Source organism: Heterocephalus glaber, unplaced genomic scaffold, assembly GCF_053883595.1.
Source record: "Heterocephalus glaber isolate CG9 unplaced genomic scaffold, H.glaber_assembly_v1.0 deba00001429, whole genome shotgun sequence".
NCBI lineage: Eukaryota > Metazoa > Chordata > Mammalia > Rodentia > Bathyergidae > Heterocephalus > Heterocephalus glaber.
Window position 1 is genome coordinate 27,908,728 of NW_028258294.1, and position 1,031,107 is coordinate 28,939,834.

Sequence of the window (1,031,107 nt, forward strand, 5' to 3'; positions counted from 1 at the left end):
AGTGTTGCATTCACATCTCTAAAACAGAACTGAGCATTTAAATTTCCTTCTGGGGCTTTGCATTTAAGTAAATCAGATACAGAGTATTGTCATATAAAATAAAGAACTCGATTTTTTATTTTTTTGGTACCAGGGATTGAACTCAGGACTTTGTGGTTGCGAGGCAGGAGGTGGCACCACTGAGCGAAATCCCTGGCCCTTTGTCATATAAAATAGACTTGCATGTGATAGAGGTATATAAGTAATATAGGGAAATGAGTACTATATGAAGATTCAGTAATAAAAAGAATGAAAATTGTGTTCAGATCATGGTGTTCTGTGAGTGGCAGCCCTTAAAACTCAAATCATGTTCTATATACATTTAGTATGGAATAAGAATTGAGTGTAAGGCCTGAATGTTCTAGAAATATAATAGAGTATTGAGACTTAGCATGTTTCAGTCATTGAGGACCTTTCTAGACAGCAGAGGCAAACAATAGAAAGGAGCTAGCTAGAAAGGAGAGTCTGTTCATGAGTGTCTGCACTCAGGGTTAGAGGTAACCTCTCCTTAACATGCCTGTGATCTTGGAGGAGATTAAGACATGGATTAAGGGCTTAGGAAGAAATAACTAATTCTGTTTGTGGATGGACAGTGGGTTTTAAGAGGATGTGATGCCTGAGCAGCAGTGGCTTGCCACTAGATGGTGATGGAAGGAAACATTTCTGGCATTGTTCAGAATTGTCATGATGGTGATAAGAAAGCAGGTTGACTTTTAGTCAATTGCTATTTTAAAATTATAGGGAGTTAGGAACCCCCTCTCCAGCCCATGGGGTCATTTCTGTCCCACTGTCATACGATGCCACCATGAAATGGAGCTCCATAAAATCAAAATGGGAGGGCAGTGACTTGATAATATGGGAATCGTACCATCAACACCATCAGATCCTAGTTTGGTTCTGGAAGGTTGTCTGGTGCTAGTAAGCATTAGATGTGAGGGAGAAGTTTTGAGTGGAGACTGGTTGTTCACTGCCTGCTCCAGGTCTCAGTTGATTGGGAAGAAGGATGGAGCTGAGCTGTCTTTTGGAAATCAGTGGGTTGCTGTGAGCTACTGGAGCAGCAGGGAAAATGAGACAAGGGCTAATGGCAGTAAGAGGTTTCAGGATAAGCACAGTATGATCAAAATTCTGCTTTGGAGTTTACGTCCTTTAAAAAGGACATTTACAGTTAGAATTTCTGATTTAGAAGCTCTTGGGAGGGGCTTTTTCACCAGTAACAAGTTCCAAAGTGATGCTCCTGCTGTTCTGGAGACTTCAGTTAAGACCCACAGTGTCCTGTGGCATTTGGCAGAGAAAAAGTGGCATGGAGTGAGCAGAGGGTGCACTAACAAGTCTCCAGTGTACCACCACCCACCAGAAAAAGAGCACACAGAGACTGATGAGGGTTTCTGTGGATATGAAATGGACAAGTAGATTGTCAGTTCTTCACCTAACCGGAGGAAGAAATATCTTCTCAAAGACTTTTGCCCATCTGGGCTAAGCTCTGACCACTAGTTTGTGCTTATATGACCTTAACAGAGAGCAAGGCAGACACAGCTCTGTTGTCCTGTTCTCTCCAGTGTTCAGTGTCCAGCCTCTTGCAATGAATGGAACTGCTACTGGTATGCTGAGGCTGCAAAATTCAGGCAGCTCTCTTTTAAGTTCTGATTGAGGTCAAGGAAGGAGGCCATTGGTTAATTGACTTTGTCAGCTGAGGTTGGGCCACTATAAGAGACTCACAGGGAGAACATGGACCTCTTCAACATTGTGAATGACTATGACTGTGGCTAAGCATTAATGTACAAGTAGCCTGTTTTCTTTTCTGTTGGTCTCTTGTTTTTCTTATTAAAAGTGTATTCATTTAGATCTTGGTTTCACGGGTACTATGAATATTTGCCTCTAAATCTAAGTTAAGGAATGAAGAAGGCTATTAGAATCTAGTGTTTGTACTTTGTTATCCTAGTTAACAGATTGGCCTAGAATTTTTGGCATAAAGATTCATGCGTTATCTACCACCTGCCTCACAAGTGAAAGGTCCCAAGTTCGATCCCCACGACCGAAAAAAAAAAAGATTCATGTATTGAACTATCTTACTATTTCAATGTAGCTATGATGAGAAGACCCTATGCTGATTTCTTTCCTCTGTGATAATCTTTCTTATAGTGTTATGGGAAGGGCTCAGTTTTTAACATACCTGGCCTCAAAAGTAGGACTAATTTTGAGTAGTGTTGTGACTTTCCATATTGCTACCCTGTAGCTAGAGAAATGAAGTTTAAATAGAAGGAAATGCTCTAAGACCATTCCTGAATCAAAACCAAACCAAAACCCTTCTTGTGTTTTTCTTATTATGTGCCATACTGGAGATAAATCAGTTTAGTTATATCTAAGCAAAGGACCCAATGCTGATCTTATGCAAAGTAAAAATGATGTCTTGATTATCATACCTGTTTCTGTGCCATTAGTCCATGAAACAATTGAGTGTTTACAACATCTGCATTAAAATGATAGTTGGGATTTCTTTTGGTATTGCTAGCATTCCATGTGTGAAATGTGTTTCTGGGAGCAGATATTTGGGCAGCTTTCAAGTTTTTCCACTTTCAGGAATACACAAAGATCCTGGGAAAGGTAGTGTAAGGGGAGATAGCACTGAGGGCTGATCATATTTTAATTCCTTTTTTAAAGTCCATGTCTCATTGCAGAGTTAAGATTGCAACTCATTATTCTGATACTAAAGTCCATGGTGAACTGATATAACACAGAAGCAAAGTGATGTTATCTTTTCCAAAGCTAGCAGTTTGATTTTTTATTCTATTTTTTAAAGAAGGGTCTTTCTTTTAGAGAAAATAATAAAAACAGTGTAAGCAGAAGTGAATATTTAAAATTACTGGACAGGGCCAGGGATTTAGCTCAGTGGCACTGTGCCTGCCTCGAAAGCACAAGGTCCTGAGTTCGATCTCCAGTACCAAGAAATAAAAAATAAAATTACTGAACAGAGTTCCAGGCTTAGAAATGGACCATTTAGTTGAGTCTTATGAATTTATTTTTTTAAAAAAAGACATTTACAGGCCTGGGGATTTAGCTCTTTGTTTCCACCACCTGCCTTGAAAGTGCAGGGTCCCAAGTTCGATCCCCGGTACCAAAAAAAAAAAAAAAAAATAGACATTTACAAAGATTGATAAGCTGGAGGCAGAAAGACATGCAAGAAGACAGGAGTAGAAGAAAAGGCCTGAACTTTGGCAGTGGAAAGTATGAGTCAATTAAGATATAGAAGTCAAGAGCATTCATTCATTTCATAGATACAAAGTACCTCAAGTAATTGGCAGTGCTGGGTACATAAAGAGGAAATTTCGCTGCCCTTTAAAGGAATCCATAGTCAACTTGAGGCAACAGATGATTGAAATACAGTGTGATAAATGAAATAGGGTTTTTTTGTTTTGTTTTGTTTTTTCAGACAGGATCTCACTATGTAGTTCAGGCTGGCTTTGAAATCACTGTGTAGCCCAGTCTGGCCTCAAACTCATAGCCATCGTTCTGCCTCAGTCTCCCAAGTGCTGGGATTATGAAATAACAGCTAAGCATGTACTTCAGCGATAAAACAAAAGATACAGTAAGAATTTGTGTTGTTTCCTGGAAGAAAAGATTTTTGACCTGAGTTCTGAAAGATAAGAATCTGACAGTGGCCAAGGAAGGTGGAGTGAGGTGCGAAGATGGCTGAGAGGTGGTTGATCAAGCAGAAGCTTGCATGCAATTTGGCATGATTAGCAGAGTGAGGGACTGGTTGTGGAGGACCTTATATGCCATGGCAGGCAACTGAGACTATCTTGATGCCAATAAAGGAGTTGCTCAAGAATTAATTATGGAAATAACATGGCTCGAGTTGTCTTTTCAGTAGGTTATGCTGGCAGCCATGTGAAGCACGGATTTGAGAAAGGTAAGAATGAAAATGGAGATTGTTTCAGTAGTTCAGAAAATAAATGATAAATTCAGAAAGCTGTAATAGCCAGAATGAAGGAAAGCAAATTCAAGAGATATTTTGAATTTAGAATTAATAAGTTATACGGGGATGTGAAACATTGAGGAAGAAAGGAATCTGTGCACACCTTTTGGTCTTAAATAGGTGGATGGGAGTTGGTGACATTGGAGAAAATTTCTGAAGAGAAATTAGATGCTAGCTGAGTAAGGTGAGGGTAACTCTAAAGTCTTAGATTAGGAACAGAGAATTTTTAGACTTCTATTTCTGCCAATATGACAGACTGAACTTTAGAAAATACACTGATAGGAAGCTTCTAGGAATGTTAACAGGAGCACCTTGAAGAACATTTCTGAGCTTGCATAAGGAAATCCTCTGAAGCCAGAACAAAATAAACATGCAAGGGAGGGAGGTGTTAAGCAAATGCTGAAGGTATTGCACTGGGAGCATCAACTAATCCCAGGTGGCCTAGAATGCTGGTCTTGAGACGATGACACAAGGACCAGAAGCAAAACTTTGGACTGAAAAAGAAGTTAGAGTGGATTCCTTCACCTGAATCTCCTCAAAAGCTCTTGAAATAAATCACTTGGTGATAAAAGGCAATACCTGCATACCCACCCCAACATAATCAACTCATATCATGTTCATACAAAAGGAAAATAACAAAACAGAACATTGTTTTGTGCTTCAATGGTTTTTTTGTGTGTGTTTTTTTGGGTACCAGGGATCGAACTCTGGTTCCTCGTGCATCACAGCGGGCAGCGAAACCACTGAGATAAATCCCCGGCCCTCAATGGGTTTTTTAAAGGAGATTATTCTCGTATTTCTTTCCCTTTTGCTTAAATCAGATAAAGAAGCTCTCCAGGACTCAGGACCTCGGTGGGGCGTGCACAGACCTGCCTGTCTGCAGCAGGCTGGTTCGGCGTCTTCCGCGTGACTCAGGACCAGCACTGTGATTCTTAAGCCCATGAAATAACTTGGGTATTTTTCCATTGCTTGCTCTGGAATACTTTGAAAAGGATGTGAGTTATTTGTTCTTTGAACATTTGGCAACACTTGTACATAAATTATTTAGGTGCTATGTGTAAGCTTATTTCTTGAACTTAAAGGGGAAATTTTTATTTATAATTCATCCTTCTAAAGTCTTGTCTAGTAATGTTTACAACATCAGTAAATTACTGGTTTCACAATTTATCCTTTGTGCTGTAATTTTCAGATAAGTAAAGGAAAAAAATAGGACATAAATTGCATGGATTAACAATATTTTTGAAAGAAAGTGACTATCATTTGAGATTTTCTGTTTGTAACAAAATATCATATTACTCTATGATGAATATTACTTTAAGAAAGTAATATTTGAATTGGTGATCTAAACTAATAACATATCATTTAAAGTATACTTCTAAATCTTTTATTTATAATATTAATTTATTTCTATTTATTTCTAAAGAAAAGACTGATTCAAAGGCAATGTCATTGAGGAAAACAAGGAAGTACATTCAGAAAGAAAACATATATAATTCTACAATGTGTCATATTAAAAAAAAAAAAAAAAGAAGCTCTCCAGGTGTGAGAACTTACACAACAATGTTTGGTACTTTATTCACAGTACTGGCTTGAAACCAGTTCATTTCCAAAATGAGCCTCTGGGATTGGTGAAGGAGCATGTATTTTAGAACTTTTGAGTTTCAAGCAAAAGCAGATATGCTAAAACGAAGACAGGTGCACTTTTCTTTGTCCTTTAAGGAACTTCATTTGTAGCAAAACATGCACAATCAAGGCTTATTTTACACACACAGATTTGCCCAAGCCTTTCACTTGTTAGCCCTGTCCTTACTGTAACAGAATCAGAGGGGACACAAGTCATCGTTGTCTTGATCTAACTAGAGAGAACGAGTACAATATTGCGGTATATGATCTGGATGTTTTAAGGGACAGCTCTTCTACATATTTAGTGCCACTGGGGTCTAAACAGTGAAATTTATTGTCTTGGTGGAAAAACACTAAGTTGAAAATTACATGCTTCCATTTACTTAAAAAGCTAAAGTACAGGGCCGGGGATTTAGCTCAGTGGTTCCGCCGCCTGCCTCATAAGCGCAAGGTCCCAAGTTTGATCCCCGGTACCAAAAAAAAAAAAAAAAGCTAAAGTACAAAATTGACACTTTGAAAGAAAAAAATTCACAATGACACCTGCGAACATCACTCACTCTTTAGGAAGTGGTGTCTAAGCTTCGTTTAAAAATAAAATGAGAGCTGGGGATTTAGTTCAGTGGTTTTGCTGCCTGCTATGCAAGCGCAAGGACCCAAGTTCAATCCCCAGTACCAAAAATAAATAAATAAAATAAAATGAGTTAGGATACTGTCTCTTCCTGTGGTTTCTGTTTGTTTCAGAGGTGGTGGGTGGGGCCTTGCTTAAGTGACCCCTAGCTCATATTATGACATACAGCCTCATCACCCACCTGAGTGAGGCATAAAGATATTCTACAATGTTGACATAAATTATGGCACAAAAGTCTTTTATGTCCCTGTTTAAAAAATAATATCTCACTGTGCAATAAAAACCTACCATAAGGTAGTGTTTTTATTTCCTATAACATATAAACCTAATCTTTAAAAAAAAAGTAGAGATAGCTTCAAAGTAGGAAGCACAATTAATAAATATTAAGAAAATAGTTAAAATGCCAACAAAATACACCAAAAGCATTCCAAACTGGCATTTTAAATTCACCTCATTATTTGTTAAATTCAGTGCACACTGATTTTTGGTTTTGGCTTGTGTGTGGTGGATGTGGTTTTTGTTTTGCTTTGTTTATTTTTGGCAAACTGAGAGTTTTTCCACAGAGTACAGACAGGGAAAGACTTTAAGCAGCATGACTAGCCTCTGATACTGAAATGTGGTACCTTATTTTACATCTAATGAAAATTAGCATCTATTTGATTCTCATTTATCTGTTTGAAAATAATCCCCTAAAAAGGCCAGGTAAAAAATTAGAGTGGAGCCTTCCTAAAACCAAGAACTTCAAAGAATCTTACCCTCAGAGGAAGGATGAGTTAGAAAAAGTAATTTTTATGTGATAAATCAGATTTAACCTCTCACCTTGGTTTGGGTTGGAGGAAGGAAAGTTTCCTTCAAGAATACGCAGCTAAGAGCCAATCCTCATGCCAGTTTGGAGCCTAAATTCATGCTACCTTTGTGTCAGAAAAGACTACATGCTGTGAATCCTAGCTTGGTAGGATCCCTGGAGACTTATAGAAGTAAATACAAATCCTCATTGGAGGAAGGTTTTCCCAACACCAGCTTCAAAAATTCCAACGAGTCCAGGCGTGGTGTCACATGCCTGTAAACCCAGCACTTGGGAGCCTGAGGCAAGAGGATCCCCAAGAGTACAAGGCCAACCTGATCTTCATAGTAGGCTAGCCTGGACTATATAGCCAGACCCTGTCTCCAAAAAAAAAAAAAAAAAAAAAAAATCTAATGAAAGTGAGCTTCCAGAAAAAAAAAAAATTCATAATACATATGGGAACACCCTGAATAAATCAGCACAAGTAACAAGCGGAACCACGCTTTCCAAGAATCCAGACCCTGGAATTTTCAGACATAGAATATAAACATAAAATGGGATATAAGTTTAACTAAAAGTTGTCTGACCAGGGGTTAGAATCCCCCCCCCCCCAATCTCTCCTTTCTTTTTCGGTTTGGGGGACTGAACTCAGGACCTTGCACTTGCCAGGCTGGCATGTTACAGCTGAGCCACATCCCTGGGCCTTGAAAAGTAAATTTTTTTTTTTGGTATGGGGATTCGAACTCAGGACCTTGAGCTTGTAAGGCAGGCTCTGGAATCACTGAACTAAATCCCTGGCCCGAAAGGTAAATGTTTACAGGGGAAAGTGGTCTATTTTCCTGGAAACCTGATGGGTTGTCAGGGCCAATTCTCAGTGGGGCTGGATATCTAGGTTCTAAGGATCCTAAAGACTTTTATAGTATACTTCTCCAAGGCTGTGAGCCTGGAGCTTGATCATTTCTACTGTGAGTCTAAGGCTGATTTTATTGGTGTCTCTTCTAATAAAGCTTGTCTCCCAGTTTTATATCATGCAGGTATTAATTGGAGGCACAATATATCTGATGCTATTCCTTCCAAAAATAGGTAGTTTGTATATTGGGCATGATACAGTATATATGAGATTTTTTTTTAACAGAACAAGGTCACAATGTACCAAAGATGAAACCTGTTACAGGATAAGTCTAGCCCAAGAAGTCTTCCTATAATAGACCCATGGGGCCTTCCTATAATGGTTTAGTATGAGGGATAAAATTTCCAGAAGTAAATTACAGTAGCATTAGGTGTAGGCATAAAACCTAGAATTAAGGCAAAACTTCAGTCTACCAGAGAAGTTGCAGTCTTTTATTTTTGAGGTTTTGTGAGGCTGGGGATCAAACTCAGGGCTTATACCGGCTAGGAAAGTGCTCTACCTCTGATCTGCATCTCCAGCTCCAAATTTACTAACAAATGTTTGCAGGGTTATGATTTTGGTTGACTGAGTTAAATCCATTTGTAAGTGTTCAAATGATCTTTAGTGTTCTAGATTATGATAATTAAAAACTGAATAACATTTTGTCCCTTGTTTAGCCACTTGGGTAAAAATTTTTGACCATTTTTATAGTTTGAGCCAGTTTGTCCCTGAAATTTGGGTTGTTATTATTATTTTATTTTACTAACAGTCTGTAGGTAGTTTGCATCAAGCAGTACGAAACAGTTTTGGCAAAACCAGTATATTTCCTGTTATCTGACCTCTTACCCCTAATAAGGGCAGTGTCATTTTTCAGTAGTCCTTATGCAGATGTCAGAATGAACAACTGTCTATAATACCAATGCTGATAAAACTAGAGTGGACTCTTTCTTTGTATATGGTGGTAGGCTTTAAAGTATTGACTGTAGTATGGGCTTTACTGACTTATTTTTCTTGTACCAAGGATCGAACTTAGGACCTTGTACTTGCCAGGCAGGCATGGCACTACTGAGCTAAATCCCTTGCCCAGGCTTTATTCTTTTTTTTTTTTTAATTGTATTGGTACATTTTATCAGTACATTTTAGGTATACAATTCGTTTACATTTATCATTGGGTGTTTGTACCTGTACATGATATATCTTGGTTCTTATTTTTTCCCCCATTACCTGTGCGCCCTTCACCTCCTCCACCTTTCCCTATTTACATAGATTTCATTTCCATTTTTTTTTCTTTTCTCATAGTTTTTCCTTTCCCTCTTTTCCTTTCCCCTTCCCCTCCCTTCACTCCTTCATCTTTGGACCTTTTTTCCTATTTCAAATTATTAATTATTCATTTTAATCATTTTAACCCTTGTTTACACTATCAGTTTCTCACACTAGAGAAACTATTTGGTATTTACACACGTGTGTCCTATTTATTTCACTTAAGAGTATGGCCTCGATATGCATCCATTTAGCTATAAATGATGCTAGTTTTTCGTTCTTTATGGCTGAGTAGTACTCCATTTTATTAAAAAACCACATTTTCTTTATCCAGATTCCAGTTGATGGGCACTTGGGCTGCTTCCAAGCTTTAGCTATTACAAACTGTGCCACTATGAACATGGGTGCACATATATCACTGTGGTATGATTCTTTTAATTCTTTTGGGAAGATACCCAGCAGGGGAATAGCTGGGTCAAATGGGACCTCTAGTCTTAGTTCTTTGAGGTATCTCCATACTGACTTCCACAGTGGTTGCACCAGTCTGCACTCCCACCAACAATGGAGAAGGGTTCCTTTCTCCCCACAACCTCGCCAGCATTTGTTATTTGTTGATTTCTTGATAGCAGCCATTCTTTCTGGGGTGAGGTGAAATCTCAGGGTTGTTTTCATTTGCATCTCTCGAATGACAAGTGATGTTGAACACTTTTTCATGTATTTGTTTGCTGCTTTTACTTCTTTTTTTTTTTTTTTTTGTACCAGGGATCAAACTCGGGTCCTTGCGCTTGCATAGCAGGTGGCAAAACCACTGAGCTAAATTCCCGGCCCTGCTGCTTTTGCTTCTTTGAGAAATGTCTGTTCATTTCAGATGCCCGTTTTTGAATTGGGTCTTTGAATTTGGGGGGTCTGATTTTTTTCAATTCTTTATATATTCTAGATAGTAGTCCTTTGTCTGAGGTACAGCTGCTAAAAATTTTTTCCCATATTGTAGGTTGTCTGTTAGTGGTTTCTTTTGCAGTGCAGATGCTTTTTAATAAGATGAGATCCCAGTTGCTGATGCTTTCTGCTAGTTCCTGTGCTGCTGAGGTTTTGTTCATGAAGTCTTTTCCCATACCAATATCTTCAAGAGTTCTACCTAACTTATCTTCCAGAAAATTTATAGTGTTTCTGTCTTAATATTTAGATCTTTAATCCACTTCGATCTTAGTTTAGTGCATGGTGATAGGTATGGGTCTAGTTTTAATCTTTGGCAGGTTGAAATCCAGTTTTTCCAACACCATTTATTAAATAGGCTATCTTTCTTCCAATGATGATGGTTGGCTCCTTTGTCAAAGATGAGGTGGCTGAGCATGTCTGGAGTTGTTTCTGGATCTTCTAATCTATTCCACTGATCCTCAGCTCTGTTTCTTTGCCAGTACCATGCTGATTTTATCACAGTAGCTTTGTAGTATAGTTTCAAGTTGGGGATTGTGATACCCCCAGCCATGTCTCTGTTGCTTAGAATTGCTTTAGCTATTCTAGGTCTCTTATGGTTCCAAATGAATTTTTGGATTGTTTTCTCTAGTTCTGTGAAGTATATTGGTGGAATTTCAATTGGCATTGCATTGAATCTATATAGTAGTTTTGGAAGTATGGCCATTTTCACTATATTGGTTCTTCCTACCCAGGAGCAAGGGATGTCTTTCCATTTTCTTGTATCCTCTTCGATCTCTTTTATCAGAGTGCTGTAGTTTTCAGTGTAGAGGTCTTTTGCTTCCTTTGTTACACTGATTCCTAGATATTTCATTTTTTTGGATGCTATTGTAAAAGGAATTGTTTCCCTAATTTCTCTCTCAGTGAGTCTGTTTTTTGTGTACAAGAAGGCTATTGTTTTTTGAGTGTTGACCTTGTATCCAGCTACTCTACTGAATCTGTCAATTAAGTCTAGAAGTCTTTAGGTGGAGTTTTTTGGGTCTTCTATGTAAAGTAGCATATCGTCAGCAAATAATGACAGTTTAACTTCTTCTTTTCCTATCTTTATTCCTTTTATTTCTTTCTCTTTTCTAATTGCTGTGGCTAATGTTTCCAGAACTATTTTGAACAGGAGTGGTGATAGTGGGCATCCTTGTCTTGTTCCTGATTTTAGTGTGAAAGTCTTCAGTTTTTGACCATTTAGTATGATGTTGGCTGCTGGTTTTTCATAGATAGCCTTAATCAGGTTAAGATACAGACCTTCTATTCCAATTTTCTGTAGGGTTTTTATCGTGAATGGGTGCTGGATTTTGTCAGATGCTTTTTCTGCATCTATTGAGATGATCATATGGTTTTTGTCCTTGACTCTGTTAATATGGTGTATTACATTTATTGATTTACGAATGTTGAACCATCCTTGCATCCCTGGGATAAATTCAACTTAGTCAGGGTGTATGATCTTCTTGATGACCCTCTGTATTCTGTTTGCCAGTATCTTGGTGAGGATTTTTGCATCTATGTACATTAGGGAGATTGGCCTGTAGTTCTCTTTTTGGGTTGCATCTTTCCCTGGTTTTGGAATCAAAGTGACACTTGCTTCCAGGAAGTATTTTGGAAGTATTGCTTCCCTTTCAATTTCCTGGATGAGTTTAAAGAGTAATGGCATTAGTTCTTCTTTAAATGTCTTGTAAACTTCAGCAGTGAATCCATCCGGACCTGGGCTTTTCTTTGTTGGTAAATATTTTATTACATTTTCAATTTCACTCATTGTAATTGGGGTGTTTAGAATTTCTGTATCTTCTTCATTTAACTTTGGCAATTCGTATGTATCTAGGAATCTGCCCATTTCTTCTGTGTTTTCCATTTTATTGGAGTAGAGGTTCTTGAAGTAGGTATTGATGATCCTCTGGATTTCTGTTGGATCTGTTGTGACTTCACCTTTTTCATTCTTAATTGCATGTATTTGTGCCTTTTCTTTCCTTTTTTTGGTAAGGTTGGCTAAAGGTTTATCAATTTTATTTATTCTTTTAAAAAACCAACTCTTTGATTCATTGATTTTTTTGTATTGTTCTCTTAGTCTCCATTGCATTGATTTCTCCTCTGGTCTTTATAATTTCCTTTCTTATACGAGCTTTGGGTTTGTTATGCTCTTCTTTTTCTAGGAGCTTGAGGTTCTGCATTAGGTTATTTATCTGAGTTTTCCCTGTTTTCCTAATATGGGCATTCACTGCTATGAATTTCCTGCATAGAACTGCTTTCATTGTGTCCCATAGATTCCTGTATGTTGTACTGGCATTTTCATTTACTTGTAGAAACTGTTTAATTTCTTCTTTAATTACTTCTGTGACCCATTGGTTGTTCAAGAGGGTGTTATTCAGTTTCCATGTTTTTTGGGGGTTTTGTGGTTTCTTATTGATCTCCAATTTTATTGCACTATGGTCTGATAATATACAGGGGGTAACTTCTATTCTTTTACATTTACTTAGACATGTCCTATGAGCTAGCATGTGGTCTATTCTGGAGAATGACCAGTGTGCAGCCGAAAAGAATGTGTATTCTGATTTTGTGGGGTGGAACACTCTGTAAACATCTATTAAGTCCATTTGTTCAATAGCTTGGTTCAGTTCTAGAATTTCCTTGTTAACTTTTTGTCTAGATGATCTGTCTATTTGTGATAGTGGGGTATTGAGGTCCCCCACTATAATTGTGTTAGTGTTTATTTGGTTTTTCATGTCTATTAATATTTGTTTTGTATAGTTAGGGGCATTCATATTTGTGCATATATATTTAGGATTGTCATCTCTTCCTCTTGGATTGTTCCCTTCACAAGGATGTAGTGACCATCTTTGTCTCTCTTAATTAGTTTTGGTTTGAAATCTACTTTGTCTGCAAATAAGATTGCTACCCTTGCTTTCTTCTGGGTTCCTGTGGCATGGAGAACTGTTTTCTATCCTTTTACTTTCAGTCTATGAGTTTCTTTTTGAGTTAGGTGTGTTTCTTGTATACAGCATATTGTTGCATTTTCCTTTTTAATCCATTCTGCCAGTCTATTTCTTTTGATTGGTGAATTGAGGCCATTAACATTGATGGTTATAATTGATAGATATTGATTTATCCCTGTCATGATGTTTTACTTTTGTTGGCTCTTTTATTTCTTATTTTTCTCCCTTTCCCTTTAGTGTCTTACCTTGCTTGGTGGCTTCCCTCTGTTGGGCCTCATGGAGTTGTGGCCTTCATTGCTTTTTTCTAGGATATTGTTTAGAATTGCTTGTAGTGCTGGTTTGGTGTTCATGAAATTTCTCAGGTGTTCTTTGTCATGGAAGTATCTAATTTCCCCATCGATTTTGAAAGATAATTTTGCAGGATACAACAGTCTAGGTTGGAAGTTATTTTCTTTTAGTGCTTGAAATACTTCACTCCAGGCTCTCCTTGATTTGAGGGTTTGTGTTGAGAAGTCTGCTGTGATTCTGATGAGCTTTCCTTTGTAGGTGATTTGTTTCTTTTCTCTAACTGCTTGTAGGATTTTGTTTTTCTGTTGGGTTTCGTTTTTCTGTTGGGTTTCTGGGATCTTGACTATTATATGTCTAGATGTAGATTTTTTTTGATCATGGCTAGTTGGAGTTCTATATGCCTCACTTATCTGTATGTCCAATTCTCTACCTCTGTCTGGGAAGTTTTCCACTGTTACTTCTGTGAACTGTTTTTTTATGTCAATTGTGCTTTCTCTTGTTTTTTTATGGACTCCTATCAATCTTATGTTATTCTTCTTTGCATCGTCTAGCAGTTGTTGGATTGATTTCTCATGGTCCCTTACTGTTTTTAAGATATCTCTATTTTCATGGTCTCTAACCACGATTCTGTCTTCTATATCTGATATTCTATCTTCAGATTCCCTTAATCTGCTGTGGATACTTTCAATGGAGTTTTTGATCTCCTGAATATCTGTTTGAATCTGTTTCATGGATTCCATTTCTTTCTTATGTTGGGCGATCATAGTTTTCATTTCTTTCTTATGCTGGGTATTCATGGCTTCCAGCATGTTTCTGAGCTCATCTATTTTTTTTATCTGTTTCTGTTCTAGATCCTCTAATCAATCTAATCACTCTGCTCACCATCTCTGTAGATATCTGGGAGATTATTTCTGCTTTGAATTTTTCTAGAGCCTCATTCATCTGTTTTGTTACTTCCTGTGCTATCAGTTCAGGGTATCCAGATGGTTGGTTATGGGACTTTTCCATCTCATTTCCCCCAGGATTTACCATTGGTGGGGTAGAAGTCTGAGTTTGTGCCTTGCTTAAATGTCTTCTCATTTTTGTTTTTTCGTACTGTCCTTGGTTTAACTCCTGTATTGATAGTTTGAAATTGCTTATTGTAGGTATCTTTGTTGCTTGTAATTAGAACCCTTATGGAATGATTGCTACTCAGAGGTGTCTTCCAGATATAGCTGGTCTTTAAGTTTTGAGTCTCTAATGACTCTAAGGCTATCTCATTTTCCTTATACTAGGAAGGCTCATTGACTAGATCAATAAGAACACCTTAGCACAAGTGATACAATCAGCAACACTATTGCATCAAGTACATCTTTGAAAATGACATTTTGTGGTAGTTATTAATCTATCACCTTTAGCTGTATGAATTAAATCAAGATTGAGGACCAACCCAACATATAGTCAATAAACTCTTCAATATAACACCTTTACCCTTTGGGATGAGGACTTAGAAGGGGTTGGGGAGGGAGAGACAGATGGGAAGAAGGATAGCGGAAGGTTAGCAGTGTGGCCAGAGGACACAGGTGAGAAGAAAAAAGAGAATAATAGTAAAATAAAGAAGAACTCCGAATGAGGACCAAAACAGGAACAAAAAGGGAAGATGAACAATATGGGAGAGCAAGAGAGTGAGTGTAAGAGAGAGAGAAAAGAAAGAAGAAAAGAAAAGAGAAAAAAGGAGAGAAAAATATTTTCAAAGAGTAGGAAAAAAAATTAAAGAGGAGCAAAAGAAAAGAAAATAGAAAAAAACAAACTAATAATACTGATTTTAGGAATTAAAAAAACAATGAAGATGTAGGGCCTCTTTCAGGGTATGTCTCTGCTGACACAATAGACAACGTGGGTAGCAGTGTGCAGATATAAGTCAGTGAGTCTGAGCAAGCTAGTCGCAGACCCGTGAGATTCAGGCAGATTTCTGGCTGCAAGTCCCAAGTTGAGCTCCCTGTCCTCCCGTAGGGTTGAACTCTGCAGAGCTGTATTGCAGGTTCCAGCTGCCCTTCCCCTGAAGATAGTCCTGGTCCTGATGGGAGGTGAAGATAACTCCAACTTACCCAGTACAGTGGTCTGGTGGTCCGGGGTCCTCTGCGTCTTGTAGTGTGGAACCAGGTGGCTGTACAGAGAAGAGGTCAGAGGAGCAGGGGTGTGGTGGGGGTGGGGGTGTCCAGTGGATTGCTGCCGGGGTGCGGGTTGATTCGGACTCAGGGCCTCGATAGGGCGTCCGCAGACCTGCCTGTCTGTAGCAGGCTGGTGCAACTCGCGATCTCGGTAGGGCGTCCCCAGGTTTTATTCTTAATAACAGATTTTCTTTAAATTATCTTTAATAAGATCATTTCAATTTTAAATTTTTAATTTTTTCAGTGCTGGGGATTGAATCCAGGGTCTTGTGCATCCTAGGCAGGCACTGTACCTCTGAGCTATGCCCCTATCCTTTCTTTTTAAACTTGCTGTGTCTGAGGAAGTTCGGAAACCTCTTTTTACAATACAATGGTGAAATCACAAGCAATCCTGGAAACTTATTCATAGGCAATATGGGTGTCAATGCTTAATCCATCAGCAAAGATGAGAGCTTGACAATACAATTGGTGAAGTTATGGTCAAGCAGCAGGAAACCAATAAAAGATAAGGAAATAAACGAGGTTGAGGATGATCCTATGAGAAAGAGAATTTAAAGCCATTCGCCATCCTACCTAGTCCCAGCCAGTATATATATTCACGTGCCCTAGGCTCTCAGTCTGATGGGGAAACAGGCAGTGAAAGGTGAAGTGGAAGATGATACAGACTGTAAAAGGCTATTGCATCAATAAGTTCACAAAGTGGGCCCACGGAAGGAAAATAGTAGGATTTATACAACATTTATTTTTCCAAAAGAGCATTTTAAAGTTACAGAGTAGGAATGGCTTGATTAGAAGCAAGGCTTCCAGGCCAATCCATTGAAAGAAGCCGTAATAATTGTATGAATGAGAAGAGGCTTCTGTTGTTTTGCCATAAAAAGTTTGCTCTAATGATCTGAAGTTAAGATACTGTGGAGGAGGGAAAGCAACTGCTTGTCACAGGTATAAAAGGAATCAGAAGTGGAAGTAGACTTTTCTGTAGTTTTGCATCTCCTCTTCCATTTCTCTGGAATGGCCCTCCTTTCTTTTCTGTCAACTCTCCTTTGTCCATTCATGCCTGCCATTCTCTAGGACTGTACGTGTGTGTTCATACTTGGTGTCACTGGCACAGTGTCCCTGCCTCCCTTCCTCTGTTCCTTTCTTTCCTATCTTCTTTTTTTCTTTTCTTTTTTTTCTGTAATGGGGATCGAATTCAGGACCTTGCACTTGCCAGGCAGGTGCGGTGCCACTGAGCTACATCCCTGGCCCTTCTTCCTTTTGTTGTCTTTTCTGTTTTTTTTTTTTTTTTTACCTTATTTAATTGACTAGAGAATTTTATATTCCATTTTGATTTAATTTTATTCACAAATTATCAGATTTAAAATAAAGGTGTTGCTGCATGAATATTTTTATTTCCTTGACAGGTAAAAGTTTTGTTACTGTCATATTCTGAAATTTTCTTGATAGAAATAATGTGTACATGTACTTTGCACTTGTCCTTTGATTTTTCAGCCATGTTTCTCCATTTAAAAAATATAAAACTCAACTATACTTAGAGGCCAAGGGAAACCATAGCAGAAGCATAATTTCCCTTCAACAGTAACAGAAAAGTTTCTCCAAGCCTTGAAATTTGACTCTGAATTTTATATAATTTTATTTACTCAGAAAGTGCATACTAAACACTTCAGTAGGTTTTATTTTTTCTGTTTCTGGAAAACAAACTCTTTTACAAATTGATAGTTCACTATCCGCATTATGTTTGTGAAACAGCTCTCAGATTATTAAAAAGAATGTATATGGGGCCAGGGATGTAGCTCAGTGGCACAGTGCCTGGCAAGCACGAGGCCTTGAGTTCGATTCCCGGTACCAAAAAGAGAATGTACACGAAGGCAAGAGGACAATTTCCAACTCAAACTCATGTCTTATTATAATTTAAAACTATCCTGTTCATATTTTAAATTTTTTTCTCTTTTATGGTGCTGGGGATCAAACCTAGAAACTTGGGCATGCTAGGCAAGTACTCTAGTACTGAGCTATTCCCAATGGAGGTTTTATTTTTAATTCCACTAGATTATGGCATTCTTAAAGGTGAGGATCATTTTTAGATACGTTTGTATTTCCACACTTGGGCTCAGCATATTATACAGCAATGATAATTATTAGAAAAAAGGTGTTGAATGAATGAATGAATTATGGCTTTCTGTAGTCTCCATGTTCTTTTCGTTTTTAGTTGACATAGTAATTATAAATGTGGGGTACAATATGGATTTTGAATAGGTGATACCATGTGCAGTGATCAGATTAGGGTAACTGGCATATCCATTAATTCAAATACTTACCATTTCTTTGTATTGGTAACATGAAAAATCCTCTCCTCGCTATTTTGAAATATACAATTGCCATCAATTATAGTTATACTACTGTGCTATAAAACATAAGAAATTATCGAGCCAAAAAAAAGTTATGGATGCTATCCAAGGGCTCAGCTATATCCATTATATCCTCTCTCCATCCCCCTTCCTAGCCTCTATTAACCACTATTCTACTTTCTATTTTTTTTTTTTTGGTACTGGGGCTCGAACTCGGCAGCAGGCAGCAAAACCACTGGGCTAAATCCCTGGCCCTCTACTCTATTTCTAACTTCTGTTCTTTGTAAATGTGTGCATGCCTAGGTAGAAGAAGGGATTCTAAACAGAACTGCTGCCACGGGAAGCTAGTGAAGGATCAACAAATGTTCAATAACAGTGTAACACTGTAAATAAATGGCAGGGGGCAGTAGCTGGTTCTTACAAAAAACTAGACATAGTAATCCCAGTACTCTGTGAGGCTGAGGCAGGAAGATCACAGGTTCAAGTTCAATGTGGGTAATTAATTTACTTTCTTTCTCTTTTTTTTGGTACCAGGGATTGAACTTGGGACCTTGTGCTTGTGAGGCAGGCACCGGAACTACTGAGCTAAATCCCTGGCAAATGTGGGTAATTTAGTGAGACCCTGTCTCAAAAAAAAAAAAAAAAAAAAGTGAGGTAAGGAGAGCAGCAGTGGGGATGTAGCTCAATGTGAAGGTTCTGAGTTCACTCTCCAGCACTGCAAACAAACAAAACAAAACAAAAACCAAAAAAACTAGATATAAAAGAAAGTTAAATATTATGGTCAAAGAATACAGAAAGATAGGATGATTTGTGCCTATATCTTAATTTTTAAGTGACTAAGTGACAACATGGACAGATAGTGTCATTGAAAACAAAGTTGTCCAGGGCCAGGGATCTAGCTCAGTGGTTCCACCGCCTGCCTTGCAAGCACAAGGACCCCAGTTCGATCCCCGGTACCAAAACAAAAATAAAGTTGTCCTGGAAACAGGAGGCACAGCACACCATGCAGAGCTTAGGGCAGGGTTGGGGAAGAACCTGAGTGTTGGTCAAAAGGCAAGAGTGAGAGGAGGCACATGTCATGATATTTCTTGGGGTTTCTTCAGGAAAGTGACACAGAGCAGGGTTAACAGATTGGGTAGTGTGAATAGTGCCAGCAGGCTTTGGGACATAGGGGCTGTTTGCAGGTCTGGCATCTGTCCTTGGGTTGACAAGCGTCATTGGGTTGTCCAAGGGAAATACTAGATTGGTGTGTGAGTTAGATGAAGGAGGTGGTTGGGTTATGGGCTCAGTATTGATTGGTCTGTAGGTGATAGGTGAGCTTGTTATGTACTCTCTATAGGAATTAGCTAGCCCTGACAGAATAGCATTCCCAGCCAGTAAGAACCTTCAAAGATGTTTAGACATCATAAAATATAGAAAGCAAAGACACTAAGCTGGGGGCGGGGGTGGCTCATGTCTGCCATCCCAGCACTCTGTGGGCCTGAGAAGAATTGCAATTTCAAATTGAGTCTGTGCAATTTAGCAACTTAATGAGCGACCGTGTCTCAAAATAAAAATGTAAGCTACACGGGGCACCTGTAATCCCAGCACTTGAGAGGCTGAGGCAGAAGGATTGCCACAAGTTCTAGGCCAGTTTGGGCTATATAGTGAGTTCAAGGGCAGTCCAAACTACACAGTGAGACCCTGTCTCAAAAAAACAAAAAAATAAAAAAATATATATGACGGTATAAAATAGCCGTTTCCATGGGAGGCCAGGGGTTAACTTCAGCAGGCACCTGGCTTCCAGCTGCAACATTACCTTCTGTCAGGGGCTAGGGATTTAGCTCAGTAGTTCTACCCCCTGCCTCAAAAGCACAAGGTCCCGAGTTTTATCCCCAGTACCAAAAAAAAAATTACCTTCTGTCAGAAAGAAGTCCATTTTTCCTTTGATGAAACCAATTCACTAACATAGATGGTCACTCAATAACCTGGTAAAGTTAGGATAAGCTGTGTAATAAATAGTGCTGTTGAGTCCTCTTGAGGACTCGTAATGGTTCAACTTGAGAACATGTGTCATTATAATGGGAGTATGAGAGTCCTTTCTGTCTTTGCAATCTCTTAGTGAATTGCATGGGATGGGGACCGTTCTCTAGTTTAATGTTTTTTCAATAATGAAAGTATTTTCTTTTTTTCCCCTTGTTGAGACCTTTTCTGGGTTGGGAGATTTTTAAAAAAATTGTATTTCCCCAAAACATACTCAAGCCATAACTCAAAAGAACAACAAATGTGAACAGAGAAAAAGTTACATTGAGCTGATTCCCTCAGAAAACCTAATTTCTGATTCCTTCAGTTTACCAGAGAACTGCCTTATCTTTTTTCCCCTGTCTCTTCTTCATCCGCTGTAGCCGAGCGTGGGTCACTGGAGTGCTACCCATGGCTGACCCACCCAGCCGGATTGCTCTGGGACCTAGATCCACTACTTCGTTCTTCCTGACGCGTGTATCAATTGCTAAACACATGGAATCAGATTAACATGCAGGCAGCTGGGGTCCTCTTGCCTCTTAGTAGGCAGAGAAGCCCCCAGCATCTGGCTCATCTTGCCTTTATTCACCCAAACACAAGCAATCAAAGTAACACAAGATTCATCTGTTTTCTAGTATCCATTAATACATACTCTAGTAAACAATTTAACCTCAGGTGTCTTTTCTCTAGAACCTGCAACATGCAATCACCCCTGAGTACAGCCTTTCTCCTTTGCACTTCTTTCTGCAGAAGAGGGTCAAAGTTGTGATCAACAGTCAAAGACATCCCTCAAAGGGCCCACCCAAAGTCCTTTGCCAGGCAGGCCTCCACTGTAGGTAAGTTTTTCTGCCTCTTGATCAGTTATCTTCAGTTGTCATCTGGGAGAAAGCGGTCACTGCTCATTTCCTGTAATGATGCAAATAAAACCCCTGCCCCCTCACAGGCAGGGTTGTTAATCACAAAAACTAGTTTGCTACAAAAAGAAAGATAAATTGTTTCCACGTTGTCTGTTCATTTCCTGCAATGACACAGACAAAATCTCTGCCCCACACTGGCAGGGTTCCCAAATGATGCAAGAACTAGTTTAAATTTTTTCCCCCCTCTGGGGCTATGCCTAACTCTTGCTGCATTAAAGCCCTTTCATTTTCTACAAAAAGATAAATTGTTGCCCAGAATCTACAGCAAGCAATACATCCTCCATACAATGCCTTGTATAGGCTTGAGAGAATTATTTCCAACAAAACACATCCTATCTTTACAAACGTTTTTTCTTAATTGACACAACACCAACACTTTCCTTTAATTGACATAGGAATTCCCTAAAAATATTTAAAATCCTTAATTTCAGCAACACTGACACTCTGCCACAATACTGATACAATACTTGTGGGCAGCACCTCTTCATGGGAGGTATTGCCATATCCCTTAGTTCCCTGGATCTGTTCTGGAACAGTGGCTCTAGTTTTGACAACAGAATCAATTGGGTGATATAATCTCCTTGTTCAAAGACCCAGACATCATGCGAATGAACCATAACCTGAATTTCCCCCAAATAGTCTGAATCAGTAGTCCCAGGGAGTACTTCAACACCTTATAGGTTCAACCTGATGGTTCCTACAATTATACCCACAGTACCTGAGGGAAGAGGTCCTCAGCTTCCTGTGGGGATTTTAACAGGTTTATCTCTGCCAATCAAGGCCACTTGTTCAGGAGCACCTGTTTAAAGGTCTAATCCTATGCTTCCTGGAATTACAGTGACAAGAGACAAAGCAGTCCTGCAGAGACCCACTGAGGACTGGGATTGTAAGTCTGCACTAGAATATGCCCACATTGTCTGTTGGGCTTGAGGTCTGGCCTGCTTCCTGTTTCTCACCAGTTGGATACTATCTCCATGATATTTGGAATCATTTGCTTGCCTTTGGTTGAGGGCACTATTTAGGAACATGTTTCATTTCACTACACCCATAGCACGGAGCTTTTGAAGCAACCTGACTTCGTTAATCTAAACTATTAATCAGTGAATTCTGCCCCATTACTCTGCCTGCTGACACACTTTCATTTTAATTCTGAATTCTCACTTTCATTTTAATTCTAGAGAAGTAGTGGCATTAGGTCTTCTCTAAATTTCTTGTAGAATTCAGCAGTGATCCATCAAGACTTTTTCTTTTTGTTGTTGGTAGGTTTTTAATTACATCTAGAATTTCATTTACTGATATTAGTTTATTTGGAATTTTTATATCTTCTTGATTCAGTTTTGGTAATTCATATGTATCTAGGAATCTATCCATTTCTACGTTTTCCATCTTATTAGAATACAGGTTCTCAAAGTAGATGTTGATCTTCTGGATTTCTGCAGGATCTATTATGATTTGGCCCTTTTCATTCCTAATTGCATGGATTTGAGTCTTTCCTTTTTTTGAAAAGGTTGGCTAATAGTTTGTCAATTTTACTTAATCTTTCAAAGAACCAACTCTTAAATTCATTGATTCTTTGTATTATTTTCTTAGTCTCCATTGCATTAAGTTATTCTTTGATCTTTATAATTTTGTCCCTTGTACGAACTTTAGGCTTGCTTTTCTTTTTCTGGAAGCTTGAGGTTCAACATTAGGTTGTTTATTTGAGCCTGCTCTGTTTTCTTGATACGGTCATTCACTGCTATAAATTTCCCTCATAGGACTTCTTTCACTGTGTCCCATAAGTTCTGGTATGTTGTATTGGCATTATCATTTAATTGTAGAAATTGTCTAATTTCTACTTTAATTTCACCTGTGACCCATTGGTTGGTAGTTCAGGAGGGTATTTAATTTCCATGTGTTTATGAAGTTCTTTTGGTTTCTTTTGCCAATGATTTCCAATTTCATTGCACTATGGTCTGATAATATGCATAGGATAATTTCAATTCTTTTACATTTACTTAATCGTGTTCTATGAGCTGGGGCCGGGGATGTAGCTCAGTGGTGCTGCGCCTGCGTGGCAAGTGCAAGGTCCTGAGTTCTATCCCTGGTTCTGAAAAAAATAATGTTCTGTGAGCTAACATGTGGTCTATTTTGGAGAACGTCCCATGTGCAGCTGAGAAGAAAGTGTATTCTGATGTTGTGGGGTAGAAAGACATCTACTAAGTCCATTTGTTCAAAAATTTTGTTCAGTTCTAATATTTCATTATTGATTTTTTGTATAGTTGATCTGTCTATTTGTGACAGTAGGATACTGAGATCCCCATTATAATTGTATTAGTGCTTATTTGATATTTCATATCTGTTAATATTTGTTTTATTTTAAAATTTTTATTATTATTATTTTTGGTACCAGGGATCAAACTTGGGAACTTCTGCTTGCAAGGCAGGCAGTGGAACTGCCTAATAATCGTTTTATATAGTTGGGTGCAGTTCTACTTAGTACATATATATATATTTATGATTGTTATTTCTTCTTGGATTGTTCCCTTTACAAGGATGTAGTAACCCTCTGTCTCTTTTAATCAGTCTTGGCTTGAAATCCACTTTGTCTGCAAATAGAATGGCTACCCCTGCTTTTTTTCTGGGTTCCTATCACATGGAGTATTGTTTTCTATCCTTTGACTTTCAGCCTATAAATTTCTTTTTTTTTTGTTATCAGGGATCAAACTCAGGTCCTTGCACTTGCTCAGCAGGTGGTGAAACCACTGAGCTAAATCCCCAGCCTATAAATTTCTTTTTGAATTAAATGTGTTTCTTGAATACAGCATATTGTTGGATCTTGCTTCTTGATCCATTCTACCAGTCTGTTTCTTTTGATTGGTGAACTGAGACCATTAGCCTCGATGGTTATAACTGATATGTACTGACTTGTCGCTGTCATGTTATTTTCCTGTTGGCACCCTTCTTTCCTTCCCTGTTTAATTTCTTCCTTTCCCATGGGGTTCATAGAATTATAATCCTTGTTATCTCTTTGTAAAATATCCTTCAGATCACTTTGAAGTGCTGCTTTGGTGTTCATGAATGTCCTCAAGTGTTTTTTTTTTTTTTGGTACCGGGGATTGAACTTGGGACCTTGCGCTTGCAAGTCAGGTGGCAGAACCACTGAGCTAAATCTCTGGCTCTCCTCGAGTGTTCTTTGTCATGGAAGCATCTTATTTCTCCATCAGCTTTGAAAGGTAGTTTTTTTGTTTTTGTTTTTGGTACTGGGGATCAAACTCCGGTCCTTGAGCTTGTGAGGCAGGCGGCAGAACCACTGAGCTAAATCCCCGGCCCTTTGAAAGGTAGTTTTGCAGAGTATGTCAATCTGGGTTGGAGGTTGTTTTCCCTTAGCGCTTGAAATACTTTGCTCCAAGGTCTCCTTGACTTGAGAGTTTGTGTTGAGAAGTCTGTTGTGATTCTGATGGGCTTTCCTTTGTAGGTGATTTGTCTCTTTTCTTTAACAGCTTTTAATATTCTGTTCTTGTGTTGAATTTCTGGCATCTTGTCTATTATATGACTTGGCTTTTTATTTATTATGGCTAATTGGAGTTCTATATGCCTCACTTATCTGTATGTCAAATTCTTTTCCCCTAGTTGGGAAGTTTTCTGCCATTATGTCTGTAAACAAGTTTTTTATGCTGTTTGTGCTATCTCCTGCTTTTTCAATGACTCTGATCAATCTTATGTTATTCTTCATTGCATCATCTAGCAGCTGCTGGATTGATTTCTCATGGTCCCTTGCTATTTTTAAGAAATCTTGCTTTTCATGATCGCTAACTGCAATCCTGTCTTCTTTATCTGATATTCTGTCCTCACATTGGGTCATTCTGCTACATATACTTTCAATGGAATTTTTAATCTCCTGGATATCTGAATCTGTTTTATGGATTCCATTTCTTTCCATGCTAGGTGTTCATGCTTACCATCATTTTCCTGAGCTTCTCTATTTTTAAAAAATCTGTTTCTGTTCTAGAGTCACTAAGCATGTCTTTTTCTCTGGCCACTATCTCTGTCATTATCTGAGAAATTATTCCTGCTTTGAATTTTTCTAGAGCCTTGTTCATCTAGAGCTTTGTTACTTCCACTGTTACCATTTCAGAGAGTCCAGGTTGGTGGCTTTTGAATTATTTCATCTCATTGCCCCTGGGTTTGCCTTTGGTGAGCTGAAAGTTTAAGGGTGGTTGCATTTTGTTTAAGTGTCTTCTCACTTTCTTTCTTTCTTTTTTTTGTTAGTTTAATTCCTGGGTTGATAATTATAGATTGCTTATGGTGAGTAGCTTTATTGCCAGTATTCAGAACCTTGAGGAAATGATTACTTTTCGGAGATGTCTTCCACAGTAGGGAGAAGTTCCCTACTTATTTATTCCCCAAATTATATATTCCCCAAATTATATATTCAATAGTTTCAAAAATATTTCAATGTATATGATAATTTGTTTCATTTATACCACTTGGTCCTCTTAGTTCATTGAAAAGAAAGTTTTATGCTATTTGTTTCTATTTTGTAAGAGTCTTTTTTTTGGTCTCTGACTTGTACATTTTAGCCATTCTTTTTTAAGATTATGATACACAGTGTATTAACTAATGCTATTCTTTAATTTGTTATGAAATTTTCCTTTATTTTTTCATAAAAATAAGACTGTTTTTTAAAAATAAATTTTATTTTATTCTATCCCCCCTCAAGCCCCCTCCTCTCCCTATGTACCAAAGCTTTGTTTCCATTTTCCCTTTTATTTTCACTTTTTTATTGTCCCTTCTTTCCTTTCTCCCTCCCTCTTCCCTTATTCCCTTTCCCATGTGAATACATTCTTCCCATTTCCCAATATCCATTATACATCTCAGTCCTTATTTCCACATTCAGTTTCTTACACCAGAGAAACAATACAGTATTTGAACATGTGTATCCAATTTATTTCACTTAAGAGTATGGTCTCAGGGTCCATCCATTTAGCTATAGTTGTCTGAAGCTCATCCTTCTTTATGGCAGAGTAGTACTCCACTGTATAAAAAAACCCATATCTTCTTTATCCACTTGTCAGTTGATGGGTATTTGGGCTGTTTCCAAGATTTAGCTATTATAAACTGTGCTGCTGTAAACATGGGTGTGTATATATTGCTGTGGTATGATGCTTTTAATTCTTTCAGGAAGATGCCAAGAAGAGGTATAGCTGGGTCAAGTGGAACCTCTAGTTTTAGTTTTTTGAGAAGTTTCCACACTGATTTCTACAGTGGTTGCACTGTCTACACTCCCACCAGCAGTACAGAAGGGTTCCTTTTCCCCTATAGCCCTCCAGCGTTTATTATTGGTTGATAAGACTTTAAAAAATATTTTCTTTATTAATATCTATTTGTATGACATTGAAATAAAGTTTTTCCAAATAAAAAAATGTCTTCCAGTTGTAGCTGGCTTTTGGGTTTTGAGTCTCTTGCAAGATCCTACCTCTTCAATTTATTGGGGATGATAAGTTTCTGCCTACTTGGCTCAGCCCCCTGTTTTTTGGCACTGGCCTATAGTAGTGTTTATGACCCTTAGGCAATCTCAGTCTTGGTATACCAGGAAGAACAACTGATTAACACAATTATGTCACTTTAGCTAAAGTAGTACAATCAGCAATAACAATAGCATGAAATATAGCCTAGAAAATGACAAACTATGATAACTATTAATTTGCCATCTTTAACCGTATGAATTAGATTTGTGATTATAAAACAATCTAGAATGAACCAGAAAGTTGTGTGCAGTAAATATGCCATCAGAATGGCAATTTTGCTCTAAGGGGAGAAGATTTCAATGGAGTTGTGTGGGGGGGATAGAGAAATAGAAGAACAGATTAGAAGCAACACTGGAGGACGAAGGAAGATCATACAAACTTTGGGAAACTGGTGAAGAAGCCAGGAGGGAAAGAGAGAAAGAAGAAATAAAACCAAGAACAAAACAGAACAACCACAGCAACAACACAAAACTAGAAACCATGTTCACACTCATATAAAAACAAGAACAATCAAAAAACAAAACAGAACAAGAACAAAAACCAGAAAAGAGGGGAAAAAAAAGAAAATAAGGAAAAAGAAAAAAGAAATCCAATTCAAGGCATGTCTTTGCTGTCACTGGTAGACCACGGGGGCTGAGAGAGTCCAAATCCAAGTTGTTAAATCCCAGCAAGTAATGCGTAGATTTATGGTGGGGTGGTACATAATCTCACCAAGCCTAGAACTTTAGTTCCACTGAAGTTCAGACTGGTTTCTGGCTATGAAGTTCGAACTGGATTTGTTGAGCCTGCAACAGTCTGTATGCCTCCTGACAGCTTGAATTCTGCTCACTGACCTCCTTCCAACTTGAACTCGGCACCCTCACCACGACACCAGGAGCCACTAGATGGAGCCAGCCTGTAGCTGTTCTGAGTTCTGAGCTCAGTTGACCCTTCTCCAAGATGGCTACCAGCCAATTGCCCTCTCCTAGGTGATGTCTGAACCTGAATAACTCACCAGCCACTGCAGTCTGCTGTATGCACTGCTCTGTTCCACTGGTGCATTTCTCCTTGGAGGCCTCTGGGGTTGCCAGTAGTCACCATACATCTGCAGGTTCAACCTGGCCTTCCCATGCAGTGAGTCTGGACTCTGGGACAAAGTGGCACTTGCCACCTTCCTTTTTTTCATTGAAGTCTCTCTCTTGTTCTCCCCATGGACTTCAATTCTCACTTTAGATTCTTCCTGGGTCCCAGGGACCCATTTACCTCCTTCTTCTCCTCCTCACACCTCTGTATTCCAATGTCAGGATACCAAATCTCAGAGAGGCTCTTTCTGTGCTGCTCACCACTCTGCCATCTTCCTGGAAATAATCACTTTCATTTTAATTCTAAATATTTCCCTATTACTCTGGTTAAGACCATTTTTCTGCTCACACTCACTTCTTTCTTTTGCCTTTTCCTTTGCCTTTTTCTTTTACCCTGGCTGTTTTTTCTTTTCTTTTGCTCACTTCTCACTTTCTTCTTTTCTGAAAGTTTTCTTAGCACACTCTTATTCCTTTTCTTTTTCTTTTGCCCTTTTGCTGTGGGCCCTTTTCCTCACTTTTTCCCCCCTTTCTTTTCTTTTGCTGCGGAGCTCTCCATCACTTACTGCACCTTCCATACAGGCAAAACTTTCTTGGTCCAGTGCTTTCTTCAAGTCCCTGTTCTTGGCTCCTTTCCCTGGCCTGGACTTTTCAAGTCCCTGTTCCAAGGTCTCTGTTTAGATACCAACTATTATGAACTGTTATAACTGCAATCACTATTAGAATTACTAGTAAAGGTAAAAATAAGCAATTGCTTTTCTTCAATTGCAATATGCCAAATAATCAGTGTGATTAATTAAAAAGACAATTTAAAAAAATGAATTTATGAAAGTGTTGGATGATTTTGAAGTATAGACTCAGTCTACAGAGTCTTTTGGATTATTTTTAACATTTTTCAGATTTTTTTTTCTCTATGAAATCAAATTCCTTAAAAAAGGTACTGTGTCTGGTTTATCTTTGTATGCTTAGCATTGGGTAAAATGCTTGGCATATAGTAGGTGCTTAATAATATCTGGCAAATGACCAACTCTCTGACTCAGTCTCTTGAGGTTGGGGTCTTCTCTGTTGCCTCCCCAGCATGCTCTCTGGATGTTGATTTTTGTGCCAACTTAGGTTTCAGTTAGTCTTTCTATTTTGAACTTCACTTATCTTTTTTCCTTGTGGTATAGGGTTCCCCAATAGTTCATGGAAAACCACATGGTGTGATGGGAGGAGTACAGGGTTGACTAAAGGGCCATGGGAGTACTGGCTGTGTGACCTTGGGGTAAAACATTTCATTTCCTTGGCTTCCCTTTATTATTTCCCTCTTACTTCAGTTTACCCTTTTGTATAATGAGGATTATAGTTGCTCTATATATTTTTAGATTGTGACACCATGATTATGAACCAGACCTAGTCTGTATGTTGAATTCTGTGAAAGCAATTAAAAGATTTGGAAAAATATTGGCTGTGATTTAACTTTTGGTCTCAATTTTTAAAGTAACAAATGTACATTGGTTGTGTATGTTATTATGACTATGCACACAGTAGGCTTATATCTTAGTTACTTTAGCCACTGAAGATGTATTTTCTTCATAGTCATTATTTTAGACAGGAAAATTCCACAATCAGTATCAGGGTTGTCTGTTGTTTTGTTGAAAATGTCTGTCTCTAGGGCCGGGGATTTAGCTCAGTGGTTCCAGCGCCTGCCTCGCAAGTGCAAGGTCCTGAGTTTGATCCCTGGTACCAAAAAAAAAAAAAGTCTGTCTCTAAGTGATTCTGCATATTTTGAGGCGTGCTTTTATAGGGAAAGTAGCCAGTAAATAAACTATGCCCTGCAGCTATTTGGCTTCCCTGAGGGGTAAACTGGGATAGGTCAGGTATTTGTGAGCATAGTGTGGTCAGACGTAAATCCGTAAATTCTTTTGGATTTCTCCCTACCCTTACCAGCATGTCGAATCCGTTGGCAATTCCTCCTAACCTCCTCCAAAATATATGATTCCTGTGAGTTCTCTCTGCCTCCACTACTGCATCCTAGCCTGTGGTCATCATCCCCCACCTGGGGTAGCACACTGCCTCCTACCTGCTTTCTATGATTGTATCTTTTCCCAGTTAAATCCATTCTCCTTTCAATGGCCAGAATAGTCTTAGAAATGTATTGCTTCTCGGCCTTTTGGCTAAGATCAAGTGTAGTCTTAGAAATGTAAATCAAGGTACAGCATCCTTCTGCATAAAACTCTCTATTAGCATTTGGATCAAATCGACATTATTTTCCTTTATTAGTCAGTTTTTTGTCATAACACAAAATACCTGAGCAATTAGATTACACAGACAAAAGAGGGGTTTTTTTTGGCTTATGTTTCCAGCCCAAGATTGAGGCAGCATAGCATAGTGGGAATGTATGGTGAAGCAAACTGTTCACCTCATGAGGAACCAGAGCAAGGGAGCAAGAGGAAGATACCGGAGTCCTACAATTTATTTTTCCGGTCCCAGGAATCAAACTCAGGTCCTCATGCTTGCCAGGTGGGCACTGTGCCACTAAGCTACATCCCTGGACCTATCCACAGTTTTTTGTTTTTCTTCAGGACTGAGGATTGAACCCAGGGCCTTCACACTGAGCTGCATCCCACCCCCACCCCCCGCTTTTTTTCCCTGCATCCCTTTTTTTTGAAATTTATTTTGAGATGAGATCTTGCTAAATTGCCAAGTTTCCCAGGTTGACTTGGAATCCTCTTGTCTCAGCCTTTTAGAGTGCTGGGAATACAGGCAGGTGCCCTATGCCCTCCTTTGAGGGTACACTCCCAGTAACCAAAGACTTCCTACCTCCTAAAGGTCCCACTACCTTCCAAAGTGGGCTCCTGGGGACCCACTCTTTATCACATCCAAATCACAGTATTTCCTGAGTCACAGAGCCGCTGACCTAGCCCTTACTGCCTCTTCCTCCTCATCCAGAGCCACTTTCTATTTTGCTGATTCTTTAGTGGCTACGGTAGTGTCTTTCCCTACCTTACACAGCCCAAACTGTTCTGCCCTCAGGACCCTTTGCTCTGGCTATTCTCCTTGCCTAGAATACTCTTCTTCATCTTCTTAGCATTGAGAACTTTTGTGTTGGCCTTCAGATCTTAGTTTTACCATCACTTCTTTTTTTCTTTTTTAACCATCACTTCTTCATAGAGGTTATTAATTCTCCACATAGCATTTTTACTATCTGATATTTTGATCTTTAAAAAGTGTTTCTCTAGGTCTTATTTACTACCCTCTACTAGAATGTAATCTCTTTGGAACAAAGAGGCTGTGCGATCTTGGGGTAAAAACAAAGATCTGTCTCTGTTATTTGCTGTATCCCTAATGCCTATAAAATAGCTTGGTTTATAGTGGGTGCTCAATAAATATTTGTTGGGTGCCTGAAACGTGCTCAAGTAATTCTTAGTTAGTTTGTCTTTTTCTACCTGTAAGTGAAAATAATGTTTGAGCTTCAGGGAATGGCTTGAGCTTCAGAATCATGGCTTCTAACTCTTCTGGGCTAGCTGGAGAGCAGTGGAGTGAGGCAGTAGGTGGCAGATAAGGATTGATCATCAGACTGCAAGGAAGGAAAGGAACCAGAAAACTAGGCTCTTATCTTCACAGCACTGCCAACTTACGAAGCATGGCTTTGGCTGGGAGCCAAGCTTTATCCCACTTAGAGGGAAGAAGCTGCCCTCCCCCTACCCCTGTAGGTTGTCACTGCTTCCATATACTCTCCTGGCCTTTGGAGTCTGTGTGTTAGTAACTTGATTTATGAGTATCTATGAAGTTCAAGGAAACCATGTCTGGTACATAATAAGCACTTAATAAGGAACAATTTCACGATCCTTGGCAGGATACAACAATCCCTGTCAGGTGCTGGAAGGGAGGGTAGAGCCTTTCAAAAGGTGAGGGTGTGAGCTGTTAAGGTGGGAAAGGAAACCTGAGCCGGCAGGACTACTGTGTTCATCAAATACATCATGAACCACCTGCATATCTGACCTTAGCAGCCCTGGGTCCACAGTGTTGATATTATCTCTTCTATAGTAAATATTTAACCAATGCAAATCCTAAGCCACAGACGTTGCCCAGCTGAGGGTCTTGTCTAGGTCCCTCAAGACTTCAGAGAGGGATACAGGAAGGAGGGGAGGGGAAGGAGAATTAAAAATGATCAAGACGTGATATGTATATGTACCAATTTTCCCATGATGAGTAAGTTTATTATGTATTGCAAACATATACTAATAAAAAAGGCAAGAAAAATATTTCAGAGAGCTTGGAAGTTTGTGTGTTTAGTGACTTATTTTTTCTGTAAGAAAGTATTAAGTCCCAGAATTTATAATTTTCCTTGTATCTAAATTTCCATATATATATATATATATTTATATATATATATTTATATCTTGAGCACCTGAATGTAGCAGGTTTTGCACCAGGTACTTGGGTGAATAAAACAGACAAATGTTCTTCCTTCATGGGCCCAACATTCCTTTGGGGAACAGAGATAATAAATAATAAGCATAGTATGTTAGTTAATTAATATATAGGCCCCAAGGTGGAAGTATTCTTGGGGTGATGGAGGAATACAAAAACCAGTTTGGCTGGAGCAAAGTGAAATAGGAAAGATGGAGACAAAGTTGAAAAGGTCACTGGGAAGCAGATGGTATTGGGCCTGGTAAGCCATTATAAGGGCTTTGGCATTTACTCTGATGGAATGTGAAGCCTATGCAGGAGTTTTGAGCAAATATGTATCATAATTTGATTTGTGTTTTTCTAAAGACTACTGCAGATTCTAGCTTGAGAGTAGACTATAGGGAAGCCAAGGGCAGAGGGCAAGGATCAGCAGTGAGGTTTAGTTACAGTGACCTCAGTGACAGATGATGTTCAGTCTGGGGTGGTGGAGAGGGAGACTCCGAGAAGCCATTGGATTCTCAACATGTTTCAAAAGCACAGCTAAACTGAGTACCTGATGGATTGGAAGTGAAGTTTAGAGAAAAAGAAGAGTGGAAGGATACTTAAATTTTTGTGCTGCAACAACCAGAACAATAGAGTTGTCATCAAGTGAGATGGGAATATCTGTGAGAGAAGCAGGTGTTTTTTTTTTTAACTCAACAATAAAAAGGACTCAATTTTAGATACATGCAATTTAAATAACAAAGGCATTGAGTTGAATGGAAAATGTCAGTCCAAAAATTTACTTTACATAGAGCTTGATTCCATCTGTATGACATTCTGGAAAAGATAAAACTATATGGCAAGTGGACTGGGGATTTAGCTCAGTGGTTCTACCGCCTGCCTCAAAAGCGCAAGATCCCGAGTTTGATCCCTGGTACAAAACAACAACAACAACAAGAACAACAACAACAACAGCAAAACCCACAACTATATGGAAAGCAAAGAAATCAGTGTTTTCAAGGCTTAGGGCTGAGGAGTGGGTATGACTACACAGGGGCAGTATGATGGAAGTAGAATGTACAGTAATTAACTTTTATGTATCTTAATTGTGTTAGCATCTACATGAATCTCTTGCTGCTAAAACTCATGAACCATACACCAGTGCAAAGTTAATTTTATAGTATGTCGATTTAAAACTTCACAAGTATTGAAACATTTAAAAATATTATGTTGGAGAAGAAAAAAATATGTTGAGTTTCAGGAAATTTAGTATTATTTATCTGTATATAGTAGTATCTGTGGCATTTGTCAGCTTTTAAAATAATAACTTAATGTCCTTTTTCCAAATAAACATTCTTTTTTTGTACCTGATTATATGTTCATAATATTACATTTTCTTAAAATATAACAGCTGACAATAGCCATTCCATTGGATAGGCCTCGGGTCCTCACCAAACCCAGATCTGCCTCTGCAGGGCTGGAATGAACATGAGATCGCAGTTCTCATATGGGGAGAGATGCACTATTGGTGCACACTTATCTACAGAGACTGCAGCCTGACCAACCAGTGGTTACAAGTTCACTATCAACTACCACGGTCCAGAAGGTAGATTTAGGAGACATTTGTAGACATGGGGGCTGATCAGCAAAAACCTGTAGGGACAAGTGCAATGAATGCCTGGGCAGGGTGGCAGATTTAGGGTGACAGAACAGCAGAGGAGTCTTAAAGCCATCCTCAGCACCTCTTTGTGAGAGGGTCTTTTATTGACTATGTCTTAAGGTGACTTAGAAAGACTCAGAGGGCATTCAGGGCTACAGTGGATCATGGTATGGATCTAAAGTGTCCCCTAAAAGGCTTATGAGTTCAGATGTGGGGCATTTTTTTGGGTTTTTTTTGTACCAGGGATCGAACTCAGGACCTTGTACTTTTGAGGCAGGTGGCGGCACCACTGAGCTAAATCCTCAGCCCTGGATGTGGGGCTTTTAGGAGGTGATTCGATCATGAGGGCTCTAACTTCATCAGTGGATTAATCCATTAACAAGTTTATAAATGGGCTATTAGGAAATGGGACCTAGTTGAAGTAAGGGGCCATGGGGGTGTGGCCTTGGGGATAATATCTTGTCCTAGGTCCCTTCTTCCTGGGGTCTTTCTGCTTCCTTGTTGCCATAATGTGATCAGCTTTCCTCTGTTGCACCCTTCCACCATAGTGTTTCTGCCTTGCCAGGGACCTAAAAGCAATGGAGCTGCTGATTATGGGCTGAAACTTCTGAAACGAGGAACCCAAACAAACCTTTCCTCCTTTAACTTGTTATCTTCAGGTATTTTGTCATGGTAATGAAAAGATGATGGATGCAGGTAGGCAAAATGAATGGGAGAAACTGCTAGGAAATGTTCTATTTTAGAAAAGTTAAATGTGAGATTCTGTTAGGCATCAAAGCGGAATGGCAGGTCAGGAAGGAGTTGAGTATATAAGCCTGTAGTTCAGGTGTGAGGTCTGGGCTTTAAATATCAACATGGAGTCAACGCTGTAAAGTCAGTGCAGACTTGAGGAACACTTTTTTTCTTGGATTTTCCTGTCATCCTGTGGCCTTTACTCCCCCTCTTCACCAACAATTCAGCTAAGTGAAGTTAAAGGGCCCATAAGACAGACCATTGATGTGGAGGTACAGGATGAGCAGGCTACCCTCCTCCACTGGTATTTATGCTCTCTGCCCAGGCAGGAAATTAAGCTACAAGGCAAGGGAGGATGAAGTGGTGGAGGGCAACCAATAAAAACTTTCTTTCTGAGTTCAGAGGATGGGGTGTGGGTTGATAAGCTCACTCTTCTCACAGTTATGAGATATTGAGTACAGGGGATCTATGCCCTCTCTTCTAGATAGAACCCAAGGACGCAACAAGGCAATAACAAAGAAATGGTGTGTGGTGTGTGTCTTCCAGATAAAACCTAAATGATCTCACTCACTTACCCGAGCCTTAGCTGAATCCAGAAAAATAGGAATGTTTTCAGTGCACCCAGGAGTCTCATTGGAGTGGACTGGGTTATGATGAATATTCTTGCATAGAAGTAATGGGAAATATAATTAAAATTTATTTAAATAATAAATGGATTTTATTATCTCAGTACAAAAAGATCAGAGGCAGGAATGATTTGATCAGGCATTGGCTCTTTTACTATTCTTTTGTGAGTGTAGGCTTTGTCGTCAGGCTGAGCTTTCTCCTAATAGCAAAATGGTGATATCAGTTCTAGGCTTCACATCTAGAAAAATAATTTCTCTCCTCCCAAGCATGGAATAATATTACTGGGCTTTAGTCTGGACCAATTTCAATCACACACTCACCCTAAAAGAACCACTGTAGGGCCGGGGATTTAGCTCAGTGGTTCCGGCGCCTGCCTTGCAAGCTCAAGGTCCTGAGTTTGATCCCTGGTACCAAAAAAAAAAAAAAAAAAAAAGAACCACTGTGACTAATGAAACGCCATCATGACAAGAACGACAGGATTATGCATGAGCCAGCTGAGGTCTACCCTGGGAGCTGGTAGGGCAGCGTGGTGGTTTCTGTCAATTGCACTCCAGTGATGCTGTCTACTACATAATGGGGAGAGATGGGGTGGATCCCAGAGCAGCAGCCAAGGTCAACCATGTAGACAGACAGACTTATTCCTCAAAGAGTTTTGTGGGTAGGATGAGGGGTCTGCTTAGAAGCAGTTTGTGAACAGTAAGCCAGGAACCACAAGGGAGTAATGGACGTAGATGTCAGAGTTCACTGATAATGGCAACTATGTTCCCTACTCATCCCATCCTGACACCTTGGCATTTCTTACACTAAGGAACTTAAATACAATTCTGGAGAAAGAGGGTCATCCAGCAATTACTAAAATTAGGTTTCCACTACCCTCAGAATAGTGAGAACATGGAGAATAAATTAAAATATGAGAAAACAGTGTTGGGATTTGTTATCCCTCAGTGTGTGGGCTAAGACTCATACCTACTATATCCATTAGCCCTCCAACCTGTGGAGAGAACTTCCACCAAGTCCATGTTCACATGATAAGCGGAAAGAGTCCTTCCTTGCATTTGTCTCTTGAAATTTTTGTTTTTAGCCAGGCATAGTGATGCATGCCTATAATCCAAGTACTCTGTGTGGCACAGGTAGGAGGATTGCAAGTTTGAGCCCAGCCTGGGAAATTTAGCAACTCAGTGAGATCCTATCAAAAAAATTTTTTTTTCTCTTTAAGGCTTAGTTTAAATGATACTTTTTTTTTTTTTTTTAAAGACACAGTCTTGCTATTTGTTCAGGCTGGGCTTGAACTGACAACTCTCCGGCCTCAGCTTCCCGGAGTGGCCAGAGTGCTGTGATTACAAATGTGCACCATCATGCTTAGATTAACCAACTGACATTTTTTAAGTGAAAAGTTCCTCTATTAGCCAACCAAAAGTCCTCCTCTTCCTCTGTACTTTGCTTTTCTTCTTGGAAGATCCCCCAGATCTAGCCTGATGTGTGTGCCTCTGATCTTGAAAGGCATTATGTTGAGAATATGGTATCTCTGAGAGCTTTCTGAAAATACCTTCTTTTATGTTTATTTTTTGTCCTGAGGATTTAACACAGAACCTTTGCACTCATGTATATTCCCAGCCCTTTTTCAATTTTATTCTTTTTTTTTTTGGTACCAGGAATTAAACTCTAGACCTTGCGCTTTCGAGGCAGGTGGTGGAACCACTGAGCTAAACCCCTGGCCCTCAATTTTATTCTTAAATTTGGAGGGAGGGTCTTGCTAAGTCACTAAGTTGCCCAGGCTGGCCTTGAACTTGTGACCCTCCTGCTAGAGGGCCCCCCCCCCCGCCGCCGCCGCCGCGCCGCAAAGTGCTGGGATTATAGGCATGTACCACCAAACCTGGCTCTTTTTGTAAATTAAAGGCTACCAAAAATGAGTTGATGATTTTGAAAATACTGTGCAGACCATGTGTCACTGTAGACTCATTGCTTCCATTGCAGATCTGTTGAGGGTCTATATGGGGCAGGTGGAGTCTCATGTTTTGTCCCAAATTTTATGTTTCTAATGCTTATGTGATTTAACTTTTTTTACTTTCTAGTTTCCAGAACTGAGCCCTGTGAACTACAGTGAATTAATTTTTTTCAGATTTTTTTTGGTTTTATTTTGTTGAGAGAGTCTTATTATGTAATCCAGGGTGTCCTTGAACTCACTGTGTAACTCCGGCAAGCCTCGAATTCACAGCAATTCTCCTTCTTCAGCCTCCTGAGTGGTGGGATTATAGATGTGCAACAGCACAGCTGGCCTCAGATCTTTTACATTTTGAAGCTTTTTATTGGCATGTTTGCAATACATAATGGTTATATTCACCATGGGGAGTTGGTACATGTATATAACAAATCCTAATTCTTTTTATCCCCCTCTCTTCAAGATACACTGAATTTAGATCCAAGACAAAAGGTAAGGTCCACCATGAGGGTAAGGGCCATCCATAAGCAAACCCATCACTACTGGAGGAAAAATAAAAGACTAAAGTTTGAGCATGCTGGTGGCTGTGAGTAAAATTTTTTTTCAGTAATATGGATTCCATGAGGCTAAAGACAGCTTTAAGTAGTTTTGGCAAAAATTTCAAACTGTGAATTGGTATTTTCTGGACTAGCCTAATTTGGAATTCTTTTGTGCAACAAAGTCAAGGGCTTAAAGTTTGGAAAACCAAAAAGCAAAACAAAACATGTTTTTATGTCCTGACATTACTTTTCAATTATAAAGCCCATGTGCTGAGAGAAGATAGGAAAGAAGCAACAAATGTCTAAGAGCCAGAAAGAATCATAGAAAAGCAGCAATGTTTTCATTCCTTCAAAATGAGAAATGAGTTTACACATTGTAGGAAAAGAAATGACATAAAGCAGGGTGTGGTTAGTTCTTGTAGGAAAGAAAGCTCTGTTTCTCTATGAGAGATAAATGCATTTGTGTAAGAGCTGAGGTGGAAGTGGGTCGTGCGTACATGGAGAAGTGAAAAAAAATACTATCTGCCATGTTCCAGTGCCAGAGGCTACTGAGAACCTTATCCCATTTATCTACACAACTGTCCCATAAGGTAAGTTTTTTAAAAATTAAATTAAAAATTTTAACTTCCATTTATATTCAAGGAAACCAAGTTTCTGAGAGATTGTGTCCAAGTATGTACACATTTCTTGTGTACTTTGCTTCAGAGACAGGTGTTGGGTTATGGCACAAGATTCAAAATAAGATTGTATGACCCCCAAACCTATTCTCTTTATCACTTCACGTACCTCTTTAATTAATTAATTAATTAAGACAAGGTCTCACTATGTAGCCCAGGCTGGCATCAAACTTCCAGTGATCTTCCTGCCTCAGCCTCCTGAGTGCTGGGATTAAAGATGTGTGCCACCACACCTGGCACACTGCCTCTTTAAATATCCACACTATATTATGCAGAGTCAAATATAAGGAAGAATAAAAGAGCTTACAAAACAAAAGGGCACAGGGGCCAGGAATTTAGCTCAGTGGTTCCACTGCCTACCTTGAAAGCACAAGGATCTGAGTTCAATCCCTGGTAGCAAAAACAAAAGGGCACAACTCAGTGCTTCAGTTTCCTAACTCTGGCTAGGTCCGGGACTCTTGTACAGGAATGATAAAGCTAAAGCGAAAACTGTTGTCAGATAATGTGCTGTCTTAATCACCTTTTACTTTATTATAAAAAGTTTAGGGCCAGGCATTTAAGGCCAGCCTGAACTATATCTATAGCAAGACCCTGTCTCAAAAGCAAAAAACCAAAACCAAAAAGCAAAGAAAAACAACGAAAAAAGTTTAGGAATGTCAATTTTATCAGGACAAAGCTTATAGATCTATTTTTCTAAGACACAACCTTGTTATAAACACTGATTTCAGATTCTAGCCAATTTAAAAGAGGGAAAGGACATAAAATAGTTGGCTTAATTTGATTCTACTTTTGTGTGATTATCTTTTAAAGAATTCTATTAAGATCTTGTTATGATTAGCTCAAACTCCCATCCAACTTTCTCAAGTTGAGTCTATAAATCAATTTTGGGAGAACTCCCATTTTACCAGTATTGAACATGGACTGTCTCTCCAATTATTTAGATCATTTTCCAAACATGGTTTGAAATCTTCAGTGCACAAGTCTTGGACTTTTGCTAAGTTTATATGAAAGAACAGTAGTTCCCCCTTATGCATGGGAGATAGGTTCCCAGACCCCAAGTGGATACCTGAAACCTTACATAATACTGAATCCCACATATACTATGCTTTTTTCTATACACACATAACATATAAAAAGCTTTTATGTGCCAGGGATTTGGCTCAGTGGTTCCAGCGCCTGCCTCAAAAGTGCAAGGTCCTGAGTTCAATCCCGGGTACCAAAAAAAAAAAAATTAAAAAGCATTTACTCTTTCACCTTAAGAAAGCATTTATGGTTTCCTTTTGGCTTATCTGAATTCCCAGTATCTCCACAGTTGCACTTTAGGACCATTATTAAGTAAAATAAGGTTTCTTGAACAAATGCACCAAACCTTGATGGTCAATCTGATAACCAAAAGGGCTGCTAGGTGATTAAGGGAGAGGAAGCATGTAGGTCGCACAGACATGGTGCACGAAGAAATGAGCCAAGTCTGAGGCAGGATCAGAGTGTTAAAGATATCCTGACTTGAAGGGCTGGGGATTTAGCTCAGTGGTTCTGCCACCTGCCTCTCAAGCACAAGGACCTGAGTTCGATCCCCGGTAGCCCCCCCCCCAAAGTTTTGGGCCTGGGGGGGGGCGTGGATTTAGCTCAGTGGTTTCACAGCCTGCTGTGCATGCGCAAGGACCTGAGTTCGATCCCCAGTACCAAAAAAAAAAAAGATATCCTGACTTTGGAACAAATCAAACTAGTCAAGTGAAGTGGGTTCCTTATAAAACTTTCAATGGTTTTAATGATATTCTTTGTGTTTTAGTTTTTTTCTTTTTTAAGACAAGGTCTCACTATGCATTTCAGGCTGGGCTCAAACTCACAGTGATTCTCCTGCCTCAGCTTCCTGTGCACTACCACTTCATGATATTCTTAAAAACTATAGAATTCAAATATCAACATCTTTCATCATTAGGATCAATAACCCCAAAGCACAAAATCATTCTATTGAGTATATCCTATGTGCAAATTACAATGTAAAATGTGTTTTCCAACTATGTGCTTTTTACAAATTATATAAATGTTTTTCACACTTGGATAATTCAATTTTGTGAAAGATATTCTTTTTAGTTTTTTGAGTGCTAGGGATCAAACCTATGGCCTCACCCATGCTACCCATTGTGGCACCTCCAGCCTGTTTATTCCAACCCTTCCTTTTTTTTTTTCTCTAATAATGGGAACTGAACCTAGGGCTTTACACATGCTAGGCAAGTACTCTATCACTGAGCTACCTCCCCAGGCCCCACTTACTTTTTTTTTTTTGGTACCAGGGATCGAACTCAGGACCTTGTGCTTGTGAGGCAGCCGCCAGAAACACTGAACTAAATCTCTGGCCCCATTACTCTTTTTTTTTTTTTCGTACCAGGGATCGAACTCAGGTCCTTGTGCTTGCGCAGCAGGAGGCGAAACCACTGAGTTAAATCCCCGGCCCCCATTACTCATTTTTTAATGAAGTGTTTTGAGACAATTTTAAATTTTGTTTCCCTACGACTATAGGCTTGCTTTGGTTTGGATAGGGATTTTTTTTTCAAAGGTTCAGGTGTTGGTCCCCAGTATAACAATACTAAAGGAGTGAAACCTTTAAGAGTTGAGGTCCTATGGGAAATGTTTAGATCATGAGGGCCCTGACCTTGGAAAGTTTGGATCAACTTGACTCTCAAGAGTGGGTTGTTACAAAATGAGGCCAGTCCATATGCTTAGCCTTCAGCACAGGTCTAGTTCCCTTCTACTTCTCTGCCATGTTGTGACAGCCAGGGTTCCCTACCAGGGTACTGGCTCCATGCTGTTTGGACTCTCCAGTCATTAGAATCATGAGAAAATAAAACTATAAGTTTCCAGCCTCATGTATATTGTTATAACAACAAAAAATGGACTGCAATAAGGCTTATAAACTCTTTAAGTCTTTCAGAAACACAAAACTCAAAAAGTTTCAATTGTAGAATTTTAATAATCTAGTCTTTGTTTTGGACAGTGAACATTATAGATTTATCCCCAGATTCATCCTTTTTTTTCAAAATAAGTTTGTAAAAGTCTTTCTCTTTTTGACAAGCTAGAAAGTATCCTTCATACAATGAAGACTCAAATTGCATCTTATCATCATGTCCTGGAACACGTCTCTGAAAGAATATGATGTCACTTTTTGTGTCAACGATATTATCAGGAGGATTGATTTCCTAGAAAGAAAAAACAACATTACCTAATTTTAAAAGGACATGAACAATTTGTATATATGCAGTTCATTTAGAGGTATACTGCTGTACAGAACTAGTTTTTTAAGAGTTAAGAAAAATAATCTCTAACTATACGAGTACTAATCTCTCCTTAATTCCTAATCTTCTGTTCTCCCTGTCTACCCTGATACTTTCCATCAGGGAATGCACATCCCGATCCAGGCCTTTCATTCCCCCTATCATCAGATTGCTTCCTTCTATCCTCTCCATTTGATGAGAGTCCACTCTGCTCAAGAGGAAGTGGAGTTCAACTAAAGACCACAGCCTCTTTGGGCTAATGTCAGTTTCTGCCTTATCCAACCACTCACAGCTAGACGCTGATGATCCTCTCGCACAAATCTAGGTAGCTCTAGTTTCTGAGTCAACTGTGAGAGAGGACAGAAATGCTATGAATCTCAGCTCCTTTCAGTGGAGTTTGGTACTAAAACTTAGATTCATTAAATCCAATAGTTCTTCTAGGGCTGAGCCCTGGGTTCCTATACAGCCCTGCTATACTGGCTCAGTCAGTAGCCCTTGACTCTGTCTCCCTGCCAAGCATGCCAGCTCAGAGTAGTCTTGAGTTTTTGTCCTGACTGTAGTCTACTTTGCTAGGCTGTATCCTGAAAGGCCACAAACTGATTCCTGTATTATTCAACCAGAGAACAGTGTTGTGATGAACGGTTAGATTACTTGAGACTATAATCCTGCTGGTCATCTAATCAGTAGTGCTACACATTTTCTATTATCCCATCATGTCTACTTTTCAGAATGGACTAGAAAATGTGGGAACTTCCCAGGGTTCTTCCATATTAATCCTGGAATCAGTAGACATTTTGAACTTAATTTTTTTTTTTTGGTACCAGGGATTGAACTCAGGTCCTTGTGCTTGTGAGGCAGGTGGCAGAACCACTGAGCTAAATCCCCTGCCCCTTGAGCTTAATCTTGATCCCATGATAGGAAAAATTCCTATTATTCTAAGGACTGATAAACTTCTAGAATTAAAATAGCATTCCATCCTCTCCTAAGATGCCTGAAAGACCCTGGAAGGTACCTCCAACTTAATTATAGAATTGACGGTCATAACTCCTGACCTCAGTCCTTTGCTTACAAGTGTAGGTCCTTGAGTTGATGACAGCATAAACTAGTTTCCCCAGTGGCATCTACTTCTGAAGCTGTCTACAATAAACCACAATTTAGGAAAATACTAAGCTGAAGGAGTCTGTCTGGGACTCAGTTGAGGTCTAATGTGTAAATGAGAAATAATCCTTAGCCAAAATGTCAAAAGCTCTCATAATTTTGTAGAGGGAACTGAATCTGTTAGATCTAACCTAACATGGAAAGTTATAGTTGAAGGTCAGAATATGGGTAGGAAGAATAGGAGATCTCTTCAGTCTTAGTTTGGTGTTACATTTCAGAATTAAAGCCTGAAAACCCTAGGGATTTTCCTTAGTCTTGGTATTGGCTACTTAAAGCCATACATAAAAAATAGATGTGTGGTAACAATCCTGGTGGCCTTGAAGAACACTCAATTTGGAAAGCCCTACCTTTTGAAACTTGAGTACTCTAAAGACCAAGGATTCTTTACATGAGGAAGGGTTGAATCTGGACTCAGGGAGAATTAAGCTTGACTTAATATGCTCTTTTGGCCCTCTCCCAATTGGATTACAAAGCTTGGGAGAACCTTGGCCAAGCCTGATGCACATGTGAGCAACAGCCACTGACAGTAACCTCTGGAAGCAAAGCCTTCTTCATGTTGTAGTGGCTCTTGCCCAAACAATTTATCACTAGTAATTAACACAGAAAGGTGAGCACAGGGTCGGGAATTTAGCTCAGTGGTGCTGCCGCCTGTCTTGCAAGCGCAGGGTTCTGAGTTCAATCCCCGGTATAAAAAAAAAAAAAGGTGAGCACAAAGTGGCAGTGAGTTGTGTCTTACCATCTAGAACCTAGTCTAAGGTAACCATTGCTAAGATTTCTTATTTGTAGAGGAAAAGGGTTGAAGAGCAGGAGCTAATACCAGTCTTAAGCTATGCCTCCTTTCCTTCTCCCTCCCTCCCCCTTCCTTCCTTATTCTTTTCTTTCCATTTATCCAAATAATATTTACTGAGTTCTTTCTAGAAGTAGATTTGCTATAAAGCTGATTAATCTCCAGTGTCAGGACCACTCACTTTCATAGGTCTCTTCTAAGGCCCTCTTTTAAAAAATTCCAAGTAAGTTGTAGAGTTTATGCCTCTGGTAATTTTATGTTGTCTTTCTTTAAAAGAGTCACCTAGGCTGGGGATTTAGCTCAGTGGTTCCACTGCCTGCCTCACAAGCGCAAGGTCCTGAGTTCGATCCCCAGTACCAAATAAAATAAAAAAAAAAAAAAATGAAAGGGTCACCAAAATTATATAAGCTTCAGGCTGCCCTAAATCTGGATTTGTTCCAATTCCTAGAATTGTCCATGCATGATCTCAACCTGCTTGACACTCACTATCTCTCCCAACTAAACTTCCAGCCTATCAGGTCTAGAACAGGGACTCCAAATTACACCCTGAAGGGTTGGTACCCAAGTTAGAAGGAAAGAGCAAAGAGATTTGCCTGGAGGCTGTATCTGTTGTATTTGTACTGTTATTACTTGGATTATATTTTAGAGTGGTTTTAAGACTGATAAAGACAAAGAAGGTCACTACATCCTTGTAAAGGGAACAATCCAAGAGGAAGAGATGACAATCATAAATAGATATGCACTAAATACTAGCACACCCAACTATGTAAAACAAATATTAACTGACATGAAAAATCAAATAAGCAGTAATACAGTTGTAATGGGGAACCTCAATATCCTACTGTCACAGATAGATCAACTAGACAAAAAAATCAACAAAGAAATATCAGAACTGAACCAAACTTTTGAACAAATGTATTTAGTAGTAGATGTCTACAGTGTTCTACCCCACAACATCAGAATACACATTCTTCTCAGCTGCACATGGGATGTTCTCTAAAATAGACCACATACTAGCTCATAGAACATACTTAAATAAATGCAAAGGAGTTGAAATTATCCCATGCATATTATCAGGCCACAGTGTAATGAAATTGGAAATCAATGGCAAAAGAAAACACAAGAAATTCATACACATGGAAATTAAATGACACCCTCTTGAACAATCAATGGTCACTGATGAAATTAAAGAAGAAATTAGACAGTTTCTACAATTAAATAATAATGCCAGTACAACATACTGGAACTTATGGGACACAATGAAAGCAGTCCTATGAGGGAAATTTATAGTGGTGAATTCTCATATGAGAAAAGCAGAGTGAGCTCAAATAACCTAATGTTGAACCTCAAGCTTCTAGAAAAAGAAAAGTCAAACCCAAAACTCGTGCAAGAGAGGAAATTATAAAGATCAGAGCAGAAATTAATGCAATGGAGACTAATATTTTAGAGTGGCTTTTGTTGTTGCTTGGTCTCTCCACTGAAGTCATACCCCAGTTTCCTTTCAGTGAGGGATGGTGATTCAGACATTAGTTCCTAATTGGCAAATCCCTGCTCAGAAATAATCTCCATCACATGAGATTCTCCTTGTAAACTTTGTCAATTTGTGGGCATTCCCCTGGCTGCTCTCACTGGGAGGAAGTATTCTGGTTCAGTCTGTAGATATAGTTAATGGTTTTATCTAATGATAATGCAGAAAATAGAAAATAAAAGAGAAAAAAGTAGTGGCCAAAGTAATTTATAATTATCTCTGAAAAGGCATTATTTTTATAGCTGTTCTTAATTTTATTTCATTAGATTAATGTTATTAATAATACACATCAACTGAAGTCTGAAGGATGTGGCTAAGACAGGTTAAGAAGCAAGAACAAAACAATTAGGGATTAAAATATTACAATTTACAAAGTAACAGATTTATAGGACAATTAACTTTATTCTACATAGAGGACTTGTTCTGGAAAGTCACATGCTATTAAATACAGAATTTACATATATATCCTATACTATTATTTATATATAGATTTATTATTCAGCAGACTTAGGTTATGTGACAAGTGTTGTGCTCTTTCTGGCCTGCAACAGGCTGAGAAAAATCATGTTACTACAGTAGGTTAAAGAGTTTGAAGATTTTTCATAACTATCCATTTCTATGGTCTTTTGTTTCTTGCTCTGCTCTAGTTAAAAGACTGAACTACTGAAGATACTGGGTTTTCTAATTTTTTCCATTAATTTGAATGAAGGCAAAGTAAGGCTCAGTCTTACCTTAAAGGAAATGGTTTTGTCCTCACAGGAGAGAGTATGGTTTCCGTTACACATCACAGAGATGACTATAGCCATACCTCTACCACGGCTATCGGTATATGTATATTTGTTAAATGTAGTCTGAGGTGCATTATCTAAAATAAACATTAACAAGTGAGACCACTAGTTAGGAGAATTTTTGCAAGTCAACATGTGTGGAAATTTAACCAAAGTATAGTCCTTAATATACTTCCTGCCAATCTCACACTCTGAGATTTATTTGGCTGGACAGAAGAAGGAGATTATGTGTAGCTTGCTGGACATTCTTTAAAACATATTTGTGTGTTACAACATACATGCAGCAAATTTTTGAGAGTGTGAAAAATATTTTTTGGTTTTTTTTGGTACCGGGGATTGAATTCGGGACTTTGTGCTTCTGAGGCAGGCGGCAGAATCACTGAGCTAAATCCCTGGCTACTTACTCATTTTCTAAGACATCCTAATTTCTGGAGGAAGGCAGAGTCATTTGAAATATTGTGTATTTATTATTATTATTTTTTGGTACCAGGGATCGAACTTGGGACCTTGGTGTGTATTTATTATTAATTGTGGGTTTTAAAATTTTTATCAGTATTTTCAGCTATAACCAGCAGAGATTAAGAATCCAACTCTAGAGATCATATACAGTTAATGCAGTGAAAATAAAGGGATTGGTGATCCAAATGTAGGTTCATAGTGACATGACCTCTAGAAATATCTTTATTAGATCTAATTTTTTTACTCCAACTAAAGACTATGGACACTTATAAAGTTTTTAAAATGAAATTATTCTGCCTGTGATTTTTCATCCAGGTATTGGGTCTGATATAGAAAAGTGTAGGCAGTAAAATGGAACAGAAAGAAGTAACTAGTTATCTATGAATGTACATGTATAAATATGAAAAAAACCACACCTGCAATGTCAGCATCAGGCATATCCTCAAACACAGGTTTCTTCTCACGGTCGACAATGAGGACTTGGTTTTTCAAATTTCGTATGACTGACAATTTAGGTACAAGTTTGCCAAAGTAATCTGATTCCAGGTTTTCTATAATAAACATTAAGTTTCATTAAAAATAAGTTTCTCGCAAGCTCAAGGTCCCGAGTTCGATCTCTGATACCAAAAAAATAAAATAAATGTTTCTTTCAAAATACACAAATAGACAACTATAGAGTTCAGTTTTAAATAGCTATCAACTGGGCCGGGGATTTAGCTCAGTGGTTCCACCACCTGCCTCACAAGCACCAAGGTCCCAAGTTCGATCCCTGGTACCAAAAATAAGAAAAAAAATAGCTATTAATTACAATCTTCTTTTCCTGAAGCAACTATGATCAAGTTGCCTACTGTTTTTTTAACCAGCTTCCAAGGGCATGCTCTATTTCTTGTTACCGCTCAGAACTACTCTACCTCGGAAATGTTTACTTCAAATATCCTTTCTGACCAGTCTCCTAGTTTTAGTTTTCTTAGCTTTTACTCCAGCTATACAGGTTCTTAGACTTCACTGTCTTTTAATCTCCAGACTTTTGCATTTCCTCCCTAGATAATCTATCTTCCCTTCCTTCCCTATGCAACTGAACCTCATGGTTCATTTTATCTGTCAGTATCTTAAATCCCTAACTCATTTATCTGTCCATGATAAAATTCCAAACCTGGCTGCTGAGTGTTGCTGGATCAGCAATCATATGAATGCTAAAACTGGTGCCATTATAGGCACATCAACTGTCAATACCATTTTCCATTCATGACTCTCTTCCAGTTTGTAGCTGTTATTTCAAGTCTCCTTTTCTTCAGGACCCCTACACCATTATCTCTACTTTCTTTTTTTTTTTTGGTACCGGGGATCAAACTCAGGTCCCTGGCCCTCTACTTTCATTTTCAACAAATTATTATTATTTTTTTTTGAGACAGGGTCTCACTATGCAGTTCAGGCTGGCCTCGAACTCATGGTAGTGCCCCCTCCTTGTCCTTCTGAGAGCAGGGATTATAGGCATGTGCCACCACCCCTGGCAGCAAATTATTTTTTGCTATTCCACTTGCAAACCTAACTGTGGCATCATAAATTATTTCCTTTAAGTTTCTCTTCCTAAAGGGAAATGTAGAAAAGGTATCCCTTTTGGTTATCTAAGGGTCATCCCATTTGTCCTCTGAATGTATCCTCTATTAAGACCTTGTTTTGCCATCCATCCCTTTTCTCCTATCAACCCAGCAATTCTCCTCCCTGGATTTTACCCTAAAGAAACAATCAGATACATGTGCAAATGTTTTTTATCAAGAATGCCTAAGGATAAAAAAAAAATGCTTAAGGATGCACTATTAATAATAGAAGCAGGGGCTGGGGATTTAGCTCAGTGGTTCCTCCACCTGCCTCACAAGAGCAAGGACCCAAGTTTGATCCCCTGTACCAAAAAAAAAAAAAAAAAAAAAAAAAGAAAGGAGCAAAGTAGAAACAACTGTCTGTAAGTTGAGGATTGATTAAATGAATTTTGATATGCCATTACTATGGAATATTAAGAATTTAATATAACTGCAATTATTAACTGCCACAGAAAGATGTCCAATACATAGCTAACTAGAAAAAAGTTTAGGTATAGCATGATCCTTTTTAACAAAAATATAAGTATTTGCATGGCTATAGATATACATATATAAATATTACATCAAAATGATAGCTGTCATTATGCTTTTATTTTTCATGTTATTATAATCTATGTCTGAATTAATTTCAGTGAGGAAGTTTTTATAACCAGAAAAGCATGAAGCTCTTTGAAATTCTTCCATGAACCCTATCGTAGTGCATAGTCTTGTTTCCCTCTTTTATTTGCAAAGTTTCTGGGCAAAAATCACCTGTACAGCTTCTCCCTTTACTAGTACTGCAGTCTGCCTCTGCCTCCATTTCTCCATCAAAATCCTTTCACTGAGACTGCCCAACTCCTTGCTGCTAATAGATGCTTTCTGGCTCTTGAATTTCAAGGTGGCAAGATTCAACACAGAACCTTTTACTTCTTGAAATGCTGTCCTGGGAATCTGTAGTAATATTCTCGCTTTTTCTTCTTCCCTCTGGTGAGTCTACTCTGTTTTTTTTTTTCTTTTTTTAAACTTTCCTTTCTACTGCATTAACTGTAGGTATTTTTGAGTTTAGTCCTGGGCTTTTTATTTCTCACTTTATATATTTCCTGTCTTTTCATTCCCACAGCTTCAGATACCATTTTTATGCACGAGCCTTTACATATATCTTCAGTCAAAATCTGTCCTGAGCTCAGAACCGTGTGTCCAAGAATTTACTGGGTATCTCCACTTCAATGTCTCAAGATTCTAAACTAAATTTATCACCTGTTGTTCTCTTTACATATGAAAACTTGCTTTTCCTCCTGTCTCTTATTCCACTGAGTGGTACAAACTGTGATAAGTGAAAAATGTAGACATCTTCTTTTATGCTTTCTTCTACACTGTCTTCCAAATCATATCCTATTGATTCTTTTGAGTATTTCTATAATCAATCCACAGCTCCTCATGATCCCCCCACATCATTTCTTATAGGGACTAAAATAAGTCACTCTTTGTTGTTGTTATTGTTTTTTGAGACAGGGTCTCACTATGTAGTTCAGACTGGCCTTGAACTCAGTGATCCTCCTGCCTCAGCCTCTCTCTCCTCAGCCTCCCAAGTGCTGGGATTACAGGCACGAACCACCATGCCCAGCTAAAATAAGTCTCTTAATGGGTATCCCCTTTTTTTTTTTGGTCGCCTCATTCCTTACCTTGTGCTGTCAATTCTTTTTTCTTTTTTTTTTCAATACTGGGGATCAAACTCAGGACCTTGTGCTTGTGAGGCAGGTGCAGAACCACTGAGCTAAATCCCCGGCCCAACCATCAGTTCTTTATACTGATGCCACAGGAATCTTTTAAAAAATATTATCATGTTATCCCTGAATTCTAATGAGACACATAGCCACCCAGAATAAAAATTATATTTTCCAAATTTCCTTGCAGTTGGCCACGTGACTAGTCAACAGGATATGAACAGACTAGATATGTACAACTTCCAAGTAGAGACTTTAAATGGAATGAGTCTGTTTTCCTCTTCTCTGGACCCTTTCTTGAAAACTGAGACAAAGATCCAGGAAGTATGATGATTTTCAACTATGTGAATGAGTTTAACAACTAGGGAATGATGGAGTAACAAGAAAGCAGAAGAATCGTGAGATTCTAATGTCACCAGCCATATTCATCCTGACTGCTTACTTGGACTACTGGAGAGAGAAATTTTCTATCTTACTCAGTTATTAGATATCTTTGTTATAGCAACCTAATCTGTATCCTAGCTCAGACATACTACGCTTAGCAAATTCCTATTACTCCCAAGATAAGGCCCAAATACCTTATCTTGGAATAAGAGTAGTGATCTGTACCCTATTTATCACTCTAGCTTCTCTTATCATTCTCCTCCTCCCCTCCCTCTACTCCCATCCCATATTACTCTTAGTTCCTCATACATTCCATGCTTCCTTTTGTATCTTGGCTTTCAATCCCATCCCTATGTCCTTGACTTTCAGAATACTCTGCCTATAGGAGCCTCTCAGGCTTTGTTCCAAAGCATTTCTGAGACAGGAGTGAAGAGAAGGGAGATATTAATTTTGGACAATTCTCATACATCAGTGTCTTCCTAGATCTCCAGAGAACCCATGGCTTCCTGCTCATCTTAGACCTACATAATAGGCAAGGTCTAATTTGTAGCATCTGCAAGCTAGACAGCTTCCTAAAGTACGGGGAAAGCAAATTTATAGAGTTTCTTCTTCATAACCCATATGGTCATCTTCATTCCAATGCTGTGTTATTGAGTCCATGTTCTTTTGATGGAAAACTGGTTTCCCAAATAGGTTGGTGTCATGTGGACAGTTTCTCCCAGTTGATAGTGGCAATATGGATGTGTCTCATGTAGCTACTTTATAAAGAAAGAAAAATGCTTTTATACTTTACCATCATTTTCAGCTATGGGAGAAAAAAAGAGAAAAAAATATATTAATATATATTTCAAGCCAGAATTTCCTCTTTTTTCTATGTTTTCACTACTTTGTTCTGCCACTTCCCATTCTTTAACCCCTGTTTCAGTGGTTAGGTCCTTTATTAGCCTTTATCAGAAAATGTTACATAATCATCCAAAGGTCTGTAAAATGAAACTCTTTAGATTTAGTATGTTCTCAGATAAGTTAGTATAAAACTTAAATCCAGGGTTTATAAATTTTAATACAGAAAGAAATTTTGTCAAGTGATAGATTTTACTCTTACATTTATTGCCTACATAGGAAGTCACTTAAGGACTTTTTATGATGCTTTCAAATGAAGCCAAGTTGTCCGTCAAAGATTAATCATAAGAATCAATTTTTATTTGTCAGATGCATTTACATAAATGATATAACTCACTCACAGAACCCTAGCTTTAGCGTATCTCATACAATTTGCCAATTTGCTTTGAAGACTACTATTTTCTCAATGTATCTAGTTTTGTAGGATTTTCGTGGTGTATACCTGCTGCTACATTGAGATGAGCAACTGCTAATTTAAGTACCAAGACAATGTGCAGGGACAAAGTCTGGGATCTTGGAAATGTTATGGTTAATTTGAGGTTCAATTTTTTTCTCCCAAGGACAGTCATTAATATTATAATAGAATTTGGTGACAAAAAGGAGTCACTTAATAGTTCACCACACAACCCTTTTCTAATTGAATATATTTATCTAAGCCCTGTATTCGTCCTACTATTGCTTCAGACTTACGTATAAAGTAAAGTATATTGTCAATAAATTTCATTTCCACAAAGTTGATGCAATCATTTTCTGAGACAGAAACAGCCATCATCATTCCTAATGAAAGCAAAGAAGACAATGTTTGTTCTTTTTAACAAGGTGTGATTGAAAAATATGGTGAATGCTTACCTTTTAAAAAATTTGTAATAATAAACGACATATTAACATTAATCCCCCTCAAAATATTCCCCCTCAGTTTGAACACACTTGTCCTATTGTTACTACAACTGTCTAAAGCAGTTCTGGAAATCCTTTCTCACGTCATTGGTTGTGTAGTCATGGAGGCCTTGATGTCCTGAATCAATTCAAAACATTTATGATCATGATCATTTGACTTTAAGGAAGAGCCAGAAGCCACACAGTGCTAAATCCAGTGAATAAAGTGGGTGAGGACATACTGTAATGTTTTTACAAACCTGTCTTTGCATGGGATGGCACTTGGCAGCAGCATTCACCATATTATTTATCACAGCTCATAAAGACCTTCATGAAAGAGAACTTTCAGAACTGCTTCAGAAGGTGGCAAAAGTGATGGGATAAGAGTGTTCAAATCGAGGGGGAGTATTTTGAGAGAGATTAATAGCAATCCATATTTTATTGTAATACATTAAAAAAAATTTAAACACTCACCATATATTTTGATCACACCTCATAGATAAAAACAATCTTTTATTGCTACCTTTTTCATTTTTACTTTAAAATTTTTATTTGTATATGTTGGCAGTTCATAATGATTATATACATTGTGGAGAACTGATACACCCAAAAGTATGGTGTTTTGACACAATGAACTAAAGCAGGCTGAGGGTGTCTCTAATACACCCCCCACCCCGCCCCACCCCGCCCCAGCACTGCTGCTTTTTTTTTTTTTTTCTTTCTGGTACCAGGGATGGAACTCAGGACCTTGTACTCATGAGGCAGGCACTGTGCCACTGAGCTATATCCCTGACCCTGCTGCTGCTTTCTTTTGATCATATTTCGCTTCTGAAGTGAAGGAAGGAACATTCCTTGAAGTTCCCTTATCTGCAAAGTCTGGATTCACCAAAGAGGAACATAATTGTCTTCAATATTATTACTGAAATTTCATTAGCCAAGAAGGATTGAACTCACATAAGACGCAGAGAATGAAAACTAAACACCATGCCTAGAAACAAGAGGAACTTTATCCTAGGACCTTGTCTAATTTCTGGGTCCATAATTTATTGCCCCTCTAAAATTGCCTCTACCCTCCACTTCCCTCTCCTCTATGTTCAAGCTTCAACTGTCTGGCCCTTTGAGATTTCACGTTCTGTTGGGCTTTTTCTCCTGTGAATATGTCTACTGACACTTTAATTCAGCTTACTTAAATATTGAAACATCAGAGAGAAAGTCTGAACTCCACACTACAAAAATGACCAGGAAGCCCTCCTCTAGAGTGCATCAGTATCTTGGGTCCCTGAAGGCAGTTATGGTTGGGGTTCCAAGGAAAATGGTTGAGTCACAGTTGCTACTGGTTATTATGGTTTGTCCTCACAATTCATGTTCAGGCTTGGTCCCCAGTGTGGTGGGGCCTACTGGGAGCTGGCAAAGTACGTGAGAGTGAAACTTAGTTCTTATCTTGCAGTGACCCAGCCACTAGTGAGAGGGACAAAAATAATATAAGGAATGGTATGAAGCTGGATATGTAAGAGATCCTCTCTACTATGAGAGAAGCCTCAGATGAAGTGGTGAATGTATGGTGATGAAAGAGGGGCAACATTTTCAAAGCCAGGGGAGAGTCATCACAGAGAAGGAACAACTTGGCCAAAGGCCAGGAAGCAGGAGGCTGAAAGGTATATCGGTTGCCTGAGGCCTTCTCATTTTTACCTGAAGTAAGACAATTATATTTTTCAGAAAGGATATGAGAAAGGAAACCAACCCTCCATATTGAATTGGGAAACTATGGGTTAACTGTGTTATTGGGCAACCATGGATTAACTGGGTAACTATGCTCTTTGTAGAATGCACCAGAGTAACCATGACAATGTCTGTAATCTGTCACCAGAGGAGTGGAATGGACTCAGAAAGTCCTGCCAGAATTCTTTGCTCCTCCTCACCCCGCGGCTCTGCTTTGTGTAAATCCTGCTTCTTATATTCCCAGGGAAACGCCAATGGAATTAAGCCCCATAGATGTAAAAAGAGGTATATAGAGAAGAGCAAACTTCTATCCGGGGCTCACGAGGTGACACGAGTTCCTTTTAAGCCGCCAGCATTAATGCCTATTTTGTGTGTCAGAGTGTTCTATCCAGGTATTCATTTTCTCCTGCTTCAGATGCATTTCTGAGGATTTCACATAGGTCAAGATTATTTGTTCCCTGGGAATAAATGCAAAGGCACGGTAGGAGATATTCTTGGAAAACATCAATTTACAACCACCAAAATATATACTTATTTTTTTGTTTCTTTTGGTTTTTTGAGACAAGATCTCACTGTGCAATTCAGGCTGGCCTTGAACTCACTATGTATCCCAGGCTGGCCTCAAACTTGCTGCAATCCTCCTGCCTCAGCCTCTTGAGTGATGGGATTACAGGTGTGCGCCACCATATCTGGCCTTATACTTGCTTTCTTCTTTTCCATTTTCTCAGTAGTATTATGTAGAGTATTCTCCCCACACAACATATAATGGTGCTACTTGGCCTCTTTGTTTTTTGTGGTACTGGGCCTTCTCACTGAGCTACGTCACTAGTCCTTTTTTTATTTTTTGAGACAAAGTCTTGCTAGGTTTTCCAGGGTGGGCACAAACTTGCAATCCTTCTGCCTCAGTCTTCCAGAATTATGGTATCACAAGCATGTGCCACTATGCTTGGCTGGTACTTGGGCTTTTTAATATTGTTTTTCCACATCTAACTTTTGTTACACCCTTTTTTTTTTTTTCGGTATCGGGGATCAAACTCAGGACCTTGCATTTGCGAGGCTGGTGCGGTGCCACTGAGCTAAATCCCTGGCCCTGTTACAACTTTTATATTGGAAATGCTTTCTAGCATAAATGGTAATAAAACCCCTTAACACTTGATGACATTGTTATCAGGTAGAAAAATATTTAAAATTATGTTGAAAAATAGCACAAGCTGGGCTTAGTGGTGCATGCCTGTAATCCCAGGATTTGGGAGGCTGAGACAAGAGGATCACTGTGAGTTCAAGGCCAGGCTGGGCTACATGGTGAGTTCAAGGCCAACCTGAAGTATATAGGAAGACCCTGTCTAAGAAAAAAAAAAGCACAGTAATAACCTGTATGACTCAAGAACACTTACACAATACTGACATGAGAAAGATAATTCTACCAGGTAGGAGACATTTCCATGTGCCAAGAGTGTTAACAGTTTACAACTCATTTGTCTTACCAACTTTGAAATTTTATTCTAGATAAACTATTTAATTAGAAAGAATTCACATTTTTCCACTTTTTGTATAAGGTAAGACTATTTTATTTACTAGGTTTATTATTATTATTATTATTATTGCCTAATTCAACTCACAGAAATGCAACTTGTAATGTAATTCCTTTGATGAAAGCCTGGGAAGGAGAGTGAGATTATAAAAGCCCTAAGGCAGGCTAAAATAGTTTAACTTCTTTTTTGCTAATAAAAATGACAATTTAAATAGAATAAAGACATTTAAGTTTATTTTTATGTATTTATTTATTTTTGAGACAAGGTCTCTCCATGTAGTTTATGCTGGCCTAGAACTCACTCTGTAGCCAAGGCTAGCCTTGAACTTGTGTCGATCCCTCTGCCTCAGCCTCCCAAGTGTTGGGATTACAGGCATGTGCCACTATGCCTGGTTTAAATTTATTTTTAAAGAGCTCAGTATGATAGCGCTATAGAGAACAGATTCTACTGGAGAACTGGACAGCAGACAGGTGCAATTTTAATCATTAGGAGTTGATAGGGCTATAAAAGTAAGGTAGTGGATACAAGAGATACTAAACAGCAAGATGCTTTTTGGCTGATTGATTGTGGGTCCAATGGAAGAAGAGGAACTAAGAAAGATCACTTCTAAATTTCTGGCTTGAGAACTTGTTCAGTGGTTACTCCTTGAACTAAGAATAGAGAGAAAGAAAAACAGCTTGAGATGAAAATATTGAGTTCAGCTTTGCTACTTGAAGAGAGATGTGACATGGAAGCCAAGGGAGAAAGTTTTAGGAGGAGGCTGCTTGAAATCAGAAGCTGCAGACCCCATAATCCATGCTTGATGGTGGCCATTAGGAAGGTTTGGTCATTGGTTACCTGTTTGTGTAAAGTGGAGGTCAACAAAGATCAAGAACAGAATGGGAGGGGGGAAAGTAAAGACAGTGATTACAAACTATTCTTTCAGGAAGACTAGCTATAAAGTGAGGGTAGTAGTTACTGGAGGATATATAACTTGCAAATGTCAACTTCTGGCTCCAGATTACCTTTCATTTTTTGGTGCCGGGAATCAAACTCAGGACCTTGGGCCTGCAAGGCTGACGAGATGCCACTGAGCTAAATCCCTAGCCCTCCAGATTACCTTTTGAGGCATGTCCAAATAACTTCTTCCAAAACCTGATAGTCATTCTTGACTCCTTTGTCTAACCTTTTCCTCACCAGATACATACTAGCGCTGTTTTAAATCCAGCCTCATTGCTCCTGACATCTTCCATTTAACACGTACTTAGTTTTCCTGTTTCTACTCTCCCCTTCTCCATACTGCTGCCAGGCCAGAACTTTCTCTGCTTTTTTTCCCCTACCAAACCCTTTGTCATCCTTTATCTTTTAAATCTCAGCTTAAATATGTTCTCTAGGAAGACTTCCTTGACTCCTCCTTCCCAAACTAGCCATTCTGGGACTCTCCCTTCCCCTCCCCTCACCTCCTGTTCATGCTTCTGAAATAGTTCTTACTACCCTGAATTTATATTACCTCAATTACAACTAGGTCTGCCTAGCTTTAATCTGAGCCTCTTTAGATAATGACTTATCCTTCCTTCCCCAACATCTGGGAAGAGCTTACTACATAGTAGGAGCTCAATAAATGTTAAATGAATACATCTTTGGTATGATAAACCTTCTTGCCATGATGACAGTGTAGAAAGGACTATTAGAATTTTTTTTCCTGTTTTAAAATTTTTCTATTTAAAAGACAATGAGAGCTGGGTGTGGTGTGGTACATGCCTGTAATCCCAGTATTCAGAAGGCTGATGCTAGAGGATCACAGTAAATTCAAGGCCAGCCTACATCATGAGTTCAAGGCCAGCCTGAACTATATAGCGAGACCTTGTCTCAAAAAAAACCCCCCAAAACCCCAAAACAAAACAGCCCCCCTGCAAAAACCACCCACACATACACATACAAAACAGAAAATAATGGAAACTTGAAAACAGATTTTAAAAAACTAGAATAATTTCTCTAATATTCTTTTTCCTAATAGCTTATTTCATGTGTTTATTTTGAATTCTTCATTTGTTTTTTCCTTACGATGTTTTGTTAGTTCTCAATACACTATGATAGTGGTGGCAAACCTATGGCACACATGCTGCAGTGGGCTGTTCATATCACTGAAAGCTCTAAAAGGTTCGCCATTACTGCACTCTGATCACAAGTGCTGTGTTCGTCCCTTTCACCGCCCTCAGCTTTTTTTGTATCCTTTCTTATCCATGTTCTTCTGTTCTCTCAACTCTTCTCAATGAAAATTATAATTCTCAATGGGTAAAAATGCTTTGAACATTTCATCTAATATTCTCAGGACTGATTTTTTAAAAAAAAGAATTATAACAACCTCAGAAAGATCCTCCCAGGAGTATGCAGTAGCGATTTATTCTTTGAAACAAAACATTTTAGTAATACAAGTCTTCAAAAACTAGCCAGAGGAAAGTGGTAGAATATTATGACAGAAATTAATCATATGAGTTCCAATTTTGTTTGGGGAAAGTCACTTACTTAATTCAGAGTGTCTCAGTTTCCTCCTTTGGATAACAAGGAAGTTGGATGGTCAAGCTTTAAGGTCTTTTCCAGCCTTAGCACTCTGCAATTTTAGACGCTAGTTAAGGCCAGGAAAGAACCATCGCCAATGCCCAACTAACCACTTCCTCATAATTCTAAGACAACACATACACAGTTAGCATTGTTAAATCACTAAGAGTACAAAAAGAGACAGTAATATATTAAATGTAAAAATGCCTTGCACTTAAAAAGCAGCTATGATTATGTTTATCCGTTCTGTGCAATCCCAAATCTGTGGAATAGATATGGGATGAAACGATGGAGAATGCTGTATAATTACTTCCCTAAATGCAGATAGGTAGTCACTGACTGTAACAAGATCAAAACCCAACTTTTCATTTCTAAAAGTCATTTTGTCCTTGAAAATGCTGCCACTTTATGAATGTAAGTACTCTGTGTGGTTGTTGAAGAGGTGGAAATAGAATACTTAGGAAATTATATAACTAGGTATAAAAGGTATATTTAATCAATTGCTAAATAAAGACTTAAAGCAAAAAGTCAAATGGAATAGATTCAGTGTGAATGGGGAATTAAATTTAATCTCAAAGAATACTCAATATTTAAGTAGATGGAAAAAGGCACGACACAGCATTTATGTGATGACCAAAACAATACTATGGTGGGAGACAGACTGAATGGGCTTAGCTTTTGTCTGTAGTGGAACAGTTTTGCTGTCCAGCAGTGAACACAAGATTATGGAGGGCTAGGCGGGTGTGTAGCCAGTGTGCACCACCTTTTGACTGGGAAGAGGACAGCATTTTGTATTTGCTCCACTAAGGCTGTTTAGAATCACACCCCAGACAGTCCTGGCACACTCTCACAACATGGAAAATGTGGAAAGCAAGCATTCCTATTTTTGTTTGCTTTTTATTAAATCTTGCACCCCCCAAAAAATAGATTATAGAAGGTTTTGGAAGTCAAATAGAAGAGTCTGGATTTAATCTTATAAGCAATAGGAAAACACTGAAGGTAAAAAACATATTTTGAAGGAAAATTTAATAGAATTTGAAATAGCTGAATATAGGCAAACAGTAAAAAGACATTTAAGGATGTCCTGGTGTTTTGTTATTCAATTTCAAAATAGAGATATTTACTCAACCCTACCCTGATTGTAAAATAAAGTTCTTTAGGGAGTGCTATTTCACTTACTATTAAAGTGCCAGCCAGGGCCAGGGATTTAGCTCAGTGGTTCTGCTGCCTGCCTTGCAAGTGCAAGGTCCTGAGTTTGATCCCTGATGGGGGGGGGGCGGGGGCGGAAGTGCCAGTCATCCCAAGGGTGATGTGGATTCCATCAAGATTAACAACCTTGTACAAAGTTTTTGTTCGGTTTTAATGTAACTGATTCAGAGTCGAGGCTTACTTAAAAGAAGAGCTTATCTATTACATCATTCAAAGTAAGGATTCTCAGCGGTTCACAAAATCAAAGCTATTTTCTAGTGATTCGAGGATGTAATCTGTCTTTTTCACTCTCATTCTTTCACAAGTGTACAGGAGTTTACCAGAGGATACAGCCTGTGTGACACTGCAATAGCTTGAAGGGAGTCTTCTACTTAGCCAGACATCAGATTTGCAAAAGTGAAAAAATTCATTATTAACACTAGATTTTTTCAGAATACATAGTTATTTTATTTATTTTTAATTTTTGGTACCGGGATCGAACTCAGGACCTTGAGCTTGCGAGACAGGCGGCGGAACCACTGAGCTAAATCCCGGCTACACAGTTATTTTTAAACTGTCATTTATGATAATGTGATGTGCTTATCATTTTAAGATAATTATTTTAAAATCTTTTAGTTTTACTTTCTAATAAAGTAAATTATAACAATGCAGTAAATAACCTAGGGTACTCAATAATTCCTGAGAGAGTAAAGAGAATGAAGACAAAAAGTTTGAAAAAAGTTTCTGCTCTGACTTCGCTTTTGTTCCTTAGGCTGTTACTGACTGCCCGTATTCGAGATGTGAGGGCTTAAATTCCTCTCAATAGTTTAAAAAAAATTTTTTTTTTTACTTCTCATTGTCATATCCCGGTTTCCAAATAAAAATGATGGTATTTCTTACCCGTACAAATAGTGTTCCTGAAAGACGAAGCAATCTGGAAGGTGTGAGGTCCGTTTCCTGTTCCTGAGACTATGGAGATCACAGAAGGTGGCAGTCGCTCCAGCAGCCGACGACTTGGATAGACACGAAATGAAGACAGCCTGGGAAAAAAAATCCCCGGGCAGCTCTGCAGTCATCTCTGGGAGTGCGCGAAGAGCCCGGAAGGGGAGGAGACTGCCGCTGGCGCGCCTTGGGCCCGCCTCCAAGTGTTGGCTCTGTCGCTGGGCAACGGAACTTGATGCAAAGTGTTATAAATTACAGCATTTCTTTTACTTTAAAAAAATCACTATTTGGGGCCGGGGATTTAGCTCAGTGGTTCTGGGGCCTTCTTCGCAAGCGCAAGGTCGTGAGTTCGATCCCTGGAACCAAAAAATAAAAAAAAATTTTTAAAAATCACTATTTAATGAAACGATTTCTTCTGTCAAAGTTGGGGTCTACCCTTTCCAAAATCTGTACCTCTTTCCGAAGTACGTGAAGCGCGCACTTGAAAGTGTAACCGCTTGGTCCCGTAGAAGCATCTTTTCTCAAGTCAGTTTCTGTTGGAAGCTTTCTGATCACACTTCAGCACAAAATTTCTTATCTAACAGTACTGGGTAATCATGCACACTAGAGTATTTCTTACAATATAATCATAGCACGTAACATGCGTCTGAAATATAACTCTTGGCGGGCGTGGCGGAGCACATCTGTCACCCCAGCACTCGGAAGGTTGAGGCAGGAGCATCGCTGCGATTTTGAGGCCAGTCTGGGCTAGACAGTGAATTCAAGGCCAGTTTGAACTACATAGTGAGACCTTGTCTCAAAAAAAAAAAAAAAGAAAGAAAAAAAAGAAAAAATCGTCTTTTTGGAGAAAAGACTATTTTGCATAATGTTTTATTTCTTTCAACTTACGATCTCATTCAGAACTTCTCTCTTCCAAACTCCAATAGGTATCAAAGGATAGTTGATAGAGGCCACTAAAATTTACTTCTCAGTGGAACAAAAGCAGTATATTTTCAAGAAACTTTTCTTTTATCTATTTTTAGATGCAAACTACAATGCATCCCATTACTAGAATTTTATTGAATAATTTTCTCCTTTTCCGAAACAGAAAGGAAAATTTTCTCTTACATAAGAGCAAATATTTATTTGCAGTTCCCAGTGCTAAAACTTTTTGCTCTTGGAATAGTGGCAAGATTCTGGCTTTAAATATATGAGATCTGATTTAAGGAGATGTATTTTTAAGGCTTATATTCAATTCATTAAATTATAGCCTTCTAAAAATGCAACTTTCAAAGAGGAGAGTGCAAATATTACAGCCTTGAAAATAATAAACAGAAATAAAATTTCTTAGATAATTTTTTTCTTGAACATGTGCTGAATTGTATTACCTCACCAAGAAGGAAAATAAGCAGGGTGGCATTTTTGTTTTTGCCTTCTGGCAGTACCGAAATTATATGAAAACAGAGAGGTTCTAGAGTTAGGAAACAAAATGCTTACATGAGCAGCTAATTTTTTGTTTTTGTTTGTTCTTTTTTTTTGCATAATGTTTTATTTCTTTCAACTTATGATCTTTCCTTTCCCAAAGCCATAAAAACATCATATCTGTAATAGTGTGGCAGGGTCACTGGAGGTGCTGATATGGTGGTGACTTAGGAGAAGGAAAAAATAATGGCGCTTTTAAGAACTGGTTAGAATCCATATGGGACTGAAGTGGAAACAGCAAGTTTTCATCCTCCCACTGTAATGTTCAGTTAGGCCAGTTAAGGTGAGAACATGAAGTATGGTCAGAGTGATCAGAAACAGCAGCAAACAAGTTCTGATTTTAAATGACCCATTGCCAGTGAGTGTTCTCCAGCTCCAAGAAGGCAGAATGCACACTATGTGCATTCTAAGTTTGGGGACTTCATTTCTTCCTTTGACATTGAGCAATGTAAATGTCTCAGTGTCCCGCATACTTCATAGGGTTGTTGTGAAGATTAAATGAGAGCATAATGATAGGCCTGTGAAGACTTTAAGGCACTGGATAACTATAACCTTCCACATCCTTTCACTCATTCTTAACCACTTAGTTTATACAATGAATATAAGCTTTAAAAAATAAAATAAAATGCCATGGTAGTCTCTAAACCTGATGAAAGCATTTGTACGTTACACACAATCATTTTTTTTCCTAGAAATACTGTAAGGACCAGGTGATAATTACCAGTTTAGATATCATAAAATAGGAAATTTGGGAGATAAAATAGATCAGTAGTCACCAAATTTTTGGATTTAATCGGCAGCAGTAGCCAGGCGAGGTGGTACATACCTGTAATCCTAGCACTTGGGAGGCTGCGGCAGGAGGATCACTGCATTCAAGGCCAGCCTGGGCTAAGTAGTAAATTTAAGCCCCACCTGCACTACAAAGCAAGACCCTGTCTCAAAAAAACCAACCAAACAAACAAAAACCAGCAGTAATGACAATAATGAAGAAGAGAGAAACATCAAGTGGACAACTTTATATTTTACCAAATAAAGATATTGACAAATTTGAAGATCTTTACATTTTTACTGCATAAAAGGATATTTTGTACAAAAAATAGGAAGTATTCTAATGATGGATAGTCCTTTGAAGTTAATACATTTGCTTTTAGGAAACGTATTACTTTTTTCTTTATTTTACTATACATGATAAAAATTTTAACACAGATTGCTACCATTCCTCAGTGACTGGGATTCTTTGAAGACGGTCAATAATTTCCACCAAATTATATAGTCTGGGGCTGGGGATTTAGTTCAGTGGCACTGTGCCTGCCTCACAAGCACAAGGTCCTGAGTTCGCTCCCTGGTACCAAAAAACCCCACAAAAACCCCAAAAAACAAAAAAACCCTCTAGTCTGGTATTTAGTAAGTGGCTTAAAATATATGAGATCTGATTTAAGGAGATGTATTTTTAAGGCTTATATTCAATCATGAAATATAACCTATATTAATTCACAATATTAATAAATCAAACTGAATGCCTGATCTTTAGGTACTTAAAATAACTGGCTTTTTCACAAACAGCAAGTAAATCTATATACACAGTACTTGTGGTACCAGGGATTGAACTCAGGACCTTGCGCTTTTGAGGCAGGCAAAGTGCCCACTGAGCTAAATCCCCCATGCCCACATAATAGTACTTTTTTTTTTTGGTACCAGGGATTGAACTCTGGTCCTTGAGTTTGCGCACCAGGCGGCGAAACCACTGAGCTAAATCCCCGGCCCAATATAATAATACTTCTAAGTCTTGATGACAACTAGCATTTCAATAAAAAGCAAAAGGAAAAAAATGTATATGTGTTAAACGTAGATCTCTAAAGTGTAATATTGTGCACCTGGAATTCATTAGGTTATGTTATTGACTTCTGTTTTATGTTATTCTTGCACACCAGCAACCGAGGCTTAAATTTAGAAATCTACCTGTGAAATTGCATGTCAAAGTTGTAATGTTAAAGCACCCAAACATGTCACAAGTATGTGAGCCATGTGGTATTCCAAAATACCCGTATTAAAGCTGCTGTCAATCAGATAGATTAAACTTACTAACATATCCAGAAAGAAATTTTCTTAAAAGGTGTGATTCTGACAGACAGAGGCCTGTAATCCCAGCCCTGAAAAGGCTGAGGTGGGAGGATTGCTGAAAATTTGAGGCTAGCCTTGGCTACAGGGTAAGTTTGAAGCCAGTCTGAATTGCATAGTGAGATGCTGTCTCAAAAAAAGAGAGGAAAAAAAGGTGTGAGACTTTTGAACCTCTCCTTGTTGCACCAAGAAAAAGCTGTAGTGATGGAGGGTATGGCTCTAGAAGCCTTGCTTGCTGGCCAGAGGAACTTAGATTTAGGCTCTTCCTGCTAGCACACGATCTGGAATAATAATTTCTAGGTAGGTGTAGCAATGCGTGCTTTTTTAGTTTGTTTGTGTTTTTTGAGAAAGGGTCTCAGTGTGTAGTTCAGCCTGTTCTTGAACTCACTATGTTGGGATTACAGGCGTGCTCCACACTCCTGGCTGTGATGGCCACTCTTGCTGACATTCCAAACCTCTGGCACATGCCCTGGGTTTAATTTGGGCACACTTCTTTGTTCTTTTTTTGAGCTCTATTTCAGATTTTCCTTTTTTCTTCTTTTATTGGTACATTTTAGGTATACAATTCATTTACATTTATCATTGGGTATTTGTCCTTTACATGATATATCTTGGTTCTTATTTCTTTCCCCCCCATTACCTGTGCACCCTTCACCCCCTCTGCCCTTCCCTATTTACATAGATTTCATTTCCATTTTTTTTTTCTTTTCTCATAGTTTTTCCTTTCCCCTTCCCCTCCCTTCACTCCTTTGTCTTTGGACCTTTTTTCCTATTTCAAATTATCAATTATTCATTTTAATCATTTTAACTCTTGTTTACACTATCAGTTTCTCACACTAGTGAAACTATTTGGTATTTACAGACGTGTGTCCTATTTATTTCACTTAAGAGTATGGCCTCGATATGCATCCATTTAGCTATAAATGACTCTAGTTTCTCGTTCTTTATGGCTGAGTAGTACTCCATTTTATAAAAAAATCCCACATTTTCTTTATCCAGTTTCCAGTTGATGGGCACTTGGGCTGCTTTCAAGCTTTAGCTATTACAAACTGTGCCGCTATGAACGTGGGTGCACATATATCGCTGTGGTATGATTCTTTTAATTCTTTTGGGAAGATACCCAGCAGGGGAATAGCTGGGTCAAATGGGACCTCTAGTCCAAGTTCTTTGAGGTATCTCCATACTGATTTCCACAGTGGTTGCACCAGTCTGCACTCCCACCAGCAATGGAGAAGGGTTCCTTTCTCCCCACAACCCCGCCAGCATTTATTATTTGTTGATTTCACCCCAGAAAGAATGGCTGCTATCAAGAAATCAGATTTTCCTCTTGTCTGCACACTCACAAGGAGGAACCAAGAGAGCTCTGTTTCAAGAAGATTCCAAGTCGGGGTGACATAAGCAGAGAGAAGACACCATCGGTCTCCTGCACCGGAAGCCACCCAACCTCAATGGGGCAGCGTGGCCCCATCATGTGACTTGCGCACTGACTGCTGGGAGCCTCACGTCCTGCCACTGCCTCACAAGCAGAGTCTGCGCACTTGGGCGCCCCAATCGACTGCCGAGCTTTTGTTGGAGAAGAAGGTCAGCAAGCCTCTGAGTAGAGTGATTTTGAGTGGGGCTGAAGGGGTTAGTGCGCGTGAGAGTGTAACCGAGTGTGAAATAAGGCAGTGAGAGAGAATGGGAGCGTCCTTTTAGAGTCTGTGTAAGGCTGAGGTGAAGGAGGGAAGAAGAGGTGAGTGGATGTGAGGGGAGAAAAAGGCAGCAAAATGGCGTGAGGAGCCAGACTAGTGTTGAGTTGAATAGAAGAAAACAGTTGTACAAGGCAAAGAGGGTAGTTGTTGGTAATAATCTAGTCACCAACACCTAAGATTGCATAACCTGGGTCAGTGGATGTACTTAGTATTTGTCACAGGTTGAGGACCAGCCTGTCTCCACACCTGGTTTAGGATTAAGGCTTTAAGTTATGACAGAAAGCGAATTTATTTTTACAGAGGGAGAATTACTGAACTATCAAAGTTTTTATTTGACATATGTACATATTCTGTTACTTTGATAAAATAGGTGTAAAAGGGAAAATTAAAAGGGAAAAAAAGGGGAAAGGAAGCGACATACTGTATTTGCATGTTGTGTTCTCTGAAACGTTTTCTAACGCCCAAGACAAAGTTAGCACAGCTGTGCACGTGTCATAGTTTCTACATATAACTACTATAGCGCTTAAATGTATATACAAAGTACTGGCAAGGATGTAGAAATATGAAGTGTGATTGAAAAATATGATGTGTAGGGCCGGGGATTTAGCTCAGTGGTTCCAGCGCCTGCCTCAGAAGCGCAAGGTCCTGAGTTCAATCCCTGGTACAAAAAAAAAAAAAAAGAAAAGAAAAAGGAATATGATGTGTTTTATTAATAAAATGCATCACAGTAAAAGACATATTGCTTTTAATCTGGTCAAAATAGTTCCCCTTTGTGGGAGCAGACTTATCCCACTGTACTTGTCCCTTTTAGAAGCAGTTCTAGAAGATTTCTTTCCTATCTTCAGTTGTGTTGTCCTGGCTACCTTCATGTCCTGAAGCCATTCAAAACATTTACTTTTTGTGGTCATATTGAGGAACAGCCAGGTAGATGAGGACACACCATAATGTTTCTATAAACCTGCCTTTCAGTGGAACCGCACTCAGCAGCATTCACTGTAGTTTTTAATCACATGTTAGAAAGATACACATCAGAGGACTTCCAGAATGGTTTCAGAAAGTGGCAAGAATGATGTGTGCTCAGGATGAAAGTGTGTTCAAAGTGAGGGAGAGTATTTTTAGGGGGTCTAATGGCAACGTCTTTTACTGTAATAAATGTAAAAAAATTTTTTTACAAAATATTCACTGTATTTTTCGATCACCTATTGTACTATACTGAATTTATTAAACAGACTTCCCTGTAATTTGTTTTCACTATCATACGTGTTTATATATGGCTAATCAGAATACTTATCTGATTCAATTCAGCATAGTATTTTTTTTTTTTAAAGTAAACCTATAACTTCAATGTAGGTTTCATGTCTAAGATGTATAGAACCTTTCAGGTTACAACACTTTTTCTTAAACTTAATGTTATAGACTCCTAGGATAAATACCTTCAGAGTCTATGGAAAAAATTTGATAGTATATTTAGGTAAGGTATGACAATAAAAATAATCTTAGCCTAGAAAAATGAAGAGATCTTGTTTCTGGTCTGACTATATCTTCTTTGAACTTGGTTAACTACCTCTGTCATTGCTTTTTCATTTGTTTAAAAGAAAAGAGAGAGAAAGGAGAGATTGAATGAGATGAACTATGGATCTGTTTCAACATTTAGGTTTTCAGAAGCTGGAAGAAGCTTAATGAGCTAGTCCTGAAACAAGGCAGAAATGTCAGAGATTAATTTAACAGAGTACATATAGAGGAGTAGTTGAAAATGTTGGGAATGGTAGGTTGGCCCTGGATGATGGAGGACTTTGGATGCCATACCAGGGAATGAATAGTCAATGGAAGGTTTTTAAGTGAAGGGGATTCAGTGATCAAAGGTTTGAATTACTGAAATAGCGGTTGATAGGATGAATTAGAGAGGGAGAAATCAAATATAGGTAACTGACATCATGAGAGCCTAAATTAATAGCAGCAGTAGCAGTGGAAAAAGGAAAGGTTTCAAGAGAGCTGTAGCATGGAGTTTGTACCTCAATTTGACATTGCGCTAAACTTTATAGTTTGTGCTCCCAGGATATGATGGCAAATCACGTTGTAAAACCTGATTCTAGAAATTGCAAGAGGCCAAGAGAAGTGGAGGTAAGCTACATATTTGTGGAGATTTAATCTTTTATTCTGTTGTATATAGTTTTCAGATTTCTTCCATTTAATGAAGTTCTATTGATAAATAGAATTTAGTGTTTTCATATTCCAAGAGCTAGGATTGCTGTAGCAGGAACCAAGTTGACTCCAGCTGGTTTTTCACTAAGTGTAGACCTGCAAGAAATTATTTGGAGATTTTTTTTGATAGCTTATGATCTACAGACAGAATGGAGTCTATGCCTTTACATAGGATTTTATGTAATTATTTTGCTATAGCAAGAAAGATATCTAGATACTGTACTGATTGACCTTTTAAAGAATAGCCCTTTACCTCTTCTTTATATAGTTCTTTACCTCTTCCCCTACCAGTTGATCTGTTGCATTTGAGATAATTTGTTTGCTCCTTGAACACATTTTGTATCACATAATTTTGCAAGCACTTGGCTGTTGTCCAAATTACAGTTGCTATTATGCTATGAAAACATCTAGCCTAAGATACAAGATACTTTTTCATGGAGGGATTTATTATTTTTTTTTCTTTTGGTACCGGGGGTCGAACTTGGGACCTGGCGCTTGTGAGGCAGGCATCAGAACCACTGAGCTAAATCCCCAGCCCTTCATGGAGGAATTTAAAACATATTCAGATTCTCATTTCTTTTTTTTTTTTTTTTGGAGGCAGGTCTCACTATGCATTGAAGGCTGGCCTAGAACTCACTGTGTAGCCCAGGCTGACCTCAAACTCATGGCAATCCTCCTGTTTTAGCCTCCGGTGTGCTAGGATTACAGTCATATGCCATCATGCCCCGCTCAAAATCTAATTTTTTTTTTTTTTTTTCTGGGTACCAGGGATCCAACTGAGGTCCTTGTGGTTGCGCAGCAGGCGACGAAACCACTGAGCTAAATCCCCGGCTCTCAAAATCTAATTTAAAACTTAAAATTTAGTATGTTGAGGAAGGTGCTTTTTGGGTCTAAAAGTTTCCTTGATAATATAACTTCAAATGTATAAAATACACTTTTTAGGCTGGGGATTTTCGCCTTGCAAGCGAAAGGTCCTGAGTTCAATCCCTGGTACAAACAAACAAAAACAACAACAACAACAAAAACCTTTTTAGCATGTTTGATTTTTTTTTCTAAAAAATATTTATTTGCTTTTTTTAAAATATCAAAGATTGAATCTAGGTTAAGTGTGATAGGCAAGTGCTCTACCACTGAGCTGCATCACCACCCTGTATTTGTTTTTTTTAATAAACAGTGTATATGTCCTAAAGTTCTTATCATTGGCCATGAACCTTTTTTTTTTTTTTTTTAACTTCTCTTAGCCTCAAATGCCAGATAATCCATTGCTGTCCTCTGTTGGAAAATCAGATTCACCATTCTCTGACTGTTCTGGACTATTTTATAAAGATGAGGCCCTGGAGAAAGAGTTGAATGGTGATGTATAAAATGCTTATATTTACAAACATTGATTATTTTATACAGAAGATTTGTTGTATTTCATAACTTAATGATTTTTTTTAAACAGATACAAGCAAGGAAATTAATGTAATGTTTTTTGCATATGCGAAGATCTTAAGGCAAGTACTTAAAGTATATTGTCTTGGATCTTTATGTTAGAAATAATAGTTTTCTTCTGGAAACTGTAATGGGAAGTTTAGTTCTATGGATGAAAAAATCTATCAAGTAATTAGAACTTTGAAATTTTTATTTTATTTCAAATTCCTTATAATAAATTATAATAGAACTACAACTTTTCCTTTAAACAGCTCTTGTTTTGCTATAGCCAGAGCTAATACTAGATTGGATATATTTTGGTCTCTAGTTAGAGACCGTGATACTAATGTTAAATTATATGTAAATATCACTTCATGAAATTAATGATATTAATTACATATTAAAGATAAATATTTTATGTATTTGTTTTCTTTATATATGTTTGAAGCCTGTATTTAAATATTTATTGGCCTGAGATTATATTATGAGACAAATGTATTATGAGGTGGTGTTTTAAACCACTGGGCAGTCATTGTACTTGTGTAATGGTTTGTGTGGCTGTAAAAATAATTTATATAGTTTAATATTGTAATTATAATGCATAAGATGTATTTTCTGCTGTGTCAAAAGACTTTTTGAGCAAAATTATGTATATTTGTGGGACTAATTTAACCTTTCCCTTTTCCTGAAGAGTATGAGTACATTAGTTAAGCTCTCTCACATCCAAAGCCATTTAAATGAAATAACTAACAAATATAGTATAATAAAGAACATCACCATGATTTATATTTAGAATTTCTAACTTTAACATGAAACTTTTTTTTCTGTTAGTGAGAGAGCAGCAGTAGATGGATCCTACCTTAATGAGATTGATGAACTCTTCAAAGAAGCTGATATTATTGAGAACTTTCTGATACAAAAAAGAGAGCACCTGAGACAGAGGCTTACAGTGATTACAAATACACTGAAAAGATAAAATGTGTACTTAAAATAAGTTGAGAATTTAAACCTGTTATTGTTGTAATAAAAGAATGACCTTTATACTCTGAAAGCTCCCTAGTTGGTAAAGAAAATGTCTATCTGAAACAGAGGATTGTTTTCTAGACTTAAGGACTTTAAGTAAGCTGGACATTAATATGAAGTATGAAACTTTTCTTTTTTTTGGTACTGAGGATCGAACTCAGAATCTTGCCCTTGTGAGGCAGGCGGCAGCACCACTGAGTTAAATCCCCAGCCCAGAACTTTTCTTTTGAGGGTTAAATATTTGTCACATTTTCTAAAAATACAAATTATTTAAATCTTTCATATATAAAATCTTTTTTTTTCATTTCCCTTAGACTTCTACCCTTTCTTAAACTTCTAGAAGAGGACTCAGTTAATTTTATTATGTTTAACAATAGTGTACTTTTTTCTTTTAGACTACTTTGATTAAGTGGCAGATAGTTTTAGGGAGAATTTTGAAATGTTTTTAATGGTCAGTACTATAAAAGAACTTTAAACATGAAAGGTAATTCATCTAGTTTCACAATATGTAATAAAATATAACTGTGCTATTGCTATATGATAGTACCATTTGATTATTTTCACTATTAGTTTTTATATATGACTAATAAAAGTTTGGCTTAAAATTATTTTCTTCTGATAAAGTAGTAAAATAAAAACCAGAAAATACTAACTAGCACCTTGTATGAATGGGTTTTTACACATTAATTACATCAGTGTGAGTAGCTAGTGAGTTGTATTCAGAAGCCTTAGCAGCACTATGGTATGGGATAGAAATTAGTGATCCAGAAGTAAGGAGACTGGCTTAAACAAGATAACTTTGGCAAGTCACTTCAATCTTATTATAAGGTTTTTGTTTTTGTTTTTGTATTTTGATACAGAGTCTTCCTTGGTAGTGCAGGCTGGCCTTAAACTCACTATGTTGCCCAGGGTGGCCTAAAACTCTTGGTGATCCTCTTGCTTTGGCTTTCCAAGGGCTGGGATTACAGGCAAGCACCACCATACCCAATGAATCCTATTATACTTTGAAAGTTAATTTGGGCTAAAGGATCTCTACTACTCAGATTAACAATTTCTTCCTTTGATATAAAGTACTGCTATGATTTTATTAAGAAGGTTGGTATGCTATATAAGTACATGAGATAAGTATATTAACCAGATTTTAAAAAATCACAGTACCTATTTTTCAATCATGTTGATAGTTCATTTCTTTTATGTATTTTTTTCAATATAAGCAATCACAAATTAGGATACATTTGCAAAAGGTACACAGGGAATTGGTATGCCTAAAGACAGCGTGTTTGTCTTCCTGCCTTCTAGCTGTAAAGTAAAATTTCATTTCATTAGATTACTATTTTAGGGCATAAACATCACATTACATAAATACCTATACAAGAAAGAATGATGAAAGTAAAATAATATTTACTTTAAAAACTGGTTAAATTGACAGGATAGGTTAGAGGTCAACAAAGTACTGGAAATGAAATTTTTTTTTTTTTTTTTTTGGTAACAAAGTACTGGAAATGAAATTTTTTTTTTTTTTGACCCAAACTCGGGTCCTTGCACTTGCGCAGCAGGTGGCGAAACCACTGAGCTAAATCCCCGGCCCTGGAAATGAAATTTTAAAAAATTAAATGCAATAGAAGACTATATTTAATATGACATTCTACCTGGATTTGAATCATTTTGTTACATAGTTCTTTAATGTTTGGAATACAAAGATAATTCCACTGACTTACCATCATTAAAAATGTTTTGAATTATTTTTAAGCATTTATTCTTTTTTCCAGTACTGGGGATCAAACTCAGGACCTTGCGCTTGCGAGGCAGGTGGCAGCACCACTGAGCTAAATCCCAGCCCTTGCCATATGCTTTTTGAGCACATACCTTTTTTAGTCTTATTTGTAAAATTAATGAATAAAAATGAAAAGGAATGAATGAATGAACAAAATGAATCAAAATGAATAAAAAGAATGAATGAATGGAAAAGAAAAGGTAGCCTGAAATGATAGACAAAGGACAAAAGCTAAGCTGTTGTCTGACTATAGAGTCCTTTATCAACAGTCAGTAAATTTGGACTTTATTCTATATCTGAATCTTTCAGGGGAGAGGAGTGGCAGGATGAAAGAGATCCCATGGATCCCAATCAGCTGATTAATTCTAGTGTGAGGACAGATTCAAGGGAGGAAAGTTTAGGGAGGGAGGCTGCTAGTGGTTGTCCAGTTTTACTTTTTCAAAACTAGAGAAAATTTATTTATAGAGAGCTTGTTGGGATAGTTGCCCTGAAGGTGAGACTAAGAGATTACTAGTAGGTTGAAACCTTTTCTCTTCCCTCCCCATCCCATTCTGTCCCTGAGCCAGGGACAGCCCAGGAAGTTCTGTGAATGTTCACTAACAAGTACCAATGGGCGTAAGGATTTGGAAATAACGTGATCTGCTGCTACTGAACTGAATTCAAAAATGTTTTCTTGAAACTTTCACCGTTTTGTCAGCAATCTTTCTACCACTTCAGTGGGCTTTCTGTGATAGCCCATCGGCTCCCAGGTAGGGGATTTGTCCCTGTCCTTTCTTGTTCTTCCTCCTCCTCCTACCAGCCTGCACTTCAACTTCTGTGCTTCTTTCCCAGGAGGTTATTTGAGGCTTCTGAAGCTTCCCCCTCTGTGTGGAGCAGATGGGCAGCAACTCCACAGAGGCAGAAGTGAAAGAAGACTGAGTCAGCTATTTGTTTGCTCATTGTTAGAGAAACAGCCTTTGTGTTCATATGTTTTATTCAACATATGTGGGCAGGATTGAGGGTTAAGGATTTTATTGAATGTATAAGAGGAAGAATATTCATTATTTAAACTTGTCTAAATTGAAAATTACTGCCACATGTTCTAAGATAAATGTTTGATTCATCATGGGAAACTCTTAAAACCTGTGTTTTTTGTTTTGTAGCTTTCTATTATAGCTTCTATTGTTTCATGATTTTATTTCTTGAAATTTACTGATACAGAACTGTCAGCAGTTGCACTGATATGCACTATAAATTGTAAATTTATTTAATTTAGTGTTTGCACTATATAAGGAAATGTGTTAGATATTAGAAGGAGAGGGTAGGCAAAATGTACACTCTGTACTCAAGAATTACTGGTAATAGAGGTTTTACAATATATTAATCTTCATCATATAAGACAGAATAAGATAGGGGCCATAAGACAGATAGCTATAAATAGTTGCTGTGTAGTTGAGACTAAGGAGAATCAGTTCTTGCTGTAGGAAATGGGGATGTCATGCTAATGAAGCAGATGACATGGAAACTGGTTCTTGAAGGATGGGTTGGTATGTGAATTTCATCTGTAGGGGATTGGAAATATTCTAGATGAAGAGAATGGTGTAATTATGATGAGAACAAGAGACTGGGGAGTGGTCCAATTAGGCTGGAGTGAAGAACATGTAGGTTTCAGGGAGATGAACAAGCCCTTCATCAGTGCATCAGTGCCTGGCAAACAGTTTAGCCTTCATTTGATAGACTATGTCAAGCCATTTGTGGTGGTTTTGTAGAGGACTATATCTTACAAGTAGATCTATACTTAGTTTGTTTATTATTTATTTTCCGTTTTTTTTTGAGACAGGGTCTTGTTATGTAGTTCACGCTGGCCTTGAACTCAGTCTGTAGCCCTGGCTGGCTTCGAACTCTTGGATCCGACTGCCTCAGCCTCAGAAGTGCTGGGATAACAGGCAACCACCACCACGCCCAGCTAGATCTATACTTAGTAAAGTTCATTTGGTGGAATTGTTTTCCAGCCTTTCTCATATCACACACAAGTAGAAAATAATATTTTTACTGCACGGTGTTGTAAATAGAATGCGATCAGAAGTCCTGATGAGCCGGATGTGGTGGCACACACCTGTTATCCCAGCTCTTGTAATCCCTCCTGCGGAGGCAGGAGGATCACTGCAAGTTCCAGGCAAGCCTAGGCTACATCTGGGCTACATATGGAGACCCTGTCTCAATAAACCAAAAAACAAAAAGAAGTCCTGATGAGTTACTTAGACTTGGAGGCAGTTGGCCTGGGCCTTCTGGTTATACCAAGGGCTAAGAGGATTAAGAGGTCCACTAATTAGAAAGCTCTGGTCTAAAAGAGAGCTGAATCCCTACCTAATTTCTTCCAATTAGGGGCCGTTATAATGATATCCTGTTTTAACAGATGAAGGTCTAAATTAGGATAGGAGGAAGAAAATGACTGATAAGAAAAGCTGAGGCATCAGTGCTGATGAGGACATGTTAAGGCCAGGAAAAAAAAAATTGGAGGAGCTGCCCAGAGGGAGGGACTAGAAAAAATAAAGGATTTTCCCCAGGGCACCCTTGTAGACTTTTGAGCCTTCTTAATTTTTATTAGCCACCCTGTGTCATCTCTTTAGCAGCCCCCAACTGGCCTTGTGCATATGTAGTCTGCAGAACTTACGAATGTAAGGAGCATTGGAAAAGGTGAATTCAGAGTCTGCAGAGATACTGTAGCTGGATTATTTAGCTGGTGGAGAAACTGATTTGGAAGGAGGAAAATGAAATCTGTATTAATATATTGAGAGTCACTTGTAAGAAGGAATTGGTGAATTTAAGAGACCACATTGAAATTACCAGGGAAGAATGCTGAGATTAAAGAGTAAAGGTCCAAGGTCATACATTAGGAACATTTATGTAGTGATAAGGGAAAAAGGAGCCAATAAAAGGCATTAGCATATTTAATGATAATGATAGACATGAACAGGAAGTATTAACGTTTTATCCCTGTTTTATTGAGAAACTTGAGACTCAGAGAAATTAGGTAATTCTCCAAAGTTGTCAGCAAATAAACAATGAAGCTGGCACAAAGCAGAGAGTAGCCAGAGAGTGAGCAAGAAAGTTGGAATAGTCCAATGTCTCAGAATCCGGGAATAGAAATGGTTTTAAGGAGATGTTGGCAACCATAGCAAGTACTGCAGAAAAGCCTGAAGAGCGTGATAATAGACTGCACACAATATTGAGTGTAGAACATATGGATAATGTAAATATTTTCTAGAATGTAAAAATATTTAAAATTCATTCATGGCTCATACCTATAACCCCAATACTCTGGGAGGCTGAGGCAGGAGGATCACAAATAAGTTAAATCCTCGCCTGGGCAATTTAATGAGATCCTGTCTCAAAATAAAAAATAAAAAATGGGCTGGGGATACAGCTCAGTGCAAAGGCCTTGGGTTTAATCTCCAGTATTTTAAAAGAAAATAAAAGGGGCAGGGATTTAGCTCAGTGGTTCCCGTGCCTGCCGAGCAAGTGCAAGGTCCTGAGTTCCCGGATACCAAAAAAACTCCAACAACACAAAGAACCAAAAACAAACAAAATCCCCAAAAAGAAAACAAACAACAAACAACAAAACAATTCATGTATTTCTATTCACAAAAATCCCAGATCAGGGTATTCAATTTAAGATTACCTAAATAAGTAGGATTTACTTAAATAGGATGAATAAAATATCCAACTTTAGGGAATTTATTTCAGTCTAAGAGGAAAAGCAAGATAGATATACATAATGTTAAGAAAAGTAAAGTGAGATAAGTACCTGAGGGTTTCCTTCTCTCCCTTTCAAAGCATCCTCTATGATTCCCAAATTTTATTATGTCTAAGAACAACGCTGGCTCTACCCCAGATTCTGACTTACTAGGTGTGGAGCAGAATTGAGGAATTTACATTTTAGTAATGACACTAGGTAGTATTTCTGTTGCAAACAGTTCTCAGATCAGAGTTTGAGAAACAGTGCTGAAACAGAACACTTATCAATGATCTGTTTGTTTGTTTACTAGGGAGTGAGTTCATGTCAGTTTTCTAATGCCTTTTATCCATCAGCAGTGCTTACTTAGCATTTTGTTGAATGAATAATTTGAATAAAGAAGCAGAATCATATGTTTTATTGGATTGATCATTAAAAACTATGTAAATAATTTTTTTAGTATTGTGTTATAAAAGCTTTTTTTTTTTTTGGTACTGGGGATTGAACTTGGGTCCTTGCGCTTGCGCAGCAGGCGGCGAAACCACTGAGCTAAATCCCCGGCCCTGTGTTATAAAAGCTTTACATAAATTAACTCATTTATTATAGCCTTAGGCATGATAAGAATTATAAGTATTATTTCCTCACCTTGGAAAGGAGGAAACAGTACAGAGAGGTTCAGAGTCTTACTTGAGAACTGACCAATACTGAACTGAAGTAGTCTGAGGCCAGGCAGAGCCCAAGCCTGCACTCTTAAATATTACTGTATGCTGCCTGTAAAAGAAAGTAACATTTGAGATAGACTTTGAATAATAGAAATTTCTTGGGGAGAGGTTTTGGGAAAGGCTTTCAAGGTAAAAGTAAATTTCATTTGGGAAAACAGGAAATAGTTGGACTTGAAGGAATTGTTACTTGTAGGAAAGTAACTCCAGATTGAATACCTCAAAGATTTGAAAGAGATTGATCATAGATAAAATATAATTTGCTGAAAGATTACTAATTTCAATTGTTTAGGGGAATAGTATCCCTATGTATTAATTTATATTTCTAACCTAGACTTCTGTGTCACTGTTAAATTTTTATGAAATAGATTGTATTTATATTATGTATTTGCCCACTCCTCTGCATTAAACAATTTTGCCTTGTGAACATTCAATAAGTATGAAACAGTGGGAACAATTTTAAAAAATTTTATTTTATCCCATTCCCCCCTAAACTCCCCCATGTACAAAAGCTTTGTTTCCATTTTTTCCATTTTCACATTTTTTCTTCTCCCTTCCTTCCTTTTTCCATCCCTCTTCCCCTTCCCACTTGAACACTTTCTTCCCATTTCCCAGCATTCATTATACATCTCAGTCCTTATTTCCACATCCAGTTTCTTACACCAGAGAAACAATGCAGTATTTAAACGTGTGTCCGATTTATTTCACTTAAGAGAATGGTCTCAAGGTCCATCCATTTAGGTAGAAATGTCTGAAGTGCATCCTTTTTTTTCCCCAATTAAGTTTATTGGTACATTTTAGGTATAAAATACAGTTACATGCATCATTGGGATCTTGTACCATTACATGAGTATCTTGGTTCTTATTTGTTTCCCCTTCCCCTGCCCTCCCTTCACCCTCTCCACCCTTCCCTATTTGCAAAGACTTTGTTTCCATTTTTTTCCTTTTCTCATATTTTTTTCTTTTCCCTTCTTTCCTTTCCCCTACCCCTCCCACATCCCCTGCTCCTTTAGACCTTTACTTCCTATTACACAATATCAATTATACATTTTTAAAATTACAATATCAAGATCTAGGAGACATTACCACAGATTTTACAGAATTTAAAAGGATATAGGAAGCATATTACAAAAATCTGTTTTGAAATAAATTTGACAACTTCTAAGAAGTACCTTGGAAGACTAATGAAACTGACTCTAGAGGAAATGTAAAATTTGAATAGCACCTATTAAAGTATATTCCTAGCTTGAAAACCTACCTATATGACAACAACAGGCTCATATACATTTTAACTGATAAATTATATCAAACATTTAAAGCAGAAAAAAAAGGAACACTTCTCCCCTCATTTTAGGAAATCAACATTGTGCTAATCCTAAAACTGGATAAAGATGATGGAAGAAAAAAAATATGAACATAGCTAGAAATTTGTTTAACCAAACAAACTATTAGAAGTCAGATCTGGCAGTATGTGGAAAGCGGTTTTATTATAGGGATGGCAGTGTTGGTTCAGCATTGGAAGATCCCTGCCCAAAAGTCATCATTTTAACAGAGGAAAGGAAAAAGCCATATGATCCTGTCACTAGTTGGAGAAAAAATGTCAGACTAAATTCTGCAGCTGTTCATGGTAAAAGCTATCAGGAGACTAGAAGTAGAACAGAACCTTCTCAACAGATTAAAGACATGCACTCCATACTTCCAGTGAGAATGGGTTATATGAATGGAGAAGATAGAATGCTTTCTCCCTAAGGTGGGGAATAAGGGCAGATATGCCTACTCTTCATCTGTCCATTAAACTTTGAAACATAGGCTTAAACCAAAATAGTCTGGCAATAAAATGACACAGGATAGGATTGACCAGGTAGAAGCAAAATCTTTATGTGTAGATGAAGTGATCACCTACAGAGAAAATACTAAGAAATCTCTAGGAGCCCCTAGAACTTGTATTTGAATTTATCAGGATTAGAAAACACAAGGTATATATAAAAATTCAGGTCTATGTATACTTGCTATAAAGGAAGAATTGGATATTGAAATTTAAAAGTTATGTAGGAGTACAAAGGACCTAGAAAAGTAAAAAGGAAAAAAAAAAGAACAGTGTTGGAAGACGTTTAGTACCTAATTTTAAGAGTTCTTCTAAAGCTACAGTAATCAAGGCAGTGCTGGTGTAAGGAAAGACATATAGATCATTTGAATCAAACAGAGAATCTAGAAATAGAACCACACATATATGGTCCACTGAGTTTTGAAAGATTATTTAACATTAACATTTTATAGAATATAAACTCAATTCAAGAGCCGAGGAAGAGATAGTGTTTTCAGCAAATGGTACTAGAACACCTGGTATCTGTATATACAAAATTAACCTCAACCCTGTATTTCCATACAAAAATAACTTGAAAGTATCTATGAACCTAAAGATGAAAGCCTAAAAGTATAAAACTTTAAGAAGAAATTATAAGGGAAAATGTTTATGAATTTAGGGTAGGCAGGAACTTCTTAGGATACAAAAAACATGATATATAAAAGAAAAAAATTGATAAATGAGATTCCATCAAAATTTAGAACTTTAAATGACATTGTTAAAATGAAAAGCAGTCCTTAAACAGACCATATTTACAATGCATATAACCTATGACCAGAATATATAAAGAACTCTTACAGCTCATTAATAGACAACCCAATTAAAAAGACACAAGAAGATGATAAATAGCCAGTATAGCACAAGGAAAGGTGTGCAACTCTAGAATGAGAAAAATACTAATCAGTACAATAACAAGATTGAATTATACACTCATTAGGGAGATGAAGTTAAAAGTTTTAAAAGCCTTGTCATGGCTTTTTCTTTTTGTTGGATTCTCCCCCTTTGCATTTAATTTGTCACACCCAATGGATTCATTCTGCTGGGCTTCCTGGGGTTGTGATCCTCATTGTCTTTTCCTAGGATATTGTCTAAAATTTTTTGGAGTGCTGGTTTGGTATTCATGAAGTTCCTGAGGTGCTCTTTCTCATGAAAGTATTTTATTTCTCCATCAGTTTTGAAAGATAGTTTTGCAGGGTACGTCAATCTGGGTTGGAGGCTGTTTTCCTTTAGGGCTTGAAATACATCATTCCAAGCTCTTCTTGCCTTGAGGGTTTGCACTGAGAAGTCTGCTGTGATTCTGATGGGCTTTCCTTTGTATGTGATTTGTTTCTTTTCTCTCACTGCTTGTAGAATGTTTTTCGTCTGTTGGATTTCTGGTATCCTAACTACTATATTCCTATATGTAGATTTTTTTTGATTAAGGCTAGCTGGAGTCCTATATGCCTCACTTATCTGTATGTCAAGTTCTTTTCCCCTCCTTGGGAAGTTTTCTGCTATTACTTCTGTGAACAGTTTTTTTTAAATGTCATCTGCACTCTCTCCTCTTTCTTCATTGACTCCAATCAGTCTTATGTTATTCTTCTTTGCATCATCTAGCAGCTGCTGGATTGATTTCTCGTGGTCCCTTACAATTTTAAAGCAATTTTTCTTTTCCTGGTCACTAATTGCAATCTTATATTCTATATCTGAAATTCTATCCTCACACTGGTTCATTCTACTGCGTAGACTTTCTCTCTCCTGTTTTTGTTTTGGTACCAGGGTTCGAACTCAGGTCCTTGCGCTTGTGAGGCAGGTGGTGGAACCACTGAGCTATATCCCTGACCCTACTGCGTAGACTTTCGATGGAGTTTTTAATCTCCTGGAAATCTGTTTGCATCTGTTTTATGGATTCCATTTGTTTCCTATGTTGGGATTCCATCCTGTTCCTCAGCTCCTCTATTTTTTTAATCTCTGTCCGCTCTAGATTTATTAATCATGCCTTGCACTATAGGCACAATCTTTGCTGTTATCTGAGAAATCATTTCTGATTTCATTTTTTCCAGATCCTCTTTTGTTGCCAGTTCAGGGAGTCCAGGTGATTGTGATTGAGTATTAGATTGTTCCATCTGGTTTCCCTTTGGGATTGCTGTAGGTCATCTAGAAGTCTGGTTTTGAGACTTGTTTATGTGTCTTCTCATTTCCACGGGGGAGGTGTGCTGCTGGCACCTGCATGGCTCACCTCCCCTGCCCTAGAGTGGTCAAATGGCAGTGGGTGAGCCTCCTCCTGGGCACTGGGATTGGCTCACCTCCTCTGCCCTAGGAGTGCTGGAATGGCAGTGGGGGAGCCTCCTCAAGCGCATCCTTCTTCATGGCTGAGTAGTACTCCATTGTATAAAAAACGCACATCTTCTTTATCCACTTGTCAGTTGCTGGGCATTTGGGTTGTTTCCAAGATTTAGCCATTACAAACTGCTGCTATAAACATGAGTGTGCATATATTGCTGTGGTATGATATTTTTCATTCTTTCAGGAATATGACAAGTACAGGTATAGCTGGGTCAAATGGAACCTCTAGTTTTCGTTTTTTGAGAAATCTCCACACTGGTTTCTACAGTGGTTGCACCAGTCTACACTCCCACCAGCAGTGGAGAAGTGTTCGTTTTTCCGCACAGCCCCTCCAGTGTTTGTTTTTGGTTGATATCTTGATAGCAGCCATTCTTTTGGGAGTGAGATGGAATTTCAGCACTGATTTTTTTTGTTTTGTTTTGTTTTTGGTACTGGGGATCGAACTCAGGATCTTGCACTTACCAGACAGGTGGCCATGCCACTGAACTAAATCCCCGGCCCTTCAGTGTTGTTTTAATTTGCATCTCTTGGATGACCAGTGATGTTGAACATTTTTTAATATATTTATTTGCTGTTTCTAATTCTTCATCTGAGAAATGTCTTTTTATTTCAAATGCCCATTTTTTATTGGCTCTTTAAATTTGGGGGGGTCTGATTTTTATGAGTTCTTTATATATTCTAGATAATAGTCCTTTATCTGAATAGCTGGTAAAAATTTTTTGTTGTCTCTTCACTGTGTTGGTGGTTTCTCCTGCTTTGCAAAAGCTTTTTAATAAGATGAGGTCAATGGAAACAGTTTTCAACCCCTGTTTTGTAATAAAGAGTTTTACTTCTTGTGGCTTGGTGACTTCAGGTAATTTCATAATGAGTATCACTGCATAATTTAATTTATGATACCCTTATCCTAGAAAATGCCATGTGTTTTCATGAATATGCCATTAAAATAGAAGAAAGTAATTTTCACCTCCTATTAAATTTCCCAGAAATCACAATGAGATCTTTGGTGTCCCATTCTTGTGTATCTAAACCACTGAAGCCAAGGTAATTATGAAAATACTGAATGGTGGTAATTTTTAAAAACACTACTGGGGATTGAACCCAGGGCCTTCACAACCCATTTTTTAATTTTTTATTTTGAGACAAGGTCTTGGTAGGTCACTAAGTTGTCCAGGCTGGGTTTGGTAATTATTTTTTATTGTAACAGTGAAGTTACTATTAGCACATCTAGAGTTAATATGTAGACAAGCATTGTTCAACCATGCAAACAATAACAGTAAAGTCCTAAGTAAATTCTTAGGGAGATTAGTAGTACAAGAAATCCAAGAAGGATTGTTGTGATTTAAAAATGAGAATCAGGGACAGGGGATTTAGCTCAGTGGTTTCAGCACCTGCCTTGCAAGTGCAAGGTCCTGAATTTGATCCCCGGTACCAAAAAAAAAAATGACAACAAAAATGAGAATCAAAGCATTGGTAGTTTGAGAATGAGGAAGGAGAGAGGAGGATTTGGAGACTATTTGGTGTTAGGTCATGGTTCCCACAGGCTGCCAGTTCCTAAGATTATTGTCTGTGGGGGGACATATGTATGTTTATACAAGATCTGGTAATTTTTTGTATACTTTTGATTTCCTCTTCACAGTTTTGAAGAAGTACATGACATATACTGAGAAAAGAGCCATGTTGGGCCAGCAGCAGAGTCTGCCATGTATTGCACCCCTGTTGACCACGATGGAGGAGACACCACATATTATCTCTGCTCGAGTCCAGGGAAATATTCCTAAGTGGCTCAGTGGCTATCTACTTCGAGTTGGACCTGGGAAATTTGAGTTTGGGAAGGATAAGTAAGCCTAGATTTTGGAGAAAAATTTGGATTTCTTGGCATGGGCCGATTCTATGAAATATGACTTAATTTCCTCTCTCAGGTGTACATTTCCATTAGCTCTCTTTTGATTACAGATTCCAAACTGTAGCCCCAGGAAGAAAAAAAAGAATTATTTTTTGAAAGTTTTGCTTTTGCTGATCTGCTTAATATTGTAAATTTGAAGCACTCTGTGAATTTATGCCAAAAAAGAGAGAGGTATCAGGAGCTCTCTGTATGACTACCAAATTGTTTTGCCACAAGTTCCTGAGGGAAAGGCAATGTCTTCACCTTCTGCCACTTTCTCCCTCACCCTATACTCCCCGGACACAGTGGCTTCTTTCAGTTCCTTATACTGATCACATTTATTTTTGCTGAGCATTTGGCATCAGCTTTTTTTTTTTTTTTGCTTAAATTCTTTTATTGGTACATTTTAGGTATACAACACGTTTACATTTATCATTGGGTGCTTGTACCTGTACCTCATGTATCTTGGTTCTTATTTTTTCCCCATTACCTGTGCGTCCTTCACCCCTCCACCCTTCCCTATTCACATACTTCATTTCCATTTTTTTTCTTTTCTCATAATTTTTCCTTTCCATTCTTCCCTTTCCCCATCTCCTCCCACCACCCCTACTCCTTTGGACCTTTTCCTATTTCAAAGTATCAATTATTAGTTATTAATCCTTTTAATCCTTATTTACACTCTCAGTGTCTCACACTAGAGAAACTATTTGGTATTTACACGTGTGTCTTATTTCACTTAAGAGTATGACCTCAATATGCATCCATTTAGCTATAAATGACTCTAGTTTCTTGTTCTTTATGGCTGAGTAGTACTCCATTTTATAAAAAATCCACATCTTCTTTATCCAGTTTCCAGTTAATGGGCACTTGGGCTGTTTCCAAGCTTTAGCTATTACAAACTGTGGCATCAGCTTTTTTAATCCTAGCTTTCTTGATCTTCTCAGGTTTGATTCCTGTCATTCAGATATCAGTTTAAATATTGTGTCCTTTTAGCCTTCCCTGACTTCCCAATCTGAAAATACTGGGATATGTTACAAGTTTGTGCAGCACTATCCTTGGGTAATACTTTTTATTTATATATTGGCTGTGTTTTCCCACTGGAATGTAATTTCCATGAGGGTGGGGACTTTTTCTACTTTATCTGTTATCCCCAATATCTAGAACAGTGGCCTATACCTAGATAGCACTCAATAAATACAATGTAAATAATGAAAAGCCAATAACTTGTTAGGATGTAAGTTTTCTGTGTATCTGGTAGGGGTATGAAGTTATGTGAAGAAACTCCTATAGCTAGGAAATAATCTGCTTTATTTTTAGCATTTTTAATATTAGAAAAATTTTTATTTTACAAATTTTTACTTGTATAAAACTATGGAAAAGGAGTGGGGCACATCCTCTCTTAACGCGTTGGTGCATTGCCTGCCACTCTTCCCCACTAGTTCTATACATTTGTTCTAAATAACAGCAGTCATAGGTAGAATTTTTTCTGCTTAAAAAACCTTTCACATTATCAAAAACCTTTTTATTTATGCTGCTACAAAATCTGAATGACCATTTTATTTATTTATTTATTTATTTATTTATTTATTTATTTTTATTTGAGAGAGGGTCTTGCTATATAGTGCAGTGCTTTGAGTGAGAAGTGCAAATATCTTCAGGCCACGTGGAGACTGGACACTCATTTTGGAGATTAGCTCCTCAGATTAGATTTAAAGGGAAGGGGGCCGGGAATTTAGCTCAGTGGTTTCGCTGCCTGCTGTGCAAGCACAAGGACCCAAGTTCGATCCCTGGTACCAAAAATAAATAAATGAATAAATAAATAAATAAATAAAAATAAAGGGAGGGGTAGAGATCTAGAGAAGTGCTGAGTAGCCCTTCACCTGTGGGTAAGAATTGCCTCACACAACTGTGAAGCTCTGATCACACTGTTAAATGACATTTAACAGATACATCTACATCTACATGCAGACATAGTGGTGACATGCTGAGGGTGTTTCTTCAATTTTTTTTGGTTCTGGGGATTGAACTCGGGTCCTTGCGCTTGCGCAGCAGGCGGCAAAACTACTGAGCTACATCCCCGGCCCTTCAATTAATTTTTTTAAGTCAATGATTTAATTGAAAACATGCTTCTGGACCAGGGATGTAGCTCGGCAATGTTGTGGGTGCCTGGTAAGTGCAAGGTCCTGAGTTCGATTCCTGGTACTGAAAAAAAATCAAAAGGAAAAGAGGAAAAAATAAAGAAAAGAAGTGCTGGACATGGTGGTGCACACTTGCAATCCCAGCACATGGCAAGCTGAGGCAGGAGGACCACCATGAGTTTGAGACCAGCCTGGGCTACATAGTTCAAGGCAAGCCTGAACTACATAATGAGACCTTGTCTCAAAAAACAAAACACAGTAACAACAAACACAAAACTAAAAAAAAGTAAGAAAAAGAGATAAGAATCAAGGAAAAAGGACAAAGGAAAATTCTCCAAGCCCCAATAAACTGGTGAAGTAGAGAAAAGAAAAGGAAAGAATAAAAAAAAAAAAATCCCCCCAAACAATTGACACACTCACTAAAAAACAAAAACAACAACAAAAACTGTGATTTTGATTGTGTGGTTTTCTTCCAGGATCTACAGTTCTGGGGCAGTGTCCAAGTCAAGGAATGTCCCTGGTCATGCTGGTTGATAAAGAAGATAGTCAGACCCCAGACCTGTGCTGGATGCAGGCAACAACAGGCAGAAGAATAAGGGCAAAGGCACCAATGCCATGACTTTCAAACCCAGAGCAACTCAGGCTGGGCCTGGCCTCTAGCTGTGGGGGCAGGGCCTGTGTTCTTTAGCTCAAACCTGTTGGAGTTCTCTTTCCAGCCTGCTCCCTGGCCACAGCTGTCTCCTATGGCTGTCTCTCACCCAGTCACTGTGGGAATATAACAATGGGAGCCCATCCTGCAGCTGCTCTGAGTCTCAGGTTCAGTAAACTCCTCCCCAAAATGGTGTCCAACCAAGCACTCTCTAGGAATATGACAGGTGCTTGGACTGGAGTCACTCACCAGCTGTTAGCTGTCAAGGACTCATGTGGGAGCAGAATCCCGTGGTCTTCCTGCAGATCACAGCACCCACTGGTCCATTCCACCACTACATTTCTCCCTGAAGCCCTCTGAGTCCCCAGCTTTCACTTTGTCTCTGTAGTCTCTGTAGTTTTTGTTTCCCTTTCCTGACAGCTATGATCTGGGCCCTGGGGAGAAAGTGCAGACTGTCCCTTCCCTTCTCTACATTGTGTGTGTGTGTGTGTGTGTGTGTGTGTGTGTGTGTGTGTTTATTTTTAGGAACTGGGGATTGACCTCACGACCTTGTGCTTGCGAGGCAGGTGCGGCGCCACTGAACTAAATCCCCAGCCTCTCTGCATTGTGTTTTATCTCTTTAATTTCTCTATACGTTTTAATTTCCTGTCATATCTTTCTTGTTCTTGGGGATCTACTTCTCTCTTTTTTTCTTCTCTACATTGTTATTTTTCAGTGTCTGGATTCTGAATCTCAGAAAGGGTGAGTTGTCACTTACCACTCTGCTATTTTTGAAATACACATAGGTCACTTTATTTCTTATTCTGACTTATGCTTTTCTTACTGATATGAGTTTTTCCCCCTTTTTTCCTGGTTTGCAGGTATAGTCACTGGTTTGATGGAATGGCTTTGCTTCACCAGTTCAGGATAGAGAAGGGTACAGTTACATATAGGAGCAAATTTCTACAGAGTGATACGTATAAGACCAATAGTGCTCACAATAGAATTGTAATCTCAGAATTTGGCACACTGGCTCTTCCTGACCCATGCAAGAATATTTTTGAACGTTTCATGTCAAAGTTTGAGATGCCTGGTAAGCAGCCTTTAACGTACCCAGAAAAACATTTATTTTTTTTAATGTCAGAGGATATTGAAACTCTCTGAATATGTGCTTCGGGTGTGCTACCATAAGCTCTGGTACTAAAATAACTCTGATGGTTGGTTTTAGCTATGACTGACAATACCAATGTCAACTTTGTGCAGTACAAGGATGATTACTACATGAGCACTGAGACCAATTTTATGAACAAAGTGGACATTGAAACTTTGGAAAGAACAGAAAAGGTAATATATAGTTAAAAATGAATAAAATAGATCCTAAAATTTCTTCCCATTCAGAGTACTTTTTTAAAATAGCAAATATCTGAAGAACCTTAACCACATAAAGATAAAATTATCCATTAATTCAGTTAACCTTCATCTTCTGTTCTGATTAGAATGGACTATGTGGGGTTGGTCTCTTTAAAGATAACTTTAAACTCCTTCCTTAATCCTAACATCTGAAGCCTAGAGTAAAGGAGAAAAAAAATAGAGTAAAGGAAAAATGAAATAGTACTGATTTACTTGATGAATCATGTTCTTCTCAGTTACAATTAGTGCTAGACTAGAGATTCACTAGACCTATACTGCTTTAATAAATTAATTAAAAATAAAATTTCAGATCAAAATTTTAATTTAATTTTAAATCATGTGCTTCTTTTGGACCAGCTTGTGGTTTTACACAAATCTATTCAGGTGTGTGTGTGTGTGTGTGCGTGTGTGTGTGTGGTGGTAGGTTTTTGTTTTTGTGTTGATTTTAAATTCAGTTTTTAAAAAATTTGGTGGGAAAGTAATTTTGATTTCTCAGAGGCAAGAAATTAGAGAATATACTGTAGTTTGCATATTTTATTTAAAAAATATTTCACATGTCCTCACTATTATATGCATGTCAATAGAGACCAGCACATGTAACTTTTAAAAAATCACTCAACCTTAAATTTACAGGTAGATTGGAGAAAATTTATTGCTGTGAATGGAGCAACTGCACATCCTCATTATGACCCAGATGGAACAGTATACAATATGGGAAACTCCTATGGCCCACAAGGTAAAGTTGGAATAGAGGTTTTTAAAAGAAATAAGTAGGAGCCCTTTATGGTTAAGATATAAACATATGAAACTTCATTTGAATGTTTCAGAAGGAAAATCTAATGTGGCATTATTGAGCTTAAAATATGTGATTCTGTGGTCTTTTTTTTTTTTTTAGTGCCAAGGAGTGAACTCAGGAGCTTGTGCTTGGGAGGCAGGCACAGCACCACTGAGCTAAATCCCCAGCCCTGTGGTCCTTTTGTAACTATGCTTAACAGCTGATTTTCTGTTTGTTTTTTTTAGCACAACTCACATTTTTTTAATGTTCCATTGTGATCTGAGGTTATAAACATTGTAGGGGTTTTCAGTACGTATTTCTTAAACATGAATTTTTAAAAGAAGTATTTGCAGAATAGATGAATAGAGAGCTATATTGTCATCTTATTCCAAAAGAAAATTGGAAATTTCAAATTTCTATTACCCAAGTTTATCACTACCTGTACCAGAAATTCGAGTACCAGGAAGACAACTTAATATCACCTAAATGTATATTCATTTGTTGAATGGCTTAACAAATCTATGTTTTTAGTTAATTCGTTGATAGCCATTTATAGTGTGCCTACTAAATGCGAAGTCTTTTTTTGGTACTGAGAATGTAAAGATGAATCAGACACAATTCCTATCCTGGAAGAGCTCAATAGTCTACTGGGAAACAGATAAGCAGAAAATTAGAGTATAATGAAAAATGTTAAGACTGTGTAGGATATAATGAATATATAATGAGGGATATGACTATCCCTCATCAAATGCTTTTGGGGTGAGGAAGAGTCAAGAAAGGCTATTTGAGGAATGGAAACTTGACTTGACTCTTGAAGAACTAGTAAGCAATAGCCACATGAGTGACTGGATGAATGTTGATGAGATAGATTGCAATCAGACCTAGAGTAACGTCAGGATCCAGAGAACTTGAGGAAAGAATTGGACATGGGTGCAAATGGAACTGTAGTTGTTGAAGTATGGAGAGGAAAGAGAGACACAAACAGAAGTTGAGAGTATTCCTGGCTCCTGTCTTGTCTTTTCCTATGAAGTAGGCATGGGGTTCATCTGCAGGGAGTGAAGAAGTAACCATTTGAGAGCATTAAAATACAGCGAACCCTTGACTGATTACTTGTGTATCTAGTTTTGAATCTTTAGCTAATGACTTTTGTAAAGTTAATGTATTTTTATATCTAAATCTTTGTTTGAAATAGCCCTTCGTGAAATACCTCATGCATATTGTGTGGATCTGCTTTTGCCTAATGCACAAGGGCAAGGGTGGTCATCTATTCTAGATTATAGGTAAAACAGTAAAGATAGGACTTTTCGTTTTCCAGGTTCCTGTTATAACGTTATTCGGGTTCCTCCAGAGAAGGTGGACCCTGGGGAGACAATCCATGGAGCCCAGGTGATATGTTCTATTGCTTCTACAGAGAAGATGAAGCCTTCCTACTACCATAGCTTTGGTGAGTAAAGACCAATTTACAAAGGGCCTTACCTAAATGTTACTGTATCAGGGGGACTAGTTTTGGCAAGTGCTATTAACAGTTTACATCAGAGTTCATGATATTGAAACCAGTGTTGCGTTTCTTGCCAATTAAGGTTATTCTGTTTAGTCATATACTCCTTACACTAGCCAGTTACCTGCTTGAAAAGAACAGTAGCTTTAGTACAAACAGTTAATTAAAAAATTAAGTAACAGAACTCAAGATTTTAGGCAACTTTAAACTGGGTGTAATGATGTACACCTGTTATCCTAGTGTTTGGGAAGCTATGGCAGGAAGATTGAAATTTTGAGACTAGCTTGGGCTACATGAGGAGGCTCTGTCTGAAAACACCAAAATTTTTTTTTAAAAGACAATTTAAAGCTTTAACTCATACACAAAAAAGTCTTGACTGTGTTATGTGTGCGTGCGTGTGAGTGTGTGTGTGTGTGTGTGTGTGGAGGGGGGACTTCATATTTTATATAGATTGCTTTAGCTTTTACTCAGAATATTTATTTTCGGTATTTTACTTTCTTTCTTTCTTTTTTTTTTTTTTTTGGTACTGGGGATTGAATTTGGGACCTTGAGTTTACAAGTCAGGCGCCAGAACCACTGAGCTAAATCCCCAGCCCTATTTTCTGTATTTTAAATTGTTATAGCCAAATTGCTTCTAGGTCCTTAACATGAGGATAAATAAGAAAAGATGAGGGAATAAATGTACAAATCATAAATGACATTTTAATGTACTTCATTTCTTTGTTCCAAAATCAAAGTAATTTAAAAAGAAAAAAAAAGATAAAAAGTAAGCCAAGGACATTCAACCCAAGCTATTCTTAGCAGTTTCTTTTTAATGTAGGAATAGGAAATATGTATAGCAAAGCTGGGAAATGGTGAGGTATCTCTGGCTGGCCTTTTTTGAAGTCAGTAGTAATTTGTCCAGGCATTCAGTCAGGCTCTGTGATGGTGGCATTTCAAACCAAATAACCTTTTATTGTTTGCTGGAACCTTTCAGGAATGACAAGAAACTACATAATCTTCATTGAACAGCCTCTCAAAATGAAGCTGTGGAAAATTATCACTTCTAAAATTCGGGGAAAGGCTTTTTCAGATGGAATAAGCTGGAAACCCCAGTATAATACACGGTTTCATGTGGTGAATAAATGCACTGGACAGGTGGAGTGTTTTGAACATATTTATCTTGAAAATGGTTAAATTCAGAGATGAATTTCCATATGACTATTTTTAAAAAAAATCTTCACTGGATATTATTTAAAAGACATTCTTAATTAAGTATATTGACTTCTTTGTTGGGTTGGGCTACCTGTAGACAGTATATTAGCATGGTAGATGATGCATATTAGATAATTTTAGGAATTATTTTATTCATTTAATTACCTGATTGAATTAAAATGGCATCTAGGAATCTCTCTTATTATAGGTTCTTCCATCTTGTGATAGTTACAAAAGAGGATGTTGTCATGCACAGATCTGTAACATTTGCATTGATAAGTTAATTGCTCCTGTGACTTGCTGGTATGTCAGTATGATAATCCCACCAAAGTCTAAGCATGTTGGTTGATTGTCTTTTTATACTTCTGATTAATAATAGTACTATTTTGTCTGTGTTCGTTTTATCTAAGAGGATAGTATTCTAAATTTACCTGAATTTAATTACAAAAAATTTTAGTAATGAGTGTACTTTTCAAAGAATTAACCACTTATATCATGTACTAAATGACAGCACTTTCTCTTTAACCATGTAGTTACTGTCTAGGGTTTATTTTTCCTTTTGAACCGTGTTTCATAAAGACTTCTAAATTAGTTGTAACAGTTGATTGACCTATATAAAATAGCCTCAGTTTGTTAATTAATATGAAATGAGATGACTTAAGCAAGCAGTACTTAAATCAGAGGGTATTTGCCTCTATGTTTTGGATTCTACTTCTCTTACACCTACTGGGTATACCAAGTAAGGGTGGGGATACCCTCTTAATTTGAGCTTTGTAGGTCTGTTCCCTGAAGGGGAAAAAAAAAAAGGCAAATGTCTTCTTTTCATTGTTTTTATTTTCCCCTGCAGATTCTTCCAGGGATGTATTACAGCAAACCTTTTGTTACTTTTCATCAAATCAATGCTTTTGAGGACCAGGGCTGTATTGTAATTGATTTGTGTTGTCAAGAAGATGGAAGAAGCCTAGATGTTTACCAACTACAGAATCTCAGAAAATCTGGGGAAGGGCTTGATCAGGTAAATATCTCTGATTTGTAGAGAGTTGTTAAAGTAACTTTGAACCAGTCAAGATCTGACTTTAGCTTTGGAATTATCTGTTGCTTTTGCCCCCTTTTGGCAAATAAGGAGGGAGAAAAGTTTTAAAGCATGAAAGAAAAAGTTCATCATCATATTACAGTGATAATATGCATACTCATAGTTGTAGGAGAACAACTCACAATAGCTAAATCTTAGAAGTGGCCTACATCTCCCTCAACAGATCAATGGATAAAGAATATATATATATAATATATATTATATATATATAATGTACTATTCAGTCATAAAAGGGATAAATTTGAGTTATTGAGGAAAATGGATGCACCTTGAGACCATAATGCTAAGTGAAATAAATCAGATATAGAAAGTTAAATATTGCATGATTTGTCTTATATGAGAAGCCCAAAGTATAAATAATTTAGATAGCAAAATAAAGATGATGGGAAACAGGAAGATAGACTTTGTGGAGATGGGAAATGGGTTTGGGGTGGGGGGAGATGTGAGGGAAGGGAAGAGGAAGTAAAAAGGATTGAGATTCATATGTATGTGTACCAAAAATATTTAGAAATAATTTGAATGTCTAATAAATAAAAAACATAGTGAAGACAATGAAGATACATTTCTGAAGCAGTTGTGATTAGTTCTGATTACACTTAAGCACTAAACATACTGTACTTGTTTCCTGGAAGGAATAGCAAAATGGATTACCGGTGGGTATATTTGTTCATTTAGCTAAAGGGATTTACTTTTTCCTGATATTGAATGTGAAATAAAATTTTTTCTTGTATTATGTAATATAAGTTGGACTCATCTGTAGTTTTATTTTTCAGCTATACTCTTTTTTGAGACAGGGTGTTGCTATGTAGTCTAGGCTGGCCTCCAACTCATGCTGATCTTCTTGCCTCAGCCTCCCAAGTGCTGGGATTATAGGCATGTGCCACCACATCTGGCTATTTTTCAACTGTCATCTTATTTTTTCCCTTTTTGTTTTTTTGAGAGGGTCTTACTATGTAGTTCAGACTGACCTTGAACTCATTATGTATCCCAGGGCTGGGCTTAAACTTGTGGCAGTCCTCCTGCCTCAGCCTTCCACATGCTGGGATTACAGGCATGTGCCACCATGACCAGATACTATAATCTTATTTAAAAAATTTTTTTAGAGTACTGTTCTTTTTCAGTTTACCTATACTTACTAAGTTCACTTATAGCTTCTTGGTGTGTCTTAATATCTATAGTTTTAGTTTTTTAGCTGTTTTGTATTTTAAGATTGCCTGGGTTTTCCTTGGTCTTCTGCTTTCCCATAAATTTTTGAATCAACTTGTCAGTCTTTACAAAGAAAATAAAATTCTGTTGGGGTCATGTTGCAAGTATAGACCAATATGAAGATAATTGGTATCTTTGCAATATTAGTTTTTCAATCTGTAAATGTGGAATATTCCTCCATTTGAGTCTTCTTTAGTTTTTTTCAGTAATGTTATACTTTTCAATGTAAAGATATGACATATCTTTCACTCAGTTTATTTCTAGGCATTTTGTGTATTTTAAAATAGTTGTAAATGGTATCTTTTCAGCTTTCATTTTATGTTTTTCTTAATATATAGAAATGTAATTCATCTTATGTACTGATTTCATATCCAGGAATCTTGCTAAGTTAACTTATTAATTTAAATAATTAAGTTATAGATTACTTTGGAATTTCTTTGTGCAGTCATATTATCTGAAAATAATACTTTTCTTTCTTTCTAATAATTGTGCCTATTCTTTATTTTTCTTACTTTTTTTTTTTTTTGGTACTGGGGATCAAACTCAGAACCTTGTGCTTGTGAGGCAGGTGGCAACACCACTGAGCTAAATCTCCAGGCCTTTTCTTACCTTATTGTACTAGCTAAGACTTAAATACTTACAAATAAATCTATTAAAATGTATGTAAACATATACTCAGAAGGCTATAAACATTAAACAATGCAATAAATGGAAGAATATATATATTTTTAGAGTACTTATCAATTATCAGTTATCAAATGTCAATTATCTCCATATTGGTCTGTTCTTGCAACATGACAACAGAATTTTATTTTCTTTGTAAAAACTGACAAGTTGATTCAAAAATTTATGGGAATACAGAAGACTGAGAATATATATTTTTCTACTTATTAAAGACTTCATTTTTTCAATATTTATAGCCTTCTAAGTATATGTTTACATACATTTTATTAGATTTATTTATAAATATTTGATATTTTGAAATTATTTTAAATGTTTGCCCCTTTTTTTTTTTTTGGTACTGGGGATCGAACTTGGGACCTTGTGCTTGCAAGGCAGGAGGCGGAACCACTGAGCTAAATCCCCGGCTATTTTAAATGTTATTTATCTTTTATTTTCGTCTTATATCAGTGTATATATTGGTATGATGTTTAACAGTTGACTTTTGTTGATCTTGTATTCACTAATATAGTTGCCCTTACAAATTCTAATAATTTAGAGATTCAGATTTTCCAGAGCGATATTCAACTGCAAATAATGGGACAGTTTCTTTTCATCCTTTCTAAGTGCTTAGGAGTTTTCTTTTCCTTGTCTTGTGTTGTTGGCTCTCCAGTACAGTGTTGAATATAAGTGGGGATAGTGACATCTTTATCTGGTTCCCAATTTAAGAGGAAAAGCTTTTGATGTTTTACCATTAAGCATGTCATTTGCTTTATGGTAATAAATTAATAGACTGTGTTATACAGAAGTTTTAAGTTTAAAGAAAAAAGCAAGCAGAAAGTATGGAGAGTTTCCACATCCCTCCCAAGTTTTATCTGTTAATAACATACTTTTATGGATCATTTGTCATAATTGATGAACCAATATTGATCTACTTTTATTAACTAAAGTTCATAGTTTATGTTAGGGCTTACTCTTTGTGTTAAATAATCTTTTTACTATTTCTATAGCTTTGCCTATTTCAGAATGTCATATAAATGGAATCTTATGGTTATGTATGTTCTTCAGACTGACTTTTTAAAGCAATATACATTTGAAACTCCTCCATGTCTTTTTGTGTCTGGATGGCTCATTTATTTTATCGCTGAGTAATTTTCTTGTGTGTGGATGTACTACAGTTGAATATCCATTCACTTACTATACATCTTTGTTGCTTACAAATTATGGTGATTATCAATGAAACTGTTATAAACATTTGTGTGCAGCTTGTGAGGGGACATAAATTATTTTTTAAAGATACATTTTATTAGATTAGGGAAGTTCACTTTTACTCCTAGATTACTACATTTTTTTTTTTTTTTTTAAGTACAGGGTCTTGCTATTATGCAGTTCAGGTTGGTCTTAGATTCACCGTAGCCCAGGTTGCTCGCCAGCTCACAGCGCTCTTCCTACCTCAGCCTCCAGAGTGCTGGATTACAGGAATGTGCACCAAGCACTCCTGTTCTCTTCTTGTTTTTCAGATATCTCTCATTAATTGGTCGCTGACAATAGCCTTATTTTCTAGTTCTGACACTGTTCTCACGTTGGTCACTTCTGTCTCCCACACTTTTGAAAGAATTTTTTATCTCCTGAATTTGTGTTTGGTACCTTTTTATGTACTCTATTTTCTCTGCTGGTCATTCACGTTTTGTATAATTTTGTTTAGCCTAGGTAGCTTTTTTTCAGTGTCTTTTGTATATTTGCTGGTCATTTTTTTTATTAGGCCCATTATCTTTTTACACATTATTACCAAGCACCATATTGATATGTTTCGTTATCTCTTCTGTTATCCTTTTGAATAATTTAGCTGTGTGGTTTTTGATTTCCTCCCTTTCAATGCCCCACAGATCGGCTTTTGGAAGTTGAGATCTTTCGGAGGCATTTTGTTTGCCATGCCTTCTGTGTTTCTTTTTCTTTCTTTCTTCTTTGTTTTGGTACTGGGGATCGAACTCAGGTCCTTGTGCTTGTGGGGCACCCAGCGGAACCACTGAACCAAATCCCTGGCCCCTCTTTCTTCTTTTTTTGTGCTGAGGCTTGTGGGCTGATTACCCTGGAAAGGTTTGTTGCTTGTATAGAGATCTCTTTAGCTAATGTCTGCTTTTCAGCAATGCTCTCTGGACCTGGCTGACTATTGGCCTTTGCCTCTGTCACAGGAGCCAATCTTTTCTGTTTATTTGGTAGGGAAGAGTGCAGTATATTTGACCCTGTACCTAGTTCTGGGAATGTACTGCAGTATTGTTAATGACACAAAGGCAATCCAGATATTGGCATCCAGAGAAAACCAATTAATAGCAACAACTATTCCACCTTGGCTATGGTAAGAAAATCACCCACAATAATAGTGTCAAAGACAACCTGGGTATTGACATCCCCTACGAACCAATAATGTATCACCCTTAACCATAGAAAAGAGATTTATAAAATTATACTATAAACACTAAGACAAACCAAATATTGACCTACAGTAAATATCTACTAAAATGGAACAACTTTACCTCCACAATAGAATAGTATTTAACAGTAAAAGCATAGAGTTAACTAGTTTTTTAAAAAATCATAAAGCTTAATAGTTTTATTAGTTAAGTGTAGAGGGGTTGAAGAGCCAGAGAATGGAAAAGTAAAATTTGAAAAATTCATCAATGGAAGATGAGAAGGAGGAAAGAAAAGTGAAATAAGGGATCATCTTGAGGAATAAAAGGAAATTAATAGTATTAGAAAAGAGTCATAGAAAATAATGAACAAGAAAAAATAAAAATAAAAACAGAAAGCAAAATGCAGAAAGTAACAGAAAGATAAGGAAGAAAAAGTTGAAAATGGAAAAGAAAAAGAAAAAAAGGGAGAAAAATATCCCCAGCAAACAAACCAACAAAAGAAAAAGAAAAATGATAAAAAGTAAAAAAAATTCTTTGTGTTTTTGAATGAGTGGTTTCTTTCCAGGACCTGCAGTATTTGAATCCAGGAAGTCACAACTTTCTTTGTCTAGCTTTAGAGCCTGTGGGCTTGTGACATGACCTCCCTGGACCAGAGGTCCCTCTTTCTGTATACCCTAGACTGTGGCAACTGTCCAACTCAACGCATGTCCTTCCTCACGTTGGGAGATGGGAAAACGATCAGCCTTCTGGTCTCTGATGGACGTAGGCTGCTAGGTGGAAGTTCAAGCAGATTATTGGACTTAATGTCAACACTCAACCAGGTCTGGTTTCTCACTGCGGAGGGCAGGGCTCATATTTGTCCCAACCTGAGCTTAAGCATCTTAGGGAGTCAATATCTAACCTGTGCCCTTTCTACGGTGGTCTCCCTTAGTTGTCTCTTGCCCAATCACTTTGGAAGGATAACACCTGAATCTCTGAGGCTGCTGGCCATGTCTATACTTTCTCTCTGGGTCTGCTGGGCTTCCAGGCTTACTTTCTCTCCCCAGACATGGTCCTTGTCTAGAATCTGGGTGGTTGGTTAGTTGATGCCTCTGCTATGCTGTGCTAAGGGGAAGAAAAATGTAGATTCTGCTTGGATTTGGCACCTTGATGCATCATGTGTGAGGCTGTAAATTTGTTTGCTCAAAGATGTGTTGCTCTGGAATCCAGCAGCATAGTGAGGCTGAGTCTTACAAGATACAGGATATATATCTATTTAGAGACCAGAAAGACCAAATATTGAGTTCTCAGTCTTGCTGCTGTCCATGGGGTCGTTAGGTGCACCTGTTTTGTTTGAGTCTGCTGTTTAAACATTATCTCTACAGACAGGCTGTATTGGGGGTTCATCTCCCTTCCCAGCTGCTTGAAGAAGCCCTTAAAGAATTACTTTAGATGCCAAATTGTGGGTGGATTTGGGAGGAGGTTTAGAGGTGTAGAAAAACAGGACAAGTGAGTTACCAGAGTAGTTCTATGTTGAGGACTCCCAGGGTCATCCTTAGCTACAGTGATCCCTTAGGGAACTCAGAGGGTTCAGCACATGTTCATAGTTCTGATCACAGCAAAAGGATACAAAGAAAAATTAGCAAAAGGAAAAGATATATGAGATGAAGTCTGAAGGCAACATGATTTGTTTCTCAGTAGAATTGCACAGGACGTAATTCCTCCTGGAACTACTCATAACAACCTGGGTAAAACTCACACAAGCCTGGTTATCCAGCATTTTTGAGGGGATGTTATGTAGGCATATATCCCCTGCATGATTAACCATAGTGATTGAAGTTCTAGATACACAGCAGAATTCAAGTGTTCATTATAAATTACCTTGTTAGCATAAACTATCTAGAAAAACTAGTACAGTGTGATTCAAGGACTCACACATACAAAAGCACTCTTATCAAACAAAACATCCCAAGAACTCAATTCCTAGCCAAGGATCAGTCTGAAAACAGGTCTTTCTCAACACTGTGCAGGATGTGAGCAATACAAACCTGGTAGATTGACTCTTTTATGCATAGAGGTCTACCCTGACTAAACCCAAAGAAAGGAGCATCCCTTGTTACTTTCTAGTCACTCAGGCCTTTGGCTATATAAACATTTATTTTATGCAAATTAAATAACGTATTATCTGATTTTTTACTCCACTGCTACAATATAGAATTCCACAAGGCCCATGACTGTTTTATCACCACTATTTCTCCAGTGTCTAAAACAGCATTTAAGGATGGAATGTGGGCCATTGGGATAACACTTGCATTGACAAAAAATATCCAGCTCAATAAATAAATAAAACAGTGCTTAGCCTATGTGAGATACTCAACAATGACTTACTGAATGAATGGAAATTATCATTTATGTAATTACTTAGAACTGCCTATAATGTTGATTGAGTAGGTTGTTGAGATGTACTCTTACCCTATGAGTGAAATTTTTTTCATCTGTTTGTTTCTTCTGAACAGGTCTATAATTCAGTAGCCAGATCTTTTCCTCGAAGGTTTGTTTTGCCCTTAGATGTCAGTGTGAATGCTGTTGAGGGAGAGAACCTCAGTCCATTGTCCTATTCTTCAGCCAGTGCTGTGAAGCAGGCTGATGGAAAGGTAAGCCAGGCAAGCACAAGGACCTGAGTTTCATTTCTGGTTCCACAAAACAAAACAAAACGAAACAAAGCAAAAAGAAAACTTTAAGCTTTGGTGATGTTACTTTATTCTTTGGGTATTCTCCACAATGTTGGTGCCCAGTTGGTTTTATAACATTCAGCTGAGCAGGGTAAGGTCATGGAACCTTGCTTGCATACAAATCACAGAAACTTGGTGGGATTGAACACTGTGTGACTATCCTTTTTGTGTTTTGAAACAGACATTTGCAACTTTCTAATGGTTATGAAATGTCTAAGCATTTGAGATTGGCATTGACTATTCCTGCCTTCAAGATCAGTTGTGCTTACTGCAGGCATATCCTTGTGCAGCTATCAATGCCTTAACTTTAGTAGAATAAAATGCCACTTCCATCTCCTATGCCATTTGACATCTTATTCACAAAACCCAGTGATATTATATGCATTTATTCTCATAATGGAAATCAGAACAATATAAAAATGATAACATAACTTTAGATTCCAAGCCATTCACAAACTTATACTGTATTTGATCCCTCACTAACCTACACTGAAGAATTAAGAGAATTAAGCAATCTCTTCAGATACTTTTGGGATCTCTTTTAGATCTGGTGTGTCCATGAAAATTTACATCATGAAGACCTAGAGGAGGAAGGAGGCATTGAATTTCCCCAGATCAACTATGGGCAATTCAGTAGCAAAAAGTATCGTTTCTTTTATGGTTGTGGCTTTCGGCATTTAGTGGGGGATTCTCTGATCAAGGTTGATATGGTGAACAAGACACTGAAGGTAATGAAAACCTTCTTCCTTTTCTGAACTTTTTCAAAAACCTATTCTACCCTTTAAATTAGTTTTCGTTTTAAGGTGTAGCTCAATCATTTAAGTTTGAGAACCATAGAATCACCTAAGTTAGGAGTATGTTCCTCTAGGGAATCTAAAAGAAACCTAAGACTGGAAAAATAATTCTAAGCTTGATATTATCCTAGGAGAAATTGTGAGGCTGAGGTTATTGGGACACCTCTATTTCAGGTTAATGGGAAATGGATTCCATTGATGGAATTTGGGGGCTGCCAAATCTCTTTGGCTTTCTCTCTCTCTCAATTCAACTCAGCAAGCCTAATTTTTTAATTGTTGCAATATTCTATTGATATACAAATTCATTTTTGAGTGGCAAAAACTATAGAAAGCTTTCCCATCACAACTAGCCTTTTATCAAATACTTTGTGTGGGGGTGTTTTTGCAGGTTTGGAGAGAAGATGGCTTTTATCCTTCAGAACCTATTTTTGTTCCAGTACCAGGAACAAATAAAGAAGATGGTGGGGTTATTCTTTCTGTTGTGATCACTTCCAACCAGGTAAAAGTATTTCTCTGTCACTAGTCAGAAAAAAGTAGCATTAAGTCATTTGAAGGTGATATTTAGTGATGCAGTCCATAGTTTGTTCTTATATGGCAGTTTCTCCCTTCTCTTCCTCTTCTTGCTGTTTATGTATCCTTTTATCACAATCCATACCTCATTATTGTTTTAAAGTTCTATTTGCAGAATTATAATAATAATTTACATTTGCATAGAAATCTGTCATTTACAAAACACTTCCATACTTATTACCTTAGTCCTTAAAACAACTTTGTGGGATACAATTTTACAAATATGGAATTTATAAATTAAAGAGGTTGAAGCACACTTGTATCAGATCTCATAGGGATAAAGCCAGTGTTTAAATCTCTGGCTTCTTGTGTAATGTTTATACCACTATCTGTGCCGCCCATTTCAATTAACTGATCTCAAAGTCCAATATCATAAGCTCTGGCCGCATGTCTCAATAGTGTTGCTCACTAACTGACTTCTTGTCTGGGGCAATCTTGTGACAGATAGGTTCACTTCAAATACCAGCTTTAATTAATTATTAGTGGCTACTTAGGGTTCAGGATCCTGAGCTCTTTAAATGATTTGGTGGGTAAAGTGCTGTGATCAATTAATGATGTCTGTCATGGGCTTAGTCTTCATGCCATGCACTTGGCACTCTTGTAATTAAATCAGGGCAAATGTCAGTCTGCTTTGCAATGCTTCACTTTCAGCAGCTCCATAGTAACACAAAATGGAGGCATTTCTAATTTGGAAGAAAGAATTTCCATGTCTCCTAGGAGATTGTGAAGGGGCAAGTAAAGAGATCATTAGACTCAAAGAGAACCCATAAAGGTGATTGGTATAATTCACTTAATTTCTTCACTTTAGGTGTGAAGTTCAGTCATTATTTCCTTTGGAAACCATTCAGCAATTCAGCAAACATTTACTGAGTGCATAGAGAAGGCACTGCACCTAGGGATAGATATAAAAATGAATAAAATACAGTCTCTTCTTTAGCATGGTGGAAGAGGCAGACTGATTTTTTAAAAAAATTTTTAATTTTTAATTTTTAATTTTTTCCCCCATTAAGTTTTATTGGTACATTTTAGGTATAAAATACATTTACATACATCATTGGGATCTTTGTACCATTACATGGGTATCTTGGTTCTTATTTTTTTTTCCCCTTGCCCTGCCCTCCCTTCACCCCCTCTACCCTTCCCTATTTGCAAAGATTTGAGACAGACTGACTTTTGATGAAAAAAGGAAGGCATTTTCAGTCTTGTTTTTTCTTTTCTAGAATGAAAGCAATTTTCTCCTTGTGTTGGATGCCAGGACCTTTGAAGAACTAGGCAGAGCAGCGGTACCTGTGCGAATGCCTTATGGGTTCCATGGCACATTTTTACCCATGTGACGAGATAACCACAGGTCCAGGAACTAGGTTTAAAACAAGTGTACTCTGTGAAAAAAGATCACAAAAAGGAACCCTGCTTCTCAAATCATAGATACTTAGTTTAAAAATTTCTATTAAAAATAAAATTTGTGAGATAATTATGGTTTTGTATTTTCCTTCTTTCTTTTTTATTTATTGAACCCAGGGCCTCTCATGTGCTAGGCAGTTCATCACTTAGCAACACCCCTGACCCAAGTGATTTTTAGGGCTTTTCTTTGATTTAATTAAGCAAGTGTTGATACAATATTTTGAAGACAGTTTAAAATGTATATTTATTAGATATATTTTCCTCTAGGTAATAATAAGAATATATGAAAGAAAAGCTAGAATTTGGTAATTATTATCATCAGATAGGTGGGTGACAGAGGTACTGGGAGAAGATGTACAAATGGCCAGAGATAGGCTTAGAATCTAGATCAGAAAAATAATTTATTTCCATCACATCCTTTGGTCCTAAAGTACTCAACAGGCAGGAAGCCAGCTCTGTCATGCTTGGAGGCCTTCTCTAACCTAGGTATTTCTCTACTGTATACAGCAGATGCTACTGTAATTGCCTGACACTCCCACAGACCATCTTCTACTATTCCCACCTCTCCCTTAGCCTTTGGAGGTGGTTGTTTTGAGGGATATCACCGAAATCAGGCATTTCTTCAAACCTTTAGGTGTGTAGTTCTTTAGGGATTGATGTAAAGCCAGTAGTTCTTCATTTAGTTGAGCAACAGGTGGCACTAGAGACCATATGATCACATTTCAAAACAACAGTTTTTACCAGGAGCCTTAAATGGCCCACTAAGTCACACCCTAGCCAATTCCCTTAAATTTCCTTGTTCCCCTTTCCTTCAGTAACCCACAAAACCTACTCCCCAAACGGTCCACGTTCCCTCTGCATGTTGACTGTTGCTAAAGAAGGAACCCAGATATGTAATTTGGAGTATCTGTGAACTCATGGTTCGGTTTGCCTGCACATCCCAAATCAACGTAATCAGTTTCTTCTCATTTTTTCCTTAAAGAGTTATTTCAGACTTTATAAACTCTGTTATCTTCAGTGAAGTGTTCCATACATACAAATGCCTTGTGTTGGGGTTTGTACTCTGGCAATAAAGTAAAAGAGGTCACTTGCTGCTGCTGCTGTTTGCTGCTGCCTGTCTACCCTGCGTTGGAGTATTTCTCCTTTGTGACACCCCTCAGCCATGCCACCTTTCTGTAGAGCTAGCTGACTATGGATTAAAACCTCTATAAACTAACAAGAAGAATGAGAAGACCTTCAATTTCCTCCAATCCCTGAGAAATGGAGAAGAAAAATATACTGTTGAAAAATTTAAAAGAGCCGCAGAAAGGAAAAAGATACTGCTAAAATGGGTGGCCCTAATTTCCAATCCAACTTGACCAAGCAAGAATTTGTTTGTATTCTCATGTTTTCTTCACTTCAAGCTCTCCCTGTCCCTTCCTTTCATCATTTGAGATGTCAGTGCTGAGGTTGTTACCAGGTACAGGCTAGCATGGTAGAACAATTTCATCTTTCAGCTCTCCTGCTTCTCCTTTGAAATCCCTCTATCCTCTTTCTCCCCAACTGATATACACATGTGCCTAGATGAGCAAACTAAAGAGCCAACAGTCTGGTAGCTATGCTTTGAAGGAAGAGTGAAAATTTGAAAGATGATATATTGTCCTTTGGAAGAGTTATTCAGTGACAATGTCCCAGTTTTATATGAATGTGGATCGGTTTCAAACTTGCTGAAAGATTGGTAACTTGAGCTAGTCAAGGTGTCACTTCCTATGCCCTTGATTACAACAGTGAGAGTCAGTAGAGAAAGCAGAACAGTGGTTGGCAGCTGAAGTGGCTTATGTTAAACAGTGTCTCTCATGATGAGGACAGGGATACCAGTGGTAGCTGTCAGCCGGGGTATCACTATCCTCAGCAGAGGTATAGATGGAGGAATCTGACACAGGTGAATGGGGAGCAATGGGAAAACATGAGAAAGATGGATAAGAGAAGTTCAGAAGATGCAATCTGAATTATTTGTATAAACACCTTAGATTAACTAATTCTACATTTTCCTCTAGCTATATGAATCGCTATTAAAAGAGGTATAGGTTGGGTCACTTTTAAAACATTTGAGATGAGTAGTTTTAAATAAAAAGTCTAACTGAATCCTAATTAAAATGTGTAAGGATATATAATTAAGGAAAAAGCTGCTTCTTGCTAATGAACAATTAGTTCTCATGTACTTGAAACTTGAAGATATTTTATTTAAATGCATAAACAAATTTTATGATTTTTTTCCTAGCAGGAACACATAAATACGATTGACTTTAAGAGATAGTATAGTGAAAACATTAAAAAGTTGTGCAGATTTTTAGAAAATAGTGGACTACTCACATGCATTTAACTCCCCTCTCTATAGTCCCATTACAATGATATTAAAGGTGTGTATTTAAATATTATGAATCCTTATTTTAGAAAATTAGCCATTATGTCGCATTCTGTTTATTGGAAGCAAATGGAAAATAGATCCCTGGATACTACCATCTAGATCATGAAGAAGGCCAGAAGATAAAATCAGTCCAACAGAATTCCTGAAGTGTTCCAGCCCTAGGAGGGCAAAGAAAACAGGCAATAAAGCACTGTGAAATAGAGCTGAAAGAAAATGATTCATTGCCATCTACATTATTTTCTCTCTACAAGAATGAAAGGAATGCAATCAGCAAACCCAGGACAAAATCTGTCAAGGGAATCATGGTCCAAATAGGAGTCATATTAAATAAGATGTGATTTAAAAGAATTATAAACAGAGCTCCTTTCCCTCTACAAGAAAGACAATGTAAACAAGAATTCCAGGTATTTGAAAAATATCAAAAGAAATAAAACTATAAAGATAATAAAGGAAAAATATGTGAGAATATATGTAGCACTTTGAGGTAAGAAAGGAAATCCTAAAAGTGAAACATAAAAGAGAAGGCAAAAATGGCTAAATTACATTAGATCAGAATTAAGAGAAAAAAATTGCAGTGGAGAAAGAACATGGAAAAGTTAGACAATCAGCTGCTCAGATGAAAATATTTGTGATATTTATGAGGCAGAACATTAATATCTAAAATTGACTTAGAGTTTCTAAAAATAAAATAAGGCAAATAACCAAATAAAATTACAGCAAAAATATGAAAAGCAACTTGTAAGGGATGAGAACTGAAGTTGTTTCGGGTTTTCCCTAGTACAAAAATTGTGACAGTAAACATCCTGGTATACAGCTTCATTTTCTCATGTAATAGAACTTTTGTAAATCAACCAGGAGGGGGAAGAGTGGTTGGAGGGAGGGGAGGGAAGGGGACAAAAAAAATTTGGGTGTACTGTGTACATTTACAAATCATGATGAACGTTATTATGTACTACAAACATGTACTAATAAAAAATAAATAAAAAGAAAAAATAAAGTAGGGCTGGGGATTTAACTCAGTGGTTCTGCTGCCTGCCTTGCAAGTGCAAGGACCCGAGTTTGATCACCGGTATCAAAAAAAAAAAGGAAAAAAAAAGTAAAAGGACTAAGTCCCATGTCTAGTTTTGTGAGATACCAAATACAACAGAAGGTTTAGAATGGTAAGATGTCTAAACAGAGCTAGTATAGAGATGTGAGAGCATGGAGCCTAAGGTAACCATGAGAGTGTAAGTTTCTTGATAGTTCACAGAAGTTACTGAAAGTTGTTCTAGTGCTTCCTTGAATAAAACATGGAGGCTTATTCTATCTTATGTGGACATGAATGGCGAAGGATACTCTGGTTGACCTCTGGAAATCACAAAGAACTGATGGCACCTTTCCTGTTTATACTTGTAAACGTTTATCTTAATGCACAGGGAGTGAAATTCAGACATACACAAGTGAGCATAATTTTTGTAAGATTTCTGACCCAAGGATGCCTGAATTCTGCCTTGACCCTGCTATCTGTAAAGTTCTTGAAGAAGATCCCCAGTTCCCTACCCTGCCCAGGGGGAAAAAGAAAAGATTGATGGCATTTTATAACCTAGGCACAGTGCCTAGCAGTCTATGTTTTGGTAAAACTTAGTGAACATATGACACAGGCTTAAAAGACAGGCCTCTTCTCTCCCTAAACTCAACTCTTATGAGCCAGTATCCAGTGACTCAAAGAAACAGTGTGTAGTGCACAAGGGAGGGGAAAGGGAGAGAGGATGGGTAGAACTTGGGTCAATTTACCATAGGAAGGCAGGAAACAGAATAGAATGTTAACAAGGTGGCCACAACTGCTTGAGGCAGGGAGTTTGGACTCAGTTTTTTTTTTTTTTTTCCTGTGAGCATAGCTCCAGAGAATAAGCCACAATCATTTTCAATATATTCACACATTGTAACCTCACCTGGGAGTACACAAGGCTGTCTTGGTGCACAGAAATAAGGTTCAAGCAGATAAAAATTCCCTTCTCTTGGAAAGGAACTAGCAGATGAGAAGTGGGTAGGGCCTTCTTTCTTTTACACTTACAGTGACATTCATAGCCCTTTATAATTTGGTTGTTAATCAGTGTTTCCTGTATAATCTCTCACCCACTGCTCCCCATTGTAGCCAAGAATTTGTCAATATGCACTAAACAAGCTGCACTTTTCCACATTTCCTTTATACTAGCTTTTCTTTCTAGAATTTCCTACTTATCCATCTCCTTTAAACTCCTTTAAAATTCAGCTCAAAACTCATCCCCTCTCTTCTTTTCCTTTCCCTTCTGAGGCAGAATTAGTCTTTAAGTTGTCATGGTATTATTTCTGTTTGACTTCCCACTAAATTGATCTTTATGAGGACAGGACTGCATGTTTGCTATTTATGATTATACCTTCAACAATTAAGAGTGTCTGGCACTTAGATGTTGTGTAAATATTTTTTTTAACTTAATGAGTGAATAAGAACTGGAAGGTGATGGCTATCAGGGCTACTTTACCAATATGTGTTTATTCAAATATTTTATGGGACTTCTTAATTAGAAGGTAATCTTCTGAGAAAAGGAGACAAGCACAAAGCCAGTAAATGTTGTATGTGTAAACATTATACCTAAATGGCTTTTGGCCTTAACGCTAGAAGTTTGAAATTAAAGTTGTTCTTCTGAGGGTTCTGAAGGATGTTTTCAGGCCTCTCTCCTTGATTTGTAGACGGTATTGTCTCTATCTTCACATGACATTCCCTCTATATTTGTCTCTGTGTCAAAGTTTTAAAAAATGTATTATTTTTTTCATTCATTTTATTGGGATTGGGTCTTGTTATGTTTCAGTGCTGGCTCTGAAATTTTAGACTCAAGCTATCTGCCTATCTCAGCCTTCTGAATAGCTGGAACTACAGTTATGTACTACCATACTTACCTATGTTTTCCTTTTTTATAAGGACAGTCCACTTGTCATATTGTTATTAGGGCCTACCCTAATAACTGCATCTCAGCTAATTACATTTGCAACAACCTCTCAAAAATTACATTCGGAGGTACTAGGGACTAGAACTTTAACCTATGAATTTGGAGGAGGGTTCCCTTCAACTTATGATATGACCATTGAGGTCAATTTGGTGAGTGCCTGTGATAGTTGTGTTGTCAATTTGAGTGGATTAATAAATGCCTAGTAGATTAGTGGAGCACTGTTCTAGGTGTGTCTGTGGACGGTTGGCACGTAGGCCACAAACCGAGGAGGGAAGACCCACCCCAGATGTGAGTGGCACCAACCAATAGGCTTGTAGCCTGGATGGAATAAAAAGGGAAAGAAGAAGGAAGTCTTCCTTTTTGCTTCTTCAGAGGAGCTCCAGTCTTTGACATTGCCTTTGGTTGTTCATCTCCAGTTCTTTCAGGTTTTCAGAACAGACTCTTCTGCCTTCCAATGCAGACCCTTCAGTTTCTGACATGGACTCACACCAGACTCTGCAGTGAGTCCCAGGCCTGCGACTTTTGACTGGATCCTCCAAATCTCCAGCATGCAGATGGCCATTTTGCATCCCTCCACCAGATTTTACAGGTGGCCATGGTAACCTACTTGGGGGGGAATATATATGTATATTTAAATCTGCTCCTCTAGTGAACCCTGATACCCTTGTGTAGAATTAGATTTAATAAAATAATTTAGAGCAAGAATTACAATCCAACATTTTACTAATTACAGCAATTTCTCAGAAATTCTTTCTACCTTTCTGTATTTGATTCAACTGTTTTTGAAAAACGTGTAACCACTATTACAGAGTGTCTCAGATTTAGTCAATATCTGGGAAATATTGTTTCTATTAGGAGTGATCTTAGAAAAGTAATTTACTTATTTGGGACTATGGTTTTTAATATGCAAAGTGAAAGGATTGAACTATAAGTCTTTATCCCAAAAATCTCTGATAATTTTCACTTTCTTCTTCTTCTTCTTTTTTTTTTTTTTTTTTGAAACAGGGTCTCATTACATAGTTCAGGCTCACCTTGAGCTCACTATGTAGCCCAGGTTGGCCTCAAACTCGCAGCGATCTTCCTGCCTCAGCCTCCCGAGTGCTGAGATTGCAGGAATGTGCCACCACACCCGGGTCAAGTCTTTTAAATCCTTTCTCTACAGCCTAATGGGGAAGATGGGATAGACATTTGAAAATGTGTGACGAATGTTTGCTACACAACAATAATTTAATGCAGAATGTACACAATATATAGCCAGAGACAGAAGACATTTGAGAGAAATCTCCACTGGGGCTATGTTTCTATCACTCCCATGATTTTATCTTCTTTTTCTAAATGTACAAGAATTTTTCCTAATCCGTTGATTACTGACTTGTGTTATCTTCATTTTTCTCACATACAGTACTGTACAACGTAAGCTATATTCCTCAGTACCTGGAATCGTGCCAACTACATAATAGACCCAATACATATTTAATAAGGAATGGAGGCAAGAGTGACAGGGTACTGGAAGCTTAAAGTAGCTTTGACATCTTTGTGAGACGTGAGGAAACAAGGTCCTCTTACTCCCAAGGTGTCTAGATTGGCCCAAGATATGCTAATGCGTGTGTCCATGGGCCCATGTGTTCACTGTATGCCAACCCAGTGATAGATGGACCCATGCATACTTGTGCATGCTAAGGATGGCTTTTGAATTTTCCTTAGTGAGAATCATTACACAATAGTCCGAAAGTAGTAGTATCTCTGGAAGCCCTGTGGTTCTACAGGTGCCCTCAGATTCAGGCTCCTTTTATGTTGTAAGTACACGGTGGCCCTGGTGCTCATCTGATAGGAGCCCTCAGATCTCGGAGCTTTCAGTTCTATTCTAACCCAGGGTTTTCTATAGGGAGTGGGAGAGAAGGCGCAAAGAGGCCACTGAAGGACACAAAACGTGCCCAAATCCAATCTAAACTCATGGAATGATTTCACGCTGAGCCTCTAACTCCCCACACATTGTTTCAAGTTATCCTATGACACTCAGACAATGAGGGATCACAGTCACTGCCCTGGCCGGCCAAGCGGAGGACCGAACTCCAGGACTAAGGAGAGCTTCCGGGGGCGCGCGAGCCCGCTCTGCGCAGGCGCAGAAGGCAGCACAGTTCCCGGCCTCTCAGAGGGAGGAAGGAGGAGTCAGGAGTCACCGGGTTCCTGGCGCCGCCTGGAGACAATGAACGCGGCGATCCCGGGCGGTCGCCGCCGGGCACGAGTGTCACGCCTCATCTCGTTCAGCGCGAGCCATCGGCTGCAGAGGTGAGGTGTGCCCACAGGTGTCGCGGCAGGAAACGTCGCGGGGACGGGACCGGAGCGTGGCTAGGCGCGGAAGTTCCTGCCGAGGGTGGGGCCGTGCTGGAGGGGTGACGTCAGCGGACCCCGGGGTGAGGGTGGCACCTGGTGATGCCGGGCTTCTGGAAAGCGGTGGCTGATAGATGCAGTCGAACTCCGGGGAAGCAGTGGGGTGTGTTGGTTAGCGCGGCTGGTTGCGTAGGGGCTGACCTGGGTTCGAACTCACACCTGCGCTTCCTAGCTGTTGTCTTGGAGTCGCTTAGTTTACTTCTGTGAAGTTCAGCAGAATTAATCTTGCCAACTGGAGCCTCGTAAACGTTAGCTGAGACTTTTACGCCAGGAACTTGAGCTACTGTATGTAATATAATTACAGCAGGGAAGGGCGACATTTATCCCCCTTTTGACCAGTGACGAAATGAGCCTCGATGGTCAGTTTCCGAAGCAAGTAGCAAGTAGCACAGTTGGCATTTGACCCTGTAGCCTGAGATGGGTGACTGAAATGAGTTGATTTTGAGAAGTTTCACTACTCATTGGCAAGCGCCACTCTCGAAACTGTTTCCTTTCTGTAAAATGAGGAAAATAATTTCTATCAGTATTCATCCATTCATTACTGAAAAAGGGTTTATTTTGTGCTTTAAAGCCTTATGCTAGGCGACAGGGTTTCGGCAGGGACCAACACACACGAGTCACTGCCCCTATCTGGAATTTAGAATGTGTTCAATTTTGTGGAGGGTCTGGTGAGACTTTTGTTCAAAAGCTTTGTGAATGATTGCTAAGTTTGAGAAGTAGAGGGAGGTAAGGATTCAGACGATGGAAAGTTGGTTGGGTAGGTAGAGATAAACTCATTGGTTTTTGTGTGAAATAACAGCTAACAATTGTAATTTTAAAATTCTGCCTAATTTGAATATCCCTCAGATTGGTAAGGTTTTCAGTAGGCAGTAGTTGATTAAGGCAGAGTGGAACGAGACTGTTAAAAGAAGACATTGAGGTAATGTAATTATTTTTCAGAGGAAATGAGATTTTAAGTTGCTTGAGGACAGATATCCTCATGTTTGTCATTATATGCGCTTGGGTTTATTGTGCACTTTCATTTTACATAGTAGGTACTCAGTAAATGTTTGCTGAATTGAAAAATGAAGGGACCATTGGATGAGTTGGAATCTTGCGGTGGAGCAAAGGGGTTGAATTTAAGGTTTATTCATGCTAATTTGTATGGTATAGTAGTGAAATTGGGAAGCATACATTGATTACTTATGTGTAGATGAATAATGAAATCAAAGTGATTTCTCCATTTGGTATGTTAACGTAATAGTAGATTTTGAAACCATTCAAAGACCAGAGGAAATAATAAATGTAAGAAAGAAAAAGTGTCTAAAGATGACATTGTGTCATGCCGACTTTTTTTTCCCTTTTTTGGCCAGCAAATCTCTGAGTAATGAGGAAAACTTGAAACTCTTTGGGAAATGCAACAATCCAAATGGCCATGGGCACAATTATAAAGGTGAGAGAAAAACTGATGAAATTTTAAGAGTCTTTAGCAAATATAGTTTTAATGAGTAAGAAGCTTATGGACAGCATGAATACTTTAAACTGGAACGAGAAGTTAAATAGAAGTTCAAAGTGAAAAACTCTGTTGCATGTGTCTTAAATTTTACCTTATAATTGTCTGCTCTCTTATAGATAGTCTAAGCCAAAGAATAGTGTCAAAAACTTTTCCCCTGGCCTTAGAGTATATAATAAAAAAAATTTTGGCACTGTGTTTCCTTCTGATTGGGTATCACTGAAACTAATATTAAAATTGCAATATAGTGTTTGAGGAGAGAGATATGTTTAATATGATTTAAACATTTTATTATATACACATGTACTGATGTATCACATGGTACACCTTTAATATATATAATTTTTATATATCGGTTAATACAGTTTAGAAACGTTATAGCAAAATCAAAATTTAAAAACTAGACTTATTCTTTGACTAAATAATGACTGACAAAAGGCGACTACTGCCTGGCATGTACTGTATGGCAGAAAATTAGTTTGGATTGCTAAGAAAGTAAGTACTGTAATTTACGTAAAAATAAGAGATTTGATTCTTTGGGACACAGCTGATGCCTCACAAAACAGGTATGTGGTGTGGTGGCATTAAAAAAGATCAGGCAATGGGCCGGGGATTTAGCTCAGTGATTCTGCTGCCTGCCTTGAAAGCAGATTGATCTCTGGTACCAAAAAAAAAAAAAAAAAAAAAAAAGACCAGGCAAGTTATCAAAAGGTCAGGATTTCTTATTTAGTTACTCCCTCTTAATTTGTCTATGATAATACTGCTTAATCTCAAGATACTCACTTATCATGTAATACCTAGTGGTATTTGTGTAGACTTGAAAAAAATACAAATATGTAGAAGTTATTAATTTGTAGTTACTAATGAAGTTTTTTCAAATGCTTCATATAAGCATTATTTTATACAGTATTACTGTAAACTGTGTATTCTTATAAGTAAAAGAAGAAGAGTTTTAAGGCCCAGCAGTAGTTTGCTTGTTCTATAAGGTACTGTCCAGAATCGGGCCAATTTATGTGTTCCTGGACACCTTCCTGTCCATTTTCTACATCTACAAGTAGACATTGAACAGCTGCTCGATCCTCCCTGTGTATCAACATTGTAAGCAGAATTTATAACCTTTTGGCCGTGGCTAATTTCCTCTAGTTAGCCAAAGCACCCACTAACTAAGGTCCTCTGTCTTGGTTGTCTTGCTTTGATAGATAAAAGGATCTTAACTAAAAGGACAAACTTTGGGGGGAAAATGTAAGTATAACTTTGGGAGCTAGAGACCTAATGATTCATATTGCTGACTTGTGCTTGGATGTTTATCTGTTGAAAGTCATGTTTTTTGACTTTTTTTTTTATGAAAAGTAATTTATTTGTGGATCATGAACTCAATTTTGTGGCTCACAAATGACATTATGAATAATATATATATAATATGTACTGACAAGTTATCATTATGACATATATACATACATAAATAAGCATAACATCATAATGTAAAAACACATTTTACTATAAAGATAAACAAAAGCCACCAGAGGTAGGAATGGTGGCACACATCTGTAGTCCCAGCTACTTGAGAGGCTAAGGCAGGAGGATCAAAAGTTCAAGCCCAACCAAGGCTGAGTGAGACCCTCTCAAAAAATAAGACTAGGGATGTAGCTCAGTGTGAAGGCCCTGGGTTCCATCCCCAGGACCACAAAAACAAAACATCAGTTTTTTTTTTGGTACTGGGGATTGAACTCAGGTCCTTGTGCTTGTGCATCAGGCGGCGAAACCACTGAGCTAAATGCTCGGCCCTCAAAACACTACTTTTGAAAATGCTACTTTTAGGTTTAGTATTTATAAGTGGTGATCAAAATATGTACATAGCTTGATTCATAAAGTGATCAGATTATTCTGCCACTCATTGTTTTACTCCAGTGGTTCTTAACTTGGGCAATTATGCTCACCCACCAGGGCAGGTTTCACAATGTGTGGAGACATTTTGAGGGTCACTGCTGGGGAGGGAGGTGCTACTAGCATCGAGGAGACAGAAGGCCGGGATGTTGGATGCTGCTAATCATCCTACAGTGCACAGAACAGCCTTCCACAACAAATAATTACTCAGCCCCAAATCTCAATAGTCTCACAGCTGAGAAACCCTACTTTTACAGTGCGATAAACTACTAGTATGATTATGATTTGATATGCAAGTATGTGACATAAAACTTAAAATAAATCCAGTATGTCATGGAAAGATAACCTCCTTGCTACTCCCATTTCCATAGGGTAAGCAAATGAAATTCTCTTCTTTACAAATATTTTCATATTTTAAAAAATTAGCTAAATTTTAAATGAGCTAATTTTCCTCTTACATTAAAGTTTATACCACACTATTTTAAGAAAATGGTTTTTATTTTTTAAATATGATAAAATGTTTAAGTTCATATTTTAAAGTTGGTGAAATCTCAGATTTATATAACATTTTGTATTCAGTGCTTTTAGGCAACAAAAACATCAGTATGGTCAAATGTTAACTCATTTCACTTTTGTATTAATAACAAATTTATTTATATAGTAGTCCTGAATAGGCATAAGAACTTCTTGGCATTGTTTTGTTTTTAAAAGAAAACACTACTTAATAAACTAAATCATAACCCCAAAAGTATGCTGGAAAAGTGTAAAAGGTTAGAGGGAAAAAGAACTTCAGCTTAGTCCCACTTTTTGATATGTCCTGAGTCACCATTCTTTTCTGTTTCTAGGATTATGATTTTTATTGTAATTGGTTTAGTTTTAAGATGGCAACATATTAAATTATTATTGATACAGGCTTTTCAATTTGTCCAAAATTATGGCATGTTTTTTTCTTTCCCATAGTTGTGGTGACAGTACATGGAGAGGTATGTGCTGAAAATATTTGTGTGCTTTGTTTAGATTGCTGTGCCCTCGTTCAGCCAACTCTTTCATTTGCTTCATTGTCCTTTGTGTGTGATGAGCTGCTGCTATTCTAGGCCTCTCCTTTCTCTCTAATGGACTGTGTATACACAGGTGGACAAGCTGTACAGTGAAAGGGATACCTGAAGCACATGGCATTTCTGTGCTGAGATCGATGATTGTCTCTGGGATGAAGACTTATGTGGGCACGATGTGTACATTGTATAGCCTCTAATAATTTGCCAGAAGTTTAAATATGGGGAGTCTATTAGGGTTACTCATCCTTGTTTCTTCTTTAGATTGATCCTGTTACAGGAATGGTTATGAATTTGACCGACCTAAAAAAATATATGGAGGTAATGCCATATTGGGTGCTTGTCATGTGCTGTCCTCTCAGTAAACTTTTAGTGTTGTTTTATCTGTTGACATTCCATGACTTTATCAGTGGAGTTGGGTGTGGGAGTGGAAGACTGGTTGGAGGAACTACTCTTGTGGCCTTCTAAAGGGCTTCATAATGGAAAGTAGTCACAGATATGTTATAGCAATGGGGAGAAATACACCCTGCTCACCTTGTATTCCTTATTGGAATATCCTGATTTCTTCCATTTAACAAGTTCTACTCTTTCTTCAAGACATAGCTTTTTCCTTGAAGCTTTCTGTTACTTCTCTGAATATTTCTTGTGCCTTTAATAATAGATTTTTAATACCATCTTTTTTTTTTTTTTTTTGTACTGGTGATCAAACTCAGGGCTTTGCGCTTGTGAGGCAGGCAGCGGAACCACTGAGCTAAATCCCTGGGTCTTAGGGATAGTTCATTGTAGAAGTAACACACAGGTATTCAATAAAGATCTAACTGATTGTATTATCACAAACTTCTTGCATTGTAAGAAATTTTATTTATTTATTTTTGGTTTTTTGAGACAAGGTCTCACTATGTAGTTCAGGCTGACCTTGAACTCAGTGTGTATCCATGGCTGGACTTGAACTTATGGTGATCCTGCCTCAGCCTCTTTGAGTGATCGGATTATAGGCGTGCATCACCATGCCTGGCTTGTAAGAGATGTTAGAAGAGATTACCTAAATCAGTTATTTCATTTTATAGATTACAATTGAGAGATGCCAGACAGTTAACTAATTTGCCCCAGGTCATGTGGTTAGTCTTTTGTAAAGCTGGGAGTAGATCTTTTCCCATCCAGCTCTTTTTTTTTTTTTTGATACTGGGGATCAAACTCAGGACTTTGCGTGTAGGCGCGCCATCCAGCTCTTTCTGTTATGACATCATTTCAGCCTTTTACTTAGTTCTTCACTTCAGCTATGCAACTCTTACTATAAAATTTGATGTTTCATAAAATTATGTTAATAATTGTTACTTCTTTCCTATTACTTATCCATATAGTCAACAAATTTGCCTGCTTTGCACCAGTTTGTTTAATCCAAGTATTAGGAATACAGAAATGGAGAACCATAGCCCACAGATTATGTGTGTTACTTTTTCAAGGATGTAAAAAAATAACGAGCGCTCAAAAATTGTTGGTTGAATAAATGAGGGAATGAGTGAATAAGCAAACAGCACTGTGCTCAAAGAACTTTAGGAAGGTAGATAGACAGTTCTTGAGTTTACTGGGGGCATAAAGTATAAATACAAAATATAAGGCAGTACTAGAGAGCTTTCAAGCCACTATATAGCATACTAGGGGAGGGGTTTGCTATGGCTTTTTTGTCTTTCATGTACTTGAAGTACACCGCACTCCAGTTACTAAAAGTGGCTCGTGGCATTTTGAATGAAATCACAGGCTTGCAGAAGAGGCTTCAGTGGAGATGTTGGGACCAGGACTAAGTGTGAAGATAAAGCAAAGATTTATTTTCTTGATATTCACATGAGACATCTCTTCATTTGACCTATTTAAAAAACTAATTGATTTAAGATTTACTCTGTATATGATTGTGGTTTTGCTCAAGAAATGATCTCTATTATTATTACTTAAAAGCATAAATATGGACTATTTGATTGTTTTATAAATGTTTAGATTTTTGTACAAGAGCTAAAAGTAAAAACCTAGAAAGAAAGCAGTTACAATCCTTGCTAACAACAAAGAAAGAAACATTATATTAATATATATATAAGCATTAAGAAGTAATAGTCTTTACATATTTACATTTTTTCTGCTCAGAGCCCAAGGTTGTTCTTAAATTATTCTTCATAGCAGAAATTTAGAATTACATATGTAATTTTACTCAAGTTCTCTTTTATAAAATATAGTGCTCAGTTTGGATCTTTGTCCTAATGATATTGTGGCATTATTCTGTAGGTAAGAATGTTGTGGAAATGTTTCTCGTAACCTTTGGGACAGAATTCAAAAAGTGTGAAACTGAATTCTGAGTCACAGTGGCTTGTATTTCAAGAAAGCTGTAGGAATTCTCCTCCATAGTTTTTTCAGTAACAAGAATAACTAATCATTACAGGGAGCTAGGCCTGATTTTAAACCTTGTGAGATTGTTTTATACAGATACAAAGATATAATACTTACTTAACTAGTATTGAGTTCATAGCTAAATGATACTAAGGTTGAGAGGCTTAGGTGGAGCCTTTTGGAATTTGAGTTATAAATGGAATCAATGGTTTTTTCCCTTTGTATTATCTGTAGGAGGCAATTATAAAGCCCCTAGATCACAAGAACCTGGATCTGGATGTGCCATACTTTGCAGATGTCGTAAGGTGGGTGTCACTATCTTGCCTTACATAGAGAATAAGAAAGAATTGGATCTAACATTTTATCAGATTACTGTGTGATTTCTAAAGTTATAGTTTACTATATCCTTTAATACTAAAATTTCTGTTTTCCATAAATATTAAACATGAAATTGTGTTTTTTGTTATGTGTATTTTGAACTTCTTTACTCTTTTTCTACAGCACAACAGAAAATGTAGCTGTATATATTTGGGAGAACCTCCAGAAATTTCTTCCTGTGGGAGTTCTTTATAAAGTAAAAGTATATGAAACCGACAATAATATTGTAATCTATAAAGGAGAATAGTTCTTAGGGATTAACACTGTAAAAAGACTAGTTTCTTTCCATATTTGAAAAAGATCTTGGTCTTCTTACAATATGAAGCAGTCACCACATAATTTGTGTACCTGTATTTTGTGTTGTAGAGTGCCTGATTTATTGAAATCATTTTAAGGCCTGTTATAAATTTGTCTGTTTTAAAATCAGATATATCATGAATATCTTTTTTTTTCTTTTTATGGTACTTCAGATCAAATCCAGGGCCTCACATACATACTCTGCCACTGAGTGGGTATATGGATATATGCATATGTCAAACCCTCTGAATATCATTTGGAGTATCTTTTATCTACAGATTAAAAATCATTTTCAGCAAAACGTTTTGGTATGGAATTATTTGAAAACAAAATAAATCTATTTTTTGTATTCTTTGTTATCTCATTTTCAGTATTCATATTTTTTGGTATAATATAAATGGTAAAAATGTTTATGCAATATACAGTAGGTGAATCCTATAAAAATAAAATTTAGGTGACTATAAAATCTGGAGACAATGTATTTCTTTTTTCTTTTTGGTACTGGGGATTAAACTCTGGACCTTCCGACTTCGAGGCAGGTGGCAGCACCACTGAGCTAAATCCCCAGCCCTTCAGTATATTTCTAAATAGATTGAAATCCCTTGATTACTTCTTCTAGAGTATGTTAAAGGTACAGTTTTAGTCAGTGAAAATTAGACAAAGATCATCTGAGGCAATGTATTACTGATACACATACAAAGATTGATGTAAATGCTGTTTTAGTGCACATTCTTCTTGGCAGTTTTCCAGTTTATTGAACTATGAATTGCTAGTGAGGCACAACACATTGAACATTTCATAGAATATCAGTAAACTACTTTTTGTATATATTTGTCTAGAATCCTGGATGTTATGGCCACTTAAATAATTTTAGCTAAGAAGATTGCCGAGTAACCATTTAAAACATTTTAAACTCTGTTAAACTAGTTAGCATAAAAGGTATCTGCTATTCTATAAAGCATTTCCTGTATAAAATTTTCCTAACTTTTACCCCACTTTGTTCTGATTTTTTTTTTTTTTTTTTTTGTGCTGAACTGGGGATCGAACTTAGGACCTTGTGCTTGCGAGGCAGGCATGGTGCCACTGAGCTAAATCCCTGGGCCTCACTTTGTTCTGATTATTAAACTTACCTGTGCAAGTTGAACTGTAATCTTGGCATTCATTTCTGGTATCTTTGTGACTAAATCCACAAGAATGTATTTGCTTGCTTTGCACAAAGAGCTATTCTATATTCTCAGTTATATTCTAAACTTAAATACAGGGTTTTATATTTCTCTCCACATGGCAACTACTATATAATGGATTCTCAGAATATTGATGCCTGAATATAGTAAAAGGACTAATGCAGTGATTACAATTCTAGAAAAGTTTACAATGGAACAGATTTATTTTGGACAGTTAGTAACTTAAGGAATTATATTTTTAATTTTGACAATGCAAAAGTTAAATTGAATGTTTTAGTTATTAAATACAACTTTTTTATTATTTTGTTTTGATTACATGAAAACCAGGATAGCTACTATTTCTTAAGGTTTTAATTTTCATAAATACCATACAAGGTATGTATTATTCCTATTTTAAAGATAAGAAAATTAAAATAGAGAAAGCTACTTGTTTAAGGTCACTCAGCAAATAAATTGTAAACTGTAATACTTAGGGACTTTCTGACTCCAGGACAATATATGTATTTTCAGATTATAAACACCAAATCTTGCAGATTTGATGTATTAGAAAAACATTTTAAATGGTAATACTTACATGTCCCCCCCCCCCCCCCCGATTTGCTTCAGGGTAACATTTTTTCTATTTTCTGTCCCTAAGAGAGTAAGAAGTTTATTTATTTTATCTATCCATCTAATCTTTTCAGGTAAATGAGTCAGTAGGTGAGTGAATAGTTAGAAGGACTAAAGATAGCGTATAGGTAATTTTCTTCTTTTTTCCTTTACAGTTTCATCTCAAACATATTGTACTTGTTACTCTACCCATTTTCCCCCCTTGCTATTGTGAATTCCTTGTGGGAAACCTCTTTGTTCTGAGTATCTGGTAAATAGTACTTAATTAATTAACTTATTTTTTGGTACTGGGGCTCAAACTCGGGACCTTGTGCTTGGGAGGCAGGTGCCGGAACCACTGAGCTAAATCCCTGGCCCTTCCTAATTTTTTTTTTAATTAAGTAAATGAATGTCATATTGGTAAAAAACTATTGAAATTTTATAGTGCCTTACATGCATAGTAGGCAGCTGGCAAATATTTTTAATTTTTTCAATTTTTAGTTTTCATTAGCACATTTGTAGTACATAAAGATTACATTCCTTGTGGGGAGTTGGTATGTGTGCATAACACATCCCAAGTTTTTTTTCATTCCCTTCCCTTCCCTCTTCTCTCCCTCCTGCACAAATATTTTTAGACTTGAATAACCTGAATGTTGTGAGGCTTGAATTTTAGTCCCAGAGCTGTTAACTATTTAGTTATGTTCATTTCTAACCTTGTTTCTTTACACGTAAAGTGAATCCTTCAACCCAACGCTTTCTGAAGTTTATTCTGCCTTTTATATTTAAATGATTTTGAATATCAAATAAATAAATATTATTAATTTAGGGGAAGAAAAAGACCACTGTGGGTTAGTGAGGTTTGGAGAAGCTTAGTGATATTACCTATAGTGATTGGGTAAGGAGAGTGGTGGTTTGTAATTCAGGAGAAAAGGGAATGAATGTGAAAAGGGTAAAAATTAGCAAGGTTACTAGAATGCGGATATGTGAACTATATTTGCAATAGAGTGAATAGATGAATTTTAGAGCAGTGGAGAGATGTGAAAGCATCATGGGAATTAAGCTTGGAAATACAAGATAGGGACAGATCAGTGGTCTTTATGGGACAGGAAGCTGTTGCAGTTTTGTTTGTTTTTAAAGAAGTTAAACAGCTGAACAAAGAAAAGCAAGGAAACCAGTTAGCAAAGCTATTGCAGGAACTGGCCATGAGTGCCTAGCCCATGGTGGTGATAGTAGAAACAGAGACATGGCGGAAGAACACAGCTAACGCTATACTCTGACTTCTGTGGTGTTGGGTGTTTTACTAGATACTTTTCATGTTACCTCTTTTTACTCCTATAACCACCCTTCCAGGCAAGTGAATTATTTACTGCTGAGTAACAAATTAGCCCAAAATAATTTAAACATGACTCAAAATAGCACATACTTATTGCTGCAGTTTCTGTGGGCCAGCAAGCCAGGGGTGGCTGAACTGACCTCTGGCTCTGAGTCACAGTCATCTCAAGGCTTGACCAGGAAGGATCCACTTCCCAGCTCACTCACATGATTGTTGACAGGATCCAGTTCCTCATGGGTGGCTGGATTGAGACCCCAGTTCTTCCCTCTGTTTTCCCCCATGGAGTCCTCTTCATAAAGCAGCCCCCAACAGGATGACTTGCTTAATCAGAGTGAGCAGATAAGGAAGAGTGTCAGTAAGACCCAAGTCCCGGGTGTTGGTAACCTATCCACTTTTTATTTGTACGCTGCTAGTGTGTGAAGTATGATGTGGAGATAACAGATGTAGCATGCGAGATATGCAGGGAGTAGGGACTGTGCCCTTTTTTGATGCCAAGGCATGTTACATTTTGGGGCCATGAAATATTAGAACGGAAGTAGTTTTTTTACCGTGGGAAAAGTGGGTTTCATGGGTAGAGAAATGTAAAAATCTTGGAAGTATGATTCTTGAAATTAAAAGCAATTCTGAGGTGAGAAAATAAAAAAAAATCATTGTATCTCATGAGCATAATGACCAGAGTTCAGCTATCGTTTGTATTGCATTGATTGATAGAGTAACCACTAATGGGTTGTACAAATGGCCAGAATGCTATGATCAATTGTGTACCTGTGACCACTAATACACTAGACCTGTAATAAGTGATTCATTTGGCTTTTTTTTTTTTTTGGTACCAGGGATTGAACTCGGGAGCTTGGGCTTGCAAGGCAGGTGGCAGAACCACTGAGCTAAATCCCCACCTGTCTCATGGTTTTTGACTTAAGAAATGACTTGTCAAGCTTATATTCTTAAAGATGCTGAAAAAATAAATCCTCATTATTTAAGCCCAAGTTCAACCTCCTACAGTTTACTATTCAGTGAAAATTCCTGACACAGTATGATGTGTGAACCAAGTTTTCAAACCCTTTTTATTTCTCACAGCTATAAATATGAGCACTGAGGTTAGGAAAAGCCAGAAGAAATAGAAGGGTTCATGTTGCCCTTTATCTACTAAACTTTTAATTTGACCCCAGATAGAGCCATAGATGGGTGTCTCATGGGCATCTCCACCTTAATTAAACTTTCAAACATAAGTTCTGATTTTTCCTTCAAAACCTGTCCCTTTATCAATTTTCCTTTAAAATTCTACTACCTTCCACTCATTTCTTCAAGTCAAAAATCTGGGAGTTGTCCCTAGTCCCTCCCACCATCACCTCTTATATCTAATTTATTGGGGAGTTCTTATTGCTTCTACGTCTAAGTTACACAATGATGTCTATCCATTTCTGAGGCCACTGCCCTAGTCCAAACCGTTGCCAATTCTTGCCTTGCCTGGATTTCTTATACACCTCTTAACTGGTCTCCTGCTTCTGTATGGTTCTCTTCCATACTCCTGTGGCTCTTTTTAAAAAAATTTTTAGTATTTTTTTTTTAAATTGTAATTGCAGAATAAGTAACTAAATACATATATCCACCCTGATGACTGGAGAATGCTTACTGTATTATTGATCATAATTTTACATGACTTGGTATGATTTTCATTTTCAGAAGGCTGGTGTCATAAATTATGGCAAATTATTAATAATCAACTCTAAGAAGTTTTGTGAAACTTTAAAGAAGGTGTAAAGTATGTGGCACAGCTCCTGGCTTCTATGGCTCTTTATAAAACAGCAAGGCGGATCTTGGCTCCCACCCCATGTTGTCCCTGAAAGCTCTCTTGATTTTAGAATATCATCCAAACTCACACTAGTGAACCAGGCTCTGTAGCTCCATCTGCTACTTACTCTGCAGCTTCAGCCCCTTCACTACATTTTGGTCACCCTGGCCTCTCCTCAGGTTTTAAGGCAGATCAATTTCACTCCTCAGAATCTTTGCATTTACTGTCCTTCTTCCTAAAACGCTGCCCTTACCACTCAGTCTCCCTTTAATAATTGTGCCATTGACCAGATTTGAGACTCTCTGGTGGGTGAAGATCTTTGAGGTGATAGGATTTGGAAGACATCAATCTTATTTTCTGCTTTCTCAGAATGAATGATAACTTCCTTTGGGTGGATAGGCAGTTGTCTCTAACAATAAGAATATAATGAATTTATAAAGCATGAAACTGTAAACAACAAAAGACTAAAGTGGAAAAAGCTGAGGAAGTGAGTGGGCATGATAAATAGCCTATTTATCTTTTCTTCTTGTGTAGGCGGTATAGCCCATGGGCTTCCTCGCCTTTGTGTATATGCATTTGCAGTGTGTGTATATCTCTTTCCAATTAATGAGGATCTGAAGACTGCAAATATGAGGACTAGGAACTGTGACTGTTCATATTATTTTAGCTCTTTACTCTGATTCTGGTTCCTACTATGCTTACTATTTATTGGATTGACTTAAAGAACCACCAAGGATGGTAAATATCTGAAACCTGTGCAGCTTCAATTCTTGCCTCCTGAGTCCAAGGAAAATGTCACTAGTGGAATGTGGTACTCTTAATTCTGAGCCTAGGTTTTGCTTCAGAATCCTCAAATATTGCTCCCAGCAGCTTTCATTTATTGGTCCGATGTGGCATAAGGTAACACCTACTTAGCACCCCTGACTAGACTCTTGAACTAGGGCTGGGTATGACAGAGAAACCAATATTGAGAGCTGGAAAATAGTTGAGACACCTGGGCCAGCCCTTATCTAACCAATGAGTAAACTGAGGTGGAATATGGCACAGAAATTTTTCTAAGGTCTTGAGTTTGTTGGACTCAAGTGGTCATATATGTAAGAATACATGAATATGGAGATATTTTAGCATATTTTCCCACTTACGTCATACATACACACATACACATATATATTTCAACTGTTCTACTTGGTAGTAGTAGAATTTAATAAATTTTCTGTCTCCTAATCCAGTGTTCTCTTTTTTTTGGGTACTGGGGATCGAACATGGGACCTTGCTCTTGTGAGACAGGCAGTGGAGCTACTGAGCTAAATCCTGGGCCCCTAATCCAGTGTTCTTATCCAGCTGCCTCTATGCTGCTTGTCTGAATTCTGCTCAGATTTTTTGACTCTTAAGAATTTCCCATCTTCAAAAACTATCTTTGCTGGGGCACCAGCTTGTAGCAAAGTCAATATTTGTCATACCTTCCACGTTGAAACTGAGAATAGGGCGAGGTTGAGCCATGAAAGATAAATACGAAACTCTTTCCTAGCATGTTGGGTCAGGACTCAATGCAGTTTATCTTGGAGATGGCAGCAGGCAGTGGGGCCTGGAGAAGCACAGCTGGAGCATGCAGCCTGTTTATTGTGTCAGCAGGGGAACCCACACCTGCTCCTTGTCATGTGACCTGGGGATCCAATTGTTCTGAGGTAATCCCCAGTGATGCAGAAGTTACTCGGGAACCTTCAGAGTGTCCTGGATCAGGACTAGGCTCTGAAGTTGTATAGGCCAGTTTTCAAAACCCAGGTTCACTCCTTATTCACTGAGTGACTCCAGGAAATTATTTCTCTTTCTTAGCTGAGTGTCCTCATCAGTGAAATGGCCATATTTCATAAAGTTGGTATGAGGATTGAAGGAGATAATTCATGTACAGTGCTTAGCAGAGGTCTGGCAGGTAACAGTAGTAGCTACCCAGTGATGTTACAGAAATTTGTGGAATGAGCTCTAAGTACTGAGCCCTTAAGCCAACTATTAAGCTGGCAAAAACTGTCAGAATCAACTTTCTCAGAACTCTGGAATATAACAAGAACTTACAGTTACCAGGGCAATGCTTAATGAAAAAACAAGCTGCTAATTTTTGCCATTTAAAAAAATCCATAAGATTATTGTCTGAATGCTGATACTAACAGAAAAGAGACTTAAGTGACCACACACAACAAGGAATGCAGACTGCAAAAATAGTTTAGAAAAGTCACTAAACAAATGGACAGCTGCAACCTTCAACATCAGTAGTAAACCTTGGTTATGTGTGTGAGAATCAGATTTCTAGAGTTACCACACTATAAGCATCCACTTTTAAACAAAAAATATAAGGCATACAAAATAACAGAAGAGTATGGTTCATTCAAATAAAAAAATTGATAGAAACTGCCCCCAAGCCCATTAATTTTGTTTACTAGGCAAAGACATTAAGTCAGCTGTCTTAAGTATGTATATCCAAGAGCAAAAGGAAATCTTGGCTAAAGAACTAAAAGAAGCCAGGAGAATGATGTATGAACAACAGAGCATATTAATAAAGAGAAGTTATAACCAGAAACCAAATAGAAATTTTGGAGCTGAAAAGCATAATAGCTAAAATTAAAAATTTGTTAGCAGGTTCAATAGCATGTTTGAACAGACAAAAATATCAGTGAACCCATAGGACACACGTGTAAATACCAAATAGTTTCTCTGTGAAACTATTTGGTGTGAGAAACAAAGTATAAATAAGGATCAAAAGGCATAATAGATATTGTGAAATAGGAATAAAAGGTCCGAAGGGGAAGTGGGAGGGATTGGGGAAAGGAAAGAAGGGAATGGAATTAATATGAGAAAATGAAAAAATGGAAACAAAGTCTTTGTAAATAGGGAGGGATGGAGGGGTTGAAGAGAGGGCAGGGGAAGGGGAAAAAATAAGAACAAAGATAGATTATGTAAAGGTACAAATTTCCAATGATGAATGTCATTATATTATATACCTAAAATGTACCAATAAAATTAATAAAAAAATCAGTGAACTTGAAGACAGGTCAATTGAAATTATCCAGTCTGAGGGGCAGGAAGAAAAAAGAATGAAGAAAAATGGAGTCTCAAAGACCTGTGGGGGGCCAGGGACTTAGCTCAGTGGTTCTGCCACTTGTCTCGCAGGTGCAAGGTCCTGAATTTGATCCCCAGTACCAAAAAAATAAAACAAAACAAAGACCTGTGGATTACCATCAAGTGTACCAAAATGTATATAAACGGTGCTCCAGAAGGAGAGGAGAGAAAGGAGCTAAGAGACTATTTAAAGAAATAATGGCTGAAATCTTATCAAAGTAAATGAAATACATCAATATCTAGATTCAAGAAACTTAAACTCTAAGAAGAATAAGCTCAAAGAGACACATTATAATAATGACTACCATTTGTTGAGTAGTTACTACTATGATTAATGACATTGCTATTATATACTCACTTATTGAAGCAGGGCATGTGTTATCTCACATCACTCAGCTGGTTAAGGTCAAGGCCAACTCAGAACATTGTGGTTAAAATGAGAAAACAATCTTCAGAGCAGGTCTGTATTCCTGACCTGCCTCTTACTAGCTCTGTGATTGAGCCAGTTATGTAATTTCTCTGAATTTCAGTTTTCTTATCTTTAAATGTGAGAACAATCATGCAGTTTTCAGGATAGTGCATTTTTGTGAGAATTTCACACATGGCACATGTGAAAGCACTTAAGAGCACTGGCATGTAGACAGTGTTTGAGGATCAGTAACATTTTGGGAGAATCTTGAGATGGGGATCCGCTAGGGAAGGGATCTGTGCTTTGCTCAAAATCTCAGAACAATACCTGGCATGGAATAGTTGCTCAACAAATATTGTTGCTGGGTAAATCTGAAGCAGTAGAGGATAGCTATTCTCTAAAGCACACAAGTGTTGTTTGAATGATTACATTGTGGTAAAATACCTTTTATACTTTTTCTAAGAGGAAGGTGGAAATGTTAACAAAAGCAGGAACGTTAGCTACTCAGGAAGCTGAGGCAGGAAATTGAAAGTTCAAGGACAGCTTGGGCAATTTAGTAAGACCCTGCCTCAAAATAAAAAGGGTTGGAAATGTAACTTAGGTAGAATGCCCCTGAGTTCAATCCCTACTACTGCAAAACCACAACATAAGAAACCAGCCAAAAGCAACGACTTCTGTAGTATAAAAATTAGGATACTCCTTATGGTATTTAATATTAATGGTAATGAAATGTAAGATAAGTGTTGATCAGATGGGTATTTATGGGCTTTTCCTCATCCCATAAAATTTCTCAGCCTTTTGAGGGGACTGTTGTTGCTACTGCCTCAGGGATAGTGTGGAGTCAACTTCATGAGCAGTATCTTGAAGAAGCTGGGAGTGTGCCATTTTTCTCAGCCCTCCTGTTAGAAGATGGTTGACACTGGAGGAGAAAATTGGCTGTGTACTTCACATTAATGACTTTTTTGGATCTTAGCAAAGAATCACAGATAACCTGTCTCTATGACAGTAACTCAGTTAAGCCAAGCATATGTGAATAAACTGGCTAACAGCTGATGGGAGGCTTTCTTCACTTACAAACAAAAAGGTGCCATGTGGAATATCATGATGGTGTTCTAAGGGTGAGAGGAAGGATCAGGTCAGAACTTTAAAAAAGTGCACAATTTTAGGGATCAGAAAATATTGGCACCCTGGAATTTAGTTTTATTGTTAAAGAAAACTTTGTCACTTATTACAAGCTTATTACTGGAAACACCATGCTTTTAGTTTTACACTGTATTATAAATATAAGTATTTTGCCCATTCCTTAGTGGAAATTACTATAGAGGGGAAAGTGACCAGTTTTGCACTTGAGGAAAATGAAAATTGAGATAAATTTACCCTTGGGCCTTGAAAACATACACACATACATTATTCCATTAATTTTTAATACATGAATGAACTATGATTTGAGCCAGGTGTGGTAATCCCACACTTGTCTGTAATCCCAGCACTTGGGAGGCTGAGGCAGGAAGATCATTGCAAGCTTGTAGTCCAGCCTGAACTACATAGCAAAACGCTGTCGCAAAAAAAAATTGATAACATTCTCTGAATTGTAAGTTAATCACTCATTAAGGACTCAACTTTGAATTTAGCACAATCATTCTTGTTTCAAGTATCATTTATTTGGTGTGACTTAGAACAAAGAACATATTTTTTCCTGACATTGGTGACGTGGGATCATCCTATCCTCTTGCCCTTTGGAATCTACTCTTAAGGATAAGATGGGAAGTTGCCGTAGTCTCAAAGCTATTTCTCCCTTCTCCTTCAGTCCCCTAGAAGGGTTTTGGTCAGAAATCTTAGATCATCTTGAATGTTAAGGAAAGATTCTTCCTCCAGAAAATTAGGAGGCACGGAGGAATTCTTTGACTATGAACAAAGTTCAGATTGGCTGTTAAACCCAGAGACAGAATTCTGGGCTATAGTTGGGCTAGGTCTGAGTATTTAAAAAGCATAATTTATGTCCAGTGGAACATTGGTGTGACCCATGCCCATCAGCAAGTGCCCCAGTCCTTGTTCTGAAATAGTAGCAGTGGAATTGCACAACTGAAGCCTTCATTCGCCTACATTTAAAGCCCTAGCCTAGAGCCTGAGCATGAGAGGCTGCACTGGAAGCTGAGCAATTGATTTCCTGTTTTCCTTTAGAAGAGGAGCTTGCTGGCAAGAAAAACGAGCAGGATGTGAATGGCACCTGCAATGGGGCTACTGAAAGGTCTCACAGCCAAATTTTGGGTTGTGTTCTTGGTTTGGGCCATGGACTTGGTTTGGGCTGTAGTCTTGGTTTGGGCTGTGGTCATGGTTTGGGCCATGGTCATGGTTTGGGCCATGGTCTTGGTTTGGGCCGTGCTTGTGGTCTGGGCTGTGCTCATGGTTTGGGCTGTCACAGCTGTGGCGATAGTCATGGTTGTGTTCAGATTGTTGGTAGAAGTCCGGGAGGTTGAGGTTGTAGTTATCACTGGAACAAATAAACAAGCAGTAATGTCAGAATCTCTTTTGGTGGGCCAGGGATTTAGCTCAGGGGCACCGTGCCTGCCTTTCAAGCATAAGGTCCTGAGTTCGGTCCCCGGTACAAACAAACAAAAAGAATCTCTTTTGGTTGGTGGGTGAGTACTAGCAAAAGAAACTAATCTGATAGATTGCTGGAGCCAGTTCAAGAGTGAAATTCAGCTAATACCTCTCCAGTGCCATGTGTATGCAGAGGAGGGGGACTGTTATGGCTTGTGTCTAGATGTCCCCCCAAAGCCTCACATGGTCATAGGTGGGCCTTTTCAGGGGTGGCTGAATCAGGAGTTTATGATGCTGGAATTGATTCATGGTGCAATGCTCAGCTCAAGGGCACTAGGATTAAGGGTATGAGTGCAACCTGCCCTGAGTACCCCAGATAAGATGAAAGGGGCAGAAAGATGCTCTTAAGGTCCCTTGCTTGCTTACTTTTGCTGTCTTCTGCTTGCCATGAACTGGTTCTATTCTGTGATGCCCCTCTGCCAAGCCACTCTGCCTTGGAGCCAGCCAGTTATGGACTGAAACCTCTACAAACTGTGAGCTAAATAAACCTTTCCCCCTTTAACTTTGGGTGCCAGATATTTTGTCTCAGCAACAAGAGAAAAGTAACTAAGACAGGGACAGTATGGGGTACAGAGTGTTAAGTCACACAAAGACACCCTGAAGATCTGTGCAATCATGTGAGGTGAGGAGACCTGCTGAGTTTTTACAAGTGCTGAATTTATTTTTGGCTTGGGTATAGTCTGCCCTCAAATGTCTTCAGGTCCTTAATATTAGATTAATTAGTGTAAGTCTGATTCAGAATAGCACAATTTTATGTTCTTGCTAATTTCAAGGACTTGTAAGAACTCAACATTATCCAGTCCTGAAGACTGTCATTTCTGCTTTAAAGTTAGTGGAAGGACGCCCTGTCCAAATCTCAACATCTTTCTCTGGTTTGTGAGGAACTGGTCACTTTCATGTGCAGGGACCTAACTAGATGTTGGTTCTCTGAGGTTATCTTGCAAAGAAACAGAGAAAGCCAGGCCTATAGTCCTGGGGGCGTGTCTGATCCTGAGAACGTTAAAGCTTGGCAATGACACCTTCAAGGGTCTGAGTGGACCTTAGAAGGGACCACATGGACAAGGAGGAAGGCGAGCACCCAGTGATTTACCCGGGCTTAGGCAGTCTTCTGTACAACTGGAGGGTGCCATCTAGTTTGGTAACACTGTCTTATTTCATTTAGCATTTCCCTATGGCAAGGACCTTGCAGTTTCGAGGCAGGCACTGAGCTAAATCCCGGACCCCAGCCATTTTCTTGTAACTGGATTTTATTACCATAGAGCTATGGTGTCCTGATTAGAACCCCCTCCCTCAGCTTTTATGGAAGTATTCATCTCAAAAGAAAATGTCCTTGAGGAAGAAAATAACATCCCAGTCTTCTCAGACTGAAAGCTACCAAAGAAACAGCTAATGCTTTCACATAATAGTTTCTTTAGGTGTAATCACTTCAAAATTTATTGTTGGAAATAATTATCCCCTTTGGGCACATTTTGCAACACATGACTGGCAGTAAAATAGGCAGTGTGCTAGTTGTCTCTTAGTGTTTAGGGCTCATGAGGAAGTCTTGTTATCTGGACTCTGAGAAAAGACTAATAGTTCTTGTTCTTGGTTAAATCTTGTATGTAAAAACTTGATTAAAAATTATTTCTTTAGTTTTAGTATAAGTCTAAGAAAAGTGGGAAAAAGTATAGATGTGGAATTGGAGCCCTCATTTTGCTGAGTGTTCTTAGGTAAGAGCCTACCTTACTGAACCTCATTTTTGAAGTTTGTTTTAGCTCCTTACAGGGAAGTAAGAGAAAAAGAAGGGGATAGATAAGGGGAAAGTAGGGTGAGAAGCCTCAGGAGAGTATGAAGTTGGGGGCCACAGCCTGTGAAAAGCCAGAGAAAATTCCTGGTGATAATCATGGTGGCCAAAGGCCACTTTAAGAACTAATGAAATTATTGGTATTTCTATGATGTCAACCTGTTTTTTGTTGCAACTTCTCACCCTTCACCCTCATCTCCCTTAAAACCTTTTGGATAAGGTCTATTATATCCAATAAAGGATTTGTATGAGTGTGGAACCTCAGGAGGACTGTAATATTGACTAGAAATAGCTCATACGGAGTGACAGGTGACCATGAAAATGTCTTGGAATTTGCAGAACTCTTGGGGATGGCTTTTGTTTCCTACAGGGCATTGGGATAAGAGGTTGGGAAAATTTTATGCGGGTTCCAAGGTACTGGGAGATTCAACTGATATCTGAGCGTTGCAGGATAAGAAAATGCTTTTTTCTCGAGCGCTCACAAAGTCATTGTTTAGGCTGAGTTTACTGACAAATATTCAAATGGGCTACAAAAGAACTCACCTTTTCTTCCTAGATTCCTTGAAATAAAAATAGCTGAGTTGTTGACATTGACAAGGAGGACTCTGTGGAGGGGAAACCAATGAGAGATACAATGAAGACCTCATCTGTGAAATTCAAAAGTTGTGCTCACATTTCTGCTTTTCTGGAGCATCCCACCCTCTTAATCCCCTTTGTGCTTACTTTCTCTGGAGCACAATTGGCCCATCATTAAATATAGGTGTGTTCTATATTGATTAACTAAGATCCTCCATGATCTTACCTCCAAACCACCCTACCCACCCTCCTATCCCCACCAGTTTCACCACCCTGAAATCCCCTCAGGCTGGCACACCTCTTCTTGAGCCAGTCCCTCTGTCTGTAACACTTGTCCTGGTCACATCTGCTCAGAGACTCACAGGTAACCATCTCTATGAAGTTGTTTTTCCCTAATGTTATTAACACAGACAGGTCTCTGTACAGCATTGAATTGCTGTTGTGCCCTACTGGAGGGCCAGCTTCTTGAGTGCAATCTCTGTTGTCAACGATGTCTGATATATCATAGGTGCTTAATGTTCATTAAATGACCCATACAGCTTGGTCTGTTGTTATTATGTCAGAGGGTCCATTATAATATCAGTCCCTTGTTTATACATTTAACATATGATTAAGGAAAGATCACTATATGCCAATCATTATGCTTGGTGCTGAAGGGATAATGGCAAACAAGAACCAGGCTTGGTTCTTACCCATTCACACTGTCCTCAGAGAGGCAGGTTTTAAGTCAGTGATCAACTAGCTTGTTAAGTTATTGATCACAGTTATGATAGGTGCTCTGATGAAGTAGGGGAAGTTATGAGAGTGTTTAACAGAGCATCTGTCCCTGATCTGGAGTTCAGAGAATGCTGAGGAAGTGATGTTTCACCTCAGTAATTATTTCTGTGTGGGCCTTACCAACCTCATTCCAAGTCGGGACCTTTTCATATCCCGTTTGTACCTTACTCAGCATGGTGCCCACTGCAGTGGAGTCCCCTGCTTCCTGTGTCTCCCTCCCCTTGCTGATCAAGACCATGAGTGTTCATGTTGTTAACAAGCAGAGACACTAGGTGTGTGAGTTAGGAGGGGTCAGGAAACCACATCAACAATGGGACTGCACTGTTTCTCTTGCACGCTGTCAGTGTTTGGTATTTTATCTGTCCTGCATGAAGAGTACAGGTTTTAATGAGGTGAGATGAAAGGAAAGTCCTCATTGTGATTAGCCATGGCTTGTTTGTAAGCAGCCACTGTCATTGTCAGCTCCTTTTGGATTCTGCTCTTGTATTTCACTCCATGGGCACACTAGTACCTCCTCCAAAGCCAATTAAGTCTGACCAGGCCCAGAGCATGGCAGAAGAGGGCAGGATGGCTTGACAGTGTCACCATTGCATAACGCCCTGAGACTAGGCTGTTGACAGTGGCCACAACCTGATGGTCAGACCTGCCCTTTCAGTACAAAATGACACCACATCCAGAATGTGGTTTTAGTCTTTTTCAGTCAATGCAAAACTGTAAAACCCAAAATAAAAATGTTAAAGTCCAAAGCAAAATCAGATAAGTTCTTACTGCAGCTTGTCAGCTGTGTCCTCGGAGTTAAGAACACAATTTGCCTTGAAGAACGTGTTGTTAGAGTAAGTCAGGTAATACAGGGCACTGCCATTGCAGTCCTCGTTGGCTCCTTGACAGAGGCCCACTGAGTTGTTGTGCTTGTCCACGACTTGTAGGATCACCGTACTAATATTGTCACTCACAGGAACCCAAACTAGGAGGAAAGGGTGAGAAACCAGTCAGCCACCTGTGCTTTGTGAGGTGAGAGGTATGGGCATAAAATAAAAATAAAAAAATTAAGTGTGAGAAAAGAAAGTTACAAGGAGTGAATACATATTGCATGGTCCCATCTTTATAAAAGAAGCTGAAGAGTGACTAGAAGGAAATACAGTATATCAGGTCATTAACTGTAGTGATTTCTTGGTAGTGAGAATACAGATGATTTTTGTTTTCTTCCTAGTAGTTTTCTTGTATCTTCCAAATTCTCTGCTGTGAAAGATGGACAAAAGACCTATCCTTGGCCCTGGTTTGGGCCTCCTGTCAGGGCAAGTGTGGGAACATGTGGAAGGGTCAGATGGGCTCCTGGGAAGTGTTCTGTGACTATAAGAGAACACTATTGCCAAGTAAAAGCAAAGCCCTGCTCCTGGCCCCAGAAATGCGAATTCTTAGTCTCTGTTGTTGAAAGTGTGGGAAGGTGCAGGAGGGGGGTGGGTTTAGAGCCACAGGGGCCTAATCCAAGTACCTGTCAAATAACCCTTTAAGATGATTTTCCACTCAGATGAGTCTCCCCCTTGACCCAGCCTGGCAAGCATTTACAGGGGACCTTGTAATTCTTGTTAATTTCAGCATTCTGATGGGTCATAGGGAAGGAATTTCAAGACAATACTGTATTTTAGTCTATTTCCTCCCTTAGGATGTCCCTTGTGAGTACATTCTAAAATGTTAGGCCGTTGTTCTTTCCAGGAAGCTTCTCAACCACCTTAAATTCCTTCAAAGATTTCTCCTTCACTAAGCAAAGAAAGTGGATCATGTAGCACAATCGGCTCATGAGGCAGTCCTGGATTTGAATTCTACCTCTAACACTTAGGAGCAAGTTGTGTCACCTCTAATCCTTGTTTCTTACTGTTCATCATTCATGCCACACTTTTTTTTTCCTTCCTTTCCCTTCCCTTCCTTTCCCTTTTCTTTCTTTTTATTGTGGTACTGGGGATTGAACCCAGGGCCTTTGCACTGAACTACATTTCCAACCCTTTTTATTTTTCATTTTGAGAGTCTTGCTAAGTTGCTAAGTGCCCCATACTGGGCTCAAACTTTCAATCAATCCTCCTGCCTCAGCCTTGAAGAATGTTGGGGTTACAAGCATGTGCTGTTGATGTAGGAAAAAGATAACTCTACTTGTTAGATGCCAAACATGCTGAGTTCATGGTCTCACAACATGGAGGAATGAAGTCGAGAACTAAAGGAAGAAATCAGAAGAGTTTTATTGAAAATAAAGGGAAGAAGAATAGTCCCTGGATTTCCAAGTGGGGTCCCAAATGAGTGACCACCAAGGTCCTTTGCCAGGGGGTAATTTATACAGCAAAATCACAACATGAATACACTGTGGGTCAGACTACAATCAACCTATAGGGGTACAAGAATGGCTGCTTAGCTAATATTGATCCAATAGAGAAAGGAGGCACATAGCAAGGATATGTGAAAAGATCAAAGGCATTTTTGGGAAGGGAGAGGAGTATGGGTCCACATGTTCTGGTCACTCACCCATGTACCTGATGCCTATCTGGACTCAAGGACCAGGAGTGATAATTACAGTCCAATCTCAAATTGCTATTTATAACAAAGCACTCAATTCTTTTTCTTTTTCTTTTTTTTTTTTTTGGTACTGGGGATCAAACTCAGGACCTTGCGCTTGTGAGGTAGGCAGTGAAACCACTGAGCTAAATCCCCGGCCCTCAAATTGTTATTTATTGCAGGCCTGGCTCTTGCATCTCTATCCTGAAGCCTGGCCTGGCTCTTCAGATTTCTCTCTAGTCACAATTCTGATGTCTTTGTTTTTCGTGCTGACTTCTTTGAGGGTCCGCTCTTTCTCTGACTGTATATTAATTTCTCTCTAACTTAGCTGCCTATAATACCGTCATGCGGAGTCATACACATGTCCTGAATACCCACTTTACACCTGTCTTGGTTCTGGGTCTAAGGGTAACGACATTATCCCTCATCTGGGTCACGTTACCTATCTGGAAAGTTTTCTGGGAAGATTAAGAGAAGAATATAAAAATTTTAATACACTATAGATATTAGATAAATTGTAATTGTTATTAAATGATTTTTAGCCCACAATACTTCTCTGGCCTGTTGTTTGCTTTGCCAATCAAGGTCAGATGACCCAAAGCTCAGTGTTGGACTTGGTCAGGGAACAGCTGATATTTGTCATACATCTGTGCAACGTAGTGTGGTGGCGGTGACACATGACAATGTCACACAGACAGCCGTCAAGTCTGTCAGCTCTTCAAGGAAGTGTCTTTACCAGTTCCTTCTGCTTTCTCCCTTTCGCTCTTAGGTAAGCCCTCCTTGCTCCTCTCCTAGGCACCTGTATTCCCTGGATTTCTGGAAGTTCTTTTCCCTCAGGCTGCCTTGTGACTTGCTGTGGTCCTGGCCAGACTTCCTCATACAACTTATCCATCAGGACACACTCCTGTTCAAAGACTTCCAAGTATCCTTACTTCTATAGCATCTAAACATTTACTCTCTTATACAGTATTTCTGTCTCTGTCCTATCAATAATAATGTCCAGCACCTGATGTTTAGGACTCTAAGAGCCTTGGTTTACTCTGCTTGCACTCTGCTCTATGGGCAGTTGGTTTGCCCCTGTTCTCAATGTCCTGAGGCCACACCTGGCCCATGCTTGGTTCATACCTGCCCCTGGTCTTTGTTCATAACTTGCTGCCTATCTGAAATCCTTCCTTCTCATTATACATCCCATCTCTAGTTTCACTCCAAGATCCTGCTCATGGCTCTCCTCTGGACCAGTTGAGGCCACTTTTCCTCTCACACTTAGTTGAGCACTTGATTATATCCTGTGGTTTTGCCTGTGTTAGTCTATGGCACTGGATGGGCACAAAATAAGTATTGATCCATTTAAAAAAGTTGTAGATCCAATATGGTGTGATACTTTAAACCTTAGTTCAGAAAGAAAGGCAGGCAAATTACATTCCCCTTGCTCACAAAAATAAAAAATGGAAGCAGTTGACCCAGCACAGTCTTAATGTAAATATCACTGCATTAAAGATTTCTTTCCTTGATATCAAAACAGGCTCAGGGAACCTGTTGTCAGACACTGTCTGAGCTACTGTTATCTGTTGGGATCTCCCAAGCCATTCAATGTTGACACAATGTGAGATGTAAAAGATTTTCAAAACCAAAATAAGGAAAGGTATTAGCCTGGGGAGCATTGGCTTGGTGTCCCCAGAGGTTTTGAGCCCTGGCAATGACACTCTGTAAGGCAATCATGGAGTCTGCTATGTATTATAGGTGAGGAATCTGGCTCTTCTCATCCCTGAGGGCTGAGGATTTTGACCCTCACCTTAAAGCATTCCTATTGTGAGAGAACACAGAGCTCTTGCACATTTCTGTCCTGAGAGGGAGCCTGACAAAGTGCATAGTATGTGTAGGCATTCAAGGAACCTGAATTCTTTTCCTTTTTCCCCCTTTTCTGGCTCCATCTGGCACCTCTGTAACTGCTGTGATCATTCTTTTACCCTATTGGATCGTCTTGTGTCTTCCTTCTCTTGACTCCCTCCTTTCAGAAGGCTCCCATATCTCCATGGTATCTTCACACAACAGACTTTTCTTTCTCCCATTTCAATAGCAAAATTCTTCATCTAATGACATGTTATCTTACATCAGAGACCTATAATGTTTTGTGCAGTAATGCTTGTGATTCCCCAGGTCTGTGTGTGTGTGTGTGTGTGTGTGTGTGTGTGTGTGTGTGTGTATATATAGATATGATACTTTTCTTGAATTACAAGATTATCCTCCCTGCTCTGGTAGAACAAGATCCACTGCCTGAGGGAGTGGGACATAGCGCTGTCACAACAGAAGCACTTAGTAACAGTCCCCCCGCAAAATAGAAAGAAAAGCCAGGATGTGTGGAGGCATGCCAGGTTGTTCACTTGCTAAATTTGGGAATCTGTAGACCCTGAGTGTGACTGTCACCCTGGTAGTCTCTGCAAAATTTGGTTAGTCTTTTAAGAAGACAGGATCTGAAGCTGGACAAATCTTGGCTGTTATTTTGCTTCAGATATTAGCTCTGTTAGAGTCTGATGACCTTGAGTAAATTTTTAACTTTCCTGTGCCTCAGTTCTTTCCTGTAAAAAGGAAAGATAATAGCATTCACCCCAGAACAGTACCTAGGATATAATAGGAACTGTTGGCTCTCATTATTACTTATTAATGAGAGTTGTGCTGTGAGGGAAAGGTCACTGAAACTGGAATGCTGGTTCATGTCTCAGTTCAGCAATGCAGTGGCTTTGTGACCTGTATAATTCACCTAGCACTTGTGCCTCTACTTGCACATCTACAAAGTGAGAATGATAATGAGATCTACTGGAAGGTCATTATGAAGACTAAATGCATTCATACATATAAAGCAAATGTTGCTGTCATGAAACTAAATAGAAAGCATATTCCTTGGCTTGTAGGTTTGGCTGATCCAAAAGCCATATTTATAAAATGCTTTCTAGATATTCCTAAGAAAAGCTTTGGATTAAGAATGAAAAGAGCTGGTTCTGCCACTTACTAGCAGTAAGACCCTAAGTAAGTTGTTTAACTTTTCTTGGCTTCAGGTTCCTCACACCTAAGGTTTTCCCTACTCTCTATGTCAGGGGATTTTTCATTCATAGAAAAAAATGCAAATAGTACCTCCTGGAGTTGTGCAGTACACAGCCATTTACATGGCACAGTTTTGTCAGTAGATTGAAGGACTATATAATGTAGTGCAATTATCATCTCACTTTACTGAAGTCAGAGAATATGGTCCAGGTGTGCTCTTGCTGGGGTTCACTTCATCTGGGTATTACCACTTTATGCCTGCTGTGGCTCAGATTTGGACAGGGAATATAAAAAAAATACTCCCTTCAATCCAATCTCATACATGTTTTCCTTTCTCTTTCTTTCCCCACCTCCCATCTGGTTCAAAAACACATTCTGTGGAACTGAGAGAGGGAACTGAGGAGGGGTATATTCTGAAAGTCTGGTTAACATCTTCCAGAGATCAAAAGACAGCAGAAAGAATGGCTTTTACTCACTTGTGTATATTGTGTTGCCCTGAAAAACTTCTGTCTTGATCTCGATTCCTGGGTTTTGGGCGGTGAAGACCTCTACAAAGACCATACAGTTGTCGCTGAAATTTGAAAAGTTGGCAGAAGAAAAGGGTAGTCCAAGGTACAGAAATAGCCCCAGTGGTAGAAACGTGGAGTGGAGGCCTGCCATTGTCTTGAGGTGTCTGGAAAGTGCTGAGTCTAACACTGGTAAGACTGATGACTCACGACTCTCCTTCACTTTATATGCTCTGCAGCTGGAGCTTCTGCGTGAGGTCAGACATGCAAATCTTCTTCCCGCCCCTCCTGAAAACACAGTGCCTTCTGAAACTGGCCAAGACACCCACCAAGAATGAGTCATCAGTCACTAGTCACCTGTCACTGACGATCCTCTACCAATTTCAGTTTGGGGAATATACAGATGATGATTTTATTTTGCATATCATTCATCTCAACATTTGCTGTTTGAAGAAAGCTGTTGAGACATGGTAAGTACCAGCCAAAGTGAAATTAAGGTTGAATAATTATCACCTGCTCTGTTTTGAAGCTCTGTTCTTTTCTTTGTAGGAAACTCAGGCATAGAAGCCTTCTTTTCTTGGAATATTATATATGTTCTTCCTATTCTCCTTAATCAAATGTCGCCAGCCTTATTGTTTCATGACTAGCATAGACCTAGAAAGACTGCATTTGGATTTATAGTGATTTCTTTGGACAGAAACAGTGTAGGTCCACCTTGTACATAGCACTGCAGTACAAGGAAACTTGTAAAAATTAGAAAATAGTTTTTTTCATATCTTCCCTTTGAATTTTGTAATTTACTTACGGAGAAAAAAAAAAGAAGTATGCTGCTTTGTGAGTAGAAAGAAAACAAACAAAAAATGTAGGATTTAATCAAAGTAATATGTAGGAGTGCTCCTCCAAGAGAAGCACTTACAGGGAGTGAAAACTCCACTCCTACATAAAAAGCAACAAGAACACTGGCAAAAATGGTCAAAATAAATCTTTTCAGAACACTGGAAATTAACCAGAGGGTTACAACAATCTGGAAACATTTACTTCAGAAAAATTGTTGAATAGCACTGAAAAGATTGAACATTGTGACCTTTCCACTTGCCTCGTACTACCCCTCCCCCATCTCCATGGTAGCCTCAGAAACGGAACAACTTGCAGCTGTGCTAGCTGTGAAGCCCAGGAAACTGTCAGCCAGTATAAGGAGACAACATTGGTTTGGCATTTTCCAAAAAAACCTCACCCTCAGGCATCTGTCACAGTGTGACCTGTTTGGAAGTTGTCCTTAAAGCTTCATTTTCAGAGCTTGGTTTTATTTGACCAGACTCAGAGTTTTCTCTGTGCAAATAGCCTTATTGCTGGGGCATTTGGCCCCCCCTCCCCCAATTGGGGAAATTTTAAACATTGCAGATTCCTAAAGCAGTAATTCCAGCTGGGACTAACAAAGGCTGAGTTAAAAATCAAAAGAAAATCCAGGTACAGTGGCCTATACCAGTAATTCCAGCACTCAGGAGGCTGAGGGAGGATGAACTGTGAGTTCAAGGCCAGTCTGAACTACATAGTGAGACCCCCATCTCAAAAAAACCAAAAGGAAAAAAAAATCAAAAGAAAAAACTGGCATATGAAATGTCTGTAGAAGATTGAAAAACTTACACAAATTCCTGGGAATCTAGAAAGCCGTATGTATGTATGAGCAGAGCTACACACATGCTCAGGAAAGACCCAAGAAAACCATAATTTCTCACCTTTGATTTTGGAGGCTCTGCACAACCAGGAAGTGGAGGTTAAGTCATAGTTGTAAACTGCCTACCTGACTGATGAAACCACAACCTAAAATGCACACAAAGAAGCACTTAGCAAAGGCTGGGAGATTTACTGGTTTAGGACATGTAAGGAAATTTCTGCCTATTCATTAGTTGATCACTAAATTAACTGAACAGAAGCCACATATGATAAAGAATACAGACTTTACAAAATTAATTCAGGAAAGCCATACAACAGACAAGTAGCAGCAGCAGTAATAACAATGACAAAACAATGATAACAAACAGCAACAATAACAAGCCCAGGGAGAGGAGGGGAACCTGCTGTCTGGAGTTGTCATTACATTTTTTAAATGTTCAATTTTCAACATAAAAATATAAAATGGGCCTAGGGGGCAGTGTAGGTCAGAAGTAGAGTACGTGCCTAGCATGCAGGAAGCCCTGGATTCAATACTCAACACTACAAAAAACCCCAAAGAAACAAATTCCAAAAAGCCATAAAACAACCAAAAACCACATACCCATATGCATGTCATATATTATGCCATAATCTATATATATGACATACGAAACACATATAAAAGTACATATTTGACATGCAAAAATACATTTGACAGTCATTTGAGAAATTAAAACAACGTTGAGATTCCATCTCACTCCAGAAAGGACGGCTATCATCAAGAAATTAACCAATAACAAATCTTCTCCACTGTTGGTGGGAGAGTAGACTGGTACAACCACTATGAAGGCAGGTCTGGTAATAAGCATCTGTAATTCCAGGACTCTGGGAAACTGAGGCAGCAAGATGGCAAGTTTGAGCCCAGTCTGGGCAAGTTATCAACTTAGTGAGACAGTGTCTGAAAATAAAAAATGAAAAGGGCTGGGGGATGTAGTTCAATACAAAGGCCTTGGATTCAGTCCCTAGTAACACACACAGACACACACACAGACACACACACACACACACACTCTTGCACAAGGATGAGAGAGAGAGAGAGGAGAGAGGGGAGGGGAGAAGAAATTCTGCAGTTAAAAATACCAATAACTGAAATTAAAAAGAAAAATCAGAAATATTCAATAGCAGATTTGAACTGATAGGAGAAACTGTCAAACTTTAAGTTGGCTCATTTAAATTAAGAATTGTATACAGCCAGGCATGGTGGTGCACACCTGTAATTTCAGCATTTGGGAGGCTAAGGCAGGAGGATCACCATCAGTTCGAGGCCAGCCTGGGCTACATAGTGAGTTTAAGCCCAGCCTGAACTTCATAATGAGACACTGTCTCAAAAAAAAAAGAAAAAAAAGAAAAGACTTGTATACCAAAACTACAGCAAGGGACTCAAAATAGCCAAAATGATCTTAGAAAAATGCAACTAAGTTGGAATACTCACTTCTCAATTTTAAAACAATACTACAAAGCTACAGTAATCAAGACAGTGTGGTAGTAGCATAAGTATAGATGTATATATCAGTAGAATAGAATAAAGAGTTCAGAAGTAAATCCATATACATATGACCAACTGATTTTTGAAAAGGGACCAAGACAACTCAATGAGGGAGAGAATAATGTTTTAAACAACTAGTTTTGGGACAACTAGATATCTATATGTAAAAGGATGAAGTTGTACACCTACCTCAAACCATATACAAAAGTTAACTCCAAGCTAGGTGCGGTGGTGTACAGCTGTAATCCCAGCATGCTGGGAGCCTCAGGCAGGAGGATTGCAAGTTTGAGATCAGCTCGTGGGGCAGGGAGGGGGGATCTTAGTGACTTAGACTTTGTCTCAAAATAAGAGATAAAAAAGGGCTGGGAATATAGCTTAGTAGCAAGGTCCTGGGTTCCATCCCCAGTACTGAAAACAAAAACAAAAACAAAAAAATATTCCAGATGGATCAGGGGCCTAAATATAAAACTATAAAACTCTTTAAAAAATAGGTATAAATCATTATGACCTTTGTTTAGGCAATGGTTTATTAGATATGATGCCTATAGAAAAAAAAAGGTAAACTAAATCTTCATAAAAACTAAAAGCTTTTGTTCTTCAAAGAGTACTATGAAGAAAGTGAAAAGACTACCTACATAATGGGAGAAAACATTTGCAAGTGATGTATGATAAGGACCTCCTATTCAAAATACAGAAGGACATTTGCAGCTCAACAATAAAACATAAATATCCTAATTAAATGGGCAAAGAGTTTTCAATACTTTCTCCAAGTGGATATATCAATGACCAATAAGTGCACAAACAGATGTTTAACATCATTAGTCATTAGGAAAATGCAAATGAACATTACATTGAGAAACCACTTTAGAGACACAATCATGACTATCATCAAATGACACATAATAGCAAGTGTTGGCAAGGTTATGGAGACACTGGAACACTCATACATTACTGGTGGAAATGTAGAATGATGTAGACTCTTTGGAAAACAGTTTAGCATTTCTTCAAAAACTGGCCACTTGAGGGTTACATTATTTCCTTTAAATCTTGACATGATCCTGTAGGGTTAGTATTATTACCTCCATAACATGAGTAAGACAACTGAGGCCCAGGAAGGTTAAATAGAGTCGGAGGTTGTTAAAGGCTGTTAAAAGCCTTTGCCCCATTTGTGTCATGTTGGGTCCCTAACTCAGATGACTCAGCACTCTGTTAATCATGCCTGTCTATCTCACCTAGAAACCCAATAAGAGGCACCCAGGCTGGAGTGCACCTCCCCAGAAATCCAAAAGCCTGATTTTAGCTGTGTGCTTTTTTTGCTTTCCCTGTTGTCCTGGCATTACTTTTGTGTTTATGCCACATTTTTGTTTCTGCTGGCATGGATCTGCCCTGAGCATGTTTTCCTGTTATCATCAAGAAATGTAGCTGCTTTTCTTTCACCATTGGATGTATGCTTGTGATTCTTTGCTCACCTTGCACATGATTCTGTATATCTGGATCTATCCCATGGTATCAGAAGTACTTACTGCAGTTGCAAAGACAGGACTAGACCTTGGCCTCATTCTTCGAAGCTGGGTTTTTCTCTGTACAGCTCTGCTCTCTAGTCAATACGTTTGGTCTACTTCTCATTTTACATCCAGATGTAACCAAGACACTGTACATTTTTATTTTAATTAGCATGTGTATACTTTGTGTAAGGTCAGACTGAGGCACTATTGAGACCACTGAGGCAGGCAAAATGTAAGCAGCATTCGAGGAGTTTATTGCCACTTATGGGCCAAGGGTGAAAAGGCCGTTGGCACTGAGGGGAGGGTGCATTTGGTTGATATGGGGGAGTTTAGGTAGGGGAGAGGGCACTGGTTGAGAGGGTGGAAAATCTTAGAGTCCCATGGATGATGGGCCTGGGGCTGGTTGATAAACAGGGTGGTGGTAGGAGCAGCAGGGTGGCTGCTGGCTTCCTGTTATCTCTGTGCTCCTGTGGATTCGGGTAGTGGGTCTGCTTGAGTGGGAGTCTGACTCAGGGAACCTGTCACTTTGTAGTTCATCTGCGACTCTTGCCCAGTCTATTTGTTTACTATTGCAGTAATTAATTAATTGTTATATCTTTGCTCAAGTCTTTTTGTCAGTCACATCTGTGCCTTCATTGAATCTTGAGTTGTGTGTCAAGGGCACAGTGGGCTCTGCACGATGCTCCACTCACATTATCACGTTTGCATCATTAGCCAGGGCACTAGGGTGGGGGTTGAGTGAGCTGCTAAAGGACACACTGCCTTAGGGGACGCTTTAGAATCAGTTGCCTCCAAACTCCAGAATGGTAACAAGCTTGAAAAATTGTTCACTTGTCTTCATGGAATGAGAAGAACAAGGGTAAAATGTGAGAATTTTAAAACGAAAGCAAAATTTATTCAGTTTAGAAGCCTACCTTTTATTCTGACATTACAGCTTTTTGACATTTTTTTGGGGGGGGACCGGAGATCGAACTCGTGTCCTTGCGCTTACGCAGCAGGCAGCAAAACCACTGAGCTAAATCCCCAACCCCGAAGTGCTAACTGGTATTTCCTAGGGAGAATTCTTTTTTTTCTTTTTTTTTGGTAGAGGGGATCGAACTCGAGTCCTTCGCTTGGGAGGCAGGTGGCGTTTTTGACATTTTTTAAGAATGGCCTTTTAAGTGAAATGATGGTCTTTGTAGATTTCCCCCTTTCAACTGTTTATTTTTTAATGTCTTTATTTGTTAAAAGGAAAAGGTACTACCCTATCTAGGTCTGTGATAGCCAAAGTCTGAAAACCAGAGATTTAAAAGATTTACTGTGCATCTTAACTTCCAGAAATGCCCATGTCATGGTGGCAAAAAAGCAGGGATGGATGGAAGTTAAGTAGGAGCTGAAAGGTTGTGTCTCAGGAAATGGTGTTCAAGATCCTTCTCCCAATGCTAGAATCCCAAGTCCCCCTGGAATCAGAAATTGATTTCATTCATTTTTGGACAGAAATTGAAGTGTTGCACTTAGTGGTTGGTGAGTGAGGAAGTGAAATGAGACAAAAAGAGAACTCAGGGGTCAGTGCTTCCTATCCCCAAACAGGAGAGGACGGAGGACAGGCCTCCCCAGCACGGAGGAGGCAGACTTTCTCCCTGAGAGGCCAGAACTCTGCCTGAGGGAAAGCCGCTGCGGGGGGGCCCCAGAGACAGCTAAGCAAGCCCCGGCCAGCTTCTGTAAATGTGGGGCTCTTCTTAGTTTCTATTTAGCTGTGCTTTGAAATTTCTTTGAAAGGTGTAGTATTTAACCAAAGAATTCCTTAGTGAAAAAATACGAGACAGTTTCATAGATGTGGCCTGAATTGGAACTCCCAGGATGAGCTGTGGGTTAGCCTAGTGGTCTGATAAGGATGTGCTAGAGATACCCTCTTGGGGGCAAAGGCAAGGAAATATATATCTCCCAGACTTCCTCTGTGTTCCATTCTTGAAAAGTCTATTGATTTTCTAATACCCTACCTTATTTAAGTAAGGTTTAAAGTGTCTTACAGAAATACAAGATTTAAAAAGTAAAAATTAAGGACATAGGGAAAAGAAAGGCAGAAAGAATAAATCATAAGAGAAAGATGGGCTTCATCATCTCTGAAATGTTCGGAGAGTGTCTCTCTGTGTCTGGCACTGCTGTGGGCCCTGGGAGGAGAAGACAGTCACTGCTTCCATATGGTTGATGAGGAGGTGCTGCTGTCATGTACACTTCCGAGGTGACCTAATTCTCACAACAAGGCTACTGGAAACCACCCCCGAATCTAGTCGCATTCTTCATTTTTATTTTTCATTTATTTATTATTTTTGGATTCTTCTTTTTTAAAGATGGTTTCAATTTAATTGAATCACAGGAAGATACTTTAATACATTTAAATGCCTTAAATCTAATGGTGAACTGTGATTTTTCTCTTGTACTGATTTGATACTACATAATAGCATTTAAATATCATTATTGTACACTATAACCACTTATCTTTCCTATAAATAAAAACAAATGATATAATCTACTTTCCTGATAACAAATAGGCTCTATTTCTAGCCTCTTATGGAATGCAATTTTGTTACATAATTTGTTATTGTTAATTCATTTCAGAATTATTTGTAGCACTCTTTCCTTAGATGTTGAGAAACACAGACTTAATAAATGAAAAGTCATATTCTACAGGGCTGGGGATTTAGCTCAGTGGTTCTGCTGCCTGCCTCACAAGCGCAAGGTCCTGAGTTCAATCCCTGGTACCAAAAAAAAAAAGTCATGTTCTATGAACATGACCCTCAGTTGAGGATTGGCACTTCAAAGATTAGTTTTTTTGTAACATGTAAAATGTATTTTTGAATGATCATTGAAATTAAAATTTTAAACTTCTAATTAGATATACTTGTCTTAACATAATAGATGCCCTTTGGAGATACATTGTTTTGCTTCAGTTATTTATGGTGTATTGATAATATAACATATGTATATATACATATATATATATTTGGTACTGGGGATCAAACTTGGGACCTTGCGCTTGTGAGGCAGGCGGTGGAACCACTGAGCTAAATCCCTGGCCTGATAATTAATATAATATTACTTAAGAATTAATACAAATAGGGCCAGGGATTTAGCTTAGTGGTGCCGCCACCTGCCTTGCAAGCGCAAGGTCCTGAGTTCAATCCCCAATGCCAAAAAAAAAAAAAAAAAAAAAGAATACAAATATGTTATCAAATTTTTGGCTTCAATAAAATTATACAAAAGATAATATTTCACCTTATTATAAATAAATATTTAAACAGTTACAACACATCCTCTCAAGCCAGAGATTATGACTTAGTGTGCAGACCTTGGGAGGCAGGTGTCGGAACCACTGAGCTAAATCCCTGGCCCTACGTGCAGCCCTTGATGTCAATATTTCTTTTTAAAAAAATTTTTATTTTTTATTAGTACATATTTGCACTACATAATAATTACATTTCTTGTGGGGAGTTGGCACATGTTCGTAACATATCTTAATTTAAAAAATCATTTTTCCTTCCTTTCCCTTTCCCTTCCCTCCATCTCTTGATCTTTTTCCCTTTTGAATAAAAGTTGTCTCCCTACTTCCTATTATCTATCTTTTATTTTGCTCTTTATTTATACTTTGGGTTTCTCATATAAGAGAGACCATGTAGTATTTAAGCTTGTGAGTCTGATTTATTTCACATAACATTATGGTCTCAAGGTGCATCCATTTTCCTACAAATGACTCAAGTTTATCCTTCTTTATGGCAGAATAGTACTCCATTGTATATAAATACCACATTTTCTTTATTCATCTGTTGTTGGACATCTAGGCTATTTCCATGATTTAGCTATGTATTATGAATTGTGCTGCTATAAACATCGACATACATATATCACTGTTATATGATGTCTTTAACTCTTTTGGGAAGATACCTAGAAGGGGAACAGCTGGGACAAATAGCATTTCTAATTTTAGTTTTTTGAGGAATCTCCATACTGATTTCCACAGTGGTTCTACTAGTTTACAGTCCCACCAACATCCTCCCCACTCTGCAGCTTCACCTGTATTTGTTATCGATTGATTTTTTGATGACAGTCATTCTTTCTGGAGTAAGATAGAATATTGTTGTTTCAATATCTCAAGTTTCAATAACTTTGCATATCTCTGATGGTCAGTGATGTTGAAGATTGTTTTTTACATGTATTTATTGGCCATTGCACTTCTCCTGAGAAGAGTCTATTCATTTCAGTTCTTCACCTTTTGATGAAGCTCAACAATCTTCTCAGGTGCTTCCAGAGTTGAAAACTGCTCTACTAAGTGGTTTAGGGAAAAGAAGAATGAATCTGATCAGCATGCTGCTCTCAAGGGCCTGGTAACAAGTTGGGAAAGGTAAAGAAATGACTATTTTTGAGATGTCTTGAGCAAAAATTTGCTAGATTTTTGCTTTCATCTTTGTGTGTTTTTTTAATCTTGTTTTGTTTTTATGAGATAGGGTTAGCCCTGCAGTCTAGGCTAGCCTTGAACTCACTATGCAGCCAACTCCAACTCATGATTTTCTTGCCTCAACCTGCCCAGTGCTGGGATTACAAGCATATGCCAACATGCCTGGCTCTGACCCAGAGTATTTAGACCTCAGAGCTACGCTATGAGCTAGGAACTTTCCATCCCCATTTTGCTGAAACTGAGACTTGGTGATATTGAGTGTATTGACCAAAAACTAGTACATAAAGGTGTTGCAATGTAAACATAAGTGTTTATTTCTACTTTACCTTTTAACAAAGAATAGTTTTGAGCTTTGAGCTGGAATTTGAACCCAAACCTTATGGGCTATGGGATCCCACTAGCTCATCACATCTCATTACAAAAGCAGAAAGTGATTTGGTTCAGGCATAACGGGAACTCTTTGTCAGCATTTATGTTCTTAACATCACTCTCAAAGCATCATTAAAAGTGATTTCTTACCTTACCTTTCTTACACCCCCCTGAAAAACTTACAGTGTTTAGACAATTTGAGCAGCCATTGGAAGGGAAACGTCATAGTCCATACAATGGGAAGGAGGGTGTGTGTAGGGGCAAGAAAGATGGTTCATTTGAATGGTGGGTGACAGCTGGATCTGTGAAGTTGAGAAGAAAGACCTGTGTTGTTTTCCTGCCTCTCCATTTGCCACCTACATGACCTCCAACCAATGTTGTGAACTACCCTTTTTTCCTCATCCATAAAATAATGATGGCACACACCCCAAAAGGTTGTTGGGAGCTTTTATGGAGAGAATACAAGCAAAACAGAATGTCTTTCCCAGAGAAAGCAATCAATACCTGCTTATTTTCCTTATTATTATTACTGGAGACATGCCACTGAGGCTGTGTCTGAGAGCTACCCACACCTCCTCCAGAGGGGAACTCTGTTTCCCAGGCTTTGTCCCTCCTTGAGCAATGCAAGGTGAGTCAGGGCTCCATGTGCTTGACCTGGGCACCAGGATGAGGCCTGCCCAGCTGGTAATGAATCTTCCATCCAGCTGTGCTGGCTAAGGGGAAGTGGAAAAGGAGGACAACAAATTCCATTTTCTTGTGAAACTTTGTAACTGAAAGGCCCTTATCTCAGTCTGCAGAGCAGAAACAAGGTGGGGAGCTGGTGCCTGAAATTTTCACTATAGAGTGAAGAATATAAGTAGGGCTAAGCCTCCTTGCAGGCTCCAACAGTCTTCTGCTCCAGCCCCCTTCCCTAGGCAGGATATGAGCTCTTCTATTCCTAGAACCTTTTGGCAAGGTGATAGGTTGGTTTGGCCCCTGGAGATTCAAGTACAGGTAGAGGGAAGGGTGCTCTTACTCTGAATTCCTGCCAGTTTCCCTGCAAATGAGGTCATTCTGGCTCTCACCTCTGTTTGACGTGGGGTTTACCAGCCAAGGGCATCCTATCTTTATCTTTTGTGGTTTACACCTTTGCGGCCTCTCCTGTGTTTTGTAAACACAAGATGGTATTTTTAGTTTTAACTGAAACCATTCCAACTCTTTGTTCTTTGGTCTTCCCGGTCCAGATGCAATCATCTTCCAGTTTAGGAGCTCTGGAGAGCAGTGTGCAGGGGAGGGCTGTGCTCTGATACACATAGGTGTGGGTGGCCTTAGCTTGTCTATCAGTCCCCCTCTCTTGCTGCGATCTCAGAACATTCCCTTCATTCCGTGGATTCCTGGCCCTGCCTCAGCCTGGACTTGTCTTATACCTCTGCCTTTTGACCCCTCTGTTGGCTCTCTTCTGGGTTTTGGTTATAGGGAAAGGGTGCTGGAAGGTGAGTGGAAGAGGGACAGGCTCCTCCCAGGAGAGACTAAAAGACATTGTGGCTCTTGTCCATATTCATTTATCTTCTAATATCATCTGTATATTCCCTGTCTTGATCTGTATACCAGGAATCTCCTGGAAGTTTGTGCCCAAGAGAAGTGATACCAGCTTGCTCAGAAGGACCCCCTGAGGTGGCTGTAAAGCAGAGGTGCAAGTATTTGTGGGGATATTGGCCATCTCAGACCCAGCATCTAGATTTAGCTAGTGGATAGGCACTGTTTAGAACTAACAATGCCAAGGCCACAAGTCCACAGTCTTTGTCCTCTCACCCCTTTAAAATTCTGCTGACCTTCATTTCTCTAGATTCTTTGCACAGATCATCTTCCTGGGATGAGGCCCTGACATCTCTTTCTCACCTCCATCTCTGTGCTTGGCTCATGTTCTCCAACCGGTACTTGAAAGAGCTTGGGAGTAAGAATTAGTTTCAAGTCACTGCTGTCCCACCTTCCAGCATGTGACCTGCTGAGACTCAGTTGTTTTAATCTGCAGTAGCTGCCTTATACCCCTGTTGTGAGAATTAATCAATTCCAGGATTTTTTTGAGGGCATAATATGTGTCTGAGGGGAGGAAGGGCACAAAGACCATAGCTGATCCTTCCTTTGGAATAGCTTTTGGTTTGGTGTTAGAAGGTAGTTCATCAACAGATAATTGCAGAACAATGGGTAAATGCTAAGGTAGAGGGAAGCAGAGGATGCTTCAGGAGTACAAAGGCAACAGTGCTCTTTGGGGTAAATGGTAGATGAGCTGTTTTGAAGGATGGAGGAGGGTGGGTGTGGATGTTTCTGGAGGAGAGAAGTATGCAGGTGAGAAACAGCATGGTGTGAACAGCAACTGACTAACAGGAAATAAATATACAAGACAGAGTGACAGGTTCTGATGCTGGCAAATGAATAGGGGCCAAGTCATGGGAGGCCTAGTAGGTCATGCCAAGAATTTTGAACTGTATACATAGGCAAACAGGAGAGTTAAATGGCAAGATCTGAGTGTAGACATTGTTTCAGCGGCTACATTGGGGAATGGATGTGAGCATGGAAAATTCTGGAACCAGGGGTCCAATTAGGAGGCTGTGATAATAGTTCAGATAAGTGATAAGTTAACACAAAATAGTTGTCAGGTATAGGAGAGATTTAAAAAGAAAAGACAATGAAAAGAGTAGGCCTTAGAGGTAGATTGCTGAAGAGAGGGTGGAGCCAGTGATGACTCCAGGTGTCCTGCTTACTTAGACAGGTGGATGGTGGTGCTTTTGACTAAGGCGGAGATCACAGGAGGAGCAGAGTTAGGTCCAGGGTGGAGGTGATGAGTTAAGTTTCTAACAGGTCTAGTTTGAGGCACCTATGGCAAATCCCAATGAAGATGTCTAGCATGCAGTTGCCTATGCAAATCTCATGTTCAGGAAGAAATTCCAGACTAGAGGTATAGATTTGGGAGTTATCAGCATGTAGGAGTCAGTAAAAATTTCCTTAGTGGATGCTATTGTGCAAAGACATTGGGTGGAGTGCAAAAAGCAATAGCATAAGAACTGAGACACAGGGAACCCAATGATTAATTCGTGGGTGGAAGAAGTGTCCAAGGTGGGATCTCACAATGACGTAGGAAGAGTAGCATTTCAGTCACCAGAGAGTGAATGGTTTAAAAAAAATTAAATTAATTTTATTGGAGCATTTTAGGTATACAATATAATGACATTCATCATTGGAAATTTGCACCTTTACATACTCTCTTGGTGCTTATCTTTTTCCCATTCCCCTGCCCTCCTTTCAACCCCTCCATCCCTCCCTATTTACAAAGACTTTGTTTCCATTTTTCATTTTCTCATATTAATTCCATTCTCTTCTTTTCTTTCCCCTCCCCCTCCCCCTTCCCCTTTGCTCCTTTTCTTCCTATTTCACATTATCTATTATACCTTTTAGTCCTTATTTACACTTTCATTTTCTCACACTAGAGAAACCAGTATTTACACATGTGTGTCCTATTTATTTCACTTAAGAAATAAATGTGCATCCATTTAGCAATAAATGTCCCTAATTGATCATATTTGGTGGCTAAGTAGTGCTCCATTTTAGAAAAAAACCACATTTTCTTGATCCAGTCTCCAATTGATGGGCATTTGGGCTGTTTCCAAGTTTTAGCTATTACAAACTGTGCTGCTATGAACATGGGTGCACCTATATCACAGTGGAATGATTCTTTGAATTCTTTGGGGAAGATACACAGCAGGGGAATAGCTGGGTCAAATGGGACTTCCAGTTCTAGTTCTTTGAGGTATCTCCATACTGATTTCCACATTGGTTGTACCAGTCTACACTCCCACCAGCAGTGAAGCAGTGTTCCTCTTTCCCCACAGCCCCACCAGCATTTGTTATTGGTTGATTTCATGATAGCAGCCATTCTTTCTGGGGTGAAGTGGAATCTCAGCATCATTTTCATTTGTATCTCTCAAATGACCAGTGATGTAGAACATTTTTTCATATGTTTATTTGCTATTTCTACTTCTTTGAGAAATGTCTGTTCATTTCACATGCCCATTTTTGGACTGGGTCTTTTTTTTTGGTAACAGGGATTGAACTCGGGACCTTGTGCTTGCGAGGCAGGCGCTGGAACCACTGAGCTAAATCCCTGGCCCTGGATTGGGTGTTTAAATTTAAATAAGTTCTTTATAGATTCTAGATAGTAGGCCTTTGTCTGAGGAACAGCAGGTGAAAATTTTTTCCCACATTGTGGGTTGTCTCTTCACACTGTTGGTGGTTTCTCTAGCTGTGCAGAAGCTTTTTAGTAAGAAGAGATCCCACTTGTTGATTGTTTGTGCTAGTTCACGGGCAACTGAGGTTTTGTTCATAAAATCTTTTCCCACGCCAATGTCTTCAAGAGTTCTACCTAACCTCTGTTCCAGCCAGTTCAGCGTTTCTGTTTTTATACTTAGATCTTTAATCCATTTCGATTTTAGTTGAGTGCATGGTGAGAGATATAGGTCTAGTTTTACTCTTTGGCAAGTTGAAACCCAATTTTTCCAGCACTATTTATTTATTTATTTCCCATTAAATTTTTTGGTACATTTTTGGTATAAAATACAGTTACATTCATCATTGGGATCTTGTACCATTACATGAGTATCTTGGTTCTTATGTTTTTCCCCTTCCCTTGCCTTCCCTTCACCCCCTCCACCCTTCCCTATTTGCAGACTTTGTTTCCATTTTTTTCCTTTTCTTATATTTTTTCTTTTCCCTTTTTTCCTTTCCCCTACCCCTCCCACTTCCCCTGCTCCTTTAGACCTTTTCTTCCTATTACACAATATCAATTATACATTTTTTAAATTACAATATCAAGATCTAGGAGACATTACCACAGATGTTACAGAATTTAAAAGGATATAGAAAACATTTACGAAAATCTGTTTTGAAATAAATTTGACAACTTCTAAGAAGTACCTTGGAAGGCAAATTAATGAAACTAACTCTGGAGGAAATATAAAATTTGAATAGCACCTATTAAAGAAAGTATATTCCTAGCTTGAAAACCAACCTATATGACAACAGCAGGCTCATATACATTTTAACTGATAAATTATATCAAACAATTAAAGCAGAAAAAAGAAGAAACATTTCTCCCCTCATTTTAGGAACTCAACATTGTGCTAATCCTAAAACCGGATAAAGATCATAGAAGAAAAAGTATGAACATAGATAGAAATTTGTTTAACAAAAGAAACTCTTAGAAGTCAGATGTGGCAGTATGTAGAAAGTGGTTTTGTTATAGGGATGGCAGTGTTGGTTCAGCATTGGAAGATCCACCCCCAAAAGTCATCATTTTAACAGAGGAAAGGAAAAAGCCATATGATCCTGTCACTAGTTGGAGAAAAAGTATTGGACTAAATTCTACAGCTGTTCATGGTAAAAGCTATCAGGAGACTAGAAGTAGAACAGAACCTTCTCAACAGATTAAAGACATGTACTCCACTTCCAGCAAAAAAGCCTTATATGAATGGAGAAGATACAATGCTTTCTCCTTAAGGTGGGGAACAAGGGCAGATATGCTTACTCTTTATCTGCCCATTAAACTTTGAAACATAGGCTTAAACCAAAATAGTCTGGCAATAAAATGACACATTTAGGATAGGATTGGCAAGGTAGAAGCAAAATCTTTATATGTAGATGAAGTGATCATCTACAGAGAAAATACTAAGAAATCTCTAGGAGCCCCTAGAACTTGTATTTGAATTTATCAGGATTAGAAAACACAAGGTATATATAAAAATTCAGGTCTATGTATACTTGCTATAAAGGAAGAATTGGATATTGAAATTTAAAAGTTATGTAGGAGTGCAAAGGACCTAGAAGAGTTAAAAAAGAGCAGTGTTGGAAGACATTTAGTACCTAATTTTAAGACTTCTTCTAAAGCTACAGTAATCAAGGCAGTGTTGGTGTAAGGAAAGACCTATAGATCATTTGAATAAAACAGAGAATCTAGAAATAGAACCACACATATATGGTCCACTGAGTTTTGAAAGATTGTTTAACATTAGCTTTTTTTAGAATATAAACTCAATTCAAGAGTCGAGGAAGAGACAGTATTTTCAGCAAATGGCACTAGAACACCTGATATCCATATATAAAAAATTAACTTCAACACTTTATTTCCATACATGAAAATAACTTGAAGGGATCTATGAACCTAAGTATGAAAGCCTAAAAGTATAAAACTTTAAGAAGAAATTATAAGGGAAAATGTTTATGAATTCAGGGTAGGCAAGAACTACCTAAGATACAAAAAACATGATGTATAAAAGAAAAAAATTGATAAATGAGATTCCATCAAAATTTAGAATTTAAATGACATCATTAAAATGAAAAGTAGTCCTTAAATAGACCATATTTACATTGCATATAACCTATGACCAGAATATATAAAGATCTCTTACAGCTCATTAATGACAACCCAATTAAAAAGTAGACATAAGAAGATGATAAATAGCCAGTATAGCACAAGGAAAGGTGTGCAAATGTAGAATCAGAAAAATACTAATCAGTACAATCACAAGATTGAATTATACACTCATTAGGGAGATGAAGTTAAAAGTTTTAAAAGCCTTGTCATGACTTTTTCTTTTTGTTGGATTCTCCCCCTTTGCGTTTAATTTGTCATGCCCAATGGATTCATTCTGCTGAGTTTCCTGGGCTTGTGATCCTCATTGTCTTTTCCTAGGGTATTGACTAAAATTTTTTGGAGTGCCGGTTTGGTATTCATGAAGTTCCTGAGGTGCTCTTTATCATGAAAGTATCTTATTTCTCTATCAGTTTTGAAAGATAGTTTTGCAGGGTACATCAATCTGGGTTGGAGGCTGTTTTCCTTCAGGGCTTGAAATACATCACTCCAAGCTCTTCTTGCCTTGAGGGTTTGCATTAAGAAGTCTGCTATGATTCTGATGGGCTTTCCTTTGTATGTGACTTGTTTCTTTTCTCTCACTGCTTGTAGAATTTTGTTCTTCTGTTGGATTTCTGGAATCCTAACTATTATATGCCTATGAGTAGATTTTTTTGATCAAGGCTATTTGGAGTCCTATATGCCTTACTTATGTGTATGTCAAGTTCTTTTCCCCTCCTTGGGAAGTTTTCTGCTATTACTTCCGTGAACAGTTTTTTTTTAATGTTGTCTGCACTCTCTCCTCTTTCTTCATTGACTCCACTCAGTCTTATGTTATTCTTCTTTGCATCGTCTAGCAGCTGCTGGATTGATTTCTCATGTTTCCTTACAAGTTTAAAGCAATTTTTCTTTTCCTTGTCACTAATTGAAATCTTATCTTCTATATGTGAAATTCTTTCCTCACATTGGTTCATTCTGCTGTGCAGACTTTTGATGGAGTTTTCAATCTCCTGGAAATCTGTTTGCCTCTGTTTTATGGATTCCATTTGTTTCCTATGTTGAGATTCCATCATGTTCCTCAGATCCTCTATTTTTTTATCTGTGTCCTCTCTAGATTTATTAATCGTGTCTTGCACTATGAGCACAATCTTTGCTGTTATCTGAGTAATTATTTCTGATTTCATTTTCCCCAGATCCTCTTTTGTTGCCAGTCCAGAGAGTCCAGGCAGTTGAGTATCAGATTGTTCCATCTCATTTGCCTTTGGGGTTGCTGTAGGTGATCCAGAAGTCTGTTTTTGAGGCTTGTTTACGTGTCTTCTCATTTTACCCCGGGGGGAGGGCGGCGCTTCTGGCACCCATGCGGCTCACTTTCTCTGCCCTAGGAGTGTGGGATGGCAGTGCGGTAGCTTCCTTCTGTGTGCCCAGCACCATTTATTAAAGAGGCTATCTTTTCTCCATTGAGGATGTTTCGGTCCTTTGTCAAAGATGAGGTGGCTGAGTATGTCTGGGGTTGTTTCTGCATCTTCTAATCTGTTCCACTGGTCCTCAGTTTCTTTGCCAGTGCCATGCTCTTTTTATCACAGTAGCTTTGTAGTATAGTTGTGTCCCGGCCCGCGGGTAAGTCAACGGAGACCCTAGAGGGGGAGCGAGGATGAGAGGGGACAGGGGACACGAGAGATGGAGACAAGACAGGTTTCTGACCAAGTCTCGTTTATTGTGGAAGCTGCTACAACATATATACCGTAGGGCGGGAGGGGAGGAGCAAGAGGAGTGTACTGGGGCTACTTCCTTGTTGCCGGGTAGATCTGCAACAAGCCCGGGCATGTCCGTAATAGGCACTCAAGAGTGCCAGTGGGGGGGGGGCAAGGCCCCCTACAGGTCCTCCCTTTAAAATTGTAATTATAGGAAAGGCGTCAGGAGAGCCAAGCCTGCGGGGGCTGAGCCTGTCTTGGGTCAGAGCAACAAACGTGTCTGCACCGTGCACCTTACCCGTCCTCGGTTAACCAGGGAATTAAAGCTCTGGCACCTGTCTTAGGCGGCGCCTGAGGGCCTTTTTACAGCATGGCACGCTTGCTCAGTTGCCCGTCATTGACTTGCCAGCCCTCTCACCAGGTACTCATCCTGATCAGCCATGGCTAACCGATTATAATGGACCTGTATGGGCGCTGTTTTTATTGCCTCGATTTGGGCTTTTAGGAAGGCCACGATTTTGTTATAAAGTATGGGCCCTAAGGAAATGAGCAAGAGTAGACCCAATAGAGGCCCCAACAAAGGGAGGAGATAGGGGAGAAAACCATAGAGGCCAGTCCAGAGGGGATTTTGAATGAGTTCTTGTCGTCTTCTGTTCAAATCTTCTTGAAGTTCACGAATTTTTCCCCTGACGATCCCAGATTTGTTGGCATAGAAACAGCAATGTTCATTTAAGGCTATGCAAATCCCTCCTTGTTCCGCCGTGAGGAGGTCCAGGCCCCTTCTATTTTGAAGGACCACCTCAGCCAGAGAATCAATCTGATCTTGTATATCTGTAAGAGTGTTGGAGAGAGCTTGAACATCATTAATCAATTGGTTGGATAATTTGGCATAGGAATGTAACGCCGCTCCGATGCCAGCAGAGCCAGTGGCAAGGGCGCCGGACACCCCTAGCCCCACAAGCAAGGGGACCAGTGATACGGCCCTTTTATGTCTCCCATAAGATTATATGATATAAAATTTACTAAGGGGTCTCTTTAATGAATTAAGACCAGAATAATCATTTTCTGGGTGGCCACTTCTATATTCATCAAAGGGAGTCCCCATCTTAATTCATTTTGACAAACAAGAGTCTATATCTTCCTATTTTGTAACTGTCAATTGCAAATTGATTATTGTTTGTAATGCACATTACTTTCACAACATAAATTCCAATGGTACTTTGATCCATTAACAACCTGGGAAGGAAGGCATGTCTTTAATTCAGTCATATTTATCTGTAAGTCATTTTAACAATAGGCGAATATCCTATGAAAGAGAAGGAACATATTGAGCTCAACTGCACGAACACAAACAACAGACAATAGACAAACATATAAGACAGCGTATAAAACTAGGGTGCACCCAAACACAACTAGCCAAATTGAATTATACTATACTCTTGATGATTATTAGATTGTAATTGTAGGCGCCATTGTTAACTGGTTAAGATTGGACAACGTCAGGTCATCGGCATCATCAGCACGCCTATCAACTTGTTTTACTAGGCGTTCTGGGAGCCACCTGGCTGACTTCATTTCCTTGGAGTAAATACACACCGATCCTCGGCCCCAGATAAGTACAGGATCGGGCCCGTGCCATGAGTGGTCCAGGGGGTCTTTCCACATCACCAAGGCAAATTGTCGTTGCGTCTCTGGTTGCCAGAAACGATTGGCTGCGGATAAACCTTTGGCATCCAAATTTAAGAAGTTAAGAATAAATAGTGCATGTGATATCAGGTTTCTAGGAGACCCCTTGGTAGGTACCATTCCCCCTTTTTTATTTTGTCTAAAGTAATTTTGAGTGTGAGATTAGCCCTTTCTATAATGCCTTGTCCCTGAGGATTATATGGGATTCCCGTTATGTGTGTTATTTCAAATTGTTTGCAAAACTTTGAGAAGCCAGAGCTGGTATAGCCTGGACCATTGTCTGTTTTAATTTGTTGTGGACATCCAAGTACTGAGAAGGCAATGAGGAGATGAGCAATGACATGTTTAGTAGCTTCCCCAGACTGCAGGGTGGCAAATATGAATCCACTACAGGTATCAATGTTGACATGTATATACTTAAGAATGCCAAATTCAGGGTAGTGTGTGACGTCCATTTGCCATAGGGCATTTGGAATTAAGCCACGAGGATTAACTCCCAGATGAGGTGTAGGAAGATGAAGAGTGCACGTAGGGCAGGCCTTAACAATTTGTCTAGCTTGTTCTCTAGTAAGCTTATACATAAGGCGAAGCGTGTGAGCATTAAGATGATGTAATTGGTGTGCCTTCCGTGCCTGGTCAATTGGAATGGGGGCATCAGCATTTATTGAACAGGCAAAAGCCTGCGGTCTTGTGGCTAGGTCTGCTAAGCGGTTGCCCTCTGCGAGTGGGCCAGGTAGGTTAGAGTGGGCATGAAGGTGCCCAATGAAAAAGGATTTGGATCTTTTTCTGATTAGATCTTGTAATTGGAGGAAAAGACCACCAGTCTGAGAAGCAAGTTTGATCAGTCCGCATGTCTCTAATAAGGGGACAGATTGAGCAATGTAAGCACTGTCAGTAAAGAGATTAAAAGCCCGGGCAGGGAATGCAGAAAAGACCGCTATGACTGCCTGTAGCTCAGTTAATTGGGCCGAAGAGTGGGCGGTTTGGAACTGGACAATGTTATCGTCCCACACATAGGCAGCCATCCCGGTGGAAGAACCATCTGTAAAAACGGATAGGGCTTCTGGCAGAGGAGAACAAGAAGTGACTTTCGGGAAAATGAAGTCATGTCTGTTGGCAAAGTCAATGAGTTTGTTGGGAGGATAGTGATTGTCCAGTAACCCTGAATAAGAAGCGAGAGCAATTGGCCAGGAATCGGTAGTCTGCATAAGCCAATCGATCTGATCTTTAGGGTAGGGTTGGATAATGACATCAGGTTCTTTTCCAAAGTACATCTTTCCATGGTCTCTGCCTAAAATAACCAGGTCTGCAACTGCAACATAATAGGGATAAAAGACCCGCTTAGGGGAAACTGGGAGATGAACCCACAAAAGGGGAGCGGTTTGCCAAAAGACAGCAGTGGGAGAAAGAGAGGTTTTGCAGATGATATACTGTAAAGGAGAGTTATAATCTATAAAGGTAATTGTTTGATTTTGGATGGCTTCTTCTACCGTGCTAATGGCTTTGCGCCCCTCGGCAGTGAGCTCCCGAGGCGAAGTGGGGTGGCTATCACCTTGTAGGGTATCATAGAGAGGCTTCAGGTCATGTTTGGTGAGTTTTAAATAGGGCATAAGCCAATTAATGTCTCCGAGCAATTTTTGGAAGTCATTCAGAGTTTTAAGATTGTCCAGTCGTAAGGTAAGCTTTTGGGAGGAAATGCGACGTCCCTTCATCTGAAATCCGAGGTAATTGTAAGGGTCTTTTAGTTGAACCTTATCAGGGGCAATCTGGAGGCCACGAGATTCAAGGGCCCGTCGAAGGTCAGCATAACAAGCTAAAACCTCACTTCCTAATTGTCCCGCCACGAGGATATCATCCATGTAATGGATAATATACATTTGAGGCCAATTGTCTCGGGTGGATTGGAGAGCTGCGGCTACAAATGACTGACACAGGGTGGGACTATTGGCCATGCCTTGGGCCAGCACTAGCCATTGAAAGCGCTGCATTGGGGCACAGAAATTGGTCGCCGGAAGGCTAAATGCGAAGCGTTTTTGATCAGCGGGATGTAAGGGAATGGTGAAAAAACAGTCTTTTAGATCAATGACAACCTTATAGTATTCAAGGGGGATGGCTACCGGTGAGGGAAGACCGGGTTATAAGGCTCCCATAAGTACCATGGTTTTGTTGACTGCTCTGAGATCTTGCAAGAGCCTCCATTTTCCCGACCGTTTTTTAATGACAAAAATGGGAGTATTCCAAGGGGAATGGCTAGGAATGATATGGCCAGCATGAAGCTGTTCCTGCACCAGCTGTTGCGCTGCTAATAACTTTTCCTTGGAAAGGGGCCACTGATCGACCCATACTGGATCATCTGAGAGCCAGGTGATCTTTTCAGCATGGACCGCAGGAGTGTCAATGACCCCTATGGAAAATGGCCTAACCCTGCTCGAGGGGGCCGAGGGACGGGCTCAATGGGGCGAGTAAGGCTTGTAGGGTGTTTTCCCAACCCTGTTCCTGGAATGTACCCATTTTTAAACATCTGCATAGTGACAATTTCATTGGGGCTGGAAATAATTAGCCCCATTTGTGATAATAGGTCTCTCCCCCATAGATTGACAGGCAACCCGGAGATGATATAAGGTTGAATGGTGCCCTGATTACCATCGTGGTCCCTCCAGGTCAGATCTTTGGCACTTTGTTTAGGATTTTGACTTTGACCTATACCCCTGAGATGGGTGAGGGTGTCCTTTAATGGCCACGCCCGAGGCCAGTCTTCTCCCTTTATGATAGTTACGTCAGCCCCAGTGTCTACCAATCCAGAAAACTGTCTCCCATCTAACCACAAGGTCATGAGAGGCTTTTGTGCTGAAAGTATCTCCGACCAGTAGACATCGGATGAGCTGAATCCCTGGCTGCCTCGGGCATTGTTAAGAGCCTTATTAGAGGTAGAGAGAAGGGGAAGGAGTAACAATTGAGCAAATCTTTGGCCTGATTGAATGGTGTTAATAACTTTGGGGGAAGAAACCATAACTTTAATTTCCCCGGAGTAGTCGTTATCAATCACTCCTGGGTATACCAACAGTCCACTCATGGTGGTGCTGCTTCTGCCTACTACGAGGCCAAAAGTCTCTTTAGGGAGGGGTCCAAAAATTCCTGTGGCGAGGGCCTGGACTCCCATTTCTGGGGTCAATACTGTGTGGGTGGTGGCACTGAGGTCCAATCCGGCACTTTCTTTTGTGGCTCTGACGAGGTCTGAAATGGATTGCTGTTTACTGGAGCAAAATTGAGCGCCCCGTAAATTTGTTTGGAATTGGGGGCCCGGGGCTGGCGCCCCCTCCCGTTTCCTGAGTTCGAACCCTGGGGAGGGGGGAGGGGCCGGCCCTGGGCATCAGTCTTGGATCGGCACTCACTCGCCCAATGCCTCCCTCGATTGCGTCGGGGGCAGGGCCCTGGGGGCGGAGCGTTGGGGCCCTGCATTTTAGAGGTCGGGCATTCTCTAGCAAAATGGCCGGTGGCCCCACACCGGAAGCACTTATTGCCGACGTGGCGTTGCAGGAATTGTTTGACTGTGAAGCCTTGCATGGCAGCTGCCATGGCAAGGCCCTGTTGGTAGGCGGCCCCAATCTCAGAGCAAAGGCGAATGTAGCCGGAAAGGTCAGTTTTCTTTTTATAGGGGCGGATAGCGGCCTGACAGGCGGCGTTGGCGTTTTCAAAAGCAAGCTGTTTAACGAAATCCGTCCCCGTCTCCGCGCTCCCAAAAATTCGGCCTGCCGCCATGAGAAGGCGGTGGACAAAGTCCGCAAACGGCTCGTCTGGCCCCTGCCGGATATTAGTGAGGGAGGCACTTACGTCTCCTTTGGAGGGGAGTTTTCTCCAGGCCCTAGTGGCTGCGGTCTGAATCTGGGCATACAACCCCGCATCAAATTGCATCTGTTGGTCGTTAGCAGCGTAGGCCCCCTCCCCAAGGAGCATGTCAAGCACCCATCCATTCCCCGCCTGAGCATTTCGCCTAGCAGTTTCTCGGCAATTTTCAACATATTCAGATTTCCATAACAAATAATCACCTCCTGCAAGGGTGGCGTGGGCCAGGGTCTGCCAATCAATTGGGGTGAGCCAATTTTCTGCCACCGACTCTAAAATAGCCATGGTGTAAGGTGCAGTGGCCCCGTATTGAGCTGCAGCCGTTTTAAGCTCTTTAATAACCTTGAAATCAAAGCCGCTATGGTGTCTCCATGCCTGACCCTGTGCGTCAGCAGTCTCAGTTACAGGGAAGGCTTCCACAGGTTCAAGTTCTAGGGGTACCCTTGATCCAGATGGCACCCTGGGGGTTGCCCCTCTAATGGGGGGTCGTGGCTTAAGGGTGTCTTCTCTAGGGACATTTTCATGGGCCTTGCCTGTTCTTAAGCCTTCAAGCTGGGTAATAAGTTCTTGATGTTCCTTTTCTAACCTTATCTGTTCTTTGAGGAAGTCTATTTTGTCCCGGAGTTCCTTTTGGGGATCAACAACAGGATATGCCAGAGCGGGAGTGTTGGGGCCCGGAGGAATGTAAGGAGGGGGGCACCCAGAGCCGCCCCGCAGTGCCCCCCCCCCCCCGCAGACTCGTCAGTCCCGGAGCCATTTTGGGGCGGCTCTGGGGGTGGAGGCGGGCAGCGATAGGCTTGAAGGGAGGGATATAGGGGCGGAACCTCCCGCAGGGGCAGGGCTGCTTCGGAAGCAGGGGTCCGGCGAAGCTTTGCCTTATAGGGCTTGGCAGGGATCGTGGCCGTCTGGGATTGGTCCGAGGGAGCGTTATGTCTGTCAGGGGCGGGATCATCGTCACTGTCAAAGGACATCAAGTCCTCTTCCTCGTCTGGCGAGGAAGTGGTGGCCTTGACAGGCCTGGGTCCCGGCGCCATATTGGCGTCCCGGGAGACTGTGTCGGAGTCGCCTGGAGGCGTTGGATTTTCACCAGTGCGGAGGGCTATCTCTCCAACCTGGATAGCTTGAGCTACCAGTGGGTCCCTCATCTTTTGGGAAATAATATCATTGATCAAATTCCAATAAGAGAACGCTGCAATCGGGACCTTTCTGGGTCCGCAAGCGGCATAATAATCCTGAAGAGCTTCCCCTACCCTTTTCCATCTCTTTTCGTCAATGGTTCCCTTGGCAGGGAACCAGGGACAGAGATCCTTAATATAATCAAAAAATTTCAGCAATTGTTTGACTGTAACCTTTACCCCTCGTGCCTGTAATGTCTCCTTGAGACCTTGCACGAACAATTCGTGCTGACTAATGCCCTGTCCCATAATCGCTGCTCAACTTACCGAGGTGCGAAAAAGACGGCAGGTCGACGTCAATTGCAAGCCTCTCCTGTGTCGAGTGTGCTCTTTGTTCCTCAATCTTAATCTTAGGGCCCCTGAGCAGCGTCCTTCACTGGATCACCCGTTCTCGGGCCCCACGTTGGGCGCCACTTATCCCGGCCCGCGGGTAAGTCAACGGAGACCCTAGAGGGGGAGCGAGGATGAGAGGGGACAGGGGACACGAGAGATGGAAACAAGACAGGTTTCTGACCAAGTCTCGTTTATTGCGGAAGCTGCTACAACATATATACCGTAGGGCGAGAGGGGAGGAGCAAGAGGAGTGTACTGGGGCTACTTCCTTGTTGCCGGGTAGATCTGCAACAAGCCCGGGCATGTCCGTAATAGGCACTCAAGAGTGCCAGCGGGGGGGGGGCAAGGCCCCCCACATAGTTGTAAGTTGGGGGTTGTAATACCCCCTGCCTTGTCTCTGTTACCAAGAATTCCTTTTGCTATTCTGGGTCTCTTCTTGTTCCAAATGAATTTTTGGATTGTTTTCTCAAGGTCTGTGAAGTATGCTGCTGGGATTTCAATTGGGATTGCATTGATTCTATATAGCAGTTTTGAAAGTATGGCAATTTTCACTATTTTGATCCTTCCTACCCAGGAGCAGGGGATGTCTGTCTATTTTCTGATATCATCTTCAATCTCTCTTTTCAGAGTGCTATAGTTTTCAGAGACAAGGTCTATGATTTCTTTCATTAGGTTGATTCCTAGGTATTTCAGTTTTTAGGATGCTATTGTGAAAGGAATTATTTGCCCTGTTTCTTTCTCAGGAGTCTGTTGTTCGTGTAGAGGAAAGCTATTGATTTCTGTATGTTGACCTTGTATCCAGCTTCTTAATTGAAGTTTGTTATTAAGTCTAGAAGACTTTTGGTGGAGTTCTTGGGGTCATCTACATAGAGTATCATGTCATTTGCAAATAATGACAATTTAACTTCTTTGTTTCCTATCTTTATTCCTTTTATCTCTTTCTCCTCTCTAATTGCTGAGGATAATGTTTCCAAGACTATATTGAACAGAAGTGGTGATAGTGGACATACTTATCTTGTTCCTGATTTTAGTGTGAAGGATTTCAGTTTTTGACCATATAGTATGAAATTGGCTGTTGGTTTTTCATAGATGGCTTTTATCAGATTGAGGTAGAGACCATCTTTTCCAATTTTTTGTAGGGTTTTTATCATGAATGTGTGTTGGAGTTTGTCAAATGCTTTTTCTGTATCTATTGTGATGATCATATGGTATTTGTCCTTGGCTCTATTGATATAGTGTATTATACTTATTGATTTGTGTATGTTGAACCATCTGTGCATCCCCGGGATGACTTCCACTTGGTCAAGGTGTATGGTCTTCTTGATGATATTTTGCATTCTATTTGCTAGTATCTTATTAAGGATTTTTGCATCTATGTTCATTAGTGAGATTGGCCTATAGTTCTCTTTCATGATTGGGTCTTTCTCTGTTTTAGGGATCAAGGTGATGCTTATTTCAAGGAATGAAGTTGGAAGTATTGCTTTCCTTTCAATTTCTTTGAAGAGTTTAAACAGTAGTGGCAGTAGTTCCTCTCTAAATGTGTTTTATAATTCAGCAGGGAAGCCATCAGGAGCTGAGCTTTTCTTAGTTGGTAAGTTTTTTTTTTTTTGGTACCAGGGATCAAATTTGGATCCTTGCACTTGTGAGGCAGGCGCCAGAACCACTGAACTAAATCCTCAGCCCCTGGAAAGTTTTTCATTATGTTTTCAATTTCATTGATTGATATTGGGTCATTTAAAATTTTTAGGTCTTCTTCATTCAACTTTGGTAATTCATACGTATCTAGGAATCTGTCCATTTTTTCTGTGTTTTCCATCTTATTGGCATATAGGTTCTTGAAGCAAGTATTGATGATCCTCTGGATTTCTGCTGGGCCTGTTGTAATTTCACCCTTTTCATTCCTAATTGCATGGATCTGGGTATTTTTTTCCTTTTTCTGATAAGGTTGGCTAAGGGTTTGTCAATTTTGTTGATTCTTTTGAAGAACCAACTCTTGGCTTCATTGATTTTTTTGTATCATTCTCTTAGTGTCCATTGCATTGATTTCTCCTCTGATATTTCTAATTTCCTCCCTTGTATGAGCTTTGGGTTTGTCCTGCTCTTCTTTTTCTAGAAGCTTGAGGGTAAGCTTCAGGTTGTTTAATTGGGCTTGCTCTGTTTTCCTAATATGCATATTTACTGCTATGAATTTCCCTCATAAGACTGCTTTCATTGTGTCCCATAGATTCTGATATATTGTATTGTCATTGTCATTTAATTGAAGGAACTGTCTGATTTCTTCTTTAATTTCCTCTGTGACCCATTGTTTATTCAGAAGTGTGTTGTTCAATTTCCATGTGTTTATGAAATTCTTGTGGTTTCTTTTGCTATTGATCCCCAACTTCATCGCACTATGGTCTGATTATATATAGGGGATAACTTCAATTCCTTTGCACTTACCTAAATGTGTTCCTTGAGTGTGTATGTGGTCTATTTTGGAGAATGACCTGTGTGCAGCTGAAAGGAATGTGTATTCTGATTTTATGGGTTGGAACACTCTGTTAAGTTCATTTGTTCAAGAATTTGATTGAGTTCCAGTATTTTGTTGCTTATTTTTTGTCCAGTTGATCTATCTGTTTGTGACAGTGTGATATTGAGGTCCCCCATTAGTATTGTATCAGTGCTTATTTGATATTTCATGTCTGTTAGTATTTGTTTTATATAGTTGGGCATACTAGCATTTGGTGCATATATGTGTATGATTGTCATCTCTTCCTCTTGGATTGTTCCCTTTGAAGGATGTAGTGTCCTTCTTTTTCTCTCTTAATCAGTGTTGGTTTGAAATCTACTTGATTTTCAAAGAGGATAGCTACACCTGCTTTTTTGTGGGTTCCTGTTGCATGCAGTATTGTTTTCCATCCTTTAACTTTCAGTCTATGAGTTTCTTTTTGACTTAAGTGTGTTTCTTGTATGCAGCATATTGTTGCATCTTGCTTCTTTACCCATTCTGCCAGTCTATTTCTTTTGATTGGTGAATTGAAACCAATAACATCGATGGTTATAACTGATACATATTAACTTATCATTGTCATGACTTTTTCTTTTTGTTGGATTCTCCCCCTTTGCATTTTATTTCTTGTTGTGTCTCATCAATTCATTCTGCTGGGCTTCCTGGGGTTGTGATCCTCATTGTCTTTTCCTAGGATATTGTCTAAAATTTTTTGGAGTGCTGGTTTGGTATTCATGAAGTTCCTAAGGTGCTCTTTGTCATGAAAGTATCTTATTTCTCTATCAATTTCGAAAGATAGTTTTGCAGGGTACATCAATCTAGGTTGGAGGCTGTTTCCCTTTAGGGCTTTAAATACTTTACTCCAGGGTTTTCTTGCCTTGAGGGTTTGCATTGAGAAGTCTGCTGTGATTCTGATGGGCCTTTCCTTTGTATGTGATTTGTTTCTTTTCTCTCACTGCATGTAGAATTTTGTTCTTCTGTTGGGTTTCTAGAATCCTAACTATTATATGCCTATGTGTATATTTTTTTTTTTGCTCAAGGCTATTTGGAGTCCTGTATGCCTCACTTATCTGTATGTCAAGTTCTTTTCCCCTGCTTGGGAAGTTTTCTGCCTTCACTTTTGTGAACAGTTTTTTTTTTCTGTCATCTGCACTTTCTCCTGTTTCTTCATTACTCTGGTCAGTCTTATGTTATTCTTCTTTGCATCATCCAGCAGCTGCTGGATTGATTTCTCATGTTCCCTTTCTATTTTTAAGCAAATTTTCTTTTCCTGGTCACTAATTGCAATCTTATCTTCTATATCTGAAATTCTGTCCTCACATTGGCTCATTCTGCTGTGTAAACTATCAATGGAGTTTTTAATCTCCTGGAAATCTGTTTGCATCTGTTTTATTGATTCCATTTGTTTCCTGTTTTGGGATTCAATCATGTTCCTCAGCTCCTGTATTTTTTTAAATCTCTGTCCTCTCTGGATTTATTAATCATGTCTTGGAATATGGGCTCAATCTCTGCTGTTATCTGAGAACTTATTTCTGATTTCATTTTTTCCATATCCTCTTTTGTTGCCAGTTTCAGAGTCCTAGTGGTTGAGTATCAGATTGCTCCATCTCGTTTCCCTTTGGGGTTGCTTTAAGTGATCTGGAAGTCTGGTTTTGAGACTTATTTACATGTCTTCTCATTTCAACAGGGTGTGGGGGAGGATGTGTGCTGCTGTTGCCTTCAAGGCTCACCTCCTTGGTGCTGGGGGTGGTGGTATGGTGGCCTGGAAGGTTCACCTCCTCAGCACTGCAGGTGGCTCTGCTCCTTGTCACTTGGGGTAGTCCAGAGTGAATGGTTTTAAGATAGAGTGAGCAACAGGCTCAAACACAATAGGCACAGATGTGTATAAAATTAGCCACTGGATTTGGTCTTGGGAAGATAATGATTTTTGACAGAGGAGTAGTGAATGTGAGCTCAGAAATTGCAGTAGATTGAAATGGGAAGGCCAGTTGAGGAAGTAGGGAGAGAAATACAGGTTTTAGTATAGAAGGAAGGTGATGGGTAATGTGGGGCTGGGGAGACCCTGATGAAGGGACGTTCTTATTCTTTTTTTTTTTTTTAAACAGAGTCTATAAAGTTTAGGCTGGCCTTGAACTCACTATGTAGCCCAGGCCTCAAACTCAACAGTTCTCCTGCCTCAGCCTCCCGAGGGCTGAGGCCCTAGCCCACAGTCCTGACTGCTTCTGCTAATAGCCTTCTACACACTGCCTTGCTAACACTGATCTATCTCTTTTCTCATACTTAAGACTCTTCAGAAGTGAGGGTGGGGGTGGAGAGAAAGATGTGAGGGATCAAAATCCCTCCTGCCCTTATTATCAATTAGCTCTAGATTTTTAGTGGTATTTTGGTTGAAAAACTTAATTCTTTAGATGAGAACCAAATCAAATTCAATGGTTAAGTTCATTGTTGACCTTATAGGGAAATTTGATTTGGTTCTTGTCTAATTTGGTTTGCGACCAGAATCATGGAAAGAGTTAAGTTGGTGAACCGAGGTACCAGTGTGTTTAGGTCAGGTTCAAATCCTACCTTTTGTGGTCAGTCCTTGCCAGGCCCTCTCACTTGCACTAATCTGCAGCTCTCTTGGAATCCCAGACAGAGTGGTCCACTCAGCAGAGTTTAACTGAGCAAATTTTTATTTGACTGTGGTGGTCTTAGAGGCTTTGGGTGATACAGATGACATCTGTGAATAGTTTGTGGGAAAGGCAGGGAAGGTCTGTGATGTTAGGAGATATGTTTGATAGAAGGATAAAGGAACTGGGTATACAGCTGCTCTGAGCTGGGCAAAGGGATTGAGCTGGCTGTTTTCCCTTTTCATCACGGACAACAGGCGAAAAGGAAAAACAAGACAGCAACTCCTGCCACTGAACTGAACCTGGTCAGCTTGTGTGTGAGTGGCTGGCTGTCTAAACTAGACACTCAGATGAGAAGTGCATGATGAGCCTATACCCTGTGGGTCCTGGAAAGGCAGGAAAGTGATGTGAACACCAGTGAGTGAAGAGAAAGGATAAAAAACAAACAAAATCAAAATCTGTGAATCCCTAACTTGATTATTCATGTCAGCTAAAACTCCTCTGACCCTGAAGGTTTAAGGCAGTGTGGCTGGTTATTTAATCAAACCGAAAATTAATGTTAATGTTTTTAATGTGAATGTAACATCTGTATTTATCACCTTGTATTCAAGTGTCTGGCTTGTGTATCTGGTGGGCTAAAAAAGGGTGGATAGGGGAGTAGGGTAGGTAGAAGATGAGACACCCTGTCCTTAATTTACATTGCTGAATAATTAGGAATTGTGAAATCATTCACTGATAGGTTGTGACAAAAGCATGAGTAAGATCCCATCCCTGCCCCACAGCACTCAGGTGACCTGGGAACAGAGGCATATGGATGAGCATGAACAACAGATAAGAACAGAATAGAGTTCAAAATAGATTCTCCTATTATTATTTTTCCATCTCCCCAACTAGATTTGAAATTCTTAGGGGGGAAATACTGTGCCCTCTTTTGTAGCTGCTGTGGTACTGTTACAGGAAATAATACCGGAGATGAAATATGAAACATTGTATCTCCCAGCCTGTTAAGTGTATGATACACTGAGTTCTTGTTCTCTAGAAATCAAAGAATGAGTCCTAGGAACAGTGGGAGTAGGAAGGTATTTATTGATAGGAAAACTCCTGAGGGGCAGAAGGGAGACCTGAGTGGGTAGCCTGGGTACCCCACTTTACAGAGGCGTTTTATAGGGTGAAACCCATGTGGGTACAATATGGGTCACAGCCATGAACATTCAATAAGGTTACAAGCATAGTCACTTAGGTAATGGTGGTCCAATTGGGAAACAAGTCGCTTAACAAGTGTGGATGGAAAGAACAAAGATTCTCCTATGAAGTGGTGGGTCCAGAGGTCTCTGGTCACCCATCAGGGTGGCTGATGTGTATCTAGATTTCATTAGGCTCAGTGTTTGTTCTTTGAGGAAGTATGTAGGTCTGGTCATCTTGTCTTTATCTTGAGGCCTGTTTTTTAGCTGATGTATCTCTGGTGTAGCTGTGGTGTGTTTCACCTTTGTCCTGACCCTCTCAAGGACCTAGCCCTATCTGACTGCCTTTATTTCTACCTAGCTCATCTATCTATAATATTAATTAAGTAAGAGTCCTTAGGTGGCTATCTCCTACCTCCATTGCATTCTGTCAGGTAGGTCAGGGGAGCTGGCTTTTCAGGTCTTTCATTTCTAGATTCCTCAGTGTTAACTCCTCTCGATAAATTCTTACAGTGATTGTGTTGCCTGGTGCCTCTCTCATGTCTAGCTTCTCTCTCTCTTCTTTATCTTTTTAATTGCTCTAAACACAGAGGCTACCTGTGAAGGCAGAAACTGCTTTCAGTAAGTTTCCTTATTGATCTTATTGAAGCTCAGTGAAGCCTTTATCCTATCTTTTCCCTACCTATGGGGCCCTCTGTCACTACAATATTATTACCTGCTTCCTTTAAAAAAAATCACTGTACTGATTCATGTGTGTTAGAATTATAAGAGGATTATAATTAGGGATCATCTGTTTAGCATCATTTTACAGCTGGGAACTTGTCTAAAGTAATAAATCAGTAGCACATCTCGTATTTTTTGAGCCAGTACTTTTTCAGCTACACTAGTCTAGCTTTGAGGACAAAGCACTCAAGAGCACGTCTGCTTTGAGCAGACATGTCCCCATAACCACTTGAGTCACCGGTAGACTCTTCCTGTCTCCCAGGAAGTGACTTCTGTCTACTTTCCCCTCCCCAGGCAATAGAGTGTGTCAGACAGAATCCAGTGCTGGAATCTATTACTTGCTACTATTCAAGTTTGAACAAGTTCAAAGTCTATGTTTTTATTTATTAAATGGAGAAAGCAGTATCAGGGAAATCCCTTGCATTGTTTTCAATTTAGCCCTCTCTGTGTGCCAGACCCAGCTATTCACCTGCGTATGGATATTCCATGGGCACAGCCAACTCCATGTGTGTCTAAAAGGCAGCTATTATCTTCTTCCTCAAACCTGTTTCTCTTCCTGTACTTATGGTAGTGATACAGGAAATAATACAATACCAAAGATGAAATATGAAATATTATATCTCTCAACCTGTAAGATGTCTGATACTTGGAGATCTTGTTCTCTAAAAATGAAGAATGAATTCTAGGGACAATGGAGCTTAAGAGTAGGAAGGTATTTATAGATAGAATTGCTTCTGAGAGGTAGAAGGGGTCCTGAATGGGTAGTTAGGGACCCCACTCTACAGGGGAGTTATGGAGTAAAACCCACGCAGATACAACGTGGGCCACAGCCATGATCAACCAATAAGGTTACAAGTATAGTCACTTAGGTAATAGTGGTCCAATTGGGAAACAAGTCATGTAACAAGTGTGGATGGAAAGAATAAAGACTTCTCCTAGGAAATAGTGGGTCCAGGGGTCTCTGGTCACCTACCGAGGTGGCTGATATCTATCTAGTCTTCATTAGGCCTAGTGCTTATCCTTTGAGGAATTATACAGTTCTGGTCATCTTGAGAACTGGTCTCCAACAGATGTATCTCCGGCCATAGTTGTGATGTGTTTCACCTTTGTCCTGATTCTCTCAAGGACCTAGCCCTGTCTGATTGCCTATAATATTTCTACCTAACTCAACTGTCTATAAGAGTTGTACTGGGCTGGGGATTTAGCTCAGTGGTTCCACTGCCTGCCTCGAAAGTTCAAGGTCCCGAGTTTGATCCCTGGTATGAAAGAAAGAAAGAAAGAAAGATAAAAGAGTTGCACCAGAATCCAGGATGATGCCATCTCCACCTTTCTCCTTCTAACCTCTTATGGACTAGTCATGAAATTTTGTAGATGTACCTTTCATGAACTACTCTACTTTTCTAGACCAGCACTTCCCCTGTTGTCTGGTTGTAGCACTTGGCACTTCTTGCTCAGTCTCCAGTGAGAGTCTCTCTTATCTGGTCTCTTTGCCTCTAGTGTCTTCTGTCTTCATCCAGACTTCTAGTGTTCTAAAGTGCAAAACTGAAATCACAGACCCAAACCTAGGAAATCCTTCTGGGGCTTCTCATTGCCTATAAGATAAAATCCAGACTCAGGAATAGGCCCTTCAGATCCCTCCATTAATTAGTTCTTGCTAACCTCTCCCATCTGCCAGAGATTATGTCCCATGCCCATCCTTCAGGTTTAAGCTGAGACATCTCCTTCCCTCCCCTCTTGACAAATGAGGCAGCTGAGTAACAACTCGTGGAATGTTCAATCAAGCATTACAGAGCACAGCTCATGGAATACACCTTATCTAGGCTGAAGGGCGACTGCCTTGGCTTCTTGCTCTTAACAGTCCCTCTAGAAACAGAGAAAACATGCCAGGCGTGGTGGTACACTACTATAATCAAAGCACTCAGGAGGCTGAGACAGGAGAATTTCCATGAGTTTGAGGTCAGCCCAGGATACATTGTGAGTTCAAGGCCAGCCTGGAGTACTGAGGGAGACCCTGTCTCAAAAAAACCCAACCCAAACCAAACCAAACCAAAAATAGAGAATATAGAGTCACATTCTGGGGGAAGAAATTAAAAAATGAAAATGGTGTATTTCTGATATAGGAGAAATGGCCAAGTTGGCTGGGAAAATGAGTGGGACCTGAAGATACAAGGGCAATGCCAGGACCCTGTATATAGAACTTCTTGAGAGCTCCCATGAGATGTGGATGGCATAAAAGAAGACCGGACACCTTGGGGAGCCACTACCCTGACTTCCCAGAGTCTGTGGTGCATTTCCCTGATGTGTATTTTTATTTTTGCTTTTACCTTTTTTCCCTCTTGTTCTGCCCAAGCTCACTCTACAGAGCTAGTTTCTCCCATACCCATTCACCTCGCACTTTTCAAATAAACTTTTTGGCATTGTTTTTGGCTTGTCTCATCCAATTCTTTGTTCGAGGCAAGACGAACCTGGAATACTTTTGACTGGCAAGCCATTTCTCAGTGAAGTACCTGATAACATTTCCGTAATCACTGAGTTGTCCTTCTGAGGAAGAGATGGCTCTCATTTCAGGAGCCAGACTCCGCTTGGATTGGTAAGTGGCTTCAAGTTTGACACGATCCTCATGTGTTTATTTGCTCCATAGCCAATGTTGGCTTTCAGTGTTCTGCTTAGGAGATGTGTGCTGGGTCTCCTGGTGAGAGGCAGGAGGTGGAGAGAGGCTCTTCAGATGTTATCAAGCTGGAAAGATGTGGAACACTGTCCTGCTTCCTTTCAAGAGATATTCTTAAGGGGCAAATTTGGCCTTAGCACCGACAGAAAGTGGCAGCCAAATGACTTTGTAAAAATTGATAGAAGAGTGCCCTTGGTGCCCAGGGGTTTGATGAGACGGTGGAACTGTCAGCAGCAGTGGCTTAGCTGCAGGTTACATGGAACAACCAAGCTGTGAAATGTACCTGGTGTGACCATCAGAGACACTTACGGATGAGGATGAAGCAAAGGAAGCCACAGAGGAGGTGAGTAAAGCTGTAGAGGCCTCAGGATACTCTTTGTAAGCTGGATCAGTGTGCACTTCTGGTGAAACCGATTAATGGGAACGTGATACAAGGCTTGGAATTTAGCAGGCAGCTTATCCAGAGATTGGATTCCTAGTCAGCTAGAGCCTTGGGGTGGTTGTCAGGGTGGGGGTGTGGGAGGTGGAATGAAGGGAGCAAATGGTAAATGAGGGAACGTTCAGTTTTGCTTGCCTCTCCTCCAGCCTAGCTCTTGGTTCCAAAGGACAGTGGCTTATGCTCCTCAGGCTCCTCTGCATGAGATTTCTCCAGCTTCATTTTGGTCCGCCAGCTCAGCCCACTGGCATGTCCCCGGGAGTCTTTCCCCAGGCCCCAGAGCCACACTGAAGCTTTTTTCAGTACTTCCCCCAATTTCCTGGGGGCAAACATGGTGTCTTGTTTGTTGTGTTTTCTAACCCCTACTTTTAACTATAATAGGTGCTTAGTAAATATTTGCAGAGCAAATGAACATCCAGGCCCTCAGGGAGGACTTTTAGTCATGTATTTATTCAATTGTTCATGAAACCAGTATTAATTAGCAGAAGGGACTGTCTGTCTGGATAGTGAGTGGGTGGGAGGAAACATGAAGACAAGCCAGACCTTTCCTCAAGTTGCTTATCCTTAGGATAAATATGCCCTGAGACAGGGCCACTCAACACTGCTGTGGGAGCCTTGGGGATACTATACAGAGGGCTCAAGGTTTCCAGGTGAATCTCCATCACCCTCAGGAGGATGTTATCGGTAGCAGTGCACTGGTTCATGCTGCTGTCACGAATCCTCAGCAGTGCCCAGGCACTTGAGCCTGGGATAGCTGTGGTTGTAGAGGGTCTGGTATCCTCAAGGAGAAACAGAAGAGAGCTGGTCAGTTTCAAACAGCACCACTGGGTCTGGACAGCCTTGTCACTTTTGTCTGCTTTGGTCTTCTACAATGGGCTTATCTCTTGGTGCTCTTTGGCCATCATGTCACCCACTGTGGATCTTCCCAGAGTGCCTGGGCTTTCACAATCCTCTCCATGCTGGATTTTGTCCAGCCTTGCTGTAGGTACGTGTAACAAGATGAAGACACAAGCCCATTGGGGTTTGTCACCTGGGAGGGAGTTTGAGGAACATAAAGAGCAATAAAATAGAAAGTGGTGGTGGTCATAGAAGGAATTGAGGTGAAGGGGGATTTATGTCTAGTGCCAGCTTGGTAGAGAAGAAGGAGGCCTCGGAGGAAAGTTGGGACCTGGACATGATGGGAAGGAAAAGAGCACTTCAGGCACAAATGCATGGTGGTGAAAGGCACTGTTGAGAGAATGTGCTGGGAGTTGAGCTTCACAGGAGAGGGAAGGGAGTGTGAAGAGTGATGAGAGACAGAAGAGGAAAGAGAGCTGGTGTGGAGCTGGGAAGGCTTTGGCCTCTACACCCCTGATTCCTAACTGTGGAACCCAGAGCCTGAGTAACAGGTCAGAAAAAGATTCAAGGCTCTCATTTTTACTTTCCAGGGCTGGTGGGCTCTCTACATTTAATTTATGCCCTGAGTGCTCCCTGAGCACCTACTCTATGCTGAGCACTGTGCTAGGTGGTGAGACTGCCCCACCCCGCAAGTCATCCAGTTTAGTGACACAGACTGGAAACCAAAAAGGAATTTATTGCACACTATGATATCATATAGGCAGAGGCAGATTTATGATGAAGCTAATGGTGCTTCAACTTCAAGTTTCCTTCTTTGCACTGGGCTTAGATGCTTTGAATTTGTGGTTTTGGAATTTTTAAAAGTATATTTTATTTTTTGCTTAACGTGTTAATAGTACATATCAATGGGGTTCAGTGTACTATTTCAACTCAAGTACAGAAGGAACTGATGAAAACCAGCATCCCTTTATCCACCACCACCCCCTTTTCCAACATTCAGGGGGACGTTTTTAGCTTTCATGTATGAGAGAGAACACATGTTACTTGTTTTTTTGCCCCTGGAATATTTCACTAAACATGACATCCTCCATTTCCATCTATTTTCCCGCAAATGATAGGATTTCATTCTTCTTTATGGCTAAATAATATGCAATCTTTTTCTGAAAGAGAGCCCTTCATATTGTAGAAGCTTCAGGTTCCATAACACTTGGCTGTTCTTGGTGTGATGAGAAGGAGAAGGAGGGGAGATGGGAGGTTACTTGGATAGGTCTGTAGCTCAGCTCATGCACACACCCTTTTTCTCAAACTCTGATCTGGTCCCCATCTTACTCTGCATTCTGTATGACCTTGTGATCTGGCTCTGACTCTTGCAGTAAACTTCATTCGCACTCTCCTTCTCTTAGTGTCCCCAGATTCTTATCCAGCTCAGCTTTCTTGTAGAGAAATTCTTCCCTCAGCTTCTCTCATGGCAGGCTTCTTGCTTTTTCATGTCTCTAGTTAAATGTCACATCCTCTCCATAGTGACTATAACAACTCCACAGCTTTGATAATCCTTGGAATTTTCAGGTTTTGTTGTGGAAATCTGGTGTAAATTTGTATCTCATAGTTTAAGGTATATTTCTAGCTGGGCATTATGGCATACACTTGTAATCCTGGCTATAGAGGAGGCCAAGGCAGGAGAATCACAAATTTGAGGGCCCATCTCAAAATAAAATAAAAATTGCTGAGTTTGTAGCTCAGTGGTAGAGCATCCCTGGGTGCAAACCCTAGCACTTCAAAAGCAAGCAAACAAAAACAAATAAAGACACATTTCCTTTAGGTTGGTGAATATAAGCTTTTAATCTTTTATGTCTCATATTTATAGTGTGGCTCTTTTGTCTTCCTGCTCTACAAAGTGTGTCTTCATAGTTTTGCTCATTACTTTCTTTGGTTTCTGAATATTAAACTTTGGTTGGTTGTATCTTTCCTCAAAATATGACTTGTCTTTTACTTTTTTTAGTTGTGTGTTTTGTTGAATAAACATTTTTGAATTCTAACACAATCATATTTGTCGTATTGTTTTATGATCAGCATTTCTTTGTATCTTAGTTAAAAAATTCTTTTTTTAACCAATGAAGTCTCAAATATTCCCCTCTATTTTTTTTTCAAAGTTTAGAAGCTTTGCTTTCCATTTAGGTCTTGAATAGATCAGAGATTAATTTTTGTGATTGTGAAAGATAAGATTTCAATTATTTTCCTCATGGAAAACCAATTATATCCACACCTCTACCGAAGAGGCCATTGTGTCTTCTGGATCTGTTGTGTCAGTGATGGGCATTGGGGTGGGTGAGGGATTTAGACAGAGGGATGGGAGCCTACTTGGATGAGGGGATATAAAACAGAGACCCGAATGAAGCCAGGGAATGAGGGAACTATGCAGTTATCCCCCAGGATAACTAGGTATTTCCTCTAAACAGAAGAAAAATTGAGGACAAATGCTCTGAGATGGGAGTGTCATTAGTACTGGAGGGACAGCAAGTCTGTGCAATGGAGTTGAGCTGGCAGGAGGCTGGGGGCTAGTGGGAGCATGGGAGTGCTCACTTTAGGACAAATCATGATGGAACTTGTAGAGGGTAGCAAGGGACTTTGCTTTAAGTGTGGTTGGCAGTCCTTGGAGGGCTTAGAGAAGGGAATGCCCTGACCAGATTTATATTTAAAGTGATCATGTTGGCTTCTGCATAGAACCTGGACTGGAAGGGAGTTTCTTTTCTTTTTTCTTTATTTTATTAGTGCATGTTTATGGTATATAATGATTACATTCCTTGTGGGGAGTTCATGTATGTACATAACACAGCATAATTATTTTTGGCATCCCCTTCCCATTCCCTCCCTTCCCCCTCCCTTCCCCCTCCTTCCATCTGTTGGTCCCCTTCCCTTTTGCAAAAGTTCCATCTCCCTGATTCCTATTATCTATCTTTTATTTTGCTCTGTAATTTATTTATACTTTGGGTTTCTCATATAAGAGAAGCCATGAGATATTTAAGCTTGTATTTCTGATTTATTTCACTTAACATTATATTCTCAAGTTGCATCCATTTTCCTACAGTTTATCTTTTTTATGGCAGAGTAGGGTTCTGTTTTATATAAATACAGTAATATTGCAATTTATGAATGCTTCTGTTCATGGATAGTTTAGCTCACAAACAGAAGCATTCAGCAAAAATTTGCTTCTGTTTGCAAACTCCACACAGGGTGACAAACACGAACATGGCCATCTTCTCCAGAATCATGGAAAGAATCAAGTTTGCATGCCTCAGTTCATGAACTTGGTTATTCCACGATTCTGGTTGCAAACTGAGTTGGACAAGAACCTAATCAAATTAAATGGTTAGGTTCAGTGTTTACCTTCTGGAGAAATTTGATTTAATTCTTGTCCAATTTGTTTTGCAACCAGATCTCCAGTCGTGGAGAGAATTGAGTTCATAAACCAAGGTACCACTGTACCACATTTTCTTTTGTAATTCATCTGTTGATAAACAAACAGGCCACTTCTAAGATTTACCAATTATGAGTTGTCCTGCCATAAACACAGGAATGCATATATCACTCCAATATGATGTCTTTAACACTTTTGGTAAGATATAGTACTTGACATTGCTGAATTTGGTTATTAATTTTAGGAGTCTTTTAATGGAATTTTTGGGATCTCCTTAGTGAAGGATCATGTCATCTGCACATAGTGACAATTTGACCTTTTCTTTTCCTATATGTATTCCTTTTATTTCTTTCTCTTGTCTGATTGTTCTGACTAATGATTTGAGTACTATATTGAACAGGAATGGTAATAATTGTCTTGTTCTTGATTTTAAAGGAAAGCTCTCAGCTTTCCCTCTATTTAATGTGATTTTGGCTGTTGGACGGTCATAAATGACTTTTATTAGACTGAGATAAGGTCCTTCTATATCTATGTTCTTTCTTTTTTTTAATCAACATTTCAACTTTAATTAAAAACAGGATTCCCTGCTCCCTGCTTTACACCGTTAGGGTGGGCAGGCCACCCGCCTTTGTAAAAGGGGACGTGGCAAGCTTCTTCCTCTCACTTTCTCAGCTGCTGTTACTGACCCTCTTGGTTGGAACAGTAGGGGCAGAAGAGCAAAGGGAAGCAGAAAGCTCTTCCTTGACTGGTACTATTTTAAGACAGCTTTGCACTCTGGTTCTATTTTCTTATTTTAAAATCCTGAATAGATGTTATATTTTGTCAAAGGCTTTTTTCCCATTTATTGAGATGATCATTTGATTTTTGTCCTTGCTTCTGTTTGTGTGGTGGATTACAATTATTGATTTATATATATTGAACCATCCTTGCATCCCTAGGATGAAGCCCAGTTGGTCATAAAGTATGATCTTTTGGATGATTTGTTGCATTCTGTTTGCCAGTATCTTATTGAGGATTTTGGAAGCAGGGTAATGCTAGCTTCCAGGAACGATTTGGGGAGCACTCTTTCTCTTTCTATTTCATTAAACAGTTTGAAGAATAGTGTCATTAGATCTTCCCTGAAGTTCTTGTAGAATTCAGTGTGAATCCATCCGGGCTTTTTTTTTTTTAGTTGGTAGTTTTTTTGTTTTTTTGTTTTTGGTACCGGGGATCGAACGCGGGTCCTTGGGCTTGCTCAGCTGAGCTAAATGCCCGGCCCAGCTGGTAGTTTTAAAAAAATTACTGCTTCAACGTCATTGCTTGTTATTGCATTATTCAGGGTTTTTATATCTTCTTGCTTCAGTTTTTGTAATTCATATGTATCTAGGAATATATCCATGTCTTCTGAATTCTCCAATTTTTTGGAGCAAATTTTTCATAGTAGTTACTAATAGTGTTTTGAATTTCAGTGGAGTCCATTTTGATTTTGTAATTTTTATTTCTAATTGATTTGGTTTTTTAATTTCCCTTTTTGGGTATGATTGGCTAAGGGTTTGTCCATTTTGTTTATTCTTTCAAAGAACCAGCTCTTTGACTCACTGGTTCTTTGTATTTTTTGGGTCTAATATAATTAATTCTTGCTGAGATCTTTATAATTTCCTTCCTTGTACTAGCTTTGGATTTGGGTTGTTCTTGCTTTCTAGGACCTAGAGGTGCATCATTAAGTTATTTATTTGGGCGTGCTGTATGTTTCTGATGTGAGCATTCCCTCTTAGGACTGCTTTCATAGTACCCCATAGGTTCTGATATGTGGTACTGGCACTGTCATTTGATTATAGGAACTAATTTATTCCTTGATTTCTTATGTGACTCATGGATTACTTAAAGGTGTATTGTTATTCTACACGTTTGCATAATTTCTGTGGTTTCTTTTGCCATTGATTTCTAGTTTCATTGCTCTATGATCTGATAATATGCATGGGGTAATTTCAGTTCTTTTGTATTTACCTAAATATATTTTATGGGATAGTATTTGGTCTACTTTGGACAAAGTTCCACATGCTGAGAACAATGTGTATTCTGTTGTTACTGGATGGAACACTCTGTGGTTATCTATTAAGTCCATTTGTTTGAAGGTATTGTTCAGCTCTGATATTTTTTATTTAGATATAGGATCTACCTAAGTTGCTAAGTTGACCAGGCTGGGCTTAACCTTTTGATTTTCTTGCCTCAGCCTTCCACCATGTGGAGATTGCAGGGTTTTGCCTCTGCATCCAGTTTTACCTAATCTGTCATATATTTGTGCCTCTGGCTGCATTCTGTGTGATTTCTTCAATGACTTTTGTTTTCAGTTTACTACTTCACTGTCAGTGATCAATGTAGAGATTTTTGTGATGGTTGAATTTTTAAACGCCATTTTTTTAATTTCCAAAACTAAAAAAAATCATTTAGGCATCTACCTATTTTGATTTCACTTTTTGTTGATAATTTTGAAATGGATACTGAGACACAAAGGTCAACTTGTCTAGGACTGATCCCTTATTGATAGGCCTCCCAGAAATGAAGTTAGCCTCCTGCAGGGATCTGTAGCAACTGGCTCAGTGCTTATGGAAATCAATTCCGCTCAGTAGCAAGGATTGCAAACCAGTCCTGCACCCTTGCTCCTCCATCCTACCTGGAAAGTCAGCCTGGTACTTCTCTAGCTACCTGTTCCTACCATGAGGTTGTAGGTTACAGAGCTGCAACCACAAGTTGTGGCTTTTAGTATTGATTCATGGGGGAATGTTTGTACTACCACCCACCAAGAACACAGCCTAGTTCTGACATCTCATGCTGCTATTGCAATCCAGCCTCTGATTACTCCAGGAAGAAGCTGATATTTCCCTAGTCAACAGCTTCAGAGGCCTTCAGTTTGAAAGTCAGCATTCCTCTCTTACAGTCTCCTTGGGGGGCTGTGCTCCAACTCTCTGTGCTGCCCTAGGAGAAAAGGGTCACAGGGACATGTACATGTGTTTAGGATCCTCTCTGTAAGTTTAGGCAGTGGGTACTCTCCAGCAGGCCAGCTGCATGTGCCCATTTGCCCTTGTTTGAGTGACAAACTTTATGCCTCCATTTATCTCTTAAATATCCTCAACATACTTATGTATGTTTGTCATGCTGCTTTTTAAAACCAATTTAACCTAGTTGATTTATATTCATATTGATGATTTTGTTGGCTGTTATGCTTAGCATTAGGAGTCTTGTATTTTTGAATCTTTAATTTGCAGGCTCATTTGCAATGGGAGATGTTTGGATTTTTTCTTTGCCTTCATATATGTTCAATTCTATCTGTCTAGCAATTGCTTCCTGAACTCTTGGGCTCTTGAACCCTTGGTCTAGAACTTGGCTTTGTGATGGTGAATAGTGATTGGAGATACAGGACACAGCACAGTTGAGTGGGTTGGCTTGCTTCCTGGAAGAGAGGCTTTGTCCTTCATCTCCTCAGGCCCATACCTTCTTACAAAGTTTTAAGCCCAGGCAGCATTTGTCAGCAGTTTTTTTTAGCTTCCTATCTGCACTAGGGGTAAGTCTGTTGCATCTAGGGAATGAGCACTGCTGCTCTGTTGTCTGAGCAGCCCACTGGGATTGTAACTCAGCCTCAGTAATAAATTAGAGGGACAAAGTTTACTGAAAGGAAGACACTTTATTTGTAAAGAGGAAAAGAAAGGGAGAAAGGAGAGGATAGATAACTACCCCAATAAGAATCAGGGTAGGGGGCTCTGGAAAGATGGAGGACCCATGGGGCCTTTGTTCTCAGCTATTTTTTTGGTAAGTCTCTCTCTCTCCACCCCCCCCCCCCCGGAAGTTGCCATAACTGGATTGCCTTCCAGGGGCCTCTGCCTAATGTCTTTTTTCTGGTGTTCTATGTGCAGCTTCTTTCTATCTGTTTGTTTGTCTTTGACTTACCTTTTAAGGCTTATTCTGGGGTGGGTGGCTAGTTCGAAAGGGTGTGCCTTATTCTTGGAATCTATTATAGTACATATTGCCTTAAAGTTAGCCAGCCCATCTTGCTTCCCCTATATTTTATTGGAGGGGGGTGGCTTATTGTGGACTTGGCTTTCTCTCTGTGTCTTGTCTGTCAGCTCTTTTTTCTGTTCTCTTGTTTTTTCTGGTCTCTTGGTTCAAGTCCCAAGACCATTTGGTGCCTTTTTAAATTTGTTTTTTTGTTCTTCTCTTTTTCTGCCCCTGTCTTTGACTTGCTTCCCAGGGGAATTTCTCCAGTAAAATTTGTTTTTAACTCCTTCTAGTGAGGTTTAGCTAGAAGACCTAAGGAAGTCTCTATTTTATTTTCTTGTCTACAGACCTCTGTTCCTACAACTCTACCCAAGGCTGACTTTAAGTAGTGGAGTGATTTGGATCCTTCTCTTTTTATTATGATTGTTAGCAGAACTGAGCTCCATATATATATATTTGTACTTGTCCAGGTTGCTAGAGAACAGTGAGGGCAGTAGGGTAGGACTGATACATTTTGACAAATGTTATAATAGTAATTATGTATAAAGTATGATAATTGATAGGAGATATGTAACTCAGTGCTATAGAGTTAAAGTTTACTGTAGTGGGAAAAAGATTGAATTATTTTGTATGTCATTTCTTTTGTATGGATCTGTTAAGAAAAAGTGTATTTTCTCTGGGCCTGCTACCTCTCTTCCAGGTGGTTGCAGCTAAAAGTCTGGCTTGGAGAACTAGATTTCAGCCCCTATACTTAAACCTTGCCAAAGGCCTCTGTGCAGTGCACACACTATTCTGCAATTTCTAGTAGTCATGAGTGGAGCCTACTGTACTCCTTTAATGATAACTTCACCCGATGGAAAAGATTGGCAAGGATCTTCTAAGTGGAAGTGATACAGGGATGATATAGGGATGAAATAGAACCTCCAAATGATATAAGGGAAATATTATAATTCCCAACCTGTTAGATGTCTGATACACCAAGTTCATGTTCTCTAAAATCAAAGAATGAATTCTAGGAACAACAAAAGTTAAGAGAAGGAAATATTTATTGAAAGGATAGCTCCTGTCAGGCAGGAGGGGTCCCAAATGGGTATCTGAGGATTCTGCTGTTCAGGGAAATTTTATAGAGCAAAATCCATGTGGGTACAACATGAGTTAAAGTTATGATCAACCAATAAGTTTACAAGTATAGTTGCTTAGGTAATAGTGATCCAGTGGGGAAACAAGTCAAATAATAATTGTTCATGGAAAGAACAAAGACTTTTTCTAGGAAATGATGGGTCCAGAGGTCTTGGTCACCCACCAGAGTGACTGATGTCTATCTAGACTTCATTAGATCAGATGTTACCACTTTCTTGTTTATTGGGGAAGTATGCAAGCCTGGTCATTTTGTCTTTATCTTGAGGCCTGGTCTCCAATGGATGTATCTCTAGCCATGGTTGTAATGTGTCTTACCTTTGTCCTGACTCTCTTTAGGGTCAGGCCAATGTGACTGCTTATAATATTTTTACCTAACTTAGCTATCTATAATATTCCCTCCTCTGAAGAGGTATCTAAACTGCCATGAGGGGGCAAGGGATGGTGACTGTTCTGGCTACTTTAGGATGAAGGGGGTCAAAGTTGTAGTCAGCAATCAAAGATACTCTCCAGAGGGTCTATCTAAAGGTTCTCAATAGATGTCAGGCATTCTCAACTCGGGTAGGCATATTATAGCTTTGAGTATGGAGGAGACAAGGTCAAAGAAACAGTTCAGTATGCATGGGCCAAATAGTAGGATCAACAAGACTATCATGAATATAGCCAACAAATGTTTTCACCAGGAAGAGACAGTAAGAGCCTTCCACAAAAAGGGTAAGGAACAGGTCTAGGGAATTTCAGAATTTGATATGGCCTTAACCTGTTGTCTAATATCTTGAACAGCCATTGAGATATTAGCAGAAGTATCAGGAATGTACACACAACATTCAGCTTTTATAATTGCACAAGTACCCCCTTGTGCTATTGTTAGGATGTCTGGAGCCATCTGATTTTGGAGGTAGGGTTGTCTCATTAATTTTACTTCTTCATTTAGGAGAGAGAGACCAGTCAAGATGTTGTTTAAGGCCCATTGAGTATAGTTAGTCAAGTTCTCTATGTGTTGCATGACATCCTCTAATCCTAGGGGAGGGAGGAAGACAGAAGCCAAATGATCATACCGTGAAACATACTTCTAGACCATCGATGTTGTAGATGAGGTAAGTTTGCAGGTTTGTTGATATTTTTGACACTCTTGCTTTGTAACCATGCAAATCCCAATGTGCATCTCGCTATCCATTTAGAGGGTACCCAGGGCCACAGATTGGTTCCACAGGATCAATGAGTGCCACTGGGGGCTTCATTTAATTCCAGGGTGATTAGATCAGTCTGCCACAGTCTTCAACCTGTAGAGTTATAGTGTGTATACAGTATTTGGAAGATGTCCATCCCAAGTATTTAGTAGAGTTAGGCCAATGAGAATAGGAGTGATTTCTTTGTTCCCAACATAAGGGGATTTTTCTACTAAATTGTCCTATGGTTGGAGTTAACCACATATAATCATCCCATATGTGAGAGTAGCCATCTTGATATATGTGTTAGTTACTTTTCTCTTGTTGCTGAGACAAAATACCTGACACCCAAAGTTAAAAGGAAGGGGTTTGTTTGGCTTACAGTTCAAAGAGGTTTTAGTCTATAATTGGCTGGCTCTGAGGCTGGGATGGCAAACAAGCATCAAAGAGGAGAAACAACATGGTGGACACAAAGTATCAAAGGTAACAAGAGAGAGACTTCACTGTGTCTTTCTGCCTCTTTTAACCCATCCAGACTGCCAGGATTATGGCAGTGCTAAACCACTCACTTATGTGTAGTGGTTTAGTAATCACACACCCTTAATCCCAGCATCATACATTCCAGATTCAGCTACCTCTGACTGACCGAGGCTTTGGGGGGACATCCAGACCCAAATCATAACAATGTCTATGATCATTGGCTCTCATGATAGGACTTTAATTCTTACTTAATAGGGTTTTGCCTATAGAGAGGCTTCAGTGGAATTTTTAGAAAACATTCGATTGTGCTCAGGATCATTAAGGGTGGAGTTTATAGGCCACTCAGTTACCTTGTAATGAGCTAAGCTATGAACTACTGAACATTTTTTCATCAATGTAGTTTTGTAGTTTATTCCAATCATGTCCTTGAAGTGGGGATACCCACCAAGGAAGCCCTGATATACTTGACAAGGAGAGCAAGCCACATATCCAGCAGGATGTTTGCTGTAACAACTCTGCATATTCCTGTGCCCACACTAGAAAGGACCTGCACACTCCTTTAAGTGGTAAAGTAATTAGTAAAAGGGCTAAGAGTAACATCTTTGGTTACTTATCTGAATAACTGGCTTTCTTTTTTTTCCCCATTAACTTTATTGGTACATTTTAGGTATACAATACAGTTACATTCATCATTGGGATCTTGTACCGGTACATGAGTCTCTTGGTTCTTATTTTTTTTCCCCCTTCCCTTGCCCTCCCTTCACTCCCTCCACCCTTCCCTATTTGCAAAGACCTTGTATCCATCTTTTTCCTCTTCTCATATTTTTTCCTTTTCCTTTTTTCCCTTCCCCTACCCCTCCCAATTGCCCTGCTCTTTTAGACCTTTTCTTCCTGTTACACAATATCAGTTATATATTTTTAAAATTACAATATCAAGATCTAGGAGACATTACCACAGATTTTACAGAATTTAAAAGGATATAGAAAGCATATTACAAAATCTTTTTTGAAATGAATTTGACAACTTCTAAGAAGTATCTTAGAAGACAAATTAATGAAACTAATTCTGGAGGAAATATAAAATTTGAATAGCACCTATTAAAGAAAGTATATTTCTAGCTTGAAAACCTACCTATATGAAAACAGCAGGCTCATAAACATTTTAACTGATAAATTATATCAAACAATTAAAGCAGAAAAAAGGAACACTTCTCCCCCTATTTTAGGAACTCAGCATTGTGCTAATCCTAAAACTGGATAAAGATAATAGAAGAAAAATGTATGAACATAGATAGAAATTTGTTTAACAAAACAAACTCTTAGAAGTCAGACCTGGCAGTATGTTGAAAGTGGTTTTGTTATAGGGATGGCAGTGTTGGTTCAGCATTGGAAGATCCACCCCCAAAAGTCATCATTTTAACAGAGGAAAGGAGAAAGCCATATGATCCTGTCAGTAGTTGGAGAAAGCGTATTGGACTAAATTCTACAGCTATTCATGATAAAAGCTATCAGGAGACTAGAAGTAGAACAGAAACTTCTCAACAGATCAAAGACATATACTCCATTCTTCCAACAAAAACTCCTTCTATGAATGGAGATGATACAATGCTTTCTCCCTAAAGTGGGGAACAAGGGCATATATGCCTACTCTTCATCTGTCCAGTAGACTTTGAAACATAGGTCTAAACCAAAATAGTCTGGCAATAAAATGACATAACTAGGATAGGATTGGCATGGCAGAAGCAAAAGCTTTATATGTAGATGAAATGATCATCTACTGAGAAAATACTAAGAAATCTCTAGGAGCCCCTAGAACTTGTACTTGAATTTAGCAGGATTAGAAGACGCAAGGTATATATAAAAATTCAGGTCTGTGTATACTTGCTATAAATGAAGAACTGGATATTGAAATTTTAAAGTTATGTAGGAGTACAAAGGACCCAGAAAAGCCAAAAACAAAAACAATGTTGGAAGACGATTAGCACCCAATTTTAAGACTTCTAAAGCTACAGTAATCAAGGCAGTGTTGGTGTAAGGAAGGACATATAGATCATTTGAATAAAACAGAGAATATAGAAATAGAACCACACATATATGGTCCACTGAGTTTTGAAAGATGATTTAACGTTAACATTTTATAGAATATAAACTCAATTTAAGAGTCAAGGAAAAGACAGTGTTTTCAGCAAATGGTGCTAGAACACCTGGTATCCATATATAAAAAATTAACCTCAACCCTTTATTTCCATAAATGAAAATAACTTGGAGGGATCTATGAACCTAAATATGAAAGCCTAAAAGTATAAAACTTTAAGAAGAAATTATAAGGGAAAATGTTTATGAATTTAGGGTAGGCAAGAACTACCTAGGATACAAAAAACATGATGTATAAAAGAAAAAAGTTGATAAATGAGATTCCATCAAAATTTAGAACTTTAAATGACATCATTAAAATGAAAAGTAGTCCTTAAGCAGACCATATTTACAATGCATATAACCTATGACCAGAATACATAAAGAACTCTTACAGCTCATTAATAGACAACCCAATTAAAAAGTAGACATAAGAAGATGATAAATAGTCAGTACAGCACAAGGAAAGGTATGCAACTGTAGAATCAGAAAAATACTAATCAGTACAATAACAAGATTGAATTATACACTCATTTGGGAGATGAAGTTAAAAGTTTTAAAAGCCTTTTCATGACTTTCTTTTTGTTGGATTCTCCCCCTTTGTGTTTAACTTGTCACACCCAATGGATTCATTCTGCTGGGTTTCCTGGGGTTGTGATCCTCATTGTCTTTTCCTGGGGTATTGTCTGAAATTTTTTGGAGTGCCGGTTTGGTATTCATGAAGTTCCTGAGGTGCTCTTTCTCATGAAAGTATCTTATTTCTCCATCAATTTTGAAAGATAGTTTTCCAGGGTACATCAATCTGGGTTGCAGGCTATTTTCCTTTAGGGCTTGAAATCCATCACTCCAAGCTCTTCTTGCCTTGAGGGTTTGCATTGAGAAGTCTGCTGTGATTCTGATGGGCTTTCCTTTGTATGTGATTTGTTTCTTTTCTCTCACTGCTTGTAGAATTTTTTTCTTCTGTTGGATTTCTGAAATCCTAACTATTATATGCCTATGTGTAGATTTTTTTTGATCAAGGCTATTTGGAGTCCTATATGCCTCACTTATCTGTATGTCAAGTTCTTTTCCCCTCCTTGGGAAGTTTTCTGCCATCACTTCTGTGAAGAATTTTTTTATGTCATCTGCACTCTCTCTTCTTTCTTCATTGACTCCACTCAGTCTTATGTTATTCTCCTTTGCATCGTCTAGCAGCTGATGGATTGATTTCTCATGTTCCCTTACAATATTAAAGCAATTTTTCTTTTCCTTGTCACTAATTGCAATCTTATCTTCTATATGTGAAATTCTATCCTCACATTGGTTCATTCTGCTGCGCAGACTTTTGATGGAGTTTTTAATCTCTTGGAAATCTGTTTGTATCTGTTTTATGGATTCCATTTGTTTCCTATGTTGGGATTCCATCATGTTCCTCAGATCCTCTATTTTTTTATTTGTGTCCTCTCTAGATTTATTAATCATGTCTTCCACCATGAGCAATATCTTTGCTGTTATCTGAGTAATTATTTCTGATTTAATTTTTCCCAGATCCTCTTTTGTTGCCAGTTCAGAGAGACCAGGTGGTTGAGTATCAGAGTGTTCCATCTCGTTTCCCTTTGGGGTTGCTTTAGGTGATCTGCAAGTCTGTTTTTGAGGCTTGTTTATGTGTCTTCTCATTTCCACGGGGGGGGGCGTGGTGCTTCTGGCCCCCATGCGGCTCACCTTCTGTGCCCTAGGAGCTTGAGATGGCAGCAGAGGTATTTCCTTCTGGGTGCTGGGACCGGCTGAGCTTCACTCATAATTGGCTTTCTTTTTGAACAAGAATTTTGAGTCTTCTATGGGTTCACAGGAGTATTTGGATGGTTGTTCACATTCAGTGACAGTCTCTGGTTCCCAAGGCTTCAGTCAGGTGTGGTGTATCCAGGAGTCCATGCCTGCTACCTTGACAGCTGGTGGAGTTGACAGGATCAGGGTGTATGGACCTTGCCAAGTTGCTCCTAGGGAAGGAGATGATGAGGGAGGAGACTTTACCAGTACTACATTTCCAGGGTAAAATATAGGAATTCCCTTTTCTTTAGGTTGAGCTTCCATTAGCTGTTGAAGAGTCTGTTGGAATTTAGCCAGTGATGTCTTTTAGTAAGGCATTTGTTTCTCATTGAAGAGAAAATCATTAGTGAGAAAAAAGTGTCCATAAATCATTTCAAATGGACTGAGGCCAAGAATTTTAGGTGTATTTCTTACTTTGATAAGAGCTAATGTTAGTAAATGAGGCCATTGTAGATGAGTTTCCTGAGCCATTTTGCAAAGATGTCTCTCATTCATTTTTTTTCTACCTTTCCTCATGATTGTGGTCTCCATGCACAGTGAAGGTGATAGAGAATGCCAAGTGCCTGAGAGACACGTTGTGCAACTCTTATCTTAAAAGAAGGCCCATTATCACTCTGTAAACTCTTAGGAAGTCCAGATCTGGGTATGATTTCTGAGACCAAAACCTTTACCACCTCTTGTGCCTTCTCTGATCTACAAGGAAAGGCCTCAACCCAGTTTGTGAAAGTATCTACCCAGACCAGTAACTACTGGAGTCTCTTACTCCTTGGCATGTGAGTAAAATCAAGTTGCCAATCTTCTCCAGGGTATTCACTATGTCTCTGTATACCTGTAGGGGCTATGGTCTGGCTAACAGGATTGCTTTTTGGCAGAGCTCACATGTCTTAACCGTCTGTTGTATTGCCTGAGAAAGTCTCCTTCCTATGAATAACTTTGAGGCTATCTTTTGGGTTTTGTCTCTAAGTGAAAGATTAGATGTAACAATTTAATAATTTCCATTGAAAAGAACCAGGAAGGAATACTTTACCATTATATGATTGTAACCATTCTGATGGAAGGAATCGACATCCGTGGGAGAAAGCCCATTTGATTTCTGACTGAGAATATTTGGGTTGAATACAATCAAGGGACCCTTCCCAGATCAGGGGAGCCTGAAAAGGGGGCACTTGAGCAGCTTCTTTTGCAGCTGTGTCAGCCAGTTGATTACCTTGTGATACTATGTCAACTCCTTTTTGGTGTCCTCTACAGTAAATAACTGCACTTTGGAGGGCATATAGACAGATGATAAAAGTTTATCTATCTCCTTATGATATTTTATGGGAGGTTTATTGGTTCTCAGGTAATTTCTTTCTTTCCATTTGGTGGCATGGGCATGTAATATTAGGAAACTATAACTTGAATTAGTATAAATATTAACTTCATCCTTTACTGAATTGTAAAGCCCTGGTCAAAGCTATGAGTTCTGGTAGCTGGGGAGTAGTCCCAGGGGTAAGCAAGCACTGTCTCTAAACCCTTGGAGAAACACAGTCCAAGTCAGTTGAGAGGGCGAGTTACGAGGATTTTCAAAGGCAAAAAGAAACTGGGATGTATGCAAAGAAATACAAAAGAAGGCATCTTTTAAATTTAACACTGAAAACAAACCAACATCTTCTAGGATCTGAGAAAGGAGTGTGTATGGGTTAGGTATCATGGAGTGGATTGGCACTGCTGCCTCATTTACCAATCTGAGGTCCTGTATTAACCTCCATTCCCTGTATGGCTTCTGAACTCCCAAGATTGGAGTATTGCATGGGCTATTGCAGACTTTAAGTAAATCTTGTGTCCTTAAGGCAATTAAACAAAAGAAAAAAAAAGAAATCAGCACTGGAAAAATAATGCAATGATAGAATTCAGTAAGTATCTTACAATAACTCTTGTCAATGCTCAACTTTCTTTTTTCTTTTTCTTTTTTTTGTTCAACTTTCAACTACACAAAGACTCATACTGGAAAATTGGATAGAAAGCAAAATGCAACCATATATTGCCTACCTGAGTCATACTTCATCCAGAGGGAAGTACATACACTGAAATAAAAGCATGGAAAATGTGACTTCACTCAACCAGAGCCCCCCCAAAATAGGAATAGCTATTTTATTTTCAGACACAGTAGACATCAACCCAAAAGTGCTAAGAGACAAGGATGGCCACTACGTACTGGTAAAGGGAACAAGTCAACAGGAAAAGAGAACAATTGTAGATATCTATGCATCTAATATTGGTGCACACAATTTTATAAAACGAAAACTACTCATCTTAAAAAGACAGATATTCTCAGACAAAGAAGTAAAAGCAGCAAATAAATATATGAAAAAATGTTCAACATCACTGGTTATTCGAGAGATGCACATAAAAACAACACTGAGATTCCACCTCACCCCAGAAAGAATGGCTGCTACCAAGAAATCAACCAATAACAAATGCTGGCTGGGGTTTGAAGAGAAAGGAACCCTTCTCCATTGTTGGTGGGAGTGCAGAATGGTACAACCACTGTGGCAATCAGTATGGAGATACCTCAAAGAACTAGGAGTAGAGGTCTCATTTGACCCAGATATTCCCCTGCTGGGTATCTTCCCAAAAGAATTAAAAGAATCATACCACAGTGATATATGTGTACCCATGTTCATAGTGGCACAGTTTGTAATAGCTAAAGCTTGGAAACAGCCCAAGTGCCCATCAATTGGAAACTGGATAAAGAAGATGTGTTTTTTTTTTTTATAAAATGGAGTACTACTCAGCCACGAAGAATGAGAAACCTAGAGACATTTATAGCTAAGTGGATGCATATCGAGGCCATACTCTTAAGTGAAATAAAGAGGACACACATGTGTAAATAGCAAATAGTTTCTCTAGTGTGAGAAATTGAAAGTGTAAATAAGGATTAAAATGATTAAAATGAATAATTGATAATTTGAAATAGGAAAAGGTCCAAAGGTGTAGGGGTGGTGGGAGGGGAAGGGGAAAGGGAAGAAGGGAAAGGAAAAATTATGAGAAAAGAAAAAAAAATGGAAATGAAATCTATGTAAATAGGGAAGGGTGGAGGGGGTGAAGGGTGCACAGTAATGGGGGAAAAGTAAGAACCAAGATACATCATGTACCGGTACAAGCACCCAATGATAAATGTAAACACACTGTATATCTAAAATGTACCAATGAAAGAATTAAAAAGAAAGACAGATAGACATCAATACAATTATAGTGGGGGCCTCAATACCCTACTCTCATAATTAGGCAGGTCAACCAAACAAAAAAATTAACAAAAAACATCAGAGTTAAAGCATATCACTTTTCCCCCACCATTAAGTTTATTGGTACATTTTAGGTATAAAATACAGTTACATTCATCATTGGGATCTTGTACCATTACATGAGTATCTTGGTTTTTATTTTTTTCCCCTTCCCCTGCCCTCCCCTCACCTCCTCTACCCCTCCCCACTTGCAAAGATCCTGTTTCCACTTTTTCCCTTTCTCATATTTTTCCCCCTTTCCCCTCCCCCCTTTCCCCTCTCTTGCCCCCCTAGACTTTTACTTCCTATTACACTATATCAACTACACATTTTTAAAATTAAAATATCAAGACCTAGGAGACATTACCAGAGATTTTACAGAATTTAAAAATCTGTTTTGAAATAAATTTCACAACTTCTAAGAAGTACCTTGGAAGACAAATTAATGAAACTAACTCTGGAGGAAATATAAAATTTGAATACCACCTAGTAAAGAAAGTATATTCCTAGCTTGAAAACCTACCTATATGACAACAACAGGCTCATGTACATTTTTAAAAAAAATTCTTTTTTGGGGGGGGCAGGTACCAGGGATCGAATTCTGGTCCTTGCGCTTGAGCAACAGGTGGCGAAACCCCTGAGCTAAATCCCCAGACCTAAAAAATTCTTTTATTGGTACATTTTAGGTATACAACACAATTACATTTCTCATTGGGAACTTCTACCTGTATATGATGCATCTTGGTTCTTATTTTTTCCCCATTCCTAGCCCTCCCTTCACACCCTCCACCCTTCCCTATTTACAAAGACTTTATTTCCATTTTTTCCATTTCTCATCATTTTTCCTTTTCCTTCTTTCCTTTCCCCTGCCCCTCCCATTAACCCTACCCTTTTGGAACTTTTCTTCCTATTTTGCATTATCGATTATACATTCTAATCATTGGTATATTTTAGGTATACAATATAATGACATTCATCATTGGAAATTTGCACCTTTACATAATCTCTCTTGATTCCCATCTTTCACCCTTGTCCAGTCCTCCCTTCAACCCCTCCATTCCTCCCTATTTACAAAGATTTTGTTCCTATTTTTCCATTTTCTCATATTAATCCCATTCCCTTCTTTCCTTTCCCCTACCCCGCCCACCTCCTTCCCCTTTGCCCCTTTAAATCTTATTTCACATTACCTATCATACATTTTAGTCCCCATTCACACTTTCAGTTTCTCACACCACAGAAACTATTCAATATTTATACATGTGTGTCCTATTTACTTCACTTTGGAGTATCGCCTCAATGTGCATCCACTTAGCTATAAATGTCTCTAATTTCTCATTTTTTATGGCTGAGTAGTACTCCATTTTGTAAAAAAAAAACCACATTTTCTTTATCCAGTCTCCAGTTGATGGGCATTTGGGCTGTTTCCAAGTTTTAGCTATCACAAACTGTGCTGCTATGAACATGGGTGCACCTATATCACTGTGGTATGATTCTTTTCATTCTCTGAGGAAGATCCCCAGCACTGGAATAGTGGGGTCAAATGGGACTTCCAGTCCTAGTTCTTTGAGGTATCTCCATACTGATTTCCACAGTGCTTGTACCAGTCTACACTGCCACCAGCAGTGGAGCAGGGTTCCTCTTTCACCACAGCCCCACCAGCATTTGTTATTGGTTGATTTCATGATAGCAGCCATTCTTTCTGGAGCGAGGTGGAATCTCAGCATTGTTTTCATTTGCATCTCTTGAATGACCACTGATGTTGAACATTTTTTCATGTATTTATTTGGTATTTCTACTTCTTTGAGAAATTTCTGTTCATTTCAGATGCCTATTTTTGGATTGGGTCTTTACATATGGGAGGTGTGATCTTTTTAAGTTGTATATAGATTTGAGATAGTAGCCCTTTGTCTGAGGAAAAGCAGGTGAAGATTTTTTCCCACATTGTGGATTGTCTCTTCACACTGCTGGTGGTTTCTCTTGCTGTGCAGAAGCTTTTTAATAAGAAGAGATCCCACTTGTTGCTTGTTTGTGCTAGTTCATGGGCAACTGAGGTTTTGTTCATAAAATCTTTTCCTACACCGATGTCTTCAAGAGTTCTACCTAACCTCTGTTCTAACTGGTTCAGCGTTTTTATTTTAATATTTAGATCTTTAATCCATTTTGATTTTAGTTTACTGCATGGTGAGAGATATAGGTCTAGTTTTAATCTTTGGCAAGTTGAAACCCAATTTTTCCAGCACCATTTCTTAAAGAGGCCATCTTTGCTCCAGTGAGGGTGTTTGGCTCCTTTGTCGAAGATGAGATGGCTGAGTGTGTCTGGCTTTGTTTTTGCATCTTCTAATCTGTTCCACTGGTCCTCAGGTCTGTTTCTTTGCAAGTACCATGCTGTTTATATCACAGTAGCTTTGTAGTATAGTTGCAGGTTGGGGATTGTGATACCCGCTGCCATGTCTCTGTTACCTAGAATTGCTTTTGCTATTCTGGGTCTCTTCTTGTTCCAAATGAATTTTTGGATTGTTTTCTCAAGGTCTGTGAAGTATGCTGCTGGGACCTCAATTGGGATTGCATTGAATCTATATAGCAGTTTTGAAAGTATGGCCATTTTCACTATATTAATCTTTCCTACCCAGGAGCAAGGGATGTCTGTCCATTTTCTGATATCATCTTCAATCTCTCTTTTCAGAGTGCCATAGTTTTCAGAGAAGAGGTCTTTGATCTCTTTTGTTAGGTTTATTCCTGAGTATTTCACTTTTTTGGATGCTATTGTGAAAGGAATTATTTGCCCTATTTCTCTCTCAGTGAGTCTGTCATTCATGTAGAGGAAAGCTATTGATTTTTGTGTGTTGACCTTGTAACCAGCTACTTGACTGAATTTGGTTATTAAGTCTAGAAGACTTTTGGTGGAGTTCTTGGGCCCTTCTATATAGAGTATCATGTCATCTGCAAATAATGACAATTTGACTTCTTCATTACCTATCTTTATTACTTTTATTTCTTTCTCTTGTCTAATTGCCATGGCTGATGTTTCCAGAACTATATTGAACAAGAGTGGTGATAGTGGGCATCCTTGTCTTGTTCCTGATTTTAGTGTGAAGGATTTCAGTTTTTGACCATTTAGTATGATATTGGCTGTTGGTTTTTCATAGATGGCTTCTATCAGTTTGAGGTAGAGACCATCTATTCCAATTTTTTGTACGGTTTTTATGATAAATGCATGTTGGCTTTTGTCAAATGCTTTTTCTGTGTCTATGGAGATAATCGTAGGGTTTTTGTCCTTGGTTCTACTGATATAGTGTATTACATTGATTGATTTGCATATATTGAACCATCCGTGCATCCCTGGGATGAATCCCACTTGATCAGGGTGTATGATCTTCTTGATGATCTTCTGCATTCTGTTTGCCATTATCTTATTAAGGATTTTTGCATCTATGTTCATTAGTGAGATTGGCCTATAGTTCTCTTTTTCAGTTGGGTCTTTCTCTGCTTTGGGGATCAAGGTGATGCTTGCTTCCAGGAATGAGTTTGGGAGTACTGCTTCTCATTCAATTTCATTGAAGAGTTTATACAGTAGTGGCAGCAGTTCCTCTCTAAATGTCTTGTAGAATTCAGCAGTGAAGCCGTCAGGGCCCAGGCTTTTCTTAGTTGATAAGTTTTTAATTGCATTTTTAATTTTATTGGTTGATATTGGGTTGTTCAGAATTTTTAGGTCTTCTTCGTTCAACTTTGGTAATTCATATGTATCTAGGAATCTGTCCATTTCTTCTGTGTTGTCCATCTTATTCGCATATAGGTTCTGAATGTAGGTATTGATGATCCTTTGGATTTCTGCTGGGTATGTTGTCATTTCACCCTTTTCATTCCTAATTGCAAGGATTTGGGCCTTTTCTTTCCTTTTTCTGACAAGGTTGGTCAAAGATTTGTCAATTTGGTTGATTCTTTTGAAGAACCAACTCTTGGCTTCATTGATTTTTTTGTATCATTCTCTTAGTCTCCATTGCATTGATTGCTCCTCTGATCTTTCTAATTTCCTCCCTTGTATGAGCTTTGGGGTTGTCCTGGTCTTCTTTTTCTAGAAGCTTGAGGTTCAGCATCAGGTTGTTTAATTGGGCTCGTTCTGTTTTCCTAATATGTGTACTCACTGCTATGAATTTCCCTCGTAAGACTGCTTTCATTGTGTCTCATAGATTCCGATATGTTGTATTGTCATTGTCATTTAATTGAAGGAACTGTCTGATTTCTTCTTTAATTTCCTCTGTGACCCATTGGTTATTCAGAAGTGTGTTGTTCAATTTCCACATGTTTATGAAATTTTTTGAGTTTCTTTTGCTATGGATCTCAAATTTCATCACACTATGGTCTGATAATGTACAGGGGATAACTTCAATTCCTTTGCACTTACTTAAACATGTTCTATGTGTGAGCATGTGGTCTATTTTTGAGAATGACCTAAGTGCAGCTGAGAAGAATGTGTATTCTGATTTTGTGGGGTGGAAGACTCTGTAAACATCTGTTAAGTTCATTTGTTCAAGAGTTCGATTGAGGTCTAGTATTTCATTACTTATTTTTAGTCTAGTTGATCTATCTATTTGTGCCAGTGGGGTGTTGAGGTCCCCCACTACAATTATACTAGTGCATATATGACTTTTGATGTCCGGTAGTATTTGTTTTATATAGTTGGGTGCACTAGTGTTTGGTGCATAGATATTTATGATTGTCATCTCTTCCTCTTGGATTGTTCCCTTTACAAGGATGTAATGTCCTCCTTCATCTCTCTTAATCAGTGGTGGTTTGAAATCTACTTGGTCTGTCAAGAGGATAGCTACTCCTGCTTTTTTCTGGGTTCCTGTCGCATGGAGTATTGTTTTCCACCCTTTAACTTTCAGTCTATGAGTTTCCTTTTGAATCAAGTGTGTTTCTTGTATGCACATATTGCTGGATTTTTCTTCCTGACCCATTCTGCCAGTCTATTTCTTTTGATTGGTGAATTGAGACCATTAACGTTGATGGTTATAATTGAAACGTACTGACTTGTCATTGCCATGAGTTTTTCTTTTTGTTGGGTTCTCCCCCTTTACATTTAATTTCTTGTCATGCCAGAAGGGTTTATTCTGCTTTGCTTCCTGGGGTTGTGATCCTCAATGTCTGTTCCTAGGATATTGTGTAAAATTCTTTGGAGTGCTGGTTTGGCATTCACGAAGTTCCTAAGGTGCTCTTTGTCATTAAAGTATCTTATTTTTCCATCCATTTTGAAAGATAGTTTTGTAGGGTACATCAATCTGGGTTGGAGGCTGTTTTCTTTTAGGGCTTGTAATATGTCACTCTAAGCTCTTCTTGCCTTAATGGTTTGTGTTGAGAAGTCTGTTGTGATTCTGATGGGCTTTCCTTTGTATGTGATTTGTTTCTTTTCTCTCACTGCTTGGAGAACTTTGTTCTTCTGTTATATTTCTGGAATCTTAACAATTATATGCCTATGTGTAGATTTTGTTTGATCAAAGTAGCTGGAGTCCTATATGGCTCACTTATCTGTATGTCAGGCTCTTTTCCCCTGCTTGGGAATTTTTCTGCCATTATATCTGTGAAGAGATTTTTTATGTCATCTCCACTCTCTCCTGTTTCTTCATTGAGCCCAATCAGTGTTATGTTATTCTTCTTTGCATTATCTAGCAGCTCCTGGATTGATTTCTCATGTTCCCTTATAATTCTGAAGCAATTTTTCTTTTCTTGGTCACTAATTGCAATCTTATCTTCTATATCTGAAATTCTGTCCTCACATTGGCTCATTCTGCTGTGTAGACTTTCAATGGAGTTTTTAATGTCCTGGAAATCTATTTGCATCTGTTTTATGAATTCCATTTGTTTCTTATGTTGGGATTCCATCATGTTCCTCAGCTTCTCTCTAGATTTATTAATCATGTCTTGCAGTGGGAGCACAATTTCTCCTGTTATCTGAGAAATTATTTCTGATTTCATTTTTTCCAGATCCCCTTTTGTTGCCAGTTCAGTGGGTCCAGGTGGTTGAGTATCAGAGTGTTCCATCTCATTTCCCTTTGGGGTTGCTGTAGGTGATCTGGAAGTCTGGTTTTGAGACTTATTTACGTGTTTTCTCATGTCGACTGGTGTGGTGGTGGGGTGCTGTTGGCGTCCACTCGGCTCACCTCCTCTGAGCTGGGAGAGGTGGGCCAGGGCCCGAAAACGCTGGTAGGGATGGTGGTCCAAAAGCCCCTTCCTCTGGGCCGCGAGTGGCGGGATGGTTGGTGGCCGCGAAGCCCCTTACTCTGTACCAGGAGCAGTGGGACGGCGGCTCAGAAGCCCCTACCTCTGGGCAGGAATCCTTTAAATACTGAGAACTTTATTAGCTCCAGTACAGTGGTCTGGTGGTAAGGTGTCCTCTGCGTCTCTGTAGTGTGGAACCAGGTGGCTGTACAGAGAAGAGGCCAAAGGAGTGGGGCAGGGCTCCAGTGGATTGCTGCTGGGGCTTGGGCTGATTTGGTGTTTTCAGTGTGAGTGGCAACCTCGGGGCCCCGTCTGCATACCTGCCTGTCTGTAGCGAGCTGATTCCGTGTTTTCAGCGTGACTAGGGACCTCGGGACTGCGTACACAGACCTACCTGTCTGCAGCGGGCTGGTTCTGTGTTTTCAGTGTGACTGGCGACCTTGGGACCGTGTCTGCAGACCTGCCTGTCTGCAGCAGGCTGATTCAGTTTTTTCAGCGTGACTCTTGTATACATTTTAACTGATAAATTATATCAAACATTTAAAGCAGAAAAAAGAAGGAACACTTCTCCCCTCATTTTAGGAAATCAACATTGTGCTAATCTTAAAACTTGATAAAGATAATAGAAGAAAAAAGTATGAACATAGATAGAAATTTGTTTAACAAAACAAACTATTAGAAGTCAGATCTGGCAGTATGTAGAAAGTGGTTTTGTTATAGGGATGGCAGTGTTGGTTCAGCTTTGGAAGATCCACCCCCAAAAGTCATCATTTTAACAGCGGATAAGAATAAGCCATATGATCCTGTCACTAGTTGGAGAAAAAGTATTGTACTAAATTCCACAGCTGTTCATGGTAAAAGCTATCAGGAGACTAGAAGTAGAATAGAAACTTCTCAACAGATTAAAGACATGTACTCCATACTTCCAGCAAAAAATCCATATATGAATGGAGAAGATACAATGATTTCTTCTTAAGGTGGGGAACAAGGGCAGATATGCTTACTCTTTATCTGCCCATTAAACTTTGAAACATAGGCTTAAACCAAAATAGTCTGGCAATAAAATGACACATTTAGGATAGGATTGGCAAGATAGAAGCAAAATCTTTATATGTAGATGAAATGATAATCTACAGAGAAAATACTAGAAAATCTCTAGGAGCCCCTAGAACTTGTATTTGAATTTATCAGGATTAGAAAACACAAGGTATATATAAAAATTCAGGTCTGTGTATACTTGCTATAAAGGAAGAATTGGATATTGAAATTTAAAAGTTATGTAGGAGTACAAAGAGGTAGAAAAGTTAAAAAAACACAGTGTTGGAAGACATTTAGTATCTAATTTTAAGACTTCTTCTAAAGCTACAGTAATCAAGGCAGTGTTGGTGTAAGGGAAGACTTATAGATCATTGGACTAAAACAGAGAATCTAGAAATAGAACCACACATATATGGTCCACTGAGTTTTGAAAGATTATTTAACATTAGCCTTTTATAGAATATAAACTCAATTCAAGAGTCGAGGAAAAGATAGTGCTTTCAGCAAACAGCACTAGAACACCTGGTATCCGTATATAAAAAATTAACCTCAACCCTTTATTTCCACACATAAAAATAACTTGGAGGGATCTATGAACCTAAATATGAAAGGCTAAAAGTATAAATCTTTAAGAAGAAATTATAAGGGAAAATGTTTATGAATTTAGGGCAGGCAAGAACTACCTAGGATAAAAAAAAACATGATGGATAAAAGAAAAAAATTGATAAATGAGATTCCATCAAAATTTAGAACTTTATCTATTTTTTTGTGTTAGTTTTTTGTTTTTGGTACCAGGCCTTGAACTCAGGACCTTGTGCTTGTGAGGCAGGCACGGTACCAGTGAGCTAAATCCCCAGCCCAGAATTTAGAACTTTAAATGACATCATTAAAATGAAAAGTAGTCCTTAAACAGACCATAGATACAGTGGATATAACCTATGACCAGAATATATAAAGAACTCTTACAGCTCATTAATAGATAACCCAATTAAAAAGTAGACACAAGAAGATGAAAAATAGCTAGTACAGCACAAGGAAAGGTGTGCAACTATAGAATCAGAAAAATACTAATCAGTACAATAACAAGATTGAATTATATACTCATTAGGGAGATGAAATTAAAAGTTTTAAAAGCCTTGTCATGACTTTTTCTTTTTGTTGGATTCTCCCCCTTTGCGTTTAATTTGTCATGCCCATTGGATTCATTCCACTGGGCTTCCTGGGGTTGTGATCCTCATTGTCTTTTCCTAGGGTATTGTCTAAAATTTTTTGGAGTGCTGGTTTGGTATTCATGAAGTTCCTGAGGTGCTCTTTCTCATGAAAGTATCTTATTTCTCCATCAATTTTGAAAGATAGTTTTTCAGGGTACATCAATCTGGGTTGGAGGCTGTTTTCCTTTAGGGCTTGAAATACATCACTCCAAGCTCTTCTTGCCTTGAGAGTTTGCATTGAGAAGTCTGTTGTGATTCTGATGGGCTTTCCTTTGTATGTGATTTGTTTCTTTTCTCTCACTGCTTGTAGAATTTTTTTCTTCTGTTGGATTTCTGGAATCCTAACTATTATATGCCTATGAGTAGATTTTTTTGATCAAGGCTATTTGGAGTCCTATATGCCTCACTTATCTGTATGTCAAGTTCTTTTCCCCTCCTTGGGAGGTTTTCTGCCATCACTTCTGTGAAGAGTTTTTTTATGTCATCTGCACTCCTCTTTCTTCATTGACTCCAATCAGTCTTATGTTATTCTTGTTTGCATTGTCTAGCAGCTGCTGGATTGATTTCTCATGTTCCCTTACAATTTTAAAGCAATTTTTCTTTTCCTTGCCACTAATTGCAATCTTATCTTGTATATCTGAAATTCTATCCTCACATTGGTTCATTCTGCTGCACAGAGTTTCAATGGAGTTTTTAATGTCCTGGAAATCTATTTGCATCTGTTTTATGGATTCCATTTGTTTCCTATGTTGGAATTCCATCATGTTCCTCAGATACTCTATTTTTTTTTATCTGTGTCCTCTCTAGATTTATTAATCATGTCTGACACTATGAGCACAATCTTTGCTGTTATCTGAGTAATTATTTCTGATTTCATTTTTCCCAGATCCTCTTTTGTTGCCAGTTCAGAGAGTCCAGGTGGTTGAGTATCAGATTGTTCCATCTCATTTCCCTTTGGGGTTCCTGTGGTGATCCGGAAGTCTGTTTTTAAGGCTTGTTTATGTGTCTTCTCATTTCTACAGGCGTTGGGGTTGCTTCTGGTGCCCGGGCAGCTCACCTTCTCTGCCCTAGCAGTGTGAAATGGCAGCAGGGGAGCTTCCTTCTGGTTGCTGGGACTGGTTCACCTTCTCTGCTCTAGGAGCATGGAATGGCAGTGGGGGAGCTTCCTTCTGGGTGCTAGGACTGGCTTACCTTCTCTGCCCTAGAAGCATGGGATGGCGGTGGGGGTAAAGCATATCATTAAACAAATGGACTTAACAGACATCTACAGAGGACGTCATCCAACAATGTAGCAGACATCTCTGCTCAGTACCAGCAGGCTATATATATAAGTGGCACATGCTTATTGTTTTTCTATAATTCGGCTCTATTGTTTTCTCTTAGGAGTATGACCAAGGCTTTATGTGACTCAAATGGGCGTGTCAGATAGCAGAGTTTGGTTACTATTACTCCTTTGCTAATGGCTGCTACCGAAACTTTAGTCCTAGTCCATGAAGTAGCAGGGTTCAGCTGAGTTCACTTCCAGCTGAGGTCAGCCTGGCTCCAACCAAATCCCTTCCCCTGAATTATGGCTTCTCACTGATCTGATAGTTTCCTGGTTAACTGCAACCCAGTATCAGTACCCTTTGATCTTTCCAAGCAAGACAAGAAGTGCCTTTCCCCTTTACATTACTGTTTGCATATCAGTTATCCCTGCCTGCATATCAGCCATCCTCACATGCTTCCAACCAGATGCTTCCAGACCCTTTGCACTGTGTCCCTACATGTCTGCAAAGCATACCCTGCCCACTTTTCCATGCTGGTAGTCAATAAAATACTGGGTGCCCTTGGCACCCCTTGTCTTTGCTGCCCAGAGCAGCACTGATTAGCCCAAGACCCAGTTCTCTCTAAGTCTTATTTCTTGTTTTTATTATTAGCTTGTGTTATGTGTCTCTCAGGAGATTGTAGATTTACCACAAAAGTCTACGGTGATGTCCTCTTTCTCATTCCCTATACAACAGTAGAATAGTACATGTAACTTTTTTTCAAAGGAGACTATATCTCAGGCCATAAATCATGCTTAAATAAATACAGAAGAATTTCAGTATTCTTCTACATACTATCAGGTTGTAGGGTCACAGTGCAGCACAATTCTTTGCCACACATTTCCCCCCATGGTGCAGTCTTCCTGTTCTTCTGCCTTTTGTTTCTGCAGTGAACTGTCCTGTGTATGAGACATAGCTTCACTCTTCTTGCCTCCTTTGTTCTCCACTTTTCTTTACTTTTTTCTTTTTATTCCTCTATTTTAAATAAAAGTTGCATTTACCTGTTCATTGATTGTCCTGGCCAATTCTTTGGGTGGGACAGAAGAATCTGGACCCACTGGACATCACGCCATCCAGCAACACCCTCACCCATGGAGCTTTGAGACAGTAGCCCCTCTATCTCCCCTCTATCTTCTTGAGATCTCTGGTCTTTGAATAAACCTGGTTCTTTCCAATATTCCTTTCTGGAATATTGGTCTTTGCGTGGCAGGCTGTATGGACCCTCAGTTCTAGAATGGCATGTTTGGAGGCAGATTTTTTTTCCTCTTGACTGCAGTAGGTGGATCATTTTAGGGTGTTTTAATCTTTTTTACTCCAGGTATTATTCACTTTTGTGAGAAATGGGTGTTATCAGAGAGTTGTAAGATGTGTAAGGGGGTGGCTAAATGATACCCACTCTATTGTCCTCTCTGTTCCCTTCAACTTTTCCACCAGTTTGGAAGTCCAATAAAGATCATCCCTAAACTATTTGTTCTCTGAATTTGCAGAAATGATACAGGTTTAAGGGTGTGAATTGTGCAGATAGGATTGATTTTGCTGTTGTTTGTTTCTAAGAAATAAAGGGGGAAAAGTATTACAGTACTTTGTAGGCACTGTGGCCATCTTCTGCTGTGGCTTTGGGATATAACCAGGAGTCTTCTAAAGAGAGGTTGGCAAACTTTCTGTGAAGGGCCAGGTAGTTGATATTAGGCTTTGTGGGCCATACATTATGGCACATCTATATAAATAATCTATAAAGTCTGGCTGTAGCTGTGCTTCATTAAAATCATACTCACAAAACCAGGCAGCAAACTGAATTTGACCCACAGGTCAGTTTGCTGATCCTTGTCTGTAGGGCAGCAGCAAAACCAAAACTTCTTTTTCTTTCTCTGGTGACCTCTGAAGATTATGATGCACAGCCGAGCATTGCAGTGGTTTATAGTGGAGTGCTAAACACATTCTTCTCCACCTTCCTTCTGGGAGGTCAATAAACCTTTGAAAGATGTGCCATAGTTTGAGTAGCACACTTTGCCTATGCTGTGTCTGGGATCAGAGACTGCAGAGTGTGTTGCCTTCTGTCTCCCTCCTTTTTCAGGCATCCATTGCTTGTGAAAACAGTTTGTCAGCTGATGATCTCATAGTGAAAGGGAGGAACATGCATCCTCACAATGTCCTGTTTAGGAGAGCATCTTTCAAATGAGGTTTGTTGCCTGAGACAGCATGCTATTTGAATAAATGATTCTTTAATGTTGGTTCTGAAAGAGCTAAGTCCATATTGTTTCTTTGACTCCATCTTGTCTTTGAATTTGTTTTTTTTTTCCTTCCAAAGTCTCCAGAATTAATATCTCCTACAATTACCATGCATTCCAGGAATAACAGGGCTGATTGATGAACATTTTATAATCAGGAACCAAAACTGTCCCCCAAGAAATGGTGACATTCTTGGTGCTCCAAAAGCTGTGCATGGCCAGTCCTGAGACAATGGCCTAAGGTAATGATTAACCAGGACACAGCCAGAACAAGATGACCTGGACTGCTAACCATGCAAACTACCAACCCTTGTCTTTGTTCACTTTTCCTTGGTAATCCTGAGAATGCTGCAAGCACTTTTGAAGATGAGTATCGGGTTACTTAGACCTCTGTGCTTTCCTCTGTGGCCACACTGAAAACAAAGCTGCTTTCCTGCCTTCACCACTGCTCATCTCTGCTTGGCTTTCTGGGATGAGTCCCTGAGCCTATTCCACTGGGACTCCCTGGCACTGGGGACTTTAACCCTAGGTAACAATTCTACCTTCTCTCCAGTGAGATATGGAGTGACTTGTAGGGATTAAGAAAATGTTTTAATATTAATATCTTCACTATTTGAGGGTAGAAAGTAATACTGCCTGGGATACATTAAGAATTGTGGCAAAGATGATGTCTAGATTATAAAATGAAATACAGCTGTCATCCATTTATTGCCTACAGTGTAATTTAAATAAATGAACCCTACAAATATATCTTTCCCCATTTGTGAATCATGAATAATTTGGCAGCATATTCCCAGATCAGAGCAGTAGTTCCTGCATTTACCATATGTAGTGAAATAATTCTCCTGAGTACCGAAACTGAAATTCAGGACATTCAGTTTATGCAAATGAATGGCAGTAATAACTATTTGAGTAATGTATAGTTAAAAGGCAAAATGTTACTTATTGTGACATCAAACCATGACCCAGACATTTCTGGTATTTTGAAATAATGTTCTTCCTTCAGTATACTCCAAAATGAGTAGTAATCAGGTTGGACTTCATACACCACTGATTTATGTTATTAAAAGTTTGAGAGGTTGTGCTATCAGGATATATTTCTCTTATCTAATTTCAATCTTTAAGGTGTGTAATTAGAACTATTAGCAGCTTGGGCTATGGTTTGTTGGCATTTTGGCTCTTATTTCCTACACTGATAGCCCTTGAAGGATGACTAAAAGTAAACTCTCCTCTCCCAATTGATGTGACAATGATGGCTTTGTTAATGTTTTGGATATGAAAGTTGTCAAGGTAGCATGTTGTATTTGTGTGTATGTGCTGTATGCTTTGAGTGAAAATTTTTTTTTACTAGTTGGGATGGTTACAAATTTGTATTTTTGACTTATGAAAGCTTTCTCAAAATGTATTTCATTTTGGAAAGAATCAGGGCTTCTATTGAGAAGTAATGGTTGAACTCAGTTCTGCAAAACCATGATGAGCTAGGCAGCCTAATGTAGAGAAAAATTTTCTTACTGTGAAACAAAAATGAATGATCCAGTAGATTGTGTTTTATCTGACACTGACTCCTTTTAAATCTTTTTTTCCATATAAGCGTAAATGAAATTATACAAGAGTCTCAGATTTCTCCTTGTCCAAAAAAATATTGAAAGGTAAGTGTATGGTGATCTTGGGATATGTTATTGGATCTATTTGGTGTGTGGGTTTTTTTTTTTAAAGGAAGCTAATTTAGAGAGAAGTTAGCCTGTAAGGTCTTATTTTGGCAAATAATTCTGATATACTGGAAACCTATAAAAATACTGTTTTAACACCTTGTCACTCTTTCTGGATTGGTAAGAGAACATTAGTTAAAAAGTCAGAAGCCTCTGAATAACTGAAATGCAACCTGATTTTGTGCCTTAAAATAAGCAAGAGAACAAATGAAAATGTGTTCCCTTTGTATTAGTTTGCTAGGGCTGCCTTAAAAGTAGAGTTTTAGATTCCACAAATGAGATCATGTCTTTCTGTGCTTGGCTTATTTCACTTCATACAATACCTACCAAGTTTCCCCATGTAGTCACCTAGGATGGGACTTCCTTTTAAGGCTGTGTAATATTTCATTGTGTATATATACTGTTTCTTCATCTATTCATCCAGTGATGGACACAGGTTGATTCCATATCTTGGCGAATGTGAATAGTGCCACAATGAACATGGCATGTAGATACCTCAGCATGCTGACTTCATGTCCTTGTGATGTCTCTCCAGTGGTAGGATGACTGGGGCTTATGGTAACTCACTGTCTCCTCACCTGGTTGTCTCTGTGTGCACACTACCCCTTGGTGTCTCTTTGTTCAAATTTCTTCTTCTAAAAGCACCAGTCTTGTTGGATTAAAGCTTCCCATTGTATCTCATTGTAATTTAATCACCTCTTTCAAAACTCTGACTCTAATACTGGAATATTCTGAGGTATGGGGGGCCAGGGCTTCAACATGGGAATTTTGAGATGGGGAGGACATACCATTTAGCCTATAACACCCTATAAGATTTTTTCAAGAACCCTGCTCCCTTCCACACTGCCAGGTTTACAAGAAGCCCAGTACCAGTTGGTAACTGAGATACAGAAGTAGGTCACTGGGTTGCCTTTGCAAGGTTAAAATGTACTTGGAGCTACCAAAACTGAGTTTGGTAATACTTTGGCTTTACTTGTTCTAGAAATATGTTTATTTTGGGCCAGGTCATCTACTGTGTAGTTTTATAGCATTCTGTGCCTATAAGGAAATTATTACATACAGGATTTTTTTTTTCCCATTAAGTTTCTTGGTACATTTTATGTATAAAATACAGTTACATTCATCATTAGGATCTTGTACCATTACATAAGTATCTTGGTTCTTATTTTTTCCCCCTTCCCTTGCCCTCCGTTCACCCCCTCAACCCTTCCCTATTTGCAAAGACTTTGTTTCCATTTTTTTCCTTTTCTCATATTTTTTCTTTTCCCTTTTTTCCTTTCCCCTACCCCTCCCACTTCCCCTGCTCCTTTAGACCTTTTTTTCCTATTACACAATATCAATTATACATTTTTAAAATTACAATATCAAGATCTAGGAAACATTACCACAGATTTTATAGAATTTAAAAGGATATAGAAAGCATATTACAAAAATCTGTTTTGAAATAAATTTGACAACTTCTAAGTAGTACCTCGGAAGACAAATTAATGAAACTAACTCTGGAGGAAATATAAAATTTGAATAGCACCTATTAAAGAAAGTATATTCCTAGTTTGAAAACCTACCTATATGACAACAGCAGGCTCATATACATTTTAACTGATAAATTATATCAAACAATTAAAGCAGAAAAAAGAAGGAACACTTCTCCCCTCATTTTAGGAAATCAACATTGTGCTAATCCTAAAACTGGATAAAGATAATAGCAGAAAAATGTATGCACATAGATAGAAATTTGTTTAACAAAAGAAACTGTTAGAAGTCAGATCTGGCAGTATGTAGAAAGTGGTTTTGTTATAGGGACGGCAGTGTTGGTTCAGCATGGGAAGATCCACCCCCAAAAGTCATCATTTTAACAGAGGAAAGGAAAAAGCCATATGATCCTGTCACTAGTTGGAGAAAAAGTATTGGACTAAATTCTACAGCTGTTCATGGTAAAAGCTATCAGGTAGTAGAACAGAACCTTCTCAACAGATTAAAGACATGTACTCCATACTTCCAGCAAAAAAGCCTTATATGAATGGAGAAGATACAATGCTTTCTCCTTAAGGTGAGGAACAAGGGCAGATATGCTTACTCTTTATCTGTCCATGAAACTTTGAAACCTAGGCCCCACCGAAATAGTCTGGCAATAAAATGACACAACTAGGATAGGATTGGCAAGGTAGAAGCAAAATCTTTATATGTAGATGAAATGATCCTCTACAAAGAAAATACTAAGAAATCTCTAGGAGCCCCTAGAACTTGTATTTGAATTTATCAGGATTAGAAAACACAAGGTATATATAAAAATTCAGGTCTATGTATACTTGCTATAAAGGAAGAATTGGATATTGAAATTTAAAAGTTATGTAGGAGTACAAAGGAGCTAGAAAAGTTAAAAAACAAAAAACAACAAACATAAAACAGTGTTGGAAGATGTTTAGTACCTAATTTTAAGACTTCTTCTAAAGCTACAGTAATCAAGGCAGTGTTGGTGTAAGGGAAGACCTATAGATCATTGGACTAAAACAGAGAATCTAGAAATAGAACCACACATATATGGTCCACTGAGCTTTGAAAGATTATTTAACATTAGCCTTTTATAGATATAAACTCAATTCAAGAGTCAAGGAAGAGATAGTGTTTTCAGCAAACAGCACTAGAACACCTGGTATCGGTATATAAACAATTAACCTCAACACTTTATTTCCATTCATGAAAATAACTTGAGGGGATCTATGAACCTAAATATGAAAGCCTAAAAGTATAAAACTTTAAGAAGAAATTATAAGGGAAAATGTTTATGAATTCAGGGTAGGCAAGGACTACCTAGTATACAAAAAGCATGATGTATAAAAGCAAAAAATTGAATAAATGAGATTCCATCAAAATTTGGAACTTTAAATGACATCATTAAATGGAAAGGAGTCCTTAAACAGACCATATTTATAATGCATATAACCTATGACCAGAATATATAAAGGACTCTTACAGCTCATTAATAGACAACCCAATTAAAAAGTAGACACAAGAAGATGATAAATAGCCAGTATAGCACAAGGAAAGGTGTGCAACTGTAGAATCAGAAAAATACTAATCAGTACAATAACAAGATTGAATTATATACTCATTAGGGAGATGAAGTTAAAAGTTTAAAAAGCCTTGTCATGACTTTTTCTTTTTGTTGGATTCTCCCCCTTTGCGTTTAATTTGTCATGCCCAATGGATTCATTCTGCTGGGTTTCCTGGGCTTGTGATCCTCTTTGTCTTTTCCTAGGGTATTGTCTAAAATTTTTTGGAGTGCTGGTTTGATATTCATGAAGTTCCTGAGGTGCTCTTTCTCATGAAAGTATCTTATTTCTCCATCAATTTTGAAAGATAGTTTTGCAGGGTACATCAATCTGGGTTGGAGGCTGTTTTCCTTCAGGGCTTGAAATACATCACTCCAAGCTCTTCTTGCCTTGAGAGTTTGCATTGAGAAGTCTGCTGTGATTCTGATGGGCTTTCCTTTGTATGTGATTTGTTTCTTTTCTCTCACTGCTTGTAGAATTTTTTTCTTCTGTTGGATTTCTGAAATCCTAACTATTATATGCCTATGTGTAGATTTTTTTTGATCAAGGCTATTTGGAGTCCTATATGCCTCACTTATCTGTATGTCAAGTTCTTTTCCCCTCCTTGGGAAGTTTTCTGCCATCACTTCTGTGAACATATTTTTATGTCATCTGCACTCTCTCCTCTTTCTTCATTGACTCCACTCAGTCTTATGTTATTCTTCTTTGCATCGTCTAGCAGCTGCTGGATTGATTTCTTGTGTTCCTTTACAAGTTTAAAGGAATTTTTCTTTACTTCCTCACTAATTGCAATCTTATCTTCTATATGTGAAATTCTATCCTCACATTCATTCATTCTGCTGTGCAGACTTTCGATGGAGTTTTTAATGTTCTGGAAATCTGTTTGCATCTGTTTTATGGATTCCATTTGTTTCCTATGTTGGGATTCCATCATGTTCCTCAGATCCTCTTTTTTTTTATCTGTGTCCTCTCTAGATTTATTAATCATGTCTTGCTGTACGGAACAGGGGAAGGGGACATTACCAGAACCTCTGCAGTTAGTCCTGGTCTCCTGCGAGCCACAGCAGCACATGGCAAATTACAGGAAATGTAGAAAAATGAGACTGAGAAGAAGCTGAGCTTTGAGTGTGATCAGGGCTGCTCTGGGCGGCAAAGACAAAAACCCCCAGCTTACTGCACCTTTTATTCAGTACATCGGGAAAAACAAATGTAACAAATGACTTGCAGAAGAGTTCAGTAGTTCACATTGGGATAAACAAGGTGTAACAAAAGGCTTGCAGAGAGTTCAGTACATCTTGGGTAAATAAGATGTTAACAGTCCAAGAACAATGAGGAACTGAGCAGATGTTTGCTCTCCCTGGATGTTTTCAGCTCCCAGGATGTTTCTTGTCCTGGAGAATTACAGCATCACTGGATCACTGAAGTCTCAGTTGTGACGGGAGGCCAAACTGGAGTTATTCTGTAGCTGGGCTGTAGGCAAGAGAACTAGGTTAACCAAATGATTTTTCCCTAGAATTATGTAGCATTGCTCCCAACATCTTGCACCATGAGCAAAAGCTTTGCTGTTATCTGAGTAATTATTTCTGATTTCATTTTTCCCAGATCCTCTTTTGTTGCCAGTTCAGAGAGTCCAGGTGGTTGAGTATCAGATTGTTCCATCTCGTTTCCCTTTGGGGTTGCTGTAGGTGATCAGGAAGTCTGTTTTTGAGGCTTGTTTACATGTCTTCTCATTTCCTGGGGGGTGGCTGCTTCTGGTGCCCACGTGCCTCACTCTCTCTGCCCTAGGAACTTGGGATGGCAGTGGGGGATCTTCCTTCCAGGTCCTGGGACTGACTCACCTTCTCTGCCCTAGGAGCTTGGGACGGTGGTGGGGAGCTTCCTTCTGGGTGCTGGGACTGGCTCAGAGGATTATTTTAATGTTGCATTTCCTGACTACTATGCAAGTTTCATCAGACAGGAGCCATATTGGTCTTGTTCCTCACCATATTTCCTAGCTCCAAGTACAGTACCTGTAGAGGTACTCACTAACTTATTCAATGACTTACTGTGCCTTGATAAGCCATCACGTTCTTAAAAGATGTGGAGTGTTCAGGGTGGCAGTTCACACTGTTGCCAATCAGCCTAGGGTTCTTTTGTTTGATTCAGATGAAAACTGTGAATGGCAAAGTGCAACTTTGCTAGTGGCACGAATGGCACTGGATAATGCAAACACTGACAGTTGGCATAGCATGCTGCTGGTCTTTGCTACTGCTGGCCACCACCTTCCAATGTCAGTTTGTGCTGGGCATTGTAAGTTGACTCTACCAGGTGCTGGTCTTTGCTGGCTACATCTCTGAGTGTTTATTGCTCTTTCTTTTTTAAGACTGCTCTGTCCATACTACTCAGGATAAAAATCCCAAAGTTGATTTACAGGACTTTAGGAGCCCACACTATCTGAGAAATAAATCAGGAGTAGGTTTACAGGAACACCGAAGCGAGTCCATTTTTTTTTTTTTTTGTATCGGGGATTGAACTCAGGACCTTGTGCTTGTGAGGCAGGTAGCAGCACCACTGAGCTAAATCCCCAGCCCAAAGTGAATCTATTTTACAGAGCCTATGCTACAGCAAAAGGGTTCAGCACACAGGAAATTGCCCTCCTATACTAACCCTAAGAAATGGCTAGGAGTGCTGCTTTGCTGCTTATATAGCAGCCTGTTTCAGTAAGGGGCGGGGCTGAAACTAGGGAATCTTCAGGAAGGCTTGCTGTGAGGGTTAGGTGTGCAAATAAGGGAGCCAGATTCCTCCTTCCCTAATTTTGACATGCCTTAGTGCCCCCTCCTTTCTTCAAAAGGCTACAGTAGCATTTTGAAGTGGCTAGGAGCTGGTGAGGGTCGCTGCATTGACAGTTGTGCTACAATGATGTTGGGATGAAGAGTGGCAGCTTGTCCTTGGAGAGGACACTGAAGCAAGTTGTTTCAGTCCATGAGGGGGATTAGGGGGAACAAAGGGAGGTGTGGGAGAGGGATGTGGGAGCCTCCAGCCAAGCCATATCTCCCTTTCAGCCTGAACAGGAGAGAATCAGGTCTGTCTCAAGAGCAGTTCTGGTCTGCAGTAGGACACATGGGGAAGTCTGTTGCTGCTCTTGCTAAGTCTGCCAGCAGCATTTATCCTGGGTAAAACCTGTGAGAGGTATACCTTTGCTTGGAAAGTGCTTTTGATTTGGAGAGGGAAGTTGGAGACTTGGATCTAAAAGCTGATCTAAAGGAATTACTGAACATGAATTTATTGTTGAATTCAAGGTGTTGGAAGCTTTGGATCATCTGCAATGAACCTCAACAGATGGGCTGGGGGTTCTGATCATATTTAAACTGGTCAATCAGACTTTTGAGTTTCTCTGGAAAGAATCATGACTTTTTGGCTGGTCCCATCATCAGTGAAAAGGTTTGTCTTTATCTGTCCATTTTTCCTTCAATAACCTATATTAGATCATTATTGCAGTTGACAAGAAGCAGGTAGAGACTTCATCTAAATACGCTGTTCTTCTAGACAAGCCCTCCTGGGGCGGGAGTGTTGTGGGATGTTGTGGTGTTCATTGATTCCAGGCTCTTGTCCCAGTCAAAAAATTGGACAGAGGCAACCTATGAATAAAAGAGTTTCACTTATTGAAGATAAAAGAAGAAAAAATAGAAGTGGAAAGAGGAAAGAAGAGAAGAAGTGGAAGTGAAAAGAAGACAAGAAAATACACCCTGCATGAAGAGCAGGTCACTGGAAGAATAAGAAGACAGTTGCAATTAGGCCAAAGGCCACAATCTTATATACCCAACTAACATCAGATCCAGGCCATCTGAAGCTGTTCTGCTCCTGTGATTTGACAGCTTTCTGTGATTGACAGGTCATGCCCTATTGTCCAGCCTCCTTGCCATGCCCTAATCTTCTACATCAATAGGTAAAACCTTGGTGTCATTTAGAATCTGATTGTCAAGTTTGCAGATTGAAAGAGTTTGTCACTTTATCTGACTGAATGAGACTGTGAGACAGGTGTACAGGTAATCAAAGTAAATCTGTTTGTTAAATTACTTTGGGAAGAACATATTATAGTATGTGGACCTAGCATCTTTTAATAAATCCTCTACCTAAGAAGTAGAATAATTCAGAATACTATTATATCAATAGCAAAAGAAAGGAAGCTAGATGGTTTAGAGGGATGTTTATTTTAGGTCATGGTGAAACCTGTTCAACTTTTGTTCTACCCTGCTTGTGTCTGCCAGGATCTCCTCTACTCGGTGAGGATAAAACTTCTTGATTTTCTATGCATCTATATACAAAAGAAGAAAAAATAGTGTCACGAAACATGTACCTGACACGCAACTTTAACAATTAACAACATCCTGGGGTTCTTGTTGAAAGGAGAGAACCTCCAAAACAGAGCTCAATTCTTTTTTTTTCCAGTCCACAAATTGCAGAAAGAGAAGTGAGGGAGCCTGTTCAGTGCCCATGGGTCCTGACTTAAACAATAGGAGACATTCTGATTTGTAAATCAGTTCTAGCTGGCTTAATAGGAAATCAAATCTTGGAGCGTTTGTTTGACAGTTTTTCTTACTTTGGAAGTCCTGTATATGATTGATTGAGCTCTGGGCTCCTTAGGTCTTTACCAAGGACTTATTTGCTCTGAAAATGTAGATATGCTACAGAAATGGAAGAGAGAGAGATCATTTGTATCTAAGAGTATCTAAAGTGTTAAGATGAAATGCCACATGCATCTGGCTGTTGTAGTTTGGTAAACAGGTCACTTAGAGAGATGTATAATCAAAAGAAGTAACTTTTCAGGATCTGAAACATGAAGTGAGAGGATAAAACTCTTTGCACATCAGTTTAGCTTCTTCAGCACATGGATTAATATGCTTTCATGCTACCAATCTCCAAATGTTAGGTGAGTCTTAGGAATTTAGCTCAGTTGGGGGAGAGTCTCCATAAGTTTTTGTTTTGTTTTTGGTACCGGGCATTGAACTCATGACCTCATGCTTGCAAGGCAGGTGCTGTGCTGCTGAGCTACATCCCTGGCCCAGTCTCCATAAATTTTAATGATAGAAGTGTTTTATTTGATAAATATTAAGATTCAAACAATCTGAGAAATAATTTGTACTTTTTTTCTGACATTTGGGCTCTAAAACTAGAGAGTACAAGATAGGCCTTTTTTTCTTTTTCTTTTTTAAATTGAAAGAGAATATATATACTTTTATATATGAATTTAAGTGCTTTAATATTAGGCATATCCAAAAGCTTTGGATTATTTTTTAAACTAACACCCACTTTTAGTAACTCAAGAGGTCAAACTGTCTTTTATTTTTGGCTGTATTAAAGATTGAACCCAGAGAGACAGGAGATTAGGGCATGGCAAAGTGGCTGGCCAAATAGGCATAACCTGTCAATCACAGAGATTCAGGACATGTGCAGAACAGCTTGCAAGCCCTGCACCTGGTACCGATCAGAGGATGCTGTCTTCAATTCTTCTGACACAAGATCAAGTAGGTTTTTGATAGGATGGCCTAGATCTGACATCAGAATGAGGGTTTAAAAGATGGCAGCCACTGGCTGCCATCTCTGTTTGTGGCCACCACCTTCTCTGTTTCTCAGTGGACTGCCCTGCACTCTGCAGAACATACTTCTTTTCCTACTTTAATTGGCCCACACTCACTCTGCAGAGTACTTCTTCTCCCTTCTTTTTCTTACCTGTAATATCTTTAATAAATGTAAAGCCTTGCTACCTCATTTCCTGTCAGATTGTTTGTTCAGAACAAGAACCTAGAAAGAATCCTGGGGAAAAGCACAGCACCCCATTACCCTGCTAATGCCAGAGCCTTTACACTGAGTTACATCCCTGGCCTTTTAATTTTGAGACAGTATCTCACTAAGTCATTAAACTGCTTAGGTTGGGCTTGAATTTGCAATTCTGCCTCAGCCTCTCAGAGTGCTGGGATTACAGGTGAGTGCCACCCTGCTCAGCATACAAATTGTCATTTTAAAGTTTTTTCTGGGGGAGGGTAGTACTGCGAATCAAACCTAGGGATACTCTACCACTGAGCTACAGCCCTAGTCCTTTAATTTTAATTTTAATTTTGAGATACAGTCTTTCTAAATTGCCTAGGTGGGATTCAAATTTGTAATCCTTCTGGGTCTCCCTAAATGCTGGGATTACGGGTATGTGCCACCATGGCCAGCTGAATTTTTTCTTTCATGCATGATGATATCACCTAATGTTTACTTTAATCAACTTTTTATTTTTGAATGTTTCTGAACTTTTAGAAAAGTTCTGATAGTGAAGGTTCTGCATCCAGTTTCCTCTAGTGTTAACCTCTTACATAACTATGGTACCTTTGTTAAAAATAATATTAACATTACTATGGAACATAAATTAAGCTCCAGACTTTATTCAGATTTCATTAGTTTTTTCACTAATGTCCTTCTGTTATAGGGTCTTGTGCAGGATACTACATTGCTTTTAGCTTAATGTATATATATATATATATATATTTTTTTTAAATTTAAATTTAATTTAATTTTTTTATTTTAAATATTATAATCCAACATTTTTCTTTTTTTTTGTTCTTGATGAAGCAGACAAAATCTTGGATTTGGGCTTTGCTGATACTGTGAATGATATTACTGAAAATTTTCCTAAGGAATGTCAGATTTACTCTTCTCAGTCACACAAGCCAAACCTGTAAAGGACCTATCATACTGGAGTTTGAAAAACTTTCAGTTTTCTAGGCTCATGAAAAAGCAAAATGCAGATATAGACTCTTTGATTCAGCCAAGAAAATCAGTGTTTTTTTTTTTAGTTTAACAATTTGATATTTTAAATTCATGTTTTATAGGGAATAAAATACTTCATGTTACTTGAGGTGTAAAGCATAGTAAACATATTTGAATTAAAATTGTCCAAATTCTGGACATGAGACAGATGGGATGTGCCTGATTCATTAAGTTGCTAAATTAGCCAGTTTCGATTTAAACTTTCGATTCTCCTGCTTCATACTCCAAGAGTTCTGGAATTATAGGTGTGCACCATCCTGCCTAGCTTCTAATAATTATTTAAAAGGGAAAATAGTGGTCTTTACATAGCAGTTTGTTATGTATTCCAGGGACTGTAAGTTCAATGCTGGGGTGAATTAGAAAAAATTTCAAATTTGAAATATATTTGCTTTCTTTTCTTTTTGGTTATTTTGAAATATGTTTTCTGAACTTGCTGTTAGGTGTGTGCAAATTTAATATTATGTTTTTCCTCTTAGTTGGAAACATAAATCACTACAAAATTTTCCTTTTCTCCTCCTCCTCCTCCTTTTTGTTTTTTTGAGACAGGTTCTTTAGCCTGTAGTTCAGGCTGTCCTAGAACTCATTATGTAGTCCAGGCTGACCTCAAATTCATGGTGATCCTCCTGCCTCAGCCTCCTGAGTGCTGGGATTACAGGCCTGTGCCACCACGCCGGGCCTGATTTCTTCTTTTTTATTTTGGAATTATTTTAACTCAGAAAATTTTATAAAACGTATGGCAAATATTATAAATATGACAAAATGTTATGGTCTTAATTTTTTAATGGGAAATTAATTTTTGAGATTGTATCAAAATACAAAATTAAGTGACTGTCTGCTTCTATGGAATTAGACTAAAAGAAATGACATTAAAGAGCTTAAAGCCAAAGAGATATGTTGTAGAAAGCTTTACCCAATTAAAGAAAAGGTGAAAATATGGCTATCTGGAAGAAACAATAAGAGACATGCAGTCAATGGTGAATAAAAAATAAGTGAATTTTTATGTATCAGATTAGTATATATGAAAATTTAAAGACAAACCAATAGAGTTTTAATTGTATCTGTACATTTAAACTCATTAACATTGGTTCACTCTATATAAAAATACATATATTTAAAAATAGAATTTGGTCAATCTGATAAACATGAAATGAATCCTTATCAAATCCTCATCCTTTACTCATATTTTTATACCTCCATTTATATTTTCAATGATGTATTTATATAATTTTGGTTGTATATTTAGCCAAAGTGATATTCAATAAAATTTGAAAATATAGAAATTATTTAAGTAAATAATGGAAAGCAGTTTTAAAATAAATTTTCCAGTCAGGATAGAAAACTATATGCTTTACTTAAGGCAGAATATTTCTTAATAATACAATAAAACAACAAATAATGACTTTTTCCCCCTTTGGTACCAGGGATCAAACTCAGGACCTTGCGCTTATGAGGCAGATGGCAGCACCACTGAGCTAAGTCCCCTGCCCCAAATAATGACATTTTAAGGGGAAAATTGAATAATGTAAAATTAAAAATATGGACAGTATCTAAGTAATTCTAAAATTTTCACTATGAGCCTTGACAGGAAGGGTTAAACTAGACATTTAAGAGAAGGCTTATGCAGAACTATACATAATAAACAGTTTTAAATGATAGAAAAGAATGGCATTAATATTAGATTTCTAGAAAACAAAATTAAGAATGAAAGAGCAAAATGTTCTTAATTCACATCCATTAACAGCATTCTAGCAAAGCTTCAGGTATAAAGAGGAAATTACTGAGGGAAAAACTACCATTTTAGTTGTTATTTAATAAAATATTAGATACTTAATATGAACATAGATAATTCATAGGTGGAAGGAAAATAGGGTTGTCTTGAATTCTGACAAACAGGAATGTTGCTAAAAAATACATGTAGAAAATATTGTGTTCTTTTTGGTAGATGTGAATGAAGTTTATGGCTATATTCAATATTTGGAGACCTATTTGTATACATTCCAAATGATAGAAATTTAAAAATACGTTGCAAACTTAGTTTGCCTAATTCTAGATCGTCACTTTTTAAACTTATATAATGAAATTTTTATTTTATTTTATTATTTTTAGTTCTTTTATTGGTACATTTTAGGTATACAATTCGTTTACATTTATCATTGGGTGTTTGTACCTGTACATGATATATCTTGGTTCTTATATGTTTCCCCATTACCTGTGTGCCCTTCACTCCCTCGGCCCTTCCCTATTTACATAGATTTCATTTCCATTTTTTTTTCTTTTCTCATAGTTTTTCCTTTCCCTCTTTTCCCTTCCCCTTCCTCTCCCTTCACTCCTTCATCTTTGGACCTGTTTTCCTATTTCAAACTATCAATTATTCATTTTAACCCTTGTTTACACTATCAGTTTCTCACACTAGAGAAACTATTCATTATTTACATGTGTGTCCTATTTATTTCACTTAAGAGTATGGCCTCGATATGCATCCATTTAGCTATAAATGACTCTAGTTTTTCGTTCTTTATGGCTGAGTAGTACTCCATTTTATAAAAAACCCCACATTCTCTTTATCCAGTTTCCAGCTGATGGGCACTTGGGCTGCTTCCAAGCTTTAGCTATTACAAACTGTGCCGCTATAAACATGGGTGCACATATATCACTGTGGTATGATTCTCTTAATTCTTTTGGGAAGATACCCAGCGGGGGAATAGCTGGGTCAAATGGGACCTCTAGTCCTAGTTCTTTGAGGTATCTCCATACTGATTTCCACAGTGGTTGCACCAATCTGCACTCCTCCCACCAACAATGGAGAAGGGTTCTTTTCTCCCCACAACCCCACCAGCATTTGTTATTTGTTGATTTCTTGATAGCAGGCATTCTTTCTCGAGTGAGGTGGAATCTCAGTGTTGTTTTCATCTGCATCTCTTGAATGACGAGTGACGGTGAACATTTTTTCATATATTTGTTTGCTGCTTTTACTTCTTTGAGAAATGTCTGTTCATTTCAGATGCCCATTTTTGAATTGGGTCTTTGAATTTGGGGGGTCTGATCTTTTTCAGTTCTTTATATATTCTAGACAGTAGTCCTTTGAGGTATAGCTGCTAAAATTTTTTTCTCATATTGTAGGTTGTCTGTTAGCTCTGTTGGTGGTTTCTTTTGCAGTGAAGAAGCTTTTTAATAAGATGAGATCCCAGTTGTTGATTCTTTCTGCTAGTTCCTGTACTGCTGAGGTTTTGTTCATGAAGTCTTTTCCTATGCCAGTGTGTTCAAGAGTTCTACCTAACTTATCTTCCGGCAAGTTTAGTGTTTCTGTCTTAATATTTATATCTTTAATCCACTTGGATCTTAGTTTAGTGCATGGTGATAGGTATGGGTCTAGTTTTAATCTTTGGCAGGTTGAAATCCAGTTTTTCCAACACCACTTATTAAATAGGCTATCTTTTGTCCAATGAGGGTGGTTGGCTCTTTTGTCAAAGATGAGGTGGCTGAGCATGTCTGGAGTTGTTTCTGCGTCTTCTAATCTATTCCACTGATCCTCAGGTCTGTTCCTTTGCCAGTACCATGCTGATTTTATCACAGTAGCTTTGTAGTATAGTTTCAAGTTGGGGATTGTGGTACCCCCAGCCATGTCTCTGTTGCTTAGAATTGCTTTAGCTATTCTAGGTCTCTTATGGTTCCAAATGAATTTTTGGATTGTTTTCTCTAGTTCTGTGAAGTATATTGTTGGAATTTCAACTGGCATTGCATTGAATCTATATAGTAGTTTTGGAAGTATGGCCATTTTCACTATATTGGTTCTTCCTACCCAGGAGCAAGGGATGTCTTTCCATTTTCTTGTATCCTCTTCGATCTCTTTTATCAGAGTGCTGTGGTTTTCAGTGTAGAGGTCTTTTGCTTCCTTTGTTAGATTGATTCCTAGATATTTCATTTTTTTGGATGCTATTGTAAAAGGAATTGTTTCCCTAATTTCTCTCTCAGTGAGTTTGTTTTTTGTGTACAAGAAGGCTATTGTTTTTTGAGTGTTGACCTTGTATCCAGCTACTCTACTGAATCTGTCAATTAAGTCTAGAAGTCTTTAGGTGGAGTTTTTTGGGTCTTCTATGTAAAGTAGCATATCGTCAGCAAATAATGACAGTTTAATTTCTTCTTTTCCTATCTTTATTCCTTTTATTTCTTTCTCTTTTCTAATTGCTGTGGCTAATGTTTCCAGAACTATATTGAACAGGAGTGGTGATAGTGGGCATCCTTGTCTTGTTCCTGATTTTAGTGTGAAAGTCTTCAGTTTTTGACCATTTAGTATGATGTTGGCTGCTGGTTTTTCATAGATAGCCTTAATCAGGTTAAGATACAGACCTTCTATTCCAATTTTCTGTAGGGTTTTTATCGTGAATGGGTGCTGGATTTTGTCAGATGCTTTTTCTGCATCTATTGAGATGATCATATGGTTTTTGTCCTTGACTCTGTTAATATGGTGTATTACATTTATTGATTTACGAATGTTGAACCATCCTTGCATCCCTGGGATAAATTCAACTTAGTCAGGGTGTATGATCTTCTTGATGACCCTCTGTATTCTGTTTGCCAGTATCTTGGTGAGGATTTTTGCATCTATGTACATTAGGGAGATTGGCCTGTAGTTCTCTTTTTGGGTTGCATCTTTCCCTGGTTTTGGAATCAAAGTGACACTTGCTTCCAGGAAGTATTTTGGAAGTATTGCTTCCCTTTCAATTTCCTGGATGAGTTTAAAGAGTAATGGCATTAGTTCTTCTTTAAATGTCTTGTAAACTTCAGCAGTGAATCCATCCGGACCTGGGCTTTTCTTTGTTGGTAAATATTTTATTACATTTTCAATTTCACTCATTGTAATTGGGGTGTTTAGAATTTCTGTATCTTCTTCATTTAACTTTGGCAATTCGTATGTATCTAGGAATCTGCCCATTTCTTCTGTGTTTTCCATTTTATTGGAGTAGAGGTTCTTGAAGTAGGTATTGATGATCCTCTGGATTTCTGTTGGATCTGTTGTGACTTCACCTTTTTCATTCTTAATTGCATGTATTTGTGCCTTTTCTTTCCTTTTTTTGGTAAGGTTGGCTAAAGGTTTATCAATTTTATTTATTCTTTCAAAAAACCAACTCTTTGATTCATTGATTTTTTTGTATTGTTCTCTTAGTCTCCATTGCATTGATTTCTCCTCTGGTCTTTATAATTTCCTTTCTTATACGAGCTTTGGGTTTGTTATGCTCTTCTTTTTCTAGGAGCTTGAGGTTCTGCATTAGGTTATTTATCTGAGTTTTCCCTGTTTTCCTAATATGGGCATTCACTGCTATGAATTTCCTGCATAGAACTGCTTTCATTGTGTCCCATAGATTCCTGTATGTTGTACTGGCATTTTCATTTACTTGTAGAAACTGTTTAATTTCTTCTTTAATTACTTCTGTGACCCATTGGTTGTTCAAGAGGGTGTTATTCAGATTCCATGTGTTTTTGGGGGTTTTGCGGTTTCTTATGTTACTGATCTCCAATTTTATTGCACTATGGTCTGATAATATACAGGGGGTAACCTCTATTCTTTTACATTTACTTAGACATGTCCTATGAGCTAGCATGTGGTCTATTCTGGAGAATGACCCGTGTGCAGCTGAAAAGAATGTGTATTCTGATTTTGTGGGGTGGAACACTCTGTAAACATCTATTAAGTCCATTTGTTCAATAGCTTGGTTCAGTTCTAGAATTTCCTTGTTAACTTTTTGTCTAGATGATCTGTCTATTTCTGATAGTGGGGTATTGAGGTCCCCCACTACAATTGTGTTAGTGTTTATTTGGTTTTTCATGTCTATTTATATTTGTTTTGTATAGTTGGGGGCATTTGTATTTGGTGCATATATATTTAGGATTGTCATCTCTTCCTCTTGGATTGTTCCCTTCACAAGGATGTAGTGACCATCTTTGTCTCTCTTAATTAGTTTTGGTTTGAAATCTACTTTGTCTGCAAATAAGATTGCTACCCTTGCTTTCTTCTGGGTTCCTGTGGCGTGGAGAACTGTTTTCTATCCTTTTACTTTCAGTCTATGAGTTTCTTTTTGAGTTAGGTGTGTTTCTTGTATATAGCATATTGTTGCATTTTCCTTTTTAATCCATTCTGCCAGTCTATTTCTTTTGATTGTGAATTGAGGCCATTAACATTGATGGTTATAATTGATAGATATTGATTTATCCCTGTCATGATGTTTTACTTTTGTTGGCTCTTTTATTTCTTATTTTTTCCCCTTTCCCTTTAGTGTCTTACCTTGCCTGGTGGCTTCCCTCTGTTGGGCCTCATGGAGTTGTGGCCTTTATTGCTTTTTTCTAGGATATTGTTTAGAATTGCTTGTAGTGCTGGTTTGGTGTTCATGAAATTTCTCAGGTGTTTTTTGTCCTGGAAGCATCTAATTTCCCCATCAATTTTGAAAGATAATTTTGCAGGATACAACAGTGTAGGTTGGAAGTTATTTTCTTTTAGTGCTTAAAATACTTCTCTCCAGGCTCTCCTTGATTTGAGGGTTTGTGTTGAGAAGTCTGCTGTGATTCTGATGAGCTTTCTTTTGTAAGTGATTTGTTTCTTTTCTCTAACTGCTTGTAGGATTTTGTTTTTCTGTTGGGTTTCTGGGATCTTGACTATTATATGTCTAGATATAGATGTTTTTGATCATGGCTAGTTGGAGTTCTATATGCCTCACTTATCTGTATGTCCAATTCTCTACCTCTGTCTGGGAAGTTTTGCACTATTACTTCTGTGAACTGTTTTTTTATGTCAATTGTGCTTTCTCCTGTGTTTTCATGGACTCCTATCAGTCTTATGTTATTCTTCTTTGCATTGTTTAGCAGTTGTTGGATTGATTTCTCATGGTCCCTTACTATTTTTAAGAAATCTCTATTTTCATGGTCTCTAACCACGATTCTGTCTTCTGTATCTGATATTCTATCTTCAGATTCCCTTAATCTTCTGTGGATACTTTCAATGGAGTTTTTGATCTCCTGAATATCTATTTGAATCTGTTTCATAGAATCCATTTCTTTCTTATGCTGGGCGATCATGGTTTCAATTTCTGACCTATGCTGGGTATTTATGGCTTCCAGCATGTTTCTGAGCTCATCTATTTTTTTTACCTGTTTCTGTTCTAGATCCTCTAATCATGTCTTTCACTCTGCTCACCATCTCTGTAGATATCTGGGAGATTATTTCTGCTTTGAATTTTTCTAGAGCCTCATTCATCTGTTTTGTTACTTCCTGTGCTGTCAGTTCAGGGTATCCAGGTGGTTGATTATTTCCCTCAGGATTTACCCTTGGTGGGGTGGAGGTCTGAGTTTGTGCCTTGGTTAAATGTCTTCTCATTTTTGTTGTTGGTACTGTCCTTGGTTTATCTCCTGGGTTGATAGTTTGAAATTGCTTATTGTAGGTATCTTTGTTGCTTGTAATTAGAACCCTTATGGAATGATTGCTTCTCAGAGGTATCTTCCAGATGTAGCTGGTCTTTAAGTTTTGAGTCTCTAATGACTCTAAGACTATCTCATTTTCCTTATACTAGGAAGTGTCATTGACTAGATCAATAACAACACCTTAGCACAAGTGATACAATCAGCAACACCATTGTATCAAGTACATCTTCGAAAAAGACATTTTGTGGTAGTTATTAATCTATCACCTTTAGCTGTGTGAATTAAATCAAGATCGAGGACCAACCCAATATATAGTGAATAAACTCTTCAATATAACAGCTTTACCCTTTGGGATGGGGAGTTAGAAGGGGTTGGGGAGGGAGAGACAGATGGGAAGAAGGATAGCGGAAGGTTAGCAGTGTGGCCAGAGGACACAGGTGAGAAGGAAAAAGAGAATAATAGTAAAATAAAGAAGAACTCCAAATGAGGACCAAAACAGGGACAAAAAGGGAAGATGAAAAATGTGGGAGAGCAAGAGAGTGAGTGTAAGAGAGAGAGAAAGGAAAGAGAAAAGAAAGAAGAAAAGAAAAGAAAAAAAAGTAGAGAAAAACAAATATTTGCAAAGAGTAGGAAAAAATATTAAAGATAAGAGGAGCAAAAGAAAAGAAAAGAGAAAAAACCAAACTAATAATACTAATTTTGGGAATAAAAAATAACAATGAAGATGTAGGGCCTCTTTCAGGGCATGTCTCTGCTGTCACAATAGACAACGTGGGTAGCAGTGTGCAGCTATAAGTCAGTGAGTCTCAGCAAGCTAGTCGCAGATCCGTGAGATTCAGGCAGATTTCTGGCTGCAAGTCCCAAGTTGAGCTCCCTGTCCTCCTGTAGTGTTGAACTCTGCAGAATTGTATTGCAGGTTCCAGCTGCCCTTCCCCTGAAGATAGACCCGGTCCTGATGGGAGGTGAAGATGACTCCAACTTACCCAGTACAGTGGTCTGGTGGTCCGGTGCTCCAGTGTCCTCTGCGTCTTTGTAGTGTGGAACCAGGTGGCTGTACAGAGAAGAGGCCAGAGGAGCGGGGGTGGGGGTTCCAGTGGATTGCTGCCGAGGAGCGGGCTGATTTGGTGTCTTCCGCACCACTCGCGACCTACCTGGTACGGTGTCCGCAGACCTGCCTGTCTTACAATGAAATTTTTAAAAAAATTAAAAAAAAGTAAAACTGTGTTGGCTTCCTTGGAATCTGCCTTTCCTGATACTAAAATTATCACCCTTACCGATAATTTCTAATTCTCTATTATAGTCTTCAAATTCTATTTTTTTTTTAATGTAGAAAGTGGTTTTATTATAGGGATGGCAGTGTTGGTTCAGCATTGGAAGATCCACCCCCAAAAGTCATCATTTTAACAGAGGAAAGGAAAAAGCCATATGATCCTGTCAGTAGTTGGAGAAAAAGTATTGGACTAAATTCTACAGCTGTTCATGGTAAAAGCTATCGGGAGACTAGAAGTAGAACAGAAACTTCCCAACAGATTAAAGACATGTACTCCATACTTCCAGTGAGAACACCTTATATGAATGGAGAAGATACAATGCTTTCTCCTTAAGGTGGGGAACAAGGGCAGATATGCTTACTCTTTATCTGTCCATGAAACTTTGAAACCTAGGCCCCACCAAAATAGTCTGGCAATAAAATGACACAATTAGGATAGGATTGGCAAGGTAGAAGCAAAATCTTTATATGTAGATGAAGTGGTCATCTACAGAGAAAATACTAAGAAATCTCTAGGAGCCCCTAGAACTTGTATTTGAATTTATCAGGATTAGAAAACACAAGGTATATATAAAAATTCAGGTCTATGTATACTTGCTATAAAGGAAGAATTGGATATTGAAATTTAAAAGTTATGTAGGAGTACAAAGGACCTAGAAGAGTTAAAAAAACAAAAACAATGTTGGAAGACGTTTAGTACCTAATTTTAAGACTTCTTCTAAAGCTACAGTAATCAAGGCAGTGTTGGTGTAAGGAAAGACATATAGATCATTGGAATGAAACAGAGAATCTAGAAATAGAACCACACATATATGGTCCACTGAGTTTTGAAAGATTATTTAACATGAACATTTTATAGAATATAAACTCAATTCAAGAGTCAAGGAAAAGAGTGTTTTCAGCAAATGGTGCTAGAACACCTGGTATCCATATATAAAAAATTAACCTCAACTCTTTATTTCCATAAATGAAAATAACTTGGAGGGATCTATGAACCTAAATATGAAAGCCTAAAAGTATAAAACTTTAAGAAGAAATTATAAGGGAAAATGTTTATGAATTTAGGGTAGGCAAGAACTACCTAGGATACAAAAAACATGATGTATAAAAGAAAAAAGTTGATAAATGAGATTCCATCAAAATTTAGAACTTTAAATGACATAATTAAAATGAAAAGTAGTCCTTAAACAGACCATATTTACAATGCATATAACCTATGACCAGAATACATAAAGAACTCTTACAGCTCATTAATAGACAACCCAATTAAAAAGTAGACATAAGAAGATGATAAATAGTCAGTACAGCACAAGGAAAGGTATGCAACTGTAGAATCAGAAAAATACTAATAAGTACAATAACAAGATTGAATTATATACTCATTAGGGAGATGAAGTTAAAAGTTTTAAAAGCCTTGTCATGACTTTTTCTTTTTGTTGGATTCTCCCCCTTTGCATTTAATTTGTCCCGCCCAATGGATTCATTCTGCTGGGTTTCCTGGGCTTGTGATACTCATTGTCTTTTCCTAGGGTATTGTCTAAAATTTTTTGGAGTGCTGGTTTGGTATTCATGAAGTTCCTGAGGTGCTCTTTCTCATGAAAGTATCTTATTTCTCCATCAATTTTGAAAGATAGTTTTTCAGGGTACATCAATCTGGGTTGGAGGCTGTTTTCCTTTAGGGCTTGATATATGTCACTCCAAGCTCTTCTTGCCTTGAGGGTTTGCATTGAGAAGTCTGCTGTGATTCTGATGGGCTTTCCTTTGTATGTGATTTGTTTCTTTTCTCTCACTGCTTGTAGACATTTGTTCTTCTGTTGGATTTCTGGAATCCTAACTATTATATGCCTATGAGTAGATTTTTTTGATCAAGGCTATTTGGAGTCCTATATGCCTCACTTATCTGTATGTCAAGTTCTTTTCCCCTCCTTGGGAAGTTTTCTGCCATCACTTCTGTGAACAGTTTTTTTTTTTTTTTTTTTTTTTTATGTCATCTGCACTCTCCTCTTTCTTCATTGACTCCACTCAGTCTTATGTTATTCTTGTTTGCATTGTCTAGCAGCTGCTGGATTGATTTCTCATGTTCCCTTACAATTTTAAAGCAATTTTTCTTTTCCTGGTCACTAATTGCAACCTTATCTTCTATATCTGAAATTCTATCCTCACATTGGTTCCTTCTGCTGCACAGACTTTCAGTGGAGTTTTTAATGTCCTGGAAATTTGTTTGCATCTGTTTTATGGATTCCATTTGTTTCCTATGTTGAGATTCCATCATGTTCCTCAGATCCTCTATTTTTTTATCTGTGTCCTCTCTAGATTTATTAATCGTGTCTTTCACTATGAGCACAATCTTTGCTGTTATCTGAAAAATTATTTCTGATTTCATTTTTTCCAGATCCTCTTTTGTTGCCAGTTCAGAGAGTCCAGGTGGTTGAGTATCAGATTGTTCCATCTCGTTTCCCTTTGGGATTGCTGTAGGTGATCTGGAAGTCTGTTTTTCAGGTTTGTTTCCGTGTCTTCTCATTTCCATGGTGGTGGTGGTGTGTGTGTGTGTGTGTGTGTGTGTGCGCGCTTTTGTTGCCTGTGCGGCTCACCTTCTCTGCCCTAGGAGTGTGGAATGGCGGTGGGGGGCGGGGAGAGTCTCCTTCCAGGTGCTCTCAAATTCTATTTCTAACCTTCTTGTTTGTACATGGCTTTCCTGAACCATTGTACCCATTTCCATTTTTTAAATTTAATAATTCTAGAATCACCACGGCCAGTTTAGGCCTATAAAAATTGAGGGATTCAACATTTTCATTTAAAAGTCTTCAAATTATCTTTTTCTTAGCTCAAACAGAACCCAATGCTAACCCACTTTCAAAATCTGTTTTTATTCCAGTATTTGCTAAGCTAGTTAAGACTAACCACCACTGGTCATAGATAGAAACTTGACATTCATTCTGTGTGCTATTCATTCTTTTACCAAGGTAGCAAATCTAAGTAAGTTTATGACTATGCTCTCAGAACATTTCCTTGTGAGGCAGACTCCCTTCCCTGTCCCTATTACAATTGCCAAGAATCTCCTAAGTGGTAATTTTCGGTCCAGATTGCAAATTCTTACTTCTAATTTGTCCCCCAAGTTGTTTTCCACTGTTATTTCTTTTCTTTAAAGTTTACATCCAAGCTCTATAGCATTTCACACAGAGTCTCTTAATACTTAACTAGTTTGCCTTTACAAAGCTTTCTCATCAGCTGCTTTCTGATCTGCATTATCCAAACTGCTTTTTGTTCTGATACTACTAACCAAACTGCTTTTTGTTCTCTGTCTTACCTACATTACACTATACTTGCTATTCTTTCTTGAATTCTTCTCCTCCTTGTTTCTACCTGTTTTCCTATCTGTGTTCTTCAAGGTTGTGTAAGCATTGTCTATAAAGTTCTCTTTAATTTATTGGAAACAAAATAAGTTCATTTATACATTATTATTATTTTTTGTGGTACCTCAGGACCTTGTGCTTGCAAGGCAGGTACGGTGCCACTGAGCTAAATCCCCAGCCTTATACATTATATTTTATAAACCATTATACTTCCTTGATTGCAGGCTCCCTTTGGTATGTTGATTATGACATTACTTCTGTATAATGTTGCACATCAGAAGAACTGAGGTTTCCATATACATATAGGAATAATTTTAAATAGAATACTGGGTATTAGAATGAGAAAAAATTAAAGCAGGAAAAGAGAGCTTTCCAGTAAAAGCCTTATGAGAAATAAAGGCACCTGCAATGAAAGTAACTTTATTCTCAGATATGCATTGTGAGGAGGGCATTTGGAAACAAGAACTAAGGATAAGTGCTTTAACATGAACTCATCACATGCAAAGCAAATATTCTATTCAAATCTGTTATGTCTTTCTCCAGATCTCTGCCTTTGGCAGAATATTTCCTACCATGCAACAATTATAAGGAACATACTGCTCTTATTCTTTTTCCATACACATTTTTCTCTTTGTTGAGATGTCACAGAAAGGTTAAATTTCCCAATGAAGTTGGATTCATAGTGTTTTAAGATTTTATTGCAAGTAAATTCCAGAATAATTAGGATTGATTTTATTGTACTAAATTGAAAATCTTTGGATATATTTACACTATTTCCTATTGAAATGTGTTTAAAGACAAACATGTCCTCCCATTCTTGTGGTTTTAAAATTTTGGCTATCTGAAAACATTGTGTTACATTTTGGGTTAAATTTGTTTGCTCACTTGTTTTAGTAATTTAAAAATATTATTGACATCTCAGTATAAAATATTCACCGTAACATAAATATAATTGCACTTCACAGTCTGTAAGTATTCAAATAGAAAAAGTTATCATGGATAAAGAAGAGGAAATGCATCAGGCCTGAGAAATTTCAAAAGTCAAATCTGGGAAACTGGAGGCCATTCCTCTCTTGTCACCTGAATCACATTGATTCAGTGAGATGCAGTCTGTTAGAGGTTATTAAACCTTTGCATGCCTGAGAGTCACAGGGAGAACTTGTGAAAACATAGGGTACTGGGGTACCTCATGCAAGAGTTCTGGATTCAGTAGGTTCTGAATGCTGCCTGAGAACTTGTGAATTGGCATTTCTAGTAAGTTTCTGGTTGGTGCTTACATGTTTAGTCCACTTGGAAATTCCCTGCTTGTGAGAATCATGAAATTGAGGCTTGACCTGTGGTCCTCTCTGAAATTTTGTGTTTTTTTGGTACCAGGGATCGAACTTGGGTCCTTGAGTTTGCGAGGCAGGCGGCAGAACCACTGAGCTAAATCCCCAGCCCCTCTCTGAATTTTCATACACATTGCCTGCTGGCTGTAAAGCCCTGCTTCCCATCCTTCATCTAACTCTTATAGTTATTTAGTTATTTATTTATTTTTAATACATGTTTGCAGTACATAGTGGTCATATTTCTCATGGTACACATCTTAATTCTTTTAATTCCTTTCCTTTCTTCTCCCTCCCACCTCTCACCATCTCTTGGTTCCCTTCTCATTTGCAAGAGATCTATACACTATTTCTTAGTATCTGTCTTTTATTTTTCTCTTTATTTATATTTTGAGTTTCTCACATAAGAGAAACCATGTGATATTTAAGCTTGTGTGTCTGATTTATTTCACTTAACATTGTGATCTCAGGTGTATCAATTTTCCTACAGATGACTCAGGTTTACCCTTCTTTATGGCAGAGTAATACTCCATGGTGTATAAATGCTAATCCATCCATTTGTTATGGACATATAAGCTTCTTCCATGATTTAAGTAGTATAAATTGTGCTGCTGTTAACATGGATATGTATGTTCACTGTAATATGATATCTTTAACTTTTTTGATAAGATATCTCAGAGGGGAATAACTGGGTCAAATGGAATTTCTATTCTAAGTTTTTTGAGGCATGTATATACTGATTTCCATAGTGATTGCACTAGTTTACATTCCCACCAACCATGTAGAAGAGTTCTTACTTGGGCATAATGTATGATCTTTGGGTGATTTGTTGCATTTTGTTTGCTAGTATCTTGTTAATAAGTTTTACATCTATGTTCATTAAAGAGATTGGCCTAATGCTAGCTTCCAGGAATGAATTTCAATTGAGGAGTATTGGTGCTATGTCCTCCCTGAAGGTCTTGGTAGAATTAAGCAGTGAATCAGATCCTGGGATTTTCTTAGTTGGTAGGATTTTATTACTATTTCAACTTCATTTCCTGTTATTGGATTGTTAAGCATTTTTATGTCTTTGTGGGTCAGTTTTGGAATTTCATGTGAGTCTAGGAGTTTGTCTACTTCTACAAGACACTCCAATTTCTTGGAATACAGTTTTTCATATTAGTTGCTAAAGATCCTCTGGATATTTAAATTCTTGAAGTAAATTTCAATCCAAAACAGATCAGAAATGGCAAAAGGGAAGAATTCAACAGGAAGAGATAACAATTGTGAATATACCAGGTCATCTAACTTCATAAAACGAACACTGTTGGACATAAAAGATCAAATCAACACCAACACAATCATAGTGGGGGATCTCAATACCCCACCTTCAGGGACAGACAGATCAAATAAGCCAAAAATTAGCAAAGAAATATCAGAGCCGAACCATACCTTCAAACAGGCAGACTTAATAGATATCTTAGAGTGTTCTATCCTACTACAACACAATGACATTCTTCTCAGTAGCACGTGGAACTTTCTCCAAAATAGACTGTATTCTAGTCCATAAAACCTGCTTAAATAAATACAAAAAATAGAAATCATTTCATGTATCATGTCAGATCACAGTGCACTGAAACTAGAAATCAATTGCAAAACAAACCACAGAAACTTCACTAACAACTGGACCTCAAATAACTCACTCTTGAACACTCAGTGAATCACAGAAGAAAACAAGAAAGAATTTAAACGATTTCTGGAATCAAACGATGATACCAATACAACATACCAGAACCTATGGAACACAATGAAAGCATTTCTAAGAAGGAAATTTATTGCTGTGAATGCTTACATTAGAAAAACAGACAGCACTCAAATAAACAAGTTAATGATGCACCTGAAGAAACTAGAAGAACAAGAACAGTCCAAACCCAAAACTAGTACAAGCAGGGAAACCATAAAGATCAGGGCAGAAAGGAATAAAATTGAAACTAAAAAAGAAAGAAAAAGCCACAAAGAATCAATGAATGGAAGAGCTGGTTCTTTGAAAGAATAAACAAAATAGACAAACTCTTAGTCAAACTTACCAAAAGAAGAAAAGACCCACACCAATGCAATTTAGAAATGAAAAAGCCAAAAATTCTAGATCAACTCTAGACCACAACTCTAGACCACATCTCCCTTTCTCTGCTTCATATTTAAAAGGCTTTAAAAATTGGTGAAATTTATGTTCCTTAAGATATGTTTGCTGTTTGTCTTGTGAACTTCAGTCCTTCTGGATGGCAGCAGTCAAGCCTAGGCTGAAAGGAACACAATCCTTCACAAACTTGGGGTCCTCCTGCCTCCACCTCCCACAGTGTTGGGTTTGCAGGTATGTGCCACAACGCACAGCCATGTTTTCTTTATACTTTAGTTTTTATATACATCTTCAATGCTGTGTCCTGTCAGTACTATTGATATTATGGAAGTATCAGACTTACCATTAGGTTGTATTAGTTAATGTTGTACTAAACAAGCATATACATTAAAATATTAAAAGAATTATACTTTTATTGATGTATAGACATCAAAATATTGATGTATTTTGTTATAAATATTTTCTCTTGTAGTATATTTTATTTTGTTTGTTTAAAGTACTATCCCGAGGAGGAGGTTACAGGCTTAGACTTTGGCATGAAAGATGTCTAGAGCCTCTGTTCTACTTTATTGAAAGTACTTAGTGGATGTAGTCATAAGCAATACATAATATTAGGTGTCCTAATCCCTCATATAAATGATATCATCATACATACTAGTGTATATCTTGCTCTTGCAATCTTTCCATATTGATGTATAAAGATCCAGTGTGCTTATGTAGAGTGTCACAAAGTATGAATTTATCAATCTATATATCAATATAATGTAATAATGGATGCTACAGTTTCCAGATTTTCCAATAATAAAAATATGCAGTGAATATTCTGAAGCTGTTGTCTTGTCACTGTCCAAGAACTTCAGAATACATCGATATCTTTCAGTTTTATTTTAAATAAATAAATAAATAAATAAACAAACAAACAAATAAATATGTGGTACTGGGGATTGAATTTAGGACCTTTACATTGAGCTACATCCTAGTCCTTAATTTTAAAATTTTGAGACAGGGTCTCACTAAATTGTTAAGTTGCCTGGGCTGTACTCCAATTTACACTCCTGCTGCCTCAACCTTCCAGAGTACTGGATTTATAAGCTGTGGACCCACACCTGGCTTCACTTTTAGTTTTTAAATAAAACATGCACATGGGATAAAAATGAAGATTTTTTGACTATATATCTCAACTTTCTTTATTAAAACTTTCAGTATTAAGATTTAAAAAAATTTCTTGTTTGAAATATTAAAACAGAAACACTAAACTTGCTGGAAGATAAGTTAGGTAGAACTCTTGAAGACATTGGCATAGGAAAAGACTTCATGAACAAAACCTCAGTAGCATGGGAACTAGCAGAAAGAATCAACAACTAGGATCTCATCTTATTAAAAGGCTTCTGCACTGCAAGAGAAACAACCAACAGAGTTAAGAGACAACCTACAATGTGGGAAAAATTTTTTAGCAGCTGTACCTCAGACAAAGGACTACTATCTAGAATATACAAAGAATTGAAAAAAATCAGACCCTCAAATTCAAAGACTCAATTCAAAAATAGGCATCTGAAATGGACAGACATTTCGCAGACAAAGAAGTAGAAATAGCAAATAAATACAAGAAAAAATGTTCAACATCACTGGTCATTCGAGAGATGCAGATGAAAACAGCACTGAGATTCTACCTCACCCCGCAAAGAATGGCTGCTATCAAGAAATCAACAAATAACAAATGCTGGTGGGGGTGTGGGGAGAAAGGAACCCTTCTCCATTGCTGGTGGCATTGTAGACTGGTGCGACCACTGTGGAAATCAGTATGGAGATACCTCAAAGAAATAGGACTAGAGGTCCCATTTGACCAGAGCTATTCCCCTGCTGGGTATCTTCCCAAAAGAATTAAAAGAATCATACCACCGTGATATATGTGCACCCATGTTTATAGTGGCACAGTTTATAATAGCTAAAGCTTGGAAGCAGCCCAAGTGCCCATCAATTGGAAACTGGATAAAGAATAATGGAATACTACTCAGCCATAAAGAATGACAAAATAGAGTCATTTATAGCTAAATGGATGCATATTGAGGCCATACTCTTAAGTGAAATAAATAGGACACACGTGTAAATACTGAATAGTTTCACTAGTGTGAGAAACTGATAGTGTAAACAAGGGTTAAAATGATTAAAATGAACAAATGATAATTTGAAATAGGAAAAAAGGTCCAAAGACGAAGGGGTGAAGGAAGGGGAAGGGGAAAGGAAAGGAGGGAAAGGAAAAACTATGAGAAAAGAAAAAAAATGGAAATGATGTCTGTGTAAATAGGGAAGGGTGGAAGGGGTGAAGGGCACACAGATAATGGGGAAAAAATAAGAACCAAGATACATCATGTACAGGTACAAGCACCCAATGATAAATGTAAACATGTTATATACTTAAACTGTACCAATAAAAGAACTTAGAAAAAAAATTTCTTGTTTGATAGATGTAATATCTTCTCTCTTTCTCAAGACATTTTTCTCCTCAGTGTCTTGCTAAATTGCCAGAACTGACCTTGAACCTTTGATCCTCTGGCCTCAACTTCTTCTTTTTTTTTTTTTTTTTTGTATTAAATTCTTTTATTGGTACATTTTAGGTATACAACACAATTACATTTCTCATTGGGAATTGCACCTTTACATAATGCATCTTGGTTCTTATTTTTTCGCCATTCCTAGCCCTCCCTTCACACCCTCCACCCTTCCCTATTTACAAAGACTTTATTTTCATTTTTTCCATTTCTCATCATTTTTCCTTTCCCTTCTTTCCTTTCCCCTACCCCTCCCACTACCTCTACCCCTTTGGACCTTTTCTTCCTATTTTACATTATCGATTATTCATTCTAATCATTGGTACATTTTAGGTATACAATATAATGACATTCATCATTGGAAATTTGCACCTTTACATAGTCTCTCTTGGTTCTTATTTTTCACCCTTGCCCAGCCCTCCCTTCAACCCCTCCATTCCTCCCTATTTACAAAGATTTTGTTCTTATTTTTCCATTTTCTCATATTAATCCCATTCCCTTCTATCCTTTCCCCCAGCCCTCCCACTTCCTTCCCCGTTGCCCCTTTTCTTCCTATTTCACATGACCTATTATACATTTAGTCTTTATTTACACTTTCAGTTTCTCACACCAGAGAAACTATTTGGAATTTATTCATGTGTGTCCTATTTATTTCACTTAAGAGTATCGCCTCAATGTGCATCCACTTAGCCATAAATGTCTCTAATTTCTCATTTTTTATGGCTGAGTAGTACTCCATTTTATAAAAAAACCACATTTTCTTTATCCAGTCTCCAGTTGATGGGCATTTGGGCTGTTTCCAAGTTTTAGCTATTACAAACTGTGCTGCTATGAACATGGGCACACATATATCACTGTGGTATGATTCTTTTAATTCTTTGGGGAAGATCCCCAGCAGTGGAATAGTGGGGTCAAATGGGACTTCCAGTCCTAGTTCTTTGAGGTATCTCCATACTGATTTCCACCGTGCTTGCACCAGTCTACACTCCCACCAGTAGTGGAGCAGGGTTCCTCTTTCCCCACAGCCCCGCCAGCATTTGTTATTGGTTGATTTCATGATAGTAGCCATTCTTCCTGGAGTGAAGTGGAATCTCAGCATTGTTTTCATTTGCATCTCTCGAATGACCAGTGATGTTGAACATTTTTTCATGTATTTATTTGCTATTTCTACTTCTTTATCTGAGAAATGTCTGTTCATTTCAGATGCCCACTTTTGGATTGGGTCTTTAAATTTGGGAGGTCTGATCTTTTTAAGTTCTTTATAGATTTGAGATAATAGACCTTTGTCTGAGGAAAAGCAGGTTTTCCCACATTTTTTCCCACATTGTGGGTTGTCTCTTCACACTGCTGGTGGTTTCTCTTGCTGTGCAGAAGCCTTTTAATAAGAAGAGATCCCATTTGTTGGTTGTTTGTGCTAGTTCATGGACAACTGGGGTTTTGTTCATAAAATCTTTTCCTACACTGATGTCTTCAAGGGTTCTACCTAACCTCTCCAACTGGTTCAGAGTTTCTATTTTAATATTTAGATCTTTAATCCATTTTGATTTTAGTTTAGGGCATGGTGAGAGTTACAGGTCTAGTTTTAATCTTTGGCAAGTTGAAGCCCAATTTTTCCAGCACCATTTCTTAAAGAGGCTATCTTTGCTCCAGTGAGGGTGTTTGGATCCTTTGTTGAAGATGAGATGGCTGAGTGTGTCTGGTGTTGTTTCTGCATCTTCTAATCTGTTCCACTGGTCCTCAAGTCTGTTTCTTTGCCAGTACTGTGCTGTTTATATCACAGTAGCTTTGTAGTATAGTTGCAGGTTGGGGATTGTGATACCCCCTGCCACGTCTCTGTTACCTAGAATTGCTTTTGCTATTCTGGGTCTCTTGTTGTTCCAAATGAATTTTTGGATTGTTTTCTCGAGGTCTATGAAGTATGCTGCTGGGATCTCATTTGGCACTGCATTAAATCTATATAGCAGTTTTGGAAGTATGGCCATTTTCACTCTATTAATCCTTCCTACCCAGGAGTAGGGGATGTCTGTCCATTTTCTGATATCATCTTCAATCTCTCTTTTCAGAGTGCCATAGTTTTCAGAGAAGAGGTCTTTGATTTCTTTCATTAGGATGATTCCTAGGTATTTCAGTTTTTTGGATTCTATTGTGAAAGGAATTATTTGCCCTATTTCTCTCTCAGTGAGTCTGTCATTGGTGTAGAGGAAAGCTCTTGATTTTGTGTGTTGACCTTGTAACCAGCTACTTGACTGAATTTGGTTATTAAGTCTAGAAGACTTTTGGTGGAGTTCTTGAGATCTTCTATATAGAGTATCATGTCATCTGCAAATAATGACAATTTGACTTCTTCATTACCTATCTTTATTCCTTTTATTTCTTTCTCTTGTCTAACTGCCATGGCTAATGTTTCCAGAACTATATTGAACAAGAGTGGTGATAGTGGGCATCCTTGTCTTGTTCCTGATTTTAGTGTGAAGGATTTCAGTTTTTGACCATTTAGTATGATATTGGCTGTTGGTTTTTCATAGATGGCTTCTATCAGTTTGAGGTAGAGACCATCTATTCCAATTTTTTGTAGGGTTTTTATGATAAATGCATGTTGGATTTTGTCAAATGCTTTTTCTGCATCTATGGAGATGATCATATGGTTTTTGTCCTTGGCTCTATTGACATAGTGCATTACATTGATTGATTTGCATATGTTGAACCATCCCTACATCCCTGGGATGAATCCCACTTTGTCAGGGTGTATGATCTTGATGATATTCTGCATTCTATTTGCCAGTATCTTATTAAGGATTTTTGCATCTATGTTCATTAGTGAGATTGGCCTATAGTTCTCTTTTTTGGTTGGGTCTTTCTCTGCTTTGGGGATCAAGGTGATGCTTGCTTCCAGGAATGAATTTGGGAGTGTTGCTTCCCTTTCCATTTCACTGAAGAGTGTAAACAGTAGTGGCAGTAGTCCCTCTCTAAATGTCTTGTAGAATTCAGCAGTGAAGTCATCAGGACCTGGGCTTTTCTTAGTTGGTAAGTTTTTAATTATGTTTTCAATTTCATTGATTGATAATCTTTTTTTAGAATTTTTAGGTCTTCATTCAACTTTGGTAATTCATATGTATCTAGGAATCTGTCCATTTCTTCTGTGTTGTCCATCTTATTGGCGTATAGGTTCTGGAAGTAGGTATTGATGATCCTGTGGATTTCTGCTGGGTCTGTTGTCATTTCACCCTTTTCATTCCTAATTGCATGGATTTGGGCCTTTTCTTTCCTTTTTCTGATAAGGTTGGGTAAAGGTTTGTCAATTTTGTTGATTCTTTTGAAGAACCAACTCTTGGCTTCATTGATTTTTTGTATCATTCTCTTAGTCTCCATTGCATTAATTTCTCCTCTGATCTTTCTAATTTCCTCCCTTGTATGGGCTTTGGGGTTGTCCTGGTCTTCTTTTTCTAGAAGCTTGAGGTTCAGCATCAGGTTGTTTAATTGGGCTTGTTCTGTTTTCCTAATATGCGTATTCACTGCTATGAATTTCCCTCGTAAGACTGCTTTCATTGTGTCCCATAGATTCTGATATGTTGTATTGTCATTGTCATTTAATTGAAGGAACTGTCTGATTTCTTCTTTAATTTCCTCTGTGACCCATTGGTTATTCAGAAGTGTGTTGTTCAATTTCCACGTGTTTATGAAATTTTTTGAGTTTCTTTTGCTATGGATCTCCACTTTCATCGCACTATGGTCTGATAATGTACAGGGGGTAACTTCAATTCCTTTGCACTTACTTAAGCATGTTCTATGTGTGAGCATGTGGTCTATTTTTGAGAATGATCCATGTGCAGCTGAGAATGTGTATTCTGATTTTGTGGGGTGGAAGACTCTGTAAACATCTGTTAAGTTCATTTGTTCAAGAGTTCGATTGAGTTCTAGTATTTCATTACTTATTTTTAGTCTAGTTGTTCTATCTATTTGTGCCAGTGGGGTGTTGAGGTCCCCCACTACAATTGTATTAGTGCATATATGACTTTTCATGTCCGTTAGTATTTGTTTTATATAGTTGGGTGCACTAGTGTTTGGTGCATAGATATTTATGATTGTCATCTCTTCCTCTTGGATTGTTCCCTTTACAAGGATGTAGTGTCCTTCTTCATCTCTCTTAATCAGTGTTGGTTTGAAATCTACTTGATCTGCAAAGAGGATAGCTACTCCTGCTTTTTTTCAGGTTCCTGTCATATGGAGTATTGTTTTCCACCCTTTAACTTTCAGTCTATGAGTTTCCTTTTGAATCAAGTGTGTTTCTTGTATGCACATATTGCTGGATTTTTCTTCCTGACCCATTCTGCCAGTCTATTTCTTTTGATTGGTGAATTGAGACCATTAACGTTGATGGTTATAACTGAAACGTATTGACTTGTCATTGCCATGAGTTTTTCTTTTTGTTGGGTTCTCCCCCTTTACATTTAATTTCTTGTCATGCCAGAAGGGTTCATTCTGCTTTGCTTCCTGGGGTTGTGATCCTCAATGTCTGTTCCTAGGATATTGTGTAAAATTCTTTGGAGTGCTGGTTTGGTATTCACGAAGTTCCTAAGGTGCTCTTTGTCATGAAAGTATCTTATTTCTCCATCCATTTTGAGAGATAGTTTTGTAGGGTACATCAATCTGGGTTGGAGGCTGTTTTCTTTTAGGGCTTGTAATATGTCACTCCAAGGTCTTCTTGCCTTGATGGTTTGTGTTGAGAAGTCTGCTGTGATTCTGATGGGCTTTCCTTTGTATGTGATTTGTTTCTTTTCTCTGACTGCTTGTAGAACTTTGTTCTTCTGTTATGTTTCTGGAATCTTAACAATTATATGCCTATGTGTAGATTTTTTTTGATCAGGGCTATTTGGAGTCCTAGATGCCTCACTTATCTGTATGTCAAGCTCTTTTCCCATGCTTGGGAAGTTTTCTGCCATTATTTCTGTGAAGAGATTTTTTATTTCATCTCCACTCCCTCCTCTTTCTTCATTGAGCCCAATCAGTCTTATGTTATTCTTCTTTGCATCATCTAGCAGCTGCTGGATTGATTTCTCATGTTCCCTTATAATTCTGAAGCAATTTTTCTTTTCCTGGTCACTAATTGCAATCTTATCTTCTATATCTGAAATTCTGTCCTCACATTGGCTCATTCTGCTGTGTAGACTTTCAATTGAGTTTTTCATGTCCTGGAAATCTATTTGCATCTGTTTTATGGATTCCATTTGTTTCTTATGTTGGGATTCCATCATGTTTCTGAGCTCCTCTCTAGATTTATTAATCATGTCTTGCACTAGGGGCACAATTTCTCCTGTTATCTGAGAAATTATTTCTGATTTCATTTTTTCCAGATCCCCTTTTGTTGCCAGTTCATTGGGTCCAGGTTGTTGAGTATCAGAGTGTTCCATCTCATTTCCCTTTGGGGTTGCTGTAGGTGATCTGGAAGTCTGGTTTTGAGACTTATTTATGTGTTTTTTCATTTAGACTGGGCCAGGGGGCTGTTACTGCCTGCATGGATTACCTCCTCTGAGCTGGGTGAGGTGAAGCCTCAACTTCTTTTAATGCTGGGATTACGGGCATGCGAGCAACTCACTCATTCTCTCTGTCTGTCTGTCTGTCTGTCTGTCTGTCTGTCTGTCTGTCTCGGACTCTGTCTTTTTCTGTTTCATGCTATTTCATGCGGCTTGAAACCTGAAAAACAGTCTGGGAGTCCTGAAGGTGGCTAGGGAGTTGTAAGAATTTTATACAGTGTTGGATTGAATTTAGTATTTTTTGCACCTGTAGTTATGAGAGATATGAAGCTGTAGTTTCCCCCATAATGTCTGCATGGTTTTGGCATATTAGGGTGATGCTGGCTTTGTAGAGTGAGTTAGAGAGTGTTCCTACTGCATTTATATTCCAAGAGACTGTAGAGAATTGAAATAACTCCTTAACTGTTTGGTAGAATATAGTTGAACTTATCTGGGCTTGGTGCTTTGTGTTTTAAAAGATTGTTAATTGATTAAATTTCTTTAATATATTTAAGCTTACTCAGAATATTCTTTCTTCCTGTGTGAGTTCTGGGAGATTTTGTCTTCATTTCATTCTGGTTATCAAATTTATTGGCATAGAGTTGTTCATAATATTCTTTTTATGCTCATGAGATATATAGGGATGGCCTCTCTTCTGGTAATAATTTGTGTCCACTTTTTTTCTTCTTTTTTTAAAAAAAATTACAGTATATTACAAAACCAGTTTCAGCCAGGTGTGGTGGTGCATGAGTGTAAACCCAGCACTCCTGGAGGCTGAAGCAGGAGGATTGCAAGTTCAAGCCAAACCTGAGCAATTTTTTCCTGTATTGATTTTTTTTTCCTCTAGTGCCACTCATTTCTGCCTTAACTTTTACTCATTTTCTTTAGATATTTCAGATTTAATTTGCTCTTTTTCTAGCTTCATAAGCTAGAAATAGATTGAGTTTTAGCTATTTCTTTCTTTCTTTCTTTTTGTGGGGGGTGGGGGGTGGGTACTGGGGATGGAACTTGGGACCTTGTGCTTGTGAGGCAGGCGGCAGAACCACTGAGCTAAATCCCTGGCCCTGGACGTTTTCTTCCTATTTCACATTATCTATTATGCCTTTTGATCCTTATTTACACTTTCAGTATCTCACACCAGAGAAACTATTTGGTATTTGCACATGTCTGTCCTATTTACTTCACTTAAGAGTATCACCTCAATGTGAATCCATTTAGCTCATTTCTCATTCTTTATGGGTGAGTAGTACTCCATTTTATTAAAAAAACACATTTTATTTATCCAGTCTCCAGTTGATGGGCAATTGGGCTGTTTCCAAGTTTTATCTATTACAAACTGTGCTGCTGTGAACATAGGTGCACATATATTGCTGCAGTATGATTCTTGTAATTCTTTTGGGAAGATACCTAACAAGAATAGCTTGGTCAAATGGGACCTCTAATCTTTGAGGTATCTCCATACTGGTTTCCACAGTGGTTGCACCAGTCTACACTTCCACCAACAGTGAAGTGGGGTTCCTTTTTCCCCACAACCCTGCCAGCATTGGTTATTGGTTGATTTCAGGATAGCAGCCATTTTTTCTTGGGTGAGGTAGAATCTCAGTGTTGTTTTCATTTGCATCCCTTGAATGACCAGTGATGTTGAACATTTTTTCATATATTTATTTGCTATTTCTACTTTTCTGAGAAATGTCTGTTCATTTCAGATGCCCATTTTGAATTGGGTCTTTAAATTTAGGAGGTCTGATTTTTTAAAACTTCTTTATATATTCTGGATAGTAGACCTTTGAGGAACAGCTGCTAAAATTTTTTTCCCACATTTTGGGTTGTCTTTTCACATTGTTGGTGGGTTCTCTTGCGTGCAGAAGCTTTTTAATAAGAAAATTTCCCACTTGTTTTTTTGTGCTAGTCCACGGGCAACTGAAGTTTTGTTCATGAAATTTTTTCCTACACCAAAGTCTTCAAGAGTTCTACCTAAGCCCTGTTCCAGCCGGTTCATCATTTCTGTTTTAATATTTAAGTCTTTAATCCATTTTGATTGTAGTTTATCTCATGGTGAAAGATATAGGTCTAGTTTTAATCTTTGGCAATTTGAAACCCAATTTTTCCAGCACCATTTCTTAAAGAGGCTATCTTTCCTCCAGTGAGGGTGTTTGGCTCCTTTGTCAAAGATGAGGTGGTTGAGTGTGTCTGGAGTTGTTTCTGCATCTTCTCATTTGTTCCACTGGTCCTCAGGTGTTTCTTTGCCAGTACCATGCTATTTTAATAACAGTAGCTTTGTAGTTTAGTTTTGAGTTGAGGATTGTGATACCCCCTACCTTGTCTTTGTTGCCTAGAATTGCTTTTGCTACTCTAGGTCTGTTCTTTTCCAAATGAATTTTTGGGGTGTTTTCTCAAAGTCTGTGATGTATGCTGTCAGAATTTCAATTGGGATTGCATTGAATCTATATAGCAGTTTTGGAAGTATGGCCATTTTCACTATTTTGGTTCTTCCTACTGAGGAGCAAGGGCTGTCTTTCTATTTTTTGTGTGTCTGTGTCCCAGGGATCTCACTCAGGATCTTGTGCTTGCAAGGCAGGTGGCTGCACAACTCAGCTAAATCCCAGGCCCTCAATTTTCTGATATCTTCTTTTATCTCTTTTTTCAGAGTGCTATAGTTTTTAGAGTAGAGGTCTTTGATTTCTTTTGTTAGGTTGATTTCTAGGTATTTCAGTTTTTTGGATGCTATTGTGAAAGGAATTATTTGCCCTATTTCTCTCTCAATGAGTCTGTTGTTCATGTAAAGGAAAGCTATTGATTTTTGTGTGTTGACCTTGTATCCAGCTACTTTACTGAATTTGGTTATTAAGTCTAGAAGACTTTTGGTGGAGTTCTTGGGGTCTTCTATATAGAGTATCATGTCATTTGCAAATAATGACAATTTGACTTCTTCATTACCTGTCTTTATTCCTTTTATCTCTTTCTCCTGTCTAATTGCTGAGGCTAATGTCTCCAAAAGTATATTGAACAGGAGTGGTGATAGTGGACATCCTTATCTTGTTCCTGATTTTAGTGTGAAGGATTTCAGTTTTTGACCATTTAGTATGATATTGCTTGCTGGTTTTTCATAGATGGCTTTTATTAGGTTGAGATAGAGACCGTCTATTCCAATTTTCTATAGGATTTATATCATGAATGTGTGTTGGATTTTGTTGAACACTTTTTCTGCATCTATTGAGATGATCATATGGTTTTTTGTCCTTGGCTCTGTTAATACAGTGTATTACATTTATTGATTTGCATATGTTGAACCGTCCCTGGGATGACTCCCACTTGGTCAGGGTGTATGATCTTCTTGATGATCTTCTGCATTCTATTTGCCAGTACCTTATTGAGGAGTTTTGCATCTATGTTCATTAGTGAGATTGGCCTATAGTTCTCTTTTTCAGTTGGGTCTTTATCTGCTTTGGGGATCAAGGTGATGTTTGCTTCCAGGAATGAATTAGGGAGTACTGCTTCCTTTTCAATTTCATTGAAGATTTTAAACAGTGGTGGCAATAGTTCTTCTCTAAATGTCTTGTAGAATTCAGCAGTGAAGCCATAAGGACCTGGGCTTTTCTTCATTGTTAAGTTTCTAATTACATTTTCAATTTCATTGATTGATCTTGGATTGTTTAGAATATTCAGGTCTTCTTCATTCAACTTTGGTAATTCATATGTATCTAGGAATCTGTCAATTTCTTCTGTGTTGTCCATCTTATTGGCGTATAGGTTCCGGAAGTAGGTATTGATGATCATCTGGATTTCTGCTGGGTCTGTTGTAATTGCACCCTTTTCATTCCTAATTGCATGGATTTGGGCCTTTTCTTTCCTTTTCTTGATAAGGTTGGTTAAGGATTTGTCAATTTTGTTGATTCTTTCAAAGAACCAACTCTTTGATTCATTGATTTTTGTATTATTTTCTTAGTCTCCATTGCATTGATTTCTGCTCTTATCTGTATTATTTCCTCCCTCATATGAGCTTGGGTTTGTCATGCTCTTCTTTTTCTAGAAGCTTGAGGGTAAGCATCACGTTGTTTATTTGAGCTTGCTCTGTTTTCCTAACATGAGTGTTCACTGCTATGAATTTCCCTCGTAGGACTGCTTTCATTGTGTCCCATAGATTCCAACATGTTGTATTGGCATTGTCATTTAATTGAAGGAACTGTCTGATTCTTTAATTTCCTCTGTGACCCATTGGTTATTCAGAAGTGTGTTGTTCAATTTTCATGTGTTTATGAAATTCTTGTGGTTTCTTTTGCTATTGATCTCCAATTTCATCGCACTGTGGTCTGATAATATACAGGGGATAACTTCAATTCCTTTGCACTTACTTAAACATATTCTATGAGCCAGTATGTGGTCTGTTTTGGAGAACAACCCATGTGCAGCTGAAAAGAATTTTTATTCTTTATCTGTGGGGTGAACACTCTGTAAACATCTGTTAAATTTATTTGTTCAAGAGTTTTATTGAGTTCTAGTATTTCATTACTTATTTTTAGTCTAGTTGATCTATTTGTGACAGTGGGGTAGTGAGGTCCCCCACTACTATTGTATTAGTGCTTATTTGATTTTCCATGTCCATTAGTATTTATTTTATATAGTTGGGTACACTAGTATTTTGTGCATATATGTTTATGATTGTCATCTCTTCCTGTTGGATTGTTCCCTTTACAAGGATGTAGTGTCCTTCTTTGTCTCTCTTAATTAGTGTTGGTTTGAAATCCATTTTATCTGCAAAGTGTATAGCTACTCCTGCTTTTTTTTGGGTTCCTGTTGTATGGAGTATTGTTTTCTATCCTTTAACTTTCAGTCTATGAGTTTCTTTTTGACTTAAGTGTGTTTCTTGTATGCAGCATATTGTTGGATTGTGCTTCTTGACCCATGCTGCCAGTCTATTTCTTTTGATTTATGAATTGAGACTATTATCATTGATGGTTATAACTGATACGTATTGACTTATCCTTGTCATGACTTTTTCTTTTCTTGGATTCTCCCCCTTTGAATTTAATTTCTTGTTGTGCCTGATTGATTCATTCTGCTGGGAGGGTTGTAATCCTCATTGTCTTTTCCTAGGATATTGTTGAAAATTTTTTGGAGTGCTAGTTTGGTATTCATGAAGTTCCTAAGGTGCTCTTTGTCATGCAAGTATCTTATTTTTCCATCAATTTTGAAAGATAGTTTTGCAGGGTACATCAGTCTGGGTTGGAGGTTGTTTTCCTTTAGGGCTTGAAATACTTTACTCCAGGGTCTTTGTGCCTTGAGGATTTGTGTTGAATAGTCTATTCCGATTCTGATGGGCTTTCCTTTGTATGTGATTTGTTTCTTTGTTTAACTGCTTGTAGAATTTTGTTCTTCAGTTAGGTTTCTGGAATCTTAACTATTGTATGTCTAGGTGTAGAGTTTTTTTTTTTCTTCTCAAGGCTAGTTGGAGTCCTGTATGCCTCACTTATCTGTATGTCAAGTTCTTTCCCCTTGCTTGGGAAGTTTTTTGTCATTACCTCTGTGAACAGTTTTTTAAAATGTCATTTGCACTCTCTCTTGTTTCTTCATGGACTCTGATCAGTCTTATGTTACTCTTCTTTGCATTGTGTAGCAGCTATTGGATTGATGTCTCGGGGTCCCTTACTATTTTAAAGAAATTTTTCCTTTCCTGGTCACTAATTGCAATCCTGTCTTCTATATCTGAAATTCTATCCTCACATTGGCTCATTCTGCTGCATAAACTTTCAATGGAGTTTTTAATTTCCTGGATATCTGTTTGTGTCTGTTTTATGGATTCTATTTGCTTCCTATACTGGTATTCCATCATGTTCCTCAGCTCCTCTATTTTTTTTTATCTGTGTCAGCTCTAGATTTATTAATTATGTCTTACACTATTTGCACAGTTTTTGTTGTTATCTGAGAAAGTATTTCTGATTTCATTTTTTCCAGATCCTCTTTTGTTGTCAGTTCAGGGAGTCCAGGTGGTTGAGTATCAGATTGTTCCATCTTGTTGCCCTTTTGGGTTGCCTTAGGTGATCTGGGAGTCTGGTTTTGAGACTTGTTTACACGTCTTCTCATTTCAGCAGATGCAGCCTGCTGTCTTTGTTGAGACAAATTTTTACTCACCCAGTGATCTTCAATTCTCAGCAAGTCACCAAGAGGGCTTTTCTCTGCTCTATGCAATTCCTAGGTTCAGAATGGTTGCTGTCTGGATCCCTGCACTGCCCTGTTGTCTGGGCATGCTTCTGGCTGGGGACTACCCCTCTGTGTAGCTGTTGTCTGTGAAGGCCTTTGGCTGGGGGCTGTGCAGCCAAGTCACTGGTGTCTGAGCAGGGTTCTGGCTGGGATCTGCGTGCACTTACCAATGGTATCTGGGTGGGCCTCTGGCTGTTGCTTGCCCATCTGCATAGCTCTTTTCCAGGTGGGCCTTTGGTTGAGGCCTGTGGGCCCAAGTTGCTGGTGTCTGAGCAGGGCCCTGGATGGGACCTGTGCATCCGTGTGCAGCTCTGGTCTATGTGGGCTTCTTGCTAGGATCTGTGCCTTCTTACTGATGTTATCTAGGTGGGCCTCTGGCTGTTGCTTGTGGGCCTGTGCAGCTCTTTTCTAGGAGGGGCTTTGGCTGGGGCCTGTGGACCCAAGGTGCTGGGGTCTGGGTGGGGCCCTGACTGGGATCTGCAGGCACCTGTGCTCTGGTCCACATGGGCTTCTCCTGGGTCTATGCACACTTATGGATGGAATCTGGGTGGACATTCTCTGTATTCCTGTTTTTGTCTTCCACTTTTGTCTCTTTTTTGGTTTTGAATATTTGATTCTATTTTCTTTCCTTTCTATGCATATTAATTACATTAAAAAAACTTTTTTAGTGGTTTCCCTAAAGTTTGGAAATACAAATTTGTAAATATAAATGTGTAGCATGCAAACCTTCTTTCAAATAGCCTTATACCATTTTGTAGGTTGTATGCTTGCCTTATAAGCTAATGCCTCCCTTCTTGTCATTTATTTACTTATTTTTTTCCCATTAAGTTTATTGGTACATTTTACATATAAAATACAGTTACATTCATCATTGGGATCTTGTACCATTACATGAGTATCTTGGTTCTTATTTTTTTCCCCATTCGCCTGCCCTCCCTTCACCCCCTCCACCTTTCCCTATTTGCAAAGACCTTGTTTCCATTTTTTTCCTTTTCTTATATTTTTTCTTTTCCCTTTTTTCCTTTCCCCTACCCCTCCCACTTCCCCTGCTCCTTTAGACCTTTCTTCCTATTACACAATATCAATCATACATTTTAAAATTACTATATCAATATCTAGGAAACATTACCACAGATTTTACAGAATTTAAAAGGATATAGAATGCATATTACAAAAATCTGTTTTGAAATAAATTTGACAACTTCTAAGAAGTACCTTGGAAGACAAATTAATGAAACTAACTCTGGAGGAAATATAAAATTTGAATAGCACCTATTAAAGAAAGTATATTCCTAGCTTGAAAAACTATCTATATGACAACAGCAGGCTCATATACATTTTAATTGATAAATTATATCAAACAATTAAAGCAGAAAAAAGAAGGAACACTTCTCCCCTCATTTTAAGGAACTCAACATTGTGCTAATCCTAAAACTGGATAAAGATAATAGAAGAAAAAAGTATGAACATAGAAATTTGTTTAACAAAAGAAACTGTTAGAAGTCAGATCTGGCCGTATGTAGAAAGTGGTTTTATTATAGGGATGGCAGTGTTGGTTCAGCATTGGAAGATCCACCCCCATAAGTCATCATTTTAACAGAGGAAAGGAAAAAGCCATATGATGCTGCCACTAGTTGGAGAAAAAGTATTGGACTAAATTCTACAGCTGTTCATGGTAACAGCTATCAGGAGACTAGAAGTAGAACAGAACCTTCTCAACAGATTAAAGACATGTATTCCATACTTCCAGCGAGAATGCCTTATATGAATGGAGAAGATACAATGCTTTCTCCTTAAGGTGGGGAACAAGGGCAGGTATGCTTACTCTTTATTGGTCTGTGAAACTTTGAAATCTAGGCCCCACCAAAAGAGTCTGGCAATAAAATGACACAATTAGGATAGGATTGGCAAGGTAGAAGCAAAATCTTTATATGTAGATGAAGTGGTCATCTACAGAGAAAATACTAAGAAATCTCTAGGAGCCCCTAGAACTTGTATTTGAATTTATCAGGATTAGAAAACACAAGGTATATATAAAAATTCAGGTCTATGTATACTTGCTATAAAGGAAGAATTGGATATTGAAATTTAAAAGTTATGTAGGAGTACAAAGGAGCTAGAAAAGTTAAAAAACAAAAAACAACAAACATAAAACAGTGTTGGAAGACGTTTAGTACCTAATTTTAAGACTTCTTCTAAAGCTACAGTAATCAAGGCAGTGTTGGTGTAAGGGAAGACCTATAGATCATTGGACTAAAACAGAGAATCTAGAAATAGAACCACGCATATATGGTCCACTGAGTTTTGAAAGATTATTTAACATGAACATTTTATAGAATATAAACTCAATTCAAGAGCCAAGGAAGAGATAGTGTTTTCAGCAAATGGCACTAGAACACCTGGTATCTGCATATAAAAATTAACCTCAACTCTTTATTTCCATAAGTGAAAATAGCTTGGAGGGATCTATGAACCTAAACATGAAAGCCTAAAAGTATAAAACTTTAAGAAGAAATTATAAGGGAAAATATTTAGGAATTTAGGGTAGGCAAGAACTACCTAGGATACAAAAAACATGATGTATAAAATAAAAAAATTGATAAATGAGATTCCATCAAAATTTAGAATTTTAAATGACATCATTAAAATGAAAAGTAGTCCTTAAACAGACCATATTTACAATGCATATAACCTATGACCAGAATATATGAAGAATTCTTAGAGCTCATTAATAGACAACCCAATTAAAAAGTAGACATAAGAAGATGATAAATAGCCAGTATAGCACAAGGAAAGGTGTACAACTCTAGAATCAGAAAAATACTAATCAGTACAATAATAAGATTGAATTATACACTCATTAGGGAGATGAAGTTAAAAGTTTAAAAAGCCTTGTCATGACTTTTTCTTTTTGTTGGATTCTCCCCCTTTGCGTTTAACTTGTCACTCCCGATGGATTCATTCTGCTGGGTTTCCTGGGCTTGTGATACTCATTGTCTTTTCCTAGGGTATTGTCTAAAATTTTTTGGAGTGCTGGTTTGGTATTCATGAAGTTCCTGAGGTGCTCTTTCTCATGAAAGTATCTTATTTCTCCATCAATTTTGAAAGATAGTTTTGCAGGGTACGTCAATCTGGGTTGGAGGCTGTTTTCCTTTAGGGCTTGATATATGTCACTCCAAGCTCTTCTTGCCTTGAGGGTTTGCATTGAGAAGTCTGCTGTGATTCTGATGGGCTTTCCTTTGTATGTGATTTGTTTCTTTTCTCTCACTGCTTGTAGACATTTGTTCTTCTGTTGGATTTCTGAAATCCTAACTATTATATGCCTATGTGTAGATTTTTTTGATCAAGGCTATTTGGAGTCCTATATGCCTCACTTATCTGTATGTCAAGTTCTTTTCCCATGCTTGGGAAGTTTTCTGCCATCACTTCTGTGAACAGTTTTTTTTATATCATCTGCACTCTCTCCTCTTTCTTCATTGACTCCAATCAATCTTATGTTATTCTTGTTTGCATTGTCTAGCAGCTGCTGGATTGATTTCTCATGTTCCCTTACAATTTTAAAGCAATTTTTCTTTTCTTGGTCACTAATTGCAATCTTATCTTGTATATCTGAAATTCTATCCTTACATTGTTTCATTCTGCTGTGCAGACTTTCGATGGAGTTTTTAATCTCCTGGAAATCTGTTTGCTTCTGTTTTATGGATTCCATTTGTTTCCTATGTTGGGATTCCATCATGTTCCTTAGGTTCTCTATTTTTTTAAATCTGTGTCCTCTCTACATTTATTAATCATGTCTTGCACCATGAGCACAATCTTTGCTGTTATCTGAGAAATTATTTCTGATTTCATTTTTCTCAGATCCTCTTTTGTTGCCAGTTCAGAGAGTCCAGGTGGTTGAGTATGAGATTGTTCCATCTCGTTTCCCTTTGGGGTTGCTGTAGGTGATCCAGAAGTCTGTTTTAGGCTTGTTTATGTGTCTTCTTATTTCCACGGTGTGTGTGTGTGTGTGTGTGTGTGGTGTGTGTGCTTCTGGCGTCTGCGCGGTCCGCTTCTCTGCCCTAGGAGCGTGGGATGGTGGTGGGGCAGCTTCCTTCTGGATGCTGGAACTGGCTCAGCTTCATTTATTTACTTATGTGTAAGAATATTTAATCATATATAGTGCTATGATTATAAGACTCACCCATGAGATTAATGATAAGAAAAATACTTTTATTTTACCATTACTTATTAATTTTTGATATTCTTTCTTTATGGAGATCTGAGTTTCAAACCTAAGTTATTTTTCTTCTGTCTAAAGACCTTTTTAACATTCCTTGCAAGAAGCTGTACTGGTAACAAAGTTTTTCTATTTATGTTCTCCAAGAATATGTTTTTCTTCTTTTCATTTAAAGAATAATTTTACAGGGCCCAAAATTCAAAGTTACTTTTTTGGGGGGGGTATGGACAATCAAACTTGGGTCCTTCTGCTTGTGAGGCAGGCGGCGGAACCACTGAGCTAAATCCCCAGCCCCAAAGTTCTTTTTTTTTTCTTTACCTGAATGGAATCTTAGCCACACTGGGCATCTTAAAGTTACTTCCGTTTCCAAACTTCTCCTGAGAGGTCTCCTATAATTGTGATGTGTTGGTCAGCTTGCTATCATTGTGAAAAAATACCTGAGACAATCAATATATAAGGAAGAAAGATTAATTTTGGTTCACAGATTCACTTCTTTGAGTTCGGGATCACTTGGCCTTGTTGTGTCACAAGGAGTCTGGGAGAAGGTGCCTTCTAGATTTTTATCTACAATATAAAGGATAAATAAATGTTGAAGTGCAAGTGCAAAATTAAAAAAAAAATTACAGTGAAATTTTGAGACCTCTTGAGATTACATGTGTCAGTACTTTGAAGATTCCAAACATTCTGAATGTTAAGGGAGGCAACTTTTTTTTTTAGTTTTAAAATTAGCTTTTAAAATAGTTTTTATTTTTTTTAAAGTTAGTATGTGCATTACAGGAAACAAAAACACAAGAAGCAAAGAACAAAGTCATTTGCAATCATAAGCAGCTTAGTTGGATGTGTTCTTCTAGGTCCTATGTGTACATATTCAACATGCCATTTTGTGTGACTGAGTTTGCACAGTGTGTGCCATGCTTTTCTACACATCATGAATATTCATCAATTCAAAATCCCGAAGCTACAAGAGTATTTTTGATAACTAAGAACACACTACACCAGCTCAATCTGTTAGAATAAATAATCCAAGGCAGGCAACTTTTGATTTGGAGGTCTCATCACTCTGCTCCCATTTTCTTCATGGGTATTTTATGGCCTAGAAATTGTTTATAAATTCCTTTTATTTAATAGCTCAGATTAGGATGAGGCAGTAAATCATGTTTTAAAATGCTGCTTCCCCTTCGTGTCATATTTGATCAGGAATATTTATTATTACAAAATGACCTGGTAAGGAATTATACTGGTATCCATGCCGAAGGAGACATTTATTTTTGTGAGGGGAATGGCCCCGCCCTTTCCAGTTTCATTGTTGTTGAATTGGCTGTGAAATGTTTCACGAGGAAGTATCTCCCTCTAGTGGCTACTAGAGTGTATTTCAAGATGCCTTTCTCCCCACTAACCTTTACCTCCACCAAGATTTCTTCCCAGCTCAAGGAGGTCTATTGTGATTTGGCTGAAAGAATTGTGTAATTGCAAAACTTCAGCCTGGCCCTCTAACTAAAATGAACAGTTCTTCAGTGTAACTGATGTGAGAGAGAGAGAGAGCGCGCGCGCGCGCGCGCGCGAGAGAGAGCTAGAGAGTGCTGTTTTTATTTACATGTTTCTCATAGTTTTCCTAAGCCAAAACTCACAAATGCTGTAGTTTTATGTATGTTAATTGGTATACAGTATTTCCCAGAAACTCTAGAAGGGTCATTTTCCTTTCAGATGGCTTCCTTATCTGTTTCCTCCTTTTGTGATTTTATCTGCCCATCTCTCCTTGCTTGGATTGAGTCCATTTGGTTGCAGTAAACAGTCTCCCTCACAACCACTCAAGTGAAGTTGGGGAGGGAGTTGAAAGGTCAGTGGAGCAATGAGGGAGGGAGACTGTCCCCAGAGCCTGCATTTTGGATCTAAGGTCACCACAGCAGGAGCCCTGGATCACAGCTCTATTTCTCCCTCAGTATGGTGACCTGGCTTTGCTTGGCAGGTTTCCTAGTCCGCTGTGGCTGACAGCTCCTTTGCTTTGTATCCTGCTTTTGCTTTTGTTCTCTGCCTCATTGAGTCTGCTTATTTTATAATGTTGGTTTACTCCCAGCCCGCGGTGATCCTTCCAACCTTTCTTCATGCTCTGCACCTCAAAAGCATTTCAGTTTTGGCTCTCACTACCAACTGACTTATTTTCTTGGCATTTCATAGAAATCTCATTGATAGTTTGCCCCTTCCTCTTTGGTGCTGATCCACAACAAGCCTGTGGCCAGCCATAAGTTGGCTGTTAAGGCGTCTGCTTCCTGTTGTAGTAGCTTGGGAGGGTATGATAAAGAGTTGCCTGGTGATGCCTCTGGCAGAGGCTGAGGGCAGGCATTTTTCTTTAGGAGGGGGTATGGGTGTGGCATGCCATAAGGCTACTCTGTCAGGAAGTTCATGTAGAGCAGCTGTGACTTGGAGCCTTGTCTGGGAGCTGGATGACAATTTTGCAGTGGAGGGGGCTGGGAGCACCCACAGAGTAGAAGCTTCAGGACCTCTCATGGTGGGGTCCATCTTCTCAGTTTGTCCTGCTGTGTTTTCCATTTTCTTTTTTTTTTTTTAATTAAATTCTTTTATTGGTACATTTTAGGTATACAACACAATTACATTTCTCATTGGGAATTGTACCTTTATATAATGCATCTTGGTTCTTATTTTTTCCCCATTCCTAGCCCTCCCTTCACACCCTCCACCCTTCCCTATTTACAAAGGCTTTATTTCCATTTTTTCCATTTCTCATCATTTTTCCTTTCCCTTCTTTCCTTTCCCCTGCCCCTCCCACTACCCCTACCCCTTTGGACCTTTTCTTCCTATTTTACATTATCGATTATTCATTCTAATCATTGGTACATTTTAGGTATACAATATAATGACATTCATCATTGGAAATTTGCACCTTTACATAGTCTCTCTTGGTTCTTATTTTTCACCCTTGCCCAACCCTCCCTTCAACCCCTCCAGTCCTCCCTATTTACAAAGATTTTGTTCCTATTTTTCCATTTTCTCATATTAATCCCATTCCCTTCTATCCTTTCCCCTAGCCCTCCCACTTCCTTCCCCTTTGCCCCTTTTCTTCCTATTTCACATTACCTATTATACATTTAGTCTTTATTTACACTTTCAGTTTCTCACACCAGAGAAACTATTTGGAATTTATTCATGTGTGTCCTATTTATTTCATTTAAGAGTATCGCCTCAATGTGCATCCACTTAGCTATAAATGTCTCTAATTTCTCATTTTTTATGGCTGAGTAGTACTCCATTTTATAAAAAAACCACATTTTCTTTATCCAGTCTCCAGTTGATGGGCATTTGGGCTGTTTCCAAGTTTTAGCTATTACAAACTGTGCTGCTATGAATATGGGCACACATATATCACTGTGGTATGATTCTTTTAATTCTTTGGGGAAGATCCCCAGCAGTGGAATAGTGGGGTCAAATGGGACTTCCAGTCCTAGTTCTTTGAGGTATCTCCATACTGATTTCCACAGTGGTTGCATCAGTCTACACTCCCACCAGCAGTGGAGCAGGGTTCCTCTTTCCCCACAGCCCCACCAGCATTTGTTATTGGTTGATTTCATGATAGCAGCCATACTTTCTGGAGTGAAATGGAATCTCAGCGTTGTTTTCATTTGCATCTCTCGAATGACCAGTGAAGTTGAACATTTTTTCATGTATTTATTTGCTATTTCTACTTCTTTATCTGAGAAATGTCTGTTCATTTCAGATGCCCACTTTTGGATTGGGTCTTTAAATTTGGGAGGTCTGATCTTTTTAAGTTCTTTATAGATTTGAGATAGTAGACCTTTGTCTGAGGAACAGCAGGTGAAGATTTTTTCCCACATTGTGGGTTGTCTCTTTACACTGCTGGTGGTTTCTCTTGCTGTGCAGAAGCCTTTTAATAAGAAGAGATCCTACTTGTTGATTGTTTGTGCTAGTTCAAAAGCAACTGAGGTTTTGTTCATAAAAATCTTTTCCTATACCAATGTCTTCAAGGGTTCTACCTAACCTCTGTTCCAACTGGTTCAGAGTTTCTATTTTAATATTTAGATCTTTAATCCATTTTGATTTTAGTTTAGTGCATGGTGAGAGATACAGGTCTAGTTTTAATCTTTGACAAGTTGAAGCCCAATTTTTCCAGCACCATTTCTTAAAGAGGCTATCTTTCCTCCAGTGAGGGTGTTTGGCTCCTTTGTCGAAGATGAGATGGCTGAGTGTGTCTGGTGTTGTTTCTGCATCTTCTAATCTGTTCCACTGGTCCTCAGGTCTGCTTCTTTGCTAGTACCATGCTGTTTATATCACAGTAGCTTTGTAGTATAGTTGCAGGTTGGGGATTGTGATACCCCCTGCCATGTCTCTGTTACCTAGAATTGCTTTTGCTATTCTGGGTCTCTTCTTGTTCCAAATGAATTTTTGGATTGTTTTCTCGAGGTCTATGAAGTATGCTGCTGGGATCTCAATTGGAATTGCATTAAATCTATATAGCAGTTTTGGAAGTATGGCCATTTTCATTCTATTAATCCTTCCTACCCAGGAGCAGGGGATGTCTGTCCATTTTCTAATATCATCTTCAATCTCTCTTTTCAGAGTGCCATAGTTTCCAGAGAAGAGGTCTTTGATTTCTTTCATTAGGATGATTCCTAGGTATTTCAGTTTTTTGGATTCTATTGTGAAAGGAATTATTTGCCCTATTTCTCTCTCAGTGAGTCTGTCATTGGTGTAGAGGAAAGCTCTTGATTTTGTGTGTTGACCTTGTAACCAGCTACTTGACTGAATTTGGTTATTAAGTCTAGAAGACTTGTGGTGGAGTTCTTGAGATCTTCTATATAGAGTACCATGTCATCTGCAAATAATGACAATTTGACTTCTTCATTACCTATCTTTATTCCTTTTAATTCTTTCTCTTGTCTAATTGCTGTGGCTAATGTTTCCAGAACTATATTGAACAAGAGTGGTGATAGTGGGCATCCTTGTCTTGTTCCTGATTTTAGTGTGAAGGATTTCAGTTTGTGACCATTTAGTATGATATTGGCTGTTGGTTTTTCATAGATGGCTTCTATCAGTTTGAGGTAGAGACCATCTATTCCAATTTTTTGTAGGGTTTTTATCATAAATGCATGTTGGATTTTGTCAAATGCTTTTTCTGCATCTATGCAGATAATCATATGGTTTTTGTCCTTGGCTCTATTGATATAGTGTATTATATCGATTGATATTCATGTATTGAACCATCCCTGCATCCCTGGGATGAATCCTACTTGATCAGGGTGTATGATCTTCTTGATGATCTTCTGCATTCTATTTGCCAGTATCTTATTAAGGATTTTTGCATCTATGTTCATTAGTGACATTGGCCTATAGTTTTCTTTTTCAGTTTGGTCTTTCTCTGCTTTGGGGATCAAGGTGATGCTTGCTTCCAGGAATGAATTTGGGAGTATTGCTTCCCTTTCAATTTCATTGAAGAGTTTATACAGTAGTGGCAGCAGTTCCTCTCTAAATGTCTTGTAGATTTCAGCAGTGAATCCATCAGGGCCTGGGCTTTTCTTAGTTGATAAGTTTTTAATTACATTTTTAATTTTATTGGTTGATATTGGGTTGTTCAGAATTTTTAGGTCTTCTTCCTTCAACTTTGGTAATTCATATGTATCTAGGAATCTGTCCATTTCTTCTGTGTTTTCCATCTTTGTGGCATATAGGTTCTGAAAGTAGGTATTGATGATCCTGTGGATTTCTGCTGGGTCTGTTGTCATTTCACCCTTTTCATTCCTAATTGCATGGATTTGGGCCTTTTCTTTCCTTTTTCTGACAAGGTTGGCTAAAGGTTTGTCAATTTTGTTGATTCTTTTGAAGAACCAACTCTTGGCTTCATTGATTTTTTGTATCATTCTCTTAGTCTCCATTGCATTGATTTCTGCTCTGATCTTTCTAATTTCCTCCCTTGTATGAGCTTTGGGATTGTTCTGCTCTTCTTTTTCTAGAAGCTTGAGGTTCAGCATAAGGTTGTTTACTTGGGTTCGTTCTGTTTTCCTAATATGCATATTCACTGCTATGAATTTCCCTCGTAAGACTGCTTTCATTGTGTCCCATAGATTCCAGTATGTTGTACTGACATTGTCATTTAATTGAAGGAACTGTCTGATTTCTTCTTTAATTTCCTCTGTGACCCATTGGTTATTCAGAAGTGTGTTGTTCAATTTCCACGTGTTTATGAAATTTTTTGAGTTTCTTTTGCTATGGATCTCCACTTTCATCGCACTATGGTCTGATAATGTACAGGGGGTAACTTCAATTCCTTTGCACTTACTTAAGCATGTTCTATGTGTGAGCATGTGGTCTATTTTTGAGAATGATCCATGTGCAGCTGAGAATGTGTATTCTGATTTTGTGGGGTGGAAGACTCTGTAAACATCTGTTAAGTTCATTTGTTCAAGAGTTCGATTGAGTTCTAGTATTTCATTACTTATTTTTAGTCTAGTTGATCTATCAATTTGTGCCAGTGGGGTGTTGAGGTCCCCCACTACAATTGTATTAGTGCATATATGACTTTTCATGTCCGTTAGTATTTGTTTTATATAGTTGGGTGCACTAGTGTTTGGTGCATAGATATTTATGATTGTCATCTCTTCCTCTTGGATTCTTCCCTTTACAAGGATGTAGTGTCCTTCTTCATCTCTCTTAATCAGTGTTGGTTTGAAATCTACTTGATCTGCAAAGAGGATAGCTACTCCTGCTTTTTTTCAGGTTCCTGTCATATGGAGTATTGTTTTCCACCCTTTAACTTTCAGTCTATGAGTTTCCTTTTGAATCAAGTGTGTTTCTTGTATGCACATATTGCTGGATTTTTCTTCCTGACCCATTCTGCCAGTCTATTTCTTTTGATTGGTGAATTGAGACCATTAACGTTGATGGTTATAACTGAAACGTATTGACTTGTCATTGCCATGAGTTTTTCTTTTTGTTGGGTTCTCCCCCTTTACATTTAATTTCTTGTCATGCCAGAAGGGTTCATTCTGCTTTGCTTCCTGGGGTTGTGATCCTCAATGTCTGTTCCTAGGATATTGTGTAAAATTCTTTGGAGTGCTGGTTTGGTATTCACGAAGTTCCTAAGGTGCTCTTTGTCATGAAGGTATCTTATTTCTCCATCCATTTTGAGAGATAGTTTTGCAGGGTACATCAATCTGGGTTGGAGGCTGTTTTCTTTTAGGGCTTGTAATATGTCACTCCAAGGTCTTCTTGCCTTGATGGTTTGTGTTGAGAAGTCTGCTGTGATTCTGATGGGCTTTCCTTTGTATGTGATTTGTTTCTTTTCTCTCAATGCGTGTAGAATTTTGTTCTTCTGTTGGATTTCTGGAATCCAAACAATTATATGCCTATGTGTAGATTTTTTTTGATCAAGGCTAGCTGGAGTCCTATATGGCTCACTTATCTGTATGTCAGGCTCTTTTCCCCTGCTTGGGAAGTTTTCTGCCATTATTTCTGTGAAGAGATTTTTTATTTCATCTCCACTCCCTCCTCTTTCTTCATTGAGCCCAATCAGTCTTATGTTATTCTTCTTTGCATCATCTAGCAGCTGCTGGATTGATTTCTCATGTTCTCTTAGCATTTTGAAGCAATTTTTCTTTTCCTGGTCACTAATTGCAATCTTATCTTGTATATCTGAAATTCTGTCCTCACATTGGCTCATTCTGCTGTGTAGACTTTCAATTGAGTTTTTCATGTCCTGGAAATCTATTTGCATCTGTTTTATGGATTCCATTTGTTTCTTATGTTGGGATTCCATCATGTTCCTGAGCTCCTCTCTAGATTTATTAATCATGTCTTGCACTAGGGGCACAATTTCTCCTGTTATCTGAGAAATTATTTCTGATTTCATTTTTTCCAGATCCCCTTTTGTTGCCAGTTCAGTGGGTTCAGGTGGTTGAGTATCAGAGTGTTCCATCTCATTTCCCTTTGGGGTTGCTGTAGGTGATCTGGAAGTCTGGTTTTGAGACTTATTTACATGTTTTCTCATGTCAACTGGTGTGGTGGTGGGGTGCTGTTGGCACCCACTCGGCTCACCTCCTCTGAGCTGGGAGAGGTGGGACAGGGTCTGGGAGCAGTGGTAGGGATGGTGACCCAAAAGCCCTTTCCTGTGGGCTGGGAGCAGCGGGAGGGATGGTGGCTGGGAAGCCCCTTCCTCTGGACCAGGAGCAGTGGGATGATGGCTCAGAAGCCCCTACCTCTGGGCTGGGAGCAGTGGGAGGGATGGTGGCCTGGAAGCCCCTTCCTCTGGGCCAGGAGCAGCGGGACAGAAGGTGGCCCAAAAGCCCTTTCCTCTGGGCTGGGAGCAGCGGGAGGGATGGTGACCAGGAAGCCCCTTCCTCTGGACCAGCAGCAGTGGGAGGGCGGCTTGGAAGCCCCTGCCTCTGGGCCGGGAGCAGTGGGACTCAGTACCTTGGTCTGGTGGTTTGGTGTCCTCTGCATCTTTGTAGGGTGGAACCAGGTGGCTGCCTGTCTGCAGTGGGGTGATTTGGTGTGTTCCGTGCCCCTTGGGACCTCGCTAGGACGTGGGCAGACCTGCCTGTCTGCATTGGGGTGATTCGGCATCTTCCATGTGACTTGGCTGTGTTTTCCATTTTCATTGTGTGGTCAGTGTTGAGGAGGAGCACAAAGAATGGCTTGGATATTGCTGAGAGGGGACATCCTTAGGGCTTAGTCTGTGGGGAGCTTTATGTGGGACAGTGCCCCATTGGGGCACAGGTGATAGGGAATGAGGAAGGCATCCTGGTGCTGGTTGATAGACCAGATTTGTTTGAAAAAAAAAACCCACCACTTCCTCTAGATACTCCATTGACATCTTCTAGGAGATTGTTGTAGGAAGCAGACAAGCCTATGATGACCATGAAGGGAAAGGAACCCTCATGAGTTGTGTAGTGTAACACTTTTGCAGCTGTGGGTGGCTGCCTTGCTGGGCCATGTTGAGGAATGTGTCCATCTCAGTCTGCCTTGCATCTCTTGGTGTCCTGGGAGGATCTCACATGGCTACTGGGTATGTGTCCCTCCCATACAAGGGACACAAATGCATATGGTTGAGGATATAGAAAACTTTAGGGGAGAATGGGAGAAAGTGAACGCTTACTAAACACTTTCTAGGTGCTATTCTGTTTTACATACATTGTTCATAGTTTTGCATCAAATCTGTGTTGTAATTATTGTTACTCAAAATTTATATCTAAGAAAATTGGGCTCAGAGGTCTGGCCAGGGATGCTTTTTCTGGCTGCATAGTAGTCAGGGGATGTCATTTCCTATACAAAAAGTGGCCACATTGGTCAGAGGGGAACTGACATGCCACTTTCCCTAGCAATTCAGTGAAGAATTGACAGGGCTGAGCTTCAAACCTACGCTGAATGATTCCAGAGCCTGTGTTCTTTTTGCCATATGAATCTCTTGGAGATGCAGTAAGAGTGAAAAGCAATTTAGTTTGTTTTTACCACCTGTGGAGATTCATGCATTCCGAAATCAAGTGCAAGAAACTTGGAATTGTGTTCAGTAAGACAACAACCTCTTTGAGGGAAAAGCATGTATCTATTAGGGATGATACTTGTTATTGTCCTGGGTGTTAGGTTTAAATAAGACACAAAATCCAGCAAAGGCTACATTTGACTGGATTATGGTCACCACACTATGGCATGATGAAGTCAATCTGAAACTAGATTTAGTTACCAAGTTAGAGCTTCTCTACCCACAGAAATTTGATTTGCATTGGTCTGGCCTAGGACTCAGCCTCTCAAATTTTAGAAGGTTCCTGGGCAATTCTGATGTACAGCTAGGGTTAAGAACCGGTGACCTAGCCCACCTCCTCATGATGAAAAAGGAGGGGAAAGGTGCTTTGAGAGGTTAAGTGTCTTGTTCAAGATTCCCCAGCTGATTAGTGTTGCTGCTGGTGGCAGGCTGCTCCTATTGAATCCTCCTTTTATGTCTTGAAGGGGCAGGGAGAAAGATAGGCAAAAGAAGGGGAAACAAGGTAAGCTGTTGGAAGAGGCCATACTTGTCTCTTAGCATAGGCAATTTGGGGAGGCCCTTGGGGTACTTTATTATTCCCTGGGAGTGCTCAGAACCATCACATTATATTAAGTTGATCCTTAGAGGGTATTATTACTGCTGTGAGTTGAAACAAGATGTGACTTCTGCCAAGAAATTGCCTGCTCTCATTGCTCCTTAGGGTACAAGGCAAGTGCATTGTAAGAAAAGCACCCATGAATATGATGGCTTAAAGAACATTGAAAGGATTCCTCTTCCTGTTAACATCTCTTGTGAGAGGTGAGTACATTGAAACCACAAAGCCTCTCAGGAACCCAGCATCAACTCCTAGGGCATTAGAAGTGCTGCCTACAGCTGGGGTGCAGGCACTTCTAGGTTCCTGGAAGAATACACAGGGGCATATGGAAGAATTTTAAGGAACATATCTCACTTTTGCTCATTTTTTTTCTTTGGTACTGGGGATCGAACTCAAGACTTTGTGCTTTCGAGGTAGGCGGTGAAAACTTTTGCTCATTTTTTGAATGGCAAGAACTTAGTTCCATGAAAGCAAGAGATGTTGGGAAATTCAGTCTCTCTCTGGACAGATACTGCCCAGCTACAGTTCTGTTCCTACACAAGAGAGAGAAGGTAGACTTTGGTGACTCATTGTCTCCACTGTAGCCCTTTACTGTGACCCTCAAAAGCCCTCCCTGGAGCATTTTTTCTAAGGGTCCCATCTTCTTCATGGGCTCTTTCAATCACTCTTCCAATGAAGAGGCATTTTGAGCACCTCTTATGTGTCAGATGAACGTGACTTGGCCAGAGATTTCAGGCCAGGGAACATTCTCCAGAGACAGCAATGTCTGCATTGAGTTGTGGGGTGTTGGTGTTACAGAGAAGGTATTCTAGATAGAAGGAATAGCTTGTGCAAGGATTGGAGGTGCTGGGATGAGGGAAGGGTGATTGTGGCAAGGTAGCAGCAGGTGGCTAGAGAGGATGGTGGGCAGAGCCATACCATGCAGTGTCTTATGATGCTGGAACTTTCACTAGGTAATTCTGAGATGAGAATACATTGCTATCTCCATGTGGAGGGGAATCTTGGGATTGGGCCTCAAAATCTTAACCTGATAAATGGAACTAAAAAGATCCTGGACTGAGCTGAGCTTTTTAGCTGGTCTGAGCTGAGGTTTGATTTTTTTCACCCACAAGGTTAAGGGTAGAATTAGCAGACTTTGGAAAGTGTACAGTTTCATGATATTGGGGATGGTCTTGCTCAATCCCACATGGACTATACGGTGGGTGGGAGTAGTGTCCTGAGGAAGGAAATGGGGCTGGATGGGATATTCTGGAAATATATTGGTTTCAGAGACAGGCCTTACATGGGCCCTAGACTCCAGAGGATGGAGGTACCTGGTTGTTTCTAAGAGGGTGGGGGGTGAGGTCAGAGGAAGACTGAGGCCTTAGGTTGCATTGGGACCTACACAGGTCCCTTTTGTCACCTGTGATCCTCCAGGAATTTCATGGTTAAAGCAGCAGTCTGGTTTCAGGTGTGCTGTGTGGACCCAATAGTAAGGACTAAAAAGTAGGGATGGTAGTAGGGCCTTCCTTAGGGGCCAGTGGTTGTGGGTGGCTTGCCTTACAGAGCAGTGGGTTCCTGGGTGCCATTGTAGTGGCCTGTGATGGAGAGATCAGAGTGGAAGGACTTCTCCTTCAGGGGCTATTCTGAATCCCTTGAGGCAGCCATGACACCTCTTAGAGATGACTGCAGGACAAGGTAGCAGCTGAGTTATTGGGGGTTAGGACCTAAGACTTAGGTGACCATTAGATTAGGAGTTGAAAGTAAATGTGGTCTGGCTTTGTAGTCACTGGTGATGAGATCTAGAACATTCTGTTTATCTTTCAGAATCCCCTCTCTCAAGGGACCCCTTATACTGGCCCCTATGACGTTTGTTGATTATGAAAACTCATTCTTTCAGAAAATTCATTAAGGCCTCAACTTCTGCCTCTCTGTGCTGGTCTCTGTCTCTTCCTCCTGTGCCCACCCCACCCCCTTCAGCATTCTCTGCTCTCACCTGTCAGTAGACGCTTAGGTACCTTGTGTTCCTTCGATGTCTGTTCTCTCTCGCCTCTCCATCTCTCTGCAGGTGGCAGTGAGGTCTGTCTGCCATTCTGAGCTGTGTCCTTTCTCTCATCCCTGGCTCTAGGTGGTCTCTTCAGACTCCCACACTGGCTCTGCTCGCTGCCTGTGCTTAAAGGGGCTGCTGTGTGTTTCTGAAATAAAACAGCAGGGCAGAGCCTGATGACTAAAGCCTGATGCCCAGGTCCCCCATTGTGAGGGTTTCTGGAAGGCGAAATAAGGCCATATTCTTTGTTCTCACATGTTGCGTCTTTCTTGCTACCTAGTCTCATGTTAATTGCTTTTCTGGCTGTTTTTCTGGCAAGCTATTTTTGCTGTGTAGAAGGCTGAGGTTACTGCTGTACATGGAGGTGATTTCACCAGCCCAAGAAGAAGCCATCACAGTGACTAGGGGAAGACAGTGCTCCATCCTGGGGTAGATGATAATGAAGTTGAGTCAGGAGCAGTTTGTTCTAAATAGTCAGTGATACAGGCCCAGAGGCTTCAGAAATCACAGTGGCCTCTGGCCCAGTCTTTCCTAGAATGCCATTCTCTTGACCTTTGCGGTTCTTCCAGGCTACCCTTAGTACAGGGACTGTGGGAGGCAGGCTCCAGTGTGCTGGGCTAGATGACCTCTAAGGCCCAGGATCTTGCGTGCGAACAGCACAGAGACTGCAACTATAGAGATCATATCTTCTAAATACCTGTCAGATCATCTGGTCTGATAATTCAGTAATTCATTCAATCCCAATATTTATTCAACTCTGTAGTTAATGTGTCATGCTTGGAGCTAAGGGCTGGAGATACAGCAATAAATAACTCTTAGCTCACAGCCTGGGCAGGAAGACAGACTCACAGAGTTATAATGCAGCATGGAGAGTACCAGGGTTTGATTCTACCTGGGAAATTTTGATAACAGGAGAGGAACCAGGCTCAGCCCCAGGCCATGGCAGGCTTCCTGGTGGAGGAGCCAACACAGTCAAAGAACAAGTAGAGTTAGCTAGGTCAGACAAAGTTCAGTGTAGTGGTGAGGAGGGGAAAGGTGAATTGTTTTCTTGCCTGAACCACCCATTTGAACAGGAATCTGGTAAAACCAAACCAGTTGAAGAGGGAGAAATAATGACAAAGTACATGTCCCTGCCCCTTGATGTTACAGACTAAAATGTAATCTCTTCTCTTTTGTATGATCTCAAGCTCTGTGTCCAGCCACCCAACCTCTGGCTCATGTATCCCCTTTGCAGTTTCTCCCAGGAGACCATGGCAGCCCCAAACTCTCTGGGGATGGCTGGTAATTCCTGTTCCACTGTCTAGAATATGTACAGTGCACATAGTGGGTGCCCACCACATCCTCGATCCAAGTTGTGTGTGTACTAACCCATATCTGTCAGGATGAGCAACAGGAGTGTGGCAGTTAGAGGCAGCCACAACAGTTACACGTGTCATTAATTTTACAGGGGAATAAGGCCAGGTCAGAAGATATGGCTGTGACAGTCTTCCTAGAACCAGCAAGGAACAGAGGACTCAGCAAGGCCAGGCCTCCCCAGGGGATCCTTTGCTGGTGTTTGCTGGAGGTGGGGCCTGGTACCTTAGTGGGTGAATGCCAACCTGGGCCAGTTTCTTTAAGGGCTCTATTTTCTGATTTTGCCTCTGGACTCAGCTTTTCTAGGAAGATAAAAGGAAATATGGAAAAGTGAACATGGTTTAAAAAATTCTTAAAAGATATTATTTTTTTTTTAGGGCATACAACAGGATGTTAATTTGCTTTATGAAAAGTAGCCTTTGGAGTCAGGTAGACCTGAATCTGAATCTTAATTCTCCCAACTCTGCTATGCAGCCTTGAAGGCTTGGCTTCTCTGAATATTGATTTCCTTGTCTGTTAGACAGGATCAGTAACACCTATTTTTAATAGGCTGTGGTGAAGATTACTGGATGACATATGTAAAGCACATTCTTCATGAGGAAGTGGGAGGGCTAGGGGAAAGGATAGAAGGGAATGGGATTAATATGAGAAAATGGAAAAATAGGAACAAAATCTTTGTAAATAGGGAGGAATGGAGGGGTTGAAGGGAGGGTTGGGCAAGGGTGAAAAATAAGAACCAAGAGAGACTATGTAAAGGTGCAAATTTCCAATGATGAATGTCATTATATTGTATAGCTAAAATGTACCAATGATTAGAATGAATAATCGATAATGCAAAATAAGAAGAAAAGGTCCAAAGGGGTAGGGTTAGTGAGAGGGGAAGGGGAAAGAAAAGAAGGGAAAGGAAAAATGATGAGAAATGGAAAAAATGGAAATAAAGTCTTTGTAAATAGGGAAGGGTGGAGGGTGTGAAGGGAGGGCTAGGAATGGCAAAAAAATAAGAACCAAGATGCATTATGTAAAGGTACAATTCCCAATGAGAAATGTAATTGTGTTGTATACCTACAATGTACCAATAAAAGAATTTAATAATAATAAAAAAGCACATTCTTCATGGTTTTTATATCTGAGCTGGTGTAGTGGCTGCATTCATTTATTGAACAACTTATCAATTGCTTTTTCTCTTTTTGAGACAGGATCTCACTTTATAGTTTAGGTTGGCCTCAAACTTGAGGCGATTCTCCTGCCTCAGCCTCCCCAGTGCTGGGACTACAGGTGTGTGCCACCACGCCTGGCTATAGCTATTGATTGCTTATTGCTGAGCATTTTTGTGGATTTTGGGGAGTCGTCTCAGCTCTCATGAAGCCCACATTCTGGTGAGGAGCTAGAAAATAAATTAATACATGAACAGGCTCATTTCTGATCGTGATAACAGATTGGTTTAGGGGCATGCCTGAGAAGGCTTCAGGGAGTGTGGTCGTAGATGAACCCAGATCTGAGGGTTGTTAAGTTAGGCCGAAAAACCTCGGGAAGTGTCTTTCAGGCAGAGAAAGCACAAGGGCAGAGTGTGCTGAGGTGGGAGAGGGCTTGCTGGACTTAAGGGAAGAAAGCATGTCCTTGCAGCAGGAGCAAGGAACACTGGGGAGAGTGGGATGAGCGAGATGGTGAGCAGGGGTGGGGCCATGCTCTCCGCACACCCTGAGGAGGTATTTGGGTCCTGCAGGGATCTGCCCGGATCCATGGGAATGTTAAAGCGTTAAGGCCTGCACTTGACAGCTGTCAGACTCCATACAAACTGCTAATTAGTTCAGGAGGGTTTGCTATAACGACATTACACTGCCCTACATGCTTGTTGGTGACCCATCTTTGTGAAGCTGGGCTTTTAGGGATTGCATTGACAAGAAAGCAAGAATCATGGGAAAATCAATACGGAAAAGGAAACAAGGGTAGCAGTATTTAATATAATTCCAAGGTTTGAGAAATTGTGCTGTGTCCAATAGGCACACACATCCCACTAATAATTGGTTGTGGTTAAGAAGGATATAAAAACATCATTTCCGCACATTTACATGTATCATTTTCTATAGTGACTACTCAGTAGTTAGGGCATAAATATATCTTACAGTGGGCCTAAGCAGGCAATAACAGAACACGCAGGCATTTCTTGTGGCATACAGCAATGACTGGGACACTAGGGACAGTAAAGGAAGTCGAAGCCCTGGGTTGAGTGCTAATGAGTTTGGCGTGAAATCTTCCTCTTTCTGAGCACGGAGCCTATTATTATTTGTCTTTTTGACACTCAGGGCTGCGTTCCTAATCTGCCTGATCATTAAAGATCACCTGGGGGAATTTAGCGCCTTTTCCTGGTCTCTGCTCCCTGCGGATTCCAGTTCAGGGGGTCTGACATTTGAATCACGGTTTGAGAGCTCTGTTCTGCGCCGTATTCCTTCGGGTCACCAGGATGGCAAGGTTTGGACAGAGCCGTCCAGACTTGGGGATCCTGGTTGGTATGCGGTGTTTATCCTGGGCCCAGGCACCCAGGATCCCCAGGCGAGGAAGGGGCGCAGGCACGAGCCCCCAGAACCCCAAGGGAGGTGGGTGCGGAACACACTCATCACCATATCCAACCTGAGTGTGCGGCGTGAGTGCCTTAGAAGGATGACTCTTCTTTCTGTAGGAAGCCTCTGCTCCGAGAGTCCCAGCGGACAGGGGCCTCCCCCGCCCGCGCCGCGCGGAGAACCGCTCTCTCCGACTAGGGCTTTTGGGGCGGGGCGACTGAATGCGGCGCGGAGAAGAGTGGCCTGCAGGTGGCAGCAGCGCCCCGCTAGCAGCTCGGCGCCCCGGGAGGGTGGGCGCGGCCTCCCCGGCGGGCGCTGGGAAGGCAACGCGGATCAGAGGGAAGGAGGCGCGGGGAAGAGCTTGGGGTGCTGGAGGTAGCCAGCTGTTATGCTACTCCGGGGTTGGCTGGCCTGGGAGCAGGGGCCATTGCACGCCTTGGTTTGGTCTGGACAGTACTCGTGATTTGTGGGGTAATGTGACTGAGTGGGGTAATGCCAAGATGAGCCAGGGTCTTTGGTACACAGATGAGGAACAAGTGTCCCAGAAAGATGTGATGCGAAAAATTTTGGGGAGGGAGGATTGGGATTAAAACTCCTTTGTTGATGCCTAAAATCCCACCACTAGAGATGCGTTCTTTTGTCCGAAGTATTGACCTCTACTCAAGGGCCTCGGAAGGAGCGGTACGTTGGAACCTGTATTCCTTAGGGTGGCTCCGTGACTTAACGTGGTCTTCTTGGCAAGGGAGGGGTTAGCCCCAAGTGCTCAGGACACAGAGGAACACCCCCCCCCCCCCCCCCCGTTCTGGGGATTCAACCCAGGGCCTTCACTCTGAGCTATATCCTCAGCCCTTTTTGGAGACACTATCTCACTAAGTCGCCTAGGCAGGAGTTGAATTTGTGCTCTTCCTGCTTCAGCCTTCCAGGGTGCTGGGAGTGTGCAGCATAGCCATAGCTGGCTTGAAGGCCCTTGGTACTTACCAATCAAGCAGCCTGGGAATGTTTTAAAATCTTTGTTTTTGTTGGAGAGAAAGCTCATTGGCCCTGTAGAAGCCTCACATCAAATTTGTATTTCAGGAGCTCTTACAACAACAGTATGTTTAGTTCTGTGCATTGCTTTATTGTCATTATTTTTTAAAAGAGGCAGCCTCTTGCTAATACTTTATTAAATCATAAAATTATTCTCTTAGCTTCTTTTTCTTGTTTTAGGAAAATGATGTCTTAGAGTGCAATGAAATTTTGAGCAAGAAATTCCTGGCCTGGGGATTCCTCTCTTCCATCTGTTTATTGGCTGTGTAATTCTGAAGAACAGTTGTTCTGAACCTTAGTGTCCTCATATGTTAAACTGGAAAAATAGTGCCCACATAGGTGTTGTACTAAATTAAATGGTAGATGAAAAACACTTGCTAAATGTACTGATTTCAGGCCAAAGTGCTTGGTGTGCATTATCATGGACAACTTTCCTATGGTCTGAATTTTTGTGTCTTGTCTTTCTCAGTGACATCAGTGATGCTATTGAGCAAGACCATCATTGGCATTTGTGGATTGTCATAAATGACACTGACATCAGATGTACCTGCCCTTAGGAATAGAGGGCACCCCAGGAATTCCGCTGTCCTATTATATCAGGTTTTAGGAATTGTGTGTTTGTGTGTGTGTGTGTGTGTCTGTGTGTGTGTTTGAGACAGGGTCTTCTTATGTAGTCTAGATTGGCTGTGAACTCACTATGTAGCACATGCTGGACTTAAACTTCTAGTCTTTCTGCCTCAGTCTCCCAAGTCCTGGGATTACAGGTGTGTGTCACCATGCCTGGGTAGGTTTTAGAAATCTTTACCAGAAGGATTGGAAAATACTGGTGAGCCATGAGGCCTAAACATCATTTGAAGATTGCTTCCCTTTAGGGTTATTCTTTTTTTTTCTTTTCTTTTTTTTTTTTCAAACTTTAATGGATTTAAGTATCACCTGAGGATCTGGTAGACATGCAGATTTTGGTTCAGTAGGTTTACAATGCATTCTACAATTCTGCATTTCTTTTTTTTCTTCTTTAAATTCTTTTATTGGTACATTTTAGGTATACAATACATTTACATTGCTCATTGGGAACTTGTTACTTTACATGATGTATCTTGGTTCTTATTTTTTCCCCATTCCCTGCCCTCCCTTCAACCCCTCCATCCCTCCCTATTTACAAAGACTTTGTTTCCATTTTCTCATATTAATTCCATTCCCTTCTTTCTTTTCCCCTACCCCTCCAACTTCCTCTTCCCCTTTGCCCCTTTTTTTCCTATATCACATTATCTATTATACCTTTTAGTTCTTATTTACACTTTCAGTTTCTCACACTAGAGAAATGATTCAGTATTTACACATGTGTGTTCTGTTTATTTCACTTAAGAGTATCGCCTCAAGGTGCATCCATTTACCTATAAATGTCTCTAATTTCTCATTTTTTATGGCTGAGTAGTACTCCATTTTAGAAAAAAAAACATTTTCTTTATCCAGGCCCCAGTTGATGGGCATCTGGGCTGTTTCCAAGTTTTAGCTATCACAAACTGTGCTGCTATGAACATGGGTGCACATATATCACTGTGGTATGATACTTTGAATTCTTTTGGGAAGATACCCAGCAGGGGAATAGCTGGGTCAAATGAGACCTCTAGTCCTAGTTCTTTGCGGTATCTCCATACTGATTTCAATATGGGTTGCACCAGTCTGTACTCCCACCAGCAGTGGAGTAGGGTTCCTCTTTCCCCACAGCCCTGCCAGCATTTCTTATTGGTTTATGTCATAATAGCAGCCATTCTTTTTGGAGTGAGGTGGAATCTCAGTGTTGTTTTCATTTGCATCTCTCCAATGACCAGTGATGTTGAGCATTTTATCATATATTTATTTGCTATTTCTACTTCTTTGCCTGAGAAATGTCTGTTTATTTCAGATGCCCATTTTTGGATTGGGTCTTTAAATTTGGGAGGTCTGATTTTTTAAAGTTCTTTATAGATTCTAGAGAGTAGACCTTTGTCTGAGGAACAGCAGGTGAAGATGTTTTCCCACATTGTGGGTTGTCTCTTCACTCTGTTTGTGGTTTCTCTTGCTGTGCAGAAGCTTTTTAATAAGAAGAGATCCCACTTGTTGATTGTTTGTACTAGTTCATGGACAACTGAAGTTTTGTTTATAAAATCTTTTCCTACACCAATGTCTTCAAGAGTTCTACCTAACCTCTGTTCCAGCCGATTCAGTGTTTCTGTTTTAATATTTAGATCTTTAATCCATTTTGATTATAGTTTAGTGCATGGTGAGAGATATAGGTCTAGTTTTAACCTTTGGCAAGTTGAAACCCAATATTTCCAGCACCATTTCCTAAGGAGGCTATCTTTCCTCCAGTGAGGGTGTTTGGCTCCTTTATTGAAGATGAGATGTCTGTGTCTGGAGTTGTTTCAGCATCTTCTAATCTGTTCCACTGGTCCTCAGGTCTGTTTCATTGCCAGTACCATGCTGTTTTTATCACAGTAGCTTTGTAGTATAGTTTCAAATTGGGGGTTGTGATACTCTCTGCCATGTCTCTGTTACATAGAATTGCTTTTGCTATTCTGGGTCTCTTCTTGTTCCAAATGAAGTTTTGGATTGTTTTCTCAAGGTTCGTGAAGTACACTGCTGGGATTTCAATTGGGATTGCACTGAATCCATATAGCAGTTTTGGGAGTATGGCCATTTTCACTATATTGATCCTTCCTACCCAGGAGCAGGGGATGTCTGTCCATTTTCTGATATCATCTTCAATCTCTCTTTTCAGAGTGCCATAGTTTTCAGAGAAGAGGTCTTTGATTTCTTTTGTTAGGATGATTCCTAGGTATTTCAGTTTTTAGGATGCTATTGTGAAAGGAATTGTTTGCTCTATATCTGTCTCAGTGAGTCTGTTGTTCTTGTAAAGGAAAGCTATTGATTTTTGTGTGTTGACCTTGTATCCAGCTGCTCTACTGAATTTGGTTATTAAGTCTAGAAGAATTTTGGTGGCATTCTTGGGGTCTTCTATATAGAGTATCATGTCATCTGCAAATAATGACAGTTTGACTTCTTCATTTCCTATCTTTATTCCTTTAATTCTATCTCTTGTCTAATTGCCGTGGCTAATGTTTCCAAAACTATATTGAACAAGAGTGGTGATTGTGTACATCCTTGTCTTGTTCCTGATTTTAGTCTGAAGGATTTCAGTTTTAGAAGATTTAGTATGATATTGGCTGTTGGTTTTTCATAGATGGCTTTTATCACATTGAGGTAGAGACCATCTATTCCAATTTTTTGTAGGGTTTTTATCACAAATGTGTGTTGGATTTTGTCAAATGCTTTTTTTGCATCTATGGAGATAATCATAAGGTTTTTATTCTTGACTCTATTGAGTCTATAGTGTATCACATTGATTGATTTGTGTATGTTGAACCATCCCTGCATCCCTGGGATGAATCCCTCTTGATCAGAGTGTAATATCTTCTTGATGATCTTCTGCATTCCATATGCCAGAATCTTACTAAGGATTTTTGCATCTATGATCATTAGTGAGATTGGCCTATAGTTCTCTTTTTTGGTTGGGTCTTTCTCTGCTTTGGGAATCAAGGTGATGCTTGCTTCAAGGAATGAATTCTGGAGTATTGCTTCCCTTTCAATTTCATTGAAGAGTTTAAACAATAGTGGCAGTAGTTCCTCAGTAAATGTCTTGTAGAATTCAGCTGTGAAGCCATAAGGACTGGGGCTTTTCTTAGTTGGTAAGTTTTTAATTACGTTTTCAATTTCATTGATTGATATTAGGTTGTTTAGAATTTTTAGGTCTTCTTCATTCAACTTTGGTAATTCATACATGTCTAGGAATCTGTCCGTTTCTTCTGTGTTGTCCATCTTATTGGTGTATAGGTTCTGGAAGTAGGTATTGATGATCCTCTGTATTTCTGCTGGGTCCATTGTAATTTCACCCTTTTCATTCCTAATTGCATGGATTTGGGCCTTTTCTTTCCTTTTTCTGTTAAGGTTGACTAAGGGTATGTCAATTTTGTTTATTCTTTCAAAGAACAAACTCTTGGCTTCATTGAATTTTTAATCATTCTCTTAGTCTCCATTGCATTGATTTCTGCCCTGATGTTTATAATTTCCTCCCCTGTATGAGCTTTGGATTTGTCCTGCTCTTCTCTTTCCAGAAGCTTGAGATTCAGCATCAGGTTGTTTAACTGAGCTTACTCTGTTTTCCTAATATGCATATTCACTGCTATGAATTTCCCTCATAAGACTGCTTTCCTTGTGTCCCATAGATTCCGATATGTTGTGTTGTCATTGTCCTTTATTTGAAGGAACTGTCTGATTTGTTCTTTAATTTCCTCTGTGACCCATTGGTTATTCAGAAGTGTGTTGTTCAATTTCCATGTATTTATGAAATTTTTGCAGTTTCTTTTGCTATTGATCTCCAGTTTCATTGCACTATGATCTGATAATGTATAGGGGATAACTTCAATTCCTTTGCACTTATCTAAATATGTTCTATGAGCAAGTATGCAGTCTATTTTGGAGAACGACCCATGTGCAGCTGAAAAGAATGTGTATTCTGATTTTGTGGGGTGAAACACTCTGTAAACATCTGTTAAGTTCATTTCTTCAAGAGTTTGATTGAGTTCTAGTATTTCATTACTTGTTTTTTGTCTAGTTGATCTATCTATTTGTGAAAATGGGGTATTCAGGTCCCGCACTAGTATTGTATTAGTGCTTATATAGTTTTTCTTGTCCGTTAGTATTTGTTTTATATAGTTGGGTGCAGCAGTGTTTGGTGCATATATATTTATGATTGTTGTCTCTTCCTCTTGGATTGTTCCCTTTACAAGGATATAGTGTCCTTCTTTGTCTCTCTTACTCGGTGTGGGCTTGAAATCTACTTGATCTGCAAAGAGGATAGCTACTCCTGCTTCTTTTCAGGTTCCTGTCATATGGAGTATTGTTTTCCACCCTTTAACTTTCAGTCTATGAGTTTCTTTTTGAGTTAAGTGTGTTTCTTGTATGCAGCATATTGTTGGATCTTGCTGCTTTATCAATTCTGGCAGTCTATTTCTTTTGATTAGTGAGTTGAGACCATTAACATTGATGGTTATAACTGAAATGTATTGACTTGTCATTGCCATGACTTTTTCTTTTTGTTGGGTTCTCCCCCTTTACATTTAATTTCTTGTCATGCCAGATGGGTTCATTCTGCTTTGCTTCCTGGGGTTGTGATCCTCAATGTGTGTTCCTAGGATATTGTATAAAATTCTTTGGAGTGCTGGTTTGGTATTCATGAAGTTCCTAAGGTGCTCTTTGTCATGAAAGTATCTTATTTCTCCATCAATTTTGAAAGATAGTTTTGCAGGGTACATCAGTCTGGGTTTTAGCCTGTTTTTCTTTAGGGCTTGGAATATGTCACTCCAAGCTCTTCTTGCCTTGATGGTTTGTGTTGAGAAGTCTGCTGTGATTCTGATGGGCTTTACTTTGTATGTGATTTTTTTCTTTTCTCTAACTCCTTGTAGAACTTTGTGCTTTGGTTGGGTTTCTGGAATCTTAACAATTATATGTCTATATGTAGATTTTTTTTTGGTCAAGGATATTTGAAGCCCTGTATGCCTCACTTACCTGTATGTCAAGTTCTTTTCCCCTTCTTGGGAAGTTTTCTGCCATTGCTTCTGTGAAAATTTTTTTAATGTCATCTGCACTCTCTCCTGTCTCTTCATTGACTCCAGTCTTAATCAATCTTATGTTATTCTTCTTTGCATCATCTAGCAGCTGTTGGATTGATTTCTCATGGTTCGTCCCTTACAATTCTTTTTTTCAGTGCCTGGGATCGAACTCAGGTCCTTGTGCTTGCGAAGGAGGCAGTGGAACCACTGAGCTAAATCCCTAGCCCCAAGTGTCTTACAGTTTTGTAGCAATTTTTCTTTTCGTGGTCACTAATTGCGATCTTATCTTCTATATCTGGTTTCTGTCCTCACATTGGCTCATTCTGCTGTGTAGACTTTCAGTGGAGTTTTTAATCTCCAGAAAATCTCTTTGCATCTGTTTTATGGATTCCATTTGTTTCCTATGTTGGGATTCCAACATGTTTTCCTCAGCTCCTCTATTTTTTTTCAGTGTCCTCTCTAGATTTATTAATCATGTCTTGCACTATGAGCAAAATCTCTGCTGTTATCTGAGAAATTATTTCTGATTTTATTTTTTCCAGATCTTCTTTTGTTGCCCATTCAGGGACTCCAGGTGGTTGAGTATCAGAGTTTTCCATCTCATTTCCCTTTGGGGTTGCTCTAGGTGATCAGGAAGTCTGCTTTTGAGACTTGTTTATGTATCTTCTCATTTCGGCTGGTGGGGGTGCTATTGGCACCTGCGTGGCTCACCTCCTCTGGTCTGAGAGTAGTGGAACAGTGGCCCAGAAGCCCCTTCCTCTGGGCTGGGAGCAGTTGAACAGTGGCCTGGAAGCCACTACCTCTGGGCTGGGAGCCATGGAATGGTGGCCTGAAGCCCCTTCCTCCTGGCTCAGAGTGGTGGAAAGGCAGCCTGGAAGCCCCTTCCTCCTGGCTGGGAGTGGTGGAAGGGCGGCCCAGACGCCCCTTCCTCTGGGCTAGGAGCAGTGGAACAGCAGCCCAGAAGGACCTACCACTGGGCTGGGAGTGGTGGTTAGGTGGCCCAGAAGCCCCTTCCTCTTGGCTGGGAGCAGTACAAATGCACACTGGAAGCCCCTTCCTCTGGGCTGGGAGCAGTGGAACAGAGGCCTGGAAGCCCTTACCTCTGGACTGGGAGTGGTGGAAAGGTGGCTCGGAAGCCCCTTCCTCCTGGCTGGGAGCAGTCAAAAACCACATTTTCTTTTTCTAGTCTCCAGTTGATGGGGATTTGGGCTGTTTCCAAGTTTTAGCTATTACAAACTGTGCTGCTATGAACATGGGTACACATATATTCCTGTGGTATGATTCTTTTAATTCTTTGAGGAAGATATCCAGCAGGGAAATAGCTGGGTCAAATGGGACTTCCAGTCCTAGTTCTTTGAGGTATCTCCATACTGATTTCAATATGGGTTGCACCAGTCTACATTCCCACCAGCAGAGGAACAGGGTACCTCTTTCTCCATAGCCCCACCAGCATTTATTAATGGTTGATTTCATGATAGCAGCCATTCTTTCTGGGGTGAGGTGTACTCTCAGTGTTGTTTTCATTTGCATCTCTTGAATGACCAGTGATGTTGAACATTTTTTCATGTATTTATTTGCTATTTCTACTTCTTTGCCTAAGAAATACCTGTTTATTTCAGATGCCCATTTTTGGGTTGGGTCTTTAAATTTGGGAAGTCTGATTTTTAAAGTTGTTTATAGATTCTAGATAGTAGACCTTTGTCTGAGGAACAGCAGGTGAAGATGTTTTCCCACATTGTGGGTTGTCTCTTCACTCTGTTTGTGGTTTGTCTCTTCACTCTGTTTGTGGTTTCTCTTGCTGTGCAGAAGCTTTTTAATAAGAAGAGATCCCACTTGTTGATTGTTTGTGCTAGTTCATGGGCAACTGAGGTTTTGTTCATAAAATCTTTTCCTGTACCGATGTCTTCAAGGGTTCTACCTAACCTCTGTTCCAACTGGTTCAGTGTTTCTGTTTTAATATTTATATCTTTAATCCATTTTGATTGTAGTTTAGTGCATGGTGAGAGATATAGGTCTAGTTTTAACCTTTGGCAAGTTGAAACCCAATATTTCCAGCACCATTTCTTAAGGAGGCTATCTTTCCTCCAGTGAGGGTGTTTGGCTCCTTTGTTGAAGCAGAGGTGGCTAAATGTGTGTTAGGTTGTTTCTGCATCTTCTAATCTGTTCCACTGGTCCTCAGGTCTGTTTCTTTGCCAGTACCGTGCTGTTTTTATCACAGTAGCTTTGTAGTATAGTTGCAGGTTGGGGATTGTGATACTCCCTGCCATGTCTCTATTACCTAGAATTGCCTTTGCTATTCTGGGTCTCTTCTTGTTCCAAATGAATTTTTGGATTGTTTTCTCAAGGTCCATGAAATATGCTGCTGGGATTTCAATTGGGTTTGCATTGAATCTATATAGCAGTTTTGGAAATATGGCCATTTTCATTATGTTGATTCTTCCTACCCAGGAACAAGGGATGTCTTCCCATATTCTGATATCCTCATTAATCTCTCTTTTCAGAGTGCTATAATTTCCAGAGAAGAGGTCTTTGATTTCTTTTGATAGGTTGATTCCTAGGTATTTCAGTTTTTTGGATGCTATTGTGAAAGGAATTGTTTGCCCTATTTCTCTCTCAGTGACTTTGTTGTTCGTGTAAAAGAAAGCTATTGACTTTTGTGTGTTGACCTTGCAACCAGCTACTTGACTGAATTTGGTTATTAAGTCTAGAAGACTTGTGGTGGAGTTCTTGGGGTCTTCTATATAGAGTATCATGTCATCTGCAAGTAACGACAATGTGACTTCTTCATTTCCTATCTTTATTCCTTTTATTTCTTTCTCTTGTCTAATCGCTGTGGCTAATGTTTCCAAAACTATGTTAAACAGGAGTGGTGATAGTGGACATCCTTGTCGTGTTCCTGATTTTATTATGAAGGATATCAGATTTTGACCATTTAGTATGATACTGGCTGTTGGTTTTTCATAGATGGCTTTTATCAGATTGAAGTTCCTAAGGTGCTCTTTGTCATGAAAGTATCCTATTTCTCCATTAATTTGTTTTTAAATTGTGTTTTATTTTTTTATTAAAAAATTTTTTTTTCCCCAAGAAGTTTTTTGGTACAATTTCTGAATAAAATACAGTAACATTCATCATTGGGATCTTGTACCATTACATGAGTATCTTGGTTCTTTTTTTTCCCCCTTCCCTATTTGCAAAGACTTTGTTTCCATTTTTTTCCTTTTCTCATATTTTTTCTTTTCCCTTTTTTCCATTCCCCTACCCTTCCCACTTCTCCTGCATCTTTAGACCTTTTCTTCCTGTTACACAATATCGATTATACATTTTTCAAATTACAGTATAAAGATTTAGGAGACATTACTGCAGATTTTACAGGATTTAAAAGGATATAGAAAGCATATTTCAAGAATCTGTTTTGAAATAAATTTGACAACTTCTAAGAAGTACCTTGGAAGACAAATTAATGACACTAACTCTGGAGGAAATATAAAATTTGAATAGCACCTATTAAAGAAAGTATATTCCTATCTTGAAAACCTACCTATATGACAACAGCAGGCTCATATACATTTTAACTGATAAATTATATCAAACAATTAAAGCAGAAAACAGAACGAACATTTCTCCCCTCATTTTAGGAACTCAACATTGTGCTAATCCTAAAAGTGGATAAAGATCATAGAAGAACAAGTATGAACATAGATAGAAATTTGTTTAACAAAACAAACTATTAGATGTCAGATCTGGCAGTATGTAAAAAGTGGTTTTGTTATAGGGATGGCAGTGTTGGTTCAGCATTGGAAGATCCACCCCCAAAAGTCATCATTTTAACAGAGGAAAGGAAAAAGCCATATGATCCAGTCACTGGTTGGAGAAAAAGTATTGGACTAAATTCTACAGCTGTTCATGGTAAAAGCTATCGAAAACTGGAAGTAGAACAGAACCTTCTCAACAGATTAAAGACATGTACTCCATACTTCCAGCGAGAAAGCCTTATATGAATGGAGAAGAAACAATGCTTTCTCCTTAAGGTGGGGAACAAGGGCAGATATGCTTACTCTTTATCTGTCCATTAAACTTTGAAACATAGGCCCCACCAAAAGAGTCTGGCAATAAAATGACACAATTAGGATAGGATTGGCAAGGTAGAAGCAAAATCTTTGTATGTAGATGAAGTGGTCATCTACAGAGAAAATACTAAGAAATCTCTAGGAGCCCCTAGAACTTGTATTTGAATTTATCAGGATTAGAAAACACAAGGTATATATAAAAATTCAGGTCTATGTATACTTGCTATAAAGGAAGAATTGGATATTGAAATTTAAAAGTTATGTAGGAGTACAAAGGACCTAGAAAAGTTAAAAAAACCCCAACAAAATACCCCCCAAAAATGAAAACAGTGTTGGAAAACGTTTAGTACCTAATTTTAAGACTTCTTCTAAAGGTACAGTAATCAAGGCAGTGTTGGTGTAAGGAAAGACATATAGATCATTTGAATCAAACAGAGAATCTAGAAATAGAACCACACATATATGGTCCACTGAGTTTTGAAAGATTATTTAACATTAGCATTTCATAGAATATAAAATCAATTTATGAGCCCAGGAAGAGATAGTGTTTTCAGCAAGTGGCACTAGAACACCTGGTATCCATATATAAAAAATTAACCTGAACCCTTTATTTTCATACATGAAAATAACTTGAAGGGATCTATGAACCTAAATATGAAAGCCTAAAAGTATAAAACGTTAAGAAGAAATTATAAGGGAAAATGTTTATGAATTCAGGGTAGGCAAGAACTACCTAGTATACAAAAGACGATGTATAAAGGAAAAAAATTGATAAATGAGATTCCATCAAAATTTAGAACTTTAAATGACATCATTAAAATGAAAAGTAGTCCTTAAACAGACCATATTTACAATGCATATAACCTATGACCAGAATATATAAAGAACTCTTACAGCTCATTAATAGACAACCCAATTAAAAAGTAGATATAAGAAGATGATAAATAGCCAGTATAGCACAAGGGAAGGTGCGCAACTGTAGAATCAGAAAAATACTAATCAGTACAATAACAAGATTGAATTATACACTCATTTGGGAGATGAAGTTAAAAGTTTTAAAAGCCTTGTCATGACTTTCTTTTTGTTGGATTCTCCCCCTTTGTGTTTAACTTGTCACTCCCAATGGATTCATTCTGCTGGGTTTCCTGGGGTTTTGATCCTCATTGTCTTTTCCTAGGGTACTGACTAAAATTTTTTGGAGGGCCGGTTTGATATTCATGAAGTTCCTGTGGTGCTCTTTGTCATGAAAGTATCTTATTTCTCCATCAATTTTGAAAGATAGTTTTGCAGGGTACATCAATCTGGGTTGAAGGCTGTTTTCCTTTAGGGCTTGAAATACATCATTCCAAGCTCTTCTTGCCTTGAGGGTTTGCATTGAGAAGTCTGGTGTGATTCTGATGGGCTTTCCTTTGTATGTGATTTGTTTCTTTTCTCTCACTGCTTGTAGAATTTTGTTCTTCTGTTGGATTTCTGGAATCTAAACTATTATATGCCTATGTGTAGATTTTTTGTTTTTAATCAAGGCCAGCTGGAGTCCTATATGCCTCACTTATCTGTATGTCAAGTTCTTTTCCCCTCCTTGGGAAGTTTTCTGCCATCACTTCTGTGAAGAGTTTTTTTATGTCATCTGCACTCTCTCCTCTTTCTTCATTGACTCCAATCAGTCTTATGTTATTCTTGTTTGCATTGTCTAGCAGCTGCTGGATTGATTTCTCATGTTCCTTTACAACTTTGAAGTAATTTTTCTTTTCCTGATCACTAATTGCAATCTTATCTTGTATACCTGAAATTCTATCCTCACATTGGCTCATTCGGCTGTGCAGACTTTCTGTGGAGTTTTTAATGTCCTGGAAATCTGTTTGCATCTGTTTTATGGATTCCATTTGTTTCCTATGTTGGGATTCCATCATGTTCCTCAGATCCTCTACTTTTTAATCTGTGTCTTCTCTAGATTTCTTAATCATGTCTTGCACCATGCGCAAAATCTTTGCTGTTATCTGAGTCATTATTTCTGATTTCATTTTTCCCACATACTCTTTTGTTGCCAGTTCAGAGAGTCCAGGTGGTTGAGTATCAGATTGTTCCATCTCTTTTCCCTTTGGGGTTGCTGTAGGTGATCAGGAAGTCTGTTTTTGAGACTTGTTTATGTGTCTTCTCATTTCCATGGGGTGGGGTGTGCTTCTGGCGACTGTGCGGCTCACCTTCTCTGCCCTAGGAGCTTGGGATGGCAGCAGGGGAGCTTCCTTCCAGGTGCTGGGACTGGCTCAGATTCTCTCTCTCCATTAATTTTGAAAGATAGTTTTGCAGGTTACATCAATCTGGGTTGGAGACTGCTTTCCTTTAGGGCTTGAAATACATCAGTCCAAGCTCGTCTTGCCTTGAGGGTTTGCTTTGAGAAGTCTGCTGTGATTCTGATGGGTTTTTGTGTGTGATTTGTTTCTTTTCTCTAACTGCTTGTAGAATTTTGTTCTTCTGTTGGTTTTCTGGAATCTTAAATATTATATGCCTTTGTGTAAATTTTTTTGATCAAGACTAGTTGGAGTCCTATATCCCTCACTTATTTGTATGTCAAGTTCTTTTCCCCTGCTTGGGAAGTTTTCAGCCATCACTTATGTGAGCAGTTTTTTTTTTTTTTTTAATGTCATTTGCACTCTCTCTTGTTTCTTCATGGACTCTAATCAGTCTTATGTTATTCTTCTTTGCATTGTTAGCAGCTGCTGGATTGATTTCTCAACATCCATTACAATTTTAAAGAAATTTTTCTTTTTCTGGTTACTAATTGCAATCCTATCTTCTTTATCTGAAATTCTGTGTCCACATTGGCTCATTCTGCTGTGTAAACTTTCAATGGAGCTTTTAATCTCCTGGAAATCCGTTTGTGTCTGTTTTATGGATTAAATTTGTTTCCTGTATTAGGATTCCATCATATTCCTCAGATCCTCTATTTTTTTTATCTGTTTCCCCTCATATCTTTCACTATGTGAACAATCTCTGCTGTTATCTGAGAAATTATTTATGATTTCATTTTTTCCAGATCCTCTTTCATTGCCAGCTCAGGGAGTCCAGTTGGTTGAGTATCAGGTTGTTCCATCTGGTTTCCCTTTGGGGTTGTGATCTGGAAGTCTGGTTTTGAGACTTGTTTGCATGTCTTCTCATTTCAACAGGGTGGGGGTTGGTGGTGTTCTGCTGGTGGGTCTCTGCTCCTCTGCGCTGGTGGCGGTGGTTCAGCCTGCCAAAAGGCTTACCTCCTTGGTGCTGGGCCAGGGTTTGCAGCTCTGTGCTGGGGGCAGTAGTACAGGCACCCAAATGGCTCAGCTGCTCAGTGCTGGGGGCCGGCCTCTGCTCTTGTGTGCTGGGAGTGATGGTAAGGCAACCCGAAAGGCTTAGCTGCTTGGCGCTGGGGGCCTCTGCTCCTCTGTGCTTGGGGCGGTGGTAAGGCAGCCCAAAAGTTGGAATATGTTTTATTAAAGTGATTTAAAGAAGAACATGATAGTGACAGATATCATAAAATTTTTGTTGTCTCTTTTCAAAAGCTAAAACTCATTTGAGAATAAAATTGAACCTATCTTTTCCATATCAGAAGTCTGTAGCCAGTGCTTTATTATGGAAAAGAAGACTAAGACTAGCATGATTTTTTTCCTTTGTAGATTTTCTCCCCCCATCCCCCTTTTATGGTCTGATTATGCATGGAACTCAGTTTTTGTTGTTGTTTATAATTTGGAAACTTGTCAGGATATTTCTGGGTATTAGTCTTCCTTGGTTTCTTTTCTTTCCTCTTCTCTTCTAATTTTTAGAAGAAAATGTTGCCCAGGCTGGTCTGTAACTGTTTGGCTCAACTGAGTCTCCTGCCTCAGTTTCCTGAGTAGCTGGATCATAGTATGCCACCATATTGGTTACTTTTACTGGTAACTGGTGAAACTGCTTTATTCTTCTCAGAGTCCCTCTCTCACTTCTGTTTGGAAAGTTTTCATTTATTATATCTTCAGTTATTGCTTTTCTTTTGGTTGTTCTGAATTATTCTTCAGAAACATAATTATTAGGCTGAATCTCTACTCTTGATCTTCCATAGCTATCATCATGTTTTATACTTACTGAATTTTATTGAATCTAAGCCAGTATTCATTGTAAACAGCACTATTTTATGTACAAGTAAGGAAGAAAAAAATGCCACCAATTAAACGGTGGCAGAATTATAGTCCCTTGAAATTAGTAAGTCTATCTCACCAGTGTATCTCTTATTTTTATTTATTTATTTATTTATTTATTTATATATTAATTCATACATTTTAGGTATACAATACATTTACATTTATCATTGGGTGTTTGTACCTGAACATAATGTATCTTAGTTCTTATTTTTTTCCCCATTACCTATGCGCCCTTCACCCCCATCACCCTTCCCTATTTACATAGACTTTGTTTCCATTTTTTTGTATCTCTTATTTTGATAGGTTTCATTTATTTTGAGGGACTTGGCAATTCTGTCTTCAGTTACTTTGTCATATAGTAGATGATTTTTTTTTTTTTGGTACTGGGGATCGAACTCAGGTTCTTGTGCTTGCAAGGCAGGCGGTGGAACCACTGAGCTAAATCTCCAGCCTCGATGATTTTTTTGATATACATCTCCATTATAAAACATAGCACAGCTTCTACTTGTGGATAAAGGGTATGGTCCTCTTCTGGGTCCTGTAAAGCACTTGGTTTTGTCTTTAGGAAAAGGAATTGAAGATTTTTGCTTCAGTAATAAGAAATTACATCCTGCTGCTCTAATTCTATGCCTTTCTGCATACACAATAACTTCTTGTTTCAAAGCCAAACCAGAGTGTAATCTTTTAAAAGACATTTAAAATGGCAAATTCACATGTAATCACAACAATGTACATAACTCAATTAAAGTGTTTACAACATGAACAGCCGAAACCAAGTTCACCTGTGCTCAGGCTTTGACAACCTTACCATGACAGCTGCTTAGTTCTCAGTGATTATAAGATATCACTGACTGTACAACTGTACTTATTTTCAGAAGTGTTAACATGAAAAAAATAAGATGCTGTAGAACCCAAAATGAGATAGTTTTAATTATTTTCTTTTTCTGCATTCTGAAAGTGTTTCCCAAGTTTTCCGTCCATAATATTTCTTTGATTTTCTGCCATGTCCATTCCACCTTTTTACTCCTGTCCATATATGCCTTTTAATTATTGTTTAATAAATTTTCTTATATACAAATGTCCAATAGATACATGAAAAAAACTCAGGATTGCTAATCGTCAGATAAATGCAAATTAAAACTACAGTGAGATACACCTTACACTGTTAGAATGACTGTTACCAAAAATGCAAGGGCGGGCATGTAGCTCAGTGGTGCTGCACCTACCTGGCAAACACAAGGTCCTGAGTTTGATCCCTGGTTCTGGAAAAAAAAAAACAAAAAACAGTGAAAAATAAGTGCTGGCAGAGATGTGGAGAAAAAGGGACTTATGTAAAATACTGAAATATTAATTAGTGCAGCCATTGTGGAAAACCATATGGAGGTGCCTAGATAGAGAGCAAGCTGTGCTTGATATCTGTTCTTGGAGACCATTGGTCAAATTGTTCTTTAAAGGTCTAGAGCCCCTTAATATTCATCATGTGACTGAATTCTAATCATTAGAATGTGAATAGAGTTGATAGCTTATAGTTCTTCTCCACAAGAGCTTTCAGTGAGGTTCCCATCCATGCTATTCTCCCCCCATTTCAGCTGAATGCTAGGGAAAGACAACAACAGCCTTGGAGGCCTCATGATGAAGATGGCAGAACCTTTTTTAGCCTGGGTGCTGAAAGATGGAAGGCTGCTTTTGCCAAATTCGAACATTTTTGTTGGGCATTATTCTAAGTGACAGATGTTTTGTAAGTGATAAACTTTTATTGTATTTCAGCCAATATACAAATGTGGATGTAATGTAAAGAAGCTAAAGTTACTCTAGTAATACATATTTTGAAATCCCCATAACCTTTTATGAAAGATTTTCACAAAATTCTTGTAAGTTTTTTTTATGAGAACTGCTCTGGAGTTTGCTTTCTTACATATTTCCTGTTGCTACTTAAAAAAGAGAGTAATGTGGACAATTCAATTAAGTCAAATCAGTTAAACAAATATATTATTGGATTTTAACACTTCTAACATTTCTACCAAAAAATAAATAAAAATAAGTTAAAGAGCAGGATTTATCCTCAGTGGGTGATGTAATTTGCTTGGGCATTTACAAAAAAGAACTCTCACAAGTAAAGAGCTGAAACCTAAGTGTATAATATCTGAATATTGTTTAATATTATTTTAGAGGAAAAAGTTTTAAAGACTATACTTGCTTATGTGACTGATGTATCTTGGTGTTTAAAAGTGCAGTCTTGTTTTTTTTTTAAGAATCACAATTAGGCCTAGCATAAACAAGGGAGTTCTTCCCCGGCCATGTTTTCATGAGAACCTGAAACGTCATCTCAGGTGTCAGTCTTTGGAGGTTGTCCTGACTGATAATCAGTATATCTCAGTTTATTTTTTGTATGATTTTGAATTTCAGTGTCATGGGGACATATTAGGCTTTTCATATTAAAGATGCTGATTTTTAAAAAATTTCTTCTGATTTCTATAGTAAATCATCTTTTGAGCTGTGCTTTTTTTGAGTCTTCAGGGTGATACCATCCATCTGCAGGCCCCACAGTGTCACTCTCATACTTTACTTATAAGTAAGTAGAACTCTGTAGAGACTTGGTGTTTGCTAGCAGAGAATTTGGCTTGTATGGGTTTCTTGGCTTTGCTTATTACCCCATATGTAGGTCTGTGACTGGAGGACCAGTTGAGGTGCACAGCTCCTAAGCACCCTCAGAACTGATGGGCATTCACTTCTATACCCCTGCTGAATCTCCCCCTGCTTCTTCTGCTTATTTGTGAACATTCAGAACATAAGGAGTATGTGAAAAGATTTAAAAATTTCTTTGTCTCGCCTATAAAGCATAATGTGTGAAAAAATACCTTCCAAAATATGTGTCATTGTTAGTCTTCTTCCCCTTCCTGCTCTATGGTTTCCCAGTAATTGCATTCTATGAATAGATGTAGAAAAATTGGAGGAGAGAGAACAACTCTCTGGCCTGTCCAAAGAATAGCACCCATAGTAGAGAGCCAAGTAGATCTAATTTTATTTTTCTTTTAAATACTAGGTATAGGAATTAGTTCAGTAATTGTATTTGTCATATTCTGTTAGCCTTAAGCCACTTCATGAAGTGTCCACTGGCTCCCAAATGGTCTTCAGATACTTTTCTAAATCTCATTGCATGGGCTTTTGGGGCAGGTGGGGCATGTCTCTATTGGTGGCATGTAGCCATGTCAAACAGCCATCAAAAGGTAGGTAATTTCTCTTACCTAGAGTCTTATTCAAGGTTTGTTTGGACTGGGTTGCTAATGACAGAAACCAGCTGAAACTAGCACAAGAAGAAGGAGAAGGAGAAGGAGGAGGAGGAGGAGGAAGAGGAGGAGGAGGAGAAGGAGAAGAAGAAAGAAGAAGAAGAAGAAGAGGAAGAAGGAGAAGAAGAAGAAGAGGAAGAAGAAGAAGGAGAAGAAGGAGAAGATGATATGCATTTGGCTGTCCATATCTGTGGGTTCTGCATCTGGGAATTCAACCAACTGTGAACTGAAAAAAAATATTTCACCGATATGGAACTTTAACATTTTTCTTATCATTATTCCCTAAGCAATAATAACTATTTACCTAGCATTTACATTGTAAATGGTATTATAAGTAATCTAGGGATGATTTAAAGTATAAAGGAGGATATGTGTAGGTTATACACAAATGCTCTGAATCATTTTATATAAGGGGCTTGAATATGTGTGGATTTTGGTATCCTGGGGGATTTTGGTATCCTGGGGGATCCTGGAAACAGCCCCCATGGAAACTGAGGGATGACTGCTGGGAGATGGGAGTATCTTACAGACCCAAGGACAGCTGGGCCTTTTAAGAATTGTAACTGGGAACTCTGAAGCTGTTAGGAACACAGACCCCTAGTTCATTCTTTTCCTCTGCTTCGCTCTAAAAAGAGGATTAATTGTAAACCGAAAGGCCCAATCAGGATGTGCACGTGATTGTCTCCTTTTCTATGTGCATGAAAAAAATGGAAGCCTCATAGCTTCTGAGGTTTCCTCTTCTGTGTTCAAGGAACCCAGTTCAGATTGACTGGATGCCTTGAAGTCCTGATTGCAAACTCCAGGGGGAGAATTTGATGAGCCTGGCTTGGGTCAGGTGACCAACCCTAGTATAGCCAACAGTGACGTGTGTGCGTGCGTGCGTGCGTGCGTGCGTGTGTGTGTGTGTGTGTGTGTTTGGGGTGCAGGATGATTGCTGGCTGCATGTAAGGAGTGGGGCCAATTCTTGGGGAAAGGCTCATTGTGAGTTGGCAGGTCCCTGAGGGTGCCTATCTCTTGTGGCTTTTGGAATAAAGCCTGTTATGTCTAGTCCTGAGGGAGAGTCAGTGTTCCTGGCTGCAATCCTTCCTCTGGCCTGTGGAGTTACTTAGTGGAATGAAGCACCAGCCTTCCCACTGTATTGTGGGGTCTTGGAGGTTCTCATGAACTGCTGAGGAATCTGCAAGCAACACACCTGCATCTCCAGCTGACTTCCATTACATTTCTGAGGGTGTTCCCGCTCCCTCTAATCAGAGGACTCTTTAGTAGGAATGCCACATTTGGCAAGTGTTCTCAATAGCAGTGGCTTTGTTTGGAAACTAATCTCGCTTCAATTCTTTTTTTTTTTTTTTTTTTTTTGTGCTTGAAAACAAGGAGATATTATTAGTGAAGAAACACAGGGTGGTGCCCAAAAGCAAAAGTACAAGAACAGTGAAAAGCAGGTCAGGTCAGTTTAACCTCAGTTAGAATCAGCATCATATAACACCATTTTGATCACAGAAGTGCAACAGGCAGCAAAGAAAACTGAGGAAGAAGTATGTGTCAGACTCCTCCAGGGATGCTCTCATGGGGGAAAGAGAGAATGTAAAAGTAAGGAAATTGCAAACTTATGTAGTGGGAAACATGTGGCCTCTCCAGATGTGACTTTTTCACACTAATTGTGGCACAATAGATGATTGTGGGGGGCATCCTCAGAGTGCCCCCTTCTTCCGACTTCTGCCAGCATTGTCACAGCCCGGAAAGCCCCAGGCTCTGGCTGCCAGTGCCCTGGTGGTTAGACCAGGTGGAGTGATTGCAGCCTGTTGCTTACATCATTCTTTCTGCCTTTGTTGCAGGAGAGTGATCAATGAGGCAGCAGTTTCTTTTTAAAAGCGCATATATTTAAGTTTAAAAATAAAGTTAAAGAAGAGAAAAATCCAGGGGAGAAAGTAGTGAAGGCATATGTCAAACCTCTGTTACCTCCAAACATTCTCTGCTCGCACCACCCATTCTCCAGCCTTCTCTGTCCTGCTGAATGCCCTGGGTCTGTTGGGGTCACACTGAGGGGCTTCCTGTTCTCCGGCTTCTGGTTGGGATCACCCAACCAGGGAGCACAAGCAGGAGAATGAAGGAGGGAGAAGAGTGGGGTCTGAGCATCTGCACCCCTGGCTCCCTCCCTGCAGGACCACAGGGTTGGCTGTGAACCCAGCTAGAGGTCCACAGTCCCCTCTGTCCCCAGCCTGGGTTGCTCCCTCCCCTCTTGTGTCAGGCCCAGGGAACAGCAGCCCCCTACTGCCACTTGTCCCAGGAAATGGCACTATTCCTTGCATTTCCCCATGGAAGATTGTCATAAAAGGAATTTTTTTGTCCAATTCTCAAATTCTCCATTTGAGCTCACCATGTAGATTTTCATTTTGTTATGCTTCCCCCAGGCTGTGGCCAATGCAAGGTTATTTATGCAGATCAAAGTTTGGGGAATACTGACCCAAAGATAATCCCAAAACATCTCTGAGATCCTCCAAAACTTCCAGCTATCCAGAGGAGGGATGTAAGGGATGATGAATGGTGCCGTCTTCCTCCCCTCCCTCTGTCTCCTCTCTTGTTCCAAGCATTTTTTTCAGGTGCTATTTTGACACAGAAAATTCAATATCTGCTGTTTTCTCCAATCCCATAGACTATTAATCATTTTTCAATGTAACAGAATTCCATCCCAATAAAATAATTAAATGATTCAGATAGTCCATGATTTTTTTAAAGCCATTTTTCTCTCTATATATTTCCACTGAATCCTAAGTACAGATGTCCAAGGAATGAGACAATTGCAGTTACATCGGAATAGGGAAGTGAAAATAGTATCTATGTAAAGCTTTTCAGATTGGCAATGGAGATCAAGTTCTATCAAATTAATCATATTTCCCTTCCATGGAGCTAATTATGAGAAAAACAACCAAGAATTTGAACTTCTTCCTTAGTAATAATGGTCTAACACAGGTTGTATACACACACACACACACACACACACACACACACACCCCTCAAAAAAGTTCCAGGGAGATGTGTCCTGCCCAGGCTTATGTTTTACACAGGATATTTTCCAGTCGTGAAAAACAGACCCACTCTTGTAAGTTCACTGGCTCAGGTAAGCAGACTGTCTTTTTCCTGTTGTTGACAGGCAGAAAAGCTGTACAGAACTTCCTGACAATGGTAGTCCTGTATTTTTTCCAAACTCGACTGGAAGCCTGAAGCTTGAATACCGCTTGGTTTATCTGGCATGGAGGGTTGGGGTGGGCTAAGATTCTGATTCCTTTCCTCTGGAGTTGTCTAGCTATGGTGATCTTGACCAAGGAGGTGACATTGGTGCTAACAAAGCTGATCTCAATGCTGGTGTCCTTTTTTCTTGCCTCCTACAGGTAAAACTCCACGAGGCTGTGATGCACACGGTATAGGGCCTTGGGTGTAGTCTGTAGGTAGACTCTTACTTCCTTGGGAAGCAGCTCTATCTTGACACCACCTTGTGCCACCAGCCCTATCCTTGCACAGGAAAGCAAAAAAGGGTTAAAGCAATCCAGGCAGTGCCCAGCCAGGAAGGCCTTGTAGTTGGCACAGGGAAAGGCCATCAAGGGACAGGAGTTCTCCAGCGTGCTGATGTAGAGGTGGACAGCCCTCATGTGATCACAGATCAGATACCTATAACCTGCATGAATGAACAGGAGACAGCCCGGCTGGTCTTGGCCTCCATTGACCAAGTAGTCCATGTGTCCCACCAGAATCTGAATACCCAAATTGTCAGTGTCTGTGTGGATGGCTTCCATGAAGAGGGCATCTCCAGCATCCAGGTGCTCCTCCAGGCTGACCCTGGTGTACTCTGGTCCTGTGGGGTCCAGGCCTGTGATCTGTCCCAGCTGGCCTTTGAAGAAGTGTACCACCATGCCCTCAATGTGGGCTCCTAGGCTAGCACCAATGATGTGGATTGAAGACTCCAACCCACCCAGATCCAGGAGTTTCCTGAGGAAATGGGAGATCTCTAGGCTCAGTTTAACCACGTTCTTCATGGCTGAATAGTAGACAGCCGTAGATCCATAAACCTAATCCACAGCAATGATGTTAGCATCGCAGAAGGGCTCTAATGAATGCATTGATCCAGGAAGGCTTTGTTCCTAAAGCCCTGAATCCATGAATAATTAGCTTGATTCCTAGAGTGGCACTGAATCCAGTCTTGTTTTTTTTTTTTTTGGTACCGTGGATCAAACTCGGGTCCTTGAGCTTGTGAGCCAGGTGGTGGAACCACTGGGCTAAATCCCCGGCCCTAAGTCCAGTCTTTTGGATGTCACTGCTTTCTTCCAGTAGCTGCCCACATCCAGGATCTGAAGGGACAAAGAGAAGAAACTGGACTTTCAGGTTGGTGCCTCGGAGGAGGCTGGCATTCTGGAAGTCAGTGCATTTTGGCTGTGGGGTAGCAGGTGCATCCCCTGAACTTCAAGTGCTGAGCCACAGAAGGACCCCCCACAGCCAGAAGCTTCTCTCCCAGCAGCTCCAGGGCATCACTGAGCTGGAGCCCCCCTTCAATTCTAAAGCAGGACCAATTCCAGGGGATCCTGCCACCATTACTTTTTCCTCTCAAGGTAGAAGTGAAAATATGTTTCTCATAGATAAATTTGGTGGAATTCAGAAGAAATTAGCAACGTAGGGAGACACTAGTCTAAGAGAAATCCTGTATTTTATTCTTTTTCATCCCCAGCTCTTTTCCTATTTTTTAAAAATTTTGAGACAGTATCTCCCTAGGTTGCTCAGTTGCCCAGGGTGGGCTTGAATTTGTAACCCTTCTGCCTCAGCCATCCAGAGTTCTAAGATCATAGGCATGTGCATCCTTGTCTGGCTTGGATTTTATTCTTGACATACCTTTCACATAAAACTTCAAGACTTCAGGAAATTTAAATATGAACCCAAGTCTCAGTTAAAAAATTTATAAAAGGGTGATATTTTCTTTGCTTTCCAGCTATCAAGTGTTTTAAATGTGACCAAATATGGCCGGGGATTTAACTCAGTGGTTCTGCCACCTGCCTTGCAAGCGAAAGGTCCTGAGTTTAATCCCCAGTACCCCCCCCAAAGTGACCAAATATCTATACATTGAAGGCATTCTCTATTAGTTGACTTTGCATGGACTATTTATAACTTTCCAATAAAATCCCAGTGGTCGATAGAGATTTGTAGCACGGCACCAGGAGGAGAGATGGGGATTTAAAAAGAGTGGTTGGTTGAGCAATTCATCTAATAGCATAAGGTAAGTTAGAGGGATAGCTAGGGTTAAAGCATGCATGTAGGTGGTTTCTGTGTCTGTTCTTTCCAGCAGACATTCTTGTCTCAGTTTGCAATTGTCTGTTCTCGTTTGGCCAAAAGGAAGAGTGTCCAGGCCAAACATCTGCGTATCCTGGACAAGACTTTGTGGCTGAAAGTGACTGGCTCATAAGCCTGTAAAGCCTGTGAGATCCATCCTCTAGCTTTCCCTCCTCCTCCTTCAGTGTGTCACATTCCATGGGGTGTCATGGGGAGAAATGAGAAGAGGCGCTGTAGGTAGGAGCCTCACTAGGCACTAAGTAGGGTTAAAGTAAATGACAAAGCTAAAAGAAATGAGGCCTTAGGGGCCAGGGATTTAATTCAGTGGTTCCGCCACCTGCCTCACAGGTGCAAGGTTCCGAGTTCGATCTCCGGTACAAAAAAAAAAAAAAAGAAATGAGGCCCTCTTCCTTTGGTTTTAAACCCACCAAGGAAATGTGACATGAAAAGCAAAAAGAGTAGGTAGCACTACTCCCACAGATTTTGATTGGAGTGATCCAGGCTCAGGCCTGAGCCCTGGGACTTTCAAAGCTTCCCAGGTGATTCAGGATCCTGCCAAGGTTGAGAACCACTGCTTGATGCCCTCCCAAACACCTAGCTGGGGACTAGCTCCCTCTGACCTATTGCTTCTCTAACTCTAATGGGTCCAAGAACCCCCTGATGTTAACAGTGCACACCCAATTCTGGCACAGAAGGGCCCGAGACTCTGCATTTGTAACTAGCTTCCAGATGATGCTGTGGCTTTGGAAATCACACCTTGGAAAGGAAGGAGGTCTGACCAACATGGACCACCTGCAGGGCTGAGTGTCACCTGCCCCAGGCTCCCCAGTTGTGCTCAGCTAGCCAGTGGATTCTAGCCTTCCCCTCCTCTCCAAACACTGGTTGTTCTACCAGTCTGTGGGTGATTGGAGCAGTGGTGCTCTTTTCTTCTTTCCACTGTGTTTGCTTCTATGGGACCTGGCCTGGGCTTCTGTCACCTGCTTCTGTCCAGTATCTGGTGACTCTCAGTTGTCTCATTTGTCAATATCAGCCGAGTCCTGAGGTGTGACAAAGCAGGAAGGAGGCCATGCCACGGATACTAGAAAGTCTAGTGTTCGGGATCCAAAGGTTTGAGACCTGGCTTTTCTACTTTCTGGCTCTATGACCTTGAGCAAATTCCTTGAGCCCTCTGAGTCTTGGATTCCTCACATACAAGGCAATGAGGATGGCTACCTCACAGGTTGACAGATTAAGTGAGACGATGTTGATATCAAGTGCCTACATGAGACAATGCCATGCTCAGCAAACAAATAATTATTCTATTAAAGAAGTTGGAACTAAGCATTTATTGAATATCTACCATGTGTTGTACCCTGGATATACGATTTTTCTCTACAGATGAGACAGTTGGAATCAGAGCGGGTAAAGCCTAATCTAAGGATTTACAGCCAGCAAGGTCTAGGGCCAGTACTTGTGCTTTGATTTGTCTGACTTGGAAGCCTTTTTCAGAAACCTTTTGACAGAACTATGACTATGTGACAGACAGAAGAGGCTCAAGAAACACTGCTGGACTTAGCTGCACTTAGGGAGGGAGAACAGCACCCTTGGGGGATGGACAGCAGCCTTGTAGTTCTCCATTTGCCCTCAGAAGCCAGGCTCAGGGCAGAAGCAAGGAGGTAGGAGATGAAGGGCCAGGTCAAAAAGTTACTTGATTGGCAGGCATTAACAAATGCCTGGCCTCTGCACTGTGAGCCAGGAGAGTGGGGCCCATAGGAACTGAGGGCTTCTGTTCCTCCTCAAGGGCAGAAGGTGAATTTTTTTTTTTTTTTTTTTTTTTTTTTGTGAGAACGAAAAATACCTAGGGGGCAGCTGGTATGAGTACAGTGGGTGGGGAGCAAATGAAATCTCTCTTTGGCTGAGGTTGGGATGGAATGGGGCACCAGAAGGGGCCCCAGCCACCTCTTGTGGCAGACTCAGACACCCACCCATCTTGAGCCTTTGACTTTGCTACATGTGACACCAGGTTGTTGATGTAAAATGTAAATCATGCCTTCTGATAAAGCAGCTGGACAGCAGGGAGCATGCTGATGAGTAAGTGAAAGTGGGTTTGGGAGACTGCAGGGAGCTGGTGGCTCAAAGTTCTGAATAGAGTGCCTATGGGGGTGACTATGGGGGTGACTGTGGGATTGTCTGGTCCCTTGCAGAGGACTCTTACTCATCCCAAGCCCTGCCTGGCAGGATGAGCAAAGTCTAGAGAGAGGGATGGTGACTGAGGCCAGAGACTTCAAATGGAGCTTCCCAGAGTGTGGCTGGTTGCTTAGTGTGATGTTCCCTCTGACCAGGCAATTGCAGCACAGTAACTGTGGTGAACCCCAGGGCAGCACAGCCATGTTTACTTTACACTGTTCTTTCACACTTCTTAACACAGGCATCAGTCTGAATCCCTTCATAAAGGACGAGATGGAGCTAACAGAAATTCAACCTGTCTCCTTACTTCCCTGGGGTGGTGTTGGCTTTATTTTGCTCAGTGGGAAAAAAACAGAGCATTTGGCTTTACCCCAGACCAACTCTTGCAGCTCCAGACCTTGGGCTGTCTACCTTGAAAAATTTGCAGATTTTGCATAATTTATAGGGAAGGAAAAATCTGTGACATATACTTCATTATTTATGTGACCAGAACCATATATTTTGGATAGTTATTTATTTCTCAACAGTCACCAGAATTCTTTTTCTCTGAGACTGGAGAGGAGGAGCTATGCAGAATAAGAGGCTCTACTCCCTATCTTTATAATTACTAAATTGATGTCCTTTAATTTACTTAAAACTTTCTTTTTAGCTTTTCTTTTTGAATTAAGTTCAATTGTAAAAATAGTACAAAGAATTTCTACTTATTCCTTATCCAGAATCCCCTGAATGTTAACATCTGATTGCATTAGTCATGTTGCTATTGCTAGGACAAAATGCCCAACACCTGCAACTTGAAGGAGAAGTTTATTTTGGCTCACAGTTTCAGAGGGTTCAATCCATGGTTAGCTGGCTACAAGGCAGAAGTGGCATGGCAATATTATGGGTTGGTCAGAGGAAAGCTGCTTAATCCATGATGTTCAGGAAGTGGGGACTGGGGTGGAGGGTGGAGAGAAAGACAGGGACAAGAACTCACCCTTCCAGGTCATGCCTCTAGTGACCCGTCTCTTCTGACCAGGCCTCACCTCTGAACAGCACAGTCAGCTGTGAAGTCATCAATGGATTAATCCATTAGTGAGTATAGAATCCTCATGATCCAGTCACTTTTCAAAGGTCCTACCTCTGAACACATGAGGGGGACATTTTAGATCTGAACCTATAACACTGATTTAATTTAGGTGTACAATGATCAAAATCAGGAAATTTAACATTGATCCAATATTATTATTTAATCTGTAGACTTGACTCAGATTTGCCAGTTTTTTTACTTGCCCCTCTCAGCCCCAGGACCCAAATCCAGGACCACAAAAGGGCAGCTGTTCAGTTTTTCTTTGTCTGTGAGTATAACCGGCTTGCTCTAGTTCTCCTTGTTGGGGCAATGAAGATTGAAACCAACAAAACAGTAAGTGGCAAGTGATGGGGAATGGCCAAATGCATGTTTATTAGAAAGAAAAAAAGAAGAAGCTCCCTGCTAGTTAGGGAGGGGTTCCACAAAGCAGACACCATGGAAATTCAGGCTCAGGGCTGGGGTCTTTATAAAATTTTTGGTACTCTCGATGTCTGGAATGCAAGCTCCTTCATTTGCATTTCACTTCATCCAAGTTCTCTTCCATCACTTTAGGGACCTATTCTTTGTCCCTTGCATTCCCTTAAGCTCTGATGGTTTACTTAAGTTAATTATTCAGGCTCTTGGGTAACTAAATTTACTTTAGGTTAGCTATTCAGGACTTGTGCCCTATTTGCCTAACTTCTCTCTCCTTGCTGAATTTGAAGCTTGACACTGTTGAGCACTGGTTAGTTACCTTGTAGAATGTTTTTTTTTTTCTTAAATTCTTTTATTGGTACATTTTAGGTATACAATATGTTTACATTTATCATTGGGTGCTTGTACCTGTGCATGATGTATCTTGGTTCTTATTTTTTTCCCCATTACCTGTGTGCCCTTCACCCCCTCCACTCTTCCCTATTTACATAGATTTCATTTCCATTTTTTTTCTTTTCTCATAATTTTTCCTTTCCCTTCTTCCCTTTCCCCTTCCCCTCCCACCACCCTTACACCTTTGGACCTTTTCCTATTTCAAATTATCAATTATTCATTTTAATCATTTTAATCCTTATTTATTTATCTAGTGTGAGAAACTGAAAGTGTAGAATGTTTTCAAATTTGAGTTTACATGCTGTTCCCTTGAGATTTAAATCCAGGTTATGCATTTTTTGGCAAAAGTGATCTGTGTCCTCAAAACATTGTATTATGGGCCCATGATCTGTTTGCTCTGTTACTGGTGATGTTAATTTTGATCTCTTGTTTAAAGTGGGAGATGCTGGATTTCTCCACTGTTATTTTTATTTCTGGAATTAGTATTTAGTGGGTAGTTTCATTATAAACATCCTATTTGTCATTATATTTTGCCCACTGATTTAAGATTCAGTGATTCTGCCTGAAACAATTATTACTGTGGGGTCTAATTCACTTATAAAGACAATGCAATCATCTAGCAAAAATAAAAGAATTTTGTAGACATATTGGCAGGATTGTATCATGTCTTACAAGTCGAACACTATTTGCTTAGTTCTCGTCATAGTTTTGGTTTTATTTAGTACAGTTTAGTCAGTTGTTAAGTACATAAAATGTTGAATGTCACATCTACACCACTGTGTTTATTTTCAGGAGTGACAATATTTCAACTGGTGCCTGATCATTCTATCTGATTCATTCTTGTCTTTCAGAGCAAACAGTCTCGTTGTAGCTCAGCACTACCTTCTAAATTTGATCTGAACTTCAGCTCTATCTCCTTCTATTTAGACTGAGGATATGTGACATTCCTCTTTGCACCCCAGTGGTTCTAATTTCTACTCCAGACCAAGCTTTTCTTCGTGAAGGACTCAGCATTTTGCAATCTGACATTTTAAGAGAACCACTTTGCTATTAAACCAAAGCCCATATATTAAAGTTAAACCCTGAAGCAAGCATGGGTCCAACAAAGGTTAGACAAAGATAAGACAATTTGTCACACCTACCAGCCTGTGGTGCATGGCAGAAATAAAATGAGATTCCAAAACCAGAGCAGGCTGAAGCCTTTGACTTCAAATTCTAACATGGAGAGACTGTGCAGAGGTGAGCGTTGCTCTGGATTCTGACTGACTTTCTCTTGGCTGTGTTTATGGACTAGAGGAGTCTGTGCTCCAGGTTTAGGGTCGCAGGACAGAATATTTAAAGCAGGTTTAAAGATGAACTTCCAAATTGGAAATCTGGAGTGAGCTGTTACTGATTTTTGTTTTGTACTGAAGAATTGATGAGATGTACAGAAAAGAAAAGCGTCCTGTCTGGGCACCTAGCAGGCGGGCTGTCAGTCCAGTGACTGTCCTTCCTCTGCCATTTATTTCACACACACAGAAGTGTGGATGCCTTCTGTGCCCCAGAACACTGGGCAGGAATGCAGCAGCAGGGCGATTTTAGCACATACCTTTTCTGTCTGTGTTCTACCTTCACAAAAGGAGTGACCCAGGGCACTTTCCTTTGTTAGCCTTGCAGTGTCTTGCTCTTTCTGAGTATGGAAGGGAAGGAAGAGGAAGCTGGGGGAGGAGAGAGCCATGGACATAGAACAGGATGGAAGAGAAAGGCAAATGCAGCTATTTCTGCTTCTGTCCCTTTCCAGTATCCTATCTTCTTAATTCTGACATTGTGTGACCTCTAATTCCTCCAGGGAGGTTCCAGTTCCACCAGCCCTCTGCAAACTTTTTTTGCCCCTTCCCAAATTGGCTTAATTAAAGCCAACACCATCCACATCCTTAGGCCCTGGCTCTTTCCAGGCTTAGCACTGAGGAAGCACTGACTGTACTCTGACCTAAAACCAGTATCATTCATTCATTCTTTCATTCTTTTTTTTGAAGCTAGCAAATAACAAAATATTTATTTTATTATTGTAAAATTAAAAATATTAGACAAGCATATATTGTTACAGTTCCAAAGCAAGATACAAATATATAAATTATTGCAGTTTCCAAAGAAAATATAACCAAATGTCTAGTTTTGAAACAAACTTAGTTTTTATCACAGCAGTTTCATTTTTTCTCCAAAAGTCTCAGCACAGTTTTATAAAATAAATTTCTAACACTGAAAAGAGACTAAATTCAATGACCAAAGCACATGGTACTTACATTGAAAGCAAAGTACGAATACATGTATGTGTGTACATGTACACACACACACACACACACACTTCTTTTTGGGGGAACTCATTTCCATGGATTTTGTTTCACCTTAGAGAACTTAAAATTGTGGGATAATTTACTGTCACTAAAATGTATTACTAATGTGGATTCTTTAAACCAAATATAATAGTGAAATTATACGTTCCCAACCAGGACCTCATGGATGGTATGCAAGCACTCTTACCACAGAACACCCCCACCCCAATTTCTAGTGCTCAAGATTGCTACAATATGTTTTGCATCAAGGTACTAATAGCCTGATATCATAACAAGGGCAAATGTGAAAGGATGGAGTAAAATGAAAATACTGATGCAAGACAGAACTTTGATATTCTAGTCACAGGACTGTATTCTTCTTCCTTTTTCCCAGACCCTTATTAACTTCTTCTGGTACATAAACCCCTTTACCCCATCACTACAAACATTAACTTGGCAAGAACAACCTGCTGAGGGTTTTATCTCTTACTAATTTTCACCACAAATTTTCTCATACAATCAATTCCACCAAGCTAAAGTTCAAAATCCAACTATATACTGAAATGAAATCAATTATCTTTGCTCCACGTCAATCTGAGAAGATATTTAAAAAAATTTGTAGAGTATTAACTCTTAATAAGTATTCAAAAATACTCAACTATCTTAGTATCTCAGTATAAGCAATAGTATCTGTCAGTAAGTGAACTGGCAAAAGTCAGAAAAAATAACACTATAAGACTTTAACACTGTACCATTTTAAATTTATAAGTTGGATAAAGACATGTCCTGATTATGCCAGTAAGTATTTTAGTGCTTGTTATGGTACATTTTCAGATTGATTTTACTCTTCCTTGGCATAATGCATTCAGAATGTTACCAGCCAGGGTTGTTGAACACATTTGGGCTTGTTTAGATGACTTGGAGACAGTCATAAAAGTTTGGGATGCATTGCATTTGTTATCAGTAATAGCATGTTTTTAAAATATGAGTCATAGGGTTCAGTCTTAAATACAATAGTGTTTTTCAAAGAAAGTGTCTGCTTATCTCTTAAAGATTTTTCTTGCAGACATGTAGCTTTACTAATGAGTTTGGAATACCTAAGTAGGATTGTGCATGTCCTAAGTTCTTGTTTGGGCCTCTGATTTATTCCATTTAGGTATTGTTACTTAAGCTTATTTTCGAAAGGAAGGTCTTCCTAAAAACAATCTGTGGTGCTGGTACTCACATTAGTATTTATTCAGATGAATTTCTAGAAGAAAAAACATTTATTAAAGTATTTTGCCCAGCAGTTTATCCAAATATTTGGTAAACTTAGATATTTCTATGCTTTCTTGATTGAATATGCAATTATTATATATGCAAAAAATTAGGATCAGGGACAGAGATGAATTCTAACGTGACAGAACATGAAATATCTCAAATATTGGTTTCCATAGTTGGCTATTCTGTATAGTTGTCAGTATATTTTGAGGAGATAGAAAAAAAATTTGCATGGCAAAAATGGTGAAAGATAGATTGCTACTCAGGCATTACTAACATTTTCAGTTTATACGATTTAAGGGGAGGTGAAATAAGAGTAAATTTTTTTACATCAGACTTCATAATTTGGTAAGTTAAATTTAGAAAGTCAGAATGGAAAGTGACTTTTAATCATTCTTTCATTCTTCAATCAATTGTTTCTTGATGCCTTCACTAAGCCAGACTAAGGGCGGTGGTTAGTACTAAAAAATAAATGGGACACTTTCTTAATCCTCATGGGGGAGATAGGTTTTAAAGTAATCATAATGCAATAATTACTGCATGCTATGCATCTTTCTAATATTTTACGTGCTCTACGCCTTTAATCCTTACGGTCACCCAAGGAAATAGGTGATATTTCCCCCTCTTTGTCACAGATAAAGCACAATAGGCCAAATAACTTACTTAAGGTCATAAAGCCAGTAAGTGGCAGAACCAGAATTTGAACCCAGACAAGCTGGCTCCAGAGGTCAGTCTTATACCAGTGTTTTACTGCCTTTCAGTGAGTCAAGTACCTGAGCATTCTAAGTGAGTCAGTTGTCCACTGCGTTCCCAATAGGGGTGGATATCTGCCTGTTATAGGCACACAGAACTGGTTCTGGTGGAGGTCATGGAGTGGTTAGGGGAGAGTGGAGTCTAGTGATGTGCAGGAGGACCTTGGTGATGGTTTAGTCTGCTTGAGTTTCCTTCCCTTCCTTTCATAATTTCTGAGGATGTGTTACATGTGGGTTTGCTGCTAGGCACTGGAGACACAAGGATGGCTGTAGCTTAGTTGGGGGCTGCTTGTCCATACCCAGCTGCCACATGGTGTGGTCAGTGCTCTACTAGCAGTGTGGACAGGGCAGCTGGTGGGAGCAATGTGGAAGGCTTCATAGAGAAGGCAAGGGGCCCATCCTGTGAACCAGAAGTGGGAGGTTATAGTGTATGGCTGCTCCATGAGACTTAACTATGAGTAGCTAATCAAACTAAATGGAGCTCTAAGTCCCTGTGAGCCAAGATTTATGAAAATCTAAAAGCTACTCATTATTTAGGGCAGCCCTCTGCTCCCTGGAACTGATGTGGGTCTCGGTCTATGGTTTCCATCTGTAGGGACCTGAGGCTGCTCTTGCAAGCTGGTCTTCCACCATCTGTCTAACGCAGCGGTGCCTCCACAGCTTCGTGCCCAGGCCAATCTGGCTCTAAGATAGTGGACAGCTTGGGATGTGGCTCCAGTCTTACTGTGTCACACTGTAGCAGCCAAGGCCTGTGGTGTGGTGTGTTTGGCTCACAGGGCACTACAGTCCCACAGACCTGCACATCTCAGCCCTCCCTAGCAGGCTGCACTAGAGCCTAGCAGTCTGCAAAGTGAGGTCAGGTAGACCTGCCCCTTGGTGATAGGGGAGTCTGGCCCTTAGGAAGGGAGGCTTAACTCTTAGGAGGGGCAATATTCCTTTCCTGTTGCTTTGGAGAAGCATGATGTCCTGTAGTTTTCCAATAACTGAAGCAACAGTATTCCAGGGAGAACAGCATGAGCTAAAAGCAGAGGTGTTCCTGGGTCAGGGTTTATTGAGAGTCTGTGCACTGTGATGCGGGGTATCTTTGGGAGACTGGGTGAGAGAGGGAGAAGTTAGGCTGGGCAAGCTATGTATGGAAGGGAGCTGGAGGCCCAGCTGGTGGGAAAATTCCAGCATTTACCTGAAGCAGAGTAGTGGTGTTACAGATTTGGAGTTCAGGAAGATCACCATGACTTGGTAACTTGGTGTATATGTATGCTGTTAACAAAGGACCACTGAGAACAGCTTAGCTTACTGTGTGATTTCCTCCAGGGTGGGCCTGCCCTGTGCTGTCCCGGTCCCTTCCAGGATGATGTGTTATGGGGGATGATATAGCCGATAGGCACACATGACAAGATGTTTGTCCCACCTCACCTTGGCTCTTAATCCAATGGGGAGATGACATCCCATGTCCCATGGGAAAAGAGAGTAGCAAAAATCAGTCTGAATGGTGACAATTTTGTCTACTTGACTTTGGAAAACAATAACAAAAAAAGGGGTGGAGGAGAGGGCTTAGAAGGCTCTGCTTAGCAAAAATGAGGAAGAGACTAGACCAAGGGCTTTTTACTTCCCCAGGATCCCAGCCAGATACAGTTTCAAGGACTCAGAGCTTCATGTCTGAGCCTAGAAGATGCCCAACTTCCCCAGTCCTCAAAGACTGCAAAGGCAGAGGGACACAAGCCACTCTGGCATCAGAAAATCCAGAGCTGGGTAATGAGATGAAAGAAAAAAGTGCCCAGCCGTGACATTAAGTGGAATTTATTTTCATCATCCCAGGTTCCCTATTGTATGGCATACTCCTTCACCATCTGCAAATACAGTCATATTTTAGGATACAACTCTGAGAGTTTCAGGGCTCTCTGAGAAATAATGGCTCTGTGCTGTCACTGCATAGATATGCCCTTTTCAAATATACAAAACAGGAAGGTGACCTGCCGATTCAGTGGAAGGTAATAAACACACATTCAATTAGAATGACATACATTTAATCACAATTGTTTAATGGTATTTGAGATTTCTTATTTAATCAGTAATGAGACTACCCAGCAATTAATATTCCTGGAATCACGGCTGCCCTTACCAGTGCAGTGTTGATTTTTAAACGAATCTATTTTATATCCTCTTTCTATTTCTGGAGTTAATAAAGGTGCTCTAATGAGTTGTATTAAAATGTCAGTTTCTTCTTTTGTTGCACCCACAAGTTTATCATGGTTTTTAATCAAAATACTGAGTTAATTTGAAGGAAGAGGGTTTTGGACCTCAGGTTTTCCTTGAATGGAGAAGCCAATGTGAGAGATGGCTTGGCTCATTTCCCTCTGACTCTTCCAGCCATTTTAGCCGTGGCTGCAGAGGTTTGAGGAAAAGGACAGCTTCCTGGGTTACCTGTGTGGCCACATAGGGCCCTGAACTTAGAGGAGCCTGAGCTTGGTTTCATGCTCTACTCTTGAAAGTTTTAGTTCCTTTGGAATGAGAGACCCCACCTTTTTGTTTTGCATGGGGTTCTGTAAATGATGGAGCCAGTCCTGTGTGAGAATCCATCAGATGGGCATGGCTGATGGGCAGAGGGCAGTGCCCCACAGGGCTCCTTAGCTAGTGCCAAGGCCCTCTAGGCTGAGGAGGGAGAAGTGTGCAGGCTGGTGGGGGCAGGTGAGGTGAGATTTGCCCCTGTGTTTCCCACAGGACCTTTTCTCTCCCAGAAACTCCTTTCTCTGTACAGTCCTAAGGCTCAGGCCTCAGGAATATCACATGAAAGAGGATTCCAGTGTAAGACACACTCATAGACATTCTCTTTGGGGAGGGAGAAAAGGTCTTTTTCTCCCTGAAATCCATTTTTGAAAAGTTGTAACAATGGCTAACATTTATATAGTCTTTATTATAGCTGAGGTGCAATTCAAAGCACTTTACATATGTTACCTCATTTAATATTCACAACAACTCTGTGACATAGGTGCTATGATTAACCCCAACTTGGAAAGGGAAGAAAGAAGGTTAAGTATATTGCCCAAAGTCATAAAGCTAATAATGACAGAGTCTGGGCAAGCCAGCTTCCATCCAGATTTATGTTCTGGCATAGTAGAAAGAAATGGGCTTTGAAGAGAGGCAGATCTGTGTTTGATGTTGCTTCTGCCATTTGTTAGCAGTGTGACCTTGGACAAATGATTTAACTTCTCTGTGTCCCAGGTCCCTCATTTGTAAAATGAGGATAATAGAATGTAGATAGGGCTGATGTGAAAGGTAAGCAAAATAATACATGCATAGCATCCAATCTGGTGCTTGACACCATAACCAGCTTAATGCAAGCCAGCTCTCTACTCTCTTGCAAATGTGTACCTAACCTCTCCTCCAACAGGAAGCCTTTCTTGTCTACTCTCAATGCACATTCCTCACGCGTATGTTCTACTGTTTCCTCTTTCTTTACATTAATTTAGTTATCAGTAGTTTGAGCACATGGTAGATTATTAATTCATCAGTTACTGTGTTCTGGATGTGAGCAAACCACTGTGAGGAGTACCGACACTATCCTGCACCAGCAGACTCAGAATCTACTTGGGAGATGTAATCTTCACACATTGGAGACAAAAAGGACTAAGCATTCTATGAGTGTGTCAAAATGAGTATACAAGGCCGGGGATTTAGCTCAGTGGTTTTGTTGCCTGCTGGGCAAGCACAAGGACCCGAGTTCGATCCCCAGTACCAAAAAAAACACAACAACAACAACAAAAAACATTTTCACATCATATGATGCCTCCTGTTGCACTTTTGGGCTAGGGATTTAGCTCAGTGGTTCCGGCGTCTGCCGTGCAAGCACAAGGTCCCAAGTTTGATCCCCAGTACCAAAAAAAAAAAAATGAGTATACAGAGGATGGTGAGATTGTATGATTTTCATTCATTTATTCATTTACATATTTAAATGTTTGTATTAGGTATTGTGCCAGATGCTGGAAATATAACAATGAAAAAAACCAGTGGGATCCTTGTGCTCATGGAGTTTATATTTTAAAAGAAGTGATAGGCATTGAATAAATAGATATATATATAATTAGTTACAGTTGTAAGAAGCGAGAGGAAAGGAAGCAGACATGTGATTGGTGCTCAAAAGAGGGAGGCAGACTGCTATAGACCAGAGTAATTGTAGTTTGTGAGAGAGGCTAAATTGAAAATTGGTAGCTGTATATCACTGAAGATGAGAAATGGGGGCCCAAAGGTCAGAGCATAGGAAGAAATAATGCTCAGGATATAATATACAATAATTGTACCTTAAAATGCTTTCACATATGTCTTGAGGATAGATTAAGTCATGCTGTAGTAACAACAACCACAACAAAGATTTATATCTTGTTCATCCTACGTGCTCAGTGGGGGTCAGTGGGGGACTCTGGTCCTCATAGTCATCCAAGGATGAGGAACGGCTTCACCTCTGTTCTCCGGATCACCACAGCAGGGACACGGCAGTTGTGGTGGGGATAGCACAGTGGCTCTTAGTTATCTATTGATGTATATAACACAGTTTCCTTAACTTACTGACGTAAAACAGCATGAACTTATTATGTCACCATTTCTGAGGGTCAGAAACCCATGTAGTTTAGCTGAGTGCTCTGGCTCAGGGACTCTGAGACCACAGTCAAGGTGTCTGCCAGGCTACAGCCATCTCAAGGGTCAAATGGGCTAGGATAAGCTCCCAAGCTCACACACAAATGGTTTTTGGCAGGATTTGATGGACTGAGTGCTGAAGGCCAGCCTGACTTTATTGCTAGATGACCTTCTCCATAAGGGAAAGCATGTGAAAAGAGAGAGGGAGAAAGACTATGCCAGAAGGTCTGAATCCACAGTCTTTTATTATCTAATTTTGGAAGTAACATCCCCATCACTTTTGCTATATTTTATTTCTTAGAAGCTAGTCACTAGGCCCAGCCCACACTTAAAGGAAGGAGATCAGACAAGTTGACAGATGCAGGAGGCAAATGTTGCTGGGAGTCATCTTAGAAGGTGCCCACCACAGGCTCTGTTTGCTTCCACCTTCCCTCCATGCCCATTCGAGTGTGATACATGGCTGTCATGCTTTAGAAGGAGCAGGGAAATATAATCCTACCGTGTGCCTGGAAGGAGGACTGGAATATTGACCCCATAGCATCAAGACTCACTTGCTAATGAGTAGATCTGTGGAGGGGTTTAGCAAAGAAAAGGTTAGAAAGTCAAGTTGGGGTTTAAGGGACTGACTTGAAGGAAGTAGGCAATCAATGACTCTTTTTGAGAAGGAGAGTAATTAACCAGTGATTCTTAAAATAATTACCATCGACTAGCTTTTATATTGAAAAGCAGCAATTCATGTGAAAGGTAAAAATTCAGATCTAGAAGGACAGGTAATAAAAAGCAAGGTTCTTTACCACCTTTAGCTCTTAACTTCTTTTTCTAACAGCATCAAAGAGTTTTTTTTTTTGGTACTGGGGATCAAACTCGGGACCTTGTGCTTGCAAGGCAGGCGGTAGAACCACTGAGCTAAATCCCTGGCCCTCAAACAGTTTTTAATTCCCTTGGATATTGTGGGACCATTTAGGATATATGCACTACATATGTACATATATTTTCCCTCTTAAATCAATTATGTGTCTTCTCACTTTGTTCTGTGTCTATTTTCCACCTCATCATGTATCTTGTAGGTGTGTGTATTGTATAATTTCATATCACCTGTAGATAATGCCCACTCAAGGTTTTAGAAAGGCTTAAATGGTTGGCTATGTGGAATTGAGCAAAGATAATGGAGGAAGCAGTCCAACTGAGAGGCTCTTTGAATACTTCTGATTATTTTCATTCATTTATTCACCACTTTGGCATTTGCTGTGCCCTGTGATATCAAGTCATATAAGAAATGATCCTGGCTTTCAAAGAGCTCAAGGTAGTGAAGACAAGTAAACAAATAAATCATCATATGATATGTTTGAGTGTTGTAACTGGAGTGAAGTGACAAGTGTCTAGACTGGGATGTCTCCATGAGATAAAAAGCATGAGGTTGCACGAATACTCTTTCTTTGGAAAAAAAGTCAACAGGTACTGTCTGACAAAGGGTCGCTCTGGGCCCTCTTGAAATATCTTCCATTTATTCCACACCCCTTGTTTGCTCTTCAACATACGCATCGACGCAGTGTCTGATGCGGATAGGGTTGCCCCACAGACTAAGAAAAAAGCTCAGGAGAGGCTCATGATGGAATCCATGGTTTCCCTGCCATTTGTCAACCTTTGCTAACAGCATCTCTAGCTCCTGCCTGGCTGTTGAACAAACAGTGAGTGAATTCTTGATTATGCAGGAAGATGAGCCTCTGATTCATTTTTGATGTTCAGTGTTATGAGGCAAACTCCTTGGCCATCTGTTCAAAGGAGGAACATGGTACATATTTTGATTATTTTATTTTTATCTTAATCAAGTGGCAACTTTCCATCTTGATGCATCTTAACCTGAGCAGTTGTGGCTGGGAGGCAGCGGGCTTGAACAGACTGATGAGGGAGGGAGGGAAGGAGGATTTGCCACCTGGTGCAGTGCTGGAGTTGAGAGCGGGAGCAAAGGCTCCTCAGCACAGCCTTTCCCCTCCCTCATTAATGAAGAAATTGCCAGCCCTCCAGTGGCCACCGAAATGCTTAGAGCGCCAGACTCCTGGGGTTCATTGCATAAGTGAGAACAGAAGTCAGAAAAGGTCAGGACCTGCTAGTTACAGCCAGGGGACCCAGGGGAGCCTGGGGTGGGGACAGAAGGCACTTGGAAACTGGAAAGCAGCAGGTCCCTAAAAAGGGAAAGGGAAGTGTCTTAGCTGTAGCTTCCTAATTGGAAACAGCCAGAATGTCTCAGCTTAGGTACTGACAAGAGATTTAAGTTTTTCTAGCCATTGGCATTTGATGGAAATGTGCAATTGTGTTGTGGGAGTTGGCTCTGGGATCGCGTGGAATGAGCGAGATGGAGTAGAGTATTAATCCAGCTATTTGTCATAGTTTGGGTTTCCCTGAAAGCCAAGCCTAAAACAAGGATTTGGGAGCAGTGGGTTTGGTTGTGAGGTGATCAAGGGAAAGAGTAAGAGTGCCAGGAGGGTGGACAAGGAGGGAGGCAGGAAAAAGGACGAGGCCTGATGAGGACCTGCCAGCACTGCCTCTGGAGTGGAGCTCGTGCACTCATTCACTGATTTCTGACCCTGTGCTTGAGGGCTGTCCTTGAGGATATTAATCCTTTACCTTCAGATGGCCTGTGCACTGAGCTTAGCCTAAAAAGCCTGGGGCAGGCCTGTAGGGAGACAAGGAGGGTACTTCTAGTAGTTGGCTGGACCCTGCCAGGGAGCCTTCTCTCAGCTGTAGCAGGAGTCCCCGGTGGGACTGATGGGAAGTGGTTTTGGGTGCAGCAAGCACCCCCGTCACTCCTGGAGCAAGGCAGTGGGGAGGGGCTGGAGGGATATACCCAGTCATCAAGGGTGATCAGAGTGTGAGTTTTGTTGGGATAGTGGGTACTGATCGAAGGCCCCAAACACTGATAGGTGAGAAATCTCCAGTTCTGTGCTTGTACATTACTAAGCCTAATTTTGACTCCATGTCCCCAGTGTATTGTGATAGTGGCAAATTTCATCTCATTAGTGTCTCTCCTCCTCGTGTGTCAATCTCCTTCCCACTTTGTGGTTGCCTCTAGGTTACCGGATGCCTCTGAGCAGGTATCTATACAGAGCAGACCAGAATGCTTAAACTGTGTATTTTTTGGGTTCTGTTTTGTTTTTGTGGTGGTAATGCTTCTGATTAACTAGTCAGGTTGAATATGCTGAATATTTTCTTTTTCTTTCTTGTAAGTTGCTTTATTTTGTGCACTTTGGAAGTCTCCCATGAATCACTGGGTGCAGACCATGCCCGCTTATAAGAAGATGCAGCAGCTCTTGTGACTAGTTACTGTACCACTGTACTTCTAACAGTGGCTTGGTCCCCTGTGATGTAAGAGCTCATTCTGGTGGCCATCTCCAAGTGACACAGTGGCCTCTGTGTGTGCAGGTATTGGCACTCTTGACACCTGGAAGGAGTGGCTACATGTCCTTTGTTAGTTTGGTTATAAACTACTCTATGGCTCTGTTTATTTTTTGACTTCTTAGAAAAGCCCTTAAAGTTTTAACAATTAAAATGATTATTCTATAAACCTAAATATTTTGATGTATAGTTTTGAGTTTTAACACATGTATAACTCCATGGAACCACTCCAATACAGTCAAGTATCAGAGCTGTTTCATTGCTCTTAAAAGCTCCCTCTTGCTGCCCCTTTGTACTCACACTTTTCCTCACTTAAAACCCTTGGCCACCACTAATCTGTTCTCTATCACCACAGTTTCTCATCTTTTCAAGAATAAAGTTTTTCTATTTAAGATATTGGAGTACAATGGAGTACAATTCAATACTTACAGTAGTTCTGGTCTTGAGTTAACACACATACACACACACACACACACACACACACACACACACACACACGTACCTGTTTTCTGGTTTGCTGGAGGAAGGATTATACAGCCTTTGCAGAGTGGCATGTCCAGGTGGCTGGCCATGAAGATGCTATTAGAAGGACACTTCTTTTTTTTTTTAAATTAATTTTATTGGTACATTTAAGGTGTACAATATGACATTCATCATGGGAAATTTATGCCTTTACATAATCCATCTTGGTTCTTATTTTTCCCCATTCCCTTGCCCTCCCTTCAACCCCTCCACTCCTCCCTATCTACAAAGACTTTGTTTCCACTTTTTATTTTTCTCATATTAATTCCATTCCCTTCTTTCCTTTCCCCCATCCTTCCCACTTCCCCTTCCCTTTTACATCTTTTCTTCCTATTTCAGATTACCTTTTAGTCCTTATTTACACTTTCTAGAAGGACACTTCTGAAGGTGACTAATTTTGTCAATCATATCAACCTTATGGTATTTCAGAGCAAATGGCTCCCCTTTCTTTCTCTTGAACTTATTCTTTTTGGGACTACTGTAAGATGAGTTCTTTCTAGCACTGCCATGAAGTTTCAACAGCAAAAGTGGTCTGCTTTTGAATGTTTTCATCAGACAATGGTGCATCCACCTTCCAATTACTTGCCAGCAAAATCAGCCCCTGATATTGGGAAGAATCTGGGCTTCTGCATTTTTAATTTTTATCTATGGTTCATTATGGAGAATGGTGGTCTTTTTTGTTTTTTGTTTTTTTTAAAAATCTGCTTCTTGGCAGTGAGTTCTCCAGAGATAGTAGATCTAAAAGGAAGATTCAGTGTTGTTGAAATTTACTCACATTTAGTGTAGGCTGGGTTATTAAGGAATCTAGTATTACAACTGGGGTTGGTATTAGAACACTCAGGGAAACACTGTTCATATTAATTGGACTAACCTGCCTTAGTCCATAGGACCATTGAAGGAATAAATTTGAGTCTGCTCTGAATAGGGTAGGAGACTCTGAGAGCCTCCTTGTCATTGCCCATCTATTCTGAAGTCTGGCTTGTGATCTTAGGGATGGGTAAGAGAAAAAGGGAAATGAATTTCTGGGATATCTGCAGGAATGAGATTTGTCTGCAGAAGTAGAGCTGTTTTATTTTGCACACTTGGCATGTGGATGCCCATGATCCATCTCTGAGGCCTCCATGGAAACCTTATTCTTAAGCACACACATACTCACACACACTACAAAGGAACTGGACTCATTTAAGGCAAAGAACTTTAGGAGATTTTATGTATCTATCATCCAGGTTTAAGCTTGACTGTGAGTGACAGAAAATCTAACACAATAATGGCTTAGGATAAATAGAAGTTTATTGAGTAACATTCTCACATAAATATAGGGTGTCTTGAAGTGGAACAGCAGTTGCACAATTACTAAGAACCTAGGCTCTTTGCCTTCCATTTTTAATATAAAGTTTCTACCCTGTGGTTCAAAGGAGCGGCTTAAGCTCCAGTTATTATGTTTCCATTCCAGCCAGTGAGAAAAAGGGAGAAATTGTACTCTCTTTAAGAGCTCTACTCAGAAATCACACTTACCATAACCTCTTACTTTTGTTTTGACTTAGCTTATAGCCTATCTGGCAATATCCTATGAATCTATTGACTTAGCTTAGAAGCAAGGGAGTTTGGGAGATGTGGCCTGCCACAGCCATTTGCCTCACCAAAAATCAGAGAATACCCATAGGACAAGATAAGGATATAGCAGTCTCTCCCACACCCTGCTGAGATAACTACAAAACTTCCAGAACAGCAGAGTTATAAATGAGAACTGAAAGAGCTTGGACCCTCAAGGCTCACTTTCTGTTCTGTATCTTACTTGGATCTCATTCCACCGAGGGTGCACAACTTCCCTTTTGAAATTTAGGCCCAGGAAGCACAACATCTCCTTCCCTTCTTTATCCCTAGCATGAATGGAATTTCCTAGCATTTTCAAAGATTTTTATTAAATATTCAGGTGTAAAAAAAAAGAAAATAAAGAAAATGTCAGATGTTTAGAAACTTAAAACTTATAGGTTTGGATCTTAAGGTAACTGCTTTCCATCCCCAAGAGGCAAGCATAAATATGCAAAAATTGTGTCTGTCTTTTCTCCTTTCAGCTACTGTCATATCTCTGCATAGAAGGGATAGTTTCACTTTTTCCAAGAACAAGACAGAAGACCATTTTCAAACTCTGCTATTCCATTGTGCTCAACCATTTGGATCTGGCTTCCTGCAAGCTCTGTTAGCGATCAGTTCTGGTGATTAATAGGTAAGCTCTCCCTCATTAGGCAGGGAATGATCTTGTCTCCAGAAGACAACTGGACTTTTGCCACAAACTAAATAGAATGTCTTGGAGATCTTTTTGTATCAGCTCTATGGATCTAATTCATCCTTCTTGACAGTCACTCAGATATTCCATTGTGTGTATAACTCCACTTCATTTAACCCAACTTCAATTCCTACAGACTTTAAGAATTGATATCACTAAAGTATAAATGTATTTTTATTGATTCTTTTTTGAACATAGGAGCAGTCTGAGATTACAGGGTTACACAGTAGAAAGAAGGAATATTGGGCTCATGGGCTGGGAATACTAGCTTTGCATTATTTTGAAAGGTGGCCTCATTTCAGAGGCTTGAATGAAACTTTCTATAAATTATGGGTGAGAAATGATCTTTTCTAGGTCTGCTGGAGGGGGGGATCCATGTGTGGCCTTAGGCTCAGAGAAATCAATAATCATTAACTTGAAAGCTGGGTACATTGAAGCAACAGGTGAGCTGGTTGACCAACTTTCACAGTTTATAATTCAAATCAAAATCTTGGCTTCTAACATTTAAGCTGGTTGATGCAAAAAGCAGAGATAGTTAGTGGCAAAAACAAATGCACCAGACACCAACAATGTTAAGAGCTTATGAGCATTCAATTCCTCCACCAAATGTCTCAATCCCAGTGTGATTGTACTAAATAGCATCAGTCTTAACAGTTTGTAAAGCAATTTGCTGCCCTTCCTTGTTTTTGGGAACTCCAGACTCCCAGATAGGTTTGATTCTCTTTTCCTCCAAACTGGTGGTTTTCTGTCCACATAAAAATTCAGCTTACCTTCTATTCTTTTATTATACAAATTTGTTCTAAAAAAGATGCAAAAAGGGCTGGGGATTTAGCTCAGTGGTGACCCTGCCTGCTTTGCAAGTGCAAGGTCCTGAGTTCAAACACCGGTACCAAAAAAAAAAAAAAGATGCAAAAACTCCTTCACGTTATAATTTAAATTGCTGATAACTGCTTAAAGTGATATTAAGTAGGAAGAAGAACATATGTGCATATACATACATATATGTGTATATATGTTAATTTAAAATTTTATTATGGGAATTTTAAACATAAAATGATATACATATACATTTCTCCCTTCAAAAGCAGAGGGAAAAGCATAACAAAGCTACACACATACCTCATCAGCTTGCCATGTTTCTTCTATCACCCATGTTTTCCCTTTCTGGGTTAAGTGATTTCCCACAACCTGTGGGAAATTTCCTGTGAAAAAATTTCACAGGAAATCTAATAGGGCAATGGCTGGGAAGAGGTGCAAAGTGAGGATGCAGCAAGAAAGTTGCTGGATTGTGTAGAGGAGGAAGCAATGGCATGCACTACACACCTTTTATTTGCTGGCTCTGCTTCCAGCAGAAGGAATGAAACTATTACTCTAATGTTTTAGGCATTTACAGCCAGTGGGAAAGACTGTTTTGGAAGGAAGAGGAATTTTCATCCTCCGATCACCCCTGCTAGGTGGTTGTCTATTCCTCTACCATCCACCTTGCATCACTTGCCTAGCTCCCTGATGTGGCACATGAGTGGCAGCAGAGTGCAAGCCTTGCTGGCAGTGAGTCTCTATGGAAAGGAACAAGGCTGGGGAAGGCTTCAGGTGACAGCCTGCTGCTGCTAAGTGGGAGGAGGGAGCAGCAGAACTTGCCATTTGGAGGGACTGTGGGCTCTGAGCCTCCTGCAGGAGGATCCACAGCTGCCATTGTCATCCAAACTACACTTTCTGCTCAAAATGAAGATATCATGGAGACAGAAGGAAATGCCAGTCATGTTCTTCAATTTTCTAGATTTTCCCAGCAGCAGCAGTTTTGTTCCCAAAATTCCTGTGTGGCCCAAGGGCACCCTTTTTCTTTTTTTTTTTTCTTTTCTTTTTTTGTGTGTGGCAGTACTAGAAAACAAGAGGTAGTTGTCTGTGTGCTGTGTGTAGGATATAGGTGAAGGGGTGAAGGCATGTGGGGCTGGTGTATCCAGTGATGTTATTGGAAACTGCTGCCAAACACTTTCCTCTGTGATAGCTTCTGTGTCCTAGAAGTGTTTGCAAGATTAGTTGTTATTTAAGGAATAGGTTTTTTGGGGTGGGTTTCCTAGCATTTGTTATAAGGCTGGAAATGATGGTTTCCATTCACTGTTGAATCTGATGGGATGGCTGGAACCCAGACGGCTCCAGTAGGGCTCACAGGCTGCACAGACAGGTTCATTGTATTCTGGGCTTACATGGCTTTCACCACTCATGTGCCACTCACAGAACATTAAAGGCATTTCAGAGAGAATCATGTTCACAGTGAGATCTGCTCTTGGCCACATGGTCCTTGCTCATATCTGGTGAACTGTTTTTAGAGCTAATGAACTCATGAAGACTATTAACTCTGATTTAAGCTAAACAGAATCCACAGGTCCTCTACTTCAGCATTTTCTATAGCACTTTCTTCTGAGCACCAATTCAATGGGCAGGGGATATTTAGGGAGGCTTTACTCCATCCCTTCTATGGTTGGGAGAGGCTGTCATAAAGTAAATTGGAAAACTGAGTTGAGCAGGTCTCTTTGCTGTAGAACTTCTCAGGATTTTTATTATACTGACGTGCATTATGACTTTCTAAAAGAAGGCTACAGTGTGCTATGTTCCTATAGTCTGTTTAGCAATAGAGCCCTTGTTACAGATGTTTCCCCAAACATACTATGTTAGTCAGCTTTTCATTACTATAAACAATACCTGAGATAATCAACTTATAAAAACAACAGGTTTATTTTGGTTATTTATTAGAGATTCCAATCTGTGATCACTTGGCTTGGGGGAGATAGTACATCATGGTGGGAACTCCTGGTGAAGCAAAACTGCTTGCTTTATGGCCAGGAACAAAACAAAAGAAGAACAGAGCAGAGGAGGAGGCTTCTGGGCTGTGATAGCACCACTTCCAGCACAGAGGAGGTGACCTGTGTGGGTGCCAGCAGCAGCCACCCTCCCAACCCCACTGTGAAATGAGAAGACATGTAAACAAGCCACCAAACCAGACTTCCAGATCACCTAGAGCAACACCAAAGGGTAACGAGATGGAAAACTCTGATAATCAACCATCTGGATTCCCTGAACTGGCAACAAAAGAGGAACTGGAAAAAATGAAATCAGAAATAATTTCTCAGATAACAGCAGAGATTGTGCACATAGTGCAAGACATGATTAATAAATCTAGAGTGGACACAAATAAAAAATAGAGGAGCTGAGGAACATGATGGAATCCTAACATAGGAAACAAATGGAATCCATAAAACAGATGCAAACAGATTTCCAGGAGATTAAAAACTCCATTGAAAGTTTACACAGTGGAATGAGACAATGTGAGGACAGAATTTCAGATGTAGAAGATAAGATTGCAATTAGTAATCAGGAAAAGAAAAATTTCTTTAAAATAGTAAGGGACCCCAAGACATAAATGAATAGCTTCTAGACAATGCAAAGAAGAAAAACATAAGACTGATCAGAGTCAATGAAGAAACAGGAGAAAGTGCAGATGACATAAAAAAAATGTTCACAGAAGTGATGGCAGACAACTTCGAAGCAGGGGAAAAGAACTTGACATACAGATAAGTGAGGCATATGGGACTCCAACTAGCCTTGATAAAAAAAAATCTACACATAGGCATATAATAGCTAGGATTCCAGAAATTCAACAGAAGAAAAAAATTCTACAAGCAGTGAGAGAAAAGAAACAAATCACATACAAAGGAAAGCCCATCAGAATCACAGCAGACTTCTCAATGCAAACCCTCAAGGCAAGAAGAGCTTGGAGTGACATATTTCAAGCCCTAAAGGAAAACAGCTTCCAACCCAGATTGATGTACCCTGCAAAACTATCTTTCAAAATTGATGGAGAAATAAGATACTTTCATGACAAACAGCTACTTAGCAACTTCATGAATACCAAAGTAGCACTCCAAAATTTTTAAACAATATGCTAGGAAAAGAAATTGAGGATCACAACCCTAGGAAGCCCAGCAGAATGAATCCATTGGGCATGACAAGAGATTAAAGAGAAAGGGGGGAGAATCCAAAAGAAAAAGTCATGACAGTGATGAGTCAATACATATCAGTTATAACCATCAATGTTAATGTTCTCAATTCACCAATCAAAACAATAGACTGGCAGAATGGGTCAAGAAGCAGGATCCAACAATGGGCTGCATACAAGAAACACACTTAATTCAAAAAGAAACTCATAGACTGAAAGTTAAAGGGTGCAAAATATTACTCCATGTGACAGGAACCTGAAAAAAAGCAGGAGTAGCTATCCTCTTTGCAGATCAAGTGGATTTCAAACCAACACTGATTAAGGGAGACAAAGAAGGACATTACATCCTTGTAAAGGGAACAATATATATGCAATAAACACTAGTCTGCCCAACTATATAAAACAAATATTAATAGACATGAAAAATCAAATAAGCACTAATACTATAGTAGTGGGGAACCTTAATACCCCACTGTCACAAATAGTTAGATAAACTAGACATAAAATAAGTAATGAAATAGTAGAACTCAATCAAAGTCTTGAACAAATGAACTTAACAGATGTTTACAGAGTGTTCCACCCCACCAAATCAGAATACACTTTCGTTTCAGCTGCACACAGGTCATTCTCCAAAATAGACCACATACTCGCTAATAGAACATGTTTGGGTAAGTGCAAAGGAATTGAAGTTATCCCCTGTATATTATCAGACCATAGTGTAATGAAATTGGAGATCAATAGCAAAAGAAACCACAAAAATTTCACAATCACATGGAAATTGAACAATATACTTCTGAATAACCAATGGGTCACAGAGGAAATTAAAGAAGAAATCAGACAGTTCCTTCAATTAAATGACAATGACAATACAACATATTGGAATCTATGGGACACAGTGAAAGCAGTCTTACGAGGGAAATTCATAGCAGTGAATATACATATTAGGAAAACAGAGGAAGCTCAATTAAACAACCTGATGCTGAACCTCAAGCTGCTAGAAAAAAGAAGAGCAGGACAAACCCAAAGCTCATACAAGGGAGGAAATTATGAAGATCAGAGCAGAAATCAATACAATGGAGACTAAGAGAATGATGTGAAAAAAAATCAATGAAGTCAAGTGTTGGTTCTTCGAAAGAATAAACAAAATTGACAAACCCTTAGCCAAACTTATCATAAAAAGGAAAGAAAAGTCCAAAATCCATGCAATTAGGAATGAAAAGGGTGAAATTACAACAGACTGAGGAGAAATCCAGAGGATCATCAATACCTACTTCAAGAACCAATAAGATGGAAAACACAGAAGAAATGGACAGATTCCTAGATACATAAGAATTACCAAACTTGAACGAAGAAAACCTAAAAATTCTAAACAACCCAGTATCAATCAATGAAATTGAAAACATAATTAAAAACTTACCAACTAAGAAAAGCCCAGGTCCTGATGGTTTCACTGCTGAATTCTACAAGACTTTTAGAGAGGAACTACAGCCACTACTGTTTAAACTGTTCAATGAAATTGAAAGGGAAGCAATACTCTCAAATTCATTCCTGGAAGCATTGCTTTGATCCTCAAAGCACAGAAAGACCCAACTGAAAAAGAAAATGGTAGGCCAATCTCACTCATGAACATAGATGCAAAAATCCTTAATAAGATACTGGAAAAAAATGCAGAAGATCATCAAGAAGATCATACACCCTGGCCAAGTGGGATTCATCCCAGGGATGCAGGGATGGTTCAACATATGCAAATCAATCAATGTAATACACTATATCAGTAGAACCAAGGACAAAAACCCTACGAATATCTCCATAGACGCAGAAAAAGCATTTGACAAAATCCAACATGCATTTATCATAAAAACCCTACAAAAAATTGGAATAGATGGTCTCTACCTCAAACTGATAGAAGCCATCTATGAAAAACCAACAGCCATTATCATACTAAATGATAAAAAACTGAAATCCTTCACACTCAAATCAGGAACAAGACAAGGATGTCCACTATCACCACTCTTGTTCAATATAGTTCTGGAAACATTAGCCATGGCAATTAGACAAGAGAAAGAAATAAAAGGAATAAAGATAGGTAATGAAGAAGTCAAATTGTCATTATTTGCAGATGACATGATACTCTATATAGAAGACCCCAAGAACTCCACCAAAAGTCTTCTAGACTTAATAACCAGATTCAGTCAAGTAGCTGGTTACAAGGTCAACACACAAAAATCAATAGCTTTCCTCTACACGAATGACAGACTCACTGAGAGAGAAATAGGGCAAATAATTCCTTTCACAATAGCATCCAAAAAAACTGAAATACCTAGGAATCATCCTAACAAAAGAAATCAAAGACCTCTTCTCTGAAAACTATGGCACTCTGAAAAGAGAAATTGAAGATGATATCAGAAAATGGAAAAACATCCCTTGCTCCTGGGTAGGAAGGTTCAACGTAGTGAAAATGGCCATATTTTCAAAATTGCAATATAGATTCAATGTAATCCCAATTGAAATCCCAGCAGCATACTTCATGTACTTGAGAAAACAATCCAAAAATTCATTTGGAACAAGAAGTGACCTAGAATAGCAAAAGCAAATCTAGGTAACAGAGACATGGCAGGGGGTATCACAGCCCCCAACTTGAAACGGTACTACAAAGCTACTGTGATAAAAACAGCATGGTACTGGCAAAGAAGCAGACCTGAGGACCAGTGGAACAGATTAGAAGATGCAGAAACAAGTCCAGACACACTCAGCCACCTCATCTTTGACAAATTAGCCAAACACCCTCACTGAAGGAAAGATAGCATCTTTTTAAAAAAATTCTTTTATTGGTACATTTTAGGTATACAACACATTTACTTTTATCATTGTGAAGTTGTACCTTTACATATGCATCTTGGGTCTTATTTTTCCCCATTCCTACCCCTCCCTTCACCACCTCCACTCTTCCCTATTTACAAATACTTTGTTTCCATTTCTCATAATTTTTCCTTTCCCTTCTTTCCTTTCCCTTGTCCCTCCCACTTCCCCTACCCCTTTGGACCTTTTCTTCCTATTTTGCATTATCAATTATTCATTCTAATCATTGGTACATTTTAGGTATACAATATAATGACATTCATCATTGGAAATTTGCACCTTTACATAATCTCTCTTGGTGATAGCCTGTTTAATAAATGGTGCTGGAAAAATTGGGTATTAACGTGTCAAAGATTAAAGCTAGACCTATATCTCTCACCATGCACTAAACTAAAATCCAAATGGATTAAAGATCTAAATATTAAAACAGAAATGCTGAATCGCCTGGAACAGAGGTTAGGTAGAACTCTTGAAGACATTGGTGTAGGAAAAGATTTTATGATCAAAACCTCAGTAGCCCGTGAACTAGCACAAACAATCAACAAATGGGATATCTTCTTACTAAAATTTTCTGCACAGCAAGAGAAACCACCAGCCAGGTGAAGAGACATGGAAAAAATTTTCACCTGCCATTACTCAGACAAAGGTCTACTATCTAGAATCTATAAAGAACTTAAAAATATCAGACTTCACAAAATTAAAGACCCAATCAAAAAATGGGCATCTGAAATGAAGAGACATTTCTCAGAACAAGAAGTAGAAATAGCAAATAAATATATAAAAATTGTTCCAAATCACTGGTCATTTGAGAGATGCAAATGAAAACAATGCTGAGATTCCACCTCACCTCAGAAAGAATGGCTGCTATCATGAAATCAACCAATAACAAAGGCTTGCTGGGCTATGGGGAAAGACGAACACTGCTTCACTGCTGGTGGGAGTGCGGACTGGTGCAACCAGTGTGGAAATCAGTATGGAGATACCTCAAAGAACTAGGACTGGAAGTCCCATTTGACCCAGCTATTCCCCTGCTTGATATCTTCCCCAAAGAATTGAAAGAATCATACCGCAGTGATATATGCGCACCCATGTTCATAGCAGCATAGTTTGTAATAGCTAAAACTTGGACAGTCCAAATGCCCATCAAGTGGAGACTAGATAAAGAAAATGTGCATTTAAAAAATAAAATGGAGTACTACTCAGCCATAAAAAATGAGAAATTAGAGATATTTATAGCTAAATGGATGCACATTGAGTTGATACTCTTATTTTATTAAATTCTTTTATTGGTACATTGTAGGTATACAACACAATTACATTTCTCATTGGGAATTGTACCTTTACATAATGCATCTTGGTTCTTATTTTTTCCCCATTCCTAGCCCTCCCTTCACGCCCTCCACCCTTCCCTATTTACAAAGACTTTATTTCCATTTTTTCCATTTCTCATCATTTTTCCTTTCCCTTCTTTCCTTTCCTCTACCCCTCCCACTACCCCTACCCCTTTGGACCTTTTCTTCCTATTTTACATTATCGATTATTCATTCTAATCATTGGTACATTTTAGGTATACAATATAATGACATTCATCATTGGAAATTTGCACCTTTACATAGTCTCTCTTGGTTCTTATTTTTCAACCTTGCCCTGCCCTCCCTTCAACCCCTCCAGTCCTCCCTATTTACAAAGATTTTGTTCCTATTTTTCCATTTTCTCATATTAATCCCATTCCCTTCTATCCTTTTCCCTAGCCCTCCCACTTCCTTCCCCTTTGCCCCTTTTCTTCCTATTTCACATTACCTATTATACATTTAGTCCTTATTTACACTTTCAGTTTCTCACACCAGAGAAACTATTTGGTATTTATACATGTGTGTCCTATTTATTTCACTTAAGAGTATCGCCTCAATGTGCATCCACTTAGCTAATTTCTCATTTTTTATGGCTGAGTAGTACTCCATTTTATAAAAAAACCACATTTTCTTTATCCAGTCTCCAGTTGATGGGCATTTGGGCTGTTTCCAAGTTTTAGCTATTATAAACTGTGCTGCTATGAACATGGGTGCACATATATCACTGTGGTATGATTCTTTTAATTCTTTGGGGAAGATCCCCAGCAGTGGAATAGCAGAGTCAAATGGGACTTCCAGTCCTAGTTCTTTGAGGTATCTCCATACTGATTTCCACAGTGGTTGCACCAGTCTACACTCCCACCAGCAGTGGAGCAGGGTTCCTCTTTCCCCACAGCCCCACCAGCATTTGTTATTGGTTGATTTCATGATAGCAGCCATTCTTTCTGGAGTGAAGTGGAATCTCAGCATTGTTTTCATTTGCATCTCTCGAATGAAGAGTTGATACTCTTAAGTGCAATAAATAGCACACACATATGTAAATACCAAATAGTTTCTGTAGTGTGAGAAACTGAAAGTGTAAATAAGGACTAGAAGGTGTAATATACAATGTGAATTAGGAAGAAAAGGCACAAAGCATAAGGGGAAATGGGAGGTTTAGGGGAAAGTAAAGAAGGGAATGGAATTAATATGAGAAAATGAAAAAATGGAAACAAAGTCTTTGTACATAGGGATGGATGGAGGGGTTAAAGGGAGGGCAGGGGAAGTGGGAAAAATAAGAACCAGGAGAGATTATGTAAAGGTGCAAATTTCAAGTGATGAATGTCATTATGTTGTATACCTAAAATGTACCAATAAAATTAAATTACATAAAATAGAAGAAAAAATCCCATTATTCCTTTTGAAGCATGCTCCTAGTGATTTCCCACTAGACTGTGCTTCTTCAGTGTTCCAAACTTCCCTGTAGTGCCTTTCTGAGAGACCAATCCTCCAACAAATGGGCCTTTGGGGAACATTTAAGATCCAAAGCACAGCATATAGTTTGGGAAGCAGAATCTTACTTGAATGATGATTTTCAATTCTGCTGATTTTCAAAGTTGTCAACACCAAAGTGTCAAAGCCTGGCATCTTTCAGGTTGTCTGTAAATGTGATTTTCCTCATTTATTTGGCTCATATTATATCAGAACTAGTATGATATTTATATTGTCATAAGATCCCTCCTCCAAAACAAGAAAGAAAAATCAATTTGTATCTGTGTAATTTAACTTAGGGACCTAGGCACATTCTTACTGTGAAAGATAGGCTCCCCAGTTTATAGTTGGAGACACTAAAGCTCAGAGAGGTTTGGCCATTGATTCAGGGTGTCATAGCTTGGACAGAAATGCACACTTGGGGTTGTCTAGTCTGAGAGGCTATTTTCCTTTCTCTCAGCAGGTGAAGAAAGGGTGGATTAAAAAATATTTTTATTTCTTGTCTGTCTTGCCCACAAATTTATTATTTTATTTTTTTAGTACATGTGCATTGTACATAGTGTTTACATTGCTTGTGGGGAATTGGTACACACACATAACACATCTTAATTCTCTTTTCGTCTCCTTTCCTTTCCTTCTCTCCCCCCTCCACCCATCCTTGATTCCTTTCCTTTTTTTGGTACCTGTTTGTGGTACAGACTGTTTATATTCCTTTGGGTATATGTACAGGACACACCCCAGTCCCTTCTCTTCATTAACTATCCCTCCTCTCCTTCCCTCCTCTTTCTCTTGATCCCCTTCCCCTTAATTCTCTGAAGGCAGGGACTTTCTTTGGTTTCCTTCTATATTCCTAGTGCCTAGCACCTAGTAGGTGCTCTGTGAATACTCACTGAATAAAGGGACCAGTATCTTCTCATCCACACAGTGAATAGATATCAAATGTTTTCCCCGTGTCCCTGAGGAGGTGAGACTGAGATAGTGCAGCTGAAATTACAAACTTGGTAAGGTGAGTCAAATAATAAAGCTGGGGTTTTTTTGAGGGACAGAGAAAAAGCACTTAGCTCTGTGGGAGTTCTTGAGTGTTGCCTTAGAATTATGACTTCTTTTAAATTTGAAAGAAGGAGAAGAATATTGACTACACATGTCTAGGGAAATCATAATTAAAGTAGTATGGAAAGCTATGTCGAGAGGAGCAGTCCCCCCTCCATCTCGATCGCTGTTCCTGTTCTCCATGGTCTTTGTGGAGGGGGCTGAGGAAAGGTGGTTCTTTTGCTCATTACTCAAATAATATGCTTGCATTTCTATTTTTGATTTATCAATGTGAAGAAGTAGCTATTGACGCTTCACTCTGATAGATGAAGCATGTATCTTCTCCAACTTCTTCCGGCCAATTTTTGTTATATTTTTCTTTTTCTATTTATTTCTTCTATGATTGGAAATAATGTGCCTAAACCTTCATTTCTTGATTTATGAAGTTATTCTCTCATATTTCTCCACCATGTCACAGAGGAAATTAACACCCAATTGCCTCCTTTTTCGTCCTTCCAATATTGGTCAATGCTAACTATATTTTGACATCGTAATGTTTAAAACAGTTGCTTATTATACTGTAAACATAATTAGTCCTTTCATTCCTTGTTTACATATAAGTTGATTCTGAAAATTGAAGAGCAATACATAGCTTTAACAATATTTGATTTTGTAAATATTATCCACCTCAAAATCAGAGGGTATTTGGCCTTATGGAGCACAAAATGCAAACCTGTGTCACTAAATCTTTGCTGCTCAAAGGAGGTCATTCCAAGCATCAAGGTCAAAGGGACTCCTGATTTATGCTATCAGTTCTTCAAAATAATAACTCATTTTCATTTGTTTTCTATCGGGAATGTGACTTTTACCCCAGAGTTTTTAATTGCATGTATCTGTTTTCTTGTTGACATACCCTGTTCACCATATTACCAAGCATATCCAACTTCCTAATCATTCTATTTGGAAAATGTCCAGTTTGGAACAGACTTCTTTCTATCTGTGTTATCCTGAACTATTTTACCATACTCCTTAGCTTACTGTTTATTGGGTCCCACATTTTTTTTCTTGGATTTGAGACTGAATATATAAACAGGCAATGGGCCAACAATATAAAATGACAGAACTTTGGTTCCCACCCAACTTGCAGCAACCAGCCCCGGAAACCAACTTGCTACTTACAGCAACCAGCCCAGAGAGCTGAGTTACTATCTATACATCAGACTGAAGCAAAGTCAGGCCACTGTCTCTAGCAATCAGGAAGCTAGACAGTAACTTCTGTAGCAATAGGCCCTGAGCATTCAGGACTTGATTAAAATCTAACAGTATCCCTAGCTTTTGTCCACAGTTCCAACTTGGGACCAACGAGCGAAAGCCAAATATGCACACCTTACCATTACCACAGGATGCCTTCTTCCAGTTAGTTGCTCTGTGGCTTACCCATGCCAACAGCCCCCAGTCAGGGCACATATCAGGTGTTTCCCTTTTCTCATTCTAAAGCTTCCCTGTTTTCAATTCTCCAACAAAATGAAACTGATGGTAGTTGACTCTCTTGCTACAGAAATCTTGGCATAAATAGCTTTTTCTTGTTCTCATTAGTTGGTGTTATATTTTCCCTATAGATTTTTGTTTGTTTACTTTTATGGAGCAGAGCCTTGTGTAACTCTTTTCAAGTAAAAAATTTGGATCCTGGCAAGTCTGAAAATATCCTTATCTTGTCCTTTTACTTGGCTGACTTCTGGATTTAAAATGTTACTTAAAATCTGTAGGTATTACTTCACTGTCATCTAGAATCCATAGTTGTTGTTGAGTGAATTAGCAATCCTTTGTAGGTAAACTGTTGCCTGTGGTAGTTTTAGAAATTTCTCTTTATCCATGTCCTGAAATTCCATGAAGATATATATGTCTAGATATTGGTCTTTTTAGGATCATCTTGCCCAGGCTCTTTCAGCATAAAGACATCAAAAATATTTATTTGAGTTTTTCCTCTCTCTCTTTTATGTCTCTCTGGAGTTATGAGATGGATATGAGATGGATAATGGCTCTGGTTAATCTCCTGTGCCTCTCAATTTTTCTCTCACTATGTCTTTGCCATCTTACTTCTTTGTAAGTATTTCCCAGTGTTTTCTTGTATTTCATCATACAGATATATTTTCATAACACCGTATTCCTTTTTTTCTTTTTTGGTGGTACTGAGGATTGAACCCAGGGCCTTGCACATGAACTTTACCCTCAGCCCAAGCACTGTCTTCTATGAATGCAGTTTCTTCTCAAAGCTCCTTGAGGTTACTAAATTGCATTCTTGAAAGGTATTTCCTCTATTACTTCGGTTTCTTCAGGGGCCTGTTTATTCCTTTGTATTCTTCTGGAGGATCTTCTGATCCTTTATTGTCCATGCATATTTATGAGTGTAGGGCCAGGTTGATTAATACAGGTAGCTTGCTTGTAGGTTTCCTTTGCTTTTACCTTTTCCCTGCAGGTGGGTGGGCATTTGTACTGGTGGCTTCATTTTAGGATCAGTGAATGAAGAGCAGCATGCAAAATTGGATGGCCCTACTTTGGGATGCCATTTCACTGTAAAAGTCCTTCCCACTTCAGGAAAGACTTCTGATTTTCTCAGATTTTTCAGCTTCAGCCTGGTTGGCTAAATGCTGGAGAGATGGACTTTTGGAGTCTTCTGAGAACCTGGCTTCACCAGTGACCTGCATAGCAGCTCATGTGCCATTCTAGGTCTCTAGACACTGATTCTGGGTGGGGAGTCTTTGCCTTCAAATGGCTCTGTCACTGTTGTTTGCTGGTGGTATAACTTGTCTTTTTTTTTTTTTTTTAACCATCTCCTGTTCTCAATACCTTTATAAATTTATTTCCTGTTGTACTTTTTAATTGTCATTTTGGTGGATGTTGGGAGGGGTCTGTTTTAATGGATTCAAGTGCTTTGTTTTGTTAGACTCAGAATGAAGTAGTTAGAACAAATATTCTATGACCAAAGGCAAATCAATTCATCTTATGTTTTATTACTATCACTGGAAGCACCCTCCAAACCACAAAAAGACAGAGAACACAGGATAAAGGGGTAAAGACAAACAGAAGTGGGAGTCCTTTTGCTCTTTCCTGTGTCCAGGTGACATAGTAAATGGTAAGACCCTACGTGAATTCACCTGTGGCCCTGGGAGATTTGCTGGGTTCTACCACATTCCCACAACCCTGAGGGTGGTCAAATGATATTGTATAGAAGCTGGAGGAATTTGCTAGAGTGGGCAACCAGAATTTATTTCCATATCTCCTAGATGCTTCCCTCTAGCAAAAGTCGAAGTTATAATAACCTAGATTTGTAATAACAACATATATATATATATATATATATATAAACATATATATATATATGTATTTCCCAGGAAATTTAAAATACATTCATAAACAACTTGGCAGAAAAGGGGGAAAAAGAACTCTGCAACAAAGATGGTTTGGTCATTTTTTGAACTGCTTGGAAAAAGAAGACCTTGATGTTAATTTTTTTGTATATTGTGCATAGATTGTGAGGGGAGAATAGAAAACATTGTCTAGTGTCCAGTATAGAGAATGGCTAGGATATTCTTCATATTCTACCATGAAAGAAACTAAAGGGCAGTGATGCTAAAACATCAGTCTGTGGAGTCTGCAGAATCAGTGGTCCTCACACCATGGCAGCATTGGTCTGTGTGAATACTGTGTCATCTGTTGTAGCAAACTTAAGTACATGCCAGAGTCACACAGCCACCCAGGGGCTGAGCTGTGATTCAGACACAGGACTCCCTGACCTCAAATCCTGTGTTCTTTCTTCATACACATAATGATAATTGTCTCACATCATTTCTCTAAAGAATTTAACACCAGGGGGCAAGGATGACATGCCACTCAGCCATGAACACTGGTGTTACTAAACTGCACTGTGCCATTGTGGTTCCTGGGAGGGACTGATTGGAGGGATCAAATTGAAACACGGGGAAGGCAGAGATGGGCAGTGTCCTGTCTGCATTTCCTCCCAGCTTCAAGGAGACACTGACTGACTTAGCCTAGGTTCAATGCAGTATTTACTGTTGAATGAATGAGTTGATGCAGTTGGAAGAGGTTTTGTGTAGAAAGCAGGATTTGGGCTGGGCTTTGAAGGACTGTACATCCTGGAGGGTGGAGAAGGTAGGAAGGGCCTTTGGGAGCATTAAAGACAGGACAAAGCATATCAGGCCGGTAGGGACAGACAATGGGGTTGCAAACCCAGGGCAAGTCAACCTGAAAAAGTAGCAAAGACCAGAGTATGGCAAATCCTAAACATCAGTAATAGGGCCTGCCTTAGTCACTTGCTTGTTGCTGGGATAAAATACCAACACCCATAACTTAAATAAGGAGGGGAGGATTATTTTGGCTCACATTTGGAGTCCATGGCTCCAAACCAGAAATGGTATGGCAGAAGGGCCTAGTGCTCCTCATGCCATGGCAGCGGGGCAGCAGAGTAAGAATGGAGGAGCTGGGGACAAGCACACACTTTTCCAGATCATGCTCCCGGTTACCTACCTCTAACCAGGCCCCACCTTCTGTTAGCACTTCAGCTAAGAACTCATTGTGGTAGATCAATCCTTTTACACACATTAGAATTTTGGGGGAAGAAAGAGTGGCTGCTATCAAGAAATCAACCAATAACAAATGCTGGTGGGGTTGTGGGGAGAAAGGAACCCTTCTCCATTGTTGGTGGGAGTGCAGACTGGTGCATCCACTGTGGAAGTCAGTGTGGAGATACCTCAAAGAACTAGGACTAGAGGTCCCATTTGACCTAGCTATTCCCCTGCTGGGTACTTTCCCAAAAGAATTAAAAGAATCATACCACAGAGATATATGTGTACCAATGTTTATAGCGGCACAGTTTGTAATAGCTAAAGCTTGGAAACAGCCCAAGTGCCCATCAACTGGAAACTGGATAAAGAATATGTTGTTTTTTTATAAAATGGAGTACTACTCAGCCATAAGGAATGAGAAACTGGAGTCATTTATAGCTAAATGGATGCATATTGAGGCCATACTCTTAAGTGAAATAAATAGGACACACATGTTTAAATACTGAATAGTTTCTCTAGTGTGAGAAACTGAGAGTGTAAATAAGGATTAAAGGGATTAATAACTAACAATTGATATTTTGAAATAGGAAAAGGTCCAAAGTTGTAGAAGTGGTGGGAGGAGATGGGGAAAAGGAAGAATGGAAAGGAAAAGTTATGAGAAAAGAAAAAAAAAACTGGAAACCAAGTCTGTGTAAATAGGGAAGGGTGGAGGGGTGAAGGGCGCACAGGTAATGGGGAAAAAAATAAGAACCAAGACACATCATGTACAGGTACGAGCACCCAGTGATAAATGTAAACATATTGTATACCTAAAATGTACCAATAAAAGAATTTAAGCAAAAAGAAAAGAATTTGGGGGGACATTTTTGATGTAAACCATAACAGGGCCTGTTAGAGAGTAATAGGGAGTGGAAGAGAAAGTGATGAAGGCATCAATTAGGGAGAAAATTGTACTGTCTTTAGATGGGCAGCCAGATGAAGATATTTTGATTTCTGAGATCCCTAAAGATGAATAAAGTTAGCTAATCTAATGAATTAGTAATAATAGCTATTTTTCTGTGTCCTTACTATGATCCATAGTTTTTGCTAAGTGCTTTATAAACAAGACTGAATTCGCTTTACTTCAGTTTGTGAGGTAGATGTCATTTTCCCTATTTCTAGAGAGGAGAAAATAGGGGCTACAAGAAACTCAGAGAGGTTAAGAAACTTCCTTTATCAGTCAGCTTTCCATCACTATAAAGAAATATCTGAGAAAACTGACTCACGAGAAAAGACTTATTTTACCTCCAAGTTCTGGAGTTTCCAGTCCCTTATTGATTGATCTCATGGCTTTGGGCCTGTGGTGAGGCAGGACATCATGGTGAAGATGTGTGGCAGAACGAAACAGCTCACTTTGTAGCGAGGAAGTGAAAGAGAGAGAAAAGAAGAGGACAAGGTCCTGATGACATTTTGGAAGGTTTCTCTTCCTAAAAGCTGGCACCTCTCAATAGTACCTCCCTGGGACCAAGCCTTCAACTCATGGATCTTTGGAGGTGTTGAACATTCAAACTATAGTACTTTCCCTGGGTCACACAGCTAGCAAAGGACACAGCAGGGAGCCAAAGCAAGGTGTGTCCGACTACTCTTCAGTTAATGCCCAGGGTTGACCGTGCTCCAGAACAGGTGCCTCTTACTCATAACGCAATAATGGGAGTCTCTGGTGAACTGGAGGCATGTCTGGTTGCTGTGTCCTTCAAGAGGCAGAGTCCTGTGGGTTTCTAGGAAGAGCATGCTCATCCTGCTGAGGGCCAGTTTGGCATAGCTTGACTGATGCTGTGTTACAACAGAACATAGAGCTGCAGTCCTCAAGGTCAATCCTCACCACATTTCTCTATGATTCTATTGCTCAAAGGGTTGGAAACAATCTCAAAGAAATAAATGAAGAAACAAAATATTTGCTCTTTCCTATTAAGTCTTGGCTGGGAGTCTTTCTTCCATATTCCTCACAGGCAAAATGGAATTTGCAGGAGCAGATTAGCATTTCAAACTGGTTCTTGCAATTAGACCCGAGCACCTGGTTTTGCAATAACTCTCATTTTCTGTGTGTGCTGAGGGGTTCTTGAAATTCCCATGCTTGATGGCTTTCCCTAATGGCTGGTCACCAGCTGTTATGTTGGCATGTTACACGACAATTTATTGCTGATCCCCACTGGCACTTGGCAAAGGCCCCACGAGAAGCAAGTACCAGGTAAATGCTGACACCTTCTCTTCTTGCTGTCACATGGGGGCAGGATCCTCTTCAGTGATAAGAGGCTCAGCTTAGGGAAGAATGTCAGGAGCTACAGACCCTGGAAGTTAGCAAAAGAATCCTTTCTGCCTCAGCATCTGGGCCAATCCATCAAAGCCAAAGTTGTAAGGCACAATTCGTGGAAGAGAGATTGTCAGATGTATTATTGGTGAATCTGCACATTGCTTTGTAAAGCCCTTAGGTACACACCATCATTTGTGAGTTTTACACCAATGTTATTGACGACTGAGAGAGCAAATCATTTAACAACCACAGCCCCAAACAAAAATCTAGGATTTAGACAGAAAGATATAGCAGACATTTATCACTCCCCTCCCCAGCTCCCTAACTAACAAGCCATCTCCTACTATGAGTAATAATGGTGGGATGTAGGGTTCTGCCTCTCTCCCAGGATGCCAATTCCTGGGGCCAAGTATGTGACCCGGGCTTGGGCAGTTAGGCATTCTCGCCCTGGGCTTTATGTCTGGAACCAAGGTTTCAAAGGTGAAAATAAAAGGTGAAAGAAGGGATGATAAAAATTCATTTTTACCTCCGCAACAGCATCCCCAGTGGTGTTGCCCTGGAGCAGCAACTGTGTCCTGACAAGTGACTTTGTCACAGTGCAGTTGTTTTACTTTCTTTCAGATCCTTGCTTCCTGGGCCCTTTCTAAGAATAGAGGTCAGTTTTAGAAGACAGTTGCTGACTTTGAGAACTCAGTCATCTAAAGGCCAGTGTCAATCACTGTTGCTTGCAACTGTCAGGAGAAACAACTCTGGAGTTAGTAAAGAGGGAGTTTATTTAAAGGATTATTTCAGGGGGTGGAGGTGGAGATAGAGAGGGACTATCACAATGGGGAGAATTTTCTGATCATAATACACTCCAGTGTCTCAAAAGGTAAAAAGGAATTTTTTTCATGGATAGGAGTAAGCAAAGCAAGGGAGAACAGGTGTGAGGAAGTGAGATGGGAAGACTAGGACAGCAGCTCAACGTGTCACGCTGAGGCCAGGCTGTGATCAGCAGAGGCTATCTTCTGGCTCAGGCTGAGGGTGGTCAAAGTTCAGAGACCCAGTAGAAAGAGAAAAACTTAACTAAAGGTCAGCCGGCAAGCATTTTGTTCTGATTGTTCCTGTGGAACTGTTGGGGACAAAAAAGTTTAGCTGATCATATATATGGCAAAAACTGGGAGTATGTTTTTGTGTGTGTGTGTGTGTGTCCATGACAGGTAAATAAGAAGGCATCTATGAGTCTTCTGTGCATTGTATAATGAAGAGTGGTTCTTTGCTGTTTACCATTCCCTATAGCACAAAAGAATGGGGACACTTTTTAACCTTTTATGTTTTCCAGGAGCACAGGGCTCAGATAAAATTCAACAGTGTCACAACTATCCTGCCAATAAGGAAGAAACATATTTGGGAGGCTTCCATTACTGCCAAGTAGTCTCTGTACTTGATCTCATGGAAGTGGGTTATTATTGTCACTGGCATTTTATGTATGAGTGCAGTGTGGAGGCTGAGAAACTTCCATGGCACTGCACAAGAAATGGCTGAGCTGAGACCTGAGCCCTGGCTTCTGAGATCCCTGGTTTATGTCCCTTGGTACCATGTTGCCTCTGGATGGGCTCAGTCAGTGTCTTCTCATCTGTGGTTTTAGTTACCCATGGTCAACCCCAGTCTAAAAATCTTAAATAAAAAATGTCAGAAAGAAACAGTTCATAAGTTTTAAATCATGAGCTATTCTGAGTAGTATAATGAAATCTCACACTGTCCCATGTCATCTTGCCTGGGATGTGATTCATTTCTTTGTACCATGTATCCATGCTGTATGTACTACCCACCTGTTAGTCATTTAGCAGCCTAATTGTCATGATATTGCAATACTCATGTCCAAGTAACTCTTATTTTACTTAATGATGTATTTTGTTGTTCTACTTTACTATTATTGTTATTAATCTCTCACTGTGCCTAATGCATGTGTAGGGAAAAGCATAATATAGATAGCGTTTAGTACTATCTGAGATCTCAGCCATCCACGGGGTCTTAGAATGTATCCTCTGTGAAAAAGGGAGACTATTAGACAATCCTGGTTTATTTTCAAGATCCTAGCACAATTATTTGATATTGAAAATGATCCACATGTATTTGTAGAATTTTTCATGATAATTATGTTATAGCAATCTCCAACAGAATATGAAAATGGAGATCAATTTGCAACTCCAATTTTCTAGAATGAAATTTCACTCTATAATTTCGGTGCAGTCATCAGCATTTACCCTAGTCAACAGGCTTGTTTCCTAATGCAAACAGACTGTGTTGGCACAGCCTTCAAACCCTGCTCACACCCGGCATTGCAATCAGTGCTGTCACAAGCCTTTTCTATGGAAATTATCATTCTTCCTAAGGGATGGAAAAGAGATTTAAATCCTATGCTTTCCTCATTGTAGGTTTGCAGGCCCCCCCTCACGGCGACGAAGTGTTTTTCATGGCATTTTGGTGGACTACAAAACCAAGGCTTTATTTTGGCCCCAAGAAAGCCATAACTCTCACAAGGCTCTGGTCACACATGATGGTGACTGCTCAAGAGGAGTCTTCTTGTTGGAATGTGACGTGAAGCCAGGATGTTGCAGATAAGAGATGAGAGGACTCAGAGTTCTGTCTCTGGGCAGAGTTGGTGTTGTAGTCAGGGTTTTGGCAAAGGAATATATTAAATACAGGATACATAATTTACAAGATTATTTTATGATAATTACCCCAAGAGTCAAATGCAAAGGAGTGCAAGAGATTAACTGCAAAAATAGCCAACACTTGGAAACAGCCCAAATGCCCATCAACTGGAGACTGGATCAATAAAATGTGGTTTATTTAAAAAATGTAGTATTACCCATCAAAAATGAGAAATTAGAGACATTTATTGCTAAATGGATGCACATTGAGGAGATACTCTTAAGTGAAATAAATAGGACACATGTGTAAATACCGAATAGTTTCTCTAGTGTGAGAAACTGAAAGTGTAAATAAGGACTAGAAGGTTTAATAGACAATGTGAAATAGGAAGAAAAGGGGCAAAGGGGAGGGGGAAGTGGGAGGGGTAGGGGAAAGGAAAGAAGGGAATGGAATTAATATGAGAAAATGAAAAAATGGAAACAAAGTCTTTGTAAATAGGGAGGGATGGAGGGGTTGAAGGGAGGGCAGGGGAAGGAGGGGAGGGTGAAAGAGATTAACTGCACACTAAAGGCCCAATGAATCCAACCGAGGGCCTGGATCCCAGCAGTTTCCCACTCAAGTCCAGCTGAAGCTTAGAGTCCAAGGCAATGTCCTCCATGAGTCCAGCCAGTGGCCTAGAGCCCACAGCAATGTCTCAGACTTGTCCATATTGAGGATCTGCACCCAGAAGGCCCAAAGGCCAGTGGTGGAAGCCAGAAAACGTACCCTGGTGAGATGAAGGATTTGTGCCACCAAGCTGAGGGATCCACATTGGAACCAGGAAGTGATGCTCACAGTGAAGATCAGAGCTCCCCTGATAAAAACAGCAGCCATTCCCAGCAACAGCAAGGTCCCTAGCTCCTCCTCTGACAAGAACAGCCTAGTTTGCATCAAGAAAACCATTGGCACCAAGCTTCTCCTAGAAAATCAACAGTCCATGATCTTCCCCTCCAGTTCTCTTTTTATGACTATTGGTAACAACCCTCAGATGGATCCTCCACACCCGGACCACACTGATTCAGTTCAGCTGGGCGTTACAAGTTGACCATTAGTTAATCCATCACAGTTGGTTCTTTAGATGCCTCAAGGCTAAGGGTTCAAACCTGGGCTGTCTTCTTCCTCTTGGTCTGCCCCATCTGGGTAGCCCAGGGTTGACACCCACCTCCATTCACGGGGAGTTTTCAACCAGTTCCTCATGACACAGCCACAGCCCAATGTCTTGAGTCTGTATTGGGTAAATCTAGAATCTAGAGTCCTTTGGGTGCTGACCAGCAAAGCCCTTTCTTTGGCTGTGGCTATGGACTCAGGTTCTACAAGTAGACAGTGGGTTCTCTTCTGGCACTTCTACTGGCCTGCTGTGCAGCTTGGATAAAGTAGTTAGTTAACTCATCTGTTGAGTTAACTGTTCAACTAAAGCTGTTAACTGCTTTAGTTAACTCATTTGTTGAAGGTGGGTTGGTAACATCTGTCACTTTTTTTTTTTGGTGAGGATTAAATAAGATAGGTACTCAATAACTTATTTAATAATGATGGTAAACCAAATTCATTAATCTTTGGTGATGGTAAGGAAATCTATTGGATCCTTGTCTCCTATCTTGCAGTTAACAGATGGTCACCTTCAAAGCTAATTTCTAGAGCTTTGTCATCTGACCCACTGCTCTCCATTAATGGTGTTTTGCTTGGGTGGGACAGAGAACTTTGGGTGGGGCACAGGTCATCTAAGATCTTATTTTCCCTTCAATGTTCCTTTTCTCCTTCAGTCTGACACACTTGTTTTTGCTGGTCTCCTTGACCTACTGTTGGTCAGGAAGGACCCACTTTGAAGTTCTGCTAAGCTTTCCTTATCTTACTAGGAAAATATCTGACTTCAGCACAAAAAATAGGTTCAAATCCCAGATCTGCCACTTTTGTCTACATGGCTTTAGGTACACTTAATACTTTTAGGTAAGATACTTAATCTCTCAAAGCCACAGTTTCTCTTTTTGTTAAAGAGGAAAAATAATGGTAATTTATTTAGTAGAGTTATCGTTAGGATTAAATGATATAAGAGGTATATAGTGCCTGGCATAAAATAAAAGCTCTAGCCAATGTTAGTTTTCTTTCTTGGATAGAAAGAAGATATTTTTGAAGGGATTGTATACTAAAAATATCATTTAGATTTTTCTTGTTTCCTCATTTGCAAAATGTAATTAAGAGTGATAGACCGTATGTAAGTTATAAAATAGGGGAAAATCACTGATGTTATCAGCAAGCTATGGAAGAAGAAAGCTGTGGGGAGGGTTTGGAGCTTAACTGGAGGTTCCAGTCCTGCGTGTGCTCCTAGCTATCCCCACCCTTCTTCAGGGATTGGTTGAGCACACCCACACCCATGCCCACGAATTCCCTTACAGGTCTGACTTTCTGAGATCCTGCCCTGCAGCTCTGGGCTCTGCCTTCCACCTGATCCTTGCTCAGACTGTGCCAAAGGGCTAAGTCATTCTTGCTGTACCGCATTTTAATTTGGGGTTGGAAGCAGGCAGAGGACCCTGAGCTCCTGACACTTGCTGTTTTTAGGGAGACAGAGGCTTGCAGGGAGCAAGTTTGGATGCTGGTTTATTACTCTTTCTGTTTTAGTCTGTCAGGCAGTTAAATTTCATGTCTGTTGAGTGGAGACTATTGCAGTGGATACTGTAGAAAGGGGTCCTCATGCCTCTCTTGCATCAGGAAGTCAGGACACACCCGAAAAGCTGTAACAGAATTTGTGTTACTGAGTGTGTTTTTATGGACTAATTCTCTGCAGGAAATGGAAGCTGAGCTAAGGCTAGAAGTAAAGATGCTGCTCAGAGTTGGATGAGGCTAATCAGGAAAGCTTTTCAAGGGAAAATTAATTTGGCCAGGGTTTGGAGCCATCTAGGACACAGAATGCTGGAGGGGATGGGTCCAGGCATTGCTCAAGGGACAAAGGTATTTGCAAATGTAAAAGCAGGATCTGTACAACATATGATAAGCAATTGACTTGGCTGGAACAGGTCAGTCAAGGCATGATGTCTGTGAGTTTGTTCTGGACAAGAGTGCTGGGAGGAGAGTCTAGGGAGCTATGAGAACATGCTTCATGGTAGGCAATCAGAATATTCAGGTACATCTGGCAGAGGCAGATCTTTTCATGGGCTTCAGATAAATTACCTCCTATCTTCTGTAGGTTTTTTTTGGGGTGCATATGTGTCTACATACATCTGGGCATTGGTTTGGGTGGAGAGGGAGGTGAACTACTTAGGACTTTGAAAGGAACAGAAACCCAGTTGAAGGAGTTTAGAGCAAAATCTTATGGGGTGAGGAGACTGGTGAAGCTGTTTGCATGGAAAGCCCAATTTTCAACTCAGATTATGTTTATGGGGGGATGGTTTAGGAACATTGATGGGAACAATTGGGCATATCAAGTCCCCAGTCCTTCTACTCCAAGTCACTCTTTGGTCCTCAGTGAAGGCTGGAGCCTCATTGAGCAGTTAGAACCAGTAAAAAACACCATCAGACTTCTCCCCCCACCACCCCGCTCATCTCTGCTCCTTTCTATGTGTCTGTGTGTCTGTCACTCTGTATCCTACCTTTTGCACTCAGAACACAGAGTGGCAAGCAGATGCCTTCAAGACACTAATCCAAGACACTAATTTTCTCATCTGTAATTCCAAATGTTGGGAGAAAAAAATCCAATTGGCCCGATAAGTCAGATGAGTGTCCCTAATCTAGTAAACTCTACCAGAGGAGGATGGATACTGTACAGTGTAATTGCTAGGATGAGATGAGAAGGCATGCCCAAAATGTTCTTAGTAAGTGGTTACAAGGAGGATTGTAGTACACCTTTCTGTTGCTGGGACAAAATACCTGACAGAATTTAAAGGAGGGGACATGTATTTTGGCTCACCATTTCAGAGGTGAGGATCATGGTCCGCTGGATGCAAGGCAGAAATATCATGGCAGAAGAGTGCAGAGGAAAACTGTTCATATGATGGCAGCCAGGACACAAAGTGCAGGGGAAGAGCCAGACAATCTACCTTTCAAAGACACTCCCCCAGTGACCTGCTTCTGCCAACCAAGCCCACCTCCTAACAGCATGCACAGCAGTGAACTTATCAGTGGATTAACCCACTGCTGAGGTTAGAGTCCTCATGATCCAGTCACCTCTCTAGGCTCCACCTCTGAACATTGCTGCACTGGGGATCAAGCCCACAATACATGAGTCTTTGGGAAACACTTCATGTTTAACCATAACAAGGAGTAAAAGGAGTTAGGCTGCTATGGTGATTTTTACCCATGGAATGGGAGAAAGGCAAAGAGGAGAGAGGCAAGTTCAAGTCTTGACTCTAAACAGCTGTGTGACCTTGGGCACATTTTCTGCCCCCTAAAGCTTTCTTTTCTCATCTTTCACATGAAGGGTTGCATTAACTGATTCCTCCCAGCTTTCGAAATGTATTTCTCTTGCCATGTTTGAGATGATAAGGGCTGATTTGGGGTGAGGGCAGTGGGAATAAAGTGGATGTGAGAAAAATGTAATTGGAGTAATTGGCAGAAGATGGAGGACTCATTGTGAGATGTAAAGTAACTAGAGGATCCAAAAGGACTCAGAAGCTTGAGGATGATGTTAGTCCTCATGGTGATAGGGACTCTAGGAAAGAAGGTCTTTCTGCAGAGAAAGATGGAAAGGCCAATTTTAGGTAGAGGGGCATCTAATTAGAGAGACCTGATGACAACCACTGCTGGGCACTTATCATAAAGACATGGAGGTAGAAAGTGGAGTTGAAGGTCATTCTCATAGGTGTGGTGTTTGCAGTCAAAGGAAGTGGTAATATTGAGGGGGGAAAAAGGGAGAAACAAGCCACAAATAACTGGGAGGTTAAGAGAAAACAAGAGCCCTGGGAGAGCCATACAGTTAGAGGGAGGAGGAGGCTTCGGCTGGGTGAGGACTCAGTAGTGTCAATGTGGTGGGGGTGCCAAAATGAGCACCCAGAGCACCAGAGGGAAGGCCCTGGTGACTTCTTAGATCAAGGGCATAGATACAAGGACTTTAGGAACAAGTAGAAGTGGAGCAGAAAAGGCAACAAGTGGAGCAATTTAAAAACTATAAATTGGGCAAGGATGGCAAGGAAGAAAACAGGGTAGTCGCTTGAGGGACCAATGCAGTTGATAGATTCATAGGATTTTTCCTTCCCTTCCCTCTTTCTCCCTCTATCCTTTTAACCATTTAGAATGTAAACAATCATAGTTGTGACCTAGAGAGAACTTGGAGAACTTGATACTGTTCTGCTACTACCTGGTGATCTTAATAATTGCTATGGTGTGAATGTTTGTGTCCTCTCCAAATTTATATGTTGACTCTTGATGTGGTGGTGTCATAAGGCAGAGCCTTTTGGAGGTGATTAGGTCACAGGGATAGAGCCGTCTGATAAAACAGGCTCCGGAGAGCTGCTTTCACTGTGTGAAGACATAAGAGGAAGACACCATCTATGAGGTAGGCTCTCACCTAACCCAAATCCACCATACTCTTGATCTTGGGGTTCCCAGCCTCCATAACTGTGAGCAATAAATATGTGTTATTTATAAGCCACATACTTTATGGTATTTTTGTAATAATGGCTTAGATAGACAAAGACAGTGGTCCAATGGGAAACTCTGGTGAATGGTGGGCTGTTCAGTTGAAGGAGTTCACCCCCTACAATTGTTTGCCTTAGATCCCTAAAACTGGGCATTTGAACAGCATTTGAGAGATTCAAAGGATATCCCAGATCTCAGTGGTTCATTCTCTTATTTCTTAGCCAACAAAGGGTCTCAATGAAGACTATGGATGGTGCCACTTGTGAGTGTTTGGGCAAGAGTGACCCATAGGAGCAGAGAGCAAGAAGGGTATGGGCTATGTCCCCAAGCTGTGGGAAGGCAGGCTTGTGGTTCTCACAGGCCCTTTGGGTCCTATCCCAGCTGCCACCCCTATGAGGCTCAGAGAGCCATTTTGACTTCTGGATCAGAAATACTTCAGGGTGTGCAAGCCAAAAAATTAGGACATTCAAGTGCTAGTGGGAGCAGTCTTTAAGCTCACATTCTTCGAGTGCTGAAAAAGCATTGGGTATTCCTATGGCCTGTCACATCATGACTCTTTCAATTTTCTCTGTTGTCAAACTCCCTGAAAGGATGGGGTTGGGGGAGGCTCACACAGCTTGTGATATCTCCTAGAGAACTTGTTACAACACTGTATTCACATTGTGTCTTGTTTAACTTCATCTCACTGATTTTAAGCAATGGTTTAAAAAATACTGGATCTCCTCTGCTTGAAATTTCCTTCTCCTAACACATCTCTGCCTCTGTTAGTCAATCTCCAGGCCCCCACCCTTGATCGGCAGGCTGATGTTAATTTTGTATGCCTGTTTTCTGGGATGGAGGTCCTGGGCCTGGAGAGGAATTTAAAGGGTTTAAACTATCTTAATTAGATTTGCTCCTTGGGCCAATGTGCCCATGATGTCTCCTCAAGATTGGGTCCCTGATGAAGCCTGGAATGGGTTTGGTATGGGAGGCTGGAGGCAGTATTAGCTGGCAGGCAGCATCATCATCAGGCAGAAGTCTGCCCACAGCAGGGTGGATGCTTCTGCCAGCCAAAGATGCATGGGCTTGTTTTTGGCCTGTGTTTGAGCCCCAGGGTGGGATTGCTCTTGGCAAGAGCATCACATGGGTTCCCTCTCTGAGAATACACCATGTCTTCTTTGTGATCCTGAGCTATGGAGATGGTTAGAGGTTGGCTGGCGGGTGGCTTTGAGGTGACCCAAATCCTTGGGATTGTGATGACTCCTGCAGGAAGAGCCCAGGAGTTCAGACGTGGAGGCCGATCTTCTTGGAGACTGCAAGCTAAGCCCACAGTTGAGAAGGCAGGCAGGAGTGAGCATCCTCCAGTGCAATGCACCTTCACCTGTGCTCACAGACACAAGGACTTTTCCAAAAGAGCCATGTTCTTGACAATTCTCATGTTTATCCACTCACAGGATTGATTTTTCTAATGAAATCCTCCTACGACATGATTTAGGTTCATTTATATAAATTATACAGTGATTTGTTTAATGACCTACTTGGAGCACTATAAATTTACAGTATCCATGCAATTTATTATTTAAACCCCACATAAATCATGCATGATGAGAAGACAGAATGGTGTATAAGGATCATGGGCTTTTCACACTGCCTTATGGAAGCCTGAAGTGGGCTTTGCTTTAAGTTTGCAAAGATAAACAGACACATGAATAGATTGGCTGATTTTGGGGAGTAGTGGGTGTACCAGCAAGTTTTGTTTCTTTGCCCAAACAAGAGGGTCCCCTATGGAATTCAGTGCTCCCTGGACTTCAGACTATAGGGTGACCTTATACAGAACCTAGGGGCTCTTGCTATGGGAAGGAGCCCATGGGCTCTGCATAACCAAGGAAGTATGTTTAGTTTTCTGACATTTCTGACCTCTGGGAAGTGAGCCATGCTTCGTGCAGAAGTGACAAGTTAGGCCCTTGGGATTGTGTCTAAGCCCTAGCACCTTTGCTTAAAAAATATCCTCTCTCATGTGAAACCACCAGCCCCTTCATCTTCCTTAGATTGGTCAGTTCCTTTCTCATATTTCCCTCCAGACAGTAGTGGGGACTGGAAAGTTATGGCTATTTATAAGAAGCAGGGTGGATATAGGGAAACCCATCTTCTCTTCCTTCCCCAAATCTGCATATCATATGCACTTGACCTAGATGTGCACTGTGTAGGATAACTGTTAATGTGGTGGGTACATCATTTATGTATCCATGCATTCTCAAAGTGTTGGTGAATTCTTCCTAAATTCCAGGTCCTGTGTGTCAGTGAGGTCAGGAGATAGAAAGAATGAGCTACCACGTATAGAGGCTGAGGCAGTCTTGAAATCAGCCAGAACTGCAGTCAAAGTTTGGAAGCAGACAACTTCCCTAGCACACAGCTAGAGGGCCTTAGGAAAGTTTTTAATGACCTGTGTGAAACTTTTAGGTTCTTAACTACAAAATGGGGATATTAAGAGTCTCTACCATCAGAAGTCATTATAGAGAAATAAGTGAGGTATATAATTCATGTAAAGAATTAAGAATAGGGTTTAGCATAAAATAAATACTCAAAATATTAGTTCTTATTTGATATGGATTTTTTCACCATCTGTAAAATATACAATATGATGTAAAAATTGTGTATAAAGAATAATGTCATAAGGTAGAAAACATATGTACTGCCGTGAAAGGGAAAGATACAGTGTTAAGCTAAGCTCTTAATATTTTTATTTTTATTTTTATTTTTGTGGCACTAGGGACTGAACCCAGGGCCTTCACACTGTGCTAAACCCCCAGCCCTTTTTATTTTTATTTTGAGACAGGGTCTCACTAAATTGCTAAGTTGCCCAGCATGGGCTCAAACCTTGCTCTTCCTGCTTCAGCCTTCCAGAGTGCTGGGATTATGGGTGTGTGCCACCATGCTTGGTTCTAAGCTCTTTATTTTTTTATTACTTTACTATCTTGTAATATGTAAAATATGTACTTGATATGAAATTCAAAAGGTACAAAAAGGGGATACAGTGAAAAGTAAATCTTTACCCACATCTGCCTCTGCCAAAGCCCACAATATTGATTATGCCCAAAACATGCTGTAAGCAGGGCAGGCTGTAAAGAGTTAAATTCCTCAATTGGCTTACTTTAAGAAGCGAGTCTGACTGAAGCTATGTGATTCACAGGAGTATCTCATGAGCACTGCAGTAGTGCGTAGGTCAATATGACCTCCTTACTAATGGCCACAGCTGAGACCAGAGTAATGGCCTATGAAGCTGTGGGGCTAATACGAGGAAACACGTGTAGCTGAGATCAGAGTAAATCAAACCCAAATTCCATTTCCACAATTAGTGCCTTCATAGTTTGAAGGGCAATGTTTTAATTATAACCATATATTTTGTCTATCTTGCTTCTAATTTGAAAATGCTTTGACACTTGTCTGTAAAGCCTAGCCTGCATTAGTTTCCATGGTAATTTCCTGTACTGTACATCTATACATGTATTGCACCTTTTATCCTGATTGATGAATAATAAAATTTGGTGGGTGAGATGGGCCAGTGCCTTTTGCCAAAGGAGCATTGGCCATCCCAGTTCATACTCTTTCTTTAACTCTGTCTTAAGTTTTCATTCAACTTTGTGACATACACTGGGCAGGGTACTGGAACCTAACTGCAGAGGTCTCTGGTAGCCTCAGCTGGACAGATCCTTCTTCCTGAATGTGGCCACTGTTAATAGTCTCTTGTGTGTTCTTCCAGAGTCTTTTCTGCACATTGAACATATGTGTGTATGTGTTCTTTCTTTTCACACAAATCTCAGGACACCACCACTATCCCAGGTACTTTTCTTAGTGATGTATCACTTAGAAATGTGTAGAGGAGAACATTCTAAGTACAGGCACATGTATAATCTCTGTAGCACTCTACTTTGTGGAGAGGACATTGATGGAGTAACCAGTTTTTGCTTTGGTGGACTTTTTGGATCCTTCTAATAGTTTTCCATTATAAAAAATATTGCAATGACTTGGAATTGCTGGGTCAAAGATGACATGCATTTATTTATAATTTGTATACCAATTCCCAAATTGTGCTTCTGAGAGCTTGTGCTACCTTTACATCCACCAGTAGTGGGCTCAGAGTATCTTCTCATACCTTTGTCAACAAAACATGCTACTAAACCCCTGGCCTTTTCATTTTTTGAAGCTATTCATATATTTTAAAATGGAATCTCTTTATTGTCTGTGGAGAATTGGCTTTTACTCATGGGTTGGAATGAGTTCTTTCTATATTAAGTAAACTAGCCTATTGGCAGTGATGTTTGCCCTGTCTTTAAAGCTGCCCTTAGGTCCAGGCAAGAGGGCTCCTGGCTCTGTGCCACTGTGGCCTCCTGTGGATTTGTGCTTCCTCATGTGGTGAGGAACCTGTGCAACCAACCAAAGTGCTTGCACTTCTAGATGGCTCTGAAAGTGTACAGGGCCCTGAGATTTCCAGCTCCCACAGTCCCATGTTCATTACCAGGCCTCTTTCTCAGGTGGACTAAGCTGTTAGCATCATGCCCCTGGGGTCATTGACAACTGTGTTGTGGGGTGTGTGGGATGTGTGTGTGTGTGTGTGTGTGTGTATGAACAATGTAGACAAACAGGTTGCAGTGTTGCAAGCATGCAAGCAAGGCTGCTCGCAGTGTAAGAAGGTAGGAGTTGAAAGTAAGAGGGAAGTCTGGAGCTGGTTCTTCCTACTGCCCTGCTGTAGGTGGAATTTTCAGAATTTTCAGAATTCTAAGTCCAAGTTGACCTTCCAGGTCATTTGTCAACGTAAGAAGAAAAGACATATTTGATTTAAATAGTTTATTAGCTTGATGTACAACTTTTAACTTGTATGACGTATGATTCGAGGGGCTCTGTAATCCTGCCCTGGGCCCTGCAAATGTCAGGGAGGCCTCACCACCTCCCCTGGAGCCAGCAGGCACCATGAGACATCCTGACATATATTACTTTGGCATGAAACCACAGGCTCCAAAGTGCCATGTATTTCTGAGCTTGAAGGAAGTAAGAGAAAGTCAACCTAAATTTAGTCACTTGGTCAAATCAATGTCCCTATTTTATAGATTGGGCAACCTAGGCCTGGAGAAGTTCAGTGACTTGCCTGACGTTTGTCTGCTTTCCCTTTTCTAGTCCCTATGACACCTTTGCTAAGGATTTCTGTGAAAACTGCTTAACCAGCTTTTCATTTCATAATCCTGTTAGATAGTGATCAGTCTCAAGCAAGAGAGAATAAATATGGCTTCAAATGCAGAGATCAGACTAGATTTCTCATCAGACTGGAACTGTCTTTCTCATCAGGGTGCATTTTGGATCAGGATCCTGCTCTTTCTCTCCTGTGTCATCATCTGTATGCACATTTTCCAGAGAGCTGGAACTATGCCATTAAAAATATTTATTTTGGTGTGGAGGTGTTTGCATCTTAGCCCATGTGCCACACTAATAGCACAGTGGCAAACATGACATTTTCCCCAAGTGATTACAGAATGCAGAAGATATTTATGGAGTGTTGGCTGTTCATTAACATGGGAAGCACAAACTCAGGGATTGGGTAATCATGAAGTGTGGCTTTTAAACCCAATTTTAAACCCAATTTGATCATCCTAGTGATGAGCAGAGGCCCAGCAAAGAGCCAGGCACTAACCTTGGGCCTGGGATGCAACCTCAGGTGAGAAGTGTTCACAGCCTCTCCCGGTGAATCAAAGGGACTGTGTTGCCCCTACCACCCATACTACCCTTCCTTTCTCCTCCCCTGTGCTGAATCGAGTCTCAGAGACCTGGGGTGGGGGAGTGGGGAGACCTCAGTGGAGCTTCCCTCCTCAGCAGGAAGCTCATCACCTTCATAGCCCTATGGCTACATCAGGGGTGCAGCCTCTAAGTGACCCCACTTCTGAGAGAGGCTACTTCTTCTTAAGTTTGGCTAAGCTGTGCTATGAGAGCTGAGGCTGTCCTAGATGCTGTACAACCAAGATGAAAGACATTTGCCTTGGCCACAGCAGATTTGAAACACAGACCTATCCCAGATGACTCCACCCTGCAGCCATTTGGATGACTGTACCCTGTAGCCACAAGATGACCATACCCCCTTTATCATTACTCCCAAAGTCTCCAAATAGGTCAGTAAAATGCAGGAGACTACTCATGGCTGGCCTGTTCCTCTATTATATAAGCAGTGCTCCCTAATACTCCTTGAGTGAGTACAAAAGAGCTCCTTCCTATGTACCACTCCCTTGTGCTGCAGCATAGATTCTAATAAAGGCCTCACTTGGTGGTCCTATTGCATACTTGTGATTCTTATCTTAGGTAGAAAGGCTGCACTAAATGGAGCTGGTAATACTAAAGGATACTAACCTTGAAGAGTTGTAGACACCTGTTGCAACTTGCAGAGACTTGTGGTAACTAGCAGAGACCTGCCATAGCTAGGAGAGAGCCCCAAAGAGGTGACAGAAGTTACTGGAATTGCTCCAGAAAGCGACCAAGGAGGCTATGAGCTTGGCCGATGAGGAGCTTATGGGGTGGCTAGGAGCCACCAAGAGTTGTAACATCACGAGCTAAGAGGTGCTAGACTCAAAGCTCAGGGCTGAAAACACTAAGGGTTGAAAGTCACTGGCATTCAAAGCCTGGAGCTGCTAACATCAAGGGAGCAGCACTTTGCCAGTTCATGATTTCCATCTGAATTGAGCAAAAGAACCCTCAGCAGATTGGTGACACAACCATCTGGATATCCCTTGGCAGAGGCAGTACTGACACCTCAGCACCTCTGTTACCTTGAGGACTAGAGATAAGGTAGGGATATGTCCAGGGTTCTCTGGACTCTCATTACCTAAATGGCAGCTCTCTTGCCAGCTCCTTAGCCTGGGTTTCTCGCTAATGTGGATCAAAGTGATGCGATGCCAGACTTCTAGGATTGTTTCCCAGGATGCTTTTCTTGACCCTACCTGTGTACTCTCCTAGGTCCTTTCACAGTGCCTTGCTCTTAAGACTATTAGTTCAACAGATATTTGTTGAACATCAACTCTGTGCCTAGCCCTGTGCTAGTGCTGTGTTTTAAAATTAGATGCTGTATGGCTGGGGATTTAGCTCAGTGGTTCCACCACCTGCCTCACAAGCACAAAGTCCCAAGTTTGATCCCTGATACAAAAAAAAAAAATTAGATGCTATCATAGTGATTGTATCACTGTTTTGTAATTTTCTGTTGACCTTAAAAGACAGGTAAATCACTAAGTTTAAAAAATGATATGTTCATATTTTTAGCTTGGCTAGAAGTCTGCATCAATTCTAGGAGGCTATGTCTCATTATTATTCTAAAATTATTCTATAAAAAATGGCCTAATATATTGTGCATTGCCTACAAATAGATATGCAATATATATTTACTAAATGAATGAATGGATACAGCATTTAGTTTTAACTATTTGATAAACTGGGGGTTGGTGCTTCCTTAGCTTTATTATTTTTTTAATCAGGAAAGGAAAACAGGTCTGTCAGGTGCTGATCAATGACATATCCACAGCCATGGGCAGGGTCCAGGCTGTTCCTGAGAGCTCTTGCTGTGTCCACGCCTTTCTTCTTCATGTTCCTTACAGCTCCTGTCCCATCTTGCCCTGGGGATCCAGTCCCAATGCACAAAGCAGATACGATGGGAGGGCTTTTGCTTCTAAATTTTAGGGAGTTGCTCTGATAGCCAAGAGAACTGTGGGGATGCTGCCATTCTCTCTGACTGTTTCAGGTGAGGACACCAGAGTCCAGAGCTGTGGCTCCTCAGGGCCACCCTGGCACAGAGGTCAGTGAAGATCACATTTAATACCTTTCAGCCCCACAACACCATTATGCCAATGAGTTTACAGTTTCAGTGCCCTTTATTGGTCTAAGAAACACTGACATTTACATGGTCTCAGTCGTACGTGGTGAGCACATGGGTGTATGCTTGAGGAAGTGCCATGTGTATTCCTTCTCCCCCAGCCCTTCCAGCTCCTGCCCTGGGTGTGCATGTAACAGGGGTTCAGTCACTAAGTATGGGTACAAACTGAGTAACTGACCTTGGGAATTGTAGAACAATGCAAAACAAAACTAACAACAATCTTTTAACCCTTCATGGTTCTCTAAGTGCTTTCACATACATTATCTCATTTCCTGTACCTGTTCTCATTTGAAATCATAGCAGGGTGTAAGCATATAATTATATTATCAATTAAGCCAGATTCTGAAATAAATAAGGCTGTGCTGGAGCATGAATTGAAAAAAAAAGCCCAGAAAGAGTAAACCCCTCAAAATAAAATGACAATTCAACACCCTAGGACCAGTTTCCCAGGTATGACCCGCAACCCACCTTTCCTCCACCCCAGTTTTTCTCCACCTATATCACAGTCCTCATTGTGCTGAGCAGTCTCACCTCTCCCTTGGATTTCTGTCAGGAATTCTTCCCTTCTTATTTATATGGAAGATAAAATCTTCCTTAACTTCAAAGAACTTCTCTGGTATCTCCAATTTTGTTCTAGTTTCCCTTTCCTCTTCTCTTTTTCCTTCCTTCCTTCCTTCTTTCCTTCCTTCCTTCTTTCCTTCCTTCCATACTGGGCATTGAACCCAGGGAGCTTTGGGCTCTATCTCAGCTTTTTAAATTTTACTTAGACACAAGTTCTCACTAAGTTGATTAAGCAGGTCTTGAATTTGTGATACTCTTGTCTTAGCCTCCCTAGTAGCTGAAATTACAGCTGTGCAACACCACACCTGGAATAGTTTCCTTAACACTTTCTTTGCTCCCTTTGTTCTTGCAGGTTTAGCTGCTTCCTCTTGGATGATTCGATAGAACTGCGTTATGTCACTTCTTATATTGTATTGCAATAATTACCTTGTTCTGTCTTATCAGACCAAGTCTTTTGAGGGCAGGGATATTTTATTATCTCTAGTGCTTGCTACCCTATGAGCTTTGGATACATATCTGTTAGATGAATGAAGAGATGTGCTCAGAGAATTTTCTGGCTGGTGGAGTCCTTGGTGGACTGGCACTTATTAATTGTGTTGTTCCCCACTTGCCCCAGACCAATGCCAAGCACAGCAGGTTTCCTGGTGAAGAGGCAAGCACAGAGAGCCAAATTGCTCTCAGTGAAGCCTGGTTCTGTGTGATGATGTTTGCCAGGTGAAGAATAAATCTCAAATTTTACAACTTGTGTGCTTTACTTTCTGATCAGACTGCTCATTAAAAACACACACAAAGCAAAAACAAAAACCCACAAAAATTCATTCTCTTGGTAAACAATAAAATACTCAGGAAGGATTATGGAAAATTTGGCTACTCTGAATGCACTTGGCAGTGTGTTCTACGTTGTTTTCTTCAAAAAATAATTGCCTCTGTAGACAGTAGATAAGACACACAAGTGCATGTGTGAGCATGCACACAACTCTGTAATGACATGGTGTGGTTGGAGAGATGTGAACTTAAAACAGCAGGCTGACTGAGGTTCAAATCCAGCTTGACTGTTCAGCATCTGTATTAGCTAGGGAATGGATAAAATGGGGCTAACAAGATCTACACTGAAGGCTGTTTGAGGATGTAGTGAACCAAAACACCAGTGGAATTCTTGACGCTGAGAAATGTTCTCCCTAAAGGGCAGGTTGGCATAAGAGGATCCTCTGCAGTTCCTGGAAAATTCTCTCCAGTGAAGCCTTATGTATGTGCACTGTCCCTTTTTTTGTGACAGTAGGTAGTACTGCCTATTACAACATAATGTTGCAACATATTGTTCCTAACTAGACCACCAACACCTTGAAGGTGGGACTGCATCTGATACTTGTTTCTATCTTGCAGAGAACTTACTAGGTGAGTTAGCCAGATAGGTCTTGGCCCCTTCTGGAAGACCCTGGGGAGAGTCTGAATCTCCATGGCCTCTCTGCTCTGTTTCTGATTCTCCCATCAGGCTTGTGACACCAGAAGATCATCTCTTTGTCTTAGTTACTGTTCTCATTAATGAGAAAAAGTACTAAACACCCCAAATGAAAGGTGGAAAGGTTTACTTTGGCTCACAGTTGGTGGAGTTTTCAGTCCATAGTCAATTGGCTCCAAGGCAGGGTGGAATGGCAGAGGGCTATTGAAGAGGAAAAACAGTCCATGGAAAAGCAGGGCAGTCAGAAGGTAGCAAAGCAGCAAAGCAGCTTCTTTCTGTCCCTTTATAGTCCATCCAGGCTACCTGCCTTTTGGGTGGTGCCACCCATACCCAGGGTGGGGGTCCCTTAATCCTGGCATCACACCCTTAACTCCAGTGTTACATCCTTAATCCCAGCATCATGCACCCTGGTCCATCTGCCTTTGAATCTCCCCACCTATGAGCACATGGAAGCTTTGGGACATCTAGATACAAGCCATAACATCTCTCTTCAGCCCTTCCTCCTCGTCAAAGGTACAAGTTTGGATGGCATGAAGAAAGAATGAGAAGAATATGGGCTTCACAACCCCACCTCCATTACTGGCAAGCTGCGGAAGTTACTATCCTCTCTGACTTCAGTTTCCTATTTATAAAGATGTGAAGTGTTACACTACCTTATAGGACTGCTTCTAGGATGAAATAACAAGGCCATAGAACTGTCCAACACAGGGCCTGGACACAAGTTCAAGTATTCAATTTTTCTTGTAAATGCCATAACTCTTCTGAACTGCAGTGACCTCTGAATAAATAAAAATTTCCAGAAGAGGTTGGCTCCTAGGAATGGAAGTGGGAGTTTCTAAGCCACTCCTAGTGAGATCCAGAGAAGCATCCAGATGTGGGAACGGCTGCTTTCCAATTCTTCAGCTCTAACATGCATTGTTAATGAGGTTCACTACTAACAACAGCTTCTTAGGAAAAAAATAAGTGTCAATTACCAATTAAGTTCATGCATCTCAACTTCACACTTATTAAAAGTGCACTGATAGACTGTGAAATGTGTTGGTTTGGGTTGCTGGCTGCTCTGCTGAGGGAGAAGCGCACAAGGTAGGAACAGATAAGAGCCCATGCGATCAGATGGCAACCTTGGTGACCAACCCGACATATGGTGACAGGCCCAAAACACTGCCATATGGGCTCTTCTAGACCCAGATGGGGAGAGTTGGGGACTCAGCCCCTGCTTCTGTCTTCTCCAAAATCTCTCGGCTGGGGCACCTGGGCTCTGTGGTTTGTTTTCCTGGAGCCAACCCTGATGGAGGCAGGGCACACTCCTCAGTGTCTCTGCACCATCGAGTGAGGCCAGTCTGCAGCTGGTATCTAGTAGGAGAGTCTCTACTGCTGGGCTTCCTCACTCTGCCAGCTTCTTTGTCCCCTTAGATAAGGTTGGAAAGGGTGGGGCGGCCTGTGTAGGAGCTCTGCCCATTCCCTATATTGGCTTTGTTCCTGGCCCACGCTTGTGCCTTGAGTCCCCTCCTGTGTTCATTGCCTCAGGAAAACAGAACCTATATGAGGTATGACAAACAGGTGCATAGGTCTATCAGAGACAAAGGTGCTGGAAGCTGGATGGCATTAGGGAGGCTATGAAGTTATCCAGAGTTCATTACCCGAAGGAAGTAACTGCCATCCCAGAGGTGGGGAAACAAAAGGAGGAGGGGTGCCATCAGAATCTGGGGTAAGAAGGAGGGGCCACAGGCTCAGGGGGCTGGGAAGAAGCACTATTGTAGCTGGGGTTGGGGTGGTGGAAACAATACATCACCAGAAGAATAAAAGAGAATGGGTGCTGGGGATTTAGTTCAGTGGTTCCACTGCCTGCCTCACAAGTGCAAGGTCCCGAGTTCAATCCTTGGTACAAAAAAGAAAAAGAAAAAGAAAAGAGAATGGGTGAGAAACAAAGGAAGAACAGTGGCTTCTGCTTTTCTCTGGCCATCTACTGTCTCCCAGCATCTATTATGGAGAGCTTGTGCAGAAGTCAGAAGAGCCTGAGTGTTACAGAGCAGTGTTCAGAGGGTGGGGTGAACTTGTGGCTGGGAGACAATAGGTAAGTCCACTCAGGCAGTCAATAAATATTTATTCAATGTCTTTTAGATGTCAGCCACTGTATGATGCTGGGGAGTGAACAAAATAGAAAAGTCTCTGCCCTCTAGGAGCCAGCATTTTAGTTGGGGAGATAGTCAATAAACATATAAGAAAGTAAAATATACATTGTCTCAGATGATGATAAGAGTTGTAGAGAAAAAGTAAACAGGGAAAGCAGCTGGGAGTGGTGGGGTTTGGGGGTAGTAAAGAAGTAGTGTTTATTTTATTTTATTTTTAATTTTTGTTACTTTTGTGACAAAGTCTCACTATGTAGTCCAGGCTGGCCTTGAACTCATGGCGATCCTCCTGCCTCAGCCTCCTGAGTGCTGGGATTACAAGTGTGTGCCACCATGCCCAGCAAGAAGTAGTTAAAGAAAGACCTGAAAGAAGCATGGCAGAGAGCTCTAAGGCTATCAGGGGAGAAACACGATAGGTAGAGATACATCAAGTGCAAAGGCCCTGAAGCCTGCCATGGTCAAGGAGCAATAAAAAGTCCTGAGCAGAACATACAAGAGAGAAAGTAGCAGGAGATATGAACAGAGGCACATGGCTGACAAGTTTGAGCTCCAGAACAAAAAAAACTGGGGATGCCCCAGAACTCTCTACACAGGGTTTTTTTGGGTCCTGGGCCCCTCTTGACTGCTGACCTGGCTTGTGTGCATTGGCATCCCTTTCTACTTTTTCGGTTCTGTCAAGCACTACAGAGGGTGGGGCTGACGGACAGACACTATAGTGCAGCCGTTGTGATGAATTTGGCTTTCATACTAAGTGAAGTGGGAAGCCATTTTCACCTTCAGGCCTGCTTGATACTCACTTTCTCCTTCCCCCACTCTAGTCAAGACTGCATGTCTACCTTGTGTCCTAGCTCAGTAATTGGGATTATCCTCCACTCCGTCCCAGCACACACACATTCTTTACTCAACTGTTGCCTTCTTGAAAACAGAACCCTTGTCTATTTCATGTACCTGACCAGTGTAGTCCATACCCGGTGAATACATGAGCAGTTAAGCAGATCCTCTTAGCACACATTAGTCACTGGCTTGGTGACAAGTTGACTCAGTTGACTCAATCAAAGTCAGTGCCGATTAGGTGTGCACAGTCAGTCCAACTAGCTAGTTGGAGTCAGCTAAATAACAGAGCAGTTTCTTGGTTGAGTTTTTCAACTGGTAGCAGTCTCCATGAAAACTTTGGGGCCAAGGTGTTACTACACAGATGTGTCCACCCCATTGCTTTCTGATAACGATGGAGGATTTCCTACCCCCCTTTTTTATAGCGATGAAAGGTTTGTTGGAGATAATTGTATTTTTAGCAGCACAGTTAATGAACTAGCTAAGCATCAATAAATGGAATCATAAAACCATTAAACACCAAGAGCAATAATGGGAAACTGTGTCTGGTGATAATGAAATTAAGTGTCTTTATGAGGTCACTTTATTCCTTTTCTCCTCAGCTCTCTTGCCCTCCTGAGTACATGGTGGCTGCTACTCCTAATTGCTGTTTCACTAAAATGCACAATGCTATCCATTTTGTGTTTTAATTCAGTGTATTTGTAGGGCCTTCAGGATCATTAAGCCCTCCACCAAGAGAGTGCAGTAGAAGTGGCAGTTATGAAAGTGGCACAGGAGAATGAGGATGGCAGAGAAGGTTGAGAAGGAATAGAAACAGTACTGAGCTCCAGTGATGTGTACCTGTGCTTAGGGTTGGCACAGCCTTGGAAACCAGGCAGGGTCACTCCCAGAGGGACTGGGTGGCCAAGGTTATATCTGTACTTAAGGTGTACCTGATAGTTTTGGGACGCATTCATATGCATAATCTCCTTCAAGCCTGTGACAATCTTGGAAGATGCATCTTTTACTCTCATGTTTCAGATGAGGAAACTGAGTCTTATGGAATGACTCAGGTGCCCACTGCTGATTAGAGGCCAGAGCTGGTCTATATACCTCTGTGCCTGATGCTTCATGGATGCTGAGCCAACTACTTACCAGTGAATTAAACCTTGCCCAATGAAGTTTGTGGTACCTTTACTAAACTCAGTGATTCAAGTAGTATTTATTGAGTATCTACTATATGCTGTGGTTATGATGAGTGAGACAGGCTCCTTCCCTATCCTCAAGGACTTAGAGGTAGCTGGGCAGAGTTAAATGAGCAACATCATGCAGTGAGTTATGCGAGATTATAGAGTGAGTGCCATGCTGGGTAAGCTGATGGCAGGAGCCTCTGTTCTGATGTACAAGTCAGAGAAGCCATCCTACAGGAAATGAGGTTTAAGCTGAGGCCTGAAGTATGGGAGTTAAATAGATTGAGAAGGGGAAGAATGAAGAGGCTCAGGGCATCATGTGCAAAGATGTGGCTGAAACATGAGCTGGAGCAGTACCTGAAGCACGGTTTATTTAGGAGGTAGCATCAATGTATAGGACTAAGAGGCTGATTCAGTTATGGGGCTGAGGGAAAAAGGAATCATGAATGTCTCTCTGTTCCTAACTTCGCCACCTGGGGCGTGATGGTGCCATTTACCAAGACAGGGAGCACTATGGAAAGAGCTGCAGGATGGAGGAGTGCAGGATGGAGGAGGGATGGGATAAGATAATGAATGACTATTTAGCATGGTCCACACTTATTACAGTGAGCCCTAAAAGGCAGTTCAGCTGGCCAGGCCTCATGGTATCTTAGGGCCAAGAAGTGTTAAAGCCCTGATACAGACATGGTTTGATTCCTTCATAGAAACCACCCATACAACCTGTGAACACTAAGTTTATTTCTACCCCACTGAGTAATGGAAAGGAGAGAATGAAGCCTCAGAATAATAGTGCCCAGCTGGAATGATAAGGCTAAACACATTGGAATTTAATAGGGGCAAATGTAAATCATAACCCTTAGGTTTACAAAATTGGTTGTTCAGGTAAAGGATATAAGACTTGACTTAATAGCAGCTCATGTCGACAGAACCTAATCGTTAGTTGATTGACTTTTGTACTGACCAATTGCAGGCCAGGGCTACCCCTTCTTCTACCTCTGAGGAGTCTTAATGCATTAATTTTTGTACAGGATCCTACAGAGGTTGTTATCAAACCAGAAGAGAGAAGAACCTGTAAGGCAGGTGTAGCAGCCAAGTAGGACAGAGGCCAGCTCCGAGATGTCCAGGCAGGGCAATCAGAAGTGACTTCTGGGCCTGTGTTTTAGAAGACTGCTTCGAGTATGGTCTGAGAGTATCCCCAACAAAATACACAGGAAACCCCTTAAGCCAGCAGTGTGATTATCAACCAACCAGAGGATTCAGAGAGAGCAGTTTGTGTGGGCTGAGAGTAGAAGGAAGTGTTAAGGAAATGATAAAGAGCAGAATAGTCCAGAAAAGCCAATGGTTGTATTAATTTGTTTCAATAACATGTATAAGCTCTGATGGTGTGTGTAGCCCTGCTATAAGAAATGTTAAGAAACACTAGCCTCGGTATAAGTAGCTCAGGTGACAGGTATAACTCAGAGGACAGTGAGGAGTGACCGAGAAGACCTCACAGGTGAGATAGATTTTACTCAGGTCCTTGACAGAAGGGACAGGGAAGATGTCAATGTCCAGGCAGGAGCTGAGGAAATGAGGTCAGCTGAGACTTCAGGAATATGGTGGCAGAGGTAGGGGTAAGGCCAGATTGGAGCCAGAAAAGGAGATGAGATGGTAGAGGTGCTTAGGTAAGCTCTTATCTGGGGAATAGAGTTTATCGACGAGTCTCCTGAGGCAGAATGAGCAAGGACCTTGAGTCTATGACTTTGCTCCTGATGGGATTCTCTCATGGTAGTGTGAGTCCTGTGTGGCTGATAATCATTGCTGAGGTGAGTGCCACAGGGTAGGAAGGAGGACAACTCAAAGAAAAGTCATTGGGAGAGAAATCCCAGTGCTTTCTGATGGGAAGTCAAGCTAAATGGGTTAGGGATATGAAGGAATTTTCTTATTATAGAGCCTCTCCCACTTTTTTCTTTCTCCCTTTCTGTGGTCTGAATATGTCCATCCCCCCACACAAATTTATGCATTGGAAAAATCCTGAGTGCAATAGTGTTGTGAGCTAATAGGAGATGTTTGGGTCATGAAGGCTTTGCCCTCAGGAATGGATTAATGTGACTATTAAAAGGGCCCTGGGGAGAGGGTTCTCTTTTTCTTGTCTTTCTGCCTTTTGCCATGCAAGAACACAGTATGCAAGGTGTATCAAGGAAGATGAACTGGCCTCAGTAGTGAAATTTCTGTTCAGCTGGGTGTGGTGGTGCATGCCTGTAATCCCAGCACTCAGGAGGCTGAGGCAGGGGAATAGCAAAGTTGAAGGCATCTTGGGCTACATAATAAGATCAAGGCCAGTCTGGACTATAGCCTTGTCTCAAAATTTTTTTCTGCTTATATGCCCAGTTTGTGGCATTCTGTTTTAGCAGCACAAAACAGGCTAAAATATCCCCCACACCTAACTCTCACCACTCCACATGTTATGAAGCAATTGCTGCATAGCAGGCACTCTGCTAGGGGGTGGAGATGCACAGAAGATTAAAATACAGTTTCTGCTCCTTCCCTAGGAGTTTGTAGTAAAGACACATGAATAAGTAAGACAGCCCTTGGATTTTAAGATGCACTTTAAATATAATAACAGCTCTTCAGAAAGAAAACAAAATAAAAAACACTACCACACTAAATGCACACATTATTTTCAAAGCATCCTAATTTTAGAAATGTTCAAATGTGAAAAAATGTATGTTTTAAAATTGAGCAACATGAGCAGAGTAATCATTATCACAATAGGGTGGGTACAATGACCTATCAGAATACAAAAATGTGTGAAAAAATGTGTCTTGGAAATGGTAGTTACAGCAGCACAATCACTATCACAACAGGAGTGGGGACAAAGTGCCAGGGAACCCACTGGAAGTAGCTCTTAGTACTGCTTGGGGACATCACAAAAGGCTTTTTGCAGGACATGGGGCTAGAAGGCTGCCTTTAAGGCTGACAGTGGTGGACAAGGGTGGGCAAAGAGGACAGAGAAAGGGATTCCAGGCAGAGGGATGGTTTCTGCAAAGGAAGGAGACAAAGAAAGGTATGATGCATTCTGGGAGCAGCTGTTCGCCATTATTGTGATTGTTACTATCAGCAGTGGAGCAGAGGGGAACCTTCATCTGAAGGGGCTTGGACAAGCCTCATCACAAAGACAACAGGGAATGAGATGTGAGCACTGCAGTGCGATAGATTGAGGCTCTTAAACCTGCCCATCTTCTGAAAAGTTTTTATCTTTTCTATTTACATAAGTCATAAACCAATTGCCTAATGCAAAAACGATGTCTTCTCATATAGTAAGAAAATGCAACAGATTTCAATCAATAGACTCCAAAATTTTTCATTAAGTCTGTGTGCTTATTTCCTTAAACCTTTTCTCCAGGGGAAGCTTGCCCTTTAGAAGCGATTGATTGTATTGCCCCCATTGGCACACACAATCCGTGAATTTTCTCTTTCTTTCTCCTTCCTGGTTGTTGTCAAGCAGCTGCTCTCAGCTGAAATATCAGGCAGGCATCAAGAAATACCTTTTTAAATTCAGATCTGTGCACAGGTGAAGCTGTTTCTGAATTGCATCCTTTCAAAATAACCTTTGAGTATCAGCATGATAAAGATGCCATTGGCAAGAAATTCATCACCTGGGGTCCCAGGATGGGGAGAAAGCTATCATAGTGAAAGAAAGCCCAATAAACAATCTGTGCTAAGACAATGCATAAAAACTTTGGGCTGCAGAATCAGAGACATGGGCTCATTCCACTTTCACCACTCACCAGTTGTGTGTCCCAAGGCTAGGTATGTAGCCACTCTAAGCTCCAGTTTCTCATCTATTAAGAGGGCTAATAAGGAAGGTCTGTTGGAAGAGATAAGTGGTACTGGATCAATTAGGACACCCCTCTGGGCTGTGCTTCTGTGTTCTTGGGGGGAATGGATCCTGTCTTGGGTCTGAGAAACCTTCCTCTGATGCTTTCTGTGTTCACCATAAGCTTACCTCACCTCACTGTGGACTGGGAGAGGAGAATCACCTCACTGTTTCTTCTTACTTCTTCTGTGCTCTGGGAAGGCCCAGGGCTGCCAGATCACAGAAAACCCGGGTGAGTGTAAGATGTGATGGAAATAGCACCCAGTGGGAGTCACCAGTCAGCTCTTTTTGCTGGTTCTGCCACTGGAGCCTCCTTGGAGAATGTTTCCTCATCTGTGAAATTAGATTGTTTACTCATTGATATTTAGGGCTCTGTTTTACCTCTACTGTAGTAATTAAAATAAGAATTAAGAGTAAACATACTCATTACTCAATGTTTCCATTGTGTAAGAGGTGCTCTGTTAAGGGTTTTACATACATTATCTCATTTAATCCTCATGGTAACATGGTGTCACTCTTGCTGTTACTATGCCACTTAACAGATGAGGAACTGGGGCTTAGAATTGCTGTGAACCTAACCCTGGGACACCCAACTGGTAAGTGATAGAACTGGAATGAGCCCATATCGCTTATTCTGTAGACCCCAACTTTTTATACATTGTTTTAGTTCAGGCTGCTATAACAAAACAACATAGACTAGTGGTGGTTTAATCAACAAACATTTATTTCTGGAGGCTGGGAGGTCCAAGTTTAAGGTGCAAACAGAATCTGATGTGGGCTTTCTTACCATGGCTGGGGTGTAGTGGAGGATGAGAGGCAGGTGGAGAGTGTCTTATTCACTTTCTTATCAGAATGGAATAGTGGTTACCAGAGGCTGGAGAGGGTAGAAGCAGGGTAAGGTAGGAGAAATATGTACTGGTGTTCTGTCTCACAGTTGAACAATATATTTAATAATAAGGCACTATATTTCAAAATAGAAGAGAAGATTTTGAACTATTTCATTATGAGGAAATGATAAATGTTTAAGGTGATGGTTATGCTAATTACCCCAATCTGATCATTACACAAGGTGTACATGAATTAATACATCACCCTGTATCCCTTAAATATGCACAATTATTATGCATTAATTGAGATAAAGAGAAAAATGAATGATCATAAACAATTAGGCATCATCTCACATAGGAAGAAGTCAAGTGGTGGCCCAGTTCCATGATGCCCCCAAGGCCCAGGGTCCCTTCCTCTCTTCACCCAGTTGGCTTCATCCTGGAATCCACTTCCCTTATGGTAGCAAGTTCTTTGACATTTCCAGACATCAGACACCCAGTAACATCCACATCCTTTTTAGGTTCAACTGGCTAGACTGAGTCAGGTTCCCACCCTGCATATTAGTCTCTGCCAGGACAAGTGGATGATCATGACTCCTTAGAGTGCTAAGGACTTCACTCTGGACTAGGGATGGGGCCACCTCTGCCATGGGGTGAATATGTAAATTAACCCAGGGTCCAGTCAGGTTCATTGGATTTGTCATAGTATTGGGCTTCACTGTTTGGATTTCCTAGACCAATATATGGAATAAGGAAAGGATGAAGGAACCAGCATAGGATTGCTGACTTCTCATTTTTACCTGCTGTAATCACTTCCCTTCTTGCTGGGACAAAATGCCCAACATCCACAGCTTAAGGACGGAGAGTGTACTTTGGCTTATGTTTCAGCCTCCAAGGCAGGGCAGCATGGCAGAAGGGTGTGGTGGAGAGCTGCTCCCCTCATGGCATCCAGGAAGCAGAGAGAGAAGGAAGGAGCTGGGGAGGGAGATAAACCCTTCTGGGCCATGCACACAGTGACCTACCTCTTTTGACCAGGCCTAATTTTCCAACACCAAGCCAGTGGTAGTGGTCCATAATCCAATCACCTTCTACAAGACCTACCTCTGAGCACAGGAGGCTTTGGGGAAAGATCCAAATATAAACCATAATGACCCCCAAATCCTCATGTATTCAGAAGGTGATTGGATTATGAGGGAAGTATAGCTGACTTGCTATGGTGAGTCTGGGTCAGGTCAGAGGAGACAGGTTCCTGGGTCATAGCCTGAGAGGGTTATCTCTTTCCCTAGTTCTTGCCTTCTCACTGTTTCCTGGCTGTCATGAGATGAGCAGTTTTTCTTCCACTATTATTCTCTGCCATACCCTCTTACCTTGGAGCCAGCCAACTACAGAATAAAAATGTGAGCCAAAATAAACCTCTCCTCCTTTAAGTTGTGGGTATTGGGTATTTTGTCTTAGAAAGTGACTAAGACACTAGTAAAGACATTAAAAAATTTACCATGCACTGCCTATCATTTTATCAAAAGTACATTTTAAAAGCAAAGAAAGAAACACCTTCAATGAGCTTAGCATTATAAAAATGTACTCTTTTTTTTTTCTTCCATATCTGTAATCTGAAATTTGGGAAGTGCTTCCTTGGACCACTATGAACCATATAAAACAGAGGCTCATAACTGGGACCCATCCCCAACCCTGCCACAAGGGTTTATAAATTAGGAATCAGGGTCCATAAACTTGGATAGGGGAAAATTACAGCATTATTTTTACTGTCTTCTATGTGAAATGTAAAATTTTCTTCAATTACAAATGTGACAACAAACTGGTAGTATTAGCACGACCTGTGATTTTTGTCATCAATAGAAATCACAAATATTTTCATATCACATTACAGTTGTTGTAGGTATCTGGAATTTCATTTACGCCCACCACTGTTCTGAAGTCACAGCAGCTATGAGACTAGCTCCCAAACAGTGCGATTGCAGGCTTCCTTACAGATGCTCCTGGAACATAGCTGGCCACTTACTTAACTGGCAGCTCTGTGCATCAGTAGGGCAGTTGCTGAATAGTGCATTTGGGGGTTCACATGTGTGGGACCCAGACCTTCCAGTATTCCTTCACTGAAATTGTTTGTGGATTGATATGCAGAAGGAATTGAATCATTTTCATAGTTTGCTAAAGTTGTGCAAATCTGAATCATTCGAAAATGAATTTTTAACTCCCTGTACACAGGCATGCTTGGGTGGCACAGACCTCTGCAAACATGTCTGATTGCTGAAGCTCACTGACAGAGTATGATATTTAAAGCAACTTCCTGCGATTGCTGACAGATGGCACAGTGATATGGGTCATGCACAGTGTGGTAAGCTCTGTGTGAAGCAGGAGTTCTTTCTCTGATTTATTTTTCCTTCTTCACTCTTTATTTGTAAAATGTCTATGTTATAAAGTATAGTTTCACATGCACAGTATGCTATTCAGGTGATGTCCTTGTACTTTCATTCTGTGAAAATACCACACATTAAAAAAATACCTTGGTGAGAGGAATGACAATATCAGAAATAAGAACCAAGGTTTCTAGGAAGACACATGCAGCAGCAGCTAATTCCAGAGAGGACAGGAACCCTAAGCAACTGCTGTAATCCTCCATCTATGCCAATGTTAAAAGATATTAATAGTGCTAAAACTTTGATTCATGTTTAAACCCACCATATTTTACATATTTGTTGTAGAATTTAATGAACATTTATACCTTATTTAAAATAAAAATGATTCCTTCCTATGTAGATTTATCAAATAAATTACCTAAGAGCTACAAATGAAATATTGAGTTTCTTTTTTGTTACTGGTATGTCTTTGTGATAATTACATTCATCTCACTTTAGGAATTGGTACACATTCATACTGCATCTCGATGATGTTCACTTCCTCTTCCCCCTCCTGTCCTTCCCTCTCCCCTCTTCTATAGATCCTTTTCTCATCTCTACAAAGTTTACCTCCTTGTTTCCTACATCTCTCTTTTATTTTGCTCTTTAAATTATTTCTCATATAAAAGAAACCTCAGGATACTTCTCTTTCTGTGTCTGATTTATTTCACTTAGCAAGATCCATCCGTTTTCCTACAAATGACTCAAGTTTACAATTCTGCATGGACAAATCACATTCCATTGTGCATATATACCACATTTTCTTTATTCATTCATTTTCTGATGAGCATATAGGCCCTTCCATAATTTACATATTGTGAGTTGGGCTGGTATAAACATGGATATATATGTTATCTTTAACTCTTTGGGGAAGATACCAGAAGAAGAATAGCAAGGTTCAAGTGGAATTTCTATATTTAGTTTTTTGAAGAATCTCCATATTGATTTCCATAGTGGTTGTTCTAGCTTATTTTCCCACCAGCAATGTAGAAGTATTCCGTTTCCCCCACAACTTCACTAGGATTTGTTGTTTTTTGAGTTCTTGATGATAGCTATTCTTATTTGGGTAAAATGGAATCTCACTGTTACTAACGACTAAAAATGCTAAATATTTTCTCATGTATTTATTGGACATTTTTATTTCTTTTGAGAAATATCTATTCATTTCAACTGCCCTTTATTGACTGGGTATTTTATTTTTTGGGGTCTCATTTTTTGGAATTCTTTATATATCTTAGATATTAGTCCTCTGTCCCAAGAGTAGCTGGCAGTGTTTTTTGATCCCATTCTGGAGGCTATCTCTTCACTCTGTTGGTTGTTTCCATTGCTGTGCAGAAAGTTTTTAGTTTGATATAATTTTACTTGTTGATTTTTGGTGTGATTTCTTGTGCAACTGGGGTTCTGTTCAAAAATTCCTGCATGTGCTTATAAATTCAAAAATTTTATCTATTTTATCTTACAGCAGATTCAGTGTTTCAGTTTTTATATCTAGACTTTTGATACATTTTGGTTTTATTTTAGTACATGGTTAGAGATATGGGTCTTGCTTCATTCTTATGTATGTGATTAACCAGTTTTCCCAGCACCATTTGTTAAAGAGGCTATCTTCTCCAGAGTATCTTTTTGGCCCCCCTGTCAAAAATCGGACAGCTGAATATACCTGGGGTTGCTTCTGCATCCTCAATTCTATTCTATTGGTCAAAGTGACTATTTTTGATTTACTCCAGTACTATGGTGTTTTTATTACTGTAGCCTTGTAGCATAACTTTAAATCAGGATTGTAATGCCTCTTGCTTTGTTGTTTTGCTCAGGATTGCTTTGGCTATTCTGGGCCACTTCTGGTTCCATGTAAATTTTAGGATTTTTTTTTTCTGTTTCTGTGATAAATGCTGTTTGTATTTTTATTGGAATTGGATTAAATCTATGTATAAGTTTTGGTGATATGGCTGTTTTGACAATATTGGTTCTGCCTATGCAGGAATAGCAAATGTCTTTCTATTTTCTAATGTCTGTTTAAATCTCTTTAAAAAAGAGTATTATAGTTTTAATTATAGTGGTCTTTTACTTTTTTAAATTAATTCCTAGGCATTTAATTTTTTGAAGCTACTGTGAATGAGATGGTTTTCCTGATTTCTTTCTCAGGGAGTTCATTGATGGCACACAGGAATGTTATTGATTTTTGTGTGTTGATTTTTAATCCTGTAAATTTGCTAAATTTGTTTATTAGTTTTAAAAGTCTTAAGAGTATTCTTTTGCAGTTTTCTGGGTCTTCTAGGTAAAAGATCATAACATTTGTTAACAGAGATAGTTTGACTTCTTCCTTTCCTATTATCTTTTTTATTTCCTCCTCTTTCCTAATTGCTCTGGCTAAAGTTTTGGAATGGTGAAAGTAGACACCATGGTCTTGTACCTGAGTTTAGAGGGAATGCCTTCAGTTTTTCCCATTTAGTATAATGCTGGCAATGAGTTTGTCATAAATGGCTTTTATTGGTTTGCTATGAGGTCCTTCTATACCTATTTTCATCAGGGCTTTTATCATGAATGGATGTTGTATTTTTTCAAGGCTTTTCTGCAACTATTAAGATGATCATGTTATTTTTATCCTGCACTCTGCTTATGTGGTATATTATATTTACTGATTTACCATATTGAATCATTCTTGTATTCCCGGAATAAAGCCAACTTGGTCATGGTATATGATTTTTTAATGACTTGTTGCAAGTATCTTCCATCTAGGAAAATGGCTTGTAGTTTTTTTTTTTTTAAGATCTTGCCAGGTTTTGGTTATCATGGTAATGCTAACTTCAGTGACTTTCCAATTTCATGGATGGCTCTGAGGAGTATTGGTGTTAATTGTTCTCTGAAGTTCAGGTAAAATTTAGAGATAAATGTATTAGGTTCTAGCCTTTACTTACTTGATAGGGTTTTTATTTCTGCCTCTATTTCATTGTCTGTTATTGACCTGTTCTGATTTTTTTTAAAAAAAATCTTTTTGGTTCAATTTTGGCGATTTATATGTGCCTAGGAACTCTTTCATTTCTTCTAGACTTTTCAATTTATTGGAATATGTATTTTCAAAATAGTTTTCTATAATCCTCTTGATCTAGATGGTGTCTATTGTGATTTTACCTTTTTCATTTCTTTTTTAAAAAATAAATATTCCTTGTTTAATAACCTGATTAATAAATGTTCAGACATACAGTGGAGGTATGTTATCTGGACTTACAACTCATCCTTTTTTTGGGGTACAGTTCTGTATAAATTATTTATAGAGCCTCAATGTCTTTGCTTTTTGTACAGTTTACCTTGTTTATACAGTATTCTTTTTTTTTACTTAAGTTTTTTTATTGGTACATTGTAGGTATACAACACAATTACATTTCTCATTGGGAATTGTACCTTTACATGATGCATCTTGGTTCTTATTTTTTCTCCATTCCTTGCCCTTCCTTCACCCCCTCCACCCTTCCCTATTTACAAAGACTTTATTTCCATTTTTTCCATTTCTCATCATTTTTCCTTTCCCTTCTTTCCTTTCCCCTGCCCCTCCCACTACCCCTACCTCTTTGGACCTTTTCTTCCTATTTTGCATTATCGATTATTCATTCTAATCATTGGTACATTTTAGGTATACAATATAATGACATTCATCATTGGAAATTTGCACCTTTACATAGTCTCTCTTGGTTCTTATTTTTCACCCTTGTCCAGCCCTCCCTTCAACCCCTCCATTCCTCCCCTCCCTATTTACAAAGATTTTGTTCCTATTTTTCCATTTTCTCATATTAATCCCATTCCCTTCTATCCTTTCCCCTAGCCCTCCCACTTCCTTCCCCTTTGCCCCTTTTCTTCCTATTTCACATTACCTATTATACATTTAGTCCTTCTTTACACTTTCAGTCTCTCACACCAGAGAAACTATTCGGTATTTACACATGTGTGACCTATTTATTTCACTTGAGTATCGCCTCAATGTGCATCCACTTAGCTATAAATGTCTCTAATTTCTCATTTTTTATGGCTGAATAGTACTCCATTTTATAAAAAAAAACACATTTTCTTGATCAAGTCTCCAGTTGATGGGCATTTGGGCTGTTTCCAAGTCTTAGCTGTCACAAACTGTGCTGCTATGAACATGGGTGCACATATATCAGTGTGGTATGATTCTTTTAATTCTTTGGGGAAGATCCCCAACAGTGGAATAGCGGGGTCAAATGGGACTTCCAGTCCTAGTTCTTTGAGGCATCTCCATACTGATTTCCACAGTGGTTGCACCACTCTACACTCCCACCAGCAGTGGAGCAGGGTTCCTCTTTCCCCACAGCCCCACCAGCACTTGTTATTGGTTGATTTCATGATAGCAGCCTTTCTTTCTGGAGTGAGGTGGAATCTCAGCATTGTCATCATTTGCATCTTTCGAATGACCAGTGATGTTGAACATTTTTTCATGTATTTATTTGCTATTTCTACTTTTTGTCTGAGAAATATCTGTTCAGTTCAGATGCCCATTTTTGGATTGGGTCTTGAAGTTTGGGAGGTCTGATCTTTTTAAGTTGTATATAGATTTGAGATAGTAGACCTTTGTCAGAGGAAAATCAGGTGAAGATTTTTTCCCGCATTGTGGGTTGTCTCTTCACTCTGTTGGTGGTTTCTCTTGCTGTGCAGAAGCTTTTTAATAAGAAGAGATCTCACTTGTTGATTGTTTGTGCTAGTTCATGGGCAACTGAGATTTTGTTCATAAAATCTTTTCCCACTCCAATATCTTCAAGAGTTCTACATAACCTCTGTTCCAATTGGTTCAGTGTTTCTATTTTAATATTTAGATCTTTAATCCATTTTGATTTTAGTTTAGCGCATGGTGAAAGATATAGGTCTAGTTTTAATCTTTGACAAGTTTTAACCCAATTTTTCCAGCATTATTTCCTAAGGAGGCTATCTTTCCTCCAGTGAGGGTGTTTGGCTCCTTTATCGAAGATGGCTGAGTGTGTCTGGAGTTGTTTTGGCATCTTCTAATCTGTTCCACTGGTCCTCAGGTTTGTTTCTTTGCCGGTACCATGCTGTTTTTATCACAGTAGCTTTGCAGTATAGTTGCAGGTTGGGGATTGTGATACCCCCTGTCATGTCTCTATTACCTAGAATTTCTTTTGCTATTCTGGGTCTCTTCTTGTTCCAAATGAATTTTTGGATTGTTTTCTCAAGTCCGTGAAGTTTGCTGCTGGGATCTGAATTGGAATTGCACTGAATCTATATAGCAGCTTTGGGAGTATGGCCATTTTCCCTATATTAATCCTTCCTATCCAGGAGCAGGGGATGTCTGTCCATTTTCTGATATCATCTTCAATCTCTTTTTTCACAGTGCTATAGTTTTTGGAGAAGAGGTCTTTGATTTCTTTTGTTAGGTTGATTCCTAGGTATTTCAGTTTTTTGTATCCTATTGTGAAAGGAATTGTTTGCCCTATTTCTCTCTCAGTGAGTCTGTCATTCGTGTAGAGGAAAGCTATTGATTTTTGTGTTTTGACCTTGTAACCAGCTACTTGACTGAATTTAGTTATTAAGTCTAAAAGACTTTTGGTGGAGTTCTTGGGGTTTTCTATATAGAGTATCATGTCATCTGCAAATAATGACAATTTGACTTCTTCATTTCCTATCTTTATTCCTTTTATTTCTTTCTCTTGCCTAATTGCTGTGGCTAATGTTTCCAGAACTATATTGAACAAGAGTAGTGTTAGTGGACATCCTTGTCTTGTTCCTGATTTGAGTGTGAAGGATTTCAGTTTGTGACCATTTAGTATGATATTGGCTGTTGGTTTTTCATAGATGGCTTTTATCAGTTTGAGGTAGAGACCATCTCTTCCAATATTTTGTAGGGTTTTTATCATAAATGCATGTTGGATTTTGGTAAATGCTTTTTGTGCATTTATGGAGATAATCATATGGATTTTGTCCTTGGTTCTATTGATATAGTGTATTACACTGATTGACTTGCATATATTGAACCATCCCTGCATCCCTGGGATGAATCCCACTTAATCAGGGTGTATGATCTTCTTGATGATCTTCTGCATTCTATTTTCCAGTATCTTATTAAGGATTTTTGCATCTATGCTCATTAGTGAGATTGCCCTATGGTTCTACTTTTCGGTTGGGTCTTTCTCTGCTTTGGGGATCAAGGTGATGCTTGCTTCCAGGAAGGAATTTGGGAGTATTGCTTCCCTTTCAATTTCATTGAAGAGTTTAAACAGTAGTGGCAGCAGTTCCTCTCTAAATGTCTTGTAGAATTCATCAGTGAAGCCATCAGGGCCTGGGCTTTTCTTAGTTGATAAGTTTTTAATTACATTTTTAATTTTATTGGTTGATATTGGGTTGTTCAGAATTTTTAGGTCTTCTTTGTTCAACTTTGGTAATTCATATGTATCTAGGAATCTGTCCATTTCTTCTGTGTTTTCCATCTTATTGGCGTATAGGTTCTGGAAGTAGGTATTGATGATCCTGTGGATTTCTGCTGGGTCTGTTGTCATTTCACCCTTTTCATTCCTAATTGCATGGATTTGGGCCTTTTCTTTCCTTTTTCTGACAAGGTTGGCTAAAGGTTTGTCAATTTTGTTGATTCTTTTGAAGAACCAACTCTTGGCTTCATTGATTTTTTGTATCATTCTCTTAGTCTCCATTGCATTGATTTCTGCTCTGATCTTTATAATTTCCTCCCTTGTATGAGCTTTGGGGTTGTCCTGTTCTTCTTTTTCTAGAAGCTTGAGGTTCAGCATCAGGTTGTTTAATTGGGCTCATTCTGTATTCCTAATATGCGTATTCACTGCTATGAATTTCCCTCGTAAGACTGCTTTCATTGTGTCCCATAGATTCCGATATGTTGTATTGTCATTGTCATTTAATTGAAGGAACTGTCTGATTTCTTCTTTAACTTCCTCTGTGACCCATTGGTTATTCAGAAGTGTGTTGTTCAATTTCCACGTGTTTATGAAATTTTTTGAGTTTCTTTTGCTATGGATCTCCAATTTCATCGCACTATGGTCTGATAATGTACAGGGGATAACTTCAATTCCTTTGCACTTACTTAAACATGTTCTATGTGTGAGTATGTGGTCTATTTTTGAGAATGACCTAAGTGCAGCTGAGAAGAATTTGTATTCTGATTTATTGGGGTGGAACACTCTGTAAACATCTGTTAAGTTCATTTGTTCAAGAGTTCGATTGAGTTCTAGTATTTCATTACTTATTTTTAGGCTAGTTGATCTATTTGTGCCAGTGGGGTGTTGAGGTCCCCCACCACAATTGTATTAGTGCATATATGACTTTTCATGTCTGTTAGTATTTGTTTTATATAGTTGGGTGCACTAGTGTTTGGTGCATAGATATTTATGATTGTCATCTCTTCCTCTTGGATTGTCCCCTTTACAAGGATGTAGTGTCTTTCTTCGCCTGTCTTATTCAGTGCTGGTTTGAAATCTACTTGATCTGCAAAGAGAATAGCTACTCCTGCTTTTTTTCAGGTTCCTGTCGCATGGAGTATTGTTTTCCACCCTTTAACTTTCAGTCTATAAGTTTCATTTTGACTTCAGTGTGTTTCTTCTATGCAGCATATTGTTGGATTTTGCTTCTTGACCCATTCTGGCAGTCTATTTCTTTTGATTGGTGAATTGAGACCATTAACGTTGATGGTTATAACTGAAAAATATTGACTTATCATTTCCATGACTTTTTCTTTTTGTTGGGTTCTCTCCCTTTACATTTAGTTTCTTGTCATGCCAGATGGGTTCATTCTGCTTTGCTTCCTGGGGTTGTGATCCTCAATGTCTGTTCCTAGGATATTGTGTAAAAATTTTGGAGTGCTGATTTGGTATTCACGAAGTTCCTAAGGTGCTCTTTGTCACGAAAGTATCTTATTTCTCCATCAATTTTGAAAGATAGTTTTACAGGGTACGTCAATCTGGGTTGGACGCTGTTTTCTTTTAGGGCTTGGAATATGTCACTCCAAGCTCTTCTTGCCTTGATGGTTTGTGTTGAGAAGTCTGCTGTGATTCTGATGGGCTTTCTTTTGTATGTGATTTGTTTCTTTTTTCTAACTGCTTGTAGAACTTTGCTCTTCTGTTGAGCTTCTGGAACCTTAACAATTTTATGCCTATGTGTAGATGTTTTTTGATCAAGGCTATTTGGAGTCCTATATGCCTCATTTATCTGTATGTCAAGTTCTTTTCCCCTGCTTGGGAAGTTTTCTGCCATTACTTCTGTGAAGTTTTTTTTTTATGTTGTCTGCACTCTCTCTTGTTTCTTCACTGACTCCAATCAGTCTTATGTTATTCTTCTTTGCATTGTCTAGCAGCTGCTGTATTGATTTTTTTGTGTTCCCTTATAATTTTGAAGCAATTTTCCTTTTTCTGGTCATTAATTGCAATCTTTTCTTCTATATCTGAAATTCTCTCCTCACATTGGCTCATTCTGCTATGTAGACTTTCATTGTAGTTTTACATCTCCTGGAAATCTGTTTGCATCTGTTTTATGGATTCCATTTGTTTCCTATGCTGGGATTCCATCATGTTCCTGAGCTCCTCTCTAGATTTATTAATCATGTCTTGCACTAGGAGCACAGTCTTTCCTGTTATGTGAGAAATTATTTCTGATTTCAATTTTTTCAGATCCCCTTTTGTTGCCAGTTCAGTGGGTCCAGGTTGTTGAGTCCCATTGTGTTCCATACCATTCCCTTTGGGGTTGCTGTAGGTCATCTGGAAGTCTGGTTTTGAGACTTATTTACATGTGTTGTAATTTCAACCCGGGGGAGGGGGTGCTGTTGGCGCTTGCGTGGCTCACCTCCTCTGAGCTGGGAGAGGTGAGACATGGGCCAGGAGTGGCAGGTGGGATGGTCGCCTGGAAGCTCCTTCCTCTGGGCTGGGAGTGGCAGCATGGATGGCAGCCCTAAAGCCCTTTCCTCTGGGCTGGTAGTGGTGGGATGGATGGTGGCTGAGAAGCCCCTTCCTCTGGGCAGGTAGCAGGGGGCTGGGTGGTGGCCCAGAAGCCCCTTCCTCTGTACCAGGAGCAGTGGGACTGTGGCTTAGAAGCCCCTACCTCTGGGCTGGGAGTGGCGGGATGGATTGATGTCTTCTTGATTTTAGGGTTTCACTGAGTACGTGATTTATTATACTAAATTTGTCTTCAAGTTCCAGCAGTCTTGCCTCAGATTGGTCACTTGTGTTACCCATAATTCCAATTGAATTTTTTCATATTCAATATTTCTGCTTAATTTATTTTCATATTCTTTAATTCTTTACAATAGTGGTCCTTCATATATTTCATTATTTTCCTTCATTCAGTCAACTTTTTGTGTATTCTTTAAGCTTGTTAAACATTTTATTAATTAAATCCTTTATCTGTTTATTTACATTTTCCTTAAGCTCACTGAACATCTTGTGTATTTGGTTTCATTTCTTTTTTGATCTCTTCAAACATTTTAGCCATTTTGTTTTTGAGTTCTTTGCCTAAATTTACTCCACTTCAGTGCCTGTGGGATCAGTTTTCGGGTAGTTAAGTTTTTGCAAACATTGTGTTGGCTTGTTTTCTCATGTTTCTCTGTTTTTGTGCTGAGGTTTAAGATCAATTCAGGTAGAAAAACTTGCTATTGTGAAGATTTCTTTATTTAATATATGTGTCTCTTTGAAGTGATTTTGGCTTTGGATATATTTTAGTGATCATGGAACTAATCAACCAGTTCAACATAATATGACCAGAGGTTTTTGTCTCTGTCTTATGATTATACACTTTCAGTTGTATTGGAGAGCGGAGTGTACAGCAGTTCTGGTCAAGTTCTTATCTTCTGCTGCTCTCTGGAGAGACTTTCTTGACCTCCAAGTCTTTCCCTCCATGGTAATCACTGCAGCTACTTACATTTCTCTTTCTGTGCCTCTCCAGGTAAGTGTGCCATGCAATATCTTTTGGCCTTGCCATTCTTTGGCTTTCTGCCCATGCCAAACTCTGTCCTGGCCTCTCAAATAGTCTCTCTCTAGCCCCTGGATTCATTTATATTTAGGGCTTCATGGAGGAGGGTCTTTCTGTTTGGAATTCAATAGTGTTTGAGAGCCAGTAGATGGTAGCTCACATGGGTGCTGAGCTTAGCTACTTTTGGTGGTGGTGGGATGAATCCCATGTGGGTGCTGAGTTCTCTGTGGCATTTGGAAGGTGGGCAGTGAGTGGTGGACTGGATACTACATGGGAACAGAACTTGGTGGGGTTTGGGAAGGTGGCGGGAGAGTGACCACAGTGACATTGCTCCAGGGTCTTTTCTCCATGCCCCATCACACTGGTCACAGGCACTGTACTGTTGCTGTACTAGGCTTCTTCCTTCAGGGGGTTAGATCTTTTTCCAAGATGGGGTATTTGCTGGACCAAGGCCCTTAACAGTGCTGTGGTTGGAGCACAGCCTTGTTTCTTTTTTCTAAATACCTCTGATACTGGAGTTCATCTTGTAGACTTCTCTTTCAAGTTGCATTCTCTTGTTTGGGGTTTTTGTTTGCCACCCATTTCCAAGTACCTGTGGATCCTGGTGATTATCTTCCAAGAAACTTGTAAGTGCTGCTGCTGCTAGCCCACCTGGATGAACCCCAAAATATTTAAGTGTCAAAGAATGTCAGCACAATAAAATATTTTGTCTTAGTTTTATTTTTTTATAGACCCAATTTATCTTGCACTGGGAAAACCAAAGAAACAAACAAATGAAAAAAAAGAACAAAAGGAAGATCCAATGAAAACTGTGTATCTGGCTTTATTTACATTAAAAAAGTAATGGGACAAAAAGTCACAAAGACACTTTCTTTTTTTGTGGAAAAGTTTTTGAGAATGGAGTTTTGAGGCATGGAGACTGAAAGAGTGCTTCTTTTATGACCATTTAAAAATGTACCCAAAGAAAATGAATAGTTCTGTGTGCTTGTGTAGGAAGAAAATTCAATTTAGAAAAGCTGGGATACTTCCAATACATGGACATGTAATTTCTCGAACATCTTTTCTGGAAGCATTCTTGAAGCTTCTTAACAGATGCATCTTACCAGATGCTAGACAAAAGAAGCCTCACACTACTAGAGAAACTTTACCTAAAAGCACCATATACCAGGAATGTGGAGTAATTTGTGAGCTGAAACAGGGGTAGAAAATGGAAGTGGTTCCCTAGTCAAATGAGGCACTTCCATGAAAAATAGCTCCATGTCTCGACATGTTCTACTATTATTTGGATGAATGTCCCCCAAAGGCCCACATGTTGTAGGCTTGGTTACCTGAGGTACTGTTGGGAGGTGGTGGAACTTTCAGCAGGTGGGATGTAGTAGCAGGAAGTTAGGCCCCTGGGGATATTAGGACCTGCTTCTCTCTTTTTGCTTTCTGGATGCCATGAGGTGAGCAGCTTCCTCTGCCTCATGATCTCACCATGGTGTGCTGCCTTGCCACAGTCTCAAAAGCAATGAGTTTAATCAGACATGGACTGAAACCTCCAAACCTGTGAGCTAAAATAAACCTTTACTTCTTATATCTTGCTTATTTTAAGTATCTGTTACAGTGGTGGAAAGCTGACTCACACACATTATGAAGGAATTGGCAGCTTTGTCATTCCCTTCATCAAGTCACTGGATGAAACTACAGCTATATTTCCACTATCCACCTGTTTGTTTTATTCATGATGTGCTGCTGACAGCAACAAAGAAGAATTCTTGTTTTGTGAGTGTCTGGAAAGCAAAAGATGCCTGATGTTTTGGAAATGTGTATGTGAGTGTGTGTGTGTGTGTGTGTGTGTGTGTGTGTGTGTGTGTGTATCAAACAAACCTGACAGGACAGATAAGGTTCATATCCAGCACAGATGGAGCTCCTGTGACGCTTGGTTGTGCGTCTGACTTTGCTACTGACTATTTTAGGTAATAAGCAAACACCTTGTGTTGTTTTCACTTATTCCATTCAACACAGACAAAGTCTGGTTCTCACAAAAATCCTGAGAGGTTTTGTCAAAAAAATCATCAACTTTATCAAAAGTTGGTCTCTGAATCATAGTGGTTTTGAAGGTTTTGTTAAGAAATAATATCATAAAAGAAAGTGCTTCTTTTCCTCAGAGAAGCTCAGTGAATTTTAAGCGAAAGAATTTTTTTTCTAAATGAAACAGAAAACCCCCTCTTAGAACATTTTGCAAGACAGAAATTTGTTTATGGGTTGGCTTACCCATAGCTACTCTTTTTTTTAAAAAAAAAATTCATTAAGTTTATTGGTACATTTTAGGTATATAATATGATGACATTCATCATTGGGAATTTGTACCTTTACATAATGTATCTTCGTTCTTATTTTTTCCCCATTCCCCTGCCCTCCCTTCAGCCCCTCCAGCCCTCTCTATTTACAAAGACTTTGTTTCCATTTTTTTTCCTTTTCTCATATTTTTCCTTTCCCTTCTTTCCTTTCCCCTACCCTTCCCACTTCCCCTTCCTCTTCCCCTTTGGACCTTTTCTTTGTATTTCACGTGATCTATTATACATTCTGATCCTCATTTACACTTTCAGTTTCTCACACCAGAGAAACTATTCAGTATTTACACCTGTGTGTCCTATTTATTTCATTTAAGAGTATGGCTTCAATGTGCATCCATTTAGCTATAAATGTTTCTAGTTTCTCATTCTTCATGGCTGAGTAGTACTCCATTTCAATAAAAAACCACATTTTTCTTTATCCAGTCACCAGTTGATGAGCATTTGGGCTATTTCCGAGATTTAGCTATTAAAAACTGTGCCACTATAAACATTGGTGCACATATATTGCTATGGTATGATGCTTTTAATTCTTTTAGGAAGATATCTGGGTCAAATGGGACCTCTAATCCTAGCTTTTCGAGGTATCTCCATACCGATTTCCACAGTGGTTGCACCAGTTTACACTCCCACTAACAGTGGAGAAGGGTTCCTTTCTCCCCACACCCCCACCAGCATTTGATCATCTGAATGAGGTGAGTATTTCAATTCAAGGCTGTGATACCATGGTTATGGATGTTCCTGAGAACACTGCCAGACTTCTTGGCTGAGCTGCTGTTATGAAAGGAGAGCAGAGGTTGACATCTCTGCAAATATGCAAATCCAGGAATTGTTTTATTTCAATGGGGTTGAGATACAAAATTCTGTCAGCTGATTTAGAAAGAAAAGTCTACAAACACATAGAAATACTTTTAAATTCTTAAAAAATTGTTTATACTGTATCTTGCTGGTATCAAATCTGAACCAGAGTGTCATGTTCTTTTTCTTGCTAATATAAACTATCTCAAAGGTATTGACTTAGTCAAAGATGAACTAATTGACCTTTGGACCAAAAAATTACTACAACTGGAGTTTTAAAAAGCCTTGGAGAGTTCTGTTGCTCCTGGAGGGAACTCACTCTCTCTATTTTGTAAATAGTATGGAAAATGTAATTCTATTTCACAATGTATCTTTGAGAATTGGATTTTTAGCATTGTACACACACACATACACACACACATCAAAATCAATTGGCTTTACAAATTGACAAATGTACTATCTCATCAAAGACATCCCATCATTTTGTGTTCTTATTCAAACTGAGTGAAACCAGCCTTTTTGTCTTTCAAAAAATAAGATTTAACTTACTTTAACTGCATTTCAGATGGAATGTCTTATTTTAAAAAATGTGATTAAAAGAAGCAAATTGATTCTTACATTATGCACATATTTTTTTTTGTAATGTTGGGAATCAAACCCAGTGCCTTGGGCATGCTAGGCAAGGGCTCTGCCACTGAGCTACATTCCCAACCCTGTAATACCTACACTTAAAACATAACATTTTGATAAATTGAACTTCAGTATACTTAGTTTTGTCTGTAATTGTGTATATTTATTTTATGTGCTAAAATACATTATTGTAAGCAAAGTCTGTGGGCTTTATCTTTTGCCCAAGGGACCCAGGGTATAAAAATAGTGGAGAATTCCTTCCATGGTCTGAAGTTGCTGAATGTGGGAAAAGACAGTTCAGTGTATCTTCCATGGAGCCTGAAGGAGAGGTTTCTCTTACAGAGGACCACCTCAGACACATAACTCCTGTGCTTTCAGAAAGACCCTTAGAGGTGGTACACTTTACCCCCAGGACAATGGAGGAAGGGGACAGATACTAGCCCCAAATAGGAAGAGATCTTATCTGTTCCTCCTATAATCACTGGTTTTCGGAAATTGGCTACTTCAATCAATCCTCAGTTGTTAAAGTGAAACATTACCAGTTTCTTCCCATGTTCACGGAGTATGATGCTGTAGGGCTACAGACAGGTGACCCAAAAACTTCCTTCCCCAGAGACTAAATGATTTACAGGTGGACAAAAAAACTAGTGCATAAAACAATTATGGAAAATTAAATGCAAGTCTACTGGGTGTCTTGAGAAAATCCTTCCTGTTAACTTTTTCAACACAATTTCCCCACATTGCTTGATGCACAATATGTGCTAGAGCAAGCCTCTTTGTTGGATAGATAAATTGATGACTCAGTTTTAAAAATAAAATCTATTGTTATGAGAACAGTACATGTTCATTAGAGAAACTTGAAAATGTAGAATATAAACAATTTAAAAAGAAGGAATAACCAGCTAACATTTTGCTACATTTCTTCTTAGTTTTTTTCCTAAATACATGTACATCTCACACACACACACACACACACACACACACACACACACACACACTTTCTTTTAAGAATAGGGTCTTGAATTTTATAGCATATTTTTCTCTTAAAATTATATTGTGATCATTTTTCTGTGCCATTAAATATTCTTCAGAACATTATTTTTAATGGCTGTATTATACAGTATTCTATAAATAAATCATGGTGTATGTAGCCTGACTTGTTAACCATGTCCCTATTATTGAGCATTACTGTCAGAAACATTTTATGCTACCAAGAGCTGCACATATTTGTTGCTGTGATCTACTACAAGTATTGTTCTGAGATTTTCACCTCAATACACAATCCAATTTCATTGTCATGGTAATACAATGAAGTAGAATCAAGTATACCCATTTTACAAACAGAAAACCTGAAGGTCAGAGGAGTAATGTGGCAAAAATTGTTGCTAGACAATGAAAAAACTAGGATTCACATCCTGGTTTCATTTGGTGCTAAATCCAGGCACTCACAAGGTACCCCAGATAGCTTCATCAGCATGTGTTAGGAAGGTATGTACTTCTTCAGTCCAAGAAGGAGACTGAGAAACAGAGAAAGGCAGGAGAGGACCCAGAAGAGAAGATTATGATGGAAACCATGGGAGAGATTTTACAAAGGAGAAAGTGCCTTTCTGTATTGAAAGCTGTGAAGACACTTAAATACAAGACCAAAACAAAAACCACTGAATCTGTTTTAAGACAGTCCTTTCAGAGATGTGATGAGAGTGATATGTGTGTTCTCCACTTAGAGGCAGTGGAATGACAATACCACCCTTTTATTTCTTCCTGATATCAAGAATCATATTATAGCTTTAAGATGACATAAAAAGCATCAGGGTGCCCTTCTGTTGTAAGCATTCCTATGTCCCTGCATCTGTGAACTGTTTCTGAAAGGAACTCACTGTGTGAGTTGCCTCTCACTCCTTGCCCTTACAGCCTGACTCTCCCTTTGCCCCTTCACTGAAACTGCCTCCAGAGGGCTGTTCACTGATGACTTATGTGCTGGTAGGTTCGAAGGTCACTTTCTGTCCAAGCTACTGCGGTAGTCTCCTTGCTTCCACTCTTATTAAAAATTCCTGCAGAGATTTTGACTAAAATTGAATTTAATCCATAGTATCCTTTAGGGTTACTTGACATCTTAATTAACATAGAGTCTTCAATTTCATGATCAATATAACTCTGTATTTATTTAGGTCCTTTTTGCTTTCTAATATCAATTTTTTAGTTTTCAATACATTGACACTGCACATATTTTATTAGTCATATATGTAACATGTATGGTTTTTGTGCTATTATAAATCTTTTATAAATTTCAGTTTCTAAGTGTTCACTGTTACGAGTACAGATACCATGACTTTTTGTATATTGACATTGTTAGGAAAAAAGAAGGAAAAACAAAGGTATGAGCTCACCAGTCAGGACAGGTTTATTTAGAACAAACCTGAGAGAAACTGCTCTGGCACTTAGGCCAGACTGGCAACTCTCAAATAGGCTATATGTTCTTACACAGGGTCATGAGCATAAAGGAGAATGTGAAGGTAAAGTGTCAAAATGAGGCTTCTGAGGGGGGACATAAGTGAAAAGGAGTTGCGGTTACCTGCCAGGGATGAGGCTTGAGAAAATGCGCAGTGGTGGTTGCCTGTCAAGAGCAGTGCTGAGGAATGATGGGAATTATGGGGTGTAGCTGTGGTTTGAAAAATTCAACATCCATTTGTAATAAAACTTTTTAGCCTACTAGAAATAGAAGCAATTCTTTCAATATGAAAAATAGCATCTACAGAATACATCCAGCTAGTAATATAGTATTTAATGGCAAAAAAATCTCTGAATGCTTTCCCCCTAAGATAGAAAACAAGGCAAGGTTATCTGCTCCCATTGCTTCAAAATCACATTAGAAGTCCTAGCCATTGCAATAATGTAAGAAAAACTAATGAGGCAGGTGCAGTGCTACTGAGTTAAATCCCCTGGCCTCCACATATTGATATTTTTAATGTTGAACATCTCTTTCATTCCTGAGATAAGTCACCTTGATCTTGTATTATCCATTTTTCTTTATTGCTGGATTTGATTTGTTAGTTTTTCAAAAGGGTTTTTACTTTTATATTCATGAAGGATATTGGTTTCTAGTTTTCTTTTATATTATATTTTTGTCTGAATGTGCTATCAGTAGAAAACTAGTCCCATTAAGTAAGTTGAGAAGTATTCTTTTTTCTTCTACATTCTGGAAGATTTTATGGAGAATTGTTAAACTTTCTTCAACATTTTGATGAATTTTCCAGGGAAGTCTTCTGTTCCTGAAAGAAAAATTTCCCTTTTTATGGCTGAGTAGTACTCCATTTTATAAAAAAACCACATTTTCTTTATCCAATCTCCATTTGATGGACAATTGGGCTGCTTCAAGGTTTTAGCTATTACAAATTGTGCTGCTATGAACATGGGTGCACATGTATCACTGTGGTATGATTCTTTTAATTCTTTGAGGAAGACACCCAGCAGGGAATAGCTGGGTCAAATGGGACTTCCAGTCCTAGTTCTTTGAGGTATCTCCATACTGATTTCCACAGTGGTTGTGCCAGTCTACACTCCCAACAGCAGTAGAGCAGTGTTCCTCTTTCCCCACAGCCCCGCCAGCATTTGTTATTGGTTGATTTCACGATAGCAGCCATTCTTTCTGGAGTGAGGTGGAATCTCAGCGTTGTTTTCATCTGCATCTCTCTGATGACTAGTGATGGTGAACATTTTTTCATATGTTTATTTGCTATTTCTAATTATTTGTATGAGAAATGTATGTTCATTTCAGATGCCCATTTTTGGATTGGGTCTTTCAAATTGGGAGGTCTGATGTTTTAAAGGTATTTATAGATTCTAGATAGCAGATCTTTGTCTGAGGAGCAGCAGGTAAAAATTTTTTCTCACATTGTGGGTTGTCTCTTCACACTGTTGGTGGTTTCTCTTGCTGTGTAGAAGCTTTTTCCTAAGAAGAGATCCCACTTATTGACTGTTTGTGATAGTTCATGGGCAACTGAGGTTTTCTTCATAAAATCTTTTCCTACCCCAATGTCTTCAAGAGTTCTACCTAACCTCTGTTCCAGTCAGGTCAGTGTTGCTGATTTAATATTTAGATCTTTAATCCATTTCGATTTTAGTTTAGTGCATGGTGAGAGATATAGGTCTAGTTTTAATCTTTGACAAGTTGAAACCCAATTTTTCCAGCACCATTTCTGAAAGAGGCTATTTTTCCTCCAGTGAGGGTGTTTGGCTCCTTTGTTGAAGATGAGGTGGCTGAGTGTGTCTGGAGTTGTTTCTGCATCTTCTAATTTGTTCCACTTGTCCTCGGGTCTGTTTCTTTGCCAGTACCATGGTGTTTTTATCACAGTAGCTTTGTAGTATAGTTTCAAGTTGGGGGTTGTGATACCCCCTGTCATGTCTCTGTTACCGAGAATTGCTTTTGCTATTCTGGGTCTCTTCTTGTTCCAAATGAAGTTTTGGATTGTTTTTCTCAAGGTCCATGAAGTATGCTGCTGGGATTTCAATTGGGATTGCATTGAATCTATATAGCAGTTTTGGAAGTATGGCCATTTTCACTATATTAATCCTTCCTATCCAGGAGCAGGGGATTTCTTTCCATTTTCTGATATTGCCTTCAATCTCTCTTTTCAGACTGCTATAGTTTTTGGAGAAGAGGTCTTTGATTTCTTTTGTTAGGTTGATTCCTAGATATTTCAGTTTCTTGGATGCTATGTGAAACAAACTGTTTGCCCTATTTCTCTCTCAGTGAGTCTGTTGTTCATGTAGAGGGACGCTATTGATTTTTTTTTGTGTTGATGTTGGATCTAGCTACTCTTCTGAATTTGGTTATTCAGTTTAGAAGACTTTTGGTGGAGTTCTTGGGGTCTTCTATATAGAGTATCATGTCATCTGCAAATAATGACAATTTGACTTCTTCATTTCCTATCTTTATTCTTTTTATTTCTTTCTCTTGTCTAATTGCTGTGGCTAATGATTCCAAAAGTATATTGAACAGGAGTGGTGATAGTGGACATCCTTATCTTGTTCCTGATTTGAGTGTGAAGGATTTCAGTTTTTGACCATTTAGTATGATATTGGCTGTTGGTTTTTCATAGATGGATTTTATCAGACTGATATAGAGACTGTGTATTCTAATTTTTTATAGGGTTTTCATAGTAAATTCATGTTGGATTTTGTCAAATGCTTTTTCTGCATCTATTGAGATGATCGTATCATTTTTGTTCTTGACTCTATTGATATAGTGTATTACATTGATTGATTTGCATATGTTGAACCATCTCTACATCCCTGTGATGAATCCCACTTGATCAGGATGTATGATCTTCTTGATGATCTTCTGCATTCTATTTTCCAGTATCTTATTAAGGATTTTTGCATCTATGTTCATTAGTGAGATTGGCCTATAGTTCTCTTTTTTGATTGGGTCTTTCTCTGTTTTGGTGATCAAGGTGATGTTTACTTCTAGAAATGAATTTGGGAGTATTGCTTCCCTTTCAATTTCATTGAAGAGTTTAAACAATATTGGCAGTAGTTCCTCTCTAAATGTCTTGTAGAATTCAGCAGCTATGACCTCAGGACCTGGGCTTTTCTTAGTTGGTAAGTTTTTAAATACGTTTCCAATTTCATTGATTGATATTGTTTAGAATTTTTAGGTCCTCTTCCTTCAACTTTGTTAATTCATACATATCTAGGAATCTGTCCATTTCTTCTGTGTTGTCCATCTTATTGGTGTATAGGTTCTGGAAGTAGGTATTGATGATCCCCTGGATTTCTGCTGGTTCCATTGTAATTTCATCCTTTTCCTTCCTAATTGCACGGATTTGGGCCTTTTCTTTCCTTTTTCTGATAAGGTCTGCTAAGGGTTTGGCAATTTAGTTTATTCTTTTGAAGAATCAACTCTTGGCTTCATTGATTTTTTTGTATCATTTTCTTAGTCTCCATTGCATTGATTTCTGCTCTAATCTTTATGATTTCCTCCCTTATATGAGCTTTGCATTTGTCCTCCTCTTCTTTTTCTAGGAATTTGAGTTTCAGAATCGCATTGTTTAATTGGATTCACTCTGTTTTCCTAATATGATTATTCACTGCTATGAATTTCCTCCCTAAGAGTGTTTTCACTGTGTCCCGTAGATTCCTATATTTTGTATTGTCATTGCCATTTAATTGTAGGAACTCTCTGATTTCTTCTTTAATTTCCTCTGTGACCCATTGGTTATTCAAAAGTGTGTTGTTCAATTTCCATGTGTTTATGTAATTTTTCCTGTTTCTTTTGCCATTGATCTCCAACTTCATCACACTATGGTCTGTTAATATACAGGGGATAACTTCAATTCCTTTGTGCTTACTTAAAAGTGTTCTGCTAGCATTTGTTCTGGCTGATTTCTTGATAATAGCTATTCTTTCTAGAGCAAGATAGAATCTCAACATTGTTTTAACTTGCATCTCTTGAATGACCAGTGATGTTGAACATTTTCTTTTCTTGTATTTATTTGCCATTTGTATTTCTTCATCTGAGAAGTGTGTATCCATTTCAGATGCTCATTTTTGGATTGGGTCCTTAAATTTGGCAGAGTGTGATTTTTTTTTTTTTTGGTACTGGCGATCGAACTCAGGACCTTGAGCTTTTGAGGCAGGCGGCAGAACCACTGAGCTAAATCCCTGGCCCTGTCTGATTTTTTGAGTTGTTTATGTATTCTAGATATTAGTTCTTTTTCTGAGGAACAGCGGAAAATTTTTTTCTCACACTATAGGTTGTCTCTTCACTCTGTTAGTGTGTGTGTGTGTGTGTGTGTGTGTGCAAAAGCTTTTTAATAAGATGGGATCCCAATTGTTGATTCTCTGTGGTATTTCCTGTATGATTGGGGTTTTATTCATAAAGTCTTTGCCTACACATATGTCTTCAAGAGTTCTACCTATTCTATTCTATCTTCCAGGAGATTTAGTGTTTCTGTTTTAATATTTAGATCTTTGATCCATTTTAGTTTTAGTTTAGTGCATGGTGAGAGATAACAGTCTAGTTTTAAGTCTTTGCCATGTGGAAAGCCAGTTTTTCCAACACCATTTATTAAAGAGGCTATCTTCTATTGAAGATGTTTGGTTCCTTTGTCAAAGATAAGGTGGCTGAGTGTTTGGAGTTGTTTCTGCATCTTTGAATCTGTTCCATTGATCCTTGGATCTGTTTTTTGCCAGTATCATGCTGTTTTTAATCACAGTAGCTTTGTAGTATAATTTCAAATCAGGGCCTATAATGTCCCTTGCCTTGCCTTTGTTGCCCAGAATTGCTTTTGGTATTCTAGGTCTCTTCTGGTTCCAAATGAATTTTTGGTTTGTTTTCTCTAATTCTGTGAGTTATGCTATTGGTGTTTTGATCGGGATTGCATTAAATCTGTATAACAATTTTGGGAGTATGGCCATTTTCACTATATTGGTTCTTCCTACCCAAGTACAACTTCCAAGTCAGATTGATTAATTAAAAAGTTTGAGAAGTAGTAGTCTTAGGTTTTCTCTACCTTTCTTGTAGAATTAAGCAGTGATTCTATTAGGGCCTGCCCTTTTTGTTGTTGATAGGTTTTTAATTATATCTTCAATTTCATTGATTGATATTGGTGTATTTAGAGTTCTTATATCTTCTTGGTTCAACTTTGGTAATTCATATGTATCTAGGAATCTGTCCATTTCTTCTGTGTTTTCCATCTTATTAGAATACTGGTTCTTTTTTTTTTTTGTATGAGGGATTGAATTTGGGACCTTGAGCTTGTGAGGCAGGTGGTGGAACCACTGAGCTAAATCCCCAGCCCTAGAATACTGGTTCTTGAAGTAGGTATTGATGGTTTTCTGGATTTCTGCAGAATCTGTTGTGATTTCACCTTTTTCATTCCTAATTGCATAGATTTGAGTCTTTTCTTTCCTTTTTTTTGATAAGGTTGGCTAAGGGTTTGCCAATTTTATTTAATTTTTCAAGGAACCAACTCTTTGATTTATCAAATATTTGTATTGTTTTCTTAGTCTCCATTGTATTAATTTCTCCTCTGATCTTTATAATTTCCTCTCTCATATGAGCTTTGGACTTGAGTTGCTCTTCGTTTTCTAGAAGCTTGAGGTTCAACATTAGGTTGTTTATTTGAGCTTGCTCTGTTTTTTCTGATATGGGAATTCACTGTTATAAATTTCCACTGTAGGATTGCTTTCAGTGCATCCTATAAGTTCTGGTATGTTGTATTTGCATTATCATTTAATTGTAGAAAGTGTCTAATTTTTTAAATTTCATCTGTGACCTATTGGTTGTTGAAGAAGGTGTTATTTAATTTTTATATGTTTATGCAGTTCTTGTGGTTTCTTTTGCCATTGACTTCCAATTTCATTGCACTATGGTCTGTTATTATGCATACGGTGTTTAGTCTTTCCACATTGCCAATAGAGTAGATGTGGGCCTCATAGGGTTAACTTTAACTTTTATGTTCTTCATTCATTGTGTAGGGCCTTGCACATGGGAAAATTTCATTTATTTTATTGAACATTAGTAACAGTTACCCTTAAAAAGTACTCATTATATATGAAAAGCACTTAAGTGCTTGCCATGGAATAACTTATTTAATTCTTACATGATGATATAAGTACCTTATAGGGTAATTTCAACTCCTTTGCATTTACTTAAACATATTCTATTAGCTAGTATGTGGTCTATTTTGGAGAGCATACCATGTGCAGCTGATAAGAGTGTGTATTCTGATGTTGTGGGGTGGAACACTCTGTAGACATCTTCCAAGTTCATTTGCTCAAAAGTTTTGTTCAGTTCCGATATTTCTTTATTGATTTTTTTGTCTACTTAATCTGTCTCTGTGACAGTGGGGTACTGAGGACCATTATAATTGTGTCAGTGTTTATTTGATTTTTCATGTCCATTAACATTTGTTTTTTATAGTTGGGTGTTCTGGTATTTGGTGCATATATATTTATTATTGTTATCTCTTCCTCTTAGATTGTTCTGTTTGCAAGGATATAGTGACCTTCTTTGTCTCTCTTAATCAGTCTTGGTTTGAAATCCACTTTGTCTGCAAATAGAATAGCTATCACAGATTTTTTCCAGGTTCCTGTTGCATGGAGTATTGTTTTCCATTCCTTAAGTTTCAGTGTATGAATTTCTTTTTGAATTACATGTACTTCTTGTATGTAGCATATTGTTGGATCTTGCTTCTTGATCCATTCTGCCAGTCTGTTTTTTTTTCTTGGTGAATTCAGACCATTTACATTGATGGTTATAACTGATATGTATTGATATATCTTCATCACGTTATTTTTGTTAGATCCCTTTTTATCCTCCTATGTTTAATTGCTTGCCTTGCCTGGTGGGTTCATTCTGTTGGGGTTCATGGAGCTTTAGCCTTTTTTATCTTTTTCTAGAATGTCCTTCAGAACATTTTGGAACATTTTAACTATTATATGCCTTGGTGTAGATTTTTTTTTTTTATCATGTACCAGTTGGAGTTCTGTATATCTCACTTATCTGTATGTCAAATTCTTTTTCCATGCTGGGAAGTTTTCTGCCATTACTTCTATGAAAAGGTTTTTTATGTCCTTTGCACTATATCCTGCTTTTTCATCAACTCTGATCAATCCTATGTTATTCTTCTTTGCATTGTCTAGCACTGTTGGTTTGATTTTTCATGATTCTTTGCTAATTTTAAGAAATCTTTTCATGATCACTAACTGCAATCCTGTATTACATATCTGATATTTTGTCTTCTGCTGTTTATAATTTCTGTGTCATTTTTAATCTCCTGGATATCTGTTTGAATCCATTTCATGGATTCCATTTCTTTCCCATTTTTGGGCAGTCATAGTTTCCATTATTTTCCAAAACTCCTCTATTAATTTTTATCTGTATCTGCTTCTAGAGTCACTAATCATGTCTTTCATTATGGACACCATCTCTGTAGTTATCTGAGAAATCATTTGTGATTTGATTTTTTTCTAGAGCCTCATTCATCTGCTTTGTTACTTCTACTGTTTCCACTTGAAAGAGCCTAGGCAAGTGGCTTTCAAACTTTTCCACTTCGTTGCCCACTGAATTTGCCTTTGAACAACTGGAAATTTGGGGTTGCATCTTGCTTAAGTGTCTTCTCATTTTCTATTTTTTTAGTTTAATTCCTGGGTTGATGCTTGTAAATTGCTATGGCAAGTAGCTCTATTGCTAGCATGCAGAACCCTTAGGAAATGACCACTTCTCAGGGATGTTTTCCAGGTGTGACTGGACTTTGGGTTTTCAGTCTGTTGCAAGATCTTACCTCTTCAGTTTTGGGGATGAGAAGTTGCTGCCTATTTAGCCTGGCCCCTCATTCTTTGGGATTGGCCTATAGTATTGTTTAGACCCTCAGTCAGTGTACCAGGAAGAACAACTGATTAGAACAATTATGTCATTTTGGCTAAAGTAGTACAATCAACAATAACAGTAGCATCAAACACAGCTTAGAAAATGACAAACTGTGGTAACCTTTAACTGTATGAACTATATTTGTAGTTATATAACAAAATCTAAAACAAATCAGAAAATTGTGTACAGGGTTTGTAGATCTCTTCAAAGATCTGGTTTATTTTATTTCATTAACTTTCTGTATTATTTAAAATATATAATATATTAATGATTTATATATTAATATATATTATATTTATAAATATATATTAAATAATTTTATTAATTGTACTTTTTATTATTTCCTCCTTTCAGTTTGCTTTGGGTTTAATTTTCTCCTCTTCTAGCTTCTTAATGTAAAAGTCTAGATAATTGATTTGAGACTTTTCTTCTTTTTAATATTAACATCAGATGCCATAAATTTCCCTTTAAGCATTGCTTTTAGCTGCATTCTACATACTTTGGTGGGTTGTGTTTCCATTTCATTCAGTTCAAAATATTTTAAAATTTCTCCTGTGACTTCTAGTTATTTAGAAATGTGTCATTTAATTTCTGAATATTTGGGGATTTTCTCTATTTTTTTCTTTTATTAATATAGAGTTAATTTGTATTATGGTTTGAGAATCTACTTTGCATAACTTGAATTCTTTCAAAATATTTAGGTTTGTTTTATGGCCCAGAATAAGGTACAATATGTCTTTTTAAATGTTCCATGTACCTTTGAAAAGAATGTGTGTTCTAATGATGTTGGATGTAGTGTTCTGTAAATGCCAATTAGGTCAAATTAATTGACAGTGTTTTTCAATCTTTTCTATCCTTATTGTTTTTCTGCTTACTTGTTCTATTGGTTATTGAAAGAGTGGGTTCTTATAATTGTGAATTTGTCTACTCCCCTTTTCAGTTCTGTTTTTGCTTAGTGCATTTCAAAGTACTGTTATTAGGCATATGTACATTTGAGATTATTATACCTTCTATTGCTTGTAATATCCATTTTCCCAACTTCTACTTTGATATTAATAAAGATATTTGAGTTATATTAGTGTTTCCATCGTATTCATTCCCTATTTCATGGAATAGTTTGAAGAGCATTTGTGTTAGTTCTTCAAAGGTCTTATAAAATTCAGCAGCAAACTGTCTGATCCTGGTCTTTTTTTTTGTTGTTGGTAGACTTTTTATCACTGCTTTAATCTCATTGCTTGTTATTGATCTGTTTAGGTGTTTTATAACCTCTTGATTCAGTTTGGTAGGTTGTATGTATCTAGAAATCTATTTAATTCTAGATTCTCTGGATACGTTTTCAAAATAATTCCTAATAATTCTCTGTATTTTAGTGGTATCTGTTGTAAAACCTGCTTTTCATCTCTGATTGTATTGGAGTCTTCTCTCTTTCTTTTGGCTAGTTTAGTTAAGGGTTTATCAATTTTGTTTATTGTTTCAAAGAAAGAACTCTTTGTTTCATTGATTCTGTGTATAAGTCTTTAGTCTCTATTTCATTCATTTCAGTTCTAATCTTTATTATTTCTTTCCTTTTGTTGATTTGGTTTTGGTTTATTCTTGTATTTTAAGATGTTGGAATGCATGATTAGGTTATTTATTTTTGACCTCTCTGATTTTTTTTGATGTAAGGACTCATAGCTATAAACTTCCCTCTTAGAACAGGTTTTGTTGCATCCCAGAGACTGAATATTGTATTTCCATTTTCATTTTCTTCTGAGAAGTTTTAAAATTTGTTTCCTGATTTTTTCAATAACACATTGATTGTTCAAAAGTCAATTATTCAGTTTCTATGTGTTTGTGAAGTTTCTCTTGCTGTTGATTTCTAGTTTCAACTCATTATGATCTGATAAGATACAAAAATTATTTTAGTTTTTTCTACTTGTTAAGGTTCTCTTTATGGCCTAAAATATGATATATTTAGGAGAAAGGTCCATGAGATGCGAGAAGGATGTGTATTCTATGCTAGTTGGAAGAAATGTTCTGTAGACATCTGTTAAGTTCATTTGATCTATGGTGCAGGTTTTTTTCCTCATGTTTGTTGAATTTTTATCTGGATAAACCATGTGTTGGTGGGAGTGGAGTACCGAAGTCACCCACTATTATTGTTTTGGGACCTACATGTTACCTTATGTTGGATAGTAGTTGCTTTAGAAATTGGGTGTACCAATGTTTGGTGCATATATATTTATATTTGTTATATTTTCTTGGTGGATTTTTTTCCCCTATGTACCAATATGTAGTGGCCTTCATTGTCTCATGTGACTAATTTTGTCTCAAGATTGAAAGGTATTTTGTTTGTTGTCTCTTCCTCTTATGGGCTGAACTTTGCCCCCTCACCTCAAGTTCCTATGTTGTAAGGCAGGTGGATGGAAAGTTCAAGGCCAGCTAGGGCCACTTAATAATTTAGCAAGACCTTGTCTCAAAATTAATTAAAAAAGGGTTGGGGATGTAGCATAGTGCAAAGGCTCTGGGTTTAATCCCACTCCAACACAGAGAGTTGTGAATTTGCAGATTAAGTGGTTTCTCTATTATAATGGTGGAAATGATGTTATTTCTAGCTTTTAAGAGGCTGAATGGAATCCAGAAGCTAAAGTCATCTTTTAAAAGCATAAATCAGGCCATGTCACTGCTTTTCTCAAAAACTTATATCTCTTCCTAATTCTTTTAGAGGAAAAGAAGGAGTCCTTCCAAAATTTACAAGCCTCTAAACCAGTGATTCTCTCTCCTGACCGAACATTAGAATCACCCAGGGAGTTATAAAATTATCTATGCCTGGGTCTCACCTCCTAGAGATTCTGATTTAATTGGTTTGGGTCACATCTTGTACTTTTTTCCTCAAAGGCTTCAGAGATGATTCTTGGGGTTGAAAAACATTAAACACTGTCCTTTACCCTGGGTCTCAAAGCATGATCATCAGCAGCCTTGGGACTGTGTAGCAGCTTATTCTAAATGGAAAATCTCAGGTCTGCATTTGTACTTGTTCCTCAGGCTATTCATGTGCAAATTATGGTTCAAGAAGCGTAGCATGTAACATCTTACCCATGCTCCATGTTATCTCTATGCACTAATCTACTATTGTGCCTCTTCCAACCCTGCCCCATTGCACTGGTTTTCTTAGCTTTTCTTGAACATTCTAGGTAGTTCCATGCCTAGGGGCTACTGCACTGTTTATTCACTTTGCACTTTATGTCAGATAGCTTCAAAGATAGTTCCCTCATCTCAGTGAAGTCTTCTCTGACCAAGTCCTCCTTCTCACCCCCTCTCACTCCTTTTCACCCCACTGTAGCATTTGTCACTTTCTAACATATAGTATTAGTTTCCTAGGGCTGTTATAACAAATTCAGATGCTGTGGCCTGAAACAACAGAAATGCATCATTTCAGTTTTGGAGGGTAGAGATCTGAAATCAAGGTCAGGGTTGGTTCTTTCTGAGGCTTACAGGGAGAATTTATTCCACACCTATTTCCTAGCTTACGATGGCTGCCAGCAATTCTTGGTTTGTAGAAATGTCACTCCAATCTCTGTCTCCATCTTCCTGTGGTCTTCTTCTCTGTGTGTTTATGTCTCAAATTCTCCTCTCTCTCTCTTTTTTTTTTTTTAACTAAAATGCCTATGAGAGTTTATTGAGTCCCCAAACACCAATTCCTTTAACTTCTCCAGCAATTCCTGTGAAGGTCATTGTGAGGAGACTGTGGGTTGGGGAGGTTGAACCAGGTGTAATATCACAGGTGGTCTCCTTCTATCTCCTTTTGTTTTAGATTCCTGGCAGAAGCCCTGGAGCCTGGCTCTTGCCTCTTCCTGTAGGACAAGATGTCCCTGGTAGCCTTGGTGAAGAGATAGCCCATGGTGTGGCTTTTTTCCTTCTGCTTGGCTCCACTTGTCCACAGATGCTCTCCCAAGATTCCAAATAGCAGAATTCCTGGGTTTCCCCTTCCAAGCCTAGGGTCACTTAAGGCTGGAATGTTGGACCAATTCTTCTACCAGAAGGTCCAGGATGGTTGTAGCAGCTCAAAGGTGGGGATGCTGGTGACATTGACTGGGATGGAAATGATGGCCTATGGCAGTCCATGGTGTTCCAAGGAGCGACAGATCATGTAGCCATCTCTGCCAAGCAGGAAGAGGTCAGGAATGTCAGCTGTGCGCTGGGTACTGTCTTGAACCATTTCCATATAGAAGCTGTCATTGTCAACTGCATTGTCAGAGATGATCATGGCCCACCCACTACGCTCCTTTACCACTCGGGTCTTGGAGAGGAAGGAGCAGCACCCCGCCCTCCACTAGAGCGATTTGGTCCTGAATGAAAAAACCATTGCTGAGTTCTCCACAGGCCTCTGGAGGTTTAGCAAGGACAAGATGAATCTGTTCATACCTTGTGTGAAAGATACCACTGAAGTCCTTGGCAGGTGTGGCTGTGAAGATGTATTGAATGTCCCCAGGACTCAGCACTTGGAAGTACAAATAATCATGGATGCATAAGTTGTGGGCCTCGATGCATATGGGCAGCTAGAGTACCAGACACCACTAGCCCATGGGGCCAGGGACCATCTCCAGGACCTGGCCCTGTGCTGCGCTTCCTCCTGCTGTTCCTCTCCTTTCTTTTAGAAGGACACCAGTCATTGGATTTAAGGCTCACCCTAATTCCAGGGTGATCTCATTTTGGGATTTTTAAATTTATAAACATCTTCAAAGACCTTATTTCAAAATAAGGTCACATTCACAGGCACCAGAAGTTAGTCTTGGGCATATCTTTTTGGAGGTCACTATTCAGCCCACTATATATACCAAATAAGTTTACTTATGCAATACTCTGCACTAGAATGAAATTTCCTTAAGGGTAGGGAGATTTGTCTGTAATGTTTACCTCACTGCTGTGTATTCATTCGGTGCCTAGAACATCTCAAGCACATAGTAGGTTTTCAATACACCTCTGACTGAAGAAAGAGTGCAGCTCACTTCTTTGTGCAACATTAGCCACTGCTGTGCACTTCTTTTTTTTTTTTTTTTTTTTTTTTCAAAATTCCTCTTCCTTGGTTTCTGATATCCTAAGATGTTCTCTTTCTTTTTCTACTTTTTCTTCTGATTGTACCTTCCCATTATTCATGTTTGGCTGGCACCTCTTCCTTTCTCAGCCCTTAACTCATGTGCCCCTGATCCTCTGTCCCACTTCTCTCCCTAGGCAGCTCCCCACCTCCATAGTTCAGCGCTTTCTAGACATAGAAGACCCATAAACCCAGGATTCACCCCAGCCTTTCTTCTGAGTCACAGTTTCTTTTTCTATTTGAATATTTCACAGGTGTTTCATAATGAATGCATCCAACACTCTAATGCATCACACCATCTATTCCTTCCAAACCTGTCTTCCTTCCAGGGTTCAGTAACATTAGCCTTTTCATAACCAAAGCCAGAAACATGGGAATCATATTTGACACTCTTCCAACCTATCACTCACCAGGTTCTGTTGATTTTGCCTCTTAAATACCCCCTGGATCAGTCCAGTTCTCAGATCCTCACTTCCACAGTCCAGCTATTGTCATTATCTTTCTCTGTTTTTCTGCTTCTTTCCAAAATGCAAATTGCCTTTGCTCTCTCTTGTCATGAACCCCTCTAGCAATTCTGCATTCCCTACAAGGCTGGTTCTTATCTTTCCAAACTTATCCTGTCCATCCTGGTTTCTTGAGGCCTGCTCCTTGCCTCCTGTGATCCAGCCACACTGAGTGTGCTGTTCCCTACATTCTGCAACTCCATGAGCTAGAAAAGAGGGACCTGAGGAGCAGCTAACCTATCAGAGAACTTCCAGGTGTTTCTGTCTCAACCTGACAGTCTGTTTCTTGGTCCCTTAGATCCTGGGAAGACTACAGTGAAAACTTTCTTACTGACAGCATAAAAAAAAAAGCAAAGCAATGTTTGAGTATTTGGAGGGGAGGGGGAGGCTGTCTCCAAGAAAAATTTTTGGGCCCATTTTACCCTCAGGTTGTGGCAGTTTCTTGGAGGACTTCCATTCTGTCCCTGCTTTTTGGTGTTAATTGTTGGAATCGATGTTGCAGCAATTATGTAATGTTTACTGCAGCCATGACATATCTGAGGAGGCTTAAGTGTTGCTAAATGTCACTTTCATGCTCCCCAGTGTATGGGGTATAATTATAACTGGTTCACTACCTTTTTTTGTGAAGGAGGTGGATGCTTTTAGGCTGAAAGGAAGAGTGGAAATACATTTTCTCTAAACTTGCAAGAGCATTCATTTCCAGAGTGACCCTGCCTTGGAGGGAGAGGGCATGACTTGGCTCTTCATCATGAACAGCTTTGTCTGCTGGGAGTGCTGCCAGGGCTGACTCCTCAGATGTGCAAGGCCCTTGACTCATCCTTCCTGCCATGCTGCTGGAGGCTTCTGGGAGCCTGAGATCAAACCCAGAGGCAAAGTTAGAAACACTTGGGCTCACGGTGATGGCCATGGCAACTATGGAACAGGTGTGAACAGGTATTAAAAGCAGCATGACATAGGAAAGAGCAGTGACTACAAGCCACCCTGCTTGGAGTTTGTACCTACCTGTGTGTTTCAGATAAGCCATTTTGGCTCCCTGAGTTTGTTCCTGTCACCTTTCAAGTGGAAATAATAAATCCTGCTTGATCTATTTCAGTTAAATTTAATTCCATAACTGTTTATTGAGTACACACTACATTTTAGGCATGGGAGAATGTAACAGTATATGAATTAGATGTGGTTCCTGCCTTCTGTGAGTTTATACTCTACAGTAAAAGTCGGCAGGTGATTGTTTTGTACAGCCTAGTGGCTAAGTTTAATTTTTAAAGGTTGAAAAAAAAAGAAAAAAAAGAAAAGGCAAAATATTTGGTGACCCCTTGTATAGAACTATCTAATACAGTAGCCACTGTGGTTACTGAGCACTTGAATTGTGGCTAATAAGTCAAGATATGCAAATAAAAGTTGCATTAGAAGGATAAGGAAAAGTTACAGATTGAGTTTCAAAAGCTGCATGAGATGAGAATGGAAAAATATCTCACTTTTATTTTTTATATTGATTGGATGCTAAAATGATAATATTTTAGATATATGAAGTTAAATAAAATATTTAATTAATTATATCTGCTTCTTATTAAAAATTACATTTGTGACTCACATACTATTTCTATTGGGTAGCACTGGTCTAGATGGAAGTTAGATCGAGAGTTTAAATTCAGATCTGCACTGTAGTAGAAGCCAGGTAATCTGGATTATTGGTGATAAAAGCCCAAACAGTAACTAAGGTCTTGCTATGTGTTTTACATGTATCATTTCATTTATTCAAATAGCAAAAGTATGAGGACCCCAACTCTTTTTTTACATTTTACAAGTGAGGATATTGAAGCTCAGAGAAATAGAGTGACTTTCCCTAGGATCTCTCAGCAGGTAAGTGGCTGAGCCTTGGCGTAAATCTATCTTCTGACCTCAAGCACAGTGCTCTTCCCATGGCCCTCTGGTCATTCAGGATCCTTTGCCTGTCCTTGGGTGGGGAGTGAGTCAGGTAAGCATGTGGTGCTATTGGAAAGTGTCAACAAGAAGTAGAGGACACAGTGTTGGCCCAGAATCAAGAGAATTAGATTCTGTTCCCAGAGCCACCCCTTACTAATGGGCCAGATCATGTTCATCACAGGCCCTTGCCACTCTCATCTGCAGGTCAGGAGGCACTGTCACCTCTCAGGTTCTCTCATTTCAGGAGTTATGAGAGGCCAGCTGCAAGAACTCACTATGCCAGCCCTAGGACCCACTGCCTCAAGGTCACCTGGGAAGTTATTAAAAATTCAGGTTCCTGGGCCCCACTGTGGAATATCTCCTTTGGTAGGTGTAGAAGAAGGGTCTAAAACCTGTTTGTGAAAACATCTATTGAGTTTCCAGATTTATGACCTGGCTCCTAGCACAGTTAGAGGTGGTAGCCAGTTCTTATTAGGACTTTGAAATCAGCATGTTTGAAGCAATAGTCTCCAACTTTCTTTCTCTCCTCTCTTTAATTTAGGGGCTATTTTCGGCAGCACTAATTTTGAAATATAACTGGGTTCCATACTTTCCACTCCCTACTGGCTGCCATCACTTCCCAAGCCTCCGTCTGGACCATGTAAGCCCAGACCAGCTGGTTAGAGGCTAATGGCCTGGGCTTACATCCTGACTCTGCACATGTAGCCTACCCATTCCTCAGTTCATCCCCTGTGAAGTGATAATAATAAAAAGTTATCTTTTGTTGTTAAAGGATTGTGTAAATTAATACATGATAGTATGTGACACAGTAAAACCTTAGTAAATAATTAGATAATAATAGAGTGGCCTTCTGACTGGTGTCTGTTTCTAGCATTTTATGATCCATTTTCCAAATAAATCCTACTTCAAAACCTCCATGTGCCTTGCAACCCCCATTACCACAAATTCTTCTATGGTCTAGGAGGCCTTATAAGGTCAACGCTTTTCTACTATATTACCCACTCCTTCTTTTACAGATCTCTCTTTACAGACTGGCCTTCTTGTTGTTTCTCAGACAAAGCAACCTGGCTTCAGAATGTTCATATTCACTCTACCTATTTATGGCCTGGCATCAAATTACTTATTTATTTAAATTGTCTGTCTCCCTCACCAGACTGCAAACTTCATTAGGCTAGGGAATATGCATCTCTTATTCACTTTCCTGCCCTAGTGCCTAGGACAGAACCTGGTACATACCAGGTTGAGTTGATGAATGAATGAATGACTGAATGGAAGAACAAATCACACCCTTTTCCTCCTGCTTGGTCCAGCCTAGAACAACTCACTTCCTGAGCTCTAACTTCCTTCCTTCTTGTTTCACTATCTCCCAGCTCAGACTGCTCTGTGGTGGGTAGTCTGCCTTTAGCAATTTAGTTTATCAAAACATAGGACATTATTCTCCTGGAAATCATAACTGGAAATGCACATTGCTTTTGCACCAGATTTGTGTGCACTAATGAATTACACAGAGGACTAAATATTTCTGGAGATGTAAGTTGCCCTTTTATCTTCCCTGTCTATTGTGGTGGAGGCCATTCATTACCCCCTCACTTCCCTTATGGCATCACAGGCAGGAGGCTACTGTAGGTGCTACTGAAGTTTCTATCACACACCTGAGTTTTCATTTGATCAATAAATCTCTCTCTGAAACCTGGCCATCTGTATTTAATGTGTCCAGGGAGTGGGCTAATTAAGCACAGAGTTAGATGGCCTTTTACAGCAGCTGATGGTTTAGCATTTTCCCCATGACCCATGGAATCTCTTCTCATAGGAAATAAATCTGAATTCAGTTCCTTGAGTTGTGAGAGAGCAGATACCATCATTTATTTTTCTGGTTCCCTCCCTTGCTCGTGCCAACATTTTATCCCTTCTCTCCTGTGGTTACTTCCATTAGGCTGTTGGTGAAGCTCACAGAGGCTTCATTAGTATATTGAGATCATACTTTCTATCTGTTTCATGATTATGGCCAAGATTTGATGTATCATTTTGGTATGTTTTTTTCATACATAGTGCATGGGGTGATAGGCACAAATATTTACCCACTAATGTGTCTATACTGGCCAATCAGACCAATGCTGGCACAATGCTTGAGCAAGTTTCAGCCCTGCAGTTGCTGGAGTGTGAGGAGGTCTGAGGACTCTTGGAAGAGGAATGAGCAGCCACTAGTGATGGAAGCTTTTATGGGGCTCAGGGAACTGTCTGTGAACAACCAGTATGACATATGTCAGTATGGTAACAATGGGTATGGTTCTACTGCAGAGTACTGGCTAATGGTAAGCAGTCCTTTCTGCCTAATTCCTTGGACATGCATGTCAGACAGCAAAGAATAAAGAGGCTTCAGCACCCACACACCTACTGCAACTTTGGCTCTCTTTACTTCTGTTCTTTGTCCCTGATTCTGGCCTGAATTTGACTTCCCTGCTATGGACCTTCTGACTACTCTTTCACTTGGGTCCTTCCCTCTCCATTATATTTGACAGTTGCCACCATCCCCCATGCCACAGACCTATCTTCTTGGGACAAGTGGGTCTGTTTCTCTACCCAACCTCTGGGACTTCAGGGCCCCTCATGCACACCTATCTTGTGCTTACCTTGGCCCTGGGGTCCTCTGATTTCTGCTGTAAAGTTTTAGGCTTGTCTGACCTCCTGAAGGTTTCACCTCACTAGACAAGGTCCACCTTGAAACTTACGTCTTCTGAAGTTTCTCTACATCCATTATTGTCTAACTGGAGAAATGAAATGCCCAGATATCCCACCCCTCCCTACTCAATCCAGGACAGCACGTGTCAGTAGTTGACATAAATGCTCTAGGAGTTCAGAAGACAGAAGCCCACACAGAGGCTGCATTATTAAAGAGTCAGTCAGGTTTGGGAATGACTCTTGCTTCTGCTCTTTATTGGCTGTGTCCCTTTATTTTGGGCAGGCTCTACTTTGTGAGTGCTATAGCTTCCTTCTCTGTGAAAAAGACGCTTCATGTCAGGATCAAATCAAATGATGTTTATAAAATGTGTGCCACAGGACTTGCCATGTTGTAGATGCTCAGAAATGGTACCGAGTTGTATCATTTTGGTCTCTTTCATGAGAAGAAGGGTTACATGTTGGCAAGAGCATAAGTTTAAGAATCCCAACAGATCTGAGTTCAAGTGCTTATTCTATTAGTAAAGAGCTGTGAGTTCTGTGTTGGTAGGGACTTTCCTCATGTCCCATGCTTTCCTCAAGGAGCCTGTAGGAGCATTAAATAAAGTGAAAGGTGCCAATGCCCAGAGCAGTGGTTGGTATACAGTAGGCATTTTCTTTTTTTGATGAGTAATTTGTGGCCACAATGACTTACAGTGAAATACGGACCCACTTATTTGATAAGGAGTAATGTTCTATCTTCATTTTGTTTTGTAACCTGGCATAATGTATAGCAGGAAACAGAATTATTGGAGAACTCTCTTGTTTTTAGAAACACTAGATAAATTAGGTTACATATTTTATTGTTCCTGAGTACTGTGCAATAATTTATTTCCCTTCTTTGAAGACAGCCAGGGTGTCTGTTCCAACACCCAAAGCAATGCTTTATTTTGTTCATGCTTGATGTTACCTGCTCACTCAATTTATGCCTTGTTCAAGTGAACTTGCTTTAATACAATTTTAATTGTTTTTAATGCTTTAAATTAATTACAGCCATTTCAGTAGTTTCTCTGTCTATGCTGTATCTCTGTTTCATCTCCATGGCAACATTTCTTACAAAGATGAAGGTATGTGTGTGTGTGTGTGTGTGTGTGTGTGTGCGCACGTGTACATGCACATATTCCTTTTTTGTTCTGAAGGTTAACTTCAATTTGCTTTTAAGCTCTGTAATATCAACTTCAGAGAGAAGGGTTCTGGAGATGATAACAAGGGGAAGTTGTTTATTATTTTACACCCTAGAACAAGGTTTGGCTTAGAATTTTGGCTATGACCTCTTCTCCTCTCTCCCTTTCTTCGTCTTTCAGCCAAGGAGCAGCTCAGAAGGACAACATGGGGTTAATGCTGAGACTATTTAGTGCAATGTCTGGAATTAATAAATTAATATTTATAGGACACTGTGTGTACGACACATGGCTTTTTTTTTTTTTACCAGTGTTACTTGATTTGGTTCTTGTAGCCATCCCCTGAGCCTATAGATACTATTCACACTTTACAAATGAAGAAAAGATATATAGAGGTTAAATAACTTGACAAAATTGCTCAACTAGTGAGAGATATGACCAGAATTCAATCTCAGGTTTTCTAATGTGAAATAGCAGATTCTTTTCACTCTATCATAATCTTGCTCTTAACTTTGCTCTGTCCTTTGGCCTATCCAAAATGTCTCATCCTTTTGAAAGAGTTCTGATGAACTAACATACCAGATCTGTTCGCAATCCAGCCCCCGATAGTTCTTCATTTTCAGTTCTCTTCTCTGCATGTTGTCCTTTGTATCCACCACTAGTCTTTTCCAAGAAACAACTCTAGGGTAGGCTGGTGAGTCTTGTCATCCATTTATGCTTTTTGCATCAAGCACAATGCAGTATTCCCACAATGTTGGGTACTTAGTATAATATTCAACCAATTTGGGGAAAATCACAGAAGAAAAACAGAGGTGTTTTGGGTGTTTACTCTAAATTGTAAAATGATAATAGGAGGATATTCTTTCAGCCCCTGTATTTTGCTAACCAATGTAGTTGCTGGGTTCAATGCTCAGATGTACATGGGAGAGTGGGTTAAAATTCAGTCTGGCACTTTGTAAAATTAGCTAATTTCCTGCATGTGGGAAAGTTGGGGGTTTTGCCTTGAAGAATCTGAGATTATTACGTGCCATTTCATTAGAGTTGATAACAGAATATGGCAACCTGGTAATAGAATGAGGTCTGACATAGGAAATGGAAGGAGGTCTGAGTCTCTCAGGTTGGGCTGTTTCAGCAGGGAAGGGAGAGATTAGTGGAAAAAGCCATCGGAAGGCAGGAGTGGGAGGACTGGGTCCGGGGTATCTTTCCTTCTTTTCCTCTGTATCTCCATGGACTCCATGTGCAAGTACCATGAGATTCAAAAAGGGAAATTGTATTTTAAAGAGAAGCAGAAGTGTGGAATGAGGAGATGAGGCTGCAATGTGGTATTTTGAACAATTGTTCTAGCACGTATATCCTAGGAAGCGTGTCCCCAATCCCTTTTCTTCCTAGCCTGAGGCATGTGTTCAATCCTTGTTGGCTGCCTTCTTCTTTTTTTTTTTTGGTACTGGGGATCGAACTTGGGACCTTGTGCTTGTGAGGCAGGCGCCGGAACCACTGAGCTAAATCCCCAGCCCGATGGCTGCCTTCTTTAGAACATTACTTAGAGTTTCTTTGTAGGAATAAGCATCAGAATCCTGGTGGTTTATGAGCTGTGGAGGGCAATCTCACTGCCATGGTCCTATGCCTCATAAAGGGTCTCTGCCACACTGGTCACCAGCTACTCTTTGCATACCTGCAAACTTCCCACTTGCTCAACCACACCTGGCCTGAACACGTGCACACCATTAGCCTCCCATGGCCTTTGCTAATGCTGGCCTTAGTATGTTCTTCAGGTACTCATCAATGAGATAAGATGTGGCAGCAATTTTCTTAACTAGTGTCACCAGTCTGGCTTCTGTACTTCGTTTCATGGTGGTTTCTGCCCCTGGAGGTCAGTTTCATAATTACTTGTTCTTTGTTGTTGGGCACTGCACTTCCTGATGCAGAGGGTCTACTCTTTGGGCTTGATCTTGGGAGAAATAAGCTGCTGTGGCTTCATGGGGTGCTACCTGCTGACTGTGTTTCAGTTCTGTTATTACTCTGGCTTGGTTTTTCTTGTCAAGAGTGAATTATATGACATATTAGTTAAACTTCATTGAAGGGAAGGCTGGCCAGTGCCCCTACTTCTTCACCTCACATTTTCTACTTGAAAGGCCAGTACATCTTCCATTCCTGGATCACAGGGATAATGCTTAAGGTGATCTACCTCAGAGACTTTGACTAGAAGGTGTGGGAGAAAACAAATGCCTGTAGATTGGAGCATGGTGTTGACATTCCCAATTCTGTGATCTATTGACCGCTTTTTGAATATTTACTCTGTCTACTACTGTTGAGACAACTTCCTAATGAGCCAGCTCTGCCCAGATGTTGCCTGTGGAACTATCTGGGTTGTCTTCTCAGCCTTTGGCCACTATTGATCTATTCAGCAGGTGGCAGGAGGTAAGGGCAAGAAGTGTTCCTTTGAGGCTGTGCTGAGGAGGACAGGGTGTTGTCTTTTTGGTGATTTCATTTTTTTTGCCTGTTTCTACAAGTACTGAAGGAGAAGGAAAATTCTGCTCCCAAAGGGCAGTAGGAAAGCACATTATGCCATTTCTGCACAAATACAAGCAAGTTCAGAACCACAAGCACACACACAGCATATGTATACAGCTGCACAAATGCAAGCACAAACACAAGCACATACATAAGTATATATACAAACATACACTAGTGCACAAACATGATCACACATACATACACTGGAACACTCACACAAACACACATGTAAGAGTACATTTGGTGCTTTAGCACCCACTCTTCCCTAGGATGAACTCTGGTTGCTCAGGAGCCCAGTGATGAACCTGTGGCCTATAGTCTCTATTCCTGTGAAGATCTAAATCTTGTTTGGCTCAGGGTAATTAGTGAGCAGAAACTCAGAGGATGGAATGTTGCCCCTTCCCCAGCTATAGAGGACAGGGCCCAGTGAGGTAAGACTGGGGTTAAGGAATATGGGTTTTGGGCTCCATTTGCCTTTCCTTCCAGAAATTTCCTTCCCACAAAACACTGCTCATTTAGTACTTGACCCTATGGTGATCACAAAAGGGAACATATGGAGCAGAAACGTGTGCCTAAGTCATTTGTCACACCAGATGTCAAATGAAAATGGCCTTGGGGCAGGGGATTTAGCTCAGTGGTTCCACTGCCTGCCTCGAAAGAACAAGGTCCTGAGTTCGATCCCTGGTACCAAAAAAAAAAAAAAAAAAAAAAAAAGAAGAAAAGAAAATGGCTTTTACAATTACCAGGAAACATGAGCACCTATGTATGACCCTCATACCTTCTGAGTTATGTCCCTTTTCTAGATTGCACTTCACCATAGATATCCACTTCATTCTTGCCCCTTGCCTTGAGGGGAGGCTCAGGAAAGGTGATGGGTGTAGAGAGAGTAGATTGAATGCTCAGGAGCAGTGATGGCAGCAGGAGAGAAGGATTTCTAAAGCTAGGTGGCCATGCTTCCAGTCCTGTTTGGTTGGGATATTCACATTCACTCATGTTATCTTGGCTTAAGGCCAATGGCACTCTCAAGGTATCCTAATCTGGATGATAAATTACAGGATCCTCCAACCAGGATCTGAGTTTACTTGCCATTGATTTGCACTATTTGCTTCTGTTCTATCTTAAGATGTTCCTGTGTCTAACAGGCTTCTTTGGAATACTTCATGGGCCAGGGATTTAGTACAGTGGTGCTGCTGCCTGCCTTGCAAGGTCCTGAGTTTGATCCCCAGTACCAAAAAACTAAACCAAACCAAACAACATCTTCATATCTTGGACCAGGGCCTAGCTCAGGTGGGAAAGATGGAGCATGGGTCCAAATGATCTCAGGACAGCACTGGAGACCATCCTCAACCCTTCTTCAGGAGGCATTTCCTGGGGCATTTCCACTTTCAGAGGAAGAACATTTCCCAAATACGAAGATTTTCAGGCACATTGTTGACTCCAGAGTTGGCAGTTAGATATTCTAAGCTGGCAGTCAGATATTCTGGGTACAGTCTCCTGATCTAGTTGGCTTTCCTAGTAGTTGGCAACTATCTGAGGGCTCTTGGCCCTGCCCTGGCAGTAGCACTAGGGTAAGTACATTTGTAGGCAACTGGGGCTTCAGGGAACTGGGCCTTGACCTCTGTGTGGGGCCGCTGTGGGCAGAGTGCAGGCTTTACAGAGAAAAACCAGATAGTTATTTTCCCCCCATAATTCACAGCTTTGCTACAGCAGGGCTGTCTGCTCTACCACATTAATAGAAAACAAACACATTGTTTTGTTGTGTTTGATTTCTGTGTTAGGCTGCAGTCTTTGAGGGCTGTTTAAAACTTAATAACTGAGAATAAAATTAGGAGGAAGCTGCACCAGACTTGTTACTTCTGGCTTTGCATTTCCAGCAGCAGAAAATTCACCTAGGGGGCAAGGCATGCGCTCACCTTGACTTGGGAACAGAGTCCCCATCTTGGGAAGGCCATTCAGTCACAATTCAGATCAGAGCAGATGAAGCTCAGGGGAAGAGTGTTTCCAAGATCCCCCGAACATTTTTCTTCTCTAGAAGGCCTTGATGATCACGTGTGGTCCTTTAAATTTATTCAGCTAACTTACTGAGCACCCACTGCAAGCTGCACTCTAGTACTAGATCTGTGCAATTACAATGCAAAGTAAGTAAGCACCCAATGTGTAGAAGTGAAGAACAGAGGTTCTTATGGAGCGTGAGCACTGCAGAGGGGCCTGTGGGAATGGAGAACTGCTGCTGGCAGAGGCAGATGGAGGATCTTCAGCTTCCAGCACCCTGTGAAGATTTCCTCTCTCAAGATTGTGCCATCAGCCTGGATCCAGTGATGGGTGGATGTAAGAATAAAGCCAAACCTACTTGCGCCTGTTTGGGATGACTCTGAAAGATCATTTGAGCCTCAGAGCTCTCAGGAGGTCAGCTGAAGCCTTTTTGGGGATGCATCACAGATTCTCTGCTCCTTCTCAAGCCTGCTTCCTTACATTTTGCAGGTGATGATTGCACAAGCCCCGCCTGGTGAACCTCCTGCACACTAACCTCTGTGTCTGGCTGGGCTTTGAAGGAACCCAGCACCTCACTTGGTCAAAGTTGGTCAGGTATTGCTTCCTAGAGGAAGTACCTTTTAAGCTGATGCCTGAAGGATGAGTAAGAGTCAGTCTAGTTTCAGCCTGCTGTGAATCTGGGGGAAGAGATATTGGTTTCAGAGAGGGGAAGAGAATGTGTACAGCTCAATAGCAAAATGAAGCCAGCATGCCAGGTGGGGAGTGGCAAGGCAGGAGGCTGGGCATTCTTGTGAGCTGTGATGCGGACTTGAATTTTATTCTAAAGGTCTTGTGTTATCATTGAAGGGCTTTAAGCAGGAAGAGAGGTCACATGGTTGATTTATTTTCTTAGTAAAAGAAAATCCTGATGAGAGAGAGAAAAATAAACAAGGTTATGGTAGGAACGAGAGAGAGAGAGAGAGAGAGAGAGAGAGAGAGAGAGAGAGAGAGAGAGGATAATGCCTGAGTTGAAGTAAATGGAGGAGGTCTCTACATTTGACAGACATTTACTTAGGAGAAGAAAAACATTTGTCAGTAACTGATACACAGAGAGAGGGGAATGAAATTTGGGTTTCTGGCTTTAGTAACTGGTAAGATGCTGCTGCCATTTAGCAAGATAGGGAGTAAGTGGAGGAATAGATTTGGGAAGAGGCTAATGGAGGCAAAAGTGTATTTAGCTCAAAAGTGCTAAATTTGACTTATCTTTGAAATATTTAAGTACAGAGCTGAGACTTTTAGGTATCAGAATGTAAAGCTTAAGCAAAAGAATAGGGTTGTTTAGTAATCTACTACCAAAGCTTAGTGACTTACAACAGCAATAAATATTTATTATTTTACAGTTTCTATGAATGAGAAGTTGAAGAGTATCTTAGTTTGGGGATCTCTCATGACATTGCAGCCGTCTTAAAGTCTGACTAGGGCCAGAGGACCTACTTACAAGATGGTGGATACACGGCTATCAAGTTGCTGCTGTTGACAAGAGGTCTTATAGTTTCACCTATGAACCTTTTCATAAGGTTGTTTGTAGGTCTTCAAGACATAATAGCTGGCTTCCCCCAGAGAGAATGATCCAAGAAAGTAAGATAGTAGGGGCAATGTCTTTTATTGGCCTACTCTTAGAAGTCACACACTCTCACTTTGACCATATTCTGTTGGTCAGACATACTGCTCTTGATATAATGATGGGGCCACTGTGCAAGGGTGTGAATACCAGGCTTTGAGGACCCCTGCAGCTATTTTCAAGACTTGCGACTGCAGTGGAGGATACATGCTGGGTGATCGTCAGCATTTAGATGATATTTGATATCGTTTTTTCCCCAGTTAGTTTATTGGTACATTTTAGGTATATAATACAGTTACATTCATCACTGGGATCTTTACATGATGTATCTTTACATGATGTATCTTAGTTCTTATTTTTTCCCCATTCCCCTGCCCTCCCTTCAACCTCTCCACCCCTCCCTATTTACAAAGACTGTTTCCATTTTTTCCTTTTCTCATATTTTTCCTTTCCCTTACCCTCCCACTTCCCCTACTCCTTTAGACATTTTCTTCCTATTTCACAATATCAATTATACATTTTTATTCTTATTTACACTTTTAGCTTTTCACACCAGAGAAACTATTTGGTATCTTGGTAATGGGAAGTTCAATTAAGAGAAGTGGAAGTGTGCAGAATGAAAAAAGGAGGATTTGAGGAGAGAGCCCCAAGAGACATTGGCCTTTAAGATAGAAGAGAAACAAGGATTGTATGTTTTTAGTTTGTCTGCAATTTTCTCTGGCTTATGGCTGTTGTGCCTATGTGATAATTTATTCTGCTTTCTACTCTCAAAAATACCTTGGGTAAGATGAAAATTATATGGCCACTCTATGATAAAAAGCAACTAGAGCAGCAGAGGAAAACCAGGAGGATCCAATACCACATTGGATATTAAATATCATTATGAGGTGGTCATTGGGGACTTTAGCAGCAGATGTCTAAATTGTGAGCATGGAAACCTGGTTTCAGTGGGTTGAGTGGAGTGAGAAGTGAGAAAATTGTCGAGTGCTATTTCTGGAAGTTTAACCAACTCTAACAGGGAGAAAATAGGGCTTTAAGAGTGTGTAGAAAAGTGAGAAACTTTTTCTTCTAAGATTCTAGACACTAGAAAATGTGTAATGGATGAAGAAAAAGATCTAGTAAAGAGAGAAGGATTCTTACCATCCAGGTTCCCCAGAGCTGGGAAATAATCCAAAGGATAACTTTGGATTATTTTGGAGGGAAGTTGCAGGACCTGGTTAGATACAACTGACATCCACCTGAGACCCTAAAGTTAGCAGGCTTATGTGGAGGCCTGTCAGGTGATCAGTGGGGGCTTTTTGTCTGGAAACCAATGAGACTTGGTATCAGAGGTACTTCTGAGGTCCTGAGAGGTGCTCAGGAAGTTATTATTCATAATTTTATGATAAACTCATTTATCTAACATCATGCTGAAGAATTAACAAGATTTCCCTATGTGTTTTAAAGTTTTAATTTATTGTATAAGTTAAGTCACAGTCTTGCTCCGTATTAAAGCAGTTATCACCAATGTAACATGTAATAACCATGGAAACCTAACACCCTGCCCTTTTTTTTCTTTGTTTGGTTTTTTTGGGCAGAATCCCACCATGTAGCTCAGGTTGACCCCCAGCTCACTATGTGGCCCAGGCTGGCTTTGGATTTGGTGATCACCCTGCCCCAGCCTCCCAAGTGCTAGGACCACAAGCATGCCCCACTACCTGAGGCCACTCTGCTTTTATTAAACACCCTGTTAATATTCAGTTGAATCTAATGTACCTATGTTTGATATATATATATATATATGTATATATATATATGTATATATGAATGAGTATGAAATCCTTTATTCAGGACTATAAAATCAGTGGTATCTGGCATCAAGGTACAAGAAAAACTCTCCCAGATTGATAGGTAGCTGAGTACATGTGAAAGGATCTTTTCTTATATAAAGTTAAAATATATCACTCTGTTTGTGATGTTGCTTTTCTGGACCCCTCTTTGGAAATGGTCTTGCTTCCTTGGCTAGCAGAGGAACAGCACCACTCATGAAAGGTGGATTGGATCCTTGGCTTATGCCAAATTCAAAGGGTAGGGACTTGGGGGTACTTTGGTTTTTTTTTTCTTAAATTCTTTTATTGGTACATTTTAGGTATACAATACGTTTACATTTATCACTGGGTGCTTGTACCTGTACATGATGTATCTTGGTTCTTATTTTTTCCCCATTACTTGTGGGATACCTTGGTTCTGATGTGCAACAGCATGAACCAAAATGATTCTACCCTATTTCCAGTCCTGGTGAGAGCAGAAAATTGGAAATGTGGTTCCATTGCTGTAGGGGGTTCAGACCCAGGCATCTGGCCCTTTTTGTAATGAATTGGCCCCCCAAACAGAGAAGAATTTTTGTCATGATGTGGTTGAGATGGGCCGGGATTGCAGCTCAGTGGTGCATGCATGAGGCCCTGAGTTTGATCCCCAGCACCAAAAGAAAATAAAAGGAAAATTAATTCTTGTGGTAGTGAGGTATATTTGCCCCAACCTCAGAAAATGAGGAGGTGGCTGGTGTAGCAGCTCTTGGGGAGAGAAACTTAAGGGCATTTGAAGGACCTACATCTCTCTTTTTTTTTTGTATTAAATTCTTTTATTGGTACATTGTAGGTATACAACACAATTACATTTCTCATTGGGAATTGTACCTTTACATAATGCATCTTGGTTCTTATTTTTTCCCCATTCCTAGCCCTCCCTTCACGCCCTCCACCCTTCCCTATTTACAAAGACTTTATTTCCATTTTTTCCATTTCTCATCATTTTTCCTTTCCCTTCTTTCCTTTCCCCTGCCCCTCCCACTACCCCTACCCCTTTGGACCTTTTCTTCCTATTTTACATTATCGATTATTCATTCTAATCATTGGTACATTTTAGGTATACAATATAATGACATTCATCATTGGAAATTTGCACCTTTACATAGTCTCTCTTGGTTCTTATTTTTCACCCTTGCCCAGCCCTCCCTTCAACCCCTCCAGTCCTCCCTATTTACAAAGATTTTGTTCCTATTTTTCCGTTTTCTCATATTAATCCCATTCCCTTCTATCCTTTCCCCTAGCCCTCCCACTTCCTTCTCCTTTGCCCCTTTTCTTCCTATTTCACATGACCTATTATACATTTAGTCCTTATTTCCACTTTCAGTTTCTCACACCAGAGAAACTATTCGGTATTTACACATGTGTGTCCTATTTATTTCACTTAAGAGTATTGCTTCAATGTGCATCCACTTAGCTATAAATAGGACCTACATCTCTTTACACCCAGGAAACAAAGTGGCTGTTCTACTCCCTGAGAGTGAGTGGAAACCCAGTGGGGATGGCTTCACTAGCTTCTAGCTGAGACTCCATAGGAAAAGTTCCACAAGGAAAGGATCCAGAGGTGGGAAGCTATAGGAGGTCTTGAGAGAGAGGAGGAGGGACAATGTTAGGTGTGAAGATTTGCAAAGAGGGCTCTGAAGAACCAGGGGGACTTGTAAGCCTCAAAGGGAAGACCTTGTTTTCTTTGCCACCATGTGGCACAAAGGGCAAGTAAAACAGTTATAGTCTCCTCGTCTGCCTCTAACTCCCAGGATGCTTCCTGGAGCCCTTCATTAAAGAGAGCTAAACTCTGTTGAAATATAGGCATGTGCACTTCTGTTAAGAAGGCTGCTGGCTTTCCAGGTTTTAAGACAATGCTTGTCTATTTTTCCTCCAAGACAATGAACTAGCTGCATGAATGAGGAGGAAGAGTGGGTTCCTAGTAGGAAATGATGCTCCTATCCTAAGAGTCTGGGAGGCTGACTCCTTGGATACCCTCTTTTCATAGATCCTTCATGTGCCTCAGACACACATAACATTTGCTCCCTCATGACCTTGAAAGAACACGTAGCTAGGTATCAAGATCCTTTGGAAGGACACCTTGAGCAACTTGTGTATGTGCCAGGAAGAGGCCATGTAAGACATTGGGCTTTTTGGTGTGGGAGAGAGGCCAGCCCTGAGCTTGGCCACTCCTGTGCTGCTTGGCTTTGGCTGCACACACAGGCTCATAAATCCTTAGCCCTCTGAGTCTGGGCAGATTGGTGGCCTCACCACATCTCACAGAGGCTGCCACAGAGCACTATGTAGCAAATTTCTGGCAAGGAGTCAACTCTTCCTGGCATCCTTATAATTTAAAAACAAATTGATATGTTATAATTGCTAATGTCTGGATTGTTTGGCCCTGACAGGAATTATCTGAAGGCAAACAGCTTGGTCCAACTGGGGGAGGTTGTTTCTTGACAAATATGCTTTGCTAATACAAGGATGCCTTTGCATTTTAAGTCCTTCCTCATTTTATGGCAGGATGTAAATTCTGCATAGGGTATCTTTTTATGATTCCTTTTCTTGGTGCTTGAATTTGAATTTCATTTCTCCCTAGAGAGGTACTGGAATCATCCAGCCATCCTCCTCGTCAAAGTTATGGGCAATTTGACCTGCCATTCAGCCATTTCCTGGAGCCATTTGAGTGATTCTTGGGACTCTTTCTACCTTGAAGACAACACAGTGTGTTATTGCCCATTGCAAATGAGGATGGCATGAAGACCAGTGGCTTGAGACTCGTTGCCCTTGTAAATGTTACTTCTTCCTCCACTGGACTGCTGAAGGTTTTGCCAAGTCCACAGACCCTCAGTGGAACAATGGGCTCCTCCCCTAAGCAACTGATTTAGTTTTAAAGAGCAAAGGGCTTGAACAGACAAATCAAGGAGAGAACAAATCAAAAGAAATATGATAGAAATTTCCCAAAGACTAGATATGTTACACAGATCTCTTCAGAGCCCATATTGATAGAGAAAAACATGAGCTGACCCTACTTGCAGTGTGTTCCCAGTTGTGTTCATTTGCAAACTCTTTATTGAGCACCCATGGTGTGATGGGTGCAGAGATGGACCAGGCTTTTCTGTTTGGTGGTGAAATAAGCCTTTGTCAGATTATTTCAACAGAGCATTGTAAATGCTTGGACCATAGGCATATCTCAGGATAAGAAGGGTGGTGTAGTCATACCAGTTGATGTTTGCTGAATTCCTCTCATCTGACAGATATGCTAACACATAAAATTTGAATAGTCACATTCAATACAACAACTCAATATGGCAAGTGTCATTCTTCCCATTTTACAGATAACAAAGCTATACTTTAGAGAAGCTTAGTAAGCAGCAAAGAAGTGAGAGGCAGAGCAGATATTTAAAGCCAGGTCTGTCTGATGATTCTGCTTCCTTTCTCATACCACTAACCTGTGGATACTTAGAGGAGGCTCAGGTTCCCGAGGAATTCCTAGTTTTGGCCAGAGTGGGGTTGCCTAAGATTTTTCCATTCGTGGGGTGAGCTACTTTTCTTGTGGCTGAGACAAAATACCTGACACCCACAAGTTAAAGGAGGAAAGGTTTATTTCATCTCACAGTTTTTAGAAGTTTCAATCCATAATTGGCTGGCTCCAAGGCAGGGCGGTGTGGCAGAGGGATATAGTAGAGAGAAACAGCCCACTGCAAGGGTGGCAGAAGCAGCAGCAAGCAGCCTGCCTTCCATCTGTCCCTTCATATTCCATCCAGGCTACAAGCTTATTAGTTTGTGCTACCCATATCCAGGGTGGGCCTTCCATTACCCATACCCAGAACTATGCTAAAAAAATTTAGTTATCACACATCCTTAATCTCAGTCTCATACACCCTAGATCCAGCCAACACCAAAATGCCTCACCTGTAAGTGCATGAGGCTTTGGGAGGACATCTAGATACAAGTTATAACATGAGGGGTTGAGGTTGGACTTGACTTTGGCTTCCAGACCTGCTGCTCCACTCTTACCAGCCAGAAGCCTGACTGGGAGACTGCAAATTGGTGCTACTTAACTGAGGAATTTTGCTGAGAGTGGAACTAGTTGGAAAGAAGGAGCAAAGTAAGAGACCATCTTTGGGCTGGATCTAAATAAAGCACTGCTGAAGTGCTGAATTTTTTTCCTTCACCATTTTTTGTTGACTTTGAAGGAGCTTGGCTCCCCGAAGGAAGTGTTTTTGGCTGGAGAAAGAGAATTTTTTCTTCAGTTTGTCTTCTGTGTAAACAGGAGGAACATGAAGCACGAATGTTACACTGGTTCTTATTGATTAAAATCCTAACAAGTTAAACAGTTTTACAGTTGGCCAGTTTTGATCTCATGGTTGCCATGCAGCTAATCATGGGGAGGCTGTGCCTGAGGTAACAAATCTGTCATGGTTCTTCATCTCTCTCTCGGTTCTTCATCTCTTCTCTCTCTCTCTCTCTCTCTCTCTCTCTCTCTCTCTCTCTCTCTCTCTCTCTATATATATATATATATATATATATGGCATATGGTGTTAGTCTTGTTACCTTTTTTTTTGGTACCGGGGATCAAAAGTCTTGTTACTTTTTATTGCTCTCTTTGTAATCCTATCTCTTTCTCTTTATTTGTATCTCTCCTTTTTAAATTAAAATGTCCATAACCCTTGCCCTCTTGCTGTCTTTCACCTGGGATCCTGCAGTAAATAGAATAGACACAGACCCTGAGCTCAAGGAATTTACATGTGGGTGACCTCTCTGGGTCTTTCCATGTCATCCAGTCTCTGTTAGTGGCTGGGTATAGCTGATGACTGTCAGGTTTGCTTTTGTCACACCATCCCAAAGACCTGAGAAGGAAAGAACAATGCATTTTGTGACCCAAGTCCTCAGGAACACATCTTCCACTTGGCTGTTTGGGAATTGTGGTTACTTCTTTATGCCAGGCCAGAGTTTCTCACCTTGAGACCTGTGTGTGAGCTCCAGGGAGACAGGGGAGTTGCTAAAGCCTATGTGCATTTGGAGAGGGGCAGTTTGCAGCTTTTTTTTGTAGTCTTAATGTTGACTGTGAGCCAAATAATGTCAAAAACACCTGCCCTATCACTGAGGCAGTGGGTAGATAGCCTGGTCACTTAGAAAAGAGTTAGAATTCAGCTATTGATGTGGGTTCTTAGTGATTCTGTCTCTCAGGAGCTTTCTTTACTTTTAAAAAATGACAGCAACCACAAAACAAAAACAGTCATTTGTAACCTTTCAATTTTTTTGTCTTAGAAAGATTTAAAAAATATATGGTCTTGTTAGGGTTAATTCACATTCAAAAATCAAAGTTATTGGACTTTATTTTGCACTTGAAGTTGTAGAATGCTTTCATTCTATTGAAAGGATGGAGTTACTATAGCTTTATTTATTTATTTATTTTTGCTATATCTTGAAAGTGTAGAGTTGGAAAAGAGCTAAACATTCATGAAGTTCCCTCTATGTCCCTGAGCCCTGTTACTTCATCTAGAATCTTCTCTATAATTTCCATCAAGAACTCATATACAATGGTACTTCAGTCCAGAAACATGATTCATGAAACAAATTCTGTGACCAGAATCATGGAGAGAATTAAGTTTGTTCATTCATTCATCCAGTCATTCACTTGTATCCCCACCCCACCAAATGTCACAGAAGGCCACTAGGTTCTAGAAGCTTGAAGGCTAACAAAACATAGTTTTCTTGGCCTTAGGGTAGTTTAAAAACCAGAAATCTTGAAAGACACACACTGAACAGGCACACAGAGTGTTAAGTTGTCAGAGATATGAGGCTAATGGACCTGCTCTGGTGTGGGGGTGGTAGTGGTCATGGAAGTTTCAGAAGAAACTACAGAAGAAATAACATTCAAATTGAGCTGAAGGAGGAATGCAAATCAGCAATATGAAGGAATATTGGGTAGAAGAAATGTCATAGGTAGAAGAAACAGCACATTCAGGGACCCAAGCATGAAAGAGAAGGATAAAGCCTTAGTGAGTGAGAGCAAACCAGTGTAGCTGGAATAAAGAGGGTAGTTTCTATGGCACCCCACCTCAGCTTTCCCAGAAATTTCATCCTGGTGCATATATATATATATATATATATATATATATATATATATATATATTCTTCCACCTATGGCCTCTAACCTTTTCACATGTGGCCTATACTCTCAGGTAGACAAAACTCTTATGAAATTTATTAAAACACACACATGCACACATATAAATCACTTATAACTTTCTTCTTCTACTTCCATGTCTGTGGGTAGAATTTTAAAACAAGGAACAAAATAGACAGATTTGGGTAGTTGTAGTTCCTGTTGTATCTTTTCTCTGTCCACTATCTGTCCCCAGGGTTGTTCACTCAAGGGTTTTTCAAGTTTGCTTTCACTTACATCAAACTGTGTGCTCCAAGAGGGCAGGTACTGTGACTAATTTTCTCGGGGACTGAGTGCAGGGCTTAACACACAGCAGGCAGTCAATTCACATTTTGTGATTGAGGAATGAATGGACAAATGGATAGAGGCTAATTAGTGTTGAATTTTCAAAACAGATATCAATATGAAGCAGAGAGAGACCAGCAGGAAAGTGGGAAGAGCCACAGCAGGAAATGTCACCACTGTTCAGGAAACAGGTTCCTTCTAATGCCACAGATTTCATGGATGTTGTTATTACAAATGGAATATATATTCAGTATACATTTCTTTCCTTCAAATTTCAGCAGTTCCCCTAGTTATACAATACTTGACTCACAGACAGTTAATATCATGAAAATTATTGCACAAGAATCATAATTACATTTTCAAGATCTAGGAAAGTTTGCACTACAACAAAGCAGTCCAATGTGATTATGACTACTGAAAAGGCAGAAGTTAACATATCTAAAGAGAAGGCCTTTGTTCCTTACAGTTTCTATACTTTGACTTCTTAGGGTTTTGGTTCATGTTGTCTTACTTGTGTTTGATTTTATATTATGTTTTGTTATATTGTGGTATGTTATGTTATATTATGGTAGATTGTCTCCAGAAATATTCCCAATAATCCTTGCCTCCTGACATTCATGCTCTTATGTATTCCTTTCCTTGAGAGAGGACTGGACTTTATGTCCCATTACTAACCAATAGAATATGCCAAAAGTAATGACATAACACTTACGAGGTTAGGTCATTAAAAAAAACACACTGTGGTTCTGTCTTAGGCCTCACTCTTTTACTCGCTAATGAATTGCTCTGGGAGAACTATTATGTTGTGAGCTACCCATTGGAGAAGTCTACTTGGCAGGGAACCAAAGGACACACTCAGACAGCAGTAAGCAATGAATAGACGTCTTCAATCCAACATCCCACGAAATGCCAACCATTATGTTAGAGAGTTCAGGAGTGGATCCTTCCCTGTCAAGCTTTCTGATGAGACTGTAGTCTCACCTGGACCCTTGATTACAGCCTGGTGAGAGAGCTTGAGGCAGAGATGTTGCATCTAGACTCTGGACCCAGAGTGAAAAGTGTTTAATGTTCTAAAATGCTAAGTTTGGGATAATGTTTTTATACAGAAATAGATAACTAATATAAGTTTTAGTATCATCAGTGGTTGATACTGTAAAAATGGCTAAAATAGAGAAATTTCTAACTGGCCAGTAGATGAAGCCTGGAAACACTTAGTGAAAACCCAAATTGAACAGACTGTTAATAAAAATCTGAACCTCAATGATACTAAAGGCTATAAAGGAAGTGAAAACATACTGAAAATTAGAGGAAGGGAAATATTTGTTCGGCAATAGCAGAAACAATATTTTTGCCTTTAGTAATGTGGAGTAGGAAATATGCCTAATGAACTGGATAAGCTAGCTAAGGAGATTTCCAAGCAAAATGTTGTAGGTACTGCCTGATTTTCATCTTGTTGATAATAGTAAAATGCAAGAGCACAGAGATAAAGTGAAGGAAATACTTATGAATGAAGAGGAGCCAAGACTTGATGAATTTGAAAATTCTCAATGTCTCCAGGTGGCAAGCAATGTGCAATAGTTTCAGAAATTCTTTCTGAGTGAAGGTCAAATTTAGGGCATTTCTAGGATCTTCCCTCAGATGAGCTTTTAGATGAGACTAAAACCCCAGTGGACATCTTATTATATCCTTATGAAAAATTCTGAGGCAGAGGCATGCATCTAAGCAGTGGCCAGAATCCTGACTCCTCAACCTATGGAATAGTGTTCTTTGTCATAAGTTGCTAAATTTTTGGAGTAATTTTTTTCTGCGGCAATAGATAACTAATACTATTGTTATCATCAGTATGATTATTATATTGTCTGTGCAGACAGAAGAATGCACATCTCCCACAATGGTGAAGTAAAAGACAGAGTCACCATATCAAAGACACAAGGGAGTTGAAAGAAGTATTACTAAACTGAAATAAGAAGATTAAATAACAGTTAATATAGTGTAGCTCAAAGAATGTTGCAGCCCTAAGGATTCTGGTCAACTCAGGAAGGAAAACCTAAACAGACTAATATCAGGGATTCTTCAAGAAGAATATAGACCAAATTGACTGTAGATATGTTGTGAAGACCAAGGTTAACTGGCCCCAGCCACAAACACAGAATTTTCAATCAGCGTTTTAGCATGTCATGTTTCAGTATGAACAATGTTATTAGTCTATTTTGGTTGCTCTAACAAAACACCTGAGGATGGATACTTTCTAAAGGAAAGAGGTTTATTTCCCCAGTGGTTTTGGAGGTGGAAAGTTCAAGATCAGATGGCTCCACCTAGATGTTTGATTTTTTGTTGTTGTTGTTACCGGAGATCGAACTCAGGACCTCCCGCTTATGTGGCAGGCAGTGGAACCACTGAGCTAAATCCCTGGCCCTAGATGATGGACTTTTGATGAGGGTGTCATGGCAGAGAGCATCACAAAGGCAGGCATGTGTGTGGAAGCGATCACATGGTGAGACAGGAAGCCAGAAAGATTCAGGGGTAGATTTGCTTTTCTTATAATGACTTGCTCTTGTGGAGTTCACTCATTCTGCAAGACCAACATGGCCTTCTAGGAACAATGCCCCATGACCTAATTACCTTGCACGAGGCCCCATATTTTAAAGGTTCCACCATGTTGCAACATCACCATACTTGGGATGAAGCTTCTAGCACATGAACCTGTGGGGGACAAACCATAGATAAACCATAGCAAGAAGATATCCAAATATTTGAGGAAAGTAAAATAAAACATATGAACCAAAACAAGCAAAAGTAACTTGAAGGAAATGGAAATTGTGTAGGAAGAAGACAATTTCAGCAAAATCTGACAGAATTCTCAGAGAACTAAGAGTATTTAGAGCAGCCAAAACCAGTACAAGGTGCTATAAAGGAATACTTAGGGATCACAAACAGCTCCTGGAAATTAAAAATTTGGTAGCAGAAATAAAATATTCAATAGTAGAATTCAAAGACTGTAATATCAGTGAGGACATGGAGTATATTTTCTATTTACAGTGACATTTCTAGCATCTTTAACAGAAATAAATGAATGAATGAATGATGATAAAGTTGGGTAAATCTTTCTGGAACAGAGCAAAAAGATAGAGATGGAAAATAGGGGGAAAACAGCAAAGCAGAGCAAAGCAAAGCAAAGCAAAGCAAAGCAAAGCAAAGCAAAGCAAAGGAAAAGACCTCCAGGACATTCAACATTCAAATAATGGGAACTCTAAAAGGAAGAAATAGATAATTAGGTGGGAAAAATGATCATCAAAAATTAAAACATAATTAAAAATAAAATTTTAAATATTAAAATAAATTTAATCATCAAAAATTAGGTGCCTATATTTAGGCAGTAAAAACTCAATGAAAAACATGGATTTCTAGCATGATCACAGTGGAGGGAAATAGTGCTACCCCAAGGAATATCATGAATATTTCAGAACATTAGAGACAGCCATGCTAGATGCTTAAACACAATGAAACAATGCTTTCAACATCTTCAGGGAAAGTAACTTTCAATCAAGAACTATATACTCAAAATAAAAAAAAGAACTATATACTCAAATGAACAATTAAATATAAAGGTGTAGTAGAGACATTTTAATACATTTGACCTTCAAGACATTTGTTTCCTATGCATATCTTTTCCTATGAAGCTACTAAACTGTGTACTATACCAAGACGAGAAGAAAGAAACGAAGACAAAAAAGACATGGGATCCAAGAAAGGGTTTCTAATACAAGGCTGAGGTACAGGAAGTATCTAGCATATTGGGAAAACGAGGTCCCAGAAATGACAGCTGTGTAGTAGGACTGGAAAATAACCTGTCCAGACAAGAGTAGGCCAGAAGACTCCAGAGAAATTTCTCAAGAAAATGACACTGACAGACTCCCTTCCATGAATGCATTGAGAAGAGGCTTACACAATGGGGCAAATGCTTAGAGTTGCATTGGTGATAAATACATATAAAACTATCAAGACCATTATTTAGTACAGGAGAAACCAAATATGCAGAGATGGAAAGCAATAATGTTATACAAGTGCCTGCTGGGAAGAATATTTACAACAGTAGCAATGTAGACACTATGTAGAGTCTGTATATGCAGACCTAAGCAATTTTACCTTCTAGTTCTGTGAGGAGAATGAGCACAGGAGCATAGGAAACTGGGAGTGTAGTGGTGGGACCAGGAAGAGGAGAAAGAGGGGTTAAATCTTTATCTTCCAGATGACCCAGTAGATTGCAGAAGAGTTTTTTTGCTTTTTTGTTTGGTAACAATACAGGCATGTTATTGACTGACATAGAAAGAGAAAATCAGGTAAGAGTTGAAAATGTTTGCCTCTAGGGAGTGAGAAATGAAATGGAGATTGCAGTGGTGGTAAAGGGACATGATGTTTTTAATAATCAGCCTTATAGAACTATTTACTCTTTAAACTATGTGCATATAAATCTTTGACAAATAGACAAACTAAATTAATGAAAAATAAAAGAAAGCAGGAAAGTAAACCAGTTGGGAGCAAAAGAACAGAATCAATTTATAAATAGCAGGACACTGATTTAGCATAGAAAATTAAATTACTAAAAAGCTATGAAGGTAACCAAAAAGCCTCTCTTCCATTCCATATAATCAAATTTTTCCTGTGTGAACCAAGAAAATTATTTTAGTTGATAGTGAGTTTAGAAAAGAGCTTATGAAAGTGAAATATTGTTGTGTTAAAGGAGGAGCATTTAGGCTTAGGCAAAAATACGGAAGACCTTTGGAACAGAAGACTATGTAAGTCAGGGAGTATATATATATATATATATATATCTTGGCAGAGTGCTTTTAAGGAGGACTTTAAAATTCCTTTGCAAGAGAACAATCCTTCAAAATGCCTATTCTCATGGCTCAAAACAAATTTGGGATGTGTATTTATTAAGCATCTAATACATGCCAAGCCTTTCTAAGACCCTCAATATAGACCATATTTTCTGTTTTCACACCAACATTGACAGAAGATATCAAATCCATAATATATATAGGTGAGGAATTTGAGGTTCAGGGAGATTAACTCACCTATATCTTTTCACTGGAAAGTGGGTGGTACCAACTGGGTGTGAGCCTGGGCCTGTCTTAGTCCAAGGCCAGGGCTTGGAAAAGGAGGCAAAATTTCCTTCCCGTGATATCTGGGTATACACACACCTGTTCCAGGTCTGTGGGTTTAATGAGGTCCAGGGTAATGACTCTCTGCTTCCAATACTGTGTAATGAGAACTATGAGTACAGAAGGAGCAATGGATGATGTGGTAGATAACTTGGTTTTGGAGTCTGGGCTCTGTCTTAAGTTGCTGGATGGCTTGGTACAAGTTCCTTTATTTCTCTGCGCTTCTAGTTCTTCATCTTCAAAATGATCTCTCTCCCTCCCCCCTCTCTCCTCCCCTTTCTGTCTTTTCTCTCCTTTCCCCTCTTCTCCCCTTCTGTCTTCTTCCTTTCCATTCTCTAATACTAAGTGATTGTGTAATTCATTCCTATTGCACAAGAAATGTGAGAGTGACATAAAAGGTTAAAACAGTGGATACTGGTATTAGCCCCTTTAGTGCTCCTTGGGCTTAATGCCTTTGCCACTGTTCACAGGGGCAGAACAGCAGCAGAGAATTCCTGCTTACCTTCTCTCCTCCCAGTCTCTGGCATCCTCAGGCACTGCCAGGGTACATAGAGATGATCTTTGCCCTCTGGAACTCCTACTGTAATAGGGGCAAAAGATATGTAAACAAGTGACTGCAATGAAATCGTTAGTCTATGAAATAAATCCATGTAAGACACAGTTATGACAAAATAAGGTGGTCAGAAAAGGCTGCCCAGAGAAGAGACATGAGTTACTTTTGTGGATGAGTTAGTGCTTGCCAGTAAGATAGGACTTGGTGGCATAGGGTGGCAGGAAGAGCATTACAGGAAGAGGCAAGGCGGTAAGTAACAACAGATCATGTTCAGAAAACTGTAGGAACTGAAAAATGTGAACAGTTTTGAGGAGGGACCTTTTTTGGGGGGACACATTTAGGTACAGTTAAGCTAGGAGGTAGAGGAGTGTTTCAGAAAAGCTGGAGGATGTTGTGGCAGATTTTTCATAGTGGGAAGAAGGTTCTTGCAGGAGGGCTGTGGGGAAGGCAGGGTAAATGTGGGGAGGTGCAGAGCAGTGTGGGAATGGGGATGGGTGCCTGGGGCTGCAATTTTCTTAGAGCTGAATTTGGAAGGGGTAGAACTGGGCAGGTGGGATTCAGTGGCACTGACTTTCCAGGCTGGCACAGGCTGTCACTTAGGGAAGAGTTAAAGGCTACTGGAGTTGTGGCCTGGCTGCTGGCAGCACCTTTTATTTGAGGTCCTAGCTGGCATATGTGAGACAGGCTTCTGCACTGGGGGGACTGGGAAATTCCCTGCCCACATGGCTTGGAAGGCACTGGGTGACACAAGGGTTGCCCTTTTCTGAGTCTTTAATCTTTTTTTTTTTGGAACCGGGGATCGAACTCAGGTCCTTTTGCTTGCAAGGCAGGCAGCAGAACCACTGAGCTAAATCCCCAGCCCTCTTTAATCTTTTTGAACCTGTTTTCTCTACCATAAAGTGTAGATGATGATGAGGAGGAGGATGATGAGGATGATGATGATGATGATGATGACAGTATGTAACACATGGGGCTGTTCCAAGGAGAACCAAAATGAACTGATAAGGGTAAGAGAGTAGAATAAGCTGTAAAGAATTGTGCAGATTTCAGTAATTTTAAACTTCCCTAAACTCTGATTCTCTTCACTCCATACTCCCATCACCATTCTGAAGGAGGTGGTGTATTTACTCTAATTTTGAAATTAAGTTTGAGTTAACCTTGCACCTTCTATTTGCCAAATCTACTTTTGGGGATCTGTGTGGGTTCTTTATGTTGAATTGCACAACAGCATTGAGATATTATTCATTCTCTTGAGCATTTAAAACAAGTTGCTTCATTATTTTTAAAAACAAGACATTACTTAAAATAACCAGAACATATGATATTTGATAATTCAGCCTTTTAAACTTATATGTTCTCATATAATGTTTCATTGCACATCTGTATAAGTTTTGACCTTTTATTTCCAGAAAGTTCGAAGAACAAAGATGAGCCTAGAATTTTATTTTGAGCTAGTTCTTGATCATAATAGCTTCAGCTTCCTCCATTCCACATCACCCTTTCCCTGCAATATTCCTGGCAATATGTTGATTTCTGCCCTCAAAAGCAGTGCAGCCAAAGGCTCTCAAGGGTGATATTTTAATATCAGAGAAAGAGGTGGTGTGCTTAATGACTTAAGGCCTTGACTCACTGCTGAACTCTGGTTTTTCTGCAACAAATATCTGTTCTCTCCATTACAATGATCAGCTTCTACTGGGGACATGCAGGTGGCAATGTTTTGTGTTTTAGCCTTTTCTTCCACAGCTGAAGTAATTGGAGAAGTTGGCAACTGGTGCCAGTCTATGAGAGCCCCACAGTAATGGGACATGTGCTCAGGGATGATGTGCAAGAATTATGCTCTGGCATGCTACACTGGGTGGCATTTGGTCTGCTGAACAGTTTGAGTATCATTCACTCTCATATAGACCCCTTTTATACCCATTCTCTTCTTTATTGTCCTGATAGTTCTGCCAAGCTTGTTTTAGTATTTGCTAAAAGGACATGCATCCCCACTTTATCAAGTGAAGAGGATTTTACTCTAAGGTGACCAATCAGAACTCTTCCTGCTGCCCACTGACTTTTTTATTTTATTTGATTTGATTTTTGCCCACTGACCTTTTCCAGCCCTACTCTCTTTTTTGGGGGGGGGTACCTTACACTTTCGAGGCAGGCAGCTGAACCACTGAGCTAAATCCCCGGCCCTTCCAGCCCTACTCTTAATCTTTTTCTACCTCAAAGCTTTTGCTTTCTTATAATTTTGGCTTGTCAAGACCCTAATGGCTCTGAGTTATCTTATGATACTCTTCCATTTTCAGCTCTCTAGGATTGATTTCCCATTCTATTAGGATTTCCTAGTTAAAATATTGAGATGGAATGTAATTGGCTTAGCTCATGATTTGTACTAGGATAAGTGGTCATGTTCACCTCTGCCCAATCAACTCTGGTTGTGAAGGATGGGAATCTGAATAGCCAAACATCACACTGCGTGTAACAATAAACCATGGTGGACAAGGCCTGTCATTGTCACCTCTGACATGGTGAAGTCTTTCCTTGAGACAGAGAAATATACAAGAAGAACCGCAAAGTGCCCTTCCAGGAAGAGGACTATGATTAAACATCTTAATAAATCAAAAAATAAATCCAGATCATGGTAGGACTGTAGGTAATTGCCTCTGTATTTACCCTGCATTAAATTTTTATGGCTACTAGATTATATTGCAGGTACTAATAGTCTCCCTGTCAGTCAAAAATGAAGTATCTCTAAAATTCAAGTCAGAGACTGCCCTCTCCAAATATGTCTCTGATTTTTAAATTACTCCTCAGATACAGGCAAAATGACCCAACTCAGACCCCAAGTCAGGCATGGAAGAGTTGCTCATGAGATGAAAGTTCCTGCTAATAGAAGGACTCCATCCTTCAAATACTCTCAGATATGGAGGTAATTTCTAGCAAAGGTTTTGGCGGCATTAATTTGTTTTACTCTGACAACTTGATTAATCAGTTTTATTGTGACAACTTGTTTTGCTGCAATGCTGCCTAATCAGGGAGCTGTCACCAAAATACTTTATGGCTTCCCTATTTTCCATCACAAATCAAAAACTCCAGCAACAGCTCACCAACATGAGAAGAAGCGATAATTAAAATGCATTGCGACAGAATTAGGAGGCATTCAGTTGGATGATGTTATTAGGAGAGATTGCACTTGCAGAGAAAGGAACAATCAGATGGCACTCATTCTAGGTAATTATGCAGCTTTCCTGGTGAATCCCAAATGCCACACCTGTGTAAAAGTTCAGGGTGTGAGCTGAGAGTCTTGCACACATCTCTGTGGGATGCCCATGGCTTTCCCTGCTGGATCTGAGAAAATAGCACCTCTGCCTTTAGATGATCATCAGGAGCAGACCCATTGGGATTCCTCCAGCAGACAGCAGGAAGTAGAGGAAACTTGTCAGGAATAGAGGGTATGAGAGCAGGAACTCAGGGAGTTCATTTCCACTTGTTTCTAGGAGCTACTCAGGGAGTGGGGAATGGTAGAAGAGAATGGTAGGGAGTTTTAGGGGACAGAGTGGATGTAAGGATATATGTCTTCCAGAGGGGACTTAGGAAATGATCATTTTGAAGAGTTTGTGAAATTTACTTTTCTGCCTTTTGGCTTTCATTATACCCACAGCAGAGCTGTTGAAGTGATGCACTGAAAGCACAGGGCTATAGTAATATAACATCTACTAGGTGGTTAACATTTATAAAAAACAAAACATAATAGCTATTATTTCTCAAGTGCTTACAATGTGCTGGATACAGTATAAGCAGCTCTATATACATTGCATTATTTAATCATCACAGCAAACCTGTAAAGTAGGCCTTATCAACTCTATTTTTTTTCCCATGGAAGGAAACAGGCTCAGAGTGGTTAAATAACTTGTCCAATGGGTTGTACTGAATGAGTAAATTAGATAGCCAAGATTCAAACTCAGGTCAATCTAACTCCAAATCTCAAGTTTTTCCAAATCTTAAGGGCTTTATCAGGGCTTCTCTGGCCATCTCCGTGCCTGGGCAATTCCATGGCAGGCTGATTTCCTCTTTACAGAGAACGGCACTGGCTTCATGGGATAGCTGCCATCTCTTCAAATGCAGAGATGCAGGTGGAGAGGCTTCTTCACTGTCATGCAGCTGGTCCAGCCAGAAGTGTGAGGGCTGGACAGACCAGTGCCCCTTACATTAGGCAGCCTGTCTCCTTGCTATCCTGACTTATGAATGGGCATGAGTGCTCTCCTGGGGAGGGTCCTGATTTGCAAGAGCTATGGTGATGAGTATTATGATAAGCAGGACATTTATGGCTCCAGATGCCAGAGGGCACAAAAGTCAATATGTTACATGCTCATTTAACATGTTTGACTCTAATGGAACAGGTTGGAAATAATTGGCTTTTTAAGAAATGCTGCATTTCATTTCATTTCAGTCAGAAGGCACATACCCGCTGGGTGGTTATAACTCTAATCTTTACAAATTTTTTTCATTCTGAAATCAGCAAATGGGGGCTGGTGGAGAAAATAGATGCATGTGCATAGAGGGCAAGATGGCAAAAAAAGTGTTCTCGTAAGGGATGTGGAAAGCTGGATATTTTCCACGATTGTGAAGGATTTCTAATATATCAGGAGTTCTTTGGCAGCTAGGAATTTTCTAGTGGTATTTCCTTATATATGTGCTCAATTACCATATTTCCCTACCAACTGATCAAGGTCTAGCATCCTTGGTCTGGGATGTCTGGAAATAATTTTTCTTTTCCTCCATCACCGATTCCCAGATACACTTTGGGAAATGGTGAATGGTACAATGCTTGACATTGGCTTCAGGAGCAATAAAAGAATGTACTTTTATGTCAGTTAGTGGTCAGCTGGTAAGCCAGAAGTCAAGCTAGTTATTTCTACAGGGAAAATTGGATATAGGGAATTGATTAAATAGGTATTTCAGGGCTGAAAAAGCAACAAGATTGTGCTAAGGTAACACAGGAAGTAACTATGTGAATTAGACCCTACTCTGGGGATGGGAGCAGTTGGGGTTATCAGACCCCAGAATCTCTGAGGAGGATCCTATGTTGTTTGGGCTCAGACCTTTGGAGGAGAGGCTCTGTGTGGCTGGTTCCAATACCTCAGGAACTCAAAGGAGAGACCTCAGCCTTGTAAATCTAGTGTGCAGGTTTCTGAGGAAGGGACTTTACCTGAATGGTGCTGGTACCTTCGAGAGGTTCAGTGAGGCTTATTCTGGGAGCATGAAAAGCTGGAGGATGGAGCCAGCTTCTACCATAATTACCCACAGGTTTTCAAGTGAGGTACCGCCATGGGCATGGCACTGAAAGGAAATGGAAGTGGACAGGAAGAAGTAATCTTTCTCCTTCTAACCTTCCCGAATCCTTCCAGATCCCAATATTGGCAGAGATTAACAGATGCTGGCTGGTAAAGCAGAGATGTACTTTGCAGAGTCCTGGTACCTTTGCAAAGTGGAGTGTAGAAGGCAGTTGTAGCACTGTGAAACAATGGCTTAATAATAGACACATACTCTCTCTACCATATAGCACAGTACATGAGAGCATGCAAGAAATAAGCTTCTCAGATCTGTCAAGACCCTGACTTGCCTGTGTAATGTCCCTGCTCATTAAAGGCTCCGGAGGGTACAGAAAACCATGCTGAGATCTGCCTCATTTGCTCTGGCTGTGTGGCCACTTCTGATAAGATTCTGTATTGTTGGTTAAATATATTGATAACTTAATCTAACCTCACCATGTGTGTGATTTCTTCCTGCTAATCTGGAGTCCTCAAACAATCTGTAGTTGGTGCCAGAAGTATGATTGGCACCAAATTCCCACCACCAGGTTTATACTCTCAAAGGAGTGTCTGGGAAGCAAAGGAAAAAATGGGGTCTCTGAGAACATTTTGTCAAGGTTGTTGCATGAGAGATGTAGAAAACTTAAGACAGAGAAGAAGACTTCAAAGAGCAAAGTGAAGATTTAGTGCTATGCTATGACTTTAACATGTGTGGGTTAATCTTTGTTTTTATAGAAAACTTTTTTTTGATAGTTACGACCTTGGTTTTCACTGTTTAGTGCAAGCCAAATGAGTTTTTAAAATGACTTTCAGAGAGTAGAGTCCCAGAAATAAATTAATACTTCAGAAAGGTGACTTTTAAATTGAATGTTAAAAACACCTAATTGAAATAGTTCCAAGACAGTTCAACTAAAAGTGCTAAGTAACTAACTTTGGCCATCCCTTGGCTTAGAAAAAGATGACTGTTCTGAAATGTAACAGGAAATTGTCCACAGCCTGGACAATTACGGTTAAGAGTTCATCTTTAGGATTGGTGGTTTTAGGACAGTTATACCCTCTTTTTCTTAACTGGGTCACATTAGAATCTTGGCTCAAGGCCACAGGTCTCTGAAGCCCGTCACAGATTTATACCATGACATAGTTGAGCCTAGCTGAGGTGAAGTAGACAGATGATGGAAGACTTGGCTGGGACATAGTGAAGAAACTAAGTTCTTCAGCTTCTTAAAGAGAAGTGGGAAAAGGGACATTATTGGATTAGGGGAGGGACTTCTCATGAAGTTGAGCCCCATGAGGGGAAGCTGGCTGAACCTGCCCAAAGGGAGCCTGAAGTAAATTCACATCGCTGGGTTCCCTCCACTCTGAGAGGCTGTTGACTCCTATGGAAGAAGCACACACTTGTGTCTTCTTTTCTTAAGTGCACAAAACAGATAACCAAATCTTTACCTTCAGTGATTTAACTATGTGAAATGGGATGTTGTACTACTTTAGCTTTTCAGTAGTTTATCCTAAATAATAAAAGTGTCTAGGGAAAGTAAATGTGAATATTCTCTTAAAAAATAAACACAAAGCTAACCCATGCAGTGATTCTTGCCTGTAATCTCAGCTATTTGGAAGGCTTAAGCAGGATTGAAAGTCTGAGGCAGCCTGGGCAATTTAGTGAGATCCTGTCTGAAAATAAAATTTCAAAGCTTTTGAGGTGTAGCTCAGTGGTAGATGTTTGCCTAGCATTTGTAAAGCCTTGAGTTTGATTCCCAATACCACCTCCAAAAAAGAAAAACAAAAATTTACATTTGGAATAAACAAATAAATATGGAGTGGACTCAGTCTCACCCAGTCCAAATAGGCACTTTTGTAACTGGTCAACTTGTCTGGATTTGAGAAAGTAATGCTTCACACCACGTGCACCTCATTAGTCCTACCCATGAATTACCCTGAAGAAAGTGATTACATTCCTTCTCTCTTGAGGTCGGTCAGTTATGACAAATGCAAACTACAGTCACAGCAATTGCTGGACAATGTAAGGAATCGGGTTTTTTCCTGGAAAGACAAAATGGCTAAAACTTATTTTGACAGTTACTGAAACTGACACTGGGTGAATATGATGCTAAAACCAAAACTCATTCTACTTCAAGTATCTTTTATTTGAGTTTGTCTTTTAGAGCTTAGTAAATAGTGCATACTTGTTAAGGGCCTAATAGAATTGATCCACTTGAACTTTTGTGAAAAGTTTACAAAGCCAGTTATAATCCTTGATTTTTAAAGTTGCATTTGCTAATATTTTTGATGAGGTTTTGACAAGTTCAGTTGACATAGAACAAAAATAAAGAATACCTATTTACCCACAAGAAATTGTAGTTTAAAACTAAAACTACCTTGATAAAAATTAAAAGATAACTTGGATGATCACAAGAACAAAAAGTTGAGGGGGGGGTTTGCAATAAACCCTGTGAAGTGTAGCTGGTATTTACCTGTATTTCATATTTTGTTGTCATTATTACTTATTGCCTGAGACCCTTTTTGAAAATCCAGGTACCTTAAGCCCATGTGTTTTTTGGTGGATCTCTGAAGGGAAGTTGGAATGGCATTTTCCTTTTAGACAGTTGGTGCTTGAGTGGTTTTAATGAAAGGCAGGTGATAAACCTGTACATGTTGGAGCCAATTCCAATATTGGAGTCTGAGGTCAAAAGAGGAGAGGAAAATAGGAAACTTGAATGTGAGGGCAACAGTATAGTTTGGACAAATTATTTTGTATAAGACTATGTAGCATGATATGTCAAATTTAGAGCAAAATAAAAAATTAGTAAAAATAGAGGTAAATTGAAAATATGAGCAAAAACCTCCTCTCTTTTTTTCTCCTTAAATTCTTTTATTGATACATTTTAGGTACACAATACATTTACATTTATCATTGGGTGCTTATACCTGTACATGATGTATCTTGGTTCTTATTTTTTCCCCATTACCTGTGCGCCCTTCACCCCCTCCACCCTTCCCTATTTACATAGACTTCGTTTCCATTTTTTTTCTTTTCTCATGATTTTTTCTTTTCCTTCTTTCCTTTCCCTTTCCCTTCCCACCACCCCTTTGCCTTTGAACCTTTTCTTCCTATTTCCAATTATCAATTATTCGTTTTAATCATTTTAATCCTTATTTACACTTTCAGTTTCTCACACTAGAGAAACTATTCGGTATTTACACGTGTGTCCTATTTATTGCACTTGAGAGTATCGCCTCAATGTGCATCCACTTAGCTATAAATGTCTCTATTTTCTCATTTTTTATGGCTGATTAGTACTCCATTTTATAAAACAACCGCATTTTCTTTATCCAGTTTCCAGTTGATGGGCAATTGGGCAGTTTCCAAGCTTTAGCTATTATGAACTGTGCCGCTATAAACATGGGTGCACATATATCACTGTGGTATGATTCTTTTAATTCTTTGGGGAAGATCCCCAGCAATGGAATAGTGGGGTCAAATGGGACTTCCAGTCCTAGCTCTTTGAGGTATCTCTATACTGATTTCCACAGTGCTTGCACCAGTCTACACTCCCACCAGCAGTGGAGCAGGGTTCCTCTTTCCCCACAGCCCCGCCAGCATTTGTTATTGGTTGATTTCATGATAGTAGCCATTCTTTCTGGAGTGAAGTGGAATCTCAGTGTTGTTTTCATTTGCATCTCTTGAATGACCAGTGATGTTGAACATTTTTTCATGTATTTATTTGCTATTTCTACTTCTTTGAGAAATGTCTGTTCATTTCAGATGCCCATTTTTGTATTGGGTCTTTAAATATGGGAGATCTGATCTTTTTAAGTTCTTTATAGATTCGAAATAGTAAACCTTTGTCTGAGGAAGAGCAGGTGAAGATTTTTTCCCCACATTGTGGATTGTCTTTTCAACAACCATTGTGGGTGGTTTCTCTTGCCGTGCAGAAACCTTTTAATAAGAGATCCCACTTGTTGATTGTTTGTGCTAGGTCACGGGCAACTGAGATTTTGTTCATAAAATCTTTTCCTGTACCGATGTCTTCAAGGGTTCTACCTAACCTCTGTTCCAACTGGTTCAGAGTTTCTATTTTAATATTTAGATCTTTAATCCATTTTGATTTGAGTTTAGTGCATGGTGAGAGATACAGGTCTAGTTTTAATCTTTGGCAAGTTGAAACCCAATTTTTCCAGCACCATTTCTTAAAGAGGCTATCTTTCCTCCAGTGAGGGTGTTTGGCTCCTTTATTGAAGATGAGATGGCTGAGTGTGTCTGGCGTTGTTTCTGCATCTTCTAATCTGTTGCACTGGTCCTCAGATCTGTTTCTTTGCTAGTACCATGCTGTTTTTATCACAGTAGCTTTGTAGTATAGTTGCAGGTTGGGGATTGTGATACCCCCTGCCATGTCTCTGTTACCGAGAATTGCTTTTGCTATTCTGGGTCTCTTCTTGTTCCAAATGAATTTTTGGATTGTTTTCTCAAGGTCCATGAAGTATACTGCTGGGATCTGAATTGGAATTGCATTAAATCTATATAGCAGTTTTGGGAGTATGGCCATTTTCACTATATTAATCCTTCCTAGCCAGGAGCAGGGGATGTCTGTCCATTTTCTGATATCATCTTCAATCTCTTTTTTCAGAGTGCCATAGTTTTCAGAGAAGAGTGTGACAGTTAATCTTGATTGTCAACTTAATTAACTTGAGAACCACCTAGGGGATTAGTAAAGCACACTTTCTGGGTGGCTGTACATAGGTCATGGAAGTGCGACTTTGGGGACTATATGTCATCTCTGGCCCCTTCTACTCTGGTACTCTTCGTCTGTGCTCTGCTTCCTAACCATCATGAAGTGAGTAGCTTTTTTCCCCTGTACTCTTCCACCATGAGGTTTCTGCTTTGTAGCCAGCCTACCATGGACCAAAATCTCTCAGACGATGAGCCATAAAACAATACAAAACAAAACAAACAAAACAAAATCAAAAGTGTATTTCCTTTAAGCTGTGAGTGTTGAATATTTTATCCCAGCAATGGGAAAGCTAACATAGTATGTATCAGGCATTATCCTAAATGTTATAGAGTATATTGACCCATTTAATTGTCACAATAATTCTATGATTTCAGTCTAATGAGTGACATTGTTGAATAAATGAGATAAGTAATACAGTAGTTAGGTAGTATTCTCAAGGTCATACAAATAGTAAGGCAGCTGCAGAACATGAGCTAATAATCAGCACTCTATACTGCCTCTCCTAATTACTGAAGTGCAGAACATAGTCAGCTCAAGTATAGATTCTCTGTCTTTGATCCTCGCTCCCCTTTTCCTTATTTCTTACTCATAAGCAAATAAAATGCAAGTTTATATCCTTCCAATCTATTTTAAACACTTTTAATTTACATATATTAACAAATGCTATATAGTATTTCTGTGTTTTGAAACTTATATAAAAGTTATTATATCCTATCTGTAATCTATTGCTCTATAGTATGGCTGGCTTTTTAGCTAATTTGAGTTTTGAAAATAATTCATGTTGAGATACATATAATTAATTACATTTCATGTTGAGATATGTATAATTATATTTTTATTTATTTAGTTCTCTATCGCATAGATCTGATTCTATGTAAACACTAAAAACCTGCACCCCCCGCCCCCCCGGGATGGAACATCTATCTGCCCTGTCTCCCCTTTGCCCCAACCCTTCTTTTCCCCCAGTGGGTCTGTCCCTCTGCCTCCCTCCTCTGAAGGTCACTCTGTGGACTGAATCTTATGGATTCCTCTCTTGTTTTGCTTCTGTTTGACAGATTGCTTCTCAAGTCACTTCCTGAGAAAGGGGACATGTGAAGTAAGATTTTGGAAACCATGTTTTCTGCAATTATCTTTATTCCATGCTTGATTAATAGTTTGAGTATAGGTTCTAGGCTGAAATAATTCTCCTTCTGACTTGGGAAGATAGTGTTCTGTTGCATTCTAGCTGCCAGTGGAGCTAATTCTAGATAGGTTATATGTGACCTATTTTATCACTCCTCTATGTAGGATTTTGACAGTTTTCCTTTCCATTGGTGTTCTAAAAGTTCAAAAAACTGATGTGCATTGGTATAGTATATAAAAAATACTTTGCTAGATACAGGCTGCACCTTTTTTTTTTTTGGTACCGGAGATCGAACTTGGGTCCTTGCACTTGTGCAGCAGGTGGCGAAACTACTGAGCTAAATCCCTGGCCGCTGGCTGCAACTTTTTATTCTGGAAAAGTTTAGCTTTTATTTGAGGGAATTTAAAAATAATAATAAAAGTATTTTTTTCCTTGTTTTCTTTTTCTTTGATATTTCCAGAGCCTCCTGGGCTAATCTTATCTCATGTCTCCTGGTTTTTATTTCTTAGTTTTTTTGCTCTGTTTTCTGTGACATTTCCTCAACTTTGCCTTTCAACTGCTCTTTTGATTTTCTTCTATTCAGTTACAATATATGTGTATTTTAAAATTTTCAAGACCTTTTTATTATTCTCTGAATGTACCTTTTTATAGCAACCTATCATTGCCTGTTCTCGTATCTTGAATATAATCTTCCTATATTTCTCTGGGAATATTAGTTTTTTAAAAAAATTCTCCTCTTGTCTCCATTTTTCCTTCTGATTAGGTCTCCTTTTTTCATTCCAATAGATTTCTTGAAAGGTCTGGAGATGCTTGGTTGTCTCTTCCTATTTGTAAGCCAGACACCCTAGAGATCTCCACTATGGGTGATGTTTAATGCTTCAGTGGGTGGTCAAGCAAGAGTCCTCATACTTTATTTTGAAATGTCAGTATCTGTTCTCTTGGGACGTTCTGTTTTCCCAGAGAACACTCTACCAATTTCCTGTCTGGAATCTGTTCACCTAGCATTATAACTTGGTGTTTATCAATAAAAGGAAGCTGGGAGTCTCACCTTCATCAAATCCTGATTTAATTATGAATCTGTCCTCCACTCTTCTGTTGGTCTAGTTTCCCTGAATATGGAGTCTCTGTGGTTTTGTTTCACCACAGAATGAACCGTCTGTCTCATACTGGATTGGGAAAGGGCTGTTGCTTGGCTCTATAAGAGGTAGGAGAGTACCAGGGGATCTAGTTTGTTCACTTTCATTCAAGCCATTTTTTTCACCCTTAAGCCCCATCCTACCTTCTGTAGCTCCTGGCACTACAGAACATGGAGATTTCCAATGTTCTGCATCCAAGTTTGACATTGACATCTTCCTCTGCATGTACTTAGTATTCAGCTTTCTCGGGTCTGTTAATGTTTTCTCTTCTCATCATTCATCATTTGATGCTATTTCTCATCTTCTGTTCTCTTTGTCCTTGAAAGTTTATAGCATTTTTAATTCTCTGTTCTTACTTTAGTGGAATTTTGGGAAGGTGAAGAGATAAATTTACACATTCTAATGGCCATGTTTAACTGAGAGTTGTCATATCTGTTTCTATATTTTTAATTTTCAAGCTTTCTCCCCTTCTTACCCACTCCACATGAAAAAAGTACCATTCTGATCACAATTCAAGTTTCCATTTTTAGATGCAGAACTCAGACTAGGTTCTTAGTTTTTGTAGAAGACAGGCTCCACTCCTTTGCCATGTTTGGCTCCTTTTAGTCATGTTTGCTTCCTGATTTTCTGCAGGATTAAAATCCCAGAAGCCACTTCTCATTTCCGGTCCTATTGCCCAGTTGGCTTTTTGACTCTAGTTTCTTTTTTGTTTTCATAGATATTTTTAATATTGTATTTGAAATACAAACACACACACACACACACACACAACACACATACACTTCCCTCCTAAGTTTAGAGTTTATAGAGGAGGAAGTCTCTCAAGATAGTGGTACCGCTATTTTGGTCATAAGCCCTTTCTGGGACATTTTGAGAGGAAGTCTTAAATTTGTTGCATCTTGGTGCAATTTTTAGTTCTTTTTTTTCTCTTAAATTCTTTTATTGGTACATTTTAGGTATACAATACATTTACGTTCATCATTAGAATCTTGTACCTTTACATGGTATATCTTGGTTCTTATTTTTTCCGCATTCCCCTGCCCTCCCTTCAACTCCTCCACTCCTCCCTATTTGCAAAGGCTTTGTTTCTATTTATTTCTTATCTCATAATTTTTCCTTTCCCTTCTTTCCTTTCCAGTACCCTGCCAACTTCCCCTACCTCTTTGCCCCTTTTCTTCCTATTTCACATTATCAATTATTCATTTTAATCCTTATTTACACTTTCAGTTTCTCACACCAGAGAAGCTATTTGGCATTTACACATGTGTGTCCTATTTATTTCACTTAAGAGTCAGGCCTCAATGTGCATCCACTTAGCTATAAATATCTTTAATTTCTCATTCTTTATGGCTGAGTAGTACTCCATTTTATAAAAAGACCACATCTTCTTTATCCAGTCTCCAGTTGATGGGCACTTGGGCTGTTTCCAAATTTAACTATTACAAATTGTTCCTCTATAAACATGGGTGTGCATATTAGTTCCTTTTCATTAAAGGTTGTTTTGCTGTATTTTTCTAATTTATAGATCCTTCAATTTTTGTCTTTTTTACTACTCTGTTGCATTTGACACTTCCAATTGCGCCCCTATGAAGCTCTTCTTTTGTTCTCTGTGTGCTATGCTTTCCCAGGATACCCTTGGCCAATCCTGCTGTGGCTCACTTGGGACTCTGCTTTTCTCCATCTAACGTTGGAATATTAGTACTTTCCAGGTTTCAACCTCAGCGTCTGCCTTTCTCACTGTGTGCACTTGCTGTGGTTGATCTCATCCTCAATCACTATATTAGTTACTAATTCCCTATGCTGATTGGAATAAAATCTCTGTCTATAGCCTAGAACTTTCCCCCACATTTCGCCTCTGAAACAAACTCTGCTGGATGCCTCTACCTGAAAGGCCTGTCATTATCCCAGATTAAAGATGTCCAAGAATCCTCAATTCTGTCTCACTTCACTGCTGTTCTAAGATTTACGGGTTCAGTTAATGACGCTAGCATTTACCTGCTCAACCGAGCTAAAACCTGGGACATGCTTGAATGCTCTTCTCACCTCTTACTAGTTACATTTTTAAGTTGCTGAGGAACAGAGACATGTTCCACTTACTTATGTAATTGATACTTAGGCAGAAGGAAAGGCCAGTATCTAATGGCAATGAGTTAGGCCTCATAAGAAGCAAAACTGGACCCAGAGCAGCTCTAGAAACCTCAAGACTTCAGTTTGTGGAAATTCCTGGCCACTAATGTGACTCCATTGTTTCTACTCTATTCATCTATGATATTTAACTTTCTTGTTCTTTTCCTCTACCCCATATCTTGTCTCTAAACCATAGATTATCCTCATACCTCTGGCTTGCTGTCACTTCTCATGGTTCTAGCCCTACTTCTTCTTTCTTGTGGCCTCACCTTGATGTCATGTGGACCTCTGCTTTTCCTTTTTATAACCTTTGTTCCCCTGCAATCATTGTTTTAGGTTCCTAGGAAGTAGGCCATATTGGAAGGCACCCATCAACCTATTTCAAAGCCTCCCTCATATAGGTGCCCACCCCACCAGCAGCAGCTGGAATAGCAGCATCAGGCCAATGTAATGTGAAATGTGTTCTCTTTTGCTCCATGAATGGCATGGACTGGACCTTTATCTTTTATAGAGGATGCCAGAACAACAGAAACTGTGACTGACATGATAAGCATATTTTTAATTCAATTATCTCATAAAGTTCTATCAAGACATCTTCTAAACAGTTTTTCAAACTATATCCTTCTTTTCATTCCTAATCTCAGTGTTTTGGCTCAAGTCCTCATCTCTCATCTGCCCTATAGTGAGAGCCTGGTGCTGTACCTCCATGTAGACTTGTTCTTTTGAATTTATCTTCTGCATAAGCAACAAAATGATGTAAACAACATTCAACTCAGGTAATTTCTCTACTTAAAGCCTTCAATCTCTTCTTCCTTTGTTATTCCGAGGAATAATTCCAAATTTCTTTAACCCGACTTTCCCTCTTTGTGATCTTATAGTGACTTAATTCTGTTTTATCTGTCTATCCCTTATCCTCTTTCTCTTCTTCCTTGTTCCCTGAGGATATTTTAAGTATTTTTAAATATCTCTGTAGTTAATGAATAAAGTTTGATACTGTTTTTAACTAAAATGTCAGATGAATTCTACTTTCATTTGTCCCTTAAAGGGAATGTAGAAAAATCTAATCACATTTTGTTGGTTTTTATTTCTACATGATTATTTTTCCTCTCTGAGGGTCACTGCTTTATCAGCCATATCTTAAGTGATTGCAAAAGCCTCTTAATCATCAGCTGGAACTCAGTCTCATCCAGATTCAATCCATCTTCTACATTTATTTTTCTAAAACAGTATCTGATCATGCCCCTCTCCTTTCAGGCTTATTTCCTGCTTCATTTTCCCACCTATATCAGACCTACTGAGTCCTTCACCGTGTCTCCCTGTGGAGTTCCTTATCCACCCCCTGAACCCAACTGGTGATAGGCTCCTTTGTATGGGATGTTACTATGGCTCTGCTTGTTCTCCTGGAGAACACTACACTAATTTAGGATTTGGTTTTAACATCTGTGTGTCCATTGGATGCAGACTAATTATTTGGACAGTGAAAAATTCAGTTAACATGCTGTCTTTCTTGTTGCGACCAAGCTATTTATTTAGCTTTCACAATGCCGAGCCTAAGTTCCCAGCCATTATGGCGTGTGACCTTTGTGACAGGAATGTGCTATATTTATTTTCACTTGGTCTTCCTCACGTGTGCATCTCTACTCCCAGGAATCAGCCCTGCCTTTTACCTGTTGTGGTCAATAAGTGCAGGCAGATAACACAGAGACAGATTCTTTTATGCAAAGTCTTTGGGTTAGGTGTTAACAGAAACTACAAAAATCAAAATAATTTGTGTAAATTTATTCTTGTAAATCTGTATTTATTTTATAGATGGGTGACCTAAGGGCAGTCAGCATGGAACTTAAAGTGCGTAATTGGGATTGGTGTCACCTGGTGGTTGGTGGTAATGGTGCATGAGGTGGTATGTGTGAGATGACTTCAGTTCAAGGACTTCCTGGTTAAGATCAGGCCAATTCCTCCCTGGTGGGCCATTTAGGTTTTTTTAAAAATTGAGGTACAATAAGCTGAATTTATTTATGTTGTACAATTTGATAAATTATGACATATGTATTGTGATCATTAATTGTGATATGTCAATGTGACTTGAGTAAGAGCCATGCAGCATGTTCTGCATGTGTTTGTATATGATTGACATGTAGGGTAAAAACTAAGGAGGGAAGACATCCTGGATGTGGGTGGCACCAAACAATTGGCTTGTGGCTTGGATGGAATAAAAAGGGAAAGAAAAAGAAAGTGTTCCCTGTTTTTCTTTGGAGGAGCCCCAGGCTTTGCCATTGCCTTTGGACATTTATTTCCAATTCCCTCAGGCTTCCAGTGAATAAAAGAATAAACTCTTCAGCCTTCCAACCCAGATCCTTTGGCTTTCTGACATAGACTCACACCAGACTCTAAACATATTTTATATTAAATCTGGTTCTCTGCTGGATCCTAATTAATACATCTATACATCTGTAAAACTATCATCACAATCAAGATTATTATATCCATGATTATCCCCACTCCCCAAATTTCATCATGTTCCTTCATAATACCACCCACTTGTCCCTCCTTACTGCCATATTGTCTCCCAGGCAATAAACTTTCAGCTTTTTGTCACTATAGATAGGTTGGCCTTCTCCTGAGTTTCATAAAAATGGGAAATATACAATATAATCCTTTGGAGGGGAGGGTCTAGCTTCTTTCACTCTGTATATCTATTTTGAAATTCATCCATGTTGTTGATGTATCAATAGTGTATTTTTTATTGCTGAGTAGTAGTCCATTGTATAATCATATCACAATTCATCTGGACATTCACTTGCTGATGGGCACTTAGGATCTTTGCACTTTTTAACCATTCAAGTTCAGCTATTGTCAATATTTGCATACAGCTGTCCTGCTTATTTTCATTTCTCTTGTGTAAATATCTGGGAGTGAAATGGCTGGGTCATATGGTAGGTGTAAATTTAAGATTTCACATTCCCATCAGAGCTGTGTACAAGTTGCATTTGCTTTACATCCTAACAACACTTGGCATGGTCTTTTTTATTTTAGCCATTCTAATAGCTGAGTAGTGAGCCATTTATATTTGGAATTTAAGGAAAAATTTGGGTTCCTACTAAATGATAGTGACTTTTGAGGAGGACTGGAGGGTGTTATTTTTAGAAAGAGAGCTAGCCAATTGTCAGCTAGGCTTGGGTGAGCCATAGTGACTTTAGCTTCCTTGAAGTGGCTTGGATAGGACTCTGACAGAAGTGGTGCAGGAAGGCAGAGAAGGCAGGGAATGGAGTCAGAAACAACCTTTTCTTCAGGGTGAAATGTGAATCATTAGCTGAGCTTGTGTTGGATCAGTTATCATCTACCAGATCCAAACCTGTCAATTTTAAAAAAGCCCCTTAATCAGAGAGAAAAACCTTGATTCACCTCCTCTGGGTGATCTGCTCTCAAGTCATTGCAGGGAGTGATGTGATGCTGGGTGGTACATACAGCTTAGTGGGACTAGCAGCAGAGCTTGATAAAGAGTCAGGGTGGTATGCAAATCTATGGCCCATTGTGAAACACAGCCCCATCCCTCCACCTTCTCCAAGGACAGATAAAAATAGAAAAGAGTCAATGGAAAATGCATGGCCAACCTCAAACATAAAACACAACCTCTGTGGCTAGAAATAGTGTAGAAGCATACACAAAACAACCCCAGGGCCCTTGCTGCTGGCCCACTGGCTTCCAGGACAGGAGCAGGTTCCTGGCAGCCAGGAGTTCACATCTTGTGGAGTAAAGGGCTATAAAGTGCTTCCTCCCAAGACAGGGGCGAGAGTTTCCTGCTTGGGAAAAGGGATGGATTATTGGAAGTAGAGCTAAAACACATTGAGCATTTGGCATGTGTCATGTGCTATTCTAAGCTTCTTGCCTGGGATTAACCTAGCTAAGTCTCATAACCCTATGAGACTCATTCAATTATTATCCTCACTTTAGAGGCAAGACAAAGAAAGATTGTTCCACCAGCTCCTCAGGGTAAGTCACAGGCCTAGGGAAGTTGATGGAAGCAAATATATTCTTGAAGCCAAACTCTCGACATGACCATATACTGGGACAGTGACCAGACTTATGATTCAGTGTCACTGTATGCCATGGGCCAAGCCTAAAGATGGCACTTCACCTGACTCCCTTTCTCCTCCATAGACTAGATAAGTCAAACAGACACAGTCTAAGATTTGACTAAGATTGTAGATCCTGGATGGCACAGCCCCAGGAGATAGTTACATTATGTGTCCTTCTTCCTTGTTCCCTTTCTGTGCATGCCCCAATCATGAGACAATCACGCTACGTTCAGCCTAGACCAGGTAGCCCACATAGCATGAGTTACCCGACTTTCTCTTCCTGTTTGTCTTACACTATGAAAAAAGAGCATGCTGGACTCCAGGCGGCCATTAGCTCATCATGCTATGGTTCCACCTGGTCCCAGCTTTCAAGTATAATCTTGGTATGTATCTTTCTTTCTTGCTATTTTTTCAGTTTTCTTCATCTCCCACCACTCTCCCCAGCTTTGGACCCTACACTGTGCAGGGTGTGACAACTGCAGATCAGGGATTATTGCTGGGTGGACTCTGTCCTAGGGACCAGAGAGACTCGGGGAGGGCAACAAAAACATGGCAAAAGTGGGAAGGAGAGAGTGAGAAAGCATGAGAGAGAGAGTAACAGAGAGAGAGCTTTTTCTGAAAATGAGCCTGCTATGTAAAAGATCGTGTCATCTACAAATAATGATAATTTGATTTCTTCCTTTCCTATTTATAACCCTTTTATCTCTTTTTCTTGCCCGATTGCTTGGCTAATGTTTTGAGTATTACATCAAAGAGGAGTAATAATAGAGGATATCTTTGTCTTGTTCCTGATTTTAGAGGGAAAGCTTTCAGCGTCTTCCCATTTAATATGATGTTGGCCATTGGTTTGTCATAAATGGCTTTTATCAGATTGAGATAAGGTCCTTCTATACCTATCATCTTTGAAGTTTTTATCCTGAAGGGATGTTGGATTTTGTCAAAGCTTTCTCTGCATCTATTAATATGAATGTGTGATATTGTCCTTTCTTCTGTTTATGTGGTGCATTACATCTATTATTTGCATATGTTGACCACCCTTGCATCCCTGGGATGAAATTTGCTGGAGTATTATTTTTCATAATAGTTACTAATGATCTGAATTTTGGTAGTGTCCATTTTGATTTTGCCTTTTTCATTTCTAATTGCATTGATGTGAGTCTTTTCTACTTTGGGCAAGCTTGGCTAAAGGTTTATCTATTTTTGTTTATTCATTCAAAGAATAAACTCTTCAATTTATTGATTCTTTGTATTGTTTTTTAAAATCTCAATTTTGTTACTTTCTTTTCTGATCTTTATGATTTTCCTCTGTAACTAGGTTTAAGTTTTCAGATGACATGACCCTTTTTACAGAAGACCCATAAATTCCATCACAGGACTTCTAGAATTAATAACCAAATTCAGCATTGCAGTAGGATACAAAATCAACACAAAAAATCAATAGTGTTCCTGTACACCAATAATGAACTCACTGAGAAATAAATTAGAACAACAATGACATTCACAATAGCATCAAGAAAAATTAAATACTTAGGAATTAACCTAATCAAGAAACCCAAAGACCTCTACAGTGAAAATTATTGTACTCTGAAAAAAGGAGATCAAAGAGGATATCAGAAAATGGAAAGATATTCCTTGGTCCTGGATAGGCAGAAACAATATTGTCAAAATGGCCATATTCCTCAAACTGATATGCAGATTTAATGCAATCGTTGTCAAAATACCAACCATATTTCTCACAAAGTAGAAGAAAACAATCCTAAAGTTTACATGGAACCAGAAGAGACCCAGAATAGCAAAAGCAAGGCAGGAGGCATCAGAATCCCAGAATTGAAGTTATATTATAAAGTGAGAAAAACAGCATGGTACTGGCACAAAAACAGGCATGTAAATCAATGGAACAGAATAGAGGAAGCAGAATCAACCCTAGGCACATTTAACTATTTGATCTTTGACAAAGGAGCAAAAAAAGTATACTCGAGGAAAGATATCCTCTTTAGTAAATGGTTGTATCAGTCAGTGTTTACTAGAGAAACAGATACAAGATAAGATATACAAATATATTAGAATTTACAAGATTGGCTTATAACAGCCACTCACAGAGTCATATGTAGAAGTGTGCAGAGGGTCTGTCTGCACACTGGAGACCGAAGGATTCAGTTGAAAGTCTGGAGCTCACTACAGTGTCCTGTGTGTGTCTGTATCAGGAGCAGATCCATCAGCCTCATTGGAAGGCTGAAGAGGAGTCTGGGCTGGAAGCCAGAATGACCAAGTTGAAGGTGAAGACTGGAGCTCTTCTGAAGAAACAGAGGCAGATCTGTCCCTCTTCATTTCCCCTTTATACCATCCAGGTGGTAAGCTGTCCTAGGGTGGGTGTGGAATTGTTGAGGCAATGTAGTTGCAAATCTGTTACTCAAGTTGACATAATCAGTCAACCATCACAATGGTGCTGGGAAAACTGGTTATCCACATGCAGAAGATTGAAGCTAGACCCGTATCTGTCATCATGTACTAAACTAAAATAAAAATGGGTCAAAAATCTAAATATTGAAATATAAACATTTAACCTGCAGGGAGGTAAAATAGATAAAACTCTTCAAGTCATGAAAGTCTTGAATTGCACAAGAAATAACATCAAAAGTCAACAAAATGGAATTGTTTTAAATTAAAAACCTTCTGTGTAGCAAAGGAAACAACCAACAGAGTGAAGAGATAACCTACAAAATGGGAAAAAATTTTGCCAGGTATACCTCGGATGGATAATTCATATCTAGAATATATAAAGAACTAAAAAAAATTAGATCCCCCTCCAAAAAAACCCAGTTAAAATAGGTAAGTGAAGTGCATAGACACTTCTAGAAAGAAGAAATACAAAAGGCCCATAAATACATGAAAAACTGTTCAACATTACGGGCCATTAGAGAACTGCAAATTGAAATAACACTGAATTTCATCTTACTCCAGAAAGAAAGGGTCATCACCAAGAAATCAAATAATACCAAAAGCTGGCAAGTGAAAAACATTTGTAAAAAAGGAAGCCTCCTGGATTGTTGGTGGGAATATAAACGAGTATAACCACTACATAAATCAGTGTGGAAATTTCTTAGAAAACCAAAAATAGAAATTCCACTTGACTCATCTATTCCCCTACTAGGCATCTTTCTGAAAGAGTTAATGACATCATATTAAAGTGATGCATGCATACTCATGTTTATAATAGCATAATTCATAATAGCTAAATCATGGAAGCAGACTAAAAGTCCTTCAAAAAACAATATGGTATTTTTTAAAAAATTAATTTTATTGGTACATTTTAGGTATATAATATAATGACATTCATCATTGGAAATTTGCACCTTTACATAATCTCTCTTGTTTCTTATTTTTTCCCGTTCCCCTGCCCTCCCTTCATCCTCTCCATCCCTCCCTATTAACAAAGACTTTGTTTCCATTTTTTTATTTTCTCATATTAATTCCATTCCCTCCTTTCCTCTCCCCTGACCCTCCCGCTACCCCTTCCCCTTTGTCCCTTTCTTCCCATTTCACATTATCTATTATACCTTTTAGTCCTTGTTTACACTTTCAGTTTCTAGAGAACTAGAGAAACTATTCGGTATTTACACATGTGTATCCTATTTATTTCATTTAAGAGTAAGGCCTCAATGTGCATCCATTTAGCAATAAGTGTCTCTAATTTCTCATTTTTGATGGCTGAGTGGTACTCCATTTTATAAAAAAACCACATTTTCTTTATCCAGTCTCCAGGTGATGGGCATTTGGGCTGTTTCCAAGTTTTAGCTATTACAAACTGTGCTGCCATGAACATGGGTGGACATATATCACTGTGGTATGATTCTTTTAATTCTTTGGGGAAGATCCCCAGCAGTGGAATAGTGGGGTCAAATGGGACTTCCAGTCCTAGTACTTTGAGGTATCTCCATACTGATTTCCACAGTGGTTGCACCAGTCTACACTCCCACCAGCAGTGGAGCAGGGTTCCTCTTTCCCCACAGCCCCGCTAGCATTTGTTATTGGTTGATTTCATGATAGCAGCCATTCCTTCTGGAGTGAGGTGGAATCTCAGCATTGTTTTCATTTGATTCTCTCAAATGACCAGTGATGTTGAACAATTTTTCATATGTTTATTTGCTATTTCTACTTCTTTGTCTGAGAAATGTCTGTTCATTTCAGATGTCCAGTTTCAGATTGGGTTTTTAAATTTGGGAGGTCTGATTTTTTAAAGTTCTTTATAGATTCTAGATAGTAGACCTTTGTCTGAGGAACAGCCGGTGAAAATTTTTTCCCACATTGTGGGTTGTCTCTTCACACTGCTGGTGGTATCTCTTACTGTGCAGAAGCTTTTTAAAAAGAAGAGATCTCACTTGTTGCTTGTTTGTGTTAGTTCACGGGCAGCTGAGGTTTTGTTCATAAAATCTTTTCCTACACCAATGTCTTCAAGAGTTTTACCTAACCTCTGTTCCAGGTGATTCAGCTTTTCTATTTTAATATTTAGATCCTTAATCCATTTCGATTTTAGTTTAGTGCATGGTGAGAGATATATGTCTAGTTTTAATCTTTGGCAAGTTGAAACCCAATTTTTCCAGCAGCATTTATTAATGACACTATCTTTCCTCCAATGAGGGTGTTTGGTCCTGTGTCAAAGATGAGGTGGCTGAGTGTGTCTGGAGTTGTTTCTTTATCTTTAATCTGTTCCACTGATTCTCAGGTCTGTTTCTTTGCCTGTACCATGCTGTTTTTATTACAGTAGCTTTGTAGTATAGTTTCAGGTTGGGGGTTGTAACCCCCTGCCATGTTTCTGTTACGTAAAATTACTTTTGCTATTCTGGGTCTCTTGTTCCAAATGAATGTTTGGATTGTTTTCTCAAGGTCCTTGAAGTGTGCTGCTGGGATTTCAATTGGGATTGCATTGAATCTATATAGCAATTTTGGAAGTATAGCCATTTTCACTATGTTGATCCTTCCTTCCCAGGAGCAGGGGATGTCTTTCCATTTTATGATATCCTCTTATATCTCTCTTTTCAGAGTGCTACAGTTTTCAGAGAAGAGGACTTTGATTTCTTTTGATAGGTTGATTCCTAGGTATTTCAGTTTTTTGGATGCTATTGTGAAAGGAATTGTTTGCCCTATTTCTCTCTCAGTGAGTCTGTTGTTCTTGGAGAGGAAAGCTATTGATTTTTGTGTGTTGATCTTGTTTCCAGCTACTTGACTGAATTTGGTTATTAAATCTAGAAGACTTTTGCTGGAATTCTTGGGGTATTCTATATAGAGTATCATGTCATCTGCAAATAATGACAATTTGACTTCTTCATTTCCTATCTTTATTCCTTTTATTTCTTTCTCTTGTCTAATTGCTGTAGCTAATGTTTCCAAAACTATATTAAACAAGAGTGGTGTTAGTGGACATCCTTGTCTTGTTTCTGATTTGAGTGTGAAGGATTCGGTTTTTGACCATTTAGTATGATATTGGCTGTTGGTTTTTCATAGATGGCTTCTATCAAAAGTAGAGACCATGTATTCCAATTTTTTTGTAGAGTTTTTATGGTAAATGCATTTTGGGTATGGTCAAATGTTTTTTCTGCATCTATGGAGATAATCATATAGTTTTTATCCTTGGCTCTATTGATACGGTGTATTACATTGATTGAGTTGCATGTGTTGAACCATCCCTGCATCCCTGGGATGAATCCCACTTGGTCAGGGTGTATGATCTTCTGCATTCTATATGCCAGTATCTTATTAAGGATTTTTGCATCTATGTTCATTAGTGAGATTGGCCTATAGTTCTCTTTTTCGGTTGGGTCTTTCTCTGCTTTGGGGATCAAGGTGATGCTTGCTTCCAGGAATGAATTTGGGAGTATTGCTTCCCTTTCAATTTCACTGAAGAGTTTAAACAGTAGTGGCAGCAGTTCCTCTCTAAATGTCTCCTAGAATTCAGCAGTGAAGCCATCAGACCCAGGGCTTTTCTTAGTTGGTTAGTTTTTAATTATGTTTTCAATTTCATTGATTGATATTGGGTTGTTTAGAATTTTTAGATCTTCTTCATTCAACTTTAGTAATTCATAGGTATCTGGGAATCAGTCCATTTCTTCTGTGTTTTCCATTTTGTTAGCATATCGGTTCTCAAAGTAGGTATTTATGATCCTCTGGATTTCTGCTGGGTCAATTGTAATTTCACCCTTTTCATTCCTAATTGCATGGAGTTGGGCCTTTTCTTTCCTTTTTCTGATAAGGTTGGCTATGAGTTTGTCCATTTTGTTTATTCTTGAAATCTCGGAAAGCAATACACAGAGACACAGAATTTGGATGAAATAATAAAATTTCTTCTCACGAGTGGGCAGGAACACCAGAAACATGTCTGGTTACTATCTGTGTCCCCTTTGTTCAGCGTTTCCCTTTTTATATCCTTTTTAGCCATTATCTCATCCCTTGTTGTCTTTGATGTGTACATACAATTCCAGTTCCTATTTACAAATCACAGACACAAGATAGGCACATATACATTGTAAATTCACCCTGGCATGGTAACTTTGTTAGGTTAATGAAGTTATGGGTTAGAGTCAGATAACCATCACCTTAAAGAAGGAGTTATGGGAAAAGCAAATCTTAAAAGAACACATTACTTATTTTGCTTCTACAACTACCTTAATATTCAATCTATTAAGTTATCTAAAACTTTTCCATATCACTTTCAAAGAACCAACTCTTGGGTTCATTGATTTTTTTGTATCAGTCTCTTAGTCTCGATTGAATTCATTTCTGCTCTGATTTTTATAATTTCCTCCCTTGTATGATCTTTGGGGTTGTCTTGCTCTTCTTTTTCTAGAAGCTTGAGGTTCAGCATCATGTTTAATTGGACTCACTCTGTTTTCCTAATATGAGCATTCACTGCTGTGAATTTCCCTCGTAAGACTGCTTTCATTGTTTCCCATAGATTCCAACATGTTGATTGTCACTGTCATTTAATTGAAGGAACTGTCTGATGTCTTCTTTAATTTCCTCTGTGACCCATTGGTTATTCAGAAGCGTGTTGTTCAATTTCCATGTGTTTATGAAATTCTTGTGGTTTCTTTTGCAATTGATCTCCAATTTCATTGCACTATGGTCTGATAATATACAGGGGATAACATCAGTTCCTTTGCACTTAGTTAAACATGTTTTATGAGCAAGTACGTGGCCTATTTTGGAGAACGACCCATGTGCAGCTAAAAAGAATGTGTGGGATGGGAATACTCTGTAAACATCTGTCAAGTTCATTTGTTCCAGAGTTTGATTGAGTTGTAGTATTTCATTGCTTATTTTGTGTCCAGTTTATCTATCTCTTTGTGACAGTGGGGTATTGAGGTCCCCCACTACTATTGTATTAGTGCATATATGACTTTTCATGTCCATTATTATTTGTTTTATATAGATGGGCACATTAGCATTTTGTGCATATGTATTTATGATTGTGATCTCTTCCTTTGGATTGTTCCCTTTAAGGATGTAATGTCCTTCTTTGTCTCTCTTAATTAGTGTTGGTTTGAAATCCACTTGATCTGCAAAGAGGATAGCTACTCCTGCTTTTTTTGGGGGGGGGCATTCCTGGCACATGGAGTATTGTTTTCCACCCTTTAAGTTTCAGTTTATGAATTTATTTTTGACTTAAGTGTGTTTCCTGTATGCAGCATATTGTTGGATCTTGCTTCTTGACCCATTCTGCCAGTTTATTTCTTTTGATTGGTGAATTGAGACCATTAACATTGATGGTTATAACTGGTATGTATTGAATTACCATTGTCATGACTTTTTCTCTTTGTTGGATTCTTCCCCTTTGCTTTAAATTTCTTGTTGTGCCTGATGGATTCATTCTGTTGGGCTTCCTGGTGATGATCTTCCTTGTCTTTTCCTAGGATACTGTCTAAAATTTTTTGGAGTGCTGGTTTGGTATTCATGAAGTTCCCAAGATGTTCTTTGTCATGAAAGTATCTTATTTCTCCATGAATTTTGAACGATAGTTTTTCAGGGTACATCAATCTGGGTTGGAGGCTGTTTTCCTTTAGGGCTTGGAGTACGTCACTCTTAGCTCTTCTTGCCTTGAGGGTTTGCCTTGAGAAGTCTGCTGTGATTCTTATGGGCCTTCCTTTGTATGTGATTTGTTTCTTTTCTCTAACTGCTTGTAGAACTTTGTATTTTTTTGGGTTTTTTTTGGTACTGGGAATCGAACTCAGGTCCTTGCACTTGTGCAGCAGGAGGCAAAACCACTGAGCTAAATCCCCAGCCCTAGAAGTTTGTTCTTCTGTTGGGTTTCTGGAATCTTTACAATTATATGCATATGTGTAGATGTTTTTGATCAAGGCTAGTTGGAGTCCTATATGCTTTACTTATCTGTATGTCAAGTTCTTTTCCCCTGCTTGGGAAGTTTTCTGCCATTACTGTGAACAGTTTTTTTTTTATGTCATCTGCACTCTGTCCTGTTTCTTCATTGACTACTATCAGTCTTATGTTATTCTTCTTTGCATGGTCTAGCAGCTGCTGGACTGATTTCTCTTGGTCCCTTAACATTTTAAAGAAATTTTTGTTTTCCCGGTCACTAATTACAATCTTATCTTCTGTATTTTAAATTCTGTCCTCACATTGGCTCTTTCTGCTGTGAAACATTAATGGAGTTTTTAATCTCCTGGAAATCTATTTGCATCTGTCTTATGGATTCCATTTGTTTCCTCTTTTGGGATTCCATCATGTTCCTCAGCTCCTCTATTTTTTTTTTAAACTGTGTCCTCTCTAGATTTATTAATCATGTCTTGCACTATGGGCACAATCTCTGGTGTTATCTGAGAAATTATTTCTCAGTTCATTTTTTCTAGATCCTCTTCTGTTGCCAGTTAAGAGAGTCCAGGTGGTTGAATATCAGAGTGTTCTTTCTCGTTTCCCTTTGGGGTTGCTTTAGGTGATCTTGAAGTCTGATGTTGAGGCTTGTTTATGTTTCTTCTCATTTGGCCAGGGGTGGGGGGCGCTGTTGCTGTAGCCCACTTGGCTCACCTCCTCTGTGCTGGGAGGGGTGTTATACTGGACTGGAAGCCTCCTGCTCTGTGCTGGGAGCAATGGTATGGTGGCCCAGAAGCCTCCTGGTCTGCACTGGGAGTAGTTCTATGGTGGTCCAGAAGCCTCCTTCTCTGTGCTGGGAGGTGTGGTATGGCAGCCCGAAAGCCTCCTCTGCATTAGGAGCAGGGGTACAGAAGCCCAGAAGCCTCCTCCTCTGCGCTGGGAGCAGTGGTATGATGGCCTGGAAGCCTCCTCCTTTGCACCAATAATGTGGGTTTTATACATAATCGAATGCTACTCTGCAATAGAGAAGGATAAATTTGAGTCATTTGTAGGAAAGTCAATACACCTTGATAACACAATGTTAAGTGAAATAAGTCAGACACATAAGATTAAATACCTTTTTGTTTATCTCATATGAACAAAATAACAGATAGATAAAAGGAAATAGGGAGATAAATCTTTTGCAAATGAGAAGGGGACCAGGAACTGGAGGGAAGGGGTGGGATGGAAATGGGGTCAAATATCTAAAAAAGAATTAAGATACTTTATGTGCATGTAATAAATGCCCACAAAAAAGTAGTCATGATGTATTGCAAACATGTAATAATAAATAAATAATAAAAAAAGAAAATGAACCTGCAAACAAAAATTCTAAAACACAAGAAGAAGACTAATATGGAGATACAGCCAGCAACACATGTCATGTGGTCAATGAGTTTACTTTAAGTGAAATGATAATAGTAGAGAAATGTGAAAATGGTTTAAAATGTCTCTTATTTTTATGAAATAAAGAATGATGTACTATCCATTAAAAAGTTTAAGAATATTTGAAACAGAGGGAGAGATGAAATAAAAACATCTATATAAAAGGATCGAGGAAAAGCCCAATGAATGCAAAATATTTTAATTAAAATGAAAACATAGAAGAATAACTCTGGCCTGAATAAATTGAAGAGAGAATTAATGAATTGAAAGATTATGCTGAAGGATTCATATAGGGGGCAGAGTCACCCTTTTTGCAGTAGATGACAGTCTTTTTTCTTTCTATTGTTCTACCACTCAAATACCTCCTACTCTGATTATAAAAGATGCATACATAAATAATAGAATGTGAGGAAAAGTACACAAGCAGAAATCATCTATAATTCTGTAACCCAGCAATATTCAATGTGTTGAAATCTTATCATTTATTTCTAGGCTCTGTTTATGTTATACACACTTATGTATGCATATGTACTACATATTTGACATTATTTGTAGTACTTATTATAGCATTATGATAATAATGTATATATATACATATATATGTATATATATATAATTCAGTACCATTCTTTAATGATTTAATATTATGTCATGAGTTTTTTTCTTATGACATACATTCTTGGAAAAATTTCATATCAAATACTTAACAGAAATATCATAGTATTTTTTCTACCATAACTTTGAAGTCAAATTTCAAGTTAATTCAGATTTCCATAATGTAAATAATACTATATATATATGTATATAATTTTCTAAGTTTTCATTGTTTTTGTTGAATGATGAGTTTTATCTTGTCAGAGGATGTTGCTTACATAATATATGCATTTAGGAACTTATTGAAGTTTCTTTTGTAGTTAAACATCAACATTTGTAAATGTTTCATAGGCATGTGAACAGAAGGTATATTTAGTGAATGTAGGGCACATTGTTTGATGTATTTCTATTAATTTAATCCCATTTACTTTATTATTCAAATCCTCTATATCTCTGCTTATTTTTCTTTTCTTAATCTATGAAGAAAGAGTGGGAGTTTTAGTATTCCACGATTATGTGTATAAAGTTCCCTGTGTGGTTCCACCAACTTTTGCTTTGTATTTGCTAAATTATTTGACTCATAAAAATTTATGAGAATTATATTTTCATCATGGGTTGTAACTTTTATAAATATGTGACATTTTATGTTTTGTTGAATGCTTTTTGCTTAGAATAAAATCTTTTCAGAATTTAATGTTGTCATTGCTGTGCTGTATGACTTTGCACTTGCCTAAAAAAAAACTTTATTCATTCTTTACTTCATACTATTTTTTCTATTGTTCTTTATGTCTATTTCTTGGAGGCAACATATAGTAGGATTTAAATTTATAACACAGTTAGAGGATATTTTGATTTTTATAGCATAGTTAAACTCCTTATATTTATTTCAAGATTGATTTATTTGGTTTCTTTTAATTTGCCACTATTTTATGCTCTTCACTTTTATGCCTCTTTGCTTCTTTGCCTGTTCTTTGTTTTCTATCTTAAGCTATATGGAATATGTTTTATATCTTTTTACATTCTTCAGTGATTTGAAAAAATATGTCCTTTTAAAATGATGTTATTGATTATCTAAAAGTATTTGGAAGACTGCACTTTACGAAGATTTTATTGTGGTATACAGCATGTAAAGAAAATGTATTGTATACCTGAAAATTGCTAAGAGAAAAGATTTTAAGTGCTCTCACCACACAAAAAGAATCAAAATGTGATGTAATGCATATGTTAATTAGGTTTGTTTAGGCATTCAAAAATGTATATCTGTATCAAAACATTTTGTGCACCTTAAGTATACACAATTTTAATTGTCCATTAAAATAATTCAAAAAGTCATAAAATACTATATTCAATTTACTGAATAATTGTTAAGCAAATATTTATATGCATGCTACCATTTACTTCCAACCATTATGTATTTTTTTTTTTTTGGTACTGGGGATCGAACTTGGGTGCTTGCGTGCTTGTGCAGCAGGTAACGAAACCACTGAGCTAAATCCCCGGCCCCCATTTTGTATCTTTATGGTTTTTATATGCTTCTTGCAAGAATCATATAGCAAAGTTTTTGTTTTTAATTCAGTATGACTATTTTTATTTGATCATTCACTCCATTTAGATTTATTGTAATTAACAATGTGTTTTCATCAAAAATCTACTACCTTATTTTGTGATTTCCATTTGTTTGACCAGTTTTAAGTTTATTTTATGTTTGCTTTTTCACATTTGTTTGGACTTACAGAGTACATTTAATAATCACTTCACTTTTCTTTTCGTTGAGTTCATAAATATTTACTATTTCTATTCACTTAGGGTTTACATGCTAAATTGTTATATATGAGTACTTATCAAAGTCTGAAGTTAGTTGATATCTTTAGTATCTTTCTGATAATACAAGAAGGTGACTCTTTTTCCCCTTTCCTTTTGAGTTACAAATTATGTGTTGCCTAGTGACAAGGTCACACTCTGAGAAGTGCATGGTGTGGGAATTTTGTCAGAGTATAAGCATTGAGGAGTGTACCTAGAGAAAGAAGGATTATGACCAGTCACTAAGTAATGTTGTAATTTTATGGGACCATCACTGCCTTTGTGCTCCATTATTGACTAAAATGTTGTTACGTGACACATGGCTATATTATTATTATTATTATTATATATTTTAATTCTTTGCTTTTAATCTCTGGAGATATTTAATACTATTGTCTTAGATAGTCAATATTTAGATTTGCCCAAATGTTCACTTTGTCCTTAGCTCTCTTTTCTTTAATTTCAGTCCTACTATATGGGATTACTTTCTATCTGACATAAGTCTTTGGGAATTCTCATTGGATAAGAGTTCCTGATGGTGAATTCTCAGATGTTGTTGTTCTGAAAATGTCTTTGCTCTCATTTTTAAAAGAAAAATACTTTTTGTTGGCCCAAAATGGAATTATTGATTGGCAATTGTTTCCTTTCATTACATCGAAGACACCATTTTGGCTTCTCACTGTTACTGTTGCTACTGACAAGTTGGCTATTAGTGTAACTATTGCTCTGTTGAAATAGTCTACGTTTTTAAAAAAATTAATTTTATTGGTACATTTTAGGTACACAATATAATGACATTCATCATTGGAAATTTGCACCTTTACATAATCTCCTTTGGTTCTTATTTTTTCCCCCTTCCCCGGCCCTCCCTTCAAGCCCTCCATCCCTCCCTATTTACAAAGATTTTGTTTCCATTTTTTCATTTTCTCATATTAATTCCATTCCCTTCATTCCTTTCCCCTACCCCTCTCACTTCCTCTTCCCCTTTGCCCCTTTTCTTCACATTATCTATTATACCCTTTAGTCCTTATTTACACTTTCAGTTTTTCACACCAGGGAGATGATTCGGTATTTTCACATATGTGTCCTATTTATTACACTTAAGAGTATCACCTCAATGTGCATCCATGTAGCTATAAATGTCTTTAATTTCTCATTTTTTATGGCTGAGTAGTACTCCATTTTATAAAAAAACACATTTTCTTTATCCAATCTGCAGTTGATGGGCATTTGGGCTGTTTCCAAGTTTTAGCTATTACAAACTTTGCTGCTATGAACATGGGTGCACATGTATCACTATGGTGTGAGTCTTTTAATTCTTTGGGGAAGATACCCAGCAGGGGAACAGCTGGGTCAAATGGGACTTCCCAGTCCTAGTTCTTTGAGGTATCTCCATATTGATTTCAACAGTGGTTGTACCAGTCGCCACTCCCACCAGCAGTGGAGCAGTGTTCCTCTTTCCCCACAGCCCAGCCAGCATTTGTTATTGGTTGCTTTCATGATAGCAGCCCTTCTTTCTGGAGTGAGGTGGAATCTCAGTGTTGTTTTCATTTGCATATCTCAAATGACCAGTGATGTTGAACATTTTTTCATATGTTTATTTGCTATTTCTACTTCTTTGTCTGAGAAATGTCTGTTCATTTCACATGCCCATTTTTGGATTGAGTCTTTAAATTTGGGAGGTCTGATTTTTTAAAGTTATTTATAGATTCTAGATAGACCTTTGTCTGAGGAAAAGCAGGTGAAAAATTTTTCCCACATTGTGGGTTATGTCTTCATACTGTTGGTGGTTTCTCTTGCTGTGCAGAAGCTTTTTAATAAGAAGAGATCCCACTTGTTGATTGTGCTAGTTCATGGGCAACTGAGGTTTTGTTCATAAAATCTTTTCCTACCCCAATGTCTTCAAGAGTTCTACCTAACCTCTGTTCCAGGTGATTCAGCATTTCTATTTTAATATTTAGATACTTAATCCATTTTGATTTTAGTTTAGTGCATGGTGAGAGATATATGTCTAGTTTTAATCTTTGGCAAGTTGAAACCCAATTTTTCCAGCACGATTTATTAAAGAGGCTATCTTTCCTCCAGTGAAGGTGTTTGGCTCCTTTGTCAAAGATGAGGTGGCTGAGTGTGTCTGGACTTGTTTCTGCATGTTCTAATCTTTTCCACTGGTCCTCAGGTCTATTTCTTTGCTAGTACATGCTGTTTTTATCACAGTGACTTTGTAGTATAGTTTCAAGTTGGGGGTTGTGATACCCCCTGCCATGTCTCTGTTGCCTATTATTGCTTTTGGTATTCTAGGTCTCTTCTTGTTCAAAATGGATTTTTGGATTGTTTTCTCAAGGTCCATGAAGTATGCTGCTGGGATTTCAATTGGGATTGCATTGAATCTATATAGCAGTTTTGGAAGTATGGCCATTTTCACTATGTTGATCCTTCCTACACAGGAACAGGGGATGTCTTTCCATTTTCTAATATCATCTTCAATCTCTCTTTTTAGAGTGCTATAGTTTTCAGAAACTAGGTCTTTGATTTCTTTTGATAGGTTGATTCCTAGGTATTTCAGTTTTTTGGATGCTATTGTGAAACTAATTGTTTGCCCTATTTTTCTCTCAGTGAGCCTGTTGTTCGTGTAGAGGGAAGCTATTGATTTTTGTGTGTTGACCTTGTATCCAGCTACTTGACTGAATTTGGTTATTAAATCTAGAAGACTTTTAGTGGAGTTCTTGAAATCTTCTCTATAGAGCATCATGTCATCTGCAAATAATGACAATTTGACTTCTTCATTTCCTATCTTTATTCCTTTTATTTCTTTCTCTTGTCTAATTGCTGTGGCTAATGATTCCAAGACTATATTGAACAGGAGTGGTGATAGTGGACATCCTTGTCTTGTTCCTGATTTGAGTGTGAAGGATTTCAGTTTTTGACCACTTAGTATGATATTGGTGTTGGTTTTTCATAGATGGCTTTTATCAGATTGAGGTAGACACTGTCTATTCCAATTTTTGTAGGGTTTTTATCATAAATGCACGTTGGATTTTGTCAAATGCTTTTTCTGCATCTATGGAGATAATCATATGGTTTTTGTCCTTGGCTCTATTGATACGGTGTATTACATTGATTTATTTGCATATGGTGAACCATCCCTGCATCCCTGGGGTAAATCCCACTTAGTCAGGGTGTATGATCTTCTTGATTATCTTCTGCATTCTATTTTCCAGTGTCTTATTAAGGATTTTTGCATCTATGTTCATTACTGAGATTGGCCTATAGTTCTCTTTTTCGGTTGGGTCTTTCTCTGCTTTGGGGATCAAGGTGAAGCTTGCTTCCAGGAATGAATTTGGGAGTATTGCTTGCCTTTCAATTTCATTGAAGAGTTTAAAAAGTAGTGGCAGTAGTTCTTCTCTATATGTCTTGTAGAATTCAACGGTGAAGCCATCAGGCCAAGGGCTTTTCCTAGTTGGTAAGTTTTTAATGATGTTTTCAATTTCGTTGATTGATATTGGGTTGTTAAGAATTTTTAGGTCTTCTTCATTCAACTTCGACAATTCATATTTACCCAGGAATCTGTCCATTTCTTCAGTTTTTTCCATCTTATTGGCATATAGGTTCTTAAAGTAGGTATTGATGGTCCCCTGGATTTCTGCTTCGTCCGTTGTAATGAAATAGTCCATCTTTAAAGACAGAAAATGTAAGTTTCCTCTGTTGTTCTGTATATATGTTGTGTGTTGGTGTGTATTCTTTATATTCATCCTTGTTGGGATTTGTTTGGCTTCTTAAATGTGTATATTGGTGTCTTTCATTAATTCTTGAAAATTCTCCAACTTTATCATTTCAAATATTGCCACACCCTTATTTTCTCTTCTCATTGTGGAACTCTCTGTTTTATATTCAGAATAATTTCTTCTGACCCATCCAATTCCCAGCTAATTCTTCACTTAAGTATATTTGTTAGTTGTTATATATTCATCCATTATTATTTATTGCAAGTGGTAGACATTCTGTTTATTTAATTTTTTTAGTGCTGTGTTGAGCTTGGTGGTACATGTCTGCAATCCCTGCACTCTGGGCAACTGAGACAGGAGGATCCCAAGTAGAACACAGCTGGGATAGTGTAGGAACTTAGAGAGATCATGTCTCAAAATTTTAAAAAATAAAATAAAATTTAAAAAGCTGGGGATATAGCTTAGTGTGAAGGCTCTGGGTTCAGTCTCCAGTACAGAAAAAAAAAGCTGTAACTTTTTACAGCTTCTTACTAGAAATTTATTGTAGATATTTATGAAGTAGTATTTTCTTCAAAGCACAATGAAGACAACTGGATTTTAATCTAACCTCATAGTTCAAATATCAATAGTCTTTGTGGCTGTATTTCTTCTTGTTGTTATTTCTTTTTGTTTTTATTATTTCTACTTTATTTGTTTAATTACTGTGGACTGTGTAAATGTCATTACCTTCATAAATAAATATGGTTTATTGAGATTTTTTGAGGCATAGAATAAAAATAATAAAAGTATACTCTTCAGAGAGGGTCTGTGTTTAGTTCTTGCATGCCTAGGGGAACAACCAGTCTAGAAGCACAAATTGATGCTCTGAGGGCTATTTGTTTGGTTTTTGTTTCCTGCAACCAAGCAAGGTGAGCTTCAGTTACAAATCTACTCAAGGATTGCCGTATTTGCAATTTCTCAGATTAGTTTTTATTTGCACCATTCCTATACTTTTCTCCCTAGTATCAAAGCAAATTTCCTGTTAGTACCCCGGTGTGGTCATGATGAAAGATGGGGTTATGGATGAAGTTTTACTTCTAGTTTACTCTTATTTGGAAGATGTAATCTTTTGGGGCTCCAAATTTATATGTGGAGCATTTTCAGATAAGTGTTAACATGATACATACTCCCTCTGCCCAGTACAGGCAATAGCATTTGAAGTCAAAATTAAGCTCAGGTTTGCAGAGACAGACAGCAGACAGACACTTCAGGACAAAGACTGTTTTGTTTCTCTGTTTCCCTGACTGGGTTTCACTTCTCTCACTTTGGCTTAGTAACTGCCTGGTATGCTGTCTGACCTTCTCTGATTTAAAAAAGAGATTCATAGATGTCTTGCTGGAAGTTTTAATGATTTTCTGCAGCAGTGTTGGCTTGAATTACTAGATACCATAATCCCACAAATGAATCTCTCTCCCTCTCTCTATTATGCCTACATGAAAAAATAGCACATATATGTGAAATGTTTTGACATAATAAAAGTAACACATAAAATAATACTTTCGATTACAGATGTATGAGAAATTTGCCATGCAGTTTACTTTATTCAATCATCACAATTTTATTCACTCCTCTCCATATTTTCTATCTGTTTAATACAAATTTGTTTAATACAAATTTATTACTCTAGAATTTTAATTTAAAACTTATTTTTACAATATGTGGTTTCCTTTTCAAATATTTTTTCTAGAATTTGCACTTGTTGGGAATTCTGTATACAATATAGCAATTATTTTGATCTATATTTAGTAGACCTCTGTAGTCAACATATAACTTTCCCCTATTTAACAGTTGTGTGTATATATATATATATATATATTTATTTATGTAATTAAAATTTTTTGGAAAGAGACATTAGGAGATATAGTTTCTGAATTTCTGCATATTCAGACTATCTTTTTGTTTCCTTTACACACTAAAATACATTTGGCTGGGTAAAAATTATATAGTGTCTTTTCAAAATTTTCTTTTCTTATGCCTGTAGAGTTGGAATGAAGATTGACCTTAGCTTGGTTATTTCTATTGCTTTGTTAGGAACCTTTTTTATAGACTAGAAAGCCATCTAATTAAAAAATCTATACTTAAGTAGTCAATATGTTCCAGGCTTTACTTAATAGCGAGTTTTTCCTTCTTATATTCACAAGAGTATCCCATATTTTCCATGTACCACCCCTCAATATACTTTCCAACAGGTGTCTCTGACTTTAATCAGAGACGTCCAGTGACAACTGTTTCTTAGAATTCCCAGTGACTCTTTATGTTCAGCCTCAGTGTCCCTCAGATTTTACCAATTTCTAGGTCCAAAGTCAGAAGCTCTATGGCTCAGCATGCTGGTTTCACATTAACCAGAGCCAGTCCCTGGCATTCTGGCTATGCCATTCTGGGTTCCACTGCCTGCTGGTGTGCCTCCCTGTGCTACAGATGGCCTCAAGCTCTCATGGCTGGTGCTGCCATGGGCATTGCCTGGTGCATCACCGACCTCCTCTGTACGGTCAGCATTCCTGGCTTCTTGTCTCTGGCTGCTGTGAAGCCATTTTCCTGTGTGTTTTCCATCTGTCAGAGAAGTTTCTGAAGTAGAAATGTCTGACCTTTAATGCTTTTGTCTCTCCCACAGGATTCCTGAGCTCCACAAAAATCAAGGAATACACCTGGGTACCTGTTTCAAGTGTCCTTGAGCATCCAGCAATGACTTAGAAGCTCTCAGAGCATTCTTTGATCAGTAGTTTATTGGCTGATCTACTTGAAAGCAAGAGGCACTCATGTTTCAGCTTCCATTTCCAGGAAAAAGCAGGAGTGAAAGGTATGAATTCCATTTCTTCCAGATGACATCAAGGCCTGGGAATATTGTCTCACCTACAGTCTCTGGAATCCAAAACTTCAGCCAAAAAGTTATAACAAGAAGAGTCAATGTCTGGCGTTTTCACAAGGTGGGGAATGTGTGTTTGTCCATATTTCAGGGAATGGGTGGGCTGAAGATCAGTTTGATGTACTGGAGAACAGCAGAAAGCAAGAAAAGGATTCAAAGAAAGTGCTAGCATCTGGAAATTGGGAGATGGAAATAGAAACTAGAGAGAATCCTTGAAGTAAGAGTGATTAAGAAGAGAAGTCTTCGCTGGGGGTCTTCAGAGGGCCCATGCTCTAGAGGAAACCTGGGTGAGCTGACCAGATTTGGATCAGAGGAATGCAACACATTTAAATCACCCCTTGAAAAAAGCAGAGGTGGGAAGACTACCCTAACAGGAGGGACCACAGAAAGAAAATATATATGAGGATTTAAACTGGATTTTCACAGTGGCAATATCTGCCTGAAGGGGGATGTAGTTGAAGTTTCAGAAGCATAGAGACATTTAGTGGAAGATTAACTCTGGGGAGCACTGTGTTTGTAGAAGGAACCAGGCAACTGGCCTGGTGTGGTGAACAGGTGAACAGATGTTTCAGACTTCCCACCACTGGGTGGGAACTCGGTTGTGGCTCTTTGCTTTGTCCCCCTAGGGAGATACTAAGCCCTGTGTTAATCCCCCAAAGAAACACTCCTCATAGTAATACCAATGCCCTGGCTCCTGTGAGTAGGGAATGAATCCGCCTGGAGGATAGATGTGTTCTCTCTTGGAAGTCCTCATTTGTGTCCTGGAGCAGGGCTGGCTGCTGGTTCTTCTAGATAAAAAAAAGTAAAACAAATGGCTGTATGAATGGATGAATGAATGGGTGAGTGTTTATGGAAGTCACATGGCTCATGCAGGATCTTGTTGGATAATGTCATTGTATGAGCAACTCTCTTCTTGCTGCTCAGAGGGTGTTTGGGTCTCCATTTGGGTCACTAGGCTGTTTGAGGGCTCCTTGGGCAGTAACTATGCTGCTATCCTTGTTTCTGCCTCCTTTGGAGCAGTGGGTCAGCCCCTCTCCATCCTGGAACTGGAGGGCAGGAATGAGTGCCTAGAAAAACAGAAGGCTGGATTTTGTTTCATTCACAGACCAAGAAAAGCTGAGAGAAGTCACGGGGAGCTGTTATTTTTGCTCTACCATCTTTGCATTAGGCTTTGGGTTTCTTGTGCCTAATCTGGATGTCAACAGGGTTGGTTCCTCAATGCAGAGACTCATATACCCCCACAGAGGTTCCTAGTGAGGTGGGATTGCATTGCACATGGATTTACTGATTTTGATAGTTGGCTTCTTTGGAAAATTGCTCCTTTCAGCCTCTTCTCCCAGGAGCATAGAAGCAGCTGGAGCAGACCTTGCCTGATATCCTCTAGGATCGCACCTAGGCAGCCACCAGAGGCCCTGAAGAAACCTGAACAGGCCTACTAGCCTTGGGCTGATATTTTCTGGGCTGGTGATGGACAGGTGCCTCCTCTTCTCTCTTCTTCTGTCCTCAGGGAACTCACATTCCCTGGAACAGAACAGGAAATTAAGTGAACCACTATCATAGGATTTGATTGCACGGAAGAATCTCATCTGCATATATTAGAGTAATTCAGGCAATAGTCAAGTGTATTACACCATGTTTTCTCAAGATGGAAATCTGCTGATTTTAGATAAAGATTTGACATTGCTACTTTTGGCCCATGATATACTTGATGATCAGAAGGAGCAGTTGGGACTTTCCATGTCTGACCTCAGTGGGCCCCAGACAGGTGCTACTATTTGTCAAAGTCTCCCCCAGTTGCCTGTTACAAGACTTGATGTTCTCACAATACTCACTCATTTTAGATTTAAGGAACTGAAGCTACTTTAAAAAATGTAAATGTTTTCTGGAAGGGTAATATATTAAGCTCTAATTTGCATTAGCTTGAATTAATTTATCAGGTTAGCGCTAGTCTCCTGTGAGTGCTCAGAAGAAGTGGAAGTTGGTTTTGATTAGGGCTGGGAGTTGAGGGGGCCAGCTGGTAAAGGAGGGCAGTAAGGGCCCTCATAGGGGAGGCAGCCTGGGCACTGGCTGCCTGGGACTGAGGTGGACACAGAGCTAAGAGCAGGGACACTGGAGCCAAATTCATATACAGTTATGTTTCTAGGTACCAGCTTATCAATCATTCACATGTCACCATTGGTTTACTTGGTTGTTCCCTAATTGCCACATCTGTTTCCTCTCCTCTGCCAAAGCCAAGCCTCAGTGTCTTTGCATCCATCCTTCTGACTGTGCTTTGCACATATGTAGCAATGTTATCAAGCCAAGGCCAAAGTCATTTTGTTAAATTGCTGAAGAGCTAGTTTGTTTTGTTGAATTATACCAAATCTGAGAGTGCAATTGAAGTTTCTTTGATCTCTACTAGATGGGGGAAACAAGTAGAACAATTTTTTCTCTAGCTTATACTTTTACTTGGTAATGTAGAGCTTCAAGTTCACCTCAAAGTCACAACCAGTGTGAGAGAGACACAGAAAGTCTCCATGGAGTGTTCTTGTTTGCTTTCAGGGAAATTCCTTAGGAAGCAATTCTTTTTGCTTGGGGACTTTGGGATAACCCAACTTTTGTGACTGGCAGTTTACTTTTTCCTGTTCTCCTTGGTGGGAAGAGCTGGCTCCTGAGGAAGAGATGGGTGCATAATGGTCTGAGGGGCTTCTTGAGAAAAGAGACCTTGACTCCCTTTTTGAAATTCAACAGTATTAGAACTTCCCTGACAGATTCATATGTTCCTAGATTGAGATTCCTAGACAGGAAAGATAAAAGGGCCCAAAGGTCTCACCATGAGGCAAGGATTGAAGATCTATGCTCAACTCAAGGACTCTGCACATTTTAACTCCCTTCTTTCCCACCCTCCTTTACATGTGTCGTAAAACATTAGTGCTGGTTAATTCTCAGTCTGCCCCTTCCTTCTGTTTGGGAATAGTGCAGAGTGGCTACAAATATTCAGCTCACATTATATCTACATCACAGAGCTCCAGGGGACCTTCAGCTCTGCCTGGCATTCCCAATACTTGTTCTTATTTAATTTACTCTTCAAGTATCTAAGATTTCCTAACTTTTACTTGCTTTCTCCTTCACCTCCAAAAATTCTCCCATTTGGCCAACTGACAATAATATCCTTAGTTTTTCCAACAAAGTGGAAGCAGTGGGATTAGAACAGCATCTTCTCATCACTACATCTACTGATCAGCTTGGTTCATGATCCATGCTATGTTGTCCAGTGATGGGCACACCCTCCTCCCACTGAAGGCCAGCACTTCACCCATAGCCTAGATCTCCTCTTCTCTATCCCAGGATGCTGTTTTCATTTATCTCTTTTCTTCTGGATAATTGATTCTGTCCTACTGGTCTACAGATATGCTAAGATATCTCACTCAGCCCAATGACTCAAAATAAACAGACATCAAACACTTCTTTGGCTCCAGGTCTCCTAGTTTCTGCTCCAGCCCTCTGCTTCCCTTTGTAATAGAATTCCTCAAAAGGGCAGTCTCAATTCAATGTCTCCACTTCCTCACCTGCATTCTTCCTACAACCTTCCCTAAATAGGGTTCTTTTCCTCTTCTTTGGGAAACATTCTCATAACCCACTTTGACAAACCTATGATGTTTCTGCCTTGGGGCAGGTGGATGATGGACTGAATCCACTTAAAACATGAACCAAATTAAACCTCTCCTCCTTTAAGTTGTGGGTGTTGGGGCTTGTGTCCAACAATTGAAAAGCTGGCTAATACACTGTGTAACTAGAAGCATATTTTTTTGAGTATATTGATTTATTTTATTTTTCTCTTCTTTCCCTTTCTCTACATTGTGTTGTTTCAACATTGGACTCTCATTGCGTTATCTCTACCTGCTGGATGCCCATAGCACTCCATCCCCATTTCCTGCCCAGTCAAGACAATCAAAATCATCTTCAGATACAGGGGGCAAATTTGCTCCAGGGAGCCACTGCTCTACTATTTTATATGAAGATTGCTGATGCTCACATAATTTTCCCATTAGAGGCCGGGGATTTAGCTCAGTGGTTTCGCTGCCTGCTGCACAAGCTCAAGGACCTGAGTTCGCTCCCCAGTACCAAACAAACAAACAAACAAAATAATTTACCCATTAGAAGAGGGGGAGTAAATATTCTGGAAATGCTAGACCTGAAGGGTGACAGTGATGAGAAATATTTGCGGCAGCAGATTCTTCTCTGATTCTCTAACTGGGCATCTCCATTGTGATTTCAGCTGTTTATGTGCACTTCTTCCTTTTGAGGACCAATTACTGTAGCACATGTTCAACTTTGTTGATTCAGAGGATTGGATAGTACCCTTTCATGATGCACAACTTAGGTGCCATTGTCACTTTATATCTCTTGGTTAGTCTCTGCCAAGGCCAAGTAGCAAGCCAGAAAGAAGACATATTAGCAAGAAGGGCTGCTCCAACACTCTAGAGGTCTGTGCTGTGATTCTACTGAGGATCCAGAGGTCTATACAGCCTTCTGATGGGCAACAAACACAAGAGCAAGGCTGGGTCTGCTGGGTCATAGGCCCCAGTGGCAAGGCTTCTTGCCCCTTGCCACTTCTTCTATGGGCCTCATCACAACCTGCAGCCTTATGGTCCCTTAGTAAATGAGTCAGAGCAGCATGCCTGTTGTGATATGTGCTGCCTTGGAAACCCAGAAAACTCAGGGCTAGCACATGTGGTTAAATAGAGCAAACAAGAAATATATTCTTGGGCCGGGGATTTAGCTCTGTGGTTTCACTGCCTGCTGTACAAGAGAAAGGACCCAAGTTCGATCCCCGGTACCAATAAAAATAAATAAATAAATAAAAAATAAAGAAATATATTCTCAGCTTCTTCCCTTCTCATAGGTCCAGGGCACACACTTACTCAGAGCCAGTGCTAACTCTGCAGAAGTTTCTTCTGAGAGCTATGTACAGTGCTGGGAGCAGTGTACAATGCTAATCACTGTCTCAAAGGGAGAACTGGCAGGCACTGCTCTGCTGGGTATTTTCCCAATGCCTTGTTCACACATATCAATCAATTATTGGCATTTGTTTTCTCCAGCTTATTGTTTAAACACAGATACAAAATTTGTATGTTTCAGTTCCTGAATTGTCGCAGCACCTAATTTGCAAGAAAATATAGGCTGGATTTCCTTCTCTGGATTTTTGAATTGTGGTGGGTGGCTCCTTGGCTGCTCATGAGTGTGTGTCTCTCCAAGTATTAACAGTAACCAAATAAGTAGTTAAGGTCTGTATAGTTAACCTTCCTCGGGACCCAGAATTCTCCTCTATGATATCCTGGAAGACACCCAGAGGAGGCACAGAAAGTCCACTCTGTAGGGAAAAGCACATTCCATTGTTAGGGAATGTCAGTTGCTAGAAATCTCTTTCTCAGAGGGGATTTTGCAGTTAGGCTTCTCACTCAGCACTCAAGTGCCAGCTTAGTTCCTCTTAGATATTTTAGTTTCAATTAAGAGGCCTCATTTATTCTCTTATCCTAAGAGTTTAGCTGCCCACAGGCATGTTTAGCAGAAACAAAAGGATCTTTAAGAAACATCAGGCCATCTATTAAAAAAAATAAAAAACACACTGCCCCCAAAAATATTGGAAACACAACTCAGTCATTGGAGTCGCAAGTAAAATGCATCTGTCAATTCACCCTAAACCTTCAATATAATAGTTTAAATCTTTTTGGATTGTGGGGATAGCTTTGAGGTCATTTGTTATTTCCATTTGTAAATGAAAACCTTAGGGCCAGAAAGGCTAAACAACTTGTTTAAATGTACACAGTTTAAGTATTTGGGCTAGGATTTGAAATCTGCTCTGCAGGAAGAGAGAACCCATGAGTTTTCTACAATTCCACCTATGCCATGGAGTCTCTTAGAGGCAGAAATTAAATATATGGCTGGTTTATGAAAATCAGAGATGTCTTTGTTAAGCTCCTTAAAAAGAACTACACAAATCAATGTTTGCCAGACACTTTATATCCAACTAGTGGAGAAGGTTTCCTCTCCACCTTACTTTCTTGTTATTATGACTACTTTTGTTGGTTTTTGACAAAAACTTAATCTACACTTAAATCTTTTCTAGGTTATTTCTTTGAATTTATCTGCTAGAGTCCTCATAGGACCCAGCCCTACAGGTTAGTTACAAAGCCTTGGGCTATAATGAGCACCACCATGTTATAAAGGGCCACAACTGCTTTCAGAATGACATGTGAATTACACATCTAGACCAGTCCTATCGAGGGCTCCAGGGCCCTCCAAATAGTGAGCACCCAATAGTGAGCACAAGTTGGTTATGGATATACTGGTAGCATCCATAACTAAGTTGCAACAAACAGTTTTTTAAAAGTATTTGCAGGCATCTATCATATTTCAGAAGTAAATAAAATGCAGAGAGATTTTTAAGTGGTTTTATCTGTGGGTCAAGTATTTATGGCTTTAGAAGGGTCCATTAGTCCCAAAGCTTTCATCAGTCTCTGGGAAATAATGCAGCAACTGTCTGGGAACATCAGTAGCCTTGTATCCCGGGCCCATTCTGCCTTTTCGAGTATTAGGAATGTCTATCTTCTTATGTGATGCCTTGGAGACCTCGGCCAGGGATTTGCGATCTTTTATCAATGTGCGTGAACTTAGTATTCCTTGAAAATCCATATGTATCCATGACATTGTCTATAAAGCACCTGTTGTTCACGGCCATCCTCACAGCATCACTGAATTATATTATCCCTGTTTTTCAGGTAAAGAAACTGAAGCACAAAGCTTAGGTAATGTGTTAAGGTCATATTGTAAGTGGCAGAGGTGGATTCTCTTTCTTCTTTTCCTTCCTTCTTTCATGCAACCAAATGATCAACTTAGAGTCCCAGGTTGCCTGCTCTAGAAGTCTACTCTGTAATCATCAACAGCTGCATTTCCTCTGCTGTGTTTTGGTAGAAGTGTCTACACGACACCATCTTCCTTGGTTTGCTAATTTGATGGGAAATGTGGGGTTCAAGGATTTGCCTGGACAGACACCCCCAGGGCTGAGATTGGATAGGTCCATCATGACTGCATTGATAGCTGCAAGAGACCTAGAGCCATGTCCAAGGCAGTGACCCCACTGATTTAAGTGCATAGGCCTCTTCCCTAGAGGGTCAGTATTTGGGAAAGGAAGGAGCAGCTGGTGGGAGCATGAGTGGATCATGCTATTTTCTGCAGAGCCCACTGCTCTCTCTTGCTTCCTCCTGTCTCAGCTAAATGACATTTGTACCAGCTGCTCTCAAAGGGAGTCACTTTGGCGAAATGTCACAGGCTTCGGCATAAATGGCCCTTCTCCATCCTTCATTTCTCTTCCTGCCTCCTTCCTCCTACCCCTCAAGTGCCATTTTATTTTGAAAGGACACTGCCTTGATATTCAAGTGCAGGAAAAAGTAATTACATTTTTCTCTTCAGGTCTGCCTCTCAAAAAGCCTTCAAATCATCTTCAGCCTAAACACTGGGATTATTCCAGAGGGTAAGAGGTATTAATGGCCGCTTTCGCTGTTTCCCTCTCTGGGTCTCACTTGCTGCTTTGCTTTCTTCTCATGCTTAGGCAATGATGACAGCATGGTAGATTGCTGCCACCTCCCTTCCTTCTTTGCCAGCTTCAGAGGGAGGCTCAACCCCTCTCAGCCCCTCTCTCAGCAGAGGTCAAGCATCTCATTCAGTGTCACACAAGCAATAAGTAGTGAGGCTTTCCTGGGTTTGCAGCGGGGTCTCTCGGGCTCCAGAGCCATGCTTTTACTAACTGCCATGTAATTGCAGTGACTATTTGCAGAACCCAAAACAGGGAGACATGAGATGATAAATGATTTTCTTTTCCTGATATATTGCTATTTTCAAAGTTTTAATAGGAAAAGCCACATAAAGTTACTAAAATGAAATCATGTTTTGTTTTTCATCTAAATAAAATCTTTATTATTGGAAAGAAGAAATTATAGATGATTGGAATTGTTCCAATACACAGAGTTACTATTTAGTAGGAATTGTACTTGCTCCGGAATTAAGAGGCCTAGGTTTTGGTTTAGAGCTAGCCCTTAACTGACTATGTGATTTTGACTAATTCACAGCATTGTTCTGGACCCTATTTTCTTGGTGAAGTGTGACAGTTGGATCAGATGTTGACTCACGACATTTCTGGTGCTGATATTCCATGGCTTTGCACTTCTAGGTACAAACTTCATTATTTGGACTGTCAGCAATAGATAAATGAGATCCTAACTTTGCAAATCGGTTTTACTCCTCTTCTACTTTGGATAATTCTTGGCAACAACCTAATCCAGTACTTTGCCGTCTGAGACCTTTTCCTGTTCCTTGGGCAGCCTAATTTGTTTTGCTAGCCTAATCCCTGGGAACTTATTTTTCTGAATTTTCCAGTAAAACGACCTTTGTCTAGTTTTTCCTCATTTTCTCTTCCTTCAAACTAGGCACCTACACCCCAGCCCTTCTCTCAGCTCTCCCCTGGCTTCCAAGCCCCTTGCTTCTTACTGCTTCCGAGGACCCCTCCCCACTATCTCTTGCTCTCTTTTTCATTTCAATGAGAGGCGTGGTTTTATTTGTGGTTCTAATCTTTAGGGAGCTAGAAGGGTCTGTTAGTCCCAAAGTTTTCATCAGTCTTTTTTTTTTAAACAATAAAATATGGACTCAGCCTTTCCTCTACCGAAAAGAAGTATAGTAAGTCCAGCCATGCCTCAGGACTACTCCCCTTGATCATTACTGCTCTTCCCTTCTCATCTCTTTGCTTGCTGCCCCTGTTCTTGTTAGTTTTTCTGTACTTTCTAAGCTTCTGAAACTGTGTTCTTGATGATAACCAGAGATAGCCTATTCTTCAAATCTGATAGCTGTGTCTCCTCATTTTTCTTGACCTTTCTGTAACATCTGACACAGCACTTCTACCTTCTTGAAACACTCTTATTTGGCTTCATTTGTCAGTACATGACCCAGCTTTGTTGCCTTTATTTTGTGCTCATTTTTTAAATGTGGACATGTTTTCTGATTCTGACTTGGATTCATTCTCTGTTCTTTCTTGGAAATCTCACTTATTCTCCTGGCTTCAAATCTCTGGGATTTTGATACAAATTTTCTAGCACCTGGGTATGCCATTGTCACCTTATTCAACATATTTACAGTGAGACTTAGACAGCTTCTCATTCAGATTTCTTGGTATTGTCAATTTTCTGTCTTTCAGTTAAATGGATGTGGAATGTAGTTGTGATGGTTAAGATTCATTGTGTCAATTTAATTAGCTTGGGACTTGCCTTGGGAATGAGTAAAGCATACTTCTGGGTGTGTCTGGGTGGGTCATAGAGGCATGATGTTGGGATTTATATTTAGTCCCTTGCCTCTTCCTCCTTGATGCTGTTCTTCTGCTCTACTTCCTGGCTACAATGAACTAAACATTGCTCCATCATGCCCTTCCACCATGATGGTTCCACCTTGGAGCCAGTAGACCATAGACTGAATCTCCTAAAACTATAAACCAAATCAAACCTCTCTTCCTTTAAATTGTGGGTGTTGGATATTGCATAACAATGATGGGAAAGCTGACTAATAAGGTAGTCAATCTTCCTCTTTCTTTTTCTCTCACCCAGTCATCACTCAGTTACAGACACTAACCTATTGGTTATCCAGAAAGTTCCTTACATGCATGCCTCTCTCTCTCCACTACTACTACCCTGGTTCTGACTGATACAAGTAATCCCTTAACTAGCCTTTAATTTCTTGATTCTCCAACCCTGTCTCAAACCCCATTCATCTTGTTCTCTGTGCCAACAATCTTCCTAAAATATCACTGCACATTTTTCTGCTTCTTACACTTCTAAGCACTAGACAAACTTTCAGGAGTTCTTAGAATAACACTCAAAACTCTCAGGCTAACATTCAAAGGCATCCAAAATTTGGCCCTAATCTTATGTACTCTTATCTCCTATTAGTTCCTTCACGTGTACTATTCTCTTTAGACAAAGTGAGTCTAGATTTCCCTTTTCTTTATAATAAAGAGGTTCCTCTTGGTCCCATGTTCTGGGCAAGTAAATGAGTCACTATGAGTCAGTTTCTGCATCTATAAAATTGTAGTGTCTCCTATGATTTCTTCAGGGGTTGTGAGGATAAAATTCACTTATTCAACAAACACTTATTAGAGAGGTATTGGAGATTTTCTAAATGTTTATGTGCTGGGTTCTGGAAATTTGCAAAAATAGTAAGTTATTGTAATAGGGACTTAGAGGCTAGGCCTGCAGATGTCCAAAAGCAGGATAAAGCTTGGCATTTCTGCCTTCATTTTGTATGTTTCCTTTATTACTTTTAAACTTTGGGTCATATCTCTGCTCAGCTCTGCATATAAGAATGTGAATCACTCAGAGAGTGTCTATATTACAAGGTTTATTAGCCCTAAATTTATCCACCCTATCTCATTCCCCTTCAAAACTAAGGACAACTAAGATAAGAGTAATTAAAGTATTTTTAGGATTTTCAGGGACATCCAATTGCCAGCTTTTACTGGTAGATGTCCATTCCAGACCCTTTGAAGCAATGCCTAGAAGTCTTGAATCATTGTCTTAAACCTCAAATTCCAAGAAAAGCAGAGCTTTGCAAACCACCCCATGATGACATCATCCTCTAAGCAGAAATAATAGCTTAGAGGCTACTCTCTTAAGTGATGATGGCTCTCCCAAGATCTCAAAGAACCAGTATTGAGTTACTGATCAACCAGATCATGACTTAACTAGGATTATCTACAGTATGCAAATCCCTCTGTTATGCAAACCTCCACCCCTTGTGTTATGGCTTTTATCTAGATGTCCCTGCAAAGCTTCATGTATTCATAGATGGAGATTTTGGGAGGTGGCTGAATCCTGGGGTGTGTGATACTGAGATTAAGGGTGTGTGGTACTAGATTAGTCCACTAATTGGTTTAGCATAGTTCTGGGTATGGATAATGAGAAGGCTCACCTTGGGTATGGGTTGCACCATCCAACAGGCTTATAGCCTGAATGGGATGAAAGTCCAGAAAGCTTCCTGCTTGCTGCCTCCTGCCTCCCCTGCCATGGACTGTTTCTCCTCTCTGATGCCCCTTTGCCATGTCACCCTGTCTTGGAGCCAGCTATGGACTGAAACCTCTGTAAACTGTGAGATAAAATAAACCTTTCCTCTTTTAACTTTGGGTGTTGGGTATTATGTCCCAGCAATGAGAAAAGTAACTAAGATACCTTGCCTTTGTTTCCCTTTTCTATAAAACCCCAAAACTTCTGTCAGCCCTTGCAGACAGAGCTTGAACTTCTGTATGCTTCCCAACATGTTCATGCTGATTAAGTCTCCTTTCTTGCCCTTTACCATTGCTCATCTTCTTTGGAATAAATGGCCAAGCCTGATGTGTTGGAACTCCTGGAGAGAGGGCTTTTGTCCCCAGACTTTGGTAACATTATGAATCCTGCCTTGAGTTGCCCACGTTGTTGGGAAAATGTACTCTAAAAGAACCCCACAATATCTGTAGGCTGTGGTGAGCAAGAGATTGCTCACAGGTACATTTGTGGCTTGCTTGCCCTCCCCCTTCCCCACCTGAGACTAGCCCAGTTCTTTATGAAGTCACCCTTCATCAATGACTACCTGTCCAGTCTCATTCTCTTAGGGCCCATCTTCCTATAGTGTGGTAAAGGATGCTAATTTAATATGTTACTTCTTCTAGGTGACATATTTACATTTTAATAGGAGATTATTCAGAGGAGAATATTTTAAGCTCTGTGGCAGGTGAGTAGGGATGTGTTTTGAGTTAGGGAGGATTTGGGAGCTCGAATCACACTGTATAGGCACCAACTCATTCTACTCCGTGGGGTGGGCTCCCTTCAGGGGTCCTGAGATAAGGATTGTCTCCTGGGCTGTGCTATGGGAGCACACTGGAGTGTTGGACTCCCAGTGCAGTGATGGAGGAGACATCTGTTCCATGATGGGCTATTACCAACAATTCATTACTGCAAAATGGACTTACCCTCATTAGCCCAGGAGCTCTGAGTTTAATGTGGCATTCTGCAATCTCTCTGATTCTGCAGCACACATTGAAGGCATGCATCACATTTTATAGAGGCAGGAAACCTGAACTTCAGAAAACAATGGAGATTTAGCATGCTTCTTGAATTAGTTGACATATTTACTCTTTGTGAATAAGTCTGTTTTGTAGACAAACCCTGTAGCTCACAGCCTCATTATTAGAAATTAGTTCGCTTCACTGCTCTGCTCAAGGGCACAGTTTTCCTTGGGGAACAGTTTTGCCCTTATCATCCTTGAGCTTGCTGTAGTCAAATTAGTTTCTGAAGTTCTGGCCTGGGAATGTTTCTCTTGAGGTGGTTCTGGGCCGGGTCTGAGATCTCCACTGGCCCTTCATCATGGGTCACCCATGTGAAATTTGCACATTCTGTATCAGGCCATTTTGGGAAGGTTTGTTTTTTTTCTTTTATAGTGTACTTGAGCAAAATGATGGTCATATATCCACATTTTTAGAGGAGTGAATTATCTAGAAAGAGTAATCAGTTCAAATAACATGCGACAGACATGGTGTCAATTTGCTAAACTTTGATATTATAGCTAGTGCTGCTGATGAATGAACTCCTGTCTGGGCTCAGCTTATTCTCAGAAAATTACCCAGACACTTGTCACACACCCACAAAATGACAGTTCTGCCAGGGTTCTTTTTCTTCAATAGCTCAGGCATCTCTGACGACTCTTCTAGCTAGAAAATTCTAGGTTACCATTTATCAAACTACCAATCAACAATTGGGGGATTGTTTAAAACCCAGGCCCCAAATTACAGGTGTCCTGTTCCTTTGGTGGCAGTGATGGTAAATAAGGAATATAATATTTTAGATGCCAAAGCATGGTCAGTTACTTAATTTTTTTCCCTTAGGAACTGGACTTGATAATTCATTTCCTCACTCGGATATGTCTCAAAAATATGCAATAATCTGTCTCCTGGCAAAAAAGTGCTTATTCATTCAGCCATCCATCCCTTTCACAGATATTGATTCAATGTTCATTCCATACAGAGTACTGTGTTGGGTGTTGGGGCTGTGCTAGACACAGGGTTCCCGACAGACTGTTTGGGTCCGGCACCAGCACTGTCTAATGAGATTCATCAAGCACTGCTTGAGTATTTGTAGTGGATCAGGACTGGAAGGGGTCAGGAAACCCACACATTCCTTGAAAGGTACACACCAGATATATACACTATTCCTTGAGGTTAGATTAAGGTGTGTGCTTTTAAACATCGTCTCCCTTTTCTCACACAACTTGCTCCTCCCCTGCTTAGTAAGAGGTACTCCCAGTCAACATTTCCAGACATTTCCATTAGGATGCTCCTCTTAGATCCTCAATGATTTCCAGTCTAGATAGCATGCAAATATAGGACATTCTTATCTTTCAGCAGAGACTTCTTATCCACACCTCACCAGCTTAAGCTTCTTTTCTCATTACCATCTCTCTATTATCATTTCTCTATTATCATCTTTGTCTTGGTAGGAAGTCAGGATCCTGTGTAATTTCCAGTATACCCAGAAAGACAGACAGTGAGACTTGGAGCAAATTTGTATCCATCCAACATTTGGGTTGTTTCTATTTTATTTTTTGGCTGTTATGAATAAGATTGCGATGAACAGTCATGTAGAAGTTTGTGTTTTCAGTTCTCTTGGGTATATGTGCAGGAGGGGGATTTCTGGCTCATATGATGATCCCCTGTCTACCTTTTGGTGGAATTGCCGGTCTGTTTTCCAAAGCAGCTGCACCATTTCATGTACTCACTAGCAGTCAGTCACCAATTCTCCATCAAGGCAGTAACCAGCCACTCTGAAAAGAGGATAAATGAATGAAGCTACCCTCTCCCCTCCTCCTTATTACTTATTTGAAGCCATTATTACTTATTTGAGTAATTTTCCCAATTACTCATTCTAGAGTTCTCTCATTTCCAGCTAAAAGTTCTAGATTGCTGGCTTAGGGAGGTTCCTTGAATGCTTTTCAACTTTAATATGCAAATACATCACCAAGGGATCAGTTAAAATACACAATCTTATTCTGTGGACTGGAGAGGGGGCTGAAATGTTGCATTTCAGGTAAGTTTTCAGGTGATGATCTAGCTGGCCAATGGATGTATTGGGTAGCAACGATGTGTACCAGGCCACATTTATTCCTATTCACCACATCCTTGCTGGACTGTGGTTGCTTAAATTGCCCCTTTACAATTTTTGCTGTTTCAGGCCCTTAGAAAAGCCCTACTGCTTTGGGGTTGTGGAAGTCCTCTTTGTTCTTATTGTGCAGCAACAACTCTGGCTCTTTCTAGCAATCAGGGTTATGAATTCTATCAGTGTAGAAACTCCTCTACTGTTTGTAGATGAGGAATGCCAAGTGACTAAGTGATAGTGTGAGTGTCAAGTTCAGTGAAACTCTTATTGCCAGAGGTATTTCTTCCATGTTAACCAGGCCACTTATTTGGCAGGGGCTAGGCTGTAGGCAGAGAATATAAATTCTGTGAATGTGCGAGGATGATAAGAGAAAGAGGCTGTACATCCACTCCTTAGTTTCTATGTGGTGCATCCTTGGTGATCAAGTATTATACATGATGTTGGCTCAGGGCATACACTATATTCCAGATAACCATGTCCTAGACCTTTGGGATGTTGTCACTAAGCTTATCCTTTGGTTATTATGCCATTTGTTCACATTGCTGAATCTGGATGATGGGGATTATGATAAGGCCAGTTTACCACCTAACCACACACCTATTGTGGTCTCTTTCATTGGAGTAAAAAGGTCCTGGGATCCAGCTTAGTACCTGATGGCAATTGGGTAAAGTGCATGCAGAATTGGTTACTTGGTGACAACAGAGGTGTAACATTGGGTGATAAAGAGTCCAGACAGATGAGCCTGAGAGGACCTGAGAGGATGCTTAAGAAGTATGTGAAAGTGAAGACTCATGATCAGGTTCAGAAAGCAGGACAGAAACACCTGAAAAACACAAGGCAGAAGAGGCAGTGAGCATCATGGGCTTGGAAGGCTTTGAGGTGGAGGACATTAGTATGGACTGCAGTACTCAGGGATTTCCAGGAACAGGTAAGTCATGCAGACGTGAGTCTGGTGGAAAGGTAGGGGGATGCATTCCAGGTGGTCAAGACCAGTGTGAACAAGGACTCAGATGTGGGAGTGAATGAAATTTATTCAGGGGCCAGAACACAGAGCAGTTTGGAGCTGGTTTGTGGGAGGAGTAGCAAAAATAATAGTTTTAGTTGTAATAAGTAACTCTTACTGAGCATTTACTGTATGTCAGGCGCCATTCTGAACTCTGATTTGCATTATTTTATCTAATCCTCACAATTACCCCTTAAGTAGGCAAGGCCAAGCTGGAGCCAGATTTGGGGATACTTTGAATGACCATCCAAGGAACTAGGTGTTTACTCTTTACATACTGTCAATAAGGTAGATATGGTAGATACGTATAGGTAGATACTCACAGAGTAAACTTACTAACTTTTATATTCTTCATTCCTTGTGCAGGGCTGGGCACATGGGAAAGTTTCATTGATTTTACTAAATATTAGTAAGTTATCTTTAATAAAGTACTCATTATATATGCAACGCACTTAAGTGCTTGCCATGGAACAACTTATTTAATTCTCACATGGTCCTTTAAGTTAAGCACTGTTATCATTCCCATTTTACAGATGAGAAGATTGAGGCACAGAGAAATGAAGTGACGTATCCAATGTAATACAGCGAGAAAGAGCCAGACTCAGCCTTTGAACCCAGGCAGTCTGACTTTAGAGTACATACATTTGACTACCATACCACTTGAGCTCCCAAAAACTATTTAGGAGAGAGATTTGGAAACTATATTGGAAATTAAGTTGTGGCAAAAGTTTTAGGACTGGGTGACTAGAAAACCAGCTGTTTTACACTTGACCTTGGCCAAAAGGCTGAGAAGAGATTAGGAAGTCAGCTGTTTTAGGGTGTAAGAGAGGATGTGCTTCATTGGGTCATCTATGGCCTCCCTGTCTGCTTTCTCCAGAGAGAAGACATCTTCTTTAGGCTTTAGTATCAGCAGATATGCAGCTCTACACAGCCCTTGGAGGCCTATGTGTACATGTTTTCTCTTCTCCCCCGACTGATGTATTTACACTCAAGGCTGAGATAAACATCCATTTGCTTTAACACATGTGAAAATACCTTAGCAACTTCCTGCAGCTCTAGCCTGTTGCTAAGCAGTGACCCTATTGCTACCATGGCAACATCATTGAAACTCCAGGGCGCTGTTGATAACAGTCTCCTGACTAAATGTGGGCCCTCAGGAGCATGTTTGCTCTTTGGGGGCAGCCTTGCTGTCTTGCTGCTTGGCCCTATCAGAAAGCCCTATCAGGAAGCTGCCTGGGTAGAGGAGGCCTTCATTGTTTGGCTGACAAGATCCTAGTCATATCTGCTATGGCTTCACCTTTGCTGCAATTCCTACATCATGACGGGGAGCCCTATGGAGAGGGGTGGAGTTCCGAATGGTTGCCTGAGAAAGTGCAGGGAGCAATTTCTCAACTTTTTTTCCCCTGAGAAACCCCATTTCAAGAGCTTCTGACCAGCAGAGAGAGCTGTGGTGCACCTTGGGGTGTGGCTAGGCAAGACGTGTGTATGTGTGTATGTGTGTGTGTGTGTATGTGTGTGTGTGTAGAATCTCAGCAAGTGATTCTAGGGACTTCAAGAAAGGAGCCTCTCATAGAAGAGTGGATGAGACTGAGGGAACAAGTGAGCCACCAAGAAATAACAGCTGCAGGAAACCACTGCCGCCTCAAGGAGGCATTTTGCAGAAATAATTTTCCAATTCTAAAGCTGGAAATTTGGAGCAAAGGCTGTTCAGTAACATTGTATATAGGCAGTCATGCACTACATAACAGATGTTTTGCCTACCAACAAAGAAAAGCCCAGGTCCTGAAGGATTCACTATTGAATTCTACAAGAAATTTAGAGAAGATCTAATGCCACTACTCCTCAAACTCTTTAATGAAATTGAAAGGGAAGCAATACTTCAGAACTCATTCCTGGAAGCAAGCATTACCATGATACCAAAACCAGGGAGGGATCCAAACAAAAAAGAGAGCTATGGGCCAATCTTCCTAATGAACAAAAGTGCAAAAATCCTCAATAAGATACTGGCAAACAGAATGCAGAAAATCATCAAGAAGATTGTACACCATGACCAAGTAGAATTCATCCAAGGGATGCAGGGATGGTTCAACATATGCAAATGAATAAATGTAATAAAGCATATTAACAGAGTCAAGTATGAAAACCACAAGGTTATTGCAATAGATGGAGAAAAAGCATTTGACAAAGTCCAACACTCATTCATGATAAAAACCCTACAGAAAATTGGAATAGATGGTCTTTGTCTCAATCTGATAAAAGTCATCTATGACAAACCAACTACTAACATCGTACTAAATGGTCAAAAACTGAAAGCTTTCACTCTAAAATCAGGAACAAGACAAAGATGTCCACTGACACCACTCCTGTTCAATATAGTTCTGGAAATATAAGCCAGAGCAATTAGACAAGAGAAATAAATTAAAAGGAATAAGGATAGGAAAGGAAGAAGTTAAATTATCATTATTTGTGGATGCCTTGATACGCTACATAAAAGACTCCAAAAACTTTACCAAAAGACTTCTAGATTCAGTAGCATAGCTGGACACAAAATCAACACTCAAATATCTATAGTTTTCCTGTACACAAATAAGAAACTCACTGAGAGAGAAACTAGAGAAACAACACCTTTCACAATAGCATCCAAAAAAAAAAAAAAAAAAAGAAAGAAATACTTAGCAGTCAATCTAACAAAGGAAGTAAAAGATCTTTACACTGAAAACTACAGTACTCTGAAAAAAGAGATCGAGGGGAATATCAGAAAATGGAAAGCTATCCCTTGTTCTAGGGTTGGAAGAGCTAATATAGTGAAAATAGCCATACCTCCAAAACTCTGATACAGATTTAATGCAATCTCAATCAAAATACCAATAGCATATCTCACAGAGTTAGAGAAAATAATCCTAAAATTCATTTGGAACCAGAAGAGACCTAGAATAGCAAAAGTAATTCTGGGCAACAAGGGCAAGGCAGGGGATATCACAAGCCCTGACTTGAACTTATACTACAAACCTACTGTGATAAAAACAGCATGGTACTGGCAAAAAACAGACCCAAGGATCAATGAAACCGAATTGAAGATGCAACAACAACTCCAAACACACTCAGACACCTTATCTTTATGAAGGAATCAAATATCTTCACTGGAAGAAAGTCTCTTTAATAAATGGTGCTGGAAAAACTGGCTTTCCACATACCAAAGACTTAAAACTATACCCATATCTCTAACCATGCACTAAACTAAAATCAAAATAGATCAAAGATCTAAATATTAAAACAGAAACACTTAATCTGCTGGAAGATAGAAGAGGTAGAACTGTTGAAGATGTAGGTGTAGGAAAAGACTTTATGAATAAAAACCCAATCACACAGGAAATATCAGAAAAAATCAACAACATGGATCTCATATTTTTTTTTCTTAAATTCTTTTATTGGTACATTTTAGGTATACAATACGTTTACATTTATCATTGGGTGCTTGTACCTGTACATGATGTATCTTGGTTCTTATTTTTTCCCCATTTGACCCAGCTATTCCCCTGCTGGGTATCTTCCCAAAAGAATTAAAAGAATCATACCACAGCAATATATGTGCACCCATGTTTATAGCGTCACAGTTTGTAATAGCTAAAGTTTGGAAACAGCCCAAGTGCCCATCAACTGGTAACTGGATAAAGAAGATGTGGGTTTTTTTAATAAAATGGAATACTGCTCAGCCATAAAGAACAAGGATCTCATCTTATTAAAAAGCTTTTGTACAGCAAAAGAAACTACTAACAGAGTGAAGAGACTACTCATACAGTGGGAAAAAATTTTGCCAGCTGTTTTAGACAAAGGACTAATATCTAGAATATATACTCAAAAAAATCTGACCCCCCCAAATTTAAAGACCCAATCCAAAAATGGGCATCTGAAATGAATAGACACTTCTCAGATGAAGAAATACAAATGGCAAATAAATACATGAAATAAATGTTTAACATTACTGGTCATTCAAGAGATGCAAATTAAAACAACACTGAGATTCCATCTTGCTCCAGAAAGAGTAGCTGTCATCAAGCAATGAACCAATAACAAATGCTAGCAGTGCTGTGGGGGAAAAGGAAGCCTTCTCCACTGTTAGAAATGTAGACTGCTGCAACCACATTGGAAATCATTGTGGAGATTCCTCAAAAAACTAAAACTAGAGCTTCCCTTTGATTCACCTATTTCCCTTCTTGGTATCTTCCTGAAAGAATGAGAAGCATCATACCACTGTGATATATGCACACCCACGTTTATAGCAGCACAGATTGTAATGGCTAAATCTTGGAAACAGCCCAAGTGCCCATCAACTGGTGAATGGCTAAAGATGTGGGGTTCTTTTTGTACAATGAAGTACTGCTCTGCCATAAGGAAGATAAACTTGAGATGTTTCTTGGTAAATAAATGCACCTTGAAACCATACTCTTAAGTAAATTGGACAAACATTTTCAAATATTGCATCGTTCTTCTGATGTGAGAAACCCGAAAATGTAAATAAGGACAAAATGTATCAAAGATATTGTGAACTAGGAAGAAAATGTTCAAATGGGAAGGGGAATTAGAAGGGAGGAGGGGAAAGGAAGGAAGGGAAAAGGAAAAAATAATAGAAGGAAAAAATGGAAGCAAAGCTTTTGTAAATAAGGAGAAGAGGGTTTGAAAGAAGGAGAGGGAAAGGGGAAAAGAAGAATCAAGATATATCACATACAGGTACAAATTCCATAGAATGAATGTTATTATATATATCTAAAATGTACCAATAAAATTTACAAAATCGCTGATGTTTTGGGCAACAAATGACCACATACACAATGGTGGCTATGTCACGTAGCCTGGGTGTGTGGTGGGCTTTACCATCTAGGTTTGTGTAAGTATACTCTACAATTTTTGCTTATCAAAATGATGCATTTATGAGAACATATCCCCATTGTTAAGTGGCATATAGTTGTATTGCACCATATTCCAAGAGATCCAGCTCTGAGGAGGAGAAAGGAGAATGAAAGAAACACTCAGAACTCATTCTTTGAACTCCGGCTAGCACCTCCCATTAGCGAGACTGATCTGACAATAGGGAACAAGGGAGTCCAGGTGCTGTAGTCTGTTAGGGCATTAGACTCTGGTACAGAGCAGAGAAGGAAGAATGGACTGGGAGGGTGGGTATAAGTATAAAAGTGGGTGGAGGACAACCCAGAGAAAACTGGTATGACTGGGTAAACTGGATTGGAATGAGGCAGGCTGGGAGAACCAAAAATTCTAACCAGATCTAGTTATGGGGTAGGGAAAGACCCAGAGAGCAAAGCTGGCTATAGACACTGGGAGGTTTAACAAGTTGCCTGGTATTTGGGATAATAAGCTGTCAATATCAGGGAGTTCTAATATTTCATTGTCTTACATGATTCTTAAGTAGTACCCTCTCTGACCCATAGGCAAGGCTGAAGGAGTTTCCAAAGTTTCCTGCCTCTGGATTAAAGGGATGGAGAGCATCCTTTCAGTTTCTTCTAAGCCCTCCTTCCTATTGTGGCCTCCATTCCATGGCTCCCAAACTTGTCATTCTCAGCCCAGGTGCTTTGGATTTAGCAAGTCTATACTAGAGCAGCATTAGCACACTGGGAAACAGGTTGAAATGCATATCCATAAACTCCACCTTCAGGTTTACTTAATTAAGGAGGCTTGGGATAGTATTCAGCAATCTGTGGCTTAACCAGCACTTGGTGTCTCTACTAAAGTTTGAGAAGTACTTGTTTTGCTGGTGTGATGAGTTTGCAAGTTTCTTTTTTGCCAGGATATTTCTCCTCCTACCTCCTCTGGCCCTTTGTATTGTGGTGTCAGGTCAGCTCTGCCCCAGTCGTATGTCTGTCCTAGACCTGAAAGCTTTCATCGTGGCTGTGGATACCTATTGGCCTGAGAAAAAATTTGGAGAATCTGGGGAGTAAGAGTAATGGGCAGTGCAGGTGGGTGACAATAGATAGTCAGCCATTAGGGAGTAGGTCCCAGCTACAGAATTGGAGTTGAGAAGTAGGACACTGTCTCTGGGGGAATTAGCAAGGACAGCCCAGAGACTGATCCTAAGCATAGGGTGATAGAACCTAGGTGCGGATGGGAGGCAGTTCTTCCTTTCAGATTTCTGCATGTCTTTAAAGGCAAGACCCTGACTTTCTTTTGTTCTTGACTATCTTCTCAAGGATGTTTGTGTGGTGAACAGCTAGGAAAATTGATGGAGCAAAGTGCAGTTATACTTATGACCATTATAAAAGATTAGGATTTCCTGAGTCTGGTTTCCTAACCTATAATACAACCTGCTGTGTGTTAAAGTGCCATCTTGTCCTCTTCATGTTGCTCTGTAAATATTGAGACTTGGGGGACTGATGCAAAAGTATTGTGTCTTTATAGGCACAAAGTAGGACTGAGCCTCAAGAAATAAGGGGCTGGACCAGCAGCAAAGATGACTGAAACTGAATTGAGGGATCTGGGCTCTGCTGGGACAGTCCTAGGGGTGGGTAGAGTTGACCCTAAAGTGTTGGAGTTAAGGGGACCCATTTAGAGGAAAAGGAGGGAAGAAGAGATTAGGGTTCAAGACACCCTTATAGGCACCAGTGCCAATACAGACAATTAGCTATAAAAGACACTTAGAACCTTATCCATAGTCTTAGTAGTTTTGTGTTCCTATAACAGAATATCAATGATATGGTAACTTACAAAGAATAGAAATTTATTTTCTTATAATTCTGCAGGTTGGGAGTCCAAGATCAAGGCTCTGGCCAGTTTAGTTGTCTGATGAGGGCTGCATTCTCTGAAGGAGTGGAATGCTGTGTCCTAACATGGGAGAAGGCAGAAAAGCAGGGAGAGCTGAGCTTCTTGTTAAGCCCTTTTATCAGGGAAGTGAATCCCATTCATGAGCCAGGAGCTTTAGACTAGTCATCTTTTGATGGCCCCATCACTGAGTATACCTGAATTTAGGAAAGGATACATTCAAACCACAGTATAGATTGTATTAGGTCCTTGATGATCAACTTTGCATAGTTGAATCATCTGAAGAGCTTTATAAAAATATGTGTACATGGGCCTCATCCACAGGGATTTTGAACTCATCGCTGACAGAATGGCACTGGTTCCCAGCTCATTAGACCATCTGAAAATTCAGGTGGATTTGAGAACAGCACATGTATCCCAATTGTGAAGAAACTGAGGCTCAGAACATTAAAGTGACTTGATTAAGGGTTTGTTCACATTACATTTTCCTAGGCTGAATTCCTTTGTGCTCAAGGCCCCAGGACCATGGATGCTTTCTGTGGCTCAGGACCTAGACTCAGCTCTAGCCAGAGGCCCACTGGGAACTTCACCAATAGAGGCTTTCTCTCCAGAGTGTATCAGCACTGGAATCCACAGGGAAGGCTTCTGCTTCATCTTGTCAAGTAGGATACTGGGTTGCTAGGCAACCAGGCAGTCTAAGGAGCTGTGCTGGTGCTTTGCATGTTAAGGTTCTTAGGGTGCTTTCTGAAGACCCTCAAGAGTTCAAGGAGCAGCAGATTGAAGCTATGTGTGTGGGAGCTCAGGTTCTTCACCATATTGTTTGCCATATCTGCAGGCATATTACACATCAGAGGGAGGTTCTTGTGCCTCACAAGATTAGATGAAAAGAATCAGGGCTTTGTATCTTATTGGTTGGCTAGAAGGAACTTTTCTTAAGGAAGGAGAAGGCTTGTTATAGTCTGGAGGGCCCTTTGGAATTTTTTTTTATTTGGATGTAATTTCTAATTTACAGAAAAGTTATGTTCAGATGCCTATATTTTTAACAGTTAATTCATTTCCTTTACTATTTTGTTCTTTATCTCTCTCTGTAATAGTTTTTTTGTAACCACAGGAAAATGAATTAAATACATCATAATCCTTTACCCTGAAATATTTCAGTGAATATTTCCCAATTATAGAAGTATTTTTCTCTTATTAAATCACAGGATTGTTATCAACTTGAAAATGTAATATGAATACAACATTTTCATGTAATCCATTCTCTATATTTCATTTTTGTCAATAAACTCTATGATAAACTTTGGAACTAGTACAGAATCAAATCTAAGATATTGCATTACACTTTGTTGTCCTGTCATGTCCTTTAATATAGAACAGTCTTGCGTGTTGGGTTTATCTTATACATCTTCATCATGGATTTGAAATATGCATTCCAGGCCAGAATGCTGTGTAAATGATGCTGTATCTTCTTAGGATATTATATCAGGAGTCACACAATGTCATTTGGACACTTCTTAACTTTGATCAACTGGTCAAGGTGTTGTTCAATTTCTCCACTGTATAGTTACTATTTCATACTTTGCATCTAATGAGCAAATCAAGTCAACAGAAGCATCAAAATTTCCCCCTAGAGTTAGCATCAATCCTATAACTCTTGCCTGAATTAGTCTTTACTTAAAAATTTCATGATTTCCCAACTCCAGCAATCTGAGGGCTCTTTGTTCATGGGTTATGGAAGGGGCTTCCTGGGAAGATTAATTTTTGACTGTGGGTTGCTGAAGAGGTGCTCTTGTTTTCATCTCCAGGCAAGGGCAGTGCATACTGCTAGCCCCTGAAGTTTCACCTTCTTCCGATGTGCTTCCTGACTCGGGTTTTAAACCTCTGTGAGGATCTGTGTTTTAATTTCTGTTTTAAGTAGGGTTACAAATGATCATTTTAACTTGTAATCAGAGTTTCTGAGTTTTAGGGAAAGTTCTCTTGTTTGTGTATTTGTTTATACAGTTGACAAGGATCTGAAAGCCTATCATTACCCTGCAGTGTACTAGGTGCTGGGGAAAATAGTGCATAAGAGAGACAGAGCTCATCATCAAGCTGGGCAGAAGAATTTGAGCCCTCTGACTTTCTGTTTCTCAACAGGCATCATGGATGCTGTATGAAACTCAAATTCTTGATAAATCACAGCCTCTCTGTTCAGACATAAGACAGTGCCCCATTGGAGGAAACAAGCTCCCAACCTAGCTGGGAGATGCATATACATTTCTTAATTTACTCATATCCACAAAAAGTAGCCAACCATAGACCAGGATCTTGCTTATTGCTAACAATTAGATTTGCTGGGTAATATCTTACTTGCTACTTTCTATTTTTACAAAAGGAGATGATCCCATTATTAAGTATTCTACAGTTTAATTTGCATAAACATTTGCACTTCTGAAGCATTATGGACATGGCCAATTGTGGCTTCCAGACAATACAGAATTATAGTGGAATCTTCTCCCCCACCCCAGCATTCTTTGCTTTGACTGCAGTTTTTATGCCACATGATACATCCCCATTAACTTTTATTAGATCCATAATTTTTTTATTAACATTGAGTAATAACTGTTTTCAGTGGCATCACTCTTCCGAGGAGTCCTCGATTAGTAGTCTATGATAACAGCTGCTAAATTGAAGTTTCCTCTGCCAGCATTTCACCCGCAGTAAATCCAACCATTCTACCTCATCTTGCTTAAAAAGTCATGAAATTTCCAGACAGTATCGAAAAAATGACCACAGTCAAAGAGCTCGAAATGGAGATGGAAATTGAGCTCTGGCGTATTTGAATCAAGATGTTTCATAGTTATAGGTTGGGAGGGGAACTCGCAACCCCAATGAAAAGTCTCTTCTCTGTGGAATTTCTTCTGCTAGGAAAGTTACTGGTTGATCCGCAGTTCTAGAATGGCACTATGTCTGATAGAAGAAAAAGGACTCTTGTTTAGTTTTTCTACATTTTTTATTAGCTCATATTAGTTATACAGATTAAGAATTTCATTTTGGTAGATTCATATGTGCACAGAACCTACTTTGATCACTTTAACACCCCCATCACCCGCCTTGCCCCAGCCTCCCACCCTCCCCTCACTTTCACATCTCTTTTGTCTGAAAGCATATATTTTTACCATATCCGTTCTCTGATTACCCCTGCCCCATTACATTAAAAATGGACTCTTCTAACAATAGTAGCAGTATCATTCTTCCAGTAATAGTAGTCAATTTTCTTCCTTTAGGTTAAAAATGAAATGAGACTTAGGTCAGCATGACCCTTGGCACAGAGCCAAGTGGAAAGGGGTATGGGGCTAGTTGTAACCAGAATTGTGTTGTCTGGCTCAAGCTCTCTTACCTTGAGTGTCTAACAAAGTTTCTCTTATTTGAAAGGACATGGCTTTAATCTACCTAATATCAGCTCCGTGCAATTCAAGTATATAGCAAATTTTTAATGTTTTTCATGTTCTGGCCAGTCAAAATACTTTTTTTCATTAGGATTAGTCAGGCTGCAAGTGGCAGAAAACTCAAACTTAGAAATAGGGAATTCAATGTTTATTGGGAAAGTCAGAAAGTGGATAAGAGTGTACATTATATCTGGCTGTTCTGACATTCTCCACATGTGGCTTTCAATTCATGATTAAATATTCCTTCCTGAGGTTCAGCCATGTGCATATTCTAGCAGAACAAAGGAAGAAGGATAGAAGATGATAGTACCATCTTCCTAAGGACACTTTGAAGTTGCACACAGGCTCTTCCACTTAAATCCATGTGTCCAAAGTTTAGTTGTATGGTCACACATATATGCAAGAGAGGCTGGAAAATATGATTATTTTAGGCAGCTTGTACTGAGCTAAAATTTCGGGGTTCTGTTACTAAGAATGAGAAAATGCATAGTAGAGGATATCTAATAGGTTCAAACAACAGACATGCAAACTACCATTTCTTTTAAAGGCTCCCTTGTTATCAAAATATTCAGGAAACAAAATTTCAAAACACGTGTTTCCTATCCTTAGGAAAATGAAGCTCAGTGCTTAAAGCTTTTCAAAAGACCAGTGGCTGAAAGAAGGGAATTATTTTTCTACATAGGTGGCTGGTGACTTTGAGAAATATGGGGTACCAGTAGCTTTGAACAGTCATCCTTTTATCCACCCATCCATCTGTCCATCCATCCATCCATCCATTTGTCCATCCATTGACTAGTCTATTCATTCACCCTGTCAACACATTTTTCAAGTATCTACTATATGCCAGAAACTGTACCTTAGCTGAGGAAATGGATAAAAATATATTAGTTCTCATACTCAGGGAACTCATGATCTGGTGGAGAATAATGATAGATAATTAATGACTTAAAGTGATAAATGCTATAATAGAAATAATCATTCCTTTATTTTTTCCTTCAACAAAGACCTACCAAGTAATAGGTGCTGTTTTGGACACTGAGTATACAGAAATGAAAAGCCAAGTTTTTCTAGCTAGAAAAATAAAAATAAAAATAAAAATTCAGAATGATGTCAGTGTCTAACTGAGATGTGGGCAGGTACAATGGGAGATAAAGAGGAAAGCACAAGTCTGCCTGGAGGAGTCAGGAATTTCTTCCTACAGGAGCTAACTCATGGGCTAAAATAATCATGGAATAGTAGAACTTTTCCAGTGCAATCTTAGATCTACTTTTCTAGTATAATTTCAGGCCCATTAAACATTGAGGGAACTAGCTTCTTTTCTTTTATGCTCTTATGTGATTTAATATGTAATGGGTGGCTGAAAGTTGCCAACAATATATGTTGGAGACTTTTGAATAATTTTTCCTGTTACCCAATCGGGTACACAAAGTATTTATTTGGTAACAATTCTTGTGTGAGTGGGTAATAGGAGATATTTATGATTTTCCTTAGTTTTAAGCAGAGTTTTGATGGCAGTATTTTAAGCCAATATTGGGTTTGGAGGGCCTGACAAATGCATTTCCACCTTGACAAGGTACTGGAAACCAAAAATGATTGTGTCGCAAATGAAATGAAGAGTCTGACAAAATGCATCCTATCAGTGGAATGAAATTAGCTATCTGTCAAAATGCATTTGTCTTCTAAATAACCATCCATATGTTTTATGTTTTGGTATAAATAGACATTCATCAGTTTATCACAACGGCACTGTCAGAGACCCAGCAATTCGAACAGAACTTTAAAGATCCTTCCAGAGAAATAACCTAAGAAGACGTTTTGAGATTGATTTTCTTCTTCTTTCTTCTCTTCTTTTGATTTCTTCTTGCCCGCTTTGAGAGCCCACAATTTATTACTAAAGAGAAGTAAAACATCTATTTAAAATCAATCCAATAATGCCATATTCCAAAGCATTAATTCTTGCCTGCTATCAGCTCCTTGCCGAGAGTGTTGTTTGCTTTCTCAGCCTTCCTTCTTCAGGTGTGATTTGGGAGGGGGAATGTACTGGCTTTGTGACCACTGAGTGCCTGAGGTGTGAGCTCTCTGGCTCCATAGCTCCCTTATTGCTGAAGAATATGGCCTTGGGCCAAAGAAGAAGAACCGGCAGAGAGGTTTGCTGTGAGCTTTGCCTCCTGATCTGGGCCCCTCACCTTCCTAGTCTGCCCAGGCAATGGGCTACCAGCACCAAAGTTAGTTCCGAGGAGGCAAACCAAGGGGCTGGGGAGCCCATTTGCCTCAGCAGAGGGTATTTCACTCTGTTTCTGGGTAGGGATCTGACCATTAAAACAATTACTATCTTGTCAAACATTCTGTTCAATGAAGAAAATTAACATGATAACTTTACAGACGAAAAGCACATTTTGACCAAAGCCCAGCACTATGAATTTAAATAAACCTTGGAATTAATGCTTTGATTAGCATTAGTATCTGCTAAGGGCATAAATTCATTATAGGAGAAATAGTTTAAGAGTCATCCCAACCAAAGATCCCCTGGAGGAAGAAATAATGTGGAATTTCAGTCAGGTTTTCAGAATGACCACACTGCAGTCCTGAGGCACCATGGATCACCAGCTTCCTCTCATGGTCCCTTGACCCCTAGGACTTCAACTCCATAGGGCATTGTTACTTGGTGTTCTAAAGTGCTTTTCTCAGACATGACAGAGGTAGGGAGGAAGGATGGATGCAGACCAGATAGAGAACACCAAGGAAAATCAGGTATAGAATCACTGAGCTCAGTTTCTAGACAGGTTCCAACAGCAGAAGAGGAGAGACAAATGGACTAGAGAAAAAAATTAGATGAATGGACACATAACTTTGCCTACATAGCACTCTTTTGGACACAGGCACCAAATTCTTCATTCTGGTGCCATCATGTTTACTTGCCCTCATTCTGGTACACCTGGTCAGATTAGTGAAAGCAAAGATCCCAGTAGGACAGACTCTTCAAACTCCATTAACTGACTTTGAAAATATCATTCTTATTTTTAGGATCCTAAACGTACAAAATTCCTTTATGGTATTTGTGGCACGCCATCATTAGGACCTATGTATTTTAGTGTCATAATATTTTTTAGGTATTCGGATTTTCCCTAAGACAATAAATGTTTTGAAGGAAAGAAGTTGGTCTTTTCGTTTGTGTAACCTAAGCCCTCAGCACAATACCTACTCCAAAGTTTTGAACTTACCATTCTGACTCCAAAGGAATGAACGTACTTTGTTAGATGTCAAACACTGCCTTTCAGTAATATCAATCAAATTGAGAACCATTGATATTACTGTGTGATTAGTAATTTGCTTTTGTTTTCAGTGGCTTGGAGAAGTAATTTACATCTTTCAAAGTGTTCAGAAAGACACCAAACAAAATTGGCTTCAAAATCCAATAGACCACTCTTGGACCAGAGTGAGCCTGGAATATCTCAGGAAGAGTATTTATAGTTTTCTCATGGATTAGATATGAGACACATTAGCCAAGTCATAATGAATATCTGTGGTTGAGATAATGAACACAAAATAAAACTGACAGCAACTAAAACCACTCATGGTTTATTGGTAGGGATCCACATGGTACAAATTAGATATGCAAAACTAGATTCAAGAAAACTAGTCTTGTTCAAAATGATGGAAAAGGAAACTTCCTAATGGCAGAAATAATAACTAGTCCTTGTCTGATATAGCTAAAACTTGATTAATGAAACCAATATTTGTTTAAAAAGTTATGTGGAAAATAATTTCATTAAAAGGAAATAGATGTGGAAAAATAAAAGTGGTTAAATAGTGGTGGTGTATAAAACTGATAGAGGGTTTACATCAACAAAAAACATAATTTTAACATTTTTGGCTTTTATCTCATTCTTTTTCTTTTTTATTTTATTTGATGATTTCCTCCACATTCTATATTAGCACATATTGGTTATACAAATTAATTGGTTTAATTTTGGCAGATTTGTACATAACATACTTTAATCATCCCTCCAATTAATCCCCTCCCTCATTCTCTTCTGAATTCTTAAAAAATTATTTTTTGAATAGGTAATGCAAATAGTACAAGGATACAAGGTCACTTTCTGTTTTCCCCTTATGGCTCTATTTCAACTCCTAAAGGCTTGATATTTATTTCTCCAAAGATAGTTATTACCAAGGTTTTATGAACATTTTTGTCTATATCCCAGAGCAATAAATATATTTCTCATCACAATTCACTGTGGAATTCCATAACTGTCAAAATTTGCACAAAACAATACTTGTATCTAATGAAAAATACAATGAAATGGATATCAAATAATTTAATCAATTTTAAAATAAAACATAGGAAAATTCTAAAATAAAATGCAAACATTAATGAACACTTGTTGCGATCCATTAAATAGACATTGCAACTACTATTAGGCTGCCACCTAACTTGGAAAGTGCCAATGTACTGCAAATACAAATATGTGTTTATATTTTACATTTTTAAAAAAATTATAACATATTATATTTCCTTTTGCATTTAACATTTTGGGAATTATTCTATATTAGTACAAATAGATCTATTTTATTTTTCTCAATAGCTAATTTATATTCCATTTTAGGAATGAGTCAGAATTTATATAGATTCCCATTTATGTGAATGTAGATTTTTTCTTTTGCTACATAATTAATATAAGTAGTGGATATCTCTGTGTATACTATTTAGAAGTGGAGTTTAAAATTTTGGTAGATATTGCCAAGTTGCCATCCAAAAAGTTTGAACTGTTTGAGACTCCTAGTAGTAGAGTAGTAAAGTGCCTATTTCCCTGGTCAATGCATTAGCAAACTTACTGCTCTATGCTAACCTAGTAGGAAAAATATTTCTTTGTGACTGTAATTTACATTTCTTTAAATATGAGTGAAACAAAATATCTTTTCATATGGTTAAAATTGAGTTGCATTTTTTCTTATAATAATGTTTTTCACTAATTTTTTTCTATTGGTTTCTTTAGCTTTTCCCAGATCATTTGTTTAGAACTCTTTATAATAGAAATTAGTTTCTTGTCATGTTTCTATAAATATTTTTCCTTCTTTATTGATTGCTTTTAACTTTGTCATAAGGACATTTTAAATTTTACATTGTTAGATTTTATTTATTTTTTGCACCTTCTGGATTTAGTGTTATGCTTAAAGAAGCCCTTGCTATTCGTATCAATCAAGTTAAATTTGTAGATTAATACAGGAAATAGACATTTGAATAAGGAGTCTCTGCCGAAGAAGAAGGATTATTTTTCTATTTATTTAAATATCTTATTTTCCTTTAGAAGATTATTTAGTTTACTTCATTTGATCTTGAACATTGGTTGTCAAGTTTTTTTCAGATTTTTTTCTTTTGAATTACAATTCTAAATGAGATTTTTTTCATTATATTTTTTGCTAGGTGGTTGTTTCATTAATTTTTGTGTATATATATATATATATATATTTTTGTAATTTTATTGTTCAGTTTTTGATTCTTACAATTATAATATTGGGAAAAAGTAATAGTTCATCACCTGTCCATTTTTTATCTTACTTTTTTTGTGGTTTCTGAGAGGCACAAAAATTATAGGGTTTTATTATGAGGTATTTTTCCAGCCATATTTGGAGAATAGTCAGGCACCATCACTGAATCCAAATCCACTTATTCGCCGTCACTTGAAAAGTACCCAATGAAGGGAGAATTTGTTTGGGGAAGGAAAAGTGTTTATGTGGTAAACTAGTAAGGTGAAGAAGATCATGGACTAGTGTCCTGAAAGACCATCTTATCTATAAAAAATTTGACATAGTAAGTTTCAAGCGCCTTCATTTTTAGTCAAGGGAGGAGGGAATGGGCAGTTAGGTAAGGAAATGATTGATGCCTCTAGACTTCTAGATGCCTCTTTGATGGTCTAGAATGGGGTATTGCAAAGCCTGGTATTTGGTGATATACTGATTTGGCACATACTCATATGATGCATCCACAAATCCCGAAAATGTCTTGGTTACTCTTATCCTGGTGTCTGTCATCAACCTTGAGAGATTAGGGAAGTTTCTGATAAATCAGCCTGGTGCTTCAGGTTTCAGGTAAACATTTCTTAAGTGGTTAACAAGAGCTACATGCTCAGAGAGGCAGAGAATTTTCTAAGAAAGGATCATAGGACTATTGTCTATAGCAAAGCTAGTAGGAGACTAATAACATACTGCTCAGCAGTATGACGTCCAAAATTAGTGATTTTTAAAGTTAACTAAAAGCATGTAACCAAAAGCAAATGAAGCTAGAAGGCTTAGTTTTGTGCTCGGTTTGAAATCTCTAGTAAGAGGTGGTAGAGAGAAGAAGTTGTAGGCAAGGCCTCTGCTTCCAAGCTCTTGGTTTCAGTTTCCAGCCCATGATTTATGAGCTCTGTGACCTTGGACAAGTTACTTAACCTTTCTGTGGTTCAGCTTACTCATCTACAAAATAATAGGATCCAACTCATAAAGTGCTTATAAGGTCTAAAGAAGCACAATACATAAGAACACTTAGCACTTTTGTAGGCATATAGAATACTGGGAACCATTAAAAATGTTGGTTAATATTTTCATTACAGCAAATAGTCATAGATACTTCTAGCAGAACTTAACTACAAAATTCTACACTATATGTACTAGATCTTTGAACCAAACAATCCCCAAACTCTTTAGCCTTTCTTTATTTTAAATTAATTTTATTGGTGCATTTTAGGTATACAATATAATGACATTCATCTTTGGAAATTTGCATCTTTACATAGTCTCTCTTGGTTCTTATTTTTTACCCCCTTCACTTGTTCTCCCTTCAACCCCTCCATCCCTCCCTATTTACAAAGACTTTGTTTCCACTTTTTCATTTTCTCATATTAACTCCATTCCCTTCTTTCCTTGCCCCTACACCTTTCCCCTTTGCCCCTTTTCTTCCTATTTCACAGTATCTATTATACCTTTTAGTCCTTCTTTATATTTTCAGTTTCTCACACTAGAGAAACTATTCGGTATTTAAATATGTGTGTCCTATTTATTGCACTTAAGAGTATCACCTCAATGTGCATCCATTTAGCTATAAATGTCTCTAATTTCTCATTTTTTATGGCTGAGTAGTACTCCATTTTATTAAAAGACACATTTTCTTTATCCAGTCTGCAGTTGATAGGCATTTGGGCTGCTTCCAAGTTTTAGCTATTACAAATTGTGCTGCTATAAACATGGGTGCACATATATCACTGTGATATGATTCTTTTAATTCTTTGGGGAAGATCCCCAGCAGTGGAATAGCTGGGTCAAATGGGACTTCCAGTCCTAGTTCTTTGAGGTATCTCCATACTGATTTCCACAGGGGTTGTACCAGTCCCCAGTCCCACCAGCAGCGGAGCAGTGTTTCACTTTCCCACAGCCCCACCAGCAATTGTTATTGGTTGATTTCATGATGGCAACCATTCTTTCTGGGATGAGGTGCAATCTCAGCGTTGTTTTCATTTGCATCTCTCGAATGACCAGTGATGTTGAACATTTTTTCATATGTTTATTTGCCATTTCTACTTCTTTGTCTGAGAAATGTCTGTTCATTTCAGATGCCCATTTTTGGATTGGGTCTTTAAATTTGGGAGGTCTGATCTTTTTAAGTTCTTTATAGATTCTAGGTAGTAAACCTTTGTCTGAGGAACAGCAGGTGAAAATTTTTTCCCACATTGTGGGTTGTCTCTCCACACTGCTGGTGGTTCCTTTTGCTGTGCAGAAGCTTTTCAGTAAGAAGAGAACCCCACTTGTTGATTGTGCTAGTTGACAGGCAATGGAGGTTTTGTTCATAAAATCTTTTCCTACACCACTTTCTTCAAGGGTTCTACCTAACCTCTGTTGCAGCTGGTTCAGCATTTCTGTTTTAATATTTAGATCTTTAATCCACTTGGATCTTAGTTTAGTGCATGGTGATAGGTATGGGTCTAGTTTTAATCTTTGGCAGGTTGAAATCCAGTTTTTCCAGCACCTTTTATTAAAGAGGCTATCTTTCCTCCAGTGAGGGTGTTTGGCTCCTTTGTCAAAGATGAGATGGCTGAGTGTGTCTGGAGTTGTTTCTGCATGTTTTAATCTGTTTCACTGGTCCTCAGGTCTGTTTCATTGCCAGTACCATGCTGTTTCTATCACAGTAGCTTTATAGTATAGTTTCAAGTTGGGAGTTATGATACCCCCTGCCATGTCTCTGTTGCTTAGAATTGCTTTTGCTATTCTAGGTCTCTTCTTGTTCCAAAAGAATTTTTGGATTTTTCTCAAGGTCCGTGAAGTATGCTGCTGGGATTTCAATTGGGATTGCATTGAATCTATATAGCAGTTTTGGAAGTATGCCATTTTCACTATATTAATCCTTCCTATTTAGGAGCAGGGGATGTCTTTTCATTTTCTGATATCATCTTCAATCTCTCTTTTCAGAGTGCTATAGTTTTCAGAGAAGAGATCTTTGATGACTTTCGTTAGGTTGATTCCTAGGTATTTCAGTTTTTTGGATGCTATTGTGAAAGGAATTATTTGCCCTACTTCTCTCTCAGTGAGTCTGTTGTTCATATAGAGGAAAGCTATTGAGTTTTGTGTGTTGACCTTGTATCCAACTACTTTAGTGAATTTGGTTATTAAGTCTAGAAGACTTTTGGTGGAGTTCTTGGGGTCTTCTATATAGAGTATCATGTCATCTGCAAATAATGACAATTTGACTTCTTCATTTGCTATCATTATTCCCTTTATTTCTTTCTCTTGTCTAATTCCTGTGGCTAATGTTTCCAAACCTATATTGAACAAGAGTGGTGATAGTGGACATACTTGCCTTGTTCCTGATTTGAGTGTGAAGGATTTCAGTTTTTGGCCATTTAGTATGATATTGGCTGTTGGTTTTTCATAGATGGCTTTTATCAGTTTGAGGTAGAGACCATCTATTCCAATTTTTTGTAGGGTTTTATCATAAATGCATGTTGGCTTTTGTCAAATGCTTTTTCTGCATCTATGGAGATAATCATATGGTTTTTGTCCGTGGCTCTACTGATACAGTTTATTACATTGATCAATTTGCGTATGTTGATCCATCCCTGCATCCCTGGGATAAATCCCACTTGATCAGGGTGTATGACCTTCTTCATGATCTTCTGCATTCTATTTGCCAGTATCTTAGTAAGGATTTTTGCATCTGTGTTCATTAGTGAGATTGGCCTATAGTTCTCTTTTTCAGTTGGGTCTTTCTCTGCTTTGGGGAACAAGGTGATGCTTGCTTCCAGGAATGATTTCAGGAGTATTGCTTCCCTTTCAATTTCATTGAAGAGTTTAAACAGTAGTGGCAGTAGTTCCTCTCTGAATGTCTTGTAGAATTTAGCAGTGAAGTAATCAGGACCCAGACTTTTCTTAATTGGTAATTTTTAAATTACATTTTCAATTTCGTTGATTGATATTGGGTTGTTTAGAATTTTTAGGTCTTCTTCATTCAACTTTGGTAATTCATACTTATCTAGAAATCTGTCCATTTCTTCTGTGTTTTCCATCTTATGGCCTATAGGTTCTGGAAGTAGGTATTGATGATTCCCATGATTTCTGTTGGTTCCATGTAATTTCACCCTTTTCATTCCTAGTTGCATGGAATTGGGCCACTTTTCCCCATTTTCTGGTAAGTTTGGCTAAGTGTTTGTCTTTTTTTTTATTCTTTTGAAGAACCAGCTCCTGGCTTCATTTATTTTTTGGATTGTTCTCTTAGTCTCCATTGCATTGATTTCTTCTCTGATCTTCATAATTTCCTCTCTTGTATGAGCTTTGGGTTTGTCCTACTCTTTTTCTAGAAGCTGTAGGTTCAACATCAGGTTGTTTAATTGAGCTCACTGTTTCCCTAATATGAGTATCAGTGCTATGAATTTCCCTCGTAAGACTGCTTTCACTGTGTCACTATGTTATATTGTCATTGTCATTTAATTGAAGGAACTGTCTGATTTCTTCTTTAATTTCCTCTGTGACCCATTGGTTATTTAGAAGTGTGTTGTTCAATTTCCATGTGTTTATGAAGTTTTGTGGGGTTTTTTGGTATTGATCTCCAATTTCATCTCACTATGGTCTGATAAGATATAGGGAATAACTTCAGTTTCTTTGCACTCACTTAAATATGTTCTGTGAGCAAGCATGTCATCTATTTTTGAGAATGACCCATGTGCAGTTGAATAGAATGTGTATTCTGATTTTGTGGAATGGAACACTCTGTAAACATATGTTAAATTCATGTGTTCAAGAGTTTGATTGAGTTGTAGTATTTCATTGCTTATTTTTTGTCTAGTTGCCCTATCTATTTGTGACAGTGGGATATTGAGGTCCCCCACTACTACTGTATTAGTGCTTATTTGATTTTTCATGTCCGGTAGTATTTGTTTTATATAGTTGGGTGCTGTATTGTTTGGTGCATATATATTTATGATTGTGATCTCCTCCTCTTGAATTGTTCCCTTTGCAAGGATGTAGTATCCTTCTTTGTCTCTCTTTATTAATATTGATTTGAAATACACTTGATCTGCAAAGAGGATAGCTACTACTGCTTATTTTTTGATTCCTCTTACATAGAGTATTGTTTTCCACCCTTTTACTTTCAGTCTATGAGTTTCTTTTTGAATTAAGTGTGTTTCTTGCATTCAGCATACTGTTGGTTCTTGCTTCTTGACCCATTCTGCCAGTCTATTCCTTTTGATTGGTGAATTGAGAGTATTAACATTGATGATTATAACTAATATGTATTGACTTATCATTGTCATGAGTTTTTCTTTTTGTTGGATTCTCCCCTTTTTGCCTTTAATTTCTTGTCATGCCCAGTGGATTCTTTCTGCTGGGCTTCCTAGGGTTGTGATTCTCATTGTCCTTTCCTAGGATATTGTTTACAATTTTTTGGAGTGCTGTTTTGGTATTCATGAAGTTCCTAAGGTGCACTTTTTCATGAAAGTGTCTTATTTCTCCATCAATTTTTTTAAAATTAATTTTATTGGTACATTTTAGATATACAATATAATGACATTCATCTTTGGAAATTTGCACCTTTGCATAATCTCTCTTGGTTATTATTTTTTCCCCATTCTCCTGGCCTCCCTTCAACCCCTGCACCTCTCCCCATTTACAAAGACTCTTTCTGTTTTTTCATTTTCTCATATTAATTCCATTCCTTTCTTTCTTTTCCCCCACCATTCCCACTTCTCCTAAAAGATAGTTTTTCATGGTACATCAATCTGGCTTGGAGGCTGTTTTCCTTTAGGGCTTGAAATACATCACTCCAAGCTGTTCTTGCTTTGAGGATTTGCCTTGAGAAGTCTGCTGTGATTCTGATGGGCTTTCCTTTGTATGTGATTTTTTTTTCTCTAACTGCTTGTACAGTTTTGTCCTGTTGGGTTTCTGGAATCTTAAGTATTATATGCCTATGTGTAGATTTTTTTTTTTGATCAAGGTAGTTGGAGTCCTATATGGCTCATTTATCTGTATGTCAGGTTCTTTTCCCCTGCTTGCGAAGTTTTCTGCCTTCACTTCTGTGAACAATTTTTTTTTATGTCATCTGCACTCTCTCCTGTTTCTTCATTGATTCTGATCAGTCTTATGTTATTCTTCTTTGCATCATCCAGCACCTGCTGGATTGATTACTCATGGTCCCTTATGATTTCCAAGAAATTTTTTTTTCCTGGTCACTAATTGCAATCTTATTTTCTATATCTGAAATTCTGTACACACATTGGCTCATTATGCTGTGTAAACTTTCAATGGAGTTATTAATCTCCTGGAAATCTATTTTATGATTTCCATTTGTTTTCTATGTTGGGATTCCATCATGTTGCTCAGGTCCTCTATTTTTTTTATCTGTATCTTCTCTAGAATTATTAATTATGTCTTACACTATGGGCACACTCTCTCCTGTTATCTGAGAAATTATTTCTGATTTCAGTTTTTCCAGATCCTCTTTTGTTGCCAGTTCAGGAAGACCAGGTGGTTCAGTATCAGATTGTTCCACCTCATTTCCCTTTGGGGTTGCTCTAGGTGATTTGGCAGTCTGGTTTTGAGTCTTGTTTATGTGTCTTCTCATTTCAATGAGGGGGAAGGGTGGGGTGGGTGGGAAGGGGTGTGTGCTGCTGGTGGCCCAGAAGGCTCAGCTCTTGAGCACTGGGGGTGGGCTCTGCTCCTTGGCAATAGGGGTGGTGTTATGATCTCCTGGAAGGCTCCTCCTCAGTGCCGGGGGTTGCTCTGCTCCTTGGTGCTGGGGACAGTGGTACAATGGACTGGAAGGCTCTTTCTTGGTATTCAGGGAAGCCCTGCTCCTCCTAGCCTTTCCTTTAATCAAAACTAGTTCTCCGTAAAGAATCTGATAAGTTTGATAAACTTATTTACATTAATGCAGATTTGTCTTTTGACTGGTTACATAGCCTAAAGAAATAAATATTGCCAGAAGGACATCTCCCCTGAGAAGTCAGTTAACATCAGGAGGTTTGATGATCACTCTTTAATTCACATCTATGAATGGTCATGTGCAATGACACAGTGATAAATAAGACCTTGTCCTCTTACTGAGGAAATATAGTCCAACTGATGAGATAGATGAGTGTATAAATAACCAATATTTGTTTTGCAGGCACCTCAGTGTGTCTGGGCAGTGTTGGAGAGCTACCTCAACAAACCACCAGCATGTCTTTGTATGTGTGAGGCACTGAGTTTATGGGGACACTCACTCTAATTAGGGCAAGTGTGGAGGCCTGAAAATGGGATCCCAGAGAGAACATGAGAAACAATTTTAAAGATCTGTCACTCAATAATTATAGCTATCATTTGTTTTCTTGTTATGGGCCTGACACTTTAGATGTTAGTATTACCTCTTTCAATTCAGTCACAACCCTCAGAAGAATGCCTTATGGGATTCATAATGCATAACATGTAAAAGACAGAAGTCCAGTGAGCTGGACTCCTTGCCTATGCCTACCTAGGTAGTAAAATGGCAGAAATCTGAACTGCTGATTTTCTATCTGCTCTCATAACCACTATGCTTTATCCTGATTATCCTATGATTTAGCCACATGGGCTTATTCCAGAGCTATAGGTGGTGGGGGTTCCAGCAGTAAGCACTGGCAGAACTCCTATACTCAAATCTCTGGGACATCAATGATTTGCCTTATTCTACTTTGTAGCTCATGTTGAGTTAGTTTGCTTAGTAAGGTTGTGTAGGTTGTTCACTGCACAAGGATACCCAGATGAGGAGGCTGAAATCCAGCCTGTGCTGCACTTTCCAAAAGCACTTTGGTGAGGGGCTTTGTGGACCAAAGGGAGAGGGATTATTTTCCAATTCCTATCATGGTGATATGTGGGCTAATTGCAGCCCTGTCTCTGATGGCAGCACAAAGTGGGTACTTTCCTCACATAGGGTGCCTGTGAAGCCCAGAAATGAGTGTCTTGGGAGTGAAATCAGAGGGAATATGAACATGTGGCTTTGAAAGGTAGAAAGGGATCTTTCAGGTAGAACACAGGGGAATGGGGAATGGCCGGCACCCAGCAGCCTGCAAGAAGAGGTGGCCACCTATCCCTTTAGGAGGGGAACTGGAAGGAGGCAGCAAACCTATCTCAACTTTTCAAAGAAAGCTCAGTGGTAGCCTAGATTGGGGGGGGGGGAGGTTGGCATGGTGGGCGAGCAGCCCATTTGACCCTGTGCACAGCCAGCCCACAGACAGGGTCCTGGAGACTAGCTTTTAGGTCCAGTGGCCTAAGTCCTGAGGAGCTACATGAGGAAGTTGGTACATCAGCATGAGATCATAAAACTCTTTCACAGATACCCTGGCTAAACCCAAGAGACAGAGAGAGAGAGAGAGAGAGAGAGAGAGAGAGAGAGAGAGAGAGAGAGAGAGAGAGAGAGAGAGAGAGAGCATGCTAAGGACAGGACATTTTTAAATTTGAAGGGGGAAAAATAAGCTCTACAAGTCAGAAGGCTGAACAAATTACCCAGGGAAGAGGTGAATACAGAGCAATCAGTACAGAGATTTTAACAAAGCCTTTTGTGAGCACTGCTGCTCTGGGAGGAGAAAGGGAATGCTTGACTGAGGATAAAGGCAGGCATGCCTGCACCTGTGGGAGGCTGGAGGCGGCAGGCACTGAGGGCAGGAAGGGAAGGGCCTCTGAGATGGCCAGGCTGCCAGCAGCCAGGAGTGGTGTGTGTGGCATGGAACCCTAGGTAAGGTGCCCAAGGCCTTGCCTAATCTGCCTTGCTGTGGAGGGGAGAGGAGAGTCACACATATGTGGAAAGCAGAGGCCACTTAAGTGACTCATCAGGTGTGTGATTGCAGGGGTGGTCACCTCAGTGCTGCCAGGTGAGGCTGCAAGATAGATCCACTGCCTATCTCAGGAAAGGCCCACAGCTCAGTAGGGCAGTGCCTAAATACCTGCTACATCCTCAACGTTTTAAATTTTATTTTGAGAAAAGGTCTCCCCAAGTTGCCCAGGGTGGGCTGAAACTTCAACTCTTCCTGCCTTAGCCTGGGGAGTAGCTGGGATTATAGGTATAAGTAGTAGTACAAGTGCACCACTTTTTGATGTAACTTACTAAATTGCTCTTTCCTCAACTCCACTCTCATCTTTTATTTTTGTCATGGTCATCTAAAAGAAAAACAAAACTGAAAAGAAAACTGTAGCATCTAAAATCAAGCAGACCTAGCCCAGCCGCCTACCCATGTGACCATGATCCTTCACTCAGCTTCTCAAGACTGTTTCCTGATCTTAAGAGATGGAGAAAACAGTGAAAATCACGATGTTATATGTGTATTTAAAATTTCACTGTGGCTTTCATATATATCCATATTTTCTATTATAAAATAGATTTGGATCTTTACAGAAAAGTTGCTAAGATATCACAGAATCCCCAATATAGCCACTCCCAGTTTCTCCTATTATTAAAACCTTACCTTATATGCTACATTTGTCACAACTCATGGAAAAATATTGACGTAGATATAAACCAAAATCTATACTTTACTTAGATTTCCATAGTTTTTAACTGAAGTCCTTTTTCTGTTCTCATATTTCCGATCCCATATTTAATGTAGTCACCATGTTTCCTTAGGTTATTCTTGGCTGTGACACTTTCAGAATTTCCTTGTTTTTGATGGCTTTTGACAGTTTGGAGGAGTTCTGGTCAAACATTTCATAGAATATGCCTCAGTTGAGATTTTTTTTCCTGGTGTTCTACTTGTAGCTTTACTGGGGTTATAGGTATTTGGAGGAAAACCATGGAGGTAAAGTGTCACTTTTGTCTTGTCACATCAAGAGGGGGTAGTGTCAATGTGACATCACTGTGGATGTCAACCATGACTTCTTGTCTGAGGCACTGTTTGTCAGGCTTCTTTTATAGAAAGAGTTACTTCCCATGCCTGTGTTTTTTGAAAGAAGTCACTATGTGGAGCCTGCACTTAAGGAGTGGGGAATTACATGTCACCTCCTTGAAGTGTAATATCTATGTAAATTATTTGGAATTCTTCTGTACTGAGATTTGTTTCTTATCCTGGCTTTATTTATGTCACTATGGATTCATGGATATTTATCTTGTGCTTTAGTTTAAAATCCAATACCATATTATTTGTTTTCTTGCTCAAATTGTTCCAGCTTTGGTTGTTGGAGTTTATTTTTAATTGAGCTGTTTGTTTTACTATTTTTGAGTTTGAAGAGCTCTTTTATATTTTTGATGCATGTCTTTTATCAGATATGCTTTGCAAATATTTTTTCCAAATTTGTGGCCTAGTTTTTCATTCTTTTCACAATGTCTTTCATAGACAGAAGATTTTGGTTTAAATTTTTTTTTAATTTATCAATTTTTTTCTTTCATTGATTGTGCTTTTGGTATTGTATCTAACAACTCATCGTCAAATCCATTATCATATAGATTTTCCCATTTTCTTTTTTTTAGATGTTTTATAGTTTTGAGTTTTATATTTAAGTCTGTCACACCCTGTTCTGTGTTGTTACACAGTATGCTATAGGAAGGACAAGGAAAGAAATGTGCAAAGTCATCCTGTCAAGCCCTATACTGTATTAATCCACTCATGAGAATGGAGCTCTCCTGACTCAACACTTCCCACTGGGCCCTTCCTACCCATACTGTTGCATTAGAAATTATATTTCAACAAGAGTTTCAGAGAGGACAAAAACATTCAAATCAGAGCATACATTTGTGATTCATTTTGAGTTTTGAGTAAGATGTAAGGTCTATGTCTGGGTTTGTATTTTGCAAATGTTGAAAGGCTATAATTTATCCACTGAAAATTATTTGACTATATGGATCTGAGTCATTCTATGGACTTTATTCTGTTCCATTGATCTTTTGTCTATTCTTTCACTAGTATTATTCTACATTGATCATTGCATCTTTATAGTAAATCTTAAATCAGGTAATTTGTTAGTTTGCTTTGCACTACTAAAAATACCTGACACCTACACTTAAAGGAGAGATTTCAGTCCATAGTCAGCTGTCTCCAAAGCAGTAACATGGCAGAAAGACATGGCAGAAGAAAGACATTCAACTTATATTGGCTGGGCAGTGGAGAGAAAGGGAAGAGCCAAAGAGGGAGAAGCTGGGGATAGGTATGTTTCTCAAGGTCATGCCCCCATGACTCATGAAGACACGCTCGAAAGTGTGCTTTCTTAATCTCCTGGGTGTCACTCAAGCCAAGCAAATTGACAGTCAAAATGAATCATTTCAGTCATGTGAGTCTTCTAACTTTGTTCTTTTACTCCTTCAGGATTTTGTTGCTTATTCTAGGTTGTTTTTTTTTTTTTTTTTTTTTTTGCTTTCCCACCTATATTAGTCTGCTGAGGCTGCCATGACAAAATATTAAAAACTGGTAGTTTAGATACCAAAAATTTATTTTCTCATAGTTCTGGAGGCCAGGTTGAAGTGCCAGCATAATTATTCTTGTGAGGACTTTTTTCCTAGGTTGCAGATGGCCTCCACCTTGTTTTATCCTCTCACAGTATAGAGAGAAAGGTAGGTCTCTTGTCTCTTGTTATAGAACAGTAATCTTAAAAGATCAGGGCCACCCATCAACTGGTGATTGGATAAAGATGTGTGTTTTTTTTAAAAATAAAATGGAGTACTACTCAACCATAAAGAATGAGAAACTAGAGACATTTATAGCTAAATGGATACACATTGAGGCCATACACTTAAGTGAAATAAATAGGACACACATGTGTAAATACCTAATAGTTTCTCTAGTGTGAGAAACTGAAAGTGTAAATGAGGACCAAAATGTATAATGGATAATGTGAAATAGGAAGAAAAGGTCCAAAGGGAAGGAGGAAGGGGAAAGGGAAGGGGAAGGGAAAGTGGGAGGGGTAGGGGAAAGGAAAGAAGGGAAAGGAAAAAATGGAAACAAAGTCTTTGTAAATAGGGAGGGGTGAGCAGGGGAATGGGGAAAAAAATAACCAAGATATGTTATGCAAAGGTACAAATTCCCAATGATGAATGCCATAATATTGTATACCTAAAACGTACCAATAATCAATGAATTAAAAAAATATCTGGGCCACTACCTCTATGATCTCATTTAAGCTTGTTGTTTCCACAAACAACTTGTCTCTAAATACAGTCATAATAGGTCTTAGGGCTTCAGCACATACATTTTGCAGGGACACAGTTCAGTTCATAGCATCACATATACTTGTGACTGACAAGTTTATCCATATCTGTGATATAGCTTGATTGGATTTTGATTGGGATTGTAATCTGTTTATAAATCAATTGGGAATAACTAAAATCTTAACAATAATGTATCTTTCAGTTCAGGAATGTAGACTTTCTATTTATTTAGATCTTTCATATATTTAATTAGTGTTTTATAGTTTACTGCATATTGATCCTATATCTATTTTGTTAGATTTATATCAAAGTACTTAATTTTTTGCTATTTTACATGATATTTTTTAAAATTTCAAAATTAAGTTATTCATTGCTAGTATATTGTTACACCCAGCGAGAGAGAACGAACCAGAGACCGATATTAAATCTACACAGGAGTTTATTACCAGCCGGGACCGAGCCAAGCATCGGACTCGAGCCTCGACTGGGGGTTGACAAACATGTTTTATACACCTTTGAGGCCAACAGTTTCTAGGCCCCCTATGGGATAGAATTAGTAAAGCAAGCAAAAGGTACAGAAGCGGAACGTCCTGCTGTTAGAACATTTGTAAAACAATAGTTGATTAATTGTTGTTTCTAAGAGACTCTCTAAGGGGAGGAGGTTTCTAAGCTTCCTCCTTCTGAGTTCATCTAAAGGGCAGGCAGGTGAGTCAAGCAGCAATATGGAGTCTGTCTTGCTAACAAGGGTCCTTCATATATAGGGAAGCAATGGACTTTTGTATACTGAATTTGTGTCTTGAGAACTTGTTGTACTTGCTTATTAGTTACAGGAGTCTTGTTTTTTGTTTTTCTAATAGATTCCTTAGGATTTTCTACATTGAAAAAGTCATATGTCATCTGTGAAAAAAGACAGTATTATTTCTTTCTTTCATATCTATATAATTTTTCTTTTTCTTTTCTTATCCTAGGGCTTTCAGCATAATCTTGAGTAGAAGTGGTAAGTGATGATACCCTTGCCTGGTTTCTGATCTAAGAGGGAAAAAGCCCAGTCTTTTACCATTAAGGATGGTAGTAGCTGTCAGTTGTTATAGATACTCTCTTAAGTTGAGAAAGTTCTGCTTAATTCCTACTTTACTGAAGATTTTTGTCATGACTGGTTGGTGAATTCTTGTCAAAAACTTTTCCTACAGAAATTGATGTGATTATGTTATGCTTACCCAATATATTGTTACTATTATTGCTTTAAATATGCAATAAAAGTTATCTTTTAGATCAATTAAGAGTAGAAAAATACAAGATGTTACTCTGTCTTCATTTGTTCCTTCGCTGATGTTTTTCGTTTATGTAGATCCAAGTTTCTGACCTATTGATGTTTTCTTCTGCCTGAAGAATTGTTGAGATTTTTTTGAAAGGGGGGTCTACTCACAATGGATTCTCTCGCTGTGTTTGTTTGAGAAAATCTTTATTTATTCCTTGCTTTTGGATGATATAGAATTCTAGGTTGGTAGTATTTTTATTTTTAATACTTTTTCTCTGGCTTCTTAGGATTTTCTTTTGTCTTTGACTTTCTGTAGCTTTAATGTGGTATGTGTAGACTTTTTCTCTTTAAAATGCTTTTGTTTGTTATATATGATTATCACTTTAACCATCAGCTTGAATTCTTTTTCTTGTCTTTTGGCATGACTTATAATTTGTTGTTCTTGCTGTTGAAAGATGACCATGTTGTATTAAGTGTTTGGAGGTGAGGTAAAAATGTCATTTGTATATGGATTTGTATTAATCTGACTAGGAGTTGAACTATATGTTTTCTGCAGTTTATAGATACAAGAGGCTTCAGATTCCTTTAGTGGTCTTCTTTTTGTCTCCTCTTGACTTTGATCTTTTCTATCTGCTCCTGCTCAGAGAGTCTGTGTCTTGCATTTCTTATAGAAATAATCCACTGTCACTGTGCTGGAGTCCTGCTTGTGTGGTGGTGAGGAAGGGAGTAATCTCTAATTTCATGATTAAGCTTCAGTCTTACAGTGGATCTGTGTTTCAGAGCAGTGACCCTCACATGCATTTCTCTCGTGGTAATGCTTTTCCCCACCAGCTCCCTCCTCCCTCCTCTGGCTGAGGTGTTCCCAGTCTATGTCCTTGAAGCCCTTAATTTTGTTGACTATATTTTCCCCCTTAAATGAGACAAAAATACTGGAGAGGGCTGAAGTAAGAAGAATTTCTTCTTTCTTGCTGGAAATAGGCTGAAACTAAGTCTTTTTCCTCAGAAGGTAGCCTTTGTTATGAAAAAGTACTGGCTTTATTTCACAGTAATTATTCTTCTCCTCTGAAAAGAGCTACCAGAGAGCTCCTGGAGGTGAAATCGGGGACGCCACTATGACTGTGGCCCCAGCAGTCATGCTCCAGAAGTTTTGCAAAATTTCCATTTAATTGTTTCTACCAGTTTATGACTCTAGTGGCTTCTATTCTCCCTAAGCAGATCTCAGCTGTGCCTCCTTGGACTGTCTGACATGTCTGCCAGATCTTGAGGTTTTCTCTGTGATCTCCATTCTCACATGGGTGCAAGAAGTCACTGGTTTTCCATTTATTCAGATTTTTCTTGTTATGGGCGTGGAAGTGACAACTTCTAAGCTCATGCTGAAACCATGTTAGAGCTGAAGCTAGAGGTCCCCATCACAATTGTTATGAGAACCCTTTATAAACTATAAAGTATTATACAAGCCTCAGTTGATTTACTAAGTGGGATTAAGTTCAGGACAGGTGGAAGTGAGAGGGAAAGTTTGCTGTGCACCCCTCACTATCTCTGACTTAAAGAACATGAGCTCATCTAAATGAGAGATGACAAAAACAGACATGAAAGGAGAAAACAAGAATGATAAAACAGATGAAGAGAGATGTTCCCTCTCTTGTTCACCTGCTCTGCTTTCTCATTCCATTATTGTTTTCTTAGTTCCTTTAATGAGTTCCAGTAATTCAGAGTCTCAAGAGGTTGGACTGAAGGGCCACAGAGGAGGTCCAGGGCTGGCTGTGACTCTGGAGCTACTATTGTGGAAGGCACTATTACAGAGCAAGAGGTCACACTCTGGCTGCCTATAGGCAAAAGGCCTTTCCTGTGCTCTGTTAGCTTGGGACCACCAAGACAACTTCCAGTTTTAAAGCCAAAGTAGCCATCATAAATAAAGTTATATCAGATCATGTAGAAAACAGATCCCTCCTCTCAGACCCAGTCCCTAACCCAGAGGGAGTGTCATGGAATTATTGTGGGAAAGAATTACTGATGAAGAGAAAAAGCATCATCTCTAAGACTGGAAGGCTCATGTTCTGGCTGCTCTCTTACTTGCTGTATGGGTTTGTGCAAGCTATTTGATTTTACTGTCCCCTAATAAAATCACAGCTCTGTCCTATATATCAGACTGTTTTAAGTGCTTTGTCTATAACTCATTTAATTGCTATAACAACTTCATGAGTAGGTTCATAATCTTTCCCACTTTACTGTAAGGAAATTAAAACTCAGTCAGTGTGGGAGGGGCAGAGCTAAAATGTTCACAGGCTCATTATGATGATTATATGATTTAATATATGTGAAGTGTTCAGCAAAGGGCTTAATATCTAGTGGGTATGCAATACATAATTGTATATGGATGCTTGGCTCCATTTCTTCCTTGAAAACCTTTAGTTTTGTTCTAAAATTTAGCATAGAAGAATGCACAAAAATATACGAATAATGATCTATCACAAAGTAAACACCACTCAAGTTAAAAAAATAGCACATGCCCAGCACCGCCCAAATTGCCCCTCCCCAATTTCTATTTTTCTTTGCTCCCAAAGATACCAGTATCTTGACTTTTGTGGAAATCACTTCTTTGATTCTCTTTATAATTTTACCACTCATTTGTTCTAGGATATCTTATTTAAATTTATGTAGTCACTTTATATTTTCCTTAATGAATGAACAAGTCATACTTACATTTAAAATAAATAAAAAGTATGTAGTCGAGACCTTCTGAGATAATGATTTAAAACCATTTTGTAAATTGTAATTGAAAAATGTTTCCCTTTTTATGTGAATATTATTACATACTGTATATATATTTTAATCAACTTCTGCAATATATTTTTAAATAAAGGTAATAATAATTTTACTATTCATACATATTTCTAAACACTAGTTTTATATACTTTTTGAACTTTATATAACATATTATGGATTCTTTTGTGTCTGATGATTTGCTCAACACTAACACTCATCCATTTTACTGGGTGCAGTTTTAAAGTGTTAATTTTTCAGTGAATCATATGGCTTTATTGTGTGTATATACAACACAACAGTATCCATCTTCCTATTTATAGGCATTTTGGCAGTATTTAGTTTATGGCTATTACAAACAATTCTGGTATAAATTTCCTAATGAATAGTTCTCAGTAATCATATGGAAAATTACTGAACCATGGAGTTGATGTATGACTTTAGTGGGTACTAAAAAGTAGTTTTTAAAGTTGATAGATCATAAGGGTATGAGAATTGCCTTTCTGCCACATTTTCACTCAACACTTCTTATTGTTATTTTTTACTTTAAGCAATTATTAATTTATTTCTGTTCCCTTTTAAAATAATTTTTTATTTTATAGTTTATTTATTTTTAGATCAGTTTAGATTTACAGAAAAATGAAGCAGATAATACCGAGTTCTCTAATAATCATTCACCCCTTCACATTTTCTCTATTATTAATGCCTTGTATTAGTTTTGTACATATATTATTTAAAAAATGCTCAACAAGAAAACAAATAACTCCATTATAAAATGAGCAAAACATCTAAGTTGATACCTCACTAAAGAAGAACATATGTAGATGGAAAGTAAGCAGATGAAAAGATGTTTAACATCCTATTGTCATTTTATGGCCATTTTCATGAGTGTGTTGTGATATCCCATTATGATTTTAATTTGTCTTTTTAAAATTTTAATTTTAATTGATTTGTAGAAATTCTTTATGTTGATTTTTGGAGACCTGTTATAGATGGCTCAATAGTTTCTTCTTCTGGTTTTAAGGTTCTTTGTGTGTGTGTGTGTGTGTATTTGTATTTTTCAGCAGTTTAGTATGGTATGAATGTCTCTGTGAATGACTTTTCATTTGTCCTTAATGTAAATTCTTGGATCAGACTTGATGTCTTTGATCAGTTTTCAAAACTTTTCAACTATTTTCTTTTCAACTATTGCTTCTGTTCTATTTTCTATCTTCTTTTCTTTTGAAACTTCAATTAAATCTGTAGTTTCATATCTTCCTACTGCTTTATGGTAATTTCCTTCACAAGTACATTTTCTTCTTTTCTAATCTGCTATTTAATGTCTCTGCTAGTTTGTAACTTTCAATTATTATAGTATTTAGTACTACAATTTCTATATTTATTTATTTATTTTGGTACCGGGGATTGAACTCAGGACCTTGCACTTTCCAGGAAGGTGCGAAGCCACTGAGCTAAATCCCCGGCCCTGCAATTTCTATTTTAAAGCTTGTAGTTCTTTGTCAAAAATTTCAGTCTTATGTTATTAAATGTAGGAAACATACTTGTTTTAAAGTCTCAGTGTGATGAAACTACTATCTAGAGACCCTGTGGGTCAGTTTTTATTGTTTGGTATTCTTGCAAGTTTGGTCAATGCAGTTTTATTCCTCCTGTGCCTGTTTTTTTTTTTTATTGTATGCTGAATGTTATATTGCAAATCGCTTGTAGGAATACTTTGAAGTTCCAGATATTGTCTCCAACCAGAGAAAATTTGTACTTGTTTTTGCTAGGTGATTGAGGGTTCTAACAATTTAAGAATACCTCAGTTCAATTATAGAGTTTAAAATGATTTGAAATTGAGCCACAGTCCTTAAGGCATCTCATATACTTCAGAGTTTCAGCCCAAGGAGATGCATGAGGCTTCCCCATGGTACTCTCTGGACTCTTTATTTTTTCTTTTTCTCACAAAGCTGAGAGATATATTTATAAGCTTATCATTCACCTACTCTGGAACTAACAAACATTCCCACAACAAAGTGCCCTGGAATGCCAGGCTTAACTCTCAGAGTTCCATCACCTCTCAGTCTTGGATCAGTAATCTTACCCCATTTTCTTAGTTTTCTGATGCTTTCAAGAAAGACATTTTTATTGCTACCCAGGCTTTCAGTACTATATTTGGTTCTAATGATTTAGTTTGCCATGATCAGAATCTTACCATGAATGTCCCTCTCTACAACCTAAGTTTAAATGTACATATCTTTCCCTTTCCCTCTGACAAACCTACAGATTATATTAGTAGGGTTTTTCTAGGTTTTATTTCTTTAGATCCTATCTCTTATCCTATGCATTATTCATTTTTGGATTCAGATGTCACCACCTCCGCCCCACTCTTACCATCAAGCTGGGATGCTATCTTACTCTTTTCTTCTTTTCTCTCAGGATAATTAAATTTCCTCTTTCTGGATAGACTTCTCTTATCATTATCACCTGACCAGTGTGATCTTTCCTTCTTTTGAATTTCTCCACCAGTCTGTGGATAATATGTGTTGAACAGTTAACCAGGTGTTTTTTAAAATTAATTCTCTGTGTGTGTGTATTTGTGTATTGTAAAGCCTTTGAAGACAGACATGTATTATCTTTTTTATAATCTCTTCAATCCTTGGATTTGTAAATTATAGGTGCTCAAAACATAAGTAATTGAGCATCTTAGGTCTGTCTTCAAAAAATTATGATATGTACAGGCCTTCTTATAGCATGATGTTATGTCACATCACCTTATATCATATTACGTCCCTTAAAGAGTCCAGTTTGTCATCTTACATCATCCTACTCTGGCAGCTTTTGGTGAAGGCACAGATCCAGTCATAAGTCCCCATCTGCTTGTTACAGCTGATTTGTCTAGAATATACCCCTGATTGACTCATTAATCAGTTTCTTATCTAAATTTTAAATAAAAAGATATGAAGCTTGAAATTGAAGTGCTTCCCTAATAGCATATCTGCAGGAAAGTCATGTAGACGTCATTCAGGAGGCCACAAAGGGGCTTAGGGGTGTAGCTCAGTTGTAAAGTTCCTGCCTAGCATGTATGAGGCCCTGGGTTTGATTCCTAGCACTGAAAAAAAAAACCATAAAGAAGAAGCAAAAATTATGGAAGGGAAGAAATTATTAGTAATAAAAGAAAGCCAGACAATAAAACAGAGGAGAAAGTATTTATATGAAGTGTCTAAAGAGTACACATGGGCTCTGAGGGTCAGCTTTTATTCTCAACAATTTCCCAATACAGTAATACCTCAATTCAATTCATGAACAGAAGCATTCAGCAAAATTTTGCTCCTGTTCATGAACTCCACATTGGGTGATGAACACAACCATGACCATCTTCCCTGCATGAACAAGAGCTTGACCATCTTCCCCACTCTGACACATGGTTGTGGCTTTCTCTAGATGAGATTGTGGTCACAGACCTGTGCACACTTGCTGTGAAGCTTTTTTTGCATGCTTTTTAGCAAATTCAGGCTGTACAGTATTATTCAATGTAGGATGGCTCCAAAGAAAGTACAGAGCAAGCATGGTGGTAAAAGAAAAGTGCAGAGCAGTAATGAAGGTGATAAGAATGTCTAGAGTGGTAATGAAAGTAACCAAAGTGTGCAGAGTGGTAATGGAGGTGATAAGAATGGCAGAGCAATAATGAAGGTAACAAGAAAGTGTAGAGCAAGAACGCTAAGAAGGTTTTGAAGAAAATAATCCTTGAATTGAAGAAGGAAATTGTAGAAAAGCATGAGTGTGGTTTTTATGTGACTGATCTGGCCTAGGAGTACAAGATGGTGAGCTCAACAATCTTGACTGTTTTGAAGAATGAAGATGTCATCAAAGAAGCTGTTGTGGCAAAAGGAGTAATGATGTTAACTAAGCAGTGGACACAAGTGCTAGAAGAGGTAGAAAAACTTTTGTTAATGTGGTTGAATGAGAAACAGCTACAGGTGATAGTGTTAGTGAAGCTATGATCTGTGGAAAAGCTGGGAAATAGCACAGTGATTTACTGCAAGAAAATGCCACTGCAAGTGCAACAAGTGAAGAATTTAAAGACAGTAGAGGGTGGTTTGATAAATTCTGCAAGAGAAGTGGCATCCATAGTCATAAGAGATAGTGGGGCTTCCAGTTCTGACAAGGCTGCTGCAGAAGCCTACAAGAAGGAATTTGCAGAATTCACAAAGGCAGAAGGATATGTCGCTCAACAACTGTTCATCTGTGATGAAACAGGGCTCTTCTTAAAGAAGATGCTGAACAGAAACTATATCATGCAGGAGGAAAAGGCACTGCTGGGCACAAACCCACAAAGGCCAGATTGACCTTTTGCTCTGTGCAAATGCAAGTGCCAATCTGAAGATTAAGCTACTAGTGGTGGACCATTCCCAGACCCCTCGTGCATTCAAGAAACAGAATGTGAACAAGGCCAGACTGCTTGTCACATGGAGGGCCAATATGAAAGCTTGGACCACAAGGTGATTGTTCACAGAATGGCTGCATGAGGTGTTCACACTCACTGTTAAGAAATATCTTTCTGACAACCAACTGCCTGAAAGTACTCTTCTTCTGATGACCAATGGCCTGACACTCTCTCCAGCCTTGGTAGATGATATGGACTCTGAGAATAACTTTGTAAAGGTCAAATTGCTCTCCTCCAACATGACATTTCTTCTGCTGCCCAAGGACCATCAAGTGATCTGCAGCTTCAAGAAGCTCTACACAAAGTTGCTCTTCACCAGGTGTTTTAGTTGCTAAAGAGACATCCTTGACTCTGAAAGAGTTCTAGTAGAAACATTTCAATGTCCTCCACTGCATCAACTCATTGGCAAAGCTTGGGAAGATGTCACGTACTGGATTTAAACTCCAGGAAGGAAACTGTGGTCAGAATGTGTCACTGAACATGACTTTGAAGGGTCTGATGCATAGGTAGTGGAGGAGATTGTGTCCATGGGCAGGAGTATGGGTTTGGATGTTGAAGGTGCAGACATAAAGGAGCTTGTTGAGGATCACAAGGAAGAGCTGACAACAGAAGAGCTTGATGAACTCCAGAGTGAGCGGTGGAAGGCACTTGTTGAGGAGCATTCCACTGAAGAAGAGAAGGACATGGACGAGGTTAGCAGTGATATGATAAAATCCATTATGGAAAAAGGAGTGAATGCCAGGATTTCTTTGAGAAGCACCACAGCAACATAACTGTAATGAATAGAGTGTTGAATCTGATAAATAATAATGTGGTCTCTCATTTCTGGGGGTTATACAGTACAGGACAAAAAAAATGACATTAAATAGATTTTTTGTGAAAACTGACTCTGCAGCTAAGACAAAGGAGAGAGGGAACTCCTGAGGGAGATCTCCCCGATGTCTTTATGGAGGGGGACTCTCCCTCCAAACAATAACCTCCTTCCTACCCATCTTCTTCTCTTCTACAACAGAAGTGGCCTCAAGCAAAGTTAGTGTTCTCTGTCTTCATACTGTACTATACTTTGTTTCATATATTTGTCATTAAAAATACATATGGTTCCGAATGGATTGACCTTATTTACATTGAACCTTATGGGGAAATTTGATTCAGTTCCAACCAATTCAGTTCACCATCAGAATTGTGGAATGAATTAAGTTTGTAAACTGAAGTATCACTGCATCTTCTCCAACAAGGCCTCAGGCCTTGTGCCAGTGAGGTAGAATATTGCATTTAAGCTTGCAGTCAGTTATATAGGCTTCTATTTCTTTTTTCATCTTTCTTTCTTTCTTTCTTTCTTTCTTTCTTTCTTTCTTTCTTTCTTTCTTTCTTTCTTCTTTCTTTCTGTTTTTTTTTTTTTTAAAGAAAAGACAGTTTATTTAGATCAGAGTACACTGCCAATGGTGGCAGTGGGTGAGTTTCCAAGGGAGAAATTTCCTGGGCTTCTATTTCTGGTAACCAAAGAACATAGATCTTCTTAACTGTATCATCAGGGTGCTTTTGGTTGCATGTAACCAAAACCAATCAGGCTACCTCAAGCAAAAATGGGACATATAAAAAGGACAAAGAGAGGCCAGATCTAACAAATAGGATCAGGCATGGAGAACAGACAGAAACTGGGAAGGACTGGAAGACCAATAAGTAGGGAGACCAACAGTCTGCTTCTATTGCCTTTGTGATTTTCCTTGTTTTCTCTTTCCAAAAATTTTCAGGGTTATTTCTCTAAGATGGGAACTACTACTAGTAGTATTTGAACAGCTCAGCCTGGGTTACATGTTCTCACATGTTCCTCTCCCAGAAAGCAGGGAGTAAAAGGATCCTGTCCTTTTGGGTTTTGCTATGAGAAGTACAGCCATGATTCTGATAAAATAACATAAAATAAGCTCTGTGTGTGTGTGTGTGTGTGTGTGTGTGTTGCATGTGAGTTTAAGAGGATGGGAAGGGGTTCTCAAAGGATGGATATCGAACTGCTAATGACACTAAAGACATTAATCTTTTTTTCATTAAGTTTATTGGAACATTTTAGGTATACAATATCATGACATTCATCATTGGGAATCTGTACCTTTACATGATATATCTTGGTTCTTATGTTTTTCCCCATTCCCCTGCCCTCCCTTCAACCCTTCACCTCTTCCTATTTACAAATACTTTGTTTCTGTTTTCTCCTTTTCTCATATTTATTCCTTACACTTCTTTCTTTTCCCCAACCCCTCCCACTAATTTTCGACGTCCCCTTTGGTCCTATTTTCCCTATTACACATTATCTATTATACATTTTGATCCTCATTTACACTTTCAGTTTCTCACACTAGAGAAACTATACGGTATTTACACGTGTGTCCTGTTTATTTCACTTAAGAGTATGGCCTCAATATGCATCCATTTAGCTATAAATATCTCTAATTTCTCATTTTTTATGGCTGAGTAGTACTCCATTTTATTTTAAAAAATGCACATTCTCTTTTTCCAGTCTCCACTTGATGGGCATTTGGACTGTATCCAAGTTTTAGCTATCACAAACTGTGCTGCTATGAACATGGGTGCACATATATCACTGTGGTATGATTCTTTTAATTCTTTGGGGAAGTTACCCAGCAGGGGAATAGCAGGGTCAAATGGGACCTCTAGTCCTAGTTCTTTGAGGTATCTCCATACTGATTTCCACAGTGGTTGCACCAGTCTGCACTCCCACCAGCAGTGGAGCAGTGTTCCTCTTTCCCCACAGCCCCGCCAGCATTTGTTATTGGTTGATTTCTTGATAGCAGCCGTTCTTTCTGGGCTGAGGTGAAATCTCAGCATTGTTTTCATTTGCATCTCTCGAATGACCAGTGATGTTGACCATTTTATCATATGTTTATTTGCCATTTCTACTTCTTTGTGTGAGAAATGTCTGTTCATTTCAGATGCCCATTTTTGAACTGGGTCTTTAAATTTGGGGGGTCCGAGGTGGCGTCCAGGAGCCCACAGTCCGAGCTGAGCCGGTCGCTGTACTTCCCGCCGACGGGACGGTCATTATGCCGAAGAGAGTCTTCAGAGAATACAGAGGGCAAAGATGGATCCAAAGTAACTAAACAGGAGCCCACAAGACGGTCTGCCACATTGTCCATGAAAACTGCTCCACTAAAACCTGAAGCTAAACCAAGAAAAACATCTGCTAAGAAAGAACCTGGAACAAAGGTTAACAGAGGTGGTAAAGGGAAGAAGGAAGAAAAGCAAGAAGCTAGAAAGGAAGGCACAGAAAACTGAATCTGTAGATAACCAGGGAGAATGAATTGTCACAAAATGTTGGGGGTGATTTTATGTACCTCTTGGGACACCTTTTAAAAGCTATTTTTACCAAGTATTTTGTAAATGCAAATTTTTTAGGACTATACTAGTAGGCAAACAAAGTATATAAGGATGGACATTTTACCCTCTCATAGTCATGCTTTTTGGAAGTTTTCATTATTATCAAGTAAAATAAATACCATCTTAATATTGGAAGCTGTGTATAAAACTGATTGAGCAGTCCATGCACCTGCTTTAAGAATTTAGTCCTGTGCATACTGTGATGTTTTTAGTGTGCATATTTGGATTTTTCATGCAATTTTTTCTAGAGCAATAATCAGTGGTGCTTTTGTACCTAGGTTTTATGTGATTTTAATGAAACATGGATAGTTGTGGCCACCTGCTGACTATTTTTGGTTTAAAATAAAAGGTTTTCTTGTCTACAAAAAAAAATAATAAATTTGGAGGGTCTGATTTTTTTAATGTTCTTTGTATATTCTTGATAGTAGTCCTTCGTCTGAGGAGCAGCTGGTAAAATTTTTTTCCTACATTGTAGGTTGTCTCTTTGTTCTGTTGGTAGTTTCTCTTGCAGTCCAGAAGCTTTTTAATAAGATGAGATCCCAGTTGTTGATTCTTTGTTCTAGTTCCCATGCTACTAAGGTTTTGTTCATAAAGTCTTTTCCTTTGCCAATGCCTTCAAGAGTTCTACCTAACCTATCTTTCAGCAAGTTTATTGTTTCTGTTCTAATACTTAGATCTTTGATACACTTCAATTTTAGTTTACTGCATCATGAAAGATATGAGTCTAGTTTTAATCTTTGGCAGGTTGAAATTTAGTTTTTCCAGCACCATTTATTAAGGAGGTTAGCAAAGACATTAATTTTAACAGGGATCTTTTTGGATAAGATGAATATGTTAGAAATTTCACCTTCTATATAAACTTGATGAAATGCAAAGTGATTTGTTGTCAGAAAAAATAAAAAAATAAATCTGAAACAGTTTCTTCAGGGTGATATATACAGCAGGCTTGTGCCTTTATTGCTCTTACCCCTTTCCTTGTGTTTCCTGTCTAGAATATGGACATGAAAGTTGGAACTCCCATAAACATCTTGTGATGTTGAAAATGGAAATTATGTAGCAGAGAAGTCTGAGTAGGAAGACAAAAGATTCTATATCTTTGATGATAAGGGAGGCACTACTGTAGCTTCCACATTTCTTTTACATGAGCAGACTCTTAGGCATTCAAGCCACCATAATCTTGTCTCCGTTTCTAGCAGTTGAACACAATTCCTAATAAATAAGCTGTTATTTTTATTACATGATTGTTGTCTTGGCCAAAAATTAAGTCATTAGCAGCATGGCTATTGTTCATTGATTTAGAATTCCTGTCACACTATATTGTACAAAAAGATTTGAGAGGTAGATAATAATGTTTTTACAAAAAAGCCACTAAAATGATTTAGGTATAGATTTTTAAAAAAAGACTCATAATGTGCTTCACAAAACTGGAGATTTTCTGACATGCTACATTCTCCCTGGTAAAGGCCCTTTGCTATAGCAAAAAACAACTGTTTTTTGGAGCATATAATATCCACTTAGTAGCGATAGTTGTATGGGGTGGAGGTAGATACTAAGTGTGAAAATCCAAAACATAAATAATCATAAAATATTTTTGATTTTTCTTAAAATTTTGTATTAATATTTGAAAAATATTTTTAAAACCAAAGGAAACCCTGTAAGCACACAACTTGAAGTTGCTGAACATCTGCTTTCCTCTTCCTATCATATGGCTCCCATCACTGCTTAGCTCTTCCTGCTTCCCTTTGGCTGTTGGCTTGGGACTAGGTGGCATCTCTCTCATGTGACCCACATTGTAAGCCAAAGAAGGGCTCTCTTTTTCTCTTGTTGAGATTTTTCTTTCTTTTCTTTTTTGCACCTTTTTTGTTCAAAGTAATTGCTAGGCTGGAAGTAATAAAAATGGAAGCAGAAGAAGATTGCAAGTTTTAAAGAGGTAACTCAATAACTAATGAAAAGTATTTGACTATTTTGTTTTTTTCCAACTCTTACTGGATTTCAGGCTTCATTTGGGAATAAAGCTAAATATGTTGCTAATATTGTATGGACATTAAACAAAGGAAATAATTAAGTAGATGAAGCAATAATAACAGAGTGTACTTTAAAGGGTGGCTCAGAGCAGATTATCCACATGGGAGGTGTTGGAAAAATAGAATGTACTTCAATTGGCAGCAATTATGGTATTAACAAGAAAATTAATGCTGACCACAGAGGCTCTCTACCTCTAAAGACTAAACTGTAAGGAGTGACATTATTTCACCTTTCCCAGGTAATATTTTCTTATTTCCTCTTCAAAGTAAGACTTCAAACTCTCAGAGGGAAAATCACCACAAACTGAATGTTGCTAATTAATTGACTGTAAAGGGCACTTCTTGGCCTGTGCCAGGTGAGGAAGGCAGTGTGCAGCCATTTCACCAGGCCAGAAGCAGAGATGGGCTTTCTGCTGCCTGTTCCTATCCCTACACTCACCAACATGGGTTGAGTGCTCCCAGCCTGAAAATATGTGTCCATCCCCACTATCCAGTCATGTTTAGATGTTGTTAAGGATGGGCCCCTGGATGGCTGTTTTCCTGAACAGCTGAGGAGCTCTGAGATAGAACAAGTTCAAGGATAAGGATGACAGACACAACGTGTTTGTCCAACCAGTATGCCCTTAGGCATTTGTAGGGAGGAAGAGGAGCAAGCCTTTGTGGGTGCCCCAGGTAGTGGTAATGTGTTGAATACATAGGTGAGTGAAGGAGCTGAGAAAACGTCACAGTTCTCCTGCAGACCAGGAATGTCTTCTGGAAGTAGCAGCTGCTCAAGCATCCTCATTCTTATTGTTGCACTGGCTTCTGCTTGCTTCTGAATAGTTACTTAGTTCTTCACTGCTCATCTTTGGCCCCTATCTACTCAGCTTCTCTTTCCCTGTAGCTGCGGTTCACTCATAACTGCATACCTTGTGGATTCTGCTATTTACTCCCTGAGGTCTTTCTGTTTCCATAGTTTATATTAGAAGACCTCTTGCTCAAAGTGAGTCCTCATGACTGGATGGAATTTTTAGGACATTATCTTCTTGATAGGACATATTGGTTCTTGACTCAGATGTTTGTTTGAACTTGCAAGTGGTATTTTGGTGCCTGAATTCTACCATCCATTCCTTTTTTCTTAAGATGTTTCCTACTAAAGGAATATGCCAGAAAGAAGAGTCAGGTAGAAAACAAAACACTTTGTCAAGTGTCACTGCTGTGGTTTGAATGTAGTTTGCCCCTCAAAGGTTCATGTGCTGGAGGTTTGGTCTTCAGCATCATGGTGTTGAAGTGGTGGAAACTTTGGGAAGTAGGACCTAGTAAATTTGACTGTTTCTGTATCCACTCCTCTGTCATGTTGTGAGCAAGCAAGGGCTTCAAGCCTCCAAGACTGTGAGCTAAACTTATTTTTCTTTATAAAGTACCAAGCCTGTGGTGCTTTGTTTTAGCAACAAAAAATGGACTAATAAAGTTAGTTTGTTTACGCAAAACTTTGCTGGGGAAATGTGGTTTAAGCCTGAAGACTTAAATGAGACATCTAACTCCCTTCTTCCTGAAGTGACTTACCCTGTCTCATGTGGAGGAGCCAGAATAGAGGGAGAAGAGAGAGGACGTTTGACACAAGGACACAGGCTGAAGTGTTATGGGAGAGAAGTCAGCAGTCCAGGGTAACTCTGATGGTTTTGGCCTGAACAATTGCAAAAATATAGTTCCCATCTTCTGAGATGGGTAAGCTGGGGGGAGCAGGCTTAGTCAGAAGAGACCACAATTCCGTTTTTTTTGGTACTGGGGATTGAACTTGGGCCCTTGCACTTGAGCAGCAGGCGGTGAAACCACTGAGCTAAATCCCCGGCCCCACAATTCAGTTTTGAAGCCATTAAGTGTGAGATCCCAAGTAGATATCTGTGTAGTTTGTTTTCTGTTGCTGTAACAAAATACCTGAGTAATTTACAAAGAACAGATTTATTTTGGTGCATGATTCTAGAGGCTGGTAAGTCCACGAGAATAGTGTCAGCATCTGGCAAGGGTCTCGTGCTGCTTTATTTCATAGTGGAAAAACACAAAAGCAGGCAATGCATGAAAATGAAGACAAAGCATGAAGGCTGGACTTGTTTTATAACAATCCTTTCACGTGGTAACTGACTGAAAGTTGTAAGGACAAACTCACTCCTATGAGAAAGGCATTAATCCCTTTTGATGACCTAATCACTTCTTAAAGGTCTCCCTTCCCAACACTGTTATACTGGGGACCAAATTTTAACATACATTTTGGAGTTAAACCACATTCAAATCATAGCAACATCTAAAAGAAGATGGCAAGTGGGAGGTTGGATAGGTGAGTCTGGTGTTTGGGGGAGAGGTCAGAGGTTGAGAAATTTCTCAAGGCTGAAGGAGCAAATGAGAATCACCACATGGAGATTATATCTAAAACCATGAAGCCCTCAGGGAGTAAATATAGCTGGAAAAGGGAAGGCTGCATCCTAGGTTCCTCCTCTGCTTAAGAGAGGGGAAAATGAGGAGGAACGAAAAAAGCGTCTAAGAAAGGGAATGGCCAGGGAGGAAAATGGAAACCTGGAGAGACTGGTACTTTGTTGTCCTAACCTTCACACCCATATCTCTGCGACCCCTAAGGCCATATTCTTCTCACTCCACTTCCTGGCATCTGTCTTAGTTACTTTTCTTGTTGCTGAGACAAAAACCCTGACACCCAAAGTTAAAGGAGGAAAGGTTTATTTGGTTCAGTTTGCAGAGGTTTCAGTTCATAGTTGGCTGAATCCAAGGCAGGGTGGCATGGGAGAGGGACATCACAGAGAAGAAACAGTTCATGGTGAGCAGAAAGCATTAAAGCAGCAAAGTAGTGAAGCAGCAGCAGCAGTAGCCTGCCTCTCCCTTTCATCCCTTCCAGGCTACCTGCCCTTTGGGTGGTGCCACCCACACCCAGGGAGGGCCTTCCTATTATCCACACCCAGAACTATGCCAAACCAGTAAGTGGATTAATTTAGTAATCACATACCCTTAATCCCAGCATCACACATCCTAGGTCCAGCAACCTCTGAAAAGCCCCGTCTATGACCGCCTGGAGCTTTGACAGGACATTACACACAAGCCATAACAGCATCTATTTCAACAATTTTGCAAAGATGTGTTTTCATCTTTGAAAATAGAAGGAGCTCTATTAGACCATTGGCTCCATTGTATCCCCAGGTCTAATACAGATTTTGGCATTGATAAATTTAATAAATGTTTATTAAAAAATTCATAGAAATTCTAAAAAGGAGAAGAGGTAGGCTGAAATTTTCATTATCTAGTTTTTGTATGCATTGAAAGTAAAATTGTTAATTTTTAATGACTCTAATATTATCATGGGTTCATGGCAGGAAGTGGGAGAAGGTGAAGGTGGGAGATGGTGAGGAACAAGGCCACTGAACACAGCCTTGGTCTGTATTGCTTAAGATTCTGCTTTGGCTCCAAGCGTCGGCAGAAAGTAAGAAGATAAGTCATCAAATTGTGTGCAAGAATTTCCAGGTAATCATGATGTCTCCATTGTTCCAGAGACTCATGCCCCCATCAGGGGCTTGGTTGAGGTGTCTTTAGGCCAACAGCTTAGTCCCAAATCTGCCCAAAGTAGAGTGCCTTTGGGAATTATCCTTCACGTTGGCATCTCTCTGAAAATCAAACTCCATGTTGTGCTCAGCTAGAGTAGCTAGATATCTATTTTATTATTGATCAGACAAGGCTCTACAGCCACTCTCAGATGAGAAAAATCTTAAAAGGCACACTCAGATAACTCAGGCAGCTATGATTCAACTCAGAGAAACAAGCTCTATGTTCTTTAGGCCTGAGTGGGTGAAGACAGAAGCTGAAAGGCTTTCTATCTGACTGTACTGGATCAGGGTCTAGCATTGCTACAACAACAAACCAGAACACTCTCATTGCTGTGATCAGAGCAAGCCACATGCCCACCTTCTCCGAGGCCATGCTTCCTCTATTAGTAGACCTTCATTGGCTGTATCTGGATTAGTGTAGAACACTTCCCTTGTTTGAAGAATTGCAAATACCAGGTGTCAGGTACCCCCCAGTGAGCACCATGAGGCTACTGCTTCTCACATCTATTTGTGGCAGTTCCCAAATTCTCAGTGTCTGTTCATAGAAAAGTTGCAGTCTTACTTTTAAAGGCTCCTTAGAAAAGGAGAGAAATAGGATATTGCTCTAGGCATGTCATATACCTTATTCTATTTAATCTATACAGATAGGTATGATTTATACTCATGTAAAACCTCACAGAACTTATGCAAGGTCACAAACTTTTGAGAAATATAAGTTAGACATGCCCAGGAAAATAGCAAAGGTGAAATTCACACCCAGTACTTTATACCACCAAGGGGAAAGAACTAGCAGAAAGAAAGGCTAGAAATATAGCTGAAGGGATTATTGATGCAATTACAGTAACTGGAAGAACAATCTCCCCTCCTCCAATTTCTTCTCCCCTCATACTGGGAAAAAGAATGGTAGCTTGTCTAAGAACTTACTTAATCAAACCCTCATAAATGGTGGTTTCAAAGCATCAGCAGGGTCTTTATGTAGCTAAAGGAACAAGCATTAAGGGGTGGGAATTTCAGTAATGGGCCCATTTTTTATTTTCAGTTGCCCAAAGGGGTACACTTTGAACAGGAGCTGGGGACTGGGAGGAGAGGAATTAAACTACTACTGATCTGCACAGTGATGTAGAATATGAACTCCATTGTGGGCTGAAATGGCCTTGCAAATTAAGGAACAGTTAGACAATGTTTCTTTTCCTCCTTATGCTCTGAGAATTAATGTTCATCCTTGTGTGTGCGTGCGTGTGTGTGTGTGTGTGTGTGTGTATGTGATGTCTGTGAGGCTTTTTTGTGTCTGATTAAAAAATTGCTCCTAGACCTATACTATGTACCCAAGCCACAAGCACATATAACCAGTAAAACTTAAGATAATTAAAATTAAATACAATTGAAGAACTCAGTTTCTCAATCATACCAGCAGCTAGTGGTTATTGGACAGCACTGATATGGAATATTTCCATCATTACAGAAAGTTATGTGGGATAGCATAGGTTACGAGCCCAGAAGAGCAGACAGAAATTCAAGGGGAGACTTTACAGGGAACAAAATTGAACACCTGAATTGTCCTGGGCACGATTCTCTATTAGTTGATTGAAAAAATAGCTGCATTCCTGTGATCAGTGGAGAGAGATGGCTGTAAAGATAGGAAGCTGAGGACAGAGGAGGGATATCGTGATTTAAGACTTACATGGGAAGCATGGAGCTAGGGAGTAGAAGTTTAAAATCAAGGCACTGGCAGAACCATGGCAGAACCATAGAAGAATTTTTGCTTTCCTTTCTAGCTGTTGCTGGTTACTTGGAGATTCTTGATACTATTTGGCTTTTAGATGTATCATTCTAGTGTTTGCTTCTGTTTTAATATGGCCTTTTTCCCTGTGTTTGTCTTGGTGTCTGAATTTCACTCTTTTTATTAGACCATCAGTCATATGAAATTTAAGGCCCACTCTGCTCCAGTATGGCCTCATCTTAACTTGATTATATTAGCAAAGAGCCTATTCCAAATAGGATCTCAATCACAGATTCCAACTGGATATGAATTTTGGGAGAGGCACTGTTAACTCAGAACTATGTGTGACTTAGCTCCTTACCTACTGGCTTAATGACAGAGAAATGGAGCTGTTATTTTTCCATTTCCTCACTAACTCATTGTAGAAAATGTGTTGTCACTTACTATGCCCAAGGAAGTTTACCAAGCCCTGGGATTAAAAGCACAGACACATCTCTTGACCTTAAGCTTCTTTCAATTGTATGTGTGACTGATTTTAATTTCAGTTTTTCTTAGAGAAGATTAGAGTGCATCAATAACAATGCCTTTCTGATGAAGTTCGGGTAGGCATATGCTATAGTTATAATCTAGGATGTTCCTCAAAGGGCTGTTGTGTTAAATAAAGGCTTGCTCTTTAACTACGGCACTGCTGGAAGGTAGTGAAGCCTTTAAGTATGGCCTAGTGGGAGGTCTTGGGTCATTGGGCATGTGGACTTGAAGGGAACTGTGGGGACAGGGTCCCTGTCTCTGTCTGTCTCTCTCCTGTCCTAGCCATGAGGTAAATGGACTTCCTTTGCTATAAGCTGCTATCACGATATGCTCCTCCACCGTAAGCCCAGAAGCTACAAGGTCAAACAGCCATCTACTGAATCCTTTAAAACTGTGAGCTCAAATAAATATATCCTCTTTTAAATGGATCACATCAAGAATTTTGTTGTAGTAATGGAAAGCTGACTATCATAGCATGTAAGAGAAGAAATCAGCAGTAGCCAGCAGGGTAGTCCAGGAAGCATAGGAAGCAAGTCCATAGTGTGAAGAGTCATACTTAACAGCCATGCCATGAACTTAAATGATATCTTCTTATCCTGGATGCTAAAAGTAGCCTCAAAACTGGACCCAGAGGAGGTATTAATAATGGAATTTCCATATTATCTCTGTGCAAATATTTTGGGATTGGTTATATAACTCATGTTAATGTAACTCCCTTTGCAAAGAAATCTGTTTTTACATCATTGTAATTTCTGGCAGTGAACAATTTTAGTATACCCAAGAGTCATCTGGATGTCATAATGAGCCATCCACAAGATGAGTATCAAAAATAATCTATTTATTAGAATTTTATATTGATTCACTAAACCATAATGAATTTCCTTCAATCCTGTTGAGAAAAAAAGAAGAAAGCTGTAGATTTGTTTTCCAGGTGCTATCGATGAAACTCAGATGTGAGATTAAGTACACTCCCTGCATTCTGCTGCCAGCCTTTCACCTTCCCCAAGGTCTGTCATTTTTGTATTTGGCAAGTATATAATACTCCACATTCTTAAGAGATAATACTCCACATTCTTAAGAGCTAATACTTGCACTTAGATTGTGTAGGACACAATATCTGTCCAACAGGAGAAAAAGCCTACAAAATGGCTCTAGAGTACATGGGGTCTATTTTGGTATGCAATTGAACTTTTCATTAATTACCCCCTGGCTCCAATCAAAATGATTTTGTCTTGCAGTGAAGTGTTTTAGGCTGGTCCAATTCCCTCTAGGGTGGAAGAATGCTCTCACTGGTACTGGGTAAATCTGATAAACAACCTTGCCATTGCTCACATTAGTCCTTTAGAAAGATCTATAATGGTTTTTGTGCAAAGATAATGTGTATGTCGAGTGTACCAGAGCCCTCTTTGGGTGACCTCCAATTACTGTGTCTTTATTAATAGAAGCTCTTCTTCTATTTCCTCTTATTTTGCAGCTCAATTACAGAGACATTCTTTCAGCTTTTATGTCCTTCCCATTTGTTTATGACTGGTTGGGGAGTATTTTCAGGTGGGGCACTGAAAATCCAGTTGGTGATAAGGAGTGTGGTCAGTCTGTGTCTTCTAATTGAAGTGTGTGTCACACTATTATTTCTCAAAACAAGAAAATTGCAGTGGGGACAGAGAACATTGATTGTAAGTGAAGTGCTACTAGAAGCAATTAAAGGGCGCAGAAGGTGAATTTCATTAATGCTGTGTTACTGTGAGCACTCAGCCCCTTACTAAAAACCATCCGGTAAATCTCATTTTCCTTCTTGGGTGGTAAAGGTCTCTGGAGGTCTCTGTGGGTCTAATGAAACAGTGGAGAAGCTGGGTGCTGAGGGAAGACCAGGGATTGCACATAGTTCCTCTTGTGACTGCTGATGGATGTTTGAAAGAAACCTTCTAAAATAATAAGATGACCTCTTCTCTACTGAGATCCTGCACTTCAGGTGCAAATCTCTAAATGTGATAAATGGGAAAAAGAAGCAATTAATTGAACTAGGTGATAACCTGCTTATCAGAGAAAAGGTTGTTTTTAGTCCCCAGATTTTCAGGTTTATCTTTTAAAATATATATTTAAATTCCACCCCTTCCCAAATACACTTCAACTGAAATCTTCTATTTGGCATAGTCTTGACTGTCAAAATGTTTCATCACGCAAACACACACACACACACCATGTAAACAGCTAATATTTTAAAAACAGACACACTCTCTGCAGTAATCGTGCGTCAGACAGCATATGGCTCAGAGCCACTAAAAAGTCAAGTATTTGTAAAATGTTCTCACCCATGTTGTCTGTTGAGGGTAGATCCCCCTTAATGGGGATGCACCGAATTGCTTCCAAAACACTTTGCATGCTAAGATGATCCAGTCAATGGGACAAGAGATGAGACTCTAGGGAGAAGGCTTTGAGAAGTGCTTCTATCTCTGGGAAGCACTTTATCTGGTGTTGCAGATGTGTCTTGCCAGCACTAGCATCCTGTCCGAGCACTCTAGGATCTGCACTCTGTATGCAGCTGCATGATGTTTAGTCAGTAAACATACCAGGCCTGTCACTGCAGCTTCACAACAACTTTCCTGATGAAATTCATTTTTCCAGCCATTAATATAATAACCATAATCAATCTTCTCATCGCCAAGCACCAGAATCCCTGTTACAGCCAATACTCAGTGATGTGAAGTAACTGACATGACAATCAGATAAATACTGTGTTAAGTGGTACTAAACAACAGTGACAAATGGCATGTTATACACACATTTGTGTGTCTCCTTAAATCCAACTTTGAATTCAAGGGCATCAGATTAAAGTCCATTGTCAAAGCAGTTGAGTAATATGGGTGGAGGTTGTCGTGTCTTTTAGAGTGTTTCAGTATTTATGCCTAAACAAACCACAGCAAAACTTAATGGCTTAAATAATAATGATGTTTTGTTTTTCATGATTCTGCAGTTGGTGCTGGGTGATCCTTTGGTTCCTTGAGTAGCTGTCAGGGCTAGAAAGTCTAAGATGAGCCATTCGCTCTACAGCTTCTGCCTTAGCTAGATGGCTGGAATGGCTGCGGGCTGGCTGGGGCCCTCTCTCCTTCTCTCTTCCTCTCTTCATGTGTCCTCTTTGGTAGGTTGCTGACCTTTTTTCATAGTGGCTCAGGGATGCAACTGAGAACATTTCAAGAGGATGAGCCCAGTGTGAAGTGCTAATCCAGCCCCTGCTTGGATCATGCTTGCCATGTTACACTGGGTGAACCAAGTTATCTGGTCATACCCAGGGTCAGTGTGGAAGGGGATGACAAGATGTGTGTGCTGTGGGTGTGTGCATGTGTGCATGCACTTGCACACACACACACACACACTCATATGTTTGCATGCACCACCTGGGGACCAGAGTATGTCCTCCTTTCTCTGTTACTTCCCTTCCCCCTTTTTTCACTTCTTTTTCTCCTCTTCTCCTTCTGTTTATATAATTTATATATCATAAAGTCTACCTGTTTAAAGAGCATAATTTAATAGTTTTTAGTTTAGAAAGTTGTACAACCATTACAAGTCCATTTTAGAATATTTTTATTATCCTCAAAAGAAAATCTGTACCCATTAGCACTTGTATTGCCCCCGCCCCCACATGCCCTTCTCCCAAGCATAGGCAATCACTAATCTACTATTCTGGACATTTCACATAAATCAGTTTACACTATATGTGGCATTTTGTAACTCATTGCTTTTGCTTAGCATAATGTTTTCAAGGTTTAGCCACGTTATGTTATATATAATTACTTCATTTCGCTGATGAATAATATTGCATTGCTTAGATAGAGATACCACATTTTGCTTATCTATTCATCATGATAGATACATAGATTGTTTCCATTGTGTCTATTATACGATAATGCTGTGAAAAACATTCATATATAGGTTTTTGTGTGGCCATACATTTTTATTTCTCTTGGGTAGATATCTAGAAGTGAAATTGATAGGTTGAAATTATATGTTTAATATTTTCAGGAACTACCAAACTGTTTTTCAAGTGGCTGCATCATTTTACATTCCTGTTTGTTTTTGTTGTAACAGAGGAAAGATAATTCCCTGTTTAAGATGGCTTGGTAAGGAGATGGGGTAAAAGACAGATGCTATTGCAAAACCACTTTTGGTCCTAGAACATTATAACTCAGTGGTTGATCTCTGATACTGAAACAAATAATGGAATTAGCAGAAAGATCTGAGCATTCTGGTGTCCTAGATTCTAGACCAGAAGATACCAGGAGGGGGCCATGGCTGTGGCCAGCAAGCTCTGGTGTTTTCTGTACTGTGGCTAGGTTGGTCTGTGCTTGGCATCTCTGCTGTTAGCATCACCCAGGTACTCCCACCACAGGATGGAGACACCAGGCCTCCAAACACTGCCATGGGACAAACAGAGGGAGCTGTGAACACTCTGTGAGAGTTTAGTAAATCTGTGGTGTCTAATCAAGTTTATTTTCCAGGCTTTTCTGTTTTGCTGACTCCCATCCTGGCCAGTCAAGAATCTGTGGCCCAAATTCCTGAGGTAGACCTGAGAGCAATCCAACTCAAAGCGCAAATTGTTCCCAGCACAGATCCCCAATTTGCCACATTTTATTGCATAGAACCAGTTTCTGCTATCAGAATCAGGGGCTCTGTGGAGCCCAGGAACTGAGGGGAGACATGCTTGGACATGGAACTGCCTCCTGTTAGCCATGTATGGGGCTGGATCAAGAAGGCAGAATTTGTCCATCCACTTGGTATGCTTTGTTTCAGCCCACCAGACCCCCTCGCTCACCTGCACCAAGTCCCTCTGGATTACCATCCGGGACAGACAGACTCCATCTATAGCCTTGGATATTACAAATATCTTCATAAAAACTGAATAAAATAAAAAATAGAAAAATATAGTTAACTTTATCTTATTGTATCATAAAGCACTTCATATGGATAAAGAATGGGCATTTCTCTGGGCTCCTAACCTCTCTGTATTGAGTTTGTCCAACTGCTGTCTACTGCAAGAAGGTCCAGGTTGTTGAGGGAAAGCTGTATTTTTTCACAGTTGCCTTGTAGATGCCCAATCACTGTACATCAGAGAGCAGGCTCACAGTGGCATTTGAAGATGGAATGAATAGGTAAATGAATTAGGACAGTGACATAAAAGAGAAAATTGGGTTTAATGGACTCCTCTTTGATGAGGATCCAATCTGGTTTATGTAACTCCCATATGAGAACCATGGCCCAAGAAGTGGATTTTATGGGCAGATTGGCTTTTATAAGGAACAACTTCCTTTGCATTAGGATTACTGCCTGAGAAAGAGGTGAGCTCAGTCATGTTCACTGTAGTTCCTGTTCAAGTGGAAGCCAGGTATTTATCTGCAGAAACAAAGGAAAGAATTGCTGCTGAAGAGCTGGATGGCCTCTTTGGATCTCTTCCAACTCTGAGGTCCTCCAACAATGGTCATGAACATGACTTTTTATATGGGTAGACAGGGAAGTCTTTGGAAAGAAATGAATCCTCGTGGTTGCATTTGATTTGCAGGGAAACCAGACGAAGCCCAGAGGAGAGCACCCACTGCCTTCAGCCTCACAACCCTTTCACTTTCAGGGATAAGAACCCACCCTTCCATCTCCCAGCCACATCTGCAGATGCCTTAGAGCCCAACACTTCCTTCAGGGTGTCTGCAAATAGAATAGAGAGGTCTTTGATATGACGGTGGGACTCAAGGACAGGGGCTTCTTTATTTTGTAGGCAGGGTGCTTAGTCAAGTGGAAAGGAAGAATGATCAGGAAAGTCAGTGTAAAGTAAGAACTTAGAAGGAGAAACTAGAGGAAGTGAAGTAAGAGGCTGAATAAGGAGAAGATCTCCAGGAGGTTGTCTTCCTGAACCCTGGAAAACGAAGTTAATTGTGCAATGCAAAGGGGCAAGCAATGTTGATGATGAGACAACTGAATGGACAGAAGAAAAAGGCAAAGGAAGTGGAAAGAAGAGCCAAAGTCAGGTGCAAAAGAGAAATTGCGGGTAGACCAGGTTTGCTTTTCCACCTACAGTGAACCCTTGGATTATGACCAGCCTGACATACAACATGGGTTATGACTGGAATTTTAGTTTTAACTTATGACCAAAGTCTTGAGTTACGACCCAAATGTTGGCTGCTTGTGCTTCCAGTTGGTCTCAGATACAGATTTTACCCTTAAAGAGTTCTGAAAGGAACATTACAACATCCTTCCCTGTATGGGGTTAATTGAGAAATCCTGGGCCAATTTCTCTTTAAGGACACTGAGATTTTCCTGTATACAGGAGAGAGACTTTGAAGGCTGTGTAGAGGAGCCTGAGCTTTTAATTGACCAACCTGAGTGACAACCAGCTCTCTTGAATGAATCGAGTTTGGAAGTCAAAGGTCCACTGTATTTGTATCCGATATGAGCACTGGGATGATAGGTAATGATGTCTATGATTTCAGAGAATTACATACAACTATTATACTCCCTTCTCCTTCTTCTCAGGTGCTGTCTCCAGGACCAACCTCATGGTTTCACTATAGACTTTAAGGGATCACGAGGAAGGAATAATGGTGCCAGCAGGCACCTGGGAAAGGGGCTGCAGAAGAAAGAATGGTTTCAAGAGACCCTTGGGGAAGGACTCCAATAACTGACAGTCTTTACTTGCTTGCTTGCATAAGTGCCAAACTGTCTGTTGTTGTTTATTTGTTTCTTGTTTATTTCACAGGACCACGTACACATAGTTGCTTTCTGATTTGTGGTTTAACCTTGCCCTGTACTTAAAAGGACTGGGTCCCAGGGCATCGTGGCTGTCTCACATGGTTCCCTAGCAACCAAATGAGACAGGGAAATGTGCACAGTTGCATCACCACAAGATGTTAGGTCAATTAATATTCATTAGAAGTGCCTGTGTTTGACTGCTGGGAGACATTATGGAGAAAAATATCTTTGTTGCTGGAGTGGGGGATGGAAGAAGAGAAGGGACAGTGAATATGTATATTATATACTGCAGACATGTTTCTTATATTAGTACATTGGCCCATTTGTACATGTATGTAAAGATTTTCAAAAAATTATTGTTTTTACAATTATCCTTCTAGGTTTATTATATGGGAATAGATTTCAGAAACAAAGGAAGATTCTACCTCAAGGTATTTATCTTGGTCCATTCATGATGCCTAAAATCATATTACTAGTAATTACTTTATGATTTTTTTCAGACTCTTCTGTGTGCTTAATGTAGGAAACTCATTGAAAATATAAAAATATATAAAATTAGTATAAAACAAAAAACCCAGAAATTTCCTGTATATTCATCATATAATGATAATCACTATTAACCTTTTGGTGTATGTCCTTTAAATGTTTTAGAGATAATACACAGCTACATACAATTTTAGAAAAATAATATTATTCTGTATGTACTGTTTTATTAACTGAATCTTATAATTTAGCATTGTTACTAGGGATATTTTTTTTTTCCTTATTTGGTACCGGGGATCAAACTCAGGTCCTTGCGCTTGTGCAGCAGGTGGTGAAACCACTGAGCTAAATCCCTGGCCCTACTAGGGATATTTTTATGTGTGTATAACATCATTTTTATTAGTTGCATGATATTTCAGTGAGCATATTTTTTATGGTTCATTTAACCAAATTCCTGTTTTTGGTCATGCATTTAAGTTGTTTATATATTTTGCAATTATCAACAATACTGCAGTGAATGTCCTTGCACATTCATCTTTGTCCAGTATTTTTTAGAACTAATTCCAGAAGCAGAATGACACATTTAAGCATCTTTTGTATACTGTCATGTTTTCTTTCATAGAGAAGGGAACAATTTAAACTTCTACCGATAGCATATAAATGTGCCATGTGATCTTCTTTTTAAATGACCTTGGGGAGATCATGATGTTCCCCATATTTTACCAGAGACTTCCCTTTATGATACCAAGACCAGGGCCACAAGTCTTTTGAGAGAGAGGACACCAATTCTAGAAGGGGGGGATACGAGGCTGCGGAAGATTCAGGATTTTACTTTGGATGGGCCAACTGTTTCAGGGAAATTTATTCTTCCTTCATAGCTCAAAAATGCAACCTGAAACCAAGTTGCATAAAGGTGCCCCTTGTGATGATGATATACTCCGAATATCTCCAGCCTCCAGTCCCATTCTGTATTCTGGACAGATCATCTCCCCGGCACACACAACTGGGAGGTGTGACACCCAAACCTTCCCCTACAGCTCTGAGTTTTGTCTCAGCCCCAGCATGATGATGGGAGGGGGTTAAGGAGAGCCCACGAAGGTCAGCAGTGGGCATGAAGGGCTTTCCTCCGGAAAAGAGAAAAGGCAAATGTCAGCTCCCTTGGGAATCTTGGTGAGGGGACAAGGGTAATATTAACAAAGGCCAGGGAGCACCTGTAGCCTGAGAAGTCATTCCAATTCTGTTCTAATCTGGGAGAGTTGCCTTTTTACTCCTGGTTAACAGAGGGCACCTCCCACCCAGGTAGGATAGGAGGAAGAAGAGAGGAGTGGGAAAAAAGCTATTGGCCCTTACCTTGGTTCTCTTTAAAAACAGGTCCTGTTTAAGTGTAATCAAGCACCATAAATTGAACTACCAAATAAATGAAATCAATGCAAACACTGGTGCCCACTGGCTAGACTGGGCAAAGGAGCTCACTCTGGGGAAAACTATCTGGCCTTGACGATCTGAAGGCTGGGGATGAGAATGAATGGCCAGGCATGGGACAGTTTGGAGCAGCAGCTCTCACAGTGTGGTGTGTGTCCCAGCAGTGCCAGCATCACTTAGGGCAGGAATAGTGAACCTTTTAGAACTTTCAATGGTACAAACAGCCTGCTGCAGCACACGTACCATAGGTTCCCCACCACTGACATAGGGGCTTAGAAATGCAGCTACCTGGCCCCTCCTAGGACTCCCAAATTGAAATCTCTGGGAGTGAGTAGTTCTGGGAAATTTGAGATGCACTGATGCAGAGCAGAGGGGATCTTAGTTTTCAGTCTTGGCTTTACTTGCCATCCTATGGGACGTCAGGCGAATCCTTTCTTTCTTGGCATTATGTGAAAAGGGGAAACCTTATACTTTTATGCTGTAATTCCTTTCCTTGTTTGTGGTAATCTGAATAAGGATGTGTGTGTGTGTTTGTGTGTGTGTGTGTGTGTTGCTAGTATGGCCCAATTCTTCTTTTCCTGTCCCCTTCTCTCCCATGAGATAATAACGCTTGTTGAAACAAAAGCCCTGAGTAAAAATCAACCAATGGTATTTGCTGTGAAATCCACTGGAGAAATGGATCTTGAGGTTAGCAAAGAGCTGCTTGGCAGCTCCCAGAAGGCTGACAGATTTCCCTAGAGAAGCAGAAGATAGATCTTCACAATCAGGATTGCAAATGAAATACAGGTTTGGATTGGGGGTGATTTGAATTCGTGGATCTCTGTCAGCTTTATCACTTCAGAAAATGCTCATTCCAGTTTGAAATACTTTTTCTTTTCTTCTGGAATTGATTCGTTAGGCTTCTAGTTCAATAAAACATCACTTTTCTTGGTTTTAAGGGGTATTATGGGTAGAGCAAATTAATGAGGTCCATTTTGTTTTGGGCTGCTAATGCACCTGGATTCAAATCCAGCTTTAACAAACAGTAGTGAATATATAACCTTGGGAAAGTCACTTAGCCTCTCTTTGCCCCAGTTTTCTTATCCATAAAACAGGAATGACAGTAACAGTCTCTACCATAAAGTACTGTTGTAGGGATTACATGTGATATGCAAAGTACTGAGGATGCAGCTTGGCCTATGTTTGCTCTGATCACTATTCTCATCTTTCCTGCTCAAATTCGACTCATGTCATTTCCATGCAGTACAGCTTTGTGGGAAAAGGACTCAAATCAACTTTTGCATCATTTCTACAGCCAGAACCAGCTGCATTTGGAACTAACTGCCTCTCATTTGTTTACAAGGTAACTGCCTTCTCTCTTTTCATCTCCCTCCCACTTCCCTCCAATTTCCATTTCTTTTGTGAAATGGTTAAAGTGCTTGACATAATTAGCTGTTAATTGTTAGCAGCTGTACCCATTATCAGTTTAATGCCTAATTAATTGCAACAATTAATGCTGCCTGTCCTGTCTTAGGAACTGTTGATGAGGGAAGGCTGGTGTTGTTGAAGTTATATCTTAATTAATTTACCTCCAATTTTTAGCATTTAACTAAAATCCCAAATCAGGGGCTATTTTCTCATGAGTAAGTGAGGAGCAAAAGGTAACAATGCAATTGTAGCGGCCTGGATCCGTTCTGTGTGGGTTGAGCATTAGAACATGTATGTGTTACTTTATATGATAAAAAGAACTTTGAATATTTGATTATGTATCTTTAGATGTTGAGATTATCCTGGATTATTTGAGTGGGCCCTAAGTGCAACCTATGTATCCTCATAAGAAGGAGATCTGACACAGAAGAAGAGGAGAAGGCAACAGGACCAAAGAGGCAGAGGCAGAGATTTGAAGGATGTGACCATAAGGCTAAGAGTGTTGGCTGCTACCAAAGCTGCGCGAGGTAAGAAGAAATACTCCCTTAGAGCCCCTGGAGGGCACATGGTTCTGTCAACAAGTGATTTCAGGCCAGAGATACTGATTTTGGACTTCTGGCCTCTGGAATGCTAAAGGAATAAAATTCTCTGGTTTGAAGTCATTGAATTTGTAGAAATCTGCTAGAGCAGCCATAGAAAACTAATACATAAAATTTAGGTTTTCCATAATCTCTTTACATCATCCCTGAGCTTTGGTAAAGTTCCTTCAATCATTACAAGAGGTAACAGAAAAAATTAAAAGAACTAATGATGAGCACTGGAGTGTTCCTTTTTTTTTTTTTTTTTTTTGAAAGAATTATCTGGTTAAGGGATTTCTTGGGGGTATATATACAACTGATCATAATGACTTCAGTGTGGTAAATTCGGGATTAAGTCGGAATGCATATTTCAGAAATCCATCAAACTATAGCTTAAACAAAAGTGATGTTTATTTTTTGAAAAACCCCAAGCTGGTATGCCAGACTCACAGACGGGTTAGGAAGCAGGCTCCTTCTGTTTAATTGTTCCAGTGTGTCCTTATGCTCATGGTCCAATATGAGTTCTACCCTCTGAGTTTCAAGAAGCAAGATGGAGAAAAAGTTGGAAAGAACAATCTTCTATTTGACTTTGAGGGAGGCTTCCAGAAAATGTCTCACACATTTCTGCTTATGTCTCTTTGGTTAGAAATTGCTTTCATGATGGTATAGCCACAATGGAGGATTTGGGTTGAACTATTTTATTTGGGTGACAGTGTGCCCAGCTAAAATATTGGTTTCTCTTAATAAAAAGAAAGAGGCCAGGATTTAGCACAGTGGTTCTGCCGCCTGCCTCACAAGCGCAAGGTCTGAGTTTGATTCCTGGTACCAAAAAAAAAAGAGATGGGGATATTTGGAGGCAACTCACCATCTCTGCCTTACCAATTATTTAAATTCTATAGTTGTATCAGTGAGACTGTGGGAGAAGGATCACATTATAATTAACTGATGTGTGGGTTTAAAAAAAAAATGCCTCACTTAGAATACATTTTGATTCTTATGCTACAATGTAAATCAGATGTTTGGTTGCAAACTGGAAAGGAACCATGAATGAGTAGATAGAATGACAATGGGTCTGAAAACCATAAGGAAGACAAGAGGAAACAAGTTGTTTAGGTGAAGAAGAGATTTTTTTTTTTGGTAAGGACAAAATAATCTGTTTTCAAATAAACTCAGGGCTTATCCTGTGGATATGAGAGTGAACTACATCTGTGGTAAGATGGGAAGAAAATGGGATAGAAGGGAGGGAGGCAGATTTTAGCTCAGTATTAGAAAGAACTTTCTAATAGTTAAGCCAGCGATGGGACAGCTAACTCCCAGGGATGTGCCTGCCTTTCTGGGCTGGCCTTGAGGGATTGGAGGGTGGGCCCTGATCAGAGGCAGGGCTGGAAGACTTGCCTTCTGATCACATAGCTCAGTGGGGAGTCTCAGGGAGGCCCCTAGGAGCTTGTCAGATATCACAGTAGGGGAAGACACAGCCCTGTGGGGGGACTATGTCTAATTAACAGTTAAATGAATGAGGCTGAGAGGAGAGAATGTTCCATGCTCAGGGAAACAAGGCAATGACTGTTGCTGGGATAAGTCCTGGGGGTTATGCCAGCATCCCCAGGACATGATGAGGAAGTGTGGCTCAGTTTGGAGCTGAGCCCCAAATATGAATGACTCCAGGTGTGTGTGTGTGTGTGTGTGTGTGTGTGTGTGTGTGTGTGAGCTCATTTTATATGACTCTTGCAGTGCTGCACTTCATAGGGACAATCAGCCAGTTTCCAGCCTGGCAATCTGATGTCCAAGGGTCAAAGGTGAGGGTCAGAGGGGAGGAAGAGGCCTGCATATTTTCTCTGTTGAAGTCTATATGGAATTAACTAAAGACTCCTGGGGACTTAATGCTGAAGTTTCTCTGAGAGGTTGTGACTTAGTGAATGCCTTCAGGCTGGTATTTTTGTGGGTATTTGGATTATGCTGGCTCTGTTGAGAGAAACTCATAAGTAAATGAAAAAGAAATGCCTCTCTAACCAGAAAAAGCACATGGTTCACTTTCCATCAAATGATGGCTCAGGTCCCACTAACATCAACAGGACTAGAGAGAAGATGAAGCATGTGTGTGTGTAAGCCTCGGTCCTAGGAACTTCTGATGGCTTGGCCTCTTTTAGATGCAAGGGGTAGAAGTCACTTCAAACTAGCTTGAGTAGAAAGGAAAACTTCCTGACACTATGCCATGAGATCTCTCTCTGTGTCTCTGTCTCTGTCTCTGTCTCTGTCTCTGTCTCTGTCTCTGTCTGTCTGTCTCTCTCTGTGTCCACTCTCTAATCCCCCAGCTTGGCTTTGATTCTTATTGGCCTGGATTTTCTAGTCATCGGGAAGAAATGGCTTAGGGAAGTATAGACCCATAGCTCACATTCCAGCCACCCTCTGACTTCATCCCTCCTCTCTTCTTTAGCCAGATGCCAGCTGTATCCTAGAAAGTTGCCCTGATCAGAGAGTTTTTGGAAACAGGAAGCCCTTAGTAAGAGCTTGTAGACAACCCAGCATGGTCCTCAAGACCTCCCATGCTTTCCTTCTTCAGTTACCCAAGAGTCTGGGGAGGTTAATTTGTGTATTCTCAACCAGTTATCTTGTCATTATTTCTGATAGCAGTGCCAGAGCCCTTTAACAACTTAATGTGGTGACTTCTCCTAAGCCCTGGACAGGAGTTGCAGCCAAGGAACAGCTAGTATGTCTCAGCACATGGACCTGAACTCCCTTCCCATCATGCTTCCCGCCTGGTCTTGACCTCATACCTTCGACCCCTCAAGCCCTGGACCCAGGTCCCTTTGCTTTGTGCTTATCAGACGCCTGCTTTGGCCTCAGCCTGGAGCTCCACCTTAGAATCTCCCCAACAAAGACAGCCTGGACTTCTGGCAGAAGCTGTTTTGACAAATGCTCAGGTGCTCCTCCTCACCTCTCAGATGCTATGGGATTCCTGTTTGCTCTGCTTGCCCAGAAATCACATGAAGCTGAGGTTTTCCTTTGGGACAGTACCAGGGCACAGTGAATTAAAAGATTCCGGACAGATTTAGTGAGTAAGAGAGATTTTAGGAAGATTGAACTTTTAAATTGTTACCATGTGTCCCTATGATTCTTTCCTGTAAGAATCAGGGATCTCTGCTGTAAGCAAACAGAAGCCAATTCGGGCTGGTTAAGCAGGAAAGGTTTAGTTAAAGAATGTCTGGGAAGCAGGCTCGAGTCTACACATCCAGAATAATGTTCCATTGCACATGGCAGAACTGGCCTAATGAGAAAACTGCTGAGGCTGCTGCTGCCGCCAGCTGGATGCTATGATTTGTATTGCTGCCAGGAACCTGACCATCACTGCTACTGCTCCCTTCAAAGTCCATGCCACATCTGCCCCTGGAATGTCACCTTGTCATCCCTGCAGCCCCCCTACCACCTGCTTGTGCCTTGGCTGCAAAGGAGGGCAAAGAAGTGACTACTCTTGTCCACATTTGGAAAGCATTTCCTAAGGGTAGGGAATACCTTCAATGTAAAAAAGGGTTCAGAAGGTGTTAGAATACTTGACAACTGCTTACCACACTGCATTTTTGTGAGAAAGCAGTTTCCACTTCACCCAGAGGTACTGCTTGATAGGATCAATTCAGTGACTACATCCTCAGAGGGGAGCTGTGGATGAGGGAGGCCTGCAGGGACAAAGTCTGCAGCAGAAAACACAAGTTCAAGTTTCTGGTGCCCATGAGGGGATGGGGGCCTGTATGGGTACAGTGATAATGTCTAGGCATTTTCCTATGTGCATCTGCAGGATAGATGGTGGGATTCATCTTCAGTCTCACTAGTTGGTCCTGGGCCTTCCAGCTCTGGGTTGCAGAATGCTAGAGTAGCAGACTTCCCAGTGTGTATCTTTCCTAGAGTTGTTTGAAGAAAAACAGTAGGTAACCATCTCAGATTCATCTGGAAGGAGGGTGAGAGGGAAAGTGATTAATGGAGCTCCAAAATGAGACTTAATCCATCAATGACAGGTCTTTGTCATGATATTCCCAGCAACATGTGTCTCCTATCAACTTTTGCTTAGACACTGGGCTACCCAATAGCTGAATAAAGCTGGCATTATTGAATACCAGGTGTCAGATTCTGTACAGAAATTTTATATAATATCTGTTAATCCTCATGGAAATGCTATGAAGGGAAAGGTAATTTTATCTCCATTTTACAGTTGAGGAACCTCAGATTTAGAGAGGATAAGCACTACTGATTAGCCAATGCATTACTGATTAGCCAGTCCTGGCAAAACTGGAGTTTGAACCTCAGCAGCCAAACCGCAAAGGTCCTGTTGCTAAGCAACCTCTCTAGAATCTGCCATAGAAAGGAGTTTGGGTCCCCTTAAAGAGGCATGGATTATCCTTTCCTCGTCTAGGGTTTTGTCTAATTCAAGGCTGGAAAAATTTAAGCTGTGTAGAGATACTTATGCAAGGTCTTGCACACAAATATAAATTGTAAACCTAGCAGTACCTTGCCAGGTCACACAGCCCATCATCCACAGATGCTTCCATCAGGAGCTTAACTAAGTCACTAGCTTCAGACCAAAGGATGACGAGGTGTTGAAAAGCTGAGACTAAAGGCAACACCTTCTAGCAAGTGTTTGAGACTCTGTGCAGTATTTGGAGGATTTCCAGGAAGCTGCTCAAGTGAGAAAGAGGATTCAGGTGTCTGGGGCAGAAGAAGGAATCACTGAGAATACATGGAGAGAAGGCCCTTATAGGGAAAGTATCAAATGAAGACCACTCAGATATGTCTCAGGGAGCACCATGATGTTTCATTTCTATGTAGATCTGCGTCCAGAGAAAAGCAATCTACCACCAAACAGCAATTCAAATCTTTACCTAGATCTCTTTATGAATGCTAAGAATGATCCATTTCACAATCCACAGTAATAGTTCTTGGAAGTCTCCTTTCCTCCTCCCTAATTGTCTCACTTTCCACAGTGCCCAAAGCCTATTCTTTCTCTAGCCTGACTCATGTGGTTCCTTCTTTCCCTCTCTTCTGCTCCCTGTGGTGTGAATATAAACATCAGTGCCTTGAGTCAGTAACTTGGAGGTTAAGACATGAAACTGATTAGCTTCCTTTGCATAGCTCCAAGGAATCCAGCCAGTCTTATGAGGTGGAAATATGAAGGATGTCTTGGGACTGGAATTTCCTGGGGGCTATAACATCTTCTTGATGCCTGTACTTGATCCAGGCAAGGAAATGATGAAGAAAGGTGATTCAGGAAGATACAACTGGAAACAAAAACAGAAATCAGATTCCAGATCACCCAGTGGAGCCATCAAACCAAAGAAGCCGGGAAGGAAGATGGCAAGTCCAAGTATGAGGCAGTTGGGCGAGAAATGGAAACATATGAAAAGAAAATAGCTTGAGGTAAAAAGTAACAGGTAGAAGATGGAGCCAGGGAAATTTCCTTGAATGGGAGTGGGTAGCACTGGGGTTTTATAAGGCAACTGCAGCCTCATGGCCTTCAATTGAGAGAAAGAAGGTAGGTCCTGGTAGCCAGCCAGGTAGCTGAGAGTCCCATGGTTATACACTTCATTTCTTTCAGACGTGCATGCATGAGTGTGTGTGTGTGCGCACACACACACACAGAGTCAGAGACAGAGACAGAGAGACAGAGTTGGAGTCAGATTGGGGAGGAGGAAGTAGAGAAGAGGGAATGGTGAAGCGGAAAAAGGCATAAAGCCTAGAGAAGAGAGGCAGCATGCCATTCCTGACTCTACCACAAGTATGTTATAAACCAAGTTTGCTTGATTGTCTCTAAGAGGGTCCTAACTCCTGATTCTTTTCTTTATCTCTAACAAGTTTTGACAGGAATGATTGCAGGATATTTTTTTTCTTTTAAAAACTTGAAGCAGATTTATGCTTTTAGTTAGCTTTCTTATTCTTAGAATGCTGTTTGGAAAAATTCTGATTCCAGGAACCAGTTCTAATCCTCAGGAACAGGCAGGAAGTCTTCCTTCATTGGTACAGGTTTTCCAATGGCATCTCAGTCTGGAGTTTCCCTGCAGAGAGCTTGGTCTAGATCAGTCTCTGGGATATATGGGACAGACAAGACCCAGCCAACCAGGAGAGTGAACAACACACACTAGTCATCCAGATGCTTCCAGGAGCCAAGTCCTAGGTTCTGGTTCCTGTGGCTCTGACTAGCTGGGAAGCTGCTGAGGGATCATGGGGTGGCATTGTCCTGCATGACAAAGGATGCACTTACTAGCATGCAACTTCTCAGGCCTTAAACTAGCCTGAGCTGATGTGTGTGTGTGTGTGTGTGTGTGTGTGTGTGTGTGTGTGTGTACACAGACATACTCTCTCCTAAATACCCTTACTTGGAGTTAGCAGCTGGCACCCAGTCTGACAGCACATTATATATGAGGAAATCTAGACCCAGATATGGCCTGGAATGTTTGACTAACCAATCTAGGCTCTTTTCCTCTCTCTGGGTTCTGCTGCCAGACCCCAAAAGAGCGAGGCCAGCTGGGCAGTTTCTAGGGACCTAATCTCTAACAAATGCTGTGAGATGGAAAAAATATCTCTCAGATGAGTATTCCACGGACTCAGCAGAAATGCTTTGATAAACACTTAGGGTAAAGCGAAAGACCCTCAGGGCACAAACTGGATCAATAATGAATGATTATAAAATTGCCTTTGAAGAAGGTATGTCCAATTAACCATGAAGCTCTTGTTTTAATGAGGGGACACTTGTGTTCAGAGCTGGTCCATATTGCTCAGGGAGGGTGAGAGCTGGTGATAGTTTTCTTCTTCCCTGCCTCAAACTTCTCCATGGCCTTGGGCTGCCTTGTCCACAGAAAGCCTTCTCTAGTGGCCTTTTTATGAGCACATTGCTGCTACTGGAAAGGCTGACCTCTGTTCCATCCCCTTCAGGGGCCTCCCCTTTCCCATACCTCAGCACAGGGCTCATAGAGGCAAGGCTCACCCACCAGCCCGTTCTTGGCCTTACCCTAGGCCCTGCCATTGGCCCTCCACTCACCTGTGCTTGACCTCTTTCTTCCAGGCTCATTATGACCTGGATTTGCCATCCCTGGTCCTTCTGTTTTTGGTGGCTCTACCTTTCCTGGCTTTTGAACTTTGGATGCTTACATAGTCCTATGTTATGACGACTCTTTGAGTTTGGTAGCTATGGATCTTGGAACCTTCTAGACACATCCCCTGTGGATCCAACTGGGCCATGTACTTTATACTGTGTTATGCAGGTTTGAGCACAGAAAACTTGGGCAGGGGATTGTTTGGATAGGAAAATCTTTTAAACCTGCCTATAAAGGGTCCACCTTTTGCTGAAGATAGAACTTCTTCTTCTTCTTTTTTTTTTGTATTAAATTCTTTTATTGGTACATTGTAGGTATACAACACAAATACATTTCTCATTGGGAATTGTACCTTTATATAATGCATCTTGGTTCTTATTTTTTCCCCATTCCTAGCCCTCCCTTCATGCCCTCCACCTTTCCCTATTTACAAAGACTTTATTTCCATTTTTTCCATTTCTCATCATTTTTCCTTTCCCTTCTTTCCTTTCCCCTGCCCCTCCCACTACCCCTACCCCTTTGGACCTTTTCTTCCTATTTTACATTATCGATTATTCATTCTAATCATTGGTACATTTTAGGTATACAATATAATGACATTCATCATTGGAAATTTGCACCTTTGCATAGTCTCTCTTGGTTCTTATTTTTCACCCTTGCCCAGCCCTCCCTTCAACACCTCCAGTCCTCCCTATTTACAAAGATTTTGTTCCTATTTTTCCATTTTCTCATATTAATCCCATTCCCTTCTATCCTTTCCCCTAGCCCTCCCACTTCCTTCCCCTTTGCCCCTTTTCTTCCTATTTCACATTATCTATTATACATTTAGTCCTTATTTACACTTTCTGTTTCTCACACCAGAGAAGCTATTCGGTATTTACACATGTGTATCCTATTTATTTCACTTAAGAGTATCGCCTCAATGTGCATCCACTTAGCTATAAATGTCTCTAATTTCTCATTTTTTGTGGCTGAGTAGTACTCCATTTTATAAAACAACCACATTTTCTTTATCCAGTCTCCAGTTGATGGGCATTTGGGCTGTTTCCAAGTTTTAGCTATTACAAACTGTGCTGCTATGAACATGGGCACACATATATCACTGTGGTATGATTCTTTTAATTCTTTGGGGAAGATCCCTAGCAGTGGAATAGTGGGGTCAAATGGGACTTCCAGTCCTAGTTCTTTGAGGTAACTCCATACTGATTTCCACAGTGGTTGCACCAGTGTACACTCCCACCAGCAGTGGAGCAGGGTTCCTCTTTCCCCACAGCCATGCCAGCATTTGTTATTGGTGGATTTCATGATAGCAGCCATTCTTTCTGGAGTGAAGTGGAATCTCAGCATTGTTTTCATTTGCATCTCTTGAATGACCGGTGATGTTGAACATTTTTTCATGTGTTTATTTGCTATTTCTACTTCTTTGTGTGAGAAATGTCTGTTCATTTCAGATGCCCATTTTTGGACTGGGTCTTTAAATTTGGGAGGTCTGATCTTTTTAAGTTCTTTATAGATTCGAGATAGTAGACCTTTGTCTGAGGAAGAGCAGGTGAAGATTTTTTTCCACATTGTGGGTTGTCTCTTCACACTGCTGGTGGTTTCTCTTGCTGTGCAGAAGCCTTTTAATAAGAAGAGATCTCATTTGTTGATTGTTTGTGCTAGTTGAGAGGCAACTGCGGTTTTGTTCATAAAAATCTTTTCCTATACCGATGTCTTCAAGGGTTCTACCTAACCTCTGTTCCAACTGGTTCAGAGTTTCTATTTTAATATTTAGATCTTTAATCCATTTTGATTTTAGTTTAGTGCATGGTGAGAGATACAGATCTAGTTTTAATCTTTGGCAAGTTGAAGCCCAATTTTTCCAGCACCATTTATTAAAGAGGCTATCTTTCTTCCAGTGAGGGTGTTTGGCTCCTTTATCAAAGATGAGATGGCTGAGTGTGTCTGGCGTTGTTTCTGCATCTTCTAATCTGTTCCACTGGTCCTCAGGTCTGTTTCTTTGCCAGTACCATGCTGTTTTCATCACAGTAGCTTTGTAGTATAGTTGCAGGTTGGGGATTGTGATACCCCCTGCCATGTCTCTGTTACCTAGAATTGCTTTTGCTATTCTGGGTCTCTTCTTGTCCCAAATGAATTTTTGGATTGTTTTCTCTAGGTCTATGAAGTATGCTGCTGGGATCTCAATTGGAATTGCATTAAATCTCTATAGCAGTTTTGGAAATATGGTCATTTTCACTATATTAATCCTTCCTAGCCAGGAGCAGGGGATGTCTGTCCATTTTCTGATGTCATCTTCAATCTCTCTTTTCAGAGTGCCATAGTTTTCAGAGAAGAGGTCTTTGATTTCTTTTGTTAGGATGATTCCTAGGTATTTCATTTTTTTGGATGCTATTGTGAAAGGAATTATTTGCCCTATTTCTCTCTCAGTGGGTCTGTCATCGGTGTAGAGGAAAGCTATTGATTTTTGTGTGTTGATCTTGTAACCAGCTACTTGACTGAATTTGGTTATTAAGTCTAGAAGACTTGTGGTGGAGTTCTTGGAGTCTTCTATATAGAGTATCATGTCATCTGCAAATAATGACAATTTGACTTCTTCATTACCTATCTTTATTCCTTTTATTTCTTTCTCTTGTCTAATTGCTGTGGCTAATGTTTCCAGAACTATATTGAGCAAGAGTGGTGATAGTGGACATCCTTGTCTTGTTCCTGATTTTAGTGGGAAGGATTTCAGTTTGTGACCATTTAGTATGATATTGGCTGTTGGTTTTTCATAGATGGCTTCTATCAGTTTGAGGTAGAGACCATCTATTACAATTTTTTGTAGGGTTTTTATCATAAATGCATGTTGGCTTTTGTCAAATGCTTTTTCTGCATCTATGGAGATAATCATATGGTTTTTGTCCTTGGCTCTATTGGTATAGTGTATTACATTCATTGATTTTTGTATATTGAACCATCCCTGCATCCCTGGGATGAATCCTACTTGATCAGGGTGTATGATCTTCTTGATGAACTTCTGCATTCTGTTTGCCAGTATCTTATTAAGGATTTTTGCATCTATGTTCATTAGTGAGATTGGCCTATAGTTCTCTTTTTCAGTTGGGTCTTTCTCTGCTTTGGGGATCAAGGTGATGCTTGCTTCCAGGAATGAATTTGGGAGTATTGCTTCCCTTTCAATTTCATTGAAGAGTTTAAACAATAGTGGCAGCAGTTCCTCTCTAAATGTCTTGTAGAATTCAGCAGTGAAGCCATCAGGGCCTGGGCTTTCCTTAGTTGATAAGTTTTTAATTACATTTTCAATTTCATTGGTTGATATTGGGTTGTTCAGAATTTTTAGGTCTTCTTCGTTCAACTTTGGTAATTCATATGTATCTAGGAATCTGTCCATTTCTTCTGTGTTTTCCATCTTATTGGCGTATAGGTTCTGGAAGTAGGTATTGATGATCCTGTGGATTTCTGCTGGGTCTGTTGTAATTTCACCCTTTTCATTCCTAATTGCATGGATTTGGGCCTTTTCTTTCCTTTTTCTGACAAGGTTGGCTAAAGGTTTGTCAATTTTGTTGATTCTTTTGAAGAACCAACTCTTGGCTTCATTGATTTTTTGTATCATTCTCTTAGTCTCCATTGCATTGATTTCTCCTCTGATCTTTATAATTTCCTCCCTTGTATGAGCTTTGGGGTTGTCCTGCTCTTCTTTTTCTAGAAGCTTGATGTTCAGCATCAGGTTGTTTAATTGGGCTCATTCTGTTTTCCTAATATGCGTATTCAGTGCTATGAATTTCCCTCGTAAGACTGCTTTCATTGTGTCCCATAGATTCCGATATGTTGTATTGTCATTGTCATTTAATTGAAGGAACTGTCTGATTTCTTCTTTAATTTCCTCTGTGACTCATTGGTTATTCAGAAGTGTGTTGTTCAATTTCCATGTGTTTATGAAATTTTTTGGGTTTCTTTTGCTGTGGATCTCCAATTTCATCGCACTGTGGTCTGATAATATACAGGGGATAACTTCAATTCCTTTGCACTTACTTAGACATGTTCTATGTGTGAGTATGTGGTCTACTTTTGAGAATGCCCCATGTGCAGCTGAGAAGAAAGTGTATTCTGATTTTGTTGGGTGGAAGACTCTGTAAACATCTGTTAAGTTCATTTGTTCAAGAGTTCGATTGAGTTCTAGTATTTCATTACTTATTTTTAGTCTAGTTGATCTATCTATTTGTGACAGTGGGGTGTTGAGGTCCCCCACTACAATTGTATTAGTGCATATATGACTTTTCATGTCCATTAGTATTTGTTTTATATAGTTGGGTGCACTAGTGTTTGGTGCATAGATATTTATGATTGTCATCTCTTCCTCTTGGATTCTTCCCTTTACAAGGATGTAGTGTCCTTCTTTGTCTCTCTTAATCAGTGTTGGTTTGAAATCTACTTGATCTGCAAAGAGGATAGCTACTCCTGCCTGTTTTCGGGTTCCTGTCGCATGGAGTATCGTTTTCCACCCTTTAACTTTCAGTCTATGAGTTTCCTTTTGAATGAAGTGTGTTTCTTGTATGCAGCATATTGTTGGATTTTGCTTCTTGACCCATTCTGCCAGTGTATTTCTTTTGATTGGTGAATTGAGATCATTAATGTTGATGGTTATAACTGAAATGTATTGACTTGTCATTGCCATGACTTTTTCTTTTTGTTGGGTTCTCCCCCTTTACATTTAATTTCTTGTCATGCCAGATAGGTTCATTCTGCTTTGCTTCCTGGGGTTGTGATCCTCAATGTCTGTTCCTAGGATACTGTGTAAAATTCTTTGGAGTGCTGGTTTGGTATTCACGAAGTTTCTAAGGTGCTCTTTGTCATGAAAGTATCTTATTTCTCCATCCATTTTGAAAGATAGTTTTGCAGGGTACATCAATCTGGGTTGGAGGCTGTTTTCTTTTAGGGCTTGGAATATGTCACTCCAAGCTCTTCTTTCCTTGATGGTTTGTGTTGAGAAGTCTTCTGTGATTCTGATGGGCTTTCCTTTGTATGTGATTTGTTTCTTTTCTCTGACTGGTTGGAGAACTTTGTTCTTCTGTTATGTTTCTGGAATCTTAACAATTATATGCCTATGTGTAGATTTTTTTTTGATCAAGGCTATTTGGAGTCCTATATGCCTCACTTATCTGTATGTCAAGCTCTTTTCCCCTGCTTGGGAAGTTTTCTGCCATTATTCCTGTGAAGAGATTTTTTTATGTCATCTCCACTCTCTCCTCTTTCTTCATTGAGCCCAATCAGTCTTATGTTATTCTTCTTTGCAGAGGATAGCACTTCTGCATTTGAGCCTGGAGTCAGTATTGTGAGGTCAGAGTTACTATTGATTGAATACCTACTACCTTCTGTTCCTGGTATTTGTCGAGCTGGTGTTCTATAATGTTTCCACAAATGCTGAATTAAATAGTGAATCATTGCTCCTAAGGGGAATGCAGAGTACATTCCTGCAAGTCTGGTCATATTGTTTTTTTTTCTTATTTTCTTTTTCCTGGCATATGTACATATATGTACATGTTTGCAGTACATAATGATTATATTCATCATGGGGAGTTGGTTTGTGTATGTAACACATCTTAATTCTTTTTATATGCTCTTGTATTTTATGTATTTCTGTGTAAAGCCACTTGTATTAGTCAGATTTCTGTTGCTGTGATGTCTTAGTTGCTTTTCTCTCATTGCTGAGACAATATACCCAACACTCAAAATTAAAGGGTTTATTTATCTCACAGTTTGTAGAGGTTTCAATCCATAATTGGCTAATTCCAAGGCAGAGTGGCACATGGCAGAGGGGTGTCATAGAGGAGAAACAGTTCATGGTTCCCACAGGGTAGCAAAAACAAGGGACTTTAACAGGGTCTTTCTGCCCCTATTTATTTTATGCAGACTACCAGGATTAGGATGGTACCAAACCGATCAGTGGACTGATTGAGTAATCACACACACATAATCCCAGCATCACACCCTCTAGATTCAGCTACCTCTGAAAAAGCCCTATGACCACATGAAGCTTTGTGGGGACATCTAGACATAAACTATAGCATGTAACAAAAATACCTGAGAAAAGCAATTTTTAAGGAAGAGAGATGTATTTTTGGCTCATGTTTTCAGAAGTTTCAGTCCATGGTCACTTAGGCTTATTGCTTTGGGGCAAAGAACATCACAGTGGCAGCATGTGGCAGAGGAAACCTGTTCACTTCATGCTGGGAAGTGACAAAAAGAGAGAAAGGGATTTTGACCCAAATTATCCATTTAAGGACACTACTTGAATGACCTGACTTCATTACACTAAGCTCCATCTCCTAAAGGTACTACCACCCTTCAACAGCACCACAGGCTGGTGAGAAAACCTTTTAACACTGGGCCTTTAAGGGACATTTAAGAGTAAGCCATAACACTGCCTTCTTTAGTATATATTGTTTATTTATTAACATTAAGCTTATGATCAATGGCACTATAACTCATGCCTGAATAAAGCCTATTAATGCACACATGTTCTCTGTGAGACAAATTACAGTCTTCTTTTATATAGAAATATAAGGAATTCCTTCAGCATTACACTTCAGGGCCACTTAAAAAGTAAAATCACCAAAAGAGCACAAAAATACAGAGAGTGTGGCCCTAAAAATACATGAGGATAGTTGTTTGCAGTGAGAGAACTGAAACAGAGATGCAGAGCATCACCTTGCCTGATGTCATTTGGAAATGTGCACAGTGAATTACTTGAAATTTTCATTGCTCCCATCACTCTGGGAGGCTAAGGCAAGAAGATTACAAGTTGGAGCCCACCCTTGGAAACTTAGTGACTTAACAAGACCCTGTATCAAAATAAAAAAGTAAAATAAAATAAAAAGGGCTGGGGATATAGTTCAGTGTGAAGATTGTGTTCAATCCCCAGTACCAGGAAAAATCCCACTGCTTTGTGCATGCCTATAGATGAATGCCCACAAGAGTGCCTTGAGCATTGGTTTGGGGTTCCAGGCAAATTTTAGCCAGTAGGTGAATTTGCAAATATGGAATTGGCAAGTAATGAGGATTGATTTGATGTGCCAGGAGATGCTTGAGGAGGTGAGGGCTGGTGTGACTCATATTTTGCGGATGTTCTTAGAGAGTCTGCATCTGATCCTCCTTGGGGCCTATCAGGATATGAGGCCTGAGGAGAGTTTTCTGGTTCCATCATTTGTGTTCCAAATGAAACATTTCCAAGGGTTCAGCTTCCTGTGTGGGTAGAAGAATGACCTTCAGTGGGCCTCACCTTAATATTTAAGGTGAGGAACATTGGCGACAGCTCTGTTTGTACTGTGCAAAGAACAGCCCCTTGTAATTTGGTTCTTTTTGAACAGTTGCTAATAGTTTTGCACTCAATTTCCATTTAAATGGAAACATTAACCTCTGGGGCCTTCAGAGGAGCCTAGAAGGGGCTTATAAGTACAGCTCTTATCTCCATGGCTCAGAGTGTCCCAGGAGTAAATCCAAACACACTTCTAAATCACTCTCTTCACCAGATGAGGGTCTCACTCCTGTTTCCCAAGACCCATGTCTTCTCCTCAAGAATAAAGTTCACTTTATCATTTATTTACTGGTTTCAATGTCAGGAAGTTCTGCCTTATGTCTAACCTCAACTTTTCTGCTGAAACTCAAGCGTTCCCTTTCCTGGATCATCTGCCAAGGAGAAAATGGACACTAACTCCTGAGCTGACAGCAAAGCTCCCAACAAATTGCACACAAGACCCAAGGTAGGGGGCTGGAATAAAGCCCAGGGGTTATCAGAAAGAACATTTTTGTCAACCAATGACAAGAAGAAGTAATATGACACCATATGAATCAAATTCTTTCACTTTATTTTTAGGATTTACCCTGAATCAATTAGGTTGTGGGGTAGGGTGGGACCATAGCCCTTGGCTTTCACTCTGCAATGATTAGGAAGTGCTGGAAGCTTCTGTATCAAGAAGAAAATAATCATGATGTGACCTAAAATTCAGCCATTGGGTATTTCTAAGTCCTCCAACTTCTCACTTAAAGATGCCAATAAAAGTTGGCTATCACCTCCTTCTCATAGATGGCAGGTAACCCAGGCTGAATCAATTCATTGCTTAAATCCTTGGCTCTCACCTTGCTTTTTGTATCCTGCACTAGGTACCCTACCTTTTGCCGATCCTATCCCCACTCATAGAGAGAACAAGCTGAAGTGTGCAGATGTGAAATGATATCTGCCTGCTGCCGACAGTTGTGCAGCTGGGATGCTGCAAACCTCTCCCCACCCCCACCACTGAGGGGCTGCAAATGCAGCTGTGCACCATCTGCCAAGTCAGGACCCTTAGAGGGCTGCAGCCAACTAGAGGGTGTTCTCTTATTTATCTGCCCAAAATGGTCATCTCTCTTTGCACACAGACACCTTATAGTCTAGAGCTGGCCCTCAGGAACACATTCAAAGTCACATATTCAGAAAGTCAGGTCAGCTTCCCCATTCTGGTTTGAAGTACCTTCCTTTCTTCCAGGGCTCAATTTCTGGTGCAGGAGAGGGACACAGGAGTGTGAAGGGTAAGGGAGAGTGAGAGAGGGGAGAGTGGAGAGGGGAAGGCTTGCTTCCTTCTCTTCTACTTTCAATAATAAAGAAAACAATGGGCTCTTTGGTCAGCTTCCTGCTTACAGGAGGCCCGATCTTCTCTTTTTTGCCACTTGCTGTCTGGGTTCTAAAAATAGAAACAATTAGAGAAGTCTGCCCATCATTCCTGGTCTTTTTCTCATTTTCATTTAAATTCCATTCGTTTTGTCTCCTATAATTTCTGACTGAGCTGAAAGAGCCTCTGCAGACTCTGATTAAGTGTGGTATGTATGCATGAGTGTGTGTATGTGTGTGTACATATTAATACATATGTGTGAATGCATGTGAATGCACCAACAAGTGTGTATAGGTGTTTATATGGATATGTATGTATGTGTATATCCCTGTGTGTATACATGGATGCATGTGCATTTGTACATGTGAATCTGTGCACTTATGAGTTAGATCAAGAATATCCCCTCAAAGCCTCATGTGCTCAGAGGCAGGGTTTTTGGAAGGTGACTGGATCATGGGAATGCTACTGCTCACTTCCTTTTAGGAGGTGGGGCCTGGTTGGGAGTGAGTCACTGGGGGTATGACCTGGAAGGCTATGTGTCCTTCCTTGCTCCTCCTTTCTCTCTCTGCTCCTGGCCACTATGATGTGAGCAGCTTTCCTTTACTTAGACCCTTCCACCATGCTGTTGGAGCCAGAAGACCACAGACTGAAAACATGAGCCAAAATAAGCCTTTCCCCGCTTAAATTGCTGGTGTCAAGTATTGTGTCCCAGCAAGCAGAAAGTAACTAAGAACTGTGTGGATTTGTGTGTGTGTGTGCAGTGCACTTACCTGCATGTGTAGGGAATTTTATTTTAGGATATGCACTGTTTGCTCCTCTCAGAATCAGTGGCAGATTTGCTCTCCAGCCTTCTCCACTCTGTATCCACTGCTGGGGGCTGACTTGCTGGACCAACCCACTGGCCCCTTGGTTTTCAACTTTCTGTTGAGTTGGGCCAGTGAGGTGTGCTGGTGGCCAATGGATGGGAAGGTTGGGGTGATTATCTCCTTGCCTTTTGTGCAGGGAATCTCCAGTGGCCCATACTCCTTGAACACTGTCTCTCTCAAGAAAGCTCTCTCTGTCAGCTTGCCTTTTCTGGTTCTGGTCACTGCCCTTTCTTTTATTTGAGTCATTGTATTTTCCCTTTCCTCTTATTCCCTGCCTATAATTTTGTAAAGAATCTTCATTAAATTTTTTCAAATAATCCTAATGTGTTCTATGTGCCTTCTGTTGGCACCCTAATTCATAGAGACTCACATTAGCTAATTTCATCCCTGTTTCTTGTGAACATGTTCCTCCTCTGGCTCTAGGCTGTGTGGCTCACTTCTTCATATTTAATGATATGTGAAGAGAGTTGTTCCCAAATATCTCCTTCCAGCTCTTAGGTGGAGAAGTCTGTTTTACTACACTGTAAGGGCCAAAGGGCAGAGGGGCTCTGAGGTAGGAGTCTCTGTGACAGTTAGTTTTAGTGTCAGGTTGAGTAGGACATGGTGCTCAGATGTTCAGTCAAGCATCAGCCTACATGCCCTTGAAAAGGCAACGTTCAGATGTGAGCAACATTCTTATCAGTAGACTTTGTGGGTGGGCGTCTTCTTACCAGCTGAAAGCTTTACACAGAAAGACTGAGGTTTCCAGAAGAAACAATTAGATTTCAAGATGGAGCACAGGAACACTTCCCCAATTTGCAGCCTCCTGTGGCCCTGAGCAAGGTGAGCAGCCCTACAAATTTTGTCTTTCCCAGCCCTAGAAATGTGTGAGACAATTTCTCAAAATAGACCTCTCTTTCTCTCCTTCACCTATTGGGTCCATTTTTCTGGAAAACGCTAGCTAACATCTTCCCTCTTCATTGTCTTCTTCAAAGGCACTCACAGGAATGTCTTCCTGCTAGGCTATCTGCCCTAGGAGTAGAGAGCTTTAACTCTTGGGAGCCTGGGAGAAGAGAAGGTATCAGATGGATAGGATGTGTGCTAGTGAATTCATAACAGAGCTGCAATCTCCTGAAAATGTAAAAATAGAGTTACCCTGGGGAACTTGGAGTGCCCGGAGGACAGAGCCATACTCTTTATAGACTGTCAGAAGCCCTGACATCAGGATGGGTCTAGAGACTAAGATGACAAAAGCAACAGAGACTCAGTGAGTTTCTGGAGCTGGCTGGAGTCAGGGGGGCTGCTGAGCAGAGAGAACAGAATGTTTGGGCTAGGAGCCCCTGGACTTGCTAGACTCTCTGGACCTGCTACGGACCTCATACCCTGGCCCCTCCTCTGAGAAGGCACAGGAGAAAGAACACTGGAGAGGGAGAGTGGAGTTTGTGTTTCTGATGCAGCCTCACAGTATTAGGGGTGTCTTTTCTGTCTCCTTCCCTACAGGGACTGGCACAGGGCTGTGCATGTAACAGACACACTGGCAGCTGCTATCCACCCAGCTGCTATGTAGGACATGGAAGTAGAAACTCCCTTGAGTTTTGCTTTCCTGCTTCATTGTAGACCAAAGGAACTCAATTCAATTTAAAAAAGAATCTTCATCTGGTTTTAGCAATTTCAAGTGATGGAAATCAGCCATCCCCCCTCAAATGGTATCAGCCATCCCTGTCCTGGTCAGAGAACACATAAGAGCCACTGGAGGAAGAAGGCTTAAATTGTAGTAGTTTGCACATCACTGCAGCTTGAAGGAGTGAGGAAATTTCAGGGTACAGAGAAGATTTTGAGGGTCCTAAGTTTTATAAAAAGGGAGCAAAATGAAGAGGAATATTTTGTTCATTCTTAATGAGTTCCCCCCATCCCCTGAGGTTAATGAGTTCCCCCCATCCCCCTAGCATGGCCTCAAGCATGCTATGCAAGCACACTAAGCTACACCCCTAGCAAGGGAGTACTTTATACTCTATATGACTCACTTTCTATAAGCTCATACTTTTCTCCAGTTTCATCTGCTACCCAGCTATGTCCTGCCCGTAGTGTGAAAGTCAATGTTGTGTGCTTCTCTAGGAACCAAGGAGAGGATCAAATTAGTGGAGATACAACTCTTAGGTCAGCTAAGGCTGAGAAAGATGCTTCTCTTGGACAAATCCTAATCAGCTTAAACTTGATTAATTCCTCTTTAGGAGTTCATTGGTATACAACAAGCATTAGAATGGGGCAGGCACATGGTAAGTGTTCAGTATATGTTGCTGAATAAATGTTCAAGCTATGGTGAGGTGAGCAGGGAGAGTGGTAGGAAGGTCTTCACTTGCTCCCCATGGGTGCCTTGGAGGGTTTGCACTTTCATTTCCCTCTTCTGTAGGTGTGATGGGCGTGACCTGAGGATATCTGTCTATAGGCACCTGACCCATGGTATTCTACTTTCTTTCCTGTCCTCTGGGAAGAGGGTGGAACACAAACTATCATAATTGACTTCAAAGAGGCTGCTGCTCTGTCTGCACTGTACAACATAAGCATCAGTAAATGTTCTGTGAAATCCATGAAGGAAAGAATGATGGCCAAGAAGGGACCTTGTAAATCTTACAGTACAGGAATTTGAAAGATTTATTTTCAAGCAGTAGAATATCCTTATCAAACACAAGCTTACATGAATGCCAGTATATAAATCTGACAGAACCACATCTACTCAGATCCATGCGGATGGGAGGGAGCACGGCTCTGGGGCATTTCCAGCTCTGAGTCTCTTTTCTTTTCACAATCCTTCCCTCTCCCTGCAAGCAATCCCACCCTCTAAATATTTAACAACTCTCTCTGGGGTGAGGGAGCCTTTATTTCAGATTTTCATGGCATGAATACTTTCACTGATTTCAAGCGGCAGATGTGATATCATTGAAGGTAGAGTTGGAATATCACTCATATGCACCATTACATGCTATTTTCACTCTAAACCTACAATTGATGCAAACAAGCTCAAGAATATAGATAAGAAGACAATCTGGTAAAATAATCAAGTGATAAATCTCTATATTTATTACCTTTATTTTATTTTATTATTATTATTTTTTGTTACCAGGGATGGAACTTGGGTCCTTGTGCTTGCGAGGCAGGCAGTGGAGCCACGGAGCTAAATCCCTGGCCCTATTATCTTTATTTTAATATAATTTACCTGATGATAATTTACGTATTGTCATTTAATATTTGCTAATGGTTTCAATAAACAACAGGAGAATAAATTTTCTGAAAATTTAATAATTGGCTTTCGGGAACCAGTAGTGGCAGCTTCTCCAACATGCCACTACTGCTAGAGCACATCTCATGAAACCATAGGGCACAGTTTGAATAGTGAATTTTACAGAGGTTATAGCTTTCCAAGAGTTATAAAACTGGATGAGATGTACTTTAAAGGTAGACCTTATTCCTTCTATTGTACAGAACCTGACCTCCTCTTCTTCAAGACACACAATAAACACAATAAACAACATTCCATAGTTCCTTTTGCATATAGGCAAATGGAATGTGAGTTTGAATGACCTGTGCCACTTCTAGACATGCCTAGCCACAAAACATTCAGTGTGATCATCTGTGTTCTGTACTCCCATTCCCAACTATAAAGGTTTAGATCTAAATTGGGTCCTCATCCCCTCCCATGCCAAAGTTTTATAGGTTCAGAAGTGGGGCTCTTGTTTAGATCATGGAACCATTATACTAGTCAGTGGGTTAATCCTCTGATGAGTTTACCTCTGGAAGGTGCTGTTAGAAGGTGGGGCCTAGCTGGAAAAGGCCAGGTATGTGGGTAACCTGAGGGCTTGTGTTCTTCTTCTTGGCTCCTCTCTTTCCTTTTTACTTTCCAACTGCCACTGGTGGATAAGTTTTCCTCCATCGTGCTTTCTACTGTGCCATTTCTGCTTTGGAGCTAACCAATCGTGGACTGAATCCTTTGAAAACTGTGAGCCAAAATTAACCTCATCTCCTTTAAGTTTTAGATGTCAGGTATTTTGTCCTAGCAACTCTAAAGTGACTAATGCACCAACCATGTGGCAAGAAATGAAGGGCTATGGGGCCCTAGAAGATGGAAGAGTTACACACTAGAAGGCACTTGGATCTCTGAGTCACTGGACCAGAGCCAGCTAAAATAGATGCCTGACTAGGATCATCCATACGGATTTTGTGTGAGAAATAAAATTTTATTGTGTTAAGTCACTGAGATTTTGGGTTGGTTGTTACTGTAGCTAGTATTACTTACACTGACCAAAACATCTTGGAAGTGTTCAATGCAAAATAGTATTTATTTACGGGGAGTGATATTTTTAAGCAAAAAGAAGTAAAAGTACCAGACAGGGAGAGGTATGCAGAGAATAAGTCATTGGGAGGATGGAAAGCTACATGGAAGAATCATGGCAGATTCAGGAAAGTGATCTGGGAGCCCAAGTCCAAATTATGACTGTGGATGTGAATAATGATGCTGATAGTAACACTGGCAATTGTGTTGGGTCTCTTCAGATGCAAGTAACAGGCAACAACATGAGCCAATTTAAGCTTGGAAAAAGAACCTTGTTTAAGTACTCAGGAGGTCAACAGCAGGAACACATCTTCTGAAGCCTCTAGAATTAGGACCTGGGAATCACAAAGACTCTGTCATTATCTTTTGTCTCTGTACCTCTCTTCATGTTGGATTTATCACAGACCACATTTATCTGAAATAGTGAGCCTTCTCCCAACTCCTGGATTCACTGTTACAAGCCCAATCACAGAGATTTAAACTGGCTTCTTTTTGTCCTATTTCCACACAGACCAAATTTGCTCTCTTTGGATTATAATTTCAAGATCCTGCTTGATCAGATGTCTGTCAGGTCTAATCTGCTATGGACGGAAGGAAAAGTGTACAGTGCAAACATGGCTCCCAGGGACCTTTCTTCCAAACTGAGGGAGGGAGTTTTCTGAGAACATATGGTAAATGCTGACTTGCTGCTGGCTTTTGAATACTTCCAGGGGAGAGGAATAACCTAGGAAGAGAGAGGAAGGGATAACATAATTTTTCTCCTAAACCTACCAGTTAGGTAACTCCCTCCATCTCCCTGAAGGAGTAAGGAATGGGGGAGGAGAGGAGGTCACTGTTACTCTGAGGAGCTTCCTCCTTCAAGAAGGAACCATTATGAGTGAGGTAGATGGTTTCACTTCCTCACAATAATGTGTGGCAAGAGCCAGCTGCAGTGCCTGACACCGAGTGAATAGTCAGTATAGTTCAGGTCACTCCCTCTTTCTCCTTTCTCTAATGTTCTCTCCTCCTAGCTCCTTGTCTTCTTGTCACTGAGAGTAACAGTGCCATATGGAGCCATATTAGAGCCTGAAGCAAAAGGGAAAAAAATGTAATACTGGTTCTGTCTTTATTTTGTACTTCATGAATTACTCGCACTAATTTTGACTTTTAAAATACTGCATATTTTAACATATTCTTTATCTTGATTACTGAGTATTTGGCACCCTCTTAAATTTTGCGCCTGAGGCAAGTGCCTTACTCACTTTATCCTGATACCAGCCCTGCTTGTCAGAGGCAGTTGAAAAGTAAGCTGAGAAGATTTCCTTTCTCAGCAGCCAGCTTCTCTTGATTTCTTGGGTTAAGATTTAATTTAAATCAGGTTTGAAAAATAAAAAGAAATTTTGTTCACATAGGCTTCTAGATGCACAGAGTACCATTGAAAAGTCACTCAAGAAACTAATAATTAAAGTTGCTTCTAAGGAGGAGAAATGGGAAGGACAAGTAGGGAGGAGAACTTGTTTTAGATATATATTTTGAAGGAAAACATTTTTCCCTGTTACAAAAACAATGCTTGACTATGGAGTAATTTGAAAATACAGATAAAGCAGGATACAGAAACTACTATAAACTTTCATAATCTCATAATTCTGTTAGTATCTTAGTGTTTATCTTCTACTTATATATGTAGATTTTACAAATACAGAATATTCTTCGAATAGTATTTTATGGTCTTCTTTTTCCATTTAATACACATTGGGAATCAATTTCTAAGTTAATAAATATTTTTCTACAACATTATTTTTAGTGATTGCCTAACAGTCCATCTTATGAATATATCACTATTTATCTGACCCAATTCCTGATTACTGGATATTAAGTCTATTTCAAAGTTTCCATGACTTTAAGAAGAGCTGAGGTGAACATTCTTGCTGTGCAATCTTTTGGCACACACCTAATCACTTCGCCAGAATGAATTCCTACAACATCCCAAGCAAATGTACTCACTTGGAGATTGTTTTTATTCGTACTTCCAAGATACTCCAACAATGTGTTTGAGTCCTAATACCAATTTAAAATCTAAAAGTGGTGGCCTGAGGAAAAAATGATGTAGATATAATTAAACCCATGTAACCTGAAAATGACTGTAGTGCCCTCATCTTACAGTAAAATCAGTTATGTTGTTAATGGTGTCTATCTTGGAGCACACTGGAAGCAGTATGGAAGAGCTCTAAGAGAAAATCTGGGCTAAGAAGTCAGGAAAACAGAAGTAAAATTATGAAGACAAGGACTCCTGAGGCAGTTAAGGTAGAGTTTCAACTTGATTGGCTTTGGGATCCACCCCAGTGATAGGTGGAGCACACTTCTGGGTGTGTCTGGCTGGGTCCTGGAGGTGTGGCTTTCGGGGTCTATGTCCTTGGCCCTTTTCTCTCTGGTGCTGTTCTACTGCTTCTGCTTTTTGACTGCCATGAAGTATTCAGCTTTGCTCAGCCACACCCTTATACAGTGATGCTTCTTGCTTGGAGCCAGCCAACCATGGATTGAATACCCTGAAACTGAGAGCCAAATTAAGCCTCTCTTCTGTTAAGTTATTGGTGTCAAGTATTGTGTCCCACCAATGGGAAAGCAGACACAACCCTTTTATCTCCTTTAGTGGTGGCAAAGAACCTTTTCTTCCAAATCTTCTTTCAGCCGTTTCTTCCAAATCTCATCACCTTCTAAGCTCTTTCTAGATTTCTACGCTTTCTGTCAAATTTTAGCTACTTGATTCCCTTGGCTTCCCTAAAGAGCATTTAGACAATATGAATCATCCAGTGGTAATATTTTCTTTTTATAGGGATTGAGAAAGGCATTTCTTTTCAGAGCTGCTACATGCTACTTCCCCAAGTCTCAGATGTAGACATTCCACAGCAATCATGGTCATCATGATTAGAAGAACTCCAAGAAGCCTCATGCCTGGGAAGCTCCATATCAGACTAGGTCTCCTTTTTCTCCCAAGTTCTAGGGATTCAGCTTGCTTTTTGTCTTTCTTCATAGCTGTCACAGTGGGTTTTACCTTTTGGGGGTTTCTTTCTCTGAGTAGAGAACATTTTTTAGAATTTTAATTATTGTGATTGTTTTACCTCAGGGGTTAAGAAGAACAAAGAGAAATTTCACTTTGTGCATTCTGTTCCTGGAGATCTTTTCTTTAAATATTTCTTGTCTTGGGAAAAGACAAAAATAAAGGCTTTTCTATTGTCCTGGGTTCAAATAATGTCTCCAAAGGCACCATGAGCTCAAAACTATTTCCTGCGGTCCATATAAACCAGCAAAACAATGTTTTGATTTATTGAACATCCCCAGAAGTAAAATAATAGATGCAGTTTGAGGAAGGGATTTGGAAAAAGGCCACTGGCACGGGTTATATTCTGGGTTGCTTGATTCATCCTGCTCTTAGACTCAGCCTGGCATAACGAGGAGCCTGGGTCCAGTCCTTCTCCTTGGGCTCTCTTAGCTTCTTGCTTCAGGCTTCTTGTAAGCCTAGATCTGGGAGCACCTTTTACCCAGGGCCCAGAATAGACAATAGAAGCTGGGAGACTGATGATGCCTTTTCCATCTTTTCCTTTTGTTCACACACAATTGTAATAAATAGGCTTCTTTTCTTTTTTAATTGCTGCATGTTACAGAGTGTTCAACTGAGATAAGCCATTTGAGTGGACCAAGGAGAATAGAAATTGGCTGGAAATGACATCCTTCTTTAGCACTCTCTAAGATTGTCTCTGGAGGAGGACCTGTCTTTCTGGCTCCCTATTTCCTACTGTTTCTGAAACACATTATATTCTTTAAGGGATTTAAAAACCACTAGTTAGATAGAAAGAAAGAAGCTGCATTATAAAATTAACAATCAAGTCTCAGGTATAAAGATTCTGGCAATTTTCCAAAGTTCTCATGTGATTATGTAGAAATGTGAATGGGGCCACTCTGTTGTTTCTCAGAAACCTTTCTCAGACTCCCTTGTTAGGAGAAGAGGAATAAGCTATTTTCCTTTATTACTAGGGCCCTGGGATGGAGTTCCTAAGCTTTTCCCTCTCGTAGGCCAGGAGTTCCTCCTCTAGCTCTGAGTCCTGGAGATTCACGTGGGCAGAGCATCAGGTATACACCATTCCCAAGCAAAAAGTAACCAATAGGAAATGGAAAATAGGAAATTTTTTCTCTATATTTGGAAAGCATTAAGTTAAAGGACATAATTTTTTCCACTTTAAATGTCATTCTCTTAAGCCTTTGACACGTTACACCACTTATCCAAACTAGAATCCAGTTTTAGATGGTGTCTGATATTGCAAAAAATTTTATGTTGAGCTATATTATATTTAATGTGCCCATATTTCATGATGCTCCATAAAGAGCACCACAACTGGTAGTTTCACAGGCATAAGGGATAAGTTTGAGTAACTCTGGAATAGACCATCTTAAGTCCAGCAAGGCATTTGCACCTAAGGATGGTGGGTCTGTGTCAAGGTATATGTTTGTATACATCTTCTCTTTGTTTCTAAACAAAGCATATGCAAACTTCTCCAGAGAGGTGAGTCACTGAGCACCCTGATCTCTCTGCTCCTTGACCTTTCCATATTTAGCATATTTTCTTCTATTCTTTTATAGCCCTTCTCATTCCTATGACTATACCATTTCCCAAATCTGGATTTCAAACATATGCTTTTCCAACTCATATATTTCTGTGCCTTTCTTGCACAGATACCTCCTCTATCACAGCACTTTGGCTTCATGGACACCCTTTGCTATGGTTTGGGCATGTTTGTGCCCTTGACCCTTTGCAGGAGTTTAATCCCTGGAGTCTTATGTTAATGATATTAAGTGGGTTGGAAACCTAGTCTCACTACAGTGTTTAGAGCTGGGGCCTTTGATTAGAGTGGAATCCTCATGATTCAGTCCTAGTGGCTTTATGAGGGGAGGGAGAGAGGTTTAAATAAACTTAGAGATACATGTATACTCTTGCCATGATGTGCAAGAGCCTATGTCATGCTGGTTGGACTTCCAGCCTCCAAAACTGTGAGTGTAATAAATCTATCTTCTTTATAAAGTAGACTCCCTTGAGCATTTTGTTATAGTGATGAAAAGTTGACCTCTACATCCTTCATCTTTTGACCTCATTCATTTCCCATTTTCAATCAGCATATGTTAGATTTACTTCTTGCCTAGCCCAGCCTAAATTCTGAGGTCTATCATTATAATACCTTCACATGTAGCTTCAGCTTCTTTGTTCCACTCTCTCTCCATTGAACTGGTCTTGTAAAACTCCTCTGTTGGACTTCTCAGTGCTGCTTTCCTTTTCTGTGCTGGCTCCTGAGCAGCTGAATATTAATGGGAGAAAGTCACTAAAGTATTGATTCATGATGATACATTTCAATTGGTCACTCATCAGTGCCTGGCAACTCTATGCTGTCTTTCTAGTGTACTTACTTTTCATTCCCAAGATAATCATTTCACACCTTCTCCTTGCTCTCTAAACACTCCATCCTCTTACTCCACACTTATTCCCAGTTGATGACCACAGTCTTTTTTGGAGGAATAGAAACTATTGGGTGTCAAGTCCCTATTGAACATTAAAATTCACTGGCATCAGCACAGTTTCCTTCCTTCTACTACAATGGATAAAGAATCTCTTTCCTCTTTGAGGTAAATTTTTACTCAGATGCTTTGGTTCTGTCTCTCTTTATTCTCAAAGATTATATTTCTTTGGTTGTATCATGTGTCTTTGCATCATTAATTTCTCCCACTCTATTAAATCATTCACATCATGAAAATGTGCTCTAGCATCTTCCAGTTTTAAAAAAAATCAAGAACAATAACCCTTCTTTAACCCCAATGCAATCCATCTACTATATATGTTGCTGAGTGAGGGGCCAGTTGTTTGGGCCCACACATGTTTTCTACTCAACTCATTCTCATCTGGGTGCTGCTTCCACATGCTGCTGAAACTCTCAAGGTCCCTAATAGCTTTCTGGTGGCCAAAACAGTTCTCATCTTGATTTCTCAGCAGAATTTGACACTGTTGATTTTACTTCTTTCTTTAAACATGAAACTCTGTGGATTCTGTCACTTCTTGACCCCTCATTTTCTTTCTAACCCCCATCCACTCCTTTTTGTTTCCTTTGTTGTGTTTTCCTCCTCTAAGTGCTGTGCTTCTTTGAGTCTGGATCAAAAGTTTCTTCTTTCTTCTGTCTGCATTCGTTTTCTAGATAGTCTCATTCTTGTGACTTTAAAATGCCACATATGTTCTGACAGTTATCAGATTTATAAATTCAGCCTATCCCTATCATCTGAATGCCAGATTTAACTTACATATGCTGGTATCTACTTTACATTTCCTCCTGAATACCCCACTGACATGCTATAATGTGTCCAAAAGAGAACTCTTTACTTCCACCTCTTCACTCAAAACTGTCCTCACCTAATCCGCTATATTTCAATAAATATCACTGCCAACCACCTAACTGCCTACATCAGAATTCCAGAAACAGTTCCTTATGCATTCTTTTCTCTAACCCCAACCTATCTAATCAAATAACAGCAATACATTTGATGTTTTAAGAAGATATATTAAATCACATTGACTGCCTGCATAAAACCCATCAATGAAATGGAATCCAACTCTTTCCCTGGCTAGCACAATGCTCCAGGTTGTGATCTTCCCTTTCTTTAGGTACCACACTCCCATTCTGCATGTTCCAGAGGTTCAAGCATCATTTAAATACTTCATAGATTCTCCCTCCTCTGGATGTGGCCATATGATCAGCCCAGAGCTATTTTCCATGGTTTCATTATACAGCTGTTTTTTTCTCAGCTTTCCAAAGGGACCTCTTCCCAGGGGTCTTCTTTAACCACAGTATCTTAAAAACATACCCTCTCTCCCCTGAGGACCTACTTTAGTCCTTAATTTCTTTGCTTCATTATACTTAGCAAAAGCAGAGAGATTTTTATTTTTTGGTTGTTTAGTTATTTTTTACGATCTTTACTAGGATTAAAATTCTGTGAGGGCAGTGGCCATGTCATCTGTGTTTCTCATTGTGTTCCTATGCCTGGCATAATGCCTGACTTTGAGAAACATTTGTAAAATGAATGGATGAATAATGAATGTTAATGAAGATGCACACCATACACAGCCCATGAAATATATTTAGTGTATCTCAGTTCATCTTCAGATCTGAGCCTCTTCCTTTCTGGCATCTAAGAGAGTAACCCACTCTGAAGCTGTTTACATTGTTTCTTTTTTTGTTGTTGTTGGATTTAGTGCTTTTTAAATTTTCCCATTACACATTCACTACCACTGGATTGGCTCCCCCCCAGAAAAAAGTCATTGCACACACCAGTGAAATGTGAAGTACTAGATACATTTATTATCAAGCTAGTTCATGTGCTTACTTATGTAATAGTGCCAGAAATTTGAGGTTCATGCTTCCCTCACCTTATTAAATAATGTTGCAAAATTCCACTTTTGTATGAAACAAACTTTTAATATTAGCTAGTTAAGAAAACCATGCATGAGTCACTGCATGCATAACATGGGCACAAAGTGAGGCACTCATCAACCCAAAAGCACCAGGAAAAAAATTAACCCTTAGATTAAGCCCATTTTATTGTTAACACAAATGAAGTCACCATTTCATAAAAGTGATTAGCTGAACGATACCAAGAGTACCTGATGAAAAGCCATGCAGGGCCAGGGATTTAGCTCAGTGGTTCTGCCGCCTGTCTCACAGCACAAGGACCTGAGTTTGATCCCAGGTACCAACAACAGCAACAACAAAAAAAAAGAAAAAAAAAAAGAAAAGAAAACCATGCAAAGCCAAGGAAAAAAAGATGCCAAGAGTGTATGACAAGGGGTGTACCTCTACACATGCTGTAATGGCTGCTTTAACAGAATGTGATTAAACAAAAAGTGGTCTCTTTTAGAGGGTGTTTCATTGTACAGATTTTACTTATTGAAAGAGGAAAAGAAAAAAAAAAGATGCAGCCTCCTGAAGTTCATGTAAAAATGCAGTGGTATAGCCCTTGTTATGAGATTTACTTAGGTATAATGATTACCTTGCCAATTTAGGCCCATTTGATTAAACATAATAATCTGAGCACCATCAAGTTCCTACATACTAACATGGCTGTTTTCTCACATTATCTGGAGGTGGGTAGGGGGAATAGCTCAGAACCCATTCCAGACAAATGTATAATCAGCTGATAAATTGTAACTTAGGAACAAACAGTAACTTAAGTTCCATAGGCAGCATGTGGTATGATTCAGTTCGGTGTGTGATGTGTGATAAATGTTTTCAATAGGCTAAACAAGGTCACTTTTTGGTGTACCTACTGTTATCTTCACCCAAGTTATGTGACCATTGAATTGCAAAATTTTATTAATATTTTACCTGTGAGTGGGCGTCACTTTGGGAATTAAACAAAAAAGTGTTTCACAGTAGGACTTGTAATCTCAGTTTGATTTTGGTTTTCTAGGAAAACAGAACACAGTTGTATATGTGCACTTCTATAGGTTTTTCTTTCAAATTTTCATTCATTCTGTAAGAAAAAGGAAACCGAAGAGTTGAATATGAAGCTTTTCTTCTCAATTTTCTTCAGTAATGGAGAAAAAAAGGTAATTAACAAAAAAGCTTTGTATTTCCAAAGTTCTTGGAGTTGAAAGGATAACATTCTTGTCTTTCAGTAATAGGATGTGTGGGTAGTACAAAACAATGAAGGAGACTGCATGTTTGCTAAAAGTGAAGAGGACAGTCTGTGGTCAACATGGAACATCACTTACGCTCCCTGAGAGGGCCAACTTACCCTCCTCTCACTTGCTTAGTGGCACCACAATCAAGTACAAAATGAGACTCTCTGAATGTCGGACAAAATGAACTCAAGGACCAGTCAAGCATACATGATGATAACGTCACGGAATACAACTGATTTTGATGTGAATTTTCAGGGAGCATATTTTATATGGATTTTGAAGAATCTTGTTTGCTGATAAGAACTTCAAGAAGCCTAAGCTTAGCTTTAATTTTCTTGTACTCTCTGTATTCCTCAAGCACTGGAACATGATCCTCTTTCTGGGCATTCCTTCCATGTTGTTGATAAAATGTGTCTTCAAATTCCTGTAATTTTTATGTAGTTCTTTTTTTTCACCTCTACCTTTCCAAAGTTGTTCCAGTAATTCAGGCACAGAAGTTGCTCGAGTACTTGACAATCAGAGATCCAGACCCAGTTTTTGATTTTCTTCAATATCACATTCTGAGTTTTCCAATGAAGATGGTGCCTGTATAGCTGTTTTCAAGATATCATTTAATTGGAGAGGTAGGGGCTTCCAGGCTGCCATCCATCCCACTGCTCCAGGCCCAGAGGAAGGGGCTTCTGAGCCACCATCCCAACACTCCCGGCTCAGAGGAGGTAAGTCACACAGGCACCAACAGCACCCCCCACCCCTTGAAATGAGAAGACACATAAACAAGTCTCAAAACCAGACTTCCAGATCACCTAGAGCAACCCCAAAGGGGAATGAGATGGAACACTGATACTCAACCACCTGGAGCCCCTGAACTGGAAACAAATGAGGATCTGGAAAAAATGAAATCAGAAATAATTTCTGAGAGAACAGCACAGATTCTGCTTGTAGTGCAAGACATGATTAATAAATCTAGAGAGAAGCTGAGGAACATGATGGAATCCCAACATGGGAAACAAATGGAATCCATAAAAGAGATTTGCAGGAGATCAAAAATGTCATTGAAAGTCTACACAGCAGAATGAGGCAATGTGAGGACAGAATTTTAGATATAGAAGATAAGATTGCAATTAGTGACCAGGAAAAGAAAAATTGCTTCAAAATTTTAAGGAACCTTGAGAAATCAATCCAGCAGCTGCTAGATGATGCAAAGAAGAATAACATAAGACTGATTGGAGTCAAGGAAGGAACAGGAGAGAGTGCAAATGACATAAAAAAAACTGTTCACAGAAGTGATGGCAGAAAACTTCCCAAGCAGGGGAAAAGAACTTGACATACAGATAAGTGAGGCATATAGGACTCCAAATAGCCTTGATCAAAAAAAAGTCTACAAATAGGCATAAAATTGTTCAGATTCCAGAAACCCAACAGAAGAACAAAATTCTACAAGCAGTTAGAGAAAAGAAACAAATCACATACAAAGGAAAGCCCATCAGAATCACAGCAGACTTCTCAACACAAACCCTCAAGGCAAGAAGAGCTTGGAGTGAGATATTTCAAGCTCTAAAGGAAAACAGCTTCCAACCCATATTGATGTACCCTGCAAAACTATCTTTTAAAATTGATGCAGAAATAAGATACTTTCATGACAAAGAGCACCTTAGGAACTTCATGAATACCAAACCAGAACTCCAAAAATGTTTAGGCAATATTCTAGGAAGAGATAAAGAGGATCACAACCCCAGGAAGGAAAGCAGAATGAATCCATCAGGTGTGACAACAAATTAAATGTAAAGGGGGAGTATACAACAAAAAGAAAAAGTCATGACAATGATAAGTCAATACGTATCAGTTATAACCATCAATGTTAATGGTCTCAATTAACCAATCAAAAGAAATACACTGGCAGAATGAGTTAAGAAGAAAAATCCAACAATATGTTGCATACAAGAAACACAGTTAATTAAAAATGAAACTCATAGACTGAAAGTTAAAGGGTGGAAAACAATACTCTATGCAACAGGAACCCCGAAAAAAAGCAGGAGTAGCTATCCTCTTTGCAGATCAAGTAGATTTCAAACCAACACTGATTAAGAGAGACAAAGAAGGACACTACATTCCTGTAAATGGAACAATCCAACAGGAAGAGATGACAATCATAAATATCTATGCACCAAACACTAGTGTGCACAATTATATAAAACAAATGCTAACAGACATGAAAAGTCATAAACCCACTAATACAATTGTCGTGGGGCACCTCAATACCCCACTGTCACAAATAGGTTGATCAACTAGAGAAAAAAATAAATAATGAAATACTAGAACTCAATCAAACTCTTGAACAAATGAACTTAACAGATGTTTACAGAGTATACCACCCCACCAAATCAGAATAGACATTCTTCTCAGCTGCTCACAGGTCATTCTCCAAAACAGACCCTATACTCACTCATAGAACATGTTTAAGTAAGTACAAAGGAATTGAAGTTATCCCCTGTCTATTATCTGACCACAGTGAGATTAAATTGGAGGTCCATAGCAAAAGAAACCACAAAAACTTCATAAACACATGGAAATTGATCAACACACTTCTGAATAACCAATGGGTCACAGGGGAAATTAAAGAAGAAATCAGATAGTTCTTTCAATTAAATGACAATGACAATACAACATATCAGAATCTATGGGACACAATGAAAGCAGTCTTATGAGGGAAATTCATAGCAGTGAATATACCTACTCAGAAAGCAGAATGAGCCCAATTAAACAACCTGATGCTGAACCTCAAGCTTCTAGAAAAAGAAGAGCAGGACAAACCCAAGACCATACAAGGGAGGAAATTATAAAGATCAGAGCAGAAATCAATGCAATGGAGACTAAGAGAATGATACAAAAATCAATGAAGCCAAGAGTTGGTTCTTCAAAAGAATCAACAAAATTGACAAAGCCTTAGCCAATCTTATCAGAAAAAGGAAAGAAAAGGCCCAAATCCATGCAATTAGGAATGAAAAGGGTGAAATTACAACAAACCCAGCAGAAATCCAGAGGATCATCAATACATTCTTTGAGAACCAATATACCAATTAGATGGAAAACACAGAAGAAATGGACAGATTCCTAGATACATATGAATTACCAAAATTGAATGAAGAAGACCAAAAAATTTTAAACAACCCAATATCATTCAATGAAATTGAAAATGTAATTAAAAACTTACCAACTAAGAAAAGCCCAGGTCGAGATGGCTTCACTGCTGAATTCTACAAGACATTTACAGAGGAACTACTGCCACTATTGTTTAAACTCTTCAATGAAATTGAAAGAGAAGCAATACTCCCAAATTCATTCCTGGAAGCGAGCATCTCCTTGATCCCCAAAGCAGAGAAAGACCCAACCAAAAAAGAGAACTATAGGCCAATCTCACTAATGAGCATATATGCACAAATCCTTGATAAGATACTGGCAAATGGAATGCAGAAGATCATCAAGAAGAACATACATCCTTACCAAGTGGGATTCATCCCAGGGATGCAAGGATAGCTCGACACATGCAAATCAATCAATGTAATACATCATATCAATAGAGCCAAGGACAAAAATCATATGATTATCTCCATAGATGCAAAAAAAGCATTTGACAAAATCCAACACGCATTTATGATAAAAACTTCAAAAAATTGGAATAGATGGTCTCTACCTCAATCTGATAAAATCTGTCTATGAAAAACCAACAGCCAGTATCATACTAAATGGCCAAAAACTGAAATCCTTCACACTAAAATCAGGAACAAAAAAGGATGTTCACTATCACCACTCTTGTTCAATGTACTTTTGGAAACATTAGCCCTGGCAATTAGACAAGAGAAAGAAATAAAAGGAATAAAGATAGAAAATGAAGAAGTCAAATTGTCATTATTTGCAAATGACATGATACTCTATATAGAAGACCCCAAGAACTCCAAGAAAAGTCTTCTAGACTTAATAACCAAATTCAGTAGAGTAGCTGGATACAAGGTCAACACACAAAAATCAATAGCCTTCCTCTACATGAACAACAGACTTACTGAGAGGGAAATAGGGCAAACAATTCCTTTGATAATAGCATCCAAAAAACTGAAATACCTAGGAATAAACCTAATGAAAGAAATCAAAGACCTCTTCTATGAAAACTATAGCACTGTGAAAAGAGAGATTGAAGATGCTATCAGAAAATGGAAAGACATCCCCTGCTCCTGGGTAGGAAGGATCAATATAGTGAAAATGGCCATACTTCCAAAACTACTATATAGATTCAATGCAATTCCAGTTGAAATCCTAACAGCATACTTCATGGGCCTTGAGAAAACAATCCAAAAATTCATTTGGAACAAGAAGAGACCCAGAATAGCAAAAGCAATTCTAGGTAACAGAGACATGGCAGGGGTTATCACAATCCCCAACTTGAAATTATAATACAAAGCTACTGTGATAAAAACAGCATGGTACTGGTAAAGAAACAGACCAGAGGACCAGTGGAACAAATTAAAAGATGCCGAAACAACTCCAGACACACTAAGCCATCTCATCTTTGATAAAGGAGGCAAACACCCTTACTGGAGGAAAGATAGCCTCTTTAATAAATGGTGCTGGAAAAATTGGGTTTCACCTTGTCAATAATTAAAACTAGACCTATATCTTTCACCATACACTGAACTAAAATCGAAATGGATTAAAGATCTAAATATTAAAATAGAAACACTGAATCAGCTGGAATAGATGTTAGATAGAACTTTTTTTTCTCATTAAGTTTATTGGTATATTTTAGGTATAAAATACAGTTACATTCATCATTGGGATCTTGTACCATTACATGAAGATCTTGGTTCTAATTTTTTCCCCTTCCCTTGCCCTCCCTTCATCCCCTCCAATCTTCTCTATTTACAAAGACTTTGTTTCCATTTTTTTCCTTTTTTCACATTTTTTACCTTCTTTCCTTTTCCCTACCACTCCCACTTCTCCCACTCCTTTAGACCTTTTCTTCCTATTACACAATATCAATCATACAGTTTTAAAATTACAATATCAAGATCTAGGAGACATTACCCCAGATTTTACAGAATTTAATAGGATATAGAAAGCATATTACAAAAATATTTTTTGAAATAAATACGACAACTTCTAAGAAGTACCTTGGAAGACAAATTAATGAAACTAACTCTGGAAGAATATAAAATTTGAATAGCAGCTATTAAAGAAAGTATATTCCTAGCTTGAAAACCTACCTATATAATAACAGCAGGCTCATATACATTTTAACTGATAAATTATATCAAACATTTAAAGCAGAAAAAAGAAGGAACAATTTCCCCCTCATTTTAGGAAATCAACATTGTGCTAATCCTAAAACTGGATAAAGATAATAGAAGAAAAAATTATGAGCTTAGATAGAAAGTTGTTTAACAAAACAAAGCATTAGAAGTCATATCTGGAAGTATGTAGAAAGTGGTTTTATTATATGTATGGCAGTGTTGGTTCAGCATTGGAAGATCCACCCCCAAAAGTCATCATTTTAACAGAGGAAAGGAAAAAGCCATATGATCCTGTCACTAGTTGGAGAAAAAGTATTGGATTAAATTCTACAGCTGTTCATATTAAAAGCTATCAGAAGACTAGAAGTAGAATAGAACCTTTTCAACAGATGAAAGATATGTACTCCATACTTCCAGCAAAAATGCCTTATATGACTGGAGATGATACAATGCTTTCTCCCTAAGGTGTGGAACAAGGGCCTACTCTTCACCTGTCCATTAAAGTTTGAAACATAGGCCTAAACCAAATTATTCTGGCAATAAAATGACACAATTAGGATAGGATTGGCAAGGTAGAAGCAAAATCTTTATATGTACATGAAATGATCATCTACAGAGAAAATACTAAGAAATCTCTAGAAGCCCCTAGAACTTGTATTTGAATTTAGCAGGATTAGAAAACACAAGTTACACATAAAAACTCTATGTATACTTGCTATAAATGAAGAACTGGATATTGAAATTTAAAAGTTATGTAGGATTACAAAGGACCTAGAAAAGTAAAAAGAAAAAAAATAGTGTTGGAAGACATTTAGTATCTAAATTTAAGACTTAATCTAAAGCTACAGTAATCAAGGCAGTGTTGGTGTGAGGAAAGACACATAGATCATTGGAATAAAACAGAGAATCTAGAAATAGAACCACACATATATGGTCCACTGAGTTTTGAAAGATTATTTAACATTAACATTTTATAAAATATAAACTCAATTCAAGAGCCAGGGAAAAAGATAGTGTTTTCAGCAAATGGCACTAGAACACCTGGAATCTGTATATAAAAAATTAACCTCAACCCTTTATTTCCATACATAAAAATAACTTGAAAAGATCTATGAACCTAAATATGAAAGCCTAAAAGTATAAAACTTTAAGAAGAAATTATAAAGGAAAATGTTTATGAATTTATGGTAGGCAAGAGCTTCCTAGGATACAAAAAACATGATGTATAAAAGAAAAAAATTGATAAATGAGATTCCATCAAAATTTGGAACTTTAAATGACATTGTTAAGAAAATGAAAAGTAGTCCTTAAACAGACCATATTTACAATGGATATAACCTATAACCAGAATATATAAGGAACTCTTAAAGCTCATTAACAGGCAACTCAATTAAAAAGTAGACACAAGAAGATGATAAATAGCCAGTACAGCACAAGGAAAGGTGTGCAACACTAGAATCAGAAAAATACTAATCAGTACAATAACAAGATTGAATTATACAATCTTTAGGGAGATGAAGTTAAAAGTTTTAAAAGCCTTGTCATGACTTTTTCTTTTTGTTGGATTCTCCCCCTTTGCATTTAATTTGTCACGCCCAGTGGATTCATTCTGCTGAGCTTTCTGGAGGTGTGATGCTCATTGAGTTTTCCTAGGATATTATCTAAAATTTTTTGGAGTGCTGGTTTGGTATTCATGAAGTTCCTAAGGTGCTCTTTATCATGAAAATATCTTATTTTTCCATCAATTTTGAAAGATAGTTTTGCAGTGTATATCAACCTGGGTTGGAGGATGTTTTCCTCTAGGGCTTGAAATATATCACTCCAAGCTGTTCTTGCCTTGAGTGTTTGTGTTGAGAAGTCTGCTGTGATTCTGATGGGCTTTCCTTTGTATGTGATTTGTTTCCTTTCTCTCACTGCTTTTAGAATTTTGTTCTTCTGTTGGGTTTCTGGAATCCTATCTATTATATACCTGTATGTAGATTTTTTTTTGATCAAGGCTATTTGGAGTCCCATATGCCTCACTTATCTGTATGTCAAGTTCTTTTCCCCTGCTTGGGAAGTTTTCTGCCATCACTTTTGTGAACAGATTTTTTAATGTCTTCTGCACTCTCTCCTCTTTCTTCATTGACTCCAATCAGTCTTATGTTATTCTTCTTTGCATCGTCTAGCAGCTGCTGGATTGATTTCACATGGTCCCTTACAATTTTAAAGCAATTTTTCTTTTCCTGGCCACTAACTGCAATCTTTTCTTCTATATCTGAAATTCTGTCCTCAAATTGGTTCATTCTGCTGTGTAGACTCAGTGGAGTTTTTAATCTCCTGGAAATCTGTTTGTATCTGTTTTATGGATTCCATTTGTTTCCTATGTTGGGATTCCATCATGTCCCTCAGCTCCTCTATGTGTTTATCTGTGTTCTCTCTAGATTTATTAATCATGTCTTGCACTATGGGCACAATCTCTGCTGTTATCTGAGAAATTATTTCTGATTTATTTTTTCCAGATCCTCTTTTGTTGCATGTTCAGGGAGTCCAGGTGGTTGAGTATCAGATTGTTCCATCTTTTTTCCCTTTGAGGTTGCCTTAGGTGATCTGGAAGTCTGTTTTTGAGGCTTGTTTACATGTCTTCTCATTTCCACTGTGGGGCGGGGGGGAGGGGTGCTGTTGGCACCCAGTGGCTCACCTCCTCTGCCCTGGGAGCAGTGGAATGGCAGCCAGGGAGCTTCCTACTGGGCACTGTGATTGGCTCACTTCCTCTGCCCTGGGAGTGGTGGAATGGCAGTCAGGGAGCTTCCTCCTCGGCACTGGGATTCACTCACCTTCTCTGCCCTGAGAACAGTGGAATGGCAGCTGGTGAGCCTCCTCCTCGGTGCTAGGATTGGTTCACCTCCTCTGCCCTCAGAGTGGTCGAATGAGGTTAGGTAGAACTCTTGAAGAAATTGGTGTAGGAAAAGATATTATGAACAAAACCTCAGTTGCCTGTGAACTAGCACAAACAATCAACAAGTGGATCTCTTCTCATTTAAAAGCTTCTGCAGAGCAAAAGAAACCACCAGGAATGTGAAGACACAACCCACAATGTGGGAAAAAATTTTCATCTGCTGTTCCTAAGACAAAGGCCTACTATCTCAAATCCATAAAGAACTTAAAAAGTTCAGACCTTCCCAAATTTTAAAACCCAATCCAAAAATGGGCATCTGAAATGAACCGACATTTCTGAGACAAAGAATTGGAAATTTCCAATAAATATATGAAAAAACGTTCAACATCACTGGTCATTCGAGATGCAAATGAAAACAATGCTGAGATTCCACCTCACTCCAGAGAGGATGGCTGCTATCATCAAATCAACCAATAAGAAATGATGGTAGGGCTGTGGGGAAAGAGGAACCCTGCTCCACTGCTGGTGGCAATGTAGACTTGTGCAACCACTATGAAAATTAGTATGGTGTTACCTCAAAGAACTAGGACTGGAAGTCCCATTTGACCCAGTATTCCCCTGCTGGGTATCTTCTCCAAAGAATTAAGAGAATCATACCACAATGATATATGTGCACCCATGTTTATAGGGGCACAGTTAGCTAAAGCTTGGGCACAGTTAGCTAAAGCTTGGAAACAGTCCAAATGTCCATCATTTGGAGACTGGATAAAGAAAATGTGGTTTTGTTTTTATAAAATGGAGTACTACTCATCCATAAAAAATGTGAAATTAGAGACATTTATCAGTAAATGAATGCACATTGGGACAATACTCTTAAGTGAAATAAATAGGACACACATAGGTAAATACTGAATAGTTTCTCTAGTGTGAGAAACTGAAAGTGTAAAGAAGGACTAAAAGGTATAATAGATAATGTGAAATAGGAAGAAAAGGGGCAAATTGGAAGGGGAAGTGGGTGGGGTAGAGGAAAGGAAAGAAAGGAATAGAATTACTATGAGAAAATGAAAATATGGAAACAAAGTCTTTGTAAATAGGGAGGGATGGAGGGGTTGAAGGGAGGACTGGGGAATGGGGAAAAATAAGAACCAAGAGAAATTATGTAAAGGTGCAAATTTCCAATGATGAATGTCATTTTATTGTGTACCTAAAATGTTCCAATGAGTAAAATGAATAATTGATAATGCAAAAGAGGAAGAAAAGGTCCAAAGGGGTAGGGGAAGTGGGAAGGCTAGGGGAAAGGAAAGAAGGGAAAGGAAAAATTATGAGAAATGGAAAAAAAGGGAAGCAAAGTCTTTATATATAGCCAAGGGTGGAGGGGGTGAAGGGAGGGCAGGGAATGGGGAAAAAATAAGAACCAAGATACATCATGTAAAGGTACCTGTTCCCAATGATAAATAGAAATGTGTTTTATACCCAAAATGTATCAATAAAAGAATTTAAGGAAAAAAAGATATCATTTAATTCGGAGGATAGAGTAATACCATCTTCTTCTTCTTCTTCCTTGATTTCTTCAAAAAAATGTGCAGTTTCTCCTTCTACGATTGTCTGTAACATCTGACCTCTTCTTTTGATGGAGGGAGATCCAAGGAGAGGAGTGATGCTAGCTCTTTTCAGCATCTGTTTTATAAGCCTGTATCTATCATAAAGTGGTTTAACAATGTGCCTTTCTTCCCTTGTCACCAGCCTTCCATGTTGACTTTCATAGTAAAGAAGACTTTTCTGGAGAGAAGTTTACTCTTCTATCAAATGATATTTTGTCATTTTCTTGATACTTTCTGGAAGACATCGCTCAACACATTTTCCCTTCAGTTTTTTTCAAAATAAATTCAAGGGTTGCTTCTTTAGATGTTTTTTTTCTCCTTCTGAATGGTTCTGGATTCATTCTCACTTGGTTCACCTTCACGGTCTAGAGAAGAGCCAAAACTTTTTGGAAGAGTGTTACTCTGTGCCTGATTCTGAGGCACAAACTCTCCATCAGAGCTTTTGGGTTTTGCATCTTTAATTTGCTTCTGCAGTTTGGTAAGCTCTGTCATCCATTTTAATACCCTTGGGTTGGTTGCAATATCACTGTAGGAGGGCTTGCTATTCTTTTCCCTTTCAAACTGTTCCTAAAATTGTCTGATCTTTTTCTGAAGTTTTTTGACCAACTGATAAGGTGTTCTGTCTTCTCTTTTTTCATCTTTTGAACTAAAGGATGATTTTTGAGTCCTTGCATATGAAAGTATTTTAGATGAGGAATTCAGCATTTCTGAATCATGTAGGAAATGCTGGCTTTTCCCAAAATCTAAACTGCAATGTGATAATACTGGAGGACAGTCTTCTTCCAGGGGATGATGATTCATTCTTCCAGCTTGTGGAGACAGATGAGATTCTCTAGACTCAGAGTCTTCCTGCCAAGACTTAAATGCAGGAATGGCTCTTCCCATCTATCACCATCAGAAGCATTCTTCAGATATAAATGTGGAATTTGGATACAGGCTGCTTCCCCTTGAACACCAACACTTTGACCTCTTGGCACTTCGGATTCAGTGTTGGAAATCAAGTCACATATCTTGCTACTAGATTCCAGAAACAAATGCAACAATTTATCACTGTCAAATACCAAATATTCTTTCCTCTCAGGACAGCCATCTTTAGCATCCCCATGGTCACTGCATGGCTCTAACAGTACACCTGCAGACTGATTTTCTTCATCCTCAAATACAATATCTTGCTGCATTACTTCATCATCTAAATTAGTGCCAGCCACAGGCTCTGAATATTCCTTGTTGCTATCACTGGCATTAATAATAACATCAGCAGTATCAACTTCTTCAGAGGCTGGTAAGATGCTGTTGGGAGATATATGGGCACTCGTTGATGCTATAACACTATTTGATTCCAGGATGTTTTCAGTCATCCTTAATTGTACCACCTCTGGCATGTCATTTGATTTTTCTGCACCCTCTTCTGGAAGTTCTTCTATATGTTCCAGCTTTTCATCTTCTTCTTCCTGAGAAAGGCCATTAACATCTCTTCTTTCTTTGACTGCTGTAAATCCCTTCTCTAGGGCCTCATGAAATCCCTATTCTTGAGACTCCAGTTTGTAGAGAATGTTGCTACCTGCCTGTTCAGTAATTGAGCCCAAATCATTTGATGAAAAATCTTCTTCATTCTCAAAGAATTCATAGTAATTTTCCAAAAGTCCTGCCATTATTCTGCTATTTCTTGTTCTTTCATATCTTCCACATCTGTGTAAATGTGGAAGACATCTGGACCAAAGATAGCAGCCAAAGAATTTGCAGACCAAATTTCTTCATGATGTGGTGCTACATTGGCTAAAAATCTACTCAGAAACTTTAACAAGCTGTAATTAACAGGTGAAAGCTGTTGCAAGAGGAACCTAAACTTTCTTCCAAATTCATCTTCATTATTATAATCTTGAGAAAGGTGGTGCATCAAGCGAATATGCAAACTGCCAGAAATAACAGGTTCAGGAAGTTCTTGAAGAAAAAACCTAAGGAGACTAATAGCTGAAGGAACATCTGCTTCCTTAACCAAATCCACCTCTTCTCCACTGCTGTATCTCTGCCAAAGCCACTCCACTGTCTCAGGATTTCCATTTACTTGAAAAAGTCCTTGTTGCTCCAGACCACCATGTTCCTCAATATAGTCCACAACATGGCAGACTATGAATGGAACCTCATTGTCTGGATGTCCTCCCTGCTGCAGCTCATCAAGTGGAATTCCAACTATTTTGTTAGCAAGAACGGAGCTGCAGTTACTCAAGGAAGGGGAGGAGCTCTTCCTCATATCTTTTTTGCAGCCAGAAATCAAAGTTTTCTTTTCTTTGAATACTTAAACATGTAAGTTTAAAAAATGGCTTCTGCACCAGCTACCCTCACTGAGCAAGCATTCTTTTGTCATTTATGGTTGTTTGAGATTATGGCAGAAGATCAGTCTGTAGTTCCTCATTGAAGAAACACAGAACTTGATCAATACTTCAGCAGTTAATCTCAACACTCGGGCCTGTGAGTGCCCATTTCAACTCACACCAGTGGGCTTTTTACCGCTCTGTTCTTCCCAGACAACAAGGCTGAAAGCTGCCCAAAAGCTGAATTTTTTCTAATGCAAGATCAGTGTACTCCCATATAGTGACCAGTTGGGTTTCTTACTTTTAAGATTTTTCTTTCCTCTTGCAAATCTAATAGTCACTGTAGAGTAGGTAACATGGTTTAGTATAGAATAAAGGGCTGTGAAGAGAGAAGCACTGCTGCTCATGAGGTGTGTAAGTTGGGCAAGATACAGCCTTCCCTGATCCACTTTTCTCATCTATAAAATGTAGAGTAACATCTGTTTAATCTAGTTCAGTGGGCTGTGGTGGTGACCAAGTGGGGAAATGTTAAGTCAAAGACCTTTGTAAATTGTAAAGTGTTGAACAAATGATTTCTGGAGCTTTCACCCAACTCTTCAGGTTGGAAAATAAACAGTAACTTTCTGATCCTTCCAAGGAATGAGTGGAAGGTGCCTTTCTATAGTGCTTAACTGCTGCTGGAGCTTCTTTGAGTCCTACGACCTCTTCCCACTCCACCTCCCAGAACCTGGTTGTTTCTTCCCATAGTGAAAATGTCAGCTGCTTTTGTATCATGAGGCACAGTGCTGTATGGCAGGACAGCCAAAATGTGGAGCTCCCTGGCCTTTAGATCAGAACCATCTCTGGAGCCAATGGGTAACATTTCCTGTTTGGGTCAGCGGAGGCTGCTTGCCTGGAGCAGCTGCCACACCTGCTGTTCAGCTTTCTGCCACCCTCAGGTCCTGCCAGAAGAGAACCCAAGCTGTGGAAACATAGCTCCCACTTCTGCCAGCCTTGGCCTTTCAGTAGCTGAACACAACCTGCAGTTGGCTTGGCTGTACCCATCTCAGGTTTCATGAGAAGAGATTTTCTAAGTTTGTATGGAGCACCTGCCCAAGCCTCAATGCTCAGGAGTAAGCTGGTCATGATGTCTTACACAGCAGTTTTCCTAGCTCTGCAGCTTGAGGGCATTTGCCCTCCAGGGTGTATTCTGGTGAGTTCAGCTGTGTGCATCCAGAAGTCTTCAAAGGACTGAGGGCTTGGCTTGCGGCACACCCTCTGCCTTCTGTTGCACCCAACCCTGACTTTGTTCTTTCTCTCTTCCAGCTTCCTGTTGCCCAGGAGATGGGGAGTGTTATTGAGCCTCTTTATCCACTAAGGCTCTACATTCTGGTTCTTATACTCAACTGTAGTAGCTGCTCAGGGCTTGTTGAGTGTCAAGGAGCTCATGTCTTCCAGGTGGGCCGGAGCTCTTCTGTCCCACACACCATAATGCAGTCTTGCTTTTGTGCTTTTTTCATCTGGAAAGCCCTTCTTCCAAACGAAGCATAAGATAAGCTTGACATCCTTACCACAACATTCAAGGTCCTTCATAATGTGTCTAAGCATCCTCTCTGGACTTTTTTATCCCCACACTCTAAGTCCCTGTTCTGACCTCTCTGTGCTGGTCACTTCACTAAACACATCTACTTTCCTGCCTCAGTCTCCTTGTCCTCCAAGTCTTCCTCTAAGACACCTCCTTTCCTTCATTTGGCCCATGCTGCTCTCTCATTTCCTGTCAGGTATTGGCCATCTGCACAGCACAGAGTAGCATCTTCTGTGCAGTTTTGCTTCACTATCCTAGTGCTTTTGTTTTTTTTCCTCCCTACTAGATTTTAGGTTCTTTGAGGCTGTAATGGGATCTCTGCATAAAACTTAAGAGCATATTGTAAGACCAAGACAAACTTGAGTTCAAATTGCATTGCTACCAATTATCAGTTACACAATCTTTTGCAAGTTACTTAACTTCTCTCATTCTCCATTTCTTCATCTATAAAATGAAATCATAATTGACCTACTCCTTAAGATAGAAAGGCAGGAAAGAATGCGATAACTCATATAATGTGTTTAGTACAATGCTGAACTTATAAGTATTCAATAAATGATAATACTAATAGTTATTATTTTTTAAGTGCTCTTTATTGTACATCACACATTCCAGAGCCAAAGGCATAATAGATGTTTATCCAGAAATTATGGATTATCCAGCCAGCAATTTATCTAGATTGAGTCATACCAGGTGTTAAGAGGCCATGAACAGATCTGCCCAAGGTGCCACATAGAGTGGCTGGAGCCAGTGCTCAAGTTTTCTGAATGCAAATTGAGTGTTCCCAATTCTGTACAGTAGCTCGAGGATGATCTTCCATCAGAAGACAAGATGGAAGCTGCAATAAGAGCAAACAAAGCCAAGCAAAGCACACCATACTGAAATTAATAATAAATACTTCCTTAGCTTTTATTTGATATAGATAATAGAAAGGATGGAAGCTATAGGGAGATACATTTTTTTTCCTTAATGGAAAGAAAAATATTTGAGCAAGAATTTTTTCCCTAATGGAAGGAGAAACATTTGAACAATAAGAGCAGCCTGAAGCTGGCATGGATTACCCTATAAAATCACTGATTTCCTAGTCCTGAAGTCACTGAAACCAAGTTGAATGGTCACTTGTTAGAGAAATTGTGAAGCAAAGGTACAAATTAGGCTGAGGTTGGGTCAGTTGCCCTCAAAGTTCCTTTCCAATGCTTTGGACAGGATAGTGCAAGGCAAGCATATTGAAAGTGGTAACTACCAGAACCCACCACTTTCCTCCCAACATTGCCACCCTCCTAGTTTGTCTCATGGGCAGAGGCTCCAGCTGCAAGGATCCAAGGAATTAGAAGGTACTGTAATTTCTTTCAAATTTTCAAGAATGTTTGTGAGCTATGGAATATATCCTACAAAAGGGGAAGTGGAAAAGGAACTGTGATGAGCCCTTCTGGCTATTTTTTATGCATTCATAAACTTTGCTTATTCTCTCAAACAAATAAAGAAGCCTCTGGAATTGTGTGAAGGTGGATCTTGAATTTCAACTTGACTGGCTTGAGAGATGCCTAGAAGATTAGTACAGCACAGTTCTGGATGTGTCTGGGTGGGTTAGGGGGCTGTGACCTTAGGGACTATATCTGGTCTCTGGCCCCCTCTATTTCTCTTTCTCTCTGCTTCCCAGCCAGCAGGGGTTGAGCAGTTTTGCTCTATGATGCCCTTCCCCAGGATGTTTCTGCCTTGGAACCAGTTGACCATGGACTGAAAACCTCTGAAACTGTGACCCAAGATAAACTTTTCCTCTTGGTTTTTCTATGTCAGGTACAGTGGTACTTCAATTCATGAGTGCTTTTGTTTGCAAATAATTTGATTTGCAAACAGAAACATTTGACAAAATTTTGTTTTTGTTTGTGACTCCGCATCAGGTGACAGACATGACCACAGCCATCTTTCCCACATGAATATGAATGTGGCCATTTTTTCCAGAACTGTGGAAAAAATTAAGTTCATGAATCAAGGTTTCACTGTATTTTGTTCTATCAATGACAGGTAAATATCATTATCCTTACTTTAAAAGGAATAAAAAGAAGCATACAGAAATTAAATAATTTGTTCATGGTCACTCAGCCAATGAGGTGAGAGCTTGGATTTGATTCACTCTGTCTGCCCTAAAGCCTACTCTTCCAACCCCACCTGCTGTCTTTGAATCGGAAAAACCAACCTGTATTCCAAAATCCACTAACTATAGCCATAAGACATCTGTATATGGTGAACCTGTTATAGGATGTAGAATGTGTCAAAGCTGGCTGGGGAAAATAAGCTGGGTCTGTCAATTACAAGGTCCCAGGATAGCACCGAATAATTCCCAGGACCCTGTATGTGAAACTTCTCACAGGCTCCCACGAGATGTGGATGGCATAAAAGAGATGAGATGCCCCGAGTAGCCTGCTATTGTAACTCCTCATGGTAGCCCACTGCATCTTTTAGATGCAGAGTGCACTTTTATTCTTGCTTTTATCTTTTCCTCTCTTTGGCCCAAGTTCACTCTGCAGAGTTCATTTTTCCCTTATTCCTTCACCATACACTTTTCAAATGAACTTTTGGCACCATTTTTGGCTTGTCTCATCCAATTCTTTGTGTGAAAGAAGAAGGCCTTGGAATACTTTTGATTGATGAGACATTTCTAAAGGAACTACCTGACAACAAACTTATCAGTTATTGTATCAGTCAGTGCTTACTAGAGAAACAGATTTAATGCAAGATACATAAATATATAAGAATTCACAAGATTGGCTTACAATGGCTGCAGAGTAGGTCTGGTAGAGTGCAAAAAGTCTATCTGTGCACTGGAGAGCCAAAAGATCCAGCCGAAGGCCTAGAGCTCAGTGTAGTGTCCTATGTGAGTCAGTATCAGGAGGCCAAAGGATCTGTGATGGAAGGCCGAAGGCTCTGCACAGGAAGGCTGAAGGGTTTGTGCTGCAGGCCAAAGAGTCTGCACTGGAAGCCAGGAAATGATGCCCAAGGTGAAGGTGAAGACTGGAACTCCTCCAAATAAATAGAAGTGAGTCTTCCTTCTTCATTTCCCCTTTATACAATTCAGGCAATAAGCCACCCTAGTTTGGGTCTTCTGTCTTCCATAAATCCCCTCAACCACACTCAGAACTATGCTGATTCAATTTAGTTGGGTGCTTGTTACTTAAGTTGACCCAATCAGTTAACTATCACAGATACATAATCATGTCTCAGAAACAATTACAGGGTGAGGCCCTTGGACAGTGGAGAGTTATCTTTTTCTTCAGCTCAGGGTATATGATCTGATTCTGGATAGCCTGAAAGCTCCTAAGACCCTGTGCAGTAGCAGCCTGAGTTCCCATGGGCTCAGCTGCAGAGGCCCCTGAGACACATTGCTGTGGAGGGAACAGCAGAAAATATTGCTAATGTAGGGAGGAGGAGGTGGCCAGCAGCTACTCAGAGGGAGTCAGAGCCTGACAAATGGAGAGACTTTGTATGAGATCAGCAAAAGAGGAGACACAGACACTTGACCTGATTTGGAAATTTTGCAAATCCATCAGACTTTGTGCAAATTGAGATCATAATTCAGATTGTTCATATAGTCACCAGCATCCCCATTTCCATTAAGCCCTGCTGTCCATCTCTCTCAGGTCTGGCTCAGTCCAGCAGCTAATTGAAAGGGTCAAGATAGCACTAAATTAATAAGCCACTCCAGAGAGGTCAGCTCCCAACCAAGAGGCTGTGGTTAATCTTGGATGAGTTCTTATCTCCTCATCTTCAGCCTCAGGTGCTGCCTTGGCACAAAGATGCTCATTAGTAGGGCATCATAGCATGACCACTAGACTGAGGGCCAGGGAAATGGGCTTGGATCCCAGCTCTGTATCTTCCTAGCTCTGTAACCTCAGGCAAGTTATACAGACCACTGAAATCTGGAATTTCTCATTAGTAAATGAAAAAGATGAAAGACACAACTGGTTTACCTACTTCAAAGGATAGAATTAAGCTAATGCTGGAGATGGAGGTGAAGGTGCTTAGAAGTTTCTAAAAGCCTCATAATTGTGGCTGCCTATGGGTGTTTCTGTGGGTGACTCTCAGGGGCTCCATGCCCATCAGAACCCAACTGATGTCCAGCATTGGTCTAGGTTGTCCTTGTCTCAGGATGGAGGCTCTGCCCTGCCTCCCTATGAGCCATGCCCCCTCAAGTGGCTCAGGTGCCATTAGAGCTGGAAGCTCCTGCTCTGAGGCTAGCCTCCAGGCCCCTTCCTGACCCTACAGCCACAAAAGGCTAAGTGGAACAGAAGCTTTATTGATTAGCTATATGACAGGATCTTCTCTGTCCATTTTACATGTACTCATAAACTTTACTTATCCTACACAGACAAGCCTTTGGGATGTATATCATCCTCCTCCTTTTTCAGGGGAAGAAAGGGAGGCATAAAGAAATTGAGCAATTTGCTCCTGGTCACAGCGAATCAGTGGAGACCTGGGTTTGACTCACCCTGTCTGAAAGCCTACCTCTTCCAACCCCACCTGCTGTCTTTGAACTGATCTTTCCACACTCCAGAGACCCACTCATCTCCTCAGGGAGTGGGATTCCCCATTGTGGGGAAGTGGGGCCCCTGAGCAGTAGCCTGAGGATTTCTACCTTTTCCAGAGAAACAGAGCAGGAAGAAATCTTTGGGATTTTCCTCGCCTTAAAACTTAGGACTTAGGCCTGGCTTTATTCCCTGTGTCTCCCCTCTCCCATCTCAGACCCCATCTGGTTGCACTTGCTTCTCCCCCACCACTCACACATACAGTGCGATGTTCCAGTCCTTGCTATCTGTGGCTCAAGCATCTGGGGTCAAGATATCACAGGCCACTGCTTATGACTTGGATTTCTTTCCTAGGCCATGAAAATTATTCTGATTCAATATTTTAGAAAGTTCTTTTTAAAATTAAACTTAATGGGAGAGCAACCAAGAGGGAGCTGTTTCTTTACACTGAAATAGAAATTAGCCAAAAAGAGAAAAATTATTCTAGGAGGTCATCACAAAGCCATTACACTCCTATTCTCATGCAGACCTATTTGAAGGATGGCTGGGCATGTCCACCTAATACAAGTGTGTCCAGATGGCAAGAGAGAATGAATTTAGCTGTTTCAGTGGACCCAGCTCCCAACTATCAGAAACCCTTTGGAAGGCTGACTTAATTTTCCATATTTTTTTTGTATTAAATTCTTTTATTAGTACATTGTAGGTATACAACACATTTACATTTCTCACTGGGAATTGTACCTTTACATAATGCATCTTGGTTCTTATTTTTTCCCCATTCCTAGCCCTCCCTTCACGCCCTCCACCCTTCCCTATTTACAAAGACTTTATTTCCATTTTTTCCATTTCTCATCATTTTTCCTTTCCCTTCTTTCCTTTCCCCTGCCCCTCCCACTACCCCTACCCCTTTGGACCTTTTCTTCCTACTTTACATTTTTGATTATTCATTCTAATCATTGGTACATTTTAGGTACACAATATAATGACATTCATCATTGGAAATTTGCACCTTTGCATAGTCTCTCTTGGCTCTTATTTTTCACCCTTGCCCAGCCCTCCCTTCAACACCTCCAGTCCTCCCTATTTACAAAGATTTTGTTCCTATTTTTCCATTTTCTCATATTAATTCCATTCCCTTCTATCCTTTCCCATAGCCCTCCCACTTCCTTCCCCTTTGCCCCTTTTCTTCCTATTTCACATTACCTATTATACATTTAGTTCTTATTTACACTTTCAGTTTCTCACACCAGAGAAGCTATTCGGTATTTACACATGTGTGTCCTATTTATTTCACTTAAGAGTATTGCCTCAATGTGCATCCACTTAGCTATAAATGTCTCTAATTTCTCATTTTTTATGGCTGAGTAGTACTCCATTTTATTAAAAAAACTCCACATTTTCTTTATCCAGTCTCCAGTTGATGGCAATTGGGCTGTTTCCAAGTTTTACCTATTACAAACTGTGCTGCTATGAGCATGGGCACACATATATCACTGTGGTATGATTCTTTTAATTCTTTGGGGAAGATCCCCAGCAGTGGGACAGTGGGGTCAAATGGGACTTCCAGTCCTAGTTCTTTGAGGTATCTCCATACTGATTTCCACAGTGCTTGCACCAGTCTACACTCCCACCAGCAGTGGAGCAGGGTTCCTCTTTCCCCAGAGCCCTGCCAGCATTTGTTATTTGTGGATTTCATGATAGCAGCCATTCTTTCTGGAGTGAAGTGGAATCTCAGCATTGTTTTCATTGGCATCGCTCGAATGACCAGTGATGTTGAACATTTTTTCATGTATTTATTTGCTATTTCTACTTCTTTGTGTGAGAAATGTCTGTTCATTTCAGTTGCCCATTTTTGGATTGGGTCTTTAAATTTGGGAGGTCTGATCTTTTTAAGTTCTTTATAGATTTGAGATAGTAGACCTTTGTCTGAGGAAGAGCAGGTGAAGATTTTTTTCCACATTGTGGGTTGTCTCTTCACACTGCTGGTGGTTTCTCTTGCTGTGCAGAAGCCTTTTAATAAGAAAAGATCCCATTTATTGATTGTTTGTGCTAGTTCATGGGCAACTGAGGTTTTGTTCATAAAATCTTTTCCTACACTGATGTCTTCAAGAGTTCTACCTAACCTCTGTTCCAACTGGTTCAGAGTTTCTATTTTAATATTTAGATCTTTAATCCATTTTGATTTTAGTTTAGTGCATGGTGAGAGATACAGGTCTAGTTTTAATCCTTGGCAAGTTGAAGCCCAATTTTTCCAGCACCATTTATTAAAGAGGCTATCTTTCCTCCAGTGAGGGTGTTTGGCTCCTTTATCAAAGATGAGATGGCTGAGTGTGTCTGGAGTTGTTTCTGCATCTTCTAATCTGTTCCACTGGTCCTCAAGTCTGTTTCTTTGCCAGTACCATGCTGTTTTTATCACAGTAGCTTTGTAGTATAGTTTCAGGTTGGAGATTGTGATACTCCTTGCCATGTCTCTGTTACCTTGAATTGTGTTTGCTATTCTGGGTCTCTTCTTGTTCCAAATGAATTTTTGGATTGTTTTCTTGAGGTCTATGAAGTATGCTGCTGGGATCTCAATTGGAATTGCATTAAATCTATATAGCAGGTTTGGAAGTATGGCCATTTTCACTCTATTAATCCTTCCTACCCAGGAGCAGGGGATGTCTGTCCATTTTCTAATATCATCTTCAATCTCTCTTTTCAGAGTGCCATAGTTTTCAGAGAAGAGGTCTTTAATTTCTTTCGTTAGGATGATTCCTAGGTATTTCATTTTTTTGGATGCTATTGTGAAAGGAATTATTTGCCCTATTTCTCTCTTAGTGAGTCTGTCATTCGTGTAGAGGAAAGCTATTGATTTTTGTGTGTTGACCTTGTAACCAGCTACTTGACTGAATTTAGTTATTAAGTGTAGAAGACTTTCGGTGGAGTTCTTGGGATCTTCTATATAGAGTATCATGTCATCTGCAAATAATGACAATTTGACTTCTTCATTACCTATCTTTATTCCTTTTATTTCTTTCTCTTGTCTAATTGCTGTGGCTAATGTTTCCAGAACTATATTGAACAAGAGTGGTGATAGTGGATATCCTTGTCTTGTTTCTGATTTTAGTGGGAAGGATTTCAGTTTGTGACCATTTAGTATGATTTTCATAGATGGCTTCTATCAGTTTGAGATAGAGACCATCTCTTCCAATTTTTTGTAGGGTTTTTATCATAAATGCATGTTGGATTTTGTCAAATGTTTTTTCTGCATCTATGGAGATAGTCATAGGTTTTTTGTCCTTTGCTCTATTGATATAGTGTATTACATTGATTGATTTTTGTATATTGAACCATCCCTGCATCCCTGGGATGAATCCTACTTGATCAGGGTGTATGATCTCCTTGATAATCTTCTGCATTCTGTTTGCCATTATCTTATTAAGGATTTTTGCATCTATGTTCATTAGTGAGATTGGCCTATAGTTCTCTTTTTCAGTTGGGTTTTTCTTTGCTTTGGGGATCAAGGTGATGCTGCTTCCAAGAATGAATTTGGGAGTATTGCTTCCCTTTCAATTTCATTGAAGAGTTTAAACAATAGTGGCAGCAGTTCCTCTCTAAATGTCTTGTAGAATTCAGCAGTGAAGCCATCAAGGTCCGGGCTTTTCTTAGTTGATAAGTTTTTAATTACATTTTGAATTTCATTGGTTGATATTGGGTTGTTCAGAATTTTTAGGTCTTCTTCGTTCAACTTTGGTAATTCATATGTATCTAGGAATCTGTCCATTTCTTCTGTGTTGTCCATCTTATTGGCCTATAGGTTCTGGAAGCAGGTATTGATGATCCTGTGGATTTCTGATGGGTCTGTTGTGATTTCACCCTTTTCATTCCTAATTGCATGGATTTGGGCCTTTTCTTTCCTTTTTCTGACAAGGTTGGCTAAAGGTTTGTCAATTTTGTTGATTCTTTCGAAGAACTAACTCTTGGCTTCATTATTTTTTTGTATCATTCTCTTAGTCTCCATTGCATTGATTTCTCCTCTGATCTTTATAATTTCCTCCCTTGTATGAGCTTTGGGGTTGTCCTGCTCTTCTTTTTCTAGAAGCTTGAGGTTCAGCATCAGGTTGTTTCATTGGGCTCATTCTGTTTTCCTAATATGCATATTCACTGCTATGAATTTCCCTCGTAAGACTACTTTCATTGTGTACCATGGATTCCAATATGTTGTATTGTCATTGTCATTTAATTGAAGGAACTGTCTGATTTCTTCTTTAATTTCCTCTGTGACCCATTGGTTATTCAGAAGTGTGTTGTTCAATTTCCACGTGTTTATGAAAATTTTTAAGTTTCTTTTACTATGGATCTCCAATTTCATCGCACTATGGTCTGATAATATACAGGGGATAACTTCAATTCCTTTGCATTTACTTAAACATGTTCTATGTGTGAGTATGTGGTCTACTTTTGAGAATGCCCCATGTGCAGCTGAGAAGAATGTGTATTCTGATTTTGTGGGGTGGAAGACTCTGTAAACATCTGTTAAGTTCATTTGTTCAAGAGTTCGATTGAGTTCTAGTATTTCATTACTTATTTTTAGTCTAGTTGATCTATCTATTTGTGCCAGTGGGGTGTTGAGGTCCCCCACTACAATTGTATTAGTGCATATATGACTTTTCGTGTCCGTTAGTATTTGTTTTATATAGTTGGGTGCACTAGTGTTTGGTGCATAGATATTTATGATTGTCATCTCTTCCTCTTGGATTCTTCCCTTTACAAGGATGTAATGTCCTTCTGTATCTCTCTTAATCAGTGTTGGTTTGAAATCTACTTGATCTGCAAAGAGGATAGCTACTCCTGCCTTTTTTCGGGTTCCTGTCACATGGAGTATCATTTTCCACCCTTTAACTTTCAGTCTATGAGTTTCCTTTTGAATGAAGTGTGTTTCTTGTATGCAGCATATTGTTGGATTTTGCTTCTTGACCCATTCTGCCAGTGTATTTCTTTTGATTGGTGAATTGAGACCATTAACGTTGATGGTTATAACTGAAATGTATTGACTTGTCATTGCCATGACTTTTTCTTTTTGTTGGGTTCTCCCCCTTTACATTTCATTTCTTGTCATGTCAGATGGGTTCATGCTGCCCTGCTTCCTGGGGTTGTGATCCTCAATGTCTGTTCCTAGGATATTGTGTAAAATTCTTTGGCGTACTGTTTTGGTATTTACGAAGTTCCTAAGGTGCTGTTTGTCATGAAAATATCTTATTTCTCCATCCATTTTGAAAGATAGTTTTGCAGGGTACATCAATCTGGGTTGGAGGCTGTTTTCTTTTAGGGCTTGGAATATGTCACTCCAAGCTCTTCTTTCCTTGATGGTTTGTGTTGAGAAGTCTTCTGTGATTCTGATGGGCTTTCCTTTGTATGTGATTTGTTTCTTTTCTCTAACTGCTTGTAGAATTTTGTTCTTCTGTTGGGTTTCTGGAATCTTAACAATTATATGCCTATGTGTAGATTTTTTTTGATCAAGGCTATTTGGAGTCCTATATGCCTCACTTGTCTGTATGTCAAGCTCTTTCCCCCTGCTTGGGAAGTTTTCTGCCATTATTTCTGTGAAGAGATTTTTTTATGTCATCTCCACTCTCTCCTGTTTCTTCATTGAGCCCAATCAGTCTTATGTTATTCTTCTTTGCATCATTTAGCAGGTGCTGGATTGATTTCTCATGTTCCCTAAAATTTTGAAGCAATTTTTCTTTTCTTGGTCACTAATTGCAATCTTATCTTCTATATCTGAAATTCTGTCCTCACATTGCCTCATTCTGCTGTGTAGACTTTCAATCGAGTTTTTCATGTCCTGGAAATCTATCTGCATCTGTTTTATGGATTCCATTTGTTTCTTATGTTGGGATTTCATCATGTTCCTGAGCTCCTCTCTAGATTTATTAATCATGTCTTGCACTAGGGGCCCAATTTCTCCTGTTATCTGAGAAATTATTTCTGATTTCATTTTTTCCAGATCCCCTTTTGTTGCCAGTTCAGTGGGTCCAGGTGGTTGAGTATCAGAGTGTTCCATCTCATTTCCCTTTCGGATGCTGTAGGTGATCTGGAAGTCTGGCTTTGAGACTTATTTTCATGTTTTCTCATTTCGACTGGGGCGGAAGGCTGTTAGCGCCTGCATGGATTACCTCCTCTGAGCTGGGAGAGGTGGGACAGGGGCCGGGAGCAGTGGTAGGGATGGTGACCCAAAAGCCCTTTCCTGTGGGCTGGGAGCAGCGGGAGGGATGGTGGCCGGGAAACCCCTTCCTCTGGACCAGGAGCAGTGGGATGGTGGCTCAGAAGCCCCTCCCTCTGGGCTAGGAGCGGTGGGAGGATGGTGGCCTGGAAGTCCCTTCCTCTGGGCCAGGAGCAGTGGGACAGAAGGTGGCCCAAAAGCCCTTTCCTCTGGGCTGGGAGCAGCAGGAGGGATGGTGACCAGGAAGCCCCTTCCTCTGGACCAGGAGCAGTGGGACGACAGCTCAGAAGCCCCTACCTCTGGGCTGGGAACAGTGGGACTCAGTACCTTGGTCTGGTGGTCTGGTGTCCTCTGTGTCTTTGTAGTGTGGAACCAGGTGGCTGCCTGTCTGCAGCGGGGTGATTCGGTGTCTTCCGCATGACTCAGGACCTTGGTAGGGCGTGCACAGTCCTGCCTGTCTCCAGCAGACTCAATTTTCCATATTTTATCCAAGAATATTTTTTTCAAATGTTCATTTTGATCAGCTACTAAGACACTATTAAAGCTTGCAAGGCCCGTTAGTGACATTCAACCCTTATCCTCTAATTTTGAATAGGGTTCTTTGCCTCCTTCCCCAGAGAGAACAAATGAAATATCAGGACAAATATGGCTATATAAAGGGCTCTCTCCATTCTTTCAGCTGGATGGGCCAGGGTGCACTTCAGTGCCCACAGGCAGGGAACTTGGTTCCAAGGCTGACTCGGCTTTCATCTGATCAGCTGGCCAGGATGGAATTTTGAGAAGTGACACTGTCTCTTTCCACCAGCCAGGAAAGACATGGATTGAATGGCTGCTTTTACTCATCTGAGATACATCATTGAAGGTGGCATTGCCCCCAAGGCTCTAGAGGAAAAATTTGGAGTGTAGATCACTCTGATTTTGTCTCCTTTCTCCTCTTCTCCCTCCTCCTCTGCAATTTAGGTGTTCTTTGGGTTCTGGCTCCAACTTGCCTGTACTTCCTCTTAGCATTCTCCTCATTTCTTCTCCCTCAGGCTTCCTTCACATGCTGACCATGGTGGGCTTGCCCTTCAACATCCAAAGTTTTGTCATCTGGCTGCCCAGGCCCTTGGATGGCATCAAACTTCTATCCACTGCAGTGTGATGGCTACTGATCAGAGCTGAGCTGGCCCAGCTGGGGCGACCTCTTCCTTCTAGGCCTGATCTTTATAGCTTGTGAGTCTGTTTCTTTGCAGAAAGTAGGCTCTGGTGTGTTTACGTATATTTGTTCTATGAGTGGACATCCAGGATTCCTGAGGAGGCTCCAAATGCAGCTGTAGCCATGATACAGAAAAAGCCATCATGTCCTCTATGGGGTTGGCCTCAGGGGAGTAATAGTTATATGAGGTTCTCCAGTCCCCTCTAATCAGGGCTTCTTTGATAAAAGCAGACCCTACACACCATACCATGCTGGCATCTTAAGCTCATCAAATTCTCTAGTCTTTGGAGGGGAATGGCCCCCTAGCCTTCCTGTGGGATGTTCCTTTTGACAAGTGGTTAACAATATGGTCTGATGACTGGTAGAGACTGAGTCCATTCACTTTTATGGGGACTGTGTTAGTTACTTTTTTCCTTGTTTAGACAAAGTACCCAACAATTGGTTAAAGGAAGAAAGGTTTATTTTGGCTCACAGTTTGTAGAGGTTTCAGTCAATAATCAGCTGGCTCCAAGGCAGGTTGGCATGGCAGAGGGGCATCACAAATGAGAAACAGTTCATGGCAGGCAGAAGGCAGCAAAAGAAACAAGTAGCAAGCAGCAAGCAGTGACCACAGCAGCCCTCTTTCTGTCCATTATATTCTGTCCATTCTCAGAATTATGCCAAACCAATCAGTGGACTAATTTGATAATCATACACCCTTGATTCCAACATCACACACTTAATTTCAGCGTCACACACTCTAGATCTAGCAATATCTGAAAGGCCCCACCTATGACTGCATAGGGCTTTGGGGGGACATCTAGACACAAGCCATAATAGGTACTTTATTTATTTATTTATTTATTTTGGTACCGGGGATTGAACTCGGGTCCTTGTGCTTGTGCAGCAGGTGGCAAAACCACTGAGCTAAATCCTCGGCCCCATAATAGGTACTTTTTAATAAAGAAAGGCTTGCAGCCAGCGATGGCTTCACCTACCTCTAAAGCAAAGAGTTGGCACAAGCAGCAAGACAGTGGAGGTGACACTTGGATAAGAAATGCACAAAAACCTTTCTAAGAACATTGATGGTAGCCAACTATACTGATTTCAAAGTGTTTTCTCTGTACCAGGCATTCTCATTTAAAATCCTCTGCTAGAAAGTACCTTGCTTTCTGTGTTTGAATTCTGATTTGTCATTTGGTATCTGTGGGCCTTGGGCAAACCACTTAACCTCTCTGAGCTTTAGGTCCTCTATCTGGAGGTGAGAAGACCTATCTCTCAGAGAAATTTGGATGCTCACAATTACATAATGGTTGAAGTTCCCTCAGTAGTTCATACCAAACATTCAATAATGGTAGCTCTTTCATGGCATCTGTTTCTTTTACTATAAAATAAGCATAATATTGTGAAGCCAAGAGAGAAAATGTAGATTAAATAATGTAGATTAATAAACATAGATTTGCAGACTCTAAAGTCTAAGTGTGATTTTTTAAATTGATTTTCTTTTACCCTTGGTGAATAGACAGACATATCCCCTCCCTGTCAGTCTAGTGTGAACCTTGCACCCCATAAGAGCAGCTCTCCCACCTTCTGAGTCCGGCTTCATTCTGGCAGATGACCAAGAAGGAAACTCCAGGCTGTGGCACAGTGTGATAGTGTGATCCCATGCAATTTCCTCCCAGTATCATCCAGATTGGCTTTTGACTCCTGCAATGGGGCCTCGTTAGGTGAGCCAAATTGATTAGCCACATCTGAAAGTTGTGAGGTATCAAAGGTCAAAGATAACTCTCAATACTACTTCTCTGAACCTTTGTGAGAGGAAGAGAATTAGAATGGATCATAACACGGTGAATGGAAGGCATGTCTGCTCTCTTCCTATCTCCTGACAGCCTACCTGGATCTACTTGGGGCAGCACTATCTCCTAAAATTGCTTTTCCTTTCCATCTCATCTAAGGTCTTATGCACCAGCCCTGCATTCATTCATAACAACATACTGTTTTGCTGTTCTTTCCTCATTTCATTTAGTTTATTTGGTAGCTCTTCTGACTTTGGCCTACCTAAATGCATACGATATAAAATGAAAATGTTTAGGATTTAGCATCAGAAAAGCTCAGTTCTGACACTTACTAGCAGGGTGATTTTGGGGAATAACAATTTAACATTTTTGTGCCTCTGTTTTCCTCATTTAGTAAAAAAGGGGTAGTAGTTATATTAGATAATAGACATAAAACTGCCTTGTAAATGATGAATGCCATATAAAACTAGTTACAAACCTTTCTTTCTAGCTCAGGTCTGTTCGGTTTCTGCCCTGCTACTCAGTACAAGAAAGGAAGAAAAGACATGGCATTTATTTAGAAACCATTAAGTGCTGGGTGGTTTTATATATATGTAGTATTCACTTAATAAATTTCATTGTTTTTGTTATGGAGATAACCTTGGCTTAGTTCAATGTTATTTGTTCAGCACTACACAGCTGTTAATCAGATTTTTTGAATTCAAATCTGTCAGATCCTAGAACTGAGGTTTTTCTGCTGGGAGTAGGCTGAGTAAAGGTCACTCACATATGCCTACATCCTAATTGCCAGGATTTAAGAATGTTACCTTATATAGCAAAAGGGATTTTACAGACATGATAAGTTTTAGAGTTTTAGATGAGGACGTTATCCTGGATTATTTGGATGAGATACATGTAATTACAAACATCCTTACAAGAGAAATGGTGATGTGAGGACAGTAGCAGAGAGTTGAAGATGTCCAAGAGAAATCAATCCAGCAGCTGCTGGACGATGCAAAGAAGAATAACATTAAACTGACCAGAGTGAATGAAGAAACAGGAGAGTGTGCAGATGACATAAAAATTCTGTTCACAGAAGCGATAGCAAAAAACTTCTCAAGCAGAGGAAAAGAACTTGACGTACAGATAAGTGAGGCATATAGAACTCCAAATAGCCTTGATCAAAAAAAAAAAAACTACACATAGACATATAATTGTTAAAATTCCAGAAACCCAACAGAAGAACAAAATTCTACAAGCAGTTAGAGAAAAGAAACAAATCACATACAAAGGAAAGCCAATCAGAATCACAGCAGACTTCTCAAGGCAAACCCTCAAGGCATGAAGAGCTTGGAGTGACGTATTCCAAGTCCTAAAGGAAAATAGCTGCCAACCCAGATTGATGTACCCTGCAAAACTATTTTTCAAAATTGATGGAGAAATAAGATACTTTCATGACAAAGAGTGCCTTAGGAACTTCATGAATACTAAACCAACACTCCAAAAAAATTTAGACAATATCCTAGGTACAGACAATGAGAGCATCACAACCCCAGGAAGCACAGCAGAATGAATCCACTGGGCGTGACAAGAAATTAAATGTAAAGGGGGAGAATCCAACAAAAAGAAAAAGTCATGACAATGATAAGTCATACGTATTGGTTATAACCATCAATGTTAATGGTCTCAACTCACCAATCAAAAGAAATACACTGACAGAATGGGTCAAGAAGCAAAATCCAACAATATGCTGCATACAAGAAAAACACTTAATTCAAAAAGAAACTCCTAGATTGAAAGTTAAAGGGTGGAAAACAATACCGCATGCGATGGAAACCCCCCAAAAAGCAGGTGTAGCTGTTCTCTTTGGAGATCAAGTGGATTTCAAATCAAAACTGATTAAGAGAGACAAAGAAGGACATTACATCCTTGTTAAGGGAAGAGATCTAACAGGAAGTGACGGCAATTATAAATATATATGCACCAAACACTAGTGTGCCCAACTATATAAAACAAATACTAACGGACATGTAAAGTCATATGTGCACTTATACAATAGTAGTGGGAGACATCAAATCCCCACTGTCACAAATAGATCAACTAGACAAAAAATAAGCAATGAAATACTAGAACTCAATCGAACTCTTGAACAAATGAACTTAACAGATGTTTACAGAGTGTTCCAACCCACCAAATCAGAGTACACATTCTTTTCAGCTGCACATAGTTTATTTTCCAAAATAGACCACATTCTTGCTCATAGAACATGTTTAAGTAAGTACAAAGGAATTGAAGTTATCTCCTGTATATTATCAGACTATAGTGAGATGAAATTGGAGATCCATAGTAAAAGAAACCATAAAAATTTCATAAACACGTGGAAATTGAACAACACACTTCTGAATTACAAATGGGTCACAGAATAAATTAAAGAAGAAATCAGACACTTCCTTCAATTAAGCGGCAATGACAATACAACATATCAGAATCTATGGGACACAATGAAAGCAGTCTTACGAGGGACATTCATAGCAGTGAATACACCTATTAGGAAAACAGAACGAGCCCAATTAAACAACCTGATGCTGAACCTCAAGCCCAAGAAAAAGAAGAGCAGGACAAACCAAAAGCTCATACAAGGGAGGAAATTATAAAGATCAGAGCAGAAATCAATTCAATGGAGATCAAGAGAATGATACAAAAAAATCAATGAAGCCAAGAGTTGGTTCTTCGAAAGTATAAACAAAATTGACAAACCCTTAGACAACCTTATCAGAAAAAGGAAAGAAAAGGCCCAAATCCATGCAATTAGGATTGAAATGGGTGAAATTATAACAGACCCAGCAGAAATCCAGAGGATCATAAATACCTACTTTGAGAACCTATATGCCAATAAGATGGAAAATACAGAAGAAATGGACAGATTCCTAGATATGTATGAATTACCAAAACTGAACGAAGAAGACCTAAAAATTTTAAACAACCCAATATCAATCAATGAAATTGAAAATGTAATTAAAAACTTATCAACTAAGAAAAGCCCAGGTCCTGATGGCTTCACTGTTGAATTCTACAAGACATTTAGAGAGGAACTACTGCCATAATTGTTTAAACTCTTCAATGAAGTTGAAAGGGAAGCAATACTCCTAAATTGATTACTTGAAGCAAGCATCACCTTGATCCCCAAAGCAGAGAAAGACCCAACCAAAAAAGAGAACTGTAGGCCAATCTCACTAATGAACATAGATGCAAAAATCCTTAATAATTTACTGACATATAGAATGCAGAAGATCATCAAGAACCACATACATCCTTACCAAGTGGGATTCATCCCAGGGATGCAAGGATTGTTCAACATATGCAAATCAATCAATGTAATACACTATATCAATAGAGCCAAGGACAGAAACCATATGATTATTTCCATAGATGCAGAAAAAGCATTTGACAAAATCCAACATGCATTTATGATAAAAACTCTACAAAAAATTGGAATAGATGGTCTCTACCTCAATCTGAGAAAAGCCATGTATGGAAAAACAATAGCCCATATCATACTAAATGGTCAAAAACTGAAATCCTTGGGCCAGGGATTTAGCTCAGTGGTTTTGCCACCTGCTGCGCAAGCACAAGGACTTGAGTTCAAGCCCCGGTACCAAAAAACCAACCAAACAAACAAAAAACTGAAATCCTTCACACTAAAATCAGGAGCAAGACAAGGATGTCCACTGTCACCACTCTTGTTCAGTATAGTTTTGGAAACATTAGCCACAACAATTAGACAAGAGAAAGAAATAAAAGGAATAAAGATAGGAAATGAAGAAGTCAAATTGTCATTATTTGCAGATGACACGATACTCTATATAGAAGACCCCAAGAATGCCACCAAAAGGCCTCTAGACTTAATAACCAAATTCAGCAGAGTAGCTGGATACAAGGTCAACACATAAAAATCAATAGCATTCCTCTACATGAACAACAGACTCACTGAGAGAGAAATAGGGCAAACAATTCCTTTCACAATAACATCCAACAAACTGAAATACCTAGGAATCAAACTAATGAAAGAAATCAAAGACCTCTTCTCTGAAAACTATGGCACTCTGAGAAGAGAGGTTGAAGATGATATCAGAAAATGGACAGACATCCCCTGCTCCTGGGTAGGAAGGATCAATATAGTGAAAGTGGCCATACTTTCAAAACTGGTACATTGATTCAATGCAATCCCAATTGACATCCCAGCAGCATACTTCGTAGACCTTGAGGAAACAATCCAAAAATTCATTTGGAACAAGAAGAGACCCAGAATAGCAAAAGCAATTCTAGGTAACAGAGACATGGCAGGGGGTATCACAATCTCCCATCTGCAGCTATACTACAAAGCTACTGTAATAAAAACAACATGGTACTGGCAAAGAAACAGACCTGAGGACCAGTGGAACAGATTAGAAGATGCCCAAACAACTCCAGACACACTCAGCCATCTCATCTTTGATAAAGGAGTCAGACATCCTCACTGGAGGAAAGATAGCCTCTTTAATCAGTGGTGCTTGAAAAATTGGGTTTCAACTTGCCAAAGACTAAACTAGACCTATATCTCTTACCATGCACTGAACTAAAATTGAAATAGATTGAAGATCTAAATATTAAAATAGAAGCGCTGAATCTGCTGGAACAGCGGTTAGTTAGAACTCTTGAAGACATTGGTATAGGAAAAGATTTTATGAACAAAACCTTAGTTGCCCACGAACTAGCACAAACAATCAACAAGTAGTATCTCCCCTTATTAAAAAGCTTCTGCACAACAAGAGAAACCACCAACAGAGTGAAGAGACAACCCACAATGTGGGAAAAAAATCTTCACCTGCTGTTCCTGAGACAAAGGTCTACTATTTCGAATCTATAAAGAACTTCAAAAAATCAGACCTCCCAAATTTAAAGACCCAATCCAAAAATGGGCATCTGAAATGAACAGACATTTCTCACACAAAGAAGTAGAAATAGCAAATAAATACATGAAAAAATGGTCAACATCACTGGTCATTCGAGAGATGCAAATGAAAACAACGCTGAGATTCCACCTCACTCCAGAAAGAACAGCTGCTATCATAAAATCAACAAATAACAAATGCTGGTGGTGCTGTGGGGAAAGAGGAACCCTGCTCCACTGCTGGTGGGAGTGTAGACTGGTGCAAGCACTGTGGAAATCAGTATGGAGATACCTCAAAGAACTAGGACTGGAAGTCCTATTTGACCCTGCTATTCCCCTGATGGGTATCTATCTTCCCCAAAGAATTAAAAGAATCATACCACAGTGATATATGTGTACCCATGTTCATAGCAGCACAATTTGTAATAGCTAAAACTTGGAAGCAGCCCAAATGCCCATCAACTGGAGACTGGATAAAGAAAATGTGGGGTTTTTTTGGTGTTTTTTTTTTTTAAATAAAATGGAATACTCCTCATCCATTAAAAATGAGAAATTAGAGACATTTATTGCTAAATGAATGCACATTGAGGTGATACTCTTAAGTGAAATAAATAGGACACACGTGTAAATACCAAATAGTTTCTCTAGTGTGAGAAACTGAAAGTGTAAATAAGGACTAAAACCTATAGTAGATACTGTGAAATAAGAAAAGGGGCAAAGGGGAAGGGGAAGTGGGAGGGGTCGGGAAAGGAAAGAAGGGAATGGAATTAATAGGAGAAAATGAAAAAAAATGGAAGCAAAGTGTTTGTTAATAGAGAATGCTGGAGGGGTTGAAGGGAGAGGAGGGGAAGGGGGAAAAATAAGAACCAAGGGAGATTATATAAAGGCACAAATTTCCAATGATGAATGTCATTATATTGCATACCTACAATGTACCAATAAAATAATATTAAAAAATAGGAAGAAAAGGTCTAAAGGAGTAGGGGAAGTGGGAGGGGTAGGGGAAGTGGGAAGGGTAGTGGAAAGGAAAGAAGGGAAAAGAACAAATTTGAGAAAAGGAAAAAACAATGGAAATAAAGTCTTTGCAAATAGGGAAGTGTGGAGGGGTTGAAGGCAGTACTGTGGAAGGGGAAAAAAATAAGAATCAAGATACATCAGGTAAAGGTACAAGATCCCAATGATGAATGTAACTGTATTTTATACCTAAAATGTACCAATAAACTTAACAGGGGAAAAAAACCCTCATGTCAGAAATTACTATTGGTTGGGAGACAGGTGCACCCTAGCCTCCTGAGCTACACTGTAGCTAAGAAGTTGTGCAGGAATTTGAGAAGTTAGGCTTGAAGATGAAGTTCTGTAAATGGCAATGCTCCTTGCAGATTGAAGACGTGTGTGGTGATCCTGAGAGATCTGAGGAGGAGATGTTGGTAGGAATCAGGTAGGGAGGGCACCAATGTCAGGGAAAATAGTGATATACACAAGCTCAGGGCAGAATGAGCAGTGAGAAAGAACCAAGAAAGTTTGGGCATTAGCAGACTGAGTAAGCCCCTGGGGCTGGGGAATGTTGCCAGGGCAGAATTCTGGAGACACTAAGACACTGGAGCCAAAGTGATTAAGTGGCAAACTCCTGATAAAGGACACATCTGACAAACAATCAATCCCTGTTTTTCTTCTTCAGTGAATCAAAGAAACATTAATGGTGACTATTAATCACCATAGCTACCTTTAGTTGAGTTGTGTGAATCAGAATGTGGTAAGTTTTGTACATACATTATCTGATTTCATCCTGAAAAAAATTCCACCAGACATCTTCTGCATCTGATAGGTAAAATTTGGATTGTTTACAATATAAAGCCCCAAATAACAGTGGTAAAACGCAGAAAGGTTAATTTTTTTCCTGAAAATGAAGCTCAGAGCAAGACAGCCTGGGGCTGGTATGGAGTCTCCTCAGAGTAATCAGGAACTCAGAAGAACTCCCTCATTCTTCTCTGTCATTCTCAACACTTTTTTTATCCTTTTAGTCATCTCATTGTCCAAAATGGCTGCTTGAGTTCCAATAGTGACACCAAAATTATTGGATCTCAATAATGACATCCAAATGACATCCAATAATGACACCCAATGAGCAGTAGGAAAGAAGAAAGGGAGAAAAGCCAAGGGCTCATTTCACAATGAAATTAGGTCTTTTCAAACGGCCACTCTGGAGGTTGCATACAATACTTTTTCTTCCATCTCATTGGCCAGAAATTCTTCACATGGTCACATCTACCTTAAAGGGGATGAGATATTAACTCTGCACATTTCTGTTCCAAGGAAAGTAGAACTTGCCTCTAAAGATGAAAGGAGACTGGATACAAGATAGCATGTAGCCATCTTTCCCATAGGGACAACAGGTTAAAAATCATATGTTGACTATTAAGAGAGCTAGTTGGACATTTTTTGTTAATCAAAATGCACTAAAGATTTTATATAACTTACCTGATTTCATTATCACAAAAAATTCCATGAGATATTATTATCTTCTTCATCTGATAAATAAAATTGTCTGACTCTGAAGTTCCAGGGAAAGGGTATGAGTGAGAAAGAGAACAGAGAAAAATGGTGTGAATAAAAGTTTATAATCACATTTGACCTGGACCAAAAGGTAAGATAGGGAGGCATGGTGACAGAGGGTTCAGTAGCCCAATACTATTCCTGACACCTAATAGGTGCTCAGTATAAATGCAGTAAATGAAAAATACAGTCTTGGAAGTGAATAAGCAGTGCTTTAAAATTCAGCAGAATCCCCTGAGCTAGGAGAGCTGAGCTGAGAGCTGTATTTCCCATTCATAGTTTATAGCCACATATTCTCTCCTATTTGAATTGAACAATTCATGATAGGCTGATGGAATCCCAGACTCTGATGTGACTTAGACAGGGTCTACTACAGGTCTTCAGTTTGGAGGTGAAGAAATAGGATGCAGCTGATTTTATGTACTGTATTGCTGTGGTCACTGGGGGAGGTAGTGGGGAAGAGAAGGGCCAGTGTGTTAGTCTGCATCGGCTGACATAACAAAGCCCAGAGATTGAGTGGTTTAAACTGGAAGACCAAACTGAGAGTGTCAGAGGATTGACTGCTGGTGAGACCTCTCTCCTTGGATTGCAGACAGTTTCCCTCTTGCTACATCCCTGCATGGCCGCTCTCAGTGTACACCCATTCCTGGTGCATCTCATCATATAAGAATATCAATCATACGGGATTAGGGCTCTACCCTTACAGCTTCACTTAATGCTAATTACCTCTTTAGGCCCTATATCCAAAGAGTCACACTGAGGTTTAAAGTTTCAACACATGAATTTTTAGGAGGATGCAATTCAGTCCATAACGGAAGATAATTCAAGACAAGTCAGAGTATTATATTCCTTATAATCCCAAAGGAATTTGAAAGTAAGCTGTTCCTAGTCTCTAATCTCCCCATCATTTGCATCCCCCTCCCCTGAATTCCACCTGCATCTCTGATGCTTCTTCACAGAGGCTCTGGAAGTCCTCTACTTGGTGGTAGCAGTGGAACATTAAAGAGGAAAAGTAAAATGAGATGTTTGGAAAGACTGTTCCAACACGGAGCTGCCAGGTAGTGGGGTAGAAAGGCCAACAGAGGGGCCCAAGAGTGGCTTTTTTTTCTCCAGACTCCCCAGGTACGTTCTCACCCACAGCATTAGGGCTCAGTTCTCTGATTCCGTCTCCCTCCTCAGACAGCAGGTGCCCTTTCATTTTATTCTTTTGGGAGATGCAGAGAATATAGGTGAAACAATTAATTTTGTTGTCAGATAGACCTTGCTTGAACTTCATCTTCACTGCTTACTTGAAATCATCCAAACATTCATACTTAAAAGTAACCATTTAAAAACTTGAACATAGCACATTTCATTGTATTGACCAGGTCATTCCCATTTAACCCTTCTTTGTCTTTACAAGATAATCTACTGGGTATTTTAGATGGAAAATCAAATCATGGAGTTTGAAGGGAGTAGTCTTGGAAACAGCTCATGTGACAGCATGGGGGTTATGGTAAGAGCCTTGATAAAGCTTAATTTTTACCTCTATGTCTACAAGTAACCCTTCCATATTTAATCAGCCCATCTGAAATAACTTTATATTTCTTCAAAGGATAATTTTGTATGGTTTTGACCACAGAGTTGAAACTGTTCATTTTGGATCTGTACCTTTTATTTCAGTGGGCAGATCTTGTTATAAAGTACTTTTTATAATTCCTCTAAGCCTTAATTACCTTTAAGACTGCAATTAACATTCTATTCTATTGGAGTTTCTCCATTGTTTCTGCACCAAACTCCAGGAATGAGGGTGTGTGGTCATTTTCTTGACCTTGAACCACTATGTGGTCTATATTTCTTCTTTAGAGAAGTTAATGGAGATTCAGACTTGGAGCTGGGAAACTGAGTGATGTCTATATAGTTGTGCTCAGTTGTGGGGAGGACTTACTGATAGGAAAATGGGTGGTAGATTTACAGAGCAGGCATCCACTCTCCCACACATACCCAGACCAGACCTGTATACACAGGTCACAAGCCACTGGCAATGCTTCTACTTAGAGGACATTCCAGGGATTTGGGTTGGATGACATTTTCTCTACACATGGTTCTGGAAAAAAGAAAAGGAAAAACATATGTTGAGCGTCTCTCTTCTTCCTCTCTTTCTCTTTTAAAATCTCCTGTAGTCAACAGTACAGCAAGAACTTATTTAGAGTCCCACAGCTCCAGAAGTTCCATGTTGTTACTTTCAAGAGATTCTGGATATTTCTTGGTTAAATGCTTATGATATCTTATTTGTGTGGTTGCTCATGGTTTCTCAGCTTTCTGTTGATTAAATGTATGGAAGTAGCCATGTATTCTGCAAATCAGAGGGCTATGTGTTCCTAAGATACTTGACTGGGCTTTTAAAAAAACTATGCTTTTATTTATTTTTTATTAAGTTTATTGGTGCAATTTAGATATACATAATGATCACATTCATCATAGGGGATTTGCACCTATACATGATATATCTTGATTTCTCTTTTTTCTCATTCCCCTCCCTTCCTTTCAACCCCTCCTCCCCTCCCCCTTTACAAAGCTTTGTTTCCATTTTATCCTTCTTTTCTCACTTTTTCCTTTCTCTTCTTTCCTTTCTCCCTTTCCCCCTTTTCCCTTCCTAGTCCCACTTTCATTTTGAACAATTTCTTCCTATTTCATAATATGTATTATACATTTTGGTCTTTATTTACACTTTCAATTTATCACACCAGAGAGACAATGCAATATTTACATATGTGTGTGCAATTTATTTCACTTAAGAGTATGGTCTCAAGGTGCATCCATTTACCTAGAAATACCACAAGTTCATCCTTCTTTATGGCTAAGTAGTACTCTTGCATTAAAAAACCACATCTTTTTTTACCCATTCATCAGTTGATGCGAATTTGTTTTTTTCTCAAGATTTAGCTATTACAAACTGTGCTGCTATAAATATGGGTTTGTATATATCACTGTGGTATGATAATTCTTTGAGGAAGATATTGAGAAGAGCAATAGCTGGGTCCATAGAATCCAATCTAATCTAAATGAGATCTCCGACTCTAGTCTTTTGAGGAAACTCTATACTGATTTCTACAGTGGTTGCACCAGTCCACACTTCCACCAACAGTGGAGAAGGGTTTCTTTTCCCCCATAGCACTGCCAGCATTTGTTATTGGTTGATTTCTTGATGATAGCCATTCTTTCTGGAGTGAGATGGAATCTCAGTATTGTTTTAATTTGTATCTCGCAAATGATCAGTTATGTTGAACATTTTTTCATATATTTATTTGCTGTTTGTACTTCTTCATCTGAGAAGTATGTATTTATCTCAGATGCCTATTTTTGGGTTGAGTCTTTAAATTTGGGGGATCTGATTTTGTTCAGTTCTTTATATGTTCTAGATATTAGTCCTTTGTCTGAGAAACAACTGGCTAAAATTTGTTCCCACTCTGTGAGTTGTCTTTGCACTCTGCTGGTGATTTCTTTTCTTTCTTTTATTCTTATGTTCATTGGTACATTTTAGGTATACAATATGATGACATTCATCATTGGGAATTTGTACCTTTACATGATATATCTTGGTTCTTATTTTTTCCCCATTCTTCTGCCCTTCCTTTCGCCCCTCCACCCCTCCCTATTTACAAAAACTTTGTTTTCACTTTTTTCTTTTCTCATATTTATTTCTTTCCCTTCCCCTACCCCTTCCACTTTCCCTTTCCCTTTGGGCCTTATTTTCCTATTTCATATTATCTATTGTACATTTTGATCCTCATTTACACTTTCAGTTTCTCAAACCAGGGAGACTATTTGGAATTTACACGTGTATCCTATTTATTTCACTTAAGTGTATGGCTCAATGTGCATCCATTTAGCTATAAATGTCTCTAGTTTCTCATTCTTTGTGGCTGAGTAGTACTCCATTTTATTAAAAAAACTCATCTCCTTTATCCAGTCACCAGTTGATGGGCACTTGGGTTGTTTCCAAGCTTTAGCTATTACAAACTGCCACTATAAACATGGGTGTGTGTATATCACTGTTGTATGATTCTTTTAACTCTTTTGGGAAGATACTCATCAGGGGAATAGTTGGGTCAAATGGGACCTCCAATCCTAGTTTTTTGAGGTATCTCCATACTGATTTCCACAGTGGTTGCATCAGTCTGCACTCTCACCAGCAGTGGAGAAGGGTTTCTTTCTCCACACAACCCACCAGCATTTGTTATTGGTTGATTTCTTGAGAGCAGCCATTCTTTCTGGAGTAAGGTGGAATCTAGCATTGTTTTCATTTTCATCTCTGGAATGAGCAGTGAAGTTGAACATTTTTTTATATGTTTATTTGCTGTTTTGCTGTGAAAAAGCTTTTTAATAAGATGAGATCCCAGTTGTTGATTCTTTGTAGTACTTTCTGTGCAATTAGGATTTTGTTCATGAAGTCTTTACCTATGCCTATGTCTTTAAGAGTTCTACCTATTCTATCTTGCAGCAGATTTAGTGTTTCTGTCTTAATATTTAGATCTTCGATCCATTTTGATTTTAGGTTAGTGCGTGGTGAGAGATATGGGACTAGTTTAAATCTTCAGCATGTGAAAAGCCAGTTTTTTCATGACCATTTATTAAGGAGGCTTTCTTCCAGTGAAGATGTTTGGTTCCTTTGACAAAGATAAGGTGGCTGAGTCTGTTTGGAGTTGTTTTTGCATCTTCAAATCTGTTCCATTGATCCTTGAGTCTGTTTTATTGCCAATATCATGCTGTTTTTCTACTGATTTTTTTTTTTTTTTTTTTTTGGTACCGGGGATTGAACTTGGGTCCTTGCACTTGCACAGCAGGCAGCAAAACCACTGAGCTAAATCCCTGGCCCTACCATGCTGTTTTAATCACAGTAGCTTTGTAGCATAATTTCAAGCCAGGGACTGTGACGCCCTCTCCCTTGCCTTTGTTGCTCAGAATTGTTTTTGCTATTCTAGGTCTTCTCTGGTTCCAAATGAATTTTAGGAATATTTTCTCTAGTTATGTGAGGTATGCTAATGGTATTTTGATTGAGATTGCATTAAATCTCTATCAGAGCTTTGAAGGTATGGCCACTTTCACTACATTAGTTCTTCCTACCCAAGAGCAAAGGATATCTCTCCATTTTCTGATATACTCTTTGTTCTCCTTTTTCAGAGTACTGTAATTTTCAATGTAAAGATATTGTACTTCCTTTGTTAGATTGATTCTTAAGTATTTCAATTTTTTTCGATGTTATTGTGAAAGGTGTTGTTTCCCTACTTTCTCTCTCAGTGAGCTTGTTATTTGTGTACAGGAATGCTATTGATTTTTGAGTATTGACTTTGTATCCTGCTATGCTATTGAATTTGGTTATGGAATCTAGAAGTCTTTTGGTGGAGTTTTTGGGGTCTTCTATGTAGGGTATCATGTCATCAGCAAATAATGATAATTTAACTTCTTCCTTTCCTATCTTTATTCCTTTTATTTCTTTCTCTTGTTTAATTGCTCTGGCTAGTATTTCCAGAATTATACTGAATAAGAGTGGGGATAGTAGACATCCTTGTCTTATTCCTGATTTTAGTGTGAAAGCTTTCAGTTTTTGACCATTTATTTTGATATTGGCTGTTGGTTTGTCATAGATGGTTTTTCTCAGATTAAGATAAAGACCATGTATTCCGATTTTCTTTAAGGTTTTTTAAAAAATCACCAATGGATGTTGTACTTTGTCAAATGCTTTTTCTTCATCTATTGAGATGATTATGTGATTTTTGTCTTTGACTCTGTTGATATAGTGTATTATATCTATTGATTTGTGTATAATCTTCTTGATGATTTTCTGTATTCTGTTTGCCAGTATCTTACTGAGGACTGTTGTGCTTGACTGGGCTTTGTAGTAGATACTGTCAGCATTCTACCCATATCCCTCTGGATGCCGCCTCTGTGAATCTACCACCCATTTTCCCTCCCCTTTGAGCCCCATAGCCAGGTCTGGTCAATACCTCTCCATACCCTCTGTTGCTTCTTGGGCTATTTGCTGGATTGCCATGGTGACCTTCTTCCTGGTCCCTTCACTCTAGTTATGTCCTCTAATCACTTCTTCACATCATAGTCCAGTGATCTTTCTGCAAAGTCTGTCATTCCATACCATATCTCCATATCTCTTTCCTAACCAAACTTGTTCAAAGAATTCTAATTTTCTACAGAGAAATTTCAAGCTTCTCCCCTCAGCCTAAAGGGCCCTTTAAGAGCTTCTCTGATTTGACCTACATCAGTCCTTCCAGCCTCACTTTTTCTTTGTCTACTTTGCACAAAACATGTTTAATGTGACTAGCAGTAAACTTCTGGCTTCTCACACACAGAAGTTCTTACACAATCATGCTTTTGCTTCTGCTGGTTGTGCTGCCTCCAATACATTGCCCATCTCTCTTAGTCTGGATAGACTCTATTTATTTCTGAACTCAGTTCAGATGTCTCCTTTTCCAGTAAGTCTTCCCTGGATGAGCAGGATGGGTCTAGTGTTACTTCCCAGCATGCCCTTAACATTTGTGTACTCTGAAATCACTGCTCACTAACTCCATAAAAATATTTTCTATTTTTCCTCTAAGCTCGATGGTAAACTCTCATAAGACAGAATGTGAAACTAACTCATCTTGGCATCTCCAGAATCCAGCACAGTTTCTGGCACATAATCTGTGTTTATGTATCTTTATTGAAGTGTGCCAACATGTAAGGAGATAGCAAAGCTTGCAGAGAAGGCAGCATACAGACAAGGCTTCAAAGTGGCTGCTAATGTGGGGCTGGACCAAGACTCTCTGTCCAGTGCTGTGAGCTCAAACATACACATTCTCTCTTCTAGTGCCCTGCCACCCTCCCCACATCCTTGGATTCAATCCAATTGGTTCAAAGCAGTTTCTGGCTCACAGTGAGTTTCACTGTTCTCTGTGCCACAGAAATATTTACTGTCACCTTGTTTTCAGGCCCAGGAATCTCTGCATGGCTCTGAGAGGTCAGAGACAGCTCCAGGGCTCACAGTGGACAGACAGACTCTGAGCTGGGGCTTGCAGGACAGTATTTGGATGGAAACATGAGAAACCAAAATCAGGCCATCTCTCTGCCTGCTGAGCACACTGTTTATTGTTCCAGCCTCAGTGTGTGGAAATGTCAGGCCCTGGCAAACTTTCTTCTCTTCTGGCTTTATCACAGGGTTCAGAAATTCACTGTGGCCACAGAAGATTTTTTGGAATAGCCTCCCCTCTTTGGCTGTCTCTGCAGTTTTGGGACACCGTAAGCTATTGGTTGATATCAAAACATTTTTTTCACAGGAGTCACAGGGAGGGCAAGTTCAGGGTCAGCTTGGAGAGACCTCTGGGGCAGAACAGTGCCAAGTGTGCCTTGCAGGCTTGCAGTGTCTATGCTGTTCAGTCCACTAGGGAAACAGGTGTCACCACTGCCAGGTGTAGCTCGGCCTTCAGTCTTGGCCTTTCCCATAATTGGCCTTACCTGATTGTTGGCTCCACTTCAGACCCTGGAGGCCTGGAATTGTAGTTTCTCATCTTTTCCCCAGAAATGTCCATTGAGGGTACCTGTGTGTTAGGCAATGGAGAAGTAAGCAAACTATGGTCCTTTCCCTCAGGAATTCATAGTCTGTTTGGAAAGAGAAAAAAGTAATCACAAGTTGTTAGTGTCCTAAAAGAGCTAGTACAAGAGGGGAGATTTGTTCACTGGGGAACAAATCCTAAAGCAGAAGCAGTAATTCACCAGGTGACCAGGTGGATCCTCTGTGGTGTTGAGCATCCAGCTCATTATTAACATTCATTAGCCAGCAACTATTCATTCTCAGTAATGGTCTGCAACACTCGAGTATACATATTATGCTTTCGTCTGCAACTCACAGCACAGTCTACTAAAGTTACTTTTCCTCTTGAATATTTCAGCAGAGATGATTCCAGCCTAGATCAGAGTTCATGTTGGTCCTCAGCTTTATACACTCTAGACCTATCCCCAGTAAAGATTGGGATTCTAGCCAGGAGCTGCCAGGCCCAATATTTTGAGATATAAAAGCTGCATGTGCTCCTCTTGACTTCTGAAGTTTAGATTGTCTTCAGGGCTGGAGATAAAGGGAGCTGGACATCTTTACATCTTCTGCAGCCTGGTGGAGCTATTCTGTAGAGGTCGAAATGCATACACTGAAGAACTGGAAGCTGTGGCTGCATACAGGCTCTGTCAGAAGGAGCTGGAAAAACCAGCCAGGGCTATAATTAACAGGACCTGTAATTGTGGCATAAATAAGAGCCCAGGCACTGACAACTATTGTTATTGAAATGTCATGTTTTGAATGCAAAAATACAGTTAGAATGCGGGGAAGCTGGGTGATATTAATGTATGCAAATATGCTTTAATACCTATGCTTTAATTAAAGCTCAGCAACCACTAGCTTTAAGTAAAGGGCTTGATTTAAATACTTAAGCAAATATTATAATAATTCTTATGACAGGTGGCATAAATGGTAAGCGACACTGTAAACAACACTAGGAAAAATTAACTCCCAGACCTACCTGTGTGTAAGACGTTGACTGAAGAAAACAAGAACAAATTCTCAGAGTGCAAATTCTCCAAACTAATTTCTGGGACAACTGAGGTTTATAGGAACATAGTCCCTGAGTATCAAGGCCTCCAGAGGGCATGAACAGAGCAATGATCACAGAAATAATCTGACCAGCTGCCTCCTCCATTAGACTTTCAGCTATTTGAAGGGGGCATTTCTGTTGATTTGTCTCACTATTCCTGGCCACTGGCTCTGTGCCCTGCACATGCTGCATTCTCAGTATGTATTTGCTGAGATGAACTTCTCTGTATTTTTATGCCAGAACAATATTCACTGAAGAAATTTGACAACCACTGATGGATCTCAGGTCCATGCCCTCTTCGGCATCTTGGCACTGTGTCTTAAATGCATTGCCATTTTCTGTGTCTCTGTCTCTGCTGTGGCCAGAATCCAGCAGCCTACCTTCTCCACAAAGAGACTGAATCAATGTTGCACCTTCTGGTGGGGAATGTGTGCTCATTAGTGGATGGCTTAATTATATAAATCAACAAGGGCAGAGCTTGAGGGGCCTGAGTCCTTGCTTTGACATTTAATATTGTGAAATTCAAATATGCTTAGGGGAAGTAAAATAGATTACTATATTATAGTAAGCAGGAATCATTTCAATGAGGGTAGAAAGAGTTTAAATAAATAATTGTTTAGAGTTGATGGAAAATGTGTAAGAAGGGCCTTAACCTATATAATTTACCACTTCATGATGCTAAAACACTATAAGGATTTAGAGATACTACATGTTAAATATAAAGAGTAATTTTATGTAACATTCAAAGTAGTATAAGAGAAACCATATGTAAAGACATATCTTTACATTTTGCAATCATACCTTCTCATTAACATTTTTCTCAAAAGCAAAAGAATATAGAGCTAAATTAATTAAAGGACTTGAACTATTGTAAACAAACTTAGTAACCTAATAAGGATTAGTAGACAGTTAAAATCATTTATTGAGTGTTTAAAATGCACTAGGCATATAACTGGCAATGTCTCATTTTATCTGCATAATAGCCATTCATAGTAGATGTTATTATTTCTCTATACTGTGAAGAAACTATGGATCAGAAAGATTAAGTAACTTCCAGGTCTTACAACTAGTACATAGGAAAGGCAGATTTTAAAAGAAAATTCATTTGATAATCTCTGTCTTTCAATTGTTACATTCAGATTACTTATAGTTAATGTAATTATTAATATGGCTGGACTTAGATCTACCATTTTATTATGTATTTTATGTTTGTTTCTTCTATTTTTGTTACCTCTTTAGGTCTTTGGGAAGATTATTTGAATATTTTTAACATTCCATTTATCTACTGTTTTTTATTTCTCTTTGCATTATATTTAGTGGTTGCTCTAAAAATTACAACATACATACTTACTCTTTTACATTCTAGTTAGAGTATTTATCACTTTTCGTCAAATGCAGAAAACTCAGAAACATAAAGATCTCTGTAGGTTTATCTCAGATATTTGGTCAGTTGGCTTTATATTATAGTTGTTGAATATGTCAACTACATACACATTGAAAACTCCACTAAACAGTGTTGTAATTTTTGTTTTCAATAGGCACACATATTTCAAAGCCTTTCTGAAGAGAAACATGCTTATATTTATCCAGATGTTTACCATTTCTGTTGCTCTTCCTTCTTTCACTAAAATACAAGTTTTTCTGGCATTGTATCCCACCAGGACTTCCTTTAATGTTTCTTTTAGAGCAAATCTGGTTATAAAATCTGTTTTCCTTGTATCTGATAATGTCTTCATTTTGCCTTCACTTATAAAGAATGCATTTTGCTGGATATGGAATTCTGTGTTGACAGTTCTTTTCTTTTGATGCTTTAAAAACACTGTCCTCTGGTCTACATGGTTTCTGATGAGAAATCCAGTATTCAAATCACTGTTCACCCTATATACAATGTGCTATTTCTCTAGCTATCTTCAGTATTTTTTCTCTATCTTTGGTTTTCCATAATTTAATTATTGTGTGTCTAGGCATGGTTTTCTTTCATTTTATCCTATTTTGGACTTGCCTAGCTTTATGAATCTAAATCTATGTTTTTCCACCAGATTTAGAATTTTCAGTCATAATTTCTTCAAACATTCTTTCTCCTTTCCTTCTGGGACACTAATGACTGTTGCACAAAATATCACAAGTCCCTGAGATCTGTTCTTTTTTGTTTGCTTAAATTTTTCTGCTGTTCATCAGATTAGAAAATTTCTATTGATCTATCTTCAAGTTCTATTGAGGCTATTCAGTAATTTTAAAAATTTTAGATGTTTCAAAATTTCCATTTGGGTTCTTTATGGTTTCTAGTTCTGCTGAGAACTTTTTCTTTCCACTATTTTCAAGTGTGTATACTTTTAGCTTATGCAAGATAGTTATAGCGACCTTGAAGATTTGACAATTCCAACTTCTAGATCATTTCTGAATTAGTATCTGATAATTGTCATTTCCTTTAAATTTGGTCAGATTTTTCTTCTTTTTTTATGTCAAGTACTTTTGGACAGTGTAAATGGCATGTTGTGCATTTGACAGCATTCTGTTAAAATCCTCCAAAGAATCTTGATTTTTGCTTTGATTTTACTCTGAATCTGAGTAAAATTCAGAGTGCTCATTGCGTTCTTCCTCTTCCAAGTAGGGATTCTAGTCTTGGTGATTCTCAGAGCCTTTGCTTGCTACTTTGGGTCTACACCATGCACGCACAGCACAGGGCTGTCTTTCAGACTCACTTGGGTTATTCATAGAATTAGGAGAATTAGGAGATTTTCTTCTCCAACTCAGTCTTCTCCAATATTCCTTTCATACTCTATAGCTTGGAAGACTTCATTTTTCCAGTTCCTCTGGCCAGAAAAATGGTGCTTCAATCTTAGTTTTAACTCCAAGTGCTACCAACTAGCATGACTCTATGTGTGGGGCCTGCTGAGGACAATATTCTAAAGGAAAGTCCAAGGAGCTCATCTCTGTGTAGCTTGCTACTCCAGGTGTAGCCTGCTTTTGTTTTTTTCAGGGCTCCTAGATGTTGCTTTTTCTATCTTGTCCCGACTTTTCGGTATGATCAGTGGGAGAAAGATTTCCTGGGCTTCCTCTACCTTGGAATATCTTCCTTGTAAAGGTAGGATTTGAATCCAAGATTATTTGACCATAATGCCTCTGTTTTTTCACACATCAAACTACCTCTGATTTTTAAATACATGCATACCAGATTGGCCAAAAAGTTTTCCACAAAGCTTCATCTGCCTTCTTTGCACATGGTGTTTCTCATTCAGTAAAGGAGGCACAACCAGCAAAACCTAGCAGTTAGTTACATTTACAAGAGAAAAAAATGAATTACATTATGATTTGCTCACTTACTCACCAGTTGGATTCTCTTATGGATGGCAACCCCCCTTCCCTACCAATTCACTCCATGTTGAACAAAAATGTTCTGAGAATACTTGATTTGTTTATGTATGGCTGGAAGATGAGAGAATCTGAAAGGGGGGCAGTATAGAGAAAGTAGAGAAATTACAGAATGAATGCAAACAAAACCTTCCTTTAACATCTCCGTGAAAGGAGAATAAGAAATGCAAACAAGTGAAATAAATTCCCCTCAAGGGGAATGGATTTCATTATAGAACAATCCCACCAAAAAAATCTGAAAAATAATTAGTAACAGTACACTGAGCTTCAAACACACACAAAATCAGAAACTGTGGGAGACAGATGAGTGAGCAAGAAATGGGAGAGTCCTACATATTCATAATTCATAATTTCATTTTGTGTGTGACTGTGTACTTTGTGTGCATTTGGTATAGGATGTTTCCCTCATCTACACAGAATAATTCTGAACTGCACATATTTTACTGTTTCAATTAGCAAAGATTACTATTTGTTTTTCTTTCTTTCTAAGCGCTTTGGCAATAATTATGCCCATGATGAGTGAGTTTTGTGGGCCACTTCCTCATTTTCAGGCACTCCCTGAACAAAATACAATAATAAGCCATAATAAAATAAAGTTGGTTCATTGGAGAAGACTCGCCTTTCCTAACAGATAGGCCATTAAAGGTAGATTGTGGTAGAGGATCAGCAAGCAACCATCATAAATGGATCATCAGGCAAATTAGCAAAGCATTTACTATTCAATGGTCAGAGAAAGTCCTTTCCAATAACTTTTCCTAATGCTGCCATAATTGGGGAAATATCTGCCGCTGAACAGATGTGCAGGTCATTATCCAAACGTGCACTCAGCTCTGCTAGCCGGGACTGACTGGGTGCCTTCTGCTAAGAGACTCTCCATGAAGTTTGGAGGTTCTGATTATGTGTGAGCGTTTCAGGTGGCTGAGTACTCTTTCCTCCTACGGCTGAGAGAGTTTGTAGAATAAACTGGAAAGGGTGGTGGTTAAGAGTATCTCCTCCAGGCTTATGTTTATAGAGCTCTCAGAAGCCTGCTTGTTATGGTTCTGACCTGACTTGTCCCTCCAAGGCTTATATGTAGAAGGCTTAATCCCCAGCTCATGGTACTATTGGAAGGCAGTGGAAACTCCAGGAAGTGGGGCCTAGTTGAAGGAAATAGGTCACTTGGGGCATTCTCTAGAAGGGGGTTATTTTATCCTGGGCCCCTCTCTGCCTCCTGTCTGCTATGAGGTGAACAGCTTTCCTCCACCATGCCATTCCACCATGATGTTCTGCCTCACCACAGGCCTGAAACTATGGAGCTAGTATAGTAGGGACTAAAACCTCTAAAACCATGAGCCAAAGTAAACTTTTCTCCCTTCAGGTTGTTTTCCTCACATATTTTGTTAAAGAGATGGAAAGTTGAAAAAAAATCATTTATTTGGTTTTTGAGATCTGGATAACATGAGGAAATATTTCCACCACTATAACTATGCCTTCAGGAGGGAGGTTTAGATGCACACTTTGTTTTTAACCTGTGGATAATTAGATAATTAGTATTACCTGAATATAATAATAATCATCACCCCCTTTACATTTTATCAAGCACCTCCACATATATAATTCATTTGATCTTCACATCAACTTTGGGGATAGATTATTCTCATTTTATAGCCTGATAAACTGGAGCTCCCAGAAGAATAAGCAACTCACCCAAAGTCAGACAGTGAGCTAACTGACAGTCTGAGATTTTAATGCTGCTTTTCCTATGACTGAAAGCACACCTCCTATCATGATCCCATCCAGTGCCCAGTTTGTCTTGCAGGCTGAAGACCTGTGCAGGTTGTCTCCTCCACAGCCTGCAAGCTCCAGCCAGTCAGGGACTGAACTAAATGTTTCTCCCATTCTGAATCACACCCAGCATCTGCCATGCTCTGCATGTTTGCATTAGAGGATTCTTCATGAATCTGGGTTAATTAAATACTTGTATTTAGGATGGAAATTGGGGGCTGTCAGCATCAAGAACAGTGCCTGCGACATGATATGTGGTCTGAATTGGAGAGTTGAAGGAGTAAACATACTAAAGAGCATCTGTGTGGGGGAAGCATGAAGTGAAAAGCGCAGAATGAGGTAGGAAGGGAAATTTGAATCAAGGTCAGCAGTGGCAAGGGAGTCAGTCCCGCCACATGAACAGAATGGACTTTTGGGGATTCAGACCATGGGAAGAGTCTAAGCTTCAGGCTTTCTACATGGCAAAGTTGGGAAAACTAGCAATGCTTGATTCTTTCAATTAACAGGAGAATGTTGGGGGCAGCCCCTCCATGTCCTGAAGTGGCCACTTAGAATTCTTTGGGTTTTGGACCTAGATGTCTTGGAAGTGATCTCATCAATCACCTCTATATCCACTTCCTCAACTTCTTATATTTTGTTATTTGAGTGCTCACCTTGTCTGTTGAAGAAGTGACAGATTGAAAAACAAAGCACCTGAGAAATATGAGCCATGGAGATTCCAGTAGGAGGCACCAGGAATTCGACTCATCATTTCCCTATTTCTATGGGGAGAAGCTAAAGGAAATTCCCTCAAATATTCCAGGCTTCTTAGTTTGCACAGGTGAAGCCTTTAGTCTTTGAGACAACCTGAAATTTGGTAATTCTATTGAGAATAGGTCATTCAGAGGCCAATAAATTATTTCTACAGCTACCCAGAGTTCTCATTAAGAAGTCCAAGAACTCCATGGCACATGGCATCAAAATCATGTGCACTGACTACAAATGTTAGCTGAAAGATGCTTCATGAACTACCTTGGACCATGTGTCCATGTTCTAGGACAGTATATACAGTCTCAATGCTTATCCTTTGTTTCCTCAATCATTGCAGCTCTCTTCTTAACTGGCTTAATGCTTTTTCTTCAGCCTCTGCCTGTTGCCTTTAATTCCTGATCCCTTTCCCACAGAATGTTCACTCTGGAGCAATCACTCAGTTCAATTTCCTGCATTTCTAGGCTCCTCGCTCTGACTTCATATTAGTTAGGGTTCACTATAGGAACAGATTTAATATAAAATATGCATGATATATAAAGGATTTACAAATAGACTTACAATGGCTGCCTACAAAGTCAGATGTAGAGGAATGTGAAAGGGCCATCTGTATGCTGGAGAGCCAAAGGATCCAGTCAAAAGTCAAAGGCCTGGAGCTCACCACAGTGTCTCATGTGAGTCTCTGTCAGGAAGCAGAAGGGTCAGTGCTGGAAGGCTGAAGAGTCTGCACTAGAAGCCTGGAGACAGATGTCCAAAGGTGATGGTGAAGACTGGAGCTTCTAAGAAGCAGAAATGAAACTTCCTTCTTTCCATTTTTATTCCATCCAGGCTACAAGTTTATAGGTTGGTGCCACCCACAGCCAGGGTAGGTCTTTCCTGCTCAGTAAATCAGTCATCCAGACATGCCAAGAACTGTGCTAGCCCAATCAGCCAGGCATTTTTAAAAAATTCAAGTTGGACACCACAGTTAACTGTCACAGTTAACCAAAACATGGTTCTTCCCTAAGGATGCTACTTCCTTTCCACTGGATGAACCCTGGAGGAGGTGTTGTCTCTTTCTTAAGTCCATCATTGCCATTTTCAGATTTTCATCTCAACAAAGCCTCTGTCTCTTATGAGTTGAGTCATAGGACTAAATAACTTTTATTTTTCCCAATTGTTTTCACTTACAGATTTCACTGTCACACACTGTATTTATTCTTATTTTCTGTGTTCTTGCTGCTCTGGTATTTGGGGCCTTGATCCTGGGGACACTGCCTTTCAGGACTAGGTAATGCTAGAGATAGACTTCTGTTTGAGTATAACTTTCATATGCAAACTAACCAACCCAGAGACTACATCCCCAACTACCTCCTTTATCAAACTCACACACCAAGCTAATATTTTTGCTGTTCTAAATGGTCCCACAGCTGGCCACCAGACAATTAGGGACTGGCACTATAATCCAAAATTATTCAAATTATCTAATAGTCTTAGTTTATCAACCCTGCCTCATCGATTCCTTTTTATGAAATCCTCAATAAAGATTTTGGGCTATGCCTCACGTTCTCCCTCCTCTCCCCCTTAATTATTCTGGGACCTTCTCATGTGGCCCTGAGTGACATGCTATGCCTCTTGTTCCCATGGATGTTAATCAAAATATGAAAAAAATGCTTAAGGATATGAAAATGTTAACTACTCAATTTTATCAGTATACCTTGTACATATTGAATTGTGACACAGTACTCTATAAAAATACATGATTAAAATAATAATTAAAAAACTTCTTCCTTCATGAGCATCCTTTCCATGTCTGCTTTCTTAATGCTGCTCTTATTAAAATGTTTCCTGGGTACATTTTGAACATGTACACACTCACGTGGGCTTCAGTCTGTCCTATTCCTTCCTTCTACTTTAACTCCACCATCATCGGGAGTATGTCCTACAAGAGGAGGAGTAAATGGATAAATGTGTGTCTTGGTTACAGCTGTGGCTGTGAACTGATTTAGATAAGTCATATCACATGTCTGAGACTGTTTCTTCATATGTGGAATGGGACAACAACACCCACCCTATAGTACCGACAAACATATAAGGTTGAACAAATATATAAAGCTCACAGAACCTGGAGCAGGGCTATAGTAAGTGGCATTAGTTTCCTTTCTCTTTCTCCCTGTTGTTACCTGAGGACATTGGATGGAGTGTGAGTTCCTGGCAGGAATCCTATGAATCCAAGAATTTTTTCTTTTGCCTCAGTTTCCAACCATCAGTCACTGTCATCCCTCACATGGTAGAAACTGCTGAAAAGAAAGAAGATACTGACTTAGTAGGCCCAGAGGCCCAACCTGATTCCTCAGAAAATTATGTTTCCACTACTTTTCCTTCTCCCATCTGAAGGGGCCATAGGATGATGCAAGGAGACCCCTGAGACTGTGATTTCTAGGATGGACACTAGGCCACCTGGGCCACAGCCAGGAGGGCCTAGTAGAGTAGGAAGTGTTTCTCAGTAGTCTCAAAAGATGGAGAAGGAGGAGAAATTAAATCCTCTCCAGGCTTTTATTTCTTTAGAGCGATACAATTCATTAGTCAGAGTATACAAGTTAACATTCAGTTCTCTCCTCTCCCCAAGTAGGGTCTCCACTTTCAAGGGGGCTTGAGGAGAGGACGGTGGCCCTTTCATCCCCTTTGTGTGGTCTGGGTCTGTAAGTATTTAAACTCTGCCCAGGATCTGGATGGGGAGCCAGCCTTGAGGATATGACTGGGTGTTAAAACTGCTGATCAACTGGTCGCTGTACCAGAATACTGAGAATGTCTGAATTCAGTGGACACTGATCAATTAGCAAATGGTGCTGTGTGCACAGCTCTGCTCAGAGTGCTATTAGAAATAGAGAATAAAAGGAAGCACGGGACCTCCCCACTTCCTTCAGTAGTTTCTTGCCTCATTGAGGAGACAGACTTAGTAAGTTAAACAACTGTATGTTACATATTCACAGGGCAAATCACAACACGTTTCATGTGTGGTCATATCTGAAGTAGAGGAGCATGTGAAGGAATTCCTGAGAAAACCTCCAGGCAGGAGTTGAGAAGGAGAATGCTTGAGAAGGAAGCGGTCATCCCAGGGTGCGTTGAAGTCTGACGGAAGGTACAATACCACTCATTGAGAATTTATAATGGGCTAGGCCCAACAATAGTTCTTTAGACAGTCTTTCACTTACAAAAACTTTGTGAGATAGTTGCTTCATTATTTTCATCCCACTTTGAAATGAGGAAGTGGAGATACAGAAAACTGCTCATGGTTATGAGGCTCAGAAGGGAAAGGAGGCAACTGGCTCTAGAATCCACATTAATTACCTTGCACTGTACTTCTAGATCAAGACTTTCAATATTGCCTGTATATTTAAGTCACCAGAGGTTTGTCCACAGTTCTAGAGATTGATTTAATTAGTCTAAGGTGAAGGTGAGGTATGGGTGTAGAAATACAGCACTTTGTTTCTTTTGTTTTTTCAATAAGTTTATTGGTACATTTTAGGTATACAATACAGTTACATTCATCTTTGGGATCCTGTATCTTGGTTCTTGTTTTTTCCCCATTCTTCTGCCCTCCCTTCACCCCCACCTCCCTTCCCTATTTACAAAGACTTCCTTTCCATTTTTTTCCTTTGCTCATATTTTTCGTTTCCTTTTTCTTTCCCCTACCTCTCCCACTTCCCCTACTCGTTCAAAACTTTCCTTCTTATTTCACAATATCAATTATATATTTTGATCCTTATTTACACTTTTAGTTTTTCACACCAGAGAAACTATTTGGTATTTACACATGTGTGTCTTATTTATTTCACTTAAGAGTATGGCCTCAATGTGCATCCACTTAGCTATAAATGTCTCTAGTTTCTCCTTCTTTATGGGTGAGTAGTACTCCATTTTGTAGAAAAACCACATCTTCTTTATCCAATCTCCAGTTGATGGGCATTGGGCTGTTTCCAAGTTTTAGCTATATAGCAAACTGTGCCACTATAAACATGAGTGAGGATATATCACTGTGGTATGATTCTTTTAATTCTTTTGGGAAGATACCCAGCAGGGGAATAGGTGAGTCAAATGGGACTTCCAGTCCTAGTTCTTTGAGGTATCTCCATACTGATTTCCACAGTGGTTGCACCAGTCTACACTCCTACCAGCAGTGGAGCAGGGTTCCTCTTTCCTCACAGTCTTGCCAGCTTTGTTATTGGTTGATTTCCTGATAGCAGCCATTCTCACTGTGGTGAGATGGAATCTCAGCATTGTTTGCATCTGCATCTCTCAAAGGACCAGTGATGTTGAACATTTTTTAATATGTGTATTTGCTACTTTTATTTCTTTTCCTGAGAAATGTCTGTTCATTTCAAATGCCAATTTTTGAATTGGGTCTTTATATTTGGGGGGCCTGATTTTTTTTTGAGTTCTTTATATATTCTAGATAGTAGACCTTTGTCTGAGGAACAGCTGGTAAAATTGTTTCCCACATTGTAGGTTGTCTCTTAGCTCTGTCGGTGGTTTCTCTTGCAGTGCAGAAGCTTTTTAATAAGATGAGATCCCAATTGTTGATTCTTTGTGCTAGTTCCTGTGCTGCTGAGGATTTGTTCATAAAGTCGTTTCCTATGCCTATGTCTTCAAGAGTTCTACCTAACTTATCTTCCAGCAAGTTTAGTGTTTCTGTTTTAATATTTAGATATTTAATCCACTTTGATTTTAGTTTTGTGCATGGTGAAAGATAGGGGTCTAGTTTTAATCTTTGGCAGGTTGAAATCCAGTTTTTCCAATACCATTTATTAAAGAGGCTATCTTTCCTCCAGTGAGGATGTTTGATTCCTTTGTCAAAGATAAGGTAGCTGAGTATGTCTGGAGTTGTTTCTGTATCTTTGAGTCTATTTCACTGATCCTTGGGTCTGTTTCTTTGCCAGTACCATGCTATTTTTATAACAGTGGCTTTGTAGTATAATTTTAAGTTGGGGATTGTGTTACCCCCTGCCATGTCTCTGTTGCCTAGAATTGCTTTTGCTATTCTATGTCTCTTCTGGTTCCAAATGAATTTTTGGATTGTTTTCTCTAGATCTGCGAAATATACTGTTGGAATTTCAATTGGGTTTGCATTGAGTCTGTATAACAGCTTTGGAAGTATGGCCATTTTCACTATATTGGTTCTTCCTACACAGGAACAAGGGATGTCTTTCCATTTTCTTATCCTCCTCAGTTTCTTTTCTCAGAGTGCTGTAGTTCTCAATGTAGAGGTATTTTGTTTCCTTCATTAGATTGATTCCTAGAAATTTCATTTTTTGGATGCTATTGTGAAAGGGATTGTTTCCCTAATTTCTCTCTCAGTGAGACTGTTATTTGTGTACCAGAAGGCTATTGATTTTTGAGTGTTTACGTTGTATCCAGCTACTCCACTGTATCTGTCAATTAAAGCTTTTGGTGGAGTTTTTTGGGTCTTCAGTGTAGAGTATCATATCATCAGCAGATAATGACAGTTTAACTTCTTCCTTTCCTATCTTTATTCCTTTTATTTCTTTCTCTGGTCTAATTGCTGTGGCTAAGGTTTCCAAAAATACATATTTTTTTGTATTAAATTCTTTTATTGGTACATTGTAGGTATACAACACAATTACATTTCTCATTGGGAATTGTACCTTTACATAATGCATCTTGGTTCTTATTTTTTCCCCATTCCTAGCCCTCCCTTCACGCCCTCCACCCTTCCCTATTTACAAAGACTTTATTTCCATTTTTTCCATTTCTCATCATTTTTTCTGTTCCCTTTTTTCCTTTCCCCTGCCCCTCCCACTACCGCTACCACTTTGGACCTTTTCTTCCTATTTTACATTTTCGATTATTCATTCTAATCATTGGTACATTTTAGATACACAATATAATGACATTCATCATTGGAAATTTGCACCTTTACATAGTCTCTCTTGGTTCTTATTTTTCACCCTTGCCCAGCCCTCCCTTCAACCCCTCCATTCCTCCCTATTCACAAAGATTTTGTTCCTATTTTCCCATTTTCTCATGTTAATCCCATTCCCTTCTATCCCTTCCCCTAGCCCTCCCACTTCCTTCCCCTTTGCCCCTTTTCTTCCTATTTCACATTATCTATTATACATTTAGTCCTTATTTACGCTTTCAGTTTCTCACACCAGAGAAACTATTTGGTATTTACACGTGTGTCCTATTTATTTCACTTAAGAGTATTGCCTCAATGTGCATCCACTTAGCTACAAATGTTTCTAATTTCTCATTTTTGATGGCTGAGTAGTACTCCATTTTATAAAAAACCACATTTTCTTTATCCAGTCTCCAGTTGATGGGTAATTGGGCTGTTTCCAAGTTTTAGCTACTATAAACTGTGCTGCTATGAACATGGGTGCACATATATCACTGTGGTATGATTCTTTTAATTCTTTGGGGAAGATCCCCAGCAGTGGAATAGTGGGGTCAAATGGGACTTCCAGTCCTAGTTCTTTGAGGTATCTCCATACTGATTTCCACAGTGGTTGCATCAGTCTACACTCCCACCAGCAGTGGAGCAGGGTTCCTCTTTCCCCACAGCCCCACCAGCATTTGTTATTGGTTGATTTCATGATAGCAGCCATTCTTTCTGGAGTGAAGTGGAATCTCAGTGTTGTTTTCATTTGCATCTCTCAAATGACCAGTGATGTTGAACATTTTTTCATGTATTTATTTGCTATTTCTACTTCTTTGTGTGAGAAATGTCTGTTCATTTCAGATGCCCATTTTTGGATTGGGTCTTTAAATTTGGGAGGTCTGATCTTTTTAAGTTCTTTATAGATTCGAGATAGTAGACCTTTGTCTGAGGAATAGCAGGTGAAGATTTTTTCCCACATTGTGGGTTGTCTCTTCACACTGCTGGTGGTTTCTCTTGCTGTGCAGAAGCTTTTTAATAAGAAAAGATCCCATTTATTGATTGTTTGTGCTAGTTCACGGGCAACTGAGGTTTTGTTCATAAATTCTTTTCCAACACCGATGTCTTCAAGGGTTCTACCTAACCTCTGTTCCAACTGATTCAGAGTTACTATTTTAATATTCAGGTTTTAATCCATTTTGATTTTAGTTTAGTGCATGGTGAGATATTTAGGTCTAGTTTTAATCTTTGGCAAGTTGAAGCCCAATTTTTCCAGCACCATTTGTTAAAGAGGCTATCTTTCCTCCAGTGAGGGTGTTTGGCACCTTTGTCGAAGATGAGATGGCTGAGTGTGTCTGGCGTTGTTTGTGCATCTTCTAATCTGTTCCACTGGTCCTCAGGTCTGTTTCTTTGCCAGTACCATGCTGTTTTTATCACAGTAGCTTTGTAGTATAGTTTCAGGTTGGAGATTGTGATACTCCTTGCCATGTCTCTGTTACCTTGAATTGTGTTTGCTATTCTGGGTCTCTTCTTGTTCCAAATGAATTTTTGGATTGTTTTCTTGAGGTCTATGAAGTATGCTGCTGGGATCTCAATTGGAATTGCATTAAATCTATATAGCAGTTTTGGAAGTATGGCCATTTTCACTATATTAATCCTTCCTACCCAGGAGCAGGGGATGTCCATCCATTTTCTGATGTCATCTTCAATCTCTCTTTTCAGAGTGCCATAGTTTTCAGAGAAGAGGTCTTTGATTTCTTTCATTAGGATGATTCCTAGGTATTTCATTTTTTTGGATGCTATTGTGAAAGGAATTATTTGCCCTATTTCTCTCTCAGTGAGTCTGTCATCGGTGTAGAGGAAAGCTGTTGATTTTTGTGTGTTGACCTTGTAACCAGCTACTTGATTGAATTTGGTTATTAAGTCCAGAAGACTTTTGGAGGAGTTCTTGGGATCTTCTATATAGAGTATCACGTCATCTGCAAATAATGTCAATTTGACTTCTTCATTACCTATCTTTATTCCTTTTATTTCTTTCTCTTGTCTAATTGCTGTGGCTAATGTTTCCAGAACTATATTGAGCAAGAGTGGTGATAGTGGACATCCTTGTCTTGTTTCTGATTTTAGTGGGAAGGATTTCAGTTTGTGACCATTTAGTACGATATTGGCTGTTGGTTTTTCATAGATGGCTTCTATCAGTTTGAGGTAGAGACCATCTATTCCAATTTTTTGTAGGGTTTTTATCATAAATGCAGGTTGGATTTTGTCAAATGCTTTTTCTGCATCTATGGAGATAATCATATGGTTTTTGTCCTTGGCTCTATTGATATAGTGTATTACATTAATTGATTTTTGTATATTGAACCATCCGTGCATCCCTTGGATGAATCCCACTTGATCAGGGTGTATGATCTTCTTGATGATCTTCTGCATTCTGTTTGCCAGTATCTTATTAAGGATTTTTACATCTATGTTCATTAGTGAGATTGGCCTATAGTTCTCCTTTTCAGTTGGGTCCTTCTCTGTTTTGGGGATCAAGGTGATGCTTGCCTCCAGGAATGAATTTGGGAGTATTGCTTCCCTTTCAAATTCATTGAAGAGTTTAAACAATAGTGGCAGCAGTTCCTCTCTAAATGTCTTGTAGAATTCAGCAGTGAAGCCACCAGGGCCTGGGCTTTTCTTAGTTGATAAATTTTTAATTGCATTTTCAATTTCATTGGTTGATATTGGGTTGTTCAGAATTTTTAGGTCTTCTTTGTTCAACTTTGGTAATTCATATGTATCTAGGAATCTGTCCATTTCTTCTGTGTTTTCCATCTTATTGGCGTATAGGTTTTGGAAGTAGGTATTGATGATCCTGTGGATTTCTGCTGGGTCTGTTGTAGTTTCACCCTTTTCATTCCTAATTGCATGGATTTGGGCCTTTTCTTTCCTTTTTCTGACAAGATTGGCTAAAGGTTTGTCAATTTTGTTGATTCTTTTGAAGAACCAACTCTTGGCTTCATTAATTTTTTGTATCATTCTCTTAGTCTCCATTGCATTGATTTCTGCTCTGATCTTTCTAATTTCCTCCCTTGTATGAGCTTTGGGGTTGTCCTGGTCTTCTTTTTCTAGAAGCTTGAGGTTCAGCATCAGGTTGTTTAATTGGGCTCATTCTGTATGCCTAATATGCATATTCAGTGCTATGAATTTCCCTCGTAAGACTGTTTTCATTGTGTCCCATAGATTCCGATATGTTGTATTGTCATTGTCATTTAATTGAAGGAACTGTCTGATTTCTTCTTTAACTTCCTCTGTGACCCATTGGTTATTCAGAAGTGTGCTGTTCAATTTCCACGTGTTTATGAAATTTTTTGAGTTTCTTTTGCTATGGATCTCCAATTTCATCGCACTGTGGTCTGATAATGTACAGGGGATAACTTGAATTCCTTTGCACTTACTTAAACATGTTCTATGTGTGAGTATGTGGTCTATTTTTGAGAATGACCTAAGTGCAGCTGAGAAGAATTTGTATTCTGATTTATTGGGGTGGAACACTCTGTAAACATCTGTTAAGTTCATTTGTTCAAGAGTTCGATTGAGTTCTAGTATTTCATTACTTATTTTTTGTCTAGTTGATCTATTTGTGCCAGTGGGGTGTTGAGGTCCCCCACTACAATTGTATTAGTGCATATATGACTTTTCATGTCCGTTAGTATTTGTTTTATATAGTTGGGTGCACTAGTGTTTGGTGCATAGATATTTATGATTGTCATCTCTTCCTCTTGGATTCTTCCCTTTACAAGGATGTAGTGTCCTTCTTCGTCTCTCTTAATCAGTGTTGGTTTGAAATCTACTTGATCTGCCTAGAGGATAGCTACTCCTGCTTTTTTTTTTGGGTTCTTGTCGCATGCAGTATCGTTTTCCACCCTTTAACTTTCAGTCTGTGAGTTTCCTTTTGAATTAAGTGTGTTTCTTGTATGCAGCATATTGTTGGATTTTGCTTCTTGACCCATTCTGGCAGTCTATTTCTTTTGATTGGTGAATTGAGACCATTACCGTTGATTGTTATAACTGAAACGTGTTGACTTGTCCTTGCCATGACTTTTTCTTTTTGTTGGGTTCTCCCCCTTTACATTTAATTTCTTGTCATGCCAGATGGGTTCATTCTGCTTTGCTTCCTGGGGTTGTGATCCTCAATGTCTGTTCCTAGGATATTGTGTAAAATTCTTTGGCGTACTGTTTTGGTATCCACGAAGTTCCTAAGGTGCTCTTTGTCATGAAAGTATCTTATTTCTCCATCCATTTTGAAAGATAGTTTTGCAGGGTACATCAACCTGGATTGGAGGCTGTTTTCTTTTAGGGTTGGGAATATGTCACTCCAAGCTCTTCTTGCCTTGATGGTTTGTGTTGAGAAGTCTACTGTGATTCTGATGGGCTTTCCTTTGTATGTGATTTGTTTCTTTTCTCTGACTGGTTGGAGAACTTTGTTCTTCTGTTGTGTTTCTGGAATCTTAACAATTATATGCCTATGTGTAGAATTTTTTTGTTGATCAGGGCTATTTGGAGTCCTATATGCCTCACTTATCTGTATGTCAAGTTCTTTTCCTCTGCTTGGGAAGTTTTCTGCCATTATTTCTGTGAAGAGATTTTTTATGTCATCTCCACTCTCTCCTGTTTCTTCATTGAGCCCAATCAGTCTTATGTTATTTTTCTTTGCATCATCTAGCAGCTGCTGGATTGATTTCTCATGTTCCCTTAGAATTTTGAAGCAATTTTTCTTTTCCTGGTCATTAATTGCAATCTTATCTTCTGTATCTGAAATTCTGTCCTCATATTTGCTTATTCTGCTGTGTAGACTTTCAGTGGAGTTTTTCATGTCCTGGAAATCTATCTGCATCTGTTTCATGGATTCCATTTGTTTCTTATGTTGGGATTTCATCATGTTCCTGAGCTCCTCTCTAGATTTATTAATGATGTTTTGCACTAGGGGCCCAATTTCTCCTGTTATCTGAGAAATTATTTCTGATTTCATTTTTTCCAGATCCCCTTTTGTTGCCAGTTCATTGGGTCTAGGTGGTTGAGTATCAGAGTGTTCCATCTCATTTCCCTTTGAGGTTGCTGTAGGTGACCTGGAAGCCTGGTTTTCAGACTTATTTACATGTTTTCTCATTTTGACTGGGGCAGGGGGGCTGTTAGCAACTGCAGGGATTACCTCCTCTGAGCTGGGAGAGGTGGGACAGGGGCCGGGAGCAATGGTAGGGATGGTGACCCAAAAGCCCTTTCCTGTGAGCTGGGAGCAGCGGGAGGGATGGTGGCTGGGAAACCCCTTCCTCTGGACCAGGAGCAGTGGGATGGTGGCTCAGAAGCCCCTCCCTCTGGGCTGGGAGCGGTGGGAGGGATGGTGGCCCAGAAGCCCCTTCCTCTGGGTTAGGAGCAGTGGGACAGAAGGTGGCCCAAAAGCCCTTTCCTCTGGGCTGGGAGCAGCGGAAGGGATGGTGACCAGGAAGCCCCTTCCTCTGGACCAGGAGCAGTGGTACGATGGCTCAGAAGTCCCTACCTCTGGGCCGGGAACTGTGGGACTCAGTACCTTGGTCTGGTGGTCTGGTTTCCTCTGCATCTTTGTAGTCTGGAATCAAGTGGCTGCCTGTCTGCAGTGGGGTGATTCGGTGTCTTCTGCACAACTCTGGACCTTGGTAGGGCATCCACAGACCTGCCTGTCTGCAGCAGGCTGATTCAGCTTGTGTTCCATGCGACTGGGGACCTCGGTAGGGTGTGAGCAGACCTGTCTGTCTGCAGCAAGGTGATTCAGTGTCTTCCGCATGACTCAGGACCTCGTTAGCGCATGCACAGACCTCCAAAACTATATTAAAGAGGAGTAGTGATAGTGGACATCCTTGTCTTGTTCCTGATTTTATAGTGAAGGTTTTCACTTTTTGATCATTTAGTATGATGTTGGCTGTCGGTTTTTCATAGATAGCATTTATCAAGTTGAGATAAGACCCTCTATTTCAATTTTCGGCAAGGTTTCTATCATGAATGGGTGTTGAATTTTATTGAATGCTTTTTCTGTATCTATTGAGATGATCATATGGTTTTCGTCCTTGACTCTGTTAATATAGAGTCAATATAGAGTTAATAGTACATTTATTGATTTACTTATATTGAACTATCCTTGCATCCCTGTGATAAATCTGACTTGGTCAGGGTGTATGATCTTCTTAATGACCCACTGTATTCTGTTTGAAGTATCTTATTGAGGATTTTTGCATCTATGTTCATTAGGGAGATTTTGTAGTTCTCTATTTTGGTTGGGTCTTTCCCTGGTTTTGGAATCAAAGTAACACATTCTTATAGGAATGAATTTGGAAGTATTGCTTCCCTTTCAATTTCATGGAAAAGTTTAAAGAGTAGTGGCAATAGTTCTTCTCTAAATGTCTTGTAGAATTCAGCAGTGAAGCCATCAGGACCTGGGCTTTTCTTTGTTGGTAAATTGTTAATTATGTTTTCAATTTCACTGATTGTAATTGAGGTGTTTAGAATTTTTATATCATCTTCATTCAACTTTGGTAATTTATATGTATATAGAAATCTGTCCATTTCTTCTGCATTTTCCATTTTATTAGAGTACAGGTTCTCAAAGTAGATATTGATCCTCTGGATTTCTGCTGGATCTCTTGTGACTTCATGTTTTTCATTCCTAATTGCATGGATATGAGACTTTTGTTTGCTTGTTTTTGATCAGGTTGGTGAAGGGTTTATAGATTTTATTTATTCTTTTGAAAAACCATCTCTTTGATTTGTTAATTTTTTGTATCATTCTCTTAGTCTCTGTTACATTGATTTCTGCTCTGATCTTTATAATTTCCTCCTTTGTGCGAGCTTTGGGTTTGTCTTGCTCTTCTTTTTCTAGGAGCTTAAGATTCAGCATTAGGTTGTTTATTTGAGCTTGCTCCGTTTTTTTCCTAGTGTGGGCATTCACTGTTATGAATTTCCCACATAGAACTGCTTTCATTGTGTCCCATAGATTCTTGTACTGGCATTATCATTTATTGAAAAATCTGTCTAATTTCTTCTTTAATTTCCTCTGTGACCCATTTGTTGTTCAGGAGAGTGGTATTAAATTTCCATGTGTTTGTGAAGTTCTTGTGGTTTCTTATGCTATTGATCTCCAGTTTAATTGCACTGTGGTCTGATAATATACATGGAATAACTTCAATTCCTTTGCATTTACTTAAAAATGTTCTATGAACTAGTATGTGATTTATTTTGGAGAACAATCCACGTGCAGCTGAAAAGAATATATATTCTGATTTTGTGGGGTGAAACACTCTGTAGATGTCTATTAAGTCCATTTGTTCAAAAGCTTGGTTCAGTTCTACTATTTTGTTGTTGATTTTTTTGTCTAGATGATCTGTCTATTTGTGACAGGGGGGTCTTGAGGTCACCCACTACGATTGTATTAGTGCTTATTTGGTTTTTCATGTCCCTTAATATTTGTTTTGTATAGTTGGGGGTATTAGTATTTGGTGCACATATATCTATGATTGTCATCTCTTCCTCTTGGATTGTTCCCTTTACAAGGATGTAGTAACCCTCTTTGTCTCTTTTAATTAGTTTTGGTTTGAAATTTACTTTGTCTGTAAATAAGAGAGCTACCCCTGCTTTTTTCTAGGTTCCTGTGGCATGGAAAACTGTTTTCCATCCTTCTACTTTCAATCTAGAGTTTCTTTTTGAACTAGGTGGGTTTCTTGTATACAGCATATTGTTGGATTTTGCTTCTTAATCCATTCTGCCAGTCTATTTCTTTTGATTGGTGAGTTGAGGCCATTAACATTGATGGTTATAAATTGATATGTATTGACTTATCATTGTCATGTTATTTTCCTGTTGTTGGCTCTTTTTTATTTTTTCTCCCTCTCCTTTTAATTTCTTGCATTTCCTGATGTATTTGCTCTGTTGGGTCTCATGGAGTTGTGACCTTCATTGTCTTTTTCTAGGATTTATTTTCGAATTGTTTGGAGTGCTGGTTTGGTATTCATGAAGTTTCTCAAGTATTCTTTGTCATGGAAGTGTCTTATTTCTCCATCAATTTTGAAAGATAGTTTTGCAGGATACATCAGTCTAGGTTGTAGGTTGTTTTCTTTTAGGGCTTGAAATACCTCACCCCAGGCTCTCCTTGATTTGAGCGTTTGTGTTGAAACATCTGCTGTGATTCTGATGGGCTTTCCTTTGCATGTGATTTGTTTCTTTTCTCTAACTTCTTGTAGAATTTAGTTCTTCTGTTGGGTTTCTGGGATCTTGATTATTATATGTCTAGGCATAGATTTTTTTTTGATCATGGCTAGTCGGAGTACTATATCCCTCACTTATCTGTATGTCAAATTCTTTTGCTCTGTTTGGAAAGTTTTCTGTCATTAATTCTGTGAACAGTTTTTTTATGTTATTTGTACTTTCTCCTGCTTTTTCATGGGATCCTATCAGTCTTATATTATTCTTCTTTGCATCATCTAGGAGCTGTTGGATTGATTTCTCATGGTCCCTTACTAGTTTTAAGAGATGTCTCTTTTCTTTTTCTTTTTTTAAATTAAATTCTTTTATTGGTACATTGTAGGTATACAACACAATTACATTTCTCATTAGGAATTGTACCTTTACATAATGCATCTTGGTTCTTATTTTTTTCCCCATTCCTAGCCCTCCCTTCATGCTCTCCATCCTTCCCTATTTACAAAGACTTTATTTCCATTTTTTCCATTTTTCATCATTTTTCCTTTCCCTTCTTTCCTTTCCCCTGCCCCTCCCACTACTGCTACCCCTTTTGACCTTTTCTTCCTATTTTACATTATTGATTATTCATTCTAATCATTGGTACATTTTAGGTATACAATATAATGACATTCATCATTGGAAATTTGCACCTTTACATAGTCTCTCTTGGTTCTTATTTTTCACCCTTGCCCAGCCCTCCTTTCAACCCCTCCATTCCTCCCTATTTACAAAGATTTTGTTCCTATTTTTCCATTTTAAGAGATGTCTCTTTTCATGGTCACTGACTGCCATCCTGTCTTCTATATCTGATATTCTGTCTTCATATTGGCTCAGTCTGTTGTGTATACTTTCAATAGAGTTTTTAATTTCCTGGATGTCTGTTTCATGGATTCCATTATTTTCCTATGTTGGGTGTTCATGATTTCCATTTCTTTCCTATGCTGGGCATTCATGGCTTCCATCATGGTCCTGAATGCCTCTATTTTTTTTTTATCTGTTTCTATTCTAGAGTCTAGAATCATGTCTTTCATTCTGCTCACCATCTGTGTAGTTATCTGGGAAATTATTTCTGTTTTGAATATTTCTAGAGCCTCATTCATCTGTTTTGTTACTTCCTGTACTATCAGTTTAGGGTGTCCAGGTGGTTCATTATCAGAATTTTCCACCTCGTTTCCCCCAGAATTTGCCCTTGGTGAGCTGGAAGTCTGAGATTGTGCCTTGCTTAAATGTCTTCTCATTTCTATTTTTGTTGTTGGTACTGTCCTTGGTTTAGTTCCTGGGTTGATACTTCAATATTGCTTATTGTAGGTATCTTTGTTGCTTGTATTTAGAGCTCTATGGAATGATTACTTCTCAGAGGTGTCTTCCAGATATAGCTGATCTTAAGGTTTTGAGTCTCTAATGACTCTGGGGCAATCTCATTTTCATTATACCAGAAGGATAACTGATTAGATCGATCACAACACCTTAGCCCAAGTGATACAATCAGCAATAACAACAGTATAAAGTATAGCTTAGAAAATGACAATTTGTGGTAGTTATCACCATTAACAGTGTGAATTAAATAAAAATTGAGGACCAGCCCAAAATATATTTATAGTGAATAAACTCTTCAATATAGCAACTTTACCCTTTGGGATGGGGACTTAGAAGAAGTTGGGGAGGGAGGGATAGATAGGTAGAAGATAGGAAGACGTTAGGAGGGGGGCCAGATGACACAGGAAGATCACTTAAACTCCGGGGAACTGTTGATGACAAGAGGAAAAGACAGAATGAAAGAACAAAGACAAGAACAGAACAACCTATCAGCAATAGGGAAGCTAAAAACTGTATTCACTTTCCTTTGAAACTAATGACATCTGGGAGAAGGAAAAAGAGAGAAGAAAAGAAAAAGAAAGAAATCTGAATTAGGGTAGGAATGGGAACAAAAAGGGAGATGAAGAACAATGTGAGAGAGTGAAAGAGAGAAAGAAAAGGAAAGAAAAAGAAAAAGAAGAAAGAAAAATCTTTGAAAAGAATAAAAAAACCCTAAAAATTAAAAATAAAAGAAAAAAACAATTTTGAAATAAAAAATAAAAATGCAGGGCCTCATTTAGGGTATGTCTCTGTTGTCACAATAGAAAACATAGGCAGCAGTGTGCAGATGTAAGTCAATGAGTCTCAGCAAGCCAGCAGCAGACCTCTGAGATTCAGGCTGATTTCTGGCTGCAAGGCCCAAGTTGATCTCCTTGGCCTCTTGCAGGGTTGAACTCTGCAAGGTTCTACTGCGGGTTCCAGCTGCCCTTCCCCTAAAGATAATCCAGGTTCTGATGGGAGGTGGTGATCCCTCCAACTTACCAAATACAGTGGCCTAGTGTGCCTTTATTGCAGAGATTCTCTTCACTTTTCCAGTGGGTTTCAGTTTTCATCAAGGTACCTGAGAGAGGCCCTCTTTCTGTTGTTCACTTCTGCTCTATCTTCTGAAGCTCAGGATAATGGCCTTTATAACCTCCTGTGGCTCTGGGGTGTGGTCAGAGGCTGGGGGAGGCCTGGGTGATGCTGCAGATGCCAGTTTGGCTCCTTTTCTCACCCGTGTGCCCCTGCCTGGGAGGTCCGGAAGAGGGTGGTACAGCCTGATGGCTCCAGGCAGCTCCCTTCCTCAAGCTGCACCCCTGGCTAGCACTTTGTTTTTGCAAAGCCAGCATGGAGAATCTCTGGTTGTGATACAATGAATACCAGTTGGGTGGGAGAGTAACAGGAGGCAGGTTAGGTGAGTCAGGTGAGGGCAGGTGAATGTCTGAATGGCAAGGAGGAAGAGGTAATATCTGCTATAGGCCAGGTGCTATATCCAGGCTATTTCATTTCATTAACCCCAAGTATTATTCCAATTTTACAAATGAGAAGATTTAAGAGATCATATAGTTTATCTTGTCTGATGGTAAGTAGCAAAACTAGGAATTAGACCCAGGTGTATTAAACAACAGTACATTTAGTACAGCACACATGATAATGGGTCATGAGAAACACTGCAGGCTATGATAAATAAGTTATGTATTAGTGAGAATAATCTGTGTTATGCTGAAGTAATAAGCAACCCCAAATTATCAGGGCCTTAAACAACATAGGTTAATTTTTCATTGCGTCCATTGTGGCTGTCTGCTACCCTGGTCACTCTGAGACCCAGGCACATCTCCAATGCTGATAATTGTTGAATTCTGGGATCTCACATCTGGAATGAATGTTACTTCTACTCACAATCCACTGAACAGAACCAGTCATATATATGTGCATTATATGTCATAAAGAGGGAAAATATTAATAAGCAGCCCAGACATCTATCATAGGGTAGTAAGAAGAAGGCACTATTTTAGAAGATTGGCCTGAGAGACTGGTTATGTGATCACTGGAGTCATGGGAAAGAGTAGGTGGTAAGGTCTTGCACTATGGTGTTAGTAGTGAAAGTAGGGAGGAAAGGAACCCTCCATCAAAGATGACCTAGGATTTGATGATGTTGGACCTAGGAAGGCCAGGGTGTCAGTCATGACTCCTAGGTGGGACCAACTGGAGTAAAATAATCAAGACATCCATTTCAAGAGTTACCCTCTGTCTCTTTCCGGCTTCTAACGTTGGTGCTTTAGCTTTTCTGGCCCTGTAATGCTTTTCTTTTAAACATAGTTCTAGAATGTATCTGTGCTTTGTAATGTCATAGCAGAGCCTCCCATTCTTAAAATTTATTAGCTAAAACCTATTATTAAAGTTTAAAGTGCTATTCTAGGGATGTTTGCATTTAATAACTTTCATGTCTGTGGAAACTAAGTTAATAAATCTCCAATAATAAACTTCAGGCTACAAGCGAAGAAATGGTTTCTTAATGAGAACTAACTGTGTGCCCATCACTGTTTTATGGACTGGGCTGCAGCAATGAATAATAGACAAAGTCCTTGCCCTAAAGGGGCTAATACTCTCCTGTAGAGGGAAATGGATAATATGCAAATATAAGAGACTCCAAAAATGTTAAGGACTATGGAGAAAAAAAAGTAAGTTAAGGGAATTAGGAGGTGCTAATGCACATGAGTGTGTGTGAGTGTATATATGTAGGTGTGTGTGTGTGTGTGTGTGTGTGTCTGGTGTAGCTGTGGGTAATCTTCCAAAGATACCTCCATGTTCAAAAATATGAAATTTTTTTAGGAATTCTCTTCAAAGCTCAATCTTTCCTGGATGAAAGATTAGAGAAAGATGAAAGCCTGGAGATTTTCTTATGTTTGTCTGTTGTTTCTGGAAGCAAATCACATAAATCAACTGAATGATCAATAACTGAAATTTCCAAATCAGCCTAGGGAGTAGTCTATGTATACATACCTTAGGTGGTGCCTACAGGTTGCCTGGTTATGGGCCATCCTCAGGCTATGGCGGGTCTACTTGGTCCCACATCTTTGCTCTGTCCTCTACCTGCCCTGCTTTCTGCTCCTGAAGAGATATCAGGCTACTCAGCCTGATGGGACAACTGTTGAAACAGGAGCCATGTGCTCTTTCAGTAGCCTTGTTGGGTTGTCAGTGTGATTCACTCAGAGGGATAAAAAATGACACCAGGACTGCCGCCATTTGAAATGTCCCAACATTTGCAGGATGCCTGGCCTCAGGACCTGCCTACTGGTTGCCACTTCAACCTCAAATGGAGCTAAATAAATAAGCCAAAGCACACATGCATTGACCTGTTGGAGAAAGCTGTTTCCCCACAGAGCTAATGGTCTCAGCACAGGCCTCTGAATCGCTATGTTTACTTCTGAAAAACAGTGTCTGCTCCCCACCCCCCAAGTCATGCCTTCTCCCCTGGAGCTGAGCAAAGGCACACAGTGGCTTTCCTTTGCTGCCTGTGCTTATCATTCTCCTGGGCTGGTGGCAAGGTCCACTGCTCAAACAGTTAATATTTTTCTGACACAGCAGTGGCTGTGTTTGGAATTCTAAATGTAAAGGGTGTCTGATTCTATATTTTAGAGGGAAGCTTGGGAGATCAGCCAGGGCATTCATTTGTCAGATTTGGGGCTTGCAATAAGGTAGTAGGTCTGGGGAGGAGGCAGAGAGAAAGAGAAACTGTCCAGGACAAAACCCACCAAAGGAGGAATCTAAATGCATTCTGTTCTCTTAGCAAGAACAGCAAATGAGACTTAGGAGACTTGAGTTCTACCCAGCTCAGCTGTGAACAACTGGGTGACTTAGGTGAGTTCCATCTATTGTTTCTGTGTCTCCATGTCCTTATCTACTAAATGTGGTCTTGTGTATGGGTTAGAGGTGAATTTTAAATGTTGTAGTAGACAGAATATTTCTTCCAGAAGATTAGAGGAAAAGCACTTTGCTGACATAAGGCACATTAATATTGCTCTTGTGGAGTCTTTCTTACATTTCAGCATTAGGGACCTGGATCTTCAAAGTTTAATTCCAAGAAAAACCTTTGGATTAGATGAGCAAATTCTTTGTAGAAAGAGATTAAAATTTACATGGAATCTTAAAATAATAGGAGCCGAGAGACCTTAAAGTTCGTTAGTCCCACCTCCCACCCACACGCACAATCCCTCCTGCAAAATCCTGAGATAGCACAGCAGTTTGTAGCATAATACACAAAATTATTTGGATTTGTTAGTGCTTTATTTTAGATTCAGGAGCTATGTCTTTTTTTCCCCCTTTTTAATCCAAAGTTCCCTGGAACAAGATGAGCATGTAGTAGGTACACAATAAATATTCTGTTGGTAAATGACTGTATCAACATTCCTGGCAAATGTTCCACCACACTTTGGTTTAAAAGCCCCAGTGTTGAGGGGCTCTCTGCTTGACAAGGCAGCTCATTTTATTTTTGGTGGCTGTAATTTTCAGAATGTTTGTCCATACTAGAGCTAGAATTGAAGTTTTCAAATACATCTCACTTTTGGGAATTCCACAGAGACTTCTGGGGCTTTAAGGAAGGCTAGAAACAAAACAAAACAAAAAAACTCCCCCAAAGCTAAAAAAAATACCCATGAGTTGTTTTAATCTCCTTTGCCCCTCAACTTTTCCTGCTTCCTAATCCTCTCTTCACTTGGATATTTTTCTCTGAACAGACTATAATTTGTAAATACCATGCTCAGTTATCCAAATAAGATCTTGCTCAGAGGAAAATAGATACTAAAGTTTATTCTTAGTAGGTCCAGGTATTTTGATAGATACTTTGGGCCTGTTAACCCATTCCATTTAATTAGAGTTGCAAAAAAACCTATGGGATGAAGATCACCATCTCTATGTTTTAAAAAACTAAGTCTCAGTGAGTTCATTCAACTTAGCTGGCATGGCAATGCTGGGGTTTAAACTCAGACTATAGGGTCCATCTGTGTCAGTCTATTTTTTTTTCCCCTCACTGGGGCACAATATCTGACACCCATAACTTAAAAGAGAAGAGGTTTAATTCAGCTTATGGTTTCAGAGGATTCAGTCCATGGTTGGCTGGCTCCAAGGCAGCCAAGGCAGAATGGCATGTGAATCAAAGAGGCCTAGTTTATGGTGGCTGGGAAACAGAGCTGGGGGGAAAGTGCCCAGGAGGAAGGAGCAAGGGACCAGACATAGTACCCAAGGTCACACCACCTTGACCTGCCCAGACACACTCAGAAGTGTGCTTTACCACTTCCCTTGGTGGCTCCAAAGCCAATCAAGTTGACACAATTCGGCTTAACCATCATATAGTCTTCCTTCCAGAAGTTATGGTTTGTATGCCTAATGGTAGAATTTCAAGAAGGAAAATCAGGAAAAAAAAGTCAGAGTGAATAAGAAGATGCCTCTTTAGATGGGAGGAAAATCAAGTTATCCCAAGCCATTGCTGGTCTGAGAGAATTTCCTGAAACAGTGCTGTGTCCAAGGGACCTATAACTTTCTCTGGCCTGGAACCTGCTGCCTGTGAATGTAGCCTCAGGTTTTGTCAGATCCCTGGGAAGCTGTGCCATCGTTTTATTCTTAATGAGCTGCATTTCCATGTGTTTCCATTTTTTCATATTAATTCCATTCCCTCCTTTCCTTTCCCCTGCCCCTCCCACTTCAGCTTCCCCTTTGTTCCTTTCTTCCCATTTCACATTATCTATTATACCTTTTAGTCCTTGTTTATACTTTCAGTTTCTCACACTAGAGAAACTATTCGGTATTTACACATGTGTGTCCTATTTATTTCATTTAAGAGTAAGGCCTCAGTGTGCATCCATTTAGCAATAAATGTCTCTAATTTCTCATTTTTGATGGCTGAGTAGTACTCCATTATATAAAAAAACCACATTTTTTTTATCCAGTCTCCAGGTGATGGGCATTTGGGCTGTTTCCAAGTTTTAGCTATTACAAACTGTGCTGCTGTGAACATGGGTGCACATATATCACTGTGGTATGATCCTTTTAATTCTTTGGGGAAGATCCCCAGCAGGGGGATAGTGGGGTCAAATGGGACTTCCAGTCCTAGTTCTTTGAGGTATCTCCATACTGATTTCCACAGTGGTTGCATCAGTCTACACTCCCACCAGCAGTGGATCAGGGTTCCGCTTTCCTCACAGCCCCGCTAGCATTTGTTATTGGTTAATTTCATGATAGAAGCCATTCCTTCTGGAGTGAGGTGGAATCTCAGTGTTGTTTTCATTTGCATCTCTCAAAAGACCAGTGATGTTGAACAATTTTTCATATGTTTATTTGCTATTTCTAATTCTTTGTGTGAGAAATGTCTGTTCATTTCAGATGCCGATTTTTGGATTGGGTTTTTAAATTTGGGAGGTCTGATTTTTTAAAGTTCTTTATAGATTCTAGATAGTAGACCTTTGTCTGAGGAACAGCCGGTGAAAATTTTTTCCCACATTGTGGGTTGTCTCTTCACTCTGTTGGTGGTTTCTCTTGCTGTGCAGAAGCTTTTTTGTTTTAAATTTTATTTTATTGGTATATTTTAGGTATACAATATAAAGACATTCACCATTGGAAATTTGCACCTTTACATAATCTCCCTTGGTTCTTACTTTTCTGCCATTCCCCTGCCCTCCCTTCAACCTCTCCATCCCTCTCTGTTTACAAAGACTTTGTTTCCATATTTTCATTTTCTCATAGTAATTCCATTCCCTTCTTTCCTTTCCCCTACTCCACCCACTTCCACTTCCAATTTGCCCCTTTTCTATTTCATATTATCTATTATACCTTTTAGTCCTCCTTTACACTTTCAGTTTCTTACACTAGAGAAACTATTTGGTATTTACACATGTGTCCTATTTATTTCACTTAAGAGTATGGCCTCAATATGCATCCATTTAGCTATAAATGACTCTAGTTTCTCATTCTTTATGGCTGAGTAGTACTCCATTTTATTAAAAAACCCCACATATTCTTTATCCAGTTTCCAGTTGATGGGCACTTAGGCTGTTTCCAAGCTTTAGCTACTAGAAACTGTGCCACTATAAACATAGGTGCACATATATCTCTGTGGTATGATTCTTTTAATTTTGGGGGGAAGATTCGCAGTAGGGAAATAGCTGGGTCAAATGGACCTGTAGTCCTAGTTCTTTGAGGTATCTCCATACTGATTTCCACAGTGGTTGCACCAGTCTACATTCCTACCAACAATGGAGAAGGGTTCTTTTCTTCCCACACCCCCATCAGCATTTGTTATTGGTTGATGTCTTGATAGCAGCCATTCTTTCTGGGGTGAGGTGGAATCTCAGTGTTGTTTTCATCTGCATCTCTCGAATGACCAGTGATGTTGAACAGTTTTTCATATATTTATTTGCTGTTCTTACTTCTTTGTCTGAGAGAAATGTCTGTTCATTTCAGATGCCCAATTTTGAATTGGGTCTTTGAATTTGGGGGGTCTGATTTTTTCAATTCTTTATATATTCTCGATAGTCGACCTTTGTCTGAGGTACAGCTGCTAAAAATTTCTTCCCACATTGTAGGTTGTCTCTTAGCTCTGTTGGTAGTTTCTCTTGCAGTGCAGAAGCTTTTTAATATGATGAGATCCCAGTTGTTGATTTTTTTTGCTAGCTCCCATACTACTGAAAATTTGTTCATAAAGGCTTTTCCTATGGCAATGTCATTAAGAGTTCTACCTAACTTATCTTCCAGCAAGTTTAGTATTTCTGTCTTAATATTTAGATCTTTAATCCACTTGGATCTTAGTTTAGTGCGTGGTGATAGGTATGGGTCTAGTTTTAATCTTTGGCAGGTTGAAATCCAGTTTTTCCAACACCACTTATTAAATAGGCTATCTTTCCTCCAAAGAGGATGGTTGGCTCCTCTGTCAAAGATGAGGTGGCTGAGTATGTCTGTAGTTGTTTCTGAATCTTCTAATCTGTTCCACTGATCTTCGGGTCTGTTTCTTTGCCAGTACCATGCTGTTTTTATCACAGTAGCTTTGTAGTGTAGTTTCAAGTTGGGGATTGTGATACCCCCAGCCATGTCTCTGTTGCTTAGAATTGCTTTAGCTATTCTAGGTCTCTTATGGTTCCAAATAAATTTTTGGATTGTTTTCTCTAGGTCTGTGAAGTATATTTTTGGAATTTCAATTGGCATTGCATTAAATCTATATAGTAGTTTTGGAGGTATGGCCATTTTCACTATATTGGTTCTTCCTACCCAGTAACAAGGGATATCTTTCCATTTTCTTATATCCTCTTAGATCTCCTTCTTCAGAATGCTGTAGTTTTCAGAGTAGAGGTCTTTTGCCTCCTTTGTTAGGCAGATTCCTAGATATTTCATTTTTTTAGATGCTATTATAAAAGGAATTATTTCCCAAATTTCTCTCTCAATGGGTCTGCTCTTTGCGTATAAGAAGGCTATTGTTTTTAGAGTGTTGACCTTGTATTCAGCTACTCCTCTGAATCTGTCCATTAGGTCTAGAAGTCTTTTGGTGGAGTTTTTTGGATCTTCTATGTAAAGTATCATATCATCAGCAAATAATGACAGTTTAACTTCTTCCTTTCCTATCTTTATTCCTTTTATTTCTTTCTCTTTTCTAATTGCTATGGCTAATGTTTCCAGAACAATATTGAACAGGAGTGGTGATAGTGGTGATTCTTGTCTTGTTCCTGATTTTAGTGTGAAAGTTTTCAGTTTTTGACCATTTAGTATGATGTTGGCTGTTGGTTTTTCATAGATAGCCTTAATTAGGTTGAGATAGAGACCTTCTATTCCAATTTTCTGTAGCGTTTTATCATGAATGGGTGTTGGATTTTGTCAAATGCTTTTTCTGCATCTATTGAGATGATCATGTGGTTTTTGTACTTAACTCTGTTAATATAGTGTATTACATTTATTGATTTATGGATGTTGAACCATCCTTGCATCCCTGGGATAAATCTGACTTGGTCAGGGTGTGTGATATTCTTGATGACACTCTGTATTCTGTTTGCCAGTATCTTGTTGAAGATTTTTGCATCTGTGTTCATTAGGGAGATTGGTCTGTAGTTCTCTTTTTGGGTTTTGTCTTTCCCTGGTTTTGGGATCAAAGAAACACTTGCTTCCAGGAATGAATTTGGAAGCCGTCCTTCCCTTTCAATTTCCTTGATTTAAAGAGTAATGGTGATAGTTCTTCTTTAAATGTCTTGTAGAATTCTGCAGTGAAGCCATCAGGACCTTTCTTTGTTGGTAAATTTTTATTACATTTTTAATTTCACTCATTGTAATTGAGGTGTTTAGAATTTCTATATCTTTTTTTAAATTTTTTATTAAATTCTTTTATTGGTACATTGTAGGTATACAACACAATTACATTTCTCATTGGGAATTGTACTTTTATATAATGCATCTTGGTTCTTATTTTTTCCCCATTCCTAGTCCTCCCTTCATGCCCTCCACCCTTCCATATTTACAAAGACTTTATTTCCATTTTTTCCATTTCTCAGCATTTTTCCTTTCCCTTCTTTCCTTTCCCCTGCCCCTCCCACTACCCCTAGCCCTTTGGACCTTTTCTTTCTATTTTACATAATCAATTATTCATTCTAATCATTGGTACATTTTAGGTATACAATATAATGACATTCATCATTGGAAATTTGCACCTTTACATAGTCTCTCTTGGTTCTTATTTTTCACCCTTGCCCAGCCCTTCCTTCAACCACTCCAGTCCTTCCTATTTACAAAGATTTTGTTCCTATTTTTCCATTTTCTCATATTAATCCCATTCCCTTCTATCCTTTCCCCTAGCCCTCCCACTTCCTTCCCCTTTGCCCCTTTTCTTCCTCTTTCACATTACCTATTATACATTTAGTCCTTATTTACACTTTCAGTTTCTCACACCAGAGAAACTATTCAGAATTTATTCATGTGTGTCCTATATATTTCACTTAAGAGTATTGCCTCAATGTGCATCCACTTAGCTATAAATGTCTCTAATTTCTCATTTTTTATGGCTGAGTAGTACTCCATTTTATAAAAGAACCACATTTTCTTTATCCAGTCTCCAGTTGATGGGCATTTTGGTTGTGTCCAAGTTTTAGCTATTACAAACTGCGCTGCTATGAACATGGGCACACATATATCACTGTGGTATGATTCTTTTAATTCTTTGGGGAAGATCCCCAGCAGTGGAATAGCTGGGTCAAATGGGACTTCCAGTCCTAGTTCTTTGAGGTATCTCCATACTGATTTCCACAGTGGTTGCACTAGTCTGCATTCCCACCAGCAGTGGAGCAGGGTTCCTCTTTCCCCACAGCCCTGCCAGCATTTGTTATTGGTTGATTTCATGATAGCAGCCATTCTTTCTGGAGTGAAGTGGAATCTCAGCATTGTTTTCATTTGCATCTCTCGAATGACCAGTGATGTTGAACATGATACTGTATATAGAAGACCCCAAGAACTCCACCAAAAGTCTTCTAGACTTAACAACCAAATTCAGTCAAGTAGCTAGTGAGAAGGTTAACACACAAAAATCAATAGCTTTCCTCTACACGAATGACAGACTCACTGAGAGAGAAATAGGGCAAATAATTCCTTTCACAATAGCATCCAAAAAACTGAAATACCTAGGAATCATCCTAACGAAAGAAATCAAAGACCTCTTCTTGGAAAACTATGGCACTCTGAAAAGAGAGATTGAAGATGATATCAGAAAATGGACAGACACCCCTTGCTCCTGGGTAGGAAGGATTAATAGAGTGAAAATGGCCATACTTCCAAAACTGCTATATAGATTTAATGCAATTCCAATTGAGATCCCAGCAACATACTTCATAGACCTAGAGAAAACAATCCAAAAATTCATTTGGAACAAGAAGAGACCCAGAATAGCAAAAGCAATTCTAGGTAACAGAGACATGGCAGGGGATATCACAATCCCCAACTTGCAACTATACTACAAAGCTACTGTGATAAAAACAGCATGGTACTGGCAAAGAAACAGACCTGAGGACCAGTGGAACAGATTACAAGATGCAGAAACAACACCAGACACCCTCAGCCATCTCATCTTTGATAAAGGTGCCAAACACCCTCACTGGAGGAAAGATAGCCTCTTTAATAAATAGTGCTGGAAAAATTGGGCTTCAACTTGCCAAAGATTAAAACTAGACCTGTATCTCTCAGCATGCACTAAACTAAAATCAAAATGGATTAAAGATCTAAATATTAAAATAGAAACTCTGAACCAGTTGGAACAGAGGTTAGGTAGAACCCTTGAAGACATCAGTGTAGGAAAAGATTTTATGAACAAAACCTCAGTTGCCCATGAACTAGCACAAACAATCAACAAGTGGGATCTCTTCTTATTAAAAGGCTTCTGCACAGCAAGAGAAACCACCAGCAGTGTGAAGAGACAACCCACAATGTGGGAAAAAATCTTCACCTGCTATTCCTCAGATAAAGGTCTACTATCTTGAATCTATAAAGAACTTAAAAAGATCAGACCTCCCAAATTTAAAGACCCAATCCAAAAATGGACATCTGAAGTGAACAGACATTTCTCAGACAAAGAAGTAGAAATAGCAAATAAATGCATGAAAAAATGTTCTATATCTTTTTCATTTAACTTTGGCAATTCGTATGTATCTAGGAATCTGTCCATTTCTTCTGTGTTTTCCCTTTTATTAGAGTACAGTTTCTCAAAGTAGGTATTGATGTTCCTCTGGATTTCTGCTGGATCTGTTGTGGCTTCACCTTTTCACTCTTAATTGCATGGATTTGAACCTTTTCTTTCCTTTTTTTGATAAGGTTGGCTAAAGGTTTATCAATTTTATTTGTTCTTTCGAAAAACCAACTCTTTGATTCATTCATTTTTTGGTATCATTCTCTTAGTATCCATTGCATTGATTTCTGCTCGGATCTTTACAATTTCCTTTCTTGTATGAGCTTTGGGTTTGTTATGCTCTTCTTTTTCTAGGAGCTTGAGGTTCTGCATTAGGTTATTTAACTGAGTTATCTCTGTTGTCCTAGTATGGGCATTCACTGCTATGAATTTCCCACACAGAAGTGCTTTCATTGTGTCCCACACATTCCTGTATGTTGTACTGGCATTATCATTTACTTGTAGAAACTGTCTAATTTCTTCTTTAATTTTCTCTGTGACCCATTGTTTGTTCAGGAGGGTGTTGTTCAATTTCCATGTGTTTGTGGGAGTTTTGTGGTTTCTTATTTTATTGATCTCCAATTTTATTGCACTATGGTCTGATAATATGCAGGGGAAAACTTCAATTCTTTTACATTTACTTAGATATGTCCTATGAGCTAGCATGTGATCTATTTGGGAGAATGACCCGTGTGCAGCTGAAAAGAATGTGTATTCTGATTTTGTGGGGTGAAACACTCTGTAAACATCTATTAAGTCCATTTGTTCAATAGCTTGGTTCAGTTCTAGAATGTCATTTTTAATTTTTTTTCTAGTTGATCTGTCTATTTGTGATAGAGGGGTGTTGAGTTCCCCCACAATTGTATTAGTGCTTATTTGGTTTTCATGTCCATTAATATTTGTTTTGTATAGTTGGGGGCGTTCATATTTGGTGCACATATATTTAGGATTATCATCTCTTCCTCTTGGAGTGTTCCCTCCACAAGGATGTAGTGACCATCTTTGTCTCTCTTAATTAGTTTTGGTTTGAAATCTACTTTGTCTGCAAATAAGATTGCTACGCCTGCTTTTTTCTTGGTTCCTGTCATGTGGAGAACTGTTTTCCATCCTTTTACTTTCAGTCTATGGATTTCCTTTTGAGTTCAGTGTGTTTCTTGTATACAGCATATTGGTGGGTTTTGCTTCTTAATCCATTCTGTCAGTCTATTTCTTTTGATTGGTGAATTGAGGCCATTAACACTGATAGTTATAATTGAGAGATATTGACTCATCCTTGTCATGATGTTTTACTGTTGTTGGCTCTTTTATTTCCCTTTCACTTTTGTGTCTTACCTTGCATGGTGCCTTCTCTCTGTTGGGCCTCATGGAGTTGTGACCTTCATTGTCTTTTTGTAAGATATTGCTTAAAATTGTTTGGAGTGCTGGTTTGGTGTTCATGAAATTTCTCAGGTGTTCTTTGTCGCAAAAGTATCTAATTTCCCCCATCGATTTTGAAAGATAATTTTGCCCAATACAACAGTCTAGGTTGGAAGTTATTTACTTTTAGGGCTTGAAATACTTCACTCCAGGCTCTCCTTGATTTGAGGGTTTGTGTTGAGAAATCTGCCGTGACTCTGATGGGCTTTCCTTTGTAGGTGATTTGTTTCTTTTCTCTAACTGCCTGTAGAATTTTGTTCTTCTGTTGAGTTTCTGGGATCTTGACTATTATATGTCTAGGTGTAGATTTTTTTTTTGGTCATGGCTAGTTGGAGTTCTATATGCCTCACTTATATGTATGTCCAATTCTCTACCTCTGTCTGGGAAGTTTTCTACTATTTCTTCTGTGAACAGTTTTTTTATGTCAATTGTACTTTCTCCTGTTTTTTTCATGGACTCCTAACAGTCTTATGTTATTCTTCTTTGCATCATCTAGCAGCTGTTGGATTGATTTCTCATTCACATACTATTTTTAACCTGTTACTCTAAGTGTAGATTTGGGGCATGTTGTTTTTGATGACCAACCTAGTATGGAGTCACCCACTAACTTGTTAGTGTGTTTCTAATTTCTTTTACATTCAAGCAATTGATAAAATTATTGAATATAGAGGGCCAACAGCTCAGTCCTGGGGCACATTGCCAGAGGCAGACCTTCAAAGGGATCTTAATCAACAACATTTTCTGAATAGCACTCTAAATAACTAAGATTTGGCCTGACCCCATTATTGTATTGCCCATATTTTTAGTTTGACTGTGAGAGTATTGTAGCAGTGATTGCCAAATTTCTTATTGAAATCCACAAACTTTCCAAAATGAAATAAGAAAATTTGGCTTAGATATTTTGAATGGAAAATAGCTATAGACATTGCCACTTTGTTAGGATTCAGAAACTGTTTCCTTAATTATCTAGTCTGGACTTTTACTGAGATTCAACATGGAGCTTTTGTTTCTGGAGGCCAGAATAACATTCTCCAATTTCATTTACTAGCCCTTTGACAATCTAATAAAGCTATAGTCCCTATATCCAGGATATTATTTATACTTTTGGGAGCCTTTGTCCAAAAATTTTTGATTAAGGCCATCAGAGAGAATTATCTCACAATTGGACAGGATAACACAAACACTTCCAATGAGAAATTAAAGCTTCAAACAGGGCCTCAATGCCTGAGAACTTACAAGTATTGTTATTGAGACACTCCTAGCAATCCCAAGAAGGAATCACACCAGCTCTGAGTGCTAGTTCTGCTTATTCCTTGTCCTCCTAGCTCCAGAGATAACACAAGCAACAGCAATCACACTGGTATCTCTCAATAGCCACTTCTTTTTGGCAAAGGCTGAGCTCACTTCTGGAGTTTAAATGGAGCTCTATTTTATACTGAATCACAATGGAATTAATAGATATGACAAGGCAGAGTCTTACATGCCTAGACTTGGACATTTTCCCCCTGCCCTGACCAGAACAGAACATTACTAAAGTATCTGATGGGACTACAAAGGATGAGAAACACACAAGGCATAGTGTCCAGCTGACCCACAGATCTGTAGCTCAGCCCTGTCTAAACTGCTTGACCCTAGCTGACTTCAGGTGGGTGAGAAAAAAATCTCAGGTGCTAAAGTTTTTTGTTATGCAGCATTATTCTAGAAAGATGGGGAACACCTTTTATGTACACTGAAGTGGTGGCTACAATGTTGGACACTTAGTAGATGCTGAATAAAAATCTGTTGAACTGAATCAAATGTGCCTGCTATCTCTAGGCAGCTTCAGAGAGAGGCTTTTGGTGAAGGTTCCCTACTTGTAATATGAGTTTTTGTGCTCATGTCCAATACCTCCAATATCTCTGAGTCACAGTTTTGAAGCTCTCCTGAGGCTGTTAAATATTTACATATACTTATGCCCACACACATCGATTAACTGTCGGTCAGGACCTAGCCTCCAGCTTCCTCTGCCTGGAAGGACTGAGCTATTTTGAAACCAAACCAATTAAGAACAGCAAGGTCTTGAGGCTAAAAGAAGGCCCTGCAGTCATAGATCCTTAAAATGTACACTCCTGGGGATAAGGTATGCTAAGATACAGGCACTTTATTTGGACAAAAAACTTCCTGTGTTCGTGTCTAAGTACATATATGGCCAGATTTTCTGTGAAAAGGCATTGAGTACTATTGAGGGTGACTGTGGTTGTAAGATAGGGATGAACTTAATGCCAGCTGGGTGGGGGAATATCGCCCCATTTAGTGCACATGCCACTAATATGTAGTAATAGTGACAATACCTACTGATGAACTTAACATCTATCACACACTTACCTGCATTATTTCATCAAAGTTATTTCATTTGTTATTTCATAACTAACTCAGTATGATTACTGACCCCATTTTATGGATGAGAAAACAGGTTCACAAAAGCTAAGCAACGTGCCCAAGGTCATACAACTAGTATGTGAATGAGACAGAGTTTGAATCTAACACTGACCAGGCAGACAAAGGCAAACAATGCACCGTTCATGCCCTCATGGAAGTCACATTTTATTTGGAATATTAACTAAGCACAAGGGTATTTTTTAACTTGTTGTTGCTATTCTGGAGGTAGGACATGGAAAAGAAGTGTAAAGAAGAGAAACAGGTATCCTGGTAGCTGAGGTTTGGTTGCTGAGCTGTGACAGAAGAGAGACAGCCAGTTTGAAGCAGGAGGTGAGGTGGGTTTGAATCATAAGATGGGTTAGGGATGAAGAGAACCCAGAAGGAAAAAGAAGTAGCTTAGGAGCTGGGGGGTGCTGCTGCCAGGGGCTGGGCCAGGAGAAGAAGAAATGACTGTGCTCCTCTTGGGAGCAGAGTTGAGGGAGGACAAAAATGGGCCAGGTGCATTATTGAGGTTATGTCCTATCATGCGTGAGATGAAAAACTCTTGTTTTATTGTCCATGAGAATTTCAATAAAGTCTACAAAAAGTTGTGGAATGCTGAATGTGACTGATTACTTGTAAAAAAAAGTGAAGGAGCTGGGACAGTGCCAAAGGGTTGTGCCACAGGATCATGCCCTTATCAGAGCTCGCTGCTCTGAGCACACATCAGTATCTTTGGTCTCTGTCTAAAGCAGGGTGCCTCTGGTCTGATGCATCTAGTGCAGGGCTTGATGAGGGCCTTTATGGGTTGAAAAGGCTCCCTTCCTGCAGGTGGATCTAGTCCCAGGCCAAGGAGCAGGCCTAGGCACACAGAGTGGGGCCCTGACCTCAGCCCCCACTATCTCTCTCTGCTGGCTGTCTTTGGTCAGTTACAAACTGCACTGAGCCCTGTGGGGCCCAGACATTTGACTGGCACTGAAAAGGGACAGCAGACTTCTGGGCTACAAGGTTGTGATAGGGCTGACTGATGGCATGTAGAAGTATGGCCGAGTTGCCTCCCAGGCCCAGGGTTGAGAAGTATATTCTGCCTGGACAGAGGGCATCCAGGTTGGAAATATCTTACATTTAGTGGAATCTTGGTGGATGAATAGACTTTCACCAGACAGAGCAGAAACAGAGGCCCTTCCTGCCCCTGGAAAACAAACCTAAGTATAAATTTGTGACACAATCAAAGGTTGTTAGTTCCATAAGCTGTAAACATTAGCTCTCCGCATAAGTTCTCTATTGGAGGCCCTCAGCCACCCTAAATAAACAGATACCATAAGGACAAACTCTGTGCTTGTTAAACTTTGCAACTCCAAGGCAAGTCTTCTAGTTCTCTTTTCCAATAGCCTGAAGCTCCTCCTACACAGAAGATGCCACTGGACCCATAGGTGGTTGAATGACAGAATATTTGTGACTGGTGTATGAAGAAGGACAGGAGTAGGCAGGAGGAGATGCTGCTTGGAGATGAGGCTGGCAAAGATGAGTGAACAAAGTGAAAAGGAGTCATAAAGAGGAGCATGCAAAGGTCCTGTCACAAGATTACTGGGAAGAGCTCATTCCTCAGCATCAGCTCTCCCATCAGTTGGTACACCTGCCAAGTTATGCTGTCCTCCTAGCAAAACACTAATATAATGGACACAGGACATGTGATATTGGATATAAGGAGAGGGATTTAGAGAGGGGAATTTTCTTCACAGCAAGTGGGGGGTGGCAGGAGGGGAGTCCAGAAACACAATGGGATAGTAAAGCTCATCACAAGCTCTGAAGATACATTTTATTCACCCATTCTCCCTTCAAAATACCAAGTGATAAATAGATAATGTGTGTTAGGTAGGATGTGAGACACAAGAGTTTATAAATGGATAATTGTGGTGTCTTTTCTGGATCTGTCCCTAAGGGTGCACATACCCATCACTTTGCTCATTTTAACCTGTACCAGGATTAATGATTCAGAATTCAGAACGAAGAGAGATGACAGGCTAGCAACTTAGTTTTCTCTCCAGAACATCGGAAGTCTAGAACAGGAGAGTTCCCTAAGCAAGCCTGCGTGTCTTTGGCATCGGAAATGGGCCAGGCCAACTGGGAGTTGTGTCCAGCCATCTGGGATAAACAACAATGGAATCTGATGACAGATAGCTTTGCATTAGCTCAGAATTCTTGGGAAAAATGCAGCCAACAACATATATCATCTCTTCCCATGTAAGGAGAAGGAGTTGTGCCTTCTACCTATTAATCACATCTTCCATTAATCAGGATAACTCACCGTAATTGTGATTACAGTTGGGAATCAATTAATGTTCACCTTAAAATAAAGTGTAGAGAGTAAAGCAATTAACGTAATAGAGTTAGAGCTTCAAAATGACACAAATGTTATTGACAATTATGAATCATAACTTGCAATTTTCTGTCCTCTGCTTTTTGGGAAGAAGTTAAAGTGGATGAGGGGAAGAGGTATCAGATTTTCCAGGTAAAAATGTGAGGTCTGGCTCTGTTTATCATCATTCCCTGAAATCAGCATGCTGTGGCTTCCTGGCCAATTTCTATTTCCACTTTGCAGCTACCAACCCCCATAGACTAGAAGGAACAGGCCAAGGTTTCCTTGCTGTTAAGAGGGATTGTTCTATCACAGGTGTGGCTTACTCGTTGTTCATTTGAAGGGTGTTATCTGTAAGAGATTTAGAATATTAAATAGATTTAAGCTAAGCTAAACAGAAAAACAATATTTAAAATTCATAGTGAACCTTTTCAAAAAGCACTTCTTGTATCTGTTTATGCTTTTCCCCTTCCTAAAAACCTTGAGAGGAAGATATGATGAGGGTTATTGTTGTCATTTTTTAAGATATAGAAAGCCAGTTTGAATGCAAGAATAACTTCCTAAGGTCACATGATGAGTTAGTCAGGCCGGAGCCCAAGTAGGCTGGTATGGCATTATGTCTGTGCTACAAAAGTTGTTACAACACACCTTACCCGATGGTTGCTCAAGTTCTTGTTCCAGGGAAACAGTCCCCCTTTTTGGACAGAATGCTCCTCAAGACACTCCAGGTGATGGTAAAAGATCCTAGATTCAGTCCTCCCCAGAAATGGAGCACACTTCAGACAAAACAAAAGAAAATTTCAATTTGAAGAATTCAAATTCAGGCAGAAGAGTTCTGAGGTCTAATGGAACCCAACCCTTTATTTCCCAGATGAGAAAACTTAAGCCTGGGGTATGGGTGGGTAGAGATGAGGGATTTGGGTCCACTCTCAGGTTTGACAGAAGCCTCAGTGCCTCACTGGTCAGGGGAAAATGTCTGGGTTGTAATAGGAGAAAACAAAGTTACAACAGAAAAGGAAATATTTTTAGCCTTAATAGGAGTTCTTTGGGAGGATTTTGTTTGTTTTCTCATGTGGTTGTTGATTCAAATATTTAGGGTCACTCCAAAGTTTCCCATCCATTTTAAAGACTAACTCATGTACATTTGCTGATTCCATATGTATTTTATCTGATTTGTTTCCTAAGCCCCCTGAAATCTTCAGATCTACAATACTTTGATATGCTCCATTCCTGAACATCTAGTAGATGTCTTCAGAAACCACCGGAGGCATCCACATCTCTAGCAGAGCTGGTAGGAGCCTGAGCCCCTAGACCTCCTTTCTTCCCTCTCCAGGCAGGAAAAGACACTGTACCCATTGCTTGGGTGAGCTCTGGGGCTGCCTGGGTGGGACAGCACCACTTAAGAATGCCTGCAGAGACCCATACAATATTTCTATTTCCTGGTTGAGGGCTTATTCCAGTCACCCCAGCCATGCCCAAGTGCCAGATGGCATCAGCTCTGCACAGATAACTGAATACAACAGTTACTCTGATATCCACCACCTTCCCATTCAGTGTTAGTAAGGCTCTCTGAATGGCAGCTTTGATTCAATTGCCAAATAAACTCCAGAACACTGATTATCTACAGGCATTGAATTTTACATTTTTTCCTTTGAAATCTATATCTAAGTAGAAAATTTGCATAAGGGGCTATCCCAGGATGATTGACCCATAATCCTACCTACAGGCCAGACTGAGACGCTGTGTCCTAATTGAATATAGTTTCTCTTAGGATCAAGGCCCAGCATTTTGTCCATTAGCATTCAGAGCACAAAGGCCTCCAAATCCACTAGATGGCAGTAGTCAGTTAATCATGTAGAGAATGCGGGTGCCTAGAGAAGCAAGTCTCCATGGAACAGCCAAACGCTAGGATTTATAATCAAGTCCAGAATATCTAAATATAAAGATACTGCTTCCCCTCCTCCATTCCCCGAAGATCACTCTCATTCTTTTAAATTATTATTCAAAATAACAGCAACTTTGGACTAGGCTGTGCAAGACTACAGCTGAAAAGACATAGAGGCTCATGGCTAAGAGCAAGTGCTAGGGGGAAGGATCTGCACTGCCCACCTCTGAGCTGAGATGAACTGGCTTCAGCTGTCAGCTCCTCCTTCGAGGAAGCCCTTTCAAGCTACAGCCCTGCAAGGTTTGAGGCCTTCAAATCAGGGACCTCAGCCAGACCATGGATCCTAAACCACAATTTACCACACAACTGTGCTGCTGTGAACCAAAACCTAATATTAATTTACGGAACCACAAAGCTATTTCAAAGTTTGTGTTCTATTCTTTTTTTGAAAAGGCCTTATTGAAGGATGAGTTCGAGTTGGGACTAAGTCTATACATTTCCTAGAACTACTGAACTGGGACTTCAGAGTGTTCTCTGAACTGGACTTGAATTGGATCTGTATTTCATAGCCCTAGTCCCCTGGCTGAGACATGGTTCTTTAAAATAATCTTTATCTTAGGTGAAGCATCTTCTAACCCTGTTCTGGCCTCCAATTTTGGACAGCTTCGCAATAGGGTTGTCTGGGGCTGTTCCCCTAAGTCAGCCTTTCATATTGAGATACCCTCAACTTCTGCTGTAAACTCCTTATTAGGCTATTTTCTAGTTGGTCTTGGTCATTTCTGCAGCAGCCAGAGAGTCTTGTGGTTGGATCTGAGATTTATGTAGGATACTTGGCTAAAATATAAACAGTGGTTTAGAGAAAGGGAATCTGCTTTGTGTCAACAGTAATACGAGGCTGGGGGCCTCCAGCAAGCTGAATTGGATGTTTATCCACTGAATAAAGTCACTACATCATGTGGCCCTCTCTGACCAGAGAGGCCCCTGCTGGTGCGCACAGATGGCTTGCCAGCTTTACAGTCCGTTCCTGAGCTCAGGGGAAGTCTCTTGGGCTGCCTTTCTTCTCCCACTATATCTCACCTGGGTAGGCATACCAGGGATACCTCCCTGAGCAAGGATCATAGCATAAGATTAAGGAGCATTTGTTTCTAGCTTTCTGTGAGCCAATCTTGTGTGTGTGTGTGTGTGTGTGGCTGCTTCATTTAATCCACATAACAACCCTCTGAGATCCTTTGGAGTAGATCTAGGAACTAGGCTTTGGGGAGTCTGAAACTTGTACAACTTGGGAGAGACCTGTAAGGAAAGGAAAACAAAATTACAAGTATGATATGCTGTATATAGGAAAGCAAATAATGATTTAGAACGATGCAAAAGGAATCACACACTTTGAAAGTGACTGCAGCCTTGGAGAGTCAGGTCTCTTTCTTATGAAAATTCCTTAGGCAGTATGCCAGAAATACCTACACAGGACCATCTCCTGCTGGCAACTTGGCTTCTCTTTTCCTCCTCATACACTGCTCAACATAGAAACTCCCAGCACACACAGGACCATGAAGTGGAAAAGGCATAGAGGTCTTAGCCTTGGCAGCTTCCTGATAAATTGGTCTGTAGTTGGTGTGGTGATTCTTGGTTAATCCTAGTGACTCTGGTGGAGACATTATGTGACTTGTGCGGGGACAGGTCTAAGAAGGTGTGAAGGTGAAGTGTAGAATCAAAACTTTGGACTCACTCTGATGTGCTTTCCTGTGGTGTGGGCCATCTCCCTCCAGGGCACCAGACTGTTCTGGAGCTCTGGTGGTCTACTTTCAAACACACTATGGTCCGAGTTGCAGATCCCACAAGGCCCTTTCCTAGTTCTGCAGCCTAATTAAGACTTGAGGTTTTTTTTTTTTTTTTTGGTACCAGGGATTGAACTCGGGTCCTTGCACTTGCGCAGCAGGTGGTGAAAGCATTGAGCTAAATCCCCGGCCCAAGACTTGAGTTTTAAGGAGATGTGGTGATGTGGTCCTTTCCCCATGAGTGATCATTCCAACTTATGGCAACTCCCTTCCATAGGATGTGTGTAGCCCACTTTTGCCTGTTGAGCCCTGTACCTTGGAGGGCTTCACATCTTCTGCAAGGAGCTGACTCTCTGCAGGAGGGGCTCTTGGGGCCTGGCCTGTTTGGGACAGATATCCGGGCTCAGTGTATCTTTGTTAAAGCCTTGCATCCAGGCCATTCTCCTGGAGGCCCTTCTCCCCTCTCACTTCTGAGTGTCTTTCATCTCAACTCTCTTCTCACATCTGCCTCCTTCTCCCTATAAAATCTTTCTTTGTGAGCAAGGATCTATCCTTAGTGATTTGTGTCGTAGAGTAAATTTAAATCATTTTGTTTTTCCCTTGAGGATGAGTTTTAATTCTCTATTAGGGAACAAAGCACTAACCCTTTAAATAATGGGAGGCTGGGGAGAGAAGTGACCTGAGTTGTGGTTAGAAGTAGATGGATTTGCCACATTTTTGAAATTATACTACAGAGGCAGCTATTACACTTTTTTTTAATTTGTAGGGGAAGGAAGATAGAAATTTAAGATGGATTGATTTTTGCTTGACAAAGACAGTCTTTACAGGTTCTTTCAGAAATGCCACTTTATTCAGTCTTCACTGGAACTCTAAGGTGAATATCATGATACTCTGCTAGTAAATGAAATAGCTGATGTCAGAGACAGGTGCATGGTCACATAAAAGCACTGCCCTGCCTTCTTAGAAGTATCTGGTTTATTCTACAGTACTGCCTAGTGTGTAGCATCACTATTTCAAGTGAGAAAGCTGAGACCTAGAGTAGCTAAGCGACTTTCCCAAAGGTCCCTGACACGTGCAGTGGCAGCCTGTAAATACTCTACCAGGTAAATTATTTCTGAGATTTCAGGATAGAATGATTCAGAGACCAAATTAAAGTGCTTACAATCCAGTTTTCTAAACCTCTTTAAAACACAAAGCAAGGGCAAGAGGAGGTCAGGTTGGGTTAACTCAGGAAGGGTGCATGCAGGTGGAAAAACCATATTCCCCAAATCCCTGGTTGCACGAGGCTCGTATGTCCTCTGCTGCATCAGCCCTCCATGCTGACGGTGTGGTTGTGAGGATCAGAACTAAGATTTGAGCCAGCTATGGTGGCCATGGTGGTGCACACTTGCAATGTCAGCGCTCTGAAAGGCTGGAGCAGGAGGATCGCAAATTTGAGTCTAATCAATTTAGCGACTTAGAGAAACCATGTCTCAAAATTTAAAATTTAAAAAAAGGGCTGGGGATGAATGCCCTGGATTCAATCCCTACTACTAACAAAACAAACAAAACAAAACAAAGCACAAGCTGAGATGTGAACAAGAAGTCCTGATATGTTGGAGGTATCTCAGGACAAAGCATCCATTTGCTGTTTGATAGGGGGATCACTGGGGCAACAAGAAATATGGTTGGTCAGAGCTCCCATTTGCCAATTTTCCTTCCTAAGAGCCACATGTGTCATTTCTATTTCTTGCACAGAGCATATAAGGCCAAGATTAGACTAGATGGGTGTCAACCTAACTGATTTAGGGGTGACAAAGTTGCCAGCTCAGAGGTGGCATAATCATGATTGCTTTCTCCTTGACTTTCTATTTATCTATAAGTAACACACCTATTTGTTTCACCTCACATTCTATTTATTCTCTATATCTTTACCATATCTTATGGATTATCAACTTATCTATAATTAGCATATCTTATGAGTTCTTTCTATTTCACAAGATACTTGCTTATTTATCATCTATATTTCACATATCTTATGTTTTGCTCATAAGCAATTTGCTTTCTGTCTCTACTAGCTTTAGTTATCTATTGTTGTATAACAAAATATCCTAAAACAGAGCAGGTTAAAATAAGAATTCACATTTTTTATCTTTCCTAGTTTTTGTGGGTCAGGGATTTGGAGCAGCTTGGCTGGGTGGCTCTGGCTCCAAGTCCCTTGTGAGTTTGTAGTCATGATGTAACCTGTGGCTGCAGTCATCTAAAACCTTAAATGGAATGAGGGATTCACTTCCATGATGTCATTGACATGGCTGGCAAGGTGGTGCTGGCTGATGGTAGGATCCCTCAGGTTCTCACCACATACTTCTCTGCAGGACTGCTTGAATGTCCTCATGATATGACAGCTATCTTCCCTTATAGCAAGTAATCCAAGAAAGAGCAACATCTTTTATTGCCTATCTTTAAAAGTCACACACCATCAACTCTGTAATATCTTACTGATTATACTGGACAGCCCTTCCCAGCATTGGAGGGGACTATATTAAATAATCTTAGGATCATTAGTGCCATCTTGGTGGGTGGCTTCTATAATGAATCCTAGTTTACATGATGCTCTTACATCCTTCTTATGCATTCCATCTATCCAGTTTGTTTCCATAGTTCTTTAACAAAATTGGGTATTCTAAAATAATAGAGCAAACTTATGTTACAGTCCTACAGCTAGTAGGTGATATCCACTCTGAAACTTTTCACTTCCCCAAAGTGCATTGTTGGGAAGCTGACCCTATCTCACGTTATAAGTCCTGAATTTCAATAAATAAATTACAGCTATTAGTAACAACAAAAGCCATTGTAACAGTGATAACCATCATCACCATTATCATCACTGAAGCAGTGCTGCTTAATCAAAGTGATCTGTACAAGGCCCGCAGAGAGCCAGTGTGGGTAACCAGGCCAGTAGTTCTAACCTACCAGTTTGGTTGGAGGAGGCAGTGTTTTTTCTGCTCTCAGTGGCTGTTTGCTTTAGAGGCTACATCATCCCCCGGGCAAAAGAAGTAGCATGACTGAACACCACTTAGAATTCTTTAACTCAAGACACGGTAGTTTATCCAGGTAGGCAATGGCAGCTTGTATTTAAATCTACCATTCTCATAAATCCTGACCACTCATGTGGTATTTTTCACCACTTTTTGTTATGATGTCCCATGTATTTGTTTCTGTTTTGCTTCCATTTATGGTATTATGTTTTCTTCTAATCAGTGATATCTGCTTTTGGGGGGCATGCAGCAAGGTCACTATTAATTCATGCCTGATTTGTCCCAGAGCTTCTGCTGGTGGGCTTTGTCAAGAAAAGCAGTTGTTTTAACCTTACTGATGCAGGTGTTTTATGACAAGTCATAGAGAAAGACTCCATCAAGATGTGCCTGGCTTTGCTAAATCCTTCTGGGATTGTTTATATGAAGCAAACCATCCTATGGCTGATAGAATCTGTATCATGTTAGAACATGTCATTTATGTCTTAGCTTTCAGGTCTCCTCCTTTGCCCTCAGAAGTCCTCAGGATCTCTAGGTGGGCTAATACATAAAATTAGATTTTCACTTATTCATGACTTCTTTTTAGGGATGTGGTATAAATCTTTTCAGAGGAGATTCATTTGCATCTTTCAATTCCTGGTATTGTTAATTAAAAAGAATGGTGGCTTTTGGGACTTGTTTCCTGGAGATGGCTAATTGATTTTGTTGTTGTTGTTACTTACTGTGATAGTTAATGTTATGTGCCAATTTGACTGGCCCTGGAGTGCCCAGACATTTGGTCAAACAAACTTTATTCTGGGGGTTTCTGTGAGGGTGTTTTTGGGTGAGATTAATATGTTGGCTGTCAGTAAATCAGATTGCCCTATTTAAAGTGAGTGGACCTGGTCCATTCAGCTGCAGGCCTATCTAGAACAAAAGCTGATTCTCCTCAAGTGACAGAGAATTCTTCCTGCCTGACGGTCCTTGAACCGGTATATATATATATTTTTCCCTGAGTTCAGACTTGAACCGAAATGTCATTTTCCCTGGTCTTAAATCTACAGACTTTTGGACAGGAATAACACCATCAGCTCTCTTGGGTCTCCAGCCTCCTCACTCAGTGTGCAGATCTTGAGACTTGCCAGCCACCATGACTCTATGAGTCAATTCTTTATAACAAACACATCCTAGGGGTTTTAGTTTTCTAGAGAACCCTGCCTTACACAGCTTCCTCTCATTTGATTCCTGATAGCTCCATGATTGAACAAATCATAGCATGTCTACTCCAGTAACATGGTGCCATTTATCTAAGCAAGATAATCTTTTCTATTTCTTTCACTCCAACTGTTGCTAATTAGTTGAGGGTTCTTTTGCTGGTGACTCTCAGCTTTAAGTGTCAATGGCCGTCAGCCCTTAGTGTTACTGTTGTGGGGCCTGATGCCACTGGTCAGTGTTCATTGATGCTAGATGCCAGCTAATGCTGGATGCTGATGCTGATCTTCTCAGCTGCTCATCTCTGTAGTTCTTCAAGACTAACAGCCCCTTGTGTTCATAGCACTTTTTTGAAGTGAGCACTCTGTCCACACTACTCAGGATAGCCCGAGGAGATTTACAGGACCTTCCAAAGCCACACTACCAGAGAGAGCTCTCGTAGGGCAACCCACAAGTGGGAGGGGAGTGACACTTATATAGCAGCTACAGACCTCTGATTGGTGTAAATTTGAGTCTACTGATTGGTCCAAATTTGAGCCTGCTGACTGGTCTAAACTCAAGCCCACTGGTTGGTTCAAATTTAATTCTACTTAGTTCAAATTCGAGCCTGCTAAGTAAGGTTAGAGCAGACATTTCCCAGAGTGGGTGCAGGGCATCACAGTAATAGCCTAGATCCCTCCTGATTTTTGCCACATTGGGGGCAGTTTGCTGGCTGTTTCTGTAGAGAAGTAACAGCAATGTCTGGAGCAGTAAAGGTGGGGGAAGTGGCACTGGAGCTGACAGTGGAACTGCACTTCTGTCAAGGTAGCCCTGAGAGTAGCTGTGAGATAATGCTAGCAGTGACAGGAGGATACTCAGACAAATTATCCCAGCCCATCCTCAGAGTACCATGGAGGAGTTAAGGGCAGCAAGAAATAGGGATGTGATAGCACGTAAAGGAGGAGAGTCAGGCACTACTTGTCAATCTCACAACCATTAGCAGCAGTGCACCTTGGGAAGCTCAGAAGAACAGTTCATTGTCCTGTCCTTGGTCACCATGTAGTGCAATTAAACCCCTTCATCTACCTCCCAGTCTATCAATCACAGGCATTTTAAGATGCCATATTGATGTGCTTTTGAATAAGAACCATTTGATGATCCTCATAAGTCTCCCTCCCACGTAAAAGGTACATGGCTTCTTAAAGGATGGCTTCTCAGGCAAACTCCAGGGTCCCAGTACCACAGTCTGGGCCCTTGTCAGGAGCTAGGCATGGCACTTTCAGGATTGTAAACACAAGAGCCATCGAAGTGGCCCTTTTCCAAGTAGTAGGTTCAGCATCTACTGATTTTATTCCTTAATGATGCATTTTCATCCTAATTTTAGCCTCTATAGAGACTCTTTTACTAGATTTCACATACATCATCTACCTTTGAGTGGTGGCTTGAACAAGAAGTCTTGGGCTGGTGCAGAGGGTGCTGAAGTGAGCCTTACTTTAATATCCTATTACTCTAACTGCATCTTACTGTGCAGTACCTTTCATTGTACTCATATTAGATACTTGGACCATCTGGAGTTTCTGGTAGTTTGTTTCCTCCAGAACCCTGAGACTGATCCCTGGATCTCTCAACATGCAAACTGTTGCTGTCAGTCTTTCTTTAGATATTTGCCTATGGAAAATCAACTTTTATCTGCTTGTTGAGATCTCATTACAATTGAGGATTATGTGATTTAGGTCCCTTGACCTTAGAAAAGTATCAAAACCACATGTACCTCAAATTTTAGTGTCTGCTTTAGGTTATATCCTGTCTGGACTGAAGCAATCTTGGCCATGCAACAAATAACTATGTTTAGGTGGAAGTGGTGTACCTGGGTCATAGCATCTCTTCATTGATATCTTCCATGAGCTCAGAGCAAGCTTCCCCCATAAGGATGAATTTCGTGTTTTCAGGGTTCACTCTTTCTAACTTCCCTTTATTTTCCAGCTATAAATTTTTGAATGGGTGAGAAAACCACCTTCCTTGATTTGTTGATGGCTTAATGTGATACAAATAAGTGAATAGAAAATGAGAGAGCTATTGCATTATCCATCCTGATAGGGTTCTGTATCAGCACATGAAATAATGTTTCAGTGCTTCTTTCTTGTAGGATGGGCTGGCAGCCCTACATATGGTTTTTGTTTTGTTTTTAACCAAGGTTGCTTATTTGTCTACTTCCTCCATTTCCTACTAAATGACTTCTGGATTGTAGATAATGGCCTCATTCATTGTTCTTCTCAGTGGGAAGACATTTCTCATTAAGACCCAAACAAACTGCTTTGGCAGAAGTACCTGTGGAAGAAAATATTAAGTGGATTGCATAGGGTCAGCATCTAAATCTATTCTGATGCTCATCACCAGAAAGTCTCCGCCTCTCGCCACTGTAACACAGATGCCATAGCTCAACTCTCTCATCTTTAATCCTGACGCTTGTCTCCCTAGACAAGAAGTGGTAGTGTGATAATTCCTAGTGTTTCCTTTTCCTCTTCTCTTTATATTATGCAAATGGATTTTTTTCCAGCTGCCAATAATATAAGCTTTTTGAAAGTCCCTTTTATATGATTATATCAGTTGGGTGTTGGCCTACTGACTGTGGGATTTCATACTGTTTTGTCAGGGAAAAAAATTACACAGACCATGGAGGAGTCTTTTGTTTTGATTTATTCTTTGTTAAGGTGGCAGCAGCCCTCGGTGCTATCAGAAATATGACATTTCACATGAAGGCACCCCACATAGCCCTTATGTTTTTGTCCAATCCTGAGTGTGAAGGAAGGATAGTCAGTGGACTTTGTACCTAGTCTACCACTCCCAGGCAGTCAGCATTGCTCTGTGTCCCCCTTTTCAGCTTCTTTTCTCTCTGTATTATATCTTGTGCATGCAGTAAAGGTCCCAAATGGCAACCTCCACCATGGTGTAATTTCTTCAGTCATTAAGTTGTGCAAGATCTGGGCCAAACAGTGGAAGATTGGACTCAGATTTTTGTGTTCTGATCATTGACTTGCATTAGTATGTATGTTATTCCATTTGCTGATTGATAGGACTCTGGCACATCCTAGAAATGCCACCCTAGTTTCCCTACATGGTATATAGATTAACCTTTTTTCTTCTTACTTTTAGGGATGTCTTTCCATTTTTCACTCTACTGAGCATTTTGTTCTTTGCCTTTGAACCTGAGTGTGTTGATATTTATTTTTCTACTTTACTTTACATTTCTACTCTTTCTCTGAGTTCAGTAAAGAGAGAGATCTTGGGCTGGGGATGTAGCTCAGTGGCACAGCAACTGCCTGACAAGCATGAGGTCCTCAGTTTGATCCCTGGTATATTTTTTAAAAAATAGGTAAAGAGGGAGATCTCTCATTTGCTCAATCTGCCATCAGGAATGGATTTGAAGCCTGATATCCTCTTTCAAACTCAATTCCCTTTTCTTTATTATATAGATAAACTTCCTTTCCCCTCCTTTATTCTGAGTCCTATTTATCTATGCAAGGATTTATTGATGTGCTCTACCATGCAGTAGATTGTATATTACAACTCCCCTCTTTGGCAGCCTAGAATCATTGGCAGAATCTTTGAAATTTCCATTTTTCCTTATATCTTCTCCCATTAATCTTGGCTAGGGTAAGCAAGCATATAGATATTTCCATCCTCTTCAGTATAAATTATGTCTTCTCGAAAAGGCAAGTATGATTGCTTTAAGAAATATTTTTTTCTCTATTACAATTACAAATAACAATTATGAAGTACTTATTGTGAATTATATTAACAAAATTACAAACATTAGTTCACTTAATTCTTACAACACCCTGAATGTAAGTATTTTATCCACATATACAGGTGAGAATACTGGGACTAAGAGAGGTTAAGTAGCTGTCTGACCTCACAACTACTGAAGTGCAGAAATTGTATTCAAATCTATACTTACATGACTTTGGAGCAAACATTTTCCTACAAAGACTTTGATAGTAAATATTTCAGGCTTTACAGGTCATGCAAGGTCTCTTGTATTTTATATAGTAACATATATTATGTCATTCTCTTACCTTAGCCCTTTATCATCTCTAATTCCAACTGATTCCATACCTACCAATGGCATCTCTCCAGTGTTCCATAATAAATGTCAAATAATTATCTATTGATTGAAGCCAGTGAAAAAGTGAATACACACATACACACACATGCACACAATTTAAATGCCTCTATAAAGAGGTAAAACTACACTTACATTTTGGCTATTAAAAACAGGCCATGGGCCACATTTGACCTGTGAGCCATAGTTTGCCAGTCCCTGCTCTACAGTGTCTTCTTGAACCACCACAGTCAAGGGTGTATCCACCTGGGAAAATTGATTCTTGCTGGGCACACATGAACACCATGAATGCTAGTCAATAGTATCACCCATACTGATTTAGAGGAAGGCAAACCGGTGGTTCCTAAAGAGTTAGAATGTTCCAGTCATGTTTCTGCTCACTGTCTTCTAAAATAAGAAACAAAAATATGACTAAGTTTTTATTTTTTAATCCTCTTATTCCTGTCTCCTGGCATTTTTCACACTGAACATTCAGGGCCCAGGGAAAGAATCAGTGAATTTTGCATCTCTCTTCTCCTCCAAGGCTTTAGGCAACAATTGCTTTGCTGTTCTTCCTTCTGAAAGAACTTTATCCTAAGCCTGGTTGGGGAAAACAGAAGAGGTTACAAGGACCATTGAGTCAAGATCTTTAGTTCCTCACTTTAGTGTTTATTATGGAACCTCAGGCAGACACCACTGGTAGGCAGGTTGAAACTTAGAGATGATAATGGCCTAAGGTGAGAGACATTGACGGAGAAATGAATTTAATAGACCTTAAGGAAAGGACCTGGCTCGGTCAAGGAACGAAGCAAGGATACAAACCTAGGCTGATTCTGTGGGCCTGCCTGTATGACAGAGAGGAAGGTGATGGCAGTGAGTGACAGGAAACACATCAGGAGAAGGTTTGCAGGGGGAGATATCAAACTCAGCACGGGATGAGTTAAGTCTGAGGCCACTGTAGTTTTCTGTGGAGCTGTCAGGCCAGCAATCTGAAGTGCAGGTTCAGAACTAATGAAACAGCTCTGCTAAAGATTTTGAATTGGTTTGAGGACAACATGGACCTATTGGAAAAATTTGTGCAGAGTTGTGTCTTCACAAAAGTTCTGTTTAGAAAAATGACTTTGGAGGAAGAAGAGAGAGACCTTATAAACTATGACAAGATTTGCCACAATCCTAGATGTAATGTGTGAGCTAGAGTCACAGGAGTAAGACAGTAAAAATGAGATGCAAAAGATATTTTCTTTTTTAAATTAAATTTATTGGTACATTATAAGTATACAATATAATGACATTCATCATTGGAAATTTGCAACTTTACATAATCTCTCTTGGTTCTTATTTTTCCCCTTCCCTTGCCTTCCCTTCAACCCCTCCATCCCTCCCTATTTACAAAGACTTTGTTTTCATTTTTTCATTTTCTCACATTAATTCCATTCCCTTCTTTCTTTTCCCCTACCCCTCACACTTCCCCTTCCCCTTTGTCCCTTTTCTTCCCATTTCACATTATCTATATACTTTTTAGTTCTTATTTACATTTTCAGTTTCTCATACTAGAGAAACTATTTACACATGTGTGTCCTATTTATTCCACTTAAGAGTATCACCTCAATGTCCATCCATTTAGCTACAAATATCTCTAATTTCTCATTTTTTTTTATGGCCGAGTAGTAATCCATTTTATAAAAAAACCCCACATTTTCTTTATCCAGTCTCCAGGTGATGGGCAATTGGGCTGCTCCAAAGTTGTAGCAATTACAAACTGTGCTGCTATGAACATGGGTGCACATATATCACTGTGGTATGATTCTTTTAATTCTTTGGGGAAGATACACAGCAAGGGAAATAGCTGGGTCGAATGAGATTTCCAGTCCTAGTTCTTTGTGGTATCTCCATACTGATTTCCACAGTGGTTGCACCAGTCAACACTCCCACCAGCAGTAGATCAGTGTTCCTCTTTCCCCACAGCCCCAGGAGCATTTGTTATTGGGGGATTTCGTGATGGCAGCCATTCTTTCTGGGGTGAGGTGGAATCTCAGTGTTGTTTTCATTTGCATCTCTCTAATGACCAGTGATGTTGAACATTTTTTCATATGTTTATTTGCTATTTCTACTTCTTTGAGAAATGTGTATTAATTTCAGCTGCCCATTTTTGAATTGGGTCTTTAAATTTGGGAGGTCTGATTTTTTTAAGTTCTTTATAGATTCTAGATAGTAGACCTTTGTCTGAGGAACAGCAGGTGAAAATTTTTTTGCCACATTGTGATTTATCTCTTCACACTGTTGCTGGTTTCTATTGCTGTGCAGAAGCTTTTTAATAAGAGATCCCACTTGTTGTGGGCAACTAAGGTTTTTTTCATAAAATCTTTTCCTGCACCAATGTCTTCAAGAGTTCTACCTGACCTCTTTTCCAGCCATTTCAGCATTTCTGTTTTAATATTTAGATCTTTAATCCATTTTGATTTTAGTTTAGTGCATGGCAAGAGATATAGGTCTAGTTTTAATCTTTGGCAAGTTGAAACCCACCTTTTCCAGCATCATTTCTTAAAGAGGCTATGTTTCTTCCAGTGAGGGTTTTTGGCTCCTTTGTTGAAGATGAGGTGGCTGAGTGCGTCTGGAGTTGTTGCTGCATCTTCTAATCTGTTCCACTGGTCCTCAGGTCTGATTCTTTGACAGTACCATGCTGCTTTTGTCTCAGTAGATTTGTACTATAGTTTCAAGTTGGGGGTTGTGATACCTCCTGCCATGTCTCTGTTGCCCAAATGAATTCAGGAGTATTGCTTCCTTTTCAATTTCACTGAAGAGTTTAAACAGTAGTGGCAATAGTTCCTCTCTAAATGTCTTGTAGAATTCAGCAGTGAAGCCATCAGGATCTGGGATTGTCTATTTGATTTTGCTATTCTAGGTCTCTTTTTGTTCCAAATGAACTTTTGGATTGTTTTCTCAAGGTCTGTGAAGTATGCTGCTGGGATTTTAATTGGGATTGCATTGAATCTATATAGCAGCTTTGGAAGTATGGCCATTTTCACTATGTTGATTCTTCCTACCTAGGAGCAGGGGATGTCTTTCCATTTTCTGATGTCCTCTTCAATCTCTCTTTTCAGAGTGCTATAGTTTTCAGAGAAGAGGTCTTTGATTTCTTTTCTTAGGTTGTTACTAGGTATTTCAGTTTTTGGATGCTATTGTGAAATGAACTGTTTGCCCTAATTCTCTCTCAGTGAGTCTGTTTGTGTAGAGGAAAGCTATTGATTTTTGTGTGTTGACCTTGTATCCAGCTACTCTACTGAATTTGGTTATTAAGTCTAGAAGACTTTTGGTGGAGTTCTTGGGGTCTTCTGTGTAGAGTATCATGTCATCTGCAAATAATGACAATTTGACTTCTTCATTTCCTATCTTTATTCCTTTTATTTCTTTCTCTTGTCTAATTGTTGTGGCTAATGTTTCCAAAACTATATTGAACAGGAGTGGTGATAGTGGACATACTTGCTTTGTTACTGATTTGAATGTGAAGGATTTCAGTTTTTGACCATTTAGTATGATATTGGCTGTTGGTTTTTCATAGATGGCTTTTATCACATTGAGGTAGAGACCATCTATTCCAATTTTTTGTAGGGTTTTTATCAGAAATGTGTGTTGGATTTAGTCAAATGCTTTTTCTGCATCTATTGAGATGATCATATGGTTTTTGTCCTTGGCTCTATTGATATAGTGTATTACATTGATTGATTTGCATATGTTGAACCATCCCTGCATCCCTGGGATGAATCCCACTTGGTCAGGGTTTATCATCTTCTTGATTATCTTCTGCATTCCATTTGCCAGTATCTTATTAAAGATTTTTGCATCTATGTTCATCAGTGAGATTGGCCTATAGTTCTCTTTTTCAGTTGAGTCTTTCTCTGCTTTGGGGGTCAAGATGATGCTTGCTTCAAGGAATGAATTTGGGAGTATTGCTTCCCTTTTAATTTCATTGAAGAGTTTAAACAGTAGTGGCAGTAGTTCCTCTCTAAATGTCTTGTAGAATTCAGTAGTGAAGCCATCAGGACCTGGGCTTTTCTTAGTTGATAAGTTTTTAATTACATGTTCAATTTCATTGATTGATATTGGGTTGTTTAGAATTTTTAGGTCTTCTTTGTTCAACATTGGTAATTAATACTTATCTAGGAATCTGTCCATTTCTTCTATGTTTATCATCTTATTGGCATATAGGTTCTCAAAGTACATATTGATGATCCTCTGGATTTCTACTTGGTCCATTGTAATTTCATCTTTTTCATTCCTAATTGCATGGATTTGGGTCTTTTCTTTCCTTTTTCTGATAAGGTTGGTTAAGGGGTTAACAATTTCTTTTATTATTTTGAAGAATCAACTCTTGGTTTCATTGATTTTTTTGTACTGTCTCTTAGTCTCCATTGCATTGATTTCTTCTCTGATCTTTACAATTTCCTCCCTTGTATGAGCTTTGGGTTTGTCTTCCTCTTCTTTTCCTAGAAGCTTGAGGTTCAGCATTAGGTTGTTTAATTGTGCTCGCTCTGTTTTCCTAATATATGTATTCATTGCTATGAATTTCTCTCTTAAGACTGCTTTCATTGTGTCCTATAGATTCTGATATGCTGTATTGTCATTGTCATTTAATTGTAGGAACTCTCTGATTTCTTCTTTAATTTCCTCTGTGACCCATTGGTTATTCAGAAGTGTGTTGTTCAATTTCCATGTTGTTTATGAAATTTTTGTTTTTTCTTTTCCTATTGTTCTGCAGTTTCATCCCACTATGGTCTGATAATATACAGGAGATAACTTCAATTTCTTTGCACCTAAACATTTTCTATGAGCAAGTATGTGGCCTATTTTGCAGAGCAACCTGTGTGCAGCTGAAAAGAATGTGTATTCTGATTTTGTGGGGTGGAACACTCTGTAAACATCTGTTAAGTTCATTCGTTCAAGAGTTTGGGTTCTAGTCTTTTGTTGCTTATTTTCTGTCTAGTTGATCTATCTGTGACAGTGCAGTATTGAGGTCCCCCACTACTAGTGAATAAGTGCTTATATGATTTTTCATGTGCATTATTATTTGTTTTAGATAGTGGAACACACTGGTGTTTGGTGTATATATGTGTATGATTGTCATCTCTTCCTCTTGGATTGCTCCCTTTACAAGGATATAGTATCCTTTTTTGTCTCTCTTAATCAGTTTTGGTTTGAAATCCACTTTATTTGCAAACAGGATAGCTACTCTTGCTTTTTTTAGGTTTCTGTCACATGGAGTATTGTTTTTCACCCTTTAACTTTCAGTCTATGAGTTTCATTTTGAATTAAGTGTGTTTCTTTTATGCAGCTTATGGTTGGATCTTGCTTCTTGACCCAATTTGCCAGTCTATTTCTTTTGATTGGTAAATTGAGACCATTAACATTGATGATTATAACTGATATGTATTGACATCATTGTCATGAGTTTTTCTTTTTGTTGGATTCTCCCCCTTTGTGTTTAATTTCTTGTTGCTCCCAATGGATTCATTGAGCTGAGCCTGGGGTTGTGATCCTCATTGTCTGTTCCTAGGATATTGTGTACAATTTTTTGGAGTGCTGGTTTGGTATTCACGAAGTTCCTAAGGTGCTCTTTGTCATGAAAGTATCTTATTTCTCCATCAATTTTAAAATATAGTTTTGCAAGGTACATCAATATGGGTTGGAAGCTGTTTTCCTTTAGGGCTTGAAATATCTCACTCCAAGCTCTTCTTGCCTTGAGGATTTGCCTTGGGAAGTCTGCTTTGATTCTGATGGGCTTTCTTTTGTATGTGATTTGTTTCTTTTCTCTAACTGCTTGTAGAATTTTGTTCTTCTGTTGGGTTTCTGGAATCTTAACAATTACATGTCTACGTGTAGATTTGTTTTTGATCAAGGCTAGTTGGAGTCCTATATGCCTCACTTAACTGTATGTCAAGTTCTTTTCCCCTGCTTGGGAAGTATTCTGCCATCACTGATTGTGAACAGTCTTTTTTTTTTTTAATGTCATCTCCACTCTCTCCTGTTTCTTCATTGACTCTGATCAGTCTTTTGTTATTCTTTGCATCATCTTGCAGCTGCTGGATTGATTTCTCCTGTTCTTTTACTATTTTAAAGAAATTTTTCTTTTCCTGTTCAGTAACTGCAATCTTATCTTCTATATGTGAAGTTCTGTCCTCACAATGGCAGTCTGCTGCATAAGCATTCAGTGGAGTTTTTAATCTCCTGGAAATCCATTTGGATCTTTTTTAAGGATTCCATTTGTTTCCTATGTTGGGATTCCATCATGTTCTTTAGCTCCTCTTTTTAAAATCTGTGTCCTGTCTAGATTAATCTTGTCTTGTACTATGGGCACAATGTCTGCTTTTATCTGAGAAAATTTATTTCAGTTTTTCCATATCCTCTTTTGTTACCAGTTCAGGGAGTCCATGTGGTTGAGTATCAGATTTTTCCATCTCATTTCCCTTTGGGGTTGCTGTAGGTGATCTGGAAGTCTGGTTTTGAGACTTGTGTAAGTGTCTTCTCATTTCAATGGGAGTGGGGAGGGATGTGACTCACCTCTTAGGCACTGAGGGCAGTGGTATGGCTACCCAGAAGGTTCACCTCCTCTGTGCTGAGCACAGCTCTGCTCCTGATGCTGGGGCAGTGGTAAGGCAGCCCAGAAGGTTCACCTCCTCTGCACTGGGGCAGCTCTGCTCATGGGTGCTGGGGGCCATCCAAAAGATATTTTCAAGGGAGAATTGGATGAGGAGATTTTTTTTAAAAAATCATAAATTTTTTCTTTTTCATGTAGAATTTCCTCCAATATTTTGAAAAATCCTAAATTGACTATTGGAAAAAATTCTCCTCACATAGGTAGACCAATTATTAATATTTTTGCCATGTGTTTTTGCTTTCTCTTTAAATAAAGATTTTCCTACTATATAACCACATTTTAATTATCACACTCAGGACATTTAATGAAGATACAATAGTTTTACCTAGTGTCTAACCCATGTTTAGATTTCCATGATTGTCCTAGCAATGTCTTTTGTAGTTATTTTATTTTCAGTATTCAACCAATGGTCAGACATTGCATTTAGAGCATCACATCTTTTTAATTTTGAACATTTTCCCTTTGCTGGTCTTTTATGACATTGACCTTTTGAAGAGTCTGTACCACTTGCTTTGAAGAAGCCTGATACTTTAGATTTGTCTGAATGTCTCCTCATGATTAGATTCAGGTGAGTATTTTCCGTGGCATATTATACAGAGGGGGCTGCATCTCGCTCCAAGTACCACATGATGAAGCACAGAATGTCAACTTTTCTCAGTACTAGTGATGCTGACTTTGGTCATTTAGCCAAGTTAGTGTCTGCTACAGGTCTTCATTATAAAGGTACCTATCTCCTTATCTGCTGAGAGATACTTTGAAATTCCTTGACTGTCCCAACCTCCAAAAATCATTCACTTCATGTCTTAGCATCCACTGATTATCCTTGCTGAATCAATGTTTACACTCATGATTGAAAATGGAGATTGTCTAACTCTGTAATGCTTGTTATATTGCTAGCTGGCATTCTTCTGTAAAATAGAGCTTTTCTTCCTCCAACTATATTTTTAGTGTCATTATGGACTCATGGATTTTAATTTTACTTCAGTATGCTATAATCCATTACTATCCACATTCTTTTGAAAAATTGAGGTACAAATTACATACAATGCACTGTCTAGATCTTAAATATATATCCTGATGTGTTTTGATAGTCATATATACCCATTTACAAGTGGCAATCAAGATACGCAGTGAATGTCTGAATTTAACAAATTTATTATGCTTCCTTTAATTCTCCTCAAAGTCTCCTATCTTGTTTTAAACACACTTATTCCTTTGTTCTTACCATTTTCTGAAGCAGTTCTGGAAGTTCTCTTTTTTAAAAATTAATTTCATTTGTACATTTTATGTATACAATATAATGACATTCATCATTGGAAATTTACACCTTTACATAATCTCTCTTGGTTCTTATTTTTTCCCCATTCCACTGCCCTCCCTTCAACCCTTCATCCCTTCCTATTTATAAAGGCTTTGTTTCCATTTTTTCATTTTCTAATATTAATTCCATTCCCTTCTTTTCTTTCCCCTACCCCCCCTCCACTTCCTCTTCCCCTTTGCACCTTTTCTTCCTATTTCACATTATCTATTATACTTTTTAATCCTTATTTACACTTTGTGGAAGTTCTCTTTTTTGAGTGTCTTTATGAGGTGTTATTAAAAATATATGATAATTGCTGCTGCTTAGGGACATTCCACAGATGGGCAGCTTCATAAAAATATTACATTGTGTGCTATTCCACCTTACTCACCAGATCTGGCACTGTGCACTTTCTGGCTCTTCCCCAAAGTCAAAATGACTTTGAAAGGTAAAGTTTTTGAATCAATTCAGGATTGTGAGGCAGCCATGACAGTGTCGCCAAAGACACCACTTCCAGAACTGTTTCATAAAGTGACAAGAATGATGGAATAAGTGGGTTCAAGGGGGAGCATTTTGTGGGGGATGTCTGTATGTCTTTTAGTATAATCCATTTTTAAAATTTAATGATTTGTTGTATTTTTTGATCATACCACAAACTGCCACCACCATCAGTATCCAGAACATTTCCATTGCCACAGAGAGTTTCTTCCCAGTTATCTCTGTGCTCCATCTAGGGTATCACTTTTCCTTATTCTTTTTAGTGCTCAAATTATTGCAAATTTGGCAATGAGAACCTCATTAGGTTGGCTCCTGGGTCTTTTTGCCACATGCCCATTAACTTTTGGGTAGTCCTTGATTTCTGGCACAAAGAGAAGTTCCAGTCTGCCTCATTTTTTTTTTTTCTTTTTGTACCAGGGATCGAACTCGGGACCTTGTGCTTGCGAGGCAGGCAACAGAACCACTGAGCTAAATCCCTGGCCCTGCCTCATATCTTTGATGCCCCAGAGAACACGGGACCAGGCATTTCTTCAAGGATCCCTGATTCTTTGTCAAATGGTGTTTTGAAAAAGAGGTTTCATTGCTGGGCCCTTTCCAGTTGCTGCCATTTTCCATGTGGCAATTTCCAAGGGCTGCCATAACAAAAATACTAGATACTACCAGGTGGCTTAACAATCACTATTCTCTCATAGTTCTTCAGGTTAGATGTCTGAAATCAAGGAGTTGCTAGGACCATGCTGTCTCAGAAGGATCTGAGGAAGAATCCCTATTTGCCTCTTTCTAGTTTTTGGAGGTTGCTAACATTAGCATTCCTTGGCTTGTACCTGCATCCCTCTAGTCTCTACCTCCATTTTTACAGGGCAGATTTCCCTCTGTGTGTCTTCACATTCCTTCTGATAAATACAATTCCATATTGTACTTAGGCTATTTCTGCACTTTCTATTTCAAACTAGTAGTCTGAATTATTTGTCTGGTATCAGGATCTGAACTTTTTTTTCTTTTTCTCTTTGCCTGATATAATGTGCCCATCTTTTATTTTTAGTATTTTCAATCATTTAATTTTATATTATGTCTTTTGTATATACTATACCCTTGGCTTTTGTTCTTTGAGCCAACTTAAATACTCTTAGTAGATAGGTTAAATACACTTAAATTTTTTAGTGTCACTAATATGTTTGGTTCCAATACTGTCATATTGTTTATTTTTTTACTTATATAGGTATTATGTCGCACTTGCTGTGCTTCTTTCTGTTATCTGCTCTTTGTTCATTTTTCATTTTTGTATTTCTTTCAGAATTTAAGGTTTAATTTAATTTAATTTCAGAATTTTTTTTTTTTTTTGGTACTGGGGATCGAATTCGGGTCCTTCCGCTTGCAAGGCAGGCAGCAGAACCACTGAGCTAAATCCCCGGCCCTAATTTCAGAATTTAAGGTTAAATGTTTGGTTGTTCTAGTACATTACACTTTTCGTGGGATTCTAGAATCTCCCTTTTCTTGCTTAGGTACCTACTATTTGGTTGTTGGGGTTAAATGTTCTCTTTGGCTTCTTTCTACTATCTATGTGACAGTCACTGACTTTATTCTACTTTCTTATCTTTCACTTTCACATTCTTTTAAAAGTTGTATTATACCTTCTTTTAAAGAACATCTAGCATTTGTATTATGATCTTTCACCTTTGCTCCACCTCTGTTTTAGTCTTAGAGTACCAAACATATTCAATATTTACTTTAAATCTTGCTTTTGAAGTCTCCCAGATATCCATTGGTTAGACAAAGCTTGAGATTTAGCTAATTCTTCAGAAAGGGCTTCTGAGCACAGATTTCCCTCAATATGTTTAAAATTTTCCTTGAGACTTGATTTTTGAAGGACAGCTTGGTTATATGTATATTTTGTTCATACTCTTTTCTTGAGTTTCTTGAAAATACTGTTCCATTGTTGACAGAAATTGAGAAGTCTGACTTTAAATCTTTTCTTCAAATCTAAAAGTTAGCAGAAAAATTTTAAGTAGTTTTCTCAGATTTAAGGGGTTCAGTCAGTATTACCAGGTACAGAGCAAAGCTTCTCAATGTGCAGATGATGCAGGTCTTTTATTTCTGGAAAGTTTTCTTAGATGATAGATGTAAATATTTCAGTTCTTTTAAAAATTTTAATAGATTCCAGTTACATGTTGAACAATTTTCACTATCTCCTATTTTAATCACTCTTCTAAAAAGTATCTTTTTAAACATAATTCATTTTGTTGACTGTTTCTTGGCTTTCCTTTGTGTCTCTTCTTAGATTTTAAAATTTGTTTTCTGTTGGGTACCTTATAATTTACTTTTCAAATTTAAAATGACTTTATCTTTTTCTTTAATTTATTTCCTAAGTTTAATCAATTTATCTTTCACATCTTTCTGGCTTTTTTGTCCATTTCTGTTCTCAAGATTTGAATTTCTATTTTGAGTTGTTTTCATATAATCAAATGCTTGTTTAAGGATGTTTAATCTAAATTGAGGTGTTGTGTTATAGTTTTCTTCAACCTCATGATTGGCTTCAGGAGAGAATTTTTACCAACTGAAATGCTTTACAACTCATTTTGATTTTTCTTTTTATAGTAACTATATATACTACCAATCATTTTCTGATCATTTAGAAGTATTTTCCCAGACTAGCAGTAACAATTGTATGTAGGCAGAAATGGCAGAGGCCGTGTTAGTTATAGTTCTCTCATTGCTGAGACAAAACATCTGACACCCAAAGTTAAAGGAGGAAAGGTTTATTTAGCTCACAGTTTGTGGAGATCAGCTGGCTCCAAGGCAGGGTGGCAGAGGGGCAAGAGTTCATGGCAGACAGACAGTAACAAAGCAACAAGCGAATTTAACAGAGCCTTTAGGTTCCTTTTATTTTATTCAGACTACTTAGGGTGGGCAGCACTCACACCTTTAATCCTAGTGCCATCGGGCATAGCATTGCACTGTAAATCAATCCCAGCATCACACACTCAAGGTCCAGCCACCTCCCCCACCTATGACCACAGGAAGCTTTGTGTAGGACATCTAGACACAAGCTATAACAGGCTTAGCATGATTTTTAGTTCAAGAATACCCTCTTGATGAGATATGAAATGTAACTTCTTTACTGCATGGTGCCTCTGACAGGAGAGGGGTTGGTCTCGGCCCTCCGAGTTGGTGATCCATTTTTGTTTCCATGGGGCAATTAATGTTTGTTATTACCTCCTGTTTCTTCTTTCTTTTTGCCACAAAGTCTCCAAATCTTGCTTCTTCAAAGTCATCTTTTCTTCCTTGAACCCAGCCCATTCTCAAGGATGTCATCTTTGGTTCTTTATGGCTTTTAAAATTGATCCCCTAGTAGCCAGTGCTCAGACCTGACCTGCTAAGACTCAAAAGTATTCTCATCATCTCCCCCCTCTGGGTGGCACTTTGTTTTTCTGAGTCTTGGTTCTCTTAGATCCTTTTATCCTTTCTTCTCTGTATTTTTATAAGTGGCTCTGATGGTTTGTTCAATTTCCTGGCTTGTGCACAATTTAAATTTCATAATATTCTTGGCTTCCTACCTATGCTATAGTCTTAGGTTATAATTGGTTTTATTTACTCTTCTGTTGATTTTTATGTTTTTTTTTCATTTTGAGGATGGATGAATTGATTTGGATTTAAGTAATTATTGTTACTCTGTTGAAGATGGAACCTTCTTAAAATATGAAGTTTGAAATGTATCTCAGAGATTATTTAATCAAATGAGAAACTTAATAATGACAGGTACTAGTTTGTCTAGAGTTATACAGGAATAGACTCAAGATTACTGCTCTTCCCCTCTTATAACAACAAAAATACCCTTTCAAAGTCTATATAAATATACTGTGGGAGAAAACCCTTCAAAGTCAGAAGTCTCAGGGGTTTCCATGTATGTGTTTAGTACCCTGAGAGGATATATAGAAAATAACAGTTGTTCTCCTGAGTTGTTTGAAATTGAAGCACAAGGAACTATCTTTAATCCTATTGAATTTTCAAGACCTGGAAGAAATTGTCTTCATATTCTTATCTCTGATGGTGCTGGCAGGAAGAGTAGAGGCTCTTGGGATCTTACTTAAGCTAGAGTTTTACTTGTGTATAGGAAAGTAAGAGTGGAGAGGAAATCAGAACACAGAATTCTCTCCTTTCCTCTCCCCTAGAATTTTTAGGAATTGTTAGATCACCAGCATTTCCCTTGATCACTCCCCACCCCACAAATAAACCAAGGGGGAAGAACCATGCAATCAAAGCTCAAAAAACTGGCTAAGGTTTACTCATTCACCCAACAACACTAATAGTGGAGTTATGATGTGCTAGAAGCAGTTAGGTATAACGCAAAATCATCAAATCATCACCCACAAAGAACACACTGTCTAACAGAATGTGTTTGTACACATTATGCAATCCATGCCTTAAGGGCTATCAGATGCAAAAACAACTAACAGTGGAAGCACAGAGGTGGAAACAATGACTGCTTTGGAGAGAACAGAGGTCTTTGCTAATGAGGTGGCATTTGAGTTGAGTTTTAAAGAATGAATAGGGGTTTGCAGGAAAGGATATTTCACATTTGGTGAACTGGAAGCAGTTGGGGAATGTTTAGAAGATTAGACTTGTCTCTGTACCAGAGGCTAGATCTCAAAAGTCCTAGTTCATTTAGAACTTTACTACTAGTCAATAGAAAGTGGTATAGAGCCTTAGGTCAGTGGCATGATGAGTCTTGTGATTTAGAATATGGGGTGGATCAGAAGGTACATGCCTGGAAGCAGGGAGATGAATTATGAAGCTTATGTCATACAATTGAAAGGTAATGAACACCTCTATCTTGATGACTTCCAAATCTCTGTCTTTGCTCTCTATCTGCAACCACTAACTATTAGAAGTTCTTAAGATACCTCCACTCAATTTGTACAGACCCAAACCCATCATTTCTTCCCTTATCCTTTAATAATCATTCCTTATTGCAGTTGTGGGAACCAGTATCCAAGTCAGATATTAAGAGATTGTTTCTCCTTTGTACATCAAATAGTCACCAGCTCTTAAAGAGAATTCTTTTTTTTTTTTCCATTTGTTTCATTTTTTAATTCTTTAGAGATCTCCAAATCATTCACCTTAATATATAACCAAATTGCTACTTAAAGACCAGCCATTAAAAACTGGTTGTGAAACTAATATTTTGACTGGATTATCAGCATGTTCTTTATCAAGTTTATATGCTTCATCACAAAGATTCATGCTCGAATTTTAAGAAAAATCACTTCCTTAGCTGATTTGATGAAGCTGTCACAGAAACAATAATACTTCTCAATAATTATATGACACATAAAACTGGATTGTAAATCTGGGAGCTAAAGATGTTAAAACAAGTCAAGACAAAAAGGCTGACAATAGCTCTTAAATTCCAATAAACACAACCTGAGAAACTCTTTCAAACAGTAGTGGCCTCATTTTTAATTTTTCTTCTTTCTTCTAGTTCTTGTCGGTATTCTCTCATCCTTTCCTTTTCACTCTTTCTGATGGCTTGTTCTCATCCTCTGGATGACACTGTGGGCACTGCAGATCTGCAGCCATAAGATGTGGTCTTTGCAGTTGTACTTCTTCCTGGTGACTTATGCCTGGAAGAGTTGCTAGGAACATCTTCCCTGATGGTTACTGGCTGAACTTCCTTTAAATTTAATTTATTCTGATACATTTTCTCTAATTTTGCCATAGTTTCTATGTGAGCCGCCTTCAGCTCTTCTAGTTTCTTGAAATACTCTTCATTAGAGTGCCACATATCAGAAAAGCTCACAATGTCGCCACAGTTTATACTTTTTTCCAGCACAGAAAAGTTGGTGTTAGAATCAGCCAGCCCACCCAGCACTGAGAATTCTTAAAATTCTCTTAGTCCCAACTGCTACTATGTTGGTAAGGATAGGAGGCGATGGAGAAGACACAGGCTCAGTTATTGCACTCAAAGTGTTGAAGAACTTGACTGTGTACAACGGGAGACATGAGGTAATGCTAAAGGGACACATTTATCAGATGAAAGAAATTTTTGACATTGCTTTTCTGTTTTTAACTAAATCTAAGGAAGCTGGTGTCTGTTTCATTCTTTCTGGGTAAGGAAGGAGGAGCTAAGAGGTGTGGTTTTGCAGCTTGGACAGAAGCTCAAAATGTTCATGCTCACATCTGTCTTCCATATCCTTGATGAGGAAAGGTGTGAAAACATGGGAAAGGGAGGTAAACTTGCTATCACTTCCTAGCCTGGAAAGGCTAGGGAAATTAGAAACTTAGGGGCTGTCACTTAGAAAAATCCCAGCTTTCTAAGAATGCCTACAGAGTTCTAAGCTTCTTTGCTTCAGGTAATTTTGAGTTTGGGGGCTCTAAGGGTTAGGAAATCCGAGCTCCACCTATGCTGCCAATCCCAGAGGGCTACACTGCTATCTTTCACTTGAGTCCTCAAATCCTCTGTCCAAGTGTTACAGCTTAAGATCGGCTTCTAGTTGACAGGCTGCATGGAGCTTTGGCTCATTCATGGGATAGATGGTTATTTCCTGTTCTCCAGCCATGACAAATTGCTGATTGTTGGCATCACCAATGAAAATAAGTAAGGCCTCTGCCACCCCAGCTTCTATTACTTTTTAATATGAGCTACTTTAATAGAAAGACTTAAATGCTTCTTTCTATTGCTTTGCCTCAGCACTTCTAGGGTCATAAATTCTTCCCCCTCCTGTCTGCTATTACTGGCATATCAATCCTTTCTAGTTCTGTGAGCACTAAAATTGAAAGAAAACAAGGTTGTGGCTTTATGCAATTTTAATTTAACAAAATTCCTGCTTTGAAGTTGAGGGAAACAATGCTAGGGGCAAAGTAGTGTGGCCAACAGGAAAGTCTTCAGAGGGGCTGCGTCAGTAGAAGGTTTGTAGGCGATCTGAGTCTCTGTTCTTAATCCTCAGGGGGATCCCAGCTGACTTTGTGTGTATTTCTTATAAAATCCAATCAGGGTGTAAGTTTTTCCCATTCTCCCCTTTTCTTCCACCCTCCCCTTGAGGACATCAAGAAACCAACTAGGATGGGACAGTCTGATTTCCCAGCGTTGGGGAGGAATCCATACATCATTTTGCAAGGCTCCGGGATGAAGTATTCAGCTGTTGTTTGACAAGGAAGGGAAAGGAATGTCTACATTCTTAAAAATGTCTCTTTAAAGTAATTCCCTTCAGCACTTAGTACATGGTCTCAAAAGGCTGATAGTCAGGAAACTCTTCTTCACCTCTAGCTCCCATCTTACCCCTCTAGAGAGAGAGAGCCTCCTCCCTTCGGGTGGTAAAAACTGCAAGTTGGCCTAAAGCCCAAGAAAGAATGAAATAAAATGTCCCTTTAGGCATGGTCCAGAGGCATGATTAACACCACTGCTCATCAGCATAAAAGATCTTCAATTATGAGGGATTAAGAGGTTTGGGAAGGCAAAATGCTAAAGCAGATGAAATATAAGCATATTAGTGGGAAACAGTACGGCAGTGGCTGAGGTAGCCTCCAGGTGCACATGCCTTCAGAAGAGGGGGGAGTGCAGCTGCACACTTGGTTAAAAGGACTGCTTTCCCAATTCTGTATTCTAGAGAGCTTCTGTACTGTTAGGAGGAGGTAAGGCTGGAGATGCACAATCTGACTAATCTCTGCCTGACAGAGGAGTGCTTTGCAAGATCTTTTGCTTTTCCTATAGCAGTGGCAGCTGAATTAAACCATGTGAAGGGGCGTCAGTGTGGCTTGACAATGGACATGCCCCACAGTAGGGAACCACTTGGATAATTCTTCTAGATGGTTTCCTGTGAATTCATACAGATTAGGTAGAGATGAGAGTAGGAAGACCATGCTGTGCACGCACGGAGTGGGCCAGAGCAGAGCCTTGAGTGGGTAGGTGACAGGCAACCAGATGAAAGGGATAAAGTCATTCAGAATGTCAAGAACAACTTTTTGGGACAGAAAACAGTGATGCCAGCACCAGGACCAGAGGACTAGAGGGCCTACCTGTCTGGGGTAGAAAACCCACAGCTAGTTTGGGGGACACTTTCTATTTGCCCAGCACAGTTAGCAATCATATATTTATCAATGCAGAAAAATCTAGGGTTGAGCCCAGACCTAGGCTGGAAAGTATGGGAATTAGAAAAAGCGGTGACGGAGGCTTTGAGGTTTCCTGAGGTAACATTTCTTAGGTGACTCCCAGGAATATCTCCAAACCGTGGAAGAATAGCGTTGTGGTTGAGAGTGGACTGTATGGTCAGGAGGCCCTGGGGTTGAATGCTGATTCTGACATTCACTATATGTGTGACTTGAGTGAGTTACTTGACATTCTGCCTCTTTGTCCTCAACTATAGAATGGGAATCATCATTGCTTCCATGACATGAAGCAATTGTGGGAGTGATATGCAGTAATATTTGTAAAGTTCTTAACACAATGCTTGGCACAGAGTAAGCACTGAATTCATTTTTATTAGCATGGTTATCATCATCAGAAATAGAGCTGAGAAATACGAATGGGGAATAAGAGAAATGGAAAGTCAGTGAGGTGACAGAAGCAGCTGGGAAAGGAGCTGATGATCTTTCAGACCTAGTCATTTGGCCTGGAGCTATTTGCCTTAGACTAGGAATATAATGCTATGCATGCTGTAGGGGCCTTTGAGGGACTCTGTGGCCTCTGACAACCAAAGTGGGGGAGCCAAACAAGAAGGAAACATAGCAACTGAGGCACATGATGTGGGTGCTTCACCTTATACATTTAGGATAGGTTGAGTCAGATTCATAGTCAATGAATAGAGCATGTGATTAGGTGCAGAGGCAATGGTTTAAGGAACGTGGACACAGCTACCTGCTATTTTTCCCTGTGGTGGCATGGGAGAAGTGAATCCATTGACATCTAATTGGTTTTTCTGTTCCCCATATTTGGACTTGTTTACAGAATGGCTTAAAGCAGCTTTGCAAATAAGGCTCAAATGTATCTGCCTCTTCTTTTTTACTTAGGAAGGACTCAGAATACAAAATGACAGTTACTTACAGTCATCCCAGGAGAATGGAAGAGGAGCTTCTTATTGTTTCTCTCCAGTGCTGGTCTCTAAAGTTCTTTTATGTAAGAGCACTATGAGGAGGTCACTTAACATTTTGTAACCCATTTGTTCATCCACTCATTTGACAAATCTGAATTGAGGACCCCTCTCCACATTCATAGAATTGTGTTAGCACTTGGAAATACACTAATAGCTCTTAAGAAACTCATAAGGGACCAATTTAGGTTAACAAACATCTGTAATCAAAAAAGGAGAGTGAAATAATCAAATTAGAGGAACAACTGGTCCTCTTATACCACTGGAATTTGTTGTCAAAATTCAGAGAAAGGATGGCAAAAGGTATCAAATGGAGCCAGGGTGCATTGTTCTCTGTGAGATTTGGTGGGTATGGCCACATTATGACTGATAAATAGAGATGCCCAAGGAAGTACAATGACAGGCACAGGACCAAGATCATTGGGGTAATAAGCATACAGCAACTCTTTGCTACTCAAGTCTTCATATCATTTAAGCCTTCAGACATGGCACCAGAGTTTAGAATAGTTGGTGTCCAGGTATGTGTGGGTTGGCCAGAGGTAGTACTAAAAATAGGAAGGATAGAGGATTTATTCCCAATCCTGTCTACCTGCTAAGCCACATTCACATTCACCTAAATATGAAGCTCCTCAGTACCTGCTTTCCTAGAGGCGGAGCCTTCAGTTGAAAACCAGCTGGCTCAATGAAACTGAAGGAAAATCTGACAGTGGAGAGCCTGTCACAAGAGCTGAGAAATAGTGGCAGGAGTATAACTCTTTCATTTTCAGCAAAAGAGGAAATTACTTCTTTTCTTTAAGGCCATGTTACTCTATTTTAGGGTGACTACAGAACAAACTAGCATAGGCCATGCTAAAACCCAAGCTGGGAAGTTGGAACAGACAACCTGCCCCCAACAGGGCTCTGTAAATGTCTGTTGAATGGATGAACGAATTACATATGCATGCGCCATATTCTTCCAGCCTAGGATTTGATTGGTTTCCACGGCCAGAGGCCAGATGTCTGCTGGGAGGTCTTCCAAATTTCCAGTCTTGATTTTTTCTTAACTCCTCTCAGGGGATCCAGAGAGTGATTCTGTTGTCTGGCAATCAGCAGCATGGCACTGTGCCCTGAGAATGCCAATGCTCTGCTCATAGTGGCCTCCGATCTGCTTCCTCGCCAAGCATAGCCTACCACCCAGACAGCATAGACTTGAGTTCCAGTCTACTAGAAAAGGCCATGTCTTGCCAAGTCCATCTCCAAGGGGATAGTCTGTGCAGAGCCCACATGCCAAAATACCCAGAAGTTTGCCACCAAAAGGTGGTGAGTGGTCTTGTCCTGTAAGCACCACCTCAAATAGGCACCAGATGGAAAACTGGGGCAGGGGGTGGAGAACAGCTGGATGACATTTGCTACATAATAGCTCTTGAGGGATTTGAAAATCATTGTTTAATTTCCCTCCTTACCTTCTCTTGTAAATAAATGTCCCTACTGAGGGCATGAAAATCAGAAATTTTAGAGGTTGGTGCTCATCTTCACAAGCTCTCCCATCTTCTTCCTGACTGTCAGTATACACACATACATGAATATTTACATGCATACATGCACATGTGTGTTCCAGAGCATACATAGTTATCCACTTCTACCAACAATGGAAGACTGCTGACTGTGAAAAAGCTTTCTTTCATTTGCTGTGTATCTAAGAGTAGGCTTGTCTCTGAAGTCTCTTTTAAAACTTATCTAGCTCTTTGGGGCTGCAGCAGGAAAACTGCATTCAAGATATAGTAATTCCGGATATTTATATCTCTCATCATTTACCCTGTTGGTTTTCTGCAGCTGTGGTTTGTTAGGAATTACTGTATCCCACCAAAAGGAATAGCAAAAATATACATATTTAATAAGAACTTTTTCTCCATTTTCTTCCTGAGACATTTGGAGGGAGGAAAGCTCCGCCATAGGTAATATCTCAGAGGCAAGGGACAGATGCCTAGGAGCTCTGGTGAAAGAGGGGTAGGTCTTCTTGTAAGGAGAAGGAAGATGGGAATGTGAAAAGCTGGAGCTGGCTCTTGTTCCCAAAGTTCATACAGAAGAGAGTAGTTTGGCCAATGCCCCTTTATAGAAGAATTCAAAGCCCTCTTCTGACTAGATTCTTTAGCCCCTCTTTTAAAGGTCAGGTATTCTGTAGTCTGGGAATCCATTACAGTGGATCTTGTAGTTACAACTAGCCTGACATATGAACAATTTCGGTTATGACTGGAATTTTAGTTTTAACTTACCACCACAATCTTGAGTTACAACCTGAATGCTGGCTGCTTGTGCTTCCAAATGGCTTCAGATGCAGATTTAACCCTTGAGAAGTTTTGGAATAAACATTACAACATCCTTTCCTGTGTGGGGTTAATTGAGAAATCCTGGGACAATGTCTCTCTAAGGACACTGAGATCTGCCTGTACACAGGAGAGAGACTTTGAAAGCTGTGTAGAGGAGCCTGAGCCTTCAGTTGACCAACTTGTGTTACAAATAGCCCTTGCAAACAAATTGATTCATAAGTCAAGGGTCTATGTACTTATCTTTCTTCATTGCTTCTGGGACAAAGTTCCTTTGGTTTCAAGGATGTTTGAAGATGTCCCTCTTCTCATACTGATTTCATGGGGAGTTTTTTCCTATAGGCAAAAGGGCAGGTGGTTACCTGGGTAACACACTTACAGGCTCTAGGAGCCCATAAAGCACCCTTAACTTCAAACTCCAATGATCTCTAGGAACACAAATGCTAAGGGCTACATTTCTATTTGTGTTCTGACTCCTGTTAACAGTGTCCCAGGCATCTTTGGCTGGGAGATTTTGCACAAGTATATCTTGCATTTCTTCTACAGTAAGCTCTCAGTCCAGGGAAGGGTTTAGTTCTCTCTTCTTCCAGAAAAGAGACAGGACAAGACTTCTCTTTAAAACTTGTGCCTTCTTTTGAGAATCACCCATTCCAACTCTCTGCAATGTTTCGAATCTTCCCCGGGCCAACTCATGGCATTATGAGAGCTCAGCACAAGAATTACAGCTGTCTGAGAGGCCACCTGATCCTGATGCATCAGGCCTTGGAGCAAGGCCAAGCCTCCACTTGAAATGATAATCCTGTACAAAGTGGTACAATGACATGTTAAAAATATATAGATGGATATAGATGTAACGTGAAAATATATATTTTTCCTGCTCTCACCATCAGAAGCAGGCATGTTAAAGGTATTAATCGGCATTCCTCTCCAGAGGAATCCTCCGGTTATGTGCTTTGGATCCCAGACAGGAAACATGAATCATGAGGTAATGCAAAATTAATCCAGACAAAATGAAAAGTGGAATGATGAAGCCAAGGTATCAGCCTGGGGTGGAAAGCCCAGCAGAGGGGTTTGTGTATTGCCTGGCCTGCTGCTCCTGCCCTGACCTCCTGGCTCTCTGTGGGAGAGGAGAGTCTTTGTCTGCAGGGATGGTTGCTGTGGGGCCTGGGAGCTTCCAAAAGCAGAATGTATTTGGCACATCCTTTCCTTTCTGAGGAGCAGAATACCAGGGAGGAAATCTCTGTGCCATGGCCCAGCCTCCAGATGGTTGTCCCTGACTTTGAGGGCATGTGGAAAGTGATAGAAATATTGGGAGGAATACACAGAGGGCACAGATGTGGCTCCTTCCCTCCCACCTTCACCAGGCTGGCTCTAGACACGTGCAAAGTTGGAGGTGACTCAAACTGTGAGCTGAGGTCATTTGTGCCTGTCCCTGGCAGATCCCACTCCTCTTTCAGGGCAATGGAAATGTCCCAGACTGAATTCCTTCCTCAGTTATGGAATGACAGAAATAACCTTGCCTTTATTTCTAGGTTTTAATTTCCTAGAGTCTGCCCCAAGGGTAATTCCTCAGTCTTTTTCCCAATAACTTCTCAGTTAAGTCAGGAGAGAAAACTTTTCCTCCTTCCTGTTTAAGGACAGATGACTTTTCAACTTGTAAGATATGGCACCTTTTCATTTTGAGTTACTTCTGGCTCCTTGTAATGTGATGGGAAATTCCTGGTCCTGACAGATTCCATGGATGGAATTTCCAGAATAAAAGAGTAATTTGGTAACATTCTATAGGGTTTTTAGTTCCTACTGAGCTGACTGGTAATGACCCTGTAGCTTCCTTGCTCAGCTCCAGCAATTACTGCTCTCTTCTTATGTTTTATGTTTGTCTTTGGGCTTCTAAACGTCTGCCTTTTAATAGAGACGTGACCCACACAGAGTAAAGTGCACATTCATCTTACATGGAGAGCTGAGTGAATGTTTCCATGTGAATCAACCCACAGGTCAAACTGAACCACACACCAAGCACCCATGGAGGTCTCCTCTAGCCCCTTGTAAGTCCACACCACCTCCTACCAACCTAAGCATAACCCCCTTTCTCCCACCTATCTCTGTAGGTCAGATTTGTCTTTTCTAGGCTTTCACATGGATGAAATCTGATGACAAGTACTGTTTTGCACCTGGGTTTTGTCACTAAACATTATTTTTTTCCATTAATTTTATTGGTACATTTTAGGTATACAATAGTTACATTCATATTGGGATCTTATACCTTTACATGATGTATCTTGGTTCTTATTTTTTCCCCTTCCCCTGCCCTCCCTTCAACCCCTCCACCCTTCCCTATTTACAAAGACTTTGTTTCCATTTTTTCCTTTTCTCATATTTTTCCTTTCCCTTCTTTCCTTTCCCCTACCCCTCCCACTTTCCCTACCCCTTTAGACCTTATCTTCCTATTCCGCATGATTAATTATACATTTTGATCCTTATTTACACTTTTAGTTTCTCACACCAGAGAAATTATTCAGTATTTACATGTGTATCCTATTTATTTCACTTAAGAGTATGGCCTCAATGTGCATCCATTTAGCTATAAATGTCTCTAGTTTCTTGTTCTTTATGGCTGAGTAGTACTCCATTTTATTAAAAAAAACACATCTTCTTTATCCAGTCTCCAGTCATATGAAAAAATATTCCACATCACTGGTCATTCTAGAGATGCAGATGAAAACAACACTGAGATTCCACCTCACCAAAGAATGGCTGCTGTCAAGAAATCAACCAATAACAAATGCTGGCAGGGGTGTGGGGAGAAAGGAACCCTTCTCTATTGTTGGTGGGAGTGCAGACTGGTGCAACCACTGTGGAAATCAATATGGAGATACCTCAAAAAACTAGGATTAGAGGTCCCATTTGACTCAATATTATGTTTTTAAGATTCAACTATGCTGTTGCTCATGTCAGTAACATTTTTACCTTTAATACTTTGCGATACTTCATTATACAAATATATAGAATTTATTCTCCAGTTGATAATCAGTTGTGTTGTTTCAGCCTTGAACTAATAGATCCTTTCACATTTTGTGTGTTTTGGTGAACATACATTCTTGTTTTTCTTGGGAACATCTAGAGTGGAGTTACTGAGTCATGGGAATGTGGGTGTTTAACTTTATACATTCAAATCATGGTCCGGCAATGTCTGAGAGCTCTCAAAGATTCATATCTTTCCCAACACTTGGTTTTATCTCTCTTTGTACTTAGAGTTGTTTACACAGGAAGTTGCTGCATGCCTGCTTACTTGGACTCCTTCCTCTTTAAATAGCCTCATAAGTGTCCCCAAAGCATACTATTGAAAGATTAGACTGAATAACTCCTCTGGGCTGTAACAGTGTGTAAGCCAAAAAACTCAAAATATAGGGATCCTCCTAATTTTAGGCAAAGTGGGATGATTGGTCACCCTAAATGTGGTATAATGGGAAGGAAAGAGGCTCTGGCAAGATGACTTGGTTTGAGTCATCTACTCACTAAATAGCTGTGAGTGCTACATAGCTGGATACATAGGTGACAGAGCAGATTCATAGTAACAAATTAATGTTAGAACCTGGATAGTGAGTATACACGTGTTAACTATAAAATTCTTCCAACCTTGCTGTATGTTTAGAAATATTAATAATAAAACACTGGAGAGGGGAGTAATAGGGCTAATGCTTCTTGACTCTAGGGGCACCATATCTAAGAACTCAGAAGAAGTAGTTTCTTTCAGAATACAGAGCTGCTGAAGAGGACAAATGACCTCATCATTCTGGCCTTCACATTCAGCTACCCACTTGGTTCCTCTCTTTCCTAAACACCTTTCAAAAGAAGTGAGATAAAGGATCAAATAGCAAATAAGAGCAAATGGAGAGAACCTCTTTTTGAATTTCAGTGTTCACATTACTTTGCCTAGTCTTCTTGGAAACAGAGCAGAAATCTTAGTGTCACATCTCCCTGCCCCCCATGACCTATGGCCAGTTGCAGGTAGAATAGGCTGGAGCATTAACTATGACCTAATGCCTTCTTGAGCCATATTCTCTAGCCTCTCTGGCTTCTAACTTTGCTGTCATTCCTCACAAAGCTGACTTACTTTTATCCTCTTTCAAAGCCATTTCTTGTTCCCATGGCAACTTACTGGGAGTCTTCTATCACCATGGGAACATGGCTGCTGGGTTTAAATACACCTTATTGCCACAGCATTAAAAAATACTGGGAAAGAAGGAGACTGGTTGTCAAGGAAACAAGATTCAGGTCTTCTCCAGGAGAGATAGGGTAGGGAAAAGAAAATGCTGTTGGGAATTTAGAATCAGCACCACACCCACACCTGGCCCTGTGCTCTCTTTGTGCAGATCTAATGAAGTGTGTGTGTGTGTGTGTGTGTGTGTGTGTGTGCGTGTGTTTCTGTGTGCAGTTGTCTTTCCATCTTTGAAATCTGAAGAATCTCATAGGAAGGTAAGGTTCTCAGAAGAACCCCTCATACTGCAGCCTGAGTGAATCTGTGTATCTCTCTCTCTCTCTCTCTCACTGAAAGATCACCATGGGCACCTTCCTTGTCCTCAGGAGGGTAGCAATTTTGTGGCAAATGTCCCTGAAAACCCTTGGATCAAAGAGCCATTAAATGATAGGAAATATGAGTTGCATTTATGACATGGAAAAAGGCATATACCTAAAAAAGAGCAGTACTATTTCTATTTTGTACAAGCCATCTGCTCTTTATTGAGGCACATGGGGCATTCAGTCAGTAAGTTAATCAACCAGAAGGGAGTTCAGTCCTGGGGGCACTTACCTACCTTCCTGCAGTCACAATGGAGCACTGTAAATTGAGGAAAGGCACTTGGACCCTTCCTAGTGAAAAAAAAAACATATGAAAGATACATGGTAAACTCCTAGATCATAGGATTCCAAGGACACTCAGTCCTGTGCACAGTGAAGCTCAGTCCATGTCACTGCTTTGGGAAAGTCAAACAGACAAACAAACAAATAAACACACCAACAAAATACCACCTAATTAAATTTTATGTGAGTACTACCAAAGTGCCCAGGCCCATATGTACTACTGGGAATTTCATCTCTAGCCAGCTCAGACCCAGGAAAACATATGAAAAAACACGTGTAGCCCAGCTGATAGCTCTCCTCCCCTCTCAGTGGCTTCCAAGGACCCTATGTGCTTAGACTGTCATGCACTTGATTGAAACCTCTCATTGTGACAGTCACCCAGCTGACCCCATTGCCACAGTCCTCTCCTTCTACCATGTTGAAGTTGACTTCTCACACAGACATGGAGTAGAGAAAAGACAAGGAAGAAAGAAAATATTCTCAGAAAGTTCTGTTTCAATAGCAGCCTCACCATTTTCTAGCTTTGTGGCCTTGGAAAAATCTCTTACTTAAGTTTCCCTTTCAAGAATTCACAAGCTGATTCTAAGGATTAAATAAAATAATGAATATAAATGTGTTCTGCAAACTATGCATACTCTGTCTCCTGGGTAGCACATTTCACTTCTATTGAGGTAGCTTAGATGAAAGGAATGATTCTGAGAGAGGTCAGTCTTGCTCAGAGCTGGCAATGTGAATATTCCAGGTTATGAACAGGTGACACTAATGGCAGCAGCCACACCCTGCTTCCTTGGATGTCCCTCAGACACTAGCATCATGCATGGTTCATAACAAGTTCAACAAAGGCTGCTGGTTGTCAGGTGTGGTAATGACAACTGAGATATTTGGTGTTTTCCACATTGCTCTGTGCAGTTGGGCAGGTGGGCAGCAGTCTCCACCATATCTTTTGGGTACACAAGACCCCTACAGCAGTGAGAGCCAAGATGCCCAAGTCCAGACTATAGCAGCAGATGGAAAAGCTGCTGAGGGAGGGCAGGAGGACTATGAATTGCAATTCTCCTCCAGGCTTGCCATGATTCACAGTCTGGCTGCCAGGAGAGGACCTCTCTGTTGCTCTCAACTCCATTATCTTGAACTCCCTCCCTGCCCTGGCCACTGCCCCATTTTCTCCTCTTACCACTTGTCCATTTGGCAGACCAGCCTGGTAATAGCTCCAAGAAAGACAGATTATCAGTCCCTCTCTGGAAAGGACTATTATTCATGACCTCACCCAAATTTTATGAAAGAAAAAAAAAATAGCAAGTGGAATGCTACCGTCTGTTGCCACCTGAGAGGCTCTGCCTGCAAACATCAGTGAGGCCTGGGTAGGTTGGACCAGAGCAAGGAGTGGGATGCTGATGGAATGATTCAGGCAACAGGATGCAGGGGTGGGATTGGGAAACCATGCAGCAGCAGGCTTCCAGGCCAGGCTTTCAACATTGCCAGGGGCTTGAGGCAGTGTACATGGGGCAAAACCACAGGGTGTGCATAAACTGTACTCTCTGGTAAATAAACCAAAACATCATTTTGTATAAAAAATTTGAATAAGAATATATTTGATGCAAATTTTACATGAAGTTTTAAGAAAACTATTGAAATGTTCAATGCTTTTGTTCATGTTTATTCCTCAAGTCATATTCCTAGCAACCTAGACATGTGAATTTATTCTCTTTTGCCTTTAGAGTATGTCATCCAATCATCCAGTGTTTCATCCAGTCATCCATGTGATCATTCCTTACTCAACAGATACTTATTGAGTGACAGCTATGTGTTGAACATAAGAGATGGAGCAGAAAGCAAAATACACATGAACCTTGATTTAATGGTGTTTAGACTATTGGAGAACTCCTAAAAAGCTAAACAAGCCAAAATTCTCTCTTCTCATGACTAGGTTATGAGTAATGATGAGTTCCCTGTCATGAAAACTGTGCAAGCACAGGTTAGATAAGCAACAATTGCTTATTGAATGAATAAGGAATGACCATGGTTTTCTACATCAGATGAGAAGACAGACAGCCTGACCTTTAAAATGCTTTTTAACCCATGATGTCTCTCCCCTGGAAACATTTTTATTTGTCTCCTTTACAATCTTCTGAACTGATCCCTACCATGTAAAATTCAGCCTCCTTCTGCAGTCTGGGGGGCCCAGCGTCCCTGAGTCTTTTCCTCACCCAGGTCTCCCTTGACCTATCAGGTGGCAGAATCCTTAGAGACAAAGAGTTGGGGGAGAAAAGAAAAGATCAATTGTCTGTTGTTAGTGGCTGGAGGAAAAAAAAGTTAAACATTCCTCTCCTTGTCTTGCTTTGGCCACTGAGCACATTTTCTTCTAACATTGTGGAAGGCCTGTCAAAGGCAAAGTGTTCTAAATCAGAGAGGTCTGAATTCTAGTTCTGAAATGCAGCTATCAAAATGGCTCGGCCCAGAGACAGAAAGGAGAGTTGGGTAGGCAGTACCCCACTATTCCTGTGACTCTCTGGAGCTGAGGCTGAGGCAGAAATGATGCAATGTTTGTGTTGCACCTGGATTATTTCTGAGGCCATAGTGGTGAGAGGGACGTGCAACCCTAACCAAACCAAACCTTGTTGCTATGAGAAACAGGAAATTGAAAAGGATGGTGTGCCCTGCTTGGTTTTCAAGAATTCAACACTTGCCAGTTTCCCTCAGGTTATTCCTGCCCAATTCTATCAGGAAGGATCTTCATGTTATTCTTCTGCTGTTCACAATGAGCAGAGTTACTCTGTCCCCACAGATTAAGTGACTGCCTTCGTTTTCCTTTTATTCTTAGCAACAATGACAGAATCTATACTAGTTCAGGAAAGCAAGGCACTTGCCTCTGAGGACAAAAAGGAAGGGGCATCAAAAAGCCTCATTAACCAAGGTAAACAATATTTTATTTATTTTTTATTTTTTGGGTACCAGGGATCGAACTCAGGACCTTCAGCTTGCAAGGCAGGTGATGGAACCACTGAGCTAAATTCTGGCCCCATACAATATTTTAATACAATATTTAGAAACTACTTAATCAATACAAATATCCATGTTAAACAAAACCACCCAAAATTTCAATAGACACTGAATTGGTATTAATTTCTCCTTTTGCCTCCAGGTGCAATATGGCTTAGCACTGCCCAGCACTATATTTTGTGCTTGGCACTGTGCAGTGGAAGCAAGACAAACATGTCTCCCATTAGTGGAGCTTCCGGTCTAGCAGACAAGAGAAACTGAGTAAAACATCAAAAGCTGACCATGGCACCAAGTACAAGGAGGCCTGACTTTTCTATGACCTTGCCTTCTCAGCAGTACCACTGTGTCCAAACCATTATCAACACCATGGGGCAAAATCTGCTCTGTGTGAGGGTGAGCATAGGAGTGGGAGAGCGGCATAAAAAGCACAAAACAATGCCAAGATTTTTGTTGTTGTTGTTGTTGTTTGTGTACTGGGAATTGAACTCAGGGCCTAGCATATACTAGGCAAGCATGCTGCTACTGTGCCCTTTTTATTATTTTTTAAATTTGGAGACAGGGTCTCACTAAGTTGTCCAGGCTGACCTCAAACTTGTGAGGCTTTTGCCTGAGCCTCCTGCATAGCTGGGATTGCAGGCACATGCCACCAGTGCTTGACCTGGATACCAGGATTTAATGAACCATATCTAAGTCTCTAGTGGACAATTCTTGATGTTCTAAGATAAGACTCTGCCAATTTAGTAACTTAATAACCACATTTAGCCAAGTGAAGATTATATATTATAATATAAATTCTGTATATAATCTCATCCAAATGAGGATGTCTGATGAGAACCTGGAAGAGGGGGTGGGGAACAAGGAACTAGATAGAAAAGATTGACAATGTAAGCATCCTGATGGAAATGGGGTAAGAGGGCAAAGATTTGATAAATTGGACCTCCTGTCTCCTCTGAGCAGCAAAAGAGGATTGACAGGACAGTGGTCCCCAGCTTCCTGGACACCTACGCCCCTGCTGCCTGCTGGAATCCCATCCTTGTGGACAACTCCTGTGGCTTATCAGTCCCATTGGATGGAAAATGCTCCTTGGCCTTTGGGTAACTGATGCATCCTTTAGGTAGAAGAACAACATAGTTCTCCAGCCAAGGTGGTCAAAGATATCTTCTTCTTATCAAATCACTCCTAGAGGCAACATAACTCTGCAAGATTTAACAGTTACCACTTACTCAGACATCTGTTTCAGTGGCAAGGAGGCAACACTGACTAAATCATGATTCTCATGTCCAGTTGAAACTTACTCTTACACTGTCTCCTCTTGGATCCGTATCACCTCTTGTATAGCTTCTTTTGTATAATTGTGGAGGCCTGGAAAATACATTTGATGATTATTGAATGATTATTGATGCCTCAACAGATCTTTTACTATAGAGATCTTGTGGGGAGAGGGGCAGTAAGTGGTCAGAATTCAGAAGTTACAAGTCAGAGCTCTGCAGCAACAGTTCCTCCAACTGATATCACCTTCAGCCCCCAGTTAGGCCATGTGGAGTACCATCTCTGTAAGTAGAAATCAGGCCTACAATTACTCCTTGAGTCTCAGGGAGGAGTTCTGACAAAGAACACTGCACATCTTCAGAGCAGGTGGTCTCTTTCTGTCTTTATAATCAAACAAAACTTTTTCCAGCTGTTCTGTGGCAGACTACTACTGCCTGGGATCCTAGAATCATGTCATTTTTCCTCTCGTTCTCTGCAACATGGGCTGCTGATCCCTCAGCCTGGAAGCCTTTCTTCTCTTTGTGCACTGTGGGTCCAGGGAGACTGCACCCTGAGGGTGCAAGATGGGCTGCTGGAGATGTTCATAGCTGGAATAGACAGTGGCAGTCTCTTTTGATGTCTGTGCAGGGGAAATAGAGTTGCTTTCAAATTTTGCATAAAATAACTTTGGTTATTGACTAATAAACAGATGAGAAAGGAAATATATTATAAATTTTCTTTAAGAGACAAATATCATCTCCTCTTTTTCTCTTCTCCTCAGTAAACTGTGCCCAAATTTGGAAGTATCAAATACAATTTATTGTCCACTTAAATGTTTTTGTAACTATAGATGTTATACTTGGATCAAGTTCCATTATAATAAACTCTTCTTGGTCTCCAAATTATTTTACAACAGTGGAATTTTACTAAAACAAATGGACTTTATAAATCACATTTCCTGACACCAGCTTAGAGTCAGTTTGAATTTTTTTAGTTCCACAACTCAACCAACAATAAATTTTATGCAAGTATTTTAATTCTTTGATTTTTAGTTTCATCTACCATAAATTGTGGATATTAGGTATAGTTGTCCTAATTCCTCATAGGACCAATAGATTATTTGTAAAATGATACTGTTAACTAGAGAATTTCATCTAAATATTAGCTTATTGTCTATTGAAGGGACATCAATCACAATTGAGAAGGTATTTTGGGCTTTCTGTTTATGTGGTGGTGGTGGTTTGCAATCCAATAGAATTAGGATAATTCATCTTCCTCTGTGTTGTCCAGCATTATATATGACACAGTCCTGTAACACTGCATTTATTTACCTATTCAACATAGTAACCAGAGCTTTCCTGTACTCCTTCAATGCTCTTAGAGCATTTTGCTTCTACTTTTCTCCAGTTGACATGTGGGAGTTCTATAATTTTGTGGCCATCTGATTTATTAGTGTTGGGCAAAAGGAAGACTCAAGCAATACATTCTGCCAATTTAGATGTCAAGGGAAACTTAGCTCTATTAGAAAGCTTCCCAATTCTCCTGTGTGGTCCAGGAGATGCTGAGCGCTCACAAGGAGGAAGGAAGATGGGACTCCCAAGGCTGAATAAGAGGTAAAGATTCTATCAATAGATTTATTCCTCTTCTTTTCATGATATTACTCTACTATGACTTGAATGTATGTGTCCCTCCAAAATTCATATGTTGAAAGCTGAAGTGATGATGTTAGGATATAAGGTCTCTGGGAGGTGATAAGGTCATGATGGCTCTTCTCTCATGAATGATTAGCCCCGTTATAAAAGGTCTGGAAGGATCTAGTGAGGTTCCTTTGCTCTTCCACTTTCCACCATCCTGAAAGCAGAGAGGAGCCCTCATCAGATACTAAATCTCTCGGTATTTTGTTCTAAACTTACAAGCCTCCAGAAACCATGAAATAAATTTCTGTTCTACAAAAATTATTCAGTCTGAGGTATTTCATTATAGAAGTAGGAAAGGACTAAAATATATCCACAGGCTTATCATGGGACATGCTGCTTAGTGAAAGTAAAGATCCTTAAACTGGGAGAGGCCCATGAAATGCTGTAATGAGAAAACAATGTTAACATTTCCCTGCCCTCCCTGTACCCCCTCTACCCTTCTCAAGATACATCATGTAAAGGTACAAGATCCCAATGATGAATGTAACTGTATTGTATACCTAAAATGTACCAATAAACTTAATGGAAAAACACAAAACAAAAAACAATGTTAACATATAGCTTAGGTAAAAGATGCTTTCAACATAGGTTGGAGATACCCAGAACCTACTTCTGTGATGTCAGCATATCAGTCATTGCCGCGAATCTTTAGGGGTTCACCCTAATGTGTTTGGGCAAGTACAAATTTGTGAAGACATTCGTGACCACAACCAAGAATAACTTCACTGAATGAAGTTTACAGATCACCTCTCACCTAGTCATTCCAGTACAAAACAATCTCCATTTGTGATAATATATAGAAATATGCAAATAATATTGAACTATTAGAATGATGGGCTGTTGTGGAGAGAATAGGGCAGTGGGTATGTGAATGAAAAACAATGAAAAATACATAAAACAAGAGCACAACCTTGCATAGGGACATATAAGAATTATGATTTATTCAGTATTTTATATATGAAATTAAAAAATTAAGTTAAAAATGTGAAATCTCCTAAATTTCTGAGTTAGTCTGGACTCTGTAGTTTTCACATTCTTTAATGATCCAGTGGGCTCTATACTAATAGAAGAGGGATTTTGGTTGAGTTAAATTAAAAAGAGAAAAAGGAAATAAGAAAAGAAATGAAGAACATGTTCTGCATTGATCCCTCAACTGTGCCTTTCATAAATCCCTGTTGGTTCTCATAAAAGCTCAATAATTCTTATATTTTTCTCTTGGATGTTGTAATTCATGTCCCTCATGGCATCCTTTCATAAACTTCACTCTCTTTAAGCCTCTACCCTAAGTTCTTTCTTTTCCCTGACTCTCATCAGATAACTTCACCAACAACTGCCTGGAGACCAACATCATCTGTCCCAGATAAGGTTCTTGATTTCACACAGCAGAAACTAGCCTTGTTGCCTTTAGCAAATAAAGGAATTTATAAGGACATGGGAGCCAACAGAATGCACTGAAGACTGCAGGAGCAAGCTTGGAAAATAAGCAAAAACCAAAGATTTCCTGGAGGCTAGGCTGGAGGAGGAATGTGGCCTGATGAGGCCATGGCTGCTGCCTCTGACTACTATAGGACGTTGTTGCTGGATATCGACTACCAATGAACAAGTGTGGTAATAAGCCTCCAAAATAGTACCTGATGATCTTCACTCTCAAGTTCACACACCCTTGCCTACTCCCTTCCCATATTGCATGGGATTTTCCTGTGTATCTAATGGGATATTATGGAAGTGATTGTGTGTGCCTTTCCTGGCTAGGTTATAAAAGATATTGTGTTTTCTGCATTTATATTTCTTATATCATTTGTTTTTGGGTAAACCACCTACTAGTTTACTACAGACTACACACTAGGTCATGAGGTCACCTAAAAATCCTGTAGAAAGTTCTTGTATAGAGGAACTGAGGCCTTCTGCCTGAAGTCAGTGATAAATCATGGGCTCCTGGCCACAGTCTTCTGAGTGAACCATCTTAGGAGTGGATCCTCTGAGCCAGTCAAGTCTTCTGGTAACTGCAGTTCCACCTGATACCTTGGTTGCCACCTCATGGGTGATTCTCAGACAGTATACCCAGCTAAGTTGCTCCCAAATTCCTGACCAACAGAAACTGAGAAAACAAATATTTGTTGGGGTAAGCCACTGTTATTTGAGAATTTGTTGTCCATTAATAAGCAATTAACACAACACCCCTTTACCTTTGGATTATACTCTCCACAGTGAAAGACCCAAGGGAACCTTCTGGTTGACTGAATGTATATTATGGGCGATATGCTGTCTTCCTTCCAGGGGGCAAGTGGAATGAGAATATTTCACCCTTACTTCTTTAGGGCTGATAGGGCACTGTACCACACTAATACTGCACACAAAGGAAAGCTTTCAACTAGGAAGATAGTTGGAATTTAGATAGTAAAAAATATCTATTGATCCAGCCCATGCCAGGCACATCCATGGGATGCCGGAGAGAGGTCCCGGGTTGCAGGGAGCCACGTTCCATTCAGCCCACCAGGCAATCAACTTGATGCCAGAGAAAGGTCCTGGGTTGCAGGGAGCCCCGCCCCATCCAGCCCGTGCCCACAGTGGTGATCCACTTAGCTGTGCAGGCACCTGCAAGACCCCCTCCCCTTCTCCTCTGGTCTCTTGGCTGTATCGCCACCTGGTTCCACACTACAAAGATGCAGGGGACACCAGACCACCAGACCACCGTACTGGGTAAGTTGGAGGGATCATCACCTCCCATCAGAACCTGGACTATCTTCAGGGGAAGGGCAGCTGGAACCTGCAGTACAATCTTGCAGAGTTCAATCCTACAGGAGGACAGGGAGCTCAACTTGGGACTTGCAGCCTGAAATCTGCCTGAATCTCACAGGTCTGTGACTGGCTGGCTGAGACTCAGTGACTTATATCTGCACACTGCTGCCCATGTTGTCTATTGTGATGGCAGAGACATACCCTGAAGGAGGCCCATCATTTTCATTTTTATTTCCAACATTAGTATTGTTGGTTTGTTTCTTTCTCTCTTATTTTTAATTTTTTTCCTACTCTTTGCAAATTTTTGTTTTTCTCTTTTTTCTCTTCTTTCTTTTCTCTTTCCTTTCTCTTTCTCTCACACACTCACTCTCTCGCTGTCCCACATTGTTCTTCATCTCCCTTTTTATTCCTGTTCTGGGCCTAATTTGCATTTCTTCTTTATTTTTCTTTTACTCTCTTTTTCCTTCTCATGCCTGTGTCCTCTGGTCTCACTGCTAACCTTTCCCCATCCTTCTACCTATCTATCCCTCCCTCCCCAATTCCTTCTAACTCCCCATCCCTAAGGGTAAAGTTGCTATATTGAAGAGTTTATTTTCACTATAAACATATGTTGGGTTGGTCCTCAATTTTGATTTAATTCACACAGATAAAGGTGTTAGATTAATAACTACCACAAATTGTCATTTTCTAAGATGTACGTGATGCTATGGTGTTGCTGATTGTATCACTTGGGCTAAGGTGTTGTTATTGATCTAGTCAGTGGTCCTTCCTGGTATAATGAAAATGAGATAGGCTCAGAGTCATTAGAGACTCAAAACCTAAAGACCAGCTATATCTGGAGGACCCCTCTGAGAATCAATCATTCCGTAAGGTTTCTAATTGCAAGCAACAAAGATACTTGCAATAAGCAATTTCCAAGTATCAACCCAGGAATTAAATGAAGGACAGTATCAAAAACAAAAATGAGAAGATCCTTAAGCAAGGCACAAACTCAGACTTCCACCCCACGAAGGGTAAACTCCAGGGGAAATGAGGTGGAAAAGTCTTATAATCAACCACCTGGACACCTTGAACTGATAGCACAGAAAGTAATGAAACAGATAAATGAGGCTCTAGAAAAATTCAAAGCAGAAATAATCTCCCAGATAACTGCAGATATCGTGAGCAGAGTGAAAGACATGATTAGAGGCTCTAGAACAGAAACAGATAAAAAAAATAGATGAGCTCAGAAACATTCTGGAAGACATGAATGTCCAGCATAAGAAAGAAATGAAAACCATGACTGCCCAACACAAGAAAGAAATGGAATCTATGAAACAGATTCAAACAGATATTCAGGAGATTAAAAACTCCATTGAAAGCATGCAGAGCAAATTAAGGAAATCTGAAGATAGAATATCAGATATAGAAGACAGGATCATGGTGAAGGACCATGAAAACAGAGATTTCTTAAAAATAGTAAGGGGCCATGAGAAATCAATCCAACAGCTGCTAGACAATGCAAAGAAGAATAACATAAGACTGATAGGAGTCCACAAAAAAACAGGAGAAAGTACAATTGACATAAAAAACTGTTCACAGAAGTAATAGTGGAAAACTTCCCAGACAGAGGTAGAGAATTGGACATACAGATAAGTGAGGCATATAGAACTCCAACTAGCCATGATCAAAAAAAAAATCTACACCTAGACATAGAATAGTCAAGATCCCAGAAACCCAACAGAAGAACAAAATCCTACAGGCAGTTAGAGAAAAGAAACAAATCACCTACAAAGGAAAGACCATCAGAATCACAGCAGACTTCTCAACACAAACCCTCAAGTCAAGGAGAGCCTGGAGTGAAGTATTTCAAACCCTAAAAGAAAATAACTTCCAACCTAGACTGTTGTATCCTGCAAAATTATCTTTCAAAATCGATGGGGAAATTAGATACTTCCATGACAAAGAACACCTGAGAAATTTCATGAGCACCAAACCAGCACTACAAGCAATTCTAAACAATATCCTAGAAAAAACAATGAAGGCCAGAACTCCATGAGGCCCAACAGAGGGAAGCTACTGGGCAAGGTAAGAAAATAAAAGGAAAGGGGAAAAAGTAAATAAAAGAGCCAACAAAAGTAAAACATCATGACAAGGATGAATCAATATCTATCAATTATAACCATCAATGTTAATGGCCTCAATTCATCAATCAAAAGAAATATACTGGCAGAATGGATTAAGAAGCAAAATCCAACAATATGCTAGATACAATAAACACACCTAACTCAAAAAGAAATTCATAGACTGAAAGTAAAAGGATGGAAAACAGTTCTCCACATGACAGGAACCCAGAAAAAAGCAGGGGTAGCAATCTCTTTTGCAGACAAAGTAGATTTCAAACCAAAACTAATTAAGAGAGGCAAAGATGGTCACCATGTCCTTGTGAAGGGACCAATCCAAGAGGAAGAGATGACAATCTTAAATATATATGCACCAAATACGAATGCCCCCAACTATACAAAACAAATATTAAGGGACATGAAAAACCAAATAACACTAACACAGTTGTAGTGGGGGACCTCAATAACCCACTCCCACAAACAGACAGATCATCTAGACAAAAAATTAACAATAAGATTCTAGAACTGAACCAAGCTATCGAACAAATGGATTTAAAAAATGTTTAGAGTGTTCCACCCCACAAAATCAGAATACACATTCTTTGCAGCTGCACACGGGTCGTTCTCCAGAATAGATCACATGCTAGCTTACAGGACATGTCTAAGTAAATGTAAAAGAATTGAAGTTGCCTCCTACATATTACCAGACCATATTGCATGAAAATTAGAGATCAATAACGTAAGAAACTGAAAAAACCCCACAAACACATGGAAACTAAATAACACCCTTCTGAACAACCAACGGGTTACACAGGAAGTTAAACAAGAAATTAGACAGTGTCTACAAGTAGATGATAATGCCAGTACAACATACAGGAATCTGTGGGACACAGTGAAAGCATTTCTACTTGGGAAATTCATAGCAGTGAATGCTCATATTAGGAAAACAGAGAGAACTCAGATAAATAACCTAATGCAGAACCTCAAGCTCCCAGGAAAAGAAGAGCATAACAAATCCATAGGTCATACAAGAGAAGAAATTATAAAGATCAGAACAGAAATCATTGCAATGAAGACTAAGAGAATGAAACAAAAAGTCAATGAGTCAAAGAGTTGGTTTTTCAAAAGAATAAATAAAATTGATAAACCTTTAGCCAACCTTATCAAAAAAAGGAAAGAAAAGGCTCAACTCCATGCAATTAAGAACAAAAAAGGTGAAGCCACAACAGATCCAGCAGAAATCCAGAGGATCATCAGTACCTACTTCTAGAAACTGTACTCTAATAAAAGGGAAAACACAGAAGAAATGGACAGAGTCCTAGAAACATACAAATTGCCAAAGTTAAATGAAGATATAGCAATTCTAAACACCCCAATTACAATGAGTGAAATTGAAATTGTAATAAAAAATTTACCAACACTGAAAAGCCCAGGTTCTGATGATGTCACTGCTGAATTCTACAAGACATTTAAAGAAGAACTATCACCATTACTCTTTAAACTCATCAAGGAAATTGAAAGGGAAGCAATACTTCCAAAATACTTCCTGGAAGCAAGTGTTTCTTTGATCCCAAAACCAGGGAAAAACAAAACCCCAAAAGAGAACTACAGACCAATCTCCCTAATGAACATAGATGCAAAAATCCTCAACAAGATACTGGCAAACAGAATACAGAGTGTCATCAAGAAGATCATCCATCCTGACCAAGTCGGATTTATCCCAGGGATGCAAGGATGGTTCAACATTCATAAATCAATAAATGTAATACACTATATTATCAGAGTAAAGGACAAAAACCATATGATCATCTCAATAGATGCAGAAAAGGCATTTGACAAAATCCAACACCCATTCATGATAAAAACCCTACAGAAAATTGGAATAGAACATCTTTATCTCAACCTGATGAAGGCTATCTATGAAAAACCAACAACCAATATCATACTAAATGGTCAAAACCTGAAAACTTTCACACTAAAATCAGGAACAAGACAAGGATCACCACTCCTGTTCAGTATAGTTCTGGAAACCTTAGCCACAGAAATGAGAAAAGAGAAAGAAATAAAAGGAATAAAGATAGGAAAGGAAGAAGTGAAACTGTCATTATTTGCTGACGATATGCTACTTTGCATAGAAGACCCAAAAAACTCCACCAAAAGACTTCTAGACTTAATTGACAGATTTAGTAGAGTAGCTGGATGCAAGGTCAGCACTCAAAAACCAATAGCCTTCTTGTACACAAATAACAGACTCACTGAGAGACAAATTAGGGAAATTATTTCTTTTATAATAGCATCCAAAAAAATGGAATATCTAGGAATCAATCTAACAAAGGAAGCAAAAGACCTCTACACTGAAAACTACAGCATTCTGAAGAAGGAAATCAAAGAGGATATAAGAAAATGGAAAGATATCCCTTGTTACTGGGTAGGAAGAACCAATATAGTGAAAATGACCATACCTCCAAAACCACTATATAGATTTAATGCAATGCCAATTGAAATTCCAACAATATACTTCACAGACCTAGAGAAAACAATCCAAAAATTTATTTGGAACCATAAGAGACCTAGAATAGCTAAAGCAATTCTAAGCAACAGAGACATGGCTGGGGGTATCACAATCCCCAACTTGAAACTACACTACAAAGCTACTGTGATAAAAACAGCATGGTACTGGGAAAGAAACAGACCTGAAGATCAGTGGAACAGATTAGAAGATGCAGAAACAACTCTAGACATACTCAGCCACCTCATCTTTGACAAATTAGCCAACCACCCTCATTGGAGGAAAGATAGCCTATTTAATAAATGGTGTTGGAAAAACTGGATTTCAACCTGCCAAAGATTAAAACTAGATCCATACCTATCACTATGCACTAAACTAAGATCTGAGTGGATTAAAGATCTAAATATTAAAACAGAAACACTAAACTTGCTGGAAGATAAGTTAGGTAGAAGTCTTGAAGACATTGACATAGGAAAAGACTTTATGAACAAAACCTTAATAGCACAGGAACTAGCACAAAGAATCAACAATTGGGATCTCATCTTATTAAAAAGCTTCTGCACTGGAATAGAAATCACCAACAGCACTAAGAGACAGCATACAATGTGGAAAAAAATTTTAGCAGCTTTACCTCAGACAAAGGGCTACTATCTAAAATATATAAAAACCTCAAAAAAATCAGACCCCCCAAATTCAAAGACCCAAATTCAAAAATGGGCATCTGAAATGAACAGACATTTCTCAGACAGAGAAGTAAAAGCAGCAAATAAATATATGAAAAAATGTTCAATGTCACTGGTTATTCAAGAGATGCCGATGAAAACAACACTGAGGTTCCACCTCACCCCAGAAAGAATGGCTGATATCAAGAAATCAACCAATAACGAATGCTGGCTGGGGTGTGGGGAGAAAGGAACCCTCCTTCATTGTTGGTGGGAGTGCAGACTGGTGCAACCACTGTGGAAATCAGTATGGAGATACCTCAAAGAACTAGGACTAGAAGTCTCATTTGACCCAGCTATTCTCCTGCTGGGGATCTTCCCAAAAGAATAAAAAGAATCATACCACAGCGATATATGTGCACCCATGTTCATAGCGGCACAGTTTGTAATAGCTAAAGCTTGGAAACAGCCCAAGTGCCCATCAACTGGAAACTAGATAAAGAAGGCATGTTTTTTTTTTTTTTAATAAAATGGAGTACTATTCAGCCATAAAGAACGAGAAACTAGAGTCATTTATAGCTAAATGGATGCATATTGAGACCATACTCTTAAGTGAAATAAATAGGACACCCATGTTTAAATACCGAATAGTTTCTCTAGTGTGTGAAACTGAAAGTGTAAATAAGGATTAAAATGATTAAAATGAATAACTGATAATTTGAAGTAGGAAAAAAGGTCCAAAGGGGTAGGAGTGGTGGGAGGGGAAGGTAAAAGGAAAGAAGGGAAAGGAAAAACTGTGAAAAAAGAAAACAATGGAAACAAAGTCTACGTAAATAGGGAAGGGTGGAGGGGGTGAAGGGCACACAGGTAATGGGGACAAAATAAGAGCCAAGATACATCATGTACAGGTACAAGCACCCAATGATAAATGTAAATGTATTGTATACCTAAAATATACCGATAAAAGAATTTAAGAATAAAAAACAAATCTATTATTTCTTTGCATCTTAACTCTTGCAATGTCTCTTTTTCTTATCAAATGTGTATCATCCTTTTCTCTCTTTTTTTCTTATCTCCAGTGAGAATATGTCCTTTCTTCTTTCCAAAGCTAACCTTGAATTCTGCTCATCTTGTTGGCATCATTCCTTCACTGGTTTCATATTTTCCACTCAGCGGTAACCTCCTTTCTGGCTCACAACTTTTAATGTGCTCTCTGTGTGCAAACATACTGGTTCTCCCATTCTGGATAATCTTTCCTTATTTTTTCCTCCCTGAGTTGTCACTGTATCAGTTAGAGTTCACTAGAAGAACAGATTTAATATAAATAAAAAATATACATATGATATACAAAGGATTTTCTAAGTAGGCTTACAACGGCCACATGCAGAATCCAGAGTAGAATGCAAAGTGGCTTCATGTGCACTGAAGAGTTGGATGATCCAGTCAAAAGTCAAATGCTTGGAGCTCACTGCAGAGTCCTATATGAGTCTATGTTGGAAAGCAAAGTATCTGTACTGGAAGGCTGAAGAGTGTCCACTGGGAGCCTAAAAGAACTGGAGATAAATGTCCAAAAGTAGTGGCAGAGACTGGAGCTCCTCTGAAGAAGAAAAACGGAAGACTTCCTTCTTCTTTCCCTTTTTATTCCATCCAGGCTGCCAGCCTATTGGTTGATGCCACTCACGTCTGGGGTGGGTTTTTCTTCTTCAGTTTGTGGTCAACATTTCAATCATTCACAGATATATCCAGAACTGTGCTCCACTAATCTAGTAGTTATTTCCTAATCCATTCAAGATGACACATCACAATTAACTATCATAGTCTCTGTTTGGCTTAGAAACTTTTAAAACACCCTTTCATAATTAACCACGAGGAGCATAGCTTACATTGGTGGGAAGATGTGAGATGCAGAATGAGGCATGCCTAAATGACCCAAAAGCAAGGTCTGTGTGCTCTGGAGAAAGGAAGCAGTGGTGATAGGCCAACTGTAGATCTCTTGCAGGTACCTTGCTCACCCCAAACATTCCAGCTTTGAATGGTCAAATTTATAGAGAAAGGCATTTGAAGCACAGATGGGACCACTAGAGGCACCATATTATTATAAACTAGAAATTCACTAGATCACAGACTTCTTGAGTAGAGGAATTGTGCCTTGCTGGTACTATGTTCCAGTGCTGAGCACAATACTTCAAGTACAGAAAATATTTTTTGTTCAACAGATCCATGTGTCAGAAGATATGTTGAGGAAAGTCTAAGGAGTCAGAGTCCCAGGGTCAGAGGCTCCCTCAGATTAGGGGTTTTCTGATCTGGCCTCTTGGAGCATTTGTAATCTCACAGCACATCAAAAATTGATATAGACCCCTTCAATAGAGATTCTCTGAATGGCTGATATAAGACTGGAGCAGCAAAAGAAGAACAGGATAAAGATAATCTACTTCTCAGATACAGCCATTCACTTTATGGTTCACTGTGGAATGCTTTCCTGTGTCCATGTAGCAGAGACCATCAATAACCAGTACCTTATGGGGACACAGGACTGGATTTTCTGATGCTGAAGACAAGCTTGGGGCTGAGGCACAGACTGAGACTGAGGCTTCTTTCTGAGCCTCAAGCCCTGAGCTCTAGTTCCCATCTAACCCTGGCTTTGCCCTATGATTAACTCTAGAATGGCCTTATTAGGGAAAGACCATTGCACCCACAGGAGAGCGGTTTTTCAGATGCTGTGTTATTCACTGTGATGAGATACCTGACATAAACACCTTAAAGGATGAAAGATTTATTTTGGTTTATGGTTTCAGTCCATGGTCTGTTGCTTCCATTGCTTTTAGACCCATGGAAAGGCAGAAGCATCATGGTAGAAAGTTAAAGTAAGGGAAAGCTGTTCACCCCATGGCAGCCAGAAAACAGAGAGGGAAAGAGCTAGAGAGGAAGGGGCCACGGACAAGGCATGCCCTTGAGGTCCTACTTCCTCCAACTGGGCCCTTCCCTCCTAACAGCCCATTCAGCTGTGAACTCATCAATGGATTAATCTCCTCAGGGATTGTTATGGCTTGTATCTAGATGCTCCTCCAAAGCCTCATGCATTCATTGGTAGAACTTTTCCAGAAGTGGCTGGATCTACAGTACGCAATGCTAGGATTAAGGGTGTGTGCTTTCCACCCTAAGAGTGGGTAGCCTGGATAAAGATATAAGGGACAGAAAGGGGCTTGTCATTTGTAGTTTGCTGCCTCTTGCTTTCTTCCTGCCATGAACTGTTTCTTCTCTGTGATGCCCCTCTACTATGTCACTTTGCCTTGGTGCCAGCTGACTTTGGACTGAAACCTCTACAAACTGTGAGCTAATAAACCTTTACTCCTTTAACTTTTGGTGTCAGATATTTTGTCTCAGCAATGAGAAGAGTAACTAAGACAGGGATTAATCCATTGATGAGATCAGCATCCTTATGATCCAGTCACTTCTCTTAGCCCCATCTCTGAACATTGGTACATTGTGGTAAAGCCCTCAGTACATGAGTCCCTGGGGGGACATTTCATATTAAAATTATTACAGATGCCAACATGCAAGAAGGCCACACACAGCAATGTAATAATTTGAAGGTGAATGCTGCTGAGACTGTGATGATGAAGCAGAGCCAGAAAGAAGTTGAGCCTAGAAATTAGGAAGTGAAACTGGGCATGATTTGAACTTTTCTCTCTCTTTCTCTGCATTTTTTTCCTTTTCTATTCTTTCTCTTTTATTCTTGCCTTTTTAAATTGGAGGGAGCATATCTCACATGTATTAAAATTGTTAGAATGAGAACTCTAGTTACTAAGGTAGGAATGGTATTGGTGGTATTTGTAATGAATTCTGTGACAACACTCATTCATTCCACCTTCATGCTATTATTTACTTCTTTATCTTTATTATCCATTCTTCAACCCCCTATGTTTGGACTTTCATCCCTATCACTACCAGCAGAATCATTAGAGATCTACCCATATGCACAAAGCTTTCCCACAGTTCTTGGCTTTTCCTCTCGCTCTGTAACAGTGAAACCATGGATCTCTCTATCCTCCTGGTTCCTCCAGAATTTCCATCAGATGGAGACTCTCTTCAATTGCTCCTTCTGTTGCTGTACTCCTGAAATGCAGACATTCTCTCTCATTCAGTTTTCAGCAAGCTCATCTTCCCTTACTTCCTTTTTCTGAGGTCCATCCATATCAGCTGTCTTGTTTCTCATTCTAGGTAGCTGACTCCCAAATCTGTTCCAAATGCTAGACCCACTCTTACAATATCCAAAGGTATCACCAATATGACTAGAATATTGAGGAGGAGCTAGAGAAACACAATAAGTTGTAGACAGCAAGAGATCATAAAGTACCATTCATGCCTTTGTCAGAGCTCAGTTACACTACACTATCTAGCACAAGCAGGCAAGATCTTATTATAGGGAATTAAGTGCTGCAAAATTATTCAAAGGAGTAACAGTCAACTTTCAGAAGCATTCAGCTACTGACCTGATCAGAAAGCTACCTATACCCTCAGTGCTATGTAGAATTTCTAAGCTATCAAATCAGGAAATACCTCCCACCCTTGAAAGAAGCTAACTACAGAAGACCCCATCTCTCCCTAATCATCAACAAAACCTTGATGCTTGGCACCCTACCTCAGTTTCTATTAGACTCAGTTCTGAAACAAAGGCTCATATGAGCTGACCTGATCTGTGGAAGCAAAGTCATATTCAGAGCTTTGCTTATAAGAGATCTTGGGAAATGTATTATTTTGTTTCCAAATTTTACCTTCCATACCATCTTGGGATAAAAGGCAGTCCATGGCCTCTGCCACATTATGTGCATTAGGCAGGAATCTTTCTACTGCAAGAGGCAGGAATTCAACTTTATCCAATTTTGATTTAAAAATAAATATCATTGGCTCACAATGAATGTGAAGGAAGGGCTAGGACCATTCTGGATTCAGGGACAGGTGGCACTTAGCCCTCCTCTTTTTTTCCCTGTTGTCTTCTTCTGCCTTCTCTTTGTGTTGGTTTCACTCCCCCGCCCCCCATGGAAGATTTTTCTCTGTGAACATAGAGATGTGGCCATATGCTCCTAGGCATCCTTCTTTTCCTGTTGCACCATTATAGAGGAAGAAAAAGGCTTGTTTTTCTTGGTTGGCATTGTAAAACTATTCAGGAAGGGCCTCATTTTTCTAGCTCAGTTGCATGGTGTATTAGTGCATTTTCCATTGTTAAAATGAAATTGCTGAGGCTGGGTAATGTATAAGACGAAAGGTGTATTTAGCTCACAGTTTTGGAGGCTGAAAATCCAGATAGCATGGCCTTTGGTGAGGCCCCTCTGGCTGTATCACATCATAGTAGATAGCATCATGGTAAAAGCATGTGTGAGAGGGACAGGTCACATGGCAAGACAGAAAACCAGAGTGAGGGGGAAGGACCCATCTTCCTTTTCTATAACAAACTTCTTGCAAGGACTAACTAGGGTTCCACAAGAACTACATTAATGCCTTCCAAGGACAGAACTGCAAAGATCTAATGACCTCCCACTAGGCTCCACCTTTTAAAGATCAAACCTCCTGTCAGCATCATCACATTAGCAAATGACCTTCCAGTTCTTAAACCCTGGAGGGACACATGCAAACCATGTTCAAACCATAGCACACATCTACCCTTTATGCCTTGAGAACAGAATTTTATGATTGGTAGCCCCTTTAAAAAAATCTCATTTTGGAGATAAGTGAAAAGCAGGTCCCCAAAGGAAGGTACTGACAGCATTATCATAGCCACTGGGGAAATTATCTAGGGTCAGAATAATTCTGATATTTGTGTCAAGTATATTCTGACATGGCTTTTTTGTTCAAACCTGAACATGCTGGAGAACTAATGTAGAAGCACAAGCAAAAATGGTATGATGAGATAATATCTTTAATCAATTGCTAAAAGGACTAAATGAGATAACTAAAATATGTGATGTATATGATGCAGTAAGATAAGCTGTACTTTGCAATAGGTGTTTGTTTTGGTTTGCATTTCCCCAGAAGCTGCTCCCCTACCCCTGAAATAAAGATTCAAGCACAAGTCATTTATTTGAGTACTGCAGGGGAGACCAGTCCTGGAGTGGAGAAGGGAAAGAGGCCAATAAAGGCTGAGTTATTAAGCCACTACCACAGCAGTTGACCAGAGCTTAATCCCACGAGGAAACTCTTGGAAGCAGTACAAAACATATGCCTCAGAATTACCCCACCTGAGGGGCAAAGGAACTGCGTTGTTTATATATCAGCTCTTGAGTCATTGGCTGAGGATTGCTTCTTGAGGGTTATTCCTCAGCACTGCTAGTCAGCTGCACACAGGATCAGAGTGGCCTTCTGTGGTTCCAGCCTAAGCACAAAATGCCCAAGGGGCATAGGCAGAGTCTTCAGTGCTTAATATGTCTTAGCCTTCAGCTGCTCCCCATCACCCTCCCTATTGACTTAGAAGTCCCTGAATGTAGGAACCACGCACATCTTATCTATCCTAAAATCTTCCACGGAACCTAGCACATAGTACACAGAGTAATGACCAATTCATTCTTTGCTTAATTAATAACATTGCAAGGTAGCTTTCACCTGATGATCTGGTAATATTGTCTCCGTAAATCTTAGAATTTCTGAGGCAGAATGAAATTTGTGTCATATTTTTATCCATTAAGTATATAATAGAACATAACCTGAGTTTTATACTCTTGTAACATTTCTTATGCAGTTGGATTCGTAAATAAATTTAAAAGTTTCTGTTAAACCACAAGCCCTATATATGTCTCTCTTTCAATTTTGTCTCTATAAGAAGGTGTCTCCAAATTGAGGGACTCTGAAGACTCCTGATGTGCAGATAGTTATTAGCTTGCTTGCCTGACTCAGCATAGTCATCTGCCAGCAATAATAACTTGCTCCCTGTGCACTCAGGCTTCTCCAGTACTTGGCCAATGAGATTTAGGCTTCATGTTTTATTGAAACTCCCTTTCTCTGAGGGGAACATGGAAGCTCTTGTATAAATCTGTTGCCCTAATCCCATTTTCCAGGTCAGACCACCTGGGTTCAAAAGAGGAATTGTCAGAGCTCTGGGTGCCAGATAAGCAATAAGCTCTGGATTCCTTTTTTAAATATCACTGTGAATAGCCAATTTGTATTGAAGACTGGTTCTGATCTCAGGTCAGCAATATAGACCCTAATCTTAGGCACTTCGTTTTATGGAACTCTCTTCCTCCTTGTTGCAGGTTTCTACTTGACAGCCCAATACCTATCCTAACTCAAATACAATCCATGCCATTATTAATTACCTTCTTAGAAATTTTCCCTGCATAGAAGCCACAGATACTGTGCTTATCTGCTTTACCTAATTGGGCCCCTTATATATTGATGATGGAATTTATCATATCCTTCGTGTCCTCTTACAATTGAGCCCTGGTTGGTCCTGGGAAATACATTCAATTTTCAACTCTTGCCAGTCTTGACTAGATTTCCATCTACCATCTCCTCCAATCTTGTAGTGATCTTCCAGCATCCTTGGAGCTGAAGGTCCACCAGAGAAGACAATTAGGACACTGTCAGAGTAGGTCATTTTTATTGACATTTCTTAAATTTGGGATTTTTACTTTACAATTCAGATCTCTGGACCAATGAATACTGACGCCAACTTTGTGCATCTCCATTGATGGGAAAACTCAGGAGATAGGATTTGAAAACCAGCATCCAGTTGTGGGTTGTTTAGAGTAATTGGTACGAATATCTTGGGTATCCAGACCTGCACTGAGTTCCAGATGCTTCTACTGTGCCTTTCATGGCTTCCCTGACATAGCCATTTTAACACCAACTACCTTTGAAATTGGTAGCTAGCTGACAGCTTGGAGCTATTTTTATATGTTCTAGGACACAATTATGTGTCATTATTTCCTGTTATGGTTTGGATGTAAAATATCTCCTAAAGGTTCATGTATTGAAGACTTGGTCCTCAATTCAGCAATGTTCAGAGGTAGGGCTTTTGGAAGGTGATTGCTTCATGAAGGCTTTAATTTTATCAGTGAATTAATCCATTGATGGATTCATAATTTGATGACATTGTTGGGAAGTGATTGAAACTGAGGAAGTGGACCTAATTGATGAGAATAGGTCATAGGGGTGTGCCTTTGGGGATTATATCTTGTCTCTGCCCCCACCCCTGGCTATCATGAAGTGAGCAACTTTCCTCTAGCATGCCCTTCCTCTATGATGTTTCTGCCTTTCCACAGGCCTAAAAGGAATGGACCATGGACTGAAAGTCAATGGACCATGGACTGAAATCTCTGAAACCATGAGCCAAAATAAAACTTTCCTCCTTTAAGTTGGCTTTCTCTGATATTTCACAGAGATGAAAAGTTGGCTAATACATTCCCTCTAGGACTTTCCTGTGGCATGTCTGGCATTGCCTTTCTTTACACCTCTTCCCTTGAAACTCACTTCTCCTTCTCACTCTTTCTGTCTCTGTCTCTCCCCCCTCTCTGTCTTAGTCTCTGTCTCCCTCTCTTCCTGTTTCTTTCTTTCTCCTATCTTTTATTTAAAGAGGCCAACCCCAGTTTACTGTTAATGCTCTCATTAGCTCCTGAGTGTTATTTTTATGCTCCCTTATTTTAGCTCTTTGATGGCTCAGGTGAATTCTTAGTAGTTATCATCAAAGAACCTAGAACTTTGGTCAGTAAACAGCCAATCCAAGGAGATCTAAAAGACCACCTCTGGCACTGCATACATGGTTTTGAAATGGTCCCAACTAGTGTCTTACTTGGAGTGTGGAAAAGAATGAGGAAGGGTCATACAATTTCCATTTAAATCAAGAATCTCCCCCTGAACCCTCCCCAGCCTTCTGCTAGCCTCCTGGTGTTTTATTCTTTTTCATGCATCCTTTTTGGAGGATAGTAGATAGTGTGATTATTCTCTAAACATATTACTGCAGCACTTCTAGCAGATTCTCTCTTCTAGGAATGTCACAAATTAATTACCATGCAATGTTGGCATGGGGCCTCACCCAGCAGGAGGTAATTATTTTAAAAATTTCCAAGCAAATCAGATCAGTGTTTCACAAGCTACTGGCCAAGAATTTTCAGAAAGTTGTGCAGCCTTCCTTTGCTACAATATGTGTCGTTGACCTAAATGTGTACACAGTTCATCTTTCACAGGTCCTATCCTTAGCTCTATGGGTTTTGTTAGGACACCAGTTCATATCCTTTTGCTGTTATCTAATTGGAAAATTTCAATTATCAAAACTGTAAAGAGATGTTCGATCAGACCAGATCATTAAATTTCTTAATCAGGCAGCAGAGACTCCCCCCTTGCCAGCTGGATTGAACTGCACCTATTTGTGACATAACTTAATCACTTTGCCTTGCTGTCAAGGCCATGTTTCAAGAGGAAATATGTTCTCTTGGCTACATTAAACATATGCCATGCAAATTTGGCATCTCAAACTAAAAGAAAGAGGCTTTGCTGAATTGAAACATGTAAGAATATATGTCATCCTTAAAATACCTTAGCAATCTGCAAATGCGGAGATTCTGTTACATATGATTTGAATTCTTCACAAAATCATTTGTTTATGGAAAGAATGGACTCCACCTTCATTAGTTTGCACATCAAACAGGTATTCAAAAATATTTAGCCTAAGGGATAAGAGAGTAAGCACAAGATCAATGTATTTCAATGCCAATTTTTGTTGTTTACATTTCTTTGAACTGTCAGTCTACGGGAGATGGTTCTATACCAAAGCATCCTCCAGAGCAGCACAGAGTTTATGTCACATAGAAAATAACTCCACAACTTTGTGTCTTTCCATCAGATGTTTCTCCTGCTGTCTAAATTAAGTCTTTTCTGGTAAAATTTCTTCTCATTTCTCTTATACATTATTAAAAGAGATATGGATTTCTCAGTCACCAAGATCCATCTATAAACTTTTACTAAATGGAAAGTATAAGTTTATTTCCTGTCTTAGTTACTTTTCTCATTGCTGAGATAGAATACCCAACACCCAAAGTTAAAAGAGGAAAAGTTTGTTTTGGCTCATAGTTTGTAGAGGTTTCAGTCCATAGTTGGCTGGCTCCAAGGTGGAGGGGTAAGGCAGAGGGGTATTGCAGAGGAGAAACAGCTCATGGCAGGCAGAAGGCAGCAAAGCAGCAAGCAGCGAAGCAGCAGAACCAACAGCCTGCCTCTCCCTTTTATCCCTTCCAGGTGACCTGCCCTTTGGGTGGTGTCACCCACAGCCAGGTTGGGCCTTCCCATTATTCACATCCAGAATTATGCCAAACCAATCAGTGAATTAATTTATTAATCACATATGCTTAATACAAGCATCACACACTAATCCCAGCATCACACATTGTAGACTCAGTCACCTCTGAAAAGCGCCACCTATGACTGCATGAAGCTTTGGGGGACATCTAGACACAATCTATAACATTTCCATATTGAAGACCCACCACAGAAAAACATTTTTAAAAACTCATAGGGAAAACACTTGAGAAGTTTTGACCCATACTCTAGGCTAAACAGAGCTTCTCTCTTTGATTTTATGAATGTTGGGTAGAACAAGGTCTAGAGTGCATCATTAACATTCTCCAGAATTATGTCTGTGAGAGATCAATCTGATCTGATATCCAGGCATGTATCTCTCAGTGTGGACCACCATATTGAGAGAGTTTTTTGTTGTTATTGTTTGTTTGCTTCTATTTTCCTTTTTTTTCCCATGTGTGTGAAAATATAGTTCTTAATCATAGAGATACTAATTTAGTTTATTTTCTGTTGTTTCCCAGCCAATGAGAATAAATGCATGATATTAACATAAAAACATAAACTCTGATAGCCAATAAATATTCATATCTAAAGTGCATGAATAGATTTGTAGTTTCTTGCCTCCAGCATTCTGGATGCTGCTGAGGTTGCCTTCAATGCATCAAGAATCAGTCCTGTTCATCCCTCACTTCATGCCAGCTAGGTCAGGACCCCTGAACTACTTTGTTTGACTGACCATATCATAGCTCCATATTGCAGAGCCCTGGGTCCTTAATGCCACAGAGCAGTGAGTATGTCACTACCACTGCAGAGCAGATCACTTCTGGGACACCCTGGGCAATGGTGCTTTTGTAGAAGAAAGAAGGAAATATTACTTCTGTCCACATTTTCTTCAATTGAGGGCTTTGGTGGTGGAAGGCAGGGATGTGCACATGGTTAGCACTTGGAACTCATTAAGAGTTCATTGCCACAACTCTCTTCTTACTCTTGAACCCTTTCATTGCTATACAGCACAGGCCATTGCTGTCCATCTCATTGGGCTGGGATGAATTCTTTTTACCTCACCTCAGGGTATCCCTGCAGTAGAGTCACAGAAGTCAGGATGCCCTTGGTGCTGTAGTGCTATAGCAGCTCTACATTCTTTAAGGAGGTACACTGTTACACTCAGTGCAGAAGGAACTGCGATTCAAACTGACAGCATGTTCCAGCTGGGTGGCTCAGATCCCAAAGTGCTACCAGGTTCTGTGAATCAGTCCTTTCACTCCACATACACTGCCCCTTTTCTCCCTGAGGGCACACACAGCACCATGGTGGCTGGATTGGGCTGGCTTCCCACAACAGCTGCAAGTTGCATCTGGAGCCACCAACTTCCCTCCTTTCTTTAGTTCTCAAGCTATGTCTGGCTCACAGAAAGAGCCTCCTCTCTCATGGTCCCATTACTCATCCCTGCATCTTACTTCTGGTGGGAATCCCCATTGCACTGGGCATCTCTGATTGTCTCTTACCTACTTACTGGAGCAGGTTCCAGTTGTTATTACCAGGAGAGTCTTTAGCCCCTATTTAAGTCAAAGACAGAAGAGTTGAAAGAGCATTAATTAACTCCACATGCCTGACATATTGAATATCACCTTTGCTCTTGGCAGTATCCTCATAGACCAAGATTTTCTGTAATCTTCCTTCACTTTGGAGAAATAATTTTGTATTTCACAGGCTACCTTTTCAGATTTAAGTTTTTTTTTTTTACAAAGGCCATAGAGTGGAGAAAATTGCATATTTTAAACTTTTGACACTTCAATTTTAAAGTAATTTTGTGGAGGTATAGTGGATATATAATAAATTGCACTTATTTAATGTATACAATTTGATAAGTTTTGACACATGCACTGACTTGTGAGACCATAGCCACAAATCATGATAATAGATATATTCCTCACCCTCAAATTACCTTTTGCCTCTTTTTCTTTTATAATTCTTAAAATCTGACTTCTTTCACTCAATATTATTATTTATTCATTTTAATTTTAATATTTATACATGTTTATATTTAGAGTGATATTTTGACAGATATAGGCAACATGTAATGACCAAATGAGGTAACTAACACATCTGTACCTTCAAACATTCATAATTTCTTTAGGGTAAAATCATTGAAAATCCTCTCTTCTGCCTATTTGATAATATACAATAAATTATTGTTAACTGCAGTCACCATCTTTTACATTAGAAAGTTTTCTTCTTATCCAGGATGATTTTGTATCCATTTGCCATTTTTCTCTATACTGTATTCACTTATCTGTCCTCTTTTCACACTCTGGTAGCCACTATTTGACTCTACTTCATGAGATGAACTTGTTAATTTCCATATAGGAGTGGGAACATGTGGTATTTGTCTTTTTGTATCTGATTTATTTCACTTAACCAAATTTCCCTAAACCTTTGTTGTTGCCAATGACATGATTACATTTTTCTTCATCATTGAATAATATTTCCTTGTGTATATATATTTCATTTCTTTATTGGTTTATCCGTTGTTGAACCCTTAGGTTGTTTCCTCATCTTGTCTATTGTGAATAGTATTGCAATGAACATAAGAGTGCAAATATATCTGGCATATTAATTTCTTTTTCTTTGGATATATATACACACAGGTGTGGGATTTCTGGATCATTCAATATTTCTATTTTTAGTTTTTTAAAAACCTCCATACTCTTTTCCATAATGACTGCACAAATTAACATTCTCATCACTAGGGGAATTTACAGCCCCATCAACATTCCTCATTCTCACCAGAATTAGTTACATTTTTTGTCTTTTTTATAGTAGCCATTCTAACTGGGGTGAAATAATATCTTTGTGGTTTTGATTTGGATTCTGATTAGTGATGTTGGGCATTTTTCATATATCTCTTATCCATTTGTAAGCCTTCTTTTGAGAAACGTCTATTCAGATAATTTACTCATTTTAAAATCAGATTGTGATGATGATTATTATTAGTCCTGTTGGATTGAGTTCCTTACATATTCTAGATATTTACTTCTTGTAGGATGGATAGTTTACAAAGATTCTCTGTTACTCTTCCCTCTTTATTCTGTTATCTCTTGTTGATTTTTGACTTTTATTTTTACTCTCTTGTTGATTATTTCCTTAGCATTTCAAATGCTTTTTAGTTTTATATAATCCCATTTGTTTATTTTGCTTTTATGCCTATGCTTTTAGTCAAAAGATCCTTGCCCAGGCCCATGTCTTGAAGTACTTTCTCTATGTTTTCTTCTATTACCTTCATAGTTCTGGTTTGCATGTAAGTCAGTAATCCATTTTGAGTTCATTTGTGTAGATGGTGAGAGATGGGGGTCTCATTTCATTGTTTTGCATACAGATACTCAGTTTTCTTAGCACATTTTAATAAAGAGACTATCTTTTTCACAATCTATATTCTTGATAATTTTGTCAAAAATCAGTTTGTTGAAAAGGCATGGGCATTTTTTCTGGGTTTTTGTGTCTGTTAATCTTGATTTCCAACTTGATTAGATTAAAAGACACCTAGGAGTTTAGTAAACTACACTTCTTGGTGTATCTGGGTGGGTCATGGGTATATAATCTTGGGGAATATGTCTGATCCCTTGTTTCTTCACCTCTGGCTCCTTCCTTGTCATTCTGCTTCCTGGCTACCATGAATTAAGCAGCTTCCCTCCACCAACATCATTCTGACATGATATTTCAGCTTGGAGTCAGCCACTTGTAGATGACTGAAACTATGTGTCAAAATAATATTGAAAAAAATGAGCTTTCTACCCTTTGAGTTGTATATGTCAGGTATTTTGTCCCATCAATGAAATGCTCATTAATACAATTCTTTATTCTGCCCCATTGGTCTGTGTGTCTGCATTAATGCCAGTAATACGCTATTTTGGTTACTATATAGCTTTGTAGTATATTTTGAATTCAGATAGTGATGCCTCTCCTCCCACCCCACCAGGTTTGCTTTGATTATTTAAGATCTTTTGTAGTTCCATACAAATTTTAGAATTCCTCCCATTTCTGTGAAGAATGTCATTGGTATTTTGATAGGGATTTGCATAAATCTGTAGATCACTTTGGTAGTATAGAAATTTTCACAATATTAATTCTGCCAATCTAGGAACATGGAAGTCTTTCCATTTTTCAGTGTTCTCTTGAATTTCTTCCATCAGTGCTTCATAACCTTTATTGTAGAATTCTCTTTGGCTAAATTTTTCATAGGCTTTTTTTGTAGCTACTGTAAATAGGATTGTTCTCTTTTTCAGATAGCTTGCCATTGTCATATAGAAGTGGTATTGATTTTTGTATATTGATTTTGTGTCTGCTAATTTATCAGTCGTCACAAGCCTAGGAAGTCACCATATAACTTTATGGTCTAATTGACTCCTATGTATGCAATTGCAAATGATCACTACTGGACTGATAGCCCGACCAGTTATCAGAGGATGCCCGACAGCAGGGGCTGAAAGAACAATATATAAATCACAAGAAATAAAGAATAAGACTGATAGTTTATTATTTGGGGACTGAGACCTGGTCTTAGCTCTTCCTGGCTAAGACCACAGGTGTGGAACTTGTCAACATTTATTGTTTACACAGCACAGCAGGGGGCATAATGGCAAATGCAAAGAGTTGCAGAACTAATGCACTAATGAGCCGGGCTGTAAAAGGGAGGAACAATATTTTCTTGTGAAGGACAGGTCACAGTTAACAAGCCACCTGTGTTATCTTGCAGCTCATAGCTAACAAGCCACCTGGATTATCTCTAGCTGTTTGATCTGGGAGGATGGCTTTACAAAGTTGTAATTCCTCAGCCACGGTGTTTTCTTGCTATTAGAGGTGTCACAATCCTATCAGTCATTTAGATTTCAATTGTGACCACTGGCATAGGGAATTCTGTCTCCATATGTCAGCCAAAGGCTCCTTTGGCAAGTCACATGTACGCTTTGGAATGACTCATAGTTGTTTTTTTTTTCCATTAAGTTTATTGGTGCATTTTAGATGTACAGTACATCTAAACTCATCACTGGGAACTTGTACCTTTACATGATGTATCCTGGGTCTTATTTTTTCCCCATTCCGCCACCCTCCCTTCAACCCCTCCACCGCTCCCTATTTATAAGACTCATAATTTTAATCAATAGCCAAATTATAAACCAAATCAATAATATTTAAAGCCTGCTCAGTGTGGTTTCAAGCTGGTCTCCTGCAGATCACCAGTGTAAACTGCTAAATGTTTGAATGAAGAGATCTCCAGATGATTCCCAGCCTTCATCCACTGATACTTCCATGCTGAGATCCGGGACATTATGAAAAGGAGATAAGCCAAGACCATTGTGCTCTATGTGAATTCTTGATATTTATAATCTGTGAAAATACGAAGTATTTTTTAAAAATTATTTATTTTAAAGTAATTTGTTACACAGCAATAGAGAGGAAAACATCTGGGCTTAAGTTTACCCAAACTAGGATCAAGGAGAAGGCAAAATTCTGTAAAAGAATGAAGCTGTGGATTATTATTTATGGGTGTGTCCATTTATTAAATACAGAACACATTATATGACAGTAAGGTTATCCAGAGAACCTAAAGGAGTGCAATACTAACATAAACAGTGTTGACTCCCAGATGCTGGCACCTTATGTAGTACGTATTTCTTTTAGGCCCTCAATAGTTTTCCTAAAATTAAAAACTTGTCAGCCAGCATGGTGGCACACACCTGTAATTCCAGTACTTTGAGAGGTTGAGGCAGGAAGATGGCAAATTTGAGCCTAACACAGGCAATTTAGGGACTTAGCAAATATTATCTCAAAATAAAAAATAAAAAAGTCTGGAGAGTTCAGTGTGAAGGCTCTAGGTTCAACCTCTAGTACCAGGAGGAAAAAAAAAAAAAGAACCTCTGCTTTCAGCTGCAATGGAATAAGAAAGATCAGAATTGGCAAAATTATTCCTAGACCTCTCTGGTGTTATCTGGTGTAATAAATCTTAAAAGCAAGGCTTGAAGGGATTTGTTTCAAAAGGAAAACCAAGAATATTTATATGAAAGTATAATAAATAACTAGCTAATCCAACTAGCACCCAAAAAAGTTAACTTTGCAATGTCTGGCATTCGATAAAGAACTAATAGGCATTCAAAGAAGCAGAAAAATATGACTTATAATGAGGAAAAATCAATCAATTGAAACAACCCAGAGCAGAAACATATGTTGTACTAGCAAAAGGGTATTAAAATAGTTCTTATAACTTATTTCCATATGTTCAAAAAGTTAAGTAGAGCCATAGGAGATATTAAAAAGAAACCCAAGTAATACTTCTACAGATGAAAACTATGAAGTCTGAAATAAAAAGAACATTACTAGATAAGGTCAACAGTGTACTATATGGGATTAACAGTGTGTTTGTGAAAGAAAAAGTAGTTAGCAAAAAGGTAAGCCATACACCATCCAAAACAAAAAACATACTTTGGCGGACAAGATGCAAGACCCCAGTGCAGACACTGAATGGAATGACAACTTACACAGAAAGGGCATCCTGCCCTCAAAGAAAAGCCTGAAAGAATTGGAAAAGGAGGCAGAAGAGGAGGAGCAGAGGGTCCTCCAGCAGTCAGTAGTGAAAACATACGAAGATATAACTTTAGAAGAGCTAGAGGATAACGAAGATGAATTCAATGAGGAGGATGAACGGGCTATTGAAATGTACAGGCAGCAAAGACTGGCTGAGTGGAAGGCAACTCAACTGAAGAATAAATTTGGAGAAGTTTTGGAGATCTCTGGCAAGGATGATGTTCATGAAGTTACCAAAGCCAGTGAGGGCTTGTGGGTGGTCTTGCACCTCTACAAGCAAGGGATTCTCCTCTGTGCTCTGATAAATCAGCACATCAGTGGACTTGCCAGGAATTTTCCTGATGTCAAATTTGTCAAGGCCATTTCAACAACCTGCATACCCAATTACCCGGATAGGAATCTGCCTACAATATTCGTCTACCTTGAAGGTGACATCAAGGCTCAGTTCATCGGTCCTCTGGTGTTCAGTGGCGTGAATCTGACAAGAGATGAGTTGGAGTGGAAATTGTCCGAGTCTGGAGCAGTCAAGACTGACCTGGAGGAGAACCCCAGCAAGCCCCTGGAGGATGCGCTGCTGTCCTCAGTGTGGGGTTCCGTGCCTATGAGGAGCGGGGACAGCGATTCTGAGGGCGACTGAGGCTGCAGCTGCTGGGACTTTTTGAAATTTCTTGATGTGACACAGCGTCTGAATTTTTTTAAAAAGAAAAAAGCAAGAACGAATCCTTTTGGTTTTCAGCATTTTTCTAATTATGTTTCACATCTCATACATTTCAGAAATAAACATTGCTCAGAATTGTATTAAATTTCTTGAAACTAAAAAAAAATACAGAAAAAGTATTTTATAAAATGAGCTGTGGGACAATTCCAAGCATGAACATTAGTTCACGTAACTGGATTCCCTGAAGAAAGTAGAGGGATGGAAAAATACATGAAGAATTTGGGTTTTTTTTCTAAATTTGATAAAAACTATAGAGTTACAAATTTAAGAGGTTCAATAAACCCCAAGAAAACATGAAGAACTTTCTACCAAAGCAATCATAAGCAAATTTCTTTAAAAAGCAGTGCTAAAAGAAAATCTTAAAAGCAACCCAGGGATGGGGATGAGGGAGAGGCTTCACACACAAGAAACGAAGTCACAGATGACAGCAGATTTCTCATCTGCACCATGGCAAACAAGAAGAGAGTGGAGCAGTATTTTTTCTCCATAAGTGTATTGGTACATTTTAGGTTTGCATTACGATCACATTCATCATTGAGGATTTGTACCTGTACATGATATGTTCTGGTTTTTGTTTTTCCCCATTCCCCTTCCCTCCCTTCCAACCCTTCACCCCTCCACCCCTCCCTATTTACAAAAGCTTTGCTTCTGTTTTTCCCTTCTTTTCTTATATTTTTTCTTTCCCTACCCCACCACTATTTCCCCATCCCCTTTGAACTTTTTCTTCCTATTACACATTATCTATTATACATTTTGGTCCTCATTTACACTTTCAGTTTCTCACACCAAAGAAACTATTTGGTATTTACTCATGTGTGTCCTATTTATTTCACTTAAGAGTATGGCCTCAATGTGCATCCATTTAGCTATAAATGTCTGTATTTTATCATTCTTTATGGCTGAGTAGTACTCCATTATATATATATATATATATATATATATATATATATATATTTTTTTTTTTTTTTTTTGTACTGGATCGAACTTGGGTCCTTGAGCTTTCAAGGCAGGCAGCAGAAGGACCACTGAGCTAAATCCCCTGCCCGAGTGCTCTATTTCATAAAAAAAATAACATTTTTATTCAGTCACCAGTTAATGGGCATTTGGGCTGTTTCCAAGATTTAGCTATCACAAACTGTGCTGCTATGAACATGGGTGCACATATGTCACTGTGGTATGATTCTTTTAATTCTTTGGGGAAGATACCCAGCAGGGAAATAGCTGGGTCAAATGGAACTTTCAATCCTAGTTTTTTGGAAGATAGGTTAGGTAGAACTCTTGAAGACATTGGCATAGGAAAAGACTTTATGAACAAAATCTCAGTCACATGGAAACTAGCACAAAGAATCAACAACTGGGATCTCATTGAAAAGCTTCTGTGCGGCAGGGCAGTTAGCCTGGTGGTTCCACCGCCTACCTAGCAAGCACAAGGTCCCAAGTTCAATCCCCAGTACTGAAAAAAAAAAAAAAAGCTTCTCTGCACAGTAAGAGAAATCACCAACAGAGTGAAGAAACAGCCCACGATGTGGGAAAAAATTTTTACTAGATGTTCCTCGGACAAAGGTCTACTACTATCTGGAATATAAAAAGAACGTAAAAAAAAATCAGACCTCCCAAATTTAAAGACCCAATCCAAAAATTGCATCCTAAATGAACAGACATTTCTCTAATGAAGAAATCAAAACAGCAAATGAACGTTTGAAAAATGTTCAACATCACTAATCATTTGAGAGATGCAGATGAAAACAACTCTGAGATTCTACCTCACCCCAGAAAGAGTGGCTGCTATCATGAAATCAACTAATAACAAATGCTGGCAGGGCTGTGGGGAAAGAGGAACCCTGCTCCACTCCTGGTGGGAGTGTAGACTGGTGCAACCACTGTGGAGCAGTATGTTTTAAGTAGTGAAGGAACTCAAAAAATTTAACAACAACAACAAAAACAACAACAAAATAAACCAAATAAAATTAGCAAATGATCTGAATAGACACTTCTCAAAAGACCTATGGCCAACAAATATATGAAAAAATGATTAATATCATTAACCATAAAGGAAATGAAAATTATAATTTTTATAATACTATATCTTCTTACACTCTTTAGCTATTATAAAAAAACAGAAAAATAAATGTTGGCAAAGATATAGAGAAAAGCTCATATACTGTTGGGAAGAAATGCAAATTATACAATATAGAGAGCAGCACAATTTCCTCAAAAACTACAAATAGATCTACTATATGTCCAGGTGTCCCACTTCTGTGGACATAGTCAAAGGAAATGAAATCAGTATATCAAGGAGATACTTGCACATTTGTGTTTATTGCAGCACTATTCACAATAGGAAAGATATTGAATTAACGAAGATACCTATCTATAAATTAATGGATAAAGAAAATGCAGTGTATAGAAACAATGGAGTATTATTCAGCCACAAAGAGGAATGAAATTTTGTAGTTTGTAACAAAATGAGTAGAACAAGAAAAATTTTCTTCAACCCATTATAGTATCTGTGAAAAACCTTCAATTAAAACCTTATTTAATGGGAAAAGCCTGAATGCTTAATGCTTTCCCTTGTAAGAAATGAAACAGTGCAAGGATATTTACACTTACAAATTCTACTTAATAATTTGTTGGAAGTTTCAGTCATTGCAATACAGGAAGAAAAAGAAATAAAATGTATCTGTATTGGAAAAGAGCAGTTCATGCGATTTGATTTGCTGATGACCTGATTGTCTGCCTAGAAAATACAACAGCATAAGCAAAAACTGCTACTAGAACTAATTGAAATTTTTATAATATATCATTTGCAAACCCCCGCCAAGACGAAAAAGAAACATATTTATTCATTAATGTAACAAAAAATGTCAAGATCTGTATATTGAAAACTATAATACATTACTGAAAGTAAAGAACTAATAATACTGTGTTTCTGGGCTGAATGACTCAATCTTTTAATGATGTCAGATCAGATCTCACCAAATTGATCTATATACTCATGCAATCTTGATGATATCCCAATAATTGGTTCACAAAGTTCTTATGGAAAGAGAAGAGATTTAGAATAGCCACAAAAAACCACTTTCATAAGGAGAATCAAAGTGTAAAGACTAGCACTGTCTGACTTCAAGATAAGTAACAATAATCACAACAGTTTGGTATTGCTGCCAAGATACACAAATGAATCAATGAAACCAGATAGACAACCTAGAAACAAACACACATATTTATAGATACCTGACTTTCAATGAAAATGTGAAGAAATTCTGTGGAGAAAGCATAATCTTTTCAACAAAAGGTGTTGAATTAATTGTATGTCTGTGTGCCAAAAAAAGAAAATAAAAAGATTAGAACTTCAGTCTATACCTTGCACCATTTTTTTGAAATTTAATTCAAAGTGTATCATAGACACAAAAATATTTGTGATCTTGAGTTAGATAACTATTTCTTAGCTATGACATCAAAAGCATGATACAAAATAGAAAAAATTGATAAATTCATCAAATTTTCAAACTCTAAAAGACGCTATTATAAGACTTTGAGTCTCAAGCCTGTAGAATTTCATACAACACTGAGCTACAGATCTAATTATAGCACAATGACTTAGATGTTTTGGTTTTGCATATATATATATATATATATATATATAAACAATACATATACATTTTAATTGTTTTATGCCCCATGACATAATGGAATGACATAAAAAAGAACAAATCTAAATCCTAGTTGAAAAAACATAGCCAGGTGAGTTGCTTTTACTTAACTATTGTAGCACATATTCTTTAAGAGTTAGTATTTCTTAACCAAGAGCTTATTAACAACTTTGTTTCTTTTTTCTGACAAAGTACAGATTAATAATAGTATGAAATAAATTGCTTTTGGAGTCTGTGGTAGGTACACCAAGGAGTTCAGTTCTTGGCCTGTCTACAGATTGAATGTCCCATAGAGTTCATAATATTAAAATGCATTAACCTCTTTGTTGAGCTCCATTCCAGGATAAGAATTCGTTGGGGGCAGAAGAGAAATTGAAATTACAGATCTTCTTGTGTTTTAAATTATACAAGTGTTTGGACTTGGGATTTGCTATTGTACTCAAATGGACCAATGCCAATCATTGACAAGAGTTTGCTAGATTTGAAACTAGGAGTCTTTGTTTCATGAAGTCCCAGATCTCTTCCTATAGACCACTAAGAAAAGGTTTGGGGGCTGGTCCATAAATAGAGGTTAACTGATGTGCTTGTCATCCTCACATTATTGTAATAAAATACCTGAGAAAATCAACTTAAAAAGAGAAGAGGCTTATTTGGGCTCACAGTTTTGGAAAGTTCAGTCACTGATCACCTAGCCCTGAACTGAATTGGGTTTAAAGCTCAGTCACCTGGAAATATGTGCCTGGCTCAGTTGCTTATGTTTTTTTTTTTCCTATTAAGAGGACCATATTCACATCTTAAGGAGACAGATGATTCATAATAGAATATACATATACATTAAGAAAGAGTAAGAGGGACTGGTAATGAGAGGAGAAAACAATTTACCTGAGACCTTCAGCTAAGGATAATAACTATAGCTGAGCAATAAATGTAGCTGTGAGTTTACTGGCAGATAAGAAGGAAAATATGATGGATTTATTTAATAAAACAAAAAATATCCATTTATCAGGAAGGATAATCTGCTTCACTAGCACTTAATTCAAGAGGAACTCAAGAAATAATATAAAGAACATCTTCAAAGATGACCTTATAAAAGACCAAATATCATTTTTAACATTGTTCTCTTATTAAACTAAGTTCATAATGTTAAATCCTATTTGATGAAGACATTTCGATGAAGAGCCAATGTGATATTATTTACCCCTAGCAAATCCTCTCTTCTGCTTTACTTATACAAAGCCCAATCTATTGATAGAAATGAGCTCGTTCAGCTCCAGAGACAGTGTTCCTTGGATGATAGGAAATGGGAGAAAAAGCATTCTTAGATTGTGCTTAAATGGAAGTTTATAAGAAACAAATTATGAGACAACAGCCCCTTTCTAACTCAAGAAGTAGTGTTGATGGATCTTATAGGTTGTCTATGGGTAGGGGCTTCTTGTAGTTCTATGGCAAAAAGAGAATGAAAGGATTAAATGGTTGATATAGAGGCAGAGAAAGAGCATTTCTACCAACCTTTTGTCAGTCAGATGGACAAGAGATTGACCAACATGAAACCTTGGTGGGAAGCCACAGCTCAAGAACACAGGTATGCACCAGCCACTTCTGGATTTTCATCCAGTTCCTAGGCCCTTAACAAGATGAAGGAGGCCTGGTTATGGAGAACAAATAACAGATATGTTATACTCTCTATTCCAACTTCAACTTATGGCATCTTCAAACATTGTGTTGAGAAGGATTCTGATGCCTCATCCAGGCCCAATAAGAAAGAGCATCATTACTGAATAGCAGTTTCTGCCCTAGACATAGAATCACAGTAATTAATGTATTGCTCCTTTAAATTAATATTAATATAACTAATAAGCATTTGTATATTAATAGACATGAATACAATTAATATAATTAGCACCATTTGCCATCCCCAATGCTGGGGTGTAAACAACAATCACACATGGATTTTCTGTCTAGTACTGAATCAAGCACCCAGGGAAGTTAACCATTGCCAGAAAGGAGTAGCAGGAAAGGGAGAATTGTAGCTAACCCTAGAACTCCTCTTATGCTTTTTAGCCAGATGGGAGAATTGAATGGCCTGAGATTGTGTTACTAATTTGCTCGCTGGATGTAGTTCAGTGAACCACCTGTTGATCCAATATATACATTTCTGGGTAAGAATTGGAACATGGATTAGCTTAGAGAATATTGCAGGATTTTACAATGCAAATAATCTAAGTGCCCAGACAAAGTAGGTAATTATGAATGAAGCCAAACAGGTATGTGGCAATGAGACTTAGTGGGGATTGTGGCAACCAGGAAAGTGAAGATCTAGCCTAAAGCCACCCAAAGTTATACTTTTTGAGGATAGGCTGTGTGTGTGTGTGTGTGTGTGTGTGTGTGTGTGATGGGTGCAAAGGAGACCCTACACACACATCTGTGCCTAGTCAAACCAGTTGGCAACCACTTTTGTCTCTGAATAGAGGAATGAATGGCTGAGGAATAACTTGGCACCATATTTTCCAAAAAATTTGAGTCACTGGTAAGTGACGCACATGAAAATACTTGCTAGGGGTGATAAAGAGGACAACCATTTGCCTTAACTATCAAAGGGAGAAGAAGTGATGGTTAGCTGTGAGCATGAAAGGGGCTGAACTATCCTTTTCCCTGGTGGAAGTCAACCCAGTAATGCAAGGCAGCAGAAAGGTCCAAGATTTCCAGAAGTAGTCATAATTGTTCCAAAGGAAGTACTTTTACTTGTTTATTAGCTTAGCCAGATTTTCAGTGGCAATTTAAAGAGTGCTAACTATCTAATTCAAGGGTCAGATGACATTGTCTCAAAAGATTTAGAATTCCTGCTTTTGCTTTAATATTCTTGCTGAATATATATAATTTTTGCAAAGGCCCGCCCGGTTTTCTAGGGCCCACAGGATGAGCTGGCTGTAGAAAGATTCTGAAGATAATGAAATGAATTGTCCTATCGCATGAAGATATTCAAATCTTATCCATCTGGTTGCCAAAGAACCTCTGCTGAGTATGACAATTTGAATTTAGCACAATTGATATTGAGCTGCTCTTTCTGAGAGCAATAGGTCACTTGGTTTATGGCCATCCACTTAATGTCAGTAATACTGTGTCATCAGTGTATTAAAAGCAATTCATCTCCCTGTCTGACAAATAATTCTGAGTATCTAAGATCTGAACTACACTTAGTAGGTGTTGATTACAAACAGAAAAGCCAAAACCGAACCTTGCTCTGGGTCACCCAAGGTTAAAATTTGCTCAGTTACAGCCTCTTTCCTATCCAGAGTCTCTTAACTTAGCACTGTGGCCTTTGGAAAAGTGACACCTGTCTCATTTTCCTATGTGAACCAGGAAGGCAGAATGTCAGCTGTGAGGAAAAATACTCATTAAATGTATAGAATCTGCCAGACAGAATCATGAAGCCAAATGTGTTTCTGAACTTCGCATTATTTTAAAGGGTGAAGTTTAGAATTGCATCAGATAAAAGTTGGTTTAATTCTCAATTAGGAATTGTTTTTATGCAGGGTAAGTGGCATCAGGACTTTTATGAGCTTTGCTATTGATTGAAATGATGCCCTCATTTGGCCTTGATTGAGTGATCTTTTCATTGCCTCCCTGTTAACACATTAGTGGTGAGGGGTACAGCCCCCCTCAAAGGCATCTGCTATTCCAGGGATGGATGCCTCTGACCTGTACATTTCTCCTAATAGATAGGGGAGGAGGGGTGTCTAAGGCTCTTCAATGGCCTCATTAACATATTGTAGCTCAATTCCCAAGGGTGATAAATTTAAAGAACAGAGAACACAATTAGGACGATTTTTAAAAGGTTACAAACAGTGGGCGGGTTCTGAGACTGTCTGGATCTACATGTCAAGGGCATCTAAGTCAGTCCTGAGAACAGCTGGAGCCCAAAGGCCAGCGCCTCTCTGTGCACCAGATTTACATAAGCTTTGAAGATATTTTTAGCCTCTTGCACTCCTCTTAATATTCTCCTGCTTCTCTGCCTCATAAAGAGGGAAGCCTGTAAGCTTAGGATTCTGAGCTTTTTGTCTTCAGAAGTCCTGATGTTGTTTTATTTTTCAGGTCTTTTGGGATAAGTGGAAATAGAAATTGATGAAGCAGCCAGGAACCCGCTGTACTTAAAGCCTTTCGTATATGGGTACTGGGTCTACTTCTTTCTGGGAATGTCTCCTTCTTTAGGATTTCTTATTTTAAAAGTAAGATTAGCTGAGGTGATATATGTTCAATAACCTGGTGTAATACTACATACATAGGAACTTAACATATAAATTATTTTCTTTTCTTTCCTCTTCCTCATTCCATGTGAAACAGTTTGTTTTAGGACTCAGAAACAAGCGAGGACCGTAGGATAAAGTAAACATCCATTAATATTCATTATTCATGTATCCAACAAACCTGTATTGTGCAGCACAACATGCCAAGCATTAAACTGAAATACAAAATGATAAAAGAATATGCTTGTGTGTCTGTGTGTGTTGGGAAGTATAGGGGCTTATAAAGGCTGTTACCTTATGGTAACAAGTACATGTTCTTCTCTCATGTCTCCAGCTTGGTCCTAACCCTGCCTATAACCAGCTGTGTGACCTTGGACAAATTATTGCACTCCATGAGCCTTCAGTTCAGGCAGGGTGCAGTAGAATGGCAGCAGGAGTTAAATAGGAGAGGGAAGATCTGCATAAGGATTTCACATTGTTCATATTATGAGCTCAAACAAGATGCTGGGGGAATTCTATCCCAGAGTATGTGTTGTAACCCTTGGATGAAATGGTCTCAAGTTTCCTATAGCTCTAGTATTTAAGAATTTGAGGATACAACCCTCTTGCCACTGGCTCTATGCACTTCCCTGTGTGATAAATCTGCCATAGGCAATAGTTGCATGTGTAAAATAACATGACAACATGAAACTTTGAAAAAAGTGGGATTATATTTCTGTGACAGTGAGTCATAGGCTCTTTGAGGAAGCATTTGAGAAAGTGTAAAGTTATAAAGGAAAGTTAAGCCACTGATGTAATCCAGCCCTGGATCTAATGCAGGATCCTTGGAGCACCTAGTAACTTGGTTTTATCATCTCTGCAGAGCTAAGTATGGATGCTCAACCCTGCTGACCTCTCTTCCTAAGCCCATTTGGTTACTGGATATACTATATGGGAACACTCCACTGGACACAAGCCCTTTCATGAGGAATACAAATGTCCTGCTTGTACCAAACTCTCTCCGAGATCATGCCTATGTCGTCCCTTGCTCTAATTTAGGGAGATGAGACTTCTATGGTTCTTTAGGTAGGAGTCTGCCCTAGAAACCTCCATTATGGCAAGTACCAGCACCATCCTGATTTCTTCTGACAACAGAAGGTTTAGGATGTTCAGGCCCTGGAGATGGAGATTTCCTTGGAAGAGATGGCCCAGAACCTTATTCAGACCATCATGGCTCAGGAAATATATTCCAGACACTCAAGGGTGGCTGGCAGAAAGGTCTAGTGGGGGCAGATCTGTTTGTAGTCTGCTTTCCAGATTCTGTATCTACACCAAGTCTGCTAGTATGGAGTGAGCCTTTCTAATTTGTGTAAGAGAGTCTTCAAGGATGGCTCCACTTTTACCCTCAAAAGTGAGACTAGAAACCAATTTTCTTTTTTTTTTAGAAACCAATTTTCAACAGTGTTCATGACTTCTCTCACTCCCAATGTCATACCCCATATATTTCTCTAGGTCCAAACTGGACAAGTGACAGGAAGAACCTGGAGTGGCCACTGAATCACGGGAGATGATCAGGTGGCAGAGGTAAGGCTCACTTCCTGGCCCCTGGCAGAACTGCCATAGTCCTTGATCCAAGAGCGGGTAGCACTGAACACAGACACTCAGACAGACAGGTGCACACACAGAGAGACACAAAGATACTAACAGATGTGCAGGCACACACCAGTATGCTCAGGATATGTCAGACACAAGCTGTCTATAGCAGACACTGGCTGTATCATCCAGATACTCTACAGGTCAAGGAAGACTTATTTCCTCAGCTGCTGGTAATGTCAAAAGGCAGCCATCAGTCATCAGACCTTTGTGGATGGCCTCTGCTGAAGGAAAGGAAATAGCCTCTCCAAGGTCACATTTCTTTCCAGGGCAACTGGCATCCAAGGACTAATGGGGGCAGAGGGAAGTCATATAAGCCTGGCCTACTCTGGCACATCAAGGGTCACTCGGTTCCAGAGCTTTTGGTGGCGTGGGCTGAGACCTTACTTGGGACTACATTTTAGCTCAAGTTGCCTCTCTGCTCTCTCCTGCTTTTGTCCCTTCCCTTTCATTCACATTGACCCCAAATGCGGTCCCTAAGAAGTTGCCAAACTCTGTCGCAGAGGCCACTTCTCAGGGAATCTAGTGTGCAGGTGTAGATACACACACTCTTTTAAACAAAATCTTCTCTCTCTCTCTCTCTCTCACACACACACACACACACACACACACACACACACGCACACAAACTCTGCAAAGAAACAAAAGGAGAAAGTTTGCCCTGTGATCACAGCTATATGGCACAATCACTTTCATGCATGAATATCTTAGGCTGTCTTTCAAATGCTCACTTTTTAAAAATATTTTTTATTATAATGAGAAAATAAAGATATTTCTAAAACTATTAATGAAAGAGTTCCTTTAAAAAGAGTGTTCTATTATAGTATATGTGCTGCCAAAACGAGCACAAGAATGTTCTATTATAGTCCCTATTCCCTTTGAGCTTGTGGTCTGGATCTAGCCTTTCACTGTCTTTGGTAAAATCTACAATATCTGCCCCTTCTCTTGGAAGGTAGAATACTTCCAGGCTTTGCCAATTCACAGCTGCCCTTCCTCAGCCCTCCTGGCCCTCCAGTACTGGTGGCCTTCCTGGAGGATGGTTGAGCTGAGCTTCTCAATTTGTCAACATTAAAGACATTAAGCACTCCTCCCTGACCCCTGCTGAAATAGACATAGTGGTTTGGAAGATCTACTCTATGAACTGCATCTATTTTAAACTTGTTATTCATAAAAAAATATAAGGAGCAGCCATTTGAATCCATTCCATAGAAATAAACTTTCAACTTCAAGTAGATTAATTCCACCCTCCAACAGATAGGCTTTTTGAAAACAAGAAGGGTGAGCCAGGCATGTCAGCACATGCCTGTAGTTCCAGCACTCTGAGGGCTGAGGCACAAGCATCACAAGTTTGAAGCATATGGGACATTATTGACTTGATTGTTGCCTTTGAGGGCCCACTTGGGACCACTGAGAGCATGGATTCTGCACTAATATCTCCCTAGCTCCTGGGCAAGTCCTCATCCATTGCACAAATCCTGGTCTCTCAGGAAGCTAGCAAGGTTTTGTGCTCTAGCTTGGTTGGAAATCCTTTCTGTGTCCACCTGGAATCCCACCATGGAACTTCAGACTGTTTTTTTTGCTCTGATCTTGCTAGAGGTCAGCAGTCTGGTAGCACTTCCTCATTGTATCATAGATAAGTGGCTCACTGTATCACGGATAAGTGAAAGGACAAGGACGAGGAGCTCCACGGATATGGATCTGAGCCCTGCCCTGGTACTAATGAACAGAAGGAATGTCATTGGACCTCTGTTTCCTCTTATTTAAGATAGGATAATGGTAACAACCTACCTGGGGTGCGGGAGGAATCAGGGTAATATAAAGATCAAGAGATATAACACTTGGATTGTAATCCTTCATTGTTTGAAGAATAAATTCTTCAAATTTATTCTTTTTTTGTATTAAATTCTTTTATTGGTACCTTGTAGGTATACAACACAATTACATTTTTCATTGGGAATTGTACCTTTACATAATGCATCTTGGTTCTTATTTTTTCCCCATTCCTAGCCCTCCCTTCACCCCCTCCACCCTTCCCTATTTACAAAGACTTTATTTCCATTTTTTCCATTTCTCATCATTTTTCCTTTCCCTTCTTTCCTTTCCCCTGCCCCTCCAACTACCCCTACCCCTTTGGACCTTTTCTTCCTGTTTTACATTATCGATTATTCATTCTGATCACTGGTACATTTTAGGTATACAATATAATGACATTCATCATTGGAAATTTGCACCTTTACATAGTCTCTCTTGGGTCTTATTTTTCACCCTTGCCCAGCCCTCCCTTCAACCCCTCCATTCCTCCCCTCCCTATTTACAAAGATTTTGTTCCTATTTTTCCATTTTCCTATTTTTCCATTTTCTCATATTAATCCCATTCCCTTCTATCCTTTCCCCTAGCCCTCCCACTTCCTTCCCCTTTGCCCCTTTTCTTCCTATTTCACATGACCTATTATACATTTAGTCCTTATTTACACTTTGTTTCTCACACCAGAGAAACTATTCGGTATTTACACATGTGTGTCCTATTTATTTCACTTAAGAGTATCACCTCAATGTGCATCCACTTAGCTATAAATGTCTCTAATTTCTCATTTTTGATGGCTGAGTAGTACTCCATTTTATTAAAAAAAACCCCACATTTTCTTTATCCAGTCTCCAGTTGATGGACATTTGGGCTGTTTCCAAGTTTTATCTATTACAAACTGAGCTGCTATGAACATGGGTGCACATATATCACTGTGGTATGATTCTTTTAATTCTTTGGGGAAGATCCCCAGCAGTGGAATAGCTGGGTCAAATGGGACTTCCAGTCCTAGTTCTTTGAGGTATCTCCATACTGATTTCCACAGTGGTTGCACCAGTCTGCACTCCCACCAGCAGTGGAGCAGGGTTCCTCTTTCCCCACAGCCCCGCCAGCATTTGTTATTGGTTGATTTCATGATAGCAGCCATTCTTTCTGGAGTGAGGTGGAATCTCAGTGTTGTTTTCATTTGCATCTCTTGAATGACCAGTGATGTTGAACATCAAATTTATTCTTTTATTTTTCTCTAGCCTCTCTTCACTCCTTCCCACCTGCCTTTCTACACTGTATTCCCAAGATATGGCACAGTGCCAGGCACAAAGTATGTGCACAGTGATTAGGTGTTGGATGATGGCATAGCAGAGGAATCTGGATGACTGATGGGTGCCTGTACAGGAGACAACTGTACTGATGGGAGGTTAGATTAAGCCACTATGAAGGCCCTTCCAACCCATAGCTATGACCCAGGGGCTCTGAGAACTGATGGGCACTTTCCCCAGAACTGGAGTAGGACTTCTGCATGAGCCAGCTTTCCTCCCTACCACCTCCCTCTGTCTCTATCCCTCAACCCACATGAAGTGTGAGTCCTGTTGGTGGTGCTCCCACATGTCTCATGACTCCATCCCAGTCTTCCTGCTCTTGCCTGGCTGGCTCTGTTCCTACATTACAGCCCCCTGGGGGGCCCTGGGCCTCCAGCCTGCCTTATCCATCCCTCTTCCACAGAGCAACAGCTTTTCTATAAAGGGAAGCCCTGCTCATCTCCCTCTTGCCCAAACACTTTTTCACCCTACCATGCTTCATTTTGACTAGTAGTTCTTTTTCTACATCCTCCACAAGGACCATGTGTAATTTCTGTGTGGTACTTAGTACAGCCTTGGCCACATGATAGAATCTCAATAAACATGGGCAAAATGAATGAATAAATAAATGATTTTATGAATACTTTTCCCCACTACGCTCTTCTGAAATTCCTCACTGTGGGACAGACCCACATCAGCAAGAGAGTATAGGAAAAAATATCTGCTACTCTGCATTTCTTTTCAGCCATAGGAAACCAAGCATATTTAAGAGAATCTTGCTTCTTTTAACTTCTTTTTTTCTCTGACTTCCAAACAATGACTTCAGGGTTCAAGTCTACCACTAGTCTCTTTTCTTGGGCTGGAGCTGTGGCTCACAGGCAGTAATCCATTGTAGTTCCTACATTCATCTCTCATTCCCTCTGCCTTCCTCCCCTCCCCTTTCTCTCTGGACCAATTGCTGAGTGCTCAGCCCCTAGATTGCATGACAAGATTTTGTCATCTGTGTCACTCCAGTTTCCGCCTGGTGACTGGAGATCATTTCAAATATTCTCTGAGCTCAATTTGCTGTGCCCAGCAGGGAGTGGATCATTGAGCCACTATGGAATACACCACTTCCTTGGGCTTTCTGTGGAAGGCCAATTAAGCCTTTCCTCCAGAAGCCACAGAACTTCTGAGCTGCACAGAAAGGACAGACTCTGCGGGGCTGTTCAGAGACCCACTCCCAGGGAAGCCAGATAGCCCTCTGCCCACCTCACAGGTGACAGAACCTCAAGAACTCACCTAGTCCATTACCTGGCCCCAAACTCCCTCAGCTTCCCAAGCACGGTTTCTGTTCCCTTCATAGTCTACTAATTGGATTTTTACTTGTATTTACTTGCTTTTATTTACAGTTTCTTATAAAAATCATTAGGGCAAGCCCTACCCTAGACAAAATGCTGTACCAAGAATTTAGACTCATGATTCCTCCTTTTCCCGTCTTTCTGAGCCCTTTGCCCTCACCCTTACCTCACCCCCTACTCTAAGTGTCCCTATATTTCCCAGGGACCATTTACTTTTGGAGGAATTAATTCACTCCCATGCATTACTAACACACCCCCATCAACCTCAATACCTATTGTCTGGAGATGGGAGCAGAGGGTATGCATATGTAAATTCCAAGGCTTGCATCCCCGAGGGTGAGACTTTAGGCACAGGCTATGCCCAGGATAATTGGGAGCAAAATGAGTTTCTATCAACTCTACCTAGAACACTGAATCTAGCACTTAACAATGACAGAGCTGGAAGGGGAGGGTGACACAATCTCATCCCTCATCTTCTTTTCATAAATAAACTTAGGACCAAAGCGACATTCATTCGGTCACCAGAAGAGTCAGCAATAAAGCCGTCTTCTGTTTCTGACACCAGTGATCTTTTCTCTGTAAAATGTTTGATCCTTATTGAGCACTTACTATGTACAAAGTATCACTTTAAGCTTTTTAGAGTATTAACTTATTTAACCTTCACAATTCTGTGAGGTATAATTATCCCATTTTACAGAAGAGGTAATTGAGGCCCAAGTAGATTCATTATCTCCCAAGGATATGAGCTAGGAGGAAGCAGAGCTTCTGCCCTTACCATTCTCCCCAACACTATATTCAACAGTTTCCTCAAATGTATTTCACAGACTCATTTGAAACTTTGTTGTGGCAGAAATTTTCTATCATTTTCTATTTTCTTCATGCCTCTGTGCCTTCTCACTCCTAAAAATGCATCCCACATCGCCCATCCCACCCTTGCATTAAAGGCCACCAAGACCTCATAGAAAACTCCCATTCCAAGCAAGAAGTACCATTGTTCCCTGACAAACCCGCCTGTTTGCACCCCTCCCATGAGGTTGGTTGTCACTAGGGCTGTTATTAAAACCAGAAATAGGATTCTGAGCTAGTAGTCCTCCTCCAGACTTTTCACTCAGGAAGTTCCCACATGTCTGTGATATCACAGCACCCCCCCTTTACTCATGATGTCATCCCCACACCCCAGCAATCTCCCCTCCCAACATCCTTTTAGGCAACAGGGGAAGGGGACGTTACCAGAACCTCTGCAGTGAGTCCTGGTCTCCTGTGAGCCACGGCAGCACATGGCGAACTACAGGAAAGGTAGAAAAACGAGACTGAGAAGAAGCTGAGCTTCGGGTCTGATCAGTGCTGCTCTGGGCAGCAAAGACAAAAGCCCCCAGCTTACTGCACCTTTTATTCAGTACATTGGGAGAAACAAAGGTAACAAATGGTTTGCAGAGAGTTCAGTACATCCGCGTAAACAAGATGGTAAAGGTCCAAGAATAATGAGGAACTGAGTGGATGTTTTGTTCCTCCCAGGATGTTTTCAGCTCCCAGGATGTTTCTTGTCCTGGAGAATCACAGACAGCATCACCGGATCATTGAGGTCTCAGCTGTGACCGGAGGCCAAAATGCAATTATGTCTTGGAATTCCATAGCTGGGTTGTAAGGCAGGAGAACTAGGCTAACCAAATGATTTTCCCCTAAAATTCTGTAGCATTGCTCCCAACACATCCTCACCTGCCCCAAATTGGAGACACAGACTGCCTTACATGGACAAAAAAATTCAAGCACAAGATCTAAGAGAAATAAAATCTTTGTCTGGTTTTCAAGGGCAGGAACTATCCTTTCCCATCATCCCTCCCAGGAGGACAACCCATTCATTCTGGCAACATACTAGCGTGTAGTCTTCCCTAGGAGTGAGGTGGGGGCTTCACATATTTATTTTTTTCTCACCCTACACTCACCTTGACTTCTTCAGGGAATGAGAGCCAAGACCCTTCCACTCCAAAATCTCCTGCACCCACATGGCATCTCTCCTCAGCTGTGTGTTGGCGGGGGGATTGTATGTGAGGGAAGGGGGGCTTGTAAAGAACATGGAGTTGGTCCATCACTGGCAACTTGGTTTAAAATAGACTAAGTTCCCAGGCACAGCACGGATGTTGGCACCAGGTCCAGATGCACCGTCACTTTCCTCCCCACATGCAGAAGAGTGAGGCTCTGGGGGTGGTCCAGGCACCAAGACTGGAGAATAAATGGTGATGGCCCAGGGCTGTATTCTATATACAGCATGATGCTGATGTGATTATATCTTTCAGAAATGGCTTTCAGAGAGCCAGATAGAACTTGTTCTGCAACTTTACTTTGTTGCCACAAAGGCTTGTGAAATTGATCAAACGTCACTTTGTTCTGGGCACACTGCTAGCTGTTAAGCATACACATACATGTAAGGGAAGTGGGTTACAACTCAGAGTGAGAAAAGTGAATTCCATTTTCTATAACTAAGTTGGTCATTTTTTTCCCCGAGAAACAGAAGAATGAGAAACACAGTTAAAGGTCCAATCTGGTTTCGAGCTTGATCTCACCCCACAAGACAGTAGTCCTTTTAGGGAATGCCAGTTTCCCAGACAAAAGCTGCTTAGTCTGTGATGCTGTTCCTGTCTCCTCTTTCTCTTCCAAAGTTGAACAAGGCAGGAGAGGGCTTTATGGAAACTCTTGGTGGATGAGGAAGCTTCAAGGTTCTCCCCTCAGCTCCCCTGGTCTCCTGAGCCACACCCTTGTCCTCATTGCTGTTCTTGGTTCTGCTGGCATTTAAAGCCAGTCTGTGCTTTTGTAACTTATGATCTACATAGTCCCTTTCTTTGGACTTGGATATAGTTCTGTGGTGGTGAACCTTTCAGAAGTTTCAGTAATACAAACAGCCCTCTGCATCATGTGTGCCATTGGTTTGTCTCCACAGTTATAGCCTATATCTTCTTGCCTTTCCTGGTGGTCTTACCCTCACTTTAGCTCTGCTGGTGCTGCAGAACCCCTGAAGTCAAGCCGAGACTCCCAGTTGGCCTGACCTGATTGACAGCATTCACAGCCTTCTCCCATGTCTGTGGTGAGCTGCTGTGGAAAACTCCATGCTAACTGCTGGGTGCTTCTAAGTCCAAGATTCACCACACAGGAACCAAGGATGTCTCAGGAAAGCCCAGCCTCAGCAAGGACTTCCCTCTGCCTGTTCATTCTGTGGTTTGCTCCAGCCTGCCACGTTGCTTTCATTTGTGTCTTGTTTAATATCAGTAAATCCTTGAGGGTCTACATGGTGTCTCATTCATCTTTTCATCAGCAGAAACTATTTCAGCATTGGGCACACGGTAAGAGCTCAATAAACACTTTTCAAATAAGTGAATGAATAAATGAAGCATGTTTAGCTGGGCTTCCACATTATAAGGACTACATAACACCCTTTGGAGGAAGTTAACATTTCTGATGGAGAGGACAGATGCTTCTAGAACAACTGAAAGGAACTGTCTGTGAAAGTAGCTAAGTTGTGTTGATAATGACTAGGATTCAGGCACTTGCCAATTGTGTCACAAACCTATCCTTCACTTAAATTCCACACCTGTTTGATGCAAGGGGTGAATGTGTGCTGTTATCACCTTTTTGTGGATGAGGAAATAAGCCTGGAGATGTTTAGTAACTTATCCAAGGTCACAGAGCTAGAAGTTGGCAGACTTGCACTTCAAATCCATATGGGAAGTATGGATATCTCTCTTTGTAGCCTAGAAGCTTCAAGGAGCCTCCATAGAGGCAGGCCTTTTATGACTTTAGAAGTGTGAGAATTCTGCAAAACCCCAAGAGGAATGAAATTCTGATCTAATGGAGCCTGCGAATCAGCAGGAGTCCAAGTCCCAGTTTAGAAAGTAAAGAAAAGGCATACATAAATACAAGAAAGAAATTCCATAAAAAACAAATCCCTCAAGGAAGGTCAGATAATTAGTGTCCTCCAGCAGCTTCTGCCCCATACGGCCAGACTTACATGTCACTATGTCCCTTTAAGTGTGGACAAGCAGTGGACTCAGAATAATGGATCTTTGAACATGGCTAATCCAAGATGGAAAAGTATCTTTCTTCTTTGGGCCTGGCAATGTAATTTCATACTAAATTTGCTGTGGTTTATGTAATTCTTTTCATTCACACCAGAAGGAATTTCTTTGCTGCTTCCCTTTTCAGAAACTTGGAGACCATATATTTTCACAAAGTGGATTTTTAAAAATAAAGCAGAAAAGAAAAGATTAAATCAGAGATGTACCCAAGTTTCCTGCTGTCTGCCTGAACCAGTTTCCGGGGCTCCTTCCTCTCCAAAGTTGATGTGGTAAATGTTAGTGCAGTTGCAGTGGCTTACTGAAGCCCGGGCTTTCCAAAAATGCAACTTTTATGGAGATATCCTGCAACTCTCTCTCCCTTGGGGATGCTCTAGAGGGCACGAGGTAGAGGTATGGAGAGAAAGACATGCTGAGAGATTTATCCCATTAGTGACCTTCAAAGAATGGGCTCAAAAGACATAGAGTCCCAGGTCTTACCTTCAGGAGTCTTTCCTCTTTTTCTACTGCCTGTCTCCTAAGAACTCTTCTGATTTCTTCAAACACCTTTCTCTGGAAGTCTCTAAAGCATCCAAATTCTTCTATGGTTTAGAAGAACTTCCTTCTTCTGCTGAGTCAGGAGATGGGACAGAGGACAAGAAGGTCATTCTCAAAGAAGGCATCAGAGTCCTGGTGAGGAGGACTCTGAACATTTCACTGATCCTTTAAGAATTTTTATTGCCCCAGGTCCCAAATGGTGAATACCGATCTTAAACTGAACTTAAAAGAAAATCTCTCAAATCCCACAAAGACCTATAGAATCCTCCTCCTGCCATTTTCTAACCTCATCTTGTGACATCTCCTGCTACACTGTACAATGATTTCTTTTCTATCTCCTTACCACAGAAGATCTTTCCTGCCTTTATGGTAGCTGTTTTCTTTCCTTGGAATGCTCAGCTCTGCATTCCTCACTTGGCTGGCTTCCTCTCAATCTTTGGGCCAAAACCTAATTGTTTTCTTGTCAGAGAGGATTCCTTAATCATTCTTCCTAAAACAGGTAACCACCCGTCTCACTATCTATCCTCCCACTTAAAATGTTTCCATCAAGGCACTGGGCACCAATGCCATGAATTTTTTTATTATTATTTAAATTCTTTTATTGGTACATTTTAGGTATACAACACATTTACATTTCTCATTGAGAACTTGTACCTTTACATGATGCACCTTGGTTCTTATTTTTTCCCTATTCCTAGCCTTCCCTTTACCCCCTCCACCCTTCCCTATTTACAAAGACTTTATTTCCATTTTTTCCATTTCTCATCATTTTTCCTTTGCCATGAAATTTTTTATAGGTGACTCATCTACTGTTTGATTTCTCCATTGAGCATTAGTTCCTCAAGGATAATGTTCTTGCCCCTGATAAATCTTCAGTGCCTAATGCAGAGCTCAAACTCAGATGTTGACATTTGTCAAATGGTAACTGAAGTCCAGATATGTATTGTCCACGTGGCTGCCTTCCCTCTGGGCTCTGAGCTTCTTGAAGGCAGTGAGGCAGGCTTTTCTTGCTGAATTCTCCACACACAGAGGGCTTGGAGTAGAGCAGACTTTTTGCTCGAGAATCGATGAGCTTGCCATGTTCACTCTATGCCAGAGACTTTCTGCTCATAGATCCTACAGAGAAGTCCATCTCATCAGTGACACCAGGAAGAAAGAGCAGGCCACGTATAAATGTCTACCTATCAAGTGACATCATCTCCAAATAAGTTTGAAAAAATTATTCACCAGAAATAGTGATAATCCACTGGAAATTCCTCTGACATTTATAGTCATTGTTATGTAGCAATTTATCCCTCTTTTATGTATGCCTGCTTCTGAGGGCTGAGTTTTGGTGTTCAATTTTTGTGAGGGTGTTTTTCTTGCTTGATGCTGGAAAAGACTATAGAGAGCTTCTAGTATCCAGGTCACTGAGCAGAAGAGTCCCTGCCCTGTTTCAAAACTCTTCTAGTAGCAAGGAACCACCTCCTCACAGATCAGCATCTCCAACAGTGTGCAGCTCTGGGGTTAGTGACGTTTTCTTCAGATTTCCCCAAATCACCTTTTTGTTACGTTTCCTGTTCATCCTAGCTCTCTCCCTTGGGACTACCTTCTACAGTATAGCTGTAGTGATATGGGAGATGACTATCACACCCTTCTGTCACCCTGGGCAATTTTTCTACTCTAGGACATTTTCCGTTCTTGGATCAAGGCTGTTCGGTGAGTATTTTCCCCAGTCCCTGGACTCAGACTGTGTTCTCATCTCTAATGAGTCTCTGTCCACTCTAGCTGGCGTGGCCTTGTCCAAGTGTATTTAGTAGAAAGTGGGAACCCAGTCTCTCAAACTTCTTTGTTGTGTCAAATGCATCTCCCGCCATCCCTAGAGTTTCACGTAAAAAAGAGGAATTATTCTGCTTTCATGACAGAAAAAAAAAAAGCCTTCAATGGTGAGGTGAGGGACTATTACTGTCTTTTTACACAACATGGTCCCCAGCCTATAACTCTGCCACCCTCACCATGATGGCAAGTAGGAGCCTTACTGAAGGTGTCATTAGGGCAGGATTTGTAATACTCTCTCTTTCTAACACTTCCCTCTTGGGTTCCTCATCAGGAAGATTTTATCATTAGGTGTTTTTAGTCTCAAGTGGGCAGTTTGTCTCTCCAAACAGCTTTAAACTGGGAAGGAGTCAACCCCTAACTTTCCCTTCTAAAGAATGACCCCACTGCGGGGGTCACCTCACAGACTTAGGAGACGTTAGCAACTCTAGTTCCCTGATCATTCTCACATACTATGGCTCAAGTCCCTTCTCTTTCTTGGTGGTATCCCTCTAGTCACTCTAGCGCATTAATGCCAGCATGGTGATTGGCTTTATGAGTGAGATGGTATTACAATGGTGTATTAGGCCAGCAAGACAAGAGCACCCAGGCCCTGACCCCAAGCAATTTCTTGTCTCCAAACTTTTCTGTATTAGTTAGCTTGGGCAGTTATAACCAAATACCACAGACTGGGTGTCTGAAACCACACACATTCATTTTTCACAGTTCTGGAGACTGAGGAGTCCAAGATCAAGGTGCTGCAATTTGGTTCCTGTGAGGGCCTTCTTCTTGGCCTGTAGGCGGTCATCTTCTTGATGTGTTCTCACATAGTGGAGAGAGAGAGTGTGCATATTCTGGCCTCTTCTTGTGGGGGTACTAATCCCCTCATGAGGACCCCTTTCTTATGACTTCATCTAAATTTAATTACTTCCTAAAGACCTCATCCCTAATACTATCACACTGAGGCTTCAGCATATGAACTGAGAGAAGGGGAGACACAATTCAGTCCAAAGCAGTCCCAAAGAAAATATATACATAGATGAGGTACAATGTTATTATGAGTTGAGGTAGTGTCCTTAAATCCCAAAACAAGACTACACAGCTAGACTACAGTATAGTAGAAAACTCTTTATAAGCCAGGGTCAGTCTGAAGCCCAGAACCAGGGCTTTCCCCTAAAGTCTTCCCAGTTCTTTGTATTCTCAGTAGCCACACTTAAGGCCCAGATCCTAGTCTCTTAGGTGAGAAACAGCAGACTCACCATTACCTACCACATCAGAATAAAAAGACCAAGAGAGACCAAGAGAGGCTGTTGGCTCTGACATGCAAAGTAGAACTGGTCCTGGCTTCCTGTCTCAGGTCTTCACAGGCTGAGTTGGGGGTCTTGGGCTTTAAATCTGTCACATGAGGAAAGCGGGAGGAAGCGAGACAGTCAGAGGGAGAGATGGCTGGGAGCAGGCCCTGGGCAAGAGAAACTAAAAGAAAAAAAGGATGAAACCATATCATATGCCTGTACATATTGATTCTTTTGAAACTTTTACCCCTTGAAAACATGACTCAATCAGGAGACCTTGAATCTGATCAATCCAAATTGGGTGTGGGAGGCACAGATGGGGCCGGGCATGAAGGATCTAGATTATTGCCTGGAAGCTCAAACTCTATATTCATTTGAAAGAGCGTCATTTATAACTACACCCAGGCTTCATTTTTGGTCATTTTCCCCTCCCTTAACCTAAACTGGCACAATGAGCATGTATTTATGCAACACAAGATTGCTTTGAATATTTTAGCAGCTGCATCACACTGTTGAATTATACTGAGTTTCTGCATGTTCAACCAAACCCTCAAATAAGTTTTCCTGTGAACTGCTTACAAACCAGCCCCTTCCCACTTAAAATCATATAAAGGGTCATTTGCACCTACCTTTGGGAGTTTACTTTTCAATTTTTTTGCTAGAGGTTCTTTTGTTGATTTTAGTCCATCATTGAAAGCCATGGAAATTATTTTGAATTGCAATTTTGCTATACAACAAATGAACTATTTCTGCCTTTTTCCACTTTACTAAGATTTTCACTGCAGCATCTCAAGAGTCACTGCTCAAACTAAAAATGTCCTACTTAGCATTCATCCAGCTGCCTCCCTCACTGCTTCCAAAACAGAGCTCAAAGCTGAACTCTCCCAGGAAGGCTTCCAAGATTAAACAAGGGCAGAAATGAGGTTTCTTCCTTCTCTGACAAGAGGAAATTCCACAGAGCGCCATCTCTAAGTAACCTGTGACTAATCATGGATTTCAAAGAGGTAGCTCTGTTCTTAAAAATGGGGAACACAGAATGTGAGACTGCAAAATGTCCAAGTGTTGCTCCTGGGAAGTGGGAGCCCTGTGCCCTCAGACACCAGGTGCCCCTCATTCTTGCCTCCACCCTAGCCCTCCCAGGTACTTACCTCTTCCCTAGGGAGAAGAGAACTTTCCAAGAGCCTCTCTGTAAGTCTCCAACTATCCCAACCCCCTGTAATCTGAAGGGACAGCTAGAGCATTGCAGCTTGGGAAGGGCAGTAAAATTCAGAGATCAAGCACCCAGAGCCCAAGGCCAAAAAGCTCTTCATTCAAATATTTGCTCTGGTGCTTGTTAATGGCTTCGTCTTGGGCAAATGCTTCTGCTTTTTAAGATTCAGTGTTTCCTAGTCTGCGAAATGAGGCACCTTACATGTCTTACCTTCAAAGATAAAATGAAGTGATGATGGTAACATCCCTGTCCCTCTGCCTGTGGCCTGAGGGACATAGCAGGGAAGGACTCAACATGATTGTTTGTCATTGTGTATGTCACTCTTTTCTTAGCTCATTACAAGCCCATGAGCAGTCTTGGTTATTGGCACTGACTTCCCACTTGAAGCATACTGTCCACAGTGTGTATTTAAAACAGATATTTTGTCAAAAGCACGAAAGATCAATAAGCATGATATTCTAAAACTGGGATTGGTGATGTTAATTGAGCTGCCTTTCAGTGTCTAAATGATTGCTTGTGAATCACTCTCTGTTTTGGTTATCTGTTGCTACATTAAAAAAAAAAAAAAAAAAGCCCAAGAGTTGGTGACTAAAACGGTAAGGAATTCCTATTCCTCCCCAAATCAGTGTGTCACCCAGGGTTAGCTGGGCAGTTCTTCTCCACCTGGTGGGAGACAGTCCCTCATGTAGGGGGCTGGATCATCTTCGCGGATACTGCTCCTGCCTCATGCTTCAGCTAGGGTGGCCTGAATGAGTGGACCTGGCTGGGCCTTTTTTTTTTTGGTACTGGGAATTGAACTCGGGACCTTGAGCCTGGCAGGTGGCGGAACCACTGAGCTAAATCACCAGCCCAAATATGTATTTTGAAGGGGAGCACATTGTCTCATGCTGTAATTTCAGCACTCTGAGAGGCTAAGGTTTTGTTTTTTTGGCACTTGGCACTGGGGATCGAACTCAGGACCTTGCGCTTGTGAGGCAGGCGCCAGAACCACTGAGCTAAATCCCCAGCCCAGGCTGGGCCTTTCTTTACTCTCTCTTTAGCCGATGATTTATTATGACCCTTGTTACTTAGTGGCTGGACCCCAGGACTGTGCAAACAAAAGCTTCAAAGGCCTCTTAAGGCTCAGGATAAGAAATGACACAGCATAACTTCTGCTTCATTTCCCTAAGCAGGTCGCAAGATTGGTCTAGGTTTAAGGAAAGTGGAAATAGACTCTAGTTCTTGATGGGAGGGACAACACACATGTACAGAGGCAGTAGGAATTGTGGCTACTTTTGCAGACAACCTATCATATCCTCTTTCTCCATCGTTTGTTTCAGTGTCTTGTATGGATCATGCCAACCAGTGTTACCCAGAAGATCTCAGCTGTTAGCTCCATCCTCAGTCTTCATTTTCCCAACCTCAAATGCCCTCCTCTTTCTTGCTCACTATGCCTGGTGCTCCCATAACAATTTGCCTCTTCTCTTTGGCGTCTCACCTCGGGTGGAGATTAAAGTGGCCATTCTTCCTAGCCATGTTCTCTGATACTGGTATTTTTACATCATATGCTCAAAGGAAACACACTGATCTGATAGTTCTTAAGACCATGATGGAGTGACATTAGAGACAGTGGTAGAAAATATGGGAAAAATACACAGAGAAGGAAGCAAAAGGTGGCTACCAGGAGATATTTTTTTCCACCTTCTAGTCCTGTAGAAAAATCTACATAGCTTGAGAAACAAGAGGCCAGGCCAAGGATTTTCCCATCTTGAGATCCAGCCTATTTTCTGTCCCTAGGCAGGAAATAGAGTCTCAGCCAATAGAGAAGACTGTGTGCTATCTTGAGCTGGGGTCAAGAAAGCATGTGTACTAATTCTGTTGTGTAGAACTGCTAAAGTCTCACACCACCTGCTAATTGCACAGTTCTGCAAGGAGGAAGGGAGTGACTGTCTCCACAGGCTGCTTCTGTATGTTTTCTACTAAAGAGATTGCTCTGTCATTTCCTAGGTCTGGATAATGATGATAATGATGTTGATAATTCTTATGATGATAATAAATAATAAAGTAGCACTTACTGAGTATTTTCTATGTATCTGGCATCATACTAAGTGCTTTCTATGCATTGTTACTTAAAATTTACATATGCCCAGAAATTTGCCAAGATCACATAGCCATAGGCAGGAAGAGACTCCTGGCTCCAAGCCTAGGTTAGATTAACCTTAGAGATGATGTCTTCACCATTGGACTAGACAGAGGAAATCATTTCATCTAGAAGGCTCCTGACCAGTGCCACATGCTACTCTCCTTCCAGATAGAACTGGGTCCTTAGCTGCTACTAAAGTTGGCACAACCAACTCCCAAGGACAGCATGGCAGTAAGAAACTTCCAGGCTCTTGTTCTAGTGAAGCAGGGTGCAGTTTTTCTGAAAACAAAAGATTTGAGGGAGGAACATAGAGAAAGGAGGGAGAGAGCAGAGATTGCAGCATAGACAAGATTCCATGGAGATGTGGCTTTGTGAATGTTTCTTAGGTACAAGTGCCACACACCTAGAGTTCTCATTGTTTCGGTTAGCCCTGTCATTCCCTGCAGTGGGAGGAGGAAGCATTATTTTCCCAGGGTCTCTATGCGGTCTTCTAGCACCTTCTCCTTCAGCTTTCCTGGAGCTCCAGAAGGTGTATCAGGAAAATCTTGGGCTGAAGCTGTGGGATTGAGCCATAAGGAGACCACCATTTTAGTCAGCACCCTCTTTCCAAGTCTTCCCAAATTACCAGAGCCTTTTTGCAGCCCTGATTCTGGCTTCTCAGGAAGCAGCCATCCAAATAAATTTCTAGCATATCATTAACCCAGCAGTGAAGCATAACCAGCTATTTTTATATCTAATTTGCATGGCAACCTATACTTTTGCCTGGGTGGACCCCAATACTAAGCTTCCATGTTACGTTCTTTTGGTTCTTTAAGGGGCACCATTCAGTCTAAGGAACACTAACAAATTGGCTGATGTCAACTTAGAAAGCAATCAGCCTGGACTTCCCAGCATCTGTGTCACTGATATTATCTCTTTTTTGTTCCCTAAATATTTATTATCAAATGTACAAGAAGAAACTTAGGACAAAAATGTACAGCTCAATTAAGTATCACAAAGCACATATCCACAGAACTGCCACTCAAATAGAGTTGGACTAGTGCCCAAAAAGCCTTCTCAGGCCTGCTACAAGCCTCCTTGCTCCTATCCCTCCAGAGATCATCACTACTAGATATTTGTTGCAATAATTTACTTGCATTTCTTAAATGTATCACTTAACCAGCTATCTCCAAGTGCTATAGTGTTTAAGAATCATAAAAAAATGAAACCATATGAACTTTTTTCGAGTTGGGCTTGTTTTGATCTATGTTTATGAGACTCATACATATTATGGCTGGAATTAATTTATTTTCATTGCTATATCAAATTCTTTTATATGAATATAGTGCAAATTATTTAACCATTCTATTACTGATGGACATATGGGTTGTTTCCAATTTGGGCTATTAGAAACACAGCTGCTGGAACCATTATTGAGCATGTCTCTTGATGCCCATGTGGAGTTGATGGGTAATGGTGTACATGTTTGCTTAGCTTTAGTAGATATGCCAAACTATTCTCCAGAGAGATTACACCAATTTTCACCCTCACCACTGGTTTATGAGGGTTCTTTTACTCCACATCTTTGCCAATGCTTATTATGGTCATTTCTCTTAATTTCAGCCATTCTGATTAGTGTTCTCGGTGAATATACTTCAATTTGCATTCAGTTTTTACATTTCACTGATTATAAATGAGGCTGATCCCTTTTCCATTTATTTACTGGGCAACTGAGTACCTTCTTTTGTGGAGTGCTATCAGATTTTCTTGCCATTTTTTTATTGAGTTATATATTTTTTTCTATCAACTTGTGAGACACATTCTTATATTCTGGATATGAGACCTCTGACAATTGTGTGTATGAAATCTTTTTCATATATGTTTGCCCTTTCACTCTTTCTGTTACATTTTTTGATAAACAGAAATTCTTATTTAATGTGGTCCAATTCATTGATCTCCTCTTTTTATGCTTAGTGCCTTTTTTTGTGTCATGTTGTAAAATATGTCTTTTCTTACCACAAGATCATAAAATATTCTGTATTTTTTCACGAAGACTTACAGTTTTATCTTTCACATCTAAGACTAATTATGACTTTTATATCAACCTATAATAACTTATTTACATACAACATAATGGAAGGGTCATATTTAAAATGTTTTCCCCATTGATAAATCTTTATTCAATTGACTTGGGAAATTTTTGCGACAGGAAATTTTCCTTTGCAATGATACCTATGGCAAAAGCTAATTAACACTTAATGAGTCTGTTCTTGGGCTTGTGAACAATTCTACTGATTTATTCATCTTTGCACCCATTCCTCACTGTTATTAACCAAGATGATTTTATAAGTCTTGCATTCTGGCAGAGCTATTCTTCCTACCTAGTTCTTTTTTTCTGCAAACATCTTGGTCTTTCTTATTTCCTATAAGTTTTTTTATTTTTATTTTTTAGTACTGGGGATTGAACTCATTTAATAGTACTATAAATAGAAATTTGAAAAAAATATTTTCTGACCGCTTGCTACTGGTATATAGAAATCTATTTATTTATTTATTTATTTATTTTTATGGATTTTATTGGCACATTTAGGTATACTTTATGAACATCATTGAGAATTTGTACCTGTACATGATTTATCTCGATTCTTATTTTTTCCCATTCTCCTGCCCTCCCTTCAACTCCTCCAATGCCTCCCTACATACATAAGCTTTGTTTTCATTTTTTCCTTCTTACTTTCATTTTTTTTTTCTTTCCCTTTTCTTTTCCCTGCCCACTTCTAGTTCATCTTTCCCTTTGAACATTTTCTTCCTATTTCACAATATTTATTATACATTTTGGCCCTCATTTACACCTTCAGTTTCTCACACCAGAGAAATGATTCAGTATTTCCACGCATATGTCCTATTTATTTCACTTATGAGTATGGCCTCGAGGCGCATCCATTTAGCTATAAATGTCTCAAGTTTATCTTTCTTTATGGCTGAGTAGTATTCCATTTTATAAAAAAAACTCCACATCTTCTTTATCCAATCATCAGTTGATGGGCATTTGGGCTATTTCCAAGATTTAGCTATTACAAACTGTGCAGCTATAAACATAGGTGCACATATATCACTGTGGTATGATGCTTTTAATTCTTTTGGGAAGATCCCCAGCAGGGGAATAGAAGGGTCAACTGGGACCTCTAATCCTAGTTTTTTGAGGAATCTCCACACTGATTTCCACAGTGGTTGCACCAGTCTACACTCCCACCAATAGTGGAGAAGCATTTCTTCCTTGCTGTAGCCCTGCCAGCATGTTATTGGTTGTAGAAATCAATTTATTTTTGTGGATCAATCTTGCATCGGCAACTTTGCTAACAACTTGTAAGTTCTTTGTGATTTTTCAAGGTACATAAGAAGTCTTATTTCTTGTCTTTGAACTCCTTTGCCTTTTCTTGCCTCAAATCTAGTCCATGGGTGTCAAACCTTTAGTCTCTTCTAGGTCTCACACACACTGAGTGAAGATGAACTGTCTTGGGATGCATTTAAAATATATAATATAGTTAATGCATACATATAACAAAATTTAATTTTATTGTAACACTTAAAAGAGAGGTCAGCAAAAACATACAACTAGTGAAATATTTGCCCTTGTTTATTGTGAAACTAATGCTTCAATATCTGGTACAATGGAAGTGTTTGCTCAAGTTTAATGATTAAATAAGAAAAGTTACATGCATAATAACAATAAATGTTTGTCTTCACACACATGCAGGTAGGTTGAAATACTATTATGGGTAATTTCTGTGTTTTACTTACCAAGTCCCATAAGCACATGGAATGTCTGTAACACCTGAGTTTCAGTTGGGCTGACTGTGGGAAGGTGTAGGAGGTGGAGTTAGCACTGCATCGCACCCCCAACCTGCCCCCATCACCAGGTAGCATCCTGTTGTTGCCTACACAGACCACGCTGGAGCACCCAGCAATACAATAATGAAAATTATCAATACAGATCACATAATGTTACATGTTTATGATCTTGTACGGCCACATTACTAGCTACTCAAGCCACATGTTGGACATACTTGCTCTAGTCCAATATTGACTAGGAGTGGTATTGGCCAGCTAATTGTGTCATTCTTTGTCTCAAAAGGAAAGCTTTCAACCTTTCATGATTAAGCCTGATGTTAGCTATAGGCTTATTGTAGATATAGCCTATCATGCTACTAAGCTCTCTTCTATTCCTACTTTGCTAAATGATTGTTTTCACTTTATTATTTTGGTGATAAATAGATGTTGAATTTGTTACTTTTTATTCATCTATTAAGATGATATAAATTTTCTTTTGTTTCATTAATGTGAATTAAATTGATTTTTAATGTTAAATTAAATTTACTTTCCTGGAATGAATTTTTTTTTATCTGAACGATGATCCTTCTATGTATTGCTGATTTCACTTGCTACTATTTTGTTTAGATTTTTGTTTCCATGTTCTCACTAAGATTGCCTATAGCTTCCCTTTTGCATTAAGTTTCTATAAAGTTTGGTTTTAGGATTATTTTGGCCTCATAAAACAAGTCAGTTACTGCTGCTTTATCTTTATTATCTTGAAGAATTTGTGTGAGATTGGCATTTTTTGTCTTTCTTAAATGTTTGTCGGAATTAACCATTGCAGGTACTGAAGTCTGGATACATTTTTTGGGGGGAGAAGAGATTTTCAATTACATATTTAAGTTCTTTAATAATTTTATAATAAATGTTTAGTATTTTTCTCATGCCAATTTCAAACTGTGTTTCTCCTAGGAATTTTTTCATTTCATCGAATTTTCAAATATATTGGTGTGAAACTATTCATGATATGCTCTTAACCTCTCTTTATTATTCATGTGCTAAATCACAATGTCATTTTCTTCATTGCTGATATTGGTACCTTCTCTTCTCCTTTCCTCAGTCAGTCTTGCCAAGGACTTACAAAGTCATGATGCTTTTCCAAGAACAAACTTCTGGATCTGTTTTCCTCTCAATTTTAGATTTGCTTTTATTTCATTAATCTATGCTCTTATTTTTATTATTTTCTTCCTATTACTTTCCTAGCTTTTATTTTGCCAGGTTTTATTTTTATATTTTTCCAATCTGTTGGAATGGTCATTTACCCCACTGATTTTTAAAAATTCTTTCTTATTGTCTACCATATATGTTTGAACTATATAAATTTCTCTTCAAATTTTGTTATTAGTGCATCTTACAAGCTTTTGATACATCTCTATCATCTTGCAATTAAAATATTTAAAAATTATATTATGATTAATTTTGTTATGAGTTGTTTGAAAATATATTTTTAAAATATATGTAGCAAACTTTATTTTGCATTCTTTTTTTTGTATTAAATTCTTTTATTGGTAAATTGTATGTATAGAACACAATTACATTTCTCATTGGGAATTGTACCTTTACATAATGCATCTTGGTTCTTATTTTTTCCCCATTCCTAGCCCTCCCTTCACCCCCTCCACCCTTCCCTATTTACAAAGACTTTATTTCCATTTTTTCCATTTCTCATCATTTTTTCCTTTCCCTTCTTTCCTTTCCCCTGCCTCTCCAACTAACCCTACCCCTTTGGACCTATTCTTCCTATTTTACATTATTGATTATTCATTCTAATCATTGGTACATTTTAGGTATACAATATAATGACATTCATCATTGGAAATTTGCACCTTTACATAGTCTCTCTTGGATCTTATTTTTCACCCTTGCCCAGCCCTCCCTTCAACCCCTCCATTCCTCCCCTCCCTATTTACAAAGATTTTGTTCCTATTTTTCCATTTTCTCATATTAATCCCATTCCCTTCTATCCTTTTCCCTAGCCCTCCCACTTCCTTCCCCTTTGCCCCTTTTCTTCCTCTTTCACATGACCTATTATACATTTAGTCCTTATTTACACTTTCAGTTTTTCACACCAGAGAAACTATTTGGTATTTACACGTGTGTCCTATTTATTTCACTTAAGAGTATTGCCTCAATGTGCATCCACTTAGCTATAAATGTCTCTAATTTCTCATTTTTGATGGCTGAGTAGTACTCCATTTTATTAAAAAACCCACATTTTCTTTATCCAGTCTCCAGTTGATGGGCATTTGGGCTGTTTCCAAGTTTTAGCTATTACAAACTGTGCTGCTATGAACATGGGTGCACATATATAACCGTGGTATGATTCTTTTAATTCTTTGGGGAAGATCCCCAACAGTGGAATAGCAGGGTCAAATGGGACTTCCAGTCCTAGTTCTTTGAGGTATCTCCATACTGATTTCCACAGTGGTTGCACCAGTCTACACTCCCACCAGCAGTGGAGGAGAGTTCCTCTTTCCCCACAGCCATGCCAGCATTTGTTATTGGTTGATTTCATGATAGCAGCCATTCTTTCTGGAGTGAAGTGGAATCTCAGCGTTGTTTTCATTTGCATCTCTCGAATGACCAGTGAAGTTGAACATTTTTTCATGTATTTATTTGCTCTTTCTACTTCTTTGTGTGAGAAATGTCTGTTCATTTCAGATGCCCATTTTTGGATTGGGTCTTTAAATTGGGGAGGTCTGATCTTTTTAAGTTCTTTATAGATTCAAGATAGTAGTCCTTTGTCTGAGGAAGAGCAGGTGAAGATTTTTTCCCACATTGTGGGTTGTCTCTTCACACTGCTGGTGGTTTCTCTTGCTGTGCAGAAGCTTTTTAATAAGACGAGATCCCATTTGTTGATTATTTGTGCGAGTTCATGAGCAACTGAGGTTTTGTTCATAAAATCTTTTCCTACACCGATGTCTTCAAGGGTTCTACCTAACCTCTGTTCCAACTGGTTCAGAGTTTCTATTTTAATATTTAAATCTTTAATCCATTTTGATTTTAGTTTAGTGCATGGTGAGAGATATAGGTCTAGTTTTAATCTTCGGCAAGTTGAAGCCCAATTTTTCCAGCACCATTTATTAAAGAGGCTATCTTTCCTCCAGTGAGGGTGTTTGTCTCCTTTATCAAAGACGAGATGGCTGAGGGTGTCTGGCGTTGTTTCTGCATCTTCTAATCTGTTCCACTGGCCCTCAAGTCTGTTTCTTTGCCAGTACCATGCTGTTTTTATCACAGTAGCTTTGTAGTATAGTTGCAGGTTGGGGATTGTGATACCCCCTGCCATGTCTCTGTTACCTAGAATTGCTTTTGCTATTCTGGGTCTCTTCTTGCTCCAAATGAATTTTTGGATTGTTTTCTCGAGGTCTATGAAGTATGCTGCTAGGATCTCAATTGGAATTGCATTAAATCTATATAGCAGTTTTGCAAGTATGGCCATTTTCACTCTATTAATCCTTCCTACCCAGGAGCAGGGGATGTCTGTCCATTTTCTGATATCATCTTCAGTTTCTCTTTTCAGAGTGCCATAGTTTTCAGAGAAGAGGTCTCTGATTTCTTTTGTTAGGATGATTCCTAGGTATTTCAGTTTTTTGGATGCCACTGTGAAAGGAATTATCTGCCCTATTTCTCTCTCAGTGGGTCTGTCATTGGTGTAGAGGAAAGCTATTGATTTTTGTGTGTTGACCTTGTAACCAGCTACTTGACTGAATTTGGTTATTAAGTCCAGAAGACTTTTGGTGGAGTTCTTGGGGTCTTCTATATAGAGTATCATGTCATCTGCAAATAATGACAATTTGACTTCTTCATTACCTATCTTTATTCCTTTTATTTCTTTCTCTTGTCTAATTGCCGTGGCTAATGTTTCCAGCACTATATTGAACAAGAGTGGTGATAGTGGACATCCTTGTCTTGTTCCTGATTTTAGTGGGAAGGATTTCAGTTTTTGATGATTTAGTATGATATTGGCTGTTGGTTTTTCATAGATGACTTCTATCAGTTTGAGGTAGAGACCATCTATTCCAATTTTTGTAGGGTTTTTATGATAAATGCATGTTGGATTTTGTCAAATGCTTTTTCTGCATCTATGGAGATAATCATATGGTTTTTGTCCTTGGCTCTATTGGTATAGTGTATTACATTCATTGATTTTCATATGTTGAACCATCCTGCATCCCTGGGATGAATCCCACTTGATCAGGGTGTATGATCTTCTTGATGATCTTCTGCATTCTGTTTGCCAGTATCTTATTAAGGATTTTTGCATCTATGTTCATTAGTGAGATTGGCCTATAGTTCTCTTTTTCAGTTGGGTCTTTCTCTGTTTTGGGGATCAAGGTGATGCTTGCTTCCAGGAATGAATTTGGGAGTATTGCTTCCCTTTCAATTTCATTGAAGAGTTTAAACAATAGTGGCAGCAGTTCCTCTCTAAATGTCTTGTAGAATTCAGCAGTGAAGCCATCAGGGCCTGGGCTTTTCTTAGGTGATAAGTTTTTAATTACATTTTCAATTTCATTGGTTGATATTGGGTTGTTCAGAATTTTTAGGTCTTCTTCATTCAATTTTGGTAATTCATATGTATCTAGGAATCTGTCCATTTCTTCTGTGTTTTCCATCTTATTGGCGTATAGGTTCTGGAAGCAGGTATTGATGATCCTGTGGATTTCTGCTGGGTCTGTTGTCATTTCACCCTTTTCATTCCTAATTGCATGGATTTGGGCCTTTTCTTTCCTTTTTCTGACAAGGTTGGCTAAAGGTTTGTCAATTTTGTTGATTCTTTCGAAGAACCAACTCTTGATTTCATTGATTTTTTGTATCATTCTCTTAGTCTCCATTGCATTGATTTCTCCTCTGATCTTTATAATTTCCTCCCTTGTATGAGCTTTGGGGTTGTCCTGCTCTTCTTTTCCTAGAAGCTTGAGGTTCAGCATCAGGTTGTTTAACTGGGCTCGTTCTGTTTTCCTAATATGCATATTCACTGCTATGAATTTCCCTCATAAGACTGCTTTCATTGTGTCCCATAGATTCCAGTATGTTGTATTGTCATTGTCATTTAATTGAAGGAACTGTCTGATTTCTTCTTTAATTTCCTCTGTGACCCATTGGTTATTCAGAAGTGTGTTGTTCAATTTCCATGTGTTTATGAAATTTTTTGAGTTTCTTTTGCTATGGATCTCCAATTTCATTGCACTATGGTCTGATAATATACAGGGGATAACTTCAATTCCTTTGCACTTACTTAGACATGTTCTATGTGTGAATATGTGGTCTATTTTTGAGAATGCCCCATGTGCAGCTGAGAAGAATGTGTATTCTGATTTTGTGGGGTGGAAGACTCTGTAAACATCTGTTAAGTTCATTTGTTCAAGAGTTCGATTGAGTTCTAGTATTTCATTACTTATTTTTAGTCTAGTTGATCTATCTATTTGTGCCAGTGGGGTGTTGAGGTCCCCCACTACAATTGTATTAGTGCATATATGACTTTTCATGTCCGTTAGTATTTCTTTTATATAGTTGGGTGCACTAGTGTTTGGTACATAGATATTTATGACTGTCATCTCCTCCTCTTGGATTCTTCCCTTTACAAGGATGTAGTGTCCTTCTTCATCTCTCTTAATCAGTGTGGGTTTGAAATCTACTTGATCTGCCAAGAGGATAGCTACTCCTGCTTTTTTGGGGGTTCCTGTTGCATGCAGTATTGTTTTCCACCCTTTAACTTTCAGTCTATGAGTTTCCTTTTGAATTAAGTGTGTTTCTTGTATGCAGCATATTGTTGGATTTTGCTTCTTGACCCATTCTGTCAGTGTATTTCTTTTGATTGGTGAATTGAGACCATTAACGTTGATGGTTATAACTGAGACGTATTGACTTGTCATTGCCATGACTTTTTCTTTTTGTTGGGTTCTCCCCCTTTACATTTAATTTCTTGTCATGCCAGATGGATTCATTCTGTTTTGCTTCCTGGGGTTGTGATCCTCAATGTCTGTTCCTAGGATATTGTGTAAAATTCTTTGGAGTGCTGGTTTGGTATTCACGAAGTTCCTAAGGTGCTCTTTGTCATGAAAGTATCTTATTTCTCCATCCATTTTGAAAGATAGTTTTGCAGGGTACATCAATCTGGGTTGGAGGCTGTTTTCTTTTGGGGCTTGGAATATGTCACTCCAAGCTCTTCTTGCCTTGATGGTTTGTGTTGAGAAGTCTACTGTGATTCTGATGGGCTTTCCTTTGTATGTGATTTGTTTCTTTTCTCTGACTGCTTGGAGAACTTTGTTCTTCTGTTGTGTTTCTGGAAACTTAACAATTATATGCCTATGTGTAGATTTTTTTTGATCAAGGCTATTTGGAGTCCTATATGCCTCACTTGTCTGTATGTCAAGCTCTTTTCCCCTGCTTGGGAAGTTTTCTGCCATTATTTCTGTGAAGAGATTTTTTTATGTCATCTCCACTCTCTCCTGTTTCTTCATTGAGCCCAGTCAGTCTTATGTTGTTCTTTTTTGCATCATCTAGCAGCTGCTGGATTGATTTCTCATGTTCCCTTATAATTTTGAAGCAATTTTTCTTTTCCTGGTCACTAATTGCAATCTTATCTTCTATATCTGAAATTCTGTCCTCACATTGGCTCATTCTGCTGTGTAGACTTTTAATGGAGTTTTTCATGTCCTGGAAATCTATTTGCATCTGTTTCATGGATTCCATTTGTTTCTTATGTTGGGATTGCATCATGTTCCTGAGCTCCTCTCTAGATTTATTAATCATGTCTTTCACTAGGGGCCCAATTTCTCCTGTTATCTGCGAAATTATTTCTGATTTCATTTTTTCCAGATCCCCTTTTGTTGCCAGTTCAGTGGGTCCAGGTGGTTGAATATCAGAGTGTTCCATCTCATTTCCCTTTCGGATGCTGTAGGTGATCTGGAAGTCTGGTTTTGAGACTTATTTTCATGTTTTCTCATTTCGACTGGGGCAGGGGGCTGTCAGCGTCTGCACGGATTACCTCCTCTGATCTGGGTGAGGTGGGGCAGGGGCGGGGAGCAGCGGTAGGGATGGTGACCCAAAAGCCCTTTCCTGTGGGCTGGGAGCAGCGGGAGGGATGGTGGCCCGGAAACCCCTTCCTCTGGACCAGGAGCAGTGGGATGGTGGCTCAGAAGCCCTTCCCTCTGGGCAGGGAACGGTAGGAGGGATGGTGGCCCGGAAGCCCCTTCCTGTGGGCCAGGAGCAGCAGGACACAAGGTGGCCCCAAAGCCCTTTCCTCTGGGCTGGGAGCAGCGGGAGGGATGGTGACTGGGAAGCCCCTTCTACTGGACCAGCAGCAGTGGAACAACGGCTCAGAAGCCCCTACCTCTGGGCCGGGAACAGTGGGACTCAGTACCTTGGTCTGGTGGTCTGGTGTCCTCTGCTTTCTTGTAGTGTGGAATCAGGTGGCTGCCTGTCTGCAGCGGGCTGATTCTGCCTGTGTTCAGCATGACTGGGGCCCTCGGTAGGGTAGGGTGCGGGCAGACCTGCCTGTCTGCAGAGGGGTGATTAGGCATCTTCCGTGCGACTCAGGACCTGTCTGTTTGCAGCGGGCTGATTCGGCGTGTGTTCCGCGCGACTGGGGATATTTTGCATTCTTAATAACTTATTTTGAGGTTACTTCCTTTGTCATCAGTATGTATTCACAATTGCAATTTTTGAAATTTGTGAAAACTTATTTTGTGGCCCAATATATGGTTAGCTTTTCAAAAGCTAACTCACAAACACTCTGAAATTATTTGTCTTCTTTACTGGGAGTACAGTGTTCATTCTGTATTACATTAAATCTACACTTGGCCTTATTAAACTATCTCATATTCTTACTGACTTTTTGATCTACTTTTCTGTCAGTTACTGAGAGAAGTGAATTAAAATAGTCCACTCTGACTGTGGTTTATCTATTTCTCCTCTCAGTTGTTGCTTTAGATCTTTTGAGGCCAGGTGCATATAAGTTAGAATTGCTATTTTTCTTTCTGGTGAATTGAAGTTGTGATCACTATGAAATATTTTTATTTTCCCTAGTAATCTTTTCAACATGAAAACTCTTATTATCTGATTATAATATAGGCCTACTGGCTTCTTTTTGGTTAAAAATTGCACAGGTTATTTTGCTATCCTTTTCCTTTCAATATTTCTGTAGCTTATCTTTCAGAAGTATCAATTATCAACATCAAATAGTTGGGATTTTTAAAATCCAGTCTGACAAATCTTTGTTTTTTTATTTGGAACAGCTGACATATTTACATGTAATACAATGGTTGCTAAATTTGGATTTAAATCTACTATCATACCATAGGCTTTTTATTTTCCTCACTGTTCCACTTTTCAATTTTCATGCTTCTTCCCTGCTTTGGGCAGTTTTTAATGATCTACCTAAATAGAAATTACTATAATATAAAATATACAGTTTAATGAATTTTGACAACAAGTTAAACCCAAGCAACCTTTACCTAAATCAATCTAGGAGCATTTTTGTCACCCCAGAAGGTTCCCCATGTTTCTCTCCAGCAAATCTTCTTACTCCTGTTCCACACTAATCATACATATTTTTCTGCTTTCTATTAACACAGTTCTATTTGTCCTTGAACTTCACTTGAGTGATGCTTTTTTGCAGGTAGCTACTTTCACTTGACATGTTTTTTAAAAAAATTTATTCGTGTTTAGTGTGTACTGATAGCTTGTTTCTACTGCTGAGTGGTTCCCGGGTGTATGACTATATTACAGTATCTTACCCAGTCTCATGTTGATAGACATTTTGGTTGTTCCCATTTTGCAGTTATTATGAGTAAAACTACAATCATCCTTTTTCTGCAAGTATTTTTTTGAACATGTGTTTTTATTTCTATTGGATAAATACTTAGAAGTGTAATTTCTAGGTCATGGGACATGTATATATTTAGTTTTATAAGAGGTTGCCAGTTTTCTAATGTGATTGAACCATTTTTATCAGCATTTATATTCTCGCCAGCAACATATCCTGTTGCTTCACATCCTTATCAATATTTGACATTATGAATCTTTTTAATCCTAACCACTCTACAGGATAAACAGTGATATCTCATTATGGTTTCCATGTGCATATCCCTGGCCACTAATGGTGCTGTCCTGGAGACTGCAATTTTTTTTTTTTTTTGGTACCTGGGATCGAACTCGGGTCCTTGTGCTTGCTCAGCAGGTGGCGAAACCACTGAGTTAAATCCCTGGCCCTGGAGACTGCAATATTGATTATGCCCCAAAGCAGGCTGTGAAGAGTTAACCCCACAATTGTCTTGTTTATAGAAGTGAGTCTGGCTGAAGTCTATGTGCAGAGGTCAGAGTAACACGCACCACATTCCATTCCCAGAACTAAAACTTTCTTAACTAGAAGGATAATGTTCTAATTACAACCATATATTTTGTCTATTCTGTTCCTAATTTAAGAATGCTTTGTCTTGTCTGTTACAAGCCTTGTTTACATTAATTTTCATAAACATTGCACTACTGTGCATCTTCTCAGATAGTACGGCCCTTGCACATAGCTTGCCTTTAATTGATTGAAAATAAAAGTCAGTAGCTTGGACTGGCCAGCACCTTTGTCAGTTGCATCAGCATTGGTCATCCTGGAATCCTGATTTCTGTCTCTTTTAGTTCTGTCTTTTAGTTTTTTTCCTCAGGCCTTCATCGTATACTGGGCAGGAGGCTAGAACCTAACTGCAGGGGTCTCAAGTAGTGCCAACCACATTTTCAAGTGATTACCTACCATTTTTATACCTCCTTTTGCAATATCTGTTCAAGTTTTATGCTTGAATTTTAAATGGGGTTATTTGTCAATTTATTTTTGAGTTGTGAAATACTTAATAGATTCTATATGCAAATTCTTTGTCATACATACATGTGGTACAAATAGTTTCTCCTAGTCTGTGGCTTGCTTTATGTCTTCTTGATGGTGTCTTTTGATTAACAAAAAGAGAATGTCTTATTTATCACTTTCTTTTGTGTTTTGTCTAAGAAAATATCTGAAAAATTACAAAAATACTTTCCTTTAGAAGCTTTATAGTTTTAACTTTATATTAAACCCATGAGCCAACTCAAATTAGTTTTTGCATATTATACAAATTAAGTTTTATGTTATGGGTAAATGTTATAGGATTTTTTTTATGGAACATCATCCCAGTATCAAATGCTAATACATTTGTCAAAGATTAATTAAATGTAAAAGTGTGAGTCTATTTCTGGAGCCTTTACATCAATTTCCTTGTATAATCCAACACCAACATCACCTTGTCTTGACTACTATATCTTCATCTTGGAGATCATTTATTGTAGAATACTGTAATTTAAATCTTGGAAACTAAGCTAAGTCTGGTAAGTCTACTCCCATTTAAGAAATGGAGTCTATACCTCCATCCCTTGAATTGGCGTGGGCCTGTAATTATTTTGAATATGACAAAATAGTAGAATATGGCAAATATGTTTCCATGTAATTTCAGAGACCTAGGTCAGAAGGAACTTTGAAGCTTCTGCCCTGGTCTCATGGAATGCCACTCTAGAGTGAGCAACACAAAAGCAGTCTAACTATTCTGATATCACCATATGTGGCTAGCAGAGAGGCTCTGTGTAGGGAGATGCACAGCCAGCCACAGATACTCTAGTTACTCCTGTTTCTTCTGCAGTCATGTGACCAAAGTAGTCCTCAGCTGACTCCAAACCTATCTGACTGTAACTGTGAAAGACCCTGAGCAAGGACAACCTAGCTAAGCTCATGCCATCCACAGAACCGTAAAAGATATTTGTTGTTGGAAGCAACTAAGTTTTACCTTAACTTGCAGCATAGAAATAAATAATTAGAACAGTGGAGTAGAAGAAAAGAACCTAAATTTTGAGGGTCAGAACTGTGTTCAAATTTTGCATGTGATAATGTGCAGACACCTATCCAATTACCTTCTGAGGGCTAAGTAACTTGTGCACAATTTATTTCAATGTTCATTTTTTTAAAGCACCCTCTGAGGACAGGGTACATCCTTAGAAGCAATATCCTTAAGTATATCCTTAGACAGCAATATGAATACAACACAACTCCTCCTCTCAAAAAACCCACATATCAGTGGAAGAAAATAGAAATGTTCAATACAAAGATAGCTGATAAAATTACTTTCTGTTAGTAGCAGTTGCTGTTTGGCAAACTTTAAGAAAATCAGTTTTGCTAATTTGGATCCAGACAAAAGTGATACATGCAAACCATCAACTAATGAGTATGTCATAGTGTATTCAACGTGCCCTTTACACTGGCTACTAGGAAGGTTAGAATTGAAAGTAAATTTTAACTGTCATTGTTTCTAATGTGTCCTTTCTCCTCCTTCAGCATGATTTTCAATTTTTCTTTTCTAATTTAAGAGTGTTTTATTATGTCTTAAATTCTTTTAAGGACAAAGGATGAAATTAAGAATAAAATATGTACTAAATCAATTCAAGTTGAAAGCATAGCTAGACATCAGAGTTATTCCTTTCTTGTTTTTGTGCTTGAGACAGTCTCTGCTGAAAACATATCTTTACTACAACCACCCATATATAGCCATGGGTATTAGTGCTACTACCAGCAATAACTATCTTTGGTGTTTACGGAGTACTGTGTGGCAGGCACTGTGATAAGAGCTTAAATGAGCCATCTTGTATCATTTTTGTAATAATCCTGTAAGTACTGTTATTATCTCACTTTGATAGACGAGGAAGCTGGAAATTGGAGAGGTGATGTTGCTTACCCTAGGTAATATTGTGGCTCGTAAATATCAGAGGGAGTTCCACCTGTAATACTTAGATTTCTGTTACTGTAACAAAATACTCAAGTAAAAGAACTTAAATGAGGAGCGCTTTATTTTGGCTAATGATTTCAGAGGGTTCAGTTAGGGTTGGCTTGTTCCATTACTATGAGCCAGAGGTCAGGCAGAACATCATAACGGAAGGGTATTGTGAAAGAAAGCTGTTCATCTTCTCACCCAGGAATTAGTGTGAGAGAAAAGGCAGCCTGAGACATAGGTATGGAGAACAAAAAGATACCCTTCAAAGCCATGCCCCCAGTGACATGCTTTATCCAAATAGGTCCCACCTCCTAATAAGCCCATTCAACTAATGAATTCATCAGTGAATTAATCTACTTTATAAAGTTAGAGCCCTCACAATCCAATCACTTCCCAAAACCCCATAAGCTGGCAACCAGGCCTTCAACATAATGAACCATTTGGGGACATTCTGTGTTTCCCAATAACATACACCATAGGCCACATACTTCCACATTAAGTGTCTGGTGCACTTGAATCCAGGGAAATAGTAGTGTGATGGACTTTGATGATGGCTCAACCTTTTTTATTTAAAGAAGGCCCAGGGATCATTAGGCTCTTGTATAGAATGAGCTAAACAAGGTATTCTTCATACTTACCATTCCCTGTACAGAGAATCCCATCTGTGTAAACATTTGTATTCACTGATGCTTAATCCAAGGTAGGTATTCACACAACAGGCTGTGTTTTTCTTCATAGTGACCAGAGGAAAACAGAGGAAAGAAATTAAACTCTGGAAATTCTTTCAAAATGTTTGAAAAGTAGTAACAATGTTGAATGCACATTTTCCTGGCATCATTAAAACTTCAGTCCTTAAAAACCCAGAAGAATATATTTCTAATACAGAAAATAAAGACAGTGTAGCGGGCAAGAGGGGGAGATATTTTCTCAGAAGCAAAAGGAAACTAACAGGTATTCAGCATCAGTATGTGCCAATCTTTTTACATATTGTTATGGTTTGGAACTTAGGTGTTCCCTGAAAGCTGGTTATTGAAGGCTTGGTGGCTAGTGCAGCACTATTCTGAGGCAGGTACTTTGGGAGGTGATTGGATCACAAAGGCTCTGACTTTGTGAATGGATTAATTCACTTATGGACTAATTCACTATGGGCATCAGGAGAGGATCTTTGTTACAAAAGCAAGCTCTCTTTCTTTTCTTCCTAGCCTCAATGAGCCAAGCAGCTTTCCTCCATCACACCCTTTCACCATGATGTTCTCCCTTGCCTCAAATTTAAGAGAAACTGGTCAAGTGACCATGTAGTGAAATCTCAGGAAAGGTGAGTCAAAGTAAAATTTTCCTTCTTTAAATGGATTTTTCTTAGGTATTTTGTCACAGTGATACAAAGTTGATAAACTTAATTTTCCCTCATTAATGATGAGAAGTAGGCATTATGGTGGAGTAAGACTAGAGTCTCTGGAGTCCTGAAGCTTCCATCGCTGAGTAGCAACATTGGCAGATTGTATATATTCTCTTGGCCTCAGTTTCCTCATAAAATTATAGTACTTGTCTCAGAATGTTTCTGTGGAGATAAATTAAGATAATAAAATAGCATTTTGTAGGGTCACAATAAAATGTTCAGTACTATAATTATTATGTCAGATGCGAAACCTCCATAGACAGAATGTGGTGTCCTTGCACTTGGTTTGGTGAGTAGGGAAGGAGAGGCTGAAGAAATGTAGGGCACAGGTAGGAGGGGCAAAGTTTGAGAGGGGTGGGGGATGGTGCAGCTGGAAATGCTAGGGTCCTAGATGGTTGAATATGAAAAATTCATATTCAAAATAAAAATGACTTTGGTGACATTTAATAGTGGTATTCTTTTATAAAAAATCTGTATTTGTGAAAATAAATTATATGTGTGTCAGTCCTATAGCAGCTTCACCTAGAATTTGTGCTGATTTTGCCTGTGATTAGTTGAAATGTTATTAATTTGATATTGTGTACCAATTCAAATTTTAGAACTACAAATTTGTTATGGGCTCTTTTTGTTATTATTCTCAACTGTCACCAAGAAACAACTGAGCTAACTCAGTGTTTAATTATGTATCTGGTTATTTGGGTGTTTAATGGTGGAATAGAACTGACATGGGTGTCTAGGTCTTCATCTAGTTCCTAGGGGCAAGGATGATTCTAGTTCCTGTGGGAACTTCTGGTCCTTATTTCCTTGGTTAATGTCCAAGTGGAAGACATCAGCCTTCTCCTCCGCATTGCAGGAATAAATGTAACAAGAACTGGCTGGAGTGTGAGTATAAATATGAACTCCATGATACTTGCCCATCCCCAGCTGTTTAAATGTGCACGGGTCTCTTCCCTCTTCAGTTTGTTCCTCTGTCTGTAAAACAAAAAAGGTTAGAATCCTTGAATTAACATGTTTCTCCAAACTCTGCAACTTAGGACTTCTGTGTTCATTTCAGAAGAGTCTATCCTAGTCTGTCAAGCTGCCTACTCTATCAGGTGAATTTGGAAGTGCCTCCCAAAGGAGAACATGTGACTCAGAGAAAGAGACAGCTGGGACAAAGGAAGAGAGTGAAGTGCAGAAGGCATCAGAGCAAAACACCCCAAGGTCTTGGGAGGAATGTTGGATCATCTCAGGGCAAGAGAAATGGCTTGGATATGAATAACAATGAGTACAAGAGGCCAAGGTGGCCATTTATTAGAAGGCAGAAGTGAGGTGGTGAAGAGATGTAGACATGGACTCTATGTGTAGGTTCATGATCAGCATGACCTTGAGCAAGAGACTTATCTCCAGGCCTCCATTTCCTTTCACATAAAATGAAACATGTGACATTCCAACTTACAACCCAGGAGCAAGAAGGGCTACTGTGACATGTAAACAAGATGATTTAACTGGGTCAAGTGCACCTGGTTGCTGTGAACTTTTAACAGATAGTTGCTGTTTTTGTTATTTGGCCAGAAAAAAACTCATGCCAGTAGTGAGGAAGATATTGAAACTAAGACTGAAGGTTTACAGAAGAATCTAGGGAATCTTAGGATTGCAAATTCACTAGATTTGGGCTCCCAAGGGGTAGATAGAGGGTTTCAAGGGGCAAAACCAAAGCTTGTGATAACTGCTTAAGATTCTAAGACCCCAGAGGTTTTAGGAGGGATCAGAAACTGAATTTTCTTCCACACGGTGTTTGGAGGACATGAGTAGGGGTGAAGTCAGATTTATTTTAACTTAAAGAGCATGAAACAGTGTGAATGTCTTGCACACCTGAATTTGCAAAGTAAGACTCATGCTCTTATATCTGAATTTCCAACATATGGTGTTATTGCATGTGGAGGGAAAAAATAAATCTAGAAATGATGAAACTTCAAAGAGGAATAAAATTTTAGTCAGAGTTTCATACAAGGAGAGATGAAGATCTCAAATCTCTTACAATTATCTACATGGCCCGTGTACCTCCATCTTTCCTATGTGATTTTTGGGTCCTCTGGTTTGGAAGGTTGAGGCTTTGGAAGAACAGAATTTTTTCTCACTAGAGCAAGAGGCTGTGCTCCACACTGTGCTTGCTCACAGAATGGGATGAATATTTCCCCAGTGCTCAAGCTCACCTAGGCAATCTTCCTAGCCACCTGAGCTGGGCTGATGTTACTGATGTTACTTTAATTACTCTCTGATCTTGGCAAACAAAGAAACAGCCCAAGCTCTCCAGGAGGGTTCTGAGTCTATGAGTGCAAAGAAGAAGGCTGTTTGGATGATAGAGAACAGCGAAGGGCTGGAATTAAAAAGAAATTGAAAATGGTGAGACCTTTATAGTAAAAGAAGGAACCATAGTTCAGAGGAAGAGAGGAACAGATCAGGACAAAGAAAAGGTTACTTCCCAGGGAGACATGGAAAGAAGGACTATGGATAAAGAGTAACCTACTGTGGTGCTAGAGAAGCTGCTTAAAAACTAAAACATTATCTTAGTAACAAGTGCCTTCATTGAGAATCCTCTAGGTACCAGGAGAACATGACACAGACCTTTTGTCCTGAAGGTCACCTCTCTTTGGTGACTTTCAGACTGTGCTGTGCAGGTAACTGAGGTTCCCTGTAGCTATCGTAGGGGTTCTTGTGAAGTGAGGGAGAAAGTGAAAAGGTAAGTTCTAGGAGTACAAGATGGTGCAGTGAGCTACTGACCAATATTTAGATTTTATATACGTTTGAATTGAGGAAAATGCTTAAGTAATTTTTAGAAAAATCTTGTCGATTTTAAGACTGGTCTGGTGCTCTGGACATGTGATAACATGCAGGAAAAAAGCTTTCTCATGAAATATTCCAAGTAGCTGTAAACTGACACTCAATAGGATAATGAATGGCCAACCTCTGAGGCCTGGGGCACTGCCAGCTGGTATGTGGACTCATAAAGCACTGAGAACCCATTATGCTGCTATGCAATCGGCTCTTCTCCAAAGCAGGTCAGAGTTTCCTCTCTTGAGACAGTAAGAAACAGTGCCAGAGACAAGGGCACAACTACCCATGATGGAGCCTTTGCTACAACTCTGGACAATCCCCAAAACTCTTTCCTTCCTGTCCACATATTTAATTAAGTACCTTGTGACAATTTCTCCAGGTTTGTCACCCACTTCCTTTTATGCTCTTGACACTGCAGTAGCATCAGACTCACACATTGCCATCTTTAAATTAATTAATTAATTAACTCAGTTATTTCTTTGCATATTTATTTGCTCCTGGTCTCTCTAGCTAGAATTTCCTTTGCTTATTTGGTTCTCCTAGAAGCATCAGTTTATTCCAGCTCAGACCCTGCCTTCTCCAAGATTTCCATTTTCCTTTATATAGAGTTACTCTTCTGGGGAGGGCGTGTACATGCGTGTGTGTACTATGTGAAAGGTAAGGCACACATTTTTTTCAAAATTTAATTTTATTGGTAAATTTTAGGGATACAGTATAATGACATTCATCATTGGAAATTTGCACCTTTACAAAATCTCTCTTGGTTCTTATTTTTTCCCCCTTCCCCTGCCCTGCCTTCAACCCCTCCATCCCTCCCTATTTACTAAGACTTTGTTTCCATTTTTTCATTTTCTCATATTAATTCCATACCCTTCTTTCTTTTCCCGTACTCTTCCCACTTCCCAATCCCCTTTGCCCCTTTTCTTCCTATTTCACATTATCTATTATACCTTTTAGTCCTTATTTACACTTTCAGTTTCTCACACGAGAGAAACTATTTGGTATTTACACACATGTGTCCTATTTATTTCACTTAAGAGTATCACCTCAATGTGCATCCATTTAGCTATAAATGTCTCTAATTTCTCATGTTTTATGGCTGTGTACTACTCCATTTTATTTAAAAATCCACATTTTCTTGATCCAGTCTCCAGTTGATAGGCATTTGGGCTGTTTCCAAGTTGTAGCTATCACAAACTGTGCTGCTATGAACATGGGTGCGCATATATCACTGTGGTATGATTCTTTTAATTCTTTGGAGAAGATCCCAGGCAGGGGGATAGCAGGGTCAAATGGGACTTCCAGTCCTAGTTCTTTGAGGTATCTTCAAACTGATTTCCACAGTGGTTTCAGCAGTCGACACTCTCACCAGCAGTGGAGCAGGGCTCCTCTTTCCCCACAGCCCCGCCAGTATTTATTATTGGTTGACTGCATGATAGCAGCCATTCTTTCTGGGGTAAGGTGGAATCTCAACATTGTTTTCATTTGCATCTCTCAAATGACCAGTGATGTTGAACATTTTTTCATATGTTTATTTGTTATTCTACTTCTTTGTGTGAGAAATGTCTGTTCATTTCAGATGCCCATTTTTGGATTGGGTCTTTAAATTTGAGAGGTCTGATTTTTTTAAGTTTTTTATACATTCTAGACAGGAGACCATCTGAGGAACAGCAGGTGAAGATTTTTTCCCACATTGTGGGTTGTCCCTTCACTCTGTTGGTGGTTTCTCTTGCTGTGCAGAAGCTTTTTAATAAGAAGAGATCCCACTTGATGATTGTTTGTTCTAGTTCACGGGCAACTGAGGTTTTGTTTATAAAATCTTTTCCTACACCAATGTCTTCAAGAGTTCTACCTAACCTCTGTTCCAGCTGGTTCAGTGTTTCTATTTTAAAATTTAGATCTTTAATCCATTTCGATTTTAGTTGAGTGCATGGTGAGAGATATAGGTCTAGTTTTAATCTTTGACAAGTTGAAACCCAATTTTTCCAATTTTTCCCATTTCTTAAAAAGGCTATCTTTCTTCCAGTGAGGGTGTTTGGCTTCTTTGTCAAAGATGAGGTGGCTGCTTGTGTCTGGAGTTGTTTCTGCATTTTTTAAATCTGTTCCACTGGTCCTCAGGTCTGTTTCTTTGCCAGTACCATGGTGTTTTTATCACAGTAGCTTTGTATTATAGTTTCAAGTTGGGGGTTGGGATACCCCCTGCCATGTCTCTGTTACCTAGAATTGCTTTGCTATTCTGGGTCTCTTCTTGTTACAAATGAATTTTTGGATTGTTTTCTCAAAGTCTGTGAAGTCTGCTGCTGGGATTTCAATTGGTATTGCATTGAACCTATATAGCAGTTTTGGAAGTATGGCCATTTTCACTATGTTGATCCTTCCTACCCAAGAGGAGGGGATGTCTTTCCATTTTCTTTTTTTTTTCTTAAATTCTTTTATTGGTACATTTTAGGTATACAATACCTTTACATTTATCATTGGGTGCTTGTACCTGTCCATGGTGTATCTTGATTCTTATGTTTTCCCCATTCTCTGTGCTCCCTTCACCCCCTCCACCCTTCCCTATTTACAAAGACTTTGTTTCCATTTTTTCCTTTTCTCATAATTTTTCCTTTACCTTCTTTCCTTTCCCCTTCCTCTCCCATTAGACCCCTTTAGACCTTTTCTACCTATTTCAAATTATCAGTTATTCATTTTAATCGTTTAAATCCTCATTTACACTTTCAGTTTCTCACACGAGAGAAACTATTCGGTCTGATATCCTCTTCAATCTCTCTTTTCAGAGTGCTATAGTTTTCAGAGAAGAGGTCTTTGATTTCTTTCTTTAGGTTGATTCCTAGGTATTTCAGTTTTTTGGATGCTATTTTGAAAGGAATTGTTTGCCCTACTTCTCTCTGAGTCTGTTGTTTGTGTAGAGGAAAGGTATTGATTTTTGTGTGTTGACCTTGTAACCAGCTACTTGACTGAATTTGGTTATTAAGTCTAGAAGACTTTTGGTGGAGTTCTTGGGGTCTTCTATATAGAGTATCATGTCATTTGCAAATAATGACAATTTGAATTCTTCATTTCTTATCTTTATTCTTTTTATTTCTTTCTCTTGTCTAATTGCTGTGGGTAATGTTTCCAAAAGTATATTGAACAGGAGTGGTGATAGTGGACATCCTTGTCTTGTTCCTGATTTTAATGTAAAGGATTTGAGTTTTTGACCATTTAGTATGATATTGGCTGTTGGTTTTCCAAAGATGACTTTTATCAGATTGAGGTAGAGACAGTTTGTTCGAATTTTTTTTTTTTTTTTTTTTTTTTTTTTTTTTGTTACCGGGGATGGAACTCGAGTTCTTGAGCTTGCACAGCAGGCAGTGAAACCACTAAGCTAAATCCCCGGCCCCTCGAATTTTTTGTGGGGTTTTTCTCATAAATGCTTGTTGGATTTTGTCAAATGCTTTTTCTGCATCTATTGAGATGATCATATGGTTTTTGTCCTTGGCTCTATTGATATAGTGTATTACATTGATTGATTTGCGTATGTTGAACCATCCCTGCATCCCTGGGATGAATCCCACTTGGTCAGGATGTATGATCTTCTTGATGATCTTCTGCATTCGATTTGCCAGTATCTTAGTAAGGATTTTTGGATCTATGTTCATTAGTGAGATTGGCCTTTAGTTCTCTTTTTCGATTGGCTCTTTCTCTGCTTTGGGGATCAAGGTGATGCTTGCTTCCAGGAATGAATTTGGGAGTATTGCTTCCCTTTCAATTTCATTGAAGAGTTTAAACAGTAGTGGCAGCAGTTCCTCTCTAAATGTCTTGTAGAATTCAGCAGTGAAGCCATAGGACTGAGGCTTTTCTTAGTAAGTTTTTAATTATGTTTTCAATTTCATTGATTGATATTGGGTCATTTAGAATTTTTACATCTTCTTTGTTCAACTTTGGTAATTCATATGTATCTAGGAATCTGTCCATTTCTTCGGTGTTTTCCATCTTATTGGCATATAGTTCCTCAAAGTAAGTATTGATGATCCCCTGGATTTCTGCTGGGTCCATTGTAATTTCATCCTTTTTATTTCTAATTGCATGGTTTTGTACTTTTTCTTTCCTTTTTCTGATAAGGTTGCTAAGGCTTTGTCAATTTTGTTTATTCTTTCGAAGAACCAACTCTTGGCTTCATGGATTTTTTGTATCCTTCTCTTTGTCTCCATTTCATTGATTTCTGCTCTGATCTTTATAATTTCCTCCCTTGTATGAGCTTTGGGTTTGTCCTGCTCTTCTTTTTCTAGAAGCTTGAGGTTCAGCATCAAGTTGTTTAATTCGGCTCACTCTGTTTTCCTAATATGAGTATTCACTGCTATGAATTTCCCTCCTTAAACTGCTTTCATTGTGTCCCATAGATTCTGATATGTTGTATGTCATTGTCATTTAATTGTAGGAACTCTCTGATTTCTTCTTTAATTTCCTCTGTGACCCATTGGTTATTCAGAAGTGTGTTGTTCAATTTCCATGTGTTTATGTAGTTTTTGCAGTTTCTTTTGCTATGGATCTCCAATTTCATCGCACTATGGTCAGATAATAGACAGGGGACACCTTTAATTTCTTTGTATTTACTTAAACATGTTCTATGAGCAAGTATGTGGTCTATTTTGGAGAATGACCTGTGTGCAGCTGAAAAGAATGTGTAGAGTCATTTTGTGGGATGGAACACTCTGTAAACATGTGTTAAGTTCATTTGTTCAAGAGTTTAATTGAGTTCTGGTATTTCATTGCTTGTTTTTCATCTAGTTGATCTGTCTGTTTGTGACAGTGGGGTATTGATGTCCCCCACTGCTATTGTATTAGTGCTTATGTAATTTTTTTATGTCCACTAGTATTAGTTTTATATATTGGGGTGTGCTAGTGTTTTGTGCATATATATTTATGATTGTCATCTCTGTCTCTTGGATTGTTCCCTTTACAAGGATATAGTGTCCTTCCTTGTCTCTCTTAATCAGTGTTGGTTTGAAATCCACTTGATCTGCAAGGAGGATAGCTACTCCTGCTTTTTTTCAGGTTCCTGTCACACGGAGTATTGTTTTATGCCCTTTAACTTTCAGTCTATTAGTTTCTTTTTGAATCGTGTGGTTCTTGTATGCAGCATATTGTTAGATCTTGCTTCTTGACCCATTCTGCCAGTCTATTTCTTTTGATTGGTGAATTGAGACCATTAACATTGATGGTTATAACTGATATGTATTGACTTATCATTGTCATGAATTTTTCTTTTTGTTGGATTCTCCTCCTTTGTATTTAAGTTCCTGTTGTGCCCAAGGTATTCATTCTGCTATGCTTCCTTGGGTTGTGATCCTCATTGTCTTTTCCTAGGATATTGTCTAAAATGTTTTGGAGTTCTGGTTTGGTATTCATGACGTTCCTAAGGTGCTCTTTGTCATGAAAGTATCTTATTTCTCCATCAATTTTGAAAGATAGTTTTGCAAGGTACATTAATCTGGGTTGGATTCTCTTTTCCTTTAGGGCTTGGAATACATCACTCCAAGCTCTTCTTGCCTTGAGGGTTTGTGTTGAGATGTCTGCTGTGATTCTGATGGGCTTTCCTTTGTATGTGATTTGTTTCTTTTCTCTAACTGCTTATAGAATTTTGTTCTTCTGTTGAGTTTCTGGAATCTTAACAATTATATACCTATGTGTAGATTTTTTTTTGATCAAGGCTAGTTGGAGTCTTATATGCCTCACTTATCTGTATGTCAAGCTCTTTTCCCCTACTTGGAAAGTTTTCTGCCATCACTTCTGTGAACAGTTTTTTTATGTCATCTGCACTCTCTCCTCTTTCTTCATTAATTCTGATCAGCCTTACATTATTCTTCTTTGCATCATCTAGCAACTGCTGGATTGATTTCTCATGGTCCCTTACAATTTAAAAAATTTTTTTCTTTTCCTGTTCACTAATGCAGTCTTATCTTCTATATCTGAAATTGTGTCCTCACATTGGCTAATTCTGCTGCATACATTTTCAGTGGAGTTTTTAATGTCCTGGAAATCTGTTTGCATCTGTTTAATGGATTCCATTTGTTTCCTATGTTGGGATTCCATCATGTTCCTCAGCTCCTCTATTTTTTTTATCTGTGTCCTCTCTAGGTTTATTAATTATGTCTTGCACTATGGTCACAATCACTGCTCTTATCTGAGAAATTATTTCTGATTTCATTTTTCCAGAACCTCTGTTGTTGCCAGTTCAGGGTGTCCAGGTGGTTGAGTATCAGTGTTCCTTCTCATTTCCCTTTGGGGTTACTGTAGGTGATCTGGAAGTCTGGTTTTGAGGCTTGTTTACATGTCTTCTCATTTCAATGTGGAGGATGCTGCTGGTGCCTGTGCTGGGAGTGGTAGTATTGCGGCCTGGCCTGGAAGCTTCTTCCTATGTGCTGGGAACCATGCTACCTAAGGTACATTTTTAAATTTTTAGTTAAAAATGTATTTTTAATTGGTAAATAATTGTTATATAATTATGGGGTACTATATAGTGTATGCAATGTATGCTCAAATTATTAAATTTATCAACAAATCTATAATGCATATACTTATTTTTGTAGTGAAAATATTTAAAATCTATTATTTTACAATTTTGATATGTATAATGCATAATTATTTATTATGGTCACCATTCTGTGCAATGAACATAATTTGTGGCTCTTAAGGTTCTATTTCTTTGTTTTGAACTAAATTCTACTTTGTGTTTCTTACTTGACTATCAGCAGGAATCTCTATAGCCTTTAAAATCTGGTGAAGTTAATTTATCCTCAGGTTCCATGATGTATAGAAAACTAATCATGCCAAATGCTTGCTGATTCCTGCAGGGAGGGGAGAGAGAAGTGAATTGTGATACCATGATGACTCCAACATTAGCCTTCAACATCACCTTAACTTACTGCATTTGTATATATTCTAACCTTCTTGTGTATGAAATTTCAGGTTACAGGCATTGAACTAAACTCAGAACTCAACACTCTTCTGCCATTTCCATAGGATGTAGCATATGAAACCCTAGAAAAGACAAATTGCATGTATAATGGCAGAAGGCTGACCAATGGCTGCCTCAGGCTAGAGGCAGGAGGGGTGGTTTTTTTTTTGGTACTAGGGATCGAACGTGGAACCTTGCACTTTTGAGGCAGGCAGCAGAACCACTGAGCTAAATCCCCGGCCCTATGATCTATATCTTAATTGTGGTAATGGTTACACAAGCATAAAAAATTATCAGAAGTCACTCGTGTACATTTTAGATGGATGCATTTTGTTGCATACAAGTTATATCTTAATAAAGGTGATGTTTTCAAAATCAGCTTTTGCAAAAGAGTTCCCTGACTTTCCAAACAGACTTCAGCACTATCTCTTCAGAGGTTCCAGAGGCTCCTATGTCTGGTACACAAGAATTGTACTGCTGTAATTATCTAGTTAGTTGTCTGTTTCCCATAGTATTCTATGAGGCTCTGGAACTATGTACTTATAAGATCTAGTGGAGTGCCTAGTACATAGTAAGCACTATGTGTGAGTGGGTGACAAAAAGACTAAAACACTGCCGACAATGCCCTGAGAGATTCCAAAAGTTGAGAGGCTCTGGACATCAGAACAGAGGAAAAAACATAGTAAATCTGAATCCAGTGTCCTCCCTTGGATACTGAGCATCATCTGCAACCTCATATTGCCTACCAGATATCTAATTAAAAGATGCACATATGCCCTTGTGAGTGCGTACATTGTGTGTGTGAGTGTGTATGTGTGTTCTTTTGCATTATGTGTGAATGTGCCTTTCTGTCTATCTACAAAACATAAATTCAAAAGTATTTCTGATATTTTCCTACAATTACTCCAATGCCAGAATAGGCCCTAATTATTTCCAGTGTTTTTGGTTTTGTAGTCTGTGCCAGATCTTCCTTGCCCAATCTAAAACAGGATACTGGACACAAGAGTAGATGTCATAGTCCTCAGATTTGGCTCTCCAAGAAACATCCACAGGCTAAAATGGGGTTGGAAGAAAAATTCAGAATGAGTAAACATCTAGCCAGTAGGAGTTTCTGGTGCACCTCTATAACCTGAGTTTGTGCTCAGATTTTTGCTTAGTTTTCTTGGCCAAAGACACTTTCTCCTGGTATAGCCCAGAAGACTGATGCACTGAGAGTCTCTGAATTTACGGCCTGTGAATCCCAGGACTTCAGGTGAAGGAGTAATGACAAAGCGGAAGATTTCCATATTAAAATATAAAGGTAAAACCTGAAGCAATTAAATATAGCTCTCTGGGACAAGATGAGACATATTGAGCTGGGATTGTATGGGGGGGGCAATGAGATGGGGCTACTGTATTAGGATCTAAGCAGAAATCACATTAGGTGTTTTGAGTTGGTTACACACAGGTTGAAAAGCTTATAGAGCAAAAGAGGATACTGAGGCAATCTAGGTATTACTAACCACATAAAGCAGCTACTGTTCTTGGGTTGTGCAACAGGGAGAGGTGAAATGATCAGAAGCAAGGAACATAGCATGACAAGGAACATGTGACCAATTCTCAGACCTCTGGTACAGACTGCCTCATGGATAAATCTTGGACTCCTGAGGCCAGAAACATCTGAAGTCCAAACACCAAAGCAGCTTGTGTGTGGCTGGCTGGTGCTGGTAGCTGGAATGCCATAGCTGAGGGAACCCAAAGAAGCTGGACTGTGGAGCTATGCTGTCTTTCTGCTGCTGGAGAAAGTTGACCAGAAATGGAGACAAAAGGAAATATGGTCTCCCCTCCTGTGGCCTTCTACTCACTCTACCAGCAGAATGCAGTAGAAAGCTAGCTGACAAGAAGGTCTGGGGGATGGATTAGCTGGCACCTGGAAAATTAGAGTCTGGAAGGGTGATCTTGTAGCTAAAAGATAGTAGGTAAACAACAAGCACAGGAACCTTCTGCTGAGGTGAGAATTGCTGACCCCAAAGAAAGGGAGTTGCTTATAAGAATTATAAGAAAAAACCTTGGAAGTTACTACTGTTTAGAGGTTAGAAAGAGTGAATTTGAGCATCTGGATAGCCTCATAGGGCTGCCCCATAATGGGTTTACCACAGGCCCAGTCCTAATCTGGGGTTCAGCTCTGCGCACCCAGACTCTAATTCATCAATTAACTCAGGATATTCCAGGCCTGGAAACTACCCCCAAGCTACACTAATCATTTGGCTGGGGATTGCCCTGGGTAATAGTCACTACTGTCCCATAAAGTAGGGAGCTCAAGCAGTAGGACTAGGCATGTTGAGAACTGGGCATTGGGAATCTCCCTATTTCCTTCTCAGTTCTGGATCATAACAAGTACACACAAGCCTAGTCAGGTTCTCCAGCTTGCAATTTCCTGGGGTCTATTACACTGATAGTTTCACATATTAATTTTTATCTTCCTTTGACCACATTTTAGTCTTGGAGAGAGTTGGAGGGCACTAAGGTCTGTGCACAATTGGATGTTAACTCCATATGGGACACTTTTTTTTGTTGTTTTGGTTTTGCTTTCTCCATAACCTTTATCCCTTTCTTCTATTAGCACATTGGCTTCTTTTCTCTTATCCTTCCTTCCTCATTTTCTTGCCCCATTATCCTACTCCTTTTTAGTAGTATTGGTGAGTTTGCATATGTTGGCTTCTTCTGATTACAGGACTAGGCTTAGTTTATTCTATCCACTGACCAAGCAGCATCAACAGGTATTCTTCCCTACACTTATACACAAAGTGGTTGTCTCTTTCCTCTGGAGTCCCCAGAGAAGGCATGATGAAGCTTGGGGCTGTCTGTAAGCAGACCCACCATGGGGAAAGAGGTGGAAGCCAATGTGTACAACAAAGCTTGGTCCATGAGGAAAGAAATAATTTAGGTCTCCTCCACCCTGTTCTTCCCAGGTATGCAAATCTCCCAATTCCCTTCTTCATTTACCCAGCTTGAGTTGGTAAATCTCATTCAATCTATGGCAAATGGATGACATTTAATAGTTTTGTCTTTAGATTCTGAAAATGATTCTCATCTGGTGCCAATACTCCTGTATGAGTGAACACATATCTATTTTAGAGAAATCAATACACATTTGTATGCATATGCCAAACTTTGAACTTTTCTTTTAACCTCAGATAGGGATTTTGGCCATGCTATGCAATAAAACTAAGATGTAATCACTTGTGTTTGCTTTTCTTTATATCCAAATTTTTTTGATAGACAGCATCTGAATAAAGCAATCTTTCTGGGCCTGTCTTCCTACCACCTTTGGATATCAGTACTGAACTCCCTGTGGGTTGTGCTTGTTGATCTCACATTTCTCCAGCTAAGAGGGCATCTGCCAATCACAGTTAACTGGGCACAAAAGCAAGGCAAAGAGAATCTCCCTATGTATGTCAGTCTAGTTAGCTTCCTAATAGTGGGTTTATCCAACTATTTAGTGCAATCATCCATTTATTCATCAGCTGATGTTGGAGATCTGACCCTGAAACAGTACCCATATCATAGATATAAGGCAGATATATGCCTGTCCTAAACAAGTTTATAGCCCAGTGAAAGTGGCAGACCAGGCAAGTATATTAGAGTGGGGCATGTGCTTAGAAGGGGAAAGAACTGATATAGTACTAAGGAGAACACAAAGGAAACACCAAATTCAAATTTTCCAAGGAAGCAGGACATGGGAGCTAAAATGTGAATGGTGAGTAGGATTTGGCTAGAGAAAGCTGCCAGAGTGCGGAGCTGCAAGAGCCAGTGGAAAAGGCAGATAACAGTCAACAGTTTTTGGCAGAGCAAACATCAGGTGAAAGGCTGGGCCCTGAGAAACACCTTGAAGGAATGTAGAAAATCTCATTCTGAGTGAAATTTTCAGCATAAAAGAACAGAGGAGATGAGGCTTCCATGGCTCCGTCCTGGTGCCTAGCATGAGGAAGTTCATATTTTCTCCATTCCAGGCATCCACTGTAGGAATGCAAAAAACCCTTGTTAGCCAAGCATTACGTAAGGAATAAAATAATTAATGGCTTCAATTCAACACTGTCTAGTGTATACCTTCAGTTCTCTCTTTCTGTGGAAAAGTTTGCTGGATCATTTATTTGAAAGGAATACAGAGAGCAAGGAGGAGAAACACATGTTGCCAGAGAAGCTGGAGAGAGTTAGGAGAAGTCTGGGGATAGATTCTGATAGCAAAACATATCCCCCTTTCTTTTAGCAGTAAAGAAGAAAATTAAATGAGAGTGTAAAAATGATGAACCACTGTGGCTGGGGTTAAGGTCTAGGGCTGATTTGAGAATGTGGGCTTTGGAGTTAGACATTTTTGGGTTTTTCCTGGCTCTTCCTCTGAAAGTTATGGATAACTTTCCTCATCTCTTTGAGCTTTCAGTTTATGGTGACCGGGGAACATGAGATTAGAGTATATCACCAACTACTGTGTATTTATGTGCATATCTGTGTATCTATGTAAGGATACATGGTAAGTAGTCAGTCAATGATAAATATTATAACTTTCATATGGCATATTATCAAATCACTGCCCAGTGATACCATGGAATTAAGTGATTTTATGCATATAAAGGGACTGGCCCATAAGAAGACATGTTAACTATTACTACTATTTATTGCTTTCATAGATATTGCTATATTTGGAGAATTCCTGAAGCCTGCAATCTTATTGTGAAAAGAGTGATGAGAAACAGACTTTGGTACATAAATCAAGGCAAGGGTGACAAATATGTTCATGTCATTTGCCAAATGACCAGTTGGCAGTGAATGCCTGGAATGTGCATCAAGAACAATTCTGAGGCATACATATCTGGCTTGGCAAGAGAATGTCCTCTCTGATAGATTAGCAATATCTGTTTGACACAAGGAGTCATCAGCATGCGTGCCATGTATTTGCTTTCTTTAGAGTGAAATGTCATTCTAGATAGTCAATTTAGGAACCTCTAACAAAAGGCCAGGTCTGATCTTGTCCACTTGTGCCAGTCCTCACTTGCTCCATGTTTTACTCCTAGCACATAGCTAAGCCATGGCCAGGTCCCAAACCCAGCTGCCTTTTCCTCAGGAAACTTTGGCTGGCATAAATCAAGATCTGTAAATCTACCCCATAGATGACACAGGCTGTGTGCCCAGCCCAGGCTCTGCGAGCAACAGAAGAGAAGGGAGTTGCCTAGTGACATGACACAAAGGGTGTCTTTGATTCATCTCCCAGTAGCAACCCCAAGCTCATGGCCAACAGTGAGTAATGGCTGCATATGGGCAATAGAACTCCTTTAAAAATGTCACTTTGCTGTAAAATGTAAATGTTTAACATTTAGACACGAACACTGACTCCTAAAATGCCTAGTGCTGGGTGGCTTTTTTTCATTCTTTGAAGAAATCTTTGTCCTCCCATGTTGAGAAATTTCATTGCTTGATTTATATCCCTGTGCTTGTTAAATTGCTGGCATGTCTTGCCCCAGATAGGGAAGCAAAGGAGCAGAGATTTGCAGGGCACTTTATACCTTGCCTGTTAATGCAGAGGATTAAGTGTGCAGTGCAATTCCATCCCCAGCCACTGCTCCAAGGTTCTCTGAACTCTGAACATGGAAGATTTCATTTTATTTTCAATTATCCTGGTCTTCAAAATATAAGATTGTGTCACTGAAGGTCAAAAAAGACCCAAAACAGCAATAAAGAATATTCACTGGGAATTCTCTCTTTCAGTCCTGCTTAGCAGCTAATTCTGTCTCATGAGTCTGGGACTAAGAGGCTCCATGTAAATCAAGAGTATGAGGAATTGTTCTTGAAGCTGAACACCTTTTCCCCTAAAACACCTCTTTTTTTTGGTTTTTTTCTTTTTTTTTTTTTTTTTTTGGTACCAGGGATCGAACTTGGGTTCTTGTGCTTGCTCAGCAGGCGGTGAAACCACTGAGCTAAATCCCTGCCCCCCCCACCCCGCAGACACTTCTAATGAGGGTTTCCCGAATGGCAACCCTGGCTCTCTTGCTGATCACCATTTGAACAGACGTAGACCTAATATAAAAAGTAACTCAAACTTGAGAGAACTGGCTCAGAGGCAGGTGACAAATAAAGCTGAGGCACAGGAATCACTGGGCATGGAGATATGAGGACCTTGACGGCAGTTTCATTCTCATTTTACTCAATTTCCATTTCCTCTGGAGCATGTTGCTTGTTGAATTTGTTTTTGCATGCCCCTTGGTGCCTCCCACAGAGTCTCGATCACAGTAGGCACTTAATATCTATTTGTTTAATTAAATAAGTAATGAGTCATGGGCAAGCCTTGCATTGGTGTAAGATATTAGGTCTAATATTCCAGTGAAAGAACTTTACAGCCTTGGATGAGTCTGTTAACTTCTCAGTGCATGACTTTATGTTAGTCTTATCATAGTCATTGGAAGTAATTAGGGTAGAAGTCATTATCCTTAGTTGACCAACAAAACATAGAGGTCCAGATAGGTTACATATTTTTTTCTAAGATCACATAGAGTCAGTGAGAAATCAAAATAAAAATTCTAGCTTTTGGTTTCCAGCCTAAATTTATTTTTTTCAGTTTGCAATGTTGTATGTTTTTACCTTGTGCCATGAACCCAGGTGAGGCAAGTGAGGAGCTGAGGGCATCTGCAAAACCAGGAGAGTGAGCACCTCCTTAAAGGGTGTGCCCTAGGTGCCTTGCTTGCTTCACTTTCACCCCAGCTTGAGGATCTTGCATGTGAAAGCAAGAATGAAAGGGTTTTAAAGACCTGTAAATCCCCCCATAGATGACACAGATTGTGTGCCCAGCCCAGGCTTTCCAAGAGACATACCATGGTCAACAATACTATAGGATTGGACACAACCTTGAGTAGCTCACACAGAAAGGTTAGCAGAGCCAAAGGGAAGGGCTATCTCCAAAAGCCCATATTCTGTATATTCTCTTTTATGGTCTTCTATGTTATTCCCCAGGATGCCTGCAAATCACCAGTACACTTCAGTAGGAACTGTTCTGCTGGATCAAGCACACTCATTGAACAGCCACACAACCTTTTTGTGGACACCAAGACCCTTCATTAGAGAAATAATACAAATCTCTGACCTATTTCTAGACATAATTTTCAAAACTGAGCAATTCTCTTGGGGATTTCTTGGCTGTAAAACCTAGCACCTGCTGAAGGTATCCTCTCAGACTTTTCACCTCCCAAACGAAGTGACAGTACTAATCTTGGTACCAGTAAAATACTTTTTCCCCTGAGCTGAAGTTTTCTATACTGCTTTTAAGGAAAATGACAATCTGGACCAACCCAGATGCTCTTAAAATTAGAAGGCTAAAGGATTATAGTAATATGTTCTCCAAAAATTGGGTTCCTGTGGTTCAGTGGGAAGGCCTTTTTGAGGAACTTGCTCAATGAATCTAAGAAAGAAATATTAGAGATACTATAATTGATGGAAGTAGCAGAGATTTATTTTTAAGCTAGTTAAATATTAAAAATCATTCCTAGACAAGCTTGGACAAAAGAGAAATTCAACTATAATTCTCACATGATCATATTGGGTTTTTTTGTCTTCTCTACTCTTTCATGTAAATGATTGTACATGGGATACATGTGGCCCACCTGAGGGTGATCACTATTATGGCAATGAGTTTTTACTACTAAGAAAATGTTTACATTATTATGTAGAATGCCTAATAGAAAACCATCTCCAATTTGAAACTTAATGAAGAATTATGTTTCATATCAAAGGAAGTTTAGCTATTTATTCCTTCTGGGAACATTTACTAGAGACCAAGGAACATGAATACATAAACAGTGCCTGAGGTAGAGTGAAAAAGACCATTCTTGAGATTAATAAATGAAGCAAGGACCTCCAGTATTTAATAGATTATTTTGTAAAGAAATCCACTCTTCCAGGTAAATTATCTGGTTATTAATGATATGACTTTGAAAATGGGCTTAAGCAAAGGCTAGAACTTTTTCTAATGAGGAAGGAAGGAGCCTAGAGAGTCCAGCATTGCTGCTCAGGCAGTGTGAGACACCAGAAAGAGGCTTTACAAACATGGAAAAGGAGACATTGAGACAGGGCCAGACAGGCCCTGTTCCATGATTCACTGTAAGTTTTTGAAGAGGCTTTGTAAACTTACAACTTTGTAGTTGTATGCATCCTTTCTAAGTGAGTTGAATTTAAAGTCTCAGTACTGCATATAGCCTTAATAAGGTCCTTAAAGAACCCTTCAGTCATCATTATATAGCCAATTTAAGAGAATCCTATTAAGACAACAAAACCAGAGAAGCAGCAGTGTGCAGTGTGCAGAAAGTTGAAAAAACTCTCTTCTAATGTGAGCTATATGTTATGTTCTGCAGGCCTGGGCAGAAAGGACATAGGGACAAGAACTTATCTTTGGTAATATCTATCTGAAGATCAAAAACCTTAAAAATCTGTTGTGCTAAAATTTATAGAGACTTCAGCTGCCTTTTTACACCACAAACTTCTAGACCCTATTCACCAAGACATGAGAGAAGAGCCAAGAAAAAGTGAAGTTTATAATAACAGTATGAGGTGCTACCAGAAGAATCAAGAAGCACAGCTATTTGATGCCATATCTGTCCCCTTTCTTGGGTCTGGAACTTTTAAGATGGCCTGTCCAATTACAAGACTGCAATAGCTGTGCTACACAGAAGCCTTTTCTGCACGACCTGTCCAGTGGATAGCTTGGGCTTCTGTACAGCCTGCTTGTCTCAAGGCACTCGGATGTTTTAGATGGTGTCTGGCTTCCCCCAGAGTCAGTGAGTTAAGAGGTTTGGGTGGAAACTATAAGGCTTCTTACGACTTTGCCTAAGAAGTCCTAGAACATCCCTTCTGCACAGCACATTCCATTATGCCAGTCAAGCAAGTCATTAAAATTGGACCAAGTTTGAGGAAATGTAAATAAACTTTACCTCTTAATTGAAGAAATAGGAAATATTTTGTTATCATCTTTAACTACTATACCATAATCAGGCAGTGGGTGAACTCAAAGAAACTATATTAATCTTTAGATTTCAGGTCAAGAGCAATTGGTATTCTCACCAGTTTATTAACCTTCTGTTGCACTGTCCCCTTAAGCTCACAAGCAAGGTATTCTTGGGGACTACCCAATGCTGGAAGGTAACTAGATCTGCCCACTGAGCTTCAATCTTCCCTTGAGCAGAGTGACTTCAGGAAGTTTGTTTGTTTGTTTTGTTGGTTTTCTTCATTTTTATTTAAATTTACATGTCTGAGCATCTCCCCCAGACAGATCAAATCAGCCTTTTGGACTTTGATAATGGTAAAATTTCCCAGGTGATTCTCAGATCAGTAAATGGCTCCTACTTGGGCTCCAGGGGCTATGTAGGTGGGTGTTATGTGGCCAAAGGTATTCCTGGGGGTGTGGTGGCATTCTGACAGTGCACAGGATCTGACAGTCTGGGAAGGTACCCTGAAACACAACTCATACTTTTCTAACCTGCTTAAAATGAGTTTATGTGTGTTTATCTTCATAAATATAATTATTGTAATATATATAATATAAATAAGATAAAATTGTATATATTTACTTTAATAAATATACTTTTCATCACTATGCAATGAATTTAACATAATATATAATTCTCACCTTTTAAAATATTTGTAGTTTTCTTGTTGTTGTTGTTGGAGTAAAACTAATATTTTTCAACATTTACTTCTCTATCTCTTTTGAGTTGCTCTCTAAAGACTAATTTCCTAAGATAGAAACCCAAGTTTTCAAAGTCTTAGGTCTGCTGCTAAATTAACCATGTGCTCTTGGTCAAATTATTTCTCTTCCTTTGGTTTATAGCTGGAAGGATTGAGATTTATGGTTCTCCCTAGATCTAAAATGCTTTGATCTCAGGGGCATATCAGGAAGGTTGCCACACTGCACAATTCCAGGCCACAGTAAAATCATATTCTCTTTGCACAGTCCTTGCTGCACAGTGCACAGCCAAGTAGACATCGGTAGCAGCCCTGAGTATATAGCCCTTCTGTCATTAAAGTCCTCCCTGTATTGTCCATCACATTGCTGATGAACTCGGGCACTGGTATAAACTGATGAAATCTCTGTCAGAATAAAGGCACTCAGAGTTCTTACTGCTCTGTTTCTTCTAGGACCTACCTGTTTTAACCAGTTTTTGCAGCTAGCTAATCAACTTTTTCCAACCACACTGTCTGGGGCCTCACCCAGTGTACATCCACATTCCCATCCCACTCCTCATCCCTTTCCTCTTAGATATACCACTGTCCTTGGAAAAGCCATAGGGACAACAAGGATCTAAACCAATGCTTCTTATACTTGAAAAAATACCAAGAGAGCTCTTTAAAATACAGATTCTTATGCCTCTAAACCAAAGATTTTGATTTAATAGGGTAAGTGTGACCTCAGAAATTGCATTTCTATCAAGCTCCCAGTTGATGCTGCTGCTGTGGCTGCTGCTGTGTTTTAATAGAAGTGGCCAAAGAAATCTCAATCAGTAAAAAATGACCTTTTGACTTTAATTTCCACTTTTTCTATTTCCTACTAGTACCCTTTTTCACCTGACCCCTAGGTTGCCTGTGTATGCAAAATGCCTCTAGGGAGGAGGGAAAGGGTGATCTAGCCAGTTCCCTGCTGCTGAGGTTGACATTGTCTAAGGACTTCCACAAGCCCAAGTGTGGACAATGGTATCCAACTCACTCACACCTCATGGATCTGGCCTGGGAAACTCACTCCAGCCACCCAGCTGTCAGTGCTTCTGGCTAATGGCTTCTTGTGGAGAAGCTTCCTGAGGTTTTTGTTAATCCTGCTATTTGAAAAGAGTCAAAGCCCCCATCTCAGCAATTTCAAAGCTTGCCTCCAGCTTTATTAAGTTAGTTTTCACAAGGGAGATAAAGGCAATAGCATCTAACATTGAAGAAATGGTCCTGGAGGAAATGAGTCAATATCTGTGGGTAGCTTCATACTGATCTCCTCTGTCTTTGCTGGAAAACCCACTTTTCTCTCCTATGGCTGTTTTGAATCTATTCCAAACACCACCAGAGCAAATACTGATTGCCTTCTAGATTGCACTTGGGCTGGGAAACCTCCTTATTCAGAAGAAATCAGGCATGATATCTACTATTGATTGCCTAGCCTGTATTCTTTTTCTACCTCATCTTCTTCCTCCCAAGGAATCCTGATTTTATTGATATTTCACTCTCCTCCATTCAGCCATGTGCTTCAAGAGAAGCAGGCCCCAATCTCAAACTCAGTCTTGATTGTAATAAACCAATCACAGAGGTCTTATTTCCTATGTTACTGATTGACTTATTTTGAGCATGTGACTTAATTCTGGCCAATGAGACTTGAAAGGAAGCATGCTGGAGGCTTCTGGGAATGTTGTCTTCATAGGAGAGATATGTAGGAAGAGAGATAGAAGAAGTAATACAGGGCCGGGGATTTAGCTCAGTGGTTCTGGCACCTGCCTCGCAAGCGCAAGGTCCCAAGTTTGACCCCCGGTACCAAAAGAAAAAAAAAAGTAATACAGTGGACCCTTGACTTAGAAACTCCATTCATGAGGACTGGTTTTAATGTGGATAATTTACCAGAAACACCAATAATTTTCCTAGTGTATTCATCAAAAAGTTATAAAATGTGCCTACTTTACCAAAGACAACAATTTTATACTGTACTCACCATTCAAGTTGATATCTTTGGCTTGCAGGAAGGGAGGATGAAATGAAAGGCAGTTATTGTTTTGAAGGTGAGTCTCCTTCCATAAGAACATCAGGAATCTGGCTCTGGCGTTCTTTCTCTCCTTGGGAGAGTCTGTAGCTCACTAGGACCTGCTTCTGGCTCACTAGGTCTCAACCTTTTCATAACTAAAAACTTGTCTAAGGCTGTCTGTTTCTGTCTTCTCTTTAACACTGCTTTGTAGTATGATATGACATAGTCATTAAGCAAGTGAATGCAATGATTGAATTTTTCTCTGTCTGGGTGGGTTTTCTCTACAAACGTTTGTGGCTCTGTATATTTTTTTCAAGATTTCCTTTATTTTAGAAGAAGAACTTTGCTGCACTGATTGTTGATACTCCCCCTCCTATTCAGAAAGCTCCTGAGCTTCCATTCTCTGTTGCTCAGCCTGAAGTTGCTGAAGTTCCTCTGTAGACAATTTCTCTGAGTATTCCTCCACCAGTTCTTCAGCATCACCACTGTCTACCTGCAAGCCTATGGACTCTGCTATAGTAACAATGTCATCAACCACAGGGGCAACTGAAGGCTCAGGCTCCTCTACACAGCCTTCAAAGTCTCTCTCCTGTATAATTTGAGGCCACACTTTCTTCTAGGCAAATCTCAGTGTCCTTAGAGAGACATTGGCCCAGGATTTCTCAACCTCACAGAGGAAAGGATGTTGTTACCTCCAGAATTCTTTAATTCCCTCCAGAATTCTTTAAGGGTTAAATCTGTATCTGAGATCATCTGGAAGCACTCCAGGAACAATTCTTTGGTGTATAGCTATAAAGTTAGCTATAATCTGCTGGTCTAAAGGCTACAGTAGAGGAGTTGCATTAGGTGGGAGGAACTCCATTGAGAGCCATGGGAATTCTTCAGCCAATTCTTCCAAATCTTGTGGGTGAACAGGAGCATTGTCCATGATGAGGAGATCCTTGAATGGTAAACCTTTGTCCTCTAGATATTTCTAAACAGTAAGACAGAAAACCTCCCTGATCCAATCAAGAAAATGTACTCTTGTTACCCAGGCTTTTTACTTAGATCTCCACATGATCTCTAGCCTATTCTTTATGACTTTATGTTTTCTGAACACTCTAGGGGTTCTGATCACTCAGAGTGATAAAACCAAGAGAGATATTACCTTGAGGTCACCACTCACATTAGCACATAGCAATAAGGTAGCCTATCCTTCATAGGCTTGTGGTCTGGCATTTTCTTCTCTTCCTGGGTAATGTATGTTCTCCTGGAAATGGCCAGTTTCATCACAGTTGAAAACTTGATGAGAGCAAAAGCCATTTCTCTATGTCATTGTTTCAAAGTGGTATATGTAATTTTTAGCAGCCCTTTTATCTGCACTGGCTGCTCCACCATGCCTAGTTATACTATGAGGCCTATTTCCCACCTTACAATTGTGAAACCACCCCTTATTGGAAGGGAATATTTCACTAGTATCACTCATTGATGGATTATCTTTTACAAGATCTGAATTTATAGCCCTAGCTTTTTCAAAAATTATAGACTCAAGTAGGCTATAACCTGCCATCTGCCTTTCATCTATCCACACTAATAATAGCGTTTCTACATCATCTAACACTGTTGATTGTGACTTACTAATTTGAGTAACACCTTTAGGAGCACTAGCTTCCTTATACAAATGTTTTCTCTGTAAGATTGTCAAGATGGTGGATTTCAACACGTTGTTCATACTAATGAGATTGGTCATATGAATACCACTTTCATATTTTTCTACAATTTCCTTCTTCTTTTCAATTGTGATTGCTTTCTTTAGCTTCCCTTCCTTCCTTACCTTTTTTTGTAGGTTTTGGAGGCCATTTTTTTGTGGTATTGGGGATCAAACTCAGGACCTTGCACTTGTGAGGCAGACAGCGGAACCACTGAGTTAAATCCCTGGCCCTTTTGGGGCCATTTTGATAGCAGTAATCATAGCAATTATATAAAGCACTGACTGAAATCATGTCCACATACACCCACATCTGGGCTCAGACTGATGCTTATGTGCACTTTTCTGGCATCATAAGTCTTTGTTTACAACTGCATAAGTGGCTGGTATTCTGGTCATAACTCAAGACTTTTGTCATAAGTTAAAACTAAAATTCTGATCATAACCCAAGTCGTTTATATGTGTGGCTAGTCATAACTCAAGAGTCCACTGTATCTTCTTTCTTTGCCTGTTGACATATGCAATAATAGTGTTACATCCTGAAACTGCTATTTTGTGACCACAAGAGAAGATAATTTGAGAACAAAGCTGACAAACTGAAGGTGGAAGAGCATCAGAATGGAAAGAATTAGTTTTGTGAACCACTGAATCCCCCTACCTCAGGTTTCCTTTAAGATAAGGTAATAAATATGGTTAGGTTACTAACAATCTGATTTCTGCCACATACATTTGATAATTTTTAAGAAAATCTTTTACTGAGGAAATTATATCCACAGGCAAAAGATTTAGAGTTTAGATTTCTGTTTCAAATTCTAAAGGCAAACTCATGGAACAATTCACAGAACATCTAATTGTACTTGTCATTCCTCAGACATTCAGATCACAGACCCAGAGAGGAGATAAGTTGGTACAGGAGCAGTCCACTGGGGTCTCAGCTCAGCTTCCTAGTCCTTGCTCAGTGAGCACTTCCATCGTGGCAGAAAGTATTGCTCCTAAAGACATCCACTGTAGCTTTCAAAGGCCTTACTGTCCTCTGCACCCTGAAGGAGGATGGCACGTGTGCATCTCTGACTCCTAAAGATTCCTCTCCTTGGGCTTCAGGTCAACTATGTTTAGTCTAAAGAGGGCTCCTTTGTTCCTCTGAGAGGTCCATCCACATCTGAACACTTTCTGTGACCTGTTACTTTCTTTCATATTCTGGTTGACTGAAGCTTGTATAAGAAAAACAGCTGCCCTCTTTCCTAATGAAAGTCAAATTTGGATCATCCAAAGTAGCCCCTGGATGTTGAGTTGAATCTGCAGGTGAGGAAGGATCACTGCAGTTCACTGTACCTGACATCTGTAACTCAGGTGATCAAAGAGTCACCTTTTGCACTGAGCAGGCTGTCACCATAATACTGAAGTGAATGGGAAGGTATGGCTTCATCTGTAACAAAGATAGGACCCTCTCTAATTATACATAGCCCCTGTGACCAGGCAAGAACACTTGAATAGGCTCTTGTAAATGCTCAAAGAGAAAATAATATGACATTAGAAAACTGTTCTTGTGGATAAATTGCTCATATTCAGTTGGATTCCTATTCTTCAAGTCTTTGATCAGCAAAAGACACATATGGGCACCAAAATTATGGTATTAGATCATAATCTGCTAGTATTCCCTTAATTGAACCAAGGAATTCGGTTGTTGATGACATCTGCCAGTAGCCTAAAAACTAGCACTTAACATAATATGAATTTTTTCCCAGAAATTTTTCCCACTAGATTCCCCAAAGTAGAAATACATACCTAAACCATCAATAGTGGCAGGAGAAGGCTTTGATTTGAGTTGCCACCTCCAAAATATTTCATATGTACAAAACATTGTAGAGGAACAGAAAGAAAAGAGTGTGGACTACTTGTGGTAAAGACTATATTAATGTGTAGAAGGCAATTAAGATTTAAAAAGGAAGAGACAAATCTTTGTGGGGTTTTTTTTGCAGAGAAAATAACAATTAATATTAACTTGTCTCTGAGTTCCTTGAATAAAGGACTTTACCACTTTGCCTCATCATAAGTGAATGAGTAAATGGCAGAGGACTTACAAAAAATAGAAAGAAACCAAGGCAAGTTAGTATACATTTTTTAGCATATTTACTGGAAAAGTAAGATGACATAGAATGGTCAAGTTGGAGAGGTAGTTTCTAGTGGTTAAGAGCAGATAATCTATAACTTCTAGAAATTCTTCCACAGAATAGAAGGAAAGACAGTTCAACTAATTTTTGGAGATTAGTATAATCCAAACCAAAAACTGAAAAACACTATATAGGACAAGAAAAGTGTAAACCAATTTGATTGGAAGCATACATAAAATAGTTATATAAAAATGTTAATAGTTTCAATTTAATAGTTTTTAAAAAATAAAAACTACTGACAAATACAGCCTATCCAAAAATTCAAAATTATCATTAGAAAAATCTGTCAATAAAATGTGCATTGATAGATTAAAAGAGCATAAGCATATACACATTGTCATACATACAGAAAGAGAAACATCACTAAAGTTCAAAATAAACCATGGTTTTCAAAAATGTCTAGAAAACTAGAAATAAAATGGAATTTTGCAAGCCTTTAACTGAATGAAAGTTATCTGCCAAAAACCTATAACAAATATCCACTATTCAACATTGTGCTATTTAGCATTAACTTGGTGATGTTAATGTAATAAGATAAGAAAATAAGAAAAACTATAAGGTTTAGACTTGATAGAAAATTTCATTATTTACAAATTATATGATTTTTTTATATAGAAAAAACGAGACTATTCTTACAGTGTAAAAATATTACAGTGTTTGAAATCTAATTTGCTGGTGCATCTTAAATTTATTCGTGAATATATTTTAAAAGGAGGAAATATTCCTTTAACAATGTTCCTAATTTTAAAATAACTCATATTTATTTTTGAGGCTGTGTTAGAGATAGAGAGGGGATGTCATAGTGAATTCACAAGCTTCAAGGTAGTTGGAAAAATCAACAACTATTATTAACATAGAATACAACTTCAAGGAAACAGTCCTTTATAATAAATATACTTATAAATTTAGTTTATTAAAATAGGCCTATTCTGACCTCAAAATCATAAAACAAGGGCCCCGAGGACAAAAAATTTACAACTTTTGGAGGAAGTTTTCTGTCCTTAGCAAAACAGATGTCAGGAAAAACTCTATTTTAGTAAGATTCAGATTTAACTTGAATTTTAATGTAATCAGCTTGTAAATATTCACTAATCTTCTACTTATCTAAGAATAGGTAATAACTTGCTGAATATTTGTCTTTTGAAAATACTTAAATCAATATTCTACTTTTCAAACTTGGTACTTAAATTGTCACCTGAGGGAGGCCTGTACATTCTATATCTTATTACTTCTACTCATGACTAAATTAAGGAATATGGAATTTAAAGTTCATTATTCCACACATCAGAGGACCCATTTAAAACCATGAAGACAGTTCAACAAGTTTGCTATATAAAAGATCAGTATACAGAAATCAACACAATTCTCATACCTTAGTAACAATTTTAAAAAGGAAACAAGTAATATATTCTCAATAGCAAAAATAAGTACAAAGTAGAGTTACCCAGAAATAAATATAACAAAATATACATATTATGTGAAGAAATATTTACAACTCACATTGAAGGACAAAAGAGATTTGAAAAGAAGATATATAACACTGTTACACAGTTAATTGTGTCCCTCACAAAACGTATCTAAGGTGCCAAGGGTGTAGCTTGGTGGAGTGCCTATCTAGCATATTCCAAGCCATGGGCTCCATTCCTAGCACCAAAAAAAAAAAAAAGTTAATATTCTAACCCCAATACTGAGCTGGAAATGTGACTTTAGAAATAGGGTCATTATGAATTTATTTAGTTGTGATAAGATCATACTAGGGATAGATCCTCAATACTGATGTCCTTGTAAGAAGAGGCGAAAGGCACAGGAAGGCACAGGAAAGAAAATAGTATATGAAACCACAGATGCAAAGGGAGGATGATGATGGCCATGTGAAGGTAGGGAAGAGATTGCAGTTGTGCCTCCACAAGCCAAGGAATGCCTGGGGCTACTGGAGGAAAACAGCCTTGATCTTGGACTTTCAGTTTCCAAGATTTTCTTTTTGATACCACAGAGATTCATTCCTACATTCAACACATATTGATTGTGCTCATGCAGTGTGCCAGCACTACTCTCCATATTAGAAATTCTGCTGCAAATAAAACAGACTAACTTTCTGTCCTCAGGGAGCTTCCACTGTAGATGGTAATTTGAAAAATGGATTCTAAAATGTATGTGGGGAAAAGTAGAGTGCCACACAAAAAGATACAGAAACAAGAGTAGAATTCTACATAAAGATATGCTTTTACTGCTGTAAGAGTAGAAAAATAAATAAATGGAGCTCAGTAGAAAACCAGAAACAAGAGATAATGTGAAATAGGAAGAAAAGGAGCAAAGGGGAAGGGGACGTGGGAGGAGTAGGGGAAAGGAAAGAAGGGAATGGAATTAATATGAGAAAATTAAAAAATGAAAAAAAAGTCTTTGTAAATAGGATTGGATGGAGGGGTTGAATGGAGGGCAGGGGAATGGGGAAAAAATTAGAACCAAGAGAGATTATGTAAAGGTACAAATTTCCAATGCTGAATGTCATTATATTGTATACCTGAAATGTACCAATCAAATGAAAACCAGAAACAAATCCATGCCTATACCAGCATAAGAAGTTGGCATGTTATAGATGTGGGATTATTAACTGGTAAGGAGTAGTGAACTAATTAGAAAGTAGAGACAATTGATTATTTCTAATAAATACACGTATATAATTTAGAATATATAAATTTATTAGGAGGAAAGATGGCAAATTATTTTTAGGCCTTTTGCTGATTTGACTATAAAATAAAAAACTATGCCAAAGGATATTACAAAGTTAAAAGGTATGAGCTAACTGGGAAAAAAATATTTACAATACATAATAAAGGGGAATGATATTTTATATATATATATATATATATATATATAGTTAATCAATAAGAAAATAGCCCAATTGAAAAAACAGTTGAAAGACTAGAGTATGAAATTTATAGCAGAGGAAATATGAGTTGAAGCTTAACTCAGTGATAAGGAAAATGTGAATAAAAAAATACCATTTTACCCAACAGATTAAGAAAATTTAAAAGTATAATCACAGTAAATGTTGGAATAAGTATGGCATAATGGCCTCCCGCTATTGCCACAACAAATTACCACACATTTAGTGGCTCAAATTTATTACCTTACAGTTCTGTAGGTCAGAAGTTCAATAGGGGTCTCAATGGGCCCAAATCCAGTTGTGGGTGGAAAGGGCTGCATTGCTCCTGGGAGCCTCTGGATGAGACAATTTCCTCATTGTCTCTAGTTTCTGAGGCTTCCCTTCTGATCCTTGCAGAGAGCACATTCCTTTCAGAACTACACCAGAGTGTCAGCCTCTTCTGGTGCTGCCATGCTTCTCTGACCTCAGCCCAGAAAGTTTCTCTACTTACAAAGATTCATGCGATTAGATTGGGCCCACTTGGGAATCTAGGATCAACTCCCCATCTCAAGGTTAGCTGATTAGAAACCTTAGCTGGATCTGCAACCACCTTATGCTGGGTTTACTGCATTGTGTATGGAGTATCTATGTGTGTGTATGTGTGGGTGTACACAGTGAGACCAAAACCAAGATAGGAACACATCCATCACCACAAAAGTTTCCTTGTGCTCTTCTGCAAAGCCTTTCTCCTGCACTTCCAATCCTGCCTTTTCACTCTCTAGGCAACCATTGATATGTATTTAGTCACTATAGATTTTTTTTCTAGAATTTTGTATAACTGGAATCATACAGTATATACTCTTTTTTTTTAAAATCTGGCTTCTTTTACACAATGTAATTCATTTGTGATTCATCTTGTTGTGTGAATCAATTGTTCATTCCTTTTTATTGCTCAGCAGTTTTTCATAGAACATCATAACTTGTTAATGCATTCATATATTAATGGATATTTGGATTGCTCCTTTTTACAGCCTACAAATAAAATTTCTAAGATTATTTGTGTATAATTTTTTGTATGAACATAAGCTTTTATGTTCTTGGGTAAATACCTAGGAGTGAAATAACTGGATCATATGGCAGGTTTATGGTTACCTTTTTGAGGAATTTCCAAACAGTTTTCCAAAGTGGTTGCATAATTTTACATTTCTAACAAGAGTATACGAGAATTCAGTTTCCTCCATATCCTCTCAAACACTTTGCATAGATGGCATGGCCATCTTTTTTAACTTCAACCATTCAAACAGATGTGGACCTCTTTGTAATTTGAATTTGCACTTTGCTAGTGAGGACTGATATTGCCTTGAATCCTTTTAAATTTGCTGTAACTTGTTTTATGATCCAGAATATAGTCTGTCTTCATAAATGTTCCATTTGAAAGGAATGTGTCTTCTGCTGTTGTTGACTGAAGAGTTCTATGAATGTCAGTTAGGTTGAGACACATGATATATAATCAGCCTTTTATATTTGTAGATCAAAAATATTTTTAAAACATTGGATCTGTACTTTTTTCTCATCAATATTCCCTAAACAATATAGTAGGACAGTTATGTACATTTACATTGCATAGGTATTGTAACTAGTCTAGAGATTATTTAAATATACAGATGTGTGTAGGTTATATGTAAGTATTCCCTCATTTTATATAAGGGTCATTGAACATTCATGAATTTTTGTTATCTGTGGGGCAGGGGAAAGTGTTGGCTTGACCTGAAACCAATGCCCCACGGATAGCATGGTGTGACTGTTTGCTTTAAGTTCTCCATATTCTTACAGATACTAATCTACTTATTCTATCAATTATTGAGAGGTATTGAAATTAAAAGGGGGATTATAATTGAATTTAATATTGTAATTGTAGATTTGATTATAATTCTATTAGTTTTTGATTCATGTATTTTAAAGTTTTGTCCTTAGTTGCATAAATATTAATATATATTTAATATGTCTTTAAAATCAGTTGACCCATTTAAAATTGTAAAATGATCTTTATTCCTGTTGATATTCATTGCAGTGAAATCTATTTTGATATTAATATAGCCATTTCATCTGTTTTTGATTAATGTTCACAGATATATCTTTTCCATCATTTTATTTTTAAACTACTTTTGCAATTATATTTAAAATAAATTTCTTGTAGGTAGTATGTTTCAGGGGTTTACTTTCTTAAAAAGTCTGATTTAACTATCTCTGCCTTTAATTGGAGTATGTCAATTATTTAATGTGATTATTGATGTGGTTAGGTTTAAGTCTACCATCTTGTTATTTATTTTATTTTTGTCCCTTTTTTTTTGCCTTTTTTCCTTCTTTGAAAACTTCCTTTCCATTTGTTTTTATTATTCAACTTTATATCTTATATTGTTTTTTTGGCTACAATTATTTATTTTGCTATATTTGTGGTTCCTTTAGAGTTTACAAGACCTTTAATTTTTTTCTCAATATGTGTTCAGGTGATTGCCCACCATTTTACAAGTAGTATAAAAACCTTCCAGTAGCACCTTTCCACTACCCCCAACCTGGACTTTGTGTAATTTTTGTCATATATTTTTACCTCTTTCTATGTTATAATCTTTATATTATATTACTATTGTTTGTACCATGACATATACTGTATATCTCATACGTATATGTCATAATCTACATATTACATTATTTAAACTGTCAATTCTCTTTTAAAGGTATTTAAATAATTTAGAAATTTTATACATTTAGCCATGAAGTTAGTATTTCTGGTGTTCTTCATTCTTTTGTATAGTACAGACTTTCATCTGATGTTGTTTGCCTTCCGAGAGATACCCTTAAATTCCTTGATAAACGTTTTGTTTTTGAATGTTGGAAAACACTTTTACTTTGACTTCATTTTTTTCCCATTAAGTTTATTGGTACATTTTAGGTGTAAAATGCAGTTGCATGCAACATTGGGATCTTGTACCTTTACATGATGTATCTCGGTTCTTATTTTTTCCCCATTCCCCTGCCCTCCCTTCACCTGCTCCACCCTTCCCTATTTACAAAGACTTTGTTTCCATTTTTCCCTTTTCTCATATTTTTTCTTTTCCCTTCTTTCCTTTCCCCTACCCCTCCCACTTTCCCTACTCCTTTAGACCTTTTCTTCCTATTACACAATATCAATTATACATTTTTAAAAATTACAATATCAAAATCTAGGAGACATTACCACAGATTTTACAGAATTTAAAAGGATATAGAAAGCATATTACAAAAATCTTTTCTGAAATAAATTTGACAACTTCTATGAAGTACCTTGGAAGACAAATTAATGAGACAGACTCTAGAAGAAATATAAAATTTGAATATCACCTATTAAAGAAAGTATATTCCTAGCTTGAAAACCTACCTATATGACAACATGTACACTTTAATTGATGAATTATATCAAACATTTATAGTAGAAAAATAAAGAACACTACTCATTTTAGGAAATCAACATTGTGTTAATACTAAAACTGAATAAAGATAATAGAAGAGAAAAGTATGAAAATAAATGAAAATTTGTTTAACAAAACAAACTATTAGAAGTCAGATCTGGCAGGATGTAGAAAGTGTTTTATTTTAGGGATGGCAGTGTTGGTTCAGCATTGGAAGATCCACCCCCATAAGTCATCATTTTAACAGAGGAAAGGAAAAAGCCATATAATCCTAACAGTAGTTGCATAAAAAGTATTGGACTAAATTCTACAGCTGTTCATGGTAAAAGCTATCAGGAGACTAGAAGTAGAACAGAACCTTCTCAACAGATAAAAGACATGTACTCCATACTTCCAGCAAAAATTCCTTATAGGAATGGAAAAGACACAATGCTTTCTCCCTAAGGTGGGGAACAAGGGCAGATATGCCTACTCTTCAACTGTCCATTAAACTTTGAAACATAGGCCCAAACCAAAATAATCTGGCAATAAAAGGAAACAAATAGCATAGGATTTGCAAGGTAGAAGTAAAATCTTTATATGTAGATGAAGTGATCATCTACAGAGAAAATAAAGAGATCTCTAGGAGCCACTAAAACTTGTATTTGAATTTAGCAGGATCAGAAAACACAAGGTATTTATAAAAATTCAGGTCTATGTATACTTGCTATAAATGAAGAATTGGATATTGAAATTTAAAAGTTATGTAGGAGTACAAAGGACCTGGAAAAGTAAAAAGAAAAAAAATAACAGTGTTGGAAGACATTTATTACCTAATTTTAAGACTTCCTCTAAAGCTACAGTAATCACAACATTGTTGGTATAAGGAAAGACACATAGATCAGTGGAATAAAACAGAGAATCTAGAAATAGAAATACACATATATGGCCCAATGATTTTTGAAAGATCATTTAACATTAACATTTTATAGAACATAAAGTCAACTCAAGAGCAGAGGAAAAGATAATATTTTCAACAAATGGTACTAAAACACCTGGTATCCGTATGTAAAAAATTAACCTCAAACCTTTATTTCCATACATAAAAATAACTTGAAAGGATCTACGAACCTAAATATGAAAGACTAAAACTATAAAGCTTTAAGAAGAAATTACAAGGGAAAATGTTCATGAATTTAGGGTAGGCAAGAATTTCCTAAGATACAAAAAACATGATGTATAAAAAAATTGATAAATGAGATTCCATCAAAATTTAGAACTTTAAAAGACATCGTTAAGAAAGTGAAAAGAAGTCCTTAACCAGAACATATTTATATTACATATAACCTATGACCAGAGTATATAAAGAACTCTTACAGCTCATTAATAGACAACCCAATTAAAAAGTAGACACAAGAAGATGATAAATAGCCAGTACAACATAAGGGAAGGTGTGCAACACTAGAATCAGAAAAAATACTAACCAGTACAATAACAAGAGCATATTATACACTCATTAGGGAGATGAAGTTAAAAATTTTAAAAGAACAAATATCAGCTTAGTTGTGAACCAATTAGAACTTTCTAAACTGCTAATGTGAATGTAAAAAGATCAAACCATTTTGGAAAACAATATAGAAATTTCTTGTATTGCTGTTAAGAACCAATAGTTCTGTTCTTAAGTTTTTACTTAAGAGAAATGAAAACACATGTTCACAATATATTTGTACATACAGGTTGACTGTCCCTTATCTGAAATTCCTGGGATCAGAAGTGTTTCAAATTTTGGTTTGAAATCCACTTGATCTGCAAAGAGGATAGCTACTCCTTTCGGGTTACTGTTGCATGGAGTATTATTTTCCACCCTTTAACTTTCAGTCTATGAGTTTCTTTTTGAATTGTGTTTCTTGTATGTTTATTGTTGGATCTTGCTTCTTGTCCCATTCTTCCAGTCTATTTCTTTTGATTAGTGAATTGAGACCATTAACATTGATGGTTATAACTGATATTTATTGACTTATCATTGTCATGAATTTTTCTTTTTGTTGGATTCTCCCGCTTTGCATTTAATTTGTTGTTGCACCCAACAGATTCATTCTGCTGTGCTTCCTGGGGTTGTGATCCTTATTGTCGTTTCCTAGGATATTGTCTAAAATGTTTTGGAGTGCTGGTTTGGTATTCATGAAGTTCCTAAGGTGCTCTTTGTCATGAAAGTATCTTATTTCTCCATCAATTTTAAAAGACAGTTTTGCAGGGTACATCAATCTGGGTTGGAGGCTGTTTTCCTTTAGTGCTTGCAATATGTCACTCCAAGCTCTTTTTGCCTTGAGGGTTTGTGTTGAGAAGTCTGCTGTGATTCTGATGGGCTTTCCTTTGTATATGATTTGTTTCTTTTCTCTAACTGCTTGTAGAATTTTGTTTTTCTGTTGAGTTTCTGGAATCCTAACAATTTTATGCCTATGTGTAGATTTTTTTTGATCAAGGCTAGCTGGAGTCCTATATGCCTCATTTATCTGTATGTCAAATTCTTTTCCCCGCTTGGAAAGTTTTCTGCCATCACTTCTGTGAACAGTTTTTTTTTATGTCATTTGCACTCTCTCCTGTTTCTTCATTGACTCTGATCAGTCTTATGTTATTCTTCTTTGCATCATCTAGCAGCTGCTGGATTGATTTCTCGTGGTCCCTTACAATTTTAAAGCAATTTTTCTTTTCCTGGTCACTAATTGCAATCTTATCATCTATATCTGAAATTGTGCCCTCACATTGGCTCATTCTGCTGCATAAACTTTCAAAGAAGTTTTTAATCTCCTGGAAATCTGTTTGCATTGGTTTTATGGATTCCATTTGTTTCCTATGGTGGGATTTCATCATATTCCTCAGCTCCTCTATTTTTTAATCTGTGTCTACTCTAGATTTATTAATCATGTCTTGCACTATGGGCACAATCTCTGCTGTAATCTGAGAAATTATTTCTGATTTCATTTTTTTCCAGATCCTCTTTCATTGCTAATTCAGGGAGTCCAGGTGGTTGAGTATCAGATTGTTCCATCTCATTTCCCTTTGGGGTTGCCTTAGGTGATCTGGAAGTCTGGTTTTCAGACTTGTTTACATGTCTTCTCATTTCAACAGATGCAGTCTGCTGTGCCTTTGTTGAGGCAACTTTTTGCTCACCCAGTGGCCTTCAATTTTCAGCAAGCTGCCAAGCTGCCTTTTCCCTGCTGCTCACCAGTACACTAATTCCTGGGTTCAGATAGGTGGCCTTCTGGGTACCTGAACTGACCTGTTGTCTGGGTGGGCTTCTGGCTGGGGTCTGTGCACACTTGTGATGGTATCTAGGTCTTCCTCTGGCTAGGACCCCTATGTACCTGTTTTCTGGGAGGGCTTTTGGCTGGGGTTGTGCACCCCAGTTCCTTTTGTGTGATCAAGTTTCTGGCCAGGGTCTCACACACTTATCAGTGATATCAGGGCAAACCTCTGGCCGTTGCTTATGCACCTGTGCAGCTCTTTTCCAGGTGGGCCCTTTGCTTGGGGTGGTGTGTCCTAGCCTGTGGGGTCGGGGTGAAGCCCTGGCTGGGATCTGTTTGCATCCACGCTGGTCTGGTCCACACTGCTGCCCCCCCAACTAAGGTGATCTGGTGTGCCTTTATTGCAGAGATTTTCTTCACTTTTGCAGTGGGCTTCAGTTTTCATCAAGGAGCCCCAGAGGGCCTCTTTCTGTCAATCACTTCTACTCTATCTTCTCAAGCTCAGAACAATGTCCTTTATGACCCCTGCAACTCTGCAGTGTGAATCCAGGTAATGGCTCAGCACAGCCAGGGGTGGGGGTGTGTTCTGGCACCTGCATGGCTCACCTCCTTGGCACTCTGGGGCAGCGGTATGGTGGCCTGAGAGGCTCACCTCCTCAGGGCTCTGGGCTTGACTTCATGTTGTAAAGATATTTTCTCCAGTTGCTCTGGTATCTTTTTGCTTACAGTTTTTCAGTCAGAAATCTGATGTCATGCTTACTTGTGTTCCTCTTTGCATAGATATCTTTTTTCCTGACCCCTTTTAAGATTCTTTTTATCACCAGTTTTGAACCTTTAGACTACGATGTGCTTTGGTGTTCTTGTCTTCAAACTTGACCCTTGTGCTTAGGGTTCATTGAGGTTCTCAGATCTGTGGTTTCTAGTTTTCATCAAGTTTTGAGAAAAAGTGCCCCTTATTTCTTCAAAGATAATTTTTGCTTACTTCCCTTCTTTGATGACTGTAATTATAGCACATTAAGTGCCTTAGAGTTGTCCTATAGTCTACTGATACCGTTTTCATGTTAGTTTCTCTTGGTAATCTATTTTGGGTAGTTTTTATTGCTAATCTTTAAGTACCCTAATGTCTTACTTTGCACAATCTAATTTGCTGTAACCCTATGCAGTGAATTGAATTTTTCATGTAAAATCTTGTAGCTTTATCTATACAGGTTTGCTTTGACACTTAAAAATATCTTCCAAGTTTCTGCTTAACATATTCAATATCTCTTATAGCTTTTTATCCTACTCTACATTTTTAACATACAGAATATAATTATAAATACTGCTTTAACATCCCTGTCTCATAATTCTAACATCTACGTTCATCTTTGGTCATTTTCAATTGATTGATTTACCAGAAAATTATAGCCCAGATTTTCCTGCATCTTTGCACATCTGATAATTTTTTATTGAAAGGCAAACATTGTCAATTTTACCTGGTTGAGTGCTGGATATTTTTGTAGCCCTGTAAATATTCTTGATGCTTCATTTTGGGATACAGTTAGGCTACTTGGATACAGATTAATGCTTTGTAGTCTTGCTTTTAAGATTCATTAGATGGGACCAGAGCAGCATTTAATCTAAAGATAGTTATTCCCCTCAACTGAAGCAAGACTCTTCTGAATATTCAACCCAATGTCCCATGAACTGTAAGATTTTTCATTCTTGATGGTGCAAACATGTACCATGCTACGCCCTACATGAGCTTTGGGCACTGTTCCTCTTCATCCTGTTGTGTAGTTATTCCCCTTTTGCATGTGGGGAATTCACTTTTATGCTGAATTTTCAGGTGGCCCTCTCTGTAGGTTTCCAGACACTCTCTCTCTCTCTCTCTCTCTCTCTCTCTCTCTCTCTCTCTCTGTCTGTCTCTCTGTTTGCCTTTGAATTGCCACTATTTTCACTCTAGGTCAGTGGTTGTATGTGTGCCATAGTGGGGTGTTTGTTATCATTGCAAATTCTAAAAGGTTTGCCATCACTTCCCTAAGATCACAGCTCATTTTTGATTAGAAGCTTTTGACCTGGGTCCCAGCACTGTGATTTGGACACTTTCAAGTCAGTAAATAGGGGAAATCTTTGTGATCAACTCACTGCTTTCCTGGTTCTAGGGATTGCTACCCCTTAAAACCCTGTGTTTAATATCTTAGAAGTTATACTACCTTTGTCCTATTTTTAGTTGTTCAGAGAGGAAAGGAAATCCAGTCCTGTGGCACTTTATCTCACCTGAAAACATAAGCCTTTCCATTCTACTTTACAAGAATAAAATATTTAGTCAGTTTAAGTAAACCAATATACAATTGGATAGATTAGATGCAGCCCGCTGGAGTATTCTACAGCACTTAAAAGGAATAAAAGTCATTGACTTGTATAAATCTGAAACTCTAATAATGAAAGAAAAAAATCTGATCACACCATAATGTTTACATTATGATACCTTATAACTAAATTTAAAACCAGATACAATATTATTTATTATTATACATATAAGTACATTTTCAGCAAGTTTGACAAGTGAATATAAAGATATATGTCAAAAATTTGAGCTGGTTGTCTGGGTGATACAATTGAAATGGTCAACAAAGGATGCTTTTCGTCAATATCAACAAAAAGTCTTCAGACAAATGTGACATAACAGTCCAACCCTCCTTGTGAAGTTCAGTCTACAGTTTGTATTAGTCAAATTTTCACTACTGGGACAAAATACCTGACACAGACAATTTAAAGGAGAAAGGATTTGTTTTGGCTCATGGTTTCAAAGGATTCAGCCCATGGTTGGTTGACTCCAAGGCAGAAACTTCATGGCCAAAGGGCCTGGTGAAGAAAAACCATTCAACTCATGGCAGACAGGAAGTAGAGCAAGCAAGAAAAGAGCCAGATACAAAATATAATCTTCAAAGGCACAATCCCAGTAAGCTACTTCCTCCACTATCTAATCAAGTATTCAATACATGAGCCTTTGGGGGACACTTCATATTTAAACTATAACCCAATACTAAGAATCCAACCATATAAATGAAGTATTATGAGTGAAGTATTATGCCAGAGAAAAGGTAGACTGCGTGTGGTAGACAACAATGGTGTTTGCCTAGGAGCTGAGTATTTGTTTAAAAATGGGTCAAGGGTCTTGTTTTGAAGGACCATTTGCATGCAACTCCCTTTTGCTTTGTTTTATGTTATCTAGTGGATCAATAAAAGAACAAGCATTTAATAAAGATGTTGTCTATATCCCATTGATAAAATATCAATTGTCCTGTTCAATGATGATTTCTTTTAAAATTTGATAGGTATGGTTTTTGGAGAGGCCAGTGGAGATGGGACTAGAGGTCCCTAGCTAGCCATCCTTATTGCCACTGGCTGTAGGTGCATCAAGTGTTCTAGGAGCACAGAATCCAAGAGAGACAGGTACCAGAGGCAAACAGAAATATGAGGCCTCAGTAGGAAGTGAGAAAGCAGAAGGAGCAAGGGTTTCTTGATGATCAGAGGCCCACAACCTCAGGATAACCAATTCTTTCATGCTTGGCTTCCCCCTTCAGCTGACAGGAGGCAAACTTGCACATTCATCTCAGAGCAGGCGAGAAATGCCTCCCCAATGGGGCAGGGAACCCAGAGAATCCAGGGCTGTTTTAACCTCATCCCAGATCATTTGAATTATGGGAATCCCAGAAGGCAGGAAGGAAGAAGGCCTCTCTCACTGAAGCTAAGGATTCTCTCTATTTCTTGCTTCCTAACCAGAGTGTAAAGGTTTATATTAAAGTCTGTGCTGTCTAATTAGACAGTGTGAGCCTGAGGCCACACTTACAACTGGATCCTAACAACCAGCATCATTTCTGTGATGTATAGAAACCACCAGCTAGCGAGAAGAGTTTTATTTTTAAAAACTACCTTACAATTTCAGCAACTGTAAAAAATTAACTAATTCCATCTGTATTGATTGAATACCTACTGGACTCCCGGGGCTCCTTTGGGGACATCATTAAGACTTTATGGTAAATAAAATGTTTGGTCATTTGGTAACATATGTACCATGAACTGATTCTTTTCAGTGTTTTGCTAAGAAGGTGTCACAAGGGACCAGGGAGCTGGAGAACATTGTGTGAGGTTTTGAGTGCAGGAAAAACATACCTTTTTTCCCCTTAGAGCCTTTGCCTAGAGCTTTCCAACAGCTTTCTTGGAAAAATCATCTTTGTATAAAAACAAAGTAGTGAGTAGAAGTTATAAGATTCCATAAAGTCCAATCTCCCTTCTAAAGTCAGATGCCTAACTCACCACACTTTTATCCTGTATGGGAGATAAAAACAGATATAAAATGCTTGTCACCTGCCAGGATTTTTCTGTCTCTGTCCCTACTCATTCTTTAGGAGCTCCACACTTCTACCTCCTAAATAGTTCCACAAGTCCATGGAAGACGTCTTAGAGGTATCACAAGTATTTTACATGAAGGGCTTCTTGATTCATTGATTGACAGCTATTTTCCTCATACCCTTTATCTGAATCTGCTGTTGTGTGCCACTGCGAGAGCTGCTCCTGGCCCAAGACTGCAGCAGCCCCATCCTATCTCTCTCATGCTACACAGACTTGCTAGGAGCGCTGTTACCAATACCTCTCTAATGCCGAGGCAGCTATTAGTGAGGTGTGTTTCATGATGATAGGCATCAGCGTCAAGATCATCATTGCTATATCTTGACTTCCTCTTTTATATTAGCCTTCATACCCCAGAGGTTGGCCATGGATTCCTGAAAGCAGATGCAGGTGTGCTGTCTGAATCACGCAACCCTTCTTATTCCAAAAATGTCATTTACTCTTGACTCTCCTTTTTTTAAGGTAAAGGTTTCACCAAGAGGCCCTTGATTCCTCATAAACAGACTCCTGGTGGCCCTGAGGATTCTTCAAGATGTCCAAATACACTCACATTCTGAGCTGAACATAGTTTAAAGTCATTATGGTTTATTTCTTTTGCGTGTGTGTGTGTGTGTGTGTGTGTGTATATGCATGCACACACACAAACATGTGTGCAGTACTGAGGACTGAACCCAGGACCTTGTGTGTGCTAGGCAAGCACTGGACCACACTGAGCTACACTCCTAGCCTGTAATATGGCTGTGGTTTGAATATATTCCCCAAACATCATGTGTTCATGTGAAATTTAATCCCCCATGCTATAGTATTGAGAGGTGGGGTCTTTAGGAAGTAATTATTATACCACAAAAGTTCTGCCCTATAAATTGATTAATGTCATTATCAAAGAGTGAATCTGTTCTAAAAGTGAGTTCAGCTCCCTCTTGTTCCTTCTCATACATGCTGTTTTGCCTTGTGATGTCTTCCACTACCTTAGGGTGCAGCACAAAAGCCCTTAGCAGATGTGGCCACTTGGTCTTGGACTTTCCAGCTCCAGAGTTGTAAACCACACAAACTTCTGTTGTTTATGAACTATCCAGACTTTGGTATTCTGTTATAGCAGCATAAAATGGACTAAGATAAACATTACTCTCAATTGTTAAATTATTAAAATCCTTTAATAAGAAAAGATACTCTTTGGGGAGGAAAATGGTATGTTTTTGAGACTGAAGAAAAGAATGATGGTCAGAGCTGACAGGAAATCATTGAAGGTGAAGGAAATGCCAGAGCTCAGGTGGGAAATGAGAAAAATCACTGGATTAGCAAGAAGACAGGGTTGATTCTAGAGGGCAATGGATACTTCAGAAAATAAGATTTCAGGGGCTTTCTGTACCTCTTGTCCCTTGTTTTTTTTTGGTTCCAGGGATCAAACTACAGACTTTGTGCTTGCAAGGCAGGTGGAGGAACCACTGAGCTAAATCCTCAGCCCCTCTTGTCTCTTCTTTTCCCACTGTTGGCTGGAGCATTGCTCTACTGTGCCTATCAGGTCAGACTTTCTTCCACAAACTTCCATTTTCTCTTTCAGATTCCTTCCCATTCAAACTTTTATTGATTCTGGGCTAAGAGCTTGTTACTAAGGAGGAAAACTAGTTGATTAATTCTTACTATAGTGTAAATGATTAAATAATCCCTAATATATTTCCCCTGGGAGGTAGGAGTTGGGGGTGAGGGATTTCAGTCCAGCAGAAAAGGGAAGTTTGGACAATGGTCCTTCTAGAATGTTCCTGAGTATCTGCTTGGAAATTCAGGTCTGTCTGCCTGACCTCTTTCCTCTAGCAGGACATGGCCTTGGATTCCTCTAATAGCCTGTTCCTCAGTGTGGGGATCCACGCTGAGCATAGTTTTAGGGGATTATGTGAAGCTGATTGCACTCTCCAGGAAAATCCTATACATGTTATTTATTCCTTTAAATAATACCTCTTATACATCCTAAGTGCCTTGAAGATATATAAAAACAGGACAGCATATTCTAGGGGCCCAAGAAATTCTTTATCACCTTTAATTTTTTATAATGGCTGCTTATAATAATCCCTTGAAAAGCCAAAAATGCAATCAGGTTCCTTGCTGAATTAATTGCATTAACCTTCTGCAGCATGTGGAATGCTTTATTCAGTGCTGGACCTGTGTGGTTTTGTAGAACTGACCAAAGAGTTGGGGATAGGTGAGTGTTAAAGTCTAACTCTTACCAGCCAGTTATCTTCATCCAAACAAGGGAAATAGCCTCTCTTCTTCAGGGTACCTGCCCAGGGTCTGCCCTGAATGATTGCAATATGATGTAAGCCTTTTATCATTCTCTTGGAAGGTGTGTAATGATGATTTTTTTTAACCTTTCTAAAAGTGTGAGAGGCTAAGAAGGAAATGGCTACTCTAGAAAGCCTTTTTTGATCCTTTTTATGGAGCTAAAGTAGGGATGATATAGTCCACTTTACAGGTCAGATCTATAAGAATAACAATAGATGTAAACAATCAAGCATAGGAGTTGATACAGAGTAGGTGGTCAAAAATGTTACTTTTCTTTTTACATCCCTTCCTAAGGAGAATCCATATTCTTTTAAATGATAGTGAAATATCACCAAGCTTTTGCTAACCTTGGAAAAGAAGCTTCCAAATTTCTTCATTCTCAACTTTCACATGATGTTTATACTCAACTTTGACTAGGGAGTTTGAAATCTGTGAAGTCACAGATTTGAGGTGCAGGAATGTATGTGAAATAATGTATTCTCTCAGCTGTTGCAGGGCAAACACTGAGCGAGAACATACATATATGATCCACATGGAATTTTTTAGCAACTGACTGGTGGCTGATATTGTCACCAATAGAATTACTTTTGGTATGGTCCCTGATATTGACATTAGGTAATATTGTGAGTTCCAGGACAGTGTGGTTGGGTCTGGAGGGTGAATAGGACATGGAATAGACTTAAAGAAGAATAAGAAGGAGAAAAATAATTAATTTGCTTTAACTCCTCTATTCACCAGGATTTGTGTCAAGCCTTCCAAATATCTGACCTCATTTAAACCGCATGAGGTAGGCACTTACTATCAACAAATTATACATAAGAAAATTGAGAGTAAGTAACTCACTTGAAGTCACATACCTTGTATGTAGGAGAATAGTTAGACTTCTAATCCAAGCTGTTTAATCTTATAGCTAGTGATCTTTCCCATTATATATAGTTTAGGTCACATCAGAAAGTAACAGGAGTTTATCTTTTGTTGGTCTTGGTTGTTTAGTTCTGTTCTGTTTTGAGACAGGGTCTCACTATGTAGCCCAGGCTGGCCTGGAACCCACAATGATCTCCCTGCCTCAGCCTCCCAGATTGCTTAGATTATCGGCATGTGCTACCACACCTGGCAGAAATTTCTTCAAGGTTGGACCTTAAGAAATGGCTGGATTTCATCAGATGAAAAGAGAAGGAACTTTTCATGTGGAAGTAATACCACCTCTAGGCAGAGAGGTAGGAGAGAAGAGGGTATGTTTTGCAGTTGGTGAAAAGAGCATTTAACTGGGATACAGGATGGTGTCTTGTCTGTAAATGTGACCTTTAATATTTTAGGTTTCTATGGAGTGAAAACAACACTGATAAGGCCCTTCTGAGGACTGACTGAGATGATGCACTTGGCAGAGACCCTGGCACTCAATACATGGTAGTTCATTCTTCTGTTCAACAAATATTTCCTAAATGTCTACTGTATATCAGGCAAGGAGAGAGATCTGTTTAGATCATACCAACCCACTCCTCACCTCTGTGAAGTTTATGTCCAAGTAGGGAAGAATAACCATGTATTGCACACTTTAATAACAATGGTGGTAAGGGTTTCAAAAGAGCAGTATGAAAATATGAAGTACTATAACCTTTTGTGATAAGAAAGCTAAGTCTAGAAGGATGACTGGGAATTACCCAGGCAAGCTGAACCTGCATCTCTCTGTCTGTCTCTGTCTCTGTCTCTGTCTCTGTCTCTGTCTCTGTCTCTCTCTCTCTCTCTCTCTCTCTCTGTCACAATAAGGATTATCTTCAGCAGTAAAAAGCTATGAAGGGTTTAGTAGGGGAGCATCATCATGCTCATTATCGGACATGATCAGATGTTATGACTACTAAATCGAGAGAGAATAAGTATCTCTGTGCTAGGGAACCTCAGAAAATATTTAAGTAACAGAGTAATGGCATCAGCAGAGCAAATTTTAATAAATTCATTCCTAGAGCCATGTGCATACATGATTGACAGGAAGAAAGATTGAGGCTGAGGGGTCAGTTGGAAGACACGATGAGACACAAGCTAATAAAGGTCTGAACTAAACTATAGGAAGTGGAAATTGCCAGGAAGATACAAATGCAAGACACTTTTATGGAAGGAATGATAAGATTTATTAGAAGTAAGAGATGAAGGAAAGGGAAGCATAAAAGACTACTAGAAAGTTTCAGACCTGGATGATTATAAGAATGAGGATGTCACAGCCTGAAACAGAAAAGTCAGTGGAAGAGCTGACTTATGGAGGGAGATGAGTGACTTCCACTTTCCAAGCACAGAGTCTGAGATGGTGCTATGTCCTGGGAAAATTGGAGTACCTTGCATTTACATACAAGAAATCAAGGAACCGACCTACTGAGAGAGGGCAGGTAGGGGACAGCCTTTGCTCACCATCTATAAAAGGTGGATGGAGAACAGAGGAATGAATATGGTCAATTAGGGAAACAGAGGGAAAAGAGACTGAGGCATAGTACATCAAGGGTTGTTCCTATGAGGGTGACAGAAGCAGTAAGTCAGCCAGGGAGCAAGCAGACATGAGAGCCAGAAATCAGAAAGGTGGGTGGAACATGGAAGGTGCAGATGCTATCAGAGCCTAAGGCAAAGCAGAGGCAGGGACTCAAGCTATAGATGGAACCCTGGAGCCACCGCTTGGTGTAGCCTGGGGGACCCTGTCCTCTTGGGGCCTGGCTCTGCTTAGCTTACAGCTGTTGAGATTTGTGTTGGTGAGGAGTGCTGACTGGCTGGGGAGTAAACACAGGGCTTCTGTGCAGTTCCGGGGGCTCCCTGTTCAAGAAAAAGTACCATTAAAAGTTATAAAATACTAAACATTCCCCTACTTTTGTGATCTGTCTCTCAACTTGTGTTTTTTAAAATCTGTTATTTATCACTGTGCTGTCTCAGGCACGGGGTTTCTCCCAGCAAGCACAGACCCTCACAAGTGCCACCTGAAGTGAAGTGGGGTGCAGCCATGTGTGCTGCCCACCAGCTACTGGACCAACTTACAGGGTTCTATGCAGGGGTGGGAAGTCAAGCCAGGCACCCCTTCTTCCTGACTCATGGTGGGCAGGTGACTCCAGAAGGGTCACAGTGTCTGCACTGGGATATGCTCAGTGCCTAGATCAGAAGTGTTTAAATTGTCACACACACATACCCCATTAGGTGCACCATGGTGCTGCCAACCCACAGCGGGGATATCTGTCTCCATCTTTGGCCTCAAGAAGTTGCAAAGCCTGCTTGCCCAAACTCAACCCACCTATACCTGTACCCAGGCCCCTGCCAGGGATGAGAGTGGCAGTGGTTGCTGGGTTGGGGAGAGGAAGAGAGGCTGGTTAGGCCCCAAGCACCAGCAGCTGCGGGGTAGATGGTGGAGAAATCTTTCTTCATGCTACAATGTCCTATCAAAGTTCACTTGAAAACAGAAATTCAAAAACAAACCTGTTAATAATTTTAAGATCGAAACAACCAAGCATTAAACTCAAGCCTAGGGCCCAGATGATCATACTGTCATTGGCCATGAAGCTGGTTCCCAGTAAAAGGCCAGGTCAGAAGCACAGTTGCTGAAGAGGTGTCTGGGAGCCTTTCTTTCTCACTGCCAGCCCTTCACCCTCTCTTATGTCTGTCTACGTGAAGGCCTCACCCTAGCACAAGGTGAACACAAGGTGATGATATCCCTGAGGTTGTTCAAGGAAGTGGACCTGTCCTTCTCCCACCCCATCTCCTAATTCTCTCTTCTTCCTAGCTCTGCAGCCCAGGCAGACTCAAGACACAAGCTGCTCCAATGCAGTCTTTATTAGGTTTCTGGTTTCCTGTCATGACAGCCAACCCCCATAGGAACAAGAGGAAATCAAAATCAATTCTTTATCAGCCAGAGTCCAGGCGTTGGCTCCAGAGCTGAGGGAGGCAGACAGGAGCACCAGGCTGATGGTGAGGCCTCAGAGCCCACTGCAGTGACCCTGCCAGTCACTGAGCAGATAGAGCTCAGCCTGCCTGCAGCCCTGGGAGCTGCCCCAGGCAATGGCTTAGTGGGTGGCCTGCCGGGGTAAGCTCGGCAGTGTCCTATGCTAACCTGGCCATACTTCTCATCTATTCTCAGTACATTTTTCCTGTGACTTCTCCCCAGGAGTGCATCCCAGCTGTGAGGTTGGACCTGGGTGAAGGGATTCTCTGAGGAACACACTCTGCCCAGGACTCTTCTCCTCTGTGTGACTAAGGGCTTCCTAGAAGGAGCTCCAGCTAGGGTCTTCCAGGGTGGGAAAGGTGACTTTTGAAGCACTGACATAAAAAGGATCATGAATAGAACTATATTTAAACTTGTAGACTTTTTCAGGTTTTTGTTCCAAAGAACATTGTCCCAAGTACCTATAAAATATGCGTTATATTTTACCAAGCTATCATTGTGGGCTGAATTAAGACTCCAATTCAACATGTAAGCAGAAGACAAAGGTTTTTCTAAGAGGCTGTGGAAAGCTGAGACATGTTTCTTGTGGGAACATTCTTGCTCCTCCCCCAGAATGGGGCTCATCCCTACTTGAGCTCCAGTTTGAAGCTATGTAAACCCAAACAACAAAGCAGAGTTTGAGGGTTATGAGCTGCAAATGCTTTGAAAGATGACCTGATCCTAGGTCAACAGGTGTGTAGTGACAATCCCAGGCCAGCCTGTGCCAACTATTTTGCAGGACACAGAGAAGGCAGAGGCTTCACTCTCCTTGAGGACAGCTGGGGGTCAGAGACAAAGGGCTGTTGCTGCAGGACTGGTGTGCCAAGGTGAGGTCATAAAGCAGATGAAAAGAACAGGAAGAAGGAGACAGATGGGCTGGTAGCCAGGAATGAAGGGCAGTGTGGTGTGTCAGAGAGGAGCACAGACTCCGGGGTTCAACTCCCTGATCTACCACTTTCTGGCTATGACTTCAGGCAGCTTATCGGCCACTTTTGGACTCCATCTCCTCTTCTATAAAACAGGCACAGCAAAGTCTTTGTAGATATGGAGGGGTGGAGGGGTGGAGGGGTCGAAGGGAGGGCAGGGGAATGGGGAAAAAATAAGAACTAAGATGGATTATGCAAAGGTACAAATTTCCAACGATGAATGTCATTATATTGTATACTTAAATGTACCAATAAAATTAATTTTTAAAAAATAGGCATGACAACAATCATACCCACATACTGGTTTGTTTTAAGGATAAAATTAGTTAATTGTTGTAATGCACTTAAACCATGTCTGTTGCATATAATTTATACAACAGTTCACTGAATACCAGAACTAGTGTCACATTCAATCATAAATCACATTGGAAGGATTATAGCCCAGGTAGCTAAAAATAATAAAGGAATTTCCAATCTATAGCTTGTATCTTTAGAACCATTGAAGTGACTATAATTTGTAACTTCTAGTAGTTTTTATATTTACAATCCTCTTGTTCCACATTTCTCTGTATTCTTTTATTTCACAGCTCCTTCTACCAATTCAGGCCTCAGGCTTTGCCTGCAGCTCTGGTTTTCTCTTCCCTTCTCTGGTGGCCATGAGACTGCATCCCACATATCTTCTATTACTAACTGTACCTGGAAACTGAGAGGGCCCCAGCAGTGCCAATTTGCAATCTGTGGCAGCCTTTGCACAGAGTCCAAGTGTTCACAGCTGTTCTGACCAATGACCGAGTGCTGCTTGCATTCAGAGCTGGTGTTCCTGGAAGACAGGCACCTCCTTGTCAATCACCTTGGCTCAAGGAGTCCCCAGGACTTGCTGAACCTTCCTTAGACTGCATGGCATGGCATACTACTCTAAGCACTTCCATTCAGTCTTTCTTCTCTAGGGAAAGATCTGTGCTGTGGTCTGACTGCTCACCCTGGCTTTCCCAGCACCCTCCCTGTTACCTTCCCTGAAGGAATTTCCTTAACAAAATCTAAACACGTTTAATACCATCTTGATGTTTACTTCTCAGAGGATCGGCTCATCTCCTTTCTTCCTCTTCATTCTTTATATGGATCAACTCAGTCTCTAAGTCCTTGCTTGGCCTCCCTCACATTAATTTAGCATCACTAAGGTGAAGAAACAGATGGTCTTAGAGAGCTAGAATAGATGAGAAACTGAGTAGAGATGGCACTGTCTTACTCAAGTATCAGGGGAAGACCTCATTGGAAATATTTACTCTCCAGTACATTTTACCCTAGAACTAGGAACACCAAAAAACACTGTTAGTTTGTTCTGTGTGCTAAAGACTGAGCTGAGAATTTTAGCTGCATTATTCACTGAATATTCACCACAGTGTGGTGCAGCAGACATTATTATTCATGTTTTGCAAATGACGAGAGTGAAGGAGTTAATTATTGACCAAGATCCTATAACTGATGTATATTTGGCAGAGCCAGTGTTGAACACTGCCGGTCTGCTCCAAGTGCCCATGACCTCATTGAACATGCTCTGGCCTGCAGCAAAGGCAAGAGCAGCCTCTGGGGCTGTGGAACTGAAAGGTACCAGAGGGATAGGCACCCAGACTGCAGCCTGGGGATGGCCCACTCCACCATTTGGATGGGGGAGAACCTGGGCTCAGGGTGTGGGCATTGTTGCCCATAAGGAGTGTGGCATCTCTGAAGGCGGGGGGACAAAGAGGGAGGAGGGTACACGGAACTGGGGAGGTGGTGGGAAAGAGGCAGAGACACTTCTGGAGCACATTCGATGTCATCCTGAATTAGATCATAAAAAGTAAGTGCTTTTTAAAAGCAGTTTTGCTCAGCAGGGTATGTGCTGTCAAGTTGCCTTGTGATTCAGAGGCTCTGCTCCTCACAACCTGTTTGGGAAGTGGGGGTGAGGCTACTGCTGTGGGGAACAATGGCTCAACTTCTCTGTTGTCTGCTACAGGTTGAAGTAACCCAACCATGGATCAAGCCCAGCCCCAACACCTTAGCGTCTTAGTCTGGGTGTGCTCAGCTCTCACAATAGGCTGGAGCTGGGCTCAGATCCCAGCAGAGTCACCACCCACACACTATGTGACCTAAGAAGAGTCACTGGGCATCTCTTAGCCATATAAGTTTTACCTCCTCAATATAGAAAGGATACTAGTAGCTTGGCATTAGGTTGTTGTGAAGATTAAATGAAATAATCTGTATCACAGCATCTGGTATATAATAAACACTCAAAAGTACTCGCTTTTTAAAAAAATTTTTCTACTATTTACTATTTTCATTATCAGCACTTGCCTGGGTGATTAAAGGTTGAGACTTCAAAGAGAAAGGAAAGAGGGTCATGTTTCCTTCCAGGGAGTGACAGAGAAGGATACTGCTTCCCAGTATTGAGTTCCTCCTCTTCTTCTTGGGTCACCCTTGTCATAGAGTGGAGCTGTGTGGGGACTTATGGCAGGTGGAATGTGGGCAGGAGTGACATACTCCACTTCTGGACCCAGCACATCAAAACCTCTCATGTGTGTCCCTCCTACATCTTCTCTTTTGTTCTTGCAGTGACTGTACTGGAGATGGCAGTGCTGAGGGTGTTACAGTCTGGGCTTCTGGGTGCCTGCAAGGAGGACAGTCCTCCCGCCCACCACTGCTGACTCTTGTGGCCTGCCTTTTGTTAGCTCTAAGAATTGGAGGTTGGCTGTCATAGCACTCAGCCCACCCTGAGTTTTACGTTCAGCCAAACCACAGTGATTTTGGAACTGTCTGTGGCTTTAGACTATTTGGAAGTTGCATGAAATGAAGGAGTGACAGGAGGGATTCTCAGTTCAGGCATTCAGGACGTCTCACTGCTCCTTAATATGCAGTTAAGGACCCCCTCCCCACAAGGGAACTTTTGAGATCTAGGAGCCAGCTGTCCTGAAGAAGCTATCAGAAGGGCCTGGAGACAATGCCTGGTCCCCAATTCTTGGGGCCTCAAGCTCTCGCCCAGCCTAAGTAACTCCAGAAACACTGGGTCAGCATTTTAGGGAAAGAGCGAGGTCACTGAGGCTCCATCCAGATCATGTGAGTGCCCAGAGAGACTGAGCATGTCTATGCCAGCGTGTGTGGGCTGGGGCTAAGTTGCTTTGCAAATATTTATTTGTAGATGTTTTTTCTTAAACAGCTGTCAGAGAAGATGTAGCCAGGGAAAGCTGCAACTAATCTCTGTATTTCTGGGAGTCAGCAGCCTGTGCACCAGTTTGTATCCCCTGCAGTGAAGGCTGATGACAAACAAATCTAATTTGGATGCAGTGTTCAGAACCAAGGCCAGGAAGGGAAATGTGTAGAGTCCACATCATTCCTTCTGAGCACAGTAGAAGGATGGCTAGATCACAGACCCGGGGACCACACTACCTAGGTCAGAATCTTGCTACCACCTGCTGGTTATGTGCTCCTGGGCCAGCTATTTAATCTCTCTGTGCCCTTGGATCCTTATCTGCAAATTGAGAATAATGACAATTTAGGGCTTTTAAACAATCAAATAAATTAATATATGTGGCATCCTTAGAATTGTGACTGGCACACAGTAAGCACACAGTTCTTATCTGTAGCCTGAGAAGTCAGAATCAAAGCTGCTGCTTTTGTTGGGGGCTGCATAGAGAGAATAGAGTTAGTATTGCTCCTGTACCTATGTCCCCTTCTGGACCACATTCCAAGTATTTAGAATCCAGGACTCAAGCAGATCTGAACTACCTTTCAAGGTTTGTAGAAGTTTCTACCCTGGGTCCACACTTCCTGGGGTAGAACTCAGCATTATATGCAAACCCCTAACCTTGAAGGTTGGAGTGGCTGCTGAGGGAGCTGGAGAAGGACAGATAGAGCTTGAACTTGGGGTGTGAGGCCCAGATGGTATGGAATCAGAGATGTGGGCAGAAGGGGACTGGATGGGAAGCCTCTGTCCCTTTCACTTTAACCTTTGTCAATTTTAGAGTAGGATCTTCGTATGGATATATTGTTAGGCATCCCTCTATCTCCCAGTCTCTATCAGCACGCTTGGCTGACTATAGTCCTGATGGGGAGACAAGGAAGGGACCCTGTCACTGGTGTCCTTAGTTAACTAGAACAGATGAGCAAAGGCTGAGCACACAGCACACTCCAGCCAGCTCGCGTGGACTCACCAGCAGTCCTGATGGTGAGGACTCCTTGAGGTCTCCAAGAACAGGAGCTTCAGGCATTCAGAGCCAGCTCTTCACCCTTGGCAGGGCTGAGCTCAACTCTCCTGTCTTCCTAGCCAGACACCAAAATGATCTGCCAGTGACCCTGGGCTCTGAAACTCAAGCTCTCAGAGCCCCAAAGGCAGCCTGTTAGTTTAGGTTTTTGGATTTCAAGGAGCACACCCTCAAATCAGGGTTCATCAGGTTACGCAGTTTGTGGTCTGGATGCACATGGGGATGAGAACACTAGCCACAAGCCAGACTGCCAAGATATTCTGGAGCAGATGAACAGGCTGAAAGAGCAGGGCTAAGGTGAGAGAGGCATGGAGGGGCCTGAGAGCTGAAAGCCCTTCTGTCCCAAGAAGTGCTAGAATTCAGGCAGTGCTCTAGGACATAGTCCTAATGCAGCTTGCCCCTCTGCATGCATTTGCCTTGCTCTAAATCTGTCCACTTCTCTTCTGCTGCCAACTGGTTTTCTTGATTTCTGCTCTGTCTGACTTCTCTCTGTCTCATGTCTCCTGCTTGCTCAGAACTTTGGGCCACTCATAGCCACTCAAGCTGCCCTACCCAGCTTTTTTTCACCTCACGTGCCTTTATCTTCTGTGTTCACTGCTAATTTCCCTGTTCTTTCCATATTGCTCCAAGTCATTACTCTTGGGAAAAAATTACAATGCCAGGCCAACTCCTTGGCCACTGGCCAGTCTGTAGATAGGCTACTTGTTACAAGTGTTCCCTCAAATTCATGTGTTGGAAACTTAATCTCCAATGCAATAGTGCTGAAAGGTGGAACCTGTAAGATACGGTAAGGTTCTGAGGTATCTTCCTCACAAATGAGTTAATGACATTGTTGTAGGAGTGGATTTTGTGTGTGTGTGTGTGTGTGTGTGTGTGTGTGTGTGGTACTAGGGATTGAACTCAGGACCTTGCTCTTGTGAGGCAGGCGCAATGCCATTGAGCTAAATCCCTGGTCCAGGAGTGGATTTTGTACAAAGCAACTAGCTTCTGCCCTGTCATAGTCACTGCATGCAGGAAGAAGACACTCACCAGATGTAGCCTCCCAACTTGGCCTTTCTAACATTCAGAACTGTAGCAAATAAATCTCTGTTTTTTTATAAAATATCTAGTCTCAGGTGTACTATTGTAGTGGCACAAACCAGACTAAAACACTACCCTGTGTCAGTTGACGGGGGTTACATGATATAGGAGATGGCTGCAAGATATAGCAAATGCCACAAGAAATCTGTCTAGAACATTGTAGGAGGGAGTCTGGAGGCCAGATCTTCCCAGGGTTCGTGTCCTTGCCTCTCTGTTCTGCTCTCTCTTCTGTCAGTGTCTCCCAGTCTAACCACAGGGCACGGAAGCAGGGATATCAAGGAGAAGACAAGTGAGACACTGTCAATTCATGTAAAGTTTGAGTCGCTAAACCTGTCTCCCTGTATCCCTTCTCCTCTTTTTCTTTACATTCATCCCTGAATTGAAGCACTTGTTTTTACTTAACTTCTTTATAAAAAAAATAAAATCAATAATATTCCCACACATATTTGATAAGTAGCTACTATAGTGAAGTTCTACTCAGCCCCGGAATTTGACCTGAAGTTGGTAGAAAACCAGAGAATGTGAATATTTATTACAGGTTATGTTTTACTATTTACTTTCATATACAACATCTTATTTGATGTTATCAACATCAAAGTACAGCTGGCAGGGAACTTATTACCTTCATACTCATTTTTTTTCTTTCTTTCTTTTTTTCTCATCCTAATCATTTTATGGATGAAGAAACTGAAGTTCAGGGAGATCTGGTGACTTGCTTAAGGCCTCTCAGGGACCAATACAGAACTCAGTATTTGATTTTGGATGGCAATGCCTCCCTCATGGGACTCTATAGCATCCCTTGTCTGCTTTGTGGCTAGTGCCTTTAACTCTGTTGCATGTATTATCACACACATGATCTTCACTGACAATCCTGTTTGACCTCAGATTCCCAAGAGGTAGCATCTCTTCCTGGATGGTTATGGAACTAAGGTGTCTTTTCCCAGTGCTGATTTCTTAGACTAAGCCATAACTTCTTTCCAATACCCAGAGAATGAATAATGAATGTCTTTTCTTCTCTCCCTGTACCCTTCACTCTGCTCTTCCCTGTCTATGGCACTGGACTCTGGATCTACCATTTTAGGTCTCTGGGGAATTGCCACCATTTCTTCTACACATCTGAGGCCTGCACTTGTCAGGAGCCACTGTTAAGTTTCACAGTGGCACTTTCATGCCTGTATAGTTTGCTCATATACATTCCTATCTAGCCAAAAGTCATTCCTAAACTCTAAGGCTGCTGAGCTGGCCTGGTCTCACACTCCCAGGCAGCAGGTGGATCAGGACTGTCCCTGAGTTTACTCCAAGCATCTAGGATGGAATCTATGTCTATAGCTGGTCAGTGAAATGATGGGATTTTCTGAGTTAGGAGCAACTTATGGATCAAGAACAAACTAGAATCTGAGCCAGGTTCTGGATGAGATGACAGGAAATTTTTATTTAATTGCTTTATATGATCAGGAAGAAAATATAAAGGAGGAAGCTGGAGCTCAGCTTGCCATGGAGTGAAGAAAGTGGGTGGAGAAGTTCATCCTTAATCAGAGCCTGGTGGGAAGCCAGGAAAGCTGCATCTTTAGCTGATTGCTTCTCTAATGGTTACAGAGATAAAGAAAATTATGCAGCAAAAGTGTGAGCTGAGTGCATGTATGTGTTTGCCATCCTGTGACTGATGTTGCTTTTGCATCTCCTAATGCCAGACATTCCAGGTTCCCAAGTATTACCAGGTTTTCCTTCTAACTCAACACCTCCTCCATGACATTTGTGAGGATAAATAAAATACAGGTTGATGTCTCTGTGGTGTAACTGGTCACTGTGAATGTTCCCAGTTGGTAGGAGTTTCTGCTCTAAGTGGTCATCCAGGGACCCAGATTCCTCCCATCTTGTTTCTCTAGCATTTTCTAAGCAGTGATTCTCAAACTTGGCTACACCTTGAGTCCAATGGCAGCCAAGTTTGAGAATCACTGTCATGAGGCGTCTTTCTCATCTACATGATTGAAACTTGATCACAGACACATATACACTGGCCTGAAAAATTACATGTGTAGTTTCCACTGTCATTCTATTGGTGAGAATTTAGTCATGGTATGTAAGTCCTAATTAACCCTATGTGATAGGAGCTGAGATCCTTATTAAAATGAATCCAAAGGAGGGGCACTTAATACAGCTTTGAAAATCAGAAAAGTTATCCTGGAGGCCACGACCTTTGATAGACACATATGACTTTGGGGTAGCTTAGTTTATACATCTGATTAACTTCTTGCCTTTTCTATTCATCCACAAAATGGAGCTAATAACTTTGTTGTAAGGATTACGCAAGGTGTTACAGTACTTAGCACAATGCCTACCCATAGTCAGCACTGAATAAATATAAACTATTCTGTCAGTTATTTTCTGGGATAAATGACTGAGGAGATTGTAAGACTTTATGAGGCCAAGACACAGCCATGTCTGGGGCTAGATCTCAGCTTTTTTTCTTCAATTGTGAACATGATGCACCAGCCTAATACAGCTGCCTGGCAAAAGCTCCAGCTGATGCTGCTGATGGTGGTGTGTACCTGCACATACAGGTAGGGGTAAAAGAACCTAGTCATTTAAGAAGGAAGAAAGCACAATGTTGTCTAGAATTCTGTCCTTTGCCCAGAACCTGCCAACAGAGATTGTCTGGCTAGGCTTGCCTGCTGCCTCTCTGGCTTCTGGCTCCAAGGGTACTGTGGTCCCTCAGAGGCAGGCAGGGGCAGAACAGCAACATACTCTGCCCTCATGCCTGCAGGAGGCATAGCTGAAGTTAGCTGTTTTCCCCCAGTTCTGGCTTCATTTTCAGTAAGACTCAATGTTCAACTTCTACAAAATCCCTTCTCCCTACCTCCTCCCTCTCTGCCTCAGGCAAATGTGCCTCTATATTTCCTATGCTTCATCTGTGCTGTGCTCCAGAACTTGCCTCCTTCCTGCAGAGCCCCTGGGTCTAGCAGTGTCCTTCTGCTCTCAGTTCTGTCTCAGCTCTAGGATTTCTCTGCCTTTTTTCACTGAAGTGAAAGTAAATAGTATGTACCAGTATTATACATGAAGAAGGCTCAGGTACACAGTGGGAGAGGGCAGATTGGGGATCACTCCCTGAGCTCTAAGAGCAGAAATAGGAATTCCTGGAGACCCCCCTCCCCACAGCACCTGGGGCAAGGTGCAGAGGAGACCCACCAGCTGAGTAGCTAGAAATTTCCCTGCAGGGTCTGCAGGGATCAATTTCTGGCAAAGCACTCACAAGACTGGGAGGAACCTCACTTCAAACCTAGGCCAGTTTTCTGTTCACCAGAACTGCTTTTGTTAAATATTTTTAGAGGCAGCAAGAAGGTCTGGCATTCTCAGACTCTGTAGCTCTGATACCTAAGACGATGGTTTCTCCTCCGCTGCTCTCTTCTTCCTCTTCAGAGCTGTAGTTGTCATTGCACTGGTAATAGCCACAGATGTATTAGCAGCTCTCTTCTCCGTCAAAACACCTTCTCTCCAGCTCTCTCCCTCTCAAACACCTGCCTGTCGACCCCTTTCAGAGAGTTCTGTTCAAAGATTCACAAACTAAAGGAGAAGGAACATGTGGGTCCTACGAAGACAGACAATTTATCTCCGTCTGTCACAGCACTCACCACACCAAATAAAGAATACAAATTAGGTTTCCTCTTGCCATCTGTGGTCACAGCAACTATCTCTGTGAGGGAGAGCAAAGGAGAGGAGAGGCAGAGGGGACAAGGCTGGATGGGCTGGAGGCCACCTGTATACTTGCTGTGGATTTCTTATGTAGCTGCACGTGATCACAAAATCTACTCAAATTTTCCAGCTGAGGATTACATCTCCCTTATAAAATGACCTGGGTTAGAAATTTCTGTTGGTGAGGAGGGAATTGTGGATAAAATGAGCAATAAAGCAACACCTGCCCTCATGGAGCTCAGAGCCTGATGGAGGAGAGCAGCACATAACATAAACTGTGCTCTTCGTGGAGGCTTATGGTATCAGGTGGTGGAGGCATGCGAGCCAGGAAAGAGTCAGAGGAATTTCCTCAAAGAACGTGGCCATCAAGCTGAAGCTTGAGGATGAAGCGAGATGATGATGAGGCAGAGTGCCTGTTCACAAAACCAGCGGGGTGGGATGCTGAGCAGTCTGGAGTGGGGAGAATGTTAGGACGATTGTAGCTATTTAGGTAGCAGGTAATGGTGGCCTGGGCCAGGTAAATGGCAAAGGGATTGGAAAAACAAGAAGAAAGTAACAGGTTTTTAAGAAGTCAAATTAATAAGACTTGGTGAGTGGTTGGGGATAAGGAACAAGAGAGGAAGGTCCAGGTTTGTGGCTTGAACAGTAGTGTAGGTGACTGAGTTTTTGAGTCAAGGGGTACAGTGTGGGGCAGGGTTGGGGAGGGAGCAGGCTAGGGTCACAAGTGGTTCTTTCCATTTGGGTCACCTGCCTGTGGCCAGCCTAGTGCAACTGGTGAGTGGTCAATAAGATGAATAAACACCAAGACAACTTGGCTGTGTGAGAGGCAGGCATGGGGACAGCTAATGTGTACCTGGGATTCTGTAAGTCTGTACCAGAGCTCTCTTCTGACCCTGACTGTCTCTGACATCCCAAGTCAAGGCCAGGTGCCTCTCCTGGTGCTCCCATGGTTCTCTCACTTCATTGCTGTAGGCCCATTTGGGTTTAGTGATCTGTTTCCCTAGATGACTACAAGCTCTACAGAGCCAAAGACTATGCATCTGGTTTGTTGTCTATCACAAAGCTCTTACTAATGAATTTCTGAATGAGTGAGTGTGTAAATGAAGGAATGAGTGATCTTGTCCATGGGATGTATCTTTCAGAGGGCAGAAATTAGATCAAAGGTACCATCATCCTATCTCTTGCACTGCTCCAAGTGTTTCCTAATTAGCCTCTTTGCCCCCATTCTTAGCCATCATCAATCTGCTTTCCATACAATAGCCACAGATCTTTTTAACTGTAAGTGGGATCATATGACCATCTACTTCAAACCTCTCCAGGCTTTTCACAGGCCAGCCATAAAAATGAAACTACCTAACAGAGCCTATCGGGATGTTTGGGCACTGGTCCCACCCACTTCTCAGCCACCCCCAACCTTGTTCATTCAGCTCTTACCACACAGTAGCTTTCCCATATTCCAGCCTTTATGTGCAAACATGTACAACTTGTATGTGTGCACAAATTTGACTACATTTGTGTGAAAGGACAGTGTATATACTGTTCATTTCTGCCTAGAAAAAATCTTTCCCCTCTCTTTGCTGGGTTCATCTTTCAAGTTTTTGCTGGTCCCACATGCTGGGGTGTTCCCCCACACCAGCACCCATCCCTTTCTTTCTTCATTTCCTTTTCCTTCTTAAAGGTATCATAGAGATGAATATATCATGTATCTGTTTACTTGTTCAAAGCTTGCCAATCTCTTGTACCGTGGGCTCCATATCTACCTAAAGCTTGTCACCCTGTCTGGCACAAACTCGGGACTCACAAAGCTTCGAAGCATGAACATGTATGTCAGTTCAGGTGCAGGGAGGGAAAGAGGCCATGTCAGTCCTGCAGAGTTAGAGAGACAGAAGCTCTGCCAGGTCAGGTAGAGTAAGGAGAGGGAGACCTTCAGTTACCATGCAGCCATGAAGTCACGCATGTGTACACCTAGACATTGTATCTGGTGTGCTGGAGCTACACCAGATCATGGTGACTCAACCAGGGACAACACAGGCAAGACCCCTGGATTCTGAAATTTAGATTTTAATATCAACAGGAATGATACAGATAATAAACACATAAACACATGGACAAAATCATTAATACATAAGAAGAAAATAAACGGTGCCGTGTAGAAGAATACTAGTTGGAGGTGTCAGAGTGGAGCTTTGCTGGCTTTGGTGTCTAGGGCCTACATGGAAGGCACAGCTGAGTGTCTCCTGCCCTCAGTTGACAGGACTTCTCATAAAGCAGAATGCAGATGAAGGTATAGCAGACCTGACCTCAGCCAAGGGGTCCAGAATCCTTGGGCTGCTTCTTTCTCTGAGTTGTCTGTCTGGGACAGAGGCTGGGGCTGAGGTTAAATTGCAAGAGAAAGTGGCAGTTTCACACCCCCATCTCTTTACTCTTTACCCCTTTTCACTCCTTTGTGACATAGTAAGAAAGGATACTTTTAGATTACTATAAAGGCAAGAGGTTCTCCAAATCAGAGGAAGACATTTTGTACATTTTGTAAATTTTGACAAAAGAACCAAAACTGACAAGCAGGCAGATCTGTTGGGCAGACTATAAAACACTGTGCCCCAGCCCTCCATCTCCCTTTCCCTGTCACCCCCTTGCCTGCCACCTCTGGGGACAACTATATTGCAGAGGTTTCTATGCCCCTCCACCCCTCTATGGGGAGGAGGGAGCAGGAGAGAAGCCCAGGAAGGCAAGAAGATGTGAAGAGAGAGAGCCACTTCACAGCCAATGCTGTAGTAGGGGCCGCTGGATCAGAGCTCAAGGTACATACCCTTTCTGGGCTTGGGTTTCCTTCCTTGACGCTAGGGCTGCTGGTACACATGGCAAGTGACAATCAAGCCCTTCCAGGCACTGGTGTCACTCTGAGGACTATGTGAGTGATCACACTTAGTCCTCAGTACCCCTACAGAACAGGAAAGGCTCCCCATATGGCAGATGAAGAGACCAGAATTCATAGACCTCAAGGCCAACTCCAAGTTTTCCCACTGGTAGGTAGGTGGAAGAGCCATTGGAATCCAGGCCTGCTAGACAAATGTCACCTCCTTACATTGAATGGTCAAAAGCATTTTCCTCTCCACCCACCAACATTTTACAATTTTGTTCATTATAGGTTCATTCTCTGGGTTTGACTATTGCTGGCTTTGCAGCAGGAATCCTCAAGAATTTCATCTCATGAGCCCCTATAAGAAGTTAGAAAAAGCCCAGTATGATAGCACATGCCTATAACAGGAGGACTACTGTCTCAAAATAAAATATATTTTAAAAGTACTGAGTATGTAGCTGTGTGCAAAGGTCCTGGGCTCTCTCCCCAGTACCACAAAGAAAAAAAAGAAAGAAATTAGTACTTTCATGTAAACTTATCATAAATCAAAAGTTTCATGAGGTGTTATTTCTAAGTTATTATAAATCACTCTTTTGGATGTGTCAGGAGGAAATTTAATACAATAATAGCATTTGATACCTACCATTATCTGCATAAGAAGATCAACTACAGCCTCCTCCCCCACAAAAACTCTTTAGCACTTGGTAATTTCACTTTACTCCTTTTTTTTTTAAGTTTCATCTCACTTTTGAATAGATTTTTATAGTATTATTGTGTATTCTTATGATTTAAAGTCCTTTATTGATCATCTAATTATATCTACATTAAAACTAATTTTAGAAAACAACTCCTGTTGGAGTCAGGGTTGTAGCTCAGTGGTAGAGCACTTGCCTAACATGCACATGTCCTGGGTTCAATCCCAAGACTGAAAACAAAATTCTGTGATCATAATTTCTAAACAAACATTTTTCTTTTCCTTCAAATATTACAATTATTTGAATTATATAATTTACCAGTACAATATACATATAAAAAGTTTTGGTGAAAATATTAAATATGTAAAGCAATATATCTTTAAAAATATCCCTTATACAAGACTTTAGGTTCCCTTTTACAGTTAATTTGTTTGTCCTTGGATGAACATTATTGCTAGAATATTCACAACAAAAGCAGAGAAGGTGTATTGCATCACTAGGAACTGCAAGGCATACCACGGCCTATTTATTAATGACTGTTGTTGAGAGCATTATTTGTTATTGAATTCTCAATGTGTTTTCATTAAATTAATCCAAATCTCATCAGCTCATGGTAGGAATGAATAAAGAAGCAGATCTATGGCTGGTGGCAGGGAGGAATGAAAAATGGATATACCTCTAATATGCGCTCCCGTGACTTGAGGGTGTAACACTGAGCAGCTGGGAGGATGTGTGGAACTCTTTACCTTCTCCTCCTTCAAATCATGCAAAATATGTATCTGAGATATGAGTGAGAGATGGGTGAATAAATATCACTGCCAAATTCCTTCTTATTGAGAATAGTAAAAATTCAGAGTGTGTGCTTTATGAAAGACTTGTACACCCAGGTACTTTTTGGTACTTTTTTTGTTTGCTTTTTGAGACAGTCTTGCTACGTAGCCCAGGCTGGCCTTGAACTCAAAGTGATTCTTCTGCTTCAGCCTCTGAGTGCTAGGATTACAGGGGTGCACCACCACACTCAGCATTTTTTATAAATCTAAAACATTCTACTCCTAAGCTATAAGAGCCTTGCCATGTGTATTACTTGGATGAAATAAGGCTGCCTTCAGTAGTTCTTAATGATATTCCCACTGCTCTTTGCTCTTGGGCTCATTCTTCAGGAGTCAGGGAAGGAAAATGTGGGTTTTTACATTAAAATTAACCATTCCCATCAGCCCATGAATTCAGAACATCCAAACACAACACACTTGATAATTAATAGAAATATGTATAAGATTAGGAAAGATAGGAACACCCACAGGTTTATGCTGCCTTGAATTTAATGTGGTTTATGGGGATTCTCCAGTCTCCATTTCTTTCTCCTGTTTGGAGATGATAGAGAACTAACAACCACTTGTTTAGTGTTTCCTTGCATTTGGGGGTTGTAGTTACTTTGTATCATTCAATGCAGTTGGGTGAGATTTGGAAGGTGACAGTAAGTCAGAAACATCACTCCTGAGGTTTCCAGTGGCCTCGCAGGGACAAAAAGGCTGGAATTTTCCTGCAGCAAGTTGCAGTGTTTATTCTTTGCCTTTCTGTTTATTAAGAAACAGCCATGGCTTTAACAACTCCTTGATGTCAATTGCTAATGCCCAGGTCACACTTTTGGGGTTCCATCTCCAGTTTCCTGGCATGAAGGGACTTCTCAATAGTTTTGGAGCTCTAGTCCCAGGTAAGCATTGGACAACCTCTCTACATCTCCAGAAATCTTTCCAAAGACCTGGCCCAGAACCTATGCTTGCAGCCTTGCTTGTAATTTTTTTTTTCGGTACCAGGGATGGAACTCAGGACCTTCCACTTGCAAGGCAGATGGTGGAACCACTGAGCTAAATCCCTGGCCCCCTTCTTTGTAATTTTGTAACTACCTAGTTCCTTGCACAAAATCTCTTCTTGCCTAAAGTACCTGAAAGGTTCCTCCTTCTTGGCACTAAACCCCGACTAGTATATTGATATTCTGAATTGCCTCTTTTCTTGATGTTCAAGAAGTTTGTTCCTTTTGTGTAAATCATGTAAGATACAGGAAACACGAAAAGCATGTTTTTCTTTTTTAAAATGGGTGAAACCCAACTACAAAAGAGGTACTGGAAAGTTAGAGGCAGCATGGCATCCCAATGAAAGTATATCCCATGGCAGATTAGGGAAGAGTATATATGGATGGTGAAAATGTGGAAATTGGCTCCCTAGATACTCATGCCCATGATCCCGTTAGGAAAATCATTATGTAGCTCTAGAGCATCAATGGAAAACCTTTTAGAGCTTTCAATGATACAGAAAGCCCACTGTGGCATAGGTCCTATAGGTTTGTCACCACTGCTCTAGAGGTACTCTATCTTGGACATGTGATGCTCTTTAAAATTTTTTCTAGAGAATTACAGGAAAAATAAGGCACTCAGCTGTCAGTCATTACCCAGTCACTGTGTATTGGTGGGTTAACGCCATTTCTGAGGGACATATGGCTGTGATTTTTATGTGGGGAGTTGGAAGAAGGTAGAGAGTGAGACGGACTTTAAAAAAATAATTTTATTGGTACAATTTAAATATATATAATGATCACATTCATCAAAGGGAATTTGTACTTGTACATGGTATATATTGATTCCCAACCAAGAGAGTGGCCAGTGGGGTGGGGAAGCTCCACTACAGCTTTTATTAGAACTGTATTAGACTGATTAATCAGTGACCTGCCATTATTAACGTCTATCCAGTACTTAGGACATAGTAGTGTTCAATCAGTATTTGTTCAATAAATGAACTAAAAGTCCTAGAGATTAGGAGAGACACAACATGGTGAGAACCAACACTGTTCATTCCAAAATAGGCTTTAGAAGACAATTAGTGAGAGACACCCAAATGTAGTAAAAATACAAGCTTTGGAATCCTGTGATTCCATCTTAGGTTAGCTTATAAATTGTGCAGGAGTTGGAAGGAAATTGCTCAACCTCACAGTATTTTTCTTTTAACAGAGTAAAAAGAGACTACAAAAGTATCTCAATCATGAGATTATTGTGAAGAGTAAATGAAAACAATGTAAGTGGATGAAATAGTATATTGGGAGGCAAAGAATCTATAATATTATCTTATTCAAAAATGTTTGTCTTTGTATGTGCATTTTATTTTTATAATATATATGCTATTCAGAATTAGTAGATCTTGATGTGTAACTGCTTAAATAGAAATTTAAACACAGGCTTTGTGCAGAGGGGACCAGCCTGTGAAACTGTCTCCATTCTGTCGCCTCTGAAGCAGGTGTGCTGTAAGCTCCACAGAGGAGGTAGTGAAGACTCTCTAGGCCTCTTCTGGAGCCTGCATACCAGGCAGGCACATAGTGCTGGAGGAATGCTGGCGTGAAGCAGAGGTCTCAGTGTTTCTATGTTCTCCAACAACTGATAATGTCAGCCTTCTGTCCTTTAGCCAAAACCTTTATCTCAGCTACCTTCCTCATTGCTTGTGGGAGACTGCAATATTGATTATACCCAAAGAAGGCTGTTAGCAGTGCAGGCTATAAAGAGTTAACCCCACAATTGGCTTGTTTATAGAATTGAGTCTGGCTAAAGCCTACTTGCTGAGGTCAGAGTAACTCGCACCTAAATTTCATTCCCACAAATGAAACTTTCTTAACTAGAAGGACAATGTTGTAAGTACAACCATATATTTTGTCTATTCTGTTCCTAATTCAAGAATGCTTTTTCTTGTCCTTTATGAGCCTTGCTTACATTAATTTCCATAGAAACTGCACTATTGCACTTCCTTGCATATAGTCCCACCCTTGCATGTAGCGAACCTTTACCCCAATTGATTACTAATAAAAATCAGTGGCTTGGGCTGGTCAGTGTCTTTGTTGGTTGCATCAGCATTGGTTGTCCTGGCTCCTTCCTTTCTATCTTAGTTCTGTCTTTTAGGGTTTTTTTCTCAGGCTTGCATTGTACACTGAGCAGGAGACTGGAGCCTACTGCAGACGTTTCCAGTAACATTTCAGGAATTCCCACTAGTTGCTGGAACAAAATACCCAACATCAAAGAGTTAAAGGATGAAAGGTTTATTTTAGCTCACAGTTTGTAGAGATTTCAGTCCATAGTTGGCTGGCTCCAGCAGCATGCTAGAGGAGAAACAGTCTATGACATGGTAGGCAGGAAGATAGCAAGCCTCCCTTTTTCTTTTATTCTATTCTGCTTGGTTGGTGCCATTCACACCCAGAGTGAGTCTTCTGCCTTCAGTAAATCCATTCAGCCACACCCAGAACTATGCCATTCCAACCAGTGGACTAATCTAGTTATCACACACCCATTATCCTTATTGACACACCCTAAATCCAGCCACTGCCAAAAAGTCCCACCTAGGAGCACATGAGGCTTTGAAGAGACATCTTGATACAAGCCATAACAACCTTCCACCATGCTATTTCAAAGTTGGAACTAGCCAACATGGACTGAAACTTTTGAAATCGGCTCATAGCTAAAAGTTTGCCTTAAGTCTCAGAGGATACTTTGGACTTGGACTTTTCAGCAGTGCCAGAACTTTTAAGAATGTCTCAATACTTCCTACTTAAATGCAAATGATGAAATAATCAATCCAAGATTATCAGGAAAATGTTAGGAAAATCATCCTAACATTTCACAGTTCTCTAAGTGAATATGCAAAGCACTGCATCTTCAGAAAAAAAAATGGCAATAGCTCCTTTGTATGGAAAAGACCCTTTAGCATTATGAATGCTACATGCAAAGTTTCAATGGATATATGTTGCCTTAAAAGTTAAAACATAACCAATGCCTAAATCACAGAAATCTTTTCTAGGCTTACTTTTGCTGTTCTAAAAAGCACACTGAATTCAGGCATAGTGATGTGTTACTGTGATCACAGCATTCTGGGTGCCTGAGGGAGGAAGATCACAAGGTAAAGCCAAATCTGGCCAATTTAGTGACTTAGTGGGTATTTGAAAAAAAATTTTGAGGAAGTAGTTCAGTGTAAAGATGCTGGGTTCAAGACCCAGTACTGCAAAAGTAAATAACAGATAGATAGATAGATAGATAGATAGATATACATCAATGCTTATATATATAAAAATAATACAAATAAATAAATAGCCACAGATTTATTTTACTATGAAGACAAAAATGGGTCATAGGGTTGTCTTATCTGAAGAGGGTGCTCAGGTTGAGGACTCCACACTTTGTTAACAGGCATCACAATCCAGTGACAGCTGCCTCCTGAACTCACTTGGTTGGAGAAGGTAAAGAGCAAACATGTTGGGGTGCTTCCCTTCACAGGCTGCAGCCTCAAGACCCCAGGCAGGGAAAGCATCTTTGAACAATTAAGAAGATGAATGACTCCATCCAGGCACCTCAGGCAATGCTGCAGAAGCTGCCCAACTGTCATGAACAACCCAGGGCATGTCTCTCCAGGCATGACCAGCAGGCACCCACAGCCACCATGGATCCCCAAGTAGTTCTCCCCAGGCTCAGACCCCAGATCCAGAAAGACCCCAGGGAACCCAGGGAAGGTTTCTAAAGACTCAGTTACTGGGTTCTCAGAGGCAGCAAGAAGCCCAGGACAGGTAAGGAGCTCAGAAACATGAACGAGTCCAGGAACGGTCTCTGTAGGCCCATCCACCAGGTGGTGAAAGGATCCAAGGAACCCAGAAAAGTTCTCCAAAAGCCCAGCTACTGAATGTCCAGAATCAACAAGGAGCCCAAGACAGGTCTCAGGCCTGACAACCAGTCACTGAGAACAACCAAGGCACCGATGGGAAGTCTCTTTAGGTTCAGCAACCAAGAGGCAGAAAAACATCAAGGGCATTTCGCCACAGGCCCAGCCACCAGGAACCCAGAGACACGGAGGAGCCCAGGGGAAATCTTCCCAGAGAAGGTCTTATCAGGTATAGCCATGAGTCCCAAAAGAGCAAGGAGCCCAAAGGAGGTCTTCTTAGACTCGCCCATCAGGCACCTGACACCAAGAAGCCCAATGCATATCCACATTGGCCCAGCCACGACTACTGAAAATTACTTAGCCGGGAGCCTTGCAGAAGTCTAGCAAATGTGATTGGGGCAGGAAGGCCAGCTGCACTCCCTATGGAGCCCCTGGCGGCAGCTTTCCTGGGCAGCCAATCCCTTTACAGCCCCTCTATCCTGAGCACCTCCAGGGTGTACACCTCAACTCAACAGTCACTGATGATGGGAAGGGTCATCTCCTTCATCCTTGGCTCCTGGCTTGAGATACACATCCAGATGGACCCTCCAGCCTACAATACTCTGGCCCAACTATAGTGTCCTAAGCCCACTGAGACAGAGAACAGGGCTGTAGGGCTAGCTGCAGCCTAAGCTGAAATATCACATGCAGAGCTTGTTCCAGCTCCACCTGCAGCTCTCTCACCAGCTCTGACACTGAATCGAGAACCAGTGCCAGGAATCCTCCTCCACAGCTCCAGAGTTGGTGCTCCTGCTGACTCCACAGCAGGTGTCATCTCCAGACCTTCACCTTCGGCCAGCTCCCACCTCACACCTTCTTCCCCTTCCTTCCCTTGCTGTTGCACTTTTTTTTTTGTATTTAGTGCTACCTTTATTTCCCAGTCTTATGTAAAGATATTAATTTTAAATGAAAAATAGCAATTCATCTTTATAGAAAGAGCAAAACTGAGTGAACAAGCACTTCCTTGTCTCCACTGAGGATGGAACAGGCATGAGTCAGCTGCAGTGAGAACAAGGAGGATTGAAGTTAGATAGCAAGAATAAAACTCTTGTTATAGAATGTTATAAAGCATAATGTGGATGACAACAAAGCCTGCTGCTTTCTTCCCTCAGAGCCAAAACTCCTGCCAGTGTGCCAGGTACTGAACTCCTCAGTGGTCTTTTTACCCCAACACTTTCTGCTTGAAAGATTTGGCCATTTTCCTTGCTGGTGGCTAAAACTCATTGCCATTTTCTTGCTTCTCACTCTTAACCTGTCTACCATTCTAACACACTGAATCCACTCGCTCACCAATCGGCATCTTTAAACTATTCGATGTTTGATGCTGGTGGACACTTGCAACATCTACAAATGCTAAACAGATTTACAAATTTATGTCAATTTTGGTCACTTTCTCTTTTTTATCCTAGGAGCAGCCTATGTTCTATCTGGCAGGCTTTCAGAGAACAGAGGCAGAGCAGCAGGTCCCAAATTCTACACATCTCCTGGCCCACCCAGTGAAAGAGAGACAGACAGACAGGTGCAAAGAAAGGCAGGCACCTGTCAGTTCAGCCTATTTGCATAAGTTAAAAAAACAACAAGGGTAATGTTAAAATTAGACTGTACTAAAGGCAGTTGGAGTTGAATGCTTCCTTGGTAATTGTCAGTAAGGATGTGGAAGGTGTGCTGTGCCTGAAAGAAAGCTGAGAATAAACAACTCAGGAGTCAGAAATGAACAACTGGCTTATCACTTTCTTCCATCTTTTGGAGGCTCCTCTGCATGCCTGTGTATATATTTTTTTCCATTTTCTTTTCATTTTTTTTCCCTGAGGGCAAAAGCCAAGGTAACCAATGATGTCCACTAACCTGTAACAGAAGGTAGTCCCCAGATAGGAACACATTCCATGCTTACTCATTATATGACCTCTTCAATGTTCTAAGCTCAGCTAGAGGAGCCCCTATTCATGCCTGGAGTGGTCACACACGTAAATAGATGTAAGATAAAAAGTGATCCAAGAGGCAAAACTCAAATGCTAAGGGAGTATGGAGGAAAAAGACATTAAAGAAACTTCCTACTGGAAGTACCCTCTTATCTCAGCCTGGACAGGTGGTAATAGTTTGGGCATTAGACAGCGAGACACAGACACAGAAATGGAGAGAGAAAGGGGATGAACTCATCCTCTTCTAAGGAACCCACTTCCTCAATAATGGCATTCAATAATAATCCCTCAATAATAGCAGGGGATCCCTACTATCTTTGTGGTTGAATACAACACAACATGAGCCAATCTATGGCACATTTTGGTTGGATCCTAGGTTGCACAAAGTGGAAATAAAGCAAGAACAAAAGAGGACAGTAAGGCATGGGAGCCTTGAGTGGCAGGCTATGTCAAAACAAGGTATTTGCTGATAGGCACTAGGGAGCTATTGAAGGATTCTGAGCATGACCAACTAATTTAGAACTGGGTTTCAGGTAGAATTGTGTGGCACAGGGTTTGGGATAGCTTGGAGCAGAAGAGATACAAAACAGGGATAACAACAGAGGTGATGACAGCCCAGAAATGGGCAGTGGTATACAACTGGAGGTGGGGCGTCCTACCCAAGCACTACACAGACAGTCTTGGAGGCTATGGTTTGAATGTGTCCCCCACAGTTCGTGTGTTAGAAACCTAATCCCCAATGCCTCAGCACAGGGAGACAGGAACTTTGAGGGTTAATTATGTCATGAGGATTCTGAACTCATGAATAAATTAATGCCATAATTAGAGAAGTTTCTCTATTAGAAATGTATAATAGGTAATGTGAAATAGGAAGAAAAGGGGCAAAGGGGAAGGAAGTGGGAGGGCTAGGGGAAAGGATAGAAGGGAATGGGATTAATATGAGAAAATGGAAAAATAGGAACAAAATCTTTGTAAATAGGGAGGAATGGAGGGGTTGAAGGGAGGGCTGGGCAAGGGTGAAAAATAAGAACCAAGAGAGACTATGTAAAGGTGCAAATTTCCAATGATGAATGTCATTATATTGTATACCTAAAATGTACCAATGATTAGAATGAATAATCGATAATGTAAAATAGGAAGAAAAGGTCCAAAGGGGTAGGGGTAGTTGGAGGGGCAGGGGGAAGGAAAGAAGGGAAAGGAAAAATGATGAGAAATGGAAAAAATGGAAATAAAGTCTTTGTAAATAGGGAAGGGTGGAGGGCGTGAAGGGAGGGCTAGGAATGGGGAAAAAATAAGAACCAAGATGCATTATGTAAAGGTACAATTCCCAATGAGAAATGTAATTGTGTTGTATACCTACAATGTACCAATAAAAGAATTTAATACAAAAAAAATGCAAGTGTATATGGTAAAGAATAATGACTAACCACATACACACACACACAAAAAAGATGAGTTCATACCCACCCCTCCACTTTTCATGCCTTACCATGAAATCACATGACAAGAAAGCCCTCGTGGGATGTTGCCTTTTGATTTTGGACTTCCTGTCCTTCAGAATCACAGCCACATAAACTTCAATTCATTACAAGTTCTCAGGTATCCTACTACAGCAGCACAAAATGAACCATGACACTGGTTCCAGAATGCTAGACCACCTACAGCACCAAGAAAATCCCTGCTGCCCAGAGAATGAAATGTTTCTTGGCCAATTCTTTGAACATTCCAAAGCATCTGTACCCTCCTCCTCCTCTCTCTTCCTCCCTCTCTCTGTTCATTTCTCAGCAGCATCATTTCCCCAACACACTCAGGTCAGTCTCACCTCCATCCTTTGGTGCTACCTACATCTCCAGCCCCCAGCCTCCTGTCCACCTCAGCCTCTGTCACCAGCATCTGTTTTTCTCCTCTGTGGTTCCATCTTTAAATCCCAAGATAGCTGAGCAGGGCGGGGGTTGGGGTGGGGGTGGGGTCTGACAACACCAGAGGATGAGGCCTATAGCTCTGGTTCTGGAGTCTTTTGCATAGATGCAGGTTTGTGATGGGGAAGGCTGTGTGGAAAAGTCAGGCTCAGCTTTGTGGAGACAGCACCCAGGAGGAGGCCTGTGTCTGCTTTGCCTTCCTCTCTCCTCTACCCATCCCAGATAGATTGTTCATAATGCTGAGCTGACAGCAACTGCCGCTCTCCGCTGCTGGGTTTCAGCAGATGATAAAGTGACAGGAAGATCGTACCACATTCTCCAAAAAGGCCCCCTGGGGAGGATGTTGAGCAAGGGTGATTGATTTGGTTAGACAGTGATGTGTTATTTAGGGAGAAGACAGAGAGGCTGGGAGCAGGGAAGGAAGAGAATGTGAAGGGAGAAAAAGCAGTAGAGAAAGAGGGAGCCCTTCTCCCACATGAATGATAGTGCTGTTGCTCTGGATTAGGGGTCACTCACCCATGAGCAGAAGAGAGGATAGAGACCTGGCTGACCAGCAGCCCCAGAGGCCCTAGGAAGAGTTCATGGAAGCAAAGGCTAATAAAGAATGAGACTCCATCCTGCCTAAGAAAGCAAGGGACAAGTGCACATCTAAGTTCACTATGAATACACAGGCTAGGGTTTTTAAGGGTTGTCTCTTCTCCTTCCACCCTATGTGAGACCAGACAAGCTGCAAGTGGGCATGGCCAAGCTGGTGGACAGGGGCTGGCTGGGAGGAGCTCCGGAGCTGTCTGCTGTTGCCTGTGGCAATCCTTGGAGCAATCCCATCTCGGAATTCACGTGACTGGGCAGGCATCACTTAGAGGGATGTGCAGGGACAAGCACAAAAAGGACAGCAAGGCCATGCGTGGTTCCCTTGCCCCTGCAAAGAACTGCTTTTCTGCCACAGAACTCCTCAGAGGTTTCCTGGGCTGTAGCCTGGTTGGAAATGCTTTGGGAGTAGAGGAGGTAGGGAGAGGTCCAGTGCTCAGTGTTGGTCAGGGGCATCAGCCCCACTGGAAGCTGGCCCAAGTCACAGTCCCCAAGCCTCTGTGCCCTTTCACCCTCGGCCCCCAGTTCTTCTACACAAGGCAAGGAAGAGAAGATCTAGAGAAGGGGTCAGAAGTATGAATCTCATCAGCTGGCTAAGCGGGATTATCATCATGTAATAAATCCAGGGTTGGGCGTGTGTATGAGGCTTTCAGAAGCTGCAGGAACAATATCATTTAGAAAACATGTATGTTCACAAGACAAAGGCAATCCCTCCCCCTCCTTTATTTATAAGGCATGCTGGGTAGTTAAGTGAGAGCTGGGAAGGAAGGTGACTGGGAGAAGATCACCCCTAAATAATTCTGGTTGGTGAAGCCACCATCTGGTATGCTGTACAGCAAGGATGGGCCGAATATGGTTAGATGGTTTATGAGCAGGGCAAGAATCAAGGCTGAGGAGGAAATACCCAAGGACTTGCACAGATGCAGGCTGCATGTTGTTTATCAATGTGTGCATTCACTGGCTCAAAAACAGTTTGGTGGATGTCCACATGTGCCGAAATCTGCACTTGACACACACCACTTAGAAGAACAAGGCAGAGAAAAGCTGTTTTCTTGGAGCTTACAGCCTAGCAGGGGAATGAAGTATCAAATAAATAATCACTCATTTTTGTTTTTTGGTAGTACTGGGGATTGAACCTAGGGCCTTTGCACAGAGCTACATGCCCAACTCTTTTAAAAAAATTTTTATTATTGAGACAGAGTTTTGCTGAACTTCCCAGGCTGGGCTTGAATTTGCCATTTTCCTTCTCCCAGAGTGCTGGTATTACAGGGGTGCACCACCATGGGTGAAATAATGATTCTTACTTATCTCACTGTGGTGAGTATCTTTTCCCACCTACTTTAGTTAAGGAAAAAGGGAGGAAAAAGGAATAAAATAGGGGTAATTCGATCTACTTCCTTGCAAGGCCAACCTATTATAAGGAAGTTTGATCACTACCTCAAAGTAAGAGGAAAGGCAGATATTCTTTCAGCATAAAATGCTTCAAAATTTACATAGGCAGGTAGACTTTAACTCTTGGGTAGACCTGGAGATCTCTAGATTGTTAGCTTGATCTCTGATTTGTTCACAAGTTTGTCTCTATGATACTACACTGAGATCAAGAAAAGGACAACAGAAATTAAAGGTGGAGATGGAAGCCAGCCACCTTCCAAAGTCATAAACTAATTCAATGTTTTCTCTTTGATCCTTTACATTGGATTGTTTCCTCCTCATTCCAACCCTATGGAATGGGTCAGAACCCATTCTGACAGCAGAAACTGATGATTTAATCCTTGCCTATAACCTAAAGATTTCTGAACCCAAGCAAGGCCATTGCCTTGAGGAGCTGGAGCCCTTTTCCAGGTCATTTGGTTTCCAGAGTGTGAGTCACAGACCCAAATGAGGCTTTAGTCCAGACCCACTGAGCTAATTAGAAAGTGGTCAAATATATTTCAAAAGATATTTTCCCTATTTAAATAAAATTATCATGTGAGAATACTCATTAAACCTACAAAGTATGTACCCACTGTCAACACAATTAGTGTATCCTAAAGATGTGTATTTGGGAGCACAGTTGTGTATTTTTGTACCTGCATGGGTCTGTTGGTTACCATGAATGAGAGCCAGGGACTAGGGTTCCAAGGCTTGGTCCTATCTCCAGGCTTTGAGACTGTGCTAGTTTGTTCCAAGGCAGCCTCCATCTATGTCACCTTCCCTATGTGCATATACACAGATGATGCCAACATCTCCTCAGCCCTGAGGCCCGGCTGCACTTATTACCATGCTTCAGCAATAGACTGAAGCTGGTGACTTTGGAAATTTAGAGGAGGTCAAAGAAGCCTTGCGGCTTCCCTCTGCACCTGTGAATACTAGCTTTGAACATTCCTTCATGTGGAGAGGTCCTGGAGGAGTAGCCCTGCTGCAGAGAGACAGAGAGACTATGAGGCCCTATCTTGGAAACGGGACCTGCGCCCCACCCCCACCCCCCCAGACAATGGGAGATTCAGCGATGAATGGCCTGGCTACTCGCTTCCCACATTTTCAAACCTTACAATTGCCAGCTAAATACACTAGTTGTTTCAAGTCACTGTGTTTTAGAGTAACTTCTTCTGAAGTAATAGGTAACCAGAAAGAGACCCAGAAAGCTACAGTCCATTCTGTTACACTCCTAAATCATAGAATGCTTTAGCAGGCTCAGAGCAGACTCAGTTTGCCTGAGGCTTCTGTGTGAAGAAGAAGCAATTTCAGAAGAGTCATTCAGATTCCTGGAGAATGGAGGGAAACTCCTCCAGCTCATGTCCTGCTTGCCCTGGCTTTCCATGGCCCCCATGAGCTAATTGCAGGCCCCCACCCTCCTACTTAATGACCCACCAGTGCAGAGCCCCCAGGCCTGGCACTTGGGTGTCTTTAGCCTTTGCTGCTGGAGTGAGCAGCGCTCTATCTAGGGGATAGTAAGAGATCCTGTGAGGACAGGATGCCTGGCTCGGTGCCAACTGCTGGGGAGTGGAGGGGTAGGTAGAGAACAGCAAGTGGATGGTGATTGCCCATCTTAGCAGGCAGGGGTCAGAGAGGTGGGGAATCAGAACTCATTTTGTAGGGACGGCTCCAGAGAAAGGAGTTTTATGCCATTAAGCAGTATGAAATTAGGCTTCATGAGTGAGGTAGAGTCTATCTTTGAGACTTGAAAAAGACATTTACCTCCAATTTCTGCTTAGTGCTTTACTTATGCTATTAAGCTTCCATTTCATGCACAAATGAATTATACAGAGAACACTATAGCTTAGTTGTAGCAGGCAAAAGTGGCCAAGCTAGTGCCTTCCTATTACTCTAGTTTCAGGTCACAAAAGGACATTTGATACAGTTCTTGCAGATTAACAAATTAGCTCTGCTGCTATTACCTAAAGTATAGCCAAACTGTCTGGGAACTTCTAAAACTCCAGGATTGAGAGGTACAGGGAAGGAGATGGCAACTTTCTGAGCTGCCTCAGCTTTGCTGCCTCCTAAGTTTGCAGGGATGGTTCTGCCTGTTTTCAGGGTGCAGAAAATGCCACCATGTAAGAGTTGGAAGTCCATCCCTTAGAGGAAGGCCCCAACCATGGTTTCACAGTATCCTAGTAGCAGCCCAATTAATTCCTATGTAGGAAAGAAGGTCTCACAAGAAACTGTGGCCTCTTGAGGAACTGTTTTGAGTTACACACATGGAAGCCAAGGACATGTGCTCACCCTTCTGTGCTATTAGAGTCACTTTAAGAAGTATAGGCCTGTACATTCTTCTTCATTCAGGACTTGCCAGCTTGTTGTCCTCAGCTATCAGGAAATATTAAAAGGCTTTAAAAAAAGCAGTAAGACTTTTCATCCATTTTATTCTACAATTCCCCTAGCTCCTAGCTTATCTTACTAACTCTGGCTTTAGAGGAAGGTAGATGAAGGAGGAGCTTTATGGCCTAATTTTACTGGCTCCAAATGTCTCTTCCTTTGGGCTTGCCATGCCTTCTGAAATTCTGTCATTTGAGAATTAGCACTTTAGGGGAAAGTATGGAGTTTTCACAAATCTTCTGTTAAATTTGAAATAACCCCACTGTGACACTCTAAGAGCCTTTAGTAGTTCCAGTCATTTTCAGTGGTTATGCTACACACACAGCACATAAAAACATGTCACAGAGGTGTTTCCCTGATTTGCAGCATTCACAGGGCTCTCTGGCTTTACCAGCTTTGCCCTCTGCTTTCCCGAACTGTATAGAGTTTTTCTGGCTTCTGATCTCATGTTGCCATTTCCCTGTTGCTGGCTTTACCTCACTTGTCTGATTGACCCTTTGCATTCTTTCTCAACATGTTCAGAATGATTTCTGCCCGTTGATGTGCTCTAGATACTGCTGGGTAGATATCAGAAGATTGTCTGTGGTTGTTTCCTCCTTAATAATTCCCACATCTACCTGGCTCTTCAAAGGTCAGTACTGAGGGGAGAATGGGAGATCCTGAGAAAGGCCCTGCTGAGCAACAAGCCTTCCCAGCCAAGACTCTGGAGCCTATCCTATGGTGTGGATGGAATGTGAATATTTCTCCAAAGGGTTTCATGTGTTGAAATCTTGGTCTCTACTGTGATGATGCTGAGAGCTCATGGGACCTTTAAGAGGTGAGGGCTGGTGGGAAGTCATTAGGTCTTTGGAGGCACTTCCCTTAGCATGGGTTAACTTAATTCTCATGGGACCCTGAGTTAGTTCCTTTGACAGGGATTGTTATAGAAGAGTAATCCAGGTGTCACCACTCACTGTAGCTTCCTATCTTGTTGTGTAATCTCTCCTTCTCATGCTCCTGCCATGATGCCATCTGCCATGCTGAGAGGTGGCCAGAAGGGAGAAGTTTGAACTAGAATTGAGCCAATGCCAATGCCATGCCCTTGAACCTCTAGAATTAAGAGCTAAAGAAACTTTTCTTCTTGTATTACCCAGCCTCAGATATTTTGTTGCAGTAATGGGAAATGGAGTAGTACAGGCTTTTTCATAGTTCTAAGCCTGAGGCAGGACGTGCAGGGCAAGAATCAAAGGTGGACAACTCTAAAGGCAATCTCTGGCTCTCCACGTTTTATTACAATCACTTTTCCCAGACTTTAGTTCCTATTTTATTAAGGAATACTAGAATAGCCATTGAATTATAGAGGATTACACTTGAAAAGGACTTTTCTCTTTCAAGACCATGGAGGTAAAGGGCTTTCACCAAGATCATAAATGCAGTGAGTAACCAAGTTGGACCCAGCCATCAGTGCCCCTCTGCTGTCTTCTTTATTTGTTCTCAGGCAGCTGGCCTTTAGGAAGGCATCGTTTCCAGGGAGTGATTCGTGTGCACACAGTGGCTCTGAGATACAGCAATGACTGTACAAAAGAGTAACCTAGGCTGCCTATGCAGAAGACAGTCAATGGCAAAGAGAAGAGGACTCTGCCAACATATAGAAATCAGTTTACCTAAGGGTGGACATGGTAAAAGTACATGATTAATCAATTCCCTTATTCACTATGTGACTATTGTGCTGCTCAGAATAATACATGAAGCATTTCCTGCTAGGCAACCCTTAAGAGTCTGAGTCAGTTGCTGGATATTTCTCCATCTATCTAATAAATATTTTCACGTACCAACAATGAGCCCAGTCCAGGACTAGATACTGAGGATCCAACAGTGAACAAGATAGACTGGTGTCTACACTCAGAGGCCTTTCAATCTAATGAAGAGTACAGATAAATCCATTACTGTACAGGTCAATGGGTACTGCAATATAAACAAGTACAGAGGTTATGATAGGAGCGTCATATGTGATGTCCAAACCAGGATGCTTACAAAAATGAAAAAGCACTATTTACATCAGGACAAAAGGTGCAAACGAGAACCATCCTCAGCAAATTGGGACACCTGTTCACCCTAGTTATGAAAAACCAAGATAAGGTGGGGGCAGAGAGTTCTTCTTAGAAGAAAGGAGCTAGCTGCAAGTTGACTTGCAATAACTTTCCTACAGAGGACTCCCAGAATTCATATGGATAAGAAAATTGTAAGCATACATGATTTATAGTCTAACTTTATTCATCTTTCCCACTGGGCATGCAACTGATTTGAATTTATCCAATGTGACCCCCTTCCCCAAAGGGACCTCCATGCCTACAATAAGAGGATCTGTCAATTAGTTTTTCCCACACTCATCCTTTAGGAAGCAAAGCCTTTTTTAGAAAGTACCACGCATAAGTTCCAACATCAAAAGCATCCCCTGAATTATTAGAATTTTCTCTTTATCCAAGGCCAGGAGTGATCAGAACAAAATCACTTTTCCAAGTACCAGACCCTGTCAATATTTGTGCCTGTTCAATGAAATTTTTGCTCTCAATTTAATCAATGCTTTCCTGTAGTTTTTTTTTCACTGTGACTTCTCATCTCTTTGCTTCTATCCCTTTTTATCTGACTTTCATGTTTCTTGGCCCCAAGGCACGTCCCAGATGTTTCCCCCACTGCTGTTACATCCTACACATTGCCATATTAGCATTCTCCAATCCCATACTTCATCCATGGAACATCATCATCCACAGCAGAAAGAAAACTACAATACAGCTATCTGTGGGGAGAAAGGGTCCTTTTGCCACAGTACACTGCCAGGTTTGAAGTAGTATTATCGATTAATTAAGCTTCTCAAGAGACAGAACTGGCTATGAAGTGGTCACAACTCTAAGGTAATGAAAAATTGAGATGAGAGTCTTTTCAGGTACTACAGGGGGATGGAGTCTGGTGGAAAAATCAGGTGGGCAGTTGAAGTGATGGGAAGATAATTACAAAAACAATGACCTCTCATAGTCTGGTGTAAATTCAGCTGGGAACGTGATGCCTCCAAATCCAGACCTCTTTGACCTAGGGAGGTCTAGGTTTCTGAGCACACTAAGGTGAAAGTCAGAATTAAACAACTTTAACCTGTAAACCATTTCACCCAAACCAAGCAAATTATAAATTTTCTATGTGTAGTTAGTCTTGCCTTACTGCTTGGTTTCATACATAAATAAGATAAAGTCTCACTACATTTCATGGTAACTTCCTTATACAATTGAAATTAAATACACAATTGACAATGTGGAATTTGCTGTAAAGGGCAGCTTTTTATTTCAGCCACTTCTGGCAGGGAACATGCATATATGATGAGGAAAGGGGATGCGGGGAGAAGGGCCTGAGATGGTGGAACTGACTCCCACCATCAACAAAGACGTGCTAATCACAAAGGATTTTGCAGAGACCTTCCTGTTTGTGAGGTGTCCCTTCTCAGAAGCCTGTGGTGTGAAGGTCTGTGCCCTAACACTTAGGAGCGAAGCTTGAAGGTAAAAGTGGAAAGTGGATGATTGATGCATCCTATTTGGTCAAAGCAGCTATCTCATATGTATTAGATATGGAGCAGCTGCAGAGAGACACTGAGCAAGCTCCACAGGATGTCATTCACAATGCCTATATAAGGCCTTTCTGGGCAGCAGGGAGTGAGGGGCAGAGAGGAGTACAACAGACTCAAACTCACAATTAGATAAAGGGGAGGAGGCTCCAGGTCAGAGGTAAGGGACAGCGTCTTCTCCAGCCTCCTTTACCACCTAGCCCTGGGGGGCCATTATACCTGAATATTCTTAATAATTGGCTACATTGTATTTTGGTGTCTGTGTTCAGTTTATCCTCAAATGTAAATTCATTTCTTCCCCACTAATCTTATAAGTCTCAGTAAAATGCCAAATGCAAATTATAAAGAAATTGTAGCCCAGTGGAATAAACCAGGCTCTTACCTCACTTGCAAGGTAGTGCCCTAACAGAATCTACTCCTATGAGAAGGAGCCACCTCTTACAAACACCCCTCATATCTCTATGGGAAAGGCAATTTACCTTTGGTTCTGTGGAAAGGTCTGATGTTTTCAGATAGCCACTGTGAAGTAAAATTAAGAAGAACAACTGGCTATGGCATGACACTGGTGTTGGCAGGAGAGAGAGAGAGAGAGAGAGAGAGAGAGAGAGAGAGAGAGAGAGGAGAGAGAGAGATATCACCAGAAAACTGAGTCTCTGAGGTTTGCTGTTTCAGCAGGAACAGGATGCTGGTTCCTAAGCCAATATCTGTGGGTCAAACAGGGTGATTAAGGCCTGAAATATGAAGGATTTAAAAGCATTTATACCATCACTTCTGGTTTATTATCCAGATTTGTATTTTCTGCAGAAGGGTTGATGGCTTTGGTTTATGAGAACCAATTAATGCATGACAGATACCTGGAATCCTGTTCTGATTCTCATTCTCCAACCTTCTCTCCCCACTATCCATTTTTCTCTTTCTCTGACTCTCTCTCTCTCTCTCTCTCTCTCTCTCTCTCTCTCTCATACACATACACACACTCCACTGATAGTTGTACTATTACTACAACAGTTGAAACATTATCATTAGAAAATGGATGCGTTGGAAGTGCACACATAACAGAAGCAAGAGATGGGGTCCACAGGCTTCCTGAGCCATCCATAGTAGGTTGAAGATGGGAAAAATCTGGGAAGCATCCAGATAGGTAGTCTTCTTTTACACTTGAGGAAAATGAGACCTGAAGAGAACAGTCAGTGAACTGGGTAGTCTACAGAACTTCCTGTCAAAATCAAAATGAAGCTGATTTGACCCACAGCTTACCTATATCCCTTCATCTCCAGCCCACAACTGCACTTAGGTGACATCTTTTGTGTTCTACTTATACCTGAAGAAGGCTGCCACATTGGCCTGCAGCATTCATTCTAAGCCAGGATTTGCCACCAGAACAGGGGGAAGGAGGAAGAAAGTCATAAACTGGGGGCTTAGTTTTCTAAGGGCCTCATCTTGCCCTTCACAGTGCTGAGGAGAAGGGCTGATATTCAAAGTGCTGTGATGGTCTGTACAGAGCCCTACAGCCAGCTTGAGCAGGCCAGATCCAAACCAGATCTCCTTCTCAAGCCCTGGGTACTTCTTCCCAGGCCTCCCTGTTCCATTGTCTTCTGGGACCTCTAGCCTCAGTCCAAAATTCATTTTGGCCTCACAGGAATGACCCCAGAGGCTGTGGTTTGTTGACGGAGAAAGAGAGAGGATGGAGTATGTGCCCAGGCCATTCTAAAGGCCAGGCACTGAGCTACATTCCAAAATTTCCTTCTCTTCTGCTTAATACAAACCCAAACCAGCAGAGGAGAGCCACAATGAGGTCACTGCATTCCAAATGGATACAAAGTGTCTTTGTCCAAGGCTCCTAGGCTTCTGGCCCTGGCTAACTCTGGCTGGCAGGAGCAGACTGAATGTTCTTTCGCCATGGAAAAGAGAGCATTCTCAGAATCTCAGCACAGAGCATTGAAGAGCAAGTACTGTACACAGACTCGTTTAGGCACACACACACACACACACACACACACACATCTAGGAACAAACACTGAAGGATAAACATACCTGACATTCAGCCCAACATGATCTTCAGAAGATTCCAAAAATATTCCAGTCCTCCAAGGATCAGTGTCTTGGGGTTTGATCATTTCTGATTTCCTCAGTTTTCTTCTCTGTAAAAGGGGGATAACAATACACACTTGGAATGATTATTATAAATCTAGACAAAATTGTATAACCCCAATCTGGTATTTGCATCAATAAGTTACAATGTATGCTATTATTATTAGTTGGGGCAACTTTTCAGGACATAGTCATTCCTCCTTTCTCCTGCCTACCCAGAAAGGTTGGTATCCCTACGCCAGAACCCCACTGGCCATCTTGATGGAAAAAGTGCTGCCATTAGGAGGCATATGACCTGTCACGTGCCAGTTGGGGACTCTTCACCATAAATTAGGGATGGTGCAAGAGAGAATTAAGTTTTCCAGGTGACTCAGACTTTAACTCAACATTGTACAATGTGGATTACAAAGAATAAGAAACCAGTTTATAGAACCTGAGGAAGACTTAGGAAGATAAGCAGGACATGGAGAAAGAAGACAGAGCATACTGGCCATTCTTGGAGCCCAGCTACATTCTTTGGCTCCTAAGAGACAACTGTATAGCCTTGCAGCACATCTTGTTTTCCCATACTAACTTGAGTTGGTTTCTGTTGCTTGCAACCAATTTATCCACCCTAGGAAATGATGATGATGATGACAGTATCTCTACAGTGATGATCCTATGCATATAGAATATATCTCTGATCTCTGAATCCCCAAAGTGACTTAAGAATGTGGCTTTGTGTCCCTCTTTAAAAAAATAATGATATAACCAACCCTAGGGCAATCAACAAACCTTTCCTCACCACTATCATTAAATATGAGGAAGAAAGTTGACTGGGTATGAAAACAAAATACCTGTCTGATTCTCCTATTTACCTGAAGTCTGCTTTAGAATATACTAACTTTGCATGATTCTTTGGAGCTCTGTCATTTGCCTTGGACAAATAGTTTTGCTGAGCTTCAGATATGTTAAACGATACTACCATTGTGAACAGTTGCAGGTAAAGTTTCAGACAAAGTTGAGTGTTCAGTGAGTGGTAGTAATTATTATTAAGTTTTCCCTCTTTGTTATTGACCCACAAAACTTCCCAGTACACATTTCTAGGGTTCTTCTAATATTATCCCCAAATATAAAAGAAAAGACCCTGAAAGCAGAAGAGTATGGAAATTTTATTTCTCCATGGTTGGTCTCATGCAGTTCTAGAATGAGGATGCTGGTGGAGACCCTGCAGCCTTCAGTAGCTCCAGCTTGGCACTATCCAACCCACCCTTAGCCAGCATGGTCTTTCCTCTTCTTTTGGGCAGCCATGTTTACTAGTAGTCACCATTTTACTAAGAATTCTGGAAAGATAAAGACCAAACCAAAACTAGAACCAATGATCTCTCCTACTTGCAAGAAGCTTACAATAAATACTTTTATAAAGCAGCACAATTACCAGCTAGTGTGGCACAAATGAAAGGTCTGCATGCAATAAAGATCCTGAGTACAGAGCTAAGCAGAGGCTTAGTTCTCAATCATGGTTGGAAGGAATAAAAGTCAGAATGATGAAAGGGAAATTGGGAGGGAAGAAACTAGAGTTCAGAATGTGTAACATTCTTCACATGTCAATCAGTTATTCAAGAGAGAACACACTTAAGCAAAATTTTTCTCAAGTTATCTAAGAGTAGCTGTGTCATCTGAATGAACGAATTCTCTAATACAGATGCCTTCAACTTTGGCTGCACCCTGAAACCACCTGTTTTGTTTTGTTTTTTGTTTTTTAATATTGATAGTTGCTTGGTCCTGTCTAGAGAGAATGTGATTTCATTGGTCTGCCCAGGAATCAGGATTTTTTTCCAAAGCTCCTCTCAATTCTAATGTGCAGGCAAGACTGAAAATCACTGCTTTACACAATGAAGATAAGTAGGGTAGGGACAGAAAACCTGTGGGTGTTTTCTCTGTTGATGTGAACAGCTGAGTGTGGAAAGCTGGACAACTGGGGCCATGGGTAAAGGAGATAGTCTCATATATGTGATCCTCACACTTCCCCAGAATCTGATTTCACCCCTACAAGTGACCTCAGCCTAGGCATTCTTCCAACACCTGCTCTGTTGCCACACTGTTCAGACCTCCCAGGCTGATGCCCAGGCAGTAATGGTGCAGAGAGGAACTTTCAGTGCCTAGTGCCCGATAGACGACTCATTGTGAGAAAGGAAGGTCAAGCCCAGACCAGTGGGCGGCACTCGCCTTTGCTGGTGATCTGGACAAAGGGACTGTTGGTAACTGCATTTTTCCAAAGTTCAGATTATAATTTGAGCTCATTGATGCTGTTCTCATTTTGGCACATGTCAGGGCTGGGGAGAGGGATGCATGAAGAAGCAGGAAATAGCTTCATCTCATTGCTTCAAGCCCAAGGGAGCTCTGGAAACCTATCCAACTCTAACTCATTCCAACTTTAATTAGCAGACCCAATGTATGGTTTAGACCTAGAATGTCCCCCCAAATTTTCATGTGTGTGGAAGGTGATTGGGTCATGGAGGTGCAATACTCATTAATGGATTTATCCACTAATGAGTTCAGTAGCTAAATGTTGTGTTGGGAGGTGGAGCCTGATCAGAAAAGGCAGGTCACTGGGGGTGTGACCCAGGTTCTCCCTTGTCTCTGTTTCCTGGACACCATGAATTGAGCAGCTTTCCAGTTCTGGTATTTTATATCTATATCTCAGCTTTGGCTAATCTATAATCAACACCTGTTATGTAAGGCACCATGAACTGAAACAAGGGAATTACAGACAGACCCTCTGCACTAGTAGAGAACAGTTTCAAGAGGCTCATGAGTTGATTCCTTTCAGTGATCAACACCCATTTACCCACATTTAACCCTGCATCCATTCTGCACTGTATACCACATCCCCTCAGGTAGAGTTGATTGGATGAATGTTGAGACCCTGACCCAAAGTGGAACACTCAGAGGTTTCTCCCAGGAATTAGTGAAAAGAATTTCACTCTCTCCACATGACTGGAGTCCATGACTGGACCCTCACTGTGCTATAACTCAAGAGCTACTATGGAGTAGGCTTTCTGCTGGAGGTCCAAGAAGCAGAGAAGGAAGATGACACAAAATAAGCTGGAACAAATCTTTCATCTGGCATCAGTGCCCACCTGAGTCTCAGATATATTCCTGCCCTTGGGTTCTACAAGACATTGGTACAACCTTCAGTATAATAATAAATTATACTTTTAAAATGTGAGCAGTCTTTCACGATTTCATTCCTTTGTGGAATCTAAAAATGACAAATTCATAAGAAGAGTGGTTACTAGGGGCTGGGCCAGGTAGGAGGGTGGGGATTGGAGAGGCATTGGTCAAAGGATATAAAATTTCAATTAGACAAAAGGAATCAGTTTCAGACATCCACTGTAGAACTATAATTGACTATGGATAACTATAGTTAATATCAATGAGTTGTATACTTGAAATAGCTTCAAGAATAGATTTTAAGTGTTCTTACTACAAATAAATATGAGAAGTAATATATATGCTACTTGACCATTCCATGATATGTTCATATTTCAAAAATGTCATATTGTACAACATAAATGCTATGGTTTGGAAATGTCCCTGAAAGGCTCATAGTTAAAGGCTTGGTTGTCATCCTGTGGCATTGTGGCACAACCTTCAGGATGTGGAGCTTAGTGGAAGGAGGTTAGGTCACTGGGGAGATACTGGAACTCCATTCTCTTTTCTTTGTCTCTCTCTTAGCTTCTTGACTACTGTGAGGTGAATGGCCTTTTGCAACATGCACTCCCACCATAATGTACCATATGTCCAAAGCATCGTGGCCAAGCAACCATGGACTGAAACCACTGAAACTGTAAGCCAAAATAAACCTTTCTTTCTTTTGAAAAAATAATGTAAGCTGTCTTGAGTTTATTTCTATGATTCAGAACTAGTAATTATAAAAATTTATATTTATGTTACACTTACTTATTGCCAGACACTGTTCTAAGCTCTCTATATTAACTCATTTAATTTTCATAGTATACTTCTGAACTACTACTATTATGATTTCCAATTTATAGATAAGGCAACTGAGGTACAAAATGATTAAGTGAGTTACCTTAGATCACAAAGACTAAATAATATTTAAAAATACAGCCCTTGTGGGACCATATTCAGATTCTACTTACAACATTCTTGTAAAAACTCCATCAAGGGACAAGCCACTAGGTTTTGAAGTTAATACTGACATAAGACATTGGGCAAAGTGCTCAAAAAGCCACAGTTTAAAAAATATAAGGAGCAGTTAGTGTGGGCCAGGGAGCTTTTCTAGAGAAGGTGGAATAAATGTGGAGAGGAAGATCAGGATGAGCACCAAAAGAATGGTCAGCCAATAGCATGGAGATGACAGTGACCAGCATGGGCCAGAGCAGTGAAGATCTCAGTCTGACTGGCTCAGAATCTAGGTGCTAGGTGCCCTGAGACTCATAGCAAGGACAGGTATGGCAGAGCCATGCTCCCTAAAGAATTACAAAGACAAGAGAGAGCAGTCCTCTGCCCCAGGCCAGCAAACCTGTCTGTGGATTCTGAAATACAGCCCAGGTTGCAAGGCTACATTGCCAGCCTCGTTTCACAAAAGTAAATACTCATCACTGAGAAATACAGAAAGGAACAAAAGCCCCATGATGCTTCAAATCCTTTTTCTGTGGTGTTTGCATAATGTGGAGCTTTCACGTGCTCAGGAGGCAAATGATGGGGGGAGCAGGGAAAGATCCAGGATGGAGCCTCAAGCATTAAAGTAAAAAATAGATTTCAATAAAACATGATATAAAAACAAGAAATAACTGTAAATGGAATTGAAAGAAAATGACATAAAACTCCAGCACAAGGCTGCTCATTGCAATTCTGGAAACTTTACTTCCCACAGCTGCACAGCCTTCAGTATTCAGGACTCTTTTTCTTTTCACTCTTGTGAATTTGTTACTTGTGGTGACATATGGCAGCTCTCTGGCTTCACATAGCTCCTGTTGTCCCTCTAAACCTCAGGTGACTAAGGCTGGATGAATTTCCATGCCTCCCCAGGAAGAGGAGCATGACCTGGTTACAACTAATGGGGAGGTCAGGGCCAGGATTGCAAGGGCTCCTATAGAGAGGGCAGATGTGGTCCCAGAAGGCTGTGGTTGCGTGACCAGGTTTTAAGGGAGTCAGAGTAGGTTAAGATAGGCTGGGGCTTGTCTCAGGGTGACAGAAAACTTATAACACCCCTGCAAAGGCAGCACAGGTCCTCCCTAGCCAAAGTGTGTCTGCTGGAAGCCCTGGCACCTGACATCCATACATTTTCCTAATACAGTCCTCAAGTTCCTGTCTGATATCTTCTTCTTCTGGAACATTCTGTTCTTTCCTCTCTGGGAAATTAGCCAGGCCATGTCCACCCTGCCAGCCACCTCTCTTCTATCAGATTGAAGGAGGTTAGAGTCAGTGACCTGTAAATTCTCCTTCCCCTCCCAGGGTATACCTTGGAATTGTTAACATAAAATGCTTCTTCTTGACGTGATTAGAGTGGGAAGATTCCTTTTTTGTTGGAGGTCTTACATCTGTTATCTTCTTTATTTCTCATCTTAAACCTAAGTAATAGGAATAACACCTCATTTTACATCTGGGAAAACTAAGGCTTGTAGAGGTTAGAGGAAATTGTATGGTGAGGAGACCGGTACATGTAAGCATAGCCTAAGTGAATAAAGCTGATTTTGTCTCATTTCTTATTTTTGCAGCAACAAACCTTAAGCAAGTGACTTACTCCCTTGTTAAGAATAATGAGATAGTACTGCAGACACCACAGTACATAATAAGCACTTAATAAGTGGTAGCTGCTGGCGGCAGTAGTCATTGTTGTAGAAAGTAACTTGCTCAGGATCGTATGGCTACCAACAGATTGAAGTAGGGTGTAAGCCTGATCTCTCACTCCACAAAGTCTACGTACTTTCCATTAAGTTGTGCTCTCTCACTGAGTGTATCAGGAACAATAAAACTAACCACTTATTGGACATTAACAAAGTGCTAGGTATTGGGTTGGGTACTTTGCATGAATGATTCCATTCAACTTTCTTAAGAGCTACAAGGTAGGTGGCATTATTCTCCTTATTTCTACATGTGGAGACTGAGGTAAAGTTTCTATACCATTCAGCTCCAGATAGTAAATTCAGAGTCAAAACTTGATCTCCCAGTTCTCTTACTCCAATGTCAAACTGTTAAACCCTGCACATCCCACCTTCAAGCTACAATATATTTTAACCTCTGTTCTTAACCCATTGCTAGGTATATACTCAACAGTCAAGTCATCAGAGACTTCATCAGGCCTGAGCTGCTCCTGAGAGGAGTGGAAACCATCCTGAGGATAAAGAGTCTGGTGGTTTTTTCAGATTAGGGCAGGTTTGTGGAAACATGGCCCATTTCAGAGGTCAGCATGCTTCTCAGAGTTCTCCAGCTGACTTAGCCCCTTCAGACAGGTCTGATGGAGAAGGCTTTGTCCTTCAGAGCCTGGATTCAGGGAGACTTTTTCCTACCTGCCCAGTATGTGGGTGACTAATTTTCCAGTCTCCAAATCTGGATCCATGCCTACCTATAAAGGGAAAGATCAGATTGTGGGTCTTCATGCAAGAGAGTGCCTCAGCCTTGAGCACAAAACCAAGTGCTGAGCAGTGCAGGAGAGGAGTATAACTTGGGACCACCCTGTCAGAGTTCTAGTATTCCTCAAATGAATGTCACAAGGTATTGCTGCACAGAGTTTGAGATTACAACACAGGTAGAACCACTCAGTTACTCTAGACAGGGCTACTCCAGACAGGGGACAGCTTCTCCCTAGGAGGAGGACAGAGTCACCTACCACAAGCAGAGTTTTGCTGAAAATTCAACCCTGCCTTTTCTGCTGATTCACTGAAGACAGTGGCCACCAAGTACCCTGAAAGCCTGTCCTCCAAGTGACACTGCACTGAGGAGGCCAAGAAGATTCTTCAGGATGGCTGAAGTGTAGTTCCTGCAGGGCTGCCAGGGTGTCGAGTTTAGCATAGCTGGCAGAGATTGGAAATGAGAAAGTCGGCTCTGTGTCAGAAGAAGCCCTTTTGAAGTCTCTGCTTTCATCTCCTGGTGCTCTCCCAACCAGAAGTGACAAGGAGAGATAAAATGCAATTTATTCACAAGCCCAGGAGGCTCATTTCCAAACACAATCACTGTGCCAGGCAGCAGGCCTTCTTCAAGAAAGACAAAAGAGAAAAAAGAAAAACTTCAAGAAAAGAGATGCTTCTGAGGAGAAGCAGGCCATTAGAGAAGGGCTTTGTAGGATGGCCTGCTAGGCAGGTCCAGAGAGCTAGCCTCAAAGCAAACTATGGGGCTCTGTTCGGGCCTGAGAGATCTCTGTCCTGGGCCTGCCCAACAAAAGCAAATGGCAGCCTTAGGGGATGGCTCTTATGATGTTAGAAACAAGGGAGCAAGTAAGAAATAAAGCCACAGGTGCTGGGCCTCTAAGGAATCAGGGCTCTGAAAAATAAAGTCAGGGCTCCCTCAGTGACTTCTTCAGCCCCGAGGCAGGCTCTTCTGGTTCACCAACCTAGATAGGACAGGTCGGGGTACAGGGCTGTGGGCATTCTCAGGCAATCCATGAGGCTGGAAGAGTCTTCTGGAGCCACTCTTGCAGCAGCAGGGGGCAGTGGCTTCCCCTCTCTGAGTCCCTCTGCTCTTCCTTGAGGGGGAGAAAAGAATATCTACTACATACTATTGGTTCAGGATTAAAAAAATAATGTGTGGAAAATACCAAAGCAGTGCCTGACATTCAAAAGGTATTCAAAACTTTTTTAACGTTCCCTCTTCCTACAGTGTGCTACCCTTGTTTGTTCTCCAGTCAGTTTTAAACCCATCCACTGGTCTCATTTCAGCTTCTAGATGAAATCTTCCCTACCCCTCCCAGACCCTCAGGTACAACTTCACTCACATTACCATCATGCCTGTTAGACCATCTCTCAGACAAACATGACTCATACTTAGACCAAACCCCAAATGTTAAAATCAGCATTGGGCCAGAACCAAATATCACCATTATGGCATGAGTGTCTGAAATTCAAGAACAAGTCTGAAATGTTACCAGCAATAGTCATTACTATAATTGTATCACTAGAAATTTTTAGTTGTTACATTTCATACATTATCATTCAGGAGCAAGGAGCTGTCTGATCCTACCACAGTCCTTAAGCTTCTGAGGGGCTCTTATTTTCAACCGCGGTGAGTGGCAGAACAGAGTATTTATATTTAGGGCCTGGCCCAGTTGTTTCCAATACATTTTTTCCTTTTGTGCTCATATTTTTTATTATGTCTTGACAGAGGGTGGTTTATCATGGATATTGTTGCACATGATTTTTAAGATTTTTTTTCACAGAATCCTAAGATTGACATATTCTTCATTCAAACTTGAAAACATGAACAATTTGCAAATAGGAATGACTTATGACCTAAATGGAATTTAAAAATAAAACCCTAAAAACAAATTTTAAAGGTCATTTTGATTAATGTGATAAAAACTAAAGCTGCAAACAATTCTAGATAAGAATTATGTTGTAACCTAATCTCTACATTCAACTTGTGTTGTTATTTAAAATTTTACAAATATTTCTTTCCTCATAAAGGACAGAAGCTTCTTCCTGAAGTTATCTAGCCAACACATTGTATGTTTTATTTTCCATTTAACTCTTTGCTTTCAGAATGGTCATGAGCTGTTGCACCATTTTAATTTTGTAATAATAATTATATACCTACCCCTCAACAGATTTCAACATATAAAGCACATAGGAGACTTTTTATTTGACTTTTCATATATTTGTGTGCCACCATACTCATATTTTAAAGGGCATTTTTAAATGGAACCAAGTCTTAGTGGAATACATCTTTGTATCACTGACCTTGGTATGCTGATTTTATATATTAGTCATCTATATGCTCCCAGCAGCTCTACAAAACCTCAAAAATGCAGCTGAAGTGGCCACTGAACTCTCAGCCCTCCAAAGGCCAATGCTAAAATCAGCCCCTCAGAGCAGATGTCAGGCAGAGCTGAAGGTCAGAGTGTGGCACTGCTTGAAGCAGTGTCGGGGCCCTCCACACTGCCTCAGTGGAGATGGCCTCCAGGGAATGAGTACTAGCCTGTTCTCTTCTAGACTCTAATGTCATGGCATGCCTTGGGCCAGAGTTTCTTCCAGCTTCTTTCACACAAGTTTTGGCCAGAGGCCCCCTGGTTGCCATGATATTAATGATGCCCTTCCTAATGTCAAAGGCCTTCCATACTTCCTAAAGCCCACTTATTATTCTCCTTTCCCAGAAAATACCTGGACCCAGTAGAGCTCCCCTTTTTACACTCCACAATGGTGGTCATGTTTCTCAGCAGCAGAACCACCATCCCTGAGAACCTTTGGTCATCCACTAAGCATTACAATCGTTTTCAGTGACATAAAATAACAGGCAGTAACAACACAGAATAAGTAGCACACATTCCAGATCATTAACTTCTCCTAGAGGCAAACACACAGAGAAAGTTCTTTCGAGAAGTTTTTGTTAGTTGAGAGGCTATGGGAACTTCAAAAATATGAGAAAAAGATACATAAATAATTTCCAAGAGAGTTAGCATTAAACAGACAAGGCATGTGTTGTAATTATCTGTTTGTGTATGTTTGCGTTCATCAGACTGGAAACTCCTTAAGTTAAAGGGCTAAGTCCTTTTGTCTTTCTATGCTCAATTGTTACAGTAGACTCTGCTATACCCCAGGGGCTTAATAAACATGGAATAAATGAAATAAAGAGAAATTTTTCAAAGGTAATCACAATTTCCCATTTGAAAACTCCTCTAGGGATGGAATACCTGGTCCAGACTAGAAGCCCTCTAGGCATCAGCTACCAGTTCTGGCCCAGAGCTGTCTTTTCAGTTTCCTGGTCACAGGACTCAAGGCCTCAGCCACTGAGGTAGAAGGAGCATAGCTGGACACAGAAGAAGAGCATGCTGACTTCCCTTATTCACTTCAGAGAGGCAGCGAAGCAGTCTGCTCCTGGCTGTTTCCACTTCCATTTTTAACAGTGCAGCTTCAATCTAGAACCCCAGTTGGCAAGAGCCACTGCCATCTCTTACTGATGGAGCTCACATGGACACCAGGCTGAATAGAGCCCTGAGTTCCTGGCACCATGCAGGGGTCAGGCACTATCTGGGGCTCCATCAGATCAGAGAAGCCTGCAGGACTGTCCTCCCCTCCATGAGCTCACAGAGAGTGGGCACAGACACATAGATAACTCTCTCTTCCTCTCTCCAAGCTCCCCATCTCTCCCATCTTGTTCTCACTCTCTCATAGTTGGCTACTCACCTGGGTGAGTCTATATTTAACTCTCTAAGGCTCATTAACTACAAAATCCCTAACTTTACCACCAGACCAATTCAGAGGAGTTATTTTTTGCCTAGAGTTATTCTTCCTTTTGAGTATTAATTTCCTTTAACACTTGCCCTATTAATCACTTTAACAATGAAATTAAGACAATTATTTTCATGAGATAATGGGTGATAAAGAGCAGACGATACACATTTATTACACAGTAGGCCCAAACGTCTTGATAAAAGTCAGCCCTGTCAATAATATATTAGGTAGGAATGCACTCCCGGAGGGTCAGGCTGAGGAATGTTCTGTTTCACTGATTTAAATATGCCTGCTTCTGTCAGTGCTGCTGCATTTATGTTTTCAGGCCCCATAAAATACAGTGCCAGTCACTGAGATGGACGGGGTGTTATTTTCCTCTGGACTCCAGCAGCAATTGCCAGAGATGTCCACTTTTGATGCTCTTTCCCCCCAGAAAATACTATTCCTTCTGTACTGTCTTCTTGCTCTTTGTTCTCTCTACCTCTTCAGGTCCTACCTTCTTTACTTTTTCCATCCTGCCCCTGATCTCTTCCCACTCCTTCTCTTCCTTCTGACTCCCTCACCTTTCACCTCCTTTCACCTAGCTAGACAGGGAGGAGGGCTAATGGAAATTTGTTTTCTAGTTTTAAATTATCCTCTTGTCCCCTAGGTTTTTTTGTTGTTTTTGTTTGTTTGTTTGTTTGTTTGTTGCTGAGATGATTCTAAGTTCTCTGGCATAGCCCACTTGCTCTTGTCTGTTCTCTTCCAGGCTAATGAGGAGGTTTCTATTCCCATGCCACCCTGGTTTCTGGGCACAAGGAGCCACAGTGCATGCTGGGACACACAGGAACTGAGATGAGACCCAAGGAATTCCAACTTCCATTTGCCTCTCACTTCTGTTTTGAATGGCCAAGGCTTCTGTCACTTCCTTGCTTCATCCAACACCTCAATATTTATCCCTCTCATCAGCTGCGAATTATACAAAAATTTTAGTAAGGGGAGGAAGTCCATTCCTTTGGCTTAAAAGCAGAAAGAGTTACAGCAATTCCACTTGTAGGCATATACATACACAAAAGTACTAAAATCAGAGACTGAAACATATTTGTACATCCATGTTCATAGAAGCATTACTCATGATAGTGAAAAGGTGAAAATAACCCAAGTATTCATCAACATGAATAGTTTGTGGTATATACATATACATCCACAATAGAATATTATTCAGCATTAAAAATGGAATTCTAAAACATACAATCCTTTGGATGAACCTGGAAAACAAAAGTATGTGTGCTATTGTAGTTTCTTACATTCAATATTTATTTGAGATACACACATGCATTTGTGTGAAGCTGCAGCTTGCTTATTTCATCCTGTACAGTACTCCACGGTGTAGATGTACTTTCACACAGATCTCTTGTCTCCACAGAAGCACCTGAGGTGGCATGTCTGTGCCTCTTATGCTCATAACAAACTACAGGTCAGAAAGGTTAAGTGATGCGTTCAAGGTCACAAAGCCGGGAAATATAAGAGTTGAATCTGAAACCCCAGTTTCATGACTCTTGGTCACAAATTAAAAGAGAAGAACTGGAAAGACCTTAGTATTGGAGTCCCCTTAATAAAGTTTTCCATGGCTGCATCTACCATAGGTCAGATACAGACTGACAATATTAAAGGGAAAATTTCAGACATAAATAATCCATATGTTTTAAATAATTTTTATTATAATATGTTGCTGTAATTGTCCTGTTTCATTATTATTTGCTGTTAATCTCTTATTGTGCTTAAGCTATAAATTAAGTTTTACCATAGGTAATATGTATAGGAAAAAACACAGTACATACAGGGTCCAGGACTATCTGAAGTTTCAAGCTTCATGCATCCACTGAAGGTCTTAAAACATGCCCCCACAGAAGAGAGTGGAACTACAATGCTGCAACAGTTAATATTTTTGAGCATCTACTACATGCAAGGCCCTTTACTTGTATAATCTCATTTAGGCCTTATGAGAAAGGCACCATTTAGTCCTTATTTACACTTTCAGTTTCTCACACCAGAGAAACTATTCGGTATTTATACATGTGTGTCCTATTTATTTCACTTAAGAGTATTGCCTCAATGTGCATCCACTTAGCTATAAATCTCTCTAATTTCTCATTTTTTATGGCTGAGTAGTACTCCATGTATAATAGGTAATGTGAAATAGGAAGAAAAGGGGCAAAGGGGAAGGAAGTGGGAGGGCTAGGGGAAAGGATAGAAGGGAGTGGGATTAATATGAGAAAATGGAAAAATAGGAACAAAATCTTTGTAAATAGGGAAGAATGGGGGAGTTGAAGGGAGGGCTGGGCAAGGGTGAAAAGTAAGAACCAAGAGAGACTATGTAAAGGTGCAAATTTCCAATGATGAATGTCGTTATATTGTATACCTAAAATGTACCAATGATTAAAATGAATAATTGAAAATGTAAAATAGGAAGAAAAGGTCCAAAGGGGTAGGGGTAGTGGGAGGGGCAGAGGAAAGGAAAGAAGGGAAAGGAAAACTGCTGAGAAATGGAAAAAATGGAAATAAAGTCTTTGTAAATAGGGAAGGGTGGAGGGGGTGAAGGGAGGGCTAGGAATGGGGAAAAAATAAGAACCAAGATGCATTATGTAAAGGTACAATTCCCAATGAGAAATGTAAATGTGTTGTATACCTACAATGTACCAATAAAATAATTTAATAAAGTGCAAAAACAAAAGATGAAATACATTCAAAACAAAACAAAACAAAAAAAGAGAGAGAAAGGCACCATTATTAAATCCACCATACAAGCAAGGAAAATTAAGTGTAGAATGGCTAAATCAATTGACCAAAATCACATGGCTGACAAATGGAAGAAGTGAAACTCAAACTCACCTATTGTTTTAGCACGTGTGGCCTAATAAGTATGGTTCATTGCTAACCAAGATCAGAGGCTCAGTTGATGAGAGTGCTTGAGGCCCAGAACAGAGAAGGGTCCAGTAATAAGAGGGATTTGGGCAAAAGCAAGTGGATCTTGTGGAATAAATTTCAAGCGACAGTGCCGAGTTTCAAGCCAAAGCCAAAGTCACTACACAGGACACAGAAAATATGTCTCCCCATTACACTTATATGTGTGTAGGCCCTAGGAAACTGACACAGAGAAACACTTCTGCTTGGATAGGAAAAACTGTATAATGGATGAATGAAGGGAGCATGGTTCAGGCTGGGCAGGAATTCCCTCGGTCTTATCTAGAAGGATTTACTGACTAAAAAGAGGGTGAGTCAAGTGATCAATTTATGCTTTAAATTAGGGGCAGGTCAACTGGAAATGGTGAAACCTGATCCTTGTGATCAGATAATAGCATAAAACCCAATGAAACAGGATGTGCTCTTAAATGATGGCATATGATCTGCTGCTGAAATTGTGCCCTTGGAAGGACTCAGAAAGCAGAAGCCTCCTTTGGGGGCACCTACAACATGGCTGAAAGAGAAGACCCACCAGTGTTTGCATCTTAAGCCTGCCTGGTATCCATTGCTCCACCTTTTATTACATTGTTTGTTATTCAATGGATATGGAGCATCTACTCTATGGGTGGATACTCTGTTAGCTTTGGGAATGCAACAGTCACTGGATACAAGCTAGCCTCTAGCTCTATAGAGCTCCGTAGGTGAGGGTGTGGGTGTGGGTGTAGGGTAGGGTGGGAGTGATCAGAATGGGAATACAGATGCCACAGTATATGGAGGGGAGAGGCACAGTGCCAGGGACACCTAGAAGGGCACCTTGTCCAGGGTTGGGATTAAGAAGACTTCATGGTGGGAGTAACATCTAAATTTTACTCCAAATAGGCTGGTGGGAAAAGTGTTTAAGTGGGAATGGGAAGTAATACAAACAGAAGAAATAACATATGCAAGAGCATAGAGGGTAGATTGCTGGAGATCTCTTGATTCTGCAGAGACTAGAGATCTAAAGGTCTTCCATTTGGAATGGGACCATTCCAGCTTTTATGCCTTGGTTTCCAGATTAACACATCTTTCCTAATTGGGACACATCACACAAAAGGCTTATACTTTATGTACTTAGAGGGTAGCATCCCATCCTTGCAGACTATTGTCTTCAAGCTGCTGTTTCAACTATTCCTTCAACAAGCCACGCCACTACTCCATCTGCCTGGTAGTCTCTGGATGGTGAACAATCTGAGGGGGCTTGTAGATCCCACCTACTCCTGTAACTTCTTTGATACAGCATGTGTCTCACTGATCTACTGTGATGTAATCTGAGATTTTATGCCAATGGATCAAGCATTTAAAAAGTCTGACAGACAGTAGCTGTGTTCAGAAAAGGCAAATTGAAACTCAGGGTGCATGTCTAATCCTATGAAAATAAGCCACTGACACTGCGGGATGGAAGAAGTCTAGTGTTGTCAACTTAGAATCTAATGCCTGGTTGGTCTCCTCAAGGCATAGTACTATATATTGGGGACCTGGCATCGGTTTCTGTCTGCAGCAATTTACTCATTAGCTAGATCAGCCTTGATTGGTATGAGTTCATGATGAAGCCCACTGATAGTCTTCATCTCTTTTACCATGGTCATTTTATTCATGTTCTCACCATGGCAAGATCTGGGAAGTCAAATGTAGAATCTGGCTAATATCAGCTAACAAGGTCATTTGTCAATTTGGCCTTTTAGTATCTTCTATGGTAGGTGCTTTCTGGTGCCCTTCACAGTTTGTGCCATCTCCCATAGGTTCATCAACATACCACTACCCACAGACTTCTTGTTCCCAACATTCCATTTTTCCCCATTGAAACCCTAACCGACTGCCATGAGTCTAATATGTATGTATTTATAATTTTTACCTCCAGCCTATTCTCTGCCTACACAAAATAGGTAACCAACCACACAGTCCAAAGCTCTACTCATTGGCCATTGTCTTCTTTTTTATTATTAAACCATTATTTTGAGGTAATTATAGATTAGATATGCCCTTTACCCAGTTTTGTCTAATGTTTACATCTTGCAAAGCTCCAGTATATGATCAAAACCAAGATAATGACTGACACAGTTAAAACACAGAACAATTTAATCACCACAAGGATGCTCTATGTTGCCTTTTTATTGCCACTCCGACTTTTCTTCACCTCAGCCCCATCTTTAACTCTTTGAAACTAACAGTCTTCATTTCTTTAACATTGTCATTTCAAGAATCATATATAAATGGAATCATAGGCTATATAATCTTTTCAGATTGGCTTTTTTTTTCACTCAACATGATTCTCTGGAGATTGATCTAAGTTGTGTATATCAATACTTTATTCCATTGTTCTGAGTAGTATCCCATAGTATAGAAGATATACCATAGTTTGTTTATTCATTTACTTGTTGAGGAACACTTTGGAGCTGTTACAAATAAAACCACTATAAATATTTGTGTACAGAACTTTGTATGTAAGTAAGCCTTCATTTCTCCAGAATAAAAGCCTAATCAAATGTTGTTCGCTGGGTACCCAAGTTATGCTTCCTTTGTCATGACAAGAGGCCTAGGTTCAATAATTTATCCTTTACTTTGAAGATGTCCTAGCACTGAAGCACTGACACTTTTATGGATTTGACAGGCTCCTGGGTCTTCCTAAGGTTTATCTTTCATTTTCTGGTGCTCATGTGTTACACCATGGCCTCCTCAGCAAAGGCATGACCTTCTACAGAGCAGCTCTCTGCAGCTGAGGCAGAAGCTGAAGGAGCTAGCAGCTGGAGGCTGTGCCCATCTCCCCATGCTGGTCTGCTAGATCTTTCTTGAAAGGGGACGTAAGTGACCCAGTGCCATGTCTACCATACATATGTACCTTATTCATCCTTAGGACGATCCCTTACTATGGGATAGTCTCCAGTGAACCAGTGAGCAAAATAAGGCTTTAGAAGTTAAATACATTTATCTGAGATTCCACAGAGAAAGTTCAGTAATCTGAGTGCAGAACCTACTACATAAACCACCCAGGACAGTCTGGCTCCTGTAAGCATTAGGTGAATGATAGTGTGTTATTATCATTTGTTAAATAATTCAACTGCACAGTAGTGAAATGTTGACTATTCAATCAGGAGGAGCTGATTTTTCTCTTAGACAAGATATGGAAGAATAGAGAGCTTAGGAAGTTGAGAAATAGTATTAGCTTAGGAGGCTGCTGATATCAGCTGTTACAAGGATAGGGCTCCTCTGGTTAGGGTCCCATTTGGGACCCTGGGATTAGGAGCCCATATGCAAACCAAAAGCCTGGCCTCTCTATGTCCTCCACTCAAGTCTGCATGTTTGTCATCCATGCAGGTTTAGCTGCACCCAAAGAATGAGCAAGAAATCTCTTAATCTACTTAGGTGTTGGCCCAGACTTTTAATTCCAGCACCTACGGGATACTTGGCCTCCCATATGGCTCTTCCAGCATCCTTCTGCAAGCGGGTCTTCAGGAGATGAAGGAGGGTGCCAGCTGAGTCACATGCATGTCGTGTTTAAGAGGGGTTGGGAAGGGATCCAGGACCCAGCAAACCTCCAGACAGGGTGCGTTGTTTCCAGCGGTGGGAGCCCAGGCGTCTCTTCGCTTCTCCCACACATTCCTTCCTTCTCCTACTTCCCTGGCCTCATGCCCATTCTTGCCTGCTCCTCCCTTGTCTCACACACGGCAGGGATTCAGAGGCACAGGCATTTTTCTTCCATGAAGGAAACAGCCCCCTCAGTCTGACGCCTCCCTGGGTCGATAAGACATGGGACACACAGCCAGGCCTAGAGCGGGCTGAGGATCTGGGCTACATCTCTCTGCAAAGCTGTCACGATGTAAGGAGCCTCAGTCTCCTCCTATTCGAAGAGGTGATAAGCAGGGTGTCTCACTGGAATCACCAAGCTGTCTGCTCCCCAACCAGGAGTCCAGGCTGCTTTCATTAGCAGCCACAGCAACAGCTGCTTGCATTTACTGAAGCTTACTGTTTGCCAGATATTAGGCAAACATTGTAAGCACTACTTTACTCAGCCTTTATAATTACCTTCTACAGTCAGCACTACCCCATCTCCACTTTACAGATATGGCCAAATTAATAACATCAGACAGTTGAACTGTGTGCCAGGCCCTGTTCTAAGCTCTTCACATCCACAGGTTCTGTATCCACAGATTCAACCATCTGGGGATTGAAAGCATTAGGCAGAAAATTTGCATCTGTACTGAACATGTACAGGTTTTTTTCTTGTCTTCATTCCCTGAAGAGTATAGTATAACAACTGTTTACCTAGCACTTACACTGTGTTCGGTATTATAAGCAATCTTGAGATGGTTTAAAGTATACAGGAAGTTGTATATATGTTAGATATAAATACTGTGGCATTTTATATAAAGGACTTGAGCATCCATAGATTTTGGCACCCACAGGGGTCCCAGGACCAATCCTGTATGGATGCCAAAGGGTAACTATAAACTATATTTAACCCATACTATATATATATTCAATCCTAATAAAACCCCCAGGAAACAGGTACCATTATGATTTCCATTTTATGAATGAAGAAACTGAGACACAGAGACAAATAATGTGCCCAAGGTTACACAGTAAATGTGCATTAGAGCACCTGGCTCTGGAGCCCACCCTCTTAACCACTGTGCTCTGCTGCTGTTCACCTCTCCTGCTGGATCAGCACTGGAACCCTTCTACCTTACTTAGCCAGTGCTCTTACCAAAGGACACGCTGCTGTCTGTCCTTTGGAGAAGAAATGTGATCCCACTTCCTAGAAATCAAGCCAAGCAGCTCTGAAAGGAAACATCTTACCTTTGGGGCCTATCCCAGTAGCCCCTGCACTTCCCCCAGCCCAGTGCTAAGTACAGAGCCAAGCAACCATACAAATCAACCCAAGTTCACAAGCCCAGGGTGGAAAGCAAATCCAGCTACAGCAGAAAAGATTGGAATTAACATCTGAAATCCTTGCCACAGCCCAGAAACCAACAACCTGGATTACTGTGGGAAATAAGATTTAATTCTCTTCCAAGCCCTGGCAGGCTTTGCAAGGGTGCCTCTGCCATACTCCTCAGCCCTCCTCCTCCTATCAATACTGTTATCTGCTCTCCCAGAAGACAGCATGGCATTGGAAGGCACATCTGGATCCCTTCATGGGCACCAAGATAAAGACAGTCAGTCTCCCTGCCCAGAGAAGCTGGATGACACTGTCAGAAACTCTCAAATATAACTCCAATTACCAAAATAAATGATTAGGGAGCTTTCTCTCTCCTGCTCTGAGCGCTCCATTAAGCAAATGAAATAGAAGCATTCAGAGACACTCCCTTTTCCCTTTCCTTCTGGTGATTAACTGCATAATAAAAATGATATTAAGGAAGCATAAATTTTAAAGAAGCACATCTAAATGACAAACCATCATAAGGAGAGCAGTAAACAAAAATCATATATTTGTAGGTGACCTCAGTGTCCTGTCTAACACAGCTCCTTCCGTCTATGCCCTCTTGTCTCCATCCTACTCAACAAGCTCAGTCTTCACTGGCAACATCAGTGGCTCTCGTCTCAGGAAAAGCCAAATGACCTTCAGACACTGACCTGACTGGTACCCAAGCCAGCCTGTGGCTGCCATGCTTCAGGCAGTTTTGATGAGCTTCTGCCTAAAATAGCCTTTGTCTTAACATCACCTGGTGCTCTGATGGTTTTCAAGGGCACCTTGGCCATGATCTTTTACTTTCTCTAGTCCTCTGGTAACTGTCAAGCCCTCAGCTCCTGCCTGGAGCTTTAACTCCTTGCCAGTGCTAATCCCTGGAGTTGACAAATTCTTTTACTCTGACCTTACCTTCCTGGGTCCTTATTCCTGCTTGCCTTGCCCTGTTGGTTCTTGTGCCTATCTGCTTCTTCAAATTCTCACCTCTACCTGTGTCCACCCTACTGTGCATGAGCTAGGCATGATGCAAGGCAATACACACACCCAGGACCCAGAGTTCCCAGAACAAAATGCTCTCCAATCATAAACCCCTTTTGACATACATAAATCCATGGAATTTACCCTTTCTTAATTTTTCTTAATTATTGGAGAAGAGGATATGCACAGAGACATTTCAGTGCTTACCTACATACACACTATCATAAACTTAGGTATGTCCAAAGTCAAGCATTGACACGGAGACTTGAATATATGAATAGACATAGGCAATCACAGCCATTTACAAAGATCTGCACCAGCCCTACCCACAAGCACGTCTGCATACTCACACAAACACACACACACACACACTTTCATACTTGTACACATATTAGTAATTAAAATCAAATAAGGAATTCTCTTATATCTTTTTTTTTATTATTATTTAGTACCGCGGATTGAACTCGGGTCCTTCCGCTTGTGAGGCAGGCGGTGGAACCACTGAGCTAACTCACCGGTCCCTGGAATTCCCTTATATCTTATTTACATTTGTAACTTAGGTGTCTATTATAGCACCTGCAATAAAACAGGTGTCAAATAATCACTTTTTATAGAATGAGATAATGAGGCGCAGATCTGACCTCCCATGAAATCCACATCAGTGACTGAAGAAACTCAACTGGGACTCCAAAGCCTGAGACAGGAAAATCAAGTTTTGGCCTCTCGGAGAAGATTAAATCTCTCACTTGCCCTTCCCCTGTTCTTGGTGAATTGCTGGCATAGGTGGAGCCCAGGTGTCCCTCTATGGCTATTTTCTATTAGGAAAGCCTCTTCTTCCACCACCAGTCCCAGTTCTTCACTGATCTCCCAAGATGTATCCCCAGCTCCCTAAACTACAAGAAACTTTGTTTTGATATTTCCCAGAGACTGATTTTCTATTTTTCTTTGTTTCTCAAGCTCTGAGCCATGTCATGCCTACTAGGCTGTGCCCAGGCCCTGCAGTAGTAAGACTCTATGGAGCAGGAGGTGGATGACTGCTTCCCAACTTCACTAATCATGAGGCTATAGTCACTGGAAGGAGATGGAGCCCACTACTTCTCAGATCTCCTGGCACTTGAACTCAAGCCTCTTGTCCTGCTTTGGTCAGCCCCTCCATCTCGGCTGTCAGCCCAGGCCAACGAACATCTGATGTGTGTCAACTTCAAGCAAGGAAGCTTTACATCCAGTCTCTCTTTACCCCGACCAGCAGCCCTGGGTGATACGAATATTTACTACTATTTTATAGATGACAAAATAAGGCTTCAGAAAACCCAGGTTCATATAACTAGAAAGAGGCAGTATTTGAACCCACACCTGTCTGGCCCTTTGTGTCTCATCAAGCTGGGCCATGGTTTATTCTATAGTGTGCCTGGTCATGAACCAGGAGGGCTGGAATGAGTGGTAATTCCAGCTCTGCACCAACTGGAGCCTCCGCTTCCTCGTGGATGACCATACAGCTTGTTTTAAGCAGGGCTCCCTTATTTGGTTGTGCAGTTTGCAGCCCACACAAAGGATGAACTCAAGGTGGGCTGAACTCCAGCCTAGGCTCCTCCAGCCAAACTTTGCACCAGCCCCAAGGGACTGTCTCATTCTTTGTAATGCGCATGAAGGATCATTTTAGGCTGGGGTACTTCAGATTTTAAGAAACAAACAGAAATAAATGCCTTGGAAATGTTGCAGGGAAAACATCTTACTGTAATCAAAGCTTCCAGGAGTCAAAGCTGCCAGCCTAAGAAAGAGAGGCTCCCTCTAGCTCCTGCTTCTATCCAGGCACTCCTATCCAAGGGGAATCAAGGGTGCACAAAGAAGGGAGCATCAGATGCTGCTTATTTCTGTGAGTTTCACACTGAATCTAAGGTGTACGGATGGGGTACAAGGAAGGAAGAGCAGGCTGACACATGCTTGGGAGGGCTGCGTTTCAATTCATATTTTAGAATGATGTTTTAGCACTGAAAATGTCCCCTGCCAGGGAAAGGACAAGAGGACTGTCCTAGGTGTATCATCCTATTGTGCACCCCCAGGGAACAGAGCAAGTAATGGAGGCTGGAAGTGACAAATAGATTGCAGCTGAGCATTGGGGAAGATTCCTTAAAATGCTTTTTAAGATCTACTCAGTTTTCTCAGTAGGGAGTGATGTCCTGCATCTTTTTCCAGTTTCATCCTCATCCCCATCACCCCTCACTCATTGTGGTTTCGTCACATGGGCTTTTTGAGTCCTCTCTCTTCCTTCTCACCTTCTGGCTAATGCATATTTGTCCTTCATCCTCTTGAGGCAGGTGCCCCACCCCACTGACTGCATGACCAGGTTCAAAAATGTATTAGCAGCTGACAGCCCTCTGTTCTTTGGTGAAAAGCCCTTTGCTTAGGAAAATGCCATAGTTATCAGCTCCAGGTAAAAGGTGAGGGCCTCAGGGATTGGCAGGAACCTAAGCAACAGGTAAAATAAATAGCAAAATGCTACTTATGAAAAGATGAGAGAAATTCATGTTTATCTAAGAGAAGAAGAGAGCATTGGAAGGAGTCATCCAGGTGCTGTGGGACCAGAAACAATGTTTGAGTAAGACTTGGGATAGGATGGAATTCTGGAGTATCTACAGGATATTTTAAGAAAAGTGATGCTCAATGTACAAATGAATCCCTACTCTATCTCCTCCCCATAAAAATTTCTAGGCATGTCCAACAATCTATAAGTTGTCTTACATAGCAGAGGAGAAATAGAAATAGAGTATATCCAGTCTTGGGTAAATAGAAACACCCACTCTTGGGTAAAACAGTGTGGAACAGCAAAGCACATATAAAAGGGTTAGGTGGTTCATGAACTAAGGAAGCAGGAATTTGGCTTCAAAGACCATGAGAACCCAAAACAACACCCTATCCCCATTGCCCCTGGAACCCCGAGGAGAGCAGCAAGTGGTTCAGGTGGTTGAGCTGAGTTATCTGGTTTGTGGGCATTCCCAGATGTTATTCAATAGTAATTAAATATTTGTGCTACACTTATTCAATATTTGCTTCTTGATAGACTCACAAGGATGAAAACTATGTGCATCCTATTCTCATGGGCCGCGTTTGTCATATCTGATATACAGCGGGCATAGTTGGTAATCACTAAATCTTCATTGGATGAAGGAGGGATGTATGAATGGATAGATGTCACAGCACTGAGAGGTGTAAGTATGTACTAAGCAAGGCATTAAACAGGATGTAAAAACAATCATTTGAGAAGATGAGAAAGGTAAAAAGAAAGCCTCAGTCTGCCTCTGAGGCTTCCTGATGGATGGGACAGTGTTGGCCTCCAGCACATACTTTAATGGACACGGGAAGGAGATTGGGACTGAGGTACAAGCAGGTGTCATCTTCCTATGTCCCCAGGAAGGGGGAGGTGAATGATTTTCTGTTACAAGCAGGAACTAGATGCTCTGAAATAAAATTCTTGGGCATTTAAAGTCTGCTTTTAATATTCAGGGTCCTTTTAAGAATTAATTGATACTAGCTACATTTTTGAGTTCTAATTTCGTGCCAGGCATGACACTCAGTATTTCATATGGACTAACTCATTTATTCCTTGCAAACTAAAGTCCTAAAGATAGACAATTTTTTTTTCCTATTTGACAAACTGGAAGCTGGGCTCTATCTGCTTAAGTTACATGCCCAAGATCATCAGGTGTCAAGCTAACTAGCTCTCAGTGCTTTTCACCACTTGAAGATTCCTAGGCCTTTTATCAGCATCTTCCATTCCACCTCATGTTAGACCAGGCAACACAGGGTCTGGGCAAGCTTCTGAGTGTGTCTCACACTTTCATAGGTGGGCCAGACCTTGCAGGTCTTTGGAGCTGGGATAAATGTCCTGAAGTGTAGGGCTCATTCTCCTGGAGGCTAATGCTTCAGGCCTGTAGGCTGCAGCCTCATTCTGGCTAGGCCTCTGCCAACTGGCAGAAGGCCAAAAGTTGGGTCAATTCTCCAGCTCAGTCATTACTGGAAACCTTCTAGGTTTAAATTGCTGACAGATAAGCTAACCACGTCTCTCTCCCAGCCTTTCCACACGACTGTGCTTCCATGAAACCCATTCACTTCTGTCCTTGCTTTGATCCAAGCTCTCTGGGGTGTAGAAGAGGAAGGGGAGGAGAAGGGCCTGGATTCCAGGGTTGAGTCTCTTGGAAAGTAGCCAGCTCTGCCTGCTGAGTGAGGGGAAGGCAGCATGCACGCTTGACCCCAGAGCCCTGTGACTGGGTGGGAGGTGGGCGGTTGGAGCCAAGTATTCTCTCTGGATGCTCCCTGCAGCTTCAGCATCCCTGCCCCTTCCCTGCTGCTCCTGCTCAGAACAGATCTGGAGTCAGAAGAGCCTGCCTCAGGCTAGGCAGAGAATGCTAGGCTGGAGGCAGTGTACATGTGGATTAATCTGCTCATCCCATCGGCACCTCAAGTGGGCTCTTGCTGGAAGCCAGCTGGCAGGCATCTGAACAGTTAGCCCAGAACCTGGGCTTGGGAGCCACGTAGAGTCAGCCAAGGGAAAGAAATGATTTGGAGGCAGCTCCCTTAGGAAAATCAAAGATTTCTCCAGCTGTTGGACTGCACAACGCTAGAATGGGAGGAGGCAAGGGAATTAATTAGAGAAGGAGGCTGGAGGCTAAGAGAGGAAGAAAGTGGTCTGGGAGAGTTCTAGGGGCAGCAGGAGGAGATTATTTGGTGACAAGACACCAGTCATTTTCTTTCTGTCGCTTTTGGAATGTGGGTTCATCCTCCTCTAAGACTGCAAGGAGGAGTTATGACACCCTTCCAGCATAGGACTTTAACAATAGCAAACTAAGAGGGTTCTGAGACCCCAAGAAACACTGTGAGAGACTCAGTCCTTCAGTATCCCTGTGAGTTCACACCAGTAATAAGCAACAGCCTTGGGAAATGGAGAGCTGTACATTCAGGTGCTCCTGAAGCCAAAAAGGGGCTCCCACTGGTATGGTTTATCACCATCCAAATGTCCCTCCACCTCTGACACTGGTTGTCTCTAGCTCAGGCACAAGTCCCTGGTCTGATCACCATAGCCTCTTCTGGCTTCCTCTCCACACTTCTACAAGAACCTCAGCAACATTATGGAGGAAGACCCTCTGGAATCACCCTCTGAGCAGCAGGCTCCCTTCCACCACAAGTGCCCCAGTACTTATTAGAATCCAAATCCTCTCTGAGAGGAGCTGCTCCCATTCTCAGATCCTCCAGCTAAAAACCAAAGGCATCACCAGTTTCATGACATTAGGCCACAGCCTGTGGAATCCAACCATCTCCAAGACAGAAAGTCCAAAGATGATTTTTTTTCTTTCTTTCCTGCTGCCCACTTACTTCTATCCACACCCCTGGAGTAACTGCTGCAGACTGAGTATAATCTTCATTCATCTCATCTGTTCAAACTCATTATCATTTGAAAAGAGCATCTTTTGAAGAAAAAACTTTTCTGAGCCAACAAAAAAGGCATTTTTAAAGAACTTATAGCCCAGTAAGATGCTGAGTGGCCTCATAGTTGCTCCAAAGGAATGTTTTCAAGCTCCAGGCCTATCAATACCTTCTGTAGTCTTGCTTTCAGCCCACGCTTGTGGATACAACCCAGAAAGTTTTCAGTTCATTTTGGGAGCTCTGTGACATACTGTACTTGTATTTGTTCATCTCTTGCACCAAATTAATGGCACTTTCCTGAAGCAGAGACATGACTCAACCCCAGGAAGGCAGCCAGTGGTTTTCAGAGACACAAGGACTCTATTTCACTTGTATTTTTCTCCAGCTGTGGCCTGGGCTCAGAGATAAAGCTCTCTATTTATTTATTTTTTTTAAGAGAACCAAGGTGGACACTAACTCACCCCTCTCTCCCAAACCCATTGTAGCTACCAGGTGCAAGCGAGCATGCCAGTGAGTCTCCAGGCAGTGATCCTTATCCTACCTACACTGCTGTATCCCCCAGAACCTACTGCTGTGGATGCATTCATCCTAAGGAAACAGGCTGCACACGAGAGAGAATGATGGGAGTGATAGCTTCAGAGTCAAAGAGACCAGCTCTGTCAGCAGCTTGGTGTTTCAGGCAAATGTTATACCATCTCTGAGCCTCAGCATCCTAGCTGTTATATGGGGCTATCATCTTCATCTTGTATGGCTGCTGGGCAAACAAGGGTCTTGCTGATGGTCCTACAGAGTTTGGGGTGATGGTGGAGACAGCTGTACAGGAGCATCCATCCACAGCTTTGTGTAAGTAATACCTGATTAATATTGGTGTAAGACAATGTGTCTGTCTAAATGGAAAGGCAAGTGTGAGAAGAAGAAAGAGAGAGGGAAGATGGGGAGAGTTGTGAAACAATAAAGAACAGGAGTTGGTTAGAGATCAAAGCTTTTGTGTGTTGAATATCAGTGTTGCAGCTGCTCCTTTGGTAGTAGCTGGAAAAGGAGGAGGGCAAGCAGGGAATGGGGACAGGTAAAGACCAAGCAAGGCCTTGGAGGAGAACAATCACATGGATCATTTTAGAAGCCTGACCTCTTCATATTAGGCAGTGACAAGAATGGATATCCTTTATCTAATCTAGAATGGAGGGGAGGAGAAAAAGCCCAGATCTCTTCATCCCAGGCAACCATTTCTACTGTGCCCAAATCCCAAAGGAGACAATAAAACCCATAGTTCCCACAGGACAAGTGGATTCCTGGAACTCAGGGTAAACTGGAAGACAGTGAACTTAAGGTGTGGTGGGCTCAGAAGAGACACTGAATTACCCTCAGAAATGCTTTTTATTCTCAGTGGATGGTTTACAAAAAGAGGACATATAGCCACACATTTGACAACTTGGTGTACCTTACTTCGAAGGGTGGTTCTCTCTTTTCTTTGCCAATGTAACATGTTTTCTCAAGTCATCTCAGCCCAGCCTAGAAACAAACAAACAAAAACATAAATAAACACTAAGTCAGCAAAGATCTGGGTCCATCAGGATCTGGCTTGGCCTCTGTCCTCCAAGCCCTGAAGCTCCCTACTTTGAGCTGGGCAGAATCCTTTCCACCTGCTCGGGGTTATGGCTCCCTGCAAAGTGCCAGGTATTTCACATCGGAAGTTCTGGGGCCATTTATAAGCAGCACTCTTAGAGCCTGCCCCACAGCCTGCCAAGTAGATTTAGTTTAAAAATAACTCCTTGCAGCTCCGGTTGACAGTAATTTGTGAAATTAAAATGGTGTCAGAGACAATTTTATGAAAGCCAGTGTTTCCCTGGTGATTGTGGTTCCTGACAGAGGAGCAGATCACCCACCACAGGACATTCCATTAGCCTCCATTTCCCTCCCCCAAGCCAAACAAAATGGACCCGTTTTCTCCCAAGATTGGCCTCATTTTCAGAGTTGACAAAATTGTTCTCATTGAGCCCAAAGATCAAAATGTGGGTCCAAATAGGAAGGAGAATGACACTCATGGAATAGGCTTTTCTTAAACTAAGCTCCCCTGTTCTTAGAAGCACATACCAGCTCATTAGTTGTGAGGCCTTCCCCAAGAGGGGTGCTCTCAAGAATTTCCCCTCCATCAGCATCCATCCTTGTGAGCCTCTGAATTAATAAGGACTTCTTCTGTCCTCTCTGGAGCAAGGAAACCCTAACAAGTTTAACAGAGGAAAAAAATTGTTGGCTTAGATAATTAGAAAGTCCAAAGTTAGTTCTGGCTTCAGGCACAGTTTGATATAGGGACTCAAATGATGTCATATTTACCCAAATTACCAGTTTGGATTTTCACTAACTTTGTTCTCTGCAGCTTTTCTCCTCACAACAACAACATGGCTGCCACAGTTCCAGATTTTGTATAATTGCAGCTCCAAATCCACAGATAGAGAAAGTCAGTCTTTTACGACTTTTTCAGATTATTCTGGCTTAAGTTTTGTGCCCATTTCTGACCCAAACAGTGTAAAACAATGCTATGGTCTTAATTTTTGTGATCCTTCCTTCCAAATTCTTATGTTGAAGCCTAGCCCCCGAAGTGATGGTACTAAGAGGTGAGATCAGTTGCCCCTTCCACCATGTGCGCATACAGAGAAGGCACCATCTGTGAAGGACAAGCCCTTGCTCGGCACCGAATCTGTTGTCACCTTGATCTTAGACATCTCAATCTGCAGAACTGTGAGCAATAAATTTCTGTTATTTATGAATTACTTGCGCTAAGGTACCTTACTATAGCACCTGAATGACTAAGACAACTAGTGAACACAGCGCCCAGTGTGCAAAGGGGTAGTCCTAGACAAAGAATCACAAGGACTGCAAGTCACAAGGGTGATGGTATTGGAGTCTCTGTTAAGGACTGCAGTTGGGGCATATAATAAGAGTGTCACCACATTTGTTTATTTTTCTCACATAATGTGATATCCAGAGGCAGTCCAGGAAGCTGTCAAGAGGTGTCTGGACCCTGGCTCCACCTGCTTTGTCTATGAATCCATTCTCGTGGTTCCAGGAACAGGTGCTCTGCAATCCAGGCTTGGCAGCCACTTTCCAGGCACAAAAAGTAAAAAAAAAAAAAAAAAAGGGAAAGGGAAAAGGGGAAAATGCCCATCCCAACTGCATCTGTTTTTTAATTAGGAAAAATACATTTCTCTTTAGATCATATCTACCCAAACTGAATCATACATGTATTCCTAGTATTAGGACACTCTGGTGAGCAGAATATCTTAAACCAGGGACATTAAATATTAAACAAAATTGGTATTCTCATAATAAAAAAAGAAAAACAGAAAGGGTAATAGGTAAGCTGTAAGCAATGTCAGCCTTAGTTACCTGGTACACAGACACAGTCAAGATGTGTACCCTGGAGCGTTGTGTCACCATTGTGGCCACTTCTCCTTTCCCAACCAAGAATACATTCTTTGCTCCTGTTTCTAGGAAGGAGAATCAATTCCTGGATGGTAGCTTGGGACTAAGTTTCCCGGGAGCTTCTTACCAGAGGTATCACAAGCCCCTGGCTCAGCATCTACAAAAGTTCCCCAGCCTTTGTGGAAAATGGTTTGGTTTTTAACTCAAAACTGATTAACAATCATAAAATATTTCTTTAATAGTTTAAAATATTGGACATGATTTTAATCTTTTTCACAATTATAAGTTTGGAGATTGGTGTTCAAAAAATTTATGTGTGCATCTTTATTACATGGAGATATATTGAGTATCTTTTGCTTATTTATTTGTATATTTATTTACATATTTTGGTTCTGTGTTTTGTTGTTTTGAGACATGATCTGGCTATGTAGCCCAGGGTGCTCTCAATCTCATTATCTTCCAACACTAGCCTCTTGAGTGCTGGGATTACAAATGTGGATTATAATCCACCAGCTGGATTCTTTTGCATTTTAGCTACATATAGGTATATACTGTCAGGCTGGGGGAACCCTGACAAAATCCACAAGGCTAGCATGACTGGGTAGGAGCTGTCCTGAGAGAAGTGCCTGAGTAGTGTCTGAGCCTAGTTTTAGAACATCACTGCCTCAGGCTCTAAGGGCAACTAGAGCCAACCACATGGTGGCAGGTAGGAGCAGCAGCTTGTCCTGTCATTTGTGGTCCTAGGGAATAGTGGGAGGATTGTTGCAAGTTGTTTAAAGGTCACAAACTATTACAGGATTTTATTTTCTACTTCACAGCATCAGAAAGTCACAGGCAGAACTTTGAGTTGGAAAGGCACTAGTGATCATATGGCCACATCCCTTCATTTTTCACTGGCTCCTTGTGAAAAATATTCTTATAATTTCATCACGTAAGAAACCTTACCATCTAGAGAAATGCAATGAGACTCTACAAGTCCCTGTATATTTAAACCCTAACACAGCCACAATTTAAATAGAAAGGCTCATCTGGAAAGAGGGGAAGAAAAAGGAAACTGAAACGTATTACTTTACTTGTCATAGTGGCAGTCTCCTGATTGGATTTTGTCAGCTTTTTCTTAGACATGATTTTAGAATTACAGAAAAGATGCAAGAATAGTATAAAGAATTCCCAAATACCCTTCCACCCAGGTCCCACACTTGTGATAGTCCTGCATTTGCTTTCAGTAGCCAGATCAATAGATAAGAAAGAGAGAGATGATAGATGGAAAGACACATGTACAGAGAAATAGGAAGACGGAGACATAGAAAAAGAAAATTTTTTTCTGAACCATTTAAGTGTAGGTTGCAGACTTTCTCTCTCAATATTTCAATTTGTATATTCTTAAGAAAGGAAGTCTCTTACATTACTATAATACAATAATCAAAATTATTTCCTAAAAATAAGGAAGTGTCTTACATTAACATAATACAGTAGTCAAAATAAGGAAATTAACATTGTAGTAATACTATTAACTAACTTACAAACTTTATTCTAGTTCTTCCATTACTTTAACAATGTTCTGTATGGGAAAAGAAAGCCCTGAATCATAGGTTACATTCAGTAGTTGTGATTCTCTATCTTCTTGAGTCTGGAATAGTTCCTCAGTCTTCCTTTATCTTTCGTGATATTAACAGTTTTTTACATAGAGGCCAGCTACTTTGTATAATTCCTGACTGGATTTTAAAACCATTGATATTCTATCCATAGCCTGAAAGGGAACATTGCTGTGACTTCCACCTTGTGATTAATGCTAATAATCCAAGCATCATAGGATCCTCATCCCATTGCAAGGAAGAAGTAGAACACCTAAGAGATGTGAGCTTAGGCTGTGGTTTAGGGAAAAGAATCCATTGCCACCAGTGATTGAGTACAGCCCCAACCTTTTCATGAGTGATACTGGCTTTTCTCAAAACCTAGGATATTGCTCATTTGCAATTACCAGCTATTGGCCTTTTAGTCACCATGGTTGTTTGTCACAAATGAAGAACTGTTTTGTTTGTTGTTCACTAAAGCCTAATTAAAACCAAGGTTAGTAGGGCATCTTCCAGCATCCGACATCTTCCCTCTTGCCTTCCACATCCCATCATCAGTGGACAAGATTCATTGGCTTTTAGTGCATTAGACAAATTTGCTATAATTGCAGAGAGGGGAAGGCGAAAGGGGTCTGTGGCACCACCCGGGCGCTACACTGTTCCTTTCCTGTAAGTCACACAGACTCCAAGAAAGGGGCTTAAATTGCCTTTATTGATCTGTCAGCCTCTAATAGATCATTTTTCACTGAATAAAGGACAGGACCCTCAAAGAGAATCCTTTCTCTTCGTGTAACCCTCACCATGGGTCTGGTCTCTATGGGAAGGGTGTCTGGTTAATGACATGTTAGAGAGAATTAAAATGCACACATCAATTTTCACAGAGATGTAGGTGAGAGAGGCCCAGTGAGGCCTGCTCCAAACTAGATTTGCTGACCTCAAAGTTATGCAGAGAGAACCTCAGAGTTCTAGTTTCCTTCCACATGGGATTTCATAAGCAAAGCTTGCTGTGACTTCATAGCCAGTCCTCTGGAGTAGCTCCTTTCCCTGTGCACCCTGGAAGAAGAAGAAGTACAGAGTAGCCATGCTGTAGACTCTCACGTGGGAATGTAGCCAGCCAAAAATTCTCTAATGCCAGTCTTTAGCTTACATCTTACATTCAGTTAGCATTGTAGACATTTCTTAAAACTGTGGGATAAGGCCATTCTTGAACTTTTGGAAGACAGACTCTTTAAACTCAAAATACTGATAGAGACAGAGATTAAAATAACCAGTGTGCAACACAACATAGTAAGTTCTTCAGTGGAATTTTTTTTTTTTTTTGGTACCGGGGATCGAACTCAGGACCTTGTGCTTGAAAGGCAGGCACCGGAACCACTGAGCTAAATCCCTGGCCTCCAGTGGAATTTTTGCAGTGTGCACAAAGGACTCAGAGGCACTGGCAAGGAAGAGAAGGTCAGCTTAGTCTTCCCCTGTGCCTAAGAGTATGAGTTCATGCTCCAGACAGGCTGAGGGTAGCATTTGTAGACCACACAGTTTAGCCTTTAGCTAAACTTATTCTATGTAATATGGCTGTCTGTGGAATGGGTGCATCTCCCTTGTCTAGATTGTAAACACCATAAGAAATCTTGTGCTATGTATGTAAGATTTTTCATACAATCTATCCAGGTGCTAACTCCAAATAAAGAACGCAAGGGATAGCTGGAGGTTGATCTAATTTAGCATGTCATGCAGCTCTGAGGAACACCTGGTCAGCTACCCAATCCAGCAACTGTGAGGACTTGTAAGGAGTCTGGTGGGTGGAGGCAAGCGAAATTCTCTGGGTCACAGTCAATGCCATAACTTTGGATATACCTAATACCAAATACCCTTGCAACAAAACACATTTATGGCCTGGAAGCTCTCCAATGTTCTTTTTTTCTTGCAACATTTACTACAAAAGCTTCCACTCAAAAAAGATTATTTAGATAGTGTTTTAGAATTCACTGTTCGCTCTAACAGAATGAGACCTAGAGATAAAATTGACACAAACCTCACTGGTTCTAGATGGAATGTCTTTAGGCATCTGTAGTGCAGGTTGTTTGTTTAGCAAGGAAAGGCAGGTGTTATAGAAGAAACGGGAAGGAGGGAAAAGGTGAAAATAGAAATGAGTAGAGAGGAAGGGGAGGCAGGGTTGGGGGAGTGGAAATGTTGGCTGTTTTCAGTGATTCTCTGTGTTCCTTTTCACTTTGCTCAAGGCTGGCTTTCTTCTATCAGGGCAGCTTGGCTCAACCTACTGTCTGGATTTACCTTTCTTCTTTCATTTTTATTTTTCACCTCAGTGATTCATAGTGGTAGCTACCAGTTGCAAAGGACCCAGGAAGGTGCAAGACCAGAGGAATTCTGAGTGCAGGACTTCAAAGAATGGATCCTTGTGGAAACCATGACTGTACAGAGCACCCTTCCTGGGCATCTGAATGCAGGTTATATCTGGATCTCAGATGGCTGAAGGTGCCAGGGTACTGAGAATCCAGGGCACTGGTGGGTTCTTGTTATCACTCTTCTTCAGAGGCCAAGGCTGAGCAAACCTGCCCAAGAGGAAATAAACCTTGAACAGGGGGGCCTGCAGGGTGGAAAAGCCAGCATGCTGGGAGTGGGAACACACAGAGACAGCTGGGTGCACCTTCATAGCCAGAGAAGAGACCTCAGGATTCCCAACTGTCTTCTTTATCCCCCAGCAATGAGTTGGGAGAACCCAGATGACAGTGGTAAAAATAGCACACACTCTCCTTTCAACCTGTCTGGCTTGAGTTTGTGGATGGCCTGGGGGAAGAGTCACATTTGGAAATAGAACTTATTTTAGTGATGATGACAGGAGGTTCCGCAATGGGGATAGAAGGCAGCTTTCCAGTATAAATAAAATTTCTCCCTCTCCACCCCTCTCTCTGTGTTTCTCTCTCTCATTGCTTTTCACTGCCCCTCCAAAAGAAAATGTTCCCTGATACTTTTATTATAGTGATTATAGTGATATAATAAAAGTAAGAATAAAAGTAAGTCACAAAAAGAGCTCTTTTTAAAGGGAAGTCAGTCTCCTGAGATGATTTGGCAAGGTGAAGGCTGGAGAAGACTCTGCGCAGCCCCCAGGTGGTGAGATGAGCACAGGTCTGGATCTCCACCCTGCCACCTAGTGGTAGTGGGAACCTGGCACAGGTTAAACTGTCCAACCTCTAAGGCGGTTTCCTCATCTGTAATTTGGGACTAGCCCAGCCTGCCATGCCAATCTCAGAGGGCTGTGATGGCCATAGAATTAGAAGGTGTCTCTGAAACTGCCTTATAAATGTGAAGTCCCACCCATGTGAAAGGTATTAGTAGTAAGGGGCTGAATAAAGCCTTCCATAGCAAATAAAACTGGCAGTGAGAACTATAATTATTCTCCCTCATGGTGACACCACAGGGGCGAGGGCGAAAGAACAGCTGCTCAACATGCCCAGCTTGTGGGTAGAAAACATGGTGTCATCAGAGTTAACCACATAAATAGAACTCCTCTGGAGTAGTGCACCAACTGTTCCCACAGACACTGTCCTCCAGCCTTCTCCCCTACCCACCTACTCATGCAAGGCTCCAAGTGCAGGAGAGATAACCCTGTTTTACAGAGAGGTAAACTGAGGCCTAGGAGGGAAAAGCACTTTCTTGTGATCACATTGTGACCACAGACTTAAAAAGTGGCAGATTTTATCCAGACCAGCACCAAGCTCTTCCTCCCCCAGGATCCCCTTAACACCAACTGCTTGGCACAAACCTGATGCCAGTCGGCCTTGGCCCCAAAATGGATCATTGGCCTGAGTTCTGACACAAGTCACTGTCCCTGCTGACCTGCTGTGAGCCACTGCTCTAAAAGGACAGATAAATATCCTTCACTCACAGTCTCCTGGCTCCAAGGACCTGGCCTCTTGTTGTTAGAAGGAGATGGAGTGACTGCTAAGACGTGCTCACCCCTCCAGAGGGCTGACAGCCCTTCAGGTAAGAGTAAATTTTGCCAATTTCTATCCACTAGTTGCTTAGAACCAGTGAACCCTGAATTACAACAGGTTCCAAATCCCCTTCACTGGAAGGTCTCAGCAAACCCCACTGCCTGGAGATGCGGTAAGTCACTGTTCTGAATGGATTAGGTATACTTTTCTCCTTAATCCTCAGCAAACCTCTTGGAGAAAGAGTCTGGGTTAAGAGCACTAACAAATCACAGCTCAGCACAGCAGGTCACTGGAGCCATTGCACACTTCAGCCTTTCTTGGAGATGTGAACAACCAACCATACAGATCCTGTCAGAGCTGGAACTGCACCTGTCATCCTGCTCTTGGCTGTGTCAGCAGGCTGCTGTTCTTGCTGAGACCCCTTCCCCATGGTGGTGGCCAGTGATGCACATCATTCCTTTGGGTACACAATGTTCAGAATGTGTGGTCACCCCAGACTGCCCAAAGAGGGCCCCTGAAGGCCTGCACACCGTGAAGTGTCCCTGGAACTCTGCTACACTCTACAGTTACTGTTAGTTAAGGCTGCTTTCATGCTGCAGGGGCAGAGCTGAGCAGTTGCAACAGAGAGCATATGACCTGCACAGCCTAAAATATTTATTGCTTGGCCCTTCATGAAAAAAACTGCTACTCCTTCATTGTAACTAATTGTCTTACTTAGTTCTAACAATTGAACTACCTACTAGGTCTTATTACCCTGCTTAGAGAGGTAGAATCTGAAGATGAATGTTTTAGTAACTTATGCAAAAATGCACAACTGGTAACTGGCAGGGCCAGCTTGCTCAAACCTAAGCTTGTCTGCTTCAAAGCCCAAATATACAATTCGGCCCATCTGTGGTACGGGATAACAGACAGGAAGTTGGACAGCAGTGCATTGAAAGCTCTCATCTTCCTCAAATGAGTGAGCCAGATTTAAATAAGAATTAGTTTAGGTCTACGTCACCCCCAGCCTTTCCCTTAGGCTTCAGACGACCGAAGCTGCTCCTAAAACCTACCAGGCAGGACTTCACAGCTTGTAAATAAACCTGACACCCAGAAAAGCCAGGCAGGCAGGGAGCAGCCCCCAGCCAGGACAGCTAGGGTTGCCATGACAACAGAGTCATTTCCATTACAAACCCTGCAACAAGTGTCCAGAAGGTGATTAATGGTTGATCTCTGGGGGCTGAAAACTCTCTGAGGGAGTATTCTTTCTAGGTTGGTGCAGAGCTTGGACCAGCCACACCTCCCCATTTGGGAGTCTGAGGTGAATGTTCCAGTTGAGAATGCAGAGAGGTAAAGCACTCTGTTCCCCTAAATCCTAGTCAGCCCAGGTAGCACCTACTTAGTGTTGAGGATGCTCCAGCCTTGTGCAAGGCAGCCAACCCCAAAGCACTCAAAGCCAGACAAAGGAAAACAAGAGAAGCCAAGGGGACAAATGTAAGGCTGTAAACTGGTTAATTCTTGCTCAATAAAATGCACCCACTCACCAAAGGGAAAAGGTACAAGAAAGGAATTCATCGAGGCAAGAAGCAGGTAGTAAAAGGAGGAGGAATACTACTTCCTCTGAGTCCAGAGAAAAGCCTTTTCTATAGACTCTAGAAGAGGAGGAGGAGAAGCACTGGCTGCCTGCCAAAAGCAGTGATGCATGTTGTGAATTCCAATGGCGGTAGGGCACTTGAGGAGGCTCAGATATCCCCAAGTCCCCTTGCCCATCGCCAATGGGTGGGGGCTGATTGCCTGCCAAGTAGGGTGACCCAGGTTCCATACGCCAACCTTGGGATGTCTGTTGTAGAGCCATTTCCGGCTTATTCATTAGCACTTTTTCTCTCTCTGACATTTGGATGACTCTGACTGCAGAGTCATTGTTTTTGTTTGGACGTTTTCTCTGTGGATGAGTCACTCCCCCTGGAGCCAGCTGGGGGCGGCCCGGCACTGGCTGTGTTGGTACAGGAATCTCAGTGGCTGGCTTGCATCGGTTTCATCTCTTTTGCTGATATACTATAAAGCTGAAATGGTCTAAAGCAAGATCATGGGAGAGGGGAGAGAGGAGGAATCTCGCTGCCCAGGTGTCCAAACACAATGCTTGGAGTGCAGCTCAAGAAGTGGCTTTTACTCTGGAAATCACAACTAGGGACTCAGGAGTGCTACTCCTATAGAACCACCAAAATGCCCCCTGGGCCTCTATCATCACCCCATATCTGGGCCAGGATCCAAAATACTACAAGAAAAAAAGTCATTTCAAAGACATATTTATAAAAAATCTGTAGCAAAGTGGTCTATAATACAAATTATTTTCAATTTTGAATTCCCATTCTATAGCAGAAAATTAGTCTCAGTTAATTCCAAGTCTCCTAATTTTCACTTTGTGGTTTTTTATAAATCTAAATTAGGGAGGGGCTATCTGGTACTGACACTCTTACACTGTAGGTGCTGTGATTCTGTCTAAAGTGACATGTCTAGCTGCATTGGCATCCACTCACACACATCCTTCTCCTGTCCAGATATCAGGATAACTGGTCACTGCTGTGTCCCTTCTCCCCAGCTACAGAGCCTCTCTAGGTTCATGGGCTTTCTGAGCCACATGCTCACAGCTCTCAGCTGTGTAGCATGCACTCCACTCCCTGAGGACCTGGTGAAAACACCTACCCTACAGCTGAACACTCCTTTCTGCAAACACCAAAAACCACCTTCCTCCTTCCCTTCCTCTCTTCTCTTCCTCTCTTCTCTTCTTTAGCAAGCCTAAGATGCATGAGTTCTGTGGGGTGGGGAGTACACTGCTTCTGATTGCTTGTGTCTGGTTCCAAATACTCCAAGTTTGTCCTGGGTTCTCTCTGTCCTGCTTTTTGAGGGCTGTGATTTTGGAATGTAAATACAAGAACCAACTTATGGACTTGTCATGACTCCCTTAATGCCTTGCATTCATCTCTAACAAGGCTGAAAATTCACCACATTCTTACCCTGTGAAAGTCCAAAATCATCGTTAAGTTGAGAGCTGCTCTCTAGTCAGATCCTGCATGAAGCAGTGTTTCTTAGAATGAGCTCAGCCTGCGCTGTCTCGCCACCCCTGGTACTGTCCCTTCCTATGACACAAGGACACACATGTGGAACAGCCCCTTCACAGGACTCATAGACACATACTCCATTCACACTGTTGCAATGCTTTCATGTGTGTGTCAGACTTTATTAAAAGTTTAGTAGGGACAAAAAGGGTGCTATTGAGCAGCAACTCTTCAAAATATGTTTTTAAAATATATTATCTCTCTGCAAAGGCCTCCACTGGCCTGGCTCCAGAGGCAGCTTCATGCCTCTTTGCACTGCAGGTTTCCACCCACTTCTCTCCTGGGCAGTATCTCTCCTTCCTGCTCCTGAATCAGCTCCAGACCCCTATGCACATCTACACCCAATGCTGATGGCAGCTGAGCAAGACAAGCCTTTAGTGTATAGGGTCTGCTTTTCTTAGAGAAAATGATGGTTGTAGAGAACAGTTGTTTCTCTTTTTTTGCAAAATAACAAGCTCAAAAAATCCTATTTGGTATACTATTAGAAATAAGAAAAGAGAAAATATCTACTGCAGCCCCCACTGGAGACTGGCAGGAAAAAATGTCCTAAGGCTACAATCACTCTCCTGTCTGTGTGTGGGCTCCCCTATTTGAGGATTACCTGCAGCCTGGTTTTAATCTCAGTCTGACTTTCCCTGCCATTTAGTGTGCACCTGGTCTTCCTCCCCATCAGTCAGTATGTCTTCAGGGAATATAAATTAATATTAATATCAGCCTAAGTAACAAATGGTTGGGAAAGAAATAACGTATGGCGAAACTAAATGGAATGATTTCCAAATAATCCACATTAAAAGAAATTGTGTCATTTATAATAGAGATGGGACTATTTTTATCCAAAGTTGTCCCCCTCTGAAAGCCAGTGTCATGTTCATGAGGGCTTGGGGAAGCACCTCCACACAGCACCTGGACAGCCAAGTCCAGTTCCCTCCCTGTTCCTGTGTTCCTGTCCCTGGAGCCTCCCTCCATCCCTAGGCCCCTGTGGTGCTCAGGCTGCCCAGGGCACTTCTCTGACAGCCTCCTCTTCCCCTGCCCTGCATTAGACCCTATCTGCTCTGCATTCCCTGCTCCCCAGGTCCCTGTTCTCAGCTGGGAAGCTGATAAACTGCACTCAAGTGATAATGGATGGTAATAAGCTAATGTGTTACCCCTTCTGGTAGTATTTGCATTTTGACAGGGTCTTTCTGGAGAAAAATCGTTCTTAACAACAAAATAACTGGAATTGGGAGTGCTCCAGCACCTGCATCTGGCGACCTGAGGAAATACATTTGTGACAAGAGGCCTTTTGATACCTTAGATCATAGTTAATTTCTTTCCATACAGAGACCATTAGGAAGAGGCTTCTTAGGGGGCTGCTGGGTGAAGACCTAGAGACCCAGACCTGGGACAGGGAAGTGACCTTTACTCAAAGAAAAGGAAAGGACAACCCCGAAGATACAACTCCCCGGAAATAGAAAGAGGGTGGGATAGGAACACCTGTGGGAAAGGACTGACATTTCTGGGCTATGAAAGTGTCTGCCTCTGCATTTGGAGGCTGGCAAAGTCATTGTAGCAGAGACTGCTTCCGGGTATGGTCACACTAGACTGACCAGCTGTTTCCATGGGGCTGACTGTCAGCCCCCCAGGATGGGCAGAGCAGTAGATGAGATGTGAAGATACCCTCTGAAACTGCAGAGTTGCAGGAGGTCTAGAGAGCCCATAGAACAGCGGTGTGCATCTCAGGGCTGCATCAGTATCCTGGTGGCCATAAATGTCCTTCCTTGGAGCTGGCAGGTGCTGCCAGGCCACATTGCAGTCACCAGCTCCCATTGTCCAAGACTGTCTCAAGCAAGGTGTTCTGCCCTCTGCTCCAGAGCTGAGCTGGCCAGAAACAGGGCTGTTTTAGTTATTTTCTTGTTGCTGAGACAAAATATCAAACACCCAAAGTTAAAGGAGGAAAGGTTTATTTAGCTCACAGTTTGTAGAGGTTTCAGTCCATAATCAGCTGGCTCCAAGGCAGTATGGCATGGCAGACAGACATCACAAAGGAGAAACAGTTCATGGCAGGCAAAAAGTAGCAAAGCAAGCAAGGGACAACCACGGTTCTTTCTATACCCTTATGTCTTATCCAGGCTACTTAGGGCAGGTAGTACTCATACTCTTAATCCTAGCACCCTTGATCCTAGCATTGCACCATGCATCAATCCCAGCCTCACATACTCTAGATCCAGCCACTTCTGAAAAAGCTCCACCTATGACTGCATGAAGCTTTAGGGGGACATCTAGACACAAGCCATAAGAAGGGGCTTCATCCACGGATGCTGCATCTTAGCTCAGCCTCCACCAGCTTCCCCTTGCTCCTTGCAGGACCAACCACTTCACTCCTCAGCAATATTCCCTGTTATGGAGGAGCTCTCTTCCTGCTTCCCCTCCCTGCCCTCGCCTCTCACTCTCAGGGCGTATTTGGTTCCTGAAGCTCTGGAAAACAGCAGTGTCTATCCCAGGGCTGTCACCCCACAAACTCCCCTTTTATGGGACTCAGAATGAACAGCTGCCCACAGTACAGTGGAGCCTGCAACCAAGCACTTAGCTGGTGTTTGTGGAGCACAGGACTAGTAGTATCTCAAAATGAATACCATTTCCATAAAACAGTTCTGACAAGCTGCCTCCTGGCCACATTGGCAGGGATGCAGGGAGCTGGCCTAGCAGAGGAGGCAAAACCTGAGAAATCTTGGTCAAAAGATACAAAATTTCAGTTAGTCAGGAGGAGTAAATGCAACATGGAGCAAATACAACATGGTGACTGTAGCTATTAGAAACATATTCCACACTTGAGAATTGCTAAGAGAGTCAATATTGTGATAGATGACTGCTTGTGTCAGCTTGAATAAGAAACACCCAACTAATTTGGATCAGCATAGTTCTGGGTGTGGAAAATCCACTTTAGGGAGGAGTGTCTACAAAATGGTATGAAAGGGAAACAAAGAAGGAAGGTTTACTTCTGTTTCATCGGAGAAATTCCAGTCTTCACTGTCACCTTGGACACCGTCTCCTGGCTTCCAGCACAGACTCTTCAACTTTCAGCATAGGCTCTTCAGCCTTCCAGTGCAGACCCTTTGGCCTCCTGATATGGACCCACATGGGACACCACAGTGAGCTCCAGGACTTCGACTGGATCCTTTGGATCCCCAGGGCTCAGACAGTTCTTTTGCACTCTTCCACACCTGACTCTATGGGTGGCCACTGCAAGCCAATCTTGTAAGTTCTTATATATTTGTATATGTTGCATTAAATCCGTTTCTCTAGACTGACTGGTACAAATATTCGAAGTGTTTTGCTATGTTCTGAGTATGGTTTGAATGTGTCCCCCACAGGTTCATGTGTTGGCACCTTGGTCCTCAGTGTGGTGTGGACTTCTACAAAGTGGAACCTGGAGGGAGATCCTTAAGAAATCAATGAACATTGCCCTCTCAAGGGATTAAGGGAGCTGTCGTGAAATGCCGAGGCAGTTCTCTCTAGAGTGGATTATTATAAGTGCGAGTCTCATTTGTGAACTCCTCTCTGGTTTCCTTTCTGGTAATGTGATCTCTCCCTCTGATATGCGCCAATGCCATCCACCACTAGGCCCTCTAAAGAGTCTGAACCAATAGGGCCTCTGACCTTGAACTTATAATTTCCAAAACTGAGCTGAATAAATGAATTTTCTTTATAAAGTAGCCTGCCTTGAGTATTTTGTTACAGTAATGAAAAATGGACTAATACTCTAAAAAAGATAAGTATGAAGTAGTATATGTGTTAATCAGCTTGCTTAGGCATTCCATTATATTCCAACATATAATCATGTTGTGGGGTGTTATAGTGGCATAGGCCTGTAAACCCAGCCCTTTAGGAGGCTGGGGCAGGAAGAATACAATTTGAAGTCCAGCCTGGGTAATTTAGTAACTTAGTGAGAACTTGTCTCCGAATAGAAATTTTTTTTAATGAAAATGGGCTGGGGATATAGCACAGTGTGAAAGCCTGGAGTGGGGGTCAATCTCCAGTTACACAGACATGCACACACATCGTATTGTATGCCACAAATATATGCAACTTTTATCTGTGGATTTAAAAAGAAAATAAATTAAAGGAAAATTTAAAATATACTAAGTCCAAGTGGCTCTGGAGGTAGAATTGATGCAAACAAATGACAATTACAGGTGAGTGGTTTTCAGCTCAATCAAAAGAGCTTTCAAGCAGGCGGCTCTATCTAAAAATAATGGGCTATCTTGGGAGCTAGTGAGATCACAGTCCCTAGAGGTAGGCAAGCAAGGGCTCAAAACCACCTAGAAGAAAGAGAGCCGTGGGCAATCAAGCACTAGAGGATGGCTGGCTGAGTTAACTTCTAATGGTTGTTTAAAGACATCATGTTTGTGAAAAGCTTCTGATTGGCTGAGTGAATATTGATTGAGCACCCTTACTCCACTTAGAATCACCACATCAGGTTGGGAGGGGCCGTGAGGTAAATTAACATTTATTGAAAATCCATTAGGTACTGGACACATTATCTTTAATCTTCACAAGTGTATAAGGAAGAGTGTATTATTCCTGTTTCACAATGAGAAAAGCCAATTTCAGAGATGCCCAGAACCTTGTCCAAAGTCACACTATGTAAGCAGGCAGCACAGCCAGCATGAAGTACAGGGATGTTGGTGTTCACACTGACTGGGCCCTATCCTCCCGAAGAAGCTAATGCTACCTCCCGTCTATTCCACCCTCCTGGAGCCCCATCTTCCTCTTTGCTTCTGTGGAGAGTGAACTTGTGCAGGGGTCTAACTGATCAGCCAGAATACGTCATTAAAACAGACTCATCAGGCAGGAGGGTTCATGTGTGGTTGTATCAGCCACTCACCAGCCAGGGCACCTACTACCAAGCAATTAAGGCAATGTATTAGTCTAGGCAAGTGGAACCTGAGATGGGGTTGTATAGAAGCCAGTGTGTTTTTCACTATTGCTGTTGCAACAAGAGGCGTGATGTCAGGTGTCAGGAAAGCTGCCACTTTGGCAGTTTACAGGCAAATTGCAGTATAGTTTACAGCAACCCTTGCATCCCTAGGGGCATCAAAGACCCAGGTATGCAGCAGCTTCTCTAGCAAGGAATCACCAGATTAGGCAGTGATGTGTGTCCATGGCTGGTTCTGAGATACATTGCCCAGCCTAGCCATGGGGGAAAGGACAGAGTAGCCAGGGGCCAGCAGGTACTTTTACAGGCAAGATTCCTTGCTACCTTAGATCATTGCTGGTGGATACATGGTTTTATGCAGGCAACAGAGCTCCTGCCTTGTGATCTAAATGCTGCCTTTACTATGATCTTAATGTCTCTCCATTAACTTTAACCTCATGGGGAAACTGAGGCCAGCTAAGGCTGAAAATACCTCAAGAGTTAGCTCTGAGCTGGACTATTTGGGCACAAGTCCAGTGGAAGCTGGCACTTACAGATTTCTTTGTTCCTTGTTTCGTTGAAAAGAAACTCTTGGTGGCAAAAAAAGAAGAGGCTAACCATTCCCAGAAAGCCCAGAGAAGTAGCCAGACTTGGCAGAGGAAGGGCAGGGTGGAGTCCAGTGGATTCTAATGCCCCTACCTGCCCCAGCCCCATCCACAAGCATGACCCCTGGCTTTTCTGGCCTGATCTTTTTGCTTTCATACTTCTGCCCACCAAGACCAACACTGACTAGGGAAAGTGGGCTCCTAGCTCCTCCTTAGCCCTTTCTCTACAGGGTCATCTCAGTGGGCAAACATGCCTCTCCCAGATCTCTTTCCTACCCAGTCTTTCAGTGACCCTTCTTCATGAAAAATGAGGTGACAACATATGCCAAAGGAGTGAGCATTGAGCCTGAACACTTAATGGGAGACTCATTTTAGCAGAGGCTCAGAAATCCACATGCTATTTATGAGATGGTTAAAACCCAGCCTTTTAAGTCAGTAGGACCCTGACTTACACAGGCTGAGAGTAATGTCCTGGCAAGGAAGGGTTAGACACACAGCTGATGAAGGGCGCTGACAGCAAGTAGCATTTCATCTGCCTAACAGCTGTTTCCTCTTCTCCTTTCAAGGATCCTGACATGGGCCTCACACCTGACACACTGACCAAGACCAGGGACAATTTCCAAGTGAAATTCTATCCTGTGAACAGGAAATGTGTTTATTCATTGCTCAACTTGTCAGCCTGAGCTTCTACACCCTGCAGGGATAAGGCAGGAAGGGTGAACAGGCAGGTTAGAAGTAGGAGCACAAATTCATAATCAGGATTTACCAGATCCTCTTAGAGGGAGTCAACATTTGTGGGCCAATGAGATTATTTACAGAGCGATGAGCAGTAGTAATAGCTGGAGAAAAACAGACTTGAGAAGCAAGGGAAGGGAGCAGGGGTAGGAGGTGACCCCCAGAGACCTGGTTGTTCTTGAGCCTGTGGAAAAATGATTTTTTAGACCACAGAAGACCTCAAACATACCTTTTGGGAACTGTGGGCATAGCATATTAGTTTTTAATCTTAAAGTTTCAATTGAGTAGATAATGGTTTGTAAATTAAAAGGAAAAGTTTTTGTTTGTTTGTTTGCATCTAAGGATTTTTCCTGCCTTTCCCTACAGGTGATGGTGCAGATATTTCAAGCCTCTTAAAAAAAGTAACAAAAAATGTGGAAATCAAAAGGTCATTCCCAGCCAGTCTGGGGCAAAGGTTCCAAATCCCAGAGTGGTCCCATCAGGCCAGAGTGGGGCACCCACGGAGTTGGTCAGCTCTACAGCCTCTCAGTCCTCTTTCCCTTTGTCCAGATGCCTTCCTGGCCCTGGGCTCATACCTGTGTGCAGGTCAAAACTTCCAAGGGCTTTGAACTGGAGAGAGTGAGGCAGGGGTCGGGGAAAAGAGTGCATTTTATTGTTCACAGCTAAGAGCTAGTGTCTGAAAGCCTCAAACTGAAAACATCAATAATTCATACATTCATATGCTGAGGAGTATTTCCCCTTTTGTTACATTTCTGGCCAATTGATTTCCCCTGGCCACAAACTTGCTGGTTTTAGAACATCAGTACTAACAAATTTCCTATGGTAAAATCTACCCTCGGACAGGGGGACATTGGCTAGGAGAGGTTTCTGACCTTGTTTGCCTTGAGAAAAGGGTTGGTGAGCAGTCAGAGCAGCAGGATGCATGTATGTAGCTGGGAGCCTCTCTCCCCTGCCTTGGTGCCCAAGGGACTAGGAAACAGAGCCACAAGATGTAACTCTATGCCTCCTCCATCTACCACCAGACCTGATACAGCTAATGGAGGAGAAGGAAGGATTAAAGAAAAATGTAGCTTGGGGGTATCAGGGTAAGAATACAAAGTTGGAACCCTCTCTGAAAGCCTCCTCATTCTGCTGTTACCTCCCCCAATGTCCTATCTCTAGAAGCTTCCATAGACCCCCAAGTCCCCATGGGATGAGACTGTGGAATTAACCAAAGAGCTGGGAGTTCAAAGTACAACTTGGAGCCTCTAGCAGGCTCCTTGCACTTTTTTAAGAAAACCAGAAGTGGTGGGTTGGACCCTGGGTATCTTTGGGGCTGCCTTCCTCCTGTGAGCCCCTTCTGTGGCATCATTTCCTGAGCACTGAAGGCCCCATCATCTCTCTCTCTGCCTCTTCAGTAAGTCCTGGGGTAGGACCCTTAGTATATACTCACAAAAGGCTTGTTGAATGTATAAGTGGAAGGAAAAATGGTCTGACGAATCATTCACAGTGAGTAAGGCATCATCACTGTCTTGGAGCTCTTGGATTTATTATGGCCCAAAGGAATGAGGCTCTAGTAGTGAGTTTTAGGCAACTTAAGAGAGTGGCTAAATAAGGCATATCTTCTGATGGGGAATCCTTAAAATCAGATGGCTAGAAATGACTTCATACACATAAAGCTGACTTTGATTTTATAAAAACCCACTGTCACTGTACTGGGGACAATACCCCCTGGACAATTGTTAATAGAGAGCAATAGAACATCTGTCCCTGAACAGTGCAACTGCTAGAGGAGAGGGACCCACACTCTCACCCCCATCCCAGGCGCCTGTAGCACTAGTGTTGTATGCCAGGAAGCCCATGCCGCCCACACCCAGTAAGCCTCCCCACCCCATCCTGACATGTGCAATGCTCTTGTGAGAATCCCTGTTATGGGAAGCTGTGATACAAACAGGGACAAACAGCCTGACATTTTTGCTTTTATTGCTAGCCTGGTGAGCAGGAATATTGGCCAGGGTCAGGGCCTCCCTTAGGGCTCTGCAGTGCTGATGCTATGGTGAAGGCCTTCTTGTTCCCTGCCAACCCCATGGTTTATATCCCTAGAAATCTCCTGATTGGCTTGATATTGACTTGGCTTTGAAAAAAAATCAGTAAGTAATATACACACACGACAGGCCTGAAATAGATAGAATCTGTCCTTTGCTGCTGTAGCACATGTTTCCCTCCGCTGGGTTCATTTTGAACATGGCTCCTCCAGGTGGGGCCCAGGGCCCTGAGCTGCCTGCTGTAGCCAGGCTACACATTACAAGACCACGGGAGCCCAGCGACAGTGGGCAGCTTGTCACGGTGTTTTACAGGGAGAATAAATGTTTGAGTTATACTCTCACTCACAGCTTGGAGCTCAAGCCAACTTTATGGCCAGGCCTGGGGAGATTTGAGAGTGGTGCTGCACCAGCTACAGGGAAATGTACTTTTTGGTGGCATTACAAGGTAGCAGTTTGCAATGAGGGTAAAGAGAGAGTTGTTGCTGGGCTCGGATAGGGGAAATCTACAGCCATCCCAAATGGTTTATCCTACATGTCTAAGCAGGCAACACAGGTTGGCCCACCCTCTGCCCCACAAGCTTTTTCACCCTGAGTCCTTGTTAGAGCTGCAAAGGGTCTAAAAAGATATATCCAATGCACGTGAACTAACTAAGCCTGGATTTGCTGAGCATTTTGCCTAAGATCACCCAGCCAGTAGTGTCCATGAATCTCTTCCTGTCTTAAAACTCCAAAGAAAGTCCGCTTTTTCTAAACTTCAGAGGATTTTCTAAACCTCAATCTTTTTACCTCCATCTCTAGAAGGCATCAGATCCCTAGATCTGGAGGGATGTCCTGCCTTGGACAGAAGAATAAAACCGGTTAAGCTTTTCATCTGCATCCTACATTCCCTGTTCTACATTTCTCACCTACACTTTCATATTTCCCACTCATTCCCTTAGAAAGAAATCGACTTTTACTAAGCATTTAACATATGCCAAGTTGTTTTCAATTTACAGCAACTCTATGAGGCAAGGATTATTATTCCCTCTCCTAGTGTAACTGGTGTATTGAGTAAACAGGATCCATGAGATAGATTCAGAAGGAAACTTTGTTTTTATTTGCAACTGTCCATTTAAATATATTCAAGGGCTTGCTCTTACTCTTGACAGTGAATAAATTCTGTATCTTTTCTGCTAATGTTAGAGAAAATGAGTAATTTTAAGTCACCAATATAATATCTCAAATCAGTAATTGTCTAGTTCAATATAATAATCAACACACTGATCTCTTTACACAGGTATATTAATTAGGAATATTATAGGTTTATGCTATGCTACCAGAGAACCCTAAGAACTCAGTGATCAATTAATATGTTGTGTTTCTCGCTCACTCAGGGTTCACTATGTGATTCTTCCAGGCAGTTGTACCCAGTGTAATGACTTGGGATCCAGACCCTTTGATCTTGGAGTTCTGTTGCCTATACAGGAGGTTCTGTTACCTATACAAGACTTCACAGTCTGGGAAGCTGGGAAAGAGAGAGACTAGGTAGCCTCAGGGGCCTTGCCGAGCCTTGGTCTGGACACCACATAAAGCACTTCTGGTCTTGTTTCTTTTCCTAAAGCTAACTACATTGTCTCCCCTAACTTCAGGGGACGGGCAGGTGTGCCTCTTAAGGAAGAAAAATGAAGAGAACATGGTGAACATACGACCTTATCTCTGCCACTAACATAACCCATCACCCTGATGCCCAGCTACAATTGGCTCAGACAGGCCCCACAACAGAGAAAAGGGGATGGTGACAACATCTTCCTCTTTCTTTAAGCACCTTGTCTCAGATGCTGACTCTGACTCTGATCCCTAGGGGGTTGGAGCCATGAGAGGGAGAAGAACAGGAGAGTTTTCTCTGGAAAAGTACAATAATGAAATGGCACATCAGACTTCATAGCATGTCAGAGCCTCCTAGAAAGCAGACAGCACTTTCCCTGACTCAGGCTCTGCATGGCCTTCGTGTTAGCCACCTCTCTCCAGGCTTGGTTTTCTGATACCACTCCACACAGGCTCTCCCTATTGGACTTCCACTGTGATTCCCCTAGGAAGATTTGAGGTGGTTCAGGTCAGTTCTCACCCAACTGGTGCTTTTATGGCCCACAAAAGCACTCCTGACTTGTTCACTCTGACAAACCGCAGGAGTACAGTCCAATGTCAGTGCAGTGGTGACTCTCCTTAGCTCCGCAGCTAAGGATCCAGCCTGCTAGGCCCTCTGTCAGTTGGGGTGTTACAGGCAGGAATCAGACATCAGCTCGTGGGTCCTCCTAACTACGGGGAACAACATTAGGTGGTCTCTTTGTCGACTCCAGGTGAGGGGAAAGTACCTCCACCCCTCTCTCCTATGGGCAAGGGAAGTCATTTTTAAATCCTCTCAAATTTCTAAACAATTGATAATATGTGATTCACTTACTTCTAGTGAGAGATTTTGTGAGAATGGATTTCTGGATAGCACTTCGTAAATTCTACATGTGGGCTAGTGTACCTCAACCAGTTTAACACCCTGTAACACAACTGACAGCCATTCAACCCAACTCAGGTGGTTTATGCAAAATGGAGGATTAATTATAAAGGTATTAGAAGGTCTCATGGAATCCAGGAACATGAATTAAACTTGAGATTAGGAATTGTCATAACAGGTCCCAAATTCCTCCAGGTTTCTCTCCATATCATGTATTTCTACTTTTCTTCAGAGTCTCCATTTCATCTTTTCTTCTCTCTGCAGATAAATTGATTTCTTTCTTTCCTTCAGTTCTTTAATCTAGTTCCTGCAAACATGGCAGCTGACAAAATAAGAAAGGGGGGCAAAGGGAGAAGGGTGGGGAGAGAGAGAGAGAGAGAAAGAGAGAGAGAGAGATATTATGTCCTGCTTTCTGAGGTGCACAAACCAAAAAATTCTAGGGAAAAGGGTACAGGAGCTCAGCTCAGTCCCAGCGTCTTCACCTAGATCCATCAGCTTGGTTTGGGGGCAGGGACTCACTACAGTAAGGCAGACTTTCCCCTGTAGCTGGGTGGTGTGGGAGGTGGGAAATCTCAGAAGAAGGCAACAGGTACTAGTTTCCTCTGGGCAGACTTCCAGATTCTCAGTCATTTGAATTTGTGTTAATGTGCCTGGTGGTTCAAACCCTAACTTTAGTTGAAGTAGAAGGTGGAGATGTGGCTCTGGTTTGTGCAAAAGTGTGTAGAAACCAGGTCTGTTGCAGAAGCTTCCTCTTCTTGACTCTTCTACCAATAAAGGCTTTTTTCTACCAGTCATAAAGCATTTATCTCATATTTCCTTTAATTGTGAGATACATCCTCAAGAGTCTCACTCTTCAAAGATATTGCAAGTATCTAAGGGCAGGAAGTATGTTTTTGTCCCCTTAATATATCTTAAATCACCTTAAACACTGCTCTACATATAACAGCAATTCATTATATCCATTGAACGTAGAAACAAATGAATGAATAATTCTAGAGAACATTTTCCCTCTCTGCTAATTTGTTGAAGATTTACTAAGGGAAAAAAATACTCAGGCATCTTGAATATATTGTCTCCTTCCCCCAAAATATAGATTTCACTCATGAAAAGGTAAAACTTAAAAATAACTTTCAATATTTTGGACATAGAAGATGCTGACCAAATATTTGCTGATTGCCTCAGAGACACTATTGATCCTGCTTCATTTCCATGTCCTGCCTCTCACTTGATGGGATCCTTCCATCTGTCATATATCAACTGTAGTCACTCAGGTTCTGAGATTGCTGAGAGAGAGAGAGGCATTACCAGAGCTGTTTTCTCAAAGGAATCCATTCCTCCATTGTGGTTTCAATGGAGTTAGAGTTCAGAAAGGAATTCTCCAAAGCAAGGAAAATGGAATGCCAATAAGAGAAGGAAGGCAACTATGGAATCATCTTGACCTTAGACTTGCCTATCTCATCCATCTGCAGAGAAGAGATGCCTGGAGTTGAGTACAGATGCTTCACTAAAAGGAAAGAGCCAAGAGAAGTTGAGGGAAAAGGTCAGAGGGAGGAGTCTTACAAGGCAGAATTTTGTTCTGTATCAGGCATTAGAAGGAAGCCAAAATCTGTAAAAGCATATCGTTATTTAAAAATCCCATTAAGGCTCTATTGGGGAGAGAGATAGGTAGACCTTGCTAATTTCAGGAAATGACTGAGTAGTTACAAATACTCAAAATTAATCGATGGCTTTAAGGAAGAAATAGAGTATAGGTAACATTGAGTCATAAACCTATCATTGGGAAAGAGGAAGACTATTAATTCTCATGATTCCTCATACCACAGGACAGAAAAGTAATAGTTCAAGTTGTGTATGATGAAGTCTAATGCTATGGCATAATTTTTCTCATCGATCGGCTCCCAGCCTATCTCCTGTGATTTATAGGAATAATGGGAGGGAATACTCACAGCAGGCTGGGCAGCACTGCAGAGGTTTATGTGCAATACTGGTTTCCAGAGTTAATAGATTTTCAATTATGGACTATGGAATAGTGTTACACTTCTGGAGGCAGCTAGCCTGAAATTAAGCCACCCCTAACTCACTGGACCCCACCTTTCACCCCAAGCTAGGCTTCTGAGAAGGATGGAAGAAGTTTCTACCATGATTGGTTTCCTGGATGTGTCTGCCTGGAGAATGTCCAAGTCCCATCCTCCATCAAGAAGGCTAATGGCCCTGAAATACTCATTCTCACATTTCTGCAGCTGAAAAATAGAAGAGACATGGCTCATAGAACCAGAATTATACTTATTCTGACTAATGTCATGTCATAGCTTAGCAGAAATTTATTCAAGAAACAGAGTCCAGAATCAAAGGTTTTTACAGTTGCCAACAGTCTAACCAGGAAGGAAATAGTCAAAGACACTCAGGATCAGAAACCAGAACTGCAGCAGTTCCACGACTCCCAGTGCAGAGGAGTTGAGCCATGTGGATGTGAACAGCAACCCCACCCATCGAAATGAGAAAACATGGAAACAAGTCTAAAAGCCAGACTTTCAGATCACCTACAGCAACCCTAAAGAGAAAGGAGATGGTCACTCTGATACTCAACTACCTGGACGCTCTGAACTGGCAACAAAAGAGGATCTGGAAAAAATGAATTCAGAAATAATTTCGCAGATAAGAGCAGAGATTGTGCCCATAGTGCAAGACATGATTAATAAATCTAGAGAGGACACAAATAGAAAAATAGAGGAGCTGAGGAACATGATGGAATCCCAACATAAGAAACAAATGGAATCCATAAAACAGGTGCAAACAGATTTCCAGGAGATTAAAAACTCCATCAAAAGTCTACACAGAAGAATGAGCCAATGTGAGGACAGAATTTTAGGTATAGAAGATAAGATTGCAATTAGTGACAAGGAAAAGAAAAATTGTTTCAAAATTATAAGGGACCATGAGAAATCAATCCAGCAGCTGCTAGATGATGCAAAGAAGAATAACATAAGACTGATTGGACTCAATGAAGAAAGAGGAGAGAGTGCACATGGCATAAAAAACTGTTCACAGAAGTGATGGCAGAAAACTTCCCAAGGAGGGGGAAAGAACTTGACATACAGATTAGTGAGGCATATAGGACTCCAAATAGCCTTGATCAAAAAAAAAAATCTACACATAGGCATATAATACTTAAGATTCCAGAAACCCAACAGAAGAACAAAGTTCTACAAGCAGTGAGATAAAAGAAACAAATCACATACAGAGGAAAGCCAATCAGAATCACAGCAGACTTCTCAATGCAAACCCTCAAGGCATGAAGAGCTTGGAGTGACACATGCCAAGCCCTAAAGGAAAACAGCTTCCAACCCATATTGATGTACCTTGCAAAACTATCTTTCAAAATTGATGGAGAAATAAGATACTTTCATGACAAAGAGCACCTTAGGAACTTCATGAATACCAAACTAGCACTCCAAAAACTTTTAGATAATATCCTAGTAACAGACAATGAGGATCACAACCCCAGGAAGCCCAGCAGAATGAATCCATTGGGAATGACAAGAAATTAAATGCAAAGGGGGAGAATCCAACAAAAAGAAAAAGTCATGACAAGGATAAGTCAATATGTATCAGTTACAACCATCAATGTTAATGTTCTCAGTTCACCAATCAAAAGAAATAGACTGGCAGAATGGGTCAAGAAGCAAAATCCAACAATATCCTGCATTTAAGAATCACACTTAATTCAAAAAGAAACTCATAGATTGAAAGTTAAAGGGTAGAAAACAGTACTCCATGCAACGTGAACCTGAAAATAAAGCAGGAGTAGCTATCCTCTTTGCAGATGAAGTGGATTTCAAACCAACACTGATCAAGAGAGACAAAGAAGGACACTACATCCTTGTAAAGGGAACAGTCCAACAGGAACAGATGACCATCATAAACATCTATGCACCAGACACTAGTGCACCCAACTGTAAAAAACAAATACTAATGGACATGAAAAGTCCTGTATGCACTCATACAATAGTAGCAGGGTACCTCAATACCCCACTGTCACAAATAGATAGATCAAATAGACTAAAAATAAGTAATGAAATACTAGAACTCAATCAAACTCTTGAAAAAAATGAACTTAACAGATGTTTACAGAGCGTTCCACCCCACAAAATCAGAATACACATTCTTTTCAGCTGCACACTGGTCATTCTCCAAAATAGACCACATACTCACACATAGAACATGTTTAAGTAAGTGCAAAGGAATTGAAGTTGTTCCCTGTATATTATCAGACCATAGTGTGATGAAAGTGGAGATGAATAGCAAAAGAAACCACAAAAATTTCATAAACACATGGAAATTGAAAAACACACTTCTAAATAACCAATGGGTCACAGAGGAAATTAAAGAAGAAATCAGACAGTTCCTTCAATTAAATGACAACACAACATATCGGAATCTATGGGACACAATGAAAGCAGTCTTAGGAGGCAAATTCATAGCAGTGAATATACATGTTAGGAAACCAGAGTGAGCCTAAATAAACAACCTAATGCTGAAAATCACGCTTCTAGAAAAATAAGAACAAGACAAGCCCAAAGCTCATACCAGGGAGGAAATTATAAAGATCAAAGCAGATATCAATGCAGTGGAGACTAAGATAACGATACAAAAAAAATCAATGAAGCCAAGAGTTGGTTCTTCGAAAGAATCAACAAAATTGACAAACCTTTAGCCAACTTTATCAGAAAAAGGAAAGAAATGGCCCAAATCCATGCAATTAGGAATGAAAAGGATGAAATTACAACAGACCAAGCAGCAATCCAGAGGATCATCAATACCTACTTCCAGATCCTATATGCCAATAAGATGGAAAACACAGAAGAAATGGACAGATTCTTAGATATAAATGAATTACCAAAGTTGAACAAAGAAGACCTAAAAATTCTAAACAACCCAATATCAATCAATGAAATTGAAAACGTAATTAAAAACTTACCAACTAAGAAAAGCCCAGGTCCTGATGGCTTCACTGCTGAATTCTACAAGACATTTAGAGAGGAACTACTGCCACTACTACTTAACTCTTCAATGAAATTGAAAGGGAAGCAATACTCTGGAAATCATTCCTGGAAGCAATCATCACCTTGATCCCCAAAGCACAGAAAGACCCCACCAAAAAAGAGAACTATAGGCCAATCTCACTAATGAACATAGATGCAAAAATCCTTAATAAGATACTGGCAAATAGAATGCAGAAGATCATCAAGAAGATCATACACCCTGACCAAGTCAGATTCATCCCAGGTGTGCAGGGGTGGTACAACATACACAAATCAAGCAATGTAATACATTATATCAAGAGAGCCAAGGACAAAACCCATATGATCATCTCGATAGATGCAGAAAAAGCATTTGACAAAATCCAACACGCATTTATAACAAAAATCCTACAAAAAATTGGAACAGACTGTCTCTACCTCAATCTAATAAAAGCCATCTATGAAAAAATGATAACCAATATCATACTAAATGGTCAAAAACTGAAATCCTTCAAACTAAAATAAGGATGTCCATTATCACCACTCTTGCTCAATATAGTTTTGGCACCATTAACCATGGCAATTAGACAAGAGAAAGAAATAGAAGGAATAAAGATAGGTAATGAAGAAGTCAAATTGTCATTATTTGCAGATGACATGATACTCTATATAGAAGACCCCAAGAACTCCACCAAAAGTCTTCTGGACTTAATAACCAAACTCAGTAGAGTTCGCTTACAAGGTCAACACACAAAAATCAATAGCATTCCTCTACACAAACAATAGACTCACTGAGACAGAAATAGGGCAAAGAATTCTTTTCACAATGGCATCCAAAAAAGTGAAATACCTAGGAATCAACCCAGTGAAAGAAATCAAGGACCTCTTCTCTGAAAACTATAGCACTCTGAAAAGAGAGATTGAAGATGATATCAGAAAATGGAAAGACAGCCCCTGCTCCTGGGTAGGAAGGATCAATATAATGAAAATGGCTATACTTCCAAAACTACTATATAGATTCAATGCAATCCCAATTGAAATACCAGCAGCATACTTCAAGGACCTTGAGAAAGCAATCCAAAAGTAATTCTAGGTAACAGAAACATGGCAGGGGGTATTACCATCCCCAACTTGAAATTATACTACAAAGCTACTGTGATAAAAACAGCATGGTACTGGCAAGGAAACAGACCTGAGGACTAGTGGAACAGATTAGAAGATGCAGAAACAACTCCAGACACAGTCATCTCATCTTCGATAAAGGAGCCAAACGCCCTCACTGGAGAAAAGATAGCCTCTTTAATAAATGGTGCTTGAAAAATTGGGTATCAACTTGCCAAAGATTAAAACTAAATCTGTATCTCTCACCATGCACTAAACCAAAATTGAAATGGATTAAAGATCTAAATATTAAAATAGAAACGTTGAATCACCTGGAACAGAGGTTAAGTTGAACTCTTGAAGATACTGGTGTAGGAAAAGATTTTATGAACAAAACCTCAGTTGCACGTGAATTAGCACAATCAACAAGTGGGATCTCTTCTTATTAAAAAGGTTGTGCACAGCAAGAGAAACCACCAACAGTGTGAAGAGACAACCTACAATGTGGGAAAACATCTTCACCTGCTCTTCCTCAGACAAAGGTCTACTCTATGGAATCTATAAAGAACTTTAAAAAACCTGACCACCTAAATTTAAAGACCCAATCCGAAAATGAGCATCTGAAATGAACAGACATGTCTCAGATAAACAAGTAGACATAGCAAAAAAGCATATGAAAAAATGTTCAACATCACTGGTCATTTGAGAGATGCAAATGATAACAAGGCTGAGATTCCACCTCACCCCAGAAAGAATGGCTGCCATCATGAAAGCAACCAATAAAAAATGCTGGTGGGTCTATGTGGAAAAAAGAACCCTAATCCACTGCTGGTGGGAGTGTAGACTGGTGCAACCACTATGGAAATCAGTACGGAGATACCTCAAAGAACTAGGACTGGAAGTCCCATTTGATCCAGCTATTCCCCTGCTGGGTATCTTCCCCAAAGAATTAAAAGAATCATACCACAGTAATATAGGTATGCCCATGTTCATAGCAGCACAATTTGTGATAGCTAAAACTTGGAAGCAGCCCAAATGCCCATCAACTGGAGACTGTATGAAGAAAATATGTGTGTTTTTAAATAAAATGGAGTACTACTTGGCCATAAAAAATGAGAAATTGGGGAAATTTATAGCTAAATGGATGCACATTGAGGCGATACTCTTAAGTGAAATAAACAGGATACACATGTGTAAATACCAAATAGTTTCTCTGGTGTGAGAAACTGAAAGTGTAAATAGGACTAAAAGGTATAATGGATAGAGTGAAATAGGAAGAAAAGGGGCAAAGGGGAAGGGGAAGTGGGAGGGGTAGGGGAAATTAAAGAAGGGTATGAAATTAATATGAGAAAATGAGAAAATGGAAACAAAGTCTTAGTAAATAGGGAGGGATGGAGGGGATGAGAGGAGGGCAGGGGAAGGGGGAAAAATAAGATCCAAGAGAGATTATGTAAAGGTGCAAATTTCCAATGATGAATGTCATTATATTGTATACCTAAAATATACCAATAAAAAATGACATTAAAAAAAAAGAAACCAGAACACGAACACACAGAGAGTGATTAAAAATTCTGTTGTGGGAACGACAACCCTTTTGTATTCATTACTATACCTTAAATGCCTAGCACAGTGTTGGGTACAACAGGCACTCAAATATTTATTGAATAATATCAGGTTGAAGTCTGTTAGCAGAGTAGCAAAGAACTTCACTGCTCACCAAATATTCATATTCTCCTTAACCTCCCCAGCCTTCTTGCACTGAAGTGGAGCCATTGACTCAAGAGGCTGATAGCAGAGCGACATAAAACCCTAAAGGACCAGTGAGTGCACAACTCTCTAGGTATTTCTTCTCCTGCAGTGGTACCTGTGGAAGCCTCACATTTCAGGTGAAACGCTACAAGATGGAGGAGACTCATCAACTTGGGTTCCTCAATGATCAATTGTCTTAGTCAGCTGGAGCTGCTAAAACAAAATAACATAGACTGGGGGCCTTAAATAATAGGCATTTATTTCTCATGGGTCTTGAGGCTGGGAATTCCCGGATCATGTTAAGCAGATTTGGTATCTGGTGAGAGTTCTCTTTTTTGGTTTATTGGTAGGAGGCCTGATTTTTCACATGGCCATGGCCATTCCTCAGTAAGAGAAAATGTCAAGGGCGGGGAGAGGAAGAAGAGAAGGAGGAGGAGGAGGAGCAGGAGCAGGAGGAGGAGGAGGTGGAGCAAGAGCAGGAGGAGGGGGAACACACTCTGGTCTCTCTTCCCTTCCTTATGAGGACCTAATTTTCTCTCGAGGATCTCACTTCCGAATACCATTATATGCAGAGGGGGGATATTGATTCCATAACACCAATTCAATCCAGTGGCTTCCACCCTCCTTTTGCATCCTTTCACCAAAAAGGCTTCTTTCATGGGACGTTAAGTCATTTCATATCACTATCCTTTAACTCTGACTCATCTTTGTTGCTGTTAGTCTCCACATTCCTTTTCATTCCCTCATTCATTACAGATTTATTAGCTAGCTCCAAAATTTCTTTTGTTCCCCAGCTCCTACCAGTATGTCTCAATCTACGTGAACTATCTAGTCAAATCCCTAGTCAAAAACACTTCTTGATAACATCAGTTCCAACAGCATTAAGCCACATTAGTTAGCATCAACCAGTTCTATCACCACATTTTGGGCCATAACATCACATAATTCTCCCAGCTTTAGAAATGCAAATTCCAAGAGAGCGATTTACCTGCCCCTCACTCTCTCCCACCATGCTTTTGTTAGACCTAATTTAGAGTTCTAATCCTTCAAGTGCCAGCCTATGTGTCGGCCTCTCCTACTGGCTCTTGTCTTCTTCTCTATATTCTCAGTACTCAGCACAGTATATGGCCTAGAGAGTTGTGAAAAAGATGTCCTTTAAAAATGAATGAGCAAAATTCTACCCCTGCACACCTGGTGAATTCTTCCTGCAGCCTCTCAAAGTACTTCTCAGTAAAGGAAATCATAGATTCCTCTGAGGAAGAGCTATAAAAACCAAAAGATCAGACTTCTAATGATAGCACCATCATCAGGCACCTGTGTGATGTACCTTTGACAAGGCCCTTGAATTTCAGCTTCTTTGGGTCTTTTTTGGATAATTGTTAATAAGGATCAAATGAAATCTTGAATGTGAAAATGATTTGAAAATATAAAGAACCTTATAAAAACAGGAATCATGGGTTTCCTTTGGCATGTAGCAACTAGTCAGATTTACAGTATTCCCTATAGTGGTAAAACTGGGAAAATCTTGGACACCAAATGTCCCCAAAGCCAAAGATGAACCATCAAGTCTTTAGATCAGCATAACCTGCTTCTTTCGGCCTTGCTATTGCTTTCATTTGCCACTTACCCATTTTTTACTGTAATCAGCTACACAGAAGGACACAGACCTTGCCATCATGGAGCCTAGCCTTTTGGTAAAAACAGATGAGGAAACAATTGCAACCAGTGAGATAAGAGCAAAATGGATATGTGCATGGAGAAGGATGGAGGAACACCAATTCTTTTGGGAGAAAGGGACACAGGAGAGTTCACAAACTCTCAACAGCTACACAGAGCAGCTACCCTGTTGCCATGGTAGTTAGGCTGGGTCTGGAGAGAATGAAGGCCTGGGAAAAGGGCTGAGCACAACTGAGAGTTGCAATCTTATTCCTTACCTTCTCCTTCAATTCCTTTTCTTGAACTACCTAGACACAGCCTCAAAGGCTGTGCAATGATTCCCCTCAGTGATCCTATGAGATACAGGATCATCGCTTGCTTCTGTGTGAATTACAGACATGGCTTCTGAAACAAAGTGTACACTACCTGTCACATCTGGAATAGATGCAGAGGAGCATCAGAGCCTGAGAGTGGGAAGAAGGCCTCTCAAAGCATCTGCAATTGGCTTCTGAGCTTCAGGGCAGGGTTAGTACTTGAGTCCCTCATGTACTGGGGACTCCTGCACAACAAGCCAAAGAGATCTATACCTCATTATGCCAGATTCCCAGCCCAGAGCAACGGAAATTAAATGCAGTCTGCACAGAAGTAGAGCAGGGGCACTGCATACTCAGCTGTACAGACACGACTTGGGATGACAGGGAGGGTGGAAATTACTGCCCAGTGATGAAAGCCTGACAAAGCAAGAGCACCCTGAGACCCAGCTGCTTCGCAGACAGACAGGCTGTTCTAATCTAGAGGGGTTTGAGTCTTCTTCTCTGGATCTATGGGTCCCTCAGCCACCCCAAACATAGTTCAGGCTGCTATATCTAGGGGGCACATTCACCCTACTTCATCCTGGACAACAGACCCTCAGAAAGATGTGAGCCAGATATTTTATTGCCCCAGAGTTCCAGAACATATTTTGGACAAACAGTTGGGGCATTTTTACTAACCAGCGGACAGAAAAGAGCAAGGTCTCAAGCTAGTTTTTCTTTTTCTTGATTCTGTCTCTGTCTCCCCTCATCTCTCTTTCTCTCTCAGTGCTTCTGTCTCTGTCTTTCTGTCTCTTTCTTGCTCCTCCTCCTCATCTCCCTCCCACCCTAATTGTATGTAGGAGCTGGGGGAATGGAAAGGGGCCAGCAGGGAAGAGCACATCCAAGTGTAATATTTGATAGCAAAGTCAGCATTTTTAATTACTTTTCATTCGTTTCTCCTCCTACCCTTTTCTACTTGTAACTATGGAGACTTACAATAAATGTCCATTTAGATGCACAAAGGGACCAATTTTATAAATGAAACATAATATATTTTCATTAGGCCCATGCTCTGCTCTCTCTTCTACTATTCCCTAACCACTGGCTGACTGGTATACATGGGAGACATTCATGGCTTAGCAAAGAAGAGGCCACATCATCAAGATCCATTGCAAACCCACCACTTGGAGCCTTCTTAGTGTATGTGACCTTGTCTGTATGAGATAGAAGAAGGATGTCCCTACCCAAAGTTGGAACATTAAATCAAATGCCCCTGAAACACTCAAGAAAAGAACTTTCCAAAATATAGGGAGGTTTGAGACACACAAGTACACACCCTTCAATCTTATCCCCAGTGAGACCATGACCCAGGGAGGAAGCAATCATGCTACAGAAAAGACCCGCACAAAGCTTAGAATCAGGGGATCCATGCATCTGAATATTATTTTTTTTAGTTTTAAAAATAACTTTATTATCAAACACACACACATACAAAAAATTAAAAACCATTCAAAGAACAATGCAAGGAGGAAAAAACGACAATAATATTGAAATACAGTACAGCTCAACCAAAACAAAACTGAAAAGCACTTAAACATTTTTCCATATAACTTAAGAAAGTATCTCAGCACCAACAAGACACCAGAGGATATGATTTGTTTCAGAAAAGTCCCCAAAACCAACACTGAACAAATAATGATCTGGAAAAAAACTCCAGTTAGTTAACAGACTCCACATAAGCCAAACTTCTCCCTAATTTAAATTTCAATACAGTCATATGACACGCAATGAAAACACAATCCAAGAAATATGTTATCAGGCCATTTCATCTGTGTGTATCCTTAATTACACTTTCAGTTTCTCACACTAGAGAAACTATTCAGTATTTACACGTGTGTCCTATTTATTTCACTTAAGAGGATGGCCTCAATATGCATCCATTTAGCTATAAATGAATCTAGTTTCTCATTCTTTATGGCTGAGTAGTACTCCATTTTATAAAAAAAACACATCTTCTTTATCCAGTTTCCAGTTGATGGGCAACTGGGCTGCTTCCAAGCTTTCGTTATTATGAACTGTGTCGCTATAAACATGGGTGCACATATATCGCTGTGGTAAGATTCTTTTAATTCTTTGGAGAAGATTCCCAGTAAGGAGATAGCTGGGTAGAATGGGACCTCTAAGCTTAGTTCTTTGAGGTATCTCCATACCGATTTCCACAGTGGTTGCACCAGTCTACACTCCCACCAACAATGGAGAAGGGCTCCCTTCCACACCCTTCCAGCATTTGTTATTGGTTGATTTCTTGATAGCAGCCATTCTTTCTGGGGTGAGGTGGAATCTCAGTGTTGTTTTCATCTCCATCTCTCAAATAACCAGTGATGTTGAACATTTTTTCATATATTTATTTGCTGCTTTTACTTCTTTGTCTGAGAAATGTCTGTTCATTTCAAATGCCCATTTTTGAATAGGATCTTTGAATTTGGGGGGTCTGATCTTTTTCAGTTCTTTGTATATTCTAGATAGTAGTCTAGATAGTCTGAATATTATTGTTAAAGAATAAATAACATACCTATGGTGGTAGGTCATGGAGTCTCTAAAGTCATAGCGGAAGCATGATAAATTTTCCTCTCTCAGCTTTACTGAATGACAAAGTGGTTTTTATTTAGTTTTGTTTTGTTTTTTGAGACAGGGTTCATTTTGTAGTTTAGGCTGGCTTAAACTCACAGTGATCCTCCTGGCTCAGCCTCCCCAGTGCTGGGATTACAGGCTTGTGCCTGTACACACCTGAGGCACACCCAGCCTCAAAGTGTTGTTTTTATATTAAAACAAATATAGATTATGGAGAAGAATGCAATACTCTGAGGAATTTTTATAATCCCCCCAAAAGACAAGAAGGAATTTGTACTTTAGGGGACAATGTTATAAATGTACTGTAGGTCTGAGATTATTTCTTTCACTCAGAATTTAGAAATATGTCACAAAAGTTTGAAAGGTTCTTCCCAACAAACTTCACCTCCTTTGAATATGAGACTGGGTAAAATATATCACCTTTTTCAAAGATCCATTAGATTCATTCTTTACCCTCTTGGCAAACATAATTTATGAGGCCAGTTCTGGATGCAGACAAACAACCTGCAGCTCCTCTCACCTTCCCTGAGATGACCCCAGAATACTCTCATATTCATTTTACTAGGCTTCCAATTCAAAGGCCCAGTTCTGAGAAGATGAAATTGTTTGTTTCTAAATGCCCAAATGGCACTCAGTAAATGGGGGAAACCCAATCACATTCACCAGCATGGAGCCAAGAACATACTCAATCAATATTCATTTTCTTCCTACTGAAAAGAGATGACAAAGGAAGTTGTCCAACAGGGCAGCCTTTCAACTTGAGCAACACTAATTGATGGAATATTTGGCAGGTAGACTTGAATTCCCATCCCTGCCTCCTTCCCCTGTGCCCTCTCTTGTCCTTGTTATTCCTCGCAACTCTGACTGGAAACTGTGAGCTGTCCCTACATGCATTCCCAGTAGCAGCCAGGCCCTATTTGTGGGTAAGATAAGCATTCTGAGTCTGAGGACAGAAAAGACCTTAGGTCCCATGCCTGTCCCTGACCCTCTGTAGAAGCACAGCCAGGAGGACTTTCCTATTCTCAACTAAAAAAAAAAGATGGAAAATCAGTAACACAACAAAAGCTACCCTTAGGGATGCAAGCTACCCTTAGGGATGCAAGTCCTAGGCTTCAAAGTAAGGATCTTTTTCATTTCTTTTGCACAGAGATAGCAGGCTTTTCTTTTTGTGCCAAGTGCAGTGCCTGAAGGACTTCAGGCCTGCCACCCCAAAATATGTAATTTTAGCACACTTATTTTGAGCTGTTATTTAAGAAACAGCAGGTACAGGGAGGACTCTCTGACCATTCTCTTCCTACCTAAAAGCAGATCACAAAATTTCCCAAGAGAAATGTGCCAGGTAATAAATTCTTACCATGAGAGACTGGGAGTACATTCCATAGTGAATCTGTACAAACAAATTACAAAGTAAAATCCTTGTCTTCCATAAGGCCTCCCATATATTTCCTAGTCACTTTCCCATATTTACCACACTCGGAATCTTGAACTCCTTTTCCTTTACCTTATTGCTTCTCCACAAATTTATCATTCTTTGTTAAATAAGCTTTCAATTCTAACCTCTTCTTTGAGCCTGTTTTTCCTATGAAGTTTCACGTGCCTATAAAAACATTATACAAAAATATGCTTTTCTCCTGCCCATCTTATGTAAGCATAATTCAGCCCAGGTACAGGACCTAAGAAAGTAGAGAGGAAGGTTTTCCTCCCTTACACACATCTGGACCCTTCGAGAACCAGGTGTGACCACCCTGGCACTTTGTGATCCTTTCTATACCTGGAACATTGAGGTAGGCCTACATCTCATGCCCTGTGACCAAGCAGTTGAGTATAATAAATAGCTGCTGATCCAGTCTTTTTCTTCTCTCTCCCTGGACCAGGTGGGTAAGTGTAATTTTGTCCCAGAATTCCATTTCAGGATTTGGCCTAAGCCACAATCTCCAATCCAGCTTTTGCTACAGCTTGGCACCACTGTGCTGTTTAATAAAGTACTGCTTCATTTCCTATTTAGTTATTGTTCTTTATGCACATACCCCATCTGTCAGCTCCCTGGAAGAGAGAGTATGAGTGATACCCCACACCCTAACAATGATCTTTCCTAACAAGAGACCTGGATACAGATGCAATGATGACACAATATTTCTGCATCCACACACTTGCTACATGTTTCACAGCAGTTCTGCGGAGGCCAAATAATAAAGGAGGTCAAATAGCCATTTGGCTATTATTCCCACACGTCAGTGGAGGAATCTCAATGTTCAGAGACTCCAAGTCACTTGATGACAATCAGAGTAGCCAGTTAGTGGCAGAACAAGGCTTAGGATCCAGGGTTTTGGAGCAAGATAGGTAGTGTAAAAGGATACAGCATTGGAATCAGGCAGACTCTATTGAGTTCCAGCTCCCCAGCTACCTTATCTTCTGATTCACTCAGTGGGCAGAAGTGGGGTGTATGTGTGGGGGAACCCTGACCTTGTCTCTCAGTTGCCACACATCTTTTTTTTTTTATCTCCCTCGGCTGCTGCTACTGTTTACCTCCTCCCCACAGTTCCCATTTCTGACCCAGAACTGTTCTCTCTCCATGAGAGAATAAATTCAGAGTCAGCCCAAGGGAGTGCAGCTTTAAAACAAGAATATCCATCTGGCTCTGACAAAAGGATATGGGTAGGGTGGGGGCAGGGATCTGGGATCATCCCCATCCACCCCCTGCAGCAGGGACCCCCTCCACAAGGTCTCCATTGTTAGGCAAACAAACTCCTTGGTACTAGAGTGGATTGGATGCAGATTGAATTAAGTCTCCATCTGTTAGATTATTCATTACAGAGATTTTTTTCTTTTCTCTTCCCCCATTTTTTTGACTGTCCATGTTTCATACTTGCTAATGAGCAGATCAAATAGCTTTAAGACTGTGGGCAGGAAGCCCACTGTTCAGCCTGGAGCCCCCATACACATTCTGCCTCCTCCAAGAACACCCTCTTGCTCCTATCTTCCTTTTAGATTTCTGCTGCCTCAGCCCTCCTAGAAAAAGTGCCCAAGCTGTTGATTCTAAATAAGTATTCATTTGCATGAAATTAGCATATTGCTCATTTAATGCTGGATTCCACCCCCAGTCCCACCACCCTAGGTCCAGTCCAGGATGTAGTCCATTTGGCTGGGTGTGGATATATAAGGGTTGTGCTTTGTCTGGTTCTTCAGGAGGATGCTTTTAGAGATCAAGTTCTCAGCAGCTATTTCTGAGCTCTACTTTCTGCTGCACTGAGGTCATACCTATGACAGCAGAGAATGGGAGGTACTTATTGTCTAGGCAAAGCTCTAGCTTCCACTCAGATTCTGTTAAACTGTTAGAAAGATCTACCAGTAGAGTCTCAAGGAAGTTCTGTTGAAAGGATAAGAGAGGACATGACAAGGATGGTAGATTAACTGTGAAAATAATTGCAACAATAAGAACAAAAAATAATAAAGGATTGCCATTTTTAAACATTCTACTACATTCCAGAAATTCCTCATATTTTAATTTTTACCTTTATCCCAGCTCTGAAAGATAAATAGTATCGTATCAGTGAGGATTTTTTCAGAGGCAAGTATCTAAAACCTACTCCAACAGTCTTAACACAAAGGGGAGAGGTGTTGATTTATGCAACTAAAAAGAAGCCAAATCCAGAAGTCTTTAGGTGTCAGGTCCTCTTGGGCTGAATCAATCAAATGATGTCACTAGGATTTTCTATTCTTTCATTGCTGTTTAGGGTGACTCTCAAACAGTCTTTCTCATTGTGATAGCTCTTAGCAGCTCCTAGCTTAAATTAGGAGAAAACAAAAACAAAACAACAAAATACCTTCTCTTTCTCAACGATTGGAATTTAGGTCCAGGGCATAATTTCACTGGTGTAGATTGGGTTATGCGGTTGACTATGAAGCGATTACTGCACTAAGAGACATAATGGCTCTATAGAGCAAGTCTCAATCATGTGACCATATCCAAAGAAAAAGGTTGTGGTGTTAATGCTTCCTCCATCCCTTGAAAAGTACCAGATGTGTCAGAGGAGAAGATTCTCAGAAGAAACTACAGTTCCTATTACAGGGGAAAGAGAAACAGATGCTAGATAGCAATAACAAAAACAAAACAATTCCACTCCAGATATTATGTCCCTTTACAGATAAGGAAAAACATACTCAGAAGGGCAAATCATTTGCCCGTGGCCATAGTGCTAGTAATCTGTAAATTGACACTTAAGTCAAAGGTTTATCATCTCCTAAGCCATACACTGTACTCCCTCTTTCCTCTCACACTGAGTATCAAGAAGGAAGGGAGATAGAAAAGGAAGGGGATTCAAAACAGAGAAATGTGCATTAAAGATATTTTGCTGGCTTAATAAAGATTCAGTTTACAAAATAACCTGATATCACGTAAGAAGTATGATAAAAACACAGTGAATGTGTAAATTTAAAAATATTTACACAGTAAAAGGCACATTGCCACTAATCCCCTCAATATTCCCCCTCACTTTGAGCACATTTATCCCATTGCCCTGCCATTTTCTGAAGCAGTTCTAGAAATCCTTTCTAATGAGTGACTTTAATTGTACTATTATGGCTGCCTCAATGTCCTAAATTAATTCAAAATGTTTACCTTTTATGATCATTTTGACTTTGAGGAAGAACCTAAAGTCACATAGTGCCAGCTCCAGTGAATAAGGTGGATGAGAGTACACTCTAATGGTTTTATTTGACAGAAATTGCTGTAAACTGTTGATCAACATCACTATTACTTCAAAATACTTAAAATACTTTCCCTCGTAACCCATTGTTGAACACATAACCCATTGTTCTTTGCCGTGTCTCTTTTACTCTAATAAGTTTATTTTTAATTTAAACGTTCATCATATTTTTAATTAACTTTATTGGTACATTTGTGGTATACATTATGGTCACATTCATCATTGGGAATTTGTACCTGTACATGATATATCTTAGTTCTTGTTCTTCCCCCCTTCCCTCCCTTCCACCCCTCCACCCCTCCCTATTTACAAAAGCTTCATTTCCATTTTTTCCTTCTTTTCTCATATTTTTTCTTTCCCTTCACAGTCACCATATTTTAAAATTACAGCTTGTATGTCCAAGGGAAGCTTACTAACTCATTGCACCCACTACCTCATGATGAAAATAAATAATTTAATATTCTACAATAAGGAGACATTCTAGGTGATCTGAGATCATTTAGGCTGACATAAATTATCTGGCACAGTTCTTTTTCATCCCCTCTCTCATCTACCCCCTCAACAAGTACTGAAGACCATGTGTAACCTGGGTGTCCAGATCTTTCCACTTCTCCTTTGAAGAAGTGTGTGTGTGTGTGTGTGTGTGTGTGTATGCGTGTGTGTGCATGTGTGTGTGAATATATAAGAAAATGATTGGGAAATTGACTTTCATAATCTCTGCTTCTTTATCTTGTGTGCTGGCATTCCATAAATATTTGTTTTAGTAGATATTCAGTTGCTAGAACTAAATACCAGAGACTGAGTGATTGACAGATACTGGGAGAAAGAGATATGTGTGGCTCAGAGCTCTGGAGGTTGGGAAATCCAAGAATGTGACGCCAGTATCTGGCAGAGGCCTTCTTACTGTGTAACAGGACAGAGGACCTCACATAGCAAGAGAGTGAGGTTGCTACTTCAGGTCACTTCCTCTTCTTATAATGCCATCAGTTCCATCATGGAGGCCCCACCCTTAGGACATCACCATTTAATCCTAATTACTTAAAGGCATCATCTCCAAATGGCATTAATATATGACATTCGGGATTAAGTTTCAACATGAATTTTGAGGGAGAAAAACACTCAGTTCATAGCAGTTCCCCAAGGTTGCTAATACTCAGTGCTGCCTCAGTTGAGTAATTCACAATGGAGTCTACTACTCTATTAACTCCATCTTTGCCATATTTCTCCTGTGCATGCCTTAGGGTTCTTTAATGGCAAACAACATAAATAACATAAGTTGAAAGCTATTAATAGTCAGAGAATAGAATGAAAATCTGAACACCTTCAGGAAGGACATAGAACAAGACTGGAAGTAATAAACAATTTTCTTGGGTTGCTATCATCAAAGATACATTAGCTTCAGCATTTTTTAATCATTTTCTGTATAGTTCTACTCACAGTTCAGATTCTAAGGAGAGACTGGTTAGTTTTAACCCCTAATAGTCATGAAACCAGGATGAGAAAGGTGGAATGAGAGAGATTCAAAGGAAAGTCAATATTCTAGACCAAAATAACAAGAAACATTTCTGGGCTGACAAAACCAGTAGGTTGCCATCACACCTCATCAGCTAGACAGGAAGCAAATGTTTCCTCTTATTCAGTGCTGCCATGTTGCCAAAGGCTAGAGGGAATCGCTCATATTGAATTCCATGCTTAGGGAACACCCTAGAGCCATGCCATGTAGAGCCATGCCATTGTCTTTTCCCTAAGTATATCCTGCCTTACTAGGCTTTCCAGATACAGTATATACTGGGCTACAGTTGACATATTCTCAGCTCTTTTGCTGAAGGGTCAAGTAGATTTATCAGCCAAGCATGGTATGGGAGGACCTCACCTGATGACTCTTTCCACCTGTTTACTTCTTTTTATCAACCTAAGAAAGGAGGCCTAGGCCTTCAGAAAAGGTCTGTCCTGACTGAATGATGCCTTGCATCTCCCTCTTTCAAATCCTCCTATCTGTATCCATTATTTGCCTCCTTTGCCTTTTGTGTCTTGCAAACTCAGAGCGTTCAGTTTAGTAAGATGCTAATAAAAGTTTTTCTCTAGTTGTAAGAGGCATGGAAATGGTAGGTGCTCTAATTTCACTTATCTTAGAAGCAAAAACACTAAAGTGAGTATTATTTTTCTTTGACTCTGACCTCACCTAAGGAATGCTAACCTTCTCTTTAATGTGTCTTTGACCTTGCTCCTTGCAGAAAAATTACCCTTGAATTACCGTGCTAAGCAGCCTTTGACCCCATCCCAAGTCTGGCTTACATTTTAAGAGCCATTATATTAGCTGTGTATGGCTGTGCCTGAGCCATACAGAAGGGCAAATACCAACTTCTATTAGATTTTTTCCCATCTTCAAATCTCTTTCCTGATAGAAGTGGGCAGAGGTTGGTCTCAGTTCATCACCACACATTTTCCACTTAATTCTGGTCTGCCTTGCTCTTGGTTCTCTCCACTATTAATCTTGCTATTCATTTCTCTGTTTCTGCCCTTAGCCTGACCTTTAGACTTAATTCATGGTACTGATTTTGTACCTACTTCCCTGGTACCTCTTAACAACTCTCGGCTGCTCTTTTCTTCCCACCTGGCTTCCTGCTACTGGACCTAAATATAATCTTGAGGGATTCGTCATATTAGGGAGCTGTCTGGAAGGCAGGGAGAAGTGACATTAGAAAATGAAAGGATAGCCATGTGTTTTTTTTACATTGATTTTATTCTTTGACTTAATCTATAACAAGGAAAATTCAAATATTAGAGTCTCATCAAGAGAGCTACAAAGAATGACAAGGATAGCCATGTTTTGATGAAAAATCATTTCATCAAAATGTAAGAATCACACTCAGAGAAGCATAATAAGTAATCCTAGTCACCCTTTCCCAGAAGGATGATATTAGGTGGAATGAAGAGAAAAGGGGTAGTGGTAGAAGCAGAAAACAAATAATTAAAGTTAATTTCAATGCAAGCTCTGCCAAACCTTATGTAACTAGTAGGATTTCCTATGCAATATCATCAATCCAGGGCTCAACTTTTGCTTCAACCTTTCCCCAGTAAGAAGGGAATTGGACAGAGTGAGAAGGAGCCACAGTGCTAATGCTCAGAAGAGTGGAGACAGACAATGGGAACCAACTTGCAAGCATTTCTGCCAGATCCAGGAATTTTTTGCCATTCTCAAGCCTGGTGACATGGAGAAAGAGTTCTAGAGTTCTACTGGACCTTCTCAGTGTGACCCCCAACAGGACTGGACTTGTCAGGTGAAAGAACTAGAAAATTCTGGCTGTTACAGTTTGGATTTTTTTTTGTCCACTCCAAAATGCATGTTGAAACTTAGTCCCTAAATCAACAGTACTGGGGGGGGTGTGAACTTTGGGAAGTGGTTATTAATGAGGGCTACATCCTTATGAATGGGGTTAAGTGACCTCATAGAAAGTCTTAACTGAGAGAATTTAACTGAGAGAATTTATCCTTCCATCCCTTTTACTCCTTTTACTCACTTCTACCACAGTGTTCCTCCCCTCTGTAGGATACAGCAACATGACACTATCTTGGAAGTAAAAAGCAGGCTCTTACCTACTAGCATTTTGATCTTGAACATTCTGGCCTCCAGAACTATGAGAAAGTAAAATTCTACTCTTTAAATTACCTAGTCTCAAATATCTTGTCATAGCAACACAAGCAGACAAAGACACTGGCTCAAGGTAGATCAGAATGATGAGCACACATGTAGCACCCAGGGACTTGATTCTATCCTGCAGGCAAAGGTAAGGAGTACAAGAAGATGGGGGACCACACCAGCTTTTCTTCCAACAATATCCACGTTTGGTGATTCCAAATATCCCAAGGGTCTCAGTTCCAAATATCCCAAAAGCTCAGGATGACCCAAGTAGCTCTCCTAAACTCTACATGTTGTTTCCTACTGCCTAATAGATATCTCCACCTGCAATTCCACACTCATGTCATTCAGCATGAGGCACAAAACTTTTGTCTTCTAGAGAATACATGTCATTACCCATTTAGAATTTCCCTAGGTAGAAACATGTACACTTTCCCTGATTCCTCCCTCTTCCTCAGTCAACCACTGAAGCTTGCCAATCCTAAATATTTTTCAAAGGTCTACTCCATCTGCATACCTACTACCCTGGTTCATATTCAGGTCTCCACTATACTTGCCTAAGGTACTGCAACCACCTTCAGCTGTCACTGGCCCATCAGATACCACTCCTGCCCTTTTCACTCTCACTGTCCATGCCATTCTTATGCTTAAAAATCGTACAGTGCCCCCCACCCCGATTTGCCAAAGATCAAGTCCAAAATCAAATGACTACCACACTTTCTGTGACCTACCTTTGCCTATCCCTCCAGCTTTATTCCTCATTACTATTTGTTTCAAATTTCATGTTCTACGAACATAAACATGTCTATGCTTCTCCCTTCACAAACTTTGCTGTAGCTCATCTTCACTTCATTGCTCCAAGTGCCCCTCAGATAGCAATGCTGTTCTCCTGCTGTTTTTAATCTAACATGACTCTTTGAGGCTCAGCTCCTTCAGTGCCTCTTCTAAGAAGCCTTTGCCATGCACCACAGTTAACATCCTTACAGATTAAATGTTTTTTAAAATATTAAGAAAGATTAAAACACTAAAAGATTAGTTTTTCCCATCTCCCTTTATATACATACATTTAGGTATCTCTAATTCACACTGTCATAGTGCTTGGTACTTATCTGTACCATCAATCATCTTACCTTTTATTATAGCCATCTGCTTTACCATATTACTATTTAATGATAGTCTCCATAGGAGCTAGAACCATACATTACACCACTCAAATGTAGCTCATTCTAAACATTAAACTGTAAATAACTATTAATAAATGACCAAATCCTTTGGTTGATTTAATTCTTCTCCCCCATTTTTGTTTATTATGACCCTTCCCCTGAGTCCCTTTCCAAGGCATTCAGTATTGTCATCCATATCTTAGGCTCTGGATCTAGGCACACTAGAGGCAGCCTGGCTCTTTCATTTATTAACTGTGGAAACTTGGGCAACTTACTTAACCTCATCTTCAAAATGAGGATAACAGAATTCACTTCATGTGTTTATAATGACATTTAAACAAGGTCTTGCATAGTTCTGTGCTTGGTACATAGTAGGCACTCAAAAAAATTCAGGCAGTGGTCATTTCTCCACCCTAATCTCATCTTCTCTTTCACCCTTTGTAAGTCCAAAGTCAGGGACAGGAATATGAATAAGTCTGGAAATGAGAAACAAATGAAATATTTTTAATGTATCTTATCCTGAAGTTTTTTGCTCATGTTCTAAGGCAATGTTGAAAGAGAAGTTGTGTTGTTGCAATTCTAGCTGTCATTTTCTCTCTTTCTTTTTCCAGATGAAAGCATCACAAAGACTCACAGCAGCAGCTAGAGCACCAGGCTCTTGCCAGTAAACCTCTACCAGAGAAATGGTGCTGCTGCATACTGCAGAGGGACTCAACCACAGAGACAGAGCTCATTAATACTAATGGCCTCTGTGCAGCTAATTAGCAGCATATCACACTCAATATTTACCCTTGTGTATGTACAAAGTTCCACTTTCTCCTTGGGAAGCAAGCTGTTTTTCTACCTGACTCATGACAAGAAAACCTCTGGTGCCAGATAAGAGCTTCCTCTTGGCCTAGATTGGCTAGGGGAAGATGAAGGTCCTGCCGTCCAGGGATGTGGGAGGGAAGTGGAAATGCAGTTTGTGATTCTCATTCCAATTTTGGGTGTAGTATTGGGTAGCTAGACTCTTCACTCCCGAAAAGGCTTTCAGTTTGGTTATTTAACCAAGAAACTGTCAGCCCCAAAGGCTCTTCCCACAATCACCATGTGCTCAGCCACATCCTTTGGATTAGGTGTTCTCTGAGGTCAGTACAGGACTCATGTTTGCTACAGGGCTAAAGGAGGAAAGGAGATGAATCATCAAGAAAGGGATTTCTAGGGGCCTATATAGACCAAGAACCCCTTGGGAGCAGCCTGCTACCCATTCAACAATCTTTAATAGAGCTCCTAAGCTCAACCATACCTTCTGCTAAGGGATGTGGGGACACAAAGATGAATAAGACAGGATCTCTGTTCTTGGGATCTCCCAGTCTGCACAAACCATGACACTATGTGATACCGAAAGTGCACATAGCAAAGTGCAGTGGAATAACCACTGAAGTCAGACCAGGGTGTCAAGAAAGGCTTTGTAGAAGAGGGCTCACTAAAATGTTGAAGTACTGAAAATCTTGAACAACAGAACCTCCTCTTCAGCCCCTCTCCCTCCCTTTCTCTGAAAGAACAGACTTGTATCTGAGGAGGTATCATAGCTCTGATCCATCATGAAGTGAAGCAGACATGGAAGCAGTCCCAGGGGACCGAATGTGTTCTGATGACCAGCAGGCTAATAATCACTCCATTACCAAGCACTGGTCTTGCTTCCCTTAGAGGCCTCCCCTCTCGCACACTGCAGCATTCTTCTCATTCTCTGAGGTTCTTCCCAGCTCCCAGTCCACTGCCTTGTTCCATCAGCAAATGCTGATTGTCCAGATGACCACATGGGCCAGTGATTTCCATTGTGTCCCAAGAGATGCTGGCTCAAAACCAATCCTTCAACCCTGTGAATGCGTTACTTGGCCCCTGTCCAGCTGCTAAATGTGTTGGGGTTCTTATTCTCCACCAACAAGGTTCCAGCAGAAATATTTTGGGACTATGAGAATCACCACAAAAGAGAGCCCGGTGCAGTGACTGTGCCCATAGAAGTCTGGAGGGGCTAAATGTTCTCTGCTGTGAGGCCGGAATTGAGACTAGACAATGTTTGGCTGCAGAGGTGACCACAGAACCAGTAGTCTTTCATCAAACACAGGAGGTGCCCACCCATTTTACACACACACACACACACACCACCTCATAGCCATCTGCCAGATCTGCTCACCAGAGCACCACAGAAGACTGTGTAGGTAGAATTGTTCAGCAAGGCCCATGGATGGGATCTCTGCCAGGCATTCTCTTCTGGGGTAAAGGATGGTACAGAAGGCTGGGCTGTTAGAGAAGAACTAGCATTGGTTACCACATTATGAAGCATAGTATAGCTGAGTCTATTCAAGGATGATGCTGGTTCAGGTTCATGGTTCTCCCAGTGGATCAACCCCATGGTGTTCTCAACAGACCTGAAATGGCCCAATGAATTGAGTTAGACCACAAGCAAATATGGGACTGCACCTCAGCCAGCCCAGCCTGCCATATGGAACTGGCTTCTAAATGGGAAAGGACAATGCTCAGTCTGCCACAGCTGGTGCCAACTTCTAGTCTGTGTTTCCCTGGAGCTGTTTCCATATTGTCCCAACAGCTTTTCCTTTCTTTGTGCCCCTCAGTCACTCCCTAGATGAGCCCAAGGGTATTGTTCCAAAACAAAACTAAATGAAGAACTGAGGTAGAAAGACCCCTAGTATCAGCAAATAGTTTCCCAGTAAGCCCCAACCTTGCCCCACTGGCTTGGCCTGAGATATATCCAGACTCACAGCAGCCAAAAATAAATGCCCAGTCAGCCAGTCTTGGGCTAGGACATGTGTCTCTCTTTATGGTCACATAGGTGCATAAACACACATACACATACTCACATACAGCTCCCAGGAAACTGCCCCTGTTTGCTTGGAGACAGGAAATAAAAATAATTTTCAAATGTTAGGGCCAAGGAGAAATCTAGAAATCATCTGGCTTAGAATCCTCTGGACAGATGGCTAGAATAAAGGCCTTGAGAAGAGAACTGACCTAGCTAGTGTTGCCAGGCATATTCACAGCACACTCCAGGCTCCTGAGTCCCAAACAGTGTTCTCAGACCATCATATTGCATCCTGGCTGATTCCTTCAGAGACCACAGCATCAGCTTCTGCTCAAGGTCTTCCCTCTGTTGCAGAGCTTGTCAGTAGGTGACAGTCATAATTGCAGATAGGGTTCTGAGCTTTAATCTCTAACTAAAGCAGTGGGACTTTTGGAATGCTGGTTAGTAAAGGTGATCAGCAAGCTACCCCCAAATATGCCACTGAAGTCAACTAAGATGCAGCAAATGCAGAAAGAGTTCTCCACTCTCTCCTATCTGACTGCATACACTATATATGCAGTATATACATTTTCCTTTGTGACTGTGTTTCCTTACCTATTCTGTAACATAGGATAGGTATCCTGATCACAGAGACAGAAAGTCAGCTCCAAAATGGGTCTGCAAAAACACATCTTACTAAAATAATTCTTATTTTCCACTAGTTTCTCTTGTTTGCTTCTCCTAAGAGGGCAGCCTCCCCCATCATTTTTGTCTGTTTTATGTAATCACTTTTCACATTTTATTGCCTTTTGTTAAGACAGTATACAAGCCCCAAATTCTAACCAACTCTGTGTACTTATCACTTAGTTCCCCTACATGTATACACATTGCACATGTTTATTTACATATTTATTTACTGGTTTATATCCTCATGTTAATCCAGTTTTTATAAATTTAATTCACAGCCCCAGGTATCTTACATAAAAGGGTTGAAAATAGTGGGTTTTTGACTCCCTACAGTAAGAACCCAACCCTAGCAGTTGTTGACTGATGTCTGAATAAAAGTTCATTCACTTAATTTTATGACCTTGGCAGGTTATTTTTACCTTTCTGGGCCTCAGTTTCCTAGTGCGTTAAATGGGCAAATAATATAGTCCGCCTCACAAATTATTGTGCAGACTGACTGAGGTAATACAGAGTAAAGAACTCAGCACAGAGTATGTGCTAAATGCTAAGCTATTAATATTATTGGGCTATGTAATATAAATGCATATTCCAGGCCTTTCCCATACAGAATCTGATTCAGTACATCTGAATTGGGAACCAATAGTCTGAAGTTTGGCAACTACTTCTAGCGATTGTAATGTGTGCATGGGCGGAGAGCAGGAGGAGGAAAGTGGGGATGCTTCATGAGCTGTATTTGGAGAAGCCTTTCTTTCAAGGTAAGGGAAGTATGTATTTATATGATATGTCAAAGGGTTTCTATAACTCTATTAGTTCTCTTGTCTGAATCCCTAGACCTACAGACCACATTTCTCAAAGTCCTCTCCTCTCTGGAAGGCTTGTTAAAGACCAATTCACAAGTCTTTCTCCTAACTTTCTGATTCCACCTTTTGACCTAGGGTTTGGTAAACAGCCTTTTAAACATATTCCCCTCCCAAAACGACTCAGAGGAGCATCGAAGCTTGAGACTAAGGGACAAGAGGCAGATGTCCCCGATCCACCCTGACCCAGAGCACCCCAGCATGTTGGAATGCTGACCATTGCTGACTGGGCCATCCCAGGTCCCCTTTTGCTCCTCTGCATCTCACCCACTCAGATCTGCCACTCCACAGATCTTGTTCTCAGCCTAGGTGGCATTTTCATGCTGACCTCCCATTTCCTGCCAAGAACAGAGCTTGTCTCTCTGATCCACTGGCTCTCCACCCAGCCAGGCCTTATGTGGCACCCTTGAAGACTACTTGGCCCTTCTCCCTCGGGACTGTGAGGCTGTGCTGCAGAGGGAGAGGAGAAATCAGGGGCATCATTTAATGTCTGCTAAGACCAAGTTTAAGGAGCAGCCAGGAAAACAGTTCCAGGCTCAGACAGCTCCCCCACCCTGCCCAGACCTCTGTTACTCATGCAAAGATAATTCAGTTACTGAGAATGCAGACTGGGGAGATAACCTGATTTAGAAGCTGAAACCATCTGAACTGAGGAGGGAGGCTGGGAGGCAGGCAACAGTTATTAACCCAGGATGACTGGAGCTGTAGACAGGGCTGGGGGTGGAAAGGCACTGGATAGCTGTGCAGACAGAATTATTGCAGGGCCTGGGGTGTTGGGAGGCCGAACCCCCCACCCTCAGTCCATCCAAAAGCTAACAAACCCCTTAAATTCTTTAAAAATCCTTAAAATCTTTGAGAAAGTGAATTTACTTTTTCTAGGAAGTTGAGGTAGCCATCATCTGGTTTATACAGCTATCCAGGGAGGAGATAAGCTGAGAAACTAAAGTGTCAGGGGGAAGAAAACAAAAAACGAAAACCTTTTCTGAGGTTTAATTTGAGTCATTGATCACCACTTCCCCTAGGAACTAGTGTGAGCTGTCCTCTGTGAAATCAGGTGACTTGCCTGTCAGGGGACCTTTGAGGAAGAAGGACTGCAGGGGTGCTCAGGGTCAAGGTCAGAGGCCAGGAGAGCCTTCTCCCCTCTCTCCTTTTTCGTCATACCTGAGAGCCAGCACCAGCTATGCAAAGTTCAGGGGGCTCCCTTCCTCCCTCCAACCCACCTGGAGTTTGGTGCCTCTCTCTGTAACTTTTTCACATCTTCCATTGTCTGGAAGTTCCCCTTACAGTCTCATTTCCATCCCTTGCATCTTTGGTTTAAAGCACCCTGGTTTGGCCCTGGAAAGGAAAGGAAGTGATTAGGGAGCTTAGAAAGCAGCTCCTTCTATTTATCTCTGTCTCCTTCTTCTGACTTAGGGAGATTTTTCTCTGTAATTTGTCTTTTTTTGTAACCTGCCTATTCCATGTTGGGTGAATGTGAGATAGTGAAGAAGCCGAGACCCCATCCTCAGATGTTTTAGACTACATTAGCAGACTGGAATGACAGAGCTTTTGGATCCACCGGTCCACAGTGCCAGACATCTGACCCAGAAGAAATGGCAGATTCCCTACAGATTGGGAGGTTGAAATCAGGCCTGCCCCAGCCGGGGAAGCAGCTGCCTCTGAGCAGGACTAGAAGTTCCTACATTAAGGAGGCAGAGAACAGACCAGCAGGGAAGGAGTTAATGGCAGCCAGGCATTCCCCCTCTTCCCTCCCTCCTCCCACTGGACCCAGATGAATAACCAGTCGGTAAAATGACCCCAATGGAAGGAGTCCAGAATTGTCCACTCTGATCCCATGGGGCATTTGTACTCCTCACAGTACAAATCAAATCACTCACGGTAAGGATAGGGCTGGGGGTGGGGAGAAGATAGCTTTTCAACCTCTTCAGGCTGGTCAGAGACCAGGCCTAGATAGAACCTTCAGCTCCTTAGGCCTGAAACCAAGGATCAGAGAGCTCTCTGACACATCTGGTTTCTGTGGGTCTGGAATCAATGCATATTTTCCTCGAGACTTTGTTAACTAACCGTAAGAGGCCTTCCATGTCTTAACTTTCCCTAGCTTAGTAAGGCAGTGATGAGCCTTTCCTTCATGGTGAACGTTTTCCTTGGCTCATCCATCTGATGAGATGAGCTGACCGTGGGGAAGGTAAGGAAATTACATTTGAGAGAGTATCAGAAAAAGCTGAGTCCTAGAATCTGACAGAACCAGAGTGTTACCTCTCTACTTAGCTGGCCTTGGCTCTACCCTGTCCCTGTCCTGGCTCCTGCTCAGTGAGGGAAAACTGCCTGGGCCTCCCCCAACGGGTCACAGCCTCCCTGCCTGAGGCTTTGTCCTTTTGAAAGATCTATAGATTTATAGCCCTCAGCTGCAGGCCTCCCACTCCTACCATGCCTTCCCCTCACAGCCCCTAGACACCCTCCTCTGAGTTCCTGTCTCAGCCTTACCTGGGGGTATGGGACGGGAATTAGATGCGAAGGGGAGGCAGACCTCTATCTGGATCCAGAGAAGCCCATCCTGAAGGGGTCACCTCTTCCTCAGGCTGGCCATCACTCTCCTGGGGCCTGCATTCCTGTGACCTCTGAGGAATTCAGAGAACCCTATCAGTGACAAAAAAAAAACAAAACTGAAGTATTCATTTCATTACGGCCTGCAGTTGAACAAGGTTCATGGCTTTCCAGAATATTTTGTCCTGTAATAATCCTAGGCTGAACCTGCAGTTACAGTACTTAGGAAACCCACTTCATCAGATGTAATTAAGTGTTCTCAGCCCATGAACAATGTGAGCAAAGTCTAATAAAAGTTGTAGATACGTCAATGGGTTGTTTATATGGGAAAAGACAATGGCTGATGATGAAAACATAGTATCATGAAGAAAGCTTCTGTGGATGTGTCTTGACCTTATGGACAATTCCTGAGGCATGTATCCTGGGCCTGAGGTCAGCCTCCTCCCCATTGGGAAGGGGCAGTGAATCACTGGCTGTTGAGATCTCTCCAAGGATGAATTAGAGAGCTTCCTTGGAAGCCAAAGGACTTGTCAAAATAATTGTTAAAAAATAATGGGTTTGGAAAACAAGTTGAGAACAAGCTAAAGAATGAGGGAGCCAAGATGCAGCCTGGAACTGGAGCTGGCACCAAGCCCAGGAAGCAGTGGTGTGTCCACAGGGCCAAGAGGCCTGAGGGGTTCAGCCAACAGTCCTTGCCCAGAGTCCAGGACCACTGGAAGAGCTCACTGGGTAACCCATGTGGGCAACGGTAGAGACTAAGAGCTTGCCTGGCAGTGCCTCAGGCTCCTCCCATGGAGCCTGGGTCCTGGGTCAGTGCAGAATCAGATAGAGCATGGCCACTGGAGTAAGGAGTATTGTTGTGATCATGCTTGGGCTGTCCAATCCAAATCTGATACAGCTCTGATCTCCTCTTAGTGGTATAGCAATAGGGCAATACAGAAAGAGTGTACATGGTTCCTGGACTCTTGGATAGCTGGGTACCCCCAGCAGGCAGCTGGCCCTCCATAAACCCCAGTTGGCTCATGTATGAAACATCTCTAATAGGACTTTGAGACTGTTCTAAAGATCAAAGAAAATGAGCAAAGAACTTCTTATACAATCTTTCGCATCAAATGGTAATCATCTTTATAATTATGATACTATCATTTATTTTGTGTGGTACCATAAATAGTATGAATAATATGATTAATATAACTTAATACCCATTGCTCGTTGCAGATGAGGCCAGAAACAATGCTAAGCCCCCTGACATCATCTACCCTACTCATCTCTTCCTCTCTCAGGCAGGAACCAGGAGGTCTGAGCCCACAGGTGAACCCAGTGGTAGATATAGCTGTGAGAATTTGGGGAATGAAGAGAGGCAGGAGAATGGAGGGATCTTATAACCATTCATACAAACATGTGCTTGGAGTCTGAGGGCAAAAAAAGAAAAATGTGGAATCCCATACCAAGTATCGAGTAGCTATACATCACCTTTAAAGACTGGAACTATTATAGGTTTGGGGAAAGTAAGTAAAGTGCCAACCCAGGAATCACAGCTATGAAAAAGAGAGATGAGTCAAAAATCTTTCTCTCCTCATCACACAGCCAAGCCCAATTTATGGCTCCTATTTCTGGCTGGAAAATGTGAGAAGGCATAGCCTAGAAAGCCTGGAGGGAGAGGCTGATTTGGGAACTGGTCTTGAGGGAACAAAGACAAAGGAAGAAAATGACCTGAGCATCTGTGGCTACAAGAAGGGGCCATGGAGAAGGAAGACAGTGGACCATGGCATAGGAAGGGCTTCAGCTAGGCAGCCAGGAGAATTAAAAGTACTTCAATTGAAAGAAAAATGTTCTTATCCACCTAACCGTTCTTCAGGACCAGGCAGAGAAATTGTCAATGTTGATTCATTTAGCTTAGCAGTATTCAGGTCAAAATCAATCTTGTCAAAAATCCATCACCCACACTCAATAAGTAAGAAAAGGAATACAGGCTCCAGGGGAATCAATCACACCCCAACAGGGAGCGGCTGAAAACAGATCCATCATGGCCTCTGATGGAGGCTTTCATTACTCAACATACTATTTCCTGAATGTGCCTCCAGAACCCCACCCAAGGTCATGGGCATCAGCTGCAGCCCCAAGCTGCGGCCAGAATTTAAGATGGGCCAAGAGTGGGTGGTCAGCCTACTTGATCATCTCACTGCAGCCAGAACTTCCCAAAGCCTTGGAGTAGATTTATGTATGCATAGTCTTCACAGGATCAGCACTGAGCTTGCTGTTGTGGCCCTGCAGAAGGTATTTTATCTAGTCCTCTGCTTCAAGAATCTTTGTCACTTAACTCTCCTGCTGTCCCCACATTGTCATGGCTGTCTCATACCATAGGAAAGAGAAATAATAGCAAACTAGCAGCTCCTCCACTGTACCAACCTCAGGCTCTTTTACTTCACTGTGAGTGAAGCTGAGGGACCTCTGCAGAACCACTCCCCCAGCCTCAGGCAACCACAAGACACAGAAGCCGAGATTCCGTCTTTTGCCCCTAGGCTAGAAAGTACTATACCCAAAGATTGCCATGATAGCAAGTCTGACTCCCCCAGATCCACAGGAGACATGTGAATAGACCAGAGAATGTTTCTTGTGAGCCAAATGATGAGGAGGCCTCAGTCTCATCTCCACAATTCCCTAGGGTGTGTGTGCTTGAGCCATTTATTAAGCTATGATCTGCCTCAATTTCCTTGTATGTAAAAGGGAAATTATACTAGTGTGCATTTCTGAGGAAGTCTGAAGATTCAATGAGACTCTACAATGTGAAGAACTGGCATACTGATGGCACTCAATAGGTGAAAACTCTCCTAGATAAAAGTCCCTTCTGGCACTGAGTCTTGGCTTCTAGTCTCATCTTTCATGAACAGCCTCTAAAAAGTGTTCACATTATCCATGCATTCATTCATTCACTAAGTGTTTATTGACCATGGGCTTTTCTAAACCTTTTCCAAATATTGGAGGGACAATATACACATAGAGGGAGGAACGAAGGGGACAGGTAACTTACAGCCAACAAAATGACTGCAGATGATAATAAATGGCCCAAAGATACCACTTAAAAGAGAGGCAGGAAACAGACAGCAACTGACTTGGCATGGAGAGCTATTTCAAAAGTGGTTCAGCAAGGGCCTCTTGAAGGGGACCCATTTGAGTTGAACCTCAAATAGTACCAAGTTATCCACATGGCAGTCTGGATGGAGGAGGTTCCAGCCAGTGGGAATGTGGAGGGCTAAAGAGGAGCTAAGGGGAGAAGAAAGGGGCAGCTCGCACAGCTAGGCAGCAGGGGGCCAATAAAACAAGACCAAGGAGACCACTCTAGAACACTGGCTCTTTTGTCTAGATGTGATGGAAAGCTGCTGGAAGCAACGTTGTCTGATAACACATAAAAAGCTTGAAGAGTGGTATTTGGAGAGTGGATTTTTTTTAAGCAGGGCAAGAATGGAAGGAAGCAGATGAATTAGGAGGCTTTTAAAGAGTTTTGGTGGGGGAAATTTTGTACTAGGGAAGAAGCAGTAGGCTTGAGGAATAGATATTAGACTCTAGGAACTTTTTGGAGATAGAGACAACAGTACTTGGTGAATTAGATGTGCAGGATGAGAGAAAAGAGGAATTGATTTCTCTAAAGTTTATGTCTTGAACAACTAGACAGTTGGGATCTTAATTATTGCTTGGAGAAGATTGAGGGGAATATGTTGCAGTAAGAAAGTACAGTTAAAGGCTCTGCTAAGTCAAAATGCATATTAGACATCTAAGTGCAGAGGTCAAATATAAGTGGTTGGACTTGGAGTCACTGACTAATGGATTTTTGTTTAGAGTCATAGAACTGGATGAGATCAGCTAGAGACAAGGGAAGAAAAGACCAAGCATGGGGAAACTCATCTGGAGGAATGTAAATCAAAAGCCCCCAAACATGAGGGTGAATAGCTGTCAGAACAGAGTTGCATGCATAAGGAGTGGGGTAGGGATTTGAAGTAAAGACTTCTTGGCTAAATAACATCTGAAAGAAATGGAAAGCAGTTACCTTTTGAACACATGTAGGGGTTATAAGTTACACAGGTCACCAGATCCAGAGAAAGGCAGGATTCTATTGCCTTTAGACTCCTACTTGTGGGGTGAGTATTTCTGGTAGGCAGGTGGCATCAAGCCTCTTATGGAATCACTTTTAAATACTCTGGAGTGGAGTAAGAGGGTCAGTGAAAGACAGAAGGTGAATCTTTTCTATTAATGCACTGTGAATGCCATATGGATACATTGTGGCTGTGTTCCAGGGCAACTCACATGTCCCCAGATTTCCACAGCCTATAATATAAAGGAGAACATGTTACCATGGATGCCCAAAGGGTTATTTATTCCTAGAACTGCTTGTTCACCTGTAGCAACATCCTGTGTGGTTATTTCATCAAGTTCCCAAGGGCTATAACTGTGCTCAGTCTCTTCATATTCTGCCAATCAAGGCCCTCAAGCCACACAGAGGCAGCTCCCTTTGTGCCAGTCTGCTTTCCATTGCTGTAACGAAATGCCTGAGAATAACAATATAAAGGATAAAAGTATTATTTTTGGCTCAAAGTTTCAGAAGTTTCAGTCCATGCTCAGCTGGGTCCATTTCTTTTGGGCCTGTGGCAAAGAAGAAATATCATGGTGGAGGAAAGCTGCTCACATCATGGCAGCCAGAAAGAGGAAGGAGATAGAGAGAGAGAGAGAGAGAGAGAGAGAGAGAGAGAGAGAGAGAGAGAGAGAGACAGAGAGAGACAGAGAGAGAGACAGAGAGACAGAGAGACAGAGAGACAGAGACAGAGACAGAGACAGACACACCAGGAATAAGAGGAGAGGCCAGGAATAATGTGAGGCCAGAAATAAGCTATACCCTTTCAGGGCACACCCTCTTCCCCCATAACCTACCTTTCTCCACTAGGCCCTACCTTCTACACTTTCCACCACCTCCGCTACAGTCCATTTAGTTTGGAACCCATCAGTGGATCCATCCATTGATTATATCAGAGTCTTCATGATCCAACGACTTCTCAAATCCCCACCTTAGAACATAGCTTCATCAGGGATGAAGCCTTCAACACACGAGCCTCTGAAGGACATTTCATATTCACCATAACACCTTCCTTCCAGTGCCATCTGCACTTCCTTGCCAGGATGCCATTCTCCCAAAGCATCAGCACCAGGAGGAGCTACCTTCCACCTCCATACCATCCTGAGGCCTATCTGAAATTAAAGTGCCCTCCGTTTTCCCTTCTTCATGTGCTGCTGTTGCCAGGGGAAGGGGTGGCCCACTGTCTGAGCAATTCGTCACATGCAACCTCACCCTGAATCCCTTCCAGGGTCTGTCAGACCACTGAATGATTCAAGGAGTCACATATCATTTGCAGTTGTGTCCCTCACAATTAACGTGGCACCTGTCCACACGAGTATATAATTAATCAATAGCTGGTGATAGTGAATAGAAGGGCAAGCAGTGGGCAGATAGGCAAGAGGAGGAGACCAGCAGAGTGGGCTGAGGAAGGGCTGGAAGTCTTTACTTAAAAAAGACAGCCATAGGGAAGAGAGATATGACTGCAGCAGAAAGCTCACTGTAGGGAAGGGGGTCCAAGGGGGGTGTCGGGCTGAGGAGCTACATTTCATCTAAACCCCCACCCGTATACCTCCTTCAAGAAAGATGAGACAGCAGTGAAAGGTAGCTATGAGGAAGTAGGTAAAGAGCTCAATTTCACAGCTGGGTGGGTTGAGGCCATGCTGAGGGAATTAGTTTCTGGGACAGCAAAGCAGCTTTCACTTCTCTGTGTCCCTGTCTGGTTCATCCCGTCAGGTATCTAGATGAGTCTGGGCTAGTAATCCAGGCTCCAGTTCCCACATTCCAGACTCCCTGCATGCAGCCTCCACCTCCTCCATATGTTTTGGTGTCACGCCTCACCTGAGGGCCAGGACACGTGGCTCGCCAATATTGCTGCCTTTAAAGTCACATATAATATTGATAATGACAGCTACCATTCAGTGGGTGTTTCTTGAGACCTACACACAGGCTTTTTCTTTTAGTCTTAATACTAACCTTACAAGGTGTGTATGATTATTCCCATTTCACAAGATGAGGAAACTGAGGTTGAGACAAGTTAATTTGCCCAAGCTTTTATGCCTAATAATTTGTAGAGCCAAGATCCTACAGCTATGCCTGACTCTAAATTTCATATTCCAAACTAATTTGTTATTTGACTTCCAGGATAAACAAACCTGCAAGGTCCACATGAACTAGCTGGGGAAGGGAACTCGTGGTTTGAAAAGCCCTGGTATAATCATAGTCTAATTGTTTTTGAAGCTTGAAGTTCAAAGGATGCTAACTGATAGCATACCCAAGGTTCAGGTTTTCTTAGGGCTCTAGGAGAATTTATTTGATTCCAGATTCCAGATTGCAGATGCCCATCCTACTAGCTCCATGGAAGGTCTGAGCTCCAAGATGGTTAACTCAAAGAGCCCCTTGGAGCTGTTGTGGAGAGAAGGCAGGGGTGCCCCAGGGAATGGAGAGTGGTTACAGTGAAGCAGCAACATCAGGTCTAAAGGGAAAGTTCTGTGCAGAATCATAGCTAGGAACCAAGACTGCCCTTTTGCTGAACAGAGTGGGCTGAACACAGGGCAGCAAGAATTAGCCCACAGGCGCTGCATACAAAATGTGTATTTTCCTCTCCAGGACTGAGGGAAGATTCAGGGCTGAGAAAGGGACTCTGGGTGTCACTGTTCCCCAGGGTTAGTGGCCACATGAATTCCTGGGTCTTTGGAAGATAGTTGCAGATCCAGCTATGGCATCTGGTAACATTTCCAGTTCTCGAGATGTACCCAGATTTTCAGTTCCATTCTGCATCCCAATAGCTTTGCCTGTCTTTGGGGGCAATGTAAGAGAGACTCTTCTTGATATCAGGTCAGATTTGAGAAAAGAATGTTCGTCCACTTTCATGTGCAGCTGGACAGGAGATTCTGCTTCTTAGAAGGACAATTGGCCTCACTCCTAAAGGCATAGAAAACAATATCTGCCCATGCTTTAAGGACTAGATGTCCCAGTGTGGGACCTTGGGGCACACTAATTCATGCAGATTATCCCATCCAGTTGTCTTCTGCCTCAGGTCCCCCTTTCCTCTCCTCAGCTTTATGAGTTTTTGTCCATCCTCTGTTCCGCAATCTTCATCACCATATTGTTTGCCAAAGAAACATATCTCACCAGTATCCAACCAAAATGGAAGAGTACAAGGGAGAAAAGGATTTTTTCCCTTTGGCTATTTTCAGGCAGTACAATTATCTCAGAAACCCCCAGACTTTGACTTATATCTCATTGGCCAAAATTATGTTGCTCTGTTGTCCATCCCTGGGCCAAACACTATTAGCAGGGATCAGATTGCTATGATGGGCTTAAGCCAATCATGTTTAACCCTATGGGGCTAGGAACATTTTCACCTGATCAAAAATCAGAACTCCATTAGCGATGAAGAAGAGCGATGGCTAAAATGCAGGTAGCAGCCAACAGTGTTGCCCAAATGGGTGCAAAATATTCCATTATCCATTTTTTCAGGCCTATCTAGCTCACTTTACTCTTCAAGGGAAAAGGAAGGGAATGAGAGGAGAGGTTAGCAACTAGTAAGAAACAAAAGCAAAAGGTTTTAGGGCCAGGGTGGGTCTGAGAGAAGATGTCAGTACCAAGTGAACATACTCATACCTAAAGGGAGTGGTCATTGGTGGCTGTGTCACAGTGGTATTGGGAGAGCTGCCTGTGATGACCTAAATGCATTTAGGAAAGAGCAAAATGTCTCAGGAAGGAAAGCAATGGTGGTGGTAGCAATGAGCATCACTCCTAATCCTCTAGAATGTGGGAAGCAAAGGAAGAACAAGAATATCCTCTCCACAGTCTGTCTTCCCAGCCAGATGACCTCAGTGACTCTGGTGGGAATTTTCTCTGCTCCTGATTCTCTTTTTCTTTGTTGATTGTAACTGCCCAGGGATCAGCTGACACTTCTGGCAGCGTGGGGTGGGCTGGCAAGAGGCTTCTGCAGGAGGAAAAAGAGTCATTGTTATGGAAGGAAGGACTCCTGTTCCTCAGTGGCAAAAAGTCCAAGAGGCAGAGGTCAGAGGGCACACCAGGGACACGGTGTCCTCTGCTGAAGGTGCCAGCCTCTCAGGGCACGGCCTCTGTGGCCCAGTATCTGCACACATTCTATTCTTTTCCCTGATCATACTCTTCTGTCTTCCTCATGCTACTCGCTGATTTTTTCTCAGCTAAAGTATCACCTCTGCAAGGAAGTCTTTGTTGGCCCCCAAGCCCAAAGCAGCCCCTCTCTCTCCTCTATCAGATATTCTCTGACAATGGCTCACTTTTCCTGTTCCATTCATTCACTACAACTTACAACTGATTGCTAGTCTATTATCAATTAGTCTCACTCTCCATGAGGGCCGGGCTACTTACCACCTGCTCACCCCAGGGAGCAGCACATAGTGTTCACACAGTCAATATGTGTTGAATGTATGAAAGCATGAATGAACGGATGCAACTGAAGATGTTCCCTATCTCCAAAACAAGAGAGGCAGGGTAAACCTTTACATGAGGTATTGTGGTTTGGAACAAAAATGTCCCCCCAAAGGCTCATGTGTTCAGAGATGGGGCTTTTGGAAGGGGATTAAATCGTGGGGCACCAACCTCATCAATGAATTTTGGAGGAGGTAGATTACTGGGGGCTTGCCTTTGAAGGCTACATTCCTTCCTGTCTCTATGTCTCTTTCCCTGTGCCTGCTTCCTGCCTGCCATGGGGTTAGCAGCTTTCTTCTCCCATGCCCTTCTCCTATAATGTGTCCATCAAGGAACCAGCTGATTATGGACTGAACCCCTGAAACCATGAATCAAAATAGATCTTGTCTCCTTTAAGTTGTATATGTCAGATATTTTGTCCTGGTAATGAAAAAATGACTACTAACAGAGGAAAAGGAAAATTAGGGTAGCTATAATGGTTGAAATTTCTTTTTTTTTAATTCTTTTAGTTCTTTTATTGGTACATTTTAGGTATACAGTTCATTTTCATTTATCATTGGGTATTTGTACCTATACATGATATATCTTGGTTCTTATTTTTTCCTCCATTACCTGTGCACCCTTCAACCCCTCCACCCTTCCCTATTTACATAGATTTCATTTTCATTTTTTTTTCTTTTCTCATACTTTTTCCTTTTCCTCTTTTCCTTTCCCCTTCCCCTCCCTTCACTCCTTCATCTTTGGACCATTTTTCTTATTTCAAATTATCAATTATTCATTTTAATCATTTTAACATTTGTTTACACTAGCAGTTTCTCACACTAGTGAAACTATTCGGTATTTACAGATGTGTGTCTTATTTATTTCACTTAAGAGTATGGCCTCGATATGCATCCATTTAGCTATAAATGACTCTAGTTTTTCATTCTTTAAGGCTGAGTAGTACTCCATTTTATTAAAAAGAAACACATTTTCTTTATCCAATTTCCAGTTGATAGGCACTTGGGCTGCTTCCAAGCTTTAGCTATTACAAACTGTGCCACTGTGAACATGGGTGCACATATATCACTGTGATATGAATCTTTTAGTTCTTTGGGGAAGATATCCAGCAGGGGAATAGCTGGGTCAAATGGGACCTCTAGTCCTAGTTCTTTGAGGTATCTCCATGCTGACTTCCACAGTGGTTGCACCAGTCTGCACTCCCACCAGCAATGGAGAAGGGTTCCTTTCTCCTCACAACCCCACCAGCATTTGTTATTTGTTGATTTCTTGATAGCAGCCATTCTTTCTGGGGTGGGGTGGAATCTCAGTGTTGTTTTCATCTGCATCTCTCGAATGACAAGTGATGTTGAACATTTTTTCATATATTTGTTTGCTGCTTTTACTTCCTTGTCTGAGAAATGTCTGTTCATTTCAGATGCCCATTTTTGAATTGGGTCTTTGAATTTGGGGGGGTCTGATTTTTTTCAGTTCTTTATATATTCTAGATAGTAGTCCTTTGTCTGAGGTACAGCTGCTAAAAATTTTTTCCCATATTGTAGGTTGTCTGTTAGCTCTGTTGGTGGTTTCTTTTGCAGTGCAGAAGCTTTTTAATAAGATGATATCCCAATTGTTGATTCTTTCTGCTAGTTCCCATGCTGCTGAGGTTTTGTTCATGAAGTCTTTTCCTATGTCAGTGTCTTCAAGAGTTCTACCTAACTTATCTTCCAGAAAGTTTAGTGTTTCTGTCTTAATATTTATGTCTTTAATCCACTTTGATCTTAGTTTAGTGCATGGTGATAGTTATGGGTCTAGTTTCAATCTTTGGCAGGTTGAAATCCAGTTTTTCCAACACCATTTATTAAATAGGCTATCTTTCCTCCAATGATGGTGGTTGGCTCCTTTGTCAAAGATGAGGTGGCTGAGCATGTCTGGAGTTGTTTCTGCGTCTTCTAATCTGTTCCACTGATCTTTGGATCTGTTTCTTTGCCAGTACCATGCTGTTTTTATCACAGTAGCTTTGTAGTATAGTTTCAAGTTGGGGATTGTGATACCCCCAGCCAGGTTTCTGTTGCTTAGAATTGCTTTAGCTATTCTAGGTCTCTTCTTGTTCCAAATGAATTTTTGGATTATTTTCTCTAGTTCTGTGAAATATATTGTTGGAATTTCAATTGGCATTGCATTGAATCTACATAGTAGTTTTGGAAGTATGGCCATTTCCACTATACTGGTTCTTCCTACCCAGGAGCAAGGGACATCTTTCCATTTTCTTGTATCCTCTTCGATCTCTTTTTTCAGAGTGCTGTAGTTTTCAGTGTAGAGGTCTTTTGCTTCCTTTGTTAGATTGATTCCTAGATATTTCATTTTTTTGGATGCTATTATAAAAGGAATTGTTTCCCTAATTTCTCTCTCAGTGAGTCTGTTTTTTGTGTACAAGAAGGCTATAGTTTTTTGAGTGTTGACCTTGTATCCAGCTACTCTACTGAATCTGTCAATTAAGTCTAGAAGTCTTTAGGTGGAGTTTTTTGGGTCTTCTATGTAAAGTATCATATCATCAACAAATAACGACAGCTTAACTTCTTCTTTCCCTATCTTTATTCCTTTTATTTCTTTCTCTTTTCTAATTGCTGTGGCTAATGTTTCCAGAACTATATTGAAAATGAGTGGTGATAGTGGGCATCCTTGTCTTGTTCCTGATTTTAGCATGAAAGTTTTCAGTTTTTGACCATTTAGTATGATGTTGGCTGTTGGTTTTTCATAGATAGCCTTAATTAGGTTAAGATAGAGACCTTCTATTCCACTTTTCTGTAGGGTTTTTGTCATGAATGGGTGCTGGATTTTGTTGAATGCTTTTTCTGCATCTATTGAGATGATCATATGGTTTTTGTCTTTGACTCTGTTAATATGGTGTATTACATTTATTGATTTATGAATCTTGAACCATCCATGAATCCCTGGGATACTTCTGACTTGGTCAGGGTGTATAATCTTCTTGATGACCCTCTGTATTCTGTTTGACAGTATCTTGTTGAGGATTTTTGCATCTATGTTCATTAGGGAGATTGGCCTGTAGTTCTCTTTTTTGGTTGGGTCTTTCTCTGGTTTTGGAATCAAAGTAACACTTGCCTCCAGGAATGAATTTGGAAGTATTGCTTCCCTTTCAATTTCCTTGATGACTTTAAAGAGTAATGGTGTTAGTTCTTTAAATGTCGTAAAATTCAGCAGTGAAGCCATCTGGACCTGGGCTTTTCTTTGTTGGTAAATTTTTTATTACATTTTCAATTTCACTCATTTTAATTGGGGTGTTTAGAATTTCTATATCTTCTTCATTTAACTTTGGCAATTCATACATATCTAGGAATCTGCCTATTTCTTCTGTGTTTTCCATTTTATTGGAGTAGAGATTCTTAAAGCAGGTATTGATGATCCTCTGGGTTTCTGTTGCATCTGTTGTGACTTCACCTTTTTCATTCTCAATTGCATGTATTTGTGTTTTTCTTTCCTTTTTTTGATAAAGTTGGCTAAAGGTTTATAGATTTTATTTATTATTTCGGAAAACCAACTCTTTGATTCATTGATTTTTTGGTATTGTTCTCTTAGTCTCCATTGCATTGATTTCTGCCCTAATCTTTATAATTTCCTCTCTTGTACAAGCTTTGTATTTGTTATGCTCTTCTTTTTCTAGGAGCTTGAGGCTCTGCATTAGATTATTTATCTGAGTTTTCTTTGTTTTCCTAATATGGGCCTTCACTGCTATGAATTTCCCGCATAGAACTGTTTTCATTGTGTCCCATAGATTCCTGTATGTTGTACTGACATTTTCATTTACTTGTAGAAACTATTTAATTTCTTCTTTAATTACTTCTGTGACACATTGGTTGTTCAAGAGGTGGTTATTCAGTTTCCATGTGTTTGTTGGGGTTTTGCAGTTTCTCATGTTATTGATCTCCAATTTTATTGCACTATGGTCTGATAATATACAGGGGGTAACTTCAATTCTTTTACATTTACTTAGACATGTCCTATGAGCTAGCATGTGGTCTATTCTGGAGAATGACCTCTGTGCAGCTGAAAAGAATGTTTATTCTGATTTTGTGGGGTGTAACACTCTGTAAACATCTATTAAGTCCATTTGTTCAATAGCTTGGTTCAGTTCTAGAATTTCCTTGTTAACTTTTTGTCTAGATGATCTGTCTATTTCTGATAGTGGGGTATTGAGGTCCCCCACTACAATTGTTTTAGTGTTTATTTGGTTTTTCATGTCTGTTAATATTTGTTTTGAATAGTTGGGGGCATTTGTATTTGGTGCATATATATTTAGGATTGTCATCTCTTCCTCTTGGATTGTTCCCTTCCCAAGGATGTAGTGACCATCTTTGTCTCTCTTAATTAGTTTTGGTTTGAAATCTACTTTGTCTGCAAATAAGATTGCTACCCCTGCTTTCTTCTGGGTTCCTGTGGTGTGGAGAACTGTTTTCCATCCTTTTACTTTCAGTCTATGAGTTTCTTTTTGAGTTAGGTGTGTTTCTTGTATTCAGCATATTGTTGCATTTTCCTTTTTAATCCATTCTGCCAGTCTATTTCTTTTGATTGTGAATTGAGGCCATTAACATTGATGGTTATAATTGATAGATATTGATTTATCCTTGTCATGATGTTTTACTTTTGTTGGCTCTTTTATTTCTTATTTTTCCCCCTTTCCCTTTAGTGTCTTACCTTGCCTGGTGGCTTCCCTCTGTTGGGCCTCATGGAGTTGTGATCTTCATTGCTTTTTTCTAGGATATTGTTTAGAATTGCTTGTAGTGCTGGTTTGGTGTTCATGAAATTTCTCAGGTGTTGTTTGTCGTGGAGGAATCTGATTCCCCCATTGATTTTGAAAGATAATTTTGCAGGATACAACAGTCTAGGTTGGAAGTTATTTTCTTTTAGGGCTTGAAATACTTCACTCCAGTCTCTCCTTGATTTGAGGGTTTGTGTGGAGAAGTCTACCGTGATTCTGATGGTCTTTCCTTTGTAGGTGATTTGTTTGTTTTTTCTAACTGCTTATAGGATTTTGTTTTTCTGTTGGGTTTCTGGGATCTTGACTACTATATGTCTAGATGTAGATTTTTTTTTGATCATGGCTAGTTGGAGTTCTATATGCCTCACTTATCTGTATGTCCAATTCTCTACCTCTGTCTGGGAAGTTTTTCACTATTACGACTGTGAACAGTTTTTTTATGTCAATTGTGCTTTCTCCTATTTTTTCATGGGCTCCTATCAGTCTTACGCTATTCTTCTTTGCATCATCTAGCAGTTGTTGGATTGATTTCTCATGGTCCCTTACTATTTTTAAGAAATCTCTATTTTCATGGTCTCTAACCGTGATCCTGTTTTCTATACCTGATATTCTATCTTCAGATTCCCTTAATCTGCTGTGGATACTTTCAATGGAGTTTTTGATCTCCTGAATATCTGTTTGAATCTGTTATGGATTCTATTTCTTTCTTATGTTGGGTGATCATGGTTTCCATTTCTTTCTTATGCTGGGCATTCATGGCTTCCAGTATGTTTCTGAGCTCATCTATTTTTTAATCTTTTCTTTTCTAGATCCTCTAATATGTCTTTCACTCTGCTCACCATCTCTGTAGATATCTGGGAGATTATTTCTGCTTTGAATTTTTCTAGAGCCTCATTCATCTGTTTTGTTACTTCCTGTGCTATCAGTTCAGGGTATCCAGGTGGTTGATTATCAGACTTTCACACCTCATTTTCCCCAGAAATTGCCTTTTGTGGGGTGGAAGTCTGGGTTTGTGACTTGCTTAAATGACTTCTCATTTTTATTTTTGGTACTGTCCCTGGTTTAGTTCCTGGGTTGATATTGTGAAGTTGTTTATTGTAAGTATCTTTGTTGATCTATTTAAAACCCTTATGGAATGATTGCTTCTCAGAGGTGTCTACCAGATATAGCTGTTCTTTAGGTTTTGAGTCTCTAATGACTATGAGGCTATCTCATTTTCATTATACCAGGAAAGAAAACTGTTTAGATCAATCATGACACCTTAGCCCAAGTCATACAATCAGCAACCCCATGGCATCAAATACCTCTTAAAGAATGACAGTTTGTGGTAGTTATTAATCTATCACCTTTAGTTGTGTGACTTAAATCAAGATTGAGGACCAACCCAACATATAGTGAATAAACTCTTCAATATAACAACTTTACCCTTTGGGATGGGGAGTTAGAAGGGGTTGGGGAGGGAGGGATAGATGGGAAGAAGGATAAGGGAAGGTTAGCAGTGTGGTCAGAGGACACAGGTGAGAAGGAAAAGAGAATAACAGGAAAATAAAGAACTCCAACCGAGGACCAAAACAGGGACAAAAAGGGAAGATGAACAATGTGGGAGAGCAAGAGAGTGAGTGTAACAGAGAGAGAAAGGAAAGAGAAAAGAAAGAAGAAAAGAAAAGAGAAAAAAAGAGAGAAAAACAAATATTTGCGTAGAGTAGGGGAAAAAATTAAAGATAAGAGGAGTGAAAGAAAGGAAAAGAGAAAAAAACCCAAAATAATAAAACTAATTTTGGGAATAAAAAATAACCATGAAGATGAAGGGCCTCTTTCAGGGTATGTCTCTGCTGGCACAATAGACAACATGGGTTGCAGTGTGCAGATATAAGCCAATGAATCTCAGCAAGCTAGTCACAGACCTATGAGATATAGGCAGATTTCTGGCTGCAAGTCCCAAGTTGAGCTCCTTGTCCTCCCGTAGGGTTGAACTCTGCAGAGTTGTATTGCAGGTTCCAACTGCCCTTCCCCTGAAGATAGTCCAGGTCCTGATGGGAGGTGAAGATGACTCCAACTTACCCAGTACAGTGGTCTGGTGGTATGGTGTCCTCTGCGTCTTTGTAGTGTGGAACCAGGTGGCTGTACAGAGGAGTGTGTGTGTGGGGGGGGTGTCCAGTGGATTGCTGCTGGGGCGCAGGCTGATTCGACACATTCTGTGCCACTGGCTACATTGCTACCGCATCTGCAGACCTGCCTGTCTGCAGTGGGCTGATTTGGTGTATTCCGCGCGACTCAGGGTTGAAATTTCTAACTGTGGCGTGAGAGAAATTTTATAGGGATGAACAAAACAGTGTGACAACATGTCACTCTGGATGGACAGGAAGGGAGTCTGTGATGGTCCATTTGGAGTCAACTTGACTGTATTAAGGGATACCTGTGTCTTACTTTCTGATTGGTGTCTAACACCTACAAGTTAAAGGAAGAAGGGTTTATTTTAGATCGCAGCTTGTAGAGTTTTCAGTCCATAGTTAACAGGCTGCAAGGAAGGGCAGGCATGGCAGAGGAGAATGGCAGAGGAAAACCAGTCCATAGTACAGCAGGCTGAAAGCAGTAGAAGTGAGCCTGCCTTTCCCTTTTTATCTCATCCAACCTAAAAATCTATTGTTGGTGCCACTCACACCAAGAATGGGTCTTATAACTTCAGTGAATCCATTCAGCCATACCCAGAGATATATTAATCCAATCATGGACTAATTCAGTTACCACACATTCATGATGTAGTATCACATATCCATGATCCAGTCACCTCCCTAAAGCTCTACCTGGGAGCACGTGAGGCATTGAGGGACATTTTATATATAAACCATAATAACCTGGTAGCTGGTAAGAATTCTTTCTGATGTGTCTGTGATTGGCATTTGGATTTGTGGATTAAGAAGACCTGGTCTCACCTAATATGAGTGGTACCATCCGATTGGCAAAGGTCCAGATAGAACAAAGAAAGCAAAGGGAAGGCAAGTTCTCTATCCCAGAGCTGAGACACCCATTTTTTTCTGCCCTTGAATATTAGAACTCTGATTATACTTGCCTGTTCTTGTAACCTGCAGGTTCTCATCTCTTTGCCCTCAAACTAAGAATTATATTCTTTTTAAAAAATTAATTATATTGGTACATTTAAGGTATACAATGTAATGACATTCATCATTGGAAATTTTCACCTTTACACAATCCATCTTGGTTCTTATTTTTTCCCCATTCTCCTACCATCCCTTCAACCCCTCCACCCCTCCCTATCTACAAAGACATTGTTTCCATTTTTTCTTTTTCTCATCTTAATTCCATTCCCTTCTTTCTTTTTCCCTACCCCTCCCATTTCTGCTTCCCCTTTGCATATTTTCTTTTGATTTCACATTACATATTATACCTTATAGTCCTTATTTACACTTTCAGCATCTCACACTAGAGAAACTATTTGGTATTTACACGTGCATCCTATTTATTTCACTTAAGAGCATTGCCTCAATGTGCATCCATTTAGCTATAAATGTCTCTAGTTTCTCATCCTTTATGGGAGAGTAATACTCCATTTTATTAAAAAAAAACACATTTTCTTTATACAGTCTCCACTTGATGGGTAATTGGGTTGCTTCCAAGTTTCAGCTATCATGAATACTGCTGCTATGAACATGGATACACATATATCATTGTGTTATGATTCTTTTAATTCTTTGGGGAAGATACTCAGTAGGGAAATAGCTGGGTCAAATGGGACTTCCAGTCCTAGTTCTTTGAGGTATCTCCATATTGATTTCCACAGTGGTTACACCAGTCTACACTCCCACCAGCAGTGGAGTAGGGTTCCTCTTTCCCCACAGACCTGCCAGCATTTGTTATTGGTTGTTTTCATGATGGCAGCCATTCTTTCTGGGGTGAGGTGGAATCTCAGCATTGTTCTCATTTGTATTTCTCAAATGACCAGTGATGTTGAACATTTTTTCATATACTTTTTTGCTATTTCTACTTGTTTGTCTGAGAAATGTCTGTTCATTTCAGATGCCTATTTTTGGATTGGGTCTTTACATTTGTGAGGTCTGATTTTTTTAAGTTCTTTATATATTCTAGAGAGTAGACCTTTGTCTGAGGAACAGCCGGTGAAAATTTTTTACCAAATTGCAGGTTGTCTTTTCACACTGTTGGTAGTTTCTCTTGCTGTGCAGAAGCTTTTTAGTAAGAAGAGATCCCACTTGTTGATTGTTTGTGCTAGTTCATGGGCAACTGAGGTTTTGTTCATAAAATCTTTTCCTACACCAATGTCTTCAAGTGTTCTTCCTAACCTGTCTTCCAGCTGGTTTAGTGCTTCTGTTTTAATATTTAGATCTATAATCCATTTCGATTTTAGTTTAGTGCATTGTGAGAGATATAGGTCTAGTTTTAATCTTTGGCAAGTTGAAACCCAATTTTTCCACCACCATTTCTTAAAAAGGGTATCTTTCCTCCAGTGAGGGTGTTTGGCTGCTTTGTTAAAGATGAGATGGCTTAGTGTGCCTGGCACTGTTTCTGCATCTTCTAATCTGTTCCACTGGTCCTCAGGTCTGTTTCTTTGCCAGTACCATGGTCTTTTTATCACAGTAGCTTTGTAGTATAGTTTCAAGTTGGGGGTTGTGGTACTCCCTACCTTGTCTTTATTGCCTAGTATTGCTTTTTCTATTCTAGATCTCTTCTTGTTCAAAATGGATTTTTGGATTGTTGTCTCCAGGTCTGTGAATTATATTGCTGGGATTTCAATTGGGATTGAATTGAATCTATATAGCAGTTTTGGAAGTATGGCCATTTTCACTATGTTTATTCTTCCTGCCCAGGAGCAAGGGATGTCTTTCCATTTTCTCATATCATCTTCAATTATTCTTTTGAGAGTGCTATCGTTTTCAGAGATTTCTTTTGTTAGGTTGATTCCTAGGTATTTCAGTTTTTGGATGCTATTGTGAAAGGAATTGTTTACCCTATTGCTTTCTCAGTGAGTCCGTTATTCATGTAGAGGAAAGCTATTGATTTTTGTGTAGACCTTGTATCCAGCTATCCTACTGAATTTGGTGATTAAGTCTAGAAGACTTTTCATAGAGTTCTTAGGGTTTTCTATATAGAGTATAACATCATCTACAAATAATGACATTTTGACTTTGTCATTTCCTATCTTTATTCCTTTTCTTTCTCTTGTCTAATTGCTGTGGCTAATATTTCCAAAACTATATTGAACAGGAGTGGTGATTCTGGACATCCTTATCTTGTTCCTGATTTTAGTGTGAAGGATTTCAGTTTTTGACTATTTAACATGATATTGGCTGTTGATTTTCATAGATGGCTTTTATCAGATTGAGGTAGAGACTGTCTATTCTGATTTTTTATAGGGTTTTTTTTTATCATAAATGCATGTTGGATTTTGTCAAATGCTTTTTCTGCATCTATTGAGGTGACCATAGGGTTTTTGTCCTTGGCTCTATTGATATAGTGTATTACATTGATTGATTTGAATATGTTGAACCATCCCTGCATCCCTGGGATGACTCCCATTTGGTTAGGGTGTATGATCTTCTTCATGATCTTCTGCATTCTATTTGCTATTATCTTATTAAGGATTTTTGCATCTATGCTCATTAGTGAGATTGCCCTATAGTTCTCTTTTTTGGTTGTGCCTTTCTCTGCTTTGGGGATCAAGGTGATGCTTGCTTCCAGGAATGAATTTGGGAGTTTTGTTTCCCTTTCAATTTCATTGAAGAGTTTAAACAGTAGTGGCAATTTTTCCTCTCTAAATATCTTGTAGAATTCAGCAGGGAAGCCATCAGGACCAAGGTTTTGCTTAGTTGGTAAGTTCTTAATAATGAGTTCAATTTCTTTGATTGATATTGGGTTGTTTAGAATTTTTAGGTCTTCTTCATTCAACTATGGTAATTCATGCATATCTAGGAATCTATCCATTTCTTCTGTGTTTTCCATCTTATTGGCGTATAGGTTGTGGAAGTAGGTATTATGATCCTCTGGATTTCTGCTGGGTCTGTTGTAATTTCATTCTTTTCATTCCTATTTGCATGGATTTGGGCCTTTTCTTTCCTTTTTCTGATAAAGTTGGCTAATGGTTTGCCACTTTTGTTTATTCTTTCAGAGAACCTACTCCTGGCTTGACTGATTTTTTTGTATCATTCTCTTAGTCTCCATTGCATTGATTTCTGCTCTGATCTTTATAATTTCCTCTCTTGTATGAGCTTTGGGGTTGTCCTGCTCTTTTCTTTCTAGAAGCTTGAGGTTCAGCATTAGGTTGTTCAATTAGACTTGCTCTGTTTTCCTAATGTGAGTATTCACCGCTATGAATTTCCCTTGTAAGACTGCTTTCATTGTGTCCCATAGATTCCGATATGTTGTATTGGCATTGTCATTTAGTTGAAAGAACTGTCTGATTTCTTCTTTAATTTCCTCTGTGACACATTGGTTATTCAGAAGTGTTTTGTGCAGTTTCCAAGTGTTTATGAAATTCTTGTGGTTTCTTTTGCTATGGATCTCCGATTTCATCTCACTATGCTGATAATATACAGGGGATAATTTCAATTCCTTTGCATCTACTTAAACATGTTCTATGAGTGAGTATTTGGTTTATTTTGGAGAATGACCAATGTGCAGCTGAAAAGAATGTGTATTGTGATTTTTGTGGTGCGGAACACTCTATAAACATCTGTTAAGTTCATTTGTTCAAGAATTCGATTGAGTTCTAGTATTTCGTTGCTTATTTTTTGTCTAGTTGACCTATCTATTTGTGAGAGTGTGGTATTAAGGTCCCCCACTAGTGCTTCTTTGATTTTTCATGTCCATTAGTATTTGTTTTACATAGTTGGGCATACTAGTGCATATATGTTTATGACTGTCATCTGTTCCTGTTGGATTATTCCCTTTACAAGGATGTAGTGTCCTTCTTTGTCTCTCTTAATCAATGCTGGTTTGAAATTCACTTGATCTGCAACAAGGATAGTGACCCCTGCTTTTTTTCAGGTTCCTGTCACATGGAGTATTGTTTTCCACCCTTTAACTTTCAGTCTATGAGTTTCATTTTGAATTAAGTGTGTTTCTTTTATGCAGCATATTGTTGAATCTTGCTTCTTGACCCATTCTGCCAGTCTGTTTCTTTTGATTGGTGAATGGAGACCATTAACATTGATGGTTGTAACTGATACATATTGACTTATCCTTGTCATGACTTTTTCTTTTTGTTGAATTTTCCCCCTATGCATTTAATTTCTTGTCATGCCTGATGGATTCATTGAGCTGAGCTTCCTGGGGTTGTGATCCTCATTGTCTCTTCCTAGGATATTGTGTACAATTTTTTGGAGTTCTGGTTTGGTATTCATGAAGTTCCTAAGGTGCTCTTTGTCATGAAAGTATCTTATTTCTCCACCAATTTTGAAAGTTAGTTTTGCAGGGTACATCAATCTGCATTGGAGGCTGTTTTCCTTTTGGGCTTGAAATACATTGCTCCACATTCTTCTTGCCTTGTGGTATGTGTGGAGAAGTCTGCTGAGATTCTGATGGGCTTTCTTTTGTGTGTGATTTGTTTCTTTTCTCTAACTGCTTGTAGAATTTTGTTCTTCTGTTGAGTGTCTGGAATCTTATCTATTATATGCCTATGTGTAGATTTTTTTGATCATGGCTAGTTGGAGTCCTATATGCCTCAGTTATCTGTATCTCAAGTTCTTTTCCTGTGTTTGTGAAGTTTTCTGCCATTACATCTGTGAACAGTTTTTTTTTTATGTCATCTGCACTCTCTCCTGTTTCTTCCTTGACTCTGATCACTTTGATGTTATTCTTCTTTGCATCATCTAGCAGCTGCTGGATTGACTTCTTTTGGTTCCTTACTATTTTAAAGAAATTTTTTTCTGGTCACTAATTTCAGTCCTATCTTCTATATCTGAAATTCTATCCTCGCATTGGCTCATTCTGCTGTGTAAAGTTTCAATGGAGTTTTTAATCTCCTAGAAATCTGTTTGTATCTGTTTTATGGATTCCATTTGTTTCCTATGTTAGGATTCCATCATATTCCTCAGTTCCTCTATGTTTTTATCTGTGTCAGCTCTAGATTTATTAATCATGTCTTGCACTATGGGCACAATCTCTGCTGTTATCTAAGAAATTATTTCTGATTTCATTTTTTCCAGGTCCCCTTTCATTGTCAGTTCAGGGAGTCCAGGTGGTTGAGTATCAGATTGTTCCATCTCATTTCCCCTTGGGGTTGCCTTAGGTGATCCGGAAGTCTGGTTTTGGGACTTATTTACATGCCTTCTCATTTCAACAGATACAGCCTGCTGTGTCTTTGTTGAGGCTAGTTTTTGCTCACCCAGTGGTCTTCAATTCTCTGCAAGTTGCCAAGCTTCCTTTTCTCTGCTGCTCACCAGTACACTAATTCCTGGGTTCAGAGTGGTGGCCTTCTAGATCCCTGAGCTGACCTGTTGTCTGGGAGGGCTTCTGGGGTCTGAGCACATTTTAGATGGTATCTAGGCATGCCTCTTGCTGGGGCCCCTATGTAGCTATTGTCTGGGTGGGCCTTTGGTTGGGGGCTGTGCACCCTAGTTTCTGTTATCTGCACAGGCTTTGGCTAGGGTCTCCTTGTACTTATCAATGGTATCAGGTCAAGCCTCTAGGTATTGCTTGTGTGCCTGGACAGCTCTTCTCCAGACGGGTCCCTGGCTGTGTCTGGTGGTATGGTGAGCCTCTGGCTGAAGCCCATGTGCCCCTGCAGCCCCTTTCTGGGCAGGCCTTTGGCTTGGGTGGATGTGTTCGAGCCTCTGGGGTTGTGGCAGGGCCCCAGCTGGAATTTGCCCACAACTGCAGGTCTGGCCACACAGCTGCTCCTCTGGGATCTGCCCACACTTAGGGATGGAATGGCTGGCCTCCGGCAGGAGCCTGTGTGCCAGTGTAGCTCCTTTCTGGGCAGGCTCCTGACCTGAGGGGAGAATTATATTCTTAACTTCCCTGGTTCTGAGGTTTTCAGATATGGACTGAGCCACACTATCAGCTTTCGTGTTCTCCAGTTTGCAGAAGGCCTGTCATGTGACTTCTCAGCCTCCATAAACACATGAGGCAATTTCCCTAATAAATTTCTTATCTATCTATCTATCTATCTACCTATCTACTTACTTACCTACATACCTACCCAACTATCCTACTGGTTTTCTCTCTATGGAGAATTCTAACTAACACAGAGGCCCTTCCTATCTGACAATTAGACAGCTTCTGAAAGATGTCAATTGCCTAAGGAAGACATATGGCCCTGCTATCTCTCACCAGCACCTTCATCTTGCACAGCAATAATAGATTACTTTTGGTTAGCTCCTCCAATTCCTGATATTCCAGCTTCTGTTTTCAGAAACCCCATCAGTTTTGGAGGCCTGGGGGGTGGGGTGGAATGAGGGTCTGGCATTGTGGGCTCTGGGTCCCGGTCTGCTGGGCTATGTGATGAGTGGGAAATTGACTATAATGCTGAAACCATGACCCAGAACATCAAACTCATTCATTCCCTTGAAAGGCCTGAACTTGATGGTGGAGTGGAGCTGAGAGAATCACCAATCACTCACACATGGCTTGAAGCTTATTTAAGCTGTCCTAGCAGCAGTTTGAAAAGGTATCTGGTGCATTCTGCCTGGTCGAAAGTGACATGGATAACTACCTGTGCCAGTGAGTGGGTAGGAGATTAATCAAGCAGCAAGTCTTAGAGAAACACAGCTTACCCAAAATGGCCCTATTCCTGCTCTCACCCTGGCTGATATGCAGTGAAATCCATCCTGTAATGTCATGTGATTTCACTGGAGAATTGGGATATTAGACCACACCAATAAGCACTGCTATAGTTTGTATCTTTAATGTCCCCCAAAGCCCCATGCATTAAAAGCTTAGTCCCCAGGGTGGCACTATTGAGAAGTAGCAGAGTGTCTAAGAGGTGAGTCCCAGTGGAGATGTTTAGGTCATTGGGAGTGTGCCCTGAAAGGGATTGTGGCACCCAGGCCCCCTCCTCACTCTTTTTTACTCCTTGGCTATGAGCTGACTGCTCTTGTTCTGCTATATGCTCCTTGCCACTCCCATCCAGCATCAGAGGGCTTAAAGCATAGGATATATCTGATTATGAACTATAAACTCTAAAACCAGGAACCAAAATAGACCTCTTACTTTTATAAGTAAATTATCTCAGGTATTCTGATAACACAAGTACTGACAAAAACAAGAACTGAAGGAAGCAGAGAGGAAGAGCACAGAGTGTGTGTGTGCAGGTGTGTGCTGGGATACAGATGGGCAGCCCACACAGAGGTAAGTTAAGAGAGCAGACAGGAGTCAGACAGATACGTGATGGAAGGCTATTTGTAGACAGCCTTGTATTCAGTCTCCTACCTACCCACTCATTCATTTATTCATTCATTCATTCATTCAGTGTAAGTGAGGATTGAACTAGTATATGAAGGAAGAGGAGGAGTTAGGAAAAAAAAGTATTACATTTAACAGAAATAGTATGTGCAAAAGTGCCGAAGTAGGAAAGGAAAAGGGGTATGTAAGGAATAGAGTGAGGGCCAAGAGTTTTTTCAAGGCTGTACATCACAGTTTGTTAGATCATTTTATGGGTTTTCTTTTCCTTTTCTTCTTTCCTCCTACCTCTGCTATTTTTAATGATTTTTAATTGAAGTATATAACTTACAAAGATTATAATTTGCAAATTCTATAATTCTATAATATATATTCTATAATTTGCAAAAATTATAATTTGCAAATTCCAAATTTTTTCCCACAAAGTTAGCAACCCTAACATATGAATATCTAAAGATTTCCAGAATGTTCCTGGTGACATTATTTTTAATATCTCTCTAACTGAAAGAAAAGCTATATATCAACAGTAGAATAAATGAAATATGTTATAGTCAAGGGGGAGAATACTATACAGCAACAAAAATGAATAAATTGGAGCTCCATGCAAAAAAAAGACAAACTTTGAAAACATTTTGCTAAATTCAATAAAACAGACACAGAGAACAAATATTGTACGATTCAACTTAAGAGAAATATCTAAAATAGACAATTCCAAGAGATGGAAAGTGACTTCTATCTTCCTCCTTATTGTCAGTCTTTTCTTTTCCTTTCCTTTCCTTCCTTTCTTTTCCTTTCCCTTCCCTTCCTCTTCCTCTTTCCATGTCTTGTTTCCTTTTCACCTTTCCTTCTTTCCTTTTTTCCTTTCTTTGTTTATTACCTCCTTTCTTTTTTCCACTCATTTTCACTTTCTTTTTGTTGACATTTTAAAAATATCTATAAATGATATAAATAAGATATAAATATCTTATAAATGATACGTGTGTAAAGAAGTATTTGATATTACTAATATTCTACTTATTAATATTTCTCTATGGTTAGTTCCTTTTGTGTGTCTCCCCAAATCCCTTCCTACATCAGGGTCATGAAGACAATCTTCCGTGTTAGCCTCTAAAAGCTTTATTGTTTCACATTTCCCATGAAGTTTATTAACCCAGATTATTTTTGCATTTAGTGTGAGATGGAAGCCTTACACTAAGATCCATATTTCCATATACATATCCAATTGTTCCAACTTTTTTTTTTAATTGCAAGGACCACAACAGTGTGCTTTTGCAATACATCTGAGGACAACACAGGTGTAGATTTGTTTCTGGATGTTACATTCTATTCCACTGATCTATTTGGTTTTCCTCACACCAATAACATATTTCCTTATCTACTTTACTGTTATAATAAATCTTTATTTGCCACTTTTTCTTTCTTTTTCAATTGTGATCTTCAAGATTGTGCTAGCTAGTCTTGAATTTTTACAGTTCTACATAAATTTAAGAATCAACCTATGGATTTTCACATGTAAAATATTAATGGCATTTTGACTGAAATCCCAATTAGATTTAAGGATTCCTTAAGAAAATTGAGAAACCTATAAAACTGAGTCTTCCAATAAATAATATCACATGTTTTCTCACTTACTTAGTTCTCTTCTCTTCCCTCTTCCCTTCTCCTCTCCTCCCCTCTTCTCTCTCTGTCTCTCTCTTTCCCTCCTCCCTCTCTCTCCCTCTCTTAGTATGTTTTGTAATTTTCTTTAGATTCATTTCATTCAATTTATTTCTAGTTGCTTAATATAGTTTTAGTACTATGGTGATACCCTCTTTCTTAAATTTTATTTCTTAATGCTTTTTCCTAGTATAAATAAATATTAGGATCTTGCTGAAATTACTTATCAATGCTGACAACTTTTTGTATATACTTTTAGATATTACACATAGCAATAATATCATTTGCAAATAATTATGGCTCTGTTTCTTTCTAATTTATGGATTTTCATTTCTTTAGTAGCTTTACTTAACTTGCTAGTATATCTAATACAATGATGAATAGAAACTGATAGTAGACAATCTTATCTCATTACTTAATCTCAAGAGGAAACTTTCAATTATTAAGTAGGATTCTTAAAGTTAGTCTTTATTAAGAAAGGAAATTCCTTTTATTCTCATTTTTTTAATAATCATGAACAGTTGTGAAATTTATCAAATATTTATTTGCATTTACTGAGATAATTATATGATTTTTCTCCCTTATTATATTCTCCTTTATTATATTACTTTCTTCTTATATAAAGAGTTATATGATGTTTTTCTTTAAACCATCCTGGAATTCCTGGAATATAAACCACAAGCCTTGATACATTATTCTTTTCATGTATATTGAATTTTTCATGTTTTCTCCTTAAAGCTGCACCAATTTTTATGGGAGCTGTCATGGTGTAATTTTTCTTTTTGTAATATCCTTACCAAGTCTAGTATCAAAGTTATGTTGGCCTCAGAAAATAAGTTGAGAAATATCTCTTTCTATTTTTGAAAGAGTTTATTTAAGATTGACTTTTTTCTCTAAAATTTTGAAAGAAATTTTTCAATAAAGTTATTTGGGCCTAAAATTTTCTTTGCAGATGGTTTAAATTGCAAATCAATTTTTTAAGCAATATGGAAATATTTAGATTTTTTATTTCATTTTATTCTAGCTTTAGTAAATTAGGTTTTATCCTAAGAACTTATCCATTGTATCTAAATTTCCAAATTTATTGGCTCAAACTCAAGTCATTCATGACATCATTTATTATTTTTGCAACACTTGTAGGGTTTGTGATAATGGCTTCTTTTCATTTCTGAGAGTTTATTTGTTTATCTCTTATCTTTCTAATCAGTCTAGCTAGAGCTTTCTAAAATTTCTTAGACTTTTCAAGGAACAAATGTTTGACCTTATTTATTTTTTATTGGATGTTTACTTTCTGATTATTGATTTCTGCTCTTTGTTATTTTCTTCCTTTCAATTACTTGGGGATAAATTGTTGGTCTTTCTTGAGATTTTTGAGAGGGATTCTTAGATAATTGACTTTTAACCTTTCTTTTCTAATAAATGGATTTAAGATTATAAATTTATCTCCTCAGGATTTTATTTTTTAATTTTTTTTTAAATGTATTAAATCCTTTTATTGGTACATTGTAGGTATACAACACAATTACATTTTTCATTGGGAATTGTACCTTTACATAATGCATCTTGGTTCTTATTTTTTCCCCATTCCTAGCCCTCCCTTCACCCCCTCCACCTTTCCCTATTTACAAAGACTTTATTTCCACTTTTTCCATTTCTCAGCATTTTTCCTTTCCCTTCGTTCCTTTCCCCTGCCCCTCCCACTACCCCTACCCCTTTGGACCTTTTCTTCCTATTTTACATTATCGATTATTCATTCTAATCATTGGTACATTTTAGGTATACAATATAATGACATTCATCATTGGAAATTTGCACCTTTACATAGTCTCTCTTGGTTCTTATTTTTCACCCTTGCCCAGCCCTCCCTTCAACCCCTCCAGTCCTCCCTATTTACAAAGATTTTGTTCCTATTTTTCCATTTTCTTATATTAATCCCATTCTCTTCTATCCTTTCCCCTAGCCCTCCCACTTCCTTCCCCTTTGCCCCTTTTCTTCCTATTTCACATTACTTATTATACATTTAGTCCTTATTTACACTTTCAGTTTCTCACGCCAGAGAAACTATTCAGTATTTACACGTGTGTCCTATTTATTTCACTTAAGAGTATCACCTCAATGTGCATACATTGAGCTATAAATGTCTCTAATTTCTCATTTTTTATGGCTGAGTAGTACTCCATTTTATAAAACAACCACATTTTCTTTATCCAGTCTCCAGTTGATGGGCATTTGGGCTGTTTCCACGTTTTAGCTATTACAAACTGTGCTGCTATGAACATGGGTGCACATATATCACTGTGGTATGATTCTTTTAATTCTTTAGGGACGATCCCCAGCAGTGGAATACTGGGTCAAATGAGACTTCCAGTCCTAGTTCTTTGAGGTATCTCCATATTGATTTCCACAGTGCTTGCACCAGTCTACACTCCCACCAGCAGTGGAGCAGGGTTCCTCTTTCCCCATAGCCCCGCCAGCATTTGTTATTGGTTGATTTCATGACAGCAGCCATTCTTTCTGGAGTGAAGTGGAATCTCAACATTGTCTTCATTTGCATCTCTCGAATGACCAGTGATATTGAACATTTTTTCATGTATTTATTTGCTATTTCTACTTCTTTGTCTGAGAAATGTCTGTTCATTTCAGATGCCCATTTTTGGATTGGGTCTTTAAATTTGGGAGGTCTGATCTTTTTAAGTTCTTTATAGATTCCAGATAGTAGACCTTTGTCTGAGGAAGAGCAGGTGAAGATTTTTTCCCACATTGTGGGTTGTCTCTTCACACTGCTGGTGGTTTCTCTTGCTGTGCAGAAGCCTTTTAATAAGAAGAGATCCCACTTGTTGATTGTTTGTGCTAGTTCACAGGCAACTGAGGTTTTGTTCATAAAATCTTTTCCTACACTGATGTCTTCAAGGGTTCTACCTAACCTCTGTTCCAACTGGTTCAGAGTTTCTATTTTAATATTTAGATCTTTAATCCATTTTGATTTTAGTTTAGTGCATGGTGAAAGATATAGGTCTAGTTTTAATCTTTGGCAAGTTGAAGCCCAGTTTTTCCAGCACCATTTATTAAAGAGGCTATCTTTCCTCCAGTGAGGGTGTTTGGCTCCTTTATCAAAGATGAGATGGCTGAGTGTGTCTGGCATTGTTTCTGCATCTTCTAATCTGTTTCACTGGTCCTCAAGGCTGTTTCTTTGCCAGTACCATGGTGTTTTTATCACAGTAGCTTTGTAGTATAGTTGCAGGTTGGGGATTGTGATACCCCCTGCCATGTCTCTGTTACCTAGAATTGCTTTTGCTATTCTGGGTCTCTTCTTGTTCCAAATGAATTTTTGGATTGTTTTCTCAAGGTCTATGAAGTATGCTGCTGGGATCTCAATTGGAATTGCATTGAATCTCTATAGCAGTTTTGGAAGTATGGCCATTTTCACTACATTAATCCTTCCTACCCAGGAGCAGGGGATGTCTGTCCATTTTCTGATATCATCTTCAATCTCTCTTTTCAGAGTGCCATAGTTTTCAGAGAAGAGGTCTTTGATTTCTTTTGTTAGGATGATTCCTAGGTATTTCAGTTTTTTGGATGCTATTGTGAATGGAATTATTTGCCCTATTTCTCTCTCAGTGAGTCTGTCATTTGTGTAGAGGAAAGCTATTGATTTTTGTGTGTTGACCTTGTAACCAGCTACTTGACTGAATTTGGTTATTAAGTCTAGAAGACTTTTGGTTCTCCTCAGGATTTTAATTCTTCACATTATGGCTGCCTTAGATATCCTCTTATACTTCCAGGTGGTCATTTTGCAATTTTATCCAGCTTTTATACTTCTTACTGGGAGACTTAATCTAATACATGAAACTTATTATAATCAGAAACATCATAATTTTATGGATTTTTAAGAATCAGAATTATAATTGGAAGGAATTCAATTATTTTAGATAGGAGTTGCCACAACAGGCTTTTTGACTTAATAGACTTTATTCTGCAAAATATGACTACTGATAAAGAGAATCAAATCTCCATTTTAGGATGATATTATTAATGTAATTATATTCTTTGGATAAATACAATGTTAGGAAGCAGGGTAACAGAATGGTTAAATATGGAGTCTGGAATCAAACTGTCTAGATTTGAACACCAGGATTACTAGCTATGTGACTTTGGGCAAATTATTTAATTTTCTTAGGCTTACTAATTTATAAAATAAGGGCAATAATAATAATAACTATCTCATAAGGTTATTGTGGGAGAGTAAATGAGATAGTGTCTGCACATCTAGGGCAATTCCTAGAACATAGTAAGTTAACACTTTTGATTTCTTAATTATTATTAAGAATAATTAAGATTCAATTTAACTTGCTCAAGATCACCCAGCTTGTAAATGATAATGCTAGGATTTGAATGCAGATCTAGATGTCTCCAAACCCAATGGCCCAATATGAATGAATGTGAAATGAGTTGGTGAAGGAGAAGAATAGCAAAGTGGCTCATGCAATGCCACAAGAATAACACCACAGGGACCTAAATTTGAGTGATGACAGTCCAAAAGGAAAAGGAAGGAAGAAATCTGAGAGGCATGATGAAGGAAGCACAGGACTTAATGACTAACTGGATATGGGGTGGAAGTGGGGGAGAGAGCGTGAGCAGTCAAAGCTGAGTCATAATGCTAAGCCTGAATGACTAGAATCTTGGTGATACAAGAGACAGAAATAGGAGACAAGAGGGTGGGGGTCCGAGGAGGTGTTCTACTGAGTTGCAGACATACAGGGAGGGAGCCATCAAGACTAGATACATAATTGGAGACAGCAATGAGAGCAGGGCTGCAGTGATCAGCCTTGGAGAGGAGGCAGTTAAAGCTTGAATGGTGTATATGATCCCTAAGTGAGAGAATAAACAGGAACAAAGCCCCAAGGATTGAACCTTGGGAAAGAGCCAATGTTTATTTATGGATATTCTGGAAGGAAATAAATAGATGTATAGATAAGGGAACTGGTGGATGTAATCTACTCAAACTTTCAATAAGACTTTGGCAAGATTCCATTTCAAAGACTGTTAAGAAATCAGGGCATGATGGGTACGTGCGGAAAGTGGTCTTATAAGGGAAAAGGAATGGATTCAGAAACAGAAAACAAAGGATAAGGATAAATGAATGGTCACTTCTCCAGGAAGATAATCATAAAGGATCACTATTAGGTCTTTCCCCATGATCTTCATGTTTTCAGAGAACATTAAATTACTTCTAGAAGTAAAATACCAAACTGAATAGATAAGGTAGCAAAGAGACCTTAATAGTCTGTGTGCCTGGGCCAAACCCAAACACCCAGCTTGGTTCAGTTTCCCTTGCCCTATAAGTGAGACAAATCCATCTGTAATCTGAAGGGATTTAAGGAGCTTTCCCCAACCTCCTGGTCCTCAGCATTATGTTTTACCTCTTTCTGGGAACCAATGGCCATTCTGAGCCCCAGCTCCAGTATCCAGGTCAACACAATCCAGCAATTTCCTGTCAAGCAACTGCTGTGTGTTAAGTAGCATATAAATACCAGAACTATCTCAATCCTCAATGAGTTCACAGATGACAGTTTTCACTTTTATCAGCTTCTAGAACATTATTATTTACAGGGCTAGTTGTAGAAATGGTTAGTTCTAATGAAGTACACATCTGATCTACTTTCCCAGCTTTTATGGAGGAGTTAGGGCCATGTGTTAGCTTTGCTAATAGTCTGTAAGCCAAAGGGGAGATTTTCACTTCTCCATCTCAAAATTCCTTTGCAACCTTCATTGACCAACCTTTACTGGGCTTCATGATAAAGAAATGAACCAGTCTTGTGTTTAAGCTACTTACTTTAACAAGTGGTAGTATAGAAATGTTCTGTCTCACAACCAAGTCCATTCTATCTACACCAACTAATACACTATTCCTCCCCAGGAGCTGGAATTCTGTCCCTGGAGTCCTGCTAGCTTATTGGGCCACTGCTACCAACTGTTACCTTCAAATATTACCTTTTCTGAAGGCCCCCCAACTTGATGTCTTCTACTCAGGAGCTACCTTCAGAGTCCACTGGATTTATTGGCTACTTCTGTCTTTCCAGAACTAGATACTAGGCCTTTCTGTGCAACATTGTCTGATAGAAATTTCATCGAGGATGGAAAGAAGTTATCTCTGCACTGTCAAATAGAGTTGCCACTACCCACATGTGGTTATGAGGGCTTAAAAAGAGACTAGTGAAAATGAAAAAAAGAATATTTAATTTTAATTTTTTAAATGAATTTTATTGGCACATTTTAGGTATACAATATCATGATATTCATCATTGGAAATTTGCACCTTTAAATAATCTCTCTCGGTTCTTATTTTTTCCCCATTCTCCTACCATCCCTTTAACCCCTCCATCCCTCCCTATTTACAAAGACTTTGTTTCCATTTTTTTCTTTTTCTCATATTAATTCCATTCCTCTCTTTCCTTTACCATACCCTCCCACCTCCCCTTCCCCTTTGCCCCATTTCTTCCTATTTCACATTATCTATTATAGCTTTCAGTCTTATTTAAACTTTCAGTTTCTCACACTAGAGAAACTATTTGGTATTTACACATGTGTGTCCTATTTATTCTACTTAAGAGTATCATCTCAATGTGCATCCATTTAGCTATAAATGTCTCTAATTTCTCATTTTTTATGGCTGAGTAGTACTCCACTCTATAAAAAAACACATTTTCTTTATCCAGTCTCCACTTGATAGGCAATTGGGTTGCTTCCAAGTTTTAGATATCACAAATTATGCTGCTATGAACATGGGCACACATATATCACTGTGGTATGATTCCTTTAATTCTTTGGGGATGATACCCAGCAGGGAAATATCTGGGTCAAATGGGACTTCCAGTCCTAGTTCTTTGAGGTATCTCCATATTGACTTCCACAGTGGTTACACCAGTCTACACTCCCAACAGCAGCAGAGTAGGGTTCCTCTTTCCACACAGACCCACCAGCATTTGTTATTGGTTGTTTTCATGATGGCAGCCATTCTTTCTGGGGTGAGGTGGAATCTCAGCATTGTTTTCATTTGCATCTCTCAAATGACCAGTGATGTTGAACATTTTTTCATATGCTTTTTTTGCTATGTCTATTTGTTTGTCTGAGAAATGTCTGTTCATTTCAGATGCCCATTTTTGGATTGGGTCTTTAAATTTGGGAGGTATGATTTTTTTCAAGTTCTTTATAGATTTGATAGAGTAGACCTTTGAGGAACAGCTGGTGAAAAATTTTTCCCACATTGTGGGTTGTCTCTTCACACTGTTGGCAGTTTCTCTCACTGTGCAGACGTTTTTTAGTAAGAAGAGATCCAATTTGTTGATTTTTTTGTGCTAGTTCACAGGCAACTGAAGTTTTGTTCATAAAATCTTCTGCTACACCAATGTCTTCAAGAGTTCTAGAGGGCAGAGAAGGTGAGCCAGTCCCAGAACCTGAAAGGAAGCTCCCCCACCACCATCCCAAGCTCCTAGGGCAGAGAAGGTGAGCCACAGGGCACCAGAAGCACCCCTCCCCCTCCATGGAAATGAGAAGCCACATAAACAAGCCTCAAAAACAGACTTCTGGAACACCTATAGCAACCCCAAAGGGAAACTTGATGGAACAATCTGATACTCAACTACCTGGACTCTCTGAACTGGCAACAAAAGAGGATATGGGAAAAATGAAATTGGAAATAATTACTCAGTTAACAGCAAAGATTGTGCTCATGGTGCAAGACATGATTAATAAATCTAGAGAGGACACAGATAAAACAATAGAGGATCTGAGGAACATGATGGAATCCCAACATAGGAAACAAATGAAATCCATAAAACAGATGCAAACAGATTTCCAGGAGATTAAAAACTCCATCAAAAGTCTGCACAGCAGAATGAACCAATGTGAGGATAGAATTTCACATATAGAAGAAAAGATTGCAATTAGTGACCAGGAAAAGAAAACTTGCTTTAAAATTGTAAAGGAACATGAGAAATCAATCCAGCAGCTGCTAGATGATGCAAAGAAGAATAACATAAGACTGACTGGAGTCAATGAAGAAAGAGGAGAGAGTGTAGATGACATAAAAAAACTGTTCACAGAAGTGATGGCAGAAAAATTCCCAAGGAGGGGAAAAGAACTTGACATACAGATAAGTGAGGCATATAGGACTCCAGCAAGCCTTGATCCAAAAAAATCTACACATAGGCATATAATAGTTAGGATTCCAGAAATCCAACAGAAGAACAAAATTCTACAAGCAGTGAGAGAAAAGAAACAAATCACATACAAAGGAAAGCCCATCAGAATCACAGCAGACTTCTCAGTGCAAACCCTCAAGGCAAGAAGAGCTTGGAGCGATGTATTTCAAGCCCTAAAGGAAAACAGCCTCCAACCCAGATTGATGTACCCTACAAAACTATCTTTCAAAATTGATGGAGAAATAAGATACTTTCATGAGAAAGAGCACCTCAGGAACTTCATGAATACCAAACCAGCACTCCAAAACATTTTAGACAATACCCCTAGGAAAATACAGTGAGGATCACAACCCCAGGAAACCTAGCAGAATGAATTCATTGGGTGTGACAAATTAAATGCAAAGGGGGAGAATCCAACAAAAAGAAAAAGTCATGACGAGGCTTTTAAAACTTTTAACTTCATCTCCCTAATGAGTGTATAATTCAATCTTGTTATTGTACTGATTAGTATTTTTCTGATTCTGGAGTTGCACACCTTTCCTTGTGCTATACTGGTTATTTATCATCTTCTTGTGTCTACTTTTTAATTGTGTTGTCTATTAATGAGATCTAAGAATTCTTTATATATTCTGGTCATAGGCTCTATGCATTGTAAATATGGTCTGTTTAAGGACTACTTTTCATTTTAATGATGTCATTTAAAGTTCTAAATTTTGATGGAATCTCATTTATCAATTTTTTTCTTTTATACATCATGTCTTTTGTATCCTAGGTAGTTCTTGCCTACCCTGAATTCAAAAACATTTTCCCTTATAATTTCTTCTTAAAGTTTTATACTTTTAGGCTTTCATATTTAGGTTCATAGATCCCTTCAAGTTATTTTCATGTATGGAAATAAAGGGTTGAAGTTAAAAAAAAAAAAAAAGAGTTCTACCTAACCTCAGTTTTTTATGTCATCTGCACCCTCTCCTGTTTCTTCATTGACTACAATCAGTCTTATGTTATTCTTCTTTGCATTGTCTAGCAGCTGCTCGATTGATTTCTCATGGTCCCTTACTATTTTAAAGAAATTTTTCTTTTCCTGGTCACTAATTGCAATCTTATCTTCTATATCTGAAATTCCATCCTCATATTGGTTCGTTCTGCTGTGGAAACTTTCAGTGGAGTTTTCAATGTCCTGGAAATCTGTTTGCATCTGTTTTATGGATTCCATTTGTTTCCTATGTTGAGATTCCATCATATTCTTCAGCTTCTCTATTTTTTATCTGTCTCACTAGATTTATTAATCATGTCTTGCACTATGGGCACAATCTCTTTTGTTATCTGAGAAATTATTTCCAATTTCACTTTTTCCAGATCCTCTTTTGTTGCCAGTTCAGGTGGTTGAGTATCAGATTGTTCCATCTCATTTCCCTTTGTTGTTGCTTTAGATGATCTGGAAGTCTGGCTTTGAGATTTGTTTATGTGTCTTCTCATTTCAATGCAGGGGGTGCTGCTGTTGCCCAAGAAGCTCACCTCCTCCGTGCTGGGGCCAGTGGTAAGGCAGCCTGGAAGGCTCACCTCCTTGGCGCTGGAGGCTACTCTGCTCCTTGGCTCTGGTGGTGGTGGTATGGTGGCTCTTTTAATTTTAATTAATAAACTTAAGTGCTCATTTTGGCAACACATATACTAATTTTAATTAATAAACTTAAGTAGCTACTCCTGGTTACCACAAACCCACATGTGTGTAGTATAATCAAAGTACCCTCAGAGCCCTCCCCACCCAGACTGTGCTGTGCTTTCCCTTCATGTGGTCTGACACACTGTTGCTCACATTCCAAGTCTTATCAACTCATGAGAGTGTTAAGAAAAATGCCTGGCAGATCTGTTTAAAGATGGGCAATGTTTAGGGATAAAAATTCTAGAATATTTAAATAAATTGAAGGATTTGGAGCCAAATCCAAGGAACACATTCGGATTTAGCAAAGATTATTGCTGAGCTCAATATCTGCTTTTTATAGCCCTAACAATCACCAAAACATTGCACCAAGGTTCCTTAATATGTAGATAGAAAGATTTGACCAAAACTCTAAAGTAAACTAAAGGTTGCCATGATATTCCTTTACCAAATCCCAAGAAAGATGATTGAAAGGAGAGCATAAAAAACACATTGTGTGGTTTTTTTAAGGTAAAAAGCACTTTAGAGATTAGGGATCATTTAATTGCTGGGAACAGAGCCTTATTCAAGCTAGTTTAAGGAAAAGAGATTAATATAAAGATAAAACAGTTCATTTCATCCATATACAAAGATAGGAAAGAAGGTAATGTAGAACTCAAGAGATTCAAAACTCAGGTGTTGAAATTTCTTCAACCTGGCTCAGGGCAGAATGCTTTCTCTTCCACTTTTATTCCTTTCTATTCTGTACTCTGCTTTTACACTTACTCTCTGTGTCTACTCCATGACTTTCCTACAGCCTAGATTTAGTTTTTATGACTTTGGTTCTCTGGCCTCTAAAACAATCACAGCTTTCTCCTCATAGTCCCACTTATTACCTGAGCCATTGTCTCAGTAACCAAATCCCCAACTCCTGGAAAAGAATATGATTGTCCAATCATGTCCCTATCAGCTGTGGCTCAGGAAAGGAGAGCCACATAGCACAGAGGACTGCTTCCTAGAATTATAGTTGGGTTGGTTTTCCAAGAAAACCAGGGTGAGGAGACAATGACAATTACATTTACCATCCCCATACTTTACATACGAAAAAACAAAACCCAAAGGAGTTCAAGTGCTTTGTCTAAGGTCTTAATTTCTTTGATTTTTCCCTATATATTTTTTAACATTTCAATAAAAATAACAAAAGTCATCACCTATTGAGTATTTACTGTGTAGCAGCACAATCTTGTTTATAAATATTACCATATATAATACTAATAAATATTTCAGGAATTAGATATTCTTATTATCTCCTTTTTACTTATAAGGAAACAGGTTCAGTGAAGTTAAGTCATTAGATGAAAATCAAATATTAAGTGTGTGAGAAACACATTTTTAGCCTACAATTTTTTAAATGGGAAGTTCTTAATCTCTATGCTAGACCCTTCTTTACTTCACAAAATGGATGATAATTTATAGAATTTGTCATATCAAAAATGATAAAGAGGGCCGGGGATTTAACTCAGTGGTGCCGCCACCTGCCTTGCAAGCAGAAGGTCCTGAGTTCGATCCTGGTACAAAAAAAAATGATAAGGAATATAAATATATTAGGATAATTTGAATTATAGAACCACTAATAGACTAGGACTGGCAAGGAGACCCATATATCTATAAACAAATAGGATGAAAGACCCTATTCCTCAACCTTGTCAATGACTTCCAGTGTCCAGCAAAGCACATAGTAAATTTTTATTGAGAGAGGGAAAAAGAAATACAGGTACCAGGGAGGATTACTACACCTTCTAACAATATGTCCCTTAAGGTGTCTATTCGTAGTAGATAGATTTCTGAACTGGGAAACACTAAAGTGGGAACTCCCTATTTTCCATTCAAAGGGTTGCTCAATATATAGGGAGGAAACAGACATATAAACAACAACCATCAAACACTGTGGAAGTGCAGTGAAGGAGGCATGTACCTGGTATCAAGGAAGTACTGAAGGCATTTAACCCAGAAGGGCTCATGCCTAATAAATAGTGCAGGGTTAGGATCTCACGTTGCAGACAAGTGGAACAGTGTTTGCAAATGTGTAAACACAAGTGAAGGAAGAGAGTATGTGCAAAAGGGGGAGGCATGACCACAAGCAGTTCAGCATGTCACTGAGAGTGAAATAGAGAGGAGGCACGGGTGGGAGGTGAGTGCCAAGGAGCTGGCACAGGCAGATCATGAGGGCCTTTTATGCCATGTTAAGCAGCTTGGACTTTATCCAAGTGATTAAAGCAGGAGAATAACAGGGTCAGATTCATGTTCTAAAAATAGATTTTCCTGCTCTAAGGAGGATTGATTTAAGGAGGAAAGGCTTAGGGGCAAGGAGATCTATTGGGAATCCAGGCAAGAAATGATGAGGGTCTGAACTGGGACAGAAGTTCTGGGGAAGAATGAAAGAATTCTGAAAAATATTTAGTAGGTTAAGTTGGCAGAACTAGTAATCAAGAGCAAATAGAGTGAAGGGGAAAAGGTGACAAGTGGTTTTCTAAAGGTTCTGACAGGGAGCATGGGTGGGGGAGATAGTAACTAAGGGAGGGAGGAATGTACAGTGCTTACTTGACATGTTCAGGAGCCTATGAGACTGGCAGGAGATGTCTAGGAGGAAGTTCAAGGGAGAGGCTGGGCTTGAGGGTGCAGATTTAGGACTTGTCAGAACTTGAACAAGTGAGTTCACCACTGACAAGCATGTAAAGCGAGGGGCAAGGAGTAAACCCAGTGGAGACTATCCTTTCATGAAGGGGTTGAAGGAAAGGAGTAAAAGCAACAAACGCAGAACAGTTAGGGACTCAGAGGCCCACAAGCCCAGAGAGTTGAAAAAGAGAGTTTGGCAAATGTAGGAGAGACCAACTAGTCAAATGCAGGAGAAAGACCCAGGGAGGTGAAGACTAAAATATATTCAGCAATTCAGGAGTTAGTGGTAGCCATAGAGATTAGTATCCATGAATCAGTGAAGCCAGGGCAGATTTCAGTGGATTAAGTAGATAGTGAAGGTCTATATAGTAAAAAAAAGATAAGGTCATGATCACCTATATTAACTTTAATGTTTGTGATGCCTAAGTATCCAAGAGCAAGCCAAGTGGAGAGTTGTTAACTAAAAGTTGTGGCTTTGCAAAGAGCTCTTTCTCTCAAATAGCAGAAACAGAAATTGGGTTATAAGGGAAAATGTACTGGTGGTTAGAGTCCAAGAGGCTCAGAGAACTGGTAATTTAAGAGAGAAAAGCATGAGACAGATAGAATGAAGGGCAAAAGGGAAGAAGGACCAACCAGAGGTCTTCCGTTATCTTGTCTTTTTTGTTTTGCTTTGTTTTGCTTTCTAGTAGGCATAACTCAAACATCTTGGCAGTTATATAGGAAGGAAAGAGTAGAGAGCAGAAATATTGTGAGAAGAATGACACCTAAAGAAAGAAGAGCCTGAAGGAAATAAGAGAAGGACTCATGAACACTGCAAAAGAGCTTTAGCCTTGCATGTTGGAAGAAGAGTTCTTTTTAGACAAGATGGAAACAGGAAAATAGAGATAGGCATGTACAAAAGTGGAAGAGAAAAGCCCAGGTAGGGTGGCCTCAGCCTTTGTAGTAAAGAAGGAGTAGAGTTCCCTTTAGGGTAGGTGAGTGAGCTTACAAAGTGCAGTCTGGCAATAATGGCATGCAAATACATCCGGGAACCATTCTGAGATGAGTAAAGCATCTATGAAATCAGAGAGGAGGCTCACTTGAAATTACAATGATACTAGTAATAGCATCGCAGTCCATAGAAAGTCAACTGAAACAAGGAAATAAGAATGATTAAAAGAGTCAGCAAAATCCCTACACAAGAGAAAAAAAGAGAAAGTGTAAAAGGCCTATTCTCAAATAACATGAAGAATTTAACAATATCTACAGTTACCTGACTCCCCTCCCCACCAAAAAAAACCCAGCTTGACCAGTGGTGGTGACTTTAGGCCCAAGGAAGTCAAGCTTTCTGCCCTTCAAACATAGGTCAGCCTTGGTAGCCACATATCCAGTCCCAAGTTGAAAATGGCTGGGCCTGCAATTTTAGCCCCGTTGTTCCCAAACCACCATTCAACTCATTAAACATTAGTGTGCACCTTCAAGTTGTCAGTACTAGGCTTGTTACATTTAAGGAAATTGGAGGAAGCAAAATGAATGAGATACCCTACTTAGCTTTACAATTTGGTGCAAGGACTTATAATCTAGTGGTCAGACCCCTCCCAGAGGTTTAGTTACATCTACAGCCAGACAACACGCTAAACCTTTCCTAGACAGAGCCAGGAACCTGGGAGGGACTTTTCTTCCTTTAGAACTGCCTTACAGGACCAGCCCATACAATAATAGTTCATCATTTTACTGGCTGCTTAAAATATCAAAAGACAAATTCTATGAAATGGATGATTCAGCTAACAATAAGGAAATACCCATGGCAGGCAGAAAGGCTGCCAGAAATAAGTCAGTGGGTAAAACCCACAAGGTGGTTAAGCTGAAGACAGCCCCACAGCCAGTCTCTCTGGAGGCTTCTGTGTGCCTTGTATATTGGCAAAGAGGTTTTTAAATTGTTCTTATCACACAAACCATCTGTGTCATTGGTTTTTCTTGTTGCCTAAAAATTTCCACAATTGTCTCACACAAGAGTGAATCAGATATAAAAGCAAATGCAAAAATATATGCGGATTTGTCAGGACTGATATTTAATTACCATGTCAGCTTATATTGAAAATACCTACTGAAGAGTGAGTCTTTCCATGCTAATTCTGGAGGGCTGACTGCTTCTTAGCCCTGTCTCTGGCATAGCCAAAAAATAGTTATAATCTATTCATTCCACCTTTTCTGTCTAAATCCTGTCCTCCCATCAGAGCATACCTTCTCCAGGCAGACCTCAAAATGAGGCAATCAACTCACATCAGTGCTATCTGCCAACTTGATATAACATATACCCAGTTAGTATCTAATTGGGTGATGTTGACTTGATTCATTCAAAAGGATTTTGAATTTCTAAACCATTTCCACTTCTGAAAAGCAGTTTATTTTTCTCCCCTTCACACTAAGGATGGTGACTTAGTGTTTCTCTTATGTCACTCATTCACTCAATGTTTTTTGAGCACTAGCTATTTTGGATACTGGGGATGCAACAGTGAACCAAAAATTCTGCTTTTTAGGGCTTAAGATGAGCCACAGGGAAGGAAATAGACCATTTTAAATAACGTGTGAAGTGACAATATGGGGAGGAATGGGGCGCCTGGGAGCATTGAGAGCACCGTCTGAGTAGTCTTAGCTTGTGTGCTCAGCAGGTGGTAGTGGTGGTAGATTTCATGTAAGAGGTAGCGTCTGGGCTGAGTCCCAAAAGTGGCATAGGAATTGTCTAAATTAATATCTGTGGTGGTGGATGGGCTACAGGGTCCAGTGGAAAGGAGAATTTTTAGTATTTGAAATCCTTAATTTGGTCCATTGTGGAAATGATGTGTGGTTCTGTCCAAGTGAAAAGTGAAAATGTGTATGACAGAGAAAATGTCAGGCAGTCAGTCTGGTCCAAGCAGTGAGACAGACTAGAACACAAGCAGCACGATATGAGGAAGGTAGGCCAGTTTTTAACCTGTTTGAGGGCTGGAAGCTTGGGGAAGGTTTCTCCACAAGGTAACATCTCATTGACAAGACAACAATGAGCAGAGTTCAACCGTACAGAAAATAAGGAAGGGCATTTCAGGCAGAGGGAACTATACAGCAAAGATCCTAGAGAATCTATGAACTATAGAGGATGCCATAATATCTATATTTTCTTTTTTCTTCTAATCTCTCCTGATACATTCATATCTTTGGCTTTATCTCTGCCCACCTCACCTCCACAGCCAAGCCACGTTCAGTGTCTTCATAATGAAGAAAGAAATAGAAACAAAGAAAAGGAGAATAAGACAAAATTCTCCCTCAAAAATCATTAAATATTGGGAGTGTAGAGTGATTCTAGTGAGGGTAGGGTACTCAGCAGCTATAGAACATTGTGTTCAGAGCAAGGGTCCCTATGTCATTTAGAACCTTTTTTGTTTAGGGAATCATATTCTGGCTATAAACAGCAATTAACCCTTTTGAATCATGACCTTTATACTATCAAGTTTTTGAGAGAAGGGACTGTGATTTATACTTTTCTATCATCAGTGTCTTGGATAATACCTGATACTGCATTATACAGGCACCCAGTAAATTTGAAATGCCTGATGGACTGTCCAAGTTCCTGGTTCCTACCAGATTTTTACCCAATTACTGAGTATCAGCTAGGATGACTCTCATCCAAAACAAATACCCCCCAATACACAGTCCACCAAATAATGCTTGCTTCTTTCATTCAAAATCAAGCCCTTTTCAAGTCACAGGTGAGCGCCATATGGTCAACATTCTTTCTACCGTATTTCACCATATTTCTAGATTGCCTGGGTCAGGTAGGACACAGAGAATTATGTCTTACCTTCATTGGTATCTATTCACACTCCCTTTTTCTCTTCTGATAATTTAAGAGCTATATGATTTAAATTTCCAGTGATTACCCTTAATTTTTTAACAAGTATGTTTAATTATACATTCATAAACTTATCTAATTATTTAATATTTATACTCCTTTCAAAATATGTTGAGGGCAATAAAATATTTAACAATTTACTGAATAGCCCCCTTCCTTACTTTTCACTCCTTGCATCTAGAGCAAAAGTGGATAAAGTATCACCCCTAGGCCAAATCTGGCTCTCTGCTTGTTTTATTTTGAATGCACATTAAATAATAAAGTTTTATTGAAATGCAACCAGCCATGTCTACTCATTTACATATCTTCTTTGGCTGCTTTCAGCCTACAACAGTAGAGTTGAGTGGTTATGATAGAAACTGCTGGTTGATTATCCTTTATCTAAAATACTTGGGACCTAAGCTTTTTAAATTTCAGCGGTTTTTTGGAATATTAGCATACATATAATGAGATATCTTGGGGGATGGGACCCAAGTCTAAACATGAAATTCAGTGATGTTTCATATACATCTGTTTTCACCCCATCTCCATTCTTTGCAATGCATAGGATCAGACTCAGGGCCTAGGATATGCCAAATAAGCATTCTACCAACAAACTACATTCACAGCCCCTTATTTACATATTATATTCATAGCCTAAAAATTTGTATTAGTCAGCTTTCTGTCACTGTAATAAAATGTCAGAGATGATTAGTTTAAAAAGAAAAAAGGTTTATTTTGGCTCATGGCTTTAGAGGTTCTAGTCCACAATCAATTAAATCCATTGCTTTGGGCCTGTGGTGAAACAGTATTTCACAGCAGAAACACATACTAGAACAAATATCTCGTTTCATGGCCAGAAAGCAAAGAACGAAGATATAGACCTGTGTCTCACAATTCCCTTCGAGGGTACCTCCACAGTGACCTATGAACCTTACACTAAGCTCTACCTCCTAAAGATTCACTACCTCTGCATAGAACCTCCCTCAAAAATAAGTTGTTTTTGTGACACTAGGGGTTGAACCCAGGGACACTCTACCATTGAGCTAAATTCCGAGTCATAGTCCTTTGTTTGTTTGAGGCAGATTCTCACTAAGTTGCCCACCCTGGCCTCAAACTTGAAATCCTCCTGAGTAGCTGGTGTACATAAGTATGTACATAAGCTGTAGTACATAAGTATGTACTACAATGCCTGGTGTGTGATTGCATTTTAACTAAGACATGTGAAATGAGGTTGGGTATACTTATTGCATCATGGTGGCACTAAAAATGTTTCAGATTTTGGAATATTTTACATTTCAGATTTTCAGATGAGGAATAATCAACCCACTTAAAGTCTTTAAAACCTATCATATTTACTATCTAACCCTTTACAGAAAAAAGTTACATATCCCTGAACTAAAGGTTTAATTTTGCCCCTTTTTCAATACAAAACACAAGGTTTTGTTTTAAAACAGTTCATAGTTATTTGCAACTATTGGCATTACTTTTTATTTCTCAGCTCACCATCATTTCTAGTATTTCAAATCTCTCTGTATTTTTGTCCTTTTTCCTTAATAAGTTCTGTATATGGCTGTACATTCTTTTAGTTTTTACTTAGAGAATGATAATATAGCTGGCTATAAATTTTAAGTTAAAATCAATATTCTTTAGCACTTTAAAGATATTATTCCATTGTTTTCCTTCTCTATTACTGCTTATGGGATAACTGCTATCAGTTTAATTGTTGTTCCTGGTACAATAGGATCTTGTTTTCTGATCACTTTAAAATTTCTCTTAATCTTTCATGCTCTGTAGTTTGACACCAAATTCAAGTATATATTTATCTTTATTCTGCTCAGTTTTCAAGATGCATTTTCCATTGGAGGATTCATATCTTTCTTTAATTCTGAAAAAAGAAAATTCAGCTATTTCTTTCTTCATATATTGCTTCACTGCTATTATTTCCATTCTTCATTTATAAGGTTCCTTAAAAAATCTTTTTCACAGTTTTTAATTCATTTTTTCATTTCTGCCTGTCTTATTTCATAATTTTTGTTTGTGTAGATATTACTTCTTTGTTTTTTGTGAATATTTCTAAACATACTTTTTTAAACTTTTGTTAGACCAGTCTATATAATTAATTTTATTTGAAATTAATCAATGCTCTATTGCTTATTTTGGTGGCTATTTTTCACTGTGCTTCTTCATATGCTTTGGAATTTTGGTTCATGGAGATCACTTATGGTGGCAGGCTTTTGTTTTCTATTTTTCTTCTCTCTGTCCCTATCTAGTAATTTAGTGTTTGCTTCCACTTGATCTTCTGGCATCCAAGCATAGAGAGATAAATAATAGCATCACTGGGTCTGTGGTGGTACCAACAATATTGCAGACAAACTCATGAAGCAGTGGGTGGCTTGACAAAGTACTGGCTTAAAAGGCTACGTGCATTTGCTTCCAACCCCTTGGGAGTCCAAAGTTTCCTATTGAACAGTGCTTCTCAGAGTATGTTCCTAGACAAAATATAAATAAAGAACAAAATAAAAGATAGATAATGGGAAATAGGATGATAGATCATTTGCAAATGAGAGGAAGACTAAGAGATGGAGAAGGGGGAGACGAGGGGAAGGGAGTGAAAAAAATTAAGATGTGTTATGTATATGTACCAATTCCCCACACAAAATGTAATCATTATGTATTGCAAACATATATTAATAAAATTAAAATAAAAACTATGTTTCTAGAGCAACAGCATTAGTGCCCTGGAAAGTAGTTACAAACACAACTCTTTACCCTGAGATCAGACACTTTGGGGGTGGGTCCAGCAATCTGTGTTTTCACGAATTTTCCTGGTGATTCCGATGCACATTGCAATATGAGAACCACTGCAGTCAGCGCCCCACCCCACCCCAGCAATTAGCCAGTGTTTGCATTGAAGTTTCCTTTCATAAAAGGGTCATGCCTGGAAGTCAACTCCATACTTCAAGTAGTGAACTTGGTCTTGTCTCCTGTGTCATTGTGTCTTTTTCTAGAGCAGTAATTGGCAACCTGCTCATATCTCCTTCTAGTTCTGGTCCACAGAAATATTAATCTCATTTTTTATTCAACTGACTTCTTGTTGGCTTCTTCTTTTCATGTTTTATACATTATTGTTATGTTTAAGGCAAAGAAAATGTGCTAAGACATGAATTTATCAGACATTCTTAAAATTCAAAGGCATAATCCACATTCACCTCTTGAGATGTATAACCATGACATTGCCGTACTCATTGTACACTCTCTCACTGGTCATGTTCACGTATCACACATATTTCACCACACTTTGTGACCTAGGGCAAACCACTCTACCTTCTTCAACCTCAAGTAATCTATAAAAGGATAACAATGATGATTACATGAAAGTTCCAGTGTGAGCATTAAAGCTGATAACATAGATGAAATAACCTAGCCTAGTTCCTGGCTCATGTTTGGTCCTCAGAAATGATTAATCTTCTCCCTTTTTGAATCTAGAACTTGTGTTGAATTTAATGTTAATATTATTATAATTTAGGCAACCTTGCTTTCAGTTCACATACTAATATGCTGCTTATCCAAACTCCTTTCATCACAATCACAATTCATCAGAACATTATGACATTCTAACACAGACATATGAAGAAGTTCTTTCCAAAATATAACAGGGCCCCCTTAGTCCAGTGGCAAAAGACCGGCGTCCTTGGTAAAACCACATCATACAACTGCACAAGTGTTGAATACTTACCGCCAGGGTCCCATAATTGAAGCTCTGCTCCACATAAATCCCTCAGGTGAGGCAAAGGATAGTGAGTACAATAATAACAGCAATAACTGTTATCAATAATAACATAGCTAATGTGTGCCAAGTACTGCTTCAGGCACTTAACGTGTCCTTTCATTAACTTTTCACAAGAGCCTGTAAGGTATTGCTATTATTATCCCTATTTCACAGATGTGGAAATTAGTAAAGGAAAAATTAAGTAACATGTTCAAGGTCATCCAGCTGGAGTTGCAGAGCCAAGATTGGAATCAGGCAGTGTGACCAGGCTATTATTACAGCAAATCTGGAGAACTGAAGAAAAACATCTTCTTTGGTCAGTCATCTGGGTCTAAGCCTCTTCATTTTGCAGGTCTGATTATTCACAGCCATCAGATCATATTTTCATTCAGCTTTAGCAATTAGATTCTACCCAGGGTCTGTTTCCATCAAAAAATTGCAGCAGTTCAGTTCTGCAGGATACAGGGAAGAACAGTCCCCTCAGGCACAATCAGTGGATCCTCAGGACATTCCCCCAGTGGAAATGTGTGGCTGTCTTGATGACTGTCTCTCAGAAGCACTGGCTGCCTGTCCATGATTATTTGGGGCTTCTTTGTTCCTTTCCTTCTGTTGTGGGTCTGATTCTGCCTAGCCTTCTCTTTGACAAATTCTGTCTGTTTCTGTCACTCTCCTTTTTTTCTCTTTAGCAAAATTGCTTTCACAACGCAGCAACAACTTCCCACCTGCAGTTGAACCATCTATTCTGAAAGGGACGTGCATTTACAGATAAAAAAAATATTTTGCTTTCACCAATTCTTATTTCCTCCCCCTCAGGCATTTTTTGCTACAGAGAAATTTTTTGTCCACATTGCTGAGTGTGATAGTTGAACCATTCCCACCCAACAGGCAGCTGTCTGCTTACAGGACAGGATTTGGGGTGGCAAGAGAACAGACAGAGCTGCGCTGAGTAAGGGGGTCACTAGCAACTTAGGGTCCCACACCACACATCAGTCTCCAACTGGGATGATTCCATCTTGCATTGACTCAAAAATTGCTGTGATTTTGGTCTTTAAACAGCACAGAGAATGAGATAGGAAAGAACACGCAGAAGTCTTTGATTCCAGTGTTTAGAGAAGTTGTAGCTTTCCACACCTGGGAAGAGGCAGAAAATGAGGCAGAAGATCACTCGTCACTCATGCATAAATGGAGGCAGCTGATACTCACCACTAGCTGCAACATCATTCCCTCCTTTTCCAAAGCGCTAATTCATTAAAACTAATGAGGCCCCTATGCTGTTTAAGCTGAATGCTGATCAGCTTCCCAGCATGCACCTGCCACCACACCAGCTCAGTCTCTACATGCCTGAGAGTGGTGAGTGGCAGAGGCTCTGGAGCAGAGAATCCCATCATGGACTTGATGTGAGCCAGCACTTAATTTGCATGCAATTACATGCCATCTAGTTCATGTTGAAATTCACAGTCAGACTTCCCTTACCCTCATTCTGTAACGAACATTCTCCCTGCTGGGCCATATTGGCCCGACTGCCAAGAAGCCTCCTAAAACCTTTGCATCCAAGCACACTAAGATGTCCAACAATCACCGGTGCTTACTGTCTGATCACCAGGTGAAAGGGAAGAGTGTTGCTAGGGAGAAGTGGAGAAGGTAGAGAGTAATACCTACTTCCTCATTCTGAGAAAAATGTAAGTTCAACTTGTGGCCTTATTTAAGAAGAAGACAAGATGACAGCAGCAAAGTGAAAAAAAGCAGGGAAAGAGGAATTTTTAAAGGTCTCTTCTATGGCAGTTTTTCTCTTCCATTTCATTGAGCATCTAGAATAGGTCAGGAAATGTTCTAGGCACTGCAGAAATGTTGCCAACAAGACAGCAGCATCCCATCCTCTTAGAGCTTATTCTCCTGGGTGACATGGACTATTTCGGATGTAAGTTAATATCAAATTAAATAAATTAGAGAAACGTGTTCCAAGAGATTGGGGGCGACTAATGCATGGAGAGCAGCATCAGTTTGAGTAGAAACAGAAAGTCTCTCTGATATTAGAGCTAGGCCCTGACACACAGAAAGGGTGGGTTTGAAGGAAGAGCAGGAGGAAGCCTTTGTCAGGGAATGCTCCTCTCTTTTTCACACTGAAAACAGAAGGCAGGCCACCATAACTGGGAAATAATAGGCAAAGGAAAGGGCAGGCAAGAGCCAGGGTTCCAAACAGGCAGGTTTCATGAGCCATAATGAGGAGTTATTTTATTTCTCATTTGTCATACTTATAAGGGATGAGATTCTATAGCATTTCTGGGCATGTGCATTTTAAATCCCCTTTGGGTATTCTTCAGGGCCTGATCTAATAAAACTCACTATGGATAAAGCCTAAACCTGCCTATTCTGTCCACTTTTACTGCTGTCAGAGCTAGCCCAGCTTCAATCCAGACACAGACCCTAAAAATGCCAGTAGAGTAAAGTCCCCTCAAACTCTGGGGCAATTGCAAGCACCAAGCTTCACCACTGGCCTCCAGTATGGAAATGAGGAAGTCAAAGCAGCTACTGCTCCTATGAAATGTTCTGTTGTGAAGCTTGCATCTCCAGCTCCTCCCTGCATAATGCTGATATAGGTATTGAAGTCGGAGGACCAGGGGTTCACCAATCCAATATCAAAAGGGGAATTAAGATTCTCAAAAAATGAATTTCTTGAACTTGCCTTCTGTTCGTTCAAAACATATCAAACAAGAAAACCATGGGGTCACATCTCTGGCTTTGGCCATAGCCTGACCCTTTTTCTTCTTCCTTCCTCTTCTAATACTCTAATGTCATCTATAACCTCACTACCTCCTTCAATCAGTGCCCACAGGGTTTTGATTCTGTATCCATAACAACGTGGGTTTCTATCCTCTTCTTTCTGCTCCAGTTATAACTCTCCAGGTTCAGGTGCTTATTCACTCTTTCCTATTTTCTTACAGTTGTCCTCCTTGCCTCTGACCATGAGCTTTTCAAATGCCTATGCTTCTTATTTCTGCCCAACTGATCTTCCTCATGCACAGATCTAATCATGCTGCCCATCAGCTTAGGAAACCTTGGAAGATTCTGCAATATCTATGCTTAAGTTTAGAACTGAGATTCCCATATCTGACCCACATGTAGCTTCTCATTTCACCAATCCCCACTCTAATATCTAGGCTCTTGCTATAGCCTCCTAAAAAATTCTTACTCTTTCAGGTCCACCACAGTGCTCAGTCCTCATGCATTTTGGGTACTCTAGAAGTGGAATTAGAGTCTCTGATGTGCATTTCTGTGGCACACATTGTGGTGACTGGGACCTCTGACTATGGAGTTAGACTCAGCTCACCCACATATTTGTTGTGTGACCTTTAGCAAGGAACTGAACTTTTATGACTTTGTGTTTCCTTCTTTGTAAAAATGGCACAAATGATAATTTTCTAATAAAATAGCCTATTTAAAAAATAACACCTTTTCACATAGTACGCATTTAATAAAAGAATTATTGGGCAGGAAATATTTACCCAGTATATACTATTTTCTAGCACCCAAGTAAGCATTCCTCAAGGAAATGACAATAAACATGTAAACAAATAAATCTGTTAGATAAGTTTAAGCACTACTGAGTAAGAATAAAATGAAAATTTACATTTAACTTATTGGAAAAAGAAATATTTTCTACTTTTATTTTGTACCGGAGATGGAACTCAGGACCTTGCGCTTACGAGGCAGGTGACAGCACCACTAAGATAAATCCCCTGCCCCATTTTCAACATTTTGAAATAACATTTTAGTTAGTTTTAATACCTTTCTAAGTTATTATTTTAACTGTACAATTTTATAGAATATAGATGATAATTCAATATGGATATACAATATATAATGATAAAATCATGGTACTTACATCTCCATCTTACACATTTGTTTAAAACCTTTTTATTAACAGGTAATTGTTACACATATTTATGGGGTACAGTGTGATATTTCAATACATGATACAATACATAATGATCAAATTAGGATAATTAATGTTTCCATCTCTTTAACATCATTGTATGTTTGGAGCCTTTGAGCTTCTCTCACAATTATTCATAAAATACGAGATAGGTTACTGTGAACAATAGTCATACTACTATGCTGCAGAACACTAGAACTTGTTGCTTCTAATCTGTGTTTTGCACTCTTTATCTAATTTCCCAATATCCCTCCTTCCCCATCACACACACACACTAATGACACATACTGATTGGCTTTTTAAAAATATCCTTGTAGGAAAGTAAACATGCAGAATGTGTCTTCCTGTGTCCTGGCTTATTTCACTTAACTCCTCCATATATTATGTCTTTCAGTTCCATTTATTTTGCTGCAAATTATAGGATATCATTTTTCCAGCTGAGTAATATTCTGTTGTATATATTACTACATTTCCTTTATCCACTGGTCCATTTATGGGCACCTAGAATGATTCCATGTCTTAGCTATTGTTTAATAGTGCAGCATCAAACATGAACATGCAGGTGCCTCTTGGATAGGCTGAAATCACTTTTTAGATATATGCCCAGAAGTAAGATAGCTTGGTCTATTTTTAGATTCATTGTGGTTATACTACAAACTATAGTACTCAAAACAGTATGATATTGGCATAAAACAGACAGACCAATGGAACAGAATAGAGTATACAATCGAATAGTGTAGAGTATAACCCCATATGTGTATAGGCAACTCATTCCTGACAAAGGCACCAGAAACATAATTTGGAGAAAGGACACCCTGTTCAATAAATGGTGCTGGGGAAACTGGATATTCATGTACAGAAGAATGAAACTTGATTTCTATTTTTATCCTATACAAAAATCAACTCAAAATAGATCAAAGAACTGAGCATAAGATCTCAAACTATAAGACTGCTAGAAGAAAATACAGGGGAAATATTTCAAGGGAGAATTATTCCAGTAAGATCCCATGAGCACAGGAAACAAAAGCAAAAACAGACAAGTGGGATTATATCAAACTGAGAAGATTCTGCACAGCAAAGGGAGCAATCAACAGAATGAAGAGACAATCTATACAATGAGAATCTTTTGCAAACTATCCATCTAACAAAATATTAACAGTTAGAATATATGAGAAATTTTTAAAAATTGGCAAAAATATGAATAGATATCTCTTAAAAGGAGAAATTCAAATGGCCATCATATTTATGAAAACATGCTTAAATCCATTAGGGAAATGCAAGGGAAAACTATGAGATATCATTTTACTCCAGTTAGTTAGGATGGCTATTATAAAAAACAACAACAACCATAAAAAATAAATGTTGGTGAGGATGTGGAGAAAACAGAACTCTTGGGCACTGTTGGTGAGAATGTAAAGTCTGTCATAATTCTTAAGAGAGTCAGTCTTATATCAACTCTGTTCAGTTAGGCAAAAATCAAATTAGCAAACAAGTGCACTGATGTGGGATGGATGAGCTGCCTCTCTTTATATTAGAGGTTGTCACACAGTGCTAGTTGTGCACCTCATATCCATTCTTCTCCAACTATCTTAACAAGGCCAAGATTTTATTTGAGGTGTCAGCTGAGCACATTTCTTAGCCTGCCTTCCAGGTAGAAAAGTTCGTGTAATGCAATTTTTGCCAATTACATGTAAGAGGAATTTATTTAAATTCCAGGAAATTGGAATTTAAATAAATTTAAATTTATCAAAAATTCCAGGAAAGTTCCCTGAAAGAGGAAAAATAGATACAGTTGCTGTGCTCTTTTGCCTTTTGCCCTTCTTTTTCCTGCCCAGGACACAGATGTGATGCTAGAGGACCAACAGTTCTCTTGTGCCCACTCACAAGCAAACTTATCCTATAATAAATAAACACATGAAAAGATTCTGGAACCCTAAGAAAATCCTGGAGCCACCATACTACCCTGAGCTTGCTACTTTTTTCAAAAAAGATAAAACTAAGTTTATCATTGAAAGCAATTCTGAAAGTGCCTACATAGCAGGTCACATTATGCTTTAGTTATTTTTGAAACCTTATTTTGCCTAACCTGATGCCTTTTCCATAGTATGTGTAAGTGATGCTTGCTGAATTTTTAATGACAGGTACTTTCAGGTAATTTTTTCATAAAAATCTCAAACAGTCTAGACTGTTATCTTCCACTTATCTCTCACTTAGAAGATTGTTACCTGATGTTGTATCTTTTTAGGCTGAAAACAGCAGTTACATGCAGTAACTCTACTTTCCATGATCATGTGAACCCTAGGTTTATTGTTTGTTGTCCTGTGACAAGATCAGAATGTCTTGCCCTCTCTCCTCCCTAGAGCTCCCAGACAAAACTGACCCCTGATTTTTTCCTCAATATCTAGTTTCTATAACATCTCCCTTTCCAGTATTAATCCACATTGCACATCCAACCTCCCTATAGACCAAAGTAGTAGAGAGGGTCACCTTAGTAGGCTTACCTGGACTGGTTTCCTGGCTCTGCCCTTTACTCATTTTGTGATCTTGAAAAAGTTTCCTTTACCTCTCTGCCTGAATGCTCCCGTCTCTCAACAAAAGATTCATACTCATACTATGCCAGTTTGATATGTGGGTTAAATAGACCTATCTCATTGTTTAAATAACATAACATAACAATAAAAAATATTCATTAGCAATGTTCAGTAGTTAATTTCCTTTATTCTAAAACTGAATTTTCTTTCCCCAAAGGTCATAGCTTCTTTTCTCTCATTTTTTTCTTCTTATCCTTGCTACTGAACCTGCTTAGCATATCTTGTTTGCCAATAATTGTCTTCATTCTCATCTTGCCCAAGATCTGTTATTTAATTGGTAATATTGCATTGGTTGCAAATAGTACAAATCTCAACTACTGCAACATTTTAAAACTAAGTATTTATAGGATTCACCAATAAGAAACGTAGGCATGGGCAATCCAGGGCTCATGTACCATTTGACAGCGTCCCCAGGGATCAGGATGTCTCCACCTCTCTGCTCTGCCACTGTAATGTGTAGGCAGGAGGCTGGTTGTATCATGGCCAAGAGATGGCTGTTCCCCACCAGGCCACAAGTCTGAACTGTATGCATGAGGGAGGGAAGAGGACAAATGGGCAAAGGACTTTCTTCTAAGGAAGATTTCCTTGTTCATTACAGAAGACAGCCTCTTCCCAGAGATATCTTTGACCAGAGCTGTGTCCATGGCCACTATCTGCTGCAAGACAATGAAAGGGAAAGAATGTTCTCAGCCAGATACATTATCTGCATGAATTAAAAATGTTATTTTGCCTATGTAGAAGATAAAAATTTAGCAAGACAATTAGGACAGTCCACCACAATCCTTTACTCAAGCATAATTTTAAATTTACAAAGTTCCTCTACTTAGGACTGAACTGGTCAAATCATTTAATTAGAAGTACATTATTTGGGCTTATTTTTAAATAAAAATTCTTTTTATAAACATTTTGAGATCCACAGAAAAATTGTGAAGATAATATGGAATTTTCTCGGGCCGGGGATTTAGCCCAGTGGTTCCATCGCCTGCCTCGCAAGCGCAAGGACCCGAGTTTGATCCCCGGTACCAAAAAAAAAAAAAAGGAATTTTCTCTATATAGGCCACCCAGTTTCTCTGCTTATTAACATTTTATATTGGTATGGTATATTTATTTCAATGAATGAGCCAATAATGAAACATTGCTAATCTATAAATCTATAGTTTATTCAATATTCCTTAGTTTTTAATCTAACATTCTTTTTCTGTTCCAAGATCCCATCTAAGAAACCACATTGCATTTGGTTCTGGTGTCTTTTTAGATTCCTCTTGGATGTGACAGTTCTTTGGACTTTTCTCACTGTTGAGAACTGGATGCTTTTGGGGAGGATTGCATCCAAGCTCCCTATAGACCAAACCAGTAGAGAGGGTTTGTAGTTGCACCTCAACTTTTTTTTGGATTCCCCTCAATTGGGGCTTGTCTGCTGTTTTTCTCATGATTATATTGGATCGATACATTTGAGGGAAGACCACACAGGTAAAGTGTCATTGTCATTGTCACTGATTTGTATCAAGATTTAATATCATTGACTGATTAAGAAATGTGATGACCCTCTAGTTGTTTTTGAGATCCTACAACAAGAACAAATCTTTGTGGTCATTTTTACAATCCCTGCACAGTAGCCAAGATGAAGCATTTTAGAAGGCAAGCTACCTGTGAACATGGCTTTGAAGTAATCACTAGCAGACGCCATCATGACTCTATGCACAGGAAAGGCATCATCTGTATCACCTGGCATCAGGGTCATGTCACAAAGCAATCCTTCAAGTTGAAGCTGGTCAAAGCCCTGAAACAAGAACATGAATTGAGCTACTAATCAAGCATGGTACTGACAAACAAAAAGACCTGAGGATCAGTGGAACAGATTAGAAGATGGAGAAAAACTCCAGACACACTCAGCCACCTCATCTTTGACAAAGGAGCCAAATACCTCACTGGAGGAAAGGCAGCCTCTTTAATAAATGGTACTGGAAAAATTGGGTTTCAACTTGCCAAAGATTAAAACTAGACCTATATCTCTCACCATGCACTAAACTAAAATAAAAACAGATCAAAGATCTAAATATTCAAATAGAAACACTAAACCAGCTGGAAGAGAGGTTAGGTAGAACTCTTGAAGACATTGGTGTAGGTAAAGATCGCATGGACAAAACCTCAGTTGCACGCAAACTAGCACAAAGAATCAACAATTGGGATCTTACCTTATTAAAAAGCTTCTGCACAGCAAGAGAAACCACCAACAGAGTGAAAAGACAACCCACAGAGTGGGAAAAAATTTTTACCAGCTGTTCCTCAAAGATCTACTATCTAGAATATAAAAAGAACTTAAAAAATGAAACCTTCCACATTTAAAGACCAAATCCAAAAATGGGCATCTGAAATGAACAGACATTTCTCAGATGAAGAAGTAGAAATAGCAAATAAACATATGAAAAAATGCTCAGCATCATTGATCACTCAAGAGATGCAAATGAAAAGAATGCTGAGATTCCACCTCACCTCAGAAAGAGTGACTGCTATCAAGAAATCAACCAATAACAAATGCTGGCCAGGCTGTGGGGGAAAAGGAACCCTGCTTCACTGTTGGTGGGAGTGTAGACTGGTAAAACCATTGTGGAAATCAGTATGGAGATTTCTCAAAAAAGCAGGATTAGAGGATCCATTTAACCCAGCTATTCCCCTGCTGGGTATCTTCCCAAAAGAATTCAAAGAATCATACCACAGTGATATATGTGCACCCATGTTCATAGCAGCACAGTCTGTAATAGCTAAAACTTGGAAACAGCCCAATTGCCCCATCAACTGGTGACTCAGTAATGAAGGTGTGGGGTTTTTTTTCATAAAATGGAGTACTACTCAGCTATAAAGAATGAAAAACTAGAGACATTTATAGCTAAATGGATGCACATTGAGGCCATACTCTTAAGTGAAATAAATAGGACACACATGTGCAAATATGGAATAGTTTCTCTGGTGTGAGAAACTGAAAGTGTAAATAAGGATCAAAATGAATAATTGATAATGTGAAATAGGAAGTAAAGGTCCAAAAGGGAAGGGGAAGTGGAAGGGGTAGGGCAAAGGAAAGAAAGGAAAGGAATAAATATGAGAAAAGGAAAAAACAGAAACAAAGTCTTTGTAAATTGGGAGGGTGGAAGGTTTGAAGGGAAGGCAGGGGAATGGGGAAAAATTAAGAACCAAGATATATCATGTAAAGGTACAAATTCCCAAATCTCATCATATTGTATATCTAAAATGTACCAATAAACTTAATGAGTTTTTAAAAAGATTGCATATTGTCAATATAATTTAGCACTATTGATGTTGATATTGGTCACCTGTCTGAGGTAAAATTTATCAAATTCTCCACTGTAAAGTCATTCTTTCTCTCCCTTTCTATAGTGTACTCTTTGGAAGGAAGTCATCACAGTTACAGAGTGGGGAGACAAAATTCCCACTTCTTGAAGGCAGTGTCAACATAAATGATTTGGAATTCTTGTGTACTAGAAACTTGCTTTATCTTCCTCATTTATGTCAAAATATATATGTATTCAATCATTTATTTATGGTGATATAAATTCATAAATATTTGCCTTATACCTTGAGTAATGATCCAATATTTCTTTCTTTATTTTCTTGCTCAAAATCTTCTAGCTTTGGCAAGAGGAAGAGAGAGAGAGAGAGAGAGAGAGAGAGCAAGAAAGAGAGAGACTATTAGTACTCCTTACTTTTTGATATTACATGATGCTTTTGGTTTGTTTTGTATACATACTCCCTACCCCAGTCCTAGAATCAACCATTTCTCCAATGAACACTCTTCCTTTTATTAGAAAATAACGTTAAAGGCTAAGATCTGGGCACTAGATGTGCTCATTGTGGGCAGTTGTCTTTAATTACAGACTTAAGGCTTCCTTCCCCATCTCTCAAATGAATAATTACTTTACTCCTCTTCCCACCTCCAGTTTCTTTCTCATTATGTCTGCCCACACAGAACTGATCAAGGGAAAAGCTAGACTCTCAAAAGTTAAGATGAAGTGAATATGAAAAGCAAGAGGCATGCCTCCATGAGGAACCCAGAAGCTATTTTGTTAGATGGTGTTGGACTCAGTTTCCTATGCATTAGAGCAATAGGTAGCTCAGACTTTCATGTTGCTGAGCACCTCAGAAGTAAAGTGATTGATCCATTCAGGATTATGCAGCCAATTAGTGGCAGACTCTAACTTTCCATAATGTTTCCTATTGCTGTCTTCCCTAAAACACTATCCTGTGAATTCCATTGCTCCTATCTTCCAGGTTAGCAGAAGACTGGCCACTGCTTGTGTTATTCTTACTGAGCAGAAACATCAGTTTACTGCAACTGAGCCAGTTGTTAGCATTCTGTGATAAATTTCCAAGGCTGTGTGACGGGAAACCAAAGAGATGTTAGATACCAGACTGACCATGTAGAGAACAGCTCTTTCCTCACATGAGCAGGGCACAGCATCCATCATGCTGGTAATGAGGTGCCGACACAGGTGTCTTACCTCAGGGTCCCCATGGTACCAGCTATCTCTGCCGTTTGTACTGCAGGAAGAACACCAATTTGGAATATGAGGCTGTTTGGATGATGTTGTTTTTCTGATGTAACCCCTGTTAGTTTCCCTATCTCCCTTTTCCCTGCCTCCTTTTCTATCTCTTGGGAGCAATTTAAGTGTCTCTGGCTCCTTTTAGGCGGGGGACAGAGTGCTAATTAGCTGTTTGATTCATCCCAGGCCACCTGTCCCAGGGCATGAGCCACTAAGACCAGACTGGGCGTGTCCCCAAGCTCTCCAGGGCAGGCCAGTGTCCCAGGGGTCTGGACAGTCCCTGTCTGACGTGGGCCATGGATGGTGCAGTATGATGAGTGGGGAGGAATATTCAGCTCCAGCAAGGCTTGTCCCTGATGCCTCATTTCCTTGACATCAGTCACACAGAAAATTGCAGAAGACTATTCCCACAGCCTTTTGAGGTTTTAATTTCTTTCTCTCCTCCAAGTGAAATCTGTTTCAGTGGATGCCTCCTCAACTGATGGGTCGGGGGGGCACCTTTCTTTCTTTTTATTACTGTACTTTCCAACAGGACTCACACTCATCCATATACCTGGGGAGAAGTCACAGCAAAATGTCTTGAAAGAGTTGTCTGTACTGATGATGAAGTCTCTCTCCTTGGACCTCCCTTCAGTGCCTTCTCTCCCATGGACATCCCAATGACCTCACAGTGCCATCCATATGCTTTTTCCCTGCTTGGCCTTCTCTCACTCACTTTGCAACATCCAACATTCAATGCCATTGGCTTCTCCTTTCTTAAATCCTTCTCTCTCCCTGGCCTTAAGGACACCTGGCTTTCATTCCATCTTGCTGGCTATTGCTTCTCAGCCTCCTTTATTGGTGCCCACTCCTTTGCCAGACCCCGTCTTCAGTTCTTCTCTCTCATGTAATGAGATTTATCTGATCCCATCAATCAATACTATCTACAGGCTTAGGACTTGGTAACCCTTCCTCTGTGTTCAATTTTTTTTTCCTCTTTTTGACTCTGGAGCCCAAGCTCTCAAACACTCTTCTTTACTAACTCTTCTTATTAACTCATATGGCAGCCACAACCAATTCTGTGCCAACATCCACTTACAGAAGTCACTGATACTACTCCTCCAGGCCTGCCATGTCCTTTGGCCTCTGAGTCTTCATGTGGAAGTCACATTATAGATATCAACCAGATATTCTAGTAGAATAAGATTTTCTTCTTGATAATTGTGGATAATTGTGATGAGGAGCAAGGAAATTAGAGAAAGCCTAGGTCCCAGGGGTGCTGAACCTGCATCCCCCAGTGGGTCACCAGGGAACAGCCCTACAGGTTCTGTGGCATCACAGCCACAAAATGTAATCAAATTACCAAAGTCTTTTAAGCTAAGTGATTGAGAATCCAGAGAGGAAAGATGGCTTGGATTGAGATAGATACCTCAGTTATAGAACTTTCTGCCCAAAATTTGTCTATTCTTTTCCTTTCTTGGGTATTAGAGAAAGCTCAATTTAAGCCACACCTGAGAACTGCTATTCTATATACCATTATCTTAGTGCATTTCTGAGAAAAATAAGGAGTCTAGTTACTATTTTCAATCCAGGTTCCATGAGGCTTTGAGGTTCCAATAGAATTTTGAGACCTAGAAAAGCCCTGTCCTTCAACAAGGGCATCCCTATCACTATCTCATGTACATAGGGATTTCATATAAAATTCCATTAATTAAAGAGAAAGAAATACAATTGTTTAAAGAATAATGAATATAAAAGAAAATCAGTTTTAATGTCAGACAGGCCTGAATTGGCCTTTTAATTCTATAACTGATTAATCAGCATCATCTTTAATTTTCCCTTTTCTAATCAGTAAAATAGAGAAGACCATTTCTACTTCTGAGTCTAGTGAGAAGTAAATGAAGAATGTGTGAACAGCCCATCAGAGTGCTTGCCACAGAATAAATGCTCAGTAAACCCTTCCTTCCTTGTCTGTTCTTCCACCGTGTCAGGCCTACCAATAACAGCAAAAATGTCTGAGGGTTTTAGTGCCCCTAAACAGAAGAAATGACCATGGTATTGCTATCAGGAAGATGTCCCAGTTTAGCCCCCAAATCCTGACCACCCCAAACAGACACATCTGACTCTCTGGATGCTGTTAAGGACCTCAAGGACGCATCTCGAATGTACCCACTCTGAAGGTGGGTCTTTGAGCTCTCCAGTGCCCATAGCAGCACATGTAGCAACTCCCCAGCAAAAGAAAGGCAACAAGGCAATTACTGATGGGTATCAGACAGGAGCAGATATGGAAACTAGTCTTCCCTGGAGACGGGTGCAGAAATAGAGTACAGCCCCACAAAATGGTGGTCAGTAGTCTGTGTTCTAGGTGGAAGGAGAGTGTGTAATGTGTCTTTGAAAAATTTCTACTAAAATGATTAAATTTTTAAAGAAATGATTTTGGCACCTGAAAGGATAGCTTTCAGTTATCTAGTTAGTTTTGTAAATTCTAACAATGTCCAGACAAATGAGACATTACTGAACTTAAGTCAGTCCCTAGACTTGTGGGGCCTGTTTTAAACAATGGAGTGAATTGGAACAAGATAGTTATTGATAAATCTCAGTCAAAGAGGAAGACCCTGGGCTTCTTAGGGAAGCTCTCTTAGCAAAGACCAGAAACAGGGACCATCCTCTGCTACCCAGAAAAGGAAAGACAGGAGGAGGACATTCAAGCTTGAAATGGCAATAGTTTAGTCCAGAGGAAAATACAATTCATTAGTTTGGGGTTTTTTTGGTGAACAGAGTTGAGAAGGACAGAGTGTCAAATTATCCACTTAATTATTTTTTTTAAAACTCTATCTTCATAGGTCCTGCTTGGCTGCTGCTAGACTATCATTTGCACACAGCTGTGATGTGAAATCCTTTCAGGGCAGGAGCTTCAGGATAATGGTCAGTCCTTCAGGACACCTGCTGAGGATGTTAGGGTCAAGGTGTGTTCTAGACTTCCCAAGGAGCTGCAGAAAGAGGGGTCAGCACACCTGAACACTCTATAAAAAGGAGCCTTGCAGCTGCCTTGCCCCTCCAGGTAGGGAAAGCCCATGGCTTTTTGTGCTGAAATTGGATGAGACTAGTCCTGGCCTCCATGGTTCCTGAAATGCTGCCACACCACATTGGTCAAACATTTGTCCCCTGCTAGGAACAGTTTGGGAGAGTGGTTCTTTTTTATTTAGGGTCCTACCCCAATGAGAATCTGATCAGGGCCTGGAGAGGGGAGGTTATGTACCATGTGCCCAAATGTGTGCACACACAATATTTATATTCAATTTCAATTTCAGGGGATTCTCAATCTTCTTGACGCTCTTGTCAAGAACTTCAGTGCCCAGACCTTTGGAAGTCTTCCTGACTCCCACTCTTACCAAAAGTCTTAATCCCTGACTGCACTCCTGAAAGTCCTCTCCAGCTTCTGCCTCTGGCCTGGCAGCTGTGTTCTGCATACCCTTTGCTGTAACTCTTAATTACTGCTCATTGTGCATCTTCTGTGGTCACATCTCTGACCTCCTCCTTTATCCTTAACCTTCTGCTTGACTGATCATGTGGAAACACTTGGTTACCTTCTGAACAGGCAGTGGTCCCCTCCTCCAGTCTATGGACTGGTACAATCCATGGCCTGTTAGGAACCAGGCTGCACAGCAGGAGGCAAGCAACAGGTAAGCAAATGAGTTGAATTTTTGTCTGTATTTACAGCCACTCCTCCTCACTTGCATTAACATCTGAGCTCTGCCTCCTGTCAGGTCAGTGGCACCATTAGAATCTTACAGGAGCACAAACCCTACTATGAACTGCACACGTGAGGGATCTAGGTTGCCTGATCCTCAAGAGAATCTAATTCCTGATGATCTGAGGTGGGGCTGAAACATACATCCCAGCTGTAGAAAAGCTGTCTTCCGTGAAACTAGTCTCTGATGTCAGAAAGGTTCAGGATCACTGTGACAAGGGATGGACTGTGGGAGGGGCCACTGGCTGAAGCCCCACCACCTGCAAGGTCCCTGGACCCCTTGGAGGACCTTTAACTCATAGAACAGCTCTCCCCTTCCTTTCTTTCTGCAGAAAGATCGCACACAGATCAGGTGCTTCCCTCCGAAGTCCTGGCTCTCCTTGAACCCTCAAATAAAGCCAGATGCCTGAGGCTGTGGGAGCTAAAATGGTCCCAAGAGTGATATCTGAGCAGCAGCAAGTGACTCACACAGAGTTACAGACAGGGTGAGGCTGGGAACCCCTACACCAGCAATTCTTAGACTCCTTTGTGAGAGTGATCACAAGTAATTTGTTCCCCAAAGTGCCAACATTTGCAAACTGCTTGCTTTATCATACATTTACTCTGGGAAGTAGAAGAGCAAAGTTGTTTCAAAGTTGAAGCAGAAGAGCAAAGTTGTTTGTCTGGTAGTCCAACAGAATTTGAATTCTGGTTCTACTACTGGTTACTTTTGTGACCTTGGATAAATGTTTTTCCCCTCCTTAAGCTTCAGGTTACTTGTTTGTAAAATGGGCTAATCATAGTGTCTACCTCCTAAGGGTTGCTGTGAAAATTAAGTAATCCAAATGCCAAGTGCTAGGCACAATATCTGGCATAGAAGCTAACAATAAATGTTAGCTAAAATTAGTTTTCAGGTTTATGTTTGTTTGTAGAAATAAATTCAAGAATCTGCTCGTGATAACTGGACCTTTTCTCTCTTTTATTCTGACAGGTTTTCTTACAGTACAGAAAATGTGGAATTGCAGGCTACACATAAGGAATTATATGTACTGACAGCCTATCTTATCTTTTGTCACATCTACAACTGAGTTATCTTCAGTGATGTGCCAATAACATTTGTGGTGGTTACAACTTATTGTAATCCCTTAATTTTTCACAAAACAAATGTAAATATGTGGAGGGGGTCTTTCCTCCCTCATTTTGACTGCACTCAGAGATTGTGTCTCAGGAATGAACACGCCAGGACAGACGGAAGCTGACAACAGTCACACCCTTATGGTATGTGCTGGTCTGGATGTAAGACTGGAGCCATGAAGTCCTAAAGGGTCCAGTTCTCAAGACTCAAGATATGGAGTAGGCAGCTTTGCCCAGCAGCCAGCTCTGGGCCCTGCTCACTCTGGGCAGTACCAGGGCTCCCTCAGCTGTCACCTCCTCCCTGATGAATATGGAGGAGGCTTTGCTCGGCTCTGACTGCTCTCTGGCTTTGTTTGTCTCACCACTCTCCTGCTCTCTGATCGGATGTCACTCTTTTTATTATTAGTATTCCCTCTGTGTTGACAACTGATTTAAACATTTCACAGGGGGAAGAAAAAAGGGTGGGGGGGGAATCTTTTCTTTGAATCCAGAGTGTTCGTGTTTCAGATTAGCAAATAAATGACTACCGAGTATAATTATAACTAATAGGTTAATTAGAGGACATTTAGATCTTTCTGGAAAAAAATAATGAAAGCCAATATCGGCCTCCTTTTGAGGCAAACCAAGAGTACAATAAATAAGCCTGCAGAGAGAAAGAGCCCACTTAACAGCTTGCTCTGTCTCTTCCTTCAGGGCTACGAATTACTGTGTGTAGCTGGGTAACAGGGCCAGACATTCCCAGTAGGCCAGAGGAGGAGTCTAGAAGTGGAGCCAAGTCCACCTCCAGGGAGGCCAAACAGCTGCTGCAGGAGTCAGGGCCATCCTATCCCTCCCTTTGTCTCCAAGCTCAGGCTCTTGCTCTGAGCTTTCTCTTTTTATCTCTCTCCTTGCTGCTCAGCTGTGACTATCACTCAGCCTGAGTCAATTTCTCCATCATCCAGACAGTGGGACTTCTACACCATTTATGTCATGATCAAGTTTGCTGGCAGTGGGGTGTGGGATCAGGAGGCAAGGAGCTATTCAGAGAGGATAAGACCAGTGGATAAGTCAAATCCACTTCAGCAAGCTGCCCCCTGAGGCAGAAAGGACTCTGCCTGGAGGAGAAATGCCCCAGTCAGAGCTCTTAACTATACTGTGCACTCTGCTCTGAGAGCCAGTGCTGTGTGGGACTCGGTGCAGTGGGGATGTGTGTGTGCCGAGCTCAGTCATCTCTGACAAGGGTATGGCCATGCTAGGTCACATGAGGAGAACTGGGCCACACAGTCAGGCCCCTCTGCTTTTCAGACGTAATAGTAAAGCTTGAGAGGTGCCCCAGAGCCTTGCTGGCTTCAAGACTTCTTGTGATGGACAAAGGAAGAACCTTAGTATGAACTGAGTTATATCTCCAAAAAATACTTGATTAGATGAAGCCCCAGTGCCCCATACCTTGACATGTGGGCTTCTTTGGAGACAGAGCCATTGCAGATGGAATTAGTTAAGCAAAGATGAGATCACTCTGAAGAAAACCCCTAATCAGAAAGGTCTACAGTCCCTAGAGGAAGAGGAGAAGACAGGAAAGATGACAATATGACTGTGGAGGCAGCAGTTCTAGTGATGCTGCCTCAACCTAAGAATATTAGAGCTTCCAAAATCTGAAAGAAGCCAGAAGGGATCCTTCCCTAGAGACTTTTGAGGGAGCGTAGTCCTTTTAACGCCTTAATTTTGGACTCTTAGCCTCAAGAACTGAGAGAATGCATTCATGATGTTTAAGTGATAGGTTTGTGAGCACTTGTACAACAGCCCTAAGTAGCCAACACAAGCAGCCACCTGCTTTGTCACTAGTAAAATCTTAGGTTCACCTGGAAGTTAAATCTCAAATCAAAAACTTGGAAGAAAATACACAAATCTTAGAGCGATCACTCAAGCTATTATATCACAGAAGTTTCAGAAACCAGATCCCTGCCCTACCCCTACCCACAAGATTCCTCACTGTCTGTTCTGACAGTGGAGATTCCTTATCACCTGAGGTGGACAATCTGAACCTGAATGAAGCAGATTAGCTCAACAATTTGGAGAAGAGGAGAAAGATTAAGCCTTTTCTTTCATTGTCCAATTTTTATTACTAGTAGTAGTGACAGCTGTCACTTACAGAGTGCTTACCATGTACCAGGCATTCTGTCAAGCACTAATAAGGATTTCCTCATGTGTCGCTTCCTTTAAGTAAGCCCTGAGCCTCCTGGGGACCTACAGAGGAAGATGCGCTCATGCACACCCTCCATCCCAGCATGTTAAGATTGAGGATGGTGAGTAACAGGTGGCCACTACACAGAGTCTTATGGGGGGTCCAGGAAGCCAGACTCAGGCTATCATTATTTCCCATCACATACACCTATTTACCCAGCCTGTTTTCCATTTTCTGCAAAGCAGTTATTTGCCTGCTTTCAATTGATGCTACTTTCACAAGACTGAAATGAACACACAGAAGAGCTACCTAGCAGGACAGGAGGTCCAGAAAGGAGCAGAGAAGTATCAGGGATCCAAGGTGTAATCATAGCAGCTCTACTGTTGAAGCCTTGTTAAAAAAAAATCATTTAAGGGCTGCTTTCCAGGGAACTGCTACCCAAACAGAGGGATAAAGGAGCCTGGAGATCAGAAAAGTCCCTAAGAGTAAATGACAGACCAATAGCCTCTCCTTTCCAGGCTTCCACAACAGCAGGGAGAAGCAGAGAAGAGAGGAGGCAGGTAGAATGGAAATCACATCTTTGCTGGTACATCCTCATTTGCTGCAACCGAGGCTGTCACCCTACCTAGGCCTGTCCAGCTCAGGAGCAACTCAGGGAACAGATAAGCCTGCCCTGGACTGAGCTTAACTAAACTTTACTAGAAATTGAGTTAGAAATTGAGGGCTGGGTGTTGATTTTTCTAGTCCACAGAGTTAAACTCAGTGGACTGGCCTCCTCCTACAAATATTCTGCCTCACACCCGCAGGTGCCTCCTCCTTCTCTAAGGGGCCCATAAACCCTGACTTAGGTTGATGTCCTGATACTGGCCAAGTTACCCAGCCTTCCAACTTAGGCTTTCCTTATCCTCAAATTACAAAATCTGAAGGAAAAAATACGTAAGTTACACCAGAGTTTTGAGGACAAATGAAAAACGCCTATTAATGTAAGGTTAAAATTTTATCCAGAATTATAATATGTGGACTGTTAGTAGTTTCAATATGTAAATAACAATAGTAATGATTATTATTATCTCCACAGACTCACAAATGTTACTGGGGCTGCTGGAATAGTAGGAATATTTCTAGGCTATTAAGGGTGGGAGACCACTCATTCTAACTGCCAATCCTTCCTGACTTGACAGCCCAGGCTATAACTTATATTTTTAACCTGCAGGAAAAGGAAAATATAGGCCTAACCCCAGGAGAGAAAGCAAAGAAAAAGAGGAGCCAAATTAGTGCCTAGAATTTAGGTGGTTTGATTTTCTGCCTTTAGTTAAAGATTTTAAGTCTATAGAACAAGAATATCAATAGTTGTTTTGTTTGCCCAACAGAGAAAGATTGTGTTAGACCCCTACTGACCCACAGCTAATTCCCCTCCCAGCAGGTCTAAAGAAGGGCTATTTGCTCAGGGCTGTGAGCAGTTTATGGACCTTGAGGTTGCAGCAAACAGACCAGACCCAACAAGCTCAACAACAGCCAACCTGCTCACCCAGCCAGAAAGCTTGCAGGAAACGCCTGAAGTGAAGGGATTCATTAGCCTCATTTTACTGCCTGTTGAGCCAATCACTGGATCCCATTCATACAGACAGCCAATTACATTGTCTGACAGGACACCAGCCAATCATTTCACTTCCTCATCTAGACCAATGCACTTCCAGCCTCCTCCTTCTGTGGGCTGTTTACCAGTACTGCCAATCTCCAGGAAAAGCTGGGAGAAGAGTGGAACTGAATACCTCAAGGCCAGTCTTCAGAGCAGACTGTGGTGGAAGGGCTAGGGCACAGATACTCATGGGAAACATCCAGAGCAGAGCCCACTCCAATTCATTGAATCTAAAGGACACAATTCCCACCCTCAAAGACCTCAGAACCCAGAGGGGAGACAGGGGAATAAAGAAATAGAGTACCTCCATCAGGGTTTGATGACGGCCACATGAGAACAGGATGTTATGTGAGTAGGTGACAAGGACACAGCCTATGGGGACAGGGTCTCAGGAACCCTTACAGAGGAGGGGCACTGACACTCAGGGTATATCATAGCCCAAAAGGACCTGTAGGGTTTGAGACCCTCCCCATATTACACCCACCTGTATTCTTTCGCTAGGGTTGCTGTAACAAAGGACCACGAACCAGGAGTGTTAACCAAAATGTATTGTCTCAAACTTGTGGAGCCCAAAAATCTGAGATGGAGTTGTTGGCGGGGTTGATTTCTTCCATGGCCTCTCTCTGGGGCTTGCAGATGGCTGCTTTCTCAATGTACCCCACGTGGTCTTTCCTCTGTAAACATACCTTCGTCTAAATTTTGTTTTCTTATATGGACACAAGTCACAATTAGACCCTGCTCTAATGATTTCATTTTGCTCCTTTAAAGAGCCTTTCTCCAAATATAGTCACATGCTGATAACTGTAAGTTAGACCTCCATCATATAAATTTTCAGAGAGACACAGTTCAGTTCACAATACCATTAGTTTTTACAACTTTCATGAAGTTCCTATTTAGCCACTTTATCCCCCAAAGAACACAGTGACCAGGGGCTTTCTGTCCTCTAAATCTTCTGTATTAAGTGCCTGTTGACTCAGACTTGGACCAGCTCCTGTCAGATGAGAGGGATGATGAAGCCCTGCATCTGGCTCTTGAAACCAATGCCTCATCACTCATCTTTTCCTCCAAAAGCTGTATGTCTGTTAGAGTCTTGGAACAATCTCTTTCCACTGCTCAACAGCCCTGCTCACTGGCTCCATTCCCAAGTATTTGATAAGTCATTTTATCTGTGATAAGGGCTGGTGTTTCCTTTAGGCCTGGCAGGGAGAGAGAAAGAGAGCAGTAGTCATCCATCAGACAGGGCTCAGTCTGCTCCCATTGGGTGATACTTGAGATCAGGGGCAACAAGCAGGACTCTGGAAAATCTAACTGAAAGCTGGGGAGACATCTAGCCTACAATTCACAACTCAGTACAATGAAGATTCCTTGCACATCCATGAAGTGCTAGGCATGGGCATTGTGCTGAGAGCTAAAGAGATGAATAGGCCACAGTCTGGTTCTCAAGGAGCTCACAATTTCCTGGGGATGATTGTACAAACCAACACAGGGCTGTGAGCAAGTTGCAGCCATGAGGCTCAGGGAACAGAAAGTAGAGACAGCTGGCCCATCTTGGGAGTTCAGAGAGGTCTTTGGATATATGATGTAGTCAGGCAGCTGACAAACAAGTGGGAGAGCAGAAGGGTCCAACTGGGGCATGGTACAGGCAAGAGTATTGAGATGAGAAGCAGCAGGTGCATGGGCAGAGCTGCAAGCAGATAAGTGCTACTGGAGTCCAAACTTAATGGAGAAAGAAGCAGGGGATAGGGCAGAAGAGATGGCTGGATCATCTCATGGACCATGCTAAGTGGTGTGGATGCTTTCTATGACTTTTCACTGTATATTTGTAGGGGCAATGGCCTCCCTCAGTGGTGCTTGGGACAAGAACCAAGACTGACAAGACAGGACACTTACTAGAACATTTGTGTCTTACTTCTTATATGTTGGGATTCCATTTGAAAAAAATCAAATTCTAAAACTTTAAAAAGTCAACAGCTATGATGCTTTAGCTAATAGGTGTCCTTGGAAAGTTTTAAGCAAGAAATTACATGGTGGTAGTGTAGGTTCTGAAACTAAGGAGTGCAGACATGGAGGCAGAGACCCCAGCTGGGACACTTAAAACACTCAAACAAGAGTAATAGAAAGGAGTTAAGAGATTGCAAAGAGGATTATAAGGTGAAAACGATGGAACTCAATAATAGATTATTAGCACTGAGAGTGAGGACAGTATAAGGATTGATTTAAAAATTTAAATACCCTAGTTTCCTATCACACCTCCTATCTAGAATGAATAATAGATTCATGGCTTAGATAACTGGGTACATGCTAATGCCTTTCACTGGGAATATGGAAAATGTCATTAGTACAGACAGATAAGATGAGCATGTGGAGTCTAGTGTGCTAGTGGGACATCCAGTGGATGATGCCCAGGTGACCATTTAATGGAGCCTGATACTTCCCAATACATCCCAATCTCCTAAATATAGTTCCTTGAAGATTGTAGATAAATGCCAGTAAATGTACTTTTTCGATTTTAAAATGTGTACATAAGGCCTTCAAGTTTCTCTACATCGTCTTCTGGATCTACTTTTCAATCTAGTCTCCTTGTACTTCCCAAAAGGTGCACAATTAGAACAGGCTGGTGTGCCCTGTGCACAAATGCTCTGCCCCACCAGATCCACTATCCCCTAAAAATCTATCTCTTTGTGGTTTCTAGAATATACAAATGATAGAAAGATGTAACTGGTAGGTTCCACATGGGATGTACATGAAGGGTCATAACAGGCAAGACGTATGACACACTGACCTCCATTGCTAGTGCCCTCCCTATACTCCTTCAGTCTGATGTGACTCACTCTTCCAGAGTCAGTACTGGTTCTACTTTCTCCATGATTCCTTTTGTGCTCTGCTCTGCTCTTGTAGCGAAGATAAAATGCAGATTAGCTTTTGGAGAACATTTTTATGAGTTTTGTAGGGAAAATTCAGTCTTTAGAGCTTTCCCTTGTCTAGGTTCTGTTTACCTGGAGACTCACACCCTGAGAATACAGTGCTGCAGCATTGGGCACAGGAATCCTTTTCCCTGGAGAAGGGGAGCAGTGATCCAGGAATGCTACCTCCCCATCACCATGCTACTATCCCCAGAGAGCCAGGGCTTTCTGTTCAGAGTCGAAGGTATCCTGCTCACTGAAAAGCCTTGGGTTCAAACAGCCTCTCTATCTGTAGCTATGTCAGGATCTGTTTCTTACCAGTTTGGCATAGCTTTGCCACGTCTCTATTTTACTGGATTTCTATAATACACATGTGCTAAGCTTAGTTTTCCCCAGTCTTATTTTTAGTCTTCCCATTCTCCCAGATGGATTCTAATTCTCCAGCCCTGGAAAAATGCTTAGGAACAAAGCCCAGGAGTCCAGGAGCTTTCCAATTCTCCAAGCGGCACCTCTTTTTCTGGAGTCTAACCTCTTTAGTGAGTAGCAATGTCCTCCATTCATGAGCAGCAACGAACATGAAACTTTAGCTAGTCCTACAACAGCGGCTGGTAGCTCTTCTCCACATGCACCCTCCCTTCCTAGTTCCTCTACTTTTCAGGGTGCCCAGAAAACCCCCATATGATTCTGGTGTGGATAGCTGCCTCCTCCAGAGCAATCAAGATGCTCGGCTCATTTTGTACATGCACTGCCTTGCATCATCAGATCAAAAAGGATTCTTTCCACCCCACCCAAACACAGATTTATACAGCCTACATGGTATACTTGCAAAATACACATGAGGCCTGATAAATTATACACTATTTATTATGCTACTAAAATGATATCCTTTACTTAATTAAAATGGCCATATGCTGCAGTGCAAGTCATTTTTATTCATTAAAATCCCAAAATATGTTCTTAAAAAAGAGGACAGCCAACAGCAGTTAGGAAGAATACAAACAGATCACAGTTTTGAGGCCAAAGCTGCACTAGAAATAAGCTTAATGTCTTACCCTTAAGCACAGCACACATATCCATCCCACCGCCCATTCATTCAACAAGTAATTGTTGAACACTAGTGCTGTGTCAGATACCTTACAGGTGCCAGGCATAATGCCTAGTTTTGTCCTCAAGGAGCGCACAAGCTAGGTGGGAGACAGAGTAGTAAACAAACTGTAGTGTAAGTAAATGTGGTGACAATGGTTAACAGGTGCCTGGGTAGCATGTTAGTGACTCTTCTATCTCAGACTTGTTGGGTCGAGAGGACTTCTCAGAGAAGGTGCTCTCTGAGGATAATTAGGTCTGGGAATTGTTCCAAGTTATTCTTTTTTTCCATTATCTTGTTTATTTTCTTCTTAGTGATTATTAGATCACAACTCTGGGATGATTTTTTCACTCGTTTGTTTATACGATTATTTTGTTCTTTTCATCTTACCCCTACAAATTGACAGTAGGCTCCAGAGGATACACACCTGTCTTTCTTGTTCAATACTCTGACTCCAGCACATACAATAGTAATGGGTACACAAGAAGAGCTCAAAAATATGTACTGAACAATAAGTGAATACTGATAGAAAAGAATAGTACATGCCAAGGTCCAGAGTGGAGCAAGCACACAATATGGTCCTGGAAGGTTAAAGGCTGCCATGCCACAACCTGACACTTCCCCTCATGCCCAGGTTCCTCTCTTTCTCACCTCTTTGCACTCTGTCCATGACCTCCACCCACCCTTTCCCACAGGAACTGTTGTTTTCCCACTGGCTCTAATAAATAAGCATATTTCTTCCTGGAATGACAGCAGCTCTTTTTCTCCATCACCTCAGGGTTAATGGCCAGTGACTCCTGGGCCATCTGCAGGGAACCATGAAAGAGCACACTCAGCCAGGACCAGTGACATCCTTCCTGTTGCCCAGTGCCTTCACTGAGACTTGTATCACACTTGCACCTTGTAAGCCCTGTCCAATACAGGAATAGCACTGAGACAGAGTTAGAAAAATGTGGCTTCAAATCCAAGCTACCTGGTCCTAGGCAATGTACTTAATTTAATCTCTTTGATCCCTTTCTACATCACAAAATGAAAGTAAAAATATTCACTTCATAAAACCTGCAGGAATTAAATGAGTCAATGTATTCAGTTATCACGAGATGATAGACAAGATTCTTCTAGGTCTAAGCCTCTATCCCTTGCCACAAATACACATATGCAATTTTATCTACACTGCTTTATTTAATCCCCACAGCTATTCTAAGAGACAGATACTTTTATCATTCTCAGCACTGAACTGAGGAAGCACTTGGGTATCAGTGCTGAGTAAGTTTTCCAAAGCCACAGTGTTGGCAGAGCTGGGAGTTAAACCCAAATCCATCTGAGTCTAGGACCTTCTCAATCACCATACTGTACTGTGTAGATTAACCTGCTGCCTCCCACCCTCACTGTGGGCTCCCCTTGGAGGCAGAGGCTGGAGGAAGAAAAGTGCATGGTCACAGGAACTTGCTCAAGGGGCCAAAGTGTATCGCCAAGGGGTTGAAGATTGGCATGCACAGCCATGCAGCCAAGTCCACTATGTGCTCTGTCATCCCATACTACTCTTGCTTACTCTGGTCTCTAGCACTTTCTACAGGTGAGAAGGAGGATTTCAAATTCCTCACCACCCTGGTCTGCATGGCCAGCTGAATCAAGTTCTCTCTGTCAAATTGGATCATTCTTAGTCCTTGTTATGATGGAGGGGAGAAAAAGGAGAATGTGTCTTGCCCATTTTTCCTAAACATAGCCTACATATATGTGTATGAAAAGAATATGAAATCCATGAAATAGATTATCATAGCCTGTACTTCTCAAAAATACTCATGGCAATATTAATCATCTTGCATGTTCTTCCAGAACCTTGCCACCATGCCCATCAAGAAGTGGCATTTTTGTCTCCTCCCCTTGAACCTGAATTGCCTGTTAGTTTTAACTATGTAAATAGTTCCAGAGTCCATGTCTTTACCACTATTAATAGACCTATTTTTTAGCCTTTTGACACAGCAGGAGGAGGAAAAACAACACTGGAAGAGTGGAATGGAGCCAGTTTCAGGGAGCTTTGGATGTCATCCTTTAGTCCTTTATTTACCATTTTGTGATTTTTGCACATCCTAGTACCACATGTCCTGAACAGCGGGTCCTCTATATCCATGGGTTCCATGTCTACAGATTTCACAAATTACAGAACAAAAGTATTTTATTAAAAAGTTGTGTCTGTACTCAACATGTATAGACTTTTCACTTCACTATTCTCTAAACAATAAAACATGACTATTTACATATCATTTACATTTTATTAGATATTATAAGTAATAATCTAGAGATGATTTAAAGCATAAAGGAAGATATTCACAGATTATTGCAAATACTATGCCATACATAAGGAACTTGAACATCCTTGGATTTTGGTATTCATTACGGAGTCCTAGAAACAGTTCCTTGTAAATATTGAAGAAGAATTATATTAGCATAATGATCTTCTTTTATCAAAGTTACAGATACTCACTTTTTTAAAACTTAGCCTCATTCTAAGAGATAATATTAAAAATCATGTTTTATGTCCTATTTATAGGTATCTAATAACACAAAATAAGCACATAAATAATTATTTTAAATTGTGTTCATGAGCTCCCTAATATAATCTCCTGTATGCCCTGGATATTTATACCCTATTTCAGAATGTATCAGGCCATGGAGAGCCACCATACATTCTAAGCAGAAAAGATCAGAGGAACCTTCGAGGAAAAATAACTGTCCTGTTGGTAAATATTAGCAAATACATCCCAAACACCTGCAGCAAAAACCATTATGGGAGGGATGGGCAAGCTGGTAACAGCTCACATTACTGGAGTATACTAGGCTCCAGAGCATGGGGCTATGTGATGGCATGAGTGACATGGGGAAATTATAGTCCACTTTCTTGGAGTAGAAATTTAACTTTTGGTAAATAATTTTAAATATTACAGTAATGTTATAAATATATTAAATTTAGTTAGCAAAGATTACCAGAATGTTTAATTAAAAACAGGCACAGTCTAGGAAATTGCCCTCTGGATGTGGGCAGCTTCGGTCCACACCCAAAGCATAAGAGTTCATGATCCCTTTCCTCTAGTTCGTTGCTCTCCTAGGCACATTTGAAGATCATCTGAAAAGGTTTAAATGCCACCTAGTGTCTTACTTCATTTTCTGTTGCTATGACAGAATACTTGATCCTGGGAAATTTAGAAAGAAAAGAGGCTTACAGTTCTGGGGCTGGAAAGTCTAGGAGAATGGTGCCAACATCTTCTGACCTTCTGGAGTAGGCCTCATGCTGCTTCAACTCATGCCAGAAAGCAGAACAAGCAGGCACAGGCAGGAGAAATGAAGCACTAGAGGCCTCCTCTCTTTGTGACAACTTACTCTTCCAAAGGCGAACCCACTTCCTTCAAAAAAAGGCATTAATCCCTCTTAACAACCTACTGATCTCATAATGGTCCCACCACCTTTCAACAACATTGCATTGGGAATCAAATTTCTCCATGAGTTTTGGTTGGCAAACCACATCCAAACCATAGCACCTAGGTTCAGTCTCTCCCCTAGACCGTTTACCCAGACTCCAAACTCAGAGGAGTCAGTGTTTTTGAAGGTCTCCCGGGTGATTTTAATAGGCAGTCAGTATTGAGAGTTACCATTTTAGGGTACTTTGGTAGAAAAGTGCAAAGAATTTTGAAAGATGGCACCAAGGAATTGGAGATAAGAAGCCTGCTGAGGGGGCTGTTCCATAGTCTAAGGAAGAGTCTATATATGTGTATTTATTTATATTAGAATCTCTGCAAATGTATGCCTAGCACAACACAGTAGAAATACAAACGATAGCAGAAGCATATTAACTGGTAAATGCATAGACATTAGCAATAATTTGTCAGGCAAGCAGGGTTTGGCTATAAAATCAAATAAATTCATATAACAACTCTAAGATACAAAATCAAGTACTAAGAATCTAATTCAATTTGGAATTATATAAAGTTAGGCCAATTTATGACAAGTCAGACCTATCAAATTCGGGGTTCTAATACTATTCATCCATAATCCAGAAATCACACAGGGAGTACATGTATACATTTGCACAAACATGCACACACACACACACACTTGCATTTGCACACAAACTAGTCAAGTTAATTTAAATAGTTCTCAAATTCAGATATTTCAAACCACCCTGAGGGATCTGTGAGGCTTTTGTCACTGCTACCTCTGGTCCCTCTTGCCCAGAGCTGAAGGCCAGAGCCCTCTTCCCACTCCCCTCTGGGAGCGGCCCTCTGTCCTAGATCAGAGGGGCACTTGGCAGAAGACAAAAAGAAATCACAACCTCACTCCCCACTCCCAGAGCAGTACTCTCCTTGCTTCACAATTTGTTCTTGCTCTCTGGACCCCCAAACAAGAGGCTACTCAGAAATCAGAGTTGTGAAACAAAGCAGTATTGTCCCCTGGGCCAGGCTTTCCTGAGGATTGGGTGAGAGAGATGAGAAGATTCCTTGGGCCACAGTGGTCTGAGGGAAATGGGCACCTGGGGAAGAAAAGTTTCCCAAGCAGCTGGCCAAGTTGGAGTCTTCCAAACTGACCCGGAGACTTCCTCCATGGCCTTCCCTGACTTCTGAGAGCTGTTTTTTGGAGTCTTTGCTTCAAAGAACCATCTCTTTACATGTGGAACTCACCATAGCCTCTCCTTTGCTTTACCTTGAGGAAGTCACAAGCTAACCTGGAAGAAGCACAGAAGGGAAGCTGAGGTAGAGCTACTGTGGCTTCACCCTGAGGTGCCAGCTTCACCCTTCCACCCAAAGATCCACTCTCCAAAAAGGAAGACACAGTTTGCCTGGCCCCAAGGACCAAGAGTTGACTTACAGGGAAACCAAGTTCTCTGTGCATTGCAGTGAGGTCCCTCACTTTCAGACTCTCAGAATTGGTGATATCAGTTATTGAAGAATTTTTGAGACAATCATTACTTATGAGGAGGCCTCAATCTGCCCCCTACCCAGATTTTCCACTGAACATCAGCAACAGTCCAAGGCTGTGCTCTCCAATTTGAACTTCAGTTGAATGGCTCTGTTGGCCACATAGATGTCCTTCATGCAAGACACTCAGCATCCTCATTTTGGTGCTGTTTCTTCAGGACTCGGCATGCCTTCTTTTTTTTCTAAATTGGTACCCCTCCCATGACCACATATCCCATACTAGTTAGAGTGCTTTTAACTGCAACTTATAAAACAACCAGTTAAAATTGGCTTAAAAAACAAAACACTTATTGATACAAAGGGCTGAGAAAGGGCACTCTTCAGGATGGAATCCCCGGCTGTTTCTCTGCTGCATCCTAAGATAAGCCTTTGTCTCTGTGTTAACTGACAACCCACATAGTTATAAAATAGCATGTCACAAATACACGCCCAATTCCAGAACCTCATGAAGAGCAAGAGTGCTACTCTTTTGGGAATCTCCAGCAAAACTCTTTTGGGAATTGTTGGAGGCTGGCATCTTTTTATGGAACTCACCTATATGGCTAGTGATGGATTGAGGAGTGGACACCTGATCTAAAATGAGATTCTCAGAGAATTGCATCCTTTTGGTCACTGTGATGTTATTCATGTGCTGAGGGCTTGATCTCCAATGTAGCAGTGTTCAGAGGGGAGCCTCAAGAGGTCACTGGATCATGAGAGCACTAACATCCATTAATGAGCTCACAGTTGAATGGGGTATTCAGAGGTGGGACTCAGTGGGAGGAAGTAGGTCCTGGGGGGCATGTCTTTGAAGGGTGTATCTTGTTCCCAGATCCTTTTCTTTGTCCCCTCTCTGTTTGCATCCCAGGTGCCCTGAGGTGAGCAGCTTTTCCCTGCCACATCCTTCTACCAACTGTGCCTCCCACAGGCCCAAATGCAGACACCAGACCATGGACTAAAACATCTGCAACTGTGAGCCAAAATAAACCTTTCCTCCTTTAAATTGTTTTGCTCAGGTTTTCTCAATGATAAAAAGTCGACTAACACAGCCATAGTAAGTCAGAATGGGTATTTCACCCAAGCCAGGCTGACTATAATTGTTTCATAGGAATTTCCTAATTGAAATTGGGGTTAAGAGTCACCTTTCTCAGGCTATGATACTATATGGACATTATCTTGGGCCTGGCAGCCAGCACTCACCTCATGGAGAAACTGTTTGAGAGAATCATGCCAATAGTTAGAGAAATCTAATCAAGAGGTAGTGAGACAGCATTTTGATGGAATGTGGATTCCTATTCCAGTTCTGCCTAAGGCCAGTTTCACCTGTTTTTCCTGTAGTTTATGTTGGACAGTAGCTCCTTGCTGAAGATCTTCCCTTACAACTTGCATGTCTCTTGCTAAGTCCATAAGTGGCAAAGGGAGAAGAAGATGAGGTCCAGCTCAAGCTATCAGATCTGCCCTTAGAGAGGAGAAGGAATTGCTTTTCCCAATGTTATATAGGAGAAGAATGAGTTTCAGAATGAATTTGGGATTTTGTTACAAAAGAAGAATCAGTCAGGGATTGGATGTTGGGTGATCAACACAGTGTCCATTCTAGCCACCAGATGACCCCCAGGATTGGTATGTTATCTGAATGCAGCTATTTCTCTCTAGGGAATGAAAGGAGGACATCTGAGCCAACTCACTCTGTGTGTTGCTGGGGCATCTCATCCACTAGTTAACAAAGATAGATAAGTTGGTGGTGTCTTTGTCAAGTACAAACTCCAACAAATGTGAATCAGTGACATCCAGGCAAGTATGAAAAGAAGAGCACAACACTGCAACACAAGAGGCTCAGGTGGCAGCCCCACTGCCCAGAGCTACCTCATCTCACCTGCTGGAATGGGGCAGGATTTATCCACAAACAAGCCCTCCTCTGGGTCACAAGTAGAACAGAGCTGTATTTATAGCAACCCCTTCTTCTGGTTTTATTTTTATTCCTTTACACAACAAACATTTTAGGAGCATCTACTCTGTACCCCTAAGAATATTTTGCCTTCATTTTTGTATTTCTCTGCACAATTATTTCTCTCTCCGTCCTAATCAATTTTCTTTCTCTTTACTCCTTGATTAATTTATGAATATTTTCTACAGTATCTCTCAATTCCATCCTCTCCCTTTGATAAACTTCTGTGTATTCTGTGTGATAATTCCTAATTTATTCTATAAAGTACTTCTGCCCAAGAACCCTAGAATTCATGCAAGGGCATAGAATAAAAAAAACACACACACAACAGAAAAGGGGAAGAAATAAGCTATTTTATCTGTAGGAGCTGGAAAATTCTGCAATCAGATTCCTGGACAAAAGGCTGCCTCTGAAGTGACAAGATCAGCCACGGAAGCCCCAAACTCACCAGCTAGGAAGAGGGTCTTTCTGAGAAGGTCCATTTCTAGGGTCAGCTATTACATGCAAAGCTGCAAAAGACAGCAAATTCCTACAGGTAAATCTCAAGGGCATTGAACTATGAACCATAAACCAGATTGAACCACGTTTATTTGCTAAAGCTTGAACCAAATTGGAGCTATATCAGTGTGTCTTGTTTTGTTTTTTGAAAGGACAAATCAAATGCATTGTTTGTGTTTGCATGGAAAATCTTTGTGAACAAGTTTGAACTAGAAAGAAACCTATATGTGCCCTGGACCTCTACTGAACTGATCTTTCTGAATTCAAAAGTCACTTTCTAATTGCCAAATCCAAAGTCTTCTTTAAAGTCCTCATTCTGCTGAGTCCTCATTCTTCTTTATGAAGTTCTCTCGCGCACGTGCGCTCCCTCTCCCTGCCCCCTTTTCTCTCTGCTTGTCTCCTTCCTCCTCCTTTTTTCCTTCTTTCCATTCTTCCATCGCCATTTCCTTCCTCCCTTCCCCCCACCCCGTCCTTCCTTCTTCCTTTAATCTTTGTGTAGTATTTCTTTCTGCATTTCAACTTCTGAAAACTTCCTCTACTACTGACTTCTGAAATGATGATCTTTCTGGCTTTCCTATTCCTTGGGTTTCTTGATCTTCTTGGTCTCCTACTGGCTTCTCTTCAACAGTCCTAGTACCTTCCATATTGCTGACTTTATACTTCCTCCATTATCTTGTTTTCTTCTCACACAACCTCTTCCACGTGTTCTCATCCTCACTCTTGGTTTTTATAACCACTTATGGTAATGATTACTTAAATGATACCACCAAACCCAGACTTTCTTATAAATTCAAGATCCAATTTTGACTACCCAAAAGACATCATCACAGGTATTTCAAACCTAAGTTGTTCAAAACATAACTCATTGCCTTCTTCCCCTATATCATCTCCTATTCTTCTCTACCCCAGTCAAGGGCTTCTTTTCCAGCTTTCCATGTGAGCCAAAACTCAGTCATCTTTGAGCCTTTCCATTCACCTCCTCCCTCATCCACCACACCTCATCAGCCTCAACATTTCTAAACTAAATGTGTCTTACATTTATACCCTCTTCTCCAATCCTGTATCACTGTCTTTTTATAATTCAAGCCATTCATTATAACAATAGCCTTCTGACTGGCTTTCCCATTGCTTTTCATCCTTTGGCTAAGATTAATCAACTATAGTATCTGACTGATTTTCCTTCTTCAAGTCTTGACTATATCCTGACCATCCTTAGACAAGATTATCTTTCTGAAACATAGATCTAGGGTATCACTATTAAGAGATTTCAATAGCTGCCCTCCTACTCAGAATAAAGTTCAATACGTTTAGCATTCATTCCCTTATGTCTTATCTCCTGCCTTACCCTTCTTCACAATGTATTTATATTTTAGCAGTTTTTTGGAGCAATATCTGCTACTGCCTATCCATCCCTCTGTTCAGATTCTCTCTGGAATTTCTCCATTCACCAAATATCATTCATAACCTATTCATATAGTCACTGTCTTTATCTGTCTAACTTCTGGAAAACTTAATGTTGAAAATAGATAAATGCTTGAAAAATCCAGGTTCCTCCTTTACAATTTGGCTCTATTGCCTCTATCACTGGAAAGACCTTCTGTCTTACTTGGCAGGATTAGAGTCCCTCTTCTTTGCTTCCATAGTAACTTCTATAGTTCTTCTTGTAGATTGTTTCAAACACATTTTAATTTGTTTACTGTCTTTGCTTCTTGAGGACGGGCATGGAGACTTGGTTTCTGTCCAACCCCAAAAGCAAAGAATGGGTCCTAAGCAAATATTTGTTGAAAAAAATGAGATGAATCAAACCAGCTCATCAAAATATTCTACAAATGGAATCTTCCATGGACTATTGTATTCAACTCAAATATATGGTTTTGGAGTCAAAGTACATGTGAAATGGCAGGAGGGTGAGCATCTGACTTCAGTGGGGCAGGGCTGAGTTGATGAGAGAGCAAAGAACATCAGGGCTCCCACTTTCTCATTCTTAATAATATGTGGGCAGCAATCAGGGCTTAACAGAAGTAGTTAGAGCAGGTCCTCTTATGTTCCATCTGAAAACTGGGAAAAATAAGCAAACACAACAGCAGAAACCAATGCAATTCCTCTGCTTCCTATTTAACAGTGCCAGCAAGTAGTCCATTGATGCTAATTACTTGGTGAGTAGGGGGCCTTCCTGGTACCCTGGAAAAGGTGAAATAGTTCATAAGAGAAGCTTGAACTACAAGATTACATGTCAATATTTATATCCTTTCCAGGACAGGCAACAGGGATGCAAAGAAATAGCAGAAGCAGTCCTGTGCTAGCAGGGAATGTTGTTGACCCAGGGTAAGCCATGAGCAACCTTTTACTAAGAAAATCCTGTGCTTTGCTGATGCTCAAAAATGTCTGACTTACAAATGTGAATTTGATCTACATGAAAGGGGCCTGAATTCTCACAGGGCAATCTGGTGGTGGGAAACTTAACTCCTACCCAGGAAGGCTAGGAGAGGAAGAAGGAGACAGAGGTGGAAATAGTGAAGGAGAAGGAGAAGGGGGAGGACTGGCTTTCTTATTTGTTTATTTTTTAATCTCACTTGATGGAAGTTACAAAGAAGGTACACATCAGCTCTGCACCTAACAATTTGGTTGCTGCCAAATCCAACTCTCAGCAAGGAACACAATGCCAAATAGATGCACAGGTCCTGGAACCTGTGACATCCATGGAGCAAGTGGTAATGTGCAGCTGGAAGGGAAAGTTTTGTACTGAGACCCTTTGGGGAACCTGGTAGTCTCACTCAAGAAAATGACAGCTATGAAAGAGACAAATTCTGAAGGTGGATGTGAGATAGGTATTTTTCTAGAACTATTTTGGAGTCATGCACTGGAGATATTTTACCCAGCTTGAGAGCCTTTTGCAGTTGAGTAGGTAAAACTCTGAGCAGTACTTCTTTTCTTTCTTTAACTTATTAAATGTACTTCTTTGAACCACAACTGGTAGAATGAATACCATACTAATTATCCATTGGGACAATTATTAGCTTGTTTTTCTCTATAAAGCCTGGCCATAATATTCTTACTCTTTTCCTTAGAGAGCACCCATACAGTGAACAGATCGGCCATATGAGGACAGAGAGCTTGTGATGTGGCTTGGAGTGAGGAAGTGGGGCTCAGAGTAGGAAGGGAGAAGGGAGAGTTAAACCATACCATGGCAGGAGCCAACTCTGCAATGTGTTTGTCAAGGCTCTGCCAACAGGGCAGTTCGTCAGTGGACTAAAATTCAGATGTCAACAAGCCAGAAACTTCAAATAACCATGTTAACAGAGCTTATCAAAAAGACATAAACCAAGAAGTTAGAAAGCTGATATTGGGGATCATTCAAAAATGTACATTTCAGAATACAATCAATGGTTAATCTGTACTTTCTTGCAAAATCTGAGGGCAATTAAATGTTTAAAATCAAAGGCGGAGTAAGTAACATAGATAGCTTTTTATTTAGTGTTATGTTATGTTTTAAAACTTGATTATGTAACTAAATGGTACCTGGAAGCTTGTTCAAATAAACCAGAGTATCTCAAAGAGAAAGTTTGCTTCATCCACTGCCCTCCCTTCTTCATTGACACTGCTGCACCCCCACGCCTTCCCCAGACTCCTCTCCTTGCAGCTTTGTGAGAACTGATTCTTCCTCCATGCACAAATTGCCATAGAAACTGCCCATTTAGGGCAATAAAACCCACCTCCTGAAGGCAATTGATTGCATGGTGATAGACACCCAGAGCCAAAATAGTCCTATTAGATCCCTGAGTTTTTTAAAAAAAATTATCAAGGTTTAATTATTATACCAAAAATGGCACACATTTAATGTGTATAATTTGATGAGTTTGACATATAAATATACCCATGATATTATTATCATAATCATGGTAATAAACATTTCCATCACCTCCAAAGCTTCTTTGTGCCTCTTTTTTGCATTTGTTTTCACTTGGGTTTTGCATGTGTGTGTGTGTGTGTGTGTGTGTGTACGTGTAGTGTGATAACGCTATAACACGAGACTTACCCTCTTAACAATTTTTAAAGTAAACACACGCAGTATTGTTAACTATCAGTGTATGTTGCACAGCAGACCTCTAGGTCTTATTCATCTTGTGTAGTTGAAACTTTATGCACATTAAATAGCAGCTTGCAATTTTCCCCTCCTCCCAGTCTCTGGCAACATCATTCTACTCTCTCCTTTGAGTGTGAATATTTTAGATACTTCATATAAGTGGGTTCATGCCGAATTTGTCCTTGTGTCTGGTTTATTTCACTATTATTTTTATTCACCATTATTTCACAATGTCCTCCAGTTGCATTCATTTACTATATGTGGCAGGATTTCCTTCTTTTTAAAGAAAATTATATATATATATATATATATATATATATATAATTTTCTTTATCATTTCACCTGTTGAGATGTATTCAGGTTGTTTCCATATCCTGGTTATTATGAAGAATCTGATAAGGCCTGAATATTCAACATATATGAGGAACTCCTATATTCAAAAACAGAAGTGAATAACCCAGTTTAAAATGAACAAGGGATTTGAAATGACAGTTCCCGAAAGAAAACATGCAAATGGCCCATAGTTCTATAAAGAGGTGGTCAACATCACTAATAATCAGAGAAATTCAAATTAAAACCACAGTGAAGTAAACAGTTCACCCCTATTAGGATGGCTATTATTTATTTAAAAGACCAAGATAATAAATGTTTGGAAGGATGTGGAGGAATTGGAACCTTTTTGCGCTGTTGGTGGGAATGTAAAATTAGGCAGCCACCAAGGAAAAGCCTCAACTATGGAGGCTTCTCAAAAATTAAAAATAGGACTATCATATGATCCAGCAAACCCATTTCTGTATATTTATCCAAAAGAATGGAAACCAGTGTCTCAAAGAGGTATCTTCACTCCCATGTTATTGCAGCATTATTCATAGTGCCCATCCTTGGGTATCTATAACTGGAACTGATGGAGAACTAACTTTCTTTTAGTAAAAAAAATCAGAAAAAAATGAGTTCCTATATCACTCCCAAGGGACAAAGTTTGAAAAGACAAAAGATAGTATTCCAAGATACCGAGAAGACTCATCTTTACCTAAGAAAAGCCAGCTTCATTTCTTGAGGGATGAATGGGACTCATGAGCTATTCCAATGGCTTGGGACCTCAAGTGCATCCCAGCACTCAGTACTGTATTAAATGTTTATTAAAAGGACATCAGTTTACGTGGCATTCTCCCTGGATGTGGTGGCCTACCAACTACTCTATTCCAACGAATCTATCTGTTGACCAAGGCAGATTTGTCAATATCGTGGATCAATATGATTATGGTCAGCAAAGCCTACTAACATTATTTAATGAGCATTTGCCCTTACAACCCTTGGTTTGGTTAACTTTTAACCCATGCAAATGGAAAGATAGGAGGGTGAGAAGAGTTTTAGGAGGCTGATATTTGAGAAGGCCCAGGGAACACCAGACACATAAGCTGTGACAAAGCCTACTAAGGAAACATTGGATTTTCCAGCTCTTTCACTGGGTTTCATGGCAGCTTAATCAAAATATGGTCCCAACTATTTCTGAGTTTATGCCCTTGGTAGTGTGACTTTGTAGTGCTTCCCAGGAACAAGTGAAATATATCTCCTCACCCTTAAATCTGGGCTGGCTGTCTTATTTTGGCTCCCAGATAATGACACAATGATGGTAACTCTGAGCCTAGCCCTCAGGAGGCCTTTCATACTTCTACTTTTTGTCTTGGAACTTTTTTTTGTTGTTACCGGCCATGGAACTCAGGACCTTGAGCTTGTGAGACAGGCACAGTGCCACTCTGTCTTGGAACTTTGACACTGATAAGAGACCATAGGGAGAGCTCCTTGTCCCAGCCACAGGAATCCCAGATTAATCAATAGCCAACTATCCCTAACACCAAAATGTAAGGGAGGTCAGCTAAGGTCCCCAAAGCTACCTGACACACAGATGACTGCTGCTGCATAAATAAGCCCAGCTGAGACCAGAAGATTTACCTAGCTGATTTATACACTCATGAACTCTAATAAATACCTGCTGGTTAAAGAAACTGAACGTTAGGGTGTTATGCATTTGTTATGCAGCAATAGTTAACGAAGATATTTTTTTAAATGTCATAGTTAGATAAGGAGCTGGGAAATCACTCTCCAAACCTTCTGTAAGTCACAGTACATCACACTGTAGGAGGGGAAGCACTCTCATCTCCTGTGCCACACTGATCCAGATAGATTCTATAGCTTCTCCCATGGGAAAGAGATAGAGACATGTCTCCATGGTAGGCCACTTCCCATTTTGCCTCTCACCCTATCACAAGTCTTCCTATCACTTCACAGTCCTGCTTCAAAGTCCTGCTTTCTGTCCATACCCTTAGGTATAGTAACCTAAGTAATATTCTGTTTTCTTTTTGCAGAAACAAAAAAGTATGCATTATATTATAAAATAATTTTGGTTGCAATTAGCTTATATAAAATATTAAGACTTTTGCTACTAACAACTGTAAGCTCCAATCATCAAACAAATGAGATGACATTGAAAATCTCAGTACAGTGCCTAGCATGGGGTGTTCTCTGAATTCACGGTAGTTACCCGCAATCTGGAATCAAGCACCTTAACACTGACCTACCCATTATGTATTCAGTGTTGCACCAGGTGCTGTGGGGCAGAAATAAGAAGTAATGGAAACAGGCAACATCAATGTGAAAGTAGGATCCAGGGAGAGATCTTTGCCACATTCACTATGAGAGATCATTGTTGGGGTCGAGCTATAACGTGAAACTATTTCTGTCCCTAAAATATGTAGCGGCTGACTATAAAATATCCCTCAACCATATTATGGAACATTCACATGCCCTCTCGCAACGTTCTTTCATTTTATAAGCCTACATTCCCATGAAATAGAGATGATGTTTTTAGTTACCTTAGGTATGTGAGATGGCAAAATTAAAATTCACTGATTTAAGAAATGGGTTTTGTTTTATGCGAAAACTCAAAGCCTATCTCTGCACAGTCATGATGCAATGTCCCCAAGGGTGGTTCTATATATGTGTTTATTCAATTTTATTTGCTTATCTGTGGTTCAGTTTTCATGAGTTTTATTTACTTTTCTGCAAGGTCCAAAATCTCTCTGCGATATACCTTAATGAAAAGTAGCAAACTATTTATAAGGCTTATAAGATGCTTGGAGACATGAGAACTAGAAGTCTTTATCTTTTGTGAAGGCAGAAAATGGTTGTCTGAATGGAGTTGATTTTGGTGATACACATTATAATGGAACAAATTACTAATGAAGTGCTGAATTACTGGAAATATCCTTGTTACTTATTAAATGCTTTGGTTAATTAGGATGGAGAAAATAAAGGCTTGAAGCACATTGTAAAACCTCCTTTGAGGCCAAGTCAGGATCCAACAGATGTGAAAACCTGCATCTCAGCCCAGCCCAAGGGCATCCTCTCAGACATAGGCTTCCAACTCCTTGTGAGAGATGCTCCAGGGAGGAGCTGCTGACCTTCCAAGTTCTAAATAGAGCTTAAGTACATGAACAGATGTATTTCTGTGTCTAAAAGGGCTGGCATTGGCCAATCATCCAGAAAGTGCCAGTTTGTTTTTGAAGAGCATAGAAACATATATAGCTAGACATAATGGAAAATGGAGCAAGAGAAAAGTAAAACAATACAGAGGTACAGTACCAGGGAGATGTTTAATATTATCTACTCAGAAAAATACCACCATTTAGAGTATATTGTAACTGAGAGGTAAGGTTGTCATAGGAGTCTTCCCTATTCCCCACCCTCCTGTCCCATCTTCTCCATTTTATAAGCTTGTTCTGGTAACTGCATTCCAATCTTACTATACAACCCCAGTCCTTTTCTACTGGTTATACTTCTGGATCATAAGAGTTTGCAAACTATATTCACTTTGTCTCATCTATCAGAAATTTGAACTTCAGGCCTCAGCCACTGTGTGGTAAATGGAACACAAGCTCAAAATCTGATCCTAGTTCTATCTCAGAGACTACCACTGACTAACTCTGTGACTGGGGAGGTCTACTTCACCTCTCTGAACCACAACTATCTCATTTATTTTCTAATTGTATCTATAGAGGGTCAAAAGTGCAAAAGATAAAAAAGGCAAGCTCCTTGTCCTTTGGGAGCTCCTTCTAGCTGGAGAAAAATCTTGCAAGTAAATAATTACAAAGTCACAAATAATTATTTTCAAAAGTCATGTCAAAATGTTATGAAAATTCTGAGAACAGAACAGTAACTGTGCCTGAGAGGGCAAGGGAAAGTATACAGAGGAGCACCCTCCAAGGGTCAGTTGATGCTCAGCAGGCAGTCAAGGACCTCCCAGGCAGAGGAAAGAATATGTGGAAAGGTCAAGGAGTGAGGACTGCATGAAAGACACCACAACTGATCTTTATGTGGAAGGACTTTAAGAGGGTACCAGTGGCCCACAGAGGGTTAAAAAGTAGACAAGAGCTACTTAATGATGGGTTCTTTCTGTTAGATTAAAGAGATTGTTTACTCTACAGAGTAAAAGAGCCATCCAGACTTTTATGTAGAGAGTTGCTAGGCCAGACCAGTGTACACAAAATTGTCACAGTGACCTGCAGATGGAACAGGGGTGAAGAGGCAGGGGGTGGAAAGAGGTTAATGAGAAGGGCATTCCAGCAGGGCGAGAAAAAGACCAAAGGTAGAAGCAATGCAAGTGACAGAGTCCAAATATTCATAGAATGAGGAATTGGAAGAACTTGATAATTAACGTGATGCAGAGTGTGTGGGAGAACCAGATGTCAAGTTATTTCAAACAATTCTTAGTTTGAATATACTGATAAGGCTACGAGGACTCTAAGGGGAAGATAGAATAGGGGGAAGATGACAACTGATTTCTGCTTCGGTCCAGTTGTGTTCAAAGTGCCTAGGAGTCAGCAAAGTGAACATGTGCCTGGGCACTAAGGTCCCCTACTGTGAAGCTGAGTCTGATTTGGCGTCTTTCTATGGGAGTGTAGGGGCCATGAGGGACGGCCTTCAGCTTTTCTGGACTGATCTCTACCTCTGCCATAGAAAGAGGAAGAAGTGTCCAAAATGGTGCAAAGTGAAAGTAAGTAAAAAGCCACTCCAAGGAAGTGCTGAATATGAAGCAGCAGTCCTGTTTTATGAGGTAACAGAGTCCTGGGGCCCATCTCATCTCTCTCAGGTGGCAGTTTCTGATTGGGTATCAGTTCATTGCTAGGGGACTATAATGAGTCTTGGGGGTGAGGTGTGAAAAGTCTTACTTTTGCCTGCCCTTACTGGAACAGCTCATACAAAGAAGAACTTAGCTAATCTGTGAGTGTATCTGACTTATATGTTAACTGCAAAAGCCTAAGTTATCTTCTTCTCTTTCTCAAGGGGACCATCCCTACATTACCCCTGCCTGTTGGGGCTCTATTGTTGCAGGAGCCATCCACAGATGTGATGATGAAGTCATAGCAACTGATGAGATCAGCCAAATACAATGCACAGAGAGAAAAGAGGACATGGTAAAGGACAAATCCACATGGAAGAAGATGTGTTTAAGGATCTACTGAAAGAAAAAAACAGAAGTGAATGAATGAGCGCTGTCAAGGAAGTGTAAAAACTAGTAGAAAAGGTAAGAGAAGTGTGGAGGGGGTAGTTTCCCAAGGGAGCAGTGAGGAATACCCAAGGGGAAAAATCCAAGTGCTAACCAAGAAATTCATTTGTTTTAGCAACTGGAAGGTTATTGATGACTCTGGAATGAGAAGCTTCTAGGAATGGTATCTAAATGATGGACTGCAGAAAAACAAGGCAGTATTAAAGTCAGAGAGTATAAGCTACTTTTCAACATATTTGCAATGAAGGGAAGAAGAAGGCTCAGGTGGTGGCTAGAGAACAACACAAAGAAGAAATTTTTATCAAAAGTGGAAGAAATAGTAAGCATAAACTGAAGAGATTGGGCAAGGTGATTCCCAAGATTCTTTCCAATGTTCATATCCTTTGAGTCCAAGGACTATATTTTAAACCAGAGGAGAAATGTCTCCTGTTATTGGAGGATTTCTAATAAAATAAGAAATATAAATTGGACAATTCCATGTTACTTTACATAGTGACTAGTCTTTTTGCCTGCCTGGCCCTCTGTCCTTTCCCAAATCAGGAAATTTTGATGCGCTCTGAGCTCATACAGCACTTAGGGAAAGCTCACTAGGCTCCAAAGACACTGAGCCTACCCCCAAGCTTAGATCAAAGGTCTCCAAACCATCAGCCTCCATAACCAGCATGTACAGGGTGAGTCTTCATGGACCTCAGAGTGAACCAGGGTCTTGCCTGGTATTCATCCCAAGGTCCTGAAAGCTAGTGAAATTATGACCAGAGTCAAAAGCCAAGCAAGAAGGAAAAAGAGTATGGGTTGGGGAAGGAAAAAGAGAAGGCTCATTTCCCTCTATGAAATTTACAGCAGATTTTACATTAGTTATCTCTGTAGCTTTTTTCTTCCTGTCTGCTTTAATATTCTCTAGGGAATATCAAATAGAACATGACAACAGAAGACTTAAGCACTCAATCTATTTTAATCCTCTAGCAACATATTCCTGAAATAATTTTTAGGAGGTGTTTAGACTTTTAGGAGGAAGAATCTTATCCTCAGTGAATTACTATTTATTGAGGCTTTAATACATGTTTGGGTTTTTTGGTTGTTGTTGTTTTTTTGCTTTTCTTTTTCACTAGCAGGGTGCTTTTTTTGTAGCTCATTAAAGTGAAGATTATCTTTGGAGGAGGAAAAGCATAAAGTCTGGTTTTCTGCCCCAGTAACAAAGTGTTGGAAATACAAGTAAAAACTTCCACATGATCAGTTTTAATCTCACCTGCTGAGGTGGTTTTTGCTACTTAATGATATATTTGGGAAATGGATGTGACACCGAAGTTCACCCATAAATAGAGCTCAGAGTGAAGGGAATGAAAATCACAGATTAGATTCACTTGCTGCGCTAGCTAGATAGGACATTTCCAGTCTTTATCTGATTTGTGACATGGAGAATCAAGCAATGGTTCTGGGATCTGCTTTCTCAGGAGGAGAGCTGGGGGAGGCTCAGTCAGTTTTGTATTTGCTTGTTTTCTGTGTCCAGTCATGTGAAGAAAGTTGGCTGGGAGGTTTTTTTCTTTATTACTGTTGTATATGACACAATCGCTACATTATACTGGAGCCTTTTGAAAGCCAGTGTACAGCTCAATTGCCCATTCCCATTGTGCTTGAGTAGAACACCGTGTAGCCTTAGGGGAAGCCCAGGATTCTCTGTAGTGCCTTGAGAGAGGGGCTGCTGTCTTCAGAATTTTCAGATTATGCCAAAATCTGCACAAGCGATACAGAATTACCAAGGGCCTTTGTCCTGTTTTTATGCAAAGCATTAGCCTTGGGTCTTGAAAATTTAGCTTTTGAAATCACATAAATGGTGATTATAACCTGGGAAACAGTAGCCTAGAAAGTTTGTCTTCCTATATGTCTCTGGCCCTGGAAAGAAAAAGGCAAGGATGCTCCCTCCCAGAGAAAACTACCAGCCCAAATGTTGATATCATGGACAAAACCCAAGGTTTCAAGGCAAAAAGATCTGGATTTAAATCTTTCCTATGACATTGGTTCTGTGTAACAGAACCTCCTCAGCCCAGATTACTCATCTATAAGATGAAGCATAGTTCACAGGGTAGTGAAAAGATTAATATAAGGTAATTCAAATGAATTTGCATTGCTAAATGCTTATTGAGTGTCTGCCAAGCATCAGACACTTTCTTCAACAATTAGGATCCGTAGTGAGCAACATGGACACAGCTGATGCATGTGGTGAACCCATCATTAACAGGCCAGGGACCTGCATCAGACCACTGTGTTTTGCTTCCATATAGTCCATTAGTTATCTCTGAAATCATTAGACTCAACCATCAAAAATTTTTAAAGCATCACAACAGAACTAAACCACAGTTTCAATGCCTTATAGGAGTCTCCCAGGTTTCCTCCTTTGGGACTGCCAGTAGCCAAGACTTACAGATGTCTGTTACAGCATGGGGTGCACCGTTGGCAGTACCACTCTTAGACATGATGAATCCAGGTGTTTGAAACTCCACTACTGAAAAGAGTTAAGTATTATTGAGAAATCATAAGGAAGGCCATTACCTGAGAAAAGAGATGACCTCAACCTTTTCTCATATACACATAGAAATCAAGCTACAACCCATCCTCTTCAGTAGTACTGCTGAGTCAGACAACACACATTTTATCTATGTCCCAAGCACTGTGCTAGTCTAGGAACAAAATAGTCATATAAGCTGAGCACATCACCCTTGACAAGTTCATGACCTAGAGCAGGAGCCAGAAGACTTTTCCTATGAAGAACCAAGTAATAAATGCTTTAGGCTTTGTAAGCCACAGTGTCTGTTTGCAACTACTCATCTCAACCTTTGGCCTGGAGAGTAAGATAGATAGATAAAACTAGATAGTACCAACAAAATGTAAAAGAATATTATGCTAGGGATTAACAGAGGATGAGTGCTACTATTAGCTGAACGCTTGTGTTCCCCAAAATTCATATGCTGGGAGATGATTAGAGACCTTATAAAGAGGCTGTGAGAGACTGTCTGCCCCAGCCCATCTTCTGCCTTGTGAGGACACAGCAAGAAGGTGCCATTGAGGAAATATAGAGCCAGCTTTTCCCAAACACCAAATAATGCCAGTAACTTGTCTTGGACTTCCCGGCCTCCAAGACTGTAAGCAGTAAATTTCTGTTGCATATAAGTTACCTAGGCTAAGGGATTTTGTTACAGCATCTCAAATAGACTAAGATTTGTACGTAACCTATCCAGAGGGATTAGGTAAGGCTTCTTGTTTAGGCTTTTGCAACTCAGGGTGGGTATTTCTAATGTCCATGCCCTTTTTGAAAGAGCAGACTTTTTAAGGACTTTCCAGTTCAGGAGACTATTGCAAAAATCCAAGGGAGAGAGGATGAAGACCTGAACTGGACAATGAAGGGAGTGGAGGGGAAGAAACAGGTCATGGTGATAGAATATGGGGCAGGAAATGGAGGGGGTCAAGTATAATGATCTTGTTTCTGACTAGTGCAGTTGGGCAGTTATTACCAAGATGGGGACTCAGGGGGAGCATGATTTTGAGGAAAGCAAATGAGGTTTTACTTCCTTGCAGGAAACTGAAGTAAAACAGTCCAACGGGTAGTTAGAAATACCTGAGCCCTTAGGTCTGCCCTGAATCATTGGTTTCCTTTGCTCTGTGCTGCACACCTCAACTCCATCCTCACTCAGCTTCCCCACTTCCATCAAAAACACCAATCTGACCATGTTCTTCCTAAACAGCCTCCAGTGGTTCTCCATCCTTCATAGAATAAAGCTTCAATTCCTTAGTTTCCCATGGGAGAATTTCCCAAGCAGGCCCCCAGCAGCACCCCCAGTCTCATTGGCAAACACTACTGTCTCCCACATCCTCTTCGTGGAGAAATCAGGGTCCAGCCCAAGCATGTAAATAAGGACTTTAAGTCAGTGATCCTGGGTCCTCCCAACATGGCCAGAAGAATGAGGGTTTAGGGGGTAATGAATAAAGGAGCAATAGATTTAATTGGTGTATGCTATATGCAAGTATGGAAACATCACCCTGAGCCCCATTAATACATAAACTAATACTTGTTCATTAAAAATTTTAAAATAAAGAAATGCTTACCTTTTGTGGTAGGACAGAGATTTGCATTTCATCCAGAAGTCTTTAGCAAAACTGCCAACCTCAGCCTGGCAGTTCTCCAAACTGGTTATCATAGCCAGGCTCCAGACTCCCACCCCAATCTTCCCTGAATCTTCAACTTCTCCAAAATTTGCAAGGGAAAAGAGAATTGCATCCCTCCCCCATTCTGTCGCCCATCAACCCTGCCTGGTGAACTCCAGACCCTGGGGGAATTGAAAGCTAGCTTCTCCTCCCCTGAATTCTGGGGACACCATTAAACACAAACTGTCTCACATCCACTTCACTGCTCCTATACAAGGAAGGGATCAATTTTCCTTGGCTGGGGAGCAGGGGCTGGTGGCTGTGCTGAAGTTTAGACCCAGCAGACATCTCTTCAGAAAAGGGTTCACTCTCTGGGAGGTCCTGACATTCACAGCTGATGTTTAGGTTGTCAACCCCACAGTGAGGGGAGTAGCATCCTCCTCAAAGATTACAGGTTAAAGAAACAAAAAGAAAAGATTGTGGAAAAGCATTTACAGAAAGGATGATCACTGATAGGAGGCTTGTTCTAGTTGAACAGACACACAGTTGAAGAAAAAAACCCTCTGGGCACCTGTGGAATCTCTCAGCCTTTATTCTGCACAGGGAGCGTTTGTCTGCTCACCTGGTACACTGAGCTACCAGCAGTGTGTGAGAAGGGTGATTTCAGAGCAACTTTCACGGTTCAGTAAGCTTCAGATCTTTCTCTTGTGGAGTAAAGATTCCAGGGAGCCTCTACCTTCCCTATTTGTTCAGCACCAGGTGACTTTTAGTAATGAGAGTGGAGCCCCAGGACAACAGCTGTCAGCTGTGAGGCAGCCACAGCTCCTCTGCTGGCCCTTCTCACCCCAGGTACTCCTTGATGAGAGGTATATACCTGCCCAGAAGTTCAGTCCTGGGAGAAATCAATGGGGTGAGGGCATCTCCTTTCCCTCCACTCCCAGGCTGGGTTCTGTCCCTTCAGGGAACAGTTTTGACCTGCTGCCCCCAGAACACTATTGTCCCAAACAGTGTGGGACACTTAGTGAGGGTCTTGCTTCTTTGCATAAGTAAAGTTTTTGGAATTCAGCTATCCAGATTTTTTTCTTCATAGAGAGCTAATAAGTATTGATAAATATCTGTAGATTGACAGAACAGTAGTATCCAGGAGATGGGGGCAAAGGGGAAGGCTGGGAGGGGAAGAGGAAGTAAAAGTGATTCAGATGTGATAATATGTATGTGTACCAATTCCCCCAAGATGAATGTAACTATTATGTATCAAAACATACACTAATAAAAAACTAAAAGAAAGTGTAAGTTTGATCACAGCCTCCAATACACTGTGGATGGTAATAATGTGAAGGGCATTGAGAGGAAAATGAAGTTACACACAGGGGCCTGTGACTTCATACCTAATTCAGATCTTTTGTCTCCACAATGATACTCCTCCTTCCTTACTTCCTCAACTGTCTCTGCCTGCCCTCCTGTGAGTGTGTAGAAAATTCCAGGCGGTAGGGAGAGGATTTACTGTAGTGCACAGCTAGCATCATTCCCTAGAACATTAATGATGGTTGATAGTGAAAACATGGGCTTGGACAATTGGTAAAAAACAATTATTTACCATCTGCTGTAGATTCTCACGTGTAATCACGTAAAATAGACATAGTCATAAAGGAAAGGTAATGATAACAGACGAGTGGTAGATGTTACCAGAAAGGAGAAGTCATCCTAACAGCAGTTAACACTGTCTCTTTTTTTCTGTTTCCTTACTTCCTTTCTCATTCTTCTTTTTCTTTCTTTCTTTCCTTCTTTCTTTCCTTTCCCCTTCCTTCCTTCTCCTCTTTCCCTCTTAAAAATAAAAAAATTAAAAATAAATTTAAAAACTAAAGTGCATTAACCATCCATTTGTTTGCTCCAGGCCCCTCTTGGGTGAGCCTTTCTATAATCCTGTGCTCTTCCCCTTCTAGACTGTTGCATCAATATATCATGTTTTACCCTACTTGAGCCTGTGCCATGTTATATTATAATAATTTATTTACATACTTCCAGTGAATCCCATTTACACATCTGTTCACTACTTGGATCATGAGTTCCTGAACCAAAGGGATTCTGTCTTTCCAGGGCCCACTGCCCATATGCAATAAACACTCAATACTTTTTAAAAATAAATGCAGGCATGAATTTCACTTTCCAAGTCAAATTACTTAAAACCCAAATTATTCACCAGCATGAAATATTTTACATCGCCATCAGTGTGGATGGGAAATTTTATTAATATTACCAGGGGAAAGTCTATTATCCTTGGAGCCTCATGAACCAGTGTCCCTAGGTATGATTTCCAGTGGCAGGATGCTTCACTGTGAACAAAAGGACAGAATTTAAGAGTTCCAGGCACCAGATAGGTTCTGAGTCTACTATAAGCAGGCATCCTGACCAAGTTCATTTTCCTCTCATCTCTGTTATAAGAGGATAGATATGTAAGGAAAAGAGCCCCTCCCCACAATATAATCATTAATTTGCTATTCATTCTGGGTTTATTCTGAGTACCTATTATGTGCCAGGTACCATACCATGAAAGGTATTGATAAACACACACTTTGGGAATCTATGTTCTCAGTGAATCAGCCCACCAAGAGAAACATCTTTTAAAAACACATGCAAATGATGACAGAATAGCCCAAATTCTACACCCAATGTAGGCACAAGGAGAACACAGAGGAGAGTGATCCTGATTAACTGTATATTCAACAAGCAGAACTTGTAAGGTGGATGTGATGTGCCCAGGTTGGACTGGAGCAACTGAGACTGGAATTCATGGATTATTTGTGTGTAAGTATTTGTCAAGATTTTTAGGAATTATTGTGCTTGAGACCAAATGGTAAAGAGACAATTTTTAAGATTCCTGGACTCCAAGGGAAAGGTAGCATAGTTAAATTAAGCAGAATACATAGAAAGCGTCCCTTATATCCTTTTCATTCAGAATGCCCAGTGATGCCTAACATGGCCAGTAAGTACTACTGAGGAAAAGCTTCAAAGGGTGATGGTTTGCAGAATATCTTGAGCCCTCTAAGAAATTTTGGCCCTTTCTCCCATTTCTTTCCTAGGTGCTGATAGTAAGTGTCAGTGTCCAAGAACATAACTTAACCTGAGTACTTGATCTCTCCAGCTTTCCTAAGGCTCCAAATCAAGAAAAGCATTGCAATTTACAACCTCTGCCTTGTGGCATTGCCAAGTATTTCTTTAGAAGGCTGTTTTATATTCCCTATTGAGTTTAGCATGCCATGTTTTCCTTTGCATATTAAAGGATGAAAGTCGAGGTGATGGACACGTTCCCTTAGTACCAGAATCAGCTGCCAAGTTTCTCTGGCTGACTTTATCTCCTCCTACAAACACTTCATTGCCAGTATAGTCTTCATGGGGAGAATGTAAAAGAGTGCATATGTTCTCCTAACTCTCTTATTTTAATGTATTACCTGGGCAATGACCAGAAAGAAAGAGAGTGGAATTCATACATAAGTGGGTCCAAAGTACTGTTTATTTTATAAGATTTTAATGCTTTGCTGAACTAAGAGAACAAACTGTGTTTTAGGTTTAACTGCAGCTGGAGACTTCATGCTTAATAGGTTTTTTTAATATAATTTGACCTAGTACTGTCAAGAGAAAAACTACATTTGTTCCTGCCTTACATGCAGGACATGATTTCTGCAGATAAATAATTTGCAATGTAGTTTCTATTACTAAGACAGTGTTTCACACATCTGTTTTATGTTTCATTAATGGTATAACAAATGAAACCATCAACCATTCTGTTTCTCTTTATTAATTTCACATATAAGAGAAGTGTGTGATGACTCTAGACAGTAAGGCCGATTACATTGTCAGGAAAATCTATCAGTTTAGTTATGGATCCTCAAAGACTGCCAAAGCACAAATCACCATGCTGGCAAATGGCAATCCAATTTACTGTTTAAATCAAGACTGAGCACCATGGTCTAATCCACAGTGGAGCAGTTTAGAACCCATTAAGTACTAATTTAACTTAATCTCCAGTACCAAACTGATGGTGAATAAGTCAATTGGAATGGGAAATAGCAGTGAGAGAAAGGCGCTATAAAGAAGGTCATTGATGGGACTTCCCATCTGCTTAAAAGAGGCAATCTTGAGTTGGGCCACAGTGACCAGTTGTTTTCTATAGTGATTAATACAAGAGGACTGTGTCATTTGCATCACCTATCTATACCAGTATGACAAAAGTCTTAGATGGATGGAGTGATTCATTAGTTTGGGTTATAAAGGAAGTTGGGCCAAGCACTTACTTATGAATTTAGTACAAGTTTGAACCACAGTCCTTCCTATGCAGCAATGATGTTTCTAAGGTGCTTTACAGCTCATTTGCATCCATGTTCCAATAGCATTTATGTGCTTATATTAGAAGGTCACATCCCTCTGAAGTATCCATTTTTAGAGGTATTAGCTAAAACTATGGAAAGGAAGAGACCTGGCTTGGATTTAAGGGACATAGTTCTACAGAGAACATAAAAGCCACCTACTTCCTTGGTCCTTTGCTCTCCATTCCCTTGAGTAGTGTCTTTCATGATGCTTACTGCTGATCTCTAATTTTCTGAATGTCTTTATCTATGGTATTTGCCACCCACAGATATCCTGCATACTCTTTTATCTTAGAATATTTTATAAAGTCCTTTTTTGATTAAGGTATAGAAAAGTCAAAGTTGAGATTTTTATCTTCTTTCCCCTTACAATATGGGAACTCTATGGTCACAATGCATAACATGTTAATGAGGGATGTTGAGAAGAACTTACATGGGTTAAGTGGCACGGTATCAGGAGATCCTAATCCAGATGGGCTTGTAAGAAGTGATTTGTCAGAGATATGTGTCATAATATACAAAGGTACACAACAGAGGCATATAATACAAAAGAAAAAAAAAAGAAAAAAATAGTAATTAATAGTAATTAATAGTAATTGACCCAATAAGAAGTAAAAGGGTGGAAAAGTATTGAGAAGCATCAGTAATGACCTCAGAGAAGGATAAATTTAGAAACAGCATGGTGGGGCAAGGGTACTGGAGTCTAAATTTCAGGAAGAAACTAGCAAAGGCTGAGCCAGGAAGAGTAGTTTGTGTAAGGCCTGTGTGCCTCAGTAAAGAAAGTGCTGGGAGCAAGAATGGGTCACATATGGAGTAACAGGAACAAGTGTGGTTTCACTATTTGAAGGATTAATCTGGAGGAATAAGCCACAAGGCAGAGAGAATGATTGGGAAAGTAGTTTGGACAAGGGATAGTGAGGGCCCAAACTAGGATCATGGGGTAGAGATTGAGAAGAGAGAATCATGAATAATTCAAGAGCTTTGGTGTCTCCCACAGGCTGGGAGGAAAAATATTTGAGACAGGTGGGGGCCAAAGGCATAGATCACAGATCACTGAGAAGACAGAAGTGAGAGTCTAGGGACATTAGCTAAGCTCTGCCCTAGATCAGCAATAAAGAGGCCTTGAAGCTCAGCCTTCCTCACTTCACCCAATGCTCTCTTTGTCCACTGCTGCTACAAGTTAGAGTGGGTTGGGACCCAAGGAAAGCTAGTAGCCTAGAAGGTGGGAAAAGAGCAGTTCTAGCAGTGGAGGAGAGACCCAAGGCTGAGCAACAAGGTAAAGGTGCAAAGTCAAAAATGTGGTGGTGGATTATCTGTGGCTCCTACCTGCCTACTGTGTATGAAATAGCCCCAGTGCACCATACCTGCTCTACACCTCCCTTTCTCTGCAGTACACAAATTAGACCTCCTCACATACCTGTAATTTCCCACAAGGATGTCCTGGGCAAAGAGGGATCATGTGTGGTGCCAGCAAATAATTCAGACCTGACTTTTCCAGAAGTAAAAAGGATTTGATCACGGCTACCTCAAGTCTTTGAGGATCGCTCACTTGTTTCATTCAATAAACATTTATTGTAGACTGTGAGGCATCCAGCACTACCATCAGAGATTATGGAGTGGATCCTATCTGTAAGCATATTACAGCGTAGTGAGAGAGATAAAGACAAAGAAGAGAGAAAAATAATCATAGAACAATGTCAGGTCCAAGGGAGAAATTGAGAGACACAGTACAGACATCCTCTTGTGAGAATCCAGTGAAGATCCAGTGAAGGAGATGGCCATGGATTGGGCCTCAATGAGGAGCAGAAACTGCCCATCCTGATGGAAGGAATGTGTGGAGAACCTCAGGAACAGGTAGGCTCAGGGAATCTTGAACAAACTGGCCTTTTCACTATGAAGAGCATAAAGGGAAGGTGAATAGGACTAAACAATGGACCCAAATGACTTAAAATGCCAGATTGTATATTTGTACTAGATTCTGTCAACCACAGCAAGCTTCTGGGTAATTTTGATCAAGGAACCATATTTTCAGTAAGCTATTTTTTGCTCACAACTAACCCTAAACCATGAGAAATGTCCCACTCCTTAGTTGTCCCCTGTCACTGTAAATGCCAATGATTTTTTTTTTAAAGCTTGCAAAACCCAATTCTGTTCTGAATGTAGTGCACTATTGACTGATTTAAGCTTCTCCTTTTTTTCTTTCACAGAAATGCCCTTTGTGCTTAGCTGATCAGTCTGAAAGGACATGAGCTTAGTAGGTGTTAAAACTAAGCTATATTTGGGGTTGTTGAACATAAGAGAAAATTAGAGCTTAATAATATAGATGAAGGATTGTTGTGTAACAAGCACAATGAAATATTTATGTCATTCATAAGATTCATAGAAATACAATAAAAGTCCTACAGGGACAACCTGCAATGCAGAAAAATGTTAGTGGTACCTTCTGATCTTCAGGATGCACACTCATTGGTCTTAAAATAGAATACATTGAAGGTGGCAGTGATCCTTTGGAAAGGGGCAAAAGGAAAGGCACATGGGGTGGAGCTTCCTGATACCTGACAGCAAAGTTCCAGCTGTCACTGGAAAAGAGGCCCAGCAATGGATCTCAAGACAGAGGAAGATGAAGAGAGTGATTCCTAAGACATTGGGCAAGAAAGAAGATTATCATCCTTGGATATTTCCTTTCATTTATTGGATGGGAATTACCTTCATCCAGAATCTAGACTCCATTGTCTCATTGTCTCTGTTGAGGTTTCTGAACCTCTGTTTCCTCCCAAATCCTTCTATTCATCCTATCCTTTGCCTCTACTTAGTCTCCATGATTTTAAACTGGGTGCCCCAGATACTACTGGTCTATAGGTAGAAAAGATATCTCATTATTCCTAATAGTGTAAGATGCAATGTTCCCATGGGCCTCCAGACCTCCTGAGAGATCCTCATGTATGCCCGAGAATTGCCAAGTCATGTGCTCATGGACCTCTCTGTCAACTTCCATGAGCAGCCACTTGATGCTTAGCCCAACATTCTCTGCAAATGAAACAGCTTGAGGAAGTAATACCCTTGGAAGTACTGATTGGACTTTTCAAAGAATGAGAATATTTAGGTTAAGGGTGCCTCCTGCAAATAACCTCTAATCTTCCAGCCTTAAGGCTCCAAAATGTTGCTAGGTAGCATGTCAATGTGGAAAACAGTGCTTTCCATGGCTCCATACCTCCCTTTTGTCACTGGGTCCCAAGTAGCACTGTTTATGCACAAATCACAAAATGTTTCCTCAGAGTCTCCCTTTTCCCTTGTTCCTAAGCAATAGACTGGCGCATAGATGCTATTCTACCCCAGTATCTGTATTGTCTGCATGTCTACCACCTCCCTATCTTGTGCCCTAGCTGTAAAAATATTAAACATCAAGCACATGGAATCTTTAGAAAGTACACATACACTCATATACATGTTCCTTCTTTCTCCATATCTTAGCCCAGTTTGTTCTTCTATAATAGAATGCACGAGGCTCAGTAATCTACAACGAATAGAAATTTATTGGCTCATAGTTCTGGAAGCTGGGAAGCACAAGGTCAAAGGGCCAGCCTCTGATGGGGCCTTCTTTGCTGCATTATCCCATAGTGAAGGCAAAAGGTGGGAGAAATAAAGAGCAAAAGAGGGAAAGGAAGAGAAAAAGAAAGAACAAGAAATCATGATCCAAACACTGCACAACAAGCCCCATCCCCAACACATTGAGGATCAAGTTTCCAACACATGAACTTTGGGGGACACTTTCAAACTACAGAACTCTACCTTCTACCAGAATACAAATGCTCTTGTACATATTAGCTCATGAGAATAATTGAGAACCACAAGCCTTCTAGACAGCATACTCTAAATTCCACGAAGGGCTCATCTCAGCCCCCTGCTACACATTAAACAGATCCTCCCCCCACCTTGTCATAATGCTGGTTTTACTGAGTCATTTATAGCCTAAAATCAGTTTTTACAATTGGCACTCCTCTGGTGTCAACTGCTAAAATCTGTTTGCCAAAACACTGTCTCATCAGAGGCTCCAATTTGTTTCTGAATTGTTGCTCTTTGTCGTGAAAGGACAGTTTACCATTTTGATCCAAGAACTGGTTTATAAGTGTTTATAAAGCAATTTGTAAAATAACATTTTAAGATGACTTCAGCAGATAACTGTCAGTATAATATTTGCCTCCCACAGCAGGATAAATTGGAGCAAGCATGAGCTTTGGTGTTGGATAGGCACAGGTTTGAATCCCAGCTTTGTCATTTATTGACTGTGAGAATTTAACTTTCTCTGTGTCTCAGTTAGGAAATACCATGGACCGGGGATCTAGCTCAGTGGTTCCACCGCCTGCCTCACAAGCAGAAGGACCCAAGTTCAATCCCCGGTACCAAAAAAGAAAAAAAAGAAAAAGAAATACCTCCAATAAAATGTAGTCATGTCAAATTAGGCAACATATGCAAAGCTTAGAGTTAAAATGACTCCATAAATGGAGGCTACCATTATTTATATTATTATTGAATAAATTACACTGCCTAAGGCTATAGAAGAAAAATATTTCTAATCACTTGGGGTAAACTAGGAATGGTTCATGCACAGCACTCATGTCATTGTTCTGTATTTTCACATTCACAGTAGACATCAGTAATCAATAAGTGTACTTTCCCACTGAGGCTACATTTGGCCTAAGCATCCTCAAGCAGACACTAGGGCTATTTATTTAGAAAACAAAAGTATTGGAGACATAACTAACTACATTTGACTGTTAGACAAGCAATGAATAACTTTTTACTATCAATACATCCCATATAATAGTTGAGATATAATTATATCAAAAATTATACTAAAATTATTGTACTAAAAATTATTCATTGCTCATCTGAAATTCAAATGCAACTGGAAATCTTCTATTCTGTTTGCTAAAGTGTGTGGTCTTTATCTGAGTTGAAATTGACTTGCCATTCCTAACCTGTATATAAATCATGACTTGGGGATTTTAATCTAAGTATTAAAACTCAGTTCTAAATAGTGTTAGAAATAAAAATGTTCTATTAGTTTATATAGCTGGGAATTCCATCCAGTACCAATATATTCAAGAGTTTAAACAATGGGTGAGGCCTCCATTCCTCTCTATAGATCTCAGTCCTGCTTCCCTGTTGGCTTCTTTCTTCCCTGTTGGCCCAGTTCTTTCTACCTGACAGAGAAGAAAGCTCCTCCAAAGACAAATTTGTTTATTCCAAACTTAATAACCAGGGAATTTCTTTCTCCCAATGGCTGTACATTATTTCAGAGAAACTCTGATTGGCCTATTTGAATCCCGTGCCTGCCTCTATCCCTTCAAATGGGCCTACCTGGATCATGGTTTTGTGCCTACATTAAGATTCCTTCATGAGTTATTCCACTAGGATCACTGGGGATTGGAAAGGTGCTATTGCTCAAAAAGCAGAGTACCAGACAGAAAAAAGTTTAAACGTTCCATTTCCATCTGGTATTGTCTAATTCATAGAATTAGAATAAGACTTTAACATATAGAAGACTAAAATATGCTACTGACTGACAAATGTATAACAAACTATAGTAAAGACAAGGTATTAGAGCACTTAGGAAAAGGAAAAAATAGTGACCTGTCACATCCAAGTATCCTTTTGCCAGAAAGATGGGGAGAGAGAGAGAGAGAGAGAGAGAGAGAGAGAGAGAGAGATCTATGAGTGATTGGCAGTGACAGTAAGAATTGCTAGTAAGTCCTCCTTAGGGAAGTATTTTTGATTCAGTGTTGGTTTTCAAACAGTTTTGAAGTATAGAAAAAACCCATGTTTTTTAAGCACCTGTCAGTATTCAAAGGGCTGGCTGCAAAAGGTCCTTAAAGAGTGAGTCCCCTTCCAATGTTTATAGCTACATAATGCAGATGGCATACGCAATGCCTGTGCAGTGATGAGGCTGTCAGGGGCTAGATCCAAGCTCCACCACTTGCCTGCTTATGAACTTGGGCACATGGCCTAATAAGATGGGTCCAGCACTCCTGCACTGAGGTGAGTTGCTGTTGGGATAAGGGCCCATCTCTAAGATGGTCCTTGTGTCAGGCATGTCCACCAAGCAAAGGAACTCTACATAGAAGGGGGCTTGGGAAGGGTAGGAAATAGAACCCAAAAAGATTGCCCTATCCCCATTGCTGGGTAGAATCCCAGAATTTTATGGGATACTTTCTATGCACAATATCTATCTAGAACAAAAGACACTGGATCTAAAAGGAATATATCCAAAAGTGTTACAAGGAGAGGAGAAATGTGGAATGGAGTACATCCTAAGAAGTTTAAAGACCTGTTCACCAAAAATAGCAAGATCCAAGTGTGGCTTTGGAGGATGAGTATGAGTGAACAAAACAGAAAAGAGGCAGCACCCCAACAAGCACAAAGTCATGAGCGTGTGCAGCAAAATCTCCCAACCTTCTTTGACTTGCAAACCTCATAGGTTCACTGGCTATACACTATGAAGCTTGTTTTGTTTTGAAAGGCAAAATATGTAGATAATTATATGTTTGGATTTTTTAAAAATTAGGAATCAAAACAGATACTACCACCTCTTCCAATGACATAAATATGTCGTAACTGTGAATCCCAGGGGAATCCCTTGGGAGGTCTTTGTAGCTGACATGTTTGGCAATGTGAGAAGTGTGGGTAGAGGAGACTAAAGTGATGGATGGAAAGTGGCAAGGAAACAAATTAGAAGACCAGAAAAAGCAAAACGGACCTGGGCCACAAAGTCTCATATGCTGTGCGCGGCACATGATATGATTAACAAAGGTAAACCAAGGAAAATCTTCAAGTAGAGGCGGACAAATAGTGATAATGTAGGAGCCATTCTAAAATGGTTCCCAATGAACACCATTTTCCAGTGTTCACACCTTGTTATGACCCTTTTCCCTTTAAAGGTGGCTTGTTTCTAAGCAATAGAGTGAACAAAATGGTGGAGTATCCCCCCTTAGATGAATTACAGGAAGGTTGTGCCCTCTGTTTTGCTAGCTTTCTTTTTCCTGTTTGGTTGCTCACTCTGACAGGAGCCAGCTGCCATGTGTGAGCTGCATCCAGGAGAGATCCACATGTCATGGAACTAGGGATGACTCCAGCCAACATCCAGGGCAAACAGGCTTAGTCTAGCAGCCCATAGAGAATGAAATCTTACCAACAACCACACTGGCAAGATTGGAAGCACAATCTCTCAGCCAAGCTCTTAGATGAGACTGCAGCCCAGCCAACACCCTGCCTGTAGCACTGTCAGAGACCTAAAGCAGACTTAGTTACACCCATATCCCAACCCATAGTCACTGTGAGATAATAAATGTTTCTTGTTTTATGCCAGTAAAATTCAGGATAATTTGTCCAACACCAGTGTATAACAAATATAATAGTTAATATTTCTTTAGCTGGAAATCCATGCCTGGAACTTTGTTAAGCACTGAACATGCATTAATAATGTCTTCCAATCTTCAGGAAGAACTATGTGAGGTAGAATTATGAGATCATTTTATAGATCAACATCCTGAGTCTTAGCCAGGTTAAGGAACTATTCCAAACTCTCATAGGTGGTTAAACTAAGATTCTGATCTGTAATCTTTCTTACACCACGCTAGCTCTGAGCCACTATTGTCTTGCATACAGCAGAGGGTTTTGGTGGGGAGAGGCATGAGGGAGGTAGGGAAGTGAAAGAGACATAGGCTTCTAGAAAATCCCTCATTAAGTCTACAGAAAATTGGAGGAGAGTAACTAAGAGCTGATAACTTTATTTCACCTTTAAAGACAATTAAATGCAACATACAGTAATGGAATTAGTGACCTTATTAAAACATTTACTCACACATTACTACTTGATAAAATTATGAGTTAATAAATCTTTTTACACTTACAATGGATACAACACTTATAAAGGATACTTTTTATACTTACAAAGGATACAACAACCATTCATCTGAAAATCTTCTATTTGCATTAACTCTCGGGTTTATTTCAGGATACACTAGAGTCTTTAAAAAGCCAATCAGAGTGAGGCTATTTTTTTCTTTTTGGTACCAGGGATCAAACTCGGGACCTTACACTTGCGAGGCAGGTGGCAGAACCACTGAGCTAAATGCCTGGCCCTTAAAAACCCAATCAGAGACTTTGAGTGGGAAGAGAGAGCCATAAGACTCATAGTCCCCTAGAATCCAGAAGAACACTATCAGATGTCCTTCATGCCAGCTCCACCTACCCACCCATTTCTCAGGCCCACCCTTCATCTGTTCATCCAGCAGAGTTCTGGGAATGCCCTTCTTAGCCAAAAATATCTTCAGAGTTGCCTGGGAAGAATAGTAGGTATATTAGAAGTGCAAAAATGGAGAGGGCAGAAGCAAAGGAAAACTATCCACTCTTCAGTCTTGCTAGTGCAATGCAAAGCATTCTTTCAGAGATGACCTGCAGGTTTCGAATTGCAGGGAGAAATCTAAGTACCTGGTGGCAGGTTTAGGAAAGAAGGGATGGGCATGTCCAAGATGGCATCTCATGGTTATTTTTCCCAATGAAGGATTATTTACACCTTTATCAGTTCTACTGTTTGAATCCATTCACAACCTTTCTCCTACTTCTCATCCATCGATCCATCCCTCTTCACTCTTCAACTTTGGAGCTCCTTCTTCCCTCTTCAGAAATGGCTATCAAACATCCTAGAATCACCCTAAATCAGCCATGCATTGTAAATGAAAGGCATAAGGAACTTTTGACAGAACTAGGATGATGAGAGTGAGGGAGATGTTGGTGAAAACAAAACTAGTCAAAGTGTGGTACAAAATGTATGGGAATGTCAACTTTACAGTTAAAATTATGTCCAACAGTTAGGAACACATTTGTCATCCTATAGAAGTCATCTAAATGTGTAAACATAATGCAATCCTTTAAGAGCACAGAATATGACATAAATTGCTTAAACAAAAAAGTGGCCCAAAATTTAACATTTGTTTAAATAATTAGTTGTGGTTCTCTTTTTCTTGGATGAATGCTTTATTTTCATTTCCTAATATTAAAACTGGACCCAGACTCAGCAGAGATACAGCTACCTCTGTGCGCTCCTTCCTTCCCCATCTCCTCTCATTTAAAGTCAGCACCCTCCCAGCACAGACACATCCTGTAGAAATCAATTTAGTGCAGAGCTGGAATTGGCTCACAATTTAATCCTCACAATAACTCTTAGAGGGTTTCTGCCTTTCACAGAGGAAACTGAGGGGTAATGAAATTAGGTAATTTACCCAGTGAGGAAGTTACAGAGCAGGAAGTGATTCAGGCAGCCTGCCTCCAGTTCCTCCTCTCTTAACCCTAGTGCAGTTCTCACTCCGAGATCTGCTTTCCTGTCATTTCCAGGATGGATCCTGATATTTTCAGGAGGTATTGGCAGAAGCTGGAGCCACACACATTAGGCTGCCATCTCAAAGGAAGGATCGTACACTATTGTGTCCCCAAAGCCTAGCTCAGCACCTAGTACTAGGCAAACTCCAATAAATTTTAGTTACATTAAATTTCAAATGATTGAATTTATCTTAATTATCCACAAATACCCTGCCAAGTTTCTATTTTATAAATCATAATCTGTGAACTTATTAATCCTCCCTTGAAAAGCACAAAGCTAAATGGCCAAGGAGAGAAAATATTTGTTGACCATACTGTTTTACACAAGGTTCCTCCTAGGAAACAGGTAATTATTTGGATAGGTGATACCAGAGAACAGGAGTGGGGAATTGGGGAGAGACAAATGCAAAAGGAGGGAAAGCTGATGTATTCTGAAGATGGTCACTCAGTGGGCGGTGGGGGGGGGGGGCATGATCCTACCAGGACTCTGGGGAGCCCAATATTGCCCTATGCCTCAGAATTGTCTGTGTGAAAGACAAGGGAAGAGAGCATTTATAGCCAGGAGCTCCCCTCCCTGCCAGGTATAACTGCATCCTCCCTTCCAGGCTGCACAATGTACAGTGTGAATGCCAAGGGGGTTCCAAGAGACATGAGGAAAGCCCTGGACAGAAAGAGGCATAGATGAAACAAAAGTGAGGTGCTGGCAGGTGGCATATGTGGGAAGCAGGGTGCTACAGCACTGGCTAGGGAAGGAGGTGGGCTGCAAGGATGTGAGGCAAGCCAAAGAACATGTCTGAACCGGCCCATCTAGGCACCAAGGGCTGGGGGCTGGAGGGAGGAAGAGGCTTGGGTTAAAATGGAGAAAGATACCTGAAGTCTCCTCTAGTTCTAATCCCAGGATCATTTGAAAAGTGCATTTCCTCACTCTTGAATCAACAAATTAGAGATCCAGTCATGTTATAAAAACCTCCTTTTAAAATGCAAAATAACATAGAGGTCCAAGGTTAATTCTATGGTCTTTCAACCTACTGTGAAAGCATTTAAGGGATTGCCTATTTAAAACCCAAGGCACCATGCTGGGAAGCACAAGTTTGGATGGAAGATGATGGGAGGAATAAATAAAGATAATGACTGTCTTCTCCTATTTAGTAAATGTGAAGCAAGGTGCTCTGTCACACCATGTAAACCATGTGTCATGTATCATGTGTCAGTGTAACCAGAAGCCAGGCCACTGAACCAAGTATATGTTAGTACTCAGCCTTCTTTTCTAGACCTCTTACAAGAATAAAACTACTAAGTATAAAAGAAGTGGCAGATGACATGTTCCTTGAAACTTTAGACATGTTTTCTAATTTTTAGCAGTGTTTACAATGAAGACTTTTTGTTTTCTTGGGAAGCTTTGGCTTATGTAGGTAATTTGGAATTTATCAGAAGTGTTACCTCATGTTTTAGTAACTTGATTGTTCAAAGTGTGTGTGGTGTGCAGGTGAGAGAGAGGAGGGGAAATAGGATCCTTGGCTGATGCTTATCAGAAAAGATTCTGCTTGAAGAGCCCTACTCTCTGGACATGTTAGTAGGAGGAACACTGGCTCTGCCATTAAATTATATTGATAGCAAAGTATAATAGAAATGTATTAGGGACAAGAACTACTCTAAGTACTTTATATGTAATTAATTATGAAGTAGGCACCATTATTATAAGCATTTTACAAATAGGGAAACAATCACAGAGACATCAAGGAATTTGTCCAAAGTCACACAGTGAGTGGATCTGTGATTCAGTCAGGCTGTCAGCCCCAGAGTCCACCTCTCAAGCATTATGACTATATATGAGGTATAATTTTTAAAATACAATTAGCGTTTTTTAAAATTTATTACAGTAAAAATGCATTATCATTAATCCATCTCAAAATACTTCCTCTCCTCACTGTGAGCACATTTATCAAATAGTTCTTGCTACTTCTGAAGCAATTCTGGAAGTCCTCTTTCATGAGTGCCTTTCGTTACTCTGTACTTTGTGCCTCAATGTCCTGAATCAATTGAAAATGTTTGCCTCTTATGGTCATTTTGACTTTGCAGAAAAGCCAGAAGTCATACAGTGCCAGATCTAGTGTATAAGGTGATGAGGACACATGGTAATATTTTTATGAGCCTGCCTTTCCATTACATGGTCCTTGGTAGCGGCATTCACTGTATATATTTTTTTATCATACCTCCTAAAGACACTCACAAAAGAGGACTTCCAGAGCTGCTTCAGAAAGTGGCAAGAACAATGGAATAAGTGTGTTTGAAGCAAGGAGGGGCAGTATTTTGAGAGAAATTAATGGTAATGCATCTTTTACTGTAATAAAATTTTAAATTTAAACATTCACCAGGTATTTTGAGCATACCTCATACATACTTAAGGAGACCTAAAGTGAGTCCTTCACAGATGATGAAAGTCAAGGACTAGAAGACAAGCACCTTTGAGCACATTCTGCTATAGGTCACCTGGAATAAGGGCCGGGGCTAAGATGAAGCCCACATTATCCTGGGTCTTTATGTTTCTTCAACAGAAGAATGCTGGGCTAGATATACTGCAGACAAGTCAGAAGTGTGGGATATGTGAAAACTGCCTCCTCCTGTTAGCCAGTGCAGACTCATGGGTGTGTTTGTCTTTGTGTGTGTGTGTGTGTGTGTGTGTGTGTGTGTGTGTCCAGACACTCCCCTCCATTGTGTGGCCATCTGGGTCCAGGCTGTCAGCCTCTGTCCCCCGCGCAACTGCAAGTGCCTCCTTACAAGTGCCTCTGATTTTACCCTGCTTCCTCCTATCTATACTTTACACCACGGACAACCTGACCTGTTACAAATGCAACTGTCATGTCACCACACCTTTGCTTAAAATATTTTAGGGATCTCCCAAAGTGCTTTGCATAATATCTGAACTTCATGCTACAAATGCATGGCATCAGTTGCTTCTACCTGCTTCTCCTCCTTCATCTCATGATGTTGAAGGGACAGTCACACTCACCATCTTTCAGGACAAGTCCTTAGACTACCTTGAAGGCTTCTACAACCTGCATTGCTTCCACTATTTTTAACTTGGCTAGTTGTGTCTCACATTTTTGCTTTGTTTTTTACTCAGGTGCAGATTTCAGTAATTCATGCTCTTAGGTTTGTAGTACATTGCCATGACTGGACCCTTCAAGGCTCTTAGCTCACTTAATGAAAGACCATTAAAGAAGAGGAAATTTTCTTTCCTAATCCTTACTCTCCTTCCCTGTTTCTCCTAAAGGGTATTGAGGTTGGCTCTGACTTAACCTTATTAAGTATGTTGCAGATGTTTCTAGTAACAATGCATGAAAAACATTGTTCATTAAGTTTCATTCTACTTCTCGCCTTTTTTACTCAACATGCCAATCTGTAGATCTATTCTGTCCACATGTCTTCATGTTCTGTAGTAATCCATAGCAACCATTCACCCAAGTGTTACCCCAGCTCCCTCCTATCACAATCATTGCTATTAAAAACACTTGTGAGCTTATCCTCTTATGGATCTAAGAAAAAATACCTCTGGCACAAATATCTACTAAACAGCAGGCATTCATATATTCAGCTTTGGTAAATATTATTGATTTTCTTTCCAGAAAGGCAGCACCATTTTATATTCTCTTTTAGGGCTCAAGAATCTTCCCTAGACTTCAGCATAATTCTGCCTCCTCTTTGTCTATATTTCAGCTCATTGCTTCCTTCATAAAATTTTATCTGTTCTATTTGTCCATTTACTTGTATTTTGATGTCAGCTCCTTGAGGCCAGGTGCACTGCTTTTATTCTCCACCATATCTCAAGACTCTAAAACAGTATCTGGCACCTAATATGTACTCGATAAACATCTGTGGAAGGAACAAATAAACAAGTGTGGATTAGTGGTTAAAGAAGGGTTAAAACATGCACTGAGAATCCCATTATCATGAGTATCACAACATCCTCACTACACTAAAGGCTCCTTAAGCTCATGAAAACTTTTCACGTCATGTAGAATAACACTTGGGAAAAGAAAAAAATTTCTAGCAAACTACATATATCCAGTGGACTTGGGAGTAAATGTATTTAAGAGGTATGCAAAGACCTAAAAATGGGGGAAGACACATTCTAATCTTATCAATAGGACTAAGAAAGCTATTTTTGACCATGTTATTGCTCAAAATTCGTCTATGAAGCTATGCTTTACTGTTTCCAGTAACAACCACAATACCCTACACTCTGTTTTAGTTCAATTTCCAATTCTCACTTCTTAGCCTGGAACATTCTCTCCATTACCTCCAATTTTTTAGCTCACCTGAGGCTTACCTGAGGCTGGACAATAGGCTGTTGTCTACCTGCTACAGGACCAGTTTCCTTGTGTAGGTAACCCAGAACTGACAGGCATTTAGCAAGACTAATTGCAGAAGAGGGGAATCTTATTGGGATATTCAGGTCATTATCCTTAAAGGTCACTTCCCTAGTCCAAATCATTACCACCTCCAAGGCTATTTCTGAAGTCTCGTTTTAATGACACGACACTACTGAGGTCACATCCTTCAGTGTCTTACCTGCAAAGAACTCAGGGATGACCCCTGCCTCACTTCCAATTCTTTGTTTTATTAGTTCAAACTCTCTGTCTCTGCTCCAAAGTGCCATTTGGGAGCTGCTGTTGCTGCAGCTGCACTGTATAAGGTCCCCACATGGGTCCACACCCTCCAGTTGGTTTCTTTAGCAAAAGAACAACTAAGCCCACATGAAACAAGACGTTTTTTTCTGATTTCTGGGACAGCTGCCTCACTTCGATTGAATTATATTTAAATAACTTAGGTTTTAGGAGGATCAAATGGGGAATGTTTTCTGAATGGGTTCAAATCCACTTCCTTGAATTCCTGCTCTCAAACTGTTTGCAGCTCATGAGTCAGACAATAAGCTCTGGCCTAGATCTGGGTCTTCCTACAAAGTGATTTGGCAAGTTGGCAGACCCTCGCTAGATTTGGAGGAAGGTCAGGAACAGTTTGTTTTTCATTACCCCTGCTGCTCCTTTAGAGCAATGAATTTCAAATAGCAATTACAAAAGGAAACACAAAGTCAACCTGAGTTTTTCTGTTTCAGTGCATCTTTTTTCATTCCCCAAGGGAAGTCTAAACTCCTTCCCCAAATACTAAGGTGTCATTTAAGTTCCCATCAAAGAAACAGTGCTCCCTGGAATAATTTTCCTCCTGATCTTTTTTCATATGCATTTAAAAAGGTGCCTGAGTCTGTAACTTTGATTTCAAAAATCCTAACACTTGGCATAGGAGCTACTTCACAAACTCATAGCCAACCTCATATATTGCTATCATCAAGAAAAGGCACATAAATTACTGCTCTGTTCTGGTTTCAGAATGATAACAAATAAAGTTATTGGTAAAGTTAGAATGATACAATGATAATGATAGAGGAACCAAAGCAAATTGTGGGCTTAATATGTGCTAGGTTCTGCACTAAGCTTGCATCGTCTCACTTAATAGTCTACACTTCCTTGGGATGACTCAGCTAAAGCTTAGTGACTTTACATAATATGCCCAAGTTCTCAAGCTAGAGTAGTGAAGCTCTTTGTAAAATGAAATCTGATTCCATGGCCAGTTCTAGTTCTCTTAAGTGTTACACAGATCTCTTTGCTAAAGGACCTTCAGAAGGCCCTCAACATACTTTTCAAGTGCTTACAAATGGAGAGAAGTTTTCTTCCTTTCTACCATTGTCCTTAAGCTTTTAAGAGACAATTCTTCAGTGTTCTTAGGAAATGAGACATGGGAATGCCATATAAAGACCAAAAAATTAAAAAATCAAGAGTGTTGTTCTTTGCTTTACGTGTATTTTTAAAATTTTTAAGCTCTAGAGAACACTGTAGTGCCCACAACAAAAAGTATGAAGAACTAAGAATACTGAATCATGCAGAAGTAATAAATTTATAGAATATGACATTCAGGAAGGAATTTAGTAAATAGAATAACCTCTCATTTACAAAAGCAGATTTAAGGAAATAATTGCTTATCAATTGGTAAACAGGGAGAAATTAAAAATGTCTATTTTATCGTGGTAATGTTGCAAGTACATGGCTAATTTGTCCTCAACTTCACTATGTGAGGCAAGAAGAAGCACAAGAGCCAGAAAGAGCCAGAAAACTGGAGGACTTAAGGACACACAAACCTGACTCCACATAGTTCACAATAGTCTGCTCTCCACTCAGCCTTTCATCAAATTGAACCTTGTCATATTTTGCCTTATCTGTAGGTTCTAGGCCCCGTTTGATCCCTGGGTCCCTGCTATTGCATTGGCCTTTGGTCTCCAGGCACAGCTACTTTGAGTCACCGTGGTCCCCAATCCAGACTGCTTTGAGTCAGGCCATTTTCTCTGGGCACTGGTCACCCCAGGTTGGATCTGAAAACTCTTGACTGCTTTCTCTATCTACGGTGGGAGCAAAAGCCCTTCCAAGGCTTCCTCTGGCCCTATCCGCCTGTGCCCCTCCCTTGCTCACGCTCCTGCATGCTCTGCTTGGGGCCTTTTCTATAAGGCTTTCTGCTTTTTGCCCTGCTTGTGGGAAGGCAGAGCTCTTCTGAGCTCTAGGCTCCCCACATACTGATCAAAGCACTCATCATTCACCCCAAGTTAAGGGGCAGGATCCCCTTTTCTTTCCTTAATTTTTCTCTCCCATTTTCCAAACTCCTTCTCTCCAGCGCAGAAAGGACTTTTAATCTTCTCTTGAGACATAAGGAAAATAAGTTGATAGAGCCTCACATACTCTTTCAAAAAATACTGTTTATGGAATTAGGTATACATGCAAGTTTCTTTAGGACTTAACTTTTTGATTCTCAGCCCTTTTGTAAATTTTTTTTCCCCATTAACTTCATTGGTACATTTTAGGTATAAAATACAGTTACATTCATCATTGGGATCTTGTACCATTACATGAGTCTCTTGGTTCTTATTTTTTTCCCCTTCCCTTGCCCTCCCTTTACCCCCTCCACCCTTCCCTATTTGCAAAGACCTTGTTTCCATTTTTTCCCCCTTCTCATATTTTTTCTTTTCCCTTTTTCCCTTCCCCTACCCCTCCCAATTCCCCTGCTCTTTTAGACCTTTTCTTCCTGTTACACAATATCAGTTATACATTTTTTAAATTACAATATCAAGATCTAGGAGACATTACCACAGATTTTACAGAATTTAAAAGGATATAGAAAGCATGTTACAAAAATCTTTTTTGAAATAAATTTGACAACTTCTAAGAAGTAACTTGGAAGACAAATTAATGAAACTAACTCTGGAGGAAATATAAAATTTGAATAGCACCTATTAAAGAAAGTATATTCCTAGCTTGAAAACCTACCTATATGACAACAGCAGGCTCATATACATTTTAACTGATAAATTATATCCAACAATTAAAGCAGAAAAAAGAAGGAACACTTCTCCCCTCATTTTAGGACCTCAACATTGTGGTAATCCTAAAATTGGATAAAGATAATAGAAGAAAAAAGTATGAACATAGATAGAAATTTGTTTAACAAAACAAACTATTAGAAGTCAGATCTGGCAGAATGTAGAAAGTGGTTTTGTTATAGGGATGGCAGTGTTGGTTCAGCATTGGAAGATCCACCCCCAAAAGTCATCATTTTAACAGAGGAAAGGAAAGAGCCACATGATCCTGTCACTAGTTGAAGAAAAAGTATTGGACTAAATTCTACAGCTGTTCATGGTAAAAGCTATCAGGAGACTAGAAGTAGAACAGAAACTTCTCAACAGATTAAAGACATGTACTCCATACTTCCAGCGAGAACACCTTATATGAATGGAGAAGATACAATGCTTTCTCCTTACGGTGAGGAACAAGGGCAGATATGTTTACTCTTTATCTATCCATGAAACTTTGAAACCTAGCCCCCACCAAAATAGTCTGGCAATAAAATGACACAACTAGGATAGGATTGGCAGGGCAGAAGCAAAATCTTTATATGTAGATGAAATGATCATCTACCGAGAAAATACTAAGAAATCTCTAGGAGCCCCTAGAACTTGCACTTGAATTTAGCAGGATTAGAAAACACAAGGTATATATAAAAATTCAGGTCTGTGTATACTTGCTATAAATGAAGAACTGGATATTGAAATTTAAAAGTTATGTAGGAGTACAAAGGACCCAGAAAAGCCAAAAACAAAAACAGTGGTGGAAGACATTTAGCACCCAATTTTAAGACTTCTTGTAAAGCTACAGTAATCAAGGCAGTGTTGGTGTAAGGAAAGACATATAGATCATTTGAATAAAACAGAGAATCTAAAAATAGAACCACACATATATGGTCCACTGAGTTTTGAAAGATTATTTTAACATTAGCATTTTATAGAATATAAACTCAATTCAAGAGCGGAGGAAGAGATAGTGTTTTCAGCAAACGGCACTAGAACACCTGGTATCCATATATAAAAATTAACTTCAACCCTTTTTTTCCATACATGAAAATAACTTGAAGGGATCTATGAACCTAAATAAGAAAGCCTAAAAGTATAAAACTTTAAGAAGAAATTATAAGGGAAAATATTTATGAATTCAGGGTAGGCAAGAACTACCTAGGATACAAAAAACATGATGTATAAAAGAAAAAAACTGATAGATGAGATTCCATCAAAATTTAGAACTTTAAATGACATCATTAAAATGAAAAGTAGTCCTTAAACAGACCATATTTACAATGCATAGAACCTATGACCAGAATATATAAAGAATTCTTAGAGCTCTTTAATAGACAACCCAATTAAAAAGTAGACATAAGAAGATGATAAATAGCCAGTATAGCACAAGGAATGGTGTGCAACTCTAGAATCAGAAAAATACTAATCAGTACAATAATAAGATTGAATTATACACTCATTAGGGAGATGAAGTTAAAAGTTTTAAAAACCTTGTCATGACTTTTTCTTTTTGTTGGATTCTCCCCCTTTGCATTTAATTTGTCACGCCCAATGAATTCATTCTGCTGGGTTTCCTGGGGTTGTGATCCTCATTGTCTTTTCCTAGGGGTATTGTCTAAAATTTTTTGGAGTGCTGGTTTGGTATTCATGAAGTTCCTGAGGTGCTGCTCTTTGTCATGAAAGTATCTTATTTCTCCATCAATTTTCAAAGATAATTTTGCAGGGTACATCAATCTGGGTTGGAGGCTGTTTTCCTTTAGGGCTTGAAATACTTCACTCCAAGCTCTTCTTGCCTTGAGGGTTTGCATTGAGAAGTCTGCTGTGATTCTGATGGGCTTTCCTTTGTATGTGATTTGTTTCTTTTCTCTCACTGCTTGTAGAATTTTTTTCTTCTGTTGGATTTCTGGAATCCTAACTATTATATGCTTATGTGTAAATTTTTTTTGATCAAGGCTATTTGGAGTCCTATATGCCTCATTCATCTGTATGTCAAGTTCTTTTCCCCTCCTTGGGAAGTTTTCTGCCACCACTTCTGTGAACAGTTTTTTTATGTCATCTGCACTCTCTCCTCTTTCTTCATTGACTCCAGTCAGTCTTATGTTATTCTTGTTTGCATCATCTAGCAGCTGCTGGATTGATTTCTCATGTTCCCTTACAATTTTAAAGCAATTTTTCTTTTCCTCCTCACTAATTGCAATCTTATCTTCTCTATGTGAAATCCTATCCTCACATTGGTTCATTCTGCTGTGCAGACTTTCAATGGAGTTTTTAATCTCCTGGAAATCTGTTTATATCTGTTTTATGGATTCCATTTGTTTCCTATGTTGGGATTCCATCATGTTCCTCAGATCCTCTATTTTTTTATCTGTGTCCTCTCTAGATTTATTAATCATGTCTTGCACCATGAGCACAATCTTTGCTGTTATCTGAGTAATTATTTCTGATTTCATTCTTCCCAGATCCTTTTTTGTTGCCAGTTAAGGGAGTCCAGGTGGTTGAGTATCAGATTGTTCCATCTTGTTTCCCTTTGGGGTTGCTATAGGTGATCTGGAAGTCTGTTTTTGAGGCTTGTTTATGTGTCTTCTCATTTCCACGGGGTGGGGGGTGCTTCTGGCGCCCACGCGGCTCACCTTCTGTGCCCTAGGAGCTTGGGATGGCAGCAGGGGAGCTTCCTTCTGGGTTCTGGGACCAGCTGAGCTTCTCTGACCTAGGAGCCTGGGATGGAGGTAGGGAGCTTCCTTCCTTTTTGTAAATTGATAAACTGAATTTTTAACATTAAAAACACCTTGTCAAAGGATGCTTTTAAAAAAATGAATCCACAAACCAATTAGGGGCAGAATATATCCACAATGCACATACTTGTCTGAGAATTTGTTCCAGAACAGATTAAAAACTCCTATAGCTCAACAATACAAAGAAAAACAATCCAATACTTAAAATGCCATAAGATTTGAACCTTACACTTCATAAAAGAAGTTATATGAATGGCCAGTAAGCATACGAACAGATGCTAAACACTAGTGGTCACCAGGGAAATGTAAATTAAAGTCATCATGAGGTACCATTTCACATTCATGAAAATAGCTGAAATTTAAACTAAGAGACACAAGAATATGAAGCACCTGGAGCTCTTTTACACTGCTGGTGAGAATATACAGTGGAACAACTAGTTTTGGAAACAGTTTGGCATTTTCTTATAAAATTAAACATGTACTTATCCCATGACATTAACTGAGGAGAAGTGAAAACATATGACCACAAAAGTCCTGGTACAAGAATATTTTCAGCAGTTGAATCAACAATTAAACCCTGGAAATTTCAAGTCTCTCAGCAGAAGAATGAAGAAACAAACTGTAGTATTCCATACAATGGAATATTACTAAGCAATAAAAATCTACTTATGCATACAGCAACGTGGACAAAGCTCACAAAACATTATGTTGAATAAAATTAACATGATGTAAAGTATAATTCCATGTATATAAAGTCCTAGACTGGGATAAAGCAGGCATTGTGATAGAATGAAATCAGAGTAAGTGGCTGCCTCTGGTTGCAGAGGGTATCGAGAATTTTTTCTATAAAGAGGCCTGAGGGAACTCACCAGGTGAAGGAAATGTTCTCTGTCTTCAGTGTGATATCTAAGAGTATATATTTTTCAAAACTTAAAATTTGCACATTTGTTGTTTGTAAAATCCAGAGCCAACTTTGTCAGAGGAAAAAAACTTTTATTTTCTCCCCAAAATCTCAACTCTTACAAATCAAAGCTTTGGTTTGCAAACTATTGACCATTACTCTGTCCCTAATGACCCAACTTCCTTCAAAAGGCATTACCTCCTAAAAGTTTTGCCACCTCTCAATAGCACCACAGGCTGGCGACCAAGTCTTCAATACACGGCCTGTGGGTGACACTTAAAACACAAATCATATCAAGAGGCCACTTTTTTGGCTTATGGATATCCAATTTTTTCAGTACCATTTTTAAAAAGACTATCCTTTCTGTGCTGAAATATCTTTATATTATTTGTCAAAAATCAGTAGATCACATATATGTAGCTCTGTTTATACCCTCTCTGTTCCATTCCCTTGATCTATTAGTCTAACTTTGCACCAATGCTGCACTATCTTAGTTACTCTGGATTTACAATAAGACTGAAATCTTATAGTAATATGGCAGTTTAAGTCCTCCATTCTTTCACTTTCAACCTATTTGTATTTTTATATTTTGAATGTGTTTCTTGTAGGCAGAGTGCAGTTCTTGCTTTGTTATCTCTAGTTAGAGATAATCTCCGACTTTTCATTGGTGTATTTAGACCATTTACACTTAATGTGTTTTTTTGCAAGTTTGGGTTTAAATTACTATCTCAATATTTATTTTCTATTCATTCCATTTTTTCTTTGCTCAGATTTTTCCCTTTGTATTCCTTTTTAAAAAGTTGAGTGTTTTTATGATTATGTTTTATCACCTTTGTTTATATACTAAGCTATAACTTGGTTTCTTTAATTATTGGTTCAGCATTTATAATTTACATCTTTAAGTTACCAATATCTACATACAAGTGATGTTAGGCCACTTTATGTATAGTATATCTTTATATCTGTATATTTCTAGTTCTCTTCTCATTTCTTGCTTATTCTGTTATCAATTTTTATGTTATATGCTGTAACTCTCATGGTTCATTTTAATTATTTTTTAAGTGGCTAATTATTTTTTAAAAGAATTAAACAAAAGAATTTTTTTTTAATTTACCAAGGTTGCTATTTCTTGTGGCCTACATTCCTTAATATAGATTCAAATTTCCTCTAGGATCACTTCTTCCCAAAATACACCCTTGGTCATTTTTGTAACGTGCAGCTACAGGTGATAAATTCTCTCTGAAAAATGCTTTATTTTGCTTTCATTTTAAAGGCCATTAGTACTGAATGTAGAATTCTTATTAATTATTTTCAGTACTTTAAACTGTTGCTTCACTATATTTTAGCTTGCATTGTTCTGACTAGAAGTCTGTTCTCATTCTTATCTTAAATATCGCTATGTATTTTATTCTCTGGGTACCCTTAACAAATTCTTCTTGTCATTGATTTTAAGTAATTTTCTTATGCCATGCCTTGGCAATATTTCCTTCATGAGAGGGGGCTCTGGAATTCATTGAGTCTTTAATGTGTGGGTTAATAATTTCATAAAATTTGAAAAAATATATGACTGTTACTTTTTTCAAATATTTTCTGCCTATCTCACTTTTGTGACTTCAATTATATGTACATTGGGCCTTTTGAAGTGGTTTCACAGCTCAGTATTGTTAATTATTTTTAGTCCTTTTTCTCTCTTTGTAGAATTAGAATTAGTTTCTATTACCGTATCTTCAAATTTCTTACTCTTTTCTTTTGCAGTGTTTAATCTGCTGTTGATCAAGCTCACACCAGCATATTTTTCATCTTGGACATTACAATTTTCACCTCTAGAAATTCAGCTTAGGTCTTTTTATATTTTCCATCTCTATGTAAATCTTCGATCTTTCCTACACATCTTTAATATATGAAATATAATAACTGCTTTAATATCCTCTTTTATGAATTCTGTCATTTGTATTATTTCTGGGTCAGCTTAATTAATTCACCTTTCTCCTTACAGTGAGTTCATATTATCTTGCATATTTTTATACATGTTTATTAAGTTTTGACTGGATAGCAGACACTGTGAATTTTCCTTTGTTGATGATAGATATCCTTGTGTTTTCAAAGCTATTCTTAAGCTTTGCTCTGAGATGTAGTAAAATTACTTGAAAACAGGATGATTGTTTCGTTTCTTACTGTGAAGTTTTGTTAAGTAAGGCTAAGTAGCATTTTGTCTACATGCAATTTTGTTCCACTTCTCAGACAAAATGCTTTTGGGTATACTACTCCATGTCCCATTTCTTATGAGGTTTTCTGCTCTGGCTGATGGAGAAAAGAACAATTTCTGATCCTGTGCAATCACTAGTGATTGATCCCCGTAATTATTCTATGGTGTTTTTCCCAACCTTGGGCAATTTCTTCAGACGCATAAACTGATCAGCATTTGTTTGAAGAGTTGCTGGGACCCTCCTCAGGTCACTAGAGCTGTCTCTAGTTGTTTTCTTTTGTCCCATAATTTTTCCAAAGAACTTCATCTGCCTGGCCTCCCTGTACTCCCAGCTCAATCTCAACAACTCAAGGAGTCCTTGTACCATGATGTGTAAAGTAGGCATAGCTGAAGCAATTGAAAGGCTCATCTCTGTTATTTCCTATCTCTCAGGGTTCAGTGTGCTTAGTTGTCTGAGATCCAATGTCTTAAAAATTGTTTCATATACTTTTTTCAGGTTGTAATTGTTTCAGATGGGAGAGTAAATCCAGTCACTACCATTATGGCCCCAAACAGTCAAATCTATGTTTTTAAAGACTGCATTGCTCTGTTGAGAGTAAGTTAAAAGGCAAGGATGTTTCTCTAAATATCAGGTCTGTTTGTTTTTAATCAGTAAAATATGGTCAGTGTAGATAAAGCCTACTATATTGTTATTTCAAAATTAAACAAGGAATAGACATAGTGTGTAAAGATTCATTCCACTCTTTATTCCATAGTATAAAGATGATAAATGATTTTTGAAATATTTTATATTTTCAGGTACAAACAATAAATGTTTGTCATTGAAAATTCAATCTCCTTGAAAGATGGCAAAATAAGGTCACCAACAATGACATCAAGATTTCAAGTTAAATAGAGCTAGTTAAAAACAATAGCAACAGAAAAAAAAAATAGCAACAGATTTAAACCTATTACCCTGGTAAATTCTTACAGGAGAGTGCTACAATGGATGGGAAGCCCCCAGAGAGTTGGGAAGAGACTCTGGGGATAAAACTGGAAGGGACCTTGCTTGTAGCTTTGAAAGATATCTGTGGAAAGATGAAGCCACCCTGGAACCACCTGTGATAAAATATTAGCAGAAACAATGTGTGCTCTTATTTCAGAACACAAACAGGTCTCTGAAACAAAACTTCCCTAAGTAGAATACACTTAAAGACACAGCTGTTAATTGTCCAAACAGGGAGGAAAGATAAAAATTGTCTGAATTTTAAAATCAGAGACTTGATTTTTATAGTTCTTGAATATATGAGCTGCACATTAATCTTCATTTTTTCTTATGAGAATTGACTCCCACACTCTGATCCTAAGAAGGCTTGAGCCAACTGTAAGCAGTTATTATTTTATCAAATAATTTCCAAGAGTCTCTTTTGCTATTTATGTTGGAAAGTTGCTTCTGCCTAAGATTATATTTACTCTAAGCTGTGTATGTGGTGAGAGTCCATGTTGATCCAATCCAATGCTCTCCAAGCTTTCAGGGATATAAGAGTTCATTTGAGGTACATTTTCATTTTTTAAACAAAAGTGGCTAATTAGCAAATCCCACCATGAAGTAAGTCCCCAGCTTAGCCTTTAAATGTTTACTCACTACTTTTTGGTCGCTGAAATATTAACCATAGTAAGCAAAATCTTAATCAAATCAGCAAAGGTTTTCAGTTGCACTCACTGTTCAGCTTCCTGCATTCTAAATTCATACTGATGGTCTTCATCAGCACTGATGTCTGGATGCAAAGAAAAGGGAAAAGCAATAAAATTCTTTTTTCAGTGAAGGAGGAAGTTACAGATAATGACAAGTTTTCCTAGCTTTTGAATTCAACAGCTTAGTTAACAAAAATGAGCATAGTGTTGTCTCTCTAACCGAAGTGATTAATTTCCCGAAAATAGTCAATCATATCCACTGAACTGGTCCCACTCTCTGTATATTTTCTATTTCCATCCTCACTTTGTTCATGAAACAGAAATGATGATTTAGAGTGACATGTTGTTGCTATGGAATCTTATTTCTCTCTGCTTTTAGTCTATTGAGGATGTGTGAGCTCTTAAATGTCTTTGCAAGAGTTATTGCTCAAATGCACTGATGCACTGATGGGCTGGGCAGCTGTTCAAACCCAAACTCAAACCAGGGACTGTTACAGAGTCAAAGGTTGGGGTTATATCTGTGTAACACATAAAATAAAAACCAGGCAAATGTTTAAGTCATGGCCTGTAACTTTATCTTGAAGGATTTTGATGATTCAAGCATTACCACTGTGGTTTGGGCCAGTTTTAGCCCCAGTATTCACTGTTCTTATTTATCCCATGTATGGCATTCTGACCTACTTCTCTTGACTAATTTTCTTAAGGAGAAGGGGTTTGCATTGACAAAGATTCATCCTCTTATGACCTGGCAGCACGTATCTTTACAGCTAAAGGAATAATTCAGGTCGGTTGCATTGTGATATCAGACATTGGCTGTTTGCTACTCCACAGAGGGATTTCATAGCAAACTTGCTAGAATGTAATCTCCACAAGGACAAGGGCACTGTTTGCTTTTTTTTTTTTTTTTACAGCTGTCTAGTCAGCACTTTGACTTAGAACTTAATGCATAGTAAGTGATCAGCAATATGTGTTTAAATGGCTGAATAAAATAGAAGCTGATTATTGAAAGGGAGCTAAGCCCCACTGATTCTACTTCCCAACCATTTCAAGTGACTCTTCACAGAATGACTGCTGGTCTTACATCTTTTGGATTTTCTGCAGCCATAAGATACCATTGCTTGTCCTCTCAATCCCCCACTACATGGAAATTAGTCCATTCCATCTCTGCAGGTCTTTCATTGTTCAAAAGCTTCATCCTACATAGAATTACAATCCATCTCCTGTGTATTCCTTTTTTGTTGTTGGTCTTCCTTCTAACATGACATCTCCTTTATCTTGACCATGCTTTGGATAGCAAGAGGTAGGTATCACAACTCCCTGTACCACCCAAATTATATGAAGCAGAGTATAAATAGCTAAATGGTATAACCCACAAAACCAGGAAGGAGTTCTTATGTCTTATAAAAAGCTGATTCTTGGGATACTGTTCACAATTACCAATTTTAGAGATTGCATAATACCAATAAAATAATTAGACTTCATTATATGTGGGAGGTTACCAGATCTTGATGGGGGGACCTCCAATTTAATTTGGCCTGACACAAGATTTTGAAGCATTGAGATTCTCAAGGAATTATGTTAATGTTTGATCAGGTAAATGCCTTGGAATTGAAACTTTAATTAATTAGTAATACAACTCTTTTTAAATTGAGTACCTACTCCATGTCATTGCCTAATTTCCCTACACTCTATTAAGGTTTTATTACTAAACCATAAGATTTATTAAGTGCTAGTGCCCTGCATAAGATATCAGGATGAATTCCCATAACAAAGCTATGAAGAAGGTCCGGTTATTATGCTGACTCATGTACCAGGAAACTTTGGTTCAGCAAGAAATAGCAACTAATCCAAGGTCACCAGCAAGAATGTCAAAGGGTCAGGCTTCCAACTCAGATCTGTCTGGCATTATAGTGCTCTTAATCTCTATGCCATATTTTTCTGAAAGATAAATTCTTGTAGGGACAAAAATCAGATTTATTCATTTTTGCACATCCCACAGTCCCTTTCCATAGTGGATGCTCAGTAAGAATGTTAAAAACAATGCCCACATTTGGTGGGTGCTGACTGTGGATAAACACACAACCCCCAACCTAATGCTTTATGCCTCAAGTTTCATGTCTATGAAGTGAAGGAATTGAGTTGACCCATCTCTGAGTTTCCATCTAGATTTAAGAAGGTATGTTGGTATTCCAGGAATGAAAATGAATTGGAGTTTAGTAGCCACAACAAGAAGGAAGAGCATTTCACTAGTAGCAATATGAGCTAATACAACATTCCTTTGAACAGAATGTTCCCTCTGCCCAAAATACCCTTTCCCCACTTGCTCTTTTGGCAAATGTCCATTGAGCAGCCCAGCTGGCCTCCACTCTGTGAAGCTGTCCTTGACCTCTGACTTAATACTCTCCCACCCAGACACATGCAGTTATTTTCTCCTTAGGGCTCCCAAGTACACTAAGCACAATTTGTGATTATTTGATTTTGGTCTTGTTTCCCCATCCTCACACCTGAGATTGAAGGCTATATAAAGACAAAAATTGCATCATGTTCCTCTCTAGGCCCTATCTTAGAGCCTAGTAGGAAAGGAAGTCTTTAATAAATGTTTTCTCAGTGGTGGGATAAATCAGCAGGGTAGGTGGAGAGAAGCTCGAGAGGAATAATTGGGCCTTAATGGAGAATGTATGCCAGAAAACAGTAAGGAATTAAGTTAGTAAAATAAAATGAAGTGTAAAGTCCAGGAAAGGGTATCTGGGCTTGGTGTTGTAAGTAACGCAAAACCTGTACCATTCTTTAGGTGTGGAGGTGACAGTGAGAAGAAATTCCTATTGAGAAGACTGCGCTAAACATGGTTCTTATTTTTTAAAGGTATTGAACTTGCTGTCTTCCTTCACATACTGTGAATAAATCCATGTCTCATTTATTATATCTGACAAGTACATGCCTAAAAAAACACATACTAGTCCGATTTGAAAGTGTTTTTATTTAAAATAAATGAACTTTTAATAAGTTACTAACAGAGAAAGCAAACTTCTCAACTAGCATAAATGAAATTTGGAAAAGTCTAACCAGTTGCTCATGGCATCTGTATCACCTAGTGCAGTGCTTTACACATATCAAATGCTCACTTAGTATTCGTTGGATCTCAAGATGATACTGCATTGTGGTTGCATTCATTAGTCACATGAAAGGAGGACAATAACACTCCCCAGATCTTTAAAAAAATTATGATTTTATAAGATTAAAATATTTAAAAATCTATTAAAGATGGGAGGACTTTAGTGTTTCTGTTTGGAACAGAGAACATATATGTCTATTTATATCAATGTGCTCACCTTTTTAATTCTCTGAAATGCAAAATAGTGTTAAAATATGTACATTGTGAAAGCACATGTCAAATGACTTTGGTAAATGGTAGTTCAGAAATGCATTTCAGCGCTAATCAGACAATCCGTGTCTGGTGGAAACAATAGAATGGGTGACATTTCTTTGAAAGCTAAACAGTACCCTTTATCCTGGTGCATCTTAGAGAAGTTGGCGCTGAAAAACTGTCCAATCATTTCAAGTACATTGTTGGAGGTGGTGGTGTAGCCATGTTTACCCAAGTGGTAGGCCCCATTGCTGTGTAATTGCATCATTTTGCAATCTTGGGATTTAAACTCACAAGCAGTTTCAGAATGCAGAATTTTCTTCCTAGTGTGAGGAAGAGTAGAAAGGTGTGTGTGTGTGTGTGTGCATGTGCATGTGTGTGTGTGTGTGTTTCAAAGTGGGGAGGACCAAGGAAGACTCCTGTGATATTTAATATCTGATTTTAAGTAATTAAGCTCCTCTGTGAGTAAGCATGATGATCTTCAATAAACAGTCTGTGATGGTGCCTGATGTAGTGCATCATGACCTCATTTGGATCACCTATGACTCAACATTTATGCCTAGAAAAAGATGAGGTTTTTTCTGAAGCCCTGGATTCTAACCAGGATTTCCATAATTGTGCAGCTCTGCTGATGGCTTTTCTCAATGTGTGGGTCTATGCACTTCTCCCAAGCTTGGCTTTCTTACACATATTTATTACTTTTAAATTTATAGCTAATTGCTAGGATATCATTTCAGTAATAAATGGAAATCAACCTCAGTCTTTAGCATTCTCATCTATAGTGAAAGTACAAGGGAAAGACTTGAGAGAAGTTGGCAGGCTCTTTCCTTGGACCTAGAAACCTTGTCAAAATATAAGTTTTAGCCAGAAATTGTCTATTGGATAGTAGGCTTTTGAAACAAGTCCTAGTTACTAAAATTCTAAAAGATCTCAAGATAGCAAGGTCTCCCATTTTGTGTATATTCTTATAGCTGTTGTAAATTTGGTAGGTAAATCTGAATCATGTCAAAAAGATCCCATTCCTCAATAATGTTCATGTATATTTCAGCGATAACTTATATTCATTCCTGATTTTGATCTACCATTGGTGGTGGCTCCTAACTCTCTGGATTTATGTTTCTCTGCTCCTAGCTCCTTTGAAAGTAGTTAATCTTCCTCCACAGTTGTGAGAACAATATAATGGAAAAAGAACACAGGCTTTGGAGCCTGTGGTAGTTTTTAGGACATTCATTCAATATTTTTGATTTTCCCTCTGGGCACAATAGATTTTCACTGTCCCACTTCCTTAAAGGCAGGGATGTCCATATGGCTTGCTTTAGTCAGGGAAATGGAAGCTTACATGATGTGATGTGGCTACTTCTAGGTGGAAAGTTTAAGAACCTACATGTGATTTGCCTCATTACTCTCTCTTTCTCTTCTGCTTCCATCCTCAGGAGTCATGGAGATGGAGCCATTGTCACATGTCGTATGTCCTCTAGTCAGGACAGACATACAACCAAATCCTCAGTGCACATATAATAATTTGTTGTTTGGGGTTTTTTTGGTACTGGGGATCAAACTTGGGTCCTTGTGCTTGTGCAGCAGGTGGAGAAACCACTGAGCTAAATCCCTGGCCCTAATTTGTTATTTTTAACCCAATGAGACTTGGAGGTTGGCTGTTACCCTGTAGAACCTAGCTTATACTGACTGGTGCAGGGCTAATCAGTCTTGGGTTCAGATACTTGAACAAATTATGGAATTTCTTTGATCATGCAGGGAGTCATATGCAGATTAAATAAAAATATATGACTAAGTGATTTGTGTGGAAAATGTATATTTCAATATTTATTTCCTCCATCCTTCTTCCTCTGCCTTTATCAATAAGGCAAGAGAGATATCTTATATATCACTTGATTGTACCAAGAGTAAGCCCTGAAATATAGAAGGTGATTGAGTAAATAAGTGAATACATAGAAATATTCAGATGATGTGCTTAAAGAGTAACTTATTTAAAAGTTCCTGTAGTGCCTGTTTTGCAATGTAAGCATTCTTTTTTTTCTATAACTTTTCTTTTATCAGGTTTTCCAAAGCACAGTTGAAAAAGTAGACAGGTTGGATGAGGAAGAGATAACACAGTCCATATTGGGGTATTAGCTTCTGCTCAGCCACTGACTAGACCGAGTGACCTTGGACTGAATGGGACAATTTGTAGCATCCTGAGCTGAAGTGGTGTGACCCCACTGTCCTCTCCATGAGCTAAAGCTCTTTTGGAGTAGCAAGATCAGCTATGAGCATCACATATGAGAAGGAAGGATATTAAGAGAGCAGTGAGGGGGCTGGTATGGAGGTAAGGCAAGATGTTGGGAATATGGGAAGCTATTATTTGTTGTTCCAAATTCCCCAATACTACTGGAACATTGATTAAAATAGAAATTATTTGCTTTCTCAGTACTTTAGTGGACAATGATTTAAAATGTTGCCAGTGAACAAAGCAGAATCTATGCTTTTGACCTTTTAATAAGTGAAATGACATTCCCCCATTGTTTAGAAATCATATGGTCATGGTGGGGAACAACCTGAAATTATCCAGGAAACAGAGAGACAAAATAAGAATTACAACGGGGCTTTGCCATGCCATTTTTTCATGAGATGCACTAGCAAAGGCTAAAACGGACCACACATTAAATAGAAGGAAAAGAAGACCACAGGAAGGAGTGATAAGCAGGGAGTCACGGGCCAGGACAGATCTCTTCAACAGAGATCTGGGGGCTGAGAGTCTAGAGCTGAGAGGAGGGACCTGATAACAGAGGAAACTGCTGTAGACAGGGCCATGGTGCCAGGGTGCCCATGTTTCACAGACAATAAACAGAAAGGAATTGGTGAGGAAATAGAAATTTTTGATTGAAAGAGGATGAGAGACTCAAACCGGACACTATTAGTTTCAGAGACTGGTCTGAGATATTGAGACTGAAGATTCTCTGTAAGACATCTTATGATGAAATTTGACATTACTTGCTATACTTTTAACTGTTACCACTATTTAATTTGTTCCCTGAGCATCATGGTACATCCAAAGCAAGTGGCCCAGGAAGAAATACTTGATAACATTTATTTATTCATTTCACAACAAGCCTTGAGCACCTATTATGTGCCTGGTAACAGGCTAGGTAATATAGATATAAAATTAAAATAAAAGTCGCTGTCCCAGAGAACATCACTGGCTCTTGGAGGAGAGAGTCTAAAAAGGCAATTAGATTAGAGTGTATGATGCAAGTGCAGCAATGGAGGAGAAATTCTGGAAGCTTCTAGGAATAGCAATCAACTCAGAAAGGAGGTGAGAAACAAAAAGCAGGAATGGCCTGGGAAAAGATGACCTCATTCCTAGATAAGTTTCAGAAGATAAGTGAGTAACAGCTGGGCCAACAAGAAGAGTCTGCCCAGGCAGAATGGTGTGTGTATTTATTCAGGTTCCCAGTGGAGCACAGGAAGCGGCAAGAGAAGAAATTGAAGAGGAGCAGGGGCCCAACATGGTGGGCTTCATGGGCTTGGACTTTATTCTGAGTGAAATGGGGAAACATCAATGTGTGTTCATTAGGGAAATGATACCTTCACCTTTTCACAACTGGATGGCTCTAGAGGTAGGGCAGGTGGATTTGAAGAGGGGAGAAAGAGGTGTGAGGCTGAGGCTAGAGGCTGTGGCAATAGTCCACATGGGAAATGAGAAGGGCCTGGACAACGGTCGTAGATCTAGGGAAGAGATCCTAGGCCCAAGTCCCAGAACAAGCCCTTTGTTGGTTTCTTTCTTGATCTATTGATCCCATTCTTCTAATAAAAATTTGAGTGACATTTATGGTAGGCCACAGAGAGGATAGTGAGGGGCAGCAGAAGCCAGTGGTCTGGTGTTTGTCACATTCTCCAGGTCAGAGGCTCACTGCATAGGGTCTTTCCTCTTGATTGCTCCATTGCTGATGCAAGGACAGACAGTAGTTGGGGTGGGAGCCTCCCAGGTGGAGCATGCCTGATTTACTCTACAGTTATTGCTGATGCAACAGGAATTTCTCCTTTGGAGTGTGGCTGGAATGAGTTCTGTGTCTCTTGGAAGCTCCCTGGAGTTCTTAGGCTCTATGGAAATCTTGGTACCTAAGGTAAAAGACCAGGGATAGAAATGGGCACCAGTTTTTGAAAGACATGGGTGGGAGTTATTTTAGACCTATATTGACTTTAAATGTGAACCTCTTGAGGATGTTTAACAATGTAGATCTGGCAATGCCATTCTCTTAGGCACTATATTTCTTCAGGATGGTGCTGGAGGATTCTCAAGAGAGATGTAGTGCAGTGCCTGGATCAAGGAAGAAATGGGTGGATTCGTGTGTGTACTCAGGAGAAAGAGTGGCAGAGGTCCCTGCACTGGTCTCTTACCCTGAAGATTCAGATCAGATTAACCTGAAGAGATCTACAATGTCTCTTTTCTTTGTGCTGGGATTGGTGCCAAGTGCTGTTTTGGTGTGTGACAAAAGAAAGCAGTACAAGCACAGAACACACAGAGGAACAGGGGTTGATGGGCAGGATTAAATTAGAGAAATAAAGATCAAGGGTGTATTAGTCACCTTTCTATTTCTGGAACAAAGTAACAGAGACATCGAATTTAAAAAGAAGAAGGGTTTGTTAAGACTCACAGTTTCAGGGGTTTCATACGGTCAACAGACTTCATTGCTTTCAGGCCTGTGAAACGGCAGAAACTTCATGGTGGAAGGGTGTGACAGGAAAGCTGCTCATTTCATGGCAGCCAGGAAACAGAGAGAGGAGGAAAAGCCAAAGAGAAAAGGGTCAGTGACCAGATAAAATCCCCAAGGCCACACCCCTAAGACCCATTCAGACACACTCAGAAGCATGCTTTACAAATCTCCTAGACATCTGTCAAGCCAATCAAGTTGACAATAAGATTAACCATTACAAAAGGGAAGAAGGAAAATATTTTTTCTCTTTCTAACAAATTCTTCTAAAACATTAGTTTCCCATAACTAATATGGCAATTATTCAGAAAGGGTGATAGAGTTCTTAAAATATGACTAACTTCTACTTGTGAATTACTGGTCATGCAACATTACACTCCTGTCCACTGATCCTGCCTTAAGTCTTTTTCTTATCATACAAGCTCAAAAAAGGAATAAGTAGGGAGCCTAGTATTACTATCATTACAGTGGCATTTGTTAGGCACCCATTTTGGTTCCACAGAGTGTGCTTGATCTTGTAAAGGTTTTGATGTTACTCGTAGTCCCAAATCTGGTGGGCACTCTTCTCTGTCCTCTTTTTATTTGACTTTTCAATAGCACTCATTGGAGTGGCACACACTTATCCTTTGTAAAACTCTCACCTCTCTTTATCCTGAGTCCCTGCTTTCTCCTGGTTGGCCCCTTGCCTCTCTAACACGTCGTCTCTGTCTTTTTGCTTGTACTTCTTGCTGTGTTTGAACTCAAAATATTGGTGTTCCATAGGGTCAGGGCTTGGACCCTTCAATCTTCTCTTTCTACATTCTTTGGCTCGGTGATCTCATCTGGTCCCTCAGTTTAGATCTCCATTCAACTTAATGACTGAAATTTGTATCTCATTTGAATCCTGAATTCTCTTATCTGACCAACAACTTGACATCTTCACTTGGCTGTCTCACAAGAGACCTCACATCTTAAAACTGGACTCCTGATTTCCTCTCCCCTTCAACCAAATCATTCCTATGTCTTCTGTATCTTTTCTTTTTCTTCTCTCTTTCTCATATCCACAAACAAATTTGGTCAATTCTGTCTCTGTTTTTCTCCATCCCCTGCCGCCCTTTGCCAGCTGCCATCATTTCTTCCTTGGATTTCTGCAATGGATTCTGGCTGGATTCCCATACCTAATCCTTAAAAGCTACTCTGCACTCACCAGCTGGAGTGGTTATTAAAACTTCTAAGACAACTCATGTCCCTCTTGCTACTAAAAATGCTCCAGTGTCTTTCCTTGAACCTTTAGCAAAATGCACATTACTTACCTTAGTCCACAAGCTGGCTACTGTATGTTTACCCTTATCCTGTGTTCTACCCTACTTGCTCTTTCCACGCTGACCACTCTGGTATTTTATGAGTTTCTAGAACCACCCAGGTTCTTCTTAGGCAGCATCTTAGCATACTTCTGAATGTACAGGCACTTGCTCTTTGCATGACTGGGTACTTCACATTCTTTAGATTGCAAGTTACTGTCACCTCCTCCAGGGAGCTCTCTCTGATCTAATGTAGCTCTCTTCTGGTTATTCTTTATCAAGGATATTTCTTTTATGACTAATTATAATTTATAACTTTTCAGTTGCTTTGTTTAATTATTTATCTTCCTATAAACTCTGTTAACATGTATTTTCTGTTCACTTTTTAAAAATTCCCAACAAGTAACACAGTGTTTTTGCTTAATACAGGTGTTCAATATACACCTGTTGAATGAAAGCGTCAGACTTGCACTAAGTCCTCAATGTACTTTATTTTAATGAATATTCACAAGGAGTCTGAGAGATAGATGTCCCAATCCCATTGTATGGACAAGAAAACAAAATTTACAGCTGTGAGGTAATTTACTCCAGTGGACAGCATCTATAGTAGAGAAGCTGGAATTTGACCTTGGATTGTCAAACTTCTGGAACTGAGCACTCATCTACTTCACTTCATTGCTGCTGGGGTATGTGGGAGGATGTGTAAGAGGGAGAGAGGAAGTTATTTTGTCTCTAAAATAATCTCTGCCATACGTTGTAAGTTATAAGATCTTGATATGGAGACTCTGGCTCCTTTCTCCAATATTTTAAATCACTTGTTCCAGAAACTTGTTATTTTGGACAAAACAGGAAGTTAGGCAACCTGAGGTTTGAATTCAGCTCAGAGCCAGGGAGCCATTTAACACCACCTTTCCTTTTCTAGCTCACTCTAACTTCCCAAAGCTGGTCACATACCCCCTGGTCCGATTTGTGTGATTTGATCCTGCTTCTTATCTCTACATCTGCATTAAAAAGAATAGAATGTCCAAAATGGCAGTTTGTGACTCAGTTTCCCATACCTCTGGAGTGAGATGTCTAGATAATATACTGATCACCAAGATGTTAACCTGGCTTCCAGACCAGCCCTAATGACAACCAGGAGCAGATTAGGAAAAAGCACACTTCAATTCCTATCAAAATCTCAATAATTTTTTTTACACAGAAAAACCTATCTTAAAATTCATATAAAATCTCAAGAGACTTTAAATAGTCCAAACAATTTTTTAAAAGAGGAATGAAGTGGGAGATCTTACACTTTCTGATTTAAAAACTTATTACAAAAACAGTAATCAAAACAGTGTTGTACTTTCACCAAGAAAGGAATTAGGACCAATTAAATAGAATAGACATTTCAAAAATAAACCCCAGCATATATAGTCAAGTGAATTTTGCAATGGTACCAAGGTCATCTGATGGGAAAAACAATAGTCATTTCAAAAATGGTGTTAGGAAAACTGGATGCATGCATGCATGCACATGAGCACGCACACACATACACACACATACAATTTGATCCTTACACTGGAATCCCCCTCAAAAAAGTCTACACACGTTAGCTGAAAATGGATCAAAGACCTAACTAAGAGGTAAAACTATAAAGTTCTCAAAAGAAAAAAAACTTTAGATGGCAATCTAAAGATTTGAATTTGGCAATAATTTCTTGGATATAGCACCAAAAGCAAAAGCAATAAAAGAAAAAATAGGCTAAGTTAGACTTAAAACTTTTATATCTATCCAGATACTATCAACAGAATGAAAAGTGGAATGAGACAAAGTATTTGCCAATTACATTCTGGTAAGAGACTGACAGCTAGCATATTGTATTAGTCACTTTCTTGTCATTGGGACAAAACACCCAACACAAAAAATTTAAAGGAGAGGTTTATTTGGCTCAGTTTCCAGTTGGTTCAGTCCATGGTTGGCTGGCTTTAAGTCAGAAATGGTAAGGTGGAGGGGCCTGGTAGAGGATGACTGCTCATCCCATGGCAGCCAGGAAGCAGAGAGGAAAAGGAAGAACCAGGGCCAAGAATACACCCTTCTAGGCCACATTCCCACTGACCCACCTCCAAATAGCACAGTCAGCTATGAACTTATCAATGGACTAATCCACTGATGAATATAAAATCTCCATAATCCAATCATCTTTTCAAAACCCCACTTCTGAACTCAAAACTTTTGGGAAACATTTTGATCTAAACCATAATACACATATGAAGACACTTTACAATTTAACAGCAACAGTATTGTAATTTAAAAACTGGCAAAAGACTTGAATAGATATTTTTTCTAAGGAGATACAGAGATGGTCAACAGGTACATGGAAAGGTATTCAAAATCATTAAACATTTGGGAAAAGCAAAGATTAGAGAAAAGTAAAATCCACAATGAGATGCCACTTCACACCCATTAGGATGACTAGTAGGAGAAAAGGGAAGAGAGAGAAGGAGAAAGCGGAACAGAAAGAAAATAATTAGTATTGGCAAGGATATGGAGAAATTAGGACTCATACGTTTCTAGTGGTAGTGTAAATGGTGTGTAATTCCAGTGAAAATGGTATGGAAATTCCTCAGAAAATAAATATAGAATGACCATATGATCCAGCAATTCCACTTCCAGGTATACACTAAAAAATGTTGAATATATGTTTTATTGACAGAGGAATGAATAAGAGAACATGGTATTTACATATTATGGTATATTATTCAGCTTTAGATGGGTGAGAAATTTAAACACGTGGGTTAAACCTTGAAAGTGCTAAGTGAAATAAGCCAGCCATGAAAATATAAATACTGTATGATTCTTCTTATACCAGGTATCTAGAAGAGTTAAGCTCACAGAAGTAAAAAGTGAGATAGTGATTGCCAGGGGTTCGAGGCAGGGGGGAATTTAGTGTTTTATGTATACAGAGTTTCATTTGGGGAGGATGAAAGATGCTTGGAGCTGGATGATGGTGAATGTTGTACAATTATGCAAATATTCATAATGTCAAGAACTATACATATTAAAATGGCAAGTTTTATGTTATGTATATTTTATGTTTCAGCACAATTAAAAGAAAAGCAAAATTTAACTTACCCAAATTAGATTTTGATTTAGAGCTAACCTCTGGTATTGAGTACTATGTTAAGGACCAGACTCTACCTTGCAGACCAGGGAACTTTCTTCCCCAGATGCTTGGATCACCTCATCTGTCAGCTTTGCCTTGGAAATTGCCCTTGGCTGAAGACAGTCACCTTTCCCAAGGTCAGATCACATTCCCAGAGTGACCTGAATCTAGTCTGGTCAGAGTATATATATTGTAACTAGGTTCAGAGTCCTCAAAAGGCTGTTTGAGGTGTTGTGGTGCCCACATGGCACGACTTCTCTTTCTTTCCAACTTGTTTCCTTTCCACACAGGTGTTGATTCTGAAAGTACTCCTTAATAAATCTCTTGCACAATTAAAAAAGTACAAGAAAATGACATTTCTTCCTTGATGCTTTACTTCTATCAATGCCAGAAAAATTGTCATGGTAACAATATAGTGAGTGGGTGAGTGGGGTGTGAAAGGGACCCTCTAAAGTTGTACAGTGCACAACCACACAGAGAAGCAGTGATCCTCGGTCTCACCCCACCCCTGCTTTTGGAGGTCCTCAGTACCGTTCAGCTGGATTGACTGGTAAGTATCTAGGAGAACTTAACCAGGGCCTGAGTCAACCTTGAACAGAGAGGGGAGCATGTTGCCTCAGCCTTGCCATCCAGTGGAACTTACAAGTCATTAGTGTCAACTGGATATGGAATATGAGAAGCTAAGAGTGAGCTGTGGGCTGGGGAGCTTCTAGAGACTTTCATTCCTTAAATTGGTGGGGCTCAGTTCTATCTTCTCCATCACGTGGGACCTAGCTGTCTTCCAGGCTCCTCTAGTCTGAGGTCTCTGCCTCTTTCATTAGTTCTAATCTGCTGTGCTTCCAAGAATGCATTTTGCCCATGTCAATAGTGAAATAAAACTCCTAGGGTAGCTTGAGCTCTGGGATCATTCCTGCCATCCTCCTTCTCAAAAGCAATAGGAAAGTGCCCCTTTGGTTCATTTCTCAAACATAAGTTGAGTTAATATATAAGGTCATGGTGGTGATGAGCAGGAGTTGACAACTGATTTGATTTACTTTATAAGCTGATGACAAGTCATCATGTCAAAAGAGAAGAAAAGAAAAACTTCTTTAAGCCTCCTTGTCCCTTAACTTTGTCTTCCTTTCTTTATCATTATCACATATTCCCCCATCATTTGCTACTGGAAAGATGCTCCCCATACCCGGCTTCTTCTCCCTACCTACCCTTTCATCCACTCAGGGTCAGGGATGCCTTCTTTCTCCACTGCTCCATGAAGGCTGCTCTCTTAGAGACCACCAAGGACTTTCCAATGGCCAAATCTAGGAGGTTCTTTTAAACTTTCATCTTTTTGATCACTTAAAAAATTTCTTCTCCTTTAGGTTTTGTAACATTGTCATGTTTCAGTTCTCTTTCTCACTGACTGCCTTTCTACTCTTTCTTTGGCAATTCCTTTTGGTCAGACTTTAAACAGTTGTGTTCTATCTGTCTTCTGTACATTTCCACTTGGATGTCTTTCAAACATCTTGGACTTAATATTTCCAGAGCTGACTTTATTGCTCCTTTGGTACTTGCCAAGTCTGAATCTTCCCCTCCTCTTCTATTCCCTGTCCATGTCACCAGTAGCTGTTTATTTGCTCCCACTGGAAGCTTTGGAGCCATCACTTTTTCTAGATTTTTGTCAAATACCTCTCTGATTCCAAATGGTAATTCCTCCTCACCTTGGAACTTCCTGTTGTCTTACTTCTCTTTATTGGTATTTTTAGCACTTATCACCATGTGTATACTAGATGTTTATATTGTCTGTCATCTCCATAAGAATGGAAGCACATGAAAGACCTGCTTTTGTTCACTGCTACAATCTCTAGCATCTAGAGCAGTACCCGATATTCAGCTGATGCTCAGTAAATATTTGTTGAATGAATGAAAGGCATTTGGACTTCTTCCTCTGTGTCACAAATCTTTGGAAAGTTTATCTTGGAAATATTTCTCAATTTTGTGCTCCTCTTTATTCCCTTTCCCACTGCCGCTGCCTTAGATTAGGACCTGCCACACCAGATGGAGCACTGTCCTGGACTCTTTGCTGTTTTCCTTGGTATGGCTGTCTTCTTAGATCATGGTCTGCTTTTATTAACAAAGCTCTCCCTCTAGCACAGTCTGGGTGTTTCCTTCCTCTGCACTTGACCCCATGGATTTTCACATGGTAGATGCTCATTGATGTGTCCCTGACAGCCTGGGAGTCTCTCCAGACAGAGAGGTCTGCAGAGGGCCACAGTTTCATCTCATTTTAAAGTGAGGTTCAGGGCAAACTGAAAAGTGTCACAGAGCAAAGCTGAGGAATTGAAAACTAGTAATGCATTCTGATAAAAGAACATGGAGACGTACTGGGAGTGTGGATTGGAGTAACTGGGGCAGAATTCTAGAATGAGTCATTACAATAGAGATCAACAGCTACACAGGGCAGGGAGGGCCTGGAGAGAGAAAAAATCCAGTCATGCTGAAGTGGGATAGGATTTCCACACTTGTCTACATTGCAAAGCTAAAAATAGGGACATTTGGGGAGAAAAATAGTGAAGTATCTTTCAATTGTACTGACATGGGTTATAAGAAGGGAGGTTTAGAGGAAAAAGTGTGTTTCCTTCTTGGTGGTAAAATTAAAAATTTTTATTTTGGGTGCCCCAAACTTTACTTTCCTCCTCCCTCAATCTATTTTCTCCATCTTTCTCCACTACCAAGACATTGTCTTCAGGAAAGACTGATATGTTCACCCACATAAATTCATAAAGTTTAATGAGGTAATTTTATCTGCTTGCAGAAGCTCATGTCTGAAGCTAAAGATGTTTAAGTAGAGAACCCATTAGTGTACACACACACACACACACACACACACACGGACACACACAGATTCCCATCATTGTGACAAATACCCGAGATAAAGAACTTAGAAGGGGAAAAGATTTATTTTGTTTCATGATTTCAGAGATTTCAGACCATGATTGCTTGGTCTCGTTGCCTTTGGGCCTGTGGCAAGGCAGAGCATTAAGGTGGGGAGTGTGTGGCAGAGAAAACTACTCATCTCATGGCTACTAGGAAGCAAAAGAGATTAAAGGCGGGGGTGAGGGGGGTGGGTTTGGATGCTAATAACTCCTTCAAGGGCTCACCTTTATGATCTAACTTCCTTCTACTAGGGCCAGCCTCCTAAGGGTTCCATCACTTCCCAGTAACACCACCGTAAGGATTAAACCTTTAACATGTGGGTTTTTGGGAGACATTCCAGATCCAATGCAAACTACCATATATATATTCCCATATACCGAGTACAGGGCTGCAGTTATTGTTCAACAAATATTTGTTAAAAGATGGTCCAGAAAAGCAATATTTATATTATCAAACTCTGGAAACAATCTAAATATCAATGTTGGGGGAAACATTGACGAACCATCCATAGGAAGAAATATTACATAGCTATAAAATTATTTAGAAAGATTTTTAATGGCTCCATGGAAATTCTTATAATGAAATGTTTGGGAAAATCATCAGGCTCCAACCTGCTACTATAATATGTCAATTATAAAAATAATATGTATATATAGAAGAATTGGAAAATCTGTGGGTATCTGTGGAATCTGTGGGATTTGGGGTTAATTTTAGGGCCTTCTTTCTATGTTATGGTATTTTTCAGTTGTTTATAATTGGTGTAAGGTAAATATTACAAAAGGAAACATGAAAGATTGGTTTTGGGGAAGACTATACCTTTTAGGAGTTCCCTAAAATCACCTGGTGTTGATGTGGCCTGAGTGATAGAGCGTATACAAGGAGGAGAGGTGAAGGAGTGATGGAGGCTGGTTGGTGTCAGCCAGCCAGCAGAGGATTCCTTGTTAAAATGTGCTACAGCAGTAGGGATCATGCCCTTTAAAGAAAATGGCAGAGCTTGGTAATGTTGGTGTGTTGGTGCCTTACTCTGCTAGAGGCTTTCACTGTGCCAGGCTAACAGGGCAATCTCACATCTAGGACACCCTCACGTATGTGTTTTACTCAGTCATGCATTGTTCAGGTGCTGAGACATGTTTGTTTTCACCCTGCTCCTCCACCTTCTTTTTAAAACACAGCTGTGAGATCAATTGAAGCCATTGTGTTGGTATCGCAGGAATATTCTACATTAATAACCTTCAGAATTGAAGTTGTGTCCCTTTGGTGGAAAATGTTAATAATGTTCCTACGTCATAATGCCTGTATGAAAGACGGCCATTTAAAAAAGGGAGCATAGATTTCAGCATTTATTAACAAGGAAATGTTTTATTCCAATTATTTCTAGAAATTCTTACTGAACATTTTCTTCTAACTTAAGTAGCTCCCTTCCTCCTTCCCTTGGGATCTGCTGTTTGGTGCTGGTGTGTGTGGCCTCTCCATGAAAGTGAAAACTTCATAGCCAGGAGAAAACACACACACAAAACAAACAAAACCAGCAATGGCAACCCCTACCCCTCTCCAAATTTCTAATTTTTTGCACTTAAAAAAGAAAATGAAGTCTTAGGCTGTCCTTGTGCCACAAAGATCTTAGGATCTAAATGGAAGGATTCCACAACTTTGAGAACCTAATCTAAGACTCTGTTTTTGTTTTATACTAGTTATAAAAATATACAAAGTCTGACTAAGGAGAGCTGGGTG

General features: G+C 39.7%; 7 protein-coding genes, 1 long non-coding RNA gene and 3 pseudogenes across 21 annotated transcripts; 5 read left to right on the forward strand and 6 right to left on the reverse strand.

The window, feature by feature from the left end:
* Nucleotides 1-40,860: 40,860 nt before the first annotated feature.
* Nucleotides 40,861-59,573, reverse strand: Il18 (interleukin 18). The gene is made up of 6 exons (XM_004856580.4): nucleotides 59,240-59,573; nucleotides 51,177-51,263; nucleotides 50,380-50,391; nucleotides 46,318-46,452; nucleotides 45,386-45,519; nucleotides 40,861-41,106 (listed from the first exon to the last, which is right to left on the reverse strand). The coding sequence occupies exons 2-6, from the start codon at nucleotides 51,259-51,261 to the stop codon at nucleotides 40,885-40,887; spliced, it is 588 nt and encodes a 195-aa protein (XP_004856637.1). The 5' UTR covers nucleotides 51,262-51,263; nucleotides 59,240-59,573; the 3' UTR covers nucleotides 40,861-40,884.
* A 4,680-nt stretch (nucleotides 59,574-64,253) lies between these two features.
* On the forward strand, nucleotides 64,254-69,985 carry Tex12 (testis expressed 12). Its single transcript, XM_004856583.3, has 5 exons — nucleotides 64,254-64,441; nucleotides 66,594-66,672; nucleotides 67,995-68,106; nucleotides 68,198-68,249; nucleotides 68,998-69,985. The coding sequence occupies exons 2-5, from the start codon at nucleotides 66,610-66,612 to the stop codon at nucleotides 69,140-69,142; spliced, it is 372 nt and encodes a 123-aa protein (XP_004856640.1). The 5' UTR covers nucleotides 64,254-64,441; nucleotides 66,594-66,609; the 3' UTR covers nucleotides 69,143-69,985.
* A 1,106-nt stretch (nucleotides 69,986-71,091) lies between these two features.
* Bco2 (beta-carotene oxygenase 2) lies at nucleotides 71,092-100,030 on the forward strand. 6 transcript variants are annotated; one of them, XM_021237829.2, is made up of 13 exons: nucleotides 71,092-71,712; nucleotides 80,570-80,627; nucleotides 81,223-81,424; nucleotides 85,116-85,327; nucleotides 85,463-85,578; nucleotides 86,278-86,380; nucleotides 87,735-87,863; nucleotides 88,894-89,054; nucleotides 89,959-90,126; nucleotides 96,977-97,114; nucleotides 97,738-97,920; nucleotides 98,375-98,485; nucleotides 99,777-100,030. In XM_021237829.2, exons 3-13 carry the CDS (start codon nucleotides 81,237-81,239, stop codon nucleotides 99,888-99,890), a joined length of 1,623 nt encoding a protein of 540 aa, XP_021093488.2. In that variant the 5' UTR covers nucleotides 71,092-71,712; nucleotides 80,570-80,627; nucleotides 81,223-81,236; the 3' UTR covers nucleotides 99,891-100,030. The 6 variants fall into 6 exon arrangements, with proteins under 6 accessions (XP_021093488.2, XP_021093487.2, XP_004856641.2 ...); XM_021237828.2 differs by having other exon boundaries at nucleotides 80,570-81,424; XM_004856584.3 differs by lacking the exon at nucleotides 80,570-80,627.
* Nucleotides 100,031-107,019: 6,989 nt separating this feature from the next.
* On the forward strand, nucleotides 107,020-115,549 carry Pts (6-pyruvoyltetrahydropterin synthase). Of its 8 annotated transcripts, XM_087212210.1 has the most exons (7): nucleotides 108,114-108,640; nucleotides 109,074-109,153; nucleotides 110,413-110,455; nucleotides 112,058-112,080; nucleotides 112,414-112,470; nucleotides 114,760-114,830; nucleotides 115,027-115,549. In XM_087212210.1, exons 5-7 carry the CDS (start codon nucleotides 112,432-112,434, stop codon nucleotides 115,148-115,150), a joined length of 234 nt encoding a protein of 77 aa, XP_087068336.1. In that variant the 5' UTR covers nucleotides 108,114-108,640; nucleotides 109,074-109,153; nucleotides 110,413-110,455; nucleotides 112,058-112,080; nucleotides 112,414-112,431; the 3' UTR covers nucleotides 115,151-115,549. The 8 variants fall into 8 exon arrangements, with proteins under 8 accessions (XP_087068334.1, XP_087068333.1, XP_004856645.3 ...); XM_087212207.1 differs by lacking the exons at nucleotides 108,114-108,640; nucleotides 112,414-112,470 and adding an exon at nucleotides 107,433-107,619; XM_004856588.3 differs by lacking the exons at nucleotides 108,114-108,640; nucleotides 110,413-110,455 and adding an exon at nucleotides 107,433-107,619.
* A 9,255-nt stretch (nucleotides 115,550-124,804) lies between these two features.
* On the reverse strand, nucleotides 124,805-135,784 carry Plet1 (placenta expressed transcript 1). Its single transcript, XM_004856587.4, has 4 exons — nucleotides 135,411-135,784; nucleotides 130,123-130,318; nucleotides 128,545-128,606; nucleotides 124,805-126,108 (listed from the first exon to the last, which is right to left on the reverse strand). The coding sequence occupies exons 1-4, from the start codon at nucleotides 135,781-135,783 to the stop codon at nucleotides 125,795-125,797; spliced, it is 945 nt and encodes a 314-aa protein (XP_004856644.3). The 5' UTR covers nucleotide 135,784; the 3' UTR covers nucleotides 124,805-125,794.
* A 57,748-nt stretch (nucleotides 135,785-193,532) lies between these two features.
* Nucleotides 193,533-832,238, forward strand: LOC110344323 (high mobility group nucleosome-binding domain-containing protein 3-like). 2 transcript variants are annotated; one of them, XM_087212223.1, is made up of 12 exons: nucleotides 193,533-200,895; nucleotides 201,958-202,015; nucleotides 256,073-256,170; nucleotides 304,376-304,527; nucleotides 444,069-444,254; nucleotides 498,721-514,184; nucleotides 516,902-517,000; nucleotides 517,414-517,592; nucleotides 707,398-707,469; nucleotides 739,831-739,943; nucleotides 822,353-822,464; nucleotides 829,775-832,238. In XM_087212223.1, the coding sequence occupies exons 5-6, from the start codon at nucleotides 444,214-444,216 to the stop codon at nucleotides 499,061-499,063; spliced, it is 384 nt and encodes a 127-aa protein (XP_087068349.1). In that variant the 5' UTR covers nucleotides 193,533-200,895; nucleotides 201,958-202,015; nucleotides 256,073-256,170; nucleotides 304,376-304,527; nucleotides 444,069-444,213; the 3' UTR covers nucleotides 499,064-514,184; nucleotides 516,902-517,000; nucleotides 517,414-517,592; nucleotides 707,398-707,469; nucleotides 739,831-739,943; nucleotides 822,353-822,464; nucleotides 829,775-832,238. The 2 variants fall into 2 exon arrangements, with proteins under 2 accessions (XP_087068349.1, XP_087068350.1); XM_087212224.1 differs by lacking the exon at nucleotides 193,533-200,895 and having other exon boundaries at nucleotides 200,906-202,015.
* Nucleotides 280,634-328,759, reverse strand: LOC101723871 (phospholipase A1 member A pseudogene; annotated as a pseudogene).
* On the reverse strand, nucleotides 379,617-380,221 carry LOC101705582 (protease-associated domain-containing protein 1 pseudogene; annotated as a pseudogene).
* Nucleotides 547,187-559,443, reverse strand: LOC101705955 (protein FAM13B-like; annotated as a pseudogene).
* On the forward strand, nucleotides 694,815-698,519 carry LOC101706301 (phosducin-like protein 3). Its single transcript, XM_087212365.1, has one exon. It carries the CDS (start codon nucleotides 697,203-697,205, stop codon nucleotides 697,926-697,928), a length of 726 nt encoding a protein of 241 aa, XP_087068491.1. The 5' UTR covers nucleotides 694,815-697,202; the 3' UTR covers nucleotides 697,929-698,519.
* On the reverse strand, nucleotides 715,144-720,507 carry LOC110344282 (uncharacterized). Its single transcript, XR_002386766.2, has 3 exons — nucleotides 720,294-720,507; nucleotides 719,642-719,767; nucleotides 715,144-716,651 (listed from the first exon to the last, which is right to left on the reverse strand). It is a non-coding gene; the product is annotated as an uncharacterized LOC110344282 (long non-coding RNA).
* Nucleotides 832,239-1,031,107: the final 198,869 nt, after the last annotated feature.

Bases quoted from the DNA above. Each gene is read 5' to 3' on its own strand.
- Plet1 (XM_004856587.4), bottom strand. From the start codon at position 135,783: ATGACTCATTCTTGGTGGGTGTCTTGGCCAGTTTCAGAAGGCACTGTG. The intron at 130,319-135,410 runs GTGAGTAAAAGC...CTTTCCTCCTAG, and splicing joins GGGCAACACAATATACACAA to TTTGGGTTCCTGTGAGTGAC. The intron at 126,109-128,544 runs GTGAGTTCTTTT...TATTTGTTCCAG, and splicing joins AAGGAATCTAGGAAGAAAAG to TGATAACTACAACCTCAACC.
- Bco2 (XM_021237828.2), top strand. From the start codon at position 81,114: ATGGTTCCCACAGGCTGCCAGTTCCTAAGATTATTGTCTGTGGGGGGA. The intron at 85,328-85,462 runs GTAAGCAGCCTT...GGTTGGTTTTAG, and splicing joins GTCAAAGTTTGAGATGCCTG to CTATGACTGACAATACCAAT. The intron at 90,127-96,976 runs GTAAATATCTCT...TCTTCTGAACAG, and splicing joins CTGGGGAAGGGCTTGATCAG to GTCTATAATTCAGTAGCCAG.
- LOC101706301 (XM_087212365.1), top strand. From the start codon at position 697,203: ATGCAAGACCCCAGTGCAGACACTGAATGGAATGACAACTTACACAGA.
- LOC110344323 (XM_087212223.1), top strand. From the start codon at position 444,214: ATGTTTCAGCTTCCATTTCCAGGAAAAAGCAGGAGTGAAAG. The intron at 444,255-498,720 runs GTATGAATTCCA...TGTTCATTTCAG, and splicing joins GGAAAAAGCAGGAGTGAAAG to ATGCCCATTTTTGAACTGGG.
- Pts (XM_087212208.1), top strand. From the start codon at position 107,354: ATGAGGGATCACAGTCACTGCCCTGGCCGGCCAAGCGGAGGACCGAAC. The intron at 107,620-109,073 runs GTGAGGTGTGCC...TTTTTTGGCCAG, and splicing joins GCGAGCCATCGGCTGCAGAG to CAAATCTCTGAGTAATGAGG. The intron at 109,154-112,057 runs GTGAGAGAAAAA...TCTTTCCCATAG, and splicing joins CCATGGGCACAATTATAAAG to TTGTGGTGACAGTACATGGA.
- Il18 (XM_004856580.4), bottom strand. From the start codon at position 51,261: ATGATGATGGCTGTTTCTGTCTCAGAAAATGATTGCATCAACTTTGTG. The intron at 45,520-46,317 runs GTGTGGTTTTTT...TGTTTATTTTAG, and splicing joins GCCTGATGCTGACATTGCAG to ATAATGCACCTCAGACTACA. The intron at 41,107-45,385 runs GTAAGACTGAGC...TTTTCTTTCTAG, and splicing joins ACAAAACCATTTCCTTTAAG to GAAATCAATCCTCCTGATAA.
- Tex12 (XM_004856583.3), top strand. From the start codon at position 66,610: ATGATGGCAAATCACGTTGTAAAACCTGATTCTAGAAATTGCAAGAGG. The intron at 68,107-68,197 runs GTGATGTATAAA...TTTTTTAAACAG, and splicing joins CCTGGAGAAAGAGTTGAATG to ATACAAGCAAGGAAATTAAT. The intron at 68,250-68,997 runs GCAAGTACTTAA...TTTTTCTGTTAG, and splicing joins GCATATGCGAAGATCTTAAG to TGAGAGAGCAGCAGTAGATG.